The following is a 1,081,055-nucleotide window of genomic DNA, read 5'->3' as shown; positions in this document are numbered from 1 at the left end:
CCTACATGTAAAATATAAACGTCTGATTTACAAAGAAAAAAATTAATTTTAAACTAAATTTTTTTATTTTACAATTGTTATTGTTATTTTATTTAAATCATTTTGATTAGATTTAGAATATTAATTGTCAATGTTTGTACAAAAATTTGAAAATAAATCAATGAAATGAAATGGGGTTTAACGTCCTATTTCAGCTCCTACACTGGGCTAATGAAGATGGGAAGAATTAATTCAACTCTGCGTTATCAGGTTCCACCATCACACAGAAGGGGACGTTACTCAGGAATTGGACTCTTCAGATATCTGAAGGGATAAACAACAAATTTGATTGGAGTTTACTGAACAACAATTTGATATTTGACATTGCTAACTGTTGAGCATTTAGTGATTTGAGATATTACTTTTCTATTTAATCTACATCTGTTCAAATAAAAAATCAATGCTATTTTTATACCCTAATTCAATTTCAATATAACTGTAGCCTACAACCTTTTTTTGAGAGGGGAACTGGACTGCAGGGCCCCCCATTTATTTACTTATTAAGTGTGCTAGAGCCCGGATGTGTCAAAATAATCATAGCACATATATATTGCCGAGGTAGATATGTTGGACTTTTGTTGACTTGAAACATTACTGAAAATGATTAAAGGGACAATAACACTCTTGCTGGCTTGAAAGCTCCAGAAAATAAATAATATCTCCTATCTAAGTACTAGATGTTTAAGTGTCCTACCTGTTGTGTAAATTATCCATTACATCCTATTTTACTTGTCCAGAGGGTTCGAAAATATGTTTAAATCGAAGTTTCATTTGAAAAGGTTTACGTTAGACGTTTCAAACCATTATGTTGAATTTTTCAAAATTTTAAAATAAGGTGTGTTAAGATGAAATTTGTATCATCAATTAATTGAAATATTCTAAAATAGTACAATTTGTTGACCAGAATAAAGATTGGGACATATTATTCAGTTACAACAAGAGTGGTATTGAGCCTTTAAATGTCACAAACAGAATCCACATCAAATTCTTTTGTAATTAAAGCATATACGAGCCAGGAGCGGGGTGGCTGTCCCACTGACTTTCGGCCAATGAGACCTTTCAGGCAGATGGGTATAGTGAAAGAAAAAAATAATCCGATGATTTTTACATAATAAAACACCAAATTTACTTTCTTCTAATTGAATAGGGCTAATTTGTACTGAATGACTATGGATAAAAACTAAAAACATTTAGAGTTAGGAGATCCTCCAACCTGTGGAAAAAAATGAGAATTACTTTTTTGTGAGGCATGTACATAGTACTCAAAGAAAAAATCCAGCACAATCCACCTTAGGCAAGTTTTGGTAATCAACCTCAATAAAAATGATTGTAGCATAGTCGGTCGAACATGGAACAATGCTTACCAAATTAGACGTCTAACACCATCCTTGCTACACATACTTTGTTTTGGCCACTAATCGTCTACATTGTAGGTATGACTTCTAATGTTGCAGTTATGAAATCTTGGACTTCACGTTATTGACTTAAGAAGGTGAGTTTACCCCACCACTTTTGTGTATCACCTACAGATATATGATTGCCGCAGCCACTTATTTTCTTAAATATTTTGTGACCGTTCTTTTCTAACAGATGTCTTGAAACTTAGCACACTTATTGCCTCTACAAGGACATCAAATATTGATTTTGGTGCATACCCGATACGTACCAGGGGAAATGAAATGTTGTTTTATGGCACGTCAGCTCCAACCGGGCTATATTGCGCCAAGATACCCAGGGGAAGTGCTGCACTCACTTGTGTCTCGCCTACAGACTACGGTTACGAATGGATCATCTTGGAACTTGGCATTTATTCCTCCTTATAACCAAAGGACAGCGCCTATTGGTTTTGCTTTATTACAGTCAATGCAGCCATTTCATATTTCATTCTCTTCGTTTAAAAACTACCGTCATTCAAAGCAGAAATTTGGACGTTTCATGCAGCGTTAGCATTGCTCTTGTTTTTTCTTATTCTTTGTTCTCATGTTTCCACTAGAGGTAACATATATCAAGATGCAAGAAAATGCAGCACTTTCATAAACAGATGATGATAAATGAGAGATTCACTATGTGAGTCACTTATCGACGCCTAACTACAAGAACTGTAGGTAAAAACATACTGATGAGTTTGTTTTTAGCTACGATTGGGTGCTTTTAGTTCCAAGTGACAAACTCAATTTCTTTATTAATGCATGTAACATCTTAAAAATAAGATAATTTATACTATTATGACTAATTAAACTTACAAAGGCCAATGTAGTGGCACAACCAACGCCTAACTCCAGATATTCGCGCTTAAATTAATGAAGCGACATACACCGTCATACATCTCCCGTTTAAAAATGGCATTCCCAGTAACGGCTTAACGCCTCGATTTTAAACACAATGATTTATACTCGTTTCAGGTAGGATTATATGGTTAATTGTATTTGGATGTGGCAGAAATATTATAAATAACAATAATCAATCGTTGTTTTGATGAAAAATATTGTCAATTTTGCTTACTGAAGCCCGATGTGATTTGTGTTGGGCTTTGCTACGTGGAACTATATAGCACCATCTCTCATCTCGAAACAGGGAGGGTTGAGAGATGAGGTTTGTTATCTAAGTGATGGCCAGAGCTGAACGAAACACATAAATATTAGATTACACCACTTTATAAAATACAAAATAGGATGTTGTGATTTGCTTGGTATTAAATAAAAACAAGAAAACAATATTTTAATCGATAACATGGTTTATATTTGTCTATTCTCATCACATACACTTTTGGCTCTTGAAGATTAATTTTCCATGAGTTTCAATTATAATAAATTTTGCATAATTTACCCCAAACTTAAAACCATATTATTGTTTATTTATTTATAGTAAATGGAATAACAAGCTGGTCCATCAATTCATAATTTTCCAGCAAATAATTATGAGGCCCACATATAAAGACCTGTTTACTCAAATGTGATAGAACGCTGTTCTAAACTTTCCTTTTCAAAAACATTTTGTATATTCCTTACCCCAGTTATCATGGTTTTGGGCCAGATTCAAAAAAATTTCAATTCGAGATACAATATGGGTTATTTGTAAAATAAAGAAAACAATAGAGTTAAAATCATTTTATCTGTTGCATTTTATATTTCAAAGATTATCTAAAATCAGGCATGGCATTTAACATGGTTTTAAAATTGGCTTTCCACATACAAACTGTGATTTAATGATATATTTGAATGACAAACATATCCAAACTAATCTACCCAAAATTTGCGCCAAATCCTCTCTAAACATTATAATTTCATGTAAACTACGAGAATCTAGTTATATCAGCCTTGTTTATCAAATGACTTGATTAAGGCAGAATCAATTTACAGCTTGCATTTGTTGTTAGTCACTGTTCATTTACTATAAGTAACGAAGCCTAAGAAAATTCCTGGATTATCCTCTGCCAACTTGTTTTTCCGCCATTTAATCGCGGTGTCTACTGAAGATTTAATTCTCTCGAAGGTTTCACAACTGTTTGCCATTAGATCAACACATAAGAAGTGCTCCTTATATAACTAGAGAAGATCTGGCCATAATTTATAAAATAAGTTAAAACTAATACATGGACACCTAATAAATAATTCTACTCTCTGATAATAATACTGGTAGTAATAATGGATTTATAAAGTTGCTAACTAAAATAATGGTTGATCATCTCTCTCCAAGCAAGCTTGAAATAATTTTGTTGTCATATTGCAAGAACAATCTATTATTAGTTTTAAAAACCTATAAATTAACAATTATAGTACAATTATAGTATAGTGAAAATAATTTGAGACAGATATAAAAAGAATAAACTAATATAACATTAATCTTGTTCTATCACAGATGAATTATATTCAATAACAAATAACAACTACTTGTAATATCATACCATCAACACATTATTTAAGGATTGCCCACACAGCAGCTATTTCTCCAAAAATAATATGGTCATAGACAGTAGCTTATCTGAAAAGAAAACTTGGATGTTGAGCAAATTTAATAAGGATACCTTATTAAAGAAATCTAATCTCTATCGCTATATCATGTTCACAAGCTTTTATGGATACATAATGTTGAAAATTATCAGGGTTCATCCTCTCATAACACTGATGCTTCACATCACATTTGGAAAAAATCTATTAAAAACTGTAGCCTCTATCGCAATGACGAGCCAATTGTTGACAGACAGACCTGGGTGACGGCATAATGTAAATCTACATTAGAAATATGATCTGTCAAAAACATGTGTCTTATGGTTTTGATTGCTGACAATGCCCATTGATTCAGTAATATTTAATAGCCCTTTTCTGGTTACGACTACTGATAATTAAAGTTAAATTTTACAATACCAGTACATCACATAAAAATAGCTGGCCAGACAACAAAACATACGCCCTCAGCAGTTATCAGAAGTAATTTAAATCTGAATATATACAGTATATTCAAAGTCAATTGAATGATAACTTTAGATTAGAGCATCCAAAACAATTTTCAAATTGATCAACAGCTGTAACTCTGACGGTAATTATTGGAAAATGTTTGAAAATCGATAGGATTCTTCATGTCATGAAGATAGACATGGTGTATCAATTGGAGGTGACAACGATATTCAACTACATTTAAATGTGGGTGTATAAAAACAACAGATTAAATGATAAAGTTAATAATGTATAATATAATAAATTATAACAAATATAATTATAACAAATATAATTTTAACAAAGTATTGTAAAACAATCATAATAATACAAACAGGGGATACATGAGAAATTTAAAGATATAGTTCAACTATTTCTATATTCTAACAATAGACAGTAACTAAAATCTATATGATTTCCATATCTATAATAACATACTCAAGCTCTACCCATAACTAAATTTATAGGAACTCTTAACTCATGTTCCAACTCTACCATTACACATAGGAGCTCTTGTTCAAGCTCTACCCTTAACACATAGGAGTTCTACCCTATGTATATTGAATAGAATCATCCATTGGTCAACATATGCTAATATGTTGAATCAGTAAAATATGTTCATTTGTGTCTCAAAATAATACACAGAAGATATGTTGTCATGGTTTGTTATATGAGAACCACGATTGACCATTTAAAATGAAGTAAAGGATGCTATTGTACGCAGGTGTTGAACATAACCAGTTGATAACATGTCGGAACCTTTTATACACTGTGATAATGAGAAATCACATGGTAAAATCTTCTCTGAAAAACATAAAATAATATAATGAGCTGTTAAATCATTTGACTAAAATAAATATGTGTACAGTGCAGAAATATTCTACATAATGTTTGACAGATTGTCTCTAATCAAAAATGAAGTTAAAGGCAATAAAAGTGTGTAGATGTTAAGATATGTTTATATAATAAACTGTATCCTTGGTAGAAACTCTTTAACGATGTGAGGAAACCACTAATCAAGGAGCAGGAGATCCTTTTTGTCAGATCAAATCCACAACTTTCATAGATGACTGATGTGAATCATTCATGTTATTAAAGTAGTATCATGGGATAGTTAATAGTTCTATCTATAATAGTTAAAAAATAAATAACCTAAATAGAATATGCTGAAAATTTCAGTAAAATTGCTCCACTGTGAACCGAGATATTAGCTTTTGAATTTTAGGCTAGTCTTGATCATCATTATTAAAGTCGGTACGATAAAAAAACAAAGTCTCAATTATCCATTTTTACGTTTAATTACCTTTTAAAAAAGGTATTCCAATTCGCTAACTATCGCAAGCTAGCGATGGCAACAAGAGTTGATTATGGTCTGGATAAGCTAATTAATGTCTAATTAATAATTTAGATAACATTTCATGCCTAAAGAAAGACCTGCAATAGGCAGATTGGCTCTTGCTTAATATGTATGTTTAAGGAAGTTGTTGAAACTAAACTTACCATTTTCAATCCATTTATCTTGTGCTATAAAGGTTAGAGCAGGTACACAATATTGAGCTAAACAATCGTCAGGTTTATCACTGGTCATCCAGACTGGTACCACAATATGTTCATAATGCTATAATATACAACACAATATGTTCATAATGCTATAATATATAATACAAAATGTTCATAATGCTATAATTACACAATATGTTCATACAATTTTTCGTACAATCAGGGGCCATAATCTAAGAAGTTATGGTCTGAAATGCACGAATATCAAATATTTGCGTACAAGGAGTGGCCATTTTGTCTGGCAGTTTCGGTCAGATTTTTACGAAATTCGAAATCAACCTTCATTGATGTGTAACAGTTATATATTTAAACGGTTTTTAAAACTGAATACAAATTGTGACTTCTAACGGGGCCCACAAGGTAAAAATGCAATTTTTCGAACAATCAGGGGCCATAATCCAGGCAGTTACATTTGAATATGCACGATTGTTGAAAGGAACCAAGGTCTTTGTGATTTAAACATAAATTTAACGTTTCATCAAAATTGGATCAAAATTGTGGCCTCTAGATGGCTATATGATATAGCATATTTTTTACACTATTTGCGTACGAGGGGCGGCCAGTTTGTGCAGCAGTTTTACCTATTTTCATGTAATTCAAACTCAAACGTCATTAGGGTGTAACGGTGATATATTCAAACGTTTTTTTAAATTGGATAAAAATTGTGACCTCTAGAGGAACCACAATCTAAAAAACGTGATTTTTCGTACAATCAAGGGCCATAATTTAGGAAGTTAAAATCTGATATGCACAAAAATACAAAAGAACCAAGACCTTTGGGTTTATTAACATGAATGTCGATTTTCATCAAAATCAGATAAAAATTGTGACCTCTAGAATGTCCACAAGCTAAAAACGTGATTTTTCGCACAATCAGGGGCCATAATCCATGAAGTTTCGATTCAATACATGCCAATATCGAAAAGAATTGAGATAAACCTATATTTCAAGTTTCGTCAAAATCGGATAAGAATTGTGACCTGTAGAGTGTCCACAAACAAATGTGGGCGAATAAAAACTAATATCAACGATTCTATGTTGGGGGGTTGGCAGCGGGAGTTGATATCGGAAATGTTTCCATAACCTGAAACCCAAATTATTATTTCTGGTTGACAATGACAGGTAGCGTCCAATTGTTAATTGTTCAAATTTCCGTCAGGCTCCCGTTTCTCACTTGCTTAACAATAAGAATCACAAACTGGTGTCATCGGGCCCGGACTCGCCTGTGTTCCAATGTTCCAACGGCACATGGGTCCCCCTAGCAGTGGGCCCCCCTTTCCACTGGCCCTCTCTCTGCAATAGTTTTTCTGGGTGAAATAAACTTTGGCATCAGCTGGTGCCTGTTGAGGGTAAAAAAAATTGGGGGCCCTTTAGACCAGTTTGACTATGAATTTTTAGGAGCTATTTACAGACCACTATTCGGAAATATGATCTGCAACAACTTCATGCAGATAACTAATCTAGAAGGACACTAACTGCTTAGAACTAAGTATATGACTTCCCACCTGGGATATACTCCAAGAGTCCACAGGACACCATTTCTCGAGGGAGGACCCCCTCTCTTAAAAAGCCTGATTAAATTAAAGATCCTTTTTGAAAGGGTGGTAACACAACAGTTACTTTCAACACATAAATTTGAGCTTCACTCATATTGAAAGATCTGGTACTAGTATTGATGACGTCACTAACATATTGTTTTACCCTTTCATTACTGGTCACTATGGTCGCTATAATTCACTTTTGGTCATTGTGATCTCCTGTTGACTCTTGATAATATACATAAACAGATGGACGACTTTTAAATTAAGAATCATGGTGGCTGTGACGATTGAAAAAATACTGAATGCAATAAACCTACCTCTGGATACCCGACACAACTATCTAATAAATGTAGTTCATTATTGCTCAATTGATAAACACATCCCTCCACACAACCAAACGGGTTAAACTCTATATTAGGAAAACCAAAACCTTCTTCATCAGCACCTTAAATACATTAATGAATGAATGACTGAAATTGGGTTTAACATTCAACACCAACCGGGCTAATGAAGACGGCTAAGTACTTTGATAATTATTATATCTTAGAAATTCAACATTTACAATATCGTAGTTTGCAAGGAGTTCCTATATCTCTCATATCAAACTCAGGGTCTTTAATGAATAATGAAATAATTCAAATTACCCTTTTTATTGAATAACAGATTGAATCCAAATAATATTCCCCATCTTTTCTTCTCCACGTTTCTTCTGATATACATACCTAATCTGTACAAATATACATATATCAATCATAATATACTATTTTACATAAATTACCGATGGCAAATATGCTATAAAGTTAGCTAAGAAAATTGCTGCATAAAATGGCTGGAAATTTATGTTAACTTTAAATGGCTACAGCTTCCCTAAAGATTGATTGTTTTGAATAATTTCTGGAACAATACGCCTTTTTTAATAAGATACTTTTATTGTGTTTGGTCTAAAAGTCTGTTTTCTCTGTAATTCTGGTTCTAAATAGACAATACAGAACAAATATATAACAAACCATAAGCAGAAGGGAGATATAAAACTGAAATGGCAGTCATGGTGGAGTGGATGTTACTTCATAATGTTACCAAGGTGATTCAGAAACAAGATGACTTGGCGATATTTATAAAGTGCATAAACACAACACTTCTAAAATTTCTAATGCACTCATACTGGTTCCATAGCTATCACTAATTATTTTTCACATGGGATCCCGGAACAGAAATGTTTAGTGGGGATTTATAGATTTTGAAAGTCTTAATTCTAGGGGTAGTTGATTCCAAAAATATGGTGCACCATACAAAAAAGTTCTAGAACTCATCACCAGATGAACATTTGGTATTTTGAGGAATTTATTGAGTAAATTACCCAGGAAGTTACTGTCCATCTGCGATCTTTGGATATATAAAGAGATATTTTAAGTTTCATTAAAATTGGATAAAAATTGTGACATCGAAAGTGTCCACTAACAAATTTGTGCATGGATAATGCCTTGCAGTATGTACATCGACATTTTGCAAGAGATGGATGGAGAACAGGGAAAAGTGAGAGGTTGCAGAGCGCTGAAAATTGATAAGGTTTGCCCTCTCATGAACCTAATACTCCACATCAAATTTGAAATACAGTAAACTTTGCATAAAGTGGACTGAACAATTTTATTCCAGTTAAGCGAAGATCTGAGTTAGCCGAAGACTGAAATTCAGTCTTTTAGCTCATTTAGAAATAAACTGCAAGAGCCGGATAATAATTGATTCAAAGGCACATTTCAAGCTTTTTGTCGCCATCTTTGAAAAATGTCATAAATTTTCCCGGAAAGTGTCTCTACAGCAGGAAAATTCTATTATTATGTCGTGTCAAATAGGCTGATTTGAGTCAAAATGATAAGAGAAAAGTATTTTGGGGCTCTGTGCATGGAATACCTAACCAAGTTTTAGACCATTGGGATGAAACTGACAGTGAAATTCTGAACATACTGCCGATCCGACTTAGGTGAAAGAAAAATTCAGGAATTAGATCAAATTGACCAAACATTTTGATCCGAGTTGAGCAAAGATCCGACTTACGCGCAGAAATTTAATAAGAAAAAAGTGCAGGATCAAAGGGTCCGAACGCTTTTATACGAGTTGAGCGAAGATCTGACTGATGCGAGGTTTACTGTAAATTTTTTACAAATTGTTTGTCTGTATCCTGTTAACAAGCAAATTGTGGTCATAAATGAGGGACTGTTCCTTTAAATTTAAACTTACCTGTCTTTATTCATGTCGGTACCATATGTAAAATAATAAACATAACCAGGTGGTGGACGTGCATTTATACTAAAACATAAAGGTGGGAATGGAGCCTCGTCTTCATCTTCAATCAGACTGAAATTGAAATTATGATTTATTTTATAATCAATGTTTTGGCTGTGATATCAAACATTATTATAGGCGACAGTATAAATTTGTTTTGTCACACTGGGTTGTCAAATATAAACAACTGGCAAGCACAAAATCAAGCAAATATAAAGAAATTATTTTCAAAGTTTCTTTCGTAATCTGCAAATGTTATAATCCTATAGACAGTTTGTTTTTATTTCATGTGGCAGATTATTCTGTACTTGGTGTCAAAGTGCTATGAACCATGTGGAGCATTTCAAGCCCTTTCTAAATGAAATTTTTTTGACAGCATAATGATGTCATCTTGGATAGGTATGAGTTAATGAAGTCTTAGTAGTAACTTTTTATTTTCTGTTAATTAAAATCCTAAACAATTTTTAAAATTATTAACAAGAATAATAAAGGTGTTTGAAGTGGATCAGTTTGTTTTATGTCTGTATTCTTCTGAAAAGGTATTTTTACCACCTAATCTAAATGACCTGCTTGTACTTTTTCTAAAACAATTCAAACATACAACAGAAGTGATCTTGCATTGTATGTAACATTATTATTATTATTATTGCACACCACTTTCACGAGTAAATGATCATGTGTGCTTTACAAAATATGGAAGAAAGAGAATTAATTAAATAAACATTGAAATCAACTTAAAATCATATAAATTTCATTTGGATGTGACATCACCTTTAAAGTCATGTCAGCTTATATGGCGGTAAAAGAAGGCTTTCACATTATCCGCTTTGTAACAGTTTGGTTTAGCTCATTTAACTACTTTAACTAAATCAGTATAGAAAGAGACAGAGAAATGGCGTTTAACGTCCATTTGACAAAAACTAGGTAATTTCTGGACTAACATGATTCAATGTTCAATAATTCGCTTTGCGTATTCGGCTTTAGCAGTGGGAGGAAACAGGAGGACCCAGAGAAAACACATTAAATCATTTGGCCAACCAACCTGCCATTAAGTAGGGTGGCCCATGTACTCACAGAAATACAGTCCACCGCTGATAGTTCGAGACTACCACTGAAGCGTGCACATTCGCCGTGCCGAGACCAACTTTCTGACAGTATGATACTATAAATAGCCATGGCACGTGCAATTCTCTACAAATCTATCAACTATTACAGCCGTAAAAAATTTATTGTTGACGATTTTGGATAGCAGTTAAATTAAGCTTCTTGGTTATTACAGCAGATTTAGAAATTACGTTCGTTTCATTTTTTAAATCGCTTTATCATTAACTGTACCGTTAAGAGCGGCATCTTTTGGTTTAGTACAAATAATATATCTGAATCACTCGGGTTAGGCAGGAACATGATACTAGCAGTAGTTTCATTTTACTTTTACAAGCTTCTTAAAACGATTGTTGAGCTACCTAACGTGCTTATTTCTAAATTCAATTTCTTGTTCTAGCTTTCTGTTACGTTTCGTAAAAAAGTAGTCTTGATTATCCCGACCTGTCAATCAGACGTAGAATGATCGATAGACTGGTTAAGCGAGACTAATTTCAAAACAAGGGCACGTAACCTATCTTTTACTCAAAAGTGTCTGGATGTTATGGACGACTCTTGGAACCAGTTTTCAGTCTATTATTTATACATGATTAATGGTCATAGCTTATTAAGTACAACATGATCGTTTATTTAGTGACTATAATTGTGTGAAACTGATTTGAGGCTTGGCATATATATAAATATTGTGGCGTAATTGTCGAGATATATGGAGATATTTATTTATGGTGGGTCACCCTACATTAAGTCAGTACAGGGTGTGTATTTATTATTTCCAGTAAATAAAGTAGACAGACCTGCCTGTTGGTGGGAAAATAGTCTTCCTCGTAGCTATAACTTTCAAACCTCCATTTATACTTGTAGTCTCACTAAAATATATAAAAATACTGTCTGGTAATACTGACAAACAAGTTTCAAAACTACAAAAAAGTTAAAATCATTTTACACATATATTGACAATATAATTAAGACATGATCCCACATCTGTCCAGTCTTAAACAATTTATTTTTCTCCATGTTCAGGGAAAGGATTAATTTTAAAATCTCATCCAGGTTATCTTCAAAATGTGATTTTGTATCAGTTTTCTTAAATTAAAACTAAAGTAAAAAGTTGGTTATTTAGTCACTATCATTAACAATCCAAAGTAAGTACTTTTCTATTACCGATATATTTCATTTGAATTCATTGCAGGAAAAATTGGAAACAGTAAAACAATTTAAAAATAGTTGGTGTAACTGGCATTCTATACACCCTACAGATCTGAAATGTGATGTCTATGAGTCATTTAGCAACATGATCGTTTGACAAAATAAAACCCCAAAAATAAAAACGTCCCTGAATATTATATAGTAAAATGTTGGATTTACATGTACACTTGAAACTGGAGAATCACTAGCCAAGGAATGAGGGTTAAAGAGACATGGGGTTTAACAACCACTTGACAAAAACTAGGTCATTTCAGGACTAACACATGGTAGAACTTCATTTCAATGGGAGAAACCAGACAACCTAGAGAAAACACACAAGGTTGGGCATGCCCTCTCTCTCCTTGTCATGTACAAGCTTGGGTTCAAAGCATGACACTTGCAACAATGACAGACTTTATGATCTAAAGCACAAATGTAAGAAAACTTGACCACCCATTCAGGGTTATGGAGTAACAGATGGCATTAGCAGACATTTTACACCAAATGAATTAAATTATCTTTTCGTTTATGACTTACCTTAAAGCATCATCATTTTGTTTTGTTTTCTGTAATAAAAAACAAGATATATTAAAAAAGTTTTAGATATGTTAGTGATCTTGTACTCTAAATATAAAACTGTGCTCCTTGCTTTGACAGTCTGTCATATATAATTCAACCAATTTTCAATACCAAAATCAACTTTTAACTAATGCAATTGTGTCATGCAAGTTTATTTTTATTTCAGGAAGAGACAAAAAAGAGAACTGTAAATAATGCTTACTTACCATTCTTTCTTCTTTACCAACTTCTGGTAAAAAATCACAGACATATTGTAAAAAACATCCGGATGCCAAATTATTCAACTCTAGTTTTAGACCTGGATCGCAGACTGCTTCCAATGCATATTTTAGCTTCTTGTGGACATCAGAACGCGAGCTATAGATTCTGTTCAGACATTCGATTGGTGAAGCTACAACATCTGTCAATAACACACGATTTTTGCATGTGACAATACGTTTACTTAAAACCAGACCAGGATTACCAGAATCACAACATTTTTTCCGATAAAAATCCAAGAGGGACTGATAATCTGGCATTATCTGTTTATCCCCTTCGTCTTCTGTTTCCAAATTTGAGGAACTTTCACTTTCATTTGTGTCATCTTCTAAATCCTCTTCATCAATTTCTTTAACAAAAGCAACCTTCTTTTTTTTCTTCTCATCTATTTCGATCTGTTGGCGTATATCATGTTGAATGGCTCGTAATTGAAGATCAAGAGCATCAAAAGTGCTGCCTCCAACAAATGGAGAATTAGGAGCATCAATATCAACTGTTTCATATTCATCCTCCTCCTCAAAATTAAGTTTCAGAATGCCATCTGGGATTCTATTTGATCTAATTTCGTTTTTACTTTTAACCTTCATTTCAGTTTCCAATTTTTTAGCTTCCTCTTTCGTAGTATTTGTCCATTCGCCGTTTTTCAATAAATCTGTTTCACTTTTGGTTTTACATCGACAATACGATTTTTGGTGTTTACACATAGCACAATACTCTCCAAATAATTTCTTTCTGAAATCTGGACTGGCCGATGTTGGACGTTTTGGTAATGGACGAGTTGTTGATTTACGGACGGTACTTGCAGAGTATGGTCTGCGACCACGTTTGATGTTATGTTGATATTTGTCATAAATTCTGTGACAGGACGTTGCCTCAACTGGTGGGATATTTTTGTTGAAATGGGGGTCGACCATATAAACAGGAGAATCCGGACATGTTATATCGCAAATATCCTCGATAAACTCTGCTTCTTCAATCGGCAAATAAAATAAACTTTTGTTTTCGTAAAGATGTGCATTCAGATTTGAAACATCACTAATAGGATCAAAGAACGGGGCTGCTTCAAGTGAGTCAATCTGCATCCGATTTACTATGGCTTTATTAGGACTTTGATAACCATTATTTCTGGAATGTTTTTTTATTGTTTGGGTATTTGCTGATAATGAACGTAATTTATTTTGTAATTCAACTTTATTAGGAGAGGCAAGAGAAACTGTGACTGAATTTTTCTTTGATTCCGACATAGGGAGGTTGAGACAACTGCTGGAGCAGACATTTTTTCTATTCTCAATATCGGTTTTAGAACTGGAATTGTTTGTATCTTTAATAAATGGTTCAATTTCATCCTGTTTACCATGAGAATTCTTACTGTAACTGCTGGTAAAATCGCTAAACATTCCGCTAGAATTACTTGATGGAGTTCTTGGTAGATCAGCCTCATCAATGATGAAGGCTGAAATATCACCGTGGTAATGAAAGCTGCCTGAATCTGATATAAAACTCATATTCAAATCACTAGTTTCACTTTTTATGTCAGAAATGACTGACGCATTTTCTTTACCTAATGGATCATCTTCTTTACCTGATGGATTGTCTTCGATTGTAGCGACTGGACTTTCAATGTCATTATCATCTGTTTGACCTTGACCATTACTGGATGTTAACCGTCTTTTCTCTGCATTCTTGGTACTAGAACTTTTTGATGGCTGCTCAGCAGCTTGTCTAATTGCTTTGTTTTCTTTATCTTCATCACTGCATCCACCACCACCATCATCATCATCATCATTCTGGTATTTTCTTTCTGTCGTTGGTTTGCATGATGATTTTGACACAACCTTGTCATCTTCATTTTCTATATCAGGATATATATCATCTTGATCACTGTGTTTACTGATGCCAAATATGGATGAATGTGGTGATGGTGGTTCAAGATCCTTTTTTTCTGGTTCGACATGACAAATATTCAATGTTAAATGATTTCTAAAACTTGATGACTCTTCCTCCTGCCAAACGTCACTTTGGATTACAAAATTATCAATCAATTCGTCTGCAAATCGCACAGTTTTAGCTGGACTCACTTTCCCCATTTTTAACATACTGGCACTTTTAGGTCTTGATGGCACGGCTTCTTGGAAATTCTCTTGACGTATCACAGCACTAAATGGACGGCCCGATATTACTGGGGTTACACGCACAGGTTTGGTTGGTTTGCTTGCTGTATGTTTACAAGACGAAGATTTTGCATAGGGAAGTGGTTCATGATTTGATCTAATTTCACCAGATCGGCTTTTGTCTAATTTATGAAACTGATTTTGAGCAATTTTATCTTTTTTGAGATCTTGGGACTTTACATTGACTGAACTTTGAGTAGAATCAATCTGAATGTTTTGAGAGATCACATGGCTATATTTTTTATCCACTTTAGTGGCATTAAAGTCTGTTTTATTTACTTTACGGACAACGTCGATGGCATCAATATCGGCACTGCTCCATAACATGGCATCACTAGAATTTGTTGTAGCTAATATTTTACCAATATTGTTACCAATATTACTACTATTCTTATCACCAACGAATGTCTCTAACTCCTCAGACATTCGAAGATTTTCTGACAAACGACGTTCCAAGGATGGTGAGAAGGAAACATGGGCGGTTTTATTTATAGTTATATTATCTTCATCAGACAGCACTTGCTTTGCTGCTTTTGGTAACTGTTCAAATTCATTCTCATCTTCTGAAAATAAAATATTGGTACATACAAAAACATAAAACATAGCCAACATCTGAATTAAAAGATCAATGGGGTGGGGTTTAATGTCTCAACAACACATACTTTTGTCATTTTGTAACAAACATATGGTATTTGTTTTATATAAAATCTATTGATACATGGACAATGCTAGAAAGGAGAATTTTGCCGGGAAAACAACAGTTTGCCTCTTCTTATATATGTTACAGTCAACCTGTGTAATCGGTCATTTCACATAATGACTAAACAAATCAGTCATTTCGCAAAGAGCCTGTGAGCACCAGGCAATACGTGTAATGACTGGAAATTCCAGACATTACACAAAATGACTAAAATTCCTACCTTCTTTTTACACTTAATGCCTGATTGCAGATTTTGCAAATCAGGCAATATGTGTAGGCCTAACACATAAAAGGACAATGTTGTCATTGTCTGATGGACACATCTGTTCATTTTAAAGGTTATAGAGGTCACAATTATTATCCGATTAAAAAAACCGTTTGGATATATCACCGTTACACTGTAATTTTGTCTGAGTTTGAATTTCATGAAAATTGGACCAAAAATGGCCGCCCCTCGTTTTTAGCTTGTATATCCTCTAGAGGTCAGAATTTTGTGAGAATCGGGCCAAAACTGCGAGAGAGAGAGAGAGAGAGAGAGAGAGAGAATGGGGTTTAACGTCCACTCGACACAAACTAGGTCCTTTCGGGACTGACATATGGTTCAATTTTATTTTAATAATTCGCTAGCGCGTAGGGGTCTTTAGCAGTGGGAGGAAACCGGAGGACCTGAAGAAAACCCACGATGAAACATGTAATACATGTTTATAACCCAAAGATATTGGTTACTTTTGATATTCGCGCATATCGGATCGTAACTTCCTGAATTATGGCCCTTGATTGAACCAAAAATCACGTTTTTAGCTTGTGGCCCCTGTAGAGGTCACAATTTTTATCCGATTTAAAAAAAAACGTGTGAATATATCACCATTAGACACTAAGATCTTGATTCCTTTTAAAAATCGCGGATACCGAACTTCACTTTTTGGATTATGGCCCCTGATTACCGGTATTCGAAAAAAATCGCATTTTTAGCTTGCGGATTCTCTAGAGGTCACAATTTTTTCCGATTTTAAAAACCATTTAAATACATCACCATCCAACAATAAAGAAGGCTAAATTCGAATTTCGGGAAAAGTGAGATGAAACTGCCCGACAAAATGTCCGCTCTTTGTAGAAGTGTAGAAGTGTGTAATACATATTAAAACATATCTTTATATCCCAAAGATCTCGGTCCCTTTCGATATTTGCACATTTCAGGCCATAACTTTCTGGATTATTGCCCCCCGATTGTACAAAAAATCGCGTTTGTTTTTGGCTTGTTCTCTATCCATCCTTTGGAAAATGTGGGTGTATCCTGCCTGGCAGCCGCTGGTTATCCGATTTTGAAAGTTATGGTCTGAAATTTTTAAATATCAAAAGAACTGAGATCCGTGTGATTTAAAGATATGTTTTAAGTTTCATCAAAATCGGATAAAAAGTCAGGTGTTAATGAACAGGTGTTTTCACAACCCAGTGGCTCTGTTTCATCCACGAATAGTCATACTTGTTTTAATTGAGTTTCTAATCTGTGGCTTCCCTTAAATGACTGTCCCCAAGCGGTTTCACACAAGAGACTTCTTCTTAAGCCCCTTGCACATGACAATAAAGATTGTCTACGATATCACCCCCGGTGGAAGTGGACGTTAAACTCCAGAGACGAACACACGAACGACAATAAAGGTATCACTTCGATGGAAGCTGACCTCCACAAACAACCACACAAACTACCAGTCAGGATTTTGCACCTCCAGCTAGCCAAGTTGATCCGCCGGTTGCTCAAAACTAAGTTATTTTAATGGTCCGTTAAACTCTAACGGATCGTTATCTTGCTAACGTGTCATTTGTTAACGATCCGTTAAATTTCATTATCCGTTAGCTAACGAATTGATTTAAGTTAATCCAAGAGAAGACTGTTTGTTCATGGCTGAATTTTAATGATTCAAATTCAATGTACATGTATAACAACTTCATAGAAGTTAGTATTTACAAGAAACTGAAGACAGTGAGACAACTAACTGTGCAGTCTGTTCACAAAACTTGATTAAAGACAAACATACAACTATAGAATTTACTACAGAAAACACTATAGCTTAAATCTGTAGGAAAAATTATGAGATTTGCACTACAGAATATTTCTGGTCATTATTTCCTACAGACCCCCAAAATTAAGTAGAACACTATAGAATTTCATCCTATAGAAATTGGAATAGCTTCCCCAACACCCAACCCTCTAGAATAGAAACTTACACTGGTTATCTATGATGCAGTTTTCAAGGGACGAATAGATGCAAATGTTTCAAAAACAATATCAAAATCAGAATGCTTCAACCGCTGTCATAGCAGTATGTTATTGCAAAAACATGTGACTTTAGAGATGAACTAGTCAGAATTTTTGAAATAAAATGAGATTTGACAACTATATGCATATTTTTCTGCAATGTATGATTTAACGTTTGATTTGACGTCAAAAAATGGTTTACAGTGTATTTTTATAGGTTTAACAGCACTTCAGTCATTTCGCGTAATCCCCGACCATGATTTTTAGTCATTTCGTGTATTGACTGGAATTTTTAGTCATTGCACGTATTGCCTGATGCTCACAGGCATTTCACGTAATGACTGATTCGTTTAGTCATTACATGAAATGACTGATTACACAAATTGACTGTAACATATACACTGATGTAACACAATTTTTTATCTCATAAAAGATAATAATAAGTATAATGATTCTTAGTTGACTGGGAAAAAATTACCTCCCCTGGTAGGGAATTTTAAAAAATTTCTCAACTGACAATAGTGAATTATAGGATTAATTGGAGTATTCTTTAACAAGACATGATTGTGTATAGATTCTACGTGTTTCATGCTTTATTTTAACATATTTTAAACATATGAGTAAGAAAGTACAACTATCGCTTATAACCTTAGTCCAGTGACTTGACATCTCGACTATCACAGCTCCAACTGAATTCATCATTATTCTGAGCCTATATAACTTATCTTACCTGCTTGATGTAAAGGTTGCGATATAACAGATGTTGTTGAACTTTTTTCAGATGGAAAAGTTGTTAATTCACTGTAGACTAATAAACCTCTTTCATATCTACAAATATAAATATCATTTTAACGAGCGCATCTAATTTTTACTTCAGGTTTTTACATAGTCTACTAGTCTATAAAGATATAGGTGCCATATATAGTGGCTGAGTGAGTTAGGCGCTATAGGTCCTGGGTTTGATCCCAAGAAAGTTCCTTGGGGTTTTCCAGTGTAGTTCTCTATGCCAGATATACAGGATGGAAAGTCTAGCCAGGAACAGCGTCTCATTATTTGTATGGTATGAAAATATAAGGGCCAGTGTACACGTTGATAGTTGGAATTTGATAAGTAGGCGCAATTACTAATGGTATACTTTCGACCAGCTATGTGCAGTAAATCCAAACACTACACAAAAGATACAATATTTTCTGTGTTATGATAAAGTGAGAACTTAAAAAGAAATCAGAAATAAAAGGAAATGAATAATGGTTTGATGATCAAAAACAACAATCAGAATGAACTAATATCATAATATGACAAATTAGGTCGATGGGGAGTGCAGATCCTTTTATTTTTATCATATTCATAGCAGGTTAACATTTACAAATTCTGCCAAAAAAGGTGGTAGATTCTAATAATATAAACCAGCGGTTGCCAGGCAAGATATGCCCACATTTTGCAAGAGATAGATTGAGAACAAGCTAAAATACAAAAAAAACAAAAAAACAGCCATTTTTTGTACAATCAGGGACCATAATCCAGGAAGTTATGTCTGAAATGCGCGAATATGAAAGTGGACTCAGATACATTTTAGGTTTCATTGGAAATGCGTGATTATCGAAAGGAACCAAGATCTTTGTGATATAAACATAAATTTAAAGTTTCATCAAAATCAGATCAAAATTGTGGCTTCTAGAGAATCCACAACCTTGACATATTTGCGTACCATTTTGTCTGGCAGTTTTGGTCCGATTTTCACGAAAATCGAGAGAGAGAGAGAGAGAGAGAGAAATGGGGTTTAACGTCCACTCAACACAAACTAGGTAATTTCGGGACTAACATATGGTTTAATTTTATTTCAATAATTCGCTTGCGCGTAACGAAAATCGAATTCAACCTTCATTAGGGTGTAACGGTGACATATTCAAACCTTTTTTTTAAAAAATTGGTCTCAAATTGGGACCACAAGCTAAAAACGTGATATTTCGTAAAATTGGGGGCTATAATTCAGGAAGTTACGGTCCGATATGCGCAAATATCGTAAGGAACAAGATCTTTGGGTTATAAACATATATTTCAAGTTTCATGAAAATCAGATCAAAATTGTGATTTCTAGAGTGTCCACGAGCTAAAAACGTGATTTTTCATACAATCAGGGGCCATAATCTAAGAAATTAAGATCCAATACATGCCAATATCAAAAGGAACCGAGATCTTTGGGAGATAAACCTATATTTTAAGTTTTGTCAAAATCAGATAAAAATCGTAGCGTGTTCACAAACAAATTGTGGAGAGACGGATGGACGGACGGACAGGGGAGATGACAATATACCACATAAAAATGTGGGCGTATAAAAATTGATAATCTAGAATTCAGATAGTCTGGACAATTTTTATGGAAGCCTAAATGTAGATTGAAGTCAAATTGTGACATAAACTTGCTTACAAATCTTCCTCTTCCTCCTGGTCATCACTGTCTAAATCACTGATCATACGATCCACGTTTCCGTCCATACTCGAGGCTTCTGACGTCTGATGTACTGACTCCACTGTAACAGGACGATCAATAAGCATAGTAATATTACCCTGATTATAATTGGATAGTATCTGACGACGTCTTTGTAAAGTTCGACTTGGACTAGATGAATAGGTTGTGGCATCTGAAAGTACAAGGGTCTGGTTTTGATCATCCTTTACTGTCCTGGAGGATTGGCAGTGAAATTGGCTGATTGGAGAACTTAATTGTAGAAAGATAAATGGATGTCAACAGTTTATGATTTTGCAGTATGGGTAAATTCTTCTGAATTTTGCGTTACTTGTCATAATTTTAACATATTTATGAGCATATTTATAAGATGTGAAGACCATCCATTATCTACTACATGCTCTTTATATATGTAACTATATCAAATCGTAAAAATCTCTAATTTATTTGACCAAATCGGCACAACTTTTTGACAAAGTATGTCACAAAATATTTTGACGGTATATATTTAGTAACTAGTTTATCCACTATTTCCATGCACTAAAATTAGGAAACAATTCTATTGAATACAATTACTGTTTTTTCAAACATGATTCAATTGTAAATTAAAGCAGTGGCTGTCAGGTAAGATACGCCCACATTTTGCAAGAGATGGATAGAGAACAAGCTAAAAAACAAAAAAAACCAAAAACAGCAATTTTTTGTACAATCAGGGGCCATAATCCAGGAAGTTATTTCTGAAATGCGCGAATATCAAAATGGACTCAGATATATTTTAGGTTTCATTGGATATGCGTGATTATCGAAAGGAACCAAGATCTTTGTGATATAAACATAATCCATAATCCACGAAGTTCCAGTCTAAAATGCGCAAATATCAAAAGAGACTATGAGATCTTTGGGATATAAAGATATATTTTAAGTTTTATCAAAATCGGAATAAAATTGTGGCCTCACAAGGGTCCACAACATTGATATACCATATTTTTACACTATTTGCATACAAGGGGCTGCCATTTTGTCTGGCAGTTTTGGTCTGATTTTCACAAAATTCAAACTCAACCGTCATTAGGGTGTAACGGTGTTATATTCCAACGTTTTTTTAAATCTGATAATAATTGTGACCTCTAGAGGGACCACAAGTTAAAAACGTGATTTTTTGTACAATCAGGGGCCAGAAATCAGGAAGTTAAGATCCAATATGCACAAATATCGAAAGGAACCAAGATCTTTGGGTTATAAACATGAATTTCAAGTTTCATCAAAATTGGATCAAAATTGTGATCTCTAGAGGGTCCACAACCTTGATATACCATATTTTTACACTATCTGCGCATGAGGGGCGGCCATTTTGTCCAGTATTGGTCCGATTTTCACGAAATTCACATGTCACCGACCTTACGGTGTAATGGTGATATATTCGAACGTTTCTTAAAATCGGATAATAATTGTGCCCTCTAGAGAATCCACAAGCTAAAAAACGTGATTTTTCGTACAATCAAGGGCCATAATTTAGGAAGTTAAAATCTGATTGTACAATCAGGGGCCACAATTCAGGAAGCTACAATCCAATATGCGCGAATATGGTACACTCTATAATGTTTCAGTTTGGTGTAAAATTAATATCTACCCAGTACCTGAAATCACACCTCTACAATCTTTCATTGATGGTCCTCCTGTATTTACTGGATACATTGGCTTTAACCTATAAAAATATATAGAAATTTATTTATTGTCAGGTACAAAAACTGCACCACTTTCTAGGCCAACACTGGGATTGAACTCCAGACCTCCTGTTTAGTGATCAATCACCTTAAAGGGGAAGACCAACGATTTTCAACAAGGTTTTATATATATCCTAAATGTATATTCAGAAATAATTCCCTCTGTAACACAAGCAAACAATTTTAGTAAGCGAGAAATAAACTTTTATTAAAACTGGAAGTGATGTAATTGGTTTAACACACTCGCTGGTCTCTATAGTAAGCATACAGAATTAGCGTATTTTTATCGCTCTATTATGTTCACACATCGTCGTTTGGATGAAAATCTGATCAATACACAAGTCTGACGTGTAAATTCACTCATACTGAACAGTAGGCTGTGATCCAATTCACGCCACATGACTAATTGTTTACATCACATGGTTTATTTGACACCAGGCAGGTGACAGATATTTCCTCTGCTTGAATGTTTTTGTACATTCTGACAGTGTTTTTGTATATTTCAACTGACTTGTGGCACATATATATTCCACTAAATTAAATATATAAATTTCCAATTTATGTCAATGTTAGACACCAACGTATCGGAATTAAAGATATCTATTCTATGAGTCTACAGTAATGCCATATACAGATACAAGCCTAGCCATTTTCAAGAGGAAATGTCTTTCACGTCGCCATTTTGGGCCAAAATGAACTATATTAATATTAAATGTTTTACATGCCAATAATTTTGGTCTGTTTATTGTGTCACTAGCAAGCTATCAAAGAAGCCATGTGATCTAAACAATTAGCGTGAATATGTTTATAATATCCTAATGAACAGCCCCATTGATCAGATTTTAGGTCATACGACGACGCGTGAACAAAATATAGCAGTAACCTTATGCCAAATCTGTATGCTTACTATAGAGATCAGCGTGCATGTTGAACCAATTACATCACTTCTGGTTTTAATAAAAATTAATTTCTGAATATATATTTAACTTTTAAGATTTATGGAAACTGCTGGTCTTTCCCTTAATTAATCACTGAGCCATCATGACTACCCTGTATGTTAGTCTAAAAATGACCAAAGTTCTATATATTGTTTTAACAAGACGCTAAAATTCATTCTATTCCAGTCATATCCATAAAAGACAGATCCCCAAAAATTAGATGTTTTTTTCATTTCAGTTTTAATTTTGGTTTTTCTATAACCTGACTACTTGTTTATCTATTGTCTGTTTTCTTTAAAGCCTAATTTTAACCACTATGATTGGTTTGAATTATTCTTGCCCACGCTCAAACCATTGGTTCATTGGCTAATGGTTAGTTAGTATATAATATTGGATTATTTTGTATAAATGTAAACAATGTCAAAAACGACAAACAAAAATATGGTCTGATTTTAAAATACTGGAATATATTTATAGTACAAATTTTGTACATACTTTCCCTTTAGTAATTTTCCTTTAACTTTGATTGGTTCCTGATGTCTCTGTTTTAACAGAATAGAATTAATATGAGATGTTGCTATCTTTAAATTTGCTTTCATCAACTTTGATGGACTTGACATCTGATCCTAAAATATTGAAATTAAAATACATTTATAATTTCCAACCTAATATTCTTTACAATGAAAGTTTTGATTAAGACTAAAATCATTAATCATTATGTACTTTTCTTAATGGAGGCTGTCTTTCTTATGTGGTTAGAGTCGTCTTTTCTAACAGGATATGAATTGCGATGCAATTGCAATGTGAAGTCTGGAAAAATACTTTTATCAACCCAACAGATAAAAATCTTAAAGGCTTAAGGAGTTTAGTAACTATGGATCTACATTTAACTCCGTCAAGACCAAAGATTGAGTAAACTAAATTAGGTAAGAGATAGAGTAATAAGTGAGGTAAGAGATTGAGTAAACTAAGCGAGGTAAGAGATCGAGTACATGTAACTAAGTGAGGTAAGAGATTGAGTAAACTAAGCGAGGTTAGAGATCGAGTACATGTAACTAAGTGAGGTAAGAGATTGAGTAAACTAAGCGAGGTATGAGATCGAGTACATGTAACTAAGTGAGGTAAGAGATTGAGTAAACTAAGCGAGGTAGGAGATCGAGTACATGTAACTAAGTGAGGTAAGAGATTGAGTAACTAAGCGAGGTATGAGATCGAGTACATGTAACTAAGTGAGGTAAGAGATTGAGTAACTAAGCGAGGTATGAGATCGAGTACATGTAACTAAGTGAGGTAAGAGATTGGGTAACTAAGTGAGCTAAGAGAGTATGTAACAATCTAGTGGGGTTTAAAGGGGCATCAGAACTTTCTAATTTGCAGTTATTTATCTGTATATAGGCAGTAATCCACAAGAAACTGTATAATTGACATCCATTTATTGTACTTTTAGTAAGGAGTTAATTCGTCATAGTCTTGGGAGTTTATTTATCAATACAGTTACATTGGAGATGATTCATCACAGATACAGAAATTATAAAATTTCTTATGAGACATACACATTATAGTCTATTGTGGTTTTCAACAAGTTTAAGAAAGTAGATAAGCAAGTCTAGTACAACTATTTTGAAAATTAAGTCAATTTTTTTGTTCTAATATTCTAATACTTCTCTAAAAGGATGCAGTGTTGATTTGTTTTGTGAAGTTGGTATCTGTCAACATTTTAAAGATTGTACTTGTACATGTAGGTCCACTTCAACACTTTACTTATCTTAAGTTGCCTGAACACAACTACTGGTACCTTGTCTTTATTTCTTTAATATTCACCAATGTAGGATTTGTTGGGTTTTTTAGCGATGGACAGAAACAGGAGAAGCAGGTAAAAAGTTACATGGTCTATTTCTTGTGAGACTGAAATCACAGAGTATGCCTACTATGAATTTTTACGTGAATGCCATTATAAATACTTACTGTAGATGTGGCTGATGTAGGTTGGTTTACAGCATGTTTAAATGGTTTTTTGATGTGAGGATTAGCAGTACTTCTTTCTATTCCTACTTTATTTCCGGCTGATGGTGTTGATCTAAATTGGAGAGGAAAAACTTGTCAGTCATTTCACAAACAATTTTGAATCTGAAAATTGTCACCTAATTCTTACTTTCAAAATTTATCCGAACTGTGGCGTTTTATTCTACTCTGAAGCTTCATACATTCAAACCCCAGAACATTCTAGTCAAGAGTCCAGTACCCTGACTACTCAACTACCACGCCCCACCACAATGTTTTCTAACATTTTGTCCATCCAAAACAATATTTAAAAGTGAAAGGTAGCATCTTCCCGAGAAACGGGTTAAAGTTGCCAGACTAACTCTGAGCATGATCACTCCTAGTGTTGCAATTTTAACCCATTTATGAAAAGATTGCACTTTTAGTTCTTCGTTAAAACATTTAGGAGCTGCTCAGCCTCAGGGAACAAGAAGTTGTAAGACAAGGGGCTGACAAAGAACAGTAGCTAGTCATTCGGATGGGATGAAAACTAAGGTTCTGTGTACACATTGGTATGCACGTAAAAAGTACCCTTGACAGTTGGAATTCGAAATAAGAGTAGGCTGTAGTGCCGCTATCCAGGCAAAATTTCCCTCATAGCCCACTGTATAATCCCCATTTCATTTCATTAAAACATTCAATGAAGAAATTTGAAGTAATTACTGTAGTACGTAATTTCTATTGTAGACATTCAAATTACCCATGTGTAGTTAGGGTATGGTCCCCCTTGTCAGTGATGCAGGACGGAGGACTTGACAAGGACAGCTGTCTAGTCTGTCGGATGGGATGAAAAACCAAGCTCCCGTGTATACATTGGCGTGCACGTAAAAGATCCCTTGACAGTTGGAATTTGATATAAGAGTAGGTCGTAGTGCCGCTGTCGGGGAAAAATTTCCCTCATAGCACACTGTATGGCGTATGCCTGTCTTCATTAGATTAGCCCAGTTCGGAGCAGAACAGCAGTACGTTAAACCCCATTTCATTTCATTTCATTTCAGGGTATGAAAATGGTGACTTTCTAAAAGCTTCTCACTTTTGACCTGCTTATTTCATACATTTCATATTAATTTCTATTCTAACAAACCAGCGGTTGCCAGGCAAGATACGCCCACATTTTGCAAGAGATGGATTAAGAACAAGCTAAAAACAAAAGCGCTTTTTTGTACAATCAGGGGCCATAATCTAGGAAGTTATGGTCTGAAATGCGCAAATATCGAAAGGGACTGAGATCTTTGGAATATAAAGATACAGTTTCATCAAAATCGGATAAAAATTGTGACCTCTAGACGGTCCACACCCTTGTATTACATACTTTTACACACTTTGCGTACAAAGAGCAGCCATTTTGTTGGGCTGTTTCGTTCCGACATATATTTTAAGTTTCATCAAAATCTGATAACAATTGTGACTTCTAGAGGGTCCACAACCTTAATAGTAAGTGCAGGGGGACTGCACCACACAAAATTTACACAAAAACAAATACACGGACAAGACATCATACTCAGAAAAACACAAAGAGACAAACAATTCAAAAAAAGTAGCCGTAAGCTAAGGTATGACATACTTTTACACTATTTGCGTACAAAGAGGCGGCATTTTGTCAGGCAGTTTTGGTCTGATTTTCACGAAATTGGAACTCAACAGTCATTAGGGTGTAACGGTGATAAATTTTAAAAATTTTAAAATCAGATAATAATTGTGACTTCTAGAGTGTCCACAACCTCAGTATTAGTTACATACTTTTACACTATTTGCGTACAAGGAAGGAGCAGCCATTTTGTCTTGCAGTTTCGGTTCGATTATAACGAAATTCAAATTCAACCTTCAATGATGTGTAACGGTGATATATTAAAACAGTTTTTAAAATTGAACACAAATTGTGACTTCTATTGGGTCCACAAGCTAAAAATGCGATTTTACGAACAATCAGGAGCCATTATCAAATGGAACCAGGATCTTTGTGATATAAACATCAATTTAAAATTTCATCAAAAGCGGATAAAAATTGTGGTCTGTATGTCCACAAACAAATTTGTGTACAGGAGTATAAGGCGCGCCTGGCACGGCCATTTTTCCCAGCAGTTTTGGTTCGAATTTCGAGCGAAATTCCAACTCAACCAAATTAACGGTGTTATGTTCGACTGTTTTTTAAATCGGATAATTCGGATAATAATTGTGACCTCTGGAGGGACCACAAGCTAAAAATAATCTGGGGTCATAATTCAGGAAGTTTAATCTGGGGTCATAATTCAGGAAGTTATGATCCAATATGTGCGAATATCGAAAGGAACAAAGATCTTTGGGTTATAAACATGCATTTCAAGTTTCATCAAAATCATATGAAAATTGTGACCTCTACATGTAGAGTGTCCACAAGCTAAAAACATGATTTTTCTGCAATAATCGGATAAAAATTGTGACCTGTATGTCCAAAAACAAATTGTGGACGGACAGACGGACGAGGTCAATGGCATAATACGTCCACATAAAATTGTGGGTTGCGTATAAAAATAGATAATGAAGACAGTTATTTGATTCATCTTTTATATATATTCTATGTGTCAGCCCCAAATTCAAACACTAAAAAACAAAATGAAGTAGTAATCTCATAAATATGACCTAATCTTTCGATATGACGTCCAAAAGCTGAAAAATGGCACTGTCTTTAATAAAAAGACAAATTTATTTTGTGTGATGAAATTAACTTAAGTCATGTTTTTAACTTGTTTGGTGTGGTGTTTGAATGGAGGCGTCTAGAGGGTTTTGTAAAAGTTGATTCACGTAGCTTTCATTCTTATCTATCTATTGTTATAGAAATAGATGGAACATCTCCTTTAAATTTTAAGAATAAATCACCTGCGGCTGTGTGTTAAATTATTAGTGATGTTTGCTACTGTAAGTGGACTTTGAGTAGTGTGTGATCGAAGCATGCTCCGTGCTCTTGGTTTTTCTGAAGAAACTGTCAACAAACACAAACAGTGACATTATACATAGGTATCTACATTTATAGAACAATATAAAACTACTTCATATTGCAATAACACACTGATTTGGTGTCCAACAGTAGACCTTAAAGATGCATTATATAAGAGCTAAATCTCCCTTTATTTTGGATTCAAAAGTTATATAAACTATTATTTAGACATTCATTCACATAACAAGCCGATAATCAACTATTTAGATCATTGGATGGCAGAGTTTTAAAAGGATTCAATTAAGGTCACCATTTAACAATTAACAAGCACCGTTGTTACAATAATAAACAATCCAAACCACATCTTGACAAAACTTCAAACTGTGATAACTTTGCTCAGAATAAAGTGATTTGAAAAAAATGTTCAATATACATGTATTCATTTTGCATTAATTATCCATTTTTGAACTCTTAAAGCAGGAATGGCATGCTCTTTATCTAATTCTCACATATCACATCTTTAATCAAAGACTAAAGAGGCCCTGAGTAACTTATCTGTAAAAACGCAATAATAGAATATAGACAGGAGCCATCAGACACAATACCCCCCACTCAAAATCCAGCAGCCAAGTTGTACAAGTTAGTTCTAAAATCAATGTAAACAAATCCTGCCGAGCAAGTTTTAAAAAATAAATCAACAAAGTTTTAATCAATTCACATGTAAAAACTTACAGTTACAGAATGTTCTATCTAAAAGTCAAAATGTGAAGATAACCCTACAAAACACATTCAAAATTTACAATCTCCAATTTTAGAAATTCAATAGGGCCCTTCCTTTATGCCCTGAGTTTAGAAATATTCACTTTCCTGAATATGTTTCTCCTTAGGCCATAATCAACAATCTCACCAAGTTTTAAAAAATTCCACCTCAAACTTCATCCTGTATCGCATGCAATTTAAACACACATTATGCAAGAGCTAAATATGCCTATTGTAGGTCTTTCTTTAGGCATTAAATGTTATATAAACTATAAATTAGACATTAATTAACGTATTCACATCATAATCAACTCTCGATGTCAACGCTAGCCTGGGATAATTGTTGGATTGTGATTCGATTTGCTGCATAACTTTCCTTCTCGATTTAACGATCAAGTGGATAATCAAGACTATAATTTTGGTCGTACCGACTTTAGTAATGATGACTGAGGCTATGCGGAACTTTCGATCGCTTATTTCTCGGTTCATAGTGGATCAATTTGACTGAAATTTTCAGCAAATTGCCTTTACATTATCTAGTTTTTAACTATTATAGTGAGATTTGCCAATTCGTTATCGAATCTCCCATAATGTATCTTTAAAATAACTCCACAATATGCACTGAATATTTACGATTAAAATTTTTTTTAAATTGGATTGCCTTGTTCCTTAAACACTGATCAACAATCCCAGTGGTTTTTAATAAATTTTATCAATAACTCTGTTCTGTATGGCATTCACAAGTTTTCATAAATCTGAAAGTAAATGGGGAAAAATCTCTGCAATTTTTTTTATGGATACCAGTAGATAGTTTTCTCCAGCTTTTCCCTTAGTTACATGTTACAGTGAACATTTAGCGCAAATGTGAAAATGTAGGCATTTACAAGCATGTGCAATGATTAGAAAACTAAAAGTTTTAAAATGAAAGAAAGTAGAAAGACTCAGACAAAAAGCATCACACCAAACACCAGAAATTTGATTCAGATTACATTTTTTATTGTTTAATATTTGTGTTTCTCCATTACATTTACCATCTATTTCTCTAGACCAGTGATTCTCAACTAGTGTGCTGCAGCAAACAGGTGTGCTGCGGCACACAGGTGGCCGCGCGATCTTCCTACAGTGTGCTGCGAAATTTTGAACGGCACACTAAAAAAATGTGAAAAGCCAGTTGATCCCAATTGAGTATTCACAGGTGTCTACTGCCCATTAGTTGTGTTTTTCCTTATTTAGTTTGAGTAATTCTATGTCTCTATGACTAGTCTGTGTCTACAGTTATATGCTGTCTATGACTTGCCATGTTTTTATTTTTGCAAAATTCAAATATTTTTCATATATATATTTAGCCAGGTGTGCAACTATTTTTTCACGTGTTTCAAGGTGTGCCGTTGCCAAAAAAAGGTTGAGAACCACTGGTCCACTGCTCTAGACAATCAAACCCAAACTGATCAGCAGTGAATATTTACTAGGCTGCTACAATCACTGAGAGGGCGAGTTAATTAACTTTTTTCCTTCTGTAAATTAAATTCTAGAACATTTTTTTAAAGTATTAGAAAAATATAGGTGTTTGAAATATATCTGGATAAAAAATATTTCCTATTCAGTGTAAATGGGTATCTAAAATAGTATGCATGGGCGTAAAATGAATAAAAGGCACCATTCAGATTCTGCTCAACCCAGTTTATGTTACTATGTCTTATGTAAACAATGCATGCGCTATCGAGGCCATGTGATGTGACGTCACACGTAGTAGGCATTTGAACTTATAAAGGTCAGTCATCTTACACAGAGTTAGAAGGCGTTCGCATTACCTAGAGCTGTGAAACAGATTGAATCAAACCTCCTAATCAGCAATAACAAAAAATTCAGAAAAAAATTGAATTTATCATTTAGTTTATGAAATAAGATTTAACTTACGACTTGGTACTGGTGATACACAAATTTTATTGGATGGCAATAAATCCACGGATAAAAACGGTTCTGTCTGAAATTTTTATACAAATAGTTAAATAATTATTTGACTTGTACACAGGAGTAGGGCTAGGGAGGTAGGGGAAGGGGGAATATGGGCATGAGGGTAATATGGTATACAGCTTGTCATATAACATTTCTTTATTTGCCAAGACGTCTACATCCTTTAATCATGTGTTACACATCAAAACAAGTTCACAGCACATTACACAAAAAAGCTCAGTATTCTAAAAATTTCTGTGTTAAAGTTTTTTTGGGGGTTGAAGACTATCAGTCCATTTCATGAAACATTTACCTTGTAAAGAAAATCTCTTCTGAGCATTAAAATAGATTTGTACTGTTAGGCTCTAGCCTGTAGTTACAGGGGGAGAACTCCTGGTCTATTTCTATGAAATTTTGACTTACCTAATCCTTGTCACTTGGGGTACCGTAATATGGGACATGCAAATTGGGGCGATATGAGCCATGGTTCATATTCCGCCCTAACCATCAAAAATAAATTGTCCACAAAATCTTAACAAAAATACTTGTTAATGATTTGTAGAATAATTCATATGCATGTAAGCTAAAATTATTTTTAGCAAATTTATTATATTTGATTTAGAAGCATTATAATGATAATATGGGGGGGGGGGGGATTATGGGGCATAATTTTTTGCTGTGGAATATATTATAGGTATAATGATCCGATAAACTAAACTTATATCTTTCAATTGAAACTGCACTCCAAATTTTTCATTTTGTAAAATGCTGTCAGCTCCTATTACCCCATCCAAGTGGGGTAATATGGGCCATCACCCATTATTTTTCAAGCCCTATAGCAAACAATTAGCAACTCACATTGTCCTTATATTTTATAAATTGAAAGATGAGTTCAGTAGCTTTAATTAGAAAGTTGATTTGTTTATCACATTATACCTATGAAATATTCCACAGCAAAAAATTATGTCCTATAAGCTTATTACCACCCCACCCTTTCATATATCATTTTAAAGTTCTTTGTCAAATCATAGTCCCTATATGATGATGAAGTGGATGATTTTAGGTAAGTTTACAAAATGTTCTCTATTTCTGAATGATTAATAGTTATATGTCAATAGTTTTAATCATTTCATGTAATTAGTCCCATGATTAACTATTCTGGAACTGAGAATGTGTCAAAATATAAACAAGAATATCAGGCAACAAGGCAAGTTCTATCTGAATATACTCCCACAACCAATCATCATAGCTGAAATGCTTTTAAAATTATCTCAATTCTGTTCACACATTTGTTTTTTTGGATAGGGGCCTAAGCAGAACAATATGTGACATGTCACTTGATTCTTTCAATTCAGTAAGTTCTAGACTGATGAGCATCTCATTGTTAAATGCCAACTGGTTCTGGTACATCATTTCCAATACAAGCTTACTACTTATGAATTGTATGCGAACAGTCACGTCAGCTAGTCAGGTGAAAAACAACTGACATTTTTTGTCCAAACCAATATTTTTTGCAAACTCAAAGAGGAAACAATTTGATCTGGAATGATCAAGACTACTTACAACCTACCTCATACATCTTAATTGACCTTCCTCGTGATTTAAGAACCTGAATATTTCTCTGGTTACTATCCTCGTCAACACTTACAGACTCATTCACACTGTAAACGGGTTGAGATGAACATCTGCTATTCCTTGGATTCATTTTTGATGATGCTATGCCAAACATCTCCACATTTTTACCCTTTGTTGCCTGTTGTGTAGTTTTATTCCACGACTTGCTTGACACAGTTGACATATTTTCGGTGGGTTTTTATTAATGACCTAGCTACTAGGCCCTAAATACTATTATTTAATAATGCTGGGAACTTTAGAAAAAATATGTCAGAATGAGTTCCTTAGTTAGAATTCAACTGCATTTCGGACTACAGATAACTATGAATAAACTAGCATCGATGTCTTAATTATAAAGATAACTACCACATCTTCTAGCAGTAGCCTATTATCAAAAAATATTCCACTGCACAAAATAAAATCGTTTGCAAGTTCAAGTTATTATTATTATTATTAGCAAAAGCATATGATTTGTAAGCATTTCGGTTGTTTTACAACATTAACGAGCTTTAATATGCAAAGCTGAAATATGTAATCCACTTCACACACGAGTGCTTCATGGTAACTAAAATATCAGATTAAATATTCACTGATCAAAGGCAAGCTGCACGTATCCATTCTAATCTTGCAGATTCGAGTCAGCCATGTTGTTTACACCGCACTACTCCCAGTAACGGACTAATCCGCAGAACATAGTTTTATTAGTTTCCATACATTTATATAATGTTACTTATGAAATGTGCTAAAATATGTATTTATTTATCTTTGTGACTTTCGGTTTTCTTGAATAGAAATGTATACCCAGAATAATTCTGCAAACAATAAACACAACAAGAATTAGTACACCATCAAGGGAAATAACTCTAATTTTCAAGAAACCGATTCATTGTCAATCGGCTGATCCTAGCCTTATATATATATATAAGGCTCTGAGCTGATCCATACTTTTATGTATGAAAGTGCACTGGGAATACTTTTTTGATATAAAATAAAGAAGAATATTCAAAGCTATAACATAATTTATTTTATCTTTTTGGATCAAATACTGATATGTTGCATTGTTACAATTCAATAAATAATTTTAACAACAATTTTCTCTTATTTATTTTTTTACATTAACAATAAGAAAAAATCAACAAAATGAACAATAAGTTTTGACCACTTGATGATAGGTTATATTTTATATCTGGTTTTAGTTTCAAATTTATTAACAGGAAAATGTAAACCAAATTCCAGAAAAAAGATTCCATAAACATAATTGCTGTGAAATTGGCTAAATATTTCTTCAAACCAACAACAAATTTACAAAACCGTGATCTTAAATATAAATGGTTTTATCTAGTAATATATTTGAAACAAAAACCTGAAACATTATATCTTAATAATATTAAACTATAACAGAGAAATCCTTTGTTTGTTAGCTGCTATGTAATACTTTATAACTTTATAAAGAGTCAGTTGACATAGGAGTGAAGTGTAAATACTATAACACTTATTATTTTACTATAACACTTGATAGTTGTGATGATTATTGTGACTAGAAATCTCCCCTGTTGACATTAACCATAATAATAATCACTGGGATAAGTTTGTAATGATAATAATAATAATAATGACAATAATATCACATGTAATTTTAAATAATCTGTCATTGTGTATATTTTAATCATAGTTAAATAACAGAGTTTTTATATTGAATTATCTAATGTGCTTCATTTTCAATACAAAACCCTCATCCATGTAACAAATGGTTGGCAAAAAAAATGTAAAATTATATACGTGGAAAAAAGATTTAAAGATTCAAACTTATTTAATTTGCAAATTCAACCTCTAATGACAGTTTTCAGATGAATATCAATGAAGAAAAATTGATGGTGAAACTTTAAGAAGTTTGAATATGGCACTTCTCACATAAGTCTGAATACAGGTCAAAGATTATACAAGCAAAAATAGAAATATACACTTATGTAAAGAGTTAAATAAAAATAAAATTAAAGAAAACTTGGATTTGCAAGATCAAAAAAAACAACACAACAAACATAAAACATAAGATCCAGGTCTGGGGCCAAGAAAACCTTCATCTCCCAAACTGATTTTCGATTAAAATCACGATTTTAGTAATTGTCATCAATCAAAACACAGATCACTTTCAGGAAATTATGTTTCCTATACTGCTATAGCCTGGATTCTTTCACGCTGGGTAGTATTCATCCCACCAACCCTTTCATCAACATGGCCAATTTCATCTAACACCTTGAGTTAGGTAGTTACATCCTGTGGTACTGTTTTGTCTGCATATGTCCGAAATGTGTGCCTGGTTGTCAGTCAACGGCATATAATGACTTGTCAAAGATGCCACCTATGCTAACAGTATATAACACCCAAAGTCCAGTATTAAAGATGCATTATGCAAGAGCTAAATCTGCATACTAGGTATTGCAGGTCTTTTTCCTGGCTGCAAATGTTATATAAATTATTATTTAGACATTTATTCACATGCCAAGCCCATAGTCAACACTCTAGACCATCGGATGGTTAGAAATTTTGCGCCAAATAATAATTTAATGTTTAAAAAAATAATCATTATGACTTTATTTATTATCATAGCAATGGTACTTGGCATCAAGACTATTTATGCTATATCTTGTCAAAACTTCAAACACTCATAACTTTGCTAAGAATTTAGTAATTTGATTAAATTTTTTACAATATTCATTATAGTAAATGATGATGCATCTTTAATAATATTTTTATTTATCGATCTACCTATTACTATAGATGTCAAATTAAGAAGTCAAATTGTCAGCTGATACCTTTGGGAGAATATTCCAAGTGATGAATGTAGCCACTTTCAGTTAATGATTTAAGTAATAAGCATATTTACTGATAATTTTGATAATCCTGTTATTCTAGAAGCTTACTGATTATTCATATTATAGTCAAGACCCTGTTTTGAAATTCACGGCAATTTTGGCATTCTCCCACGACCTCACATGGAAATCAGTGTTTTGAAGTCTATTACTATATAAAGTTCCATACAATATAAGGCATTGCATAGTGGCATTCTCCCACGACCTCACATGGCAATCAGTGCTTTGAAGTCTATTACTATATACAGCTCTATACCATATAAGGCATTGCATACTACGAAAGCTATAGTAAAAAGGCTAAATTTGGTGTGAAAACTGCACACACTTCCTGGGTGGGAACAACAAACAAGACCTGATAATACTTGGAAGTCTTCTATGTCTTTTTACAAGTGATTAAAACAGTCTTTTTATAAAGAAGATATTACTTCAGTTTCTATTGAATAACTGAAGACCGGTATTTGTTAACATGAGCTTCATGCTGGTACTTTAATGGAAAATAATGTGCATGGCGTACCTGTTTTTGTGGTAATCATAAATATTATTCAGAATACGATATGCTACATAACAAATTACCAAGGGAATGGAAGCTTATTTACTCCATTTCTTAAAAGTGACCACTTTTTGTGATCCAATTCTGCAGTGTTTAGTTGAACCTAGGTTGAAGAATTAACAACCCAGGTAGAAGTGTTTTGCTGGTCAAGTCTTTTGTGGGACAAAATGACCTTGATGCCTGATAATAGTAGAGGACGATTATTAAATCCTATCATAATTAAATAAATGTACAGAAATCAGGCCTTCAGACAGCACAATACAAACACAGAGAAAATAAATAAATCTACATTAATACATTAAAGGTCTGACAACCAACTCCACCATCAGCTTATAGTGAAACCCTTATATATAACATATAAAGGTTTTGTTATAACGCAAGTGTCATCCGTGTGAAGTACTAGTGTAAAATATATATGTGCTTGCTATAACATGGGTTTAGTTTTATTGTGAACTCTTGAGTATATAATATACGATTCTGACTATAACCGTAATAAATAAAAGTCTCTTTATAAGGTGGTTTGCGGTTACCCAACCACTGCTTTCTTAAGAAGCCAAAATCACCGAGCCTACACCTCTTTCCGCCCATTTTTTTCGGGTCCTATAAATCAATCTTGGCGTGTTTTTTGCAGAACAATTCAAATCATGAGATTGGCAAATTTTTGGGATCCACGTAAATTGAGGCTACCTATGTGACATGATTGACCTGGATAATTAAGGGTGACAGTTACTGAAGTGACTTTTCCATTGATTACTTTATTAGTTCAGTTCTATCCCTTCTTACCCACCCCATAGGTATTATTTTTTGGGAGGCTTAACATGGGTATAATATAAAATGGTCTCGACAAGACCTATTCAGCAAAACATAACAGTATTATAGTATAGTGTATAATATATAATTGTCTCAGTATAGTTAGAGAATACCAACACCAATGTTATAGCAAAACCTTTCTGTATATACTAGTAACCAGTTTCTAAATCTGGGCCCTGTTTCTCGAAATCTTAACTAAAGACAAAATCCAAATTTTAGTAGATACTTCAATTTTGATTGGCTAAGCACTAAAATCAATGTAATATTATACAATCAAATTACTAAAATTTGGATTTTATCTTACTTAAAATTTCGTGAAACAGGCCCCTGGCCACAAGATCATAAAAGTTCTCAAACACTGAAAATTTTTATCATTTCAAAAAAACATATATATCTAAAAAGCACACACAATTGATTTCATGATATATATATACAAAATAAATTGTTCAATTAAATTCATGATATTGCAGCCAGGAAAAACAAAAGAAAGAAACATAAAATAAAATAAAATCAGTTCGTTGCTTAATTAATAATGCACTTTCATATTTTGATTATTTTGACTACAGACATAAAGCAAGCAATTAATTGAAAGACATATAGAAATAGAAGATATTAACTAATGATATATTGATATATTACACTTCTGTGTTAGCCAATATCAACATATATTATCATACAGTAAAATAACCATTCCTGGCGGCATGAAATTAATGCTATTGGGTCAATCCGTGTCAAATCACCCAATCAAGTAAACCATATGCGATTTGATTTTGCTGAAATTTGGTTTTAAATACATGTAATATAATATATATATATTATGCCTATTTTGGTTGAGAAGGCTGATATTACAAATTTTAGCATGATCAGACTACGGTTTCTTAGATAAAGGCTCATTCACTCGGTCAAAATTGCTAAAATGGGTATATCCGAAAAGGTAATTCTACAAGGATTCCAAATCTACCAGTATGTTTTAAAGACGGTTGACTGCTTGACCTTGTTTGACATTGTGTAGAAAACATATGTAGGGCTAATTTTTTAATGAAAAGTCATGTCCAGGTCATGTAGGCGACGAAGTTAAGCAGTCATCACTCCTAAGTCAAAATGTATGGCATATTTTGAATCCTTGTAGAATTACCCATTTTACCAATTTTGACCAACAGGGAATGTTGGACTGATCTAGTTAAAATTCAGATCATTAGTCTTTTCAGTCAAAATGCATTTTTTGGTGTGGTTTGTCATGGAATGACCCTATTGTCCGACTGCAAATTGTAGCTGTATGGCTCAAATAATGTTAACATATTACAAGGTTTAAAAAAGAATGTCAGTTATGTTTTGCCGGACCAAGAAGTCACCTCACACTCAGTTTACATAAACAAGTTGTCAGTATGTTCCTGGCTTGCACTAAGTGCCTTTTTTCACCTAGAATCAGATGTCAGAGCTTATTTCTGGCCATTTTGCTTAAACTTCATATAAATAAATATCAGTGGACGCCATACTACCACAGCAGTCTCTCAGAAAAGGTTCATGAAAGCAGAAGAAAATATTTACTGAAAATGAACTGACGGATACAATTCAGACAAAATGGGCAGTTTTTATGTAAACTGATGGGAGTGTGATGTGATTTCTCAGTCCAGCAAAAGATAATTTGACATTCTTTTTTAAAACTTGTACTATAAGTTAACACTATTTGAGTAGTCGGCCTGAAATTTGGAGGGCAGTTGTCACACATGTATGACATGTGAAATATGAATGATATAGGTACAATATTTTATGAATTATTTCATTTTGAATAGTGTAATCGTGTTTTCTGGGCCACCCGAAATAATAAGCAATAATTTCTTGTTTTACAGTAGATCATGTATGTGTTACCATAGTTACATAGTATATCAACAAATGACTAGTCATTTTAAATATAATTTGTTGGAAATTATTTATAGAGACAGTGTCAATACAACAATTGGAAGAGGAATATAATGCTTTTAAAAACCTCATCAAACTAATAACATTTGATTGTTTTGAGACTTACATATGGGTCTTTTTCTGCTTAGACTTCTAATGAAGGTGCCTATGGAAAAATACTGTTGTTTTGGACTCAACAATTATAACGTTCAACATCTAGCGTCATATGCAGGAGGTAAATTCACATCACATTGTAATTTCGTTAACAACGTAAATACAGTGAAGCTAAACTTTGATTCGAACTAATTCAAAAAAATATCCCTTCGCTGGGTCATCGTCTGCTTCAGGTATGTCTTATCATGTGACCATAAAATAAACATCTCTCTGTGACATATTTCACAGCTAGTAGATGGCGTTACAATCGGGATACACTTGCACTTCATAAAATAAACGAGGGACTTGAATTTCCAATATTCCCAAAGCTAATAAAATTTACACAGACAATTTAAAACAATACATCTAATTACATTTTCAGAATTTGTTATTTATTTCCATTTCACCAAACTGGGATTAAGATGAAACATTTTGTTTTGATTTTTCAAAGAAAGATTGTGGCTAAAATGACAATAATACAACATAAATATTAGGGGCACAAAAATTTACGAATGAAAATTCTCCAATTGAGATTACTCACTATTTGGTTTAGAAATGCAAACTTAGTAAACGGAATCTTAGATTCTCTGTGCTCAACATGGTCCAGTTATTAAAATGTTAAGTACAAAATGTCCCCAAAACGTAACACAACCAGTGAGTTATATCTGAAATGCGCAAATATCAAAAGAGACCGAGATCTTTGGGATATAAAGATATGTTTTAAGTTTCATGAAAATTGGATAAAAATTGTGACCTCCACAACTTTTGTATTACATATTTTTTACACGAAGAGCGGCCATTTTGTTGGGCAGTTTCATTTCAATTTTCCCGAAATTTTATTTTTTCTAACGTTCGGATATGTGCGATTATCAATAGGAACCAAGATCTTAGTGTGTAATGGTGATATATTCACACGTTCTTTTTAAATCCGATAAAAATTGTGACCTCTAAAGGGACCACAAGCTAAAAACGTGATGTTTTGTAAAAGAAGTTACGATCCGATATGCGCGAATATCGATAGGAACCAAGATCTTTGGGTTATAAACATGTATTTCAAGTTTCATCAAAATTGGGTGAAAATTGTGACCTCTAGAGAGTCCACAACCTTGATATACCATATTTTTAGACTGTTTGCGAACGAGGGGCGGCAATTTTGTCTAGCAGTTTTTGTCTGATTTTCACGAAATTCAAACTCAACCGTCATTAAGGATTAACGGTGATATATTCAAACGTTTTTTTAAATCGGAATAAAATTGTGACTTCCATAGGGTCAACAAGCTTAAAACACGATTTTCATACAATCACAAAGTTACGATCTGATATGAGCGAATATTGAAAAGAACCAAGATCTTTGTGATATAAGCATAAATTTAAAGTTGCATCAAAATTGGAAAAAAATTGTGGCCTCTAAGAGGGTTTACAACCTTGATATACCACATATTTACAGCATTTGTGTTATACAAGGGACGGCCATTTTGTCCGTCAGTTTTGGTGTAATAGTGATATATTCACACGTTTTTTTTAAATCGGATAATAATTGTACATATTACATGATCAATTACTTTTTTCAACAATTGGTGATCAGAAAATGGGTGTTTTTGTTGCTCTGAGCAATGATGTGTATGAATTGTCAATTGGACCCCTCATTAAAAGAATGACCCATATGGTTTTTTTATAGTTATGCCAGAGAGGTGGGTTATTTTCCCAGATTTTGTTTGAAATTCCATGTTAGTCATTTTTACAGGATTTTTTTTAACTTGTAACAATTTCCACAGCACTTGTTGTTCATGACCTAATTGAGTAAAACTAATTAATTCTTGTACTACAAAGATTAATTTCTCATAAAATAAACATTTGACACTGTCTCTAAAAATATTATATTTAAAAACAATTTGTGTATATAAAAGATATTGAACATTTAATATGTCATTTAAAAATACGATCAAAACAGCCAGGATACTCGAGATTTATGGCCGCGATTTTCTTTCAACGAATTCAGCTCGGACGGCAAACTCTGCTTTCTTTCCTCTTTTTGCTTTGTAAGAACAGGTTTTATAGTCTCTATTATAATATCAGATGTTCCATTACTTAATGGCCGATTGTGTTTTTTCTGTTTGCCACTAGTTCGGATACCAACAGAGGATTTGTTAGTGGAGTAATACTTTTGGGATTCAACTTGCTGAATGCTGTTTCCATTCTCTTTGCAGCTCTCAATGAAAGGATGGGGACTACATTGAGCTGGTAGACTGACTGTGCTAGAACTAGATGATACTGGTCCAGGATCTACTTCTTGTATTCCCAACCCAGTTAAAGTATTAACAGCATCTGCTCCAAACAATATTCCTGCCTCACGACTAATCTCCACAGGCGATGATTGATCCTTTTGTTTGCTCTTCTCGTGTAAAAAAGTTGTGGATTTTGATTCAACACTTTTGAATTTTTTCTTCTTTTTGCGACGGACTCCTTCCTTCAACTTAAATATAAAATTAAATAATTCAGATTCACCAAGAACAATAATTTCTTTTTTAAATATGTGAAGCGATGTTTCCTAAGAATAAACATACTCTGTCTTGTGCATGTAGATGGATCGGTGGTATGGACCATGATTTAAGAAGCCAAAGTTTTCATGTAGAAAATAACCCTGATGTCAAAAGCCAACAGTGGAGACAAAAGTACAACACAATCTTAACTAAAATTGCAGGAAGTCTGCACTCTTAACTGATATTGCAGGAAGTCTGCAAAGCTTATGCTAAATTTTCCCAAAAAATATTCTGCTCTTAATTAATTTTTTTTTCTTTTTTGATCTTGGAATAAGGAATTACATCACTCAAAACCCTTTCTCGTTAGGTATACAAACTCATACATTTATTACATAAAACATCTTTAAACACATACAAGCTTATTTTTTTACTTGATAATGTTGTCCTCCGTGTGTTTTGAAATGTAGTATGTATTTAATCAGAATGCAGTGGGTTAAAAGATAGCATTGATGTTTTAATTTATGTGGGAGATTCATATTATAAAGATAATTACCAAATGTGTCTCAGGATGTGATGTTATATTAGTGGAATTAACCAGGCACGGATCAACTGAAAACATACAAAGTATCACATTTAAGGAGCAATTAATGAATCAATAAAGTTACTGCAAATCAAAGGGAAGTACATGAATTTATACTACTACAGACATATATAAATGTGACCTTTGTATTCTAATTTTTTCTAAGAGGATGAATAAATCGCCAACATGTCAGTAAATGATGGACATACAAAGATAGAACAAGCTAACAGTGAGGCTGATGTACGCCACGCCACCGCAATCCCAAAATAAATAGATGACACATATTAATTAATTGCACATTTATCTTTTTGTAAAGTATCAAGAAATCAAACTGATTATCTATACTTAGTATAACAAAGCAGAAAATGTTCACAATCAAACTTGGTCAAAGTTCGGAGTACCTGGTAGTGAAATTATACACTAAGTTTCATCACTGTCTATCAGTTAGAATCAAAGCATTGACCAATGAAATTGCTTAGCTCTGCTGAGCTTTAGTGGAAAATGTTAATCATTGAACTCAGTCAAGACATTCACCTAATGAACATCTACATCAAGTTTAAACATCCTACCTCAATTAAAAGCAGAGTTGTTATGTTCCAAAGTCTTGACCAATCAACTTACTTATCCTAGATGTAGGAAGTCCGTCAGATTTAACTAGATAAATGGGTGTACTGATAGAATATTTTTTCAGTGATACGCCGATACTCCAGTCCGATGCCAATAGTTCTATGTATGTGATCCTCGTTTTTCAATTGTTGCACAAAGAAAGTAGTCTAGGGCATATAATACCATATTACCCTATGGCTAGGTAAACTTATTGAAATTAATAGTTTTTCTCAGATATATTTTCGCAGATGAAGCGTGAACATCAATAAATGAAGTGAAAAGTTATCGAGAATCCAATTCAAAGCACTGTTGGAGTGGTGATAAGACATTGTAGGCCTACGCTGTTTTTAGTGCCTATTTGTCATTCTTCGTGGCTAGAAATGGTAGAATGGTCCGAACCATTATCGTCACCGTTGTTGCTCGCCTTTCTAATTGGCTCATACTGATTAGGAAGAATAGTCGGGGTGAAATAAATGTCTGACAAGTTGTCACTTTCTGCCGATGCCATATTGAAATATACAGTGACTGCTACATGAGAGTCACCTCTTATGTCATGTCACATGATTTAGCTTCAGCTCATTAATTGTCCGGTGTTTCCGTAATTGCGGAAATCTGAAAGTGTTTTTTTAATGTTATTTATACTTTTACTATAGCATTCTCCTTTGATTTAAGAAATAAAACCAACAGAAATCGGTTGATTGATCTGGCACTTTTGTTCGCTAATGCCGTTACCAGGTATGATGGGTCTGCGAGTTGATTTGCTACCGCCTAATGACGGGTGCGAACTGATTCGTGCTCATCAAAAATGGGATTAAATGCATATTGTCAAGCAGTGCCTCCCTTTAGGACTAACAATAACATAGATGTTGATCTTATTCTGCTATGTGCTCTTCTTCAAGTCCAAGGTGTGTGAGGGTGTGGCCTATGGGTCTAGTGCTGTTTTTCAATAAACTGTTGATCCCAGGTTTGTATGTGACAAGTTGTGTTGCCTCCCTAATAGTATGCTATATTTCTGGTTTCCTGCATGCAAATGAATTATTAAATTATGTGCATGTCTACGTTTACATGGGTGGGCCTTGGCTTTACATCCCATCCAAATGAATAGGCACACTAAAGGTGAACCAGACATAAAAAATTGAGCCCTACCTAATGTTGTTTCACTAGCATTTTTACGTATAGTGGAAGCTGGTCGATTGTGACTCATAGCTCCCATGTCCACAGAGTTTCTTCTCTGCAACATGGTTGGATTAGGTTGTTTTGGCATCGTTTCAAGAAGTTGTTTTAATTCTGGACTAATAGTAACTGGTCGTCCCCTTAACAAACATACGACACATACGATCATCAATATAACAAACTCCACAGATGTCCAGACCATTTGACGATCAGAGATCTGTAACAAAGAAAATATTATATTACAGAACTAGTTTAAACAAGCCAACAGTGAGGCAGATGTCCCCTGCCGAAATTCCAAAATAAATAGATGACACATTAATCAATCACACATTTATTTTTTTTCAAACGTATCGAGCAATCAAACTATACACTAAGTTTCATCACTCTCTATCAGATAGAATCAAGGTTATCTTGTCCCAAAGCATCGGCCAATGAAATTGATTAGTTCTGCTTAGCTTTAGCGCGAAATGTTAATCATTGAACTCAGTCAAGACATTCACCTAATGAACATCTACATCAAGTTTAACCATTCTACCTTAATTAAAAGCAGAGTTGTTATCTCTGCTTACCCTAAGCAGAAAATGCTCATCTTCGAACTCCATCAAGGCATTGACCTAATAAACACATACACCAAGTTTGAAGATTCTAGCTCAATTAGAAAGAGAGTTCTTGTGTCCCAAAAAGTGTGACGGACTGACAGACAGAAAAACCCATTTTAATAGTCCCCTGCTTTCTTCGGAGGGGGGGGGGGGGGGGTGGGACAATAACATAATTCGTGAACATATAGGCTAACAATAGACACACATACAGAATACTTTAATATAAATATATATCATTACCTTATTAGTCAAGGCCTCCATGTTTTTCGCCAGGTTATCAACAATTGACGTTAAATTATCGATCCTAGATTCTAAAATATCCAACTGTCTTTGTTGTTGGATATCCTGTACAGTGGGGAAAAAAAGAATCAAAATCACTGCATAATATACATTTAGAATTTATATATTGTAGCCTACAATATAAATTTACATAATGAAGTATAGTAAGATGTAGCTTACAGTAAGAATTTACTGTAAGATGCTGGCTCGCTAGCCTGGAGGTCGGGTGATCGATCCCTGCATTGGCCGAGAAAGTTCATCCAGATTTACTGGTGTGGTTCTTCCTTGTCAGTGATGCAGGACGGAGAGCCTGACAAGGACAGCTGTCTAGTCTTTCGGATTGGACGAAAAAAACGAGGTCCCATGTACACGTAAAAGATCCCTTGACAGTTGGAATTCGATTTAAGAGTAGGTCGTAGTGCCGCTGTCTGGGCAAAATTTCCCTCCTAGCACATTGTATGGCATATGCCTGTCTTCATTAGCCCAGTTCGGAGCAGAACAGTAGAATGTTAAACCCCATTTCATTTCATTTCATATATATTGCAGCCTACAGTAAGATTTCATATATTGTAGAATACAGTTAGAATTTTCATTGTAGGGTACAGTCAGATTTTATATTGTAACATAAAGTAGTAATGTGGTGATGTATACCGTCGTCTAGAGTTAGAATTTACATATACTGGTGTGTAGTATATAGTAATAATAAAATCACAAGGGATTGTCACTATACTTTTGAGTTAAAATGTTGTATATCACAGTTAGAGAAAACATCATCAACATTAAATATCTTACATGTATTTCCGACTCTCTGGTAGAATTATTCAACCTGGCGATTGTTTTATTCATCAATTTCATGATTTCTTCATTCTGTTTCTTGAATCTCTGACTTAATTCTTCTAGAAACCTAAAATTATAATAAAAGACATTTAATGTCTTGCCAACACAATATTTCAATCATTTTGAGACTACATCTTAGTGTGTAACAGTGATATATTCACACGTTTTTTTTTTTAAATCGAATAAAAATTGTGACCTCTACAGGGACCACAAGCTAAATCAAGGGCCATAATTCAGGAAGTTACAATCCGATATGTGCGAATATCAAAAAGAACCAAGATCTTTGGATTATAAACATATATTTCAAGTTTCATCAAAATCAGATAAAAATTGTTACCTCTAGAGGGTCCACAACCTTGATATACCATATTTTTACACTATTTGTGTAAGAGGGGCGGCCATTTTATCCGGCAGCTTTGGTCCAATTTTCACGAAATTCGAACTCAAGCGTCAATACGGTGATATATTTGAACTTTATTTTGAATCGTACATGTATAATAATTGTGACCTCTAGAGGGACCACAAGCTAAAAACGCAATTTTTCGTACAATCAGGGGCCATATTTCAGGAAGTAACAATCTGATATGCGCGAATATCGAAAGGAACCAAGATATTTTGGTTATAAACATGCATTTCAAGTTTCATCAAAATCGGACCAAAATTGTGACCTCTAGGGGGTCCACAGCCTTGATATACCAGATGTTTACACTATTTGCGTACAAGGGGAGGCCATTTTATCTGGCAGTTTTGGTCCTATTTTCATGAAATTCGAACTCAACCAACATTATGGTGTAACTGTGATATATTCGAACCTTTTTCTTAAATTGGATAATAATTGTGACCTCTAGAGGGATCACATGCTAAAAATTGTTACCTCTACAGGGACCACCCTCTACAGGGACCACAAGCTAAAATCGTGATTTTTTTGTAAATCAAGGGCCATAATTCATGAAGTTACAATCCGATATGCGCAAAGATCGAAAGTAATCAAGATTTTTGGGTTATAAACATGCATTTCAAGTTTCATCAAAATCTTATGAAAATTCTGACCTCTACATGTAGAGTGTCCACAAGCTAAAAACGTGATTTTCGTACAATTAGGGGCCATAATCCATGAAGTTATGATCCGATAAATGCCAATATCGAAAGGAACCAACATCTTTGGGAGATAGACCTATATTTCAAGCTTTGTCAAAATAGGATAAAAATTGTGACCTGTATAGTGTCCACAAACAATTGTGGAGAGAGAGAGAGAGTTCAAACATCCACTCGACACTAACTAGGTCATTTCCGGACTAACATATGGTTCAAATTAATTTCAATAATTCGCTTGCGCGTCGGAGAATTTATATTTACCTAGATATATGAACATATGAACATAACCAAACCACGTGCCACATGATTTTCATTTCAACATACAACTTACCTGCTACTCAGTGACACATTCAACTCTAAAGCTTTAATTCGATTGGTTAATCTCATAATGGCTGTTTCTCTTTTCGCTATTGAGCCTAGCGGTACTTTCACCAAGTCTAGATCTTTGGGTTTTTTCAATTCTTTGTCTGTTACTTCCAGCACTTTTTCACCTACTCCTACCACTGGTTTAACAATCGGGGTTGCTGGCTCAACAACCTTGTGACTGGACATAACAGTCTCTGTTTTAGATACTTCTATTGTTGGTGATATTGCATCTGGAAAGAGCTGACTAGTTGTGGGCTCTAAAATATCACTGGTTGCTTTAGACTCCATTTTTGTTTGTTCCACAATGTCCAAACCTTCCAAGGTAGTTTTAGTGATATCCAAAACTTTTGTCTTTGTCTCAGTTTCTTCAACTTTCTGTGCTCCGATATCTGTGCTACTTGGTTCTAGAGTAATTGGAGTTGTTTCCCCTTGGTCAGATGTCTGAGATACAGATAGATCAAGACTTGTATGATCATTCACCACAGGACTTTCAGAATGTGTAGCAATATCCTCAGTTAGAATAGAGGAAGGTGTTTTATCTGATGGCCGACTTGATTCAATTGATGACATAGTTTGTGTAGAACCATCTTCCGCTGCAACAGTTTGCATGGATTCGAAAAGTTCTGATTGTGATTCTGGTGTTTCGACAAACCTATCCAAATTCGATTCGATTGACCCCTCTTTCAAACTAGTGACAATTCGTTCAAAAGGTTTATCTGTGGTAACCATGTCAACCTGTGTTGTCTGTTCATCTGATAGAGAACTTACGATATTATCATCTTTCAAACAGACTGGTGTAGCAGATGATCTCAGCATTAGCATTGTGTTGATATAAGAACAAAGCAGTTTATGCGATGAAGTAGTTGGTGTAACATTAAAGCATTGATGTATGTCTAACATGACATTATCTATATGACTACTTGGTATCTGTTCGTCATCATCCAACTTGGTTACAATTGGCACGTCAACAGTCTCCGAACCTGTGGCAACTAAACATAATAACACTAAATTACACATAACTGATAAAAAAATACTGACCAAGAAATTAAAATTCAGAAAATGGAATGATTCAAATCATTTTTCAGTATAATCTTAATTACTGAACGGCATTAAATTGAAAGTTTGTAATCACTCAATTAGCGATCATTAGTGTAAATACAGGAATATCACAGGACAAAGCAAGAACCAATGAATGGGAAAATATCTTCACCAATCACTATATCCATTACTAGGACTAAAGAAACAGAAATTTATACATTTGGTTTGTTCTTTAAATATCTGACTGGCAAAAGGTCTGAACCCTGTACATTTTGTTATGAGTGGAAATTATATTAGCTTACACAGATATGACAACATCCTTTGATGTTGGCATACCATTATTTCAAATAATGGTATGGGCAACATGCAACCGTACATTACATAATAATAGATAGAATATTGGACTCGCTTGACGATTTCATTGAAATGCACATGCAGGGTAATGTCTGTATTTTAAGTTGTTTAATAGTCTCAAGCAAAACATTGCATAATATATTTAAACAGTATTGTAACATGGATGGAAAATCTTCCTTTGTTCTTTTTGTTTAATAAGCAGATTGTTTTTCTTCTGGTAGAGTGGTTGGAACTCAACCGTGCAATAACTAGACATTTTCAATGTTATTGCACACTGCTTGTTTACGGCAGTTTTAGTAGAAATCATAGAGAGAAGTGAAGTGGGTTTTCTGAGCAATAACATCGAGCATGTTGAGTAGGTGTCAACGATACAAGTCATTTATATCCTACGGCCTCTTTGATGAAACCTGTTAACTCATGTGAACCATGCTATAAATATATTACTTAAAGCTACATTATGTAACATTTAGATAAGAGCTGACCATTCTTGCTATAATAGCTCAAACATAAATAATGTAGAATGAAAATATTGAAAATTTCATTCAAATCAATTCATTCTGAGCCAAGATATCACTGTTGTAGTATTGACAAGATGTGTGCATTGTGGTAACCAGGGCACTGGTATATTCGAGACTTGCTTTCCCATTTTTAAATTAAATTTTTAAATGGAGAACCGCTCTAATCTAGTTAAAATCTCGAGTATTCGATGCCATCAAGAGTTAATTATGGTCTTGTTTTGGTAATAAATGTCTAATTAATAGTTTATATAACATTTCAGGCTGAAAGATCTGCAATAGGTAGATTTAGCTCTTGCATAATGTATGTTTAATGTCTAGCTCACGTCAATTAAGCCACAGAGCATGTCGGCAAATTCTACAATAAACAAGACAACAGTGAAGCTGATATCACCGACCTCTACCCAAAAATATATCAATGACAACCATGACAATTCAAACTGCTTATCATCAAAGTATAAGATTTAAACAATAAAACAAAAGTAATGTCTTCAGAATACATTTTATATAATAACAACCTATTATATACTCTTCAAAAAAAGTAGGGGATATTCAGAAACAATTCCAAACTGCAGAAATGGATAAATAAACCAGCACGCTGCTGTTTTCATCAACCCTTCCTTGAAGTGTCAGATTTGACAATGAACCCTCCCACGTGTATGGCGCTATTGTGTGTCGCATGTGCAGCTCAGTGGTTCTGTTGGAGCGATAAGTTTTTCATCTGTGAACATACTCTCAAAGCATGTCAAATGTCCATGACTATTTATCATATCGCAACCTGCATAGATATTTGCATTTCAATATCCCCTACATTTTGTGAAGAGTATATAATAGATAAGCCTATCTGGTCTAATCAACAAATATGAAATGTCTATAAAGAGAAGACAGAATATGTCTTGTTGTTTTCTTTAAATGGCCTTTTAATACCTGTTGTTTCTTTTATAGTAGGTGTAGGAACTAAAACAGTTGGTAATTCATCTTCACTCCCCGACAAACTACAATAAAATTACTACAATAAATTACATACATCACATAGAAATAAAACTACCACTAATTTTAAACCATTTTAATACCAATTAAAACCGAATTTACTTCAATTTTGAACTATGACAATTATTTTCTTGGTAATTTAAATATATTCCTGAAAACAAAGCAATATCATTTTATCCACATTGCCTGAGGAATATCTTTTTTAATAAGACATCATCACTATCAATAAGAAAATAAATGTAATTAAAGACATTGACCCCTGGATCCATTTACTTGATTTGATATATACTTTTGTTATTTACTATTGTCGGGGGGTTGGATGGCTGAATGGTTAGCGTGCACGCGCTGTATCATAAAGTCTGTCATTGAGTCGACTGGCGTGGTTTCGAATCCCTGGTTGTACGTGACAAGGAGTAGGGTCGCCTGTCCAACCTCGTGGGTTTTCTCCGGTTCCCCGGTTTCCTCCCACTGCTAAAGACCCCTACGTGCAAGCGAATTATTGAAATAAAATTAAAAACCATATGTAAGTCCCGAAATGACCTAGTTTGTGTCGAGTGGACGTTAAACCCCATTTCTCTCTCTCTCTATTTACTATTGTCAATAAATATCTACAGGTTTATTGTGTTTCTTGTCCTTGGGTTTGTCTTATGGGTGTTTGTTTATGTGTGGTGCTGTCCTCCTGCACTTTCTATTAAAGTAAAGCATCTACTAATTTACTTGAAAACCTCTATAAGTAGTATAAGCTGTTTTGTTACCTACTCACATTAAATCTTACAACACTATCTGTTAATTAGGCTAGTCATCTTCTTGAGGGCGTTGACTAGTCTAAGATACGCACTAACTTTTCAACACCAATCTCATTTACACTTTCAACACTTTGTAAAATAAGCCAGAGGACACATAATTCAGTCCGACTATTTGTTGTGTAATAATGGAGACACAAGCGGAAAGAAAAAAACTATTTATAGCAAACAAGTAAGTTTCCTTGACCCAGATCAGTTCTTGAATAAATTATGTTGTACACACTGTTCACGTCATCCGCAGTAAACAATCATGGCCGCCTCCAGCAGCAGTTTCACTCTGGATCATTGACGTCTATCTATATATATGACGTTAGAAGGAATTTGCTCCAAGACGCGATTATCCAGGTCTACCATTTACCACCACTGGAATACGGCTGAATTTCATTTTTTGATGGTCGGAGACTACCATTTTTCAATGTATAAGATAGGTTGCCAGGCAACGAAACCTACGCCCACAGCAGCTAAATCGTCCGAGCAGTCGGTTGTTGTTGCATATTTATTCTTTTGCAGGTAATGGGGGCATTTACAAGACAATTTCATACAGATCAGATTACAATTTCCATCATTTGAGGGTTCACAAGGGTGTACATACTGAAACAAGAGCATTAATTCTAGAAGCAATTAACGAAAATTGCAGAAATTCAATAGGTTTCTTTGCTTCACTAATTTAAATGATGCATATAGAGTTCATACAGATCGGATGATAACTTTTGGTGTTAGAGCGTTTCCAATGTTAAATAAAGTGAAACAAGGGCTACAACTTGAGAAGTTATAAACGGAAATTGCTGAAATTCATACTGATCTGAGATAATTTATATCGTTAAAGCATTCACAAGGTTCAACAAAGGCTTCTTCGTTTCAGTAATTTAAATGATACATATAAATTTCACACATATCGGATGATAACTTTCATCAATCGAGCATTAACAAGGTTTAACAAAGTGAAACAAGGGCCATAACTCTAGACATAATTAATGGAAATTGCTGAAATTCAACAGGCTTCTTCATTCACTAATTTAAAGGAGCTAAATCGCTAATATTTGGGACCTAGAAATTGACACAAATGGGTCGCAACGCATACAATAATGTAATACGAATGTATATAATCTGATTTACATTCAATCGTTTCTGTTCCTAATCAGTTATGTTCGGCGAAATACGACAGAAGTCTCAATTGAATGACAACCTTTAGCGTACGGTTATTCCAGTCTACACCGATGGTATCTATTGCGCATGTTTCCTGATAAGAATATTACGTCACCGTTTGACATCACTTGTGGAATATGTCTTGCCTCGTTCTTTGAGCCCCTTGATCCAAATGGCACTGACGTGCATTATGGTACACGATTCGTAAAATGTTTATTTTGTCTTTAATATTGGACATCAGAAGCCCATCTTTTCCCTGTAAGATCACAAGACCAATGTTGATTTGAATTGACAAATAATTCGTGTTTTCAATGTCGAAGATTTTTGATGATAATGAGTTAGAGACTTAGCTACTTTTAGTGATGCATGTAAATTTCACACAGATAAGATGATAACTTTTGGAGTTAAGAGCATTCACAAGGTTGAAACAAGGGCTACAATTTGAGAAGTTATAAATGGAAATTGCTGAAATTCACTAATCTAAATGATACATATAAATTTCATACAGATCGGATGATAACTTTTGTGGTTAGGGTGTTCACAAGGTGCAACAAAGTGAAACAAGGGCCATAACTCCAGAAGAAATTAACGAAAAATATTCAAATTAAATTTGCTTTATCATCTCAATAAAGTAGACAACATAATATATCAATTTTAAAACAATCAGATTATAAATGTAGTCTGTAGAGTGTTCACAAGAAGTTATAGATGACGGACGGAATGGGCGACGGCAATAAACGACCACATTTCCATATAAAAATTATTTTGAGAGCGCAGGAGTAGTGCACTGACGTAAATATTTACTGCTTGCATCCAAATTGTTGTATTTTAAAACTTGTTGAGGATGTATTCAAAGAATTTACCGGAAATCACAAAAATCTTTTATGAAGGTAACTAATCAACAAAGATTTTAAAATACTTTGAGTTGATATTTTATGACATTTTTGGTGTCAAAATGTAGCTGATAACCTCTACTTTTGATCCGCAGGGCAGATTATCGATATCTCTTTTTAGCATATATACTAATAGAATTTCCAAGAAAACGCATCGTTTTTTGGTGTTTCCATGGATACCAGACCACCCACAGCATATAGCCAAAAGTTGTTCCGTAGCTTTTTTGGAATTGCAGTTAGCATTGTTCATGCCAAATCTGATGAAAATTCATGCAGGCATAACTGAGAAAATTTGACTTTTGTTGTCATCAGCAACCTTTATTATCATGCTTTTGGGCCAAGTTTGGAACATAGTATAAAATTGGTGATTAAAATGTAGTTTATCACCCCAAATAACAAAAAATTTCATGTCTTATGAACAAAACTTACAGTGCTAGCTTTAAAATGTGCATTTTAGACTGCTCAAAGTCCTTAAGTATATTTTATTTACAGTCAATAAAAACATCTCACATGATGTATTATGAATAGTGATGGGCCAATATGGCTACTATTGGTTTTACTGATATCAGATACTTGACAGCGAAATATATTGGCCGATACAATTACCAATAGTTGTGGATATAAAACTATTACACATTGTCTCTAATATCATGATAATCGATGTAGATACATGTCATTGTTAGTCAGGAAATGCCAGGTACTATTTTACCTCGGGAATCAAACAGGGATGCAATGTTTTTTTAAGGGGTTTAACGTCCTACTGCTCTGTTCCGACTGGGCTTATGAAGAAGGGCATACGCCATACAGTGATATGAGGGAAATTAATGTACCAAATCGTACCAAGTGTCAAGCAAATTAATGATTTAATTGTTCACAACTCCAATGATATTTTAGGGTCATTTACCGAGCCCTTTTGAACAGATAGCAGCGACTCCAGTATCGGTCAATACCCATTTCTTCTGATAGGCCACTTATTGATGTTGAAACAGATTATCGGATCATCACTAATTATGAAGACAAACGATGTGACACATACGAAGGTTAAAACTAAGAGTGACTGCAGCGTTAATACATTGATCTACATAATCAATAGGATTTCCCCCCCTTCCTGTTGGTTCCGCTGTATTGGTTTAGTTCTAAATGACCCCCTAATCAAAGGTGTTAAGTTTTAATTGTTATTTTTGCTGCATATTCTTTATATATACTCTTCAAAAAAAGAGTAGGGGATATTCATATACAATACAAAACTGCGGAAATGCACTGCTGTTTTTATTAGAGGTAACCAGTGTATGTTAATAACAGGCCAAGTGCCTACACATGAACATAAACAGTTCATATGGGCAGTTTATCTGACGGCCCCATTTCACTCGTAAAGAGATACACCTTCAAAAGTTTTTGATTTTTGTCCTGATAATGAGTAATTGCTCCACCATTCCTCAGACATTCAGCAATTTGTCGGGGTATGCTCCTAATCAACCGTTCAATCATGATTTGGGGAAATCTGACCCTCTCCTCTTGCAGTGCCACAGCCAATTCTTGCAGTGTTGTCTTCTGATCAAATTAAACATAACACACATAATAAATAAAATGCAAAGATATGCAAGAACCGATAGGAATGCTAACATGGATAGATAAACCAGAATGCAGCAGTTTTCATCAACCCTTTCTTGACGTGTCAAATTTAACAATGAACCCCTCCCAAATGCGTGTCGCATGTGCAGCTCAGTGGTTCTGTTGGGGCGATAAGTTCTTCATCTGTGAACATATTCTCAAAGCATGTCAAGTGTCCATGACTATTTATCATATCACAACCTGCATAGGTATTTGCATTTCAATATCCCCTACTTTTTTTTGAAGAGTATATTTGTCTACTATTCATATATCTGTATCATTTGCTTCATAAAGACGAGAGTATCCTCGTAGAAACATTGCTTAGTATTAAACTCAATAATCGTGTATCCATGAAATTGTACCTTATGTTAAGATGAATTTGGCCCTGGAAACTGACACCTTAAATATTGGCCCCCTAGGTTTGAGAAAAGGTGAATGTGGGTGCTATGTACGAGGGCTGGCTGAAAAGTTCTAAGCCTATCTGTGAAAGACCTGTACAAAGTCGATGGTTTCCATTTATTTTTCTACATAGTCCTCTTTGAGGTGTACACACTTTTGCCAATGATGTTGCAAGGTCTGGATGCCGGTCAGGAAGAAATTTTCTTCAGCCACCCTAAAAAGTCATCACCATTAATAGGAAAATGAAGACCGGCTAGTTCCATTTTGGAAACAGTTCTCATCCATGGTTACAAATCTGGCCAAAAATTATCAGGATCTGCTTCAAACTGGCGCAGATTGTCACAGGATGTCAGGAATCTGACACATTTCTGATCCACAGTCAAGAGCTTTTGCACCCCTCATGAGCGATGCCCACAACACTGGCAATATGTGGAGTTGTCAATCTTCAATCAGTCACCACCATGTCATGCACCCGGTTAATGTTTTCTTGAATGGCTGCTGTTGATGGCCTTCCAGGATACAGGTCATCGTCAAGGCTGTCTCTGCTGTGCTTAAATTTTGCAGCCCACTTCTTTATTGTGGAAAAGGAAGGGGCATCATCCCCTAAAGTTGCAGGTACTTGATGACTGCCCTATAGCCAGTTCTGTTGATTTCAATGGGTAGGTTCACAAGATGGTTTGGTACGAAGACAATAATAACACTACAGATGCAGTTATGTCTATGATTCATTTGTTTCGATGATTGTACTTTTTGGCGGCAAAAGTCTGATTCAATCTGGTCATAATACTGGAACGCTGTTTTATGTCTATCCCGTCTCTTATGAAACTGCAACAGGCTTATTAGCTTTAAAAAGGTTTGCAGTGTGCGGCGCTGTCCTCCAAGTTTCATTGCAAAACTTGAACATGATGCAATCAGTATATTAAAGATAGGTTGCCAGGCAACGAAACATACACTCACAGCAGCTAAATCGTCTGAGCGGTCGACAAGGGTTGTCGCATATTTATTCCTTTGTAGGTAATTCGGGGCCTTTACAAGACAGTTCCATACAGATCAGATTATAAATTTTTTCGTTTGAGGGTTACAAGGGTCTCAACTCTGGAAACCAGCGGCTGCCAGGCAGGATACGCCCACATTTTCGAGAGATGGATAGAAAACAAGCTAAAACGAAAGTGATTTTTCCTACAACCAAGAGCCATAATTCAGGAAATTACAAGTCGATAAGCACAAATATCGAAAGGAACCAAGATCTTTGAGTTATAAACTTACATTTCAAGTTTCAACAAAATCGGATAAAAATTGTAACCTCTATAGGATCCACAACCTTGATATACGATATTTTCACGTAATTTGAGAACGAAGGGCGGCCTTTTTATCTGACAGTTTTTGGCCGATTTTCACGAAATTCGAACTCAGTCGTCCTTAGGGTGTTACGGTGATACAATAATATGATTTTTTTAAATCGGATAATAATTATGACCTCTATAGGGTCCACAAGCTAAAAACACGATTTTTCGTACAATCAGGGGCCATAATTCAGGAAGTTACCGTTAGATATGCGCGAATATCAAAAGGAACCGAGATCTTTGGGTTATAAACTTACATTTCAAGTTTCAACAAAATCGGTTAAAAATTGTGACCTCTATAGGGTCCACAACCTTGATATACCATATTTTTACGCTATTTGAGAACGAACGGCGGCCATTTTGTCTGTCAGTTTTGCGCCGATTTTCACGAAATTCGAACTCAACTGTCCCTAGGGTTCAACGGTGATATTATAAAACGTTTTTTTAAATCGGATAAAAATTATGACCTCTATAGGGTCCACAAGCTAAAAACGCGATTTGTCATACAATAAGGGGCCATAATTCATGAAGTTACGGTCCGATATGCGCAAATATCGAAAGGAACTGAGATCTTTGTGTTATAAACTTACATTTCAACTTTCAACAAAATCGGATAAAAATTGTGACCTCTATAGGGTCCACAACCTTGATATACCATATTTTTACGCTATTTGAGAAGGAAGGGCGGCCAATTTGTCTGTCAGTTTTGGGCCGATTTTCACGAAATTCAAACTCAGCCATGCTTAGGGTGTAACGATGATATATTAACACGGTTTTTGAAATCAGATAAAAATTATGACCTCTATTGGGTCCACAAGCCCAAAAACGCATTTTTGCGTACAATCAGGGGCCATAATTCATGAAGTTACGGTCAGATATGCGCGAATATCGAAAGGAACCGAGATCTTTGTGTTATAAACTTACATTTCAAGTTTCAATAAAATCGGATTAAAATTGTGACCTCTATAGGGTCCACAACCTTGATGTACCATATTTTTACACTATTTGAGAACGAACGGCGTCCATTTTGTCTGTCAGTTTTCGGCCGATTTTCACGAAATTCGAACTCAACCGTCCTTAGGGTTTAACGTTGATATAATAATAGTTTTTTTTTAAATCGGATAAAAATTATGACCTCTATAGGGTCAACAAGCCAAAAAACGCGTTTTTACGTACAATCAGGGGCCATAATTCAGGAAGTTACGGTCCGATATGCGCGAATATCGAAAGGACCCGAGATCTTTGGGTTATAAACTTACATTTCAAGTTTCAACAAAATCGGATAAAAATTGTGACCTGTATGTCCACAAACAAATTTGTGTACAGGAGTATAAGGCGCGTCTGGCACGGCCATTTTTCCCAGCAGTTTTGGTTCGAATTTCGAGCGAAATTCCAACTCAACCAAATTAACGGTGTTATGTTCGACTGTTTTTTTAAATCGGATAATTCGGTTAATAATTGTGACCTCTGGAGGAACCACAAGCCAAAAACGTGATTTTTCGTACAATCAGGGGCCATAATCCATGAAGTTACGGTCCGATAGATGCCAATTTCGAAAGGAACCGAGATCTTAGGGTGATAAACCTATATTTCAAGTTTCATTAAAATCGGATAAAAATTGTGACCTGTAGACTGTTCATAAACAACTGTGGACGGACGGACGGACGGACGGACAGGGGCGACGACAATATACGTCCACATGAAAATGTGGGCGTATAAAAATCTACAGAAATTTGACAGTCTTTTTCGTTTTACTAATTTAAATAATGCATATAAATTTCATACAGATCACATCACTTTTGTCATTCAAATGTTCACAAGGTTCACAATCGCCATAACTCTAGAAATTATATACGGAAATTGCTGAAATTCAATAGACCTCTGTTTCACAAATTTAAATGATGCATATAAATTTCATACATATCGGATGATAACTTTCATCAATCGAGCATTAACAAGGTTTAACAAAGTGAAACAAGGGTCATAACTCGAAAAGTAATTATTGTAAATTGCTGAAATTAAATAGGCTTCTTCTTTTCACTAATTTAAATCATGCAAATAAATTCCACAAAGATTGGGTGATAACTTTTGGCGTTAACAGTGTTCACAAGGTTCAATAAAGTAAAAGATCAGGTGATAAATTTTGGCACTAAAGCATTCACAAGGTTCAATAAAGTGTAACAAGGGCCATAACTCTAGATGTAATAAACAGAAATTGCTGAAATTCAATAGGCTTCTTTGTTTCACTAACTTAATTATTGCATATAAATTTCACCAAGATCGGATGTTAACTTTTGTCATTAGAGCGTTCACAAGATTCAACAAAGTGAAACAATGTCATAACTCTCGATGTAATTAACAGAAATTGCTGAAATTCAATAGGCTTCTTTGTTTTACTAACTTAAATGATGCATATAAATTTCATACAGATCGATTGATAACTTTTGTCGTTAGAGCGTTCACAATGTGCAACAAAGTGAAACAAGGGCCATAACTACAGAAGAAATTAACGGAAGTTATTGAAATTAATCTCACTACTGCAAACAACATCAGATGATAAATGTAGTCTGTAGAGTGTTCACAAGAAATTGTGGACGGACGGGGGCGACAGCAATATACGACCACATTTCCACGTGGGCGTATAAAAATGGTCTTGTGAAGATCAATGTATTTAACACTATTAATGGGAAACCAATTAATCTGACCCATAGACAGACAATAATTTAAAGAGAAAGTGTGTAAGGGGGGTTATGATCTGTGGAGTGTACACTTTCATTTAAAATTAGTTTCAACTGGTACCTCGCATGCATGAATATAACCATTCAAGCCGCGGGGTGGCCATATTTAGGAAGTCAGTTTGGGTCATCCCAGGGCCACAATCATCTGTTATGGGCAATTTCGTACTCAGTGGTTTTGACTGGTACCTCGTATGTATGAGTATAACCCATATGGTCAAATCACAACAAATTGAAAATTATTTTTTACTGTTCGCAAAGATCTCCAACTTTCCAATGCTTCTTTAAAAACATATTTTACTTATTTTACTTCACTTTTAGTCTATACTCCTATCATAGTTAAGTTTTCAGGTTACATTGGATGACTTAATTAAACCCGGGGGAATATCACTCTTATTTCAGGATACATGTCCATTACCACAAATCTTTTGTGATAAACCTAAACTAACATTGCTACCAAAACTAACACTTAGTAGCTGACAAATTTCAGCCTTATATTCATGTTTTTATAAAGCAAGAGTCCCTAACTGTGTAGCACCCTGCTGTCCTTTTATACTAACACTGTCGGTTAAAGATCTCTATGTTAATTGTTACAGTAAAATAACTTACATGACAGGAACACATGGTAAAATAGTACCATCAGCGGATAGATTTTTATTCGAATCAACATGAAGACCAGTTATATTATTATCTTGATCCAAATCTTTTTTCGTACCATCGTCAACGTTTAAAACTTTCTTTACTAGATTAACTACTGTGTCTAGAAAATAATCATTAGTAGTTTTGAGTGGCCATTTCAGGTGTGAGCTAGGCTTTAAATATAATAATAATAATTTCTCTTTACATTTTCCTGTGCTTGAGTACCACCCAAGCAACATTTACCAAATTTGGTTCAACTCCTTTAAGTGATTTAGTTGTCAAAAATGTGTGTGAAAATGTCTAAATTTGTCCAGTGTTCTTGCCCACGCCCATCGTACAGATCAACTTCAAACCAGAGCAATATACTTACAAAATTTTTTGTAAATCTGTCTTACAAGTCTTTAAGGTATTCTCACCCCACCACATGTGGTTGAGCATTTTAACAAATTTGAATAAGCATCTCCCAGGAAACATACCAATCAAATGTGGTTTAAGATAAGAAGTTGTAAATGTCTAAATCTTGCGTTGGTGCAATAGGTAATTAAAACCATTCTGATTGACTCAATAATTGTGAAGCGTTTTCAGACTGTTCACTATTAAAGATTTCTGCTCAGTGAAATAATACCTAGGATCACATATAGTCCAAAACTTATCATCAAGGCTGCAATTTTGCACAATTAAGGAGAATAGCAACCTACCTGCTAGGCAAAAGATGCTAGAGGAAATCTCAATGATGAAACAACTTACCTTTAGCACTCATAAATAAATTTCTTGCCCCATCTTTATTTTCCTCTTCATCATTTTCTACTAATTTACCTAAAATAAACAGATTTTAAACTTAAAAATACCTGTAATTACCTAGTAGGACCAATTAACAGATCGCTCATAAATAGCTCCCAACATCAATCATTCTCAAAAAAATAAATAGAGCCCAACACAGACCTATCAACACTACCGCATTTTCAAACAAAGAGTTTTTTAATTTTCTCGTCAAAACTATGGAACTAAGGCAAGCAACTCTTTGCATGTAAAAAATAAAGACCGCGACTTTCAGTTATCAACATCGATTTGGGATATTGTAAGGTGTAATTTAGCTAAGAGATTTGTTCTCAAATTCTTTTCAATCTATTTAAGAGTTAATAAAGCGGATACAATTATTAGCAAGTGTTCCAAATACTCTTAAAATGCGTAGCGATAAACTAAACAAATAGCAACCAATTTTTGGGAGCAATGGCTGACATTTTCGTTTGCGCGTGTACGTACAGCATCTAATACAATACTTCGAATGCAACACAACCTGGAACTTTAATTTCAAGATGGGAATGCGTCTCGTAGATTCTGACTTACATGGAACACTCTCTCGATTAAATGTAAAAGCAGATTTAGGAATCACGGGAGAAAAAAATCCAGTGCATGGAGAAGATAATCGCCATGGGGGGCATGATTAAATCGATACCAATAATTTTTTACGCCCTCCCCCTTTCTATTCCAAATGTAGAAATACTATAGAATCTAATAAGCACACGAATTATGTTACATGAAACAATATTGACAAAAACTCTCGGAATGGGGAACACACTACACAAGGATATTTCTAAAATCAAAAGTGGTACTGCCAGTACTATTGGACTGGTAATTTTAATTTTTTTTACGTTACCATACTAATTATTTCTTTCTGTAGGCTACATATTCAATTTTGGTTTAATTACATAAATAATTTTAGATATGGTTACCATTGCTTGTGTATATTTTATCTATAACCCATTTAATGCAATTTTTGTATTGTTGGGCCAATGGGCCTGCACCCTGCAGTTCAGTGTATCATTTCTTAATTAATTACCATTGGAAGTGCAAATTTATGTGTTTTTGGAAATTTACTGCCAAATCATGGTTTCTACTGTATTTTTTTACACTACCCTACTGCCTTTAAGCTCTGAGGGGTTGACGGGTCTGGCTCAACATTAAATCAATCTTCAAACTGAGGCTAAAGTATGTTTTATTAGTAAGTGCAGGAGAACCACACTAATATTCCTATTAGAGATTCACTTATTACAAGATTGTAGTTCACTAGAAATTCCTAAATTGCTCTATTCAAGTTCAGAGACATTATGTAAAACACAGAAATTAAATTTTTGTTTGTTTTGTTTTTTATTGTTTAACGAACCTGATTCTATATCTGTTTCTGTTTGTAAATTCTGTTCATCATTATCATTCTCATCATCATCTGCTATAGGTAAACCATATAATCTACAATAAATAAAATAAAATCTCAGTCTAGAACAGTGTTGCTATTTCAAAATTTTTCCTATCAGACATTTTTACAGAAAAGAAAGGGGCATAACTTTTATCGTTATTTATGCAGACGGATTCAGGACACAATTAAAAATCATGTGTCAACAAAATATTCAAATTCATACGTAATAAAAAATGTGCCGTATTCAAATTTATGTCAGTAAATTATGTGTTGTTGTAATCTGATAGAATGAATGCATGCCGACTACTGCCGATCGACCCGTACCTGTTTCAAATTCACGCACCTAAAAAATAGGTGCACCTCATCATTTTTCATATTTCCCATGCGGTATTCAATTTATGTCAGTAATATTCCTACAAAAATTATGTGTTGTCGTAATACGATAGAATGAAAACGTGCCGACTACTGCTGACCCATACCTGTTTCAGATTATTTTGGCAGTAACTGTCGCTCTACAACGCCGAGCAAGTGACAAAATAGCACATGCTATCGTCTAAAACAATTATCTATTTACACCATTCCAATCCTATTTACACTATTCCAATCGAAATATTTGTCGATGTTTCTTTATTTAAAAACATCAACCTCATTCAAAATATTAACATAAATCTGTGAATATGTCACTGAAATAGAATCCTTTCTCCGACATCAGTCTTCTCGAAATTGTCAAGTTTCCATTGTCACGTTTCCAATAGCTTTATTTAACGTATGTTACAAGTCTATGACCAGTATATAAACTGTACAGATGTGTTACAAGTATTTTAAGTCTATGACCAGTATATAAACTGTACAGATGTGTTACAAGTCTATGACCAGTTTATAAACTGTACAGATGTGTTACAAGTCTATGACCAGTATATAAACTGTACAGATGTGTTACAAGTCTATGACCAGTTTATAAACTGTACAGATGTGTTACAAGTCTATGACCAGTATATAAACTGTACAGATGTGTTACAAGTCTATGACCAGTATATAAACTCAATTAAACTGTACAGATGTGTTACAAGTCTATGACCAGTATATAAACTGTACAGATGTGTTACAAGTATATAAACTGTACAGATGTGTTAAGTAGCTACATAAACTATAACTTTTGTAGGATGTAATGTTTACATTCTCAGCTTCAAATACAATTTTAGGGAAGTGATCATCTCTAAGTACATTTTATAAGAATAATGTTTGTACTTGAAATATAATATTTTGTACAAACCTGAATAAGGTGATAGGACAGAAATGTTCGTTTCCGTAATGTTCAATCATTTCAACTTTAATATATTTAACAAACTGATCGTTAGTTGTATGAAATGTCTGTATAACACGTTCATCTTTAGCTTCATATACACCTAATGACTGCCATTCTTTTGCCGGATATCTGAAACAATATCAAACAAATATAAAGAAAATATTACAAATAGGAGGAATAAATGTAAAATTACAAAGAATTATTAGACTGAGGTCAAAGAAATATAAAATAGTATCTTTTCTGCAAGTGTTCTAATCTATTTTTGAATAACATTAGAACAAACATAAATTATTACTCTAAAATGCAAATTTTAAAGCTAGCACTGTGAGTTTTGTTCATAGGATATGACATTTTTTTATTATTTGGGGTAATAAACTACATATCAATCACCAAAAAAATACCAATTCTATTTACTATGTTCTCAAAAGCATGATAATAAAAGGTGCTGATGACAATAATAGTCAAACTTTCACAGTTATGCCTGCATGGGTTTTCATCAAATTTGGCATGAACAATGCTAAATGTAAATTTGTAAGTTCAAGAAACGTAAGGGAGACTTCTAGGCTATAGACCGTGGGTTGTCTGGTATCCATGGAAACGGCAAAAAATTATGAGTTTTCTTGGAAATTCTAATAGAGATATTAATAAGTCTTCCCTTAGATCAGAAGCAGAGGTTATAAGCAATATTTCAACACCAAAAACGTTAAAAAAAATATCTACTCAAAGTATTTTAAAATCTTTGTTCGTTATAATTTCAAATGAGATTTTCGGTCAATTCTTTGAATACGTCCACAACAAGTTTTAAAACACAACAATTCAGTTGTAAAAAGTAAATATTTACTTCAGAGCAATACTCCACCGTTATCGAAATTTAAATATGGGTTGCCAGGCAACGAAACTTATACCCACAGCAGCTAAGACATCCGGGGAGTCAACAAGGGTTGTCACATATTTTTTTTCTTTTGTCAGAAATGAAAACATTTACAACACACGAAAATCTGATTATGAGTAACAACCCATTTGGCTTCAAGTTCTGCCCTATTCTAACATTTAATATCAATTGCTATAATCACCGGAAATCGTTGATAGGCTTCTTCGTCTCATGACCTTAAACACTGTATTAAATATAAGTCAATCGGATATTAACTTTAGCATCTAAAGTATAAACAAGATTTTTCAAAGTGATCAAGGGACATAACTATGGCAGTAATTATCACTGAAAATCAATAGGCTTCTTTGACTGATGATCTTGCTTAAACACTGTGTAAATTGTTGAAAATCAATAGGCTTCTTCATTGCATGACCTTAAACACTCTGTATAAATTTAAAGTCAATTGCATATTAATTTTAGCTTCTAAAGTGACCAAGGGCAATGACTCTGGCAGTAATTGTCAGATATTAACTTTAGCCTTTAGAGCATCAACAAGATATTTTAAATTGATTAAGGGCCATAACTCCTGCAGTAATTATCGGAAATTGTTGAAAATCAATAGGGTTCTTCATCTCATGATCTTAACTGTGTATAAATTTAAAGTCAATTGGTTATTAACTTTAGCCTCTTGAGCATCCACAAGCAATTCTGGACGACGGAAAAAAAGTTAAATTAAATGACGTATATTTAGCTCACTGAAACCAAATATCTTGAATTAATCACCTTCAATATCCATTAATATCTAAGAGAAGAGATATTTTATCTACATTTGACAGCATAAAAAAATATACAAAGATTACAAAAATGAGTCAATAAATTTCAATCGCTTATAATTTTATAATTCACAATCAAAAATGCTGTGTAGCTAAAACAATGAGAGGATTTTTTTTGATAATCTAATGATCTTTTCTTCAAGAAACCAGAGTTTTAATCTGGAAAAACTAAATATCTTTGGGAAGACTATCTAGTAACTACTCTAGTCTCAGATTATACATATGCTAACAGTCACTTCAGATTTTTTTTAGTGAAATGAACTGGAAATGATGACGTCAGGCACAAGTAACATGAAATCTGACATTTTTAACTTTGAGACATGTATAAAAAAAACCCTCACAAATAAGACAAATCTGTGGGAAACAATTCTTTCCAGGCTTGGAATCAAACCTGTAAGTTTTCCTCTTACTAGTCTTACTTGCTTGCTTTAATTTCAGCTTTCTAATTTCAATGACTAAAAGACCCAATATGCCAGAATAAAAGTTAACCAGCAGCTGCCAGGCAGGATACACCCACATTTTTCAAAAAGAGGATAGTGAACAAGCTAAACAAAAAGCGATTTTTCGTAACATCAAGGGCCATAATTCAGTAAGGTATGATCAGATATGTGCAAATATCGACAGGAACCAAGATCTTTGGGTTATAAACATGCATTTCAAGTTTCATTAAAATCGGATCAAAATTGTGACCTCTTGATATACCACAACCTTGATATACCAGATGTTTACACTATTTGCGTAGTGGGGCAGCCATTTTGTCTGGCAGTTTTGGTCTGATCTTCATGAAATTCGAACGCAGATAAAAATTGTGACCTGTAGAGCGTCCCCAAACAGTTGTGGACATCCGGATGGACAGGGGCGACGACAATATACGTCCACATGAAAATGTGGGCGTATAAAAATAGCACGTAAGAAGACCCTACTTTTATCCAAGGCCATAAAAAAAATATTTTGGTTCTCAGATAATCCCCCGCTTGACACATCTTTATTTTTAAAAAGAAAGTCAATAATTTCCGCTCATCCATATTTCCCGCGATCAAAGAAAATAACTCTATTGAAGGTTTCTTGACAACAGGAAAGGAACACTATACTACTAGTACTAATGGTTGCCAAAATATCCAGCGGCTGCCAGGCAGGATACACCCACATTTTGCAAGAGATGGATAGAGAACAAGCTACACAAAAAGCAATTTTTCGTACAATCAAGGGCCATAATTCTGAAAGTTACGATCTGATATGCGCAAATATCGACAGGAACCAAGATCTTTGGGTTATAAAGATATATTTCAAGTTTCATCAAAATTGGATCAAAATTGTAACTTTTAGAGGGTCCACAACCTTGATATACCATATACATACACAGGCCATGAAATTTCAAATTTTTGCATAACCAGAAAATCGGTAGTGGGTTTATGCTCTGTGTAACCATTTTTGTCGGTTACGTAAGCTGATCTTTGTGTAACCAATTGGTTACATAAAATGGTTATGCATGATCCATTTTGACAGTGAATGTATTTTGTAAAGAAATGACATAACTAGGCATAGCTTACATTTTTTATATGCAATATTATAAATACATTGAAATAACATGAATCCTCATATTTTCAGGTAATGTATTTATGATTTTAATCCATAGAAATAAGTGTTTAGGACTAATCCATATAGAAACACAAGCTAAAAAAACGGTGATTTTTCATATAATCAGGGGCCGTAATTCAGGTTGTTACAATTCGATATGCGCAAATATCATAAGGAACCAAGATCTTTGGGTTATAAACATGCATTTCAAGTTTCATCAAAATCGGATCAAAATTGTGACCTCTAGAGTGTCCACAATCTAAAAACGTGATTTTCCGTACAATCAGGGGCCATAATCCATGAAGTTATGGTCCGATACATGCCAATATCGAAAAGAACCGAGATCTTAGGAAGCTGAACCTATATTTCAAGTTTCGTTGAAATCGGATAAAAATTGTGACATCTAGAAGGCCCACAACATTTATATACCATATTTTTACGCTATTTGAGTACGAGGGGCGGCCATTTTGTCTGTCAGTTTTGGTCCGATTTTTACGAAATTCAAACTAGCGGTGTTATATTCCAACGTTCTTTTAAATCGCATAAAAATTATGACCGCTATCAGGGACAATCAGGGGCCATAATTCAGGAAGTTACAATCCGATATGCGAGAATATTGAAAGGAACCGAGATCTTTGGGTTATAAACTTACATTTCAAGTTTCATGAAAATCAGAAGAATATTGTAAATTCTAGACGGTCCACAACCATGATATACCATATTTTTACGCTATTTGAGAACGAGGGACGGTCAGTTTTGTGCCGATTTTCACGAAATTCGAACTCAACCATCCTTAGGGTGTAACGGTGATATACTAAAACGTTTTTTTTAAATCGGATAAAAATTATGACCTCTTTAGGGTCCATAAGCTAAAAACACGATTTTTCGTACAATCAGGGACCATAATTCAGGAAGTTACGTTCTGATATGCGCGAATATCAAAAGGAACTGAGATCTTTGGGTTATAAACTTACATTTCAAGTTTCAACAAAATCGAATAAAAATTGTAACCTTTATAGGGTCCACAAGCTAAAAACATGATTTTTCGTACAATCAGGGGCCATAATCCAGGCAATTCCGGTCGGATACATGCCAATATCATAAGGAACCAAGATCTTTTGGAGATAAACCTATCTTTCAAGTTTCGTCATAATCGGATAAGAATTGTGACCTGTAGAGTGGATGGACGGACAGACAGGGGCGACGACAATATACGTCCACATGAAAAATGGGCGTATAAAAATGAAAAACAAGATAGATTTTGGCAAAATAAAAAACGCCCTCCCGGATCAATTTTTGTAAAAGGATTGTCCGAGACCCAGAATATTTTTTTTTTTGTGTGGGCTAATAAAAACTTTGGTCCAAAAATTGTTTAAATCAATCATTTCTTACATAATAACAACAGATTTCACAATAAAAGAGTGCATATATTTAACTTTAGAAATGTTTGTGAATGACCTTGCTAACTCAACTGTGGCTTTACATGACAGAGAGAGAGAGAGAGAGAGAGAGAGAGTTTTACGTCCACGACACAAACAAGGTCATTTTGGGACTAACCCATGGTTCAATTTTATTTCAATAATTCGCTTGTGTCTAGGGGTCTTTACCAGTGGGAGGAAACCGGAGGACCTGGAGAAACCCACGAGGTTGGACAGACGACCCTACTCCTTGTCACGTACAACCGGTTAATCAAAACCATGCCAGTTGACTTAATGACAGACCTTATGACACTCTGTGCACGCTCTAACTATTCAGCCATCCAACCCCCCTGTCTTTACATGGAAATATACATCTATTTACTGGTTGCCGAATTTGAGGATGGTAATTTGTATTTGCTGTAACACCACCTGAGTTTCAGTTATACTCCTAGCTTAAAATGGATTGTATCCTAAGAAGAATATTTAGTTCCCGTCACCTACCATATTAAGCTGCTATAAGTTCTCACGATCAAGGAATGTTGTGGGGCAGGGTGTCTGGGTGGTACGACTGATGCACTTTAGATCATAAAAATCTGTAAAGTGAAGCAGTTTCGACCCTTTTGATCCGAGGCTTGTACATGACAAGAAGTAGAGCTGTCTGTCTAATCCTGTGAGTTCTTTAAGCTTCAGCCCTCTGCTATAGACACATGTTTATGCAACTGGATTAGGTATGTCCAAATGACCTAATAAGTGTTGAGTGGATGTTAAACTCATCACATTGCAAATATAATCATTAAATAAAAATATCCATATGATGATCTCATAATGGTAGTAATGGGTTGACGAGGTGTAAGCCCCCATTCTATTCATTCTAAATAGATAAAGTCTTATAAATATTTACCTATCACTTATAAAAACTCGAAAAGATTTGGGTTGAGAAGAGAAAAGTTCGAGGCTTGCCATTTCCACCATTTTAACTTGGACAGGTTCACACAGCTCTACTAAAAACCTACAATATGATATAAATAATATCTTTTAATCTCATACATCCACTGTTTTAATGTACCATTTTAATTTAAAAGAGATTTTTGGGAAAAGCAATCAAGCAGTTTTGGGATTTAAATTTATTCTTCATCAAACTGAATAAGGATATTCACATAATGAATTATTGGGTCCCAAAGTCTTGACCAATTAAATTGCTTAACTGCTTAGCATAAGCAAAAAATGATTATCATCGAAGTATCGAACTCAGTCAAGGAATTCATCTAATGAACAACTACACCAAATTTGAGCACTCTATCTCAATTAGAAGCATACAGCCAGGTGAGTGTGCGATCTATAATGAGGATGTAAAAAAAGGAGAGATAAGGAAGGGGAAGGAGTTATCTATATTATATATATGTTCATGTATGAATTATTGCTTGACATTATCTCCCTGTAATTTGTTTTAATGTGGCAAAATGAGTTGTAAGAAGCATAAATGAAATGAAACAAAACAGGATTTAACACCCCACTTTTCTATATAAACCAGGCTAATGAAGATGGGCAACCGATTACCAAATGTCAGGGAATCTTCTTACACAGCTGCGAATTGTATACGAGGGGTACTTTTCATTGACAGGCCCTCCTTCCTGCACCACTGACAAGGGGAAACCAGGCTACCACAGCTTGAGATACTTTCTCGGCAAACACAGGGATTGAACTCAGAACCTCCTAGTTAGTGAGCCAGCAAAACACTCACTGAGACACTGTGGTACCTCCAAGAAGATGGGATAAGTTTGTTGACCATTCATTTGACTACTACTAGTAAAGCTGTTTTGAAATGCTAAACATAGTATGTCCTATGCATGACACTTCCCTCCACAAATAAGATTTTATATCCCATTTCAAGCATACAATTACCATTTTTTGGCACTACATGGATTTTATATACAATTTCAAGCATACAATTACCATTTTTTGGCACTACATGGATTAATCATATATTCATCTTTATTTGATGTTAAAACATGTTTAACATTCTCAGCTTCCGGGTTTGTGGCAAGTATTTTTGCACCGCAGGAGTTTGAGGCGTAATTATTGCGTAGCTTCTTCTGACTGGTTGTTGCCGTGTTTGCCTGGCCGGATGATGATTGGCCTAATATAAAAAAAAAACTAATTTATTAATCATAATAACTCAAAAAAACTATTGATTATTTCCAAAATTTGCCTTTAAAAAGAACCAGCGGCTGCAATATATCCCCACATTTTGCAAGAGATGTATAGAGAACAAACTAAACAAGATGACTAGTCATCACCATCCCGCGCCCTTGAACTTGTTTGGAAGGCATAAGGAAAAACAACTTCTTGGAATATCAATGGGACTTGTCAGAAGATTCATACAGTAGCTTGGCAAGGCAAAGTCGCTACTCCCTGTAAGGTTTGCACAACAACCTTTGCCTACCTCATCAATCAACTGCTGTATGTTAAATATTAAGCTTATACATCAGAAAATAAAATACTTTAATAGTTTGATGTTTGTATAAAGTTTTAAAAAGATTTCTCTGAACAGATAATGAAATGTGCACTAGAAATGAAATCGGGACGAAAGGAAGGTTATCAAAATATAAATTAATAGGTTGATGAATGTAAAAGTGTTACAAAGGTATCTTGAACAGTTTCAGAGATATGCTCTAGAATAATAATAATATAGCAAAAAATAATTCAAATGTGTAGTAAAAATCATTCAACAGAGAATTTTTTTTTCCATGGCAACACAAAAATTATAAAATCCGAAAAATTTCTAATTAGCAAAAGGTACAACTACTGTAATAGGATGATGTGTGTTCAAAATTTCAAAAAGATATTTTGAACGATTTACGAGAAATGCTCCGGAAACAAAATTGTGCATAAAAACTAAGTCAAATTTGTTTCCATGGAAACACAAAACTGATTAAATCCCAGAAATTCTAAATTAGCAAAAGGCACAACTAATATACTCTTCAAAAAAAGTAGGGGATATTTAAATGCAAATACCTATGCAGGTTGTGATATGATAAATAATCATGGACACTTGACATGCTTTGAGAGTATGTTCACAGATGAAGAACTTATCACCCCAACAGAACCACTGAGCTGCACATGCGACACGCAATAGCACCATACACGTGGGAGGGGTTCATTGTCAAATTTGACACTCCAAGGAAGGGTTGATGAAAACTGCCGCATGCTGGTTTATCTATCCATGTTTGTTTTCCTATCGGTTCTTGCATAAGATGTACTGTTTAGCGTATCTTTGCTTTAGCGTGTTACGTTTTATTTGACTGGGAGACGTGTTCGTCGACATCAACCGACAACAGTGCAAGAATTGGCCGTGGCTCTGCAAGAGGAGTGGGTCAGATTGTCCCAAATCGAGATTGGACAGTTGATTAGAGGCATGCCATGACAAATTGCTGAATGTCTGAGGATTGGTGGAGCAATTACTCATTATTAAGACCAAAATCAAAAACGTCCATTTTCACTTTTGACGGTGTATCTCTTTGCGAGTGAAATGGGTCCGTCAGATAAGCCGCCAATATGAACTGTTTATGTTCATGTGTAGGCAATTGGCCTGTTATTAACATATACTAGTTACCTCTAATAAAAACAGCAGTGCATTTCCGCAGTTTTGTATTCTTTCAGAATATCCCCTACTTTTTTGGAAGAGTATATAATAGGTTAATGTTTGTAGAAAGTTTCATGAAGATTTCTTGAATGGTTTATGAGATATGCTCTGTAAACAAATTTGAACACCAAAAACTAAGTCAAATTTGTTTGCATGGAAACACAAAAAATATAAATCCCAGAAATTCCCAAATAGCAAAAGGCACAACTACTGTAATAAGTCAAATTTGTTTCCATGAAACACAAAAAATATAAATCCCAGAAATTCCTAAATAGCAAAAGGTACAACTACTGTAATAGGTTGATGTGCGTACAAAGTTTCAGCAAGATATCTTGAACGGTTTATGAGATAATAATAATAATAATCATTTTGTATAGCGCTGAGTGCTCTAGCTAACAGCTGCTCCGCGGCGCTTTTCACAATTAAAATATTACATATAATATAAAACAAATAGTTCTAAAACATTAAAATGTCAACATGTTCATAGTTTAAAAGCACGTTTAAAAAGTTCGGTTTTAAGATTTTTTTTTAGTAGTCTTTTACATGTCTAGGTAATTCATTCCACACGTTAGCAGAGGCGTAAACAAAAGCCCGTTCACCAGTTTTAGTTTTTACTGTAGGAACATGAAGTAAGTTTTTATCAGCAGAGCGTAAGGTATTGTGGGGAACAGTTATTATTTAGACAATTAAAAGTTAAAAGACCGATCTTAAAATTAATTCGTTGATAAACTGGTAGCCAACGAAGATTTTGGAGTACTGGAGTAATGTGTTCAGATTGTTTAGTTAGAGAAACGATACGTGCAGCTTTGTTCTGAATTTTCTGGAGTCTGTTTATATCTGATGCTGGTAATTGGTATAGAAGCGAATTGCAGTAATCTAGTTTGGAGAGAACGAAAGCGTTAACATTTAGCGATATTTGACGTTATAAATGGTCGAAGTTTACCAATGTTGTAAAGATGAAGATTTAATGATTTGCAGGTAGTAGAGATGTGACTTTTCATTTTAAGATCGTGATCAAAGTAAACTTAAGTCTGCAAATGCTTTGCGAATTTGGGGCCAGATATCTCCCACAATGCGAGTTATATTTATTTTCTGTTTTAATATTACACCACCAATATTTGATTATTTTTGTGTGTTTACTCCATTGATAATTGTTTATATATTTTATTTCATATATTTTGATATTAGACTTGAATAATTTATACTAATAACTACATTATTGGAGAAGGAGAGATATAAACTAGGTCATCTCTGGACTAACACATGGTTTAATTTTATTTCAATAATACGCTTGCGCATAGGGGTCGTTAGCAGTGGGAGGAAACCGGAAGATCTGGAGAAAACCTACGAGGAACGCGGTAAATCACTGCCCCCCCTACATTATTGGAATTCTATTTTTATATGCCCATATTTTCATGTGGACATATATTGTTGTCACCCCTGTCCGTCCGGACGTCCGTCTACAATTTGTCACAATTCTTATCTGATTTTGCCGAAACTAGAAATATAGGTTTATCTCCAAAAGATCTTGGTTCCTTTCGATATTGACATGTATCGGATCAAAACTTCATGGATTATGGCCACCGATTGTACGTAAAATCAGGTTTAGCTTGTGGACATCCCAGAGGTCACATATTTCATCTGCTTTTGATGAAACTTGAAATGTATGTTTATAACCCAAAGATCTTGGTTCCTTTCGATATTCGCGCTTATTGGATGGTAACTTCCGGAATTATGTCCCCAGATTGTACGAAAAATCATGTTTTTAGCTTGTATATCAAGTTTCATCAAAATCGGATCAAAATTGTGACCTCTAGAGGGTCCACAACGTTGATATACCATATATTTATTCTTTTTGTGTATGAGGGGCGACCATTTTGTCCCATTTTCAAGCACCATTACGGTGTTACAGTGATATATTCAAACAGTTTTTTAAATCCGATAATAATTGTGACCTCTAGAGGGACCACAAGCTAAAAACGCAATTTTTCGTACAGTCAAGGGCCATAATTCAGGAAGTTACGACCCAATATGCGCAAATATCGAAAGGAATCAAGATCTTTGTGTTATAAACATGTATTTCAAGTTTCATCAAAATCGGATCAAAATTGTGAGCTCCAGAGGGTCCACAACCTTGATATACAGTACGCTTCAGACGGAAGTATGAAAATAGTCCTTGTGGGCGTTTTTTCCACTCAAAAATCGCGGTGTTTTACCCATATACACTCCGCGGAATTAGAGACGTTCTGGGCGGAAAAAAGTCCGCGAAAATATAAAATTCGCGGTGGATTATCGCCCGCGAAAATATTAAATTCGCGGCAGACTATAGTCGGTGGAAATATCAAATTCGCGGCGGATTATAGTCCATAGTGATTTGAAATAGTCAGAGTAATTTAGTCCATATTGCCACAACGTTATTAGAAAGAAACAAATATTTAATGGAACGATATCACGAGTATATTAGTCGTTTTAGTTCACCGGTAATTCATATATTCATAATACTCTTTTCAAATTCCGTTTTGATTATTAACTAAAGTGTACCAATGTATTATTGTATTCATATCCTAAAATGTCCGTTATGTTCTATTCATTTATAATGTACATCTACATCGGTATTTAATTCGTGAATCACACCATAAAGCACAGACACATAGCAATTTTCTATGTCATTAGTTGATCCGACAAGCAGACAATGAAACCATGTTTCGTGAATTCTGATAACAATGTCTGAAAATGGACGACAATAAACATATATAGAAGGCAGCGATTTGCACGTGGGTGTTTTAAAATATGCTGTTTTTTTATATACTGATTTATTATCCGTTTTAATTATGAACAACAATTTAACGATATTCGTAGAAATAAACGAATTAGCATAAATTGCTAGGAAGGAATATTTTCTCCTTTAATGGTAATTCAATTAAAATGACGATTGGGCTCCCAACGTTCAATATATACATGTACTTTATCTCCCCAAAATTAAAAGTCATATTGGATAGAAGCTGAAGATTGTTTACTTATTTCAGTTTCGTATTTGACTTTACAGATTCCCCATTCCCCACATTGCAAAACAGATCAACACGTCAAATCGTTTCAGTTACAGGTATAAGGCTTAAAAATATCATGTCTTAAATAGCCCCTTCAAATATTTCTTTTTATACTTTAACTTATAAATGCAACACACAAACTGCTTACCGTATTTATACAGTTGACGATAAATATCCTAAATAATAATCCGGTTCGGTTTCTTTCCAATAATTATCAATGAACATATCGAAGAACCTTTAATAAAACACCTAACAACCAGATCTTATGAATGGGATCTTGTCCGGACAGAACTTAGATTAATAGTAACTGATCAAAGAGTGAACATAAAACAGAACAAAGGAAATTGCCTCACAAAAAAGCATGCGTTAGTTATAAGGGATGATTTGTGTGCCAAATTAAATATATTATCACCGACAGGGGTTCACTAGTCCGCCGCTATAAGAAACACTATAATGTGGGTATCAATAAACGTAACCCTAACTCAACCCTAATGATAGATATCGGTGGACTAATGAACCCTAACCCAACCCTAACCCTAAATAAAGATATTGGAACCCTAACCCTAACCTAACCCTAATTCATCGCAGCCTGTTAGTAATTTAGCCGTGACAACCGCACCTATTTAGTGTGAAAATCCAGTTTGTTCGCGTCCCAATTGTAATTATTCTTTATTAATGAAGTCAACTATTTTGGGTAATGATTACTTACTGACAATTCAGAATGAAAGTATTGTCTACAAGACTACGACATGGTAACAATTTGTTGTTAAAGGGGCTTCTATTATAGTCAATTATCAATTGCCTTTGATGACACGTGCGAATTCACATAATTTGGAAACTTGATTGACAGTATGCATTGACTCAGACTCTTTGGTGCCGAAATGAATAGGTCATCATGGTATTATGTACATGTTTGCGTCAAGGTTGACGTTGACTTCTGGCGAGGTGTGCATTTAATTCATTTGTGATTTAAATCCGAAGATATAATACTTCAGGTGTGATTTACTGATTTACAATGCATTGTGAAACTTATTTGTCAGAATGGGAATGGATATTTTAATGGACAAAACCTTTCGCCCACGGTAAGACCAACATCTATGTGTATAAATTTTGAAATTTTCGTAATTTGAACGAGTCTTAAAAATGTCGAACATATTGATGAAGTAATGAATCGTACAGCCATAACTCTGTTTATTATATTATATAAAAGCCTGCCAATTTTTGATATTTGTTATATTTTCAATGTAAGACAGCAAAATCTGCGTGTCTAACCGTGTTAAATTAACAATCTTTTTTTTGCATGCCGTATTAGCTGATATTCGACTACGATATGATGACTGCGGTGCAATTGCACTATAAATAAACCTAGCTATTTTAAAACATTTACATGTACGGATGTGCTGACTGTACATGCATGGAAAGTCCGACTTAAAGGGGCACGGTGCGATATAAGGGATGGTTTTTGTGCCAAATTAAAAAAAAATATCACCACCGGTTCAACGAATGATTTTAACAGAATATGTCACCTGCGAATATGATGATTAAGTATTCTTTTCACACGGCACATACGCTAACCTTTAAGTCTGTACCGATTCAAAAATTGAATTATCTTTTATATCCACATTTTTAAATCCCGAGTTTTATCGTAAATAAAATTAATAGAAAGTATTGTTTACAAGAATACGACATGGTAACAATTTGTTGTTAAAGGGGCTTCTATTTTAGTCAATTATCAATTCCTTTTGATGACACGTGTGAATTCACGTAATTAATTAGGAATCTTGACTGACAGTATGCATTGACCCAGACTCTTTGGTGCCGAAATCAAGGTATTATCCGACTGATACATGTGTTCAGCAAGGTTGACGGTGACTTCTGGCTATGTGTGCTTGAAAACAGGAGATGAAGGCATATATTACTTGTTCGGGTGTGATTTATCAATTTAAAATGCATTGTGTGACATATTTGTCCGAATGGAAATGGCTATTTCGATACACAAAACTTTCGCTAACGGTAATTTGAATGAGTTTGAAATAGAAGATCGATGCAAGTCTTAAAAATGTCGAACATATTGATGAAGTAATGTACGGCACAGCCATAATTCTGTTAATTTTATTATTTAAAAGCCTGTTTGATTTTTGTTATTTTTCAATATAAGCCAGTAAAATCTGCGTGTCTAACCGTGTTAAATTAACAATCTTTCTTTTGGCATGCCGATATTCGACTACGATATCACTGCCGTGGAATCGCACGATAAATAAACCCATTTCAAAACAGCTATGGATGTGCCGACTGTACATGCGTGGAAAGTCCGACTTTTTAAAATTTCGCGGTGGGCGGCGGTTTAAATTATTTAAATTCGCAGAGGAATTTTAGAGCGGAATTTTGAGCGTGGCCAGAGCAGATTGATTAACTGACGTCCGCGATTTTTCATTTCCGCCCAGGTCGGACCTCGGGGAAATTTAGTACTTCCGCTTGAAGTGTACTGTACCAGATGTTTACTTTTTTTGCGTATGAGGGGCGACCATTTTGTCCCATTTTCAAGCGCCATTACGGTGTGAGAGTGATATATTCAAACAGTTTTTTAAATCGGATAAAATTTGTTACCTCTAGAGGGACCACAAGCTAAAAACGCGATTTTCGTACAATCAAGGGCCATAATTCAGGAAGTTACGATCCAATATACATGAACATCGAAAGGAACCAAGATCTTTGGGTTATAAACAAGTGTTTCAAGTTATATCAAAATTAGATCAAAATTATGACCTGTAGAAGGTCCACAGCCTTGAAATACCATATTTTTACACTATTTGCATAAGAGGGCGGACATTTTGTCCGGCAGCTTTGGTCCAATTTTCACGAAATTTTAACTCCGGCATCAATACGGTGCAACGGTGATATATTCGAACATTTTTTTAAATTGGATAATAATTGTGTCGTCTAGAGGCTAAAATGCGATTTTACGTACAATCAGGGGCCATAACTCAGGAAGTTACGATCTGATATGCGCAAATATTGAGAGGAAGCATTTCAAAATCACATGAAAATTGTGACCTCCGGTGTGTCTACAAGCTAAAAATGTCATTTTTCAGGGCACATAATCAATGAGGTTTCGATCCGATACATGCCAATATGGAAAGGAACCGAGATCTTTTGGAGATAAACCTATATTTAAAGTTTCGTCAAATTTGGATAAGAATTGTGACCTGTAGAGTGTCCACAAGTAAATTGTTGACAGATGTCCGGACGTCCAGAGGCCACGACAATATACGTCCACATGAAAATGTTGGCATATAAAAATTTGCTAATATTGAACCTATCTTCATCCACATCATATCCTGTCTTAACTAATGCATTTAAATTTCAACTGTCTACAGAGCTATATCAAGGTCATTTTTTCATGAAAGATGGTTATTAAGTGTAGGATAAAGTCCTGGACTTCAATTATGCTGGGGAAGAAAGACTTCAGAAAAAAAAACCTCGACAGAAAAACCTTGGCCTGCTGGCCTCGGTTTTTCTTTTTCTTAGGTTTTTTTTATGAAGTCTTTCTTCCCCAGCATAATTGAAGTCCAGGTTTAACTCATTCGGTCCTACTTTCGCCAGGCGTCGACATAATTAGCTTTTTTTTAATATTTTATTTATACATTAATACCAATAATAATATGTCAATGCAGTTTTATCATGAATAGTGTTCAACCCCTTCTTTTGCATACGCTTTAGCTTATTTTCCAAATATTTTATTTATAAAATATGTCAATGCAATTTTAACATGAATAGTGTCTTACTTCTTCCTTTGCATACGCTTTAGCTTATTTTCCGAATTCACAACAATTCTCGACACCAATTTCACTAAAATTACATCGCTTACAATCGAGCGATGCTCATAGCAAAACATTCAACTTGTAATACACTATATAGTCATTTTCATGCATGTTGGTTTCACTATAACAGGATTGCCAGTAATTGAACATATCAAAGAATAAAATTGCACGTAGCCACTATTTCGACACGTGTTATCTTTAGATGTTCAGACTACCTGTTGCCTCAAATAACCCAACGTTAAAAGAAAGCATGCAGTGTCCACCTTACAACAGGTTCCATTGATTTACGATTTATTATATAATTTATCACACAGTTTAGACCATAATGTGTTATGATTCACATTTTAGTATTCTAAATTGATTCTTATTAGGGATTCTTATATTTGGAGTTGTTTAGTCGGGTAGACTAATCACAGGAATTCCGGTGATTGTAAATGAATTCCGGTGTATGGATTTGGTCAAATAATATTGTAAGTTAAAATCGTAACGGCAATTAACTGACAATACGAATATACTTTACTATAAAAAAATCGGTGAACTGGCCTAAAATCATAACGCCAATTAACAAACAATACGAATATACAGCGGTGAACTAATCTCGGTCGTGATCGGTAATCAACAAAAATCGACAAGTAAAAAACTTATTTATTCCATACATTATTGTTTTGTTTAACAATAAGTAAGTGTTTAACAGTTTATTTAACAATAAGTACAACTCAGTTAATTAACTGCTATTCTAATAACAAGGGGATGAAACAGCCCGGGATGAGAGAGAGAGAGAGAAATGGGGTTTAACGTCCACTCGACACAACTAGGTCATTTCGGGACTAACATATGGTTTAATTTTATTTCACTAATTCGCTTGCGCATAGGGGTCTTTAGCAGTGGGAGGAAACCGGAGGACCCAAAGAAAACCCACGAGGTTGGACAGGCGAGCCTACTCCTTGTCACGTACAACCGGGGATTCGAAACCACGCCAGTCGACTCAATGACAGACTTTATGATACAGCGCGCGCGCGCAAACCATTCAGCCATCCACCCCCCCCCCCCCCGGATGAGAGAGAGAGAAATGGGGTTTAACGTCCACTCGACACAAACTAGGTCATTTCGGGACTAACATATGGTTTAATTTTATTTACATAATTAGCTTGCGCGTAGGTGTCTTTAGCAGTCCCGGAGAAAACCCACGAGGTTTGACATGTGACCCTACTCCTTGCCACGTACAACCGGGGATTCGAAACCACGCCAGTCGACTCAATGACAGACTTTATGATACAGCGCGTGCACGCTAACCATTCAGCCATCCAACCCCCCAGCCCGGGATGAAACAGCCCGATAAAAAAATAGGTTGGGATGAAACAGCCCGGGGTGAAACGGTTGTGGGATGAACTGACCTGCATCCCCTGTCAACTACCTAATGTCTAGTCACTTTTCCTAACAACGACTGTTGTCGGCCTCTTTGATGTAATGTTTTATTGATCAAGAAAGTTATCAAAAAAGGCCAATAGGCTTCCCAAAAGTAGTTATCCAATAAATATATAGTTTGAACTAATTACTGGAATCCTACAATTTGTAGGTCACATCAAAGGTTTAGGGGTTATAAAGGTTGTAAACTCGCGAGACAATTTGCCCATCAATGACTGCTGACAGCCTTTTTGATGTACTGTTTTATTGATCAATAAAGTTATAAATAAAGTTATAAAAAAAGACGATCGGCTTTCCAAAAGTTGGTATCCAATAAGCCAATAGTTTGAAGTTGAACTAATGATTGAAATCCTAAAACCTATACGTCACATCAATGGTTTAGGGGTTATAAGATCATGAACTCTAGAGAAAATTTGTGTCATAGGGCGCCATTTTGTATGCAAGTTTAATATTTTCACGCTCGTTCATCTAATAATTTCTTCACCATGGAAAGTGATTCCGATTCAGAATTTGAAGGAATTTTATCAAAGGATATTTACATGTGAATATTAATCTCAGTATAAATGACAAATGATCCGGGGAAAGTGATTTTTCCCAGATATGAAACAGAGAAGAAGATATACATGTCATGATATACGGTGTACCAAAAAAGGCAGCCACTCTTCGTCGAATTGTAATATCCCAGCGCCCAGTCTTTTAATAATTTTCACTTTGGAAAGTGATTCCGAATCAGAATTTGTGGGATTTTTATCAAAGGGTATTTTAGATGTAAATATTAATCTCAATAGTGTTCGGGAAAGTGTTTCTTCCGGGATTTTTAACGGAGAAGAAGATGACCCAGATACGACTTACTACGAAAAAAATTCAAAATGTTGACCTGTGGTCGGCGAATACAATACCGACTTCGTTCAGCAAACTAAGTTAAATTCAGTGATTTTTTCAACATTTTTAGGACATTTAAATGAGGATAAAAATAGTTTGATTTTTTAATTTGCTCATTGTAGTAAATCTTGCACATTTTGATTGTCAATTAGACAAATGCCTACGGCAGCATGCTATGGCCTGTCGTACAATGTGTGTGTGCTAAACATTGTTGATTTTACATAAAGAATAACTTTTTTGTTACTTTGTATTACTTAGTGCTTAGAAGGTAGGCCATTTTGATGCCCAATTCCCCTGTATATATCCAAAGTCACCCCCGACATCCAGACCGCAAGTTATTCCAGGCATAGAATATACCCCAAAGATCAAAGGGATTTAACGTTATAGGTTTATAATGTACCATAAAGTGCACTATTTTTTTTTCTTGCTATTTCTTCAACTTACTCTCTTGTTTAGTTTTTTCCTGTTCAGCAAGAACTTTCTGTGTCCACTCCGTGAACGAGGGAAAGTCTTCCTCCTGTTTACCACCAGGTTCTGTCTCATCAGTGATGGGGAGGGTATCAGAAGCTGATTGAGGAGGTGCTGTTACAGGGGTAGGAGAGGGTGCATCACCTACAACTGTAGGTTGTGGGGAAGATTCTGTGACATCAGTAATACTGCTTATATCAATACCAGAAGATAGGTCATGTTCTAAAATGGGTGTTGCTGTTTCTGCAGACTCCAAACTGAAAAATATATAAAATCTAACAAATAAGGTATTTGAAAATCTAAGCCTGTTTTACTGGGGTTTTTTTTTTTTTAGATTTTTTTTACAATGCATTAAATTTGCTGTCTATTGATTTAAATCATGTGTCAATAAGGAAAATAAAGGTATCAAATAGATTGACATCTGATATTGGGGAGTACACAAGCTGTTGAAATAGCCTGTCAGCAAGTTTATTAATAATTTTCTAGACATGTTCATATATTATTCTCTTTTACATCAAGATCAAATTTACAATCTATAACGATTTATCATATTCATAAATTCCAGACATAAAAAGAAGTAAATGTCAAATTCTAAAAGACATTGAAGGAAATCTGCACAGTCATATGCAATTCAAATGACATTGGACTAGCTTTCACTGTTATTGTGAGTGCATTTGACTATTAACTCGGTGGTGATGATTAAGTTGAAATTTGCTCATTCTAAGGCCTTTTACTAAGTTTATTAACGCCAGAAAAATAATGTATATTTTAACATGCAAGCTATTTTTGAAATATTTTGACCAATAAACTCAACTACAGCATCGCTAACGCTGCAATATACGTTCACATTCCTGCTATCATTGATATATGGTACTTTTTAAAATGAAGAGAATGAAATATGAAATAGCTGCAATGATTGTAATATGACAAGAGGCAAAAAAGGCTAGGCGTTGGGTTTGTTTTGCCAAATTTAGAGAACGAGATTACATATTAACAATAAAACAAGCCAACAGTGATCCCAAATTAAATAGATGACACATATTAATTAATCGCACAACTATTTTTTTCCAAAAGTATCAAGCAATCAAACTGATTATCAACTTTACACTAAGTTTCATCACTCTCTATCAGATAGAATCAAAGTTATCTTGTCCCAAAGCATTGACCAATGAAACTGCTTTGCTCTGCTTAGCTTTAGCTCGAAATGTTAATCATTGAACTCATTAATGAACATCTACATCAAGTTTAAACATTCTACCCCAATTCAAAGCAGAGTTGTTATGTTCCAAAGTCTTGACCAATCAGATTGCTTATCTCTGCTTACCATAAGCATTGTACAATGTTTATCATCGATCGCCATCAAGGCATTGGCCTAATAAACACCTACATCAAGTTTGAACATTCTAGCTCAATTAGAAGGAGAGTTATTGTGTTCCGAAGTCTCAGCCAATCAAATAGCTTATAGTTCTGCTTACTCTGAGCAGAAAATGCTCATTATCGAACTTAGTCAAGGTATTGATGTAATGAAACTATACACCAAGTTTCATCACTCTCACTTAATTAGAACTAAAGTATCGTGTACCAAAGCATCAACCAATCAAATTGCTTATCTCTGCTTACCCTAAAAATGACATGTTCTTCCATATTTAGTGTTGGTAGTAGTAGTACATCTCAAAGCAACGCAACTGACCATTCAGTGCTTCATGTTTGAAAATCACTGAGGAGCCCTAAAAAGCCCATCTAAAATTACAACAGCAGAAAATCGCTCTCAACTCAAAAGCGAGGAGCAATCCATTATTCAGAAGAGCTGTTCATGTCTTTCATACTTTGAGCATAGATGAAGCCATTTATTGACCATTAATACTTAGAAAATATGTGTGTTTCAATATTTATTAGAATAAATAATACATAAATAAACCAAACTTCAGTATCAATCTATCACTCCCATACTGACTTGATGAAAATTATGGATAAAAGTCACAGAAAAGAAAAAATTAAATTTAACTTTGACTCCCTGATAATTTTGACAAGTTTGGCACAAAGCTTGCACCATAACAATTCGATGTTCCCCGTTTTGTCAGTTTGGGCTCGAATCGAGAGAGAGAGAGAAATGGGGTTTAACGTCCACTCGACACAAACCAGGTCATTTCGGGACTAACATATGGTTTAATTTTATTTCAACAAATCGCTTGCGCGTAGGGATCTTTAGCAGTGGGAGGAAACGGCTCGAATGGAAACATATCGAGACCTAAGTAAAAAATAATCTTTTTTTTTAACATTCAAAAAAACCACACACACACTTATTATACTATATAGAAAATCAAGTGAGAAGCTTGATGCCACTACGTAAGTACCGGTACGTATGTGATCAATCGAATGTTTGGAAAACTGTTCTTACTGGATATATTTTCTTTCTTTTTTTGAAATTTTTTTTTTCAGGTTTAATTATTATTCACTGATTCGACATAATCATCGAATTATTGTTTCAGTTATTCATCCTCAATCAAGAGGAAATTTCATAAAAATGCTGACTGTTCGGCATTCGCTATATAGCAAAAAAAACCTATTTTGTCATTTGTTAGAGCCATCTAAACGCAGGAAAATTTACAGTAACTATTGGCTTACAGCATGCTAGCACGAAGGCCAACGATATTATTTGCATATTGCATACTTTATAGTATTATTGGCTGGAATTACGTTTAGATCGATAACCTCAATGACCAACATGTAGTACCATATATAGTATGCAGTAGCTACATAATTTGACATTATATACAATAAAATAAGTATCTAATTGAATAATTTCATGTTAACATAAATATTTCAAGCACCTATTTACTTTACGCATCATGTTTCCAGCACCGAGTATCAAATTCAGCAACCGGAAACTAAATTCTCATACTCATTGGAAAATATTCAAGGATTCATTTACATGGGCTTTATTTGCAGTCTAGGGGTTCATTTTTTGACAAATTTGTAAAATATGACGAGAGCAATTTTATCCTTGAGGGCAGAGTGTTAAAAAGCTCTTCTAATTTGACAGCAAAAACAAAAACGAGGCCGCAGATATGCATAGATAATGTCAGTTAGGGTTTTTTTGTTACATTTTTTCCTTTGTAATAATATTCAGAATGGCTTTCAAAACTTCGCGGGGTCGGAAATATGCTAATATACTCTTAAAAAAAGTAGGGGATATTGAAACGCAAATACCTATGCAGGTTGTGATATGATAAATAGTCATGGATACTTGACATGCTTTGGAAGTATGTTCACAGATGAAGAACTTATTGCCCCAACAGAACCACTGAGCTGCATGTGCGACACGCAATAGCGCCATACACATGGGAGGGGTTCATTGTCAAATTTGACACTTCAAGAAAGGGTTGATGAAAACTGCCACTTGCTGGTTTATCATGTCCATGTTTGCTTTCCTATCAGTTCTTGCATAAGATTTAATGTTCAAGGTATCTTGGCTTATATAGTGTGTTATGTTTGATTTGATCAGGAGACGTGTTTGTCGACGTCAAATTCAACAGGCAACACTGCAAGAGGAGAGGGTCGGATTGTCCCAAATCGCAATTGGACGGTTGATTAGGAGCATGCCACGACGAATTGCTGAATGTATGAGGATTGGTGGAGCAATTACTCATTATTAAGACAATGTATCTCTTTGCGAGTGAAATGGGGCCATATGAACTGTTTACGTTCATGTTTAGGCAACTGGCCTGTTATTAACATACACTGGTTACCTCTAAAAACCAGCGGCTGCCAGGCAGGATACACCCACATTTTGCAAGAGATGGTTAGTGAACAAGCTAAAACAAACAGGATTTTTTGTACAATCAGGGGCAATAATCCAGAAAGTTATGGTCTGAAATGCCCAAATATCAAATAACCTTTGTAGCATACTTTTACACAATTTGTGAACAAAGTACGGCCATTTTGTCCGGCAGTTTCATTTCGATTTTCCCGAAAGTCAAATTCAAGCTTCATTATGGTGGAATGATGATATATTTAAACGTTTTTTAAAATCGGAAAAAGAAAATGTGACCTCTAGAGAATCTGCATGCTAAAAATGCGATTTTTCAAACAATCAGGAGCCATAATCCAGGAAGTTACGGTGTAACGGTGATATAGTTGAATGTTTTTTTAAATCGAATAATATTTGTGACCTCTAGAGGGACGACAAGCTAAAAACGTGATTTTTTGTACATTCAAGGGCCATAATTCAGGAAGATAGTATCATATACGCGTGAATTTTGAAAGGAACCAAGATCTTTGGGTTATAAACATGTATTTCAACTTTCATCAAAATCGGATCAAAATTGTGACCTCTAGAGGGTCCACAACCTTGATTTACCAGATGTTTACACTATTTGCATAGAAGGGGCAGCCATTTTTGATCGCCATTTTTGATCGGCAGTTTTGGCCCGATTTTCAAGAAATTCGAACTCAACAAACATTACGGTGTAACGGTGATAACATTTCGACGTCAACAAACATTATGGTGTAACGGTGATATATTCGAATGTTTTTTTAAATCAAATAATAATTGTGACCTCTAGAGGGACCACAAGCTAAAAACGCGATTTTTCGTACAACCAGAGGCCATAATTCAGTAAGTTACAATTCAATATGCGCGAATATTGAAAGGAACCAAGATCTTTGGGTTATAAACTTGCATTTCAAGTTTCATCAAAATCGGATCAAAATTGTGGCCTCTAGAGGGTCCACAACTTTGATATACCAGATGTTTACACTATTTGGGTACGAGGGGCGGCCTTTTTGTCTGGCAATTTTGGTCTGATTTTCATGAAACTCAACCTCAGACAAAATTACGGTGTAACGGTGATATATTCGAATGTTTTTCTAAATCGGATAATAATTGTGACCTCTAGAGGGACCATAAGCTAAAAAAGCGATTTTTCATACAATCAGGGGCCATAATTCAGGAAGTTACAATTCGATATGCACGAAATTAAAAAGAAACCAAGATATTTGGGTTATAAACGTGCATTTTAAATTTCATCACAATCAGATGAAAATTTAACCTCCACAACCCTGATACACAATATTTTGGCTCGATTTTTACGAAATTCATACTCAACCATCCTTAGGGTGTAACAGTGATATATTCAAATGGTTTTGTAAAACGGATAAAAATTGTGACCTCTATGGGGTCCACAAGCCAAAAACGCGATTTTTCGTACACTCAGGAGCCATTATTCAGGAAGTTATGGTCCAATATGCGCAGATATCGAAATGTACTGAGATCTGTGGGTTATAAACATGCATTTCAAGTTTCATCAAAATCAGATGAAAATTGTGACCTCCAGAGGGTCCACAACCCTAATACGCAATATTTTGACACTATTTGCAAATGAGGGGCAGCCATTTTGTCCGTCAGTTTCGGTCCGATTATTACGAAATTCGAACTCAACCATTCTTAGGGTGTAACGGTGATATATTCACATGTTTTTTTGAATCGGATAAAAATTGTGACCTCTATGGGGTCCACAAGCTAAAAACGCGATTTTTTGTACAAACAGGGGCCATAATTCAGGAAGTTATGATCCGATATGCGCGAATATTGAAAGGAACCGAGATCTGTGGGTTATAAACATACATTTCAAGTTTAAACCAAATCAGATAAAAATTGTGACCTCTACAGTGTTCACAAGCTAAACACAGGATTTTTCGTACAATCAGGGGCCATAATCCATGAAGTTACAGTCCGATACATGCCAATGTCGAAAGGAACCAAGATCTTAGGGTGATAAACCTATATTTCAAGTTTCATTGAAATCGGATAAAAATTGTGACCCTATAGAGTTCACAAAATATTGTGGACGGACGGGCGTATAAAAACAGCAGTGCATTTCCGCAGTTTTGTATTGTTTCTGAATATCCCCTACTTTTTTTGAAGAGTATATTAAACTTATTTTTCATAATAAAACAACCTTTTGTGGTAGCATTCTCCTTTAAGTCATATGACATTAAAAACATTTTCTGTTTGCTTCCTTATATACAGTAATGTTTTTTCCTCTGTTTTGTGGTAATAAGGACTATGCTTTAACTTTGTAATTAATACACCTCAATTCTTTTGAACGCTTATAATGTTTCTCACTATATAGTATAGTATAACATAGGCCATTTAGTTGTACTTGGCTTTTTAATACATTTCACCAATATGGTTACTTGCATAGGTAATTTTCCTTCAATGTGCTTACATTTATATTTCATTTGGCATTATAACAGATCATGACTCGTACTAGTATTATACAACATTTTGGGATATATTTCTCCTTATTGTTAGTTTTCATTTTTGAGTGAAGTCTGTATCACTACAGGCCCAGGACTGTACAGCGCAGTGGATGTTTACGGCTAGCCCCCGGATCCATTTACTAAATCTGATATGTATGTTTGTTTGTGATTTCTGTGTATTGTGCCTTGTCTGCAATCTGATTAAAACACAGATCCAATTTTGTTTCGTTTTTATAGTTCAAAATTTCGATTTTACTTGTCTTTACTACACTTGGATCTGGAAGCGTTGTTATTTAACTTGTGTTCTAATTGAAATGAGGGGTCAGCCAATCAAATGGTCTGTCGAATCGAGCGTTTGACCTTTTTTGCGCGGAACTGTGGGTAGTCATTAGCGGCAATAGAAATCAAAACAAAGCAAAAGTAGATAAAAAAAAATACATGGCGGTCGCTAATTGGTTAATCGAATGACCGACGTAATCGGGTCAGTTGTCGCTTGCTTGGTACCTGACGTCATAGAACGTGAACTCCCACTATAACTTGTTAGATCTACATGTAGTGTCGGCCATCGAAAGTATAAAAAATGAAACGAAATATAGATCTATATTTTAATTAGATTGCCTTGTCTGTAATTGTGTGTGTGTGGTACAGTATCCCTGCACTTACTATTAGCCCTATCTTTCATAATTACTTGTATATTTTCAACTTCTGGGTCCATTGTTATGATTAAACATTTGACATGTACAACTTAGTTTTTATGTAAATTTTAGTTGGTAGTTACTTCAGAATAGTATCAATATCTGACTACTGGAATATTAGCCTACATCATCACAGTCAGAAATTTTCGCTTAACAGGCTTATCAATCACTATCCAACCATTCTACTGTAGAAACTGTAATTGCATTGCAGAGCTATTTATACAGATCTTATTAAAAACAATCTAATATGTATCTGTATAATGCAGACAAATCACCGTTTAACAAGGCTTTACGCAAGGTCTCCTAAATGTCCCGATGCACCATTTTAAGCAGGAATCACTTGCAAATTACAATATCCTGAAAGATGAATCTCTAATACTTAGTAATAGGGATATTAGTCCAAAAATGGTTCAATTCGTTCAGTATTTACAAAAACATTTAGAATTGAAATTTCATCGATCTATGCGTCTCGCTATGCCATAAGCCTGCCACCATTTTGTTTTCACAAGAATTTAATTATAGGCCTGTTTAAATCTGATTGAATTCAAGCTGTGACATTATCTAGCGTTAGTATTTTGATTTTGATGTCTTAATTAAATGTTACATAATCAATCTGAGTACATATTATAGTTGATTAAGCCATGAAATTTATTTTTCGAACAAATGCAAATTGTGCATCAGGACTTCAAAGATGTTAATGGGGAAGACCAACGATTTTCAACAAGGTTTCCATAAACCTTAAATATATATTAATAAATAATCCCCTCTGTAGCACAAGTAAAAAAGTTTTTGTAAGCGAGAAATTAAATTTTATTAAAACCGGAAGTGACATAGTTGGTTCAACACACTCACTGGGCTCTATAGTAAGCATACAGATTTGGCTGCTGTATTGTGTTCACACGTCGTCCTTTGGCCAAAAATCTGATCAAATGGGCTGTTTATTATAAACACAAATTTATGGGGGTTTTTAACGTTTAGTACACAAAGCCATTGCGTAAATTCACTCATACTGAACCGTACACTGTGCCTCAATTCACGCCACATGGCTAATTGTTTACTAAACGTTAAAAATAACATCAATTCGTGTTTATAATATCCTAATAAACAACCCATTTGATCAGATTTTTGGCCAAAGGACGATGCGTAAACACAATACAGCAGTAAACTTGTGCCAAATCTGTATGCTTACTATAGAGCCCGGTGAGCATGTTGAACCAACTATGTCACTTTCGGTTTAAAATAAAAATTAATTTCTCGTTTATAAAAACTTTTTTGCTTGTGTTACAGAGGGGATTATTTATCAATAAATATTTAAGATTTGTTGAAAATCATTGGTCTTCCCCTTTAAAATTACATTAATTTTAGTTATATTTAAAAATAAATCCAAGATGAGAATAATAAAAGAATATCTAATAAATTACCTGACGCTCTCTGCAGAGGCTTGAATAATACTTGCTGATGATTCTGAATGATTAGGTGGAGTATCATATGACTTACTAATGGATTGTGATTCTGACATCTGAATGGAATCAACTAGAATAAAGCTTGCTGACTTCTCCAAGGAAAGGATTTCATTCACAACACTGCTATAAAAAAATTAAAAGGTGAGAGGTGAAAATTCTACCATCTTCATGTAAGAGTTATTATAAACCAGCAGTGGCCAGGCAGGATACACCCACATTTTGCAAGAGATGGATAGAGAACAAGCTAAAAACAAACACAATTTTTTTTACAATCAGGGGCAATAATCCAGAAAGTTATGGCCTGAAATGTGCAAATATCAAAAGGGATATAAAGATATGTTTTAAGTTTCATCAAAATCGGATAAAAATTGTGACCTCTAGAGGGTCCACAACCTTCGTATTACACACTTCTACACAATTTGCATACAAAAAGCGGCCATTTTGTCAGGCAGTTTTATTTCGATTTCCCCGAAATTCAAATTCAACCTTCATAATGGGTGAATGGTGATCTATTTAAACAGTTTTTAAAATCGGAAAAAAATTGTGACCTCTTAGAGAATACGCAAGCTAAAAATGCGATTTTTCGAACAATCAGGGGCCATAATTCAGGAAGTTAGGTTCAGGTATCTGCGATTATCAAAAGGAACCAATATCTTTGGGTTATAAACATGTATTTCAAGTTTCATCGACATCGGAACAAAATTGTGACCTCTAGAGCGAGTAGAGGGTCCACAACCTTGATTTACCAGATGTTTACACTATTTGTGTACGAGGGGATCCATTTTGTCAGGCAGTTGTGGCCTGACTTTCAAGAAATTCAAACTCAACAAACATAACGGTGGAACAGTGATAACGTGTTTTTTTTTAAATCGGATAATAATTGTGATCTCTAGAGGGATCACAAGCTAAAAACACGAAGTTTCGTACAATCAGAGGCCATAATTCAGGAAGTTACAATCCGATATGCGCTAGTGTTGAAAATCGGATCGAGATTTGTGATCCGAATACTTTTGTTGGCTATCCAAATACTATTCAGATAATTCGAAGACGTGAAATTCTTGAACAAAATTAAATCAAAAGTTCATATACCGGTACTCATAATTTCTTACTTGTTTCAATGTTTATGAGTGTCTGTGTATGAAGAGTATGAATCGTACTTTCGATTTGCAAATTGTTTGAGCCGTAAGAAAAAAACCTGCCTACCTTCAGCCGTAATTATTAAGACTATCTATGACATCCCAAAAAATCAATGAGGTGAAGGAATTTGTATAGTATAACTACTCCTGTAATCCGCACCCTCCCACTTATCATTTTGCTCAATCAACACGAATGAAAAAAGTAAAATAAAAACAGGTGCCATTTATTCCACCAGGGTCGTTCGCCTCATTCTGATAATCTACTACTATTGAACCAATCAGTGAGTGGGAATATACGTGACCTAGGTCGTTATGAATAAATTTCATTGTGGGAAGTCAAAACATGGTCTAAACTTGTATGCCGTAAACTAGTGCAGGGAATGAATATATTTTTTATTATTTAGACTACTGTTTGTGTTTTCGTTGCACTGCATTTACAATTTTATTAGTTACTATCACTAAATAATACGCATAATGTTGACATTTATGCTCAGAGCTGCGTACGTGATCAATTGCATTGGGGAAAATTTCAAATGTAATCAGATGTAAAACTGGCTAAATATAGAGCATAGGGAATGTCAGAATAGATTGGAACGAATAGTAAACGGATAGTAAAATGATTCGGATAACCCTTATTTTGTATCCGTTAATGAATATCCGAATAGTAGTTTCAACACTAATATGCACGAATATTGAAAGGAACCAAGATCTTTGGGTTATAAACTTACATTTCAAGTTTCATCAAAATCAGAAGAAAATTGTGACCTCTAGAGGGTCCACAACATTCATATACCATATTTTTATGCTATTTGAGTATGAGGGGCGGCCATTTTGTCTGTCAGTTTTGGTTCGATTTTTACGAAATTCAACAAACGGTTTTTGAAATTGGATATAATTTTAACCTCTATAGGGTCCACAAGCTAAAAATGTGATTTTCCGTAAAATCAGGAGCCATAATTCAGTAAGTTACGGTCCGATATGTGCGAGTATCGAAAGGATCCAAGATCTTTGGGTTATAAACTTACATTTCAAGTTTCATCCATATCAGAAGAAAATTGTGACCTCTAGAGAGTCCACAACCATGATATATCATATTTTTTACACTATTTGTGTACGAGGGGCGGCCATTTTTTCTGTCAGTTTTGTTCCGATTTTTACCTTAGGGTAATAGGGTGTAACAGTGATATATTCAAAAAGTTTTTCAAATCGAATAAAAATTATGACCTCTATTGGGTCCAAAAGCTAAAAACGCGATTTTTCGTACAATCAGGGGCCATAATTCAGAAATATCGAAAGGAAGTGAGATCTTTGGGTTATAAACTTATATTTCAAGTTTCAACAAAATCAGATATTAATTGTGACCTCTATAGGGTACACAAGCTAAAAACGCGATTTTTCATACAATCAGGGGTCATTATCCATGAAGTTACAGTCCGATACATGCCAATATCGAAAGAAACCGAGATAAACCTATATTTCAAGTTTCGTTGAAATCGGATAAGAATTGTGACCTGTAGAGAGTCCACAAACAATTGTGGACGGACGGACAGGGGCGACGACAACATACGTCAACATGAAAATGTGGGCGTATAAAAACACGATTTTTTGTACTATCAGGGGCCATAATTCAGGAAGTTATGGTCAGATATGCACGAATATCTAAAAGACCCGAGATCTGTGGGTTATAAACATACATATGAACATGAAAATGTGGGCGTATATAAACTATATTGATATCTGGAATTCGAAATAAAGAGTCTGCCGTAATGCCATGGTCTGAGCAAAATTTTCTTCATAGCCCACTGCAGGTTTAACATACAATTGAATAGGATTCTTTGTCTTATGAATATAAACACTGTGTATCAATTTCAAATCTATCTGAAAATAACTTCAAATAGCCATTCTGGGCTTCTTCAACTCATGAACATAAACACTGTGTAGTTATTTAAAGGCACACTAAAGATAACGATATCCTCTTGAGCATTATGAAGTTTTTTTCAAGTGGTCAATGGCAATAATTCTGGAAGTAATCATTGGAAATTGTTGAAAATCGATAGGTTTCTTCCAAGATCATCATCTCAAGAGCATGAACAGTGTGTATAAATGTGTCAACTGAATGATAACATTAGTGTTTTTGAAAGTGATCAATGGCCATACCTCTGGTAGTAGTTATCAGAAATAGCTTAAAATCAACAGGCTTCTTCATCTTGCCATATTTGATTCTCTCTATATTAGCTTTTAATTTACATATTTTATATGAAAGGTTGGGAATAAGTAATAACTAGTCTATAAGAGTCAAGTCACTGTGTTAATTGAATCGTGAGTTGACCAAAAATATGGCAGATGTTGATGTATTTCAATCAGATTCAAATTAGCAAAACTTAAAAACTTCACTTCTGAGGCAAGTAGTCGGGGTGTGAGAAGACAAATTTTAAGACAGTAACTAATATTATGTGGTTGAACCATTGACAAGCAAACTGCGGGAATGGAACTTGGGTAAAGTTATTTGATACCCTAACAAAACTTCCCAAAATGTCCGCTGCACATCACCACTGACGTCGATTGCCAATCAGATTGGTGTGAAACTAAGAACACACCACTTTTATACGGTCATTTTGTGTGCTCTTTAACAGTGATTACAAGAAAATAAACTGACAGACAGGTGTAATGACAATGGAAGACAATAACTGAGAGTGTAAACATGCTATGATGATATTTGCCAATAAGCAAAGGCAGACAGACTGTGGTAATAAAAATTTAAGATGATATTGACAACATGTAGGGTATAAAAAGTTGTATGATATTTGTCAATAGGCTTGTACATGATGTTTTGGTAATGATTTGACTTAGATTGTGTAGCCAGCTGTGACCACGACAACCAGATTAAAAACATATCATAATTGTTAATAATTTTTAGATTTATTTTTTGTTCGGTGCTAGTTTGAAAACTACTATTTTACAAGAGCATGGGATCACGGTGGCTAAGTAGGTAAGGCGCTGGCTTGCTAGCCTGGAGGTCGGGTGTTCGATCCCTGCATTGGCCGAGAAAGTTCATCCAGATTTTCCGGCGTGGTTTCCCCTTGTCAGTGATGCAGGACGGAGGGCCTGACAAGGACAGCTGTCTAGTCATTCGGATGAGACAAAAAAACGAGGTCCTGTGTACACATTGGCGTGCACGTAAAAGATCCCTTGACTGTTGGAATTCGATATAAGAGTAAGCCGTCCGGGCAAAATTTCCCTCATAGCACACTGTATGGCGTATGCCCGTCTTCATTAGCCCAGTTCGGAGCAAAACAGTAGGACGTTAAACCCCATTTCATTTCATTTCATTTCATTTGCTAACTCTGCAATATACGTCCACATTCCTGCTTTGATTGATAGGGTACTTTTTACCAGCGGCTGCCTGGTAGGTAACGCCCACATTTTGCAAGAGATGGATAGGGAATAAGCTAAAAACAACAAGCCAACAGTCAGGCTGATGTCCCCCGCCGAAATCCCCAAATAAATAGATGACACATAATTAATCGCACATCTATTTTTTTCAAAAGTATCGAGCAATCAAACTGATTATCAACTATACACTAAGTTTTATCACTCTGTATCAGATAGAATCAAAGTTATCTTGTCCCAAAGCATCGACCAAGGAAATTTCTGCTTAGCTTTAGCTCGATATGTTAATTATTGAACTCAGTCAAGACGAACATCTACATCAAGTTTAAACATTCTACCTCAATTAGAAGCAGAGTTGTTATGTTCCAAAGTCTTGACCAATCAAAATGCTTATTGCTTCTTAGCCTAAGCAGACGATTCTCATCATCGAACTTAGTCACGGTATTGATGTAATGAAACTATACACCAAGTTTCACCACTCTCACCAATCAAATGGCTTATCTCTACTTACCATAAGCAGAAAATGCTCATCAAGGCATTGACCTCATAAACACCTACAAAGGTTGAAATTCTAGCTCAATTAGAAGGAGAGCTACTGTGTTCCAAAGTCTTGGCCAATCAAATTGCTTAGCTCTGCTTACACTAAGTAGAAAATGCTCATCTTTTCACACTCAATCAAGGCATTGACCTAATAAACACCTACACCAAGTTTGAACATTTTAACTCAATTAGAAGGAGAGTTATTGTGTTCCAAAGTCCCGGCCAATCAAATTGCTTATCGCTCTGCTTACCCTGAGCAGAAAATGCTCATTATCGAACTTAGTCAAGGTATTGATGGAATGAAACTATACACCAAGATTCATCACTCTCACTTAATTAGAAGTAAAGTTATCGTGTCCCAAAGCATCAACCAATCAAATTGCTTATCTCTGCTTACCCTAAGCAGAAAATGCTCTTCTTCGAACTCCATCAAGGCATTGACCGAATAAACACCTACACCAAGTTTGAACATTCTAGGTCAATTAGACGGACAGACAGACAGACGGACGGATGGACAGACAGACAGACAGACGAACGAACCCATTTTAATAGTCCCCTGCTTTCTTCGAAAGGCGGGGGACAAAAACAATTTTTTGTACAATCAGGGGCCATAATCCAGAAAATTATGGTCGGAAATGCACAAATATCAAAAGGTACAGAGATTTTTGGAATATAAAGATATGTTTTAAGTTTCATCAAAATCGGATAAAAATTGTGACCTCTAGAGGGTCCACAACCTTCATATTGCATACTTTTACACAATTTGCGTACAAAGAGCGGCCATTTTTGTCAGTCAGTTGCATTTCGATTTTCCTTAAATTCGAATTCAACCTTCATTATGGTGGAATGGTGATATGTTTAAACGTGTTTTAAAATCGAAAAAAAAATTGAGCAAGCTAAAAATACAATATTTCAAATCAGGAGCCATAATCCAGGAAGTTACGTTCATAAGATCTTATTGTGTAATGGTGATATACTCACATGGTGTTTTTTTAAATCGGATCTACAGGGACCAGAAGCTAAAAACGGATGTAAATGGTCATTTGGTTAACCGGTCACAGTTCGGTTGCACTGTTGAACCGGTTCAAAAAATTACTAATCGCCGTAATCGGTATTCGTTTTCATATGATACCTGACTTTCAAACACAGGAATGAGAGCCACAACATTGTTTTCTTTCACTAAGACCACATAAATATTTCAAATAGCACTTGTCATTTGTAATAAGTCTCGAGAAGTTAATGACTCTAAATTCCCTACCCCCCCCCCCCCCCCCCGCTTCAAAGTTTTGACATTTGTATACGTTATTAGCACTGGCTGCCAAGCATTAAATAGCCTCAAATGATTGACAGATTAATTGTTTTACAGTATTAACCTCATCACTCCATAGATCTTTGGTCAACGCCCCACAGCATTGCGCATTCGAGTGATCATATAAACAATTTTACTATTCTATTTTAATATTATTTCATCACATCATACTTGTTTCCTTTTGAGATCTTTGGGTTATAAACTTACATTTCAAGTTTCATCAAAATCGGAAGAAGATTGTGACATCTAGAGGGTCCACAACCTTGAAATACCTTATTTTTACACTATTTGAGTACTACTACAAGGGGCGACCGTTTTGTCTGTCAGTTTTGGTCCGATTTCTACGAAATGTAAGTAAAGTAAGTTGGTGTAACGGTGATGTATTCAAACGTTTTCTTAAATCGGATAACAATTATGACCTACCTCTATACGGTCCACAAGCTAAAAGTGCGATTTGTCGTACAATCAGGGGCCATAATTCAGGAAGTTACGTTCGGATATGTGTGATTATCAAAAGGAACCAAGATGTTTGGGTTATAAACTTACATTTCAAGTTTCGGAAAAAAATTGTGACCTCTATGGGGACCACAAGCTAAAAACATGATTTTTCGTACAATCAGGGGCCATAATCCATCGAATGGAACCGAGATCTTAGGGAGATAAACCTATATTTTAAGTTTCATTGAAATCGGATAAAAATTGTGACGTGTAGAGTGTCCACGAACGGACGGACGGACACACAAACAGGAGTGACGGCATAATACGTAAACATGAAAATGTGGGCGTATAATAATTGGGACTTGTAGAATGTCCATAAACAATTGTGAAAAGCCGGACGGACTGCGGCGACGACAATATACGTCCACATGAAATGTGGGCGTATAAAAATGGGCGTGGCTCTTCCCCTGGGGGTTGGGCATTCACAACAAACAATAGGGATCTCCCTTATAAATAAGTATGCAAAGTTTCAAGGTGATACATTAAGAAATGCGGTCTGTAGATGACAAACAACTACAAGAAATGGGCGTGGCTCTGCCACCGGGGGTCGGGCATGCACCAAAAGCAAAATTGATCATCCTTAGGGTATAAGGAATTCATATGAAAATTTTTCAAGATGATCGATTAAGAATTGTGGCCTGTAGGCGACACACAGACACAAAAAGAAAATGGGTGTGGCTCTGCCCCTGGGGACTGGGTATGTACACCAAACAATAGGGATGTTCCTTGGGGTAAAAAGAATAAGAATGCTATGTTAAGAAATGCGGCCTGTAGACGACAAACAAACAAATACAAGAAATGGGCGTGGCTCTGCCCCTGGGGGTCGGGCATGCACCAAAAACAATAACGATCATCCGTAGGGTATAAGGAATAAGTATGCAAAGTTTCAAGATGATCACTTAAGAATTGTGGCCTGTAGGCGACACACAGACACAGATAGGAGTGGCGGCAATATACGTCCACATTCATAATGTGGAGGTATAAAAATTGTAGTTTTTATACACTAACTATGGTTAAATAACTCATTTATGGGATTCCACTGTTCAGTTGTATGGGTGATGTGGTAATCGAGATTATCAATTACCACTAAAACATAAGCCTAACCCAAGCAGTACAGAACTTCAAATACATAGGACTAGAATACAGGGCCCTGTTTCACGTAATTTTAGGCCTAACGCGACCGACTAACTAAAACCACCCCCGACTTAAATTATTTTATTGCACTTTTCCACGATCTTTTTATTTTATTTTGTGTGTCAACCTGAAATATATCACGAGAGTTATTTCCCTTAACTATGGCTATGGTTTGATTCATTATTGAAACTGGTTGATCAAGACGAAAGCGTCATAGGTGTCACTTCTCAACAAAATGGTTGCAGACGAATACACGTCCATTCCCACGAAATGATTCTGCCTCTATGTCTGTGGTGCGTAGTTTTAAACATGATGACGATATTTTCAATATCCGTTTTCGAGAAAAATGAAGGCACAACCCGCGCTATCGTTAAAAACGAATTGAAATAGTTTCACATTTCAAGTTCGTGGCAAATCGTGTGCGAGTCGGGCATCACGAAAAATCCCGATGTCATTGATTTGTTTGCCAATTGAATAAAGAAGATGAATGTTTCCACCCGGAAAATTATTAAGCTGTCAAATTAGCTCTTAAGTTTAATAAAAACTTTCAGTTCGTTACTTTTTACGTCAGACCCCAAATTCATTAAACAAAATTATTGAATCTGTAGTATACAGCTAATCAGATTTCTGTATTGATTTCTCTGGCTTTAAAAAAAAAATCTGAAAAAAAAAACGACCTACCGACCCTTCTCCTCGATTGTGGGTCGGGTTTGGTGAAACAAAGATATTTTTAAGGTCAGCCTTAACTAAAGATAAAATCTAAATTTTAGTAGATACTTCAATTTTGATTGGCTAAGCACTAAAATCAATCTAATATTATCCAATCAAATTATTAAAATTTGGATTTTATCTTAGTTACAATTTCGTGAAACAGGACCCAGGTTTATAACATTCTTCCACTCAGGGTTGGAGCCTTTTACTACTTTTAACCAATTTCAAATTTTCCAAATATGGGTTTAGGAAATGATTGATCTTGGACATCAATCTGCTCTCTTGTGTTCTCTGGGTTGATTGAAGAGAAATTGTTTGCCACCATATTATGTATGAAACTGTACTTACATTGTTTGTGACGACTGGATTTCATTTTCTACTGGTTTATTGCTGGTAGCCTGATCACCCATTTCAACATGACTACTAATAACATCCTCCTATAAAAAAACAAAATAATACAAATAATACAATTTTTGAATTAAGCTGAATGTAAAATCCAAATTAAGATATCAATCCTTGAAATTTACAAGAATCTAGTTCTAGGAATTTCTTGCCCGAAAACCACCTCACTCCAATTAAGAGCTTAAAGGAGCTAAGTCGCTAATATTTGGGACCTAGAAATTGACACAAATTGGTCGCAACACATACAATAATGTAATATGAATGTATATAAATTGATTTACATTCAAACGTTTCTGTTTTTACTGTAATTTTTAATCAGTTAGGTTTGCCAGTATTCTCAATTGAATTTCAATCTCTAGCATCTGGTTATTCCAGTCTACGCCGATATTATTTATTGGGCTTGCTCTCCAGATAAGAATATAGCGTCCTGTTTGACATGACTTGTGGAATATGCCTAGCCTCGTTTTTCGAGTCCCTTATTACAAATAGCGCTGAAACGCATTATGGTACACGATTCGTGTACCAATTGTAAAATGTTTATTTTGTCTTTAATATTGGATATCAGAAGGCCATCTTTTCCCAGTAAGATCCAAATATCAATGTTGATTTAAACCGACAAATAAATCGTGTTTTCAATGTCGAAGATTTTGGATGATATTGAGTTAGAGACTTAGCTACTTTAAATAATAGTTTTGTTTTGAAATCATCATGATCAGTTGTTTATTTCATTTCATTTCTATAGGCTTCCTCGTCTCATGACCTTAAACACTGTGTATAAATTAAAGTCAATCAGATATGAACTTTAGCCTTTAGACAGATGGGGATGACAACAATATACAACCACAATTCAATGCAGGGGTATAAAAATTGTTTAAAAAATATGGGCTTTATTGTGTTCACAAGGTTAATTTAGCCTAAGCAGAAAATGCTCATGATTAGACTTACTTAAAGGAGCTAAATCGCTAGTATTTAGGATCTAGAAATTGACACAAATGGGTAGCACGCATATAATAATGCAATTTCAAATCAGTTATCTTCGGCGAAATACGCCGGAAGTTTCAATCGAATGGCAATCTCTGGTTATCCCAGTTTACACTGATAGTATTTATTGTGCATGCTCTCCAGATAAGAATATGGCGTCACAATTTGACAGGACTAGTGGAATATGTCTAGATTCATTCTTCGAGTCCCTTGCTACAAATGGTGCTGAAACGCATGCATTTTACACGAATGGTAAAATGTTTATTTTGTCTTAAATATACTCTTATATTGAAATGCAAATACCTATATGCAGGTTGTGATATGATAAATAGTCATGGACACTTGACATGCTTTGAGAGAATGTTCACAGATGAAGAACTTATCGCCCCAACAGAACCACTAGGCTGCACCTCCGACACGCAATAGCGCCATACACGTGGGAGGGGTTCATTGTCAAATTTGACACTTCAAGGAAGGGTTGATGAAAACTACCACGTGCAGGTTTATCTATCCATGTTTGCTTTCCTATCGGTTCTTGCATAAGATTTACTGTTTAGCATATCTTTGGTTAAGCGTGTTACGTTTAATTTGATCAGGAGATGTGTTCGTAGACGTCAACGTCAAACGACAACACTGCAAGAATTGGCCGTGGCACTGGAAGAGGAGTGGGTCAGATTGCCCCAAATCGTGACGACAAATTGCTGAATGTCTGAGGATTGGTGGAGCAATTACTCATTATTAAGACAAAAATCAAAAACGTTGATTTTCACTTTTGAAGGTGTATCTCTTTGCGAGAGAAATGGGGCCATCAGATAAGTCGCCCATATGAACTGTTTATGTTCGTGTGTAGGCAATTGGCCTGAACATTATTAACATACACTGGTTACCTCTAATAAAAACAGCAGTGCATTTCCGCAGTTTTGTATTGTTTCTGAATATCCCCTACTTTTTTTGAAGAGTAAATTAGATATTAGAAGCCCATCTTTTCCCGGTAAGATCACAAAATCAATGTTGATTTAAATTGACAATTAATTTGTGTTTTCAATGTCGAAGACTCTGGATGATAGAGTTAAGAGACTTAGCTGTCAAGATTTTAATGTAGTGAACCAATATTTTTAAACTAAATTTCATCACTCTCACTCAATTAGAATCAAAAGTTATTGTTCTCCAAATCACTACTTAGGCTAAACATAAAATACTGATACACTATACACCGAGTTTAATCACTCTCACCCAAATTAGAATCAGTGTTGTCGTGTTCCAAAGTCTCCACTAATCAAACTGTAACGAAACTATACCCCAAGTTTCATCACTCTCACTCAATTAGACCCAGTAATTATGTCCACAGTATCGACCAATCAAATTGCTTATTTCTGCTTAGCCTAAACAGAAAATGCTTATCTTCAAACAACATCAAGACATTTACATAATAAAGACCTACACCTAGTTTAGAAGCAGAGATTAATAATTGTGTCCCAAATAGTGGACGGACACAAATCCATTTTACAATGTAATAGTTTTAAGAATATATTTATCTTTCTTTACTTCAAATTATATCAAGCTCAGAATTATGGCGGGGTATCGGGTTCAAAATGCAATCTAGAGTAAAAAGCAGAAAGTCAACAGTAAAAAGTAGAAAATCTAAAGTAAACGGGAAAATTCTTATCTAAAAGGGTATTTTTATTTTGAAAACCTATAAATTTATGTACTTAGTCTGCAGAAACATCAAGCTTTTCAACTTTCATTCTACTATCAACTTTTGACTTTCGACTTTCCGCTTTCTACTGTCAACTTTTAACTCTCGACTTTCTACTTCAGATTTTCTACTCACGATTTTCTAACGCAGATTTTCTCCAATACTATGGTGGCTGATAGTGGCCATGTAATTTTTCGCCATTTTCATAACCCGTCAACACGACATAACAACAGTATTAGTGAGAGCATACGTCAAAGTAGACTTGGATATTAGAGACTTTTGGCAAGCGTAAATTCCTGGTCCACATCGCGTATCCGTATAGATTTTGTGTGTGACGTCATCAATGTGTGTGTATTTCTCATACGTGATACGGTACACGGATGCGGCAGCACGTATCGAACAGCTTTCATACTTTTATACGCTAAATGTTGTTGCATAGCGTTTTTATGAATCTATGTGTATCCTAGAACACGAAGGTGTATATTTGAGGTGATTTTAACCATGATAAAGACGGAAATTTAATCATTATTTTTGATAAGTTTTTCTCGGTATTTTCATATTTTTCCTGTTTGTCTGCATGCTGAATGATCTACGTGCTAAATTTAGGGAGGTGGGACCATGCAAATCTGTAACTGATGTGATTCTACCGTAAAGGGGTATAAACTTTCTGAAATGAGTGAAACCAAAAATTGCTGTCAAGTCTAGGCATTTGTGGCTAGGCACTTGACTAGCACTGATGGTGATTTTGGTAGATAACCGTCGTCATGTTGTAAGAGAACTAAGCTAAGCTCAACTACTCATACGTACGCGGCACGAACGTCTGTCAAAACTCTAAAACTATACTGGCGCAACGTATCACGTATACAATCTGCATACGCGATACGGATGTGAAAGATTCCGCTTGCCAAAAGTCTATAATATCCAAGTCTACTTTGACGTATGCTCTCACTAATACTGTCGTTATGTCGTGTTGACGGGTTATGAAAATCGCGAAAAATTACATGGCCACTATCAGCCACCATAGTATTGGTGAAAATCTGCGTTAGAAAATCGTGAGTAGAAAATCTGAAGTGGAAAGTCGAGAGTTAAAAGTTGACAGTAGAAAGTAGAAAGCAGAAAGTCGAAAGTCAAAAGTTGATAGTAGAAAGTAGAAATTATGTCCATGAAAGTTGAAAAGCTTGATGTTTCTGCAGACTAAGTACATAAATTTATAGGTTTTCACCATAAAAATACCCTTTTAGATAAGAATTTTCCCGTTTACTTTAGATTTTCTACTTTTTACTGTTGACTTTCTGCTTTTTACTCTAGATTGCATTTTGAACCCGATACCCCGCCATACAGAATATTTCTCTTGAAAAGTGCAAAAACTTACCGAAAATTTAACAGAACAAGTTTCTAGGGTACAGGTGAAACAAACAACAGTTAATGAAAAAAACACTCGGACACAATTTCGAATGAACATTTCATCTCATTTCATTGAAAACAGTTTACGGTAAGTTTAAGATCCTGTGTATATGTCAATTGTTTGCCTTTGACGAAGTCACTAATGGACAGGAAACCCTAACAAAGTTAAATCTCTGAAACGATTCAGTATTCAGGAGAACTGCACACAAAAACACAGACAAAAGAAATGATACATGACTACAACAAGAACAGTACAATTAGATATTCACATTCTTTGTTCAGTATTTCCAAATTTATATAATATTCACATCAAAATATTGGAAACCCCCTGCTCAAGTTTTTAAGACGAATGATGACGTTAGAACAACATATTGGAGCAATGATATTCAGCTGTTGTCACAAGCTTTATGTCTGCAGTAAAGATAAAAATTCAACTATTAATGTATACAATTCTAAATGACATCAACGCACATGGTACGCTACTTAACTAGGGATGATAAGCTTTCAATACATCAAAACAATAAAATGATATTAATGTCCATATTAAAATTCATCTTGTTTTATCTCTGACAATAATACCATGAATGCCAATTTAAGGGAAACTTAAAACAGAAGCCTGAAGCTTTTTAATTTCTTTGTAAATGATCCATGAACTTAATAAGTTGAAACTAATTAATAAAATTTAAGTTACAGGTATGCTTACTCTTTCTACAATGTGAAACCCCTGATACCAATTCTAATTAATTATTCATTTATTTGGAAACATTTAACAAAACTAATACCAGCGGTTGTCAGGCAAGATACACCCACATTTTGCAAGATATGGACAGAGAACAAGCTAAAAAAGGCATTTTGTCTGGCAGTTTTGTTCTGATTTTCATGAAATTTAAACTCAACCAACAATACAGTGTAACGGTGATATATTTGAACATTTTTTTTAAATCAGATAAAAAGGAACCAAGATCTTTGGGTTATAAACATGCATTTCAGGTTTCATCAAAAATCGGGTGAAAATTGTTACCTCTAGAGAGTTCATCACAACCTTGATATACCATATTTTTACACTACATGTATTAGCATACGAGGGACGGCCATTTTGTCTGCCAGTTTTGGTCCAATTATCAAGAAATCCAAACTCAACCATCATTAGAGTATAACAGTGATATATTCATATGGTTTTTTAAATTGGATAAAAATTGTTACCTCTAGAGGGACCACGAGCTTAAAACATGATTTTTCATACAATCAAGGGCAATAATTCAGGAAGTTACGATCCGAAATGCCCGAATATCGAAAGGAACCAAGATCTTTGTGATATAAGCGTAAATTTAAGGTTGAATCAAAATCGGAAAAAAATTGTGGCCTCTAGAAGGTCTACAACATGGGTTCCATGTAGGCCATATATGCCAGTTGGGACCGAGGGCTTTTGAAAATGACCGAAACTGGATCAGACCCGTAGGTCATTTTGCATGCTGGAAAAGTAACATATTTTGTTCTAAATGATAAAAATCCCCAGGCACGACGAAACTCTGTGCATTTCGTGTTGTAAACTGTCAGGTATAGTAAAATTAACAGTGTTCAGTAGTCCAAGAATGGAAACCACTGACAATTAATTATCCTTGTGTATATTGCTCTATACACTTGAATCAATGGAGAATCAACATCAAACAGATTAAGAGCTTAACATTTAATCAATTTAATTATCCGTATTTCGTTTCATAATTAGGCCTAGTACTGTGTCATCATTCTTAAAATCGAGTTGTTGTTACAGCATATTTGCCGACTTTCATCGCTCGTGCAGCCATATTTACAGTAAAAGCTTTATTTTGATAAGCTTTACTTTGATATCTTCACTTGTAACTGGAGTTAATCATGCGAATGAATCCAATCTCCCTTCTTCAACATCGGCCCACAACGAAGGGAGTTCCACTCCGAAAACCAAAGTCTATCATAAAATCTCAACTAAATGGTCATAAACATTCCCGTGGTTAAGATATGATATTCCCACACAAAACATGTGTTGTCAGCTTGGTTTTTAATTCTTTTTTTCTGTTATTTAACAATCGATAGACGTTACTTTGCTTAACACAACAAAGTTTTACGCTCGCCATCATTTTGAAATATGTCCAAATATCTTTACATGTTATCTAGTAAAAATACTAGCACGATATTGTTTGAGCTCTCCAAATATCAATATGACTTTGAATTATTTAAATGCGTTAATCATTCGGAACTACTTTTTCCCCCGTGTATGGAGAAAGAGTCAACAGTCTACATGTAACTCGTCACGTACGCAGTACCCACTGGTTAATTAAAAGATTGTTTTGCAAGAAACACAAGATGACTAGTCATCACCATCCCGCACCCTTGAACTTGTTTGGAAGGCATAAGGAAAAACAACTTCTTGGAATATCAGTGGGACTAGTCAGAAGATTCATACTCTGATCATAGTAGCTCGGCAAGGCAAAGTCGCTACTCTCTGTAAGGATTGCACAACAACCATTGCCTACCTCAATCAGCTGCTGTATGTTAAACATTAAGCTTATACATCAGAAAATAAAATACTTTAATGTTTGTATAAAGTTTTAAAAAGATTTCTCTGAACAGATAATGAAATATGCTCTACAAATGAAATCGGGACAGAAGGAACGTCATCAAAAAATAAAATAATAGGTTGATGAATGTAAAAGTGTTATAAAGGTATCTTGAACAGTTTCTGGGATATGCTCTTGAATAATAATTATATACAAAAAAATAATTCAAATGTGTAGTAAAAATCATTCAACAGATAATTTTTTTCCATGGCAACGCAAAAATTATTAAATCCGACAAATTTCTAATTAGCAAAAGTCACAACTACTGTAATAGGATGATGTGTGTTCAAAGTTTCAACTAGTAAGAATATATATATTCTGAGCACAACAGTTCAGCATGTTGGGGTTGCACCTTCAGTTGGGTCCAGCGTCTAAGTCTTTAGACAAATCTCATTTGTTTCCATGAAAACACAAAAAAATATAAATCCCAGAAATTCCTAAATAGCAAAAGGCACAACTACTGTAATAGGTTGATGTGAGTGCAAAGTTTCAGAAAGATATCTTGAACGGTTTATGAGATATGCTCCGGAAACAAAATTGTACACCAAAAACTAAGTCAAATTTGTTTCCATGGAAACACAAAAAATATAAATCCCAGAAATGCCTAAATAGCAAAAGGCACAACTACTGTAATAGGTTGATATGTGTGCAAAGTTTCAGAAAGATATCTTGAACGGTTTATGAGATATGCTCCGGAAACGAAATCGGACGGACGGACGGACCGAGTTTCAATATCCCTCCCTAACTTCGTTTGGTGCAGGATAATAACGCCAAGAATAGTTTCGTGACTGGTTCCCATAATTTTAGAAAGTCGGCTCTTGTAGAGCACGATGCCTTCAGTGACCATAAAACGTCACTTGAACACGGAGATCGACTATTTAAAGATGTTATACCACAAATGTTCCATCAGAGTTCTGACGAGTATATAGTTTGGAACACAGTAACTCTCCTTCTATTCGAGGTAGAAGTACAAACTAGGTGTAGACGTTCATTTGGTGAATGCCTTGATGGAGTTCGATGATAAACATTGTCTGCTTATGGTAAGCAGAGACAAGCAATCTGATCGGTTGATGCTTTAGGGCCAATAACTTTGGTTTTAAAGGTTCAATACCACTCTTGTTGTAACTGAATAATATGTCCCAATCTTTATTCTGGTCAACAAATTGTACTATTTTACAATATTCCAATTAATTGGTGATACAAATTTCATCTTAACACACCTAATTTAAAAAATTGGAAAAATTCAACTAAATGATTTGAAAAGCCTACCGTAAATCTTTTCAAATGTGACTTGGATTTAAAAATATGGCCTAGAAAAACTTGGTCTCATAAATTCACAGCTTGGGTGGCGATTTCCCCCCTTCAGCCACCGGACTATTTGGGAAATACACTTATATTTCAAGTTTCGTTAAAATCGGATAAAAATTGTGACATGTAGAGTGTCCACAAACAAAATATGAACGGATAAAAATGTTGTATTTTAGTAACCATTAGTAAGCTGAAGTTGCTTTCCGACTTACAATTCAATCAACCCATTTTACATGAAAATTCGCACCCAGATGCTTGAATTTTTAAACATAGATATCGTCACAAATGAATTATAAATTACAGATACATATATATAATTCAGCTGACACCCGTTGCAGCTATTTAAACAGGCATTTATACAAATGTTGATAGCAATCAAATAGTTGGTATGCAATCGATGCCCAAAGCTCTTAAAGGAAACAGAACTTTATATACAGAATGATGAGAGGAATGGAGTTTGGTCATTTCAAGACTAACATGTGGTTATTATTTTATTAAAAATTGGTCAAATGTGGAAGAATCTACTGTTCATAGTATTCCAGTTGTCAAGCATTCTTTTACTTGCACGATCTAGTGTGTACTTTATGCACCTTGGTCATCTGTTCCATTCAAGTAACTACCCAGACAAGTGGCTTAAAAAAAACAGCGGCTGCCAGGCAGGATACACCCACATTTTTCAAAAGATTGATAGATAACAAGCTAAACAAAAAGCAATTTTTCATAACATCAAAGGCCATAATTCAGGAAGGTATGATTAGATATGTGCGAATACCGACAGGAACCAAGATCTTTGGGTTATAAACATACATTTCAAGTTAAAATCGAAAAAAAAATTTTTGACCTCTAGATTGTCCACAAGCTAAAAACATGCCAATACGGAAAGGAACCAAGCTCTTTGGGATAAACCTATATTTTAAGTTTTCGTCAAAATCGAATAAAACTTGTGACCTGTAGAGTGTTCACAAACAAATTCCCCATCTTCATTAGCCCAGTCGGAGCAGAACAGTAGGACGTTAAACCCCATTCAATTTCATTTTATCTACAAACAAATTCTGGACGGATGGACAGGTGCAACAGCAATATACGTCCACATAAAAATGTGGGCGTATAAAAACACTGACACAACAAAAGGTGGGATCCAAGTTCATCACCCTACATTCCGTCAACCAGATGCAATACTCATGAAATCTCACTATAGACAGTGATGTGTATTTAGACCGGTTTACAGAAAGTAAAGCACTTTCTCCTTCACTTTACTAGTGAGAATCAGTGAGTGTTGCAACCGGTTGACACAATCTAGGGTAGTTGACTTTGATGCGACCCATCATTGTGTCGGCATGTCTCTCATATTTGTATATTATATCAACTGACAGAGAATCGCTTACGAACATGAACGTAATTTACTTATTTTTTAGTCACAGCTTAAAGGAGCTAAATCGCTAATATTTGGGACCTAGAAATTGACCCAAATGGGTCGCAACGCATATAATAATGTAATCTGATTGTATATAAACTGATTTACACTCAATTGTTTCCCGTTTTGACTCTGATTTCAAATCAGTTATGTCCAGCGAAATATGGCATCGGCATGAGTCTCAACCAAGTGCCAATTTCTAGCGTCTGGTTATTCCAGTCTATTGCGCATGCGCTCCAGATAAGATATACGGTCACCGTTTGACATAAGTTGTTGAATATGTCTAGCCTCGTTCTTTCTGGTCACTTGTTGCAAGTGACGCTGAAACGCACTATGGTACACGATTCGTGTACCAATGGTAAAATGTTTATTTTGTCTTAAATATTGGATAGCAGAAGCCTACCTTTTCCCGGTAAGATTACAACATCAATGTTGATTTGAATTGACAAATAATTTGTGTTTTCAATGTGTAAGATTTTGGATGATACTGAGTTAGAGACTTAGCTACTTTAATGTTAAATTTGGAAGAGACTTTCCATGTTACACAGGTTCGTATGGTTTGGTGAACAATCTGAATAAGAAAATATTAAATGCTGAATATGTTAAAAGTTTAACTACCTGGTATTAATTCATATTTTATCATTAAAATTTAGAAACTATAAAAATTAGAAATTAACATCTAATAAAGCGTAAATATTCTACAAGCTCTACATAAATAAAATATTGTTAATGTTCAATTCTTTTTTGGTACATTATATGCTGAATTTGTAATTTAAAATAAATGATCATAATTTTACGGACAATCAGGGGACTTTCTACCATTAACTGATGACTTTTTCTTCAGACTTTTTTACTCACGAGATTTTAACGCAGATTTTCTCAAACAAAATTTCTTTTACCAACTGGTATACATTGTATTATGGAAAATAACTATCTAATTCTCCCAGGCATGCAATCCAGGGATGCTGTTTCAAAATTTTGACCTTCAGAATTTTTAGTTGGGGTTAAATTTAGGTTATCAGAAGTCGTCCGCTTCAGGAAATAGGATAAACACGATTCCATTTCATGTTTTGTAGCATATCGCATTCTGAATAATAATTATCATTACCACAAAAAATATGTGCACCTGCCTATTGTCCATATTTAATTCACGTTCATGTCAGTAATATTCCTTAATAATTATGTGTCTTTGTTTATACGATAGAAAATGATAACATATTTTCAATAATGGTATTTTAAAATTACATTGATACATGCAGCTTAATGCCTTATATGGTAGGTGATGATTTCCATGCGAGATCATGGGAAAGGACGACTTTCACAGTGGGTTTCAAAACTGAGTCAAAACAGAATTAGTTTGTTGTAGAAAATACGTTTTTTTTTAATAACTTATTTTCTACAACGAACTAATTCGAAAAATGTATCCATTCGAAGATTCTCTATTAAAACAGGGAATGGATACATTTTCCATATACCTGTGTGTAATATTTTGTTGCCTAGTGAATGGAAAATGATTCAAATAATGTGTGATAGGATGTCAGCAGGCTACTTATTTGATGTGTTATGAATAACTATCAATTCCATTTCGGTAAACTTTTCTAAGTTTGGAAATGCCTTAAACATAGCTCACAACCCATTATTCACGCTACTTAAATTTTAGTAAACCTGTGCATGAGACTTACATTTTACGCATCACTGGCCGTAAAGACTTTTGGTCTTGTACATACAGTACATACAAAAGTTTCTCCCGGTTTCTTGCGACTGGTCTGCGAGCTACCAAACCCCACGACCCGTGCGTGTCAAAGCACGTACGGCAGTGAGCTAGGCTTTAGATACAAAAACAGTTGAATACAGCATTCTCCAAATTTATTCCAGGTCATAGTGGGTCTCTCCTATAGATTAAAAGGCCTGTACATGTAATTAGTAAAACATACTTGTAGAGATAAATCCATGATATACATAATAGTAGCAATGCCAAAGAGTTTTGAAATACACAAAATGTCTCTAAAATGACTATTTCACTGCAAGTGTCAACTATTTTGATTTAATAATCTGTAAGAACTTTGAAAAAAATATTGAAAACAAGCCAACAGTGAGGGTGATGTCCCCCGCCGAAATCCCAAGTACAGCAACATATCACAGCCCTTCGTTTAATCTGGGGTCTAAGTCTTCCTAAAACTCTGTACAGTGATTTAAGGTATTAAAAACGGTGAAAGTACTGTTCGTCTCCAAACAGTATTGATTACATTGTATCTGTGTTGATAGCCTTGTTTGTCACGCAATTAGTTTTTCTGAAATATTCTGCTATACACTGGTTAATTGGGCATAATAAAATCGGGAGTCATGACGTAACGTTATGTAAACATATATTTTGGTCCAATTTGGAGCTTTGTTAAAAGCGTAATGATATTGTCACGCAGTTGAGGGGTGGCCATTTTGTCCAGCAGTTTTGGTCCAATTTTCATGAAATTCGAATTCAACTTTCATTGATATGTAGCAGTGATATATTTTAACATTTTTTACAATTGAAATTGAATACAGATTGTGACATCTAGCGGGTCCACAAGCTAACCAGCAGCTGCCAGACAGGATATGCCCACATTTTGCAAGAGATGGATAGAGAACAAGCGAAAAACAAACACGTTTTTTTGTACAATCAGGTGCAATAATCCAGAAAGTTATGGTCTGAAATGCGCAAATGTCAAAAGGGATTGAGATCTTTGTGATATAAAGATATGTTTTAAGTTTCATCAAAATCGGATAAAAATTGTGACCTCTAGAGGGTCCACAACCTTTGTATTACACATGTACATATTTTTACACAATTTTGCATACAAAGAGCGGCCATTATGTTGGGCAGTTTCATTTCAATTTTCCCAAAATTCGAATTCAACCTTCATTATGGTGGAATGGTGATCTATTTATACGGTTTTTAAAATCGGAAAAAAAATTGTGACCTCTAGAAAATCCGCAAGCTAAAAATACGATTTTTTGAACAATCAGGGGCCGTAATCCAGGAAGTTACGTTCGGATATGCGCAATTATCAAAAGGAACCAAGATCTTAGTGTGATACCGGTGATACTGTATATTCACAGGGTTTCTTTTTAAATCAAATAAAAATTGTGACCTCTAAATATGGAACAAGATAACCAGCGGCTGCCAGACAGGATACGCCCACATTTTGAGAGATGGATAGAGAACAAGCTAACAAGAAAGTGATTTTTCCTACAATCAAGGGCCATAATTCAGGAAATTACAATTCGATATGCGCATATATCGAAAGGAACTGAGATCTTTGTGTTATAAACTTACATTTCAAGTTTCAACAAAATCGGATAAAAATTGTGACCTCTATAGGGTCCACAACCTTGATATACCATATTTTTACGCTATTTGAGAACGAACGGCGGCCATTTTGTCTGTCAATTTTGGGGCGATTTTCACAAAATTCAAACTCAACTGTCCTTAGGGTGGAACGGTAATATAATAATTATAATACGTTTTTTTAAATCGGATAAAAATTATGACCTCTATAGGGTCCACAACCTTGATATACCATATTTTTAGGCTATTTGAGAATGAACGGCGGCCAATTTGTCTGTCAATTTTGGGCCGATTTTCATGAAATTCAAACTCAGTCGTCAATAGGGTGTAACGGTGATATAATAATACGTTTTTTTAAATCGGGTAAAAATTATGACTTCTATAGGGTCCACAAGCTAAAAACGTGATTTTTTGTACAATCAGGGGTCATCATTCAGGAAGTTATGGTCCGATATGCACGAATATCGAAAGGAACCGAGATCTTTGGGTTATAAACTTACATTTCAAGTTTCAACAAAATCGGATAAAAATTGTGACCCCTTTTGATCTGATATGCGTGAATATCGAAAAGAACAAAAAGTTTTCGGTTATAAACATGTATTTCATGTTTACTAGATGTTTACACTTTTTGCGTAAGAGGGGCGTCCATTTTGTTCGGCAGTTTTGGCCTGATTTTCACGAAATTCAAACTCAACCAACATTACGGTGCAACGGTGATATATTTAAACGTTTTTTTTTTTCAATCGGATAATAATTGTGACCTCTAGAGGGGCCATAATTCCGGAAGTTGCGATCCGATATGCGCGAATATCGAAAGGAAAGAGAGAGAGAAATGGGGTTTAATGTCCACTCGACACAAACTAGGTCATTTCAGGACTAACATATGGTTTAATTTTATTTTAATAATTCGCTTGCGTGTAGGGGTCTTTAGCAGTGGGAGGAAACCGGAGGACCCGGAGAAAAGCCACGAGGTTGGACAGGCGACCCTACTCCTTGTCACGTACAACCGGGGATTCGAAACCACCCCAGTTGAATCAATGACAGGCTTTATGATACAGCGTGCATATGCTAACCATTCGGCCATCCAACCCCCAATATCGAAAGGAACCAAGATCTTTGGGTTATAAACATGCATTTCAAGTTTCATCAAAATCAGGTGAAAATCATGACCTCTAGCGGGCCCACAAGCTAAAGATAGGTTGCCAGGCAACAAAACATACGCTCACAGCAGCTAAATCGTCCGAGCGGTCGACAAGGGTTTTTGCATATTTTTTTCTTCTGTAGGTAATTGGGGACATTTACAATAAAATTTCATATAGATCAGAATATAATTTTTGTCGTTTGAGGGTTCACAGTGTGCTACAAACTGAGACAAGGGCCTCAACTCGGGAAGTTATTTACAGAAAATTTTGAAATTTGATATAAATTTCATACAAATCGGATGATAACTTTTGTCATTTGAACGTTCACAAGGTTCACAAAGTAAAACAAGGGCCATAACTCTAGAAATAATTGACGGAAATTGCTGAAATTCACAAATTTAAATGATGCATATAAATTTCATACTGATGATAACTTTTATCAATCAAGCATTTAAAAAGGTTGAACAAAGTGAAACAAGGGCCATAACTCAAGAAGTAATTATTGTAAATCGCTGAAATTCAATAGGCTTCGTGGTTTCACTAATCTAAATGATGAATTACATGTATATACAAATCGGCTAATAACTTATCGGATGATAACTTTTGTCATTTGAACGTTCACAAGGTTCACAAAGTAAAACAAGGGCCATAACTCTAGAAATAATTGACGGAAATTGCTGAAATTCACAAATTTAAATGATGCATATAAATTTCATACTGATGATAACTTTTATCAATCAAGCATTTAAAAAGGTTGAACAAAGTGAAACAAGGGCCATAACTCAAGAAGTAATTATTGTAAATCGCTGAAATTCAATAGGCTTCGTGGTTTCACTAATCTAAATGATGAATTACATGTATATACAAATCGGCTAATAACTTATCGGATGATAACTTTTGTCATTTGAACGTTCACAAGGTTCACAAAGTAAAACAAGGGCCATAACTCTAGAAATAATTGACGGAAATTGCTGAAATTCACAAATTTAAATGATGCATATAAATTTCATACTGATGATAACTTTTATCAATCAAGCATTTAAAAAGGTTGAACAAAGTGAAACAAGGCCCATAACTCAAGAAGTAATTATTGTAAATTGCTGAAATTCAATAGGCTTCGTGGTTTCACTAATCTAAATGATGAATTACATGTATATACAAATCGGCTAATAACTTTTGGCGTTAGAGTTTCACAAGGTTCAACAAATTGAAACAAGAGCCATAACTCATCGTTTTAATAATTCAAATAATGCATATAAATTTCACAAAGATCGGATGATTACTTTTGGCGTTTGAACATTCACAAGGTACAAAAAGTACAACAAGTGAAACAAGGGTCATGACTCTAGTCCTAGATGTAATAAACGGAAATTGCTGAAATTCAATAGGATTCTTCTTTTTACTAATTTAAATGACGCATATAAATTTTATACAGATCGACATATAACTTTAGATGTTAGAGCGTTCACAAGGTGCAACAAAGTGAAACAAGGGACATAACTCTAGAAATAATAAATGGAAATTGCTGAAATTCAATAGGATTCTTCTTTTTACTAATTTAAATGACACATATCAATTTCATACAGATCAGCTGATAACTTTTGATGTTAGAGTGTTCACAAGGTGCCACAAAGTGAAACAAGGACCATAACTGTAGAAGTAATTAACGGAAATTACTGAAATACAACAGGCTTCTTCCTTTCACTAATTTAAATAATGCATATAAAATTCACAAAGATCGGATGATACCTTTTGGTGTTAAAGCATTCATAAGGTTCAATAAAGTGAAACGAGGGCGGAGGGCCATAACTCTAGACGTAATAAAACGGCAATTGCTAAAATTCAATATGATTCTTCCTTTCCCTAATTTAAATATTGCATATAAATTTCACAAAGATCGGATGTTAACTTTTGGCATATAGTTCTAGAAGTGATAAACAGAAATTGCTGAAATTCAATAGACTTCGTTTCCCTAATTGTAATAGTGAATATAAATTTCGCAAAGATCGGATGTTAACTTTTGGCATTAGAGCGTTCACAAGGTTCAACAAAGTGAAACAAGGGTCATAACTCTAGAAGTGATAAACGGAAATTGCTGAAATTCAATAGGCTTCTTTGTATCCCTAATTTAAATATTGCATATAAATTTCAAATATCGGATGTTAACTTTTGGCATTAGAGCGTTCACAAGGTTCAATCAAAGTGAAACAAGGGACATCACAAGTGTTCTTAATCGCTGTTTTTTGTCGGCTTTATGGCCCATAACTCTAAACGTAATAAACGGAAATTATTGAAATTAAATATGCTTCTTCGTCACACTAATGCAAACAACATATATCAATATTAAAACAATTGGATGATAACTTTTGGCATTAGAGCGTTCACAAGAAATTGTGGATGACGGACGGACCGACGGCAATATACATCCACATTTCCATGTGGGCGTATAAAAACGTGATTTTTCGTACAATCAGGGGCCATAATCCATAAAGTTATGGTACGATACATGTCAATATCGAAAGGAACCGAGATCTTTGGGAGATAGAACTATATTTTAAGTTTCAGCAAAAATCGTGACCTGTAGGGTGTCCACAAACAAATTGTGGACAGACGGGCCAACAGGGGCGACGGAATAATACGTCCACATGAAAATGTGGGCGTATAAAAATTGATCTTTTTTTACATAAAGATAGGTTGCCAGGCAATGAAACCTTCCGCCCACAGCAGCTAAATCATCCGAGCAGTCGACAAGGGTTGTCGCATATTTATTCCTTTGTAGGTAATTGGGGGCCTTTACAAGACAGTTCCATACAGGTTCTACAAACTGAAACAAGGGTCTGAACTCTGGAAGTAATCTACAGAAATTGTTGAAATTTGATAGGCTTTTTCGTTTTACTAATTTAAATAATGCATATAAATTTCATACAGATCACATGATCACCTTTGTCATTCAAATGTTCACAAGGTTCGCTAATCACCATAACTCTAGAAATTATTGACGGAAATTGCTGAAATTCAATAGACCTGTTTCACAAATTTAAATGATGCATATAAATTTCATACAGAGCGGATGATAACTTTCATCAATCGAGCATTAACAAGAATTAAAAAGTGAAACAAGGGCCATAACTCTAGAAGTAATTATTGTAAATTGCTGAAATTCAATAGGCTTCGTGGTTTCATTAATTTAAATAATGCATATAAATTTCACAAAGATCCAATGATAACTTTCGGCGTTGGAGCGTTCACAAGGTTCAATAAAGTGAAAAGAGCCATAATTCTAGACGTAATGAACGGAAATTGCTGAAATTCAATAGGATTGTTCTTTTTACAATCTGCTTAAAACACAGATCCTATTTTGTTTCGTTTTTATAGTTGTCTTTACTACACTTGGATCTGGAAGACTTGTTATTTAACTCGTGTTCTGCTGAAATGAGGGGTCAGCCAATCAAATGGTCTGTCGAATCGAGTGTTTGACCTTTTTTGCCCGGAACTGTGGGTAATCCACTAGTAACATCAATGCTGATTGGTTAATCAAATGTCTTACATCATAGGTCAAAAGTCCCATGGTGCAACAAAGTGAAACAAGGGCCATAACTCTAGAAGTAATAAACGGAAATTGCTGAAATTGCTGAAATTCAACAGGCTTCTTTGTTTCACTAATCTAAATCATGCATATAAATTTCACAAAGATCGGGTGATAACTTTTGGCGTTAGAGTGTTCACAAGGTTCAATAAAGTGAAACATGGGCCATAACTCTAGACATAATAAACAGAAATTGCTGAAATTCAATAGGCTTCTTCGTTTTACTAATCTAAATAATGCAAATAAATTTCAGAAAGATTGGATGATAACTTTTGGCGTTAGAGCGTTTACAAGGTTCAATAAAGTGAAACAAGGGCTATAACTCTAGACGTAATAAACGGAAATTGTTGAAATTCAATAGGCCTCCTCGTTTCACTAATTTAAATCATGAATATAAATTTCACAAAGATTGGGTGATAACTTTTGCCGTTAACAGTGTTCACAAGAATCAATAAAGTGAAACAAGGACCATAATTCTAGATGTAGTAAATGGAAATTGCTGCAATTCAATACGCTTCTTCGTTTCACTAATTTAAATAATGCATATAAATGTCACAAAGATTGGATGTTAACTTTTGGCATTAGAGCGTTCACAAGGTTCAACAAAGTGAAACAAGGGCCATAACTCTAGATGTAATAAATAGAAATTATTGAAATTAAATAGGCTTCTTCATCTCACTAATTTAAACAACATATATCAATTGGATGATAACTTGTGGACGATGGGCGGACGGACGCGATGGCAATATACGTCCACATTTCAATTTGGGCGTATAAAAATAATGAGGTTATTTCTGATAACAATGGAAAGGGTAAGACACATTTTATAATGAGGTCATATGTCATGTACAAAACACCTGTTTGATGCAATTGGTTATTTAAAATTTCTCTGTACTGCATGTTAAGTTTATTGCAAAAGTAATTTGTTCAACTTTAATTAACTTTCGAAGGTGACTGTATTTAACTGTAACTTACCCTTATTATGTGTTCAGTATCCACAGCTACATCTTGTTTGTCTGGTGGAATCACATTTTTATCATCCTAAACCAAATAATAAAGTAAGAAATTAGTATTTCATGAAATTTTTTGATTTACAAATCATACACTACATGTATTACCATATTTTTCTATTGTTGAATTCTGCAATTTACCAAGTGAATATCAGAGTTAACTAGAGCTGCAACGATTCACAACTACCTCGATTCGGTTCGATTATCGATTTTAACCATTCGATTCGATTATCAGCTACAATAACCAGTAATTTTTTCTATATATACTATTCAAAAAAAGTAGGGGATATTTGATTTTTAAGTGTTATTAAAGTTCACATTCATCGATTTATTCCAAATGATCGTTAGACTTAGTAAGGCACAGACTGACCATTATAAGGGTAAAATGATACCCGGGGTCAAACAGCAAAGTTACCACAGCATCACAACCAAGTCAGTAACGGGTAAATCCTCCTCTGTTTGCCAAACAAGCATTGATCCGACGTGGCATACTCCTAATGAGACGTCTAAGGTCATTTTGGTCCAGATTGTCCCATTCCTGTTGCAACGCAGCAGCAAGTTCTTGGACATTGGCAGGACGTTGTTGACGTTGACGTAACCTCTGTCCAAGCATGTCCCAGACATGCTCAATGGGGGAGAGGTCGGGACTCAGTGCTGGCCAAGGTAATGTGGTGATGTTCTGTTGTTGGAGGTAACCTGTAACGATCCTGGCCCTGTGACATCTTGCGTTGTCATCCTGGAAGATGAAACGGCGGCCATGACGTCGTGCGAACGGCACAACATGGACTGCCAAGATGTTGTCCCGGTAGTACTGGCCTGTAACACGCCCTGCAACAACATGTAAAGCCGTTCTTCCAGCAACAGTGATGCCTCCCCACACCATAACAGAACCACCCCCAAATCCATCATGTCTGATGACGTTAACGTCTTGGAAGCGCTCGTTTCGACGACGCCACACCCTCCTACGTCTGTCCAAAAAATCAACAGTGAACCTTGACTCATCTGAAAACATCACATTGCTCCAGCGTCGATTATCCCAGTGTTGACGATCCCTACACCAACGACGTCTTGCCTGAATGTGATGATCTCTCAAACAAGGGATCACGCGAGGATGTTGGGCGCGAAGGTGACCCCTATGCAGTCGATTCCGAATCGTCTGGCCACTCACTCTCACACCAGTGTCTGTTTGAAGACGAGCGCTGATCTGATTTGCTGTGATGACACGATTTCTCAAGGCCAAGGTACGGATAAATCGATCCTGGGCTTGAGTTGTCGCCCTTGGTCGACCTGAGCGTGGTCTGTCCTGTACAGATTGTGTATCACGGTATCTGGACCATAGCCTGCTTATGACAGACTGAGAAACATTCATCGTCCGCGCCACAACCGCCTGTGTTGTGCCGATCTGTAGCATGCCAAGGGCACGTAACCTTTCATTTTGGGTAAGCCGACGCATATCAAAATTTGTTTTCTGGTCACTAAAACAATTAAACTGATGTTTCCACCCTGGAATTCAATGCCACAATGACTGTAACATTCAAAGTCAGAGTCGTGCAAATCTTGGGTTGGACCCCCATGATGATCCCAAGCATCACCTGCATTCCATGCGGTAGCTATTGGTGCGTTTGGGCGTCACATGTAACTGGAAATGTTTCTTCTGTTAGGTTCTATAGTGACTTTTTTCGTAGTCATTTGCATATTTTAGTATTATGCCCCCAAAATCAAATATCCCCTACTTTTTTTGAATAGTATATATGTCAGTGAAGCATACTCTACAAGTTGCCACATCTTTAGAGTTTTTTCTTACACCAAAATGATCCCAACCTTTAGATTTCAAATGACCAGTTGGTCGAGAAAGTACGTCGTCTGCCATAATTTTACCTTCCAGTGTTTGCTTGACTATGGGTAATAATCGCTAAACACGAAAATATCCGAAGATAATGACCGGAATTATCAGCTAATGAGATCGTTTAGAATTTATAGAACGATTACCGAAGCTATTGACCTAAATTAACATCCAATGAACATTCAGTACGTCACCAATTTTAAATAAATTAACTTTCGTCAGCATACGGAAATTGTTTTAAAGGGAGGTCACTCTGTTTTAGTTATGTTTTCGAGTGACATTCGTGTTTTGTTAAATAACGTAAATTAAAAGTTACGTAAAAACAAAGTTTTTTTTAAATTTTAAGTGGACTTAATTGCTACAGGTCTTTCATTTTTTTTCATATGGTAAGGTGTACGTTGTTTTTATTTGAAATTGAACCGAATCGAAATTTGAACGTTGTAGATCGTGGATCAAACCGAGACGGCTAAGGTCGGTTATCGGTGCACCGAACTGAATCGTTGCAGCTCTAGAGTTAACATGAAAATGTGGGTGTATAAAAATGAATACATTGAAAATTTCAGTCAAATTACTTATTCTGAGCAAAGTTATGAATTGAATGTTTATGTTTTTTATCAAGAAATAACCTAAACTGTCTCGATTGTATCAATAAACGAAGTCTCGATTTGCAGTCCTTCAATCAACAGTCTGATGTAGAAAAAGTAACTACATGACACACATTTTTTAATTGTATAAGCTCTTATTTATCTTTTTATAAAGCATCAATCTTCTTGCTTATCAGTGCTTAATGTGAGCAGAAAATGTTCATTATTCAAGCAGAAATATGTTCCGAAAGATGACAGATGAACATATGCATTTTATTAGTCCCCGTTTTTTAACCAATCAAATTGCTCATCATCAAACTTAGTCAGAGTATTGATCTACTGAAACTATACTCCGAGTTTGATGCACTGAAACTTTACTCCAAGTTAGATGATACAAAATAGTCTTATTTCATCGAGATCAGCAGGACTAAGTATATCAATTTTTCATTTATCCTTTTGTTTTCTTGGTAAATATTACCTGATTTTGAATCATCATACCAATTGTATCGTAGCACCTGAATCGCAATACGTATCGTATTGTGCCTGCAGTGGCAATATCCAGCACTAAGTGACTAATACACTGCACACTTTAATTACTTCAAATGTAACAGTCGTTTTCATAAATTCACTCTCAATGCTTGGAAACAATTATTATGGTACATCACCAAATCGTTGAATTCATCTGTGCACTTAGTAACAGAGTACATGTACAATGTAGGTCTTCAGTACAACAAATAGCACACATGACATATTATGGAAAACAAAATGCTAGTTTATTTTCCCAGAATTAAATTCACGACTTTACGGTAGTTGTGTTGTTTATAAATAATTTTACTTTTTGTACAAGTTTTCCTATTGGAACACAGATCAATACTGAATTGTTCACCATAAAATGTTTTGAATATTTTAAAAATAAAATAACAATTTATGTACCAGGGTATAAGAAACTTCATTAAAGATGCAAGAGCTAAATCTGCCTATAATTAGTATAATACATGTATTTATATGGTTAGCCATTAGAGACGGAGAGTAATCTGTCAGTTAATTTAACCTATGACAAGGCTGGAAAGTAAGTGATTGATCTGTTAAGTTCCTTTAATAAAGATACATTCCCGCGTACAAACTTTGTGATTTGATGATATATTTGGACTAAAAACATACTCAAAGTAACCAATCATTCAAAATTTTGCCCTCACATCTCTCTCAAAACTTTGTATTTGCCAGGGATACCTATAGCTATAAGTAAGCTATTCACCAATCTGACTCAAAAGCAAATTAAGCTCATCATATCAAAAAGCTCTACTAAAACATGTGATCTAGACCCTATACCTACACATCGATCTATTTGTATCCATCATATCCAAAATTATTAACTGATCTCTTTCATCTGGTCACTTTCCCACGGAACTAGCAAAAGCCATTGTTAAACTATTACTGAAGTAATCAAACATGGAAACTTTACTCAAAATCACCAAAGATATCTACCGAGCTATAGATCAACAGAAAGAAATGTGTTATCTTGGTACTCTTAGATCTATCAGCCGCATTTGATACGCTCGATACCGAGGACCTCCTTGATGCATTATGGTGTGAAATTGACTTGCGTGGTTCTGTCTTTAACAGGTTTAAGACATATCTAACCAATCGCACCCAAGCTGTCAGAATTAGAGATTCAACATCCGACGATAATACAATGCTTTGTGGGGTACCGCAAGGTTCTGTACTCAGACCTGTACTTTTTATTATCTTCACAAAGCCTATCACTAAGATTGCTGAAGGCTATGGGCTAAATATTCATTTGTTTGCAGACGACACCCAACTTTATATTGAATTTGACACAGACTCTCAACATTCTACGATACAAAATATAGAACTTTGTCTCACAGAAATTCTTGCGTGGATGACAGAACATTTCTTGAAATTAAATCCAAATAAAACAGAACTGCTAGTAATTGGAACCAAGCAACAACTCCGAAAAATTGATCAAGCGTTAGTTAATTTTGATAAAGAAATAATTTCAGGAATCCATAAAGCTCGAAATATTGGGGCTATATTAGACTTAATCCAGTACTTTTCTAGAAAGATTGGGTGTCTTATGTCTATACTTTCCATATATACCAAATTTGGCATACTTTTATTGGAAATAACCACCAAAAATATACTTTTCTGGGAAAGTATCTTTAACTATTGTTTTACTAAATGTCTTAAGATTTAATCTTTCAATAATAACAAGCCAACAGTGAAGCTGATGTCCCCCACCGAAATCCACAAATAAATAGATGACACATATTAATTAATCGCACATCTATTTTTTTTCAAAAGTATCAAGCAATCAAACTGATTATCAACTATACACTAAGTTTCATCACTCTATCAGATGGAATCAAAGTTATCTTGTCCCAAAGCATCGACCAAGGAAATTGCTTATCTCTGCTTAGCTTTAGCTCTATATGTTAATCATTGAACTAAGTCAAGACGAACATCTACATCAAGTTTAAACATTCTACCTCAATTAGAAGCAGAGTTGTTATGTTCCAAAGTCCTGACCAATCAAAATGCTTATTGCTCCTCAGCCTAAGCAGACAATTCTTATCATCGAACTTAGTCAAGGTATTGATGTAATGAAAGTATACACCAAGTTTCATCACTCTCACTTAATTAGAACTAAAGTTATTGTGTCCCAAAGCATCAACCAATCAAATTGCTTAGATCTACTTACCATAAGCAGAAAATGCTCATCTTCACACTCTATCAAGGCATTGACCCCATAAACACCTGCACCAAGTTTGAACATTCTAGCTCAATTAGAAGAGATGTTATTGTGTTCCAAAGTCTCGGCCAATCAAATTGCTTATCGCTCTGCTTACCCTGAGCAGAAAATGCCTAACATCAAACTTAGTCAAGGTATTGATGTAATGAAACTATACACCAAGTTTCATCACTCTCACTTAATTGGAACTAAAGTTATCGTGTCCCCAAAGCATCAACCAATCAAATTGCTTATCTCTACTAACCCTAAGCAGAAAATGCCCCTCTTCACACCCCATCAAGGCATTGACCTAATAAACACATACACCAAGGCTGAACATTTTAGCTCAATTAGAAGGAGAGTTATTGTGTTCCAAAGTCTCGGCCAATCAAATTGCTTATCGCTCTGCTTACCCTAAGCAGAAAATGCTCATCTTCGAACTCCATCAAGGCATTGACCTAATAAGCACCTACACCAAGTTTGAACATTCTAGGTCAATTAGAAGGAGAGTTATTGTGTCCCAAAGTGTGACGGATGAACCCATTTTAATAGTCCCCTGCTTTCTTTCACATACTCTCATAGCAAGTAAGTTGAAATAAAGTGTTGAAGATCCATTCCAGGAATATGTATTCCTTTCTGATACTTGAGGACACCTGTCGGCGAGCTACATTCCCTGAAAAGTCAGCATTCCACAACCTACCATTTTGTTGTTAACCCCCCCCTCCACCCTTTGCCAATGGATTTATCTTAAAATTGTGTGTTAGCCGGCGTCGACATGCTGTATTTTCAACTTTCTCTATTGGTTCGGTTCGTCAAGGACTAACCCTATAGATATTTTAAACTTCTGTGACCTTCTGTTCACAAGTTATCCCCCTTTTCCGAAAGAGTATGTGATACTATGATAGAGGCTACAGGGTTCTTTTAAAAAATTTGCTGTAAAGTATTGGAACAATGAAAGGATGAGCCTTTAGCCATTCATCTTTTGGAAAATGTGGGCATATCTTGGTAAACAAGCAAATTCACAGATATAAACACTAATTTTTTTTTATTTTATTGGATTTTGCCCAAATTACATTATGGTACACAACTTTGTGATATGATAATACAGACCTCTAAGAATAATTATTAATATTAATCCAAGCTTCTATTATTTTTAAAATATTACAATAACATTTATTATTTAGTAAAAAAATATAGAATGGAATATATACCTGTTGAGCATTATCCTCAGTATTTATTTGCTGTGGATTATTTATCTGGAAGCGATTGTCATTAATGGGTTCTCTTACAATATCACCATATAAATATCTGAACAATAAATAGATCATACATTGGTATCAGTACGATTTAACAGACAAGACAAGATTACTGTACATTACTGTACAACATGACTAGGACATAACAAATCATGCAGTAGAGATCGTACAATTAGATACACATTCCCATAGCAGATAGAACATAAGGCTGAAAAAACTGTCCAAAACATTTAATGAAAGATAGTGTGGTCCTAGAAGAATCTGTGCTTCATAATTCAATGTTTTTTGTCTGAAGAAGGTCTATTTTGGAATAACAGCAGAATTTTCCCAATAACAAATTTTGAAAGGGGTGGCCCATACGGACTTTGTCTCCCCAATAGCCTCATGTACATAACAGTTAAGTTAGAAGGATGAATAAGCTTTTTATAATTCATATTCATATTAATCAGTTGGGGGGTTGAAGGCCAAATAGTCAGCATGTGCCCGCTGTATCATACATGTATGTAAGGTCTGTCATTGAGTCAACTAGCGTCACGATTTCGATTCCCCGGTTGTATGTGACAAGGAGTAGAGTTGCCTGTCCAACCTCGTGGGTTTTCTCCAGGCCTCCGGTTTCCTCCCACTGCTAATTACTGAAATAAAATTGAAGGTCCATGTGTTAGTCCTGAACTTAAATGACCTAGTTTGTGCAAAGTGGTAAAACCTCATTTCTCTCTCTCTCTCTCATATTAATCATAATATTTCCAGACATTTTCTAATGACATGTCATTTTCTCAAGGAACTGTTTAAAGAGATACCGGTATTGAAAAGAAAAGTGTCTGTAAAAAAGGGTTATCCATCAAATCCCATATGCTGTTGTGCCTCAATTGGTAACCAGTGAATGTTCATATTCATACCTACAAATAGCTAATTTGAATAGGCCTAGTGCCAATAGTGGACAGATTCTAAAGCCTAGCCGGTAGCCCAACTTATGATTATATATCTCTCCTAAAAAGTCAAGTCTGCAGTGCCAAGTGGTACCAGGTGTTCTAGAATCGAATGGCATACATGGCTGTCCAAAGGGAATCTGTCATTTTTTCATTGATTAGGCCTATCTTGTTATTACTAATATTAGCCTACACTAATCTGACTAATCTTCCTGTCCTGTCTTTTTATTAAAAAATTTTGCATAGACACCTGCCCTGCTGCAGTTAAAAAAATGTCGATTTTCCTATAACGTTAGTGTTAGGTTATGACATTCTTTGAACTGAATACTAGATTGCTAGGAGAATCAAATATCAGTCTGGATTTATTTATTATTTCTTTCTTCAGATTGTTCAGTGGCGGTATTCAGGAAAAACCATTTGCCCATTTGGTGCCTCGTCTCGACGTCTGCCTTCTGAAAGTGAAAAGAATGAAATACCAAAGTTTAACTTTACTCACCCAAAATTTATAATAAATAGGATACCAATAACTATTCTTGACAATTTCCACCTCATTTTCAACTACATGTTCTCCATTTTACACAAACCTAGTCAAAACATACAATAGATCAATAAACATGTGCAAATATAAACTGAACTCGCTGTCTGTCATTTGGACTGACGTGTTAGAACTACTGCGCATGGTCAATGGGGATGTCGTTCCATTTTGAGAACGAGGCAAAGGAAATCCCCGTCATGTTTCCATCAGGAATTCCTGAATTCCTACAGTTCACCATTAATTAATTTCTATGTTAATTCTCGTCTGTTTCTCAAATTTTCGTGTGGCTGATCGCTGTCTACCACAGATGGAGCAGCATGTGGCAAACTTCTGCTCAATAGCATGTATGTATGAAGTTCATAAAAGGAAATTATCGACAGGATCACCGGAGTCTGACCTTATTCTTCTTTCTATCCAACCAGACAATACGCGTGTAAATAATTATATATATGGATAGAACTTAGAAGGTCAGACTCCTGTGACAGGATACAGATCACGAGTATTATATTATAATATTTTATAATAAGTCTCTAACTCAATATCATCCAAAATCTTCGACATTGAAAATGAAAACACGAATTTTTTGTCAATTTAAATCAACATATTGATCAATTGATGTTGTGATCTTACCGGGGAAAGATAGGCTTCTGATATCCAATATTTAAGATAAAATAAACATTTTACCATTCGTGTACCATGATGCGTTTCAGGCCCATTTTTAACAAGTCATGTCAAACGGTGACGGCATATTCATATCTGGTGAGTAAATACTATGTAGACTAGAATAACCAGATGCTAGAGATTGTCATTCGATTGAGACATAACTGATTTGTAAATAGAGTAAAAATGGAAACGATTGAATGTAAATCAGTTTATATACATTAATATTACGGCCACATTATGCGTTGCGAGCTTGCGACCCATTTGTGTCAATTTCTAGGTCCCAAATATTACAGATTTACCTCCTTTATTTATTCTCGTCTATATTATATATAACCAGCCATAACTTTTTTCCGACTTTTCATGGGGTGAAACGCTTCCTACAACGTCAAATTACCCAATACACCCACTTACAGGCATGGGTGTCACACATGGGGTGGCCCGGGGGGGGTCCGCCCCCCACAATTCAATTGTTTTTCTGAATATACTTGGACCCCCCCCCAAAAAAAATTTACATAGTAGGCCAAAACTCCTATTTATTTACAACAATTATTAGGATTAGTTAAGATTCTATCTGTATAAAACCTGTACATATCCCAATATGGTTTATACTGCTAAAATAAAACACAGAGATAATCATCCTGGAAACATGTGTGAAGTGAAAAGTACCTGTGTTCCATAAAATTGTGTCTAGTAAGCCTGTCAGTAATATTTTGTTAATTTTTTTCTGCCACTTATCAGAGTGAATCGCATGTATGTACCCATAAACATAACCGCCTAAACCAAAATTTATTGCCCGCTCAGCCAGCAACGTAACCATAATGCTTTTGCACGCGGTGTCTTGGTAGACAGCATGGCCACATGGTGTTTGTTTATATTTTTTAGGGTTTTTAAAAAATGGGTTAGGGTTAGGGTTGCGCCCCCCCCACCCAATATATATTTCACGGCTACTCCTCTGCTTACAGGGTCCTCACAAGCCTATGTGGCGTCCACGGCAAAAGTTTCAGTGACGCCCCCTCTCCCCTCTCCTCTTGCATACTGTAACTTCATTGTTCAGTGCCTGTGCTCAGTGGATTTTTAAAGATTAAAGAAATTTTAAAATACAATTTTTATACTTTTAATACTTTATCTAAATAACTATTTATTAAATCAGCTTATATGTAAAATGTTTATGTTTATTTCATCTTCAACTCTCCATTTGATCGAAAAAGCCCTATATCTTATAAAGATCATAATTTCACCCTATCTATTTGCTGAAATATGAACTAGTTTACATAGATTTAGGGGAAACGAAGGCTGGTGATTTGCTCTCTCAGCCTCCATAATTAAATTAAACTCATAATAAATGATCACTCATTGTGTGCGTGTGGTCTTTTATCAGAAGGAATTTGAATTCCTTACCTTACAGTGTGTGCCTTTATTTAATAAATAAATGTATTTTTATTGATCACAATAATTGTAGTTTTCAATTCCTGAAACAACTATTCTTTGACAAATGACTAGCTAAAGATAGGTTGCCAGGCAACGAAACATACGCCCACAGCAGCTAATTTTCGTCGTTTGAGAGTTTACAAGGTTTTACAAACTGAAACAAGGGCCTTAACTCTGGAAGTAATTTACAGAAATTTTTGAAATTTGACATATAAATTTCATACACATCGGATGATAACTTTTGTCGTTCGAATGTTCACAAGACAAGGTTCACAAATAAAACATGAGCCATAAATCTAGAAGTAATTGACGGAAATTGCTGAATTTCAAAAGACTTCTTCGTTTCACTAATTTCAATAATGCATAAAAAATTTCACAAAGATCTGATGATAACTTTTGGCGTTACAAGGTTCACAGGGTTCAACAAAGTTAAACACAGGCCATAACTCTAGACGCAATAAACGGAAATTCCTGAAATTCAATAAGATTCTTCTTTTTAATAATTCAAATGACGCATATAAATTTCATACAGATTGGCTGATAACTTTTGACGTTCAAGTGTTCACAAGATTCAACAAAGTGAAACAAGGGCCATAACTCTAGATGTAATTAACGGAAATTTGCTAAAACTCAATAGGCTTGTTCATTTAACTAATTTAAACGATACATATAAATGTCATACAGATCGGATAATAACTTTTGTCGTTCACAAGGTGCAACAAAGTGAAACAAGGGACATAACACTAGAAGTAATTGACGGAAAATATTGAAATTAAATAGGATTCTTTAGCTCACTAATGTAGTCGACAAATATTAATATTATAACAATCGGATGGTAACTTTTGGTGTTAGAGCGTTAACAAGAAATTGTGAACGACAAACCGACGGACGGATGGATGGGGGCGACGGCAATATACGTTCACATTTCCACATGGGCATATAAAAAATGAAGACTGTCTGTGTGTTTTTTTAGATATAGAGAGTGAGTGTGTTTAACTCCACTCTTCACAAATAGGTTATTTTGGGACTTACCTACCGTTCAATTTTATTTCAATAATTTGCTTGCTCGTAGGGGTCTTTAGCAGTGGGAGGACCCAGAGAAAACCCACGAGGTTGGACAGACGACCCTACTCCTTGTCACGTACAACTGGGCAATCGAAACCACGCCAGTTGACTCAATGACAGACCTTATGATGCAGCGCGCACGTGCTAACCATCCGGCCATCCAACTCCCCTTTTTTAGATGTAGGCCTATACATCCGGATCTGTAGTTGTCGCATGACCTCTCACTTTCTGTTTGACCATGACCTGGTATGGTCAAAAAATGTATTTTGAGTAACTGTAACCTAATAAATAAACAAGATAACAATATGAAAACATTCTTCGTGTATTGATCACACCAAGAAACATATTGGGTAAAGGTTTCAAAGCTCTGGGATTTCTCTGTGATGGTTATTAACCATTACGTCAATTTTTTGCTGTGACCTTGATAAATGGTCTCGGTCCCAATTTTAAGAGTCAGTACTACAAACACTATATAACTGAACAGTCCCGTGATAATTTTATTTGATCAAATATACTGAACGCCATGGAAAACGCATCACTTAGTTTTTCGTATAACAAAATGATCCTGTAAACATATCTTATTTATTTTGCTTCTTATTGTGAACAATATTCAAATGGGAACACATCAATAACAACACATTTGTACACTTATGGATGTTTAATCTGTAATCAAGGGTACAAAGTCAGAGGGGTCAAAACCAAAAGTACGACACAGATGTCAGTAGCGCGTGTGTCCTCCACGGACCATCATCACGGTAGGCTACAGCATTAACGTGCCCCCTGCAAATGTGTAAGGCGGTCTGGTGATGAAATGTGAAGCCTCCCCACACCATTACACTTCCCCCACCCCATCGATTCTTTTCGACGATGCAGCAGTCTGCAAGACGTTCCCCAAGACGTCTCCACACACGTTGACGGCCATCAGTGTGATAAAGATGAAAGCGACTCTCATCACTGAAGAGCACACTTTGCCAGTCTACTCTTCTCCATGTCTGGTGTCCTTGAGCCCATATCAAACGCCGCCGACGGTGATGATCCCTGAGGATAGCTCCAACATAAGGTCGTCGTGCACGGAGTCCTACTTCTCTTAAACGACGTCTTACGGTGTTGGCACTTACTGGTCCTTGTCCTCCGACGACTGCTGCACCTGTTCGAGTCGCTGGGCAGAATCTGTCACGCAGATGAGTGACCCGGATGTAGCGGTCTTGAGCCTGGGTTGTAATGCGTTGTGGACCAGGACGTTGACGGTCACGTGTTGATCCAGTAATTCGAACACGTTCCACGAACCTTACAATAGTGGACTGATGACAATTGAAGTGTCTGGCAATAGCACGTGTAGACATGCCAGCCCTGGACATTCCCATGGCTTCATTTTGTTGATTTTCAGTAAGTCTCGGCATCTCTAGCTCGATTCCTTCACACGTCCAACAAAAAATTACGACAGATTGACGTTTCACAGTTCATGTACTGCACATTAAGTTGAAAACAGGCTTTTAAAGGGCTCACACACAATGCTGCATGTGAATATTGGGTTTTTCATGTGCATCTCGTGCAATTTTTTTTTTTTGCACACGGGCCGATATTTTTTGCATTTGGGAGCATTGTGTGAAACAATAGTTCATAGTATTGCATAATATTATACATACAAAACCACCTAGTAATAAAATATTTGGGAAAAAAAAGTGATGCGTTTTCCATAGCACTCAGTATACATCGCAAACTTCAATTTCTGCAAGTTTCATAGATCTATCTTTCATAGTTTCTGAGATATTAGCTTCAGTCAAGTTTTTTGTGTTTTTAAAAAATGCTGAACATGTATTTTAGTGCCTCCAATTCTCGATCTTCAAAATGTGATAACTTTTTTAATTTTCAATATATTTTCAAAATTCTTTCAGATTATTGAATCTAAACAGTTGACGCTTGCAGTAAAATAGTCATTTTAGAGACATTTTGAGTCTTTAAAAACCCTTTGGCAACGCTAGTAGAATCAAGATCTTGCCCATGTCACCTATAATTACTATCTCAATGATTCACTTGCACACTGGTGTCTTTATCAAGAGAAAGAAACTGGAGAAAACTCAAAAGGTTTGGCAGGTGACCGTGAGCCTAATCATTGCCTGGGACCGAAAACCACAATACTTGAGCCAATGCCTAACCATGTCATGTAAAGCCCATGCATTTAGACCAATCAAGTTAGATTACTTATTTTGCTTTGTTTCTTTTTTCAAAATCAGTAACAAAATAAATGCAACTGACATGTGATTTCAGATTGCATGAAATAACAGAAAAATATCCTGTTTCGGCAAATAACAACACATACTTTTGTCAAGAAACTATGTATTCTGTTAACAGATTTCATAAAAAGTGAATGAAGAACAGTGATGATAACCTTTTTGTACAAGAGGAATGAATAAATTAACAATAAGATAGAAATTAAATATACAATATTAAATATAGAACATTAAATATTCCATAAGTATGTGTTATATTTTATTTATCTACCCAGTTACTAAATGTCACTAAAAGTTAAAAGAATAATTGAAAATTTCGCATGATTTGTCATCGTCTGTAAATGAATGAAACAACGGGTATGGTCAAAATCAGCGTAAACCAAAATGGCCAAATTTCACTTAGTCAAAACTAGAAAAATTTAGTCAAAATTTATTTAAACAGATGTATCGCTGGATTCCTATTAAACAAATATTTAACCATTTTGATGCCATGACCAATATATGGTCGGTTCAACTACAAGTTATGTCTGTTTTGACCATATTTTTGGTCCATTTTGGTTCAAAACAGTTTCGTTTATAAACTCTTATAAACAAGCAGGTGCCATTTTTAAGTTCCTCTGAATTCTTTTGATGGGTCTATTTTTAATCCGACTTAACCCAAGCCAGGTGATTTTTTTTAACTTTGCTATTAATCCTTTTGAGGCATTTAGTAACTGGATAGAGTAATAAACTATAATATATACTTAATACTTATGGAAGAACAATTACTAATTTATTTGGGCAATGTTTATGGGTCTTAATACGAAATGAAAGATATCATGTTACAAGTCAGTGAAAAAGCAGTTCATTTCTCTTTGTAAATATGTAAATAATTTTCTGGAACATTCGTATTTTTATAAGATCATTTGGATGGTACTAACCTCTATTAAGTGAGTGAGTGTGTGTGCCGGGGGGGGGGGGGGGGGGACTATTCAATGTTAAAATACCGGTCTTAATACAAAAGTCCAAATATCATGTTCCCCTATCAATGAAAAACAGATTCAATGCCCTTTTCAGTAATGTCACCTATCACTGAAAAGCACGTTTGTTGCTCTTATCAAATATGCATAATGTTGAAACATTCTGGCACATTCATATTTGCAGCCACGGTGGCTGGTAAGACGCTGGCTCTCTAGTCTTGAGGTCGCGGGTTCGCTCCCAGTGTTAGCCAAGAGTTTGTCCGGATTTTCCGGTGTGGTTTCTCCTTGTCAGTGGTGCAAGACGGAGGGCCTGACAAGGACAGCTATCTAGTCTTTTGGATGGCACGAAAGACTGAGGTCCTGTGTCCACATTGGCATGAATGTAAAAGATCCCCTGGCAGTTGGAATTCGATAAAAGAGTAGGCCTTAGCGCAGCTGTCAGGGCAAAATTTCCCTCTTAGCACACTGTATGGCATATGCCCATCTTCTTTAGCCCAGTCGGAGCATAACAGTGGAATGTTAAACCCCATTTCATTTCACATTTCCATAACTTGAAAATAAAAAGATTAAAGTATTTAAACTAAAGATGCGGAGCTTAATCCAAAATTCTGTATATCTACAAGTATATTCATTATTTGTTTGGCACAATGCATATACCTTTTTTTTTTTTTTTTTTTAAAAAGATAGGTTGCCAGGCAATGAAACATACACTCCCACAGCAGCTAAAACGTCCGAGCGGTCGACAAGGGTTGTCGAATATTTAATCTTTTGTAGATACTTGGGGGAATTTATTTACAAGACAATTTCATACAGATCAGATGATAATTTTCGTCGTTTGAGGGTTCACAAGGTTCTACAAACTGAAACAAGGGCCTTAACTCTTTACAGAAATTGTTGAAATTTGACCAGCTTTTTCATTTTACTAATTCAAATAATGCATATAAATTTCATACAGATTGGATTATAGCTTTTGCAATTTGAATGTTAAGGGCCATAAATTTAGAAGTAATCAACAGAAATTGCTGAAATTCAATAGGATTCTTGATTTCACTAATTGAAACAATCTGATTAAAATACAGATCTATATTTCGTTTCGTTTTTTTATACTTTCGATGGCCTACACTATATGAAGATCTGACCGCTTGTAGTGATAGGTCGCGTGAGAGGTCATACGAGCTGCTTTTGACCCTATGACATCAGACATTTCATTAACTAATCAGCATTGATGTTACTAGTGGATTACCCACAGTTCCGGGCAAAACACGTCTAAAACACGCCGTAACAGACCGTTTCATTGGCTAATCCCTCACACCATTATGAACATGTCTTCCAGATCCTAGTGTAGTAAAGACAAGTAAAAGAAGTTTTGAACTATAAAAACAAAACGAAATAGGATCTGTGTTTTAATCAGATTGTAATTTAAATAATGCATATATATTATAAATTTCATACAGATCCAATGATAACTTTGATCATTCGAGTGTTCACAAGGTGAAACAAGGGCCATAACTCTAGACATTATTAACGGAAATTGCTGAAATTCAATAGGCTTCTTTGTTTCACTAATTTAAATGAAGCATATACATTCCATACAGATGGGATGATAACTTTTGTCGTTAAAGCATTCACAAGGTTCAACAAAATGAAACAAAGGCCATTACACCAGAAGAAATTAACGAAAATTATTGAAATTAAATAGGCTTCTACATCTCACTAATGTAAACAACATATATCAATTTCAAAACAATCAGATGCTAAATGTAGTCTGTATAGTGTTCACAAAAAATTGTTGAACAATGGACAGATGCACGTATGCGACGGCAATATAAGACCACATTTCCATGTGAGCGTATAAAAAATGGATCAAAGTTAATTAGCCAGTACTAAACTCTATTTAGAGAGAGGGGAGGGGGCAGTGCCAAATGTTTCAAATTTCAAAACATGGACCTTATAATACAAAATATGGGTTTTAATACGAAATTCCAGTTATCGTGTTATACATCACTGGAAAAAATGTTTCTACGGTTCTTTGAATCTATTAGTTATGTCCTGACACATTCATGATTACATGTACATACTTTAAAAGAGAAAGAAAAATCCTTGTTTTGTTGAAAGAAATGTGCCGCTGTCAAACAGTAACCTAATTGCTAAAAATAGACTATACTTTCAATTTATCTTATTTGTTGAAGGTTCGGATTAGCCATACCAATCTCGAGATTTCGTTGCAGTCATGGTCGTCCAGCGAATTTTTTATAGTATGCCAGCTTGATTTCCTCTTACACTAATCAATGGAAATGACATTTTAGCAGAGCATTTAATATTGGCAGCGATACGCTTCCATAGAATCATCCCCTTGCAGGTCCTTCTTCTGGTTTCAAATGTTATATAATTATTTAGACAAGCCCATAATCAACTCTCTATACCATCAGATGGCTTGAATAGTGGATTACATTCGTGCCATTTAATCTGTTAACCTCCTTAAAATGGAAAATCAAGACTTTCTTTACAGAGAGAGAGAGACAGAGAAATGGGGTTTAAGGTGGACTAACCCACAAGGTTGGACAGGCGACCCTAATCCTTGTCATGTACAAGCAGGGAATCTAAACCAGGCCACTTGACTCAATGACAGACCTTGTGATTTTACTCACACACATTAAACCACTAGATCACCATTTGCAGACAGCACTGTGTTTGAAAAAATGATGGCTTTAGCTACACATGGAAAGTTTTGTCAAATATATTTTGTTCAAATTATTTGCTTGGTTGAACAATATAAGTTTCACACTCTATTCTGAAGCTTTACAATGTATTTTCATAGACAAAAGCAATTATATCATGACTATTGAATAGAAACTTTATATCTTGGAAATAGATTTCTGTAAATTCAAACTGGAAATGATCAGGACCTCGGTTTTCCGGACAATCCAAACAACTATATTTTGTTTCTTTCAAGGCCCTTGATTCTGAACCACTCACGAGGGGGAACCACTACGGAAAATCCAGATGAACTTTCTTGGTTAACATCGGGATCGAACACAGCACCTCCAGGCTAGGAACCCAATGTCCTACTCACTAAGCCACGGTGGCTTCCCAAACTGGAATGGGATTTAAATCATTGGATACCATTTCAGTTCCATTATCCAAATTATAAAGGAATCTTAATACATGTAAATTGTTGGTGTAGATTGGTAAATCTTACACAGTAGGCTATTATCTAAATTCATAAAATTTGATGATTTTAGTAAGTTTTTAACAGTTTGTTATTTTAGATAAGACATATTTTTTTCTTACATTAAATCCAGTGGTGTTTGACCCTAGTAACCTCATCTGTTGACTGTCATGGCTGTGGGCCAAGGCAATTCCTACATTAGTGACAGCATGACCATCAAGTCTTTTTAATCATCAAGACTTTAATAAATAGCCTCTAAAAATATAATCAGATAACTTATCTTTAAATAGAAACTAAGCATTGCAGACTGCTGTTTACAAGTTCCAATACCAAAAGGAACTATATAACCATTGCATACATATGTCTCTACAAGCTTTGAAAGAAGTAAAAGACAATTTACTTTGTTGCAAATGATTTATAACAGTGATGGATCTGATTGTTGATAAAACAAAGTTAGGCACACAAAGTTAATTCTGTTCACTATTGTGGGTTGAAACTCTTGGTCACATAGATGGCCAACGAAAGTGTTGCATTTGGAAGCCCTTGCTTATAAGGTCACAATATTTACTTGATTTAACCACTTTTGTGATCCAACTGTCAACAAAGTAAGCCAAAATTAAAATAAATGTACCATATTTTTCGGGGTATACATATAAGTCGATACTTTTCAGTTACTGTCGCTCCATATCGTCTAAAACAAAACTACTCACACTATGCCAATCAAAATATTTGTAGACGTTTCTTAGCTTGTTTATTTCATTATTTAAAAACATCCCCCCCCCCTTTTCAAATATTATCCTCAACCCGTGAAATATGCCATCAATATAGAATCTTTTCTATGACATTTGTCCAAATTGGCATGTTTCCATTTCACATGTCTTGCGAGATTTCTACTTTTAGTTTTCAGTTAAATTAACCAATCATACTATACTGCATTGTTTTATTCTATTTTTAGTAACATACTTAATAACCAAGTACAATTATAAACAGAGCCTGCATTGTCTTATATTTATCAGATATATTGAAATAAAATCTGGTTTAAATAAACCAAGAACACAACTTGGAATATTGTACAAGTTAGTCCAACATTTATAAACTGATTTTTTTACATTAATTAATATTATGGGCCAATTTTTCTTGGCGTAGACCGGCACAGTATTTGACTAGGATGACAGTCCCAAAATTCGATAATAGTTTGCTACCGTGAAGTTGAAAAATATTCGACTTATATACCGCTTCGACATAATATGGATGGAGGTCGGAAAAACAGTAAAATATGACAATTCGACTTATACTCCACATCGAGTTATACCCCGTAAAATACGGTAGTAAAAAAGCTGGCTTAATTGTATAGATCTTGCCCCATGATTAATTCAAATAACATATCAACCCAATTCAATACTTTAGCTTGGCCTAAATCAATGAGGTTTAGCGCTTATAAATAACATAATCTCAACAGTTTTAATTAGTCAGAATCAGAGAGAATAATAACATCGGGTTCAGGTTCACAGATACTTGATGTCACTTCATCATGTCCGGTTTCACATGTTGTCCTTTCACATAACACAGGTTCGTCGTCTGAGTAGTCTGTTTGAGAATTTGTTGTACTGTCTAATCGGTCAGCTTCATCAATCTCAATGATGTATGAATCAACTCGTGATTTACGTTTTATAAGATGTGTAGGAAGATGTTTTGCTATTTTATTAGTTTTAAACATAATTTCTTGAGAAAAATCTTCGCTTGATGTGGAAACCTGAGAAGATACCATATTATCTTCAGTTTTTGTAATACCAACAAGAGAATCGGGCAACACGTATTTTAGTGAAACATCCCTATTCTTCATAGCTTTCGTCACTAAGTCTTTTGCACGGTTTCTAAAGTCACTTAATGATGATTTTTTAGAAGAATTTAAAAATTTAGATAACTTTAAACCGACGGTTTTAATGTTTTGTTTGGATTTTTCAAATGGTTCAAGCGAATCAACAAATTCTACATTGTTTTGCTGACTATCGTCGGAAAGATCGCCAAAATCTTCAACAATATCTTTCTCGGCTACCCTTGAAACAAAATTGTTGCTTATGTTCTTCTTAGACGAATTAATCATATCAGTTGTAACATCAGTTATTTTGGTTTCGCCTGCTCTATCCACAGAAAAATTCAGCATATCTGCTGTAATCTTATTGATCTTGGTTCCCGCTTCTGTATCCTTAGACAAATTCACTTTATTCTCCATAACCATGGCAATTTCTGATTTATCTTGCCTATCTTTCTGCTCTGATGATTTATGAACAATGTCCTTCCATGATTCTGTACCTTGTGACTTGATTCCATTAACTGAATCAAATATACTATCAGAGTTCACAGCACAAACTGAAACATTTGAAACTGATGATATTATAGCAGTAGTCTCTTCTTCCTCAGTTTTATCACCATTCTTCAATTTTGCCGTTATTTTGTCAGTTTCTACATTCTTAACAGACACCACTCTGTCACTATCAGTTTCAGCATCTGGTATTTTCACACAATCAGATTTTACTTTAGTACCAGATTTAACAGGTGTCGGACAAGAAATTTCAAATTTACTGAGATCAGTTTTTAAATTTTTATTTAACTCATTAGAAGTTATATTAACCTTTTCACTGTAAACTCTTTTCGAAAATGCAAATTCATTCTCCAGATCAGAATCAAAATGTTCAACTTGTATTGATAGTCCGTCTGATTTATTGTTCTGTTCCAAAAATGGATCACTGGCAACATCTGTAATAATACAAATATCCTCATCACTTTTGTCTTCCAATTTTTCAGAAGTAATATCTTTATCTAAGTCATTTGAAACATCAGTTGTTTCAACTTTAGAATTGTTTTTATCATTAGCCTTATTTAGGGCTGGGTCTATCGTAAATAATGGTATAGCGACAGCACTGATATCCATGTCAACATCAAGATTGTCATTAGTCAGTTTATGCGTAGATAACAAGTCTGAAGATTGAGCATGAAATGCTGCCAATTTAGGATTTTTGCCGATAGCTGGCCGGGACGGTATATAGGCTGCCAGGATTTCTGTATCATCAACAAATTGATCAACATCTGAAATACATAGAAAAAAAAGTATTCAATAAGATATGGCCTGGATCAGTTAAGTAATGTCTAATTAATAATTTAAATAACATTTCAGGCCCAAAGAAAGACCTGCAATAGGCAGATTTAGCTCTTGCATAATGCATGTTTAGTCATCCATATCTCAATAGTTATCTCATAAATGATTCACCTGATTAATCATCCATGCCTCACTAGTTATCTCATATATGACTCACCAGATTAATCATCCATGTCTCACTAGTTATCTCAAAAACGACTCACCAGATTAATCATTCATGTCTCACTAGTCATCTCATAAATGCTTCACCTGATTAATCATCCATCTCACTAGTTATCTTATAAATGATTAACCTGATTAATCACCCATGTCTCACTAGTTATCTTATAAATGGCTTACCAGATTAATCATCCATGTCTCACTAGTTATCTTATAAATGGCTCACCAGATTAATCATCCATGTCTCACTAGTTATCTCATAAATGACTCACCAGATTAACCATTCATGTCTCACTAGTCATCTCATAAATGCTTCACCTGATTAATTATCCATGTCTCACTAGTTATCTCATAAATGCTTCACCTGACTAATCATCCATGTCTCACTAGTTATCTTTTAAATGATTAACCTGATTAATTACCCTTGTCTCACTAGTTATCTTATAAATGGCTTACCAGATTAATCATCCATGTCTCACTAGTTATCTTATAAATGGCTCACCAGATTAATCATCCATGTCTCACTAGTTATCTCATAAATGACTCACCAGATTAATCATCCATGTCTCAGTCTCACTAGTTATCTCATAAATGATTCACCTGATTAATCATCCATGTTTCACAAGTTATCTTATAAACGAGTCACCTACATATATGACTCTCTATAACAAATGTATCCATTTCGTGCATCATTCCGTCACTGCGTACAGCTACCTGGAGTGATAGTTTGGTTTTGATTATGATTTCCGAAGCCCATGGTCACCAGAAATCCATAAGCTGCACATAATTTATTTTTTCTTTACTATCTAGTTTTGAAATTCTTTAACCATGTTCAAACCCCATCTGATTAAAGTACAGATCTATCTTTATTACCAAATTCATCTCTTATAATTTCAGTGGCCATCTTACCGGTTGTAGTGTGAGGTTGTGTCAGGGGTCATACAAGCGACTTCTGACTCTGTGACATCAGTCATTTGATTAATGAATCATAATAATAGCATGACAGGACTAAATTCATCCAATCATCATGGCAAGTGTTAAGAGAGTAATTGATCAAGTCCACTACAGAACCTTAATAGTCATGCTCCTTAAATACACAAGCAGCGAAAACCATGTTTGGCTGTTTCTCTTTGAAATTACTGATACTTCACATTTAATTACGGGCTCCATTTAACCCTGAAATGTGGTTCTCCTGCAACAGCTAACTTATGAACAACCTAACTGCTGACATTGGTTTTTTTTTGCAAATTTTAAGCTCATTGTGTTAAGTTTGAGACAAACAAAACTAGGATCCATTGTTCCCATGGATTTCAAGACGTCTGATCAAAATCACAAACCTTCTATATTCTCCTCCTCTTCCTCTTCATCATCTTCTTCTTGAGATGAATCATCTTCAGATTTACCACCAACTACTTCTATATCATTTCCATCCCCCAACATTTCAAACTGTTTGTCTACATATTTATTAATCACCTAGAAATTGTGGGGGGAGAGAGAAAAAGAAATAGATTTAAAGTCCACTCAATCTATACTAGATTATTTCAGAAACAACTGTATAATCATTACTTCAACAAGCCAACAGTGAGGCTGATGTCCCCCGCCGAAATAGGAAAATAATTAGAGGACACATATAAATTTATCACAAATTATCTTTTACAAAGTATTGAACAATCAAACAGTATATCTTTACTTATAGTCTAAGCATACAATGTTTTTGATGGAATAATTATAGCATATTAAGGGGAAAACATGCTCTATGCCTACAGATCTAGAGTTTGGTTGTATCAACGGGTCTATTTTCCATCTTGCTGCAAGTTGTGCAAAGTTCACTGTTTTCTTTCTGTCATTAAATGTCAATTCATTATTGCATACTACATATTTAATTAATTTATAATAGTTTCTTTTTCAATTTGTTTTTTCCATTTATTTGTTTATTTACCTTGCCTATATTCATTGTATTGGATTGTATTGGAATTGCTCAATTGATGCTTTTATCAATACCTGTTTATAATATTATGACATGTAATGTGGCAAGTTGAGTCGGGACATGTAGGCTATAATGTAACCTAAATGTATACATAAGTGGATTTCGTTTCATTTTTTTCGAAAATATTGTACAGATAAAAGAGGAGGAATTACAGGGGTAATACATTGGAAAGCTTCTTCAAGAACTAAAGCATAAACTATATAAACGAGCTTCCAATCAAATTGTTTATCTCTGCTTACCCTAAGCGGAACGGACAGACAAACAGACAGACGGACGAACCCATTTTAATAGTTCCCTGCTTTCTTCGAAAGGCGGGGGACAATCAAAGTAGGATAGTTATTGTTTTCCAAAGTCTCGACCAATCAAATTGCGTATCGCTCTGCTTACCCTGAGCAGAAAATGCTCATTATCAAACTTAGTCAAGGTATTACTGTAATGAAACTATACACCAAGTTTCATCAATCTCACTTAATTAGAACTAAAGTTATCGTGTCCCAAAGCATCAACCAATCAAATTGCTTATCTCTGCTTACCCTAAGCGGAAAATGCTCATCTTCGAACTCCATCAAGGCATTGACCTAATCAACACATACACCAAGTTTGAACATTCTAGCTCAATTAGGAAGAGAGTTATCGTGCCCCAAAGTATCAACCAATCAAATTGCTTATCTCTGCTTACCCTAAGCGGAAAATGCTCATCTTCGAACTCCATCAAGGCATTGACCTAATAAACACATACACCAAGTTTGAACATTCTAGCTCAATTAAAAGTTATCGTGTCCCAAAGCATCAACCAATCAAATTGCTTATCTCTGTTTACCCTAAGCGGAAAATGCTCATCTTCGAACTCCATCAAGGCATTGACCTAATCAACACATACACCAAGTTTGAACATTCTAGCCCAATTAGGAAGAGAGTTATTGTGTCCCAAAGCATCAACCAATCAAATTGCTTATCTCTGCTTACCCTAAGCGGAAAATGCTCATCTTCGAACTCCATCAAGGCATTGACCTAATAAACACATACACCAAGTTTGAACATTCTAGCTCAATTAGGAAGAGAGTTATTGTGTCCCAAAAAGTGTGACGGACAGACAGACGGACGGACGGACGGACGGACGGACGGACGGACGGACGGACGGACGGACGGACGGACGGACGGACGGACGGACGGACGGACGGACGGACGGACGGACGGACGGACGGACGGACGGACGGACGGACGGACGGACGGACGGACGGACGGACGGACGGACGGACGGACGGACGGACGGACGGACGGACGGACGGACGGACGGACGGACGGACGGACGGACGGACGGACGGACGGACGGACGGACGGATGGCTGTCCGTCACACTTTTTGGGACAGACAGACAGACAGACAGACAGACAGACAGACAGACAGACAGACGGACGAACCCATTTTAATAGTCCCCTGCTTTCTTCGAAAGGCGGGGGACAATAATTCAATTGTATGTAGGGTTTTTATCTGTGGTAAGAAACCAGATGATCCGTAGAAAACCCATCTCCTTGTCAATTACATCCCTGGATTGAAACCATGCCACCCGACTCATTACAATGACAGAAATGAAATGAAATGGGGGTTTAACTTCCAACTGTTCTTTGCAATTACAGACATTATGATCTAAAGTGCACACATTAAGACCTGGATGGAAGGAAACAGTGTTTAACCTCTAATGATACAAAAAATCAAGTTATTTTGAGAGAAATATCGGGTGGTCCAGAAAAAAGGAGTACTCTATTTAAGGTGGAATAATTCAAAGTGTATTGTATCTATAATACAGATACAATATATCTATTGTAGAGGGTCCACAACTTTGATATACCACATGTTTTCACTATTTGCGTACGAGGGGCGGTCATTTTGTCCTGCAGTTTTTGTCTCATTTTCATGAAATTCGAACTCAACCATCCTTAGGGTGTAAGGGTGATATATTGTAACAGTTTTTTAAATCGGATAAAAATTGTGACCTCTATGGGGTCCACAAGCTTAAAACGTGATTTTTCCTACAATCAGGGGCCATAATTCAGGAAGTTATGGTCCGATATGCGCAAATATCGAAAGGAACCGAGATCTGTGGGTTATAAACATGCATTTCCAGTTTCATCAAAATCAGATGAAAACTGTGACCTCCAGAGGGTCCACAACCCTGTAACACAATATTTTGACACTATTTGCGAACGAGGGGTGGCCATTTTGTCTGTCAGTTTCGGTCCGATTTTTACGAAGTTCAAACTCAACAATCCTTAGGGTGTAACGGTGATATACTGTAACGTTTTTTTAAATCGGATAAAAATTGTGACCTCTATGGGGTCCACAAGCTAAAAACGCGATTTTTCCTACAATCAGGGGCCATAATTCAGGAAGTTATGGTCCGATATGCGCAAATATCGAAAGGAAACGAGATCTGTGGGTTATAAACATGCATTTCCAGTATCATCAAAATCAGATGAAAATTGTGTCCTCCAGAGGGTCCACAACCCTGTAACACAATATTTTGCCACTATTTGCGAACGCGGGGTGGCCATTTTGTCTGTCAGTTTCGGTCCGATTTTTACGAAGTTCAAACTCAACAATCCTTAGGGTGTAACGGTGATAGACTGTAACGGTTTTTTAAATCGGATAAAATTTGTGACCTCTATGGGGTTCACAAGCTAAAAACGCGATTTTTCCTACAATCAGGGGCCATAATTCAGGAAGTTATGGTCCGATATGCGCAAATATCGAAAGGAAACGAGATCTGTGGGTTATAAACATGCATTTCCAGTATCATCAAAATCAGATGAAAATTGTGTCCTCCAGAGGGTCCACAACCCTGTAACACAATATTTTGCCACTATTTGCGAACGCGGGGTGGCCATTTTGTCTGTCAGTTTCGGTCCGATTTTTACGAAGTTCAAACTCAACAATCCTTAGGGTGTAACGGTGATAGACTGTAACGGTTTTTTAAATCGGATAAAATTTGTGACCTCTATGGGGTTCACAAGCTAAAAACGCGATTTTTCATACAATCAGGGGCCATAATTCAGGAAGTTATGGTCCGATATGCGCGAATATTGAAAGGAACATAGATCTGTGGGTTATAAACATACATTTCAAGTTTAAACCAAATCGGATAAAAATTGTGACCTCTACAGTGTACACAAGCTAAAAACTTGATTTTTCGTACAATTAGGGGCCATAATCCATGAAGTTACAGTCCGGTACATGCCAATATCGAAAGAACTGAGATCTTAGGGCGATAAAAAAAATATTTCAAGTTTTGTTGAAATCGGATAACCAGCGGCTGCCAGGCAGGATACGCCCACATTTTCGAGAGATGGATAGAGAACAAACTAACAAGAAAGTGATTTTTCCTACAATCAAGGGCCATAATTCAGGAAATTACAATTCGATATGCGCAAATATCGAAAGGAACTGAACAAACGGCAGCCATTTTGTCTGTCAATTTTGGGCCGATTTTCACGAAATTCGAACTCAGTCCTCCTTAGGGTGTAACGGTGACATAATAGAACGTATAGAACGTTTTTTTAAATCGGATAAAAATTATGACTTCTATAGGGTCCACAAGCTAAAAACATGATTTTTCATACAATCAGGGGCCATAATTCAGGAAGTTACTGTCCGATATGAGCGAATATCGAAAGGAACTGAGATCTTTGGGTTATAAACTTACATTTCAAGTTTCAACAAAATCGGATCAAAATTGTGACCTCTATAGGGTCCACAAGCTAAAAATGTGATTTTTCGTACAAACAGGGGCCATATTCCATGAAGTTTCGATCCGATACATGCCAATATCGAAAGCAGCCGAGATCTTTTGGGGATACACCTATATTTCAAGTTTCGTCGAAATCGGATAAGAATTGTGACCTGTAGAGAGTCCACAAACAATTGTGGACGGACAGGGGCGACGGCATAATACGTCCACATGAAAATGTGGGCGTATAAAAATTGTGACATGTAGAGTGTTCACAAACAATTGTGGACGGACGGATGGACGTCCGGACGGACAGACCGACAACAGTATACGTCCACATGAAAATGTGGGCGTATAAAAATTCAGATTATGAACTAAAATTTACCTCTTCAAGATTGTTTCTACCATGTTGTTGGTTTGCTTCTAGTTTCCTCTGCAACTCTACATCAAATAATGCTGGATCACGTTCAAATCTGAAATGTTTTGAAAAATAAAAAGATCGTTTTAAAAGCTTGGTGCCAGATTTCACAAGACACCATAAATAAAGGTGGACTAATGATATAGCCTATTTAACTCACCGAAAAATTTCAAATCTTTTGGAAATGATTTATAGATATGCTTAAAGATGCATTATGCAAGAGCTAAATCTGCCTATTGCAGGTCTTTCTTTAAGCCTGAAATGTTATCTAAATTATTAATTAGACATTAATTGACTGATTCAGGCCATAATCAACTCTCGATGCCATTGTTAGTCTGCGATCTTAGTGGATTTGAATAAATTTTGTGATGGATAATTTAAGAACCAACGTTAGTAATGATGGTCGAGGCTAGTCGAAAAAATTGAATCGTTAATATCTTGGTTCAGAGTGAAGCAATTTGGGTGAGGTTTTCAGCATTTTTTGTTTTCGTTTTCTATTTTTTTAAAACTATTATAACGATCTGTCAGCTCTTTATCTAATCTTACCTAATGCCCCTTTAATATAATAGGGTAATTTAACTCAGTTAAGGTATTTCATTCATTAGTTAAACAAGTGACTTGATAACATAGTGATTGTTATCCAGGCAGTATAGTGTTTAATAAAGAGTCTTTCGTCTTATAACACAACACAGTTCTACCGATAAAAATCACTATATTATGTACACAACGTCAGGATTAACTACAGCTCTAATTATATTAACATAAAAATACATAATGACAATCGCTGTTACATTACGTCATAATACACAAAATTTATTATGCTCAATTAACCAGTGCGTAGCAGAAAATTGCGGAAGAACTAAGTGTATGACAAATGAGGATATCCAAAATAGCCACAAATGTAAACATTGGGTCATTCCATATCAACTGGACCAATGGTGGAAACAAGACGCCCTTCAGAAAAATTATAAAATATATGGCCTTAAACTAACAAATCCGAAATTTTACCTCTCTAGGTCAAAAACTTGCTGAGATATGGCCATTTAAAATTAGGACGCGAAACGAATAAAAAATTCAGTAATTTTTTTTCATGTTTTCAGGCGCTTTAAACTCACATTTCTAATATTAGTAGAACTCTCTAATTTTGTAATCTAAGACAACTTTTTGAGAGAGAGAGAGAGAATTGAGGTTTAACGTCCACTCAACACAAACTTGGTCATTTCGGGGCTAACACATACTTCAATTTTTTTCATTTCAATAATTCGCTTGCGCGTAGGGGTCTTTAGCACTGGAAGGAAACCCGAGGACCGGTAGAAAACCCACAAGGTCGAACAGGCGACGCTACTCAACCACGCCAGTTGACTCAATGACAGACTTTATGATACAGCGCGCACGTGCTAACCATTCAACCATGCAACCCCCGTGACAACTTTTGGTGTAGATTACGAATTTAGCATCACACTCAATGTCCAATACACACTTTTCGCACTTGTTTTTGAAAGCAAAATTAAATTGAAACGATAGCCTACTCCCTGTAGCCAAAATGAGTCCATGTTCTCTTATTCTACATTATAAGTTGCTCTAAAATGACAAATATGAGGGGCCTGCCGCCCATGTCTTTCAGAAGTAATTTTAATCTGAATGTCAAAGCCCAATATGTCCAATACATACCTTTAGCACTTGCTTTTGAAAGCAAAATTAAATTGAAACGATAGCCTACTCCCTGTAGCCAAAATGAGTCCATGTTCTTATTCTACATTATAAGTTGCTATAAAATGACAAATATGAGGGGCCTGCCACCTATGTCTTTCAGAAGTAATTTTAATCTGAATGTCAAAGCCCAATATTCCAAGTGGGTAAGACGCTGGCTCTCTAGCCTGGAGGTCGGGAGTTCTACTTGATATCAGTACTTTATTAAGAGGTCTCTCCTGTTAAGAAGTCAGTCATGAAAATTCCCTTGAGAGGCCGCTGCATACAGATTCTATTTACTCAGGAGAGATTTGATTGGATGATAAAAATAGACACACTCCGTCAAAAACCTGTTACCCTACCCGTCCATTAGACCACTCAACGACTAAGCGATGTAAAGAGCATTATTCTAGTATGACACACAAGGTTAGCCAGGCAAACTTACACCTAGTGGGATTGAACCCGTGACTTGCATGAATAACAAGTACCCACAAGGTTAGATAGGACACCCTATATCTGGTGTAATCGACACCATGCATTTCACAACTCGACAACACTAACAATCCCAGTCATTGTTTTTTAAGGCGAGCGATCGCTCTCGAGCACCTGCCGCTCACCTGCATGTTGACCGAGGGGAGTTTTTTTCCCTCCCCTTAAGACTGAAAATCGCTCTCCTTTACATAGTCTTTGGGATTTATTATCATATATGAAACGAGGAATGACCCCATTACATGCAGTTATTGATCTTAGAACCATTTCCCATGCGCATAACTAATCACTCTCCTTAATATCAGATCACTCTCCTTAATTTCTAAATCACTCTTCTTATCGAAACTGGGAGAGTTTTTTGAGGGGGGCGATTTTTTCAATTCGTTGATTGAGGGGAGCTTTTTTGGCTCTCCTCTGAAATACAAACAACAATGACTGCAATCCACATTCCTAACCACAATTGTTATACTTTTCTTATTAAAATTTACATATACTTTTGAGTAAATCAATTGTAAAGGCACTAATACTCTTAAAATAAAGTGATATGTGTTCAACTGGCTTGATCCAATGTGTTATTTCCAGAAGTAATAGATGTCAAATATGGAACAGCTCAAAAATATACACACAAAATGCAATCAAACCCACAAATCAGAATTACTAAAATCATGATGCATATTTTTTGCGAATTTATTGTGAATTATCATGCACTTAGCTACATTTATTTCTCTAAACTAAAATAGTGCAAAATAAGAAATAACTTACGAAAAGTTGTCATTTACTCGACATAGAAAAGTACACATAAAATCTTTACGTCGTCTTTCTTGTAGAATGTCTCCCACATTTACAAACTCTTCTCTAGCGATCATATCCACCTGACTGTTACTGTAATATTAATATAATCAGACTTAAATATTGCCACTGAAATCTGTATTGTCATATTGCAATATTTCTACTTGCGGTAGTGCTAGATCTCCATACTGAGATTTACGAAAATGGTGCAGTATTTTGTATTTTATCACTATCAAATAATATTCATAATAATAACATTATGTTTTTAATCCTTATGGACACATTGTTTGAGAGTTCGGGTCTCACAATGCAGTTTTTTTTTTGATTTTTAAGAATACCATTTCCGCACATGAGCAAACAGACATTAAGGTACAATAGTCCATCTGATAGAACATGTGACAGGAATATGGAATAAGCCCATTGCATGATGATAGAATTAGGGAATGCAGCAGTACATCAAGGAGGTCGCTCTTCGATCCCATTTCAATGCGTACTGATATCATTATGCAGTGAACTTATTCCAAAAATACCAGATCACAAACTCGAACTACAATACCTCACTGTAGGCTTTTGAATTTTTACTTAAAATTTATAAATTATGAAATAAACAATGGTCCTCCTTTGATCACTGTCGCTGACTTTGAGGCATTTGCTTCTTCATTTTATCTTATTCATTACGGTACTGGTATTTTCTCCACAATGTCATAATACACTGAAGTTTTAGAAAAGGTGGTAAAATATCACGTTGTTTACGTGTGTTTGTGATGAGGGATGAGGGGGGGATGGCGGGCGAATATCATGTGATTGCCACTGTTAACAGACGGGAAGCTAACGCTTAGATGTATCCTTACCGCACAAGCTGATTAAAACCACAGATCCTATTTTGTTTCGTTTTTTATAGTTCTAGTTCAAAATTCTGTTTTACTACACTAGGAGCATCTGGAAGAGTTGTTATATAACCTGCGTTCTGATTGATGTGAGAGATTAGCCAATGAAATGGTCTGTGCTGTGTACGGAACTGTGGGTAAACCACTAAAATCGTCAACACTAATTGATTAATCAATGTCTGATATCATAGGATCAAAAGCCGCTCGAATGACCCCTGACGCGACCTTCCCTTACAACCGGTCAGATCTTCATGTAGTATAAGCCATCGAAAGTATAAAAAAACAAAATGAAATATAAACTTGTATTTTAATCAGATTGCATTACCGCATAAACCATTCTGACATTTATTAAAGATATCGTAGTCAACATTTAATGACTGATAATCTCAACTTCATTTATTATTCAGACAGCAAATAATCTTAGTTCACAATAGATGGTGTGTATTTTTGACTGCGGAGGAAGTATGACCCAATTATTTTTTCCTTCAAAAAACATTGTGTTCCTGTTTTATTCCTGAGGTAAAATAGTACCAGGCGTTTACCGACAAACAATGACATGTAACCACTGTTTCTAATTGGCTGGTTTTTTTTGTCGGCTAAGCCTTTAGCTGATTAATGTTTAATCTAGTCAGTGGGTAAAACAATGAACCGGCTACTATGGTATCATAAATCAATTTACTTTTGGCTGAATTACAATGGGTTAATTATTACTTGTTAATTAAGAAGTCAGTCAACCTGCTTGTCGGCTACAAGTCATACCTTAGTGAAAATCAGCCATGTGGTTCATAATCCGAGTAGCCTATTAGCACATTTAATGGTAATTTTGATAATCAGCTGAAGGTAAAAAAAACAAAACAAGCTTGCTGATTATTCAAAATAGTTTCAGTAAGCTACCTTTGGCACAGGAAGTTACAAACGGTCTTTATTTTATCCAATACTGTAAATAAAGTGAAGAAGTTATAGGGGTAATGTAACACAATGTATCTATATATTGTTGCATGCCTAAAGTGAGACATTATATGTTAAAATGAAAAAATTCTGTCTTCGATTTGATTTAACCATGTACATTATGATTATTGGGGTGGGGGGTGAGAAATTAGATTGTGAACATAATATGAGACAAATCTGCTAATCCATGATTTAGATGCTTTAAGATTTCGTAAAAGTCATACACATTATTGCCTGTAAAATTCCTTAATATAAGATTAAGAGATAAGAGTGGCTATGAAGACCTGGTTATCCCACATGTCAGAGAGAGAGAGAGAGAAATGGGGTTTAACGTCCACTCGACACAAAATAGGTCATTTCGGGACTAACATATGGTTTAATTTTATTTCAATAATACGCTTGCACGTAGGGGTCTTTAGCAGTGGGAGGAAACCAGAGGACTCAATGACAGGCCTTATGATACAGCACACACGTGCTAACCATTCGGCCATCCAACACCCCCCCCCCTCGGATGGCAGTGACTAGTTTTGTTTGTATTGAACTCTTTAGACTGATTTTACTCACATGGCGATTTTTTTTAATTTATACTATTCCGAAACCCCAGCAGATTTTCCATGGTGACATATTGGCAGGGTTACCGGGGTTAGCCTCTAACTGGGGTTTTACAGAGATTTGACAACTGACCGAAGTGCTAGTGTCCATATTTGTCCCTGGTGTTGGATTGTGACATTGTTACTTGTTATAAACAATAAAGGGATGGTATATAGACATGGGTGTTGAGGTAACACCTGTGAGAGGGTTATAAGGCTAAATGGAAATCCAAAGTTGGAAAACCCAGAGGTAGGGAGTTGTATAAAAGACATAGTCACATAACCAAAGGATGACAGGCCTACCCATCCGTCAATTCAACTGACAATCTCACCTCGGTCCACAAAAAGGAGGAACACATACCAGTCGCTTACCACTTCCAATTTCCAAGGCATTTTAGTCCAAACTTTGACTGCCATATAATTAAACTATTTGGTACTAACCCGTACCTAAATATATTAAACCCATTGGGCACCATGTTGAATTACACAGTATTAAACGTTCAAAAACCTTACTACATTATGAAATCAATGACAAATCTAAACTTGGGCACCCAAACCCTTTTTTGTTTTGTTGTAAAATTCCTTACCAGCCTTTGTCAATTTGCCTATTTATTTTATTCTCCACTTTTAATGCAATAAAAACTGAACTAAAAAATGCAACTGTAGTAAAAACTTGTAATAATAGAAACTAAAATATACTATAATTCACAGTAATTACCTTAAACCTAGGTTTGACCTTCTGTTGACTTTCTCAATAACATTTTTAACATCATGAAAATCTGGGAATTCTTTATGCTTGTTAATCATTTTTTCAATCTTTTTATTTATCTCATGATATCGAGAGCCTGGATTTAGAAAAAGAGAGAAATAGATATTAATACCAGTCCACAAGCAGATATTTTTGGGATAAACATACATGTATGATCTACAGTGCACTAGTCTGACCACCCTCTCCTCCCCACTTACACACATATCAAACAAGCAGTTGCCATGCATGATACACCCATATTTTGCAAGAGATGGGCAGAGAACAAGCTAAAAAAAAAAGATAGGTTGCCAGGCAACGAAACATACGCCCACAGCAGCTAAATCGTCCGGGCAGTCAACAAGGCTTGTCGCATATTTTTACTTTTTTCGGTAATGAAACATTTATAATACACTAAAATCTGATTAAGAGCAACAACTCACGAAGTAATTATCAGAAAACTATTAGAATTTGTTTGGTTTTATAAAGTTCTGTCCCATGCTAACGTTTTGTATGCAAAGCTTTTATCTTAAAACTCTGTGTATCAATCTGAAGTCAATCGGATGATAACTTTAGCCTTTAGAGCGTCACAAGATTTTGCAAAGTGATCAAGGGCCATAACTTTGGCAGTAATTATCGAAAATCGTTGAAAACCAATAGGCTTCTTCGTCTTATGACCTTAAACACTGTGTATAAATTGAAAGTCAATCGGATATTAACTTTGGCCTCTAGAGTGTCCATAAGATTTTTCAAAGTGATCAAGGGCCATAACTCTGGCAGTAAAATCAAACAAGCCAACAGTGAAGCTGGTGCCCCCTGCCGAAATCCCAAAATACACAGATGACACATATTGATTAATTGCACATTTATCTTTTCCAAACTGATTATCTAAGCATAAAAGCATAGTCTAAGCATAAAATATATGTTCACAATCAAACACAGGTTTTGAAGTACCCGGTAGTGAAACTATACACTAAGTTTCATCACTCTCCATCAGTTAGAATCAAAGCATCGACCAATGAAATTGCTTAGCTCTGCTTAGCTTTAGCTTGAAATGTTAACCATTGAACTAAGTCAAGACATTCACCTAATGAACATCTTTAATTTTATTTGACTACTCCGCCCCGCCGGTATCATCTTTTGATCCAGTCTCCACGCAGATGTATCAGCCTGTCCAGCTTTAATTACTCTCTAAGGGAGTGTTGCCGTACCCTTTTCCTGTTTCTAATGAACAACTACATAAAGTTTATACATTCTACCTCAATTAAAAGCAGAGTTGTTATGTTCCAAAGTCTTGACCAACCAAATTGCTTATCACTACTTAGCCTAAGCAGATATTAGTCAAGGTATTGATGTAATGAAACTATACACCAAGTTTCACCACTCTCACTCAGTTAGAACTTAGTGTGTAACAGTGATATAAACATACATTTCAAGTTTTAACCAAATTGGATAAAAATTGTGACCTCTACGTTGTTCACAGGCTAAAAATGTGATTTTTCGTACAATCGGGGGCCATAATCCATGAAGTTATGGTCCGATACATGCCAATATCGAAAGGAACCAAGATCTTTGGGAGATAGACCCATATTTTAAGTTTCGTCAAAATCGGATAAAAATTGTGACCTGTAGAGTGTGCATAAACAAATTGCAGACGGACCAACCAGTCTAGCGTGTTAAAGTTAATTCAAAGCTCTCACCGAAAGTGGGGCTAAGCTATTAACATATTTTTGTAAAAAAAAAATCCGTTTTCCAAGAACTTGTGTTGTCACAACCAGATAACGCACGTACTACAGGTAAACATAGGCTGACTATTTCTCCAAGGCTTGTTAAAATTTCATGAACAGTTGATTTTCCTTCATCGCCAGCCGCCAGGTATCAATGTTGATATAGTTGGTGGTAACAGCAGTAAGCCGACAGAACAATAACATCTGTATCATCGCTTCGAATTATTACACGAGAATGGTTATCCACAGTGTCAATTGTATGCAGTAAAATTCTTGTGTCCGCTTTCTCATAGTTTCTGAAATAATAGGCGTTTATGGGCATTCAAGCTGGTTTTCATATCTCTCCAAATCATGATACATATTAATTCCCTCTGGTTTGCTCAAACATCTTGGTATATTACTTTTAGAGGCGACCAGACCATTCTGTTGATAAAGAACGGCAGCCATGGAACACGAACATAATGTGCCAGGTATTCTATATTTAATTGTTTGCATGATAGTGGCAATAGGAAGTGTTTGACTTCGTCATATGAACAAGAGCATGCATTTTGAGATAGTTAGCTACGAGAACGTAGCTAAAAATGTTGAGATATACTGATGTGCTTGTTTTTAGCTACGATTGGGTGCCTTTAGTTCCAAGTGGCAAACTCAATTTCTTTATTAATGCATGTAACATTTTAAAAATAAGATAATTTTATACTATTATGACTAATTAAACAGACAGAGGCCAATGTAGTGGCACAACTATCACCAAACTCAAAATATTCGCTTTTAAATTAATGAAAAAAATGAAATGAAATGGGGTTTAACGTCCTACTGTTCTGCTCCTAACCTGGGCTAATGAAGATGGGCATACGCCATACAGTGTGCTATGAGGGAAATTTTGCCTGGGCAGTGGCGATACGGCCTACTCTTATATCGAATTCCAACTGGCAATGTGCACGCCAATGTGTACACGGGACCTTGGTTTTTCGTCCCATCCGAACGACTAGACAGCTGTCCTTGTCGGGCCCTCCATCCTGCATCACTGACAAGGGGAAACCACGCCAAAAAAATGGAATGAACTTTCTCGGCCAATGCAGGGATCGAACACCCAACCTCCAGGTTAGCGAGCCAGCATCTTACCCACTTAGCCACGTGATCCCCTTAAATTAATGAAGCGTTGTTTTTATCCGACATACACCGTCATACATATCCCGTTTCAAAGTGGCGTTCCTAGTAACGGCTTAACACCTCAATTTTAAATACGATAATTTCAGGTAGGATTATATGCTTAATTGTAGTTGGATGTGGCAGCTAGAAATATTATAAATAACAATAATCAATCGTTGTTTTGATGAAAAATATTGTCAATTTTGCTTACTGAGGCCTGATGTGATTTGCGTTGGGTTTTGCTACACGTAACATGGAACTATATAGCACCTTTTCTTATCTCGAAACACGGAGGGTTGAGAGATGAGGTTTGTTATCTAGGAGATAGTATGCAACTGGAACATATTAGCTGGTATCAAAAATTTCAGTACGACTTAACACCTTCCTATTGGATATTATGTTGGTTAATAAGCACAAAAACCTCCAAGACCAAGTGGAACAAAATCTTTGCATAGTGTTAATGTAACACTATTAGTGATAACGTAATACCAGTTTTGTAAATAAAAAATTCATATTTTGACCTATGACGTCAGACATTTGATTAACCAATCAGCATTGATGTTACTAGTGGATTACCCACAGTTCCGGGCAAAAAAGGTCAAACACTCGATTCGACAGACCATTTGATTGGCTGACCCTCATTTCAAGTAGAACACGAGTTAAATAACAAGTCTTCCAGATCCAAGTGTAGTAAAGACAAGTAAAACGAAATTTTGAACTATAAAAACGAAACGAAATAGGATCTGTGTTTTAACCAGATTGCCTTTGTTCTACCATAGATAGGGGTATCGGAAAAAATATAGACTTAAACCGCTAGCCTATATGTGCATCTTTCAATTAGGTAAAGATCTATGCGCATCTTTCAATAAATCTAAACATCTGATGTGACAATTTTAATGTCTCCGAACAGAGAACATATTGTAATTTTTTATCTCCCTTCAGAGATCATTTCTCCCCATGGTTAGTTGCAAAATATATCCCTCTCTAGCTATTGTTACACTTGGAGCTGAAAGTTGGGGTTTTGACGGAGTATGTCTATTTTCAACCTGCAATCAAATCTCTCTCCTCTTCCATTTTTGGAAGTCATCGTTGGATTCTGGTCAGTTTGTTGAAAGAACTGATACATACATCATTTGTTTGTCACAAAATTAGTTTTCTGGAATATTCTGCTATTCTCTTATTAATCAATCATAATGAATTTAGCAGATTGTGATGTAATATAGTCACGATTGTCATTATACACCGCAAAGTTCACATATTTAGAGCTCTGGTTAATTCAGATTGATTTGTTATACTATAATGGATTGGTTGTTAACCCAACTGTTAACCAGTCATAATGTGGGACAGGAATCATCAGTTAGTCCCAAAGTGTTTAGTGGGATTAGTTGTAATCAAATGACATTCCTGGACAGTGCTTTAACACTTTAACATTTGAACATTGGACCCTGTGGCGGGAGTGCAACTTTAACATGTTCAGATACAGACGAGTTGTTGGTCTCAGTATATTCTCTTTGGTGCTATTACTTTTTGTAATGGTTAAATCTGCTTCTGGTTGTTACATTAGTTGCATTTGATTTGGTAGGAGACTTTACTCTTGAATGCAAGGACAGTTAGGGGTTTGGGTTTTGCTAAGCAGGCACTAGTTGAAAGGTTATTGTAGGTGACGTTTTTGAAAAATTTGAGCTTATCAGGATCACATATTTATTTGTCACAACTGACAACCAAAATATTACTGTTATTCATGCTTGTTAACATCAAATTTGTAAAGGTCTTTATTATTTGATAAATGTAAGCTTATATGGAATATCATGTGCACTGGCTATTTACAGGCCAATATGAGCTTTTGCTGATAACTCACATGCTGTGTCTCGGTCGTGCAGTCATTTAATAAGGAATGTCATTTGAGGATGGCGTACAGTGTCAATACACCTGTCCAATTAAAGTTAGTCCACACTTTTGTTTCTCTTTTATTTTTCTGTTATTTAATTTTCCACTACCATAAGGCCTTGCAACATTTCTTACGACTTGAACCCTCATTCCGTCAATGAAAAATTGCTATTTAGAAGTAGTTAGATCTTATGTAGTGCAGATCAACAACGTAATCATGTCCAATTGAAATAAAAATCTACCGGTAATTTGAATTTGATTTTCTGTTCTGGAATGATCAAATTGTTTACATAATTTATAATTGTTGGTAACAAATTAGCTATGAATATCAAACTGAATATTGCCTGAAATCTGAAGTCTAAAAGACATAATTCAATTTACCTGCATAACTAAAAGCTCTTTCTGCTGGCCGACCGGTTGTACGATTTCTGCCTTTTATTTCACAGAGTTTATTCCACACAACAACATACTTTCGCTCTAATTTATCCTCATAAATATAAGATGATGTCTCATCATCCAGATCATCCAGCGTTAATTCCTGGTCTCTTAATTCTTCTATCTTAATCCTTAATCTCTGAAAATCAAAATTACAATAAATAAAAGACTATTTCTGCTGTAAAATGAAGTAAACAAGAATTGTGGCCTGTAGGCGACACACAGACACACAAAAATAAAATAGGCATGACTCTGCCCCTGGGGGTTGGGCATGCACTACAAAAATGAAATGAAATTGGGTTTAACTTCCTACTGTTCTGCTCCGAACTGGGCTAATGAAGCTGTCAGGCCCTCCATCCTGCATCACTGACAAGTGAGAAGACAAGAAAGGAAAAGAATAAATTTTAAACATCTTGACAACACAATAATATGCTTTTTTTCTGATTTAAGGCATCTGTTATTGTTGCAAGGAGAAATTTACACTGACAGAACTGCTTCTGCTTACCCTATATTGAATTCTAACTATCAGAAACACATCAGGCTACTGTTATTTGAATAAATTTCGATTTTGCAAACACGTATACTTCAGTTCAGACAATCAAATGAATGTTTTATATGCAATGAGAAAACCATAGAAAGCTATATTAGCAGTCTTAATATTTTGCAAGAGATGGACATAGAACAAGCCAAAATAAAAGGTAGGTTGCCAGGCAACGAAACATACGCCCACAGCAGCTAAGGCGACCTTCGAATGTAGACTATCGTTGCGACTACAGTCTGAACTATCCCGACCATCCTCTATCGTATGGTATGGCTGGTCACGACCACAGGTTGAACTACATGTATAGTACGAAAATCCGTGCAACCGAAGGTCGTCCTGGTCCTCTGGGCAGTCAAAAAGGGTTGTCGCATATTTTTTCTTTTGTCAGTAATGAGATATTAATCAGATATTAACTGTAGCCTCTAGAGCTTCTACAAGATTTTTCAAAGAGGTCAAGGGCAATAACTCTGGCAGAAATGATCCGAAATAGTTGAAAATCAATAGGATTCTTCATCTTATGAACTTAAACTGTGTGTATAAATTTAAAGTCAATCGCCTGCAGAAATTATCAGAAATAGTTGAAAATCAATAGGATTCTTCATCTGATGACCTTAAACAGTGTGTGTAAATTTAAAGTCAATTTGATATTAACTTTAGTGTCTAGAGTGTCCACAAGATATTTCAAAGAGATCAAAGGGCCATAACTCTGGCAGTAATTATCGGAAATTGTTGAAAATCAATAGGATTCTTCGTCTTATATGGCCTTAAACACTGTGTATAAATTTAAAGTCAATTGGATATCAACTTTAGCCTCTAGAGCGTCCACAAGATTTTTCAAAGTGATCAAGGGCCATAACTCTGGCAGTAATTATCGGAAATCTCTGAAAATCAATAGGATTCTTCGTCTCATGACCTTAAACACTATGTATAAATTTAAAGTCAATCGGATATTAACTTTAGCCTGTCGAGCCATAATCCAGGAAGTCATGATCCAATACACACAAGTATCAAAATGAACCCAGATCTTATATAAAACAAAGTTTCATTGAAATCGGATAAAAACATGTGACCTCTATAGTATCCACAACCTATTTGCGTACGGGGAGTGGCCATTTTGTCAGGCAGTTTGTTCAATTTTCATCAAATTCGAAGCCAACTGTGTAACAGTGATAAATTTAAACGTATTTTGTTAAATCAGATAAAAATTGTGACCTCTAGAGGAACAATAACCAAAAACACGATTTTTCATACATTCTGGGGCTATAATCCTGGAAATTACGGTCAATGTGCGCTAATATCGAAAGGAACCAAGATCTTTGGGATATAAACATATATTTTTATTAGAATAGAAATCTGATAAAAATTGTGACCTCTAGACGGTTCACAACCTTGGTAGAACATACTTTTTCGAATTCAACTATCATCAGGGTGTAATGATGAAATATTTAAACATTTTTTAAAATTGGATAAAAATAGTGACCTCTAGAGAAACCACAAGCTAAAAATGTGATTTTTCTACAATCAGGGGTTATAATCAATGAAGTTACATGTACAGTCACATACATGCCAATATCGAAAGGAACCGAGGTCTTTGGGATATAAACCAATATTTCAAGTTTCATCAAAATCTGATAACCAGCGGCTGCTAGGCAGGATACGCCCACATTTTTCAAGAGATGCATAGAGAACAACCTAAACAAAAAGCAATTTTTCTTAACATCAAGGGCCATAATTCAGGAAGGTACAATCAGATATGTGCTAATATTGACAGGAATCAAGATCTTTGGGTTATAAACATGCATTTCAAGTTTCATCAAAATCAGTTCAAAATTGTGACCTCTAGAGGGTCCACAACCTTGAAAAACCAGATGTTTACACTATTCGCGTAGACGGGCGGCCATTTTGTCTGGCAGTTTTTGTCCGATTTTCATGAAATTTGAACTCATCCAACATTACAGTGTAACAGTGATATATTTGAACATTTTTGTAAATCAGATAATAATTGTGACCTCTAGAGGGACATAATTCAGGAAGTTACGATCTAATTCAAACTCAAGCTTAAAACACAATTTTTCATACGATCAACGGCCATAATTCAGGAAGTTACGATCCGATATGTGCGAATATCGAAAGGAACCAAGAACTTTGTGATATAAGCATAAATTTAAGGTTGCATCAAAATCGGGAAAAAAATGTGGCCTCTAGAGGGTCTACAACCTTGATATACCGCATATTTACACCATTTGCTTTATAAGAGCAGCGGCAATTTTGTCCATCAGTTTTGGTCCGATTTTCCTGAAATTTGAACTCATCCAATATTACGGTGTAACGGTGATATATTTGAACACTTTTGTAAATCAGATAATAATTGTGACGTCTAGAGGGACCACAAGCTAAAAACACAAGCTAAGTTACGATCCGATATGCACAAATATCGAAAGGAACCAAGAACTTTGTGATATAAGCATAAATTTAAGATTGCATCAAAATCGGGAAAAAAATGTGGCCTCTAGAGGGTCTACAACCTTGATATACCGCGTATTTACACCACGTCTTTTTAAATCGGGTAATAATTGTGACCTTTAGAGGGACCACAAGCTAAAAACGGGATTTTCGCACAGTCAAGGGCCATAATTCAGGAAGTTACGATCCGATATGCGCAAGTATCGAAAAAAGCCAAGATCTTTGGGATATAAACATGTATTTCAAGTTTCATCAAAATTGTGAGCTCTAGAGGCTCCACAACCTTGATATACCATATTTTTACGCTATTTGTCAGTTTTAGGCCGATTTTCACGAAATTCGAACTCAACCATCCTTAGGGTGTAACGGTGATAAACTAAAACGTTTTTTAAATCTGATAAAAATTATGACCTCTATAGGGTCCACAAGCTAAAAACGTGATTTTTCTTACAATCAGGGGCCATAATTCAGGAAGATACAATCCGATCTGCGTCAAAATCGGATAAGAATTGTGACCTGTAGAGTGTCCACAAACAATTGTGGACGGACGGACAGGGGCGATGACAATATACGTCCACATGAAAATGTGGGCGTATAAATAAAATAAAAATCCTGAACCTCAAGTAAAGATTCTAATCTTTTTATATGTTTCTCAGATGGAGCTTTCTTCTTAACTTCTGCTTCATCTTTAACCTTCGACTGTGGTTTACTTGTTGAAGCACACGGTCTGTCCATTAGCGGTTGACCTGGTAATTTAAGATCTTTGTCTATTTGATACTGGTCTTCAGTGTCACAAATAATAATATCCTTATCAGTAGATCCTAACTTTCTGTCTTTAGACGGTGTCGGTTTTAAGTTTAAGAATGACAAGAATGATTTTTTCTTTTGCTGGGATTTTTCTGTTGGTGATGAAACATCAAGTATCACACAAGAATCATTTGCATCCCCTGATATTTCAATTTTTTCATCTTCTCGAATAATAAGATCTTCATCAGTTTTTTCTGTTTCTATTATAGAGGTAGAGGACAAAAGGTGAACATTTGAAGACAAGTTATAGAGAGAGGTAACTGATTTAACAGAACTTTCATTCTTGATTGTTTGAGGAATGGAATCATTTGTATTATCATTCTCACTTAAATTAATACAAGTGTTCTGATTGGATGACTTTTCATCACAAGTGATGATGTCACTACTACTGGTGGAATTATTTTTTATCATTGAATTAAGTTTTTGGTCCGGCCTATAATTATTGACATCTAGGCTTATTTCCATGTCAGACATTACACTCTCGGTGCTAGAAGCTTCAGACGTACATGCCATATCATCCATTTTACGTAACTTAGCAACCCGGTCCAACCCACTCTCTTTAGACTTGCGTTTTTTTGTGTATGCCTTCAATTCTTGTAAGAAGTCCTTGAGATGGATCATGTTCCGCTTGGGTTCTGATGTCATGTTGGTTTTCGTTGATTTTATGATTTTCAGCATTTCTGTGGAATATTTAAAATGTGGGGAGCATTCCTTGTATCTGATGTTGATTAACTGTATTATCTTCACCTCATCTGTGCCCAGGTTACTTTTACAAAAATCTATAAACTAAAAAAATACACAAAATAATATCATTACCATTCATCATGACTTTATACTACGTTTACATAAGTGCACATTTAAGATGCCATAACTTTTTCTAGTATGTGCATCTACAATAATATTTTTGAGCCACAGCAACCTGTTATAATAGTTTCTGCAATGCCACTGGCTATAAAGGTAACTTTTTCTTGCTGTCTTTGAGAAAAGTTTTATCATGGTGGATGGGGAATCAATATAGTTAAATCATTAGAACGATTTACCCAAATCCACCATTATTTCAACCAATAATGACACAAAAACGTCACGATTTTACCGGTAAATTAAAAATGACAATTTGGCTAAAGAACGGTATATTATCAAATATCGATATAAATCATTGTCATATGAAATAATGGTGGATTTGGGTAAATTGTGCTGCCCTAGTTAAATTTCCCACAAGATAAAGCAAATCGGTGAAATTACACAAACCGGGTGGTGTTGATAAACAGAAACACGCCACTATCTTTCAGAATTAAATTCTATATTAATATTATGCATTCAGGCATGTGTCATATGACTTCTTATTAGGAATGGAAAAGTTTCAATGTCACACCAACGTGGTATTTAGGTCATTTTGAGACTAACATGGTTATTTTCATTTGTATGCTTTAAGTGTGCAAAGTTTGGGGAGGAATGTTTCCCTGGTTTCTGCTTACTCTTCTGTAAATCGTCGTTTTCATTAGCCCAGTCAGAGCAGAACTATAGGGTGTTAAAACCCATTTAATTTCGTTTCTTTAACTTGCAACTGCCAATTTGCATAATTTGCATCCAGAACCGTTATCCGTCCAATATATACAACTGGAATGTGTCGGTCCCATAGGTACCACCTGTAAGAAGTGAGAACCATGCTTCAAAATCCAATGTCCTAACCCACTTTTCATTAAAACTGCAAATATAACTATAATGATTGAATGGTGAAAGAATGTAACAAAAATTAATCACCCTTCTAAATTTTTTCTCAACTTGATCCTGCACCGCCATCTTGAGAAGTATATCTTCCTAAAATAGAAAATGATAATTAAATTTGTGTCCCTGTGTTTTCGAAACTTGAGATGTAAGAGATCAGAAGGATTGTTCTAATACTTAGTTCCTCCATCAGTCTGAATATTATTAATATTTACATTCCAATATTAAGTTCTCACTTTATTCTACTATGGTAGGGCTGTACATATACATTTGACGTGTTTGACATGTCTGTCATTATTGAATGTTCTGTAACCAGATAGGGTTTCTACTCTCTCTGTTCAGTCTATGCAGAATAGACAAAAACAATCAAATTACTACTGTACCATGAGATACCTAGAAATTTCTCAAGTCCTTCATTATGTTCCATCATATAGAATAATAACAACATCATACATATAGGCTTAAAGGACTTGCAGGAATAGCTGTCTGATGGTACCCTACAGTTTATATTGGCCTTAGGCCTTCTGACAATGTCTGCTTACATGTATCTCCTATCCTATGGTGTCTCCTCTATAAATACCCATTTTCTTGATACCAAGGTTACAATTGCTACCACACTAACTCTTGTCATCTGCACGTGCAGCACCATTTTTAAGAAATGGCATGTCAGAACAAACAAACGCTAGCACAACTTTCAATTAGTCAAAGTTCACTTATTTGTTTAAAAAAGGACTATTTTATTCATAACCTTTTAAGGGAATTGACGGTCTTCTCTTTAACATCTTACCAGTCAATTATAAAATAAGTTTTTCAATCTTAATCACACTGGAATTGTTTCTTGTTTATTTACATTGTAACTGTGATATGTTCAGAAATTATTTTTGAAAATAATTGGCAGCCTCCAATGTATTTCACTTCCTTTGAATCTAGGGCTGGCAGAAAATATCAATACTGCTGATAATCATCGGTAAAGCATTTTGAAGATTGATAATCGATACAGATTTAAAATATTGATAATTGTGCAATTATAGGTAGCCACTTGTCAGAAGAAATCCATGAAAGATAATACGTATCACAGTATTCTTTGCAAGGCACGCTTGCGCCTACATGTAGCTAGGTAACTGTAATTAAACAGAAAGTCATTAAACACATATTACAGCATAAAATCACATATAATTCATATACAAATTATGAATGTTTACAAAGCAATTGTAAGTAAAAACAGTTCACCGATATTATCGATTATTGATAGGCAGTTAGTCAACGATTAAAGATACTTGAAACCAGTATCGATTGCCAGCCCTGTTTGAATCAGTTTCAAAAAAACTCATACAAATTTCAGAAAGATTATTTTTTGGTAGTACTGTGCCATTATTTTGCATATTCTTTTCATTTTTGGGGTCAATAGCTGTAATGACGAAACACTGACCGTTACATTTGCCATAGGCTACATTTTTTGCAAGTTTCTCTCAAATTAATTTAATTTTGTTTTTGCATGTATAACTGAATTATTTTGTTGGGGTTTTTTACAATAAAACTTGTCCATGTGTTTGAAATCACCGCCCATTAAATAAAATCCATTGCACAATTAAATATTCCAATGAAAAATTTTTCTCTTGAAAATTAAATAATTTTGCCTGTATATTCGACAGTGTACATCACAACATTGCACATGTCACGTGATGAGCTAAACCATCGTAAGATGTTGAAGGGGGTAAAGGTTGACAAATTTTGACAATCACATGTGTTGCAATCAAAACAACGTGTGACCTTTTTCGATCATTTGAGTTTGGGCAAAACAAATGATTGTCAGTCTATTAAATTTTATTCACAATATATCACCGATTACACAGATACTCATAAATATAATATTGCTTTTCACATCATCATCATCCCATAATTGTAAATACCCTGTATATTATATATAGGCCCTACATCCCTGCCAGTTATATGCAACTCTGTGGCTAACATTTATAAATAAACACACTTTATTTCATAATTTTAATTGATCATATTTCATAACAGGGTCTAATCTCAATGCTCTGTGGTTATTAGTCCATTTTAAAAGTTTTATGATTACCACAAAAATACGAAAAAAGCTCACTGCTTCTCAAGGACTGTAAAACGAATGTTGTTCTTTTTGTTCTGCACCTGTGTTCAAAAGAAATAATCCCAACCAACTCTCTAATCAAATAATTAATACAAAATAGAAACAAAAGAACAGACTACAGACGTATTTATGTTTGTAAAAATATGACCAGGTAGTATTTAAGATAGCCATTTACCCAATATTAGGGAGTAGACTTAGGGAAAATATGTATAAGGGTGTTAGTTGACTAAGGTGCCAGTGTGTCTATAATATCTAAAGATCAATACAACAATAGTGGACTGAAAGACATACATAAACAACAACAAACTGAAACGTCCCGGGACATGTTAGAGGTGTTGGAGGTTCACTAACAAAGGTACATGGTATTGTGTCATTACCAATACAAATAGGGTGACTAACACTGCACCAAGATTTCCTAATTTTAGATAGCAATGTTCACTCCTTAATATTAGGTGTCGATTTCTTACAAACACAAAAGGCATTGACAGATTTTGATTTAAAGACACTCAGTCTTCAGAATGGAATGACAGTTGTACCACTTGGAGAAAAATAATCATCAGTTACAAGGTATTTGATCAAATTAAAGGACAACTTAGAAATCCAAAAATAACGTAAGTCATTGATGCAAATAAAACACTTATAAATAAATGTCAATGTTATGTACTGGGTGCTAGATGTTTAGTAAATGTCACTAATGGTTTAGCTTCATACAGACTGCTAAACCCTACCAAGGATGATGTGAGCCTAAACAGTAAACAAGTGCTGGGTATGCTGTCATGGGCGTGTGAAGATGAAATCCTAGATGAGTTAACTGATGAACATCCACATGTCAATGTTATGCAAGCGTCATTGGAAGCTGCTGATAAAAATAAAAAATTCTTTGAAGAAGCTAAATCTCTGGGTGTGGATTTAAAGGACAATATTGATGCCAGTCATTATCACATATGTGTTAGAGCTGGTTAAAAACATTCAAATTATACCTTTAACACAGAGATCATTGCTACGATGGCTGAGTAATACAGGTTTCCCGAATCGGAAATGACGAACGTCAAAGGAAAACACGAGTCACCGCTCTATATAACTGACTGAAGCGACGATTGATAACAGATACACGGCCGAATTTCTGCTCACTAATAATTCCATCGAAGACCAAAAGTTGTTGTGTGAGGATATCTGACAATTCATAAAAAGAATTGACTGCCACTAGATAAGAGAACACGAAAGAAAAACAGAAAAAGTCTGTGCATTACCATGTTTTTATAAGGTATAGAATGAATATAACCAAGGGAATGTACGGACTATTTCTATTTTTCTAGTGTTCTCTTATCTAATGCCATTATTGAATTGTCAGATATCCTTTTACAGTCCCATATAACAACTTTTGGTCTTCGAAGGAATTATTAGTGAGCAGAAATTCGGCCGTGTATCTGTTATCAATCGTCGCTTCAGTCAGTTATATAAAGCGGTGACTCGTGTTTTCCTTTGGCGTTCGTCACTTCCGGTTCGGGAAACCTGTATTACTCAGCTATTGTAGCAATGATCTCTGTGTTAAAAGTATATTTGGAATGTGTTTAACCAGCTCTATCACATATGTGATAATGACTGGCACCAATATTGTCCTTTAAGTGATCCTAATTGGTCAGAATAGGGATGTCTTTGCAAAAGATATGTCAGAATTAGACTCATGCAATGTAAAAGATTCCTATCATATCATTGACACAGGAGATGTCAAACCAATAAAACAAAGGTTTTATCGAGCAACACCAAAGGTGAAAGACGAAATGTTGAAAATAATTTATGAAATATTAATAAATCAAGTTATTCAACCTTCTACATCTGAATGGTTGTTGCCAGTGGCCTTTATCAAAAAGAAATCAGGTGATCTCCAGTTTGTCGTTGATTACAGAGCCTTAAACACAGTTACCAAACCAACCCATTTCCCCTTGCCCAGAATGGAAGATGTGTTCGACGGCATTGGAGAGGCCCATGCTAACATTTTTTCAACTTTAGATATGTTTTCTGGGTATTGGCAAGTAAACTTGGACTCTGCCACAAAGCACAAAACAGCATCCACATGTCACAGAGGTGATTTTGAGTTCAATCAGCTACCCTTTGGCTTGTCAAATTCACCCAGGGCTTTTCAACGTACCTTAACAGAAGTCCTGAGAGATCTGACATGGAAGATAGCACTAGTTTACGTAGATGATATTATAGTTTGGTCCAGGTCATTCGAAGAACATTTGAACCATCTAACTATAATTTTTAGCAGAATTTGAGATGCAAACCTTAAGTTAAAACCTTCCAAGTGTCACTTTGCGGGCTCAAAAGGTTTTACATTTAGGTCACATCATCTCAAACACTGGTATTGCTGTGGACAAAACAAAGACCGAAGCAGTACAGAGATTTCCTTGACCAAAGAACGTCAGTGAAGTCAGAGCATTTATAGGACTGTGCAGCTACTATGATATATAGTCATGGACACTTGACATGCTTTGAGAGTATGTTCACAGATGAAGAACTTATCGCCCCAACAGATCCACTGAGCTGCACATGCGACATGCAATAACGCCATACACGTGGGAGGGGTTCATTGTCAAATTTGACACTTCAAGGAAGGATTGATGAAAACTGACGCATGCTGGTTTATCTATCCATGTTTGCTTTCCTATCGGTTCTTGCATAAGATCTACTGTTTAGCGTATCTTAGCTTTAGTGTGTTACGTTTAATTTGATCGGGAGACGTGTTCGTCGACGTCAACATCAACCGATAACACTGCAAGAATTGGCCGTGGCACTGCAAGAGGAGTGGGTCAGATTGCCCCAAATCGTGATTGGACGGTTAATTAGGAACATGCCGTGACGAATTGCTGAATGTCTGAGGCTTGGTGGAGCAATTACTCATTATTAAGACAAAAATCAAAAACGTCCGTTTTCACTTTTAACGGTGTATCTCTTTGCGAGTGAAATGGGGCCGTCAGATAAGTCGCCCATATGAACTGTTTATGTTCATGTGTAGGCAGTTGACCTGTTATTAACATACACTGGTTACCTTTAATAAAAACAGCAGTGCATTTCCGCAGTTTTGTATTGTTTCTGAATATCCCCTACTTTTTTTGAAGCGTATTTATGCATTCACAATATTAGTGTTCATACTTTACTATATGATAATAGCATGTATATATATATATAAGCATAAGGTGTCATTCTATATTGTCAAGGCAGATTCTAATAGGGCATAACAAGTGACAAATGATCGAATAGCAGCAGAATTTAGAAGAGTAATCCTTTATGTCTGGCATGCAAAACAATGAAAGAATGAATGAATGAATGAAATGGGGTTTAAGGTCCTACTGTTTTGCTCCGAACTAGGCTAATGAAGACGGGCATACGACATACAGTGTACTATGAGGGAAACTTTGGCCGAACAGCAGCACTACAGCATACTCTTATATCGAATTCCAACTGTCGAGGGATCTTTAACATGCATGCCAATGTGTACACGGGACCTCATTTTTCCGTCCCCTCAGAATGACTAGACAGCTGTCCTTGTCAGGCCCTCCATCCTGCATCACTGACAAGGGGGAACCACGCCGGAAAATCTGGATGAACTTTCTCGGCCAGTGCAGGGATCGAACACCCGACCTCCAGGCTAGCGAGCCAGCTTCTTACCCACTTGGCCACCATGACCCCGGCATGCAAAAAAAGATCAGAGTAGGGCTGCACCGAATAGAGATAGTAATTATATGCATTTGTGAATCACGGTACAGTTTTTTTTGCCTACAAGGCATATGGTTTTATTTCTTTGGAACCTTGAAATAAACAAAAATTGTCTAAAAGCACATACATGTATTACGGCAATATGAATGTATGTAAAGTAATTTACCTTCAAAATCAAAACAAACCCCCCAAAAAAATTGTAATCTCTAATCAATTATGTTTGGTGAAATATGTGGACAGTTCAAATGAACGGTAATCGTTTATGCCTGCTTAATGCATTCTAAGCGTTTGTGAATCAGCATTTACTAACTACTTCCACATTGTGTTGTAGGGTATGTTTTTATTTGTTCATTACAAAACGACATCTGAAACCATAGGGTACACAACTCGTGTACTGATTATAAAATGTTAATTGTGTCTTAAATATTGGATATTAGGATCCTATAGTTATGGCAAAATAACAACATCAATATCGATTTAAATTGATCAATATTGAATTCTAATTCGTGTAAATTCAAATATTATGGAAAATATTGAGTTAAGAGACTTAGCTCCTTTAACATAGGCCTTAGGCCTACCAGAATGAGGTTGGGAGAGAGAGAGAGAAATGGGGTTTAACGTCCACTCGACACAAACTAAATACATAATTTACAGTGTTGATAAAAAAGGTCTTTTTCACGATTTTGAAAGTCCCATCCATAAACCTTATCCCGGATTTAGCAAGCCAACTGTCTTGTGTTTGAAAACATCAAATTTCTTTCTCCTTCAACTTTTATATCGGCATGTAAAAAATCATCAGGTATTGCATCTTCATTTACCTATAAAATAAATTTGTAAATATAGCTTAACCTAAAATATAGTAATATTACAAATTTTGTAATATTGTAACAATTGTTAATTTGTAATTATAACTTTCAACACAATAAATAACTTAGAAATTTTCTAACACAGTACATGTTTTTTCTCTTATTCGGTTAGTTGCTCTGATTAGGTTCTCTGGATTTTCTCTAAATGGATTGGAGATGGCCATTTCTTTTACCTTTTTTAGTTGATAAAAAATAAATGATTAATGTTTACTCATATATCACCTAATCAGCTCAGAGGGTTTGAAGTACCTAATTAGGGATTATCAAGTCAGTTAATTAATTAGTACCGGTACTCACCTCTTTCCTTTGAATTACAATTACACTTTACAGCATGTACTTTTCCGGGTTGGCTTGGGTTGTTATGTCTCCAGGACACATGGTTTGTATAACTGTAGCACCACGTCGATGTTTTGTTTAAATATATTGTTTTTCATTAAATTAAAAATGTTTGGCCGTTACGACTTAATTTTTTGGCCATTATGACCAAACTATTTGGCCGTTATAACCAAACTGTTTGGCCGTTATGACTAAAGTAGGGCCGTTTTGACCAAACCTGTTTTTGGCCGTTATGGCATAGGGCCGTTATGACCACATTCCCAAATTATACCAAGTAGAAGTGAGTTGTTGAATTATTGTATGTTCAATCTTACACCCTCAACTAGGTTGAACATACAACCCATTGTCGAAGGTTGGACTATAAGCAGGTCCCTAAACCCCAGATGATACTCATTACTGGGTCAGAGAACAATAGCTTATTCATACACAAAATTTGAATTGTCGTAAAAGAGCCAGACACCATTATTATTAAGAAAGAGAAGCCTGGCTGCCACCCCTTGTACGAAATGATCTATCCCGATAAGTGACGTAATTAGCTTCCATTTTTGTATTTCTCCATGTCCATAGATGAAGTTTTTATTTCTTATTCTTGGAATATTTAGTTGTACAATGGATTTTATTTTTTACAGGAGTAGGGTGACCCACCATAAATAAATATCTCCATATATCTCGACAATTTCGCCACAATATTTATATATATGCCAAGCCTCAAATCAGTTTCACACAATTATAGTCACTAAATAAACGATCATGTTGTACTTAATAAGCTATGACCATTAATCATCTATAAATAATAGACTGAAAACTGGTTCCATGTGTCGTCCATAACATCCAGACACTTTTGCGTAAAAGATAGGTTACGTGCCCTTGTTTTGAAATTAGTCTCGCTTAACCAGTCTATCGACCATTCTAGGGCTGATTGACAGGTCGGAATAATCCAGACTACTTTTTTACGAAACATAACAGAAAGCTAGAACAAGAAATTGAATTTAGAAATGAGCACGTTAGCTAGCTCAACAATTGTTTTAAGAAGCTTGTAAAAGTAAAATGAAACTACTGCTAGTATCATGTTCCTGTCTAACCCGAGTGTTTCTGAGATATTATTTGTACTAAACCAAAAGATGCCGCTCTTAACGGTACAGTTAATGATAAAGCGATTTAAAAATTGAAACGAACGTAATTTCTAAATCTGCTGTAATAACCAAGAAGCTTAATTTTACTGCTATTCAAAATCGTCAACAATAATTTTTTTACGGTTGTAATAGTTGATAGATTTGTAGAGAATTGCACGTGCCATGGCTATTTATAGTATCATACTGTCAGAAAGTTGGCCTCGACACGGCGAATGTGCACGCTTCAGTGGTAGTCTCGAACTATCAGCGGTTGACTGTATTTCTGTAGGTGCGTGGGTCACCCTAACAGGAGGTGATTTCAAACACATAGGGAAGTAAATGAAGTTTGTTCATAATCGAAGAAATCTGTTTAAAATTTACGACGGTTCAGACAGTAGTACTAGTAGTAACAGTACTAGTGTATTACCACTAACCATTGGTAAATAAATTGTATGTTCTTTCCCCTTTTTTTAATTTAAAATTTTATAAAATATTTATTACCGGTATATTAAATTTAAACGTACACAAAACCTGGGTAGATCTAAGTAGACACCAGGAAAAAATCTGCCAAAAAAGCAAACATTATCATGTCGTTATTTTTCTCTCAATGATAATCTTAGAGCCACCGACTTCCGATTTCACAAAAGGGGAAAGCATAGATAGTCTTTATAGGATATCTATGGGGGAAAGACAAAAAAATAAATCACTTCCCGTACAATGACCTTCACCTCCGGTGCATATTATTTAGTCCTGGAGATCAGATGAAACGAATATTCTCGTTTTGTCACGTTACAGTAAAAATGCTATAGTGAAAGTTTAATTTCATCATTTATTAAGTTCACTGTGTAATCTATTTCAGAATTATTTTTTTTTAAAAAAAACACAATTACTTTTGGAATTATGGCGCAATTATATACATTTTTATAATGAATTACTATCACTTTGTGATTCAATTTCATTGACGCAAAGCACTAATTGAGATATCACATCCAGCGCCCGGATTCAAAATGAAGTTAGCACACATTTTCCTAGCGCCAATAGAAACCTACATAATTATCACGAAAATAATTGTTACCTTTTTATTAGAAAATAACATTTAAGTATGGAAGCCTATAACTACCATTCATAATTTCTACTTTTCGCCTCTTCAGAACACGAAAGTCGAAAAGTAGAAGTTACGACAAAATGTGAGGCGACAAGACGGTGTACAAGCCAAAATCAACTCGAAAATAGGAAATTAAGAAATAACACACCGCGATAATAGCGCCCCCCGTTTTTTCTTAATTTCTACTTTTCGACTTGCATTTTGGCTTGTATACCGTCTTGATTCTGTGAAACAAAAAGCATTTTGCCACCAAAGCTGGTTTGGATGCTTTTTGATGCAGCTTGAGCGTACCCCTTGTTTATTGAACCCTCCAACGCCGCCTCGAATCCGGGTGCTAGAAACTTTGCGGTGGTATAACTCGATACGCCAACAAAGAACGTTAATGCAATTTGGCATGTTCATACCTTATGCATCTGTCGATTTGGTGAAATAAAGATCTTGGAGCCACCAAAGCTAGTTTAGAAGTTATTGCGTGCGCAGTGAGCCTACCCTAACACGATTCCCCAATCGTTTTAGTGTGTTTTCGTTAATATATCTAAAAAATCCAGCATAGGAGGCTTCTGGATTTTTGTATTCTAGTAGTTTATTCATCCCTTGACTCTGTGAAATACAAAACATTTTGCCACCAAAGCTGGTTTCGGTGCGTTTTGATGCAGCGTGGACCTACCCCTTTTCTCCGTGCTAAGTTTGCCTAGTGTGCGATATTTTAGTATGTTTACGGTAATAGTAATAATTTTTTTTTTTTTTTTTTTTTTTTTGGGGGGGGGGGGCTATTTTACATATATACTTTGCATTAATATGTCTTAAATATGGAAGCCTATAACTACCATTCATAATTTCTACTTTTCGCCTCTTCAGAACACGAAAGTCGAAAAGTCGAAAAGTAGAAGTTACGACAAAATGTGAGGCGACAAGACGGTATATAAGCCAAAATCAACTCGAAAATAGGAAATTAAGAAATAACACACCGCGATAATAGCGCCCCCCGTTTTTTCTTAATTTCTACTTTTCGACTTGCATTTTGGCTTGTATACCGTCTTGTCGACTTTCGACTTAGTCATATTTTTGTATTTATTGATGTCAGTAAGAAGGCGCCAACACGCTATACAAGCCAAAATGCAACTCGAAAAGTAGAAATTAGGAAATTAACACACTGCGCTATTAGCGACCTATGATCTGTCGTACTGTCGACTTTTCGCCTAGGAAGTTATTGTAGTCTCTGTCTTCCAGGTCACATTTGAATACGCGCAATTCCCTTTAACAAAAATGTCTGTGTGATAGAGTCTATGAAAAAGCGTGCTGAGCGAGACCGCTGCTGAGCGAGGCCGTATGTCAGTCAATTTGATTGACAGTTCGATATACGGCCTTGATATTACTTTTAGTTGTGGTTAAAATGAGAGTTTGGATCTCCCTGCACCTGTTTCTTATGTTTATATCTTGTAAAAATTTTCTCCATTAATTTCCATACTTGAATGTTAATATAAATGATGAATATTATCTTATATCTAGTAGGCAAACCCATCGCCCTATCTCACAAAGAATCTAAACAGGCTCGCTGTATCGTAGTTGCAAAAATGAGATGTTTGATCTTCCACTAAATCGTTATATCCCCCCACCCACCCACTCTCTCTCTCACTTTTATTTTATATATCTCAGAAATAGTAAAACTGTACTACATATAGAACCCCCAATCGGCATCGCAATGCAGTCAGTCTTTTTCTTTTGTTTAAAAGATTTGGGGGATATTTTTTCAATTGATTTTGATAAAATAATCATATTTCCTTCGAACGTTAAATACGTATATTAAGGACATTATACTATATTATATCCCAGAAACACGGAAATTTATCATCCAATATCGCGTATAGAGCCTAATCGGCCTCGCTATGCATGAAGTATACAATCGGCCTCGCTTAGCAGTTGGACTTTTGGAAGATTATAAAGTATTTCTATCAATTAATTTTCATAGAAAGAAAACAATATTTAAGTGATAGCATTTTATAAATTAAGAATTGTATCTTATATATATATCACAGAAATAGCGAAATTCGTTGCACTATACCATATGAAGTATACAATCGGCCTCGCTTAGCAGTGGGACCTTTTCTTAATTTTGAGAGATTGTGAAGTATTTCTATGAATTAATTTTCATAGAAAAATTATATTTAAGTGATTGTATTATATAAATTAAGAATAATATCATGTATATCACAGAAATAGCGGAATTCATCGCATTATACAACATGAAGTATACAATCGGCCTCGCTTATCAGTGGGACTTTTTCTTAAGTTTTGAAAGATTATAAAGTATTTCCATGAATTAAATTTCATAGAAAAATTATATTTAAGTGATTGTATTATATAAATTAAGAATAATATCACAGAAATAGCGGAATTCATCGCACTATACCACATGAAGTAGACAACCGGCCTCGCTTAGCAGTCAGCCCTTTTCTTATACGATTAAAAGATTTGCGGATATTTTTTCAATTGATTTCCATAAAATAATGATATTTCTTTCTAATGTGTTACGTATATTAAGCACACTATCTTATATATCCCAGGAACACGGAAATGCATCATCCAATACCGCGTATAGAGCCTAATCGGCCTCGCTGGGACTTTTTCTTAATTTTGAAAGGTTATAAAATATTTCTGTGTATTATATAAATTAAACATGCATTATGTAAGAGCTAAATTTGCATATTCTATGTCTTTCTTTAGGCCTGAAATGTTATATAAACTATTAATTAGACATTGATTAACGTATCCAGACTATAATCAACGCTAGCCTGCGATATTTGTTGGATTATTATCCGATTTGCTGCATAACTTTCCTTCTCGATTTAACGAGTAAGTGGATAATCGAGACTATGATTTTTGTCGAACAGACTTTAGTAATAATCCTTATAAGACATATAGAAGTAGATTTCACAAATTAAAAACACTTATATGGATATACTACTTCTGAATTTATTAACATGCTACGTTTCGATACACATACAGATATCGTTATCAAGCAAATAATGATTTATAACAAAAATGTGGTGCAATATATAGTTAACAATTGGAAACCATGTAACAGATTAATCAATAATTAAGAATAAACAAGATGAGAAAAGTAATAATATGGATAAACAATTACAAAGGATTAACAAATTGAAAGCTTGTAATGTATTGATAACAATCAATAAATAGTCCTTTCTAAACTCGACCTTCAAATAAAATGGGAGCGACTTAAACAAGAAAGAGGCGGGGCTTACATCTGCCTCGCTCGTCAGAATCGTAAAAATCGGTCTCGCTCAGCACGCTTTTTCATTTACCAACTAGACTCTATCACACAGACATTTTTGTTAAAGGGAATTGCGCGTATTCAAATGTGACCTGGAAGACAGAGACTACAATAACTTCCTAGGCGAAAAGTCGAAAAGTCGACAGTACGACAGATCATAGGTCGCTAATAGCGCAGTGTGTTAATTTCCTAATTTCTACTTTTCGAGTTGCATTTTGGCTTGTATAGCGTGTTGGCGCCTTCTTACTGACATCAATAAATACAAAAATATGACTAAGTCGAAAGTCGACAAGACGGTATACAAGCCAAAATGCAAGTCGAAAAGTAGAAATTAAGAAAAAACGGGGGGCGCTATTATCGCGGTGTGTTATTTCTTAATTTCCTATTTTCGAGTTGATTTTGGCTTATATACCGTCTTGTCGCCTCACATTTTGTCGTAACTTCTACTTTTCGACTTTTCGACTTTTCGACTTTCGTGTTCTGAAGAGGCGAAAAGTAGAAATTATGAATGGTAGTTATAGGCTTCCATATTTAAGACATATTAATGCAAAGTATATATGTAAAATAGCCCCCCCCCCCCCAAAAAAAAAAAAAAAAAAAAAATTATTACTATTACCGTAAACATACTAAAATATCGCACACTAGGCAAACTTAGCACGGAGAAAAGGGGTAGGTCCACGCTGCATCAAAACGCACCGAAACCAGCTTTGGTGGCAAAATGTTTTGTATTTCACAGAGTCAAGGGATGAATAAACTACTAGAATACAAAAATCCAGAAGCCTCCTATGCTGGATTTTTTTAGATATATTAACGAAAACACACTAAAACGATTGGGGAATCGTGTTAGGGTAGGCTCACTGCGCACGCAATAACTTCTAAACTAGCTTTGGTGGCTCCAAGATCTTTATTTCACCAAATCGACAGATGCATAAGGTATGAACATGCCAAATTGCATTAACGTTCTTTGTTGGCGTATCGAGTTATACCACCGCAAAGTTTCTAGCACCCGGATTCGAGGCGGCGTTGGAGGGTTCAATAAACAAGGGGTACGCTCAAGCTGCATCAAAAAGCATCCAAACCAGCTTTGGTGGCAAAATGCTTTTTGTTTCACAGAATCAAGAGATGAATAATCTACTAGAATACAAAATTTCAGAAGCTTCCTCTGCTGGTTTTTCGAGATATATCACCGTAAACATACTAAAACTATGGGGGAATCGGGTAAGGGTAGGCTCATCGCGCACGCAATAACTTCTAAACTAACTTTGGTGGCTTCGAAATCTTTATTTCATCAAATCGACAGATGGATAAGGTATGAACATGCCAAATGTCATTAATTTTCAATGTTGGCGTATCGCGTTATACCACCGCAAAGTTCCTAGCACCCGGATTCGAGGCGGTGTTGTTTATTGAACTCTCCAATTAACGCAGCCTAGAATCCGAGTGCTGGGAAATTTTGTATTCTAGTAGTTGATTCCGTGAAACAAAACACGATTCGATAGGAACTTTGCGGTGGTATAATTCGATACGCTAACATAGAAAGTTAATGGAATTTGGCATGTTCATACCTTATGCATCTCTTGATTTGGTGAAATAAAGATCTTGGAGCCACCAAAGCTAGTTTAGAAGTTATTGCGTGCGCAGTGAGCCTACCCTAACACGATTCCCTCATAGTTTTAGTATGTTTACGGTAATATATCCCAAACAGCCAGCATAGGAGGCTTCTGGATTTGGGTATTCTAATAGTTTATTCATCCCTTGACTCTGTGAAATAAAAAACATTTTGTCACCAAAGCTGGTTTCGATGCGTTTTGATGCAGCGTGGACGTACCCCTTTTCTTCGTGCTAAGTTAGCCTAGTGTGCGATATTTTAGTATGTTTACAGTAATAATATTTTTATATGGGAGGGGGGGGGGCGTGGGTCTATTACATATATACTTTGCATTAATATGTCTTAAAATGTTATTTTCTAATAAAAAGGTAACAATTATTTTCGTGATAATTATATGTAGGTTTTTATTGGCGCTAGGAATATGTGTGCTAACTTCATTTCGAATCCGGGTGCTGGATTACGGGTGAGATTCCGTTCGGTGTCTGTCTAGGGCCGTCACGTCCTATATATACATTTTTCGCTTGTGGACCCTCTAGAGCTCACAGTTGTTATTTGATTTTATAAACCTATAACGGTAATTAAACCTCTTTGATCTTTAGGGTATATTCTATGCCTGGAATAACTCGCGGTCTGAACGTCGGGGGCGGCTTCGGATATAGGCTATAGGGGAATTTGGGGTTAGCCTATTCTTCTGAAGAATTTTCTTTAAACCTGTAATACGGGTTACTCATCCAAGGTAGGGTTTTTTCCCATAGGAAAACATGTTATAAGGTTTTTCTTACTGGAATTCTGGGATATTCTCATTTTACGTACATGTAAACGCATAGACGGTTTATAAGCAAGATAAAGTCCTCGACCTAAGAAAAAAAACCTCGACAGAAAAACCTCGGCTTCTTTTTCCCGGGTTATTTTCTTCAGTCTGTCTTTCCCCAGCAATCTAGCTTCGTGCTTTATCCTACACGTTGTCACCGTTACACAATTACGGTTGAGTGCAAATTTTATGAAAATCGGACCGAAACTGTCCGACAAAATGGCCGCTACCCTTAAAAGCATATATATAATACTCAGGGCCGCCCTCTCAGCTCGTCCAATAATTATTGTTCAACCATGATTCAACTAGGTCCCGACCATGCGCACCCGAACATGAAATGGTTAGACTATAGTCGCGACCGTGGTTAACCCACCTTTCCATGTTGGTTGAGGCTGGTCAAGTCAGATTAAAAATGGACGTTTTTGATTTTTGTCTTAATAATGAGTAATTGCTCCACCAATCTTCAGACATTCAGCAATTCGTCGTGGCATGCTCCTAATCAACCGTCCAATCACGATTTGGGGCAATTTGACCAACTCCTCTTGCAGTGCCACGGCCAATCCTTGCAGTTTTGTCGGTTGACGTTGACGAACACGTCTCCCGATCAAATTACACGTAACACACTAAAGCAAAGATACGCTAAACAGTAGATCTTATGCAAGAACCGATAGGAAAGCAAATATGGATAGATAAACCAGCACCCGGCAGTTTTCATCAACCCTTCCTTGAAGTGTCAAATTTGACAATGGACCCCTCCCACATGTATGGCGCTATTGCGTGTCACGTGCAGTTCAGTGGTTCTGTTGGGGCGATATGTTCTTCCAATCTGTTTTACAGACCTAATGCGACATCCGTCTTTTATCTCTGTCCAAGATGACTGACCTTTAAAAGGTCAGACCGCTGTAGTTCTAAGGGTGACGTCACATCACAATGTTTACCAATAAAGCAAGATGGCATCGATAACGCCAAAAAAGATTACTTCTGTGGCTTGTTTTTGTTGTTTTAAAACAAACACGAGCAGGTCAATCAGATTAGACGGTAAAAAATGTACTTCTGAAAGAATTCAGAGTAAAAAAACGTCAAATTGATGGTCACACGTGCGTTGTTTACATCGAACGTAGTAATATGAACTGGTACGGGCAAAATTATATCGTTTTACCCATTTTACGCCTCCGCGTACTATCTTCTGTACCTATTTACGCTAAATATGGAATATTTTTTATCAAGATATACTTCAAACACCTTTATTTATTTTTCTAATACTAAAAAAAATGTTTCAGAATTTAATTTGTCGAAAGAAAAAAGTTAATATTTTGTAGTCATTAAGTCGCATCGATGTCATCCTTATCAGTGATTGTAGCGGCCAAGCGAATATTCACTGCGGATCAGTGTAATGTTCTTCATCTGTGCACATACCCTCAAAGCATGTCAAATGTCCATGACTATTTATCATCTCGCAACCTGCATAGGTATTTGCACTTCAATATCCCCTACTTTTTTGAAGAGTATATCATGAAAACATGCTGAAATGATCGAAAGTAATCACTCTTTCAAAAAAAAATGTAAACTTACTAAATTCACTTTTGTTCTTTGTGACCCCGGAGGTCAAAAAGGACAAATTTTCCATTTTTACACTAGGAAGATTTAAAGCAATAAATGTCAGCGTAAAATATAAAAACTAAAGTGAAATTTGTTCTAATTAATAATATAAACATTTAAAAACTTATCTTTAGGTGGTCTTAGCACCGTACATTTACTTTGGAACGTCGAAAAAGATCTTGCATAACAGAACCAAAACACTTCGAAACTTGTTCCAAAAACACGTAAAAACTGTCAAATCAAAATCTCCGGCCCGATTTAGTTTAACAACGATTGTTATACATAATGAAACTAAGTAGTTATGGAGCCTGTTCAGGGACGCACATGCTGCGCATGCGCGCACGTGACCTTGACCTTGCACGTGCGTGACCTTGCACTGAATGACCCCGTGACCTAGTTCGTCATGACCTTGCACTGAATGACCCCGTGACCTAGTTCGTCATGACCTTGCACTGAATGACCCCGTGACCTAGTTCGTCATGACCTTGCACTGAGTGACCCGTTGCACGTGCAGTGACCTAGTTTGAGAAAGAGAGGGCGCGCGCGCGCGGGAAGAGAGAGAGAGAGAGAGAGAGAGAGAGAGAGCAGAAGAAGAAGAAGCAGAAGGGGAAGGAAGACCAAAAGAAGGGGAGAGAACTCTTTTACATTGATTAAGTTGGCCCTGAAAAGGGCCGTTGGCCTCACTAGAACGTGAGGGTTCCTTAACAGGAACACTTCGGCTTTTCCGCCAAATACCTTGGCCGCTTCTGGCATTTGAGATGATGTTTCGACCTCTTATGATAGGTGTTGGAAACATCTACGCCACACCAGTAGCAGACAAGGTAATCGACATCCGGCCGATTACCCCTAAACATGGGGTAATACCCCCCACAAGTCGTGCAAAAGCGATGATCGTTTGAAATTCGATCCATTTTGCTAATGACATCTCTGGCTTTGACACTCCTATTTATAGCTCGGGAGGGGACGAGTCTAAGGTGTTGGGACGATACCATTTTTCACCAATCAGAATAGCATGACGTCACAAAAAAACCATGACGTCACGAAAAAAAACCAGACACGTGATATGTTGTCGACATTTTATTGAACAAAACTTTTTATCATGACAAATCAAACTTACAAAAAACATATTTACAGAGCAAAAAAGCATCGACATCGTTGACCCTTCTTCTGTTCCTGTTGCAAGTTGGGAAAATGATCCCTAGCCCATTGTTCGACGAGTATATCGTTTACACGATACACGCGACCGAAAACGGAAAGGGGATATGGGGAAGGAACGTGAAATCGATGACACAGAAAATACAAGCAATAATGTCCGCACACGACACTATCGAGTCCTTGAATCCATCTGGGTTGGTAGTCGAGTCGTTGATCTTGAACGAAACGTCGAAAGGCGTCTCCATAGATATCAGGGGGGCAACCATAGGAATCAAAGAAGGTGACGTGATTTGGCCCTTCACACACAAACACGGTCCAATGTTTGCCCGGTTGGTCTTCGTCGTCCGTGTTGATGACGTAGGCTTTGGGGTACGAGGTCGGGTGCAGTATATCCAGGTGGTTACGAGCCCACACGCCTCCGAAAATGGGAGCGGGGAGATGTTTTTTTAAAGCTCGTGTCAGTTGTCGGTTGGAGAGAGCCTCACCAATCGGTGATGATTTTCCGTAAGTGGTCGATTTCCAAGACATTGTCGTATTCGGCAAACAGAACAAGACTGAGGTGATTTGTCGGGGCCGCACCGAACTTGAGTTCCAAATTCAGTGCACCTGTCTCTTTCACATGAAAGTAGTTACCGTCGGCTCCGTGGTCGTTGGTCAAATCAAAACAATACAGGTTGTACCCATTAATATAGTCGTGGAAAGGGAGGTCCAGGTCTTCTCTGGTGTTTAAGACGGCCACCCTTTTCATCAAATCCAGGTAGGGTGCGATGGCTTGTCGCTGGGGAAAGTTCACGTCGTATTCGCTCACGATTTCCCCGTGCTTGGTCAGCTTGATATTTTCCAATTGATTGTGTTCGAAATGGAACGGATTTCTGTTTTTTCTTCCGTCATAGGCCGTATTGCGCACCAACCCCACGATCAGTCTCTTCGGCAAGATTTCCTTGTCGAACAGATTACCTAGGATGTGATGAGTGCGGTTGTCGGGAATGACCATGTCTCGGACCACCACGCGATTCACCGGATACTTGGCATTGGACGATAGAAGTTGCTGTTCGATGCGTGTCCGGGTACTGGGATTCAGTGTGACGAACGGGATATTCAGGTAGGCTTTGGTGAATTCGACTTTGTAGTCTTCTGCATCGTTGCCTTCGCCGTACATCAGAAAAAATTTCGGGGATTGTTTTTCCAATTTCAATCGCACGTCCACACCGCTAAGCAGATACCGATCTTGTAGACACATGTCCAAGTGTAGACGTGACTGCAGTTCAAAGGTGCGACTGCCAACGATGACTTTCTGACGTTGTTCCAATCCTTTGTTACTCGGCGCCTGTCGTACACCGTCCACCGTGGTGGCGACGGATCTCGTGGAATCGAACTGACCGGCTGTGTCTTTTTCCCACATGACTTGTTTCGACAGGTGATCGTTCTTGGCTCCCTTACCGAAACTCAACAAATTCTCCAAGTAAGCCCGGTAGGCATAGTTTGGCAGAGAAGTGGTGACCAAGGTTTCGGCAGCTGTTCCCAAGCGTAATTTGACGTCTTTGAACAACGAATGAAACAGGTTGTTAACGGGTGCGACTTGACTGTCCGCATCCAGGTCACTCCCGTCGTTCTTGGTCACCTTCAGGGCCAGGTGCAGCGTCATGTTGGCCAAATCCATGTAATCTTTGGTGTGATTGGAAATATGAAATTCGATGGGTCCGTCGTGGTTCAAGTCGGGTGTCAACGGATACTTTCTGATATTGGTCACTTTGTGTATGGCCGTCTGCGTGTCGGGTACGCTGAACAAATTCTGCAATTCGTCTCGCGCACAGGGACAGGAATCATTGCGCATTACCTGCGTAGCCATGATCGAAGATATCTAATTTGCGTCGTTTGTGAGCAGTGACCTGTGTCTTCTTCTTCCTCTTTGGACGATGCGAAGTGGACGGGGATGGCTAGGGGTATTTTATAGGTTCCAGGTGGGCGACCACGTTCTTGAGTGTGTCGGACATCGTGTTGGACACCGCGGGCCGAAGCGTGTCCTGAGCGACTTTCTTCCAGTTCCATTTTTCCCGACTGCTGACGGCGTCGAGCACGCTCTGTCCCACTTTGGGTAACACTTGGGCCACATTCTTTTTCACGGCCGCTTTGCCGGCCGACCACAGAGTCTTTCCCACGGATTTGACGGCATTCAACAATCCCGACCATCGCCCGGCACCCCGTTGTCGCAGAATTCCCCCTCTGTACACTACCAGTCCGGCCCCTCGCTGTCTGAGCACTCCACTTTTGTACACTTGAATCATCGTCGGCGACGGAAATGAAGTTGGACCACCACCTTACCGTCGAGAAATGGCACGGCGTTTCCCGTTCCGTTCCTTATATAGAGACCAATGGAGTTTAGTCGACTGTACTTCAGTGGTAAGTATTGAATCCTGGCGGGACGATGATACAATCGTCGACTGGGAATCACGTCCAACAGGGGAGCCTGCATGTCGCCCACAATCTGAGGTGCAATAATGTCTGTGTACACGTAAAACAGATCGTAATGGATTTGAAGATTTGGGGTGTGGTGAGCGTAGTAAGGCAGGAGACTTTGGCCATCGTCGCCGGTCATTATTATGGACTGCAGGGGAATCACCATTTCGTTTCCCGACCATCCCAACATGGACACGATGGGTCCCCGCAGACGAACTTCGATTCTCGGCAATACGTCCAAGTAGAAAAGCGTCTGCACGTGATTGATTTTCAGATACACTTTATCGTTGGTGTGGTCTTTCTTGAAAGAAACGAAGGAACCTCTTTGCACGGCCCCTTGACGCATTATCTCTCGAGTTTCGTAATCGCTCTGCTGTTTCTTCTCGTGGTCGGTCATTTCCTTGTTGTTGGGATCCAAGCGGACGGGTTGATTGGCCAAATGATTGTAGATGGGAGCCAGATTCCACAAATCATCCAGTCTAGTGTTCAGGACATCCAGGATATGTTTGAGCGACTCGTAGTTGTCACTCTTGATGTGTGTTTCCATTTCGATCGATCCCTTGGCCTCGCCACCCTGGACACCCTTGAAACAATACGAGGGATCGATGCTGTGGTGTTCCCGGCATACCTTTACTTCGGGTTCTTCGCTCAAGGGCGACCAAGAATGAACGCGTAAGCCGATCGTATTGTGTCGGTGATCGATGTTGTTCCATTGGTCAGGTAACGTGATCATGGACAGTCCCACTTCCCATTCCCGATGATCGACGAGAAGGGGCGGATCCAGGTGTGTTTGATACGTGGACACGGTGTTGTCGGGATACCACGACATGGAACTGTCACTAGGGAGCGTGAGGTAAAAGGGTCGATCGTTGTTCATTGTGTTTGGTTTTCAAGGTCGGAGAAGGTAACAGGTAACCCAGGGTACTGGAGAGCAAGGCCGTCCACAACGTGGTCTGTGATCCGTCGGGTTTGAAAGCCAATTGGGACAAGGAAACACCTGCCACGACGTACACTAAAATCACTTGACAGAAAAAGACGATTTCCGCTTGGGGCACACGTTTTCCCAAGAGTGACCAATTGTGGGAGGTCGCGGATGTGGACGTGATTTCGTCTTGCATGTTGACTGAAGTGAGCGTCTCTCACTCCTATTTATACGTTTTGGAGACTGGTCCTGTCGATCCACGAATTAAAACTCGCCGGATAACCCAACCATTTCACCAACACTTTGTCTTTTTTTCTTTCGAGTACTCTTTCGATGGGAAAGATCTCGTCGTCGTTGACTTGAACCGCTTGCAATTCTTCGGGATAGAAGGTACCTTGTATGGGTTCGCCTCTTTCGTCCAACAGCTTGTAACCGGGACCAACGTTGGGTGCGACGTTAAACGTTTCCAGAGTCCAGTTCGGCCAGTAACCTTTGTCGAAGGCACCGTGTTTCGGTAAAGCCAAACGTACGGTCGTACCGACGTCCATGGCCCTCTTTTTCTTTTTGCGGGGGCGTGGAGGTGTTGTCAACATCCATTCGTGTTCGGGACGAACGTCTTGGGGTGCCATACCGATGGTCCGATGTCGTCTGGCGTTGTAAGCCCGAACCAATTCATCTAGCACGTCAATGTACCGTTGTGTTTGTCGATGAGTAAAGTATCGCCACATGCGCTCTTTCAGTGTCCGCTGAAATCGTTCCACCACACTGGCCTTGGTTTCGACGTTGTGTGTCACGAAAAAATGAATTTTTTTCTTTTTCAGGTAAGCTTGCATTTTTCGATTGAGGAATTCGGTGCCTTTGTCCGTCTGAAGTCGCTGGGGTTGTCGACTTTGAAAGATGCGACGAAAGGCGTCCACCAAACTATCTCCCGTCTTGTTTTTGAGGGGCAACACCCAAGCGTACTTGGAAAACACGTCGATGACACACAGCAAGTACCTGTATCCCTCATTCTGTTTGGCCAAGGCCGACATATCGCTCAAATCGGCTTGCCACTGATGATCTATGCCGGCCACCACGGTGGGAGTCCGAGAAAATTTCTTTTTCAGTGGTTTGTGCAAGGTGTACGGCCTTTGTTGTTTCAACCATGTTTTGACTTTGTCCAAGGGCACACCGGTAGCTTTGTGGAGACCCAGGGCTCCACCAAAAGCGGCCGGGTGTTTCGGGTCGTAATAGACTTTCTTCAGCTTTCGTTCCATGTTTCTGTCGGGTTCCATGTGATCAGGCTATTTATAGTTTTTGCAAGGGGAGCCATCGGGCTCGCTTGGTAGATGTAGATCTGACTCGCCCAGTAGGTGTACTCGTAGTCGGGGTATCGGTACTGGAGATTTTCTTCTTTCTCGGGCGTCGCGGCGGAACGGGAGTCCGTGTGGGTGGCGTGGACAACACGTTCCATCGTTCTTGATTGCCAATGGCTTCGCGCGGTACGTTCGTGACTTTCAAACTTTGCATCACGCCAAACCATCCCAGTGGAGCCTGAGTATTCTTTCGCCGACGAACCAAATCGTTCACGATGTCGATGGCATTGGTGCCGGGTACGGGTACGCCATTCCGAACCAATTCCAAGTTCTCGTTCCACGACCAAGGTGTTTTCTCCTTCAGGTGTTTCAACAAAAGGCGAGCTCGATGTTGAAAGACCCGGGGGACCGACTCCAGGATGGGGGCCTCCGAGACCACGGTTGCTTCTTCTTCTTCTTTTTGTTCGGGTATGTTCTCGTCCGACAAGGGAATGACCTGCTTTCTTTTCCTTTGCATCGTTTGAAAACGTTGTAACAATTGTCCGTATCGTTGCATTTTATTTTCGTCGGTTAGTGTGGGATCGTTTAGCACGTGTTGCATGTCTTGGTAAACATTTTCGACGACCTGTTCCAGTGGATCTCGATCGTATGCGGGTTCCACTTGTCTGACTTCGATGGGTTTGACGTCGGTGGGACCGTCGAAGGGCACCAGTTTCATTTTCTTTGCGAATTTCATCTTTCGGAAAGGACCGGGCCAACCGCTTGAAAAATCCCCCTTTTTGTTGCTTCAGAAGTCGCCGACGGGTCTTCCAAGGTGTTTTAGACGTGCCCAAACGTCGTAACAAGGGGGCGTCCTTTTTCAAACGTTTGACCACGTTCTTGGTCACAGGAACGTTGCCGCGAATCAGGTTTCCAATACACTCACACACACCGTCGACGATGGGTTGAGCCTCGAGCAGAAGTGGTCGGTCTTTGGGTGCAGTGTTCAACAGGTACCGCAGTGTGTCCATGACTGAGCTCGGGGCCGTTCACCGGTTCCCTTTTTATACCTTTTCCCTTATCCCCCAAATAATCTAGATAACTCGGCGGCCATAGCGTTCGCTCTTTCGCCCCTTCTTATGAAGGGATGTTTACCACCATGTTGTCATCCCAATAGTTTAGATACCAAAGGGGCTAAAGCTGGGAGGGCCATAGCGAGCAATGCACCGATGGCACCACCTTGTTGATTGAGAAGTCGCTGTTTGACGACGGGTGATGTTCGTGGATTAGTCAATTTGCGAAGCAATGCTTGATATTGTTTCAACTCCTCGGGACTCAGACCCCTTCCGCGCTGAACGTTCCGTCGAACGAATTTATTTCGTTTCTTGTTTCTTTCCTCTTGCAGTCTTTCCTTCCATCGCAGCAAGATACGAATCAACACACCCCCGAAGAACCCACGTCCTCCAGGTTTCATGATCAGGGAGAGTTTTTCGGCCGTCGGCATGTTTCTCTCGGTCAGTTGGCTCAACACTTGTCGATTTCGTTCCACCCATTTCTTGTGCTGGGCATGCAATGGTTGAATGTTACCATTCAACAAATGGTTGGCCACCAACTTGAACCACTGCAACAATCCAAGACGTGCCCTACCCGTATTCTTGACCAACTGTCCATAAGCCATATCGGGAGTCAGATGTTGTAACTTGCGAATAAAGGACTTCAATCCTTTCATAGAACTCTTCTTTTCTCTTCGGGGTCGACGAATGATCGGCGAGGGAGACCGAGAAGGGGATCTTGTGTGGCGTGGAGGTGTGACCGGTAAGGTGAGACGTGGTGGCGTGGCCGGTAAGGGAGACATGGGGCTCCCAGGTGGTGTCAACGAGGGCAGCCATTGTGTTGTGGGTGCCCTCATTCTCGGACGAGTCTGCCTTCGTACCGTGGGATCACGAAGGTCCGGTGCCAGGGTCGGGAACGTCGCTCTGGGAAGGATCGGAGGCGAATGTTTCCGCTGCGTATTCTTCGTACGAGCCATCGTGACTAACAGAATCAAGTCGAGTGACAGGTCCCCCTTTTATACTTTTTGAACGTAGGCGATGGGTGGTTCCTCTTGGGGTAAAATGTTGGATCTCAAACGCAAAGCTTCGGGCGTATCGGGTTTCAAATCAATGAGTAAGTAACTGCGAGGGGTACTCGTCGCATCGGCATAAGCTTCTTGCATATACTTGGAGTGGGAGGGGTACATCTGACGGGCCAACACGCCAATTTGTGAGGCGTCTCGGGGATTCTTGAACAAGACCAAGTAATGGGCATTCAGGCTGATGGTACGCTGTTGCTTGTCGAACAAGTTTTGCACAATGTAAATGACACTCGTGTCGTGGTGATGACTCTTTTTCGTGAACCACTTTTGCAATATCTCCGTGTCTTCTCCCATCAAATCGTCCACGACCAAGACTTGTGGACCCTTGACTTGTTCCATCACGTCGTCAATGTCTGTCAAACCTTTGACGTAAGTGTAAGGAAAGCGATCGTAACTCCCTTGCCATTCCCCATAGGCCCACACGATGCGCTGGGGAGGGATGTCGAACAGGGACGCTTGGAGAAATTTCTGTACAAAGACCGTCTTTCCAACACCCGTTGGACCGCTGACTAACATGGTAAAGGGGTGTTTGAACGCCACATCCATCTTGCACTGTTTCCCCCCTACCCTTTTCCCCAGCCTTTTATACCTTCGCGCCCACCACAGAACAACAGACATGGAGTGAAACAAGAACAGAATTTATTTTACAAAAAATACAAACATAGCATGGCATTCAATACAAATACAAAAAACATGGCCTATAGTACAAAGGAAAAGAAAAAATGTTAGTTATCACGTTGTCTCTTCAGGATCTCTTGTCGCAGCCAGGGTACGTTTCGCAGGACGCGAGGAATCCAATACACATGTCCCAAAAACTTCTGCATCGAATCGTGTGGGTGCCAGTCTTCCAATTCGGCAAACGTGACGACGACGGGTACCCATTCGCTCATATCGAAACAGGGGGGATAGGACAAGACTTCGGTCATATCTCTCGGACCCGCATATTGGATAAGTGCTCGGGAAAAACTGTCTGTTTCCTTCTCCGCCAACAAGAGAACGGTCGGCTTCGGGGTTTCACTGGTTTCACTGGTTTCACTGGTAGTCGGGGAAATAACTGGTGGACTGGAAAGCTTCGTCGGCTGTTTTCTTTTTCTCTTTGTAGCGTCTGTAGAGTTCGAACGCTTCTCCACACCAGTACCAGTATCGCTGACTGCGGGTGTTGTCTCTGGGCACATCGATGTTGTTGTCGAACATGCGACTGGTGACGGCTTCGAAGTTGTTTTCTGTTTGGATTTCTTCTTGGCACTCGAGCAGGCCGTGGCCGAGCTGTCCACAGTTGAGGCACTTGTGATTGTCGTCGGTGGGTCTCTTGACTCCGTAACACTTTCTTTTGACAGTGTCTTTTCTTTCTTCGTCACTCTTCGCTTTTTGGGCTTCGGCTCGTTTTCCACACTGGGGTGCCCAGTGTCCTGGTTCTCCACAGAGGTAACAACTTCCATAGGAGCCATAAGCTGGTCTGTCTTGTCTTGGTTTTCGTTGCTGTTGTTGGGAACGAGTAGGGCAGTCTCTATACCAGTGTCCGACATTGTTACAAGAGAAACAAGCTTGACTAGCCATCGAGAGCAGAATGAAATTTGATTCTGACACTTCGCTTCTTATAGTCTTGGCCGTGACGTCACTCTCTTTTGATTGGTTCTTTCTTTTCCTTCGTTTCTATTGGTTCGTGTCTAGTCTATGATTTCCAGGCTTTCCACGTACTTTTGCACTTCTTCCCAATCGATGACGGCTTCACTCACGTGACAGGCCTCCAACAACGTCACCAGGTCGGCTCGATTACCGTGTCTTTGTCGCCACTGATTAAAGACGGTGAAAATCTGCATGCGCGCGTTGTTAGGATGACTCATCTTGGCTTGACTGATCCGCGCTTCTCTGATTCCTAGATGTCTGCCAATACATTCCCAACCTTCTCCCAGTTTGCCGGACATGACGTTGATATCCATTTGATCCAGGGACCATCGTTTCTTTTTCTCCGGTAACTCGTCTATCCACCGTCGTATGGGATTCTCTTCGTCTTTGGGTTCGAGAAACTCGTCTTTGCGTTTGATCAACCCCGTCTTAAATCCCGGAACCACACGCCAAAACTTTTTCAAGGCTTCGTCGACGTCTTCTCGCCATCGTTGTTCATCCTCCCATTTCTTGACTCGGTCCCGTGGATCGTCCATCATACTGCCGAGCACGCTATCGATGTCTTCTGGTTTCGGCTCGTCCACCCAGAGGTAGTGATTGTAATCGTCGACGGGATGTGAGGGTACGCCCGTTATGGAACACACGCCCAATCCCAGACACGAATGGTATCTCTGACTGGGATGCTCGTACTTGCAGCCGATACACTCCTCGCGTTGCTTTTCCTCTATGATGGGTAAGTAACAGTTGCAGACCCGAAAGTTGAGCCATCGTCGTCTTAGTTTCTCGATCAAATCTGTATTTTCCGCCGGTTCGTCATCTTCCCTGTTTGGTCGCCATCGCCCTGACACACGAAAGTCAGTATCCATAGGGGTAAGTGTTGATCGGTTGGCCATCGTCGTTAAATTGAACAAAACGTTTGTCGTACACGATTTTATATCTTTTGTTCTCGGGGCGTGTCCAGAGACGTCGGTCACGTGATCTGAAAATCTTGAACGGATTGGCGATGACAAGCGGTTCGTTTTGATTGACGTGCCGTACATTCTCTTTCATGATGTTGTAATTGAGTTGTTGGGAGGCACGATAATTCAGGGTGAATCCCCGGACTTTGCAGACAGTTTTTCCATCACTTTGCCTGTACGCGTAATTCTTTGGCCCTCCGCTGACAAATTCCTTAATGGTAACATTCTCGGGCAACTCGTTCTTCCATTGACCCAAACTCGAACCTTCCGGGGGATTCCATGAGGTGGAGTGGTATTGGTAGATGACGCTGTCCGTGTCAAAATAACAAACACGTTCTCCCAACTTTTCCAAGACGGAATAGAGTTTCAAACGAGCCTGGGCGGTGACAAAGGCCGCGATCACTACGTTGGTGATGGGACAGGGTGCGACGTGTTCATCTTTTTTCAGTGTTTCCACCAATACCATATTGTCGTTGACCAACTGGACATCTCGCACGGTCTGGGTCACGTCCAACATTTTCTCGAAATAGTCGCTGGGCTCCGTGATGTATTCGGTCTTGGGAAAGTTGTCTCTCTGTCCGAATTTTCCCCACGCTGTGTTCAATTGGAGCTTACTAAACGCCCGCATACCTTTGTTGGGTTTTATGGAGGCGGGATCCAGGCGAATACCTTCGGTGTCGTACACGTCGTTCACGAAGCGGGTCTTATCTTCTTCGGTGTGACAAGTGTCGGGATAACCGCTACTTTCCATCTTCTTCTTTAGGTAGTGATTGATGTACCCAGTAAATAAACCTCCTGTCTTGGCCTCGGGATCGTAGGTGCTGAATTCATTCCAGTGCCAGACTTCGTACACTTTCAATACTTGGTATCCCAGGGCCACCGCTTTCTTCAGTTCTAGGGTGACAAACGTACCCACCCAGGCTCGCTGTTCCTCGGTGTGATCACAAGGTTGGTATTCGGCAATCTCTCCTTGTTGCATGTGTTCGTCGACGCAGCTTCGACACAGGGCAAACACCAATTTCTGTTTGCGTCGAAAAGGAAGCACCGGGTGGTACAGGCCACGAGGCGGCAAAACCGAACACTGGATCAACCCTTCGTACTGCTGCCACTGGTCTTGGTCGGGTTGTGTGACGATTGTAGGTTCCTTGATGGGAAACGTACCGTACTTGCAAATGTAGGGGTAGAGAGACACCACGTCGATGTAACGCATGTCTTCGGCCGACTCGTTGACCATCAGTTGAATGGCATTGGTTCTCCCGCCGAAGAAAGCGTTACGGGGCAACAAAGGTTCGGGGGCCGGCCATTGCTGATCTTCCAATCCGCTCAGAAATTCGTTCATCTCGGGATCTTGGCGTCGTTCTTCCTCCATCCCACACTCCCACATGACACGGATGGTCTGCATACCGTACTGTTCCTGGAGTCGGCGGTGACGTTCTTGGGTCTTCTGGTACAAATCTCTCATACTACGAGAGGGGTCGTAGGGATGTTTGTGTTGAACGTCTTGGACGGGGCCCGGAAAACATTTGGGACAACCGTGAAAGGCACACCCGTGAAATTCGTACACTGTACCGGTGGTCGTGTCCATACCATCCAAACTGTAAGGGCCGACTCGGCATTCACTACCGTTGCGGGCGTGTCGAATGTTGGGTAGTGGGGTCTGGTTTCGGAAAGCGGCCATGGTCTGTCGATGTTGTTCCCATTCCAACCATCGAAGGGCTTTGTTGGACTGTTGTCGAGGCTGGAAGCGATGCCAGTCTTGACCCGGTTTCGGTTCTTGCATCAGGGCTCGAGGAATGACGACGAGGGTGTCTTTCTTCAGGTAGTGTGTGCGTAGTACGCGACTGCAGGCAGAGGCCAGGGTCAGGCTTTTTTCGAAGGGATCGATGCCCGTGTCCATGAGGAATATCTCGCGAAATACACCACAACATCGGCGCAAGACATCTACATCGCTACGGCAGTAAGCCAAAATTTCCTGACGAAAATCAAAGACGTCGTGACTGTGTTGTTCGTACCACTCGTGAAACTTCTCTCGTTCCGATACACTCATACCATCTGGATCGTAATCGGTGTCGGGAGGATAGGCGCCCACGTAATCTTCATTCTCCGGTCTGTTAAAGTGGTGAGGGAAGTAACCTTTCTTGAGTTCTTGCAGGCCAAAAGTCTTGGGCATGTCCCGTAAAGCCATCGGTAAAAAGTTGAGGGAATCGATGAATTTTACCGTACCGACAGTGATCGTCATCGCTTTTCCCCCGTTCATAATTACTTCGGGTTGCGCCACGGAATGTTTGTGCAGCGTCTGTAAAATCAGCAGTCCGTCGTAACCTTTGAAATTGTGCGCCACGGCGATCACGGGACTCGATTCGTGACTGTCATGTTTCCGACCATCTACCACCGTACCGTGAGCAGCGAGTTGCAAAAACCATTTTCCCACATCGTCCAGCGTGTCTTGACCTTTAAACACAATTTCTCGTTGGTGATTCCAGTACATGTCGCAGTGCTCGCAGGGTTCTTGATTATCGAGGCAAAAGTGACAACAGGTTTGCAGGACACATAAGTTGGGTATGTGCTCACCGGAATCTTGCTGGCATTCAAAGTCAAAGAAGACAAAGCGGGTCAGCGTTGCTTTCTGCTGTTTGTCGATTTGGGTCTTTCTGTCTTCATTCATGTCGATGGGTGATTTCAGCGGTTGAATGTAGCAAAACTGTTTTGCGGCCGTGTGCCACTCTCGGCAGATGGAGCACTGGTATTCTCCGCATCGGTGTTCTTCCAAATTTCGCTTGGCTTTGATGACGTCCCACTCCTTTTGACATTTTTCGCATTTCTTCCACCGATGACATACACTACAGCTGGCTCTGGAACGGGTAGCGAGATGGTTGTCGAAACACTGCCGGCTCATAAACACACGATGACATCGGTAACACGTCTTTGTGTTGGGATCGGGTGGACAGGCTGGACCTACTTTCTTGCATCCTTGACACATGACGTGACACGAATGTTTCTCGGCACTATAGTATCCCACCTGACAGGTCTCACAAAAATACGACCTTTCCACAAAGGCGGGCATGGAGGTAATGACGTCATAATGTCTGCTGTGTAAATACAGGTTCAGATGTTTTGGTGTTCCGTTGACGTGTTTTGTTCCGCGATAGATCGCCTTACCAAAGATGACTTGAGAGAAAACATTGAGTTGGTATCCTTGTTGGCCCAAATACTTGGCATACAGTTCCCACGTTTCCATCCCCGTACAAGCTTCCCTGGTTCCACCCACGGCCTCGATGAGAGCTTCCGTTTTCTTCGTCTGCCACGATTGGGGTCCTGCCCTCCTCTGTAATCTGTTCCTTTCTCTTTCCCATTCAGGCGTGTCCTGTTTGTTGGCATAGTGACGAGCGACGACAATAGCTCGCTGAAAACATAATTCGTCGGCATTCTTGATGGTGACGAGGCATTTCTTTTTCTTCAAATACTCGTCGAAATTAGCACAGTGTCTCTTCTTCACGTTTGTTCCGCTACCTCTGCCATCCGGAAGGGTCACGTGACATATATTCATAGACATGCGCTGATCCAGTCGAAATTCTTCATTACTCTGTAATACGGCAGCCACTTTCTGTAAAAGGTCTTCGGCCTTTAACAAACGATGCTCACGAAACGGTAACCAAATAGGTGATTTGAGTCCTGGGTGACTGATGGCGATTCTAACATAGTCACTTTCTCTAGCGTCCAAGGTTCGACGAATTTCCTCAATGATGGCCTCAAAGGTGTCGTGTAATTGCTGTGGTACATCTATGGCCGGAACGTGGGACCAATCCTCCAAAAAGTCTATGTCCACACATAACGATTCGGTTCGGAACAATCTACTGTATCTTCTATCGACGGGTCGTAATGAAAAACTCATCTTGCGCGGCTCGATGATAGCGTGAAAGTGTTCAAACCTATCGCGTCTCTCCCTTTTATCCCCCATATGCCGTGACGTCATCAAACGTTCGATATCGTACACCCCACGTGACATAACGTTGCACATGCGTTGTATAACGTTACATCACGTCTATATTTAGCCTCCAACGTACAATCTACGATGTATAACGTTGCATCACGTTATGCTAAGCGCTGTGACGTCGCTCTATGCATGGACTCGTCTGTGACGTCATACTCTCAAATGGATTCGTCCTATGACGTCACTACACGAATGGACTCGTCCGTCAAATGGATTCGTCCTTACGGTAATAAAACGACGGACCATCCCTCTCTCAGTATCAGAATGGCTGACGGCGCTCCCATCATTCGCCTCGAGGAAAACCTCAACGTAGATACGCTCTTGTATCTCAGAGGGAATACTCTTGCCGTGATTACCCCTGACGATATCTTTGTCTTACCTGACGAGGTATTAAAAACACCTCCCAGGAAAAGACCCCCTCCCGAATTAGTGGAGACCATCAGACGCAACCGACATAAAGTGCGTCGCACCCTCACGTTCTAGTGAGGACAACGGCCCTTTTCAGGGCCAACTTAATCAATGTAAAAGAGTTCTCTCCCCTTCTTTTGGTCTTCCTTCCCCTTCTGCTTCTTCTTCTTCTGCTCTCTCTCTCTCTCTCTCTCTCTCTCTTCCCGCGCGCGCGCGCCCTCTCTTTCTCAAACTAGGTCACTGCACGTGCAACGGGTCACTCAGTGCAAGGTCATGACGAACTAGGTCACGGGGTCATTCAGTGCAAGGTCATGACGAACTAGGTCACGGGGTCATTCAGTGCAAGGTCATGACGAACTAGGTCACGGGGTCATTCAGTGCAAGGTCACGCACGTGCAAGGTCAAGGTCACGTGCGCGCATGCGCAGCATGTGCGTCCCTGAACAGGCTCCATAACTACTAACTAGTTGTCGGAAAAACAATTTTTATCATTTGCTTGATAAAGACGAGAGTATCCTCGTCGAAATGTCGCATAGTATCAAACTCAGTAATTGTGTATCCATAAAATTGTATCTTGTGTTTAATATGTTCAATTATTAAATGCCAATCTAATAATAATAATAATAATCTTTATTCAAAATCTCAGTGAGACACATGAATATAATATACACATAAAATATTTACAGTTAGTGATAGTATACGTACATAGTATTTTCAGATAATATAATATACACATCATTACAGATAACATTCAGTATTCATTTAATCTTATTTAAACTTATTTACAATAATAGAGATGAATTTACATAGATTCTCCAGTTCTGCACCGTGGCTATTAAATATATTGTACACGTTGATAGCTGAAGGACACTTCAGGTAATAACTTTTTATAAATTTACAACGTTCATTTTTAAGGATTTGGCATTTGAAAATGTAATGAAATTCGTCGCCTAATTCACCTGTATTGCAGAGAGAACAAATACGATTTTCTTCTGGGGTCTTTATGAAAACCCCGGCTTCAATTGGCAGTCTATGACTTCGACATCTAAATTTACTAAAGTAATGTCTATATTTCGGAGGTAGATCTATTAAGTACTGTTCAAAGATGAACGTGGATTTAAATAAACGATAATTTTTGCATTTGCTTGTATTATATACAGTGCTATTCCATTCTTGTTGATATTAATCCTTTAGCCTTAGCAGTAAACATTGCTTTAACCAATTAGCATTAATGTTACAGGCTTGGGAATCCCAAATATAAGACAACCCAGCACTGTTCAAAGCGTCTTTTATATAATTTAACCATGTATTAGGCCCATATGATTTATACAAAGTGTTATACAGTACACAAGCGATTTTAGATCTGGGACCTGTTACAAGCTTATACCAGTAATTAATCATTCTATATTTTATATAAATTTGCAAAGGATATACACCAAGTTCACCATAGACCATAACATTTGGAGTAGACATTTTTACTTTTAATACATATTTACAAAATCTCAGTTGAAGTCTTTCTAACAGTATAATATCAGTAAAACCCCATATTTCACAACCATACAGAGCGATAGGTACTACAAGGCAATTAAACAAATGTATCTGGGTATCTACATCAAGATTTAGTTTACGAGCTTTTTGAATTAATGAAAACATTGCTGAAGATGCTTTGCTGTGAAGTTGTTTCTTGGCCTTGACAAAAGATCCATTAAAATTAAAAATTATACCAAGATAAGCATATTCGTGAACGTTTTCTATTTCAACATCTCCATAGGTAATTTTAGGTGTTTTTCTTATTTTACCTTTTGAAAAAACAATTGTTTTAGTTTTTGTTGAATTAATTTCAAGTTTCCAGACGGTGCAATATTCTAACATGGCATTGAATGCAGCTTGTAATTCTGATTCACTTTCTGCTAAAAGAACAGTGTCATCCGCATACAAAAGTGCAAATAGTTTCAGGTATACACCTACATTTTCAAGATCAGTTTCATGGACGCTTAAACCTTTATAGTGTTGTGACAAGAAAGATGACAAGTCTTGCAAATATATGGAAAACAGAAGCGGGGACAGATTTTCTCCCTGACGAACCCCAACTGAACAATTAAACATATCAGACCTGTTTCTGTTGAGACATACACATGATTTGGCATATTTATACAGATTATGAATAACACGGAATATCTTGCCTGTTATACCACAGTCTAACACTTTCTCCCACAGGGGTAATCTGGGAATCTTATCAAATGCGGAACGATAATCAACGAATCCAGCGTATAGCCGTTTTTTATTACCAATATACAGATCGATAAGACATTTCAGTGAAAATATATGGTCAAGTGTGGAATAGTTTTTTCGGAAACCTGCTTGTTCGGGACCAAGTTTATAATTCGATTCTACGAATTTCGTCAGCCTATTATTGATAACTGAAGTGAACAATTTACAGAAACAGCTTAGTATAGTTATACCGCGATAGTTACAAACATCATCTTTACTACCTTTATTTTTATAAATTGGAAAAATCATACCAGAGCACCATTCGGTAGGTACAAGTCCTGTATCCAAAATCACATTAAATAATATCACATATATCGGTATCATGGTCAGTTTCGTACATTTGATATATTCATTTAGAATTTCGTCCATTCCATGTGACTTGTTGTTTTTCAAATTATTAATACAATATTCTATTTCAATATCCGTAATTGGCTCGTTGATAACATCATTGTCACCCACAACACAGTCAATCAGTGAGAAGTCATCTGGAACAAAGTTACTTTCGTTGCTTTGGTTTAAGTTTCTGAAGTAGTCATATAGCGAATCTATGCTTACATCAAACGTATTAGACGATTTTTTGCTTTGTGTCAACAATTTCCAATATTCTTTCGAATTGTTCCTTTTAAGACACTTTAAGTCCTGATTGAATTTTCTATTATAAATGTTAAACTCACTTTTCAACTGTTTTCTATATTCACAACTAGCACCCTTTAGTTTTCGTCTGTTTTCATCATTTTGATTAGACTTAAATGTGTTTTTTGCAGTGAAGAATTCTTTTCGCTTGGCTTCACAAGCGCTGTTAAACCAGGGTTTTTTCTGGGATTGTCTCTGTGCGTTTTGAAACTGTTTGATTGTCACTTGTTTGCTGATATTTGTGGCTCTCGCGCTGTCCCGGAATATATCACCAATTGTAGAACATATGTTATCAATTGATTCTTGGTCTGTGGTTTCTTTGTTAATCCCCGATAACAGATCGATTACTTTAGATACATCGTTCAATGCAATTCCTTCAGTGAATGCTGGAACTAAATCTGGATCCCATGTGATTTTGGTGAACGTCTGTTTGTCAATTTGAGCTTTTTGCGCGTGTGTTCCATTGTTTACTCCTTTTAGAATCATAGAGATTGCATTGTGTTTATCTGAGAAGAGAGCGTTGTAGTCACATATTTCAAATTCTATTATATTACCCATCGCCTTAGGACTGCAGCACACATAATCAACCACTGATCTTCCATCACATGTGAATGATCCTATACATTTCTCAGATCCAAAGCGGCCATTAACAACGTATATTCCTAGATTTTTACATAGACCAATTAACCTTTCACCATATGGGTTTACTGTTTTATCTTGGTTATACCGTTGCAAAGGTACATCATAGCTCGAAAATGCTGACTCACTTTCGAGTTTGTCTCTCAAAAAGGTATCGTCCTCGTCAATTACAGAACAAGATTGTTCCAAAAAGAAGGTGTCGTTGAGTAATCCGGTTCTCGCGTTAAAGTCACCAACTAAGAAGAATTCGGAATGTTCAGAACAATGTTCTATGTATTGATCTTCGATCATGTCAAACATGTCCAGTTTACTGTAGTCTGAGTTCGTTGGTGGAATATAAGCGACACATACAACAAGTTTGTATCCAAGTATTTTTTTATCTATAGAAAACCACATTGTATAGTCGTTCATAGTTTTATGAAAGGTGATTTCGTTCTTCAAATGTTCTTTCACTAACACTGCTACTCCTCCAGAGGCGATTTTTGACGCTTTCCTGCTAATTAAGCACGATTTGAACCCGTTTATTTCGATTAAGTCCAAATCACAAGTTTTAGTTTCAACCAAGCACACAACATCAAAATCCGCAATATAGTCCTCAAAATCACTCGATAAGAGTTTTGGTTTCAATCCACATATGTTCAATGATAATACTTTCAGATCATTTAGCTATGAACTATTATCGCCATTATTTCTTCTTTGAGTTGTAGTTATAATTCTACCACTTTGAGCAACGCGTAGTGATGGATTATTTAAGTGTCGAATAATTGTCCTAGAGTTTGACTCAATCAGTATTTCAGTTTGTGATTTAGCTCTTGAAATGAACACATCCTTATATACAGTTTCAGCAAGCGTTCTTTTAAATTGCAGTACTCTATTTCTTTGCTCAATGTTCACAAAACTGATTTTTACTATGCCAGGTTTTGTATTGAGTCTTGATTTCATTCTAATCACTTCAGTTATATCAACATTCTTGAAAACGTGCTCACCAAGGGCTTGGATAATACTATGTGCCTTTTCTAAAATGTTCTCACTTTCTTCAAATTTGACACCAAATAGGACCACAGTTAAGTCATTATCTTCAGTCGGTCTACCGTGACTAAGTTGATTCCTGTCTTCTTCTAAATTTAACATTTTGTCCTCTAACTCTTGAACACTATTTATCACTTGGTCTATTTTGACCCTTTCTGCGCTTATGTCTATACTTAGTTCATCATATAACAATTGAATAGTTTCATGGTTGGACTCCAGCCTGCATGCCGCGTGGATTTCCGGGAATCCCAATCTGGCAAAACCGACTTTAATCTGTGACCGAAAAACACGTATCTGACGACGTGATTACAAGTTTGCAAATTTCTTATGAGTTTTATAGCTCACGGGATATAAATGCCGTATTGGTAAGTGTTACGTATTTTTGAAACAGGTTATGCAAGGTCTTTTTCGACGTTCCAAAGTAAAAGTTGGGTGCTAAGACCACCTAAAGATACGTTTTAAATGTTCCTATTATTAATTAGAACGGGTTTCGCTTTAGTTTTTATATTTTAGGCTGACATTTATTGCTTTAAAACTTCCGAGTGCAAAAACGGGAAATTGGAACTTTTGACCCCCGAATCTCACGTGATCTCATAATGTTAATATTGGGTGTTGAAAAATTATTCTCTATTGCCAAAATTTTAACTATGGTATAAGTTAATTCTGAAACGCAAATTAAAATTGTTTATGAAATATTGTGACAGTAACAAGACATGGGGTCTAAAGACAAAGAATGGAGAAATATGATGGCTGGTACAATAGCGTTATCTTTCATATTATTGATTCTAACTTCATAACCATACATATAGAAAGTATATGCTGGTTATTGTGATACGTTAACTGAGCTATAGATTAATGAACATGTTGGTCATATACATTTTTCTTTGTTATAAAACATATATCATATTTGGTGACCAAATTAGGTAACAAGCCCTGTCGATATTCAGATTGGGGTGCATGTCCATTCCATATTTAGAACTTGGCTGTTATCAGTCTTTAGATTAACACCTCAGACAAAGAAATAGGCACTTATAAAAGAAGGTGGGGAAATAGCATTCGAGAGGGCTCACTCCGCCAGTCATACCAGACATTTAGTTATTTGAGACTAGGAAGAATTGTGTGTAACCCTTCCAATTTGTAGAAATAAAATATTTAAGAAAAAAAACCTGAACTGTAGTTATATCTTCGTCACGGAAGAAAACACAGCGAGAATATTGAATATAGTAGATTGAAGATCTGATAGTACTACAGAGGTCACAAAGAACAAAGACGAATTTAGCAAGTTGAAATTTTTATTGAAAGAGTGATTACTTTCGATCATTTTCAGTATGTTTTCATGATATATAAGAACTCATTTGACCTTTGACCCCGAATATCTCGAAAACGCTCCAACGGCGGACTGATTACCACTCGGCATCGTATTCTACGCAAAATTTTACTCTAGAAAAGTTGGGTCTGGTTTTGTGCCCATTTGATGGATGAGCATTTTCTGCTTAGGGTAAGCAGAGAAAAGTAATTTGGTTGGTTGATGCTTTATGACACGATAACTTCAGTTCTAATTAAGTGAGAGTGATGAAACTTACTGTATAGTTTCATTACATCAATACCTTGACTAAGTTCGATAATGAGCATTCTCTGCTCAGGGTAAGCAGAGCGATTAAGTGAGAGTGAGGACACTTGGTGTATAGTTTTATCATATCAATACCTTGACTAAGTTCGATAATGAGCAATTTCTGTTCGGGGGGGGGGGGGTGGTTAGCATGTGCGCGCTGTATCATAAGGCCTGTCATTGAGTCAACTGGCGTGGTTTCGATTCCCCGGTCGTACGTGACAAGGGGTATAGTCGCCTGTCCAACCTCGTGGGTTTTCTCCGGGTCCTCCGGTTTCCTCCCACCGCTAAAGACTCCTATGCGCAAGCGAATTATTGAAATAAAATTGAAGTTAGTCCAGAAAGTACCTGGTTTGTGTCGAGTGGATGTTAAGCCCCATATCTCTCGCTCTGCCTCTCTCTCTCTCTCTCTCTGTTTAGGGTAAGCAGAGCGATAAGCAATTTGATTGGTCGAGACTTTGGAACACAATAACGCTCTTTCTAATTGAGAGAGAATGTTCAAACTTGGTGTAGGCATTCATTAGGCGAACGCCTTGACTTAGTTCGATGATAAACATTGTCTGTTTACTGTAAGCAGAGCTAAGCAATCTGATTGGTTGATTTTTTTGGGCACGATAACTTTAGTTATAATTAAGTGAGAGAGATGAAACTCCGAGTATAGATTCATTATATCATTGCCTTGACTAAGTTCGATGATGAGAATTTTCTGCTTAGGCAAAGGAGCGATAAGCAATTTGATTGGTCAAGACTTTGAAACGTAATGTTTATACTTGATGTAGATGTTCATTAGGTGAATGTCTTGATTGAGTTCAATGATTAACATTTCGAATTAAAGCTAAGCTGAGCTAAGCAATTTCATTGGTCGATGCTTTGGGACAAGATAACGTTGATTCTATCTAATAGAGAGTGATGAAACTACAATAATGTGCTACAATAATTGTTGTCCCATTCTGAGGGAACTTAACAAATATGTTAAGGATCAAAAGATCTTGAATGAGAGGATGAGTCCTATTGATTTAACCGCTTTCCCATACATTTCTTGCAAAATATGGGTCTATCTTGCATGACAACCGCTTTTTTCTACTGGTCATAACTGGTATACAGCGGTGAATTATTTGATGGATAAGGGACACAAGGAAAGAGTGTAAGAAAAACTATATCCCGTCGGGTTTTTTTAAATTACCTAATCTGTCATAGATACAACGGATGTGAGATGGGGTTGAAATAAAGATCGACTGTTCAGTTAACTAATCGTGACCCACGCAACTGGGGGCCTCTCAACCCATGCATCACTATAGGGCATAGCAGGGTTTTCTTCTCGAAGTCTCATTACAATACCGCATAATAGTCCAGGCAAGATAGCATAAGTGCGGGCAGTTGCTGCAGTAGAAATGCCAACCACGGTTTATGGTAGGTCTAGACGTATTTTATCACCAAAAAAAGTCCCAGTCCGAAATCCGTGCCCAAATGGGTCAAATTGGCCAAAATCCAAAATGGCCGCCAGTTTTGGAGGGAAAAGTCTAATTTTCACCAATTATCATAATATGATCGAGTTTGGTATCAAAATATATGTTTTCGGGGTTGCTGAATCCATTTCCATACCAATTTTGGTGATTAGTGATAGCCATGAGTCAATATGAGGAAAAATTCAAGATGGCGGCCAGTTTGAGTGAGAAAATTCGAATTTTACAAAATGATCAAGTTTGGTGTCAATATATACGTTTTCGGGGAAGCTGAATCCACTACATCACATATTCATGGATTGGGACGACTCACACTGTTATACGAGCAGAATAAACTATATAGCATTCATCAAAATGGTCACAAATACAGCATCACTTTAGATTTGAGTATTAAAGTATATTCCACAAGCACTCGTGCACTTCATACCATGGCGGCGACATGTGCACCGCCCCGTGCAGCCATGCTTACAATCACATTTAATCATTCTTAGTAAACTCTCTGGAGCCGGAGCATTTTCTGTCATGATTGCTATCATATCTCCACCTACTAATTTAAACCCCCACTCAAGTGGATTCAAAATCTGTCCCTTCCATGTTTGTACTTGCCAGTACACTCTCGTATAGTGCCATTTTGCAGCAGCCTCTGTTGGTGGTAGTGACTGTGGTTCGACAGCAGTCAAACTTCGGACTACTTTCGCGGTAAATTTCCGATATCGCAAATAATTTAAAGTTTCAGTCGTAACACCGCCATAGAATGAAACAAGAATGTTATTACCAGCTTCAATCAGCGCTTCCCTACTTTGATTGGGTTTATTAAACACGTCACAAAGTTTTCGAAATTTTGCATCCTTGATGCATTTAGTGACCGCTAATCCCTTACCAATACCATGTATGCGGGAACATGTGTCGCATCCAAGATACGCATGTAGAAATAATAGTCTATTATATACTTCATTACCCAGCTTCTTCTTTGTACTTTGAATTGACCAGATTCTTGAAGCTTTCTTTGCGTTTCTTTTTTCTTCTGATTTAAAATAGACTATGTGGGACTCTGGGGAATGACAACATAACAGGACCAATAAAACAGTATCTTCACCGATTAATACAGTTGGAGAAGTACTTGCAATGTCTATAGCTTTAGTGGCAATCATGAAATCTGCATCACCGTCAGCTTGAAATGTATCATAACCATGTTCTAAATGTAGCCGCAACAGTTTTATGAATGAGGATTTGTTTTTCAAATTTCGGAGAAATTCTTCTCTCTTCATATCCAGAATACCATGAGGCTACAGTTCCCTCCTGATCTGCGTTTATGTGCTGTATCTTTTGGACTTGGTCCTGTATCATAACCATCAAACACAATCGTAACATTTTTGTTATAATGTTTCTGAAGATATCGATAGTACCGGTTACATAGCGTGCTATACGATTCACCTTTATTCCATTCAACCTTGTACATAAAGTATCCCCCATCTATGACATAGTGGACGGATTCGCTATCTTCGTTTATTAGTGAAGAAGGCTGTTCAGATGCTGTTATCTTCCAGATGGAATCTGCTAGATTAGCTTTTGTAGCAACATTGGGTAAACCAAATCGATCAAATAGAGCAGGCGGATATGTACATAGTTCAAATTGAAACACAGTGGCCATGTTTTCAACATTAATTTGTGCCGAGGTGGTAGATCGTTGGAAAAGTAACATTGGGTCGATCTGAATAGTTTCTATTCCTACTCTGACATTTTTTAGCTGTGTAGCCATAGTGACAACCCGAGAAGATTTTTTGAAAGAAAATTCCTTAATCTTCTGATCTTTCATATTGTCTAAGATTTTACTACCAACCACCAATGCATTGTCAACATTCACTCTATCGTCAGCAACTACACCTGTATAAATGTTATGTAGCTGACCGTCGTTCTTCGAGAAGGGATCCCGTTGAGCAAAGTATATGATGACTTTGCGAATATCATCTGAATCGCGTTTTAATCTAGCTTCGGAAAAGTCCACGTGCTGATCACTCGTGCTGTAGAAGGTACCAGCGTAGTTTTCCATTGCTAAATTCACTTCTGCAGTCGCTGGTCTAGATAGAAGCCATATGGTCGCCTGCTTTTCGTCCATGCCTCGCCCACGCGTTAACCCCCCTGTACTTTTAAGCGCTCGCATTAAGCATTGCTCAATGACCAAATCAGTTGAGAGCCCTGCCCATAATCGATCGCTCCGGCGAATAACATGTAACCCTTGAAGAAACTGGGCGTGTACAACTGGGTGTGTTTCGGCAAGATTTGCCATTTTCTGTACGTATATATAAGCAGATTTAGCGTATAAGTTGTGCCCCGACGCAGCAAAATAGGGTAGCATCAATTTTAGGGCGTGAAGTCGTAAATTTCAATTACCAGATCTTTCTGCACGCAAGTACATTCGAAAGATATCAATTAGTTCTTGATACATGAACCATATGGTAGACGTCCTCTGGTCATTCATTGATGACTTAAATTCGGCCATTCTAGATTCGATTCTCGACAGTGCGTTGGAAGAGAAAACTTGTTCAACTGAACATTCACCAGACATCAGAGTATTGAACAATTTCTTGACCTCCTCAATGTCGCCCATGTCCGATGAATCAAGGTCTCTATATACAGATTGTGAAAATGCTGGCGTGTGTGATAAGACGGGAATATCATAATCATCCATCATGCCTTTATCTGGTAATAATTCTGGTAAAATGGAAGTGTCTGGCTCACTCGTAGCTGCGAAACTATCTTTGGATGTCACTGTAGTAGCTTCATTCTTTGGGGAAACACAATTTCCCCCACGAGGTGGTTCATCTGTAGATGTCCCATAGATTTTCGACATTATAATTGTATTTAGCGTCGTATCCAAAAGAAAATGGGCTCGGAGAGCTTTTGAAGTAGCTTTGCCGTTAAGCATCTTGGCTGTAGATCCTGCAGCATAGATACACTCAAACGCTTCTTCTAGGCCTGTTCCAGCCATCAGATGTCCAATGGTTCCCAGGAAACTCATAACAGTGTGTAAACCGCCGAGTGTTAATACCATATCCCCGAGCTCGGGCGAGTTCGTTACTATTTCTACAGCCTTCAAATACAATGGCTGATCAAAAGTCACGATTGGTGTGACGTTATACTTTCGGGCGTCACGATCAACGAAATCCAGCGTTGTGTAGATACATGACATATCTGATGGGTTCAAGTTTATAAATGGAAGAAATATCAATGAAGACTCGGGATTCCGTAATGGCCACATTATCTTCCACAGATTGTCAACTTTCGTTATTTCTCGCATTTCGTAAACAGGTCCACGAATGGTTTCATACACCACATTTGAGAACCGGTCTTCTTTAGGTTCATAGAATTTGATATCGATTTTACCAAGCTTAGAGATTTCATCGTAGGTTACTTTCGATTTGGCAACCGATCTTACAGCTTCAACTTTAGGTGTTACAGACTTTATCAGACCCATAACATGAATACTATTTTTTCCATCTAAGGTGTCAGGGTTGTGGTCAACATTATCCCCAATCCATTGTTTGAATCTTCCAGGAATCCACCCATGGATATCAATACTAGATGCAGCTGCGCACTTTTCACAATCCTTAACTTGTGTATACGATGAACAAAATCCGTGATTATGCAAAGAGTCCAGTAAAAACCGAGATGCAAAATGATGATGCATTTGTATTCCAAACCCCAACTGTAATGGTGCAATTAAAGATCTTGGTCTAGAAGCCTGGACCAGAGCTTGACCAATAGATGCCATTTTCCTGTTTGTGTCATCACCAACTAGAATATTGCTCAATAAACATTTTATGCTACTAGGTAAAAACCTCAATGCTGCTTCTAGCTTCATATCTTCTGTAGTTGGATAATTTCCGTTGTTAACTTTAATTTGTTTAAAGTCATTCTTCAGTAGTTTACCTACCAATGAAACTAGTCGCATTTTTTCTTCTTCGTCACTCTCATTCCTCGGTTTACTAAAGTATTGCTTTAGTATAGTTTTGACAGTCCAAATAAGAGTTACGTTATCTTTACCATCTGATCCTGGACTTATGACAATGTTGTCACCATAATAGTCTCGTAATTTCTTTTTCATCGTTTTTCTTTCATAGGGTGAATATTCTGGACCTAGTAGTTTGCCCATCTCGGTAATTAAACCATGAATCGTCAATTGCTCTTCATCATGATTTTCTAAATATGACAGGACTTGTTGGAAGGCCACATTTCTCACTGCATCATAAGGGCGTTCATGCATATTTTTCGGTTTACTTCCTTCAAAACTTGCCATGCAGACATAGCGAGGTTTGGCTTTTCCAGTTTGGAAATTAACGCTACATTGTTTGTGGTATATGGCATCAGCCGCATGCAGGTCTGATGATGTGGATAGAACCCTGGTTCTCACTTCAGTTCCCCAGTCGTCATTTTCCCTGGTTTGACATGCCAACAATATAGTTGTCCCAAGTTCTACTGTTCTAACAGCAGTCACCTATTTTTTGTGATCCAATCGACCCTCAGCTAGTCTCCCCTTCAGACCACATAAGAAACAATGATCCGCAAAAACAAACTTTGGCACCATGGACCTTCTAGACCTAGGTAAAGGCTCTTCAACTACCATGACTTTACAACTATTTGCTATATTAGTTGGATGACAGTAATCTTTGCGACACTTCACGTGACATTCTTCACCGAGCTCAAAAACACGACCATCATTCCTCAGCTTAGCGGCCTTATTAAGACCCCCAATACCAGTTATTTTACGGGCGACGGTGGGCAGTTCATTACCTAATGGTTCATTGCATATTTGACAAACAGGCGATACTTCAGTATCCATCGGTGTCTCATTATTTAAATCATTTTGTGCAATAAATTCGACGCGTTCTTCAAATGGCATTGCCATGTCTGTTCAGTTATTTAGGTTGGTTACCAAGCATAAACACGTCCGCTGCGCTGATTCCACAGTGACTTATTTGAGCAAGTTTTGTAATTATTTGATTGCTAAAATGTTACAGACATCGAACAACCTTAAATTTACAATTAATCTGACCGCGAAAAGGTACTACACAAAGTATTTCATACAATTAATTAACTAATCTACATTGAAATAAAAGTGAAGCTAATGGAGTATACTTCATTGCTTGTGGGAAAGGCATTTGTTTCAATACAAATTATGATACTGTGTGATATGATACGTTTGTTCTGGGCAATTGTACATGTGGACGCTACAGTATTTCAGCCAGGGGTGATGACAGTCGAAGAGCAGAGAGATACGAGTCCACATGAAATTTAATTAATATCGGATGAATGTTATGCTATTAGATTTAACGATACATTATTCAAGAGCTAAATATGCCTATTGCAGGTTGTTTTTTGGCTTCAAATGTTATATAAATTATTATTTAGACATTTAACTACCTATAATCAACTCTCTAGAAGAAGCGAGACTGGGTTTCTATTAACAAGTAACTTTGCTACGGTAATATACAATATTTGCCCAAACTTCAAACAGTGAAAGCTTGGCTCAGAATAAAGTAATTTGAATGAAATTTTCAATATATTATTTTTTTATTATCTATTTTGGAACTATTATAGAAATAATTGTCAGCTCTTTATCTAAACCTTATATAATGCATCTTTGAAGCAGGTGTACAGTATATTTACTATTTTGAAACTAAACTTGATCGAAATTTCCTACTCAAACGGGCCGCCATCTTGAATTTGTCCTCATATTCACTCATGGGTATCACTAATCACCAAAATTGGTATGGAAATGAATTCAGTAACCCCAAAAACATATATTTTGATACGAAACTCGGTCATATTATGATAATTGGTGAAAATCCGACTTTTCCCTCCAAATCTGGCGGCCATTTTGGATTTTGGCCAATTTGACCCATTTGAGCACGGATTTCGGACTGGGACTTTTTTTTGGTGGTAATATACTTCTTGACGAGCCATAAACCGTGGTCGGCATTTCTATTGCAGCAACTGCCCGATATGGTGCAAAATTGAGCTAAAATGCCTGGCCTATAATTATTTGCGTGCATTAACCTGGAGAAATGAGTACGCCTACTGATGGCTAAATTATTGGGAGGCTACCCCCCCCCCCATCCCATCTCACCAAATACTGATAGAGGATAAAGCTCACGACCGTTACACTTTACTTATAAAAAGTATTGTTTTGCATTTTTTATATGTAGCTGAGCAGCTACCGGGTTCATAGGTTTAAAGGGCGTATGGCTCTATTTATTTGGAACCTTGAAATAGACAAAAATGGTTCTAAAAGCACATATGAATATATAACAAGTGATTTATATTCAGTTTTTGAAAAAATACTGTAATTTCTAATCAATTATGTTCGGTGAAATGCGTCAACAGTTAAATTGAACGGCAGTCGTTTACGCCTGCTTATAGTGCATTCTACACGTTTTTTAAATTATTATTATATCCCTTTGCAGGGAATAATAGGTGTTTCCACATGACGGCAAGAAATCCAAAATTCGCTACATTCTGTATACGGAGAACTACCTACTCGGTAAGGTCTAAAAATAAAGGCCCACTGCAGATTTGGTCAAAGGTCACGAGATATAAACAGGGCTAGCGCTAACCCTCACCCTAGCCCTAACCCTAACCCACAATCTCGTGCCCTAATCCTATTTACATCTCGAGATCTATGACGAAATCTGCAGTGGGCCTTAACTTTCAGCCTTTGCCTGTCCAACCTACATGTACATTTCTATGTCCAACCACACAAATCAGCAATGAATATTCGCTAGGTCGCTACAATCACTGATAGGGATGACATCGATGCGACTTAATGAGCCCCAAATTAATATTAACATTTTTCCATGGACAAATTATTAAATTCTAAAACATTTTTTTTATGTATTAGAAAAATAAATACTTTGAAGTATTTGTAGGTAAAAAATATTTCCTATTTAGTGTAAATGGGTATTAAAATGAGTAAAAGGGGCCAATCTATCCGAACCAGTAACGTCATGTAAACAATGCACGCGCCATTGAGCCAATGATTGGCGCCAGGTGATGTGCAGTCATCTTTTACAGAGATATTAGAAGACTTTTGTAATCCTCTTACTCTTTTGCTCCCGCCTCAAAATCATGCATATTCATTAATTTAAATTTGATTCTTGAATCCGGTAGTTTTCTCGATCAATGCCGTGAATAATTGATAGTTCTAATACAAGTACAATAAAGGGGTGGGGTATAGAGGATGTTATTTTAATATCTATTATAAATAATCGTATATCTAAATATATTGAATAAAATATCATTTTTTACCAATTCCAGAGCAGAGAGGATTCCGCGCGGGTCTTAAAGCCGTGGATAATGTGTACATGACTCTAATTAATAAATACAAGAAACCTCTATTCGATTTGGCGAAAAGGTCTCCTTTTTATATATAACATTAATAAAAAAATATTTGAATTGATTAAGTCTACGTAGAAAAATAAATCTTATCTGGTGACAAGATACAACTCCATATCGAATAACATCGATTCTACCAAGGGAGTAAAGCAAGGTTGTGTTTTAAATCCTGCATTTTTAAATATTTATATCAATAATCTAAACCAATACTTGGATAATACTACAGACAGCAAAAATTATCCTATATTAAATACTACGATCGGTCTATATCATCTGCTCTTTGCTGGCGACCTTGTGCTAATGTCAGCTACCGAAATGATTACAGAGCAATCTTGATAATTTAAAAATTTCTGTGATGACTGTAAACTGAACCTCAATAAAGATAAAAGAAACATCAGGATCTTTAGATAAATAAGTAAGATATTCATAAATGATAACTGATCTGTTCTATTAGCTACTATGGACTTGGAAAAGAAGGCTAGAAGAGCTTGTCCCGGTATTGTTTGCTTAAAGTAGCTAAGTCTCTACTCAGTATCATCCAAAGTCTTCGACATCGAAAACACGAATTATTTGTCAATTTAAATCAACATTGGTGTTGTTATCGTATCTTGGGAAGATGGGCTTCTGATATCCAATATTTAAGACAAAATAAACATTTTACCATTGGTACACGAATTGTGTACCATAATGCGTTTCAGTGCCATTTGTAATAACGGACTCGAAGAACGAGGCTAGACATATTCCACAAGTCATGTCAAACGGTGAAGTCATATTCTTATCTGGAGAGCATGCGCAATAAATACTATCGGCGTAGACTGTAATAACCAGACGCTAGAGATAGCCATTCGATTGGCACTTCTGCCGTATTTCGCCGAACATTAACTGATTTGAAATTAGAGTAAAAACAGAAACGATTGAATGTAAATCAGTTTATATACATTCATGTTACATTATCATATGCGTTGCGACCCATTTGTGTCAATTTCTTGGTCCCAAATAATAGCGATTTAGCTCCTTTAAACATGCATTATGCAAGAGCAAAATCTGCTTATTACAAGTCTTTCTTTAGGCCTGAAATGTTATCTAAATTATCAATTAGACATTAATTAACTTATCCAGACCATAATAAACTCTCGATGTCAAGGCTAGCCTTCCATGTTGGCTGGGTTAGATTCCTATATGCCGCTAACGGCCGTTGATAATTAAATCAGAAAAAGTGGATAATCGAGACTATGCTGTTTATATTAATGATTTTAGTAATGATGACCGAGACTATGCAAAAATTTCACCCGCTTCTTTCTCGGCTCATAGTGGATCAATTTGACTGAAATTTTCAGCAAATTACCTTTACACTATCTAATTTTTAACTATTATAGCGAGAACTGCCATCTCTTTATCTTATCTCCCATAATGTATCTTTAAGGCATAAAATATGTACATCTAATACATGTTTTGTGGAAGCTGTAATATACGGCGCAGAGGTTTGGGGGATAATTTAGTATATAAAGCAAAAACTTTAAGATAGCGAATTGAGATAAAATAAGTACAAATTAAACTCACTGTTAAAATATGCAAGTCTATTCTTACACAAACGTTAAAAGCATCGAATATAGGCTATAATTCGAATATTAGCAATAACTCCAGTAATTCATTACTGAATTCTGCACACCATGGCAGGAAGATTTTTAAAATAAACTCGCAAACAAACCCAAAACTCCCTTGTATATGCGGCTATCCAAAATATCCTTGAAAAATATGACATTTCTCAAATAACAATTTCTAGACAGAATGTAAGTTGTTCAATAAAAGTAAATGTATCAATCTTCTTGCTGAATCCTGCGGACAGAACAATAAACTTAGAACCTTGGACTATTCAAGAAAACATTCAATGACATTCGAGAATATCTGTAGGTGTTTTCAAAAAAGGGTATATCCATCAGCTTGCTATATAGAAAGGGGTAGATCACTTATAAGATACCACCCCAAGATCGCCTCTGTAAACAAAAGAGTATAAATAAAACTGAATCAGAACAATATTTTGTTATGGGATGCCAAAAGAGAGGAGATTTGCGAAAAGAATATATTATTATATCCAACCCTTAACAATACTGATCAAACCTATTTTTTTAATAACCCTTTCAATCCACTAAGCATCATAGCCCCGAGTGTTGCATCATTTGGTACTTCTCTTTTTTGAAGAGACCTAACTGATTTATATGTCTACATAATAATTATTTTATTACCCGTATCTACTTTATGCGCATATGTTTTTTTTTTTTTTTTTTTTTTTTACTTTATTTCATATATTATGTATCTTGTACGTACATGTATGCTTTGTATTGTCTGACTGTGAATTTTATTACCCGTATCTACTTTTTGCGCATATATTGGGGTTTTTTGGGGGGTTTTTTTTGTTTTATTTTGTTTTACATATGTATCTTGTACGTACATGTATGATTTGTATTGTCTGGCTGTGAATTTGTGCCCGAGTATAATTTTGTACTTTTATTAGTCACCTTTACGTATTGTATGCTGCCCTCAAAGGGCGTTTCGACGCAATACACTTATATTCAATTCTATGTCTGCGCAATATTGTTCGTTGAGTTTTGATTTCTTACCGATATTTGGAATAAAAGAGATATAATAAAATCGTGATGAGATATAATAAAAGAGATATAATACAATCGTGATGAAATATAATAAAATCGTGATGAGATATCGCGTTGAGATATACGATATGAAAGAGATATAATAAAAGTGTGATGAGATATAAATAAAAGAGATATAGAAAATCGAAATGAGATATAATAAACGAGATATAATAAAAGACATATAGGATCGTGATGAATCAGTTGAAAGCCGTGAAATTAAGAAACGTGGTCATCGTGACACCTATGATACCAAACGAGATTTCACCAATCGTTAAAGCTGAACTCCGATTACAAAACTACAATACATCGTGGTTGGTCTATTTCGTCTAATTAGTAAAATAATATGTACCTGACCAGACATAATGTAACAAAGTACTCTATAACTTTCATCAAATTGACTATCATTTAGGTGCTAGAACTGTATGACCTCAGCTGGTTTTTGATAATATATGATATTGATGGTTCAACTCTGTATAAACTTCTGTTAAGGCACGGACTGGCTATGATCTAATTAAACATGTAATTAATCCCATATGGCATTTACTATGGCAGTATATTAGACTCAAAAATTATAACATGCTATCGTCTAATTTTTATAAATCTGATTAAAATACAGATCTATATTTCGTTTCGTTTTTTTATACTTTCGATGGCCTACACTACATGAAGATCTGACAAGTTATAGCGATAGGTCACGTTAGTGGTCAAAAGACCGACTTTTGACCTATGACGTCAGACATTTGATTAACCAATCAGCATTGATGTTACTAGTGGATTACCCACAGTTCCGTGAAAAACAAGCCTAAAGCTCGCCGTAACAGACCGTTTCATTGGCTTATCCCTGACACCATTCAGAACACGAGTTAAATAACAACTCTTCCAGATCCAAGTGTAGTAAAGACAAGTAAAACGAAATTTTGAACTATAAAAACGAAACGAAATAGGATCTGTGTTTTAACCAGATTGAATTTTTTATCTTCTATTCATGTAATTTCTAACTTCTATTCATGTAATTTCTATATTAAGACAATGCATAATCCAACTTCTTTTTTTATTGAGTGTAAATTTTAATTCTGTGTCATCTTATTTCTATCATTAAGACGAAAAATGTCTACTTTCTTGTCGCTTTACATGTTAAGCATGAAAGTCAAACAAATTTAGAATTTTGATACTTCTACTTAGCAACCATCATTAATGACGTCGTTTGGTGTCGCCACCGTGTGATCGGGACCATTATGTTGACACCAACGACCCGCTCTTCGTCAGTTTGAATGGTTTGGCGGAGTGTTGAAATTGAAAACAACATCGAACGTGACATGGTTTGCAAATTGAAATACTATTTCAAATATAAGCTAAACCGCAAATGTTGTTTAGCTTGTATTTGAAATAGTATTTGTCAACCATATCACGTTCGATGTTGTTTTCAATTTCAGCATCGGTTCGGCGGATGTGCGTGACCGGGAGTAGTGTGTAACAAAATGGCCTAGTTTGTGTCGAGTGGTCGTTGACCTCCCCCCCCCCCTCTCTCTCTCTTTTCCTTTCTCTCTCTCAATTTCAGCACGGAGGGCCTGACAAGTACAGCTGTCTAGTCGTAGTGCCGCTGTCCTGGCAAAATTTCCATTATAGCACACTGTATGGCGCATGCCCGTCTTCATTAATCCAGTTCGGAATCGAACAGTAGGACGTTAAACCCCATTTCATTTCCAGACGAAGAGAGAGACTATACGTTGTGCCTTGCCAGACCCTCCGCCCTACACCACTGACAAGGGGGAAGCCCGTCGGAACATCCTGACGAACTTTCTCGGCCAATGCAGGGATCGAACACGGGACCCCCAGGTTAGCGAGGCAACGTCTTACACACTGAACCACTGTGGTTCCGTTATAAAATTATAAATCTGTTAATTCTGTCAATTATTTGGCTATAAACGTTTAGGTTCAATGATAGTTTTTAAAGTTTTTATTCGAATTGTGCAGGGCATGGCCGTTTATTTTGGTCACGATTTCAGAAGGTACATTATGGCGTCGCAAGGCTGAATAAAAGTGATGCCCAGAGTGCGGGAAATTGTGTTTCCGATAGTTAAATTTTGGAAATATTTTCGGAACCCAAGGGGAGACACCCACCCTCTTCAAACGCACATCTCCCGTAACCGTGCTTCGTCAAAAAATCTTAAAATAGGCCCTGCCAGGATGTAGACTGATAATCCAGAGAAAAGTCACAGACCTTGTAAAATGGTATCACAGTGGTTACATGTTCAAAGTTCTAAGCAATGTGTAGATGTTCAAGGTCTAATAAATTGGAGCTGGTGTATCTTGTAAAAACCATATCATACACATTTCCGGCATTGTTATTCCAAGGTTGAGTCATACAAAATAGCGACAGTGAGTGCTTCGAAATATTACAGCATATAACTGTACTAGAACAGTGTGCGGTTTCTAACGTTTAGTTTATTTTAGTTTTTACAAAAACGGGTATATAAACATCCTTCGAAGAAACATTAATTGAATGCATCAAGTCGTACCACTTTTATTAAAGACTGGAACCATTCATGCAATGGGTTTACGAGAATAGTCCAGCGCTACTGTTCGCTAGAGTTTTACGACAATGGTCCAACGGTCATCCCGAATCACCAGAATTGCCAGAATGTTATCACAAGCCTAATCGGAGCTGATTGTTTTCGATCGAGCCTTTTATAATATGTTTTCTACCTGAAGTTGTAAAACTGTTATCGCATAGCAGTAAAGTTTGAAGGTTAGGAAGTGTATGTATAATAGAAACCATTACATCTACCGATACATCCGTCAGATTATTACCTGTTATATCTATATACGTCAGCCGCCTTGTGTTGAAAACGCCTTCTATTATAACTTTTGCACTTGCATCGTCTATACCGTTATAGCATAGTTGCAATTCGGCAAGATTCGGCAAACGGCCCAACAGATTACTAAGACCTAAACTAACCGATTCATTGAATGACGTTTTAAAATTCGGGTGTTTGACGTAAACTTTGGAGACGATACGATTGGTACAGAGATAACTTAATTTAAAGACTGTCAAATGCCGACAGTTGTCCACTCCAGAAAAAATCTGTAACAAAGTCTTTGGGGGGCAGGCACAAAATTCTATACAAAGTTCGTGGAACTCCTCAAAGTTTTCAGTAAGTCTTGCAATTGCCTTTCCCGCGGAATCGAGGCTACACTTCTTAACACGGATCGTATGGAAGATGGCCGGCCAACAGTTTAATACGTACATAGAACGATAATGATAGTTAAAGTTCTCTAATGCAAGTTTCCGTAAAACAAGTTTAGGATTAACGAAAACTTTTGAAATATTGTTTCGCCCATGTTGGCTGATGTTATGAACGGCGTTTAACGGACCACCGATGGTCAAACATTCAATTGACGAATTATTATCAAAAATGCCACATATAAACCGTGCAAACTGGTCTGTATTGTCTATACTAGTTGCTCGAACAACCAAGCCATTGACAGTTTGTAGGCTGTTTATTGCTGATGATAGAGCTTCGGTCACACTTCTTTCAATATTCAGCTTGTCCCAATAAACGCTGACTTCTTGGCATCTCGGTGACGTTACAGAGCAAAGGGAGATAAAGTTTTGTATCGTATCCAATGGACATTGGTTAAAAGATATTTCTAGGATTTCAGGAAACCCAGCGCATACTTTATACGTCAGCATTGCCTCAAATTCGCATTCTTTTAAACAATGTAAAATCTTTGATACATATTTTAGCCCGGCTCTCGTGCTTTCACCACCGTCAGTATTGGATTGTTTAATATACTGGTGAGATTGAACTTTGTTTAACAAACTTTCTATAATCCAACATAACAGAGAATAATTACTGTCTCTGTAGAAACTACGGGCACATAGACTCCATAATGACGAATATCTGGAGGACAGAATTTCTTGATGGAAGTTATCGTCTGACTGTAACGAAGCGCTCATTTGTTTACACACGTGACGCGACGCAAAATAATCCCTAAAACATCTACCCGTGAAGCTGATCGCGTGAGGAACTACGTCATCAAGATTGTGCACTTCGTACAGGAAATGTAAGTCGCAGATGTGCTGATCGTGGAAAATTTCTGGTAAAACATTTTTCGAAATATAATAGGAACCGGTCTGAATTCCTTTAAATGCTAGTTTTTCGAGGATTTCAATAAAGTGTTTGATGTCTTGCGTTGTGCACGTTTTAGTAGACGCACGGCATACCGTAATCAAGTTAGACGTGGAGACGTGGATCAAAGAATCCAGAAGGTCCAGTTTACAAGATGGCGCTGGTATATCCATGCCGTTATCCCATAAATAAAGTTCAAGATAACTACCCAATAAAGAACACGATAAAGGGTTACGGAAGAGTTCCATCGACGGATCGAATCTAAGGATAGGTGTAATAATATGGTCGATTTCTCCATATTGTTTTTCCAAATGTTTTGTAAAAACTCTATGACTGTATCCAATACTTAGACCGTAACTGTAGAACAAACAATCCACGTTAGTCTTATGTAGTAGCCCTGGTTTCGTAAATATTAATAATCTCGAGAAAGTGAGCTGATTGTCCCCGATTAAATCACAAATATATTCAAAAAGCTGTGACGTAATGCACATATTATCCACAATAAGCGCCATCTTGTGAGCATTAGCAAGAATCCATGATTGAATTTCTGTTTTACTGATATTTATTGCAGGTAAAATAGAGTTTATTTGTGTTAAAACACTTTGAGTAATCAAGGAAATGAATTCTTTACATGATGTGATTTCTGATTCGGCATCCACCGTGTCAAAATTTTGGGTACCGCTGATATACAAACAGTGCTCAGGCATATTAGGGTGTTTCCGCCACAAGTCGTACCATCCGTGAATCAGACGAAAACATATCATTGTTTTTCCGCTTCCATCGTCCCCTTCAACAAGCAACTTTCGACAAGAGACTGGTACCTTCCAGGTTAAATCATCTGTAGACGCGTCGTCCAGTCTGAAATAAGATATTAATTTTATATCAATAACTTTATTTGAAATGGGTTGATTTTGTCTTTTGACATAAAATAACAACTCGGCCAAACATCCAGTAGTTGAACAAGCTGTCGAAGCTAGGTGGGGTAAGGTCAATGAAAAAGATTGCATGGGGTCGGATGGCTGTTTAGCTGGGCTGGACGAGACGTGTCAAACAAGGACCGATTGATATTGTTGATATGTTTTTCTCTTTGTGTCGGTTAACCTATCTTTAATATAAATAATAAAATGAGATTTGGAAATACTAGGTTGAGCGAAACGAGGCGCAAAAAATCAACGACAAGGGCCCATTTGACGGGTATCATGGGGCCATCTTCACAATGTTATTATTATTCTGTGGAAATTTATTTTTATAGATCAAAAACAAATTCTCAATTATTTTTTTCAATAATCTAAAGACTGAATTGGTAAGTAAACATTACAAAAATAGCGACACAATAATTAAATGGCAAAATCTGGATTGCTCGGTGTTGTTCTGTTTTTTATTCTTTCTCCGATTCATTGCCCCACATTGAGTGGAATGGGTATTGTTAATATTTCTATACATGAATCACCCATTCCAAAAAAAGGGCGTGTCGCTGTTGCATTGTGGGAGATCGGTGAGCAAAGTCACTCGTAGGCCGCCATTACTTTGCATTGTAATTCTCTGACCAAATTTCGAAAAACGCCGATCTTACGTTAATTTTAGTGATGGGGGATATTTCATATGATGTGATAGAGACACAGATGGTTGATTGCACGTAAAGAATACCTCAGAAAGCACATTCTGAAGTATAGAGATCGCAAAAAGGTAAAATTAAAACTTCAAAACAAACAGCTGTCAGAACTATCACATCATATGAAATATCCCCCATCACTAAAATTAACGTAAAATCGGCGTTTTTCGAAATTTGGTCAGAGAAATTCAATGCAAAGTAATGGCGGCCTACGAGTGACTTTGCTCACCGATCTCCCACAATGCAACAGCGACATGCCCTTTTTTTGGAATGGGTGATTCATGTATACTATAATATACTAACCTGACTAACGGAGTATAAGCAGGTTCCGAAGAACTGTGTAAATCAGGTCGTACTAAAAATCTTGGCACCCTTCTTAAACAGTAAAACGGTTCTCTTATGGATAAGGATCTCTCTAAATCACATGATTTATCCTTAAGCTGTAAACTATGTAGACGATATATTTCCCGAATAGTCGCCGTTATCCGATCATCAATCACATTCTTCTCTGTAAGCAGAACATGGCTTCAATCAAATCAAAAGCAATGTATGTCAAATATCAAATCGTTGTTCGTGCAGTAGAATACAATCAAATTAGTGGTTTACGTGCATTTACGGCACTAAAAGAATCAATGATACCTTAAAAGTCCAATTCCCGAGTAAAGTCACCTTTATTGTTCAACAATGTCAAATTGTTCAATGACCTCTGCGTCATAGCGTAAAGCAAGAGTTGATTTAATATGTTGCAAATGATATAATACCATATAAATACAAATGCAAGAACAATATTCAAATCAAAATGTAACATTAAAAAAATAAATTTAGATGAATATATTTTAGTTAAATTTGTTCAGAAGTTAATATAATTTCTAAGGGACACGTAACTACCTCCAGAGAACCCACAAACTTTTTTACACAAATTTGCGTAAGACGCGGGGGTCATAATCCAGGTCATAATCCGGGTCGATGCGCACCAAATCCAAACTCACATGAGATCATTCGATCCTTAACATATATTTTATGTTCCACAAACATTGTACATAATTACAAGAAGTTGCACGGTCTAACACGCACCAACATCGAACTCATCCAAGTTTCATCAATTGTGGTCTCTAGAGGTTCCACACCATTTGTATATGCATTACATTTTGTGTCACTATTGGCGTAAAGGGGTGGGGCAAAATCTGATAAAAATTGTGAACTCTAGAGGCAATCTGTTTCACAGAGAATTACGAGTCTACTAATATCTCTTTCAAAGATGACTGCCTTAACACGTGCCGTCACAGCACGCGGCGTCAATCATTGGCTGAATGGCGCGTGCATTGTTTACATAAGACGTTACTGCTTCGGGCAGAATGCTGCCTTTTAGTCATTTCAATACCCATTTACACTAAATAGGAAATAATTTTTACCTACAAATACGTCAAACGCCTTTATTTATTTTTCCAATACATAAAAAAGAATGTTTTAGAATTTAATTTGTCGCAGGAAAAAAAGTTAATATTTCTGGCTCATTAAGTCGCATCGATGTCATCCTTATCAGTGATTGTAGTGGCCTAGCGAAAATTCACTTCTGATCAGTGTGCTCTAGAGGGTCCACATAAAATGTGAACGGACTGACGGACAGGGGCGAAGATATTATATACGCAGCTATAAAACTTCCACCGAATCAATAATTGACCAAAGCAATAACTGAAGTGACCAAATTAATAAAAAGTTTCGTGAAAATAATAATACATGAATAAACAGAAATTGTAAAAATTAGAATGTTTATAAACTGACGGGCCCCAAAAATACGACCACATTTCAATGTGGAGTGTACACTATCTACTTTAACTTTTAGTTTATGGTTTAACTGGAATGTAAGTATGCCAGACTAAAACAGGAATGTCTGATGGTTATCTATAAGGTATATGTTAAACAAGATAATTAATGTCAGAATGATTCCTTATATACATTAAAAGAGGCAATATGTCAGAATGAACCTCAAATACATATAGCTTTCAGAAATATAACGAAGTACGATGCCAATAATCTCAGTGGCTCCGTGAGGAAGACACTGGTTCACTATCACAATGAAAAAAAGCACTCTCTCTCACCAACCAGGGTGTCCGGGCTCGATTCTGGTATTGGCCTAGAAAGTTCTTGGCGATTTTTTCCAGTGAGGTTTACACTTGTGGTACAGAATGGGAGACCACCGTCTAGTCGTTCGGATGGAACGAAAAAAAACCTAAGTAGTTCGAATTTGACGAAATATATTCTTAGCACATTTTATGGAGTGTGTATCGTCTGGTTGGAGCAGAAAAATAAGACGTTAAAGGACAATATTGGTGTAAGGCATTATCACATATGTGATAGAACTGGTTTAACACGTTCCAAATATAATTTTAACACAGAGATCATTGCTACGATAGATGTGTAGTGAATTTTTCTACAAAAGGAAGTGACAAACATAAAAGGAAAACACGAGTTATCCTTCTATATACTGACTGAAGTGACGAGTGATAACAGATACACTCTGTTATCACTCGTCACTTCAGTCAGTATATAGAAGGATAACTCGTGTTTTCCTTTTATGTTTGTCACTTCCTTTTGTAGAAAAATTCACTACACATCTATCGTAGCAATGATCTCTGTGTTAAAATTATATCTGGGACGAGTTCTATCACATATGCGATAATGACTGACACCAATATTGTCCTTTAAACCCCATTTGATTTCCAATAATCCCGATTGACTTTCAAACTTGCACCGGAGCCCGATACGTCATCAGCCGTTATTTTGACACATCTGCATCGCGATTTGATTAAACCTGTCCCTCGTCTCAAATACTATGAAATACTATTAATAATCTCGATAACCAAGATAAATGAGTGTATTCAACTGAAACATTGCATGTAATAAACTAAGACGTAGTAAATCTATAAAGTTGTGTTTTTTTTAAATGCCTCTACTTCTAGAATATAACCTATTTTATGTTTCAGCGTCTACACAGTCTACGACAACAATTAAAGTTAGTTAACCAGCCAACTTGCGCTAAACTTAATCTTTCAAAATAACAATGCCATCACATACATGGATTTTGACAACGACTAATCAGATCAACCAAAGTCAACACATTGGCACATTTAATTTAAAATTAAAATACGGAATGTTATTTATCTAGATTATTCATCCAAATGTGACAATTGCCTTTCTTGAAAAGATCTAAAAAAAAAATTGAGGAATCGAAGAATAACAATACATACAATTAACCTAGATAGAAACCAGGTTTGTTAAAAAAATAATTTGGTGATAGCCCCGTCAAAGGTGCACACAGGACACAGTTCTATGGAATAAAATTACTGATTATTAATTATGAGCGATGTTTTGACTAGGATTTATTTTCGAGACTTTTTGTAGCAGATGCCATTGAAATACCCAATCAAATCTGCTTAAACATGGAGTTTTTTGGTTGAGAAATATAAATTACCCTTACCTGCCATCACTATCAAGTGCTTAGTCTGACCAACTTCCCTCCCGCTCTCTCTCTCTCTTTCTGTTGGATTCCAAAATAACTATTTTTGACAATCAGCCAAAATTCTGCATTCCTACGCTATCACTACCCCTCGATGTTTTCATTGATAGGTCTTCAGTGCACTCACTTACGTCACTGAGACGGCTATATTCGTTTTCTCGCATTAAAACTTATAAAAGAAAAAACGGGAGGAATGGTTTTCAATTTCACCGAAATACTTTTATTCTACGTCAGAAGCGTTTGAAAGGCGCCTGATGTAATATAACTTCTCTTTTCTCTTAAAGGGGTGTATAATGGTGTCCATTTCCATCTTTATTTATATATAACCTGGTTGCATTAAATTTCTACGGAATTATCAGAGGAGGTGGACCATGATTTAGTCTTGACTCTCTCGATTATCGGCGGTGTCCATTTTATCCACACGTTATAAATAAAATTAATTAAATAAATTTTATAATTAAAATAATTTTAAATGAGTTTTAATGATCGCTTAGAGGTGCCCTGCCTCTAGTGCAAAAATTCTGCGCCTGTATCCATGACTTATTTCTCCGAAAAACAATAAATCTACATTACATAGTTTGGGGATATACGGACGGTAAAAAAAAAATGAAAACAACATTAGTTGGCTACCTATCTTATCTTAGACAGGTTAATCGTTTTACCATAATAATGTTATTGAAACCAATAACAATATGTCTGTCAGAAATAGCACTGACATTACTGCGTATTTTTCAAAATACACTGGAAATACACTTCGCTCATTTGGAGATTAACATACGGTAATTTGTGTGGGAGGAAGATTTTGCCGCGCATGTATATTTCATTTTGAGCGTATAAAAACTGTCATTTATAATCGAAACTAACAATGAATTGTCTTTCTGATAATAGACAATCTGTACAAGTGGTCTAACAGGGGTTTGTGCTTCGTCCTGCTCTCTTTTAAATTTATATATTAACGACCTTCCGGACTATTTCAAATGTTCAACAAGTCTATATAAGCCTCTCCGATCCCAACTTTAGATAGTACATGTACTATGTACATGTATACTATATTGTATGGAAGCCTATAACTGCCATTCGTAATTTCTACTTTTCGCCTCTTCAGAACGCGAAAGTCGAAAAGTAGAAAGGTGGAAGTTTAAGGCATGTGATTGTTGGCGAGATTGTACGTTAGGTTTAAGAATTTGGGGGAGAGGTTAAGTCTGCACATAAGCATTGACCTAGGATGATGAAAATTTAGTTCGTGATATTGCCTAGTTTTATAAAAATAGATACAATACATATTTATATACAAAGGTGATTTCACTGTTTTTTGGTGTTGGTGGCGCTGATGATCTTCCTTTGATTGTGCATGTGATATTCTGGTATTTTTGTTTCTGAAGAAAACAGAATAAATTTGAGGCTCATTAGTGTGTTTCTTACTAAGAATTGGATTTTCTAAAAATGTGTTTGTTCCAGTATCACCGGGTTAGGGTTAGGGATTTTTATATCTAGTTGATTTATTTACTAACGGTTAGGGTTAGGGGGGGGGGGGGCTGTTGTTTTCAATTTGTCGATCCAGAATTTTTATCTCTAGATAGCCTAACCGTTTTAATTTCTTCTGGAGTTTCAAAGTCGCCCTTAGTCTTTTCTATTGGGGTGACAGTGAGATCAGAAATGTCATGATTTGGTTGGTTGAAGTGAATTGAGACCGGTTTGTCTTTTTTGGCTACTATGTCTGACCGACGACCGTTAATTCTTTCCCTAAATGCATTTTGGGTCTCCCCTACATATTGTTTGTCACATTGTCTACATGAAATAAGATGAATTATGTTTAACTGCTGCATGAAAGTTGGTCTAATATTGGGAATTGCGTGCCAGATATTTTGTTATGGAACTGGTCGGATATGTTTATGATTTTGACATCTGGGATGGCCACAAGTTGCATATTGTTTGTTTCTTTGGCGGCAAGTTCAACTAGAGTGTTGTTTTTTATACGTCGGAGATATAGCGTTTGGAATACCCCCTTTCTCTTAGTTTTCTAAATACTAGCGTATGTTATGGGTGAAAGAAGCTATTTAACAGTAATTGATGTGTATCGGTTTCTTTGAAAAATACTTTAGTTTCCAATTGGCCAGTGTTATTGGTGATCCTAAAAACGGTGGTGTCAAGAAAATCTATGCCGTTGTGACTTACATTTGCGGTAAATTTGACAGATGGGTGATGATTGTTCAGAATGTTGAAAAACGCCCAAAATTCGTCTAGTGTATACGTCCAGACTATGAAAACGTCATCTAAAAACGTCCATAGAAATCTGGTTTTAATGGGCATAATGAATGGGCAGAGTGGCAGGACTTCCCTCTCCCACTCCGCCATGAAGAGATTTGCATAACTCGGGGCAAATCATTTTCCCATCGCAGTTCCTGAAGACTGGAGGTATACTTGGTCGTTGAATGTGAAGTCATTCCTCCTCAGACAAATGTCGAGTAATTTAAGGATTTCTTCGTCTGGCCAGTATGCTTGTGGGTTCCTAAGAAATGCTTTCCTAACTGCTTCAATACCTGTGTTATTAACAATGTTCGTGTACATGTATTAAAATGGTGTGCTCAGTAACTCTTAACTGTTTGATTTTGTGAATAAAGTCGTTGGTGTCTTTAAGGTAGGTATCGTGTTGACATGCTAGGGGTAATAAGAAATGGTCTATATATTGTGATACGTTGTATGATTCGCTGCCACAGTCTGATATTATTGGGCGTCCCTTGGGTAATTCATTACGTATAAAACCAGGGGCGGATCCAGGAATTTTTGCAGGAGGGGGTTTGCCAGGTCCCTGAGACAATGTATCCCCCCCTCCCGCATGGTCTCTATCGTTATTTTGGCGTATATACATACACATTGAGCTTTTTAAACAGAGACATTCAACATCTCGTTTGACGTCATTTTTTATTATGAATTAATACAATGACATTGTGATTCAATTTCATGGATGCAAAGCATCTCGTGCTTTGAGTGCCCATCCTGTCCCACATCTGACGATAAGGGATAAAGCACACGGCCGAGAAACTTTTCTAATAAAAAGATTTGATTTACAAAAAAATTTGGATCCGCCCCTGAAACCATTCTGTTTCTAGATTTTTATGTATTTTTGGTAGCGTATAGGGATGTCGTTGTCGGCAGTCAGATTGTGACCTGGAATGTACAACTTCCGAGGCTAAACTCGAAAAGTCGAAGGCACACGACAGCATTCCAAAATAATAGGTCGCTAATAGCGCGGTGTGTTAATATCCTAATTTCTACTTTTCGAGTTTGGCTTGGTATGCGCGTTAGCGCCTTCTTACTGACATCAATATATATACAAAAATAAGACTAAGTCGAAAGTCGACAACACGCTATATACAAACCACAATCAAAGTCGAAAATTAGAAATTAGGAAAAACACGAGGGCGCTATTATCGCATAATCCCACTAAACACTGCTTTAATGGAAGCAAATTTCTGTTTCAAATTATGACTAGTCAATAGACCGATTAACAACCAATAGCTAACTACGTAACAATATGATTACGCCTTAAACAAAGCTCCAAATTGGACCAAATATATTTACATAACTTTACGATTTTATTCTGTCCAATTAGGGGGTCACGGTGGCTAAGTGGGTAAGACGCTGGCTCGCTATTGCCTGGAGGTCGGGTGTTCGATCCCTGCATTGGCCGAGAAAGTTCATCCTTGTCAGTGATGCAGGACGGAGGACCTGACAAGGACAACTGTCTAGTCGTTCGGATGGGACGAAAAATAGAAATTACGAATAGTAGTTAATAGGCTTCCATGGCATTTTAATGCTATCAAAAAAGGCAAATGATCTCGAAAATGGTATTAATTGTCGTTCTCCTGCGATTCAAAGTTATCAACGCCTTAAAATCAAAAGTCATAATTTTAAACCATAATAAATGAACAGCACAGAAATCAAAATGTACATCAAAACAGCTCACAATTTAAATTAAGTAGCCTAAACTGGTTTCAACAATTTGTCCCTCTACTGATAGTGGGAAGTGTTCACCAGTGACACTAATTAGAGTAGGAAGTTTAAACCAGTGACACTAATTAATTAGAAGAGACTCCTACACCCACAGTTCACACTCGGCAAACTTCGGCAGATTCCGTTACTCTAGGGCCATCATTCTAGAGGGTACTGGAATCTGCTGAGGTTTGCCGAGTGCCACAGTCCAGTAACCTCCTAATCCCTTATCAAAACAATCAGATGTGGGGATAGTGAGGTTAAGCCGTCCCTTTGTTTACATAGCGTTCATCCAGGCACTTCGGTCATTCTTTCCCGGTTGAAACACGGCGGCCAGTCTCCAGTGACGGCCCACGACCTCATCCAGAAAAATATTCTACGAATATTACAATCTGTTTCAGAGAGGATTACGAAAGTCTTCTATATCTCTGTAAAAGGTGACTGCATTCAACACGTGGCGTCACAGCACGCGGCGTTAATCATTGGCTCAATGGCGCGTGCATTGTTTACATAAGACTAATTAGGAAATATTTTTTACCTACAAATACGTCAAACGTCTTTATTTATTTTTCTAATACATAAAAAAATGTTTTAGAATTTAATTTGTCGGAGGAAAAAAGTTAATATTTAAGACGCATTAAGTCGCATTGATGTCATCCTTATCAGTGATTGTAGCGGCCTAGCGAATATTCAGTGTGCGAATATTAGTCTGGATGGGCTGTCAACATTTGAGAATAATAGGTCATTGGCTAGATTATCCAGTCTTTTATATTATCATGAACAAAGTCTAAGGGAGGTAACTAGTCCTAAAACAAGATGTCAACGCCCATGAAATTAATCTAAGAATTGCCATTTCAGAAAATCCATCTGCATCACCAGTTCAATATTCAACACTCTTAAAAAAAAATATTGTAATATTTCTCTCTTCATGGGCCATATCTATATTTTTTAATAAATACTAATTCGTCGTCACGTTTGATGTTTGTTTATAAATAATGCATGAATTATGTGATTTATTTCGGGAAGGGGCGCAACTCTTACTTGACTTTGCCAAATAATACTGGATAATCAACCACATAAAAGAACACAATCTGTTTCACAGAGAATTACGAGCCTTCTAATAGATCTGTAAAAGATGACTGCCTTTAACACGTGCCGCCACAGCACGCGGCGTCAATCATTGGATGAATGGTGCGTGCATTGTTTACATAAGATGTTACTGCTTCGGGAAGAATGCTGCCTTTTAGTCATTTTAATACCCATTTACACTGAATAGGAAATAATTTTTACCTATAAATACGTCAAACGTCTTTATTTATTTTTCTAATACATCAAAAAAATGTTTTAGATTTTAATTTGTCGGGGAAAAAAAGTTAATATTTGAGACTCATTAAGTCGCATTGATGTCATCCTAATCATTATCAGTGATTGTAGTGGCCTAGCGAAAAGTCACTTCTGATCAGTGTGAAAAGACCAAACTCCCGGTTATATGCGCATGGACAATGGAACTTTTTGTCAAACAACAGTCCCGACCAATGACGTCTATACTATACTAGTATAGACGTCATTGGTCCCGACCCTCCGTACGTTGATGACTATTATTATTATTATTATTACAGCATATTTACAGTGCGCCCTTTCATATAACATGTTCAGGGGCACTTTACAAAGTGACAATGTAATCATAAATAAACAACAAGATTATGGACATGTTAACGATTGTATACAGAGTCAGTTAAAAGCCTGATTAAATAAATGTGTTTTAAGTTGTTTTTTAAAAGAATATATAGAGATGTATAACATCTTAAACTAAATGGTAGATTATTCCATAAAAACAGGTGCTTGATAACTAAAAGAGCGCTGACCATAATAGACTAGTTGAACAGTTTTGAGCTTTAAAAGTAGTTTATGTGATCTGGCCTCTACAGTTACACATTTACGTATTTTACCTATATGTCTGATATTAAAATAGCACAATTTGCAAATATTATTTACTTGAGCTCCCATAAGCATAAAACTATCAAAGATTGTGCCAATATTACGAGCAGGATAAGATGAAAATATATCACAATTACCAATTACAACAGGGAGGGGGGTGGGGTGGGGTGGAGTTATCATGTGCAAATCTCTCTAATTGAAAAATTGAACTCCCACAAATTTTCGACACAGAAAAATACCAATATGAAAGCTGATTACATCATTCTTCGGGAGATATCATATCGTATAAGGGGTGTCAGCATAGCAAATCGAAACGATTTTCGGCACTTTTACGACAATTCAAGTTTAGAAAAAGATACAAATCTCGGCTCGGCATTGAGTTTGGGCGTTCACACACATAACTGTCCGTATTCTTTTATTTTGTTAACGTTTTTTACATTCTAGTAAAATCTCTGCAAATTTTATAACTTTACCTTTTGGAATATTTTGTTTTAATAATTATTTGATTAGCGACTCGGATGGGATAGTTTTCTTTTGAACACACATGCGGCACAAAAACAATTACATTCGTTTTACCGGCCTTAAATATTACCTATGATTATCTTTGATATTATGTGATGGATAATGGCCGAAGACTGTCCATTATGTAAATAGAATGAACAACTGAGGGGCGTTAGCCCCGAAGTTTTTCTTTGTATTTACATAATGGACAGTCTGAGGCTATTATCAAACTTAAAACATAGCACCATAGAGATACAAATATTGGATAGTTTTCTAAAACAACAAGCCATAAAATAATGGATATATTCTTAAAACAACATGCACATGCTCATGAATACATGTGACAAAACACTCCAGTCATACAAAGCAAGCATACATGCAGATAGTCTAAAATATTCTACATGGAGACGACATGTTTACGACACCGTCGAAAACAAATATTAATACATGTAATGAGAATATATTATGTGATAAGCCATGCATGGACAGACATGACCATGCTTTATGCATGTTTTAAAAATATGAATCATGTTTTATAAATTCCCGAAACACACACACAACTAACATATTATGATTGTATGTGATAATTCTCAGTAGTTTTGTTATCGAAAATATTATAAAACTACGAAATTAAAGAGATTTAGTTCATCGATATAGAAAAATTGATTTTGAAAATGGGTGTCTCTTTTCCTAAAAAAAATGTTAAGAGCAGTGGAACTGGAAAAATCAAGTACATCATCACTAAACGAGTTATTACAACCTCTACAAGGTAAAAGTTAATTTTGATACAATGTATTTAAAATCTTTATACATGTATTCCATAAATTGTTGTATTTACACAGACTTCCGACTGCCATCTTAATATATTGTAGTTTAATTTTCTAAATAAGACATTGTTCCTGACCATGTTTAATGGTTAATTACTTTATGTACATTATATGAATTGTAAAAATTTTAGTACAAACAGTACTTAATCTTACTTGCATTATTTTGGGAGATGTTTTATAATATATGTTTTAGACATAACTATGGTGGCCCATGGTCGCAATAGCGTTTTTGGGGTTATTTTTTGTATTTCATTTAAAATCATAAAAAATAAAAGTAAAAAAAAAGAAACATTTTTTTTTATTTTGTAAAACAAAAGAAAAAAAAATCTTTTTAAAATTTAAGAAAAAAAAAATCTTTTTAAATTAAAAAGAAAAAAAAATCTTTTTAAATTAAAAAGAAAAAAAAATCTTTTTAAATTAAAAAGAAAAAAAAAATCTTTTTAAAATTTAAGAAAAAAAAAATCTTTTTAAAATAAAAAATCTATATAAAAAAAATTAATAAAATATTTAAGATTAAAAAAAATCTATAAAAAAAATAACATTTTAATTAAAAAAAAAATAATAAGTGAAATAGAAAAAATCAAAAAAAGAATTCTGCACGTGGCCCATCGTCGTAATAGTGTCTTGATTATCCAGACTCAGTATAAAATCAGCCTACGACAGCTATCATTCGACTCGAGTGACCAGAAATACCTCGTGGCCCATTGTTGCTATAGTGTCTCGATTATCCTATGTGGCATAACTCGAGCGACAAGAAACGAGTTTGTAGTTATCTCCCCTTCCGAAAGGAAAAAGGTAAACAGACATCAACACGTGAAACACAATTTTTCCACCCATGACGTCTATGGACTTGGATATATATGTATTTATACATATGCAAGTCAATAGAAATGTATAATTAATAGACTATAGAAGCCTAGCGTCATTTAGACTAGTTTATCCAGTCTAACTAGAACTAGGCCTACATACATAATGACGTTTGAAGTCATTGACTTTCATGACACCATTCAGCCTACTAGTGCGCAAGGCTTATGTAATTTTTTTAAAACACTTGGTCTCCCTGGGGTCGAATTTCAAAAGTAGTTAACAACTTTGAAACTAATCCTCGAAGTATGGGCCTACTACTACTAAGTAGCCGGGGGGGGGGGGGCGAATGGTTAGCACGTGCGCTGTATCATAAAGCCTGTCATATCATAAAGCCCGTCATTGAGTCAACTGGCGTGATTTCGAATCCCCGGTTGTACGTGACAAGGAGTAGGGTGACCTGTCAAACATCGTGGGTCTGTCGTTCAGATTATCCTGTACGTGGGATCTATGAAGAACGTATGGTATAGACTCGAGCGACAAGAAACCAGTCTATAGTTACCTCACATCAAGCCACAAGTAATTTTAACTAAAATCTATTAAAATTAAATTTTAAGTTACAATCGATCTTCGTGAAACGCATAAATTTAAAATTTCACTTTGATTTTAAAATCTATGTTAGTGATTTTAGCTTCAGTTTTTGTGAAACCCCTGCTCTCCCTGAGGTCATCGCTAGTCCCCCGCTACGACCACAGGAACGGGTAAGAGGTGCGAAAGTGCGATGGCGGACAACATCAATTTCAAAGACAAAATTTAAATAGAGCATGATAGCCTACGTGGACTTCGTCTGGGGCCTGTTTTACTAAGATAAAATTCAAATTTTGGTATTTGATTGGATAATAGATAATATTAGATTTATTTTAGAGCTTAGCTAATCAAAATTGAAGTATCTACAATTATGTTGACGTGAGATAACTACAGACTCGTTTCTTGTCGTTCGAGTTTATACGTTCTTCATAGATCCCACACATAATAATCGAGATACTACTGCAACAATGGGCCACAAAATGTTTCTGGTCGCTCTAGTCTAATGATAGCTGTATACTGGGTCTGGATACACAAGACACTATTGCGACGATGGGCCACGTCGGGAATTATTTTTTATCTTTTCTTTTTCAATTTTTTTTTTTTTCATTTAATTTTTTTTTTAATATTATTTCTTTTTTATTTTTTTAAAATATATTTTATTATTTTTTTATATATATAGAGATTTTTTTTTTCATTTTAAAAAGATTTTTTTTTTTTTCAATTTTTTAAAAAGATTTTTTTTTTTTCAATTTTTTTTTTAAATTTTAAAAGATTATTTTTTTTTATTTTGTAAAACAAAACAAAAAAAATGTTTCTTTTTTTTTTACTAATATTTTTATTATTTTAAATGAAATACAAAAAAATAACCAAAAAAACGCTATTGCGACCATGGGCCACCATACATAACTATAGAAACAGTTGATGCATGGATTGAACAAGAGAAAGCAGAATCCAACTTTATCATAGGGCAACATTTAACAAATTAAATATAGTAATTATCAAATTGTTAACATTAATTCTAACTCTCATCACTTTCACTTTATCATATATATAACAGCATAATATACTGTTTAAATATAATGGTCGTACACAACTCTTTGGATTATTTTATTTGCAAAATAAAGTCTGATTTCTGAAATAGATATTATAGGTAAAATTAATTATATTTATGATGTGTTCCTTAAAAAAGTATTAACATTAGTGTTACTTTGCTCTTATTTTTTTTTTAACAAATTTTCACAAGTTGATTTCCTTTATTTTGTTAATGTAGAATGGTAATGAACTGCTCTTTTCATTTTCTTTGTTTTATTTGTTTCGTTTGAATTTGATTTATCAGTTTAGTTTTTGATTGTTTAATTTTTGTTAATGAAGTTGATTCTTTTAAACTTCGTTTTTATTTTTGAACTCTACTTGGTGTAGGTGTTCATCAGGTAATACCTCGACTGAGTTCAATATAGAGATTAGCCGGTTGATTTGTTGGATATAAACCTTTGAATAATAGCGCCTAACAGGCAGCTGTGTTTAATTATGTTCTCCTGATTTTGATTGTTTTTGTGTGTTTGAAGTATATATTTGTGATATGCGCTTAGAAACACTTCACGTGTAATGAAGCGCTATATAAATCGAACAATAATAATAATAATAATAATAAGCATTTTGGATACTGTTTACATTGGTAATGTACTCGATATGGAAGATATAAGCCGTAAAAATTGTGATGTTCTTGATGTGGGGATAATAGCCGCCAAAGTTGTGATGGAAAGGCTGCTCACGAGAATGATTTAGATATTGATAATTTCTTAATACTGTGGTTAATATGGAGGGTACTAGCCGTCCCAATTTTGATTTAAAATTTAATATATACTCTGATATAAGTGGCAGGACACAGGATCAAAGGCACAAACCAATTCACGAAATTCAAACTAAACTGTCATTATGGTGTAACGATGATATATTTGAACGTTTTTTATAATCGGATAAAACTTGTGACCTGCACAGGTTCCACAGGCTCAAAACACGTTTTTTTGTTCAATCCGGGGCCATAATTCAGGAAGTTACGGCCCGATGCGCCAATGTCGCAAGGAATCGATATCTTTGGATTATAAACACACATGTTCAGTTTCACCAAAATGGGCTAATAATTGTGACCTCTAGTGTGTACAGCCAGGGGCCGTAATCCACGAAGTTACGGTCCCATACAAGCCAATATCGAAAGGAACCGAGATCTTTGGGATATGTACCTATATTTTAAGTTATGACCTGTAGAGTGTCCACACAGAAGATGTGAAAATGTGGGCGTATAAAAACGTATCATCGATCTAGTGCCGAACATACTATTAAACGGATAAGTGACATATAACGGACGGATTTAAGTGGAATTCTTTATGTAGACAAACACGTGAAATCAACATTCGGTCATGTGACATTTCGGTAACTATGAGGTTTTAAAGTAATTTCATGTTCTGTAATTTAATTTGTTCTGAGAATAAATTATCCCAAAATACATGTTCATTTTTCAGATACGTGTCTATTATTGGTATTTTCTTGTACATTCTCCTATATAATGGTTAAAAACATCAAAGAGTGACGTCATATCTATGTTTTAAATATCAATATTATCAGCAACACGCTTGTAAATGAATAGCCCCGGGGAAGAACGATCTAAGTCACGTTTTCAATGAACCCCAGTTAATGGCGCCGTCTGGTAGCAAATTGCTTGAAAGCCCCGGTCCTTGCGTCTATCAATTTTTCAAAATTTTCTAGGGGAAGACCCCTGACCCACTTACTATGGCCTTACCTATACGTGTGGTCAGTGGCAGTAGAGCGTGGGAGATTGGTCGATCAGCCGAAATCGCAATCGCGCGTCAATCATGCATTTGTATCATCGATCATGAATGATTAGCTTGGTATCCGATCTCAAAAACTTTCACTTTCACTTTGAAAAATTTCACAATTTGAGCGATTTCTCACGAATTTCTTTCCAACCATGGACAAATTCATTGTCAGAAAAAAACGAAAGCATCCTGATAAACAGAATGAAGAAGGTGAGGACAATACGACAAGGACGAGCGTGACAATTACTGCTGCTGCTGGCGCTGAGGATGATAAACGGAAAGATGAAGAAGCAGAAGGTGATGTCAATACGACGAGCGTGACGAGAAACAGCAATGGTGTACCAGGTACTGAGCTGCAGAAGCAAATATTCACAAAACCGCCCGATGATCTATCACATGGGAATGTTCGACGTCAACAAAAAGTTTCAAATTATAAAATAACTAAAGGTAGACATTTTAACAAAGAATGGTACAACAGATATGAATGGTTGGAATAAAGTGTTAGCAGAGATGCAGTTTTCTGTTTTCCGTGCCGAAAATTTGGAAACAATGCCCCTGGGTCTACGAAATTTACTATTGAGGGCTACAATCAATGGAAACACGCTGTCGGTGAAAAGAAAAAAAGGCTTTAGCTTCATAACAGTTCTAGAGGACACGATATTGCTATGAAATCATGGTTAGAAAAGAAAAGTAGACTCGAAAATGAGAAGAGTGTGAGTTTGATGGTGAGAGATGACGTATTAGAAAGACGTAGATACTATGTTTGCAGTATTGCTGAGGTTATACAGTTTCTTGCTATGAATGAATTGGCGATTAATACGACCTAGTAAAGCACGAGGAAAAGGGATTGTTCATGAACTTGTTCAATTACACTGTATCAAAAGATCCTAAATTATCCGCTGCATTGAAAGAAATCCCAGAAAACGCAAAACTGAAATCCCCAGAAATTCAGAATGACATTATTAACGAATTGGCGTCAATGGTTTCTGAAATGGTGGCTAATGATGTGAAAGACTCGGACATTAAGAAATTTACACTAATGGCCGATGGTACTAGAAATAAGTCAAATGTAGAAAATGTATCCGTAGCCGTTAGATACGTAAAAGAAGGAGTACGACACGAAACGTAGTGATGGGTTAGATGCAGAAACTTTGACAACTGTGATTATGGATACCCTGGAAGAATATGATTTAAAGGACTGTGTCCTAGCACAGTGTTATGACGGGGCCAGCTGCATGAGTGGGAAACATGGTGGAGTACAGCGACTCGTTCAAAACGAGCTGGGTAGAAATGTGCCGTATGTCCATTGCTATAACCATAGACTGCATCTTGTTGTAGTAGCTCTAGTTGGGCGCATTCCTTCGTTGGGAAACTGTTTTGATCAAGTCGGCATGCTATACAAGTTTTTCAAAAAATTCAATGTTAGCAAACTTTACGAAGGAACAAGTGTCAAAAAAGTTCTGGACACGCGCTGGTCTGGACACTATGTATTCGACATGTGCTGTAGCTGCCAACTATGAACAAATCGTCGCTACTTTACGACAAGTGGAGGAAAACAGTAGAGGTGAAATTGAGGCCGAAGATGTTGTAATCGCAACCGGACTTTTGAGAAGCATAAAAACTGATGATTTTTGCTTTAGTGCGATGATGATGGAGAAAATACTTGAATGTTAAAACCGCTTGACAGTGTTCTACAAAGCAGAGAAACTGATATAAATCAGGCTATGTTACTAGTTAATAGTACGGTTAAAATGTTGAAAGCAATACGTACCGATAAAGGCTATGAAGAACTACGTGATGCCGCAATAGATATGCAAGAATCTGCAGGATTCAATGCACGATTCGAACGAACTGTAGATGAAAGTGCACCGGCGAGGCCAAAAGGCCGGCGTCAACTGAACACACGCCTCAGCGTCGTTCAATGTTACAACCAAGACAACGAAACCTCGTGCTGATGGCCTTTGAAAGGGATCGCACGATGAAGATCAATCTAAAATCATTCTTGCGAAGATTCAGCGAAAAACACACAAGGTTGAGATTATTTTAAATAATCGCAAGATCAAACGGATATAAGGTAACATTACGTGTTATTTCAAATTATTATTCATGGTACATTGTTCTTGATTTGAATATATTTCTTGAAAAACACTCAGAATAGTTCGTTCTTAGAACATATAATTGTCGATTTCTATGCTTTGAAACTCGTTTACAGCTACTCAATTCTCAAAATTTTCCGTGGGGAGACCCCCGTACCTCCTGCTTGCCGGGGGGAGAGCACCCACTCTCCCGGACCCCCCTATCGCCGGGGCTGCCCCCCTGCGCCAGCAAGCTGGCTACGGGCCTGATCATCGGCATACAAATGAAAGCTGAGACAATATTTTCTGACAATATCACCTAATGGTGACGTATAGATGGTAAATAAAATCGGACTAAGAACAGAACCTTGGGGAACCCCATAAAACAGATTCAGACGACCACTGACAATTAACGAAAATACACTGTTTTCGATCCACAAGATAGCTTTCTAAAATATTTAATGCAGAGCCACAAATACCGAATTTATATTGAAGTCTACTTAGAAAAATGGAAGGGTCCACCGTGTCGAAAGCAGCAGATAAATCTAATAAAATTAAAAATGTACATTTTCTATTATCAATTTCCATTAAAATATCATTTGAAACCCGGGTTAAAGCTGTTTCGGTACTGTGAAATTGTTTATAAGCACTTTGAAATGGTTTATACAAACAGTTATCGTCTAGATGGGCCTTTATCTGAGAAACAATACATTTCTCCAATATTTTAGAAATAAAACTTAAGTTAGAGACAGTGTAGACTTTTTCATTAAAGGGGTAACAGAAGCTAATTTGAAAACGTTGGGAATAGTAGAAGGTGATATATAAGAATTAATAATATTGGTAAAAACTGGAATAACTTCGTCTAGACAGTCCTTAAGAACAGGAGTCGGAACAGGATCTAATGAACAAGATTTAGGAGCAGACGATTTAATTAGCTTTAAAACAAAAGATTCACTAACCAAGTTAAAATTTTCTAAAGAAACAGAATTTTCTAACTTATCAAAATCATGAGCGTTAAAGTCAATAGTTTTATTTAAATCATCAAGTTCAGTTCGTATTTTCTGTATTTTATTTGAAAGAAATCAGAGAATAAATTCGCACGCTGAGCATTATGATCCAAAAGGGAATCCACAACTTTATACAGGTCTTTTTGTCTGTTTTCGCCTTTTTCTATTTTATCAGAGTAAATTTAATTTTAGCGTCTTCAATTAATTTAATTACAATGTTTTTTTAAAGATTTATAAATCTGTTTATGGACATGTAGATTTGTTTTCCACCACAGCCTTATTACGGTTCCTTTTGGCTTCTAAAATGGAATCATTAAACCACTGCGTATTGGGACGAATAGCAAATGTTTTCGTTGTTTGCCGATCGTTGTCTCGCTGAAAGCAGTTTTATTTAAGTTGACATAAAGTTTATGTCATATATGATTGTGCCTATAATACTGAGCAACCTGAAAATTTTTTGAAAAATTGAGTCAATATCTTGGCATTTGAGGTCATTTGTGGACGAGAGGACCAGAAATGTGAGTCAATTAGACAAAATCTCGAGATCTGCCCCTTTCAATTCAGCCTGTTTTGCAAGAGTTGACAGAACTTTTGTATAGTCTGACGCCCCACGACCCACACACCAGTGCCATTGGTACTACTAACATAACTAGGCAGTTCAGTATAACCGTGAATATGATAGCGCTGAGGCAGTATAAGACAACAGAGGAGTAGAAGAATGATGTTATAATGGAATCGAGCGCCTCCGGCGCGAAAATATTTCAGATGTGTAACCGAGCTTTTCATTTTTGGGACTGGGCCTGACAATTTTAGTCAATGTCATGGCAAATGGATCCAAATTCTCGTTAACGAGAGGATAAGAAATGGGACAGAATCTTGAGGCCTATCTGTCAATGTCGCCTGTTTTGTGAGAGTAGAACTAACAATTCTACAGTATTTTGACCCACGACTCACTCACTAGTGGTACTACTAACTGGGCGATCACTGTAACTGTGAATATGATAGTGGTGAGATAGTAAAAGTCAGAGAAGGAGTTGAAGAATGATGGCATAATGGAATTGAGCGCCGATATGTAACTGAGCTTTTAATTTTTGAGGACTGAGCCTGAGGGCACTTTACCTCAATGGGGCGCTTACTTGGTCTCTGAAATGCCCTGGACTTTGGGGAGAGATTTTGCAGAATTCTGATGGTCAGAAAACACCCCATTAATTCATTTAGTCTAAGACCGACTGCGGTGAGCACTTTTTTTTGAGACCGACTATTTTTTTGCCATGGGGTGAAAAACATTTTTTTCAAACATGATAAGTTGACAAGGTTAATTTATACTAAAGTTTTGCGTGAGTAGAGTGACGTGTGCAGTGAGCACTTATTTTGATACCGACTGCTGATATCTTACGACCGACTGCACTGATTTTGCGACCGACTAGTATTTGGGATCTATTCTGGCATTATTTGTTTACCTCATTAATTCATTAAGACGGCGATGCATAATTTTGAGACCGACTGCAGTGACTGCACTTATTTTGAGACCGACTATTTTTCTCCCTGGGGGAAATTTTGTTCTTAAGACCTACATACTCACAACAGAATAAGAGTGAAACACATCATTTTTTCAAATATGATAAGTTGACAAGGTTATTTTATACTAAAGTTTTGCGTGAGTAGCGTGACGTGTGCAGTGAGCACTTATTTTGATACCGACTGCTCTTATTGTGCGACCGACTGCACTGATTTTGCAACCACCACCCCACACCCCCACACCCCCCCACATTTACGCCCCTGGGCTTACCCACTTAGCAACGTGATCACCTTGTAGTTAACAAGGTGACTGTCAAATTATGCATCCTCATAAACTAAAGTTATGTGATCAAGTTTTGTTTCATTTGGATCCTCCTCATAAAATTCCCCAACTAAACTCACTTTGTCGTGTTGTTCATAACTCAAGCGTAACATTCAATATGTAAAAGTCATGAAAAAAATATGAATACGGCACCCCCTGACTTAAACGTGATAAACATTGTGTTGGTGTCATGATTTAGTTTAACCCCGTAAAATATGCCAAAACAATGTTTACAGAAGACTGAAACTTCAACACAATTTTTTTTTAAGGGGTGGCCCCCCAACCCCCTAGTGGGAGAGTGACCCCCCCCCCCTCGCCGACACACACACACACACACACACACTCCCTATCTCGCTACAGTGTTTACAGAGGACTGAAACTTTAAAAACATGTTTATGGGGGTGGCTCCCCAACCCCCTAGTGGGAGGGTGACCCCCCCCCCCACACACACTCTCCCTATCGCGCTACATCGACTGCCGCGCAGCCTCGTGCCTCCGGCATCACAGATTATCAACATTTTATATAATTTCATTTGCGGACCCCCCCCCCCCCAATATATATTTCACGGCTACGCCTTTGTAAGTGAGTAATTCGCGTACCACGTTTCGTTTGTAAATTGTACAGAAAGAAGCAGTAAGGCGAGCGTGGTACTGTTATCTCAGCGGGCGCGTCGAATTACCCAATAACACCCAATAACTGCCCAATAACACTCATTAACGCCCAATAACTGCCCAATAACACCCAATAACGGCCCAATAACACCCAATAACTCCAAAATAACAACCAATAAATACAAAATATTCGACAGCGAATTTATAAGTGTGCTTTAAGAAACTTTTGGTATCCGAGGACCTTTTTATTTTGTGTTTTTAACAATTTTTAAGTGTAAATAATTTAATTAATAATATCATATTCATTGTACTGGACGTTAAATCTTTAATAAACAACAACAACAACAAAAGTGGATATCACCTTGGTGGAAACGGACGTTAAATAAAGCAGAAGCAGATGTTAAAGGACCTTTATTAGATATCTTCAATGTACTCTGGCAGTTGCAGTTTTATTTGGTAGCAGTTTTATCGTGAGATATTGTAGTGGGGACATGGGTGTACCAGGAGTCAGCATATTTCGTGGCAAGGGAGGTTTAAGAACTGACAGAATGGACAGTCAGTTGCTAGACAGTGCAATAAGAACAAATGCGGACACGGCATTTGTTCATTTAGGTGGTAATGACATCACCGCAACATCATCAGCAATGGATATATACCAGAGAATTTGTGCAATTGTGACATCTTTCGAAGAATCGGGAATAACGGTGTACATCGGTGAAATTTTGACAAGGGGGTGGGGGGGGGGTCAAAGACGCCAGGGTTAGAACCTGAATCGTATAACAGACAAAGGAAGCGCATTAACAAATTATTGAAAAACGGATACAGGGATAAATTTGTGTGCTTTCCGGATATTAAATACCCAGACGATTTTACAGGACCGCGTGCACTTGCAGACAGAGAGTTCTCACACAAAGAACACTAGCATGAAAAAATATAGTTGCAGGTTAAGAAGAATTTTGTGTCGGCCACGAAAACGTTAAATGAACATTTTTACACCAGCTGTATTCACTTATTTTTTTTATGTAATATGTAGGCTATTGATATAGACTAATATTTCTTTTAAAGTCTATTATGGTATAATTTGGCCTGATATAAAAATAACTATAGCGGGGATATCTGTAATAACTTTTTGTTATTGCCACCGCCTGACGATACCCATGGAGGGGTTGAAATAGATATTTATAGATTGATGGCCATCTTATATAATAATACAGTAGTTAGCGATTTTTGATTTAACGCTATGTAATGATAGGCCTATATAAGGATTAAAATGTAGGCCTACACAAATTACTTTGTCGTGAGTATTATTTATGTAGAGAGAGGGATGAGGTTTAACGTCCACTAGGTCATTTCAATAATTCGCTTGTGTGTGTGTGTGTGTGGGGGGGGGGGTCTTTAGCAGTGGGATGACCCGGAGAAAACCAACGATTATGGACAGGCGACCCTACTTCTTGTCACGTACTTGTATACACGAGTTATTTGTTATTTTGGAATTATTGGGTGTTATTGGGCAGTTATTGGGTGTTTTGGGGTAATTCGATGTGCCGATCTCAGCCTCGGATTCTATTGTGTACCACGTTTTTTTGTACTTTAACTACTTAACTTATATCAACTCATTGCACTTTCGTATCATCCTCATTATTTATATTATACCACGTTTTTAACTGCCACATTTGGTTTCATATCTACCCAACAGACCAATAATGGCAATACACCACGTAGGGCCTTTTTAAATGGCGATTAGTTTTCACCATCTATGGTTTAATTAATACCATCGACCGATAGATGACTTTCTGAAATTTATGGGTTATATTAAACATGAAGTGTAAATATATGATCGATAAATAGTATACAAACATCGGAATTAATTAAATAATTAATGAATGTAATTTGCAAATTAATTAGCTTTTAATAAGGTAAAGTCTTATACCACGTTACATTAAAATTGTATATTTGTGTAGAACTTGTGTAGAAGCGTGGTCCACTGGTATTTAGCCACTGGTCGCTGGGCTTCATGTTCATTGAGATAAAGAACGTCGAAAAACGTACAGGAATAACCCAATCTTTTTCACAGAGTACCGTATTACGAATTTTCACTGCGGATCAGTGCGGGAATAACCGCGAAGTCTAAATTGGGCTCTGTGGTCTGATTCCCGAAACAAAACAATATTAATTCCCCCTGTTACCTAGCAACGAAAGCGTCAAGATGGCGGACTCAGTGTTGTACTAAGTTGTAGAAATGTTAGAACAGGTGCTATAAACAGCGTTAATGAATTTACAGCAGGTATGAATAGTAATTAACTCCAGCACGTGGAAGTTTTTATACAAATACAGCCGGGTTTTTTTTTTATATTGGCTTTAGCCTAATGATAACATTATTAATTATTATAATTATCATCAACAGAGAAAGAGAGAAATGGTGTTAAACGTCCACTCGACACAAACTAAGTCATTTCGGGACTAACACATGGTTCAATTTTATTTCAATAATTCGCTTGCGCATAGGAGTCTTTAGCAGTGGGAGGAAACCGGAGGACCCGGAGAAAACCCACTAGGTTGGACAGGCGACCCTACTCCCTTGTCACGTACAACCACGGCACAGGACAGGGGATTCGAATTTGGTCTGAATAAATTGTGAAGCAATCCTATTGATATTCAAAGCTCTGTACAACTGTTTTCATAATCAATTGTAAAACAGGTAATATTGGCACCATGCTGGAGTTACCCCTCCCCCTTTTCCACAAACCAGCCTTAACTTACAGTGTGAATGCAATAGAGACAACAGTTTTAATTTTACCTTTTCTTTTTTAAAATCTACTATGTTGGGGTAATGAGTTGAAGAACACGATCATTATTCAGTGTTTTGTTCAGCAGTTATGCCCCGTTTCCTGAAAACCTTTTGATCTTGATATCTAGGCTTCATAATTAAAATTTAATTGATTTACCCACTCAATCACCTGCATCAGAGTAGGGTCTATAATTCACACAGTTCTAGTTTTAATTATTTATCTAGTAGAATAGTGAGATTGATACTATCATTATTTAGGAAGCCTAAAAATAAAGATGGATACCCTGCCTAGATTAAGCACTGCTATAGAGTTTGAAGACAAAGAGGAAGAAATTGAATTGAATTATAAAACTGGAGCAAGTTTTGTAGGAAAAGTTGTGGACCATAAGAAGATTGGATGTGGTAAATTTGTTTGGCCAAATGGAGCCCGATATGAAGGGTATTATGTTGATAATTTGCGACATGGAAAAGGTAGGTGATCTTTGTGTGGTAGGATTCAAATTAAATCCTAGATAAAGATTTTTGATAATATTATTTATAGATTTTACAGTAATATAGATGCCAGTGACCATCGTCAGCACCATGATTGGATGTATTTGCTATTTGTTTGTTTACCCCACAGCACCAGTCAACAATTTTCCCCATCATACTTTTTGGAACCTTAGGCCTAATTAGAGAACTACAATTAGTCTCTACTTTAATGGGAAACTGATTACTATGTATATCTATACTGTACTATAAGTGTTGTCGTGACACGACTGAAAGCCGAAATTCACCAGAATTCACTTGAAAACATGGGTTGGAATTCACTTAGAAAACCCCCAATTTCTCCCACAAAACTAACTTATTTTAATTTAAATGGGTTTTCCTGCTATTCCAGCCCATGAATACAGCAACTTCAGAGTGATCTAAAATAGCCTAATTAAGATGGCTAAATCGAATTCCAATCAACCAATCAATCATTTACACTATTTACAGTCCACAGAGACCGAAGGTCGTGAGAAAATTTGTCTGCCGCAAACGTGTTTTCCTGCTATTCCAGCCTGTGAATAGGCTACAGTAACTTCGATGTGGTCCAATATAGCCTACCTTAAAGGGGCATTATGGAGGATTAGATAAAGAACTGGCAATTCTCACTATAATAGTTAAAAACTAGATAATGTAAAGGGAATATGCTGAAAATTTCAGTCAAATTGCTCCACTCAGAACCAAGATATTAGCGATTGAATTTTAGGCCTAGCCTTAATGATCATTATTAAAGTCGGTATGGTAAAGAACATAGTCTCAATTATCCACTTTTTTCCATTTCTGCATTTAATTATCAATGAGCGTTGAGCAGCAGATTAGATTCAAACCCAGTGAAAATCCGACACATAAGATGATATCAAGAGTTGATAAAGGTCTTTTCATGTTAATGATGTCTAATTAATAGTTTATATAACATTTCAGGCCTAAAGAAATACCTGCAATAGGCAGATTTAGCTCTTGCATAATGGATATTTAAGTGGCTGACCTGAATCCTTATTAGTAAATAGGAAGGTCTTATTCTTAAGTGTGAATTCCGATATTTTGAAAGTCAGTCCCGGTGTATATGTGTTTTCAAAGTGATTTTAGGTGTTTTAAAGTAATTTATTATTAATGTAAATTATTAGTAAATTAGAAGGTTTTAAGCGCGAATTGGGGGATTGGATGGCTGAATGGTTAGCGTGCGCGCGCTGTATCATAAAGTCTGTCATTGAGTCGACTGGCGTGGTTTCGAATCCCCGGTTGTACGTGACAAGGAGTAGGGTCACCTGTCCAACCTCGTGGGTTTTCTCCGTGTCTTCTGGTTTCCTCCCACTGCTAAAGACCCCGACGTGCAAGTGAATTATTGAAATACAATTAAACCATATGTTAGTCCCGAAATGACCTGGTTTGTGTAGAGTGGAAGTTAAACCCCATTTTTCTTTCTCTTTAAGCGCGAATTACAATATTTTGAAAGTGAATTCCAGTGTTTATATGTTTTCAATGTGAATTTCAGTGATATTAGGCATTTTAAAGTAATTTATATATTACTGCAAAATATTAGTGAATAGGAATTAGTATAGCACTCTTGAGCAACTCGTTTGTTGGATATTCATTGCTTTATAAATAGATTACTATTATTAAGACCTTAAAGATATATTATGGGAGATTCGATAACGAGTTGGCAGTTCTCACTATAATAGTTAAAAACTAGATAATGTAAAGGCAATTTGCTGAAAATTTCATTCAAATTTCTCCACTATGAACCGAGAACTAAGTGGTTGAAATTTCCGGCTAGCCTTGATCATCATTACTAAAGTCAGTACGATAAACAGCATAGTCTCGATTATCCATTTAATCGTTAAATCGTGAAGGAAAGTTATGCAGTAAATCGGCTCATAATCCACTAAAGATAACAGGCTAGCGATGCCATCTAGAGTTGATTATGGTCTGGATAGGTTAAAGATACATTATGGGAGATTTTTATAGAGAGTTGGCCATTCCTGCTATAACAGTTCAAAAGTAGATGTTTAAATAAAGATCTAATTTATAATTTCTATAACATCTGAAGCCTAAATTAAGACTTGCAATAATCAGATTTAGCTCTTGCATAATGCATGTTTAATTAATGTCTAATTAATAGTTTAGATAACATTTCAGGCCTAAAGAAAGACCTGCAATAGGCAGATTTAGCTATTGCATAATGCATGTTTAAGTGCGAATTATGATATTTTGAAAGTGAATTCTGGTGTTTAAATGTTTTCAAAGTAAATTCTGGTGATTTTTGGTGTTTTTAAGTAATTCAATATTAATATTAATGCAAAATATAAGTAAAGAAGATCTTGCGTGTGAATTCTGATATCTTCAAGGTGAATTCCAGTGTTTATAAGTGAATTCTGGTGAATTCCGGTGATTAGTCTACCTGGCCTGGGGGGGGGGGGGGGATCTAAATTTTTCAAACACTTGATCAAGTAGTAGTTGTCATTGTTGAAATGGAGAAGCAGATGGACTACCATTTTTATTCACATATTTAGACCCATGCCACTTATATTTATCCCAGAAAATTTTTACATCAATAATTGTTATTATTATAGGTACCCAGTATTGGCCAGATGGAAGTTGTTATTCTGGAGAATTTCTCAATGACTTGAGACACGGGCAAGGGCGAATACAGTGGTCGAATGGAGAGGTAATTTCATGTTAATCAAATGACTTTGGATTCCTCTCTGTGCGGATGTACAGGTCACAATTTATCTGATTTTGAATAATTTGATGAAACTTAAAATATATGTATTACACAAAAATCATGAGTTTGAATATGGTGAAATCGGTGGAAATTGCATCTCACAGCAATTTCTTGTGTTATGGTTCTTGCCTATTAAAAGCAAAATGTGTAACCAAATTTGTGGGGTTTCTGCTGTAATGAATGAACAAAGGTACAAACCCTATCGATAATTAGCATTCAGCATCTGGCTCGCTAGCCAGGAGGTCGTGTGTTCGATCCCTGCATTGGCCGAGAAAGTTCATCCAGATTTTCCGGTGTGGTTCCCCCTTAGTCAGTGATGCAGGACGGGAGGGCCTGACAAGGACAGCTGTCTAGTCCTTCGGATGAGACGAAAAACTGAGGTCCCGTGTATAAATTGGAATGCATGTAAAAGATCCCTTGGCAGTTGGAAATCAATATAAGAGTAGGCGATAGTGCCGCTGCCCGGGCAAAATTCCCCCCATAGCACACTGTATGGCGTATGTCCGTCTTCATTAGCCCAGCATAGGAGCAGAACAGTAGGACATTAAACCCCATTTCCTTTCATTTCATTTCCATTCTAGAGTTGTGATAGAGGCTATATTATAATTTGTAACTTATTTTCAAATATGATATTCAGCATTCCACGATTCTGTTCCGGACTTACCCCTGCTTTAGGATCAGCTTCTGTTAAGACATAGCTGCTGTGTGGGCGTATTTTGATGGTTGGCTTGGTGATCTTTTACAATTGAATTCTATTATTATTAAAAGCACATTCAAACACTTTATTTGTTCTGATAGTAATAATGATGAATATTCTCTGTGATTTTTTAAAAATTATGTATCAAGTTGGACATTTTGAACCCCCTAGCGAAGTAAAGGGTTGACAATTATACAGCACTTTATACAAAATAGGGTAGGTTTGACATGGCAGATAAACACAAGATTATTATTTTATGTTTAATTTTCAGTCGTATGAAGGGTGCTTTTATAAAGATCGTCGTCATGGTAAAGGAACTTATACCTGGTCTGATGGATCGTTTTACACAGGGACATTTCATATTGACAGAAAGGAGGGATATGGCAAATTTACTTTTGCTAATGGAAACGTATTTGAGGTGAGATCATATTTAATTTTATTAACAAGGGGTTGCCATGCAAGATACACCCACATTTTGCAAGAGAGGGATAGAGAACAAGCTAAACCTATATTTCAGGTTTCGTCAAAATTGGATTAAAATCGTGACCTGTAGAGTGTCCACAAATGTACATGGGCGACGACAATATATGTCCACATGAAAATGTGGGCATATAAAAACATGAAGTTAGTTGTATATAAAATGAAACAGTGATTAAAACTGTGCCAAAAAGTATGAAATAATGCAGGAAAAGAATGTGTATAAACAAAGTGTTTTGGTCACATATCTGTCTTTGGTAATTAAGGAAGCAAATGTATTTGGTTTATATTTTAAGGGGCTATATAAAGAAGACGAGAGAGAGGGTCCTGGGGTCATGACCTATACAGATGAACGCCAGGATGTGGGACTATGGCAACAAGAGAAACTAATCAAACTTTGTTTTCCTGTGGAGGGGGCTTTTACTCTTCGAGAACATCCCGAATTTGACTTTAACGCTGACCAAGTGACGTATATCAACACTGACGATTCAAGTGATAAAAAAGACAAGAAATCAGAGACTACTGATTTAGAACTGGATGAAAATCTCCATGTTGAAAAAATCACACAGTTTTTTAATGAGACGCTAGATCCAAGAAGCCTTGCCATAAATAAACAGGACTTTGATCAAGAATTTTTCAAAGATACGGAAACTGTTGCCAGTGACAATAAACAACCAGCCTGGAACAAGACACCATCTTTAATTGCAATTCAGAAACATGTGCATAAACATTCTGGCTGCCAAAATCTTGTTAGTTTTGATGTAAATAAAATAATAAACGGAGACAGAAGTGGTTTTATCGCTAAAGGTCCTCTAGAAGAAGCAGCAGATCAGTTTCTATTGGCCGCTATTTCTGGTCGTGTTGACGAAGTTGAAGATTTATTGAATTGCGGATTTGTCCATGTAGATGTAGCAGACGTCAGCGGCCACACTGCTTTAATAGGAGCTACGGCAAGTTATTTTAAGTTTTTGTTTTTTTTAAAATTATGTCATCTTGATGGGAGAATCACTTATCCATTTTTTTCTGATATTGTTTCCTAGGTCGAGAAAAAATATATTATAAACATAGTTTTGCCAGGCAACAAAAATATGCCCACCAGCAGCATTGTGAAAGAAATAAAGAAGGTCACCGGATGTTGTCTATTTAAAACAAAAAACATTGGAATATAGGAGCACACACATTTAAAATCTATATGATATGTGCAACTTTGAATTTCAATTAGTGATGTTTCGATAATCAGTTTCGCCATCAGTAATTGGGCGATAAGTGGCTTATCAGTAGACATCAGTATTGGACGATATTCTGCTGTTTTGCCAATACTGGAGTCGCCAATAGTAGATTCCCATAAAATATCAGTGAGTTGTGAACAAATCATTCTCTCTGCTTGGCACTCGACCCTTTTCATAAGCTGCAGCCTTCCATTCCTGAGTTATCCCCTCTTTGCCGAAAACTTTGTGAATACGGTAGAACATCACTAAGTTCAAACCCAGCAATTTTGATGAAATAAGTCTTGATATAAGCTTATAACCAGGATTTACAAAGATTTGACGATGGGGCACAATAACACCTCTTAAGATCCATGTGCGACTAAGTTTCAATATATGTCAGTAGGTTTGAAAAAAATCTAAAAAACTATGACCTGTAGAATATTTACATTTTTATACGCCCACATTTTCATGTGAAACTTCCAATCAATAGAAACATGAAACACAAACCAAATACAAAAGGTTTGATGGGATCAATTTTGACTAAGTCAAAATGATGCATTTGATATTCAGATAAGTTGGATAACTGATGGTTTTTTGATATTGTATTCTATTATTTTATTTTATATCACATTTTCATGTGGACGTATATTGTCCTCGTCCCTGTCCGTCCGGACGTCCGTCAGTCCACAATTGTTTGTGGACACTCTACAGGTCACAATTCTTATCCGATTTTGATGAAACTTGACATGCATGTTTATAACCCAAAGATCTTAGTTCCTTTCAATATTTGCGCATATCAGATCGTAACTTCCTGAATTATGACCCTTGATTGTACGAAAAATCACATTTTTATCTTGTTGTCCCTCTAGAGGTCACAATTACTATCTGATTTAAAAGAATTTGAGTATATCACCGTCACAATGTAATGTTGGTTGAGTTTAAATTTCATGAAAATCCTACCAAAACTGTCCGACAAAATGGCCATCCCTCGTACGCAAATTGTGTAAACATCTGTTATATCAAGGTTGTGGACCCTCTAAAGGTTACAATTTTGATCCGATTTTGATGAAACTTGAAATGCATGTTTATAACCCACAGATCTTGGTTCCTTTTGATATTTGCGCATTTCAGATCGTCACTTCCTGAATTATGGTCCTTGATTGTACAAAAAATCACGTTTTTAGCTTGTGGTCCCTCTAGAGGTCAAAATTTTTATCCGATTTAAAAAAACGTTTTAGTATATCACCGTTCCACTCTAATGACGGTTGAGGTTGAAATGCGTGAAAATCAGACCAAAACTGGCGGACAAAATGGCCACCCTTCGTATGCAAATAGTGTAAATATATGGTGTATCAAGGTTGTGGACCCTCTAGAAGTCACAATTTTCATCCGATATTGATGAAACTTGAAATATATCTTCATAACCCAAAGATCTTGGTTCCTGTTGATATTCGTGCATATCTGATCGTAACTTCCTGAATTATGGCCCTTGATTTTTCGAAAAATCGCATTTTGTTTAGTTTGTTTTCTATCCATCTCTTGCAAAATGTGGGCGTATCCTGCCTGGCAGCCGCTGGTCTTTGTGGCTGAAGCAATAACTCTGTAAAATTGATGTGACTAGCTGAACAATCCCACTTCTAGCAATATATGTATACCTGATGACAATTACTTCCAATGTGACCAAATATAGGTGTAATAGTGATGGTCTGATAATTCAGTTCAACATTGGTAATTGGCCGATAAGTGGCCAATCGGACCCTGCCATTTTTCCGATAATGGAGTCACCGATTTCTGTTCAAAAGGATACCTTTGAAATATAATTGTAAACAAATCATTATTTGGCTTGGCACTCGGTACCTTTATTTTAGTTGCTGTCCGCGTGGCTATCTAGACATAGCCTAATACAAGAATCTCAGGAAAGAATAAATGGTCTAAGTTGTTTTTTAATCCTTATTCATACATTGTTTGAGAGTTCGGGTAGACATGCGTTTTTATATGCCACATTTTCATGTGGACGTATATTATCGTCGCCCCTGTCCGTCCGTCTGTCTGTCCAAACAAATATCTTTGAAAGATCTCGGCTGCTTTCGATATTGGCATGTATCAGATCGCAACATCATGAATTATGGCCCCTGTTTGTACGAAAAATCAGGTTCCTTTTGATATTCGCGCATATCGGACCGTAACCATAATGAAGGCTAAATTCGAATTTCGGGAAAATCGAAATGAATCTGCCCGACAAAATGGCCGCTCTTTGTACGCAAATTGTGTAGAAGTGTGTAATACGTAGGTTGTGGACTCTCTAGAGGTCACAATTTTTATCCAATTTTGATGTATCTTAAAATATATCTTTATATCCCAAAGATCTCAGTCCCTTTTGATATTTGCACATTTCAAGCCATAACTTTTTTTTGATTATTGCCCCTGATTGTACAAAAAATCGCGCTTGTTTTTAGCTTGTTCTCTAACCATCTATTGCAAAATGTGGGCGTATCCTGCCTGGCAGCCACTGTTTTTTTTTTTTAGCTCGTCCTCTATCCATCTCTTGAAAAATGTGGGCGTATCTTGGCTGGCAACTGCTGGTGACATGTATTATAGACATACATGTGCCGATCAATTTAGGTAATTAAATCGTTATAAGCTGATAATCTCGATTTTATTAATTAATCATACAGCAAATAATTTAAGTTCACATTGCGCAAGGTTTGATTCAGGAGGTAAAAAAGTATCAGGCGTTTCCGGACTAACATGTAGCTACATCGATTATCATGACATTCGGGGCATTTTGATGTGTAATACTTTTATATCCATCTGTATCAGCCGATATATCTGATATCGGTAAAACCGATAGTAGCCATGTCGGACCATCACTAAGGTGTTTAAAAACTTGTATGCTCTGTGACTGAAATGGTAACCTTTTTGTAATAGTGTAATTTTATGTTTTGACAGGTTGGTTGGCACATAGATGTCATCAATATTTTACTAAACTACGGAGCTGATATAAATAAACTTAGTGACGAAGGATGCTCGGCTTTATCTGCTGGGATTATTTTCTATTATCCAGTTGAGAGTTTTCTTTACAACATCGCAGAACGTTACTTGGAGAAGCCGCCGCCAGATCTGGCGCTAGATCTTGGCAAACCTGTTTCTCAACCGAAAAGTATTTTATCTAAACGGAAAAGGGCAGATAATTTCGAAAGACGAATGAGCCATATAAGTTTGTTGAGTTCAGGTCGAAGGTCGACATCACAGAAAAGTGAATCAGAGGATCTTTGTTTATCTGATGATAGAGATCGTCTAATCTTGCCTCCAATAGGTGGCGCTGTCAGTAATGATAGTGGTCTCCAACATTATAGCAGTATAGAGAATTATCTCCCTGTAGAGAAAGGTCATGTGACGATTATTGATCAGGAAACGAAAGGTGAAAATAAGATTGCCGTTTCACCAGGAAAGCATGGCAATAGGGAGATGAAAGATGAAGATCGGGATTCATTATTTGGAAGTGAAGAAGAGACTGTTTTTGAAAATGAAATGAATGAAGACTTTGCCGAAGATTTTGAGTCAAATATCAGTGTACATAATTATCATATTGAAGTAACGCCCAACTTAGTGGAACGTTGTGCTACAACGCTCAGTACAAATGAACGTGTTGTGAGCAGTCAAAGATCACGAGATAGTGGCGGGGAAGGAAAGGCTAGATTATTGGCCATTCAGATATCTCTGTAAGTAAACTCACAAAAATCGTGAATCAAGATAGTTTGCTGTATGAAACTCAATTTCACATGAAATATGCACCTACTCATGTTGCAATGTCATACCATACATTATCAAGTTGATGTCAGAAATGCATTTTAGTCATCTTCTAGACTTAAAAGTGTATGTCACCAGTTAATTACTAGTGGAAAACACATATCTTCCACTGCAACCAACAAAAAACTGTTCATCCATGCAACACTTTTTCATCATGTACTCTTTTACTATTTACACAGTAAGTGTAGAATGAATCGTATGCTTTTTTCTACTTTGTGTCCTGAAGATCATGGGTTTGATCCTGTGTTTTTTAAGTGACAAATAGTGTTGCCTAACCTCATTGTTTTTTTCCGTGCAATAAATAAAAATATTCGATATGTTCATCCCAAAATGACCTGGTTGTTGTCATTTATGTAAATGAAAAGAAACTGAAAGATTTTGGGCACGATATGTTTTTTTATTGTGAATATAAAATTTTATGTTTTTAGTCGAGGCAGTATGAAACATACATTAGATCTGTTGTTACGACGTGGAGCTGATCCCAATGCATCTGGAGTTCCCATGCCTGTTTTATTTTTTGCAATAAAGGCTGCTGATACGAACATGGTAAAGATATTGTTACAGAAAGGTGCTGCTACAAATAGTCGTCTACCACAGCAGGTATTGAAGAGATTTAATTGATAATAGATAATTTTAAAATTAAATATTTATTTCTCTATAAAATTTTATTTAGAATATTTATCTGTTTGCTGTTTAGAGAAACCTATCAATTCTTATTAATCTTATGGATGTCTTTAAATATAGAGGCCTACTAAAAATATTAATAATCTGTTTTGTAGAAGGGTGGATTAGCTCCCTTACATATAGCAGTTGCTATACCAGGCGATGAAGGTGTAGAAATAACAGAACTATTGTTGGAAGCGATGGCTGACCCAGATGTGCGAGCAGAGGAAGATGATTCATTTATTCAGAAAGATTTGGAAGAAGAATGGTCACGAGATCTTTTATCCAAAGAAAGTAAATCAATTCTAGGAGGGAGAACTTCGTTACAGATTGCGTGTGCTAGGGATGATAATTACAAGGTTAGTTGTCAACCCTCATACCTACGGCAAGAATACCAATCTGATTGGTTTATTTCTTTGGTTTACATACAGTCAAGAATGGAAACTGAATTTATGATACAGTTCCCTTTATGAACCTGGGTGGGACGTGGTGGATCACTATGAGTGTATGAAAGTTGTGAGTTTCGATACAATTGCAGGTGCCTAATTTTGAAAGTCTTCTCTAGGTTCTCATAGCGTAGTTTCTACCCCACACTTTTTTGTAACAAGGAGTAGGTTAGGAGCCTTGTCCAACCTCGTGGGTTTTCTCTGGATCCTTTACTTTCCTCACACTGCAAATGTCCCCCTACGATCAAGCGAATTAGTGAAATTAAATTGAACCATATTAGTTCCAAAATGACCTAGTTTGTGTTCAGTGGAAATTAAACCTCAATTTTTCTCTTCCTGTGTTTTAAATCCTAGTGCAGAATGAAAGTGAAATTAAAGAGCAGTGACACTTAAGTAGAAGTACTGGTAGTGTTAATGTTAGAATAGTTTTATATATATTTATGTATGTATATATTTCAGCATGCATGTAAAGTTGTACATCTATTATTAGAATATAAAGCAAATGCGAATCTCCTGTGTAATGGTGCTTCACCATTAGCCCTGGCTATAGCTAGCGGAAATGATATGGTAAGTTTAACTATGATTATATTTGGGACCTTGATTATTCACAAAAACATGAATTTCACAAAGGGATATTGAAAAATTGGGTGACCTTGAGATATTTCAGACTCATCAGTACCAAGTATATTGTTAATAAAACCATGTTTTTGTTCAATAGGCCATAGATGAACTGTTAACATATGGTGCTGATCCTAGTCTCCCATTAACGCATGGTGTTGGTAGCGCCCTCTGTGTGGCTACATCAACAGAATATGAACATCGTAGAGCTATACAAGCGAGGATACAACTGGTATGTATAGTTTACTTAGGACACAAATATTTAAAAACTGTGGTTAATGGAGATGCTATGTATACCATACCAAAGTGTGGTACTACCATACCAAATTGTGATACTACAATACCAAATTGTGATGCTGCCATATCAAATTGTGATACTACCATACCAAATTGTGATACTACCGTACCAAATTGTGATGCTGCCATATCAAATTGTGATGTTACTATATCAAATTGTGATATTTTATATTTGGTTTCAGGTTGATAAATTAGTCAAATCGGGAGCAAATATTTTATCACCTATTTTGATTGGTCCAAAGAGATTGTCAGGAACTGCTGTAGATTATGCTTACTATATGTTTAATCAGGTAATATAACAATCAGTTTTATTTCTACAATCAATTTAATCACTGGTATTCACAAGACAAGAACATTTTTCTATTGAATTCTGCATGTAATTCCAGCTGATTGCATGATTCTTTTATATTACTAAATTTTATTACAAATATACAGCCCAGCATGTATTGTTGAAATGCAATTGGCATGAATCTATAAATTCAGTTTTATATAAACACATTTATAACTTTTTATCAGTCACATATTCTACAAATATATTACACATAATTTATTTAGGTGTCGAAACCTAACATTACCTCCAAACAAATTTAAGACAAGGGATTATCGTCTCCTCAATAAATTTGCATAAGTTGTATGAAATTAGTGTGGAGGGTAGTATGATAGTCATCAATCTGCAAACCTTGTGTCAATGGTTGACCATTGTTCTGTTTTTGGATAATAGATTGCAGGATAAAACTGGTGTTAGAGGTATAACCAACTTTCTATTTCACTTTTCATACAGTAAACCTCAATTTAAACTAAAAAGGGATCTCTTTCAAAACAAAAGTTTTATATAAGGCTGACCTTAAAAATATCTTTGTTTCGCCTAACGCGACCGACTAACTAAAACCACCCCCGACTTAAATTATTTTATTGCACTTTTCCACAATCTTTTTATTTTATTTTGTGCGTCAACCTGAAATATATCACAAGAGTTATTTCCCTTTACTATGGCTACGGTTTGATTCATTATTGAAACTGGTTGATCAAGACGAAAGCGTCATAGGTGTCGCTTCTCAACAAAATGGTTGCAGACGAATACACGTCCATTCCCACGAAATGATTCTGCTTCTATGTCTGTGGTGCGTAGTTTTAAACATAACCACGATATTTTCAATATCCGTTTTCGAGAAAAATGAAGGCACAACCCACACTATCGTTAAAAACGTGTTGAAGGAGTTTCACACTTCAAGCTCGTGGCAAATCGTGTGCGAGTCGGGCATCACGAAAAATTCCCGATGTCATTGATTTTTTTGCCAATTGAATAAAGAAAACGAATGTTTCCACCCGGAAAATTATTAAGCTGTCAAATTAGCTCTTAAGTTTAATAAAAAAGACTTTCAGTTCGTTACTTTTTACGTCAGAACCCAAATTCATTAAACAAAATTAATGAATCTGTAGTATGCAGCTAATAAGTTTTCTGTATTGATTTCTCTAACTTTAAAAAAAAAATCTGAAAAAAAAACGACCTACCGACCCTTCTCCTCGATTGTGGGTCGGGTTTGGTGAAACAAAGATATTTTTAAGGTCAGCCTAAACCTTATCCCATCATTACAACATCAAGCAGCCCAATTCAATGCTTTATTTTGACCTAAATCAAAGAGGTTCAGTCTTCAGCTCTATTGCATTCATTTATCCACTTCTAATTTGGTGCTGATCTGTGATATTAAATCTGTCTTTCTCTTTTTTTCTATATTTCTTTCATTATTTGATTCCACAGGCACTCCTTACTACTGTTTGACTATATATTACAGTATTAACAAGGTTTATCACCCGCTATTTTGTTTTGACTTGTTGATGACATTTGGTCTGCTATTATCTCACAATACTCACTAGTTCTAGCACTTTCCATCATCTTTATTGTCAACTAGATTTCATTTGATCCTTATACAACTTCCAATTTGATTAAATTTATCATTTTACAGTGTTATTAATTACAAATCAACCCTGAAGCGTTATCCCTTGGCCACTATCAACTTCGTTGGACAAGAAGTTGCATAAAATGAGATCAGTGACGTTGCTCTGGGGAAGCCCTTATTTTTGATTGGTCGAGACGTGTTATTGAAACTAAAATTACCATTCATAGCTGACCGTGAATTAAGAATCTCAGAATGACAGCTGAATACTCTCATTAGTATATGTAACATACTTAGGAAAATTGAATTGGTCTCTCGGGCAGACAGGTAAAGTGGTAAAAAATTAATATAATATTTTTTGAGGGGAAAATATTTTGCCTTTTAGTCAGCAAAATGAAGTGCCCGAAATAAAGTCCCACTCCTCCTCCCCACCATTGCCCATATTATTTCTTAAAACATGAAAATCACCTTTTTATACGCCCACATTTGTTTGTGGACACTCTACAGGTCACAATTTTTATCAGATTTCAATGAAACTTGAAATATAGGTTTATCTTCCTAAGATCTCGGTCCCTTTTGATATTCACATGTATTGGACTGTAACTTCATGGATTATGGCCCCTGATTGTACGAAAAATCACGTTTTTAGTTTGTGGACACTCTAGAGGTCACAATTTTGATCCGATTTTGATGAAACTTGAAATGCATGTTTATAACCCAAAGATCTTGGTTCCTTTCGAAATTCGCGCATATCGGATCTTAACTTCCTGAATTATGGCCCTTGACTGTACGAAAAATCGTGTTATGATCTGATTACCGTTACATCGTAATGATGGTTGAGTTCAAAATTCGTGAAAATCGGACCAAAACTGACGGACAAAATGGCCGCCCCTCGTATAACGCAAATGGTGTAAATATGTGGTATATTAAGGTTGTAGACCCTTTTGATGCCACAATTCTTTTTTGATTTTGATGCAACCTTAAATTTATGCTTATATCACAAAGGTCTTGGTTCCTTTCGATATTCGTGCATATCAGATCGTAACTTCCTCAATTATGGCCCTTGATCGTATGAAAAATTGCATTTTAAGCTTGTGGTCCCTCTAGAGTTGACAATTTTTATCCAATTTAAAAAAAACGTTTGAATATATCAACATTACACCCTAATGATGGTTGAGTTTGAATTTCGTGAAAATTGGACCAAAATTGTCGTACAAAAGGGCCGCCCCTTGTACGTTAATCGTGTAAAAATATGCTGTTGTGGACTCTCTAGAGGTCAAAATTCTGACTTGATTTTGATGAAACTTTAAATGCATGTTTATAACACCCAAAGATCTTGGTTGCTTTCGATATTCCCGCATATCAGATCATAACTTCCTGAATTACATCCCCTGATTGTATGGAAAATCGTGTTTTTAGCTTGTGGTCCCTCAAGAGATCACAATTATTATCCGATTTAAAAAATCTTTCGAAAATGTCACCATTAGACCATATCGTTGATTTTGTTAGAATTTCATGAAAATTGGACCAAAACTGCCAAACAAAATGGCCGCACATCTACGCTAATAGTATAAACATCTGGTATATCAAGGTTGTGGACCCTCTAGAGCTTACAGTTTTGATCCGATTTTGATAAAACTTGAAATGCATGTTTATAACCCAAAGATGTTGGTTGCTGTCGATATTTGCGCATATTGGATCGGAACTTCCTGAATTATGGCCCCTGATTGTACGGAAAATCCGGTTGTTACTTTAGCTTGTGGTCCCTCTAGAGATCACAATTATAATCTGATTTACAAAAACGTTCAAATATATCACCGGTACACTGTAATGTTGGTTGAGTTAGAATTTCGTGAAAATCGGATAAACTGCCAGAAAAAATGGCCGCCCCTCTACGCAAATAGTGTAACCCAAAGATCTTGGTTCCTGTAGATATTCACACATATCTGATCGTACCTTCTTGGATTATGGCCCTTGATGTTACGAAAAATCGCTTTTTGTTTAGCTTGTTCTCTATCCATCTCTTGAAAAATGTGGGCGTATCCTGCCTGGCAGCTGCTGGTTGATTTCTGAATACTGATCCCATACTATCCATTCTTTTGTTTATGATGCAATGCCAGAAACCGGACGTCTCAGGTTTCACCCGATATCTGCTATAATAGATTTTTCGGGCATCGATCATTATTTGTGTCTTCAATTTTTCAGAAACTATTATTTTTCTTAATTGACTAATGAATTTAAAAATTTTAAAATAGTGCCACTCTAGTGTAGTCACTCTGCTTTATATAAAACAGACATAGCAACAACACAATGTCCTGTTAAAACAAAATTGTGGCCAGTTTTTTTTAACTTCAAAAGCTTTAATTAATACCAGGGCATTTTTCATTTTCACCCGACAAACACGTGTGGTTGTGTCTTGGTGCAGTCTAGATCATCAAGTCCCTAGGCAAATTTCGCATAACGGATAGGTTAATGAAGGGACTGGGTGAAACAGACTGTTACTTACAAAAACAAAAGGGAATTCCTTTGACCTCATTTTGCATTCCGGTCCAATGATGTTGATAATGGCCAAGTGATAATGCTTCAGGGTTGATTTGTAATTAATAGCGCTGTAAAATGATAAATTTAATAACATTGGAAGCTGTATAAGGATCAAATGAAATCTCGTTGGCAATAAAGATGATTGGAAGTGCTAGAACTAGTGAGTATTGTGAGAAGATAGCAGACAAAATGTCGTCAACAAGTCAAAGCAAAATGGTGGGTGATAAACCTTGTTAATACTGTAATAATATATAGTCAAACAGTAGTAAGAAATTTTATTGTTCCCGGCCTTTCAAAGAAAGCATGGGGCTATTAAAATGAGTCTGTCTGTCCGTCACACATACTTTTTGGGGACACAATAACTCTCCTTCTAATTGAGCTACTTGGTGTAGGTCAATGCCTTGATGGAGTTCGAAGATGAGCATTTTCTGCTTAGGGTAAGCAGGAGCAATTTGATTGGTTGATGCTTTGGGACATGATAATTTTAGTTCTAATTAAGTGTGAGTGATGAAACTTGGTGTATAGTTAGTTTCATTACATCAATACCTTGACTAACCCTCATTCTAATTGAGCTAGAATGTTCACACTTGGTGTAGGTGAATGTTTATTAGGTGAATGCCTTGATGGAGTTCGAAGATGAAAATTTTCTGCTTAGGGTAAGCAGAGATAAGCAATTGATTGGTTGATGCTTTGGGACACAATAGCTTTAGTTCTAATTAAGTGAGAGTGAGGACACATGGTGTATAGTTTTATCACATCAATACCTTGACTAAGATTGATCATGAGCATTTTCTGCTCAGGGTAAGCAGAGCGATAAGCATTTTGATTGGTTGAGACTTTGGAACACAATAACTCGCTTTCTAATTGAGGTAGAATGTTAAAGTTGGTGTAGGCGTTCATTAGGTGAATGCCTTGATCTAGTTCGATGATAAACATTGCCTGCTTACGGTAAGCAGAGATAAGCAATCTGATTGGTTGATGCTTTGGGGCATGATAACTTTGGTTTTAATTAAGTGAGAGTGATGAAACTCCGAGTATAGATTCATTATATCATTACCTTGACTAAGTTGGATGATGAGATTTTTCTGCTTATGTTAAGGGGTGATAAGCAATTTGCTTTTAATTGGGGTAGAATGTTTAAACTTGATGTAGATGTTCATTGGGTAATGTCTTGACTGAGTTCAATGATTAACATTTCGAGCTAAAGCTAAGCAATTTCATTGGTCGATGTTTTAGGACAAGATAACTATGATTCTATCTGATAGAGAGTGATGGAACTTAGTGTATAGTTGATAACCAGTTTGATTGCTTGATACTTTTAAAAAAAATAAATGTGCTATTAATTAATGTGTCATCTATTTATTTTGGGATTACGGCAGGGGATATCAGTCTCGCTGTTGGCTTGTTTTAATCCCTTTAAGTGTCTGTGTTTGATTCTACCTTTCACTTTGGTTCATTCTTGTTTTGGGGGTTGGGTGGCCAAATGGGGTTGTTTCGATTCCCTGCTTGTATGTGGTAAGGTGTAGGATCACCTTCCCTAACTCGTGGGTTTTCTCCGGGTCTTCTGGTTTCCTCCCATTGATAAAGACCCCTGCAATTTTATTATTTGATTATCTTTAATTCATTCTTTTATTTCATTCATTTATTATTTCATTCTTTTATTTCATTTTCTTTATTTCATTAATTCTTCCTTTCATTCTTTCTTCTTTCTTTCATTACTATCTTCATTCTTTAATTTCTTTATTCATTAAATTTCATTCATTTATTCATTCAATCATGCTTTGGTTCATTTCCAGTGGTAAAGAATGAAGACATTTAAATGCTAGTTTTCAATAAGAAAAGCAGGCCTATTGAGAATACTGCAAATTTAATTCATGATTATTTTTATATTTGGATAAAATAGCCAATTTCATTCAAAAATTATTTTTATCCCCCAATCCTGTAAATTTGGAGTCTTTTGATAAATTTTGAATATTTTTATTGTTGCATGTTTATTTTTTTGCACTTTCTATAGGATCGCAGGATTGCACACATGCCTTATCATGCACTAACACATGCGGAACGTGAAACATACAATGCACGACGTAAACTTTTAGGGCATGTTGGCGACATTATGCGTATTAAAGCTACTGAACGAGAAAAACAGAAAATGGAGGAGCAATTAAAAGGAGGGAGGAAAAGTAAGTCATTTTGAAATTTTGAAACATAATCAAAACTTAGTAAAATTAACAAAATCAAATCTTATTACAAAAAGGCAAGTTATATTAAAATCAACAAAATGAACTAAATCTAATATTATAAATTACAGAAAATTAAGTCTTGTTGTACATAAAATACATGTATTGTAGAATTAATAAATTTAAAGAAGCAATAACTAAATCCACCTCTTTGAGGTCTTTTTAGGGTCTTCAAATATTATATAAATTATTATTTAAACATCTATTCACATAGCAAGCCCCTAATTAACTCTAGAACATAGGACCGCTTAGATATTGAATGGATCAGAACACTAATGTCATTTAAACATACATTATGCAAGAGCTAAATCTGCCTATTGCAGGTATTTCTTTAGGCCTGAAATGTTATGTACTAAGCCGATGGATTGCGTTAGGTTTTTCTGACAGTGTGGTTCCAGGTGCCAATAGCGTTAATCAATCGTCAGGTCCACTATATGTACAGACGCTGTGCTGCTTTTATTGACACTCGCGGTGGACACACCTGATACTGATGTATAGACTGTGTACAGACTCTAAACCTTCTTGTAAAGTCTTGGAATTGTGATGAATTAATCACTAATGTGTCAGCATACTGTTCACAAAAAATTGCTTTGATCCATTTAATAAGTCGTTTTCTAGAATGATTTGATTTAAGTGCCTCTCTTATTTTGCAATCGTACTGACGCTTTTTTTGCTGTTTAGTATATAAACTATTAATTAGACATTAATTAACTTATCCAGACCATAATCATCTCTCAATGTCAACGCTAGCCTGCGATATTTACTGGATTAGGATCCCTTTTGCTGCTAAATTTCAATCATGATTTAATCATAAAATGGATAATCGAGACTGTTTTTTATCGTACCGACTTTAGTAATGATGATCGAGGCTAGGCCGAAAATTCAATCGCTAAAATCTTGATTCAGAGTGGATTAATTTGATTGAAATATTCAGCAAATACCCTTTACATTATCTATTTTTTAACTATTATAGTGAGAACTGCCAGCTCTTTATCTAATCTCCAATAATGTATCTTTAATAATTTAATGTTGAAATGCATAATCAAGACTTTGTTTATTACCATAGCAATCAATAGTACTTGACAATCAATATATATACTAATAATAGTAATAAAATTGTCAATTTTTATTCGCCCACATTTGCATGTGGATGTATATTGTCGTCGTCCCTGTCTGTTCACATTTTATTTGTTGACACTCCACAAGTCACAATTTTTGAAACTTGAAATATAGGTTTATATCCCAAATGTTCGTTCCTTTCGATATTGACATGTATTGGACGGTAACTTCCAGGATTATGGCCCCCGATTTTACAAAAAATCAGGTTTTTTTTTATCCTGTTCTCTGTATCTTGCTTGCAACCACTTGTTATCCAATTTTTGTGAAACTTAAAATCGCTTTTTTATAGCTTGTTCTCTGTCCATCTTTTCCAAAATGTGGGCATATCTTGCATGCCAGCTGCTGGTTAATAGTGGGAGCAGTTTTAAAAAATTTTTAATCATATGATTTAAATAATTATGCAGGTGCTGGCCCTAGTCCTGGATTTGTTTATACAGGGGCAGGGGCACCCTTACCTCCAGGGTCGAGAGGCAAAGGTAAAGGAGGTCAGGTGAAGTTTGATAATAGCACAGCAACAGATGGACCCACTGGGATAATATCTGATGGAGTACCACAAGTTATCAGGTACAATATATTTTGGGGTTCAGGATGTTCATTAATGTGGAAGGGGATCATGTGGCTAAGTGGGTAAGACGCTGGCTCGCTAGCCTGGAGGTCGGGTGTTCGATCCCTGCATTGGCCAAGAAAGTTCATCCAGATTTTCCGGCGTGGTCCCCCTTTGTCATTGGTGCAGGACGGAAGGCCTTACAAGGACAGCTGTTTAGTCCTTCGAATGGTACGAAAAACCGAGGCCCGTGTATACATTGGAATGCACGTAAAAGATCCCTTGGCAGTTGGAATTCAATATAAGAGTAGGCGGTAGTGCCGCTGCCCGGGCAAAATTTCCCTCATAGCACACTGTATGGGCGTATGCCCGTCTTCATTAGCCCAGTATAGGAGCAGAACAGTAGGACGATAAACCCCATTTCATTTCATTTCATTCATGTGGAAGGGACGATTGTACGTATACTTATTCTAACATAATTCACATGATCACTCTAATGGTGTCAGTCGATATAACACAAGAATTCTTAGTGACAAAGCATGTGCCAACTGAATGCGATACTATCTCGACCAGTCAATCTAAACTTTTAATTATGTCACAATCTCTGCTCACACCACATCCCATTCCCTTCAAATACAACCAGACTTCAACGAAAACAGTTTTTGATAATTTATTAGCATATCGTACACCTGCTCAATATTTTCCATATTTAATTAACATACCATACCAGAATTTAATGTTAGTAATATTCATGAATAAATGACTGTCTTTGTTTATTCGATAGATCTTGAAAGAGAAATGTGATAAGAATTGTTTGTGATGTTTAAACATCATTTATAAAAAGGTGTTTTACAATTGAATTACATTGTTGGCTTAATCACTTATCAAAAGGCATTGACTTTTCAAGTGTTGGTATTCTCGACAATAATGTAATAGGCCAATACTCACTTCTTTTGAAGAAGCCACGGTGGCTCAGTTAGTAAGATGCTGGCTCGCTAGCCTGGAGGTTTCGGGTTCGATCCCAATGTTGGCACACTGTATGGCGTTTGCCAGTCTTCATTAGCTCAGTCGAAGCAGATCAGTAGGACGTTAAACCATATTTCATTTCTGCTTCTTTTGAAAGGTAAAGCATTTTGTTGATCCCATGATAAATAAAATAACAGTCACAAGCGTAATCGCTATCAGCTGCAAATCAAGATAAGCACTCCAAATTCAGTTGCTCTCAGTTGCCGATTTGACCAACACAAGCACACTTACAACTAATTGTTAAAAGCAGTATTTGTTAATTTGCTCCCATGTGAAAAGTTGACATAAGTCCAGCTTTAAAGCCTGTTATCTTTGCAAGTCATGGGTTGAGATTGCACGAAAAAAAGAGGGTTCACTTGTGTATGCATTGGTGTGAACATAAAAGAACCCTTTGCGATTAGAAATCATATAAGAGTAGTGAAAATGGTGCTGTCCAAGTATAATTCTCCAACCTCACAATGCAGACGTAAGCATAGAAATAAAAATGACCATAATTTGTTTCAAAATGACTGAAGTATCGTGTTGAATAGACATTAAACCCCATTCATGTGTTACAATATGTTAGCTTGTCAATAATTGTTTTTAATATAAATTTGTAATTTCCTTTATGTGTCTAGAAAAAGAAGGAACAGATCACCAATAAGGTTTGAATGATAGTCTAGTACTTTATAGTGTAGCTATTAGTTTCTTATACACAGGCATACAGCTAAATAGAAGTTGTAAACATAATGATAGCTGTAGTTATATATAATGTTAAGTTGTAGTTCCACTTAAATTATACAGTAGTTTTAGTTCTATGTGACATAATTGTAGTTCTGTGTGATGTAATTGTAGTTCTATGTGACGTAATTGTAGTTATATTTATCACAAAGTTGTAGTTAAACATCATGTGGTTCGACATAATATTAAGGTGTGGTTCAACAATGTTAAATTGTAGTTTTACATAATGTTAAATTGTAGTAAACATAATGATAGCTGTAGTTATATATAATGTTAAGTTGTAGTTCCACTTAAATTATACAGTAGTTTTAGTTCTATGTGACATAATTGTAGTTCTGTGTGATGTAATTGTAGTTCTATGTGACGTAATTGTAGTTATATTTATCACGAAGTTGTAGTTAAACATCATGTGGTTCGACATAATATTAAGGTGTGGTTCAACAATGTTAAATTTTAGTTTTACATAATGTTAAATTGTAGTTTTACATAATGTTAAATTGTAGTTTTACATAATGTTAAATTTTAGTTTTACATAATGTTATTTTGTAATTATACATAACATTATGTTGTAGTTCTACATAGCATTAAGTTGTAGTTCTACATATCTTTGAGGTGTAATTCTACGTAATGTTAATTTATAAGTTACAATTTTTTTGTATTTAGGTTGAAGTTCTAAATAATATGAAGTTACAGTAATATTCACTCTCTTGGATATCGGTGTCTGACACACTAGTTGACACTGTAATGAATAAGTTGGTTAATTGTCGTTTTATTATGCCTTTTGAGACTTTAAATGGGGCTCTTAAATTTGCATTATTACATTAAGTTAGTATAACTCAGTAGGATGCTATATACATGTTTGATTTTATTTTATTTTGCAGAAAACCATTATTAAAATACTGTTATGAGTGTGGTAGATCTGTGGGTGTCAGACTGTCAGCATGTACACGATGTAAAGAGGTATTCTATTGTAGTAAGGCCTGTAAAATTAAGGCTTGGAATATTCGACATAAAGATGAATGTATAAGAATAGGAGGTGAGTTTCCTTTTCATTGAAATTTGAGATGCACTGAGGATGTATCGCAATTCTTTTTTGTTTTTTTTTTTTATCGCTTCAGTAAGTAACCTGTTACTTATGATTATCCATGTTACACATTATCCATAGGTACACAAACACTCTTAAATTGTTGAGGTCCTTATTTTGATCTGCATCAATATTGTTGTATAAAATACTTTTATTCAACATCAATTAAAAATATCAATTATTCACTTATCCTGTTGTTTTCTTGGTTGGTAAATATTGACCTAGTTTTAAATCGTGATACAAGTCATATAGTAACACACGAGTCGCAATATGTGTTGTAACGACTGCAGTGACAATATCCAGCACTAGTTAATATTTGTTAGACCTTTAGCCTCAAATCCTACCTGAAAAAAAGGTTGAACTTATATAGGCCCTTATCTGTAGTTAAATCCTGTTAATGTTATCAATAATTATTGATATTTTCCATAAAGGGAGATAACTCCTTTTACCATAAATGGATTTCCGAAATTCTGTATGTTTCCCTGTCCATTGTGTTTTCTGCATTTTGCTTTGAATGAAAATTTAACCAACAGCATATTCATTGCATAGAATGAAGGCATCGGGTGTTTTCGCCAATATTTAATTTTATGTCAACTTCACAATTATTAGTATAAATATAGCATTTACTTGACAATTATCACAATTTTCATCTGACCCTAAATCGAGTTAGTGCAGATTTTTTGCTTGGAATTCTCTGGATTTGTGTTCCTGGTGTTAAAAGTTTTCCAAAAATGTATAGTTTGTTTAATTGGGAGGACCATGTAGCGAAATTTTGTAAGCAAGCTAGAAATTTTGGCTGCAGGCCTACATGAAAAACGCTGATTTTTGTGTGACTGCAACCTCCGATCGGGACCTCTACTTTTTCTCCTAGACATTCTTCCAATTAGTCACATCATAAGAAGATATGAGGGTGATGGCACAAAACCACGGCTTTGCTGACAACACCTAAATATATGACTACTTTCAGTACTTATGGATGATCAGAAATAGGCTAAACCTTAACGATGACCAATCCGAATTTCTTGTCATATCATCAAAATCACAATCCAGTAAATTGTTTAAAGCAGATTCCATTCAGATCGGTGATTGCTCTATATCTCCCAAGAAGCAGGCTAAGAATCTTGACTATGTGACTAATGCACTGAATTTATGTCCCCAGTTCCCCAAATCAGTTGTATCATATGGAAAATGCTTCTTCAAATGAGAGCTATTCCGAGAATACTCTCTAATTTCAATACTGATGCCGTCCAAAGTGTTGTTAGAGCAGTGATGGGATTTTGCCCATATATTCCGGACTTGTCCGAATCTTTTTTCCAAACGCCCAAAATTTTCCGACCGGGAATATGCCCAATCGGAAATCAAGACATGGTGAATAATATTCAAAATTCTGAAATTAATATAGTTTACTGAGTGTATAACTACCACTCAACCAGATTATCGTCGATAATACGCTGGATTGATTAGGTAATTAAGTGATCAACGTATTTATCGTGTTATATGGTCTATAAACCTACCTTGATTAACTACTTAATCTGCCTTGATTGACTGACTTAATCCTTTGTCGGACAATTCATCAATCTAATCTTAAACAGAAGCCATTGTTTCCCCTTTGTCGGACTATTCATCAATCCATTATAATTTTAATCTTCGTGTTAACGTCGTGGTTTCTGCATTGTCAGACATTTTAATCGCATTGATGTGAGCCAACAATATGTATAAACTAGTCATAGAAGTCACATATTGTAAGAGTATATAACGCCCAGATCAATAGACAGTCATTATAATTTGTCTGTGATATCACTTCGGTGGAAGCGAGCGTTAAATAAAGCTATTTCACACACACATATATCCGAAAAATATTAGACATTTCTAGCACACAGTTACAGCACTCGTGACTCGGGAAACCTCAGCAGATTCCGCGTGAAATTATGAAATGAATACGTGACTAAATTCACGCTTCTAATGTCGAAGAAAAGATTATATTTTGATGGCATATTCTCGTATTTACGATCATATTTTGAATGGGGTTTATGTTTTTAAATAAAGAAAAAAGTAATCTAGGCAATGTTGACGAATATGTTGACGAATATGCTAGAGTAGAATGCGATTATTTAGCGGATGGTGTCATTCCTCGGGATATCATATTCTTACCCTCTGTACATAAGTCGTAACGGAGTATAAGACGTTTGCCGGACTTCTGCTGAAAAATGTAGCGACTTATGACCCGTAAATACGGTAATTTTGGAGGAATTTGAAACAGTACAGATCGGCAGCAGTCGGCACGCTTTCATTCTATCGTATTACGAATTTTGTAGGAATATTACTGACATAAATTTGAATACCGTACGGGAATTAAATATGAAAAATAACGAGGTGCACCTATTTTTATATTACGGACGAATTTGAATATTTTGTTTACACGTGACTTTTGTGTGTGGTCTAAAAACTGCCATCTTAATTAACGATAAGAGTTATGTCCCTTTATTTTTGATAAAAATGTCCGACAAGAAAAATTTTGAAATCCCATCACTGTGTTAGAGTATTGGTAACATAACATCCCATATGGACTATGCAAATTGCCTTCTACTAGGAGCACCAGAAATAGCTTTAAATACACTACAAATAGTGCAAAACAATGCGGCATGTCTCATAACTAGAACACGAAAAATTGATCAAATAATGTACAGAAAGAAACTCCATTGGCTTCCAGTTCAAGCAAGGGTTCAATTTAAAGTGCTTGTGAATGCGTTTAAATCAATTTATTCTGACACTGCACCCAAATATTTAAAAAAAAAACAAAAATAAAACTCTTCTGATTTCTATACTCCCCGGTGATCCAACCTTCATTCTTCAAGTGATGGTAGCATACTGAGGATTCAGAAATATAATAAGCATTCTGTTGAATATACTTGAAATGATCTTCCCAAAACCCTTCGTGAGTCCTCTTCCATCCAGAGCTTTAAGACTAACTTAAAAACATTTATTTCAAAAATGTTTTTTAGCTATATAAATCGAAAAATAATAATATCTGGTTGTATCAGAGATTATTTCACCTGATTGTACGAAAATCACTTACATAGCTTATGGACCCTTTTGATTTTGGTGCAACTTAATAAATATTTACTACACAAAAATGGTAGTAATATATGGCCCTTTTTCTGAAAATCTTGTTAATGCGATAGAGATTATTTAGAAACGTGAAGCTTAATCCTGAAATCTTTTAAAACTACAGACCTATTTCTAATTTAACCTTCTAATCAGAAGAAATTGAAAAACCTGTAGCTGTCCGTTTCTATAGCCATTTACAACAATTATGGCTCAAGCAACCTTTTCAGTCTGCCTACAAAATGGTTTGAGTCACATCTAAACATGCTGGTTTAAAATGTTGTGTTTTTATTCTAATTGTAGGTAAATCACGAAGTCCGAGTCCATCTAGAAAAGGTCGATTAGACAGTCCAACCCCAGCAACTACCCTGGATAAAGGACGTAAATGCACAGTTCATGAGTTAACCAAAGATAAACGATCATTACGAATTGTTGTAAGTATCATATTAATCATGGAACTAGCGTCATGGGTCTGATTCAGGACAATTTGGTTTCATGTTTGGCAGGGAGTATGTTAAAACTAAAAAGATGGGTTGCCAGGCAATGAAACATACCCCCACAGCAGCTAAGTTGTCTGTGCTGTCAACAAGGGTTGTCACATATTTTTTCTTTTGTCAGTAATGAAAACATATACAACACACTAAAATCTGATTACGAGGAACAACCCATTAAGTAATTATCAGAAATCAGAAAACACTGTGTATAAGTTTGTATTAACTTTAGCCTCTAACGCGTCCAAAAGATTTCTCAAGTGATAAAGGGCCATAACTCTGGCAGTAATTGTCGGAAATTGTGGAAAATCAATAGGATATAAAGTCATCGGATATTAACTTTGGCCTTTAGAGCATCCACAAGAGTTTTCAAAGTGATCAAGGGCTATAGCTCTGGCAGTAATTATCAAAATCAATAGACTTCTTCATCTCATGACTGTAGTGATCAAGGGTCATAACTCTGGCAGTAATTATCGGAAATTGACAATAATTAGGCTTCTTCGTCGCATTACCGTAAACATTGTGTATAAATGTAAAGTCAATCGGATATTAACTTTAGGCTCTAGAGCCACCACAAGATTTTTCAAAGTGATCAAGGGCCATAACTCTGTCATTAATTATTGGAAATTGTTGAAAATCAATAGGCTTCTTCGTCTTATGACCTTAAACACTGTGCATAAATTTAAGGCAATTGGATATTAAACATACATTTTGCAAGAGTTAAATCTGCCTATTTCAGGTCTTTCTTTAGCCCTGAAATGTTATCTAAATTATTAATTAGACATTAATTAACTTATCCAGACCATAATCAACTCTCGATAATCAACTGCGATATTTACTGGATTAGGATCCGATTTGCGGCTTAACTTTCATTCATGATTTAAACATGAAATGGATAATCAAGACTATGTTTTTTTATCGTACCGACTTTAGTAATGGTGATTGGGGCTAGGCCGAAAATTCAATCGCTAAATTCTTGGTTCAGAGTGGATCAATTCGACTGAAATTTTCAGCAAATTCCCTTTACATTATTTAGTTTTAAACTATTATAATGAGAACTATCAGCTCTTTATCCAATCTCCCATAATGTATCTTTAACTTTAACAATTGTGGATGCCGGACCGATGGACTGGGGTGACGGCAATATACGACCACATTTCAATATGGGTGTATAGAAAGAGAAAACAAAGGTATTAGGATAAGTTCTGGACGTCATCACTCAGTGTGAAGCTAAATTATTGAATCGTTAAAACTAAGTTTGTGGAAGTAGATTAACTAATGGATGGAATTTGGGTCTTGGGAGGTGGTTAAAAGGCAATGTTGGTGTCCATCAATATTAGACTATGTAATAGAACAGGTTAAACACATTACAAATATAATTTTAAGATAGACATTTTTGCTAAAAAAGATTTGCGGAATCCAGAAGAGGGAGCAAATTAAATAAAGGAAGGCAGTTATTGTGACTGACTGAAGTGAAGAATGATAATAGTTATATCTATAACACAGAAAATTTTCAGCTCCTGTGAAGACCAAGAATTATCATGGAAATATTTCATTTATGAACATGTTTGGATTAGAAATTGTCAATTTATCCAATAAAATTTTAAATAAACAACTGATTCAAATTAGATCATTGAAGAAAACTAGATTGTTATTAGTCAAAATTATAGCACTGTCTCTAATCAGATGATCGAGCTATTAGTTTGTTTGCCAATTGATAATACTGGTAGTCATTGGGTATGATGGTATTAGATATCATAGCTGTGGTGAAGTATTTATTGGCACCTGTTACCAGAGGATGATGATATCCTTTACTAAATCATCATTATCATCACCTTTCTTTTCTATATCTAATCATTTATTCCAGACTCCATTACTTAGTCCTCAATGTCAATAAGGTAGATACAATAATAATATTTGTTGTGTTTTAATCTAGTTAACAAAACAGTGAAAGTTAATCAATAAATCACAACTGCTACTAATAATATTTAATGATAAGTCTTTTTCACTAAAAAAACCTAATGAACTTATCAGTTTCCTATCGGTTTACTTACAAAACTTACAAGATTATAACTTTATTAGTGTCTTCACAATATTTAAAAAAGTGAGCAAGGGCAATAACTTGGGAAGTTATTATCAGAAATAGCAGAGTCCACCAGAACACACTGTGCCTGTTTGTCTATATAGTTGTCTATATTGTTATATCTAGGTGTTAAATTACATAAATAAATTCATATACGATATCCATTGATATCTTTAGCTGTGGTGTAACATGCATTTTGATAAGTGTGTCATTGAGTCCTATCCCAGACTTATAATTATATGATAAGAAGCAGACCTGTCTATCTGCTTTCCATCTGCTGGTGAAGATCTCCTGAAAGCAAGCACATTGTTGAAATAAAGATATACCATAGTCCATATGTCAGTCTCAAAACAACCTAGTTTGTGTTAAGTGGACATTAAACCCCATTGATCTCTCTCTGCCTCATTCAATTTGGAAAATTGCTGTACGGCAAGTTCATGTTGACTTCTAATTTAGATTATGATTGAGAAAAATTAGGCTGGCCGTCGGCATGAAAATATGTACTTTTGATTATATTTAATGTTGTCCTAGATCTGATAATCTTCTAACCATCTAACCTACAGTTCACACTAATACTCAAAGTGACATTACAAGTCAAGTGCCTTATTTTTTTAAACTGCAGTTTAAATTATACAGATATTTAATTTTATTCAATAACTATTATATAAGTGCATGTTTGTGATATAAAAAGAAATGAAATACTGTTTATTTTATTTCCAATCAGATTTGAAATCCAATTCCCTGTGCTACAGTCCTTATCGTATATTTATACTTGTGAAATACCATCCAGATCTGTTCAAAATTTGCTGTTGGCTGATTTTGTATTATTATTGACAGAAGGCATTGTTGCGAAGATTTGATTTCTGCTCGGCATTGTTGAGAAGATTTGATTTCTGCTCTCTCAATTCAGTCTATGAAACAAGCGGCTGCCAGGGAGGATACACCCAAATTTTGCAAGAGATGGATAGAGAACAAGCTAAAAATAAAAATTATTTTTTGTACAATCAGGGGTCATAATCCAGAAAGTTATGGTCTGAAATGCGCAAATATCAAAAGGGACTGCGATTTTTGGAATATAAAGATATATTTTAAGTTTAATCAAAATCGGTTAAAAATTGTGACCTCTAGAGGGTCCATGACCTTTGTATTACATACTACACAATTTGCGTACAAAGAGCGGCCATTTTGTCAGGCAGTTCCATTTTGATTTTCCCGAAATTCGAATTCGACCTTCATTATGGTGGAATGGTGATGTATCTAAACAGTTTTTAAAATCAGAAAAAAAATTGTGACCTCTAGAGAATCCACAAGCTAAAAATGCGATTTTTCGACTAATCAGAGCCATAATCCAGGAAGTTATGTTCGGATATGTGTGACTATCAAAAGGAACCAAGATCTTTATGATAAAAACATATATACTCTTCAAAAAAAAGTAAGAGATATTCAGAAACAATACAAAACTGCGGAAATGCACTACTGTTTGTATTAGAGGTAACCAGTGTATGTTAATAACAGACCAATTGCCTACACATGAAGATAAACAGTTCATATGGGCAACTTACCTGACGGCCCCATTTCACTTGCAAAGAGATACACTGTCAAAAGTGAAAATGGATGTTTTTGATTTTTGTCTTAATAATGAGTAATTGCTCCACCAATCCTCAGACATTCAGCAATTCGTTGTGGCATGCTCCTAATCAACCGTCCAATCACGATTTGGGGCAATCTGACCCACTCCTCTTGCAGTGCCACGGCCAATTCTTGCAGTGTTGTCGGTTGACATCGACGAACACGTCTCTCAATCAAATTAAACATAACACACTAAAGCAAAGATACGCTAAACAGTAAATCTTATGCAAGAACCGATAGGAATGCTAACATGGATAGATAAACCAGCACACGGCAGTTTTCATCGACCCTTCCTTGAAGTGTCAGATTTGACAATGAACCCCTCCCACATGTATGGCGCTATTGCGTGTCTGTTGGGGCGATAAGTTCTTCATCTGTGAACATACTCTCAAAGCATGTCAAGTGTCCATGACTATTTATCATATCACAACCTGCAAAGGTATTTGTGTTTTAATATCCCCTACCTTGATATACCATATTTTTTCACTATTTGCGTACAAGAGGCGGCCATTATGTCCGTCAGTTTTAGTTGATTCTCTTGAAATTCGAACTCAACCATCATTAGTGTATAACTGTGATATATTTACAGGTGTTTTTTTTTTAAATCAGATAAAAATTGTGACCTGTATAGGGACCACAAACAAAACGCGATTTTTCGTAACATCAAGGGCCATAATTCAGGAAGTTACGATTCGATATGCGCGAATTTCGAAAGGTACCAAGATCTTTGGGTTATAAACATGCATTTCAAGTTTCATCAAAATTGTGACCTAGGAGGTCCACAACCTTGATATACCAGATGTTTACACTATTTGCGTACAAGGGGCGGCCATTTTTTCCGAAATTCAACCATGGCATGCCAAGAAGTCGCTATACAGACCGTTTCATTGGCTTATCCATCACTTCAACCAAAACGCCAGTAATATAACAACTCTTCCAGATCCTAGTGTAGTAAAGACAAGTAAAATGAAATTTTGAAATATAAAAAAACAAAACGAAATAGGATCAGTGTTTTAATTAGATTGGCCCTATATCAGAAACTGGTGCTTTTTGTAACTAATACTCAGTACGATGTCTCAAATATAACTTCCTGCTCATACTCTAATACGCCAACTCAAGGTTGATGATTCATTTCTCTTAACATTTCATTTTCGCTAAAAAAAAAAACTAACACAAGGTTAAAAAATAAATAAGTTTATTTGGTATAAAAGATGGAAAGTGCAATATATTAAATGAAAAGCAACCATTTTAAGCTCCAGCAGCACAGGTTTACATATATTATAATCACATTTCCAATCTATCTCTTTGTCACCTCTTGTGCAAGGCTGTATTTAAGATTATTGATCCATAAAGGAATCAATGTTAAATAAAACAGTTTTATGAAATACTTCATTTTTGTTTTTACTTATTAATAGCCAGGCAATGAAATATACAACCACAGTTGCTAAGTCGTCTGCGCAGTCCACCAAGATTGTCACATCACATACATATTCTTTTGTAGGTATTGGGAGCATTCACAAAATACTAAAAACTTATCAAAATCAACAACCCATGAAGTAATTTGATTGGCTGTTACCGTACATGTAGCCCCTAGAGCATCCACAGGATTTGTTAAATTGATCGTGGGCAATAACTCTGACAGTAATTATCGCATGAACACAATAGGCTTCTTTGTCTCATGAACATAAACACTATAAATTTAAAATCAATCGAAGGATGATATTTGCCTCTAGATAATCAAAATTCAGCACTCTTCTTTCATAGAGTTATGCCCCTTTTTCAAAAAACTTTGGGGTTATGAAAGGACACACCCTAACAATATTCATTATTTCTAGTCCTTTTTATGAGTTATGCCCACTTTTCTGAAAGGCTTGTGAATGTGATAGAGGTGACAATTTTTTAAACGATTTTTTCCTAGTGTTTGAAAATGAAAGAGATTAGATTTCTTGAAGGCTGCTGTGTGGGCGTATTTCCAAGGTTTGCATGGCTATCTTTTATATTCGACTACATGTATATAATAATAATAAATGTGATAAAATTATTATTCCTGTATTTGGCACAAAATAATTTTATAAGATAATAGTGTAAATATAAAACACATTAATAAAAAAAATATATATCATACAACCAATTATAACCATTATTAAACATCTGGAATCTTGTTCCTCTGGTACCTGGCATTTGGTCTGGCACAATTGTTTACTATAGATATATTTAATATATGTCCAGAGCAAATACAAATGTGACAGCAATAACTTCAGTAGTGCCAGACATTTTGTCAGGTACATACATGTACAATTAAAATTATTATCTCCAGTTCTGCTAGTTAGTAGGCCTAAACTAAAAATGTCAGTACCCAGCAATGTCAAGTTGTGATATATTTTTGTTGCAGAGAATAAGATATATAGTACCTGTAATAAACTGATGTACATAAATAAGTTTTTTGAAAAGTAACTTCCTTGACTTGGGTAAAAATATAAATGTGTTGGTTTGATGTGTTTATTTGATTTGCAAAGTCATTACATGTACATTAATACATGTATCTATCTGTCTACATTATACATTTTGGGGTCTAAAATGGAAAGAGCCAGTGTTGAGATAAATATAATAATTGATTTTTGCCTTGAATTGTTAAACCCAAAAAGTAAACTAAAATTAGTAAACAAACCGACTTCCGCTTAATCTTACAAAACAAACATTTAATAGTAAGCTTACATTACTAATCAAAACAACATCAGATCTACCCAATTCAACAATTTATTTTAACCTAAACCAAAGAAATGTACATGTCTAGAAAATTCCAGTATACAGTGTACATTTACATTCCATTTATAAAAAAAATTATTAAAGATGTAAGCTTCCTAGTAATAGAAATAAATATTTTTTTTAGTGACTAGAATCCATGTGGGATGATTTGATTTCAGATAACAGTTACTACTGTGATAACAATACATATCCCAGCTAACATCTAGAGCAGTGATTATCAACTAATGTGCCACGGCACACGAGATCTTCGTACATGTAAGTGTGCCGCAAAATTTTTAACGGCACACTAAGAAAATGCAAAAAATTGTGTGATCCCAATTTAGAAATTACTGGTGTCTACTGACATTCATAGCTGTGTTTTACTTTATTTAGTTTGAGTCATTCTATATGTCTATTATTAGTCTGTGTCTACGGTGTATACTATGTATGACTTTATTTTTGCAAAATTCAAATATTTCATATATATTTAGCTAGGTCAGTAGGTGTTCCGCTATTTTTTCATGTTTTCCAAGTTGTGCCGTTTGCAAAAAAGGTTGAGAACCACTGATCTAGAGTCTAGATCATCCCAAAATATAGTTTTGTTGCATCAAACTGAGACATTGAACTTTTAAAGATGGGTGAATAAAGGTACCTTGAACATACAGGTAAGGTGGAAAAATCTGAGATACAATGTAACTTTTTATACATTGAATCAAAGGGACCATCAATGAAGAATCTAGAAGACCAGAAATGAAATGTTTATACTGATACATGTATGTGGACAATTCTGTTTGATCATTGGAGGATATTCTTTCGGTAATAAGATTGTGAATTGTGTCTAATTTTGTTTTTGGGTCAGTTTCTATTTAAGATAAAACACTCCCCCATTCATGGCTTTTCTTGTGGAATTACTGGGGTTCAGGTAGTCAATCATTGCGGAGGAGACGTGTATTTTTTGCTAATATTAAAAATAATCAAATCAATCAATCAGTAAAACATTCATATCAGTATGGTAATTATTTCAGATCTTTTTCCAACAATGCTTTCTAGTAATAACTAAAATAATATGTACACTTGTAACAATACATTATCCTGAAAACATTAATTGCAGCATACATGTACAGTATACAAACATAGTCTTTCAAGTTTCATTACATACATTTACAAATTACAACTGCAACCTAAGTTTCGTTATCCCGACAAATAATTGTCTACTCCAATTTTCTGTTCTGGTACTAATTTCACCCAGTGAATGTCTCTTGAGAAAATTAACACAAGTTAGTCCCTTTTAATACATTTGAATTGTGGCCTAGGCCTACATGTACCTGTTTTTTTTTATATAATGAAGTTACTTTATAAACTTCCAACATCATTAAATTTTTTGAGGATTCCTGGATAATTGTCTTTATAGAGTACAGGATCAGCACGAAATTCGATACTTTTTAACGGCATCGTGTCATAAATACTAGTAAATTTATTGATACACTCAGACCGTTCAACCATATGAGTTAAATCAGCTGATAGCATTTCGTTATTTACACACTGTGGGCACTTAAACTTCTTTCTCGGTGTAACTTTTATTGGTGCCTTGCCAGTCATGTTTGCCATTAAAAAATTCATAGCAATGTCTTCACAATTCATATGATCGTCCACCCACAGTTTCATATTTCCGGGCATCGAGTTCGTGTAAAGATAACTGAAATACTTGTGATAGAAGGCAGCACCGGTTAACACCATTGAAATCTCATTGGTCCATTCGGATTCATACTTCCATTTTTGGGTGCTGTTATCCCAGAGATGTAATCGTGACGGAAAGCCGACAAGACGATCTGGAAACTCGCGCCACACCTCATAACCAAATTCAACTTCGTCGTCTGTCAACATGATGATGTCATCATCCAACGCTAAAATACATTCAGTTTCGATTTCATCATACGGAACAAAACGATTACTAAGTTTGTTTTTCTTTGTTTGTATGACTTTGATCGGTTTACCGATGTACGGCCACGAAGACATAGGTGGTGCAGCTTTGTTCTGGTTATTCCATACAACAACAACTTTAGCCAAACTGGGAACTTTTGCTACTCGTTTAATAACTTGGAATAAAGATTCCAATCTGTCAAAAGTTAAAATAACGGCAGTAAAACCTTGAGATTTTGGAGGGGACAGTGGAAGGAATAATGGATTCTGGACCACATTTGATTTGGGAATATCATTCCAATATTCATAGGATTTTCCTGCATATGGAAAAACTCTGTCATTGATTATTTGTAATGTTGTTAGGGCGATAGCTTTCAATGAGCTGAAATATTTATCATAATAGTACTTGACTTGTTTCTGCATTTGTTGGATTCTTTCTGGACTATAAGTCTTGATAATTTTGATTATATCTGCTAAATCATCTTCTCGGACTTCCACTGCTGCTCTTGTCCAATCTAAAACTTCTGAGAACGGCATCACATATCCGTCAGCTACAACAACTGGAATACATCCAGCCTGCATTGCATCACTGAGAGCAGGCTGACCAAGCCTAGAGCCTCTCAATACCAGACAGAAAGTTGAGTTCTGTAACACATGAGGGTAATTGTAGATTTTAGAATTGTGGCACCTTTGTGTATAATTCCATGGTTTCTGATGATTAGGACAGGTATTTAATAAGAGAAATTGATCGTCTTCTTCATGAAGTTGCCTCAAAACTTGTAAATATTCTTGATGAAGGCCCAACTGTGAAGAGATCAACAGGTATTTTTTTGCATGATTGTTAGAGAAGACAGGCAGCTGAAGGCCGGATACAAGGGGGTTAAACATTGGTATAGAAACGTCAAAAATACGTCTATATGACAGCGAGGAGAAGCCAGAACCAGCAATGACTGCGCGACCAGTATCAACTTCTACAACACTGTGAAAATCAGGAGATGATCCAGCCACCATATTGAATAAAAGATGGTTTGATCCATCTTTCCACCACTCTAACGAGGCCAAAACTCGGCCAACATTTTTAAGGTTGAGATTATTTTGGTTCAACATATCGACAGAAGGTATAAAAAGACAAGCTGTGTTTGGATCAGATGTATAAAAATCACTGTCTGTTATCGCTTGTAATATTTCATCAAATTCTTTTGATCGTGAGAGTGTCAGTTCCTCTGAGTTTTCATCTTCAAAACTTTTGATTGGATAAACATAGACACTAATTTTCGTTTCATCGTTGTAACCACATTGATAAACTTCCAAACATGTGTGAAAAGTACAGGAAGTGTCCCTTGGTAGTGTTTTGATTTTCTGGGTTGTGTGAATTGTCACTATTTCATTTGTGTTGATCGACCTAGAAAATCGAAATTGGTCCTCTTCAAAATTACTTGGCGACCAAACAAACACCATTAACATCATCATACATATTATTATAACTGTTGTCAGCAGTAATAAGAAATAAATAGACTGAGATGAGGTCAAATGTCGTTTTCTTAATGCTTGCATCTTAATAAATTTACAATATTTCCGTCGTCAGCTCTAAGCAATTACTCCATTTTACTTAGAGGTTGTATCAAAATTGTGGAACGCGCATAATATGGCTGTTGCCCGAAACGAAATAACCATAAATAATTACTGTTTTATTTTTATATGAACTCCTTTGTCGAACTTGATTAACATTTATAACGGTCATTTTTTTCTTGTTCTCTCTGGTTGTTTCTAAAATGTCCAAAGAGATATTTCTATTGTCCAGCCCGTTTTTGTAATCTAGATTTTATATTATTATATGAAATTGCTTGACAACGGTAAACGGAGTGGACTGAATCATAATAATAAATGAAATGTTGTTGACGTTGATTTCTTTCATTGTAATTATAATGTAAATACCCAGTTAGCTGTAAACTGTCCTCCATGTTAGATAAATAAAACAGCTGGTATTGTAGTGGATTGCCAACAAATTGGGCAGCTAAATAACAGTTGTACATAAAGCGATCTAAAATAAATCTGACATACAATAGAATAGAACGGTATATTTTATTTTTAGTACTCAGTAACCATAATCAAGTTAATGGGAGATAATAAGGGTATAATGATTTGCCCAAACCACCAGGAGGCAGACCACCATTCAATTTCGCCATCTCGGTACCTATGACGTCTATACTAGTCCTAATAGTAACTTGTAAGTGCAGGGCGACTGCACCACAGAAAATTTACACAAAAACAAATACACGGACAGGACATCATACTCAGGAAAACACAAACATACAGACAATTAAAAAAAAAAGTGAATGGATCCGGGGGCTATAGCCGTAAGCGTCCACTGCGCTGTACAGTCCCGGTGTGATAGTTCGAGTTGACTCCTGGTGTGTGTTTTCTCCTGGGCACTTGCGCATGTCCGAAACTGATGTTTGCCTTAACAACGAAACTATATCTAGTTCCTGCGGTGCGAGTTGGTTCCTGGCCAGTACAAGGAAAAGTATATCATGTGCTTGATAGAGTTTTGTCATTAATAAACATACTTGTTATCGTGATTAGCTGTTGTTTTAGTGATGAGTAGTTACACGATCAACGGATCTAAGTTGATTGGCTTGAAATTGATACTTCTATCGTTCGTGATTTGTTGCCGTTGTTTTTTTGGTTTTTTTAGTGATTAGTCGTTCTTCACACGTATCATCAGTGGGAACCATACAAATTGATGATTGGCTTGAAATTATCAATTAATTCACCTCCAAAGGAAGATTAAGGCCTTTGATATTTCGTGGCTTCATTTATCACAAATATAAAAGTATGGAATTTCTTATTCCGATTTCTTTAACATAAATATATAAATTTATTATACCGTCCCATACATTCAAACATGCATGTAGACAGCCCAAATACAAGAGAGAATGTTCGCATTGTGGACGGGTATATACTAAATAATAATAATAAAGATCGTCAATTTGCATCCTCTCTTGGTGGTAATACTGTAAATATCGGTACATAATAGTCTATATATTGATTTGATCGTAAGAAAATCTTAGGGGAAATCCTATCACGAGGAGTCAATGCACACCGCGACTGTAACGGTGTGAGTTGACTCCTACAACTGCGCATGCGCCAAACGGTAATCACACACCGGGTCTTTACTGTAGTGACACATACTTCACTCAAATTTGACAACAATTAGGATGCAAACCCAAAGAACCCATGTAATGCCAGCATGAGTCATGATCTGCTACACGAAATACGAATGTAAGCATATGTAGTAAAATTCAACTATACAAGTAACACTCCTGTATTAATCAGCTATCGTAGCAATGATCTCTGTGTTAAAATTATATTTGGAATGTTTTTAACCAGCTCTATCACATATGTGATAATGACTGGCACCAATATTGTCCTTTAAGATGGTTGAGCTCATCACTGACATGTACACTTTGTGATGAACTTAGTCGAAAATACAAGCAAACACATTGACTTTTCAAGAGAACTAAAATTGTGCAATGGATTTTTTTTTATTGTAAATTAAAACTGTTAATGAACAAGATTAAAATCTGTTTGACTTGTCAATAAACGTGTGGACTTGATTAGAAATATTGTTGTTTACATCGGTACAGTGGGTTGTGGACCCGAACAAGAGATAGTTAATGTATTTATGATCGTATTGTAATTTGTCTATGGTTTCTTTTCGTGCATTTGAATGTAAGGAGAATTGCAAGAGGTAGTGATGAGGATCTTCAAAAATAAGACCATATAGAGGCATGCGGGGCTGTCAGCAACGTGTCTGAGGTATTTGTGGCTCTGTAGGTCAGAACATCGGAGTCTAAGTTTACTATGGATTATCTGGAGTTTCCGCTGACCGTTGTAGTAAAAAGATGGAATTTTTATATCTGATTTGGAGAGAATTTCGGAGAATATTTTAAGAGTTCTTGGGTTTCTTGCAGGGGGGCTGAGTTTATTCCACTCCCTTATACTGGTTGGAATAAATGATTTTATTCAACCGAGGTGATTTCAAACACATAGGCAAGTTATTAATAACAATTTTTCAGTAGTTTGTTCACAATCGACGAAATTCGTTTAAAATTTACCACAGTTAATAAGACAGTAACTCAATATCATCCAAAGTCTTCGACATTGAAAATAGCAATGCTAAAGCACCACTGATACTATTTTTATCAATGTCAAAAAAACTGACCGTAAAATGTGTCATTTTTGTTCCGCGACTTCGGGAAGTTGTATGAACACCAACATCGATGACTTTGCGCTTTTCGTTTTTAGACGAAAATAGAGTTTGTATCGACTCAGTGTCGAGCGTGGTTTGGACATTCAGAAACGTATTTAGACTTGCATTGCTATTGAAAACATGAATTATTTGTCAATTTAAATCAAGATTGATATTGTGACCTTACCCGGAAAAGACGGGCTTCTGATATCCAATATTTAAGACAAAATAAACATTTTACCATTACACGAATCGTGTACCATAATCGTTCAGTAGCATTTGTAACAAGGGAGTTGAAGAACCCGGCTAGACATATTCCACAAGTATGTCAAACAGTGATGCCATATATCTGGAGAGCATGTGCAATAAATACCCTTGGTGTAAACTGGAATAACCAAATGCTAGAGATTGTCATTCGATTGAGATTCCTCACGTATTTAGCCGAACATAACTGATTTGAAATTGGGAGTATAAACGGAAATGATTCAATGTAAATCACAAAAATGGTAACTTTTTCCAATGTGCTTGTATAAGTTGCATGTAGCACACGGCCGATCATGTCGACTCACACCAGTATTATACAACATATAATATGCCCTTTAATTAGTTTATTTTCCATTTTGAATGAAGTCTGTATCACTACAAGCCCAGGACTGTACAGCACAATGGACACTTATGGCTAGCGCCCCCCACCCCCGATCCATTCCGTTCACTTGATCTGATTAATATGTTTGTTTGTGGTGTCTGTATAGTGTGTCCTGTCAGTACGTTTGTCTTATGTAATCGTGTGTGGTGCGGTCCTCCTGCACATACTAATAATGCTTTTCTGGACAAAAATGTTATTCCTTTTATTAAAAATATTAATCATTATACTATAGTGTTAAAATTTATTTAGCATGTCAACATTGTCTAATAGAATGATTTTTATATCTTTCAGATTCCTGTTAAAGGATTAAGTCACAGTGCTGGTAAAGCCAGAAGTATTTACAGTAAATCTTCAACCATGACCCGAAAAACTATTTCTGATTGCAGTTTACATTCATGGGCCATTGGCTTACCTCCCAATGCATTAATAGATAACTATAGTTATGTCTGATTAACTGTTGTTATCTCTGAATAACATTGACAGTTTCTTGGTTAAAAAAGATAAGCTTGAATTTACATTTGGTCTGAGACTTACGTAGATTCTTGTCTTTTTTAGTAAATTTTATTACCATATTGTGTCAAAATTGTTTGCAATCGTGTAAGTAAAACTCTGTGTCCAGGTTTATACTGAGAATATAATCTTTTATTTGTTGCATTTAGATGACTGCACATATCCTAGTGACCAATTACATGACTAGACCTCTGATTTGGTCAAAAATAAAATCTTCGATCTTATTGGATTTTATATGTAGATTCGTGGGATGATAATCTGTAGATAATACTGGTGATGAGATACAATTATTGGTTCCACTTTCAGCCCAGTAAGCCAAAGAAATATAAGCTCCTTGGGAATCTTCTTATTATTGAATTGATTGAGAGGTTGAACAAACATTCAACGTTTACTTGAAAACTTCTAGGATCTGAACAAATCATAAACTCTAAATGTTGTATCTCAGCAAATGATTGACAGATTTGTTCACTTGATTGATCTGTAAGGTCTATGTAAATCACATCCATCCACGGTCTAGCTAGAGAGTTTATTATAGGCTTTTCATATGAATAAATGTTTAAATGATAGTTTATTTAAAGATACATTATGGGAGATTTGATAATGAGTTGGCAGTTCTCACAATAATAGTTAAAAACTAGATAATATAAAGGCAATTTGCTGAAAATTTCATTCAAATTGATCCACTATGAATCGAGAACTAAGCGTTTGAAATTTCGCCTAGTCTCAATCATCATTTCTAAAGTCAGTACGATAAACAGCATAGTCTCGATTATTATTTAATCGTTAAATCGTGAAGGAAAGTTATGCAGTAAATCAACTCATAATCCACTAAAGATCGCAGGCTAGCATAACCATCTAGAGTTGATTATGGTCTGGATAGGTTAAATAATGTCTAATTAATAATTTAGATAACATTTCAGGCCTAAAAAATGACCTGCAATAGACAGATTTAGCTCTTGCATAATGTATGTTTTAACATTTGAAGCCAAAATAAAGATCTGCTATAGGCAGATATAGCTTTTACATAATGCATCTTTAAGAAGATGGATGAATAACAATGATTGCCAAACCATATAAATAGTTATTTGAAAAAGTAAAAGAATTCTATTTGTAATAGAATTATTGTAGATTTTATTCTCTTGCCAAAAACAAACCAACTTTTTATTTTATGCAATTGTAATGTAATGGTACAAATGCCAAAATGTATTTTTATTTTATAATTTGTTTAATTCAGAATAAATATGTAATTTGATTTAGTCAAAGATGAAATAATTCAATATTGAAATCTAATCAAACGAAATCAACACTAAAACTTGTTGTAGAAATACATGTATATTAATCTTATGGCCTTATTGCAATAACTAGATTTAGTTTTTATCCATCAACCAAATGTAATATATTTGATCTGGGTGTTGAACAGTTTAAGCCAAATTGTTGAACATACCTTCACAACCAGTCAGGTTGGTCCAATTCAGTAGTTTATTTTGATGTAAATGAAAGATGGTTAGCTCTTAATTTATAGTACAATAGAAATTGCCATTAAGTAGGGCTACTACTTCAACCCTCTGCAAGTTGCACATTTTTTTTCTTTTTTAAGCCAAAGCTAGTTCATACATCAACTATTCTGTTTTCTTATTTTATAAAGTAAGACTTTTAATTTTTAAAAATATTCTCTGTAGGCCTATCCTCTATGATGGGATTCATAACTGACATAATATGACCAGAACATGAGTTATGATTTGTTTGACATAATGCACTTTCGATAGCAATAACTTAATATCTATAAATGTGATAGGCCTGGCCTATTTACTATCTTTGTATGGTACAGTTACAAATTGAAACTCTGTTTGTAAAAGTTGTCTCTAGAGAGAGGTCCACTCGACACAAACTAGGTCATTTCAGGACTAACATATGGTTCTGTTTTATTTCAATAATTGGCTTGCACTTAGGGGTCTTTAGCAGTGGGAGAAAACCAGAGGACCTACTCCTTGTCACATACAACCAACCAATCATCTATGACATGAAAACTGTAGCTGAAATAACTTTGTTACTTTATATTATGATTTGTTGTACTGTCTTTATTAATATGTTTGTGTTTACAGCTTTAACTGTGATATTATTTATATTATTCATAGAAAAATATAAAAAAAACTCTTAAATTGTGTGGTTACAGTTGTTTTATTTCTCAGCCTAACAATTGATGTATTTGGTTTTGCAAAGCATGTGGTTTGAAACGGTAGCTATACCTATATAGACCAACCTTAGAAATGAAAGAAGAAATAGAGTGAAATTGATTATCCAAATTAACTGAGGGCTTCGGCATGCACTGTAGATTATAAGGCCTTTGAGGTGATGTCATCTTTTCGGCAAGCAACTACTGTATGCAGACACGGATTATAGCAGAAGTGTTAGCCTCCGTCCCAATTTTTTTGGAAAATCTCCAAAAAAAGATGCCTAATCCTTGGAGAAAACAAATATGCTATCTTTATTTAAAAATATAAAGAAATTAGGGTTTCACTTTCCTTTACCAATCTGGCTAATGACAGTGGACCTATTTCAAATTCCGATCTGAATGACTGGGCACACAAAATTTTCCTCATAACACATGCCCATCTTAGTTGGTGCATTTGGATAAAAAAAAAGTATGCAGGACAATTGCATTTGTTTTTCGACATATTCGGGCAACAAAATCATTGGATTCAGTTTGTATCTAAACCCTTAGGAAAGTGTGCTAAATCTTATTTACCTCAATGTAATTTTCAAAATCTCATTGGGAGGGCCACCGATACACTTGTTAATGTTGATAGCACACTTTGCAAGGAGTCATTTAATCCACCCCTGAATATACGTCTATGTATTTATAACAAATAATATATAACAAATCACATAGTGGCAGTGTTTTAATAATAAATCATATAGTGGCAGTGTTTTTTACAAATCAAAATGAAAGGGTTTGGTGTACCATAGAGAACAACAGATAATTGTACGAAATCTGATAATGAATCAATCATTCTTCCCTAAGGAAGTTGTATGTCTTCAAACCAACAGCTAGAGTTATTATTGAAGAAGCCATCTCTGTTCCACACCTCAAGATGTAAGAGATTAGATGAGAAGGAATGTGTCATCCCTCCATTAAAATCAAGGCCCCATCAGAACGATTAACAATTCAATAAAATTATTCATATCTAAAGAAAGTTGACCAACATTTGTCTGAAATCTGAATGTCCTTCATTATTTACCTCAGATCTTCAGACTTCCAGTTATTTCACAATCAGCACATGATTTACAAAGAATGTCACATTGTTCTTGTGGTGAATTAGCCTACTCATTAACTTGAATAGTGTCCCTTGACTTTCATTATAGGTTTGGATCCATTGACCAACATTTTCAGCATTAGTATTCGCATTACTACAACTCACAAGTCTTGTTACTTTTTAGCTGGAAGAGGTTTCTTGACCCGATATTTTCTAAAGGCCCGTTCTCACGGTGCGACTTGTAGTAACTATTTGTAGTATGTACATGTAGATTACAAAATCGTATATAAATGTGTTGATACGACTTGGAATCTCGCGATAATCTCGTCTTGTCTTAGCATAATGGCGTCATCAAGCGACGAAGAGACGCTGGCTATTATTGCCCTACATTTGATAAATAAGAACAAAAAGAAAAAGAGAAAACCCAAATCCGTCTGGGTTAGACAGTGGATACTGCGTAGACCCACTGCCGGCGCGTACAGTTCCCTATTACGTGAATTTGAAGAAGAAGGCCCTTGATGGGTGCGCTTCGCGTCCATGTTTACCAACAACAAAGGGAGAGAACTTGTGTTTGTACTAATACTCGACGTCTCTGATTGGTTAATTTCATACGATCTGTTGACTAAAATAGGGAAGTTTCTATTTCGCTCAACTCGCTTTCAACTGGTTGGGAGCTTGTAAAAGTTGGTACGACTAGGGTGTTCTCACGCTGCATCTCGGGTCAATACTACAAGTAGTTACTACAAGTCGCACCGTGAGAATTGGCCTTAACAAATGCTGGAACATCAAATTTTCGTGTGCATCCTTTATAGTTCATATAGCGTATTTTACCAAATACAGGTCTCTCTTTCCAGCCCCTATCATGTATACCACAAATAGACCACATACAACCTGGCGGATAAAAGATTACAGTAAAATAATTTATCTCCTGCTCAAAATTAGCTGTATCTGTCAGAAAATCAGAAACATTCCACATGCAGTATAAGTAAAGATAGGTTACCAGACAATGAAACATACACCCACAACAGCCAAGTCATCCAAGCAGTTCACAATGTTTGTTGCATATTTATTATTTAGTAGATAATGAGGGCATTTAAATGATTTGATGGGCTTCTGTTGTTCTTCTTGGTGCAAAATTATACAAAACATATATCAGCAATCAGAATCAGGTGATAACTTTAGCTGTTTGAGTTATCGGAAATTGCTTACTGAAAGTCAATACACGGGTTCGTCTCATGAATATAAAACTGATCAAGAGTAACAACCCATTAAATAATTATCAGATATAGTTTAAAATTGATTGGCTTCTAGTCCTTCCTGATAGTTTAAAAGAGGTTGACAGACAACAAAACATGCACCTACAGCAGAAAGTCTTTGGATTCACAGACTTAATTCAGTTTGGTCAAATGGTTTAAATGAGTTAAATCCACCAGGTTTCAAAGTAATTTATAATCATGCATAGTTCTCATTTTTCAAGTCCATTTCATCATTTTTACTTTTATGATGTAAACTAACCTTTCATGTTTGTAAAGTATCCAAGTCCATGATGTCATAATTCCTGTGACCTCATAGCTGAACTAGTACTTTTACTAATGAAATGTTGAAGAAATTATGTTCTGTTAATTAAATGATACATCTTAACATCTGATTCTCAAACACATCATTTTGAATTAGTGAGAGAAATGGGATTAACGTCCACTCGACACAAACTAGGTCATTTCAGGACTAATAATTATTTCAATAATTCGCTTGCACGTAGGGGATTTTGAATTAGTCATGTGCCTTTATTCTTGCATTTGTAATACATACCAACATAACCATTTGGATCCCGACCATCCAGTTGATATTTATCATTTAAATAAATAGCTTCTTTTAAAGCTATTTCCGGATTAGGTGTCCATTCTAATATTTTCTTAGCCCAGTACATCCGTAAAAATCCATGCATTTTACCTTCTGTTACCATTTGATGCTTGAAATATAAAATACTGATAAACAATTTGGTGATAGTGAATTCCCACTGATATTATTTATGTCATAATCATGTTCCATAGTATATTGTTAATACAAACTGGGATGTGTAATAATTGATAATAAGATGTGGAGGGCCTGACAAGGACAGCTGTCTAGTCGTTCAGATGGGACAAAAAAACGAGGTCCCGTGTACACATTGGCGTGCACGTAAAAGATCCCTTGGCAGTTGGAATTCGATATAAGAGTAGGCAGTAGTTCTGCTGCCCGGGCGAAATTTCCTTCATAGCACACTGTATGGCATATGCCCGTCTTCATTAGCCAAGTTTAGGAGCAGAACAGTAGGACGTTAAACCCCATTTCATTTCATTTTGCTAATAAGATGCCACGTTTTCTGTCAAACGTTTTACACATACAATAAATGCTTTAATATGGTTTACAACCCTGGTCATGATCCATTTACTGATGTTGCCAATAACTGTTAACAAAAACTTGGTAAAGACTTTTAAAATATCATTTGAATTGGGAACAAATTATCTCTTGCTTGGCACTATATTTTAGTTGCTGTGCTTGTGACTATTTAGACATAGTACAAGAAATCCTTACCTTCCCACTTTATTTTTTTAATCCTATCCACAGATACTGATAAAAATTTGGTGATTTTTATCATTATCAACAACATTTAATAACTCAGAATCTAGATCCTACATAACACATGACACAATTATATGGAAAAAAAGTTACTTAGAAGATCATAAGACATGTACAACAAACAAATAAGTTCCTAATAAATGGTGTTATTTCAACTCTATTTATAGAAAAGGTGGGAGACTGTCGCTATTACCGCATGAACCATTCTGACATCTTTAGGCCTACAGGTGGCAATAAATTTAGGGATTTATATTGTAATTAAAATTTAATAACTCATAATTCAGTTCTCAATGAATGAGCTAAAAAAAAAAAAATTAAAAAAATGGGATTTTTTGTACAGTCAGGTGTTTTAATCCAGGAAATTACAGTCCGATATGCGCGAGCAAATATCGAAAGGTACAGAGATCTTTTGGTTCTAAACATACATTTCAAGTTTTATTAAAATCGGATAAAAGTTTTGACTTCTAGAGTGTCCAGAACCTTGGTATTACATTTGTTGGTCAGTCTCCGTCCACAAGCCAAAATTGCAACTTTTTCGTATATCAGGACAGGGGCCATAATCCAGGAAGTTTCAAACCAATATGTACAAATATCGAAAGGATCCTAGATCTTTGTGATTTAAACATAAATTTAAAGTTTCATCAAAATCAAATCAAAATTGTGACCTCTAGAGGGTCCACAACCTTGATATACCATACTTTTACACTATCTGCGTATGAGGAGCGGCCATTTGCTGTGCAGTTTAGGTCTGTTATCATGTAACGGTGATAAATTTAAACTGTTTTTTAAATCAGATAAAAACTGTGACCTCTAGGGGGACCAAAGGCTAAAAACATGATTTTTTTTCTTACCATCAGATAAAATTTTAAATCAGATAAAAATTGTAACCTCTACAGTGTCCACAAGCTAAAAGATTGGTTGCCATACAACGAAACATACGCCCACAGCAGCTAAATCGTCCAAGGGGTCGACAGGGTTGTCGCATATTTATTCTTTTGTAGAAAATTTGGGGCATTTACAAGACAATTTCATACAGATCATATTATAATTTTCGTCGTTTGAGGGCTCACAAGGTTCTACAAACTGAAACAAGAGCCTTAACTCTGGAAGTAATTGTTGAATTTTTTTCGTTTTACTAATTCAAATAATGTATATTTGTGTCATTCGAACATTCACAACAAGTTCAACAAAGTAAAACAAGAGCCATAAATTTACGGTAAAAGTAATTGACAGAAATTGCTGAAGTGAAGGTGAAACAAAGTGAAACAAGGGCTATAACTCTAGAACTAATCAACAGAAATTGCTGAAATTCAATGGGATACTTCTTTTACTAATTTAAATGACGCATATAAATTTCATACAGATCAGCAGATAACTTTTGATGTTAGAGCGTTCACAAGGTCCAACAAAGTGAAACAAGGGCCATAACTCTAGAAGTAATTAACGGAAATTGTTGAAATTCAATAGGCTTCTTCGTTTTACTAATTTAAATAATGCATATACGGAAATTAAATAGGTTTCTTCATCTCATTGATGTAAACAACATATATCAATTCCAGAACAACCAGATGATAAATATAGTCTGTAGAGTGTTAACACCGATTATACCCATATAGGCACATCACTAGGTGACAATAAAATGGGAGTATATGAATTGAGAGTAATACTTGACTAGAATGTATTGCAATCAAGTGATCGTTTACCCCTTTCCCATATGTACACATATCATATCACAATATGCTCTGATATGACTAAAACAGTGACATATTGATGGAACTTGGCGAGTTAAAATAGATGCCAATGTATAATTAAAGAAGAAAATAAATTGAATTTGAAGCATCATCCACAGCTTATTTGGTTATTTTTGCTACCTTAAAAAATATAGTGACAGATCCTAGCTCAGTGGCCAAATCAAACTATAATTGATGCATGAATTATTGACTACATCGATTCCATGTCATTGATTAGCAATAATAGATTCACATCTCTACTAATCCAAATAATACAATATAACAGATTAACACAATTCAATATTTTCAACCCCCAAAAAACATATATTACCTGAGCTGCGTTCCACAAATCATCATGTGTTTCATATAGTTCTAGTTGTGGTCGTGTATAAATGTATTCTCGTTTATCATCCCAGTGTAACTTTAAAGACTCTTTTGCCCAATCATACGCTCCTTAAATGTAAAGAATTAATCATTGTTGAACAGGACAGCAAACCCTCAAACCATTAGTCTCTATCATCCAGACTAATATTCGCAGAATATTAATCTGGATGCATTGTCAACATTTGAGAATAATATGTCATCGGCTAGATTATCCGGTCTTTTACATCATAATAGACAAAGGCTAAGGGAGGTAACTAGTCATAAAACAAGGGATTTATTGCGGGAAGGGTCGCAACTCTTACTTGACTTGGCTAAAGATACTGGATAATCAACCACATTAAAAACCAAACTCCCGGTTACCCATGGGCCATGGACTTTTCGTCAAAATATTGACTCGGTCCCAGACCCTCCATACGTTGACGACTAGGAAGTTCTCGGTGACCAAGACTATTAAACCATACACAAAATATTTACATTGACAGGAAAAATTAATATGGAAAGGTCCTTATATGGCATCATACAGTAAATAGGGTTACACAGGGTATAAGGCGATGCACGGTTTAGGTATCACATATGGGGTGATTGTCACATTGGGTATAGATATCACACAGGGCATGGCACAGGGCATCACAATTGGATACACCAGGATACGCCATTATAAGATATCAAACAAAGATCACAGAATAGGGCATCATGCACAGTATAGATAACACAGCATCTGGAGTATCATACAGATATGATTATCATTTAGGATATAGAGTATCATACAGTGTATGAGATATCATACAAGGAATGGTATATCATACAGGGTATAGAGGATCACAAAATATGTAGGGTAATTTAAAGGGACTCAACAGTGCTTAACTCTGAAATCTAAATGATGCAAATCAGGTCACTAGATGCATCATGTATCTGTCAGGCACACAACTATTTTATTCCCGACCATTACAAAGTTGGTCTTATGTAATGGTATCCTTATTAATATATGAGGGAAAACCCCATCATAATAGCACTTTAAAGACATTACAGTATTTTGTATGAAATTATGTATCTAGTCATATAACCTTCAATTAAAGATACATTCCCGCGTACAAACTTGGTGATTTGATGATATATTTGGCCTAAAAACATATTCAAACTAATTAATTTATCATAAATTTGCTTCAAATCCTTCTCAAAACATTGTAATTATCAAGGAATAGCCTTACTATAAAAAATCGATTAAAAGAGGTCACGTCTGTGTCACGTGACTTACCTGTGCGAAGTCGGAGGAGAATTCATTGCTTACTCAAGAAAATGTTGTCTTTAATCGCTAACCATTTATTAAAAATATCGAATCCTAATTAAATTCTCGGATTATCCACTGGCCAAGTCTTTTTCCATGATTTTTATCCAAGCGCTCAATCTCTGCGTGCAACCTTTGACATCACACGAGCAGATATTCCTAATCGTCGGGCTGTCGATTAGGGGAACCATGACATTTTTGTCCTGTATACACTCCATGAGTGTTTTTCAGGGAATCCAGTATTTTTCTAGTAAGATTGGATCTACTTTCCATATATACCAAAATTGCCATACTTTTATTGGAAATAACCACCCGATAAATACTTTTCTGGGAACCTATCTTTAAGGTTGCAACGATATAGAAGAAAAATATCACGATATCTCATGATACTCGACCGGAGTAAATGATCACGATAATTAGAATTATTGAGCTTCAAACATTCAATATCTAGTGTATCCATTTGGTATTTAGCGATGAAATGATGAAATGAGCCGTATATACATGTATATATGCTGGGGTAAGATTATTCTTGTAGATATCGTCACCTCAGAACATTCTATTCTGATCAGCTGGAATGCCCTGAATACCGAATAAGTATTCATTAACTCAATATCTGGTTAACAGACTTGTCGGATGTTCTTTTTAAACTAAAATATCCCCATACGAGTGACAGAAGAAATGCTCTTTTTCGTGTCAGCAGCAGTATGTTTCAAGCTCGGAAGCCATTTTATTCAAAGAATAAAAGAAATATTATCCAGACAATTTTTCGATGTAAAATATCAATGTAATTTTCAACGGACTGGGTAACCAACGATAAACCACCTCTTCGTTACTATGGCGACGTATATTGTTGCATGCATTTTAACTGTATCATTCGGAATAGGGGATCCTTACCGTTATAATATCAATCATAATTATAAATATTGTGGATGCTTTCTTCGTTGGGGGTATGGGACCAGACTATATCAAAGCATAACCAACACGTGTATGATAACGATTAATATTATTCAGTGAGATGTACTTGATACATGAGACTAATGTCGGTCAGTTGCAGAGATGGGATTTCGCCCTTATATTCCGGACATGTCCGACGCTATTTTTCAAACGTCCTAAATTGTCCGACCAGGAATATGCCCAATCAAACATCAAGACATGGTGAATAATATTCAAAATTCCAAAATTAATATAGTTTACTGAGTGTATAACTACCATTCAACCCGATTATCGTTGATAATAGGCTAGATTGATTAGGTAATTAAGTGATGAACGTATTTATCGTGTTATACCGTCTATACACCTACTTTGATTAACTACTTAATCTGCCTTGATTGACTGACTTAATCCTTTGTCGGACAATTCGTCAATCTAATCTTAAACAGAAGTCGTTGCTTCCCCTTTGTCGGGCTATTCATCAATCCAATAAAGGTGATTATGATTTTAATCTACATGTTTACCTCGTGGTTTCTCCACTGTCGGACATTTTAATCCCATTGATGTGAGCCGACAATATGTATAAACAAGTATAAACTTATCATCTAGATATCACATATTTTAAGAATATATAACACCCCAAATCAATATATCATCTGTTAACTTGTAAATCAATATATCTGTTAATTTGTCTGCGATATCACTTCGGTGAAAGCGAACGTTAAATAAAGCCATTTCACACACACACACACACACACACGTGGTTATTATACAATAATAGAAGATAGGTTGCCAGGCAACGAAACATACGCCCACAGCAGATATACCGTCCGGGCAGTCAACAAGAGTTGTCGCATATTTTTACTTTTTTCGGTAATGAAACATTTATAATACATTAAAATCTAATTACGAGTAACAACTCATTAAGTAATTATCAGAAAATCATTAGAATTTGTTTGGTTTTTATAAAGTTCTGCCCCATTCTAATGTTTAGTATACAAAACTTTTAACATCATGGATTTAGATGTTCAAGTCATAAAAATTCATAAAAAATCAATATACTTGTTTGTCTCAAGACCTTGAACACTGGGTATAAATTTAAAGTCAATCAGATATTAACTTTAGCCTCTAGAGCGTCCACAAGATTTTTCAAAGTGATCAAGGGCCATAACTCTGGAAGTAATTACCAGAAATCACTGAATATCAATAGGCTTCTTCGTCTCATGACCTTTTAAACACTGTGTATAAATTTAAAGTCAATCGGATATTAACTTTGGCCTCTAGAGCGTCCACAAGATTTTTTTAAACGATCAAGGGCCATAACTCTGGCAGTAATTATCAAAAATTGCTGAAAATGAATAGACTCTTTCGTCTCATGACCCTAAACACTGTGTATAAATTTAATGTCAATCGGATATTAACTTTAGCCTCTACAGCGTCCACAAGATTTTTCAAAGTGTTTTGGAAAAAAAGACTCTTTCCGGGGTGAAAATGACCGTTAGGTCAGATCTAGGAACGGTCATTTGCCATAGCCGCAGGTCTCGACCGGCATATACGGCCGACATGGAACCCATGGTTCAAAGGCCATAACTCTGGCAGTAATTATCGGAAATCGCTGAAAATCAATAGGCTTCTTTGCCTCATGACCTTAAACACTTTGTATAAATTTAAAGTCAATCGGATATTAACTTTGGCCTCTAGAGCGTCAACAAGCAATTGTGGACGCCGGACCGCCGGATGGACAGACAGCCGGGGACGACAACAATATACGACCACATTTCAATGTGGGCGTATAAAAACTAAAGTAGAAATCTCGCGAGACGCATGAAATTACAAGAGATGTAAACGTGACAATCAATATATTAATCAATATATCTGTTAATTTATCTGCGATATCACTTCGGTGGAAGTGGATGTTATTTAAAGCTATTTGACACAAACACCCACACGTGGTTATAATACAATAATCGAAAACTAAAGTAGAAATCTTGCGAGACGCGTGAAACTACAAGAGATGTAAACGTGACAATTATCACGTCGGAGAAAAGATTCTATTTTGGTGGCATATTCTCGGGTATATGGTAATATTTTGAATGGGATTTATGTTTTAAAAAAAAAGAAATAAACAAGCTGAGAAATGTGAACAAATATTTCGATTGGAATAGTGTACATGTAAAAAAAAGTAGTTAATTGTTTTACACGATAGCAAGTGCTATTATTTAGCAGATGATGTCGACTTATACCTCGAAAAATATGGTAATTTTGGAGGTGATTTTGAAAAAAGTACGGGTCGACAGCATTCGACACGCTTTCATTCTATCATATTACGACAACACATAATTTGGAAACTGGAATAGATCTAGTATCGGCACTTGTTACAATTTGATTTCGTCTTCATTTTTGGAGTATTTTGAACGGATCTAACGTGAATTGTGATCAAAAATGAAAATATCGCGATATTTTTAAGGATTATCGCGATATATTGTGATGAAGTGATATTTGAGATTTCAGACGATAATTTTATCGCCTGACCTAATTATCACGATATATCGCCATCCCTTGGGTATGGTGGCAACCTTACCTTCAATGCTATCATAGTTTTTATTATGATAACAGAAATTATCAGCTAATTCTCGTCTAATTACTGCTTCCTCTATATATCCTTCCACACTGTCTTTATATTTACTTCTGTATTCTTTCACCATTAAAACAGATCTCTGCACAGATATGTTACCTATAATATGCAAGACCGTTCCTCAAATTACAAACCCTTATGCAGATAGACCGGATTTATCTCGCAATGTCCGTGTTTAGTTCCTGTGTCTAAAAGTTTGTCTCATGTATTTCTACTTTATTAATTTATCCAAACAGTCCTACACTGAAGTGTACTTCATCAGGCCTCGAAACAGGTTTCATAGTTTTATAAGATTTATCAAACTGAAAGTAGATTTTAATAATTGTCAATGACCATGATTTATATAATAATGGCTACAGACGGAAGAAGAGATCTTCTGAAACTCAACTTGATTAATTTTCTTCTTGTAAGTAGGACTGTATAAAATATCTAGTGTATTCACAGACATCAAGTTTTTTTTAAGTGGACGCTAACATGAACACCGGACCACTGTTTTTCATATCATCCAAATTACTAGATGCTGTTACTTGCCAACTAAGCCCTCTGTCCTGACCACTGACAATGGGAAAGCAGGCTGGAAAACCCTGAGGTACATTCCCAGCAAACACGAACCCATGATCACCTGGTTAGTGAGACTACATCTTACTGAGCCACCTTGACTCAGGACTTACTTGATTGATCCCAATCATTAGATCTTTTATGGGGAAAATTAATAACTTTCTGTAATACTAAAGGATATATTTTAGTTCTATGAAAGGTGCTCTGTTTAATATATTGAGGTGGTTAAACAAAGGGTTGACAACGAGAAATGGGCTAAGTATGTATTTTGCAAGATTCAACTTTCTTAGACTAACTCACACACAGTTCCTGCCACAATCAATTGCTGGAAGTAAGGTACTATGGTCCAGTCATCATGTGCACAGATTAGTCCAATTAAATAGAATAATGTTGACGTAAAATGGTGCCCATACGAAACACTAACCCAAAACTGGGAAATGTCCCGCCCTAATAGCTGACAACACATCTATACTTTCTATATAAGAAAGAGTGAGGTTAAATTTCCCTTCAGACATCATTTGGATTTACTAAGGAAGACATCACGTGGGCTTCCTAGAGAGATATACTGTTAGCCACCTCGGCTTACAGGCTGGGATGCCAACATCATGCTGGGTTCTTAGGACATATTCTCAGTATCTGGGACAGAGACAATGTAGTGTTTCAGCTGTTAGGTCTGAGTTCTAGGCTTGTTAAAATCAGATATATATAAACATAGTTATAAAAACACAGTGTTCCAGAGTTCATTGTTCATTGAAGTTTTATACACAGCTTGAAAGTCCTGACAAGACAAGTGTCACTCTAGTGTCACTGGCCGTATACACAACTTGGAAGTTAGAGTTAATTCATCTATTTAAAAAGATAGGTTGCTAGGCAACGAAACATACGCCCACAGCAGCTAAGTCATTGTTGGTAATGAAACATTTATAATACATTAAAATCTGATTAAGAGTAACAACTCATTAAGTAATTATCAGAAGATCATTAGAATTTGTTTGGCTTTTAGTTCTGCCCCATACGAAACATTTAATATTATGAATTTAGCTGTTCAAGTTATCAAAATTCATTGAAAATCATTACACTTGTTCATCTCAAGACCTTAAACTCTGTTTATCAATCTAAAGTCAATCGGATGATAACTTTGATCTCTAGAGCATCCACAAGATTTTTCAAAGTGACATAACTCTGGTAGTAATTATCGGAAATCACTGAAAATTACTGAGCTTCTTCGTCACACGACCTTAAACACTCTGTATAAATCTAAAGTCAATCAGATATTAACTTTAGCCTCTACAGCGTCCACAAGAAATTGTGGATGCCGGACGGATGACAATATACGACCACTTTTCAATGTGGGCGTATAAAAACACTGTAGTGTCTTATTTCTACCTCTTCAGATCACCTGAAACTTTTTTTTTCTGTACTTACCAAAATGTATCCATGGAGACAGGTTGCTAAGAGCATTTTTATTAGGTATATTTCTTTCTGTTGCAAAATATTTCAATCTTTCTTTAAGGAATGATTCTAACATGTTAAGGCCTCCATTTGTTCCAGGTGTACACCATTCGGGTAATAATACTGATCTATCCACTTCTAGCCTATCTTCTGCTGCCTTCCAATCTACACGCTAAAATCAAATAATATTTTTCTTGTACTTCCGGACATAAATAATTATTATCACTGATACAATTTTATATCATGGAGGTGTGTATAAATTGATTAGAGAGTATTGTAGTCACAGCACATTTTACACCCGTGAAGATTTAACCTACGTTGCCATATTACAACAATATGCTGTAATGTTTTGGTTGTTTTTAATGTCAGACGACTGGATATTCATTTCATAATTTTAAAAGGAAGATAAACAAGCCAACAGTGAGGAGGATGTCCCCCGCCAAAATCCCAAAATAAATAGATGACACATATTAGCAGGAAATCTTAATCATTGAACTCAGTCAAGACATTAACCTAATGAACATCTAAATCAAGCTTAAACATTCTATCTCAATTAAAAGCAGAGTTGTTATGTTCCAAAGTCTTGACCAATCCAAATTGCTTATTGCTCCTTAGCCTAAGCAAAACATTCTTGTCATTGAACTTAGTCAAGGTAATGATATCGTGAATCTATACTCAGAGTTTCATCGCTCTCACTTAATTATAACCAAAGTTATCATGCCCAAAAGCTTCAACCAATCAAATTGCTTATCTCTGCTTACCACAAGCATTCACCGAATGAACACCTACACAAAGTTTGAACATTCTACCTCAATTGGAAGGAGAGTTATTGTGTTCTAAAGTCTCGACCAATCAAATTGCTTATCGCTCTGCTTACCCTGAGTAGAAAATGCTCATTATTGAAATTAGTCCAGGTATTGATGTAATGAAACTATACACTCTCTCACTTAATTAGAACTCAAGTTATTGTGTCCCAAAGCATCAACCAATCAAATTGCTTCTCTGCTTACCCTAAGCAGAAATTGCTCATCTTCGAAAGGAGAGTTATTGTGTCCCAAAACGTTTGATGGACAGACAGACGGAGAAACCCATTTTAATAGTCCACTGCTTTCTTCGAAAGGCGGATGACAATAAGTTAGTGAAATACTGATCTATTAGATATAGTCTAACCATGATTATTATGTAAAATAATTTAATAAACAGGATGTGAAGAGGACTTAGCTTGCAGCTGGATTCCAGGCAGATTCATTTCTATTTACCTCTGGCATGTCTTTTACTCTATAGGTATGTTTTATAACTGGTGGAAATTCAGTTAAATATTGAGATAACTGATTGTGGATTTTATTCCGAATTGTTCGAGCTCCATATTCTAATTTTGGTGACGCTTCCCAACACGGTACAAGATTGTGAGCATCAACCTGAAATTATACATTCACAAAGTGTAAAACAGGCTAAAAACAAGCGGATGCCATGCAAAATATGCCCACATTTTGCAAAAGGTGGACAAACAACATGCTACAAACATGATTTTGTGGACAGAGAACAAGCAAACAAGATTTTTCGTACAATCAGGGGCCATAATCCAGGAATATATACATATCGAAAGGAACAGAGATCTTTGGGTTATAAACAAACATTTTTAAGTTTCATCCAAATCAGATAAAAAATTGTGATCTCTAGAGTATCCACAAGCTAAAAACTGATTGTATAATCAGGAGCCATAATCCATGAAGTTACAGTCTGATACATGTCAATATCGGAGGGAACCAAGATCATTGAGATATAAACCTATATTTCAAGTTTTGTCAAAATGAGATAAAAATTGTGACCTGCAAAGGATCCACAAACAAATATGAACGGACGTCAGGGGCGACAACATTATACGTCCAGTCGTCCACATTAAAATGTGGGTGTATAAAAATGTTTACTAAAAGTAAATGAAGCAAGCCCTCATTAATTACTTCCACATTTATAATATAAGCAATTGAAATCAAGACATTATTATACAAACATCTAAATACTTTACTTCAGAAGCAGAGTTATTCTGTCCCAAAGGGTCAGCTAATCTAACTACTCAGAGTAGGCGGCTAATATTTTGAGAGCCGAAGGCTTGAAAAGAGCGTCACAATATGATGCAATTTGGCTGATTTTACACCATTTTCAGAAGTCTACACTTAAAGACCAATATGGGCATCTCTGTATTTCAGTATTTCATTTCAATCAGAAAGTATATCGGGTAAATATTTTATGAAATGTAAAAGTTAGCACAAAGTAATTAACTAGCAAACAGGTGCAGTCACGGAAAATGGATTGATCTAACCGTCAACTCAACCTTCATCAACCTCTTTCTATCTAATGTAGCTATTTAAACCGGTCAATCAATAGGCTACATCATGGGCTATCAAACTTCATTTTTGGCTTGTTAAAAATGTGTAAAATGCAATCTCCGGTCGTTTAGAAAGATACTTTGGTGTCAGTCAGTTTCGTTATTTTCGCTGACAAAATAATAAACAAATCAGCCGAGAATCAATTCACTGTGATAAGAAATGATCATTCTTCGCAGGACAACAGCAAGAGCCACCACGAAGAGTTACGCCTCCTGAAAACTGCTTCCAAATTCAAAACTTGAATTGTCGTAAAAGTACCGAAAAACGTTTCGATTTGCTATGCTGTCACCCCTTATACGAAATGATATCTCCCGAAGAGTGACGTAATCAGCTTCCGTATTGGTATTTTTCTGTGTCGAAAGTTTGTGGGAATTCAATTTTTCAAGAGAGAACTTTTTTATTCGTTGGGATATTTAGTTGTGCAATGGATTTTATTAAACGGGAGTTGTTTACAAACACACAGGTAAGTTTATAATAACCAAAGTTAAGTAGTTTGTTTATAATCGAAGTAATCCGTTTAAAATTTACGATGGTTCAGACAGTAAGCAAAACAACCAACATTAAGACAAACACTTGTTACTGAACCTGACTAAATGGAACATCTTTAGGTAATTGGTTTTTAACATCTTCTACCCATGCCATGGGAACTCGTAACGGTGAGAAATCAGTCACGACTCCTCCTATCTTATTTTCACTAACAAATTGTGGTAATACATCTCTAGCATAACCCACTAGTAAATGAAATGGTATATTTAAATCTCTGCATTCCTGAAAAAAAAAAAAAAAATAAAAAACCAGTGAGGCTGAGTTACTTTTCCCAAGATAAATATTAAGTGCCACCCAAAATCCAAGACAGACCAAAAAGAAAAAGATAGGTTGCCAGGCAACGAAAATTACACCCACAGCAGCTAAATCGTCTGAGCAGTTGACAAGGGTTGTCGCATATTTATTCCTTTGTAGGTAATTGGGGGCCTTTACAAGACAGTTCCATACAGATCAGATTATAATTTTTATCGTTTGAGGGTTCACCAGGTTCTACAAACTGAAACAAGGGCTTCAACTCTGGAAGTAGTCTACAGAAATTGTTGAAATTTGACAGACTTTTTTGTTTTACTAATTCAAATAATGCATGTAAATTTCAGATAGATCGGATGATCAATTTGTCATTCAAACGTTCACAAGGTTCACAAAGTAAAACAAGGGCAATAACTCTAAAAATTAAAGACGGAAATTGCTGAAATTCAAAAGACCTCTGTTTCACAAATTTAAATGATGCAAATAAATTTCATACATATCGGATAACTTTCATCAATTGAGCATTAACAAGGTTGAACAAAGTGAAACAAGGGCCATAACTCTAGAAGTAATTATTATAAATTGCTTAAATTCATTAGGCTTTGTGGTTTCACTGATTTAAATAATGCATATAACTTTCACACTGTGTTAGTGTATAAATTTAAAGTCAATCGGATATTAATTTAAGTCTCTAGAGCGTGCACGAGATTTTCAAAGTGATCAAGGGCCATAACTCTGGAAGTAATTATCAGAAGTTGTTGATAATCAATAGGCTTTGTCGTCTGATGACCTTAAACATTGTGTATGAATTTAAAGTCAATCGGATATTAAACATACATTATGCAAGAGCTAAATCTGATTATTGCAAGTCTTTATTTAGGCTTCAGATGTCATAGAAATTATAAATTAGATCTTTATTTACACAACAAGCACAAAATCAACTCTGTAGACCCACGGATGGCTTGGATTCGACTTGGATTTAAACAGGATTTCATTGATTGATTAAATTTTTAAATGGCGTTGTAAGCGGAGATTAACCGTTACGTTGACGTCATACTCCCGGAAATTTTAGATCGAGGCTAAATGATAGAGTGTACGAAGCGAGGCCGCTGTTGAGCGAGGCCACATGTCAGTCAATTTGATTGAAAGTTCGATATATACAGCCTTGATATTATGTTTAGTTGTGGTTAAAATGAGAGTTTGGATGTCGGTATTATACGCTCTTTTGTCACTTGCGTTTACAGAAAAATTATGGAAATTGATAAACATCGCACCTAACATCACCCCAGTTAAATTGCAGCCCCATTGGATCACTGTTTCCTATTTGTCTGCTTCGGGAGTTACGAAGGCCTACCAGTTACAGTACAAGAGTACACACAGGCTAACAAGAAGCCGGCTATAATTACGCCTCATTGATTTGGTCCATTCCTTTCAAACTTTCGGTTCTAATCTATATATCAAAAGTCTTATTTTTAATTTGTAGTAAAAATAAATGTGATACACGAATTGAATTGCAACCACGTCTCAAACCGAATAGGCTAATGGTACCCATCCATTAAAAACGTTACTTGATAATCGAGATTATGTAGGTGGAGTTAACGTCTGTCAATCAAACGATCGGTCATTTTCGGAGACGGTGAAGAGAGAGTTGACTCCTATTTCTAGTCAAAAATTACAATGGTGATAACTTTGTTCAGAATAAAGGATTTCATTGATTGATTAAATTTTCAAATGGCGTCGTAAGCGGAGATTAACCGTTACGTTGACGTCATACTCCCGGAAATTTTAGATCGAGGCTAAATGATAGAGTGTACGAAGCGAGGCCGCTGTTGAGCGAGGCCACATGTCAGTCAATTTGATTGAAAGTTCGATATATACAGCCTTGATATTATGTTTAGTTGTGGTTAAAATGAGAGTTTGGATGTCGGTATTATACGCTCTTTTGTCACTTGCGTTTACAGAAAAATTATGGAAATTGATAAACATCGCACCTAACATCACCCCAGTTAAATTGCAGCCCCATTGGATCACTGTTTCCTGTTTGTCTGCTTCGGGAGTTACGAAGGTCTACCAGTTACAGTACAAGAGTACACACAGGCTAACAAGAAGCCGGCTATAATTACGCCTCATTGATTTGGTCCATTCCTTTCAAACTTTCGGTTCTAATCTATATATTAAAAGTCTTATTTTTAATTTGTAGTAAAAATAAATGTGATACACGAATTGAATTGCAACCACGTCTCAAACCGAATAGGCTAATGGTACCCATCCATTAAAACCGTTACTTGATAATCGAGATTATATAGGTGGAGTTAACGTCTGTCAATCAAACGATCGGTCATTTTCGGAGACGGTAAAGAGAGAGTTGACTCCTATTTCTAGTCAAAAATTACAATGGTGATAACTTTGTTCAGAATAAAGTAATTTGACTGAAATTTTCAATATATTCTTCTTTCATCATCTATTTTTGAACTGTTATAGCAAGAATGGCCAACTCTCTATTAAAATCTCCCATAATGTATCTTTAACTTTAGCCTCTAGAGCGTCCACAATGCGGGACTACGACATCACCCTTGGTGGAAGTGGAAGTTAAACTCCAGAAACAAACGAACGAGACAAAAGTCTGAAAGCCTAATAATAATAATTTTAGTAACAAATGGTTTCCATGCAAGAAACACCCACATTTTGCAAGAGATAGAAAGAAAACAAGCTAAAAAAACAAGCTAAAAAAAAAAGCCAACTGTGAGGTTGATGTCCCCCGCCGAAATCCCAAAATAAATAGATGACACATCTTAATTAAACGAACATTTATTTTTTTCAAAAGTACCAAGCAATCAAACCGATTTTCAACTATACACCAAGTTTCATCACTCTCTATCAGATAGAATCAAAGTTATCTGGTCCCAAAGCATCAACCAATAAAATTGTTTAGCTCTGTTTAGCTTTAGCTCGAAATGTTAATCATTGAATTCTGTCAAGACAATCACCTAATGAACATCAACATCAAGTTTAAACATTCTACCTCAATTAAAAGCAGAGTTGTAACATGTGTTCCAAAGTTTTGACCAATCAAATTGCTTATCGATCCTTAGCCTAAGCAGAAAATTTCATCATCAAACTTAGTCAAAGTAATGATATAATGAATCTATACTCGGAGTTTCATCACTCTCACTTAATTAAAACCAAAGTTTCTGGCCCCAAGGCATCAACCAATCAGATTGCTTATCTCTGCTTACCCTAAGCAGAAAATGCTCCATCAAGGCATTGACCTAATAAACACCTACACCAAGTTTGAACATTCTAGCTCAATTAGAAAGAGAATTATTGTGTCCCAAAAAGTGTGACAGACAGACAGATGGACAGACAGGGATTTTTTCGTACAATCAGGGGATAAAATTCAGGAAGTTATGGTTCGCTATGCGCGAATTTCAAAAGGAATCAAAAATCTCTGGGATATAAACATATACTTTAAGTTTCATCAAAATCAGATAAAAATTCTAACCTCTAGAAGGTTCCCAACCTTGGTATTACATACTTTTACACTATTTGCGTATAAGGAATGGCCATTTTGTCGGGCAGTTTCGGACTGATTTTCACAAAATTCAAACTCAACCTTCATTAGGTTGTAACACTGATAAGCGTTTTTTTTCTTTAAAATCAGGTAAAAATTGTGACCTCTGGAGGGTCGACAAGCTAAAAACTGGATTTTTTTGTACAATCAGGAGCCATAATCTATTTTAATAGTCCCCTGATTTCTTCGAAGGGCGGGGGACAATACATTTTTTCACAATTACAGAATGGTCTTGTCACCATTTATGCATTCCAGGGTTTATAATGTTCAAAAACAAAATGATACACATACATATTTCTTCAGGGAAATTTTTAACATTTCAATCAACTTTATTGGAAAAGAATGAAAAATTATCAAATTATTTAAACAGAAATGTAACAAACCTCTTCAACTTCTTGTAAACCTTTTAACATGAAACTGAATTGACGTATCGTAGCTTCTAAAAATTTGGGCACTAAACAAAAACACACATGTAGTGGGACTTCCATCTTTAATGCCAGTCTTTGTGTGTAGAGGAACGCCCAGTTATCTGTAAAAAATTTGAAATGGGGTTAATATCTTGTCAACATATGAGACTATCACTAAAACTAAAATATTCATTTCATGAATTCGTGTACATGTACAAAGCTACAGGGAGAATTTTGCATAGACAGCAGCATTTCTCCTATTATTCTTCAAAATCCAATTGCCAATGTTTCTTTTACACCAATGTACACGGGTCAACGCCACAGGTGCCACCCCGGACAAGTAAGAACTACTAGAGTTGACAAATCTTGAATGTTCTTTTCAGACCACACAATTGAAACCAGGAACATTTTAGTCAAGAGGTCTACCACTCAACCCCTTAAGTGCACGATTCCACTCTTACTTACATAAATTTTTCGGGCATGATTCTACTCCTATCTAATTTCAAATAAATATTTTGTTTAAACAAATTAATATTTCGTTATAGCGAATTACTATTTCGTTCATTATAACGAATTACTATTTCATTTAAACGAATTACTATTTCATTTAAACGAATTACTATTTCGTTTAAACGAAATAATTATATAAGAGTGGAATTATGCACGAAAAAATTATATAAGAGTGGAATCGTGCACTTAAGGGGCTTCGTACAATGGCCCCCTACCGGTTCATACAACAAAAAAATCAGACAGATTATTTTGGCCCAAATTCCGGGTGAGTTAACAAACTCACTTGCTTAAAAACAAAAGAGAATTACCAGTATTTAATTACTCATGTACATAACAGGAAACACATTTATTTAATTATTCAGGAACATATAACATCTTTTTTGAATTTTTTTTTATGCGTGATACTGTCCATCATAGGGAATTAATTAATCAACATGTACGTAGGTTTGCTCTCCTCCAAAGTAAAGGCCAGCAGATCTATTTCTAGTTCAATTTTATACGATATGTATAGTTTATATATCTATTTAATTTGTCTTCATGTTCATAAATTGAACTTATGAAATGTCTTTCAAGAATGTGTGAATGCTGTAGGAAAAGATGAACTCATTATTTTTCAAATTTCAATCAACTTTATTGGAAAAGAATGTAAAAATTATCAAATTATTTAAATAGAAAAGTAACAAACCTCTTCAAATTCTTGTAAACCTTTTAACATGAAACAGAAAAGACTACGGAATAGTTTCTAGTTTTGTTTATGGAATGGAAAAGACTATGGAATATTTTCTACATGTAGTTTTGTTTATGGAGTGAGGACAATGTCCCTGTTTGTACAGGGAATATGATCACTGTCAGTCCACCCCTTAATGATAATAATACTGTTATTTTTGAGGAATGTCAAAAGAGAATGACAAGAGGTTCATTACACACTCACAAAGAGAATGACTTAGCTTCACTGGACGAATGACAAAGACAGAGGTTCACCAGGTGAATAACAGAGGTTCACTAGATGAATAACAAGAAACGACAGAGGTTCACCCAAAAAATGACAAAAAGAATGACACAGGTTCACCAGATAAATGACAAAAAGCATTTATCTTTTTCAAAAGTATTGAGTACCGGTAATCAAACTGATTATCTATTTTTAGTCTAAGCATAAAATGTTCACAATCAAACACAGGTTTTGAAGTACCCGGTAGTGAAACTATACACTAAGTTTCATCCCTCTCCATCAGTTAGAATCAAAGTTTTCTTGTCCCAAAGCATTGACCAAATAAATTGCTTAGCTCTGCTTAGCTTTAATGGGAAATATTAATCATGGACTCTAGTCAAGACATTCGCCTAATGAACATCTATACCTCAAAAGCAGAATTTTTATGTTCCAAAGTCTTGACCAATCAAATTGCTTATCGCTACATGTAGCCTAGTTCCCTGCTTTCTTCGAAAGGCGGGTGACAAAAATTACCTGTGTCAAGGATGTTTAGCTTTGTTTTTAGAATTCAGTAAAGTTCAAGGACGTTTAGCTTTGTTTTTAGAATTTTTGTTTATCTCAGACCCACTTGATGTAAATTTTAGTTTATGTGGCCCCTGAACCGAAATGAGTTTGACACCCCTGCTCTAGACGAACAGTCAAACAGGTGATGTAAGAAAAATCTGATTAAAATACAGATCTATATTTCGCTTTATCTTTTTATACTTTTGATGGTCTCTACTACATGAAGATCTGACCAGTTGTAGTTGAACATTAAAAAAAAATTCTACTCGCAAACTACGAAAATAACCCCCACCAAAACTAGGTAATATTCAGTTTAATCCATCCCTAGTGCAGCTATAGGCATGCGTACTACTTGGGTGTCACTCTTGCATCCACATCTGATGAGCCACAGGAGCAAGTTGACTGGTTGTAATGTTCTCAATTTACTGTCCTTAACCCAGCAATACAGTTCCAGTGAATGCCACACGATAGGATGGTGACGACATCTTTTTAGGTTCCCTGCAAATGCATCATTCTTTGGAGCAAGATTATGTGGTTTAGGTGGGGATGATGACGATATATTTCTAGTTTTGGATACCTATAGCCTCCAGCGTGTTTCAGGCATCTTTAATATCCTTATATAACCGATACTATTGAGCTTAAACTGAAAACCAACAATCCAATCGCCAAATTCTATATTTTTACTAGCCAACAATATTACATGACATTCTAAACATTATGTGATCTAACCTTACTTACAATGTACACCATCCAATCTTGGATATAACATTCCTTCATTCCTTTTAAAGACATTTACTTTAAATGAAATTGAAATAAATGTAATCTATTATAAATTTACTGTCCTTCTGACTAATGTCTCTAAAAATAAAATAGTTTGCACTTTACATTTCTGAACACTTTCTTTTTAAAAATATAAAAGTTCATTAATCAGCAGACAAAGTCATTTAAATAATTTGGTCGCCTCCTGTTTCTTTGTGGTCGTTGATTATGTGCCTGGTCTGGTTGTTGTGGTGGTAGATTATTCTCCTGCTGGTCCTCATAATTATTTGCCTGTTGTCTCACTTCAGGGTCGGGTCTTAATCTACTCAATAAATTTTCTCTCCATTTATCAGTATCAAATATCTCTTTATTAACATTTTGGATAACACTGTTAACTAATTTAAAATGACTTGAATCTTGATACGCTTCTCATCCATCAGTAACTCTTCTTGCAGCTATTGAAAATTCATCAATTCTATAGATGACATAAAATGCTGGTTAATATGCAGTTGACCATTTGTTGATTTTTTTCTGCCAGAGTAATACAAAATCTCCTATTACATAATTATTTTATTTAGCATTTCTGTTTTCAGGATTTTTCCTAATTTACTCTTTATACTCATATTCATTTCTGGTAATTATTTCTTCTCTATCTTCTTGTTGATTTTCTAAATGTAATCCATCTTGATTTAATTTTGTTCTGATTTTCCTCTTCATTAAAGCTTTGTATGGACTAATCATTGTAGCTGGATGAGCTGATGATCTATAACCTAATATATTGTCTAATCCTTGTAGATGACTTATCTGTTCTGTCTTGTTTAACACCTTCATAAAAGATTCAACTTCTCCATTGGCTCTCGGATGTATCAGTGTTATTCTATGATGTGTAAACCCTTCTTTTGTAGCAAAATTCTCAAATTCTTTAGAGTTAAATGGTGGTCCATTATCACTTTGTAATATTCTTGGTGTACCATATGTTGCAAACATTTTCTTGGGTTTTGGTTTGATCGCTTTAAATGATGCAGATGTTGTTCTCTCAAATTCTGGATATCTTGTTCTCTTATCGATAGCAACATAATTGTAGTGTCCATCTGGACATGGTCCTCCAAAATCTATGGCCATAGATGGTTTCTCAGGAATCATAAACATTTTCACCGGTTCTTGTTTATGACTGTAGAATCTGTATCAGTGATTGGTAGTAGATGACGTGACAGAAAGTCAAGCAGATCTTGATCATCTTTACCAGGTTCATAAATTAACTCAAAATCTACATCTTGTAATTCCATAACCCATTTCTCTATTATAGGTGGTAGTTTCGCAGTTGGTTTGTTGAACATGGGTATTAGAGGTTTGTGAGACGTAATGATCTTGAATTTTGGTGCTCCTAATAAATACATTTTAAATCATTGTTTCATCCATCTAATAGCCAATGTATCTTTCTCTGTCCGACTATAACATTTCTCTGTTGGTGTCATAGTTCTCGATATAAAATGTACTGGTTGCAATCCTCTTTCTGTTTCTTGAAATAATCCTGCTGAAAGTCTGTCATGAAAACTTGCTTCTGTTCGAACTATGATAGGTCTAAATAGGGTTGAAATAGCTCATGACATCATCATTGGTAATGCTCTCTTTCAATTTCTCAAAAGCTTCTCTTTCTTCTCTTCCCCATTTAAATTTTATATCTTTTTGTATTAGTTTTCTTAAAGGTGTTGTCAATGATGAATACCTGGGTATATATTTGGAAAGATATCCTATCATTCCTAAAAAACTTCTTACAGCTTCATTACTTTTAGGTGGTTGACTCTCTTTAACAGCTTGTACTTTATCCGGTGTTGGCGTCAAACCTTCTTTAGTAAATTTATAACCATGAAATTCCAATTCTTCTACTCCAAATTGACATTTTTCTTTATATAATAAAGGTGATACCAAATGTTTCAGCTCTATTTAATAGTGTTTCTAATGTTTTGTTGTGTTATTCTAAATTTTTTCCTCCTATTAAGATATCATATCTCTGATTTAGACATTTAGGTACATCTCAAAATATTCTGAAGATAGTCTCATCAAATAGATCATGTGAAGACTTAGCTCAAAATATCAATCGTAGATTTCCCCATGGGGTGCTAAATGTTGCCACTGCTCTGGAATCAGGGTCTAATAATAACTGATGATATCCCTGATAACTTTGAGAATACCGTGCAGTCATTCAATTTGTGCGTAAAATCTTCTACAATGGTCTCTTGTGTGACTCGGTTTCTTTCAATGTATTTGTTTGGAACCCTCAAAGCAACACTGGCTCTAATAATATGTGGTTCAAGCTGATCTTTGCTAATATAACTGAATCTTGGCTTTGGTTGAACTACTAGTGGTGGAACTCTTTCAAATATTTCACCTTCTACACACTTATCTAGCCATTTCTTTAATGGTTTTGAAGATAATACCCCACAGGTCTTGGCTTTTGGGCAATAGGTGCAACTCCTGGCATCATGTTGAATTTTGTATAAATATCTTTATCATTCTTTATATCACTGATCATGCCTATCCCTTCAAATATTTTCTGATGGGATTCTACTATTTCTTCTGTTGTCTTTACTTCTGTGACTCTATTGATAGTTTCAGAAATTCTCATATCATTCTTCTCTAGTAATGAACCATCAGGTCTTATTTCTAGCATTCCCAGTTCTGTCCTAGTTTGTCTACAGAGAAGAGGTGGAGATTTCATGTGACCATATATAACAACTATTCTAGCAGGAACTCCTCTTGTTTGATTTCTTATGATTGTGTTGAATTCTCCTTTTACTGACAGTTTATGTTGCAGTGTTGTTAAGGTGATATTACTCTCTTCTAATACTGGCCTAGAATTGGTTCTGTGTTCCAAAGCTCTAAATTGATATTCATCCATGATATTTACATAATCACGTCACGGTCATCTACTCTAACATTGACTTTTTTAATTGTATCGTTGTTCTCTCTCTCTGTTCTAATTTTGGTGGCTTTGCCTGTTTGTTTGACTGTGGTTCCATCAACAAAATCATCATCTGATGAAGAGGTTTTATTTCCTCTCTCTTCTGCAGTTTTCTTGATTTGTCCTTTTAGTGTGTTGCTTGGTTTGTAGTAATTTTCTCTTGTTGATTGATTTCTTCTGTAATTTGAATATTTTCGCCTATCTCTGTTATCTCTTCTACATGCATAATTATCACCTCTATAATAATTTCTACCATCATATCTTCTATAATTGTCTGTATTATATTTCCTTCTGTAACCATCTGATTCTCTTCTATTTTGACTTCTACATCTTCCTTCAAAATAAGTAGGATTTGTGGCATTTCTTCTATCTTCATCTGTGCAGGCTGAGGCAAAATGATTCCATCTCTTACATTTGTTGCATTGATTTCCATAAGCTGGACAATTTTCTCCTGATCTATGTGTTCCAGTCTGTCCACAGTATTAACATCTAGTTCGGTTTTGTATTCTATTTTGCTGATATTTACTTCTATTTATCTTCTCGTTTTCATCTTAATATTTACAGCTTTAAGTTGCCTGTTGACATCTTCAAATTGACTGGCTTCTCATAAAAGTTGACAAATCCCATTTCTTATTGACTGCTTTCTGTATTAAACTCTGATTGTCTATTGTCTGTATGATGTGCTCTAATATTCTTTCATTTGTAAATTGGCATTCTTGTGATTTCTCTCGTAATCTAGCAGCATAAACATTGTCTCAGCTATTGGACCTACCAATGTTCTCTCTATTTTGAAGATCTCCTTTCCTCTATGAATAATAATGGCATCTTTCTTGCCAACGGGAGTTGTCATTCTAAAATACCGAAATTCTCTCTCTATACCTTCGAGCCACTCTTCCCAGCACTATCCTTTTTTTATTTGGTCGTCGTCAACAAAAAATTCAGGGGCCTTTAGGTGAAGTGTCTCTGTGACAAAATGATATGCTTGCGGGTTGATATTAAGGCCTTCGTGTTCTTGGGGGACTTGTGCGTTGCCATTTCCCGCGATCTGCTGTCTTTCTTCTCAAAAGTTCGCCACCGACTTACTCTTATTATCTGCTCTAATCTTTTCTCTATTTCTGTTAGTTTTCATCCTCGTCGCTAATTTAATATCCCTATATAACCGATAGAATTGAGCTTAAACTGAAAACCAACAATCCAATCGCGATGCTCTATATCTTTACTAGCCGACAATATTACATGACATTCTAAACATCATGTGATCTAACCTTACCTACAATGTACACCATCCAATCTTAGATATAACAACATCGATTTGCAAGAGCTCTGTCCATAACAAGCTAACAAGAGTAACAAGAATTGCCAATCAAAGAAGAACAACCATTGACATTGGTCAAACCATGGAGAAACACATGTTAATTATCATTGAAATCCTGCCAGCTCATGCTCTTACTGGATATGATACGGTTACATGCTGCTACCTCGTGGGGAAAGGGACAGCTTTGGAAGTGATGAGAGCTTGATTGTATTCTCTCTCACTGGTCGGAGTAGTAGAATCAGTGCTTACTTGGGCCACTGTATTTATGTCAGCTTGTTATGGACAGAGTTCTAGCAAACTGATGCCCGAAAAATGCTGGAGGGTATGGACATCCAAAACTGGAAATGTACCGTCATCATCCCCACCCAAACCACATAGTCTTGCTCAATGAATGATGCATTTGCAGGGAACCTAAAAAGAGCTCATCACCAAGCTATTGTGTGGTGTTCATTGGAAGATTGGAAGATGGTAATCTGTCGGAACTTGATCTGGAACTGTATTGCTTGGTGAAGAATACTAAATTGAGAACATTACAACCAGCCAACTTGCTCTGGGGTCCAGTCCATTATGTAGTTCATCAGATGCGAATAAGAGTGACACCTCAATGCAGTACGCTTGCTTGTAGATGCACTCAGGGATGGTTTAGAATGTACAGTATTTTGCACTTGTGCTGTCATAGTTTGCAGCCAGAAACACGACCAAAGGATTAAACTGAATATGGCCTAGTCTTGTGTGAGTTATTTTCGTGTTTTGTGGGTAGAATTTGTTTTTTTAAATATTCACAAAACAGCTTTTGGTCCCCTTTTCAAAGACCGGCCCATGTGGCTCTGGAACCCTGATAGGCATGTGGTTTTATCGTATCACTCATATGCTCCTTTATCCAGAAATATATAGTTTGTTTCTAGATATAGTTTGGTTTGGTGAAATAATGGCTCTCAACCACCGCTAACGTGTTAAAGGGTCATACTGTTTGGCATTTTAGATTTTACTATCATCTAATTTCCCCACAACATCATGAAATGATTACAGTTTATTCCTTGACCCTGGGAACATACATTTAGACACCAAAATTATCATCCTAGACAAAATACTATGGGAGTTACAGGGGATTATTTGAAGTGGAGGCCGTCTTGGATGCTAGGCCCTTATATTGAATTTCTCAAAACGCTCAAGGGTGACCGAGGTTCACCCGGCAGATTCTGAAAGAGGACACCATAGGCTACTAAAATCAATCATAAAAAAACTTTGTATTCAAATTCCAGGTTCACTCGAAATATTGGGTTTGGCGACCGGACTAGTAGTAAGGACAACTAAATCGAAATTCTGAACTATAAAAAACGAAACAAAATAGGATCTGTGTTTTAATCAGATTGGTGACAAGATTATACGTACATATAAAAATGTAACACAATTTATCAGATTACCTACCCTGAACACGTTGATCACGTGACATCCAATAAACAAGCCCATTACAATCATCTGGAGAATCTTTTGCCATTGATAAAACGCGTACACGTTTCTTATTGAATTTAAACTCCATGACTGATTTAAAAACACTGGTTCTCCTACTCACGATTTTACTTCGAAAATCATCATCAGCCTTGTCACTATCCTTTTTCTGTTTATTAGTCGGAGACAGTTCTTTTGATGGTGTTGGCTTTTTCGCTAGTGATGTTTTTTCATTTGGCGTTGTCTTTTGACTGCTTTTGATGGTTTCAGTAATTTTTTGTTTTTTAGGTTGCGATGTTTTATCTTTATCACCTTCATGCTTACGTTTTTTCGTAGACTTTTCCATCTTTCCACAAGAACTTGTGTATTTTATTTTACAACATTGACAAGTGAGATAATGTTTACCAAAGTTTGAAAATAGTCTATGATATCCCCCACATGTAGTATTAAATGGCCGTAATAGATTGGAATTAGTAATAATATTTGATACACAGTTGAATAACGTAGATCTCCAACGTTCTGTAAATATTGTATTACAGACACAAACTATAAATGCTGGGTTAGCAATGAAACAATGAATTAATTGCCTGTTTTTCTGGTACCGGTATGGTAAGTTATATCGTTTTGATACCAGAGGTTTTTGTAACCAATGATGCTGATTTTCGGAGGCTTGACCTCTTGTATTAACAGAAAGAAAACAGAGTGGTCTAACATGAACTGACTGTAATCTGAAATTTAAAAATATTTTAAAAGGACATTAAAAGATTCCTACAGATGGCCCTAGGACAAAAACATAATTTTTTTGATTCAATATTCAAATTCAACAGGATTTCCTGCCAAATTAGTTGGGTCTACTATGGTCTCTGGGGCACATCTATTACATTACGATGTTCCTCTGGCCGAATCCTTGGACCAGTTTTATTTTCTTTGTTCGGTACACTATTCCAATCGAGGATATCATCACACGCAACACTTAAAGTCTTAAGACTCCGTAATTTATGCAGATGACTCATAGGAGTCCGGAACCGACTATAAAATAGGCAATAGGCTACAGTAGTACAGTATATGTATCTCGAAATGAGAAGTGTGTAGACGAAATCCGTCATTGGATGCAAGAAAACTTACTTGCATTGAGGGAAGGATGTTACAAATGTTGAAATGATATCCGGATCAGTACCGTAGGTATTTTCAGTAGATATTTTAGAGCTATGGTCGGCAACTTTTTTTTCGGGGGGGTTGGGGGCCTGGGCCTGATCCAGATTGGTGATATTCATGTCTCTGTGCAAAATTGGGAGCGGATGATGGACGGGTGTACGACAATATACAATCTTCAGAAAAAGTTTTTAAGTCATCACATTAAAACTACTTGTTTGAATGATTCAATAATGCATATAATACGATGATAAATGTATACAAGATGTTGCAACATTCGTATATGAAATGTTTAAGAACAGACATTAAATACCATTTGCTATGTAAGGCCTAATATAATATACCTTACAAGCATTAGTAATATAATTTAATATACTTTTAGAAACCTCTATTGACATTGTTTTGTATTGTATGTTTTACCATACTCGTGTATATACCATGCAGTTGTGTAATAAAGCATTATTATAGGGTTTCACACTGCGTAGCCAGTGTGAAACACTATTGTTTTTGTTCGGATTATTATTCTTCTTATTATTATTATTATTATTATTTTTCCATTTGAGCATATCTCAGAAACTACTTGTCGGATCGATTCGATGTCTTTGGTTTTACTGGAAAAGTGGGTTTGACTTAAATTTTAAAGCTATTTCCAACGTTCTGCGACAATGTGAAATGTCCGAAATCACCCGAGTTGTCGTTTTTCGATATTTTGCCGTAATGTTATCAATAATTGTCGGATTGTAATATTTGATACATTTTGACATAGCCAGAGACAAGGCACATAGCTAAGGTTCTTTGGATTTTTTATTTTCGACGAATCTTCGGAGATATTAGGCGCCAAATTTTGAAAATTTAAATTTTTACGAAAACTTTTTTATTAATGAATATTTTTATGTGGTATTTTACCAAGGGTTAAAGGGTTATCTGATTTGACAAAAAATGTCAACATTTTTTGTCACCGTATTTTTCCTTGGCCCCCTTTGGCTAATTCAGTTTTTCAGTCCTGGATTAATTATTTATTGTTCGATTTGTATAAAACAAAGTTCATATGTTCCGCGGTCCAAAATGTCATTTTTTTTGTTACCGGTACATTTTCCTTTCGGCAACGGAAGTTACATAAATTTAGCAAAAACTGCAATTTTGAGAGTTCGGTACCACTTTTTGAAAGCAAATATTATTTTTTTCAAATCTAATATGACTGAAAGGGTTTGCCCTGTTAATGCGCGGAAATCATCGCGCTCAGTTTTTTAAATTTTCATTTCGTTTTCGGATCATTTCGATTTAAAGGTGAAAAAAGGTGAAAAAATGAGCTATTCACAACCCATTCAGGCTTTTCATATTTTAAAATATTTCTTCGCAACTTTCATAAACTAGTAGCAATAATCCATACGAAGAGAATGTATGTGAAAATTAATTTGTAATGTGAACAGTTGCCGAGAAATGGCCAATTTTGTATGAGTCACTTTTTACACTAGTTTGCCTGTATAAGAGTCAATTATTATTCGATTTTCAAAAAAGTGACACCATTTGATACGTAATGTCAATTTTAAGAAGGTCAAACCAATTTAACATTTTCAATGTCACCGGAAATGACGTAATTTGGGCAAAAATTGTATTTATAACCTTCAAAACCAGTAATTTATTCAAATGAGTCTTATTTGTTATTCATTTAAAATTTTGATATTTTATTCCAATCAACTAATAGAATGAACCCAAACGATCATATAGATATCACAAAATGGTTTCTAACTTGTTCAGTTGCAGAGAAATAGACGATTTTCAACAGGTAACTTTTCAAGGTTTTTGGTCCATAAAAGTGTCAATTATTTTTAGCCTTCAAAACAGATATTTTACTCAAATGAGTCTGATTTGTATTGTTTTTAAAATTATGATATTTGATTTCAATCAACAAATAGATTGAACCCACACGATCATACAAATACCAAAAAATGGTTTCTAACTTGTACGGTTGCAGAGAAATAGACAATTTTCTACAAGTCACTTTTCAAGGATTTTGGTCTATAAAAGTGGCAAATATTATTCGATTTACATAAAATTTTCACCAAGTGATGCCTTATGCTATTTCTGATTTCATGAAACTAATTTAACATTTTCATTATCACCGGAAGTAATTCAATGTTGTCAGGATCACTTACATGTAATGAATGTATACAATGAATTGATATTGCCGGATTTGGTTGATTCTGCGTACATTTTATGTGATGTGTGCAATGCTTAAATGGAAACCTGTTTCATCGGTACCGGAAGTGACATATGTTCAAGGGTAATGGGGCACCGGTGAAACCCGTCATTACTGCTTCGCAGTTCTAGTTATTATTATTATTACAACCACATTTCCATGGGGATTTATAATAAAATTGTTTGCCTCGATACACTCGTCAAAAATTCGTTTGCACTACCCCCCCCCCCCAAAAAAAATCCTGTACCCGCGCTTACGAAATATATTTCTATAAGTATAATAATAACTAACTTTAACTTTAATTTAAAGGAGCTAAATCGCTAATATTTGGGACCTAGAAATTGACCCAAATGGGTCGAAACGCATATAACTCTAATTTCAAATCAGTTATGTCCAGCGAAATACAGCATGTGTCTCAACCCTATAGCAATTTCTAGCGTCTGGTTATTCCAGTCTATTAAGCAGGCTCTCCAGTTGAATGTGTCTAGCCTCGTTCTTTCTGGTCACTTGTTGCAAATGACCCTAAAACGCACTATGGTACACGATTCGTGTACCAATGGTAAAATGTTTATTTTGTCTTGAATATTGGATATCAGAAGCCCGGCTCTATTTCAGTATCGCATCTCTACCAGCTCCCATGATCATAGAGACTTGAAATTTTGGCTCTATTTCAGTATCGCTTCTCTACCAGTTCCCATGATCATAGAGACTTGAAATTTTCAGGGGGTATTCATGGGGCCTAGCCATGATCTCACACCAAATTTCAGCCGAATCTGTCAATAACTTTTTATTTTACTGTAGTTTAGCTTATACGAGAGAAAGTTTATCCGATTTTGACGCCATTTTGTTTGTTGGCTATTTAGACTCGAATAACAAGACAGGGTTAGGGTTAGGGCTAGTCCTGTCTACATCTTGAGACTATGACGAAATCTACAGGTCCTAACCCTTACCCTAACCCTTATCCTAACCCACAATCCACATATGACGTCATTAAATAGTCAACAAACAAAATGGCGTCAAAATCGGATAAACTTATCTCTTAATATAGAAGCTAAACTAAGGTAAAATAAAAAGTTATTGACCGATTCGGCTGAAATTTGGTGTGAGGTCATTGCTAGCCCACCTGAACATCCCCTGAAAAGGTGCGATACTGAAATAGAGCCGAAGATTTTTGATGATATTGACATTGACGTTGAGTTAGAGACTTAGCTACTTTAAAGAGAAAACAGTAAGAAATGCTAATTTATCACTAGCCGTGACTTGGCTACCTGAAGAAGTCTAAGTGGACACGCAGATTAAATGAAACTTTTAACATGAGACTATGAGATGAAACGAGCTTCCCTAGTTATTCTACCACAAAACTGTTCGTTCATTGCGTCACCAAACCACTCCGCCATTTTCGCCTTTACTTTGACACTATTTAAACAACTCTGATTGGTTGAATCATGGACCTTATAATATAAGGTCCGTGGACATCCAGCATCAACTCAAATCATCCATGCTCAAATAGGCTACTGAATCGACCTCAATTCCTCTGTCTGGTTATTAAATATTTTATAAGGCCAAAATATCTTTATCATTAGTGGGTGAAGTTGCATGATACCGGTAATAAGTTGCATGATACCGGTAATAAAAAAAAAAAATTTAACGACGAGGATGGGATTCGAACCCACGCGGGGAGACCCCAATGGATTAGCAGTCCATCGCCTTAACCACTCGGCCACCTCGTCACAAACAACAATGTGAAAAATTAGTGTAATATTCCAAATACAATAAAAAGGGAACTTGTCACACAGTTGAAGTTATTTTGGACGATCACAAATTATAAGAAAATGATCATACAGTGAAGATTCGAAATGTGAGCTAGATTATTGAGTAAAATTTATTATTACACACCAGGGCAGCCTGCCAGCCTTATGCATATTGATGTAAATAATACCAAAAGCTGTACACTACAAGATTTCCAGGAGTTATTTCCTGTAAGGAAACCAAATTATAAGTATAAGTACTATAAGACACGATTCAAATTGCATTAAAAGTAAAACGTCCATTACTCAATTTGAATTACTGACAGCATGCATACAAATTATTAATTAGATAAGACCACAATCAACTCGCGATGCCATCGGATGCTCGAGATTTTAACCAGATGAGAACGTACAACGTTTTGGCCATTAATCATTTTAATGATTTAATTTAAAAATGTAAGTCTCGAATTTACTTGTACCGTAATTACAATAATAAACAGTCAATACACACACCACCTTGTCAAAACTACAAACTGTGATAACTTAGGTCAGAATAGAAATTGACAGAAATTTTGAACATATTCATTTTGCATTATCTATTTTTGAACTTTTATAGCAAAAACGAAGGACTCTATATCTAAATCTTGAATATGATTTACATTACATTTAAACATGCATTATGCAAGAGCTAAATCTGTCTACTGCAGGTCTTTCTCTTAGGCCTGAAATGTTTTCTAAAGTATTAATTAGACATTAATTAACTGATCCAGGCCTTCATCAACTCTCGATGGCATCAGATTTCTCCGATATTAAATAGATTAGAATGGCTCAGCGATACTTTGATTTAATCAAATATGGAGGACCGAGAATTAGCTTCGATCAACCAGTGCAGTGGTTAAAATTATTGCACACGTCTGTCAAACCTTCAAAGGCTAATATATCTTCGCTTGCAATAGAGTAATTTGAATGAAATTGTCAAATTATTCATTTTACATCATCTACTTTAGCAAGAATGGCTAGTTCTTTATCTAAATCTTACATAATGTATCTTTAAAGGAGCTAAATCGCTAATGTTTTGGACCAAGAAATTGGCACAAATGGGTCGCAACACAAATAATAATGTAATATGAATTTATATAAACTGTTTTACATTCAATCGTGTCCGTTTTACTGTGAATTGTCATCAGTTATGTTCGGCGAAATACACCAGAGAGAAGTCTCGATCAACCGCAAGCCAGTTTCTAGCGTCTGGTTATTCCAGTCAACACCGATATTATTTATTGCGCATGCTCTCCAAATAAGAATATGATATCACCATTTGACATGACTTATGGAATATGTCTAGCCTCATTCTTTGAGCACCTTGTTACAATTGGCGCTGGAATGGGTACACGATTCGTGTACCAATGGTAAAATGTTTATTTTGTCTTAAATATTGGATATCAGAAGCCCATCTTTTCCAGGTAAGATCACAACAACAACGCTGACTTAAATTGCAAAACAAATCGTGTTTTCAATGTCGGAGATTTTGGATGATATTGAGTTACGGACTTAGTTACTTTAAGACAGCGCCTTGAATAGAGGGGTTAATAATGACAGTGAAAGAGAATTTATGATTGCTGAATTGAATAAACTTGGAAGATTTTCTGGTGATTAAATATTTATTCTTTTTTCTCTTGTATTTTTTATGTTGTCATCCCAGCCTGTTCATGCTATAGTTATCATTTGTCAAATTCTGTTAGATTGAATGCACATACTTCCTCTACAGGGTGTACGACGTAATTCTAGAAAGGTATTACATTTGTCGGCCAAGCTATGTTTAAACCAGCGGTTGCCAGGCAAGATACTCTCACATTTTGCAAGAGATTGATAGAGAACAAGCTAAAAAAAAAATAAGCGATTTTTCGTACAACCAGGGGCCAAAATCCAGGAAGTTTTGGTCTGAAATGTGCGAATATCGAAATGGACTGAGATATTTGGGATATATAAAGATATATTTTAAATTTGAACTCAACCGTCATTAGGGTTTAACGGGGATACATTTAAACGCTTTTCGAAATTGGATAAAAATCGTGACCAGGGTCCACAAGCTAAAAACGTGATTTTTCGTACAGTCAGGGACCATAATCCAGGAAGTTACGGTCCGATATGCACAAATATCAAAATGAACCAAGATCTTTGGATTATAATCATACATTTAAAGTTTAATCAAAATCGGATAAAAATTGTGACTTCTAGAGTGTCCACAACGTTGGTATTACATACTTATACACTATTATTTTGCGTACAAGGAGCGGCCATTTTGTCTGGTAGCTTGGGTCAGATTTTAACGAAATTTGAACTCATCCTTAATTGATGTGCAACAATGATATTATATTTAACCGTTTTTTAAAAAATTGAAAACAAATTGTGAGGTCTAGCGGGTCCACAAGCTAAAAAAATGCGATTTTTCGAACAATCAGGGGCCATAACCCAGGAAGTTATGTTCGGATATGCATGATTATCGAAATGAACTAAGATCTTTGTGATATAAACATAAATTTAAAGTTTCATCAAAATCGGATCAAACTTGTGCGCTCGAGAGGCTCAATAACCATGATATACCATATATTTACATCATTTACGTACGAGTTCGGCCATTTTGTCCGGTAGTTTGGGTCCAATTTTCAGGAATGAATGAATATACATTTTTATACGCCCACATTTTCATGTGGACGTATATTGTCGTCGCCCCTGTCCGTCCACCCGCCCGACGGCCCACAATTTGTTTGTGGACACTCTAACAGGTCACAAGTTTTATCCGATTTCAACGAAACTTGAACTATAGGTTTATCTCCCTAAGATCTCGATTCCTTTCGATATTGGCATGTATTGGATCGAAACTTCATGGATTATGGCGCCTTATTGTACGAAAAATCCCTTTTTTTTTATCCTATTTAGATGAAACCCAAAGATCTCGATTACCTCCGATGTATGGGCATATCGCGTTTATAGCTTGTGGTACCTCTAGAGGTCACAATTTATATCCGATTTACAAAAACAAAACAAAAAAGTTCATATATATCACCGTTACACCATAATGATGATTGAGTTCGAATTCGTGAAAATCGGACCAAACCTGACCGGACAAAATGGACGCTCCTTGTACGCAAATAGTTTTAAAGTATGTAATATCAAAGTTGTGAACCCGCTAGATGTCACAATTTTGATCCGATTTTTGATGAAACTTAAAATATATGTTTATAGCCCAAAGATCTTGGTTCCTTTCGATATATCGGGCATAATTTCCTGAATTATGACCCCTGATTGTACGGAAAATCACGTTTTTATCAGATTTTAAAAAACGTTCCACATAATGATGGTTGAGGCCGAAATTCCTAAAAATCGGAACGAAAGTGCCCGACAAAATGACCGCTCCTTGTACGCAAATAGTGTTAAAAGTATGTAATTCCAAGGTTGTGGACCCTCTAGAAGTCACAATTTTAGTCGGATTTAAAAAAAACAACAACGTTGAAATATATCACCGTTACACCATAATGATGATTGGGTTCGAATTTCGTGAAAATCGGACCGAAACTGCCAGACAAAATGGCCGCTCCTTGTACGCAAATAGTGTAAAAGTATATGTAATACCAAGGTTGTGGACCCTCTGGAAGTCACAATTTTTATCAGATATTTATGAAACTTAAAAGTATTTGTTTATGTCCCAAACATTTCGGTTCCATTCGCTATTCGCCCATATCAGATCGTAACTTTCTGAATTATGGCCCCAGAATGTACAAAAAATCGAGTTTTTAGCTTGTGGTCCCTCTAGTGGTCACAATTTTTATCCGATTTTGATGAAACTTAAAATATATGTTTATATCCCGAAGATCCCGGGTAGATATTCACGTATATCGGATCGTAACTTCCTAGATTATGGCCCCTGATTGTACGAAAAAAATCGGGTCTTTTCTTACCTTTTATCTCTGTCCATCTCTTGCAAAATGTGGGCGTATTTTGTATGGCAACCGCTTGTTAGTATAGATACACGGAATTCTGGATTAAGCTCTGCATTCTTTAGTTCAGCTCCCTTCAACTTCAATTTTGATCTTTTTATGACAGTTTATATGAATGTGCTAGAACATTATTTGCATATTTGAAAAGAGCAATGAACGTGCTTGTCAGTGATACGTAACGTGGTATCTGGAATTTCGTATTAAGACCCGTATTTTAACATCGAATACCCCCCCCCCACACACACACACAGTCACTGACACTAAATAGAGGTTAATACCATCCAAATGATCTTTTCTCAAGTTATGATCGAAAATGTGCCAGACAATTCGTTCGTTCGTTTCTGGTGTTTTACGTCCACTTCCACCTAAGGTGATATCGTAGACAAGCCAGACAATTACTTACATACAGTATTTATATAAAAAATGAACGCGCTTTTAACTGTTATGTAACATGATATCTGGAATTTCGTATTAAGAATCATATTTTGATATTGATATTGCATACCCTTCACCCTCTTTTGTAGTCATGGTAATTTGATCGTTTGTTAAGGTTAGGTAAATTTCTTATAGTGTGCTGGCTCATAGTGTGCCAGGTTGATCTGAGGTGTCATTTCCGTTCATGACATAGGGCCTACATTAAATGCAAGAGCTAAATCTGATTGTTGCAAGTCTTTATTTAGGCTTCAGATGTCATAGAAATTATAAATTAGATCTTTATTTACACAACAAGCACAAAATCAACTCTGTAGACCCACGGATGGCTTGGATTCGGCTTGGATTTAACAGGATTTCATAGATTGATTAAATTTTTAAATGGCGTCGTAAGCGGGGGTTAACCGTTACGTTGACGTCATACTTCCGGAAATTTTAAATCGAGGCTAAATAATAGAGTGTAGGAAGCGAGGCCGCATGTATGGGGCGCCGTTTGTAAATTAATTATTTAGCTTTTTATATAGCAAAAAACACTAGCTTTAATTTAAAACTTTCGCTTCTTATCTATATATTAAAAGTCTTATTTTTAATTTGTGGTAAAAATAAATGTGATATGAATTGAAATTGAATTGCAACCCCGTCTCAAACCGAATAGGCTAACGATACCACAGCCATTGAAAACGTTACTTGATAATCGAGATTATGTAGGTGGAGTTAACGCCTGTCAATCAAACGATCGACCATTCTCGGAGACGGTGAAGAGAGAGTTGACCCCTATTTCTATTTCTATTCAAAAATTACAACGGTTATAACTTTCTTCAGAATAAAGTAACTTGACTGAAATTTTCAATATATTCTTCTTTCATCATCTATTTTTGAACTGTTATAGCAAGAATGGCCAACTCTCTATTAAAATCTCCCATAATGTATCTTTAATAAGTCACGTGATATCCTACATGATAGTATTGTGTGTAAGATTCTATGTAGAAAGCGCGAAGGAATAATGAGTTTCGGCAGAGCGCAAATATGTAAAATGTAATGAGAGAAATGTAAAATATTGATGCGTCAAAAAACAGCATTTTCCAATAAGACATTTGTCACGCATTACATTTAACCTTGGCCCAGAGGTATTTTGACTTTATCATCACCGGTATTATATTAATTATTATTAGGACTTTAATTGTACATTGTAATTTCATTTTTTTTTTATTTATTTATTTTTTTTTTTTAACATACAATCAATGGAAAAGACATTTTAGCAGAGCATTTAAAGGCTCAATACCACTCTTGTTGTCACAGAATAATATGTCCCAATCTTTATTCTGGTCAACAAATTGTACTATTTTCTATTTTACAGTATTCCAATTAATTGATGATATAAATTTCATCTTAACACACCTAATTTAAAAAATTGGAAAAATTCAACTAAATGATTTGAAAAGCCTAACGTAAACCTTTTCAAATGCGACTTGGATTTAAAAATATTTTCGAACCCCCTGGACAAGTAAAATAGGATGTAATGGATAATTTACACAACAGGTAGGACACTTAAACATCTAATTCTAATACTTAGAATGTCAAGCCAGCAAGAGTACTATTGTCCCTTTAATATTGGCAGCTAAAATTTATTTACTGGTGCTGTCAAGCCAGCAAGAGTGTTATTGTCCCTTTAATATTGGCAGCGATACTCTTTTACATTATAATCAATGGAAAAAAACAGTTTAGCAGAGCATTTAATATTGGCAGCGATACCCTTCCATAGTACTAGCAGGAGCAATGAGCTGAGGTGGATTTATTTCCCACACTCAGATTTGTAATAATAATAATAACAATATATTTCTCCAGGTATTGTCGGCCGAAATAGCTCAGTTGGGAGAGCGTTAGACTGAAGATCTAAAGGTCCCTGGTTCGATCCCGGGTTTCGGCAGGAGTGCAGAATTCCGGCGGCAGACAATTTTTGCATCTATTTTACATACCGTATTGAATATCAGTGACTGTCATTTTATACTGCTTATGCAGGGGCTAACCACGCTTCAAAATACCACGCTCGCCTAACTCAAGTCAAACTGCTTCTGTAGAAACGAAACGTGGTACGGTACGTTGCTTAAGGGTAGGCCTACCACTTACTATTTAATTATAGGGATTTTAATTTTGCAAATAATGTTGATCATTTAATCAATTTTGATGTTTTTATAGGCCATATTTACACTTTATCTTGAAATAAATTACATTACAGATAGCCGATCGGTATCGGTCGTTCAATGCATAGGCTAGAGCTATGCGTGCCTATAAATACGGTTAATAATAAGGTGTAACCGTTATTATACCCCATTTGAAAAAACCCTACGTGGTATATTGTAATTTTAGGTAAGCGTAGATATGAAACAAAACCTGGCAGGTAAAAATTATCGTGGTGTAAAAAAATATGTGGATGATACGAGAATACCATTAGTTGATAGTTTAAAAAAAGTGGTATAATAGAATCCGGGACTGAGATAACGGTACCACGCTCGCCTTACTGGTTCTACACAAACGGAACGTGGTACCCGACTTCGTTGCTACGTCCCTTTTATTTATAGGGATTTTACATTACTTGTAGCAAATTTTGCAAATTTTAATGTTTTTATAGGCCATATTTACACTTTATGTTAAAATTAATTACAATACAGATAACCGATCGGTCGGTTAATGATCATACCGTAAATAATACTGTGTAAAAGTTATTATACTATACCCTATTTTAAAAGACCCTACGTAAAGGGATGTGGCCAGGATTTGCTGCGTGTTGAAAAAAAATAGGTTCCGGGCGGAGCGCGGAAAAATTTTTTTGGGAGGGGGGCGTGGTCTTTTATGAAAATTCAACCCTTCTTGGGGTATTTTCAGAGCATCTGATTCCTTTTGTATTTGCTTCAGTGCAAATCAAATTTCCATTTTGCGGTCCTCGAAATTAGGAATTTTCTAATTTTCACTACGGCACAAACAAATAAAAAATGCCGTAGCAGAATTGAACTGCTATACGGCACCACAGCATTTTTTTGTACCGGTACATATTTCAAAATGTATTTATTGTACATATGCTAAACAAAACTAATGTAAGTGGTATTACATATACCATTATAGTTATTATTACTATAGTTTACAATATACTGCAAATTAATTTACTATAAAAAAAAAGAAAAAAAAAGAACACTTTCAAAGTCTAAAGTCTCTCGTACTTATTAGTGATTAGTGAACAAGTAAAACAGTACACTCGCCTTGCCGCCTAATTTATTATTTTTTTGTGGTAAGTGTAAATAAAATGGACTGTAGCCCAACTGTCTCTAGGAATTAGTTTACATTCGGTAGAATTAACGGTAGAATGAGTACATTAAAAATTGATCGTAAAACCGAAAGTACGACACCATTTACGACATCCAAACTTTTAACATTGGAGTGCCGTAAATTGGTCTGGGTGACCTATTTACGGCAAATATACAAATTTAAAGACCGTAGAATTGTAAAATGAATAGACCTACAATACCAATACTTCTTTCTTTAAACTAATTTGGGATGATAGGGTCTACTACGGCACACAAAAATAAATTATGCCGTGGCAGACATGGTTTGCGTCGGATTTTACCATGGCTTTGCCGTTTGCCGTGGTAAATTTCGAGCGCTGAGTTTGTGTACAGAGAAGGACAAGGGCCAAGGGGGTTTAAATACGACTGGGCGACTTTCTTCGATTTTTTCTTTGTGCTGGGCGGCAAAAAATAGTGGGCACATCCCCGGAGTTACGTAGTATATTCGAAACGGGCTAATGTGCTTCTTCGACTGGGCTATAAATGAAGACGGGCATGCCCCATGCAGTGTGCTATGAGGGAAATGTTGCCCGGGCAGCGGCACTATAGCCCACTCTTTTATCGAATTACATCTGCCAAGGGATCTGTTACGTGTACACAAGTTCGAACGACTAAATGACAGCTGTCCTTGTCAGACCCTCCGTCCTACACCACTGAAGCCTCGTGTAGCACCATGGGCCTTTCTTTCAGACGTGGAGAGCGGGCCGTCAAATCCGGTCGCCACATCCTGCGTATGACCCATGCATCTTTTCTTACCGTACTACATATCTTAGTAGCCTTGTGATCGTCTAGTATTTTCACTTGTTGTCCTGGCTTCTCCTTCACGTTGTGTATTTACTTCTTACTGTTTTCTTAATTAGTTAAGACGTTTGTCTTCGCATTAACAATGCAACAGTTCGTTTTTACATTTTATATATCATTGCTGGATACATAGATACAAGCATAGTAGATTACAATACTAAAGTCGTTCTCTCAAACCCTATCCAGCCAAACTCGCTGGGGCGAGTCTGCTGATATAAATTTCTATATCTTTTCCCTTCTGGAATCAAGCTGCTGTCTAGGAACTCAGATGGCAATCTCTCCGGAATCTAATGAAATCTGGCTTAAAAGTTTGCCTAGATTTCTTTTTATAGGACCTATGGACATCACGCACAGACTAGCGTATTCATGACCCTGAACCTGGGCAATTACTGATATGATTGGTCCTTTAAACCAAATGATGCAATAGGTAAATTTCCAATCACACGTAATACATAATATTCTTATTCCCACAGAACCAGCCAATGTTTACCAAATTATAACTCTTTTTAATGTAACCATCTGTCACTCATTCACTGACTTGATTTAAGTACAAATATGTGAATCTACTAATTTCCCATAGATATTAATTAATACAATATAATGCCATCATTAATTTAAAGAGCAAAAATTCTAGCAAAAGTCTTACATTCGTCAGAAAATCCCGATGAACTTTCTCAGCCAATGTAGGGATCGAGCTAGCGAGCCAGCATCTCACCCACTTAGATATGAAACAAAATGTGGCAGGTAAAAACGTGGTATAACAAAATATGAGGATAATGCGAAAGTGCAATGAGTTGATAATTAAAAAAAACCGTGGTACAATGGAATCCGAGGCTGAGATAACAGTACCACGCTCGCCTTATCCCATCTATATAAACTAAACGTGGTACGCGACTTTGGCTTATTTTGCAAATTATGTTGATAATTTAATCCATTTTGATGTTTGTATAGGCCAAATACTGTACCCCATTTAAAAAACCCAACGTGGTATATTGGGTAGATATAAAACAAAACGTGGCAGGTAAAAACGGGGTACTGTTATCTCAGTCTCGGATTCTATTATACAACGTTTTTTTGTACCACGTTCCGTTACGTTTTGTTTCATATCTTTAACATAAAGTGTAAATATGGCCTATAAAAACATCAAAATGGATTAAAAAAAATCAATACAATTTGCAAAATCTGCTTTAAATAATGTAAAATCCCAATAATTAAAAAGCACGCGGTACCAAAGCCGAGTACCACGTTTCAGTTGTACCAGGAGCAGTAAGGCGAGCATACCACGTTTCAGTTGTATAGAAGCAACAAGGCGGGGGTGGTACGGTTATCTCAGTCTCGGATTCTATTTTTGTACCGAAGTCGCGTACCACGTTCCGTTTGTATATAACCAGTAAGGCGAGCGTGGTACGGTTATCTCAGGCCCGGATTCTATTATACCCCATTTTTTTTTTTAACTATCAACTCATGGTACTCTCGTATCATCCACATATTTTATTATACCCCGTTTTTACCTGTCACGTTTTATTTCATATCTACCCAATATACCACTTAGTGTCTTTTTAAATGGAATATTGTATTTAGCAGGGGCGCCGGAACAGTGCGAGGGCCAGGGTACCAAAATATTGTCGTATTGATCCTCTCTCTACCGAAACAAGGGCCAAAGCTATTTTTAGTCTTCCTCTCCCTTTTCCTTTTTCCCCCTTTTGCATGGCGATTTTTGTTGACTTTTTGGTGTAGAATTGAGGAAAAGGGTTTGAAAATACATTTTCTGCCAGGTTTTGGTGAATATTCATAATTTTGATGCGGAAGGATACAAGAGTTGAGAGGTTGGTTACGTTGAAATGTAGGGCCTGAAATTGCATGTTTACTTGTCTCTACTTCCAGCTTGTGTATCTTAAGTTTTTCATGAAGAACCTCATACGTGCTTTTGGGCAAGTGGTTGCCACATGTTGCTCCATCTGTGGTAGAAAGCGTTCTACCCAACGAAAATTTGGGAAAAAGTTAGAGCCGGTCTAAGATACGAGAATTAACATTGGAGTCAATGGGGAAATCTTTAGTGATCTGTATCCATATAAGTCATGTGAGACGGGAGTTATCTGCCCCTGTCGACTCTTCACTGTAATATATAGATTGAAGTTAATAAAAACAGAGACACATACTCCGGAGTGTGCTTGCTTGGCACAAGTACGAACATGTCTTGTGTTAATATATAGGGGGGGTTGAGATATGAATATGACCGTCCATCCACGTGCTGATATATAGAAGGCATCTAGAAGGTAGTGATCCCAACACAACATGGTGGAGATGTCGAATTAATGCCGAATTAATGCCGAACTAATGCAGAATTAAGAAGAAAATTTTTTTCATTGAAACGGGGGATGTCATATAGATACTATTTAATTTGTCAATATGTTGTATATACTCCAGTTTCTTCTTTTTGGAAGAAAGGGGGATGTCGTATTGATCCTCTCTCTACTGGATGATCAATATGAATATGACCGTCCATCCACGTGCTGATATATAGAAGGCATCTAGAAGGTAGTGATCCCAACACAACAATATAGGGGGGGGGGGGCAGTGGGTTCTCTCCCCTCGGACTCTAGAAAATTTTGAAATTTGTCAATTACGAGAACGCTGTTTAGAGCGCCTCTAGCATTCAAAATTCCAACATAAAACCCTTTAAAATACAGTATAATGATAGAGACAAAAGCCTGATTATTCACAATGTTTGTATCATGAGCAAAAGGTTGAAAACTTTTTCATCATTAGGGCATGGGTATACATGTATACCCCAGAAAAGGGCAGGGTACCATTTGTATACCCTGGTATCCGGGTTCCGGCGCCCCTTTTATTTAGTCTATAAAAACATCAAAATGGGTTAAAAATCAACATAATTAGCAAAATAAGTCAATGTCGCGTACCACGCTTCGTTTGTATAGAAGCAGTAAGGCGAGCGTGGCACTGTTATCTCAACCTCGGATTCTATTATACCACGTTTTTTTACTTATCAACTCATTGCACTTTCGTATATCATCCTCATATTTTATTATACCACGTTTTTACCTGCCACGTTTTGTTTCATATCTGGCCAATAGCCCAATATACCACTTAAGGTCTTTTTAAGTAAAGCGTATAGTACAATAACTTTTACACGATCATTAACCGACCAATCGGCTATATGTATTGTAATGTATTTGAACATAAAGTGTAAATTTTGCCTATAAAACATCAAAATGGATTAAATAATCAACACAATTTGCAAAATCTGCTTCAAATAATGTAAAATCTCTATAATTAAAAAACACGTGGTACCAAAGGTGCGTACCACGTTTCATTTGTATTGGAGCAGTAAGGTGAACATACCATGCTTCAGTTGTATAGAAGCAGTAAGGCGAACGTGGTCCTGTTATCTCAGCCTCGGATTCCATTATACCCTTTTTTTAACTATCAACTCATGGTACTCTCGTATCATCCACACATTTTATTATACCACGTTTTTACCTATCGCGTTTTGTTTCATATCTACCCAATAGCCCAATATACCACTTAGGGTCTTTTTTCAGTAGGGTATAGTACAATAACTTTTACACAGTACATGTATATTATTAACGCTAAGATCAATAACCGACCTATCGACTATCTGTAATATAATTTATTTTAACATAAAGTGTAAATATGGTCTATAAAAATATCAAAAAGGATTAAAAAATCAACACAATTTGCAAAATCTGATTCAAATAATGTAAAATCCCTATAATTAAAAAGCACGTGGTCCCAAAGCCGCGTACCACGTTTCAGTTGTATAGGAGCAAGACGACCATACCACGTTTCTGTTGTATAGAAGCAGTAAGGCGGGCGTGGTACGGTTATCTCAGTCTCAGGGTTCTATTATACCACGATTTTTGTACTGAAGTCGCGTACCACGTTACATTTTAATAGAACCAGTAAGGCGGGCGTGGTACGGTTATCTCAGCCCCGGATTTTTTTATACCACTTTTCTTTTAACTATCAACTCATCGTATTCTCGTATCATCCACAAATTTTATTATACCCCGTTTCTACCTGCCACGCTTTGTTTCATGTTCAGCATATCCACAATGTTCACGAATCACCGATGCCAGACATTTTCAGTGGTGGGGTACCCCCGCCAGACGCCCTAATTGCCCCACCCCCCAAAGCTAAGCTAGACTAGCTCATTTGTTAACTGCGTGAAATTTGTTGCAAAATGCTCAGCACATCCACATGTATCAAGAATCACCAATGCCAGACATTTTCAGTGGTGGGGTACCCCCGCAAGACGTCACCAATTGCCCCACCCCAAAAACCTAAGCTAGACTAGCTCACTTACTACCCACTGGAAACTTGTTGCAAAATGTTCAGCATATCCACATGTATCAAGAATAACCGATGCCAGACATTTTCAGTGGTGGGGTAGCCCCGCCAGACGTCCCCAATTGCCCCATCCCCAACGCTAAGCTAGACTAATCCATTAACTAACTGCATGAAACTTGTTGCAAACTGTTCAGCATATCCACATGTATCGCGAATCACCGATGCCAGACATTTTCAGTGGTGGGGTACCCCCGCCAGACGCCCCTAATTGCCCCACCCCAAAAGCTAAGCTAGACTAGCTCATTTACTAACCGCGTAAAACTTGTTGCAAACTGTTCAGCATATTCACATGTATCAAGAATGACTACCGTCAGACATTTTCCGTTAAGGGATACACACGTCAGACATCCCTAATCGCCCCCCCCCCCCTAAAATATCTTCTAAGCTAGACTAGCTCATTGACTAAGCGCATAAAATTTGTTGCATAATGTTCAGCATATTCACATGTATTATGAATGACCACCGCCAGACGTCCGTAATTCCTCCCCCCCCCCCCCAACAAAAACGTAGCTAAATTAGCGCATTTACTGACCGCACGAAAATTGTTGCAAAATGCTCAGCATATGCTCATGTATCAGGAAGGAAGATTACCAGGCATGTTCATTGGTGGTGTACACCCACAAGATGTCCCTAATTGCCCCCCCCCCCCTCCATCCTCCGACAATAATGACAACCGAGAGTTTCTTTCTTATCGAAACTCTTATGGTTAAAGTTTTGACACTTTCACTTAGAAATGAGCCAGACATTTCAGTGGTGGGATATCCCTGTCATACGCTCTTAGTATCAGTGGATGACTAGTTTATGTCCTTTCCTTTGGATCAGAATCAAAGTTTTCAGTAGAGGGTTCATCATCAGAATCATCAAGAAATGCGGTGTCATATTCGTTCCCAACAATGATTGTCTCATCGCTATCACTGTCATGTCTGCATTTGTCTTTTCGAACATACTGTCTGGTATTGCAGCTCCACTAAACCAAATGGGCTGGCGAGGATCGCCAACCACCTTCCATCCACAATCGGTAGGTGCCAAACTATAACCAGTGCAAGACGCTGAAGCCCATTGCCACGACATGGTCACGTTGTTGAGTCTTTGCAGCTTCATTTCAAAACATCTTCTTGATGGAGATCGCCAACCATCTTCCATCCACAATCGGTAGTTGCCAAAGCATAACCAGGGCAAGACGCTGAAGCATGGTACGTTGTGGACTCTTTGGAGTTTCATTTCAAACCATCTTCTTGATGGAGGCAGAAAGGCACAGTCAATCTTTTTGACATTTTCAAGTGGGTTCTCCTGAAATAAAACTTTGGATCAATCACTCGGTGAATCAATGTAGACAAACGGACGATAATAGTATTGTCAAGCGACCATTCATATACTATACATCTGGTTTAATTTAAACAGTATTCATTCACACTACAACCTATTTAAGAAAGTTTTTTTTTGTGTTATGTTGAAAATACCACCGAAATAGTGTGGCGGTGGTCATTCATAATACATGTGAATATATTGAACATTATGCAAGAAATTTTATGCGGTTAGTAAATGAGCTAGTCTAGCTTAAATATTGGGGTGGGGCAATTAGGGACGTCTGGTGGGGGTACCCCACCACTGAAAATGTCTAACAGTGGTCATTCTTGATACATGTGAATGCGCTTAACATTTTGCAACAAATTTCATGCGGTTAGTAAATGAGCTAATCTAACTTAGCTTTTGGGGTGGGACAATTAGGGACGTCTGGCGGGGGTACCCCACCACTGAAAATGTCTGGTATCGGTGATTCGTGATACATGTGGATATGCTGAACATTTTGCAAAAAGTTTTATGCGGTTAGTAAACGAGCTAGTCTAGCTAAGCTTTTGGGTGGGTCAATCAGGGACGTCTGGCGAGGGTACCCCACCACTGAAAATGTCTGGCATCGATGATTCTCGATAAATGTGGATATGCTGAACATTTTGCAACAAGTTTCATGAGGTTAGTAAATGAGCTAGTGTAGCTTAGTTTTTGGCTACCTGTTCTTTTAGTCTAGCGGACACGTCCCTCCACCTAAAATGTCTGGTAGTGGGCATTCTCAATACATTTTGATATACTTAACAAGTTTTACGTGGTTAATAAACGAGCTAGTCTAGCTTAGTTTTTGGATCCTATTTTTTGCCCCTCTTGACCACACCCACCACAACGGGCGCGGCAGATGTTCATATCCTGTGACAGTGAAACATAGGGAACCTAGTGACGCATATAGAAATTGGTTAGCTTTTCAGCTAGGTTGAACCCCCCGGGATTTTATTATACTACGTTTTTAACTGGCATGTTTTGTTTCCGGTAATACGATATACCACGTAGGGCCATTTTTAATGGGTTACAATAACTTTTACACCGTATTTAACCGATCGATCGAGTGTCTGTGTAAATATGATTTATAAATAGTATAAAACATCGAAATTGATTAAATAATTAATGTAATTTGCAAAATTAGCTTTTATTAAGGTAAAATCACCATAATTAAAAAGTATGTGGTACCAAAATCTCATACTACTTACATTTCTTGTTAGAAGCAATAGGGACGAGCGTGGTATTTTGGAGCGTGGTATTACTGGTATTTAAATCGTCCTTATACTTATATAAAATTGATAGACCACATTTTATTATATTGAAGTCAAAAGTTTGCTCTTTTGAAAGAGTGGCCAAGAAAGTTCATCGGAATTTTGCGGCGTTGTTTCCCTTTGTCAGTGGTGCAGGCGACGGAGGGCCTGACAGTGACAGCTTTGCTGTCTAGGCGTTCGGATGGTACAGAAAACCGAGGTTACGTGTCAGCTTAGTGTAGCCTACACATTGGCGTAAAGATCCCTTCCCTTGGCAGTTCGAATTCGATATACTGATGATATAGGATTAGCGCCGCTGTCCGGGCAAAATTTCCCCTCATAACACTACAGTGTATGGCGTATGACCGCCTTCATTAGCCCAGTCGGAGCAGAACAGTAGTACGTTAAACCCCTTTATATTTTATTTCGAATCTTTTTTGAACCACTTAGTTTATAGTTATGCGGGATACTGTACTATAACAAATCCACAGAAAATGTCTAGCCTCCATAGCTCAGTGGCTAGAGCACTGGTCTTGTAAACCAGGGGTCGGGAGTTCGATCCTCCCTGGGGGCTAACAATTTTTAAAAAAATATTTGATTCTTCTATGAATCTTATCATAAACCATCCTCTCAAATGTCTGTACTTCGGTTTCCACGTCGATTAATAGTCACACCTATGTGTGTTTGTTATGTTACGTAATTATTTAGGTCACTCGGAATTCACTCACAATCACCGGAATTCACTTACTTTGCTTACATTCACCGGAATTCACTTCCGCGAGGGAGAGAGAGAGAGAGATGGGGTTTAACGTTCACTCGACACAAACTAGGTCATTTCGGGACTAACATAATATGGTTTAATTTTATTTACATAATTCGCTTGCGCGTAGGGGTCTTTAGCAGTGGGAGGAAACCGGAGGACCCGGAGAAAACCCACGAGGTTGGACAGGCGACCCTACTCCTTGCCACGTACAACCGGAGATTCGAAACCACGACTCAATGACACAATGACAGACTTTCTGATACAGCGCGCGCACGCTAACCATTCAGCCATCCAACCCCCCTTCCGCGAAAGAAGAGTTTCTGGGGCAGATAACTCACTTATCGGAAAGGGCAATAACTCCAAAACAACACCCAATAACTCCAAAAATAACAATAGTTGAATTTTTAGAGGCCTCACTGCTTTGTGCCCAAATCGGAGTTTACGACAAAATATTAATGACTCGTGTATGTGATTTTTGTTGACAAGAAACTAATGTATACTTTCGTTGCAATTCTTTGTAATGCATTGTTAATTAATGATTGATAACATATAATAATATGAATGATGAAACATGTTGTGACATATATAATAAGTCACACTGGATTGTTTATCAGTACCAATACAAATTTTACTTCAACAGTTTATTAAACTGAAATCATCAGTGTGAAAATATGATCAGGCGATACAAAATAATGTACAATGTGAATCCGGTGACGTGTTACTACTGATCACCAAAAACCTCAGCTAATCACGATAATAAGTACGTTTATTCATGACAAAACTCTAACCAAATACGTAATACTTTTTCCTGAACTGATCAGTGGTCAGAAACCATCTCACACCACCGGAAGTAGATATAGCTTCGTTGTTAACACTAACAACAGTTTCGGACATGCGCAATTAGTGCCCAGGAGCAAACACACACCGGGAGTCAATTCAAACTGTCACACCGGCAGACTATTTTGTCTGATCGAGTGATCAGAATAAACAAATGTCCCGGTCCAATGACGTCTAAACTATAATAGTAATACTATAATTGCCATTGTCCCGGTCTATCAATCATTATATTAAATAAATTTGAAAATTAAAATCTGGATAATCGAACAACATCTACTTTCGATTTAGAGCGGAAGTCGACGTGTACGCTGAAGTTTTTACATCAGAAAATTGACTTTTCTAGGTGCAAATCAGTGTGACATATTTGTGAATTTCTTTTCTTCGATTTAAAAACGATTTGGTAAGTAATTGTAATTTTGTGTTTTGCTTGGGTTGATTTTTGGTTGATAAAATCAATGGAATATTGAAATTGAATTACTTAAAACACCGAAATTCACTTTGAAAACATATAAACATCGGAATTCACTTTAAAAATACGAAGTCGATATTTAACCGTATACGGCAAAGTATCTACTTCCGCTATTTTAACGTACATCGTTTCGGCGCAGAAGCACGATTTTACGGGAAAAACATAAAATAAACCACTGACAGTCTTAGTACTTAAAGGAGCTAAATCGCTAACATTTGGGACCTATAGACAAAAGTGGGTCGCAACGCATATAATACTGTAATATGAATGTATATACTGATTTACATTCAATGGTTTCCGTTTTTACTCCAATTTCAAATCAGTTATGTTCGGCGAAATTAAGCCAGCAGTCTCAATCGAGTTACAGATTTATTTGTAAATCATATTTTAGGTGACGTAACCGTTCAACGACCTTAACCTTTGACATTGCCTCGCTTTAAACTTTAAGCTTCCGCCTTTTTAATTATGCTAACGCCATGCGCCTGTGTTTTTTAATTTGTGCTATGTAAAAATGGCATCTTCAAGAAACAGACGACCTAATGCCGGTGGAAAAGATGAAAGATGTCCTTAAGGCGATCACTGGTGAGTCGGAAGACGACTCGACTGACAATGAAATTAGACCGGGTATCGGTGATGTCTTTACTCAGCCGAGTGCTACTGCTAGTCCTGATCCAACCTCGACCGCCATTCCACATGAAAAGGGCGACCCCGAACACACTAGTTTAGCGAATGCTTCTGAGATCGATCCTGAGCTAGTTACCCTTCAGTTTGAAATTCACACAGTGAGAGTTCAAAACCAAAAAGCCATCCTTCATCAAATGAATTCATCAACAGAAAATCCTCCTGTCAATGGCGGAGAACAGACTCAGAGGCATGACCGCCTCTTCAACTTTCCTGGTAACAAATCTTCAACTAACGACATAAATCAAGATGAGGTGCGTACTAGTAATATCTCGTCGGCCACGCCCCTAAGTCTACAGGTTTTATCAGCGCCAGGCATCACAAAATCTGACAAGGCATTACAGATTTTAAACTTTCTTTGGTTGGATCCTGTAGCGCCATGTGATACTTTTTCCATTGGTACCGATGTAGAGTTTCGCATAGGCAAAAGAAAGTCTTTAGACAAAGTAACCATTAAGGAATGGGGATATGCAAATACACACATCCTGCAAGAACTTATGAAACAGAATCCATCATTTAGTGTGGCCGCCTACTTGAAATATACAGCCGACTTCTTCCGTCTCGCTTCTAAATATGTATGGTATAGTGTACTATTATATGACAAAGAATATCGCGATCGTCAAGCGGATGAAAACTTTGAATGGGGAAGCTATCTACAAGAGTTACGTGAATTTCAATTGGTATTAAAAAGAGATCATCCCTCGGCTAGAGCCCTGTCAGAACAGACTAGGTTTCCATTCGTGCCATAATTTTCAAAATCATATAATAAACCAATGCCGGTTTTCAACAAACCATGGTCATCATCTAATCGAGCAAAGGGACCATTTTTGCCTGACGATAAAGAAATATGTCGCAATTTTAACAGTAATGTGTGCCTTCGTACCGATTGTAAATTAATGCACAACTGTGCTATGTGCTTCTCTAATTCGCATTCTGCAATCGATGGTCATAAACAAGGTGTGATTACAGGTCAGCCGCCACAAATTTTTCACCCAAAGACTGCTTCGATCCACAGTACAAATTATGAGTTACCTCCCTTTCGTCTGCTGACGTTGATAGGCGTGGGGGCCTACGCTATGCCGCATGGACACGACTTTTACCTGCCATTTGTACAGACAGAGATTTTATTTTGAGTGGTGTAAAACATGGGTTCACCCTAACGACAAAATTTGGTCCCTACCTACCAATCGAACGTGATAATTACTCGTCCGCATTCATGTTTAGAGAAAAAGTTGAGAAACAGATTAAATATGAAATTGCAGCTGGAAACTATGTAATAACTTCAGTAAAACTGACAATAATAAGTGCGCTGGGTGCTATTCTTAAACCTAGTGGTGACATTCGCCTAATCTTTGAACTCTTTAACGTCCGAGACCAGCTGCTCCTACATGGATTTTAAAGATGCATTTGTTTTTATTACTCCTAACTGTTATCTGGCTAAAGTGGATTTGAAAAGCGCATACAGATCGGTTAGATGTCACAGCTCTGATTACCATTTAAATGGCCTTAAATGGCACTTTTCGGGCGATACTAGCCCTGTGTATTTTTACGATTCAAAATTACCTTTTGGTCATGCAAAGAGCCCAACAATTTTTCAAACTCTTAGAAAGGCAGTATGTAAGATAATGTCTGTTAGGTTTGGTGTCAACTGTATCGCTAACCTCGACAACTTTTTAGTCATCGAAGACACTTTTGCATTGTGTAACCGGGGATTATTATTGTTGCTCCAGACTCTGCGCGAATTGGGATTTGATATTTCTTGGAACAAGGTTGCAGGGCCGTCTCAAATGATGCTCTTTCTTGGCATACTGTTAAATACCAAAAACCTTACTCTCTCCATGCCGCAGGATAAACAGTCTGAATTTCTTGACCTTTTGCTAGTGTTTCAAAAGCGGAAACGGGCAAGTTTAAAACAATTACAGTCTCTTTGTGGAAAACTAAACTGGGCGTGCCAAATGATCAAGGGGGGGGGGGGGGCGCATATTCCTTAGACGTCTAATAGACATGGCCGTCACTGTCAAACGAAGAGGAAAAGTAAAATTATCTGCCGAATTTCACTTAGACATTACCTGGTGGATAAATTTTATGAGTGTTTTCTCTGGAACAGTAAAATTTCTCGATACCAAAACTACCACCTCATCACAAACTGATGCATCCTCTGGAGGGGGTGCTGGTGTTTACAACGGTGATTTTTTTAATGTGAATTGGGCAATTGATTTACCCTGTGTTGAACATGAGCATATAAATGTTAAAGAGACCGTTGCAATTCTTTTATCAGCCATGCGTGGTGTAATTTCTAGCGTCTGGTTATTCCAGTCTACAAACGCCGTTTGATTTGGTGCAATGTGTCTAGCCTCGTCCCTCGAGTCTCTTGTTACAACTGTGGCTGAAGGGCATTATGGTACACGATTCATGTACCAATGGTAAAATGTTTATTTTGTCTTACATATTGGATATCAAAAGCCCATCTTTTTCCGGTAAGATCACAACATCAATGTTGATTTAATTTGACAAATTAATCGTGTTTTCAATGTTGAAGATTTTGGATGATATTGATTGAGTTAGAGACTTAGCTACTTTAAATTAAAACCAAAATCCGCAGAAATGTGCCCTCAACCAAAATAGAATAATATTTTAAATGCTTTTCTACAATTTACATTTATTATCTTATTTTCTTTTAAAAATAATTCTCGAGTTTCTACCATAGAAAGTCAAGTATGGCTATTTCGTTCCTTTATAAGAAACGGAAAAAGAAGCAATGTTAGACAAAGAACGAATAGAACTGTAGGGTTAGGTTTTGGGTTAGGGTTTGGGTTATGGGTTAATGTCAGATGCCAAAGCGAAAACTGTTAAGTCCAGGTATCAAAGAACTGCGCATGTTAAACGGAAGCGCATGTTAAACGGAAGCGTACGGCAAAATAGTAAATAAAGTAAAGTGCCGTATACGGTTAAATATCCACTGCCTTAAAAATATCGGAATTCGCACTTAAGACCTTACTAAGTAATATTTTACATTAATAATAAATGACGGTACTTTCAAACACCGAAAATCACCAGAATTCACTTTGTATATACATTATATTATAAACACTGGAATTCACTTTCAAAATATCGGAATCCGCACTTATTTTAAGACTAATAGTTTGCATTAATAATAAATTACTTTAAAACACCGGAATTCACTGTCTAGCAACGCGGTAAAAAAAATATTTCCAGATGGTCCGATAATTGTCATAAAACTGTACGTTATACTTTCAAACTACCCGGTAATAGTGTTACTACAGATAAAATTTGCCTACACATTAGTTGTTTTCTTCAAATGAGCCACGATGTCTCAGTGTTCAAACCGGTGTTGACTGACAAGGGGCATCACGATTTTCCGGAATGGTTCCCCCTTGTCAATGGTGGGCGGGGGTCCCATGTACACATTGGAATTCGAATTAAGAGTAGACAGCAGGGCCGCTAGCTGTCTGGTCAAGTCTGGTCAAAATTTCAATCATATCACACTGCATGGTGTATGCCCGTCTTCCATTAGTCCAGTCGGTGCAGAAAACTAGGATGTTAAACCCCATTTCATTTTTTCAGATTGGCCCCAAGAACAGAATTGCCCCAAACTGCAGGCAACTTCTCAGATCATCCCATACAGCAGCTAACCTTACAGAATGCCTGTGGCCTTCAATTGTAAAAAAAAATGGATGCATAACATAAAGAGTGATTGATATATGTTTAACTTTATTATACACCCACATTTTCATGTGGAAATATTATGCCGTCGCCCCTGTCCGTCCACAATTTGTTTATGGACATTCTACAAGTCACAGTTTTTATCCGATTTTGATGAAACTTGAAATATAGGTTTATCTCCCAAAGATCCTTGTACGCAAATAGTGTAAAAAGTATGTAATACCAAGGTTGTGGACTAGAGGTCACAATTTTTATCTGATTTTTCTGAAACTTAAATGAGGGTGTATCTTGCATGGCAACCGCTTGTTTTTCATATTTGCTCAACATACAATTTATCTCTTCTCTTCATAGCCAATATTTATTTTGTTCATCACAATAAATACTGAGGCTTCTTTCAATAACATGTTGCATATAAATTGTTGGGGATTACCAACACAAAGTTACAATTCTGGAGATATGGTAACTGTAAACACTTCCTCTGGTATTGCAAATACAAAGTTTTTCTTGAATCTTCTTTTTAACAGTTTTGTACAAAGAAAGTCAACTAATTGGAATCCCGGGACCTGAAAGAATAATGGTAATATTCTTCTTTAAAGGGGCATTATGGGAGATTAGATAAAGAGTTTACAGTTCTTGCTATAATAGTAAATAGATATGCTGAAAATTTCAAATTGCTCCACTCTGAACCAAGATATTAGCTTTTGAATTTTAGGCTAGCCTCGATCATCATTACTAAAGTCAGTACGATAAAAAACAAAGTCTCGATTATCCATTTTTACATTTAATTATTTTTCAAAAAATGTATTCAAATCCGCTAAATATTGCAGGCTAGCGATGGCATCGAGAGTTGATTATGGTCTGGATAAGGTAATTAATGTCTAATTAATAATTTAGATAATATTTCAGGCCTAAAGAAAGACCTGCAACAGGCAGATTTAGCTCTTGCATAATGTATGTTTAATAAATGAAATATTATAGTCAATATGAATTTTGATACAGATATTGAGTTTTGGCACGAATGGCACGATTATCTATCTATTGAAAACATCACAGAAATTGTTTTATGCTACCAGGTGATCGTGGACATAAATTGACTAAAATTACAAACTACCACCACTACCATCAAAGTATCAACAAATTGAAAACAGTTCTAGATGCAAGTTTACGACACAGTGTCATGAAGTTTCATAAATATATCTTGAATGATTTCTGAGATGTGCCGTTGAATATTTAAAATTAAATGCGATTCACACACAAAATCTGAAAAAGTACAAAGTTTCATAATGATATCTTTAATAGTTTATGAGATGTGCCCCAGAATAATAATTGTAAACCAATAACTTAAAAAAAAAATGATTTCAATGGAAACACTTAAAGATACATTTGCGCATACAAACTGGGTGATTTAATGGTATATATGGACTAAAAACATATTCAAACTAATTAATTTGTCATAATTTTACTTCAAATCCTTCTCAATCATTGTAATTGCTAAGGAATGCCCTGCTATAAAAATTCGATCAAACCAGGTCATGTTTATGTCACGTGACTTACCTCTCTTGGAAGTCAGAGGAGAATTCATTGCATACATAAGACGATGTTGTCTTTAATCGCTTACTATTTATTACAAATATCGAATCCTAATTAAATTCTCGGATTATCCAATTCCGGCGTCTTTTTTCGTCATTTTTATCTCAGAAAGTGTTGTATGTCTAACTCTTTATAAAGTTTATCAACTTGTACATCAAGCGCTCAATGTTCGTGTATGACCTTTGACATCACGCGTGCAGAAATTCCTAATCGTCGGGCTGTCGATTAGGGGAACTCATACATTTTTGTCCTGTATACGCTCCATGAGTGTTTTTCGGGGAATCCAGTATTTTTCTAGTAAAATTGGATATCTCTACTTTCCATATATACCAAAATTTCCATACTTTTATTGGAAATAACCACCCGATAAATACTTTTCTGGGAAACCATCTTTAAATTATTAAAGAGAGAAATTAACAAAAGCCACAGCTATTATAATAGGTTATGTGCATAAAGTTTCATAAAGATACCTTAAACGGTTTATGAGATGTGCTTTGTAAACAAAATCTGGATGGACAGACCTCGTACTACATTTGGCACGAAATAATAAAAGTTTTACAAGAACAAGAAATTACCTTTATGCTAACAATGTTAAATCCAAAGCTCCTCTTCTGCTTTTCTTTTCCAGAAATATATTGCGAGATTCTTGTCATCTCAGGACTGTGCCTAAAATGTTAACAATTGTTATTATCAATATTATATACATGAAATCAACTTAAATGGGTTTCAATATCCAATTGGGCTAAAGAAAACAGGCATACACCATGAAGGGAGCTACGAGGGAAATTTTGCCTGGACAAAGGCATTATAGCCTACTCTTTTATCAAACTAGTTTTATGGAACTGAGCTAAAACAGTATGTTTCTTATCACTGGCGACCTGATTTGCCTAGATAATTGTTATATTCCTCTAATGAACCTATGCATTTTCTTTGGTCTGATGAATCTGTCATTCCTCCACATTCTTTTGATCATCCATGTTGTGAACCATTTCATGGAAGGACTAAGTTATATTTATAGCACGGCTTTCCCGAGTTAACAGGTTTAATTCGGCCTCTGGTTAAACCTGTTAACGAATGAAGCGTGCTATAAATGACTTGTAACATTGACAACTGCTCAACATGCTTACTGTTATTGCACAGAAAACCCACCCTACTTCTCTATATGATTTCTACTAAAAGTAGTGTAAACCCGCAAAAGTGTGCAATAACATTGAACATGTCTAGTTATTGCACAGTTAAGCTCCACCCAATCTACTAGAGGGAAAACACTCTGCTTATTCAAGGAAAAGAACAAAGGAAGATTTCCCGTCCATGTTACAAGACATGTTAATCCAGGTGGGCAATGTTTCAAGAACTTGTAGGATCATGTTGTTTGTATGAAAGTACATGGGGATTATATTGAGATTAATGAATTAGGAATTAAGAGTGATTATAATGGAGAGAAAATGAATAACAAGAGAATGACAGAGGCTCATTGGATGAATGACAAGGAATGACTGGTTCACCAAGCGAATGACATAGGGAATGACAGAAGTTTTTTTTTTAAATAGAATGACATACCTACATCAGAAGAATAACAAACAATGATAAAGGAGAATGAGTATATTCATAAGATGAATAATAAAGAGAACGACAAAGTTCATCAGGGGACTGGCAGATAGAACATAGTCCTAGTAGTAGAGGCATGACAGAGAGAATGACAAACTCATAAGAAAATGAAATGGGTTTAAGGTCTTACTGTTCTACAAACTCATAAGAGAGAGAGAGACGGAGAGAGAGAGAGGTTTAATGTCCACTCAACACTTTAATAGGAACTTTAGCAGTGGGATAGAAATCATACCATTGACTCAATGACAGACTTATGATCTATAATCTCATGTCATTCCCTTTGTGACTCATTTAGTGAACCTCTGTCATTACTTGAGTCTCAGCCTTTCTACCTGTCATTCCATTTCTCATTCATCTGATCATTCTTTTTGTCATTCATCTGGTGAATGTCAGTTATTCTCTTATTATTCTTCTGGTGAACCTGTGTCATTCATCTGTGTCATACATCTAGTTAACCTGTGTTATTCATCTGGTTAACCTGTTATTCTTTGTCATTCATCTGATGAACCTGTGTCATTCTGTTTGTCACTCGTCTGGTGATCCTCTGTCATTCTCTTTGTCATTCGTGAACTTTTCATTCTTTTTGTTATTCTTCTGGTGAACCTGTGTCATTGTCTGATAAAACCATGTCTTTTTCTTTGTTATTTGTCTGGTGAAACTGTCATCTCCTGCATCATTCATCTGGTGAACCTATCATTCTTCTGGCAAATCTCTGTCCTTATGGCCCCTTACTGTCTGAAAATCGCATATAAATATTGTTTTTTGGGGCGCGGACAGGATCTTGTTCCTCATGCAAAGTCATGGGTTACAATGCCCCTGCCTAAGGGGAGAATATATATATAGTTTATAAACTCATTGTCGTTCAGTTGTCATTTACGGCACCATATACCAAAAAATTAGGCAAATAGTTACCTGAAACCAGTTAGAACCTACTTCCACTTGTACTACCATTCCACAACTGTACAATAATAATTTCAGTTTCATACCAAGGAATGGTTACAATATTTTGAAATAATAGACAGTTGTAGTTATTATATTGACTAGAATTAGCAAGCAAGGTAGTAGATAATTCTACCTGACATAGTCAGTGACAGATGGCTTATTTCCAGGCTTGCAGTAGTCTGTATCATTCAGTCAAATATTCTAGAATAGAGTGGAATGGTTGTCAACATTTGAGAATAACTAGGTCATTGGCTAGATTAACCTGTCCTTTACATTGACAATCCTAATTTGTTGTCACATTTCATGTTTGTTTATAAAGGAAATGAAATGGGGTTTAACATCCTACTGTTCTGCTCCAAACATGCATGAATTATGGGATTTATTTCGGGAAGGGGTGACTTGAGCTAAAAGGTTTCCTTGGCCCATACTAACCAGGAGCTTGGTGTTTTATGTGGTTGATTATCCAGTAAAACTTCATCAAATCTGGACACCTGACCTAGACCCTCTGTATGTTGAAGACAAAGAGGTTGTGGGTTTCTGAGACTAGGCTTGCCTAATTTCTGTATTTTCAGAAATGAAATGAAATGGGGTTTAACTTTCTACTTTCAGATATTTCAAGCAATGATAACATTAAATGGTTTGCAGGAGTTTAATACTGAAGACTGAAAACTCTGTAGAATTTGAATTTGTGCCATTGTCTAATTTGTCTTCAAACATCAAGATTCATATGAAGAGAAAACAGAAAAATAAAAATGTCCGGAAGAAGGAATAGAGGAAACTTTGGACTTATTTTACTTGGATCACAACTTTTAAATGTTGGGGTAAACAGAATACCTCCAGTAACTCTAGCCCTTATTGCTGCACAGACAGCAATTTTTATGGATGTTTTCCCCAAATATTTCCCATCAGCGACTGCTGTTTGTATGAGTTCATATATTGTGTGGTACCATAAAAAATGGGAAAGACTTTTTCTCTCAGCTGTTTTTCACGCAGACGACATGCATCTTTATTTCAATATGTCTTCGTTAATCTGGAAAGGGATATTTCTAGAGAAAAAGTTTAAAAGTGTTTATTTTGCATATCTAGTCTCAGTTTTTACAGCTTTAACAAGTATTGTTTATATTGGCTTAAATATTTTATTAGAAAATGTTTTAGAAGATCATTCATATGGAATGCAGTGTGCTGTTGGATTCTCAGGTAAAATTATCATCTTATCATCTAATGACCTCTGACTTCCTTCAGTAAACTTGAGTTCCTTTCTAAAATGTAAATGCCCCAACATGCAGCTTTTAAAAAAATGTATTAACAGCAATTTTGATTTATTTTTTGTGACTGGATCATAGCTACAGGTGTGGAATTCTACACAATATTCACAATACTAGTCTATATTACACATTTATGTAGGCCTGTTTTCATTTTCCACTGTATTATCTTAAACAGGTGTACTATTTGCATTAAAAGTTTTAGTGACTCATTACACACCACCAGGACGCCACCTAGCTCTCGGTTTTATACCTGTACCATCCCGATGGATTTACTGGGTCGAGTTAATCCTAATCCAATTAGTTACACCTAATGCATCTTTTACAGGTAAGATAAAACATTGAAACTCAGGTTTAGCTTTAAAATAATTTATTACCAAATAACAGTTTATACAATTTATGAATCCTCTCCAATATAAATTGGCGATGCAACTCATTAATTATGCACAGGTCGTTAATTATGAACAGGTCATTAAACATACATTATGCAAGAGCAAAATCGGCCTATTGTAGGTCTTTCTTTAGGCCTGAAATGTTATAAAAACTATTAATTAGACAATAATTAACTTATCCAGACCATAATCAGCTCTCGATGTTAAGGCTTGCCTGCGATATTTGTTGGATTACAGTCCGATTTGCAGCAAAACTTTCCTTCGTGATTAACGATTAAATGGATAATCAAGACTATTAGTTTTGTCTTATCGTCTTCAGTAATGATGATTGAGGCTAAGCGGAACTTTCATCCGCTTGGTTCTTGGTTGATAGTGGATCAATTTGACTGAAATTTTCAGCAAGTTGCCTTTACATTATGTAGTTTTTAACTATTATAGTGAGAACTGCCAACTCGTTATCTAATCTCCCATAATGTATCTTTAATTAATTATAAAAATGTTTTATTATCTTGCAAGGTACCTTATATACACAAATGATTTTATCCAATGAATCTGTGAGTCGCAAACATGAAAAATATTTTGTTATTGCAATAATTTGTTAAAGTTGGGCATTGTTGAATTATTGTTTAATTTATAAAAAAAATTGTGTTTGCTTTTGGCAGGTCATTTAGCTGGTATTTTAGTTGGGTTGTTTTTTATCAAAGGTCCATTAAAACCTCTCATGGACAGCATCATATCTCCAGGTAAGATATTCATTCTCAGGGTTACATGTGGCTAACATTTGCTACCCATCATTTACTGTTTTGTTTTTAGGCATCAAAATTTAAATAGAAGTATATTTTTTGCATTATATGAGGCGTTTTTACGGGAAACCGATTAGGGCTAATCGATTTGCATTTCCTTTCCAAGCACATTTACGGCAAAAATTAGCCTAATCGGTTTCACCTAATTGTCGTATTTACCACGACGATTTGCCAAATTGATTATGCAAATCTTCCAACTTGCTCGCCTGCCGGATTGAGGATTCGATTTCCAAGATGGCGTCCCCAACAAGGGACACGCCGTGCCCGACGTTAGATCATTTTCTTTTGAATTTCACGTTAAAATATGAATAGGCCTATTATGGATATTCCTAATAAAAATACGGGGCATTTGGGGACAGTCAACTGGTACAATTTTTCGTTTTTATTTTTGGGCGGTGTCGGCAAGAACATAATAAAGAAAAGTGATTTTTTTTAACAGTTGCGAGGCAACTCATCGTGTTTACGAGAACCGATTCGAATACCAACTCGAGACCTATGTCTTTGTACAAAACGAGATAGGTAATCGAAACCGATTTGTTTTCTCGTAAAAACGCCTATGGATATTCTCTACATTATTTTACCTAATCAATACAACTTTTGTGGTAAATAATGACGTTACAATGTATAGTTTAGTTTTGTAATTATTTATCGCTTATTGGCAAGCCTACATTAATAATGGATGATGAGTGTAGTATTATTAATGAATATTATATGGTACTTTCTTCAGAAATGGGTAATAATTACAGATACCATGGTACTGGCTATAGTTCTGGCAATAGTCAGTCTAGTAACTATATTTACACTGACAGGGGAGGTTACTCTAGAACAACTCCTTCAGCTCCACCACCAGAATATGGATTTAGACAAGAATATACTGGTGGTTTATCAGAAGATGAACAATACAGACGTGCTCAGAGAGAAAGTTTGCAACAACAAACGAATCAGAGTAAGGCATTAAAGCAATTGTCATGATTCAAATCTATAGTCATCAAACATATGATTTGTCAGAGGGAGATTAAAAGATTCTGTTTTACTGTATTATAACACTTTGTGAATAAAAATTGTGTTTGAGGTATCTATTTAAAGATACATTATGGGAGATTTGATAATGAGTTGGCAGTTCTCACTATAATAGTTAAAAACTAGATAATGTAAAGCCTATTTGGTGAAAATTTCATTCAAATTAATCCACGATGAACCGAGAACTAAGCTACTGAAATTCCCATAAGCCTTGGTCATCATTACTAAAGTCCGTACGATAAACAGCATAGTCTCGATTATCCATTTAATCGTTTAATCGAGAAGGAAAGTTATGCAGTAAATCGGCTTACAATCCACTAAAGATCGCAGGCTAGCGCTGCCATCTAGAGTTGATTATGGCCTGGATAGGTTAATTAATGTCTAATTAATAATTTAGATAACATTTCAGGCCTAAAGAAAGACCTGCAATAGACAGATTTAGCTCTTGCATAATGTATGTTTAAAGGTTTGTAGTATACCGCTGTATAGAACAGAGTTAGATTTACGGGAAATCTATGAAAATTGTGTTATAATATATAACCAAATCAATACATACATATATCTTCTTGTTATTTTACAGGACTCTACCCAGATTTGGACGAATTAAGAAAACACAGAATGAGACATTATAATTAATTTGGTTAATGAAGTCATATTAAAAGTTTGAATTCCATTGGTTAATGAAGTCATATTAAAGTCTAGATTCTTTTAGTTGATGATGTCATACGGCAGTCTGGTTTCTATTGTCAATAATTTCTCACTTTCAAAATGTTACGGTAACATTCCAGCACAAATTGTGACAGATTTGGACAATATTTTCCTGAAAAAGGAATGCAGTGAAAAATTTAATGGTACATTTTATTGTGGGATAAGTCTGTCAACTGATGACTAGTCTGTCAACTGATGATGCCTGCCAGCTGATGGCTAATCTGTCAACTGATGGCTAATCTGTCAACTGATGATGTCTGCCAATGAATATAAAGTAAGAACGATATGTGTAGCGCCTTTCTGTCTGACATGGAGAGCGGAAACATACTAAAACCGGTCGCCACATCCTACGTACGACCAATGCATCTTTTCTTACTACATATTTCTGTAGCCTTGTGATCGTCTAGAATTTGTCTTTAGCAGTCTGTAGTTCTGCTTCACGTTGTGTATTTACTTCTTACTGGTTTCTTAAGACGTTTGTCTTACCAGGAATAACAATGCAACAATTCGCTTCTACATTTTATATAGCATAGCTGAATACATGTATACAAGCACAGATTACAATACAAGCTAAAACCGTTTCTCAACTCTAGCCAGCCTCGCGGCTGTCTAGGAACTCAGATGGAACCTCTCTGGAATCTATATTACGCACAGAAAGCCTGTTCATGGACCTGAACTTGTGTAATTTCTGATATGATTGGTAAAGTGAAGCCAAATGATGCAATTAGAATAATTCCACTCATGTGTAATCTGGTGGTATTTTATTGACACATGTTTTGGCTAAATAACTCTTTTTATGTGTCAACTGTCAATTACAGACTAAGTTGATTTAGTACACACTATATATAATATATATGTGAATATGTGTGAAACTATTAATTTGCCAAATATATTAATTAATGAAATATAAAGTCATCTTATTTCTCTATTCTTTGTCTATAAATTTAAAAACAATGCCGCAATGACTATATTGTTACATATGTGTGTAATGGTATGACTAATTTATCAAACAGAAGTTTCAGTTATAGGCTCTCTTTAAAAGAAAGCAATAGTCTTTCAGTGAGGCAAATGCTATAAACAGTTGCAAATCCAAAATTGTGTGACTATCCTGCTTGGTTCATGGCATATCATGATAGTGATGATACTAAGGTGCCCCTTTTTATATGCCCGATTGATACACAGTGTTGACGGTCATGAGGCGAAGAAGCCTATTGATTTTCAACAATTTCCGATAATTACTGCCAGAGTTATAGCTTTTGATCACTTTGAAAAATCTTGTGGATGCTTTAGAGGCTAAAGTTAATGAGGCGAAGAAGCCCAATAATTTCCGATAATTACTGCCAGAGTTATGGTCCTTGATTACTTGAAAAGTTAATATAAATTTATATTGCCAGTTAGTGATACCCTGATATTTTTGCCCAGTGCTTGCCCCATGGGTGTTTTCGGGGTAATCCAGTATTTTTCTGGTAAGATTGGTTGTCTGTACTTTCCATATATACCAAATTTGCCATACGTTTATTGGAAATAACCACCCGATCAATACTTTCGGGACAATGTATCTTTAACATTTTCTTCATCATAAACATAACAAATCCATAGAAATAGGTGCAAATAAATCATTAAATAAATTAAAACTAGTTACAACTCTTTATTATGTAAAGAGAGAGGGGGGTGGGGGTACCCGTAGTTTTTATGCATCCACATTTTCATGTGGACGTATTATGTCGTCATTCTACAGGTCACAAGTTTTATCCGATTTTGATGAAACTTTTGATATTGGCATATATCGGCCCATAACTTCATGGTGTACGAAAAATCACGTTTTTAGTTTGTAGACCTTCTAGAAGTCACAATTTGTATCCGATTTTGATGAAACTTGAATGTATGTTTATAACCCAAAGATCTCGGTTCCTTTCAATATTCGCGAATATCAGACTGTAACTTCCTGGATTATGGCCCCTGATTGTACGAAAAACCGTGTTTTTTTTTAGCTTGTGGATTCTCTAGATTCTCCCATTTTTAAAAACTGTTTAAATAAATCACCATTCCATCATACGGAAGGTTGATTTCGAATTTTGGGAAAATCAAAACCAAACTACCCGACAAAATGGCCGCTCTTTGTACGCAAATAGTGTAAAAGTACGTAATATGAAGGTTATGGACCCTCTAGAGTTCACAAATTTTACCCGATATTGATGAAATTTAGAATATATCTATATATCCCAAAGATTGCAGTCCCTTTCGATATTTGCACATTTCAGACCATAACTTTTTTGATAATGGCCCTGATTTGTACGAAAAATACTTTTGTTTTTAGCTTGTTCTCTATCCATCCCTTGCAAAATGTGGGTGTATCTTGCCTGGCAACCTCTGGTTCTCTTATGGAAGAAACCTTTTCCTAATAAGATCCTCCCTTTTTAGCCAACGATAAAAATTCCCAGAACGTTCCATATATTGGAGAAGCGCCCCGCTCTCTCCCCCCCCCCCCCCCCTTTGATCTCCAAGATCTGAAATATACAATTATCAGTGGATGCTAAAACAAAAGCATCGCTAACGCTGCAATATACGTCCACATTACAGCATTGATTGATATGGTACTTTTAAAAAAGAAGAGAATGAAATATAAAATGGCTGTAATATGATAAGAGGCAAAGAAGGCTAGGCATTGGGTTTGTTTTGCCAAATTTACAGAGAAAATACTAACAAAAAAGTGGGTGTGACACTGCCCTAGGAGGTCGGGGCAAGCACCAAAATAAATAGTTGCTCTCTTTACGGTATAAGGAATAAATATGCAAAGTTCCAAGATGAACCATTCAGAATTGCAGCCTCTAGACTAGAAATACAAAAAATGGGTGTGGCTCTGCCCCTGGGGGTTGGATATGGAACAATATAAATAGGTATCACCCAGTTATTGAAATGACAACATCAATAGTTGCGTCCTTAGGGTATAAGGAATAAGTATTCCAAGTTCCAAGATAATCCATTCAAAATTGTGGCCTTCGGGCGCTAAAGGCAAAATTTGGGTGTGGCTCTGCCCTTGGGGGTCGGGGCATTCACCAAAATCAATAGTTGACTCCCTTAGGCTACAAGGAATACATATGCCAAGTACAAAGTTGATCCATTCAGAACTCCGGCCTGTAAACGATAAACACAAAAAATGGGCGTGGCTCTGCCCCTGGGGATCGGGCATGCACCAAAAACAATAGGGATCATCCATAGGGTATAAGGAATTCATACGCCTGTAGGCTGCACACAAAAAGATAATAGGCGTGGCTCTGCCCCTGGGGTTGGGCATGCAACCCAAACGATAGGGGTGTTCCTTAGGGTACAAAGAATAAGTATGCAAAGTTTCAAGATGATACGTTAAGAAAGACGGCCTGTAGACGACAAATACAAGAAATGGGCATGGCTCTGCCCCTGGGGATCGGGCATGCATCAAATGAAATGAAATGAAATGAAATGGGGTTTAACGTCCTACTGTTCTGCTCCTAACCTGGGCTAATGAAGACGGGCATACGCCATACAGTGTGCTATGAGGGAAATTTTGCCCGGGCAGCGGCACTATCGCCTACTCTTATATCGAATTCCAACTGCCAAGGGATCTTTTACGTGCATTCCAATGTATACACGGGACCTCGGTTTTTCGTCCCATCTGAACGACTAGACAGCTTTCCTTGTCAGCCCCTCCGTCCTGCATCACTGACAAGGGAGAACCACGCTGGTAAATCTGGATGAACTTTCTCGGCCAGTGCAGGGATCGAACACCCGACCTCCAGGCTAGCGAGCCAGCGTCTTACCCACTTAGCCACGTGATCCCCCGGCATGCATCAAAAGAGAGAGAGAGAGAGAAATGGGGTTTAAATGTCCACTTGACACAAACTGGGTTATTTTGGGACTAACACATGGTTCAATTTTATTTCAATAATTTGCTTGCGCGTAGGGGTCTTTAGCAGTGGGAGGAAACCGGAGGACCCGGAGAAAACCCCCGAGGTTGGATGCACCAAAAACAATAGGGATCATCCATAGGATATAAGGAATAAGTGTGTAAAGTTTCAAGATGATTACTTAAGAATTGTGGCCTGTAGGCGACACACAGACACACAAAAAGAAAATGGGCGTGGCTCTGCCCCTTGGGGTTGGGCATGCACCCCAAACGATAGGGATGTTCCTTAGGGTATGCAAAGTTTCATTATGATTCGTTAAGAAATGCGGCCTGTAGATGACAAATACAAAAAATGAGCGTGACTCAGCCCCTGGGGGTCGGGCATGCACCAAAAACAATAGGGATCATCCTTAGGGTATAAGGAATAAGTATGTAAAGTTTCAAGATGATCACTTAAGAATTGTGGCCTGTAGGCGAGACACACACACACACAGGGGCGATGGCAATAGACGTCCACATTATCTTTGGAGCTCAACAATTTTGATTCTAATTGAGTGTGAATGCTCACATTTAGCACTGATAAGCAAAATTATCGATGCTTTATAAAAAGAAAAAACATGCAGATGTTGTCAGATAATGGCTGGTCTTATTGGGGCTTTGTATGCAATGCTGCCCAGTGTTATTGGTAGTGTGATAGCACCAAAGTTTTCAAGTCACAGATCTTGAATAAATGCAGTCTCGTGTTCAGGTGTAAGGTTGGCATATCCTATTGTCATTGTTCTGACCCGATCTTGTGTCTCATAAATATTGATTACAAGTACCGTGGTTTGATGTGCAATATTATAGGGTGCAGTAGTTCAGGGTGGTCCCCATGCCACTCAACAAACTACACTAGATCTCAAGATTATATATGGGTGATGTTTTTATTGGAAGCTTTTGTTTTTTTCACACAAAATAATTTACAACTTTCAAATAGACTATAAAATTATGCATGGAAAGTGGATTACAATAATTATATGTAACAAGTGTTGAGTTTTACTTGTATTGCATCATTAATATTTTTATATATTTAGCCAAAAAGCTGGAATAAATGAGACAATGTTTTGAATAAAAAGAATAAAACCAGCAATGATAGATAACACTATAAATGTGATAGGATTCATCACGCTGAATAACGGGGAGGTTTCTATGCAGAAGTACTGGATTTACATGTCAGCTGCAGCCAATGCAGGGCCTCATTATCTAGGGAGGCCTTGGCCTTCTGCCACAAAATTCATACACAATCTTTATATCAATGCTAAAATTTCAGCAATGCGTTCTTTGGGCAGCCCAAGGACTCCATTAAACTGACACTGTTTCTATGAAGATACCCAATGCAAAATAATTAAAATAATAATTGGATGAAGGAAGGTTTGTATTTCAGGAAATCGCTTAAAAACAACCATGATTCTAACATTTATAATATTTAGCAGAACTTGAATATTAAGAACTATAGTATACAAATTACATTAAAAAAACTTCAGCAAAAACTTATATAAGTATGGTTTCTTTGGTTTGAAATTAATAATGAAAAAGAGTAAACAATTATTGCTAGACGTTTCCTAGACGTTGAATGCAATGCCAATTAACTACAATTTGTATAAAAACTGGCTAAAAATTTAAAATGCATTGAAATTAATTAAAATGATCAATTACTGTAATAAAGGAAGACAACTGAATTGACTATTTAATCTTTTCAATAAACTTGTACCTTTACAAACAAACTAGATCAGAGTTCACAAAGCATTCTCAGACTTAAGTTAAGAATTTACTCAACTTTCAATCACTGTTTATGAGAAACATCTTTGATCCAGAAACACAAAACTTTTCACATACTGACATAGTATCTCATTGATACATTAAAACAACAAAAGTTCTATAATGGGCTATATTTTGGATAAAATAAGGGGAACAATTTTGAGTAAATTCTTAACTTAAGTCTGAGAATGCTTTGTGAACTCGGGGGGCCAGACAGTTAAATGGCTTGTAAATGTAATTCAACTACTGTAAAAAAAAAAATAAAAAATAAAAAAACCAATACAAAATATAAATCTTGGCAGATAAATCCACTTAATCAGCAGAAAACAATACCTATCACAGCACACATTGATAATAAATTAATCGTAATTACAACAATTTAAATGTACAGTGTATTTATTTACAGTGTATTTATTTACAGTATGTACAGATAAATTAGAGAATAAAATTTATTCTAAAACATTCAACCGGACTCTCAAACTGATAAAACAATCTGAGAGGGATATTAAATTCTTCCTCATGAAACATCAAAATAAAAAACTTGATTAAATTGAAAACTTGATCCAAATGAATAATCTTTGATTAGACTACTTTTTAATATGAAACTGATCTTTTTTCGAAGAAATACAAACTGAGGTTAGTTATTAATTTGCAAGATGCTATACCCAAGTACCTGGATAACCATAACTGTACATTTGGAAGTTATGGTGGCTAAGTTTTGAGCTGAAATTTTCATACAAGGCCATTGGACTATTTCTTTTGATTTTAAGAGTTGATTTTTATACTAAAAAGACACCTTTATCAACAAATATACCAAATTCCATAAACTGTTGCTTTAAATTAAATATACCTTATGTACAATAATAATGGTACAAACAATTGATAAAAATATGTGTGGGTGTAGATTATTAGTGAAACATGTTTAATATTATCCTAAATCTTATAAAGATGTTTTGCTCATGGTGTTGGATGAGAAAGTTCAATGGGATTTTCCGACGTACTTTCCCCGCGGTCCTGTGTACACATTGACGTGCACGTAAAAGATCCCATGGCAGTTGGACTTTGATATAACAGTAGGATATAACGCCGGTATGGGCAAAATTTCCCTCATTGCACACTGTATGGCGTTATTCCCGTCTTCAATAGCCCAGTCGGAGCAGAACAGAAGGACATTAAACAGCTTTTCATTTCGTTTATAAAGATTTCTAATTTAATTTATAAATATTATTAATGTTTTAAAAAAAATCTTTTAATGTTAAATACAATTAAGAACTGGTTTAAGAAATTTTTACATCACTGATATATATATATATATATAGTCAAAAACAAACACAACAAATCATCAAAATGCTACCAAACTAATCACAATGTCCAGTGTATAAATATTATAAAAAGACATTTCGAGCAAGTGGGCTTTAAGTCCACTTGACACAAACTAGGTTATTCAACATATATAAATCTCAATAATTCTCGTGTGCATTTGTAACTTTATCAGTCAAAGGAAAGCTGGGGACCTTGAGAAAAACCCATGAGGTTAGGCACACGACTCTACTCTTTGTCTTGTTCAAAATGATCTGAGAAATGATAGTAAGATCACTACTACCACTCACACAGATAAAACTGTTGCTCAGCAGACGGACAATTTGTGGTGTTAAGGGGAGATAATATTCCACTAAGGACTCGAGGCAGGAGCTACACCCCCACCCAACCCCATCATGTAAGGGACTTATTTCTTTAATTTTAGGGCTGTTTGTGTAAAGCCGGGAAAACCCTTACTATTAAATATTTAGATACATGAAATCCTAAACAACACATAAAAATAACTGATGTAATTTAACAAAACAAACTAGAAGCAAAATTTAGTACAAAATATAAATATTACATTTCATCATTAAAGATACATTATGGGAGATTAGATAAAGAGCTGGCAGTTTTCACTATAATGGTTAAAAACTAGGTAATGTAAAGAGAATTTGCTGAAAATTTCATTCAAATTGATCCACTTTGAACCGAGAATTTAGCGATTGAATTTTCGGCCTAGCCTGGATCATCATTACTAAAGTCGGTACGATAAAAAACAGTCTCGATTATCCATTTCATGATTTAATCATGAATGAAAGTTGAGCAGCAAATCGGATCCTAATCCAGTAAATATCACAGGCTAGCATTGACATCGTGAGTTGATTACGGTCTGCATAATTTAATTAATGCTAATTATTAATTTAGATAACATTTCAAGCCTAAAGACCTGCAATAGGTCGATTTAGCTGTTGCATAATATATGTTTAAGAAGGATTAAATATTGACCTTGAAATACAGACCCTTAAGATTCTGAAGTGGTCTGTTCTTAAAGGTTCAACCTTCAACATAAGGAAGCCAATTAAAAATGTCAATATCTATATTACATATTAATACTATTGGAAAACACAGTTAAATGCTGAAAATATAACTTTGAAATATAAAAAGGTAACAAAGTTTTGTTTGATTATTGGCGGTTTGAAAGAGAAGCTTTTGATTGAAAAACCTTGCATATTAAGTACAATTTCATTAAAATATTGTGATTTACCTGAATTATACTTGTATATGAAATTAGAATATTTTGATTGAATAATTCGACATATTGGAAGCCTTTATAATATATACAATCAATAGGCCAATATGAAATTGAGTTGATATTGGAATAATACTGATTTCAATAGGTTCAATGACAAAATGTTGAAGATTTTTAATCTTAAAACAAAACACAAACAATACTGATTGATCTTAAATAATTTATAACCAGCTCTGTTGATAAGGCATTTGAAGAGTGTGAACATCTCTATTGAAAGGGTGGAGAATGGGAGCACTTAAAATCAATATTTAAGATCAAATGACCGAAAATCTCAGTGCACTTGAAACAAATCAAAGTAGTTAATAAATTGTCTCCCTCTGAAAGCTTTAAGTTATGTACATGCACAACTAGCATTATCTGATAAATTAAATTAAGTGTGATTTAACGGTCGAGAGCAACACATTAAGTAGTCCCAAGCTGTTGTTTCAATATATTACGCAATGTCTTACTCTTAAGCTTGAGACCATTAAACAATTTAAAATACAGACACGTGTAGGTGCTTTGCAATGAAATACGTCGCACGCGTCTAAAATTTCAACTAGTACACTTGACACATTGCCATACCATTATTTGAAATAATGGTACGCCAACATCAAAGGGTGATGTCAGTATTTTAACACTGGTTAATCTCTTCAAACCCTTTCAAACAGTTGGTCATAAATAAATTTATTAATATAAATATTTTAACACTAAATACAAACTTAATTTGATAATACTGATGAACACTTCTTAACTGAAATAACTAAAAACAATATATTTTTTAAAATGCAGCTCCTAGAGACCAACGATGGTCAGATTTTCTTCGTCTCATCCTCATTATCTGACTATCGACATCTACCGACATACTTTTACTCTTCAAATCATCACGTAATTTGATATTCGCTAACTTCATTAACCCGATATTTCTACTAGTTGCCGTTAGTGAATGAAGCAGAGAATCGCCACCCTGAAAAATATTTAATTCAAAATTTGTTTAATAGCCCAAATTGATTTCAAATGTTAGTTTGATATTGGTATACACAGTGCAAGGTGGGAGCATTTTGTACACACAGTGGAATTCTAGCCTACTCTTCTTTGATTTCAAGGGCTTCTTTTATGTGCACAGCAATGAGTAAATAGAAGGACTCAAGGAGCTCAATTTTCCATCCCTTCTGAACAGCTAGACACTTTCCTTGTCAGCCTCCCCAGCACAACTGTTGACGAGTAAAGTCCAGACGTGAAAAATCTTTTTGACCCACTCAGGTATTCAAACTCGAGACATTGTAATTGAGAGACCACTCGACTACTTTGTCACAAATGATAAAACACTGCAAAAGAAAGTATATCAAAGTGATCACACGACAGAAAAGTTACTCCAGTTCCAGAAGTCTATGGCTGAACCTGGAAATTGTATACAAAGTTTTCTTTTATGATTGATTTTAGAAGATGGTAATCCGTCAAAACTTGATCCGTAACTGTATTGCTGGTAGAAGGATACTTAATTGAGAACACTACAACCAGCCAACTTGCTCCGGAGTTTGTAATATGTGGCTCATCAGATGAATATTGCCTAGTTTTGTTGGGGTTTTCGTATTTTGCAGGTAGAATTTGGTTTATTAAATGTTCAACCAGCAGCTGCCAGACAGGATACGCCTACATTTTGCAACAGATTGATAGAGAACAAGCTAAAAAAACAAACACGATTTTTTGTACAATCAGGGGCAAAAATCCAGAAAGTTATGGCCCGAAATGTGCAAATATCAAAAGGGACTCAGATCTTTGGGATATAAAGATATGTTTTAAGTTTCATCAAAATCGGATCAAAATTGTGACCTCTAGAGCAGGGCTTCCACTTCAAAATTTTACCTGCCGGTCATTTTTGATAACGCACGAAAACTTTTCAAAGTAAATTTATATTTCATGTTTTTTATTCATGGTAGGGTATTGTGAATTCACGTGTCTATACTACTTTGTCACCATGGGGTGCACAAAAAAAATATATTTGACTTAAAAATGAAATATTAGTAAGGCTCATGATAATTATTTAATAATTAAATATTCCGTTTTGGCTACTTAAATAACGAAATAGTTGAATTGGCCGGAGAAAAACCATTTCAGTAGCTCACACGTAATTAACACGTGCTCTATAGAAAACACACTGACCTGGATAATTTTGAGTTGTAATACAATAACTTTGAAATGGAGATAAATATATAATTATCCATGGCATACATCTCACATTTTTTTGGTTTTAGACTATCTCTTACGGAAGTACGGGCCGCAGAATTGTGACTTAAATCCTAATAATGTATAACTAAATGACTAACGGATAACTAACTTCACGGCTAGCGACACTAGCGCCCCCTAGAATATGGTCGTGTATAAGAGTAACCGTATATACACGACATTTCTTCGACACGTGGAATTATCAATATTGCTGCACAATAGAACTGGAATACGTATTTTTCTTAATTGTTCGGTAAGCAAGTTAACTAATCTCTAGATTTTATTTCAACAATTTCCACAAGGCCGGAATACCGCTATAAACATTTTATTTTTAAATGCATTTTTCTTCCAACACGTACGTTGTTGAGGATTTACGTAATTTCTATGCTGTTTTTATTTGATATGACAGTTGGTTGGATTCGAAGAGCAATACTTCATAGCAATTGCCCTTTTTCGAAGATCATAATAACCTCGTTTACATTGTGCCTGACCGTAATAGCGGTAAACGGCTTTGTTGTTGAAAATTCTTATGACACGTGGTCAATACGTGAATGATTAACAATGGGCCGCTTCACGCCGTTGATTAGATTCCCACTTATCAATTAACATTTATTGTTCTACTACCAGATACTCATCATTAATTATCAACACAACACTCAGTATAATCTGTTGACGACTATATATACAACTCTATAACACCAATCATGAGATTGGCTTCTAGACGACGTGCATTCTTGTATAGTTACACAGTCATGTTTGAAATTTTTTTTTTTTTTTAAAAAAAAGACCCTCTTTCCGGCGTGCAAAATGACCGTTAGGTCAGATTTAGGAACGGTCAATTTCAATAGCCGTAGGTCTCGACCGGCATATACGGCCGACGTGGAACCCGTGCTCTAGAGGGTCCACAACCTTTGTATTACACACTTCTACACAATTTGCATACAAAGAGCGGCCATTTTGTCGGGCAGTTTCATTTTGATTTTCCTGAAATAGGACTTAATCTTCATTATGGTGGAATGTATTTAAACGGTTTTTAAAATCGGAAAAAAATTCTAACCTCTAAAGAATCTGCAAGCTAAAAATGCGATTTTTCGAACAATCAGGGGCTATAATCTAGGAAGTTAAATTTGGGTATCCGCTGTTATCAAAAGGAACCAAGATCTTGGTGTGTAATTTTGTTATATTCACACGATTTTTTAAATCGGATAAAAATTGTGACCTCTACAGGGACCACAAGCTAAAAACGTGATTTTTTGTTCAATCAAGGGTTATAATTCAGGAAGTTACGATCCGATATGCGCGAATATCGACAGGAACCAACAACTTTGATATACCAGATATTGTTTACACTATTTGTGTACGAGGGGTGGCCATTTTGTCTGGCAATTTTCGTCCGATTTTCATGAGACTCAACCTCAGACAAAATTACGGTGTAATGGTGATATATTCGAACGTTTTTTTAAATCGGATAATAATTGTGACCTCTCTATGGACGACAAGCTAAAAACTCGATTTTTCGTAAAATCAGAGGCCATAATTCGGGAAGTTACGATTCGACATGCACGAAAATAGAAAGGAACCAAGATATTTGGGTTATAAACTTGCATTCTAAATTTCATCAAAATCAGATGACAATTGTGACCTCCAAAGGGTCCACAACCCTGATACACAATATTTTGACACTATTTGCGAACGAGGGGCAGCCATTTCGTCCGTTAGTTTCGGTCTGATATTTACGAAATTCAAACTCAACCATCCTTAGGGTGTAACGGTAATATATTCAAACGTTTTTTTAAATCTGATAAAAATTGTGACCTCTATTACACAAAAAAACAAATACACGGACAGGACATCATACTCAGGAAAACACAAACATACAGACAATTAAAAAAAAGTGAATGGATCCCGGGGCTAGCCGTAAGCGTCCACTGCGCTGTATGGGGTCCACAAGCTAAAAACGCGATTTTTCGTACAATCAGGGGCCATAATTCAGGAAGGTATGGTTCGAAATGCGTGAATATCAAAAGGAACCGAGATCTGTGGGTTATAAACATGCATTTCAAGTTTCATCAAAATCAGATGACAATTGTGACCTCCAGAGGGTCCACAACCCTGATATGCAATATTTTGACACTATTTGCGAACGAGTGGGCGGCCATTTTGTCTGTCAATATCGGTCCGATTTTTACGAAATTCGAACTCAACCATCCTTAGGGTGTAACAGTGATATATTCAGTGATATATTCACACGTTTTTTTAAATGGGATAAAAATTATGACCTCTATGGGGTCCACAAGCTAAAAACGTGATTTTTCGTACAATCAGGGGCCATAATTCAGGAAGTTATGGTCTGATATGCGCGAATATTGAAAGGAACCGAGATCTGTGGGTTATAAACATACATTTCAAGTTTAAACCAAATGGGATAAAAATTGTGACCTCTACAGTGTTCACAAGCCAAAAATGCAATTTTTCGTACAATTAGGGGCCATACATGCCAATATCGGAAGGAACTGAGATCTTGGGGTGATAAACCTATATTTCAAGTTTTGTTGAAATCGGATAAGAATTGTGAGCTGTAGAGTGTTCACAAACAATTGTGGACGGATGTCCAGACGGACGACAATATACTTCCACATGAAAATGTGTGCGTATAAAAAACAGCCTGTGTCCCCCTTTTCAGGGCTGGCCCATGTTGCCCCGGAATGCCTGATAGGCATGTGGTTTTATCGTATCACTCATATGCTCCTATATCCAGAAATATATAGTTTGTCTCTAGATATAGTTTCGTTTGGTGAAATAATGGCCCTCAACCGCCGCTAACAAGTTAAAGGGCCATTTTGTCTGGCATTTTGGATTTTACTATTATCTAATCACCTCACAACATAATGAATGATTTCAGTGTAATCCTTGACTCTAGAAACATACAATTAGACACCAAAATTATCATCCTAGACTAAATACTATGGGGGTTATAGGGGATCATTTGAAATGACCCCGTCTTGGACACCATCTTGAATTTCTCAAAACACTTAAGGGTGATCGAGGTTCACCCGGCAGATTCTGAAAGAGGACACCATAGGCTACTAAAATCAATCATAAAAATACTTTGTATACAATTACCCGGTTCCCTCGAAATATTGGGTTTGGCGATCAGACTATTCTGTCAACGTGATCAAATTCCTACCCTAGACATTATATAAGTATTATAACATATGGACCATTACCAAAATCAGACTTTCTTTGTGAACGTCACAAAGTTGAACTTCTTGCAAACAAAAGCGGGGGAATTGGTACTCAATTATGTAGTTAAATGTACTCCAGTCACCTTTTCTGGTTTCACTCAAAAGATGCCAGAGGAAATATTTGTAACTTACCCGAATGATTTCTTGTGCTTCAGGTAATTGAGTACCAGGATGTCTCTGGAAAACCCTGACTAAAGGTCGATCCAGTCTTTCTCTTGTAGTTAAATCAGCCGACATGACTGGACCCTGTGAAAATAAAAAATGATAACATTTTAAACTTTTCTTGTTTTAAAGAAATTGTCCATTCAAAGACCTCAGTTTTCATACAATATTTATTGATAAGCAAGCATGAATTCAGCAAAGGAATTAGGAATCGATCCTTCTCATACATAATTACTTTTTATTTTAGTACATGTAGATTCAATCTGATAATAAGTTGGACACTACTACTTCAGCGGCATTTACACGATACAACCAATTCATACAACCATCTGATGCAACATGTCAGGAGGCTGTTCACACAATACAATGGTTGTATGTTTCGTAAGGCAAAATGATGGATTGGTTATATCTTGTTTACGGCAAATAGACACAGGGGCATTTTTAATCATACAAACATCGATGAAAGGAGAAAAGTGCACAAGTTAGACCACTCGGTCACAGACATATGGAGCCAATTTGAATATAACTCAATATCTGTGTTTATTTGTTGGTGCTGTGTGATCCTTCTGCACTAAATATAATATTATACTTACCACCGAGTTTCCTCTGGCTTTATCTGTAGCATCGTACCATCTCTGGGCTCGATGAATACCATGACGATTCTCTCCTAAACCAACTCCTAGATGATGCTAAAAATAAAATTAATATTAGTTTACTTGCTGAAATAAAGAGTAATTTATCTCAGTGGTCACTTTTACAATTTAATGGAGTCAACCTCCCTACTGTCACTGACAACAGCATAATAATAGGAATGGAGATTAACAGCTCGTCAACACAATACTTCAGTCATTTTGAGACTAACAAATGGTTATTTTCTTCTATGGTCACATGTGTAAAGCTAGAGAAGAGATTTTTACCTCGACAGAGAGCATTTCCAACTACTCTTTTCACTAATATTATGAAAAATGTATTTGCCCACTTTTTTATATGGAAAGGTAATATGGGTCCCATATGGAAACCTCATGCTACCATCTGGGCCAACATCCTACCATCTGGGCCAACATCCTACCTTTCCCCCATATGGTTCCCATATTTCAATGTTTAATATAGGGTGGCATGTTGTTCGAGTTATCACTCTTATATAGCAATTATTCTATCAAAAGAATTTTAATTCATGAATATTATATATGAAGAGCGAAAATACAAAGCACTGTCTATCCATTTTAGTTATTTCGAGTAAAAGGAATTATGTTTTCTTGTTTCCGGTTACATTGTAATAATCTAGACTTACCTTAAGAGTAACAGTTTCAGCAATTTTCTGTGTCATACCATCATTAACAGATTTATGGGCGGCTTTCTGTAGTTTCTCAGATCGGTCTATGGCGTCTTTCAATTCTCTACGAAGATAAAGTGATCTAGATCGAGCCTCACTAGCATCAGCAAGAGCAGAATCTGCTTCAGGCGTATATGGACCAAGGGGATCAGCTTGACACGCTCCAAGATGACTTCCGTCAAATCGAGACATGCGTCCTTCAATCATACTTCTGCTTCGTTTTAGTTTAAGTTGTTCCTGATTGGCTGTGTTAGTTATTGATGAGTTAGCGAGACATAGTAGATCTAGTACACGTGATCTTTCCTGTAATGTAGCAAACAACCGTTTCCTCGCTTGATCTAAAGTCTGCAATTCAAAAGCAACAAATTCAAAGTAAGGTGAATTTCAGGGCCAGATTAACAAATGGGCTTCAGAGGCTGCAGCCCACATGGTGGAATGGGTTTAATGTATCATCAACACCATACTTCAGTTTTTTTCTGTGCAATATGAGAATTTTACCCGGACATCTGACTTTTGTTGATTTCCAACTGTTAAGGGTTCTTTTACGAGCAAACGGTTTTGTACACAGCCGGTGGATGTCGGTTCTTGTATTATCCAAACTTCTAGGCACACATTCCTAGTCAGCATTGCAGGTGCCACCCCTGACAAGTGAAGTTCGGACTTTGAATATCATGCAGATTATTCTCGGCCCATGGCTGATAAGAATAGTTTTAATACAACTGACAATGGAGTTTGGGTTTGTAATGATGTATTCTTTGAACTTCTCCAGGAAAACAATGATTATTGAACCATTATTATGTTCATTTCTCTTGTTGTGAAGTATCGTATCTCGGGTCACATGTGAAAGACTCACATTCCGAGCGCCACCATGCTGTCCTTGTCATATTGTGAACATTTATTTGGTGTATTCAATTAGTATAATGTGATCGCACAAGGTAATAAAATTCTGATGCATATGTTGCTAAAAATAGATAGAGCCTATGCACCATTGGTTAATTTAACTGAAATGAAAAGTAGAACTCTCGCGAGACGTGAGAAATTACGAGAGATGGCATGTGAAAATTTCCAATGTGAATAATTCCGGAAGAAATAGATTATATTTTGACGGAATTTTCAAGCGTTTATGATTATAATATTTTGAAAAGGGGTTACTTTTTTAAACAAAATTTATACAAGCTATATATATTTAGAAATGTCGACAAGTATTTCCATTGGAATACTGTATGTACTGTAGTTATAGACGAAAGTAGAAGTTTGACTTGACCGTACGACTACGAAAGCTATTATTTAGCAGACGATGTTTATTATCATTTATGTAACCAAGAATGGCCCCTTACACACAGTTTTTGATCTTCAGAACCATTTCCAATACAAACAACTAATCACTCTCCTTAATATCAGATCATTCTCCTTAATTTCTAAATCGCTCTTCTTATCGAAACTGGGAGAGCTTTTTTAGGGGAGCAATTTTTTCAATTTGTTCATTAAAGGGAGCTTTTTTCGGCTCTCCTCTAAAATACAAAAAACAACGACTTTGTTTACTTCAAAATTTCCGAACTTATAGCTATGTTATCTACAGACAAGTGAGCAGTAGTGTCCAATCAGAGATTGTGACATCGCGACCTCCACCGAAACCTTGACATTGAATGAACCTTGAACTTTGCAACTCGATTATCACAGTTAGACATTTTAGCTTGAAAGCGCGAGCCTTGGTATTCGCCATGATCAAGAAATCTGATAGGCTCACAAGCTGGGCTTGTCTTGTACCCAATCGAAATTAGTGCCGAAATATGCAGGGTATTACGTGAAGGCCTTGATAAGATGTACGTAGTTAAAGCGAGATCAAGCCTTCTATTGAAGATGGAGGGTCCACAGCCTTGATATACCAGATGTTTACAGCATTTGCGTACATGGGACGGCCATTTTGTCCGGCAGTGATATATTTCAATATTTTTTTAAATTGGATAATAATTGTGACCTCTAGAGGGATCGCAAGCTAAAAACATAATTTTTCATGCAATCAGGGGCCATAATTCAGTAAGTTACGATCTGATATTACGTGAATATCGAAAGGAACCAAGATCTTTGGGTTATAAACATGCTTTTCAAGTTTCATCAAAATTGAATCAAAATTGTGATCTCTAGAGGGTCCACAACCTTGAACTTGATATATCAGATGTTTACACTATTTGCGTATGAGGGGCAGCCGTTTTGTCTGGCAGTTTTGGTCCGATTTTCACGAAATTCTAACTCCACCAACATTACGGTGTAACAGTGATATATTTGAACGTTTTTTTTATAAATCGGATAATAATTTTTTGTACAAACAGGGGCAACAATACAGGAAGTTGCGATCCGATATGCACAAATATCGAAAGGAACCAAGATCATTGGGTTATAAACAAACATTTCAAGTTTCATCAAAATTGGGTGAAAATTGTGACCTCTAGAGTGTCCACAAGCTAAATATGTGATTTTTGGTACAATCAAGGGCCATAATCCATGAAGTTATGGTCTGATACATGCCAATATCGAAAAGAACCGACCTATATTTCAAGCTTCGTCAAAATCGGATAAAAATTGTGACCTGTAGAGTGTCCACAAACAAATTGTGGACGGACGTTTTACGCACAGGAGCGACAGCATAATACGTCCACATGAAAATGTGGGCGTATAAAAGAGTCCATCTTCTTAAAAACTAATTAAAAATACTTGACTGGAGACGAGTTTATCTTGGGGATAAAAGGACTATTAAAAATAAAGGTTAATATGTGAGTGGGTGTCAGGAAGGTTATCTGTCTGAACAGTGTTTCTATTTTAGGGCTCATGTGACAAAAGGGGACAGTAAAACAATGGTGTACCTTTAATAATTATACTTATTTTCCACGTGTCATAAAATAATTTATACACAGATATAAATTAACAAAAAATTAAATAAAATATGTGACTGAAGAACCATGTGGAAATTATGAGTAAAGTATAATTTTCAAGACCCTTTATTATTAATTCTTTCTGTAATGGGAATCAAGCTATGAAAAACAAATGACGAAAAAAAAAATCTCTGATCTCGTGAGATCCATACACCTTAGCCAAATCACTTTGCATAAGTTTTAAATATTCTGGTAAACCAATAAGCATCAGTGGTCATATTAGAACAGTCCCATCATTCAAATCCTGATTTTTAACATTAAAATTATATACAGTAAATCATTAATAACAAGAGAACTCTAAATTATATAACGTCACTCATATGTGCAGGACCATCTCTGATCTAGCGTTCTCCATAATAACATTGGTAGTCACTATACCGTTCATCTTGTAAATTTTGTTTCACATACAATGATACATCTAGAATTATCATTTAATATTCAAATTTTGTCACAATGTGTAGGCCTTCAATTAACAATATAGCTACATTATTGCTCCCCGCTTCATTAGTCTAATTTGTGCAGAAAATAAGGATGTTATTGTTAGAACCCTTGTTTTCATTTCTACAATATTGCTATACTGTACCTGTAACTGCTGTTGTACCAGTTTTAGTTGAGCTTCCAGAGCTTTTTTACAGTTCAATAAATGAGCTCGTTCAGCATTTAACAAATCATCGGCTCCATCCCGCTCCTGAAAATACACAATTACATTTTACTATAGGTTGTTGACACCATAGACTAAAATGAAAAAAATTGATATGGCCAGAGTTTCTACCCTGTTTTATACTTATAAATAGATCAGAATAAGTACAACTTTATCAACCCAAATCAGGAAATCTCATTAAAAATAGGGGTCACATAGAATGTTGATTTTACTATTTGTAAAGTGTCATTATGCAGCTGTTAAAACTTGCCTACTGCCTATCAAAGGTCTGACAATCCAGACTTTATTATAATGGAAATAATACTTGACAATCGTGAATATAAACTGTGGGCAGGGTTTGTGACTTTGATCAGAATAAAGTAATTTGACTGAAATTTTTAATATATTCATTATTTATTTATATTTTTTTTTTAACTATTATCTAGCGAAAACAGACAGCTCTTTCTGTAATTCTTGATGTATCTTTAAATGCTATCTGAATATTTGATTCGATTTGATGCTTTTTCAAATTTCTAAATATTGTGCATGTTTCAAATAATGCATTTCCATGAGAAATTTTATATTAATAATTTATTACAATAAAATAATATATGGTTACAATAAAATAATAAATTATTTGTTGATAAGGCTTATATAGTTTACATATTAAAGATGCATTATGAAGAGCTAAATCTAACAATGTTTATCATCGAACTCCATCAAGGGCATTCAACTAATGAACGCCTGCACCACGTTTGATCATTCTACCTCAACTAGAAGGAGAGTTATTGTGTTCCAAAGTCTCGATCAATCAAATTGCTTATCGCTCTGCTTACCCTAAGCAGAAAATGCTTATTATGGAACTTAGTCAAGGTATTGATGTGATAAAAATATACATCAAGTGTCCTCACGCTCACTTAATTAGAACTGAAGTTATTGTCCCAAAGCATCAACCAATCAAATTGCTGATCTCTGCTTACCCTAAGCAGAAAATTCTCATCTTCTAACTCCAAACTCCATCAAGGCATTCACTTAATAAACACCTACATCAAAAGTGAACATTCTAGCTCAAAAAGAATGAGAGTTATTGTGTTCCAAAGTCTCGACCAATCAAATTGCTTGTCACTCTGCTTACCCTGAGCAGAAAATGCTCATTATTGAACTTTGTCAAGGTATTGATGTAATAAAACTATATACCAAATTTCATCACTATCACGTAATTAGAACTAAAGATATCGTGTCCCAAAGCATCAACCAATCAAATTGCTTATCTCAGCTTGCCCTAAGCAGATAATGCTCATCTCCGCATTCCATCAAGGCATTCATCTAATAGACATCTACACCAAGTTTGAACATTCTAGCTCAATTAGAAGGAGAGTTATTGTGTTCCAAAGTCTCGGCCAATCAAATTGTTTATTGCTGTGCTTACCCTGAGCAGAAAATGCTCATTATCAAACCTAGACAAGGTAATGATGTAATGAAACTATACACCAAGTTTCATCACTCTCAATTAATTAGAACTAAAGTTATCGTGTCCCAAAGCATCAACCAATCAAATTGCTTATCTCTGCTTACCCTAAGCAGAAAATGCTCATCTTCGAACTCCATCAAGGAATTGACCTAATAAATACCTACACCAAGTTTGAACATTCTAGCTCAATTAGAAAGAGTGCTATTGTGTCCCAAAAAGTGTGACAGACAGACGAACCTATTTTTATAGTCCCTTGCTTTCTTCCAAAGGCGGGGGACAATTATTAATAAAATAACATGACCCTGTGTAATAAGATGCATTTAGACATGAAACAAGACCGTGAATAATATAGTATCACGTCCTATCTGTACAGCCAATAAAATAAAACCTCCATAAATACAAAGTTACAAGTGCCATTGTTTTGTTTTTACATCAAAACAATATTTATATCAGGTCGTGATAACCTTAATCCAACTGATTAATAAATAACCCATACATTGATTATTTAGAATTACATGTTGACATATCAGTTGTTCTAGAAGGTGTATCATACACTGCAATGTTGGGTAGAGTACCTGTTATTGCATGATGATATATGAAAGAAAATCTTTGTGACAAAGTTTATTTCAAATAAACTGAACAAAATCCTTCAATACAACTAGATCGGGTTGAAACTAACATATGGTAAACCTATGTCAATAACTTTTTTCCATGCTATGACTCCACTTCTTGTCAGGGTTGATTCTAGCCTTCATTCAAAGTCGTTAATAAGGGCAAGATTAATGAGCTTGAAGGATTACAGACCAATTAATCAATCAGATCAATTATTGATTGAATCACTAGTTTGTAACACTTTAACCCAACACTTTGATTGGATACAGGCAATTGTTTGGTAAACAAATTATATGAACACTACACTAACATACTTTTAATAAAAAAACTTGTTCCATGGCTTACTACTGAAAAAATAAAGCCATGAAAGATTTTTTAATTCCCCCATCACTGATTGTATGACATTACAACTTATTATTACAATGCGGAACTTTGTCTGGCTTTTCCACATAAAAGAGACAAATGGAAAAAATAGATAATTTTATTCATCTAAAAAAAAACCCAAATCATAAACATCAGAATGCAAATAAAAGGAAATTTTAATGAATGCCAATCTTAATTTCATAGTTTTTAAAATTCATTGGTAAATACAACCCTAGATTTAAAAAAAAAAAAAAAAAAAAAAAAAATTAAAATCTAACATTTTTTCCAATAATAATAATGTGTGATAGGATTCTTATAATTTCTGAAAACCTGTATTAACAGTGATCTTGTTACAGCAGTATTACTTTTCGCCCCTTCAAAACACGAAAGTCGAAAAGTCGAAGTTAAGACAAAATGTGAGGCAAAAGCAAGCTATAAAAAAGCTAAAATGGACTCAAAAATATGAAAATAAGAAATAATACACTGCGATAATACGCCCATTTTTTTCTAATTTCTAATTTCGGACTTGCATTTTGGCTTGTGTACCGGTACCGTCTTGTCGATTTTTCTACTTTTTATATTTTTATATTTATTCCAATTGGTGGAGAAAAACTATGAAAATATTTTTGTATAAAAATTATTATCCGTTTTGGCGGGAAAAAATGGAAGTCAGTGTGAGCCCTGATTGCGCATATTCAAATGTCACCTGGAAAATTGAGACTACAACAACTTCCGAGGTGAAACTCGAAAAGTCGACAGTACGATAGCAAGCCAAAATGATAGGTCGCTAATAGCATGGTGTGTTAATTTCCTAATTTCTACTTTTCGAGTTGCATTTTGGCTTCGTATGCGTGTTGACACCTTCTTACTGCCATCAATAAATACAAAAATATGGCTAATTTGGAAGTCGACAATACGGTATACACGGCAAGTCGAAAATTAGAAATTATAGTTTCCTATTTTCGAGTCGATTTTGGTTTGTATATTGTGCTATCGCCACACATTTTGTCGTAACTTCTGAAGTTATAGGCTTCTATCGAATAGAGTTTTCATATTTACATTTTTTTCACAATAGTTTGAATATATTTTTTCAGCCAATGGCATGGTTAAGTATTGACTCTCGACTGATGAAGAAATACATCCTAACAAAAAAACTCATATTGTTTAAGCTTATATCGTTAATTACGAAAAAAACAATGAAAAATGTTTCAGAAACGGCAAGCTAAACTAAGATGGTTTACTGCTCTACCAGTAAATAAACAAAAAATACTACCGGTATTATTAAAAGCTGATAAATTGAAACGAAAAAATTTAGTAAGGTGGTCATGTAAAAAAAAAAAAAGTTCATAAAAATAAATGGGTTTTCTATAATTAATTCTATTTAATACAGAGCAGAGTACTAAAAAATTTATCTTACCAATCTATAATATAAGCATACACTTATGGCAGACCATGGCTAAAATAATTAAATTTAGTAATATTTCTAAACATACTGTGGCTGTAGGCAAGATGGAAGACATCAGTAGGCCTAGTGGAACCATTTCTAGGGATTCCTTTCTCTAAATGATGCATCAAGCCAGCCTTGTGCATATTCTTCCTTTATTGTATGTTGGCCATAATTAACTCACTTTTTGTAATTAATTTTGAAAATCATATTTCTATGACCTTAACTTCAATTCACATATTTAATTATCGAAAATCCAAGCACTGAATTGCATAATGCAAGATATTTTAAGCGATCATTAAATTTGAAAACCCTTGCATAAAATGTGCATTTCAACAATGCTTGGCAGATTTGTCTATTAAGAGCTAATTCTGCCTACCGGATATTACTATTAATAATTACGGGTCTTTTATCTGGCAATACAAATTATTATTTAAGACCGGAAAAGCCCATAATCAACTCTCTAGGCCAGTTGATGGCTGAGATATTAAATGGATTACAACACCTGCAACATTTAATAATTTTAATGCTGCTAAAATAAATAATCAAGTTTTTGTTTATTATCGTAGCAATGGTAATTGAAATATTCAGTACTCGTTTTTAAAAAACTATCTATCTATAGCAAGAACGACCAGGACAACATAATGTAAGCTTATCTTTAATAAGAAATTGTGCCCAGGCCCACATATATAATTTAATTATGTGTATGTCCGATGTAAACCTATGTTCAAATCACAGGAAATCGAATATCATAATCATAATCATAATCTTACTTTATTTTTACCTAGATCTACCGGGGAAACACTTTCAAAGTGATAATAATATCTCGTATCCAAAAGATTTCCTCATTTTTATTCATTATATTTTACAAAGTGGCTATTTTTACGGGACCGTAATGAATATCATGTATGTAGGCTATTTTTATGGCCACAAGACCCTTAAAACTATTAAACAATTGGAAGCTAACCCTACAAACCCTAAAAAATAAGCCAAAGATTTTTGTCCACGTCACTGCCGTAAAAGTAGCCCAAAGATTTTTGTCTATGTACAGAACTAACATACGACTGCTGCACTATTATAATTGACATGAGCAAAATTCTCTACTGTCGGAACCGTGGTAAATTTTAAACAGATTTCTTCGATTGTGAACAAACTACTGAATAATTGACTTAATTGTTATTAAAATCTTGCTTATGTATTTGATATCACCTCCGATTGAATAAAATCCATTGCACAAAGTTCTCTCTTGAAAAGTCAATGTTTTTGCTTGTATTTTCGACTGTGTCCATCACAACTTTACACATGTCACGTGATAGCTAACTAAACCATCGTTATATGCTGAAGGGGGAAAAGGTTGACAAATTTTGACAATCACGAATGTTGTAAGCAAAACAGCGCACAACCTTTTCGATCGTTTGAGTTTGGGCAACAAAAATAGCAAATAAAGACAATAACATTAATTTGATTGTCAGTCTACTAAATTTTATTCACAATGATATATCACTGATTATACGAATAATTATAATATTGCTTTTCACATCATCATCACCCCATAATTGTAAATAGGCCTACCCTGTATATAATTATTTCTATAAATTATATTACATCCCTGTCAATTATAGGCAACTTTGTGGCTAACATTTATAAATAAACACGCTTTATTTCATAATTTTAATTGATCATATATATTATTATTATATATATTCCATTACGGGGTTTAATTAGTCCATTTTTCAAAGTTTTATGATTACCATGAAAAATATGAAAAAGGGTCACCGCTTTTTAATAATTTCCATATTTAATTCACATTCTGACTGTTCATGTCAATAGTATTCCTGATTAAATTACTTTTTTTTTTGTTTATTCGACAGATACTGAAATCGAAACATTCGTGTAAGAACAGTTTGGGATGTCTAAACATCGTTTTTATAAAAATGTATTTAAAACAAAAAAATCACTATTAATTTTGCTGAGGCAAATGTAAAATACATCAGCATTTATGGATTTACCTCGGCTACAGCAGATTGACAAAGTCAATTGACAGGACTGCTCAAGTTCATCAGGAAATATTAAAGATATTCAAGGGTGAGATTCAAGGCCAGTAAAACAAATGTCCTTCTTTTTGTTCTGCACTTGTGTTTAAAAGAAATAATCCTACCCAACTCTCTAACCAAATAATTAATACAAGACTGAAACAAAATAACGTACTACGGGTGTATTTATGTTTGTAAACGCCTAAACTCATTACTGGGTCCGAGAGCAATAGCTTATATATACAAAATTTTAACTGTTGTAAAAGAGCCAAACACTGTTATGATAGATAAGCCTTGCTTCGACCCCCTTATACGAAATGATCTAATTAGCTTCCATTTTTGTATTTCTCAATGTCAAGTTTGTTTGTGAGAAGTTCAATTTTACAAGACAGAACTTTTTTTTATTCGCTGGGATATTTAGTTGTACAATGGATTTTATTTATGGTAGGTAATTTCAAACACACAGGTAAGTTTATAATAACCAAAGTTTTAAGTAGTTTGTTCATAATCGAAGAAATCTGTTTAAGATTTACGACGGTTCAGACTGAGTAAGTCAAATATTTTCACTATGGCTATGCACATGAGTGATGGGAAGAGCTGTAAAAAGATATTAGTACCACTGTAAATCATTACAGGTCAACAAAAATAGCCACTTTGTATATTTTATGTAGATCTAGATCTATTATTTAAAGGAGCTAAATCGCTAACATTTGGGACCTAGAAATTCACAAAAGTGGGTCGCAACGCATATAATACTGTAATATGAATGTATATAAACTGATTTACATTTAATGGTTTCCGTTTTTACTCCAATTTCAAATCGGTTATGTTCGGCGAAATAAGTCAGCAATCTCAATCGAGTGCAAATTTCTAGCGTCTAGTTATTCTAGTCTACATAACTCCATTTGATTTGGTCATATGATTTGGTGCTATGTGTCTAGCCTCGTCCCTCGAGTCTCTCAATACCACTGGGGCTGAAGCGCATTATGGTTCACGATTCGTGTACCAATGTTAAAAAAATTATTTTATCTTAAATATCGGATATCAGAAGCTCATCTTTTCCCGGTAAGTTTACATCATCAATGTTGATTTAAATTGACCAATAATTCGTGTTTTCGATGTCGAAGATTTTGGAGGATTTTGAGTTACGGACTCAGCTCCTTTAATATTTGTCAAAAAATAAAAAAAAAGTTAGAATACCCTTTCTCTGCTTGGTCGTGATAATCGAATTTCTTGACTGTTTTTGTTGAGTTGAATATCTTTTCTTGTGTGTTCCAGAGCTTTTTCCAAGGCTTCCTTACCACGAGTGAGGGATTTTATTTCTTCATTTGCCTCCAACAAACTTTCCCGCAATTGAGAAACCACAACTCTGACATCTCGGGAATACCGACGGATTTCTTCGTTGCTCAACTGAGCGACTGTATCCCGCAAATGAGGTAGCGGGTCAAGAGCCCGTCCGATGTCATTACTTTTGTCGCTTTTTTGAACGATTGACTGGGACAATTTCAAACTTTTTAAAGTTGAATTTCTCCACGCTTCTGCACCGATAGAGGTTGCGGGTTTTGTTGTCAGCATCTTGAGAGTTATATACTTAAAATATTGAGGCAACTAACAGCACTGTGACATCTGACAAACAATCGGAGAACTTTAAATCACCGTGAATGCAATCACTGGATTTTATTGCTTTATCCCTGGCGTCGATATCGCTTTACGTTGTCCCTGACAACAAACTTCGCGGAGTATTTCCGGTAGTGCAGCGCTAATAGATATCGATTTTATAATTCAATAACTCTTGATCCGCTTAGTTGAACCAAAACATGTTTTAGTCAATTAAAGAATGTTATATATGACAACATAAGAATCTTCATAAGAATTTATTCCTGTTGAAATTTTATACAAAATGGGCGGGGCTGTTTTTATGATTCACTGCTAGTGCTATCCCGCATAAGCAGACGAGGTGAAAGATCACGGGATAAATTTGCTACCCGTCAGACGTGAGTTACGTTGTTTAAACACACCTTAAAAATTAATCAACGGAGATACAATTAAAATTCTTGTTGAACATATTATTTTAATGGATTAACTAAATGACATGTCACCAGATGGACGCTGGATCGAAAAAGGGGTTTGTTAACGACCTTCACCCTTTTATATTTGGTTCAACTTAAAATGACGTCATGAAGTTTTACTGTGGTCTAGTGACGAGAAGGAAGGTGGCGACAGATCCGGGAAAATCTCTACTTGTATTCTAATGACGGGATTTAATTTTAGTATAACCAAGTGCTTGCTTATATGACTGCCTCGATTGGCATGGCTTCAATTTCATCATGGGGTACACAATTGTCGGGAAATCAGTGTTACACCGTCACGGACGAACCGTCATCATGGAAGCGGCAAGTTGATAAACAGAAATTAAATAGTGATAGTTCATCAATGAATGGTGTCCATGATGATGGTAATCTTAATTCTAATACAAATATGCAAGATTTCAACCATTATCATACAATGAATACCAAGGGTGTGAACAGTAACGGTGAATTGGAGATAGCAGGTGGTGAACATTTAGTGGATAAACATAATATTGTTTCTGTCAGTGAAAACCCTTTCTTCAAATCTTATGGGAAAATACGATCAAATCATTCACGAAATGAGTACCGATCAGACCGTGTACATTCCGATAGTGCAGCCTTGTCTCCTAGACCCATGTTAGGAAAAGAAAACGACAGTATTTTTACAAATCCACAGCCAGAGGAAGATGAAGAAGAAGTGGAATATCACCCTGGATCAGGATTTGTTACTAAGTTATTAGGGAAGTTTAAAAAATTTGAAAGAGAAACATCTAAAGAAGACAAGCACCCTCCTATCAAAAGATCAGCAAGTTTGGAAAATATACTCAGTGATCGTCCAACATCAAATCTAAAAAATGTGAAAACTGTTAAAAATGAAAATGTTGCTGCTGTGATAAAACAGGGTAACTTAGGTTACCGAACAAAAAGCGTGGAACATATTAATCAAACAATAAAACCGGTAGCGATTAGAAAAGCTCCGGATGCTAAACTTGGTCGTAAAGATATTGTGATAATAGAATCTGAGAAAGGGGAGGTGACTTCAAATGAACAAAACGGAACTACTACAACAACCACCATGGTGACAACAAGTTCTGGCAGATCTTCACCTCATGGGTCTATAACTGTTCTAAAAGATGAAATCAATGAAGTTAATGAACTTCCAAAACCAAATACTGTCACAAATACCAGGAATATATTTGAATCCTCAAAATCAGTTCCAAAGAAGAAAGTTCCACAGAGACCAGCTAATGTGCCTAACTCTAAGATTTCTGCTGTGGCACCAACAAAATTAAATTCCACAAACCTTAAAAATTCCAGTTCAGTGTCAAGTTCCAGAGAAAAGGCGGCTATAGATGTTAATAAAAACAACAATGCTCAAAAGTCAAAAGATGTTCCGACAAAGATTGTTCATGAAGTCCCAGCTACTACCAGAAGTTTGCTACCACCAATAACTACAGCAAACAAACATAAAAAATCCAGCCCTATTGTTACTGTTGCTCCTTATAAACCCAGGTCTGAAGAGAATTACACCACACAGAGTTCTGTACCCTTACCTCAAAAACCAGTTGCAACACTGCGGCAAGTTGATAAAAAACCTGCACCACCTAAACCAAGACAGATGACATATAATTCTCGTAAAGAAGTCAAAGAAACGAAGATGTTGGAGGTGAATCATGTGAATGCCGTCAATACAGAGAATAAAGAAATAAATGACATTAATTTAAACAAAGACGAAGTCAAGTCTTTTAATGACATCAATTTAGTAACAAGTGGAGTTTCGATAATAGCAAATTCAAACAATAGCGAAACTAATAAATATAATTCTGACAAACTCTTTAAAAACTCAGATAAAGAACTTGATAAAAACTCTGATGAGCCAAATAAAAACTCTGGTGACATTGACGAGCCTATAAAGGGTATACCTACAATTATAGCCAACAGAATGAAAAAGGAAAATTCAGAGTCAAGTAACACCAACTCTAGTCATAGTTCATCATCTGCAGATTTGTTTAGCTCAGGTACTTTAAACAACATGCAAAACAATAACATTAATAATCCTACAAAAAAACGGCAAGCACCTCCTGTACCTGTAAATTCTAGCATAGTAGAGCAAGAGAGAGCAAGAGACCAATCGCCAGAACCTAATCAAGAGTTGTCTCCTCGTCAAAATCTTCATAACATGCGTAGTAAAAATACCGATATCGGTGGACCAGCTATGGTGTTTGATAGTAGTATGCTGGCCAAGAAAAAACGTAAACCTGATAACACAAACAATAATGGTGTTCCAAAATTGGATTTAACAAGTATTATTGATGGTGGTGCTGGGGTTTACCAGGAGGGATATAAACCTGTTGTGATCAAGCCATGTAATATTATATTCATTGGTGCTAATATAATTACTGGACGATCATTACTGAAGAAAGGAAAATCTACTCGGGTAGGTTTTATTTTAAAGTTTGTTGTAAAAATAGAGTAGATGCTACACTCGTACAATGTACATTGTACATGCATGTGACAGTTGACTAGACAAACAATTTGTTAAATAGTACTTAGAAGGTCCACGCTCATCACCTTTCATGATCATTGTAATGTACAAATCCCTTTGGATGTATAACCTAACCCTAACCCCTAAACGTATATTGTTTAGGGTTTTTTTTTCATTTTCATTTTTACATGTAGGTAATGTTCCCCTAGTTCAGCTCTGAACTTTAAATATCATCACTTTAATAATCCTGGATGATAGCAGGATTTTGACAGTGAAAAATGACACACCTTGTTAGTATTGATTCATTTTTTTGAACAAATGAACTTAAGTTTATTGACAATTCTGTCAAAAAAAATTGGGTGTCGAGGCACACATGAGTCAGGGAAGTCAGAACTTTAGTTCAGCTCTAAACGTACATGTAGGTCTCAGTATACTCACCCTGTACGTTCACGAACCGCCCTACTGTATCCTTGTCGAAAAACTCTTGAACCCCGGTCAATTTTACTGGGCTACTTTTTATTGCTAAACGGTCAAGTGTCAGACCCTGTGAACACATGTACAATGTAAAGGAATATTTGAGTGAGAAAATAAGACCTTGCTTACCTCGCTAGAGTCAGTACATGTATGTGTGACACAACATGCTGTTAAAAATACCTCCCCTTCTGCTAAATATTGTACAGGCATTATGGAATTTATGCATTATTTGAATTAGTGAAACGATAAAGCCAGTCAAATTTCAACAATTTCTGTGGATTACTTCCAGTGTTATGGCCCTTATTTTAGTTTTTAGAACATGCTGTTAAAAATACCTCCCCTTCTGCTAAACAACTTGGCAGATGCCATTAAAATCTAAATATTGTACAGGCGTTATGGAATTTATGCATTATTTGAATTAGTGAAACGAAAAAGCCTGTCAAATTTCAACAATTTCTGCAGATTACTTCCAGTGTTATGGCCCTTATTTTAGTTTTTAGAACATGCTGTTAAAAATACCTCCCCTTCTGCTAAACAACTTGGCATATGCCATTAAAATCTAAATATTGTACAGGCGTTATGGAATTTATGCATTATTTGAATTAGTGAAACGAAAAAGCCTGTCAAATTTCAACAATTTCTGCAGATTACTTCCAGTGTTATGGCCCTTATTTTAGTTTTTAGAACATGCTGTTAAAAATACCTCCCCTTCTGCTAAACAACTTGGCAGATGCCATTAAAATCTATATATTGTACAGGCGTTATGGAATTTATGCATTATTTGAATTAGTGAAACGAAAAAGCCTGTCAAATTTCAACAATTTCTGCAGATTACTTCCAGTGTTATGGCCCTTATTTTAGTTTTTAGAACCCTGTGAACCCTCAAATGACGAAAATTATAATGTCATCTGTATGAAATTGTCTATTAAATGCCCCTAATTACAAACAAAAGAAATGCGACAACCCATGTCGACAGATCAGACGATTTAGCTGCTGTGGGCATTTGATTTGTTGCCTGGCAACCTATCTTTTTTGACAGAATTGTCAATAAATTTTAAGTTCATTTGTCATGGTACGGTAACCAAAAGAATGAATCAACACTAACAAGGTGTGTCATTTTTCACTGTCAAAATCGTGCTATCATCACTTATTTTTAAGTGATGACATTTAAATTTAAAGGAAATAAACTACTTTCTCGATTGGTAGGTGACTTAATCAAAGAAAATAATAATCCAGTCGCTAACCCTAACCGTTGATAATCCTCTTCCTAACACTAGTCTAACTAAACCTGGTATTCATTGGTTCACACAGAGAGTAAAGGGCATGGATGGACAACTTTTTCTCTTTGTTAGGGTGACCCGTGCACCCAAAACTTTCTGTTCAGAAAGTTAGATTCGATACGGCAAATGTGCACGCTTTAGTGGCTTGTCTCGAAGTGATTTCTCACTAACTACGCAGTATGATAATACTCAGCGGTAGAGTCTATGAGACCATAAATAGCCATCACACGTGTGATTCTCTACACATCTAGCAACTATTACAGCCGTAAAAAATCTATTGTTGACGATTCTGAATAGCAGTAATATTTAGCTTTTTGGTTATTACAGCAGCTTTAGAAATTACGTTAGTTTTATTTTTTAAATTGATTTATCATTACTGTACCGTTAGGAGCGGCATCTTTTGGTTTAGTACAAATAATATCTCTAAAATACTTGCGTTAGGCAAGAACATGATACTAGCAGTTAGTTTCATTTTACTTTTACAAGGTTCTTTTAAAACAATTGTTGAGTTGCCTAACATGCATGTTTCTAATTTCAATTTCTTGTTCCAGTTTTCTGTTATGTTTCGTAAAAAAGTAGTCTTGATCATCCCAGCCTGTCAATCAGATGTAGAATGGTCGGTACTCGGTAGACTGGTTAAGTGTGTTTTCCCTGGGTACCACACTCTTAGATTTCTGCCACACCAAAAGACCCCAAAATAACCTCTCTCTTTTCTCTCACATTTTCTTATTTTGTCTCTCTCTCAACCATGTAAAATAAATACGTACATACACTGTACATGTAACATGTAATGAAGTGAAATATGAATAACTTACTGAATATACAGTAGGCTACATTATAAATGATATGATTGAATTGATTACCAAGTAATATAACCACCTGGTTGTATCTAGATATAACTACACCACAAAGTGTTTACGGTCATGAGATGAAGAACTCTGTTGATTTTCAGTGATTTCTGATATAATTACTGCTAGAGTTATGCCCTTTGATCCAATGCTCTATTGATTACCTTGTGCCTATGATTGCCCTTAGTCATAGTGTTAATAATACATGATCTGTGAAATTTGTCAACATCTATCTTAAAAGTCTACATTTGTAAAATCTTAATTGCAAAATGTTCAAAAACTTTAGGTCTCTGTCATTCCTATCATTTATTTCTAAGCTTTTTGAAAATGTTGTTGGTGCAGGGGTGTTTCTTAGTCCAAATTGCCTGAAAAAAACGAAAATTGGAGAATTTCTGGTATCCGACCATTTTTTCGGTCAGAATGGGAATGGGGCACATTTTCAAAATGGCCACCAAAATATGTAAAAATCGTATTTTTAAGCTCTTAAAAACGATAACATGTCATATAACATGTATCATTTTATAGGTTTTTACTGTTGATCTTTCGATACAAGTCACTATTTTTTACTTTCCAGTAGACCCCACCCTTTGAAATCCAATATGACGGCCAAAATCCAAGATGGTGGCCATACATGTATATACATGTACTATGTATATAGCCGGGATTACCGGATGTTCACAGTGTAAAATAAACATGTCATGTAATATATCGTCATTTTATAGGTTTTTGCTGATGATTTTTCGATATAACTTATAAGTCACTGTTTTAACGACGCTTAGCAAGTGCTAATTTTAACAAGGTTTCAATGTCACAGACTTGCTTATTTTCTGGATGAACAATCGATTTTATTATTGAGTTTCTGAGTTCTTGAATAGTGAAATTTTGTCAGACTTGATACATTATTTTTGACGGATGTCAGGTGCTGTACATTTTGTTATCCTCAAATAGCCAATTGCAGATAGTAGCTGCCGTTCATTCAGGTTCTTCAACGAGCTTATTGAAGAGACAGTGTCTGGACCTCCATGTAATTTACACCTATCCAAAAGTTTTTGCATTTTAGCAAATTTTAGTTGTTTCAATTTTTCTTTCTGCTTTCTAACTGTTTGCTTAGTTTGACATTGGCCAAGAAGTCAGCTTCTAATTTTTTCACACATTTGACATTTAACCTCGTCACTACTCCTTCCCCATTTCCATTTATTTCTGCGCTCTTTATCACTGAGTTCAGTAAATTTCTCACCAGCTAATAGTCCATTAGTAGCAATAATGCATTTTTTTTTAATGCGTTTTCAGTTTAGTTATCCCTCCTGCAATTTTCATCTGGTTAATCGAGTCTTGAGAAACTAGACTCGCATCCCATATTAGTAATGGGAGCATACCTTAGTTTTTCTTCATCAATCGTACTCATAGTTTTGTCATCGAAATAGTCCATCTGCGATATCTATCTATTTAAAACATCAATGTTTGTCCGAATTGCTTTCGCAGTGTCACTAATTTTTCAAACATATCACTGAAGAAAGCTCGTACATTTGTCCAACTGTGCTCTGACTCGCATTTACGGCCATCTACTGTATTCCGAATAATTCCATCATAGGAAATATTACCATATCAATCAGTTCTTTCTCACATAGAACTGCGAAATTCCATATTGTGAATAACAATTATAAGTTTAGTTAAACAAAATTGGCACTACATGTATGTTTTCGAAAATCCCGTATGATTTTTGTCATTATTTGTCAAATGTGACCGATCAGAACAGGCGATGTCTGTTCTTTTTTAAGAAATATTGGACGTCGCCATTTATGACATCAGAATTAGTGCAAAAAAAAATCAAAATTAATCCACTTAAAAGTATATTCACATTACACGACATGGTTATTGTTACTCTGTAAATATCCGGTAATCCCTGCTATATATGGCCGCCATATTGTATTCTAGGAGCTACTTGCTAGAGAAATGCTTTGCATTACGTCTTATACATGTACATGTGTAAGATTTATATTGTTGAAAATCTTGTTAATGGTCTATATTTAGGGAAATAAAACGTACTAATTTGAAGTAATAGCTTAAAAATACGAATTTTGGCTATTTTAGACCCATTTTGGCAGCCATTTTGAAAGTGTGCCCCATTCCGGCCGAAATAATGGTCGGATACCAAAAATTCTTCAATTTTTGTATCTTTCAGTCAATTTGGCCTCAGAAACACCCCTGCAAAAGAGAAATATTGTCCCAACCCTATATATACATAAAGCCTTCCACAGCACTGAGGCACCACGACTACGCGTGCACGACATTCTCACCAATACAGACAATAAGCATTCCACAGTTTTGGATTAAGGGTTTGAGAAAGAGCTAACTTTACATACATGTACATGTACCGCAAGGCTGCCGACAACCAGTATCGCAGCGCAATTTGCGATACATATTTTGTCCGTTGCTAATCAAAAATTAAAATCTAACGTTTTTGATTCGCAGTAACTGCGAATCATTAACATGCCTGTCATTTTGGATATAGACACAAAGATTTATCCACTTTTCTCAACGCTTTCAAGGTATATAAAATATCAAATAAATTTTATAAACAAAACGGAATTCTCCGTGTGACATTTTCTTCTCGAACTACCCAGGCTCAATTCATTATACTATATAACAATGCTATATAATATAGGGACATAACTCTATGAATCGGGACTATTAAACCGGAAATAGGGAATCAAGTAGTACCACTGACGTTGCGAGACATGTCAGTTTCGAGTAATTATATCAGTATTCAATTTGAAAAAAATTAAATTCAGTGTATCCTCCTCGTATTGTAAATAAAATATAAAAAATAAATATGTGTAAACGTATTGTAAAATGAGAAATCAAAGTAAGAATTCCCGTAAACTATTATTCTTTATATTGCGTGCGTCTAGTTAATCGAGATTATTCGTAAAATACCGCGTGCTTACGATTGAACAAAAATAATAACACACGATAAAAAGCAGACGAAATTGTTTTTTAACGAAGAAATAAGAAGTCACTGCCCAGACATAAGGCCTAACCAAAAGTCTACATTCATCGGAAATGTTCACAGCTACCTGTAGAAGTGCTAAAATTCTAAAAAAATCTTAAGAATGAAATCTAATCATTTGTTATCAATTAAAATTAAAATAATCTTGTTATTTAGGTGTTTTATGTTGAAACTGAAAAACTGCTAATCAATTTTTAAGTTTGCTAATCAAATTTGGCAAAATTGGACTTTTTGATTAGCAAGTGCTGCTAATCATCTGTCAAAAATTACCGACAGCCCTGATGTACCGGTACCCAAATACTTTGTCTATTGAAGATACAGGTACATGAAACATGTACATATGTACAGTACAGCTACATGTACATATGTACATGTAACATGTACATATGTACAGTACAGCTACATGTACATGTACAATGTAGGCCTACATGTATGTATATACATGCTCAAGATGTGATGTCATATTGTACACGTGTTCTAGAAAGAACAAGAATATCCTGTGTCATGCATGACATCCATCACTACATAACTACATGTACTTTAGTGTACAATAAGGTAAATAAAATTGCAATCATTACAAAGTGAATGTGATTGTGAACGAAATTTGAACGATTATAATACAAGTGGTGATAAAAGTGAACTGTATGTATTGATTTAGGTTGTTTATAAAAGAATGTGGGATATTGAACTGGTATCAGATATTTACATTACAATACAACACTCAACTAGTGACAATACTGATATACATGTATGTAGGATTGGTATATTAATAATTATTGTACTTGCGTACAGAGTTCTGTGGTGAGGTCAGTAATTAAAGTTCACAAGAAAGCGGTCACCATGTCACAAATTCTTGATCACAATTGAACACCTCTTCATCTAAAACTATATCTTCCTGAAAAAAAACATGTGCATTCGTAAACATGTGGACGTATATTTTTCGTCACATTTGTTTATGGACCCTCTACAGGTCACAATTTTTGTCCAATTTTGACGAAACTTGCAATATACATGTAGGTTTATCTCCAAAAGATCTCGGTTTCTCTCGATATTGGCATGTACATGTATTTGACCATAACTTCATGGATTATGGCCCCTGATTGTACGAAAAAGCACTTTTTAAGCTTGGGGACATTCTAGAGGTCATAATTTTCATCCGATTCAAATGAAACTTGAAACGTATGTTTATAACCCAAAGATCCTGGTTCCTCACGATATTCGCGCATATCGGATCATAACTTCCTGGATTATGGCCCCTGATTGTATGTAAAATCATGTTTTTTAGCTTGTGGAACCTCTAGAGGTCACAATTTTTATCCGATTTTAATGATGTTTGAGTTCGAATTTCATGAAAATTGGACCGAAACTGCCCGACAAAATGTAGTGTAAAAATAATTAATACCAAATCAGAATTTTTATCCAATCTTGATGGAACTTATACATACATGTATATGGTTATATCCCAAAGATCCTGGTTCCTTTCGATAGTGACATTTGACTATGGACTGTGGACCCTCCTGAGGGTCACAATTTTTTCCGATTATGATGAAACTTAAAACATATGTTTATATTTATATCCCAAAGATCTCAGATCTGTTCAATATTGGCATATCGGATCGTAGATTTCTGGTTTATGTCTCCTGATTGTACGAAAAATTGTGTATTTGGCTTGAACATTCTCTGTCCAACTCTTGCAAAATCTGGGCGTATCTTGCATGTCAACCACTTCAGTCCACTTCTTCTCATTACATGTACATGTACCTCAATGCATGTTTGTTGGTCTGACTTACAATCCTGTATTTTATTTTAAATTTTTAATAATTGAAATATATATATATAAGCTTATGAATAAATACATGTAGGTCAGTGGGTCATTAATCTGTGTACAGTTTAATATTAACTACATGTACATGTGTAGTATATATTGTGCTATAGGCATAAGAACTGAATTTACAAGATATGATCAGTATTGACTGTTGATATTGTGTATTATATGATAGCCAGGCGTGATATACATGTACAATAGAAATATGACCATGAATATAATACTATAATTCATAAATGTAGAATTACATTTATCATAGGAAATATATTCGTTTATTAATACATGTACATGTACTATGTGGACTATAAAACATAAGTAGCATTATAGTGTGTGTATACATACATACAGGCCCGTAGCCAGCTTGCTAGCTTCGGAGGGGCCAGTGAAGTTTTTAGGGGGGGGGCACACCCGGCACAGTCAACAGTAGGTATTTTAGAGCTATGGTCGGCAAATTTTTTTTCGGGGGGGGGGGGGGGACAAAATATAGTGCTTTCTAGGTATACATGTACATTTAGATGTTGAGTTCCACGTCAACCAAACAGTGGTTCAATGCATGTATTTAATAATTACCGTAATAATTTAGTATTTTGTACATGTAAATGTAAATGCTTACTAAGACACAGTTTTTAAAATAGAATCTTGTATATAGCTCTTGCATAAAGCCTCGTTAATTGTAAAACCTCTTGTTTGCATTTTGCCTTCATTTGTTATGCATGCCCAGTTAGGGTCAGAAATAAAGGTTCTGTATTTATGGGTTTGTTATATGGTATGCTATGGTTAAAAGGTTTAGAGAGTTGAGTTAGTTCACACATGTAGAATATAAATGAAGACAATTAGTCTAGGCCCCTGCGGTCAGCTATAAACTTAAAGACATTGAATAACCGATTATGTTCCATGTACATGTCATGTATGCCTTTGATCTTGATTTCACATACACTGTACTGGAGATCACAACATTAGACATCTATGCCATTTATACATAAACTGGTACCTTGATAATAATACAGAAAGTGTGTTCACTGTCTAGACATTTGGGTAAACCAGTGTACACATTGGCATGCATGTGTAGAAATATCCCTTGAATAGGAGAAAACACTGCTGTTCTGGGAAAATTCTCCAACCACCTGTAGCACATGTAACCAGGATGTGTACATATAAACATTGACATAGCTACATGTTACGTATATGTTAGTCTCTAAATCACCAGTGGGGGGGGGGGGATTTGGGTAATCACATGCAAACATTCATAAATATTATTTATTATCTGTGCACAAAAGCAGAGAAATGGGGTTTAACATCCATTCTTTAGGAGTGGGTGGAAACAGAGGAAAACCTACAAAGTTTGACAGGTGACCCTACACCTTGCCATGCAGAGAATCAAAACCACACCACTTGACTCAATGATAGACCTTATGATCCAAAGTAGCAAGCAGATATGTTAAACCATTCAGCAACCCAACCACATGTAACCACGAATTTGATCGCAATCTGTATAATCTTACGGGGTTTCTCTGGTTTCCAACACACTGCTAAGTGTTGCTGAAATAAAAATATCATAATATGTAAGGTACATGGTCAAGGTACATTTCTCTGTGTTATAAAAATGTAAGAAAATGTTTAAAAAAAAAACCCACCCCAATAGCCAATGTTCTCTTAGATTTATATTGACACTTCAACAGTAAATCTTCTCAATAATAGATCAAAGACCATCACTTTTTAACTGACTGAATTTTACCAATATACATGTAGAGAGGATGATATCATGTGATTATCCATGCATGACGACAGATTGATTGATGGTTGTTTTTTTTTTTTTGTATCTGGCTAGTGTGAAACATACATGTACAGGACACCATGAACTTAAATCACATTTCATGCACATTAATGTGATATCTTTAATCAAAAGTAAAAGGGAAAACTCTTATCTAAAAGGGTATTTTAATGGTGGAAATCTATAACAAAATCATCAAGCTTATTATTAACTTTAAACCGTCACAATTCTACTTTCTATTGTCAACTTTTGGCTTTCGACTTTCTGCTGTCTACTCTAATCTACTGTCAACTTTTGTTTTTCGACTTTCCACTTCAGATTTTCTATTCACAATTTTCTAACTGGGATCTTCTCAAATACTATGATAGCTGATAGTGGCCATGTAATTTTCGCCCTTTTCATAACACAACATCACGACAGTATTAGTGAGTTTAGTGGCATCCAAAACCCCAGCAGCGACCAACAGTGTAGCCTTAAATTAGGGCAAAATCGTTTGCAGATCACTCCCATATTGGTCGGGCGGCATGCTCTTATCGACATTTGCTGTCATAACTAATGGGATTGATGCCTAGATGTTTGAAAATTGGCAGATAACTTTTGAGTCAATACATTGGTATCAATGATGTTTGATACGATTGTGTTTAAATTAACAAGTCGAAAAAACTCTGATCACCTACCACTTTTTATTTGAAGAATTAAGCCAGATAACTAGCTTTTGTTCTCTGCTGTTCTACTGAGATATCAAAAATAATTTACTTTTGTAAGCAAAATGTTCCAGTACTTCGAAAAAAAAACCCAAATAGTTAATCAACATATATCTCTTTTGTATAGGCTTTATTTATATTTATGTATTTAGCGTTCTGTGTGATCAAGTCTTCATAAGCCTGGCTGGTGTAGAAAAGTAGAACGTTAAACCAGTGTTCATGAGGCTGACCTTAAAAATATCTTTGTTTCGCCTAACGCGACCGACTAACTAAAACCACCTCCGACTTAAATTATTTTATTGCACTTTTCCGCGATCTTTTTATTTTATTTTGTGTGTCAACCTGAAATATATCACGAGAGTTATTTCCCTTTACTATGGCTATGGTTTGATTCATTATTGAAACTGGTTGATCAAGACGAAAGCATCATAGGTGTCGCTTCTCAACAAAATGGTTGTAGACGAAAGCACGTCCATTCCCACGAAATGATTCTGCCTCTATTTTTCTCGAAAACGGATATTGAATATCCGTTTTCGAGAAAAATGAAGGCACAACCCGCACGATCGTTAAAAAACGTGTTGAGGGAGTTTCAAACGTCAGTTTCTGGCAATTCGTGTGCGAGTCGTGCATCACGAAAAATCCCGATGTCATTGATTTGTTTGACAATAGGCTAAAAGAAGACGAATGTTTGCACCCGGAAAATTATCAAGCTGTCAAATTAGCTCTTAAAAAAAAATCTGAAAAAAAACCCTGACCTACCGACCCTTCTCCTCGATTGTGGGTCGGGTTTGGTGAAACAAAGATATTTTTAAGGTCAGCCTAATTGGTTGTTCTTTTTGTCGGCTTTAGACAATTGATGTTCAATCTAGCTGATTGGTAAAGCCACTATGGTATCATAAATAAATCTACTTTCGGCTAAACTACAACGGGTTAATTATTACTTGTTAATAAAGAAGTCAATCAACTTGCTTGTCGGCTACAACAACAGTCATGGCCTAAGTGCGAATCGGCCATGTGGTTCATATCTGAGTAGCCTAATTAGCACATTTAACGGTAATTTAGATAAAACAAGCTTGTTGATTATTCATATCCGACGTGGTGAAAGAAGACAATGTCTACATGGTTTGCCAATCGAGCGTCTTCATTTTGATATTGGCATGTATCAGACCGAAACTTCATGGATTATGGCTCCGATTGTACGAAAAATCCCGTTTTTAGCTTGAGGACACTATAGAGGTCACAATTTTTATCGGATTTATATGAAACTTAAAATGTATGTTTCTAACTCAAAGATCTCGGTTCCTTTTGCTATTCGCGCATATCAGACCGTAACTTCCTGGATTATGGCCCCTGATTGTACAAAAAGAATCGCATTTTTAGCTTGTGGATCCTAAAAGGTCACAATTTTTATCCAATTTTAAAAACCGTTTCAATATACAATTAATGTTGTATGCAGAAGTTGAATTAACTCATCTCTCGGGGTAAAGGGGGTGTTCTTAAGGGAGATGGGGGTTGGATTGCGTAATGGTTAGCATGTGCATGCTTTATCATAAGGTCTGTCATTGTGTCAACTGGCAGGTTTCGATTCCCTGGTTGTACATGACAAGGAATAGGGTTGCCTTTCCAGCCTCATGGGTTTTCTCCAGGTTCTCCAGTTTCCTCCCACTGCTAAAGAACCCTACGCACAAGCAAATTATTGAAACAAAAGTGAGCCATGCGTTAGTCCCGAAATGACCTACATGTGTCGAGTGGACGTTAAACCCCATTTCTCTCTCTCTAGTCCCGAAATGACCTACATGTGTCGAGTGGATGTTAAACCCCATTTCTCTCTCTCTATTTTCTCTCGGGTGTTCGATCCCTACATTGGCCGAGAAAGTTCATCCAGATTTTCTGGCGTGGTTCTCCCTTGTCAGTGATGCAGGACGGAGGGGCTGACAAGGAAAGCTGTCTAGTCGTTCGGATGGGACGAAAAAACGAAGTCCCGTGTACACATTGGCGTGCACGTAAAAGATCCCTTGGCAGTTGGAATTCGATATAAGAGTAGGCTGTAGTGCCGCTGTCCGGGCAAAATTTCCCTCATCATAGCACACTGTATGGCGTATGCCCGTCTTCATTAGCCCAGGTTAGAAGCAGAACAGTAGGACGTTAAACTCCATTTCATTTCATTTCATTTCTATTTTTTCTCTCTCTCTCTCTCTCTCTCTCTCTCTCTCTCTCTCAAGGGAGAAAGGAAGGGTCCAGAGTCTTCTTAAGCAGTGTTTTTGATGACATCTGAAGTTGGTCGACTTATGCACAAAAGTTGATTGTTGTACTCAACAGTCGAATTAAACTCTAAATTTCGACAATTTGTCGAACCCCCCGACCCGCATGGGTAGGGGACCCCAACTTAAGAATCAAGGTTCAGAGTACATGTATCAGGCACCAGTGTAGAAATTTTGTACTCGATTTTCGAAACAACCTGAACCTAGCTGCCTTACTACAAGTTTGTGGACCCTCTAGAAGTCACAATTTTTATCCGATTTTGATAAACAATAACTCTCATTCTAATTAAGCTATAATGTTCACACTTGGCGAAGGTGTTTATTGAGCTAGAATGTTCAAACTTGGTTTAGGTGTTTATTAGGTCAATACATGTACCTTGATGGAGTTAGAAAATGAGAATTTTCTGCTTAGGGTAAGCAGAGATAAGCAATTTGATTGCTTCGTGCTTTGGGACATTATAACTTTAGTTCAAATTAATAATTAAGTGAGAGTGATGAAACTTGGTGTATAGTTTCATCACATCAGTACCTTGACTAAGTTCGATAATGAACATTTTCTGCTGATGGTAAGAAGAGCGATTAGCAATTTGATTGATCGAGACTTTGAAACACAATAACTTTCCTTCTATCTAATTGAGGTAGAATGTTCAAACTTGGTGTAGGCGTTCATTAGGTGAATGCCTTGATGGAGTTTAATCATTAACATTGTCTGCTTATGGCTATGGTAAGCAGAGATAAGCAATTTCATTGGTTAATGCTGTTGGGCACGATAACTTTGTTTATAATTAAATGAGAGCTAGGAAACTCTTACAATGTAGAATGTTTAAACTTGATGTTGATGTTCATTAGGTAAATGTCTTAACTGAGTTCAATGATTAACATTTCCCGCTAAAGCTAAGCAGAGCAAAGCAATTTCTTTGACTTTGATTATATCTGATAGAGAGTGATGAAACTTAGTGTATAGTCAATAATCGGTTTGATTGCTCGATACTTTTGAAAGTATATTAATTAATATATCTATTTCGGAATTTCGGCGGTGCACATCAACGTCAGTGTCACTATCTTGCATGTCAACTGCTTGTTTCATCATTCAAGAGAGTCTATTGATTTTCAATGCTTTTTAAAAATTACTTCAAGGGTTATTGGCCTTGGCCACCTTGAAAAGACTAGTGTTTAAATTTGTTGACCCTCTTGTCGCAAAAATTATTATCCAATTGATTTGTAATTCATATATGCAGATGATTTTTTTTTAATGAACAGCTAAAGTTATCTGATTACTGTACATGTTTTTTTTTATTATAAATGTCAGCACTAGGAAGAATAAAGTTTTGATTATTTCTGATAATTACTCCATGGGTTGTTACTCTTGATCAGTTTTTGCAGGAATCTGGAGAACCAGGAAAATGTTTTCTTATGATTGCCCACAACATTTAAAGTTCTTTGTGGACTCAGTGAGGTTTAACAATAGGTAACGTAGCGACCTGTCATTGATAGATAATTATATCAAAATCGTTAAAATTGCACACTATTTAAGATCATAGAATCTGTTGCTGTCCCCTGCCTTTCGAAGAAAGCAGGGAACTATAAAAATGAGTTCGTCCGTCTGTCTGTCTGTCTGTCCGTCACACTTTTTGGGACACAATAACTCTCCTTCTAATTGACCTAGAATGTTCAAACTTGGTGTAGGTGTTTATTAGGTCAATGCCTTGATGGAGTTCGAAGATGAGCATTTTCTGCTTAGGGTAAGCAAAGATAAGCAGTTTGATTAGTTGATGCTTTGGGGTACGATAATTTTAGTTCTAATTAAGTGAGAGTGATGAAACTTGGTGTATAGTTTCATTACATCAATACCTTGACAAAGTTCGATATTGAGCATTTTCTGCTCAGTGTAGGCAGAGCGATAAGCAATTTGATTGGCCGAGACTTTGGAACACAATAACTCTCCTTCTAATTGAGCTACATGTAGAATGTTCAAACTTGGTGTAGGTGTTTATTAGGTCAATGCCTTGATGGAGTTCGAAGATGAGCATTTTCTGCTTAGGGTAAGCAAAGATAAGCAGTTCGATTAGTTGATGCTTTGGGACACGATAATTTTAGTTCTAATTAAGTGAGAGTGATGAAACTTGGTGTATAGTTTCATTACATCAATACCTTGACTAAGTTCGATATTGAGCATTTTCTGCTCAGGGTAGGCAGAGCGATAAGCAATTTGATTGGCCGAGACTTTGGAACACAATAACTCTCCTTCTAATTGAGCTACATGTAGAATGTTTAAACTTGGTGTAGGTTTTTATAAGGTCAATACCTTGATAGAGTGCGAAGATGAGCATTTTCTGCTTAGGGTAAGTAGAGATAAGCAATTTGATTGGTTGATGCTTTGATACACGATAACTTTAGTTCTAATTAAGTGAGAGTGATGAAACTTGGTGTATAGTTTCATTACATCAATACCTTGACTAAGTTCGATGATGAGAATTGTCTGCTTAGGCTAAGGAGCAATAAGCATTTTGATTGGTCAAGACTTTGCAACATAACAACTCTGCTTCTTATTGAGGTAGAATGTTTAAACTTGATGTAGATGTTCGTCTTGACTGAGTTAATGATTAATATATCGAGCTAAAGCTAAGCAGAGATAAGCAATTTCCTTGGTCGATGCTTTGGGACAAGATAACTTTGATTCTATCTGATAGACAGTGATGAAACTTAGTGTATAGTTGATAATCAATTTGATTGCTTGATACTTTTGAAAAAAATAGATTAATTAATATGTGTCCCATAATTATTTGGGGATTTCGATGGGGGACATCAGCCTCACTGTTGGCTTGTTAACAACTACATGTACTTGTAACTATCATCACATCAAGATCGTTACCTTGATAAAGATGATGTAAATTTTTGTCCAGTTTGTGATGTTTGGTATGTTATAGTAGTACATGTCCATGTGCATGGACAAATATGTCTAGGTGAGAGAGACAGGAAAATTATCATGTAATAATATGTTGACGATATAACATGTATGTACTAATCACTACTTTACATACTAAATGGTGACCTAAGGGGATAAAACATTGTCGGGTGTTAAAAGCTACTTGCGTTAGATGGTTATAACAAAGGTAAACATTAATCCTCTGTGATACACACACTGTAAGTCTGTAATTAGTTATTTCTTGTGAACAATCTAGAAATTGACATACATGTATACTATTAACATTAGTGAGATAAAGAAGCCTATTAAATTTGAGCAATTTCCATTAATTTCTTCTGGACCTTTCTTGAACCATGTGAATGACAAAAGATATAATCCGATCTATATGATATTTATATGCATCATTTAAATTAGTGAGGCTGACCTTAAAAATATCTTTGTTTCGCCTAACGCGACCGACTAACTAAAACCACCCCCGACTTAAATTATTTTATTGCACTTTTCCACGATCTTTTTATTTTATTTTGTGTGTCAACCTGAAATATATCATGAGAGTTATTTCCCTATACTATGGCTATGGTTTGATTCATTATTGAAACTGGTTGATCAAGACGAAAGCGTCATAGGTGTCGCTTCTCAACAAAATGGTTGCAGACGAATACACGTCCATTCCCACGAAATAATTCTGCCTCTATGTCTGTGGTGCGTAGTTTTAAACATGACGACGATATTTTCAATATCCGTTTTCGAGAAAAATGAAAGCACAACGCGCACTATCGTTAAAAACGTGTTGAAGGAGATTCACACTTCAAGTTCGTGGCTAATCGTATGCGAGTCGGGCATCACGAAAAATCCCGATGTCATTGATTTGTTTGCCAATAAAGAAGACGAATGTTTCCACCCGGAAAATTATTAAGCTGTCAAATTAGCTCTTAAGTTTAATAAAAACTTTCAGTTCGTTACTTTTTACGTCAGACCCCAAATTCATTAAACAAAATTAATGAATCTGTAGTATACAGCTAATAAGTTTTCTGTATTGATTTCTCTGACTTTAAAAAAAAATCTGAAAAAAAACCGACCTACCGACCCTTCTCCTCGATTGTGGGTCGGGTTTGGTGAAACAAAGATATTTTTAAGGTCAGCCTGAAATGAAGATGCATATTAAATTTCAGCAATTTCCTTTAATTACGTCTAGAGTTATGGTCTTATGGTCTTGTGAACCCTCTAACAACAACAAAAGTTATAATCGGATCTGTATGAAATTTATATGCATTCTTTAGATTAGTGAAACGAAGACGACTATTAAATTTCAGCAATTTGTGTTTATTACGTCTGGCCCTTGTTTCACTTTGTTGAACATTGTGAACCCTCTAATGACAAAAGTTATAAACCGATCTGTATGAAATTCATATACATCATTTAAATTAGTGAAACGAAGACGCCTATTTAAATTAGTAAAACCGAAAAAATCTGTCGAATTTCAACAATTTCTGTTAATTACTTCTAGAGTTAAGGACCTTGTTTCAGTTTGTAGAACCTTGTAAACCCTCAAACGACGAAAATTATAATCTGATCTGTATGAAATTGTATAAATTTAAGAATCCCCACACAACAGCAGCCCAACAGATTTGGTTCAGAGTAGATACCCTTTTTTTTAGATAATAATTTAGAAGATTTTGACTGTCTTTCATAGTCTATCTCCAGACTGCAGTCGGAGAATTTGACTGAATGGTCCTTTCATCTTGACATTGGTGGGGTTGGCATGATGTGTAGAGTAGGGCTGGCTTAAAATATCGATATAGCCGATAATCGTCGGCGACTACGGGAAAATATTGATATCAATATTCAGTTCATGATATCGATACTCGTAATGTATAAAAAATAAAGGAGCTTCAATAAAATGAAATTAACGGAATGTTTTGTGTCAAATAATCACAGTCATATCATTCAAAACATGCTAAAATTAAAAACACACACACTAAGTAGTATTTTAAATACTAGTAGTTGTAAGTAAGGTAAACCACCCCAATATACATTGGGTTAAGATGAGAAAGAAAATGAATCAGCTGACATGGTGGTTGAACAGGGAAGTGAAATAATATCTACATGTAGATCATTATGTGTAAATATATTATACAACAGCAACATGAATCATCCATCTATAATTTAATACACACGGTATCTAGGATGTAGGCTTGGTTTATTTTTAACCATATGAATTGTTTAAAGCTTTATGTGATCTAATAATTGCTCATGTATAAAATGAAATTACATATCCATGCATGTACAATATGCACAGGACATAATTCTATGGAATATATAATAATCACTATTTATTATTGAGCCAAGTTTCAGCAAGGATCTATCAAGCAAAAGAAGTAGAGGTTCCTAGTTTAAATGTTGCTCAGTTACAATCAGTAATTGTGTCTTGTGTACATACATTAACATGTACATGTAGGTACATGTATCTGGTTCAATTACTAGATAAATGAATAGATAAAACAATAAGAAATTTATATATCCCCTGACAGTTAAACTATACATATATCCCCTGACAGTTAAGACAATACTTATCGAAACGTCGTGCTTGTGTATAATAAACCAGTGATTGTTGTCCCATATAACTGTATAGTTTTGTTATACATATATCCCCTGACAGTTAAGCTACGCGATTCTCTGGAGCTTCTACATAAATAGAATTTTAAAATAACGATATTAAGCAAGTGAAGACGAGTGATCTACGTGTATCCTTTTATGACAAAGGTGTTTATTACATGTATATTAAAAATACAAATTTATTTCACCATTATATTTATATGTACTAAAAATCCCAAGTAGATGTAGGTAAAAGCTATGTTATAAACAAACACATGTTTCTACAAAGGTTGCATACAGATTTTATATTTTTGTGCCACACAAATACTAAAAACATCCTGACTTATCTTTCCAATAACCAGATGTTCTTGGACATGATTGTTTGTGTTTGTTCAGTGTTATGAAGAATCTGAGGTATATCTGCTTTGTCTTTGATGTCTGTTAGTACAGGTAAATTCTACAGGTGAAAATATGTCTTCTATTATTTTAACTGATGTTGAGACTTAGCTTCGAATAACCAGTATAGTGGTTGAAATTATTGCACATGTCTTGCCAAACCTTCAAAGGCTAATATCTTCGCTCGCAATAGAGTAATTTGAATGGAATTTTCAAATTATTCATTTTACATTATCTATTTTCGAACTATTATAGCAAGAATGGCTAGCTCTTTATCTAAATCTTACATAATGTACATGTATCTTTAAGGAATGACATTTGTGCACAATATATACTCTTCAAAAAAAGTAGGGGATATTCCGAAACAATACAAAACTGTAGAAATGCACTGCAGTTTTTATTAGAGGTAACCAGTGTGTGTTAATAACGGGCCAATTGCCTACACATGAACATAAACAGTTTGTATGGGCGGCTTATCTGACGGCCCCATTTCACTTGCAAAGAGATACACTGTCAAAAGTGAAAATGGACATTTTTGATTTTTGTCTTAATGAGAAATTGCTCCACCAATCCTCAGACATTCAGCAATTCATCGTGGCATGCTCCTAATCAACCGTCACGTCCAATCACGATTTGGGGCAATCTGACCCACTCCTCTTGAAGTGCCACGTCTCGCGATCATGTCCCAGACATGCTTTATAGGGGAAAGGTCAGGACTCATGGCTGGCCAAGGCAGATGGACAATATGGTGACACTGGAGGTAGTCATTCACGACACGAGTGCAGTGGGCACGGTCATTATCATCTTCAAAGATTAAGTGTCGACCTGCACGTTGAGCAAAGGGCAGAACTATCGGTGCCAGGATGTGGTCACGGTAGTACACACCAGTGACCTTTCCTTCAACAATATGCAAGTCCATTCTGCTAGTCATGGTGATTCCTCCCCACACCATAACAGACCCATGCCCGAATCTGTCATGCTGTCTGACATTAAAGTTAGCATGACGCTCATTTACACGCCTCCAAACGCGAGCACGCCTATCGGTGAAATCCAGAGTAAATCTGGACTCAACTGAGAACATTACACGCACCCATCGACGAATCGTTTGGGGCTTACTCGAATTCCTGTAACTTGGTACAAGTTTACAGAAAGCTGATGGGCCGTTCCCTGTTTGTCCTCAATTTCGTAGGACCTGTGTTCGAATGTATCGATCCTGGGCTTGTTTAGTGGCTCTAGGACGACCTGAATGAGGTCTATCATCAACATTGTGTGTTTGTTGGTACCGGTTCCACAGTCTGCTGACCACAGACTGTGACACATTAAGCATGTTGGCTACTGCTTGCTGTGTAGAACCCATTTGAAGCATGCCAATAGCTTGTAGACATTCATCTTGTTGAAGACGTCTCATTGCAAATTAAATGTAACATACTAAAGCAAAGATACGCTAAACAGTAAATCTTATGCAAGAACCGATAGGAAAGCAAACATGGATAGGATTTAAACCAGCACACGGAAGTTTTCATCAACCCTTCCTTGAAGTGTCAAATATGACAATGAACTCTTCCCACGTGTATGGCACTATTGCATGTTGCACGTACAGCTCGGTGGTTCTGTTGGGGCGATAAATTCTTCATCTGTGAACATACTCCCTAAGCATGTCAAGTGTCCATGACTATTTATCATATCACAACCTGCATAGGTATTTCCATTTCAATATCCCCTACTTTTTTTAAAGAGTATTACTGAATGCATATCAGTTTTTACTAATTTGAGCTTTGAAAAACTGGTGCGTATTGTGATATCTAATCAAAGCAATCATATTTATACATATATATGTATAAAGTATTAGGGATTTTCCCCTTCAATTTTGGCATTGTTTGTTTACCTCATTAATTCATTCAGTCGCAGATAAATAATTTTGAGACCGACTGCACTTATTGGCACGTATTGGGATATCCAATCAAAGCAATCATATCCATACATATGATTGCTTTGGAATTTTTGTCCCCCGCCTTTCGAAGAAAGCAGGGGACTATTAAAATGGGTTTGTCCGCCTGTCTGTCTGTCTGTCTGTCTATCTGTCCGTTTTTCCATCTGTCCGTCACACTTTTTGGGAAACAATAACTCTCCTTCTAATTGACCTAGAATGTTCAAACTTGGTGTAGGTGTTTATTAGGTCAATGCCTTGATGGAGTTCGAAGATGAGCATTTTCTGCTAAGGGTAAGCAGAGATAAGCAATTTGATTGGTTGATGCTTTGGGACACGATAACTTGAGTTCTAATTAAGTGAGAGTGATGAAACTTGGTGTATAGTTTCATTAAATCAATACCTTAACTAAGTTCGATATGGAGCATTTTCTGCTCAGGGTAAGCAGAGCGATAAGCAATTTGAGACTTTGGAACACAATAACTCTCCTTCTAATTGAGCTAAAATGTTCAAACTTGGTGTAGGTGTTTATTAGATCAATGCCTTGATGGAGTGTGAAGATGAGCATTTTCTGCTTAGGGTAAGTAGAGATAAGCAATTTGATTGGTTGATGCTTTGGGACAAGATAACTTTGATTCTATCTGATAGAGAGTGATGAAACTTAGTGTATAGTTGATAATCAGTTTGATTGCTTGATACTTTTGAAAAGAATAGATGTGCAATTAATTAATATGTGTCATCTATTTATTTTGGGATTTCGGCGGGGGACATCAGCCTCACTGTTGGCTTGTTCCCTTTTATTTTGGCATTGTTTGTTTATCTCATTAATTCATTTAGTTGCCGATGCATCAATCTATAGTAACATACCAGATACGACTCCATATAGTGTTTTCTATTCACAGGCATTACGGTTTTTGACAATATGTAATGATAAAGATCTATTTCTCTCCCGAATAAAATCTCTGTACTTTAAATGCACTGCCAAAGGCGCTACACAATTACGCATTTTAAAAGAAATTTCAAAACTTCCATTACTTCAACATACCAAGTTTGACATTTCTTGTAAGTATATAACCGACTACTTACTGGATAATAATGATCCAATTTAAATTTTATTTTAGATTTTCTGTTGTTACCTAACCCTGTCTGAATTACCTCCCTTAATGTTATGCCTTTATAAATACACTTAGATAGTACGATTTCTTCAACATACCTGTTTTGCATTTCTTGTGTGGGGTATTATATTAATATATTATTATATATTGTACAATTACATAACTTAATAATTCTGATTAGTCGCTAGAACTTATGGTTTTTAAGCTTTTAACGTTATTTTATCTGGATTATCTCCCTTATTGTGATTTTTTTTATCACCTTCTAAGATATGACGTCATTCTCAGTCAGCAGACGGCTGTCCCTCAAGACAGTCTACATTTCCTACTTGCTTCTCTGTATTCAGTTTTGTTTTTGTTTTTTGTGACTATGGAACATGTACCCTATATGTATTAAATACTGAAGCGTTTCTTTATTGAATTTAAGAGTTAAGACTACTTTTTTATACATTTCACCGATGTGGTTACTTGTATAGTTGAATTTTACTACATATGCTTACATTCGTATTTCGTGTAGCATACATGTATAGCAGATCATGACTCATGCTGGCATTACAAAATGGGTTCTTTGGGTTGTATTCCTAATTGTTTTCAAATTTGAGTGAAGTCTGTGTCACTACAGACCCGAGACTGTACAGCGCAGTGGACGCTTACGGCTAGCCCCCGGATCCATTCACTTTTTTTGAATTGTCTGTATGTTTGTGTTTTCCTGAGTATGATGTCTTGTCCGTGTATTTGTTTTTGTGTAAATTTTGTGTGGTGCAGTCCCCCTGCACTTACTAATAGTGTTGAGACCGACTGCACTTATTTTTATATGCCCACATTTTCATGTGGACGTATATTGCTGTCGCCCCTGTCCGTCCACAATTGTTTGTGGACACTCTACAGGTCACAATTCTTATCCGATTTTGACGAAACTTGAAATATAGGTTTATCTCCAAAAGATGTCGGTTGCTTTCGATATTCGCCTTTTGTTTAGCTTGTTCTCTATCCATGTCTTTCAAAATGTGGGCGTATCCTGCATGGCAGCCTCTGGTTAGACTGACTATTAGACCCCGCTACATTTATACCCCTGTTTGTACATATAGCTTACAATCAACCGGATAAAGGTAATTGAAAAATGTTTCCGTGTGTCTGATACTTAAACAGTAATATGTCAAATTATTTTAATCAGATGTGAACTTGCTGTAAAGTGCATATAAAGTAACCATTGGCTACAAATACAGAAATTTTGCCAGGTTACTTGATCCTTGATGTGCTCTTTAAGTTAAATTACATTAGGGTAGATGATTATACCAAGGGATATGCAATACTAGTAGGATTAGAGATATTTAGGTAAAATATTCAGGTATGAGTAGAAAGGTATGTCAATTAGATATAAAGCTATTGTAGGCCAGGTATAGTATATACAGGTATGAAGAGGAAGGTGTTAATTTGTAGTGTTTTGTTTAAACAATGATATACTGTATCAGTAGAAGTAATAGATATTAAACATATCACACCTGACCCCGTCCCCTTATCTAATCTTCATTCATAACATTCTTCTCATATCTAACATAACATTAAACCTTTATTTAAAATCTCTAAATGGATGTGCAACTCATACATGTAGTCTCGGTCACCCAGAACCTCCTAGTCTCCAACGTACGAAAAGTCCATTGACCATGCCTAACCAACCGGGAGTTTGGTTTTTAATGTGGTTGATTATCCAGTATTTTTGGCCAGTAAGAGTTGCACCCCTTTCGCAATATATCCCATAATTCTTACATTAATTCATAAACAAACATTTGCTGGAGTTTGGGACTATAATCGCCGAACACCGCGGAAAAACACTCTATTTCACGGTGGAATCTTGAAGAATCACTAGCGAAACGGCAGCTAGCCAAATCACCGCGAACTAGGGTGTTTTGCGGTGAAACACAGTGAATCGCTTGAGTGCCGATATCATCCCGATGTAAGCATGTTGACGAAAAATGTAATTTATTTAAGTTGAATACAAGATATGTTAACCGTTGGCGAGGCAGCTACGGTCGTATTTCTAACACACTGTACATGTATAACGTGGTGCCACAATGTACGTGTATGCAAACAATGAATAACTTACAATTTTTTAAATGTGTCATTTTATCTTATTGGCTACTATCAAATCCAAACTTTAAATTATATTCGATGAGATTTTACACATAATTTCATTACTCGCAGCTTCAGTTAATCTAAATCAACCATTCATAAATCACAGTGCCATACATGTAAATCACTCCGCAATGCGGTTAACCGTACATCACGTGGTCAGAAACGCGCGAAAACATGAGATGTTGGGGACTATATATTCTTATGCTGTGTTACTTGGCGAAAAGTATTTAGCAAATCTTGACTGTCACCGGTATATGATAATAATTTATTATGACGTATTAAAATAATATGGGTGGCAGGGGGTACACTGCGAAAGTCACAAAAGTGACAAATAGAACTTGCAACGGGAGTCGAAAGCGCTTTCAAATCAGACATAAGAAGCTCGTACTTACCGCAAAAATGAAATGAATGCGACACAAGTCTCCGATGTCAGCGAATATTAGTAAAGTATAACCGCTATCAAATCCACACAAAAATCCAAGGCACTCATTTTATTTTAGAAAAGAATAACTGTAGGCTCGATAGAAAAGCCTATTCTTCATGAACCCCAAACCAATGGTAACTGTCAACTTGTATGTTGTCATTCTCGTGCAGATTTGTTTGAATAACAGAAATGTCCCGTGTATCAAAGAATAAAATCGCACGTAGCCACTCTTTGTTGTTTTTATGCTAATTCAATTAATCTAAAAGGGGCTCCGGCGCAATTTAAGGAATTATTTTTGAGCCAATATTAACCATCGCCAATTTTTTAAATCATGGGATAAAGTCAATTAACAAACAATACGGGTCTACTTTATTACAAAAACATTGGTGAACTTACCATTTTGTCTAAAATCACAACGCTAATCAACAAACAATACTGTTGTTCTTTATTACAAAAACATCGGTGAACTATATTGTTTTTGTACATATTGTATTTATTTATTTGTTTGTACTATATGTTATACCTGATGAGTCTTTGGCTTAAAGGAATAAAGAATTTGAACTCGAACTAATCGCTGTCGGGATGGCGAGCCAAGCTAGTTGATTATTAGGTAAATAAAACAATATAAACAACCAATGAGTAAAAGTGATCTATTCTAATCAATTAAATAATATACAAGTCAAGTACCGGTATTACCTTAACCGTGGACGGGTTTGCTTGTGGACGGGTTAACGGACACTCAACTTACAAATATTAAAATTAGGAAAAAATCCTAACCGATACAGAATGCCGGTAAATGTCTTCCCGAGATTACCTAACTCATTTGTTATTCAAACCTGCCTGTACATTATACATGTACACGTTTCCCGGGAGCATTACTATATTACAACTCCTTTAATTTATTATAGACAATATTAGTTCGACCCTAGCTTAAGGTAGGCTCTCGAATTCCTTGCGGGAAGCACGGCAAAACACGATGTATTCTTATCGAAACACGGTGAATTCCTAGAGAAACACGGCGAATTCCTAGAGAAACACGGTGAATTCCTAGCGAATCTTAGAGAAAAATCGCTGCGGAATCAAGCGAAATTTCACCGTGAAATCTAAGAGAATTCTGAGAGTTTTTTTCACCGCGTCGCGGCGATTTCGGTCCAAAAAATTTGGGAGGAACTGTATATGGCCCATGAAGTGAGAAATTTTACGATAAAAAAAATTAAGAGCGATAGATATTGAACTGGCAATGCTATCAAATTGATTGTTTGAAATGGAATTCTTAAACATACATTGCAGGTCTTTCTTTAGGCCTGAAATGTTTTCTAAATTATTAATTAGACATTAATTATTAATTAACTGATCCAGGCCATAATCAACTCTCGATGACATCAGATTTCTCCGATATTAAATAGATAAGAATGGTTCAGTTGAAATTACTGCAACGTCTTGTCAAACCATATCTTCGCTCGCAATAGAGTAATTTGAATGAAATTTTCAAATTATTCATTTTACATTATCTATTTTTAAACTTTTATAGCAAGAATGGCAAGCGCTTAATCTAAGTCTTACATAATGTATCTTTAAATTAATTTCATGGACGTCAACATCTTGTTTTAGAACTAGTTACCTCCCTTAGACTTTGTCTATGATAATGCAAAAGACCGGATTATCTAGCCGATGACCTATTATTCTCAAATGTTGACAATGCATCTAGACTAATATTCGTAGAATATTTGTCTGGATGATAAAGACTTACTGTATTGTGATTTGATTCGGTACTGTAATAAATTTAGTTATGAAATAAATGGATCTCAACCTTTTCACATATACATGTATCTAAGTAAAATGGAAGACCTGCACAAAATACAAGACAATAGGACTGAAACAAGCAAACAATACATCAAAAAATATTGCTTTGTTCATGTTAAGGAGGTACCAGGTGTTCACAATTTTTATCCAGTTTTGATGAAACTTAAAACATATCTTTATATTTCAAAAATCTGTCCCTTTTGATATTTGCGCATTTAAGACCATAACTTTCTGGATTATGGCCCCTGATTGTACAAAAAATCGTTTTTGTTTTTAGCTTGTTCTCTATCCATCTCTTGCAAAATGTGGACGTATCCTGTCTGGCAGCCGCTGGTGTATTTTTAGGATCAAGACTGTTGAGGAAATTTATCTTTCATAAAATCACACAAACTGATATAAATGTGACTGATTGATTTGAATGATCTCACTGTCTGACTTTCTTTAGTCATTATGACATTGGCTGTTATATGAGGTTTAAAGGCACAAGTGTCACACAACCAACCAGATCGAAAGTCAAATATTTGTACTATTTTAATGTCAAGACATGTTATTATCTTACATGAGATGTCTTCTGCGGAAAAAATAGAATTGTTATTGTTACTGTGTTTCTAGACAGGTATAGATTATGGGATGAAATTAAAAGAAACCAATGTGTATTTTAAATGACTATAGCTTAAGTTACAATTGATTGATATGAATAATTATTGTTTTAAATAAAGTACATTTGATTGTTGAATGTACATGTATGGTCTTAGTTTTAAAACTCTATCTTGGTTGGTCTAGTGGTTTAACGTGTGCTTATGAAATCACAAGTTCGTCATTGAGTCAAGTGGTGAGGTTTTGATTCCCTGCTTGTACGTGACAACGAGTAGGGAACACCTGTTCAACCTTGTGGCTTTTTTCTAAAGACCCCTCATGCATTCTAATTATTGAAATAAAATTAAACCATATGTTAATCCCAAAATGACCTAGTTTGTGTTGAGTGGACTTTAAACTCTCGCTCTCTCTCAGTTTGGACAAGGTGAGGGATTTGGTGAATAGAGTTACCATCTAAGCTTCAACAACAGGTACATGTAGTAGACAGAGCATGGGGCTAATACTACTTGTCTGTTTCTTATGATATAATAGAGACTACACATTAAAACTTGTCTAAGTAATTATATTGTCTTGTTCTACTGTATATAGATAATCTATGACCTTATGACCTATTAAGAGAGTTTAAAATCTGACAGAAGGATTTATTGATTGATTGGTTAGTGTTCAAGTTTATCGTCTGTGTTACCACATTTAACAGATGAAAACCTTGCATTATTGTTAATGTTATATATTTTCTTTATTTACCCCAGAATTTTTATTTTTTATACGCCCACATTGAAATGTGGTCGTATATTGTCGTCACCCCCGTCCGTCCGTCTTCCAACCGGCGTCCACAATTGCTTGTGGACGTTCTAGAGGCTAAAGTTAATATCCGATTGACTTTAAATTTATACAAAGTGTTTAAGGTCATGAGACAAAGAAGCCTATTGATTTTCAGCGATTTTCGATAATTACTGCCAGAGTTATGGCCCTTGATCGCTGCAAAAAATCTTGTGGACGCTCTAGAGGTCCGAGTTAATATCCGATTGACTCTAAATTTATACACAGTGTTTAATGTCATGAGACGAAGAAGTCTATTGATTTTCAGCGATTTCCGATAATTACCTCCAGAGTTATGGTCCTTGATCACTTCAAAAAATCTTATGCACGCTCTAGAGGTCAAAGTTAATATCCGATTGACTTTAAATTTATACACAGTGTTTAAGGTCATGAGACGAAGAAGCCTATGGATTTTCAGCGATTTCCGATAATTACTGCCAGAGTTATGGCCCTTGATCACTTTGAAAAATCTTGTGGACGCTCTAGAGGCTAAAGTTAATATCCGATTGAGTTTAAATTTATACACAGTGTTTAAGGTCATGAGACGAAGAAGTTCATTCATTTTCAGTGATTTTCGATAATTACTGCCAGAGTTATGGCCCTTGATCACTTCAAAAAATCTTGTAAATGCTCTAGAGGCTAAAGTTAATATCTGATTGACTTTAAATTTATACATAGTGTTTAAGGTCATTAGACGAAGAAGCCTATTGATTTTCAGCGATTTCCAATAATTACTGGCAGAGTTATGGCCCTTGATCACTTTGAAAAATCTTGTGGACGCTCTAAAGGCTAAAGTTAATATCCGATTGAGTTTAAATTTATACACAGTGTTTAAGATCATGAGACGAAGAAGTTTATTCATTTTCAGCGATTTTTGATAATTACTGCCAGAGTTATGGCCCTTGATCACTTAAAAAAATCTTGTAAATGCTCTAGAGGCTAAAGGTTAAATTGATACAGAGTGTTTGAGGTTATGAGACGAAGAATCATATTGATTTACAACAATTTCCAATAATTACTGCCAAAGTTATGGCCCTTGATCACTTTTAAAAACCTTGTGACCCTCTAGAAGCTAAAGTTATCATTCGATTGACTTCAGATTCATACACAGAGTGTAAGGTCTTGAGACAAACAAGTATATTGATTTTCAATGAATTTTTATGACTTGAACAGCTAAATCCATGATGTTAAAAGTTTCCTATACTAAACGTTAGCATGGGGCAAAACTTTATAAAAACCAAACAAATTCTAATGGTTTTCTGATAATTACTTAATGAGTTGTTACTCCTAATCAGATTTTAATGTATTATAAATGTTTCATTACCGAAAAAAGTAAAAATATGTGACAACTCTTGTTGACTGCCCGGAGGAGTTAGCTGCTGTGGGCGTATGTTTCGTTGCCTGGCAACCTATCTTTGATATTACAGTACCCTTTTGAGAAATCTTGGTGGTAGACTGCAGTATTTATCGGTTGAAATTGTATGTATTGTAATGAGAAACAAACCCCCCAAAAAATACCCTGTTAGTCTCAGAAAAATCGAATGATTTCATTGCTTTCACTTAAAATCTTCTTTCTGTTAATTTACTCTAGTATATTTACCCCTGTATTTACTAAACAGTTTAGGTTAAATGAATATTAATGAGAGTCAACATTTCTACGTTATTTGACTAGTAAATTTTTTTTGGTGTGAATCACTCGTCATGGAACATGATTATGTCACTTGACATGCTTATACATGTAGTATAATAGAGGAACAGTCATCCATCAACTATACAAGTATTTCAAGAACAGTTAACCACCTCTCCACATGGTTGTAAATATACAGTCGACAGAATGATTATCTCTCAAGTCATAAAAAATCCAGATTTGAGACAAGTACATGTAGAGTCCGGTACATTGTTAGATGTACTTTCATTCATAGTTTTTATACGCCCACATTGAAATGTCGTATATTGTTGTCGGTCTATCCGTCCATCCGGCGTCCACAATTGTTTTTGGACACTCTAGAGGCGAAAGTTAATATCCGATTGACTTTAAATTTATGCACAGTGTTTAATGTCATAAGACGAAGAAGCCTAATAATTTTCAGCGATTTCCGATAATTATTGCCAGAGTTATGGCCCTTGATCACTTCAAAAAATCTTGTGGACGCTCTAGAGGCTAAAGTTAATATCTGATTGACATTGAATTTATACACATTGTTTAAGGTCATGAGACAAAGAAGCATATTGATTTTCAGCGATTTCCAATAATTACTGCCAGAGTTCTGGCCCTTGATCACTTCAAAATATCTTGTGGATGATCTAGAGGCCAAAGTTAATATCCGATTGACTTTAAATTTATACACAGTGTTTGAGGCCATGAGATGAAGAATCCTATTGATTTTCAGCGATTTCCGATAATTACTGGACATGTTATGGCCCTTGATCAGTTCAAAAAATCTTGTGGACACTCTAGAGGCTAAAGTTAACATCCGATTGACTTCAGATTGATACACAGAGTTTAAGGTCTTGAGACAAACAAGTATATTGATTTTCAATGAATTTTGATAACTTCGCATGGGGCAGAACTTTATAACTGTATATTGTTTACAGGCCGCAATTCTGAATGGATCAACTTGGTATTTTGCATATGTATTCCTTATAGCCTAAGGGCGTCAACTATTGATTTGGGTGAATGCCTCGACCCCCAGGTGCAGAGCCACACCCAATTTTTGCCTTTAACGCCCGAAGGCCACAATTCTGAATGGATTATCTTGGAACTTAGTATACTTATTCCTTATAACCTAAGGACGGCAACTATTGATGTTGGTGCACCACCCCCTCCTCCACCCCACCCCCAGCCCCTGCCCTTTCGGTGATGCCACACCCACTTTTTGTTGATATTTTGTCTGTAAATGATATACAGGTTGCAATTATTAACAGATTTGAATCCTGCCCTGACCCCCTGGGCAGAGTCACACCCACTTTTTTGTTAATGTTTTGTCTGTAAATTTGCCAAAACAAACCCAACGCCTAGCTTTCTTTGCCTCTTGTCATGTTACAGCCATTTCATATTGCATTCTCTTCATTTTAAAAAGTAAACCCCCTTTGTCGAAAACCTTGTGATGAGCGCTATTAATTCCCTGTGATACATGTACCCATGACTTTGTTTTTTACCACATTGAAATATGGTTGTATATTTTTGTCACTTCACCCGTCTGTTCAAAGTACATCCAGAATTGCTTGTGGATGCTTTAGAGGCTAAAGTTATTATCTGATGGAGCCGAAGAATCCTATTGATTTCCAATTACTCAACCAGTTTGAATTATCATCTGATACCAGTTGTTGTTTTGTATAATAGATGTTAACACAAGGAAGAAGTAGACCTATTAGCCAATCAAATTTTGTTATCCTTCACCAGTTGTTCGTCCAAACGCAATTTTGGAACCAGGCGGACAGATGGAGCGAAAGACCAGGGTGACGACAATATATGACCATATTTCAATGTATGAGTATAAGAATATGCTTGGCTGCCAACATATATCATTTGAAGGGATAGTGATTCTACAGTCAAGATGGCTTACAACAGCTCAAACAGCATTTATTAAGATAAACCTTGGTGCATGATAGTAATAGAACTAAAGATACATGTAGCTACATACAATATATATAGTAAGTGCAGGGAGACTGCACCACAAACAATTACACAAGACAAATATACGGACAAGACATAATACGCAGAAATCACAACAAACGTACATATCGGATCAAATGAATAGACCTGTAAGTTAATATCCGATTGACTTTAAATTTATATACAGTGTTTAAGGTCATTGATTTTCACCGATTTCCGATAATTACTACCGGATTTATGGCCCTTGATCTCTTTGAATTACCGGCATACTAAAAACGACTATTATACATGAGATTTTATTCCATTAAATCTTTGTTTCTGTGACAATATGGACTAAATTACTCTTGACTGTTTTGAATCACTGTGGACCATAATCCGACGAGAATTTTATATTTTCGCCCACTATAATCCTCAGGAATTTTATATTTTTGCGCACAATAATTGACCGACTTTTTTATTTTTTCTCTGATTTTTTTCCTCTCAGAACGTCTCTTTTTCCGTGGAGTGGATATGGGAAAAACTCTGCGATTTTTTTAGCAGAAAAAACACCCACAAGGACTAATTTCATACTTCCACTTGATGCATAATGTTTCGCCGCATGAAATATGTAAGCACATTGAAGGAAAAATACCTATACAAGTAACCATATCGGTGAAATGTAGTAAAAAAACAAAACAAGTACAACTAATTAGCCTATGCAGTAGTGAGAAACATTATAAGCATTTGAAAGAATTCAGGTCTATTAATTACAAAGGTTGCATCCTCAAAATTTATATAAGCAAATGTGACCCAAATAAAAGTTAATTAATTTCAAACACATACATGTGCAACATATGCAACATCAGTTGTTATTGAGAATTATTGCTATGTTATCAATCAACATCAACTTATTTAGATAGACAATTAAATATGTTACTATAATACCTAACTTATTGATTTCTGCATCTGGCATATCATATAGCTACACAAAGGTAGAAAAAAAAATTACAATTATTTTTATGTTTACTGCGAAAACAAAGGGACAGATTGACTGGAATCAATAATAAAAAAAGGTGTCTTAAGTCAACATCATAACATTTCGTTTGTATGCAGAGGGCGGTCTGAGTAGATAATTACATCATATCAAGAGTAAATTTTTAGACCAGTGTTATGCAATGAAGGAATGTCAGTAATCTTTGTGACATTAACAAGCATGAACAAAAACTAAAACCCAGGAAATTTTGGATTAGGTTAGATTCGGCAGCTTGCAGTCTCGCAAAATATTTAAATATCTCAACCCGACTGATATGAACATTTGTAAATCTTGGAGACATTGACAGCCCATTGTGTTTACACGAAAAGCAAACATTATCTTAGAAACAAACATAAACACAAACATAATGTAAAAACTTCTGGCCACCCACTTGGTTCACCCGACCATCTTTTAAAAACCAGTCAATACTCTACGTAATAACTAGATGTCTTTAGAAAAAACACCACAAGTTACAAAAAAGGTAAAATATTTAAACAAAGAGTTAATGTTGGATATTTCAGTAATAATAGATTAAATTTTGCAGAGACAAATTCTTTTTATTATAAGTGAAACATTTCTCTCTCCCCCCCCACCCCTCAAAAAAAAAGGTAATTGGTTTAACAATGAATTTTTTTGGGAAATGTTTGAACAGGGTTAAGTAATTTTATTGTGGTGGGTTAATTTTTATACGGCCACATTAAAATGTGGTTGTATATTGTTGTCGCCCCCGTCCATCCGTCCGGCGGTGTATGTGTTGATTAGGTCAATGCCTTGATGGAGTTCGAAGATGAGCATTTTCCGCTTAGGGTAAGCAGAGATAAGCAATTTGATTGGTTGATGCTTTGGGACACGATAACTTTAGTTCTAATTAAGTGAGATTGATGAAACTTGGTGTATAGTTTCATTACAGTAATACCTTGACTAAGTTTGATAATGAGCATTTTCTGCTCAGGGTAAGCAGAGCGATACGCAATTTGATTGGTCGAGACTTTGGAAAACAATAACTCTCCTACTTTGATTGTTAGACTATAAGTAAAGATATACTGTTTGATTGTTCAATACTTTGTAAAAGATAATTTGTGATAAATTTATATGTGTCCTCTAATTATTTTCCTATTTCGGCGGGGAACATCAGCCTCACTGTTGGCTTGTATACACAGTGTTAAGGTCAGCGATTTCCGATAATTACTGCCAGAGTTATGGCCCTTGATCACTTTTAAAAATCTTGTGGACGCTCTAGATGCTAAAGTTAATATCCGATTGACTTTAAATTTATACACAGTGTTTGAGGCCATGAGATGAAGAATCATATTGATTTTCAACGATTTCGGATAATTACTGCAAAAGTTATGGCCCTTGATCACTTTGAAAAATCTTGTGACGCTCTAGAGGCTAAAGTTATCATCCGATTGCCTTCAGATTGATACACAGAGTTTAAGGTCTTGAGACAAACAAGTATATTGATTTTCAGTGAATCCTTGAACAGCTAAATCCATGATGTTAAAAGTTTTGTATACTAAACGTTAGCAATTAGCATGGGGCAGAACTTTATAAACAAATTCTAATGGTTTTCTGATAATTACTTAATGTGTTGTTACTCTTAATCAGATTTTAATGTATGTTTTATAACCGAAAAAAGTAAAAATATGCAACAACTCTTGTTGACTGCCCAGACGATATAGATGCTGTGGGCGTATGTTTCTCTGCCTGGCAACCTATCTTTAAACGAGATACTAACTCATTCAAACGGATTATTATTTTTTTTGTTTGGCGCTAATGGGCCTTCGTAGATTTAGCTCTTGCATAATTTATGTTTTTAAAATGGTTTGTTTTAAACTGATGTATGACTATATGAGCTTACTTGGAATAAGCCACCCGTTTCTCAGTGAATGCTAATCTCGAAGCCAATCTCGGACATAATTATTCCCATTCTCTTATGACACAGTTTGTCATTTTTTCTGCAGTTTATAATGTTCTGAAAGTTACTGTGCATGATTTACATTTTTTGGACAATATCAAATTTATGATGGTTTAATCCACACTAATATATACTCAGATTGATTATTCTACTTTTAATTGAGAAAAAAGATCAAAATATCAACGCTAGGTAATCTCCTGACTTGGATTCAATCGAATTAAAAACAGACCTACCTGTATCAATTAGATGCTGTGAAACATAAAGATGACGGTCAACGTGTTATGATATCCGAGATATCATGATATCATCCGATAATAAAAAGACTTGTAAACTGGCAATAGCTTACTGTCCATTGTACATGCAGGTTGCAAAATGATGTAAAGTTCAACCTCGAAGAAATGTATAAAGATAGAAAAATGAATGTGTACGCTCACCATTGATTTACATACATGTACATGTACATGTAGGAGGCAGCATAGATTGATGGAATTTCTGTTTATCATATCTTTGTAAATACTTAACAGAATTGAACCATTTTTGAACTGATATTTCTACTTTTACACTTGTAAAATAGCTTGCTCTTCAAAACCAACATCAGAGACTTTAATACATTTGGACTTTGTATGTTGTTAAAATGTCATGTACAACTTATTTTACAGTTCGTCAGGTACAACGAACATTTCCATCCTCATCTTGTGAAACTACCAATCCATAAATTTTCATTATTTTGCAAATTATTAAATATGAATTTGTTGACTATAAAGATTATAGGGATCGTAAAATGAAGAAAAGTACATGTGTAACTGTTTTGTTTAGGATTTGTTTTTGCTTCTGAACAGAACATTTCTACTGTACATGGTTAGAAGAGGCACTAGATATAGATGTATGTACCACAAGATCCATAAATTTGGGTTATAAATGTTTATCGGTTTCTGTTACACTTTGATCTAGAACTTTAAGAAAAGGTAAATCTTGACTATTTCTACATATTTTCTTCACCCTTGGCTTTGGATATTCACCGCTTGTAATCCCCAGTCGCTATTCCTCTCATGGATTAATGAATGTGTTTTTAGTTAGAAAGTTTTCAATAGAAATTTAATACATAACTAAAAAGGTAAAATAAATCTCAAGCAAGGTCTCAATATGGTATTTTTACTTGTTATAAGATGGTTTTCAATTGATTTATATTGTTTGGGTTTATTAGTAGTGAAATCATAGTTATTCATATTATTGAATATATGTTCTGCTATATAAATAGTAATCTAGGTCAGACCCAGTATATGTAGTTATATAATGGAAGAACTAGTTATATAAAGAAATATTAAATAAATCTTATAATCTTTTTTATTGGTATAAAAAATACCACACCTTTTAATTATTTATTTAACTTTTCACATAAACAATAATTTTATTCAACATAAAAGGATATTGAAATATGAATTTTCCCATTCATTAGTTTTCACCTATTGAACTGTTTTGTTTGGGTTTTTATACAAAGTTTACTTTCATCTATCTTTTATATCCATGTAAAGGCCTTATAGACTATTTTGTGTTATTGAATGGCAACTTTGAGTTAGTTGATTGATATCTTTCTCAGGACTGTCATTTTACTTTTAAGTAGACAGAATAGTCCAGTTAGTTTGAATCTTAGCATGGGTCGAGAAGGACCTTCAGAGATATTTCAATCTCGATATTGACATTGAATATGTTTCTTGTAATACAGATAATAATAATGACATTTATAATTACATGTAAATGCATTCCAAATCCGCACCACCATGGTTGATGCTCCTTCGCTTTCCACACATGATTATTATAGGAAGTGAAAATAACTGTATTGGTAGCCTTAAAAAGTTTAAAGGCGTTACAATAAAAGCACCCCATTCATTTCTTTTTTATACGCCCACATATCCATGTATATTGTCGACGCCCCTGTCCGTCCGGACGTCCACAATTTGTTTGTGGACACTCTACAGGACACAATTTTTATCCGATTTTGACGAAACTTGAAATATAGGTCTATCTCCCAAAGATCTTGATTCCTTTCGATATTGGCATGTACATGTATCGGACCATAACTTCATGGGCTATGGCCCCTGATTGTATGAAAATTCGCGTTTTTAGCTTGTGGTCCCTCTAGAGGTCACAATTTTTATCTGATTTAAAAAAACATTTTACTATATATCACTGTTGCACCCTAATGATGGTTGAGTTCGAATTTCAAGAAATTTGAACCAAAACTGCCGGACAAAATGGCCGCCCCTTGTACGCAAATAGTGTAAAATACATGTATGGTATATCAAGGTTGTGGACCCTCTAGAGGTCACAATTTTCATCCGAATTTGATGAAACTTTGAATGCATGTTTATATCCCAAAGATCTTGGTTCCTTTTGATATTCGTGCATATCAGATCGTAACTTCCTGAATTATGGCCCCTGATTGTACGAAAAATCACGCTTTTAACTTGTGGTCCCTCTAGAGGTAACAATTTTTATCCGATTTAAAAAATGTTTTACACCCTAATAATGGTTGAGTTCGAATTTCGTGAAAATCGGACAAAAACTGTCGGACAAAATGGCCACCCCTTGTACGCAAATAATGTGAACATCTGGTATATCAAGGTTGTGGACCTCCTAGAGGTCACAATTTTGATTCAATTTTGATGAAACTTGAAATGCATGTTTATAACCCAAAGATCTTGGTTCCTGTCGATATTCGCGCACATCGGATCGTAACTTCCTGAATTATGGCCCTTGATTTTACGAAAAATTGCGTTTTGAGCTTGTGGTCCCTTTAGAGGTCAAATTTTTTATCCGATTTAAAAAAAAAAAACGTGTGAATATTATATCACAGTTATACACTAATGATGGTTGAGTTCGAATTTCGTGAAAATCGGACAAAAATTGTACGCAAATAGTGTAAAAATATGGTGGTATATCAAGGTTGTGGACCCTCTAGATTCCACAGTTTTTATCCAATTTGGATTAAACTTTAAATATATGTTTTTATTATAAAGATCTTGGTTCCTTTTGATAATCACACATATCAGAGCTTAACTTTGTGGATTATGGCCCCTGATTGGTCGAAAAATTGCATTTTTAGCTTTTGAATTCTCTATAGGTCACAATTTTTTTTCACAATTTTTTTTCACAATTTTAAAAACCATTTAGATATAGCACCATTCCACCATAATGAAGATTGAATTGGAATTTCGGGAAAATCGAAATGTAAAGTAAACATTAGATCTGGGTTTAAGGGTCACTTGAAATTCTTGAAAGGTTTAATTGTCTCCCTTAGATTATACAGAAGATTGAGCTATTTATCTAATTTAACTAGATCTTTATAAATTACAATACAGTCAGGAAGGAAATTGTCGCTGCAGTTCCAGCAAAATTTTGAATTATTTAAATTATTTACATATGTCTAAAAATGCTTCTGATAATGCCTCAATTTTATACGCCCACATTGAAATGTGGTCGTATATTGTTGTTGCCCCCGTCCAGCGGTCTGGCGTCCACAATTGTTTGTGGGCGCTCTAGATTTATACACAGTGTTTAAGATCATGAGACAAAGAATCCTGTTGATTTTCAACGATTTCCGATAATTACTGCCAGAGTTATGGCCCTTGATCACCTTGAAAAATCTTGTGTAAAGTTTAGAGGCTAAAGTTAATATCCGATAATCCGAATGACTTTATATTTATACAGTTTTTAAGATCATGAGACGAAGAAGCCTATCAATTTTCAATGATTTCCAATGATTATGGCAATTGATATTAAATGTTTTGTATGCGAAATGTTAGAATAGGCAGAACTAGAAGCTAAATGTGTTGTAAATGTTTTCATTTCTGACAAAAGAAAAAATATGTGACAACACTTGTTGACTCACCAGATGATTTAGCTGCCATGGGTGTGTGTTTCGTTGCCTGGCAACCTATCTTTTTACAACTTAGACATACATATTTTGTCCTCCACCCTTTTGAAGAATATTAGTTGATTCCATGGAATTAATATTAGTTTGACATAGAATAATCAAATATTAAAAAATCTGTTTAAATTCAGTAGTTATAGGCCTTCACATCTAAAAAGCTGAAAAAAGCTCCCCTGGGATTGGAAAAAATTAAAAATTGCTCTCCTGGAATTACGGACAGGAGATGACACATGCAATCATTTGCAATAAAACACTGTATTGCCATTATTATTATTATGTTTCTTTTATATTTTAAAAACAGCAGAGATTATGTAGGTGGAGTTAACGCCTGTCAATCAAACGATCGGCCATACTCAGAATCAGTGAAGATGGAATTCAATCCCATTTCTAGTCAAAAATTACACTGGTGATAACTATGTTCAGAATAAAGTAATTTGACTGAAATTTTCAATATTTTCTTCTTTCATCATCTATTTTTTAACTGTTATAGCAAGAATGGCTAACTCCTTATAAAAATCTCCCATAATGTATCTTTAACTGGTGTTTATTAATAGCTAATAAGGGAGCACTTTCGGATTGGTATGTTTTTACCCAGTGAATGTTTCTTTGAGTTGGAAAATGATTAAAATAACGTTATGTCGACCACGTACGTGACCGATTCTTTCAGAGGAAAATGATAACAGTATTAACAAATTAAAATATTGTGTGATCAAGATTGACATTGGTATATGGGGCTAATTTATGGGAAGTAAACATGAATAACCCCCGCCGAAGTCAAGCAATGTATGATTGGATGTTTCTGACAATTTTGGGGGAAATAAAATAAGCAGTTGGGAGAGCGATTATGGAGGACTGAGGAGAGCAATAAAACACACACCTAGATAGGGATTTAGGTGAGCGATGGAGCACAAGAGCTACAGTGTGCCTCAAACGTGAAGGCCTGTAATTAGCTCACATCCATTCTTTGTGTATAGCTTACTGCATTTAAATACCAACTATGTTAAATTTGTAGACATTCAAGTAACTCTATCATAAATTATGTTTATGGTAACAATAATGAACATGTTTTCCAATCGATGATTATATATATACATTTAAGATGGTGACTGGTGTGTAAATACATCTTTTAGATTGTCCACTAGACACACCAAGATAAAAGATAGATTTTTTCTTAAATAAACAATATGTTGACTGTCTGCAAACCACTGACCATTGTTTACCGATTGTTCTAAGATCTGATCATTTGTACTGGAAGTTAACAAATCTGGCAGCTGTGTATGATGAGTTATTGTTAAATCAGGTCACTAAATGTTTTAAACAACACAGCTTGTCAGAGTTACAGTAGTTCATTATTATAAGCAGAGATCTAAATTGGAATATCATATTTATATTGTACACGTCTTGTCTTCAGATAACCCATTTTGTTAAGATGGTACAAATGCCAAAGTACATGTATACCAGAAATTGTTAGTTAAATGCAACAGAACCTCATCCCAACAAATTAAGTTAGAGTGTGGGTGGTGTTCGAGAGTGGTAAAAAGCGTGCACTTCTGATCATGAGGTCTCGTATGGAGGCAATTGTTGAAATGTATTCACCCCATGCTTGTTCGTGACAGGGAGTACAGTGAATCTGCTTAACCTTGTGGCCTTTCTTGAGGTTCACTGGTTTCCATTTAATTATAACACTAATACACTAATAGTGAAGAATGGAAATAAAGATTATTCATACATTAGTAAAAAAAAAATGCCTCTGTCTCCCTCTCCTTCCATCCCTTCTCTCTCTATCTGGGTGGGAATGAGCTGTGTATGGTAACTGCGTAGATGAGGTCAAAAGGACTGTGACTGATGATCGCAGACAGTCATGTGGACAACAGGATATATTGACTTATCACCAATTTAAAGATACTTTCCTGTGACAAACTGTGTGATTTGATGATATATTAGGACTAGAAACATAATCAAACTAATTAATCTATCAAATATTTGCTTAAAATCCCTCTCAAGATTTTGTACTCACAGTGAGATACCTCAAGCTATAAATTACTGTCTCCTAACTTCATTGAGGGAGGGTCCATTTTTCAGAATGTATTTTTCGTTACTTATCTTTAAGATGAGTTGTATTATTAATATTACATTTTAAATCTGTTTAGATACAATAATAATGTAGATTATTTTGTTTGTATTTTAGGGTAGAATCAAGTTTAATGATCAAGCCATAACACTTCATGAATATCCATCAGAACTGTACATGTTAGAGGAATATTTACTGAAACATCCTGATGAAGAGAATATAATACTACTGGAAACTTTTACTAACGATTTTTCTGAATCAACAGATGATGACAATCTACTTGATACACCCCGACAATCTTTAAATGATGATGTTTTGAAATCGAATACAGCTCTATCTCATTCTGGTAAAATAAAAAACTTATTTGAATTCCCCATCTAATTAAATAATGATCTTATTTTGTTCCCGATTTCAATTAGTTTGCCTATGCTGCACATAAAGATCTAATTGTCTGCTTACTAATTGTTTGTTCTCTTTGAAATCTTTGTGTAACCACTATGATTGGTTAAAATTATCTTTGCCAAAGGCAAAATATGTGCTTCTTTTCATTGGCTAGAAAGGTCAAGTCAGGTTAATTGAACACAAACGTCTTGTCGATATTGTTAGACCTTACTAGGGCTCACACTGTCGGTCGCCAAAGTCGCAATTTGCGATAAAGGTATGTAACTAAGTGGCAATAATGTTTTGCGGTACTGCCGATTCATTTTGAGTACTGACGGGAAAAAATCTTCAAATTCTAATCGTATTTATCCAGGATACTTTAAATTAATCAACTGGCTGATAATCTGGATTGTGTCAATGAGTAATACTAATCAGTTGTCTTGGATTGCGCTATTGATGATTAGTTGATTGATAATTGCGCATATCGGACCGTAACTTCCTGAATTATGGCCCCTGATTGTACGAAAAATAGCATTTTTTGGCTTGTGGACCCTATAGAGGTCATAATTTTTATCCGATTTAAAAAACGTTTTAGTATATCACCGTTACACCCTGATGGTGGCTAAGTTCGAATTTCGTGAAAAACGGACCAAATCTGCCAGACAAAATGGCCGCCCCTTGTACACAAATAGTGTGTAAAATATGGTATATCAAGGTTTGTGGACCCTCTAGAGGTCACAATTTTTATCCGATTTTGACGAAACTTGGAATGCATATTTATATCCCAAAGATCTTGGTTCCTTTCAATATTCGCACATATCGGATCGTAACTTCCTGAATTATGACCCCTGGTTGTACGGAAAATCACACTTTTAACTTGTGGTCCCTCTAGAAGTAGAGGTCACAATTTTTATCTGATTTAAAAAAAACATTTTAGTATACCACCGGTTGAGTTTGAATTTCGTGAAAATTGGACCTCCTAGAGGTTACAATTTTGATTTGATTTTAATGAAACTTGAAATGCATGTTTATAACCAAAAGATCTTGGTTCCTTTCGATATTTGCGCATATCGGAACGTAACTTCCTGATTTATGGCCCTTGACAGGTGCGAACTTAAGGATCTTTCAGGTATTTATTTATAATTGTAATATGTTTTTAACGTAGGAATGGGGGAATAATTTAACTGAAACCGTCAGTTTATAAATTATAGCTTGGTGGTCGAGAACGGGTGTCCGTTAGCGTGTTTCCAGGTCATGGTAACCGATGCGTATCCTGAACGACCGTTTGTACCCTGGTGTTCAAAAAGACAAAATTCACCAAAAATAAAATCTAATCTTATTAAATCCAAACTTTGCTAATCTATTATGTAAACTCTACATTCTAAAGTTATCGTATATTATCGGTAATTGTTTAGTTTTATAATAATTCTAGCTGAGACATTACATTGTTAGACGTTGTCTTTTTTATCACATATTTTTGGCATTTAAAATATTCCAGTTAGCGGAAAAAAATATGAACCTTTTTTTATATAAAAATTATCCATTTTGGCGGAAAAAAATTGAAAGCCAGTGTGAGCCCTGGACCTTACAGTAGAAATAGGTTTGTCACTATAAACGCAGTTAAGTACTCTTTTGTTCCTTCTTGCCTTCGCGTTACCTAAGCTGGGACGCTTCTTAATTTCACGTTATTCACTAAGCAGATGGCGAAGGCAAGAAGCTGCAAAGACAAGAAGCAGAGCAATGGTTTCACTTCATCTTCCTGTCTATGTCTGATTTTAATGAAACTTAAAACATATCTTTATATCCCAAAGATCTCATACCGAAGGTACTGAAACACGAATATCAGTGGCATACATATACATTGCATGTATTGCATTAGTTTGCATTTATTGAACCAAGTGAGAGCTTATTAAAACACAGAGAATGTTTATGCTTGGCCCTATATATAGGCCATGACCTAGTTGGCCTGTGCCATAATCTGGCCCTGAATATAGGGAGGTTAACAGTGCATTTCAAAATAACCCAACTGCTTTTATGTTAAAATGCCTATAGTTTTATGTGACTGTACTATAGCTATGTCAAATTCAATACTAGCAGTTTTAATATGTTTTAGTATGAGATCATTACTAGTTATGTTGTACATGTTTTTATTGGTTATTTCAGCTGGTCTTTCATCTTATCAATCGAAATATCAAGAAGAGTTTGACTGGAACAGTCAACGAGAACCTGACCCGATTGTAATACGAACGCAACCGGAACCAGAAAACATAGATACAGGTGATATAGTTTTACCTGCCGGAGAAGATGATACAAACACTTGGTCCGAGAGTACAAGTTCTGATCTACTGTTTTAACATGTCAAAGATCATGTTAGAAGTTGTTCTTACTTGGCATTCAACAGAATGACAAAATTGGTGCAGGACCCTTTTCCACATTCATTCCTATTTTGTACGCTCAGAATATTACCCACAATTCCTGTTCTGTTTAAAAGATCATGTGCAGTGGATAGGTGTATACACATAAGCTCAAACTACTACCCACAATTCAATATACATGTGGTATACCATCACATGTGGTGTGGCAAGTTGTAAACTCGAAAAATATTACTCTCAACTCAAATTATCACACATTTTGTGGATAGTACTCACCACATGTGGTGTAGCTAGTTGTAGACTCGGAATATTACTCACAATTCAAATTATCACACATTTTGTGGATAGATATGTTTTCACCACATGTGGTGTGGCAACTCACTAGCTCAGAATATTACACACAATTCAATATAAATTATTAGATGTGGTGTGATAACTCATAAGCTCAGAATATTACCCACAATTCAATTTAAATTATACTTAGTCAATTGGTGGAAAAATAACAGATTATAAAGAAGGCAGATTACTTTTGTAACAATGGAACATGTATGTTACATGTGTGGAAATGTAGTGATGAAATAATTCAGACATTAAAAGAATAGTGTTGTGTGTATAAATGATAATAAAAATCAAGCGCAATCGATCCAAACAGTTGATCCAGTGGGCGAATTTGGTAAAATTGTTTATAAAACAGATCTATACATCATGAAGTAGGATGTACGTATGTTGGAAGTAGGCAATTTAACCTGAAATGAGAAATGCTGTTGTTGCTTTGGAAATATCTGTGAATGATTTAAATTCAGTATAATTCTACATGTATTTATATCGGAATAAACTATTATTTTTTTTTTTTTTTCTTTTGATGAAAGGGAAGATAGATGCTGATGTGTCATTGCTATAAGAACAAAATTAAGTGTTGATACCGTGATCTTCCCCATTTAACTTGTAAGCCAAGAGCTTATGGATAGTCTTTTATATTTAAATGTGTATCTGTCATATAAATGTGTAATAATATTGTTGTAATTAGTGACAGTCTTGAAGTTCAGGTCTTCACGGTAAAACACAAAATTAGAAAAATCATCGAAAAATTAATGTGTTACCTAAATGCCTTGTATTGCCAGTCACATTAATTTTGATACATGTTTCTGTTCTGCAATATAAACTAACATCAAGGTTAAAAAAACAAATAGTTGTTTACACTGAAATCAAGTACTGTCAAATAATCAAAGATATGCCAAGTAAGTTGTAATTTTCATAGATTTGTCAAAATGTCTGATCTTGAAATACAAACTGTTATGTCAGCTTTAAAATTAGCTTCTGTTTAAATGGAACATAATATTTATATTTTTATAGAAATATCCTACATAGAGTTGATCGATTTGTCTTTTGTGGGTATGAACAATGTTTTTAATTTCTGTCATCAATTCAAACAAAACAAAACATTCAATTGAAGAAAATTGTAAATGGTAATATTTTGTTGTTTCATGGTGACAGAGGTAAGGATTATTTTTAGAAACTACGCAATTTGTGTTTAACACATCGCAGACCAATTCTGACCAACTATATCGATGTATTCCAACTTTCCACAAATTTTACACAAGCCTTTTGCTTCATCATTCATGTGATTTTTGTTCACACAATTTCTCTCATATACAATTTCTTTAAACAATTTTTATTTGTTTAGCATTACATTCCATACTTTTGTGTTCATCTTTTTTTTTCAACAAACAAAAGATGTCTAGGATTCTGTTTGTAGTTTTAAAAAAAAAACAAAGCTTAAATTTGATTATATACATGTGTTATTTTAGTCCTCATTTCCATATTATAATACTTTGAATAATTTTATGCACCAAGATTCCATTGAACACTTTCATAGTATTTAAATTAAACCTCTTTAATTTTGGCCAAAATAAAATAGTGTAAGTATTGGATTGGGTTGATCTGATTAGTGACAAGTTGTAGGGTCGCCTGCCCAATATTGTCTTAATGTGTCAACTAAATCATCTCACTCAACACAAACTTTATCTATAGATGTAAAATTTTCAACAAAGACATTTTTAAATCCCACAAAACAAGTCACTATATAAACAATTCAATATACAAATGAAATCCACAACAAAATTTTTGGATCAAAATCAAAGCAGTCTAGTCATTCTAAGAATTAAAAATAAAAAGTAGACTTGATAATTCAAGCTTAGTAACGTTAATCCAATAATACTGATTTGAAATAACACTTCATTTGATCAAATTTTTACTTTGTCTTTCCATAAATCGTTAAATATATAGTGATATTTTTTATGCTCATCATTCTATTTGTAGATATATACATGTAATCAATGTTAATAATATTCATCATTGTGTGTTCATCTGCCATTTGTTTTCATCAAAACAACATCTTTCCATGGAATTGTATCCTCAAATATAATTCATACATGGTATAATCATTGTGACCACTCTTTTATGAGTATGATTTCATGGAAACCAAATTATCTCATTAACAATTTTACGAAGCAGCAAAATAATGTTTTTAATTTTGAACATATTTAAAATAATTATTGAAAATCCAAAAACTGATCTATTTAAAGTAGACCTTTTCGAGAAAGGGGATCACTCACTTGAATATGTACAATATAAAAACACAATGGACAGTATATATAAACTTAAAATAAAATCTTTGGAGAGTGATTTGCTCTCCTCACATTTTTTATGACAAGGTCTGTAGAGTAAGGTATTTTAAACAAGTTAAAACTGCCAAAATTGGCTGTAAAACTATTTTGAACACTGCCAATGATGCTGTGGAGTCAAATTGAAAATTATTCTTTCACGAACCACAAAAAGACTTGTGCTTCTTTTTTAAGTCTGACCCCAAGAAGAATGTAGTGTGTACTACGTACAGTAGATAGCAAAAAGAGGACAAATAGTCTGCTATGTGAGGTAATTATTTTATTAACCCAAATCAAGGTTACATCATTAAAAAAAATCAGTTATCATATTTTAAAATATATTAGATCATAGCCTATTATAACATGTATAAAATTAAGTATTCAACACCAATAAGAATAGAGGTTATTTAGTCTTTATTCAGCTTATCTTATATACAAAAATATTGTCATTAATATTTTTGAAGATGTTTCTGAAAAAAGACCACCTACTGATATTGGTGAAAAATTTACAAGTAATGATGATTCTACATGTACATGTAGGTCTATTGTTTTGGAAACCACTTTGGATAGATAAACTGTAACAAACTATTGTGGTCTGACATTTCAGCCTAATATTATGCTATTTATCACTATTAAGAACTACATGTAGGTTAAGCCATCATTTCCATCTGTATTTAACTTTTTCTGCTTTATTTATCATACATAATATATTATTGGAATAGATATCATTGTTAGTATATCAAATTGTGATCAATAATCAAATAGAACACTTTATTGGGTAACTGATAGGCTATCTGATATTAAAAGAGTTATTTCCTTTAGGTGTTTAATTTATACTTGATATATACAGATTGATTTTATGCAGGAATAAATTCCATTGTAATTTAAAGACATTGATATACATGTAACAACCACTAATTTTCAAGATGCCGTCTTGGGTTCTTATTTGACCAGATGATGAAGTGAAATTGAGTAAAAGTACATATTATTCATGAATGTCTTTTAGTATTAAGGCACTGATAGTTAGTCTCTTTAGAACATATTAATAGTACATGTACATCTATAATCTCAATTGATATTCCTTGATAAATTTGAATTTTTCTGACCTATGCAGATGGAAGGGTCCAGAAAGTTGGTTATTTTCCATTAAGACTTAAGAACTGGATAATCGGTGTCAAATTTATAGCAAATCACTAAATACATGTGCTCTGCATGGGTGGAATGGTTAGATGAAATGTTTATATTATTCTTTACTACTTTAGGGTTTACTTAAAATAAATTAAATATAAACCATCTAATCTATTGAAAGTAAAACAAAATCTATATGCAATACATGTATTGGTTATATCTCTGTCAATATATGCCAGTAAAGTTGTCAATTTATGTATGGAGATATTTTTTATGGTTATTGAATTTTTTATGTACATTGTAGAGATCGAAACTTTATTTGGCAAATACAAAGGGAAGTAACTCTTGTTTATATTTTTGTTAATGATATTTGTCTATCAATATGTGATGTGTATAGAAAGAAAATACCATTTAAAATATAATCTAATATATTTAACTCATCTGTCCTACGTAAACATTTATTCTACACAGATTAATCTGTCTTAAGATTTATTCAACATATATATTAGATCTATTAATATTCAATTAAACATACATTATTATGCAAGAGCTAAATCTCACTATTGCAGGTCTTTATTTAGGCCTGAAATGTTATATAAACTATTAATTAGACATTTATTAACTAAACAAGACCATAATCAACTGTCAATGGCATCGGATACTCAAGATTTTAACTATATTGGAACTGTTTGCCATTGATAAATTTAATTTAAAAATGGGAAAGCAAGGCTAAGGCTCGAATATACCAGTGCCCTCGTTACCACTATGCACACATCTTGTCAAAACTACAAACAGTGATAACTTGGCTCAGAATGAAGTAATTTGAATGAAATTTTCAATATTTTCATTTTACATTATCTAATTTTGAGCTATTAATATTATAGCAAGAATGGTCAGTTCTTTATCTAAATCTTACATAATGTATCTGTCTTTTAACACAATTGTTCAATATATGATAAAATAATATATATATAATAATGTGTGTATTATATTTATCTATGTTTGTTTGAAATCCAATATTGTTGAACTCTGAATTTTATTGTTCTTGTAGGCAGGTTGATTATTGTGACATGTTGAAAATGTAATATTTATATAAATATTAGTCAGTGTTATGTATTATCCACACAAATTTCATATTTTAAATAACGGTTAAAAAGAATAGTGTATTTTGTCTGCTAACGTATATGAACTATAAACTTCTAATTAGAAAGTAGCCATCATGTTTCTAAAGTCTGTATCTAAAATGTAACTTTTTTTCTGTTTAAAATATAAATGTACAAGCGGTCATATTTATTAGTCTGTATGTTAAATGTATATTCGTATGTAAATTCTCACACGTATATATATTCTGTATATGATATATTAAAGATTAGAATATAACATATTTATCTGTTATTTAATGTAACCATGTCTGTCTGTACATGTGCTTTGTAAATCCCAAAGTCTGTTTGTAACTTGTGACTTTTAGTTTTTTTTCATGGTTAATTTTTTTTCATAGGTCTACCCCCTGTCTTCATTGGGCTGATCGGTGCAAGAAAGTAGGACGTTACAGCCCATTTCATTTCATAGGTCACCAAAGTCGGTTGCTAACTAATCAAAAACATAAGAAAAGAAAAGTCAGTGAAACATTTGATTGTCAAATGGTGGAATTGATTGGTCAGCAAGTAAACTTGGTAGAGCAATGAAAACAGTTGATCTTACTCTGTAAGAAAATGATAATGCTCATAACCATTGCTTCAGTCAGGAATATGACAACCATAATGGTCATTTAGTCAATTGTGGCTAGCCACGGCCAGCTCTCATTGGTTAAGGGTTAAACCTGTGTTGGGAATTTAAACTCTTGTGTTAGTGAATAGATGGAATTAATAGTCAATGCAGATTCTAACAAGAGTTATGGCCCTTGTTTCACATCCGATCTGTTTGAAATTGATATGCATCATTTAAATTAGTGAAAAGAAGAAGCCTATTGAATTTCAGCAATTTACGCCAGGAGTTATGGCCCTTGTTTCTCTTTATTGTACCTTGTGAATGCTCTAGCGACAAAAGCTATTATCCGATCTGTATGAAATTTATATGCTTCATTTAAATTAGTAAAACAAAGAAGCCTATTGAATTTCAGCCATAGAGTTATGGCCCTTGTTTCACTTTATTGAATCTTGTGAACACTCTAATGACAACAGTTATCATTCGATCTGTTGTGAAATTGATATGCATCATTTAAATTAGTGCATCGAAGAAGCCTATTGAATCTCAGCAATTTCCGTTAATTACGCCGTGAGTTATGGCTCTTGTTTCACTTTTTTGTACCTTGTGAATGCTCTAACGACAATAGTTATTTTCTGATCTGTATGAAATTTATATATATCATTTAAATTAGAAAAACGAACAAGCCTATTGAGTTTCAGCAAATTTCCGTTGATTACATCTAGAGTTATGGCCCTTGTTTAGCTTTGTTGAATCTTGTGAACGCTTGAACAACAAAAGTTATCACTTAATCTGTATGAAATTCATATGCATCATTTAAATTAGTGAAATGAAGAAGCCTATTGAATGTCAGCAATTTCCGTCAATTACTTCTCAAGTTATGGCCCTTGTTTTACTTTGTTGAACCTTGTGAATGATCGAAGGAATTAGAACGAAAAAGCCTGTCGAATTTCAACAAGTTCTGTAGATTGCTTCCAGAGTTATGGCCCTTGTTTTATTTTTTAGAACCTTGTGAACCCTCAAACAACGAAAATTATAATGTCATCTGTATGAAATTGTCTATTAAATTCCCCTAATTACCTACAAAAGAATGAATATGCGACAACCCTTGTCGACTACTCGGACAATTTAGCTGCTGTGGGCGTATGTTTTGTTGCCTGGCAACCTATCTTTTTTCTACTACATCCCAAAGGAAAGTGACATCAAGTGTTCAAAATAATCTTTCATTCCTCTACATTGTATTATGAAATTATTAATTTTGTCTTCTTGAACGTCAATGCAAATTCTATATGTCACCTTTTCCTACTAGAAACAGCTGAAACTCATGAATGAGGTGATTTCTGGATTTCAAATTTTCACAGAACTGAACAAAAGTCAGTCTATTCTACTTGAAGATCTTTTTATACTTTGATGTGCTTAAATACAGCAATCTTTACATTGACGTTTGAGATATATGTGAACGATCTGGATTGTTGTGTTTGTACCTGGAAGTGCCAAAAAAATAAGGTCAAATAAATTAGTTCTGATTACAATAAAAAATTTGTGTTTGGGCTTGTCCTCCATATTGTTTGGGAGGATTCCTCTCCATATTGTAGATCTCTTGTGTATAATTAGTTAGTATATGATTTACCAGATTATGTGCTGTATACTATATTAGAAGGTCTAGAAATATATAAATACCAGTATATAATCATGTAACATTTAAAATACTCTAGATAATTTGATGAACGGTCAAAGGAGAATTTAATTTAAATTATAGATCAAAGATAACAACATCTTGCGGAGATGAACATCTTAGCTATCTAAGCACAGTTCTACTTAATCTGCAGTTGAACACTCTGTTCTCAGTAGGGTTTACTTGTAGCTTCTTCCTTTTTGCAGTGGATTTTATTTGCAGATAACACCCTATGATCAGTCGTATTGCAGATGTTCGTGTCTGTAATAAAATAGAGCAACATATGTAAATGTTTGCTGTATATGTTAAAAAGTTTTGTATATTTGACAAAGGAACATATTTATTTTACAGTAGTTTTGTACCCTAAACATATAAGGTTTTGCCTTAGATACAGGGTAAAATAGGGATTCCTTTAACAAGTGGTAATATTGTTTAAAATCTGAGTAAATGAGTAGTCTATTTACGAAAAACAACACAGTTTCAATTGTGAATTAAAATTGCTTGAAATATAACTATCATTAGGCTAAATACCAGAATCTGTCACCACTGTAATACACATGCAGGAAATAAGGTTAACCTTGTAGCTGTTAAAAAAAAATTGATTCTGAAATAGCTTATAGATTAATGCCCTCATGTATAAGAAAAGCTGTTTCTACCTACATGATAAAGAAAGACACCATTAATATCTAGAAAAGACCTATATATGAGTTTTTAAATTATTTAATTAAAATAATGAAAAACTTGTCTTTTTTTTTACACATAACTGCCTATTTTTTTTTATTAAAAAAAACTGTGGTAGAAGCATGGAGACAACTAAGTTCAACTACATGTAGTTTGAAGGGAAACTGTGTTGATTTTTTGTCAATTTATTTAGTTATATAACATGACCGAACAGAAATATAACACATTGAATTTATTAAATGTTGACTTCATCATAGATGTTGGCGGCATATTGCTTGAACGAAAACAAAAATGGCATATTAGTGGTATGTCTACCTGTTGTAAATAATGCCATTTTTTTGTAATATATATATATATATATATATATGTATATACCCTGTAATTCATTCATTCTGTCATGTTGGCCATGTTTTCTCGGGGTATAAAAATTTCCTTGATTTTTTCCGAAAATATTTTCTTCTTTTGGTCTTTATTTATATGACTTAGTTAACAGACTGTATTCTTCTTTTTCCAGTCTAAAAACGTCTAATAAAAACTATAGAAATACATAAACTTTTGTCTTTTATTGGTGTTGGATTGAGGTCCTGTGTACATATTGGTGGAGCATTAGAAAGATCTCTTGCAGTTGAATTTGATGGCAATGCCACTCTCTAAGTAAAAGCATTCTCTCGCACCCCATACGCCAAAAGGATGCTTCATTGATAGGATAGTCCAAGATAGAATTGTAAACAATTTTTATAGCAAAATCACAAAACTTTTCGGTTGAATCGCTGAAACTGTCCTACCAAGTCACTGGGATATTTCCATGAGGGTCCTCTAGTAATACGCACTTGCGAGATTTACCAAAAAAACACCTAAATCCACCACTTTTTCAACTTGTATCACATTTACTACCATATTTTGTCTAAATTTATGGGCTGTCATGGCAGTTCCAAATCGGCACAATCTAACAAAAGCAGTGCCTATTCCAGTGTTGAATAAAACATCATTAATTCATTTTCCTTGTCAGTGATGCAGGATGGAGGGCCTGACAAGGACAGCATATAAAAGATCCCTTGACAGTTGGAATTCGATATAAGAGTAGCCCATAGTGCCGCTGTCCGGTCAAAATATCCCTCATACCACACTGTATGGTGTATGCCCGTTTTCATTAGCCCAGTTCCGAGCAGAACAGTAGGACGTTAAACTCCATTTCATTTATATTGCCGCTGCCCTTGTCCTTCCTTCGGTCCGTCCGTCGTCCACAATTTCTTGTGAACACTCTACAGACTACTAAAATTTATCATCTGATTGTTTTGAAATTGATATGTTATTTACATTAGTGAGATGAAGAAGCCTATTTAATTTCAATAATTTCTGTTAATTTCTTCTGGAGTTATAGCCCTTGTTTCACTTCATTGAACCTTGTGAATGTTCTAATGACAAAAGTTATCATCCTATATGTATGAAATTTATATACATCATTTAAATTAGTGAAATGAAGAATCCTATTGAATTTCAGCAATTTCTGTTAATTTTATCTAGAGTTATATGGCCCTTGTTTCACTTTGTTGAACCTTATGAACGCTCAAACAACTAAAGTTATCATCTGATCTGTATGAAATTTATATGCATCATTTAAATTACTTCCAAAGTTAAAGCCCTTGTTTTAATTTGTGTACCCTCAAACAATGAAAATTATAATCTGATCTGTATGAAATTGGCTTGTAAATGCTGCCCATTACCTACAAAAGAATAAATACTGTATATGGCAACCCTTGTCGACCGCTGGAATAATGTAGCTTCTGTGGGCGTATGTTTCGTTGCCTGGCAACCTGTCTTTGACTAAAATAACATATTTTTCACAAGAAACCTCAAATAGCAAAACATTTTATAATAGTTAGTGTGATATAAGTTGAAGTATATGGTTATGTAGGCCTACAGTTTTAATTGGTAAAATCGTGCCACGGGCCTTAAGTTCTTTCATGGGAGGCTTTCATAATCATAGGTGTCTACATGTATTATCTAACAGTGGCAGATCCATCCTTTCCAAGTTGGGGAGCCATGGTGGCTCAGTAAATAGGGTGTTGGCTCACTAACCAGGAGATCTGGGGCTAGATCCTGGTGATGGCCGAAAAAGTTCCAAGGAACAATAACAATGTCTAGTTGTTCGGATGGTACAGAAATTTGTGTTCATATACAGTATGTTAAAGTTAACCCTTGACAGAATACAGAAGGCTGCTGCTGTTGCGGCAATATTTCATAACCAAATTTCATTTCATTAGTTTTTGAATTGGGTTGGGTGTAGCCTAATAGATAGAACTCAATGACTTTACATTGAATACCGCTTGGGTTATTCAATGGTTCACTCAAGTGTATTCAATGATATTTGCTTGTATTTGCATGTACGATAGAATAATATAATATTATCATATATGGCCATATTAATAATTAATTAAATTTTAATTGAACCTCTGTACTACTACTAGTACTAACCTAGTTTATTACCTACTTAGTACTTTACCTAGTCCAGTTAAAACAAGAGGTTGAAGAGGCATTCCATCATTCATGATTCAGTTCAGTGTGTTTTATTATTTAGATCTAGGTCTATCTATAAAATTATATCAAAATAAAACTATTCGGAATTAGCTTTTTATTATACGGTAGGTAATTAAAAGAGTACCGTAGGCTGTGAGTGTGAGGAGGGGTTTTTTTTGTTTTGTTTTTTTAAATACCGGGTATTTCAATAAGATGTTTGCTTCTTTTCGTTTTTTTTTTATCGCCGACGGTGTTTTTAACGATTAGTCTTGATTGTCGTGCCATTTTAATTGGTGATTTTCTATTGGTTAAGAAAACACATACACAGGCACCATAATAATCGAGGGCAAAAGCGCATGGACTATTTCTTCTGATATACCGAAGCTTTAGAGTTCATACACAGCACATAAAACTCGATTACGTGATGAAAAAGATGCTTTGATAAAGAATTTTAATAGCAACCATGATATTTGTGTAAATAGTGGTTTTTATACGTCTTGGAATTACAAATTGTTGTTTTAATTTTGTAAACAGGAGGAAACTAATTGTACCGCGCAGTGAGAATTTAATTTTACACGCATGCGTATTGACGACAAATCTGCAGAAATGGCGACCCAAGCTAAAGTGCCGAAAGCAGAAGGAAAAAATAACCATGATAATGTCGATGAACAAGCAGGTATAAATCATTTACGTCTTAAACCGTCCTAATATAATTGTGCACCAAACTGTACACGGTGGGGGGGCAATATATTTCGAATCCTCGTACTCCGAGCAAAGTTTGTAATCAGTTCCTTTCGAATGGGGAAGCACATGGCTTGTTGACCGTGCTAGGAAGCTTTGTTCTTCATTGTCGATTTGCGAAGTTCTATCGGCAACACACCGTTGAGTAACAAAAATACATCTCTATGCCATACACAATGGCCTGACCCATATAATATTTCTTCTAAAATATGTTACTCCATGGCTAAATATCAATACAACTGAAAAAGAAACTGGAATAAATTTTGAGATGGTTTTGCAATGTTCAAATTTTGTGACTGGAAGTCAGGGAACCAATCCCATAATAGTCAAAAGAGCAGTGTGAAAGAAACCCATCTAACAACATATTTTTTGTGACTTACAATATTTTCTATTGTAAATCTGAATTATTGATCAAGCAACCCCAGTCTGCAATAAACAATGAAAATTTGGACATGATTTAGAGCCTATATTAAATTTATTGAAATACAAGAATTACCTCCCCTTGACCTTTGAGTTATCAGGATTCTTGCACATTTCTAGCTAATAACCTTTTGTTTTATCTACAGATAAAGAACAGCAGGAAGCAATTGAACAAATAGATGAAGTTCAGAATGAAATTGACAGATTAAATGAACAGGCGAGTGAAGAAATATTGAAAGTGGAACAGAAATTCAATAAAAGTCGGCAACCCTTTTTCCAGAAACGTTCGGATTTAATAGCCAAAATCCCTAACTTTTGGTTCACTGCTGTATCCTTTTTCTGCCAAAGCAAAAATTACTAAATATTTAATTCTGGTTCATTGAAAAACTTGCAATTTTCTGACCAAATTATTTGTATTCAATATAGGTATCCAGATTGCATTCTTATTCTCATCTCTGGTGGTTTATTTGTCTGACTGCCCAGAAATATTTCTATACACGCTTCAGGATTGATGGTTTTTGAGTTACCTTTTTTTTTTATTTAATTCATAAGCTTACTTACATATGACACAAGCCATCATAAGGTGTAGAACTAACATGGTTTTGGGTAAAAAAAAAAACAATTTCGAAACTGGGACAAAATTAATCAACCAAGTTAGATGTTACTCTTTGATATTCTGAAGATGTAACATCTAACATCCTAACAGTCAAAACCTCGTCACAAAAGTTGATAACTAGTTTACTTCTTTCAGCGTACGGCAAAACTCCCAATTTTCAGTTATCTGCACCACTGACACATTAAACTTACATATCATATCCATCTATTTTCCACAAAATCTTTTTTCTTCTCTATTTTAAGAGATTTCTTCGCAAAAATATTCCGCGATAACCAACAACAAACGGCGAAACCGGAAATCACCTATATTGGTGCGAGGTGAAGGCTGGCAAGATGCGTATTAGGAACAGGGTGCAACACGAAACGAAATCAAGAGTTTATTTGAAGGCAATCCTTTTAATGTCCAAGTCATTGATTAAATGGACATCAATAAACAAAAATCATAACATAAAGTCGATTGACTTTAAATTTATACACAGTGTTTAAGGTCATGAGATGAAGAAGCCGATTGATTTTCAGCGATTTCCAATATTTGCTGCCAGAGTTATGGCCCTTGATCACTTTGAATAATCTTGTGGACGCTCAAGAGGCCAAAGTTAATATCCGATTGACTTTCAATTTATACACAGTGTTTAAGGTCATGAGACGAAGAAACCTATTGATTTTCAGCGATTTCTGATAATTACTGCCAGAGTTATGGCCCTTGATCACTTCATAAAATCTTGTAGATGCTCTAGAGACTAAAGTTAATATCTGATTGAGTTTAAAGTTATACACAGTGTTTGAGGTCATGAGACAAAGATTTCTATTGATTTTCAACGATTTCCGATAATTACTGCCAAAGTTATGGCCCTTGATCACTTTGCAAAATCTTGTGACGCTCTCAAGGCTAAAGTTTGACTTCAGATTGATACACAGAGTTTAACATCTTGAGACGAACAAGTATATTGATTTTCAATGAATTTTTATGACTTGAACAGTTAAATCCATGATATTAAAAGCTTTGCATACAAAACGTTAGCATGGGGCAGAACTTTATAAAAACCAAACAAATTCTAATAGTTTTCTGATAATTACTCCGTGAGTTGTTGCTCTTAATCAGATTTTAGTGTATTATAAATGTTTCATTACCGAAAAAAGTAAAAATATGCGACAACCCTTGTTGACTGCCCGGACGATTTAGTTGCTGTGGGCGTATGTTTCGTTGCCTGGCAACCTATCTTTGGTAGTGTCGTGCTAGTGGATTTTTACAAGCCTGTTCTAGATGCTTAAGTTAATATCCGATTGACTTTAAATATATATACACTAGTGTTTAAGTTCTTGTGATGAACAAGTATATTGATTTTCAATGAATTTTGATAAAAGCTAAATCCATGATATGTTTCATATACTAAACGTTAGCATGGAGCAGAACTAAAAGCCAAACAATTTCTAACAGTTCTCTGATAATTACTTAATGAGTTGTTACTCAATCAGATTTTAGTGTAAATGTTTCATTACGGCCCAGACGACTTAGCTGCTGTGGTCGTATGTTTCGTTGCCTGGCAACTTATCTTAAAGTGATACTTTTGATCAGGTATATGTATAACTCATTATGTGATTCATTGATGGTTTGCTTAGTTTATTTCAAAAGTTAATTTCTTTAACAATGTAATCAAAGTTTGTCAACCACCCTCAAATATCTGCCCTACTAACGGAAGAAGATGAAGAAACATTACAGTATCTAACCAAGGTTGAAGTTCAAGAATTTGAAGATATAAAATCAGGATATAAAATTAATTTTGTAAGTCAACTAAATTCTTACAATGAGTTTCTTTTGAATGTACAACCTACACTGTAGTAAAAAAAAAAACAACATGTTAAAATGGGCAAGTCATGGCTCACAACCAATGAGAAATATTGAAATCATTTACCCATAGAGACAACAAATTGTTGGTTACGAACTGATATCCTTTCAGTCTCAGAAAACAATAAGTTTTAAAAAAAACACAGATCTCTGCTAAATTAATTTGAGATTGTGATAGACCACTGATTCCCAACCATTTGTTGGTTGCGACCCCATTCCAGAAACCAGTATGTGATCGCGACCCCTCGAAGAACAAGGTTACCTTTTTTAATATGAGACATCATCATTTACAGATCAAAGACGATTGGCACTGTACAAAGAGATGTATAGATCAGAGACTGGTATGCTTTTCATGAAAATCAGAACGTAACTTACTGAATTATGGCCCCTGATTGTACGAAAAATCACGTTTTTAGCTTGTGGACCCACTAGAAGTCACAATTTATACTCAATTTAAAAAAAAAAAAAAGTTTAAATCTATCACTGTTACACTTAAAGATACATTCCTGCGTACAAACTGGGTGATTTAATGGTATATATGGACTAAAAACATATTCAAACTAATTAATTTGTCATAATTTTGCTTCAAACATTGTAATTGCGAAGGAATGCCCTGCTATAAAAATTCGATCAAACCAGGTCATGTTTACTTCACATGACTTACCTCTCTTGGAAGTCAGAGGAGAATTGATTGCATACATAGGACGATGTTGTCTTTAATCGCTTACTATTTATTACAAATATTGAATCCTAATTAAATTCTCGGTTTATCCACTACCTGCATCTATTTCTGTCATTTGTATCTCAAAAAGTGTTGTACGTCTCTTTCATAAAGTTTATTAACTTGTACATTAAGCGCTCCATGAGTGTTTTTCGGGGAATCCAGTATTTTTCTAGTAAGATTGGATATTTCTACTTTACATATATACCAAAATTGACATACTTTTATTGGAAATAACCACACAATGATTATTTTTTTGGGAACCCATCTTTAAGTGAACGTTGAGTTCAAATTTTGTATAAAAAAAAATTCTAGCTCAAATTGCCTGACAGAATGGCCACTCCTTGTACGTAAATAGTGTAAAAGTAAGTAATACCAAGGTTGTGGACACTCTAGAAGTTACAATTTTAATCCGATTTTGATGACACTTGAAATGATTATAATCCAAACATCTTGGTTCCAATTTCTTAAAACGTTTAAATTTATCACCGTTACACCCTAATGAGGGTTGTGTTCCAATTTCTTGAAAATTGGACCAAAACTGCCTGACAAATGGCGGTTCCTTGTACACAAATAGAGTAAAAGTATGTCATACCAAGTTTGTGGACCCTCTAGAAGTCACAATTGTTATCTGATTTTGTTGAAACTTAAAATATATCTTTATATCCCAAATATCTCAGTCCTTTTATTTATTCGCGCATTTCAGACCATAACTTCTTGAATTATGGCCCCTGATTGTGCGCAAAATCGTTTTTTTTTTTTGTTAGCTTGTTCTCTATCCATCTCTTGCAAAATGTGGCCGTATCTTGCCTGGCAAGAGTAGTCCGACACAATCCCAGGAAAAGAGCTCCTTGACCCCAGTTGTTGTTGCGACCCAGAGGTTGGAACCCAGGTGATAGACACAACTCTGGGAGAACAAAAAACTGAGCCACGGTTTTAATATTCCTATTAATATTGGAAAAGTGCTCCTTGACCCCAGTTGTGGTTGCGACCCAGAGGTTGGAACCCAGGTGATAGACAACTCTGGGAGAACATAAAACTGTGCCCCGGTTTTAATATTCCTATCAATATTGGAAAGAATTAAAGACAGGTGTCTGTCTGTTTGATCACTACTTTGAGTATACTGCTTATTTTATAGAATTTTGATAGTAATCCATATTTTGAAAATGAAGTCATATCGAAGGAGTTTCATTTGAATGATACTGGTGAACCATCTTCCAAATCTACAACAATTAAATGGAAACCTGGAAAAGTAAGTGTGAAATTTTGAAATATATCCTATGTTAGTCCCAAAATGACCTGGTTAGTATTGAGTGGGCATTTATTATACATATGAATTTTCCTGATTAAAAAGGCTCTTAAACTGTTATCTCGTATGCTGAATTTTGAGTTGGAGCTACGGGCGTTCAGTGGGTTTTTAGTTACCTATAGATTTTCAATGATTTCCATAAATAACTGCAAGAGTAAAAAATCTGTAGGCTAAAAAAAATCTTGGCACTAAAGTTAAATTTATACAGTGTTTATGGTCATGAAACAAAAAAGTGTATTTATTAATTTGACTATAAATAAGCATTGTTTATGTGATATTTCCAACTTTCTGATAACTCAAACCGCCATATTTTCATGTGGACGTATATTGTCGTTGACCCTGTCTGTCCAGAGTTAGTTTGTGGGCACTTTACAGGTCACAATTCTTATCTGATTTTGACGGAACTTGAAATATAGGTTTATCTCAAATTCCAAAAGATCTTGGTTCCTTTCGATATTGGCATATATCGGATCGTAACTTCCTGAATTATGGCCCTTAATTGTACGAAAAATCACTTTTTTTCTTTAACTTGTTCTCAATAATCTCTTGCAAAATGTGGACGTATCTTGCCTGGCAACCGCTGGTTTGTATAAATTTACAATCTTGAACTAAAAGCCAATCAAATTTAAATTATTTCTGTTGATGAATGAGTTGTTACTCCTAATTAGTTTTTTTATGTCTCTTAAATTTTCCCATTACCTAGAAAAGAATATGCGACAATCCTTGTGGACTGGTGGTGTGTTTGTTGCCTGGCAAACAATCTTTTTTAAAACAGAAAGTGATTTGTTAACTGAGTAACAGTTGACATTCTTAGTAAAGATACATGTACAAGTTAAATTGGAATTTCTAATCCTTGTACAGGGCTAGAAATTCACGCGAATCTCTGAATCTGATATGTGCAAGGATTCTCACAATATCTTTTTAAAGGAAAAAAAAATTGTCGTGTCCATCCATATATAAGTCGAAGCAGTATATACGACGAATGTTTTTCAACTCCACAGTAGCAATCTATTATCAAGTTTCAGGACTGTTCTCCTAGTCTAATACAGTGCGGGTGTACACCATGAAAAATTGGCGCATATTAATTATGATAAAATAATCAGTTTATAAATGTAGGACTAACTTGATTAATATTCGAAGTTGTGGTCTTGGTTTATTTCAAGCAGTTTTTATTTCAATATATCTGATATTAATAAGACACTGAAGGCTTTGTTGCTAATCACACGTATTTTAAAAGTATGATACTAAAAATAGAATAAAACAACGCAGTAATGGAAACCTGCCAATTTTGACAAATGTCTGAAAAAAGATTGTTTTTTTTTTAAAAAGAAAAGAAATAAACAAGCTAAGAAACATCTACAAATATTTAGATTGGAATTGTGTAACTTAATTAAAGTAGTTTTGTTTTAGACAATAGTGTGTGCCCCATCATGGAGAGACATTGGGTTACTGAACAAATTCTTTTCAAGATGTTGATTTTTTTTTTTTTTTTTACCTTCATCCGCATATTTATAAGTCAGAAGCAGAGTATAAGACAAAGGCGGGCCTTCAGGGGAAAAAAATCGACTTATGTCCCGAAGAATACAGTACTTTATAGAATACTACATGTATAATAAAATAAAATATTTGTTGTGTTTTTGTTTTACTGTTTACTTCTAACTTATAATTTTGAAGAGTTTCTGGCTTGCCATTGTCTTTTGTTTTTGTGTTTATGTTAGTTAATGAATTGTGTGGAAAATTCCCCGATCACGACACAGCATTTTATTTTAATCCCTTTTAAATAATATTTAAAAGAGACTGCTCTAGCAGACCTTAAAACAAAATAATTTTGGGTTCCATTTTATCCTTTTGAGCGATTTGATTCCGCTAGTTCCACGTCAATATAATGGGGTTAAATTGGATCATTCCAATTCTATTCTATCACTGTCAATATCGGCCATATGTTTTTTTTTGGGGGGGGGGGTCACTTTTGTTTGCGCGGACATAAACTATATTCCTTTATTATAGTACTTTGTGCAGTTATCAATTTCGGACGGTGGCATTGTATTTTGGTGTTTTAGATTAACACAAAACACAATTTTGTTTTTCAGACAGTATTATTAAATAAGTAAGCCATTAGTGAGGTTTTTAAAACGGATAAGTTTAAATTTACAGTATTGTAATTTAAGGATTTGACGATTACATCAAGTACTCCCAGTAAAGGTGGAAGAAAGAGAAATCATGATGAAGGGGAACAAGAAACATTTTTTAACTGGTTTTGTGATCATGCAGATGCTGGAGCCGATGAATTAGGAGAAGTTATTAAAGACGATATTTGGCCAAATCCATTACAATATTACTTGGTAAGTCGAGGATGGAAGTTCATTTGAAAACACACAAGCAAGATTTTGCTTGTTGATATGAAATGTTAAAGCAAAAATTCAAGTGGCAATATATTTTTTCTGGAAGTGACATTAATAATCCCGTGCCGTGACTTTGTTTTACGTGTACAATTTTGTTTCCGAAGCATATCTCATAAACCATTCAAGATATCTTCATGAAACTTAGTACAAACATCAACCTGTGATAGTGGTTTCGCCTTTTGCTAATTAGAAATTTCTTGGATTTAATCATGTGGTCGTATATTGTCGTCGGTCCGGCATCTACAATTGCTTGTGGATACTCTAGAGGCTAAAGTTAATATCCAAATGAAAATGAATTTATACACAGTGTTTAAGATCACAAGAAGAAGAATCCTAATGATTTTCACCGATTTCCGATAATTAATACCAGAGTTATGTCCCTTGATGACTTTGAAAAATCTTGTGGATGCTCTAGATGCTAAAGTTAATATCCGATTGACTTTAAATTTATACACAGTGTTTAAGGTCATCAGACGTAGATTTCTGATAATTATGGCCAGTGTTATGGCCCTTGATCAATTTAAAATATTGTGGATGCTTTAGAGACCATAGTTATCATCTGATTAATTTTATAATTATACACTGTGGTTACCCCTATATATAATCGTTGCAGTTGACTTAAGATTGCTACACAGAGTTTAAGGTCTTGAGACGAACAAGTATATTGATTTTCAATGATTTTTGATAACTTGAATGGCGAAATCCATGATATTAAGTGTTTTGTATACTAACCGTTAGCATGGGCCAAACAAATTCTAATGATTTTCTGATAATTACTTAATAAGTTGTTACTCTTAATCAGATTTTAGTGTATTATAAATGTTTCATTACCAACAAAAGTAAAAATTTCCGACAACTCTTGTTGACTCCCCAGCTGATTTAGCTGTCTGGCAACCTATATTTCTCCAAGTCTAAAAAAAACCCACCATTTCTATATATCACCATTACACCCTAATTTCTTAAAAATTGAACAAAATGACCACCCCTGGTACGCCAATAGTGTAAATATATGGTATATCAAGGTTGTGTACCCTCTAGCGGCCACAATTTTGATCCGATTCGCGCATATCGGATCGTAACTTCCTGAATTATGGCCCTAGATTGTACGAAAAATCGTATTTTTAGCTTGTGGTCCTTTTAGAGATCACAAGTGAATATATCACTGTTACACCCTAATGATGGCCGAGTTGAATTTTGTGAAAAGCTGCCGAATACAATGGCAGTCCCTTGTACGCAAATAGTGTAAAAGTATGTAATCCCAAAGTTGTAACCCTCTAGAGGTCACAATTTTTATACAATTTTGATGAAATTTAAAATATATCTTTATATCCCAAATATCTCAGTCCATTTCGATATTCGCGCATTTCAGACCATAACCTCCTGGATTATCGCCACTGTTTGTACACAAAATCCCTTTTCTTTTTTTGCTTGTTCTCTATCCATCTCTTGCAAAATTTGGGCATATGTTGCCTGGCAACCACTGGTTCCTTCTGCCTTTCAAATAAGTGCAAGGTCGCAGGATGTTGATGACTAGTCATCTTGTTTAAATTGTCCCCCGCCTTTCGAAGAAAGCAGGGGATTATTAAAATGGGTTCGTCTGTCTTGTCTGTCCATCCGTCACACTTTTTGGGACACAATAACTCTTTCTAATTGAGCTAGAATGTTCAAACGTGGTGTAGGTATTTATTAGTTCAATGCCTTGATGGTGTTGAAAGATGAGCATTTTCTGCTTAGGGTAAGCGGAGATGAGCAATTTGATTGGACACAATAACTTGCGTCCGTTTCTTTCTAATTGAGCTAGAATGTTCAAACTTGGTGTAGGTATTTATTAGGTCAATACCTTGATGGAGATTGAAAATGAGCATTTTCTGCTAAGGGTAAACAGAGATAAGCAATTTGATTTGTTGATGCTTTGGAACACGATAACTTGAGTTCTAATTTAGTGAGAGTGATGAAACTTGGTGTATAATTTCATTACATCAATACCTTGACTAAGTTCAATAATGAGCAGTTTGATTGGCTAAGACTTTGGAACACATTAACTCTCCTAATTGAGCTAGAATGTTTAAACTTGGTGTAGGTGTTTATTAGGTTAATGCCTTGATAGAGTTCGAAGATGAGCATTGTCGGCTTGGGGTAAGCCAAGATAAGCAATTTGATTGGTTGATGCTTTGGGACACGATAACTTTGGTTCTTATTAAGTGAGAGTGATGAAATTTGGTGTATAGTTTTATTACAAAAATACCTTGGCTAAGTTCGATAATGAGCATTTTCTGCTCAGGGTAAGCAGAGATGAGCAATTTGATTGGTTGATGCTTTGGGACACGAAACTTTAGTTCTAATTAAGTGAGAGTGGGGACACTTCGTGTAGAGTTTTATCTCATCAATACCTTGACTAAGTTCCATAAATTAGCATTTTCTGCTTATGGGTAAAGCAGAGCGATAAGTAATTTGATTGGTTGAGACTTTGGAACACAACTCTCCTTCTAATTAAGGTAGAATGTTCATACTTGGTGTAGGCGTTCATTAGGTAAATGCCTTGATGGAGTTCGATGATAAACATTGTCTGCTTACGGTCAGCAGAGATAAGCAATCTGATTGGTTGATGCGTTGGGGCACGATAACTTTTGTTTTAATTTTAAGTGAGAGTGATGAAACTCATTACCTTGACTAAGTTTGTTGATGGGAATTTTCTGCTTAGGCTAAGGATCGATAAGCAGTTTGATTGGTCGATACTTTGGAACACATAACTCTCCTTCTAATTGAGGTAAAACTTTCATTCTATCTGATAGAGGGTGATGAAACTTTGTGTATAGTTGATAATCAGTTTGATTGGTCGATTAGTGAATATGTGTCATCTATTTATTTTGGGATTTCGGCGGGGGACATCAGCCTCACTGTTGGCTTGTTTATCTAACTTCTAGTACTTGACAATACTAGAAAACTTGCATCACAGGCACTTGAAGTAAAAAGAATTAAAATATAACTTCTTACCTTATCCTTGATACAAGGTACAACGTATATTCACTATATATAATAATATAAAAAATTGTGGGAATAATTGTTGATTGCACAGGAGCCACAATGGCTAAGTGAGTCTAGTCTGGAGAACGCGGGTTCGCTCCAGGTGTTGCTGACAAAGTGATCTTGCGGACACAAATAAACTTCATCACATTAAACCTCTCATAGGAGACTGGCCAAACTCCTATAGAACCAACAGGAGGGATGAAGTTGTTTTCTGTTGCTCTCATATTGGTCATACTTTTTTTAACTCACATTTTTATTTTGAAGCGCGAGCCTCAACCAGAATGTGTTCACTGTCATGTTTCTTTGACAGTTAAGCACATTTTGATTGAGTGCAATCCTCTCAAGAATTTAAGATCAAACTAATTACCATTGCCAGTCACTACATCAATTATTGGCTGAACCGGAGCTGTATGGCAGTGTCGCAAGACGGGGAGGGCCTGACAAGGACAGCTGTCAAGTTGTTGGGATGGATCGAAAAACCAAGGATCTGTGTTTGCCCATCTGCATTAGCCCAGTCGGATGTTAAAACAAACCCCATTTCATTTTGATTGCAACAGGCATATCTGTCAAAAAAATAAATTCTCCTGTTCTCCCACTGTAACTGATCAGATATTCCAGTCCTGAATGAGTTGATAGGTTTGGTAAACAATTTGTATATCGATTTAACTATGAGTTCGCTGATCATTGTCCACATTTCATAGGTATTTGATTCATTACTGTAATGTCATTTGTGTGCCAGTTTATGTTTTTCCTTCTGAAGCTTGTGACATTAAAGGTTTTCTTAAAAAAAACACTACAATTCAATTCTCATGTTCATATCAAAATTTGACCTACAGCTTAGCAAGAAGTCTCATATAAATGTATATTTTGTTTTACCAGGCATCAGAAATTGATGAAGACACCGGTGGTGATTTAGGAGAAGGTAATTTTATACGCCCATCACTCCCACTATGTAATAACTTCCTATGATGTCATTACTGACTTCCAGTCATTTTGAATTTAGTTCTTCATCCCTGAAGAAGTTAGTATTTTTACTGACGGTCCGTCCGTCCGTCCGTCCACAATTGTTTGTGGACTCTCTACAGGTCACAATCTTATCCGATTTTGACGAAACTTGAAATATAGGTTTATCCCCAAAAGATCTCAGCTGCTTTCGATATTGGCATGTATCGGACCGAAAATTCATGGATTATGCCCCCTGATTGTACGAAAAATCACGTTTTTAGCTTGTGGACACTATAGAGGTCACAATTTTTATCCGATTTTGTTGAAACTTGAAATATAAGTTTATAACCCAAAGATCTTGGTTCCTTTCGATATTTGAGCATATCGTCCCGTAACTTCCTGAATTATGGCCCCTGATTGTACGAAAAATCGCGTTTTTAGCTTGTGGACCCTATGGAGGTCATAATTTTTATCCGATTTAAAAAAACGTTTTATTATATCACCGTTACACCCTAAGGATGGCTGAGTTCGAATTTCGTGAAAATCGGCCCAAAATTGACACACAAAATGGCCGCCGTTTGTTCTCAAGTAGCGTAAAAATATTATATAACAAGGTTGTGGACCCTATAGAGGTCACAATTTTTATCCGATTTTGTTGAAACTTGAAATGTAAGTTTATAACCCAAAGATCTTGGTTCCTTTCGATATTTGCGCATATCGGACCATAACTTCCTGAATTATGGCCCCTGATTGTATGAAAAATCGCGTATTTAGCTTATGGACCCTATAGAGGTCATAATTTTTATCCGATTTAAAAAACCCTATTATTATATCACCGTTACACCCTAAGGAGGCTGAGTTCGAATTTCGTGAAAATCGACCCAAAACTGACAGACAAAATGGACGCCCTTCGTTCTCAAATAGCGTAAAAATATGGTTTATCAAGGTTGTGGACCCTATAGAGGTCACAATTTTTATCCGATTTTGTTGAAACTTGAAATGTAAGTTTATAACCCAAAGATCTTGGTTCCTTTCGATATTTGCGCATATCGGACCGTAACTTCCTGAATTATCGCTCTTGATTGTACGAAAAATCGCGTTTTTAGCTTGTGGACCCTATAGAGGTCATAACCCTATTATTATATCACCGTTACACCGTAAGGACGGCTGAGTTCGAATTTCGTGAAAATCTACCCAAAACTGACAGACAAAATGGCCGCCCTTTGTTCTCAAATTGCGTAAAAATATGGCATATCAAGGTTGTGGGCCCTATAGAGGTCACAATTTTAATCCGATTTTGTTGAAACTTGAAATGTAAGTTTATAACCCAAGGATCTCGGTTAAATATTGCTATACTACAGTTTTAGAGAGCTGACATCGTGTTTTTTATTTTCAGAAGACGATTTAGATGAAGAAGGAGTAGATGACGAGGAAGGAGATGAAGATATAGATGGGGAAGATGAGGTAAAGTATACCAAAGCATAATAGAAAAAGTACCAACAAAAGAAGAAAATCAAGACCCACACACACGCACACACACACAATTTGCCATAGCAGTTTTACTCTTACGGTGAAATGTAAGCACAATGGATAGAAATCAAGTCAGTAACTTGTATGTCTATCACTAGCAGCTACACACAAGACACAACGTAGCAGCATGGAGGAGATAGCGTCTGGTGGGATCCCCCTCTCTTATTACATTGCTAATTTAAGTGGTTCTGGTACTCGTGTGTAACACTATGATCAGGTTGATCCTGTGTCACAATCTCAAATAAGCAATGTACCAAAAGGAGCTGTGTAAAACTATTTTATTTTGGTCATCTTACAAACTATATATTTTGATTTTTCGACTTAACTTCGCATGTTCGTTTAATAATAAAACTGTGTTCTAGATACAGTAGAATCTGCATTATGCAGCCATTTAATAAAATCTCGTTGCTTTTTGTGCTGACATAATTAAATATTACGCTTGGATGCATTGGAAGCGGTAAATTTGGCCGTCGCTGAATCTTGCGCCGAACGAAAATTCTTTACTCAAATCTCGGACATAACTTAACGGGAGTGGCCTCTTAATAAAATCTTGCTGCTTTTTGTGCTGACAAATTAAATATTACGCTTGAATGCATTGGAAGCGGTAAATTTGACCTTTACTGAATCTTGCACCGAACGAAAATTCTTTACTCAAATCTTGGACATAACTTCTGTAAACTTGTCATTTTGTACCAACCTTCGATACTACTGTCTACCATTGTGATGCATTCGATAATATTTATCCATTTTTGTGAAGAAAATCGATGAATTAATTTTATTTTATCAAAAAAGCACATGAACAAAAAACATCGCTAATTTTATCACCTATTTACAGGGGGTGTAACTCTGTATGTAATATTATAGGAGGCGCTAAGAGAGATACTAGATGATCGTGACAAAACTCGGTACTTTTATTTTATTCAATCAATATCAAATAATGTGTGAAAACAATGATCAGGTTAGTCGTTTAATAAAACAAAAGATTAATTAACAGATAATCCCGGGTTGATTGTTATTTTTACATTTCTTTTTACCTGATCAGTGGGGGTCCAGTTAATTAACTACTACTCACGGGATTAGCGGGGGTGTTACAAAGAACGACAAGATGGTATCATTCAACAATGGCCGTTGAATGGGCGATGTTTTGTTGAATTTATTAGTAAAATAGTGACTGCTGGCCGCGTTAGAGGAGTGACCGTTGAATAAAGAGATGAAACAACAGAATTTCTACGGGGGGAATTTATCGTGACCGCTCACAAGGAGATGTCGCTGAATAGGAGTGGCTGCTCATAGAGATTCTACTGTACATGGTTATATAACAGTAACGCTAGATGGTACATGCTTTTAATTTAAAGGTCATGCATATTTGAATGCTTATGTCGAAACATCAGCAGCCTACATTGTTGGGACTAGAATCATAGAATAGAATTCAGGTTGTGTGCTGATAGTATTTAGCAGGCCTTGAGAATAGAGCGATGGTTTCTGATAAATATTTTTTTCTATATGTCTGGTTTTCTTTTTACCTTCATCAGGCCTCGAAATGTTTAAAAAAAACCCTACCTGTCGCTTCAGTAAATAACCTGTCACTCTCAATTATCAAACTCAAAGACTAATCACATCACACATATCCATACATGTAAGTACACACACACATGGATAGGTCTTTGACGTACATTGCTCTATATAAATATCGTAATATGAAACCTTTTTATTTCTTCGACATTGGAATGCCTAAAAGTTCTTGAAAGTCGGCGAATCTGCTTTGGCTCAGCGACTCGAAGATTTGTACAATTCTATCATCCGTATCCACGTGAATTCCGCAAAGTATCATTGTACCACACTTCCGTACTAAATCGAATACTTCAGCGTTGAGTTGTAGAATTCAGATTTTAAAATATCCGTAATAAATTGAATATCAAAACACAAATCATACCTGTGCATGGCATCGTATTTACATGTACCGCGTGCGAAGGACAGATAACGCCACCTGGAATTCCCTTCTCACATATCCGGACTATATTTACGCTACTAAATCGAATACTTCAGCGTTGAGTTGTAGAATTCAGATTTTAAAATATCCGTAATAAATTGAATATCAAAACACAAATCACACCTGTGCATGGCACCGTATTTACATGTACCGCGTGCGAAGGACAGATAACGCCACCTGGAATTCCCTTCTCACATATCCGGACTATATTTACGCTATAAATTATATTTATTTATGAAATATTTTTCCGACCTGATTTTTTGGTTTCGTCAAATTGTCTTATAAATTATTCATAGCCTTTATTTATGGAAATTGTTTAAACTTTTTAAATGATTAAATACACCAAGCAACGAACCATGTGCATTTCCATTCCAACCACTACTATATTTACTATGGTGTCGTTTTGGTAGAATTATTTCAGGTGACTTGGGGGTGCGTTTTAATTTATTTAGATATAATACTCCGTAATGCTATAAACTAGTGTCAAGCAGATGAAAACAAGCGTAGATGGTGTGAAATTCATTGATATAAAATTGTCTACTTCCAAACTGTGTGAGTAACTGTAGCCTACAACAGAGCGAGATGTAAACAGTGCAAATGGCGGCTTTTCGCGGTATTTCCGTGCTTAATTCTTGCATTTAGAAACAAATAATTAAATGTACGTGACGAGGACGTGAGTATTGTGTTCAATTGACTGAACATCAAATAAAATTTAGTTCAAGCGACAGGTAGACAGGCGAAAATTTCGAGCCATGCCTTCATCCATAGATAGACGTTTGGTGTGATTTCCACAGGAAAAAAAAATATATATGTTGATTTATACCCCGAAAAAGCTTCAGATAGGGTAAAAGGTCGCAAGTCTCTCGCCATGAATTCACCAGTTTTACTCACCGAGATATATCTGTAACCCTTTAGAACTTGGCACATGTAAATATTGACTACCTTAGTTCCTTGAAAGAAAATTAGAGAAAAGTGATGTATAAATACCTGGACACACCGGAACCGTCCAAAACTGTGGTTCCTTAGATCACCTCAAACTGTGTCTAAGTAGCCCAAGTTTAAGTGGTTTGAATCAGTTTTAAGTGCTAAAGGGTTAATTTATTGATCTATTTTTCAGGATCTGGGTGAAGATGATGAAGGCGGTGATGAAGATGAAGGATAAATAATGAATAAATTATCATCCATTAATCATAACTATCAACCAATCACCTTTCATTTCATTTTAACTAGGATACGCCCACTTATTTCATACATGCCTCAGTATCATGACTTTAACAGTAGCAAGGAAGAATAGACATTCCCACATCTTGAATGTTTATATCCTCAAAATAAAATAAAGTACAGACCTATATGTACAGGGTTAAACAAAAGAACCAACTACATGTATTTAAAGATTCTGCATAGCAGAGTAAGGCAAGTCTGACAGTCTAGATCAAAGAAACAGCTATTATTGAGTGCTTATGGATGGCCCAACGATGGATAATGATAACCTTATTTTAAGTTAATAGGTCTATGGATTAGAGAAATGCAAGTTTGGGGGACTTAACAATGTATTGACACTTGTACATGTTCTATTTATTTCAACATATTAATTGCACAATTGACTTGGATTTTTTATGTTTGAAATAAGAATGAAAGATCTTTATTTTAAGACATTGAAAACCTTTATTGGTATTATAATATTACTGTTACTGATTTCTTTTTGTGCTCATAGCATTATATAAATTGTTTTAAGTAATACCAAACTACGCAAGTGAACCGTTAATAAATTATAATTAATGCTGTTTTTGAACAAAATGTGCGCTATACTGTTGTCAAATGTTAATGATCTACACAAACGGATTGTGACAAATATATAAATATTTCAGAGATTACTTAAATATTTAGAGAACATTGGTTCAATTTTGTCAGTAGGACGATAAACCCCATTTCACTTTCTTCAATCCTGTAAATTTTTATCCAATCAAACACTTTCATTTAGTTTGTATATGTGTTGTGTTTTTTGTAAGAATCTGTTGAAAATCAGGGTGTATGAAATAAAGCAGATCTCAGTTCCTGATAACCATTGCAACACTGGATTGTTTTAAAAGTCATAACTTATATTAGAAATAAAAAGGTGATGTCATTTGTTTTTATTAAAAAGTAATATCTTTTCTGTAGATTGTAATTTGTACAGGGATAAAAATTTATTTATAGTATGCTCAACTGATTTCATCCATAGGGTTGACAATTCTCGAGGAGCCACATTGGTCCATTGCGAGATATATATTATCTTGATGGTTATATCTCACAAAGTATGAATCAAGAAAGTTTTATAATGATGGATGCACAGATCTTTTCTTATATATATTGGGATAAAATTCAAGTGTTTTGATAATTTTAAACACCCACATTGATTATATATTGTCTTCGCCCATGTCCATCCGTCATCCACAATTGCTTGTGGAAACTCTTTATGTTATCACCCCTTGATGTGAAATTCATGCGGTGTTTATGGTTACCAGAAGAAACCTGATCATTTTCAAATAGCTAAATTTATTATTGATTACTGGTACATAAGCTAAACAATTACTGTTACTCTTATCAATGGTTGTGGCTTAGTCGTGGGGTTATTCATTCCTATAATGATAATTACCTCATAGGTTGTTACTCTTAATCAGTTTATAGTGTCGTGTAAAGGCTACCATTAATTACATCAGAATAAATATGCAACAACTTTTATGGAAGACTTGGCGACTGTGGACATGTTTCATTGCCTGGCAGGCTGTCTCTGAGATGCTGTAAGCGATCTATCAAAAATGAAACTGAACCTTAAATTAAAATTGTTCAGAACCAAGGAGTGAGATCAAGATGAGAATTCTATATTTATTGTGGGCGTAAAATTTGTACCAAAAACTATGAGGCAGGATTCATTAAAGTGTCATTTTGTTACAAATCATAAAAAAAAAATGCAATAAAAAAAATTGTGTAATATGTAAAGATTTTGTCTGTTAAATGGTTACAACTTGGTTAATAATAAGCCTTTTACGATGTCCTAGGCTACACTGTCTTGATAGCTGCAGTTTATTGGATGTTGGTCTGTACAAAATAGCAGAAACATTTTTATGAAAATGTCTACAGGTCACAACTTTTATTCGCCCACACACCCCCACATTTACGCCCTTGTGTAAACACATTGAAGTAAAAATTATCTGTAGGCCTACAAAGTAGTCTAAAACTAAATGTTCTATGTTAAGTGAGAAACCTTTTAAGTACTCAATAGAATTACGGTTTCTATGTTCCATTTACCACAAAAACAGAGAAAAAACAAAACTAAGAAAAATATAAACCGTCTCGAAAGATAGCAGTGTGCACAAAGCCGTATATAGGGCATATTCCTGAAGCAATGGTCCTCTGGCCATTGCTGTATGGGCTTCTGAGTGTCTATTCTTCCCGTTCAATCAAATTTATCCCAAGTACAGCAACATGACGGCCCTTCTTTTAAAGATACATTATGGGAGACTCGATAACGAGTTGGCATTTCTCACTATAATATACTGAGCGCCATGGAAAACGCATCACTTTTTTTCCCCCCAAATGTTTTATTACTAGGTGGTTTTGTATGTATAATATTATACAATACTATGAACTATTGTTTCACACAATGCTCCCAAACTCAAAAAATATCGGCCCGTGTGCAAAAAAAAAAAAAAGCACGAGATGCACATGAAAAACACAATATTCACGTGCAGCATTGTGTGTGAGCCCTTTAAAAGCATGATTTCAACTTAATCGGCAGTACATGAACTGTGAAACGTCAATCTGTCGTAATTTGTTGTTGGACGTGTGAAGGAATCGAGCTAGAGACAGAATGAAGCCATGGGAATGTCCAGAGCCGGCATGGCTACACTTGCTATTGCCAGACACTTCAATTGTCATCAGTCCACTAATGTAAGGTTGGTGGAACATGTTCGAGTTACTGGATCGACACGTGACCGTCAACGTCCTGGTCCACAACGCGTTACAACCCAGACTCAAGACCGCTACATCCGGGTCACTCATCTGTGTGGCAGATTCCGCCCAGCGACTCAAACAGGTGCAGCACTCGTCGGAAGACGTCGTCTAAGAGAAGTAGGACTCCGTGCACGACGAACTTGTGTTGGAGCTGTCCTCAGGAATCATCACCGTCAGCAGCGTTTGGTATGGGCTCAAGGACACCAGACATGGAGAAGAGTAGACTGGCAAAGTGTGCTCTTCAGTGATGAGAGTCGCTTTCATCTTTATCACGCTGATGGCACCGATAGAACATGTCTGGGATGAGATTGGACGCCGCCTGTATCGGAGACCACAGATGCACACCATTGCTGCTTTAGAAGCCGCTCTTGTCCAAGAATGGAACAATTTGCCCCAGGCCTTCTTTCAAACATTGGTTAATTCCATGCGACGTCGCTGCACAGCGTGCGTAAGAGCCCGTAGAGGACACACGCGCTACTGACATCTGTGTTGTACTTTTGGTTTCGACCCCTCTTGACTTTGTACCGTTGATTACAGATTAAACATCCATAAGTGTACAAATGTGTTGTTATTGCTGTGTTCCCATTTGAATATTGTTCACAGAAGAAGCAAAATAAATAAGATATGTTTACAGGATCATTTTGTTATACGAAAAACTAAGTGATGCGTTTTCCATGGCGCTCCGTATAGTTAAAAACTAGATAATGTAAAGGTAATTTACTGAAAATTTCATTCAAATTGATCCACTATGAACCGAGAACTAGGCCGTTGAAATTTCCGGCTAGCCTTGATCATCATTACAAAAGTCAGTACAATAAACAGCAAAGTCTCGATTATCCATTTAATCGTGAAGGAAATTTGTGCAGTAAATCGGCTCATAATCCAGTAAAGATCGCAGGCTAGCGATGCCATTTAGAGTTGATTATGGCCTGGATAGGTTTATTTATTTCTAATTAATAATTTATATAACATTTCAGGCCTAAAGAAAGGCCTGCAATAGACATATTTAGCTCTTGCATAATATGTTTAATCTGGGATCTTCCCTAAAACTTTGGACAGTAATTTAAGGTATTAAAGTAGCTAATTAAAGTCTCTTAAGTCAATATCATCCAAAATCTTCAACATTGAAAACACGATTTATTTGTCAAATTAAATCAACATTCATGTTGTGATCTTACCGGAAAAAGATGAGCTTTTGATATCCAATATTTAAGACAAAATAAACATTTTACCATTGGTACACGAATCGTGTACCATAATGCGCTTCAGCCCCAGTTGTATCAAGAGACTCGAGGGACGAGGCTAGACACATTGCACCAAATCAAACGGCGTATGTAGACTGGAATAACCAGACGCTAGAAATTTGCACTCGCTTGAAACTGCTGGCTTATTTCGCCGAACATAACTGATTAGAAATTGGAGTAAAAACGGAAACCATTGAATGTAAATCAGTTTATATACATTCATATTACAGTATTATATGCCTTGCGACTCCCTTTTGTCAATTTCTAAGTCCCAAATGTTAGCGATTTAGCACCTTTAATAGCGGTGAAAGTATCATTCGTCTCCAAACAGTATTGTTTACATTGTATCCGGTGTTGATAGCCTCGTTTGTCACACAATTAGTTTTTCTACATTATTCTGCTATGCACTGGTTAATTGGGAATAATAAAATCGTGAGTCGTCACGTAACATATTTGGTCCAATTTGGAGCTCTTTTTAAAGCGTAATGATATTGTTACGCAGTTAGCTATGTATTGTTTAATGGTCGAGAGCGAGATATTAAGTAATAGATTGTAACAACATGAGGGCCGTAGGCCCGAATGTTTTTACAATATATTACGCAATGTCGTAAGCTCGAGACCATTAAACATCTTAAAATACTGACACTCCGCACGAGCTTTTACGTCACACTAGTCCAATATCTCACTGGTATGAATAAAGTACTATTGGCAAGTTGCCCGTACGATTATTTGAAATAATGGTACGCCAACATCAAAGGGTGACGTCACATCTGTATTTTAATAGTTGTTAAAATACAGATGTGACGTCACCCTTTGATGTTGGCGTACCATTATTTCAAATAATCGTACGGGCAACTTGCCAATAGTACTTTATTCATACCAGTGAGATATTGGACTAGTGTGACGTAAAAGCTCGTGCGGAGTGTCAGTATTTTAAGATGTTTAATGGTCTCGAGCTTACGACATTGCGTAATATATTGTAAAAACATTCGGGCCTACGGCCCTCATGTTGTTACAATATATTACTTAATGTCTCGCTCTCGACCATTAAACAATACTTAATGGGACTATTGGCCAGTCATAATTTGGAACAGAAATTTGCAGTGTTAAGTGGGATTAGGTCTAATTAAACGAAACACTGCGAGGCAGGGCTCACACTGTCGGTCGCCAAAGTCGCAATTTGCGATAAAGATATGAAAGTGGCGATTAAAATTTGATTTTGGCGATAATTTTGCTGGTACTGGCGATTCTTTTTTAGAACTGGCGGAAATTCTAATCCGTATTTATCCTGGTTTAATCATTATTGAGTTCAATCACATGGCGGGATACATGGGCGTCTGGGGGGGGGGGGGGGCTGAATATATTTGGACCCCCCCAAATTTACATAGTAGGCCCTAACTCCTATTTATTTACAACAATTATTAGGATTAGTTAAGATTCTATCTGTATAAAACCTGTACATATCCCAATATGGTTTACATTGCTAAAATAAAACACAAAGAGAATCATCCTGGAAACATGAGTGTAGTGAAAAGTAACTGTGTTCCATAAAATTGTGTCTAGTTAGTCTGTCAGTAATATTTTGTTATTTTTTTTCTGCCACTTATCAGAGTGAATCGCATGTAGGTACCCCAAAACTTATATCGCCTAAACCAAATATTTATCGCCCGCTCAGCCAGCCACGTTGGCGGTGTCTGGGCCAATCAGCAAACGAGTTGTGTAGACAGCATGGCCACATGGTGTTTGTTTATATTTTTTAGGGGTTTTTAAAAAGGTTTAGGGGTTAGGCTTGCGGACCCCCCCCCCCCTCCAATATATATTTCACGGCTACGCCTGTCAAGTCACAATTTACTCCTAATGATTAATCCAAGCGGTGATTATTTGATGTTTCGTTTCGGTAAAAGAAAAAATGATAATACATGTAATCAAAATGGCCGAATGTTCCTTGCGAAGAGAATTAAATATTTTGATAGCTGAATTTGTTTAGAGTGGCTTCATAAACGTCATGTAAAAAATACAAGCATGCCTATCGGATAACAATATTTCAAATTATAATATCACCATAGATCGAAAACGTAAGAACGAGTTGAATAGTGACCATTCTTGAGCGAGAAAAACAGTTCGCCATTTGTATCATATTACCGTCGCCAAAATGCTCGAATAGTTAACGACGGGTACCGGTATATTGTAAGCATCTCTTCACAAATATAATTGAAATTTATACCATTCTACCAGGGATTCAAATGCTGATACCATTACGGTACGGTGTTCAAATAGACGAACGTCACCAAAAATAAAATCTGATCTTATTAAATCCAAACTTAGCTAATCTGTTATGTAAAGACAGATTTTTAAAGTTGTTGTATATTGTATTGTATATATCAGTAATTGTCTTATAATAAGCCTAACTTATTATATTCCAGTTGGCGGAAAAAAATATGAACATTTTTTTTTATATAAAAATTATCATCCATTTTGGCGGAAAAAAATCGAAAGCCAGTGTGAGCCCTGCTGCGAGGAGTATGCTGGCTGCGGAGGTACAGTGAACTTTTTAGGAGGTGGGGGGTACCGGAGTCCTCCCCAGTGATGGATCATGAGGTCGCCGGGCCCTGAGGCAGCGTAACTGCCGGAACCTAGTGACAAAATGACACCCCAGGGGTCTCCTCTTTTTTTGAAATTTCGACCTGATATGGTGGTCTTGTCGAGCGAGCTGGTGCTAAGTGAGAAACGGGGGCCCGACGGAAATATTGGACAATGAACAAAACCGCTACCTGTCAACCAGAAATAATATTTCGGGTTATGGAAACATTTCTGATATCAACTACCTAATAATTTCAAAACTCATCGAAAAAAAGGCTACTATGTCTCACGATTTTTGTCACCAAATCGCCGGGCCCCTTCGGAGCCCGGGTCAAGGCATAAATTGCCTCTGTTGCCCTCATCATGATCCGTCACTGCTCCTCCCCCCGGAAAATTGTGAAAATTGGACGGCCGCAAACGCGCTTTCCAGCCCAGAAAATCGTTCTCTAGCAAACTCTGAACAATGAACTTAGTGACAAGAAAGGGACCCCACGACAGTGGGCCATTGGGCAAGTCAGTACAAAATATGTGGCAGATAAATGTCAGAACATAACCAATAGGCACACTAATCCAGACAGAATTAGGAAACTGTAGAAAATTTTAAATAAATATTAAATTAGATCATTATCCAATATGTTGTCGGTTATATACTTATAAGAAATGTCAAATTTGGTATGTTGAAGAAATGGAAGTTTCGAAATTTCTTTTAAAATGTGTAATTGTGTACCGCCTTTGGCAGTGCACTTCAAATAAAGAGATTTTATTCTAGAGAGAAATAGTTCTTTATCGTTACGTATTGTCAAAATCGTAATGCCTGTGAATAGAAAACACTATGTGGCATCCTGTAGGCTATGTTACTATAAATTGACGTGTAATTTACTACTTCAAAGCCAAATTTGTCCGTTTTGTCGAAAATACCGACATTAAATTTATTGTTAGTTATACATACATTAATATCCAGGTCAAGAACAGATACATTTATATTGCCAGGATTTTCTTTATTTAATATTAGTTCCGGGGGATATATTTCACTTCCATATTTGTTGAAAGTTATCATTAATAGTTGTTATGTCAGCCATGTATCGGAAGGTATAGTTTAGCTACTTTGTAATCAGTTTTTTGCGTATGATCCGAAAACAGAATTCATGGGGGCGGGGTCAGTTCCCATTGGAAAACTAATAGTTTGCTGTATTATCTGATCCCCAATCTCAAATATGGCATTGTCAATGACAAAATGTCTATGTTTTGAAACTTTTCTTTATCAAAAACGACAGTGTCGGCATTGCGACGTTTTATAATCCATTTATTTAGCATCTTCTGAGTAAATGGCCATCAAGTTTCTGCCTTTCCCGAAAGCTCTAGTAAAAGCTTTATCCACAAACCAATCCAAATAATCTTTTATCCGATTTAAAAGATAGGTTGCCAGGCAACGAAACATACGCCCACAGCAGGTAAATCGTCCGGGCAGTCAACAAGAGTTGTCCCATACTTGTACTTTTGTCGGTAATGAAACATTTATAATACATTAAAATCTGATTAAACATACATTATGTAAGAACTAAATCTGCCTATTGCAGGTATTTCTTTAGGCCTGAAATGCTTTCTAAATTATTAAAGATACATTATGGGAGATAAGATAAAGAGATGGCAGTTCTCGCTATAATAGTTAAAAACTAGATAGTGTAAAGGTAATTTGCTGAAAATTTCAGTCAAATTGATCCACTATGAGCCGAGAAAGAAGCGGGTGAAATTTTTGCATAGTCTCGGTCATCATTACTTAAATCATTAATATAAACAGCATAGTCTCGATTATCCACTTTTATTGATTTAATTATCAATAGCCGTTAGCGGAATATAGGAATCTAATCCAGCCAACATCGAAGGCTAGCCTTGACATCGAGAGTTTATTATGGTCTGGATAAGTTAAATAATGTCTAATTGATAATTTAGATAACATTTCAGGCCTAAAGAAAGACTTGTAATAAGCAGATTTTGCTCTTGCATAATGCATGTTTAATTAGACATTAATTAACTTGATGGCATCGGATTACTCCGATATTAAATAGATTAGAACAGTTCAGCCATATTTTGATTTAAGATAAAATTGGAGGAGCGAGACTTGGCTTCGAATAACCAGTACGGTGGTTGAAATTACTGCACACGTCTTGTCAAACCTTCAAAGGCTAATATCCTCATTCGCAATAGAGTAATTTGAATGAAATTTTCAAATTATTCATTTTACATTATCTATTTTCGAACTATTATAGCAAGAATGGCTAGCTCTTTATCTAAATCTTACATAATGTATCTTTAAGAGTAACAACTCCGGGCAGTCAACAAGAGTTGTCACATATTTGTACTTTTGTCGGTAATAAAACATTTATAATACATTAAAATCTGATTAAGAGTAACAACTCATTAAGTAATTATCAGAAAATCATTGAAATTTTTTTTTTGGCCCATGCTAACGGTTAAGTATACAAAACATTTAATATAATGGATTTAAGCTGTTCAATTTATCAAAAATCATTGAAAATCAATATACTTGTTCGTCTCAAGACGTTAAACTCAGTGTATCAACCTAAAGTCAATCGAAACGATTATATATAGGCGTAAACACAGTGTATAAATATACTCTTCAAAAAAAGTAGGGGGTATTGAAATGCAAATACCTATGCAGGTTGTGATGATAAATAGTCATGGACACTTGACATGCTTTGAGAGTATGTTCACAAATGAAGAACTTGTCGCCCCAACATAACCACTGAGCTGCACCTGCGACACGCAATAGCGCCATACACGTGGGAGGGGTTCATTGTCAAATTTGACACTTCAAGGAAGGGTTGATGAAAACTGCCGCGTGCTGGTTTATCCTATCCATGTTTGCTTTCCTATCGATTCTTGCATAAGATTTACTGTTTAACGTATCTTTGCTTTAGTGTGTTACGTTTAATTTGCAATGAGACGCCTTCAACATGCTTCAAATGGGTTCTACACAGCGAGCAGTAGCCAACATGCTTTATGTGTCACAGTCTGTGATCAGCAGACTGTGGAACTGGTACCAACAAACACACAATGCTGATGATAGACCTCGTTCAGGTCGTCCTAGAGCCACTACACAAGCCCAGGATCGATACATTCGTACACAGGTCCTGCGAAATCGAGGACAATCGGTCAATCAGCTTTCTGTAAACTTGTACCAAGATACAGGAATTCGAGTTACACCCCAAACGATTAGAAATCAGCTACATGCAGCCCATTTGCATGCGCGACGACCGCGTGTTGTGCCTCCATTAACTCGCCAGCACATGGCAAACAGATACGGGGGTGGGTCTGTTATGGTGTGGGGAGGAATCACCATGTGTGGCAGAACGGACTTGCATATTGTTCAAGGAAGGGTCACTGGTGTGTACTACCATGGCGACATCCTGGCACCGATAGTTCTGCCCTTTGCCCAACGTGCAGGTCGACGTTTCATCTTTCAAGATGATAATGCCCGTGCCCACCGCGCTCGTGTCGTGAAAGACTACCTCCAGCGTCACCATATTGTCCATATGCCTTGGCAAGTCGTGAGTCCTGACCTTTCCCCTATAGTAGAGCATGTCTGGGACATGATCGGGAGACGTGTTCGTCGACGTAAACGTCACCCAACAACGCTGCAGTTGATTAGGAGCATGCCACGACGAAATGCTGAATGTCTGAGGATTGGTGGATTACTCATTATTAAGACAAAAATAAAAAACGTCCATTTTCACTTTTGACAGTGCATCTCTTTGCGAGTGAAATGGGGCCGTCAGATAAGCCGCCCATATGAACTGTTTATGTTCATGTGTATACACTGGTTACCTCTAATAAAAACAGCAGTGCATTTCCGCAGTTTTGTATTGTTTCTGAAAACCCCCTACTTTTTTTTAAAGAGTATATAAAATCAATCAGATGATAACTATAGTCTCTAAAGCATCCACAACATTTTAAATTGATCAAGGGCCATACCTCTGGCAGTAATTATCAGAAATCTTCGTCTGATGACCTTAGAGCGTCCACAAGATTTTTCAAAGTCACCAAGGGCCATAACTCTGGCAGTAATTATCTGATATCGTTGAAAATCACTGGGCTTCTTCGCCTTAAAGTAGCTAAGTCTCTAACTCAATATCATTCAAAGTCATACACGTTGAAAATACGAATTATTTCTCAATTCAAATCAACATTGATGTGATCTTACCAGGAAAAGAGAGAGAGAGAAATGGGGTTTAACGTCCACTCGACACAAACTAGGTCATTTCGGGACTAACATATGGTTTAATTTTATTTCAATAATTCGCTTGCGCGTAGGGGTCTTTAGCAGTGGGAGGAAACCGGAGGACCCGGAGAAAACCCACGAGGTTGGACAGGCGACCCTACTCCTTGTCACGTACAACCGGGGATTCGAAACCACACCAGTCGACTCAATGACAGACTTTATGATACAGCGCGCGCACGCTAACCATTCAGCCATCCAACCCCCCACCTTACCAGGAAAAGGCAGGCTTCTGATATCCAATATTTAAGACAAAATAAACATTTTACCATTGAGTTTTAATGTCATTTGCAACAAGTGACCAGAAAGAACGAGGCTAGACATTCAACTGGAGAGCCTGTTCAATAGACTGGAATAACCAGATGCTAGAAATTGCTATAGGGTTGAGACACAGCTCTAGGCCGTATTTCGCTGGACATAACTGATTTGAAATTAAGAGTCAAAACGGAAACAATTGAATGTAAATCAGTTTATATACAATCAGATTACATTATTATATGCGTTGCGACCCATTTGGGTCAATTTCTATAGGTCCCAAATATTAGCGATTTGGCCCCTTTAAACACTGTGTATAACTTTAAAGTCAATGGGATATTAATGTTAGCCTCTAGAGCGTCCACATGCAATTGTGGACACCGGACCGACGGACGGAGCGTCCATAAGGCTTTCAAAGTGATCAAGGCCCAAAACTCTGGCAGTAATTATCGGAAATCGGTGATAATCAATAGGCTTCTTCGTCGCATGACCTTAAACACTGTGTATAAATTTAAAGCGAAATGAAATGGGGTTTAACGCCCTGCTGTTCTGCTCCGAACTGGACTAATGAAGACGGGCATACGCCATACAGTGTGCTATGAGGGAAATTTTGCCCGAACAGCGACACTATGGCCTACTCTTATATCGAATTCCAACTGTCAAGGGAGCTTTTACGTGCACGCCAATGTGTACATGGGACCTCAGGTTTCCGTCCCATCTGAATGACTAACTAGACAGCTGTCCTTGTCAGGCGCTCCGTCCTGCATCACTGATAAGGAGGGAACCACGCCGGAAAATCTGGATGAACTTTCTCAGCCAGTGCAGGGATCAAACACCCGACCTCCAGGCTAGCGAGCCAGCGTTTTACCCACTTAGCCACTGTGACCTCCTAAATTTAAACTTTGGCCTAGAAAACGTCCACAAGAATTTTTCAAAGTGACCAAGGGCCATAACTCTGGCAGTAATTATGGGAAATCGGTGAAAATCAAGAGACTTCTTCGTCTCATGACCTTAAACACTGTGTATAAATTTCAAGTCAATCGGAGGGACGGGGGCGATCACATGGCGTTTCAGTGCCATTTAGAACAAGGGACTCAAAGAACGAGGCTAGACATATTCCACAAGTCATGTCAAATGGTGACGCTATATTCTTATCTGGAAAGCATGCGCAATAAATACCATCGGTTTAGACTGGAATAACAAGACGCTAAAGATTGTCTTCAATTGAGACTTCTGGCGTATTTCGCCGAACATAACTGATTAGAAATTACAGTAAGAACAGAAACGATTGAATGTAAATCAGTTTATATACATTCATATTACATTATTATATGCGTTGCGACCCCTTTGTGTCAATTTCTAGATCCCAAATATTAGCGATTTAGCTCCTTTAAATATATTATTATATTATGACAGTTGAGTTCGAATTTCGTTAAAATCAGACCGAAACTATCCGACAAAATGACCACTCCCCTTACGCAAATAGTGTTAAAGTATGTAATACCAAGGTTGTAGACACTCTAAGAGGTCACAAGTTTTGTCCCCCGCCCTTCGAAGAAAACAGGGGACTATTAAAATCTGTATGCCCGTCACACTTTTTGGGACACATTAACTCTCCTAAATGAGCTAGTACATGTATGTTCAAACTTGGTGTATAGGTATTAGGTGAATACCTTGCATGATAGACACGATAACTTCGGTTCCAAGTAAGAGAGAGTGGTGAAACTGGGTGCATGGTTTCATCACATCAACACCTTGACTAAGTTCGATAATGATCATTTTCTGCTCAAGGTAAGCAGTGCGATAAGCAATTTGATTTGTCGAGACTTTGGTACACAGTTCTCCTTTTAATTGAGGTAGAATGTTCAAACTTTGTGTAGGCGTTTATTAGGCAAATGAATGCCTTGATGGAGTTCGATGATGAGCATTTTCTGCTTAGGGTAAGCAGAGATAAGCAATTTGATTGGGTGATGCTTTGGTGTATAGAAATAGTTTTATCACATCAATGCATTGACTAAGTTCGATAATGAACATTTTCGCCCAGGGTAAGCAATTTGATTGGTCGAGACTTTGATTGAATGATAGTGGTGGTAGTGGTGAAACTTCCGTGTATAGAATGTTACTTGGTGAGCGGAACCAGGATAGGGGTTGCCAGGTTCCTGAGACAAATGAAATGAAATGGGGTTTAATGTCCTATTGTTCTGCTCCTAAAGTGGGCTAATGAAGACGGGCATAGGCCATACAGTGTGCTATGAGGGAAATTTTGCCCGGGCAGCGGCGCTACGGCCTACTCTACAATGTATCTTTGAAATTTGTTGTGAAATACATGGTCTCTATCGTCATTTTGGCGTAAATACATACACTGTGAGGTTTTTAAAGAGAAATCCAACACCCCGGTTGACGTCATTTTTTTATTTATTATGAATTAATACGATGACATTGTGAATGTGATTCAATTTCATTGATGTAAAACATTAATTGCGATATCACATATTATGTCTATATCATTATCTCCATCACACCATCTGACGGTAAGGGATAAAACACACGACCGTGCCACTTTTCTCATAAAAAGTATTGTTTTACAAATTCCCTATACCTACAAACATTAGATGTTTCCAAGGCAGTCGGTCTTGATTCAATAAATCCACTATTTCTCCACTTAGGTGTTGTTCAACTTTCTGCTACAATCTCGATCCCAGAGATAACTTTACTCCTTGTTTATCTCTGGTAAAACTCGCCGGCCATTAATCAGTGTGAATTCGGTTATTTAGCTCCGACGCCCCCCCCTGTGCCGTGGCTACTGATTGGCAGGATTTGTTAGAATGAAAAGCTGCCGATGTCTCGACAATTAGGCATTGGTTCGTTGCATGAGTTACATATTAATGAATCTTGCAACATTCTCCACATCTTCACATCAAAAGTTAATTCGAAAATAGCCGATTTGATGATTTACCGGGAATTACTTTTAGCGCACAATGTGAGTGATTCGGCTAATACGTGAAATTTCTGAAGAATACGGAAAGATACATCAAGTGACATTCAAAATGGTCAGCGAGTTTTACCAATGATAAATAATAATAATTTTTATTTAAAATCTTCATCAGAAGAATGAGAAGATACATGAATATATATACATGTAATACATAATAATATAAATACCGTCGAACATGACAATCAATATTTTTAAACATTTACCTACAGCTATTTACATTTAACTTATCGTGAATAAAAGCTTATTTACTTAAGTGATTTTATAGCCTATAATGGGGTTTAACGTCCACTCGACACAAACTAGGTCATTTTGGGACTAACATATGGTTCAATTTTATTTCCATAATTCGCTTGCGCGTAGGGGTCTTTAGCAGTGGGAGGAAACCGGAGGACCCGGGGTAAACCAACGAGGTTGGACAGGCGACTCTACTCCTTGTCACGTACAACCGGCGAATCGAAACCACAGCAAAAGAAACATCAGGTTGGTATGTTACTCTGAATAGACGCATTGCATAAAACTTGCCAAATGCTTTTATTGTTTATTTGTGACAACATCTCCAAATTTACCTGAGCAATAAGGCTCCTTCCCAAACACAGAATTGAACCCAGGAAATGTTCTCAAACACGCAACCTGACTTCTGAGATGGTAATGTGTTCTCCATGATTTTCATGTAACTCATGCTGCACGTGCTGTTCACCGGGACCAGCCCTAGAAAATGCACCCCCATACCTGGTTGAATCATTCACACTAGAAAGTCAGCAGCATGCCACGACCCAGGATAGCTCAGAGGAACCAGGTGCTTGGAAGACTTGACGCTGGCCACACTACCTAAGCTGTTGCCAATCAATTCCAGGTCAGTGTTCAGACCATCTACATGCTTCAGCAACGCTTTCTGGCCACCAACACCACGGATGATCGCCCCCGAACTGGTAGACCAAGGGTTACCACAAGACCGCCATGTTGTGCAACAGCACGTGCAGAATCCCTTCACACATCAGACGGTGGAAACACACGGAAGACCCATCAGTACCGATAGTGCGCCAAAGTCTCACCAGAGAGAACATCCATTGCCGTAGACCTTACCGTTGACTGATCCTTACCCCTCGTCATCGACGTGAACTTCTACAGTTTGCCCAATAACACCAGAACTGGTGACATAGGCAATGGAGAACTGTTCTGTTCACAGATTATATTCGGTATTGCATATCAACTGCAGAAGGCGGGACCAGAATATGGCGTCGACGTGGCCAGCGTTATTATGAGGGTTCAAAATGATCTACAAACTGAAACAAGGGTCTTAACTCTGGAAGTAAATTACAGACATTTTTGAAATTTGACAGGCTTTTTCGTCTTACTAATTTAAATAATACATATAAACTTTATACAGATCAGACGCTAAATTTTGTCGTTCAACAAAGTAAAACAAGGGCCATAACTCTAGTAATAAACAGAAATTGCTGAAATTCAACAAAGTGAAACGATGGCCATAACTCTAGACGTAATTAACTGAAATTCAATAGGCGTCTTCATTTCACTAATTTAAATGATGCAAATAAATTTCATACAGTTTTTTCGTTAGAGCATTCACAAGGTGCAACAAAGTGAAACAAGGGCCATAACTCCAGAAGAGATTAACGGAAATTATTTAATTAAATAGGATTCTTCATGATAAATATAGTCTGTAGTGCATTCACAAGAAATTGTGGACGATGGACGGACCGACCGACCGACGGATGTACGAATAGGGCGACGGCAATATACGACCACATTTCCATTTGGGCGTATAAAAATGGTTGATCTTCACACAAACTGCAATTGATAGTATCCAGTCTGTACGACAAAGAGGACACATGCATGGGCCGTAACGTGATCAACATTCTAGAGCTAAAATGGTAAAAGACTGTCAGATAAAAACGGCCACAAGCGAATTAGATGAAAGAAAAACTATGGAAATTTATTATAAGGTCTTTCTCTGTGAGTTAACACTTGGTTCATAGTAACCAGCGGCTGCCAGACAGGATACGTCCACATTTTGCAAGGGAAGGATAGAGAACAAGCTAAAAACAGACACGATTTTTTGTACAATCAGGGACAATAATCCAGATAGTTATGGTCTGAAATGCGCAAATATCAAAAGAGACTGATATCTTTGTGATATAAAGATATGTTTTAAGTTTCATCAAAATCGGATGAAAATTGGGACCTCTAGAGGGTCCACAACCTTCGTATTACATACTTTGACACAATTTGCGTACAAAGAGCAGCCATTTTGTTGGGCAGTTTCATTTCAATTTTCCCGTAATTCAAATTCAACCTTCATTATTGTAGAATGGTACGTGATAAATTTAAACGGTTTTTAAAATCGGAAAAAAAAATGTGACCTCTAGAGAATCCGCAAGCTAATAATGCGATTTTTAGAACAATCAGGGGCCATAATCCAGGAAGTTACTTCAGATATGCGCGATTATCAAAAGGAACCAAGATCTTAGTGTGTAACAGTGATATATTCACACGTTTTTTTTAAATCGGATAAAAATTGTGACATCATAAGGGACCAAAAGCTAAAAACATGATTTTTTCTACAATCAAGGGCCATAATTCAGGAAGTTACAATCCGATATGCGCGAATATCGAATAACCTCTTGAATTATGGCCCTTCATTTTACTAAAAATCGCATTTTTAGCATGTGGTCCATCTAGAGGTTACAATTTTTATCCAATATAAAAAAACGTGTGAATATATCACCGTAGCACCCTAATGATGCAGGACAAAATGGCTGCCCCTCGTAAGCAAAATATATGGTATATTTTAAGGTTGTGGACCCTCTAGAGCCATGCCAAATTTTTCTGTTTATCGTATACAGGCCCCAATTCTGAAAGGATCATCTTGGCATATGTATTTCTTATAGCCTAAGGACCGTAACTATTGATTTTGGTGCATGATCCGACCCCACATTTTTTGTTAATATTTTGTCTGTAAATACTCTAAAGTCTAAAGGTTGCAATTGTTAATATAATTTGTACCATTTTGGTTGTACCTATTCAAATTTGTCCACGTCCAACCCCCAAGGGCAGAGCCAGGCCAATTTTTCTGCTTTTTGTCTCTGACTGGAATTCTGAATGGATCATGTTGGAACGTGGCATAGTGGCATATATATTCCTTATACCGTAAGGACAGAAATTATTCATTTTATGCCCCAACTCCCTGGGGCAGTGTTAATATTAAGTCTATAAACTTGGCAAAACAAACCCAATGCCTAGCCTTCTTTGTCTCTTGACATATCACAGTAGTTGCAGCCATTTCATATTTCATTCTCTTCATTTTAAAAAGTATCATATCAAAGCAGGAATGTGGACGTATATTGCAGCGGTAGCGATGCTCTTGTTCGACTATTATAGCGAGAACTGTCAGCTCTTCAACCAATCTTAATTTATCTTAAATTGATATTTTCTAAAAGAAAAAATCACATCACCTTCACCTGAAGCACTTATTTTGCTGATGTCGATGTATGTGCGTTGAACTGGGCAACCATCCAGTTGACGAAGTTCGCGTTACTTAAAAGTTTACCGACCTAATTTAAAGATAAAAGAAATTCTAGTTTTACAGTAAAAGTTAACAGCAAGACCCCTAACCCATCCTTTATTAATTATCAGATAATAATAAATATTTCTTTAATGATGTTGGCAATGGAAGATCTTCTGTTGCGAATAAAACTCTTTCTTTGAGGTTAGATCGTATCGTATATCGGCAACTTGACTTGAGACTTCGTGGCATATCACGATAACGTGCAACTATGTCCGCTATTTGATTGTCACAGCTGGGTAATGAGGTGTACAGTTTGTGTAATTGTCGTATAAACTTCTGACCCAATATCGGTCGTATAACTTGAAATAGTTTTAGCAGAAATATATTTGAGTAGAGAGGTAGAGTATAAGTCAACCAGACTGTAAAAACTTTGTTGGTGAAATTGATATTACGTCCAGCACATATTAAAGTTTTTAAAACAACCAATTCTTCTTTGTTTATGACACTGTTTCCATTGTTTATAAATTTATCTAATTCATGACATAATCCCATTTTACCTGGAATAAATAATCAAGGTGGATAAATAATGTAAACAGAGAAACACAAGATTAAAGTCCACTGTGATCTAGAGTGTAGTTAAATATCCCAGATAACACGAAAAACATTTGGAATTAAACTTAGTCTGGATTTGAAATTAAGAACATCCAAATCATATTCCAGATACACAACCATGGCTTGGAATTTCAAAATATCAATCCATTTTGATATGGTCACCCTGTCCGTTCATCCATATACCGTTCACATTTCTTGTTAGCACAATAGAGGCTACAGAAATATGTGAGTGATCTATCTCATTAAGCCTATTGATTTTCCACAGTTATTTCCCTTTATTATGAAATTTTGTCAGCACCTCCAACTAGACTTTAATCAGGATCTGACCTTTTTGAAATTTTGGAATTGTTTAGCTCATGTCTGTTTGGTGTATGTTTCAATGCCTGCCAACCTATGTTTACTTTTATTTAAATTAATTCAAGATTTCTTTGTCAGATTTGTGAATTTTATCCTATAATGCTGAAAATCAACAGGGTTCTTCCACTCCGGAATGCTAAATATTGACCTTTCGAGTTCCTTGTTAATGTTATAGAGGTTGCAGCTTTTAAAGCGATTATTTGTAATTTAGTGTGAAGCTTTGGTGTCAAAATTGGATGAACCCTATCAATATTCAGAATTCAGCGACCTTTCATTCAGAATCCCCTTCCCCCTTTTCCAAAAACAATTCCATTTCATTTCAGAAAACCCTTAACAGATAGAGGCTACACTTTTTACTGTATTTATTTTTACCCGTTGGTGTTAATCATTTGATTCATGAGCAAATGAAACACTATTGATATTCAATACTTCGCAAAATTTGGTTGAAGAGTTATCTCCCTCTTTTTCCGAAAACCTTGTCAACGTGTTAAGAGCCTACACTTTTTAACAGATGTTCTTCAAACTTGGTGTGGAGCATTGGCTTCATGACAGGAAGCCTGTTAATATTCAGATATATAGGAGGCAGACCACCATTAAATTTCACCATCTCAGTACCCACAAATTGTAGTTCGTCTATTTATAGCAATTCTGTCTCTGTCCCTTTTCTCCCCTTTTGCATGCCCATTTTTGTTGATTTTTTGGTCTAGAATGGATGAAGAGGGTTTGAATTAACATTTTCTGCCAGGTTTTGGTAAATATTCATGATTTTGAGGCAGAAAGAAAAAAAGGGTTATCAGGTTGGCTACAGTGATATGTACGGCAACTAGTTACATGTTTTTAATATGCTTCATCAAGTTTGTGTATCTCAAAATTTTGGTGGTCAACCTCATACAAATTTTAGTGCCAAGACATGACCATTTGTTCCTCTGTCTGTAGTGAAAAGCATTCAGCCCAACGAAAAGTTGGGGAAAAGTTGGAGGTGGGCAAAGAGGCAATAATTAACATTAAAGTCAATGGGGAAATTAATGGTGGTCTGCCTCCATCTGTGATCTTATGGTCTGGAGTTACCCACCCTTATCCAAAAAACTTAACAGATATTTTTTTTCAAATTTCGCATTAGGACTATTGATTTTCAAATTTGGTGTTGAGCACTGGCATCAGATTTTCAGCATTCTAGGACTTTTTGTTTTAGAGATTTAATATGTGCCCAGAAAAGCTTCTGAACACAATTGAGTATGGATATCTTAAAGGCTTACGGATCCTTATAAGAGTTGACATAAGATGCTGGCTATGGCTATATTTTTGTTTGAGACAAAGCAGCTGTGTGGGTGTATCTAAGCTTTGGGTGACAATTGTTTTTTGTTAAACCATTTCTTTAATAACACCCAGTTATAATTATGTTGTTATAATGAAATACATACCACTATTATCTTGTAAAATAGGTGATAGACCACTGTATAATAATTTATATACTATTTCATTCCGTAAATTGACATCTTGTTGACTGTTTTTACATATGTAATGTAAAGCTAAAAATATTTATTAAAGGCACATAAAACTGTCAATTATTTTTATCTAAATGCAGTCTTAGCAAATGATACCCAGTCCTGTAAAGTTATACAAAAATTAATGTAATTAGTATTGAAGTTTGGTTTACTCGTTAATTTTCAGACCTATATATATATGAATTATATTGAGACACTTGTATCGTATCATGATTTTAGTTCTGATATTAAACCGAATATTCATGTTTTACTTATCGGAATATATGTATCATGATTTGAATCGTATGGAGTATAGCATTTATAGTTGTAATTATTTACCTGTGAAGCCTTCATCATCTTTAAGGTGAATGTTACACTGTGTGTCTATTAACAACTGTATTATAGCCAAACTTTCTGATGATCTATTACTACATGCCCTCATTAACGGTGTGCAACCTGTAACAAAAGATATAAATATTTATAATACAGAGATTTTGTCATCTACATCGCATGCAATCAGCCACTCTGTTTACCCTAAGCAGAAAAGCTATTCAAATAGCTTTTATTGTCCCAAGAAAGCAGGGGACTGTCCATCTGTCTGTCTGTCCGTCACACTTTTTTGGGACACAATAACTTTCCTTCTAATTGAGCTAGAATGTTTAAATTTGGTGTATATGAGGCAAATGCCTTGATGGAATTCATAGATGAGCATTTTTCTGCTTAGGTTAAGCAGAGATAAGCAATTTGATTGGTTGATGTTTTTGAAGGTTGATGCTTTGGGACACGATAAATGTGATTCTAATTAAGTAAGAGTGATGAAACTTGGTGTATAGTTTCATTTTATCAATACTTTGATTAAGTTCCATAATGAGCCAATCTAATTAAAATATAGATCTATATTTCGTTTCGTTTTTTATATTTTCGATGGCCTACACTACATTTAGATCTAACAAGTTATAGTGGGAGTTCACGTTCTATGACGTCAGGTACCAAGCAAGCGACATTTGACCCGATTAACCAATTAGTGACCGCCATGTATTTTTTATCTACTTTTGCTTTGTTTTGATTTCTATTGCCGCTAATGTCTACCCACAGTTCCGCGCAAAAAAGGTCAAACGCTAGATTCGACAGACCATTTGATTGGCTGACCCCTCACTTCAAGCAGAACACGAGTTAAATAACAACGCTTCCAGATCCAAGTGTAGTAAAGACAAGTAAAATCAAAATTTTGAACTATAAAAACGAAACGAAATTGGATCTGTGTTTTATTCAGATTGATAATGAGCATTTTTGGCTGAGGGTAAGCATAGCGGAAAGCAATTTGATTGGTCGAGACTTTGGAGCTTGATAACTTCTAATTGAGCTACATGTACAGTGGTGAAACTTCGTTTATTGTTTCATTACATCAATACCTTGACTAAGTTCTACTTTGGCTAAGTAGATACTTCAATTTGATTGGTCGAGACTTTGGAACACAATTGAGGAAGAATATTCAAACTTGGTGTAGATGGTTAATAGTTGAAAGCCTTGACAGTGTTCCATCATGCGCATTTTCCACTTGATTGGTTAAGACTTAGAAACATAACAACTCTGATTTTAATTGCGGTAGAATGTTTAATCTTGGTATAGATGTTCATAAGGTGAATGGCTTGACTGAGTTCAATGATTAACATTTTCCACTAAAACTAAGCAGAGCTAAGCAATTTCATTGGTTGATGCTTTGGGACATGATAGAGAGAGAGAGAGAGAGAAATGGGGTCTAACCTCCACTCGACACAAACTAGGTCATTTCGGGACTAACATATGGTTAAATTTTATTTCAATAATACGCTTGCGCATAGGGGTCTTTAGCAGTGGGAGGAAACCGGAGGACCCAGAGAAAACCCACGAGGTTGGACAGGCGACCCTATTTCTTGTGACGTACAACCGGGGATTCGAAACCACGCCAGTTGACTCAATGACAGGCTTTATGATACAGCACGCACGTGCAAACCATTCGGCCACCCAACCCCCCTGGGACATGATAACTTTGATTCTAACTGATCAAGAGTGATGAACCTTGAGTGAGTTCGATTGTGAACATTTTCTGCATAGACTAAGATTAGATAATCAGTTTGATTGCTCAACATTTTTCAAAAAAATAAATGTGCAATTAATTAGTATATGTCATCTATTTATTTGGGCATATTGACGCCTTTTGGCAGGGGACATCAGCCTAACTGTTGGCTTGTTGTGCAAGGTTAGACCTGGATCTAAGATCTTTACAGAACAATAAGAAATAGTTGATTTATATAAATTATCTAATTTTTAAACCTGCATGATCCTGTGCATCGATGAAGCAACCGTTGTCAAGTAGAGTGACAGTGGTTTCTAGGGAAACACCAACAGCTATATGTAAAGGTGTACAGCCAAAGCGATCAGCAACATCTAAATCAACATCAGAATATATTAATGTAGTTAAAATCTCTCTAGAATCTGAAATGAAAGATAGGATGCCAGGCAACGAAACATACATGTACGCCCACATCAGCTAAATCATCCAAGCAGTCGACAAGGGTTGTCGCATATTTATTCCTTTGTAGGTAATTGGGGGCCTTTACAAGACACTTCCATACAGGTCAGATTATAATTTTTGCCGTTCGTGGATTCACAAGGTTCTACAAACTGAAACAAGGGTCTCAACTCTGGAAGTAATCTACAGAAATTGTTGAAATTTGACAGGCTTTTTCGTTTTACTAATTTAAATAATGCATATAAATTTCATACAGATCAGAAGATCACTTTTGTCATTCAAGGGTCCACAAGGTTCACAACCACCATAACTCTAGAAATTATTGACGGAAATTGCTGAAATTCAATAGACCTCTGTTTCACAAATTTAAATGATGCATATAAATTTCATACATATCGAATGATAACTTTCATCAATCCAGCATTAACAAGGTTGAACAAACTGAAACAAGGGCCATAACTCTAGAAGTAATAAACGGAAATTGCTGAAATTCAATAGGATTCTTCTCTTTACTAATTTAAATGACGCATGTAAATTTCATACAGATCGGCACATAACTTTTGATGTTAGAGCATTCACAAGGTTCAATAAGGCGAAACAAGGGCCATAACTCTAGACGTAATAAATGGAAATTGCTGAAATTCAATAGGCTTCTTCGTTTCACTAATATAAATAATGCATAGAAATTTCAGAAAGATAGGATGATAACTTTTGGGGTAAGAGCGTTCGAAAGGTTAAACAAAGTGAAACAAGGGCCATAACTCTAGAAGTAATAAACGGAAATTGCTGAAATTCAATAGGCTTCTTTGTTTCACTAATTTAAATATTGCATATAAATTTCACAAAGATCGGATGTTAACTTTTGGCATAGAGCATTCACAAGGTTCAATAAAGTGAAACAAGGGCCATAACTCTAGATGTAATAAACGGAAATTATTGAAATTAAATAGGTTTCTTCATTTCACTAATCTTAATAATGCATATAAATTTCAGAAAGATAGGATGATAACTTTTGGGGTTAGAGAGTTCACAAGGTTAAACAAAGTGAAACAAGGGCCATAACTCTGCTTCCCGTAAGCAGACAATGTTCATCAACGAACTTCATCAAAGCATTCACCTAATGAATGCCTACATCAAGTTTGAACATTCTACCTCAATTAGAAGGAGAGATCATGTTCCAAAGTCTCAACCAATCAAATTGCTTATCGCTCTTCTTACCCTCAGCAAAAAATGTTCATTATCGAACTTAGTCAAGGTATTGATGTAATAAAGCTATACACCAAGTGTCCTCACTCTCACTTAATTAGAACTAAAGTTATCGTGTCCCAAAGCTTCAACTAATCAAATTGCTTATCTCTGCTTACCCTAGGCAGAAAATTCGAACTCCATCAAGGAATTCACCTAATAGACACCTACGCCAAATGTGAACATTCTAGCTCAATTAGAATTAGAGTTATTGTGTCCCAAAAAGTGTGACGGACAGACAGACGGACGAACGGACAGACAGACAGACGAACCCATTTTAATAGTCCTCTCCTTTCTTCGAAAGGCGGGGGATAAAAACAGATGCGGTGTTTAATTACATTTAGTAGTGGTTAATAGTATAATGTTTCAAAACTTTCTTAAACAACACCGGAAAAAAATCAGAGACCTCCTGGATAGCGAGCCAGTGCTCTACTAACCAAGGTTCCTCTGCAGCCTCTATTGCGTTCACAAAGATTTCCGCAAAGGGGGGTTACTCCAGACTGAAAGGTCTACAATTTTTAATTATCAAATGGGTTCGTTCTCTCATTGCCCCAATGATTCACACAAAACAGTGGGGGAGTAACTCAACAATAGGTAACAGAATTCTGATTAATGATAGGGTTCTTCCCGTTAGTATGGACCAACAGAAAACAATATAAAGCGATAGTTTTCATGTACCCAATTAATAGGGAGCCTACAAATTTGGTTACTCAGTAAGCCATACCTAGGAAGTTATGTTCCGATGCTCATCAAACGACATGATGCAAGATCTAAACTTGCCTATTGCCAGGCTTTTTTTTTTGGCTTAAAATTATGATTTAGAAACATTTTCACATGGTAAGTCCATAATGAACTCTGATAAGCGGATGGATTAGACAAAGCCTGCCATATCCACATTAAACGCAATGATCTTTCTGGGAACATTATAGGAGAAGTGGTAATAAATTATTGTGATGCTGATGCATTGATTTATTGAAATTATTGTCCACCCCGTAATACATTATTGTAAATTGTTGGGTTTTTTTTACCCTTATCTGGAACCAGAGCAGAAGCATGATGAATAGGATAATTAGAAGTATAGTCACTAAAGTTCACATCTAAACCACTTGCTAAAACACTTTTAAATGCATTCACATGCTTCTTCTTTATAGACTCCACTAACTTTCTTTTATATTGATTTATGACATTTTTTCCTTTATCATATTCCTAAAATAAATAAAACATCATGTGTTAAAGATAGGTTGCCAGGCAACGAAACATACACCCACAGCAGCTAAATCGTCCGGGTAGTCAACAAGAGTTGTCGCATATTTTTACTTTTTCAGTAATGAAACATTTATAATACACTAAAATATGTTTAAGAGTAATTATCAGAAAATCATTAGAATTTGTTTGGTTTTTATAAATTTCTGCCCCATGCTGAGGTTAATTATACGAAATATTAATATCGTGGATTTAGCTGATTGATTAAATCAAATATGGCGCCCAAGTCGGAGATTTTTAACCGTTACGTTGATGTCATCAGTTAGATCGAGGCTAAATGATAGAGTGTACGAAGCGAGGCCGCTGTTGAGCGATGCCGCATGTCAGTCAATTTGATTCAAAGTTCGATACATGTATATACGGCCTTGATATTATGTTCAGTTGTGGTTAAAATGAGAGTTTGGATGTTGGTATTATACGCTCTTTTGTCACTTGCGTTTACAGAAAAATTGATAAAAATCGCAGCTAACATCACCCCAGTTGAATTGCAGCCCCATTAGATCACTGTAGTGTTTCCTATTTGTCTGCTTCGGGAGTCACGTAGTCACCTTACAGTACAAGAGTACACACAGGCTAACAAGAAGTCGGCTATAATTATGCCTCATTGATTTGGTCCATTCCTTTCAAACTTTCGCTTCTTATCTATATAATAAAAGTCTTATTTTTAATTTGTAGTAAAAATAAAAGCCTTTGAAAACGTTACTTGATAATCAAGATTATGTCAATCAAACGATCGGCCAAGGTGAAGACATATTTGACTACCATTTCTAGTCAAATATTACAACGATGATAACTTTGTTCAGAATAAAGTAATTTGACTGAAATTTTCAATATATTCTTCTTTCATCGTCTACTTTTGAACTGTTATAGCAAGAATGGCCAACTCTTTATAAAAGTCTCCCATAATGTATCTTTAAACTCTGTGTATCAATCTGAAGTCAATCGGATGATAACATAAGCCTCTAGAGCACCACAAGATTTTTCAAAGTGATCCAGGGCCATAACTTTGGCAGTAATTATCGGAAATCGTTGAAAATCTATAGGATTCTTCGTCTCATGACCTCAAACACTGCGTATAAATTTAAAGTCTGGCAGTAATTATCCGAAATCGCTGAAAATCAATAGGCTTTTTCGTCTCATGACCTTAAACACTGTGTATAAATTTAAAGTCAATCGGATATTATCTTTCGCTTCTAGAGCGTCCACAAGATATTTTGAAGTGATCAAGGGCCATAACTCTGGCAGTAATTATCGGAAATTGAATAAAATCAATAGGCTTCTTCGTTTTATGACCTTAAACACTGTGTATAAATCTAAAGTCAATCGGATATTAACTTTGGCCTCTACAGTGGCCACAAGATATTTTGAAGTGGTCAAGGGCCATAACTCTGGCAGTAATTATCGAAAATTGCTGAAAATCCATGGGCTTCTTTGTCTCATGACCTTAAACACTGTGTATAAATTTAAAGTTAATTGGATATTAACTTTAGCCTCTTGAGCCTCAACAAGATTTTTCAAAGTGATCAAGGGCCATAACTCTGGCAGTAATTATTGGAAATTGCTGAAAATCAATAGGCTTCTTCGTCTCATGACCTTTAACACTGTGTATAAATTTAAAGTCAATCGGATATTAACTTTAGCCTCTAGAGCGTGGACGCCGGACGGACGTGACAACAATGTCAATATATGACCACATTTCAATGTGGGCGTATAAAAAGTAGACACTGAAACTGAAGAGACTGCCAGCCTATTAATTTCTTCAAACAATATATAGGAATATATTTTCCTGAAAGGGCATATGGCTCTATTTTTTGGAACCTTGAAATAGACAAAGATAGGTTGCCAGGCAACGAAAAATACGCCCATAGCAGCTAAATTGTCTGAGCAGTCAACCAGGGTTGTCGCATATTTAATCTTTTGTAGGTACAGTAATTGGAGGAATTTATAAGACATTTTCATAAAAATGGTTCTAAAAGCACATATTAATGTAATATGAATGTATGAGAGTGATTTATATTCAATTTTTGAAAAAAATATTGTAATTTCTAATTTTAGTCTGAGAATGCTTTGTAAAACCGGTGTGTTTTGGAGCGCTCACAAGGTTCAACAAAGTGAAACAAGTTAGGGCCATAACTCTAGACTTAATTAACGGAAATTGCTGAAATTCAATATATTTCTTCGTTTCACTAATTCAAATGATGCATATAAATTCCGCACAGATCGGATGATAACTTTTGTCGTTAGAGCATTCACACGGTTCAACAAAGTGAAACCAGGGCAATAACTCTAGACGTAATTGAAGGAAATTGCTGAAATTCAATAGACTTTTTCCTTTCACTAATCGAATAATGCATATAAAATCCATACTGATCAGATGATAACTTTTGTCGTTAGAGCATTCAACAAAGTGAAACAAGGGCCATAACTCCAGAAGAAACTAACAAATATTATTGAAATTAAAGAGGCTTCTTCATCTCACTAATTAACGACATATATCAATTTCAAAACAATCAGATGATAAATGTAGGCTGTAGTGTGTTCACAAGAAATTTACAGAAAATTTTGAAATTTGACAGGGCTTTTTCGTTTTACTTATTTAAATAATGCATATAAATTTCATACAAATCAGATGATAACTTTTGTCATTCGAGAGAAAGAGAGACAAATGGGGTTTAACGTCAACTCGACACAAACTAGGTCATTTCAGGACTAACACATGGTTCAATTTTATTTCAATAATTCGCTTTCGTGTAAAGGTCTTTAGCAGTCGGAGGAAACTGTAGGACCCGGAGAAAACCCACGAGGTTGGACAGGCGACCCTACTCCTTGTCACGTACAACCGGGGAATCGAAACCCCGCCAGTTGACTCAATGACAGACCGTATGATACAGCGCAGCGCGCACGTGCTAACGATTCGGCCATCCAACCCCCCTTTTGTCATTCGAACCTTCACAAAGTAAAACAAGGGCCATAACTCTAGAAGTAATTATTGTAAATTGCTGAAATTCAAAAGGCTTTGTGGTTTCACTAATCTAAATGATGCATATAAATTTCATACAGATCAGATGACAACTTTTTGCGTTGAGCGTTCACAAGGTTCAACAAAGTGAAACAAGGGACATAACAGATAGATATAATAAACAGAAATTGCTGAAATTCAATAGGATTCTTCTTTTTGCTAATTTAAATGAAGCATATAAATTTCATACAGATCGGAGGATAACTTTTGATGTTAGAGCGTTCACAAGGTGCAACAAAGTGAAACAAGGGCCATAACTCTAGACCTAATAAATGGAAATTATTGAAATTAAATAGGCTTCTTTATCTCACTAATGTCAACAAGATACATGTATATCAATTTTAAAATAATCGGATCAAAACTTTTTGCGTTAAGACTCTTAACGCCAAAAGTTATGATCCGATTATTTTAAGAGCATTCACAAAGAACTTGTTGACGACGGACGCACGGGGGCGACGGCAATATACGTCCACATTTCCATGTGGGCGTATAAAAATGAAAGAAGCTGATTGGGCAAACTTCCATGAAGGTTGCCTTGATTGGAGAGAAGACATCATCGACATGTACTCAGAGACTCCATTCCAAAGACATCTGGCAGGAAGTCAAGGAATACAAAACCTTGGTGGTCGCCAGAATGTCAGAAGGCAGTTTACGATGATAACTTTAGGCTCTAGAGCGTCACAAGATTTTTCAAAGTGATCAAGGGCCATAACTTGGGCAGTAATTATCGGAAATCGTTGAAAATCAATATGATTCTTCGTCTCATGACCTCAAACACTGTGTATAAATTTAAAGTCAATCAAATATTAACTGTAGCCTCTAGAGCATTTACAAGATTTTTTGAAGTGATCAAGGGCCATAACTCTGGCAGTAATTATCGAAAATTGTTGAAAATCAATATGATTCTTCGTCTCATGACCTCAAACACTGTGTAAAAATTTATTAACTGTAGCCTCTACAGCATTTACAAGATTTTTTGAAGTGATCAAGGGCCATAACACTGGCAGTAATTATCGAAAATCGGATATTAACTGTAGCTTCTACAGCATTTACAAGATTTTTCAAAGTGATCAAGGGCCATAACTCTGGCAGTACTTATCAGAAATCGCCGAAAATTAATGGGCTTCTTCGTCTCATGACATTAAACACTGTGTATAAATTTAAAGTCAATCGGATATTAACTTTAGCCTCCAGAGCGTCCACAAGATTTTTCAAAGGGATCAAGGGCCATAACTCTGGCAGTAATTATCGGAAATCGCTGAAAATCACTAGGCTTCTTCGTCTCATGACCTTAAACACTGTGTATAAATTTAAAGTAAATCGGATATTAACTTTAGCCTCTAAAATGTCCACAAGATAATTTGAAGTGATCAAGGGCCATAACTCTGGCAGTAATTATCGGAAATCGCTGAAAATCAATCGGCTTCTTCGTCTCATGACCTTAAACACTGTGTATAAATTTAAAGTCAATCGGATATTAACTTTAGCCTCTAGAGCGTCCACAAGCAATTGTGGACGCCGGACGGACAGGGCTGACGACAATATACGACCACATTTCAATGTGGGCGTATAAAAACTAGATAATGTTAAGGCAATTTGGTGAAAATTTCATTCAAATTGATCCACTATGAACCGAGAACTAAGCGACTGAAATTCCCATAAGCCTCGGTCATCATTACTAAAGTCAGTACGATAAACAGCATAGTCTTGATTATCCATTTAATCGTTTAATCGAGAAGGAAAGTTATGCAGTAAATCGGCTTACAATCCACTAAAGATCGCAGGCTAGTGCTGCCATCTAGAGTTGATTATGGCCTGGATAGGTTAATTAATGTCTAATTAATAATTTAGATAACATTTCAGGCCTAAAGAAAGACCTGAAATAGGCAGATTTAGCTCTTGCATAATGTATGTTTAAATAAAGGGAAGAACTTCCCACTAAGCCCACTCCATGGCCTAAGGCCGCAAATGGGAAGATTGCAAGATCATTCTAAAAACACAGTGGCTATTGTTACGACGAGTCGTAAAAATAGTCCTCAGGCTATTGTTATTACGATGCTTTCAGAGCCCTCCATCGGCGAAGTTAAAAATAGGTTGCCAGGCAACAAAACATCGCCCACAGCAGCTGAATCGTCCGAGCAGTCGACAAGGGTTGTCACATATTTATTCTTTTGTAGGTAATTAGGGGAATTTAACAGACATTATAATTTCCGTTCACAAGGTTCTAAAATCTAAAACAAGGGCCGTAACTCTGGAAGCAATCTACAGAAATTGTTCAAATTCGACAGGCTTTTTTCGTTTTAATAATTCAAATAATGCATATGAATTTCATACAGATCAGATGATAACTTTTGTTGTTCAAAAGTTCACAAAGTTCAACAAAGTAAATCAAGGGCCATAACTCTAGACGTAATTGATGGAAATTGCTGACATTCAATAGGCTTGTTTGTCTTCATTTCACTAATTTAGGTGATAACTAAAACTCAATAGGCTTGTTCGTTTTACTAATTTAAATGATACATATAAATTTCATACAGATCGGATAATAACTTTTGTCGTTAGAGCACTACAAGGTACAACAAAGTGAAACAAGGGCCATAACTCACGGCGTAATTAACGGAAATTGCTGAAATTCAATAGGCTACTTCATTTCACTAATTTAAGTGATGCATATCAATTTCAAACAGATCGGATGATAACTGTTTTCATTAGAGCGTTCACAATATTCAACAAAGTGAAATACGGGCCATAACTCTAGATGTAATTAACGGAAATTGCTGAAATTCAATAGGCTTCTTTGTTTTACTAATTTAAATGATGCATATAAATGTTATACAGATCGGTTGATAATTTTTGTCGTTAGAGCGTTCACAAGGTGCAACAAAGTGAAACAAGGGCCATAACTCCAGAAGAAATTAACAGAAGTTATTGAAATTAAATAGGCTTCTTCATCTAACTAATGCAAACAACATATATCAATTTCAAAACAATCGGTTGATAAATGTAGTCTGTAGAAGTTCACAAGAAATTGTAGACAATGGACGGACCGACGGCAATAAAAACTGAATAGTCGTAAAAATAGTCCTGACATTATTACTCCAAGAAGACTGTAAATTTTATAATTATGACAGTACCACAAAACACAATTAGAACCAGATTAATTGACACAGAAAGTAATTGCACGAGCCGTTTGTCTACAAATATAAAAACTGCACGTTCCGTGACGGAAAATGACAACAGTATGTGTTAAATATGATGAAAGGCAGTGGTGCCTTGTCAGATAGTTTTAGCTATACAGCATTTATATATTTTTGGTGCCGTTGTAGAAGAACCCTAATTTCAAGCACTGGTCATGATCTAGGCCTACTAATTAATCATGCAATAAATAATTATTAAGTTCTCAATGGACTTTGTGTTGTGTATTTTCAACTACGTGTGAAGAGGGACCTAGTTATTCCTTCAATAAAAATCGTCTTCTATCCCGATATAAAATCCATACAAAAACAGTACATACGCAATCCACAGAAATGTTATACAAAAATGCAAATTTTTTTTGCGTAAAACAGCGGTAATACTATAACGGAAGACACTGGAAAACAACCTGAAAACTACTGGAAAACACCATGTTATACTGAATACCGGAAAACACCGGAAATACGCTAAATACCGGAAAACACCCTAAATAGGTAACCCAGAGCCTGGTCCTCTGTTTGCGGGGAGTTAGGGTTAGGTTTTTCCGGTGTTTTCCAGAGGACCAGCGGTGGATTAGGATTAGGGTTAGGTTTTTCCGGTGTTTTCCAGAGGACCAGGCTCCGAGTTAGCTATTTAGGATTTTTTCCGGTATTTAGTGTGCAGGGATGTGCCCAGAAAAATATTCATGCCGGGCGGTAATCTTCGGCAGAAAATCATCGGGTTTTTTTCGATCGAAAATGGGCCGTAGTATTTAGTGAAATTATCATAGAAAATAAATAAGAACTACGGACGGCATCTTTAGCTGTGGTAATTTATTTAAGAATATGACGACAGCAATTTGCCAATGTTGACACTGAAACCACCGTTGTATACCTGCGTAATCCACGGCATAATCGAAAATAGGAATTTATTAATTATTGTTTTGTTTTTTCCTGAGTTCTCGTGACTGTATTTTTCTATCGAAAACACAAGTCAGCATTCATTCAGTCATACCATGGAACGTACACGTATACGGTCCATTGTCGTACGCCTACTCAGATGGTTGGAAGTCAGGTAGCACTAGCAGCCAATTTTATAACAATTATGAATTTCACACTGACCATCTACGCATGTTTTCATCTGTTTGTCACTAGTTTATAGCATTATAAGGTATTTATATCTAAATAAACCAGCGGCTGCCAGGCAGGATACACCCACATTTTCGAGAGATGGATAGAGAACAAGCTAAAAATAAAGTGATTTTTCGTACAATCAGGGGCCATAATTCAGGAAGTTACAGTCCGATATGCGTGAATGTAGACAGGAACCAAGTTTCAACAAAATCGGATAAAAATTGTGACCTCTATTGGGTCCACAACCTTTATATATCATATTTCTACGCTATTTGAGAACGAGGGGCGACCATTTTGTCTGTCAGTTTTGGGCCGATTTTCACGAAATTCGAACTCAGTCGTCCTTCGGGTCTAACGGTGATATAATAATACGTTTTTTTAAATCGGATAAAAATAATGACCTCTATGGGCTTCACAAGCTAAAATCGCGATTTTTAGTACAATCAGGGCCCATAATTCAGCAAGCTACGTTCCGATATGCGTGAATATCGAAAGAAACCGAGATCTTTGGGTTATAAACTTACATTTCAAGTTTCATCAAAATAGGATTAAAATTGTGACCTCTATAGGGGTCCACAACCTTGATATACCATATTTTTATGCTATTTGAGAACGAAGGGCGGCCATTTTGTTGGTCAGTTTTGGGTCGATTTTCAAGAAATTCGAACTCAGCCGTCCTTAGGGTGTAACACTAACAGTGTTATAATAATACATTTTTTTAAATCGGATAAAAATTATGACCTCTATATGGTCCACAAGCTAAAAATGCAATTTTTCGTACAATCAGGGGCCATAATTCAGGAAGTTTCTATCTTTTGGAGATAAACCTATATTCCAAGTTCCGTCAAAATCGGTTAAAATGGTGACCTGTAGAGTGTCCACAAACAAATTGTAGACGGACGGGGCAGAGCCTCGTTTAACATGGTGACTAGGCGGCGGCGCCGCGCACTGGCCAAATTTCACCTTTGAAAAGAAAGATATTATTTAATATTATTATTAAACTGTGCCACCTACTGAGCCCAAAAGTTGAAGACTGGACGGCATCATACATACGTTTTGAAACGAAATTTAGGTAAGTCTGGGGCTGGAAAAAATTGGATTTGATGAAAGAATTCGATTGTAAATTACTGTAATTTGGCTAGGCAAAGCAATAAATGACTGAAGATTCTCAACTTTTCAAAGATTTCAATTTTTTTTCTCCGAGGCTTACCTAAATTTCGTTTCATCTTACATGGCTGAGTTCATAAATTTGTATGTTACCCTTTCAATGAAGTCCGCCAAGTCAGTTAGAAGACGGAGACGTATTTTTTAACAGCGTGTTGTGTCGCTCATACTGGTTCTAACGAGGTAAGCAAGGTCTTATATTCTCACTAAGGTGTTCATTTATATTGTTCAGGCGTTCATGGGGACTGACACACGACCGTTCAGCAGCAAAAAGTTGCCCAGTAAGATTTACTGGGGCGGATCTCAGTTTCGACAAGGATTCAATAAAAGAGTTTCTGAACGTACAGGGCTAGTGTAATGAGACCTATGTTCAGAGCTGAACTAGTGTCATTGTAGATAACAAACCTTAATCTCTCAACCCTCCGTGTTTCGAGATAAGACATGAGGCCATTACCTATAACGTTGCACCTGCGGGAGCGATTCACACCAGGCATTTTTAAACAAAATTGACAATAGTTTTAATCAAAACACCGATTGCTTATTGTTATTTATAATATTTCTACAACACCCAACTACAATTAAGCATATAATCCTACCTGAAACGGGTATAAATCATAGTTTTTAAAATCGAGGCGTTAAGCCGTTACTAAGACCGCCATCTTTTTAAACGATACGCTGTCATCATAAAGGTGGGGCTAAATATAAGGCTTTAATAACAGCCAATCAAAAGGACAATCGAAAGCACAGTTACTATGAATGGATTTCGATGGCGGTGAAATGTCAGACAAAAACAACGCTTCATTAATTTAAATGCGAATATTTGGAGTTAGGCGACAGTTATGCCACTACATTGGCCTCTGTAAGTTTAATTAATCATAATATCATAAACTTATCTATTTTAAAGATGTTACATGCATTAATAAAGAAATTGAGTTTGCCACTTGGAACTAAAGGCATCCAATCGTAGCTAAAAACAAACACATCAGTATATCTCAACGTTTTTAGCTACGTTCTCGTAGCTAGTGTCATTGTTGTTCAGACTCAGAGATGGATCACACAATAAGGTAGGACGGGCATTTCGAATTTATCGACTGACGCCTTTCAGCTCGTGGCTATTTGATGCACCAACAATTCAGTCGCAGTTAGCTTCAAATAAGTACAGCTTCAGGAATCTTGTGGTTACGTGTGAACGAAACCTCAAGACACTCTGGAGTACTAGCCCCCCCCCCCCTTGACAAAATCCGGGATCCGGGCCTGATTAGGGTTAGGCTTAACCCTAACCCTAAACTTTGACGATGGAGGGCTCTGAAAGCATCGTCGTAACAATAGCCTGAGGACTATTTTTACGACTCGTCGTAACAATTAAAGGAGCTAAATAGCTAATATTTGGGACCTACTAATTGATCCAAATGGGTCGCAACGCATATAATAATGTAATCTGATTGTATATAAACTGATTTACATTCAATTGTTTCCGTTTTGATTCTTAATTTCAAATCAGTTATGTCCAGCGAAATACGGCCTGTGTCTCAACCCTATAGCAATTTCTGGCGTCTGGTTATTCCAGTCTATTGAGCAGGTTCTCCAGTTGAATATGTCTAGCCTCGTTCTTTCTGGTCACTTGTTGCAAATGACGCTACAACGCCCTATGGGCCTATGGTACACGATTCGTGTACCAATGTAAAATGTTTATTTTGTTTTAAATATTGGATATCAGAAGCCTGTCTTTTCCTGGTAAGATCACAACATCAACGTTGATTTGAATTAACAAATAATTCGTATTTTCAACGTGTATGACTTTGGATGATATTGAGTTAGAGACTTAGCTACTTTAATAGCCAATGCAATGCCTTCTAAAAACACTGGTCAGGAAGAAGCTTCGGCTCTCCTGTCTTGTCTGCGATATCACTTCTGTGGAAGCAGACGTTAAAGCACCAGGTAGTAGTAGTAGTAGAGAATCGATATTGGAGGACCAGCTTTCACTCATTATTACCACACAAAACATACAAATCATGGTTCAAATCTCACCTCAATTTCATCTCGAATGTCTCTATAGTCAGCCATTTTACTCAGACACACTAACCGATAAAATAAAAATGTTTAAAGTACTATTCATGACTAATTTGTAATAAACAAAATTTAACATCCATCAGTTTCAAACTGTTATTGCGATACTATATGAGACAGTATTCTAATTTAGTGAAAAATTTATTTTCACAAAAATATGCAATTAAAAATATGGTTATCGCTTGGTTTTGTCTACAGACTGTCATTGGCAAGTGCTTTTTGCTGGAGGTGTTGCCGAATGCTGACGTCTATTAGTATTTAGTGAGTTTTTCTTTTTGCTCTTTTCTAAAATTTTATAAATCGTTTTTATGCGTCGATAGAAAGGTCTGTTGTCATTTATATTCAAATATCAGAGAGCTTTTCGTTTGTTTTGTGGAAGAAATCATATTCGAATAATCTGTCTGTCTGACATTTCTACAAAAGGCCCGTGGCCCGTAGCTCATGAAAGCTGTTCTCAGAAGAAAAAAAATAATAACAAGAATTGCAATTGAATTTTAACGTCAGAATAAATCATATTCATGAAGCAATGACCCGAGAAATCCCTCTCTAGCCATCGCTGTACTAAGAGCGAAATCTTGGGTTTTTGACCATCCAATCAAATCTTTCTTCAAGGGAATTTTCACAACTGACCAGCCGCCGGTGGTTAGAGGGTCAAAGCTTGGGCAATGTTCAAGGTTAAGAGGGCAAAGTCACGAACTTAAACCTGGTGTGACAGTGTAAGATGGTTCCTGGTGCGTGATTACTGTTTAGCGCATGCGCAGTAGGAGTCAGCTCACACCGCATTGACTCCCCGTGATAGGATTTCCCCTAAGATTTTCTTACGGTCAAATAGGTTTTTACACTATTATTTACCAATATTAAATATTAAATTTTGAGTCTGAATCTTTGCAGATATTGAGATTGATAAACTATTACAACACAATTGCTAGTAATTAGGCCCTACATTTAAATAAAATAGTAATTCAGAATCGTAGATTGAAGCAGGCTATATTTCAGCCGCTGGCTGTCAGATTTCACGCTAAAGTCACGTGACCTGAAACCCCTAATATGAGTAATAAAACAGATAGGCTACATTGTGAAGTTGTTAAAATTTTATTAAGAAGTACAAATTAAAATAACAATGATACAGAGAAATCCCAATCATATAAAGGACAATATTCAATGTACAAAATAGTTAATCGTATAACTACTGATCACTAAAACAACAGCTAATCACGATAACAAGTATATTTATTATTACAAAACTCTAATCAAATACGTAATACTTTTTCCTGAACTGATCAGTGATCAGGAACGAGAATAAATTAGTATATCATCAATATATGCTATTGCAAAATCTTCGAGTCCTTTAAGAACGTGTGCCATTAAATGCGAGAAAATACTTGGACAATTATTAATTCCAAATGACATTACATTAAATTCAAACAAACCTCTATGGCATACAAATGCTGTCTTTTCCTTATCTTTTTCATCTACCAAAACTTGCCAATACCCTGATTTCATATCCAGAGTAGTGAAGTATTCTGACTTATCTAATCTCCCTAACATGTCCTCAATCAATGGAAGGGGCCAACTAACAGTTTTAGTAATTTTATTAAGCTTCCGAAAGTCATCGCAAAATCTTTTTGTTCCATCTTTCTTGTCCACTAAGACAATAGGAAACGACCAAGGACTGTTACTCTCTTATATTATATTATTACGTAACATCTCGTCAATTGTCGTATGAACAATAGGTCTAGAAGTTAAGGGAGTACGATATGCCCGTTGTTTGATGAGGAAATGGTTACCCGTGTCAATAGTCATTTTTACAGTATCTGTATTTCCTAACTCATGATTTTTCTTCAAAAGATTAAATAACTTAACACGTTCCGTATCTGGCACATTAATCTTAGCAAATTTTTCATTTAAATTAGCATCAGTACACTGCAAGGTTCCCTGTAAAATCTGATCCACCGACGCTATCGTCTTGATGCTATCGCCTTGACAGTGCGACCAATAACACACACGCTTTTTAGTCGAAATGTTTTGTTCGTACCGTTAACAATAAAAACTAGGATTCTTTTGCCTAAACTTTTAGCACGTTTCATGCTGAACAATGAATTGTTGCTTGTTCAACCATGAATAAATCTCGCCCACTGTCATAACTATGTTTCTTCAATTTCACATAATGAATGACATACCTTGTCAGAGGTTTTAAAATTACCTCGTTTGCTACTCGCAAAACAGAAGATATTACTGCATCATTATCCAAGGAAACATACATTTTACCAATTTTCATAAATCAAAAAAGCCCACAGCCATGAGAAACAAGAAAATCTCGACCTAAAATTACGTTTCTGTTCCTATTGTTAACAACATGAAACACTTGTCTTAAATTTTTACCCTTAATTTGAAATTCCAAGTTTGCAGAACCTACCAATTTAAGTTCAATACCATATACTGACTGTAATATAATTTTACTTTTGTCCAGTTTTGGTTTATATTTTAAAGAATCATACACCTGCTAACTAATTAAAGACACTTGAGCCCCTGTGTCAACTAATGATCTAAAATTATGTTTTTCTATTTTAATCAAACACGAGCTAGAGCAGCCAGAAACATTTATACCAGATAAAGGCCTTTGATATCTACTCTTTCCGTCAGCCCCCTGGAAAGAGCATCTTAGTTTTCCCGTTTCCGTAGTGTTTTAGGCTTAACTGATGTATCTCATCGTTTAAATTTTGGATTTGATTTAAGATAGTCAGCAAATTTCCTACAGTCACGTTTAAAATGTCCTTCTATGCCACAAAACCCACAAGTTGTATTTCCCTGAAAACTCGCCTTAACCTCGTTTACCCCTCGCCTTTGTTGACATTCAAGACTTGCGTGACCATGATGAAAACACATTCCACACGTGCGGTTTCTTACATAATCGATATCCATAGGTTCATGTTCGCTATTTGTATATATTTGTTCATGTTGCCCTCCTAATCTTAAAGCGAATCTTTTGTTTTGATATATTCGTGCTGAAGTCCATCTACAAAGAAATTAATTAATTCTCTGTCAAATTCCGGCTGTCAGGTATAACCTGGAAATGCTTCAGCGGCAAATGATAACAAATTTTCTGCAAAAACTTGCACATTTTCTATGGGTTTCTGTTTGATTTTTGTTAATATTGCCAATGCCTGTTGTGTATCCGTAATTTCCGAAAAAGTACCAATTAGATCTTGTTTTAATGCATCCCATGTAACATTCGCGTCTGCTATCATTTTTCTTTGAATAAAATGACTTACAACCCCTCAACTTGATTGAAATGGCCAGAACACAATATTTTTCAATATTTTTAATCCATTCCTTAAATTCGGATTCCCTTCATATATATTCCATACCGAATTTGTGGAAATAGAGGAAGACAAGCCTATCAACTGGGCACCTAAATTTCTATAAAATTCCTCAGCCATTATTACAGATAGAAATTAGTGAAAATTGAAAAAAATATACTCACAAAAAAAATTGGCTAATTCTATCTGCTTCCGGATTCACGGCCCCAAATAAATACTGTAGTACTATAGGACTTCTTACTTGTTGTGCTTGTTTCTTGTTGATCGTAACAAGACTACAGCATAAAATAGTTTCACAACTTTATTGCTAAGCTATACAATGTAATGGCTTTGCAGGTTCCTCGTTCTCAATATAATGGCAGCTAGGAATTTCTTAATGAGTTCTCATCCAACTCGCTTCTACACCCTAATTTATACCCCCTAATTTCTGCAGGTTTTCGATAACCTTGACATTAAACCTCTTTATTCCCCACAACTAAGATAGGAGAAGTTACCTTATTTTGGTCTACCAACCATAGGTCAATAAACAGCCAGAATTTGATGGATATTTTGACTATGATTATGATTTAACCAAAATATCACTGTTTTTTTATGTTCATGTATAACTATATATTCACATTCATTAAGTACATGTGATTTAACTCTATAGACAGAGTAAAGTAACAATTTTGCAAAGAACCAAAATTGTCTCAAGGACCAAAGTGTTACACTATCTGCAAATGTTTTGTGTATCAATAACATGTTTTGTGATGACGATCTTGTCTTGTATGATGAAATTTGGGACTAGTAATTCAGAAAGATAGGCAGGGGCAAGGTTATTGAGACACTTACATGTATAAACCTTTACCAGTAGCTTAAATTGGCGTCAGATTTCAAATGGCAATATATGGAGTTCTTTCAGAGCAGCAGTAGAGCTATGGTTTGTAACTAACACCAAGAATTAGTTTTGCAGTAAAATTTTAAATTCGTTGGAGAGGTTGAAGAGTAGCTGCTGGCAGATCATAGAACAGACTATTTCCATAATCCATATGGGAGAAAACTAAAGAGCTGGCAATTTGAAGAGATAGTTCTCGCAAAAGAAAGGGTCTCAATTTCCGCATGTTGAACATTGTCGAAGCAGCAGAACTCGTCTTCTAGGCAATGTGATGTTTAAAGTTTAAGTTTTCGTCCAAATGCATCTTGAATTTAACAAGGGATGAAACTCAACTACAGAATCCACAACTCTTAGTTCATGGATGGTAGACTTGTGGAGCTGACGGCTGTTACCGAATATAATAACCTTGGTTTTGTCGTCGTTCATCTTTAGTTGATTGTGTAGCATCCAGATTTTAACGTCGTCTAAGGAATTTGATAGGCGGAAACTAGGAAGCAATACGAGATTTTGCATCAAGATCTTCGCCTTTAAAACTGTCATACAAGCTGTGATCATTGATGTAACCAACTAATTTTTATTGTGGCGGATGCAGGATGCTAGTAGTATAGCAGATAAAGTAGATCGGACCATTGATGCTACCTTGGGTTTTTCATGTGAATAATTGTTTAATTAATAATTAACATCTGCTTCCACCCAAGTGATATCTTGGAGAATAAAAGTAATAATTATTTAGAAAGCTATTTAGCTGATATTAATAATAATGGCATTTGTATACGTGTAGGTTATGTACAGAAAAAAAAGAAGATAAACAAACACAAAAATGCACATGCAGGTAAAAAAAAGAATCTTATTGTTTTGTCTGGTCGTTTAGTACGGTTGAATGACAAGGCTTAGTCTCTATCATTCAGACAAATATGTTGAAGACTAGGAGGTTCTGTGTGACCGAGACTAGGCAGGATGGTGCAACTCTTCCTTGGGGTTTTCAGTGTGTGGCCCGGTACAGTCTTCCTTCTGTTTGTCTGGTCATGTCAATTCTTTATTAGTGGTCGTGGCTTCATCTGGCATTTCGTTCATTTATTCATTCCGATAATTCTTGTAAATTCTCCCATTATGCGACAACCTTTGTGGACTGAAAGGATGGCTTGGCGACTGTAGGCGTTGTTTCCTTGCCTGGCAATCTATCTTTGTATTATTTTCTTCCAATGCTCAGGATAGGTCTTATCACTTCCTTGCCTGTGATAGACCTTATTACTTTTGTGCAAAAGGTAGACTTCATCATTTCCATTCCAATGATAGGCCTATTACTTCCATGCGCATGATAGGCCTTATTACAATCATGCTAAATATAGGCCTTATCACTTCTATTTTTTTGTCACATTTATAGTAAGTTATCTCAGCAACATAACAACCACAAGATGCACTCGAGTTGTAGACAAAATGTCTGCTGTGATAAATGAATTGATTTATCTATAAATGGTATGGGGTTTTACTAAAACCACCAATCTCAGGTTATTTTAGTCGAAAATCAATTCCATTAAAATATCAGCAATTATTGTAGATCAAACTTTATCACGCCATCAGACAGAAATATGCTAGATGTAGTTAAACACAGACAGAAATAAAACACATCTTTCTACATGTACAACAAAATTCATTTTTATCTGCATGCTTTGAAATGTGGTTGTATATTGTCATAACCACCATCCGTTGTCCACAATTGTTTGAGGACACTCTACGGGCTAAAGTTTGAATGTTTTGCGATAATTACTGCTAGAGTTACATATATGGTCCTTGGTTACTTTCAAAATGTCGTGGATGCTCTAGAGGCTAAATTTACCATCCGATTGATATGACATACACACTATTTGAAGATGCATTATGTAAGAGCCAAATCTGCCTGTTGCAGGTCTTTATTTTGGCTTCAAATGTTATATAAACTATTATTTAGACATTTATTAACATGACAAGCTCTCTAGACCATAATCATGGTTGTTTTCAATTTCTTGAAAATTGGACCAAAACTGCCAAATTGTGTTAATGTATGTGTGACCTCTAGAGGTCACAATTTTGATCCGATTTTGATGAAATTTAAAATAGGTTTTTATATCTCAACGAACTTGGTTCTTTCGATATTAGCCCATATTGGACCGTAACTTCCTGGATTATGGCCCCTGATTATTAAACGAAAAATCATGTTTTTAGCTTGTTGACCCTCTAGAGGTCACAAATTTTATCCGATTTTAGAAAATGTTTAAATATGTCACCGTTACACCATATGAAGATTCAGTTCGAATTTCTGGAAATTGGAAACAAAACTACACGACAAAATGGTCATCTGTGTACGCAAATTGTGTACAAGTATGTAATACGAAGGTTGTGGACCCACTAGAGGTCACAATATTTTCTGATTTTGACGAAACTTAAAATATATCTTTATATCCCAAAGATCTCAGTCCCTCGTGATATTCGCACATTTGAGCAAATAACTGCTTGGATTATGGCCCCTGATTGATATTTGATTGACATGGTCTTCCGTACAATGGTTGATTTTAGACAAAGTTTAACCTCTTCAGATCTGATCATCTTTGATTTATCATATTTTGTTTCCATGAGTTACAAATTTAGTTGAAACTTCATGTCTCAGGCTTTCAGAGGGAGAAGATATCGATGGCTGAGTATGCAAATGTTACATGTCCAGTTTTGGTCAAAATGATGTTTTGACCTTTTTGAATAGCATAAACATGCGCCCTTCTACTGTGTAAATGCTGTTAGTTCAGATTAATTAGAGTATCATGTTATTGCCATGAAAACATATAGCACATGTCCCTATTCAGCAACAGTTTAGTATGCAAAAGTGATATTTGTGGACATGTAACTTTTGTCTACTGAAAGCTCATAACACTAAACAGGAATCAGTGGACATATCGCCTACAAAACAGGCTGTCAGGGGTCTAAACATTAAAGTTTGTGTCAATGTATTTTTATACGCCCACATAGAAATGTGGACGTATATTGCTGGTCGCCCCCATCCGTCGGTCCGTCCATCGTAAACAATTTATTGTGAACGCTCTAACGCCAAAAGTTATAATCCAATTGATATGCATTATTTAAATTAGTGAAACGAAGAAGCTTATTGAATTTCAGCTATTTCTGTGTGTTACATCTAGAGTTATGGCCCTTGTTTCACTTTATTGAACCTTGTGAACGCTCTAATGCCAAAAGTTAACATCCAATCTTTGTGAAATTTATATGCAATATTTAAATTAGGGAAACTGAGACGCCTATTGAATTTCAGCAATTTCTGTTTATCACTTCTAGAGTTCTGACCCTTGTTTAACTTTGTTTAACCTTGTGAACGCTCTAACCCCAAAAATTATCATCCTATCTTTCTGAAATTTATATGCATTATTTGAATTAGTGAAACGACGAAGCCTATTGAATTTCAGCAATTTCTGTGTATTACGTCTAGAGTTATGGCCCTTGTTTCACTTTATTGAACCTTGTGAACGCTCTAAGGCCAAAAGTTATCATCCGATCTTTCTGAAATTTATATGCATTATTTAAAGTAGTGAAACAAAGAAGCTTATTAAATTTCAGCAATTTCTGTTTATTACGTCTAGAGTTATGGCCCTTGTTTCACTTTATTGAATTTTGTGAATGCTCTAACATCAAAAGTTATCTGCCGATCTGTATGAAATTTACATCCGTCATTTAAATTAGTAAAGAGAAGAATCCTATTGAATTTCAGCAATTTCCGTTTATTACTTCTAGAGTTATTGCCCTAGTTTCACTTTGTTCAACCTTGTTAATGCTTGATTGATGAAAGTTATCATCCGATATGTATGAAATTTATATGCATCATTTAAATTTGTGAAACGAAAAAGCCTGTCAAATTTTAACAATTTCTGTAGATTACTTCCAGAGTTGAGACCCTTAGTTTCAATTTGTAGAACCTTGTGAACCCTCAAACGGCAAAAATTATAATCTGATCTGTATGGAACTGTCTTGTAAAGGCCCCCAATTACCTACAAAGGAATAAATATGCGACAACCCTTGTCGACTGGTCAGACGATTTAGCCACTGTGGGTGTATGTTTCGTTGCCTGGCAACCTATCTTTAAAATGGGTCATTACATGACAGAGTACACAATGGCTCAATATTTCTTAAAATTGAACTCATTCCTGTGCATATTATATAACTAACATGGCATTATGTCCATCAAAATGTGGGCCTGTTTTAAAAGTCCAATTTGTATAAACGATATGTCCATATGGAACCAATTTGCCAGAAGTCAGGAACCAATTTCATTCAAATGATCATCTCGATTTGTGTAGTACCAACCAATATATAACATATATATTATAGTACATCATGTTCAGATAATTCCCTGATTTGAAATAGGAATTCAAAAGTTTAAAATGCGATTTTCTCGAAACAAGAAAAATGGACATGTAACATATGCATACTCAGCCATCGATATGTTGAAATGGAAACTTCAAAGCTTCAGCTTCCTGTAGTTTACACTACATGAGCATACACAGAAACTGCTTATCTTCATTTTTTTCAGATTTGATAAGTTGTCTGTATACATACAGACTGTGTTTTGATTTATTGAGGTATAGTTGAGTTTAGTGTATTATTGTTCTGCAGTAATGTAAGTTACAAGTGTTTGTCTGTCTGTTTTAACTCCATTGTTTGTTTATTTATATATATTATATATATTCCTGCTTCCTGTGCCATACTGCTATTAATCTGGCTAGTAGCCAATGTTGATGAAATATTCCAGACAAAGTTCAACATTCTCTTTGCCATATATCAACAATACTTCATACATACTTACAGAGAGAGAGAGAGAGAAATTGGGTTTAACATCCACTCAACACAAACTAGGTCAATTCAGGACTAACACATGGTTCAGTTTTATTTCAATAATTCGCTTGTGCGTAGGCATTTTTAGCAGTGGGGGGAAACTGGAGGACCTGGAGAAAACCCACTAGGATGGATAAGCTACCCTACTCCTTGTCCCGTACATCCGGGGAATCGAAACCACGTCAGTTGACTCAATGACAGACCTTATGACACAGCGCGCACATGCTACATACTTACAGGCTATAGTCTGTCTTCAATAAATTTTAATGTAAGATATCAAGCTGATAATTAATGATGTTTACATGGGTGGGTAGGGGAAGGAGGCAGGGTTAACTGGAATGGACCAGTGGCCTTCAAAAAAATGTTTACTGATCATTGGCTACTCTGCTCAGAGGTCTGTTTATCTGTGTGGTGTCGATCTTGATTGTATGTAGCAAGATGCCTAACCTTGTGGTTTTTATTCAATTACAAAAAAAGTCAGTCATATTAAGTGGCAACTACTTGCAACTGGATTAAAGTCAACTGTAATTGTATGTAAGTGACCAGGCTTTGTCGTCTACAGGCTGTAAAATTATTAGTGGCCTTCTGGTGCACCAAGGCTTTAAAGACCACATAAGGTGAAAAATCTAAGTTGCATGTACGTATAGCTAATGGTTACCATATCCACTTTACGGCAAGTTCAATCCAATCTGATTAAAATTAATTTGGCTATTAACGTTTAAGTATGCGACACGCCAAAATGGTTCTCAATTTTTCAATTACGACCTTAATCCGGTTGATTGGCTGGTGGCGTCATAGGGACTACACATAACATTATCTATACAATATATATCACTGTCTATACACACCACCAGTTGACAAGTGTGTATTGATGGTCCAATTAACATGTGACTGGCCTAATCATAATCACTGAATTATCATCTTGCGTTGTTATAGATTAGACATTTGTGATTGGAATATTTTAGAGTGTATTTAAAATGCTGTATCATGCCGTAGATCTATTTAAGGTGCCATTGTTTAATGAAGACGACCCAGGCAATTAGCGCATTTACCTGTAATTTGGATAACACCGTAATACTTGATATCCCAAACTATTCTCTATAAGTACAGAAATACAAATGGTGCCAGTCATTTGTCGATATATTCATTATTAGCTATATATAATAATAATAACCATTTCTATACACAAAGAACAACTTTTCCAATGACTATGCATAACAATAGATCGCCCTCATTTCTCAGCCAATCAATGCCGGGAATCTTATTACCAGGTACGGTTCCATGCATACTACGGGCGTAGTAACTGAGGTTAAATTTTGGCGTGAAAATTGCATGGGATTCATGGACATGAATATTATCATATACATGTGATCATATTTTTTTTATGTGCAGTTCCTGATGCCGTTTGGTGAGTGATTAAACTGTCAATGTAATTGTAAAATACCTTTATTATAAAGAAGTTGAACGATGTTACTCAATCTTAGACATTAAAAGATAATCTAATCACAACCGTTTATCCATCGAATTATTCAGGGAAATTAAAACCACAATACTCTTCTGACAGAAATGTATCTCGAATCGTTTGGACTGTACACAATGGTAGAGGGACTCTTATCAAAAAGTCACTTTAAAACACAGTTTTAAAATTGCTGTCGTGGGAAGAGAGGGCAGGAAATTGTGAAGCAAATGTTAAATTGGATCTTAAATTAAAATAAATTACAAAACAAATTATTCCGTAGTCAATTGTTTTATTTAATTAGGGGATTAAGGAATCAGTCAGGCATTAATGAATACACACGCCGTTTGGATATAGGTAATTAAGGAATAAACATTCCGATTATATGCATTCGGTCACTGTGACGTGACATCACTGGCGTCTTAGAGGTTTAAGGGTGTTTTCGATAATTGGCAAAGTCGTTTTTACGGGAGATCTCATTTTGCGACTTTGAGTGAAGAATAGCCGAATTAATTTTAATCAGATTGGCGTAAACTTGCCGTAAAGTGGATATAGTAACCATTGGCTATATGTACTGAAAAGTAATGTTGTCCTTCTTATGTGCCCTTTAAGTTCTTTAATTTGACTAATTGGTTACCTTGAGAATTTATTGTTAATCTTTAAACCCTGTTTCACAAAGTTTGTGAGCTGTTTGGAACCATGTTGCCATTAAAGAATATTCTTTGATCACACCCTTGTCTTTGAGTAGTTTAGTTCACCATGGTTGGCAATTGATTTCAAATTGAATAGATGAAGAATTTTCATCATGAACTGAGGATGATATCAGGTTTGACAGCATGTGTATAAATATAGAAAGTGATGTTACTATATTTAAGTAGATCAATATTTGATGTGGATTTTAATTGCTGTCTAGTTCAGAGTTTTGGTAGACATTTAATAAAGATATTACACTATTACACTCTCTCTCTCACTTTGAGTTTTAAGACATGAGTATGTTAACTGAGGTGTTTCACAATACATTTATTGTTGGCAAGGTAAACAGTACAAAAACATTAAAAGAGTTAGCATAATAAATATTGTTTTGGTTATACCATAGTATGATGGGGATCTCTTATGAAGTAAGATAAATATCAAATATCCTGTGACATCATTATATCTAACAAGTTGTATAGATTTGATAAAATAATAATAATACAGAGAATTTCCATGTATTGTAAGCTGTTTAATTTAGATGTGTAAAAACAAAACCAATTACTAAATAATCAAAACTGAATTGTACAACGTTCATGTAAAATGATGTCACAAGATATAGTTGTGGTCAAAAAGTAGTTAAGATTTAAGATTCTTTCTGTTTAGTCATGTTCAGTATGAAATAAAACAGAATTCACCTAGTATCCCAAATATAATTTGCTATTTTTATTGAAACGGGTCATATAATCACTCTGTCTTGTCTGTCGATCAATCTGTCTGTCTTAGAGGTTAAGCTTGATTGTCAACAATTACTGATAATTACTGTTGTAGTTATTGCTCTTGATTCATTAAAAAAACTTGTGATATCTAGAGACAAAAGTTATCCAGTTATCATGGAAGTTTTTCTTATACTTTGATGTGATAGTTACCTAATGAGATACGTGTGACTGATGATCTGGCTTGTTATATCTTGACTGGGATATGATTATACATGTAGCTTTATATTTAGATTATAGGATGTTATTTTTGTTATAAAGGGAATATAAATAATAAATCTGTGAATGACAAATGTTATATTTCAAGCTGTGTTTGAATAGCATGAAACCAGAAAAAACCCAAATAATAAAATGAGAAATGTAAGAAAAACTATTAATTAGTTGATGTGTTTATGGCAGCTAGAATAAAACCACAATAGGCTAATACAAAAAAATAGCTTCATGCAAATTGCAAATTCTCTGATTGGAAATGATATTATGGGGAAATAGTTCCTCACTAACCACTCTAAAACAAATCTGATTGAAATACAGACCTAAATTTCATTTTGTTACACTTCTCAAGTCCTTGATTTCATATCTGTTCTATATCTGACAGGTTTAGCTTGTAGGTGACGTGACGTCGGGTGTCGTACAGAGTATTGGGATTATGATAGGACAAACCTTTTCGATATTTAGTCGTCTGCGAGCTTTCATTCTGAAGTTATCCTCCCCACTCGGCGCCCCCTGACGAAAACCTTGTAACCACGTTAACGGCTATACAGCTTTTAACAGATTTTATTCAAATTCGGTATGAAGCACTGTGGTCATGAGAGGAAGAAACCTATTTTTTTTTTTTATAAAGCCTGTGAACATGATAGAGATCAGATTTCTTGAATGCAGAAAAGATCCTTGTCAAATTTGGACAGCATTCATGTTTTCCTTTCGGATAAGCTGTTTGGCTGCTGTGTGAACATATTTCTGCACTTTGTGTGGCTTACATTATAGCTATTAAATAATGGACAGGTGCCGACATTGAAACATATACTGTACATCCTTATACCCAAATGCATTAACATAATTACTCAAATAAACAATAACAGAATAAACAGATAAACCACTTAATTAAACATCTCCTGATTGACATTAGCCATGACACTTTGATACTACTGGTATCCACTGCTGTCTGAGAGCTGCTGTGGTTTAGTCAGAAAGGCGCTGGAGTTCAGTCCGGGATTTTCCACCATGGGGTCCCCTTTTAAGTGGTGCAAGATGGAGAGCCTGGCAAGGACAGTGTTTAGTTGTTCAGATGGGGAAAAAACGAGGTCCTGTGTACATGTTGCCGTGTACATAAAAGAACCTTTGACAGTTGTAATTCAATATAAGAGTAGGCCCTAGCACTGCTGTCCGAGCAAAACTACTGCACTGTATGGCATATGCTCTTCTTCATTCCAAGTTGGTGCTGAAAAGTAGCCTTGTAATGTTGCATTCAGTTTGCTCAGAATTCCCTGGTTTACATGTCATGGCTATATAAGTTATAACTACCAATGTTATCTGTTGCTCAAAATTACTTAGTTTACAGTAGCTCTTTGCTAACTTGTGATGTTATCAAAATTACACCCAGCCGCTGTTATAACTTCCAACATATTATGTGTTTCAAACAGAAAAAAAACAAAAGAAGCTGTGTTGCAACTCTTTTGCATTTATTTGATTGTCAATTTATATATTTATAGAATTCAGAAACTCGCTACAGGTGGTTGTTTTAGTCAAATAAGGAATTTTTTACAGGATGACAGTCTATCTATTAATTCAGAATTTTAAAAGCCAAATTGCAAATCTTACAGCTGCGAAGTTATATTAGCTACACAGTAACTCAAGAATTATACTAAAATTAGTAAATAAAATCGACTCCCACTTATTCTTTCAAAACAAAAATGTTAGTGTAGAGCTTGCCCATCTATAATCAAAGAGGTTTCGTCCCATTAAACATACATTATGCAAGAGTTAAATCTGCCTATTGTAGGTCTTTCTATTAATTAGACATTAATTAACATATCTAGACCATAATCAACTCTCGATGTCAACGCTAGCCTGTGATAATTGTTGGATTATGATCCGATTTGCTGCATAACTTTCCTTCTCGATTTAACGATTAAATGGATAATCGAGACTATGATTTTTGTCGTACAGACTTTAGTACTATGATGACCGAGGCTATGTGGAACTTTGGATTGCTTATTTCTAGGTTCATAGTGGATCAATTTGACTGAAATTTTCAGCAAATTGCCTTTACATTATCTAGTTTTTAACTATTAAAGTGCAAACTGCCAACTCGTTATCTAATTTCCCATAATGTATCTTTAAGATTTAAAATGTGCACATGTAGTAGGCTTAAGTTTGTTTCTGAATGTAAAACGGAACTTTATATTAACTTGTATGTTTGTTTATCTTAATCAAGGGACAAATTTAACTGTGCAATAATTCTAACCAAGGCCTTGTTTCTATTCTACCTTGTCTAAATCTAATTACTGAGCTCTTTCATTTATTAATTGAACTGGAAATGTACAGGACACAATGGAATAAATTTACTATTTATCAAATCTATTAAATCAGCATTATGCTAGAGCTAAATCTGCCTATTGCAGGTCTTTATCATATGATAAAAGTATGATAAAAGTATGATATATCAAGATTGTGACCCTCTACAGGTCAAAATTTTGATCTAATTTTGATGAAACTTTAAATTTATGTTTATATCACAAAGATCTTGGTTCCTTTTGATAATCCTGGATTGTGGCCCCTGATTGTTCGAAAAATCGCATTTTTAGGTTGTGGGCCCTCTGGAAGTCACAATTTGGGCAATTCCGTGAGTAATAGACTGACATTTGGAATAGGTTTTTATCAGTCTGTTGTTCGCTTCAAACTCAGAAATACACGATGGTGCTAAATATTTGGCATATTTATATAGTATGACATACTTTTAAACAAATTTCATTCACAGCTTTTCAAAGTCATGGTAACAGACTGACATTCTCGCAACCTAACGTTGATAGTCCACATGCTCAGTGTTGAATTCCTGTGAAGTTTGTAGATTTACAAAATCTTTGTATTTGAATTAAATTGCTTCAATTGTATAATAAACACTGGTTTTATTTAAGCATATACAAATTTTATATTCTCATTTGATGTGCTCTTTAAATGAAAAGTGATATTAGATGCTGTTAGCATATCCTGTCTCATGCATGGCACAGGTGACAAATTTTATCTATTTGTAGTAAGAATATTTTTTGTCTACTATTACAGCTTTAACAAACAACTTGCCTAGTCTTGTTCATTCACTGATGAGTTAGAGGTTAAACTGATGAGGATGGATGCTCTCTGGTTGTCATGGTGATAACAATCAATGATAATAACAAGAGTGAGAGTTAGTAGTGCATTATGGGCCAAGTGTTGCAAATAAGTCTATAGATTGTATACAGTGTGAATAGGTAGAATGTCTCGAGGTTTACTTGTTATAATAAGGTAGGTAGGTGATGGTGAATAATAGACACATTTGATTGATTGATTGATTGATTGGTGACATTCCTTGATCTAGTGCTTGCTGGCCAGGGTATTGTTCAGCTCATTATAAGGATATTAGTGAACATTCAAGGAGTTGATGCAATTATATTACAATAGAATGGTTAAACAGTCCTTATTCAGTGCTAAAATATTTTTGTATGTAAAACAATATAGTCAAGTTGTGGGCTTAATGAGGATTTTTGAAAATATACGATTAGACAACAAAATCCGGCATTCATGTTTACTTCTATTTTAACACTCTGGTATGTAGAACTATATTTTTTTTATTAGATTTATACTGTTTTTCACTTGAACGAAATTAATATAGTAACATGTGGCATATTTTGTGGGGTTTTTTGTATTGAAAGAGTTAAATTGTCGTAAAGATATCAGTAGAACATTCTATTATAGAATTTACTGGCACATACATGTACATGTATCAAACATTCTTCTAAATTAGATTTTTTTTATCAAGATTATTGAAGGAGTTAAAGGCTCTTTCATGATTTACCAGCCCTTATTTTTACTGATATATCTGATATATATTTTTTTATTATTAAAAATTATTCAATCAGTTAAAATGTACATGTAGGCTAATAATGATAATTGAGAATAGTTGACAAAAAAAACGACATTCGTACCGGTAAATCAAATTGTTGAAAGAATTATTTGAAACAATCAAATTATAATAAGGACATTAAAGATACATTATGTTAGATTTAGATAAAGAGTTAGCCATTCTTGCTATAATAGTTCGAAAATAGATAATGTAACATGAATAATGTGAAAATTTCATTCAAATTACTCTATTCCGAACGAAGATATTAGCCTTTGAAGGTTTGACAAGACGTGTGCAATAATTTCAACCACCGCCCTGGTTGTTCGCTCCTCCATTTTTAGCTTAAATCAAAATATGGCTGAACTGTTCTAATCTATTTAAAATCAAGGAAATCCGATGCCATCGAGAGTTGATCATGGCCTGGATAAGTTAATTAATGTCTAATTAATGATTTAGAAAATATTTCAGGCCTAAAGAAAGACCTGCAGAAAGCACAGATATACATATATCCGAAAGTATTAGCATAACTGCTAATGTTGCACGACTTTGTTCCACAGTAAAAGATTAAAGGTACCCCGATACAAGCTGGTTTCAACTCTGGTTTAATAACATTTTAAAATACCGGTACTAAAATACTTTTCGTTCGTCTAGGAGCTTGACACAAATAACGTTTGTGAAATTGTGCAGATGGACAAAATACAACAATTTATACATATTTACATAGTAACAGTGTGATTTAATTTCTCTATGGTTATATATATATATATAAGTAAAATTCAAGTATTAGAGAAAAAACACTAAAAATTAAAATTTTGGCTCGTACTTCCATCGTTATCAAACAAATCGTCAGGCCATTTTAATATATATATATATATATATATATATATATATATATATATATATAAACTGATATTTTAAGAATTGAATTTTATTTCTTAAATTACTGATAGTAATAACTGGAACTGCGAAGCTGTACTTGTTTCATTGAATTATTTCGATGTGAGCATTGGGTTAGAGTAATTGTTTCTACGATCTTCTATGAAGTGCCTCATTTATTTACAACATGGTAAAAATAATTATTTAAAGTAAATATCATCATAAAAATATCAAATTGTGTTACCACGTCACGTCATCACATAGTATCGTGTTACGTCATGTCACGTCAACAATCAAGATACACCATGCATATGAACAAAAATTTCAACCTAAGGAAGTATTAGGTATTAAAAGTAGTTATGATCTTGTGATCTAAGATTTCTACTGGGTTTATAGAGTTCAATAAATTCCCACTGGTAAACGACTGATTCAGAAAAGAAACAAAATGTGAGGACCACAGTCTTGACCTTAATGCGGCACTGAATTTTTGTAGGACAGGGATTATATTACAGGACGGTTTTGAATAAGTAACAATCTGGTCAGCTTTATTTTGTGCATTACTATTTGTGGAGAAATATTTTAAGAATTATTGAGACTGAACTTGACTTTGTAATATTTGTAACTTGTTTTACATTTCGCATTAATATATTAATTTCATCAGATTTCAACAAATATATGTACATGTCCATGTACATGTAGGTGTAGAAAGGATTTATAAATTGGAATAGATATCATGGTATGTGGGATAGATAAAATGTGTTACATATCATTATTAGATACACAGACAAATTAGTGTACATAATGTTTATCAGGGGAACCAAAGCTGACAGTCTTTGGATATTTTAACAGTAATTCCATTGAGGACAAAAACTAGAAGTCAGTCTGGATCCCAACATTTTATCTGGCAAGATTATGTAACAGTTAAACTGTTCTTGAACTGTAAATTCTGAACAAAATGGTTCAACAATTTTCTTTGGGTGACATTGTATCGGAATCCAATCTAACTTCAGAATTTTTGTGTTTGGTTTAATGCATTACCCATTTACTGGCCTAATTACTGCAATTAACGTTTTATTGTTGTGTTCTGTAGAAATGTAAGTCATTCGGCTGGCTTTTTTCTTCAATTTTCAGTGGAAATGTATGGCAGTATATTGGATTCAAAATTCTAGCGTGCTATCGTCTAATTTCTAACTTCTGTTCATGTAATTTTTAACTTCTATTCATGTAATTTCTAACTTCAGTTCACATACCTTTTAAATTAAGACAATGTATAATCCAACTTCTTTATTTGTTCAGTGTAAATTTAAATTCTATTTCATTTTATTTCTATTATTTAGACGAAAAACGTCTTCTTCATTGATGCTTTACACGTTTAGCATGAACATAACAAATTTAAAAATTTTACACTTCTGCCTAGCAACCATCATTATGAAGTCGTTTGGTGTCGCCACTTTGGTGATTGCGCACCAGGTCGGGGCCATTTTGCTGATATAAACGACTCACTCATCATCTGGCGGATGGTTGGCCGGAGTGCTGAAATTTAGAGAGAGAGGGAGAAATGTGGTTTAACGACCACTCTACACAAACTAGGTCATTTCGGGACAAACATATGGTTCAATTTTATTTCAATAATTCGCTTGCGCGTAGGGGTCTAGCTGTGGGAAAAAAAGGGAGGACCCGGAGAATACCCACGAGGTTGGACAAGCGACCCTACTCCTAGTCACGTACAACCGGGGAATAAATGCTGAAATTATAAACAACATCGAACGTGATATGGTTGGCAAATACTATTTCAAATATAAGCTAAAAAGCATTTGTTCATTCATTTTTTTTAAGACAAGTACATGATTTGGAAAATTTTATTTGATTTTTTGTTTTTTTGTTTTTACAGTTAAGTCAATTTTAACACTGCGCCAAACCATTCAACCTGACGAAGAGCAAGTCGTTTGTATCAACATAATGGTCCCGATCAGGTGCTCAATCGCCAAATTGAGCACACGGTGGCGACACCAAACAACGTCATAATGATGGTTGCTAGGTAGAAGTATCAAAATTCTAAAATTTGATCGATGTTCAGGATTAACATGTAAAACGACAACAAAGTAGACATTTTTTGTCTTAATAATAGAAATAAGATGAAACAGAATTAAAATTTACACTGAACAAATAAAGAAGTTGGATTATACATTGTCTTAATTTAAAAATCGATGTTCAGGATTAACATGTAACATGACAACAAAGTAGACATTTTTCGTCTTAATAATAGAAACAAGATGAAACAGAATTAAAATTTACACTGAACAAATAAAGAAGTTGGATTATACATTGTCTTAATTTAAAAATAACAAGAATAGAAGTTAGAAATTACATGAAGAGAAGTTAAATATTACATAATAGAAGTTAGAAATTAGACGATAGCATGTTAGAATTTTGAATCTAATATACCGCCATAGAAATGGGTTTACAGTGGTTTGTATGAATGAAAATGAACACTTTGTTAGTGACAATAGTACATGTTGTAGGTGTGGAATACAATCTACAATGATATTTATGCTTGTTAAATAACAACTTTATAGTACTAGTAATTATATACACACTGACTGTTTATCACAGCATCAGATGACCATTACCACATAACTAACTTGCCTTTAAGCCTCAAATCCCAGCATGGGTCAAGAAAAACCATTGGGATTTTTAGTCATGCCCCCACTTGTCCGGGGTGGAATATTCAAGGCTGATACAGAAAATGTGCCTAGTCATTCAGATGATATGAAGAACTGGGGTCCTCTTTTGTACACATTGGCGAGCACGTAAATGGACCCTTGACATTATAAATCAAAAAGAGTGTAGGTGGAAATTGCCACTGTTTGGGCAAAATTCTGTTACATTGCTTATGTAAACATAGAAATAAGAATTACCATGTTTGTTTCTAAATGACAGGAGTATGTGTTGAAGAGACATTAAACCTCATTCCATTCTTTTAATCATGTCAAAAACAACACTAAATAAGCATAATGTGACAATGATTCCAAACATAGAATTAAATTGTTGACGGAAATAGATTTAAGTTTGAAGTTAGAACTTTGTTGGTCTTTTGCCTAAAGCCTGTAAATTTGACAGAGTTCATTACCAAGTCTAATTTGTTTTGTGTCATTTATGTCTTTAGGAAGACGTAGTGGCTACATTGAGTAAGGTGCTGGCTCACTAACCATTTTGGCCAAGAAAGTTTCCCAAAATTTTCCTGTGTGGTTCCCTTCTCCAGTGGTTCAGGATAGCATCTAGTCATTCTGTTGGGACAAAAAAAAAACAACCAAGTTTCCGTGTACACTGTACACTAAATTGTTTCACAGGTATTTAGTCATTGAACCGGAATATACAGCTCACAATTCTATGGAATACAATTACTGCTTATTACTGAGCGACGTTTCGACTAAGCTTCTCTAGTCATCATCAAGCAATGATAAGATGTGAATATATAAGACACCTTGACTGACACATCTCCAAACTCATCGATCAGATACGAAGAACAGAAGGTAAATACGTACATGTATGTAACAATCTTACTTTCTTAATGCGAAGCAGGGATGCCGGTATAGTACATGTAATTAGAAGGGGTATCTCTGGTTGGTCAGCATTAACTAAGTATTTTGGTGTATATATATGTATATATTGTCTTGTTATATTTTCACATCTTATCATTGCTTGATAATGACTAGAGAAGCCTAGTCGAAACGTCGCTCAGTAAAAAGCAGTAATTGTATTCCATAGAATTGTGACCTGTGTATACACTGTACACGTTAGCATGCTTGTATAAGAACCCTTGACATTTTGAAATAAGATAAGCTGTAGCATCAATATCCAAGCAAAATTTCCCTCGTGGCACACGGTATGGCGTATGCCAGTCTTTCTTAGCCTAGATAGTGCAGGAAAGTAGGACATTAAACCCCAGTTCATATCTTCAGGAAATTTGTGTTTAATTAACTGACCTGACCCCAAATTTAGCCAATGAAAATCTTAGAAGTCGGAAAAAGTTTTTATGTCATCACATTAAAACTAGTTTGAAGGATTCAATAATGCATACATGTATAATGAACGATGATAAATGTATACAAGATGTTGCAACATTCGTATATATGAAATGTTTAAGAACAGACATTAAATACCATTTGCTATGTAAGGCCTAATATATACTTTACAAGCATTAGTAATATACCGGTAATTTAATATACTTTTAGAAACCTCTGTAAACCTGATTCTATGTTCTTGATGTTTATTATTGTATTGTACTTTGTATTGTATGCTTTACCATATACTCGTGTATATAGCATGCAGTTGTGTAATAAAGCATTATTATTATTATTAGCGGTAATGGTTTTAGCCAATCACTTTGGTTTAATTAGACGGTGAAGAAGTAGTTAGACCAACAATACATTAATACTTGTATGTCTAACTCGTAAGGAAATAAAGATCTAAACGTCCATGAGACACAATCCATCTATTCAATCAATGTCTTGCTTCATCTTCTCTCATGTAAACAGTTGTGTTGGTCTATAGATCTCTTTTACACTCTGTCAGACATTAAAGAAAAATTTTGATCTGTTTGATGCATACTATTTTCCATTTAAGTTTTTTAATAAAATGTGTATAATCTGTTTATAGTAGGCACATTATTATATCCATTTAAGAAATATGTTTAAATCTGTTTGATGGGAAGCATTATTACTCAGTGTCTCTGCCTTTTGACTATTTAAATGGGTTTGAGCGTCTGTCTGTCCGTCACACTTTTGGGGCACAATTGTTCAAACTTGAACAAGTGTCTTCTCTAAGTATCGGAAATAAATACAGATTCTTGGAATGAATTTTCAACACTTTCTTTTAGGAGCAAATAACCACAATAATTAAACAACTTATAATTTCCTATGAATCAGACTTCCAACTAGTATATAGGATCCCTAAGCTGATCTCTCCAGCTAATGAATCATACATACATTTGTCTTTTTATACGCCCACATTGAAATGTGGTCGTATATTGTCGTCCGTCTGTCGGTCCAGTGTCCACAATTGCTTGTGGACGCTCTAGAGGCTAAAGTTAATATCCGATTGACTTTAAATTTATACACAGTGTTTCAGGTCATGAGACGAAGAAGCCTATTGATTTTCAGCGATTTCCGATAATTACCGCCAGAGTTATGGCCCTTGATCACTTCAACATATCTTGTGGATGGTCTAGAGGCCAAAGTTAATATCCAGTTGACTTTAAATTTATACACAGTGTTTAAGGTCATGAGACGAAGAAGCCTTGTGATTTTCAGCGATTTCCGATAATTACTGCCAGAGTTGCGGCCCCTGATTGCTTCAAAATATCTTGTGGGTGCTCTAGAGGCCAAAGTTCATATCCGATTGACTTTAAATTTATACACAGTGTTTAAGGTCTTGAGACAAACAAGTATATTGATTTTCAATGAATTTTGATAACTTTAACAGCTAAATCCATGATATTTAATGTTTCGTATACTAAACTTTAGCATGGGGCAGAACTTTATAAAAACCAAACAAATTCTAATGATTTTCTGTAAATTACTTAATGAGTTGTTTCTCCTAATCAGATATTAGTGTATTATAAATATTTCATTACCGAAAGAAAGTAAAAATATGCGACAACTCTTGTTGACTTGACTGCCCGAACGATTTGGCTGCTGTGGGCGTGTGTTTCGTTGCCTGGCAACCTATCTTTATATAAATTAGATACTATAAAAGGTGTTGGCATAAACGAAGGATTAAGTCTTATGGCATTTAAAACAATAGTTAAATTTAACTTGGAAAGACCATATTCAATATATCTCTGAAAAAAATTAAATCAGAAACTTTTCCTTCTCCGTAAGATTAAATGATATCTCCCTCTCTCCTACCACATTCTTTTTTATAATGCTCATATTCAGACACATTTTGATTACTGTTCTCCAATCTGGGACTCCTCTGACTCCAAATGTCTTCAATGTCTTTCTAGACGACAAATCATGGCTTAATGACTGCTTAATGTCGATCATACCGCTTAACTGTCACCAACAATAAATACCTTAAAACTTTTAGCAAAAGTAAACCGTCATGCCTAAAATTTATGTAACTTTGTTTCCAAAATATTATCAAAACAATGTACCGTACCGATTATCTGTTCAATCTGTTGTCTTTCTATGAAACTCCCTAAACCAACATTAATAGTGAGCAAAGCTTGATATTGTAAAAAACAGCATCCGTTTTAAAGGCTCAAACCTATGGAATTCTTTACCATCTTACTTAAAACTGACCACTAACTTAAATTCTTTCAAGAATCAACTTTTTAAATATCTCACTGTCAAAGAATAATACAGGTACCCTCTATGATATAAAACTGATGTATCAGTAATTTTTCTTTGTTTCACATTTTTATGCCTTTTGCTATTGTAAGTTATATGTTTTATTATGTGATATTATATCTCTCTTTTTTGGTGCTGTCATCTTTTGAATTATAATTTCATCCTGATTATTTTATACTCCTGTTCATCCTTCTCTTTTATTGTCCCCCGCCTTTCGAAGAAAGCAGGGGACTATTAAAATGGGTTCATCCATCACTTTTTGGGACACAATAGCTCCCTTTCTAATTGAAGGGCAGGATGGTAGAAGGCTTCTGCAGCCTAATCATTTACTCTTCTTAAATAAAATTATTATTATTATTATTAACTCAATACCATCCACAGACTTCGACATTGAAAACACAAATTATTTGTCAATTTAAATCAATATTGATGTTGTTGTCTTCCCGGGAAAAGATGGGCTTTTGATATCCAATATTTAAGACAAATTAAACATTTTACCATTGGTACACGAATCATGTACCAGAATGCGTTTCAGGGCCATTTGTAACAAGAGACTCGAAGAACAGTCATGTCAAACGGTGATGCCATATTTTTATCTGGAGAGCATGCGCAATAAATACTACCGGTGTAGACTGTAATAACCAGACACTAGAGAATAACTGATTTGAAATTAAAGTAAAAACAGAAACGATTGAATGTAAATCAGGTTACATACATTCATGTTACATTATTATATGCGTTGCGACCCATTTGTGTCAATTTCTAGGTCCCAAATATTAGCGATTTAGCTCCTTTAACAGATGAACCACTTTAGTTGCCAGCCTATCATAATATTAATTGCTGTCTGTCTCTAATGACTAACCAAGCATTAATGAATATTAAAATATAGATCCAAAATTAAAAACAGAATTAAAAAATAATAAAATAACATATGACCTAGACATTGGTCATATACATCTCTCCACTGTCTAATAGTATATTAATCCCTGGCTCAGTGAATAAAGCAATGACTCACTAGTCACAAGGGTTGATCCTGGTGTTGACAAACCTCTAGCCTAGCCTAAGGATTTTTCAGCCTGATATCCCCTTAGTTGTCACATGGAAGTTGATGAAATGTTGGCGGAAACGCTGCTGACTGCTGTCCAGGCAAAATTTCCCTCATAGTACATCGTATGGCGTATGCACGTTTTCATTTAGTGTTGGAGCAGAAAAGTAGGTTGTTACACGCCATTACATTTCTTTTCATTTATGCTATTATTTAATCATTATTGCCAAAGACATTGCAATTTCTCATTGGGTAGATCCTGGATTTTGTTAGACTATTGTAGTATGTAGTTTACATAAGACTGTTTTAAAATCCCAAACTTTCACCGTTTGTCATTATATACACTCACATTTTGTGTGGGATCGCCTTTTCTGTCCGTTCACAATTCTTATAAACACTCTACATAGCCGCGGGTTTGTTTTTTTATACACCCATCATAAAATATGATCATACCCGTTCACCCACATTTGCTTTTGGTCATTCCAGAGGCTAAAGTCAATAAATAATGGATTGTCTTTAGATTTATTCACAGTGTTTAAGGTCATGGGATGAGGAAGCTGATTGATTTTCATTTGGACAAATTTTGTATCTACATATGTCAGAATTTTTATACACCCACATTTGAAATGCAGTTTTATAACCCAAAGATCTTGGTTCATTTTGATATACATGCATTTCAGACCATAAGTTTCTGGATTATGGCCCCTGATTGTACGAAAAATCTCTTTTATTTTTAGCTTGTTCTCTATCCATCTCTTGCAAAATGTGGGCATATCTTGCCTAACAACTGCTGGTTTAGATTTTTTGTTACAACTCTGTGGGATTGACTAGCCATATTCATAAACCCAGTTGAAATTCATACTTGAGCTGAGTTTATGGTTAGTTATTGCTTCTGTCATGAGAATAACAAATTTCTGTGTTTAGTATACATTATATACTAGGGGAATTATGAAATAGCTTTTGTTTTTTTTTTTCAGAACTGAAACAAATATTAAGTGATAATTGCAGCACAGTACAATAATAAAAAGAGATTTGACCTTATCCTAGTTACTGAGATAGAATGATGGATTATTGTGTGAAAATACAGATCAGTTACTACTAAAATAATAACTCCAACTCTGTAAACCAGCTTCTGTAAATGGTAAGCTTAATATACCATAATCAAATTGAGAGAAAGAGGGGTAGCCCATCAGGTTTGGCCTGTCATGTACAACTGTGGGTTTGAACCTCCAACACTGATTATATATAATGACATGATAATCAACTTGTGTGTAATAGTGAATATCGGTTAAAAATAGTGGTAATAATGACAGGATGTCGTGTCAGTCATCTTCATGATGGGTCTTTATCTGTAATTATAGTTCAGCGTGTTTATATCATTAACCCACTACAAAACACTAATAACATATATTTACTGGTATTCATGGATTCATGGTTTCCGACTTCAATTCAAACTAATCTATATTAAATCAAGCCTAACACTTAGTAGATTTGATGGCTTCCAAATGCAACATACATTATGCAAGAGCTAAAATCTGCCTATTGCAGGTCTTTCTTTAGGCCTGATGAAATGTTATCTAAATTATTAATTAGACATTAATTATATATAACTTTGCATACCATAATCAACTCTCGATGTCAACGCAGGCCTGCGATATTTACTGGATTAGGATCCAATTTGCTGCACAACTTTCGTTCATGATTAAATCATGAAATGGATAATCGAGACTATGTTTTTTATCGTACCGATTTTAGTAATGATGATCAAGGCTAGGTCGAAAATTCAATCGTTAAATTCTTGGTTCAGAGTGGATCAATTTGACTGAAATTTTCAGCAAATACCCTTTACATTATCTAGCTCTTTATCTAATCTCCCATAATGTATCTTTAATAATCGATGGACAATTTAAAGATTAATTTAATGTAAAAAGTTAAGATTTTATATTTAATGTAACAACATTTAGTGTATAATAAAAATGGCTATCACTACAACATGGATGTGGTCATTAGACAACAACATAATAGTGTCCAACACAGCCAGACTAAGATCTTTATCTTATTAAGTTCTAGTTAGCCAATGTTAACATCAAATGACAATTTTTAAAATGATGATGCACCTGGAAGGTCAGGGTTAGCCTGTATTGGTCTATAAATAGCCAAGCATGTACATGTAATATTATCTATACATCTATTAAATAATAAATAGATTGTCAGTGACCGCGACTTCAGAATATTGTTTGGTTTATTTTTCAATTCACTATTTTATTAACTATGCCATTCAGATAGGCAGTGGTATATAAACAGATAAACAGATAAGGGTCTTAAGCCTTAATTTCCTGACCAATATTCAAAAATTAATCATTATACATCAATAATCAAAGAAAATAATAATAAATTGAAAAATTAAAAATACAATTATAAAAATATAAAATACTGTATATTAATTCAATGAGCAGAAAATCATGGAAGACATTTAAAGCTTGTTATTAGACTGTAAAAAATGGACGGGGGAAGCTGTAATTATATTGATTCAATATACTGAAAATAAAGGATAGTGAAACATATCTCCAGGCTATAAAAAAACTGGTTAAGTACTGAAAACGAAAATATGTAGAATGTATAATTAGACTGTGAAAACTGGATAAGCACTTAAAAAGAGACAAAAGTATGGGAACCAATAAACTGGAAGTCCTGAAGGATAAAACCTATTATTGGAGTATAAACCTGGAAGAAAGAAACCGTAAATATATTATTTCTATGTATTAAAAGTCAATAATTGTGAACTGTATTTTTGACTGTAAAACTACAACCAAGATACGTAAAGTTTATAACTAGACTGTGAAACTGGACAAGCACTGGATTGTGTTAATTCTGAAAGCTAGAAAATTATGAGAGAAGAAGGTATTATTAGACTTAAATCTGGATGAGGGAAACAGTAAATATATTCCTTTAATAAACTGAACCCAATAATGGGAAATATATCCTCAGAGTGTAAAGTTGGGTAAGTGCTGAAAGTTAAGATATGTATGATGTGTAATTAGTCTGTGAAAACCTGATAAGCGCTGAAATAGAAATAAAGTAGTAGAATCAATGTATAAGTTGGTCATAAGCCCTTGGTATAAATAGTCCGACATCACGGTTTAACTTGGGCTTGATGCGTTTTATATTGATGGCCTCAAGACTCAAGAAGTTTCCTGGTTTTCTTCTGGTGATGATGTACTGCAAGGGATCTTGTTTGGTCCCACAAGATTGTATGATGTTTGTTGTTAATAATGTGCTCTGCTACGGCTTAGGGATTGGTGGAAGCTAGTGACTTGTGCTCTTTTATTCGTACATCAAGTGGGCACTTCGTTTCCCCTACATACTTTTCGGAGCAGGAGCATGTTATCTCGTAGATACATCCTTTGGGCTGTGGGGGGGTGGTTTGTGTGGATCTACCATTAGCTTGCAGTAAATTCTGTATGGTTCTGCCACTAGAGAAGGTAACGTCTATGCCCACTTCTTGTTTCATCAACCTTTTGATCTGGTAAGAGATTTTGCCATGAAACGGGATGGTTATTCTGATGCCGGAGTGGTCAGTATTTGGCGTTCTTGGCTTGTGTTGGTTCTCTATGGTGGTGGTGATGATGTCATTGACTAGTTGGGTGGGGTAATTGTTAAAATTTATGAAGACGTTCCTTAAATTTTTAATTCCTCGATTAAACTTTCTTCATCACATATCTTGGTGGCGCGTCTGGTTAGAGCTGTGATGATGGATTTCTTTATTTGATATGAATGATTTGAATTATAGTGAATGTATTGATCAGTGTGAGTTGGTTTCCTATAAACAGCAGTGGAGAATTTGTTGTCAGATTTAGTCACTAAGACATCAAGAAATGGGAGACTGTCATCCGTTTCTGTTTCCATTGTGAATTTTATCCTCGTTTGTCGACTGTTCAGATGTTGGAGTAGCGTATCTGGGTTGTCGTTTTGATTGAGGACCACAAATACATCATCGACTTTATGATACCAAGAAAGGGGTTTGATGGGGGAAGTCTGTAATGCATCAGCTTCAAACCTGGTCATGAATATTTCGGACGGTAGTGGCGAAAGTGGGTTACCCATAGGCAGGCCATGTGTTTGTTGATAATATTCATCACCCCATCTAAAGTAAGTGGCAGTTATACAGAGACGTAAAAGTTGAATGATATTATCAGTGGTTACATGTAGGTTGGTGGCCAGTGGGGTCTCTAATTCATTGATTTTCTTTTTAAGTATTTGGAGTGTCTGAGCTGTGGGGATATTAGTGAACAGGTCTACTACATCATAGGAAAGAATGGTGCCGGTTGATGGGACGGATGCCAGTTTATGGCAAAAGTCACTGGAGTCGGCAATGAAGGACTCTGCTGATTTTCCTAGTGGTGCCAAATGACGGGTTAAGAATTTTGCTGTATTGTAATATACTGAATCATGGGAACAAACCAATAAGCGATGTGAGAAATTTTCGCAGCTTGGTTTCATGGGTGGCTGTGGGATCTTTCCTGATTCTTTGGTAGGTTTTGGTGTCTTGAAGTAGGTTGTTCACAGTATCCACATAGTCATTGGTGTCCATAATCACAGTAGCTTTACCTTTTCAGCAGGGATGATGGTAATATTGGAGTCTGCTTTCAATTCTTTTAGTGCTAGCTGCTGGGATTTGGATAGGTTATTGGTTTGAGGTTTGGTTTTTAAAAGTATATTCGAGATCTGATGCCTGAGATAATCCACCTTGCCACCTGGTGCTAGTTGACGTAACCCTTTTTCTATATTCGTGATGTAATCGTCATGATTCTTCGGTCTAGAAACAGGAATGAATTTTAGGCCTTTGGATAATAGACAAGGCTCTACAATGCGACAATGGCGACCAGATATTTATAAATGCTAGGTTTCTGGTGAGTGAACATATATCTTGAAGTCCCCAATTAACACTATAGCTATCTGAACTTTTCTCTGTAACGATAAGGTAATCGGCAATGATCCCGGTCGACTGTCACTCTTGTTTACTTCCTGGTTTGAAATTGGGTCAATCACATTGTCCTCTGTGAGGAAATTCTCATTGCGCATGCGCTGTATTTATTGGAAGTTTACGAGACAGCTGACAGCATGGCTAGCAGACGAATCAAACCTATATCGTCTTACTTTACTAGTAAAGTAACTTCGTCTCGCAGCGAGTCTCAGTCGGGGAAAAATGATGATAGTCATGCTACTGACGCTACACCACGTTTTGAAAATTTACTTATGTTTGCACAAGTAAGTTCAAAATGCTGTGTAGAGCCTTGATAGAGTGATTTGGTCATCGGTGAGATTAGTTGAACTTAGGTTAACAACTGTCTTTGTGAGGTACAGATCTACAGATCTTAAGGTCATTGCAGGAATATATGATTGTAAGAGATCATTCAGGTATTTTGGGGCAATGCCATTTAAACATCGAAATGTATAACACAGAATTTTAAATTTGATTCTGTACATGTAACAAACAGGAAGAAAATGGAGTTCTTTGAGAATTGGTGTTATGTGACTGTAACAAGGAACCAGAGATATTATTCTAGCTGCTGTGTTCTGGATCTTTTGGAGTCACAAATCAAGAGAAGTAGGAGCACCAGCCAGTAAACTATTGCATTAATCTATTCTGGAAAGAATCAACGAGGACACCAGGACACCCAATGTTCCGTAGAATGAGATGGCACACTTTAGGTATATGGTTAATATGGGTTTCCATATTAAGGTTGATATCAAACATCACTCCAAGATTTCTTATGCTATTTGAAATTGAAATAGAGAGGTTGCCAACATGGACATAGGTTATACCGCAAAGATCATGTCTAGATTCAGGACCAAGAATTAAAGCTTCAGTTTTCTCATTAAGTTTTCGTTTATTTGCTGTCATCCACAATTTAATTTGTTCATAACACTTTGAAAGTTGGGATTTGGTTGAAGCAGCTGACATTGGTGTAGGCTTGAATATATTTGAGAGTCGTCAGCGTAAAAATGTTTAAGAGTGTGTGAAATAGCTTTATTTAACGTCAGCTTCCACCGAGGTGATATCGCAGACAGGATGTTTAAGAAGGTCATGGTCACTAATAAGTGAACCCAAGTTCCCTGGGGAACTCCACAGGTTAGATCAACAGGAGTAGAGACACAATCATGAACTACAACACTTTGATTTATGTCTGTTAAATATGACCAGAACCAATTCAATGTGTAACCAGCAAGTCCATAGTCATCTTTCAGCCTCGAAAGTAGATTATTGTGGTTGAGGGTATCAAATGCTGCACTCAAATCAAGTAGTACCAACAGAGCAGAATTGCCACTGTCAATACCAATACGTATATCATTGGACACACGAAGAAGAGCAGTTCGGCGCGAAAAGATTATGTAGTGACATGTTTTGAAAGACGAAGACAAACTGCACGTTCTATAACTTTGGAAATAAATGGAAGGTTTGATACTGGGCGGTAGTTCTTTAACTCCTCAGAATTAAGACCTGGTTTCTTCAGCAAAGGTTTAACGAGAGCTGTTTTGAATATTGTAGGCATTCTTGCATCAGTAATACTCAGGTTAACTAATTGTGTAATAACGGGCAAAAAGAGGTCAAGATGATAAAAAATCAGTGTTTTTGGGGCAGGATCGAGCTTACAGGTTGTTGGTTTTGACCTTTTTATCCGCCCACATTTTCATGTGGACGTATATTGTCGTCTCACCTGTAAGTTCGTCCACTCATCCACAATTTATTTGTCCGATTTTGACGAAACTTGAAATATAGGTCTATCTCCCAAAGATCTCGGATCCTTTCGATATTGGCATGTATCAGATCATAACTTCATGGATTATGGCCCCTGATTGTACGAAAATTCACGTTTTTAGCTTGTGGACCCTATAAAGTAACAATTTTGATCCTATTTTGATGAAACCTGAAATGAAATGCATGTTTATAACCCAAAGATCTTGGTTCCTTTTGAAATGGTATATCAATGTTGTGGACCTTCTAGAGGTCACAATTTTCTTCTGATTTTGATGAAACTTGAAATGTAAGTTCATAACCCAAAGATCTTGTTTCCTTTCGATATTCGCGCATATTGGATCGTAACTTCCTGAATTTTGGCCCCTGATTATAAGAAAAATCATGTTATTAGCTTGTGGTCCCTCTAGAGGTCACAATTTTTATCTGATTTAAAAAACGTTTTAGTATATCACTGTTACACCCTAATGATGGTTGAGTTTGAAATTTCGTGAAAATCGGACCAAAACTGTCAGACAAATGGCAAATAGTGTAGTGTCCAAGCTTGTGGACCCTCTAGAGGTCACAATTTTCATCCGATTTTGATGAAACTTGAAATGCATGTTTATAACCCAAAGATCTTGGTTCCTTTCCATATTCGCGCATATCGGATCGTAACTTCCTGAATTATGGCCCTTGATTGTACGAAAAATCGCATTTTGAGCTTGTGGTCCTTATAGAGGTCACAATTTTTATCCGATTTGAAAAAAAACACTAATGATGGTTGAGTTCAAATTTCATGAAAATCGGACAAAAACTAACGGACATAATGGCCACCCCTTGTACACAAATAATGTAAAAATTTGGTATATCAAGGTTGTGGACCCTCTAGAGGTCACAGTTTTTATCCGATTTGGATGAAACTTTAAATATATGTTTTTATCATAAAGATCTTGGTTCCTTTTGATAATCACACACATATGGCCCCCGATGGATTATGGACCCTGATTGGTCAAAAAATCACATTTGAGGTCAAAACTTTTTCCATTTTCAAAAACCGTTTAAATATATCACCATTCCATCATAATGAAGGTTGAAATGAAACTGCCCGACAAAATGGCCGCTCTTTGTAAGCAAATTTTGTATAAATATGTAATACAAAGGTTATGGACCCTCTAGAGGTCACAATTTTTATCCAATTTTGATGAAACTTAAAACATATCTTTATATTCCAATAACACAGTCCATTTTGACATTTGCGGATTTCAGACCCTAACTTTCTGGATTATGGCCCCTGATTTTACAAAAATTTGTTTTTGTTTTTAGCATATTTATCTGAATCTCTTGCAAAATATGGGCTGGTTAGAATAGGCAATACATCAGCCTCAGTAAGAGTTGCAAACTCAATTAAGGGGGGAGGTAGTACTTGATGATACAGGCCTCAATATAGTAGGCGATCGAACCGTCGATCGCCCACCGATCGCCTGGACGAGATTTCAGGAGAACGATAATTTGATCTCCCCGGTTATGTCGGGTGATCGGTAAAAAGTTTATGGGGAACACCAATTTAAATCCACGTTTTAGTTGGCTCAGCAAAATTGTGGCCAACTCACGGAGAATAATGTTGACTAGTTTGATGGTTTCTATAACCAAATAAAAGACGTCCTGATGTCTGAATCTGTGTATTCCAATAAATTCTGTTTAGCGTCTGTCGCAACGTCAAATTCCGGGGAACTTCTTACTGACGTTATGGGACACTCCACTCCTTTTACGGGAATTCCACTAATGTTTGATTTCATATGCTAGCTTTATTTTCGTATTAGAAGAAAGTTTAAATCAAGGCGAACAAAATGATATGACATAACACAGGTTTTAATTTCTTTGACGCAACGGAAAACTATTTTAAAGTTTTCTAAGAAGTATTTAGCGATGAAAATAGTAATTTTATTCAACCACAAGGCCATTATTAAAAAATACGAAACTACCGCTAAACATTGATATCAAAATATTTATTGTTAGTGTTTTGAAACATCCGCGGAAAAGACATCGATCTTGGATTACAACGATGAATAAGCCGTTAAAAGTATTAAAACCTATCCACCATTTTGTTTGCGGTTGTTACAAAAAATGTAACCTACGGATTTTCATAGGCCCATTGTATTTGTGACAGATCTTTTAATTAGTGGGGAAAACCGTATTTTTTCTTTTTCTTAGACAACAAAATGGCGGCATATGGCACACCTACACTAAAATAATAACAAGTTGGTTATAGCAGGAGTAAAACAGTTCTTCAAATTGTATCTTGGATATATTCCCTGAAAAAAATTGGTGCCGTGGACCGTCCAGTGTAGGTACATGGGCGCCAACAATTACTTATTAACGTGATAGAGGCTGCAGTTTTTAGCAGATTTTGTTCAAATTTGGTGGCAATCATTAGGACTGGGAGGTGATTAACCATATTGATTTTTAAATGTGGTGTGAAGCATTGGGATCAAAGACTGTGAACCTTGCTGATTAAGCCCAATCTAGATTTATTATGTGTCCGGAAAAGCTTGTGATGAACACGATAAAGATTAGATTTCTTGAATGCATCTTTATGCCTTATTAGGACACTCTGCTATCTAAGGCTATATTTTTTTAGAGTAGGTATTATGAAACATCTATTTTTACTGTACCCCCAACATATTACCATTTACATGAAAACCTTGTGACAGTGTGGTGAAACCCCTTTCTTCTCCTATTATCGATGGAATCTATTAGTTAAAACTGTTTAATCCTCAATCATTTAACAGTATAAACCATAAGCCTCTGAGAGATAAAAGCCCTTAAAAATATGTACACCTACTAATACATTTAAGCATAACTTTAACCTTGAACATCAACAATAAGCCAATGTAAGTTTATCAGTCACTGACATTTTACTGTAGTCTCATACATAAATCTTAAAGAGGCACAATGACTTGGACAATCACTGACAATTTGAATTGATTAAACTAACATTTTAATCAGGAAAGTTTGCCATATTTGTGACAAATATAAAATTAAGTATATTTATTTTCCTGTTGAAAGTGATAATGACTCTTTAATTTAAGTAATATAAGGGAGTCTTAACCTTACTACTAAGCCACTAGAGAACTTGAACTGCTTGTAACAACATATTTTGGTATACAAAGTACATAATGATTTACTAAATTGTTATTAGTCTGTCCAACAACATTCTGTCTGCTGGGAGAAAGAATAAGTCCTTTATATCATATTTGATACAACCATGATAAGCTTGACTGATTGATTGATGAAAGTATTTTGTGCAGCAACAAAACTATTTTATCTTGGCTCAGACTATATCATCATAATCACATTTAAAGAGACAGATCAATCCATGTTGGAAGCCTTACTGTTTACAGTCCTTGTGTATTTCATACTTCAAGTGTTTTTGGTGTTTCATTTAAAATTCTCACTAAGTAAGGATTATACCTTTTGCACAATGGTGACATTTGATGTCTAGATTGAAATCTTGCTCGTGTATTACTGAGAAAAGTTGAGCTTTCTTCAAATTTAGTATCATTGGGGTCACAGCAGGATGAACCCTGTCGATATTCAGATTTTGCTAGGACCGGGTTGGGTGACGAGTGTTTCCTAAGGCCATTTTACCTGCTGAAGATTTTTGATATGTAACGTTATTTTTAGGTTGGTTCAGTGGCCATTTCCAAATGGCCGCCAAAAATGGACTTTTTTAAAGGAAATATTGAAAGTAGTTGTCTAATATGTGCTAATGTGTGTTTTTATAGGTCGGGGATACCGAATAAGACAAACTTAGATACAAAGGAATAATGGTTATACTACAATGGTGCTTTTTTTGTCATTTGTTTTTAGAAAAATCTGCAGTTTTGCGGGATAATCGTCCATAATTTGTTCATATCTGTGATGTCGGGTTATTCTATCACAGATACCATAGCAACTTAGAACAGCTTGCCAACTTCCCAACTTCCCAACAGGGAAAGGCAACACCCTGGACATCACCCAACCTATTCCATCTTATGGCAACAGTGACCATGACATAGTCCTTCTAGACATGTACTCTACGGTTAAGCGACCAAAACCCATTGGCAGAAAGCTCTACCTCTGGAAACGAGCAGACATGCAAGGAATCAAAGAGGACCTCACTGGATAAATACAGATATTAACAGAGCCATCAGACGGTAATAGAGGGCTTACAAGAAGGCACGCCTTACTAAGAAGAAACAAGACAAGGACCTTTACAAGAAGCTACAGAATTACCTTGAAACTACAGTCAGCAGCGACTATAAGGAAGACTCCCAAGAAATTCTGGACTTACATCAAGAGTAAAGACCAAGAAGCCACTGGAGTAGCACCACTCAAAAACAAGAGTGACGCCCGGTCAAGAGCCAACATACTGACTTCACAGTTTGAATCAGTTTTCACTGCAGAGAATACAACAATCATCCCAGACATAGGACTAAGCAGTGTTCCCACCATGGCATCCATCAAACTTGATTGGAAAGGTGTACATACACTTGAAACTTCTGATGAATCTGAAGCCCTATTATGCAACCGGACTAAACACAGTCCCCTCCTTCATCGTCACAGCCGTAGTCACTGAATTAGCACCTGCCTTTACACAACTCTTCCAGATTTGACTCGACTCAGGCATAGTCCCTAACGATTGGAAGGAAGCTAATATTCAAGAAGGTAGACAGACATCAGCCAGCGAACTACACGCCAGTGTCACTTACCCACATCACATGCAAGATACTGGAGCATATATTGCATAACAGTATAATGCAGCACTTCGACAAGAACAGCATCTTGTGTAATAGTCAGTATCACTGAGACATGACTGATCTCTACCATACAGGAAATAGACTCATCCTTAGCCAATGGAAAACAATAGCACGTCATACTCCTTGTATTGGTCCATGCCCTTCATCAACGATCTTCAAGAATCCATAAAGTCGTCCCATTCCAAGCTTATTGTTGATGACAGTCTCTGCTAGTGGGAAACCAGACAGACTCCGACCTTCTCACTGCATTAGAGACATAGGAAAATACCTGGCAGATTTCCTTCAATCCATCCAAATGTACAGTCATCCGCATTGCTTCAAAGAACAAGAAGATACTATTCAGCACGGCTTAGTCGATATACCCAACACAGATTCTACCAGGAGAGAATATAAGATGACAACTACACCAACTCATTTTTCCCTAGAATAGACAGAGACTGGAACCAGCTCCCTGGAGGAGTCCAGAGCACTCCTTTGGTAGCGATCAACCTCACCAGACTAGAGTCACATTGTGAATAGTTTTAACCTCCACACCCAGTTTTAAACTGTATATTGTCCACTTCTCAACATAAGCTGCCTGTCATCACTATGCCTTGACTTTCATTGAACTATTTATGGTCTGGGAAGATCCTAGTTCAGTACAAAGAAATCTAAGTAGAATAACCAGACATCACAGATATGAACATATCATGGACAGTTATCTGAACAAAAATGCATATTATTCTAAAAACAAACGACAAAAAGCATCATTGCTGTATAACCATTATTCCTTTGTATCTAAGTTCGTCTAATTTGGTATCCCCGACTTATAAAAACATACATTTGAACATATTAGACAACTAGTTTCAATATTTCCTTACTTTTATGATGAAAAAGGTCCATTTTTGTGGGCCATTTTGAAAATGGCCACTGAACCAACCTAAAATGACGTCACATACCAAAAATATCATAGGATTCAGATTCAGCAGCCAAAATGGCCTTAGAAAACACTTGTCACGTGGGATATCAATATATGTTGATGTCATTTGCCTATCCCTATTTTTGTGACCTTCTGTTCCGGAGTTACTCCCCCTTTTCCAGATACCTTGTTTATGTGATAAAGGCTATAGATTTTAACAGATTTGGTGTGAACCTTTGGAGTCATGAGATGATGTACCATATTGATATTCAGCGTTCTGTGACTTCCTGTTCAGGAGTTAACTCCCCATTGTCGAACATCATGTTAAAACGCGATAGAGTTCTTTTCAAATTTGATGTTAGGCGACATTCCATTCTAGAGTTACCTCCACTTTTTCAAAAACCTTGAGAGAGTCTACAGTTTTAAATGTTTCTTTTTTATTTAAATTTGTTGCAAAGTGTTGGCTCTTCTACATGACAAAGCCTATCAAAAGATGACCCTATCGATTATTCTCGTTCCATTTCTAGAAATATATTTAAACCACTGGGCTGGTGGACTTTGAACCCAAGTTAATCAACCGAGTGCTAACAGGTGCCATGTATGAGGGAGCGTATTTGTTCAAGAACAATTGGTACCATTTATCATCTTGTAGCGATGGGTGTCATGAATTCTACAGTTTTGTTTTGTTTTTTTGGTATTTTTTTTAGATCATCGGACACCTGGCAGGATATGTCTTACTGTTTCTAGAATAACTGATACTATACTTCTCAGCAGGGGAATATATAAATGGGTTCGTCCGTCTGTCTGTCTGTCCGTCACACTTTTTGGGACACAATAACTCTCCTTCTAATTGACCTAGAATGTTCAAACTTGGTGTAGGTGTTTATTAGGTCAATGCCTTGATGGAGTTCGAAGATGAGCATTTTCGGCTTAGGGTAAGCAGAGATAAGCAATTTGATTGGTTGATGCTTTGGGACACGATAACTTTAGTTCTAATTAAGTGAGAGAGATGAAACTTGGTGTATAGTTTCATTACATCAATACCTTGACTAAGTTCGATAATGAGCATTTTCTGCTCAGGGCACGCAGAGCGATAAGCAATTTGATTGGCCGAGACTTTGGAACACAATAACCCTCCTTCTAATTGAGCTAGAATGTTCAAACTTGGTGTAGGTGTTTATTAGGTCAATGCCTTGATGGAGTGTGAAGATAAGCATTTTCTGCTAAGGATAAGCAAAGATAAGCAATTTGATTGGTTGATGCTTTGGGACACGATAACTTTAGTTCCAATTAAGTGAGAGTGATGAAACTTGGTGTATAGTTTCATTAAATCAATGCCTTGACTAAGTTCGATGATGAGCATTTTCTGCTCAGGGTAAGCAGAGCGATAAGCAATTTGATTGGCCGAGACTTTGGAACACAATAACTCTCCTTCTAATTGAGCTAGAATGTTCAAACTTGGTGTAGGGGTTTATGAGGTCAATGCCTTGATGGAGTGCGAAGATCAGCATTTTCTGCTTAGGGTAAGCAGAGATAAGCAATTTGATTGGTTGATGCTTTGGAACACGATAACTTTAGTTCTAATTAAGTGAGAGTGATGAAAATTGGTGTATAGTTTCATTACATCAATGAGAATTTTCTGCTAAGGCTAACAAGCAATAAGCATTTTGATTGGTCAAACTCTTCTTCTAATTGAGGTAGAATGTTTAAACTTGATGTAGATGTTCGTCTTGACTGAGTTCAATGATTAACATATCGAGCTACAGTTAAGCAGAGATAAGCAATTTCCTGCTTTGGGACAAGATAACTTTGATTCTATCTGATAGAGAGTGATGAAACTTAGTGTATAGTTGATAATCAGTTTGATTGCTTGATACTTTGGAAAAAAATAGATGTGCGATTAATTAATATGTGTCATCTATTTATTTGGGGATTTCGGCGGGGGACATCAGCCTCACAGTTGGCTTGTTTTTTTATATGACCACATTTTCATGTGAACATATATTGTTGTCGCCCCAGTTTGTGCGGATGTCCATCCGTCAGTCCACAATCTGTTTGTGGACACTCTACAGGTCACAATTTTTATCTGATTTTGATGTAACTTGAAATATAGTTCTATCTCCCAAAGATCTTGGTTCCGTTCGGTGACACTCTAGAGGTCACAATTTTCATCCGAATTTGATGAAACTTGAAATGTATGTTTATAACCCAAAGATCTCGGTTCCTTTCGATATACCCGCATATCAGATCGTAACTTCCTGGATTATGGCCCCTGATTGTGCATAAAATCGCTTGTGTAGTTTTTCTAGAGGTAACAATTTTTATCCAATTTAAAAAAAAAGGTTCAAATATATCTCTGTTACACTATAATAACAATTGAGTTCGAATTTCATGAAAATCAGACCAAAACTGCCAGACAAAATGGCTGGTCCTCGCACACAAATCGTGTAAAAGTATGGTTTATCAAGGTTGTGAACCATGGGTTCCACGTCGGCCATATATGCCAGTCAAGGCATAGGGCTATGGGAAATGGCCATAATTAGATCTGACTCATCTCTCATTTCGTATGCCGGGAGGGGGGGGGGGGTGTAATTAATGATGAGTGTCTGGTAGTAGAACAGTTAAAGTTAATTAATATGTGGGAATCTTATCAAAGGCGTGAAGCTTGTTGGTCATTTACTATTTGATCACCCAGGTGTCAAAAGAATTTTCTAGAACAAATCCGCTTTACCACGATAATGGTCACGCACAATGTAAACAAGTTTATTATGATCTTCGAAATAAGGTTAATCAGATATAAAGTACTGCTCTTCGAATCCAACCAGCTGTCATATTAGATAAAATCAGCATAGAAATTATGTAAATAATCTACAACATACTGTTGGAAGCAAAATGCATTACAATATTTTTACAGCGGTATTATGGCCTAGTGGGTATTGTAGAATTAAATGTAGAGATTGGTTAACTTGCTTACCGAAGAATGACAAAAAATACGTTTTCCAGTGCTATTGTGTAGCAATATTGACAATTCCATGTGTTGCAAAAATGTCATGTATATATGATTACTAGCTGTGAAGTTAGTTATTTGTTGGGGGGGTTGGATGGCTGAATGGTTAACATGTGCGCGCTGTATCAAAAAGTCTGTCATTGAGTCAACTGGCGTGGTTTCAATTCCCCGGTTGGCAGTTCTCACTATAAAAGTTAAAAACTAGATAATTTAAAGGCAATTTGCTGATCATGAAATTTCATTCAAATTGATCCACTATGAACCGAGAACAAATTGATTGAATATCCGCCTAGCCTTGATCATCATTACTAAAGTCAGTACGATAAATAGCATAGTCTTGATTATCCATTTAATCGTTAAATCGTGAAGGAAAGTTATGCAGTAAATTGGCTCACAATCCACTAAAGATCGCAGGCCAGCGATGCCATCTAGAGTTGATTATGGTCTGGATAGGTTAATTAATGTCTAATTAATAATTTAGATAACATTTCAGGCCTAAAGAAAGACCTGCAATAGACAGATTTAGCTCTTGCATAATGTATGTTTAATTAATATGTATCATCTATTTATTTTGGGATTTCAGAGGGTGACATCACCCTCACTGTAGGCTTGTTACACTTAAGAAACGTTAGATGCTATAAAAGATGATTTTGTGGTAGCCATGACTTTGTTTTTTAACCACTCCTACTTCTGGTTGTCACCGTATCAAGTTCATTATGACTTGGATTTCATCAAAGTTTATGTTTTTGTCCCCCGCCTTTTGAAGAAAGCAGGGGACTATTAAAATGAGTTCGTCCGTCTGTCTGTCCGTCCGTCTGTCTGTTCGTCCGTCCGTCCGTCCGTCTGTCTGACCGTCACACTTTTTGGGACACAATAACTCTCCTTCTCATTGACCTAGAATGTTCAAACTTGGTGTAGGTGTTTATTAGGTCAATGCCTTGATGGAGTTCGAAGATGAGCATTTTCTTCTTTGGGTAAGCAGAGATAAGCAATTTGATTGGTTGATGCTTTGGGACACGATAACTTCGAAGATGAGCATTTTCTGCTTAGGGTAAGGAGAGCGATAAGCAATTTGATTGGCCGAGAATTTGGAACACAATAACTCTCCTTCTAATTGAGGTAAAATGTTCAAACTTGGTGTAGGTGTTTATTAGGTCAATGCCTTGATTGAGTGTGAAGATGAGCATTTTCTGCTTAGGGTAAGTAGAGATAAGCAATTTGATTGGTTGATGCTTTGGGACACGATAACTTTAGTTCCAATTAAGTGAGAGTGATGAAACTTGGTTTATAGTTTCATTACCTCAATACCTTGCCTAAGTTCGATGATGAGAATTGTCTGCTAAGGCTAAGGAGCAATAAACATTTTGATTGGTAAGACTTTGGAACATAACAACTCTGCTTCTAATTGAGGTAGAATGTTTAAACTTGATGTAGATGTTCGTCTTGACTGAGTTCAATGATTAACATATCGAGCTTAAGCTAAGCAGAGATAAGCCATTTCCTTTGTCGATGCTTTGGGACAATATAACTTTGATTCTATCTGATAGAGAGTGATGAAACTTAGTGTATAGTTGATAATTAGTTTGATTGCTCGATACTTTTGAAAAAAATAGACGTGCGATTAATTAATATGTGTCATCTATTTATTTGGGGATTTCGGCGGGGGACATCAGCCTCACTGTTGGCTTGTTTAATTGGTTTTGGATTCCTCTCTATTTATTCTTCCACACCGAACAAAGTTAGGGAGGGATATTGAAATGGGTTCCGTTCGCATGTCGGTGCATCGCGATTTCGTTTCCAGAACATCTCTCATAAACCGTGCAAGATATCTTTTTGAAACTTTGTACACACATCAACCTATTACATTGGTTGTGCCTTTTGCTATTTAGGAATTTGTGGGATTTATATTTTTTGTGTTTCCATGGAAACAAATTTGACTTAGTTTTTCGGTGTACAATTTTTTTTCCGGAGCATCTCTCATAAACCATGCAAGATATCTTTTTGAAACTTTGTACACACATCAACCTATTACAGTAGTTGTGCCTTTTACTATGTAGGAATTTTTGGGATTATATTTTTGGTTTTCCCATAGAAAACAATTTGACTTAGTTTTTGGTTTACAATTTTGTTTCTGGAGCATATCTCAAAAATCATTCAAGATATCTTTATGGAACTTTGTACAAACATTAACCTGTTACAGTAGTTGTGCCTTTTGCTAATTTGGAATTTCTCGGATTTAATAATTTTTGTGTTTCCATGGAAACATATTGACTTAGTTTTTGGTGTACAATTTTGTTTCCGTGGCATATCTCATAAACCGTTCATGATATCTTTTTACATCAACCAATTACAGTAGTTATGCCTTTTGCTATTTAGAAATTTTTGGGATTTATATTTTTTGTGTTTCTATGGGAACAAATTTGACTTAGTTGTGTACAATTTTGTTTCTGAAGCATATCTCATAAACCGTTCAAGATATCTTTATGAAACTTTGTATAAACATCAACCTATTATAGTTGTGCATTTTACTAATTTTCTTGTGTTTCCATGGAAACAAATTTCTCTATTGAATGATTTTTGAATTTTTACTACACATTTGATTACACACAGAAACAAATTTCTGTATTGAATGATTTTTGAATTTTTACTACACATTTTTGGTATATAATTATATTCTAAAGAATATCTCAGAAACTGTTCAAGTTAACTTTATAACACTTTTACATTCATCAATTTTACATTCTGATCACCGTCTTTCTGTCCCGATTTCGTTTCCAGAGCATATTAAATTATCCATTTGAGAATTTTTTTTCAAACTTTGTACAAACATCAGCCTATTATAGTATTTTATTTTCTGATGTATAAACTTATTGTTTAACATACAGTAGCTGATTGAGGTAGGCAAAGGTTGTTATGCAAACCTTACAGGGAGTAGCGACCCTGCCTTGCCGAGCTACTGTGATCAAAGTATAAATCTCCTGACCAGACCCATTGATATTCCAAGAAGTTGTTTTTATACGGCCACATTTTCATGTGGACGTATATTGTCATCGCCCCTGTCCGTCTGTCCACAATTTGTTTGTGGGCACTCTACAGGTCACAATTCTCTTACGATTTTGACAACTTGAAATATAGGTTTATCTCCAAAAGATCTCAGTTCCTTTCGATATTGGCATGTATTGGATCAAAACTTCATAGATTATGGCCCCTGATTGTACGAAAAATCACATTTTTAGCTTGTGAACACTCTAGAGGTCACAATTTTCATCTGATTTTCATGAAACTTGAAATGCATGTTTATAACCCAAAGATTTGGGTTCCTGTTGATATTTGCACATATCGAATCGTGACTTCCTGAATTATGGCCCCTGATTGTATGAAAAATCGCGTTTTTAGCTTGTGGGCCCTCTAGAGGTCACATTTATTATCTGATTTTAAAAAAAACGCTCAAATATATCTCTGTGACACCGTAATGATGGTTGAGTTCGAATTTTGTGAAAATCGGACCAAAACTGCCGGACAAAATGGCCGCCCCTCGTACGCTAATAGTGTAAAAATATGGTATATCATGGTTATGGACCCTCTAGAGGTCACAATTTTGATCCGATTCTTGGGAAACCTGAAATACATGATTAAAACCCAAAGATCTTGGTTGGATCGTAACTTCCTGAATCATGACCCTTGATTATACAAAAAAAATCGCATTTTTAGCTTGTGGTCCCTCTAGAAGTAACAATTTTTATTTGATTTCACAAACCGTTAAAATATATTACCGTTACACCCTAATGATGGTTGAGTTCGAATTTCGTGAAAATCGGACCAAAACTGCCAAGACAAAATAGTGTAAATATATGGTGTATATATCAAGGTTGTGGACCCTCCAGAGGCCACAATTTTGATCCGATTTGGATGAAACTTAAGTACGTGTTTATAACCCAAAGATCTTGGTTCTTTTCAATATTTGCGCATATCAAATCTAGTCTACCTGAATTATGGCCCCTGGTTGTTCGACAAACCATGTTTTTAGCTTGTAGTTCCTCTCGAGGTCACAATTTTTATCCGATTTAAAAAAAAACATTTGAATATATCTCTTTTACACCCTAATCTTGGTTCTTTTCGATATTCATGCATATCGAATTGTAATTATGACCCTTGATTGTACAGAAAGTTGCATTTTTTAGCGCGTGGTCCCTCTAGAGGTCACAATTTTTATACAATTTTGAAAAGCGTTTAAATTATAATTATACCCTAATGACAGTTGAGTTTGAATATATAACCGAAACTGCCTGACAAAATGGCCGCTCCTTGTACACAAATAGTATAAAAGTATGTAATACCAAGAAGCGAAGAAGCCGGTTGAATTTTAACGATTTCGACTAATTACTTCTAGAGGTATGGCCCTTGTTTCACTTTTTTGGACCTTGTGAATGCTTGAACGACAAAAGTAATCATCCATGTCAACTTTCAAACGATAAAAATTATAATCTGATCTGTATGAAATTGTCTTGTAAATGCCCCCAATTACCTACAAAAGAATAGATATTCGACAACCTTTGTCGACCACTTGGACGATTTAGCTGATGTGGGCATGTTTCTGTTGCCTGGCAACCTATCTTTTTTAAAATCAAAATATCGTCATCTACCACTCTCCCTACCCATTTTTAGTGACAGCTGGTTTATTTTAATTATAAATCAGTACAGAAACAGACATGAGCTGTAAATAGACCTATGGAGAAAAAACCCATTAATTAAATTTACATGATTAAAATTATATTTACAGGTTAAATACAAGAATTTGTGAAGGATAAAATATAAATTGATCATAGATGAACGTATTTATGATGGAAAGAAGAAGAAGAATATTTTCTTGATGATTCAACAGTCTAACTGGTAAGAAATATTTAATTAGCAGTAAATGATCGTGTCATTTTACTTAAAGAAAATAAATGTAACTTGTTGAAAACCATTATATTCCTTAACATGATTGACACTTATTTCTTGTATCATAAACTGTCTATTGTATATCTCAGATCTGTCTCAAATTTTGCCTACAATCTATAGTGTCAAAAGACCCAGTAGGGTTATTCGAGAGAATTGCAAAATAATAACCAGCTGTCTGTAATGGAAGAAAGTCATTAGGACAGACTGTACCCGGCACAAGATGTCATATTTGCTGTCTTATCATTTGATGTTTTGATTGATACCTCACTGGCAATTGATTGCTTTCGTCACACAATATAAATTCTGTTGTTACATGTACAGTATCCATTTTTGAATTGTCATCAATGCACATTCATTGTAAATTTGTTCTTTTAACTGTCTTAGGTAGGTCTAGTTTCAAATTCTGATTTTCTAACAGTAGTTTTATGGGTCTTAAACAGCTTTTAGAAGGAAATCAAAATCCATCATGGTAAAATATTGTTCAGCCAGATAAGATATTTTAAATGAAGTGAATGTCTTATTTGAAATAATTGTTGTTTGAGTTGAAACATGGATTATTTTGTGTACATTTTGTTAAACAGTTTTTAGTTTGTTGTTAAATCAAAATACATCATTACAAATATTGTTCAGCTGGTAAACAATTGTTTTTGAGAATTGAGTGATGTCAGTATTGTATTAATGAATACATGCCTTTTTCGAAAATTCTGTCGAGATTGACCTTAAATTTATATACTGAGTACTGTACTTTAATTCATGAGTGGCACAGTGTGTACGTAATCTTATAAATTATATGTTAGCCTACTCTTTGGTGTTCTGATGTAGTAACAGCAATGAACAATTATTTCTAAATTCATGCAAGTAAATAATATTAGGGCCGCAGAAAGCAACTCTTGATTGGTTGGGGGGGGGGGGCTACCGTCCTAGGACTTTAGCCGAGGGTCCAGAGACCACCAAGGCCCTAGAAACTCTTGGGGGTCTAGATCATCAGAAACGCTTTCTAAGCGATTTCTGGCTAGTAAAATTACCCAGCATTGAAGTTTTTATGTTTTTTAAATCGCTTACCATGAAAGCACTGCAGGCGATTGTGATTTCCTGAACTGGACAAATATACACAATAATACCAAGATTGTGGACACGCTAGAGGTCACTATTTTTATCTGTTTTGGACGAAACTTACAATTAGTCCTGCAGCCAAAATTTCTAGCTTGCTTAGAAACACATTTCCGCTACAAGGTCTTCCCTTAATAAACAAACTATACATTTTTGGAAAGCTTATAACTCCAGGAACACAAATCCAGAGAGTTCCAAGCAAAATGTTTGCACTAACTCAATTTAGGGCCAGATGAAAATTGTGATAATTTTTAAGTAAATGCTATATTTATACTAACAATTGAAGACTCCAGGGGAAAAACTGGTGATGTCACGTTTTCTGACTTTTGAGTAAATGGAAATTTCCAGTTTAAACACTCATTTCTTCAGTTTGGAAGAGTTTTTTTTTTAAATATTGCAAGTTTCTATGAAGAATCATGCATTTAGTGAGAACATTTAAGCTGGTGCACACTCCCATAGCATTCCTATGGTGTATTTTGGGCATTTGATTTGGCTGACCATGGTTTGGACATCACCAGTTTTTCCCTTTTATGCCTTTCAAAAAACCCTCTGTAGAGAGTGACATGTCCAGTTGTTCCATACAATATTTATGGAGAAGAAAGAAGGGACCATGGGGTAAAATCATGAGGAAGTAATCGAACAAAAGCATAAATGTGGACATCACCAGTTTTTATACGCCCACATGGAAATGTGGTCGTATATTGCCGTTGCCCTTGTCTGTCCGTCAAGTCCATCGTCCACAATTTCTTGTGAACACTCTACAGACTATATTTATCATCTGATTTTTTTAAAATTGATATATGTTGTTTGCATTAGTGAGATGAAGAAGCCTATTTAATTTCACTAATTTAATTTATAACTTCCGTTAATTTCTTCTGGAGTTATGGCCCTTGTTTCACTTCGTTGCACCTTGTGAACGCTCTTACGACAAAAGTTATTATCCGATCTTTATGAAATTTATATGCATCATTTAAATTAGTAAAACAAAGAAGCCTATTGAATTTCAGTTATTTCCCTTAATTACATCTAGAGTTATGGCCCTTGTTTCACTTTGTTGAATCTTTTGAACGCTCTAATGACAACAGTTACCATCCGATCTGTTTGAAATTGATATGCATCATTTAAATTAGTGAATGGAAGAATCCTATTGAATTCCAGCAATTTCCATTAATTACGCCATGAGTTATGGCCCTTGTTTCACTTTGTTGTACCTTGTGAATGCTGTAACGGCAAAAGTTATTATCCGATCTGTATGAAATTTATATGCATCATTTAATTTCAGCAATTTCCGTTAATTACATCTAGAGTTATGGCCCTTGTTTCACTTTGTTGAATCTTGTGAACGCTCTAATGACAACAGTTATCATCCGATCTGTTTGAAATTGATATCCGGCATTTAAATTAGTGCAACGAAGAAGCCTATTAAATTTCAGCAATTTCCGTTAATTACACTGTGAGTTATAGCCCTTGTTTCACTTTGTTGTACCTTGTGAATGCTCTAGCGACAAAAGTTATTATCCGATCTGTATGAAATTTATATGTATTGTTTAAATTAGTAAAAGGAACAAGCCTATTGAGTTTCAGCAAATTTCTGTTAATTACATCTGGAGTTATGGCCCTTGTTTAACTTTGTTGAATTTTGAGAACGCTTGAACAACAAAAGTTATCACCTAATCTGTATGAAATTCATATGCATCATTTGAATTAGTAAAATGAAGACGCCTATTGAATGTCAGCAATTTCCGTCAATTACTTTTAGAGTTATGGCCCTTGTTTGACTTTGTTGAACCTTGTGAACGTTCGAACGACAAAAGTTATCATCCGATCTGTATGAAATTTATATGCATTATTTGAATTAGTAAAACGAAAAAGCCTGTCAAATTTCAACAATTTCTGTAGATTACTTCCAGAGTTATGGCCCTTGTTTTAGTTTTTAGAACCTTGTGAACCCTCAAACGACGAAAATTATAATGTCATCTGTATGAAATTGTCTATTAAATTCCCCTAATCACCTACACACAAATAATAATTATGCGACAACCCTTGTCGACTGCTCGGACAATTTAGCTGCTGTGGGCGTATGTTTTGTTGCCTGGCAACCTATATTTTCCCTTGTGGTCTTAAATTGTGAAGTTGACATAAAATCGAATATTGGCGAAAACACACCAATGCCTTCATCCTCGGTAAAGAATATGCTATTAGTTAAATTTTGATATTAACTAAAATGCACAAAACATAATGGACAAGGAAACATACAGAATTTGGAAAATTCATTCATGGTAATAGAGAGTTATCTCCCTTTCTGTCAAATGTCTGCCATTGATAACAGTATTTCATGTGCCTGTTGACTGCTGATGTTGTATGACGCACAAGACAATGTGTGAGCACACAAGCCCAATATTTATATCGTTAATGGGGTCCCAGTGGACTGCAAGGGTTGCTGAGCGGGTGTTTACGCAGAAATTATGGGCGGAGTGCCTAGTCTGATGAACAAGGAGATATGTTTGACATTGGTTGAGCAATATGTCTATGAAGTAAAGGAGACCAGACTCTGTCCGTAGTTTTGTAAATCGCATTGAAAACACTTGATTTTTATACACCCACATTTTCATGTGGACGTATATTGTCGTTGTCCGTGTTTGTGGACACTCTAAAGGTCACAATTTTTATCCGATTTCAACGAAACTTCAAAAATATGGGTTTATCTCCCTAAGATCTCAGTTCCTTTTGATATTGGCATGTATCGGACAGTAACTTCATGGATTATGGCCCCTGATTGTACGTAAAATGACGTTTTTAGCTTGTGGACCCTATACAGGTCACAATATTTATCTGGTTTTGTTGAAACTTGAAATGTAAGTTTATAACCCAAAGATCTCAGTTCCTTTCGATATTCGCGCATATCGGACTGTAACATCCTGAATTATGGCCCCTGATTGTACAAAAAATCACGTTTTTAGCTTGTGGACCCTATAGAGGTCATAATTTTTATCTGATTTAAAGAAAACATTTTAGTATATCAGCGTTACACCCTAAGGATGGTTGAGTTCGAATTTCGTGAAAATCGGCCCAAAATGACAGACAAAATGGCCGCCCCTCGTTCTCAAATAGCATAAAAATATCGTATATCAAAGTTGTGGACCCTCTAGAGCTCACAATTTTCTTTTGATTTTGACGAAACTTGAAATATAAGTTTATAACCCAAATATCTTTTTTCCTGTCGATATTCGCGCATATCGGACTGTAACTTCCTGAATTATGGCCCCTGATTGTACGAAAAATCACGTTATTAGCTCGTGGACCCTATAACCGTCATAATTTTTATCCGATTTAAAAAAACGTTTGAATATATCACCGTTAAACCCTAAAGATGGTTGAGTATGAATTTCGTAATAATCGTACCAAAACTAACAGACAAAATTGCGGCCCCTTGTACACAAATAGCGTAAAAATATGGTATATCAATGTTGTGGACCCTCTAGAGTTCACAATTTTCTTCTGATTTTGATGAAACTTGAAATGTAAGTTTATAACCCAAAGATCTTGGTTCCTTTCGATATTCGCGCATATCGGATAGTAACTTCCTGAATTATGGCCCCTGATTGTATGAAAAATCGCGTTTTTAGCTTGAGGTCCCTCTAGATGTCACTATTATTATCCGATTTAAAAAAACGTTCAAATATATCACCTTTACACCGTAATTTTGGTTGAGTTCCAATTTCGTGAAAATCGGACCAATATTGCTGGACAAAATGGCGCCCCTCATACACAATTAGTGTAAACATCTGGTATATCAGAGTTGTGGACCCTCTAGATGAAACTTGAAATGCATGTTTATTACCCAAGGATCTTGGTTCCTTTCGATATTGGGGCATATCAGATAGTAACCTCCTGAATTATGGCCCCTGATTGTATGAAAAATCATGTTTTTAGCTTGCTGTCCCAGTTCCCAGTTTTTATCCGATTTAAAAAAACATGTGAATATATCACCATTACACACTAAGATCTTGGTTCCTTTTGATAATTGCATATATTCGAACCTAACTTCCTGGATTATGCCTCCTGATTGTTTGAAAAATCGCATTTTTAGCTTGCGGATTCGCTAGAGGTCACAATTTTTTTTCCCGATTTTAAAAACTGTTTAAATATTTCACCATTCCACCATAATGAAGGTTGAATTCAAATTTCGGGAAAATCGAAATGAAACTGCCCGACAAAATGGCCGCTCTTTGTATGCAAATTGTGTAAAAGTATGCAATACCGAGGTTGTGGACCCTCTAGTGGTCACAATTTTTATCCAATTCTGATGAAACTTAAAACATATATTTGTATCCCAAAGTTCCAGTCCCTTTTGATATTTGCGTATTTCAGACCATAACTTTCTGGATTATTGCCCCTGATTGTACAAAAAATTTTTTTTGTTTTTAGCTTGTTCTCTATCCATCTCTTGCAAAATGTGGGCGTATCCTGCCTGGCAGCCGCTGGTTTCCATTAAAAGTTTAAAAGGGTATGTGGTGGGGGCCACACCCACATACCCTTTCAATTAGACCCTACATTATTTTTACTACAGTTACATGTACATGTAGCTGTACAAACATTTAAACTGAAATCGTATCTATAATTGTGTAATTTGCTAACAAATATAGATATAAGACAAAAAACTAATTATTTATTGAAGTAAAACAATTATTGATTATCAAAATTACGCAGTTACTCTTCACTTTAAATGTCATCAAAGTTAGTCGTTATCATCATCACTGTCACTACGTGTATTATAAACATCAAATTCAGTTTCTTTAACTGTCTTTTTGTTTCATTTTCATATTTACTACACTTACACATTTACTACACTGGAAGGACAATGCACAGTCGTTTGGATGGGAGGGAAAACAATAGTTTAAACAATATTTGATTCAACAAACTGAATCGGATTGAACAACAGGTAAAGGGCTACATGGGTGTAGGGGGCCAATCTCAGTTGGGTGTTGGCAGGGGGCTGGGCCTATTTGCCCTAACAATTTCTTTGTCACCCAAATTTTCTGAATGAATCAATCATTAACTAAAATAAATTTTCCATAAAGCTGTGATGGTTGTTTATTTTGCATTAATTATACAATTATATTTCCATGAGATATGGTCTGATACTTGTGCCCGAAAAACGGATCTGGGAGGGCAGTGGGCATATAAGTTCTCCCAAAACAGTATTTCTTCTAATATATCTGTAAACTTTTAGTTCAGATTAGATTTGGGGCTAAATTCCTAACAAATATTTCAATTGAAACAAAGCATCTAAATGTAATTTTCTCACTAAAATAGATATATGGCAAAAAATAAATAATACTGTAAGGGAGTGGCAATTGTAATGAAGAGAAAAAAAAATCAAATGGAGTTGAATGCCTAACTGTTCACATTATCAACTGTGATTAATGAAGATGTACAGACACCCGCCATACATTATGTTATGGAGGAATTTGGTCCAAACAGCAACGTTACGGTCTACTCTTTATTACAAATTTAAAGTTCTTTTACGTGCACGCCAACGTGTACGTGGGACACCAGTTTTATATTCCATCCGAATAACTAGACGCTAACCATCACAGCCCCCCTGTTCACTTCCTGCACCACTGACAAGGGGAAACAACGCTGGAACGTTTGGGGAACTGTCTAGGTCAAAATGGGGATCAAACTCCGGACCTCCTGATTAGTGAGCCACGGACCAGGGCAAACCACCCCGGACTAGGATCAAACCCTGGGCTGCCCGGGTAAGTGAACCAGCCCTTTACTGAGTCACCGCACTTCACTTGCACACTGATGATAACACTTGCATACTAGCTGTACACGTACAATGCCCCCCCCCCCAACTATAATGTATGACGTATGCTCATCTTCATTATACAGTAAGACATTAAACTCCATTTGATTTTTTTCTCTTCATTACAATATTGTAACTTCCTGAATTATGGCCCTTGATTGTACAAAAAATCACGTTTTTAGCTTGTGGTCCCTCTAGAAATCACAACTTTTATCCAATTTAAAAAAAATGTTTAAGTATATCATCGTTACACCCTAATGATGGTTGAGTTTGAAATTCACGAAAATCGGACCAAAACTGCCACACAAAATGGCCACCCCTTGTATGCAAATAGTGTAAATATATGGTGTATAATACCCAGGGCAACCTTTGGATGTAAACTGTGGTTTTAACCAGCACCCAAATGCAAATGGCCCGGACCATTGGCTATTCAATATGACGGCACCCATTTCAGTTGTTTCGCCAGCTATATTTTCTGCCATTTCTTCATTTTTATATGCCCACATGGAAATGTGGACATATATTGCTGTCGTCCCCGTCCGTCCATTGTCCACAGTGTCAGTTGTTTCGCCAGCTATATTTTCTGCCATTTATTCCTTTTTATACTCCCATATAAAAATGTTGCTGATATTGCCGTCGCCCACGTCTGTCGGTCGGTCCGTCCGTCTGTCCAAAAGTTATCATTCAGTTGTTTTAAAATTGATATATGTTGTTTACATTAGCGAGACGAAGAAGCCTATTTAATTTCAATAATTTGCGTTTATTATGTCTAGAGTTATGGCTCTTGTTTTGCGTTTTTAGCTTGTGGTCCCTCTAGAGGTCACAACTTTTATCCAATTTAAAAAAAACGTTTTAGTATATCATCGTTACACCATAATGATGGTTGAGTTTGAAATTCACGAAAATCAGACCAAAACTGCCACACAAAATGGCCACCCCTCGTATGCAAATAGTGTAAATATATGATGTATAATACCCAGGGCGACCTTTGGATGTAAACTGTGGTTTTAACCAGCACCCAAATGCAAATGGCCCAGACCATTGGCTGTTCAATATGACGGCACCCATTTCAGTTGTTTCGCCAGCTATATTTTCTGCCATTTCTTCATTTTTATATGCCCACATGGAAATGTGGACATATATTGCTGTCGTCCCCGTCCGTCCATTGTCCACAGTTTCAGTTGTTTCGCCAGCTATATTTTCTGCCATTTATTCCTTTTTATACTCCCACATGAAAATGTGGACGTATATTGCCTTCGCCCACGTCTGTCCGTCTGTCCAAAAGTTATCATCCAGTTGTTTTAAAATTGATATATGTTGTTTACATTAGCGAGACGAAGAAGCCTATTTAATTTCAATAATTTCCATTTATTATGTCTAGAGTTATGGCCCTTGTTTTGCTTTGTTGAACCTTGTGAACGCTCTAATGCCAAAATTTAAGATCCGATCTTTGTGAAATTTATCTATACTAATATTTGTGACTGTCGTTTGTTTGTCTGTCTGTCTGTCTGTTCGGGGTTGGCGGCTACACTAGGTCTGCCCCGAGTCTGAAATTTGGGGGATAGGGGTAGCTCGGACCGGGGAGTAACATAGGCCAGGTGGCGTTAGTCTACCACTTCCGGTTTCGGGGTTATGACCTCCGGTCTGTTCGGGGTTGGCGGCTACACTAGGTCTGCCCCGAGTCTGAAATTTTGGGTATAGGGGTAGCTCGGACCGGGGAGTAACATAGGCCAGGTGGCGTTAGTCTACCACTTCCGGTTTCGGGGTTATGACCTCCGGTCTGTTCGGGGTTGGCGGCTACACTAGGTCTGCCCCGAGTCTGAAATTTTGGGTATAGGGGTAGCTCGGACCGGGGAGTAACATAGGCCAGGTGGCGTTAGTCTACCATTTCCGGTTTCGGAGTTATGACCCCCTGAGCGAAGCCGGGCATTCTTCTAGTATGCAATATTTAGGCCAGGTGGCGTTAGTCTACCACTTCCGGTTTCGGGGTTATGACCTCCAGTCTGTTTGGGGTTGGTGGCTACACTAGGTCTGCCCCGAGTCTGAAATTTGGGGTATAGGGGTAGCTGTTCAATATGACGGCACCCATTTCAGTTGTTTCGCCAGCTATATTTTCTGCCATTTCTTCATTTTTATATGCCCACATGGAAATGTGGACATATATTGCTGTCGTCCCCGTCCGTCCATTGTCCACAGTTTCAGTTGTTTCGCCAGCTATATTTTCTGCCATTTATTCCTTTTTATACTCCCACATGAAAATGTGGACGTATATTGCCGTCGCCCACGTCTGTCCGTCTGTCCAAAAGTTATCATCCAGTTGTTTTAAAATTGATATATGTTGTTTACATTAGCGAGACGAAGAAGCCTATTTAATTTCAATAATTTCCATTTATTATGTCTAGAGTTATGGCCCTTGTTTTGCTTTGTTGAACCTTGTGAACGCTCTAATGCCAAAATTTAAGATCCGATCTTTGTGAAATTTATCTATACTAATATTTGTGACTGTCGTTTGTTTGTCTGTCTGTCTGTCTGTTCGGGGTTGGCGGCTACACTAGGTCTGCCCCGAGTCTGAAATTTGGGGGATAGGGGTAGCTCGGACCGGGGAGTAACATAGGCCAGGTGGCGTTAGTCTACCACTTCCGGTTTCGGGGTTATGACCTCCGGTCTGTTCGGGGTTGGCGGCTACACTAGGTCTGCCCCGAGTCTGAAATTTTGGGTATAGGGGTAGCTCGGACCGGGGAGTAACATAGGCCAGGTGGCGTTAGTCTACCACTTCCGGTTTCGGGGTTATGACCTCCGGTCTGTTCGGGGTTGGCGGCTACACTAGGTCTGCCCCGAGTCTGAAATTTTGGGTATAGGGGTAGCTCGGACCGGGGAGTAACATAGGCCAGGTGGCGTTAGTCTACCATTTCCGGTTTCGGAGTTATGACCCCCTGAGCGAAGCCGGGCATTCTTCTAGTATGCAATATTTAGGCCAGGTGGCGTTAGTCTACCACTTCCGGTTTCGGGGTTATGACCTCCGGTCTGTTTGGGGTTGGTGGCTACACTAGGTCTGCCCCGAGTCTGAAATTTGGGGTATAGGGGTAGCTCGGACCGGGGAGTAACATAGGCCAGGTGGCGTTAGTCTACCATTTCCGGTTTCGGAGTTATGACCCCCGAGCGAAGCCGGGCATTCTTCTGGTATGCAATATGTAGATTAAGGAAACGAAGAAGCCGATTGAATTTCAGCAATTTTCGTTTATTACTTCTAGAGTTATGGCCCTTGTTTCACTTTGTTTAACCTTGTGAACACTCTAACACCAAAAGTTATCATCCTATCTTTCTGAAATTTATATGCATTATTTAAATTAGTGAAACGAAGAAGCCTATAGAATTTCAGCAATTTCAGTTTATTACATCTAGAGTTATGGCACTTGTTCCACTTTAGTGAACTTTGTGAATGCTCTAACATCAAAAGTTATCTGCCGATCTGTATGAAATTTACATGCATCATTTCAATTAGTAAAGAGAAGAATCCTATTGAATTTCAGCAATTTCCGTTTATTAATTCTAGCGTTATGGCCCTTGTTTCACTTTATTGAACTTTGTGAATGCTCTAACATCAAAAGTTATCTGCCGATCTGTATGAAATTTACATACGACATTTAAATTAGTAAAGAGAAGAATCCTTTGTCAACCTCGTTAATGCTCGATTGATGGAAGTTATCATCCGATATGTATGAAATTTATATGCATCATTTAAATTTGTGAATCAGAGGTCTATTGAATTTCAGCAATTTCCGTCAAGAATTTCTAGAGTTATGGCGGTTGTGAACCTTGTGAACATTTGAATGACAAAAGTGATCATCTGATCTGTATGAAATTTATATCCATTATTAAATTAGTAAAACGAAAAAGCCTGTCAAATTTCAACAATTTCGTAAATTACTTCCAGAGTTGAGACCCTTGTATCAGTTTGTAGAACCTTGTATATAACTATCTTGTAAAGGCCCCCAATTACCTACAGAGGAATAAATATGTGACAACCCTTGTCGACCGCTCGGGCGATTTAGCTGCTGTGGGCGTATGTTTCGTTGCCTGGCAACCTATCTTTAAAACTATATTTTGATGATGGGGATGAAGAAATGCTTTTAAAACATTTTCTTACAAAGCTGACTCCATCTGGATTAACTGGTAACATGGACCATTTCACAAAGTTTTTTGTCGTGGGCCTATATATACTCTTCAAAAAAAGTAGGGGATATTCAAAAACAATACAAAACTGCGGAAATGCACTGCTGTTTTTATTAGAGGTAATCAGTGTATGTTAATAATAGGCCAATTACCTACACATGAACATAAACAGTTCATATGAGCGGCTTATCTGACGACCCCATTTCACTCGCAAAGATATACACCATCAAAAGTGAAAATGGACGTTTTTGATTTTTATCTTAATAATGAGTAATTGATCCACCAATCCTCAGACATTCAGCCATTCATCGTGGCATGCTCCTAATCAACCGTCCAGTCATGATTTGGGGCAATCTGAACCACTCCTCTTTCAGTGCCACGGCCAATTCTTGCAGTGTTGTCGGTTGACATTGACGTCGACGAACACGTCTCCCGATCAAATTAAAGGTAACACACTAAAGCAAAGATACTCTAAACATTAAATCTTATGCAAGAACCGATAGGAAAGCAAACATGGATAGATAAACCAGCACACGGCAGTTTTCATCAACCCTTCCTTGAAGTGTCAAATTTGACAATGAACCCCTCCCACGTGTATGGCGCTATTGCCTGTCGCATTGACAGCTCAGTGGTTCTGTTGGGGCAATAAGTTCTTCATCTAAGATACTCTCAAAGCATGTCAAGTGTCCATTCATGACTATTTATCATATCACAACCTGCATAGGTATTTGCATTTCAATATCCCCTACTTTTTTTGAAGTCTATATTCTCTAACTTCCGTCCATGGTATAAATAACGCATTGGCAATTTTATGATGTTTTTCGGACAAATCTACACGTATCAGTCTTTTCAGCCATCTTTGAACTATCTTGACCGTGCTTTATCGCATGGTACAGCTGGTCACGGCCAGAGGTCGAACAACTATCATTCGCATGCAGATAGTTTGACTAGAGTACGGAAATCTGTGCAACCGAAAGTCTCCCTGTCGTAGACCATCTAGAAGTCACGATTTATTTCTGATTTGCACTTATCGGACTGTAACTGTCTGGATTATGGACCCTGATTGTACCCAAAATCACTTTTTTTAGCTTGTGGATCCTCGAGAGGTATCAATTTGTATCTTATTTTCAAAATCGTTCAGGTATATCACTGTGTCCATAATTATGGTTGAGTCTGAATTTCCTAGAAAATCGGACCAAAACTTCCCGTCAAATGGCCTCTCTCCTTTACGCAAATAGTGTAAAACTATGTAATACCAAGGTTGTAACAATTTTCATCCAATTTCGATGAAACTTAAAACAAGTGTTTAAGTATCACTAGTTCTTGGGTGAGTTCAAGTTTGGTCCGCATCGGATCTTCCCTTCTGGAGTTATGTCAAATGCCTTGTACGCAAAATGTTAAGTATGAATGAAGTTTGTGGACCTTCCTGAGGCTACAATTTTTGTCCGATTCATGAGATGAAAATTAAACTATGTGTTGGGGATCAAAAGTTCTTGGATGAGTTTCACTTTGGTACGCATGAAACCTTCCATTCTAGAACTTTAGCCTCTGCTCTAGAATGTTAGAAAAACTATATCCTGTCCTGTTTTAATTAGCCAATATGTCATAGATACAACGGAAATGAGATGGATTGTAATATTTGACTGCTCAGTAAAGTTAACTAATCGTGACCCTCGCAACTAGGGAGCTCTTAACCCAGGGAACAGTATAGTGAATAGCAGGGTTTTTGCTTATGAAAGTCTACGTTCTACTTCTAGAAGTCTCACTTCTACATTAAGATCAGGCCTCTTCCAGTTATGTCACTGTATCTAACTGAATAGTTACTTGCGTGCAATAACCTGGAAAAAAGAGTACTTCCGGCCAAATTATTGGGAGGGGGCCTAATCTGGAAATTCCTGGGGAACTTTCTTGGCCAACACTGGGATCGAACCACTGACATCCTGTGGCTCCTAATCTGAAACAGAGGGAGGGAGACACATTGGTTCAGTGAGTAAGATTTTGACTGGCGTTCGATCCTAGAGTTGGCTTAGAAAGTCCATCTGGATTTTCCGGTGGGGTTCCCCTTTGTCAGTGATGCAGGACGAAGAGCCTGACAATGTATAGTCGTTTGCATGATACAAAAAACAAGGTCCTGTGTACAGGACATAAAAGCACCCTTGGCAGTTGAAATAGGATTAGGCCGCAGTGCCGCTGTCCTGACAAAATTTGCCTCTAAGCACACGGTATGACGTGTGCCCATCTACATTAGCCCAGTAAGAGCATGACAGTAGGACATCAAACCTCGTCCCATTTCTATTTCATTTCCATTTCTGAAACAAATGTGATGTTTAAGTTAATTGGTCATTTCTGTTGATAACAAGATCTATGTGTGGGGTTTGTCACATGTTGATACAAAGATCTCTCAGAACCTTCTTGCTGACGGATCACATAAATTATCTAGATGCAAATTGAAATCTCCTAAGATTATAACATCACATTTTGATATCATTAGATGATGTAAAAGTAATTAAAATCATCTAGGTGATAACTCAAATATTTTTGAATGGAAACTGGGAGATGTTTGATGAAATAACCATTAGGAACCAGTTAAGCAACTGTTTTATTTCTCACATATCTAGCACAATTCAAAAGAAGATATTAATTTTAAATGAACCAAATTAGCATAATTGATCTCACTTAAAGTATATATAGGTGATCATATTTGGTGTAATGATACAATTTGTCCAATTTAGATGAAACTTAAAACATATATTAAGAGTCAACAAAACAAAGCTCAGATTTATAAGTTTGATTTTGGTGTGCATTGGACCGTAACTGTAACAAAGTTTGTGGGCTCTCTAATGTGATGAATTAAGCACATGAACCTAGGGATTTTCATCATTCTCTTGGTCCTTCCGTCCCTTGAAGTTAATTCAAATGTCTTTAACACTTTATCACTTCATAAAAACTTCAACATGTAATTCAATGAAATCAATGGTTTTATTTTTTACCCAATACTTCTTTAATCTGATGTAACGTCATCAAAATATGAAATTACTGAAATACAGATCTTATTATTTATTCCATCCTGTCACCTTTCTGGTTGAAGTCAAACTGGGGATGACATTAATTTAAGGCATTTGTCGTTATCGTAGGTTGGGTTGATTTAATGATAACTATAACTATAAAACAAGTTTGTCTGAAGATTAAAAAAAGGTGATCAATAAAGTACCAGTATTTATATCAAGCTAATTAAATTAATGAGTTATTGGAAGTAAATGTAATCTAAAAAAAAAAGGTGGATGCTGGTCCAGATGCATGAGGGAAAACAAAGATACGTCTGACTGAATTTAATGGTAGAAAAATGTCCTGGTAGATTCCTGATACCATGGGACGGGTGACAGAATCACCATTTGGAATGATCATGTGACAGTATAGTTATAAGCATGGATCATAAATGATTGGAGATTGTTCACAAGCTTTGCCTTGCTGTCTTTAGTCAGCCACAAATCTGCTGCAACATTTTAAACTTTATTTGTTTTATATTAGATTGTTTACAGAAAAATCTTATTAAATTGCAGATTTTATTGGGTAGATTTAGCTAGTGTTTTCGGTAGAATGTAATCTGGACTAAACTCCAACTGGTTCACGAACCGTTGTAAAATAAGCTATCACTGGCGAAATTTCCATAGATCTCATCATAAAATGTACCAAAACTGATTCATGATTTGAATCTAATGTACAAATAATGACTTGGAATATTCAGATAATAACATTAGTATTCAATGTGACCACTTCCCTCTACTGCAAATAATTCCAAATATCTAATTTAATAAGCAATCCGATTAAAACACAGATCCTATTTCGTTTCGTTTTTATAGTTCAAAATTTCGTTTTACTTGTCTTTACTACAGTAGGATCTGGAAGAGTTGTTATCATTGACGTGTTCTGAATTGAGGTATTAGCCAATGAAACAGTCTGTTACAGCGAGTTTTAGGAGTGTTTTGCACGGAACTGTGGGTAATCCACTAGTAATACTAATGCTGATTGGTTAATCAAATGTCTGATGTCATAGGCTCACTTGCCGCTTGTATGTGACAACCGATCAGATCTTCATGTAGTGTAGTCCATCGAATGAATAAAAAAACAAAACGAAATATAGATCTGTATTTTAATCAGATTGTTCAATAAAAGGATAAGAATACCTGTCCACCCGTAATAATGTCTTTACGAACAAACAAGTTGTATCATACACTGACAATTGTTATAATTACTGGAAAGAATCCATATAATCCTTGTTTTATAACAGCACGATGTTTTTTTTATCAATGGAGACGAGTTGGTTAATTGGTGCGTTTAAGGGGATAAAAGGATTAAATGAGGAATGTTAAATATAGCATGGTTGTAATTAACGGTTGTAATTATTTGTTACTTTCTTGGAGTATTTACATCATGATATGGATCTAGTCATATAGAAAGTGGGGAACATCGATTGTGTATCTCTATTTAGACTTAAATATGTATGGAACAATGATTATATGGCGTATTTGATGGTCTAAAATCATTTCTTCCGACACTGAAGATAAATACATGTAAGTTCATATGGTGTATAATATGTCTGATTTACATTATAGATTTGTGAAGTGTATGATCATCTTGAAAAAATTTCAGATGAATTCCTTATACCCTAAGAATGATCCCAATTGTTTTTGGTGCATGCCCAACCCCCAGGGGCAGAGCCACGCCCAATTTTTGTATTTATCATCTACAGGCTGCAATTCTGAACGGATCATCTTGGAACTTTGCATATTTATTCCTTATACCGAAAAGACAGCAACTATTTATTTTGGTGCATGCCCCAACCTCCTAGGGCAGTGTCATACCCACTTTTTTGTTAATATTTTGTCTGTAAATTTGGCAAAACAAACCCAACCCCATTTCATATTTCATTCTCTTCATTTTAAAAAGTACCATATCAATCAAAGCTGGAATGTGGACGTATATTGCAGTGTTATTGATGTAGTCCGGTAAAATAATAAATAACCTAGAACAAATTGCAACAGAATTTTTCTCGCCGGAATCTGGTAGAGGGGTCCCTGAAGGTCTCCCAAACAAAAATCGCCCAAAATAAAAAGATAGATTTTCGAGTAATTAGCATAAATCCAATATGGCTGCCATTGAAACTTAAAACTCCAATATCTCTGGAATGGTTGAGTTTGAAGGATGTAAATGTATTACGAGTAGATAGGAAAGTGCTACTAAAGAACTAGAAAAACAATGTCAGGTGACGTCATAAGTCATACGGCCAACAATTAGCATGAATCCAAAATAAAAAGATAGGTTTTCGAGTAATTATCATAAATCCAATATGGCCGCCATTGGCACATTAAAACTCCAATATCTCGGGGTTGATTGATTTTATAGGGTGTAAATGTATTAGGGGTAGATATAAAAGTGGTACCAAAGAATAAAACAAGCATAATCTATGATGTCATAACGTCATACGTCCAACAATTGGCATAAATCCAATATTGTTGCCATTGGAACCTTAAAACTGCAATATATCGGGAATGGTTGAGTTCAGGGGGGTGTAAATGTATTGCGGGTAGGTAGGAAAGTGCTACCAAAGAATCAGAAAAAAACATTGCCAAATTACATCCATGTGACATCATAACGTCATAGTCCAATCATTAGTATAAATCCAATATGGCCGTCTCTGGAAATCTTAAAACTCTAATATTATATGTATTATGGGCAGATAATGTGAAAAGACGTAATGATTAAAACGAAGAACCGGGACAATTCTTCAACAATGTTATGATAATTCACAAAAGGGGGATTTGGAATTCAACTAGAAGAGATTTATCAAAACAGCAGCCACGCAAATCTGCAGCAAGATTATTTAACAAAATTCATCACAAATCTAGAAATGTATTACCTGGATCAGAAACAATAAAGTTTGTGGGTGCATTGACAAATTTTGCATCAATTTTGCTGAAGAATACACAATCAATTTCAACTGTTTAATCGATCCTTTGGCACCATCCTATTTATCCGATTTGATTAAACAATATGTGCCTTCTCATTCCTTGCGTTCATCTCATAAAAACCAACTTGTATGTCCAGTACAGAAGTCAAAGTTTGGTGAGAGCTTTTGCATATGCAGCACCAAAAGAATGGATCAAATTGCCGCTGGAAGTCCAAAATAGTCCAAACTTGGCTATATTTAAACGACGTCTAAAAACCCATTTTTTACCCAAACTTTTGAACTATAAATAAAATGTTTCACTTTCCATTTGTATATTGTAACTTGACTATTTCTCTGTATTTTGTTTAGTGTATATACATGTATGTTTTTTATAATCATATCTATTTTGTAAAGCGCCACAGAGCAGTTAGACTGACCGAATGTTCAGCGCCATAGAAAACGATTATTATTATTATTGTTATGTTTGGTAAAAGCGGCGAGACCCCAAGCAATTTTAGACCTATTTCATTCAGCATTTGCGATACAGCTACATCCTATTTATGGGCCAGGATTTCTGATCGGTACTTTGAATGTATACAGCTTCTGTATCTCTTATTTGAAATTAAAGCAGCAACGATGTAGTGATACCGAACTTCCTTGTTGTGGTTCCTTTGTGATGTAAAATAAAACTACAGGTTATTTCGTTTCTACAGCTTTACTATTAAACTGGTTCCACGTTCTTAATAAGGCATTGATGATAGCTGCTAGGGTGAGTTCTGCTCAATTTCACTCAACAATCTCTTTTATAACCCTGTAATTTCTGCACGTCATAGACTGACCTAGGCGTTCATTTCCTTCCCAAATATGGAATAAGCACCCCCATTCTCCCAAAACCAGGGGGAGAACATCACCTTTTTTGATCTATCAACCACATGTCATAAACAGATAGGATATTTTGACAATAGTAAGGATTTTACCAAAATATTAATGTTTTTTTTTATAATGTGTATAAAAATATCATGCATCTTCATTAGTACGTGGGATTTGACTCTATAGAATGTAATATCCATTAATTAGTTAAAAGACCAAAGTATTACATTGACCGACCTTCTAGAGACACATGGATAGAAGCTCCAGAACTAGACCCGCCAAGTTTGTTAACTAATTCACCCGACGCCAACTTAAACCTGAACCAATTGCATACATGATACTACATCGTCATTAAAGAAGAATTGTTAGCAGAACAATTGTACAGTCCATAACTGAAATCCAGGTCTATCAGAAACCAAGTAAAATATTCCTGTTAAAACCTTTACAAACTGATGACATGTACAGTAGAATCTGCATTAAGCAGCCACCCAAGGGAATTTTCACAACTGACCGCTTAACGGGAGTGGCCTCTTAATAAAATCTCGTTGCTTTTTGTGCCGACATAAATTAAATATTACGCTTGGATGCATTGGAAGCGGTAAATTTGGCCGTCGCTGAATCTTGCGCCGAACGAAAATTCTTTACTCAAATCTCGGACATAACTTAACGGGAGTGGCCTCTTAATAAAATCTCGTTGCTTTTTGTGCCGACATAAATTAAATATTACGCATGGATGCATTGGAAGCGGTAAATTTGGCCGTCGCTGAATCTTGCGCCGAACGAAAATTCTTTACTCAAATCTCGGACATAACTTCTGTAAACTTGTCATTTTGTACCAACCTTCGATACTACTGTCTACCATTGTGATGCATTCGATAATATTTATCCATTTTTGTGAAGAAAATCGATGAATTCATTTTATTTTATCAAAAAAGCACATGAACAAAAAACATCGCTAATTTTATCACCTATTTACAGGGGGTGTAACTCTGTATGTAATATTATAGGAGGCGCTAAGAGAGATACTAGATGATCGTGACAAAACTCGGTACTTTTATTTTATTCAATCAGTATCAAATAATGTGTCGTTACGCGTGAAAACAATGATCAGGTTAGTCGTTTAATAAAACAAAAGATTAATTAACAGATAATCCCGGGTTGATTGTTATTTTTACATTTCTTTTTACCTGATCAGTGGGGGTCCAGTTAATTAACTACTACTCTCGGGATTAGCGGGAGTGTTACAAAGAACGACAAGATGGTATCATTCAACAATGGCCGTTGAATGGGCGATGTTTTGTTGAATTTATTAGTAAAATAGTGACCGCTGGCCGCGTTAGAGGAGTGACCGTTGAATAAAGAGATTAAACAACAGAATTTCTACGGGGGGAATTTATCGTGACCGCTTACAAGGAGATGTCGCTGAATAGGAGTGGCTGCTCATACAGATTCTACTGTATATATAGATATTCAAGAAATATATGAATTGTTTGACAAGATGATACAAGTAATAATTCTCACCGTCTAAACTCAACCATCCGCGAGAAACTGGATGTTTATGGTTGCAATGGCGGCCATATTGGATTTATACTAATTATTGGTCGTATGACGTTACGTCCCGGTGACGTAATATGGCAATGTTTTTCTGGTTCTTTGGTAGCACTTTCCTATCTACCCGTAATACATTTATAGTATACCCTCCAAACTCATCCATTCCCGATATATTGGAGTTTTAAGGTGCCAATGGTGGCCATATTGGATTTATGCTAATTTTTGGCTGTATGACATTATGACGTCACAAGGAAGTCACCTAGCATAGTTTTTTTCTAGTTCTTTGGTAGCACTTTCCTATCTACTTGTAATACATTTACATCCTCCAAACTTAACCATTCCCGAAATATCGGAGTTTTAAGTTTCAATGGCAGCCATATTAGATTTATGCAAATTGTTGGCCGTGTGACGTCACAGGGACGTCATTTCGCTTTGTTTTTCTGAGCCATCTGTGCCACTTTCCTATCTACCTGTAATACATTTCCACCCTAATTTTTGGCTGTATGACATTATGACGTCACAAGGAAGTCACCTAGCATAGTTTTTTTTCTAGTACTTTGGTAGCACTTTCCTATCTACTTGTAATACATTTACATCCTCCAAACTTAACCATTCCCGAAATATCGGAGTTTTAAGTTTCAATGGCAGCCATATTGGATTTATGCAAATTGTTGGCCGTGTGACGTCACAGGGACGTCATTTCGCTTTGTTTTTCTGAGCCATCTGTGCCACTTTCCTATCTACCTGTAATACATTTCCAACCCCCCAAACTCAACCTTTTCCGAGATATTGGAGTTTTAAGGTGCCAATGGCGGCCATATTGGATTTATGCTAATTACTCAAAAACCTATTTTTTTATTTTTGGCGAATTTTGTTTGGGAGACCTTCAGGGACCCCTCTACCACAGTACCAGATTCCATCGAAAAGAATTATGTTGCAATTTGTTCTAGGTATCCACTCCATATGGCTTACCTTTACTCGACTAATGCTCTTGTTTTAATAGTCAGACTGTTATATTGCGCCGTGCTTGTGTATTACCTTTTTCTTATCATCACTTTTCACTTCGTGGCCGACAAAGAAAGTGTGTGCCCAGTCGTTCGGATGGAACTAAAAACCAAGGACAACTGAGGTATACTAGTCAAAATTCTCTATTTCACATTGCACACGCAACCATAGAAATGAAAATATTTATTATGTAACGTAGTATAAATTTATAGATTTTTAAGCTGCCTAGATTATCACTATTAGATGTGATGTACCCACACATTAATAAAGGTTGTTTTAAGTAGTAGTTATTAGCACACTTTCCGAGGTGTATCGGTGAAGATAGGACAGTTTTGGTCGAGGAGCCCAGTCTGTTTTTCTGTCACACTTTTTGGAACACAATGACTCTACTTCTAATTTTCTAATTGAGGTAGAATGTTCAAACTTAGTATAGGTATTTAGTAGGTCAATGCTTTGACCGAGTTCGATAATAAGCATTTCCTGTTTAGACTACACAGCCGAGCATTTCCATTGGTTCAGACTTTGGGAATGTTTAAACTTTGAGATAGACATTAGCAGAGATAAGGAATTTGATTCTAATTAACTGAGAGTAATGAAACTTGGTGAATAGTTTTCATCATATCAACAATACCTTGACTAAGTTTGATTATGAGTATTTTCTGCTCAGGTCATGATAAGCAGAGATAAGCAATTTGATTTTGAAAAATGTTAAAATTTGATGTTAATTGAGTGAAATAAAGCAATGTTAAGATATAAAGAAAGATTTTGTGTTCCACTGGAAATGAAATTGTCATGATGTAGAGCTAGGATAAAGAGTTTATATCCTTTAAGGCAGTTGAAACATGTTAAGATGTAAGGAGAATGTTTAGTGCTACAACAAGTTTACTTGTATTTATTGAAGTATAATAAAATATATTTATTATACAGTATGTTTTATATCTACTATATAATAAAACTATAAATAGACTTTAAATTATATAAAACATAAGTTAGATCTCCATGGTATTTCCCTCTCCAGCTAGAAATTAGGACATTGTATTGTGTGGAGATATGTAGAATACTACACAGAAAAAGATCAGGTAATTACATTTAGTCCTTACATTAATATTTTTATCAGTTTTATTTCTGGTTTAACAATATGAGAGTATGGCTCTTAATTGTTACATGGTGGTCGGATTATTCAGATAAAAAAGGGTCATGGGGTCCGAAAGTCTGTTAAACGTTGTAATAAAATTACCAGTCTATTATACATTTTAATAGTCTATTTGTACTTTTTTAGAGTGGGGATTATACTCTCTTCACCTGCATCACCTTTTGATCCTGCAGCTACACAGATCTACTAATCTACTAGTGCAAGTCATTAATACTGTTAACGAAAATAACTCTTTGCACTGGCTTGAGTCAGTAGTTAATTTGGTGACCATTTTTGAAGGATCCTTAGGTATCATACATGTTCTACTGCTGTTTCATGCTTTAGTCAAGAAGTGAATGACTCTTATGGAAATCACTCTTTGGCTGCTTTACTATACTAAACAGCAAAAAATAACGTCAGTACGATTGCAAAATCAGAGGCACTTTAATCAAATCATTCTAGAAAACGACTTACTAAATGGATCAAAGCAATTTTTTTGTGAACAGTATGTTGACACATTAGTGATTAATTCATCACAATTCCAAGACATTACAAGAAGGTTTAGAGTCTGTACACAGTCTATACATCAGTATTTTGTGTGTCCACCACAAGTGTCAATAACAGCAGCGCAGCGTCTGACATGGAGTGGACCAGATGATTGATGAATGCCATTGGCACCTCAAACCACACCCAGAAAAGCCTGGGGCAATCCATCATCTGTGTTTGGTCTCGGTACAACGTTATTAAGTCTCCTCTGATGTTCATCCCAAAGATGTTCAATCGGGTTTAAGTCCGGACTAAGTGCTGGCCAGTGCATAACGTTGACACCGTTCTGCTGTAGAAAGTCACAAGTAACTCTGGCGGTGTGGGCACGGCCGTTGTCATGCTGGAAAACATTGTTTCGATGACGTGCGAAATGTGGTATGACCTGGGGTCTGAGAGTTTGATCGATGTAGCGCACTGCTGTGATGCCGCCTCCTCTCTCTGGACCAAGATTTTGGAACACCACAGGACCCACTCTCTGGTTCGGGCCGATTCCACCCCAAACCATTATGCTTGAACCTCCCCATGAGTCTCGTTCCATGACACATTATCAGAATAACGCTGGCCACGTCAACGCCATATTCTGGTCCTGCCATCTGCAGTAGATACGCAATACCAGAATAGTTCTCCATTGCATGTGTCGCCAGTTCTGGTGTTGTTAGGCAAACTGTAGACGTCCACGTCGATAGCGAGGGGTGTGAATCGGTCCACGGTAAGGTCTATGGCAATGGATGTTCTCTCTGGTGAGACGTCGGCGCACTGTATTGGTACTGATGGGTCTTCCGTGTGTTCCCACTGTCTGACGTGCTGTCTCAGATGCCTGTGTGGAGGGATTCTGCACATGCTGTCACACCTGTCGCCTTGTAGAAACCCTTGGTCTACCAGTTCGGGAGCGATCATGCAGGGTGTTGGTGGTCCGAACATTGACCTGGAAGTGATTGGCAATGGCTTGGGCAGTGTGGCCAGCGTCGAGTCTTTCGAGCACCTGGTTCCTCTGAGCCGTCGTGAGTCGTGGCATGCTGCTGACGTTGTAGTGTTAATGATTCAACCAGATATGGGGGGGGGGGATTTTATAGGGTTTTTCCCAGTGAACAGCACGTGCAGCATGAGTTACATGAAAATCATGGAGAACACATTCCCATCTCAGAAGTCAGGTTGCGTTTTTGAGAACATTTCATGGGTTCAATTCTGTGTTTGGGAAGGAGCCTTATTGCTCAGGTAAAGTTGGAGATGTGGTCACAAATATACAATAAAAACATTCGAAAAGTTTTATGCATTGCGTCTATTCAGAGTAACATACCAACATGACGTTTCTTTTGCTGCTTAGTATATTAGAAACAATAGTGGCTGTTCCTACAAATCAGCTAACAGAATGATTTTGAACAGATTCCAACGGTAAACAGCCCCTTGTGGCACAAACGGTACAGTGTTTAGTGTGGCAAGTTTTATTATGTCCGAACGAGACACAAATAAAATGAAACAAGGTACAAGTAGTATAGAATAGACAAGTATATTCTAATAATATTGTATAGGTATATACATGAACAAATTATGTGACTCTCTATACAGTATTCTTTACCAAGAGGTCCCCCTTTGCCCCTGCCTGGTGGAGTAGGCTTCCACAAAATCATTAGAGATTGTGTAATCATTATATTGAGCCAGTTGAATGTAAATTTCATATGAAAACATAATTAAGAGATCATAGTGAATATAGCCATGATAATTTCCTGCTAGTATCATCCATGTATATCAACTATGTTCAGACATTAGATAATTAGATTTGTTATTTACGTTACAATAATCAAAGCAATAAATGTCCTTGTCAGATATATTGCAAGTGTTCATGTTACGAGGTGAAAAAAGTCTAGAATTTATTGCCTTGGATGCTTTTGAAAATCTTGTGGACCCTCTAGTAGTTAAAGTTATTTTCCGATTGATTTGAAATTGATACACCAAAGTCCTGTGTACACATGGGTGAATGAACCCTTGGCAGTTGGAATTTGACAGCTGTCTGAGCACAATTTACCTCATAGAACACTGTATGGTGTATGTTCGTCTTCATTAGCTCAGTCTGTGCAGAACTGGGCTAATGTGTGTCATTAGGATAAGAATTATGTTAGCTCCACAGATTGTAAGCATAAGAATTATGTTAGCTCCACAGATTATAAGTGTGTCACTAGGATAAGAATTATGTTAGCTCCACAGATTGTAAGCATAAGAATTATGTTAGCTCCACAGATTATAAGTGTGTCACTAGGATAAGAATTATGTTAGCTCTATAAATGATAAGTGTGTCACTAGGATAAGAATTGTGTTAGCTCGATAGATTATAAGTGTGTAACTTGAATACGAATTATGTTAGCTCTAAAAATTATAAGTGTGTCACAATGATAAAAATTATGTTAGCTCCATAGATTATAAGTGTGTCACTAGGATAAGAATCATGTAAATTATAAGTGTGTGATGGCAATGGCTTATTGAATGTTCCAACTGGAGTGAAACTGAACTTGAAAGTCAAATTGAAAGTCTATAGCTAGATTTGTACCTATCTTCTTCATTCATAATAATACTACATGTACTCTTGTCTGCTTTACCACCACATATCAGATGTGAAACAAGAAAATCCATGTCCCATTCAAGTTTCCAGTTCATCAAATGAGTCAGCAATTCATGGCAAATAAGGCAAGTTAGAGTTATGTCCCTTCACCGCTAATCAAGTCCATGGCCCTTTCAAGTAGCAAGTTTTTACAACTTCGGAGTCTGGAATCACATTAAATATTTCAAGTATAGTTGCACGACGGGTCTTTGATGCGACTGAAGTTGGACTTGAGTTCGAGTCACCGGGCTCGGGTTCCTACCTCTATCACTATCAGTATCACATATACAACCAGTTATATTGTTATACGAATTACTGACAAGAGATAAACAAGCATTTAGGCTCTATGTTTTTATTTGTTTCGTATTTTATATTTTACTGCATTAAATTTTAGTTAATATCTGACAAGATTTATCAATATGTCTTGTTAGGAGTATACTGTAGACAGCCAATGACAATGCAGCTGTTCTAATCATACAAAGACATTGTCCAGTGGTGTATTTATAAACTCACCAAAGTATTCTGCATAATGCAGGAGACAGCTGTCCAAATAGGAGCTGCTCAAAATATATGTTAGCTCCTATCATGTAGAAAATCTGATTCATAAAGAGAAATAAAATTATGACTTTAATTAGTGTGGGTCGAGGGCAATAAGTAAGGTGTTGCTATAATCCTAGATGTTCGGATGGGAACTAAAATGAAGGTCCACCCATGTACGGATTGATGTGCACGTTAAAGAAACCATGACAGTTTCAATTTGATGAAGAGTAGGAGAAAAATTTACTGTCAGAGAAAAATTGACCACATAAGAAAATAAGTATTGTATTTACAAGACCTCAAACTCCCAAACAAATAGTGTTGATTGCATTTTAGGGAAAGGACTTCATAAAGTCCTCCTTTCTCATTTACTGCACTATGGTGTCCAATCAAACCCAGGTAATGAGCCCATTAAGCATGTCAGCAAACAATATTACTATTAAAATATATTTCAGATTGTATAATAGTGAGATCCTTGTGCCTAACTTTGTTAACTTTTATATTTCAGATGGTATATAGAAGTTATAAATATATATACCGGGATCAGACGAAAGTCTCCATGTTTGTTCAATGTTTACGGGACATGGGCTGTGGTAGGAGTAAATACAACTCGGGTTCTATTATTGACGATCAAGATATTAAAGACAGCACACGTAAAAAATCACATAAACAGTTAGGTGAGTTATTAAAACAGATTGGAACAAAATAAAAATTACCATAACTCTTGGTGTCGGTTTGAAGGATCGGTCCCAATGTATCTATTGATAAAAGTGGGTTTAAGTATGTAAATCAACACCTAAATGTGACGATCTAGCCTATTTGCCCTTTCTGAAAATTTCAAAACAAAATATTGAGCCGTTCGGAAATGGTCAATAGACATGTTTAAGGTGCTGTGTAACTCATTTTAGGAATTTTTTTCTTCAATTGTACAAGTGACTTGACGGGCACTTAACACTGTAACTGTGACAAGTATATAGACATGGTTATCCAGCCACCTAAACAGAATGGAAATCGGGAACTTATGGCCAACGTCACATTAAAAATGATGCTTGCACAGAATTAGGAGAGCTTTTTAAGAGTTTTCCATAAAGAAATGATTAGTTTTGTTATACGCCCACATGGAAATGTGATATATTGCCGTCACCCCTGTTCGTTGGTCTGTCGTCCACAATTTCTTGTGAATGCTCTTAACGCCAGAAGTTATCACCCAATTGTTTTAAAATTGATATATGTTGTTTACATTAGTGAGATGAAAAAGCCTATTTAATTTCTATGAATTAATTCTAGAGTTATGGCCCTTGTTTCACTTTGTTGCACCTTGTGAACGCAAACATCAATTGTTATCTGCCGATATGTATGAAATTTATATGCGTCAATTAAATTATTAAAAAGAAGAATCCTATTAGTCTGGAGGCTCAGTGCGGGGTGGGGGGTCCATCAAATAGGCGTGTATTGCTTTAAATCTTCCTAGTGCAAAAACAGAAAATTTGACCCTTTGACCCCAAATATCTCAAAAAACACCCCAACAGCTGACTGATTACCACTCAACAAAGTACTCTACGCTAAGCATGTGGACATATGTTTTGTTGCTTGGCAACCTATCTTTTTATTTTGGATGTTTTTAACAGAAAGAAAGGAAAACAAGGAACCTGTGAAACCAATAAATAGTAAAGGTGGTAGTGCTGCCAAAAAAGATAAATTAACCAGTAAAAAAACAGAAAAAATAGAAAACTCTCCAACCAAATCGCAGAATCCCTGGATAAACGGATCATCACAGTCACCTAAATTGGAAAGTTCAAATGGTTTTAAATCAGACAGGTTAACGACAGTAAGTAACATGGTATATTTTACTGTATTCATCCCTGCAAACACCACTCGAGATAAATGATACCTGGCTTTCAAAAATCAGTGATTTGATATAAAGCAGTATATTTATTAGGGTATATTTCAGATGACTTTTTATAGTCCACATTCATAATGTGGATATATGTTGCCGTCGCTCCTGTTTGTGTGTATGTATGTATGTGTGTCTGTGTGTCGCCGACAGGCCGCAATTCTTAACTGATCGTCTTGAAACTTTACATAATTATTCCTTACACCCTAAGAATGATCCCTATTGCTTTTGGTGCATGCCCGACCTCCAGGGTAAGAGCCATGCCCATTTCTTGAATTTGTTTGGTTATTGTCTACAGACGCATTTCTTAACATATCTTGAAACTTTGCATTCTTATTCCTTATACCCTAAGGAACATCCCTATTGTTTGTGGTGCATGCCAAACCCCCAGGGGCAGAGCCACGCCCATTTTCTGTTTGTGTGTCGCTTACTGGCCACAATTCTTAATCGATTGTCTTGAAAACTTTTCATACTTATTCCTTATGCCCTAAGGATGACCTCTATTATTTTTGTTGTATTTTTTGTGTGTTTGTGTTTCACCTACTGGCCGCAATTCATAACAGATCATTTTGAAACTTTGCATACCAATTCCTTATACACTAAGGATGATCCCTATTGATTTTTGGTGAACACCCGACCTCCAGGGACAGAGCCACACCACTTTGTCTTGAAACTTGGCATATTTATTCCTTATAGCCCAAGGATGGCAATTATTGATTTTGGTGCATGTCCCGACACAGAGGAGCGTAGTCACGCCCAATGTTTGTGTTTATCATATACATGCCGCATTTCTGAATGGATCAGCTTTGAACATGGCATATGTATTCCTTGTAGCCTAAGGGCGGCACTATTGATTTTGGTGCATGTCCCGACCCCCGGGGGCAGAGCCACACCCAATTTGTGTGTTAATCGCCCGAAGGTCACAATTCTGAATGGATTATCTTGGAATTATTGATTGATTTTGGTGCATGATTTCCCCCCCCCCCCCAATTGGGCGGTGCCACACCCACTTTTTGTTAATGTTTTGTGAGTCTGTAAATGATATGGGCTGCAATTATTAACAGATTTGGATCCAATTCGGAATGATCCACCATAGGGTTGTGCCTATTTATATTGGTCCATGTCCAACCCCTAGGATCTGAGCCACAAGACAAACCCAGCGCCTAGCCTTTTTTGCCTCTTGTCATATTACAGTCATTGCAGCTATTTCATATTTCATTCTCTTCATTTTAAAAAGTACCATATCAATGAAAGCAGATGTATATTGCAGTATTAGCAATGCTGTAGTTTTTATCGTCATGGGTTTGGCCACCAAAATAAGATTATAGACCTGCTATACTCATAATGGTCAGAGTAATGGAAGTTGGAAGTGTGCCCTTTTTCAATTGGTTCCCCACCCCACAGTCAAAGATACCTTCAGTTACATTTGTTCAAGTCTTGAAAGTACCATTCCATTGATGGTGGATTTGTGAGATATATCTACAGTCTGTCTTTTCCCTACTTTCAAGGTTTAGGCTACTTAACACCCTGGTCTGATATTCTAAGATTTAGCTTTATTAAAAATATATAGCCAAATATGTCATTGCATTCCATTTGACTTACTATTGTTTGTGTTTCTCTTCTATAAAATGTTTGTTCTATGTTTCAGGAATCTCGAAGTAAAACTGCTTTTAAAGATCGACAATTAACAGGAAATAAAACCAATGTACAGTAAGTCAATACTTTCTATTCACCCAAGTTAAAGATGCAGTATGTAAGATTTAGATAAAGAGCTTACATTTCCCTGTGATAGTCTTGATTTCCATTGTTATTGTTACGATAATAAACAAAGTCTTAATTATCCGTAATCGTCCCTGTCTGTCTGTGTGTGTGTGTTTGTATGTTTGTACATGTATGTGGGTGTGGGAGTGTGTATGCATTTGTATATATGGTGTATATTGAGGACACACATCTGAATACACACCTTAATAGTGGACCTGTGTCAACCGCAGATAGTGATAGTCTTGATTTCCATTGTTATCGTTATGATAATAAACAAAGTCTCGATTATCTGTAATCACCCCTGTTTGTGTGTGTATGTATGTTTATATGTATGTGTGAGTGTGTGTGTGCATTTGTACATATGGTGTATATTGAGGACACACATCTGAATACACACCTTAATAGTGGACCTGTGTCAACCGCAGACGTCCTCGGTTGAACCGAGGATAAAATAATAAGTAATCAACTATTGAAATAATAATAAGTCGCACAAGTTCAAGTAGAATATGTTAAGCCAGTTACCATTGTTTTATATAATGCCTAAGTGCAACTGGGCAATTTTTGCCTTGCGGAGTACTACCAATGGAAATTGGTGAGTCTCAAGAGGTGCCGGGAACATGTTCCCCAGTGACCCAGGGAAGCTCCTGGAGAATCATGAGCCATGTGGAACCATCGGAAGGCCTCGAGAGAACTGCAAAAAATTTCAGTGATTGCATTGTCAAGGAAAACAGGCCTGGGAGGAATCTCCGGAGCTTTCCAGATCCACAGGGAAACTCTGGGGATGCTTCCCAGGAGCTTCCGCGATATATATTTGAATCAGGGATGTCTTGGGGGGAATATTTCGTAAAAGCTCCAGGGAAGTTTTTCGCAGTTCTCCCAAGGACTCCAGATGATTCCACAATGCTCATGACGACCCCGAAGCTCCCTCAGGACACTGGGGAACCTTCTGGGGTACATATGATTTCCATCTGTAGTACATCACTGAGGCAAAAAAATCCCTAGTGGGACCTAAGCATAAGTTCCGCCGATATGCCACCACGCTACAGACTGAGATCTCCCAACATCAATATTCACCCGATGATGTTGATTATCGGCAAAGATACCCCAGAGCCTTTCTGATTATTGGGAATCATCCCCGATGATTCCAGGCAACTGCTTGGGGGACTTTCCTAGAATATTTATGACCATAGCCGAACCATCAGTGAACATTCACCAGACCATCCCCGATGCATAATAAGTTCCATTTTTCATAGGACTACTCCGATTTTTGGGGGGCAAAAACATCGGGGAAAAAATTTGTTTATTTCCATATCGCCAATGATTTTTCCCCAGTGGACCAAGGCATAGTTGTGAATAAAGTTAGTGATCTGCCATTTTCTAAAGTGTGCAAAAGAACTCATTATGAAAGACTAGGCTTTGTTATTATACTAGGTCCCCATGTATGAACTTTGCATACTACAGGAAATGGCTGCTGGTTATGGACAATCCTACATACATAATAGTTAAACTCTTCTTGTTATGAAAATCTTTTTAACATTCAGATTGGTGAATTGTTGTTAAGAGTTTCAATATCAATGTTTCATAAACAGATGTTCAATAAAGGAGAATTTTAGTTCAAATATTATTATCTATTTTTCACATGAAAGACCACGGAAGCCTTTCACTTCAAGTAAATAGCTTGAAAATGTAAGTTAGTATCTTGAAAATTCAAATTAGTGTCTTAGAAATTCAAGTTAGAATCTTGATAATTCAAGTTAGTATCTTGAAAATTCAGGTTAGTATCTTGAAAATTCATGTTAATATGTTATTAACTTAAAAGTTTAAGTTAATATCTTACAAATTTAAGTTAAAGATGCCTTCCCATGTACAAAAAGTGTGATTTGATGATATATTTGGACTAAAAACATATTCAAACTAATTTAGAAATATTAGGAATGATTATATTGGCCTAATTAGAAAATGCAAAAAAGAATATTATGAAAAATTAGACCAGAAAATAAATGATAATCAAAATTTTGGCAAAAATTATTGGTGGCATATAGTCAACTCGTTTGTGAAGAGTCAAAAATCTGAAAAGGGGGATATTCCGCCTCTTATGAATAATGGGGTTCCATATTTTAATCCGAAGGACAGCTAATTGTTTAAGGACAGCTAATTGTTTAAACGAATACTTTATTAACCAATTGGGGGGTTGGATGGCCGAATGGTTAGCACGTGCGCGCGCTGTATCATATGGTCTGTCATTGAGTCAACTGACAGGGTTTCGATTCCCCGGTTGTATGTGACAAGGAGTAGGGTCGCCTGTCCAATCTCGTGGGTTTTCTCCAGGTCCTCCGGTTTCCTCCCACTGCTAAAGACCCCTACGCACAAATTATGGAAATAAAATTGAACCATGTGTTAGTCCCGAAATGACCTAGTTTGTGTCGAGTGGACTTTATACCCCATTTCTCTCTCTCTCTCTTTTATTAACCAATTGCAGCTTTACTACACAAATGCACAACTTCCTGAACCCGAACAAAATCCTTTTTCACTTTGTCACCTAAAATTAACACCTAAAGAGGTTGAAGACATGATTTCCATTATTGATACTTCAAAAGCTACAGGCACAGATAATATCAGTGGAAAATTCCTAAAATCCACCGGCTTCGAAATTAGCAAAACTTCATGTAACATCTTTAATCTTTCTCTTGAGCTAAAAGCCGTTTCTAATATTTGGACATCAGCAAATGTGACGGTAATTCATAAAAAAAGGTGACCCATCACTATGTGGAAATTACAGACCAGTTTCTTTATTGAACATCATAATCAAAATTTTTTAAAATGCATCTACAAACATGTATTTAACTTCTTTAACCCTTTCACTGCGTATACCCGGTAGTACCGGGTATTATAAAATGTCGGTAAAATGCGCGTACCCGGTATTACCGTGTACTCAGTAAAGCCCTCGCTAAAATTAGTACCGTAACTGCAAGTGCCATCTATTGTATTTTCTATACACTAGAACATATTTCCACGTGTTTCAAAGCGGCAAACCATAAAATGGCGGAGTGCATAGTGACAACATAGATGATGCACTCTCGGCGAAGTCGTGAATGACGTCTTGCTGACCAACACGTGGACAATTTCGAGGCGGGTGATACACATAATTCGTTTCCAGTTACTTGATAATGATAGTAGTCAGGACAGTGATTGGTATTATGAAGTGCCCATGGCTAGCTATGTCTCCCGTGCATGATGAACAAGCCCAATGTGAACACGATAGCCCTGTGTCTGCAGTAGATTCTGACAATAATTCTGATGTTGATAATAATGCTGGCCTGCTGGATCGTAAAAGACGTAGGCAATTCCTGAGTCCCGAACGTGTAGATCTATTGACTGACTATATTGATAATGATATGGGACTTGGGGATGAAAGTGAAAGTAAAAACAAGGTATTGCAATCCGCACGTGGTCATGGCAGCGGGAGACGTGATGCGCGTGTTCGTGGCGGCATTGCTCATGGCTGCTATTGATATTTTTGTTCATTTTATATATCTTTATCAAAATCCAGTGAAAAAAACAATATCTTTTAAGTATTTCATGGAGAAAAATTCGTTTTCGTGTTAGCTTTAGTGAGAAATGAGAAATCCAAAATGGCCGCCATGACGTCACGTGACTACATTATTATGCAAATTTCCAAAATTCTATTTTTTCCTCTTAGCCCAACCTCATGCCCATCCCAACAGACAAAAAGATTTTTCATAAAAGCTTCCATAAGTACTGCTTGGCATTCAGTTCCAACCTCCCTTTTTTCCTCAAAAAAGGGTCTAGCACAGGCAGTGGATTTACGTCTAGCATTGAAAGGGTTAAGGATCACAATATTATTACTAATTTTGCATGGAGACTCAACTACTTATCAACTAATAGATCTTATGCACTTCTTCTGTCAAGATATTGACCACGGTCGATATACAAGAACGGTTTTCTGTGACATCAGTAAAGCTTTTGCCATAAGCTTGGGGCCGTTGGGATCAGAGGAGACTTGTTAGAATGGTTCAGAGACTGCTTGTCTTAACAGACCACAGGTTATTGTCAACTGAGCCTCCTCTGAGGCATTAACGGTCCCTGCTGGTGTTCCATTGGGCTCCGTTCTCGGTCCATTACTTTTCATTATATACAAAGTAACATCTACGATATAGAAAACATCATTAAATAAAACATTAGATTATTTGCTGATGACACTAGTTTATATATAAAAATAACTGACCCAACCGAATGTGTGGAAGTCTTAAATGGTGATCTAGAGAGAATAAATCTTTGGGCTAAGACTTGGCTTGTATCTTTAAACCCACTGCAAACTGAAACACTAGCACTAGCAAATAAAAAGAATCCATTTCTTCCGACACTACATCTAGACAATGTTGCAATTAAAGAAGTTTTTGAGCAGATAATTATAATGAGGTAATGATTAGGTCAGTCAGTATGTTAATTGAACCGTCAATACACACTAGTCTGGTGGTGTGTATGGATAGTGATAAGATCATAATAGTGTATATTGTATGTGTGGTCCCTGTGACATCACCGGCCAATCAACTGGCTTAAGACTGTTGTTGAAAAATTGAAAAGTGTTTTCGGGTGTTTAATACTGAAATGGTAATATGTCAAACTTGCAGTAAAGTGCATATCGTAACCATGCTACAAGTACAGAAAATTATGTTTGGTCACTTGATGTACTCTTTAAGTTAATTAAACTATTCAACATCATTTCATATTTTTCACACAACTCATTTCATGTTATAAGTGCAACAGTGTGATTATTTTATGTGGTATTTACGAGATTTAATACTTAAGCTGTATACAGTAAGAAACAGAAAATTTGTTTGGTTGCCAAACTTTGTATTTATCATGCTGATAAACAGTCCTCTGTCAAATTCTGTCTGATAATCACATTATTATAAGAAGTGAAATATAGTAAAGTTTAGTACCATTAAAATCACATTAAAATCCAACCAGACCAAAAAAATGCAATCCAACTTTTAGAGAAGATTTTTAAAGTTATACATTGTGCCCCATTAGGTGAATTAAAGAAAATCTTAGATAATTATTAATTTGGTTTGGATTTTTATAGTCTACATTATTTTGTTTAGACAATGTTTTTGCTGATTTTGATGAAACTAAAAATATATTATGATATCCCAAAGATCTTGGATGGTTTCAATTCTGGCATATATCTGACAATTTTTCAACGTATTTATTTCATATTTATGTGAATCTTAGGGGTCATGAGAAGAACTAATGAACAAGATAAATGCTACAGTTTTTAATGGAATTATTTCGCATTTGGTGTGAAGCATTGGGGTTATGAGAGGACAAACCCTATTGATATTGAGCATTCTATGATATTCAGTTCCGAAGTTAACCCCTTTTAGGAAAAAATTGTGAACATGATCAGTTTTATTTCAAATTCGATGTGAAGCATTGGGACAATTAGAGGATGAGCCCTCGCTTTGAAAATGCTGGTGTATCTTGTATCCCAACCCCTTGTTTATACTAATTTTAGTGTTTAAAATTTATATCTTTTTGTTATTTATACTGCTACACCGGATTCATAATGAGTTTTCGCGACCTCCACCATACCTTGAATTTAGAAGTTTTTCTGACCTCTACCTTACCCTCATAGCACACTGTATGGTGTATGCCCGTCTTCATTAGCCCAGGTTAGGAGCAGAACAGTAGGACGTTAAACTCCATTTCATTTCATTTCATTTCATTTTTCTGACCATCACCATACGATGGAAGTTTTTACATCTTCCACCTTACCTTAGAAGATTTATTGACCTCCACTCTACCTTGGGTGTCATATGTGAAAATACATACATAAAAGGATTTCATATTGTTTTCTATTAAAGTCTTCCAAACACTCTTTGTTACCCAACTATAGAAGCATTGGTTCGCCTCTTCAGCAGTATTTGTAAAATTTATTATTTTAAGAAGTAGAGTATTTATTATATTTTAGAATAACTGGCAGTCAGTTGGAGTTTTTTCGTATGCTAGATGAAAGAATTGAACAGGTATGCTATTTAATTCTAATTTTAAAACAAATGTCATAAATATAGATTTAGAGGCGATATTAGGACTTTGGAGGTCTTCGCCCGATATCAAATTTTTGATTTGACATGAATTGAATATATAATCACATTGTGGTGTTGAATTTATGATTGCGTATGAAATTAGATGTTTTGTTTGTCCATTTTTTACAAATTGTACAAATTTTTTACAAATTGAGGGGTAAGAAACTGTACCTTTTGATGAGAATCATGTCCTGCATTCAACTTTAGAATTTTCAAACCAAGTTCCAGGGGGTAGAGCCTGGGAGACTGACATGAGAGTAGTTGCCAAGTCATGCGGATAGTACAAAACACTATGGTCCACCCATGTACACATTGTTGTGTGGTTTATAGAACACTTGACCTTTGGAATTTGACCAACCTGAAGATTCCATCAAGGTCATGAGATGTAAACAAGGCTAGCGCTAACACTAACCCTAATCCACAATCCTCGGCAACAATCTCTTGCCCTAACCCTGCAGATTTCGTCAAGGTCACGAGATGTAAACAGGGCTAGCGCTAACAATAACCCTAACTCACAATCCTCTGCAACAATCACGTGACCTAACCCTGTTTATATCTCGTGACCTAGACGAAATCTGCAGGTGGCTTTAACATTTAGATCTGATCGTGGGGATATAGAATTATGGCAGTAAAAGAGGCAGGGGTGAATCGAGAAGGGGGCTTGGGGTGGGGGGTTCCCATTCCTCCTGCTCAGCTTTGCATCAATGAAATTGAATCACAATGTGATCCTATTAATTGTCCCCCGCCTTTCGAAGAAAGCAGGGGACTATTAAAATGGGTTCGTCCGTCTGTCTGTCCGTCTGTCTGTCCATCTGTCTGTCTGTCTGTCCGTCTGTCTGTCCGTCACACTTTTTGGGACACAATAACTCTCATCCTAATTGAGCTAGAATGTTCAAACTTGGTGTATGTGTTTATTAGGTAAATGCCTTGATGGAGTTCGAAGATGAGCATTTTCCGCTTAGGGTAAGCAGAGATAAGCAATTTGATTGGTTGATGCTTTGGGACACGATAACTCTCTTCCTAATTGGGCTAGAATGTTCAAACTTGGTGTATGTGTTGATTAGGTCAATGCCTTGATGGAGTTCGAAGATGAGCATTTTCCGCTTAGGGTAAGCAGAGATAAGCAATTTGATTGGTTGATGCTTTGGGACACGATAACTTTTAATTGAGCTAGAATGTTCAAACTTGGTGTATGTGTTTATTAGGTCAATGCCTTGATGGAGTTCGAAGATGAGCATTTTCCGCTTAGGGTAAGCAGAGATAAGCAATTTGATTGGTTGATACTTTGGGGCACGATAACTCTCTTCCTAATTGAGCTAGAATGTTCAAACTTGGTGTATGTGTTGATTAGGTCAATGCCTTGATGGAGTTCGAAGATGAGCATTTTCCGCTTAGGGTAAGCAGAGATAAGCAATTTGATTGGTTGATGCTTTGGGACACGATAACTTTTAATTGAGCTAGAATGTTCAAACTTGGTGTATGTGTTTATTAGGTCAATGCCTTGATGGAGTTCGAAGATGAGCATTTTCCGCTTAGGGTAAGCAGAGATAAGCAATTTGATTGGTTGATACTTTGGGGCACGATAACTCTCTTCCTAATTGAGCTAGAATGTTCAAACTTGGTGTATGTGTTGATTAGGTCAATGCCTTGATGGAGTTCGAAGATGAGCATTTTCCGCTTAGGGTAAGCAGAGATAAGCAATTTGATTGGTTGATGCTTTGGGACACGATAACTTTAGTTCTAATTAAGTGAGATTGATGAAACTTGGTGTATAGTTTCATTATAGTAATACCTTGACTAAGTTTGATAATGAGCATTTTCTGCTCAGGGTAAGCAGAGCGATACGCAATTTGATTGGTCGAGACTTTGGAAAACAATAACTCTCCTACTTTGATTGTTAGACTATAAGTATACTGTTTGATTGTTCAATACTTTGTAAAAGATAATTTGTGATAAATTTATATGTGTCCTCTAATTATTTTCCTATTTCGGCGGGGGACATCAGCCTCACTGTTGGCTTGTTCATTATAGAAATTGGATTTCTCTCTTTAAAAAGCTCGGTGTGTATGTATGCATTGTCAACAGTCAAATTTCCTTAGCAGGAACATGGCAACCCCCTCCTGCACAAATTCTGGATCCACCCCTGAGAGGAAGAAATAACAAGATTTCTGTTAAAATTAATGCAAGTGCAAGATACACCAGCTGTCTTCTTATGAAATATTCTTTGTGTCTATGAATAATTCTGTTTTTGTTTTTCAGGGAAAAGATTATTCAGATGAGTGACAAACAAAATATAGCGGACAGTTTTAAAAAATGAGTGTAACTATGTTTACATATAATAAAGAACTATTGCTTGGTGAGATAGTGACTCAATATTGTGACAATCGGACGCCATGTTTAAATAATGTGCTTATTGTGCAATACAAAATGAGTGACTCCACGGATTCCATGGATAATATAACTGAACTCTATGGGAGACGAAATATGGGTTCCTCAAGAAATAACTTGTGCTTTTTGCTTTTCCTAAGCTTCTCGTGATCGAGGTTTGGAGAATTCCCACCTACCCCCACCCTTTTTTTTTTTTTATTGAAAACAATCTTACAAAATTTTAGTATGATTAGTCAACCTAACAATTTTAATCTTGTGTACATATAATTCTCATGGTTTTACTTTCAACACAATTTTAGATCAGGTACGTTATATCCACACCTTCCATGGGTATTTTACATCACATCTTCCATATATTTTTGCATTTTTCAAGATTTCCTTAAGTTACAAGTCTTTCTATGTGATCTGTTTTTTTCTTGATAAGTACAATAGAAATTATTAGCTGTGTGAATTCCATTGATTTAGGTAAAGATAAAAATTTAATTTGGCGTGATCTATCGTATATTACGTTATATTACTATAATTCAATCTTGGTTTGTGAAGACAATACTGTTAATGTTAAACATGTGGTAGGTTATATGTATCTCAAATGTTGGTTTAATCTGTGGACGAAGACTTTTTGCACAAAAACTTCAAGTTTACACAAATCAAATCTTTTATTTTTGACCTAAATCAAAGTGGTTGTTTGATTTTCAAACAGTGTAAAATTTCCACTTAATTAATACTTAGAAACCATAATTTGTACCTTATCTATTTCTCTAGGTGTTTCATTTCTTACATAACTCACTTTTTTATTAGCTAATTTATTTAGAAAATTAGCTATAATATAACTTATAAGGGAAGATCACTTTTATCACTATAACTGCACTTCACCAAAGACTTGTGGCATGTTTTATTTCTCAAAATCGAAATCAAAGTTTTCTGATTGAACAGACATGATCAAAATAGGTTAATTTGTTTTGAAAACCAGGAGCTTTATTTTCTCATGAAGAATCAGATATAACATTACAATCAATAATTGCCAGTGGTCAAAAGTACAAGGCAGTATAATTGCCACATGAAGGTGTTCGTGAAAGAGTAAGCATACCCTGCTTAGTTGTTATTTTCCTGGTAGTGATCACCATAAAACAATAATAGATACTAGTAAAAAAAATTTATATATATTAACCAATAAAAACAAAGTGTTTTTGAATTTTCTTAAAATGGAGATCAAGACATGCCCCCAATATCACTGCTATTTATTATTATACATATTTATATTCATTAAATAATACTTTGATTGTCTCCCTTCAGTCAAATCTTCTTTTATTTACATCCAGCCAAACAACCATACACTTTTGTAAGAAGTAATCCTCATCAGTTTGGTTTATTGTATATTTTATAACGCTCTTATTTTATGTTAAATTCCACGTTTCCAAAAGTTCATGATACAGCCAATATATAATATTCTCATCTTCATTATATCATACTGTCGAGCCATCTGTCAGCATTTGACAAGATTTAAGATCAAATATTCAACAACTAAAATACATAGAAGTGTAGCCTTGGAGTGGAGACGCATATGAATAAAGTATTAAAATGCATTAACATTATGAAATGATATGATGTTGAGAAAGTTATCCAACCTTGATGATTATTTCTATGTCATTTCACTGGTCTGGTGTAGGCTGATATTTTATTCCTCGCTACATGTGACTTCATTTTATACTATTATCATTCATGGGTGACAGTGGACAAAAGTTACAAATATCTAGTCAAATATATAACCATAAGTATTTGTTATACTTTATCACTAAATTCAGTTTTAAAATATTATTATTATTTATCATGCCAAAGCTTTTTAGATACATACATTCGCATATTTCTACAAGTTTTTATACGCCCACATTGGAAATGTGGTCGTATATTGCTGTCGCCCCCGTCCGTACCTACGCCTGTCCATCGTCTACAATTTCTTATGAACACTCTACATTTATCATCTGATTGTTTTGAAATTGATATATGTTGTTTACATTAGTGAGATGAAGAAGTCTATTTAATTTCAATAATTTTCGTTAATTTCTTCTGGAGTTATGGCCCTTGTTTCACTTTGTTGATCCTTGTGAATGCTCACAAAAGGTATCATCTGATCTGTATGAAATTTATATGCAAGAGTTTAAATTAGTGACACAAAGAAGCCTATTGAATTTCAGCAATTTCTGTAAATTACTCTAGAGTTATGGCCCTTGTTTCACTTTGTTTAACCTTGTGAACGCTCCAACGACAAAAGTTATCATCCGATCAGTATGGAATTTATATGCATCATTTAAATTAGTGAAACGAAAAAGCCTATTGAATTTCAGCAATGTCCTTTAATTACGTCTAGAGTTATGGCCCTTGTTTCACTTTGTTGAACCTTGTGAATGCTCTAACAACAAAAGTTATCATCCAATCTGTATGGAATTTATGTGCATCATTTAAATTAGTGAAGCGAAGAAGCCTCTTGCTTACTGTTAATTAAGTCTAGAGTTATGGCCCTTGTTTCATTTTGTTATTGTCCTTGTTTCACTTTATTGAACCTTGTGAACGCTCCAACAACAAAAGTTATCCTATCTGTATGAAATTTATATGCATCATTTAGATTAGTAAAGCAAAGAATCACATTGAATTTCAGCAATTTCCGTTAATTTCTTGTGAAGTTATGGCCCTTGTTTCACTTTGTTGTGCCTGATGCTCTAATGACAATAGTTATCATCCGATCTGTATGAAATTTACACAGATCATTTAAATTAGTGACACAGAGACTCCTCAACAATTTCCAATAATTACGACAAGAGGACCTTGTTTAACTTTGCTGAACCTTGTGAACATTCGAAGGAAAGTTATCATCTGATCTGTACAAAATTTATATGCATCATTTAAATTAGTGAAATGAAGAATCGTATTGAATTTCAGCATTTTCAAATAATTACTTGTAAAATTATGGCCCTTTCGAACCTTGTGAATGCTCAAATGATGAAAGTTATCATCCGATCTGTATGAAATTTATATGCATTATTTAAATTAGTGAAATCAAGAATCCTATTGAATGTTAGCAATTACTTCCAGAGTTAAGGCCCTTATTTCAGTTTGTAGAACCTTGTGAACCCACAAACGACAAAAATTATAATCTGATCTGTATGAAATTGTCTTGTAAATAAATGTCCCCAATTATCTACAAAAGAATAAATGTGCGACAACCCTTGTCGGCCGCTTAGACAATTTAGCTGCTGTTGTTGCCTGGCAAACTATTCTTGTCAGATTGATCAACTTTCATCATGTTTCTTTTTTTTTTATGATTGAATATTTTATGGTAGACAGATTTATTTCATGACATTTTAATTTTATTTGATTCGATTGTGATGTTTTAATTTGATTTGTTGTGTTTTTATGAAATGTTTATTATATTTTACTTATGTTTGTGAGTGTGTTTTCTTTTCATTTTTGATTATTTGAAGACGCAATGCAACAGAAGGCCATTAATTATTTTCCTTATTAAAATTTGACAAAAATCTGAGTTGAAAAGTGTTCTTTACATAGTAGTTCAAAACAATAAAACAAAAACAAACAAAATCAGATATCATCTTGATCTTGAGGATCGTAGATATAAATGAATTATCCCAGACAGTTATGAGAAATAAAGATGGCAACAAAAAATCAAAAGAAAGTAATGTGACCTTTAGATTTGAATAATTATTTTATACCAATATGCTTTTTGGCAAGACTACTATTTATTATACTAGGGATGGGACAAAATTACAAAAAAAGTCTGCACCGGTGTTTCTTAGGCGAAATTGATTGAAAAAAACGATTTTGGCAAAATTTTTGTTCTTTCTCGATTTTTGCGCTCAGGTAATTGGCATTTTTCAAATTGGCAGCCAAAAATGTATTTTTTGAGAGTTTTGTCCGCGAATGAACCAGATATGTGTTCCAATATATCTTTTAATAGGTTTTGGAGTATGCCGAGTTCAAAAAATTATACTCCAACGTGTGTCGAGCAATGGCGGCCATCTTGGATCCAACATGGCCCCCATTTTGGTCAAAAATGGATTTTTTGGAAATTTTGTTGTCAGATGTGTGGTCAATATGTCTTTTCATGTTTTCGAGTATGCCGAGTTCAAACAATTATACTCCAACACTTTTCGAGCAATTGCGACCATCTTGGATCCAATATGGACGCCATGATGTTGGCCCAAAATGGACTTTTTTAATAAATTTGTTGTCACATGCTGTAGACATGTGTTCCAATATGTCTTTCAATAGGTTTTCGGGGATGTAGAGTACAATAAATTAATTTCCAGCGTTCTTCTTGCAAACCATGTCACGTTCAATGTTGTTTTCAAGTTCAACACTCCGCCAAACCATTCAACCTGAAGAAGAGCGAGTCGTTGGTATCAACATAATGGTCCCGATCACACGGCGGCGACACCAAACGACGTCATAATGATGGTTGCTAAGTAGAAGTATCAAATTCTAAATTTGTTTGACTTTCATGCTTAACATGTAAAGCGACAACAAAGTAGACATTTTTCGTCTTAATAATAGAAATAAGATGAAACAGAATTAAAATTTACACTGAACAAAAAAGGAAGTTGGATTATGCATTGTCTTAATTTAGAAATTAGCCTACACGAATAGAAGTTAGAAATTACATGAATAGAAGTTAGAAATTACATGAATAGAAGTTAGAAATTAGATGATAGCATGTTTGAAATTTGAGTCTAATATACTGCCATAGTGTCATGGTCTAGACGGTCGGTAGTACCAAAATTCATTTTTGCGGACCGATGTATCTTGCATGGTCTGTTGGAAAGACTAGCAGATGGTCCATTACAACAGATATAATCGGTGGCCGCTGTATGTTACAACACCTATTGCTTGAACATGCCAAGACAGGACAATTGACAACTGGACATTAATCTAGCTGTATTTTACAAATCATCATTGAGGCTGGTGTCCCTAAATAGATGACACTCATAAATTACTTGCACATCTAACATATTTATAATAATCTATTTATAAAGCGCTGAATATCCAACAAACTGGTTGTCCAAGAGCGCTCTAAGATATCTTTAAAAGATGAAAATAACCACAACACGATAAACATTTAAACACATTGAAGGAATGAACAGAATAAATGTCCGAACTTTTAAAATTACCATAAACAACAGATTTAAAGAGTTCAGTCTTAAGAGATTTCTTAAAAGCTATCATGTTTTTAGAGTCTTTAGTCTTTTTTGATAGCCTATTTCATAATGTTGGGCCACTATGGGCGAAAGTTCTCTCACCACTTTTATTTTTCACTGGAGGACATATACGAGAAGGTTCTCATTCTGTGAGCGAAGTGAACACGAGGGAGTGTAGGGTGTAATAATTTCTTGAAGATATTTAAGAGAGTCCATATTATTCAGTGTATTATATGCAATAACATTTATCTTAAATATTATCCTTTCTCTAACCGGGTGGCAGTTTAGCTGTTTAAGCACAGGAGAAATATGTTCACGTGGTCTTGTTTCAGTTACGATCCGAGCTGCTCGGTTTTGGAGCTTTTGTAGTTTGTTGATTTGCAAAGTAGGGAAATTGAACAGAAGAGAGTTACAGTAATCCAAGTTGGATAAAACAAAGGCATTAACCAACATTTTAGCAGTGTCGATGTCAATAAATGGAGGTGGTTTTCCAATATTATATAAATGGAAATTTTAAATTTATTTTCTTACATGTCAATTTAATATGAGTGTTGAATTGAAAGTTACTGTCAAATAAGACTCCTAAATTCTTTACAGATTCAGTTGGTTTTGTTTTAACATCACCAATAGAAATATGATCAAGCATCTAGCATTGAAATTGTTCATCACTCTGTGTAACCTAAGGAAAAAATCTCATTGCAGAGTCATGCAGGGCAAGTAGTCAAACATAACGCTCAAATCCGATGAAATTTCCTACCTTGGTATAGGGGAGGGAGCCTGGGTGGCTATGTGCCCTCCCTTCCAAATTGTGCCCTCGAATTTCGACAGAGTTACCTTAAATACTCAAGGAATGCCCACCCTAATGATAACACTGTGCCCCCTTTTTCTGCTGCCCTTCCCTTGTTCCAACAAAATCCAGAGATACTATAATTACATCGCACTCAATGTAGTACCAAATATGCCCGTTTTTCATGATGATGTAAGGGTCCCATACAAGCTCAATCAGACCCTAATATCCACGGATGACTTCAAAAAATAGATTTCACAGCCGGATTAATATTTCCATAATATTCAGAATCAATGAAATTTGTCATAGTTTTATTTATTTATCTAAATGAATTAAAAAAAAATTGCGACTGGAACATTTTTGCCAGTTAGCCCTCTCCTAACGTCCTACTGTTCTGCTCCGAACTAGGGTAATGAAGACGGGCATACGCTATACATTGTGCTATGAGAGAAATTTTGCCCGGACAGCGGCACTACGGCCTACTCTTATATCAAATTCCAACTGTCAAGGGATCTTTTACGTGCATGCCAATGTGTACACGGGACCTCGGTATTTCGTCCCATCTGAATGTTAGACAGCTGTCCTTGTCAGGCCCTCTGTCCTGCACCACTGACATGAAGAACCACGTCGGAAAATCTGGATGGACTTTCCCAGCCAATGCAGGGATTGAACACACGACCTCCAGGCTAGCGAGCCAGCGTCTTACCCACTGGACGGACTTTCCCAGCCAATGCAGGGATTGAACACCCGACCTCCAGGCTAGCGAGCCAGCGTCTTACCCACTAAGCCACTGTGATCCCCTGGAATGGTGTGAAATCGAGTTAAAATTGCCTTGACTATTATAGGACATGGTGTATATATATATCTTGATGGATTCTATAAGATAAATCTTACAAGAAGAAATAATGAATAAAATATAACTATGTTAACATTAATTATAAATTTATCTTATGTGAATATAAAACATAAAAAAAACCTTCAATGGTGTTTAAATATATGTGTGTGTATATTTAATTTACAAATTAAATTGGACTAGATAATCCAACAAAGACTAGAACGACAAGCCTTAATAATAATTCAATATTGGTGTGTGAGATTTATCTGAACAAACTTTTTACTTATTAAATTTAATTTGAAATAAAAAATAACTATGTCATACAATATAAAGCTCCAAATGAAAAGCAGTACTAGGACTGGTATTGGGCTAATTTTACTCATAATATACTTGTTGGGAATTGAATGATCTGTAAATGAATTCCCTAATCGAATAATAACAAGAATTGTGGGTGACTATAAATCATGGGTAAACATAGAATTGTTGTATAACAGAAACATCTTATAGACCCAATTTTTTTTTAGCAACTCTTCACAGCTGGATAAACCCATGATTACATCATGATTCTGCTTACACTACATCTGTGCAGTGTGCCTAATTCCCTCTTGAATAAATAAGTGCAAGCTTAATTATCAATGAAAATTTCGCTAACTCGGAAAAACCATCGGCTGCCAGGCAGTATACACCCACATTTTGCAAGACATGGATAGAAAACAAGCTAAAAACAAACAGGATTTTTTGTACAATCAGGGGCAATAATCGAGAAAGTTATGGTCTGAAATGCGTAAATATCAAAAGGGACTGAGATCTTTGGGATATAAAGATATGTTTTAGGTTTCATCTGAATCGGATAAAAATTGTGACCTCTAGAGGGTCCAAAACCTTCGTATTGCATACTTTTACACAATTTGTGTACAAAGAGCAGCCAATTTGTCGGGCAGTTTCATTTCCCCGAAATTCGAATTCAACCTTCATTATGGTGGAATGGTGAAATATTTTAACGGTTTTTAAAATTGGAAAAAAAAATTGTGACCTCTAGCGAATCCGCAATCTAAAAATGCGATTTTTCGAACAATCAGGCATAATCCAGGAAGTTATGTTCGGATATACGCGATTATCAAAAGGAACCAAGATCTTAGTGTGTAATGGTGTTATATTCACATGTTTTTTTTAAATTGGATAAAAATTGTGACCTCTACATGGACGGCAAGCTAAAAACGTGATTTTTGGTACATTCAAGGGCCATAATTCAGGACTTTACGATCCGATACGCGTAAATATCAAAAGGAACAAAGATCTTTGGGTTATAAACATGTATTGCAACTCTCATCAAAATCGGATCAAAATTGTGACCTCTAGTGGGTCCACAAGCTTGATATACCAGATGCTATACACTATTTGCGAACGAGGGGCGGCCATTTTGTCCGGCAGTTTTGGCCCGATTTTCACAAAATTCAAAGTCAATAAACATTATGGTATATCAGTGATATATTCGAACGTTTTTTTTAAATTGGATAATAATTGGATAAGAGGGGACCACAAGCTAAAAACATGATTCTTCATACAATCAGGGGCCATAATTCAGGAAGTTACTATCCAGTATGCCCGAATATCGAAAGGAACCAAGATCCTTGGGTTATAAACATGCATTTCGAGTTTCATCAAAATAAGATCAAAATTGTGACCTCTAGAGGGTCTACAACTTTGATATACCAGATGTTTACACTAATTTTTCCGTACAATCAGGGGCCACAATTCAGGAAGTTACAATCCAATATGTGCGAATATCGAAAGGAACCAAGATCTTTGTGTTATAAACTTACATTTTAAGTTTCATCAAAATCAGAAGAAAATTGTGACCTCTAGAGGTTCCACAACATTGATATACCATATTTTTACGCTATTTGAGTACGAGGGGTGGCCATTTTATCTGTCAGTTTTGGTCCATTTTTTACGAAATTCGAACTCAACCATCCTTTGAGTGTAACGGTGATATACTAAAACGTATTTTTTAAATCGGATAAAAATTATGACCTCTATAGGGTCCACAAGCTAAAAAAGTGATTTTTCGTACATTCAGGGGCAATAATTCAGGAAGTTACTATCCGATATGCACCAAATATCAAAAGGAACCGAGATATTTGGGTTATAAACTTACATTTCAAGTTTCATCAAAATCAGAAGAAAATTGTGACCTCTAGAGGGTCCACAACATTGATATACCATATTCTTAGCTATTTCAGTACGAGGGGCGGCCATTTTGTCTGTCAGTTTTGGTCCAATTTTTACGAAATTCGAACTCAACCATCCTTAGTCTGTAGCGGTGATATATTAAAACGTTTTTTAAATCGGGTAAAAATTATGACCTCTATAGGGTTCACAAGCTAAAAACGCGATTTTTCATACAATCAGGGGCCATAATCCATGAAGTTACGATCCTATACAAGCCAATATCGAAAGGAACCGAGATCTTAGGGTGATAAACCTATATTTCAAGTTGTGACCTGTAGAGTGTCCACAAACAATTGTGGACGGACGGACAGGGGCGACGACAATATACGTCCACATGAAAATGTGGGCGTATAAAAAGGGTGTGTGCTTGCTTGTCAGTCTAGAATGTACCGAATTGATGAAATCATAATCCTGATGTGGTATGAACAGAATAGTGATTGGACATTCCAAATTGTCTTGGGAAGCTTACCATAAACACATCCAATATCAAATACAACATAATTTACTAAGAGTTAAATTGAAATATCATCTACTTGCTTTCATTAATAGTAAAAGAAATCCCACCAGCCAGAATAATCACTATCTAATATAGCCAACAAGACGTTTTACACTCTAATTCTGACTTTAAACAAATTTGATGTACATAATATAATAACTGTATTCAAATATAAAACAAATGTACAAATAAACCAAAAGATGATGTAAGTACATATATATAACACTGATGTTGGTGTACACTGAATACACCCATGACCACACTGATGGAGGTGTCCACCGACTACACGCATATTATAGTGAGACCCTTATATATTACTATACAGTAGGACATCCCAACACTCATGTGGATGTCCAGTCCACTGATTACACCCATTGATAGACCCATGTATATTATACACTAAGACTTCACTATCACACCAATGTTGATATCAACTGACTATACCTATGCAAGGACTTCACTATATAACAACATCCTGATCACTATAACACTGATGTTGATGTCCACAGCCTACACACATGTTATAGGGAGACCCTTACATATACTGATGTTGATGTTCAATATGACTACACCCATGATATAGGTAAACCCTTATATACAAGGACATGACTACATGCACAACACCAACTATAGTTGGACATTTATATATTATACCTTAGGATTTCCCTATAACACCAGTGGGGGCCATGCTGTCACACACCTATAATGAATTCCTAGTGTATACATTAAATTATGTGAGATATCTTTTTTTTATAACCAAGACAAATCAACTCTTTTTTTCATTAAGCTGATGTATTTGTTAAATTACACTTCAAAACCAGCTCTTCTTATAAAAGGCTATATATAGTTGTAATGTCTAAAAATGATGTATAATATTTAAAGGAGCTAAATCTGATTTAGTTCCATATCAAGTGTCGAGTTGTGTTGATTGATGTATTGTTTCTATAAATGATGAGACAAAAATCTGCACAATTAAATTCCATTTCCACTGAGTAAACCTAAGCAGTAGTTGCTTTGTTTACAAATCTTAGTTTCATTTTTAGTAAAACTGTTGATATATAAAAATTGGCTGAATCTGTGGAAATAAAATAAAATCCATCTCACATATTAACAAATCAAAACTAATGAATTTGACACTATCATTTTTCACCCAAATATGGAAGAGGTCATGGGCTTTTTAATTTGAATGGTTTTTTTAGTAGGGATAGGCTGAAACAGATATATGTATAATGAAAGTTGTTTGGTATTGTATATGTCGCCGTCTGTTGTCATACGATTGAGCTTTCACCATAATTTTATAAATTTCATTATCTTCTAATGCCTTTAATGTATACACAACTCCTTTTCCATTCTCCAATCGAATTCTAAATTCCATTTTCGGATCATTTTCTAGAATTCTAAACAAAGTTTGTCGTAAATGTTCATCGTTTTGGTTATATGCAGTTAATCTGACCAGATCTTGTAAGGCCTTTATTCCACTCGGAAGAGCCAAGGTTTTAAACTGGATGATGTCAGCATATTTTGAACCAGGGGGACATGGGATGTTTGGATCAACACATTCCAAAACACAATAACTGATAAAAAAAAAAGAAAGATAAAAATTATATATAAAATAGTAATTACCAATAAAAAGAACAAAATCAAAATGTATGCCCTTTTTATGATAGTCTTTGTACAACTCAGAGGTAATTCTTCTTATCCTTTTGATACTGGTAACCATTGGTCACTAGCATATTCTATTATAGCCTCTTCTAATAATAAAATAGTAACCAGGTTCTCCAGACAAATTAAGTAGTGTGGAATGATCCAGTGATGACAATTTGCTATGGATCATTGTGTTCATTTTCTGTGCTTTGTGTTTTTCTATGCCTGGAATGGACCCTGACCCATGGAAAATTTATAATGTGTGTGATGGCCCAGTGACCATGCCTCCGGTAATGAAACGTTTAATAAAATCTTTTGTGATAGGCTTGAGCATAATCAGTTTTACAATCAATGATAGTGAGTGGGAATTAATTGTGAGAGTAAATTGTACAATTGTAAGGGTGAATTGTACAATCAATAATCTTCCAAAATCCAATCATGTTATGGTGACAAGATGTTTCATGCATGTCGGCTTTCATGAATGGAAATACAACTATAACTTACTCTGTTGTAGGATCTCTGACATAGTCTTTAGGACAAGGTATTGATATACATGTATGAGATCCACGTTGATTAAAACACATATTCTCTTCTCCACAATTTACTCTTCTTTCTAAACATTCATTGATATCTGTAAATACAATATGACATATATTTGAGATGAATTGTAATTCTAAAATGCACAAATTTTAAGTTTGCCAATTTAACCCATGTGCAGACACAAGGGGTATTTCGTGACCCCATGATGTTATCTTTAACATTTACAAAAATTGCTGAAATTTGACAGACTTTTCGTTTTACTAATCTACATAATGCATATAAATTTCATACGGATCGTATGATAACTTTTTTTGTTCACAAGGCTCAACAAAGTAAAACAATGGTCATAACTCTAAAAGTAATTGACAGAAATTGATGAAAATCAATAGGCTTCTTCGTTTTACCAAATCAAATGATGCATACAAATGTTATACAGATAGGGCGAAAACTTTTGTCGTTAGAATGTTCACATGGTTCAACAAAGTGAAACAAGGGCCATAACTCTAAAAGTTATTAATGACAATTATTGTTGAAATTCAATAGGATTTTTTGTTTTACCAAATCAAATGATGCATACAAATTTAATGCAGATTGGGTAATAACTTTTGTTGTTGGAGCATTCACAAAGTTAACAAAGTGAAACAAGGGCCATAACTCTAGAAGTTATTAACAAAAATTGTTGAAATTCAATAGGCTTCTTTGTTTTACCAAATCAAATGATGCATACGGCTATTTGCACAATAATAGGACATATTACTCCCAACCTGAAGATTAAAAGAAATGTAATAATAGGTCATTTATCTATTTTGATTCATACCAAGGGACCATTTTATAAATTTAAAATTCATATATTGGGATAGCTTAGCGTGTTTGCTCCTTCATATGAGTGTTTACGTACCCAGAGATAGCAAAACAGAACCACAGATATTGCATGATAAATAATGACCATTTGAGGTTTAGAAATGACTGTTCGACCTTTTTAAGTTAATAGTATGTTATTTCCACCTTATAATAACTTTGAATGGACTGTTTATTCCCATTACTTTTAAAATTATAGATGAATTATCAATTGGCATAACTCAGATGGAAAATAACAACTGTTATATCTCTACAACATTTAATTTCTTGATTTAATTATTTACAATAATTTTTATTCAATCAATGAATTATGTATTAAACAAACAAATAACAAAATAATCTGTTGCCAAGCTTTCATCAAAATAAATGGTGGATTTTGTTCGTTATATTCTCTAGAAGTTAATAACGAGGGGGGGGGGGGATAAATCAGGAGCAAGCAGTAATTCAGGAAGTTACGGTCCAATACGCATCATTATTGTAAGGAACCGTGATCTTTCGGATATAAATGTTGGGCACAGAGTTCACCTCGAGGCTAGATTACCACTGCGCATGCGCAAATCTTTGTCTGATTTCTGTTTACTAATCTGTGCACACAGATTTAAGTCTGCCCAGGGTTTTTAATGGATTACCGCGATGTCCGTTCTTGTTTTGTATATACATATAATTTTCACCAATCTTTTATATCCCACAATCAGACATGTAAAGAAATATCACAATAATGCAATGTCAGCGATATCACTTCGGTGGAAGTGGATGTTAAATAAAGCTATTTCACATATACTGATAATCCACTCGGTATTCACCATGAATCATTCGTGAGTTTTATTCGTTTGAAGGAATTTTGTGGTACAAATACGAGCAAGGCGATAGGGAAAGAGAAGTATGACCAAATTTTTGATGCATAACAGCCTGACAGCCCTTTGAAAAAATTGGGCCCACACTAGGGATGGGCGATGTTTCGATATTGTAGGTATAACCGGTATGAAAATTCTAGTAACGAAAATATCGCCTTGTAAAAAAATAGCTGCATTATCGTATCGTCACTAATATCGTCTTCGAAAAATATCGCGGTGTTGAAAATGAGAGTTAATTCCCTTTCTTCTTAAAATAAGTCTTGTTATTCGTAGCTACAGTCAGCTGATGCGGGGGAAATACCCGGTAAAGATTAAATTATTCTTCGCTAAAGTAAATGCAATGACTTCGTTAGAATTTGATGAGCAAATCGAAGTTCATGGAATTAGACAAGATGCCGGCGACAATTCGTCGTCAGTTTCAACTCAATCTGACGATAACCCGTTATTTAGAGGCGGACGACAACTTGTTCCAAAGAAAAATTGTACAAGCGATGTTTGGTTGTATTTCGGCTATGACGAATCTGACGAACAGCAGACAACTATTGTTTGTCGATTTTGTATGCGAACAATCGGCGCTAAAGGAGGGAATACAACGAACCTGTATCAACACCTCAAAATTCACCACCCCACGAAATATACCGCATGTAAACAGAAACTTGAAACCGTTAAAGGTTGTTTTAATGAACAAAGTATCAAAAATAGAAAACTGTCTTCCAATTCTTGTCATACCACCACCACCACCACCACTCAGATGTCGCTAAAGGACTCATTTCCTTATGATAAAAAATCTAAGAAGTGGATATCCATGACAAATTCAGTTACTCATTTTTTGGCTAAAGATATGATACCCATATTTACTGTTGAGAAAAGTGGTTTCCGAAATATGATGAAAACCTTTGATCCTAGATATTGTTTACCTGGTAGAAAATATTTTTCAGACATTGCCATCCCTGCTTTATATAACACTGTACATGATAAGGTTTTAGAGGAGATCAGACGTAGGCCTGTTTGTTATTTTGGGGCTACTACAGATATGTGGAGCAGCCGAAATATGGAGCCTTACTTGGGTTTCACTGTGCATTTTATAGACGAGGATTGGCGACTCAAGTCTAGACATCTGGAGACTTTATATTTTCCGTCTGACCATACTGCTGAAAATTTGGCATTGGGTTTGAGGGAGATCATTACAGCATGGGACTTTCGAGAAACTGACATGGTATGCATAACAACTGATAATGGAGCCAATATCACAAAAGCAGCATCGTTAAATAATTATCTTCGTCTCCAGTGCTTTGGACACAGATTGAATTTGGCCATAAACAATGCATTAAAAGACCAACGCATCGATAAGGCTGTAGCTTCCTGTAAAAAAGTAGTATCAGCATTTTCTTATTCCTGGAAGAAAAAACGTGAACTTTTGAAAATACAACAAAAATTACATATGCCAGAACACTGTTTAATATCAAACTGCGACACGCGTTGGGGATCTCTTCAATCAATGATAGGAAGATATTTAGAACAAGAGAAAGCAATCACGCAAGTTCTCTCTTCAGACCGCAAAAGTTTGTCATTAATACCAAAATGGCAGACTGTATGTGTCATGGAGTCTGTTAACAAAGCTTTGGCGCCTTTGGCCGATTTCACCGATGCCCTAAGTGGTGAAGATTACGTATCGATTTCATCAGTAGTACCAGTATTACATTTGCTAAATAATGAAATTTTAGTCAACGAACCAGAGGATACTGAGATGACCAAAGAAATAAAATCTAAGATTTTAAAATATCTAAATGAAAAATATTCCGCTGAGTCAGACCCAGAATCAAGAATTCTTCTAGAAATAGCAACAATGCTAGACCCAAGGTATAAAGTCAAATATCTCCCACCAAATACACAGCCGGAGATCAACGACATACTTATTAGATTCATCGCATCAACAAAAACAATACCACCTGCGCTGTCTATCACATCATCGCCATCTGATACAAATGAAAGTATGTCCCAAGATGATGGTAGCGTGGTGCTAAGAAAAAAAGTAAAGATGAATCTGGGAAAATTGTTTAAGAGGAGAGAGTCATCTGAAGCAGATATATCGTTATCACCGGAAGAACAGATCGTGAAAGAATTAGAGCGTTACCTTTTTCTCCCATCTATTGACTTCGAGCATAATCCGTTAAGTTGGTGGAAGGACAATTGCAATATTTATCCTCACCTAGCCCTATGCGCCCGAAAATACTTATGTGCTCCTGCAACATCCTGTCCATCAGAACGTTTATTCAGTACTTCCGGAAACGTAGTTACTTGTTCGAGAACACGCCTCAAACCAGCAAAAGTCAACATGTTGGTCTTTTTAGCTAAAAATTTAGATTGAACTGAGAGCTTAATTGTTGAACTGTATTACACCTTACATTGTCGCAAACTGACCATTGATATGTTTTAATTGTCTTCCTTATTTAACTAAGGTTATGTGGTTTTTACAAGTGGATACAATTAGTTTTTTAGTGTTTACTATCTGATCATATTTTGAACACTAAGTAGTGTTGTAAATTGTTTTTGAATTTTAGACAGCTATATGGTGTTTTAAAAAGGGAGTTATATAGTGACTTAAACAAATTCCCAAAGAATGGGAAATGAAAACTAATTTCATAATTCTGTCCCTTTTTTATCCGCATAAAGTGGGTTTGTTTTTACTTGTGTTTTCGTTTTGTTTTTACTTTTGTTTTATTTCTTAGATTAAAATATTATGACTCGCTAATATGGGTGTTACTTGTTTCTCATATATGTGCAGGCAAAATCTGCCCCCCCCCCCCGTAACCCTGTTTACATTGATATATCGATCTGTCATCCTGAAAAATCAAAACAAAATATTAAAAAATGCGATACGCTATAATTATGGTCTATATCATGATTATTTTACAAACAAACAGCATACTGGATATCGCCACAATATATAGCGATATCACAATATGAATACTGAAATATCGCAATGTTGAAAATAGCAGATATCGCCCACCCCTAGCCCACACATATGCACACATCTGAGGATTTTTATCCACTTAACCAGAATTCATAAACACTCATCAGAATAGGATAAAAAATTGTAACGTCTAGAGGGCCCATAAGCTAAAAACTCAATTTTTCGTACAATTGATGAAGTTATGGTCCAAAAGGTGCCAATATCAAAAGGAAACGATATTTTTGGAATATACACATATATTTTAAGTTTCATCTAAATCTGACAAAAATTATGTCCTGTAGAGTAGCCACAAACAAATGTGAACGAACACCTAGATGGAAAGGGTCGACATAATATGTCCACATGAAAATACCACAATTACGAATACATCCACCACTTGGCGACAGGCAAAGAGCAGCTCTAGAAATTTGTCATTTTTTGCGAGAATCTAAGAGAATTCTCATATATGGAATCCGCGCGAATCCTCCAAATCTTCATAATAATACTGTCTAAAAAACAAAATTGTGTTTATTGTGTTAATCTAACATTCGTCGATGATAGACAAACGGCACAATGATCATGTGACAACCATAACTGAAATTGCTAAAAAAATAAAATTCTGTATGACTATGATATAGCCATCAATAATATACTATTCAAAAAAAGTAGGGGATATTTGATTTTTAAGTGTTATTAAAGTCACCTAATGAAACTGACGAAGAAACAAATGACAAAATGAAATGAAGTTCACATTCATCGATTTATTCCAAATGATCGTTAGACTAAGTAAGGCACAGACTGACCATTATAAGGGTAAAATGATACCCGGGGTCAAACAGCAAAGTTACCACAGCATCACAACCAAGTCAGTAACGGGTAAATCCTCCTCTGTTTGCCAAACAAGCATTGATCCGACGTGGCATACTCCTAATGAGACGTCTAAGGTCATTTTGGTCCAGATTGTCCCATTCCTGTTGCAACGCAGCAGCAAGTTCTTGGACATTGGCAGGACGTTGTTTACGTTGACGTAACCTCTGTCTAAGCATGTCCCAGACATGCTCGATGGGGGAGAGGTTGGGACTCAGTGCTGGCCAAGGTAATGTGGTGATGTTCTGTTGTTGGAGGTAACCTGTAACGATCCTGGCCCTGTGACATCTTGCGTTGTCATCCTGGAAGATGAAACGGCGGCCATGACGTCGTGCGAACGGCACAACATGGACTGCCAAGATGTTGTCCCGGTAGTACTGGCCTGTAACACGCCCTGCAACAACATGTAAAGCCGTTCTTCCAGCAACAGTGATGCCTCCCCACACCATAACAGAACCACCCCCAAATCGATCATGTCTGATGACGTTAACGTCTTGGAAGCGCTCGTTTCGACGACGCCACACCCTCCTACGTCTGTCCAAAAAATCAACAGTGAACCTTGACTCATCTGAAAACATCACATTGCTCCAGCGTCGATTATCCCAGTGCTGACGATCCCTACACCAACGACGTCTTGCCTGAATGTGATGATCTCTCAAACAAGGGATCACGCGAGGACGTCGGGCGCGAAGGTGACCCCTATGCAGTCGATTCCGAATCGTCTGGCCACTCACTCTCACACCAGTGTCTGTTTGAAGACAAGCGCTGATCTGATTTGCTGTGATGACACGATTTCTCAAGGCCAAGGTACGGATAAATCGATCCTGGGCTTGAGTTATCGCCCTTGGTCGACCTGAGCGTGGTCTGTCCTGTACAGATTGTGTATCACGGTATCTGGACCATAGCCTGCTTATGACTGACTGAGAAACATTCATCGTCCGATCTGTAGCATGCCAAGGGCACGTAACCTTTCATTTTGGGTAAGCCGACGCATATCAAAATTTGTTTTCTGGTCACTAAAACAATTAAACTGATGTTTCCACCCTGGAATTCAATGCCACAATGACTGTAACATTCAAAGTCAGAGTCGTGCAAATCTTGGGTTAGACCCCCATGATGATCCCAAGCATCACCTGCATTCCATGTGGTAGCTATTGGTGCGTTTGGGCGTCACATGTAACTGGAAATGTTTCTTCTGTTAGGTTCTATAGTGACTTTTTTCGTAGTCATTTGCATATTTTAGTATTATGCCCCCAAAATCAAATATCCCCTACTTTTTTTGAATAGTATATTTTTAAAATTAAGCCTCTATCAGCATGTGTATAAAATAAAAAATCATATCGGTAAATGCTATTTAGAAATGGTTTATTGACCTAATTCCAACCGATATTTCACATGTCATTGGAATTCGGCATTGGAGAATCTGTTGGGAAAATATCCACTGTTTCTCTCTCCATGTATTCGGTGTTCTATCAGGGGATTATATTCAATGAAGATTTAAATTTACATAACAACTGGTCAGTGAATCCATCAATGTATGATGCAATTATTTTTTTAATATCTACCGGTACCTGAAATTCACACAGATGGAGCATATAAGATGCGCAATTCACAAACCATGCCGAGATCGTCTTCATTCGCCACATGGCGTATTTTACTGAATCTATTATGAATTATCAGCAAGCTTGTTTTGTTTTTTACCGGATTATCAAAATCACTGTTAAATATGCTAACACTACTCGGATTATGAACCACATAATATGGCCAATTCTCACTAATGCCTGTTGTTGTAGCCGACAAGCAAGTTGATTGTCTTTATTAACAAGTAATAATTAACCGTTTGTAATTTAGCCAAAAGTAGATTGATTTATGATACCCTAGTGGCGGATTCATTGTTTTACCAATCGGTTAGATTAAACATCAATCGGCTAAACCCAACAAAATACAACCATTTAAAAACACTGACCCTGACTGACATTCAATAGTTTGACTCGACAATTCTCCGAAATTATTTATAGAATATAAATCTATTTTTCTAGGCTGTAAGAAATTTCATATTTTTTGCTAAAATAAACTCTTGGATTGCACTAAATGAGCTAATTAACCTCAATGGAACATATCTTTAATACTACTTCACATTTTATTACAGATTGTCTTTTTCTTACTGAGTATATACCAAAATCATTTCTTCGCATCTAAAAGCTATAACAATTCAAAGTTTATTGATAAAACTAAGTTTGCCTTGTGTTTAGATTTTTGTATTTAAGATTTGTACCTGTACAACCGAAACCATCTTTAGTTGTTCTGTAGCCAGGAGGACAGTCACAAGTGTAACTTCCACGAGTATTTGTACAGTTATGTTGACATAAATTCTTTCCTGTTTCACATTCATCAATATCTGAAAATACAACAAATTATTTTGACAATATATGTCATTAAGTCTATCAGTGTCTTCAGAAGAATTACCAGTGGAAAATTCATCTGTGTAGCTTCTACTGTTCTCTCCTTCAGCCAGTAACAACCAGCGGCTGCCAGGCAGGATACGCCCACATTTTGCAAGAGATGGAAAGAGAACAAGCTAAAAACAAACAGGATTTTTTGTACACTCAGGGGCAATAATCCAGAAAGTTATGGCCTGAAATGTGCAAATATCAAAAGGGACACAGATCTTCGGGATATAAAGATATGTTTTAAGTTTCATCAAAATCGGATAAAAATTGTGACCTCTAGAGTGTCCACAACCTTCGTATTACACACTTCTACACAATTTGCGCACAAAGAGCGGGCATTTTGTCGGACAGTTATGGTCCGATATGCGCGAATATTGAAAGTAACCGAGATCTGTGGGTTATAAACATGGATTTCAAGTTTCATCAAAATCAGATGAGAATTGTGATTTTGACACAATATTTTGACACTTTTTGCGAACGAGGGGCGGCCATTTTATCAGTTTCGGTCCGACTTTTACGAAATTCGAAATCAACCATCGTTAGGGTGTAACAGTGATAAATTGTAACGTTTTTTTAAATTGGATAAAAATTGCGACCTCTATGGGGTCCACAAGCTAAAAATGCAATTTTTCGTACAATCAGGGGCCATAATTCAGGAACTCAACCATCCTTAAGGTGTAACGGTGATATATTGTAACGTTTTTTTAAATCGGATAAAAATTGTGACCTCTACGGGGTCCACAAGCTAAAAACACAATTTTTCATACAATCAGGGCCATAATTTAGGAAATTAGGGTCCGATATGCACAAATATATAAAGGAACCGAGATCTGTGAGTTATAAACATGCATTTCAAGTTTCATCAAAATCAAATGAAAATTGTGACCTCCAGAGGGTCCACCTCCCGGATACACAATATTTTGACACTATTTGCGAATGAGGGGCGGCCATTTTGTCCGTCAGTTTCGGTCCGATATTTACGAAATTCGAACTCAACTACTCTTAGCGAGTAACGGTGATATATTTTGACTGTTTTTTTAATCGGATAAAAATTGTGACCTCTACGGGGTCCACAAGCTAAAAAACACGATTTTTCGTTCAATCAGGGGCCATAATTCAGAAAGTTATGGTCCGATATGTGCGAATATCGGAAGGAACCGAGATCTGTGGGTTATAAACATACATGTCAAGTTTAAACCAAATCAGATAAAAATTGTGACCTCTACAGTGTTCACAAGCTAAAAATGTGATTTTTCTTACAATCAGGGGCCATAATTCATGAAGTTACAGTCCGATGCATGCCAATATCGAAAGGGACCGAGATCTTAGGGTGATAAACCTATATTTTAAGTTTCATTGAAATCGGATAAAAATTGTGACCTGTAGACTGTTCACAAACAATTGTGGACGGACAGGGGTGATGACAATAGACGTGCACATGAAAATGTGGGCGTATAAAAACTCATTTCTTTTCTTTCTGAATCTTCAAATTCTTGTTATGACTTAACAGTAAGTTAAAATTATGGAATGTGTTTAACCAACTCTTTATCACATGTAAAATCTGTGGATGTCCTTTAAAAGCTGTGCAACAACTGCTGTCAATATATGACATGTTTTAGAGTACTGCACAAAAACTGACATGCTTATTTTTAAAAGCAGTAAGTATTTTTGATACTGGGCTTTCTGATCAGTAAATTTATACATATACACATAATAAATCAAAACTGGTATTAATCATTTCCATATACAAACACTGCTTTATAGAAAATGGTTGTAATAAACTAGAAGTGGGAGGGGGTAGAAGGGGACTAAATCAACCATGCTACAAAGAGAAAACATTTAAGTAGGTTACTGCTTTACATATACTAAAATTCACATGTAATATATATTTAATTTCCATCTTTTTTTCTTTCTCTAAAGATTATAGAAATTATGAGGATTTAGATGACTAAACAATTCAGGAGATAAAAGTTAATTCTAATTTCTAAGAGTCTATATTGATATAAACAATGTTAAAATATTTGGATGCCCATGCCTAAATAGATATCATGGGCAAAAACCTATAGCTATAAGTTCCGGCTAATTTTATATGTCTCTAAAAAGATAATATTGATATAAATATGCTAAGGCTATTTGGGATGCCCATGCCTAGTAAGAAACCATGTGCCGAATCCTACCAATACATGTATCATTTCCATGATATGTTCCCGCAGGACAAGATGTTATCTCACGTTTGTAACGGCTCCCCCTATAAACAGGCTTACGATCTTTCCTCCGATTGTCTGTCGAAAAAACTCGCACAGGCTGCACAAATTCTAGCCCTGTAACAAATTAATAAAATATTGTAGAAAAGAGATTTGCTTTCATATCTTATCTTAGATACTTCTATTGTTTTTGCCCTAAAAGTTTTAGTTCGAGTACAATTACCATCTACTAGAATATCTAAATTTTTTGCAGAGAATTTATAATTTAGATTTTCATATTTTAATACATCTTTCCTAATTCAATTTTAAACTATTTTGAGAATAAAAAGTTCTGGTATTTTGAGAACAAACAGTTCTGGTATTTTAAGAACAAAAAGTTCTGATATGTTTATGGATAAAAGGCTTTGATATTTTGAGAATTCTAACCGGCACATGATTTCTTGTCTGCAAGTCGAAGTTGACCAGGGGGACAGATACATTCAAAACCACCATATTTATTAAGACACTGAAAATTACAGACAGGGGGCCTTTGTTGACATTCATTAATATCTGAAATAAAAGCCTTGTTGTTATAAAATTCTGTACAATCAAAATACATGCAACATTGTGCGGTCTCCTGACATATTATTTTTTGTCAATGATGCAATGTCTGTTTTTACAACCTGTATTATTTTTTCAAGAAGGTATGCATTTTACAACAGTGATTTTCAGTAAAAATGGTACGTGTGACATATCACATTGCAGAATATCTGGTAAGGAATGATTTTCTGGCAACTGAGGGTCACAGATGACACTATCAAAGTGCTTATCCAGCATAGGCGTAGGAGCCGGAGGGGGCCCCCCCAAAAATTTATTTTCGGGCAATGAAAAATTCGACAACCTTTTTTTTTCTATTAATGTTTAGAGAAAAAATATAACTAACTTATTTCTATGAGATCCACACTGCCCGAAAAGTATTTTCTCGTCTTTTTCTTGTCCACTGCATATGCCCGAAAATATGCCCGAAGCTCTCTTATGATAGGTATGCCCGAAAATAGGTACTGCCCGAAAAACGGGCATCGGGCCGGAAAGCGGCAGAGGAAACTAGCAGTAAAATGCGTGTGCGACCGTCAAATATTCCAAAATTTGCCCCCCAAAAAATTTATTTTCGGGCAATGAAAAATTCGACGACCTTTTTTTTTCTATTAATGTTTAGAGAAAAAATATAACTAACTTATTTCTATGAGATCCACACTGCCCGAAAAGTATTTTCTCTTCTTTTTCTTGTCCACTGCATATGCCCGAAAATATGCCCGAAGCTCTCTTATGATAGGTATGCCTGAAAATAGGTATTGCCCGAAAAACGGGCATCGGGCCGGAAAGCGGCAGAGGAAACTAGCAGTAAAATGCGTGTGCGACCGTCAAATATTCCAAAATTTTCTTGGTGGGTCATTCGCCTCTCAAAGAAAACCGGCGCCGCTGTCTATAAATCCGAAATTTTTCGGGCATTTCTAGTTTTGCTTCCCTAACTGTCATCGAGCCCTAATAAAACACTAATTTTACTTTTCTTGTAATTGAATATCACGAATTTGTACTGAGTTGACTATGGATTAAAACACTTTGTCTGGAGCCACTCTACTTTGTGTGACATTTTTCAGGCATCGATTATTATTTGTGAATGCAGATGCAACAGTCTGATTGGATGGTTAGAATTCAGAGTGGGATTTCAGTTACAAAACCATTGGATACTTTTGGAGTTGCTTACACGGGCTAGAATAGCAGAAAACGCATTTACGGTGATTAAATTTTCAAATTTTTCTCCGGGAGGGTGAGGCCTCCATATACCGCGCGACGATTGATTGGTTGTTTGGAATTCGGGTCAGCCACCTTAATTAGGCTATATTAGACCGCTTGAAGTTGCTTTGTTCACTGGCTGAAATATCGGGAAAACGCGTTTGCGGCAGTTAAATTTCAAAATTTTCTCCCAACGGTCCCGTCTTCGAGGACTGTAAACGATTGATTGGAATTTCGAGTCAGCCACCTTAATTAGGCTATATAAGACCATTTTGAAGTTGCTTTGTTCAACGGCTGCAATAGCAGGAAAAAGTGTTTGCAGCCGTCAAATATTCCAAAATTGTCTTGGGGGGGGGGGGGTTATACAAGGTCGCTGCTGTCTGTAAACCCGAAATTTTTTCAGGCATTTCGGGTTCTGCCCCCCTAACTGCCATCGAGCCCCTACGCCTATGTTATCCAGGGCTGTAACTAGCTAGCTCAGATAAACGAGGTGGGCGGGAAGTGTTCTCAGGCGTGCTGTAAAATTGACGGACAATGTATATCTATTGTTTTTATCGTCGACAATTTTTTCCCAGGGGGTGGGGGGGCGGGGGGCGAAACTTTTTGCAAGGGGGGGGGCATAGTTACAGGCCTTTACTTATCTACTATACTTAGTCTCAGCAGAAAATGCCCTTGATCGAACATAGTCAAATGTATTGATTTAGTGAAAATATACTACATGTTTCATGACCTTCATCATCAAACTTAGTCAAGATATTGGTAAAATGAAAGTATACACCAAATTTTACAACTCTCACATAATTAGAATCAAATTCTTTGTGTTCCAAAGTCTCGGCCAATGCTTTACACTCTGCTTAATCTGAGCAAATAAGTCTTATTATTGCACAAAGTTTAAGTATTTATGCAATGAAACTATACACTTGGTCTCATCCAATTAGAAGAAAAATCAAATTGCTTGTCTCTTTTTAGCCTAAACAGGAAATGCTCATCATCGAACATGGTCAAGGCATTTACCTAATAAACACCTTCACCAGATCTGAACATTCTACCTCAAATAGAAGCATAGTTATTGTGTCACAAACAATGTGACGGACGAACGAATCCAATAGGAAAAGTGAGGTATGTTTAGTACCACTGTACCCAGACCTGTATTATTGCTTAATGACCCACTGCATAGATTATTCATCATCGATTTACCTTAAAAAATATACTAATAACCAATTTATAAAAATATAAAAGGGATGATCTTCCATTTATACATCCTGTCTTTGTTTTATACATTTTCTGTATAATTTACTACAGATTAACAAGACATTTTTTATTTTATTACAGACTAACAAGATATTTTCTATTTCATCACAGATTTACTGGACATTTAATTCAAATTATGAACATTTCTAGCATTATAATATGAACATTTCTAGCATTATTTCCATTTATAAACTAATCTTTAAGAGTTTTTAGACATAAAAAGATAGGTTGCCAGGCAACAAAACATACGCCCACATCAGCTTAATCGTCCGAGCAGTCGACAAGGGTTGTCACATATTTATTCTTTTGTAGGTAATTAGGGGAATTTAATAGACAATTTCATACAGATGACATTATAATTTTCGTCGTTTGATGTTTCACAAGGTTCTAAAAACTAAAACAAGGGCCGTAACTCTGGAAGTAATCTACAGAAATTGTTCAAATTCGACAGGCTTTTTCGTTTTACTAATTCAAATAATGCATATAAATTTCATACAGATCGGTTGATAGCATAACTTTTGTCGTTAGAAAGTTCACAAAGTTCAACAAAGTAAATCAAGGGCAATAATTAAATGATTCATATCAATTTTATACAGATCGGTTGATAACTTTTGTCATTAGAGCATTCACAAGATTCAACAAAGTGAAACAAGGGCCATAACTCAAAATGTAATTAACGAAAATTGCTGAAATTCAATAGGCTTCTTTGTTTTACTAATTTAAATGATGCATATAAATTTCATACAGATCGGTCGATAACTTTTGTGGTTAGAGCGTTCACAAGGTGCAACAAAGTGAGACAAGGGCCATAACTCCAATAGAAATTAATGGAAGTTATTAAAATTAAATAGGCATCTTCATCTCACTAATGCAAACAACATATATCAATTTCAAAACAATCAGATGATAAATGTAGTCTGTAGAGTGTTCACAAGAAATTGTGGACGATGGACGGACGGACGGGGGCGACGGCAATATACGACCACATTTCCATGTTGGCGTATAAAAAGCATAAAAATTAACTGTAGTTATTGTTTACATTCTTTGAAATGGCTTATATAAACAAAAGCCTTTACACCCTCTGCATCATCAAAAAAATTTTCATTGTTACAACCTAAAATAGTAATAACCTCCACAAAATTAATTAACATTTACAAATTTGAAATGAAAGAGATTATCAGATGGCCTGTTATCATGTCTATAAAAGGATCACCTTACCTGTGCAAGCTTGTCCTGGGCCACGTGATTCTAAACCTGGTGGACAGGCACACCTGTAGCTACCAGGTGTATTAATACATCGTTGATTAGATAGACAGCGATGTCGTCTTAACAAACATTCATCTACATCTGAAAACATCAAAATCATTTAATCATGCCTATATTACAAAGGGTGGGGTCGATTGGTACTGCATGTGTTTTATGTGCTTTAGATCCTATAAATGTCTGTCAGTGAGTCAAGTGGTGTTATTTCGTTCCCACACTTGTACGGGACAAGGAGTCACCTGTCCAACCTTGGGGTGAGTTCTCTCAGTGTCCTCCGGTTTCCTCCCACTGCTAAAGACCCTTATGTGCAAGCAAATCATTGAAATACAATTACTAATTTGTATACGTCCACATTCCACTTTCATGTTCGAGTATAATGTTGTCAACCATGTGAGGATTGTTTGGCTATTTCTACAGAGGAATCCTATCGATTTTTTGCACCTACACCTTGTAAATACTCTACGGATTGAAGTTTCATTATTTGCTTGGATTGTGCAGTTAGTTTTAATTCGGAGTCCAACCCGTCGCTGAAAGCTTTTGAAACTTGCCAGGATTGTTCAGCTAGCACTGAGGAAGAATATTATCAGAATTCAAAGTCTGTCATTAATACCTTGGAAACTACAGGTCAGATTTTTTTTAGACTGGAAATGATATGGATTTTAATGTCCTACTTTTCAGCACCAACTGGCTAATTAAGAAAGGCATCCATGCAGGGTGCTACCTCCTCATCAAATTCCAACTGTCAAGGATTTTTAAACGTGCATGCCAAAATGTACGTGGGACCGTGTCTAGTGAGCCAGCACCTTCTCACTAAGCCATTCACTGTCACCACAAAAATCAAAGTGGTTGTGTCATTTTCAACGCACCAACAGTGAGGTTGATGTCCCTTACCCATATCCCAAAATAAATAGATGACACATATACATTAATTGCACATTTATTTTTTTGTAAAGTATCCAGTTATCTATACTAGCCTGTGCAGAAAAGGATTATGATTGAATTTACTCAAGGATTTGATGTAGTGAAACTGTACACCAAGTTCGATCACTCTTCCGCAATTCTAATCTTGTCTCAAAGTCTAGAGTCTAGACCCAATCCAATTGCTTATATCTGCTTAACCATAGCAGAAAATGCCAATCATAAAAATCAATCAAGACATTCACCTAACAAACATCTACACCAAGTCTGAACATTTTAGCTCAATTAGCAGAGTTCTTGTGTTCCAAACAAATAGTGTGACGGACATGCAGACGGACGAACCTATTTCAATAGATCCCTGCTTTCGAAAGGGTGGGGTCAATAAATCTTTAACGGTACAGACATTATCGGATCATTATATACCGGGTAGTTAAAATTTTAATATAGGCCTACATACATACCAGTACATCTGCCATTTTGTTGTCGTTGGTAACCAGAAGGACAAGTATTTCTACATATGTATCTACCATCTGTATTCTCACATTGTTGATCAGCTCTACATCGATGGCTGCCATCTTTACACTCATCTATATCTATTTTTATAGAAACATATCAATATCAAAACATTACCATACATTGTCAGAAAAATACTATCATATCTTTAACTATCACAGAAACTGTCTGTTGTCACAGTAACATAATATTATATCTACATATTTTCATAAAAAAACATCTTTGTAAAATGTAAGAAAAAAAGACAAATAAAAAGACAAATGATATGAACAGCTCTTGTCCAACTTTTCCTATTTGTATATTACTTATACTATCTGGAGTTTTGTTTACCAAAATCTGGCATGGGTTTGTTACCACTTTTCGTACAAGATAAGTTTATACTAAATAGACCATACCTTCACAAAGTGTTTGTGTTTTTTGTCTGTAACCTCTAGGACAGCTACATCTGTAACTACCTCTAGTATTTATACAACGATGTGTACATGGATTAACAGCTTGGCGGCACTCGTTTATATCTGTAATTAAAACACATAAATTTCTTTGAATAGTGTTTGAAAAGGCGTGGGATATAAACCTGTGTGCAAAATCCAGATACATTATTTGGATTAAACTTGTATGTTTTTAATTGCAACTGTAATATAATTTTTCACATTGAGTGATTTGAGCTCCAGCTAGAAGAATGCCTCATGAGAATTAGGGCATCAAATGAATTTTGCAAATTTTCAAAGTATAGAATTGGTTCAATAAATGAATCTTCATAGAACTGAGATGTATTTCTAACTTCTAACCTGTATATTTTGAGTTTTACCCAGATCACGCTAAAATTAAACTGTTTTTAAACACTGGAACAGGTGTAGATAATCTCAAACAGGCATTCAATTGGGTTTAACTGATTTATTCACATCTTAGACAATAGATTGAGTTATTTAAGAAAGAGAGAAATGGGATTTAACATCCTGTACTTTTCTGCACCAACCGAACCAATGAAGATGAGCATGCATCAGGCATTTTGTTATGAGGAAAACTGTAGCCTCTATATAGGGTTCACAACCAATTGTTGATGGACTGACAGATATAGTGACGACATAATATGCCCACACTGAAATGTGGGTGTATAATAGAGATTGTGACCTCTAGAGGGACCACAAGCTAAGTAGGTGATTTTCATACAATCACGGGCAATAATCCAGGCCAGTAAGCTATGGTCTGATACCGGTATGTGCCAAACTCAAACCCAACTGTGATCTTTGTAATATAAACATATATATTTTAAGTTTCTTCAGCACTGAGACGAGAAACTTGTTGTTTCAGTGGTAAAAAAACATTTGAACTTGGATTTCTGAAGGCACAGCTATTTAGTAGAAAGTAAACTCAGGGTAATAGTTACTGAGTAAGAAAAATCTATAAACAAATTCAAAATTTCAAAAGTTCCATTGTTGTTATCGCATGGTTGAAAATAAAGATTTGTGATTAAAATCAAACATTTACCAAAACATCTTCCTCTAAATGAGAGTCTATAGCCATCTTTACATGAACATTGATAACTACCAATAACATTTGTACATTGATGGGAACATAGACGGCTATTTTCTTCACATTCATTCACATCTGAAACAATTAATAATTAAATGAGTAACATCTGAAACATTTCATATTTAAATATAAAACATCTTAAATAATCCATAATCAAACATCTGAAATAATTCATGACTAAATGAGCAACATCTGAAATAATCCATAATTAAATGAGCAAAATATGATATAATCCATAATTAAATGAGTAACATCTGAATTAAAACATATATATGACGTCACCCTTTGATGTTTTTAACCAGTATATAGGAGAATGTACGCTTTTCTTAAATAATCGTCTATGTTTTATAAAACTGTTCATTATTGATTGAAAATAATGGAAAGGTTGACTAATAATAGACACTTATCTGAAAAATGAACATGTATTTTGGGATAATTTATTCTCTGAACAAATTAAATTACAGTACATGAAATTACTTTAAAACCTCATAGTTACCGAAATGTCACTTGACCGAATGTTGATTTCACGTGTTTGTCTACATAAAGAATTCCACTTAAATCCATCCGTTATATGTCACTTGTTCGTTTAATAGTACGTTCGGCACTAGATAGATGATACATTTTTATACGCCCACATTTTCAAACCTTCTTTGTGGACACTCTACAGGTCATAACATGAAATATAGGTATATATCCCAAAGATCTCGGTTCCTTTCGATATTGGCTTGTATTGGACCGTAACTTCATGGATTATGGCCCCTGATTGTATACACTAGATGTCACAATCTTTATCCTGTTTTGATCAAACTGAACATGTGTTTAAAGTTTCATCCAAATAGGATAAAAACTGTTGCCACTAGTGGGTCCACAACCTTGATATACCATATTTTTACACTACATGTATTTGCGTACAAGGGGAGGCAATTATGACCGCTATAGGGTCCACAAGCTAAAAACGCGATTTTTTCGTACTATCAGGGGCCATAATTCAGGAAGTTAAGGTCTGATATGCGCGAATATCGACAGAAACCGAGATCTTTGGGTTATAATCATACATTTCAAATTTCATCAAAATCAAATAAAAATTGTGATTTCTAGAGTGTCCACAACCTCAGGATTACATATTTTTACACTAATTGCGTACAAGGTGCAGCCATTTTGTCTGGCAGTTCGAGTCAGATTTTTATGAAATTTGAACCCAACCTTCATTGATGTATAACGCTGATACATTTAAACACCTTTTAAAATTGAATACAAATTGTGACTTCTAGCGGGTCCACAAGCTAAAGATAGGTTGACAGGCAACGAAACATACGCCCACAGCAGCTAAATCGTCTGGGCAGTCAACAAGAGTTGTCACATATTTTTACTTTTTTCGGTAATGAAACATTTATAATACATTAAAATCTGATTAAGAGTAACAACTCATTAAGTAATTATCAGAAAACCATTAGAATTTGTTTGGTTTTTATAAAGTTTTGCCCCATGCTAATGTTAGTATATCAAACTTTTAACATCATGGATTTAGCTGATCAAGTCATAAAAATTCATTGAAAATCAATATACTTGTTCGTCTCATGACCTTAAACTCTGTGTATGAATCTGAATTCAATCGGATGATAACTTTAGCTTCTAGAGGGTCACAAGATTTTTCAAAGTGATCAAGGGCCATAACTTTGGCAGTAATTATCGGAAATCGTTGGAAATCAATATGATTCTTCATCTCATGACCTCAAACACTCTGTATCAATTTAAAGTCAATCAGATATAAACTTTAGCCTCTAGAGCATTAACAAGATTTTTTGAAGTGATCAAGGGCCATAACTCTGGCAATTATCGAAAATCACTGAAAATAAATAAACTTCTTTGTCTCATGACCTTAAACACTGTGTATAAATCTAAACTCAATCGGATATTAACTTTAGCCTCTACAGCATTTACCCCATTTCTCTCTCTCTATATATTTTTATTTCTATATTTACATGATTATTTTACACGTTATAACTCTATCTACACCATTAAATATTACTGTTTTTTTTTATATGTTAATTTCTATTTTTCTATATTTACATGAACTACATATTTTTTAAACCATATCTACTATATTCTATATTGATATTGTGATTTTATCCATTGTGTTATGTTATTTTTATTGTAAAGCGCATCTGAACATGTTTATCATGAAAGGAGCGCTATATAAATATATGTAATAATAATAATAATACAGATTGGATGATAACTTTTGGCTATCGAGCGTTCACAAGGTTCAACAAAGTGAAACAACGGCCATAACTCTAAACGTAATTGCTGAAATTCAATAGGATTCCTCGTTTCAATAATTTAAGTGATGCATATGAATTTCATACAGATCAGATGATAACTTTTGGCGTTCACAAGGTTCAACAAAGTGAAACAAGGGCCATAACTCTAGAGGTTGTAAACAGAAATTGCGGAAATTCCATAGGATTCTTCATTTTACTAATATAAATAATGCATATAAATTTCATACAGATCGGATGATAACTTTTGTCGTTAGAGCGTTCACAAGGTGCAGCAAAGTGAAACAAGGGCCATAACTCCATAAGAAATTTTAACAGAAATTATTGAAATTAAACAGGTTTCTTCATCTCACTAAAGTAAACAACATATATAAATTATAAAACAATCAGATGATAAATATAGTCTGTAGAATGTTCACAAGAAATTGTGGACAGCGGCCGAATGGATAGGGCAACGGCAATATACGACCACATATCCATGTGGGCGTATAAAAAGTGCTAAGGCACTAGGTGATGGATTTGGATAAAACTCGGTGCATTTGACCTCTATGAGCCCCAGATCTGCTTGCTAAAGAACCCATTACTATGATTTTTACTATGATTTTTCAAAATTTCAGTCGATTTCAGCCGATACCTATTTTTAGCAGTGAGATACATTTAACCTAATTTCCACCATACCAAGTATTCCAGCTACCCCTGGTATCTGATGTGGCCTTTATCATCCGAACCCCTACATTGCTGCAAGCCAAACATAACTGACCTGCGGAGGGTTAAAGGGATTAGTGAAATATATGTTAATTTATGGTAAGACTACTAGTGTATATCATTGTGATCAGCTTATCCGAAATAAAAACTTGGGTGTTGAGAAAATAGGTTGAGACCTATAAGTTCCTTGAAGAAATTTAATCTCTAAAATGCATTCTCTTATGATTCCATAATTGTGATCAGCTTATCCAAAATAAAAACTTGGATGTTTGATAAAAATTTGATAAGGATCTATAGGATCCTTGAAGAAATTTTCATAAGGATCTATAGGATCCTTGAAGAAATCTAATCTCTAAAATGCATCCTCTTATGATTCCATTGCTCCAACCAAATTTGAAACAAAATCTGTAAAAACCTATAGCTTTTATTGCAAAGGGGGGATAAAGGATTATAAATATTGATAGCCTTTATTGCATTCATTAGGTTTTTTTGAAAAGAGGGCATAACTCTGGAACGGAAAGTCGCAGAAAGAATCCATTGAAAACTACAGCCTCTATTGCGTTCACAAGGTTTTTCGTCAACAGGATTATAACTCTGGAACAGAAAGTTGTGGAATGCTAAATATCAATAGGGTTCGTCCTCTCATGACCACAATGCTTCACACCAAATTTGAAAAGAATCCTCCAAAAACTGTAGCCTCTATTGCATTCACAAAGTTTTCGACAATGGTGGTATATCTCCGAAACGAAAAGCGATATGGTTCGTCTTCTCATGACCCCAATGCTTCAAACAAAATTTGAAAAAAAAAAACCTGGTTAAAAACTGTAACTTATATTAATATTGAAAAGCTTTTCAACAAAGGGAGGGACTATTCCTGAACAGAATGTTGTAGAAAGCTGAAAATCAAGACCCCATTGCGTCACCACAAATTTGAAAAGAATCTATCGAAAACTACCGCCTCTATCACAATCGCAACGTTTTTGGCAAAGGGGGGGAATAACTCTGGAACACAAATCGCAGAACAATGGCAATCAACTTGGTTCGTCCTCTCATGACCACAATGCTTTACACCAAATTTGAAAAGGATCTGTCCAAAACTATAGCCTCTATTGCATTCACAAGGTTTTTGGAAACAAAAGTCGTGGAACATTGAAAATCGTAGGGTTCGTCCTCTCGTGACCATGATACTTCACATTAAATTTTTTGGACTGGTCGGCGATTAAGAGATTCATACATGTGCAGACCACATGTTTTTTAATCGGAAAAATCTTCTCGCTTGTTATTAGGAATGGATAGGATCAGTCATTGCGAAACAACAGCCATGCCAGTGGATCTGAAACTTGATATGACTTCAGCTCTGCCCTTCACACTCAACTATTAATTTGGACTGTATAACATGCTTTGCCACTATCTGCCTAAAGAGGTGGGACAATTTTAATTGGAAGTTACAATTTAATTTCCACCAAAATCAAACTAATCTGTGTAATTTTGTGTAATAAAAATATATTTTAAGTTTCTTCAAAACATATTTTAGGTTTCATCAAAACATATTTCAATTTCAACAAAACATATTTTTTAAGTTTCATCAAAATCCAATATAAATTGTGACCTCTTAAAGTGTCCACAAGCTATATAGCTGATTTTGTACAGTATGGGGAAATAATCCAGTATGTGCTAAAATCAAACCCATCCAAGATCTTGGGATATCAACATATTTTTATGATTATGAGAGTGACCACAAAAAAATGTGAACAGATATATAGGGCTGACGACAAAATACATCTACATTTTAAATGTGGGTGTATTAAAACTGTAGCCTCTATATCGTGTTAAAGTTTTTGGAACAGGGGTAACTTTGGAATGATGGGTTGAGGAACTCTGAATATTGATAGGGTTCATGGTCTCATGAAGTCACTGCCTCTACAAAGTATCCATTAAGAACCGTAGCCTCAATAAAGTTTACAATGTTTTTAGCAAAGGGAAGAAGGTTGCAAAATGCTGAAATCAAAACAGTTGTCCTCTTATGACATTAGAACTTCAAATCAAATTTGAAAATAATCTGTTAAAAACTATCGTGTTAACATGGTTTTCAGAACAAGCGGTTGCCATGCAAGATATGCCCACATTTTGCAAGAGATGAACAGAAAACAAGCTTTAAAAAGCTTATGGTCCGATATTAGCGAATATCAAAAGAAATGGAATGTCTGGGATTTAACCATTTATTTTAATTGTCATTAAAATCAGATAAAAATTTTGACCTCTAGAGGGTCCACAACCTTGGTATTACATACTTTTACACCATTTGCATACAAGGAGCGGCCATTTTGTTGAGCAGGGGCCATAATCCAGGAAGTTAAGTTCCGATATGCATGATTATTGAAAGAAACCAAGATCTTTGAGATGTAAACATAAATTTAAAGTTTCATCCAAATCAGATCAAATTTGTGACCTGAAGAGGGTCCACAACCTTGATATGACATACTTTTACACTATTTGCCTTCAAGGAGCGACCATTTTGTCTGGCAGTTTTGGTCTGATTTTGACGAAATTTGAACTCAACCTCATTATGGTCTAACGGTAATATATTTAAACGTGTTTTTTTAGATCGTATAAAAATTGTGACCTCTAGAGGGACCACAAGCTAAAAACGCAATATTTCGTACAATCAGGGGCCATAATCCAGGAATTTACGGTCCGATATGCTATAACATTGAGAGGAACAAAGATCTTTGGGTTATAAACATACATTTCAAGTTTCATCAAAATCGGATCAAAATTATGACCTCTAGAGTTTCCACAAGCTAAAAATGTGATTTTTCATACAATCCGGGTCCATAATCCATTAAGTTATGGTCCGATACATGCCAATTTCATATGGAACTGAGATCTGTGGGAGATACATTTATATTTCAAGTTTCGTTAAAATCGGATAAAAATTGTGACCTGTAGAGTGTCCACAAACAAGATGTGAATGGACAGACACATTGACAATGGACGGACGGACAAGGGCGACGACAATATAAGTCCACATGAAAATGTGGGTGTATAAAAACAGAGCTTACTCAAGAATGAAAGTTTGTGAAGCACTGAGTAACAATGGGTTTGTCTTCCCATAAACCCCAATGCTTCACAACACATTCGAAAAAATTTCTTTAAAAACTGTAGCCTCTATCACGCTATCAAACCAATTGTTAAGAAATATGGACCAACGGACAGGGTCGACGATATAATACGCTTTCACCGAAATGTGGGTAAAAAAAATAGCACTTAAAATCTGTTTGACATATTAATAAAGTTTAATAGTTTGGATACTATACTAATATTATCATGTACGTGGCAGCTCCATTTGCCATTGTTTAAGTACACAGTGTTTATGTTGAGTTATTCTATGGAGTTCTTTAAAAAGGGCGGTTTTCCGAAAATTGCATTCAGTAGTGAGACTTAAAGTTTGTTTTTTTGCGGGGGTCAAAGATCACTAGCCAGGTTTCTGCTAATCACTTTATTATTTGAAGGTTGTGGTTAATCAAAACCACTAATGCCTCTGGGTCATTTATTTCAATGTACAGAAGTGTGATATTTGATTTTATATTATTCACAATGTCATTAATCTATCATAAACATAATAGAGGCCCTAGTGTGCTGACCGGTGGGATACCAACTCGTATGCCACTGAAATCTAACTATGACATATTGTTGTCGATTGTGATGGTATTTCTTGAACCACGATAATAAACGTCTATCAAAAAGCTAAGCCACAAAAGACAATCCTAGTATATTGATTATGATCGACATATTGAAAATTCTAAACATTTATTTGTAGTACCTTTACAAGAGAGACGATCTTCGGATCGCTTAAAGCCAGGTGTACAAATGGCAGCACAGGAATATGAACCAGGCGTATTAATACATTGTTGATTTAATGGACAAACATCACCATTGGTTGAACATTCATCCACATCTTAAAATACAAAATTTCAAAAGTAAACAGTCAAATCTATGACCAAGTGCTGTTTTTGTAAAATAAAATTCACCATTAAAACCTCACCAAATATAGAAATAAAGATGTTAATTACCTGTACATGTGCTGCCATCTGCCTTTAGAACGTAACCAGAGGGACAAGAACAGGCGTAACTTCCTGGTGAATTATGACAGAAATGACCACATGGTTGACTTCTTAAACATTCATCATCATCTGAAATTACAGTAGATGTTTTAATCAAATCAACTCTTGAAAGGTTCATCAAAAGATAAACTCTTTCTTCAAATTAGTACCCTTGCAAAAATAATTTGCAAGGCAACAAACATATACCAACAGTACGTAAAGCCACTTATCTGTCCCAGTAGTCCATAAATGTTGTCACCTTGTGATTCTTTTATAGGTACATGTACGTAACTGAGGCATTTAAAAGACATTATTAACCAGCGGTTGCCATGTAAGATATACGCACATTTTGCAAGAGATGGATAGAGAAAAAGCTAAAAAAAAAAATATGATTTTTCGTACAATCTGGAGCCATAATCTAATAAGTTATGGTCTGAAATGCACGAATATTGAAAGGAACTGAAATCTTTGGGATATAAACATATATTTTCAGTTTCATCAAAATCAGACAAAAATTGTGACGCCTAGAGGGTCCACAACCTTCGTATTACATACTTCTACAATATTTGCGTACAGGGATCGGCCATTTTGTTGGGCAGTTTAATTTTGATTTTCCCGAAATTTGAACTCACTCTTTCTTATGGTGTAAGGGTGATATATTTGAAAGATTTATAAAATTAAATACAAATTGTGACCTTTAGAGGGTCCACAAGCTAAAAATGTGATTTTCCGTATAATCAGGGGCCATAATCCATGAAGTTACGGTCCAATACACGCTAGTTTCAAAAGGAACTGAGATCTTTGGGAGATAAACCTGTAGAGTGTAAAAAAACAAATTGTGAACGGACGTCCGAGGCATATAAAAAGTGATCAAGAGCGACAAGTAAATAAACCACTAGATAGGGGATGAAATATATAATAATATTTAAATTTAGTCATATAAAAATCAAATCCGAATTACAGTATGGTACTTGTTTTGTTGCCACTCATCTCCAGATTTCAACTTGCAGTATCTCTGCCTGTGGCTCAGAGAGACTGAACTATATATAGCCTAACATTTACAGATCTGATACCAACTATTTGATATAGTCGATCACTGGAAAACACATATAGGGTACCAATGAAAACAATCACCTATAATCTATAATTGATATCACTTGTAGCAATGTCTGTTACCATTGCTTCAGCAATATGACCAAACATTAAAAACAAAATATTGGAAGCTGATTTATACATTGTGTAGAGTAACAAACCTTTACAATATGGACCTTCTGGATCTAAATCAAAACCACTGGGACAAGTATTACTTGGAGAACCTAAAAACAGAAAGATAAGATATCCATTGAGCAGCACACAATAAACATTTACATTCCAATAAATAGTTATAATGTTCCTATATATATAAATGCACAGTACCGCGAACAATATAACAATATAGTGCCATGATCATACTTAAAATGACCTATCTTCCTTTATCAAAATTGGATGATTATTTCAGTCTGTTAAAGGAGCTAACCCTCTAACTCAATATTTTCCATCAAATTAAAAATTAAAGATATGTTGCCAGACAACGAAACATACGCCCACAGCAACTACATCGTCCGGGCAGTCAACAAGGAAACATTTAAAATACACTCAAATCTGATTTTAGAGTAACAACTCATTAAAGATACATTATGGGAAATTATAAAGAGCTGGCAGTTCTCACTATAATAGTTAAAGATAGGTTGCCATGCAGGCAACGAAACATACGTCCACAGCAGCTAAATCGTCCGGGCAGTCAACAAAAGTTATCGCATATTTTTACTTTTTTCGGTAATGAAAAATTTATAATACACTAAAATCTGATTAAGAGTAACAACTCATTAAAAAATTATGCTAACGTTTAGTATACGAAACATTTAATATCATGGATTTAGCTGTTCAAGTTATCAAAACTGATTGAAAATCAATATACTTGTTCGTCTCAAGACCATAGACTCTGTGTATCAATCTAAAGTCAATCGTATAATAGCTTTAGCCTCTAGAGCGTCCACAAGATTTTTCGAAGTGATCAAGGGCCATAACTCTGACAGTAATTATCTGAAATCGCTGAAAATAAATAGACTTCTTCGTTTCATGACCTTAAACACTGTGTATAAATCTAAAGTCAATCGGATATTAACTTTAGCCTCTAGAGCATCCACAAGCAATTGTTGACTGACGGATGGACGGGGGCCACGACAATATATGACCACATTTCAATGTGAGCGTATAAAAACACGAATTTAAATTCAATATTGGTCCATTTCAATTAACATTAATGTTATCTTACTGTGAAAATATGGGATCCTATTATCTATTATTCAACACTTAATGCTTATTTTAAAATGGTTTCGGGTGCCAATTGTAATGAACAAAGAAAAACATATCCTACAAGACAATGCAGAAGTAATTAGTAATGACTGATTCACAAATCACTAAATAATAATAAAACAAGTCAACAGTGAGGCTGATGTCCCCCGCTGAAATCCCAAAATAATTAGATGAAACATATCAATTAATCGTACATTTATTTATTTTAAAAGTATCAAGCAATCAAACTGATTATCAACTATACAATAAGTTACATCACTCTCTATCAGATAGAATCAAAGTTATCTTGTCCCAAAGCATCGACCAATGAAATTGCTTAGCTCTGTTTAGCTTTAGCGCAAAATGTTAATCATTGAACTCAGTCAAGACATTCACCTAATGAACATCAACATCAACTTTAAACATTCTACCTCAATTAAAAGCAGAGTTGTTATGTTCCAAAGTCTTGACAAATCAGATATTCTTATCGCTGCGTATTGCTCATCGAACTTAGTCAAGGTATTGATGTGATAAAACTACACCCCAAGAAGTGTCCTCACTCTCACTTAATTAAAACCAAAGTTATCGTGCCCGAAAGCATTAACCAATCAGATTGCTTATTTCTGTTTACCGTAAGCAGACAATGTTTATCATCGAACTCCATCAAGGCATTTACCTAATGGACGCCTACACCAAGTTTGAACATTCTACCTCAATTAGAAGGAGAGTTAATGTGTTCCAAAGTCTTGACCAATCAAATTGCTTACCGCTAGGCTTACCCTGAGCAGAAAATGCTCATTATCGAACTTAGTCAAGGTATTGATGTGATAAAACTACACCCCAAGTGTCCTCACTCTCACATAATTAGAGAGAGAGAGAAATAGGGTTTAACGTCCACTCGACACAAATTAGGTCATTTCGGGACTAACACATGGTTCAGTTTTATATCAATCATTCGCTTGTGCGTAGGGGTCTTTAGCAGTAGCAGGAAACCGGAGGACCCAGAGAAAACCCACAAGGTTGGGCAAGCGACCCTACTCCTTATCACGTACAACCGGGGAATCGAAACCCCGCCAGTTGACTTATCTCTGCTTACCCTAAGCAGAAAATTCTCATCTTCGAACTCCGTCAAGACAGTCACCTAATAAACACCTACGCCAAGTGTGAACATTCTAGCTCATTTAGAATGAGAGTTATTGTGTTCCAAAGTCTCGACCAATCAAATTGCTTATCGTTCTGCTTACCCTATGCAGAAAATGCTCATTATCAAACTTAGTGAAGGTATTGATGTAATAAAACTATAAACCAAATTTCATCACTCTCACTTTATTACAACTAAAATTATTGTGTCCCAAAGCATCAACCAATTAAATTGCTTATCTCTGCTTACCCCAAGCAGAAAATGCTCATCTTCAAACTACATCAAGGCATTCACCTAATAAACACCTACACCAAGTTTGAATGTTCTAGCTGGATTAGAAGGAGAGTTATTCTGTTCTACCTCAATTAGAAGGAGAGTTAATGTGTCCCAAAGTCTTGGCCAGTCAAATTGCTTATTGCTCTGCTTACCCTGAGCAGAAAATGCTCATTATCGAACTTAGTCAAGGTATTGATGTAATAAAACTATACACCAAATTTCATCACTCTCACTTAATTAGAACTAAAGTTATCGTGTCCAAAAGCATCAACCAATCAAATTGCTTATCTCTGCTTACCCTAAGCAGAAAATGCTCATCTTTGACCTCCATCAAGGCATTGATCTAATAAACACCTACACCAAGTTTGAACATTCTAGCTCAATTTGCAGAAGAGTTATTGTGTCCCAAAAAGTGTGATGGACAGACAGACGGATGGACAGACAGACTGACGAACCCATTTTAAATGTCGCCTGCTTTCTTTGAAAGGCGGGGGACAAATAATGAATAAAATATAAACAAATGGCTTGAGCTCTATGTTAAGTACGAACATGTACAAACTTAAGTTATCTAACCTGGTGCGATGTTTGCATGGAGTTGATAATTAACAACGGCACCATTATCATCTAGATTAACCTCGATATCACTAGTCTGTAATCGTTCAACAAGGAACGGCATTGCACCATGTTTATCATTGTAAGTTATTGTATGATTCCACGCGTATGGCATGATGTGATCATCAACTTGAAACAGACGTGAAGAACTGGCATATATTGTACCTAGTAATAAACAGAAAAGTAATTATTACAAACGTTGAAGATAATAAAAATTTAGGCATTTTTATTTTTAAAACATACAGTGGCAGATTATAAAGCCCAATCTACATATACCTGGTCCAGTTTGTATATAATCTTCACTGTAAGGTTTAATAACCACGTTCTTCATCTCACCAAGATCAGGTACCCGACCTTGAACTACAACCTCATATTGTAATTCACCCTGTTTATTCATACCATTAACATAATGGTTCATCTTTAATATTTCACCTATTGAAGAAAAAAAAAAAATGAAGTACATCATATTGGAACCACAATGTCAACCACAGTACACTAAAACAAATAAATGAATGAATGAAATGACAGACTAACACAACAACACAATCATAAGATTAAAGAAGTAAAAAGTAAGTGGGAATAAATAAACTGGGGTGTTTTATAACAAATTTTATAAATAAAAAATCAATACTTGCGATTATCTGGAATAATATCCATTGCATTATCTCACAATAATTCAAAAATTATACAAATGTTTTTGAACAATATGAGAAGATTTGAAAGATTCAAGAACTTTGTTTGTGATTCAGCATCCCCTCAACACAACTAGTTTAGTATCTTTATTTCACGAATTTGTAAGCGATCAGGTTTTTAAGTGGTGGAAAGAATCTGGAATACCAGCAGAAAATCCACATGGTTTCTGTAGGTAGTGATAAGACCATTCCTAGTATTTACAGTAGCAGGACATTTGCGGACAGTACACTTCTAATGAACGCAGGGTCTAAATGAAGGTTATGCAATGACACATTTGCATCATAGGTTTGAGATTTTGTGCCCCCCAATGAAATGAAAAAAATCATGTAGTTTCACTTTCAATGTGTTTTCAATGCTATGATCATAATCATAATGCTCATGAACCAGTGTCAAACATATACCATGACTTAGATATGCTACAAATCGACTCCATGACTCACATACACAGCACAAAATTTCTCAGCACCTGGGGCAGAGAATCCCCCCTTATGATTTTTGCGCCCCCACTGGATCTGGTTTTTCATGCAAAATTAGCTGTCACCACGCCCCTGAATGAACGGTATCTCTTCTTCTGGCCTTAACTAAAAACTTATCATAAACTAGGCATTGGGTACCTCGAGAATTTCGAATGAATTGAACGTTAACTTGTAGCTATTATAAACCACGTATCATAAACAATGTTCATCATAGTAGAATGTTCACTACAAAATGACATGTGAACTAGATCTAACGTTAAAACTGTTCATACAATGACTAAAACAGACTATAACACTATAATCTCTCACTAATCTCCTAATCCCTTAAACAGGCATTATGTAAGAGCTAAATCTGCCTGTTGCAGGTTTTTCTTTGGCCCTTCAATGTTACAGTGTATATAAATTATTAATTAGACATTTATTAACATGACAAGCCCATAATCAACTCTTGATGCCATCGGATGCCTCTGATTTTAAGTAGATTAGAACAGTTTGGCCATTTAATGATTTAATTTTAAAATTGAGAAGCAAGGCTAAGACTCAATCACCAGTACAGTAGTTACGATCAATGCACACATCTTGTCAAAACTACTAACAGTGATAACTTTGCTTAGAATAAAGTAATTTGAATGCAATTTTTAATATATTCATTTTGCATTATCTGTTTTGGAAATAGTATAGCAAGAATGCCCAGCTCTTTATCCAAATCTTACATTTTGTATCTATAATTAGTATTGTTAATCTGCTGGCAAAGTTGGAACATCCCGAAGTAGAAACTGGACTAGTAATCTACAGTGTATATATAGGCCACTGATAATTAAGTAGATTAGTGTTATATTTTTAAATACAAAACCTAATTACTAGAAATAATATTACCTGTAGCAAATTCTACCTGTACTTCTCGTTGGAATTCTCCCTTAGTTAACGTAAAACCATTATATGCTCCCCCAACTTCTTTAGCAGTCGTCCAATAAATTGGTGATAATATAGATGTTAGATGTTGCAGGTGACGTACTGAAAATAAAACAATAAATATTATGATATTAAAATCATCAAAATATACAGTATATTGTTTCACTTATGATATATAGACCCACAAGGAAATTATTTTAAAAACATTTTAAAGCCTCAATACACAAGAAAACAACAATCATTTTCTTAAAGTAACTGTGCATGATTTGCATTTTGTCAGAAAATATTGAATTTCTCATGTACTTAGATTGATTATCTAACACTTAATTAAGAAAACAAAATCAAAATACCAACGCCAGATTATCTCCCAGCTTGGATTCAATTGGATTTAAAATAACCCCATCAATTAAATTCATGAACATATTAGGATGTCAGCAGGCGAGTTATCATCCGACAGTACAAATTTTGTACGACAAAGACTTGTTTACTGGCGATTAGCCTCGCGTAGAGAGCAAAATGGCAGAAAAAATGTTTTATCGACAGATTCTGTTAAGAAAAAAGCGAAAAAATAGATAGTAAAGTGCATCGCTTTACATAAAGCGAACCCTAGATCGATGGAATCATAAGGCAAAGCATAGATCAATGGAATTACCGTTTCATCATATCTTTGTAAATATCCATTTTTGAACTGATATTAGAAATTCAATTTTTACTATATTGTAGTTTGCAAATCACGCTTTGCTCCCTACCACCCCCACCCCACCCCACCCCAAGTTTGAACTCCATCAAGGCATTCACCTAATGAACACCTACAACAAGTTCGAACATTCTACCTCAACTAGAAGGAGAGTTATTGTGTTTCAAAGTCTTGACAAATTAAATTGCTTATCGCTCTGCTTACCCTAAGCAGAAAATGCTTATTATGGAACTTAGTCAAGGTATTGATGTGATAAAACCATACACCAAGTGTCATTACTCTCATTTAAATAGAACTAAATTTTTTGTTTCCCATAGCATCAACCAATCAAATTGCTTATCTTTGCTTAACCTAAGCAGAAAATTCTCATCTTCTAACTCCCAACTCCATCAAGGCATTCACCTAATAAACACCTACGCCAAGTGTGAACATTCTAGCTCAATTAGAATGAGAGTTATTGTGTTCCAAAGTCTCGACCAATCAAATTGCTTATCGCTCTGCTTCTGAGCAGAAATTGCTTATTATCGAACTTAGTCAAGGTAATGATGTAATGAAACTATACACCAAGTTTGAACATTCTAGCTCAATTAGACAGAGAGTTATTGTATCCCAAAAAGTGTGAAGGACAGACAGACAGACGGACGGACGGACGGACAGACAGTTGGACAAACACATTTTAAAAGTCCCCTGCTTTCTTCGAAAGGCGGGGGACAAAAAAAAAAACCATCTAGTTTTGAACATACATTATGCAACAGAAAAAATCTGTCTATTGCAGGTCTTTCTTTTGGCCTGAAATGTTATCTAAATTATTAATTAGATATTAATTAACCTATCCAGACCATAATCAACTCTAGATGGCATCGCTAGCCTGCGATCTCTAGTGGATTATGAGCTGATTTACTGCATAACTTTCCTTCACGATTTAACGATTAAATGGATAATCGAGATTATGCTGTTTATCGTACTGACTTTAGTAATGATGACCAAGGCTAGCCGGAAATTTCAACCGCTTAGTTTTCGGTTCATAGTGGATCAATTTGAATGAAATTTTCTGCAAATTGCCTTTACATTATCTAGTTTTGTAACTGTTATATTGGGAATTGCCATCTCGTTATCAGATCTCCCATAATGTATCTTTAAGAAGACTGAGAAAGAATGATTTTTCAAAAGTTTCTACTCACCAACATCTGATGGAATATTCAATACTGTTGCCTTGACTCTTGTTCCGGTTTCTGTTGGTAACATCTCGGATACAATCGTACCGGCCGCTATATCAATATTATTTATATTACCAATCAAATTTCCAGAAGCAATAATTGGAAATTCTGAAAATGTAAATGAAATGAAATGAAATGGGGTTTAACTTCCTACTGTTCTGCTTTCTGAAAATGTGCAAACAATATTTTTCTTAAAGAAATACAGCCAAATTTCTTATATTTGTAAATTTGTAAAACATTCTGATGTTTTAAAACAAAAGAAATTATATCTGAATATTTCCCTTCAAAGTCAAAAATGTAAAACAACTCAGGTCATAAAATACTACAGTGTAGCTTATAGAATTTTTAAAGTAATTTGAAACGTTCTAAAAGTACTGTCTCGGTGTAAACTTATTTGTATGTACAATTGCATGTGGAGTTTTTTTCAAATTAAGATCACTTAAGATCCATTGTCCACAATTTCTTATAAATACTCTACATTAATCATCTTATTTTATTGTCATAACTGTCGTCTGTGGCACAAATTATTTTTCAATGGTTTCGTGTTTTGGGTGTTTTTTTTTCAAGTGTTTATTGGGTTAAAAGGCAGATTTCGAAACTTCCCATCGTAAATCACTGAGTCCGCCCCTCATTTATGTCCAGATTTATCAAATCTTGTAAATGCGAACCAGGACAGGTTGTCAGGAAATGAAAAAATATTCCCACAGTTGCTAACCTGATTACTTCACAAAAAATGTTGCATATTTATTCTTTTGTAGGTAATTGGAATGATCATGGGTAACAACTACAGTCTATCTATGAAGTAGTAATAATAAATAGCAAAAATTTGATTACTCCTACTGACATTTATATATTACAAAATGTGTACCAGTAATCAGATGATAAATAAACATCTTTGTCTCAATAACATAAACATGTTCGAGTCAGTTGTCTAGGGCATGTGGATGGTCAACAAACAGATGTACCAACAACAACATACACCCACATTAAAATGTGGTCATATATATAGAATATTGGGATATGGCTATGTCACCAAACACCTACGATTGAGTTATACCATCTGCTGGTGGTTACAATACCTAACTCCATGTTAGGGAGCTAATGATACCAGCTTATCGTTTAGAATTCAGCAGATGAAATATTCTTATTCTGAGAATGAGTGAACTATAACAAATATTTATTGGAAAAAGGCAAGCCATAGTCATACGTATCATAAATGGGTGTAATTTTATGAAAGTCTCCCAAACTTCCACGTTGGTTCCGTATATACTAGATAACACTGACCGTCACATACAACTTTAACTTAGAAATTGATAAGTGTCTGGTACTGTAAACTCTTCATGTTATGTCGTCCTCTTTGTATTAATGTTTTGTTAATTAATACTGAAGTATATAATTATGACTATAGGTATATTGTAAAACATGTTGTTGAAACTTTTTAGAATGTACTGATATCTGAAAACGATTCCTTCATCCATTCTGTTATCTCAACACCTAGTCGTAATATCAAAATGATTCAAGCCGTGCAAACCAATCACAAGATAGAATATCTTTCACATTTAAGCAAATCACAAATGGTGTCAGGTGACCTTTAAAAGTATGTGGGATGTGATGTTCTGTGAAGAAAAGTGGTATCAAGGGAAAGGTAAGTGATATGACATGTTTTGTAAAGGCAAGGATATGAGATGTTCTGTAAAGGTAAGGATTTGAGATGTTCTGTAAAGTTATCAAGTGTTCTGTAAAGGTGAGAGGTATTGGGTCTTCTATAAATGTAGTGGGATGATGTGTGTTCTGTAAAGGTAAGTTCAATTCAAAATTAATAGTGAACAGAACACTGTAAACTTACTATAACATGGTTTGTTATTACATTCATCAACCTGTTCTATGTTACCAAGACAACCACGTCCACCATATTGAGGCTGTGTACATTCTCGTCTACGTTGACGTGTTCCACCATCACATGACTTGGAACATTCCGACCAATCAGACCATGCTGCCCATCTTCCGTTAACTTAACATAAATAAATAAACATAAAAACAGGTACACAATACTTGCTTACAGTTTTAAACCATGAAAGATTTCTAGGGCACATTTGCTTGGTGCTTTTTGACTAAACCATCAAGTGAATGGATATGGGGGCTAGATGTGAGCGTCCACTGTGCTGTACTGACCAGGGCTTCACTCAAACTGAAAACAAACTAATAATCAGGTATCAAGATTTATTTCTGTGGCATTTAAAGTTATATAATATATGAAAAGTTATCAGCGAAAATTTACCTGGACATGGATCTGGATTACAATTGGATGTCTCCTCGGCTTGACCTGGACACAGTCGACCCCCAATACCTGGTGGTGGGTTAGTACAATATCTAAACCTCTTTCTCTGTCCACCCCCACAACTATTACTACACTCACCCCATTCATCCCACGGTGACCAATTACCATGTACTATAACATATATTATTAGGTCATTTCAAGATTAACATAATGGTCATTTGTAGGCTGATTAATAGTTGTACAAAACAAGGGTGGAGATGGTGGCATATCTGTGTCCTACATATTCAAGCTTTTAATCATTTTAAAATATTTAACCTATTAATGCATCATAAGATACCATAACAGATCATAAGATATTTAAACTATTAAAGGATTGATGAGTAAGATGTTGGCTTGATAATCTGGAGGTCCTGTCGTCGATACTGTTGTTGGCCGAGAAAGTTCATCAGGCTTTTCCGGCATGATTCCCCCTTGTCAGTTGTGCAGGATGGAGGGCCCAGCAAGGGACAACATATAGTTGTTCTGATGGAACAAAAAAACTGAGGTCCTGTGTACACATTGGCGTGCACATAAATAAACCCTTGGAAGTTAGAATTTGATATAAGAGTAGGCTGTAGTGCCGCTGGCCAGGCAAAATTTCCCTCATAGCACCCTGTATGGCATATGCCCATCTTCATTGGCCCAGTCAGAGCAGAACAATAGGACTTTAAGCCCCATTTCATTTCATTAAAGGATCATAATATATTTAAACTGCCAAAGGATCATGAAACATTTAACAGATCATTTATATGCACTGCCAATCTATATGGTGGATCTTCATTTTGCCTTTTTACTAACCAAAGTTTTAAAATCAGGATAGAAACTAGGGATATTTTGATATGTCTAAGATGAACAGGATGTATGATCTTTTGCACTAATATAACTTGCATGAATTTTACTCACCAGGACATGGTTCCATATTACAGTAATCTTTTTGAGAATCGGAACCAACACAGAAAGCTCCCCCTAGTTGTGGTGGTGGATTATTACATTCTCGACTTCTAGCACGGGATCCTCCACCACATGATAACGTACATGAAGACCATGACGTCCAGTCATTCCAATCTCCATCAACTTCAAACAAAACATTTTAACAGTTTTAAACTGATGTAATCTTTCTCGCAAAAATGTCCACATAATACATAGATTTCAACTTTCTGGAATTTTGTCATTTTCGTACATTCTAAGATATATGGAATTGAAATTATAGCGGGTATAGTCATATACAAACATGGGATTGAACTCATAAATTGCACATGTTATACCACTCAGCCACTCTGAATTAAGTTAAGACAAAATCTACCTGCACATCTTTGTGTTAAACATATTTCTGTTTCTGTAGCTGATCCGAAACATTTTAAACCTCCAAACTGTGGTCGTGGACTGTCACACTTTCTTTCACGACTACGATATCCTTCACCACACGATCGACTACAGGGATTCCACAAACCCCATTCACCCCATCCTCCATTTACTAGAAATACAAATTTTATTAAGATTTTTAGATATATTTTTGGCCTTTAATGGAAAAAAAAAACCTATTTGGGGGTTGGTGTTAGATTAACACAGTAAATTTTTGACCAAATGTCAGTTGTGTCAGGAAATCATCTTTGAATAATATGTAAGATAGTGAAGATGACAATCACTGATAGTCGTTTTGTCAAATTGCCCATGAAAACACCATTCTTTAGTCTGAAATAGATAGATACTTGGTACTTACTAGGACAAATAGTCTCTTCGCAGCTGGTGATCTGTGTACTATTTCCTGGGCATGGTTGCCCTCCTAGTTGAGGTGTAGGGTTATTACATAATCTGATACGTTGTTTGGTTCCTGAACCACATGTAGTACTACATTGATCCCATGATTCCCAGTTTCCCCAACTACCATCAACTACAATAAAATTATTCACAATCATATTTTACCATCAACTACAATTCAAATATCAAGTTACCTTCAAATGCAATTGAAATATTGCATTCTATTTCTCTTGGCAAGTTGAAATGCAACAAGTTACAACCAACTATTATTAAAGTATTTACAATCTGCCAGCAATCAGATATACCATAAGTTCTAATCAACTATTTGCAATCATATTCTCCCATCAAAAGGTATATCTGTTCCGTTTTAAAGTGTCTGCTTGTGAACAGAGAATTCTACAAATTTCTGAAAGTTTTGCCTGTAATTTTTGGATATAATCCTACTAGTTGGAGGAGTTGATAAATACATCATTTGTGTTGGCTAATGGTTGGAAATATTATTAAATACTAATACATCAATAAAAATATGGTCCATGACATTCTCCTAAAAAATTTCACATTCAATATTCATATATTCCAAAAGTTTTGTAAATTTTTACCTGGACAAGCCTGAGCAGCACAAGATGATGACTCTCTTGTTTCACCATGACACACTTTACCTCCATTAGCTGGTAGCGGATTAGAACATGTACGTGATCTATAGCGTAATCCTACACCACAGGTAATACTACATGATTCCCACTCACCCCACGAAGACCACATACCATCAACTACAAAAATATAATCATAGTTAACCTTCTGTAATCATATAGTACATACACAGTCTGAAAACTCAAAAAAAGATAGGTTGCCAGGCAACGAAACATATGCCAAGAGCAGCTAAGTCGTCCGAGCAGTCAACAAGACAAGAGCATCCACAAGATATTTCAAAGTGATCAAGGGCCATAACTTTGACAGAAATCGCTCAAAATCAATAGGCTTCTTCGTCTCATGACCTTAAACACTGTGTATAAATTTAAAGTCAATCGGATATTAACTTTAGCCACTAGAGCGTCCACAATAGGACGGACGGACGGGGGCGACAACAATATACGACCACATTTCAATGTGGGCGTATAAAAACTAATCCCTTAAAGATGTATTACCGGTATGTAAGATTTAGATAAAGAGCTGAATGTTCTTGAAAATTTCAGTCAAATTACTTTATTCTGAGTGAAATTATGAATGTTTGAAGTTTTGACAAGAATAGTGTAGCTTGATCATTAACAAAGTTTTGATTTCCCATTTTAAAGTTAACCGATTAAATGATACGGATGGTCAAATCCACTAACTATCCAAGCCATCTGATGCTCTAGATAGTTGATTGTGGGCTTGTCATGTGAATAAATGTCTAAATAATAATTGGCAAGATGCTAGATATGTTTAACAACATCCTTGATGTCCAACTTCATTGAACATGCATCCACTGCTGTGTAAAGTGCCGTCCCTTCTGAATATATGTTGGGTTTTTTATTTTAGAAAGAATCCAGCTCTTTTTTGGTCAGTTTTTAGTTTCCTGATTGTCTGTCCATGAGTCCTTACATGTTAACAAAAATATCTTACTGACCTACAACTATAAGATGAGCCTCAACAGCTGTTTTACCGATATTGTTACTGGCGAAACATCGATACATCTCGGAATCTTTCAATTGGATGGCCACAATACTGAAATATAAAATAACACTCTTTGCTTAATAGTCTCGATCAATCCAGCCGACATTGTCTTTCAATGACTACGACTGACATTTATTTTAAGTTTTATCTGAATCGGACAAATACTGTGGCTTCTGGAGGGTCCACAAACTTTGCACATATTTCACGTTTTGCCTCAAAGATAAGGGCCATAACCCAAGAAGGTGCGGTCTGATATGAAACAAAACACCAAAATCGAACTTATCCAAGATCTTTTGATCCATAACACATATCTTATAAAATTGTGGCCTTTATGTGAATGTGAATGGAAGTCCTTTGGACAAGCAGGTTCACTGGCATAATATGTATAAAAACTGATCAAGAATAACAATCATTAATTATCAGAAATCATTAAAATTTGATTGGCTTCCAGTTCTTCCTGATGGTAATATTTATTACAGACCAGCGGCTGCCAGGCAGGATATGCCCACATTTTGCAAGAGATGGATAGAGAACAAGCTAAACAAAAAGCGAATTTTCGTACAATCGAGGGCCATAATTCAGGAAGTTACAATCTGATATGCTTGAATATCGACAGGAACCAAGATCTTTGAGTTATAAAGATATTTTTCAAGTTTCATCAAAATCTGATCAAAATTGTGACTCCTTGAGGGTTCACAACCTTGATATACCATATATCTACACTATTTGCATACGAGCGGCATCTACACTATTTGCATACGAGCGGCAGCCATTTTTGTCTGGCAGTTTTGGTCCGATTCTCACAAAATTCAAACTCAGTCGTCATTAGGGTGTAACGGTGATATATTCAAAGGTTTTTTTCAATCGGATAATAATTGTGACCTCTTGAGGGACCACAAACCAAAAACGTGATTTATCATACAATCAAGGGCCATAATTCAGGAAGTTACAGTCTGATATGCGCAAATATCGAAAGGAACCAAGTTCTTTGGGTTATAAACATGCATGTCAAGTTTCATCAAAATCAGATGAAAACTGTGACCGCTCGAGTGTCAACAAGCTAAAAATGTGATTTTTCGTACAATCAGGGGCCATAATCCATGAAGTTATGGTCCGATATATGCCAATCTCAAAAGGAACTGAGATCGAATAAAAATTGTGACCTGCAGAGTGTTCACAAACAAATTGTTGACGTCTGGACGGACAGGGGTGACGACAATATACGTCCAAATAAAAATAAAAATGTGGGTGTATAAAAACATGTATACTACAAAACTTGTAGGCCTTCTGGTAAACAGATGATAAATTTAGCTGTTTGTTTTTGTCATCGGAAATCATTGAAAATCAATTTGTATTGCAAATTGTTGAAAATCAATCCGCTTCTTCTTTGTCTTATGAACTAAAACATTGTGTGTAAATTTCATGTTAATCGGTTAATAACTTTATCCTCTAGACTGCCCACAAGATATTTTAATGTTATCAAGGGCCATATCTCTGGCAGTAATTATCAAAAAACTTTGAAAATCAATAGGATTCTTTGTCCTTGTATAACTCGATGATAAATCTAAAGTCAATTGGATGATAAGTTTTGGACGGACAGCAATAAACAACCACATTTCAATGTGGGCGTATAAAACAAGGTAGTACCGTAATGAGTTATTGGGCAATATTGTAATCCTTCCCTCAGATTCTAATTCTACAGTATTCTTCCACCAGTACATAGCCGGTTTGGGTTCACCTTCAGCTGAACAATCAAATATTACTGTATCACCAAGTTTCGCTGTGATATTTGACGGCTCGATCTTAAAAGTAGGAGGTTCTGAAACAAAAAAATAATATTTCAAAGAATTTTTTTTGATCAGGAGTTGATAACATGAACAAAATAAACAAAGACTCACAGACAACACCTTCAAATATGTTATTTCAAGGAAGCAAAACAGCTTAGATTTTGGTCAAAATAAATTTAGTGTTGAATTGTTTTGATCTTACTATGATTGAATTTTTGTTTAAGGATTAAATCCCAACAATGCCACAATAAACGTTAGATGGAATTTAAGACCACATGTAATAAAAAGTACTGTTATCAAAAACCATTTTGATCAAAAATATTATTCAAATTGATTAATTCAAGTTTAAGTCATTTAAAGTTTACACTGGTTTCTATTGATTTCTCACTGCCATATTCATCTCTCTCAGATAATAATAATAATTGTGGAATCTTTTTCATTCACAATCTAGTTTGTTTGCCAGTTTAAAATTGGAAATCTATAAGTGGCTGGTAGCTGTCACAGATTTCACTCATGAAGTTACTAGTTTCGATCTATGTTAACTCTTCAGGCTTAAGAAAAATTGTGGGCTGTTCTCTTTATATAGTTGTTGGGGACCGGAGCGCAGTAGAAGTCTTGGGTGGACCGAAGCAATTCTGTTCACCGGAGTCACTGCTTCAATAACTATGTGTGAACATGAAGTCAGTCACAGAATTGCCGTTATGAAAATGCTTATTTGCATTAAGCTCTCAGCTCCCAACAGCCCTAATGACTATGTTGTGTAAAATAAATAAAAATACAGGAACTATTTGGAAAACCAGTCTAGGTTATTGAAGTGTATATGCACTAATTTTTTCATATTAGAAAAACCAGAGCATTGCTACTTCTGCAAATATGTCCACATTCCTGCTTTGATTGATGTGATACTTTTTAAAATAAATAGAATGAAATAAGAAATGGCTGCAATGACTGTAATTTGACAAGAGGCAAAGAAGGGTAGGCGTTGGATTAGTTTTGCCAAATTTACAGACTAAATATTAACAAAAAAGTGGGTGTGACACCGCCCCCCCGGGGGTCGGGCAGGGCATTCACAAAAAGAAATAGTTGCTGTCTTTATGGTATAGGGAATAAATATGCAAAGTTCCAAGATGATCCATTCAGAATTGCAGTCTTTAGACGATAAACACAAAAATTGGACGTGGCTCCTCCCCTGGGGGTTGGATATGGAACAATATAAATAGGTACAACCTGGTTATTGAAATGACTCATATGCTAAATTTGAACAAAATCTGTTAATAATTGCAACCTGTGGAGTATTTACATGTACCAAAATAAATAGTTCCTACCTTACGGTATAAGGAATAAATATGCCAAGTTCCAAGATGACAAAAAGATAGGTTGCCAGGCAACGAAACATATGTCCACAGCAGTGTCAACAAGGGTTGTCACATATTTTTTATTTTCTTTGTCAGAAATGAAAACATTTACAACACACTAAAATCTGAATACCAGTAACACCCCATTTGGCTTCTCGTTCTGCCCTATTCTAACATTTAGCATACAAAACATTTAAATGAAATGAAATGAAATGGAGTTTAACGTCCTACTGTTCTGCTCCTAACCTGGGCTAATGAAGACGGGCATACGCCATACAGTGTGCTATGAGGGAAATTTTGCCCGGACAGCGGCACTACGGCCTACTCTTATATCCAATTCCAACTGCCAAGGGATCTTTTACGTGCATGCCAATGTGTACACGGGACCTCGGTTTTTCATCCCATCCGAACGACTAGACAACTTTCCTTGTCAGCCCCTCCGTCCTGCATCACTAACAAGGGAGAACCACGCCGGAAAATCTGGATGAATTTTCTCGGCCAATGCAGGGATCGAACACCCGACCTCCAGGCTAGCGAGCTAGCGTCTTACCCACTTAGCCACGTGATCCCTCACAAAACATTTAATATCAATTTCCATAATCATTGGAAATCGTTGAAAATTGACAGCCTTCTTCGTCTCATGACCTTAAACACTGTGTATAAATTTAAAGTCAATTGGATATTAACTTTAGCCTCTACAGTGTCAACAAGATATTTCAAAGTGATCAAGGGCCATAACACTGACAGTAATTAACAGAAATTGTTGAAAATCAATAGGACCTTAAACACTGTGTATAAATTTAAAGTCAATCTGGTATTAACTTTAGCCTCTAGAGCATCCACAAGCAATTGTTGAAAATGACTAGGATCCTTCATGGCCTTAAACATTGTGTATAAATTTAAAGTCAATCGGATATTAACTTTAGCCCGGAGAGCGTCCACAAGATTTTTTAATGTGATCATGGGCCATAACTCTGGCAGTAATTATCGGAAATCATTGAAAATCAATAGGCTTCTTCGTCTCATGACCTTAAACACTGTGTATAAATTTAAAGTCAATCGGATATTGACTTTAGCCTGGAGAGCGTCCACAAGATTTTTTAATGTGATCATGGGCCATAACTCCGGCAGTTTAGCCTCTAGAGCATCCACAAGCTTCTTCGTCTCATGACCTTAAACACTGTGTATAAATTTAAAGTCAATCGGATATTGACTTTAGCCTCTAGAGCATCCACAAGCAATTGTGAACGCCCGAATGCCGGTCCGCCGACTGGACAGACGAACGAACGAACGAACGACTGAACTGATGGATAGACGGACGAGCCGACAGGGGCAATGACAATATATGACCATATTTCAATGTGGGCGTATGAAAATCTTTGACTTTTCATGTTGATTTAAAATAACTTCTACGCTCGTAAGTGACCTATATTCCTCAAACATGTCTATTTAGAGGGACTTTTTGCGTAGATTACACATGTACATTGTATTGTTCTAATTTTATTTTGCCTCCAAAATGAGAACAAAGTGGTTAATACGTTCATGAATTGAAATATTGGGTTTTGACGATCAGATTAAAATTATTTCTAAAAAACTTTATACCCTTCATATTTGTCATATTATATCAACCCTCAATTACTATTATTATTATTATTACAGCATATTCAAAGTGTGTCCTTTCATATAACATGTTCAGGGGCACTTTAGAAAGTGACAATGTAATCATAAATAAACAACAAGATTATCAGTTAAAAGCCTGATTAAATAAATGTGCTTTAAGTTGTTTTTTAAAAGAATATAGAGATGTACAACATCATAAACTAAATGGTAAATTATTCCATAAAAACAGATGCTTGATAACTAAAAGCGCGCTGACCATAAGAGACTAGTTGAACAGTTTGGGGCTTTAAAAGTAGTTTATCTGATGTACGTAATGTTCGGCCAGGTGTATAAAGTTCTTAAAGATCTGAGAGGTAAACAGGAGCTAAATTATTTAAACATTTAAAAGTAAGTAATAAAATCTTAAAATCAATTTGATATTTAACAGGTAACCAGTGTAAATTTAGTGGTTGCATCTCTTAGTTAAAGTAACAAGTCTAGCTTTATCACGGTCCCTTTTGGCTTCTAAAATAGAATCAGTGAGTCCAAAACTTCAGCAAGCTTAGAGCGATATTGGGTTGCCTTCTCTTGTATATCTTGAATACGTTGAATGTCATTGAAATCTGAGTTGACTATTTCCACTTTAAATTTATTAGTGTCAAGTGATCTTTTGGGATCCAGCAAGTATCGTTTCAATTTATTTTTGCTTTAAAAACAGGTGAAAGCTTGTTTTGTCTGCTTAGAAAGTTTAAGTACAGTAGGCCTGTTGTAGTTTAACTATCACTAGACGCCTCAAAACTACAGGCCGCAATTCTTATCGCATCATCTTGAAAATTTGAATACTAATTATTCCTTATACCTTAAGGATGTTCCCTATTGTTTTTGGTGCGTGCCCGACCCCCAGGGGCAGAGAGCCACGCTCAATTTCTGTATGTGTCTTGACACATTATCTTGAAGTTGTGCATACGGATTGTCGTGAAGTTGTGCATACGGATTGTCTTGAAGTTGTGCATACTTATTCCTCATACCCTAAGAATGATCGTTATTGTCTTTGGTGCATGTCCAACCCCCAGTGTGCATTGAATTTCAAGACTGAATATTTGGAAAAGTATATATCCTATCTCCTCAGAAAAAAAAAGTGAATAGTTCATTTGTTCCACATTTTGCAACCTGGTGGCCCGAACTGTGTAAATCGCACATTGTGTGTGATGCTAAATTCGTAATCTACACTAAAAGTTGTCTTAGATTACAAAGTGAGAGTTTTCTACTCCTATTGGAAATGTGAGTTTAAAGCACCCGAAAACCTGAAAAAAATTACTGAATTTATGAACCGTTGCAGTACCCTAATTTCAAATGGCCATATCTCAGCAAGTTTTTGACCTAGAGAGGTATAATTTTGGATTTTGGATTTGTTAGCTTAAGGCCCTATACTATAATATATATTTGGTTAACTTGACATGGAATGACCCCACAGCCTATAACCAAAGACAAACATACGTCTAACTGTTAACATGGCAACACCCTCTGAAGTTCCAGCATCGTTACTAGCAATACATTTATATTCTCCTGCATCAGACGCCTACAAAACAAAAACAATTACATTTAGACAAATATAAACTTCATTAAAATTATTAAATATAAAGCTATTTTCCATTATTTAATACATATCAACACACAAAGGTCCAACCTAGGGATCTTTAGCTGTGGGAGGAAACCGGAGGACCCAGAGAAAACCTATGACGTTGGACAGGCAACCCTAATCCTTGTCATGTACAAGTGGGGAATTAAAACCACGCCACTTTGACTCAATGACAGACCCTTATTATCTAATGTGCACGAGTTAAACCAAGCGGCCATCCATTTTGTTCTTTCATTATTTTTCAGTTGGAGTAAAACCAGACACCAATTACGTTTTGTTTTATTTTTTATGTTGTACAACTTGGATATCGGACATATTTGCTTTTAATTGTTCTTAATCAATAGGATTCTCCGTTTCACCAATTTAAAGAGATATGTATTATTCCAAGTAGATGACTAGACTACAGCATTCACAAGATCTATCAAGTGATCAATGGCAATTGATTATCAGAAATTGTTGAAATTTAATAGGCTTCTTCATTTCACTAATGAGAACAACATGTTGTGTGTTCACAATGGTGCATGTATAAAAATAAATGAATGAATGAATGAAATGGAGTTTAACTGAATGGCATGGGGTTTAATGGAATCTCTCACTCTTATTAGTACAACAAGTGGGAGAGAGGGGTTGGGGCCATTAATAAATAATATCGGTCTTCATTGTGGCATCTTACCGTAGAGTCGTATATTATTAATGAACCATTACTCAGTTGCTGTATCCTGTTGTTAAGGGTGATTTGTCTGCCATTTTTAGTCCAGATTATATTTGTATTATCCCCAGTAACTGAACATGAAAGCATGACTCTTTCCCGAACACTGACAGATTTATCACCATGGGGGGTAACTCTTGGTGGTACTAAAAAATAAATATTGTGAAACATGATATTAATAGTTTTTCTGGGCTAATTCCTATGGAAGCCTTTAACTACCATTCATAATTTCTACTTTTCGCCTCTTAAGAAATCGGAAGTCGAAAAGTCGAAAAGTAGAAGTTACGACAAAATGTGGGGCGACAAGACGGTATACAAGCCAAAATCAACTCGAAAATAGGAAATTAAGAAATAACACACCGCGATAATAGCGCCCCCCGTTTTTTCTTAATTTCTACTCTTCGACTTGCATTTTGGCTTGTATACCGTCTTGTCGACTTTCGACTTAGTCATATTTTTGTATTTATTGATGTCAGTAAGAAGGCGCCAACACGCTATACAAGCCAAAATGTAACTATTAGCGACCTATGATCTGTCGTACTGTCGACTTTTCTACTTTTCGCCTAGGAAGTTGTTGTAGTCTCTGCCTTCCAGGTCACATTTGAATACGCGCAATTCCCGTTAACAAAAATGTCTGTATGCGCGTATTCAAATGTGACCTGGAAGGCAGAGACTACAACAACTTCCTAGGCGAAAAGTCGAAAAGTCGAAAAGTCGACAGTACGACAGATCATAGGTCGCTAATAGCGCAGTGTGTTAATAGTTAAGTTGTTGTAGTCTCTGCCTTCCAGGTTACATTTGAATACGCGCAATTCCCGTTAACAAAAATGTCTGTATGCGCGTATTCAAATGTGACCTGGACGGCAGAGACTACAACAACTTCCTAGGCGAAAAGTAGAAAAGTAGAAAAGTCGACAGTACGACAGATCATAGGTCGCTAATAGCGCAGTGTGTTAATTTCCTAATTTCTACTTTTCGAGTTACATTTTGGCTTGTATAGCGTGTTGGCGCCTTCTTACTGACATCAATAAATACAAAAATATGACTAAGTCGAAAGTCAACAAGACGGTATACAAGCCAAAATGCAAGTCGAAAAGTAGAAATTAAGAAAAAACGGGGGGCGCTATTATCGCGGTGTGTTATTTCTTAATTTCCTATTTTCGAGTTGATTTTGGCTTGTATACCGTCTTGTCGCCTCACATTTTGTCGTAACTTCTACTTTTCGACTTTTCGACTTTCGTGTTCTGAAGAGGCGAAAAGTAGAAATTATGAATGGTAGTTATAGGCTTCCATAAATTCCTGTGTGAAAGACTTTATCCTAGCCCAAATTCCACACTATTCATGGGTGTCTGGATAGCTATGTTAACATACTAACAGTGTTAAAACACTCATTTTGATCGCTGAAAAAAACAAACTAAAACAAAACAAGTGGCTGCCAGGCAAGATACACCCACTTTTTGCAAGAGAAGGATAGAGAACAAGCTAAAAAAAAAAAAGCGATTTTTCGCACAATCAGGGGCCATAATCCAGGAAGTTATGATCTGTAATGCGTAAATATCGAAATGGACTGAGATATTTGGGATATAAAGATATATTTTAAGATTCATCAAAATCAGATAAAAATTGTGACTTCTAGAGAGTCCACAACCTTAGTATTACATACTTTTAAAGTATTTGCGTACAAGGACACAAGGAGCGGCCATTTTGTCAGGCAGTTTCGGTCCAATTCTCAAACTCAACCGTCATTAGGGTGTAACGGTGATACATTTAAACGTGTTTTAAAATCATGGGCCATAATCCAGGAAGTTACTTCGAATATGCGCGATTATCGAAAGGAACCAAAATCTTTGAGGTATAAACATAAATTTAAAGTTTCATCAAAACCGGATCTAAATTGTGGCCTCTAGAGGGTCCCTTGATATACCATATATTTACACTATTTGCGTAAGAGGGGCGGCCATTTTGTCCGGAAGTTTTGGTCCCATTTTTACGACCACAAGCTAAAAACGCAATTTTCCGTACAATGTGGGGCCATAATTCAAGAAGTTATGATCCGATATGCACAAATATCAAAAGGAACCAAGATCTTTGGGTTATAAACATGCATTTCAAGTTTCATCAAAATCAGATCAAAAGTGTGACCTCTAGAGTGGCCACAAGCTAAAAACATCATTTTTTGTACAATCAGGGGCCATAATCCATGAAGTTTCGATCCGATACATGCCAATATCGAAAGGAACCAAGATCTTTTGGAGATAAACCTATACTTCAAGTTTTGTCAAAATTGAATAAGAATTGTGACCTGCAGAGTGTCCACAAACAAATTGTGTCCGTCCGGACAGACAGGGGCAACGACAATATACGTCCACATGAAAATTTGGGTGTATAAAAACACAGAGAAATATGTGGCCAAATAATGCCTGTCTTAGTCCTCACTCTAACCATGTGTTAGGAAGAAATAGGTTAAAAGTTCTCACAATTAAGAGATCCCTTTTTGCCCTTTATGAATCAAAACAACCTCAGCTTGGGTCAAAAGTAAATTGCAATTTTCACAGTGGGTCTACTACATGGGTTCCACGTCGGCCGTATATGCCGGTCGAGACCTACGGCTATGGAAAATAACCGTTCCTAGATCTGACCTAACGGTCATTTTGCACGCCGGAAAGAGGGTCTTTTTTTAAAAAAAAAAAAATTCAAACATGACTACGATCGACCTTCACTGTGTAACTATACAAGAATGCACGTCGTCTAGAAGCCAATCTCGTGATTGGTGTATATATAGTCGTCAACAGATTATACTGAGTGTTGTGTTGACAATTAATGATGAGTGTCTGGTAGTAGAGCAATAAATGTTAATTGATAAGTGGGAATCTAATCAACGGCGTGAAGCGGCCCATTGTTAATCATTCACGTATTGTCCACGTGTCATAAGAATTTTCAACAACAAAGCCGTTTACCGCTATTACGGTCAGGCACAATGTAAACGAGGTTATTATGATCTTCGAAAAAAGGGCAATTGATATGAAGTATTGCTCTTCGAATCCAATCAACTGTCATATAAAATAAAAACAGCATAGAAATTACGTAAATCCTCAACAACGTACGTCTTGGAAGAAAAATGCATTAAAAAAAAAAATGTTTATAGCGGTATTCCGGCCTTGTGGAAATTGTTGAAATAAAATCTAGAGATTAGTTAACTTGCTTACCGAACAATTAAGAAAAATATGTATTCCAGTTCTATTGTGCAGCAATATTGATAATTCCACGTGTAGAAAAAATATCGTGTATATACGGTTACTCTTATACACGACCATATTCTAGGGGGCGCTAGTGTCGCTAGCCGTGAAGTTAGTTATCCGTTAGTCATTTAGTTATACATTATTAGGATTTACGTCATAATTCTGTGGCCCGTAATTCCGTAAGAGATGGTCTAAAACCCAAAAAATGTGAGATATATGCCATGGAGAGAGAGAAATGGGGTTTAACGTCCACTCAACACAAACTATGTCATTTCGGGACTAACATATGGTTTTAATTTTATTTACATAATTCGCTTGCGCGTAGGGGTCTTTAGCCATCCAACCCCCCTATATACCATGGATAATTATATATTTATCTTCATTTCAAAGTTATTGTATTACAACTCAAAATTATCCAGGTCAGTGTGTTTTCTATAGAGCACATGTTAATTACGTGTGAGCTACTGAAATGGTTTTTCTCTGGCCAATTCAACTATTTTGTTATTTAAGTAGCCAAAACGGAATATTTAATTATTAAATAATTATCATGAGCCTTACTAATATTTCATTTTTAAGTCAAATATATTTTTTTTGTGCACCCCATGGTGACAAAGTAGTATAGACACGTGAATTCACAATACCCTACCATGAATAAAAACATGAAATATAAATTTACTTTGAAAAGTTTTTGTGCGTTATCAAAAATGACCGGCAGTGAAAATTTTGAAGTGGAAGCCCTGGTCTACTATCTAATCATTTGCTTGAAGAGGGTACAATTAAATATCTTCTGATATCAGCAGAATTACCTGTAACTATGACTCTGGCTTTCTCCATCACCTGTTCTCCGTTAGCCGGGTTGGTAGCAACGCAGGTATACTCCCCAGCATCCTCTTTCATCACATTTCTCACAAAATAATTACTTCTGCCATTCACACTATTAGCATCTGAAAAAATTTAGTTAATTTACGCATGGGCAGATGTTTTTATTTTGCCAGAAAAAACTTATTGTAGATGACAAAGTTAAACATTGGCATTTGTAGACCAAATTCTACGTACATAGGTTACAGCAAGATCAGCCAATACTTTGCAGATATCGGCTGATGATCTTTAATTGGTTATGTAGGTGAAAATTACATAATGAAGAAAGTAGACATGCAATGAGCTATTCAATCTAGATGTGTGTAGAAAGACTTTCCAGACTTAATACTCAGTTGACTTACATGGCACCAGACGGTCATTTAACATCCATGTTATTGATGGTGTAGGAACACCAATTGCTACACACTGTAGTTCCATTTGGGAATTCATGGTAACTTGAGTGTCTTGGGGAGAACGTATGATTCTTGGTGGAACTGAAACAAGTAATAGGAGTAAATGGGATATAAAATGCTAACAATTGGATTCATTAATATCAGTTTCCGCAATGGTACAATGCTGTCTTACTAAATGCATTGTATATGTGACCATACAAACAGAATTACCTTCTCTTAGGAGACTATAAATAATAGTACAATATAAAATATTACATGATTTTGATATATCTCAATATCTACTGTTTCTGTTCTGTTTTGCTTCAAATGAGGTACTGCTAGCCTATAAACTTTGAGGTATGTCATTTTGCGGCATCACAAAAAATGTACTTAGAATACATTTTGTTAAGAATTGAAGAAAATTTACCTTGTACACGTAGTAATCTACTCTGTGAATCTCTACCAGCAACGTTTGATGCAGAACAGACATATCTTCCTGTGTCATCTTCCTGTAAATTTTTGAAATGTTTACTTATTTAACACTTAATTTTTTAGTTTTATGACGGTATAAACTCCATCCAGTCCAATTACCAAACATTCATGGAATGTCAAGCTAACTAATCCTGAGCTATTGCCACAAAGATGATTTCCAAAATATTTTTGATATTCAATTGAGTTTAGTCATACTCAGTTGTGAGGTAAATTTGAGCTGTAGGTCCATGCACCAATTAAAGATGCCCATTTCGGAGCAATACCTTTAAAAAACTGTAAACCAGTTGGTGATCTAATCGTTCGAATATATATCTAAAAGTTACACCACTGTAATACATAATATACTTGCTTTTAATGGAACATAAATGTATTATAAAGACATTAGCAAAAAATAATTTAATCATACTACCTGTTACTCGCATAATGCCAGCCATTTGTTCTGTTGTTGGAATTTATTTACAAGGTGTAATTCATTTATTTACATTTAATACTAATTCACACATAATATTAAGGTCTTGGTTTTCTAGACTATGTGAATATGTCCAAATAAAGATTTGATAATAGAAGTATTTCACCAAAATAAGTAACCTATCTGAATTCATAAATATACTGGCACTATATTATAACTTACTTGTATATCTGATATAACTAGAGACCCATTATCTAGGATGTTAAATCTGGCTTCCCGCGTATCAATACGCCGACCATCTCGAGACCAATCTATCCATGGTTTGGGGTTTCCTTTAACATCACAAGGGAGTTCTACACGATCACCAACTGTTGTTTGATACTGTCGTGAAGCCGAGACAATCTGAGGTGGAACTGAAAATCACTCAATGTTATTAAATGGTATTTTTCATTTTAATAATTACATGTTTATTTTACTGTTAAGAGTTTTGCACGTACAGTGGTGTTTCTGCCTACTCTTCATGAAATTCTAAATAAAAATCTGTGTATGTATTTATAATGCACTATATTCACAGGGGTTGTGCTCAATGCCCGATATAATAATATCTGTGTATATTTATGATGCGCTTTAGTCACAAGTGGCAAGTGTTCTTTTCTTTTACATGCATGCTAATATGTACAGAGGTGGACCTTGGTTTTTTGTCACATCCACATGACTAAAATACAACAATAGTTATCACAATCATAAAATTCTAGGCCATCATTGTTCAGAAAGCTAAATAGAACAAATTTCTAGTCTACCATTGCCGCAAATTATAGCAATATTAAGCTTTATTTATACCTTGTACGATAAGTTCAAGTTCAATTGTATCATTGCCAGCATCATTAACTGCAATACATGTATACATTCCAGCATCTTCTGCTCTGATAAATAAAAATAACAAAACACACCTATTAATCAGAACGTCTAATAAATTGAAAAAAAAATCAGAAAATTCACTTTTGATGCTCTATGATTTGTTTTTCTAATATAAAAGATAGGTTACCAGGCAATTCATAAGCAGACCATAAAGGTTCACTTTATATTTTGTAAGTGACAGCAGCATTTACAACCCTCGCAGTAACTATCAAGACTAATTAGAACTTGACAGTCTTCTTCCTAGCACTAATATAAACAAAACAGTAATAGGCTTCTTTGTCTCATAAACATAATCACCATCAACAAATTTCTAAACTTTAGAAGCTTGTGGACAGGCAGTTGTGACGACAATATACAACTACATTTTAATGTGGACGTGTAAAATCGATGCCAGCAGGAAAGATGAACGGATTACCTTGTATGTGGTATCGCTAGACCTCCAGTCTGTAGGGTGATGAAGTGAACACGACTATACGATAAATCATAGTTCGTTGGAGTTATGTCTTGGCCATTTTTTTTCCAGATTATTTTTGGTGAGGGTACGCCGTCTGCCGAGCAGGGTATAACAACTGTGCGATTCTGCAAAACTGTAAACTGTTTCTGGAAACTGTCAATCTTTGGCGGAACTGAAAAACAGAGAAGTAATATGTCTTTACTAGTTGAACAAGATGCTCAATCGCCTTAATCATGCATTGGTTAACTGTATTTTTCCATTGAAGATTTAACTGAGTGAGAGTATAAATGCTTGTAAGATTTTTTTATCATTGTTATTTCCTTTGAATAAGTCAAAGAGACAACCTGATGTGTTATAAAAAAAAAATGCCATAAAAAGTCATATTATGATCTGAATGAAAGTTTGTTGAAACATTTACAGTTTCAAGCTACCCTTGTCCTGCATCCTAAGCAACATCATTTGAACAAACATAAATAAACACCACTCTGGAATCATATCAATTTTGATTTAATTGATTAATTTATCTTAATGGGGTATTATGTAAGATTTAGATAAAGCTGGCAGTTCTTGCTATAATATTTCAAACATAGATAATGCAAAATGAATATATTGAAAATTTCATTCAATTACTTTATTTTGAACGAAGTTATCAATAGTTGTAGCTTGGACAAGATGTGTGCATTGATCGTAACCACCGTACTGATCATTCGAGTCTTAGCCTCGCTTCTCCATTTTTAAATTAAATCATTAAATGGCTGAACTGTTCTAATCTACTTAAATAGAATCAAGATTATCTTGTCCCAAACCATCGACAAATGAAATCGATTAGCTCTGCTTAGCGTCAGCTCGAAATGTTAATCATTGAACTCAGCCAAGACATTCACCTAATGAACATCTACATCAAGTTTAAACATTCACCTAATAGACACCTACGCCAAGTTTGAACATTCTAACCCAATTAGAAGGAGAGTTATTGTGTTCCAAAGTCTCAACCAATCAAATTGCTTATCGAACTTAGTCAAGGTATTGATGTAATAACGCTATACACCAAGTGTTTTCACTCTCACTTAATTAGAACTAAAGTTATCGTGTCCCAAAGCGTCAACCAATCAAACTGATTATCTCTGATTACCCTAAGCAGAAAATTCTCATCTTCGAACTCCATCAAGGTATTCACCTAATAGACACCTACGCCAAGTTTCATCACTCTCACTTAATTAGAACTAAAGTTATCGTGTCCCAAAGCATCAACCAATCAAACTGATTATCTCTGATTACCCTAAGCAGAAAATTCTCATCTTCGAACTCCATCAAGGTATTCACCTAATAGACACCTACGGCAAGTGTGAACATTCTAACTCAACCAATCAAATTGGTTATCTCTGCTGATAGTTTTATGGGTATATTTCTGTCTGCGGGTCAGCCGCAGCAGTGTTTTGATCTTGATTTTACAGGGTATTAATCAATCCATGGTTTAACAAGATGCCAAAACTAATAGTGTATCAAATCTCCGAAATGCTCAGAAATCGAGTCTAAGGGAGTCAATTTTCAAAATTTTCTGGGGGAGGGCATCACAGACCCCCCGTGCGGGTGCCCGCGGGTCAGGATTTGCCCGACATTGCCACGCACGACCAAACCCTTAGACGAGGCTCTAGCGTGAATATCAAAGATAAAGATATATTTTTAGTTTCATTAAAATCGGAAAAAAGTTGTGACCTCTAGAGGGTCCATAACCTTTGTATTACATACTTGTAAACAATATGCATACAAGGAGCGGCCATTTTGTTGGGCAGTCTCAGTACGATTTCTAGAGGTCACAATTTTCATCCAACTTTGATGAGACTTGAAATGCATCTTTATAACCTAAAGATCTGGGTTCCTTTTGATATTCGCGTATATCGGATCGTAACTTCCTGAATTATAGCTCTTAATTGTAAGAAAAACTGGACCAAAACTGTCAGACGAATAGTGTGAACATCTGGTATAACAAGGTTGTGGACCTCCTAGAGGCCAGAATTTTGATCCGATTTTGATGAAACTTGAAAGATGTTTATATCACAAAATTCTTGGTTCCTTTCGATAATCGTGCATATCCGAACATAACTTCCTGGATTATGGCTGCTGATTGTTCGAAAAATTTGTATTCAATTTTATAAATTGTTTAAACATAAATTATGCAAGAGCTAAATCTGTCTATTGCAGGTCTTTCTTTAGGCCTGAAATATTATCTAAATTATTAATTAGACATTAATTAACCTATCCAGACCATAATCAATTCTAGATGGTTATGCTAGCCTGCGATCTTTAGTGGATTATGAGCTGATTTCCTGCATAGCTTTCCTTCACGATTTAACGATTAAATGGATAATCGAGACTATGCTGTTTATCGTACTGACTGTAGCAATGATGATCAAGGCTAGGCGGAACTTTCAACCGCTTAGTTCTCGGTTCATAGTGGATCAATTTGAATAAAATTTTCAGCAAATTGCCTTTACATTATCTAGTTTTTAACTGTTATAGTGAGAACTGCAAACACATTATCAAATCTCCCATAATGTATCTTTAAATATATCGCCGCTACACATCAATGAAGCTTGAGTTTGAATTTCGTAAAAATCTGACCCAAACTGACAGACAAAATGGCCTCTCCTTGTATGCAAATTGTGCACAAGTATTTAATACGAAGGTTGTGGACACTATAGAGGTCACAACTTTTTTCCGATTTTGATTAAACTTGAAATGTATGATTATAATCCAAAGATCCTGGTTCCTTTCGATAATTGCGTATATCAGACTGTAACTTCCTGAATTATGGCCCTTGATTGTACGAAAAATCACGTTTTTAGTTTGTGGTCCCTCTAGAAGTCACAATTTTTATCGGTTTTAAAAAAACATTTGAATATATCACTGTTACACCATAATGTGGGTTAATTTCGAATTTCGTGAAAATCAGACCAAAACTGCCGGACAAAATTGTCGCAAATAGTGTAAATATATGGTATATTGAGGTTGTGGGCCCTCTAGAGGCCACAATTTTGGTCCAATTTTGATGAAACTTTAAATTTAAGTTTATATAACAAAGATCTGGTTCCTTTCAATAATTGTGCATATCCGAACGTAACTTCCCGGATTATGGCCCCTGATTGTTCGAAAAATCGCTTATTGTCGTTGCCCCTGTCCACCCAAAAGTTGTTTGTGGATACTCTACAGGTCACAATTCTTATCCGATTTTGACGAAACTTTAGATATTGGCATGGATCGGATCAAAACTTCATAGATTATTTCCCCTGATTGTACGAAAAATCACGTTTTTCACTTGTGGACACTCCAAAAGTTACAATTTTTATCCAATTTAGATGAAACTTGAAATGTATGTTTATTACCCGAAGATCTCAGTTTCTTTTGATATTCGCACATATCAAACAGCAACTTCGTGTTTTTAGCTTGTGGTCCCCCTACAGGTCACAATTTTTCTCCAATTTTAATAACCGTTCAAATATATCACTGTTACTCCATAATGATGGATGGATTTAAATTTCGTGAAAATTGGACCTAAACTGCCCAACAAAATGGTTGCTCCTGATACATATAAATGCTGTAAAAGTGTGTAATACCAAAATCTATAAACCACAATTTGTATCAGATTTTGATGAAACTTAAAATATATGTTTATATCCCAAAGATATTCACGAATATTAGACAATAACTTCCTGGATTATGGCTCCTGATTTTACAAAAGGTCGTGTTTCTAGGTTGTGGACCTTCTAAAAACTGTACAAATATATCACCGTCACACCTTAATGATGGTTGAGTTCGAATTTCATGAAAATTGGACCGAAACTGCCCGACAAAATGGCCGCTCCCAATATGTAGATAGTGGAAAGGTATGGAATACCAAGGTTGGGGATCCTCTACAGATCACAGTTTTTATCTGATTTTGATGAAACTTAAAATATATGATTAATATTACAGAAAGATCTTGGTTCGTTTTGATATTCGCATATATCAGACCGTAACTTTCATGATTATGGCCCCTGATAGTACGAAAAATTGCATCATTAGCTTGTGGATACTCTTGGGTCATTATGTGTCATCCTCTTATGACTCTAATACTTTACACCAAATTTAAATAAATTCAGTTAAAGATAGGTTGCCAGGCAACAAACATATGCCCACAGCAGCTAGGTCATCAGAACAGTCAACAAGGGGCCTCGCATATTTTTCCTGCTGTCGGTAATGAAAATATTTACAACACACTAAAATCTGATTTAGAGTAACAACAACCAATTAAGTAATTATTAGAAATCATTAGAATTTGTTTGGCTTCTAGTTCTGCCACAGGCAGAATATCATGCATCTAGCTGTTCAAGTTATCGGAAATCGTTGAAAATCAATAGACTTTGTTGTCTCATGACCTTAAACACTGTGTATCAATTTAAAGTCAATCGGATAATAATTTGGGTCCTGGGAGTATCCACAACATTTCTCAAAGTCATCAAGGGCCATAACTTTAGCAACAATTATCAGAAACTGTTCTTCGTCTGATGACATGTTTAATGTGTATAAATTGTGTATAAATTGAAAGTCAATCGGATGATAACTTTGGTCTGTAGAGCATCCACAAGATTTCTCATTGAGGTCAAGGGCCGTTACTCAAGCAGTAATTATTGGAAATTGTTGAAAATCAATGGCCTTCTTCGTCTTATGATTATAATCATTGTGTATACATTTAAAGTCAATTGGATGTTTACTTTAGCCTCTAGAGCGTCTACAAGCAATATACATGTAGGCGTATAAAATTGACAGTTGCAATTAGCTGTTTATAAGCTCAACTCATCTAGGTCGAATCATTGATGCATTTCAGCCAAACTATCCAACCTATTCTTTTGTGATTTATCATTTGAAATACACCTGCAATTCTGTATTATAAACACAAATTAATATGCGTAAAAATAATTATTTACCTTGTACTTCTAGAGTTATCTCCCTGTTATCATTACCAGCTACATTTTGAGCAATACAAGTATAAACCCCAGTATCATATAATTCTACACGTTCAATATATAGGGAACCATTCTCCATCACAGTATAACCAGCTGTAAAATATCAAACATTTAATCAATCTTTTTCTTTTAAATTCTGTCATACATATCCTTCTGGAGGCTGAGTGGTCTTTTAATCATCAGGTCTGTCATTGAGTCAAGTGTCAAGGTTTTTATCCTGTGAAAAGGAGTAGTGTCTTTAGAGAGCATAATCAATGTATGAACGGTCTTTATATTCGAACTATAAACTACTAATATCAGTGTCGTGGATTGGATATACATATATACAAACTACTAATACCACTATCATGAATTGAACCTACAAACTACAAAAACACCGGTGTCATGGATTGGATCTACAAACTACTAATATCAGTGTAGGACTGGATCTACCAGGTTCATGACTGGGTCTACAAACTGCTAATATCACTGTCAGACTGGATCTACCAGTGTCATGATTGGACAAACTACTAATATCAGTGTAGGGCTGGATCAAATTCCTAAACAAAATGGCTAAAAGACAAATTATTACCACTGGCATCACTGTTGATAATGCCACGATTTCTCAACCATAGAATTTTGGGTTTTGGGGACCCCTCGACCTCGCACGATAACATGACCTCTTCCCCTATTGGTGACTTTACTACAGATGGACCAATTTCTTTAATCATGGCTGGTACTGAAAGAAAAACAACCAGTAAAGAATGATCAAAAGTTTTCCATTATCAGGCCACGCAACCCCACCAAAATATGGGTCTCCAACCTTATTTTTCAACGTTAATTGATAGAGTGATATAATGTTAAATAACAATATATGTAATTATCTTTAAACTGTACAGTGTAATATGTCCTTTTAATGAATAATGAACAAATTGATTTTATACTTCTGACTGTACATTTGATATAGTTGTATACTCTCAGAAGTTTTGATGGATATAATGTTGTATTAAACTGTTAAAACCAAAACCCTTGTACAGTTATTTTGTCCTCAATTTGACCCCCTTTAAAATTTATATAAAACCCTACTTTGCATCTGTCACACAAAAAAAGATAATTTTTAAAATCATAACTGATATAACGATAATCTGCTGGGATTAACTATAGCAAATAATGAGACATATTGGTGAATATCATTTCTTCATAAAATTGTTTTATCATTATTGTTAACTTACCGGAGACACTAAGTTGTATATTTCTGGTGATGTTACCAGCGTCGTTAGACGCGGTACATGTATACTCTCCCGTATCTTCAATACGTACCCCAACAAATTCTAATGAACCAGACGCCAACATACGATGACGTAATCCGGTTGAGGGGAAAGGTTTCCCATCTTTCTCCCATGTGATTTTAGGTCGAGGCTGTCCACTCGTCTTACATTCTAAAACAGCCTTAGCATCAATAACGGCTGCAACCTGACGCGGTCCACTTCTTATTTCTGGTGGAACTAAAATATAAAGTCAGTGAAAATACAAATTTAGTGCTTAAGGTAAAACACACCCTATCAGTGAAATGTAAAGTGCAAAATTTTTAAACTTCTGAAAGGTTATACTTTTTTAAAAACTTAAAATCCATCAATTTTAACTTTAAGAGCAGATTAGTCTAAAGTTGAACTCTACACAATCAAATTTTTCGTTGGTTTTGATGAAACAAAATAAAGGTAAAATTTACCTAATATAGAAAGAAGAAACTCTAGATTATCCACTCCAGCATCATTCTGTACTCGACAACTATAATCACCAAAATCTAAAAACTGGGCACTGACGACAATCAAAGCATGTCCGTTCTCCACAATTCTGATGTTTGGTAATCCGTAGAGAGGTATCTGTTTACCTTGACGATACCAGCGTATAACAGGTGGAGGAATGCCTGCAGCTGGACATTCGAGTCTAACAGATTGATCCATGATAACAGGGACTACCTGTAGTTCTCCTGATCCATTTATTTTTGGAGGGACTGAAAACAAATTGAGTAAAATGAAAAGCCTAGCAGGTTTTTTAATACAAAATCTCAGTTTTCAACAAATAAAAATCCAGTTTTGACTTAATTCTGATTTGAAGTGAAAATATTGATCATTAAATATACATATCACAACAAAGCTAATGATCGCTCACCAACAGCTAAGTTTATTGGAGCCACCTATCAGTACTGTTACAATTTAAATGAAATGAAATGAAATGGTGTTTTGTTGCACATCCAGCTGAGACTAACTAAATGATATCACAGTAATACATTTATACACATAAATAAAATATCACATATAAGTAAAAGATAGGTTGCTCACAGCAGATAAATCGCCGAGCGGTCAACAAGGGTTGTCGCATATTTATTCCTTTGTAGGTAATTGGGGGCCTTTACAAGACAGTTCCATACAGATCAGATTATAATTTTTGCTGTTTGAGGGTTCACAAGGTTCTACAAACTGAAACAAGGGTCTCAACTCTGGAAGTAATCTACAGAAATTGTTGAAATTTGACAGGATTTTTCGTTTTACTAATTTAAATAATGCATATAAATTTCATACCGATCAGATGATCACTTTTGTCATTCAAACGTTCACAGGTTCACAACCGCCATAACTCTAGAAATTATTGACGGAAATTGCTGAAATTCAATAGACCTCTGTTTCACAAATTTAAATGATGCATATAAATTTAATACATATCGGATGATAACTTTCATCAATCGAACATTAACAAGGTTGACAAAGGTTGAACAAAGTGAAACAAGGGTCATAACTCTAAAAGTAATAAACGGAAATAGCTGGAATTCAATAGGATTCTTCTCTTTACTAATTTAAATGACGCATGTAAATTTCATACAGATTGGCAGATAACTTTTGATGTTAGAGCGTTCACAAGGTTCAATAAAGTGAAACAAAGGCCGTAACTCGAGACATAATAAATAGAAATTCAATAAGCTTATTTGTGTCACTAATTTAAATAATACATATAAATTTCAGAAAGATTGGATGATAATTTTTAGCGTTAGAGCGTTCACAAGGTTCAATTAAGTGAAACAAGGGCCATAACTCTAGATGCAATGAACAGAAATGGCTGAAATTCAATAGGCTTCTTCGTTTCACTAATTCAAATAATGCATATAAATTTCAGAAAGATAGGATGATAACTTTTGGGGTTAGAGCATTCACAAGAATAAACAAAGTGAAACAAGGGCCATAACTCTAGAAGTAATAAACGGAAATAGCTGAAATTCAATAGGATTCTTTGTTTCCCTAATTTAAATATTGCATATAAATTTCACAAAGATCGGATGTTAACTTTCGGCATTAGAGTGTTCACATGGTTCAACAAAGTGAAACAAGGGCCATAACTCTAGACATCATACACGGAAATTATTGAAATTAAAATAGGTCAAAACCCCCTAAATCAGAACCCCCTATGGTCACTAATGTAAACAACATATATCAATTTTAAAACAACTGGATGATAACTTTTGGCGTTCACAAGAAATTGTGAACGATGACGGCTGGACGAACGGGGGCAATATACGTCCACATTTCTATGTGGGCATATAATAAAATTTATATGCATAAATATTTCAAATATAAACAAGATGACTAGTCATCACGATCCTGTGCCCTTGCAAGTGATTGGATAATGAACCACCGGCTGCCAGGCAGGATACGCCCACATTTTTGAGAGATGGATAGAGAACAAGCTAAAAAGAAAGTAATTTTTCCTACAATCAAGGGCCATAATTCATGAAGTTACAATCCGATATGCTCAAATATTGAAAGGAACCAATATCTTTGGGTTATAAACATGCATTTCAAGTTTCATCAAAATCGGATTCAAATTCGAACTCAACCTTTCTTAGGGTGTAATGGTGATATAATAATACGGGTTTTTAAATCAGATAAAAATTATGACCTCTATAGGGTTCACAAGCTAAAAACGCGATTTTTCGTACAATCAGGGGCCATAATTCAGGAAGTTACGGTCCGATATGCACGAATATCGAAAGGAACTGAGATCTTCTGGTTATAAACTTACATGTCAAGTTTCAACAAAATCGGATAAAAATTGTGACCTCTATAGGGTCCACAAGTTAAAAACGTGATTTTTCCAACAAACCGGGTCCATAATCCATGAAGTTTCGATCCGATACATGCCAATATCGAAAGCAGCCGAGATCTTTTGGGGATAAACCTATATTTCAAGTTTCGTCAAAATCGGACAAGAATTGTGACCTGTAGTGAGTCCACAAACAAATTGTGGACGTCCGGACGGACGGACAGAAGGACGGACAGGGGCGACGACAATATACGTCCACATGAAAATGTGGGCGTATAAAAACAACTTCTTGGAACATCAATGGGACTAGTCAGAAGATTCATACTTTGATAACAGTAGTGCGGCAAGGCACTGTAAGGCACTGTAGTAAAAATTCAAACATCATTCAAGAGAATAATTTGTTTCAAAAAGATTTCTTGAACGGATAATGAAATATGCTACGGAAACGAAATCGTGAAGGCAGAACGGTCATTAGAAATTAAAATAATAGGTAGATGAATGTGAAAGTGTTATAAAGGTATCTTGAGATAATTTCTGAGATATTCTCTGGAATAATAATTATATACTCTGGAAACAAAATTGTACACCAAAAACTATGTCAAATCTGTTTCCATGGAAACACAAAAAATATAAATCCAAGAAACTCCAAATTAGCAAAAGGCACACCTATTATAATAGGTTGATGTTTATTAAAATGTTTCGTGAAGATATCTTAAATGGTTTATGAGATGTGCTCCAAAACAAAATTGTACATCCAAAAAAATAGGTTAAATTTGTTTCCATGGAAACACAAAAAATATAAATCCAAGAAATTGGTTATATTTTCATCTTAAACGAGAGCCCAACCTGGTTTATAAATTTTAATTGAACGTATATTTTTGTCTTAAAACGATAGCCCAACCTGGTTTATACAAAGAAGTTTTGAAAAGAAAAAAAAAGTTATTATAAATTTTAATATACACTCAAAGCCATTAAAAATGCAATGCCAAATTCAAAGTATATTTACTGCAAACAACTTTTAACAAATGTACATAACAATTGACAAAATCATGATAACAAGCATCTGTGGATAATTTCATGAAAGAATTCACTACAAATGCACAAAAGTTTTGTGACAAAACCGAAATGTCAGAGAACCATGAAACAAAGCAGGGTTCAGCTGAAGTCAATAAGGGTATGTCCACCCTGAGCTCTTACACAAGCCTGAAGTCGCCTTGGCATAGACTGGCACAGATGTCTCACTACACGCTGTGGGATTGTTTGCCTATGATTTTGGAGTACCTGTGCCAATTCTGAGACAGTTAGTGGTGGCACGGCTTGAGTTCGAACCCGTCGTCCTAGTTCATCCCAAAGGTGTTCGATCGGGTTACAAGCAAAGAAGCGTTCATGTCGACGTCGGTAGATACGGTGACATCCATCAGGAAAACTGAGGTTGAATCGGGATTCATCCGAGAAGATGACATTTCGCCATGGTGTGTTGTGCAGATACCCCTGATTTGTGGCCCAGTTCTGTCTGGCAAGTCGATGAGGATGCAAAAGGATTTGACCTTAGTAAGGTCGACGGCAGCGTAACCCAAGAGCAGCCAGGCGCCTTTGGACTGTTTGAGGGCTGATCTGACGTTGCCGTGTTCCAACAGTTCCCCTGGCAGTAGCAGTAGCTGACTGGAACCTGTTGCGCAGATGCTGTAGTCGGATGTGGCGCTCCAGAGCGGGGTTGATCTGAGGCGAGCAATGGTCGATGGGTGGACATTAAAGTGTCTGCCGATGGCTACCTGTGAAGCCCCCTGATCCAGCATGCCAATAGCTCTGTTCCTGTTTTCTTGTGAAAGGCATGGCATTTTGTCCGAAGTGATGAATGTTGAAATTTTGATCTGTATTTAAAGAGCCTGAGTGCAGGGAATGAACGTGGAAAACGTGTGACATCGGACTGCTTAAAATCGTGAAAAAAGACAAGTGTTACGTTTGCACGAACAAAAGTTCATTACCGAGAACTGATATTGGGTTCAATCAGACCCACCAGAACACCACAAAAAGAGACCCATCACAAGTTTCACCTATGTGCAATAAGATAGGAAAGCCCAAGAAAACATTTACCAGAAATATTTCACGGATTACGCATTGCGTTTTTAATGGCTTTCAGTGTATATATATTGTAAATTCTAATTGTTGGAAGATTTAAAATCTGTTAAAAATTTGTGATATAGGAAGAAATAAAACAAACTAGGCAGTTAAGTCTGCTTAATTGATCATTCCCTGTAATATACTAAACAGCAAAAAAAAAAACGTCATTCCTACTTCAAAATCAGAGAAGCACTTTAATCAAATCATTCTAGAAAACAACTTACTAAATGGATCAAAGCAATTTTTCGTGAACAGTATGTTGGCACATTAGTGATTAATTCATCACAATTCCAAGACATTACAAGAAGGTTTAGAGTCTGTACACAGTCTATACATCAGTATCTGGTGTGTCCATCGCGATTGTCAAAAACAGCAGTGCAGCGTCTGTACATGGAGTGGACCAGACGATTGATGAACGTCATTGGCACCTGGAACCACTCTCTCAGAAAAGCCTGGCGCAATCTATCGGCTGTGTTTAGTCTCCTCTGAATTTCATCCCAAAGATGTTCAATCAGGTTTAAGTCCGGACTAAGGGCTGGCCAGTGCATAACGTTGACATCGTTCTGCTGTAGAAAGTCCCGAGTAACTCTGGCGGTGTGGGCACGGGCCTTGTCATGCTGGAAAACGTTGTTTCGATGACGTGCGAAATGTGGTATGATGTGGGGTCTGAGAGCTTGATCAATGTAGCGCTCTGCTGTGATGCCGCCTTCTCTTCCTGGACCAAGATTTTAGAACACCACAATACCCACTCTCTGGTTCAGGTCGATTCCACACCAAACCATTATGCTTGGACCTCCCCATGAGTCACGTTCCATGACACATTGGTCAGAATAACGCCGGCCACGTCAACGCCATATTCTGGACCTGCCATCTGTAGTTGATACGCAATACCGACTTTCATCTGTGAACAGAACAGTTCTCCATTGCCTGTGGTGCCAGTTCTGGTGTTGTTTGGCAAACTGGAGACGTTCACGTTGATGGTGAGGGGTGAGGATCGGTCCACGGTAAAGTCTATCACAATGGATGTTGTCTCTGGTGAGACGTCGGCGCATTGTTTCAGTACTGATGGGTCTTCCGTGTGTTCCCACTGTCTGACATGCTGTCTCAGATGCCTGTGTGAAGGGATTCTGCCCATGCTGTCAAACAACATGGAGGTCTTGTCGTCTTGTTGTAATCCTTGGTCTTCCAGTTCGGGGGCGATCATCCGTGGTGTTGGTGGCCCGAAAGCGTTGCTGAAGCCTGTAGATAGTCCGAATATTGACCTAGAAGGGATTGGCAAAGGCTTTGGCATTTTCTTGACATTTCTTTTGCTGCTTAGTATACTGGGGAGACAGCAAAGGACAATGTTCTTGCCAATAAACTCAGTAGCAGATTATAGATGGCTGCTAATGTGTTGAAAAGCTGTTTTCAATTGTATTTAAAGAGGACAAAGAACCAATAAATAAGACAGGCTTTAAAATGGAAGAGGACTGAATGAACTCCAAAGCGGAAGAATGACCTAAAGCTCAGTAGTAAATATAGAAGCAGCAGGAGTAAGTTGAACAGAAATGATTCCAGAAACTACTGGATCACCATATCTGGAACCATCTGTATAAATTGGAAAATAATCACCATATTTTCATCTTAACTTTCAAAGAGAGATTGAAACATCACGGAGCTAGTATCTTTCTTATTGTTTTCTGTTAGATAAAAATCAATCTTCGGAGAAGATATAACTCCCAGTGGTGTCCGAAAAAAGGACTGTCACAATTTATACCAATGGTTTAAACACTGACCAACATAATGCTACAAATTATGTATGGTTTTCTTTTAGAGTTTCTGACAAAAAAAACTTTTTTCTGGATTTTGATTGGTTCTAGCAACTTAACACAATGTTAAAGTAGGAGAGTATCAAATATTTATTTTACCTAACGTTTCCAACTGATATAATTTTTCTGCCACTCCAGCATCATTTTTAGCTTGACATATATAACGTCCCGTATCTTCTGTCGATGCATCTAAAACTTTTAACAACTGGCCATCTAATAAAATACGTAGATTTGACTCTGGAGAATCAACAATGATTTCGTTATCTTTCAGCCAAATAATGTTTGGTAGAGGAACACCAGTGATATTACAGTAAAGATTGACAGCTTCGTTCTCTTTCACCACAATATCAGTTACTCCTATTGGTCCTGCTATTATCGGTGGAACTAAAATATACATAAAATTGAGCAATAATTACAAGAGAAGCAGAGATTTAATGTCAACTCAAAACTAACCAGATGATTTTATCCACTGCATTGGAGTAGCTATAGGATAGGCATGAGATAAGCGTGGGATCAATTCCATGTGTTGCACAGATAACAGTGCATACTTGACCACCCACCACCCAGAGGTCGCAGACATTCCCAAATTTTGCATTTTTTTTCTCTACATCTGCGTGATTTAGAGTCTCTCAAAATATTCAACAAAAGCAAGTAAAATTGTTAAGTGAACAACCCTATTTTAAGCGTCCTTATTTCATTGATACTGTATTTAGTCTAATGACTTCATAAACATTGTACAGGTGTCAGGCTTAGGTTGCCTAGGAACATGACGAAGATATATGTACCATGAACAAGAACATTGGTATCAACTTTATCTCTTCCAGCCGCATTACTTGCTTTACATGTGTATATCCCAGCATCCTCTGTCTGGGCGTTACTAATTTCAAGACGTCGATCGTTATCCATCAATCGTAGGTTTTTATATGGAAAGTCAAGCAGAGGAACAGAGTTACGCAGCCAGATAATTGAAGGTTGAGGAACTCCCGAGACTGGACAATCCAGATACAGTGTTTTATTTTGTATGACAGATTTGTTGTCGCTAATTTTGGTTCTGTCGATTGTTGGTGGCACTGAAATATATAAATATAAATTTATTTACATCTTTACTCTAAAAGCAATGAATCTGAAATTGACAACTTCAGGTGTGTATCTTCAAAATTTGTTTATTTATGTTACATGGAGTGATTGAGTTGAATAATTCAGTTTTATTTTATTACATCTGACATGCATCTCCTGAACCCCTACCCACCCAAGCTAGCTGGTGCTATCTGAATTTGAATAACATACAGGAGATTTGCTTACCTAAGACTTCAAGTTGGAAATTTCTCCTTAGTTCTCCAGCCTCGTTAGTAGCAATACAGGAATACCTTGCTGAGTCCACCACCTGTGCTCGATTTATCTCCAGTAACAGATTATTTTTAACAACACGAATTCGATCTGTTTCAACCACAGGTTCACCGTTTAACAGCCAGTTTACCTCAGGTCTTGGGTTGCCAGATACTGGACATTCGAGGATAACGTGACGATCTTGGATAACTTTTGGATTGTAGACAACATTTGATTCATCAATCACAGGTGGAACTGAAAAGGACAATTTTTTTTTTTAATCTTAAAAGACGTTGATTCTTATAATTAAGCAAAAGTTCATGGTCTTAGATATATGCAACTCTTTACAATGAAAGAAACATGTGAAACTATACAATAAAGAGGGCTATTAAATTTTCCTATTGTAATTTCATAGCTCAATAACCAGTTAATGGAGTATACGCTATATGCTAGAGTGTCTACAGTTTAAGAAGACTTTCTAGCATATTACTGACAACCAAAATACTGAGACAAGGATATATGAATTGGATTGCACTTTATTGGTTATCATTCATTCCTTTACTACGATACATCATCATAACATACAGGGGATCCCTAATAAACCGACAAGCAGTAAACTCATCCCTACTAGTTCTGAAATAATTGTCAACAAATTCTGCAGGGCAAATTTGTTTTTAGAAAAGCCACTATAAACTGTCAAAAAGTGTGAAAATTGAGATTTGAATGTAAATGGGCAGATAATTCTGAGTATTGATATGTTTTATTGCAGTCTCAAATAAACAATTCCACTAAATTTGAACAAATTTCAATCAGAACTTTCTTGTGGCACTTTAACAGTCAAAATGCAAACGAAAGTTAAATTTACAAAAAGCATTTGAAATTAATTTACAAACCTAAGATTTAAAAGAATTCTATCAAGAAGTTTGTTTGTCCTGTATGATCAAATGTAATGAAAATTAAACAAAATAGGGTTCAACATCCTTCTTTCTTTTCTGCTTAACTAGGCTAATAAAGATGGGCATATGCCATGCAGTTTGCTAGGACGGAAATTTTGCCAGGACAACAGTGTTTCCATTTAATCTTCATCTATTTTCAACTGGTTCTTATATGAGCATTCTAACATATACATAGGACTTCCGAACGACTGACAAGGAGGAAACCAGTTTATAAAATGTTGAAAAACTTTCTCTGCCATGGCAAGATATCTCCAAAATTAATAACTGAAAAATATAGTTCTTCCTTATGCTCGAACGAAGTATACCTGTTTATGGACAGGCCGCACGCACCAAGATGACGACCATTTATGTCCACAATAAATGTGGGTGTATAACAAAAGCACATTAATTGAAAAACCTAGACTTACCAAGTACAATTAAATCAAATTCAGCTCGATCAGAACCAGCTGGGTTGGTAGCTCTACAACTATATTGTGCTGAATCAGTTTCTGTGGTATCTTGTATACGTAATTGCATTCCGCGATTTATAATATTATATCGTAAACCTTCATCAATTGGTTGTCCGTCCTTTAACCACATTATATCAGGAAATGGTATACCCGTAACAGGACAATGTATTGTGGCTGTATGACCTTTTATAACACGTGGATTATCATCTACAGATTCAGCATCTATTGATGGAGGCACTGCAAAATATCATACAAGTAATAAAATTGAGAGTAATGGACTATTTTTGGAAAATTTAATTTTTCAAGGATACATGATTTTATGAGGTTGTTTATTGGAGTTAAAGACGGGAAAGTATAATCTACGCAAATCACACTTACCTCGTACTTCTAAGTTATATTGTTTTTCTTGAGTTCCGGCTTCATTTGATGCGATACAGGTGTATGTTCCCGAATCAGAAACCTCAGTACCGTCAAAAACAAGTCGTCTACCATTCTCTACTATGGAAATGTGGGGATTCTCTTCAAAGTCAAGGGGTTGTCCATTCTGTAGCCAATTTACTTCAGGTATTGGTAAACCAAGAGCTGGACAGTCCAAGACTACCGAATCATTCTCAACAACTTTCGGATCCGTCACAATACCAAAATCAGGAATACTGGGCGGAACTGGAAAATATCAAATCATAACTTTGATTTAGGGGAGTACATTTGATGATATTACCCAATTTTCAAACAAGCGGTTGCCATGCAAGATATGCTCACATTCTGCAAGAGATGGACAGAGAACAGGGAAAATCAATAGGATTCATCCTTCATCCAATTATTGGTCAATGAGGATAATGAAAAATGATTAAAATATACATTGTTTAATATGTTGATTATATTCTCCATATTTCACATTTTTCGTAAAAAGCAGGGCTCATAAATCTAACAGGGTTGGCCTGATGTGCCCCAAACTTTTTAACACTCCAAATTTTAGGTTTTGGATACTCATCTCTACACAGACTAGACAGATATACACGAACCTTGTCAATAATAGGTAGTTCACCATTTGATCGTATTTTATTAATCAGATTTTAGCCACCTATCAGTTTGAAGCGTTTGTTAAACCAGGCAGATATTAGTTGTGGTTTTAAATGACCACACTTGACAATCAAGTCATTATTCTGAACTCAACAGAAATATCCAGAACATGGCGAAGATTATATCAACTCCTCAATGAATACGTTGAAGCATTGAAATTTTTTATATGTAGGTTTAGTAGCTATAGTCCATGTCAGTATACACTATTTAGATCTTTCAAAGAAGCACTTTCTCATTTACTGTTTAGGCGATAATCTTACAATTCTATGTACAATAAATAATAATAATGTGCTATTTCAACAGGGGTTGTGCTCAAAGTGATACAATTACTACCCCGGCCTGATCACCTCCCTTTACCACTGATCTCTTTAAAAATCTTAGAAAGAGTTCCAAATGCTGCTCAAAAAGCACAACAATTCTTTTTATGTAATTGCATACCAGTAAAAATTTACAGTTGGGTAGACTGGAATGCAGGGGTGTAGTGTCTTATGCAAGGTCACAAGGACTTGATGCACAATTCGGGTCTCTTTATAACCATTGCACCAAATTCCTCCCTTGTTAGAGATCCCGAAGAAACACTAGTGTCTAGATGTGAATTTAACCACTGTTACACTTACCTTGAACTTCCAGGTCAAAATTCTCTTCCTTTTCTCCTGCTTCGTTAGATGCTACACAGGTATATCGGCCGGCATCCTCAATATTGGCACTCTGAACAACAAGTTGTGTACCTTGATTGACCACTGATAGATGGCGACTACCAATGATGTTGATTACCTGAGAGTTCTTGTACCATGTGACTTTAGGAGGCGGGACTCCGGATGCAGGACAATCTATGGTAACAGAGCTGTTAGCAACAACTTTAGGTTTGCGATTTATTCCCTGGGAATCAATAGACGGAGGAACTAAAAAATAAAAATGAGAATTATATGGACACACAGCATTATTAATTCATAATTGAAGGAGCAACTCATCATTGATTTAGGTCAAAATATTTTCTAAAACCGGAGGGGAGAAACCATTTCACTAATTTGAAAAATGCATATAAATTGCAAACAGATCAGATGATAGTATTAATAGTTAGGGTGTTCACAAGATTCTACAAAGTTCCCAACATTTCAAGGGAAAAAATGACTAAAATTCAATAGAACAAGCCAACAGTGAAGCTGATGTCCCACGCCCAAATCCGAAAATAAATAGATGACACATATTAATTAATAGTAAATTTATTTTTTTCAAAAGTATCAAGCAATCAAACTGATTATCAACTATGCACTAAGTTTCATCACTCTCTATCAGATAGAATCAAAGTTATCTTGTCCCAAAGCATCGACCAATTAAATTGCTTAGCTTTGCTTAGCTTTAGCTTGAAGTGTTAATCACTGAACTCAGTCAAGACATTCTAAGGCCACGGTTAATTAATTGTTTGTTTCTCATGACCCACCCACTTGTATGTTTTCATCCGTAATAATTACAGACTTCCATAATTATTTGTGAGGTCACAAATTCGTCCTGTAAAACTATATTTGTTTGCCTTCAAATATGAACAATGAATAGGCGCATTAAAATCAACTGTTTATCGATAAAAATGACACTGTAGGTGATAAGTAAAGTAGGCTAGAATGTGAAAAAATACATAAGTCCATACGTGAAACTGGAAGTTAAAAAAGCCGTATCATATCTGTCATTCAAACCAAGGAATGGTTGCTGCAGCATTTTCTTTCACCAAAGACGACACACATACTTCATAAGGCACTTGTCATATGTAACAAAATGCACAGAAAGATATACTTATTTACGTAACTAGCACTCTGTGACGAACGTTCGGTTCCAATACTGCTGCTATGTTGTCAACTCACTATTATACGATCATAGCAATCATTCTCACACTCAAAAATGTTTCACACCGGAAATAATAACACAATTACCTCCTAATTACCTCCCTTGTTTTTCTATTCCCTACCATGGAATAGCTATCTTCAAATGTTTGAATTTGAAGTTGAAAATGATATTTTTGCCAATTTCTCAACTGGCAATAGTGAATTATAGGATTAATAGGATTATTCTTTATCAAGGTAGGACTGTTTATACATAGCATCGATTTTAAGGCTTTATTTTAATACATTTTAAAAATATAACTTAAAAATATTAAAATGTAGCTTTAACCTAAGCAGAAAATTGTCATCATCGAACTTAGTCGAGGTAATGATATAATGAATCTATGCTCGGAGTTTCATATCACTCTCACTAAATTAAAAACAAAGTTATCGTGCCCAAAGAATCAACCAATCAGATTGCAGACAATGTTTATCATCGAACTCCATCAAGGCATTCACCTAATGAATGGCTACACAAAGTTTGAACATTCTACTATGACCAGGCATAATGACAGACAGACCGACGGACAGACGGACGAACCCATTTTAATAGTCCCCTGCTTTCTTCAAAAGGCGGGGGACAATAAATATCACATACTAAATACACTGTGATTAAATTATATATACCAAATACATTGCGATTAAAACACCTATCACAAGCCAAATACACTGTGATTAAATTATATATACCGAATACACTGCGATTAAAACAGCTATCACATACCAAATACACTAAGAATAAATTATATATACCAAATACACTGAGACTAAAATCTACTGAATCTTCACCAGCACGATTCCTGGATAAACATGTGTAACGTCCACGATCTTGAACTTGGGATAAGTGAATTCTAAGTTGCCGTCCTTGACCGAGAATCTCAAAACGAGGCGTAACCGTGCTGTCTAGTAGAACTCCATTCCTATACCATAAAATTTCTGGTATAGGAATACCAGTAACAGGACAGTTGATGACTGCTGTTGTATTGACAACCACATTAGGATTTGGATCGCTGGTTTCACGGTTGATTTTTGGTGGAACTGAAAAAGATAAAGATAGGTTACCAGGCAACGAAACATACGTTCACAGCAGCTAAATCGTCCGGGCAGTCAACAAGAGTTATCACATATTTTTACTTTTTTCAGTAATGAAACATTTATAATACACTAAAATATGATTAAGAGTAACAACTAAATAAGTAATTATCAGAAAATCATTAGAATTTGTTTGGTTTTAATAAAGTTCTGCCCCATGCTAACGTTTAGCATACGAAACATTTAATATCATGGATTTAGCTGATTCATTGAAAATCAATATACTTGTTCGTCTCAAGACCTTAAACTCTGTGTAGCAGTCTGAAGTAAATCGGATGATAACATAAGCCTCTAGCGTCACAAGATATTTCAAAGTGATCAAGGGCTATAACTTTGGCCCTAATTATTGGATATCATTGAAAAACACTAGGCTTGTTCATTTCATGACCTTAAACACTGTGTATAAATTTAAAGTCAATCGGATGATAACATAAGCCTCTAGAGCGTCAAAAGATGTTTCAAAGTGATCAAGGGCCATAACTCTGGCCCTAATTATCCGATATCAATGAAAATCACTAGGCTTCTCCGTCTCATGACCTCAAACACCGTGTATAAATTTAAAGTCAATCGAATATTAACTTTAGCCTCTAGAGCGTCCACAAGATTTTTCAAAGTGATCAAGGGCCATAACTCTGGCAGTAATTATCGGAAATCGTTGAAAATCAATAGGCTTCTTCGTCTCATGACCTTAAACACTGTGTATAAATTTAAAGTCAATTGTGGAAGCCAGACGGATGGACGGGGGCGATGACAATATACGACCACATTTCAATGTGGGCGTATAAAAATTAACATAGCATCATCTCATCATTTGTAGTAGTGTAAATAACCATGGTCTTTCTATTAACATTTTTTAGGCAAATCAAAAACATGGTTCCACGTCCTGACAAAAGCTAGGTTGCCATGCAATGAAACATACGCCCAATAGGATTCTTTCTCTCATCAACATAAACACTATGTTTAAATTTAAACGTAATTAGATGATAAAAAGTATAGTCTGTATCATGTTTTTGGAAAAGGGGGCATAACTCTGGTATAAAAGGCCATGGAATGTTGAATATATCAATAGGGTTTGTCCTCTCATGACCCCAATGCTGGAAATGCTGATCACCAAATTTGAAAAAGATCTGTCAAACACTGTAACCTCTATCGCATTCACAAGCCAACTGCTGACATGATGCATTGATATTAATTAACAGAATACAATATCAAAAAAACATTGTTTTATCCAACTTTTAATCAGTAAAAAATACTAACTTCTTCAGGGTCAAATCAAAGGAGCTTCCCCAGATTATCTTAGTGAATCAAGTGGGTTTATTCTGTGTAGATGACTTCTAAAATCTTTAACCTAGTTCTGAAGCTTTGGGGTACTTTTAGCTTCCATATGTTTTTTTTTTCCAAGTCCCAAAATTCCATGCTATTTCTAAGTGCCTGGATAGCTGTATCCACATACATGCATAAGTTATAGGGGTATGTGATCGTTGCTATTACCAATTAGTCACTCATACAATTCAACAGTGGAATTCCTTAAATGAGGGTTACACAAGCCCATTAAGCGCATTTAGTACTCACTTCCTAACACTACCAATCATTACATTGAACCTTTGTTTTACACATCATCTGGGATCATCCTCTACAACATATCCAAAGTTCTCTGATTTTTGGGCGGGGCGAGGACGTAATTTACATAAATTCGAGTCTCATGACTCCTTTAATATGGAGTTTTCACTTTATAAATTTATTAGAGATAGAAACATGAATCCTGTGAGTCAGAATATCATGTTAGAAATTAGTATAAATGAATCTAAATGATGTTAAATGATGTCAGCATACACTTTTTAAAAAAAATGACTTAGCCCCTTGGAAGAAGTTAACTGATAGAAATTTAAAGGTAAATAATCACATTCACATTAAAAAACTGTGCAGTCCTGAATTGTCTCATTTCTTCTAAAGTCTTGGTAGTATATCACATGTCCCAAATATTATTTATCTGTATCTTTTCCAAATTCTTTTTGTGGCTTAATTCACCACCCTTCCCCATTCTCAACTGCATCGGGTAGTACACACGGAAACCATGATACTTTGCAACATCTGGAGTTGACGGTAAGTTCTGAATCTTGATATAGGACAAGGTTTTAACTACCTTTTCCCTATAAGCTTTCTCATGCTCAAGCGTTCTAGTGTTTAATTTGTTAGCGCACCACAAAAACACAGTTCAAAGTTCGAACCCTCTTGATTATTTTTGAAAGGGACACTTTTTCCAATTCTAAACAATCTGGATGTTGTATCACACCCAGCGATAGCATGCACAAACGGAAGGTATCAAACTCTGTCAATAAGCAGAACGTCATAGATATTTTGTGTGAACAACTTGAAGACGATAATGGGGATGGGGATGTCAATATGCTCATTGCCTAGACAGGAATCGAAGTACTCTGTAAGATAGTTCCTCTTGGTTCTACTGTTGCATCTTGCAAAGCCAAAGATGCACAGGCTGGTATTTTAGGTCTGACAAGGATACACAACTTGATAATAAGTCAAAAGATGGTTGTTTGAAAATCAACTTGAGATCGAGAACAATTGGGTGAGAAGATGATGCACAGGACCTTCCATATCATATGATGATTCCCCTGTGCATGCCATAGCATGACAACTTGACAACGGGAAACGCGTTTTGCAAGCACTTCTGGGAGAAATCTAGGTATCATATTTTCCAAATTTATGCTGCTATTTTGACTATAAGACATACCGGTACTACTGTACTACACAAGACACTCATGACAGGTCTGCTTAATATAATGCTAATACAATGTATTTCTTTCCAAATAATAAATTGCATCTTATACATATCGAGGCATGAATACATGTATCAAAGACCATTTCACCTTAAGGTGACAGACATTTGCACGTCAGTATAATATATTTTACTAATCGTTGTGTATGTATGATTTTTCGCGTGTGCACTCTCAATTTTTTGAGGGGATTCGGCGTGAAAATTAGAGCTCTCAGGGGGGCCCGCTTATACAGGTGGACTTATTGTTTAATGGGGGCCTGGGAAGACACCGTCCTCCTAAACTCCCTGCCAGCACGCCCCTGCATAGCAGGGTTAGACACAACAACGGGATTGTTTCGAATGGCAAAGGAGTCGCTTTCAAAAAGATTCAAGAGGATTGAGCTTTCTGCAAACACACTGATGTCTTTGTCCGCAAACAATCCCCCAATGATGGAATTAACGCTGCAGGAGGAGAGATCCTGTTGTGTTTATATGGTGGACAAACAATTCAAACACTAGAAAGCTTGAGCATGAGAAAGTTCAGTGAAACGGTTGTGAAAAGCTGTGTCCAGATTCAGAACTTGACGCTGAACCCGGATGTTGCAAGGTATAGTTTCTGTGTGTACTACCAGACCAGGTGCAGTTGTGAATGGGGAGGGGTGGTTAATCAAGCCCAGAAAAGTGGGGATGGAGACATGCGAAAGACAAGTTAGAGCCCAGAATAATTGACTCTGTACCAGCTCCAGAGACAATCCTCAAAAGCATCAATTGTGGCTGTAAAATAGAATGTGACACAGCACCAGTGAGTCACAGAGTTTAGAGTATACTGAATCCGGCAGCGAATGTAAAGGTGTTGTGCAGGAGCAAGAAAAGTTCGAACTTGAATAAGGTAAACCCTATTTGGGACATGTGATAGACTACTAAGACTTTACAAGAAATGGTACAATTCAGGACTGAACTGTACCGGTAATTTAATGCCCATATGATTATTTACATTTCAATTTCTATTGGTTAACTTCTTCCAAGGAGCTCAGTCACGTCTTTGAAAAGTGTATACTGATATCATCATGTAATGTCAAAATAAGACGTGATGACGTCATGAGGTTCATTTATGATAATTTCTAACATGATATTCTTACACGCAGGGGTAATGTCTCTATCTGTAATGAATTTTTAAAGTGAGAAATAAATATTAAAGGAGTTATGAGATTCCAAAGGTACATTTGGTGGCCATTTTGAATTTATTCAAATTAAGCCCTTTCCCCGGACCAAAAATCAGATATTTTGTAGAGGATGATCCCACGAACACAACAGTGCCAAGAAACTTTCTGTTTCAATTTGTTCTAGGTTGCCCTAAATTTAACGTAGATTGAATAGACTACAAGACATTAACTACATAGGTCACATTTTTCAACAACTTGTGAATCCATTCACGACTCTAACTTTTACAACCTGAAATCCCTTCCATAAATGTGACAGGTAGTTAATTAGACAATTACTGGAAAAACTGACCCAAATCAAAATTTGAATCATTTTCGTAATTTATTTACAACATATACTCGTCGGTTTTTACTAGACTTCCATTTCTGTAAAGCATGTGCTGGTTGAAATTCGGCAAGTGGCGGTTCCTCCATAGAAATCCTTATTAGTTTGTCAAGGGTTTTCATGCTCAAGGAACATCGTAACTTGGTTTTTATTACATTTTGGCATGAGAATCCGCGCTCACAATCAACACTGCTAACGGGCAAAACACGACCAATCTCCATTAGGCGAATCATATTAGGATACTGGTCGGCCAATCCTAATGTTGTCAATCGGTTGAGTAAGTCGCTATAACTCAGCGTGGAGTAATTTTCTTTGACCATCGTCTTGAAGACAGACCATTCTCCCTCCACTTCAAGGCGATTTATCGGCGGGCTAACACCAGTGGTTGATGACTGTCTGTCGTCGCAAAAATGTTCTAATAATATTGATAGCTCTTTTGTCCCAAATGTTGGTAGTTGGGCATTGTCCGGGTAATTTTTGGGTGAAAAAATCCGGAATGCAGCCATTTTAGTATTGTCGGGGAACCTGTCGGTTATATTATTGACAATTGTTTTTACGACAGAGATGACGTCATCTTGCAGGCGCTTGTCACCCTTTTCCTTCCTTAATTCTTCCCCCATATATGTGTTATTATCTCACGTATCTTCTAGGAATTGTAACATTTTTGGACCGTATATTGGAGTTTCTCCCAGGTGTGTAGATGTCAGGGAGGATAGGAAGCTATCAACGTTTATCTTTATGTTCTCGTAAGAGAGGTCTCGAACTTGCAGAGAACGGCTCAGGGCACCTATACTGCCAAACAGATCGCGTAAAAAGGCCGTATAAAACATGAAATTATATGAACAGATAGTATTATATATAGACCGGGCATTTATGTCTCTATGGGCTTCGGCCGTTACCACTTTCAACAGAGAAGGCATTGTATTTGCTATATTTTCCACTGTGTTTGTCATTGATAGCCAGCGGACACGATGTACTTCTGACTGCTTCACTTTCGGTTCATCTAAAATCTCCTGCCATATTCTTAACTGGGACAAGTTTTTGGGGGATCTTCTGAAGTATGTAGTTTCATAAAATTGACATTGGGACTGTGCTTGGCTACATCAACAATAGCAAGAGCGAGTCGGTGGGCAACACAGTGCATTTCTATCAAATATTGGTTTTGTTTTTTCAATAAAGCAGCAACACCAGCCCTTTTCCCCATCATAACTGCCGCCCCATCAGAGCCAATCCCAAATATTTTATTTACATCAATTTTGTTCACATTTAAAAAAGCAAGAATATTCTTTGTTAGAGAGTCGGCTGTGGCGCAGTGTACTTCAATAAGTTTTACAAAAGCTGTTTTACACGTACCATCTTTAGTATAGTTTATGTACACTATCCAATGTTTTTCACTAGACAAATCTGTACTTTCCTCTACCATAATGCCTAATGTTGGGCTCTGTTGAATATTTGCCAAAATATTTTCCTCTATATCAGATGATATTATGCTAATAAATTCTGAAGCTGTATTGGACGATCAGGGGCCATAATCCATGAAGTTACAGACCGATACATGCCAATATCTAAAGGAACCAAGATCTTAGGGTGATAAACCTATGTTTCAAGTTTCATTGAAATCGGATAAAAAGTGTGACCTGTAGAGTGTTCACAAACAATTGTGGACGGACGGAAAGGGGCGACGACAATATATTACTACATGAAAATGTGGGCGTGTAAAAATGTATAGTCATTCCTCTCTTTAAATGTATTATTTATTTGTTGGGCACAATGCTTAGATGTTGTTTTGTTTTTCAAATGGATCAAAGTTAATAAGGCTGTACTAAACTGTTTATAGAGAGACCGGAAAAAGTGGGATGGGGTTGTTTAAAATATCAAAATACGGGTATTAATAAATTCCAGTTATTATGTTATAAGTTACAGGAAAGTATGTTTCTTTAGCTCTTTGAATCTATCATTTATTTCCTGGCACATTCATGATTACGCATGGCCGTCTAAATAGTTTCTTATAGTGTGCCAGCTTGATTTACTGTTATCGCACGGTGAATATCCTTATAGTGTGCTGGTTTATAGTGTGCCGTGTTTTCCGTATTTCTACATTTGCATATGAAAGTTGATGCTGTGCGAAAGCTGCTATGTAGAAAGCATGAAGGACAAATGGGATGTGGCAGAGCGCAAATGTAAAATGTAATGAGAGAAATTTAAATTGTAGACATGTCAAAAAAAGCATTTTCCCACAAAACATTTGTCATTTAACGCTTATCATTTGACGTTTTACATTTAACTCTTGCCTTAGAGGTATCATTATCAGTATTAAGACTTTGTACATATAATCAATAGAAACGACATTGTCACAGAGCATTTAATATTGGCAGCGATACCCTTCCATACATTGGGGGTGTTAAATTAAGTTCTGCTCAGAGTGCAGGAAAAGGTGTTTCCGGATGTAAAATATTACAAATTTTCTCGGAACTCAAACGGTGCCCCCCCCACCCCCACCTCAAACAGATACTGTGCATCATCAATAAAGCCTTTAAAAAGGAGCTGAACTTAGGAACACGTAAAGATTTGAATAAATATTGTAAACAATTAAAGGCTGTAAGCGTGTTTCCGGATGCAAAGTTTAGCAATTTTATCGGAACTCAGAGGGTGGGCCCCACCCCAAATAGACACCATGCATTGTCAAACCTTTAAAAAGGAGTTGAACTTCTGGAATACTAATGATTTGAATATATATTGTAAAGATAGGTTGCCAGGCAACGAAACATAAGCCCATAGCAGCTAAGTCGTCCAGGCAGTCAACAAGAGTTGTCGCATATTTTTTCTGTTGTCGGTAATGAAACATTTATAATACACTAAAATCTGATGAAGAGTAACAACTCATTAAGTAATTATCAGAAAATCATTAGAATTTGTTTGGCTTTTAGTTCTGGCCCATGCCAACGTTTAGTATACAAAACATTTAATATCATGAATTTAGCTGTTCAAGATATCAAAATTCATTGACGACAATATATGACCCCTTTTCAATGTGGGCGTATAACAATTAAAGGCTGTGATCGACCTTAAATTGGACATTACTAATGCCAATGACTAGGCATTTTACGCACATAGTTGAGTATATTGATGTGTATCAATTACATGATAGAGAAAATAACTCTGCTTGATTCACAATTTTTAACAAAGACTACGAGGCTGAATCATCAAGACTATTAGCTCATTGAAGGCCTATTGAATAAAATATTTAAATCTCACCTAAAACTTCCACATCAAAAACCTTCTCATTTTCTCCAGCAATGTTCTCAGCTCTACAGATATATCTATTACTATCAGAAACATCAGCATTAGCAATCGTCAACAACCAACCAGCATTAAGTAGGGTATATTTACTGGTGTTGAATTTGATTGGCTGATTATCTATAAACCATGTGATCTCTGGTAGTGGGATGCCCGTAGCAGGACAGGTTAATTTGATCGTCTGATTGGTCATTACTTCTGTTTTATCAATAGTTCCTGGATTCTCAACTCGTGGCGGTACTGAAATAATTGTAAACATGAAATCAATACAATAGTTACTTTCAACCAGAAAGGTGCACACAATGAATTCTACCACATGCATCAGGGCTCACAAAAAGTGTGTGCCATCTTCTGGAAATGCTGAATTCAGGATGTAAGAGATCAAGTTTTTGAACTATAGCCCTTTCCTAAGTGAAATCTAACAGTTTACAAACAAACAAAACACTTTAGTTAATTTAGTAAACCATGTAAATTCTTGTAAATTCCACTACATGGCCCATAGTACAAACCCAATGCTCAAGTTGTGCTGTGAACAAGATAGGATATACTAAGTCTTTCTCAAACATCTGATACTCGACCTGTGAGAAATTCACTTGGTAAGCAAATTTCTGTTCTAAAACAATGATATCTTGCAAGTCATGCATGGGAAACCCTATTCAGTTTCAAATCTACCATTATGATCAGGGAAGTGGTGTATCCTGCTGATGATGAACAGCGGTCTATCAAGAGTTTCATATTTGACAATTTCTTTCTGGTTATAGTTATTGTGAATTTACTAATCACTTTCAATCTATAATTCTATTTGTGTGGGTCATACACTCAAAGCCATTAAAAACACAATGCCAAATTCAAAGTTCATTTACTGCAAAAACTTTTAACAAATGTACATAACAATTGAAAAAATCGAGATAAAGAGCATCTGTGGATAATTTCATGAAAGAATTCACTACAAATGCACAGAACCGAAACGTCAGAGAACCATGAAACAAAGCAGGGTTCAGCTGAAGTCAATATCGGGTATGTCCACCCTGAGCTCTTACACATGCCTGAAGTCGCCTTGGCATGGACTGGCACAGATGTCTCACTACACGCTGTGGGATTGTTTGCCAATGATTTTGGAATGCCTGTGCTAACTCTGGAACAGTTCGTGGTGGCATAGCTTGGGTTCGAACCCGTCGTCCAAGGTCATTCCAAAGGTGTTCGATCGGGTTCATGTCGTGAGACATAGCGGGCAAATCCATAACACGGCAGTGTGGGGTCGGGTGTTGTCATGCTGGAAAACCATCTGTCGACGGACGCCATGTTGAGCCAGCAATGGAAGCAACATGTCGTGAGACATAGCGGGCAAATCCATAACACGGCAGTGTGGGGTCGGGTGTTGTCATGCTGGAAAACCATCTGTCGACGGACGCCATGTTGAGCCAGCAATGGAAGCAACACCGGACGAAGGATGGCGTCAACATAATGTTGAGCGTTGAGATTGCCTTGGACCACCACCAACTGGGACCGGAAGTTGACGTTGATAGCGACCCAAACCATGACGACACCTCCTCTGAAACGATCCCTTTCCAGCACGCAGTTACGAGCAAAGCGTTCATGTCGATGTCGGTAGATACGGTTATGTCCATCACGAAAACTGAGGTTGAATCAGGATTCATCTGAGAAGATGACATTTTGCCATGGTGTGTTGTGCAGATACCCCTGATTTGAGGCACCTTGCTGCCTGGCAAGATGATGACGATGCAAAAGGATTTGACCTTGGTTAGGTCGACAGCAGCATAACCCAAGAGCAGCCAGGCGCCTTCAGACTGTTTGAGGGCTGATCTGACGTTCCCGTGTTCCAACAGTTCCCCTGGCAGTAGCAGTAGCTGACTGGAACCTGTTGAGCAGATGCTGTAGTCGGATGTAGCGATCTTGAGCAGCAGTTGTTACAGGTGGCGCTCCAGGTCGGGGTCGATCGGCAACTCTTCCAGGCATGGAAGTGATGGTATTGCAAAATTTTCTTTGTCAGACATTATACCGAAAATAAAGGGGCATAACTCTTATCGTTATTTAAGCAAAAGAATTCATACCACAATTATAAATCACATTTCCACAAAATATTCAAATCCCGTACATAATAAAATGTCATATTTATTTCCTGTACGGTATTCAATTCATATCACAATTAAAAATCACATGTCAACAAAATATTCAAATCCTGTACGTAATAAAAATAGGTGAACCTTGCTATTTTTCATATTCAATTCCTGTACGGCATTCAAATTTATGTCAGTAACATTCCTACAAAATTAAGCATTTTCGTAATACATTGAATGAAATCTTACTGATCCTGTTTTGGCATCAAATTCACAACCGTAATATACTCTTCAAAAAAAGTAGGGGATATTCAGAAACAATACAAAACTGCGGAAATGCACTGCTGTTTTTATTACAGGTAACCAGTGTATGTTAATAACAGGCCAATTGCCTACGCATGAACATAAACAGTTCATATGGGCGGCTTATCTGACGGCCCCTTTTCACTCGCAAAGAGATACACTGTCAAAAGTGAAAATGGACGTTTTTGATTTTTGTCTTAATAATGAGTAATTGCTCCACCAATCATCAGACATTCAGCAATTCATCTTGGTATGCTCCTAATCAACCGTCCAATCATGATTTGGGGCAATCTGACCCACTTCTCTTGCAGTGCCACGGGCAATTCTTGCAGTGTTGTCGGTTGATGTTGACGTCGACGAACACGTCTCCCAATCAGGACTCATGGCTTGCCAAGGCATATGGACAATATGGTGACGCTGGAGGTAGTCAATCATGACACGAGCGCGGTGGGCACAAGCATTATCATCTTGAAAGATGAAACGTCGACCTGCACGTTGAGCAAAGGGCAGAACTATCGGTGCCAGGATGTGGTCACGGTAGTTCACACCAGTGACCCTTCCTTGAACAATATGCAAGTCCGTTCTGCCAGTCATGGTGATTCCTCCCCACATTATAACAGAACCATGCACGAATCTGTCATGCTGTCTGACGTTAACGTTAGCATGACGCTCATTTACACGCCCCCAAACGCGAGCACGCCTATCGGTGAAATCCAGAGTAAATCTGGACTCATCTGAGAACATTACAAGCGCCCATCGACTATTACCCCAATTCCTACGCTGCCTACACCATTGACACCTGTTTGCCATGTGCTGGCAAGTTAATGGAGGCGCAACACACGGTCGTCGTGCATGCAACTGGTCTGCATGTAGCCGATTTCTAATTGTTTGGGTTTGTAACTCGAATTCCTGTAACTTGGTACAAGTTTACAGAAAGCTGCTTGGCCGTTTGTCCTCAATTTCGCAGGACCTGTGTACGAATGTATCGATCCTGGGCTTGTGTAGTGGCTCTAGGACGACCTGAACGAGGTCTATCATCAGCATTGTGTGTCTGTTGGTACCGGTTCCACAGTCTGCTGATCACAGACTGTGACACATTAAGCATGTTGGCTACTGCTCGCTGTATAGAACCCATTTGAAGAATGCCAATAGCACGTAGACGTTCATCATGTTGAAGACGTCTCATTGCAAATTAAACGTAGCACACTAAATCAAAGATACGCTAAACAGTAAATCTTATGCAAGAACTGATATGAAAGCAAACATGGATAGGATAAACCTGCACGCGGCAGTTTTCATCAAGCCTTCCTTGAAGTGTCAAATTTGACAATGAACCCCTCCCACGTGTATGGCACTATTGTGTATCGCAGATGCAGCTCAGTGGTTCTGTTGGGGCGATAAGTTCTTCATCTTTGAACATACTCTCAAAGCATGTCAAGTGTCCATGACTATTCATCATATCACAACCTGCATAGGTATTTGAATTGAAATATCCCCTACTTTTTTTGAAGAGTATATTCCTTCAAATTACGTGTCTTCATTTATATGGCAGCAAATGAATGCAGAACTTCCGAAATAAGAATAGTTTGTGATGCCAGAACATCGTTTTTTTCATTATAAAATGTCAACAAAATATTCAAATCCGTGCGAAACAGAAATAGGAACACCTCACTATTTTTCATGTTTAATATACAGGCGAAATCCCATCCCTCGTGGACATTAAAGTGTCTGGCAACGGCTACCTGTTTCTGTTTTCTTGTGTAAGGCGTGACATTTTTCCGAAGGGATGAATGTTGAAATTTTGATCTGTATTTGAAGGGGCAGAGTGCAGGGAATGCACATGCAAAACGTGTGACATGGGACTGCTTAAATTCGTGAAAACAGACAAGTGTTGCGTTCGCACAAACAAAGTTCATTACCAAGAACTGATATTGGGTTCAAACCCAGAACGGCCAAAACTCCACAAAAAGAGACCCATCACAAGTTTCACCTATCTGCCATAAGATAGGAAAGCCCAAGAAAACGTTTACCAGAAATATTTCATGAATTAGGCATTGCGTTTTTAATGGCTTTGAGTGTATATAAGCAATATCCTACTATAAGTTAAAATTAAGATGATAGAATACATCTTTATATAAAAAAATACTGATGATAAACTTACCATGAACATCTACTGTATAAACTTTGTTAGTTTTACCGGCGATATTCTCACCAACACACTGATACCGCCCTCTATCTCTCACCTTCGCACTGACAATTTCTAGACGTCTTCCATTGGCCTGGATACGCAGGTTTGGATCAAGTTCTGGGGAGACTACCATACCATCTTTATACCATGTTACTTGTGGTGGTGGAATACCAGATACGGGACAGTTAATGTAAAGAGGCTGACCAATCACAACCGACATATTATCTGGAGATGCCGTGGGGTCATCAATAACAGGAGGAACTAAAATTTTAAAAATACAAACAAGATTTAAACTTCAGGCTGTATTAAAGGATTCAACACCTAGTTTCATTAGAAGCTGATTAATGACAATATTGCCACGTAAATACTATTCAAAATAAATTTCTAAATTTTTATTTTAGTGAGTAATAATACCACTTTAACTTTGGTTTGATTTTAATGTTGTACTATACCGACATGAGACAGTTTTTTTGAAGCCAAATGAACTTAATGACCTATCTAATTCTCTGTATTGATATACAGGGGTTCATTCTGGTGGTGAATTATGGGAATTTTAAAACCCAAGCATATGTCACGGTTTGTGATAGATTATAGGTTCACTTCCCCATCTCGGTCAATTTACTAACCCAAATCTGTTCCCTGTTTTTACAAGTACAGCTACCTGGATTGGTCAGTTTACTAAATCTAACTTTTTCCCTGTTTTTACAGGTTCACTTCCCCAGATCAGTCTTTAGGACAGACAGTTGTCAGAAATGAACATTCTTGACAAAGGTCTTAAATTCATCCCAACCCCCACAATAACATCCATAGACCCCATCACCCAGGCAACCGATTGCTTCCAAAGAACACTTTCATTGACTTATTTTTTTAAGAACAAATCCAGCAAAGGTAAATAATTATTCACAGAAAAATCCTCATGGAAACCACCTAAAAAGTCATTATCACCAGCCATTCTAAAAACTTTCGACGAAATGAACACAGAAATATCATCCCTTCAACCACAATCACAAAAACCAAATCTCAACCAAGCAACTAAAACAGCATCAAACACCCTCAAAAAAGACAAAAACATAATAATTAAGAAAAGCGACAAAGGTTTGTGTTGTGTTATAATGAATCGCGCAGACTATATCTCTGAGGCAGAAAAACAATTATATAATCCTAAACCTTACACTAAATTAGACCAACCCATCTTTAAGAACACTGCAACCTTAATAAACAACATCTTACATGAATTGCAGGACAAGGAATACATAACAGCAAAACAATTCCCAATATTAGACCAACTTTCATGCAGTAGTTCAAACATAATTTATCTAATTTCATGTAGACAATGTGACAAACAATACATAGGAGAGACTCAGAATGCACTTAGGGAAAGAATTAACGGTCACCGGTCAGACATAGTCACCAAAAAAGACAAACCGGTCTCAATTCATTTCAATCAACCAAATCATGACATTTCTGATCTCATTTTCACGCCAATAGAAAAGACCAAGAGGGACGTTGAAACTACAGAAGAAATTAAAACGTTTAGGCTAACAAGAGAAATTCTGGATTGACAAATTGAAAACAACAGCCCCCATAGGTTTGAATATTCATACGGCTAGCGCAATAGCCCCTTTTGTAGTTCCATTTAGCGCAACAGCAGCAAGTGCATCCATAATCATTAGAAAACACTATACTGATCTCCAAGAAAATCACCCGAAAATCTTCACACAGAAACTTATAATTGCATATTCTAAAAATAAAAATCTGAACGACATCCTAGTGCACAGTAAATTAGATTAAATAAGGCCAGTCTAAATCCTAACCATTAGTAAATAAAATCAATTACATATAAGAATCCCTAGCCCTAACCCGGTTATGTGAAACAAACACATGTTTAGAAAATCCAATTCGTAGTAGGAAACACACTAATGTGGCTCTCCCCCGAGAGCCTCAAATTTATTCTTTTTTCTTCCGAAACAAAAATACCAGAATACCAGAAGCACCATCCAAGGAAGACCATCAGCGCCACCAACACCAAAAAACAGTGAAATCATCTTTGTATATAAATCTAATGTACTGTATGTATTTTTTAATAAAACTATCACGAACTAATCTTTCATCATCCTAGGTCAGTGCTTATGTGGAGACTTAACCTCTCCCCCAAATTCTTAAACCTAACCCATAATCTCTTTTTACAGGTTTAGATACCCAGATCATTTACTAAATCAAAATCTAATGGAATCACTCACCTTGTACTTCTAAATCAAAATCTTTTTCTATAGCACCTGCGATATTTGTAGCCACACATTTATATCTGGCAGTGTCATCAACAAGAGTTTGCGATAAAGATAACTCCATTCCATCCTTTAATATTTCAATTCTAGAATCTTCTTTATTAAGGATTAATGGGCGTTCGTTTTTGTACCAGAGTACAGAAGGTCTTGGATCTACATCATCTGCGACAGGACAACGAAGGGTTATTGTGTCATTAACTACAACTTTGACTTTCTCTGGTTCATCTATTCCATCAGGACCCAATAACTTTGGTGGAACTAGAGAGAAAAAACACAGAGAACAGTATTTATTTCTTTTACAAAAAATGCACACTAGAGATAGATAGAGAATGGGGTTTAAAGTTTATTCAACATAAACTAGGTCATTTCAGGACTAACACATCGTAAATCTTTATTTCTGTAATATGCAAAGATCTGTAGCAGTGGTAGGAAACTGGTAGGAGAAAATTTACTCCTCATCAAAACCTAACTTAAATAACAGATCTAAAGCCTACATGATAGACCCCCACACCCACCACACATACAGATACACTTAAAGCTAGGTCTGTAAGATCAAGACTATCCATCTTGCACTATTTAATTTAGTATCCTTACAATGGTTGCATGTTTCAAATACCAAGAAATTATTCACAAAAAATGAAATGAAAATATACTTACTAAGAATTTTAAGGTCAACAACTCTAGTTGCATTTCCTGCCACATTGATAGCCATACATCTATACTGTCCTGTATCTTCAGCATCCGCAGACTTGATCTCTAATGATCCATCCGATAAAATATTTATACCAAGTTCGTCTCCTGTAACCAGGACTTCATTCTTTAACCAGACTATTCTTGGTGTAGGAGTACCGGTAGCTGGACATGGCAGAATGACAGGGTTGTTTTCAATTATCTGGGTTGAATCTGGTATATCTAATGGCAGGCTTGGTGGGGCTGTAAAATCATAGATATAACATTTAAATAAGATATATTACAACATTATGTCTGTAAATTAATATTTATAGGTTGTAGTAATAAAACATGAAGAAATAGGAAGTGGGAAGATGGTGGGGGTGAAGACATATAATTCATCGCACAACAAGTTCATGATTGACAGTGATTTTGATTCCAGTAGGTGATAAACCTTAAATATTACACTATAGGCCTGATAAAGAATAAATAATTCAAACTTTTCTCAGCTGCTAAAGTCATAGAGTTATATCACAAGATTCTTTTCACATTGCTTTGCTCATATTGTTATGCTAATACTGACCGTTTTTGAAAGTGTCATGAGCAATTCCATAATTATCCTTTATAAATATTTACCATGAACTGTGAGAGAGAAATCCACTGATGCTGAACCAGCTGGATTAGTTGCCAGGCAAGTATATTTCCCAGCATCCCTCAATGTTGCAGCATCAATAGCTAATGATCCACTTCCGTAAACCAAATATCGACTGTTTTCTGACATAATATCCATGATGGTATCATTCTTCGTCCAAACCACAGAGGGTTTGGGATCACCGAAAGTCTCACATTCAAATAAAACAGGATCCCCTTCCATCATTGTTATTGATGTTTCTCCACTTTCTATTGATGGTGGAACTAGAAATAATCAAATAGATTACTTGGTTTTATAACTGTACTACAAGACATAGGTAAAACAAATGATATATCATGAACACAATTATATACATATTACCACAGAAGATATAAACTATTTGTGGTCTGAACATGAAAAATTTAGATGGATTATTAACAATCTCTGGCGTGTTCAAAAAATATAATATATCTGCTATCTTCAAAATAGATCTGTTGACAAAAAAGTCAAATTATGCAAATAAGTCAACTCAAAAAAATTGTTGAGAATAGAAACATTGATCTTTTTACATTAACCGTAACAGCTTATTTTTGCTAAAGATGGAAAGAGTAAGCCATATTTTATAAGGAAGTATCATTCATTGTGTGGTCGTGCGACACCTGTTTGGTGAAATTTGATTTGGTTCATGCTATGCAGATTCATCGTAAAGGAAATTTTTTCAGTGTTTAGTAGTTCTCAAAGGGACAACATTTACTCAATGAAGAGGTAAGCCTCTGTGGAACGTCCCACCAGAAATATGGATTCTTGCTGATTTTCAAATATCCTGAAATAAACATCATTAATAACTTACTGTAGACAACCAGCGTTATAACTTTTGTTGTATTTCCAGCTGTGTTTGATGCGATACATTCATAGATACCCTTATCTCGTACTTTTGTCTTACTGATATGAATACCACCTTTTTTTATAGAATATCTTGTTGACCGTGGACGGAACGGTGTGAAATTACGTCTCCAGCTGATTACAGGTCTAGGATTACCCTCTGCTTGACATGGTAAAACTATCGGTTTGCCTTCTAGTACCTCATAACGTTCCTCCGTTTTACCATTGATTGACGGTCCAACTAAAATATAAATAAAATAATCACTTCCCTATAAGCTAATGGTCAGGTTCACTGTAGGTACATGATTTGCATATTATTTTGTTTTATCTTAGGAACAATACAACAATCTCAATTTATAAATCATTTTTTAATTGATTACACACATGCAATTATTAGGTAATAAACAATTTACCCAAGAAATATGACGTCAACTATCACATAATAATTTGCACAATAGTTGTACAGTAAATTTGTTTCTATAAGGCAAGCATATTTTTAAAAATATAAACTTTCTATGCCTGGTGAAGCTAGTCATTTCTGTTTGATTCTGTTCGTATTGAAAATTCTCTATTATATTTCCAAATCGGTACAAATTTAAGTCTAACATTTGATAACATAGACAAACCTTGAACATAAAGTCTAACATTCTTTTCAACCTCTCCTGCTTTATTGGATGCTACGCATTTATATTGGGCTGTATCCTGGGGATCTGCGCTGAATATTTCTAAACTTCCATCATCACGCATATAATAATGGATGTCGGTTAATGAGATGGGGCTACCATCTTTAAACCAGGTAAATGAAGGTCGAGGATCAGCCTCTACATTACATGGAATTACGATTCCACGTCCCTGTATAACTGTAAATTTATTTTTCTTATCTTTCTCCAGTTCTTGAAGTAATTTTGGTGGGCCTGAATAATATGAAAACATAATATTTTTTTTTAAACAGTTTCACTTAAATCTTTAAAATACTCTAACCATATTACCCAATTCTTGCTATATGAGACTAAAACAAGCCAACAATCTGCGATATCACCCAAGGTGGAAGCGGCCGTAAAACCCCACGAACGAACGAACAACAGCTAGGCCACAATCCCCCAAAAAATAAATGACACATATTAATTAATTGCATATTTATCTTTTTGAAATGTATTGAGCAATCAAACTGATTAGCTATACTTAGTCTAAGCAGATAACGTTCACGATCGAACTCAGCCAAGGTTTTGAAGTAACTGGTAGTGAAACTCTACACCAAGTTTCATCATTCTCCATAAGTTAGAATGAAATTGCTTAGCTGTGCTTCTTAGCTTTAGTGGAAAATGTTAATCATTGAACTCAGTCAAGACATTCACCCAATGAACATCTACACCAAGTTTAAACATTCTACTTCAATTAAAAACAGAGTTGTTATATGTTCCAAAGTCTTGACCAATCAAATTGCTTATTGCTACTGAGACTAAGCAGATGATTCTCATCACCAAACTTAGTCAAGATATTGATATTATGAATCTATAGTCTGAGTTTCATCACTCTCACCCAATCAGAACCAATGTTATTGTGTTCCAAAGTCTCAACAAGTCAAATTGCTTATCTAGGCTTATCCTTATTGGAAAATGTGCATGATCGAACACTGTCAAGGCATTCACCTAACAGACACCTACACCAAGTTTCATCATTCTACCTCAGTAAGAAAGGGAGTTATTGTGTTCCAAAGTCTCAGATTGAAGTCTCTGCTTTTCCTATGCAGGAAATGCTGATCTCAAGATAAATTATTCCATATAATTAACCCTTCTGTTTACCTATGACATCAACAGTGACATGGTAAGTTGCGTTTCCACCAATATTCGACGCTACACAGACATATTCACCATCATCACCCTGAGTTACATTCATAATCTCTATTTTTCCATTTCCTTTTAGTTTTATTTTAGCGCTCTGTCGAAGATTACGTCCATCTTTCATCCATGCTACTTTAGGCTTAGGTTTGCCGAGTAAAATCGTGCAGTCTAAAGTAGCTGAATCACCTTCTAAAACTTTGATAAATGGGTAACTGTAGGCTATCAATGGTCGCACTAAAACCATAAAGTGAAAGCAATTAATACATATAAATGGAGTGGGATGAGGTTAAGTGTATCCTCAACAAAATACATTGATCATTTATACAGTCATACGATAATTTAGGAGAATTTTGCCCAGAAAGAGGCATTTCTGCCAACTCTTCTTTGATTTCCAACTGTAAAGGATTATTTTACATGCATTCTATGTCAGCATTGCAGGCACCATCTTGAAAGAACATGAAGGTTCTTCTTGGGCCAGAGGTTTGAAATCTGGAACATTCTAGTCTAGAGTACAATGACTGCTATGACTACTTTTTTGTGACACCCCAACCCCGCTTTCAAAAATCCTAGATATGTCACAATTATACTCTATTACTCTGATGTGTTGTTTTCAGACAAAGCATTAGATGCCCCCAAAATGCACTGTTATAGTATTTGGTTTTACATATTTAATACTCACCAATTCCAGTAACACTAACAAAAGTAGATTTATCAGCAACACCAAAATGATTCTGTGCTAGACAGGTATATATACCTTCATCACCCAGGCGGATGTCTGATAAAATACAATATAGTAATATTTCCTAATTCCAGTTGATCAATTCATTTGGTGTTGTGAGCTAATAATACATTTGAGGAAGATTTTACATACAGAATCCTCCACCAAAGAGTTAATTTGTGCAGTAATTCAAGACTAACAGATCAGATATTTTATATAAAATGGAAATGGAGGTTAACATTCATTCAACACAAATTACCCAGTAGGTAATTTCAAGACTAACACATGGTATATTCTATTTTCAATAAATTATCTTTACCAGTGGGAGGAAACCAGAAGACCCATTAAAAACCACAAGGCTTTAAGGAGCAACTTTATTCCTTGTCATATTTGACATTTTAATCGCTGACATGACAGATCTTAAGAACTAAAGCACACACTTTATACCAATTAGCTTTTAAACTCTCCAATATGTTATATAAATGTGCATTTATCAAACTTACTATTGATTTGCAGTCCACCATTTGGTAGTTGACGTAATCGATTGCTTTTGTTAAAAGGTTTACCATCCCCTCTCTGCCAAATAATTTTAGGTGGAGGAGAACCTTTGGCTCTACATGGTAGAACACCGTTCTTTTGTATTTCTATACCAACTGTTCGTGATGTCGCTACTATCGTAGGTGGAGCTGTGGATAAAAAAATATTAAATCATCAATCAATATCAAGACTGATCGAGTTATGTCAAATTAAAGGTAAAGGACCCAATTAATTTATGTCAAATTAAAGTATAAACAAATTAGACATTTGACCAAAATCAACTTTATTCCAAGGATAATTCCAATGAAGATATTTTCTGGGAAAGATGGTAAAAAGCTCAAATATCAACCTTCTTAATGTTGCCATAGCAAATAATTAAATATACTGACCTATTACAAAATTAAATGGATGATATAAACAAAGATAGATTGTTGCAATGTGAATTTTTATTGCAATAAAAAGCAAAATCATTATAATGTAAAGTATCATTGAATTGACACATTCACAAGATTATATCGTCGGTGGGCGATCAAAACCACGTATATCAATTTTGGCGCCAAAAAGGTTTTTTACATGGTTAGAATCGTAAATTAATGGCGCGTCGAATGCTCTATTCGCGGTAGTTGTAATCCAGTTAGAACTCAAGTTATAGGCATGTGACTAAACATCGTATTCTGATTCGTGAAATTTTCTACAAACCAAAATGTCATATCTTATATACGCCAGTTTGTCATAAAACATCTTTCAAAGTCACGTGGTTTTTAAGTACCAAAAAGTCGTATCTCCTAATTGACATCGACGCAGGCTACAGGCTAACAAGGTAAGAATTTAATTTTACATTACTAAGTCTTAAGTTTTGTCTAACACAGTCTGTCCATTTTGACATAATAGTAGTATTTTGAATCTAAATGATAGAGGAATTCACGTTAGAAAGAGTAGAAAGAGGTAAAACTGTGTCCCAAATCTAGATGAAAAAAAAAGAAAACAATAGTCTTGAACTTTTAGACAATCGAACGAACCAGCTTACTTAAGAATTTAATTTCTCATTACTAAGTCTTAAGTTTTGTCAAACTGTTTTATTATTATTCTTATTTGTTTCAGGTGCCCATTACAATGACGTATTCGAATTCGTCTTTCTCAAGGGGGAAACGTATGCTTCAGATCTCCTTCAATTCGAATAACCTATTTACACAGATTATTTTTAGGGTAATTTACCTAGTACAGTGGCGGACGCAGGATTTTTAATTTATCGGCCGTGGGGGGGGGGGGGGGGGGCGGAGCAAATCGGGAAAAATCAGGGTGTCAATGGTGGATTATGAAGCTTATCTGCACCCGAATATAACACTCAATTTCATCAGCTGTAGCTGACATAATTCAAGGTAAATAGCCCTGAGCCATAATAACCAAGACATAATTCAGGGTAAGTAATCCAAGGCTATAATATCCACGACATAATTCAAGGTAAGCTACCTAGGGTCATAGCATCTACTACACAATTCCAGGTAAGTTTTCTGGTAGGTAAATAGCCTTGGATCGGTTCTGGTAGGTAAATATACGCAACCTAAGATCAGATATCAAGTTTCGTGATATTTACTCCATAAACAGGAGTTATAAACAAAACCCAATGTACGTTTAGCCAGGAGCATGGAATCTATTAGAGAAAAGCTATCGAATTAGACTTTTCAAAAACTGTTGTGAAGACTTGTTCTAGGTACATCTTGTCTGACGATGATCGGCAGTAATGGGACGGCAATTTAGATAAAGGGTCTAGAAATCTTTTAGCGGTTAAATATGTAGACGATTCTCTATTCTTGGATTTTTTCTCTTTTCGGTCGAGCCAGGTGTTGTACCGTTTTTGGAACGGTCGAACCATCTGTACACCCTTTGTTCTCCGAGAGCAAACGTCGATAAAACATATTCTTGCAGACCTGTAGTCTGTCATTGCTTTTAATTAAGTGGTAATGGTAAGTAGTTTGCTTTCTGTATGCCTTTTCTTCCGTTTCGCATACGGTTCTATCCTTGACATTACATTTCTTTACAAGATTTACGTACCTTGCTCCAACACCACCTCATGCAACCAGTACTTACCTTGTTTCAACATCATTTCCAGGCCCAAGAACTTACCAGTCCTCAGTGCCACCTCGTGAAACCAGTACTTACCTGCCCCAGCACCACCTCCAATAACCAATAATTACTTCGCTCCAGAACCATCACCACTAATCAGTATTCATCCCGCTCCGGCAACACATCAAGTAAATGGTACTTACATACCTTTAGCCCCCCCACCCAGTAACCAGTACTTACATTCCTTTACCACCTCTAATCACATCCCTTCAGATTCACCTCTGGTAACCAGCACTTACCTCGCTCAAGCACCACCTATAGTAACCAATACTTACATCCCTTCGGCATCACCTCTGGTAACCAATACTTACCTCGCTCAAGCACCACCTCTAGTAACCGGTACTTACATCCCTTCAGCATCACCTTCGGTAACTAGTACTTGCCTCGCTCAGGCACAAGCTCTAGTAACCGGTACTTACAACCCTACAGCATCACCTTCGGTAACTAGTACATACCTTGCTCAAACACCACCTTTAGTAACCGGTACTTACAACCCCCCAGCATCACTTCCAGAAACTAGTACTTACCTCGCTCAAGCACCACCTCTAGTAACCGGCACTTACAATCCCCAGCATCACTTCCAGTAACTAGTTCTTACCTCGACCAAGCACAACCTCTAGTAACCAGTACTTATGTAAATTTAACACCATTTTCACTAACCAGTTCTTACCTCGCTCACGCATCACCTTCAGTAACCAACATTTACCTCGCTCCAACATCAACCAAAAGAACTTACCTTGATTTCGATTCGCAGACAAATTCTAGCTCCGCTTCGTCATCGTTGGGGAGTTGGTCCTTGCTTCCATAAATATTTACAATGCTTCAGCATCAACACAGTCTAATTATCTGTTGACAGTTACAGGATTGCCATCGTCAGACATTACAGCCACAGTCGAGTCGGTCGCAATTGCAATTGAAGAAAACAAAGCAATAGAATCAATATCAGCTGAGATACTAAAAAGAGCTAAAAAGGGTGCTCTGATCCAGCAGTTTGGCTTAAGAACAACAACCAACTATTACGCATGCATGGTAAACCATACATGGGTTTAGCTCATAATGTTGGACATTAAAAATATGCTGCTAAGAGATCAGGAAAAACACTTACACCATCGTCCTCTACATCAAAGTGTAAAGCTCCAAATCCTAGCAAATTATGTTCAAAATTTACAGAGGATGACAGGCGTAATCTATTTGAAGCATTCTGGAAGATGAGTTGGGACCAAAAAGAGGTATACATAGTAAATCTTGTAAAAAAATGTAATGTCAAGGATAGAACCGTATGCGAAACGGAAGAAAAGACATACAGAAAGCAAACTACTTACCATTACCACTTAATTAAAAACAATGACAGACTACAGGTCTGCAAGAATATGTTTTATCGACGTTTGCTCTCGGAGAAAAAATGGTGTACAGATGGTTCGACCGTTCCAAAAACGGCACAACACCTGGCTCGACCGAAAAGAGAAAAAAATCCAAGAACAGAGAATCGTCTACATATTTAACCGCTAAAAGATTTCTAGACCCTTTATCTAAATTGCCGTCCCATTACTGCCGATCATCGTCAGACAAGATGTACCTAGAACAAGTCGTCACAACATTTTTTGAAAAGTCTAATTCGATAGCTTTTCTCTAATAGATTCCATGCTCCTGGCTAAAGGTACATTGGGTTTTGTTTATAACTCCTGTTTATGGAGTAAATATCACGACACTTGATATCTTATCTTAGGTTGCGTATTCAGTATCATCCCTATCCAAGGCTATATTTACCTACCAGAACCGATCCAAGGCTATTTACCTACCAGACAACTTACCTGGAATTGTGTAGCAGAAGCTATGACCCTGGGTAACTTACCTTAAATTATGTCCTGAATATTATAGCCTTGGATTACTTACCTTGAATTATGTCTTGAATATTATGGCTCAGGGTTATTTGCCTTGAATTATGTCAGCTACAGCTGATGAAATTGAGTGTTGTATTCGGGTGCAGATAAGCTTCACAATCCACCACTGACACCCGATTTGCTCCGCACCCCCCCCCCCCTCCCGGCCGATAAAAAAATATCCTGCCTCCGTCACTGTACTAGGTAAATTACCCTAAAAAATAATCTGTGTAAATAGGTTATTAAGAACAAAACGTCGTATATACTCAGAACAGGCTTATAGTTTGTGAACAGAACGTCGTATATCACATACGCCGCCATTTCACAAGACAAAATGTCGTATATAGCCACAGCACATAAACCCCTAAAATTATCCCAAAAATAACCTTCCCATATTAAATTTTCCACAATTTAGTTCATGAATTAGAAATATAATCACATTCAATAAAAAATCCGGGACCGCAGACAGTTTTTTGTTTCCCCTGAAAACTTAATAAAATCCGATATACGAGGTTTTGATCGCCCACCGACGATATGTAATAATCAAGGACAATAACTCAGGAAATATCAGAAATTTATACAATTATTATTGATGGCATTGATCAAAAGAAAGAATATAAATTAAATGTAGATTAGGCGATGATTTTTTTTACTGTTAAAGCATTCGCATATTTCTACAAAGTGAGACTTGTTAAAGTTATTACAATATTCTACAAAGTGATCAAGGGTAATAAATCTGGAAATGATTATCAGAAATCAATGAAATTCAATAGGCTTATTCGTCTGGTGAATGTATGACACAAAATGGGGTTTAATGTTCTACTTTTCTGCACCAACTGGGCTAATAAGGATGGGCATACATCATTTATTGTGCTTTGAGGGAAAATGTAAACGGACAGCAATTGAATTTCAACTGTCAAGGGTTCTTTACGTGGATGCCAAGGTGTACACGGAACCACTAGATCCCTTACTCACAAAGCCATCATAGTTTGTAAAAAGATCGGATGATACATGTAATCTGTAGAGAGTTCATAAGAAATTTTTTGACGAATGGATGGATTGATGGGGGCCATGGCAATGTGCGAACAGATTTCCATGAGGGTATATAAAAATAGAATAATAGTAAGTTGAATTTCCAAATGGGGAAACAAATCCCACTTAGCAAATGGCACCAGGTATTTGGAAAAGGGTAAGCATACCATTTTTAAGCATGGCACCACTAATAACAATAATTTCTTGAGCACCAACTCCATCCACATGCATGCTCAAAGCCCTGTTTTTTTAAAGCAATAAACTATATAGGTTGTGTATCAAATTTAGTCTACATAATATTGTTTGAACAAATGAGTTTTTAATTAGGATTTTAATTTTGATGTTGAAAGCACAAAACGTTTTGATTCCTGGATCTCAATCTATACTTATAAGATAGGTTGCCAGGCAACGAAACATACGCCCACAGCAGCCAAATCATCCGAGTAGTCGACAAGAGTTGTCCCATATTTATTCCTTTGTAGGTAATTGGGGGCCTTTACAAGACAGTTCCATACAGATCCTATTATAATTTTTGTCATTTGAGGGTTCACAAGGTTCTACAAACTGAAACAAGGGCCAACTCTGGAAGTAGTTTACAGAAATTGTTGAAATTTGACAGGCTTGTTCGTTTTACTAATTTAAATTATGCATATAAATTTCATACAGATTGGATGATCACTTTTGTCATTCAAACGTTCACAAGGTTCACAAAGTAAAACAAGGGCCATAACTCTATTGACGGAAATTGCAGAAATTCAATAGACCGGTTTCACAAATTTAAATGATGCATATAAATTTCATACATATCGGATGATAACTTTCATTAATTGAGCATTAACAAGGTTGAACAAAGTGAAACCAGGGTCATAACTCTAGAAGTAATTATTGCAAATTGCTGAAATTCAATAGGCTTCGTGGTTTCACTAATTTAAATAATGCATATAAATTTCACAAAGATCGGATGATATCTTTTAGCATTAGAGCGTTCACACGGTTCAATAAAGTGAAACGAGCCATAATTCTAGACGTAATAAACGGAAATTTCTGAAATTTAATAGGATTGTTCTTTTTACTAACTTAAATGGCACATATAAATTTCATACAGATCGGCAGATAACTTTAGAGGTTAGAGCTTTCACAAAGTGCAACAAAGTGAAACAAGGGCCATAACTCTAGAAGTAATAAACGGAAATTGCTGAAATTCAATAGAATTCTTTTCTTTACTAATTTAAATGACGCATGCAAATTTCATACAGATCGGCAGATAACTTTTGATGTTAGAGCGTTCCGAATGTGCAACAGAGTGAAACAAGGGTCATAACTCTAGAAGTAATTAACGGATATTGTTGAAATTCAATAGGCTTCTTCGTTTCACTAATTTAAATCATGCATATAAGTGTCACAAAGATCGGGTGATAACTTTTGGCGTTAAAGCGGTCACAAGGTTCAATAAAGTGAAACAAGGGCCATAACTCTAGACGTAATATACAGAAATTGTCGAAATTCAATAGGCATCTTTGTTTCACTAATTTAAATGATGCATATAAATTTCAGAAAGATCGGATGATAACTTTTGGCATTAGAGCGTTCACAAGGTTCAATAAAGTGAAACAAGGGTCATAACTCTAGACCTAATAAACGGAAATTCATGCTGAAATTCAATAGGCTTCTTCGTTTCACTAATTTAAATGATGCATATAAATTTCACAAAGATCAGATGATAACTTTTGGCGTAATAGCGTTCACAAGGTTAAAAAAAGTGAAACAAGGGCCATAACTCTAGACATAATGAACAGAAATTATTGAAATTAAATAGGCATCTTCATCTCGCTAATATAAACAATTGGATAATAATTTTTGGAGTTAGAGCGTTCACAAGAAATTGTGGACGGACGGACGGACGGGGGCAACGGCAATATACGTCCACATTTCCATGTGGGCATATAAAAATTAATGCTAATTGTCAGGGGTATAGCTAGGGTATAAACATGGAAGGAATCCATGGACACGGTAAAGTGAGCCTGAGTAATGTTTAATAAACAATAAAAACTTACAACCAATCTCCAATAAAACTGTAGCGTTGTCCATTCCAGCTTCATTAGATGCAACACATTTATATTCACCAGAATCCAGTCGCTGAACATTATTCATCACCAGTTTACCATCTCGTGTTACCACAGAATCATAGGCTGTCTGTACCTAAAAATACACATGAGTAATCCTCAGATTATGGCTAAGTGTCCAAGAGGAAATCTGCTCCAATATCCTCCTGACTAATATCACTGTAAAAAGTTGTTACCATGAAGAATTAAAGAAACAGTTCTACAGACTACATGTGTATCTAATAGAAATTGGGTATGGAAAGAAATGGAGTTGAATGGCTTGTTTATACAACGGTCATGTGTGTAATGCTAGGGAGGAGAATTTTGTCCAGGCAGTACCATTTCTGCCTCTTCTTCATAGAGTTCTTCTACATGCTCACCACTATAGTTATCAACCCCACAGGCACCAGATGTGGAAGGGTGAGAACCTGGATTAAAATTCTGAGATAGTTTTTGGCAAATGCCAAGATTCCAACCCCGGACATTCTGTCCTAATGCTGAAATACTGCAGCACATACAATAGTAACAGGTTAGCCCTTATGGAAAACCTAGACTATCTATTTCATCCATTACACCTTGTGTCTCTTTTTCCTAACATTTTTAGTTTACTTGCCTTCAAAATCTACATTCAGTCGAGTCTATTTGCTGTCGTTTTTCGATTTTGACGAATTTATTTGCAAGACTTTATAGGATCAATTGTTTTTAAAATTCTATTAGAATCACATTTAGAAATAACTGATAATTAACATAAAGACCTGAATGAATAATAAAATTGTGAGTCAGATTACTTACAATGCGATCTCCTCTGTACCATGTAATATTTGGTGGAGGAATACCGTCAGCATCACAGAATAATGTTGCCTTATCACCCTTAGCAACCAATAATCTTTTCTTGTATTGTTCAATTCTTGGAGCCTCTGTAGAAATTGAAAAAATAAATAAAATGTTTCAAAAGTTGTAAGAATACATATAAATCAGAAAACTGTAAGTCTACAACTGTTCAAGTCAATTCTTTAAAATCGTTGAAATTGGTAGTATATTTTCAAATTGTTTCAAATTGCATTCTTCCAAAAAGAAATCCTAAATGATATCACAGTCTAAAAATCAGCATTTTATAAAAAAAATATCATTTTAATATTCAATCCATTGTCATTTTATTTCTAAACATAATATCAGTTTACCGATATAACTAAGTCTTGCAATGGCTGTATCATGTCCAGCCGAATTCCTTGCTAAACATTCAAAGTCTCCTTGATCTTCACGCTCTATATCCTTAATAAGCAAAAATCCCTTTTTAACAATATATCGATCGTTTGGTATTACAAGTTGATTTCTTCTCATCCATGTAAATGTTGGTTTAGGGTATCCTTCCGCTACACATGTCACATTAATCGTTTGGCCAACAACAAAATTCTGTTCTCGAGGAATGGTCCGCACCAATGGGGCCACTGAAATAAATCAAATACAACAAGCATTCTGAAAGTATTGCTGAAACCATGCATGGCCCCTACGATTCCCTACAAATTTTACAATGCATGCATTTATAAGAGGTTGATACCGCAATACATTACTGTACATAAATAAACCAAATATGTATAGATCATGAAATAAATACCACAAAGTTTAACCTAAAATAATTTTGGAAAATAGAATTTTAAAGGGAATCCACAAATGCAAATTCAATCTTTAACAACATGCTACACCAGAGTGTATTGATCTTTAGTTAAACACCTTGAACCATAACCTAAAATAATTCCAGAATTTTCAATGATTTTAAAAATTGAAGTCAACAAAGGGCCATAATTCAGTCAAACATTAAAGGAATTCAAGGGAATTTGATTTGCAGCTCTGCTACATGTACATGTATCTACAGAAGTGTACCAAACTTCCAGAACACAAAAATGACAGACGCCTATAGATATAGTTTCCTCCGATTTCTTGTGATTTTAATAATATTTTTGACATGAAATTAATTTTATTTTATATGGTATTCTATATAACCCTAGACTCATCGAATTATGGAAAATCCAAACAATGACAAAATTAGAGTACAGCATTTCTTTATATTGCATCCACAGAACTTTTCTATTGAATCTTAAGATATCCATCTCTTCAAATTGTGCGTACATTCTTAATCACTATGATTTTAACATTGGCAATGTTGTTAAATCATGCTAATATAATTGGAAACTATTGTTTTATCATGAAACGAATATATCCAAAGCATTAATGTTTCTTTAGATGGATATGTGTTTAATGCAATCTCTCCAACATCTCACCAAATTTTTGTGTGTTTGTGGATTAGCTCTGTCTAGTAAATAAAACCATGAAAACACGCTCACAGTATTTTATAATTTTAGCATATTAAAATATCTCTCACCTTGTAATTTAAGGTAAATACGAGCAGATGTTGATCCACCTTCATTTCTAGCAGTACAATTATACTGACCTTCATCTTGTTTACCCACATTACTATAATATCAAACATTAATCAGCAAATATACAATATAAAATATACAATATCAAATGTATAATATCAAATCAATAATAGCAAATATATAATAGTAAATACATAATGTCTATCAAATAATAACGATCAAATATATAAATAGCAAAAACATATATACTGAGCGCCATGGAAAATGCATCACTTAGTTTTTCGTATAACAAAATGATCCTGTAACCATGTCTTATTTATTTTGCTTCTTATTGTGAACAATATTCAAATGGGAACACATCAATAACAACACATTTGTACACTTATGGATGTTTAATCTGTAATCAATGGTACAAAGTCAGAGGAGTCAAAACCAAAAGTACGAAACAGATGTCAGTAGCGCGTGTGTCCTCTAAGGGCTCTTACCAATGTTTGAAAGAAGGCCTGGGGCAAATTGTTCCATTCTTGGACAAGAGCAGCTTCTAAAGCAGCAATGGTGTACATCTGTGGTCTCTGATACAGATGGCGTCCAATCTCATCCCAGACATGTTCTATCGGTGCCATGTTGGATTATCCTGTTGGAAGTACTGAAGTTGTGGGTGCGCTCGAAACATTGGAACAACAATTGGTTGCAAGACATCATCACGGTAGGCTACAGCATTAACGCGATCCCTGCAAATGTGTAGGGCGGTCCGGTGATGAAATGTGAAGCCTCCCCACACCATTACACTTCCCCGACCCCATCGATTCGTTTTGAAGACGCAGCAGTCTGAAAGACGTTTCCCAAGACGTCTCCACACACGTTGACGGTCATCAGCGTGATAAAGATAAAGAACACACTTTGCCAGTCTACTCTTCTCCATGTCTGGTGTCCTTGAGTCCATATCAAACGCCGCTGACGGTGATGATCCCTGAGGATAGCTCCAACATAAGGTTGTCGTGCACGGAGTCCTACTTCTCTTAGACGACGTCTAACGGTGTTGGCACTTACTGGTCCTTGTCTTCCGACGACTGCTGCACCTGTTCGAGTCGCTGGGTGGAATCTGTCACGCAGATGAGTTACCCGGATGTAGCAGTCTTGAGCCTGGGTTGTAATGCGTTGTGGACCAGGACGTTGCCGGTCACGTGTTGATCCAGTAACTCGAACACGTTCTACCAACCTTACAATAGTGGACTGATGACAATTGAAGTGTCTGGCAATAGCACGTGTAGACATGCCAGTCCTGGATATTCACATGGCTTCATTCTGTTGATTTTAAGTAAGTCTCGGCATCTCTAGCTCGATTCCTTTACACGTCCAACAACAAATTACGACAGATTGATGTTTCACACATTAAGATGTACTGCACATTAAGTTGAAAACATGCTTTTTAAGGGCTCACACACAATGCTGCACGTGAATATTGGGTTTTTCATGTGCATCTCGTGCAATTTTTTTTTTGCACACGGGCCGATATTTTTTTGCGTTTGGGAGCATTGTGTGAAACAATAGTTCATAGCATTGCATAATATTATACATACAAAACCACCTAGTAATAAAATATTTGGGAAAAAAAAGTGATGCGTTTTCCATGACGCTCAGTATATAACAAATATATAAATAGCAAATACATAATAGCAAATATAAATACCAAAGAGATCAATCAAAATCCAAAAATTTAGTATTAGTGAGCATCATTTTATATGATACAAACAGCAACAGCTAGACAACTGTAGAACCAAATCCACAGAACAATGTTGGTGTAAAAGGAAAGTTTAAAATTATATTTAAAGGACAACAGGTTTCCAATCCTTGTGTCATTCTAAAGAATTTCATATTAGAACAAGATCGTCAGAATGAAAATGAACCAAATAGCCTACTGTTGCTTTCAATGTTTAGACAGTATAAATGCAGAAACTTACGTGATTTCTAGAGTGCCATTTGGTAAAACTTTAATTCTATCATCGTAAGTTAGAAATCTACGTCCAGTTTTAGTCCAGGTCATGTTATAAGGTACAGTACTGTAGGCTTCACATGTTAAATATGCAGACTGCCTAGGCAAGACTGATACATTCTGTGGTGGTAAAATCACAGGTGGTGGATCTTAAATTGATAATATAAAACCAGTTTCTCCAATAAATGTTTAAAAAATCATTATCTCCCTTTGAAGCACTTGTTGGTTGAACATGTTTATTTAGTATGAATAGTAATAATTGCTGCCATAACTAATGTTTCAAGTATGAGAATTAGTGAGAAGATCAAATTTCTGACAATCATTATTTGTTTAATATCTAATATTGAAATTCATTTGTACGATTCTGATCAGATTCTAATATCTCAATGCCCTCCAAAAGGAATCATTCAATACCTATCATAGAGAACAAGCTAAAAACAAAAACGATTTTTTGAACAATCAGGGGCCATAATCCAGAAAGTTATGGTCTGAAATGTGCAACTATCAAAAGGGACAGATTTTTGGAATATAAAGATATGTTTTAAGTTTTATCAAAATCGGATAAAAATTGTGACCTCTAGAGGGTCCATAACCTTTGTATTACATACTTATACACTGTCGGTCAGTTTCATTTTGATTTTCCTAAAATTCCAATTCAACCTTCATTATGGTGGAATGGTAATATATCTAAACGGTTTTTAAAATCGGAAAATAAATTGTGACCTCTAGAGAATCCACAAGCTAAAAATGCGATTTTCTACCAATCAGGGGCCATAATCCAGGAAGTTACGTTCGGATATGTGTGATTATCAAAAGCAACCAATATCTTTATGATAAAAACATATATTTAAAGTTTCGTCCAAATCAGATAAAAACTGTGGCCTCTTAGAGGCAGTTTTGGTCCTATTTTCACGAAATTCGAAACTCAAACATCATTAGGGGGTAACGGGGATATATTCACACATTTTTTTTAAATCGGATAAAAATTATGACCTATAGAGGGACCACAAGCTAAAAACGCAATTTTTCGTACAATCAGGGGCCATAATTCAGGAAGTTACGATCCGATATGCGCGAATTTCGAAAGGAACCAAGATCTTTGGGTTATAAACATGCATTACAAGTTTCATCACAATCCGATCAAAATTGTGACCTCTAGAGTGTCCACAAGCTAAAAACGTGATTTTTTGTACAATCAGGGGCCATAATCCATGAAGTTATGGTCCGATACATGCCAATATCGAAAGGAACCGATATCTTTGGGAGAAAGACCTATATTTCAAGTGTCGTCAAAATCGGATAAAAATTGTGACCTGTAGAGTGTCCACAAACAAATGAGGACGGACAGACAGGGGCGACAACAATATACGTCCACATGAAAATATGGGCGTATAAATACGATGGCTCTTCTAAAAGCAATTTAATGTACAAAACTTACCGCTGATATCCAGGTATGTCGAGACATTTGTGAAACCAGCCAGACTTGAAGCGTTACACATGTAATCACCTTCTGAGAATTCTCCCGCTCTTGGTATTAAAAGTGTGGCATTGGCAGAATCACTGAAATAACAGGAAAACCATTAGGAATGGACTGGACTTTATGTCTCATGTTAATTTATTTCTGTTTTTACGTCTGCAATGAGAGGGAGGAGGTATATTTGGCTTAAAACCATTGTTATAACGTCAACCTTTGCCTTTATTATCCATTAAATAATGTTGGGTATCATAATCAGTTTTGGACAGTTTTTTTTCTGATGCATTAGTAAAGCATATATTTGTGTTCAGGTTGTAAATGGTAGGGGAGAGCGGGGCACAGTAAGCCATGAGGCACAATATGCCAGACTATGTAATTTTTAACTGTTTTTGGAAAATTCAATTGTAATATCACTGGGGAATTCCCCTTCATAGCCCCATTTGTCCTCCTAAATTCAATAAATTATTGTAAGCTGATTAATATTTATCAGCCATTAACTGTTTTTCTGATGCAGAAGTGAATTTTTGATGGACTGGTTAAACTGTTTGGCTACTCCACATTTTGTTAGAGCCCACAAACTGCCATTTTCGATTTTCTGTCGTGGTTAATGACGAGGCACAATGGGGTACATTTCAGAGGGGCACACTGAGCAGAAGCATAGTTTTAGCTAAATATCATCTGTCCATTTTAGACAGAATCTAGATATCTGAGCTGTTTTTAAGGAAATATTGGTCTTAGGTTACGATTCCTTACTGATTCCTTGCATAAAAGACTTTTTAAAATTTTCAGCTGCATATCTGTGTTCAAGTCTTAAAACAAATTCATATTTTGAACTAAGAGATTAGTTTTTACAGTTCTTATGAGTTTCAGTGTGTTTACTATACATAGTGTGACCCAGTGTACCCCACATACGCGGCAAATTGGGTCAAAAAAAATTCTGGTTTACAATGATCTACACAAAAATGGTTTCAATTTATTAACTTCTTAACAGCACTGTTAAATCGAACATATGACTGGCTTCAACTGAGTACATAGTTTGATTCTCTGTAGGATTTCACTTCTGGTCAATTTACTAAAAAAAGAAATCATGCCCACTGTGCCCCCCTCTCCCCTAGTGTATTAAGAATGCGTTTGCGTGAGAACCATGCAGGGACCGGCACATGGTGGGTGACCGATTTTCACCATTTTTTTTATGTATGATGGGTAACCCCTCCAAACCCCACTGCCACAATTTTAGATTAATCAAACCATTTCTAGAGCGTAGAAAAAAAATTGAAATTTTAAGACCGAAAAAACCCCAAAAATCATCATTTTCAGGCCAGTTTTCAATTATTTCGTACAACTAAACTACGGCGAGTAGATTAATTAAACTTTATAGCGTAGCAGATATGGTTAGTGAGTATACATTCTGAAAGTTTGATGGATTTTCATGGAGCGGTTTTTGGTATAGGAACTTGTTGCTGCAAGGTACCAAAATAGCTCAATTTAGGTATGTCATTTTATTCTATCTATATCTCACCCACTGCAGGTTTAAGTATTTTTTTGGAATGCTGACTGAAAAGGCAATGATCTATAGTATTAAGATCAAGAAAAAAATTGGGTGGCACTCGACCCGTTTAGAAGTATATAATTTCCATTTTTGTACAAAAATAATGATTTTCAACAAAATTGACGAAAAATAAACCGCTTTATTTACACACTCAAAAGTGTAACATGGCACTTGAAACCAAATTAACATGGTTTCCAGTTACGTTAAGAGCAAGCCATAATAAAAATAGAAATAAACAAATAAATATAAACGCAGATTATATACTTTCATCAAAAAATTCAAGTTTAAAAAATGTTCCATTATCAAAACTACAAATGTTAATACTTATTACTATCTATAAGTTAATACTTATTACTATCTCTCTGTCTATCTATCTATCTATCGAGCGCTATCTATCTATTTATCCAATAAGTATCTAATCATGAAAACTGAGCTCACAATTACACCGTTAAAATTTTCAAACGATGAAGTTTGAAAAGCTTAATTTACTGTAAATGCCAAATGAGCTGTTCTTGGTAAATACAACTAATCTCTCTAGACTATTTGTCAACATTTTATTAATTCGGCAATATAACCTCATGATCTAGTAGAAGGATGATGAATTTTTGAACAGCAAATCTTAAAAACTAAAACGTGTAGTAGTCATATATATATCTGTCTATACTTGACAAACGAATCAAGCGATATTTCAAAAAGACAAAAAACAAATTGTATATGACCGTAAGGCCACTATTTTAGCATACTCCCTACGGTGTTTCGTTTGATTAGACCTAATCCCACTTAACACTGCCGTAATGAAAGCAAATTTCTGTTCCAAATTATGATTGGTCAATAGTCTGATTAACAACCAATACCTAACTGTGTAACAATATAATTCTGGTTTAAACAGGGTTTCAAATATGTTAACATAACGTTACGTCATGATTCACGAAATTTATTACGCCCAATTAACCAGTGCATAGCAGAATATTGCAGAAAAACTAGTTGCGTGACAAACGAGGCTATCAACATAGCTACAATGTAAACAATACTGTTTGGAGACGAACAATACTTTCACCGTTTTTAATATCTTAAATCACTGTCCAAAGTTTTAGGGAAGACCCCAGATTAAACAAAAGTGCAAATCTAACTTCGGCCTGTCGAATAATAATAATATTATTAATATGTACATTTATATAGCGCACGTACTCCATGTACAGAAGAATGTCCACTGCGCATACAATTAAATTAATTTAATTAATCTTGATAATTCTTGATGTAAAACAAGAAAGGGTTTGAGATGATTTAATGATCTCTGGAAGATTGTTACGCAGTTTAAGCGCATTCACTGAGCACGATCCGTATCCAAATGATATTAATTTCCACCTGATGAATGTGATGAATGTGTGTTCGGCCGGAGGTTACTCGAGGGAACTTTTATGTGCATAAAGTTAGATAAGTATATTTGAGCTAAGCCATTCACACACTGATACGTCAAAGACAGACTTTTGAAGATGATTGGCAGCCAATAGATTGATTTCAGAACAGGAGTAATATGAGAGTGTTTTGGTTATCTGGTAAGAATTCGAGCTGCAGTATTTTCTACAAGTTGAATTTTTTAAAAAAATTGGCACTAGATGTTCCTACTAACAAGCTGTTATAGTAGTCAATCCTTGAGAATACCAAAGAACATATAAGTGTAGCAGTTGCTTCCTGGCTAATAAAGTGTTTATATGGCCAATGTTCCTGGACCAAAGATAACAATTTCGACAAATTTCACTAATGTAACTGTCCATGCTCAAATTGGACCCCAAGAGAGGACACCTAACCTCTTCACAGGGTCTCATGGTACAAATATTACATCTCGTACAACCACATCATTTGAACTTGTATTTTTCAGATGTGTATTTTGACCACTTAAAATACATTCTGATTTACTTAATTCAATTAAATTTAATTTCAACATATTTCTTGTCATTCTATCTTTCATGTCATGTGTACACAATTTGATGTCAGAATAATTAAAGAATAAAACAGTTTTTGAAAGGGAATAACTTGCGATCAGCTGTGTATCATCTGCATAAGAATGTCGTCCTAGAAACCACGCTTATCGATTAGTTGTCCCAAATTCTTAGTATACATTACATAAAGGACAGGTCCAAGGACTGATCCTCGTGGAACTCCCGAATCATCTGTACCGGCCCTACACATGGTGTTGGTAGGCGGTTGCATGGGGCATTATCAGGCCTAATAATCCAGGCAATGCATGATTTTATTGGAAAAATGATGTCAAAAATGAAGTCATCTTCTTCAAGTTGCGTGACAAACGAGGCTATCAACATAGCTACAATGTAAACAATACTGTTTGGAGACGAACAATACTTTCACCGTTTTTAATATCTTAAATCACTGTCCAAAGTTTTAGGGAAGACCCCAGATTAAACAAAAGTGCAAATCTAACTTCGGCCTGTCGAATAATAATAATATTATTAATATGTACATTTATATAGCGCACGTACTCCATGTACAGAAGAATGTCCACTGCGCATACAATTAAATTAATTTAATTAATCTTGATAATTCTTGATGTAAAACAAGAAAGGGTTTGAGATGATTTAATGATCTCTGGAAGATTGTTACGCAGTTTAAGCGCATTCACTGAGCACGATCCGTATCCAAATGATATTAATTTCCACCTGATGAATGTGATGAATGTGTGTTCGGCCGGAGGTTACTCGAGGGAACTTTTATGTGCATAAAGTTAGATAAGTATATTTGAGCTAAGCCATTCACACACTGATACGTCAAAGACAGACTTTTGAAGATGATTGGCAGCCAATAGATTGATTTCAGAACAGGAGTAATATGAGAGTGTTTTGGTTATCTGGTAAGAATTCGAGCTGCAGTATTTTCTACAAGTTGAATTTTTTTTAAAAATTGGCACTAGATGTTCCTACTAACAAGCTGTTATAGTAGTCAATCCTTGAGAATACCAAAGAACATATAAGTGTAGCAGTTGCTTCCTGGCTAATAAAGTGTTTATATGGCCAATGTTCCTGGACCAAAGATAACAATTTCGACAAATTTCACTAATGTAACTGTCCATGCTCAAATTGGACCCCAAGAGAGGACACCTAACCTCTTCACAGGGTCTCATGGTACAAATATTACATCTCGTACAACCACATCATTTGAACTTGTATTTTTCAGATGTGTATTTTGACCACTTAAAATACATTCTGATTTACTTAATTCAACAAGCCAACAGTGAGGCTGATGTCCCCCGCCGAAATCCCAAAATAAATAGATGACACTTATTAATTAATCGCACATTTATTTTTTTCAAAAGTATCAAGCAATCAAACTGTAAACTAAGTTTTATCACTCTCTATCAGATAGAATCAAGATTATCTTGTCCCAAAGCATCAACCAATAAAATTGATTAGCTCTGCTTAGCTTCAGTTTGAAATGTTAATCATTGAACTCGGTCAAGACATTCACCTAATGAACATCTACATTAAGTTTAACCATTCTACCTCAATTAAAAGCAGAGTTGTTATGTTCCAAAGTCTTGACTAATCAAACTGCTTAACGCTCCTTAGCCCAAGCAGGAAATTCTCACCATCGAACTTAGTCAAGGTAATGATATAATGAATATATATTCCGAGTTTCATCGCTCTCACTTCATTTTATCTAAAGTTATCGTGCCCAAAAGCATCAACCAATCAGATTGCTTATCTCTGCTACCGTAAGCAGACAAGGTTCATCATCGAAATCCATCAAGACATTCACCTAATGAACGCCTACACCAAGTTTGAACATTCTACCTCATTTAGAAGAAGAGTTATTGTGTTTCAAAGTCTCTACCAATCAAATTGCTTATCGCTCCGCTTACCCTCAGCAGAAAATTTTCATTATCCAACTTAGTCAAGATATTGATGTAATAAAGCTATACACCAAGTGTCCTCACTCACTTAAACATACATTATGCAAGAGCAAAATCTGATTATTGCAAGTCTTAATTTAGGCTTCAGATGTTATAGAAATTATAAATTAGATCTTTTTTTAAACAACAAGCCCAAAATCAACTTTGTAGACCCATGGATGGCTCGGCTACAGCTCGGATTTAAATAGGATTTTACTGATTGATAAATTCAAATATGGCGCACCCTGATGAGAATACGTCAGTTAGATCGAGGCTAAATGATAGAGTGTACTTAGCGAGGCCGCTATAGAGCGTTTCCGCATGCCATTGAAAACTTTACTTGATAATCGAGATATGTAGGTGGAATTAACGCCTGTCAATCAAACGTTCACTACCATTTCTAGTCAAATATTACAACGATGATAACTATGCTCAGAATAAAGTAATTTGACCGAAATTTTCAATATATTCTTCTTTTATCATCTACTTTTGAACTGTTATAGCAAGAATGGCCAACTCTCTATAAAAATCTCCCATAATGTATCTTTAATTAGAACTAAAGTTATCGTGTCCCAAAGCATCAACCAATAAAGTTATCGTGTCCCAAAGCATCAACCAATCAAATTGCTTATCTCTGCTTACCCTAAGCGGAAAATGCTCATCTTCGAACTCCATCAAGGCATTGACCTAATCAACACATACACCAAGTTTGAACATTCTAGCTCAATTAGGAAGAGAGTTATCGTGCCCCAAAGTATCAACCAATCAAATTGCTTATCTCTGCTTACCCTAAGCGGAAAATGCTCATCTTCGAACTCCATCAAGGCATTGACCTAATAAACACATACACCAAGTTTGAACATTCTAGCTCAATTAAAAGTTATCGTGTCCCAAAGCATCAACCAATCAAATTGCTTATCTCTGCTTACCCTAAGCGGAAAATGCTCATCTTCGAACTCCATCAAGGCATTGACCTAATCAACACATACACCAAGTTTGAACATTCTAGCCCAATTAGGAAGAGAGTTATCGTGTCCCAAAGCATCAACCAATCAAATTGCTTATCTCTGCTTACCCTAAGCGGAAAATGCTCATCTTCGAACTCCATCAAGGCATTGACCTAATAAACACATACACCAAGTTTGAACATTCTAGCTCAATTAGGAAGAGAGTTATTGTGTCCCAAAAAGTGTGACGGACAGACAGACGGACAGACAGACGGACAGACAGACAGACGGACGAACCCATTTTAATAGTCCCCTGCTTTCTTCAAAAGGCGGGGGACAATTAAATTTAATTTCAACATATTTCTTGTCATTCTATCTTTCATGTCATGTGTACACAATTTGATGTCAGAATAATTAAAGAATAAAACAGTTTTTGAAAGGGAATAACTTACGATCAGCTGTGTATCATCTGCATAAGAATGTCGTCCTAGAAACCACGCTTATCGATTAGTTGTCCCAAATTCTTAGTATACATTACATAAAGGACAGGTCCAAGGACTGATCCTCGTGGAACTCCCGAATCATCTGTACCGGCCCTACACATGGTGTTGGTAGGCGGTTGCATGGGGCATTATCAGGCCTAATAATCCAGGCAATGCATGATTTTATTGGAAAAATGATGTCAAAAATGAAGTCATCTTCTTCAAGTTCGACCATCAAATTTAATATGAAAGAAATCCGTGCCAGTGATTTTGTCAAAACCAAATATTAGTATTAGTAGTCATCAACTTCCATTATAAATATAATTGTCCTCAGCCCCGCAGTGGGTGAGATATAGCGTCATGAAATTTATATGTTTTAGCATATAGCAAAAACTACGTCTCAAAATAAATTCCTCATAGCCCGAAATGGTTGTCGGAAAAATTTAATAGTCATATATATCGAAGTAGTAGACATGATCATTCATAAAAAATAATTTAAAAAAATAAAAAATCAATAGACAATTTATGGGAAATATTTGAATTTAAGGATTTTTTTTATAAAAAATGACGGGTTTTTAACACTAAAATGGCCATAGCTGATTCTCCGTAACTACAATGTTGGTGACCCTCATATTTCATGTGGGGTATACGGGGTACCCAATGACCAAATCTGCAAAGTTTGGTCAAAATCGCCCGACTACGCTTGTGCCGTTTTTTTTAAATTTTGCACGATTCTCTCGCGAACTCATTCTTAATCTTGAAAACTATAACATACAGTAGATCTATATACATGTATAGACAGAGAAAACTAAAAGTTATACAAATTAAGGCAGAAATCTTTTGATCTGAAAATCAATTCTCTAGTCTTGACATCTTCGTTTGTTTTTGTTTTTTGTTTGTGACATTTCCTGAATGCTATTATAATATTGAACTAACTGCAGCCTGTTGGTGGTCATAATTTGTCTCTTTGTATGAACTGCTTCAACATTGCCTTAACAAAATAGAGTACTCAATGTTTCTGTTAAGCCAGAGAGTGATCGAACAGCGTATGGTTTAATAGAAACTTTTCGTAATCTATCCATTACAGACTATGGTGTTTAAATGGAATAGCCCTAAATATGTCAAACTATTGATACAAATTTTAATGCATTGAGTCAAGCTTGAGTTGAAGGGACAAAATATATGTCTGCACCTACTCTAGTCACTACTTCATATATTCAAGGACTCTGATACTTACCTAAAATATTGATCAGGCCCCATTTTAATTCCTTCTCGATACCACTTGACAGAAAATGGCACAAGACTGTCAACATGACAGGTGATGACAGCCGTCTGATCGTAAAAACCTCTCGTTACTGCAGGCATGAAAACATTGGGTTTGGTGGGAATTCTGGGACTGATTGCTGTTGGCGTAGTTCGACGGAGAGTGTAACCTTCAGAATCTATACCATCAACCTGCAAAATTATATGTAATTAAACCTTTATAATGATTGACACAGTGTAGTTATCGGTCAAGTTATCCTAACAATGAAATGAAATGGGGTTTAACGTCCTACTGTTCTGCTCCGAACTGGGCTAATGAAGATGGGCATACACCATACAGTGTGCTATGGGGGAAATTTTGCCAAGACAGTGGCACTACGGCCTACTCTTATATCAAATTCCAACTGTCAAGGGATCTTTTACATGCACGCCAATGTGTACATGGGACCTCTGTTTTTTCGTGCCGGGGATCACGTGGCTAAGTGGGAAGGCCGGGTGTTCGATCCCTGCATTGGCCGAGAAAGTTCATCCAGATTTTCCGGCGTGGTTCTCCCTTGTCAGTGATGCAGGTTGGAGGGGCTGATAAGGAAAGCTGTCTAGTCATTCGGATGGGACGAAAAACTGAGGTCCCATGTACACATTGGCGTGCACATAAAAGATCCCTTGGCAGTTGGAACTCGATACAAGAGTAGGCCGTAGTGCCGCTGTCCGGGCAAAATTTCCCTCATAGCACACTGTATGGCGTATGCCCGTCTTCATTAGCCCAGTTCGGAGAAAACCAGTAGGACGTTAAACCCCATTTCATTTCATTTTTTTCGTGCCATCCGTATGACTAGATAGCTGTCCTTGTCAGGCCCTCCATCTTGCATCACTGACAAGGGATAACCATGCCGGAAAATCTGGATGAACTTTCTCGGCCAATGCAAGGATCGAACATCCGACCTCTTACCCACTTAGTCACCGTGAGCCCCCCCCCCCCAATGACAGACAATTAAGTGATATATGAAATATACATTAAATATGTGCTTTATTTTAATAGCACATCTAATAACACTTATACAGAATGATCACATAGCTATAGCTATTTGTCATGTTTGTGTTTTTCATAATTTGTATTCCTTACACAAATCTTAAGCCGCGATTGTACATATGAAAAAAAAGGACATAGAACTGTATATTAATGCAGTACAGACATTCCAACGAGGAAACTAGTCAGAATCTTATGTCAAATAGACTACTTCAGCTTTTTGCTCTAAACTAATTCTCCAATTAGTTATAAATTCTGAATTTGTCCTAACCTTTATTACCTACCCTGGCCTGTAGCCACATATTCTTAAATGCTTTGATTACCATGACCTTTTATTGACTATCAAGGTCAAATAGGTACTATAATTCCGGCATCACTGACTCTGAATTCTATCTTTTTAAAACATACCACATTATATAATGTCAATGGAGAGATAGTCAGATTTAACGGAACAAAACAATATCTAGTTTCAATCCAACTACCTGAATCAAGGAGATTCTGATATTTTATATACATCCTTAGAAAAGCAGTGCTATTCTAGTTTAAATTAATATTCCTAATTAAATTAGCTTTAGTTGGAATGAAATGATGTTCAGTGTCAATATAAAACCTCAACTTGACTACCACAGCTCCAACAACTTTACGTACCTTTATATAAAAGAAATCATCTGGGGGTATAAACGAGGTGCTGACGTTATATAGATCTAGATTGATTGGATCACGATACACAGGATATTGAGCCAATGGTGTACCTTTTAAATCTAATAACTCAAGTTTAGTAAACACCGCTGGTTTCACCATATCAGTTGTATTTAACAATAGATTAGTTGGCTGACCTGTAAGCAAAAAGGATAGGTTATTATCATTAAAGACATGTCTACCAAGGTGTAACTGGCTACCAGCATGTAAGTGTTAGGCAAATTTAATGTACCTGCAGCAAGAAAAGTCTGCAGCAACAATATGGCTGTTGCACTGATAAAACCTCAGAGGATAGATAAACAGGATGTTTTGTGTTCCAAGACTGGTGTATTGAAATGTATGTCTAAGAGCAACTGTCAGATCTCTACACAAAACGCTAAAAGTACTATAATTTATTTGAGATACAGAAACTAAGCAACATTTGGAGACATCTTGTGAATTTGAAATAATCACACATTCAGTGCTATCATCACTAGTGATTGTGGCTTTGGAAACATGCCTACGATATTTATTCAGTATATAACCCTGTATTTTAGAATCACAAAAGATATACATTAAAATCCTGCTCTTGTACAATAACCAAGACATCTTACCTTGTATAGGACGTAAATCGGTATCATTCAGATTTCTAGAAGGATTTTTAGAGAAACCCGCCTGGAAATCAACTGTACTAAGGCCAGTAACTCTGATGGTATGTGGACCACGACTAGATATCTCCAGTTGCCATCCTCCAGGTATGGGATCTTTCACATTATAAATCAATGCGTTGGTTATGTTCAAAAATACATTCAAATTCCTTTCTTCTAACCGCTGTCCTGAAAATTTTGTGGAAACATTGTTCAAACAAAAAATAAATTTATTTGTGAAATCGAGGACAAACGGCCAGTCAGCTTTCTGTAAACATGTACCAAGTTACAGGAATTCGAGTTACACCCCAAACAATTAGAAATCAGCTACATGCAGCCCATTTGTATGCGGGGCAACCGACAACACTGCAAGAATTGGCCGTGGCACTGCAAGAGGAGTAGGTCAGATTGCCCCAAATCATGATTGGACGGTTGATTAGGAGCATGCCACGACGAATTGCTGAATGTCTGAGCATTGGTGGAGCAATTACTCATTATTAAGACAAAAATCAAAAACGTCCATTTTTCACTTTTGACAGTGTATCTCTTTGAGAGTGAAATGGGGCTGACAGATAAGCCGCCCATATGAACCGTTTATGTTCATGTGTAAGCAATTGGCCTGTTATTAACAAACAATGGTTACCTCTAATAAAAACAGCAGTGCATTTCCGCAGTTTTGTATTGTTTCTGAATATCCCCTACTTTTTTTGAAGAGTATATAAAGAATTTTTTGTCATTAAATCATACAAGTGATTATTATTCTAAACTAATGTTTAATATGTATAGAAAGTGGTTAGAAATTATACAGTTGTCATTAATTAGCAAGTCTGTAAAAAGCTGTAAAAGATGTGACTACTGGTGTGACAATCTGATAAAAATACAGATCTATATTTCGTTCGTTTTTTAATACTTTGATGGCCTACACTACATGAAGATCTGACAAGTTGTAGTGATAGGTCGCGTCAGTGGTCATACGAGCGACTTTTGACCCTATGACATCAGACATTTGATTAACCAATCAGCATTGATATAACATGTGGATTACCCACAGTTCTGTGCTAAACACGCCTAAATCTTGCCGTAACAGACTGTTTCATTGGCTAATCCCTCACATCGTGCAGGACATGTCAATGATAACAACTCTTTCAGATCCTAGTGTAGAGAAGACAAGTAAAACCAAATTTTGAACTATAAAAAACAAAACAAAATAGGATATGTGTTTTAATCAGATTGCTGGAGTAAAAGGGTGACTATTTATAACAGCTATCACTATTGAATACACAAATCTGGACAATAGTGATGTATATCATTCAATAGTCACAGTTTTAACACCTTAGTGACATAACACCTACTTAATGACCAAAACAGGGACTACCTTCAGGTTATAATAACAAACAGGGACTACCTTCAGCCTATTTGAAATAGGCGCTACTTCTAGATATAATCAGTATACAGGGACAATGATCTAAAGGGCTACCTTTCGGATCTATCAATGTTATTCTAGGTTGTGTTCCAGAGACAGAAAAGGTAACTTCCTGTAGCTGTGTGTCGATTGGTATATCGAATATTTGTGTTCTACCAGTATCTTGATCCACTGACATCAGATTAACTTTTCTAGCGTTCACTGCTTGACGTACAAACTCTAACACCTATAACACACAAACACATTTTAGCAACTGCGACCAATAATCAAATAAAGACCATGTAAGACGATTCATAAAGATAGGTTGCCAGTCAAAGAAACTTACGCCCACAGCAGCTAAATAACTTAAATGATGCATATAAATGTCATACAGATTGGATAACTTTTGTTGTTACAGCTTTCACAAGGTTCAAAAGAGTGATACAAGAGCCATAACTCAAGACGTGATTAACTGAAATTGCTGAAAATCAATAGGCTTCTTTGTTTCACTGATTTAAGTGACCCATATAACTTTTACTGAAATTAAATAGGCTTCTTCATCTGACTGACTTAAACAACATATATTAATTTCGAAACATTTACATGATAAATGTAGTTTTAGAGCATTCACAAGAAATCGTGGACGACGGACGGATGGACATATGGACGAGGGCGCCAGAAATATATACAATCACATTTCCATGTGGGTCTTTAAAAATCTAAACAGTCAATAAAATAAGGGATATACCTCGTTAACTTTTGATTTTTCTAATAAGAAGACTTGACCAGAGCTGGTAGATGCAATGTCTTTATACGCCTGAAAACCCTTATGTGTGTGATTACCACAATCACCTGTCAATACAAATACTACCTGAAATACAACAAATATCATACATTACTCAGATGAATGGATGAACAGATGGATAAATAATAGATGGAAGGATGGATAGATGGATAGATAAATGGACAGATTGGTGGATAAATGGAAGGATGGGATGAAAGGGTGGAATGTCAAAGAAGGACTGATATAATTATGTACAGATGGGTGGATTTATCATGGAAAAGGGAGAAAGAAATTGGGCTTAACATCTACTCAACATAAACTATGCCATTTTGAAGGTAACATGTTAGAATTGTATTTCAATAATTTGCTTGCACATAGGAATATTGAACAGTGGGAGGAAACCGGAGGACCCAGAGAAAACCCACAAGGTTGGACAGGTGACCCTACTCCTTGTCGCGTACAACCGGGGATTTGAGGAAATGATGGAACATATAAATCAACAAGGAATGAAGTTCTATATGGATGTACAGACTGATGAATTGATGATGAATCAAAAGATAAATGAATATATGAAGCAATGACTGAATGTACAAACCAATGGATGAAGTTGTAACTTGGATGAAGTAATAATGGAAGATTTGAAAACAGTAGACAATGTTATTACCTAGTATGTATTCTAAAATTTATAGAGTTTTAACACATGGCTTATACAAATATTGATTTTTTTTTCCTTTATTGTAAATGTTACACCCTCAGTTTCATAATTATGTTTATCAAAATAACAGAATAGATTTTTTTTTAAAAACATGAGGAATAGTGATCTATTTTCACTGTAAATGATATATTGTGCAACTGCTATATGATCCTTTGGGGGAAGTTTTGAAGAACCTGTAGAGTGGAGATGGTCCGATAATCGTTTTCAACAGCGGTAATTGGCCTATAAGTGGCCTATCTGTAAAAAGCGGTATCGGCCAATACTCTGTCATTTTGCTGATATTGGAGTTGCTGATATCTGTTCAAAAGGACTCGGTAAATAACTCTAAAATATCATTTGAGTTATGAACAATTAAATCATTATTTTGCTTGACCCTAGGCACTTTTATTTTATATTAGGCCGTAAAAGGAAATAATAAACAGTGCAAAATTTTTAGCAGTCTACATTATTTTTTTAATCCTTATTCACACATTTTTGAGAGGTCGAGTCTCTCAATGTTTTTTTTTTAAGAATCAATTTCTGTGCTGTGCAAACAGACATAAACGTACAACAGTTCATCTGATAAAACATATGCCTGGTATATGGAATAAGTCCATTACATGATGATCAAAATGATAGAATAAGAGAACGCAGCAGTATGTCGAGGCCTCTCTTCAACCCCATATCAATGCATGCTGATATCGTAGGTCATAATGCAGTGGTTGTGCAGTAAATGAAGACGATCCAAATAATTAGCACATTTAAAAAATTGTGACCTCTAGAGAATCCATCAACGAAAAAGCATGATTTTAGTAATTATTTCCCCTTATTTCATGATGGACGAATTTAGTGCGAGTTATAAATAGATTATTTTTTACTTATTTTTTTTCTCTCCTCTTCCTGCATTTTTTGGGTTGACTTTTTGGTCTAGAATTGGAGAAAAGGGATCAAATTTGCAATTTTGGGCTATAAACATGATAAAGTTTTATCAAAATCAGATAAAAATGGTGACCTCTAGGATGTCCACAAGCTAAAAACGTGATTTTTCGTATAATCAGTGGCCATAATCCATGAAGTTATGGTCCGATACATGCCATTATCGAAAGTAACTGAGATCTTTGGGAGATAGACCTATATTTCAAGCTTCATCATAATCAGATAAAATTTGTGACCAGTAGAGTGTCCACAAAAAAATTGTGGACGGACGGACAGACAGACAGAAGGACGGATGGACGGATAGGGGCGTATAAAAACACCTGATAATATCTAGAGTCTGTGATGTATTTTGGTGAGTGATTAAACTGTCAATGTAATTGTAAATTACCTTTTTATAAAGAAGATAAACGATGCTAGACATCATGAAGTAATCTTATAACAAATGTTTATCCATTGAATAATTTTTATTCAGATCATATCAAGTCAATTAAATGATGTCTAAACATTAAGATAGGTTGCTAGGCAACGAAACATACGCCCACAGCAGCTAAATCATCCGGGCAGTCAACAAGTGTTGTCACATATTTTTACTTCTTTCGGTAATGAAACATTTATAATACACTAAAATCTGATCAAGAGTAACAACTCATGAAGTCATTATCAGAAAACCATTAGAATTTGTTTGGTTTTTATAAAGTTCTGCCCCATGCTAACGTTTAGTATACAAAACTTTTAATATCATGGATTTAGCTGTTCAAGTCATAAAAATTCATTGAAAATCAATATACTTGTTCGTCTCAAGCTCTTAAACTCTGTGTATCAATCTGAAGTCAATTGGATGATAACTTTAGCCTCTAGAGCGTCACAAGATTTTTCAAAGTGATCAAGGACCATAACTGTGACAGTAATTATCGAAAATCACTGAAAATGAATAGACTTCTTTGTCTCATGAACTTAAACACTGTGTATGAATAGACTTCATCTCATGACCTTAAACACTGTGTATAAATTAAAAGTCAATCGGATATTGACTTTAGCCTGCCTCTAGCGCGTCCACAAGATTTTTCAAAGTGATCAAGGGCCATAACTCTGGCAGTAAATATCGAAAATCGCTAAAAATCAATAGGCTTCTTCGTCTCATGATCTTAAGCACTGTGTATAAATTTAAAGTCAATCGGATATTAACTTTTGCCTCTAGAGTGTCCACAAGATTTTTCAAAGTGATCAAGGGCCATAACTCTGGCAGTAATTATTGTAAATCGCTGAAAATCAATAGGCTTCTTCGTCTTATGACCTAAGCACTGTGTATAAATTGAACGTCAATCGGATATTAACTTTGGCCTCTAGAGCGTCCACAAGATTTTTTGAAGTGATCAAGGGCCATAACTCTGGCAGTAATTATAAAAAATCACTGAAAATGAATAGACTTCTTCGTCTCATGACCTTAAACACTGTGTATAAATTTAAAGTCAATCGGATATTGACTTTAGCCTCTAGAGCGTCCACAAGATTTTTCAAAGTGATCAAGGGCCATAACTCTGGCAGTAATTATTTGAAATCGCTGAAAATCAATAAGCTTCTTCGTCTCATGACCTTAAACACTGTGTATAAATTTAAAGTCAATCGGATATTAACTTTGGCCTTTAGAGCGTCCACAAATTTTTTTGAATTGATCAAGGGCCATAACTCTGGCAGTAATTATCGGAAATCGCTGAAAATCAATAGGCTTCTTCGCTTTATGACCTTAAACACTGTGTATAAATTTAAAGTCAATCGGATATTAACTTTGGCCTTTAGAGCATCCACAAAATTTTTTGAAGTGATCAAGGGACAGACAGACAAACCCATGTTTCTTCAAAACATGGGTTTGACAACTAATCTAAAATATAAAATCATAATGCCAGTTGACATAAATATCGGTAAACTAATATCAAATCATAACGTCAATCAACAAAGAATACGAGTATACTTTATTACAAAAACATTGGTGAACTAATCTCGCCATGATCGGTCAACCAAGCTAGTTGATTATTGGGTTTCACGGGCCAGAGTTTACCCATCACTGCAATAGATGGTGTGTATTTCCAACTGTGGTGGAAGTGTGCCCCAATAATTTTTTCCTTAAAAAAAGACCATTGTGTTCCTGTTTGATTCCCGAGGTAAATAGTACCTGGCATTTCCTGACTAACAATGACATGTAATTACATTGATTATCATGACATTCGAGACATTTTAATGTGTAATAGTTTTATATCCACAACTATTGGTAATTGTATCGGACAATATATATTTTGCTGTCAATATCTGATATCAGTAAAACCGATAGTAGCCATATCAGACCATCACTAGAAGGAACCTATGGTTGCCATGCAAGATACGCCCATATTTTGATGGAGAGGGATAGAGAACAAGCTAAAAAAAAACATGTTTTTTTGTACAATCAGGGGCCATATAATCCAGGAAACTAACTGAGATCTTTAGGACATAAACATATATTTTAAGTTTCATCAAAATCTGACAAAGATTGTATTACATACATTTACACTATTTGAGTACAAGGAGCGGCCATTTTGTCGGGCACCCTCATCAGGGTGTAACAATGAAATATATAAACAATTTTTAAAATAGAATAAAAATTGTAACCACAACCTTGACGTAATATATATTTGCGTACAGGGAGTGGCCATTTCGTTGTACAGTTTCGGTCCGATTTTCATGAAATTTGACCATCATTATGGTGTAACGGTGATATATTTGAATGTTTTTTTTAAATCGGATGAAAATTAGGACCTCTAGAGGAACCAAAAGCTAAAAACGTGATTTTTCGTACAATTAGGAGCCATAATCCAGGATGTTACAGTCCGATATGCGCGAATATCGAAAGGATTCAAGATCTTTTGGATATAAACTTATATTTCAAGTTTCGGCAAAATAAGATTAAAAGTGTGACCTGTAGAGCATGGGTTCCACGTCGGCCGTATATGCCGGTCAAGACCTAGGGCTATGGAAAATGACTGTAACTAGATCTGACCCAACTAACATTTGGCACGCTGGAAAGAGAACCTTTTTTTTTCAAAACCCAATTTTCAAACATGGCTACGATCAACCTCCACTATGTAACTATACAATTGTACGGCCAGTACAGAATAATGCACAGATATAGAAGACACATAATCTCGTGATTGGTGTTATAGAGTTGAATACATAGTCCTCAACAGATTATACTGAGTGTTCTGTTGATAATTAATGATGAGTTCCTGGTAGTAGAACAATAAAAGTTAATTGATATGTGGGAATCTAATCAATGGCGTGAAGTGGTCCATTGTTAATCATTCACGTATTGTCCACGTGTCATAAAAATTTTCTACAACAAAGCGGTTTACCGCTATTACGGTCATGTAAACGAGGTTATTATGATCTTCGAAAAAGGGCAATTGATATGAAGTTCTGCCCTTCGAATCGAACCAACTGTCATCTTAAATAAAAACAGCATAGAAATTATGTAAAGAGAGAGAGAGAAATGGGTTTAACGTCCACTCGACACAAACTAGGTCATTTTGGGACTAACATATGGTTTAATTTTATTTCAATAATTCGCTTGTGCGTAGGGGTCTTTAGCAGTGGGAGGAAACCAGAGGACCAAGAGAAAACCCACGAGGTTGGACAGGCGACCCTACTCCTTGTCACGTACAACCGGGGATTCGAAACCACGCCAGTCGACTCAATGACAGACTTTATGATACAGCGCACGCACGCTAACCATTCAGCCATCCATCCCCCCAAATTATGTAAATCCTCAGCAGCGTAGGTGTTGGGAGAAAAATGCATTTATAATTTTTTATAGCGGTATTACGGCCTTGTGGGAATTGTAGAAATAAAATCTAGAGATTAGTTAACTTGCTTATCAAAAAATTAAGAAAATTACGTATTCCAGTTCTATTGTACAGCAATATTAATAATTTCACGTGTAGCAAAAACGTATATACAGTTAGTCTTATACATGACGATATTCTAGGGAGCGCTAGTTTCTCCAGCTGTGAATTTAGTTATCCGTTAGTCATTTAGTTATACATTATTAGCATTTATGTCACAATTCTGCGGCCGTTATTCCGTAAGAGATGGTCTAAAACCAATAAATGTAAGATATATGCCGTGGATAATTATATTATTTATCTTCATTTCAAAGTTATTGTATTACAACTAAAAATTATCCAGGTCAGTGTGTTTTCTATAGAGTATGTGGTAATTACGTGTGAGCTACTGAAATGGGTTGTCTACGGCCAATTCAACTATTTTGTTATTTCAGTAGCCAAAACGGAATATTTAATTAATAAATATTTATCATAAGCCTTACTAATATTTCATTTTTAAGTCCAATATATTTTTTTTTGTGTACACCATGCTGACAAAGTTTTATAGACACATGAATTCACAATACCCTACCATGAATAAAAACATTGAAATATGAATTTACTTTGAAAAGTTTTCGTGCATTATCAAAAATGACCAGCAGTGAAAATTTTGAAGTGGAAGCCCAGCTGTAGAGTGTCCACAAACAAATTGTGGATGGATGGGCGGACAGAGGCGATGACAATATACGTCCACATGAAAATGTGGGCGTATAAAAACTGAACAAACAAAAGCCAATAATTCAGGCATCAAGCGGGATGACAATTTAGCACCGACACATTCTTGTTGTGAACCAAGTCATGGAAATTTCAATAAGAAATAAGAAAGTCGTGACTATATCATATAATATGATGGTTAAGTAGTTTACCAGACCCTGGTGGTAGGTCGTTTATCATGGTTTATAATATACAGTAACAAAATATAAATCCTGTTTCAAACTATTTATAGAAATAAAATAAAATAAAATAAAGTGTCTAACATATTCAAAAAAATAAAAATGCACCAAAACAATAGTTAACTGTGTGAAGTTTCCAAATAAATGAGAAGTGGTTCATGCTTGGCATCCATTACACGTATTACCTATAGCTAGATTGAGAAGTGGTATTTGGTGTGCTTGACAGAGTAAGAATTTGCTGCTTCATACATGAGTCATATCATTACATGTAGCTAGATGAGGAGTGGTATTAGATATTCTAGAAGGAATAAGCTTACCCTGCATCATGCATGACACCCATCTGTATTTATAACTAGATGAAAAGTGATATTGGGTGTTTTAATAGAGTAAGAGTAGAACTAGAAAAGAGTGGTGATGTTAGGAAAGGTAACTGGTGATTTCACAAGAAAAAGGTGCTGTGACTAGAAAAAGGTGATATGACTAGAAAGGTGGGACTGCAAGGAAATGGTGGTGCTGCAAGGAAAAGGTGGCATGACTAAAATAACAAATGTGTGGTGTGACGCAACATAGGTGGTGCCACTAGAGTAAACCTGTGCCACTAGCAAAGCTTAGCAAAATGCGGTGTCACCAGAAATGTGGTTCTGCTAGAAAATGGTTGTTTCACAAGAAATGGGTTGCTCTAGGACAAGGTGGTGTGACTAGAAAAAGTTGTGCGATTAGAAAAGTGACAAAAGTCACTAGAAAATTTGAGTCACTTAAAAATGGTGCCACACAAAAAGGTAGTTTGTCTAGAAAAGTCTGTGTTTCAAGAAGGTGAAATAAAGAAGGGTGGTGTCAGTAAAAAAAGAGTGGCGTGAATATGAAAACAGGGGGCCACAAGAAAAGCCAGTATCATTAGAAAGGTGGGGCAGCTAGGAAAATGTAGTGTCATTAGACTATGCAAGGTGGTTTTACTAGAAAAAGTGGATGTCACTTGAGAAGGGTGGTGTCAATAGAAAGATGGTGCTGCAAGGAAAATGTAGTTTCATTAGACAGGAGTTGCTATTAGGAAAAAATGAAATGAAATGAAATATTGTTAGTAAAAAAGTAGTGTGACTAGAAAAAGATGGCACCACTAGAAAAAGATAGTGTGAAAAGTTTATTTCAGTAGAAAAAGGTGGTGTCACTATGAAAATAGTGGCATCTATACGAAAAGTGGTGTCATTATAAATGGTGTTGCAACTGGGAAACAGTGGTGTCACTAACAAAGTGGTGCTGCTTGGAAAAGGTAATGTCACTAGAGAAGGGTGGCGACACTAGGAACGTGGTGTTGCTAGGAAAAGATGATGTCACTAGAAAACAGTTGCATTGCTAAAGAAAAGTGCCTTGTATGGTAAGCAGATTTTATTATTATTATTATTTAAGTTCACAACAGCTACATGTTGATAACAAATTGTCTTGTACTTTTGTATTATATTTAACACATGTATGTGTGAGACAAGCACTGCATCTGCTTAAACAACAAAGAAATGAAGAAACTTAATTGTGTTTATAAAAAGAACTGTGTCTGAAAATGTCTGATTGTTATAAGAAATAATGACAGAAATGTCATGAATTGCAAGATGCATAAATTTCTTATCAACAAGACTCTAACTACCATATATATCTACATCTGTATCTTGTGTTTTTGTTGTAGCCATCTTAAGATGTAGATAAGTAAGTAGGTTTGGAGAAAATTTGGCAAAAAATCTTCTATTCTCATCAAGACACTAATCTTTAGATCTTAAACATACATTATGCAAGAGCTAAATCTGCCTATTGCAGGTCTTTCTTTAGGCCTGAAATGTTTTCTAAAGTATTAATTAGACATTAATTAACTGATCCAGGCCATAATCAACTCTCGATGGCATCGGATTTCTCCAATATTAAATAGATTAGAACAGTTCAGCCATATTTGGATTTAAGCTAAAAATGGAGGAGCGAGACTTAGCTTCCAACAACCAGTACGGTGGTTGAAATTATTGCACACGTCTTGTCAAACCTTCAAAGGCTAATATCTTCGCTCGCAAGAGTAATTTAAGAGAAATTTTCAAATTATTCATTTTACATTATCTATTTTTGAACTATTATAGCACGAATGGCTAGCTCTTTATCTAAATCTTACATAATGTATCTTTAATTGTTCTAGCACAGTAAAATAATAATCAACAAATATCACAGATATTCACAAATAGATTGATATGAGATGTGAGCAGACATGAGACAAATGAAATGAAATGAAATGGAGTTTAATGTCCTACTGTTCTGCTCCTAACCTGGGCTAATGAAGACGGGCATACGCCATACAGTGTGCTATGAGGGAATTTTTGCCCGGACAGCGGCACTATGGCCTACTCTTATATCGAATTCCAACTGTCAAGGGATCTTTTACGTGCACGCCAATGTGTACACAGGACCTCTGTTTTTCGTCCCATCCGAACGACTAGACAGCTTTCCTTGTCAGCCCCTCCGTCCTGCATCACTGACAAGGGAGAACCACGCCGGAAAATCTGGATGAACTTTCTCGGCCAATGCAGGGATCAAACACCCGACCTCCAGGCTAGCGAGCTAGCGTCTTACCCACTTAGCCACGTGATCCCCCCAGACATGAGACAGATTGATATGGGATGTGAGCAGACATGAGACAGATTGATATGGGATGTGAGCAGACATGAGACAGATTGATATGGGATGTAATTAGACATAAGATGGATTGATATGGGTTGCGAGTAGACATATGACAGATTGATATGTGTTGTGGCTAGACATATGTCAGATTGATATGTGTTGTGGCTAGACATATGTCAGATTGATATGTGTTGTGGCTAGACATATGTCAGATTGATATGTGTTGTGGCTAGACATATGTCAGATTGATATGTGTTGTCAGTAGAGATATGACAGGTTGATATGTGATGTGGGTAGACATGTAACACTATGCCTACTGCTATGCTATGCATCGTTGGTTAAATGTGGAAAGGCACTCCCCACATCCAACAGGCGACACATTCTCTCTTCACTGCCTTATGGTCATCTAGTATTGTCTCTGGTTATTTTTGTTATTTTTTACTCTGGGACTCCACTAACATTGTGTATATATCTTTATCACAGCCGCTAAAACATTAACTCTGGAACACTTTTTATGTTAACTATGTTTTTATATCTTTATAACATCCATAATATGCTCCTGGACATCGGGACATGCATCAAAATCGATAGTTGCCATCCTTATGTTATATAGATTAAATTACCAAGTTCTAAGATGATCCATTCAGAATTGTAGCCTGTATACGCTAAACACAAAAATTGGGTTTGGCTCTGCTCCTTAATTATTGCAACCTGTAGTAGATTATTTATTAACAATCCAGTGACTGCCAGGCAAGATACGCCCACATTTTGCAATAGATGGATAGAGAACAAGCTAAACAAAAAGCGATTTTTCGTACAATCAAGGGCCATAATTCAGGACGTTACGATCCCATATAAGCGAATATCGACAGGAACCAAGATCTTTGGGTTATAAAGATATATTTCAGGTTTCATCAAAATCGGATCAAAATTGTGATTTCTAGAGGGTCCACACTCCACAACCTTGATATTCCATATAGTTACACTATTTGCGTACGAGGGGCGGCCATTTTGTCCGGCAGTTATTGTTCGATTTTCATGAAATTCGAACTCAGCCGTCATTAGGGTGTGTGAAATATTTTTTTTAATCGGATAAAAATTGTGACCTCTAGAGCGACCACAAGCTAAAAATGTGATTTTTCGTACACTCAAGGGCCATAATTCAGGAAGTTACGATCTGATATGCACAAATATCAAAAGGAACCAATATCTTTGGGTTATAAACATGTATTTCAAGTTTCATCAAAATCGGATCAAAATTATGACCTCTATTATTATTATTATAATACATACATTTCTGTAGCGCTACTTCCACAATAGTGTTCAGAAGCACTTTACAATATGATACTATTGATACACACAAAGATGTGATAAAATTAAAAAAATAGAAATAATAAAAGTTAAGATCTGTTAAATATAAAATATAAAATAAATTTGATCTAAAATATAGAAATAAAAATGACAAAAGTTAAAATCTGTTAAATATAGAATATAAAATAGATTTGATCTAAAATATATATAACAACAGACATCATCAGGAGCTAGTTAAAAGCTTTCTTAAACAAAAAAGTTTTAAGTTGACTCTTAAAAACGGGTAAAGACACACTGCTGAGAATAATATAAGGAAGTTTATTCCACAGTTTAGGTGAAGCAACTGAAAAGGCTTTATCACCAAAAGATCTTAATTGACGACTAGGTGTATATCAGTATATAAGTTCTGATAAATAGGAAGAGATCAGATTGTTTAAACACTTAAAGGTTAAAAGTAAAATCTTATATTCTATTCTAACCAAAATGCAGCTCATAAAGTACAGGTGTAATATGATCTCGATAAGATGATCCTGAAATAAGACGGGCAGCAGACTTCTGTAGTGTTTGTAACTTATCAAGATGTTTAGCTGGAGTGCCGTATAAAGGTCCGTTCATACTACATCCGTATCCGTATCTGTAAATACGTGCGTGAATACGTACTGGTATACTTTAGCCATTTTTAAAGAAAGGGTTCAAATAGAATCCGGCACGTATTGCGCACAAAAACAACTGCGTCCGTTAAGTCGGATTGATTGCTCCCAGAGCGTATTTTTGTAAAGTGCGTCAGGCATTTCGGCTAGTGAGCCGAGCTTTAGCCAATCAGCGAGTACTTTCTCCTTATTACATCATCTCCCCAAATAGAAACTCAATCCATTCCAAGAAAAGCCTGGCCTTGTGTTCTGTGGATTTGTGTAGTCTTGTGAAGAACACAACATGGACAAGACAGAGGAAATAATCATCCTTGTGGAGAGAAATCCCATACTATATGACAAAACAGAAAACAATTTCTTCCTTCTCTGTAACAGTTCATGGACCCTACTCTCTTTTTTCTCTTTCGTCTTTGGGTCCACAAATACAAAAGAAAGACTTCCTCTGTGTCACTGTCAGACTCCATGATTGCAAATGACAATATGTTATCTCTGACAGACAATTCTATATTCAGCGTTTTCTATTTGAACGGCAAAACGTGGATACGGATGCGGGTGCGGATACGGATGTGGATACGTTTATGGATACGGATGTAGTATGAACAGAGCTTTAAAGTGAGTTAGAATTATCAATTCGAGAAGTAACAAGTTCATTGCATCAATTGAAATATATTTTTTAATTTTGCTGATGTTACGGAGATTAAAATAACCAGTTTTACAAATACTGTTAATGTGCGATTCCATAGACATCTGACAATCAAAAATTACACCAATATTGCTGGTTGATTTAGAAGGAGTTATATAATTATGACCAACTTGCACAGGACAGGGATGTAGCCAGGATTTGCTGAGTGGTGGAAAAAATAGCTTCCGAGCTGATCGAGGAAAAATAATTTTTGGGAGGGGAGCGTGGTGTTTTATGAAAATTCAACCCTTCTTGGTGTATTTTCAGAGTATCTGCTGCCTTTTGTATTTGCTTCAGTGCAAATCAAATTTCCATTTATATATTCAAATTTTTACCAAATTCATTTAATTTTCATCAATGATACAGAGACTCTGCCAGGGATCTAAAAACTTTTTGACACCAACCAACCGAGCATAAAATTGCCCCACCCCACTCTGTTTCTCAGTTTTTTGGTTTTTTTTCAAATATTACTTTATTACTTTGAGATTAAAAATTAAAACAATTCTTAAAACGGTTTTTGTGTTTTATATGAGTACAACGAATTATGACAACAGGTAGATATTGATAATTAAAACACTGTGGCAGACATGGTTTGCGTCGGCTTTTACCATGGCTTTGCCGTTTGCCGTGGTAAATTTCGAGCTCTGAGTTTGTGTACAGAGAAGGATGAAGCGGTTTAAATACAACTGGGCGGCTTTCTTCAATTTTTTCTTTGTGCTGGGCGGCAAAAAATAGTGCCGGGCGCAAGCGCTCGGCGGCATTTGGCGTCGCTACATCCCTGACAGGAGTATCACTTAATTTATTTAAATTTGTGTTAGATCCAATAATTAAATACTTGGTTTTATCATCACTGAGCTTTAAAAAGTTGTTGGACATCCACATTTTAATATCTGATATACAATTGTGCATATTGAGTTTAGAAAAGTCAAAATAACTTTGAGGCGGTTTAAAAGATATGTAAAGTTGGGTGTCATCAGCATATAAATGAAAAGATAAACCATGTTTTCTAAAAATATTCCCAAGCGGTTTAGTATATAGGCTGAAAAGAATGGGACCAAGGACGGAGCCTTGGGGTACCCCAGATGTCAAGGTCCGAGGAGCAGAAGACATACCATTCACAACAACACGTTGTGACCTTCCTTTGGTATATGATTCCAAGAGCTTTAGTGCGTTTCCTGAAATTCCAAATTCTGATTACAATCTGTGAAGCAGTATATCATGATCCACAGTGTCAAATGCAGCAGACAGATTTTGAAGTACTAATAAAACACAATCACGAGTGTCCAAACTAGAGCTGTTTCAGAACAGTGGAACCTACGATAGGCACTTTGTAGTTGCTCCATAAGATTATTATCACAGATATGATTTATAATTTGACTAGCGATTACCCATTCCAATGTTGTGACCTCTAGAAAAACCACAAGCTAAAAACGTGATTTTTCGTACAATCAGGGGCCATAATTCAGGAAGTTACGATCCGATATGCGCAAATATTGAAAGGAACCAAGATCTTTGGGTTATAAACATGTATTTCAAGTTTCATCATAATCAGATGAACATTGTGACCTCTAGAGGGTCCACAAGCTAAAAACATGATTTTTCGTACAATCAGGGGGCATAGTCCATGAAGTTATTTATTTTTTGGCTAATTTTTTACAGTTTTTTATATTATTGGGTTGGGATAGGGTGGGGGGATTTTTTACACAATTCTCTATGATAACTATGGGCCACCATAAATGTCTAAAGGATACAGCAATTTCAAAAGGAGAAGGGAGTACACCTGCGCCCACTAGAATTTAGTCTGACAACCCACTCAAAATATACTTCCTACTTCCTTCACCACTATCAGCATTGCATATGAACATCCCCAAGCGCTTTTGATAAGGTATAGTGATCTAAAAATCTCTGGGCAGATTTAAATATTGCTCCCAAAATTCTTTAACATTTTGAAACTAGACAATTCATTTCATCACTAATGCTCTTTTCAGATTTTACAAAGTCTATTTGTAAGTGAGTAAATCCAAAATAAATTCTTACCTGACTTTGTTTTTGTTGAACTAATGTCAGAACATCTTCTGTCAGGTAATAATCTTTAGATCTTGCGTCCGTAAAAACATAAACAAATGAATTAGGTAAGGAAACTTCCAGCGCCTTTTTAATAGCACCGACTGACATTTCTGGACAATCTCCACCACCCTGGACATATAAATCTCGTAGTTCATCTTGAAACTCTTCTGCATCTGTTGTTACTATGACTGGACCAATTTCTGAAAAATATAAACATATAACATGTAAGATTTTTGTACACTTAAATTGAACATTCTACTATATAACTCTATTGGAATCATGTGTCTACTTATAAACTTTACAAACATTTCATGAACAGGTTCAACTGGTTACTAGGCATTTAACAGAATGGTCAGGAATAACTGACTGGACACAAAGTGCAACATTTAACGTCGCTGAATGTCATTTTAGGGATTGAAGAATCCCTTGCAAACAACAAAATCCTCAAAGTTGAATCTCTATCTGACCAAAAATGGTTCAATTCCATTTAAGTATTTACAGTACAAAGATATGATGAATTGAAAAATGTAGACGATGTAAATGGGATATGGTCGAAAGCCAGCTGCACATGTAATTTTCGTTCAAATATTTTGATGGATATCTTTTAAATCCGATTGAATCCAATCTCTGCAAATATCAAAATATGCTTCTTTAACTTAAGATTGGTGTGAAGCCTATTGTGTCGTCGTGTAAATTATGTTCAGTGATTTAAAATATGTCCAACTCCTAAATTCTGTATCAGCATGTGGTAGTTCAACTATAATCAAGAAGAGAAGAGAATTGTTCTTGATGTCCGTCTGTGAAATATATCAAGGAAATGCATTTACCGGTGCCAGTGTTGATACCAGGAATGTACATCATACTTCTTCAAGATGGTTTGGCCCATTGCTATATGATATGTTATAAAATAAAGACTTCAATTTTGAACCCTTGGTAATTTTATAAAGAAGAAAACAAATATGCTCCAACAATATATTCGAAAGATTCCCACAGAAATTCCTCCAGTATAAATTAATTTTAAACCCAGTTGTAATTTATTATTTATTCACAATCAGAATGTGATGTTACTGTGTACAAGACATCGAATAAACGGGTTCTCCAACCCACACTTCCAACCAGGAGGCTCTTCTATACTTAATTTTTCCACTTAACCATTAACTTAAATCGGTATTCAAAGACTGTATTTTACATACACTTGGCTGTGTGAAAAACTTAACTACACACTTAACTTATGGATTGCTGGCAAATACCAAAAAGTATGAATTTCTAACTTATGGAATATGCTCCACCAAGGGCACGGTGATGAATGATTTTGCATGAGGAACAAGATCCCTTGAGGACCCATTAACTAGCGGGGAGGTCCTGGGCCGAGAAATCGTGAGCACTGTGGAACATGCTAGAGTCATGTTTTAGTATTTCCGAGCATGGTAAATGTTTGACACTGGTTCAGTAATATGATTATGATTGTAGCGTTTAAAACTGCATTGAAAGGGGGTGCAAAAAACTCAAAACTATGACGCAAAGGGCGTCAGTGCGTCCCTTTCACTTAGCCCTTGTCCTCCACTGACAAAGTTGTGAGTCAAGTTTCCCAACTCAAGGATCTGTTTTCAAAGGTTTTCTTAAAGTTAAGTGAAAATACTTAAATTTTCCACATAACCAAGTGTATTAACTTAAATCGGTAATCAAAGGTTATATTGTACATACCCTTGCCTGTGTGAAAAACTTAACTGCACACTTAACTTATGGAAAGCTGGCAAATGCAAAAAAAGCACAAATTTCTAACTTATGGAATATCCTCCACTGACAAAAATCACAGATTTCTAACTTCGAAGGAAAGTTATGTCCCCCACCATAACACTATTAAAATCTTAATTGTCACTGCAAGGAAATGTTTGTCGAAATATTATATTGTAACCCATGAAAATATCATGACTATAAATAATAGTACGCATAGTTTGCAGGAACTGTCAGTTTGGTAGTTTTAAGGTTTTTTTTAATTTCAATTTTAATAGATTGCAATCACAGTTATCGAATAGTGCCTATAATAGGTACAAAAACAAGGTAATGAAAAGGGAATATGTCGAAAATTTCAGTCAAATTACTTCATTCTGATTGGAGTTAATGTCAATTACAGAACAAAGTAGTCACATTGATAGATAATAAACAAGGTCTTGATTATCCATTTTCCAAATAAATCATATTTAAATCTGTTGAATATCTAGAGCATTTTTGATTATGGTCTTGGCAAGTTAATAAATGTCTAATCAATAACATTTAAGACCTAAAGAAAGATCTGCAATAAGCAGATTTAACTCTTGAATAATGCATCCTTAAGTGGAAATTTATCACTTAAACTTTGAACACCACTAAAACACTAAACACTTATAGTTAAGGCAACTTAATTTTAAGGGAACATTTGATACTTAACATTGTCTTTGAATACCATTTACCCTTAACTTACGGGAAGTTACATATATTTAAGTGAGATCCAGTAGTTAAGTGACTTAGTTAGACTTAAAGGAGCTGAATCGCTAATATTTTGGACCTAGAAATTGGCACAAATGAGTCACAAGACATATAATAATGTAGTATGAATTTATATAAACTGTTTTACATTCAATCGTGTCCGTTTTAATGTGAATTGTCATCAGTTATGTTAAGCGAAATACGCCAGAAGTCTCAACCGCAAGTCAGTTTCTAGCGTCTTGTTATTCTAGTCAACACCGATATTATTTATTGCGCATGCTCTCCAAATGAGAATATGATATCACTGTTTGACATGACTTGTGGAATATGTCTAGCCTCATTCTTTGAGCACCATGTTACAAATGGCACTGAAACGCATTATGTTTATTTTGTCTTAAATTTTGGATATCAGAAGCCCATCTTTTCCAGGTAAGATCACAACACCAATGCTGATTTAAATTGCAAAATAATTCGTGTTTTCAATGTCGAAGATTTTGGATGATAGAGTTACGGACTTATAGCTAGTTTAAGATTGAATTTGAATACGAACACAGTTTCTTAACTTCAGACTTTCTAGTCAAGAATCCAGTTCCCCAAAATCTTATAGTCGAGAATCTAACACCTCAAGTCCTAAACCCAAGAATTTCCAGTTGAGAGTCCAATCCCTTACCTAGTACTTTCTAGTCTAGGGTTCAGTTCCCGAACTGTTAAACTACCTCAGACCCAAATTGAATCTGTATTTTTAATTTCGAAGAAAACGAAATAATGGATGGGGAAGTTGGAGAAGGATACAGTGCTGGGGAACAAGCCTGTCCCCACCCCACTACTCCATCCAAATACACCCTGTATAGCTGTATCTGCAATAGATTTGGGTAAAAATAAATAATTTATACACAGCATGATTGATATACACCTACACACACATTAAATCATGATAAATGGAGATAATATTTCTTATTTCTATCTGATTTATTACAAATTAGGCTGATCGCTGAGAAATTGGTTAGGAATGTTAAGATTTGGGCGTATACATTCATATATCATATACCATAACAAACAAACACATGCACATATTTCTTAAAAATGTTTGAATTTTTGTATTTTGAGTTTTGTTTTCTGACAAAATATACAAAGTTAAGAATAGAAGTCCCAAAAGAATTTCGCAATGTTGCATGCTTATAATTTTAACAGCTTGGCTTAATCTCTGTTTAACTGTCATTTGCTTAGCTTTGATCATCCAGTCCAACTGTATCTCTGATATGGGCTAGACCCATTCTCAATTAGAGTGGTTCAATGGTCAATTAATTGTCCTTATATAAACATACACAGTTATCTGCCTGACTGCACCGTCCCTGATGTTTTCTGAAGTGATCAAAATGTAGTTCCGCGTACATGAATTTGGAGGTCGCAGCAAATATACGTCACAAATAGCATTCCACATGGTATTATACAAACATGTATTGTATATAAAGCCAAGTAAAAATACACTCATTACGCGCTTTTGTCAAATTTACAGACAAAATATTAACCAAAAAGTGGGTGTGACACCACCCCAGGGGGTTGGGGCATGCACCAAAATAAATAGTTGCTGTCTTTACGATATAAGGAATAAATATGCATAGTTCCAAGATGATCCATTCAGAATTGCAGCCCGTAGACGATAAATACAAAATTAGGCGTCGCTCTGCCCCTGGGGGTTGGATATGGAACAATATAAATAATGAAATGACTGATATGCAGAATTTGAACAAGATAAAAATGAACATAAACATTGGGTCAGGACATGCACCAAAATAAATAGTTGCTATCCTTACAGTATAAGGAATAAATATGCCATGGGGGTTAGACATGGACCAATATATATATATAGGTACAACCCTATGCTGGATCATTCCGAATTGGATCCAAATCTGTTAATAATTGCAACCTGTATATCATTTACAGACAAAATATCAACAAAAAGTGGGTGTGGCACCGCCAAAAGAGCCCGGGGGGGGGGGGGGGGGATTGTGCACCAACATCAATACTGTAGTTAACGTCCTAAGGAATAAGTATACCAAGTTCCAAGATAATCCATTCAGAATTGTGGCCTTCAGGCGCTAAAGGCAAAAATTGGGCATGGCTCTGCCCCTAACGATTGGGGCATTCACCAAAATCAATAGTTGACACCCTTAGCCTATAAGGAATACTTATGCCAAGTACCAAGCTGATCCATTCACAATTGCGACATGTAAACAATAAACACAAAAATTGGGGGTGACTCTGCCCCTGGGTGTTGGGGCATGCAGTTGTTGTCCTTAGGCTATAAGGAATACATATCCCAAATTCAAAGATGATCCATTAAGAATCGTGGCGTGTAGGCAACGCACAGAGACACAAAGAAAAGATGGGCGTGGATATAAGGAATAGATATGCAAAGTTTCAAAAGGATCTGTTAAGCATTGCGGCCTGTAGGCGAAACACAAGATAAACAAAAATTGAGTGTGGCTCTTCCCAGGGGGTCAGCTACATGCACCAAAAATAATCAAGGTCAGACTTAGGGTATAAGGAATAAGTATGAAAAGTTTTCAAGACGATCGATTAAGAATTGTGGCCTGTAAGTGACACACAAAAAGAAAATGGGTGTGGCTCTGCCCCTGGGGGTTGGGCATTCACCACAAACAATAGGGATGTTCCTTAGCGTAGAAGGAATAAGTGTGCAAAGTTTCAAGATGATACATTAAGAAATGCTGCCTGTAGATGTCAAACAAACAAATACAAGAAATGGGCATGGCTCTGCCACTGGGGGTCGGGCATCCACCAAAAACAATAGGGATCATCCTTAGGGTATAAGGAATAAATATGAACATTTTTCAAGACGATCGATTAAGAATTGTAGCCTGTAGCCGTAGGCGACACACAGACACACAAAAAGAAAATAGGCGTGGCTCTGCCCCTGGGGGTCATGCTCCCCAAACAATAGGGATGTTCTGTAGGGTAAAAATAATAAGTATGCAAAGTTTCATGATGATACGTTTAGAAATGCGGCTTGTAGAAGACAAACAAACACATACAAGAAATAGTAAGAGTCGGAAATCATTGGAAATCAATAGGAGTCTTCGTCTGGTGACCTTAAACACTGTGTATAAATTTAAAGTCAATCCAATATTAACTTTAGCCTCTAGATAGAGCGTCCACAAGATTTTTCAAAGTGATCAAGGGCCATAACTCTGGCAGAAATTATCAGAAATCGTTGTGTATATATTTAAAGACAATCGGATATTAACTTTAGCCTCTAGAGTATCCACAAGATTTTTCGAAGTGATCAAGGGCCATAACTCTGGCAGTATTTATCCGAAATCGTTAAAAATCAATAGGATTCTTCGTCTCATGACCTTAAAAACTTTGTATAAATTTAAAGCCAATCGGATATTAACTTTAGCCTCTAGAGCATCCACAAGATTTTTCAGAGTGATAAAGAACCATAACTCTGGCAGTAATTATCGGAAATCATTAAAAATCAATAGGATTCTTCGTCTCAGGACCTTAAAAACTTTGTATAAATTTAAAGTCAATTGGATATTAACTCTGGCAGTAAATAGGCCTCTTTCTCTCATGACCTTAAACACTGTGTTTATATTTAAAGTCAATTGGATATTAACTTTAGCCTCTAGAGCGTCCGCAAGCAATTGTGGACTCCAAACGGACGGATGGGTGGACGGGTGGACAGGCGGTGACGACAATATACAACCAAATTTCAATGTGGGTATATACAAAAAAGGCAATTTTCTGAGCACATGCATCATCGCGAGAGGCATTTTGATCCGCTAATTCTAATTCTGTCTTAATGCTCACAAATAATGAACGGGTATATTGACAAATTATATGCTGTTTCCAACAACTAGGGATTAAACGATTGTTTGTAAACAACCCATACTTTTTATGCATGAACAAAAGGTGCCACAGCAAAGCTAGGTGCAATGAGTGACAGTTGACAGCACACAACCCAACTCACATTCGGTCTACATTATATATAATTATGTGGACGCTGTAACAATAAGTGTCAGACCAATGTGCATCACACAAATAGGTATAGGACTATTGAGCATCAGCAGACATCGGACTAATGAGCAGACTCCATCATTGTTAGCCTCAAAGGTATTACTGAAATGAAATGGAATAACATGGGGTTTAACTTCTTACTGCTCTGCTCTGACTGGGCTAATGAAGACGGGCATACACCACACAGTGAGTTATGAGGGAAATGTGTACACTGGACCTCGGTTTTTCATCCCATCCAAACAACTAGACAGCTGTCCTTGTCAGGCCCTTTGTCCTGCACCACTGACAAAGGGAAACCACGCTGGAAAAAGGTATTGCTGAGATATTATGGTAAAAGAATGCAAATGTATATATAATCACAGTCAGTGATATATAATTAAATATCTTGGTAATATCCAAACATGTGTTATTAATAATATACCACACTAATATAAACTGTTTATATAATTCTAACTTTCTATTTAAATTAAATCTTCAGTGAGTGCATTTAAATCATCAAAATTCATTACCAGAACTCTGCGAAAATTATTATACATGCAGAGAATGAAATGAAATTTAGTTAAATGTCTTGACCATTATACTAATTGTCTTGGGTCATTTATAAACTAACATGTCACAAGACAATGATTTTTCTGTTTACTATTGGTTTTTTCACGTGTAGGCCTATGGTAGCCTGTATGAACAGATCGATTAATCCAACCCACCTCATTGACTATCCCTCCTACCCCAGCAAGTGTACATTGGCTATTTGTTTGATGATAAAATAAAACTTTATTATGGATGTCAGAGAGAGGTAGGAGGGATTGAGCGTGATTGAACCCCCCTACAGTCAAACCTGAGTTCTGCTCATGATCTCTCACACCCCCTAACAAATTCACGGACAAACCTGTCTATTCCTTTGAAAATTATTTGCAAACCTGCACTTTTAGTCATTCAAAACCAAGCTTTGCCCCCTGTTAACTCTAAAAAATTCTTCTATACTATACTATTTATTACATACTATACTATAAGTCATTTGGTCTGTAAGTAGCAGAACCATGTCTCAAGTCCTTCTTTATGTGATATTTAATACTAGTAAATTTAACCACATACATTAACTGAATGTATAAATACTTATTTATGACACCACGTATATATAGAACCCTAATTCTACCAGAAGATTAACTCCCAGGATGTTAAACAAGCTAATAGTAGTTCTTATTTCATTTATTAACCAATTGACTGTAATAATTGATAATAGATACCACTAAATATAAAAATGTTATGAATTATCTGTATAAATAAGTGATGTTAAGTATGTAAGATAAGCCAACCAGGCATGTAAGTATATCTTTATACACCATGTGTTTTATATCATAGATATCTACTACATGTACCTCTTTAACTCTGCTTCAAATAATAATTAAAAAAAATTATGGCCAAATTTACTCTTCAGCTAAAAATGTTTTGTATTCTACCTATCAGGCAATTTAAAAAACTCTACATCATAAAATTTATTATGGCTCAGTATAGGAATAATAATGATGATAAAGACAGCAGAATTATTATATTGCTTGATTTCTTTAAGACATATAAAGATGGTAGTGTGAAATCTGTAGAAACCTTTATATACTCGAAATGACAATAGAACTGATAAAATTGAATAATGTTAAAAGTACTTTATATTTTGGTATGTAATCTTAAACTTTATTTATAGCCTTGGGCAGGGCCAGATTAAGACCCATAGAGGCCCTAAGAACTCTATAAAATAATTTGGTGCCCCCAAGATTAATTCAAAATTAAAACGATAATAAGCCATAAAATAAATTTGTATTTTTCAAAATAAAACAATTTTAACAGTAAGATGGAAAATAATGTTTATTTTTTTATACACTTCCACTTTATTTATTTTTGAAAAGTTTTATCCTATTTTTTTTAATTGCAAAGTCTTTGATCAGATCTTTTTATACACACCATTATTAAATGAGACAAAACAGGTAACAGTAAGAAAAGACAAAAACAATGAAAATCTAATCAAAAGTTCTTAATTAATTTTTAAATCAAATATTTTAAATTTGTCATCTAACAAATCAGAGATTATGTTGTGCACCCCCTTCCCATGATGCCCTTAGCACATGCTCATTTTGCTTAATGGTTAATCCTGCCCTGGCCTTGGGGATTTAATGTGAAGTGGTATCAGTAATCAGAATTAACCAGTGGGCAATTACCATAGGTATTATTACTGATAATTCTACACACTAAACAACACCCTTGCAATATAGCTGCATTTGAGATTGACACACAGGCATTATGTACTAAACTATTAAGTCATTATCAGTGTGAGAAGTTATATATAAGTTTGATTTTTAGATGATGTGGCCTACAGTTCAAGAAACCAACAATGATTTTCAACCATAAAATTTGGGTGCTTTTCAATTATTTAAATATCTTTAGTAACTAACTTTAAGAGTGCAAAATCAAATCACTCTTTACTGGCATCTGGTCTTAATTCTAATGTTTATTTTTCTATGTACTCTGATGTAGGCTACTGGTGATTAGTTAAAATAAAGTCTACCCCTCCATTAAAAACAACATTATCTCTTGTCAGTTTATTTATCTCCACATGTTTCATGGCAGGGGAGAGCATGTTATAAAATCTTATAGAATATATCCTTTCAAATAACATACATTTATTATCCTTTCACACAAATAAATTCTAAGTTGGCTTACAGCAAACTTAATACTACTTTAATATCCTTTCAAAGTGTTTCATTTGGCAGTAAGTCTGCCTAGAGCATATGAACAGAAAACATATCACACTCTCCTTTAGCATATTATAAATATAAATTCTGGATGTTCTGAAATAGGTGTGCTGTATGCCTGCCCCTGCTTCAAGGCATAGCACAAGGAGAATTAAGGCCTGTGTAACAATTAAGGCCTGCTGTGTCCTGCAGGAGCATACAAATTAATTAATGGATATGTGCTTTGTAATTTTTGCATTGTGTGGTTCCAAATATTTTGCAGGTGTCATGATGTTTACAGAGTCAAGGGAATGATTTTCAAGTTGAAATACCTAATGGCAACGGTACTACACGGTAGGCTAGTGAGGCAACTGTAGGGGAAGTTATGGGGTGGCTAGGTATCGCTGATGGGATCATTGTCGTCTGTAATATTACAGACAAGTACCCACGGTACCTAATTGATTCAAGAACTCCATTTATAACAGTACCCGTCTTCCGATAAGGGTTTCGAATTTGTAAAATCTTGCATGCAACCAAGTTATATTGTTCTAAAATATATTGCAACCTCAGTATGACTGCAATTCAGTGAAAATATTTCCACAACAGAAGTAGACCACAATATGGCTGTCATAAAAAAAACAATCTTTGTGATTATTCATACAGTATTGAAACACTTAATCTTGTTGATTAATTCGTGATCGGGTTCCTATCAACATCTGGGTACCCGTCCGGGAAGTCAGGTACACTTACAGAGTTTTTCAGCCGATTGGGTACTCCTCTGCTGCCTGTTCTATTAAAGCTGACAACAACCCCTTAATTAGCCCATCATTTTATCAATTGTGGTGTATTCTGAATTTTCGATAAAGGGATATGCGATTTCAAATTCTTTACTGTAGGTGCAGCTGCTCCCTCTTTAAGATTCATGGCAATAAAAAGCTGACTCCCACTGCAGCCTTCAAACCAAAAATTTAATGATATATTGAGAGCTTGCTCCATCATTAATCAAAATAACACACGTGGTGTCAACCTATTCAAAACACCAACGGTTCTTTATTTGGGCTTAAAACAAAATAATTTAGCTCCTTTAAGGCATCAATTTATTGTTTTATTATCTACGCTATATTTCTTCATTTTGACAACAGTATATATTTATCTGTAAGAATTCTGTAATTTGGCCTATAAAGATGAAACTGGTTTTAAAATATTTGATAGTGTAGATAAATGATGATGTTGACTAAAACCTGAAAAATGGGTTGTTTTTCTATATTATGATGGATATCACTTCTTCTAGGATCTATTAAAAGCTGAATTTACTCTATAATATGAAAATGATATTTTATAAAATTTACAATCTCCTACAATAAATTACATATTTATATGCCTACTTTTAACACTGGTACTTAAGATTTGAAATCTTAAATCTAAAATACTAAATTTAAATTCATCTTCATGTATTTTCTGTTAATGTACATGTAGATACAGTCGAAATCCAAGTTGCTATATATTAAAATCTTAAAATAATATATAATCCAAAATCCCAACCCACTGATCAAAAATTCAAATTAGAGTAAGTGTAAAAATTGCCCCCCCCCCCAAAAAAAAAGAAAGGTAAAAAGGTCTAATTAGTAAAATAACAATAAAGGTTATTTGCAGGAATTTTCTTTGTAAATTAAATTGTAAGGACAAAAGGTCAGTTCATTTTGTAATTAAGGCTAAACTTTTTAATTTCAAAATAAAATAAAATACAGTTACCAGTATGTAGCTTTTTCAGTTTTATGTGCAGTTGAGGCAAATAATTACAAAACAGCATTATCCTTTGTAAAGATTAGTATGTTATACATGTATAACAAATTTGTTATTTGCTGCAGTAGTGTAAAAAAGTACGTAGGACTTAAACCCCATTTCATTTATTTGTAAATTGTAATAAAAAATATTACCTGGATCGTGGAATGGAACTAAAACAAAATTATACAGAGGTTGAAATCTCCGACTGTTTGCTGTTTCTAGGATTCTCCCTGCTCCTTCGATGACCTGTAACAAATCGTCATACATAGATCCTGTGATATCAAATACAAACGCCAGAGATGCAGCTCCGAGTGGCACGTCATCTTGTGAAAGGACAAAAACACTTGAAAACGTACACAATAACACAGACAACAGAAAAACAAAAAGTTTCCTTGAGGCCATTATTCATTAAATATGTATTTTAAAAATACAATGTTAACAATCAAAATAATTTAACATTACACTATAACAGAATTATTATCACATTTTCTACATTTCCGAACACATCAAACTTCACAGTTGTTACAAATCCACCAAAAATCTGCTGCCAGTTATCAAATAAACAGGTGATGTGACCATTTAAATTTCTCTTAAATGAAACCAACCAACATATGACTGACCATGAAAGACCTGTGATTCCAAAAACACAACTATCACATTTAAATAGTAAGCACAATAATCCTTTTGTTTAGAAAAGTTAAACTCTAATAATTCCACACAAATTAAAAACTTTGGTTGATCTAAAAGTAAAGTTAGTCTACATGTTGACTGTGTTTGTAGAAGGAGTCTGCTGACTGAGTGTATGATGAAGAATGATATACATGTGGCTGTAAGTTGGTATATTAAGATACTGTGCTGTATGTGTATCAAGCTAACCCACTGCCGTTGATGTTTAGTTAAAGATGTAATTCAATACTTATCTTATAAAACACTCTGATTCTTACATTACCACCCGCCTGGCGCTCCTCCATTACACTAGATTCCTTACAGTGTCCTGTTTATAGACTTAGCTACACCTAAGCATGGTTTATTCAAATGACAAAAATCTACTAATATATTTAATACCAATTAATCTTGTTAAATTTCATCAATGGTCTCTATTTGAACCTTCCTAATTAGGACTAAAACTGATAATGATGTGTAATTTTTGCACTAATTGTGAAAAGGGTATTTATCAAATTATTTTAAAGAATGGGACTAAAGCAAACCCTGAACACACGTTCACCAAAAGCCAAGCAAGTTTTGGGAATAGTGTAACCACTAGTCCCACAAGATTGGGAATAGGGTGAAACCCAGTCCCACGAACTTGGGAATAGAGTGACAAACAGTCCCAAAAACTTTGGAATAGGGTGACTATCAGTACCACCACATTGGCAATAGGGTGACAATCTGTTCCATTATTAAAGTTAGGGTTACTAAGGAACAAAGCTAAAGGCATAAAAGTCCTGAAAATTGTATATTGAGAAGAAGGCGGCAGTTGACCACAGGAGGGCAAGAGGACATACTGATAAGTTATTTCTTAGATACCTTTCCTTATTAAGTTACCTAGCTAGCCTATTGGTCCTTAGTGTGTGTGTGTTTATATATATTATTATTGTTGTGTGTTACTACAATATAGAAGTATATAAGGAGACGTGAGTTGTTCAGTTTCTGTTAAATCTTACACCCCAACTAGATTGAACATACAACCCATCGTCTAAGGTAGGACTTATAATAACAGGTACATAAACCCCGGATGATATATAAGTCGATCTGTGAGTATCTCTCGAGTCGTGTGAGTCTTTCTTTGAGTCTTACACCCCCATCAAGACAAAAGAAGATAATTGCAACTCAAATATTGAGCGCCAGATGCTTTTCAACATAATGTTTGAAGGCGTCGAATTGGAATTTTCCTGGAGATGAAGGACATGAAAATCCAACGAAATGGCTACAGAAGTTTGAATTTGCATGTGAAATATTAAATCTAACAAAGGACAGCAAGATTGAATTCTTTTCTTCATTCATGATAAACTGAGCATTAGCGTAGTTTCAATCCGTTCCTACAACGATAAAAATGGATTTTAAAGAATTGGAAACTGCCTTTAAAGACGAATATGGTCATGAAGTTATTGTTGATTACAGACGAGAACTATGTAGAAGGAAACAGCAATGCGAGAATATATTCATGAAATGAAGAAACTGGAAGGCTGCATGGATTCGCCATTACCTGATAAGGTTCTGATGAATGTAACCCGGGCAGGAATGTTTCCACGGCTACAATTTTAAGATCAAATGACACGCACAAAAAACATACAAGAATTAGAAAAACTGGCCCGTTTTGCTGAAAAACATTTAGTAATATCTGATTGGATGGATCAGATGCTCATGGACAAAATGGAACTACAAACCCTACTGATTTAGAGGCGTCAACTAGATTAACCAGTCGCCATACTGACGAAAACAATGAAATTGGTAACATGTTGTTGAAGCTGCTGCAGCAAGATGATGTCAATGTAGAACCAGATGAAGTGCCTAACTATGATATGAGTGTAATAAATGAAGAGAGAAATGAACGAACAGTGAAAGAAAAAATCAAAAACAGAGAAAAACAGTGTGACGAAATTTTGACTAATGAATTAACCAACACCATGCCAGCGATAGTACTGGCAGTTGAAGACAATAACAGTGGTGCATTACATAGGAAGAATAACCATATAGAAAAAGGCAATACAGGTAAAAGTATTGAAATCAGCAACAAAGGGTTTATAGATTTAAAATCAAGTGAAAACATTGAAAATAAAAAAAAAATCAAATGCAAAAAAACCTACAAGTTGTGTGTTGAAGATATCAACCAAAGAGATATGTGAACAAAACTCCAAAGATTTTCTGACAAGGCGTCAATCTACTTATGAATATTTGGAGAACAAAGTGTTACCGGTAATAGAATGAAACAAAAACTTAGATGAGAACCCGTGTGAAAAATCAGACTAAAAGCAAAATTTGCAAAGTGAAAAATCAAACAAAGGGAAAACATCTGATTTCTAACCCATGCACATGGTGAGCAAATTCACATAAGGTATTTCATCAATCTGTGATTGACATTTAAATGTCAGAATTAAGCAGAATAGATACATTGGATAAATTAAGATCAATTGCACTGTAGGTTAAATGTATAATTTAGATTCAACTTAAGAGAGTGTTTCATTGGCCTTGAAAGGCATTGAAATAAGAGCTACTCACCTTTAATTTGATGTCTGAAGACCATTTTAACTAGCCTGAGCAACTAGATCAAATGGATCTTAATAAAATTATTTAAAGGACAATATTGGCGTCAGTCATTATCGCATATGTGATAGAACTGGTTTAACAGGTTCCAAATATAATTTTAATACAAAGATTATTGCTACGATATAGATGCGTAATCAAGGTTTCAACAAACGGAAGTGACGAACGCAAAAGGAAAACAGTTGTTCTGTTTCTTTATCTAATTATCATGTTGAGAAAAAATTGTAATTCATATTAAATTGCTACGATAGATGCGTAATGCCGGTTTCTACAAAAGGAAGGGACGAACACAAAATAAAAACACGAGTTATCCTTCTATATAACTGACTGAAATGACAAGTGATAACAAATTTCTGCTCACTAATAATTACTTCGAATACCAAAAGTTGTTATACGAGACTGTGAGAGGATATCTGACAATTCAAAACAGAAATTGACTGTCACTAGAAAAGAGAAAACGAAAACATATAGAAAGATAGGTTGCCATACAACGAAACATACGCCCACAGCAGCTAAATCGTCCGACGGGTCGACAAGGGTTGTCGCATATTTATTCCTTTGTAGGTAATTGGGGGCCATTATACAAGACAGTTCCATACAAAACAGAAATTGACTGTCACTAGAAAAGAGAAAACGAAAACATATAGAAAGATAGGTTGCCATGCAACGAAACATACGCCCACAGCAGCTAAATCGTCCGTCGGGTCGACAAGGGTTGTCGCATATTTATTCCTTTGTAGGTAATTTGGGGCCTTTACAAGACAGTTCCATACAGATCAGATTATAATTTTTGCCATTTGAGGGTTCACAAGGTTCTACAAACTGAAACAAGGGTCTCAACTCTGGAAGTAATGTACAGAAATTGTTGAAATTTGACAGGCTTTTTAGTTTTACTAATTTAAATATTGCATCTAAATTTCACAAAGATCAGATGTTAACTTTTGGCATTAGAGCGTTCACAAGGTTCAACGAAGTGAAACAAGAGCCATAACTCTAGGCGTAATAAATGGAAATTATTGAAATTAAATAGGCTTCTTCATCTCACTAATGCAAACAACATATATCAATTTTAAAACAACTGGATGATAAATTTTGGCGTTAGAGCGTTCACAAGAATTTGTGAACGATGCATGGACGGACGGACGGAAGTACCGACGAAGCGACAGATGGACGGACGGGGGCGACAGCAATATACGTCCACATTTCTATGTGGGCGTATAAAAAGTCCGTGCATTACCATGTTTTTATTAAGTATAGAATGAATAAAAACAAGGGAATGTGCGGACTATTTCTATTTTTCTCGTGTTCTCTTATCTGGTGACTTTCAATTACTTTTTTGAATTGTTAGACATCCTCTCACAGTCTCACATAACAACTTTTGGTCTTCGAAGGAATTGTTAGTGAGCAGAATTTGCAGAAATTCGCCCATGTATCGGTTATCACTCGTCACTTCAGTCAGTTTATAGAAGGATAACTCGTATTTTCCTTTTGTGTTCGTCACTTCCTTTTGTAGAAACCTTCATTACGCATCTATCGTAGCAATTTAATATGAATTACAATTTTTTCTCAACATGATTAATTAGATAAAGAAACAGAATATTTTTTTCAGTATTATATAATAAGTATACTCTTCAAAAAAGTAGGGGATATTCAGAAACAATACAAAACTGCGAAATCACTGCTGTGTATGTTAATAACAGGCTAATTGCCTACACATGAACATAAAAAGTTCATACCCTTATGAAAAAGTCCAATAGAAAAAGTACAGGTTTCTATAGAAGTTTGTGGAATTCTATAGAATGCTATAGAATGCTGCAGGAAAACGAATTCATTCTGTATTTTTTTTTACATGACTATAGATTCAAAAACATGTACTATAGTTTTGTGTAGGATTGGTAGATGAATATTTTTCAAGTGTAATTTCCTATAGAATTCTATAGAATACTGTAAGAAGCTATTGGAAAAAAAATAAACCCACAGATTCATTGGTGCTGCTATAGTTTTCTATAGAACTAACTTGTATCCTCGAGTCGGTTGAGTAATTCTTCAGTTTTCTATAGCCTTTGTGCTAAAAACTATAGTTTGCTATAGAACTAACTTATATTCTCATGTCAGCTGTGATTCCTATATATTTGGTGGTAAAAACTATAGTTTTCTATAGAACTAACTTATTGTCTCAAGTCAGTAGTATATTCCTATAGTTGTCTATGACATTCTGTTGAAAACTAAGAATTTATATGTATACTGTACTTAAACCATTTTAACAAATAGCCTACTATAGTTCCCTGCATAATATTGTAGAAACAATGTTCTATACTACAGATTTCATAAATTGGCGATGTCTTTTATTCATACTATAGTTTACAATAGAATTTAGTGATGCACCTGTGTGAATTATGTAAACTTTTCCAACATAATCTTCCTGGATGCAGTTTTCCTTAATTTATTGTGATACCAAATGACAAACTAAAATAAGCTTACCACGAAAAATAAAATATAAAGTATAAAATAGTGTATATAATATGAATGAAATAGTGATACATGTTGACACTCAAAGGAATTGTCACCCTCCAAAAAATGCCAGTAAATGTAGATGTTCACAACAAAAATATCAGATAATAAATTATTCTTCAGATAAGTCAATGAAATAAAGACAAAGTTTATTTGAACACAGTCTGACTGTTACGTGATCCTGCTAGTTAGATTTTAATGACTATAGTAGATTTGTTAAAGCCACTAGGTCAACCATGCATACCTGTCGACAAACTATAATTAAGAGCCAATGTACTCTCTTTAAATCTGTTTGGCCATTGGCTGAATTTAAAATTCAAAAATTCACTTTCTTAACAATAATATACTTTAATTAGTAAGATTTATATGATTTTGTTATTTATTTAACTTTATTACCTATTCTTTTCCCTATATTTCAGTTTTACCAAGAAAAGAACTTTTCATGGTTCCGGCTGGTGAATCATCAACAGAATTCAGATTAATCCATGAGAGAAAAAATAAGCTTATCAATTTAGAAGAATCCATGAGAGAAAAATAAGCTTATCAATTTAGAAGAAATCATGGGCCAACTATAATTATTCCCAAAATAAGATTTAATAAAAAAAAAACGTCTATAGAATTCTATAGGACCCATTCCTACAGAAAACTATAGTGGCCAAATTTCCAAACTACAGAATACTTGCAACCACAATCAACGTCGATAAGTATATAGAAATGGTTATCCAGACACTTGCACAGTGTGGAATTTTGGGCACTTAAGGTCAAACTCTGAAAGTTTGTATTTCTTCGAAAAAGTATACATTAGCACAGTACTAAGATAAAGGTTTGCAAAGGTGGTTCATCTTGAATTAAATAGGTTTTTTTTTCACTAAACTTTAATCGAATATGTAGTTTCTGATCCATCAAGGGTGGGAAAGCTACATGTTGTAGCCATGTCATATGCTGATTTTACTAATCGAATATGATTTAATGGAGATGATCAATGTTTGGACTGTTTTCAGATTTCTAGGAACTCCAACTCTTTGAAAATCACTATATATTTTGTCACATATGTGTTTAATTTTCATTATTACTTAATTTTGTTGAATCTATAGCAGACAAAAACTGACGAATTCCATAAATTTTAATTGCCATTGAATGCGGATACGAAAACATTTTGTTCGAATATTTATGTGGGCATTAGCGAAGCCCTCTCTCCCCCAATTATCCATTAATTCATAGATGCAGACATTTCAGCCTAATAAATTATTGAACAGGCATCCATAGTACTGTACCATATGTTGGTGTAATTATTGGTAGCTACTTGACCTATAATCTGTTAGAACTAGGTGGAAAATACCTTTTTAAAAATCTGGTCAATGGAGTATAAATAAACACAACTTAGGCAATGTCTGGTGGTCAATGGTGATATTTTAACCATTGTATATTAGCGAAAGTACTTACATATACAAATGTAGTTCTGTAATCCATATTTTATTTATTTTTTGGGGGGGGGAAAATGCGATATTTTTTTTTAATACTCTCTAACGACAACAAAACCGAGCATTCAAACTTATTTTAGATATAGAACACACAAAAGATTTATCTCCTGGCATTGCGAATATAAACTTATTAAAAATTAACGAAAGGCATTTATTAAATATGTTCTCCTACCTTCACAAAATAATTTATCATCGTTGCCCGGATTATTGAACTAATGTTCTTCCCATTTATAATACACCCTATAGTAATATTAATAACAGACTAATTGGTCTCAGACCCCAGCTTTCTGTTGTTAAAAATAGTATAAAATTCAGAAGATCTCAGTTATGGAATTCATTGCCAAATAATATTAAAAATATAAGCTCAATCAAGATGTTTCGTAAGCATATTTATAGATATTTAAGTGCTTCATAATTTAATATTTCTTGTCCATACATATTTTTTTATAGATCTATGTCATCAGCTTCCATGTTGATCCATGTACATATATTTTGTATAAAACTATCCATACTTATCTTCGAGCAAATACTGTTCATGTATAATTCTATATACCTCTCATAGTGTAAATATTTTCACATTTATCAAACAGCATATCTAATATATTTATTATCATTATGTAAAACATTTGTTCCGGATTTTATGCATGTTTGGTGTTGTTAAAAGGGCAAAATGTATGAAAGGCCCCAGGCCTAATTTTCTACCCTTTTGAAATAAAGTGATTATTATTATTATTAAATCCACCATCAGTTCTCGGTTTTACTCATTCTTTCTAATTATACATGTATATGTAGATGTCTGGTGTATATACTACATGTAGGAGCAGGGCCGGCGGAAGCAATTCTTGATTTTTGTGAGTGTGTGTGTGTGTGGGGGGGGGGGGGGCTACCATCCTAGGACTTTAGGCGAGGGTCCAGAGGTCGCCTAGGCCCCGAAAGCCCCTGAGGATCTAGATCATTAGAGACAGACGCTTTCTGGCTTATGAAATTACTCAGCAATGAAGTGAAATTTTATTTCTTTTCTAAATCCTTTACCATGCAGACACCGTCGATGGTGGTTTCCTGCGATGCTGAACTTGACAAATATATGCTTAATAATATCAACGTTGTGGACACTCTAGGCTAGGGGTCACAATTTTAATACCGAAAGATCTCGACATGTTTAGCTTGTGGACCTAACAGTTTTTATTTGATTGTCAAAACCGTTCAAATATATCACCGTTACACCATAATTACGGCGGAGTTCAAATTTCTTGAAAATCGGGTCGAAACTGCGAGACAAAATGGCCGCTACCCCTAAAAGCATGTAATACCCCGTCTGTTGGACATCCAGAGGTTCGAATTTTCATCCAATTTTTGATATATCCCAAAGGTCTGGGTTCGTTTCGATATTAGCTCGTATTGGACCTTAACTTTCTGGATTATAACCCCCGGACTGTATTTTTATAACACCGTTACATCGTAGTTATGGTTGAGTCCGAATGTCCTGAAAATCGGACCGAAACTTTCAGTCAAATGGCCACTCACGTTTACGCAAATAGTATATTTGCATGTAATGCCAACGTTGTGGACCATCTAGAGGTTAGAATTTTTATCCGATTTAGATGAACTTAAAACGAGTATTACTAGCTCTTGGATGAGTTCAATTCTGGTGCGCATGCCATTGGCCTCTAGCTGCAATTTGTAGCCGTGATAATTCTTATCTACGGCTACAAGTGATACACTATTCGATGCTTTGAGCAAGTAAAATTAGGCCCAATTGCAAAATGTTCATCACATATCATCATAGTTTGCATGGAAATAAGTAATTATGTTACAATTAGTGAAGAGTGGACCACTGAAATCTTAATCTTATCTTACCGAACAGTTTTTTCTGTATTTTCGAGTGACATGACACCGCGTGATTCTGGTTCTGGTTTAATCAAACATATAATTATACTAGTCCGGTGGCTGAAGTACGAAAGCCCAGAAGGCTCATTCCAAATTCCAGATTCCAAATTTCAAATTCCAGATTCCAAATCCCAGATTCCAAATTCCAAATTTGCTGTAGCAAAAAAAAAATGCCAGTCCTAGGATATCGAGTAACAGAGTAGCTCACTGCCGAAGAACTTTGCCCCAAACTGCCGAAGCAAACCCGAACTGGATAATGTTATTATACTCTAACAGATTAGTCAAAAGCAAAAACCTGATCCGATTGGTCGAATCAGATTTGGAATTTGGAATTTGGAATTTCGCATTTCGCATTTGGAATCTGGAATTTGGAATCTGGAATCTGGAATTTGGAATCTAGTAATTTGGAACGGGTATTTATCCGGCCCAGATAGGTAAACTAGAAGTAATTAGTTGTGTAAAATTACAATTTATATAAATTCGAATTTGTTTAATTGAGGGGGGCTGCCATTTTGCTATTTTATCGGTAAGACATGAATTTGGAATTTGGAATTTCGCATTTGGAATTTCGCATTTGGAATTTCGAATTTCGCATTTGGAAGTTGGAATGAGCCTTCTGGGCTTTCGTACTGAAGGGAGGGACGCGCCACCCGAGCTGTGAATTTATGAGTTTTTCTAGACCAGTGTTTTGCGTAGATTCCGAATCTGGGTGTTGATCAGGCGTTTAAGGGGGCGTTTTCGAGATATGGGGGGGGGGGGTCCAATGTCTACAATTAGGAGAAAATGTGATTATGTTGACATAAATGATGTTACATAATTATTAATAAAACTTAAATTGCTAGGACTGTCCATCTCTAAATAAGTGTTTATGATACCCCTGGACAACTGTTTTGATTTGTGGCGAGGTGGGGTGGGTGGTTGCAGGTGTGCGTGTGTGGGGGTGGGTTGGGGGGGGGCGGTAAAATTGGCGATTTGAATGATGATTTTATTAGAGCTTGATAAACATCTCTTAATTGACCTTAAAAGTGGTTTCTCGTTAGTGTATGTTAATAACAGGTCAATTGCCTACACATGAACATAAACAGTTCATATGTGCGGCTTATCTGACGGCCCCATGCCACTCGCAAAGAGATACACTGTCAAAAGTGAAAAAGGACGTTTTTGATTTTTGTCTTAATAATGAGTAATTGCTCCACCAATCCTCCGACATTCAGCAATTCGTCGTGGCATGCTCCTAATCAATCGTCCAATCACGATTTGGGGCAATCTGACCAACCCCTCTTGCAGTGACACGGCCAATTCTTGCAGTGTTGTCGGTTGACGTTGACGTCGACGAACACGTCTCCCGATCATATCCCAGACATGCTCTTTAGCGGAAAGGTCAGGACTCATGGTTGTCCAAGGCATATGGACATATGGTGACGCCTTAGGTAGTCATTCACGACACGAGCGCGGTGGGCACTGGCATTATCATCTTGAAAGATGAAACCACGACCTGTACGTTGAGCAAAGGGCAGAACTATCGTTACCAGGATGTGGTCATGGTAGTACACACCAGTGACCCTTCCTTGAACAATATGCAAGTTCATTCTGCCAGTCATGGTGTTTCCTCCCCACACCATAAAAGACCCACTCCCGAATCTGTCATGCTGTCTGGCGTTAACGTTAGCATGACGCTCATTTACACGCCTCCTCCAAACGCGACCACGTCTATCGGTGAAATCCATTACATTACACGCGCCCATCGACGATTACCCCAATTTCTACGCTGCCTACACTATTTACGCCTCTTTGCCATGTGCTGGCGAGTTAATGGAGGCACACGTGGTACAAGTTTACAGAAAGCTGATTGGCCGTTTGCCCTCGATTTGGCAGGACCTGTGTACGAATGTATCGATCCTGGACTTGTGTAGTGGCTCTAGGACGACCTAAACGAGGTCTATCATCAACATTGTGTGTTTGTTGGTACCGGTTCTACAGTCTGCTGATCACAGACTTTGACACGTTAAGCATGTTGGCTACTGCTCGCTGTGTAGAACCCATTTGAAGCATGCCAATAGCACGTAGACGTTCATCATGTTGAAGACGTCCCATTGCAAATTAAACGTAACACACTAAAGCAAAGATACGCTAAACAGTAAATCTTATGCAAGAACCGATAAGAAAGCAAACATGGATAGGATAAACGAACACGCGGCAGTTTTCATCAACCCTTCCTTGAGGTGTCAAATGTCACAACGAACCCCTCCCACGTGTATGGCGCTATTGCGTGTCGCACGTGCAGCTCGGTGGTTCTGTTCGGGCGATAAGTTCTTCATCTGTGAACATACTCTCAAATCATGTCAAGTGTCCATGGTTATTTATCATATCACAACCTGCATAGGTATTTGCATTTCAATATCCCCTACTTTTTTTTGAAGAGTATATAATGAGTTAAATGTTTATATACGCCCACAGCAGCTAAATCGTCCGTCGGGTCGACAAGGGTTGTCGCATATTTATTCCTTTGTAGGTAATTTGGGGCCTTTACAAGACAGTTCCATACAGATCAGATTATAATTTTTGCCATTTGAGGGTTCACAAGGTTCTACAAACTGAAACAAGGGTCTCAACTCTGGAAGTAATGTACAGAAATTGTTGAAATTTGACAGGCTTTTTAGTTTTACTAATTTAAATATTGCATCTAAATTTCACAAAGATCAGATGTTAACTTTTGGCATTAGAGCGTTCACAAGGTTCAACGAAGTGAAACAAGAGCCATAACTCTAGGCGTAATAAATGGAAATTATTGAAATTAAATAGGCTTCTTCATCTCACTAATGCAAACAACATATATCAATTTTAAAACAACTGGATGATAAATTTTGGCGTTAGAGCGTTCACAAGAATTTGTGAACGATGCATGGACGGACGGACGGAAGTACCGACGAAGCGACAGATGGACGGACGGGGGCGACAGCAATATACGTCCACATTTCTATGTGGGCGTATAAAAAGTCCGTGCATTACCATGTTTTTATTAAGTATAGAATGAATAAAAACAATTTTCAGGACTTTTATGCCTTTAGCTTTGTTCCTTAGTAACCCTAACTTTAATAATGGAACAGATTGTCACCCTATTGCCAATGTGGTGGTACTGATAGTCACCCTATTCCAAAGTTTTTGGGACTGTTTGTCACTCTATTCCCAAGTTCGTGGGACTGGGTTTCACCCTATTCCCAATCTTGTGGGACTAGTGGTTACACTATTCCCAAAACTTGCTTGGCTTTTGGTGAAAGTGTGTTCAGGGTTTGCTTTAGTCCCATTCTTTAAAATAATTTGATAAATACCCTTTCACAATTAGTGCAAAAATTACACATCATTATCAGTTTTAGTCCTAATTAGGAAGGTTCAAATAGAGACAATTACACTTGAAAAATATTCATCTACCAATCCTACACAAAACTATAGTACATGTTTTTGAATCTATAGTCATGTAAAAAAAAATACAGAATGAATTCGTTTTCCTGCAGCATTCTATAGCATTCTATAGAATTCCACAAACTTCTATAGAAACCTGTACTTTTTCTATTGGACTTTTTCATAAGGGTATGAACTTTTTATGTTCATGTGTAGGCAATTAGCCTGTTATTAACATACACAGCAGTGATTTCGCAGTTTTGTATTGTTTCTGAATATCCCCTACTTTTTTTGAAGAGTATACTTATTATATAATACTGAAAAAAATATTCTGTTTCTTTATCTAATTATCATGTTGAGAAAAAATTGTAATTCATATTAAATTGCTACGATAGATGCGTAATGCCGGTTTCTACAAAAGGAAGGGACGAACACAAAATACAAAATAAAAAACACGAGTTATCCTTCTATATAACTGACTGAAATGACAAGTGATAACAAATTTCTGCTCACTAATAATTACTTCGAATACCAAAAGTTGTTATACGAGACTGTGAGAGGATATCTGACAATTCAAAACAGAAATTGACTGTCACTAGAAAAGAGAAAACGAAAACATATAGAAAGATAGGTTGCCATACAACGAAACATACGCCCACAGCAGCTAAATCGTCCGACGGGTCGACAATGGTTGTCGCATATTTATTCCTTTGTAGGTAATTGGGGGCCTTTACAAGACAGTTCCATACAAAACAGAAATTGACTGTCACTAGAAAAGAGAAAACGAAAACATATAGAAAGATAGGTTGCCATGCAACGAAACATACGCCCACAGCAGCTAAATCGTCCGTCGGGTCGACAAGGGTTGTCGCATATTTATTCCTTTGTAGGTAATTGGGGGCCTTTACAAGACAGTTCCATACAGATCAGATTATAATTTTTGCCATTTGAGGGTTCACAAGGTTCTACAAACTGAAACAAGGGTCTCAACTCTGGAAGTAATGTACAGAAATTGTTGAAATTTGACAGGCTTTTTAGTTTTACTAATTTAAATATTGCATCTAAATTTCACAAAGATCAGATGTTAACTTTTGGCATTAGAGCGTTCACAAGGTTCAACGAAGTGAAACAAGAGCCATAACTCTAGGCGTAATAAATGGAAATTATTGAAATTAAATAGGCTTCTTCATCTCACTAATGCAAACAACATATATCAATTTTAAAACAACTGGATGATAAATTTTGGCGTTAGAGCGTTCACAAGAAATTGTGGACGATGGACGGACGGACGGACGGAAGTACCGACGAAGCGACAGATGGACGGACGGGGGCGACAGCAATATACGTCCACATTTCTATGTGGGCGTATAAAAAGTCCGTGCATTACCATGTTTTTATTAAGTATAGAATGAATAAAAACAAGGGAATGTGCGGACTATTTCTATTTTTCTCGTGTTCTCTTATCTGGTGACTTTCAATTACTTTTTTGAATTGTTAGACATCCTCTCACAGTCTCACATAACAACTTTTGGTCTTCGAAGGAATTGTTAGTGAGCAGAATTTACAGAAATTCGCCCATGTATCGGTTATCACTCGTCACTTCAGTCAGTTTATAGAAGGATAACTCGTATTTTCCTTTTGTGTTCGTCACTTCCTTTTGTAGAAACCTTCATTACGCATCTATCGTAGCAATTTAATATGAATTACAATTTTTTCTCAACATGATTAATTAGATAAAGAAACAGAATATTTTTTTCAGTATTATATAATAAGTATACTCTTCAAAAAAAGTAGGGGATATTCAGAAACAATACAAAACTGCGAAATCACTGCTGTGTATGTTAATAACAGGCTAATTGCCTACACATGAACATAAAAAGTTCATACCCTTATGAAAAAGTCCAATAGAAAAAGTACAGGTTTCTATAGAAGTTTGTGGAATTCTATAGAATGCTATAGAATGCTGCAGGAAAACGAATTCATTCGGTATTTTTTTTTACATGACTATAGATTCAAAAACATGTACTATAGTTTTGTGTAGGATTGGTAGATGAATATTTTTCAAGTGTAATTTCCTATAGAATTCTATAGAATACTGTAAGAAGCTATTGGAAAAAAAATAAACCCACAGATTCATTGGTGCTGCTATAGTTTTCTATAGAACTAACTTGTATCCTCGAGTCGGTTGAGTAATTCTTCAGTTTTCTATAGCCTTTGTGCTAAAAACTATAGTTTGCTATAGAACTAACTTATATTCTCATGTCAGCTGTGATTCCTATATATTTGGTGGTAAAAACTATAGTTTTCTATAGAACTAATTTATTGTCTCAAGTCAGTAGTATATTCCTATAGTTGTCTATGACATTCTGTTGAAAACTAAGAATTTATATGTATACTGTACTTAAACCATTTTAACAAATAGCCTACTATAGTTCCCTGCATAATATTGTAGAAACAATGTTCTATACTACAGATTTCATAAATTGGCGATGTCTTTTATTCATACTATAGTTTACAATAGAATTTAGTGATGCACCTGTGTGAATTATGTAAACTTTTCCAACATAATCTTCCTGGATGCAGTTTTCCTTAATTTATTGTGATACCAAATGACAAACTAAAATAAGCTTACCACGAAAAATAAAATATAAAGTATAAAATAGTGTATATAATATGAATGAAATAGTGATACATGTTGACACTCAAAGGAATTGTCACCCTCCAAAAAATGCCAGTAAATGTAGATGTTCACAACAAAAATATCAGATAATAAATTATTCTTCAGATAAGTCAATGAAATAAAGACAAAGTTTATTTGAACACAGTCTGACTGTTACGTGATCCTGCTAGTTAGATTTTAATGACTATAGTAGATTTGTTAAAGCCACTAGGTCAACCATGCATACCTGTCGACAAACTATAATTAAGAGCCAATGTACTCTCTTTAAATCTGTTTGGCCATTGGCTGAATTTAAAATTCAAAAATTCACTTTCTTAACAATAATATACTTTAATTAGTAAGATTTATGTGATTTTGTTATTTATTTAACTTTATTACCTATTCTTTTCCCTATATTTCAGTTTTACCAAGAAAAGAACTTTTCATGGTTCCGGCTGGTGAATCATCAACAGAATTCAGATTAATCCATGAGAGAAAAAATAAGCTTATCAATTTAGAAGAATCCATGAGAGAAAAATAAGCTTATCAATTTAGAAGAAATCATGGGCCAACTATAATTATTCCCAAAATAAGATTTAATAAAAAAAAAACGTCTATAGAATTCTATAGGACCCATTCCTACAGAAAACTATAGTGGCCAAATTTCCAAACTACAGAATACTTGCAACCACAATCAACGTCGATAAGTATATAGAAATGGTTATCCAGACACTTGCACAGTGTGGAATTTTGGGCACTTAAGGTCAAACTCTGAAAGTTTGTATTTCTTCGAAAAAGTATACATTAGCACAGTACTAAGATAAAGGTTTGCAAAGGTGGTTCATCTTGAATTAAATAGGTTTTTTTTTCACTAAACTTTAATCGAATATGTAGTTTCTGATCCATCAAGGGTGGGAAAGCTACATGTTGTAGCCATGTCATATGCTGATTTTACTAATCGAATATGATTTAATGGAGATGATCAATGTTTGGACTGTTTTCAGATTTCTAGGAACTCCAACTCTTTGAAAATCACTATATATTTTGTCACATATGTGTTTAATTTTCATTATTACTTAATTTTGTTGAATCTATAGCAGACAAAAACTGACGAATTCCATAAATTTTAATTGCCATTGAATGCGGATACGAAAACATTTTGTTCGAATATTTATGTGGGCATTAGCGAAGCCCTCTCTCCCCCAATTATCCATTAATTCATAGATGCAGACATTTCAGCCTAATAAATTATTGAACAGGCATCCATAGTACTGTACCATATGTTGGTGTAATTATTGGTAGCTACTTGACCTATAATCTGTTAGAACTAGGTGGAAAATACCTTTTTAAAAATCTGGTCAATGGAGTATAAATAAACACAACTTAGGCAATGTCTGGTGGTCAATGGTGATATTTTAACCATTGTATATTAGCGAAAGTACTTACATATACAAATGTAGTTCTGTAATCCATATTTTATTTATTTTTTTGGGGGGGAAAATGCGATATTTTTTTTTAATACTCTCTAACGACAACAAAACCGAGCATTCAAACTTATTTTAGATATAGAACACACAAAAGATTTATCTCCTGGCATTGCGAATATAAACTTATTAAAAATTAACGAAAGGCATTTATTAAATATGTTCTCCTACCTTCACAAAATAATTTATCATCGTTGCCCGGATTATTGAACTAATGTTCTTCCCATTTATAATACACCCTATAGTAATATTAATAACAGACTAATTGGTCTCAGACCCCAGCTTTCTGTTGTTAAAAATAGTATAAAATTCAGAAGATCTCAGTTATGGAATTCATTGCCAAATAATATTAAAAATATAAGCTCAATCAAGATGTTTCGTAAGCATATTTATAGATATTTAAGTGCTTCATAATTTAATATTTCTTGTCCATACATATTTTTTATAGATCTATGTCATCAGCTTCCATGTTGATCCATGTACATATATTTTGTATAAAACTATCCATACTTATCTTCGAGCAAATACTGTTCATGTATAATTCTATATACCTCTCATAGTGTAAATATTTTCACATTTATCAAACAGCATATCTAATATATTTATTATCATTATGTAAAACATTTGTTCCGGATTTTATGCATGTTTGGTGTTGTTAAAAGGGCAAAATGTATGAAAGGCCCCAGGCCTAATTTTCTACCCTTTTGAAATAAAGTGATTATTATTATTATTAAATCCACCATCAGTTCTCGGTTTTACTCATTCTTTCTAATTATACATGTATATGTAGATGTCTGGTGTATATACTACATGTAGGAGCAGGGCCGGCGGAAGCAATTCTTGATTTTTGTGTGTGTGTGTGTGTGTGGGGGGGGGGGGCTACCATCCTAGGACTTTAGGCGAGGGTCCAGAGGTCGCCTAGGCCCCGAAAGCCCCTGAGGATCTAGATCATTAGAGACAGACGCTTTCTGGCTTATGAAATTACTCAGCAATGAAGTGAAATTTTATTTCTTTTCTAAATCCTTTACCATGCAGACACCGTCGATGGTGGTTTCCTGCGATGCTGAACTTGACAAATATATGCTTAATAATATCAACGTTGTGGACACTCTAGGCTAGGGGTCACAATTTTAATACCGAAAGATCTCGACATGTTTAGCTTGTGGACCTAACAGTTTTTATTTGATTGTCAAAACCGTTCAAATATATCACCGTTACACCATAATTACGGCGGAGTTCAAATTTCTTGAAAATCGGGTCGAAACTGCGAGACAAAATGGCCGCTACCCCTAAAAGCATGTAATACCCCGTCTGTTGGACATCCAGAGGTTCGAATTTTCATCCAATTTTTGATATATCCCAAAGGTCTGGGTTCGTTTCGATATTAGCTCGTATTGGACCTTAACTTTCTGGATTATAACCCCCGGACTGTATTTTTATAACACCGTTACATCGTAGTTATGGTTGAGTCCGAATGTCCTGAAAATCGGACCGAAACTTTCAGTCAAATGGCCACTCACGTTTACGCAAATAGTATATTTGCATGTAATGCCAACGTTGTGGACCATCTAGAGGTTAGAATTTTTATCCGATTTAGATGAACTTAAAACGAGTATTACTAGCTCTTGGATGAGTTCAATTCTGGTGCGCATGCCATTGGCCTCTAGCTGCAATTTGTAGCCGTGATAATTCTTATCTACGGCTACAAGTGATACACTATTCGATGCTTTGAGCAAGTAAAATTAGGCCCAATTGCAAAATGTTCATCACATATCATCATAGTTTGCATGGAAATAAGTAATTATGTTACAATTAGTGAAGAGTGGACCACTGAAATCTTAATCTTATCTTACCGAACAGTTTTTTCTGTATTTTCGAGTGACATGACACCGCGTGATTCTGGTTCTGGTTTAATCAAACATATAATTATACTAGTCCGGTGGCTGAAGTACGAAAGCCCAGAAGGCTCATTCCAAATTCCAGATTCCAAATTTCAAATTCCAGATTCCAAATCCCAGATTCCAAATTCCAAATTTGCTGTAGCAAAAAAAAAATGCCAGTCCTAGGATATCGAGTAACAGAGTAGCTCACTGCCGAAGAACTTTGCCCCAAACTGCCGAAGCAAACCCGAACTGGATAATGTTATTATACTCTAACAGATTAGTCAAAAGCAAAAACCTGATCCGATTGGTCGAATCAGATTTGGAATTTGGAATTTGGAATTTCGCATTTCGCATTTGGAATCTGGAATTTGGAATCTGGAATCTGGAATTTGGAATCTAGTAATTTGGAACGGGTATTTATCCGGCCCAGATAGGTAAACTAGAAGTAATTAGTTGTGTAAAATTACAATTTATATAAATTCGAATTTGTTTAATTGAGGGGGGCTGCCATTTTGCTATTTTATCGGTAAGACATGAATTTGGAATTTGGAATTTCGCATTTGGAATTTCGCATTTGGAATTTCGAATTTCGCATTTGGAAGTTGGAATGAGCCTTCTGGGCTTTCGTACTGAAGGGAGGGACGCGCCACCCGAGCTGTGAATTTATGAGTTTTTCTAGACCAGTGTTTTGCGTAGATTCCGAATCTGGGTGTTGATCAGGCGTTTAAGGGGGCGTTTTCGAGATATGGGGGGGGGGGGGGTCCAATGTCTACAATTAGGAGAAAATGTGATTATGTTGACATAAATGATGTTACATAATTATTAATAAAACTTAAATTGCTAGGACTGTCCATCTCTAAATAAGTGTTTATGATACCCCTGGACAACTGTTTTGATTTGTGGCGAGGTGGGGTGGGTGGTTGCAGGTGTGCGTGTGTGGGGGTGGGTTGGGGGGGGGGCGGTAAAATTGGCGATTTGAATGATGATTTTATTAGAGCTTGATAAACATCTCTTAATTGACCTTAAAAGTGGTTTCTCGTTAGTGTATGTTAATAACAGGTCAATTGCCTACACATGAACATAAACAGTTCATATATGCCACTCGCAAAGAGATACACTGTCAAAAGTGAAAAAGGACGTTTTTGATTTTTGTCTTAATAATGAGTAATTGCTCCACCAATCCTCAGACATTCAGCAATTCGTCGTGGCATGCTCCTAATCAATCGTCCAATCACGATTTGGGGCAATCTGACCAACCCCTCTTGCAGTGACACGGCCAATTCTTGCAGTGTTGTCGGTTGACGTTGACGTCGACGAACACGTCTCCCGATCATATCCCAGACATGCTCTTTAGCGGAAAGGTCAGGACTCATGGTTGTCCAAGGCATATGGACATATGGTGACGCCTTAGGTAGTCATTCACGACACGAGCGCGGTGGGCACTGGCATTATCATCTTGAAAGATGAAACCACGACCTGTACGTTGAGCAAAGGGCAGAACTATCGTTACCAGGATGTGGTCATGGTAGTACACACCAGTGACCCTTCCTTGAACAATATGCAAGTTCATTCTGCCAGTCATGGTGTTTCCTCCCCACACCATAAAAGACCCACTCCCGAATCTGTCATGCTGTCTGGCGTTAACGTTAGCATGACGCTCATTTACACGCCTCCTCCAAACGCGACCACGTCTATCGGTGAAATCCATTACATTACACGCGCCCATCGACGATTACCCCAATTTCTACGCTGCCTACACTATTTACGCCTCTTTGCCATGTGCTGGCGAGTTAATGGAGGCACACGTGGTACAAGTTTACAGAAAGCTGATTGGCCGTTTGCCCTCGATTTGGCAGGACCTGTGTACGAATGTATCGATCCTGGACTTGTGTAGTGGCTCTAGGACGACCTAAACGAGGTCTATCATCAACATTGTGTGTTTGTTGGTACCGGTTCTACAGTCTGCTGATCACAGACTTTGACACGTTAAGCATGTTGGCTACTGCTCGCTGTGTAGAACCCATTTGAAGCATGCCAATAGCACGTAGACGTTCATCATGTTGAAGACGTCCCATTGCAAATTAAACGTAACACACTAAAGCAAAGATACGCTAAACAGTAAATCTTATGCAAGAACCGATAAGAAAGCAAACATGGATAGGATAAACGAACACGCGGCAGTTTTCATCAACCCTTCCTTGAGGTGTCAAATGTCACAACGAACCCCTCCCACGTGTATGGCGCTATTGCGTGTCGCACGTGCAGCTCGGTGGTTCTGTTCGGGCGATAAGTTCTTCATCTGTGAACATACTCTCAAATCATGTCAAGTGTCCATGGTTATTTATCATATCACAACCTGCATAGGTATTTGCATTTCAATATCCCCTACTTTTTTTGAAGAGTATATAATGAGTTAAATGTTTATATATGAGTAGGTATGGTAGCAAGGGTCATACCAAAATTAAATGTAAATGTATTGCCAAGTAGATGTTATGTATTGTACAACTATTTACATTGTTCCTTGAGTGGGGGGAAATTAATTAATATGACAATGTATAAGCCTTAATGAGACTTAATATATATGAAATTTTATCTGTTATGGATGGTTAGCAACTTTTATGATCAGATTTATACTTTGATTAGAATGCACTTTGTTTAGGCTAGATATAGTCTTATATAGTCTTATAATTATGTGGATTTATTAGTTAATTCGGCATTTACTAGTATGTAGGTAGGGTACATTGCCATATATTTGATAATTAATTCAATGTAAAGCAAGCGTATATAGCTAAATCAGTAAGAAGTAACAGTTATTTTATGTACATGTATTAGTACATTGTCTTATTTAATAGTTATTTCAATGGACATTAGGCTTATCTAATTAGTTGAAGTTAAACTTTTTTTTATGTATTTGAATTATGGGTTTTATGTGTTGAGAATATTGATGTATTGAGGATTTACCTCTTATATCAAGTAGGCCTACATTACTGGTATTTAATAGGATTACACAAATAGCAGATGTCTTTTAATTTAGAGCTGAGATCAGCTCTAGTGGAAAGGTGACCATATATGACCAAGTATAGAATTAGAACATATAGGTTAAATTGCGGTTCCAGTCATTACAGATTAGCCTGAAGCCTAATTAAAGTAATTATATTAGAGAGACATTGTTTCATAAATTATTTTCTGTCTGGGCCCTTATTCACGAAAACTAAACTAAGATAAAATCCAAATTTTAGTAATTTGATTGGATAATATTGGATAATAATTTTGATTGGCTAAGCACTAAAATCAATCTAGTATTATCCAATCAAATTACTAAAATTTGGATTTTATCTTAGTTAAAATTTCGTGAAACAGGCCCCAGTTAATTCAGTAGACATTAAGGTATAAAGGATTATAAAGTTCGGATTACAAAGAAACAAAGCTAAAGGTATAAAAGTTCTGAAAATTGTATATTGAGAAGAGGGCGGTAGTTAACCACAGGAAAGCAAGAGGACATACTGAAGGGCATAAGTTATTTCTTAGATACTTATTAAGTTACCTAGCCTATTGGTCCTTAGTATGTGTGTGTGTGTATATATATGATTTGTGTGTTACTAGAATATAGAAGTATATTAGGAGAAGCGAGTTGTTCATTTTATGTTAAATCTTATACCCCAACAAGATTGAACATACAACCCATAATAACAGGTCCATAAACCCTAGATGATAAAACCCTGCATTCCACAAGATTGAAATAATATACTTAAATGCCCTGCAAGACAAATATTTTTATATGCTAATAATTGTTGATCTACACTGTTAAAACTATAAAAACTATAAGCAGTGTTAATTAAGTGTAAACTTTACACCACAGCTAGCGTTTTTTGAATGTAATACATTTCCAAGGGTAACCAAGTAAAAGAACTACACCTAACAAGTGTAACCGATATTCATGACTACCGAACACCTGAATAGGTATAATTGTGGGGTGTTTTGGATAAGCTACACCACTACCAGTGTTATACTGCATTCACACCAAAGCGTGTAACTATTATTGGGGATTAATCATAGAACAGCGTTAATTTTACAGCGTTTATTTTGTTGCAAAAGTGTAATCGATATTCACGAGTACTGAACACCAGGATAGGTGTAATTGTAGCCGTAAAAGGGTGTTTGGGATGAGCTACCCCTCTACAAGCGTTTTAATGCATTTACATCAACAGGTGTAATTATTTTAGGGAAACATTCCTTCAAATAAGGTGTCAATTTTACACCGTATCTTGCGTTACAAAAGTATGTGTGCACTCCAATTTGAGTGGGTTTTTTTGGTAAAATATGGCGTTAATTGCACTTAGTAACACAGCTATAACTTATTTTAGAGTGTTTACTCATAACGAGTAAAGTATAGATTATTTTAGCTTGTATACACTTAAAGACGTGTAAATGTTCCAAAATATTACCAAGTACATTATCTTAATTAATAATTCTTAATTCAGGTGAGCTGCATAAATGAATTAACCACATTATTCAACTAAGTTGTAAGGATATGTGTATTGATGTTTCCCCACGATTTAAATTCATTTTAAATTGATACAGATTGTCTAATTTCCCAACAACAGTTGAATTTGAATCAGTCTGGTGGGTATTTAATGTTGGTATAAAATGAAGCGAAGTCTATGTAATCTGGGTCGGGCTAAACACCCTATACATGTATACTAATTATCATAGAAACCGATAGCTAATTTCAAGTTTTCTGAACTTAGAAGTCGTTGGCTTGAAATAAATATCCAACAAAACAAATTATATCCGCGTTGGTGTAACAATTAAAATGGAAGTGTAATTTACAAAACATCCTAGTGGGGTAATGCCTAATCTACACCCACAGGTGTAAACTATTTAAGTGTATCATTATACTGTATGGGTGCATCAGGCAGGTTACACTACTGGAAGTTCCAACTAGTTTCAACCTGAATTGGTGTAATGTTCTACACTAGTTGGGTGTTTACACCACTAAAGGCTAGGAGTTACCCCTTTTTAGGTGGCAACTAGTTTCCACCCGAATTGGTGTATACTTCCCCATCACTTTTAACCGTGTATTTACACAAGCAGCACTCAACATGAACAAAAATTGCAAACAAAGCCTCAACACCCTATGGACAAGAGGCAGCAATCAGTTACCGATAATTAGAAGATTATAAAACTCATAAAACACAATACAAAAACCAATGATTGGATGTGATGATTTGAATAGTAATCAGCTGCGCCCCTTTTCCTTCAATCTGTTAACAGCATCTAGACTGGACACTTTTCCTTATGGTCACCTTACTTGGTAAATGTTCGTGAACTTATGCCAGACTCCTTCTAAAATTTTATTTAGCTTACCGAGAACGTATCTGTATTTTTTAGGCTAAAGATTTTCAAAAGTCTTGGAAGTCTGATGAAAAGCGCAAATATTAATTTATACATCATCAAGGAAGTGATAGTAATTGGTGATTAATAAAGTTGTTTGTTGTGGTGTAATTATGAGTGGGGGCATCTTTATGCAATAATTATAGGAGAAGTCCCAGATTTCACAGCAGACCATACAAGTATGTAAATCAATCTTAAATATATGACAATCTAGCTTACTCACTGATCCACTGCTGCTGCCAGGAATAACACAAATATTATGCATTCCCTCTCCCACAAATCACTGAAACTCACACCAAAAAGATTGCTTAAACTCAGGGATTAAAGGTTAAACAAACATTATGCAAGAGCTAAATCTGCCTATTGCCGGTCTTTCTTTAGGCCTGAAATGTTAACTAAATTATTAATCAGACATTAACTTATCCAGACCATAATCAACTAGCGATGTCAACGCTAGCCTGCGATATTTACTGGATTAGGCTCCGATTTACTGCTCAACTTTCATTCATGATTTAATCATGAAATGGATAACCGCGACTATGTTTTTTATCGTACCGACTATAGTAATGATGATCGAGGCTAGGCCGAAAATTCAATCGCTAAAATCTCGGTTCAGAGAGGATCAATTTGACTGAAATTTTCAGCAAATTCCCTTTACATTATCAAGTTTTTAACTATTATAGTGAGAACTGCCAGCTCTTTATTTAATCTCCCATGTATCCTTTATACACTACATGAGACTTATTTGAGTTCAGGACCAAAGTATTTATTAAAACTACAACAAGAAGTAATAGCTCCTGTTTTCATTATCTATTTTTTGTCCCCCGCCTTTCGAAGAAAGCTGGGGACTATTAAAATGGGTTTGTCCGTCTGTCTGTCCGTCACACTTTTTGGGACCTAGAATGTTCAAACTTGGTGTAGGTGTTTATTAGGCCAATGCCTTCATGGAGTTCGAAGATGAGCATTTTCTGCTTAGGGTAAGCAGAGATAAGCAATTTGATAGGTTGATGCTTTGGGACACGATAACTTTAGTTCTAATTAAGTGAGAGTGATGAAACTTGGTGTATAGTTTCATTACATCAATACCTTGACTAAGTTTCTGCTCAGGGTACGCAGAGCGATAAGCAATTTGATTGGCCGAGACTTTGGAACACAATAACTCTCCTTCTAATTGAGCTAAAATGTTCAAACTTGGTGTAGGGTGTAGGTGTTTATTAGGTCAATGCCTTGATGGAGTGTGAAGATGAGCATTTTCTGCTTAGGGTAAGCAGAGATAAGCAATTTGATTGGTTGATGCTTTGGGACACGATAACTTTAGTTCTAATTAAGTGAGAGTGGTGAAACTTGGTGTATAGTTTCATTACATCAATACCTTGACTAAGTTCGATAATGAGCATTTTCTGCTCAGGGTAAGCAGAGCGATAAGCAATTTGATTGGCCGAGACTTCGGAACACAATAAATCTCCTTCTAATTGATCTAAAATGTTCAAACTTGGTGTAGGTGTTTATTAGGTTAATGCCTTGATGGAGTGTGAAGATGAGCATTTTCTGCCTAGGGTAAATAGAGATAAGGAATTTGATTGGTCGATGCTTTGGGACACGACAACTTTAGTTCTAATTAAGTGAGAGTGATGAAACTTGGTGTATAGTTTCATTACATCAATACCTTGACTAAGTTCGATGATGAGAATTGTCTGCTTAGGCTAAGGAGCAATAAGCATTTTGATTGGTCAAGACTTTGGAACATAACAACTCTGCTTTTAATTGAGGTAAATTGTTTAAACTTGATGTAGATGTTCGTCTTGATTGAGTTCAATGATTAACATATCGAGCTAAAGCTAAGCAGAGATAGTCAATTTCCTTGGTCGATGCTTTGGGACAAGATAACTTTGATTCTGTCTGATAGAGAGTGATAAAACTTAGTGTATAGTTGATAATCAGTTTGATTGCTCGATACTTTTGAAAAAAATAGATGTGCGATTAATTAATAAGTGTCATCTATTTATTTGGGGATTTCGGCTCTTTATCTAATCTTCCATAATGCCCCTTTAATGAGTTGCTTTTATCCATTGTCAGAATTCGAGCTTCAATATTCCAGTGCAAATCTTGGTATGAAAGGACACATATGTCAATGTTCACATTGGAAATTTTTGCTTGTATTGATGTCTATATATATTCTAGGTGTTATGGGAAGATCAACCACTTCTCTACATTGTGATAAACATGAGACTAGTACAAGAGGTACAAGTTGTCTATCAAATCCCATCAAGTATATTAATGTACCAGATGAATGGTATAGTATGCCTGTTGATAAAAATACTTTATGTATTATGTTACCATGCCTGTAGTGCATGAGGAACAAGATTTTGTCACACATGAACTCAAGAGAAGACCAGACAGTTCCCATGTAAGTTTTTCTCTCTAATACAGAGTATGGAAAATACATCGTGTTCAAATTTGAATACTGTTGCACATATTGATAAGCAAACCCAAATTTGATCTTGGGGGGGGGGGGGGAACAAACAATTTTAACAAGGACAGTAACTCTAGTATAACTTGAAATGTGCCTTTTCCCACCACTTTTGTTACCGCCAAAATGTTGTTAAAATTGACACAAATATGTGAAGCTCAAGACATGAAGAAGGTTAATTGAGTATCTTGAAAAATTGATAAAATGGGCATTAAATTTTGCGGTTACGTCCAAACAACGAGAAGAGCTAAATTATGGAAGACCAAACAACTCTTTACTCAGTGTTCTTAATCCTTATTTCTTAATTCATAGTCCTTAATTCTTATTTCTTCATTTGTTGTCGTATTTCGACATTTCTATAAAAAAATTAACATTTATGTCTTAAAATCAATATTTGTTTTACAAATCAGACATTTGTAAAATGTATTTTAATTGTATTTCAATATAAAGATAAAATTTATTTTAGAAAATCAAAAATTAGCCTACATTTACATTTCATCAGAGAAATACAGCGAAAAAAACAAATCTAGAACAACAAATTTCTAAATACAAATCTCCGAATACAAATCTTGCAAAATATTTCTCCAAAAAGATTTCTTCAATAACATTTCTCCAAAAAGATTTCTCGAAATCCATCGAACTGGAATATTATGACGACATGAGCGGAAATCAACCTTGCATACAATAAGTCACCAATCATAAATACAATAAGAAAGATAGGTTGCCAGGCAACGAAACATACTCCCACAGCAGCTAAATCGTCCGGGCAGTCAACAAGAGTTGTCGCATATTTTTACTTTTTACGGTAATGAGACATTTATAATACACTAAAATCTGATTAAGAGCAACAACTCAGAAAACCATGCTAACGTTTTGTATACAAAACTTTTAATACTGTATCATGGATTTAGCTGTTCCAAGTCATAAAAATTCATTGAAAATCAATATACTTGTTCGTCTCAAGATCTTAAACTCTGTGTATCAATCTGAAGTCAATCGGATATTAACTTTGGCCTCTAGAGCGTCCACAAGATTTTTCAAAGTGATCAAGGGCCATAACTTTGGCAGTAATTATCAGAAATCTTTGAAAATCAATAGGATTCTTCGCCTCGTGACCTCAAACACTGTGTATAAATTTAAAGTCAATCAGATATTAACTTTAGCCTTTAGAGCATCCACAAGATTTTTTGAAGTGATCAAGGGCCATAACTCTGGCAGTAATTATCGAAAATCAATGAAAATGAATAGACTTCTTTGTCTCATGACCTTAAACACTGTGTATAAATTTAAAGTCAATCGGATATTAACTTTAGACTCTAAGAGCGTCCACAAGATTTTTCAAAGTGATCAAGGGCCATAACTCTGGCAGTAATTATCGTAAATTGCTGAAAATCAATAGGATTTTTCGTCACATGACCTTAAGCACTGTGTATAAATTTAAAGTCAATAGGATATTAACTTTGGCCTCTAGAGAGTCCACAAGATTTTTTTGAAGTGATCAAGAGCCAGAACTCTGGCAGTAATTATCGGAAATCGCTGAAAATCAATAGGCGTCTTTGTCTCATGACCTTAAACACTGTGTATAAATTTAAAATCAATCGGATATTAACTTTGGCCTCTAGAGCGTCCACAAGATTTTTTGAAGTGACCAAGGGCCATAACTCTGGCAGTAATTATCAGAAATCGCTGAAAATCAATAGGCTTCTTCGTCTCATGGCCTTAAACACTGTATATAAATTTAAAGTCAATCGGATATTAACTTTAGCCTCTAGAGCGTCCACAAGCAATTGTGGACGCCGGACCGACGGGCGGACGGGGGCGACGACAATATACGACCACATTTCAAAATGAAATGAAATGAAATGAAATGGAGTTTAACGTCCTACTGTTCTGCTCCTAACCTGGGCTAATGAAGACGGGCATACGCCATACAGTGTGCTATGAGGGAAATTTTGCCCGGACAGCGGCACTACGGCCTACTCTTATATCGAATTCCAACTGCCAAGGGATCTTTTACGTGCACGCCAATGTGTACACGGGACCTCGGTTTTTCGTCCCATCCGAACGACTAGACAGCTTTCCTTGTCAGCCCCTCCGTCCTGCATCACTGACAAGGGAGAACCACGCCGGAAAATCTGGATGAACTTTCTCGGCCAATGCAGGGATCGAACACCCGACCTCCAGGCTAGCGAGCTAGCGTCTTACCCACTTAGCCACGTGATTCCCGACCACATTTCAATGTGGGCGTATAAAAATCGCTCGATGAATGCAACTCTAGTGAAACCACGTGCGTAGAATGGGTAATCGGGCCGGGTCCTCCAGAAAGAAAATAATTAGAAAGTATTAATCATGAATGTTCCAAGGAATAAGTAATATATTGAAAGAGGGATAAAGAAATAAATACTTTCCGTCCATGCAATACACGATAACCCGTATTTTAACATTTAAATACCCCCCCCCCCACCACTAACTTAATAGTATTTAGCCACACTGATCAGCAGTGAATATTTGCTAAGCCTCTACAATCACAGATAAGGATGACATCCATATGCGACTTAGTGAGTCTCAAATATTAACTTTTTTCCACCGACAAATTAAATTCTAAATTTGATGTATTAGAAAAATAAATAAAGACGTTTGACGTATTTGTAGGTAAAAATTATTTCCTATTTAGTGTAAAAGGATATTAAAATGACTAAAAGGCATCATTCTGCCCGAAGCAGTAACGTCTTATGTAAACAATGCACGCGCCATTCAGCCAATGATTGACGCCGTGTGCTGTGACGGCACGTGTCAAAGGCAGTCATCTTTTACAGAGATATTAGAGAAGACTCGTAATTCTCTGTGAAACAGATTGGTATTTATAACGTCACCCAACTGCCCCCCCCCCCCACCTCCACTAACTTAATAGTATTTAGCGTCAACCAACTGTAATACCCTTTTTCAAGCTATGTAAATTTAAATGTGCCAGAATATAATTTACATTTCTTTTCGTTGGTATTCTGTGTGATATCTGGAATGTCGTAGTATGACCCGTAATTTGACCTTTGAGACCCCACCAACCCCCTCCCGATCAATTAATAGAGTTTTAATATGACATGTTTGTAATAAACATTTTATGGGATTTCTGTAGAAACACGAATCCCGACTTGATGTTGTTAATATTAAAGACAGTTGCCCTGTTAAGTGATTTTGTTTGTTCTTAAGGCTTAACGCCCGCTTCCATCGTGGGTGATATCCCAACAGGTCTGATTATATAATGCCCCAAGCCCTTTCCACCTATTTGTAATGGATTTATGCCCCTTGTTATAGACATAACCTGGAAATATGTTATTTATATAATTAATAAACACAATAACTAATTTAGTGGTGAATAATTTTATTATTATCATTTCATATTCCTCTCATTAAACAATTAAATAATTAACAAAATTTATATTTGTGTAAAAATTAACCACATGTACATATACTATATTCTTTAATACCATCAACTTTTACATTCACATCAAAATATTAAATAACAGAAACCACAAATGTTCCAAAAGTTATGATACAAAAAAGACATCACCCACAGAATTCCTATTGCTGAGGCAATGGTTACAAGTATTGACAGTCTATTAACCGTTGCTGCATCAGATAGCTGTTATCTTCATTAACCATTGCTGCATCAGATAGCTTTTATCTTCAACTGTTGTGATTGTTCGCCCTGCCACAAATCAAAACCATGAGACAATATTTGTGTTTCTGACAATAATTTTTTTTTAGCAGATTTTCTTACCTTATGGTGTCGATTAGTCGGCAGGCAACATTGGTAGACCAAAGAAAACATGCCACACTGATTAGATATAATGTGGCTTTTACCTGTATGAACAAGCCAACAGTTTGGCTGATGTCCCCCGCCGAAATCCCAAAATAAATAGATGACACATATTAATTAATCACACTTTTTTTTTTTTTTTTAAAGTATCGAGCGATCAAACTATACACTAAGTTTCATCACTCTCTATCAGATAGAATCAAGATTATCTTGCCCCAAAGCATCGACCGATGAAATTGATTAGCTCTGCTTAGCTTCAGCTTGAAATGTTAATTTTTTGAACGCGGTCAAGACATTCACCTAATGAACATCTACATCAAGTTTAAACATTCTACCTCAAAAGCAGAGTTATTATGTTCCAAAGTCTTGACCAATCAAATTGCTTATCGCTTCTTAGCCTAAGCAAAAAATTCTCACCATCGAACTTAGTCAAGGTAATGATATAATGAATCTACATGTATATTCAGCGTTTCATCACTCTCACTTCATTACAACCAAAGTTATCGTGCCCCAAAGCCCCAACCAATCAGATTGCTTATCTCTGCTTACCGTAACCAGACAATGTTCAACGTACTCCATCAAGGCATTCATCTAATGAACGCCTACACTAAGTTTGAACATTCTACCTCAAGTAGAAGGAGAGTTATTGTGTTCCAAAGTCTTGACCAATCAAATTGCTTATCGCTCTGCTTACCCTCAGCACAAAATGTTCATTATCGAACTTAGTCAAGGTATTGATGTAATAAAGCTATACACCAAGTGCCTTACTATCACTTAATTAGAACTAAAGTTATCCTGTCCCAAAGCATCAACCAATCAAATTGCTTATCTCTGCTTACCCTAAGCAGTAAATTCTCATCTTCAAACTCAATCAAGGCATTCACCTAATAAACACCTACGCCAAGTGTTAACATTCTAACTCAATTAGAATGAGAGTTATTCTGTTCCAAAGTCTCGACCAATCAAATTGCTTATCGCTCTGCTTACCCTCAGCAAAAAATGCTCATTATCGAACTTAGTCAAGGTATTGATGAAATGAAACTATACACCAAGTTTCATCACTCTTACTTAATTAGAACTAAAGTTATCGTGTCCCAAAGCATCAACCAATCAAATTGCTTATCTCTGCTTACCCTAAGCAGAAAATGCTCATCTTCAAACTCCATCAGGGCACTGACCTAATAAACACTTACACCAAGTTTGAACATTCTAGATCAATTAGAAAGAGAGTTATTGTGTCCCAAAAAGATGGACAGACAGAAAGACAAACTGACAGACAGATGGACGAACCCATTTTAATAGTCCCCTGCTTTCTTCGAAAGGCGGAGGACAACAAACTACTTAAAGGGGCATTATGTAAGATTAGATAAAGAACTGACAGTTCTCTCTATAATAGTTAACAAATAGATAATGAAAAGGGAATATGTTGAAAATTTCAGTCATATTACTTCTCTCTGAGCCGAGTTATAAGAATAGTGTACCCTTGATTTTCATTGGATAATAAACAAAGTATCGATCATCCATGTTTAAATTAATTATTTAAATTGTCGAATCATTATAATCTACTTAAAATCAGAGCCATCTGATGGCATCGTGAGATGATTATGGTCTTGTCTAGTTAATAATTTATATAACATTTAAGGCCTCAAGAAAGACCTACAATAAGCAGAGTTAGCTCTTGCATAATGCCTGTTTAATTGTGGTTACTGAAAACTTACCCAAATGTTTGAAATAATCGCAAGTAAAATAAATTCCACTGTACAATAAAATATTCAAACATTGGACTCATTACGAACTCATGCCTGAAAAAAGCAAAATGGAAGCACTTATCGGGGAAAAATCATTTCGTAACTACAACTGCGACGCAGTAATGACGGGTTTCACCGGTGCCACGTTACTCTTGAACTGACATCACTTCCCTAACAATGAAAACGTTAAACAGATTTCCACATTTGCATTGCACATGTCTTTTAAAAATGAAATGGGCACAGAATTAGCCAATAAATCCAACAATATCAGTTCCATTTATTCAACGAAAACTCGGCACGATGACATCACTTCCATTTTCAACAAAATATTTAAATTGGATTACAGAAAAAAACACTCTGATTGTCCTTTGCATGACAGAAACTTAAAATTTAAACAGTATTCAACCTTTATAAAAATGTGAATAATCTTAAAAAGTGATACTGATAAAAATGGTTATTTCTTGGCAGGAGAAGACATTAGAATCACTTTTTTGATATCTGTATGATCATATTGATTCATATTATTTGTCCATTGAAATCAATTATCATAATTTTATATGAATAATGAATATCACTTACTTAAAACAAATATTTGTTTTTGAGGCTAAAAATAAGTTTTTGCCAAAATGGCATCACTTCCGTTGATAATGAAAATGTTATATCAGTTTCAGGAAATCGCAAATGGCATTAGGCATGACGCCATTTCCGGTGAAAATGAAAATATAAAATTGATTCCGCCCAGTCAAAAATGTCATTAGGCATCACATGGTGAAAAAAAATAGAAAATTGGTTTATAATTGACTCGTTTACAGGTAAAATAACTTGAAAAGTGACTCATGCAAAATTGCTATTTCTCGACAACAGCTTATATTACAAACTAAATTTGACATATATTGTCATTGTATGGATTAATGCTACAGGTTCATGAAAGTTGTCAAGCCTGAATGCCTTGTAATTAGCTCATTTGTACACCCTTTTTCACTTTTAATATCAAAATGGCACAAATGCAAAACTGAAATAAAAAAAAACTAAGCAAGACATATTTTTTGTCTTTAGTAGGAGCATTCAGCTTGATGTATTAGATTTGTAAACATTAATACTTGCTTTTTAAAAGAACTTTAGACACATCAAAATTGAAGTTTGGGGCAAAATTAAGGCACTTCCGGTGCTGACAGAAACTGTTATTGGTAGAAGAAAGTTTAGAATTTGCACCACGGAGCATATGGGCTTTTCTTTTACACAAATCAGGCAATAAATAATTAACCCAGAACCCATAAACTGAAATTAAAATGCGTAAAATCTTAAAAAGTGATCCTGACAAAATTCGGTATTTCTCGGTAAGGGAAGATGTTAGAAACAATTTTGTGATATCAATATGATCGTATTGATTTATACTATTTGCCCATAGGTCTCAAATATCATAATTTTATACGAATAATGAATATTGCTTACTTCAAACAAGTATAGGCCAAAAATACAGTTTTTGGCCAAAATGACGTTACTTCCGGTGATAATGAAATCTTAAATTACTTGTATGAAATTGTAAATGCAATTAGGTTTCACACACTGAAAATTTTATAAAAATCGAATAATATTTGACACTTTTATGGACCAAAAACCTTGAAAAGTGACCTGTTGAAAATTGCCTATTTCTCCGCAACTGAACAAGTTAGAAACCATTTTGTGATATCTATATAATCGCATGGGTTCATTCTATTAGTTGATTGGAATCAAATGTCAAAATTTTAAACAAACAAAAATAAGACTCATTTGAATAAATTATTTGTTTCGAAGGCTAAAAATACTGTTTTTGCCCAAATTACGTCATTTCTGGTGACATTGAAAATGTTAAATTGGTTTGAACTAGTCACAATTGACATTACGCATCAAATGGTGCCACTGTTATGAAAATCCAATAATAATTGACTCTTTTACAGGCAAAATAGCGTAAAAAGTGACTAATGCAAAATTGACCATTTCTCGGCAACTGCTCATGTTACAAACTAATTTTGAGATAGATTCTCTTCATATGGATTAATGCTACAAGTTTATAGAAGTTACGAAGAAATATTTTAAAATATGAAAAGCCTGAATGGGTTGTAAATAACTCATTTTTACACCTTTAAATCGAAATGTCGCAAATACAAAACCGAAATTAAAAAAAACGAGTCCGAGATTTTTTGCGCCTTTGCAAAAAAAATCTATCAGATTTGCAAAAATTAACATTCACTAGCGAAAAGATGTTCCGACTTGTCAAAATCAGAGTTTTTAGCAAAATTGCGTCACATCCGGTGTCGGTGTCAATAGAAAACTTTACCGGTAATAAAAAAAATTGAGAATTTGCACCGTGGAGCATATGAACTTTGTTTTATAAAAATCGGGCAATAAAGAATTAAAACTAGAACCGACAAGCCAACAGTGAGGCTGATATCCCCTGCCGAAATCCCAAAATAAATAGATGACACATATTAATTAATTGCACATTAATTATTTTCAAAAGTATCAAGCAATCAAACCGATTATTAACTATACACCAAGTTTCATCACTCTCTATCAGATAGAATCAAAGTTAACTGGCCCCAAAGCATCGACCAATAAAATTGCTTAGCTCTGTTTAGCTTTAGCTCGAAATATTAATCATTGAACTCAGTCAAGACATTTACCTAATGAACATCAACATCAAGTTTAAACATTCTACCTCAATTAAAAGCAAAGTCTTGACCAATCAAATTGCTTATCAATCCTTAGCCTAAGCAGAAAATTCTCATCATCAAACTTAGTCAAGGTAATTATATAATGAATCTATACTCAGAGTTTCATCACTCTCACTTAATTAAAACCAAAGTTATTGACCCTAAAACATCAACCAATCAGATTGCTTATCTCTGCTTTCCGTAGGCAGACAATGTTTATCATCAAACTCCATCAAGGCATTCACCTAATGAACAACTACACCAAGTTTGAACACTCTAGCTCAATTAAAAGCAGAGTTGTGATGTTCCAAAGTCTTGACCAATCAAATTGCTTATCGCTCCTTAGTCTAAGCAGAAAATTCTCATCATCAAACTTAGTCAAGGTAATGATATTATGAATCTATATTCGGCGTTTCATCACTCTCACTTAATTAAAACTAAAGTTATCGTGCCCCAAAGCATCAACCAATCCGATTTCATATCTCTGCTTATCGTAAGCAGACAATGTTTATCATCGAACTCCATGAGGCATTCACCTAATGAATGCCTACACCAAGTTTGAACATTCTAGCTCAATCAAATTGCTTATCGCTCTGCTTACCCTGAGCAGAATATGCTCATTATCGAACTTTGTCAAGGTAATGATGCAATGAAACTATACACCAAGTTTCATCACTCTCACTTAATTAGAACTAAAGTTATCGTTTCCCAAAGCATCAACCAATCAAATTGCTTATCTCTGCTTACCCTAAGCAATTAGAAAGAGAGTTATTGTGTCCCAAAAAGTGTGACGGACGGATAGACAGACGGGGGACAAAAAACTGAATTAGCCAATAGCGACCAAGAAAAATTATCGAGACAAATTTTTTTCGCATTTTTGCTCAAATCAGACGACCCTTTAACCCTTGGTAAAAAATTTTCATTAATGAAAAAGCTTTTTGTCAAAATTTGGCGCCTAAAATCAAACATCTAAAGAACCGTAGCTATCTGCCTTGTCTCTGGCTATGTCAAAATGTATCAAATGATAAAATCCAACGATTATTGTTAATATTACGGCAATATTTAAAAAAAACAACAACTTTTGCATTGTAGCAGAACGTTCGAAACAGCTTTAATCTTCAAGTCACACCCACTTTCCCAGGAAAACCAAAGACATCGAATCGATCCAACAAGTAGTTTCTGAGATATGCTCAAGTGGAAAACCAGCGGCTGCCAGGCAGGATACGCCCACATTTTGCAAGAGATGGATAGAGAACAAGCTTAAAACAAACAGGATTTTTTGTACAATCAGGGGCAATAATCAAGAAAGTTATGGTCCGAAATGCGCAAATATCAAAAGGGACTGAGATCTATGCGATATAAAGATATGTTTTAAGTTTCATCAAAAACTGGATAAAAATTGTGACCTCTAGAGGATCCACAACCTTCGTAGCATACTTTTACACAATTTGCGTACAAAGAGCGGCCATTTTGTCTGGCAGTTTCATTTCGATTTTCCCGAAATTCGAATTCAACCTTCATTATGGTGGAATGGTGATATATTTAAATGATTTTTAAAATCGGAAATGCGATTTTTCGAACAATCAGGAGTCATAATCCAGGAAGTTACGTTTGGAAATATGCGATTATCAAAAGGAACCACGATCTTAGTCTGTAATGGTGATATATTCACAAGTTTTTTTTAAAAATCAGATAAAAATTGTGACCTCTACATGGACCGCAAGCTAAAAACAAGATTTTTTCTACATTCAAGGGCCATAATTCAGGAAGATACAATCCGATACACACGAATATCGAAAGGCACCAAGATCTTTAGGTTATAAACATGTATTTCAACTTTCATCAAAATCGGATCAAAATTGTGACCTCTAGAGGGTCCACAACCTTGATATACCCGATCCTATACACTATTTGCGTACGAGGGGCAGCAGTTTTGGCCCAATTTTCACGAAAGTCAGGCTCTACAAACATCACAGTTAAAAGGTGATATATTCGAACGTTTTTTTCAATCGGATAATAATTGTGACATCTAGAGGGACCACAAGCTAAAAACGCGATTTTTCGTACAACCAGGGGCCATAATTCAGGAAGTTACGATTCAGTATGCACAAATATCGACAGCAACCAAGATATTTGGGTTATAAACATGTATTTCAAGTTTCATCAAAATTGGATCAAAATTGTGACCTCTACAGGGTCCACAACCTTGATATACCAGATGTTAATACACTATTTGCGTACGAGGGGCGGCCATTTTGTCCGGCAGTTTTGGCCAGATTTTCACGAAATTTGAATTCCAGAAACATTACGCTGTAACAGTGATATATTCGAACGTTTTTTTAAATCGGATAATAATTGTGACATCTAGAGGGACCACAAGCTAAAAACGCGATTTTTCGTACAACCAGGGGCCATAATTCAGGAAGTTACGATTGAGTATGCACAAATATCGACAGCAACCAAGATATTTTGGTTATAAACATGTATTTCAAGTTTTATCAAAATCGGATCAAAATTGTGACCTCTACAGGGTCCACAACCTTGATATACCAGATGTTAATACACTATTTGCGTACGAGGGGCGGCCATTTTGTCCGGCAGTTTTGGCCAGATTTTCACGAAATTTGAATTCAATGAACATTACGCTGTAACAGTGATATATTTAAACGTTTTTTTTAAATCGGATAATAATTGTGACATCTAGAGGGTCCTCAAGCACAAAACGCGATTTTTCGTACAATCAGGGGTCATAATTCAGGAAGTTACAATCTGACATGCACGAATATCGAAAGGAATCAAGATCTTTGGGTTATAAACTTACATTTCAAGTTTCATCAAAATCAGAAGAAAATTGTGACCTCTAGGTCCACAACATTGATATACCATATTTTTACGCTATTTGACTACGAGGGGCGGCCATTTTGTCTGTCAGTTTGGGGCCGATTTTTACCAAATTTGAACTCAACCATCCTTAGGGTGTAACGGTGATATATTCAAATTTTTTTTTAAATCGGATAAAAATCATGACCATTATAGGGTCCACAAGCTAAAAACGCAATTTTTCGTACAATCAGGGGCCATAATTCAATAAGTTACGGTCCGATATGCGCGAATATCGAAAGGAACTGAGATCTTTGGGTTATAAACTTACATTTCAAGTTTCAACAAAATCAGATAAAAATTGTGACCTCTATAAGGTCCACAAGCTAAAAATGCGATTTTTTGTACAATCAGGGGACTTAATCCATGAAGTTACGGGGGCGTCGATACAGGGGCGACGGCATAATACGTCCATATGAAAATGTGGGCGTATAAAAAATTAATAATAATAATAAGAAGAATAATCCGAACAAAAACAATAGTGTTTCACAAAATAATAAACAAAAATATGCTGTATCCTATCAAATTAGTTAGCCACACTATGAAAACAAGTCAAGTTTAGTTTATGAGAAAGTTAGGTGTCTAATCTCTGTTTTGAATTGGGTGGTTGGATGGCCGAATAGTTACCACGTGCGCGTTGTATCATAAGATCTGTACGTGACAAGGAGTATGGTCACCTGTCCAACTTCGTGGGTTTTCTCCGGGTCCTCCAACTGCTAAAGACCCCTACGCAAAATATTGAATTAAAATTGAACCATATGTTACTCCCGGAATGACCTAGTTTATGTCGATTGGAGTTAAACCTCATCTCTCTCTCTCTGTTTTGAGTTTGAACATTCACACAAATAAATATGCTGGTTATCTTTTATTTTGTTTCCATTTTATACTTCGCCCAGTAAGATCGCTAGCAAATTTCTTGCTTTACCTTTTGAAATAATTTTATGGCTAAATTCAACCTATATGTCTTACTTTTAGAATATAATGATGCTTACAATTTTAACATATTTTTATTTAGTTTTCTTGCCAGTACTGCATAAACCCACTCATAAATGTTACAATACTGGCATCTTTGGCACAAAAGAACTTCAAATATACTCTGTAACTTCCTTCTGTCATGCACTTTATTTAGTAATATTAGTTTTAAAGATTAGCAGTTTTCTTTCAAGTGATATGTACATTTGGTGAATAAAATTTAGTGGTGATTAATTGATTCAATATAAGTCCCTTCACTGGTTTGTTTTTATTGTCATATGTGTTTATCAAAAAAATTTGTTAAACTTTCCCACGTCCCACTCCCCCCATTCTTATTTGGGCAATGGATTTTATTTTAAAGCAGGTGATTGTAAACATGGTGAAGTTTTTAATTACCACAATTAAGTAGTTTATATGTACATGGTGAAAACACTTTATTTTCAGCGTGGTTCAAACACTGATAAACGGGGTCTCACAATAACATCATTTATATTCAATAACACCCCAATTGCTAATATCACATACAAATCTCAAATATTCCCATTGAAATTTGATTTCATTATGATATTATATACCGATAAGCAGTATTATACACCCACAAGCATAATTAACCAACATGATAAACTGCGTTTATAACTACACATAATAATAAACATTGTTTACAAATATACACAATAACAAACATTGTATATAATAACAAACATAGTTCATAAATACACAAAAAAACAAACATTGTTTATATGGACATATACAAACATTGTTTATGTTTAGATATAATAGAAAAAAACATTGTTTATGCTTAAATATAATAAGGATTGTTTTACTCAAAATAAACATTTATAATAACAATATTCCTTTATTATTAAATCTAACAACATACACTGTTTGTTCATTCCTGTCATTAAACTCAATCATATTTTTATAATAAACAAAACAAGTCCCATTTCAACTATAGCTTATAACAACAGATTATATGGTCTGGTTGGTTTAGTATCCCTACTTATATACCCTCTCTATAGCTAAAATAGATTCTTCCATAAAACAATATTTGTTATAAAGGAATTCTAATAAGATAAAAAAAAAATTGACTGAATGATAGTGAACTTGAAGAATAAATGTACAAAATTTGTTTCGTTCGTTCTAGAGTTTTACGTCTAATTCCACCATAGGTGATATCGTAGACAATATCGTAAACAATTCATCTTATATAGATAAGCAAGTATTAAACTCTATGTAATCTCCAAATATTATAAATATTTATCAAAACAAAAATGTACTCTAAAGTTGATATTTTTTCTTTGATGTTAAAGAAAACAAGCTATAATATATAATGAATAAGCTATTTTAATAATAATCATTAGATTAATTACATCTCTTAATCAGTGGAACAGTTCAATGCTGATTAGTTGGGGGTCAGGATTTTGAGGGTAATAATATTTGTAGTCGAAATGTGGTGTAGTCGAAATGGGAGTGAACCTATACATGTACACATCAACTCATCAGCAAGCCGATATCACACATAATTAAATAAATAGGAAACTTAATTATCTCCCTTATATTATATTATTTATGAAACAAGCCAACAGTGAGCCTCAATCACAAAATAGATGACACTATGTAAGAGCTAAATTTGCCTATTACAGTGTTTTACTTTGGCCTAAAATGATATATAAATTATCATTTAGACATTTATTCACATGGCGCACCTATAATCAACTCTCTAGATCATCGGATGGCGCAGATGTAAACAGATTAAAAAACGACTGCCATTTAATAATCTTGAATAACAAGTAACATTGCTGCGATAATAAACAATCTAAGTCAAAACTTCACAAACAGCGATAACGTCGCTCAGAATAAAGTTTTAAGTTTAAAGGAGCTAAATCGCTAATATGTAGGACCTAGAAATTGACGCAAATGGGTTGCAACGCATATAATAATGTAATCTGATTGTATATGAACTGATTTGCATTCAATTGTTTCCGTTTTGACTCTAATATCAAATCAGTTAGGTCCAGCGAAATACGGCATGAGTCTCGACCGAATAGAAATTTCTAGCGTCTGGTTATTCCAGTCAATTGCGCATGCTCTCCAGATAAGTTATGGCGTCACCGTTTGACATGAGTTGTGGAATATGTTTAGCCTCACTCTTTCTGGTCACTTTTTACAAATGACGATGAAACGCACTATGGTACACGATTCGTGTACCAATGGTAAAATGTATATTTTGTCTTATTGGATATCAGAAGCCTACCTTTTCCCGGTAAGATAAAAACATCAATGTTGATTTGAATTGACAAATAATTGTTTTCAACGTGTAAGACTTGGATGATATTGAGTTAGAGACTTAGCTACTTTAAAAGTACAACTAAATTGTGAGTTACAAGAATTTCTTAAAAGCACTAAACTGTGAGTTATTATAATTTATCAGCTCCTATTCTACTGACCCCAAGAACTATTTTCTTCTTCCTTTATATCACAGAGATTGTTGGATTATTCAGAAATCTTCATTACCCCAATCGATATCTTCATTTCCCCAGCCATCTCCTCCATCACCCTAAAATACAAACAATATAACAGTAACTCAACAAATTAGTATCTTTATGGTATATATAACAGCCATATGGTATAACAGTCTTTGTCAGGTTCTCTTATATACAGAGGTTTGCCAGGTTCTTGAATATGTAGTTAATTTATATTTAGTAATGATATTATGTTTTATTTTAAGGACTTGTAACAAAGTACCACTATATCATGTACATCATGTACAACTACAAGATGGCAGCCAGTAAGACGCAGGGAAAACCGCTACTCAAAAATGTTTGTTAAACACCCTGTGTAGCTCAATTTAGCAACAAATTATCAATAGGACGTGTATACATGTAGGATAACAAAATGTGGTAAATATTCAACATATTTATATAGTTATAAACTTTTGTAATTTAAGGATGACAGTGAAATAAAAACAAAAACAACTAGATCTGCTAGGCAGATATGAAAGCTTTCATATTCACGGTCAGTTTCTGTCACATGTCATGGGTTATATAAAGAATCTCATTAAGGAAAATTTATTAAAATCAATCAAAACTCGAAGTTATATAGGTACAATGTATACATATTGAGTAACAGTGCACCTGAGCAAAAACATCTGGAGAATAAAGGGAAATAACTGATACTTGTATTGCTGTAATCGAATTGATTAAAATACAGATCTAGATGTTGAAAAACGGGACAGATGAGAAAATGAAATGAAAATATCGGGAAATAACTAAAAGATAGGTTGGCAGGCAACGAAACATACGCCCACAACAGCTAACAGCTAAATCGTCCGGGCAGTCAACAAGAGTTGTTGCATATCTTTACTTTTTTCGGTAATGAGACATTTATAATACACTAAAATCTGATTAAGAGCAACAACTCATGAAGTAATTATCAGAAAACCATTAGAATTTGTTTGTTTTTATAAAGTTCTGCCCCATGCTAACATTTTGTATACAAAACTTTTAATATCATGGATTTAGCTGTTCAAGACATAAAAATTCATTGAAAATCAATATACTTGTTTGTCTCAAGATCTTAAACTCTGTGTATCAATCTGAAGTCAATCCGATGATAACTTTAGCCTTTAGAGCGTCACAAAGTGATCAAGGGCCATAACTTTGGCAGTAATCATCGGAAATCATTGAAAATCAATAGGATTCTTTGTCTCATGACCTTAAACACTGTGTATAAATCTAAAGTCAATCGGATATTAACTTTGGCCTTTAGAGCGTCCACAAGATTTTTTGAAGTGATCAAGGGAAATAACTCTGGCAGTAATTATTGGAAATCGTTGAAAATCAATAGGATTTTTCGTCTCATGACCTAAAACACTGTGTATAAATTTAAAGTCAATCGGATATTAACTTTGGCCTTTAGAGCGTCCACAAGATTTTTTGAAGTGATCAAGGGAAATAACTCTGGCAGTAATTATTGGAAATTGTTGAAAATCAATAGGCTTCTTCGTCTCAAGACCTTAAACACTGTGTATAAATTTAAAGTCAATCAGATATTAACTTTGGCCTCTAGAGCGTCCACAAGCAATTGTGGACGCCGGACCGATGGACAGACGGACGGGGGTGACGACAATATACGACCACATTTCAATGTGGGCGTATAAAATGTAATGTAAATGAAAATGTAAATTGCTATGAGGGAAATTTTGCCCGGACAGCGGCACTACGGCCTACTCTTATATCCTTATATCGAATTCCAACTGTCAAGGATCTTTTACGTGCACACCAATGTATACACGGGACCTCGGTTTTTTGTCCCATCCGAACGACTAGACAGCTGTCCTTATCAGGCCCTCCTATGCAAATCATTCTAAATCATTTTCATCAGAAATATCGTCTTCAGAATCATTCATAAGCATTTCAACCACTTTGAGAGTCTTTAACCTTCCCGACATGGTTAAATTACGTTTTTTGTTAAAAAATGTTGAACAAAGACAACATGAATGCAAAAGAATTATATGATAACCCTCTACCCTGTTCTTGCTCTACGTCGTCTTTCATTTACCAACCAGCTGGACATGTAGTCACTGGTGATTTAAACATAGTCCAGAATAATAAGTTACGTGAGATTTTGTCTAAAGGACCCAAATACCGGGAACCGCAAAAAATTTCATGGGATCAAAATTTCAAACTTATTATGGATGTCGTAGAGGACAACGCCAGATCATGGGCCAAGAGGAAAGATGTTATTTCTGATACTCTCTCAGATTGGACTAAGTCTATCAGTCGTTTACTTAAACGAAGAATTTATATGCAACGTTTGTTAGTTGATACTAGGCCTAAATCTATTGTCTTCAGTCAGGCTTCAGAGCCCAAACATTCCACTGTGCATCAGTTACAATAAAGTAATTTATCAGGACATGCTATCTTCTGTAAGCAAAGGATAGGACCCATGTCACATCTATTGTGACATCTCCAAAGCATTCGACCGGGTTAATCATTTAGGATTACTCCACAAACTATCTAGCTATGGTGTAAGTGATAAAATGATAGGTTGGCTGAAAAATTATCTCACCGGTTTCTTTTCAGGTTATGCAACTTTGGCATCTGGGGTACCCCAGGGATCTGTACTAGACCCCTTCCTCTTTCTTGTTTACATAAATGAAATCCAGGATGTTTTAGATAATACTGCTAGACTATTTGCTGATGACACGGTAATTGTGTGCAACAAAATTAACTTACCGAACCTCAAAAATTCATTAAATTTAGACTTAAACTAACTCTCTGAGTGGTCAAAAGTTTGGTCAATTAAGGTCGTAATTTTCTCTAACAAACAAATTCCGATCTCTCCAGCAACACATTCACACTTTGTGCAGGTCAGCCTCTAAACAACTAAATATATTAAGAAAGCTAAAATATACTGGTACTACAACCAGGAGCTCGCTTGATAAAATGTATAAAATACAAATACGTTCTATTCTTGAATATGCTTGTGATGTCTGGGATAGCTGTTCGTCAACCAACGCAGAAAAACTCAAAAAAATTCAATTAGAGTCCGCGAGAATAGTCATCGGACTTCCAAAATTCTGTAGTCAAGTAGTGCATGAATCTGATTGGAACAAGCTTTCTAAACGCCGGTTATAAGACACCTTACCACCCTCCTGCACAAAATTGTAAACAATAACACACCTCAATACTTACTAGATATTATTCATGCCTTTGGAAGCAACACACATATATACAACTTAAGAAATAGTGATCATATTTCCCCAAACTACTGTAAAAATATTATTATATAAAATTTTGTTCTTTCCGTCAACAATTCGGGATTGGAACTTATTGGTTTCATCAACAAAGAAAATAGAAAATATCAAAAAGTTTAAAAACCAGCGGCTGCTAGGCAGCATATGCCCACATTTTGCAAGAGATGGATAGAGAACAAGCTAAACAAAAAGCAATTTTTCGTACAATTAAGGGTCATAATTCAGGAAGTTATGATCCGATATGGGCAAATATCAAAAGGAACCAAGATCTATGGGTAATAAACATGTATCTCAAGTTTCATCAAACTGGATCAAAATTGTGACCTCTAGAGGGTTCACAACCTTGATATACCAGATGTTTACACTATTTGCGTAGGAGGGTCAGCCATTTTGTCTGACAGTTTTGGTCTGATTTTCACGAAATTCAAACTCAACCAACATTATGGTTTAACGGTGATATATTCAAAAATTTTTGTAAATTAGATAATAATTGTGACCTCTAGAGGGACCACAAGGTAAACACGATTTTCGTACAATCAGGGGCCATAATTCAGGAAGTTACGATCCGATATGCGCAAATATCGAAAGCAACCAAGATCTTTGGGTTATAAACATGCATTTCAAGTTTCATCAAAATCGGATCAAAATTGTGACCTCTAGAGGATCAACAACCTTGATATACCAGATGTTTACACTATTTGCGTAGAGGGGCGGCAATTTTTTCTGGCAGTTTTCGTCCTATTTTCACAAAATTCGGACTCAAACAATATTACGGTGTAACGGTGACATATTCAAACAGTTTTTTAATCAGATAATAATTGTGACCTCTAGAGGGACCACAAGCTAAAACGCGGTTTTTCTTACAATCAGGGGACATAATTCAGGAAGTTATGATCCGATATGCACGAATATCGAAAGGAACCAAGATCTTTGGGTTATAAACATGCATTTCAAGTTTCATCAAAATTATGAGCTCTAGGTCAACAACCTTGATATACCATATTTTTACACTGTTTGCGTAGGAGGGGAGGCCATTTTGTCCAGCAGTTTTGGTCCGATTTTCACGAAATTCGATCTCAACCAAGATCGTAGTGAGATAAACCTATATTTCAAGTTTCGTTGAAATCGGATAAAAATTGTGACCTGTAGAGTGCCCACAAATAATTGTGGACGGACATGGGCGATGACAATATATGTCCACATGAAAATGGTCTGAGAGATTCAAGATAATAAAAGCTTTGAATTATTATGCGAGTGGTAATAGAAAATTGATTATTTTACACTTAAAACTTCGCCATGGTTGCAGTTTCCTCAACTCAGATCTGTTTCAGATAAACTTAATTGAAAATCCTAAATGTTCTTGTGACTCGTCATCCGAAAACACACAGACACAGCACTATTTTATGGAATGTAATTTGTTTAATATTGAAAGAAATTAACTTTTTTGATTCTTTACGGAGCATTAGCATAATAACCTTAAATATATTAAATCAACTAAAAGGTTCAATGGATAAGTATTTGTAGTGTAGTTCCTTTTTTCTTTTTGCACAACTGTAAAACGTTTTTTTTTTTTTGTTGTTCCTGTTTGTGTACATAATTGTATTACATTGTGAGATTTTCCCCTTGCAACTTTATTCATAAGGGTATACTCTTATTGAAATTCAAAGATTCTTTGGGAATGTAAAAAATTAAATCAAATATTTAAGAATTTCTCTATAATGTGATTTTTAATTATTTATTATAACATTTATATCGTTCTTTTTTTTTTTGTTCTTAAAATTGTACTACTATAACTGTAAATTACAATGTATGTGGAGTGGACATAGGTAAGTTTTTGTAACTTATGTCCCAATCCGTTTGTACTGTACATGTATTTATGTTCTAGTACAATAAACTATGTTTTAAACCACTATAAGTAGAATTAAATCGACCTTTTTTAAAACAAATAATAAAGTAAATTTTTGTTCATTAAAAGTCCTGATAGAAAGTTATGTTTCAACATTCTTCTTAAAAAGATTAAAAGTTGGGCTAGTGTACATTTTCGAGGTACAAGTTGGTGTTTTGACACACTTGAGGTAAAATACTGTTATGAGATTGGACCATCTGGATCATATAAACATAAATAGCTTTTACTTTAGGAATTAGCATATGCAACAGGCAACCAAAATAATTCTAATCAAATTACCTGATCAGCTGTATTATTAGCAGTAACCATGGTGAATTTATTATCTTTAACAGAAGGAGATGGTTCGTCTGCAGATTTCAGACTTTTTGGACAATGTTCAAGGGATTTGGTTGATATATTCAAAGCTGCTGTTGTTTTCTGTTCTTGACCATCTACTGATAGTGTCTGCAGTAACAGAAGGGGGTCTTTGTTTTTGGTTTGTATTTGTGGTACCATGTCGGCAAAAAAATCAAAACTATCACTGACTTTGATTTTCACCGGTTTAATTTCGAACTCTTCTCCTAAATTAAAAGACGTTTTTGGAAGATTGCGACTGTTAGAACTACTGTTGCTTGTTGAGCTGCGTCGACTATCTGTCAAAATCTGTGATTGGTCAGTTTTTGTCAAATGATTACCATTTTGTGCAGTTTCTACAAGGAATGAACCAACGCCCCAGTCTTTCTCGAGATATGAAATATCTGAATCTTTAGTTTTAACATCCGACTGTTTAAAACTCACATCACCTTTATTTTTCTTCAACTGAAGAGGAGACTTCTTTAATTTTGAATTTTTGGAATTAATTTTGTCAACTTTAGAATTGTTGGCTAAAATTTCAAGACTTTTCTGAGGCTTTGAGATTGTCGTTGGCATTTTCATTAGTTGATTTTCAATTTCATTACTTATTACACTTTCTGAAAAATTACTATCACTGTCAGAGTCGATACCATGGTTATCTTTCTCAAGATCATTGGTGTCTGGATTTTCCCAATCTGACCAATCAGCTGCTCTATCTTCCTCCACATACAATTGGATATCCTTAAACTGTAGCGATGAAGTGGAATTGTAGCCATTGAGCAATAAAGAATTAGAATTTATTTCCGTGATTTCATCAGAAGATTTCCTTATTTCTGATCTAGTCATTTCCCCATCTACAAAGAATAAACACAATTAGATTTAATGACAGACTTAATGACTTGAAACATACACACAAAGCATCTAATCATCTGAGCAGTCCACGAAGGGTATCACATTTTTCTTCTAAAAACTAATCATGAGCATCAACCCAAGAAATGATTTTAAGAAATAATTAAAATTTGATTGTTTTCTGGTTCTTTCTTGAGCTAACATAAATAAAACATTTACTGGTAATCAGATGATAACTTATGCTGTTTGAGCAGACAGCAGATTATTCATGTGTCAAGTATATGTGCAAGCTAATGTGTATACAGAAACCACGTTTTTTTACCCATCTAAATGATGTTACATTTTTCCTTGCCAGACCCTACCCGTCCTGTTCCACTGACAAAGGGAAACCACACTGGAAAATATCAACAAACTTTCCTTTACCAATATTGGGATCGAGTCTGACACCTCCTGGTTAATTATTTGGTGTCTTACAAGAAGAAATATCTATAAAGCATGTTTGTGCTTGTTTTCATATCCGAAATATTGCAAACAAATGTTGTTTACACCAAAAATATTTTAAAAAATCAAGGACAATAGCTCTGAAAAAAATTAATCATCTCATGAACATAAACATAGATTGGATGATAACTTTGGCTGACCAGTCAGTCGTAAAAGTGTGAAAAAATATACGACTGCTTGCTCACAGTCAGCAAGTCTTGGCAAAATGTCCCGAATAGCACATTACATAGTGTTTACCCATCTTCATTAGCATTATTGGTGCAGAAAAGGAAGACAATAAACTCCATTTCATTTCAAGCCATATTTAACTGATTATTTTTACGATGTAAATGAAATGAAATGAAATGGGGTTTAACGCCCTACTGTTCGGCTCTGACTGGGCTTATGAAGACGGATCTACGCCATACAGTTTGCTATGAATTAAAGTTTCCTCGGACACCTGCGCTATGTCCTACTCTTATATCGAATTCCAAGTGTCAAGAGATCTTTCACGTGCACATTAACGTGTACAAGGGACCTTGTTTTTTCGTCCCATCACAACGACTATGCTGTCCCTTGCCAGGCCTTCTGTCCTGCACAGCTGACAAAGAAGGACCATGCAGAAAATCCTGATGAACTTACTTTGCCAACGCAGGGATCGGACACAGGACCTCCAGGTTAGCGAATCAACGTCTTACTCACTGAGCCACTGTGGCTCCCATTTTTAAGATGTAGAACAAACTTTAATATTGATGGATGATAAAGTTAAACATAATATCTTACTTATTGTTTCCATTTCTTCTGCCAGTCGTTTTTTCTTTACTTCACGTTTTATTCGGGCAGCTTCTCGTCTTTTCTCTCTTTCCAACTGTTTTTGCCTTTTATCATCTTCTGCAGAATTTCTGGTTCTATAATTGTAAGACAGTACGGTCATTGAAACATAGGTTGGCAGGCAACAAAACATACGCCCACCAGTAGCTAAGTTATCCAAACAATTATGTGCTAAACAACTTATAAATATTTTGAAGAGATCAAATGCAGACTAATAGCCAGAGACTTCATATCAAAGGAGCATAAGTTCGTTCCATTTTGATAGAGCAAGAATACTAAAAGCTCTCCACCTTGGCACTAGGGACCGGGTATCATTCAGATTTGATGAAAAAAGGAAAGAAACTGAGCTTACCATCTATAATCTAATACACATATTCAGTTAATAGATTGCCATGTAGAAAGTGTTAAATACCATCAAGATTCATCAAAAACCGCCCAGTTATATTAGCGTGGATTAAGCAGTAACAAAATTGATACTTTCAGAAGAAAGTGCAAATCACGCATCATTAATTTAAAATAATACAACTAAGCTTTATTCTTACATCTTGGTACTTTAGTGATATTTAATATGCCCATATATTGCTATATTATGCATCTATACATATATATATCCAGAAATATTAGCACAACCGTAAAGCTGCACTACTTTGTTTCACGGTAAACAATGAAAAGATAAAAGGTATGCCGACACAAACTGATTTCAACACGGGTTTAATAACATTTTGAAGTACTTTTCGTCTGTCTTGGGACTATTCATAAATAATATGAAATAAAGGTGTTAGGGAGGTCTTCACATATGTGTAAAAATCCACTAGTTCGACGCCCTGGGTTACCGAAAATATCTTACGGGCTAGTGACCTATTTAGCCTTACTAGTATTATAGTTTGTGAATTAAACTACCGATATAGCTAAATAAACTGTAAAATATCCCACTTTTATTTTCTCCAATCCAAGCTAATACACATCAGTAATTTTTTGTCTGTTTAACAAACAGCTTTGCGGCTAAAATGGCACTTTCACGCGAGTTCTCATTGCTTTCTACATCACTAACGAGAATTTTTCTTTTTGACAGGGAAAAAACATGTCATGTGGGCAAATAACAATAACATGGATACCATATCTGTATTGCACACAGGGGTTGATGCTACACTGATGTAATTTTAAAATACCATTTTATAAAGAAGACAAACAATGTTTCGACATCACGAACTATGCTTTCATTTTCTGCCGTATAAACGAAGACACAATTTTTTAGGAATATTACCGACATGGATTTGAAGCAGGTACAGGTAGGTCACTTTCATTCTACCGTGTTACAAAAACACATAATTTTGTAGGAATATTATTGACATAAATTTGAATTAAATATGAAAAATAGCGAGGTGCAAGTATTTTTTTTGTATTCAGAACACATGCTCGAAAACATAAAAATATTTGTAGTTGAAGTCGATTACAGGGAATGGAAGCTTATTGACGTTATATCCTGAAGCTGACAAACGACTTCTTGCGACCTAATTGTTGCCTCTATCAACCCCAACTAAAACTGTCCGACGGGCAAAAATTATAGCATCCCTGATGTTCATGTACTATGACTGTGTGTAAGAGAGGAGGATTTTGTAAAGACTTCAGCATTCCCACCAACTCTTCTTCAATTATTCAATTATCAAGTTTTATTTTACATGCAGACTAATATTAAAGCTTATACCTTGTCCAACTACGGACTAGTGGAAATTAATGCCGGGCTAGTGTCTGACAGTAGACTACTAGCCCTGGGCTAGTTGATTAAAATTTTGTTTTAGTTGATATCATGAGCTACTTGGGTATTCTTTGTTTTGGAATGTTGCCATTAAATATTTTATAAGATAAACTTACCCCATTCCTGCTAAATCTTTCAGTAATATTTTTTTCCCAATAACATCCTCTACATTCTTGGTTTTAATCTTTAATTCTTCAACATATGTCTTATTATTAAACTACAAATATAACACCGTTCTGTTATGAGAATATTATTTGATATTTAAAATTTAAGTCAATAGAGAATCTCAACAGAATCTCATCAAGTAAATTCAATGATATCAAAACAGTTCTATTAGGTAAAATTCCTTGATTTCAACATAAGTCGATTAGGTAAAATTTCTTGATTTCAACACAAGTTGGTTAGGTAAAATTATTGATATCAAAAAAGTAAAATCATGTGTTCTTGAAAGGAATTTTACATTGTTGATGAGTTGAAATATCTGTTATCAAAAAAAACAGATGATTATCACCCAACATTCTTAAAGGAGTTACAACACTTTGTTTGACTAAAATCAAATCTACAAATGAATTACAATGAAATCGACAATTGTATATTTTTATCAGAAATCAAAGTGGTCTTGCCATTTTATACAAATAGAAGAAAACAAATGGAAATCTTAGTGACCACAAGTTGAAGCAACATGTCCGAGAATATTCACAAATTAATGGTTAATGAGCTGTTAATTATACTTGATAGCTACTATGTGACTGTTTTCATTGGTGTAATTGGTTTGCTGACAGAATAATCAAAATAAACAATACTTAATTGGTGTTTACTTCTTACTCCTGTTATACATCATTCAGGTAGGTATCGATTAAATTTTCGCAAAAGGGAACAATTAATTCAATCCAAACAGGATTACAATACAAGAGATACAATCTAGCGGTGATGTATGAAGAGTAGATGAGTCAGATACCCAGAGAAAGTTTATTTCTATGTTTAGCCTACATAACAGTCGAAGTAGGGACCGTACGAAAGGGAAGATATCATGTTACAATATTATGCGTAGCTCAGGTTAATGAGCTGATAATGCTCACAACCTGTGCTTCAGGTATATGTATGTTCCAGGTGATATCACTGTAGATATTACATAATAGCAAACAGGTGATATCAACAGTGAAACGCTGATAGGGTGGGAAAATAATGATCTTAGAATGTTGGATTGTAACTGAAATATAAATGCAAATTTTAACTGAAATATAAATGCAAATTTTAACTGATAATATATGATGATCGTGAAATGCATTACTTGGAAATGGATATAAATCTTTAGATATAGTTGACAGATAGCCAATCAGAGAAAGACTTACATTAGGAAGTCCCTGAGATAAAAATTGTTTTCTACTTCCACCAATCACTTTATCTCCTCCCAGTATCGGTACAACATCGGCTAACGCTCGTAAACTAGCAGCCACAATCATATCATCACTATCACGTAACCCTAGTAACAACTAAAACAAATTACATTTTAATAGACATAAACCAGGAATTATAAAACATTTCTTAATCATACAGCATGGCAGCCCCTTTCTATAGCAACACATTCAAGTACCAGCGACTGCCAGGCAGGATACGCCCACATTTTTCAAGAGATGGATAGAGAACAAGCTAAACAAAAAGCGATTTTTCGTAACATTAAGGGCCATAATTCAGGAAGGTACGATCAGATATGTGCGAATATCGACAGGAACCAAGATCTTTGGGTTATAAACATGCATTTCAAGTTTCATTAAAATCGAATCAAAATTGTGACCTCTAGAGGGTCCACAACCTTGATATACCAGATGTTTACACTATTTGCGTAGACGGGCGGCCATTTTGTCTGGCAGTTTTGGTCTGATTTTCGCGAAAGTTGAACTCAACCATCATTAGGGTGTAGCGGTGATACCCTAATGCAATTTTTCATACGATTAAGGGCCATAATTCAGGAAGTTACGATTGATATGTGTGAATATCGAAAGGAACCAAGACCTTTGTGATATAAGCATAAATTTAAGGTTGCATCAAAATTGGAAAAAAATTGTGGTCTCTAGAGCGTCTACAACCTTGATATACCACATATTTACACCATTTGCGTTATACGAGGGGCGGTCATTTTGTCCGTCAGTTTTGGTCCGATTTTCACGAAATTCGAACTCAACCATCATTACGGTGTAACGGTGATATATTTACACAGTTTTTTTTAAATCGGATAATAATTGTGACCTCTAGAGGGACCACAAGCTAAAAAAGCTATTTTTGGTACAGTCAAGGGCCGTAATTCAGAAAATTATGATTTAATATGCGCAAATATCATAAGGAATCAAGATCGTTGGGTTATAAACATTATGATTGTTTACGATTTAATATGCGCAAATATCATAAGGAATCAAGATCGTTGGGTTATAAACATGTATTTCAAGTTTCATCAAAATCGGATCAAAATTGTGAGCTCTAGAGGGTCCACAACCTTGATATACCATATTTTTACACTGTTTGTGTTCGAGGTACGGCCATTTTGTTTGACAGCTTTGGTCCAATTTCAAACCGTCATTAAGGTGTAACGGTGATATATTCAAACGTTTTTTAAATAGAGATAAAATTTTGACTTCCATAGGGTCCACAAGCTAAAAAATGTCATTTTTCGTACAATCAGAGGCCATAATTCAGGAAGTTACAGTCGTTATGCACTAATATCGACAGGAACCAAGATCTTTGAGTTATAAACTTACATTTCAAATTTCAACAAAATCAGATAAAAATCAGGGGCCATAATCAATGAAGTTACGGTCCGATACATGCCAATATCGAAAAGAACCAAGGTCTTTAGGAGATAAACCAATATTTCAAGTTTCGTTGAAATTGGATAAAAATTGTGACCTGTAGAGTGTCCACAAACAATTGTGGACGGATGGATAGAGGCGACGACAATATACGTTCACATGTGGGCGTATAAAAATGCGAGTTATTCAGGATCAACCCATATTAACGTCTCTGAACATCATTTGAGGGATTTTTAATGCCTTGCAAACTACAATATTGTGAAGCCTTAATCTCTGAAAAGAATATCAGTCCAAAAATGGTTCAATTCTGTTCAGTATTAACAAAGATATTGGGTAAGGCGGATGGGGGAGCATGACACTGCCGTATAGTCTGATGTAATTTCAATTCCTCTGCAGATCCGAGCCCAAGAAAACATGGGAGATAACTCTAACAATTAATAAATTACATTTAGAAATATTTGATCACACCAGATTCATATATGTATATGCTAAATCTTACGGTGCTAAGTAACAACTATTCACAATTTGAAACATATACGAATTGAAATATGACTAACTTACATGAGGAAATATCTTATCGTGAATAACGTCAGGTTCAAATATATCGACATAGAAAGAGAAATTCCGGAGTAAAACCAAACGGATATGTTTTTCACGAATGTAGAATATTTTTGTTAATAATGGAATGACGTGCTGTTGAAATATTTTACGAGTAAATATGGGAGTAACTTTTCCTGCTTTTACTGATGTCGATCTTTCATTATCTGCAATAAAATAAAATAACAAGAAATGAACAACTTAAAGTCATTCTATTATTTAAGACACAATTTTACCAATCAGTAACTTTTTCATGTATATTGTCTACCACTGATGCAATACATTCTGAAAACACAGTTATTTCTAGCATTATTTCAATTTTTATATTCTAGCAGTAGATATATAACAATGATAGCTACTAGATTCAATTTTTAAAAACATTCTAGACATCACACTAAAGATATGTTATTGATAGAACCAGGGGCTAGGGCTAGTTGTCAATAGGAAAAGGTAGAAACACCACAGACAGTTTATTTCCACACACAAAATAAACAAATATGACCTATTTACTAAAACATTTTAAAACTTGGAGGCACTACATTGAAAAAACTGGAAGTAATGATATTGTCACCAGTCAAGACTGGTAAATATCACTTAAACAAGAGGATGGTTAGAGATATTTGATTGGTTTATGTGTTTTAATGAGAGTAAACTGCCTAAGTATTTGTCAATGTTGGAATTACTATTTTTAATGGATAATGGATGACAATACTACGAACACAGTAAGGTGAGCATCTATGGGTGTGCATTTTTTTTTATATTCACCTTTTTTATTTGTACTTCATATGTAAAGGAGAAATTAAAAGGTTAATCTAATATTTAAACACTGTAGATAAATTAACCTTGTGTTGATTTATACACATATCTCAGGAAATTAAAAGGCTCGTCTAATAAGTAAACGCGGTAGATAAGTGAATGGGTCATCCATTTATAAACGCCTCTCATAAAAACTGAACCGGTTACCATTAAACTAATCCATAGTACTAACTAAACCATTTTTGTAATTCTCAATTGATTTTTATCAATTATTGAACAATGTTTTGAAAGTAAGCTATATTAATACTTTCTAGCGCCAAAAATCCTGTTTTAAACAGGAATCAAAAAACAAAGTCCTGTGTACATATAAAAAAACCTTGATAGTTCGAAATAATAGTAGTGCCGCTGTCCGGGAAAAATTTCCCTCATAGTTCACTGTATGGCGTGTATGCTTGTCATGTTCTAGGCATAATAGGCCGAGGATCAGCTAGTTGTCTATTAAGAACTGTACAAATTTAAAAAGAAGATATAAATGTGTAGGAAAACTGATTGAAATGTGTTTAAATATACATGTATCTAAGGAACATGCGGTATGTAGAATGTTGTCATAATTCATTTTTGGAGTTTACTTACTTTTTGATGGCGTTAAAAGATTAGAAATAAGAAATTTATTAGCTTGATCATCCAGCAAAACAAATCTTGATAATAATAATTCTGTTAATCGTCTAGCAACCAGAGCTTCTGGTAATGCTAATAATTTAGACGTCAAGGAACTGAAATAGATTATTTATATATTTTTTCTAAAAATGTTAAAACTTAAATACCAATGCAGCAGCAATGAAACCAATACTCATGCTGGAGTTTTCAGCCATGTCAGTTACCCTATGTTGGATCTTGGGGTTTATGTCAATGTGTGAAAAAGGTAATTATAATTTCCCTATAGATTTCATGACTACTTCCAGACAGTCATGTGCTGAGCAATATAATCCATGTGAGCTATTCATATGTATTCATGTGAAACTTCCTTTAACAGGTACTTGAGCATGCTCATACATGAATATTGAACAATATAAAAAAATAAAATAAATAATGTACATTTGTAGGGCGCTAAATCCATCCAAAGGCATGCTCAAAGCGCAATGAGAAAATAGTTACATGTATATACACTGTGAGTGGAAAGTCTAATTCCAGAAATAAGTAGGTGATTATTGTTAACTCTATTGTTCATCCGAATAGTATTTAGTCTTGACAGTTCACAAATCTGATTACAGTTCAGATGGTTATACGGAAGATGCGATCAACAAATCTGTCTCGATTATTCCATATATTGCTCCTACTGGAGTGCATCATATCCCACACTTCCGCTACCAACTGACTAGGGGAGGTGGTAAGATCCCATTTTTGGAAATGTGGGAATGGGGCGCCCAGAGCTGTTTGGTAGCCCTGGCTGGTACTGGGTGTTACAGCATTTGGTGTGTCAATCTTGTGTGGAGAGGCCTCTGGAGCGTGCATGGTTTCCGCCGAGTAAGTCACAGCTGGACTTGGATTGTTGACTATTAATATTATTCAAGATACATTCCCACAAAAGTATTTTTTAAATAGTTATTTCCAATAAAAGCATTGCAAATTTGGTATATATGTAAAGTGGAGAGACACTCAATCTTACTAGAAATAGCCGTTGCCATGCAAGATACAGCCACTGGTAATATTTATCTGTGTTTATATAATGTGAATCATTCATGTCAGTTATGTCTATGATGTAATGTAAGTTATTCGGGTGACCATATGCGGTACACTGGAAGTGGGTGAACGGATGGTGCGAGTGAATGGGCGGTTGATGGCAGGGTTTTTGATGTAATGTCAGAAGGAATAAAATGGTTATAATCAACACTAATATTGTGGTCTTAACAGCTACATGCAAGAGATGGATGGAGAACACGGAAAATCGATTCGGCTCATCCTCTCATTGTCCAAATGCTTCACATAGAATATGAAAGAAAAAGACAGGTTGCCAGGCAAGGAAACATACACCCACAGCAGCTAAATCGTCCTAGCGGTCGACAAGTGATGTCCCATATTAATTCTTTTGTAGGTAATTGGGGGCATTTACAAGACAATTTCATATTAGATCAGATTATAATTTTCGTAGTTTGAGGGTTCACGAGGTTCTACAAACTGAAACAAGGGCCTTAACTCTGGAAGTAATTTACAGAAATTATTGAAATTTGAAAGGCTTTTTCGTTTCACCAATTTAAATGATGCATATAAATTTCAGACAAATCGGGTGATAACAAAGTGAAATAAAGGCCATAACAGAAATTGTTGAAATTCAATACGATTCTTCATTTCACTCATTTAAATGATGCATATAAATTTCATACAGATCGATCAGATAATAACTTTTGTCGTTCAAGCATTCACAAGTTCCAACAAAGGGTTACAAGCATCATACCGGATGTTTAAAAACAAATGCTAATCAATCTGCAAATTGATTAGCAGATCCTCTTGATTGAATAGCAAATAAGTACATTTTTATGGTATTGTCTTGAACGATCTCTAAATTTCAACTGATATTGTGCGGACCGGACTACAACTACAAATAGTTTTATGTTATGTAGCATATGTGTTCTGAATACAAAAAAATAGGTGAACCTCGTTAGTTTTCATATTTAATTCCCATACAGTATTCAAATTTACGTCCGTAATATTCCTACAAAATCAGGTGTTTTCATAATATGATAGAATGAAAGCGTACTGACCCGTAGGGTACCTGCTTCAAATTCACGCCAGTAATATTCTTCCAAAATTATGTGCCTTTATTTACACGGCAGAAAATGAAAGAAAAATATCTGTGATAAGAAAAGTTTATGATGTCGAAACATTGTTTGTCTTCGTTATAAAACAGTATTTTAAAATTACATCGTAGCATTGACACCCGTATGCAATGTCGCCATGTTGTTGTTATTTGCCCATATGACCTTTTTTCCCGCCAAAATGAACCAAGTGCCATTTTAGTCACAAAGTAGTTTAAACGAATAAAAATTAAACTGGTGTGTATAGATAACAGCAGTGCGCGCTTCGGATTGATACATTTTTCGTATGATTGTAGCCTACAGATAGTTTGTTGTTCAGTGAATGGAAAATGATTAAAATATTATGTGATGACAAATGGGATGCCAGATGGGAACACATGGTCAATTCTTATAATAGTCAATGTGACAGACAGATTTTCATTACCAATTTGACGAATAAATTTAACCATGATTTTCAGTTAGCCTTAGGTCTAAAGTGTCCAAAATTGGTTGATGGACATCCGGGTCACTTTGCCAAATGTGAGTTTGGCGGCCATCTTTAAAAATGGCCGCCATTTTTTTATTTGAAATAGTGCAAGTCAGGGAAACCTCCACAACTCCTCACCAGGTTCACCTATGGATATGTAAAATGGCTCAAAATGTTCATAATACAATTCTAAATCTGCTGGTATATGACTCATGTTGTTTAAGAAATGCTTTCGGTTTCAAAATAAAAGACTAATCTGAAAACAGCAATATTTTCGGGTTTTTTTTCATGATGTCTGTTCATAAGTTTACTAAAAAAAATCTTGTTCAGACCCATATAAGCCAAATTATCTATTTGGTCAACTAAAGTGATTTACTAGATATCAGAAACATTGATCATAAAAAAATAATCTCTAATATGAGTGTCCAAAATCCAAGATGGCATAAATTCAAAATGGCGGCCAAAAGTTGCTCAAATGGCCAATTTCACAGTTTGATATTACATGTAATATCCAATTGAAAGGGATTACTGACCTTAAAATTAACCAAGACACAGAGTGTTTAAAAAAATCCAAGATGGTGAATATTCATAATGGCGGCCAGAATTTCCGTAAAATGATCGATTTTCTGTTTAATGTAGCTTGTAATATGTCTTTTTAAGCAAATAACACACTATTTGTGGATAACAATTACTATAGTTTATTTCACTGTGACGTTTCAACAAGATTTTACATGTCGTTATCATGTTTTTACTGTTATGGCCTATTGCTCGTGGTTCATTATACCGCTTGAATAATTGTTTGATCTTTTGTTCTTGTGCTTATCTATACCAATTACAGTTTATACCTGTATATGTGCATTTGATTATCTAACGGCTTGGGACACTACAATGCCTTTGGGGGGTCAGCACCGCTCTTGTATATATATAGCCATATTCTTTTCATTTTATTGTCCCCCGCCTTTCGAAGAAAGCAGATGACTATTAAAATGGGTTCGTCTGTCCGTCCGTCACACTTTTTGGGACACAATAAGTCTCTTTCTAATTGAGCAAGAATGTTCAAACTTGGTGTAGGTGTTTATTAGGTCAATGCCTTGATGGAGTACGGAGATGAGAATTTTTTGCTTAGGGTAAGCAGAGATAAGCAATTTGATTGGTTGATGCTTTGGGACACGATAGTACTTTAGTTCTAATTAAGTGAGAGTGATGAAACTTGGTGTATAGTTTCATTACATCAATACCTTGACTAACTTCGATAATGAGAGTTTTCTGCTCAGGGTAAGCAGAACGATAAGCAATTTGATTGGCCGAGACTTTAGAACACAATAACTCTCATTCTAATTGAGGTAGAATGTTCAAACTGGGTGTAGGCGTTCATTAAATGAATGCCTTGATGGAGTTCGATGATGAACATTGTCTGTTTAGGGTAAGCAGAGATAAGCTATCTGATTGGTTGATGCTTTGGGGCATGATAACTTTGGTTATAATGAAGTGAGGGCGATATTAGCTTGACTAAGTTCGATCGTGAAAATTTTCTGCTTAGGCTAAAGAGCGATAAGCAATTTGATTGGTCAGGACTTTGGAACGCAATAACTCTGCTTTTAATTAAGGTAGAATGCTGAAACTTGATGTAAATGTTCATTAGCTGAATGTCTTGACTCAGTTCAGTAATTAACATTTCGGGCTAAAGCTAAGCAGAGCTAAGCAATTTCAATGATCGATGCTTTGGGACAAGATAACTTTGATTCTATCTGATAGAGAGTGATGAAACTTAGTGTATAGTTGATAATCAGTTTGATTGCTCGATACCTTTGAAAAAAATAAATGTGCGATTAATTAATATGGGTCATCTATTTATTTAGGGATTTCGACGGGGTCATCAGCCTCACTGTTGGCTTGTTTATTAATGTTATATGCTTGGTAAGGACTTGTGAAATCTTGTTGAAACGTCGCAGTGAATTAAACTATAGAATTTGTTATCCATAAATAGTGTGTTATTTGATTATGCTTCAATTACTAAATGCCTGACCCCATGACCCACCTACAATGCCCAACTAGTCTTATGCGGGACATATTGTGATCAATGGCCAACTGATAGCAAATAATTTTGTCCAATTCGTCTAAAAACCTTTTTCTGCTGAACATTATATGGTGGGGGGGGGGGGGGTATTGGACCGGCCATGGAACTACGATGATGTGGCCGGTGTCTTTAACGGGCCATCACTGGAGTCTGGAATGGGCTGGTATAATAGACTTTCTGGGCCGGGTGTGCTGGGTGTGGGCCGGAATTCGGAATCCTGCAATGGGGATTCCGAATTCCATCACAATAGGAATCAACTAGCGCTCCCGGCAACAAAAATGGGACATTTTACAATGAAAATATTCCTACTTATTCAATATTCCTAACTGGTTAATCAAATGGTCAAAATTTTCTCAACTAGTCCCATTTTTAAACCAGTTAAATTCTCTTGACTCTTGACGATACAATGATAATATGTTAATTAATAATATGACGATATGATAATTTCACAGGTTGATGGTTGTAAATTACTTGTAGGTCGGGGTTTTGGCCTAAATTAATCGATTTATGAGATATATTATTTCACATAGATTATAATCAGATATGCCACCCAATCGCATATTTGGGGTTCATTAAAAGGGGTAGCTCCGACAAGGGAGCCCGGACCGGTTCCCGGCCCCAATCCGCCCCTGACTGAAAGTGTACCACTATATTTATGCCTGATCTTGCTTGACCCATTACCCACCTAGCTAGAGTGTCAACAATTTTAATGCGTAACCTACAGTTCCCAACAATTTTTATGCATGGTCTAGTCTGACCCACCTAGCAATTTTTGTGTGTGGCTTAGGGTTTTTTCGGTAATTAGTGTCGTTTTTTTCGTTATTTATTGATTTTTCGATATTTGGGGTTTTTCGGATTTTTCGGTAATTAGTATCAAAAAAGTTTTTTCGGTATTTTGTCTGCATTTTTCGGTACTTTTCAGATTTTTATCTCGGTACTGTTCGCATTTTTTCGTTATATGGTACAACCGAACCGGTTTTTCATCAAAGACTCTATGCCTGGCAACTTTTGTGGTATAGTCTAGATAACGTATCCACAGATCCATTTCACAATAAGTTGAAAGTTTAAAAAGAATCGTTGCGAAGATAATTTGAAATGCACTAACGACTAGGCATCACAAAAGTAATGTCGACCAATTTCTTCTTTCGCTTTAGGCAGGCCTATGATATTAAAAGGATATCATCATTGTCGCTGCCGAGATCTCCTGTTTCTTATTGTACTTTGGCTAGTGTCCATTGCTGAAGAAAAACAGTAGTTGCGATTGTCACAGTAATTCCAATGAGGTGGATGGTTGTGACATTAACAAAGAGGAAATCGTGAGCCATGCTTTTGAGTAAATGTATTTCAAATTATCTCTGTAATTATCATTTTTAAACTTAGAACTTGTTGTGAAATACATTTTACACTTTACACTTTCACAATTGACAAATATGAATCCATGATACCATCTGGCTAGATTCTAGATGATACCACAAAAGGTTGCCAGACTCTTCAAAGTAAAAATCTATCATATTACCATTTGTGGACCAGAAATGAAAAGCAATGTGGGTTAACGTCCTACTGTTCTAACTTGGTCAATGAAGATGGCTATTCGTCATACAGTCTGAAATGAGGTAAAATTTGTCCAGACACAGGGATCGAATTCCGGACCTCGTTGAGCCTTACCCACTGAGCCACTATTTCGGCCAATTTCTGAACAAACAGAATAGATAAATTCTTAACAACTAGATATATTTGCAAAGATATATTAAAATTCCTTACAGTTTTGCTGGAATATTATTAAATCTTGTTTTCTGATTTACGAGATCTGGTATAATTAATTCCATTCTCCCCTAAAAAACTACTACACATTTTTATAATAAGCCAAGCCAAGAGAAAGACTGACAATTGTCCCGTTTTGTTCTTAAGCAATAATCTACGATATCCAAAATCTTTTTTTGAGGTAATATTTAAGTTTAGTGATCCTGAAAACCCCATAAATGGCATATTACAAGACGTACAAAACAGAAAAATGACGATTATCTGAAAAATCATTCATTTTAGGGAAAATCTTGCCGCACTCTTGGATTTGAGCCATCTTGGATTTTGGAAATCCTTTTTTTAGATGCTGTATTTAAGTTTTGTGACATCGAAAACCCCTTAAGCTGCATTACAGGGCATATCAAACTGTAAAATGACGATTATCCGAGGCATCGATCATTTTAGGCAAATTTTGACTGCCATTTTGAATTTTCGCCATCTTGGATTTTGGGAAACTAATTTTATAGATCAATTGTAAGTACAATGACTACGGAAACCCTATATATGATATGTCACAAGTTTTACCTTGCGTGATACTCATCCATCCTAACAAGAAATTCATTTTTTGTCAAATTTTGGCGACCATTTTGGAAATCAGACGGATTCAACCGAAAATGACGTCACAGAAGTGACACACTATCCAAATCGTCTTCAGTGACAAATTTTTCTTCAGAAACAACCGGTCCCCAAATATCGGTGTGATTGCGACAACCCTAAATAAACGTTCACATGGTTTGTACCCTACCTCGTCGAGGCTCAACATTTTAAAATTGACAGTCTACTCAAGACTTTTGTTGAGTTTGCGGCCACCGGAGCTGTACAGACTGGCTCACTGACCGTATTTATTTATGCCAAATGAATAACTTAAGAAGACCAGACACAAAATTTGGCTAAATTTACCCTGAACATGATTTGGTAGTAAACTTTTAAAATAAATCTTGAAAAAAAATGCCAAAACGTTGCTTTTTTCAGAATAATCTGTTGATTTGGAAAATATATGATTCATTCACCAACATGTGTCATATAACAGCAGCTGTAGAATGTTATTGCGAACATTTTGAGCCATATTCCATATCAATAGGTCAATCTGTGAAAGAGTTATAAAGGTTTCCTTGACGCGCTCAATTTCAATGAAAAAACGTCGGCCATTTTTAAAGATGGCCGCCAAAATGGCATTTAGCAAAGTGACCCGGAAGTCCATCAACCAAATTTGAACACTTCGGGCACCAGACTAACTGAAAATCATGGTTGAATTTATTCATCAAATTGGTAATGATACTCCGAAATCAGAGGTCTGCCACATGGACTATAAAAGGAAATGGTTACAGATCAAAATTATTGTTTTGTGAATAATTAACTACACTCAAAGCCATTAAAAACGCAATGCCAAATTCAAAGTTTATTTACTTCAACAACTTTTAACAAATGTACTTAACAATTGACAAAATCAAGATAACAAGCATCTGTGGATAATTTCATGAAAGAATTCACTACAAATGCACAAAACCAAAACGTCAGAGAACCATGAAACAAAACAGGGGTCAGCTGAAGTCAATATCGGGTATGTCCACCCTGAGTGCCTGTGCCAACTCTGGAACAGTTCGAAGTGGCATGGATTGAGTTCGAACCTGTCGTCCAAGTTCATCCCAAAGGTGATTGATCGGGTTCCGAGCAAAGTGTTCATGACGACGTCCATCAGGAAAACTGAGGTTGAATTGGGATTTATCCAAGAAGATGACATTTCGCCATGGTGTGTTGTGCAGATACCCCTGATTTGCAACCCATTGCTGTCTGGCAAGTCGATGACGATCCAAAAGGGTTTGACCTTAGTAAGGTCGACGGCAGTGTAACCCAAGAGCATTGCGCCTTCGGACTGTTTGAGGGCTGATCTGACGTTGCCGTGTTCCAACAGTTCCCCTGGCAGTAGCAATAGGTGACTGGAACCTGTTGCGCAGATGCTGTAGTCGGATGTGGCGAACTTGAGCAGTGGTTGTTACAGGTGGTGCTCCAGGTCAGGGTGGATCAGCAACTCTTCTTGGATCAGCAACTCTTCTAGTGGCGTGGAAGCTATGATTGAGGCGAGCAATGGTCCATGGGTGGACGGCTACCTGTGAAGCCCCCTGATCCAGCATGCCAATAGCTCTGTTCCTGTTTTCTTGTGTAAGGCGTGGCATTTTTCCAAAGTGATGAATGTTGAATTTTGATCTGTATTTAAAGGGCCAGAGTGTAGGGAATGCACGTGCAAAACATGTGACATGGGACTGCTTAAAATCATGAAAAAAGATAAATGTTGCGTTTGCAGGAACAAAGTTCATTACCGAGAACTGATATTGGGTTCAAACCCAGAACTCCACAAAAAGAGAACCATTACATGTTTCACCTATGTGCCATAAGATAGGAAAGTCCAAGAAAACGTTTATCAGAAATATTTCACAAATTAGGCATTGCGTTTTTAATAGCTTTGAGTCTAGCTTGTATATTTACGGGATTTTCAAATCTAACATTTGTACTAATTACTTAGTTAGATCCCATCCAGAATGTGCTGGCTTCTTTACATTGGTTACCTGCTGAGGCGCGAGTCAAATACAAAATACTAACATTAGTGTATAAATGTCGCAATAATGCAGCTCCTCAATACTTATCTGAACTCTTATATGACTACAACCCTATTAGATCACTTTGCTCTCAAAATAAACAGTCACTAGTTGTTCCAAGATATAATTTGAAGTCATATGGGTATAGGTCTTTCAGTTCAGCTGGTCCTAGATAATGGAACGAACTTCCACAACAGATCAAGAATCAACAAACTTTTAATCAATTTAAATCCGCACTAAAGACTTTCCTGTTTCAACAGTTTTACCAGTAGAGCCATTACAAAAAGCGTTTTGAGCATGTGTCAACATGGAGAAGACGCTATATAAAACTTCATTATTATTTATTATTATTTAGATCATGAACTGAATGCCTGTTAAAAGGTTTAGCATACAATTAGTTTAAACTAATCTTTGACTACTTTTAATCTTGTCGACTGACATCAAGGGGATTAAAATGTCTGTACGAAGTGGAACGATAAATCACATTTGTTAAACATTTTTTCATGCTTAATTTGGGACAAGAAACTTTATTCGCAGATTCCCTTAAATTTGATAACTTTCTGCTAATCAAATTAATATTAATTTGATTCGCACTTGTGTCGTTTTTGTTTAGCAAATTGCAATGCGATATCACTTATCATATTCCTTGGCGCCATAACTCTAGAAGTAATTAACAGAAATTGCTGAAATTCAATTGACTTCTTTGTTTCAATAATTTAATTGATGGATATAAATTTCATACAGATCAAATGATAACTTTTGCGTTTGAGCATTCACAAGCTTCAGCAAAGTGAAACAAGGGCCATAACGGAACTTGTTACAATTCAATAGGGTTCTTCGATTCACTAATTTAAATGAAGCATATAAATTTCATACAGATCGGATGATAACTTTTGTTGTTCGAGCATTCACAAGGTGCAACAAAGTGAAACAAGGGTCATAACTCCAGAAGAAATTAATGGAAATTATTAAAAACAAATATGATTCTTCATCTCACTAATGTAAACAACATATATCAATTTCAAAATAATCAGATGATAAGTGTACTCTATCGTGTTCACAAGAAATTGTGGAAGACGGACGGACGGGGGTATAAAAACAGTTAAAAACTGATTCAAAATTTACCATTATAATTTAGTCTGTCATACACAAGCCAAATAAATACTCAGTTTTAAAAATAAAAACAGTTAAAAACTGATTCAAAATTTACCATTATAATTTAGTCTGTCATACACAAGCCAAAAAAATACTCAGTTTTAAAAATAGTGTCCTTATTGGTCAAGGCTATTGCATAGTTTCAGGGAACTAGCCCAAATTGGGAATAATGAACAATGATCAAAATACATATTGTTTAATATCTTAATACTGTATTCTCCAGTCTATTAACAAGATAACTCACAGTGAATATACAGGATATAACCGTCATGATGTAAAGCGGAGCTTATGTTGACTTAGCAACTGGAAGCAACTGCAAGTCTGCTTATGTAGATCAAATCAGCAATTGAAAGCAACTGAATTCAGAGTGCTCATGTCGACTCAGAACTGATAGTGATTACATTTAAAACGTGACTGTTAATTATTGGTCTGACCGATGTTAGTTCGGATATTTGCAGATCTCACTAAACCCTCGTTTCCTGTATTGAGGCTTTCAACTACGACTCCAGGAAGTTCTCAGAGCTGGTGGGTCTTGATGAGCCAGGACAACGTCTCCGATTTTGGTCTTGTTTCCGTAGATACCAGATTTTGCATGGAATTGTCTTAGCGAATTCAGGTACATGTACTCTTCACTCCACAGACGCCGGAATGATTCAAGTAGCTGAGATTGTACCTTAGCACGCTTGGTCACCAGTTCATGAGTACATAATGGTTTGTCAAAGTTACTGTAGGTATCCGGTGGTAGTACGGATATTCTTCTTTCTGTCAACAGTTGTTATGGACATATTGGGTCTAAGTTTCTGGCATCTGCTGCAGCTCGAGTTAGGGGTCAGTTGTTGAGAACAGCTTCAATCTCGGTAAGGATGGTTATCAAGGTTATAAATGGTACTGTCGACTTTCCCAGTACGTTTACCAAACAAGATTTCATCAGTCCAACTAAACGTTCGTAGAACCCTCCAAATCATAGGCCTCTTTTTGGTATATAGATCCATTGTACAAGGTTATTTTTCATGTGCTCTTTTACTGTAGGACTGGATAATATGGCTTTGATTTCTTTAGATGATGCGGTGAACGTTGTCGCGTTATCTGAGACCATCACTACTGGTAAGGAACATCTGGCGGCGAAGATACGAAATATGTTGAGGAACTGCTCAGTGGTAAGGTTAGATGGGCTTGGAGTACCCATTAGATGTTTTCACCGATATTGGTCCGGCGAAATCTACTCCTGTGACAGTGACGGGTGCCGAATCATCTAAGCATATTTTTTCGGTAACGGAGGTAAAACCAGGAAACTATATGATTTACCCTTTGCTTTCTTGCAGATAACACACTTGTTGACGTGAGCTTTTGCTATCTGGCCACAATTTGGGATCCAGTATTTCTGGCGTAATTCTACAACGGTAGCGTTCAAACCAATGTGTAACAATTTGGCGTGAGTAGAACAGATGATGAGGCGTGTAAAATGGTGGTAAGTTGGAAGCAACATAGGGAATTTCGTATCCATCGGAACTTGCGCGTTATGGATTCTCCCACTCAAGCGAATGATACCTTCATCATTGAGATACAGATCTAACTGTTTGCAGAGATGAGTAGTGGTCTTCTTCTTTAAGACTTGAATTTCTTTTGAAGTTGATCTGGTAATGATTCGTCCCATTCGACTTTACTTTTCAACAAATCTTGCATGAATATTTACGCTGATACAGTGACTGGGGAAAATAGACCAAGTGGGTTGTACACTTTAGTTATATGTTGAAGTACGTAGTGTTTAATAATTTTGTCTTCCATTACAGACGATAGTTTCAATCTAAAGAATGTGAGTTTGTCACTCATTGGTAGCCACATCAACCCAAGGATTTTTACGATGATAGATGCATCCAGAACTTCATCTGGTGTCGACAAAGCTTTCACCTCGTCACAGTTTGAAGCCCACGTGTGTAGGTTAAAGTTGGCAGGTGACAAGATATTTCTGGACTCTGTGTAGAACTTTATTGCTTCCGATTCCGTGGCAAAACTAGATAGTATGTTGTCCACGTATAAGCTGTTCTGGATTGCCTTGCTGATGTCAGTAATAGCTTCACTCAGGTGTTTAAGTAATACTGCACTGAGTATGAAAGCAGAACTTGTGGCGCTAAATAATATAGATTTAAATCTATATACTTTCCAGGGACTATTACGATCTTCGATGTTTGTCAACCATAAGAATCGCTTTTTCTGTCTGATGTTATAGCGTAACAACCTTGGTGAAACTTGATCAACAGTGCAGGTCTGATTTACAGTAATGAGTGTCTAAAACTCTTCGCATTCAAATGAAAAACATCTGTGTTGTTATGTGAAGGTGATAAAATTTTAGATTTGTCGATGGCTCGAGCACTTCCACTTCTCTTTGTAAGGCCTGGCGTAACATAACAAGTGACCACAATGTCACACCTGTTGAATTGGAAAACTGTTGTTTTAGGTCAGTGGGTATCTTATTTAAGATGAAAGGCACCAGTAACCTCTCCAATTGTGTTTCTGCATGTCCCAGTACTTGTAAGCTTCTTATGTATGTTTTGATCATGTTGGTTGAGACAATTCAGATGCCCCCCCCCCCCCAAGGACCTGGGATCAACAATCTGTGTAGTTGCAGTCCGATACATGCAATTATCAAAGGAACCAATGTATTTGGGATATAAACATGATTTTGAGTTTCATCAAAATCGGATGAAAATTGTGATCAGTAGAGTGTCCACAAACAAAATGTGAACGTCCGGACAACGATATATTACGTCCACATGAATTTGTTTTCTTAATTAAATGTTTACTTTGAGTACATATTAGAATGGATTAAGCCAAGTAAGATTAGATATTCTATAAAAATGTAAATGACGACCAGTGGCTTTAAAGAGCACCTAAAGTAAACGTATAAAATGGTTATGTACTTAAAAGGTCTTGTGTTTTGATACAATAATTTTCAAGTATGAAAAATGTTACCTAAAAAATTCTTTTCTTTCATTTTGTGTTTTCAGTGTGATATTTTTCAAAAACTTTATAATCTTTATTAAATCATTGCTGAAATATATAAAAATGACAAGTCAACAGTGAGACTGATGTCCCCCGCCAAAATCCCAAAATAAAAAGATGACAAAAATTATCGCAAATTTTTTTTTTCAAAAGCATCGAGCAATCAAACAAATTATCAATTATACACTAAGTTTCATCACTCTCTATCAGATAGAATCAAAGTTATCTTGTCCCAAAGCATCGACCAATGAATTGTTTAGCTCTGCTTAGCTTTAGCTCGAAATGTTAATCATTGAACTCCGTCACGACATTCACCTAATGAACATCTACATCAAGTTTAAACATTCTACCTCAATTAAAAGCAGAGTTGTGATGTTCCAAAGTCTTGACCAATCAAATTGCTTATCGCTCCTTAGTCCAAGCAGAAAATTCACATCATCAAACTTAGTCAAGGTAATGATATTATGAATCTATATTCGGCGTTTCATCACTCTCACTTAATTAAAACTAAAGTTATCGTGCCCCAAAGCATGAACCAATCAGATTTCATATATCTGCTTATCGTAAGCAGACAATGTTTATCATCGAACTCCATGAGGCATTCACCTAATGAACGCCTACACCAAGTTTGAACATTCTAGCTCAATTAGAAGGAGAGTTATTGTGTTTCAAAGTCTCGACCAATCAAATTGCTTATCGCTCTGCTTACCCACAGCAGAAAATGTTCATCATCGAACTTAGTCAAGGTATTGCTTATCTCTGCTTACACTAAGCAGAAAATTCTCATCTTCGAACTCCATCAAGGCATTCACCTAATAAACACCTACGCCTAGTGTTAACATTCTAACTCAATTAGAATGAGAGTAGGTATGTTACAAATTCTCGACCAATCAAACTGCTTATAGTTCTGATTACCCTGATCAGAAAATGCTCATTATCGAACTTAATCAAGGTATTGATGTAATGAAATTATACACCAAGTTTCATCACTCTCACTTAATTAGAAATAAAGTTATCATGTCCCAAAGCATCAACCAATCAAATTTCTTATCTCCGCTTACTCTAAGCAGAAAATGCTCATCATGGAACTCCATCAAGGCATTGACCAAATAAACACCTACACCAATAATGAGAGTTATTGTGTCCCAAAAAGTGGGATGGATGGACAGACAGACAGACCCATTTTAATAGTCCCCTGCATTCTTCGAAAGGCGGGGGACAAAAAGTACACGTATTAGACATTCTTTAATTAACACAGATAATGGAATTAGGTTTAATGTCTTTTGGAAGCTTCAGGATCTTTAAAGCCTGGTCTTCCACTTATTAGAATTGGCCGCTGTGAGCTTGACAAGAAAAGTCTGGCTGGTAGTTTTGATTTTGATGGGATTAAAAACCTGAGGCCCACCCATGTACAACGCTCAAGTGCATGTAAACAAACCCTTGACAATTGAAAATTGAAGAAGAGTAGGCAGACACACCTCTGCGCAAAATTGTCAATCTTTGCATTGCACACGCTACCATACAACAAAAATTAGTATATTATATGTTAAGACTCAAAATGACAAAAAATATAGTGTTGACAAGATATTATTTACATCCCATTCTATTCCCATTTTCCGAACTATAGCTTCATTATTTAGTAATAAGTTGTGTATGGTGCCTAGCTTGAGGCATGGCATAGCTTACTCTTTCTAAAACACCTGATTTGTAGTAGTACTATTCTATTCAACATAAGTTGGGCAGTCAAGTTTTATTCTTATATCTTTAAAACAAAGATATCTTTATAACCAAAAGGGACGGTATCATTTCACTCGAATAATAAAAAGTAAACTCACTTGAACAATGGATCATTGAGGAATGTGTTTAGTTTGGGTCTTTCCTTGGCTTCTATATGTAAACATTCATGATGAATTCTTTGTTCAAAATCTTCTTCTACCTCACCTGAGAAAATATTACATAATATCAATAACATGCTGGGGGTTCAGCCACATGAATAAACACCATCAATTACAAATTGTTCACATATCCCTTTGCTACGAATCAGTATCCTGAAAGTTACATTTTTCCATTAATACAATTTTCCATTATGCCTGTGGCTCAACCAGTTTCATAAAGACATTAAAGATATGTATTTCTTGGAATAAACTCTCTGTTCATGTTGTGAATTTTGTTAATATCTGTATGGCGTGTACATGTATTTATTTGCTAAATATGGTAGTACATGTATATGTTATATAAAATGTAATAATGCAGAAGGACAACACACCATGTTGGATTTCAGGTCCTCAATAAATGACTTATTATTGCATCATTACATCATATGATTAGGCCATATAAAAATCTAATGCGGAAGGGAGGTATTTATTTTTGCATTTTTATCTTGTCAAAGGATCACTACTGGGCTAAATAACTTCTCATAAACATTGACTTTCAACTCAAGGCACTACATTTATCTCATCATATTGATTAACAGCAATGTGTGATTATCCAGTGTCATTTATGATTGTAGGTATCATTTATCACTCAGGGTTGTGTACTTGATAAATAAGCCTATGCCACATTTCTGGATTAATTCAAATATCTTATTTTTAGCTACTTGCTGCAACAGGGTAAAACATTTACGTGCGGTAATTAATGAGACCGTTTTCATTTTTTAAAATAAAACGGGTAAGCAGCCCTTTTAAGGTGATTATCACAGTAAAATCTGCAAAACAAGCATGCAGCATCAATTTAATTAAAAGTAATAAGGCACGGGGTTAACATTTCATCCTCAGGGCATAGTATACATTGTATGTAATCCCCCTACCATAATCCTCAAGCCAACATTATTCTGGTTGTTGACGTAAATATTGAATAAACTTACTTAAATTGTCTCCCTTTTCAAACAATTCTTCTATAAAAACACCAAATGAGAACACATCTCGTACATGTCCAAAATCTAGTGTATTATCTGTTTTACCAGCCTATTATATACAGAAACAGATACAGTTTAAAATTAAATAATGAAACCTTTTCAGAAAAAGTTTCAATTATTGATTGTATAACTTTATTTAATGTTAACTCTACTTCCAAAATATGGTTTGTGTAGTAAAAATTATACAATAACTTTTTATTGGGCACAAGACGTACAGTACGATATATTCACCCTCACCCCTAGCTAAGATTGGAGCTTTTCAGTTTCATACTCATTTTGTTTATTAATGCATTTAACGTCCTAAAAATACGATAATTTTATACTCTATGTACTTTGACGAATTAATGCCTTTTTAAGTCAAAATAAAAAATTGCTCCTTCTCAGAACAAATATACATTTTTTTAAAAATATACTGGTAAGTGGAATACGGTAACCCATATATCTTTGGGTGATAATCCCATATTTTGAATAATATATACTCTTCAAAAATAGTAGGGAATATTGAAATACCTATGCAGGTTGTGATATGATAAATAATCATGGACACTTGAGTATGTTCACAGATGAAGAACTTATCGTTCAAAGAGAACCACTGAGCTGCATGTGCAACACGCTATAGCGTCATACACGTGGGAGGGGTTCATTGTCAAATTTGACACTTCAAGGAAGGGTTGATGAAAACTGCCGCTTCCTGGTTTATCCTATTCATGATTGCTTTCCTATCGGTTCTTGCATAAGATTTACTGTTTAGCGTATCTTTGCTTTAGTGTGTTACGTTTAATTTGATCCGGACACGTGTTCGTCGACGTCAACGTCAACGGACAACACTGCAACAATTGGCCGTGGCACTGCATGAGGAGTGGGTCAGATTGCCCCAAATTGTGATTGGACGGTTGATTAGGAGCATGCCACAACGAATAGGTGGAGCAATTACTCATTATTAAGACAAAAATCAAAAACGTCCATTTTCACTTTTGACAGTGTATCTCTTTGCGAGTGAAATTGGCCAATCAGATAAGCCGCCCATATGAACTGTTTATGTTCATGTGTAGGCAATTGGTCTGTTATTAACATACACTGGTTACCTTTAATAAAAACAGCAGTGCATTTCCGCAGTTTTGTATTGTTTTTGAATATCCCCTACTTTTTTGGAAGAGTATATTTACCTTTTCTTCAGGCGAAATAGACTCTTCATTTCTAAACGCTCGACATCTCTCTAGAAACTGAACTGTTGCCTCTTCAAATTTACAACAATGTTCTAGTCCTCCTAATTTCCAACTTCCATCTTGTAGGACATAAATTGATGACATACATATATTATTATGGCATATACCAACCTGTTACAACAGACAATAAAATTCAGAATTCAAATATAATTACTAACTAACTAAAAACAAGATATTAAAACTGAACAGACTGTGTCTGTAGTCGAGTAAAGATAAGCCACATGGAGTGGATACTTAGAACAAATTGTAACAAACAAAACAAAAATCGCCCAAAATAAAAAGATAGGTTTTCAAGAAATCAGCATAAATCCAATATGGCTGCCATTAGCACCTTAAAACTCCAATTTAGCAATTTACAAAGTAAAGAATGCGAAGATCAGCGAGTTGTGGGACTTTTGACATCATACAGAACGTGTTACAATGATAGTTCTAGCCTTCCATCATAATGGTTGGACAGAAATGTGTAACCATGACGAGTTACATTCATCAGTAATGAATGTTAAGGTTGAGTAACATAGCTAAGCTTGGCTGGATCCATGTATTTTATTGTAAAAACTCGTATATAGGCTTTGTTTTTGGATATGGTCTCCAGTCGCAACAGCCTGCATAGTGCGTGACTGATCAGAGGGGTATATCTGGTTTGAACGGCTACGAATACAGCCAAGAAAGGCAGTTTGTAAACTTTTACTTAGTTTCTGATAGACCTAGATTTCAATTATAGACTGTACAATTCTTCTGCTAACAATTCTTCTTTATTGGCAATTTCCGGGACTGTAGTATCAAGTATGCAATTGGTTCAGGTTCATGCGAATCGTTGACTATGAATTTCAATCTTTAAGTTGGCGTCGGGTGAATTGGTTAACAAATTTGGCAGGTCTTGTTCTGGAGCTTCTATATCATGTCCGTGTGTCTCCAGAAGGTCTGTCGGTTGTTAGTTAGGCTTGCGTTGCTGCTTTAATTTCAAATAAGAGGTATGGAAACCGCATGCATTCAAAGTACCAACCAGAAATCCTGGCCCATAAATTTGATATAGCTGTATCGCGAACGTTAAATGAAATAGGTCTAAAATTGTTTGGGGTCTCGCCGCTTTTACCAAACATAGCCCGATAGATATATTCTTCAGCTCATCGCCCACGATCAGCCCTTGTAAAAAAAGTGTAAACAAATTTGAAAAACTTTATTGTTTCTGGCCCAGGTAATACTTTTCTGGGTGGGTGACGGATTTTGTTTAATAATCTTGCTGCAGATTATTGTGGCTGCAGTTCTTCGTTTAATAATTTTGTCCTTTCACATTGTCTGCCCATAATACATTTGCATGCTCTAAACTCAACCATTCCCAAAATATTAGAGTTTTAAGGTTTTCAAAGATGGCCATATTGGATTTATACTAATGATTGGACTATGGTGTTATGACGTCACATGGACATAATTTGGCAATGTTTCTCTGATTCTTTGGTAGCACTTTCCTATCTACCCGCAATACATTTACACCCTCTTAACTCAACCATTCTCGATATATTGCATTTTTGAGGTTCCAATGGCAGCCATATTGGATTTATGCCAATTGTTGGACGTATGACATTATGACGCCACAAGGACATCATGGGTTGTGCGTTTTTGATTCTTTGGTACCACTTTTATATCTACCCCTAATACATTTACACCCAATAAACTCAATCATTCCCGAGATATTGGAGTTTTAAGGTGCCAAAGGCGGCCATATTGGATTTATGCTAATTACTCAAAATCCTATTTCTTTATTTTGGATTTATTTTAATTGTTGGCCGTATGACTTCTGACATTATGATGCCACTGGGACATGATGGGTTGTGCTTTTTTGATTCTTTGGTACCACTTTTATATCTACCCCTAATATATTTACACCATATAAACTCATTCATTCCCGAGATATTAGAGTTTTAAGGTGCCAATGGTGGCCATATTGGATTTATGCAAATTACTCGAAATCCTATCTTTTTATTTTGAATATATGCTAATTGTTGGCCGTATGACTTATGACGTCACAAGGACGTCAACTGGCATTGTTTTTCTAGTTCTTTGGTAGCACTTTCCTATCTACTCGTAATACATTTACATCCTCCAAACTCAACCATTCCCGAGATATCAGAGTTTTAAGTTTCAATGACGGCCATATTGGATTTCTGCTAATTGTTGGCGGTAGGATGTCACAGAGACATCATTTAGTTGTTTTTCTAAGTCATCTGTACTACTTTCCTATCTACCCGTAATACATTTACACCCTCCAAACTCAACCATTCCCGAGATATTGGAGTTTTAAGGTGCCAATGGCGGCCATATTGGATTTATTGCTAATTACTCAAAAACGTATCTTTTTACTTGGAGCGATCTTTGTTTGGAAGAGCTTCAGGGACCCCTCTACCAGATTCCGTCGAGAAAACTTCTGTTACAATTTGTTCTAGGTCATTTATTATATTTACTGGATTACTGGTTGCAATAATACATTTGTGATTTTGAGACTAAAATGTAGAAACGTGCACATTGTCATTGCAAGAGAGGAGAACAGGGTTTCTATCTACTATTTATTAAATTATCAAGGCTTCCTTTATGTGCACACTAATGTGGACGTCAAATTCTATACAATACAGACAACTAAAAAACCCTTTCCTTGTTGGCAATACAACAAGGTAAATCCAATGTAAGTTTAACAAAATAAAAGATAGCAGGTTTAACCAGGGTTATAATTTCAAAATGATTATGATTCTGTTTTTAAATATATACTGGACATGTCCCCCTGGATTGGCACAAATATGCCATACCGGACATCACTTAGATCAGATGACGCCAGACTGTCAGATTTTCACAAAATCATTTGTCACAATATTGGTACATCTATTAATCAGGCTACATTATTATGTGAAATATTATAGTTTAGTCAAGATCAAGCATTTTTCCCAGTATAGTCTGTGTTCCTTCAAAATTGTTCAAACAATGTCCATTCCAGGCATCCTGACTGCTGCAGGTTTGAACACCAATAACGTAATCAGGACAAGTTTATCTCATGTGCCTATGCCCACAGCACTCATACTATTTAAAGAGATGCTTTTTTAAAATGATAGTGCATGACATTATTTCAGAATTAAGGCCTCAAAGCTGTATATATTTACTTTTGTATTACCTTATCATGTAAAAATACCAAAGCATCTAAAATTTCAGAAATTCCTGAAGATATCTCTATTGGTGTTAATTGTTTTAGTACACTTTCTAGAGGTAAAACTTCTTCTGTTACTAAATATGATCCTTCTGAACTTTCACCTGATGCTATAAATCTTAATATTGATGGATGTCGTAATGTTTTTAGATGCTGAAAGATGAAAACAACAAAATAATTAAGTTACATTTAAGGGTGTAGTGGTTCAAAAGATATTGAAGCGGTTATATGGTTGTTAAAAACTCAACCAGTTAACCGATTTCATTCACATAAAAATGGTGGATTCTATCAAGAGTAAGCTTACTTGTTCACCAGGTTGGGAATATTGGATTAAAAAATGCCTTGTATTCGATCTTTTTCTTGATAGCACCGTTAAAAGACAAAGCCAGATTTGTTGTTACAGTTTATAAACGAGTATATGTTCTGAGGGTTGGTGAAAGTCAATCACTATCAACTCATATATATCATATTAAACAGAAGATTTGTTATTCAAAGACTACAGATTATTCTGAAATCCGTTGCTCTTGTTCGTCATGAGATCCTTGGATGTTGGAATTATTACCAGGGTTCCTCAAAGACAACTGCTGAGAAATATTAGGAAAACCTAAAATTTTGAGTGCTCTAGTAAAAGGTACATGTAGATTCTACATGTACATGTCTATGGATAACTAGATATTTTCAAATCCTTGAAAAAGCTTTAAAAAAATAGTTAGACATATCTAAAACAGAAGAGGAATTTTGTAATTACATGTATTATTATTATAATATAATTATTTTGTAATAAAATGTACCGTAATGGAAAACCAGCAGCTGCCAGGCAAGATACACCCACATTTTGCAAGAGATGGATAGAAAACAAGCTAAACAAACAGTAATTTTTCGTACAATCAAGGGCCATAATTCAGGAAGTTAAGATCTAATATGTAAGAATATCGACAGGAACCAAGATGTTTGGGTTATAAAGATATATTTCAAGTTTCATCAAAATCAGATCAAAATTGTGACTTCTAGAGGGTCCACAACCTTGATATACCATATATTTACATGCCAATATCGAAAGGAACCAAGATCTGTTGGAGTTAACACTGTATATCAAATTTTGTCAAAATCGGATAAGAATTGTGACCTGTAGAGTTTCCACAAACAAATTGTTGTCGGAGGGACGGACTGGGTCGATGACAAAAACGATCAAAGTTGGATGGTACTAAACTCTATTACCGTGATTATGGGTACGGGTCTTAATACAAAATTACAGATATGATGCCATATATCACTGAAAATTACTTTCATTGCTCTTTTAAAATATTTAAATAATTTTCTGACACATTCGTATTTACTTTCCTTAACAAGCCAACAGTGAGCTCAAGGCTGATGTCCCCCGCCGAAATCCCAAAATAAATAGATGACACATATTAATTAATCGCACATTTATTTTTTTCAAAAGTATCGAGCAATCAAACTATACACTAACTAACTAAGTTACATCACTCTCTATCAGACAGAATCAAGATTATCTTGTCCCAAAGCATCGACCAATCAAATTGATTAGCTCTGCTTAGCTTCAGCTTGAAATGTTAATCATTGAACTCAGTCAAGACATTCACCTAATGAACATCTACATGTACATCAAGTTTAAACATTCTACCTCAGTTAAAAGCAGATTTGTTACGTTCCAAAGTCTAAGCAGAAAATTCTCACCATCAAACTTAGTCAAGGTAATGATATAATGAATCTATATTCAGAGTTTCATCAATTTCACTTCATTATAACCAAAGTTATTGTGCCCCAAAGGAACAACCAATCAGATTGCTTATCTCTGCTTACCATAAGCAGACAATGTTCATCATTGAACTCCATCAAGGCATTCACCTAATGAACGCCTACACCAAGTTTGAACATTCTACCTCAATTAGGACAGTTGTTGTGTTCCAAAGTTTCGACCAATCAAATTGTTTATCACTCTGCTTACCCTCAGCAAAAAATGTTCATTATCCAAGTTAGTCAAAGTATTGATGTAATAAAGCTATACAACAAGTGTCCTCACTCTCACTTAATTAGAATTAAAGTTTTGATGTCCTAAAGCATTAACCAATAAAATTGATTATCTCTGCTTACCCTAAGCAGAAAATGTTCATCTTCAAACTCCATCAAGGCATTGACCTAATAAACACCTACACCCAGTTTGAACATTCTAGCTCATTCATATTTACTTACCTTAAAAAAAAACAATCAAACTCTTTTAAATGACAGGGGAACGGGTATTCAATGTCAAATACGGGTCTTAATATGAAATTCCTGATATCTTGTTACATATCACTGAAAAGCATGTTCATTGCTCTTTTCAAATACGTAAAAAACTTTCTGGCATATTCATATGTACTTACCTTAAAAAACAATCAAAATTGGGTGGTACGAAACCCTATTAAATGACGGGGGTAGAGGTATTTAAATTAGAAATATGGGTCTCAATACGAAATTACAGATATCATGGTATGTATCACTGATATTTAAGTACGTTCCTTGCTCTTTTCAAATATATGTAAATAATTTTCTGGCACATTTATATTTATATAAAGTTGAAGTGAAGGGAGCTTAAATCCAAAATTCTATATCTATACTGAAAAGTATAGTCAATCCTCTCTTTATTCATTTTTTTTTGGCACAGTGCATATATCCTTTTTTTTTAAAATTTATCAAAGTTAGTTAGACTGCACTAGCTGAATTAAAGAGTGGTGGGGGTGGGGTGAGTGTTTAATGTCAAAATACAGGTCTTGATACGAAATTCCAGTTATCGTTTCGAACATCACGGCTCTTTGAATCTACTTGTTATTTCCTGGCACATTCATGATTACAATATTACATACTTTAAAGAAGAGATATAACCCTTTTTATTTTGCAGGCCCATAGTAGTGATGTGCGTTTTTTCGGTTTAACCGTACGGTATCGGTTTTTACATATAAACCAAAAACCGAACCGATAAAACAAAAAATAACCGTGCGTTTCGGTTTATTTTTTTCCAAATTCCTAATTTTTAATTTACCCGTTTTTCGTTTTGGAAATGTTTGAAAAATTCCTAATTTTTATGTAGCCGTACTTCGTTTACTTAATAGTTCCAAAATTTTAATGTAGCCACCACTTCCGTTTTTATTTTCAATCAACCAGACCCCCTATGTATAGAGTGTTTAATGAGTCTGGATGGCCTAGACTATTTATTTTCTCAATTAGGTTCGGTTTATAATTCAAACTTTTATGCAAGCCTAAGCCGGTTGTCAATAACGCACAATGGCTTCCTCTAAAAGTAAAATGTCTCCATGGCTTACAGTAACTTTATTGTTATTGGTATTATGTCGTTATGTTAATTTATTATTATGGTGTTGTGTATGGCAAAGTTTGTCAGATCCTTTTTTACAGTAACTTTATTGTTATTGGTAATACATGTATGTCGTTATATTAATTTATTATTATGGTGTTGTGTTTGACAAAGTTTGTCAGATCTTTTTTTACAGTAACTTTGTTTTTACTAGTCATAGTTAAAGTCATATAACAGTAAAAAAAACTTGTTGTTTACAATTTACATCAATATGTTTGATATCTTTTCTAGCTTCCAAGTATTCCTATAAAATAACCATAAATCAGTGCATTCATAATACAGTGTTTAAATGAATAAAAAAAAAAGAAAACCGAAACCGAAACCACGTTTTTTGCCACAGAAAAACAGAAAACCGAAAGAAAATTTAAAAACCGCACATCACTAGCCCGTAGCTAGCCCCCAATTTTTTTTTTGGGGGGGGGGGGGATTTGAAGGAAGGAATACAACTTTAACGTACCGGTACCTATAAAGTGTTTATCACCGATGTCCACTTCGGAATATGTCCTCAACACCTATAATAATTTATGATAAAAAAGAAAAGTTCGGAATCGGGTTAGAGTGCGACTTGTTTGAATTTTGAAGATAATCACACGATTTTGGGCACCACCAATCTCTAACTGTTATGAGTTATGGGGTGGGGTGGGGTGGGGTGGAGGGGTGCATTTCACAGCCTCCCCCCCCCCCCCCACACACACATTCACCGGACTCTACGTGAGATATCTTTTTACAAAGTTAGTTGCACATACATACTTACTTTTGCAGCTTTTTTGAGTATATCTATTTCCTTTCTGTCCTTCCGCGTATGTTGAAAGACAGAAACAGCTAAACCCGTCTGTGTTATTGCTTGCTGAAGTGTCCAGTCGCCGTGAGAATTTGTCAATGGAAATTTATCGCCCCAATCACAATCGCTCAATATACTGCTTTCTGCTCCCATTATTTTCACGTGGATTGACCAAATATGGATATTTTCATTTACAGATTAACCAAAGTACATAATTTTGAGAAGAAGTCAATTCCAAGCCATTCACAAAAAATAGTTTTAACGATTTTCTACACAGATTCGTGGCGAAAATGATTTCATCCTACCATTTTGAATTTAGAGTGATTTCCCTTTATAATGGACTTGATTGGTGTCTGTCATTATCACATGTGATAGACCTCGTTAAACACGTTCCAAATATAATTTTAACACAGAGATCACTGCTATGATAGATGCGTAGTGAAGGTTTCTACAAAAGGAAGTGACGAATACAGAAGGAAAACACAACTTATCCTTCTATATATAACAATATAACTGACTGAAGTGACGAGTGATAACAGCGATACACCGGCCAATTTCTGCTCACTTGCACTAACAATTCCTTCGAAGACCAAAAGTTGTTATGTGAAGACTGTGAGAGGATATCTGACAATTCAAAAAAGTAATTGAACACGAGAAAAATTGAAATAGTCCGTACATTCGCTTGTTTTTATTCATTCTATACTTAATAAAAACATGGTAATGCATGGAATTTTTCTATATTTTTTCGGTAGCACGATTTACCCAAATCCACCCAATTCTATTCCAAATCCACCCAAATTTACCCAAATCAGGCATTATTTCAACTGATATCACAATAATTTATATCGATATTTGTTAATGTAGTAGGGTGGTATATTCTCTTTAAGTATTTGGTGTGATATTCTCTTTAAGTATTTTATCCAGTTCTATTGTCCTGTATATCCAGTAAGTTTTGTTTTTCCAGTTGGTATAATTAGTTTAGTTTATAGTTTAAACATGTTATTTTAACATGGTGAGTAGTATTCTGTTACTTAGATACTGTCCTAACATCATGTTTCACCTTTAGTCACTTTTTCTTAGATCTCCATCTTGAAGGCAACAATTTCTTTCTACGTACAGCACTGCATTTACTAATTCGGGTAGGTTTATATTTGTTTAACTTGACTTGACAATATAATACAAGACAATTCCTTTCTAATTTAAATACTGTTTTATTCTCATATAAGTTTTAAATAAAATAATACATGTATAATCAATCTAAAGAAGTAAACACTTATATTTTAAAATGTATGTCTAATTTGGTGTTTGTTTTATCTTTTAGTGTTTCTCTCTTTTGTACCTGTATATGGTTTCCTAAGCTTATACATTATTAGTTCTAATTCTTCATTTCTTAAGAGCACCTTTATCAGGGTATGTTTCTAGTTTATAGTTTCTCATTTTGTTATGTTATTTATGTATAATAGTTCTAAATGCTCCATTATTATTACCTGTAATAGGCAATGTATCTCTATATATTATATGATTAGTTATTAGAAGCTATTTCTAAGCTACATCCTTTTTTTATATATATTTATTCTTATTTGCTAATTTAGTTATTTTGTCATTTCAGTGCTCTTCTTCTTGTCTTCTACTTGTTCTTCTTTCTGTAAATAATTGGCTGTTTTGTTCCTGTGTATTGTAAATAAACTGTATAGCTGTGTTCCTGTCTTTGTCTCTTTTCGTTCAACCCGCGACCTGGAAAGGGGATAGTCCGTTGTCCATCGATCCTGCTACATTAATATACCGTCCTTTCTGTCAAATTGTCATTTTTAATTTAAAATCGTAGCGTTTTTATGTCAGAATGTGATTTCCTCGTAACTTTGGAAGTCGTAACCAAGGGACATAACTCCTCTAAGACACAAATCTAACGAAAACAACCATTATTTCAACTCATATCATTATTATTATTATTATAGTGCGCCCTTTCAAGGCTTTCATATAACATGTTCAGGGGCACTTTCAAAGTGACAATGTAATCATAAATAAACAACAAGATTATGGGCATACAATAACTTATATCGATTTTTGATAATCTATCGTTCCCTTTGCCAAATTGACGTTGTGTCAAAATGTGACTTCTATGGAAATTTGGAAGTCGTAACAAAGGGACATAACTCGTGTTAAACACAAATCTACCCAAATTCACCATCATTTCGACAGTTTAAAATAGTTTAAAATCATAGCCTTTTTGTATCAAAATCCGTTCTTTTTTGGGCAGAGTACAGAAGGGAAATAACTCGGGGACCGCATAACTCTATCCATAATTCTGAATGATATATGCCTCAACAGGAAAGTCATTTTACAATACATATATATGCATAGACCTAGTGATGCTTGCTTTGTAGGGCAAAAGTTGGCTCGTGGAAGGAGGGTAAAGTAGAGGAGGAGGAGGAAAATATAAAATTTTAATAGCATATTAGCTGTGATAGATACGTTGACTGATTTAGGACACGCAAAAAAAAATAATATCTCGAGCGCTCGAGATACTAAGTCGAGCGCTCGAGATAAAACAATCGAACACGTCTCAACCGATGTTTTAAGCTGTATAATTTTGTACATTAATGATAAACTTGCAGAATAAAGATATTCATTTGTTCGTTGTTTTTACAGCCCACCCAAAACTGCAGTGACGGAGCCCCCCCCCCCCCCCTCGACACACACTCACACCATCCCATGCTCATCACCACCACTAAATATTTTCAGTCATATTTACCCCCTACCAAGTGGGGAGTATATCGCATGTTATTAACGAATCAATAATTATATATATCGAGGTTACAGAGTTTTGCTAGGAGAGACTGACTTCTTATCTAGAAGCTCAGGTCTGGTCCCAATGAAGGTTATATGTTTCATATGTGTAGGAAATGTTCATTGCCTAATTTACCCTGGCGCAAGTAGCGCGATCGTGCCGGTGTGGCAGTTTCAGATGGTTCCTGGTGTGTGATTACCGTTTGGCGCATGCGCAGTTGTAGGAGTCAACTCACATCGTTACAGTCGCGGTGTGCATTGACTCCTCGTGATAGGATTTCCCCTAAGATTTTCTTACGGTCAAATCAGATTATTATGTACCGATATTAACAGTATTACCACCACGAGAGGATGCAAATTGACGATCTTTATTATTATTATTTAGTATATATACCCGTCCACAATGCGAACATTCTCTCTTGCATTTGGTCTGTCTACATGCATGTTTGAATGTATGGGATGGTATAATAAATCTATATTTATGTTAAAGAAATCGGAATAAGAAATTCCATACTTTTATATTTGTGATAAATGAAGCCACGAAATATCAAAGACCTTAATCTTCCTTTGGAGGTGAATTAATTGATAATTTCAAGCCAATCATCAATTTGTATGGTTTCCACTGATAGTACATGTGTAGAACGACTAATCACTAAAAAAAAAAATAACGGCAACAAATCACGAACGATAGAAGTATCAATTTCAAGCCAATCAACTTAGATCCGTTGATCGTGTAACTACTCATCACTAAAACAACAGCTAATCACGATAACAAGTATGTTTATTAATGACAAAACTCTAATCAAGTACATGATATACTTTTTCCTGGACTGTCTGACCAGGAACCAACTCGCACTGCAGGAAGTAGATATAGTTTCGTTGTTAAGGCAAACATCAGTTTCGGACATGCGCAAGTGCCCAGGAGAAAACACACACCAGGAGTCAACTCAAACTATCACACCGGGCTTCTACATTCACCCCCCCCCCCCCCGCGCCCAAAATCAATAGTTGCCGCCTTTATGCCTTAAGGAATACATAATAATATGCTAAGTTCCTAGCTGATCCATTCAGAATTGCGACCTGTATACGGTAAACACAAATATTGTGCGTGGCTCTGCCCCTGGGTGTTGGGACATGCAGTTGTCGTCTTTGGGCTATAAGGAATACATATGCCAAGTTCCAAGACGATACATTAAGAATTCTGGCCTGTAGGCAATACTCAGAGACACAAAGAAAAATGGGTGTGGCGCTGATCCTGGGGGCCACGCAAACACCCCAAAAAAAACAATAGGGTCATCCTTAGGGTATAAGGAATAGGTATGCAAAGCTTCAAAAGGATCTGTTAAGAATTGCGCCCTGTAGGAGAACCACACACAAAAATTTGGTGTGGCTCTGTCCCAGGGGCCAGACATGCACCAAAAATAATTGAGGTCATCATTAGGGTATAATGATCGATTAAGAATTGCGGCCTGTAGGGCGCGGGGATTGAATGTAGAAGCCCGGCACGATCGCGCCACTTGCTCCAGGGTAAATTAGGCAATGATCAGTTCCTACATATGAAATAAATAACCTTGGATCAGACCTGAGCTTCTAGATAAGAGGAAATGTCAGTCTCTAGCAAAACTCTGTAACCTCGATATATACAATTATCGATTCGTATAATAACATGCGATATACTCCCTATTTGGAAGGGGGTAAATATAACGGGAAATATTTAGTGGTGGTGATGAGCAGGGGATGAAGTGTGCGTGTGTGTGTGTGGGGGGGGGGGGGCGCTCTGTCACTGCAGCTTTGGATGGATTTGTTCGTTTTTACAGCCCATCCAATGGATGGATCAGCTAGGAACTTGGCATATTATTGTGTATTCCTTATGGCATAAGGGCGGCAAGTATTGATTTTGGGCGCGGGAGGACCAGACATGAGCTTCTAGATAATAACATGCGATATATACTCCCAACTTGGTGGGGGATAAATATAACTAGAAATATTTAGTGGTGGTGATGAGCATAGGGGGGGGGGGGGCGCTCCGTCACTGCAGCTTTGGATGGGCTGTAAAAACGAACAAATGAATATTTTTATTCTGCAAGTTTATCATTAAATAATGCACACAATTATACACCTTAACCCATCGGTTGAGACGTGTTCGATTGTATTATTCCGAGCGCTCGACTTAGTATCTCGAGCGCTCGACTTAATTATCTCGAACGCTCGACTTAGTTATCTCGAGCGCTCGACTTAACTATCGCGAGCGCTCGAATTAGTATCTCGAGCGCTCGACTTAATATCTCGAGCGCTCGAGATATTATTTTTTTTTTTTGCGTGTCCTAAATCAGCCACCGTAGATAGAACACTTTTGTGAACAAAAATTATAATTCATATCAGCAAAAGATCAAACAACTATAAACAAATATATACATATCAAAATACACGATCAGTGCCGGATTTAGATGAAGAGAGGACCTAGGCTATTACAATAATTATGATGCCCATCCCAATCTCCCACCGCTAGAGGAAGATGGAAGAGTGTTTTAAACAAAATTGAGTAAAGCCGAGGATGGTAGCGGGTGTTTAAGACGAAAGAGCGTGTAAGCAAGGCCAATGACAGTGTCAAAAATATTATACACCTTGACCGGAAGCCCCGTAGATTTTGTGGCCCTAGACTTAAAGATACATTATGGGAGATAAGATAAAGAGATGGCAGTTCTCGCTATAATATACTATTAAAAAAAAGTAGGGGATATTTGATTTTTAAGTGTTATTAAAGTCACCTAATGAAACTGACGAAGAAACAAATGACAAAATGAAATGAAGTTCACATTAATCGATTTATTCCAAATGATCGTTAGACTAAGTAAGGCACAGACTGACCATTATAAGGGTAAAATGATACCCGGGGTCAAACAGCAAAGTTACCACAGCATCACAACCAAGTCAGTAACGGGTAAATCCTCCTCTGTTTGCCAAACAAGCATTGATCCGACGTGGCATACTCCTAATGAGACGTCTAAGGTCATTTTGGTCCAGATTGTCCCATTCCTGTTGCAACGCAGCAGCAAGTTCTTGGACATTGGCAGGACGTTGTTGACGTTGACGTAACCTCTGTCCAAGCATGTCCCAGACATGCTCGATGGGGGAGAGGTCGGGACTCAGTGCTGGCCAAGGTAATGTGGTGATGTTCTGTTGTTGGAGGTAACCTGTAACGATCCTGGCCCTGTGACATCTTGCGTTGTCATCCTGGAAGATGAAACGGCGGCCATGACGTCGTGCGAACGGCACAACATGGACTGCCAAGATGTTGTCCCGGTAGTACTGGCCTGTAACACGCCCTGCAACAACATGTAAAGCCGTTCTTCCAGCAACAGTGATGCCTCCCCACACCATAACAGAACCACCCCCAAATCGATCATGTCTGATGACGTTAACGTCTTGGAAGCGCTCGTTTCGACGACGCCACACCCTCCTACGTCTGTCCAAAAAATCAACAGTGAACCTTGACTCATCTGAAAAAATCACATTGCTCCAGCGTCGATTATCCCAGTGTTGACGATCCCTACACCAACGACGTCTTGCCTGAATGTGATGATCTCTCAAACAAGGGATCACGCGAGGACGTCGGGCGCGAAGGTGACCCCTATGCAGTCGATTCCGAATCGTCTGGCCACTCACTCTCACACCAGTGTCTGTTTGAAGACGAGCGCTGATCTGATTTGCTGTGATGACACGATTTCTCAAGGCCAAGGTACGGATAAATCGATCCTGGGCTTGAGTTGTCGCCCTTGGTCGACCTGAGCGTGGTCTGTCCTGTACAGATTGTGTATCACGGTATCTGGACCATAGCCTGCTTATGACAGACTGAGAAACATTCATCGTCCGCGCCACAACCGCCTGTGTTGTGCCGATCTGTAGCATGCCAAGGGCACGTAACCTTTCATTTTGGGTAAGCCGACGCATATCAAAATTTGTTTTCTGGTCACTAAAACAATTAAACTGATGTTTCCACCCTGGAATTCAATGCCACAATGACTGTAACATTCAAAGTCAGAGTCGTGCAAATCTTGGGTTGGACCCCCATGATGATCCCAAGCATCACCTGCATTCCATGCGGTAGCTATTGGTGCGTTTGGGCGTCACATGTAACTGGAAATGTTTCTTCTGTTAGGTTCTATAGTGACTTTTTTCGTAGTCATTTGCATATTTTAGTATTATGCCCCCAAAAACAAATACCCCCTACTTTTTTTGAATAGTATAGTTAAAAACTAGATAGTGTTAAGGTAATTTGCTGAAAATTTCAGTCAAATTGATCCACTATGAGCCGAGAACGAAGCGGGTGAAATTTTTTCATAGTCTCGATCATCATTACTAAAATCATTAATATAAACAGCATAGTCTCGATTATCCACTTTTTTGATTTAATTATCAATGGCCGTTAAGCGGCATATAGGAATCTAATCCAGCCAACATCGAAGGCTAGCCTTGACATCGAGAGTTTATTATGGTCTGGATAAGTTAATTAATGTCTAATTGATAATTTAGATAACATTTCAGGCCTAAAGAAAGACTTGTAATAAGCAGATTTTGCTCTTGCATAATGCATGTTTAAGTCTGCCAAGCCTATAGGGTAAATCCGGCACTGTACATCATAAAATGAACACAGAGAATATTGCCCCGACACAAGAAAGTGAACTATTTTTTATAACTGCACGTTCTGTCGACTCAAATCCGCTTCACCTGACCTGGCTTTTTACCGGATGAAGTCTTGGGACACATAACTTTAAACTTTTTGTTAGCGGAAAAAAGAATTTTTTAGTTGGATTTGCTAAAGTTTTTTTATCATTTAAAAATCTCCAAAATACGTGATTTTTTTCGCGTTTATTTTTGGAGTGCCAAACATCAAAATCAAATTTATAAAATTGTGAAGCTTTTTGATTAAGTCTGTAGCTACCGTATCCATATAATGCGCGTCGTAAATTTAGAATTTGTATTTCAGATGCCAAGGTTAGCTTTTCAATAGGATTATTGATAGTGTGTTGTTTCCAGTCTGTAAGCTGTTTTAGTCTGTGATTAATTGATTCTGAATTATTGTTAGTCCACAATTCACTTATTTTATTTTCGCGAAGTGGTAAATTTACATGTTTTCTGATGTTATTTTCTATATATATATTCCAATAGTTTTTAAATTTGTTGTCCATTTTAAACTACTGGCATAGTGCATCTTTTCTACTTAAAAATTCCGATTCGCTTTTCGAATACACTATGCCAGTTTTGCGGTTGAAAATTATATATAAAATCTTCGGACGTTCCCAATTTTTGTAAATAAAGTTTAATGTTGTCTTTAATATGTTTTGTGCATAAAAATATGGTATTACAAGGAAATTTTTCTTTCAATGAATTAAGTATAGCCTTTTCCTGGTCACACCCCAATTTCAACTCCCCAGGTTCAAGGGCATCCCTAACGTGGGCAAAAAATGATTGTATGTACCTTGTTCCCCGTCCCAATGTAAAAAAAGTGACCCTAGCATAATTGGTTCTCCGCCTGTTTTTCTATTTAAAACAGATATGTTTTTGTAAGAAAATGCGGTAACAAATCATTGTCTCAAATTAAAAGTCCTGTCTACCCCAAGCACACTTCCATTTTCACCAAAACAGTTCTTTTTAATATCTACTAATTGTTCTTTCGAATATAAAATAATAGATGGCTGTCTGTGACCACTGAGGCATACCTCTTTGATATTGGTTGAGTCATGCTGCTTTGCTAATATAGCCAATATATCGTCTGCTAAATTACAATTGATCGAAGGGTTCGACTTTTTTTTGATTCGCGATATTTTTTATCTTGAACTTGTCGTGCAGATTTCGGTGCCTCTAAACTGTCATCCAAGCACATTTACTGTTATTGCTTCTTGATTCATTGGGAGAGATGGGGTTAAAGTAAGGATTTTATAAAATCTAATATTGACCCTCCATCCCGTCGCGCATGGCGTCACTTGTGTAATTTACGAACCTCTTCGTGTCGCCATGTCAGCTGGTTATAATATTCACCTCCCACGCAGTAGTATTACTAAAGGTTACTATCTATGTTTATATTTGTTATGTGTCCTGGCGGAGGGTGGGGGCATGTTCCTGAAACAACGACTGCGAGTTTTACAACATGTGGACGTTGCTAGATTAATTCACAATTCCCGAAAATATAGCTACTTTATCTGCAGACACGTGAACAGTGGCATCCAATCAGAGATTGTGAGATAGCGACTGCCACGGAAGCCTTGACATTGGACGAACCTAGAACTTTGCAACTCGATTATCACAGGTAGACATTTTAGCTTGAAAGCGCGAGACTAGGTATTCGCGACGACCGAGGAATTTGTACCCAATCGAAATTAGTGCTGAAATATACAGGGTCTTACGTGAAGGCCTTGATAAGATGTACGTAGTTAAAGCGAGATCAAGCCTTTTATTTTATGATCAGTAGTGGAATACTGCGTTTTATCAGTGAAATAAAAGTGTTATTTCACTGGCTAGTTGTTTTTACCTAAAATGATTGTAAAATCATAAATTAAATAGAACATTTGTCGTTTTGTCGTGAATAACATATTTTATTTCATCTCTAAGCAAGAAAACGTTTATATTTTCACTCATGCTACGCATTCGTGAAAATATAAGTTTTCTTGCTTCTCGATGAAATAAAATATGTTATTCACTCTAAAACGACAAATATACTCTATCTATTGAAGATGGGGTGGGGGGGGGGTCATATCTCATCTCTGTGTACGTATGTTATGGTTAACAGTTAAAAATTTGTTTCTATCTTTTGATTATGTAATAAATATGTATATGCAGTGCCGGACTGGGTCCACCTGTCATTAAAAAACGTGGGCCTAAGCCTATAAAGAAAAAAGAAAAGAAAAAGAAAGGAGAGGGGGGGGGGAAGAAAGAAGGAAGGAGAGGACAGGACAGGACACAGGACAGGAGACAGAAAAGATAGGAAAAAAATGACTGACAAACAACACAAAAAAAAGAAGTGTACTACGAGGAAAGAACTTTATGAGTTTGACCTCATTATACCGAGAACCATGTAATTCATCTTTTAACCTCTACATAGTTCTTCATAAGACATTATCGCCGAAATAATCGCCAAAAACTGAGAATAAAAGGTTTTTGTGTTTGACACTGAAGAGAATTCTCAAATTCATCTAATGATAGTGCTCTTAGGTCATTCTGTTATCTAATTGTATTAGGAAATCAAAAATTTGACTTCTTCTGCTTTGGTCTGAAATGCTTGGAAAATGGGTTTGCGGTTGTCAATGACCTGTATATGCTAATTAAGTAATGGGATATTTTCCTTCTCGATTCAGTGGGGGGGGGGGGGTAGCGATAAATAATATTTAGACTCCTGCTACAAAAGAAAGACAATGTAAGAAACAGTATACTGTATAAATGTCACAAAGATATGAAATATTGTTGACAACTTAACGAGATCATATAATATAACATGCGTTTAAACTGATAAGATTTATCCGTTTCTATCTTATTTTTTTGTTGTTAGCATGTATTAATCATTTATGATAAGTTTGCTTAACAGATTGAACTATTCCCATGTGTAAATCAGTTTGCACTTCCTAGAATAGATTGAGTGGAAGAACAGGTAGGTCTATTGTAAGATCTCTCAGAGTGATCGATTTATTTCTGATCTGAAATTAAAAGAAGAAATAAATACGATCAAATTGCCGAATACCAGTCTGACATTGACAATACCAGTGATGCTGTCAAGTGAAAACCACGCACTTTTGGTAGACCGTAGAGAGGGCGAGTAGCATATTTAGGTAAAATTTTCATGAAAAATATATTGTAGATTTACAGTGTCCCTGAACTTTCTGCAGTATTTATCGTATTCGCGTATATACTCTTCAAAAAAGTAGGGGATATCCAGAAACAATACAAAACTGCAGAAATGCACTGCTGTTTTTATTAGAGAACAGGCCAATTGCCTGCAGATGAACATAAACAGTTCATATGGGCGGCTTATCTGACGGCCCCATTTCACTCGCAAAGAGATACACTGTCAAAAGTGAAACTGAACGTTTTTGATTTTTGTCTTAATAATGAGTAATTGCTCCACCAATCCTCAGAAATTCAGCAATTCGTTATGGCATGCTCCTAATCGACCGTCCAATCACGATTTGGGGGAATCTGACCCAATCCTCTTGCAGTGCCACGGTCAATTCTTGCAGTGTTGTCCGTTGACGTCGACGAACACGTCTCTCGATCAAATTAAACGTAACACACTAAAGCAAAGATACGCTAAACAGTAAATCTTATGCAAGAACCGATAGGAAAGCAAACATGGTTTGGATAAACCAGCAATCGGCAGTTTTCATCAACCCTTCCTTGAAGTTTCAAATTTGACAATGAACCCCTACCACCTCTATGGCCCTATGGCGCTGTTGCGTGTCGCACATGCAGCTCAGTGGTTCTGTTGGGGCGATAAGTTTTTCATCTGTGAACATACTCTCAAAGCATGTCAAGTGTCCATGACTATTTATCATACCACAACCTGCATAGGTATTTGCATTTCAATATCTCCGACTTTTTTTGAAGAGTATAGAAAGGACTGTTTACTTTGAGTTCTACTCTTGGTACGCCAGATCCACTCTATTTTAAAGTATGTCGACATTCAATATATTTCTTGCGCCCCGGGGCAGGCCCCCTCCCTGAACCCAGAACCTCCCACGTTCCAGTGCTTAAGATTGCTTAGAAAATGCCATGTTACTCTCAGTCGCAGTTAAAGAAGGCAGGCCTTTAACTCAATATCATCCACAGTCTTTGACCTTGCAAACAAGACATAATCAACATTGATGTTGTTATTTTACTGTGAAAAGATGGGTTCTGATATCCAAAATTTAAGACTAAATGAAAATTGGCACTCGAATCGCGTGCCAGAATGCTTTCGAGCGCCATTTGTAATGAAGCGACTCGATGAACGATGCTAAACATACCACAAGGGAGAATACTACAGACTGGAATAACCAGACGCCAAAAACTGTCATTCAAGCTTGACTCATCGCGTATTTCGCCGAACATAACTGAATAGAAAGTACACTAACCACCGGTTACCAGGCAAGATACGCCCACATTTTGCAAAAGATGGACAGAGAACAAGCTAAAAAAATATGCGATTTTTTTATTCAATCAAGACCCATAATCGAGGAAGATACGGTCCGATATTCACGAATATCGCAATAAACCAAGGTCGTTTGGATATCATCATACATTGTAAGTTTCTTCATGATTGGATAAAAATTGTGACTTCTAGAGGGTCAAAAGCTTTGGTATTACATATTTTTACACTATTTGCGTGCACTATTTGCCCATTTGTCGGGCAGTTTTGGTCCGATTTTCACGAAATGAAATGAAATGGGGTTTAACGTCCTACTGTTCTGCTCCTATACTGGGCTAATGAAGACGGGCATACGCCATACAGTGTGCTATGAGGGAAATTTTGCCCGGGCAGCGGCACTATCGCCTACTCTTATATCGAATTCCAACTGCCAAGGGATCTTTTACGTGCATTCCAATGTTTACACGGGACCTCGGTTTTTCGTCTCATCCGAAGGACTAGACAGCTGTCCTTGTCAGGCCCTCCGTCCTGCATCACTGACAAGGGGAAACCACGTCGGAAAATCGGGTCGATTTTCACGAAATTCGAACTCTACCACCATTAGGGTGTAACGGTAATATATTTAAATGTTGTTGTTTTTTTTTTAATCGGATAAAATTTGTGACCTCTAGAGGTTCCATAAGCTAAAAAACGTGATTTTACGTACAATCAGGGGTGATAATCCATGCATTTACAGTCCGAAATGCTCGAATATCGACAGGAATGTGGGTTAGGTTTAAGAATTTGGGGAGAGGTTGAGTCGCGACATAAGCACTGACCTAGGATGATGAAAATTTAGATCGTGATATTTCCTGGTTTTATATATATATATAAAAAAAATACATTAAAGGAGCTAAATCGCTAACATTTGGGACCTAGAAATTGACAAAAGTGGGTCGCAACGCATATAATACTGTAATTTGAATGTATATAAACTGATTTACATTCAATGGTTTCCGTTTTTACTCCAATTTTAAATCAGTTATGTTCGGCGAAATAAGCCAGCAGTCTCAAGCTAGTGCAAATTTCTAGCGTCTGGTTATTCCAGTCTACATACGCCGTTTGATTTGGTGCAATGTGTCTAGCCTCGTCCCTCGAGTCTCTTGATACAACTGGGGCTGAAGCGCATTATGGTACACGATTCGTGTACCAATGGTAAAATGTTTATTTTGTCTTAAATATTGGATATCAAAAGCCCATCTTTTTCCGGTAAGATCACAACATGAATGTTGATTTAATTTGGCAAATAAATCGTGTTTTCAATGTTGAAGATTTTGGATGATATTGAGTTAGAGACTTAGCTACTTTAAATTAGTATAAATTCTGTCTACTAAAACTAATTAAGCAGAGAAATGCAATTTGATTGGCCGAGACTTTGGAACACGATAGCTTTGGTTCTAATTGGGTGACAGTGATGAAACTCAAAGTATAGATTCATTATATCAATTCCTTGACTTAGTTCGATGGTGAGAATTTTCTGCTTAGGCTAAGTAGCGATAAGCAATTTGATTAGTCAAGTCTTATGTATTGGACAGCAACTACAAAGTAGTCCAGTATAGATTTATTTATGTGTTTTCCTGCTATTTCCGCCCATGAGTACAACAACTACAAAGTAGTTCAGTATAGATTTATCTATATGTTTTCCTGCAATTTGGCCGAGACTTTGGAACACGATAGCTTTGGTTCTAATTGGGTGACAGTGATGAAACTCAAAGTATAGATTCATTATATCAATTCCTTGACTTAGTTCGATGGTGAGAATTTTCTGCTTAGGCTAAGTAGCGATAAGCAATTTGATTGGTCAAGTCTTATGTATTGGACAGCAACTACAAAGTAGTCCAGTATAGATTTATTTATGTGTTTTCCTGCTATTTCCGCCCATGAGTACAACAACTACAAAGTAGTTCAGTATAGATTTATCTATATGTTTTCCTGCAATTTGGCCGAGACTTTGGAACACGATAGCTTTGGTTCTAATTGGGTGACAGTGATGAAACTCAAAGTATAGATTCATTATATCAATTCCTTGACTTAGTTCGATGGTGAGAATTTTCTGCTTAGGCTAAGTAGCGATAAGCAATTTGATTGGTCAAGTCTTATGTATTGGACAGCAACTACAAAGTAGTCCAGTATAGATTTATTTATGTGTTTTCCTGCTATTTCCGCCCATGAGTACAACAACTACAAAGTAGTTCAGTATAGATTTACTTATGTGGCTTTGGAACTGAAATCCCACTCTGAATTACCGATTTTGATGGAGAGGGAGCAGAAATGAAATGGCCAAAAATGCCCTTCTTAAAGCGAGCGGAAGTTGCGATGAGCGCTCGACGATCGCAAACACCTTTTTCCTGCTATTCCAACCCATGAATATAGCCAATTGTAAGTTATCCAATATAGCCTTGGTTTTGCAGCCGAAATCCCAATCAACCAATCAACCAATGAGACTGTTGCCTTTGCATTCACGTGACACCGGGAATTTCACTTTCCGAAAAACTGATAAAATTAATAATGATGATGCCCGAAAAGAAAAGTCGCACATACAGCAGAGTGACTACTGTAGAGCGGCGCTCGAATTCCAACTGGAAAAGGTTCTTTTACGTATACGCCCTCCAGGGGGATCCACGCCGGGAAAGCCCGGTGAACACAAGTCATCGTCAGGGGCGGATTAAAGGATCGTCCAACGGAGGTGAAATTTAAAGCAGTTTCCCGTGGGTTTAGATACAAACTGGAACCGATGATTTCTTTGTCCAAATATGTCGATTAGCAAATGGAATTGGGTTTAACGCCCTCCTTCTGCTCCAACTGGACTAATTAAGACGGGCATATGCTATGCAGGTTGCTATGAGGGAAATTTTTGCCCGATAAAGATGTGGGGCTCTAACTGGAGAGTGGTGTTGCACTGGTTAATAGCCAACTCCTTGGAAACAAAAAGGACCCACAAAAATACCGCACCACTAATTATGAGACAATGGACATGCAACATTTCACATTAAGTTTCTTTCAGACTTTCTAACTTGCAAAAATGTCTCTAGATCAATATCATCCACGGGCTTTAGGAGCTACAGGAGGGTCTTTCGTCAGCTGGATGGCCTCCAGAGATTAAGTGAAAAGTTATTTGAATTGATGGATAAATTTGTTTGAAAGAAATTAAGCAAAGTAAATGTTCGAATTATAATTGTTCTCAGCATTGTAAAAATTAATATTTTTGAAAAAGTTATTGGGGGAACTCATAGTACCAGTAGTCCAGATGGGTAGAGACAATCTTAATCGGACTCTTCGTGGAACGCAGGGGGTTCGCGATTCACACTATATAGAGCGGAAAAAGAACGACCTCCGCTACAGTTTGGTCACCTCGATAGCTAACAATGAATGCACGAGGGTGGACTACACATAAACAAACAATAAATACACAGATATTGCAAGTCATAAACAACAAACGTTTACGTACATATTGTTTACATTGTATCCGTTTTGACAGCATTGTTTCTCACGCAATAAGTTTTTCTGCAATATTCTGCTATGTACTGGTTAATTGGGCATAATAATATCGTGAGTCATGACGTAACGTTATGTAAACATATTTGGTCCGAGGATCACGTGGGTAAGACGCTGGCTCGCTAGCCTGGAGGTCGGGTGTTCGATCCCTGCATTGGCCGAGAAAGTTCATCCAGATTTTCCGGCGTGGTTCTCCCTTGTCAGTGATGCAGGACGGAGGAGCTGACAACGAAAGCTGTCTAGTCGTTCGGATGGGACAAAAAACCGAGGTCCCGTGTACACATTGGCGTGTACGTAAAAGATCCCTTGGCAGTTGGAATTCGATACGCAGTTAGATATTGGTTGTTAATCGGACTATTGACCTGTCATAATTTGGAACAGAAATTTGCTTCCATTACAGCAGTGTTAAGTGGGATTAGTTATAATCTAACGAAACACTGCGAGGAGTATGTATACATGTATATGGAGTAATGTTGATATCTACAGGTTCCCATCATAAGGAACGCTTACGAATATCCAGACGCCGAATTCAGCACACTGCACGTGCACCCAATGAGGTACGTTGATCAAACATAAGAAAACAAATGAGAACTTGGCCTGCATAACGACCTGATGAATGATGGGGTGTCGGACCTGTCTTACTATTGGACAAATGCACAGGGGCGCTTGCACTGATGTAAACGGGGCCCTGTTCTCCGACCCAGGAGCACTTTTCTTGGACCTAGAGACCCTTGCACTGAAGTCAAAGATGCCCTTTTTTCAGATCCAGGGCACAGTAACGCCCTTATATTTATATGGTGGGTGCACCTATGTGATTTTTTCAAAATATTTTGATGATTTTCTGGGGGGTTTTCTTAATATTTTTCAAATTTTTTAATCTGCTTTATTTTTCTTCCTATTTGGTGCTAAATCATATAATATTTACTATTAAACATGTTCGTATTAAAAATTATACTTTATTATATACTACGGAAGCGTATATGGGTCATGCAAAATTTTGTAGAAGGTCTCGAGATCCTGCGATCCTGTGGTACATTCTCGTAATCCCGTGATCACCTGGTAATTTTCTCGAGATCTCAATTTAATGTTCTCGATATCCCCTGTGGCACAAATGCTTCGGAGCAGATTTTAAATCAAAAATCTTGAAAAACTCTGGGCCCTAACCCGTTCACAAGGTTTACCGGAAAATAGGAATAACGCCATAACAAAACGCCAGGGAGCGCTGCAATAAGGGTCATTGTTCGGCCGAAAATAAATAGGGTTCCTCTGCTTATGACAGTAATGATTCAAAAGAAATTTGAACGATAGCCACGCAAAGTGTGGAGATACGCCCACGCAGCATCTATGCCTCAACAGCAGATTATTCGAAAGGAAAACTTGGTTGTGTAATAAATTGAATAAGGATCTAGCATTCATCAAGAAATCTAATCTCTATCGTGTTCATGTGCTTGTTATATCTCTGGGACAGAAAACCTTATAATGCTGAAAAATAAACAGGGTGTGGGGCGCTGAAAATACGTTAAAACTGCGCGCACGCATAAAAATTTATACAGGATGGCAAGATCCCGAGAACATTAACTCGAATTCTCGAGATCGTTAACACAGGAATGGAGATTCTCGAGAATATTATTAGGGGATTTCGAGATCATTAAATTGAGATCTCGAGAAGGTATCACAGGATCTCGAGGTCTTCTACAAACTTTTGCATGACCCCTATACGATTCCCTACTATACATCAAATTCAGAAGGTATATTATTTTTAATACGAACATGTTTGATAGTAAATAATATATGATTTAGCACCAAATAGGAAGAAAAATAAAAAAAATTCAAAAATTTGAAAGATATGAAGAAAAAAAAAAAAATCAAGATAGGAAGAAAAATAAAGATTAAAAATTTGAGAAATATGAAGAAAAAAAAACAAAATGTAAAATTTTGAAAAAAACACATACGGTGCACCGTAAGAAGGGCGTCCCTGTGACCCAGGGGGCCTTTTCTTAGATTTGGGGCCTCTCCTTTGGTCTCGCTGGCCCTGCCACATGAGTTCCATATCAAGTTTTCTCCCCAGATTCAGAGTTTTCTGTCATTTTAATTTTTTGAGATTTTCAAAAACATTTCGAGTAGGAAGCTCGCGCCTGTAGCGCCTCTGCTATAATCGCTGCTGGTCTTCGTGCCTTCCGATTTCCGAAAAATTGATGACACAAATAATGTAGAGAGGCTCCAGGCCAAATTATGGGATTTCGGGCATTTTATTTTGCCGATTAGAAGGCAAAATGGTTTTACCAGAAAAATAGTACCCGAAAAATAGTGATCGAAAAATTTATGAAAAAAACTTTCTCTCGAACTTTTTTTTAAATTATGGGACATAAACGCCTTATGCCGTGTGTTACAATTGTGATGTTTACGTAAATATGCTACTTTCAATCTCTCAAATAGTATCAAAAACACGTGATTTTCACTTGGTTTGATAAGTATTGCACTACTGCTTCTTTATATTGTTTTTTTTTTTTTATAATGCTGTGTGGCGCTATTTTTCAGCAGTGGGACGTTTGTCCCACAACTTGCTATACTAAAAAATGACCCGTGTCGGACTGCTTAAACATTTTCAGACACTTTCTTAGAATAGGGTGTCCGTGTTTAATTGACTGAAGCGGGTATCGATGATGCAAGTTTGCTATTGACAATTACGGATGTTACTGGGGCGATAATTTAAAACTATAGAAACATTCTAGACTGGATCTCTTTACCATCAGAAATACTCTTTATTGTTCTGGTAACTTCTTAACTCAGAATCAAAACTATATATTCACCCATGATAAGCTAGTTAACATATTTAACTTTCAGAATGCAACAATTTTTAATTCTGTTTGCTGTATTGGCCTTTGGGTGAGTTAATATCAATTTATAATCAAATTAATCACACCCCTAGAGGTTTCAACATACATAATTAAATATCTACTGTAAGATAAATGTGGTCAAACGAAACTATTTTCAATTGCCAATAATAATGATTTTCTTTTGTATTTTACAACAATGGTCAGGTTATGTTACCCAACTGGTCATATATCAGATAATGCCAACGCCAGAAAACTGTTTGCTCGTGTCGACATGGATAACGATTCTTCTCTAAGTATTCAGGATTTTGAAGGAATTTTTAAACGTTTTGACTTAAATGGTAAGTTGTTACAGAAGTCGCAACCTTTTGCGGCATGAAATAAATAGAAAAGGGTTTACAGTAAAATAAATACTGTAACCGTGCACCATCCAAGCAGTGACATACATATTTTCGGGTGTCATGCTATTGTGACACTATGGGAACAGGTGATCGGCTAAGACTTGCTTGGACTTCACGTTGTTGGATCAACTATCTCAATCATCAATTAATTAACTCTGGAACACCATTTATGTTGTTACTAAGTTTATCTAACGAATACAGCAAACTACAAAGGTTACATACACGAAACTACAATATCTATGATATTTACTTTTTGAGTTATTAAATTATCCACGGTCTGAGTTTAATATCCTTTCTAACTCAGACCTAACGGCTTAAACGTGGCAAGAGCCACATACTTCTTGATAGTTCTACATAACGTTCGCGCTAGGATGATGTGTTCACCCTAGCCTCTAAGACGAGGAGGCTATAGGTATGTTCCCCTTGAGCTCCGAATGATTGTCTGAAGTAAATCAAACCCGCTCTATAGGCTAATATATAGAAGTATAATGCAGCAGCTATTAGGGCGGGACAATTACCATTTTTGGTTAAATGTTTCGTATAGGCACCGTTTAACGTCAACATTATTCTAGTTAATTGTACTAATCTGTGCTAGACTCTAAGTTAGTAGTAGGGTAATGCAAGCTACTTCATTACCCTAGTTTTCGTCACACATCGTGTAGGTAAAGATTTCTATATTAAACAGAACACTTTTCTTAGACTTAAAATAACCCTATAGTGTTATACTATATTCCATCTCCCCTTTTGTACCGAACAATACCTTGGTATCTCAAAGTCACGCGTTTTGTTAATGGTGTAGTGGGTAGTAGCCTATCAGGAGATAACTCAGCGGCGAGTCAAACTGAATGACTGGGTTTGTATGATGTTGCAAAGGTGTTTGTATGATATTGTATTGTAAAAAAAGTCAGTGTGTTTGAATGATGTTGTAAAGTGACCAGAGTGCATATATTATATTAGCTGCAATTTTTAGCCGAGATAATTCTTATCTACGGCTGCAACTGATAGGCCTACACTATTCGACTCTTTAAGCAAGTAAAATTAGGTTCAGTTGCAATTTGTTCAACACATATCATCATAGTTTGCATGGAAATAAGTGATTATGTTACAAAAAGTGAAAAGTGGAACACAGAAATCTTAATTTTATCATACCGAACAGTTTTTCTGTATTTTCGAGTGATATAAACATCACGTGATTCTGGTACGGCCGCCATTTTAACTGAACAAAAATTTCGCATAGCAGTTGGGTCAAATCAAATAATATAATTATTCGGTAAGGTTTCACCATTATTTCAATGAGAATTGGTTTATTATATGTTAAGCTATGTACAGTACAGTTTTGGGGTCAGTGTAATTGGAAATTAAGGGAGTTATAGGCCAGTAACTTTTTTGTAGTCAAATGACTACAAAACTTGCGCAAAGGAAGGCCTTAGGACGGTCCACTACTGTGGCTGGAGTAAGACGTAAGACATCAGTAGTGGAACCATTTCTAGTATTATATATGTTGTAAAGTGATCACTATGTTTGTATACTCAGCCACATTAAAAACTTGACACTGATGAATTTCAACAATTTTGTTTTTCTGGTAAGTCAAATAAATTTTAAAGTGTTTCTAACGATAGTAAGTAGTAAGAAGCCTTTAATTTCATAAAATTGTAAAGTCACGTGGATCACGTGACTTTTGAGCATATAAAGATGAAAAGCACGTGCAAACACAAACTCGTGAGGTCAATTGATGCAAGTTTGCTTAAACTTAACACGCACACGTAACTTGAACTGGAAAAACAAATTAAAATTGTTTTTTTCATCTTTGTTAGAAAATGCCGCGCCTTTCAAATGTAGAACGTCTACGTGCTATAGGTAGGCTCTATGCTGGTCAGTCTGTGGTCACTGTTGCAAGAGCCTTTAATTGTTCACGCCAGACAATAATTAATCTTAGAATGAGAGTGCTTCAAACTGGAACTATTGCCGACCGCCCAAGGGCGGGAGCGCCGCGTGTGACGTCACTCCAGGAAGATCAAGCAGTACGATTACGTCATCTTAGAAACAGATTTGTCACTGCAACTTCCACAAGTAGAGAGAATGTTTGGTGGAAGGGTAACTGCACAAACTGTTCGAAATCGCTTGCAGGCTGCTGGTCTTCGAGCTCGGAGGCCCTATAATGGACCAATATTGACACCTCTTCATCGCCGTAACCGACTTGTGAAGTTGTGTGGGCCACAAGACACATAAGATTTACTCAAAGACAGTGGAATTCGGTTGTCTTTAGTGACGAATCTCGATTCACTTTGAGATTTGCCGATGACAGGGTCCGAGTGTACCGCAGACGAGGTGAACGTTACGCTCAAGTATGCGTCAGAGAAGTTGACCGATTTGGTGGCGGCAGCGTCATGGTTTGGGGTTCTTTTTGTGCACATGGACGTTCTCCTCTTGTTGTTGTCCAAGGGAACTTAAATGCTGTCCAGTACAGGGATCAGATTTTGCAACCTATTCTTATTCCGTTTATGCAGAGACATGGGCCTGGACTAACGTTTCAACAAGACAATGCTCGATCCCATACAGCAATTGCTACCCGGAATTTTTTAAGAAATGCCGGTGTCCAAGTCCTAGATTGGCCGTCGCTTAGCCCCGACCTTAATCCTGGGACGAACTGTTCGTCAGCAAGTGAATCCACCACTGACGTTGCAGGACCTTCAACATGCTCTTGCTGAGCAGTGGCGACGTCTAGTCCCAAAAATCCCGAGTGTCAAGTTTTTAATTTGGCTGAGTATATATGGTACTGTAAAGTGATCGCTGTGTTTGTGTGGTATTGTAAAGTGATCACTTTGTTTGATCACTGTGTTTATATGATGTGATCACTGTGCTTGTATGATTTAAAATGGTGTCACCATATTTGCATGATGTGTAAGTGGTTACTGTGTTTGTATGGTAGCATAAAGTGGTCACGGGGTTTGTAAGATCTTGTAAAGTATATAATGACTGTGTAAAGTGATCACTGTGTTTGTAAGGTGTAACAAAAAGTACGCACAGGACTATCGCACCACAAATAACAACCAAATACAAGAAGACAAACCCACGGACCAGACATATCACATGGAAAGTATAAATAATAAAACCAAATCAAATGAAAAAAAAAATAAACAAGAGAGTCAACCCAATAACGGAATGCACAACAAGGGTGCATTCCCCGAACATTGTAATATTTTAAAGTATAGAGGATATATTTACAATAAATGATGAACAAGCTGTTACCATAAGTGCTTACAATCTTTGTTTCGTGTACTTTTGTGTCGTAGGTGATGATAAAATAGAACGCGAGGAATTTGTAAAACACTGGGCTGTAGAAAAACTTGGTACTCCCCCAGAAGCTGTTAATCTGTTCAATAATCTAGATGTGAATAAAGATAGTGTCATCTCTCACTCCCCAGATCTACCATTTATCTTCATCTGGTTTGATTCAGATGGTAAGTTGTTTTTTATTTTAATATTTATAGTCACAAACACACAATACTCACACCATACGCCCCACAATCAACTCATCAAAGTACAAAACAGGGTCGGATTAACCTTGCATGTGGCTGAAAATGTCACGGATTCCTTGCATCAACATTGAAAAGGAGGCATATTCTGGTCATTGTCCGTGACACTCACGGACAATTTGTAGGTCAGTATTGTAGATAATCACGTTTAGCTTGTGTTCCCTCTAGATGTCACAATTTTTATCCGGTTTTAAAAACACGCTCGAATACATCACCGTTACACCATAATCGTGGTTGCGTCGAATTTCGTGAAAGTCAGACCGAAACTGCCAGAAGAAATGGCCGCTCCCTGTATGCAAATAGTGTTAAAGGCTCAATACCACTCTTGTTGTAACTGAATAATATGTCCCAATCTTTATTCTGGTCAACAAATTGTACTATTTTACAATATTCCAATTAATTGATGATACAAATTTCATCTTAACACACCTAATTTAAAAAATTGGAAAAATTCAACTAAATGATTTGAAAAGCCTAACGTAAACCTTTTCAAATGTGACATGGATTTAAAAATATTTTCGAACCCTATGTACAAGTAAAATAGGATGTAATGGATAATTTACACAACAGGTAGGACACTTAAACATCTAATACTTAGAATAAGGCTAATATTTATTTACTGGAGCTGTCAAGCCAGCAAGAGTGTTATTGTCCCTTTAAAGTATGTAATATCAAGGTTGGGGAACCTCTAGAGGTCACAATTTTGATCCAATTTTGATGAAACGTAAGATATGTGTTTATATTACAAAGGTCGCGGTTCTTGTCGATATTCGCGCATATCGAACGGTAACTTCCTGGATTATGGCCCCTGATTGTATGAAAAAAAAACGATTTTAGCTTTATGACCCCCAAAAGGTCACAATTGTTATCCGATTTTAAACCAGCGGCTGCCAGGCAGGATACGCCCACATTTTCGAGAGATGGATAGAGAACAAGCTAACAAGAAAGTGATTTTTCCTACAATCTAGGGCCATAATTCTGGAAATTACAATTCGATATGCGCAAATATCGAAAGGAACTGAGATCTTTGTGTTATAAACTTACATTTCAAGTTTCAACAAAATCGGATAAAAATTGTGACCTCTATAGGGTCCACAACCTTGATATACCATATTTTTACGCTATTTGAGAACGAACGGCAGCCATTTTGTCTGTCAATTTTAGGCCGATTTTCACGAAATTCGAACTCAGTCGTCCTTAGAGTGTAACGGTGATAAAATAATACGGTTTTTTAAATCGGATAAAAATTATGACCTCTTTAGGGTCCACAAGCTAAAAACGCGATTTTTCGTACAATCAGGGGCCATAATTCAGAAAGTTACGGTCCGATATGCAAAAATATCGAAAGGGACCGAGATCTTTAGGTTATAAACTTACATTTCAAGTTTCAACAAAATCGGATAAAAATTGTGACCTCTATTGGGTCCACAACCTTGATATACCATATTTTTTACGCTATTTGAGAACGAAGGGCGGCCATTTTGTCTGTCAGTTTTGGGCCGATTTCCACGAAATTCGAACTAAACCTTCCTTAGGCTGTAACGGTGATATAATAATACGTTTTTTTTTAAATCGGATAAAAATTATGACCTCTATAGGGTCCACAAGCTAAAAACGCGATTTTTCGTACAATCAGGGGCCATAATTCAGGAAGTTACGGTCCGATATGCGCGAATATCCAAAGGAACTGAGATCTTTGGGTTAAAAACTTACATTTCAAGTTTCAAAATATCGGATAAAAATTGTGACCTCTATAGGGTCCACAAGCTAAAAACGTGATTTTTCGTACAAACAAGGGCCATAATCCATGAAGTTTCGATCCGATACATGCCAATATCGAAAACAGCCGAGATCTTTTGGAGATACACCTATATTTCTAGTTTCGTTAAAATCGGATAAGAATTGTGACCTGTAGAGTGTCCACAAACAAATTGTGGACGGACGGACGGCCGGACGGACGTCCGGACGGACAGGGGCGACGGCATAATACGTACACATGAAAATGTGGGCGTATAAAAATCGTTTATATATATAATCGTTACACTCTGATGATGATAGTTTAGTTCAAATTTCGTAAAAATTGAACTGAAACTGTCTGACAAAATGACCGCTTCCTGTACGCAAATAGTGTAAAAGTATGTAATACCAAGGCTGTGGACCCTCTAAAAGTCACAATTTTGATCCTATTTTAATGAAACTTAAAATATTATGTTTATATCCAAAAGATCTCAGTTCCTGTCGAAATTCTCGCAATTCAGACCATAACTTAGTGGATTATGGCCCCTGGTTGTATGGAAAATCACGTTTTTTGTTTAGCTCGTTCTCTATCCATCCTTATATCTTGCATGGTAACCGCTGTTTCAAGTCAACATGAATGTGGCTGTGTTGGTTTAAATCTAGTCAATGCCGAGCCGAGGAAGTTTTTCCGGTCTGGTTTCCCCTTGTCATTGGTGCATGACGGAGGGCCTGACAAGGACAGATGTCTAGTCGTGGGAATGGGACGAAAAACCGAGGTCCCGTGTACACATTGGCGTGTACGTAAAAGATCTCTCGGCAGTTGGAATTTGATTCAAGAGTAGGTCGTAACGCTGCTGTCCGGGCAAAATTTCCCTCATGGCACACTCTATGGCGTATGCCCGTCTTCATTAGCCCAGCCGGAGCAGAACATTAGGACGTTAAACTCCATTTCATTTTCATACTTGCCGAGGGAGCCGTGGTAGCTCAGTTAGTAATGCCCTGGCTCACTAACTAGAGGTCTTAGGTTCGATCCCGGTTTTGGTGCAGAAATTCTCCCGGGAAGTGGGACTTTCAACCCCATTTCATACTTGCTATGATTATGATCAAAATTTGTGTAAAAGGATAGCAACAAATGGTAATATGCATTTTAAATTTTTAAGATGCATTATGTAAGAGCTAAACCTGCCTATTGCAGGTCTTTCTACATGGTCTATAAAGTATTATTTAGACAATGATTCACATGACAAGCCTATCTAAACTATCGGATGGGCGAGATTTGAATGCATTTGAACTCCCGCGAAATTTAAAAGTTTAACGATAAAATGGATAATCGATAATCATTCTCGGTTGACAAGTACCGTTGCTACGATAATAAACGATCTGCGCTACATCTTCAAACAGTCATACTACGCCCAAAATAAAGTAATTTGAACGAGATTTTCGATATAATCATTTTTCATGATCTATTTTTGAATTATTATAGCAAGAACGGCCAGCTCTGTATCTAAATCTTACTTGCCTCATCTTTAAGAGATCAGTAAAAACCACCAATATAATTGGTAGTCCCTCTGTTAAACAAGAATTCTTTGCTATTGAGCAACAATGTTTGGTCCTATTTAAATAGCCAAAATTTCAACATCTGGTTTTAATATCCATAAACCATAAATGATCTATACATATACTGGTTTACACCAAAAAATCACAGACTTAATGAACAATAATGTATCAAGACTATATTCAAAACTTTCAATTTGTGGGACGATTTGTATTATTATTCCGTTATACCACCTGATTCAGTCAGATTTGTAATATTTTTTTTTCAGTTAACGGACAAGTGAATGAAGCTGAGTTTGCGGTGACCTGGCAGAAATTAACCACCTGACAATAAAGTATGGAGCTTATAATGTGTTTATGCTTTTACAAATAAAAATAGGTTGCCATAATCTTTGGCGCATTGTTATTCTTTTATAGGCAGCTGGAGCATTTACAAGAGACTAAAACGTGATCAAGGGCAACAACGCGTGAAGTAATTATTGGAAATGATTAAACTGTGATAGGAGTATTATTTGTACTAACATAAACATTTGATGGTATGTTGAATTGTTCGAGATATCTGTAATTTGTCGTTTTTTCGTCCACAGTACATAAATACTGTGTATAAAATTCAATCGTATGACAACTTTAACCTCAAGAACTTCTACAAGATTTTAAAAGTAACCAAGGGCAATAACCCTGACATAAATATTTGGAAAGTTTTGTCTCGTCAACAATATTTATTTCAAAGCGATAAAGCGCCATAACACCAAATATTATTATCGGAAATAGTTGAAATGGGCTTCTTTGTGTTTTCAAGATAAACACGGTGTATAAACTTATTCTATAAAATGATGTGGATGATGGTCGGAAATTCGTGACGACGGTTTATAACCATATTTAAACGTAGATTAAAAATACACATTATGCAAGAGCTAAATCTGCCTATTGCAGGTCTTTCTTTAGGCCTGGAATGTTATACAAACTATTAATTAGACATTTATTAACAAAACAAGACCATAATCAACTCTCGATGGCATCAGATACTCGAGATTTGAACTAGATTAGAACGGTTCGCCATTTAAGAATTTAATTTAGAAATGGGAAAGCAAGGCAAAGGCTCGAATGTACCAGTGCCCTGGTTACCACAATGTGTACATCTTGTCAAAACTACAAACAGTGATAACTTGGCTCAGAATGATATAATTTGAATGAAATTTCAATATTTTCATTTTACATTATCTATTTTTGAGCTATTATAGCAAGAATGGCCAGTTCTTTATCTAATTTTTACATAATGTGTCTTTAACATTGCCTTACTCAAGTTAACTTACACTTAACACCTACATATTGATATTGTCTTTGCAGGGCCATCGGGCTTCAACCCCCCTCTCACCCACCCATCCTCGTAATTCATAATTTGCAAATATCTGTTTTTCAGTTTAAAATTTGTCCCGGGCTTTTGGCTTCGCTCTGTGGCAGCACACACACACACACACAGGTGTGTGGCAAGGTGAAATTTTGTCACGGGTTCTTTTGGCCTTCTTGCCTGCATTTAATGTTGTTACATAAATATGATATGCCATCCTTGTTCACACAACAGTCATTCTAAAGCGCTCTTGGTGTTTTGTTTTTCCTTTTACTAAAATTATAACACTATAAATGGTTTACGAGCGAACTTAAATATATATTTTTGAAAAAATCTTACAGAGAATTATGATTTCTGCTGTTAGCTTTTCCGAGCCATAATCTTGTGATAAAATGTTGTCAACAAACGTTTGACAGTTACTAAATTCACGGCAAATCCACGATTAGAGCAGGAGCCCAGGGTGGTCAACCTAGCTGAAAAGTGTACCTATTTTCACCTATATGGTATCAATTCATGCATATCTGGTATCTTCAGAATGTAAGTCTGCTGGATATCTGGTGGTAGGTGTGGCTGCTAGGGCTGAGATTCTGGGTATGAATTGTTGAGCTAGATTAGCTCAATAGTGTACCACATGAAAATGTACCGCGGTGTACTTTACATCTTCAAGTATTACAAAAACACTCTGACAGACACTTCTAGTGGTAGGGTACCCCTGACAGAGTTGGATTAGGCTAGATTAGCAGAAATTTGTACCACCGACAACTGCTTGGAAGTTGTTCAGCACCTCCACAGGAATCAAGAATGATCACTGCCAGACAGTTTGTGCGGTGGGTTACCCACCTATACTCTTTGGCGTCTGGATGTTCCAGTCTACTCCGGTAGTCTTCCCTGTAGGATATGTTTAGCCTGGTTCAACGAGTCGCTTCATTACAAATGCCACTCAAAAGCATTGTGGCACGCGATTCGTGTGCCAATTTAAAATTTTCATAGTCTTAAATATTAGATACCAGAAGCCTATATTTTCACGGTAAGTTAACAACATCAATGTTGATTTAAATTGACAAATAAGTCGTGTTTGCAATGTCGAAGATTTTGGATGATACGGGTTAGACTTGGCTACTTTAAAGAGTATAGGTACTCAAGTCCAAACACATTTAAGTTATCTTACAAAATCTGCTTCGTTTTCATAATGGCTGATTGGATTAATCAGAAATGTGGTAAGTATCACCCTAAGGCCCAAGATGATAAACATAAGAATTTGTCCGAAACTAATATATTGGTATGATTGTTACTTAGCTTGCGGTTGTTTGTTTTTATTTGAATGAAATTGATGGTAGTGTAAAAGCACGCTGGGTGACCACCAAAACCTATAAAATGACATAGAGGGACCACAAGCTAAAAACGCGATGTTTTGCACAATCAGGGGCCATAATCCAGGACGCGACGGTCCGATAGGCGCGAAGATCAAAGGAACCAAGATCTTTGGGATATAAAAATATATTTTAAGTTTCATAAAAATCGGATACAGAGAGTCCACAACCTTAACATACCATATATTTACATTATTTGCGTACGAGTGGTGGCCATAATTCAGGAAGTTACCATCCGATATGCGCGAATATCGACAGGCACCAAGATCGTTGGGTTATAAAGATGTATGTCAAGTTTCATCAAAATTGTGACTTCTAGTGGGTCCACAGCCTTGATATACCATATTACTATTTGCGTATGACGGATGGCCATGTTGTCGGGCAGTTTCGGTCCGATTTTCACGAAATTTGAACTCAACTGTCATTATGGTATAATTGTGATATCTCTAAACGTTTTTTTTAAATCGGACAAAAATTGTGACCTCTAGAGGGACCACAAGCTACACGCGTTTTTTCGTACAATCAAGAGCAGGAAGTTACAGTCCGATGTGTGTGAATATCGAAAGGAACTGACATCTGTGGATTATTAATATACACTTTAAGTTTCATCAAAATTGGATACAAATAGTGTCCACAAGCTAAAAACGTGATTTTTCGTACAACCAGGGTCCATAATCCATGAACTTACGAATATCAAAAGGAACCGATATATTATTGAGAGAAGTCAATATTTCAAGTTTCACCAAAATCAGATAACCAGCAGCTGGTAGGTAGTATACGCCCATATTTTGCAAGAGATGGATAGAGAACAAGCTACAAAATAAAAAACACGATTTTTCGTAAAATCAGGGGCCATAATCCAAGAAGTTATGGTCTGAAATGCACGAATATGGACAGGGACTGAGATCTTTGAGATACTAAGATATATTTTAAGTTTCATCAAAATCGGATAAAAATTGTGACCTCTAGAGAGTCCACAACCTTCATATTAAATACTTGTACACAAGTGGCCATTTTGTTGGGCAGTTCGGTTAGATTTTCACGAAATTCAAACTCAACTATCATTAGAGTGTAATGGTGATACATTTAAATGTTGGGGTTTTTTTTAAATTGGATAAAAATTGTGACATCTAGAGGGACCACAATCTAAAAAAGTGATTTTTCGTACAATCAGGGGCCATCGAAAGAACCAAGATCTTTGGGTGATAAACATGCATTTCAAGTTTCACCAAAATCAGGTGAAAATTGTGACCTCTAGAGTGTCTACAACCTTGATATACCATATTATTACACTATTTGCGTACGAGGGGCGGCCATTTTGTCCGGCAGTTTTGGTCCGATTTCACGAAATGCAAACTCAACCATCATTAAGGTGTAATGGTGATACATTTAAATGTTGTTTTGTTTTTTAAACCGGATAAAAATTTTGACCTCTAGAGGGACCACAATCTAAGAACGTGATTTTTCGTACAATCAGGGTCATAATTCAGGAAGTGGCAATCCGATATGCACGAAAATCGGAAGGAACCAAGATCTTGGTTTATAAACATGTAGTTTCATCAAAATTTGATAAAAATTGTGACTTCTATAGAGTGTCCACAACCTTGATATACCATATTATTACACTATTTGCGTACGAGGTGCGGCCATTTTGTCCGGCAGTTTTGGTCCGATTTTACGAAATGCAAACTCAACCATCATAACGGTGTAACGGTGATATATTCGAACGTTTTTTTTAAAACTGGACCACAATCTAAAAACGTGATTTTTCGTACAATCTTGGGCCATAATTCAGGAAGCTACAATTCGATATTAGCAAATATCGAAAGAACCAAGATCTTTGGGTGATAAACATGCATTTCAAGTTTCACCAAAATCAGGTGAAAATTGTGACCTCTAGAGTGTCCACAACCTTGATATACCATATTATTACACTATTTGCGTACGAGGGTGGCCATTTTGTCTGGCAGTTTTGGTCCGATTTCACGGAATGCAAACTCAACCATCATTAAGGTGTAATGGTGATACATATAAATGTTGTTTTGTTTTTTTAAATCGGATAAAAATTGTGATCTCTAGTAGGACCACAATCTAAGAACGTCATTTTTCGTACTATCAGGGTCATAATTCAGGAAGTGGCAATCCGATATGCACGAAAATCGCAAGGAACCAAGATCTTGGATTATAAACATGTATTTTAAGTTTCATCAAAATCGGATCAAAATTGTATTGTGACTTCTAGAGTGTCCACAACCTTGATATACCATATTATTACACTATTTGCGTACGATGGGCGGCCATTTTGTCTGGCAGTTTTGGTCCGATTTCACGAAATGCAAACTCAACCATCCTTACGGTGTAACGGTGATATATCCGAACGCTTTTTTTTTTAAATTGGATAATAATTGTGACCTCTAGAGGGGCGCGTCGAATTACCCAATAACACCCAATAACTGCCCAATAACACCCAATACATGTAACTCCAAAATAACACCCAATACATGTAACTCCAAAATAACACCCAATAACTCCAAAATGTTGACTTTGGAAACACAAAATAACAATTTCATCTTCTAGTCCGGTATGGTGGTGGGTTACATCTTTGCTTCTGTTTGGTTTGTTCTTTCCTTTTATTATTGGTTCTCTGAAGGAAGAATCCAGCACCTGAAAAGACAGAGGAGAGAGAAAGGAAGTAGATAGTAGTGTTTATGGCAGTAGTTTCGTACGAAAGATATGAATTTGTTAGTAGGTGTTAGTGTTACAATTTACATACATGAATATATGATTCGATCTACAATCAATGTTTATTTATTTTAGGGGATCTCGCTGGCTAAGTGGGTAAGACACTAGCTCGCTAGCCTGGAGGCCCGGTGTTTGATCCCTGCATTGGCCGAGAAAGTTCATTCAGATTTCCCGGCGTTGTTTCGACCTTGTCAGTGATGCAGGATGGAGGGCCTGACACGGACAGCTGTCTAGTCATTCGGGTGAGACGAAAAACCGAGGTCCCGTGTACACATTGGCGTGCACGTAAAAGATCCCTTGCCAGTTGGAATTCGATATAAGAGCAGGCCGTAGTGCCGCTGTCGGGCAAAATTTCCCCTCATAGCACACTGATAATATTTGGACAGGGTGTGTTACGTTTCCCTCTGTGTGGACATTCTTACGTTTTAACCCTGTCAAGTTGTTTTAGTAGTGCAAGGCGGTTGGCGTTTCTCTCTAGGAGACATTTTTGCGCCTCGTCTTGCGATGTGTTTTATTTTTAATTGATTAGTTCATTTGTTTAATTTGGTTTATTGGTACAAGGCGGTTGGCGTTACCCTCTAGGGGACATTTTTGTGCGCCGCCTTGCTGTTGGTTGTTACTTTACCCCGTAACTCGAAAGATCATTTATCATGTTAAAAAGTATTGGGCTTATAACGGATCCTTGCGGCGTTCCGTTTTTGATTTTGAATTTTTCGCTCAAGCAGTTCCCTACGTGTACTCTGATATGCCTATCGTTGAGAAAATCTTCTATCCACTTGTACATTCGGCCTTTGATTTAGGGGGCATTTATATCAGATTTTTATAATACTTTTACAGCTGAGATAATTCTTATGGAAGTCATTTATTAGCTTTACTAAGAGAAATTCCCTCAGGTGGGAATTTAAAAATAATTTCCCATTTTAATATAAGCTTAAGGTAATCAAGTAACCTGTCTGTTTAGCAATTAACTTCTTGTCTGTGTGTTGACGGGGACAGAAAATATGAATGGCAATATGCTTTATAAGTGAAAAAAAAACAACCTTTCTTATCTGTGTGTTGACGGGGACAATATGCTTTATTAATAGTGAAACTATTATAGCCTATTGTCATTCATCCATTTTTTTTATATTTTTTTTTTATGTATTTTTCATCCACTTGATAATGTATTTAGCATGCTGACTGTAATGTATAATTTACATGCTGCCCGAAAAGGGTGTTTTATGTAATAAATCTATCTTCTTAAGATAAACTGCATTAGACTATATATTGACAAATCACACCCAATCACACCCCCAACACATTCGGACAAACATAATAAACTATGATAACATGAGAATACTCTGAGCAGAGACAATTAATTGTCAGCGGTACTAATCTAAATTGGTTTCATTTATTTATTTCAAAATAAGTTATACGATGTCGATGACCGTAAATGACAATCGACACAATTTGTAGATATAAATAAATATACCTATAGCTAAAGACGAAATCAGCCACCATACCGGACAATAAAACCAAATGGAAGGAAGAATGGGCCAGGCCATAGACTCACCAACAAGCCCCAAGGAAGAGTTGCACCGCCCTGCCATTCAACCGGACAAATCGACCAGACCGATAAAAACGACCCAAAGAAATATATATATGTACATACAGTACTATGTTTAAATGTTCGTCCACATTCATGTCTGTTTTGTCAAAATGTCCGTATGTAAATGTCTATGTGCTTGTCTAAATGTTCGTCCATATTCATGTCTGTTTTGTCACAAATTCGTCTGCCAATGTCTTAGATCGTCTCTACTGGCACTTCTTTATTTTTGCACCTGTTATATCACGTCACGTCCTGTTATTTATTGTCTTCTGTATATATATATATATATATATAATATATATATATATATATATATATATATAAATAAACCTAAATATCCATTTTTTTCCCACTAATCACATTGTAAATATTTTCACCTAACATATATATAACATGTAATTGTCTGCGATATCACTTCGGTGGAAGCGGACGTTAAATAAAGCTATTTCACATCACACATATTAATTTGTTCATTGCATTGTATATACCATAATATTGTTTCATGCATTGCAACGAAAATATATTAATTTCTTGACAATATAAATCACATGTATACACGAGTTATCTACCTTCAGGCAAGTGAGAAAGAAACTCCGATTTGGGCACAAAGCGGCAAGGCTTCTTAAATTCAACTAAATTGTTATTCTGTGTTTCCAACCATGGGCGTCACATATGGGGGGGGGGTCAGACCCCCCAATTGTTTTTCAGGGGGGGGGGGCTGAATATACTTGGATCCCCCAAAAATTTACATAGTAGGCCCGAACTCCTATTTATTTACAACAATTATTAGGATTGCAGGGGCGGATCCAGGAATTTTGCAGGAGGGGGTTTTCCAGGTTCCTTATCATCTTTATCGTTATTTTGGCATATATACATACACATTGAGCTTTGTAAACAGAGAAATTCAACGCCTCGTTTGACGTCAATTTTTATTATGCATTAATACAAGTGTGACAGTTTTTGTTTCACAGCTTACCGTTTATACGGAAGATTTATCAGTATCCACCCACATTCCCTAGTCTTTCGTCACATTTTCCTTTTAATATATATTCATTTGTCCATCCATAATTTAAATACATGTACTTAATTTATCCGGTGATCTCGATGTTGATGTTATTCTACTTTCGATTTATTTATGAATATACGCGAGTCTCGCGGAAGAACGTGGCGTTCGCGAGTAGGCGTATTTGCAAGGTATTACGGGAGTTCTCGTTGCCCGTTATTTTACGAGATTGTATATTGTATATAAGCGGTCACACAGCGCACTTTCGATAGATCTTCGATTAAGAGCTCGAAATATAATTAGCAGTATTAGAACGTGAGTGGATGTCTGAAGGTTCCTTTTTGTGTTCTTTTGTGATTCAGTGATTCCCTCCAAGTGTTCGGTGCTAAGTTATTTTGTTTAATAGTGTTTTACTACCTCTAGTGTTATTATATTAGTGATCATATTATTGTTTCATTATTACGTGTGATCAGTTTCCCAGATTTCATATATCGTTACTGATCGTGTACATGTGCGGTTGTGTGTCGACCATAATTTGGGTTTTGCCTGAAAGTGGTTTGATATTTATATCATTATCATCATTATCATTATTGTGTTATATTTTGTAATTTGATCTTGACCAGAGGATAATATATATTTATTTTTATATGAATATCTATTTTGTGTTATTGAGTAAGGGGAGACATTGTGCAAGGCGACATTGCAGTCGTATTTCATTCAATTATTATTGGAGATCCCGGTCAAAATTGGGAAGGGATTCCTTATAGTCACTCTTTAGCTGACACTTACCCATTACTAACCGAAGAGAGTTGTGATCCCAGGCGAGCTTAGAAAAACCCCTCCCAGGATAACAGATCATTAGCCGAGGTTCCACTAGTGAGTCTTTGTGATAGAGGGACCCAGTTTATCGTGGATACAACCGTTGGACGCTACAGGGTTTTCTTGGTGGCAGAGGTGGGATTCGATTATCCCTCATTGTAGAATGTCTCACTTCTCAATACATGCAAGCAACATTTCCCGCCTGTGACCGTGTTGACCCATAACTGTGTGTCTTTGTGTTATATTTAGTTTGACAACATTATGACCACGTACAGTCTGGTAGACATTCGCCTGTGATCGTACCCCTGTGCTTCACCCTAGTGTGGTTCCTGTACAAAATCCTGTGTTTGACCCAAATGTGGTAGACATTCGCCTGTGATCTTACCCCTGTGCTTCACCCTAGTGTGGTTCCTGTACAAAATCCTGTGTTTGACCCAAATGTGGTTTCTGTACAAAATCCTGTGTTCGACCCTAATGTTGTTCGTGTACAGAATCCTGTGTTTGACCCAACTGTGGTTCCTGTACGAAATCCTGTGCATATAGAGCCTTATGTGACTCCAAAAACGAGGAGGCCAAAAACGGTTGAGTTTAATATGTTTAGTGATTTGTCTGGATCAAATGCTGATTTGTGTGATCATTTGAATGCGTCTATGGACAGTGATATTACAGGCAAATCTGATTTTCAGCACATGGTGTTAAATCAATTAACTAAACTTCCGCAGAAATAGACTCTAACCGGAGACAAATGGGTGAAATTTCAGTGTAATTATGAAAATGTGTGTCGCAATTTACAAATCCTACTTCATGTGTGCACCCCACAAACCCCCGGTATCAAACAAGGGAGATAATGATTTTCATAGCCTCGTGTTAGAACAATTTAAAGTTATATCTAAAGAATTAGATTCTTATCGGAACGAGCTCTGTGAAATAAAGAATAGTGTGCAACAAAATTTCACTAATCCTGCTGTTATTGTGTCTTCGAAATGTGACGATAAAAATGCGGATGCAGATAACAGTGCCTTTTCTCCACGTGTTACGTCTACGCCTTATAATCAAGGCATGGGTAGTGTATATTATCGTAAACCAGTTAAAAATCCACAAGAATACGATGGTGCAACATCGTTGATGGACTATAAGTGCCATTTTGAGATATGTGCTCATCTAAACAATTGGACAAGTGATGAAATGGCCCTGCATCTTGCTGGTAGTTTAAAAGGTAGGGCCCAGAAAGTGTTATCCTCCATGAAAGTGGAGGACCGGAAAGTGTATTCCATGTTAATAAGCGCTCTTGAAGACAGGTTTCTGCCACCTAACCAAAGTCAACTCTATCGAGCTCAGCTGAATTAGGGGAAGCACTGAAACGGCTAGTAGCTATGGCATACCCTTCTGCGGATTGTGACTTAATGAATATACTTTCTAAAGATTTGTTTTGTGATGCACTTTGTGATGATAGAGACATGGTGTGGCAGATTCAAAGGTCTAGACCAAGCAATTTGGAGGAAATGGTAAGACTAGCGGTAGAGCTGGATGCTCACCGTGTTGCCGGCGAGTCGGACAAAGGACAACTCCGTGGTGTTGATCTTCCATCTGAGAATCGTGAACTGCAGGATCTAAAGAAACTTGCGGAGGAAATGAACAAGTCCCTACATAATGTTCAAAAACAATTAATCACTACTCAAAAATCGGACACCTCGCTCTCTAGTATTAACCAAACTGGAAAAGGTTTAGAAATACGCAGACACGACAATATTAATCATAATACAAGACAACAGTACACTCCAAGAAATTATACCCAATCACGTGACAAAAACAATTGGCGACAAACCGCTCAACGCCCCGTTTCTGGAAGTCCCAATCAACGAAATCACGTAGAATCAAGTAATGGTCTGAAAAGTGGATCGGCATCTCACGGCCCACCGAGTGAAACCGGTCTGCATGTAAAATGTATTGTGAATTCTTTAAAACTAAATTGTTTGATAGACACTGGAGCAACAGTCAGTATGCTATCTCGCACTGCCTATAATTCGATTCCGAAAGACAAAAGGCCAACTTTAGAATATACGCACCAATCTCTGAAAGCTGCAAATGGTGGATTGATGCAAGTACTTGGGAAGGCCATATTTTCAATTGAAATTTATGGACAAGTTTATTCGCATACTCTTATTGTGGCTGCTATTGGTTCTCAATCCATCCTAGGGTTATATTTTCTCCAGAAACATGATTGTCATCTCGACTTGAAAAATAAGACTATAATCATCAATGGTGATAAGTGTGCCACGTATTTGGAAGGTCCAATCGGGATCTGTCGTGTGTCTCTCGCAGAGAATACTGTTATACCTGCTGGTCATGAAGTCTTAGTGAACGGATATATTCCACAAAAGTGTGTTAGTAAATTTTCACACAAAGAAGTGATGCTAGAGTCCTTAGAACGATTATATGAGCGAAAACATGTGTTACCAGCCAAGGTTGTGTGTGAACTTTCTGATTCTGTTCCCTGGGTTCCAGTCCGTATCCTGAATGCCAACGACTATGATGTGTTTCTAAACAAACATACAGGAATCGGTGACATTGTCACAGTAAATGTGATTGATACCAGTGATGACCGTTCAAAGTTACCTCCCAAAGTGGGTTTACCTCCCCATGTATTGGAATTGTGTAAAAGAGCGGCCGAAGGTTTGGATAGAGAACAGACGGGCGCAGTCACAAACTTATTATCCAAACATCAAGACCTATTTGCAGCCAATTCTATGGAACTTGGTAGGACAGATATGGTGAAGCATACCATTAATGTGGGTCACTCTGAACCTATAAAACAACGACCAAGACGTGTAGCCCTTCATCAGAAACAACAGATGGATAAAATGGTGGATGAAATGTTGACAAGCGGTGTTATTGAACCCTCTTGTGCTCCCTGGGCCAGTCCAGTCGTACTTGTTAAGAAATCAGATGGAACTTTGAGATTTTGTGTCGACTACCGGAAGTTGAATTCATTGACAATTAAGGATGCATACCCATTATCGAGAATCGACGAAACTTTGGAAGCATTACCTGGTGTGAAATGGTTATCTAGAATGGATCTGGCTAGTGGCTACTGGCAGGTTGAAGTAGAACCAAAAGATCGTCCTAAGACTTCTTTCGCCACCTTTAAAGGACTGTACCAATTTAAGGTCATGTCCTTTGGGCTGGTAACGCGCCTGGCACGTTCGAGCGGCTGATAGAGTCGGTACTTAGTGGTTTACAGTGGGAAGTGTGTTTAGTTTACCTGGACGACATTATTATTTATTCCCAAACCTTTGTGGAACATTTGGATAGAATTGAGATGGTTTTAGATCGTCTACGCCAGGCTGGATTAAAATTGAAGGCCTCCAAATGTAATCTGTTTCGAGATGAGGTGAAATATTTGAGACATGTTGTGTCCTCCAATGGCATAGCCACTGATCCAGCAAAGATTGAATGTGTACGTGGGTGCAGAACGCCAGTGAATGTAACTGAAGTTAGGAGTTTCCTTGGTCTTTGTAGCTATTACCGACGGTTTATCAAAAAATTCTCAGATATCGCCAAACCTTTAAATAAGTTAACTGAAAAAGGACAGGAATTTAATTGGACCAATGAGTGCGAAAGTTCATTTCAGACATTAAAACTTCGTTAAACCGAAAGTCCTGTGTTAGCCTATCCGGACCCAACGAAACCTTTCATACTAGACACGGATGCTAGTGGTTATGGTATAGGGGCGGTTGTGTCTCAGGTGCATGATGGTGCCGAACGCGTGGTAGCCTATGGGAGCCGATCTCTGTCTAAGGCTGAAAGAAATTACTGTGTTACTCGAAAAGAGCTTTTGGCTGTTGTTTATTTTGTAAAGTATTACAAAGCTTACCAAATACCAAATAAATTTACAAAACGCTGGAAAGGCCCTTTTGACGTCCTTAGGAAAAGTTCTGATATTAATTACGAAATTGTGGATCCTGTTACTAAGCGACGCCAATTGGTTCATGTTGACCGCTTACGCAAATATGTTCAACGTGATTCTGATAGTGATGACGATAGTGTTGTGGACAATGACCCTGTGGACATAGTTGACCAGGACCACGACAATTTAAGTGTTAGTGACGTTACGGATGATTTAACTACATTGGGTTTTGCTCCTCGGGAAACTAGATGTGGAAGACGGACCAAACGCCCTACACATTTCGATGGATATGTTTTGAGTATTCCTTCTCTTTCAGATATGGCTACCTCAAGAAATTTATCCGAGTTTCGGTGCCCCTATTGCCCGGAGGCCAGTTTCACCACCCGCTCCAGATTGGAACGTCATTCGCAGGGATCCGGACACAGATTGTTGGTTTTGGAGATGGAGAAGTTAAGGAGAGAAGAACGGGAGAGCGAGAGAGATGGCAGTAAAGATGAAAAGAAGAGAGATGGTAGTAAGGATGAAAAGAAGAAGGGTGGAAGTAAGGATGAAAAGAAGAAAGATGATAGTAAGGATGAAAAGAAGAAGGGTGGAAGTAAAGATGAGAAAAAGAGAGATGACAAGAAAGATGAAAAGAAGAAAGGTGGAAGTAAAGATGAGAAAAAGAGAGATGACAGGAAAGATGAAAAGAAGAAAGTTGGAAGTAAAGATGAGAGGAAACCTGGTGATAAAAGAGATGAGAGGGAACGAGATGACAGAAGGAAAGATGATAAGAAAAGAGGAGAGAAAACAGCAGATCTTTTGAAGAAAGGTGGAAGAGATAAGGACACTGAGAAGAGGGAGAAAAGTAAAAGAGATGAGACGGAAGAGACAGTAGAGAAGAACAGTGTGGAAGAGAATGGTGCTGGAGGTGGATTGACTTGCGTGTTCAAACTACGGAGGATTGTGTCCGAGTTAGGAGAAGAACCGACGCTGGATTTCAGCTTGTATAGTGATATAAGTGAAGAAAGTGAAGATGGTGATGGACAGGAGAAGGTAGTGGAAAGAGAAGTCGGGGTTGATGGAGCTGATGATAGAATGATCGATGGTAGCACCAACACGGAGAAGATGATGACTAGGGATGTAGGAGTGCAGTGTTGCCATGTAAGGTACAAGAAGAGAACTGAGGTCGAATGGATGATGGAGAATAGAAGGAAGAAGACGGTGGTGTATGAGGCTGATTGGGAGGTTGATTTGGGGATGCAAGATGATGGTGATGATGAAGAAGATGAATGTTAATTTATGGCTGTTTAATTGAAACGATGGTATATGGTTATGGAATATGGTGTAGATAATTTATGGTATGGTTATGGAATGAATGGTGAAGAAGATGGTTCGATGGTTTATGGTACACGATGGAAAGGCCTAGATGTTGAAGAATATTTATATTTATGTTTAATTGATATTGTTATTATGATTTGTTAAAAGTTGTTTTGTATATCATTATCATTTCCTAGATTTTTCATCATTTTGTATTATTTTATATTTCTTAAATAATTCCATGAATGGCAATGCGGGACGCATTGGGCGGAGGCGTGAGTAGTGTGACGGTTTTAGTTTCATAGCTTACCGTTTATACGGAAGATTTATCAGTATCCACCCACATTCCCTAGTCTTTCGTCACATTTTCCTTTTAATATATATTCATTTGTCCATCCATAATTTAAATACATGTACTTAATTTATCCGGTGATCTCGATGTTGATGTTATTCTACTTTCGATTTATTTATAAATATACGTGAGTCTCGCGGAAGAACGTGGCGTTCGCGAGTAGGCGTATTTGCAAGGTATTACGGGAGTTCTCGTTGTCCGTTATTTTACGAGATTGTATATTGAATATAAGCTGTCACCATAGAGCTATATATAGAAACTAGAGTCCGCACTGATCACGTGACAGCGTGCTGACATGGGGCCTTGTCCGCCATGTTAGTTCCGGGGAGTTGACGCTGACGACCATTAGATCTTTTAAATCGTGTTTTATAATCAATATGCCAGAAAGTTGCTGCTGTTTTGGCTGCTCAAACACCCGAAAAGGGGTAGTGGAATAGCGTTTCACAGGTTAGATTGATTTATCAACTGTACCTATCAAAAATCGGTCCATTCTTCTACTTCTAGCACTGGGTTAGGGTCAAGCTCATTCCAATGTAAACGTCAATAGGCCTACTCAATAACAATCGAATTAATGTCATTAATTTGATGTGAAGACCTAATCTAAAAGTCATTTTAAAATAAAAGAAACGCTTTTTAACTACTAAATCTTTATAAGAAACTTAAAATATATAATAAATTTTCATGTCATAATATTTTTCTAAACACAAACAAGTTCGCCTAATGAAGAATGAAATGGGGTTTAACGTCCTAGCGGGATAATGAAGACGGTCATACACCATAATGGCAGTGTGCTCTAAGGGGAATTTTGCCCGGACAGCAATTGAATTCCAACTGGCAAGGGTTCTTTACGTGCACGCCAAGGTGTAGGCCTACACAGGACCTCGGTTTTTCGTCCCATCCGAACCAGACGCTGTCTCTGCAATGCTCCCCGAAAACAAACACACTCATTACTCAACCGCAACCTCACACAATGGGCGCCTACCCCCCCCCCCCCCCGCACACACACACACACAATTTGACACATTTAACACCTTTTTTTTTAAAAATATAATATTAAATTATAATATTAATTATATCGTCTAACTCGTAGGCCTATGTGTCATAGAGTCAACTGGCGGGGTTTCGATTCCCCGGTTGTACGTTACAAGGAGTAGGGTCGCCTGTCCAAACTCGTGGGTTTTCTCCAGGTCCTCCGGTTTACTCTCACTGCTAAAGACCCCTACGCGCAAGCGAACTATTGAAATAAAAAAATTAAACCAGGGTAATTCCACGGTAACGGACGTACATTTTGAACTCGCCATATTTTTATTACTTCCAATATTTTCTAACCATGAATAATTAACTGTTTGAGTTTTATATAGCATTAAAGACATATGATTTCAGTATCAATTGACATATAATTTAATTTGTTCATGAACACTGGAAATAAATATTGGCTCTTCAAAGTATAGGTACGGACATACAGAAATGAACAGTCACCATGATTTGCCTGCATGAACATAGTTTCAAAACTCTGTGAATTGTCTTGTGGAATTTAAAAGTTTTAATCCTTTTAAGAAAGGGCACTAATACTACATGTGTACTGCATAATCACTTCTCACATTTGGATTCTTGTAACCCAGTAAATTAGAAATTATTGTGGTAACGGAAGTACATATTTTCTGGTAACTGATGTAACCCATTACATTAGATATGTAAACTTACAAATAATCGGACTTATAGATAATAATAATAGTTAACTCATTTGAATTAATGGAGCAGTTACTTTCCTAAAAACGTTACTCCTTGAATGAAATATTGTGACCCTAAAATTTTGGCAACGGACGTACATTTTTACCCTAAAATTTTGGTAACGGACGTGCATACATCTATGAAATCCTAAGTAATTCAGAGAATTTTGGCAAATGATTTCTTTTTACGGTCATAGTAACAAGAATGAATTAGCTTTAAATATGAGTTTTTGAACAGTTCCATCTATAAATATGAATAAGAGAGATAAAATGGAAATATTTGGTAACATGAAATACTGTGAAAAGTAACGGACGTACATCTATAAAAACCCACGTTATTCTAAGAATTATTGCAAATCTTTTCTTTTTACAGTCATTATAGTAAGAATGGGTTATTATAGCTTTAGATATGAAGTTTTAAATAATTCCACATAAAAATATGAATGAGAGAAAAAAAATATAAATATTTGGTAACGGACGTACATTCTGATAGTGATATTTTTCAATGTGGGTTACCTTCACAAAAATATATTACTTTTATATTTTAATGTATAAATATCATGTTTATATACATTGTCAGATAACTAATGCCAAATCATTCATTATGAGCCAGAATAATCAAACAAACACAAAGTAAGAAAATACAATAGAATTATAAATTCGACATTTACAACGTAAACCTTGACACAAGACCAAATAAAAAAAAATTGGAAGAGTCTCCACCCAAATTGAGATTTTTCCTCAAAATATGGATTATTTCCCACCATATAAGACACTATTTTTGTCCACTTATCAATTAATTAAATTTTTCACCTAATTGTATTACTTTAGCGTGGAATTGCCCACCATATGCCATATGTTAGTCCCGAAATGACCTATTTGTGTCGAGTGGACGTTAAACCCCATTTCATTTCATAAATATTTTTTTCATTCTGCAAACATATTTCCTTTATTGTTGTTGTTGTTCTAAAACTATTCATTTCTCTACAGGCCATTAATTTCTCTTCACTTTTTAAGTTCCACAAATTTCTAAAAATAATTAACAAATAAATAAATACCGGTAAATAGAAATACAACTTTTACGCAGGCTATTAATTTTTCTTCACTTTTCATTCCCTAATTTCCTAAAATAAAATAATTAACAAATAAATAAAAATACCGGTAGGCTACATATAATTCTGCGGGCTATTGATTTCTGTTCACTTTTATTGTAAAAAAAACCCATTCATTTCTCTACACTCTTTATTAATTAGTTCCATAAATTTCTAAAACAATTTAACAAATTTACTGTATAGGAATAATTATTGTGTACATTGCACTAATTTAAAAGATCAATATTTTAATAAAAATTAAAAGAGAAAGCGAAGGTAAGTACAACTAATAAACCAACTACGGAGCCAATTCCATCGACATCGACGCCGGAAGAACCACCAAAGGCAACCCGCTCAGAACCACTACCAAATACAAAGACCCCAAATAAGAAGACCAACCCAAAGAAAAAAGAGGAACCAAAAACGAAAGCTGATAAAACTCACTTTATTCCGAAATTCAAAACGGAGAGTGGTTTCATGAGCTTCATGATTGAATTCCTGAAGGTGGCAGTGTCAAATGAAGACCAAACGACAAAAATGGCAAGCCTCCTAGGGAAACTTAGAGCGTACATGGTCAACGCAGACGCTCTAATCAACTCTATCAACACAGTCAAGAAAAGATCCAGAGATGAAGACGAGGAAGATGAAAAGAACGATCAAGAGGTAAATCTCGCTCTACGTAGAAGGATATCTCATGTTCGCCACTACAGCACTGGCGATATGCCCAGTTGCTTGCCGGTGTTAATACCAAAGGCGAACACAAATGAGGTACCTTCTATGGAAAGCGAGACACCAGTAGATCACTAGAACACAACCAATGAGAGGCATCAATCCGGACAGTAATCATGGCTGGCCAGGTAAAGGTTCTTCAACTTAACGTTAACGGACTGGCCCCCAGATGTGCTGAGCTGAGAAAATACATCACCCGCAACCCCAAAGATGTAATTTGCCTCCAGGAAACCAAGCTACTACCAACTAAGAAAGACATCTACCTACCCGGATACACTTGTCAGAGAAGGGACAGACCGGGCAGCACGACTCGTGGCGGCGGTCTTGCCATCTACGTCAGTGATAACTTAAATTATACTTCTGTTATGCTGGACGTAGCGGGCCCTCTAGAAGCAATGGGCATAGCCATCACATTGAGCAATAATAAAAAATTGACAATAGTGAATGTCTATGCACCCCCAATAGTCACGATAAAATCAGTAGACTTCCAGTCACTTCTCGACCAGCTTCCGCAGGGCGAATCTGTGTTTTGCGGGGATTTCAACGCAAAACACGCTCTGTGGGGGTCACCGAGGAATGACTGTCGGGGGACTAGCCTGTGCTCAATAATCGAAGGGAACGACCTATGCGTACTAAACGACGAGAGCCCTACTTTTGTTGGAGGAAATGTCCCACCTTCACACCTGGATCTCACGCTCTGTGCGCTTGGTATGGCAAACCGCTGCGACTGGCAAGTACACGAAGATGAAACACTTGGCAGCGACCATCTACTGATAGAACTCTACATCCAATGTGAAACAACCAGGGAAGTCTATAACGGAAAACCCAATTGGAAAATAAGAGGCTGATTGGGCTAACTTCCGTGTAGGCTGCCTTGGGTGGAAAGAAGAAGACATCATCGATGTCAACATCGACGTGTACGCAGCCAACATCACGAGTGCTATTATAGGTGCCGCAGACGACTCCATTCCCAAGACTTCTGGAGGGCAATCAAGGATTAGAAAATCTTGGTGGTCACCAGAATGTCAGAAGGCGCTACGCCTACGGAAACGCCACTACAATGAAGTCAACCACCAAAACTACCTGAAGTTGAAATACGCTGCAAGAAACACCATCCGGAAGGCACAAAGCGGGCACTGGATGACATTCTGTAATGCGTTGAATCAAAACACGCAAACAGGTGCCGTCTGGAAGAAGCTGAACGCCATGAACGGGAAGCGCAGATCATTCAACATACCAAACCTAAAGAATGGAGATGAGTACGTTACCAACGGCAATGAAAGGGCAGATCTACTTGCAAAAGCTTTCGCTGACGCAAGCAGGGACGAAAACCAATCACCAGAGTTCCTGAAGAGAAAGGAAATCTTTTACTCACAGCACCCTTCATTAGAAATTGAACCTAATGAAGGGACTAAACCAATCAATCTACCCTTCTCTGAGGAGGAGTTAAATAAGGCTCTTTCCCTCAAGAAGGATAGTGCGGCTGTGAGAACAAAGTAAAGTACTCAATGCTCAAATATCTGCCTAGAAATGCCAAAAGGATACTACTAAACTTCTTCAACACATCCTGGCTGGCAGGAGAGGTACCTAAAGAATGGCGGAAAGCCAACGTCATCCCTCTTCCAAAACCAGGTAAAGAGAAAACAAAGGCAGAGTCCTATCGACCAGTAAGTTTGACATCCACACTGTGCAAAACCTTGGAAACAATGGTTAACATACGACTACAGTTCTATCTGGAGAGCAACCGACTGATCGACGAAAATCAAAGCGGGTTCAGGAAAGGACGTTCAACAATGGACCACTTGGTAAGACTGCAGCAAGTCATGTCGCAGGCACTCCTCTCTGGGAACCTGTTATGTGTCGTGTTCGTAGATTTAACTAAGGCTTTCGATTTAGTCTGGCTAGACGGGCTGCTCTTCAAGTTAGGACGTATTGGTATAACGGGCATAATGTTTCGGTGGATCAAAAGCTTTCTGAGCGATAGAAGGATACAGGTGAATGTTGGCAGATTCCTGAGTGCCGTGCAAACATTAGAAAATGGCACGCCTCAGGGGTCGGTTATCAGTCCCACTCTCTTCAATATCATGATCAACGACATACAGAAATCTTCCTACCTCGACGCCAAAACTGAGTTAGCTAAATTTGCTGATGACAGTACCATATGGAGGAAGGGGAAGAACTTCTGTGAACTACAAAAGAACATGCAGAAGGCCTTAGACAAATTCATGAAATGGGCATACGATTGGGGATTCAAAGTCTCGGAGAAGAAAACAGTCGGCATGCTTGTAAGCAGGGATAGTGGGATAAGCAGAATGACTCTGTGTATGAACGGGAAAACCATCGAGTTTAAAGACCAAACCAAGTTCCTTGGCGTAATATTTGACCGAAGGCTGACCTGGAAACCGCACATCGACGAGACTGTAGATAGATGCGCCAAAATCCTAAACTTAATGAGGAAAATAACGGGCAGCACTTGGGAGGCCAACAGAGTTACACTAATGATGGTGTATCGTGCTCTAATACGATCTGTATTAGACTACGGCTCTCTGGCCTTCATGAACTGCGCGCCATTACTCTTAAGGAAGCTTGACACCATCCAATACAAAGCTCTGTGTATTGCGACTGGCGTAGGGCAAGGAACTGGGAGAGAGGCACTACTGCAGGAAGTCGGGGAGTTGCCCCTATCCCTAAGAAGAAAAGAACTAGCGACAAGGTACTGGGCTAAGATCTCGCAACTGGGCGAAAGATCCCCAACCTTTGTCAGTCTACAAAAAACAAGATATGTGAGAGATCCTAGAAAGAAAAGCTTCGGCCAGCGTATCAGAGAAACAATCAAGGAACTGCGACTGGGGGAGCTCGTGATAAATGAACACGACCCCCCAGCGATCGCCCCTTGGACGCTCCCTATACCGCCGGTTAATCTAGATCTACTACAGAAAACCGACAAGAAAAACAACCCCACCGCAGCACGCGCTCTCTCTCTAGAACACCTGGAAGACAACTGGCCGTCTGATGACTGGGACCATGTGTACGCGGATGTCTCACGCGATCCTGAAAGGGGCACCAGCTCGTTTGGAGTATACCTGCTAAACGGGGAACAGGGAATAAGCAGGAAACTGCCCAATAATTGTTCGGTGTACACTGCAGAGCTCGTGGCCATTCGTGACGCCATATCATGGATTTCCCATCAAAAGACTAGTAAGTTCGTCATTCCAAGCGACTCTCTGAGCAGTCTGATTTCAATCCAAAATGACAACTCGGACTCAAGACCAGAAGTCATTTTGGAAATCAGGCAGCTGTACCAGGGGGTGTTAGAGAAGGGAAGCAAAGTAGAACTCATGTGGATTCCATCACATGTTAACATTAGAGGAAACGAGGAGGCAGATCGACTAGCCAATGAAGGTCTCAAGGACACAACACCACTCCGCACCATAGACTACAGCACCACGGAAATCTATAGTATGGTCAAAAGACAGGTCAATTCAATCTGGGAATTAAATCTCGTTGAACTTGACACATACAGATTCCGACTGGATGACAAGATCTACACGAAGACAACACTCAATCACCCTAGAAGAGATATTTGTAGATTTATATCGAAGCTAAGGGTGAAAGAGCGGCTGCGAGACTACAAACACCAAGTCATCATCTGTGAGTGCGGAGAAGAATGTACCACCAACCATGTCCTGGTAGACTGCAAGGTATACAAGGAGGAGAGAATGGAACTAGTGAGAACAATGGAGACCAACAACATACCATTCAACACTAAGAATCTACTCTTCCCGAGACCAGATCTGAAACTGCAAATCTTCGAACAAATCCACGCCCTAATGGACACAGTTGGACTAAGTAGAATAGTGAAGTAAGAGGGGGTCACGATTAGACGGGCCCGGCATCTAAACACTAAACTACATAGGGGATTTATACCAAACTGGCAGGATAGTGGAGTAAGGGGGAGTCACGACCAGACGGACTCGGCATCTAAACACTATTACGCCACAAACAGACACCAAACCTACAGAGTGGGATAGTGGAGTAAGGGGAGGTCACGACAAGACGGGCCTGGCACCTAAACACAAATCCCACAAAGATGACATCTACCAAACTAGCAGGATAGTGGAGTAAGGGGGAGTTACGGTCAGACGAACTCGGCACCTAAACACTATTCCGCAAACAAACACTAAACACTATTACCAAACCCAGAGAGGGGGATAGTGGAGTAAGGGGAGGTCTCGATAAGACGGGCCTGGCACCTAAACACTAACCTCAAACGACGACATCTACCAATCCAGAAGCGGACGAGATCATCTACCAAACGATATGTTTTATATTAAATAAAGGGAAGAACTTCCCACTAAACCAAATCCATGGCCAAAGGCCAAATGGAAAGATTGCAAAATCATATTCTAAAAAACAGGAATCAGCTTCGGCTCTCCTATGTCTTGTCTGCGATATCACTTATGTGGAAGCAGACGTTAAACACCAAGTAGTAGTAGTACACAGCATACTTCCGATAGATCTTCAATTAAGAGCTCGAGATATAATTAGCAGTATTAGAACGTGAGTGGATGTCTGAAGGTTTCTTTTTGTGTTCTTTTGTGATTCAGTGATTCCCTCCAAGTGTTCGGTGCTAAGTTATTTTGTTTAATAGTGTTTTACTACCTCTAGTGTTATTATATTAGAGATCATATTATTGTTTCATTATTACGTGTGATCAGTTTCCCAGATTTCATATATCGTTACTGATCGTGTACACGTGCGGTTGTGTGTCGACCATAATTTTGGTTTCGCCTGAAAGTGGTTTGATATTTAGGCCCTATATCATTATCATCATTATCATTATTGTGTTATATTTTGTAATTTGATCTTGACCAGAGGATAATATATATTTATTTTTATATGAATATCTATTTTGTTGTTTGTGTTATTGAGTAAGGGGAGACATTGTCCAAGGCGACATTGCAGTCGTATTTCATTCAATTATTATTGGAGATCCCGGTCAAAATTGGGAAGGGATTCCTTATAGTCACTCTTTAGCTGACTTACCCATTACTAACCGAAGAGAGTTGTGATCCCAGGCGAGCTTAGAAAAACCCCTCCCTGGATAACAGATCAGTAGCCGAGGTTCCACTAGTGAGTCTTTGTGATAGAGGGACCCAGTTTATCGTGGATACAACCGTTGGACGCTACACAACGACACAAAGCATTAATTGTGATATCACATAATGTCTATATCATTATCTCGTGCTTTGAGTGCCCATCCTGTCCCACATCTGACGATAAAGGATAAAGCACACGGCCGAGAAACTTTTCTCTTAAAAAGTGTTGATTTAAAAAAAAAATTATGTAGCTGAGCAGGGTGGGGTTTCGCCCCCCCCCCCCACAACCCCCCTCTGGATCCGCCCCTGGATTGGTTAAGATTCTACCTGTATAAAACCTGTACATATCCCAATATGGTTTTACATTGCTAAAATATAACAGAGAGAGAATCATCCTGGAAACATGTGTGAAGTGAAAAGTAACTGTGTTCCATAAAATTGTGTCTAGTTAGCCTGTCAGTAATATTTTGTAAATATCCCAGAAGTATAATTTAACGCATCACCGCTGCCGCTGCTTATGGAAAAAAGGGCTGTTCTTTTGGTATACTTTATACACACAGTACAAGGTTATCAGTTTGTGACCATCAACCTTATGTTTACTTTTTGAAATCCATTTATAATACACAAAATGTACAAAATACTTTAAATATCCATACAACTTTTTTGTAAATGTCAATGTGTAGGCCTATATGTATATATTATTGTAGTTAACAAGGTGATTGTCAAATATGCATCCTCATAACTAAAGTTACATGATCAAGTCTTGTTTCATGTGGATCCTCCTCATAAAAATTCCCCTACTAAACTCTCTTTGTCGTGTTGTTCATAACTTAAAGTAGCTAAGTCTCTAACTCAATATCATCCAAAATCTTCAACATTGAAAACACAAATTATTTGTCAATTTAAATCAACATTGATGCTGTGATCTTACCGGAAAAAGATGGGCTTCTGATATCTAATATTTAAGACAAAATAAACATTTTACCATTGGTACACGAATCGTGTACTATAATGCGTTTCAGCCCCAGTTCTAGCAAGAGACTCGAGGAACGAGGCTAGACATATTGCACCAAATATTTCGCGGAACATAACTGATTTGAAATTAGAGTAAAAACGGAAACTATTGAATGTATATCAGTTTATATACATTCATATTACAGTATTATATGAGTTGCGACCCACTTGTGTCAATTTCTAGGTCCCAAATGTTAGCGATTTAGCTCCTTTAAGCGTAACATTCAATATGTAAAAGTCATGAAAAAAATATGAATACGGCACCCCCTGACTTAAACATGATAAACATTGTATTGGTGTGATGTTTTAGTTTAACTCCTTAAAATTAAAATATGCCAAAACAGTGTTTACAGAAGACTGAAACTTTAAAAAAAACAATTATGGGGGTGCCCCCCCTCTCATTGAGTGGGAGGGTGACCCTCCCCTCCAGCGTCACAGATTGTCAACATTTTATATAATTTCATTTGCGGACCCCCCCCCCCCCCCTAATATATATTTTTCACGGCTACGCCTCCGTTTCCAACGTCAACATTTTGGAGTTATTGGACAGTTATTGGGTGTTATTGGGTAATTTGACGTGCCGCTCTAGTGGGACCACAAGCTATAAACAGGATTTTTCGTACAATCAGGTGCCATAATTCAGGAAGTTACGATCCGATATGCGCAAATATCAAAAGAACCAAGATCTTTGGGTGATAAACATGCATTTCAAGTTTCATCAAAATCAGGTGAAAATTGTGACCTCTAGAGTGTCCACGAGTAAAAAAAAAGTGACTTTGCGTACAATCAGCGGCCATAATCCATGAAGTTTCGATCCGATACATGTCAATATCGAAAGAAACTGATCTTTTGGAGATAAACCTATATTTCAAGTTTTGTCAAAATCGGATAAGAATTGTGATCTGTAGAGTGTCCAAAAACAAATTGTGGATGGACAGGGGCGACGACTATATACGTCCACATGAAAATATGGGCGTATAAAAAGGGCAATTTGGCAACAGTAAACTATCAAATATCGATATACAATATTGTGATATGAGTTGAAATAATGGTGGATTTTGGTAGATTTGAGTAAATTCTCCTACCGACGACAAGGTACATTTTCTTTGTTACCCCGGGGATCACGTGGCTAAGTGGGTAGGACGCTAGCTCGCTAGCCTGGAGGTCGGGTGTTCGATCCCTGCATTGGCCGAGAAAGTGCATCCAGATTTTCCGGCGTGGTTCTCCCTTGTCAGTGATGCAGGACGGAGGGGCTGACAAGGAAAGCTGTCTAGTCGTTCGGATGGGACGAAAACCCGAGGTCCTGTGTACACATTGGCGTGCACGTAAAAGATCCCTTGGCAGTTGGATTTCGATATAAGAGTAGGCCGTAGTGCCGCTGTCCGGGCAAAATTTCCCTCATAGCACACTGTATGGCGTATGCCCGTCTTCATTAGCCCAGGTTAGGAGCAGAACAGTAGGACGTTAAACCCCATTTCGTTTCGTTTCGTTTCTTTGTTACCCCAGGCTGGCATCCTAGTTGACACCGACTGTTTCTTGCTTAATCATTGGTACCGTTGAATAAAAAAGACTGTGGTCTGTTTATACTATTTATTTCTATCTAATATATATATATATATAATAATAATAATAAATAAACTGAACATCTGTCAATCAATCATCCATATGTATAAGGCCACAGAGAAAGACAGTAGACGGGGAGGGGGAGGAGGGGGTATTTTACAATTTATAGCTTATTTCAATTATTCATTTGAAGATGATGTTACTTCAGGTAATTTACAGTGAATAGATTTTGTATCTTACTTTAAATGTTGACATTTCATATAACTTAAAGATAGGTTGCCAGGCAACAAAATAGACAATTTCATACAGATGACATTATAATTTTCGTCGGTTGAGGGTTCAGAAGGTTCTAAAAATTGCTGAAATTCAATAGGCTTCTTCGTTTCACTAATCTAAATAATACATATAAATTTCTGAAAGATCGGATGATAACTTTTGGCGTTAGAGGGTTCACAAGGTTCAATAAAGTGAGATTGGCCCCCTACGTCTATGGAAGAACCAAGTAAATAGAGCAAGAAAATAATCACAAGGTTCAATAAAGTGAAACAAGGGCCATAACTCTAGACGTAATAAACAGAAATTGCTGAATTTCAATAGGATTCTGCGTTTCACTAATTTAAATCATGCATATAAATTTCACAAAGATTGGGTGATAATTTTTTATCGTTAACAGAGTTAACAAGGTTCAATAAAGTGAAACATGGGCCATAACTCTAGATGTAGTCAACAGAAATTGCTGAAATTCAATAGACTTCTTCGTTTTACTAATTTAAATAATGCATATACATTTCAGAAAGATCAGATGATAACTTTTGGAGTTAGAGGGTTCACAAGGTTCAATAAAGTGAGATTGGCCCCCTATGTCTATGGAAGAACCAAGCAAATAGAGCAAGAAAATAATCATAAAATCACAAAATTTATGCATCACCTTTTCATTGGAATGCTGGAAAGTCTCCTGTTTTTAAATGTGAAATAATTATAAATTGAACATTGTAAATTTGAGATTTGCAGTTCACACTATAATAGTTCAAAAATAGATATTGCCGATAAAATACAAAGTCTTTATTGCATCGGGAGTTGATAATGGTCTTGGTAAGTTAATTAATGTCTAATTAATAATTTATGTAACATTTAAGGCCTAAAGTAAGACCTGCAATAGGCAGATTTAGCTCTTTCATAATGTACAGAATGTTTAATTAAGAAGAATTCATATTTGCAAATCAGCATCCACAATGATCAATTTTAGTGAATCTACAGAAACGGTAAATTTCTGTTTTATTAAACTAGACATTTCATACTTTTTCAAACATGAAATTGATATTGCAATAACAAAGCTTATCTTTTAAATGTATAAATACATGATCGCAGACATTCCCTACCTGGCTGTTGATTTCCTTTATTAACACCATTTTCTATTAGTTTAATGTATATCAGTCAAAACAACTGGATACTGGGGATTAAACAAAGTATTTTTATAAATCAATTAAATGGGCATTGACACTTCAAAAATAATCACTAAAATTTATTTCCAAAAATCAACAAATTTTTTTTTACAAAATTCTTTACTATTTTAAGTAGGCCCTATATGACAAGAAAACATGAATCCATTACATTTAGAATTTTGCATATTAACTAATGCGAACTTTCATTTCTGCATTTTTGACTTTTGATTTAATTTTCAATCTATCAGATAAAGCAGAATTTGGTTTCTTTTGTATCTCAATATTTACTCTATCTGTAGATTTAAAATTTTAATTGTACACAAACACCCACTTCACAAAGCAAATCAACAGATCAAACTTAGTGAAATTAACAATTTCATATTTCATATTTATGAATCAGTGTGCTGAACATTTCAATGTGTGGTTTGGGTCTAATGGCAATAAATTATGTGAAATAAACATTTTAAGTTGAACATGTGACTAGCCCTATTTAGCATAAGTATTTTATGTCTTGAATGAAGAAAATATATTTTTCTCTGGTTGCATATTTCAACGGTTTCAGTTTTATTCAAAGATAACATAAATGTTTAAACATATGAGAATAACATTGAGGCGCATTCCGTGAATATGGTGAAGGCACAATATATATTTCACAACAAATTAAAATACGTGAAGTGAAGACACGTTGTTGAAGGCAAATGAGTGAATGATACATGAGGAGGTAAGGGGAGGCAAGGTAACACTACTAACAAGGGAAATAACCTATCAAAAATGGTCCATAATGAGCTTCCAGAGCTTGGGAGCAGGGACACATTTCTATCCCGACATGGATATTCATATTTAAGTTTGTAAGTACAAATAAAATACTGAAATAAGTTGGTTAATATTAAATGGTAATATCTAATTAAGGGAATATAATCTGATGAGTCACATGCTGATTTTGGATATATGAATGAAATAGTTATGAATGTTTGCACTAGAAATCAATCATTATGTTCTACTTGACTCAGAATTTTAAATAAAATCTTTTGTTACATAAATTTTGACACAAAACTTTTATTATAAAATTCAAATGAGGAAACTAAGCACATCTGCGGCAATGTCTCACAAATGATTTATTCTAGGGCGCACTAATCATTAAAAATGATAATTCCTCTAACTCTCCATTCCATATCGTTAAAAGTTTCGAAATCTGAATATCTAAAATAGCTAGGGTAGGTCTAATATCAAATACACAGAAATTCCTTAAATTGAATTATCTCCCTTTAATAGTATTCCTGATATTTGATCTGCATTTAAGTCTCCATTTGTTCATCTTTAGGAAATGATATGAACATGATATTAAGGAACTGTGATTGGCTGACTATGTTATCATTCAAGTGTTTTACAAAAAGAAATGATGTTATTTAAAATGATCTTAATCCATCACATAAATTATAGTTATCAAAATAAATTCTTAAAAATACAATAAAATATGAAATAACATTTTATTTAGGTAGTAATTTGGTGGCATGTTGGTAGTGGTTTCAGGCTTATCTTAAAAAATAATCTTTTCAGTATAAAAATCTGTTAAGTTATTATAAATTACACAAATTTGATTATCAAGTAAATTTCTAAATACTGGTAAATAAATAAGTAATTAAGTAAATATTTAATGGATAAAAAATAAACTTGCAATATTTAAATGAATGAAGACAGTTTTAGAATATAAATGGTTGGAAAAAAGGGTGTTCTATTTGTCCTCAATTATAAACTGTGGGGTTTTTTTTTGTATCTCATAACTCTTGAAGACATTAAAACCAGCGGCTGCCAGGAAGGATACACCCACATTTTGCAAGAGATGGATAGAGAACAAGCTAAAAACAAACAGGATTTTTGGTACAATCAGGGTCATTTTGTCGGGCAGTTTCATTTCGATTTTCCATTATGGTGAAAAAATGGTTTTTAAAATCGGAAAAAAAATTGTGACCTCTAGAGAATCCGCAAGCTAAAAATGCGATTTTCAAACAATCAGGAGCCATAATCCAGGAAGTTACGTTTGGATATATGCGATTATCAAAGGAACCAAGATCTTAGTGTGTAATGGTGATATATTTGCATGTTTTTTTTAAATCAGATAAAAATTATGACCTCTACATGGATGGCAAGCTAAAAACATGATTTTTTGTACACTCAAGTGCCAAAATTCGAACTCAATAAACATTACGGTGTAACAGTGATATATTCGAACGTTTTTTTTAAATAGGATAATAATTGTGACCTCTAGAGGGACAACAATCTAAAAACGAGATTTTTCGTGCAATCAGGTGCCATAATTCAGAAAGTTACAGTCCGATATGCCAGAATATCAACAAGAACCAAGATCTTTGGGTTATAAACATGCATTTCAAGTTTCATCAAAATCTGATGAAAATTGTACCATATTTTTACCCTATTTGAGAACGGGGTGCGGCCATTTTGTCTGTCAGTTTTGGTCCGATTTTCACGAAATTCGAACTCAACCATCCTTAGGGTGTAACGCTGATTTACTAAAACTTTTTTTTTAAATCGGATAAAAATTATGACCTATAGGGTCCACAAGTTAAAAACGTGATTTTTCGTACAATCACGGGCCATAATTCAAGAAATTACGGTTCGAAGTGCACGAATATCGAAAGAAACCAAGATCTTTGGGTTATAAATTTATATTTCAAGTTTCAACAAAATCAGATAAAAATTGTGACCTTTATTGGGTCCACAAGCTAAAAATGTGATTTTTCATACAATCAGGGGCCATAGTCCATGAAGTTATGGTTCGATACATGTGAATATCGAAAGGAACCGAGATCTTAGGGAGATCAACCCATATTTCAAGTTTCGTTGAAATTGGATAAAAATTGTGACCTGTAGAGTGTCCACAAACAATTGTGGACATCTGGACGGACAGGGGTGACAACAATATGTGGGCGTATAAAAAGCTACACACATTTAAACCTAAAACTAGATATTATGAAAAAATCTACTGATTAACTACTGATTAACATAAATAAAGAGCTCTTTTTCTCGATTCTAAAAGATGTTTAACATCGAAACCATTTACATATCTCACATATTTTAAAGATAGGTTGCCAGGCAACGAAACATACGCCCACAGCAGCTAAATCGTCCGGGCAGTCAACAAGTGTTGTCGCATATTTTTACTTTTTGGGGTAATGAAAATTTATTATACACTAAAATCTGATCAAGGGTAACAACTCATGAAGTAATTATCAATCTGAAGTCAATTGAATGATAACTTTAGCCTCTAGAGCGTCACAAGATTTTTCAAAGTGATCAAGGGCCATAACTTTGGCAGTAATTATCGGAAATCGTTCAAAATCAATAGGATTCTTTGTCTCATGACCTCAAATACTGTGTATAAATTTAAAGTCAATCGGATATTAACTTTAGCCTCTAGACCATACACAAGATTTTTTGAAGTGATCAAGGGCTATAACTCTGGCAGTAATTATCAAAAATCGCTGAAAATGAATAGCCTTCTTCGTCTCATGACCTTAAACACTGTGTATAAATTTAAAGTCAATCGGATATTAATTTTGACCTCAAGGGCGTCCACAAGATTTTTTGAAGTGATCAAGGGCCATAACTCTGGCAGTAATTATCGGAAATCGCTGAAAATCAATAGGATTCTTCGTCTCATGACCTTAAACACTGTGTATAAATTTAAAGTCGGACGGACGGACAGGGGTGACGACAATATACGACCACATTTCAATGTGGGCGTATAAAAACAGCAAATGGAATGCTTTTTAAAAAAAATCATTAATATTTAATTTGCCATTTTGTCTTTGATATTTCCAAAGAAAAATCACTATTTTTGCCTTATAAATTTAATGTTTTATGAAATTAATGATATGCAAAGAGTGGTGACATATGCATGTACTTTCTTACTCAATTATTTTTGCATTTTCTCATTAACTCTAAACCATTCAATCACAATGTTTTATTAATTAAAGATATACATTTCCAAAATGACTTACTTAATTGATGAGTGATCATGAATGCCATATAAATTCAAATTTAACTAGAAATAAATTTCATGTGATTTCTTCGGTTACTTCATCAATTGTGATGCGATTTATTTTCGTTATTTAAAAATTATTGTTAACTTATTTTTAAAGTGATTTATCACTTGCCATTCATATAAATAATCTAATTTCAAAAACACATATAATGAATTATAAATGTAAAGATGAAAACCCCCTTAAAATAAACTAGATCTACAAAAGTGTTTTTTTAATAAATATACAGAAAAAAATTTAAGAGCACTCTTAGACTAACAACATGACTTGGATATATCAACACAGAATATTTACACAGTGTTTGTACAACAAAACCTAATTCTAATTCTAGGCCTATATTACACCCCAGTGCTATATAACATTTGTTTTTTAATCAACTTTAGAAATACTCAAATTTCAAACTCACTCACTCTCTCAACATGTATTTTTGGACTGGATTGATGCAATATATATAAAAAGTAAATTTACATAATTTACCTTCATCATAACCACTTGTAACAAGCAACTGAAATCTGAGTATAACTTAGTTGACTAGAAAAGAAATAATTTATGGCCTGGAGCCCAGGTTTAAATCTGTACGTTTAAGTAAATTTTTGTAGAAATGAATTTCCATGCAAAAATCATTTTATCTTTTAGAACCTGCATTTGAATCTTAAATCTAGTAATCTGTTAATGATAATTTATCCAATAAGGATACATATTTTAACTGATGTACATGTAACTAATTGTCATTCAAATAGTAACCAATTCTGTAAACAATCTGTATCTTCATTATTCATTGCATACTCCATGTTTGTTTAGCAATGCTAACAGTTATAAATTCATAATGTAACACTTTATAGTTCAATATATACACATATATAATCAAATACTTTACTGAATGATGACATCCATTGTTGTTTGATCACTTGACAAATTCACAAGTTCAAAGAATTTTGACAAAATGTAACTTGATCTCTTCCTTCTGTCAAAATTAGTAGCATGTAGATATTCTAGTTATATAATTGAATGTTTCAATTCACAAATAAGGAAATTCACTACAGCATTAAGCATATTTATGTATCATCCATTCATCCAAAAAATGAAGAAAATAAATGAATCCATTATGAAATCTATACCGTACAACATCACAAACCCAGATTTAACATAAACTATCTATTGCATATCAAACTTTTTAAAATGTTTTTTCACACTTTCGTTTTGTTCTGGGGTCGTGCCCTGTGGTAACGATACAGCACGCTGTTTTTTATTCCGTAACTTGCTGCCTTTTCGCTTTAGCATTGTTTTTATACTCTTAAACGGATTTGATTCACTCGGTGTTGGTGATGGAATGTTCCGACTAGGCTGAACGCTTGGTTTTTCTACTTTCAAGTTTTCAACACTAGTGTGTATATTCTGATCCTTTTGTTCATTCTGACTGTTTCCAATGGATACGCTATGATCACGGATGTCTGTGGAATTTGGGTCAATAATATGGCTATTGTCATCGGAACTGTTAGTAAACGATTCTTCATTACTTTCCGTATTAACACTCAAAGCTTCAGCACTGTCACATTTCTGAAAGTCATTCTCATCAGGCAATTCCAGTAACGGAGACTGCCCAAGACCTTGAGGGTATTCTGCGATACTGCGACATCTTTCTTTACGATCGACCATGCGCCTTTGCACGCTGGACAGATTTTCCTGACTTCCATATCGAAATGTTCCTTCCTCCAATGTTTCTAGGCGATCTGGAGTGTGAAGCTCAAAGCTGCTTTTATGACGGCGAAGTTTATCCCGCATTGTGCCCCAACGTAGTTTGATGTTTTTTGGTGATTCCTTTTCTTTAAAACTCTTGTGGGTGGTTGGGGAAAGATCATTGGTTGATTTGTTGATGGTTTGAATTAATCCATTATTTCCATTATTATGTAATTTTAGAGCGATGGAGAGTTTATCATTTCTTGCGGACAAGTCTTCTATTTTAGCACTTTGTCTATCAATGACTGTTTCTTTCAATTCTAATAATCCGAGAATTTGTTTCTGTTCACGACGAAGCTGCCCCTCAAGGAGAAACAGACGCGATATGATTGCGCTGATTTGATGATCGTGCCCCACCTGTTTACTCTTCATCTCCAGCTCTTTTTTACGTAGTTGAGCTTGAAGGGAGGTAACCGTTAGATTGGTGTGTATCTGATGTCGGTACAGATGGCTCTGTGATTGTTGAAGTATTTCCTTTGTAGATTTCACTTCTTGTTTCAACAACTCTATCTCTTCCTTCATCTTAAAATATACAAAAAAGTTACAATTAAAGACAATATTTAACAAATTGGGTTTGAAAGCAAATTCTTGACAGGTAAAAGACAAATACTAATTTACTAATTATTGTCAATTGATCAGGCAGGCTATTTGTTCTCAGTTTTTTTGAGAAATCAGCCAACTATTAAAATGGGTTTGTCACGCCTTTCGAACACAATAATTCTGCTCCTTAAGGGTAGAATGTTCAAACTTGAGTAGATGTTCATTAGGATGGTTGACGAACAATTTGATTGTTTGAGACATTGGAACATGATAACTTTCATTCTAATTGAGTGAAATTGATGAAACTTCTTGTAAAGTTTCATTACATTAATACCTTGAATAATGTTGATGATGCGTATTTATTGTAAAGGATAAACAGAGATATGTAATTTGATTGATTGAGACATTGGACATTGGAACACAATAACTGAAGGGAGATTGTTCAAACTTGGTGGAAGTGTTCATTAGGTGAATTTCTTGAGTGAGTTAAATGATGTATGGTACACTGCCTGCTTATACAACCATGTATGACAAACGATGGATTGTGGGACATTCAAGGGGCAACCACAATATGGGCCCATAAAAATGTTGTAAATCAAACCAATGACTCAATGGATGAATTTTTAAAATACACATATTTGCTGCATAGTTATAGTAATAATGCTTGAGGACAGTTTGTTAATGTTACATTTGTTTAAGTAAATCTGTTATGTTTTAATATTATGTATGCAATAAACCTTACCATGTCTCTGACATCATCACACCCACTGCTTAGCGTCAATTGATTTACAGCCATGAGGCAAACTAATTTAAATATACATACAGATTTTCGTTCCTGTCCTCACAATTATCTTAGAGAACACATTTCACAGATGAAAATTCCTCACAAAATTACTTTTTCCATTATATGTCTCGAGATACATTGATAAGTCCATGAACAGAAATTCAATATATCAAGAGGTGTGTTCTCGATTTAAAGGAAGTCTAATAGATAACATATAACATTACAATGATATCAAATAACCCAGAAATTAAAGCAACACTTGTAAAAACTTTGTGAATTTAACTGCTCAATATACTTTCCAGCAGAAAAATGGGTAAAAATATCTGAATCGATACTCTTTTTTTTACAGAGGCCAAATTGTCTAACGTAGAGGTTTCATCATAAGGTTTGATCCCCTGCTTGTACGTGATCTCATGGGGTTTCTGCAGACTCTGGCTTCCTCCCTATTTTTGTATAGTACATAAATGACCTAGTTTGAGTTGAGAAGTATATTTTCCCTTCCATCTTGTTATTCCTATAAAAAACACCTGACATCTGACGTATTTTCTTAAGGCTGATGTTCAGAACATGTGAACGTATTGACCAATCAGATTGGTATAAAGGGATGAGTTTTGAAGTGAACTATAAGAATTCTAATACTAAAGCGTACATGAATAATTGTCATGGTTTTAGGCTTGATTGTTGGTTAGGTTATATAAGATTAACTGATAAAAAATAATATTCTCACTGATAGTACAAAGTTGTGATACAAGGTTGGCCAGATTACAATGAAGTGTAAAATACACTGCTTTATCTTGTGAACATAAACAGGCTGTATGAATTTCAAGGCAATGTAATGATAACTTTAGCTTCAAGATTTTTCTAAGTGATCAATCGAATGATAAGTTTACCTTCTAGAGAATGGACAGGGGCTACAACTGTGGCAGTAATAATTTGAAATCGTTGAAAATCTATAGGCTTCTTCGTCCATGAACACTGTGTATAAATCTAATGGCAATCAGATTACAACTTTAGCTTTTGGAGCATCCACATGCTAATGGAGTCTCTTTATGATTTGTATACTAGGCTACTGTCTTGATCAGTGGTTAATAAAATCTTAAACATACATTATACAAGAGCTAAATCTGCCAATTGCAGGGCTTTATAATTCTTTAGGCCTGAAATGTTATCTAAATTATTAATTAGACATTAATTAACTTATCCAGACCATAATCAACTCTCGAGGCATCACTAGCCTGCGATATTTACTGGATTATGATCCCATTTGCTGCTCGACTTCAAATCATAATTTAATCATGAAATGGATGATCAAGACTATGTTTTTTATCGTACAGACTTTAGTAATGATGATCGAGACTAGGCCGAAATTTCAATCGCTTAATTCTCGATTCATAGAAAATCAATTTGACTGAAATTTTCAGCAAATTGCCTTTACGTTATCTAGTTTTTAACTATTACATTGACCACTGCCAGCTCTTTATCTTATCTCCCATAATGTATCTTTAATAGATAAATTATTCAAGTTAAAAATAGAATGTATACTGTGACATTTTAATATCAGTGTTTGTGCATTACAAAAAATTACATAACCTAAAGATAAAAATACACAAATCTGATCGTCAGATTTATCTCAAAATATTCACTTAACCCAGACTCATTTAAAATATACTCTTCAAAAAAAGTAGGGGATATTGAAATGCAAATACCTATGCAGGTTGTGATATGATAAATAGTCATGGACACTTGACATGCTTTGAGAGTACATGTTTGTTCACAGATGAAGAACTTATCGCCCCAACAGAACCACTGAGCTGCACATGTGACACGCAATAGTGCCATACACGTGGGAGGGGTTCATTGTTTTAATTTGACACTTCAAGGAAAGGTTGATGAAAACTGCCGCGCGCTGGTTTATCTATCCATGTTTGCTGTCTTATCGGTTCTTGCATAAGATTTACTGTTTAGTGTATCTTTGCTTTAGTGTGTTACGTTTAATTTGATCGGGAGATGTGTTCGTCGATGTCAACGTCAACTGACAACACTGCAAGAATTGGCCGTGGCACTGCAAGAGGATTGGGTCAGATTGCCCCAAATTGTGATTGGATGGTTGATTAGGAGCATGCCACGATGAATTGCTGAATGTCTGAGGATTGGTGGAGCAATTACTCATTATTAAGACAAAAATCAAAAACGTCCATTTTAATTTTGACAGTTTATCTCTTTGCGAGTGAAATGGGGCCGTCAGATAAGCTGCCCGTATGAACTGTTTAAGTTCATGTGTAGGCAATTGGCCTGTTATTAACATACACTGGTTACCTCTAATAAAAACAACAGTGCATTTCTGCAGTTTTGTATTGTTTCTGAATATCCCCTACTTTTTTTGAAGAGTATATAAAACAATCTTCTACTAATATACATATGTGAGGTTTAAACACACTCACTGTGGTATTTAGAATTGATTCACGTACAGCTCTGATCTATATTTACACCACTAAAGTTATTTTTTATTATACTATGATAATTTTTAGCATTATCTCAAACCTAATTAGTATTTTTATAACCTCAAACATGTACTATATGCCATCACTACATATGTCTGACTACATATATAGACCCCAATGTCAAATAAAACAAATTGATTTCTCTAAAGGTTTACTTTTGTTGCTTTTGCAGTTCATGCAATTGTGCGGGGATATGTGGGATACAACTGAATTCAACTGACAGTTCCATGAAAAAATGTGACATGTTGTATACTTTTCTGAGATCAGTTGCAACTAATTTAAGCAAGCATTTTTTCAACTGAATGCAACTACACATAGTTTTGAGGCAATGTTTAAGCATTCTGTGTATTTTGTAGTTTTCCCCCACTTTATTTGAAACTGATCTACATCAAACTTCAGAAATTTTCTCTTAAAACATATTTCAAAAATTATGATGTCAATAATTTTATGGGCCAAATGGAATTGAGAAATGTGATGGGATGAAGCATAAATGACTGGGCTGATTGCCAGACACTTCAACATTTAAAACAGAATATTTGATGTCAACCAAGATAACAAAGAAGGCCTAAGGAAAGTCATTTTAAATAGTGATCATAAAAAACATTTTTCTAAAAGATATCAAACATTTTGTATCAAATCCAGAAAAACAAACTTTGTGACTATAAAAATATATAGAGTAAAAATACATTTTGCATAAATAATTTTTCTCTCAAATACTGTGAATTTCATTATTTAAATTCGAGCCGAGTATGTTCAATGATACACTTTTGTTACCAAAGAGTTGTACATGCACACTTCAATCACATTGCCAGAAATATTCATCATAAACCTTGTGGACAGCATTATTCAGAATTTTCCAGATGATTGATAGACTATAGGCTGTGGACTGTAGGTTGCACTATTATAAAGGACATCATAATTATCCAGATGATTCATGGACTGTGGGTTGCACTCTTGCAAAATTCTTAATAAATAACATGAATTCCCATGTGTAAGACTCAATTTTACTCATGTTATAAGTGTTTTCTAACCACCAGATTCTGCAAAATCTAAAATCTTCCCCCAAAGTCCAGGAAATGGCATTTCAAGGACTCTAGTTTCAAAAACTTCTTTTGAAGGGGGGGGGGGGGCAATACCCCAGACCCTCCTAAAAAGCTTGAACGTGGCTGCATATATATTAGGGGCCTGTGCATCAGGAAATGGCATTTCAGAGACCCTAGATTCAAAAGCTTATGGGGGGCGGGCGGGGAATGCATGCTCCCCGACCCTCCTAAAAAGCTTGAACGTGGCTGCATATATTAGGGGCCTTTGCATCAGGAAATGTCATTTCAGGGACCCTAGATTCAAAAACTTCTTGGGGGGGGGGGGATGCATGCTCCCCGATCCTCCTAAAAAGCTTGAACGTGGCAGGATCTCAAGAAAGAGTAATCATACAATGCCTTGTGCATGACAACTAGTAAACTACCACTGCTTAAAGCTAATGGGATTAATTGTTTTGACCTGGATGTATAACCTTTCAACCAAACAAATAAAATAGCTTTTTTATGAGAAAAATAGAAAGAACTGTTCTTACCAATTCTATTATCATGTCTTTCATTGTTTGAATAACATCAGATACCATCCTGTTTACCCCTCTGTTAATATATATTCTCTCTTATGGATGGTTCAATGTTCAAGTCTACCTTCCATATTCCAAATGCATGTGAAAACTTGACACACTTATTTAAATCACAAGTAAAACAAGGTAATTTTGATCAAGCCTAACTTAAAATAAATCAACTGTTATTGATGCTGTCTGTTGAGTCACTTTGGGTACAATCAGGACGTCCTAACAAAATCTATAATTCCAACAAACACAAATACATACAAATATTCAGATTATTAGGTCCATTGTCACAGTATATTCTAAAACTACAGGTACTTAATGTGTACTTCAACTGCAACATGTCAATGAAAAATGGCTAAAATAATTATGGATCTGATAGAAAAAGTATCACAATCACCATCCAATCAGATGTTCCTACATATACAAGTGAGAACTGATATAAATGTTCTAAATTACTCCCAAAAAGTCAAAGGCAAATTAAAAGTATGGAAGTTAAATTGTGCATCTTTAAATATTTTTTTTAGCGCCAAAAGGTAACATTTAGAACTGCACCACATAAAATAAGATTGGCTGTTCTCTGTAGGCTATTTTACAAACTGACATGCCAATTGTCCATCTGTAAAAAAAAGTTAAATCAGATCCAGATCATTGGCTTCAACACATTGACCAACTGCACTACTAAACACAGAATGTTCCTGTTTTATGATAATGTGAATTTTACTCCCGAAAAGTCAATGTAACAAGGTGCACTGTATCAGTAACAAACTAAACCACATGATAAGAACTGTTAATAATCCTTGGTTGCCTCTACTTTAGGCCAAGCCAAAGCAATTCAGGGTCATGAATAAATAGCAATACCAGTCTGCAGTAGATATCACACCAGTTAACCTCCAGTAGAAAAGAGTGAACAAGTATTATTTTTTTTTTTTAAATTCCCATCCCTTCCCCCAACAAATAGAAATATAAAATTTGAGAGGTATTCCAGAAGAACTAAAACCAAAATTTGTGTGGCCTTACTCCCCGAAAGTCAATCAATGATCCCTTGAATTGTAAATCTTGTTGAAAATTTTTGCAGAAATGATGCTGTTTTTGTGTTTGATCTGACCGATGTTAAAACCAGACAAAATAAACAAAGAAATATTCAGATTAAACGAATCAGTAAACACCTTAATAAAACAAAGTATTTCATACAAATAAAGTTATTTGTCAGGTGAAGTTTTTGATAACACAAGATTGTCACACTACAATAAAGTTTACACATTTTACTGTATTCATAACTTTGTGTGAACATGACTTTTGGAAATTATCACATAAGGGTTATGTTTACACCACAGTGTTATCAAAAACTGGCATGATCTTCATTTTGATGAGGAATATGTAAATATAAATTTTTTCATTGAAGTCTAATTTGTCAAAAAGGAGAAAAAAGACATATCTACAGCAAACCCAGAAATAGCACACATTCATCTAACATCGTCTGATAAAGAGATAAATCAATTTAAATTTCCTGCAATTAATATTTACCAACTGACACTGACAGTGTTAAAATGACACTGGAACTATCAGATCTTAAAAACACTGTAGTATGGTAGCAAATCAACCCTTAATGCAGTCCTAACTAACAAACTGCACATTTTTACATCAAAAATTAACAGACCTCTTCCCTTGAAAATGTCAGATAATTACAAAGTTCAAATAGATCTTGCTTATGAACAGATATCTATCTGCAAATGAAGTTTTGCCATCATATAGTTAATTCTAAGTGCCAAGAATATATTCAAGAGTTACCTAACCGAAACAAACTATAAAAGTTCTTCAAATAAAAATGGTAGATACGCTTGAGTTGAAGGAAACAGGCCGAATGTGAGAGATAGAAATGAGAGTCCAAACCCACTTCGAAAGGTGGGAGATAATTACAATAATTTATCTTAAAACACATCAAACAAAGTCTGCTAATTGGATCAATAATGATCTTAAATACCGTATAACAATCCATATACACCACAGAATGTACATGTATTTAAGGGACACAGGATGAATGAATTAAATGTCACACAAGAGAAAATATCTGTCATTAATTCTATTAGGCACGGTCTTAAAAAGTGAAGTAACAAAGAATCAAATGTTACAAAATATACATGTATGTGTGTATAACAGATCTTTAAAATGACCAGATTACTTTGATTTTGGCATGAAAAATAAAATTGTTGATTTCATTATATTTTATATGTTAATTTTATGGTTAAAACTGGTGTTGAGATATAACCAATGTTGTGCTCCACTATTGACACAGGAAGCCTCAGATAGGTTGTCAGCCAAGTCATATACGCTCCCACAGCAGCTATGTCAGAGCAGTCCACAAATATTTATTCTGTTATATGTAATTGGAGCATTCACAAGACACTAAAAACTGATCAAGAGTAACAACTTACAAAGTCAACAAGATTTTTCGAAATTGAACAAAGGCCATAATTCTGACATTATTAAACCCAAAATTGTTGAAAATCAATAGGTTTCCTCATCTCATGCATGAACATTACTTTTAAGTTAATTAGTAACATTAACCTCTAGAGCAGTGGTTCTCAACCTTTTTGGCACTAAGGCACTCTTAATGGAGTTTTGAAATTAGGGCAGCACACCAATTGAGCTCAAATGTAATCGGTAATTAATAATGTAAGCATTGTAATACTTAATTTTGAGTACCTTTACTGTCGCTGTTTTTAAATGTTATTTTAAAAAGTTTTCCTATCTGAAAAAGAATCATAGCTAGTTATTAACTATCATTTTGCAATACAGAATACACTGAATAATTTCAATACAGTCAATAAGTTCCGGAAATTTTTGTAAAGTTTAACTTCTTCATGCTAAAAGTAAATATTTCAATTTAGGTAGTATTTTGTTACATATGATTAGACATAATTTCATTTTTTTTAACATGTAATTTTCAAAATTAACTATTTTAACTTTTAGATTGAAATAAAAATATCTAAACAAGAGTACAAGACAAGTTAGTAAACTCTACATTTTCATTGGTGTTAAGACGACTTGTATAAAGTTAGAATTTCAAGATTCGGTTGAATAAAAATATTATCTGATGATAATCACATTTAATGCAAAATCTGAGCTTGGACAAAGTTTGCTCTTTAAAGTCTCTATTCTACTGTGAGCTTGAGGACAAACCATGGCATCAAACAGTGTTTTAATTTTATGATTATTATCTTATTGATGTTTAATTTGATTTTTTATGAGCTTCTTGGTCACTGCACATCAAGAACCACTGTTCTAGACTGTCCACAAGATTGTTCAAATTGATTAACATTAATCACAGGTTTGAATTTTGCTGTAAGCAGCGAAGAATCCCTGGATTTGTCAAGTCCATTTTCTCTTTATTGGCTAGTAAAAGAGTTGGAATTCTATTTAGAGTAACATTTTTAGTGAGTTCTTGTTGCTTCCCACTCCATGCACACCCACTGTCACTATACCTTTAAAATGACATATTATGTGTAATGAAAGATATTAAGTAATCCAAGAAACAGTTAATAAGTTTTAATACCCTCAGAAATCTGAAACTATTCAATGTTATTTTATAACCCAAAGCCAACTGACAACATATTAATCTTTTATCATAATTACCTCCTGAAACCTTGTAACCCTAGTTACCAGAATATAATCCTACGACAATAATCGTTCAATCAAAATATTGTTTAATATGTACGATATCAATCTCCAAGAGAATATAAAATGTTAGTGTTCCTACATCTTCCCTGATTCTCCTAGAAATTAAAGATAGGTTGCCAGGCAACGAAACATATGCCCACAGCAGCTAAGTCATCCAAGCAGACAACAAGAGTTGTCACATATTTTTCTATTGTCGGTAATGAAACATTTATAATACACTAAAATCTGATTAAGAGTAACAACTCATTAAGTAATTATCTGAAAATCATTAGAAATTGTTTGGCTTTTAGTTCTGCCCCATGTTAACGTTTAGTATACAAAACATTTAAAATCATGGATTTAGATGTTCAAGTTATAAAAATTTATTGAAAATAAATATACTTGTTCGTCTCAAGACCTTAAACTCTGGTAGTAATTATCGTAAATCATTGGGCTTCTTCGTCTCACGACCTTAAAAACTGTGTATAAATTTAAAGTCAACAGGATATTAGCCTCTAGAGCGTCCACAAGATTTTTCAAATCAAAATCTTTATATTGTACATGTATATATAGTATCAACAAAATTCTATGGCATAATTTAAAGGACAAGAACTTTACAAGTTGTTGAAATTTGATAGGATTTTTCATTTCATTCATCAGAACACAGCATATAAATTAAATAGAGCAACTACAAGATTTTATGAGGTGAACTAATGCCATAATTAACTCTGTATGAAATTCAAGGTTACTGTGTTTCACTAATCTGAACAATGCATATTGAATGAGAACTATTGTCACTAGAGCATTCGCAAGACTTTACAAAGTGACACAAGGGCCATAACTCTATAAGTAGGGTTGGGGCAATCACATTTGTCGATGCAATAGTCGCATTAGCACAAGCAAAACTATGTCTAAAACGACTTTATTGATGAAAACCATGAATTTTATTTTTTTTAACTATGGGGCAGAGCCATTTTTCAAGATGGCGGCTGAATTAGCTGGAGTTTTGGGAAAACCCTGGATAACGCCTTTATGGTACATTTTAGACCCCATAAATGTATTATGTTCGTATAGGAAATCAACCTCAACGAATTCATTCATGACCTCAAATTCGTCCTATGACATCACGTGTGACTCATAAGGCCTAAAATGACCTAAACCTTGGTTATTTGTTGTTGTATGAATACTCGATTGACGAACTTAAAGTTGTGAACGGTATATGGCTCTGAATATTTTTCTGATTGACACGGTTGGGGTGCCAGACTCGATATGTGGGCTCATACAATGTCATTCATGACGACATTGTCTGCACACTTACTTGGAGTTCGCAACTTTCAAACAAGAAACAGCTACTGTACATATTGTTATATCAGCTGTCACGACGCTGTTAACTACCGACCGAATCCCATAACCCCAAGAAGACACTTTTATCAACACGTCATAGTATTGAGAATTATTTATTATTTACATTTATGATATTCATGTTTCATCTTCGAATAATCAGTTGGAAGCACATCTTTGTCTTACGTATAATTGCCCAGTGCGAGTTTCAAAAGATTGTCTATATCATCATGTACTTGGCTTTCTGGCTTGACAACGTCCTTAATTGATCGAATCAGTTCGTCTCTACTGAACGTAACGAATCGGTATCTCCCATTATCCACCATCACGTGACGCTTTTGCCGTATATCCGGTGCGACTGTTGCATGTAAGTACGTTATTTCAGATATAAGATCTTTATCTTTGAGTCGGTCAAGTAGTTGTACATTGGAAGCCGTCACTGGACCGCCGTGCTTCTTACAAGTTTCCAGGGCAGCCAACGTCTGTGATGTCTTTTTTTTCTTTAAATCTTCTTTCTTTCGCAGCGCTAACTCTTTCAGCAGGCGAACATTCTCAAGAAAGTCCTTTTCAATTTTTTTAACTTTTAAAACTTCGTCCGACTGCCGTGCCCACTTCCATTTTTTTCGTTTCTCTTCGTCTGTTGAGCTGATGAAATTTGCTTCAACTAGAAACACGTTCGTGGCAACAATACTTTTCTTTGAATAAGACCCACAGTGGTCATTCCGCCGGAGTAACGGACTTGATTGTCGAGTCTTGCAAATTGCGATTCACACCCTAAATTCGTGTTTTAGTTTGCTGAAATCTGCCGCGTCGTTGTCGAAGAAAGTTACCTCTGCCAACTGTCTTGTTATTGTCTCCAGTATCTCTTTCATCACCATTCCGATGAGATTTCCTTTACCGGTCTTCGTCTCTGAGAATCTGTTTGAGAGTACAGCGAGTCTGGCGATTTTCTCTCTGAAGAAATCTCTGACTCCAACCCAGTTTCTGTCATCTCGACATTATAGGAAAGATGATCGTATCTCCAATAAGGCTATATACTTCAGTGCAGCACGTAAACCATTGGCTCCTAATGAATGTTGAGACTGTCAGGACGAGTTTGTTGGCATTTGCGTCCACGTACTCATCGAAAAACTCAAGGATTTGCTCTCTCATCAGCAGGAATTGTTTGGCAAGCTCTGCTATCCTACCGAAACGATTAGCAGTGAATCCACGAAACCCTTGATTCTTGTACCATTTCATCCGCATCCAGTCCGTGAAGTCCCCATATAGGGACACAGAATGAGAAGCGTGAGATGGCGATAGAAGTTTTGATATTGCAATCAGTCCTACAGTATGCACGCTCGATGATGCAGATTTCAGAATTCGGTCGCACTCTATCAGTTGGGAAAGTCCGACTTTTTTGTTCCGCTTCCCGAAAAGTTTTGTCGACAGCGTTATCCACACCCAGGATTATGTGGGCACAACACTTGAGTGTTTGTTCAGCCTGCACGCCAAAATTACGGAAGAGGAGTTTACAGTCGGCTGCCCGATCCGTCATCCAGAAGTCAACCAGACTTTTCATTTCATCGGGTGTAGTATCGGCCAGGATTGCTAGACTATTTATCTTAAAATTGTAAGCGTCAGCACCTTCCTTCCCGCCATGACAGATGTTCTCTACCAGTCCAGTAGTGAAGGTCTTCCGTTTTATTCCTGGTCCCGATACAGTAATATGATCAGTCTTCACATCCATTATTCGGTGTCCCGCTGCTTTAGTTGTGTCGTCCAGCCCAACAGATACCACATTATCACCTTTATTCATCATATGATTGGCGACCATTTCTAGGTTCATATACGAGGCATCTTCCAGATATACCATGATAGTTTTTCTGCTTGGCATAACGTACGTGTAGTCTGCTGATTTATGCTTCCTTTTTGTGGGTGTTTGGATTTCTTCTGGTTCTTCCTCTTCATCGCTACTATATTCATCCTCTATTGTCTGACATTCCTTCCAATTTTGGCCGAACACCGTGTTGGCTAACTGAACTGTTATCCCGATCAAATCAGACGTCGTCATTTTGAACTTCGAAAGACTCTGTACAAGGAATCTCATCAAAGACTCATTGAGGTGCTTTCGACTAGATCGTATCTTCAACGTTGGAAATGTCTTGCTGTCAAATGTCGGAGAATCTTCTTCTGACGCTGTACTCAATGTCGATGACCTGGTGAAGTGCTTTTTATCATTTATCTCTCAGGCAAATTCCATCGTAGAGTCATTTTCAATTTGAATTGTCTCAAACGCATTCCTCATTTCTTCTTGCTGTAAAAAACGAGTGTCTTTTTTTCTGATTCTATCATTTCGCTTCGCTTTTTATCCATTGCTTTCTGGCGCGTTTCCGTTCTCTTCGTCTGCTTCACCCAGTTTATAGGTACGGTTGTGGAGGAGGTTGCCACGTAGCTACTATGACAATTGTCTTCGTAAAAGGCTATATCGTCTGGCGTCATTCGGATCCCAATTTGTCTTTCGAATTCCTTCTCGTACCTACTGTTTTCACAGCGAATATCTAATGCCCTCTTCGTCATGTCGTCGTTGAATTTCTTCACCATTTCCACCCAATCCTGAGTTTTATTTTTCGTGCGATTATTTTCGGTTTTCCTGAACTCTAGAAACTTTTGGTAAACGTCATTTATTCGCTTCGCCGCTCCACGTTCGTACATAGGATATACATTTTTATTAACCCAGTCATTTCTTACTTCCTTAGCAACAATAAGACTTGCCCCTTCCTTACTGGTATTCCGTTTACCCTTCTCTGATCTACCACACAAGTGTAGCATTCGACCGATGAGAAATTTACCAGTTGGTAGCTTCGGTCCGGAAACAAAAACGGGTTCATGACAATAAACTTCATCGAGGAGGCACTTCTGGTTGAGGCTCCTTGTCATCGCGGCACCAATCATTTCTGACTAGATCTACTTTCGACATTCACCGAAAAACTACAAATCGCAAAAACTTACTCTGGCATGGAAACTGAGCAAAAATTTGGTCGAAATTAGGAAAAAATCAGTCACGGACGATATAGACTTGCAGGAGCAAGATGGCGTCAATTGTTGCCATATGACGTCATAGAACAAATTTGACGTCAGAAATGAATACGTGAGGTCGATTTCCTATACAAACATAATACATTTATGGGGTCTAAAATGTACGCTAACTATGTTATCCATGATTTTCTGAAAAAACGAGGAATTATTGCCGCCATCTTGGAAAATGGCGCTGCCCCGTACTAAAAAGTCAAAAAGGTCAAAGCTCCGATCGAAAATGAAAACTACATATTATTTCGCCTCTCAAATAGTGACTATTGATAGGCAAAAACCAAAATGTGGCTGATAGCCCCAACCCTACTATAAGTAAATAATGGATATTGTTGAAATTTAATAGGCTTCTTTGCTTCACTAATTTTAATAATGCATATCAAACAGACCAGATGATAACTATCGTCACAACTCACGAGTGTTCACAAGATTCCACAAAGTTATTATCAGAAATTACGCAAACTACATGAAATAGGTTTCTTCATCTCATCCGTGAAAAGCTTATACTGTGTCCACATTTAGAACTTGCCACTGACTCCAGATTAGAGCTGGGCGATATTTCGTTTTTTCGATACAAAACCGCCACAAAAATAAAGATAGGTAGCCAGGCAAGAAAACATACGCCCACAGCAGCTAAATCGTCCGAGCGGTCAACAAGGGTTGTCACATATTTATTCATTTGTAGGTAATTGAGGGACTTTACAAGACAGTTCCATACAGTCAGATTATAACTTTTGTTGTTTGAGGGTTCACAAGGTTCTAAAACTGAAACAAGGACCTCAACTCTGTAAGTAGTTTACAGAAATTGTTGAAATTTGACAGGCTTCTTCGTTTCACTAATTTAAATCATACATATAAAATTTCATAAAGATCAAGATCGGGAGATAACTTTAATTGGCGTTAGGGCATTCGCAAGGTTCAATAAAGTGAAACAAGGGTCATAACTCTAGACGTAAAGACAGAAATTGCTGAATCATGCATATAAATTTCATAAAGATCGGGTGATAACTTTTGCGGTAGAGCGGTCACAATGTTCAACAAAGTGAAACAAGGGCCATAACTCTAGACATAATAAACGGAAATTGCTGAAATTCAATGGGATTCTTCTTGTCATTAATTTAAATCATGCATATAAATTTCATAAAGATCGGGTGATAACTTTTGGCGTTAAGAGTGTTCACAAGGTTCAATAAAATGAAACAAGGGCCATAACTCTAGACATAATAAACGGAAATTGATGAAATACAAGAGGCTTCTTCATTTCACTAATTTAAATAATGCATATAAATTTCACAAAGATTGCATGATAACTTTTGGCATAATAGCGTTCACAAGGTTCAACAAAGTGAAACATGGGCCATAACTCTAGACGTAATAAACAGAAATTATTTAAATTAAATAGGCTTCTTCATCTCACTAATGTAAACGACATGTATCAATTTTAAAACAATTGGATAATAACTTTTGGAGGTAGAGCGTTCACAAGAAATTGTGGACGGATGGACGGGCAGGGGCGACGGCAATATACGCCCACATTTCCATGTGGGCATACAAAAACTGTCTTCAGAAAAATATCGAAAAAATGAACAAACCGCGATATGTCACGGTTTTGATTTTTCTGGATGATATTTAACATAAATATTGAAAAAATGTCTTTTTTTATGTTATTTACGATATTTGCATATTTTCATATATACTATTCAAAAAAAGTAGGGGATATTTGATTTTGGGGGCATAATACTAAAATATGCAAATGACTACGAAAAAAGTCACTATAGAACCTAACAGAAGAAACATTTCCAGTTACATGTGACGCCCAAACGGACCAATAGCTACCGCATGGAATGCAGGTGATGCTTGGGATCATCATGGGGGTCCAACCCAAGATTTGCACGACTCTGACTTTGAATGTTACAGTTATTGTGGCATTGAATTCCAGGGTGGAAACATCAGTTTAATTGTTTTAGTGACCAGAAAACAAATTTTGATATGCGTCGGCTTACCCAAAATGAAAGGTTACGTGCCCTTGGCATGCTACAGATCGGCACAACACAGGCGGTTGTGGCGCGGACGATGAATGTTTCTCAGTCTGTCATAAGCAGGCTATGGTCCAGATACCGTGATACACAATCTGTACAGGACAGACCCCGCTCAGGTCGACCAAGGGCGACAACTCAAGCCCAGGATCGATTTATCCGTACCTTGGCCTTGAGAAATCGTGTCATCACAGCAAATCAGATCAGCGCTCGTCTTCAAACAGACACTGGTGTGAGAGTGAGTGGCCAGACGATTCGTTATCGACTGCATAGGGGTCACCTTCGCGCCCGACGTCCTCGCGTGATCCCTTGTTTGAGAGATCATCACATTCAGGCAAGACGTCGTTGGTGTAGGGATCGTCAACACTGGGATAATCGACGCTGGAGCAATGTGATGTTTTCAGATGAGTCAAGGTTCACTGTTGATTTTTTGGACAGACGTAGGAGGGTGTGGCGTCGTCGAAACGAGCGCTTCCAAGACGTTAACGTCATCAGACATGATCGATTTGGGGGTGGTTCTGTTATGGTGTGGGGAGGCATCACTGTTGCTGGAAGAACGGCTTTACATGTTGTTGCAGGGCGTGTTACAGGCCAGTACTACCGGGACAACATCTTGGCAGTCCATGTTGTGCCGTTCGCACGACGTCATGGCCGCCGTTTCATCTTCCAGGATGACAACGCAAGATGTCACAGGGCCAGAATCGTTACAGGTTACCTCCAACAACAGAACATCACCACATTACCTTGGCCAGCAGTGAGTCCCGACCTCTCCCCCATCGAGCATGTCTGGGACATGCTTGGACAGAGGTTACGTCAACAACGTCCTGCCAATGTCCAAGAACTTGCTGCTGCGTTGCAACAGGAATGGGACAATCTGGACCAAAATGGCCTTAGACGTCTCATTAGAAGTATGCCACGTCGGATCAATGCTTGTTTGGCAAACAGAGGAGGATTTACCCGTTACTGACTTGGTTGTGATGCTGTGGTAACTTTGCTGTTTGACCCCGGGTATCATTTTACCCTTATAATGGTCAGTCTGTGCCTTACTTAGTCTAACGATCATTTGGAATAAATCGATGAATGTGAACTTCATTTCATTTTGTCATTTGTTTCTTCGTCAGTTTCATTAGGTGACTTTAATAACACTTAAAAATCAAATATCCCCTACTTTTTTTGAATAGTATATAAGCATTATTGAAATTTTATTCATGTTTTCAACAAATTTTATTCATGTTTTCAACAAATTATAAGCATGTTTAGTGCAATTCCTAGTCTCCCATAATTTTTTTTTCCAAGTAAAATTAACAGAGTGCTGGTTGTTCTGGAAGTTACAAATGCTATGTTTGAGGTCACTAGTAAATATTTAAACATGGCTGTTCTGTAAATCACACACATTTAACAACGAGTAGAAACCATCTGAGAACAAAGAAACATGGTGGAATGTTATTAGTTAATTACTTAAGGTTTTGGTGTGAAGATATTTGCGGTAGCTGTCCACAACATATTGTTGTTTGTTTTCATCCGTTTTTCCCTCTTTATCAACAGTTCAATCCACTAATACATTACATTAAATTAGAACAAAACCGTCATGACATGTTCTGAATAACATACCTCTTTGTAACCTTAACATCGTTTAGTGTTCTATTGAAAGAGATACCGCTTTCATCTTCTACTAAACATTATTGCGTTTATTGTATATGGTGTATCAACTATTTTTCATTATTATCATGGATTGTATTGTAAATAGGGTTCGGGGTCTGACATACGTATGTTGCTTGTACCCTGCATGATCTGCCATTAATTTATGCCCCATTGATTTCATAATCTAACATTAAAATTTCAAATGATGATTTCAACCAATAGCCTAGCTCTACTTGTTCAATTCTTGATATGAGCCATGTTAAAACAGCTAAACCTATATGATCATGAGTACATATTTTATACAACCCACATTAAACAGGGAGTGTTTTATTTCTGTGTACATTACCCTCTGATGAAGAATAATAATATTAATAAATGGTTTCTGTTGATTTCCCCAGAAAACAAATGGAAGTAAATAAGCTTGATTGTTTGATTGTAAACAATCCCACAAATTTGTCGTCAAATTAATGTAAAACTCACTTAAGAACATCGGTGATTGAGTTAATAGCCCATTCAACTTATCATCCTATAAACTCTACATCTTTTGAACAATAGAAAGATAGAAATTGTGAAAAATAACCTGAGAACAAGTTACAGGGATTAAAAACTCTTTAGTTTGGTCAGCAAACATTATTTATACAGTCTGCTTTCTCATTACTGCCAACAATCATTTGTTATTTGTCCAAGTGTAGGATTGTATCACTCTTACTACACCTAAAGTTGGACTTCATTGATAAATTTAAGAATCCAATTGAAAACCAGCGGCTGCCAGGCAGGATACGCCCACATTTTCGAGAGATGGATAGAAAACAAGCTTAAAACGAAAGTGATTTTTCCTACAATCAAGGGCCATAATTCAGGAAATTACAATTTGATATGCGCAAATATCAAAAGGAACCAAGATCTTTGAGTTATAAACTTACATTTCAAGTTGCAACAAAATCGGATAAAATTGTGACCTCTAAAGGGTCCACCATCTTGATATACCGTCCTTAGGGTTTAATGGTGATATAATAATACAGTTTTTTAAATCGGATAAAAATTATGACCTCTATAGGGTCCACAAGCCAAAAAACGTGTTTTTACGTACAATCAGGGGCCATAATTCAGGAAGTTATTGTCCGATATGCGTGAATATCGAAAGGAACCGAGATCTTTGGGTTATAAACTTACATTTCAAGTTTCAACAAAATCGGATAAAAATTGTGACCTCTACAGTGTTCGTACAATCAGGGGCCATAATCCATGAAGTTACGGTCCGATAGATGCCAACATTGAAAGGAACCGAGATCTTAGGGTGATAAACCTATATTTCAAGTTTCATTGAAATTTGATAAAAATTGTAACCTATAGACTGTTCACAAACAATTGTGGACGGACGGACGGACAGGGGCGACGACAATATACGTCCATATGAAAATGTGGGCGTATAAAAATTGGTTGCCAGGCAATGAAACATATGCCCACAGCAGCTAAATCTTTTGTAGATAATTAGGGGGCACAATGTTCTACAAAATGAATCAAGAGCCTTAACGAATTTACAGAAATTGTTAAAATTTGACGGGCTTTTCGTTTTACTAATTTAAATAACGCATATAAATTTCATACAGATCGGATGATAACTTTCATCATTCGAGCATTCACAAGGTTCAAAAAAGGGAAACAAGGGCCATAAATCTTGAAGTAATCATTGGAAATTGCTAAAATTCAATAGAATTCTTTGTTTCTTTAATTTAAATGATGCATATAGACTTCGTACAGATCAGATGATAACTTTCATCATTTGAGTGTTCACAAAGTTCAACAAAGTTAAACAAGGGCGATAACTCTATAAGTAATTATTGGAAATTGCTGAAATTCAATAGGATTCTTTGTGTCACTAATTTAAATGATGTGTATAAATTTCATACAGATCGGAAATTGCTGAAATTCAATAGAATTCTTCATTTTATTTAAATTTCATACAGATCAGATGATAACTTTTGTCATTTGAGCATTCATAAGGTTCAACTAAGTGCAACAAGAGTCATAACTCTAGAAGAAATTAACAGAAATTGCTGAAATTCAATAGTCTTCTTCGTTGCACTAATCTAAATGATGCATATAAATTTCCTACAGATCAGATGATAACTTTTGTCGTTAGGATGTTCACAAGGGCCATAACTCTAGACATAATTAACGGAAATTGCTGAAATTCAATAGGTTTCTTCGTTTCATGCTAATTAACATGCTGCATATTAATTTCATACCGATCGGATTATAACTTTTGTCGCTAGAGCATTCACAAGGTTCAACAAAGTGTAACAAGGCCCATAACTCCATAGAAATTTACAGAAATAATTGAAATTAAATAGGATTCTTCATCTCACTGATGTAAACAACATATATCAATTTCAAAACAATCAGATGATAAATGTAGTCTGTAGAGTGTTCACAAGACGGTGTGGACGATGGACAGGGATGACAGAAATATACATACATGTATACAACCACATTTCCATGTGGGTGTGTAAAAAAAATCAAGAAAGAGGCTTTTGTCTACTAAATACAAACTAGATTGGTTTGGGACTGAGATATGGTATTTCAGTAATTCACTTGAAAACAGATATCTTTAGCAGTAGAAATGGAATGAGGTGTAATGTCTCATCAACAAAATCATTTAAAATCAATAGGCATTTTTTCACAAAGTCTTTCTTAAATGAAATAAATAACTGTATTTTTTATCTGTCTATTCACTACAAATCTATTTGTTCTATTCGCTACAAATCTATTTGTTTTATTCACTATAAATCTATTTCTTCTATTCAATTTATATTGACTTTAAAAATGTTTATTTAAATGTAATGACTGTTTAACATTCTACTGTTCTACACTAACTGAGCTTTATGCATATGCTATGAGGGAAATTTTACCCAGACAGCGGTGTTACCATCTAATCTTCATAGGATTCCAGCTGCCAGGCGTTCTTTTTCGTGTACGCCAAACAATCTATCCATATGACTAGAGGATGTCCCTGCCAGCACTATATATTCACTGAGCCACTGTGGCTCCTAAATATGTCTATTCACTATAAATCTGTGTATTCTAGCTTCAAGTTTTAATATTTTTTAAATTCTTTTTAAAGTTTGGCTATTAACAGACCAATATTTTACATAAATAATGGAAATGTCAGTATATTCGCTAGGATTCAAAAATAGATTTTTTAGACTTATTGAGTTACATTAACATAAAAAAGGAATACAAAAGTTTTGGGGTCTTTTTTAGACACCCTTTTCTAATCCCGGTGTTGGCCAAGAAAGTTAATTGGGATTTTCCTGTGTGCTTCCCCATTGTCAGTTGTGCAAGATAGAGGGCCTTTCAATGGATAACATATAGTTGTTCGGATAGTATGAAGATAGGTTGACAGGCAACGAAACATACGCCCCCGGCAGCTAAATCGTTCGGGCAGTCAACAAGTGTTGTCGCATATTTTTACTTTTTTGGGTAATGAAACATTTATAATACACTAAAATCTGATTAAGAGTAACAACTCATGAAGTAATTATCAATCTGAAGTCAATCGGATGATAACTTTAGCCTCTAGAGCGTCACAAGATTCTTTGTCTCATGACCTCAAACACTGTGTATAAATTTAAAGTCAATCGGATATTAACTTTAGCCTCTAGAGCATCCACAAGATTTTTTGAAGTGATCGAGGGCAGTAATTATCGGAACTCGCTGAAAATCAATAGGCTTCTTCGTCTCATGACCTTAGATTTTTTGAAGGGATCAAGGGCCATAACTCTGGAAGTAATTATTGAAAATCGCTGAAGATGAATAGACTTCTTCATCTCATGTCCTTAAACACTGTGTATAAATTTAAATCGGATATTAACTTTAGCCTACAAGATTTTATTAAGTGATCAAGGGCCATAACTATGGCAGTAATCATAGGAAATCGCTGAAAATCAATAGGCTTCTTCGTCTCATGGCCATAACTCTGACAGTAATAATCGAAAATCGCTGAAAATCAATAGGCTTCAATGTGGGCGTAGAAAAAACCAAGGTCTTTTGTACACATTGGCATGCATGTAAAAGAGCCCTTGACATTTGAAATTCAATATAAGAGGAGGCTGTAGTGCCGTTGTCCATGAAAAGTTTCTCTCATTGCATACTGTATGGCATAAATTTGTCTTCATTAGCCCAGACGGTGCAGAACAGTAAGACATTAAACCTCATTTTAATTCTATATAAAATCTCATATGCGATCATGTACAAATATGATACTTATTTGAGTATAAAGTAAAACGCCCAAGGTCTGGTAAAGGTTTATGTGTGGGGCTGTGCTGTGGGGTGCTATATGGCGTACATGTATATAATGATATCTACTGTGTTGTATAAAGATGACATGGGCACTACATATTGACATCTTTTATGGTACGGTACAAACATGGGGGGAACAAGCCGTTGTATCGATTCAGGAAACACATATTTTGTTTACCTAAGGTTCAAGCTCTACAAGAAAGCAACCATGTCATGATGGCCATAAACCTTCCTATCTGCAGTGAACTAAAATAAAGTAGAGTGGGGTTAACAGTCTTGCCATAACAATAATTAGGTCATTTTAAGACTAACATGACTAATATTTATTTCACCACAATTTTGTCCCATCTGAATGACAAAAGACATTTTAATTGACAGCCCCACATGTGCCACCCACAAGAAGTAGGAACCAGGCTTCAAAAATCCCAAATGTTCTTCTATGTTTCAAACCCAGGGCATTCTAGTTGTGAGGCTTTTGTCTGCACCACACAATCACTGCAGTCACAAACCACAATACAAAACTTAAGGAAATACCTGTAGAAAAGGCCCCATGAAAGGTACAGTAGTCGAACGTTAAAACCCATTTCATTTCATTTCATGTAGCCATTTCATGACGACCTTAAAACTTGTTCTTGGTGAACCACAAGTCGTTGATAATTCATGAGATTATTATAATGATTATAATCTGTCCTTAGCTGGCTTAATGACTCTTATTGTTACCTTACAGTTTTTATTGTTTTGTATTCAATGTAAATTCTAGGTCACAGGTCAAATTTCATTACTGTATTATAAATGTCAAGAACTTTACAACATTTAGAAATATACAAATTCAATTCAATTTGGCTGCTCTTTCTAAATGCTGTCTTATTTTTTAAAACAGATATGGGTAGGGCCTTTGGCGATGATGAGGATAAGGATGATGTAATTGAACAGAAAAATAACATATCAAAGAGTCAACTTACCATTATCTTTTCTTCATCTTCACTGGTTTCTATACTAACATCAGATGTTTCTATGACAACCTCTGATGTCTCCACAGAAACATCTGCAGTTTCCATAGCAAACTCTGATGTTCCCATGCCTACATCAATACCCTCTTTGACAACTTCTGATGTTTCTGTACATGCATCAATACTCTCATTGAACACTTCCAATGTTTCAGTGCAAACATCACTACTCTCTTTGACAACTTCTGATGTTCCTATGCCAACATCTACAGTTTGTATCACAGCTTCTGAGGTTTCTGTGCCAACATCTACAGTTTCCATGCCAGCTTCTGATGTTCCTACACAAACGTCAACAGTTTCCTTTGTGGCAGCTTCAGAGGATTTTGGAGCATTTTTGACATTTTCTGTAATGATTGAATCAAAGCACTTACGTTCCAGATCAACAGAACTACCTTGATATTCTAATGGTTTAATTTCAAAGTTTACGATAGAATCTTCGGTATCACATTTCACTAACTGACTCCTAAATTCACTTTCAATAATGGGCATTAACATTTCAGTGTCTTTGCACAAATCATTTACCTCCTTAGACAAGACGTCACTTGATTTTGATTGTTTATCAATAGACAACAAGAGGACACTGGGATCAGAATGTGTTTTCGGAACATCAGAGGAATTCCTATCTACTGATGTTTCTTTTTCATATGCTGTTGTTATTTCCATCTGAGAAGATAAGTCAGAAAACATCTGTATCACCTCCAATAATTCATTTGATTTTGCTTCCTCTGATGTTTCTGTTACTGATAATGAAGATGATGGTTCTATTGTTGACAATTGTTTTGATGTTTCCAGAGGTTTAGATATTTCTAACTGCCCTTTATTAACTCCCTGAGATGCTTCTGTCTCTTTTCCTTTAGATAGATGAATCATTTCCTCATTGTCTGGAGTAATAATTTCCTCTAGAACTCCTGATAGGTCATGTGGATTATCTTTCACATCAAATATTTCAGCTGCTTCTTCCTTCATACAGTCTTCTGGTACAACTTTTGGTTTTTCGGATACTGCTTCCTCCTTTTCAGATTCTTCTATTGCCGATTCCTTAATAACAGATACTTCTTCATTAGTGACAAATACTTCTTCATTGGTAACAGATGCCGCTTCCTTGATAACAGATTGTTCTTCCTTGGTAACAGATTGTTCTTCCTTGGTCACAGATGATTTTTCCTTTGGAACAGATTGTTCTTCCTTTGTAACAGATTGTTCTTCCTTGGTAACAGATGGTTCTTCCTTGATAACAGATTGTTCTTCCTTGGAAGCATGTACTCCTTTCTTGATGGGAGACCTATGTTCCTTGGTGACAGACGCTTCCTCCTTGGTGACAGGTGATCCTTGCTTGATTGCAGTTGTTTCTTCCTTTGTGACAGAAAATCCTTCTTTACATACAGGTAGTTCTTTCATATCTTGGCTTGCAGATACAGATGCTACATCCTTTAAACCTGTAGAAGATCTTTTATTTCTGTTTTTAGATTTTCTATTTCTTTTTGAGGATTTTTTGGATGAACTTTCAGGACTTTCTAATAACTCTCGACAATCAATTTGAACATCCTTACCTTCAGTGTGAACATATTTACCTCCAGTTGGAATATCTGTACTTACAGTTGGAATATCTGTACTTTCAGTTAGAATATCTGTACTTTCAGTTAGAATATCTGTACTTTCAGTTGGAATATCCTTATTACCAGATTCAACATCTTTATTATCAATTGGAAAATCCTTATTTTCCGTTGGAATAGCCATTTTTTCTGTTAATGAGTTTTCTAATTTATTATCTATTTTTTTAACAATATCGTCTGCTACATCCTTTTTATTCACAGATTGCCCAGAATTTATTTCATAAACATCTTCAGTTCCTAAATTTGATGAGAAATTATCCTGAACATTTTCTGAATCACTTTTTAATATATCAGAATCACTAGAAATTTCCTGAGATTCAGTTTTAAATTCTGAGGAACTAGAAATAATTTGATCACTTGAGTCTATGTCACCTCCGTCACTACCATCTTTTAATTCCAAATCACAACCCTTTGAATTTACAATCACATCTGACGAAGGAGAATTCGCCTCCAAAGCAGTTGATGTTGTGTCTGATGTTTTTCTACGCTTGCTCTTTCCAGTTCCTTTCTCCTTAGATATCTCATCTTTTTCGCTGACATCTGTCTCAGAACTATCAAGTTTTCGTAAACTATTCTCCTTTTCGTCTCCATCTTCACTCAACTCGAGTGTGCGATCTTTTTTGTTCTTTTTTCGCTTCTTTCTGTCTCGTTTCCGTTTTTCTTTCTTTGCTAAGCTTTTATCTGTGTCTGTCCCCTTCGCTGTGGGTGTTGAGTTTATGGCCTCAGCGGCACCTGGCACCTTTCCATCTAGGTTTATTTTTTTATCTATATTTTTAGATTTTTTATCACTAAATTTAAAATCCATCGTTAATCTAGAATTTGAATTGTTTGAACTTGAGTTGGCACCATTATTAAGCAAGGCTCGTTTATCTTCAATGATTATTTCATCAGATTGTTCAGAGAATGAATTCTCACTTTTATCCTTCCGCCCCATGTCTATTTTATCACTGGATATATTTGCATTTGTGTCTATAGTCCTATTTATCAAGTCACTAGATATATGATCTACAGCATCATAGAATTCTTCACCAGGTATTTCTGTAACAATAGACAATTCTTCTGGTACCTGAAATTATACAAAAATAAAACTTAATCAAATACATGTAGCATAGAAGTGTTTTATCTCACAAAATTAACCAATTGAAAAGAATGAATTTATACCTCAAATGGATTAGTCAAGCTGAAAATATAAATGTGAATATTTAACTTGATTGTACAGGGCCTAGTACTGAGGAATGTGTGAAAGGAAAACATTTTAATTTTGTAAAAGCAATGAAATAAACTTGTGCAACAAAGTTCACAGTGATAATTTCGAAATCTTTGTTTGGAAGATCATTAGATCTCTTGAAATCGATTTCCAGGGCTATCGCCCACTCTGTCCACAGAAAATGACGTGGGCAGTGGATACTCTGAGAATTAATTAGGCTTCGAAATTTACGATAAATGGACAGTGATTAAAGACAACATCGTCTTGTATATGCAATCCATTCTCCTTGCTAGGTACCACGTCAGCAAGTCACGTGACACAAACATGGCTTCTTTTAATAGATATTTTATAGCAGGGGTATTCCCTCAGAAATACAATGTTTTGAGAAGGATTTGAAGCAAAATTTTGATAGATTAATTAGTTTGAATATGTTTTTAGTCCAAATATATCATCAAATCACCCAGTTTGTATGCAGGAAAGTATCTTTAACCCAGGTAAACAAAGCTACAAAATCTACCTGTATTAGAAACTTATCAAGATAATACCACTACAGAATATTAAAGCTCAAGGTCTTGACGATATTTGTTGTAAAATCTAGTTACTGTTATAACTCAATATATACATCCCATTAATAGAGAAGGTCTATTTCAACATCTAGGAAAACTGGAGACATTTTAAACTTTACATAACCGTTTTAGACAGTTAAAACACACACTAAGTCAGAACGATTAGAAAACTCCAGACCTATACACTCTTTACACTCCTTTATGTGGTCTCTTATATTTTTTCAAATATCCAAAACTTGAACAACTACCGGTATATTTATAATACTGTTCAGTACACAATTATACACTAGAAATACTTCAATACATGCTAAATGGTTAAAGTACATAATAAAACAAAGTGTATAATACCTGTGTTAACGAGAATACAGGTATACCTAGTCATGTTTATACATCTACTAAAACAATACAGGTCAGGTGAGTTTACCTGTATATGTGACTAGAAGTTAATTTGTGACTTTAGTTATTACTTCTGAATCATTTGCATTACACAAGCTATATATGTCTTACCAAATGAAATAAGTCTTAAAGACAGAGGTAGGTTGCCAGGCAATGAAACATATCCCCACAGATACGAGCAGTCCACAGAGGTTGTCACATATTCATTCATTTGTAGGTAAAGTGAGCATTCACAAGATACTAAAAACTAAAAGAATCCAGACATGACCCTAATAACATTTTTTAACTGTGCTATTGAATCCATTGCAAATGACATGGTATGCTTACTGTTCTATCAAACTTCTCATTTAATGGGGAAAATGAACAAATCTGTATAAGAGACAAAGAACAATATAACAATAAGTATATCAGGTCACTGTGTCTATGACTAGAAGTTAGTGCCACCCTACAGTTTGTTATTACCTGTCACCTGTATAAAGTGAATCATCAGCCAGTGGTTAGGACAGTCTGACTCATATAAACACCTATCTCTCCCCTTCTTTCACAAAAACATCTAATAAATAGTAACCAATGGCAACTAAAGATTTGTATCAAGTTCCATTTGATTTTGAGTTAGAACTGCTACTTGTATATTTAATATAGGTAAATGTTGTGTGGTAAAGGTGTGGTGTATACTATCTGTAACACCTATATGTACCGTATGTAAAATCATGTCTTCAAGCTACTCGTTACTTACAGTAGTTTATTCTTTATTTATAGAGGCCCTAAGGTTCACATCAATATACATAATATACCTTACAGTCCTTACAGATATCACTGATAATTATTTGTGACTTCCAGCCAAATAGTTCAACCTCCCCAATAATCCTTTTTTCCCACTGACTCACGAACCAAAGAACTTCAGTTTTTTCTTAAAGAGGTATTATGCAACAATTCTAGCTTCAAATGTTATATATCATCATTTAGACATTTATTCACATGACCAGCCAATAATCAAGTCTCTAGATCATTGGATGGCTTAGATACTGAGTAGATCAGCTGATGTCTGCAATATCTGCATCAAATGCTAAAAATGGCAAAATCCTAAAATGACTGGCCAAATCAAAATTTTTCGAATATCCAAAAAGTAACTTACAGAGACTGCCAAAATCTGTCAACAGAGTTATACATTCTTATATATTAAATATCTTATTTGAATTAAAAGTAATACAAATTTAATTGCATCCTCTGTCTGAAATATGATAAAAGTAGCCATTCATAACTTTGTCCAAAATAAAGTAATTTGATTGAAATGTTATACATATTAATTTTTTGAAAATATTATAGCAAGAATGGGCAGCTCTTTCTCTATAGCTCATATAATGCCTCTTTAATAAAGGCTTGGTCTTCTCACAGGTTAATCGTGATTCATTAATCAAATATCTTATTTATCAAAGGCTTACCATAAATTATAAGTAATGTTATTGAAAAATACCTATCAAGTAGACTAGTGTGTGACAGTTGTCCCTCTTTATCTAGTAATATCAATATATAGAGTATAATAAATTAGTGATAGAGAGACCATTATTTTAATCTTTCTGGGTTGGCCCATATACCTTGGTGGTTACTATATGCACTAAATTTAAAGTACACTGGAAATTGCTATAACATTAACATAATTACCAAATAAATGAGAAATGTTACCAGATGTTCTAGACTATTCAATTGAGCAATGTAAGTGTACCGGTAAGTGTCTGAGGTAGGAGCAAACCCACACAGTAAGGCAAGTAACCATCCACTTTGTCTTGTACAAGTCTGGGATTGAAACCATGCTCATGATGGACCTAAAAGTATGTTTTAGTGCACTCGGCCACCCAACCCCCATACATTTCGTTGTTTTTGTCTTTAAATCGTTTTTTTCCTGTGAGGCCCACCACGTAAAATCTGGAAGGAATTGATCCCAGTCCTGTATCTAGGTAGGTCAAAATTGGACAAATGTCCCAGCACCCTCTCATTTAGGGGGTCACCACATATTTTGGGCTTAGTACAAGATTAAAACTTCCATTGGATAACCTTAGATTTGAAAATGAGCTAAACTTATTCCAACAATTCTGACCTATCGGTTACTGGGTTATGGTCATTTGAATAATGACGGCCACGTCCATTTTGGCCGAAATCCCCCAAATTGGGTGGACCGTTTCTCAGGAACCATTAGTCCGTTCAAGCTAAAATTTGGAATATCAACTTTTTCAGCCCTAATAGGCATATAAAACAAATTTCAGCAAAATCGAAGGGGGTACGGTTCAGCTCATTGGGTGATAATATTGAGATGGTATGGGACAAGAATGGTTTTAACATATGTTAGAGACATTAGTAAAAACTATAACCCCACCAAGTTTCAGAATTTTAGGTGCTCATCTACCGGGTTCTATCGGCTCGAAAATACGAGGCAATTTTCAAACATTTGTGTCTGAAACCATACTCAGGGCCAATTTTCTGGGAATCTAGTGAAGACTGATATGTATTCATATGTTTCTTACTTAGTGCTAATTGCAATCTCTAGATTACTTTGTAGGTCCTGGAGCAATACAAAATCCAGAAAATTTACAATTACACCAAATTTTTTCGGGTTTTAATGGCCATGTAGCATGCGAACCCTACCACTCACCAGTAAGCTTTAAGACTACCAAATTTGAGCCCTATACCTTCACTAGAAAGGTAAGAACAAGATAACCAAAACTCAAGTAAATTATTGATACATATTTTGTTTCATTAATTTTCAAGCTACAGACCACAAATTTTGCACAATTTCCAGTTTTTACATGTATAATAACATGTATTTTTTCCAGATCTTTTCAAGGAGGGGGGAGGGGGGGCGATTTTCCAACTTTCTAAACTTGACCCACTTGACATGGAATAACCTAATTTCAACTTTGGCTTGAACTCTGCTGGTAGACATTTATATGTTTATAGTGCAATCAGTTTGTCAGGAAATGTGAGATCATTCATACATTAGGCTTTAAGGTTTGCTCTGAAATTCAGCCCATCCCCCTTAAATTGTCCAGGTCCCTTCAAAAGGTAAATCCGGCCATGTGTGATTTCCATGAAACCCAAAATTAATCCCTTACTCACCCATCATGCAGCTATTGCTCAACGACACCATTTAATACACCTACATGTATATACAGGTAGATCTTATAATCTAGTTATTGAAGTATTTAGGTCAGTGACAAAAGGAATATAAACTGTTATACACAGCTCATTAATTACCTCATCAATTCATATGTGATTATTATCTCCAATTACTTTCATCGTTTATTTTAATTAATTCATGATCACTAAAACAGATCACCTTTCTTCTACCACTACATGTAAGTACACACTTATTATCTAATTAGTTATTTTTAAGGATATACTAATCCTATACAGATAATTAGGTCATATATATTAAATCAACCACATGGACACTTTTATTTATTAGTCAATGTTGATGTAGTCTTCTGAACATATATAATTTGTCCATATAGCAGTAAACATACACTAATATATAACCACACAGACATTATTTGATTGAACAAAGATTTTCACTTTTAATTATACAGAATCTATCACTGTTTGAACATGACATATATTTCATAATCATTTTCAGTATTAAGTATCACCTTATGGTGATGTTATTTTATTGTTTACATAAAGTAGAACACCACACCCCAGCTGAACTTTAACAATATCAGATATTATCATATACACCTGGTTGTGTTTGAACGTGGAATTTTGCCAAGGTCATACACCCTTAATCATTTGGATACAATCATAGATTTGAGATATATCACACCTGCCTCACATAATGTAACATCCATGATCGTCAGGTGAAATTCAACATTTCTGGCAAACTTCTCGCAGCTTGATCCAGACAAAACTTTATTGTTTGGAATAAAGGGACATTCCTGATTTGCTAGGTTCAAGAGAGTATCTTAAAAGGGATAACTCAGTAGAAACTAGTCTCAGAACCTATTGTTCCATAGATAAACCATCAAAGCAGAATAAATTTAAATATCAAACTACTTCCGTAGACGCTTGTGTTATCGATAAAATTAACAAGCCAGCAGTGGGGCTGATGTCCCCCACCGAAATCCCAAAATAAATAGATGACACATTTTAATTTATCGCACATTTATTTTTTTCAAAAATATCAAGCAATCAAACTGATTATCAACTATACACTAAGTTTCATCACTCTCTATCAGATAAAATCAAAGTTATCTTTTCCTAAAGCATTGACCAATGAAATTGCTTAGCTCTGCTTAGCTTTAGCTCGAAATGTTAATCATTGAACTCATTAATGAACATCTACATCAAGTTTAAACATTCTACCTCAATTAAAAGCAGAGTCTTGACCAAGTCTTGACCAATCAAATTGCTTATCTCTCCTTAGCCTAAGCAGAAAATTCTTATCATCGAACTTAGTTGAGGTAATGATATAATGAATCTATACTCATTTCATCACTCTCACTTAATCATAAACAAAGTTATTGTGCCCCAAAGCATCAACCAATCAGATTGCTTATCTCTGCTTACCGTAAGCAGACAATGTTTATCATCAAACTATATCAAGGCAAGGCATTTACCTAATGAACGCCTACACCAAGTTTGAACATTCTACCTCAATTAGAAGGGGAGCTATATTGTGTTCCAAAGTCTCAGCCAATCAAATTGCTTTTCGCTCTGCTTACCCTGAGCAGAAAATGCTCATCATCACTCTCACTTAATTAGAACTCAAGTTATCGTGTTCCAAAGCATCAACCAATCAAATTGCTTACCCTCCATCAAGGCATTGACCTAATAAACACCTACACAAAGTTTGAACATTCTAGCTCAATTAGAAGGAGAGTTATTGTGTCCCCAATAGTGTGGCGGACGGACGGCGGGGGACAATTAACTGCATGACAAATTAATTCATATTTTGAAGTAAATATAGAATCCGGCCACCAGCCAAACATGCAATACAGAAAATGTGGGTGATGAACAGATTCTGGTATCTAGCACATATTTTTGTAGTTTCACGAAATTTATGACGTCTCTTGATTATTTGTTAAATTTGAAAATGAAATATATTGTAGCATATAGGTATACTTCTCATTTTACTTTATAAATTTCAACTCTCTACTAACCATCCTGATCTATATAGACCGCAGGTTTAACCTCGTATATGCCAACCTCGTACACTAACCCCATACAGGCCTACATTGTTCCATTGCTGGTCCTTTTCCAACTATACTAATGTGCTGCATCAACCAAAGTCGTTTTTCCATGGTATACGGTATTTGGGTAGAATGTCAATTTGTTTCACATTTTTATTTTGCTTAAAAATGTTGAGTTTGGATGCAAGAGATAAACTCAGTAAAGCTTTATCAAATGTTTTGAATCTAAACAAAACTTAGTCATACTTTTAGTGTGTATACTTTCTTTTGGACATCAGTATATATCAATCCATAGCTAATTTTATCATCCTTGGGATATGTAGACTATGTTAACCTGAAACTGACACCATTCTTAAGTTGAACTCATTTTTGTTGTCAGAAGCTTTGTGCCCTAACTTATCCTCAAACTATAGACACTCTTCTCAATTTTTATACATTTAAGTCAATCAATGCTTGTCTACAAGTCATCACTGTAATGACCTATGTAGGTACATCTGTCACCTGAAATAACCTTGTAGATCAACAAATATTGTATTAAACAGATGCAGTCTTGAAGCAGGATAAGATAAGGTAAGATAAGATAAGATTTTATTGTATCATAACACCCATTGCAGGCCGCAATGATATGGTCACATGTGCAATGTTAGGAATGAGAATATTGCCCAAACACTGGTGTTTTTGCCAACTCTCCATCGATTTCCAACTGTCAAGGATTACTTTACATGCATGCCAGTGTGTCCATAGGTGGACCTTGTTTTTATGTACTATCCAAACAACTAAGGAAAGATATTCCTGTTTTGTTACAAAGTATCCTGCTTACATTGTCTGTTTAATCACCACATACACCAGGGTCTATAACTAAAACTTAGAATCTGTTAGATGATCCCTTTAAATATATGATAATTGAACCCTTCGAATTCATTTTACAATTCATTGGCACAGATCCAGTTGGAAGTCTTTAAAAAGAAACTGATACAATTCTTAAGACAAATTACAATATTGTTTGTGGAGATCACTTGACTAACAAAACAAAATATCCCATGTATTATATTTCATCAATTTCCACCACATACCTCAAACATCTGGCTATCAACTTTAACCAGTGACTGCCAGGCAGGATACGCCCCCATTTAGCAAGAGATGGATAGAGAAAAAACTGAAAGATAGGTTGCCAGGCAACAAAACATATGCCTACAGTAGCTACATGTAAATCGTCCGGGCAGTCAACAAGTGTTGTCGCATATTTTTCCTACAGCAGCTACATGTAAATCGTCCGGGCAGTCAACAAGTGTTGTCGCATATTTTTCCTACAGCAGCTACATGTAAATCGTCCGGGCAGTCAACAAGTGTTGTCGCATATTTTTATTTTTTTCGGTAATGAAACATTTATAATACACTAAAATCTGATTAAGAGTAACAACTCATGAAGTAATTATCAGAAAACCATTAGAATTTATTTGGTTTTTATAACGTTCTGCCCCATGCTAACGTTTAGTATACAAAACTTTTAATATCATGGATTTAGCGGTTCAAGTCATAAAAATTTACTTGTTCGTATAAAGATCTTAAACTCTGTGTGCCAATTTGAAGTCAATCGGATGATAACTTTAGCCTCTAGAGAGTCACAAGATTTTTCAAAGTGATCAAGGACCATAACTTTGGCAGTAATTATCGGAAATCGTTGAAAATCAAAAGGATTCTTCGTCTCATGACCTCAAACACTGCGTATAAATTTAAAGTCAATCGGATATTCTTCGTCTCATGACCTTAAAGTCAATCGGATATTAACTTTAGCCTCTAGATCGCCCACAAGATTTTTTGAAGTTTTCAAGGGCCATAACTCTTGCAGTATTTATCAGAAATCGTTGAAAATCAATAGGCTACTTCGCCTCATGACCTTAAACACTGTGTATAAATTTAAAGTCAATCAGATATTAACTTTAGCCTCTACGTCTCATGGCCTTAAACACTGTATATAAATATGAAGTCAATCGGATATTAAGATATTAACTTTAGCCTCTGGGCGTATAACAAAAAGAGATTTTTCGTACAATCAAGGGAACCAAGATCTTTGGGTTATAAAGATATATTTCAAGTTTCATCAACATCTGATCAAAATTGTGACCTCTATAGGGTCCACAAGCTAAGAACATGATTTTTCATACAATCAGGGGCCATAATCCATGAAGTTATGGTCCAATATAGACCTATAATTTAAAGGAGCTGAATCGCTAATATTTGGGACCTAGAAATTGACCCAAATGGGTCGCAACGCATAATGTAATCTGATTGTATATAAACGCTATTTCTAGCGTCTGGTCATTCCAGTCTATTGCGCATGCTCTCATGGCGTGACCGTTTGAATGAGTTGTGGAATATGTCTAGCCTCGTTCTTTCTGGTCACTTGTTACACATGACGCTGAAACGCACTATGGTACACGATTCATGTACCAATGGTAAAATGTTTATTTTATCAGAAGCCTACCTTTTCCCGGTAAGATCACAACATCAATGTTGATTTGAATTGACAAATAATTCGTTAGAGACTTAGCTACTTTAAGTTTCGTCAAAATCAAATAAAAATTGTGATCTATAGAGTGTCCACAAACAAATTGTGGACGGACAGGGGCGATGACAATATACGTCGACATGAAAATGTGGGCGTATAAAAATGTGGGGTAGGTCAAAAAAAATTTTCAAATTAGATTGTATGCAATTATTGTAGAACAAATCTACCAACCCATTCCTGAGATATAAAATCTTTAATTTTCAATATATTATATTTTACAAGTTTGAAAACTTGTCATGATTTGAAAAAATGATGAAATGGGGTTTAACGTCCTACTGTTCTGCTCCTATACTGGGCTAATGAAGACGGGCATACGTCATACAGTGTGCTATGAGGGAAATTTTGCCCGGGCAGCGGCACTATCGAATGCTCTTATATCGAATTCCAACTGCCAAGGGATCTTTTACGTGCATTCCAATGTATACACGGGACCTCAGTTTTTCGTCTCATCCGAAGGACTAGACAGCTGTCCTTGTCAGGCCCTCCGTTCTGCACCACTGACAAGGGGAAACCACGTCGGAAAATCTGGATGAACTTTCTCGGCCAATGCAGGGATCGAACACCCGACCTCCAGGCTAGCGAGTCAGCGTCTTAACCACCTAGCCAAAGTGACATTGTCTCTTTAACACAGATATTATTCGGACTTGTTAAGCTAATAACACCACACTGATCCTTTCAGCACACACACCAGCTATATGCAGGCCCTGTGACAAGCAACTCAGCGAGGGAGGGTCATCCCTCCCCCCCTTAGGGCTCGGAGATCACTTTGCTAAAACACACTGTTCAGAAAAGGGTCTGTTATATCTTATTCAAATATTGCCGTCACTGTAAGAATATTAAAATAAACTGAGTAGACTACATTTTGATGTATTTATGTTTAAACCCTCAGCCTCAACATACCAGACTATAGGTTAAATACAGAGTTTAATACCATACTTTATTCATATCAATCAATTCTAACTAATTAAAGTAATTAGCATTTGAAGTTTACAATGATTTCTATTGATTTCACACTACCATCTTTATTATTTCTCTTTGATATACATGTGATGGGAAATAATATGATAATGATGACCCATAGTACTATGACCAGGCATAATGACCAGTCAGGTTTAGATAGTATTTAATGTGTCATGGTTAATATCAATCAGTGTAGAAGCCAATTAGTTAAAGATACATTATGGGAGATTTTTATAGAGAGTTGGCCATTCTTGCTATAACAGTTCAAAAGTAGATGATGAAAGAAGAATATATTGAAAAATTCAGTCAAATTACTTTATTCGGAACATAGTTATCATCGTTGTAATATTTGCCTAGAAATGGTAGCGAAATGTGTCTTCACCTTCGCCGATCGTTTGATTGACAGGCGTTAACTCCACCTACATATCTCGATTATCAAGTAAAGTTTTCAATGGCATACGGAAACGCTTTACAGCGGCCTCGCTAAGTACACTCTATCATTTAGCCTCGATCTAACTGAAGTATTTTCATCAGGTTACCCCTTATTTGATTTAATCAATTAGTGAAATCCTATTTAAATCCGAGCTGTAGCTGAGCCATCCGTGGGTCTACAGAGTTGATTTGGGTCTTGTTGTTTAAATAAAGATCTAATTTATAATTTCTATAACATTTGAAGCCTAAATTAAGACTTGCAATAATCAGATTTAGCGCTTGCATAATGCATGTTTAAGAATTTAATCCATTATTGTTTATTTATGTTAATGTTTCTAGTGATAATCCTGTATAGTATATGTTTTGATGTCAACACTTGAGATTATCCATTTATAGTTACAATATAAAAAGGCTGATGTACATCAATAAGTCATTATGTCACCCGACTTAGTAGCAGCATACGTGGGTCATCCACTGTGCTGGAAGTGTAAATTGTATGTATTGAGTTATAGTAGGCTACATTTAGCTAGAAATACATGTAGAATAAATAACCTTTGTTCAATAAAACAAACCTTCAATTCAATTCAATCAGATATTTTTTTTTTGGATGACCAATTTTGTGAGTTACTTTTCTCACAATATATCATAGCAAATGTCTTCTACATAGAATCTATAATTTTCTAGCTGAATATCAACTCTTTAAAAAGTGTTACCTCAATTTCTTAAACTGCAAAAATCCTCAGTGTCAGACTCCAAATATATTCCATTAAACAAAACCGAAGAGTTAACATTGATCAACAGACAGACACAACGTACAACTACACCTAGAGACAAACTATATAATATGTACACACCTCCTGTTAGTGAGAACTTTTAGTGTAAGATTCACAGCTTCCCAGTCTCAAGGTCACATGATCAGATTCAAATATCAAATGTTGTATGGACAATGATGTTACATGCAGCAGATGCAAGTTTTTGTAAATTAAAGACTTAAATGCAAATAAAATAACTTAAATAATCTGACTTAACTATATTAGCACAATAACTAAAACACATATATAGGTTAGTGTTACCCATGTTTCAAGGTCACGGTAAAGGTCTGAAACACAGTGTACATAAACCAGAGAAAGTGACTCACCATAGACTGAAGAGGAGGAGAGTGATGCACTGAAATTATGGTGTCAAAATAGTTTTACAAATGAAATTATTTTGAGTTTAATTTACAAATGAAATTATTTTGAGTTTAATTTACAAATGAAATTATTCTGAGGTAGTGAGTTGGAGATGAGGAAAGCTATCTCCTCCCAGCAATCAAAAATAGAATTTTGCAGCATTCATAAACTTAATGTGTATACATTATCTTTTAATTGCTAAAACTTGGTTGTGGTTGGAAACAAAGATAATTTCCCTGAAGGAAAACTAAAATTATTATTATCATTGATTTATATAGCGCCCTTTTCATAAAATGTTAAAAGGCGCTTTACAATAAAATGATTATTATTATAAAATATATAAATATATAATTTAAATTGAACTATACATCAAACATAAGATAAAACATTAAAATATAGATAAGCATAGGTCTAAAAGAAGTCTAAATAAATATGATATAGATATAAAAAATCAAAATATAAAGCTATTAGAAACAATTATTTAAAAGCAATATTAAATAAGCATGTTTTAAAATAGATAATGAAGAGCTGCTTTTGATGAAATAGGGGATCTTATTCCATAACTTGGGAGCAGCCACTGAGAAAGCCTTTTCTCCCAATGACACAATATTGGCTCCATTTTCTTCTAAAATATATATATCTGCTGCAGACCGTAAGTTTCCAGATGGGGTATAAAAGCATAAAAGACTACAGAGATATGCTGGCGTTAGATTATGTATACATTTAAAAGTTAAGAGTAAAATCTTATATTGAATACTTAAATGGACAGGCAACCAATGCAATTAAAACAAATAGGAGTATTATGATCATTAAAAGAAGCTCCTGTTATCATTCCACAGCACAATTTTGAAGTTTTTGAAGTTTACTAATGTGTTTTAAAGGCAATCCAAGATGAGAAATGACAAGGGAATAGATTAGTGTTCTAGTAGTATCTGTGGTTATATATTTCCTGATTTTACTGATATTATAAAGATTAAGATAACCTAATTTGCAAATATGATCGACATGACTTCCCATTGACATAGTAGAATCAAAAATAGCACCTATGTTCCTAACTGCATAAACAGAATTGATTGAACTGCTATCAACATTGACAGATAGATTATTACAAATCGGTAAATTCATTTTCGAACCAATAACTAGGAATTCAGTTTTTTTCGTCACTGAGTTTTAAAAAGTTATCTGTCATCCAGGATTTAATTCCTAAAATACACTCCTCTAGCTTCAACATTGTTGGATCAATATCATTATTTTCAATGAGATATAATTTTGGGTATCATACGTATATAAGTGGAATGATAGACCATATTTTCTGAGAATTACCCCCAGTGGTTTTGTGTATAAACTAAAATGAAAGGGACCAAGGATAGAACCTTGGGGAACACCATATGCCATGGATCTTTGTGGTTTTGTGTATAAACTAAAAAGAAAGGGACCAAGGACGGAACCTTTGGGAACACCATATGCCATGGATCTTTGTGATGATGATGTGTCATTCACAGAAACACTTTGTTTCCTATCAGTGATGTAAGATTCTAATTCTAATAGTTTCAATGCATCGCCGGTTATATGCCAGATTTAATCGTCTGAGTAAAATATTGTGGTCTACAGTATCAAATTCAGCTGACCGGTCGAAAAGGATCAGAAGAACACATTCTCGATTGTCTAGGCACAGATTGATATGTTGTGAACATGTACAAGCGCTGTTTCAATGCTATGAAACTGTCCTCTGTGGCTTGGTGTATATATAGTGTGTGTATATAGTGACCACCTTTTGAAGCCAGAAGTAATTTGATCAAAAAAAGTAGGAGATATTCAGAAACAATACAAAACTGCAGAAATGCACTGCTGTTTTTATTGCCTACACATGAACATAAACAGTTCATATGGGAGGCTTATCTGACGGCCCCATTTCACTCGCAAAGAGATACACCGTCAAAAGTGAAAATGGACGTTTTTGATTTTTGTCTTGATAATGAGTAATTGCTCCATCAATCCTCAGACATTCAGCAATTCGTCATGGCATGCTCCTAATCAACCATCCAATCACGATTTGGACCAATCTGACCCACTTCTCTTGCAGTGCCACAACCAATTCTTGCAGTGTTGTTGGTTGACGAACACGTCTCTTGATCAAATTAAACGTAACACACTAAATACGCTAAACAGTAAATCTTATGCAAGAACCGATAGGAAAGCAAACATGGATAGATAAACCATCACGCGGCAGTTTACATCAACCCTTCCTTGAAGTGTCAAATTTGACAATGAACCCCTCCCACGTGTATGGCGCTAATGCGTGTCACACTTGCAGCTCAGTGGTTCTGTTGGGGCGATAAGTTCTTCATCTGTGAACATACTCTCAAAGTATGTCAAGTGTCCATGACTATTTATCATATCACAACCTGCATAGGTATTTGCATTTCAATATCCCCTACTTTTTTTGAAGAGTATATTTACATGTATGTATATATATCAACTTCAATTTGACAGTGGTCAGAAAGGGGAGTTAGTGGATGTACACACCTATATTTAATCACTTTCAACATCTTAGAGCTGCATATTGCCAGGTCTATTGTGCTGGAACTGTTGTATTGGAAACAGGTTGGATTACCCTGCAGATCTCCTATAAACCTACCGTTTAGAATTCGCAATTTTGATGAAATACAAATATCTATTAATCCTTTACCATGATTATTGTCTGATTTAGATTCACTCTTTCGATTTATGGTCCGATCGCTAACATAGTTATCAGAAAGATATTTATCAATATGTCTGAAGTCATCAAAAGGAATATAATCTTTGAAATTCTCCACTTTTGCATTAAGGTCCCCCATTAACAGTATGTCCCCAGCATCATTTAATTCATTAACATTGGCTTACAGTGTCTGAAAATTGTCGTCTGTGTGTGGAGAACCTTCTGGTGGTACGTAAGCAGCACATAAGTACAAATCTCTTTCCATTTCGAAACCTTTGCTGTCTAGTTTTAACCAGCATATATTTTTCGAGACTTGTTTACAATTTATTTTCTTGATATATCTTATTAAGAAATTTTCTATAGTAAATTGTTGTACCACCACTATTTCTCCACGCTTTGACATGTTTATCTCTATGTATAGAAATATTATTAAAATCATTGATTTTAATCTTATCATTTGGTTCAGTCCAAGTTTCTAGAATTATATTTATATCGAACTTACTAATGTTCGAAATAAAATTGGGTTCTTCGATTTTGTGCCTCAAGCCATGAACATTGCATGACGATATACTTATGTTATTTTGATACATATAGATTATAACAATTATGGAAACTCAATATAGATAAAGGCAAGATATAAACCTATGTTAAATATAATTCAGCTCTATTACATGAGCCAGTTCCTCATAAGAGACAGGTGGATTTTTGTCCAACAATCACTATTTCCACTTCTCTTGTTTGAATTTCAACTTTCATGGGATCTTTTACATACACTACTACCAACATGAACATGGGACTTTTATGAATTCTATATACCAGACCAGACCTCACAGAAGAGATCATTTGAGCCACATTAGATTTTGAATCGGGAATTTTGGGGCCAAATTAAAAAGTTCAAGATTTAAAACAAACATAAAATTTGAAAATAAAAAGCTGTATGTCTAAGCCTAATCAGCCATTTTGACAAGTTCACTAATAAATATAACAACAGCTAATATACCTCTTATCAATACATTTATTTGAATATATCTCCAAATCTTTGTTGATAATCAAAATTTTGATCGAGTATACATATATTAAATTCTTATTCAAATATATGGTTCAAGAATGATATCTGAATATCAGATGATGCAACTGACTTTTGAGACACCTTCATCTAAATAATCTAGTTCCTAAAAAAGCACATCAACAAATTTAACTGACTTATATAACTACATGTACCACTATTTATTTACCAGTACATACTGTATATCTTTAGAACAAGTTAACATATACAGCAGTTAAATATCCATTTAGGTCATTGTTACCTATATTTCAATGTCCAAATTTTGCATGTGTGTGAATGAAGTGTCTTGCCTGTGGGTTTGTTTTCTGGGTTTCTGTTTATGTGTGGTGTTGCTCTCCTGCGCTTACTATTAGCATGACAATAGATAAATTCTGAGAAAGAAGAAACTAAATACCAGAAGTATGAATCCAATAACCACACATATTTCTAATGCACAAAGTGTCCAGAAAATCAAATCCAATGATTTACCAATCACTCTCACTAGTTCTGAAAAGCACAATCCAAATATCTGGATATTGATTATCTAAGACAGACAACTTTGTAATCCAACTTTTAGCAATAGACTGCTTTAACTCACTGTATATAATATACAGTATGTAACTGTGAACTTTATAATACTACCAGTATATATATAAAATGGTATAAATTGATACAATAATGGTCTAATGATGATAATTACAGTTAACAATACCGTACATATATGACTGAGCTCCCGTCATGATTATTTATCTGAATATATGTTCGTTTAGTTAATAAATATAACAGATTGATCTTATACCTTTATTCAAAGTGTTAATCTACATGTACTATAAATACATGTAGTTGCAATTGAAGTTACACATGAACCATCCCCTGGCTAGGTCACGTCCCTTCTTTTCAACCACTAAATTGACATCCCAGATTTTATTTGGTTACTTAAAATGTTTGTTAATGTATGGGTGGTTATTAGAGTATATACAGATAGTGGAAAAAGTTAATTAAATCAATGTCTATATGATTTATATGTCAGATAAAATTGTTAATAATCCTAATCAGAGCAATAATAATATAAACAACGCTTTAAAGTAGGTCAAAGCTGCTTGCGGCAACAATTTTTTGCAACCAAATGCACTCTGAAAAATGTGTTTAAAAACTATGAATATCTTAGTCTTAGTGTTTAGCAGTGCTCAGGCGTGGATTTAGGGGGTGGGGGGGCATGAGACCAAATAGGCGTCCCCGTGAAACAAAGTCCCAAATTACATATACATGTATTATATATAGGTGTCTGAACATGCATCTACGCCGCTCGATTCCATTATATCATCATTCTTCCACTCCTGATCTGTGGTCTTATACTCTCTAATCACTATTTTATCAATTTTGACAATGGAATTCCGACAGAGTGTGACGACGACCTGGACATATAACGACAGATTATCAATGAACACGTGATAGCAAAGACAAGTGTGCAATCAACTGAAGACACGATGAAGAAGATAAATTAACGATGGACATGACCTTTTAAAATGCCTATGCATGCTAAATGAAATAAAAACATTCGCCCAATAATACTTCCGGTTTTGAGAAAACTGAGTATTCCGACACTCGGCGTTATCTGACATATTGTAACAATCCGTACGATGTCAGATTTGACAGAGTCCACTGTATTATACATAGGTGTCTGAAATTTTTTTCTCCTGATCTGTGGTCTTATACTCTCTAATCACTATCATATTCACGGTTGTAGTGAATCGCCCAGTTAGTAGTAGCACTAGTGAGTGGGTCGTGGGGCAACAGACTGTACAAATGTTCTGTCAACTCTCACAAAGCAGGCAGAATTAACATGCAGGCCTCGAGATTCTGTCCCATTTCTTATCCTCTCGTTCACAAGAATTTGCTTCCATCCCAAAAAATTAAAAGCTTAATTACATATTATATGTTGCCATCCAAATTTTTTTCGTGTCAACGGCACTCAATTTCATTATAGCATCATTCTTCCTCCACTCCTCTGTGGTCTTATACTATCTCATCACTATCATATTCATGGTTATAGTGAGCCACCCAGTAAGTAGTACCACTAGTGCGTGGGGTGATAGACTGTACAAATTTTCTGTCAACTCTCACAAAACTGGCGGAATTGACAGGCAGATCTCAAGATTCTGTCCTATTGACTTCAATTTCTGATCCTCTCACCGATGACCTTACCCCCTCCCCCCCGACCTGCCCCACCCCTGCTCCCCCCTTCAGGTTGCTCAGTGTTATAGTCACTTCTCTAAGGTTGACAAAAATCAACAACAAAGTCAATAACAATCATATGACATGAACTTTATGTCAACTTGAATAAAACTGCTTTTTGGCGAGATAACGATCAGGGAGAAGTATATAGGCAATACGATCTATGTTCTACCGGGGTGCTTAGACAGTGTTATAGCCAGTATTTTGTTGACATTAATTGTGGGGTGGGATTATGGATGGTGCCCTAGCTTCCAAATCCGCTAATCTCCATGCTGCATGAGAGTCAAGAAATATTTCCAGATCAAGTATTTTTTGTGGGACAGAGACAGTTGCAATTTCAGACACAAATATTCCATGATAATAAAAAAACCCAAAAGAATGATTGAATGTTTTTTTAAAACCTTGCTAACAGCCATATGGTTACTGTCGAATATTCATGAGGTTACTGTTGAATATTCATGAGGTAATAATATGTAAATTAGGTTGGGAAATTATTATAATTGATAATGCATACGCTTAAAATGTAACACCAAACCATATGGTAGCAATAATAAAGCAACACTTTTGTGACAATTTTCATTTTAATCAACAACACTATAGACTCATCCAACCAGATTGGATTTTTTTAAACAATATAACAGACAATGTATGAGATGTGCTACAGTCATTTTGGGACTAACATATGGTAACAATGATAATGCTATGGAGGAGAATGTTGCTTAGACAGCAGTGCTTCTGCATACACTTCTTTAAATTTCAACTGTTAATTAGGCTTCTTTTGTTACATGCATGTCAATATGAAAATAGATTGAAAAATTATGCAGCACAGATTAGGAGATAATAGCAATTTCTTACTACATGTGTACGGCCAAACCTCCACATATTGTTTCTTGATTTTCTTGGAATGAAGTTAAAAACACTGGATCTAAATATAAATTCTTATCTCATTCTACAGTCACTCTTACACGTTGTCACTGAGTAATCTCCAATAATCACTTCACAACAGTTTCTGCAAAGAACAGAGCTTTTTCTCTAAAACAATAAATCCCTTAAAAAAATTCGACAAATGGCGCACATAATAAATAATTATAACAAACTTTTACCTAATTTAACCTTTAAAGAACGTGTAATACGAATAACATCACCCTGTATAACCTCTTGTAACCAATAGTAACACAGGTAAATAAGGACTTACAGGTAGGTGATATTACTGTGACTGTCTCCTACCAGAGAATATTGATTAGATCTGTAGCAGCTGACGTCAAGCTATATGACGTTATCACACTGTAAGGAGAAGATTTATTGACCAGTAATTCTATTAATAACCCAAAAGCGCTTTACCGGTATCACATTTATTACACAAAATCAGCAGATATTATAAATCACGTTAACACAACCTGACCAGACACTGCAACCTCGACAAACACAGAATAGCAATAAAAATTTCACAGTTTTCATGCAACAAAATAAAGCCTGTAAAGTGTAAACTTGAAATGGTGGTAACTTATGTTAGTATTGACCATATGAAATCTTTTTATAGTAAGAATAAATATTTAAGATAGGTTGCCAGGCAAAGAAACTTACAACCACAGCAGCTATGTCTTCCCGGAAGTACATAAAGTACACTTTTATTTTTTTGCTAGTACATGTAATGGGAGCATTTACATAAATGTTCTTAATAATAACAAGCCAACAGTGAGGCTGATGTACCAGGCCGAAATCCCAAAATAAATAGATGACCCATAATAATTAATCGCACATCTATTTTTTTCAAAAGTATTGAGCAATCAAACTGATTATCACGAAGTTTCATCATAGCTCGATATGTTAATCATTGAACTCAGTCAAGATGAACATCTACATCAAGTTTAAACATTCTACCTCAATTAGAAGCAGAGTTGTTATGTTCGAAAGTCTTGACCAATGAAAATGCTTATTGCTCCTTATCCCAAGCAGACAATTCTCATCATCGAACTTAGTCAAGGTATTGATGTAATGAAACTGTACACCAAGTTTCATCACTCTCACTTAATTAGAACTAAAGTTATCGTGTCCCAAAGCATCAACCAATCAAATTGCTTATCTCTACTTACCATAAGCAGAAAATGCTCATCTTCACACTCTATCAAGGCATTGACCTTATAAACACTTACACCAAGTTTGAACATTCTAGCTCAATTAGTTATTGTGTTCCAAAATCTTGGCCAATCAAATTGCTTATCGCTTTGCTTACCCTGAGCAGAAAATGCTCATTATCGAACTTAGTCAAGGTATTGATGTAATGAAACTATACACCAAGTTTCATCACTCTCACTTAATTAGAACTAAAGTTATCGTGTCCCAAAGCATCAACCAATCAAATTGCTTATCTCTGCTTACTCAAGCAGAAAATGCTCATCTTTGAACTCCATCAAGGTTTTGACCTAATAAACACCTACACCAAGTTTGAACATTCTAGGTCAATTAGAAGTAGAGTTATTGTGTCCCAAAAAGTGTGACGGACAGACGGACGGACAGACAAGTCAGACAGACAGACAGACGGACGAACCCATTTTAATAGTCCCCTGCTTTCTTCAAAAGGCAGGGGACAAGCGGGGGACAATAAGAATGTGCCATTGGCATTTGTCGCTAAAATATCAAATTTCTTACAGCTTAATTCACATTAATATTTGATTATTTAACATTTAATTAAGAAAACAAAAAATGAAATTGCCAACAGGCCTACCATTAAATTTTCGAGGACAACAAAATCGCAGCAGGCTTATTGCGTAGCAAGCAGCATACTTCTATGAAATATCTTTGTACATACGGAATGGAACTGAACCATTTTTGGACTGATATTCCTATTAGAAATTTATCTTACCCAATATCCTATATCTTAGAATGGCGCATCAGTAGATTTTTTTTTTTTTTTAGATAATTCGACCACCCAGCCTCCTACATGTATGTATAACATAATAGAGATGCATTTGAATAAAATAAATGTTGGAAGTTATTATTCAAGAATAAATTATTTCTGACATATTGTCTGACAAACTGACAAAATTTTGTTTTATTTATGTTTTATGACGCACAGCAGACATTTTTACATCAAAATACTACAGGAAAAATGTCGCCAAGGTTTTGATTTATAACAGAAAAAACTGCAAGAGTAAAGATACATCACATCTAATTCGTGACACAAAATTTTGTTTTTAAATTCTAAAACTAGTAACGCCCATATCATAAATTAGTATAGCTGAGTTTGATGTACTTGAGCGCTCAACATTATGCAAATTCTATAATATGATTTATATGCACATCTACATTCATTGTTGGTCAAATAAACATGCAGCTTAAAAAGGTTCGTAAAACATGGATGAACAAGCCAACAGTGAGGCTGAAATGCAAAAATAAATATACTATGCAGCAAAAGAAACATCAGGTTGGTATGTTACTCTGAATAGACGCATTGCATAAAATTTGCCAAATGTTTTTATTGTATATTTGTGACCACATATCTCCAACTTTACCTGAGCAATAAGGCACCTTCCCAAACACAGAATTGAACCAAGATATGTTCTCAAAAACGTAACCTGACATCTGAGATGGTAATGTGTTCTCCATGATTTTCATGTAACTCATGCTGCACGAGCTGTTCACCAGGACCAGCCCTATAAAATGCATCCCCATACTTTGTTAAATCATTCACACTACAACGTCAGAAGCATGACAGCTCAGAGGAACCAGGTGTTTGGAAGACTTGATGCTGGCCACACTGCCCAAGCCGTTGCCAATCACTTCCAGGTCAATGTTCGGACCATCTACAGGCTTCACCACGAATGATCGCCCCCGAACTGGTAGACCAAGGGTTACCACAAGGCGACCGCCATGTTATCGCCATGTTGTGCGACAGCACGTGCAGAATTCCTTCACACAGGCATCTGAGACAGCACGTCAGTGGGAACACATGGAAGACCAATCAGTACCGATACAGTGTGCCGATTTCTCACCAGAGAAGAAAACATCCATTGCCGTAGACCTTACCGTGGACCGATCCTCACCCCTCGCCATCGACGTGAACATCTACAGTTTGCCCAACAACATCAGAACTGGCTACACAGGCAATGGAGAACTGCATATCAACTGTAGATGGAGAGACCAGAATATGGCGTCGACATGGCCAGCATTATTCTGAACAATATGTCATGGAACGAGATTCATGGGGAGATCCAAGCATAATGGTTTGGGGAGGAATTGGCCTGAACCAGAGAGTGGGTCCTGTGGTGTTCCAAAATCTTGGTCCAGGGAGAGGAGGCGGCATCACAGCAGTGCGCTATATCGATCAAGCTCTCAGACCCCACGTCATACCACATTTTGCACATCATCGAAACAACGTTTTCCAGCATGACAAGCCCGTGCCCACACCGCCAGAGTTACTTAGGTCTTTTTACAGCAGAACACCTTTGGGATGAAATTCAGAGGAGACTTAATAACGTTGTTCCGAGACCAAACGCAGCCAATGGATTGTGCCAGGCTTTTCTGAGAATGTGGTTCCAGGTGCCAATGACGTTCATCAATCGTCTGGTTCATCAATCGTCTTGGAATTGTGATGAATTCATCACTAATGTGTCAACATACTGTTCACAAAAAATTGCTTTGATCCGTTTAGTACGTCGTTTTCTAGAATGATTTGATTAAAGTGACTCTCTGATTTTGAAATCGTACTGACAGGGTTTTTTTGCTGTTTAGTATAGATGACACATATTAAACATATATTATGCAAAAGCTAAATCTGCCTATTGCAGGTCTTTCTTTAGGCCTGAAATGTTTTCTGGCCGATTTTCACGAAATTTGAACTCAACCATCATTATGGTGTAACAGTGATATAGTCAAATCGGATAAAAATTGTGACCTCTAGAGTGTCCACAAGCTAAAAATGTGATTATTTGTACAATCAGGGGACATAATCCATGAAGTTACGGTCCGAAACATGCCAATTTCAAAAGGGATCAAGATCTTTGGGAGACCTATATTTCAAGTTTTGTCAAAATGAGATAAAAATTGTGACCTGTAGAGTGTCTACAAACAAATTGTGGACGGACGTCCAGATGCGACGACAAAATATGTCCACATGAAAATGTGGGCGTATAAAAACTACACGAATACCTTTTGTGAAACCGATCATCATGTTTCACAAAGCCCACAGTAGACTTATGTAAATCAAACATTTTACTATACAACTGTATTAAATGTGTTTTGGGAAACTGGGTCCTGTTTCACAAAAACTTAAATCTCCTTAAAATCGTCGTAAACTAAAATTCCATCCTAACTTAAGATAGATGCGTTTCACAAACGATTTTAAGCATTTTATATAAAATTCAATAAAATAATATTTTAAGTTTTATCTTAACTTAAAATAGTGGCGTTTCACGAAACTATTTTAGGGACAATTTTAACTAAAATCAATTTCAACTTAGGACAGTCATCACCCTCTCCTGACTTAAAATATTGACATTAACAAACATTGATTAGAGCTATGCTGTTAGATCTATTGCAACATATAGATATATTTGGAATAATGAAAGTATTGCCAATGGCCCCGGGTCACATAATTTTAACATACTATCGTTCACAAAAATAATTCTCATTCAATTTCTTTTCATTGCATGGGAAATATAGCTGCGGCCCACCCGTTTTTTTTATTGTTAGTCAATATAAGCAATTAGATGACACCCCAAATTAAAATCACAAGAACAAAAAAAACTCAAACCCTTACTATTTTATATATTACCATATGATTCAAGTTTAAATTATACCATTTTCAAATAATTAATAGACAAAAAAAAAACAAAAAAAAATCTGAACTCACTGTACAAAAATATCTTAAAATTGTTTAAAGATAGGTTGCCAGGCAACGAAACACGCCCACAGCAGCTAAGTCGTCAACTCATTAAGTAATTATCAGAAAATCATTAGAATTTGTTTGACTTTTAGTTCTGCACCATGCTAACGTTTAATATACGAAACATTTAATATCATGGATTTAGCTGTTCAAGTTATCAAAATTCATTGAAAATCAATATACTTCTTCGTCTCAAGACCCTTAAACTCTGTTTATCAATCTATTGTCAATCGGATGATAACTTTGGTCTCTAGAGCATCCACAAGATTTTTCAAAGTGATCAAGGGCCATCACTCTGGAAGTAATTATCTGAAATCACTGACAATCACTGGGCTTCTGCGTCTCACGACCTTAAACACCGTGTATAAATCTGAAGTCAATTGGATATTAACTTTAGCCTCTTAGAGCGTCCACAAGATATTTCAAAGTGATCAAGGGCCATAACTCTGGCAGTAATTACCGGATATCAGTAAAAATCAATAAGCTTCTACGTCTCATGACCATAAACACTGTGCCGGACGGACAGGGGGCAACGACAATATACAACCACATTTGAATGTGGGTGTATAAGATAGGTTGCCAGGCAACAAAACATACGCCCACAGCAGCTAAATCGAGGGTTGTCACATATTTATTCTTTTGTATGTAATTAGGGGCATTTAATAGACAATTCCATACAGATGACATTATAATTTTCGTCGTGTGAGAGTATACAAGGTTCTAAAAACTAAAATAAGGGCCATAACACTGGAAGTAATCTACAGAAATTGTTGAAATTCGACAGGCTTTTTCGTTTCACTAATTCAAATAATGCATATAAATTCCATATAGATCGGATGATAACATTTGTGGTTCCAATGTTCACTCACAAGGTTCAACAAAGTAAAACAAGGGCCATAACTCTAGAAGTAACAGACGGAAATTGCTTACATTCAATAGGCTTCTTCAATTCACAAATTTAAATGATGCATATGAATTTCATACAGACTGGGTGATAACTTTTGTCGTTCGAGCGTTCACAAGGTGAAACAAAGTGAAACAAGGGCCATAACTCACAGTGTAATAAACGGAAATTTGATGAAACTCAATAGGCTGGTTCATTTTACTAATTTAAACCATACATACAAATTTTAAACAGATCGGATGATAACTGTTGTCATAAAGCGCTTAGAGTAATGTTTTAGATAAGCGCTATATAAGCACTGTAAATAATAATAATAACTAGAACTGCGACGCAGTAATGAGGGGTTTCACGGGTGCCCCGTTACCCTTGAATATATGTCACTTCCGGTACCGATGAAACCATTAAAAAGGTTTCCATATAAGCATTGCACACACCAAGTAAAATGTACGCAGAATCAATCCAGCAATATCAATTCATTGTATACATTTGTTACATGTAAGTGATCCTGACAAAATTACATTACTTTCGGTGATAATGAAAATGCTAAATTAGTTTTATGAAATCAGAAATGGCATAAGGCATCACATGGTGAAAATTTTATGTGTAAATCGAATAATAATTTCCACTTTCATAGACCAAAAACCTTGATCAGTGACTTGTAGAAAATCGTCTATTTCTCTGCAACCGTACAAGTTAGAAACCATTTTTTGGTATCTGTATGATCGTATGGGTTCAATCTATTTGTTGATTGGAATGAAATATCATAATTTTAAAAACATTACAAATCAGACTCATTTGAATAAAATATCTGTTTTAAAGGCTAAAAATACAGTTTTTGCCAAAATGACGTTACTTCCGGTGATAATGAAAATCTTAAATTACTTGAATGAAATCGTAAATGGCATTAGGTATCACACGGTGACAATTTTATGAAAATCGAATAATAATTGACACTTTTCTGGACCAAAAACTTTGAAAAGTTACCTGTTGAAAATCGTCAATTTCTCTGCAACTGAACAAGTTAGAAACCAATTTGTGATATCTATATGATCGTATGGGTTCATTCTATTAGTTGATTTGAATCAAATATCAAAATTTTAAACAAATAACAAATACGACTCATTTGAATCAATTATTTGATTCGAAGGCTATAAATACAGTTTTTGCCCAAATTACGTCATTTCCGGTGACATTGAAAATGTTAAATTGGTTTGACCTAGTTAAAATTGACATTACGCATCAAATCGTGTCGCTTTTATGAAAATCCAATAATAATTGACTCTTTTACCGGCAAACTAGCGTAAATCGTGACTCATGCAAAATTGCCCATTTCTCGGCAACTGCTCATATTACAAACTAATTTTCACATACATTCTCTTCGTATCGATTATTGCTACAAGTTTATAAAAGTTGCGAAGAAATATCTTAAAATATGAAAAGCCTGAATTGGTTGTAAATAGCTCATTTTTTCACCTTTTTTCACATATAAATCAAAATGACCCGAAAACGAAATCGAAATTAAAAAAACTTAGCCCGATGTTTTCTGCGCCTTTACAGGGCACACACTTTCAGTCATACCAGATTTGAAAAAAATAATATTTGCTTTCAAAAAGTGGTACCGAACTGTCAAAATTGTAGTTTTTGCTAAATTTACGTCACTTCCGTTGCCGAAAGGTAACTTTACCGGTAACAAAAAAAATGACATTTTGGACCACGGAGCTAATGATCTTTGTTTGATACAAATCGAGTATTAAATAATTGATCCAGGACTGAAAAACTGAATTAGCCAATGGTGGCCAAGGAAAATTGAGGTGACAAAAAATGGTGCCATTTTTGGTCAAATCAGATGACTCTTTAACCCTGGGTAAAATACCACATAAAAATATTCATAAATAAAAAAGTTTTTTGTAAAAATTTAAATTTTCCAAATTTGGCGCCTAATATCTCCGACGATTTGTCGAAAATCAAAAATCTAAAGAACCGTAGCTATGTGGCTTGTCTCTGGCTATGTCAAAATGTATCCAATATTAAAATGCGACGATTATTGTTAATATTACGGCAATATTTCAAAAATCGACAACTTCGACGATTTCGGACATTTCGCATTATCGCAGAACGTTCGAAATAGCTTTAATCTCACCCACTTTCCCAGTAAAACCGAAGACATCAAATCAATCCGACAAGTAGTTTCTGAGATACAATCAAAATGGAATAAGAAAAATAATAATAAGAAGAATAATCTTAACAAAAACAATAGTGTTTCACACAAGCTACGCAGTGTGAAACCCTAATAATTAGAGCATTCAAAAGGTACAACAAAGTGAAACAAGGGTCATAACTCACGGCATAATTAATGGAAATTGCTGAAATTCAACAGGATTCTTTGTTTTACTAATTTAAATGACGCATATAAATTTCATACAGATCGGTTGATAACTTTTGTCGTTCACAAGGTTCACAAGGTGCAACAAAGTGAAACAAGGGCCATAACTCTAGATGTAATTAACGGAAATTGTTGAAATTCAATAGGATTCTTTGTTTTACTAATTTAAATGGTGCATATAAATTTCATACAGATCTGTTGATAACTTTTGTCGTTAAAAGGTTCACAAGGTGCAACAAAGTGGAACAAGGGCCATAACTCCAGAAAAATTATCGGAAGTTATTGAAATTAAATAGGCTTCTTCATCTCATTAAGGCAAACAACATATATCAATTTCAAAATAATCAGATGATAAATGTAGTCTGTAGTGTTCACAAGAAATTGTGGATGATGGACGGACGGACGTCCGAACGGACCAACAGATGGACGGACGGATGGACGGGGGCGACAGCAATATACGACCACATTTCCATGTGGGCGTATAAAAAACTAAATGGTAATTCTAATAAACTGCAGAGATAAAGGAAATTTATTGCTGCCGATTAGCGGCGATGGCCAAAGATTTTTTTATACATGTAAATCTATGCTGATGAAATACCAAAACATATTCCTCAGAGTTTGAATGTCTCTGATGAAATGTTTAATGACAAAGTAATTCAGATTTATGCCATGTTTGTACAATGACAGTTGATTGTGATAATAAACACAGATAGTACACCTTTTTCTTTGATAATATTATTAAAGAATTAATATTGAGGTCAAACTTTACCAAATATGAACATCTGGGTTGACAGATGATTGACACTTGACAGATTCAATTGTCATGTGACATACAATATATATATACCCTTGTCATAGTCAATATATCCTTGTTATTGTATGACATTCAATATATTCCAGTCTGTTTTACTTACTATAGGTATAGCAACAAGTCACTAAGTTAATTACTAATAGGAATGACTTGATACAATGGCTGCCTGAGCTTCTTGTTTACTATACTAATTTAATAATTGTCCACATTGAAATTAACATGTAGCTGGAATTAGTAGCAAAACAACATATTTCATTTGACAAGTTTTATAATATAACTGGGTATCTTGAGTTTTTTTGGGGAATCACATTTCATTTTCTTTTCATTCAGTTAACATTAAAATAAATTCATGACTGGTTTTGTTTGGTTTTAATCAAATCAAGATAAATAAGCATCATTATGGTACATATAACTGAAGTCTCTGATAACAAGCGGTTACCATGCAAGACACACACACATTTTGCAGGAGATGGACAGAGAACAAGTTAGAAAAAAAAAGAAGCGATTTTTCGTACAATCTAGGGCCATAATCAATAAAGTTACGTGCAAGTATCAAAAGGAACACAGATTTTGGGGATATAAAGATCTATTTTAAGTTTCATCAAAATCAGATAAAAATTGAGACCTCTAGCTAGCGGGTCCACAAGCTAAAAAAAAGTGATTTTTCGTACAATCTGCAGCCATAATTCAGGAAGATATGGTCCGATATGTGCAAATATCAAAAAGAACCAAGATCTTTGGGATATAAACATTTATTTTAGCAAAGTCATATAAAAATTGTGACCTCTAGAGGGTCTAAAATCTTGGTCATACAATTAAGGGCAATAATCCATAAAGTTACAGTCCAATAAGCACAAATATCGACAGGAACGGAGATCTTTGGGATATAAACATAACATATATTTTAGGTTTTATTAAAATTGGATAAATATTGTGACCTCTAGAGGGTCCACAACCTTGGTATTACATACTTTTACACTATTTGCATACAAGGAGCAGCCATTTTGTCAGACAGTTTTGGCCCAATTTTCATGAAATATGAACTCAACCATCTTTCAGTGTAATGTTTAAACGGTTTTTAAAATCAGATAAAAATTGTGACCTCTAGAGGGAGCCCAAGATAAAAACGTGATTTTTCATACAATCAGGGGCCATAATTCAGGAAGTTACCGTCTGATATGCGTGACTATCGAAAGGAACCAAGATTTTTAGGTTATAAACATACATATCCACAAGCTAAAAACGTGACTTTTCATACAATCAGGGGCCATAATCAATGAAGTTACAGTACGATACATGCCAATATAGATAGGAACCAAGATCTTTGGGATATAAACTTATATTTCAAGTTTCGTCGAAACTGGATAAAAATTGTGGCCTGTAGAGTGTCCACAAACAAAAAGTGAAAGGACGTCTGGACGTCTGGAGGGGTGATGACAATATAGGTCCACATGAAAATATAGGTCCACATGAAAATATGGGTGTAAAAACAATTGATATTTACATGCAGAGTTGGGAACTCAAGTTCCAAGTCTCAGTGTTGAGTCTGCATCAAAGACCTGACTTGTGACTCGACTTGAAAGAGCTAAGGTCTAGGTACAATCGTAACTTGCCTTATTAACCATGTATATGCGGACTCATTCGATGAACTGTCTCAAACTCTGGCTACATGTAAACTTTCAGAATTAAAACAGGCATAGTTTTTTTTTATTCATTTGATTTATCAAACCAAGAAAGCAATTGTATTTACATTTTTGTCTTGTATACAATTACACCAGGGAATCATCAAATCATAGCTACAGGTGGGGAAATTAATGCAGAGATAACAGGATACATAGAGCATATTTAGTAGTAGTGCAGGTATTAAAATCTGCTTTTATTATAACAATAAAATAAATTGATCAATAATATTTTCTAACTGCTACAAAATATCATTTTAATTGCTTCCAAAAATGTTTGATGTTTTTTATTTTTTATTTGTGAAAACATAAAACCTTTACATGATAGAGATGAAATTTACCTATAAGCTTGGCAGACTGAAGCCTAGGGCTTCAATACATGTATCTAGGGGGTCTCTAGCAAAGGTGTATAATATTTTTTGACACTTTCGTAAGCCTTTCTTACACGCACTGAAGTCTTAAACATCCTCAGCTTTGCTGAACTGTGTTTAAAACACCTCATCAGTGGAATAACCTAGGGCCACTCTTGATCCAACTACAATTCAAACCTAAAAATCTCAAAAGATAAAAATACATTACCGGTAAAACAATTTTCCAGGTCTTTAAAGATGCATTATGTAAGAGCTAAATTTGCCTATTGCAAGTTTTTATTTTAGCTTCAAATGTTATATAAAATTATTATTTAGACATTTATTCACATGACAAGGCTATATATCAACGCTCTTGAGCACAGTGCCTTATAGACGATGGAGGATAACTGGATAACAAAACAGAACAATAAATACAGTAGATACATTACAATTCCCACACAAGGTAGGCTACATGTACATGGTAGTAAATTACAGTATTATGTGGTAACTGATGGGATTCATTGAAAAAAATTTTCAGTCATTTAGGAAATCTGGCACTGTGAAAAGCGTATCTAGTTAACCTATGTGTACTATACACAATCACTTGGTTTACATTTGGGATATTACACTTTGTGGATCTTGGAATTAGCAAGCCTAGTCATTTAAACTTGGTTGTATACAAAAGCTACGTTTAGTAAATCCTCTATACAAACAAGCACTGTAACAGTTAGTAGGTACATAAAAAAACTACTGGTTATAAATGATGGAAGTAGACTATATAAATGACTCACATGTAGACATGTCTACGATATCACCTATGGTGGAAGTGGATGTAAAACTTTAGGAAGGAACAAACGATGGACAAAAAATTCTTGTTTATACTGAACTTATAGATTAATCTAACTTTAGCAAAAATACACAGAGTTCACCCAACTTAAATAATTCTTCACTTTAAACAAATGTTAACCTACATTTACTTTTTTTTTTTACACAAAATAATTCCCTAGTTATGGTTACCATGGTGACCTTCTATTATACAATTTGTCTAGTACTATATGCACGCTTTTAGTTCATAAATATTTTTGATTTACAGAAAACTACCTTTATACCAAAAATAATTAATGAAATAAAGGTATTTGACTACAATAACTTCATCTTTACTGTACTGGTTACCATAGTGACTGGGGTCACATTTCCTATTCAATTCAGCTCTTTAAATTGTTGAATATTGTATATTATTGACCAGAAAACATAAAATCTCCTATATTCTTAAACACAGCTGTACAGGGCCCGGTTTCTCGAAATCTTAACTAAAGATAAAATCCAAATTTTAATAGATACTTCAATTTTGATTGGCTAAGCACTAAAATCAATCTAATATTATCCAATCAAATTACTAAAATTTGGATTTTATCTTAGTTAAAATTTCGTGAAACAGGCCCCAGGACCTTTTATGCCCAAATACTTTTGATGCTATCATTGCAATGAATACATGATAAGGCCATTGAGAATCCTACAATCTCAGCTTATTTCGAAAAAAATCTCTTATTTTGCCTGAAATAAGTCATGTCTTAGGTAAAACTGTTTCAAATCCAATATCTGCATCATTTAAAACCCTCCTCTTCTTTTGCTTTTCCAATGAAATAAAAATTTCAGAGACAAGTAACAAGTGGTTGCCATGCAAGGTACACCCACATTTTGCAAGAGATGGACAGAAAAGCTAAAAACCTGATTTTTTGTACAATCAGGGGACATACCAGGATGTTATGGTCCGATATGCACGAACATCAAAAGGAATCGAAATCTCTGGGATATAAACATATAATATATGTTAAGTTTCATCAAAATCAGATAAAAACTGTGACCTCTAGAGGGTCCACAACCTTGATATTACATACTTTTACACTAACTGCATACAAGGAGAGGTCATTTTGTCGGGCAGTTTTGGTCTGATTTTCATGAAATTTGAACTTAACCGTCATAAGGTTGTAACACTGATATATTACATTTTTTAAAATCGGATAATAATTGTAACCTCTAAGCGGGTCCACAAGCTAAAAAAGTGGATTTTTTGTACAATCAGGGGCCATAATCCAAGAAGTTAGGATCCGATATGCGTAAATATCTAAAGGAAGTGAGATCTTTGGGATATTAACATATATTTTTAGTTTCATCAAAATCGGACAAAAATTGTGACCTCTAGTGGGTCCACAATCTTGGTACATATTACATACTTTTACACTATTTGCGTTGAAGGAGCGGCCATTTTGTCGGATTTTTACGAAATTCGAACTTTAACTGTAATTAGGTTTTAACACTGATATATTTAAAGATACGTTCCTAGAAAAGTATTTATCGGGTGGTTATTTCCAATAAAAGTATGGCAACTTTGGTATATATGGAAAGTAGAAATATCCAATCTTACTAGAAAAATACTGGATTCCCTGAAAAACGCTCATGAAGTGCATACAGGACCAACATATATGGGTTTACCTAATCAACAGCCCAGCGATTAGAATTGTCTGCTCGCGTGACATCAAAGGTTGCACGCGGAGATTAAGCTCTTTGTAGAAAAGTTCATAAACTTTATGAAGAGATAGACGTACAACATTTTCCGAGATAAAAATCATGGAAAAAGACGTGGGCAGTGGATAATCCGAGAATTTAATTAGGGATCGATATTTATGATAAATGGATAGCGATTAAAGACAACATCGTCTTGTGTATGCAATAAATACTCCTCCGACTTCACACCCGGTGCTAGGTAGTTTGTCAGTAAAGCTACGTGACACAAACATGACCTCTTTTAATCGATTTTTTTTATAGCAGGATATTTCCTCGCGTAAAAAATGTTTTGAGAAGAATTTGAAGCAAAATTTTGATAGATTTATTAGTTTGAATATGTTTTTGGTTCAAATACACCATCAAATCACCCAGTTTGTACACAGGAATGTATCTTTAAAAGATTTTTAAAATCGGATAAAAATTGTGACCTATGGGTCCACAAGCTAAAATCGTGATTTTTTCGTACAATCAGGAGTCATAATCTAGGAACTTAGGGTCAAATATGCACGAATATTGAAAGTAGCCGAGATCTTTGGGACATAAACACATGTTTTAAGTTGATCAAAATGGGATCAAAATTGTGATATTACATACTTTAACACTATTTGCGTATTTTGCCATTTTGTCCGTCAGTTTCGGTCCGATTTTTACGAAATTCAAACTCAATCATCATTATGGTGATATATTAGAATGTTTTGTTTTTTTTTAAATCAGACAAAAATTGTGACCTCTAGGGGGACCACAAGCTAAAAATGCGATTTTCCGTACAATTGGGGGCCATAAAATCCAGGAAGTTGTAGTCGAGATCTTTGGGTTATAAACATACATTTCAAGTTTCATCTAAATCGGATAAAAATTGTGTCCATAAGCTAAAAACGTGACTTTTCGTACAATCTGGGTCCATAATCCAGGAACTTAGGGTCAGATATGCGCGAATATCCAAAGGAGTTGAGATCTTTGGGATATAAACCTATATTTCAACCTACATGTATAGTCTTCACCAAGTTTCATCACTCTTACTCAATTAGAATCAAGGTTATCATGTCCCAAAACATTGATGCAAAAAATGTTCATTATTGAACTTAGTCAAGCTACTGATGTAATGAAACTATAATAAATGCGTATTATTGAACTTAGTCAAGGTATTGATGTAATGAGATACGGCAAGTTTCACCATTCTCATTTAATTAGAATCAATGTTGTCGAGCTCCAGAGTGTCAACCAATCAAATGGCTTATCACTCTGTTTAACCTGATCCGAAAATGCTTATTATCGAACTTAGTCATGGTATTGATGTAATGAAACTATACCCCAAGTTTCATTACTCTGACTTAATTTGAAGCAAAGTTATTGTGTCCCAAAGCATTGACCAATCAAACTGCGTATTTTTGCTTAGTCAAGGCATTCACCTAATAAACACAGCTGTACCAAGTTTGAACATTTTAGCTCAATTAGAAGCAGATTTATTGTGTCCCAAAAGGTGTGACGGACAGACAGACAGACGAACGAACCCATTTTAAAAGTCTCCCTGCTTTCTTTGAAAGGCTGGGGACAAGTAAATATGAGAGAGAGAAATGGGGTTTAATTCCACTTGACACAAACCAATTCATTTCGGGACTAACATATGGTTCAACTTTATTTCAATAATTCACTTGCATGTACGGATCTTCAGCAGTGGGAGAAAACCGGAGGACCCGGAGAAAACCCACAACGTTGGACAGGAGACCCTACTTCTTGCCATGTATAACCGTGGAATCGAAACCATGCCAGTTGACTCAATGACAGATCTTTATGATACAACACGCACATGCTAACCATTCGGCCATCCCCCCACCCCCAACTAAATATGAGCAAAAATACAAACCCTGTTGTACCAGTGTTCTTTTATACTAGTGTACTTTTAAAGATTGAAGTTTTGAGGTCAGGCCATTTAGTGCTGAACATATGAGTAACACATCTAGCACTAGAGAAATAACTGAAACCCAAGACCCAATTCCTGTAACAGAAAGCCACCAGTACTCTATCCATAGATAAACACTTGAATGATTTATTTCTTTGCCATTATTATGAAGTAATTTAAGACAAATATTTTGATTACTGGTACAAAATACTTTATAAAAATCTGTTAATAATCTTGTTTTAACTACACTTTTAACTGAAGAAGGAAATATTGCTGTGATTGAAACTTGGGAATACATATAACACTGCACATCCATAAATACATGACCATACTGGATGTTATTTTATAATTGTATGATTAACTTTTGTTTAAACTGTGTAAATTTGTATACTGCCATGATGGATATGATGACAATCAAATCTTTTTCTATCTGTCTATAATTTTTATTGAGACAAAGACAATAAAGGAGGAGAAATATAATTTAGTGAATAAATAATACTAAAGAGTAAATGAAGCCAGAATAAATAAATGGATAGGCAATTTGAAGGGGTATAATATAGTCATGGACAAAGGGATGGTAATTATTAAAGATGCTGCAAATATTTAGAGTATAAAACCCACTAAAGATACATGTATGTGTGGAAGGATTTTGGTATGTTTTATGACAAGAACATTGGGTATATCTACATGATCTATTATGGCAAACAATTTATGATTTGCTTTGGTTTTTACTAAGTTTTTGAGCTCTGAGTATAGTTTAATGTTATATTAAAACTTTAAAGCGCATGTGTGTAGGGTACAGACCACTTAAGATATCAAGCTGCAGTGTTTACTGTCGTATCATATTACGACTATATAAAGGTCAGCCCAAGGTCATCCAGTGGAGTTTTAATGATTACAGACTAAACTTGAAACATTTCATACTTTGGACAGCAGACCAGTCTATTGATAGACACACTGACCACAGCAGTGGCCAAAATAAACACATAATGTCGACAAAGAAGTCACACCAGGGGATGGATGTTTATGACTTTAGACATTAAAACTAGGAACATGCTGCACATTTGGAAACATTTTATACTAAACTACACCACAGGCCAATTACAGATAAAATTGGCATTTATAATAGAACTAAAATAATACCAAAAGAGAGTAGTACTGTAGAGACTTTGTAGCACATTTTACATAGATACTAGCATGGAACTGTGCATGGTATAAATGTACCTATCCATTGTTAGACCATACCCTTTTACACTTGTCTTTGAAATAGGTCAATAACTGAAGTTAGGTCAACAAATCACTAGCTACTGTACAATTATTAACAACTGTATTTCTTTCATCATGCAAATTAAACATATCTTTAATGAGTTATTTATAACACATGAGGAAACAGTTTATATTATGACAAACTGTTTGAAGTGGATCACAGCATACATGACCAGAGTCCTCATTAAAAAAAATCACCAGGAAACAGTCCTTTAATTAATCATATATTTTTTTATCTCATCAAACCACAGAAACTGTTGACACTTAAAGATATTACTTATTAATTCTTATTCCAAAGATAACTGTGTTCTGTTATAAATATGTTGCTGCCATGTTCTTTGCAAAAAAACAGAATGTGTGTTGCACTTAGCACTTTAGTTTCGTCATTTGAAACTAACAAGTAAATTATTCTTAAAAGATGAGGGAGGGCAAAGTGCACATAAATTTGAATGCAGCAGTAATGTTACCAAATCATAAGCTGATGACCATATTATCACATGACCATCTTGACCATAAAATAAACACCACACATGACCATCACATCATGACCATAACATCCCAATGCACATGGGCATACTTTTAAACCACTCAACTTATCTAAAAGTAGCGCTATGTAGTGCATGAGGCAGGAAACTTGTTCTTTGCAGAACAGCTGATGCTACTTCCCATGTATCTAGAAGTTCATTTAACTATTTCTCTTATATTTTTGTGTACATAAGTAAATTTTATTTAACTGATCATAATAGATAAAACTGTTTTCGATAGAAGTATAAATTCTATATCACATCAAATTATATATTCATGTACAATAGTGTAAATGTTGTCGTTAACTCTACCAAAAAATAGAAACAAATATAAAACCTATTTTGTATCTGTCTATTTTCTGTTAATCTGTTATAACCTTTGTCCTAGTTGATCCTTATTAAACATACATGTAGTCTACTATATCCAGACTTACAGTGTAAAAGTTATATCAAAAGGTGCCTGATATAAATTACTATATAGTTGAGATATGGTTAAGGGGTTTAATCGCAGTGTTGATTGATCGAGAGATCAAAGAGTATTTGTATTGATCTGTGATCAGATTAACACAAGTAACTGATCCAAGGTCACCTTAGCACATATTTTATAGTAGCTTTTATAACTCTCACAGCACTTTATTGTTAAATCTGATATTCTATCAATACATCCCAAACTAGTTATCAGCTTGTAATTCTTTTAAATTTTGGAACTAAACAAGTATCAGGGCTAATTGTCCACCAAGCATGAAAATCCACAACCACATGATGAAATCTAACAGTCGCTTTGGTCAAATAAACATGTTACATGTATCTTTTTATCTTGCCTGTCTGGATGAAAGAAAGTATCCTGGATGATAGAGCATAAAAATAATCTGTGGTGAAGTGTTCAGGCGTAATAACTGACCAGTTTACATTAAATAAAGATAGGTTGCCAGGCAACGAAACATACGTCCACAGCAGCTAAATCGGCTGAGTGGTCGACAAAGGTTGTTGCATAAACCTTAACTCTGGAAGTAATTTACAGAAAATATCAATTTCATACAGATTGGATGATAATTTTTGTCATTCGAACGTTCACATGGTTCACAAAGTGAAACAAGGGCCATAACTCTAAAAATAATTGACGGAAATTGCTGAAATTCAATAGACCTCCAATTTACAAATTTAAATGATGAATATAAATTTCATACATATCGGATGATAACTTTCATTAACTGAGCATTAACAAGGTTGAACAAAGTGAAACAAGGGCCATAACTCGAGAAGTAATTATTTTAAATTGCTGAAATTCAAGAGGCTTTTGGTTTCACTAATCTAAATGATGCATATAAATTTTATATACAGATCAGCTGATAACTTTTGGTATTAGAGCATTCACAAGGTACAAAAAAGTGAAACAAGGGCCATAACTCTAGAGGTAATTTACAGAAATTGCTACAACAATACCAACCAACCAGAAGCCTTCGCTCAGAGAAAGAAAACCTATTAAATAATACATATAAAATTGACAAAGATCGGATGATTGTTAGAGCGCTCATGTTCAATAAAGTGAAACAAGGGTCATAACTCTAGACGTAATAAATGGAAATTGTCGAAATTCAATAGGTTTCTTTGTTTCATTAATTTATTAATACATATAAATTTAACAAAGATTGAATGAAAACTTTTGGCGTTCACAAGGTTAAAAAAAGTGAAACAAGGGTCATAACTCTAGAAGTAATAAACGTAAATTGCTGAAATTCAATAGGCTTTTTTGTTTCCCTAATTTAAATATTGCATATAAATTTCACAAAGATCGGTTGTTAACTTTTGGCATTAGATCATTCACACTGTTCAACAACATGAAACAAGGGCCATAACACTAGACGTAATAAACGGAAATTATTGAAATTAAATAGGCTTCTTCATCTCACTAAAATAAACAACAGACGGACGGACAGGGGCGATCGCAATATACGTCCACATTTCCATGTGAGAGTATAAAAATGAGAGCAGAAAAAAAAATCAATGCAATTGTCTGAATGTTCAACATTATTTTCTCCCTGGTTAGGTAGTTAATCAGGCATGATAACACAACAAAACCTAGGCATATTATAAAACTAGAATTTTAACTGGGCAGTTTTCCCTGGTCAAATATATTATAATTCAAATTATTTATGCCATGGTATACATAATAAACATTTTCAGAAACCTGCAGAGAAAAAGAGATATAGTATGTTACAACTTGCTGTTTGTCAAACTTAGTACAAAACTATTAATAACTGTTGAAACAAATGTACAAATGAAAATTTTATACATTTTATGAATAAATTTTAACATTTTTATTTCTTAAAAATATTATATCATTATCACATAATTCTATATGTTTCACAAATTACAGACTTCAAATTTCTCTTATATAGAAATCTGACCAAAGTTGTGTAACATTAAACTTGAAAACAGTGCCCTACATGTTATTCAATAACTTCTTAAGAAAATTCTCTAGGCTGTATTCGAGGCCCTCATATTCAAAAATAAAAACAATATTGAACCCTAAAATAAACTTTTATCAGTTGAAAAGAAACTAAACTTTTATTCTAGATTTTCTGCTCGTAAAATGTCTACAATTTCATTCGACTGCAGATTTAATGGCAATGGAAAAAACTAAATGTTGACCCCTTTCCCTACATTATTTTCTTGCTTGATGGTTAATCCACGACTGGAATTTCTACAAAAACGTAAATCTCAAACAAATTAAATTATAATTAAAACTGCTAATGTTTTCTTCCTCATAAATGGTATCTTACAGGCTGCAAGTTTTTGTAATTAAATTTTTCTCATAATCAAAACTGTATAAAATATCATATAGATACCATAAAAAATGTGATTTAATCAACACAAAGAAATAATCACGATTCTTGTCTAAAAAAATCCAAACAAAGTCTTTTGTTGTCTCTAATCTCGGGATTCATTCACAGACTATCATGAGTTCTATTTTTAGACAAAGAACCTAAAATCATCAATCACATCGCCATGGTTAATTATATCACAAGAATTAACTTCATTATTTTAAAGCAGATATTTAACAACCTAAAACATCGCAGCCCAAGGCTAGACAAATAACAATCGACAATTTATTATGGTTATTCATTTTCTGCAAAAGTTTTTTTTTTGTTTGTTTAATTTGTTCAAAGTGAAGTCAATTTTTAAAAAAATTCATTGGTTTTTAATACATACAAAAAGAAGAATAAAATTTTATAGCTATGTGAACTCTTCAGATGAGACATGGTATCACATGGAATAGAAAGAGAAAGCATACCCTGCACATGTATGACACTGGACAAATGGTTCATATAGTCTGGTAGTCATGTTGACTTATGTATGCAGATCAAAATATAGGATTTGTGGTCATTGGAATATTTATAGAGTGAACAATTAGTTCAATACTTAAGGTTAAGATTATGAAGTCTCTTTTGGTCTTTAATAACAGAGGTCAGGATATATTCTGTAAAACAACAATATTCTACCATTTTCAACATTACATGCCATGCTGTGTATTTAACTAATGTCAGTTTGTTTAAGCAGGACAGTTGTTTAACAGATTTATCAACTCACACAAAATCCAAAATAGGTTAATGTCTACATAAGAAAGCCATACATGTACAATGTTAGTGATATAGAGTGTTCTTTAAAGGATAAAACTTCATTAACCTGAAAAATGTTTATGATAAAGACTTTTTCAAATAATAACCCCTCCCCAAAATACATCTGATATTCATGTTGTAACTCTTTTTTTTTTTTTTATAAAAGTACCTTTTTATAATTTGAAACAAATAAACAAAAAACTTACCCTATAACATATCCTTGAAATTAGAAAAAACAAAATCCAAGCAAATACATAAATCATTGAATATAAATATCCTTAAAACCTCAAACAAACAGTCTGTTAGTAATCCTGGACCTTATCAGACCCTTTATTCCACATAGAAATTCCCTTGTCTTTCTTTCAAACACGTGACATTGAGAAAAATCATTATCTTAAACTAAAAGTAATAAATTATGAGCTGAGTGGAACAATGACTGTGAATATGAAAAGTTTTTCAATTGAAGTCCTTTCAATAAAATTATCGGAGTACGAAGTGAAGGGAGGTGGAAGACTGTGTCGACAGCTGTAGGTCGACATTAATATTATTACGATCAATTAACTATCGGGAGCCTGACTGCCACGATTTGTATAAAAAGGCTGCAGCTCCTGTTGTCCTCTATTCTACTGTTTTTATCTGTCTATTGTGACGTGGAACTCAGTCATAATCAAGTTTCTTATTCCCTAGTTTATACATGTGTGCAAAATTCAATACTTTTGTCCTTAAAGTGAAGATAGTAATTAGATTAAAGTTTATATTCTAATTTTACACTTCTTTAAATGAGGTGTTTTTATTTTTTGTATGAAATGCTTAAATGTGAATAATCGCTAAGAGACAATGAAGGAATACTTGTTATCTAATCTATTGAATGCTTACTTGGGTAAACAATTACAGTGAAGGCTAAGTCTGACTTTAGAATCAGTCCACCACTTGCAGCAAATATAGTTAAAGTTCAGGAAAGTTTACAGTGGGCAGATTCAGAAATTAGAGCCTAAATCCAAATGTCTTTGTGAATCCAAGGCATGACAGTGTATCTCATATATCCATGATAACGCATTTTTAATAACATCCCGCCACGCCCTGCAGGCAATCAAGAAAAAAAAACCTTTGTAATTTTAAAAATCCAAGTTGGTTAAATTCACTATACTCTATACGAATTTAAATCATAATTTTATAGATCTATTCCCTTTTAAGTTTTGTTATTGTCAGAGAAGTGGGAGTAATGTTTTTGTTATAATGGTTATTCAATATCCATGACTACAGATTTGTGTCCTTTAAAATTAGTTCTTTGTTCATGGGATTCAGGCCAGCAGAGACTGTGTTGATTCTATTAGTAATCTTTGAATAGAACTGGATCCATTGTCTAAACAAGACCTGTAATTCACAAGTTATTTTTAGACACATTATGCACTTTTGTTCAAGTTTCTGAACATTTATTTTTTCAGTTTTTTATTCTATTTTTTTTTATTTATTTGTTTATTGTCTCTATGTAAGAATAGTTGTCTAGTTTCTGAATTTTTGTTTTTCTTGTGTTGAAGAGTATTTGACTTTTTAGTGAATATAAATACTCTTTCCTCTTTATATAATTTGGATGAAATTAGGTAAATACATGTATATACATGTGCTACAAGCTAAGGTTCTTGCTCAGTAATCGGAAAAGCTGCTGTCCAGGCAAAATTTCCTTCACAGAAAACTGCTCGGTTTTTGGAGAAAAGTAGGAAAAATTAAAAGTCTGTAGATTTTATCTTCTTAATAGCACAATAATCATTAATTGTGAATTTCATCATTAGCCTAAATACTGCACCAAAAACAAAATAAATAGAACAAGTAAATGTCTTGTTTAAAGTTAGGTTGCCATTCAACAAAACATACGCCCACAGCAGCTAAATCGTCCGATGGACGGCAAGGGTTGTTGTATATTTATTCTTTTGTAGGTAATTAGGGGCATTTAATAGACAATTTCATACAGATGACATTATAATTTTCGTTGTTTGAGGGTTCACAAGGTTCTAAAAAGTAATCTACAGAAATTGTTGAAATTCGACAGGCTTCTTTGTTTTACTAATTCAAATAATGCATATAAATTTCATACAGATCGAATGATAACTTTTGTCAGTCGAGCGTTCACAAGGTTCAACAAAGTAAAACAAGGGCCATAACTCTAGAAGTAATTGCCGGAAATTGCTGACATTCAATAGGCTTCTTCATTTCACTAATTTAAATGATGCATATGAATTTCATACAGATTGGGTGATAACTTTTGTCGTTCAAGCGTTCACAAGATTCAACAAAGTGAAACAAGGGCCATAACTCTAGATTTAATAAACAAAAATTTGCTGAAACTCAATAGGCTTGTTCGTTTTACTAATTTAAATGATACATATATAAATTTCATATAGATCGGATAATAACTTTTGTCGTTAGAGCATTCACAAGGTACAACAAAGTGAAACAAGGGCCATACCTCACAGCGTAATTAACGGGAAATTGCTGAAATTCAATAGGCATCTTCGTTGCACTAATTTAAAAGATGCATATCAATTTCAAACAGATCGAATGATAACTGTTGTCATTAGAGCGTTCACAAGATTCAACAAAGTGAAACAAGGGCCATAACTCTAGATGTGATTACCGGAAATTGCTGAAATTCAATAGGCTTCTTTCTTTCACTAATTTAAATGATGCATATAAATTTCATACAGATCAGATGATAACTTTTGGAGTTCACAAGGTTCAACAAAGTGAAACAAGGGCCATAACTCTAGACGTAATAAATGGAAATTATTGAAATTAAATAGGCTACTTCATCTCACTAATGTAAACAACACATATCAATTTTAAAGCAATCGGATGATAACTTTTGGCGTTATAGCGTTCACAAAAAAATTGTTGATGACGGACGGACGCGACGGCAATATACCTCCACATTTCCATGTGGGCATATAAGAAACTGTACAGTATATAAACAAACAATTATACTGGGCCTTGATCCTAACTCCTAAACCTGGTAAGTTCTTTTGCAGTGAATTTCAGTTTACTAATATCAATAAATATGGCCTATCAAGGGGTAGATCCATGAGAGGGGCGGTGGGGGCAAACCCTCCCCGGCTCAGCTACCTAAAAATATTGTAAAACAACACTTTTATGAGAAAAGTGTCACTGTCGTGTGCTTTATACTTTATTATCAGCTGGTGGGATGAGATCGGCATTCAAAGCTTGAGATAATGATATAGACATGTGATATCACAATTAATGCTTCGCATGAATAAAATTGAATCACATGATCCTATTAATTCATAATAGAAATTGACGTCAACAGGGTGTTGGATTTCTCTCGTTAAAAAACTCAGTGTGTATGTATGCCTACGTAATTTGGAGATGATGGCATCATGCATTGTCAACTAACAAATTTACTTAACAGTAACCTGGCAAACCCCCTCCTGCAAAAATTCCTGGATCCGTCCCTTGTTTATAATGACAAATATTTTTCAATGATATAAATTTGTGATCTTCAATATTTATATTCTTTCAATTAACAATTCTTCTCCCTCAATCTCTGTTTCCATCTGTTCTCCCTAACAATTTGATCAACTCCTCTACACTCCCACGATGGAAAAAAGATGTAAAAATCTAGTTGGAAATTTAGATAGAAAAGATAAAATGTTGGTAAATTTATCTATAAGTTCTTTTACTTGTATTACATGAGTATGAGTAGGTATGGCAACCATCACAATGGTTGTAGTGAAAAAAAAGTATCTCCATATAAGACTAAAAGAGACATTAAAGCCTTCACTGTTAATTTTAAAATTACTTTCTCTATTCTTTGTGATAGTGTTACATCTGTGGTATTCATATTTGTATATGTAAATTTTGAGACAAATCTGTCAATACATCGGTGAGAGATAAATGGTTCGATTCGATACCAGTGCTACACACTATGTTTAATGTGATAACGCCTCTTTAAATAATAAAATCAATTATGCATTGCTCTGTATGATTAACACAGAGGTCAAGGGATGCAAACATTTGCCCAAAACTTTGACACAAATGGTCAGATAATCATGCTACTGCTTGGTAAACTGCTGACTTTACTCAGAAAAAAACCCACCCCCAAATTATGTGGGGAAGTGTACACTACATTCAGATGTACATGTGATCTTATAATATCATTTAACATAACAGTAAGTTAGGAAGTAAGATAGTTTAAGATGACATTTTATATCAGTGACCATAATCAAACCCTGCACACCAATATCCTTTTTTACAAATGGGACTTTCAATGACACCAAACACAATCATATTTTCAAATAACACACTATTTATGGATAACAATTACTGTGGTTTATTTCACTGCGACGTTTCAACAAGATTCCACAAGTCGTTATCAAGCATATAACACAAATAAATAAAATGAAAACAAAATAGCTATATATATATATACACGAGCAGTGCGAACCCTCCAATGGGATGCAAAATCAGCAAGCATGAGCAACTGTCCCAAGCCGTTGAGGCCTTTGGGTATGAGGTCACTGTCCCTACATCTCATTAAAAAGGTAACACTGTTGCATGTACGTATATACTTATCTTCACACTTACATATTTGGTTAATAAGGTTGACAGCCACATCTCCATATTGATGTCTAATATATTCTTTAAATGGCATTTAGTAATTGGAACATAATCAAATAACACACTATTTATGGATAACAATTACTGTGGTTTATTTCACTGCGACGTTTCAACAAGATTTCACAAGTCGTTATCAAGCATATAACACAAATAAATAAAATGAAAACAAAATAGCTATATATATATATACACGAGCAGTGCGAACCCTCCAATGGGATGCAAAATCAGCATGCATGAGCAACTGGGCGGTTTTTGATGAATCTTGATGGTATTTAACACTTTCTGCATAGCAATCTATTAACTGAATATGTGTATTAGATTATAGATGGTAAGCTCAGTTTCTTTCCTTTTTTCATCAAATCTGAATGATACCCGGTCCCTAGTGCAAGATCTTTGGGGATATAAACGGACAAACAGGAGCGACACCAATATATACGTCCATATGAAAATGTGGGCATTTAAGAATGGAACAACACTGACTTCTTATCTGAACTGGGCCACAGAAGTGGGGTATTCTTCTTCATAGTATTCATGGATATTTCAATATGCGTATGCATTTAGTAAAGACGGATATCATATTTCAGACATGACCTTCATAAATTAACTTTTCTATGAAGAATTCCGAATAACATACATGTAACTGTGCCTGGACAAGTTCTGGCAAGTGTAAATGAGAATGGTGCAATTTTTAGAATTGCATTGAGGCCAGATCCGGACTCGATATGCTTTATCAGCACCTAGACAAGACTAAATACTCGACAATTCAGTAGTACAGTAAAACTGAGAAGTCATCCATATTGTGGTAGCAGTTGCCATTTGTATTTTTATAATGACTAATGGCTATGTTGAGACATGATCTGACCTAGTGCTCTACATGTGCACACACTTCATATCTCTTTCACATTTCACACCATGTTATTTTGATGAAGTTACAAATATGTACTCTCAAATGTCTCAATTTCTATATATATAAGTTCATATATGAATCAGTTAAACAAATTCTAATAACCCATTCTAATAATACACAATTTAGGCATTAAATCAGGTTACATTTGATAATCGATCTCCAGATTTGAGTACTGGCTGAATTCTTTAAATTTATTACAAATGACCTTACTTTATTTTGGGATGTATTTTCCCGATTTTCGACTGATAAACATAATGATTACTAAAGTTAATATTTCTGAATGATACTAATAGTAAGTGTAGGAGGACCGTAAGGCCTACTATATGCAAAACAAAACCGATAAGACAAACCTGCGAATAAGACAAACTATATAGACATGCAAAACATAAACAACAAATATCAAATCAAGGTAATAGATCCGGGGTCAGCAGTAAGCATCCACTGCCCTAAACAAAACTCAATTCAATGAAATGGTTTACAGCTAGATCAAGGGGCCTATTTTAACGTGCCTACAGGCACGGACGTGCCTCTGGATAAAAACTCTGTGCTTTGAAAATCTGAAATCCGTGCTTTGAAAAAATGTTATGTAACTTTGTGAATCAGAGAAAATTGTATGGGGAAACTGAGCTATCATTATGATCATCGACCACTCTCGTTTTCTGTTTCAAAAGTTTTTTTTATTGTTGACGTATTCTCACCACCACCTTGTGGCAGAACATCATCAGGTGCAGGTGACAGTGAAAGTTTTTTTTTCCTTTGTTTAGGCTTCGATGGTTTAGCTGCATGTATGTTCATACATACGCACCCAAAATGTATTATTACCCAGTGGATTACCCAAATTGCAACATACCTGATCTAGCCATTAAAAATCACTTTCATTAAAGCGAAAATCCCATATACATGTATATTTGAATGAATAAAACTGGTTAATTTGGGATGAAATAGTCTTGCAAATCATTAACCTAGTTTCTTGCCAATACAAATATATCTGTTATATTTTTTTGAAGAAACAGAGACAAAATCATATGTAGCAGGAGAATCGCATGATCTACTCCAGGTCGGGGTTGCACATAAACCAATTAACAACACAACAGTTTATTCCAGTATAAAATACACACTATACACAACACTGATACAAAACGATTATTTGCAAAAGTGAATTATTAAATGAGGTATATATTCTACTAATTACTAATAGATCATAAATCAAGTTATAATATAAGTACTATATTATGTTTTAAAATATAAAGACTGTCTATTTACATTTTATCCGTAAAAACAAAGATATAAATACAGATATCAAACATACCCTAAGACATGTGTTTTTCAGGCAAATAAAGATGACTATATAGTTGTAAACTTTATAGAAAACACAATTAGGAACACTATAAAACAATTAGACATAACATATTTAATCAATATTTACTTATGAAATATAAAGTTATCTAGTTTCTGTATATATTAACTTGCTAATAATTAATTTACTAGTTTAGAATTATTTTTATATAGTTTAAAATGTCTAGTCCAGTCAAACAAATATTAAACCTACCTTGAAATAAATGATTAATTGTGCTGTAATTAAAGATACATTATGGGAGATTCGATAAAAGAGTTAAGTTTTTAGTAACTAAGATCAACAAAGCAGGTTTCAAAGATACTAAAATCTACTCACTATCTTAAAATAGCATCTTTAAACTATAAACTAAAGTAATTATAACCACTGGAAATAAAAGACTAGCTGGATACACAGGACAATGGAAACTGACTAAAATATTTAAAGAGAATTAACACCCTACTAAAATATTTAAAGAGAATTAACACCCTACTACACATACATTATTGATTATGTAAGTATGTAACACCTTGACAGATGTGCTTTAAGCCAAAGATGAACAAAAGGTAAATCAATGTTGAGTCTCAGGCAGGACTCTCATATACATTTCACTTACATTTTGTGATTGAGTAGATGGATGTGACTTACATTTAAGTTTCCATAAATATGTAATCAACTAAAATAATCAATCTCTTCAATCCTTTTTAATTTTTAAAAACAATTTTCTCCAGGAAAGAAATGAATCTTTTGAAGTTTTAAGATATATCAGAAAACAGGCGCCAAAAAACATATTGCGTTTTTTAATCAAATCTTGAACAAACCCTACAGCATGTCAAAATTTAAAGTCAATATGATCAATATAATATTACATATGGGTGGGTAATATCTGCATAAGATATTTAAAAAAAAACCTGTCAAAATGGTTAACGAGAGCCCTGCAGGTCTGAGGGTAGTTGCTCAAATAGTATATCTTGAAGTAAACAGCCTTCAGGTATAAAAAAAAAATCACTGCAATGTATCCTTTAAAGGATATTTAACATCTGTTTCTGTATTCTAATAACAATAGATAGATAATGATGATCAACACAGCAAGATTTTGTGCATCAACATTATCTGTTAATCATATTCCTACTCTTTCCAAATTTTTTTTCTAGTTCTGGTTGTGCCAGTTACCTAACAAACTGCAATCTATAATTCAATGGGAAGGAGGGGTCTAGAAATCTTTGTAAGTAGATTCTAGTAACTGTCATTGTCTTCAATCTTTTGTTAGAATATTGAAATAGATTGGACTATCTACTTTAAGGTATATTTACACAACAGATCATGAGATAAATATTCATATAAAATGACTCATCTATTCAGAATATAGGCCTATATCAATACAGTGGTTACATTTTTTTTTGACTGTGTAATAACAGGATGGGCCGATAGAAATACAAAAGTGTATAATATATGGCTTGAACTATAAATTTCATATACCTGTATAGGGTGGGTTAATGCTTCTTTTTTCCCTTTTTCTTAAAACCTGATTCTAAAAATTACAATATATTTGTCAGAGGTGGCTTCTTGCAAATTCTATATCAATATTTGATTGTAAAAACCCTGCTGATTCCCAGTTCTAATTGTTATGATCTCGTTAACAAGAGGAAAATAAAAGCTATAGGTTAAAGTGCCTTGTACATATGTTTATGTAAACTTATAATAAATTTTGTTTGTTCAGAGATTTCAGTATCCAAATATAAATGAAAAATGATTTAATGTATGTACTTTCAATCCTAATGTCACATGAGTGTCTAAACAAGCTTCCTACATGTACTTCAGTCCATTCAATCTGATAGTAAATTCACCGTTATTGTGTATAGTGAGGCTCTCCTTCCACTAATATTTCCCAGTTTTGACTGACAGGCAGTGAAATTGCCCGACTGGAGAACTTTACTTTTTAGTCAATATGCCATAAAATGACAATCTCAAAGAATTTAACCTTAAAACACACGAAGTGCAGCTAAATTTAAAGTGTATGTGTGTAAAAACACTTAAAATTATATTCTAAAAAATGGGATAATGTTACAAATTGTCATATTCTTTGGGAAAAATAGCTTGCTAATCTGAAGTAAGTAAAAAAACACCAAAGACTGACAAAATTTTGAAGTGGATGCCTTGGTGTATAGTAAAATCATTTGGTGTTGATGATCACTGAAACCCTCCCTTTAATATTACCTGGCTTGTATACATGTATTTCACCTTAATTAGCTGTTTGTCATATATGATAAATCACTTCAATTATATCATACCAAGCTAATCACATAATTAATTGTCTCGTTATAAAACGGTTAAAATTTAAATACTTAAAGACCTGCATAAAACAACTCAGGCATTTTTGAAGGACTTACACAACATCTACCACTAATTGTAAGCGATAAGTTTATTTTTACCCACTCCATGAATAAGGTCCAAACACAAACAAACTCTTATTAATCTAATTGATAATCTTTGATTCCCTATGACAAATTTTTCTGTATGAATTGTTATTTCTATCAAATATCACATCAAGGCAAAAGTATTAATCATATTAATGGTACTGTAATCAAAGTTAGTAAATTTATAGATTGTTTCAGAAGGTTAAAGTATCGTTTTTAAAGCAGAATGTCACTATAGATACAAGATACAAAGCATTTATATCACCGTTATTCAACTACAGTGATGTAATCTGGAATAACTGTACTAAAAACGAAAGTACTGTACTTGAAAACTTACATCTTGATGCTCCTAGAACAATCACTGATTTGGTGAGAGGTACATCTCACAATCTATCGTATAAAGAATCTGGGTTCACTTTGCTTGAAATTAGACCATATCGCCATAAACTAACTCTATTTTACAAAATAGTGAACAAAACAACTCCAGGTTACTTGTCTATCCTAGTTCCTTCCAAATCCTTGGATATAAACCCTTGCGAAACGTGAAATTCAATACTGTAAAGGAATATTCCTGCTAATACTTCATTTTATAAAGATAGGTTGCCCTGCAACGAAACATATGCCCACAGCAGTTAAATCGTCCGGGCAGTCAACAAGTGTTGTTGCATATTTTTACTTTTTTCGGTAATGAAACATTTATAATGCACTAAAATCTGATTAAGAGTAATAACTCATGAAGTAATTATCAGAAAACCATTAGAATTTGTTTGGTTTTTATAAAGTTCTGCCCCATGCTAATGTTTAGTATACAAAACTTTTAGTATCATGGATTTAGCTGTTCAAGTCATAAAAATTCATTGAAAATCAATATACTTGTTCGTCTCAAAATCTTAAACTCTGTGTATCAAACTGAAGTTAATCGGATGATAACTTTAGCCTCCAGAGCATCACAAGATTTCTCAAAGTGATCAAGGGCCATAACTTTGGCAGTAATTATCAGAAATCGTTGAAAATCACTAGGATTCTTCGTCTCATGACCTCAAACACTGTGTATAAATTTAAAGTCAATCGGATATTAACTTTAGCCTCTAGAGCATCCACAAGATTTTTTGAAGTGATCAAGGGCCATAACTCTGGCAATAATTATCGTAAATCGCTGAAAAACAATAGGATTCTTCATTTCATGATCTTAAACACTGTGTATAAATTTAAAGTCAATTGAATATTAACTTTAGCCTCTAAAGCGTCCACAAGATATTTTGAAGTGATCAAGGGCCATAACTCTGGCAGAAATTATCGGAAATTGTGCACACCGGACGGATGGATGGACGGACAGGGGCGACGACAATATACGACCAAAGTCCGTAATAAAGGACTGGAATAATTTACCGGAACATATAAAAGCATGTCCTACTATAAAAATCTTTACAGGAAAGTTAACTTATGATGATATTTTATTACCTAAATATTTTTATACTGGAAAGCATTCTTCTCAAATAATCCATACTAAATTGCGTCACAGTAAAAGCAACTACCATAAATTTGCCATGCACTTCAAGATACATTATGGGAGATTCGTTAACGAGTTCGCAGTTCTCACTATAATAGTTAACAACTAGATAATGTAAAGGCAATTTACTGAAAATTTCATTCAAATTGATCCACTACGAACAAAGAACTAAGCAGGGGCGGATCCAGAGGTAGGGTTTGGGGGGGGTCGACCCCCCCCCCCCCCCCCCCCGCTCAGCTACATAAAATTTTTTGTAAATCAACACTTTTTATGAGAAAGGTTTCTCGGCCGTGTGCTTTATCCTTTATCGTCAGATTTGGGACAGGATGGGCACTCAAAGCACGAGATAATGATATAGACATTATGTGATATCACAATTAATGCTTTGCATCCATGAAATTGAATGACAATGTCATTGTATTAATTCATAATAAAAATTGACGTCAAACGAGGTTTTGAATTTCTCTGTTTAAAAAGGTCAATGTGTATGTATATACGCCAAAATGACGATAGAGACCATGCGGGAGGGGGGGGGCGGAGATACATTGTCTCAGGAACATGCCCCCCCCCTGCAAAAATTCCTGGATCCGCCCCTGCTAAGCGATTGAAATTTCTGTCTAGCCTCAATCATCATTACTAAAGCCAATACGATAAACAGCATAGTCTCGATTATCAATTTAATAGTTAAATCGTGAAGGAAAGTTATGCAGTAAATCGGCTCATAATTCACTAAAGATCACAGGCCAGAGATGCCATCTAGAGTTGATTATGGTCTGGATAGGTTAATTAATGTCTAATTAATAATTTAGATAACATTTCAGGCCTAAAGAAAGACCTGCAATAGACAGATTTAGCTCTTGCATAATGTGTGTTTAACGGACAATCCAACTTGTTCCTGTGGTCACTGTATAGAGGATATGGAACACTATTTGTTACACTGTCCAGATTTCAAACTATAAATACATTACCAAATATTTCTATTAATTTACAAACTCTAACCAACAGTGATAGTAATAATACATTGCAAATGAACACGCACATTATTAATACAGTCCACAAATTTATACATTTATCTAAAAGACTACAATAACCATTCCGATATACTAGTTGAATCATTTATTTTCTAGGTTCCTATGCATCTGACAACTTCAAACTATCATACGAAACAACCATATTATTATGGTAATGCATTGAAAGTGACACAAACTATTAAATTACTTACATGCACGATTAATAGCAAACGTAAAATATTGCACTACTGAATGTATTTTGTATATGAAGTGTACATATTGTAACTGTATTTTTGTAGTATATTTATTAATATACATGTAAGCCTTTGGCTTGTTTTTGAATCTTTTCCTTTTATAATGTATGTATCTTTAAAAATCAATCTTATTTGAATAAATATTCTTTAAATCAAGGTAAGAGTAAATTTTCAAGCAAAGGGCAGGGCATGACAAAAGCTGTTTTAACTGTATGACATTGAAAAATAAATTGAAAGTCAAGTAATTAGATAAAATTCATAAGCAATCCAAATAGTTTGTCTATCCATCTGGGAAATTATTCAGCATGCCTGTAGAGAGATGGGGTTTAATGTCCATTTGACACAAAATAGGTCATTTTGGGAATAACATATGGTTCAATTTTTTTTTCAATAATTCACTTCCGCGTACACATAGGGGTCTTTAGCAGTGGAAGGAAACCGTAGGACCCAGAGAAAACACAAGAGGTTGGACAAGCGACCCTATTCCTTGTCACGTACAACCGGGAAATGAAACCACGCCAATTGACTCAATGACAGACCTTACGATACGACACGAATGCACTAACCATTCGACCATCCGACCCCGCCCCCCCCCCCCCCAGCATGGCTGTAAAACAATATAATATTTTTCTATAAAGTAAACAAAACATGAAAAGATATTCTATATTATGTAATCATAACGTTCTATGACAATGTGTTTCGTTTTTTATAGCTCAAAATTTCATTTTACTTGTCTTCACTACACTAGGATCTGGAAGAGTTGTTATATTACCAGCGTTTTGGTTGAAGTGAGGGAATAGCCAATGAAACGGTCTGTTACGGCGACTTCTTGGCATGCCGCGCACGGAACTGTGGGTAAACCACTAGAAACATCAACGCTGATTGATTAATCAATGTTTGACGTCATAGGATCTGACACGACATTCCAGTACAACTTGTCAGATCTTCATGTAGTGTAGGCCATTGAAAGTATAAAAAAAAAAAAAAAACGAAATATACATGTAATCTGTATTTTAATCAGATTAGCAAATTTAAGGAATATAAACTAGAAGGAATATAATCAGAACACCACAGACCACAGTCATAATAGTAGTTTCAAAACCCTAATTAAGAAGGCCATCTGTTTTAATATTAAAATATTAATACTCTATAGAGTCATATAACTTTGCAGGTTTACATGTGTCTAAATCTTCTATCACAAAATATAAGTTTTAAGAGGGTCATCTGACAAATTTGTGAGAATTTGGTCAACTTGATACATGGAAACTAATGTAAATATATATTTTCTTGTTGGGCAGTTGGATGGCATTGTCTATTACATGTAACTGTAGCCAGGTCTATAATATCTCAACTTTCTAAAAGAGAGAAGTGAAATGTTTAGGGTGATACGCAATGTCTTAGGCTTAGTAGGGAGGAGAATTTTGCCCAGACATGGCTGTGGTTCATTTTTTCTTAAAGTCTGTATATTGGGCTGTATATAAATCTGTTTCAATGGCATAGAGCATTTGAACTGTATATATATATATACACAATTAGAATACAATTAAAGTAAAACAGTAATTGTATTCCATAGAATTGTGTTTTGAGTAGAAATTTGGGAACACCTGTGTATATATAAAAGTCGCACCCTTATAATCATTAACATACCAGGTTTTTATACAAATGGGATTTATCACCTACATGTACATGTACACTGAATATAGTGTTACATGTACATATAAGTTGTTTCAATAGTCTGCCATTATTGATTAGCACTGTGAAGCCAGAAGTAAATAAAGCATGAAAAATCTGTCTGTATTAAATTCTAACTCAGGTTTGGGGGGGGGGGGGGCGAATCAATGCTAGAATAGAAGGGAAAAGTTATTGGAAGCTGAGTCTGAAATGAAATGAAATGCGGTTTAACGTTCTACTGTTCTGCTCCGGACTGGGCTAATGAAGACGGGCATACACCATACAGTGTGCTATGAGGGAAATTTTGCCCGGACAGCAGCACTACGGCCTACACTTATATCGAATTCCAACTGTCAAGGGATCTTTTATGTACACCAGAGTCTGAAACGTTGAGACATACTTTTATGATGCATGAACGAAATGTCAAGTAGTAATTCTGTGTACATGTTGGCATGCTCATAATAAAACTCTTAAAAATAGAATGATGAAAATGAGTCGCAAACGCCACTGTCCAGGCAAAATTTCCCTGATGGTACACTGCATGGCATATGCCTGTCTTCATTAACAGGGTTGGTGCTAAACAGTATGAGGTTAAACCCCATTTTATAGATGATATTATGCATATTGTCTGACGACTACCACATATATACTGTATTTATAATATGATATACATGTAAGGGGGGGTGTTTGTACATGACATGGAGTCGGGTCGTCTGTTCAATCTCGTGGGTTTTTTCCGTTTTTTTCCCACTGCTAAAGACCCCTATGCGCAATCGAATTATTATATTTAATTGAACCGTATGTTACTCCAGAAATGACCAGTGTCCAGTGGACATTAATATCTCTCTCTTCTCTCTAGTAGATTATATTGTCTGAAGACTACCATGGTATATATAATGTATATTATAATCAGCAATATGATATATGATATATTATTTATATCATAAACAGTAGCATGAATAATATACATTTATCTTATATTCCAGTCTTTAAACCGGTATGTCCTTATTAGAGTCCATATATTGTATAGGTTATGTAACTGATATTATATTTCCCTGACTTTTTATTACATTGATTTCATGGACTGACAAACAATACAGAATTAAAGCCCCAACATATGTCCAGTGCCACACTATTTTGCACCTTGCAATTTTTTATTTAGTCCCCCCCCCCCCCTCGGAAATTGTTGCTTTATAGAAATACTGAAGATGTTAAAAAAGCTAAATCCCTATTCCCTGGCACCTAGAAATGGACACAAATGGATCGCAACACCCCGCTCCCCCAATTTTTCCTTTATAGAAATAATGATATAAAATTCATTAAAAATTGCAAGAATATGTAAAATATGAATATTTGATTATTTTTCTCTGATAGAAAAACTGTATAAAATTGTGACCCTCTGAGTCCTTGGCGGTAGCCTATAATCTATAATTGGCCTAATGATAGCCCCAGCTCTGTCCAAGATGCCAAAATAAAAGTTAACCCTTTAGTACCACTCGAAAGTGCCCTAAATTTTGGACTTTCGAAATATGTGAACAATCTATTTTTCATGATCATTTTAAGATGACTATATCAAATTACGATTATAATTTTAAAATGACAATTTAGCATAAAGAGCAGTATATTATCAATTAATATCCATATAAATTATTGTGATATGAATTAAATTATAGTGGATTTGGTTACAACTACCAAACTTGCTTGGAAATCATATTTTGATGGGCATTTTGCACCAATAAAGCATTACAATTGTAAATTAAAAATGACAGTTTGGAATAAAGAATGGCCTGTTATCGAATATCAATATAAATCATTGTCTTATAATTTGAAAATGACTAAACTAATATATAAAATATATATAACTGAACAATCAACCACTACAAAGGCAAAAAGAGTAACCAGTTCAATCTATTTGTGTTTTCAACAATTTTCATGCAAGAAGAAGCCATAAAAATTCAAATATTGAAATGATAAACTAAAATTTGAAATGAAACAAGAAAGGTTTGATATCAGAACTTACACTGATTATATGAGCTGCATTTCCATTTTCATCTGTTTTATCCACACTAGATCCTGCTGACGTATCCATGGTACTTATTGTAAATTCCACCCCGAACTAAATAATGATATATCCTTATCACAAACACGACACGTACACTAGTTACAAAAACATTAATCCACTGGCCGTTATCATCATCCTGACCATTTCGTAGTCGCTACCATTTAGAGAAAGGAATCCTTCTTCAAATTGTAATCTTGTAATCACAGAAAACAACAAACTCGACCCTACTGTTGATAAATTTACAACCAGGATGTCAATAACCGTCCTATGTCATTCCGTTATTTGTATTAGTGTCAAGCAGCCCACGTTAAACGAGCGCGTAGTGTCTTAAACACTGTCAGTATGAACTTACTGAGCCATTACATTACATTGCCGTAACCTTCAATTGGCCCAATCTCTCTTAGTCTGTATTCACAGACCCAACACCTCTTTCTCCATCCAACCATAACATTACAAATACCACGTGGTCAGCTTACGTCATATTACTTTTTTATAAATAAATAAATAAACCAGAAAAGGTTTGGTGTTTGATATCTCAACACAATACTACGGTCTTTTTCAGACTGGCATGTGGTAATATTTCAATGGTGTCTGTAATTTTTCCAAGACGATGGCCTTTCCGTCTTCTTTTCACCGAATATAGACTTAAAATTAGGGCCTGACAAGGGACAACCTATAGATGTTCGGATGGGCCGCAAAACCGAGGTCCCGTAGTGTATGTAACCGGGTCTAATTCAAGCAAAAGACGAGACTGTTTAAATCTTTATTAAAAACCCTGTAAAAATATACATACATAGAATTAACATCACCAACATTTAATTTATAATACATATTATACACTTTAAAACACATCAAACATTACACTGTATTATAATTATACTATATATTTAATTCTATACTCATATCTTTACAGTAATAATTTCTATAATATTAGATAATACCTATATAAAATAACATACCCTAGAAGGGGTTTTAAAGATCTTTGTGTTGAAACAACACAACCATGTAACACTCCAGCAGCTAGAAGGTATCCTTAATTTGATCAATGAAGACTTGACCAAAAGAATCTTCAGTAACTGGAACAACTTATAAAACTTTGAGCGCCAAATACAAGTTTAAGATTTGAAGATAATCTTATACATCTGACACATTCAAATTCCTAAGTTAGACTGATTTTAATTGTTAGCCCTGTAACCCAGGAAGTTGGGTTTGTTAGGAAAAGTATCCAAGGAGATGATGAGGTGATAGTCACTGATGTTGTTACAAAGACCAGTCCAGAAGCTGAACATCCAGTGACTATGAATATAAGGGTTCAAAGATCAGATGAAAGTGAAAGTTTGTTATTGTTTATTAAGCTGCTGTCAGTGAAGTGCAGTATAGACTAAAACCTATTATATAATTAAAACACCAAAATTCCACACTATCACATTCTCCCCTCCTAAAAGTAATGTCGTCCCGACAATTAAAACAACTAAAACCAAAATATCAAACTAGATTAAAACTCGCATATTCAAAACTAAAACCCACATATTGTCCTTATAACTTCGCACACGATTCTTCTTCGTTCAGGTGGTAAATTAACGAAATCATCCGAAGTCAGGTACACAAACAGGTTTTCTGGACTCATGACCACGGAAGGCGCAATGTTCATGATGTAGTCCCCACCTTGGTATTTCTGTGGTAGTTGCCTGTTCCTTGTTGATCTTCGTGGAGGTTCTGGGGAGTCATCTTCTGAACTAGGCGAATGATCGGACTGGAGTTCCACGTCACTTCCATGAGTTTCTTCCACATCCTCACTCACCCCATGTTGTCTCGTGGGGCTAGCTGGCGGCGAATGAAGTCTTCCCCGATCCACAATCACAACATCATCCTCATCTTCGCTCGACTCTACCTCCGGCTCCTGAATGACAGCCGTCTTCCTCCTTGGTTTAGGTACTGGTGCAGCACAGTCAGGTAAATTGAAAGCAATGGAACCAATTGGAAGAAGGTTATTCCGATGAAGCATCCGAATTCTTCCAACACCATCTTCTCGTTTCACCTCATAGACTGGTATATCGGGATTGGGTTGTTGTATCACCGTGTAAACCTGTTCTTCAAATTTATCCGCGATCTTGTGGCGTCCATCTTTAAAAACTAACTTCTTTACTAGTACTCTATCATTTTCTTCTAATACTGACTCTGTGGCTCTGCTATTATAGTTCTTCTTTTGTTGTTGCTGAGATCTTCCGATGGTTTCCGAAGCTAATTGATAGGAATATTCTAATCTCTTCTTCAGGTCTTGCATGTAGGTTCTGTACGATGTTATTTCAGATTCGTTGACGATGCCAAGTAAAACATCCACAGCAGGAAGTGGCTTCCTCCCAAACATAAGGCGAAATGGTGAAAAATGGGTGCTGTCATGCTCTGTGCAGTTGTAGGCATGTACCAGGGAAGGCAGATATTGTTTCCGGTTTAATTTCTGTTCTACTTCCAAAGTTCCCAGCATGTTTAATAACGTCCGGTTGAAACGTTCACACATTCCATTTCCACTTGGGTGATATGGCGTAGTTCTGGTCTTGCGCATACCTGTTAATTTGCAGAGTTCTTGAATGATGCGGCACTCAAAACTTCCACCTCGATCACTGTGTATCCTTTTTGGAAAACCATAATGGACGATGAAATTGTCGAAAAGGATCCTTGCTGTTGTTTTGGCATCTCGGCTTCTGGTTGCAATTGCCTGAGCATACCTGGTAAAATGATCGGTGATGACTAAAATGTTCGAATATTTCCCTTTACACTCCTCTAAACACAAATAATCCATACAAAGAATCTCCATAGGCTGTGATGATGTTATATTCACTAGAGGTACTCGAGAATTGGTGGAGGACTTGCGCATGCGGCATCTCTTGCAAGACTTCAAATATTCATCGACATCTGTAGACATCCGTGGCCTACACCATCATGGCAACCTTTATGTTGGTATGACTAGCTGGTGAATATCTCCATCATTGCCGGTAGATTTTCTATAGAGCACATCGTTCTTGAGAATAAGCTTGTTGAATTCCTTTAGGTAAACACTTTCATCCCTTGAAGATGGGGGTAAAGTTGGTTTACTCTGTCTGGTCACTGCTGTGTAGATGGGACCAATAACGGAATCACTCTTTTGTTTCCTAGACCAATCCACAAAACTGCCTGAAGATGACAAATCCTGTATAGATGAATCAGGAACTACTTGAGTTGCTAAACATTCAACAAAACCTCGGTCGTCCAATAATGATGATGGTAAAGCTTTGATAATCTCAGATGATATACTGTTAATTTCTTCTTGATGATCTAGTGTAAGCCTGGATAAGCAATCGGCGTCGATGTTCTGACGTCCAGGTCGATATTTGATGCTAAAGGTGTAGTTCTCCAAGGCAGCCAACCATCTGTGTCCAGTAGCGTCTAATTTCGCAGAGGTGAGAACATATGTTAGTGGGTTGTTGTCAGTAAAAACAGTACAGGTGTTTCCCAATAAATAATGATGAAACTTGTCAGCCATAGCCAAATTCAGTGCCAAAAATTCCAATTTATGAGCTGGATAGTTCTTCTCAGACCGTGCTAAACTCCTACTAGCGTAAGCTATAACCCGATCTTTACCGTCTTGATGTTGATACAGTATGGCTCCCAAGCCAACACCACTGGCGTCTACATGAAGAATGTATGGCTTGGTGCTATCTGGATAAGCAAGAACTCGAGTGGTTATCAAGGCCTGTTTCAGATGTTCAAATGCTTGCTCTTGTTCTGTCTTCCACTTCCAGACGTTTGGCTGTTCTGTTTTACCTTTTCTCCCCCTGGTTTTTGAAGTAGTGGTTCCTATCAATAGTTCGTTCAGTGGTTGTGCGATCTTTGAAAAGTTCTTAATAAATCGCCGATAGTAACCTGCAAATCCCAAAAAACTTCTCAACTCATCAATGTTGGTAGGTGTCTTCCAATCTTTAACTTTATTGATTTTGTCAGGATCAGTATGAACTCCATCAGATGAAACGACATGTCCCAAATATTTCACCTTGGTCTGAAAGAATTTGCATTTCTTGGGTGCCAGCTTTAATCCCCACTCTTCAAACCGTTGAAAAACTAACTGTAATCGTTCTAAATGTTGTTCATAGGAGTCAGAAAAAATGATGACATCGTCTAAGTAGATCATACATATCTTTAGGTGAAGATCACCAAGACACTCCTCCATAAGTCGTTGGTAAGTTGGAAGTGCGTTTGTCAATCCGAAGGGCATCCCGTTGAACTGGTAAAAGCCAAGAGGACCTACGGTGAACGCTGTCTTACATTTATCAGTTGACTTTAGTTCGACTTGATGGTAACCACTTTTCATGTCCAAAACTGAAAAATACTTCGCACCAACTAAGTTGTCTAAAATTTCATCAATGTGTGGTAAAGCGTAAGCATCTTTGATGGTTCTTCTGTTTAGTTGGCGGAAATCCACACACATACGAAGAGAATTATCTTTCTTGCGACACCAAACGATGTTAGAGGACCAAGGACTATGAGACTTCGTGATGATTCCACTTTTAAGTAAGTCTTGGAGGTGATTTCTTACTTCATCATACATAGCTGGTGGTATTCTACGGTGTTTCTGCTTGAAAGGTATGTTGTTATCTAAATTAATAGCATGTTTCACAAGACTGGTACACCCAACATCAATATCACTACTTGAAAATAAATGTAACCATTTCTTCATGAAATCTGTAGCTGCTTGATGTTCTGCTTGAGTCATGGTGTCATCAGCTAATACAATCTTATCCAAGATGGTCGATTCTTCGTGAACAGTGGATTGAATACTCGCTGAAGTTAAGTGACGCGGGTGGTCAACAATGGTAACTGGTGTCAGTTCACAAACAATAGCACTGGGTTGAATTAACACAGGATATGATGATAAATTCGATACTGTGACAGATAATAAATCCCTGTTACCAGGTAAAAAATTAACAAGAATTGGGGCTATTTCCAATGAAGCTGGTAAATTTGACTGTGATGAAAATTGACACAAAGCTTTACACGACTTAGATGAAATATTACTCTTCACAAAACACGTTAAAACTTTCGACTTGTTACTATGTAACAATACCAACACAGTTATCACATTTATCTTTACTAGCTTTGTGTTGAATCTGCATACACTTAAATATTAGTTTCCATGAATTTTGCTGAATCAAGTTGCAAAAATTAACTCCATGACGTTCCTTTGCTGTATCCATAAAAGGTTGTAGAATATTAGTACCTAAAATAACTGGTATTCTATGATGAAAATCGGTATCCGGAACAATTAAAAATATACAGGTTAATGGCGTATCCGAAATTGATGGTACACACACATCCGCTTGCGTCCATCCTAAATATGGTAACTCATGACCTCCTGCTCCTTCAAGTTTAATTATATCGTTTAACGATTCAAGCACACAAGTATCCTCAAGATGTTGTTTAAAAATGAAAATCCGATCACAGATACCTGCGAACCACTATCAAGTAACGATAAACAAGGTGTTGTATTAATAAAAATATCGGAGGTGTTGCTTTTTCCAATTAATTCACTAGGGCTTGAACCCACATCTAACGCCTGCCCTGTGACGCCGATGTCCTGGAGTTTAAAGGTTTCTTTAAGTTCACCCGACAACCATACTTCACATGACCCTTCTGTCCACACCGATAACATGTTGGTTCATACTCGTCAACAGGAGGGGGGTTGGATGCTGGATGAGTATTAGTTTTCAGACTCTTTATTTCCTCCTGCATACTCTTCATTGTTGTGGCCAAGGATGCAACCAATACTTTTAAATCGTTATCGCTATCGCTGGGTTTTTCTGTTGTTGTCATCTTCAACGAAGCGGTTTTTCGAGGTGTGGGAACAGGTAATTCCAGATCATGTTCAATTTGCCGTACTGCCACAAGAAGTTGGTCATAATCCTGTAAAGCGTCGAATTTATGAGCAGCGCGCAACTTTAAATCTGCTCTCAAACCGTGGTAAAATCTGGTTCTTAACATGGTGTTACAGTCAACGATGTTTATCTCTTTTCTATCACGAGCCTTCTGTAATAGATCTTGTAGACGGCATCCCCATTCAGCAACAGGTTCTTTCCCACCTTGGGAAGTAGAATAAAATTCTGCCAAAATCTCCTGGGTCTCACCAACTACACCAAAAACACTTTGTAGCTTAGCTTGTAACTTAGGAATAGTTACCCCATGGCCTAATCTCATAGCCACCTTAGCTGCTGGACCCTTTAACGATCTGAACACTGCCTGTCGAATTGCTTCAACACCATAATTAGAGTTAAGTAACTCTTCGACTTCAAAAGTCCAGACATCAAATGTCACTTCTGTCTTAGTACAAGTTGTTTCTCCCGAAAAGAACGACAACTTCGGTAGGTTGTGGTGGAGGATCTGATTGTTGTGTTCCACAAAATTCTTTCATCCAACGCATAAGCTCTTCCTTGCTCCTAGCTTTGGGTTTAACTTCCATCTCTTGAAACGCCTTAAGTAAATCGTCAGTTTCCTCCTCAGTAAAACCACCGGTAGCCATATTGATATGATGAATTTATAAGTTGAAAAGTTTCGCGCACAAACCAAAAATAACAAACGCAGGAGTTACAATAACAAGCACACTTCAAGTTGAAATCGCAAATCTATACTATTCACAAAAGGCCGAACAAAACAACTCTTCAACTCACAATTCAATTACAAATCACGGAAGATCCGAGAATATATCACTATGTAATAACACAATCCAATAATCACTATGTAATAACACAATCCAAAATTAAAAATAATCAATCGCAATACTTGAGCGCACGCAATATCTCTACGTAATATCACAAATCACAGTATCAAACAATGCAGTTACGACTCCAAACACCAACGCAACTCAAAACAAGTTGAAATATAACACCAGTATTCAAAATACCCACAATATTTCAAACTAACCACAAAATCTCAACCAAAATCCAAAATACGACAAAGTCAGTACACAATACAATCCAAATTAAAATCAATATAAAACTCAAAATCAAAACTACAAATCCGAAATGGACAATCAAATCAAAATATACAACACCAAACAAACTATGCACCAAAATGCACTAGTTGAAAAATACAAAATATAAACAAAATCCAAGTACAAACTCAAAGAGTCTCGACCAAGGAGTATCACAACACCTAAAACACTAAACTGTCAACGATATGTGCGTTCAACGTGTATGTTAATCTGAAATACGAAAAGCTGAAATATGAAATCTGGAAAGAAAACGGTATGCGTGTAACCTATGTAATAGTAAACAAATCCTAACCCTTAAACACAATTACTCACACAAACATACAAAAAAACAATAATATATGCGGTATGTAATATGTGTAGGGTATGTGTGGATGTAACTAACTATATATACTATGCTAAATAATTCTAAGGGTAATGCTTAAATAATCCTAAGTGTAATGCATAGAGAAGCTTCGAACTAAAGTTGGAATAAAATATAAATTTCCAAAATAAGAAACCTAAAATGGTAAAGTTTCAAATAAACAAGATCTAAGTTTCTCAAGGTAAATAAATTTCAGAATTAAATTGAGTTCCCCCCCCAAAAAAATAATAAAGTTTCTCAAAGTAAATAAATTACAAAATTAAATTGAATTCCAAAAACCTAATAAAGTTTCAAAGTCACAGTTAAAAAATAATAATTACAAAGTTTTGAAAAAAATTAAACTTGCAAAATCTTTTTCCAAAGTTTCCAAAATATCAACTAAGTTTGGAATTAATCAAAGTGAGAATGTAAAAAAATAAAGTTGCAAAATACTAAAGTTAATTTAGGAGACAATATAGAGTTATATTTTCTTTCAAAATCTAAACTGCTGACCCAGTCACAGTGACCTTTGTACATGCAGTGTAGAAACTAGGTCAGGTCAGGTCACACTCAGTAGGTCACTAAGCTATACTATGCACAAGAAAAATCGAAAGTTAAAGTGGCTTTATTCTATTTCGTAAATGTAAAATGTAGCTAATACTATATAGTATAAATGCTATTATTATTCCAAAAGAAATTAGGGATTATGAAATGACAAGGTAAATTACACTAAACTCTGCAATGAGTGAAAAACAATGGATGGGGTGGGGCTTCTGAGATTATATATCTCCGTCAACCTAACGATAACTAAACTGGTAGATTTATAACTTAATCTTAAATGAAAATATCATGTAACATTATAATACACTGTAAATGAAATTAATGTAAAAAATGAAATAGATGTATTCACCCAAAATCCAAGAATATCCCATTAACACTTTAAATCAAGATGAACACTGAATCTGTGTATGTCTCTAATTTCACATATAATTAAACACACTGCATCTGTGTGGATGTCTCTAAAGTTTATATGCACAAATGTGGATACAACTATCTGGATACAATCTGGTAGCTACCATACGCACGCGTAAACATTTACTGGATAGGTTGAGAATCGTTGTACCAAGAAAATACCATAGACCATAGATGAATTTTACTTGTTGTACCATAAAAAACCATTTACGTTGAAGTAATACCATGTATACATTGAAAAAAACTATTGATGTTGTGATGATCCTCAGTCCCTTATCGGGCTCCAAAAATGTAACCGGGTCTAATTCAAGCAAAAGACGAGGCTGTTTAAATCTTTATTAAAAACCCTGTAAAAATATACATACATAGAATTAACATCACCAACATTTAATTTATAATACATATAATACACTTTAAAACACATCAAACATTACACTGTATTATAATTATACTATATATTTAATTCTATACTCATATCTTTACAGTAATAATTTCTATAATATTAGATAATACCTATATAAAATAACATACCCTAGAAGGAGTTTTAAAGATCTTTGTGTTGAAACAACACAACCATGTAACACTCCAGCAGCTAGAAGGTATCCTTAATTTGATCAATGAAGACTTGACCAAAAGAATCTTCAGTAACTGGAACAACTTATAAAACTTTGAGCGCCAAATACAAGTTTAAGATTTGAAGATAATCTTATACATCTGACACATTCAAATTCCTAAGTTAGACTGATTTTAATTGTTAGCCCTGTAACCCAGGAAGTTGGGTTTGTTAGGAAAAGTATCCAAGGAGATGATGAGGTGATAGTCACTGATGTTGTTACAAAGACCAGTCCAGAAGCTGAACATCCAGTGACTATGAATATAAGGGTTCAAAGATCAGATGAAAGTGAAAGTTTGTTATTGTTTATTAAGCTGCTGTCAGTGAAGTGCAGTATAGACTAAAACCTATTATATAATTAAAACACCAAAATTCCACACTATCACATGTACACATTGGCGTGCCGTAGTGCCGCAGAATTTCCCCCATAGCACACTGCATGGCATATATGCCCGTCTTCATTAGGCCAGTAGGATCAGAAATGTAGGACGTTACACCATAATTCATTTCATTTCTCTTCACCGAATTCCAACTGTCAAGCGTTCTTTACGTTCACTCCTATGTGTACAGAGGTGGACCTCGACCTTTCGTGCCACACGAACAACCCTGACAAACACCCCCACCTGTGAACAAATTGTCGACCACAAAAAAAAAATATATATACATTGTCCGTCAATTTTACAACACTCCTGAGAACACTTTCCACCCTCCTCGTTGCTCTGGGCCCTTATATATTCACGAAAACTTAAACTAAGTTACAACCGAAATTTTAAGAAATACTGCAACTTCATTGGATATATGCAAATTGATTTTACTGGTCAGCCAATCGAATTGCAGTATTTCTTAAAATTTCGATTTTATCTTAGTTTAAATTTTCGTGAATAACGGTCCAGAGCTAGTTACGGTCCTGTCTGACAATTGTCTGCTGACGGGTGCGCCTCAGTTGAGGCGGGGGAGGGGGGGGGGTATCTCTTCCAGTGCGTGAGAATATTTTTGAAAAACTGACTGTATATATATCCTGATGTTTCTAACTTATGCGCAAATGCTTAAATTCAAAGGGCCCCAAACTCACAAACTCCTACCTTCCCAGTCCGTCCCTGGTACGCTTTAGATAATAAGGTCTGTCATTGTGTCACGTGGTGTGGTTTCGACGTGACAAGGAGTAGGGTCACCTGCCCAACTTCGTGGGATTTTTCCGGGTCAAGCCGTTTCCTGCCACTGCTAAAGACTCGCAAACCCCCACCTTCCCAGTCCGCCCCTGGTACGCTTTAGATAATAATAAGGTTTGTCATTGAGTCACGTGGCGTGGTTTCGACGTGAAAGGAGTAGGTCATCTGCACAACCTCGTGGGATTTTTCACCTTGTCTTAAATATTTGATATTAGGGTCCTAGAGTTTTACAGTAAGACAACGAACATAATATTGAATTCGGATTTTTAATTTTTAAATATCATGGATAATATTGAGTTAGAAGTTTAGCTTCTTTAACTTGAAAACCATTTAGCTGTATTGTAGATGCATGTTGAAACAAGTAAAACTTAAAAATTGTTTTCTTCAAAAGGATCGGACTAATTTGTTGAGGATACCATTAATTGTTAGTTTAGAGACATTAAGATAGGCCTACTTTCGTAAACCATACGAGACTATAAAACATAGAAAACTGGACACACCCACGTATTAGACTAAAACAGCTGGCTGGAGTCATTTTTATACGCCCAAATTGAAATGTGGTCGTATATTGTCGTCAACCTCGTCCGCCCGTCGGTCCGGTGTCAACAATTGCTTGTGGACGCTCTAGAGACTAACGTTAAACATGCATTATGCAAGAGCAAAATCTGCTTATTACAAGTCTTTCTTTAGGCCTGAAATGTTATCTAAATTATCAATTAGACATTAATTAACTTATCCAGACCATAATAAACTCTCGATGTCAAGGCTAGCCTTCGATGTTGGCTGGATTAGATTCCTATATGCCGCTAACGGCCATTGATAATTAAATAAAAAAAAGTGGATAATCGAGACTATGCTGTTTATATAAATAATTTTAGTAATGATGACCGAGACTATGCAAAAATTTCACCCGCTTCTTTCTCGGCTCATAGTGGCTCAATTTGACTAAAATTTTCGGCAAATTACCTTTACACTACCTAGTTTTAAACTATTATAGCGAAAACTGCAATCTCTTTATCTTATTTCCTTAATATCCGATTCACGTTTAAAAAAATCTCTTCAAAAAGTGTTTAAACACAGTGTTTAAGGTCATGAGATGAAGAAGCCTATTGATTTTTAGCGATTTCCGGTAATTACTGCCAGAGTTATGGTCCTTGATCACTTTGAAAAATCCTGTGGACGCTTTAGAGGGTAAAGTTAATATCTGATTGACTTTAAATTTATACGCAGTGTTTAAGGTCATGAGACAGAGAAGTTATGGCCCTTGATCACTTCAAAAAATCTTGTGGACGCTCTAGATTTATACACAGTGTTTATGGTCATGAGACGTAGAAATGAAATGATGTTTAACGTCCTACTGTTCTGCTCCTATACTGGGCTAATGAAGACGGGCATACGTCATACAGTGTGCTACGAGGGAAATTCTGCCCGGACAGCGGCACTATCGCCTACTCTTATATCGAATTCCAACTGCCAGGGGATCTTTTACGTGCATTCCAATATATACACGGGACCTCGGTTTTTCGTCTCATCCGAAAGGACTAGACAGCTGTCCTTGTCAGGCCCTCCGTTCTGCACCACTGACAAGGGGAAACCACGTCGGAAAATCTCGATGAACTTTCTCGGCCAATGCAGGGATCGAACACCCGACCTCCAGGCTAGCGAGCCAGCGTCTTAACCAACTAGCCACCGTGGCTCCCCATGAGACGTAGAAGCTTATTGATTTTTACTGATATCCGGTAATTACTGCCAGAGTTATGACCCTTGATCACTTTGAAATATCTTGTGGACGCTCTAGAGGCTAAAGTTAATATCCAATTGACTTCAGATTTATACACGGTGTTTAAGGTCGTGAGACGCAGAAGCCCAGTGATTGTCAGTGATTTCAGATAATCACTTCCAGAGTGATGGCCCTTGATCACTTTGAAAAATCTTGTGGTAGCTCTAGAGACCAAAGTTATCATCCGATTGACAATAGATTGTTAAACAGAGTTTAAGGTCTTGAGACGAACAAGTATATTGATTTTTAATGAATTTTTATGACTTGAACAGCTAAATCCATGATGTTAAAAGTTTCGTATACTAAATGTTAGCATGGGGCAGAACTTTATAAAAACCAAACAAATTCCAATGGTTTTCTGATAATTACTTAATGAGTTGTTACTCTTAATCATATTTTAATGTATTATAAATGTTTCATTACAGAAAAAGTACAAATATGCGACAACTCTTGTTGACTGCCCGGACGATTTAGCTGCTGTGGGCGTATGTTTCGTTGTCTGGCAACCTATCTTGAAGGTCATGAATTCAATTTCATAATGATTCAACAGCTCAGTGATATCGAAAGTGTTCCTTGTCCCCAAAAACCTGGGGATAGACATCAAGATCATCAAATTTGAGTCATTAGTTATGGACTTGCGGTCATGGATTGGAGGTGTTGGCGGCCATTTTTGACATAACAGGCCAACATCATTTTTATTGATCTTAATGTGTTCTTTGCCCCCCCCCCCCAAACCTAGGGAACGTCACCAAAATCATCAAATTTGAACTGATAGTTACATAGTTATGATCATTAAGACGTTTCGGTGGCCATCTTTGACGCCGTCTTGAAAAATACACTTTTCCGGGGGTCCTACTTTGGTAAACTTTTAGTATGTTATAAAGTACACTAAACCCTACCAGAATCAGTTGAGAAACCTTTTGTAGCAATTTTTTGGGGGTTGAGGGGGTATTTTCAATATATTGACCTGACTTTAATTTTGCGGCAATTTCATGTTCAAGTTAGATCTGCCATTTGTAAGTTTTCGAAATTATTGTACTATCTATTATGATTACAGCTTTTACATGTTCTTTCTGTATTTTTTCGATTTTCCATTCCTATAGCCCCCTACTGCAGGAAATATCATTTGCAGCGTCAAATTTTCAAGTCGAATTCTGCAGTAATTCGTGTTCAAATTAGAACTGTCATAATTGTGTGTTTTTTAAATAATTTTACAATCTATAAGACTAGTTTTTATATATTGTCTTTCGATTACTGCCCCTCTACAGTCACAAACTGCAGGAAACAGCATGGTCGCATAACCAAAATTAAAACATAAACAGTCGAGTTTTTATGTCGTCACCCCAGTCCGTCGGCCAGATTGTGGCTTGTTAACGCGATAGAGGTTACAGTTTTTATTGGATGTATTTTATGTGATGCATTGTGACGAACCCTATTGACCTCCCATTTGTGCAAACCAGCTGGTTGCTAGAGATTAACTGATTTGATGTGGAAAACCAAACAGCTCTTTATTCAGTGTTCTTAATTCTTAATTCATGTGATTTGCGCACTGAATTAAATGCAAAATAATTTCTTCACTAAAAATATTTATTCTGAGTATGGTTGAATATATTGAACAGTGGGTTTAAACAATTCGTCCTCACAATCTCTCGGTTTCCAAGTCTATGGCATTGAGAGGGTCACATTCTGACCCCGCCTGATAAGAGTATCAAGATTCTTATTTGGATGATTTTTAAATAAGGCACACAAAAATAAGATTACAATGATAAAAAAAAATTGATTAAACTAAACTTAATTGGTAGAATTAAACCCAATTAAAACACAAAATACTGTCCCTATATAATGTCCCATAAATCATAATCAATAGAATTAAGCACAAAAACACAATTATTGTCCAAATAGATATAATACTGTCTAAAAAAAACTAATTGATATAAAGGCTCCTTGATGGGGATGTGATTTCGGTCTTCTGGTTCACATTTAATAATCTACAACCGCTATTAAGATAACATTTTGTATGGCTCGTGTGTATTTAATTCGTCTCTTACATCCATGTTGCTGTCGGGTTGTCCGACATAGATCTTACTTATCTTATTGTCCTTACTTTGGTAGGCTTTTTCAATAATTTATAGATTAAACGAGACTTACCTGTAAGTTGAAGTTTGATCGCAGTTCTATGTTGCTAGCGACAAACTTAGAGGTAAGTCTCGTTTAATCTATAAATTCTATTGTTGCTAAGTAAGTATAAGTAAGTAAGTAAATTTATTGCATAAAAACGCCCACGAGGAGCAGCATACAATTACAAAAATTACATTAATATAATACAACAAATATAAGCGACTACAACTTAGCGATTACGTGAGATCTTCCAAGTGCTATCATGAACAAAAACAGTATTAATAACAACCCACGGTTAATATCTCATGAATAAAAATTTTAATTAACAATTCCAACAAAAAACCTAAGTTTAGTTTCCCTCAGTTGAACCCACATTGTCCAATATTTTCTCTCCATAAACACCTTCTTTACGTAATGGTTTATCGTAAAACCGTCGAAATGTTGAGTCTTTCGATGTGTATGAGACTTAACAAAACTCAAAAATAAGGCAGTAGAGCCTTTTCTTAAGTCTGCTATTCGCTCCATATATTCATTAAAAACAGTTAACACACACAGTCGCCTCTGGTGGATAACCTTTAATCACTATTTCACTTTGATGATATCCAAAACCCGCTTGTTTAATAATATCACCAATTCTAACCCTCAATGCACTTTTTGTCACTGTTATGTTTCTAATAATACATGAAGAGTTTGAATTCTTTGGCCTGACAAAATGGCTATTAAACCCAACAACTTTAATGTTAACATTTTTAGAGACAAAGTTCTCACTGGTGAGAGTTTCTTCAAATAATCCAAAACTAAATGTATATCCCAAGTCACTCCTGTCCTCGGAAGACTAGGCCTATGGTTGAACACACCTTTTAAAAAACGAACAACCACTGGTAGAGTTCCCACAGGTTTCCCGTTAATAAAGATAGGTTGCCAGGCAACGAAACATACGCCCACAGCAGCTAAATCGTCCGGGCAGTCAACAAGAATTATAACATATTTTTACTTTTTCGGTAATGAAACATTTATATAATACATTAAAAACTCATTAAGTAATTATCAGAAAACCATTAGAATTGGTTTGGTTTTTATAAAGTTTTGCCCCATGCTAACGTTTAGTATAGGAAACTTTTAACATCATGGATTTAGCTGTTCAAGTCATAAAAATTCATTGCAAATCAATATACTTGTTTGTCTCAAGACCTTAAACTCTGTGTATGAATCTGAAGTCAATCGGATGATAACTTTAGCTTCTAGAGGGTCACAATGTTTTTAAAAGTGATCAAGGGCCATAACTTTGGCAGTAATTATCGCAAATCGTTGAAAATCAATATGATTCTTCGTCTCATGACCTCAAACACTCTGTATCAATTTAAAGTCAATCGGATATTAACTTTAGCCTCTAGAGCATTTACAAGATTTTTTGAAGTGATCAAGGGCCATAACTCTGGCAGTAATTATCGAAAATCTTCGTCTCATGACCTTTAACACTGTGTATAAATTTAAACTCAATCAGATATTAACTTTAGCCTCTAGAGCGTCCAAAGGATTTTTCAAAAGGATCAAGGGCCATAACTCTGGCAATAATTATTGGAAATCGCTGGAAATCAATAGGCTTCTTCGTCTAATGATCTTAAACACTGTGTATAAATTTAAAGTCAATCGGATATTAACTTTAGCCTCTAGAGCCTTTACAAGATTTTTTCAAAGTGATCAAGGGCCATAACTCTGGCAGTAATTATCGAAAATCGCTGAAAATGAATAAACTTCTTCGTCTCATGACCGTAAACACTGTGCATATATTTGAAGTCAATCGGATATTAACTTTAGCCTCTAGAGCGTCCACAAGCAATTGTGGACGCCGGACCGACGGACCGACGGACGGACGGACGGGGGCGACGACAATATACGACCACATTTCAATGTGGGCGTAAAAAATAAAAGTTGAAAGGGCGCTCTGGCCCTATTTAAAGAACTATATTTCAAGCCTTTATGAAACAAGAATGTTAGAAACTGATAACCTCTATGACAGAGGGCGAAAATGGATCACTTTCCCTTTCAGCACAGTACTCAAACCAGATATGTGTTATACTGTCTAGTTGTGGACTGTTTCCATGAAGACATGATAATTTTCCTAGATTTTTCAGAAAATCCTTGGTCTTGCTTGTATCGCTCGAAACCAAGGTAGTTGTCAGCCTCAATTTTGGTAGATGATCTTTCACATTCTTGAATGGATGTGTCAGTAAATCTTCTGTTCTAGTCAAAATAAAAGGGCACACCAATTAACATTCTTAATAGTTTTGTATACCAATACTGAGTAACCCAACAGGGTAGAATTAGAAAACCTGTGGCTTTGTCATGCTCAATCTTGCCAAACAGAAAGGTGGAAGGGGAAAAGCATAAAAGAAATTATTTTGCCAAGAAACTTAAAATGCGTCTATAGGATCAGGCTCAAACGATTAATTAGTGGGAACTTTCTTGTTTAGTCTTGTGGCGAATAAATCTACTGATGGTTCACCCCAGTAATACTAATACTAATAATAATAATAATAATAATAACAGTTTATTCACAACTACATGTACAGGCATGAGTATGGAAGTTACAACAAACGTTTCACATTGTGAAGCATAACAATATCTATCTACATGTCTTACAAAATAACATTAATTTTCAAGATGGTGTATGGTAGAAAACCTCCCAACATAGTCTTGGTTACCAAGACGTCTAAAATGTACCAGGTTTAGTTGTCCGAGACTACAAATCATAACACTTTTAATTCTTTACTTTCAATGATAACTGATATATATTCATTGTTTTTTTTTTGGTTTTTTTTTTTTGGGGGGGGGGGGGGTGTACATAAATCATTGGGTAATATATTAGAAAATAATTATAGTTGCATTTAGGTACCAAAACGTGTAATATTTATGTAAATATATAGTTGATAAACATTGTCACTATGAAACACATGCTTTGTTTACCTTAAAGACTGGTGTTGAAAGAAGAATTGCCATGGTCCGTAAGAACACCCCTATTTTGGCTTAAGAAAATAACATTTTATAACTAATGGCAGTATTTGACAGCAATTAAAGAGTCCAACGAACATACGTTTTCAATCATTTTCCGTAACTTTTTAAGATGCTTTTTTTAAATCTGTTAATTTCATAACGAAAAACTATTTTGATCTCACCACAGGCCTGATGAAGGCGCTGTAGGTGTAACAAGTATTACACATTGTGATGCATAACAATATCTATCTACATATCTTACGAATTAACATTAGCTTTCAAGACGAGTGGTACATATGAATCTAATAATCGGCAATATTTAATGTTACAAATCAATTAACAAAGATATATTTATATTCCTCTTTTCATAAAGGCATTTAATACAAAACTTCCAACATTTTCTATACACTCTTCATTATTCATTAATATATTAAGTTGAATTGAATCAGTTATATGAGGTTTGATGAAGAGTGAGAAATATTGTTGTCTCAAATTATCATAAAATGGACAATACAATAAGAAATGTTTTTCATCTTCTACTAATTTAAGGTTGCAATTTTTACACAGTCTCTCATTACGAGGAGTAAAGGGTTTACTGTAACTTCCCTTTTTCAACTTCCAGTTTATGTGCACTAAGTCTAAATTTACTGAGTGCACCCCTTTCATCTTTTTTCAGTGCACATAAATAATTTTCCATGCTATACGAATTCTTAATATTATAATAAAAATCATGTTTTGAATTTGATCTCATATGTCCATTTAGATGCTGGATAGTCCTACTCTGGTCAGTGTATTTCCAGGACTGGATATATATATCATGTAATCGGGTTTTAAATAAGTGTAAAAAGAATTCTGTATTAAAATTTTCATTTTTTGCGGCAGTAAATATTTCACCCATTCCTGTTTCCTCTAATATAACTTGTATTTGACTAAGCCATTTACTATTAGAAGTCCTCATCTCTGTGATAGCTAGCGACATTAATGAGTTATAACATTTAACTTCAGATTCTATCCATGTCTTAACCATTCTATATTTCACATCTAGAAAGAGAGGAAATCTGCCTAGTTCAGCAAGAACAACTGAGTTAGTAGCCTTTTTGTGAATTTTCAAAATACTCTTGCACAAATTTAAATGTAGCTTTTCAATTTTTAAGGTGTTATTAAAGTTTGTGGTAATTTAATCACCCCAAGCATCACACGCATACAAGGTAATAGGTTTGACTAATGAGTCAAACAGTTTAAATAATATATGAGGTGAAACATTAATATGAGAAAAAGCTTTATAATCTTAAAGTATGCCTTCAATGATTTATCCATTAAATACTCAACGCCTTTACTAAGAGAACTGGATGACTGAACTGTGATACCTAGATATTTGTATTCACTAACATTTTCAAGTTCAGCATTGTTTATATAAAATTTCTGGAAACATGTCTTGCCACATTTATTAAAAAGCATAATTTGTGTTTTCTTAATATTAATCTTTAATCTCCATTGTTTACAATATGAGCCAACAATATCAAGGGATGATTGGAGTCCACTTGGTGTTAAAGAGAATATAATAATATCATCCGCATACAAAAGAGCTGGTATGGGTTTATCACCTAGACTTGGTAAGTCCGTAGATTGCATCAGAAGTTCAGGTAGTTTATCTATGAATATATTAAATAGTAGGGGACTTAAATTATTTCCTTGCATGACCCCAACATCATTTTTAAATTCATCACTGAGAAAGTTTCCAACTTTGACCTGAAGGTTACTATTAAAAAACATGCTTTTTAGGCAATTGTATAGCGGTCCAGTGACACCTAACGACTGTAGTTTGTAAAACAAACCATCTCTCCATACGCGATCAAATGCTTTATTAAAGTCTATAAAACATGCATACAAATATTTATTTTGTTTAAAACATTTATCAACAAGATACCTAAGAATAATTATGTTGTCTGATGTTTTGTAATTCTTACGGAAACCGCATTGAAAATCGGATGGCATTGCCTGCGATTGAAAATATTTAGTCAATCTACTTGTCAAAATACTTATAAGTAATTTACCTATACAACTAGTTATTGTTAGGCCTCTGAAATCATTTAACATATCTGGCTAAATACACGGGAGCTTAATTCCCACTCACTATGATCATGATTAACTCTACTCTGATAATCAGCTGTAACATTATTAATACCAGCTATGTGTGAAGCTGTTACAGTATTATTATTTGATACAGCAAATAAAATAATATCCCTTGCTATTTCGTTACATTTAGTTGGCAGTTGGAATTCGATATAAGAGTAGGCCGTAGTGCCGCTGTCCGGGCACAATTTCCCTTATAGCATACTGTATGGTGTATGCCCGTCTTCATTAGCCCAGGTTAGAAGCAGAACAGTAGGACGTTAAACTCCATTTCATTTCATTTCATTTATATGTTTATGTGACATATCTTTACTAAAGGTCATAAATACATACTTCGCAGCCAATAATTCTAAATCATTAATATGTAAAAAAATTTCATCGTCAGACCAGTGGCCCACTGTGACATGTCCATTAAAGCTGCCTCTCCACCCTATTATGGGATTATGATGAGTGAAGGATTTCTCTTGGGTCTCAACATTATTCACTCACCATTCTAAATCCAATTTAGGATTCCCATAGTCTTATCAAAATCCCCTTTAAAATGTATTTTATAATTTTTTTGTCTAATCGCCTATAGTACAAGGGAGCTAACTCTATTCCAGGAAAGGGATGCAGACCACCATTAGTTTCCCCATTGGCTTCAATGTTAATTCTGGCCTCTTTGCCCACCTCCAACTTTTCCCCAAATTTTCGTTGGGCTGAATGCTTTTCACTACAGACAGAGGTTGACCACCAAAATTTTGAGATACACAAACTTGAAGAAACATGTAGCCTAACTAGTTGCCGTACATATCGCCGTAGCCAACCTGATAACCCCATTATCCTTCCGCCTCAAAATCATGAATATTTACCAAAACCTGGCAGAAAATGTTAATTCAAGACCTCTTCGTCCATTCTAGACCAATAAAACAACAAAAATGGGCATGCAAAAGGGGGGAAAAGAGAGAGAGAGAGAGAGAGAGAGAGAGAGAGTTGCTATAAATAGACGAACTTTTCTGTGAAGAGTTCCACATTTAGCGTGCTTGGCAATTTCTTGAAATTTATTGCGGCCTGGTACCGTGCCTAGAACGGCAAGTTTATCGCGGCCAAGTGTAAACGTGGCCATCGTGCCGTTCTGGGTACGGTACCAGGCCGCGATAAATTTCAAGAAATTGACCCGTTTACATTACTCTAAAATAACCGGTCACAGAACCGTGCCAAGCACGCTAAATGTGGAACTCTTCACAGAAAAGTTAATTTCAGTCCCTATACAAATTATCCAGATGAAAACAATTATGATGGTTGATTTAGCTTGAGCAGCCATTTTGACAGAACTGATGACAGAGCTGTCAAAGTTTGCGGGGAAAAGGTCAAGGTTCATTTGGCGCATGCGCAGTAATCTGTGCTCAGGCCGGTTAGCGTTTACACTACGAAAATTTAAAGCGAGCCGGTCCTGGTACCGTTCCGAGACCAGCTAAAGTAACTTCAGTGGGCCAGATTGGCACCGTACCAGGCGCGACACGCTTACGTTTGACCCGTTTACACTACAAAAGAGCGAAGCGTGGCGTACCTGGTACGCTTAAAATTTGTAATGTAAACGGGGTTCATGAGACCAACCACTTCAGCCAAATTCCTGATGGTTACTTTCTTATGATTGAAAAGTAATTTAGAACACCAGGGCCCTTATTCACGAAAACTTAAACTAAGATACAATCGAAATTTTAAGAAATACTGCAATTCGATTGGTTGACCAGTAAAATCAATTTGCATATATCCAATGAAGTTGCAGTATTTCTTAAAATTTCGGTTGTAACTTAGTTTAAGTTTTCGTGAATAAGAGCCCTTGTCTTTATTTTAATAGCTTTTTCTGAAATAAGTTTTACTGTCATATTGACTGAATTTATAATAAATCCCAAATACACAATACTCCGAGTAGGCTCAAAAACAGATTTATCTTGATGCACTGTAAAGCCAGCTTTGAGAGAACATTTAACAGTATCAATGGCATTTTGTTTACATTCCTCAACATTATTACCTATTAAAATACAGATGTGACGTCATCCTTTGATGTTGGAGTACCATTATTTCAAATAATCGCACGGGCAATGTGCCAAGCGTAACTTGGTAAAATATTGAACTCGAGTGACGTATTTCATTGCAAAGCACGTGCAAGTGTCTGTATTTTAAGTTGTTTAATGGTCTCGAGCTTAAGACATTGCGTAATATATTGTAAAAACATTCGGGCCTCACGGCCCTCATGTTGTTACAATATATTACTTAATGTCTCGCTCTCGACCATTAAACAATAAATAAAAGCTGTATTCAAGTGTCCCATTTTCCTTAGATGAGAAAACAGTACCTTTGTTAATTTAGTGAACAATCTTGGCGCGGAGCCAAGACCATTCGGTAAACAGGTAAATTGAAAGAGACTATTATTCAAATTTCAAATATTTCCTATAAGATTTCTTAATATTAAAGGAGCTAAGTCGCTAATATTTGGGACCTAGAAATTGACACAAATCGGTCGCAACGCTTACAATAATGTAATATGAATGTATATAAATTGATTTACATTCAATCGTTTCTTTTTAACTGTAATTTCCAAACAGTTAGGTTCGGCGACATACGTCAGTATTCTCAATCGAATTTCAATATCTAGCTTCTGGTCATTCAAGTCTACGCCGATAGTATTTATTGGGCATGCTCTCAAGATAAGAATATAGCGTCACCGTTTGACATGACTTGTGGAATATGCCTAGCCTCGTTTTTCGAGTCCCTTGTTACCAATAGCGCTGAAACGATTTATGATACACGATTCGTGTACCAATTGTAAAATGTTTATTTTGTCTTAAATATTGGATATCAGAAGCCCATCTTTTGCCGGTAAGATCACAACATCAATGTTCATTTAAACCGACATATTAATCGTGTTTTCAATGTCGAAGATTTTGGATGATATTGAGTTAGCTCCTTTAACAGCATAATAAGCCTGTTTCCAATCAATAGATGCCATGTAGCAGTTAGGTTTGATCAAGTCTAAGGCATGTTGTATTGTATCCATTTTGAAATGGTAATAAGACAGGTCATCATATAATTTTTTCAAATCTAATATAACTCTTAGACTTCCATTTTTCTTATCTCTCGTAATTGACCAGTTTCGTGTCCGTTTCCTCTATGATATAATATCTTAACATCTCATGAATTTGAGCCGACACAGCATTATGTTTTCGTGTTGCAAACTTGTAAGGATATATTGTGCCTAACTGTACAGGCTCAGAGTCGAACTCAATCTTACTAGCACATATATTCCTTAGAATATTAATATCTGAAGTCAAAGTTTTCCAAAAAGCTAAATTTTCTTTCAATTTACCTGCCCTATATTGTGCTGAAAGTATAGGCAGGGAGATGTTTGAAATATTGAGAAATTCCTCCCATTGAAAAAATGAGGAAATATTTTCAAGGGCATTCACCATTTTCCTATTTATTTCTTCTGGTTCTGAGATTGGCTGTAGCTTTGTCTCCCTCTTTGGGGCCTCCTCCTGCCATAGCCTTAAACGGCCTACCACTATTCGTGTTAATACCAGATCTACCATAAGTTTTACCCACATTGTGTACATTTCTACCATACTGACTGTATTGTGTATAATGACCACTTGTGGAGGCTGGGCTTGTACCCAAGGCTAAATGAGTATCTGTTAATTCTTTAACCCACTTGTGGATATTTTCTCCAAATAATAGTTGAGATGTACCCACTTTAGAGTTATTACTGTAATTACAAATAGGTTTAATTTTAGGATTCAGATCAGGTTTTAGGGAGTCTCTACGAGTTTGATTTATCTCTTTCATAGCAGCTACCAGCATAGTAAGAACATCTAATGACTTCTTGATAGTGTCAGTTAAAACCTCAGTTTGATCTTTATCGGTAGATGTTTTCTTTAACTGCATTAATATGTCAGTAAAATTGGATATGGCATAGGCACCCTTAACAATTCCATCTCCTACTTTTTTAAGCTTAATGTCCTTTGATCTTGTGAAGGTTTAAGTGTTGCCCAGATTTCAGCATTTACTTTAGCCAGATGGATATCAATATTTCCAGGTCTATTATATTTCTGAAGCATCTCACTTATATGTTCATCCGGAATATTATCATTAAAGAGCTTATTTACTATGCCAGCTATTTTGTTGTTTATGTCATTGTCAACTTTATCAAAAGTGACATACTGAAGTTCTAATGTAGGCTAATTCTCAAAATCAACATCAGTGTGTCTTCTGTTTTCTATGCTATCAGCTTTTTTTAGCTAGCAAATCATTAATGTCATCTTCCACATTTATTTCCTTAGACGTCTTCACCAATTTATGTATTTTAAAGCCCTTCTGGGTGAGATTAGCTTTATCTAGACCATCAGAGTCTTCCGAATAGTCGGAATAAATAGGTTTAAACTCACTGTCACTACTTGTTGACGCTCGTCTTTTCTGCTTCCAGTTTTAAGACTATCACCGAAACTATCTTTCAAGGTCGTAGGCCTAACAATCAAGTATTTGACATCTGACCTCATTCTTTCTAATTCAGAATCTAAGTAATCTTTGGAAATTCCTGTAGGCAAATACGAAGATTTAAACGTGGCATCTTTGCTATCACCGTCAAGTTGATGAATAATGGCGACCGTCTCTCTACTTTCAATTTTGTTATGGTCCTCCTTTTTCTGGCGAGAAGGGGAGTCGGGTAATTTCTGTTCTATCTTGTCGGATTTACCTTTACAACCCGAACTAGGAACTTGAGAGGAACTTCGTTTACGTTTAGCAGCAGAATCAATCATCGACTTCTCCGCCATTTGCCGAGAGTCCATACCGAGAAATATTTATAATTTACATATCAAATAATTTAGGATTGAAATAAAAGGTTTGATAGAGTTTTCGTCAAAACTCTGTTTATGCTATAAAGAGCGGTAAAATAGACCAATTTTGGGCCTTAGAGAACTCAAATTTATTTGAGTGACCGCCGAAAATCCTAAAATTATTAGAACTGAAAAGCCGACGTGTTCACACCACTGAGGCAAGCGTCCTAAATGAGCTGTTGGCGGGCGCGCGTCATCTCAAGTTTCGGATGCTGCCATTTGCCGCTCCCAAGATCAATGAGTGTGTTGGGCATATGGAACACTATGGATGAAAGCGATGCCACAATCGAAATTCTTTTAATATTCGATCATTATCGATGCCTTCGTTTATTTCCGTTTTAGCTTTGTTTAGTTCGATTTCTGATCCAAGGATCTGACTGCCACAATCGGATCGAATTTGTTTCACATTTCCACGACGGCAAATGAACCGTCTTAGCCCACTAAACATACATTATGCAAGAGCTAATTCTGCCTATTGCTTGGATATAACTTGGATTTAAACAGTCGGCCATTTAAAATTAAATCAATAAATGGCGGACCAAGCTAACGTTTACCGCTAGTCACTGACGTCACTACCGAAGACTGGTGATAAGGCCTGCCAAGCGGGGGTACCATAGCCATTGAGAATGTTACTTGATAATCGAGAATATGTGGGTCGAGTTTATCGTCTGTCAATCAAACGATCGGCAATTCTCATAGACGGTGCGGACACAGTTGTTGCGTATTTCTAGTCTAAACTTGTAACAGTGACAACTCCGTTCAGAATAAATTAATTTGACTGAAATTTTCAATATTTTCTCTTTTTTATATCATCTATTTCTGAAATATTACAGCAAGAATGACCAACTCTTTATTAAACTCTTAACTAATATATCTTTAATAAAGTCGATTATCATTGAGTTTAAAACGTCTAGGTGGACTGCTCTTGATGCCTGACATGAGAAGATCAGATCGTACCGTTTCAATTCTGATCTCTTGAATTGCACAATAAGGGGTTCAAAGAGATCACAGGCTGCATAAGTAAGGGGTGCTCTTTTTGGAACACAATCCTCCGGCAAGTCGCTCATAATCTGCCCCGCGCTTCTTCCTCGTAACTTCTTACATTTTACACTCTTAGATGTGTTGTGTAGAACAATAGACAGATCATTTATCAGCCAAAAACGTTCACTGATTGCATTCAATGTCATATTTCGCCCAGAATGGAATAATTTGATGTGGTAGTGTCTAATAACAAGAATAGTCAGTTGTCCCCTTTTAGGTAAGATAATTGGGTGTTTCTCATTGAAGGACAGTATAGCATGTTTAATTCTTACACCCACTCGTAACAAACCCTTCTTATCAATGAAATGATTTAACCAGAACAGTCGGGATGATTTTTTAACTGCAGATTTGTTCTGTCTGAAAATGTTCTACTTGAAGTAACCGGATGATCTCATGCTCGGTTTCTTCAAGGCAACTGACAGTCTTCTTGTATTCTGGATTGATTTGTGCTCCATGCGACATGGATTTGAAAACTCGAAGTGAAGTGAATCCAAACAGCAACAATCTCCCTAGCCTATGTAGCGTACTAAAGTTCTCTAAAATGTCGAGGGTAGTTCTGTTTTTTGTGTCTACTTGTCTGGTCGCGAGAACTTTAGCAGTCTTAGTATTCAATTCCGGATCGTCTGTGTTGATTTCAAAAATGTCTTGATGGTCTTTATGGTGCCACAATTCATCATTTTCCCAAAGGAAATCAGGCCCGCTCAGCCAGATGGAACTCATAATTTTGTCAGTTTTGATTCCACGACTCGCTATATCACCAGGGTTGTTCTGGGTTGCAACATGTCACTGATTCGCATTGGTGTGGTCTTGTATCAACTGAACTCTTTGTAAGACAAAAGTTTTGAAGCGCCTTGTTGAACTTCGAAGATATCCCAGTACACAGGTGTTGTCGGTGCAAAAGAATTCTTGAAGATTTGGAATTCTCACCTCACGTTTAAGATGTTTGGCTACTATTTTTGTCATGGTGACAGCGCTGGTTAGTTCTAGACGTAGTACTGTGATGGGTTTAATCGGAACTACTCTACTTTTTCCCATAACCAATGATATTTTTATCTGACCAGGTAAGCACATCCACCATAGCCGTATGTGCTGGCATCGCTGAATAAATGTAATTCTGATGATACCATATTTTCAAAAATTGTAGGCGTATAACATCAAGGTATAGATAGATGCTTCAAATCTTCTACATTTGTTCTCCATTTCAGCCAATCTTTTGCATTTTGCCTGGTAGAGATTCGCCCCATGCAAGTTTGAGTTTACATACCTCCTGCAGGATCATTCATCCGGGTAACATAACCGGAGATATTAAAACCATAGGGTCAAAGACTGAACTTAGACTTGATAAACAGCCTCTTCTCGTGAGGATGCTATTAGGCATGTCTACATTGTATTGGAAGGCATCGCTCAAAATCGAAAGTGCCGTTGACTTCCGGGTTCCTTTCTTGGGCGGTACTCGTTGTAGAAAATCTTTAGAGTTTGAAGATAATTTACAAAGATCATATGTCTCTATAACCCCCAATGCTAATTCTGAAGCTTTGTCGAGATTGTATTACCGAAGTTGTCCCATCATCCATATAGAATCGTGTAGTATGAAGTTTTTCACCTCAGCAGGGAAGTCTTTCTCATTGTCGTACGCTGTATGTTGAGGCGCTCCAATGGAACAAGATGGACTGGAAACTGCACCGAAAAGATGATAGCAAATATGATAATCTGTTGGGGGGGTTTAGATGAGTCCCCATCTTCCCCTCAAAGTATTCGGACATGGTGTCTTTGCTCATAAGGAATCTTTACCATAATGAACACTGATGTCGCATGTTAGAGCTATTTTGCCTTTCCGCATACGGCATAAGGCTCCAGTCAGATTGGTCAGCATGTCGGGTCCTATGTACGGCTCATCATTTAGTTATTTTCTCATGTATTTAAAGCTAGCATTAAAAACCATCGCATTTTCTTCTTATGTCTCACTCCATGGTGCGTTAGATAATGGGTCTTCTTTATAGAATTGTTTCAAGAATCTTCTGTAAATATCCATTTTTAATCATATCTTCCATAAATTTAAGTCGGGTTCTCGTACAAACCTTTTCTCAAGTCGCCCTAAGGCCTTGAATGCTACTGGCCTGTTGTCCTATAGATCAGGAGAGTTACTGCGAAAGGGTAAATCAATAGAATAATGTCCATCAACCATATGAATGCTGTTATCAACAATGTCTTCCAACATCTTATCTTCTTTAGAAATTTTCAATAAAGTCTTGTTCTATCAATGTGAGGAATTCTTTTGTCGACAAGTCTTTAGATGACTCACTTTCGGCTATTATCAGTGACGATTCATCTTTATTATCTGTTGTCGGGCCTCTGACGGGAATGGAATTGCAAACTAGATTAGTAGGTTTCTGTGCATATAAGATAGACCATCCTAACCCACTTTTCTCAGCCCAAGGTGAAGTAGGACTGGCTGGAGGAATTACCTCCCGTCGAGAGACAGCTAATGGTACATTTCTTCCGATCATCAGTACAATCTTGGATTCTATTAGGGTGACCCACCATAAATAAATATCTCCATATATCTCGACAATTTCGCCACAATATTTATATATATGCCAAGCCTCAAATCAGTTTCACACAATTATAGTCACTAAATAAACGATCATGTTGTACTTAATAAGCTATGACCATTAATCATGTATAAATAATAGACTGAAAACTGGTTCCAAGAGTTGTCCATAACATCCAGACACTTTTGAGTAAAAGATAGGTTACGTGCCCTTGTTTTGAAATTAGTCTCGCTTAACCAGTCTATCGACCATTCTAGGGCTGATTGACAGGCCGGGATAATCAAGACTACTTTTTTACGAAACATACCAGAAAGCTAGAACAAGAAATTGAATTTAGAAATGAGCACGTTAGCTAGCTCAACAATTGTTTTAAGAAGCTTGTAAAAGTAAAATGAAACTACTGCTAGTATCATGTTCCTGTCTAACCCGAGTGTTTCAGAGATATTATTTGTACTAAACCAAAAGATGCCGCTCTTAACGGTACAGTTAATGATAAAGCGATTTAAAAAATGAAACGAACGTAATTTCTAAATCTGCTGTAATAACCAAGAAGCTTAATTTTACTGCTATTCAAAATCGTCAACAATAAATTTTTTACGGCTGTAATAGTTGATAGATTTGTAGAGAATTTCACGTGCCATGGCTATTTATAGTATCATACTGTCAGAAAGTTGGCCTCGACACGGCGAATGTGCACGCTTCAGTGGTAGTCTCGAACTATCAGCGGTTGACTGTATTTCTGTAGGTGCATGGGTCACCCTAATTCTGTCTTTTGGGGTATTTCATACGCTATGTGTCTATGGTGAGGGAACGATAAAGCAGTCGCCTTGTAGGGATTTGGCTCTGTTCAGTTGGTAGTGTCGTACGAGTATAACATGGAGGTAGCAGAAAGCTTTCTTTCATTTCATGGTCCAATATTTATAAATCACAGATTTTCTGTGATTCAATCTTGCATGTGCCATACATGGTGGAAAGATTCATTGTCGTTGGCCTATCCATCTTTTTTCAAAGGAAAATTCTTCTTTAAAAAAATCATCAGGTGTCGGCTTCAGCATCACTATACATGTAGATGTAAACTTCTGTCAAATCTGAAGGATTTGAAATATGTCTAAATGTGCTAGATCACTGAATTCTTCATTCGGTAAGTTATGAGGATTTATGGTCATGTGGATTCTCCCATGGGATTGTCGAAATGGCGGCGTTGGGAACATTATTGACGTATTGTTGATGTTGCGGATCCATTTGTCTCCGAACTTTCTCAATATTCAATGTTTTGTCTATCTTTAAGCTTTCTCTTAAAGGGCAGGATATGTTGTACAGGTTGGTCGTATAACATTTGGCAAGTTTCTGGCACTATTTCTTTAGCAAGAATTAATGATTCAATTTTGGAAAATGTATCTGAAACTTCAGTCATGTAAGCATTTAGTTCCTCTAATGTCTTAGCCTGTCATAAATTTGGTAATATTATGGATAGCTGAAGGAAACATAACTCTGACTTTTCCAAGTTGCGAATTCCTGCCTCTCTCTATCATGTCCGATGGATCTTTTCCTTTCAGTGCGGTTTCTGTTGTATCAGAGGTATCTCCCTTTGATGCTATAATTTTTATCCTGGTATTTGAATAGAAATCAGATTATGCCTTTGTCGTAAATTCCAGGTTGTAAATAAACTGTAACTTTTCTTCTAATTATGTCTTGTCTGTTTCTGTCAGAGACTGCAAGGAACTGTTTAAAACTGTGATTGACGCACTGAATTAAATCCAAAATAATTTCTTCACTAAAAACATTTATTCTCAGTATGGTTGAATAAAACGGCGGTTTTAAACAATTTGGCTTTATGGACACAGCTCACCAAATATTTCTACGCCGTCACCAAGGGCCAAAGTTATTTTTAGTCTCTCTCTCCCTTTCCCTTTTTCCCCCTTTTGCATGGCGATTTTTGTTTAATTTTTGGTGTAGAATGGAAAAAAAGGGTTTGAAAATACATTTTCTGCCAGGTTTTGGTGAATAATCATGATTTTGAGGCGGAAGGATACAAGAGTTGTGAGGTTGGTTACGTTGAAATGTAGGGCCGGAAATTGCATGTTTAATTGTCTCTATACTTCTAACTTGTGTATCTCAAGTTTTTCATGGTGAACCTCATACATACTTTTGGGCAAGAGTTTGCCACATGTTGCTCCATCTGTGGCAGAAAGCGTTCTACCCAACGAAAATTTGGGAAAAAGTTAGAGCCGGTCTAAGAGACGAGAATTAATTAGTGATCTGTGGCCTTATGGCCTGTCTGTCTAAGAGTTTATTGTCCTTTGTTCAGATTTTACCATATAAGGTCACATTCTGACCCCGCCTGTTAAGAGTACCCAGATTCTTACAATTAAAATAAATCAGTTATACCGCTGGTATACATATTATACTATGAAGGCAATAGCCAGGTACTCACTGACAGTCACAATTCATAGTCCTTAATTACTTCTTCATTAAATTTGTTGTCGTATTTCGACATTTGTATACTAAAATTAACATTTGTACCTTAAAATAACCAAGTCCCTAACTCAATATCGTCCAAAATCTTCGACATTGAAAACATGAATTATTTGTCAATTTAAATCAACATTGATGTTGTGATCTTACCGGGAAAAGGTGGGCTTTTGATATCCAATATTTAAGACAAAATAAACATTTTACCATTGGTACACGAATCGTGTACCCTAATGCGCTTCATCGCCATTTGTTAAAAGTGACTCGAAGAACGAGGCTATACATATATTTCACAAGTCATGTCAAACAGTGACGTCATATTCTTATCCGGAGAGCATGCACAATAAATACTATCGGTGTAGACTAGGATAACCAGACGCTAGAGATTGCCATTCGATTGAGACTTAATCTGGTGTATTTCGTCGAACATAACTTATTAGAAATTACAGTAAAAACAGAAACGATTGAATGTAAATCGGTTTGCATACATTCATATTACATTATTATATGCGTTGCGACCCATTTGTGTCAATTTTTAGGTACCAAATATTAACAATTTAGCTCCTTTAAAATCAATTTTTGTTTTACAAATCAGACATTTGTCATATAAGAATTGTAAATTCTATCTTTCTTTAATTTAATTGCATTTTGATATAATGATAAAATTTCTTTTAGAAAATCAAAAAACTACATTTAGTGACCCATGTACTCACAGAAATACAGTCCACCGCTGATAGTTCGAGACTACCACTGAAGGGTGCACTTTCGCCGTGCCGAGACCAACTTTCTGACAGTATGACACTATAAATAGCCATGGCACGTGCAATTCTCTACAAATCTATCAACTAATACAGCCGTAAAAAATTTATTGTTGACGATTTTGAATAGCAGTAAAATTAAGCTTCTTGGTTATTACAGCAGATTTAGAAATTACGTTCGTTTCATTTTTTAAATCGCTTGATCATTAACTGTACCGTTAAGAGCGGCATCGTTTGGTTTAGTACAAATAATATCTCTGAATCACTCGGGTTAGACAGGAACATGATACTAGCAGTAGTTTCATTTTACTTTTACAAGCTTCTTAAAACGATTGTTGAGCTACCTAACGTGCTTATTTCTAAATTCAATTTCTTGTTCTAGCTTTCTGTTATGTTTCGTAAAAAAGTAGTCTTGATTATCCCGACCTGTCAATCAGACGTAGAATGGTCGATAGACTGGTTAAGCGAGACTAATTTCAAAACAAGGGCACGTAACCTATCTTTTACTCAAAAGTGTCTGGATGTTATGGACGACTCTTGGAACCAGTTTTCAGTCTATTATTTATACATGATTAATGGTCATAGCTTATTAAGTACAACATGATCGTTTATTTAGTGACTATAATTGTGTGAAACTGATTTGAGGCTTGGCATATATATACATATTGTGGCGTAATTGTCGAGATATATGGAGATATTTATTTATGGTGGGTCACCCTTACATTTAATCAGAAACATACAAGGAAAACCAAATCTCCAAATTGATAATATACATTCGTCTTTGTAATTTAAAGCTTTATATAATAATTTATAAACTTATATGTAATTTCCTTGAATGGCATTTAGAAGTAGAGGTATAATATTCACAATAACACAACTTTATGGATTTACTACTTCTTAGTTTATTACATTGATAAAGATACCTGTAAGAGTATTGAAACGCTGCATGTAATAAACTAAGAAGTGGTAAATTCATAAAGTTGTGTTATTATGAATATTATAATATAATTCTAATTTAAAACAATGTACTTATGATTTTGTAAATAATTTCATAGGGGAGATGAATTATACAAAAATCGTTTCAGATTGATAGAACAACGTATATCAACACTATTTTAATAAACGTTGAATTGGTTATTTTAAAATCCGTACATGTCGTGTAAATGTTTTCTTGCGTTTTAGGTAGGTTATTTTCAAATAAATTCATCAGCCTGGCAAAGGAGAGCGTATCGTCGTTCGGATAAGACGAAAAACCAAGGTCCCGTGTATACATTGGCATGCACGTGAAAAATCCCATGGCAGTCGGAATTCGATATAAGATTAGACCGTAACGCCACTACCCGGACAAAATTTTCCTCATAGTAGAGACGCATTTATGTAAGGCCCGGCTTGTTTTCAGATCTTTGAAAATATACATCTTTCCTTGTAATTATGACTCTAAACCAGTGGTTCTCAAAGTGTGTCCAGATAAAAAAAAAATAAATGTATAATTACAATACCATAGGCTTTTACCATTTCATTACGCCAATGACTACGGATATACCGTAACAGGTTATTTACGTGTTGCATACGTGTAACTTAAGGTATGTTTCATTATATATTTTTTAGTCGCACCATTTTTATACGTCCAACATTATGAAGGTGGACGTATATTGCCGTCGCCCCTGTCTTTCTGTGTGTGTGTGGGGGGGGGGGGGGGCGTGTGTGTGTGAGTGTCGCCTACAGACCACAATTCTTACGTGATAATCTTGAAACTTATTCCCGTATACCCTAAGGACGATCCCTATTGTTTTTTGTACATGCCCGACCCCCAGGGACAGAGCCACGCCCATTTCTTGTATTTGTTTCGTTGTCGTCTAAAGGCCGCATTTCTTAACGTATCATCTTGAAACTTTGCATACTTATTCTTTGTACCCTAAGGAACACCCCTATCGTTTGGGGTGAATGCTCAACCCCCAGGGTCAGAGCCACGCTCATTTTCTCTTTGTGTGTCTGCATGTCGCCTACAGGCCACAATTCTTAATCGATCGTCTTGGAAATTTTTCATATGAATTCCTTACACCCTAAGGATGATCCCTATTGTTTTTGGTGCATGCCCGGCCCCCAGTGGCAGTGCCACACCACTTTTTCTTTGTGTCTCTGTGTATTGCCTACAGGTAATTGGCATATGTATATTTATAGCCTAAGAGCGGCAACTTTTGATTTTGGTGAATGCCCCGAGCCCTAGGGGCAGAGCCACGCCCAGTATTTGTCTCTAGCGCTCAAAGGCCACAATTCAGAATGGATTATCTTGGAATTTGGTATACTTATTCTATATACCCTAAGGACGGCAACTATTGATGTTGATGCTAGCCCCCCCCCCCCTCCCCACTTCCCTTTCGGCGATGCCACACCCACTATTTGTTGTTATTTTGTCTGTAAATGTACCTAGGATTGTACCTATATATATTGGTCTATGTCCAACCCCCAGGGGCAGAGTCACGCCCAATTTTTGTGTTTTTTGTCTACAGTCTGGAATTCTAAATGGATCATCTTGGAACTTGGCATATTAAATTTTATTCCTTATACTGTAAGGATAGCAACTATTTATTTTGGTGCATGTCCCGACCCCCAGGGGTTGGTACACACCCACTTTTTTGTTAGTTTTTATCTGTAAATACTCTACAGGTTGCAATAATTAACAGATTTTGTTCAAATTCAGCATATCATCATTTCAATAACCGGGTGGTACCTATTTACAATGTTCCATATCCAACCCCACGCCCAACGTTTGTATTTATCGTCTACAGACTGCAATTCTGAATGGATCATCTTGGAACTTTGCATATTTATTCCTTATGCCGTAAAGACAGCAACTATTTATTTTGGTGCATGCCCCGACGCCCTGGGGCAGTGTCACACCCACATTTTTGTTAATATTTTGTCAGTTAATTTGGTAAAACAAACCCAACGCCTAGCTAGACTTTTTTGCCTCTTCTCATATTACAGCCATTTCATATTTAGTTCTTTTCATTTTAAAAAGTACCATATCAATCAAAGCCGGATGTGGACTTATATTGCAGCATTAGCGATGCTCTCGTTTTTTATACGCCCACATTTTTATATGGTCGCATATTGCCGTCACCCCTGGCCGTCCGGACGTCTGGACTTCCGTCCGTCACAATTTTTATCCGATTTCAACGAAACTTGAAATATAGGTTTATCTCCCTAAGATCTCGGTTCCTTTCGATATTAGCTTGTATCGGACCGTAACTTCATGGATTCTGGTCCCTGATTGTACGGAAAATCGCGTTTGTAGCTTGTGGACCATCTATAGCTCACAATTTTGATCCGATTTTGATGAAACTTGCAATGTATGTTTATAACCCACAGATCTTGGTTCCTTGCGATATTCGCGCATATCGGATCGTAACTTCCTGAATGGCCCCTGATTGTACGAAAAATCGCGTTTTTAGCTTGTGATCCTTTTAGAAGTCACAATCATTATCTGATCTAAAAAACCGTTCGAATATACCACCGTTACACCGTATTGTTGGTTGAGTTCGAATTTCATGAAAATCGGACCAAAACTGCCAGACAAAATGTCTCCCCCCCCCCCCCCCCCCGCCGTACGCAAATAGTATAAACATCAGGGCCCGGTACCTAGAAAATTCTTAAAGTAAGCACAAAGTCATGCTTTACTTTTTCTTACGTAAGAAACTTATAAAAATACCGTCCCTAGAAGATTCTCAAGCCCATTCTTACGTAAGCACAAGTCAAGTATAAGTCCAAGCACATTGTGACTGGTAAAGTTGACCATAAACTGAAACTACGATGCTCTTTAACGTCATAAAAACAACTTTGGTATGCGAATTACGTCATAAATTTGTCGTCTGCTTCATTGGCGTCATATATGGTTGATTTAGATGCCCCTATATAATGTGCCACAAGATAAAAAACGCAGACACATACAAACTAACTGAATAATTGTGAAAGTGCCTGATCTTAAAGTAGACTGTGTGTTTGTAGCCGATTGTTTACTAATTGGCAAATAAATAAAATGGTTTAAGGGTAGGCCTAGAAGCGAAATTTTCTATAGCATTCTTAATTTGAAATTTATTCTGGGGAAGGATTTTCTCTGTCTTGTAATTGTCTCTTTGGTATCAAAAGGTGTCGGAAAAGCCGTCGAATAACTCTACGGTCAGCCATCCTTTTGATGCAGAAACAGACTTAATGTTGGTAAGCACGCCGTATACCTTGCTTGGGACTTGTGCTTAGATTAACTATGTTTAAGAACGAAGTTGTGCTAAAGTTTTTTCTTGGAACGCATAATAACGTTCTTGTGCTTACAATGAAGTCTACTTAAAATCTAAGCACAAGAACGTTCTTAAGAATTTTCTGGGAACACAAAATAAGGTAAGTTTACTTTTAAGTGCAAAGTCTACTTAAATCTAAGCACAAGAACGTGCTTAAGAATTTTCTAGGAATCGGGCCCTGGTATATCAAAGTTGTGGACCCTCTAGAGGTCACAATTTTGATCCGATTTTGATGAAACTTGAAATGCATATTTATAACCCAAAGATATTGGTTTCTATCGATATTCGCGCATATCAGATCCTGAATTATGTCCCCTGATTGTATGAAAAAACTTATTTTTAACTTGTGGTCCCTCTAGAGATCACAATTATTATCCGATTTGAAAAACTGTTCGAATATATCACCGATACACCGTGATGTTGTGAAAATCGGCCGAAAACTGCCAGATAAAATGGCCGCCCCTCTACCCAAATAGTGTAAACATCTGTTATATCAAGGTTGTGGGCCCTCTAGAGGTCACAATTTTGATCCGATTTTGATGAAACTTGAAATACATGTTTGTGACCAAAAGATCTTTGTTCCTTTCGATATTCGGACATATCGGATCGTAACTGCCTGAATTATAGCCCCTGATTGTACGAAAAATTGCGTGTTTAGCTTGTAGTCCCTCTAGAGGTCACCCTATTTAAAAAAAAACGTTTAAATATATCACCGTTACACCGTAATGTTGGTTGTGTTCGAATTTCGTGAAAATCGGGCCAAAACTGCCGGACAAAATGGTCGCCCCTCGTACGCAAATAGTGTAAATATCTGGTATATCAAGGTTGTGGACCCTCTATAGGTCACAATGTAGATCCGATTTTGATGAAACTTGAAATACATGTTTATAACCCAAAGATCTTGGTTTCTGTCGATATTCGTGCATATCGGATCGTAACTTCCTGAATTTTATTATAGCCCTTGATTTTACAAAATAAAAATCACGTTTTTAGCTTGTGGCCCCTTTAGAGGTCACAATTTTTATCCGATTAGAAAAAAAACCGTGTGAATATATCACCATTACACTCTTAAGATCTTGGTTCTTTTTTATAATCGCTCATATCCGAACGTAACTTCCTGGATTATGGCCCCTTATTGTTTGAAAAATCGCTTTTGTAGCTTGCGGATTCTCTAGAACTCACAATTTTTTTTCCGTTTTTTAAAACCGTTTAAATATATCACCATTCCACCATAATGAAGGTTAAATTAGAATTTCGGGAAAATTGAAATGAAACTTCCCAACTGCTCTTTGTACGCAAATTGTGTAAAAGTATGTAATACGAAGGTTGTGGACCCTCTAGAGATCACAATTTTTATCCGATTTTGATGGAACTTAAAAAATATCTTTATATCCCAAAGATCTCAGTCCCTTTTGATATTTGCGCATTTCAGGCCATACATTTTTGGATTATTGCCCCTAATTGTACAAAAAATCGCATTTGTTTTTAGCTGTTCTCAATCCATCTATAAACATTTGGTAGATCAAAGAGAAGTAAACACCTATAGGAATATTTCATCATGTGGATTTTATCCAATGCAACGGTTATTAAAATAATGTCCATACACGTATTTCTATCCGTCTGTAATATTTTAGTATATGCTGATGAATTTATTTGAAATAACCCACACAAAGACATGACATGCACGGTTATTAAAATAGAATTGTATGGGGCTGTTTGATCTTCAATATAAGAGGATATACCGTTCTATAGCTACCCCCCCCCCCCCACTCTCTCCGCTCGTCTTTTCTGTAAACCCTGTTAACCCGATACAGTTTCTAAGGGGGAGGGGGGGGGGAGGCGGGTGGTCAAAATATTTTTTGGAGACCTGAACCACGAGGTTCGAGATTGATCTTAAGGATCACCCTATAAATTATTAAAACATCATCCTATAAATTAGTAAAACATTAATTTCTAGCATTGTGAATCACTAGCATAGTATATAGGCTGCCCTTGGACAGCTGGTTTGCTTTGTGGGGTTGGTGTGCGTGAGAGGGAAGTTGGGGCGGTGGTCAATGCCTAAAATTTTGATATCAATGATGATCATCTTACAGATTAGTAAAACATTGCTTGCTATATAACACTATAAATATCATGCGGGTAAAGGGCAATTCCTAAAAAGGGATGGGAAATGTGATAATGTTGATTTACATGGATTTTTAAAGCAAAAAAATTATAGCACTGTACAGCTCTAAATAAGTGTATATGATGCCATCTTAGACAACTACTTGTATTTTTAGTGACAAAAACATCTTTCACAACCTTTCCTAAAACATGATTGTACTGAATCCTTTCTTATCAAGGGATTCATTTAAATTATCGAATTTCATAACCTCTTTTGAATTCAAACCTTCAAATTTTTCGTAATAAGGTAAAATGGAAGTTCTTTTTGCATGATTTCATTCGATAACAAATTGTATATACTTCAATATGAATATGTTAAACTGTGGATCTTTGTCAAAATGAATCTAACTGGCATGGGCGATAATTGGAAATGGTGTCAACTTGTATCCGGAAATTGTTTTAACAACTATATCGATGCCAACAGGAAGAGTCCAACATAAATGTTAGTTTCATAGGGAATAATTGAAGGGGTCAAAATTAAATTTGGCTAACCCACATTGACAACTTTTCGAGAAAATTGATTTTAGTTCTGGCCCCTTCAATTCATACATTGGGGTTTTTTTTCTTTTTTTTTTTTAAAAAGATTTTGCCGGATCATTAGAATTCAAAACAAGTTACAAAATTCTACAAGTTAAATGAATCCCTTGATAAGAAAGGGTTCTTTAAAAGAAATGAAGATAAGCACCCTTAACATATTTATTTTATTTCTTGTTAAGTATATTGGAACATAGAGCAGATTACCATTATGTAAAAACTGATTTCGTACACGACGTTTTTTGTTCCCGAAATTATATTTTGGACCTCAACATCCCCACCCTCATTTCCGGCAAAACAGTTGTCCAAGGACATCCAGAGTACACCACAGTGCTAGAATCTAATGGTTTACTAATACATCAACATGGTCACATTTTCCGCCAATTCTAGGCATCGTCACCCCTGCCCCTTAAGCATACCCACCTACACCTACACACAGTACCCCCACCTCCCTAGAAATACACTTATTTAGAGATGAACAGTGCTAGAAATTAATATTTTACTAATCTATCAAGACAATTTTCGAACCCCCAACACAGCCTCTCCTGCGCACATCGAAACAATTTTCCAAGAGGACCATATTTACTTATTTAGTGCTAGAAATTAATGTTTTACTAATCTTTAAGATGATCACATTTGAACACAATCAAATTGTCCAAAAATTTATGGAATTGCCCCCCCCCCCTTCACTGGGAAATGCAAACCGTTGTCCAAGTAACAACATAATATGCACTTATTTAGAGCTGTACTTACAGTGCTATCAATTTTATGCTTTACGAATCTATAAAATGACCATCATGTATATCAACATCATCACATTTCTCGTCCATTTTGGGAATTGTCCTTAACCCGCAAGACTACATAGTTGTCCAAAGGCAACCTGTACACTTCTTTGTACAGTGCTAGATGATTATCAATGATGTCAACATTATCACATTTCCCACCAATTTAGGCATTGATCCCATTTCCCGCCAATTTTAGGCATTGCCCTCCCCACCCCACGCACACTACCGCCACAAAGCAAACCAGTTGTCCAAGGGCATCCTATATAGCATGTCGCTAGACATTAATGTTTTACTAATCTACAAGGTGATCATCATGACCAATGTCGGACCACATGGTTATTTTGACCCCCCCCCCCCCCCACGCCCCTAAAACATTTCACGCCAGTTATCCAAGAGCGTCCTATATGTAAAGTGCTATATAATGATCATCAACACTATCACATTTCCACCCAATTTAAGACAATGGACCACCCCATCCCTACCCCCACAACCATCAAACATCTGATCACAACCCAAAATCGAAATCTACGCAAAAAACTGCTCAAGTAAAACTTTTTGTCATAAATTCTTTTCTTGGGTGGCGACCATTTGTTACTCTGTCTGCAGTGAAAAGCGTTCAGCGTAACGAAAATTTTGGGAAAAGTTGTGGCCGGGCAAAGAGCCCAGAATTAACATGGGGAAAATTAATGGTGGTCTGTATCCTATTACCCCTCTCGATTAAATGGCGTTGCCTCCCTTACATTAGAGTTGAAAACCGTGCATCAGGTAAAACGGGCCGAATTAATGTATGAGATTTGGGGGTTGTAGCCCAACGACCGTCGCCAGCTGGACATTTTAATCAAGTGAAAAGGCCTATAACTACTCTAATTTATCTATTTAAAAAGGTTTATTAAAGTTGTGTCACCATTGTGACGTAATTACGTTGTTTCCGGAATTCTTCTGTTCATAATGACACAGTGGACTATTAAACCAGCTAATCGATCTTAAACATTGGCTATTTCGCCATTGAAAAATTTACAGTAGTCTATTTAGATTAAAAATATCCTTAATATAAAAAATGCATATTAAAACACGACTTCGCAACTGTACAAGGCACCATTTTATTCATCCTCGGTATCCCCAGTGGCCTCATTCCTATCTACTCCACTATACCCTGGGTTCATCCATAGGGAAGACACGTATTCAAATTATTTGCCCTTGATGATTGTGATATTTTTATCGACCAATAACAAAAATCGTTAGATACATAAAAACTTATATAAAAACACCATTCCTATCAACAAGATGTTTTAGGACATCTTTTTGTGTATATGTCACTTCTTTTATATTAAATTTCTTGCAAACTTTCTCATAATCGAGCGAACAAGTCGCCATATTGTTGTGAACCTAAACAATTAGGATCAGAATGGTTTGTTAACTATTTTTTGATTTGTTTGTAGAATCAGGTTACGATCAAGGACAGATAATTTGCATACGTAAATACCACATGGATGAACCCAGGGTATAGTAGAGTGGAACGGAATGAGATCACTGGATACCGAGGATGCATTTTATTATTCGCACATTACAGCCTGTCGAAAACAGGTCACGTTCCCTGGAATTCTTTTCTCAAGCCCCGTCTATTTGAAATAAGACTAGTAATTCTCCCGCATTGACTTCGATGTTAAATCCATGACATTTGTTGGCTAATTATATTTTTTGAACATTCTGTTTAGTTGGCTAGGTTATTTCTCTAATTAACGCCTGTACTTCCTAATCAAAATCATGAAGTTTCACCAAAATCTGCAAAATAAATTTAATGTAAATGTAAATTCAAACACCCATCTTCGATTGTAGACAAAGAAGTCAACAAAAAAAACATTTAAAAGAGGGTAATGGCCGAAAGAGAGAATTACTATAAATGAGTTGAAGTAATTACTAGTTTAAGTCCATTTACCCTAAAAATTAAAAAAAAAAAAAAAAAAAAAAAAAAAAAAATTGTCGAATGTTCCAGAATATTATACATCAATTTTATTCTTGACACTGTTAAGAAATCTGCCTCGAAATCGTGCATTTTGACCCCACAAGTCGGGGAGTTAGCTGACCGTTGTTCCTAAACTTGCGGACAAAATTGCCACTATACCTGACGGAGGCACCATGATGGCCGATGGTCAGAATGTGAATTCAAACTGTTGCGGACAAAGTTAATTTTCACTGCATATGTTCACATTGCTAGGGCAAACTTGAAAAGTGCCCTTCAGAACAAAAAATCACCCGGCCTAGTGACCCGAGTACGTAGGTTTATTTGAAATATAACGGACAACTTTCATTTCTTTTTCAGCTGATAGGGGATGGTCCCAAAGTAAATAAAACACCACTTCCGAACAAAAAATCACCTTGTATATCACCCAGCCTAGTGACCCGGGCACGTGGGTTTATTTGAAATATGACGGACAATTTGATTTCTGTTTCAGCTGACAGGGTACACTGAAAAAACACTTGTGTTGGATCTCAACACAAGTACTTGTGTTAAAACTAATCTACACAAATTATGTGTTGTTTTGCATTGCATTAACACAAACTTGTGTCGATTTAGAAAATCTTGTGTGTTTTTTCATATCATTAACACAAGTAATGTGTACCTTCCACGATTTGTTTTCTTTTTAAAAAAAAAACTCCATACAAAGTCTGAATTCGGGAGTCGTCAAGTTTTAAGAAAAGTAATAAAGGGCTTAATTCACATCTCGAAAATCACATGCTGTTCTTCACTGGAAGGGAGTGAGAACCAATTAATCAGACAATTGCCAGACAGACTTGAATGTTAATTGGTGTTAAGTTGTCTGTATAGTTAAAATGTCTGTCTTTTTTTATTGACCCAATAAACTGATAGATCAAATGAATATATAGTGTACATGTGATTTTCAGTACCCTGGTGTTTTCGAAAATTGATTCAATGTGCAATGAACAAAAAAATGAGTAAAACTCTTAATAATGTAATTGGTTGATGTAGGCCTAATCGAAATTGGACAGTATTGGTTAACTGAAAAGTAACCAATCAAATTTAATTGATCATCCACGTGTATCTCATAATCGACTTATTGATATAATGGTTCTCCAAGTTATCTATACTTTTTGTCTGCGATATCACTTCGGTGGAAGCGGACGTAAAATACAACTAACTAAGAAGAAGTATCTATACTTTAGTCATTGCGACAAATTCTTTCTTTGATATTATATCAGCGACATTCAGTTAGAATGTTAGATGTAGTGAAGTTAGCATCAACAGAGTGCTTTAGCCGTGATATTTTTAAAAAAATTATAATGGTCACATAGAATACCAGACCGCAGGTTTGTAAATTTTTACAAAAAATAAAACCGTGTATTTAATTTAGCATGTATATATTGCTTCTATGTATATAATAATTGGTTGCGTTTAAAACAGTCAGATTTAGAACCATTGCCACTGACTGCACCGGAAGTCTATTTATATAATGGCGCCACAATGAAAATTTTTTTGATGTGTTCTAAAAGTGTTCCGCTAATTCAGCAATCTAATGAATCTGTCTTAATTTTTCTGAAATCGTGCTTAATTATTATTAGCTAATCGGCGCTACACCGTTGTTCAAATACTTATAATTGCAAGAAACCCCCGACTAGGACCAGCAGGTAAGAATCTGTTTTGATTTTATAGTAATACCCGGTTGCAATTATTGGCCGCCATCTTTGATTTTTATAGACGTTCGGGCAAAAGGAGAAATGTATATCCAGACATGGACTATAGCTAGATACTAACTTTTGTGTTAGTTGTTTAGTTGAAATGTAATCTTATTTCTGTAAAAGAAAAAAACAACAACAAACAAATCAGCCTTTTTTTATATCAATGTCATCAATGTGTAGGCCTAATATTAGACTTTCAATGATTCAGAAGTTTCTCTACAGTTTCGTTATTTTTTTTCCAGTCATTGATGTTAGCATGTACTACACAAAGAAAAACAGGTAACAGAATTTCATTTCCTTTTAATATATTTTTTTAATAATGGCCAATAATTGTTATTGTATGTAACATGAAAAGTATTTATCTCTGTAGAGAGAGGGCGAGTAAATGGGGTTTAAAGTTCACTAAATTCATTTGACACAAACTATGCCATTCATTTCCTTGTATTAAATTGGTCGAATCAAGTAGGTCCATGCCATATATATGTCCTAGAATCAAGTAGGACAGGTAGTCTTCTTCCGTTTCCGCCCTTTTCCTGAACACTGTCTCATTCTATTGCCATCTGTGTATGTTGTGTTATATTAATACTGCATAAACCTAGAGTTGTTGTTAGTGTTTGTCGGATAGATCCTTTATACTTACTGGCGCTAGGTAATTTCGAGGCTAATATTGTTCAATTTTATTTGAATGATTTGCTTGCGCGTACCGTAGGAGTGTATTAGAAACTGTGTTCGCGCAGGTTCGAGAACGGCTGAAGAACATGAAAACACTTTCATGAGTCTCGAACATGAGAGAACGGTATCCATAGTAACAAGATGAATTAAATTTATACAATCTGTTACGATAACTTGTTTGGTATTGACTTCGCTATTACTGTATGAACCATCGTAAATTTTAAACGGATTTCTTCGATTATGAACAAACTACTTAACTTTGGTTATTATAAACTTACCTGTGTGTTTGTAATGAACCCCCGTTCGATAAAATCCATTGCACAACTAATTATCACAATGAGGAGAACAAGTTCTCTCTTGAAAAATTTGAAAATTTACTTGTAATTTCGACAGAGTCGATGTCAACAATGTCTTCGTGACGTATTGGTCGAAATACCTGTTGGGGGGGGGGGTTGGTTAACATTGAAAGATAGTTTGACAGCGCGATCATTTTGATCGTATATGGGTTTGGGCGACGAAAAATATCAATTGAAGGCAATTACATAGGAGATTTATATGGAAACCATTGATCGCCAGTCTATCAAATTTTCTTTACAATTAAAATATCACATTGCACGGATACTCGTAAAAATAAAGTCATGTATAAACTATAAATATCCTATCTTCTTTATGTTATAAATAATTTAACAAGGATCATGAAGCTTACCTCCGAATTCTCTGAGTGTATTTTTAATTTTATACGCATTCTTTCGATCGAATAATAACCGCTTCAGTAACATATATAATGGTATATAATGCTACTAAGCCCATATGACCCCGTAAGAAGCAGAACATTAATTCTCGATTCGACAGTTTTGACCGAAGTGTGATAAAGCCCGTAAAACGAATGTATAGTTGTGTTTGTGCGGCATGCGTGTTCAAAAGTAAATAATCCCATCCGAGTCGCTAATCAAATAATTAGAACAAAATATTTCAAAAAGTAAAGCTATAAAATTTGCAGAGATTTTACTAGAATGTAAAAGACGGTAACTAAATACAGGAATGCGGGTAGTTATGTGTGCGAACGCTCAAACTCAATGCCAATTGTCGTAGGTATCCAGACCACTCGGACCAAAGACTACTCGGACTAAGACCAGTCGGACCAAAACAAGACCAGTCGGACCAATTAAATTATATTATAAGGCTAGACAATATGCTATTTATTTATTATTAAATCACAATACAAAAAGAAGCAAATAATTCGTATACGGAATTCTTATATTTAGAGTTGTTTAGTTCAATTTTGTGTACGGAAAATAAATCAGCGATTAGTTTTAAAATTAATTAATAATGGTGCCAAAAAAAATATCAATCTAATTTTTCTTATTTACTCTTGCAATGAGACTCGGTATGTCCAGACTTTTGACAGTTTCTACATATACATGTATACTGTTCTTGTCTGATAGCCTAATTTTACTTTTTCCACATTCGCGGTATCCCCAGTGGTTTCATTCCGTTCTACCCCACTAACCCCTGGGTTACTATATACATGTATGTGGGGGGGGGGGAGACACGTTTTCAAGTTATCCGCCTTTGATGCGTTAATATAAACAGCACATAATAATACGAAGACCAGACGTTTATATGCCCCTTTTTAAACGTGACTACAAGTGTGGTTCTCGATATTTTGTGATTTGGAATACAATTATCAATTTATTCAAACAACACGTTATTATTAGTTCGAGTAGTCATATTAAAACACACACAATTAGCAATTTATTCAAATAACACTTTATTATTGGTTCGAGTAGTCATATTAAAATAAACACAATTATCAATTTTTTAAAATAACACTTTATTATTGGTTCGAGTAATCATATTAAAACAAACGCAATTATCAATTTATTAAAACAACACTTTATTATTGGTCCGAGTCGTCTTTCTGTTGGGTCCGAATAGTCTTTTTGTATGGTCCGAGTAGTCTATTTGTTTGGGCTGAGTGGTCTATCAGTTGGTCCGACTGGTCTTGAACCAAGTGGTCTTTGGTCCGAGTGGTCATGGATTCTTGTCGTAATTAGGCTTTCACCTTCGGTGAAAGGCTATTGTTATTACTAAGATTAATATTATTATTAAGCTTTCATATTACATATGAAAGCTTATTGTTTCTGTTAAGATTATTATTGTTATTTTTTTTTTGTGTTTTGTCCACAAATCGGATTTCTCAGAATCTAACCATAGGATCGTTCTGAAACTTTTACCTATCCCCTCAAAAATGGGTGGTGGCTGTTGATTAAATATATTTTCAAAACGTTTTACGAATCCGAAATCACCGAATTTTACGAAGAAATGCATTTGACCTACAATGCTGTAACTTTGTGACTATTTGACCTATTTTACTAATTCTTTTTTCTTTGAGTATCTTGAAACATTTACTTCAAATCTGCAATTTCGGATTTTGGCATTTCGAAAATTCGTCGCTGTCATTTCGAACCGGAAGTTATTACCAATTTGACAACTTCTTTAATAGTTGTGCGATTTTCGTGAAATTTAGAATGTTAGTAGATCTTGCCAATGCGACTTCAATGATGTCCTTGGAAATTTTCTAAATTATCTCCCCTTGGTGAAATTAAGGATCAAAGTTTTCAAAAAAATCGTCGAAATATAGGTCAGAATGACCTAAAAAAAAAATTCGATACTAGACAAGTAATTACTGATTCGTACACAAAATATGGAGTTTGTCGATCGAACCGGAAGTGCCACCATCTTTAAACGTGAAAAATCAAAAAGGCTTTTTTGCTATTTTACTTACAGACTCGGGCGTCATATTTTCGGAATCCTGGAAGGAATACCTAAAAATCTATCGGATCAGAATTTTGATTTCGGTCACGTGATGGTCACCATTTTGAATTGAAAATGAAAAATAGAAGCAATTTGAAGGGCCGGGACTTTGGAACACAAGAACTCTCCTTCTAATTAAGCTAGAATGTTCAAACTTGGTGTAGGCGTTCACTAGGTCAATGTCATGATTGAGTTCAAAGATGAGCATTTTTTGCCTAGGGTAAGCAGAGGTAAGCAAGCTGATTTGTTGATTCTTTAGTGCACGATGACATTGGTTATAATGAATGGAGGGCGATGAAACTCTTGTCAATCGAGAGGCTAATAGCTGGCCTGTTGTGTGAAATCATTGTATCATTTTTTGAAAATGTCCGGGGTAGCCGAAAAAAGGAGATCGAAATCCAAAAAGTCGTATTTTTACGATTTGGGGCATTTTTAGAGGTCGTGTAAAGTAAAATAAAGCGTGCATATACATATATTATTGATATTAAATATGTCATATAAAAAACTAAACAATGAATCAGCTGTCATTGACAGATTTTATATTATAAGCATGGTCAGTGGAAGGTCAGCGTATTGTCTAACTTGAACTCACTGACTCCGTAACATTATTGTGGGTATGGTATAAGCTGAATTTGATGAGATGCACATATCTCGTATGACTATTTGGTACTTACAGTGTTAGACTTTGTCGTAACGTTACGGTCTCCATTCATCAAATCGTCGTTGGGGCTATAATACGATTTTGAATCAAGTTATTTATCACTGAGGGACTCAAAATTAGGTTTGATGTAGCTCTGCTCATTTACAGTGGCGAATTTAACGGGCTCATGGGTTCCAGCTCCCTCCTCTAGAAATTTCACAGCACCCGCATGGATTGTGGCTAATTTTGTGGCAGAATTTTATTTTTCTGGGGGAGGTACTTCTAAATGGCTCCGACACAAGTGCCTGAAATGCCATGAAATCACGTTTTCGGCCTCCAATTAAAATTTCTTAGCGGGAGCGCGTATGGGTCTTTAGCAGTGAGAGGAAACCGGAGTGCCCGGAGGAAACCCACGAGGTTGAGAAGACGCCTCTATCTCCATGCCACATACGCTCACACCTGGGATCAAAGCCACAGCCACAAGCCAGAGGTGACCGACCAGCTAGAGGTCGAAGCGCGGCACTCTAGGCCATCCCAACCCCCCTTTCTTGTACAGACCTGTGCATGTGTAGTCAATGTGAAAATGAAAAAAAAACTGTTAAAGAGACCGAATTTGATGTTAATACATTTAGTGACAGTGATGATGATAATGAAGATTAACTTTGATGACATTTGATGTGCAGAGTAACTGTTTAATTTTGATTTTCAATGATTGTTTCACTTTAATAAATAATTTCACAACTGTTCATCCTGTTTTCTAACCTTTCCCTTCATTCCAGCCCAGATACACAATTATTTTTTTTAACTTATATCTACATGTATGTTTGTAATTTGACCATTAATCATATCCTAAATAAAATTCACAGCTACATGTACAGTTGTAAAAATACTGTAGTGGCTAATTGAAAGGGAACATGTATGTGGGTTTAGAATGTTTATCTTAGTGGAAAAAAATCATGTGGTTCAATGCTTATAAAGTGCTACTGATCTCCATTATTTCAAAAGCATATCACTCAACTACTGTCAAACATATCCCCTGGCTAGAATATGCTACAAATCGACTCTAGCATGTTCCATACAAGCGATAATTTCTGAGCAAACATCCAACAACCAACCCTAACAGGCCCTTGAGATCCAACAAACAAAATAATTATTGGGCTTGTTTGCCCACACCTGGTCTTATGATTCATACAAGACCTGATAGTCTATCAATTACAGGCATTTGACAGAAAGGGAGATAATTCTTTTTTACCGTTAATGGATTTCCACAATTCTTTATTCACCCATGACATTTGTGTTTTGAGCATTTTTATTTACATCAAAATCTGTCCAATAAACTGTTCATTGCCAAGGATGAAGGCATGAGGTGTTTTACCAACTATTTAATTTTATGTCAACTTCAGAATTGTTAGTACACAAATAGAATTTATTTGACAATTTTGACGAATTTCATCTGGCCCTAAATCAATAAATTGCAAACATTTTGCTTGGAACTCCCAGATTTTGTCTTCCTGGCATCATAAGCTTTCCAAAAATGTATAGTTTTTCTTTTATGGAAGACCATGTAGCGGAGTTGTGTTTCTAAGCTAGCTAGAAATTTTGGCTGCAGGCCTACACCTCCCAAGCTAAATTTCCCTCATGTCATCCTGTATAGCAAAGGCATATGCCTGTCTTAATTAACCCAGTACTAAACACAATTTACTTGTTTAATTTTTCCAGCATTTTTCAGGATAGCTGATGGGATGCGGGTCAAGTTATGCCACTTGTCTATTTAATTATTTACCAGTGAAAAATCGAATTAACTTCACCAAATTTTTACTCATTATAATGATTTTTTTTTTCTGTTCATATTATTTCTATGACATGTGACAGTGACTGTGAATATGAAAGCTTTAATATCTGCTTAGCAGATCTAGTTATTATTATTATTTTTTTATTGGGGGAAGCTAGATCTCAGCAACTATAAGAGATAGAGGTTTGAAATTTGATTTTCTATCGGAAAAGTGGTGTGCAGCTACTGCTTAAAGCTATTTCCAAATTTGTGCGCATAGCGGAAATGCGTCAAATCTTTAACGTACACGAAAATTGAAAATCGGTCATTATTCTCTTAATTCTCAATTGATTCTTCAGATATTTACATTTTTGGATAGCTGGAGCAATTTCTGAGCAGATAGCAGTTCAAAACTGTGAAAATTGGAAACTTTGTCGCTCTAATTTTTTTGGTGAAAAATGGAAAATTTTCAAAATTTTCCAAATTTTTTATTTTTGGGAATTTTTAAATTTTTGGATAGCTGACATCAATCCGATTCCAACAATATAAGTTTTTTTCTGAAATATTGACTTTGATTTTTCACTTTTTTTCGCATTTTGGTCAAATCGTAGAGTTCTTATTTTTTTAAAACGGCTCCAACGATTTTTCTGAAACTTCAGGAATATGAAGTCGAAGGACCAGACCAGTCCATGAACTATAAATGAAAATCCCCTAATCACCGGAAATAGTCAAGAAAGGTATCCAAACTTTGACAAAATTGTGAAAAATAGGTGTCTGCGCGGAAAATGCGATGTATCAACAGTGTTCTTGTCGTTTAGTTAAAGTTTTATATCGTTTAATATCCAATTGAATTGTCTATCAGGGCCCAGTTGTTCAACTTGTGGTTAAATTTAACCATGTGGTTAAATAATTTAACGACATCGTTATATTTAACGACTGAAGAAGTCTGTTGTTCATCGTGTCGTTAAATTTAACGCATGGTTATGTCATCGTTAAAATGGTCCATATTTAACCCACCTAGCAGGGCATCGTTAAATAATTAACCTGTCGTTAAATCAGTCAAGGTGACTGTCAGACAAGTTCTCATGGTCATGTTTCCCACTTTAAACATGAAAAAAGAAGGAAATGAAATGAAACCGTTTAACATCCTACCTTTCTGCCCCGACTGCGCAAATAAAGGGAAATTTTGCCCGGACAGCAGTGCTACGGCCTACTCTGATATTGAATTCAAACTGCCAAGGGATCTTTTACGTGCATGCCAATGTGTACACAGGACCTTCCCAGGTCCTCTGTCCTACACGCCGAAAAATCATGATGAACTTTCTTAGCCAACACCGGGAGCGAACCTGTGACTTCCAGGCTAGCAAGCCAGCAGGCTAGCGTCTCCCGAAAAGAATGTATACAGGGGCACCTTTAATAAGTTCAAGTTAAAAAGATTCCTTCTGAGTTAACATCTTGATACATGCTTGAAGAAAAAGTCATTTACCAATATATGTAATCGTCTTGACATTCACCTAAAAAACGCAACTAATAACCAAAGAAGTGAAGCCACAAGTATTCATTGCCATGTGCTTTTATGCAAGTGGGTCCTTTGTCTAAATCAATGACATTGTGCACAAATAGGCCAGTTTCCCCATTGCTAGGTAATCGTGGCCCAATAGCATAAATCAAAGTTCACAAAGATAAGTAATTAATAATTTACATGCATTAGGATTTATTGTCAATATTGATGGTTTGGTACATGAATATTTAGATCTTTTTGATCTCTTGTATAATATAACCTCTGCCTTTCTGTAATTCTATGTTAGAATCATGTAACTTCTTTATGAAGGCTATAACGGTATGCAGTCTGTGTGTAAAGTTGGAAGTAGATCTTGGTTCACTTGAAAATAGGCCTAGATGTCATGATACGTCTATGTCCTTTAAATATATAACTCCAGGTATCGTAGCACAAATTTGAAATTTCCTCGGTTCTCATTGAAAGAAAAGTATGGTCGACTGGATAAAAATAACTGTTTCAACAAGGCAAATAACCGCCTATAAATATTGGTGTCTAGGCATACAGATTTTCATGGTCATGGTCAAGGATCTTCGCCACCTCAAAAGTAGGCTAGGGTGACAAAAATTTTCAAGAAATTCTGCAAATGTCCATCACACTATTTTCAAATTTCATCTTATATATCAAAACACATCCCTGAAACACATAAAACAGAAAATTAGTCACAAATTAATTAAAACTATTTGGAGGCCTATCCTAATTAGGCACTGTCTATAGGCCTATATACACAATTTTGTTCCTTTTTTGGGGGGCAGCATCACTAAGCAAATTTTACTAGTTTTTATCTAATTCCGACTACCACCTAATTAATAAAATCATTAGTGACAAGAAAGGACTTAATAAGATGAAAATATGGTTATGGCAGCTGAAATACGCGGCCACGGCAAGTACTAGGTGTACGAAAGTGCATTAGCGCCAAACGCCTCATAATAGGGAATGCCAAAATTGACACTTCATTAATACATTATCTATGTTTACATTCATTGACATCACGTAGCAACCATAATTTTACAGGGCTTTTTGGTGGATGTAAGCCTCGAACAACTTTTGTCTGAACGGGAACTAATAAAAATACTGTCCAAAGTCTGCAAATAATACTTTAAAAAGCTAAAAAAAACCCAACTTACCACATTTTACAAGAGGGGAACTTTACAAGCGAAACAATTTTTGTTGTCAAGAGTTACCCTTCTCCAGTCTCGATTAGCAGGCCACAACCATGTCATTAAAGATTGACAGTGCTGCCTAAAAACACCACATGAAGACTAATTTCCCATTCAGCTAAACATCTTTAAACATTAGAAAATTTTTTTTTGCGGATATCAATTGGTTTTTCTTTTGCCCACTCCCCCTGCAGTGTCATCCATCTTTAATTGGTTGCTAGTAAGGAGAATTATGGGATAATTGTTGAATAGTTAAATTTTAACCATACGGTTATCGAATGGTTAAATTTTAACCATATGGTTACATAACAACATCGTTAAATGTAGTTGAACAACACAAATTTAACCACAGGTTATGTAACGATTAGTTAAATATATAACCCATGGTTAAACGTAACCACATGGTTAAATTTAACTAAAAGTTGAACAACCGGCCCCTGATGGTTCTTCAGCGACAAGTTTCTATCAAAAACTAAAAAAGTTATGTGACTTTGAAAAGTAAGGTATTTTGCGATTTCGAGCAAATTTAGACGCATGTTTCTCGGAAACGCCCCCAACGATTTTTTTAAAACTTTCTCAATCGAGAGTCTAATAAGTAGTGTATCTTGTGAACACATTGTACAATTTCTCTAATTGTCATGGGTAGCCGAAAACCGAGATCAAAAATCGAAAACGTCGTATTTTTACGATTTGGAGCATTTTTAGAGGCCTATTTCTCGAAAAGTCAACATAATTCTTTTTTGGAACTTCTTCTACAGAGAGGCCTATCGGTAGGGTTATACATAAAACGATTTTACAATAGTCCCAAATTTCAGGAGTAGCAGAACAAAGGGGTCGAAAATTGAACACGGCACCTTTCATTGTTAAGCGAAACATAAGTGGGGGATACAATCTGTACGTTTTGTCAACGTATAGAGCCAATTCAAGAGTGCTTTTATCAGTGATGATATTTGAACTAAAATTATTTCAACTATGAGTGTTTTCTTCTATCCAATATATGGGTTTAGTGACCCTGTAACAGAAATAGTTGATAGCTGTGTGTAATAATTAGTCTTTGAATTGATATTGTTGCTTCTTTGTCAAAATTATCTTATACCCGTAATCATCTGGATAGAAATCGACGGCTCGCGCTGTTTATAAGAAAGTTCAATTTGTTAAGCGGTTGCAGTAGTATCGTACAGAAGTATCGAATATTGTACCTGTGATAAAAGGCGTGACGCTGTTTGAGCATGGACTCTATCTGTAATTAATAATAAAGTTTTATTAGTGACGTCAAATCTTTAACGTGCACGAAACCAGAAAATTGGCGATATTTCATTGAATATTCAATCAATTTTTGAACCAGTTACATATTTGAGTAGCTGCCATGAACGCGATTCCGAAGTCCCGTGTAAACATTGGTGTGACCGTAAAAGATCCCTTGGCGGTTGGAATTCTATATAAAAGAAGACTAGCGCCGCTGTACGAGCATGTTTAGAGGTCATTTCGGGACTAACATATTGTTCATTATTTAATAATTCGCTTGCGCGTAGGGGTCATTAGCAGTGGGAGGAAATCGGAGGACCCGGAGAAAACCCACGAGGTTTGACAGGCGACCCTACTCTTTGTCACGTACAATTGGGGAATCGAAACCCCGCCAGTTGACTTAATGACAGACCGTATGATACAGCGCAGTCCCAAAGGCTAGCCTACCGTGCGAATTCCAGCCAGCATAATGAATCTATATAAGAAACATTTATTCCTACTGGCGATTTACAAACAGTCCCCAAGGCTATCCTACCATGTATTTTTTTTTTTTTTTTTTATAAAGAATTTATTCACTCAATAAAAATATTATACATCATATCAAAAATCCCATCATCTATGTACAAACAGTGTAAAAATGTACAAAGATAAAAATTAAAAAATTGATGATGGGGAGTGAATAATGTTAAAATATTGTCATTATTTACTTTAAATTGCAATTAGAAAAATAAACAAAGTACAAATTAACTGTTGACAAAAATATTACCAAAAACGTATATACACCAAATAATATAAAACAATAAACATATTTACAAGCATAATACACATAAACACATGTACAATATTATAATACACAACAAACTATAGCTAATACAACAGAATAATCACAATGTGAAGTGAAAAGAATCTAAATTAAAGAGTCAAGAAATTTTCATAATTCAAAAACTAAAAGACAAACTACCATTTTTATCTAACAAACAAAATAAACCGGGATCAAGCCAATATTTATGAAATTTGCTAGGGGTAAATCTAAATTTATCAACAGTTATTCTAAATCTTAATTTCTCTAAGAAATCACAAATTATAGTTTCCGTAGATACAGACTTCTGTTTAAATTTACAATCCTGACGATTACGCCATATAACAGCTTTCGCTAAATTAACAATATACAAAATAACATCAAAAATAAATTTGTTCATTTTAGGAAAAGTTAAAAACCGAATCAATTCAAAAGTTAATGCAATAGAGCCTAAAGATAAACTGTCAATCCAATTATGAATAATTACCCATATAGGGGAGACAACTCCACATGTATAAAATAAATGTTCCAGTGTTTCAATATTATTACAAAAAGTACATTTTTTTTCTAAAGAATGCTTACGTGTAAAAAGTGTCCACATGCAAGGAACAATATCATGCGCGAAACGCCAAGCAAAACTTCTTACATGAGGATCAACAAAATTACAATGAACATTAGAAAATACAGTTTGAAAATTAATCTGAGGCATAATCTTAACTATGAAATTTTGTTTAACTATAGGTTTCAACAATAAATAATAAAATTCTTTAGATGAAGTATGATCATGCCAATTAAAATCCGGATACAGCTTAATGAAATTCTCTAAAATTACCTTACAATTCTTATAGAAACTTGGTACAGAATCACCATGTGGCATATTATTTGTAAATAAGGAAGAGTCAATTTTTTTGAGAGTAAACCCTAGCCAATAAAAAACAAAATACTTAAAATTAGAATTACAACCATTAACAATATTATGTATATGTTTAAGTCTAAGAGATTGAAATTTTAATAAAATATGCACAACTGACAAACCCCCTTCCCGCTTACTACCGTATAAAACCAGACGTTTAAGACATTCAAAACGTTTAGTGCCCCATATAAATTTGAACATTATTGAATTAAATTTTTGAATTAATATATTCGGAACGTCGATTATACTTCCAACATGCCAAAGTTTTGATAAACCAACTGCTTTTATAATATTAGCACGACCAAATATGCTCATATCTCTATCACCATAATCAAAAGTAACATATATAAAAGAATTCAAAATCTTATTAAAATTATCATCTACAGTAATGGATTTCCCAAATTTAACTCCCAAAACTTTCTGAGAATCTACCCAGGATACACCATAGGCCTGATCCGAAATATTAAAATTACCAAAAGTTAAAACCTTCGTCTTACTTTTATTTAAACGGGCCCCCGAACCTCGACCGTATTGTTCATAAACATCTAAAACCCGCTGGACACTCAGTGCTGTTGTGCAAAAACCGGTGACGTCATCTGCATAAGCAGTGACACGAGCCTCGCCGTTATTACCGGGAAGGGAAATACCTTTAATAAATGGATCAGACCTAAGGCGAACCAAAAAAGGTTCTAAAGCTAAAACATATAATAATGGTGATAACGGACAACCCTGTCTAACAGAACGTGTCACTTTAAAAGATTTAGATATAAAACCATTAACGAGGACTGAGCTGGATACATCTGTATATAAAAGTTTCACCCACTTAATAAAAGATTCACCAAAATTATATCGTTTTAAACACGCGAAAAGGAAATCGTGATCTACTCGGTCAAATGCTTTTGCCGAATCTAGATTAACAAATGCGACTTTCAAGTGTTTTTGTTGACAGTAGTCAATTACGTTCCGTATCAAGTGAAGATTAGCAGAGATTTGGCGGCCAGGAACAGAACAAGTTTGATCAAAATGTACGATTTCCCCGATAACACAGCTCAATCTTCGTTGAATAATTTTTGAAAGAATCTTAAAATCTACATTAAGTAAAGATATTGGTCTCCAACATTTTATATCATAATCATGATTTCTGTCTTTACATAATAAAGTGATAACACTAAGTTTTTGAGATTCACAAAGAGAAAAATTATCATAACAAGAATTATAAAGTTCTAATAAAATAGGACCAAAAATATCAAAAAATTTAGCAAAGAACTCCCGACTTAGACCATCAAGACCAGGACTACGATCATGTTTAAAATTATTAAGACTAGTTCTTATTTCTTCCAGAGTTATATACCCATCACAGAGCTCGCTTTCCTCATCATCAAGTGTCGGTAAATCGTGTAAAAAATCGTTCATTATATCATGGTCAATAGGCTCTTTAGTGAATAAATTTGAATAAAAGTCACTGGCTATGCGAATTAGATTCTCAGAATCAGTAAAAGTTTTATTACAAGAAGGATCATTTAATTTAGAAATATATTTATCTTTGGCGCGTTTACTTTCTTTATTTAAAAAATATTTTGACGGTGTTTCGTTGTTATCTAAGTATCGGGCATTGGCTCTAATAATATGACCTCTATCTTTAATTAAGTTAAAAGTTAACAATTCTTTCTTAACAGCCTTAATTTGATCAATATATGCACCAGGATCGGACGATTCAGCGGAAATTAACTGATAAAAACGTTTTTCTAATTCTCTACGTAAAATACAATTATTCTTATTTTTATTTCTACAAAACGACACAATAAAATTCTTTATATCTATTTTACATTGTTCCCAATGGTTACACTATATATGTCAAAAAACAACAATCATTAGATAATAATAATTATTTACTAATTATATAAATCATTTTAAGAGGTAGGAGTTATCCGTTGTTTAATTTAACAGTTATATAATTACTTTTATCGGAAAAGCCGCCAATGATTTTTTTCAAACTTGCTCAATCGAGATTCTACTGGGTAGTGTATTGTGTGAAACCCTTGTACAATTTTTCTAATTTTCATGTGTAGCCGAAAAAAGAGATCGAAAATTGAAAACAGCGTATTTTTACGAGTTCGAGCATGTTTAGGGGTCGATATCTGAGTTATGTTAGAGTGTGGGTTTTTTTGGGGGGTGGGGGGAGTGGTGGGGATAGTCTTTTGTCATGCATCTGGCGATCGTGTGACACCTTTGCGACAGTGAAAGCCTTCGGCATTGCGCGCAATTCTAGTTAGGCTTTCACCTTCGGTGAAAGGCTATTGTTATTACTAAGATTAATATTATTAAGCTTTCATATTACATATGAAAGCTTATTGTTTCTGTTAAGATTATTATTGTTATTTTTTTTTTGTGTTTTGTCCACAAATCGGATTTCTCAGAATCTAACCATAGGATCGTTCTGAAACTTTTACCTATCCCCCCAAAAATGGGTGGTGGCTGTTGATTAAATATATTTTCAAAACGTTTTACGAATCCGAAATCACCGAATTTTACGAAGGAATGCATTTGACCTACAATGCTGTAACTTTGTGACTATTTGACCTATTTTACTAATTCTTTTTTCTTTGAGTATCTAGAAACATTTACTTCAAATCTGCAATTTCGGATTTTGGCATTTCGAAAATTCGTCGCTGTCATTTCGAACCGGAAGTTATTACCAATTTGACAACTTCTTTAATAGTTGTGCGATTTTCGTGAAATTTAGAATGTTAGTAGATCTTGCCAATGCGACTTCAATGATGTCCTTGGAAATTTTCTAAATTATCTCCCCTTGGTGAAATTAAGGATCAAAGTTTTCAAAAAAATCGTCGAAATATAGGTCAGAATGACCTAAAAAAAAATTTGATACTAGACAAGTAATTACTGATTCGTACACAAAATATGGAGTTTGTCGATCGAACCGGAAGTGCCACCATCTTTAAACGTGAAAAATCAAAAAGGCTTTTTTGCTATTTTACTTACAGACTCGGGCGTCATATTTTCGGAATCCTGGAAGGAATGCCTAAAAATCTATCGGATCAGAATTTTGATTTCGGTCACGTGATGGTCACCATTTTGAATTGAAAATGAAAAATAGAAGCAATTTGAAGGGCCGGGACTTTGGAACACAAGAACTCTCCTTCTAATTAAGCTAGAATGTTCAAACTTGGTGTAGGCGTTCACTAGGTCAATGTCATGATTGAGTTCAAAGATGAGCATTTTTTGCCTAGGATAAGCAGAGATAAGCAAGCTGATTTGTTGATTCTTTAGGGCACGATGACATAGGTTATAATGAATGGAGGGCGATGAAACTCTTGTCAATCGAGAGGCTAATAGCTGGCCTGTTGTGTGAAATCATTGTATCATTTTTTGAAAATGTCCGGGGTAGCCGAAAAAAGGAGATCGAAATCCAAAAAGTCGTATTTTTACGATTTGGGGCATTTTTAGAGGTCGTGTAAAGTAAAATAAAGCATGCATATACATATATTATTGATATTAAATATATCATATAAAAAACTAAACAATGAATCAGCTGTCATTGACAGCTTTTATATTATAAGCATGGTCAGTGGAAGGTCAGCGTATTGTCTAACTTGAACTCACTGACTCCGTAACATTATTGTGGGTATGGTATAAGCTGAATTTGATGAGATGCACATATCTCGTATGACTATTTGGTACTTACAGTGTTAGACTTTGTCGTAACGTTACGGTCTCCATTCATGAAATCGTCGTTGGGGCTATAATACGATTTTGAATCAAGTTATTTATCACTGAGGGACTCAAAATTAGGTTTGATGTAGCTCTGCTCATTTACAGTGGCGAATTTAACGGGCTCAAGGGTTCCAGCTCCCTCCTCTAGAAATTTCACAGCACCCGCATGGATTGTGGCTAATTTTGTTGCAGAATTTTATTTTTCAGGTAAGAATAGTAGTAGGCATAAGGTTCAAATAAAGCATAGTATATTTATAAATACATTTTATAATTCTTTATTTCAAATCCATTAAGGGTGATATAAATTTATTCGTACGGGATTTATTTGACTCGCGCTGTTATAAAGCGTAGGGAAATAACTGGTGATTGGTCACCATGGGCCAATCAGGAGCTCGTATTGTGAACTGCTGACCCGACCTTGAAAGTTGTAAACAACAACACACATGTGTAATGGCTGCGCCCATGAAAGAACGTGAATCGACTGATATTTCATCAAATTTACGCTGTATTATTCATTACCAAGGATTTAGAAAGGAACGAGAACAATTATTTACAAAATCTCGCTGGGATAAATTCCGTGAATGTGCCCATGAATGGCTAAAACTTGATGGGCGAGCGAAATGGGTAGCTGAACAGGCGACTTCGGGTGATATAATCAAACAAGGAATTTATCGACGCGCCAAAAGATACTGGATTTCACCCAACATGCTACAGGCCTTTTACAGACAAATTCCGAATTGGGTCTGCCCGTAATCGTATAGATAAAGAAAAATTAAAATCCCCGGCTACAATCCAACCAGGGAATAGCGGGAGTGTAGACGATCTGGGACCTAGCTCTCCAAACAAATTACGCTCCTGAAGCAAAAAGAAAGAGTAAATCGGTGCTGCCTGTTGTGTGTATTATATGTAAAAAACGTGACAGATTTGTCACTGTTGGAGAAAATAGGAAGAAGGATGTATTAACACAGACTCAGACCCAAACAGGCTCAGGTAGGCCTAATGTTAATATTATGTTACTTACTAAATTTATAATTATTACTAATAAATATTAAATATATTCATCCTACAGTTTTTAATTATTGTGTTGTTGTTTTTGTTGTAAATGGAATCAGAAGTGCTACTGCAATCACTGTAAAATTGTTATGAAGCTAGCCAGTAAAGCCCTTTACCCCATTTGTTGATTTGGCACAGTCATTGGTTAAAGTGTTGCACATTTGCTTGCACAAGGGATGAAACATAGAGAAGTTAACTTGTTTTTTATTTTCTTGGCCCACTTGTAGGTGCCTTGCTAAGACGATCTGTCTCTAGACCATTTCCGCTCACACAAAAGATCTGAACTAAACCGCATGCCAGAGTTGACCAGCCAGGTACATGTACATGTAGGCCTCAAAGTGACATTCCCTCCCCCACCCTTGAGCACAAACAACATTCAACGCTATATGGTGTATAATTTGTTTGCAAATTTGTTTGTAGGCCAACTGTTGAAAGCTGCTGAATTGAAAGAGGATGAAGATATTTTAAGGCATATCAGAGGGCAAGATTGTGTGGCCATTGAGGTCAGATATCACCAAAAATGTTATAGGCAATATACATGTACTGAATTTCTTAGACAGTTATCAGAAAGGTAAATATTTGTGATGTTTTTTTTATTTGTATTCTCCGCCTTCTTGCCACTGGTATTATTCAAATAAAACTGAACCATGGGTGAGTCCTGAAATTACTATGTTTTTGTCCAGTGGACGTTAAACCGCAATTCTCCTCTCTATCTCTCCTTGTACTGCTAATGCCTTCCTGTCTTCATTAGCTGGTTTCTGCATGAAAATAAGATGTTAACCCCTGTGTAAGTGTCTTTTTCCTCTGTTGTACGAAATTAATGAGAGTAAACCAAGCTCCAGAATTTTGTTTTAATTGTGTACATGTATATGTTTATTTATATTTTTCACATCGATGACTAGCCCTCCGTCGAATATTAAACCACATACAATATATTCTGTGAAGATGTCATAAGAGAAAGAATCATAAATGGCCAGCAAAGTTGTCTTGTACAGAGAGAGAGAGAAATGGGGTTTAACGTCCACTCAACACAAACTAGGTCATTTTGGGACTAACATACGGTTTCAATTTTATTTCAATAATTCGCTTGCGCGTATGGGTCTTTAGCAGTGAGAGGAAACCGGAGTGCCCGGAGGAAACCCACGAGGTTGAGAAGACGCCCCTATCTCCATGCCACATACGGTCACACCTGGGATCAAAGCCACAGCCACAAGCCAGAGGTGACCGACCAGCTAGAGGTCGAAGCGCGGCACTCTAGGCCATCCCAACCCCCCTTTCTTGTACAGACCTGTGCATGTGTAGTCAATGTGAAAATGAAAAAAAAACTGTTAAAGAGACCGAATTTGACGTTAATACATTTAGTGACAGTGATGATGATAATGAAGATTAACTTTGATGACATTTGATGTGCAGAGTAACTGTTTAATTTTGATTTTCAATGATTGTTTCACTTTAATAAATAATTTCACAACTGTTCATCCTGTTTTCTAACCTTTCCCTTCATTCCAGCCCAGATACACAATTATTTTTTTTAACTTATATCTACATGTATGTTTGTAATTTGACCATTAATCATATCCGAAATAGTAGTTCACAGCTACATGTACAGTTGTAAAAATACTGTAGTGGCTAATTGAAAGGGAACATGTATGTGGGTTTAGAATGTTTATCTTAGTGGAAAAAAATCATGTGGTTCAATGCTTATAAAGTGCTACTGATCTCCATTATTTCAAAAGCATATCACTCAACTACTGTCAAACATATCCCCTGGCTAGAATATGCTACAAATCGACTCTAGCATGTTCCATACAAGCGATAATTTCTGAGCAAACATCCAACAACCAACCCTAACAGGCCCTTGAGATCCAACAAACAAAATAATTATTGGGCTTGTTTGCCCACACCTGGTCTTATGATTCATACAAGACCTGATAGTCTATCAATTACAGGCATTTGACAGAAAGGGAGATAATTCTTTTTTACCGTTAATGGATTTCCACAATTCTTTATTCACCCATGACATTTGTGTTTTGAGCATTTTTATTTACATCAAAATCTGTCCAATAAACTGTTCATTGCCAAGGATGAAGGCATGAGGTGTTTTACCAACTATTTAATTTTATGTCAACTTCAGAATTGTTAGTACACAAATAGCATTTATTTGACAATTTTGACGAATTTCATCTGGCCCTAAATCAATAAATTGCAAACATTTTGCTTGGAACTCCCAGATTTTGTCTTCCTGGCATCATAAGCTTTCCAAAAATGTATAGTTTTTCTTTTATGGAAGACCGTGTAGCGGAGTTGTGTTTCTAAGCTAGCTAGAAATTTTGGCTGCAGGCCTACACCTCCCAAGCTAAATTTCCCTCATGTCATCCTGTATAGCAAAGGCATATGCCTGTCTTAATTAACCCAGTACTAAACACAATTTACTTGTTTAATTTTTCCAGCATTTTTCAGGATAGCTGATGGGATGCGGGTCAAGTTATGCCACTTGTCTATTTAATTATTTACCAGTGAAAAATCGAATTAACTTCACCAAATTTTTACTCATTATAATGATTTTTTTTTCTATTCATATTATTTCTATGACATGTGACAGTGACTGTGAATATGAAAGCTTTAATATCTGCTTAGCAGATCTAGTTATTATTTTTTTTCTTGGGGGAAGCTAGATCTCAGCAACTATAAGAGATAGAGGTTTGAAATTTGATTTTCTGTCGGAAAAGTGGTGTGCAGCTACTGCTTAAAGCTATTTCGAAATTTGTGCGCATAGCGGAAATGCGTCAAATCTTTAACGTGCACGAAAATTGAAAATCGGTCATTATTCTCTTAATTCTCAATGGATTCTTCAGATATTTACATTTTTGGATAGCTGGAGACATTTCTGAGCAGATAGCAGTTCAAAACTGTGGAAATTAGAACTTTTGTCGCTCTAATTTTTTTGGTGAAAAATGGAAAATTTTCAAAATTTTTCAATTTTTTTATTTTTGGGAATTTTTAAATTTCAGTTATATTTTCGGATAGCTGACATCAATCCGATTCCAACAATATAAATTTTTTTCTGAAATATTGACTTTGATTTTTCACTTTTTTTCGCATTTTGGTCAAATCGTAGAGTTCTTATTTTTTTAAAACGGCTCCAACGATTTTTCTGAAACTTCAGGAATATGAAGTCGAAGGACCAGACCAGTCCATGAACTATAAATGAAAATCCCCTAATCACCGGAAGTAGTCAAGAAAGGTATCCAAACTTTGACAAAATTGTGAAAAATGGGTGTCTGCGCGGAAAATGCGATGTATCAACAGGGTTCTTGTCGTTTAGTTAAAGTTTTATATCGTTTAATAGCCAATTGAATTGTCTATCAGATGTTTCTTCAGCGACAAGTTTCTATCAAAAACTAAAAAAGTTATGTGACTTTGAAAAGTAAGGTATTTTGCGATTTCGAGCAAATTTAGACGCATGTTTCTCGGAAACGCCACCTACAATTTTTTTAAAACTTTCTCAGTCGAGAGTCTAATGAGTAGTGTATCTTGTGAACACATTGTACAATTTCTCTAATTGTCATGGGTAGCCGAAAACAGAGATCAAAAATCGAAAAAGTCGCATTTTTACGATTTGGAGCATTTTTAGAGGCCTATTTCTCGAAAAGTCAACATAATTCTTTTTTGGAACTTCTTCTACAGAGAGGCCTATCGGTAGGGTTATACATAAAACGATTTTACAACAGTCCCCAATTTCACGAGTAGCAGAACAAAGGGATCGAAAATTGAACACGGCACCTTTCATTGGTTAGCGAAACATAAGTCGGGGATACAATCTGTACGTTTTGTCAACGTATAGAGCCAATTCAAGAGTGCTTTTATCAGTGATGATATTTGAACTAAAATTATTTCAACTATGAGTGTTTTCTTCTATCCAAAATATGTGTTTAGTGACCCTGTAACAGAAATAGTTGATAGCTGTGTGTAATAATTAGTCTTTGAATTAATATTGTTGCTTCTTTGTCAAATTTATCTTATACCGGTAATCATCTGGACAGAAATCGACGGCTAACGCTGTTTATAAGAAAGTCCAATTTGTTAAGCGGTTGCAGTAGTATCGTACAGTAGTATCGAATATTGCACCTATGATAAAAGGCATGACGTTGTTTGGGAAAAAACTCTATCTGTATTAGTGACGTCAAATCTTTAACGTGCACGAAACCAGAAAATTGACGATATTTCATTGATTTATTTTTTTTATTTCAACAATTCGCTTCCGCGTAGGGGTCTTTAGCAGTTGAAGGAAACCGGAGGACCCGGAGAAAACACACGAGTTTAGACATGCTCCTTGTCACGTTCAACTGGGGAATCGAAACCCAGCCAGTTGACTCAATAACAGACCGTATGATACAGTCCCAAAGGCTGTAGCCTACCGTGCAAATTCCAGCCAGCATAATGTATCTATATAAGAAACATTTCTTCCTACTGGCAATTTACAAACAGTCCCCAAGGCTAGCCTACCGTGTAATTTCCAGCCAGCATAATGTATCTATATAAGAGACAATTATTCCTACTGGCGATTTACAAATTTTGCATGAAGAAATTAAATTCATAAGAACAGAAACACGACTAATGCACAGTATCATATTGATTATAAAAGTACAATGTATATATTGGTTACACTATATATGTCACAAAACAACAATCATTAGATAATAATAATTATTTACTAATTATAAAAATCATTTTAAGAGGTAGGAGTTATCCGTTGTTTAATTTAACAGTTATATAATTACTTTTCTCGGGAAAGCCGCCAATGATTTCTTTCAAACTTGCTCAATCGAGATTCTACTGGGTAGTGTATTGTGTGAAACCCTTGTACAATTTTTCTAATTGTCATGGGTAGCCCAAAAAAGAGATCGAAAATTGAAAACAGCGTATTTTTACGAGTTGTAGCATGTTTTAGGGGTCAATATCTGAGTTATGCTAGAGTGTGTTTTTTATTTTTTTTTGGGGGGGGGGGGGCGGGAGTGGTGGGGATAGTCTTTTGTCATATATCTGGCGATCGTGTGACGCCTTTGCGACCGTGAAAGCCTTCAGCATTGCGCGCAATTCTAGTTGTACTTGAATTTCCTATGCTGTCAACCCTAATACGAAATGATATCTTCCGCAGAGTGACGTAACCATCTTCCATATTGGTATTTTTCTCTGGGAAAAGTTTGTGATATTTCAATTTTTCAAGAGAGAACTTGTTTTCATCGTTGTGATAATTAGTTGTGCAATGGATTTTATCGAACGGGAGTTTATTACAAACACACAGGTAAGTTTATAATAACCAAAGTTAAGTAGTTTGTTCATAATCGAAGAAATCCGTTTAAAATTTACCAAGACTGAGACAGTAAGCATAATTTTGATAAATTATGACTCCATTTTACTCCTTTTCAATTCTTTGGATGACGATTACATCACCTTTTGATACGCCCACATGGAAATGTGGTCGCATATTGTCATCGCCCTTGTCCGTAGGTTTGTCCGTCGTCTACAGACATGATTATTTTGAAATTGATATGTTGTTTATTTTAATGAGATGAATCCTATTTAATTTCAATAATTTCCGTTTCTTCTGGAGTTATGGCCCTTGTTTCACTTTGTGAAATTCATTTGCATCTTTTAAATTAGTGAAACGAAGACGTCTGTTAAATTTCTGCGATTTCCATGAATTATGTCTAAGAGTTGTGGCCCTTGTTTCACTTTTTCGAAATTTGTGAACGCGCGAACAACAAAATTATCATCCGATTTGTATGAAATTTGTATGCATTATTTAAATTAGTAAAACACAAAACAAAAAAATCTGTCAAATTTCAACAATTAAGGCCCTTATTTCAGTTTGTAGAACCTTTGTAAACCCACAAACGACGAAAATTATAATCTTGTATGAAATTTTCTTGTAAATGCCCACATTACCTACTAAAGAATGAATACGCGACAATCCCTGTTGACTGCGCAAACGATTAAACTGCTATGGGCATATGTTTCGTTGCCTGACAACCTAACTTACTTGATGTTATACTGGCCACATACTACATCCAATTTTCGAACGGTATTAAACTTTTAAATTAATAAATGCACCCATGATGCTGTTTTCTCAGCAGTTATCAATGCGTCGACCATGTTTGTTCTCCCTCACACCAGCTATGAGGTAGTGTGGGATTTGAGAACGGGAACGTGTTCGTGAACGCATTCCAGACTGCTGAAGTCCGACAAGAACCCATTCTCCGTCCGTTCTCTGCACCGGAACACTGTTTCGAATATTCCCTAGGGGTATTTAGCAATGGGAGGAAACCGGAGGACCCGGAGAAAACCCACAAGGCTGGACAGGCGACCCTATTCCTAGTCACATTCAAGTGGGGAATCACATAATAATGGCCTATTTCAAATAAGATATTTGCATATAAAGAAAGTAGGCCTACAGCCTCTTTTCAAATGTGATATTTGCATATAAAGAAAGTACAAACTTAAATCGTCAGTGCTGGATAAACTAGCCAAAGGATTCGGCTGAATCAATTGGCGCTAAACTTCACCTAGTTTATCCACTGACATACGCCTGAATCAAACATGTTTGATATATTTGGCCGAATTGTATTTGAGTGGTGTGTCCGCTTCGCCGAAGCATTCATCTGATTTTAGAATTCATTAGCCAATCACCACTCATTCATATCGGGTGGGTATCACAAACTAGCAGTCGAACTGTGAAATGAAATGGGGTTTAACGTCCTACTGTTTTGCTCCGAACTGGGCTAATGAAGACAGGCATACACCACACAGTGTGCTATGAGGGAAATTTTACCCGGACAGCGGCACTGTGGTGTATCGAATTCCAACTGTCAAGGGATCTTTTACGTGCACGCCAACGTGTACACGGGATCTCGCTTTTTCGTATCATCCGAAGGACTAGACAGCTGTCCTTGTCAGGCCCTCCGTCCTGCATCACTGACAAGGGGGAACCACGCCGGAAAATCTGGGTGAACTTTCTCGGCCAATGCAGGGATCGAACACCTGACCTCCAGGCTAGCGAGCCAGCGTCTTACCCACTTAGCCACCATGACGACTAGGCAGGGAATCCATGCTGAAAAATCCAAATGAGCTTTCTTGGTCAACACTGGGAGCAAACCTGCAACCTCCCGGGTACCAAGCCAGTGCCTTACACACTAAGCCACATGGCTCTCTTCTAATTACTGTGACAGTCCAGTCACATGACAAACAAGGGTTATTAAAACAGATTTTCACGGCTTGGGTAAGATCTTCGGGATTCAAATGGTTTTAGATATCACACAGTTTGTATATGGTAAGGTATCTTAAACAGTTTATTACATGTCACATATTCATATTTTTCAGTTTCAATATTAGATGCCATAGCAAATCAAAGATCATATAATAGAATAAGTCAAAAAACCCAAATATGGAAAAAGAAAGAGCTGAAGAAATGGTGATTTGAGCACCTATGCTTTCTCATAGGTGTTTTTGGAGGGTGAGTGTTCAATTCTAATAGAAAAGATTGTTGTTATGGTATTTTAGAATCTCACCATAATGTGTTTGGCACAATATAGCCCGGTTGGAGCTGATGTGACATAAACCTCGATTTCATTTTAATATTTTGAATATTAAAATTCAGTTTAGTATAGTAAAACTGTGAACGTACATGTATGTGCACAGACAGAATCTTACTTATGTCCAGATACATGTAGATATGACTATCTCATCTGTGGGGACCCACGGTGACCAAGTTGGTTAGACACTGGTTCGCATATTTTAAGGTCGCGGGTTCGATCCCTGCATTGGCCGAGAAAGTTCACCCAGATTTTCCGGCGTGGTTTCCTCTTGTTAGTGATGCAGAACGGAGGGCCTTACAAGGACAGCTGTCTAGTCGTTCAGATTGAACAAAAAAACGTGGTCCCATGTACACATTGGCGTGCATGTAAAAGATCCCCTGGCAGTTAGAATTTGATACAAGAGTAGGCCTTAGGGTCACGGTACCCGGCAAAATTTCTCTCATAGCACACTGTATGGCATATGCCCAACCTCATTAGCCCAGTCGGAGCTGAACAGTAGGATGCCGAACCCCATTTCATTTTTTTCATTTTGTCTCATCTGTGACAAAGCAAACCAACACATTACCATACAATGTAATTAAATTAAAACTTTCATCTTTTAACTGTCGAGTCAATTTAAGTCAACTAATACATAGTATGTTTTTTTTCTCAGTTAACTACATCAAAAAGATCAAGACAGTTGGAAATGGCTATTCATATTATGGAAACTTTTTCTCACCAGAGCTTGATAATCAGGTAAAATGTAAGTACCATACATATTTGTATTTTTTATCATCAACTAGTTCTATACACTTGCTTGGTAATCTAGTTATTCTTCTTGGGGCAATGCCTAGGACTCTCCTATTCAAGTCGTGGCATTCTTGATTTTTGACAATCACATCCATTGATTTTCTTCAAGTTGTGATAGACCCTATGTGTATTTTTACAGTAAATAGCAGTATAAAAATGATGGACAATATTTTACTTTTCAAATAGATTTTAATAGGTAATATCCAATTTGTTGTCGATGGAAATAAAATATAATAATCTGCCTGGGTCTGTTACTGGACAAGACACAATAAGTGTTACCCAAAGATGAAACAAAATAGAGACTCAGTCTTGATGTGGCAAAATAAATTGTTTATTTAAACATTGTGAACCATAAATAGTAAGAAAGTATTCTTATTGCCTACTTTTAATTTTTTAGGCTGGAAGATTATTTGATGTATGATAACAACAAGAGATCCCAAGCACCAATATATTTTATAATTCTGGAAAAGAATGCATTTGACCCAATTTTTGAATATTTATTTTTTGTTTTTACTGTTAAATATTCTTCCCAAACACAATTAGATTTTAATTCTCTACAGAAATTTATGTATAATATAGAATGTAAAGTGACATATTAATCACTTAGAATTTGGTCGGAAATTATAAAGTATTTAATAGGCATAATCTAGAAACCAAATGTAGATCAAATATACCCAGAATTACAAAAAACCTTGACCTACATTAAGGTGACTTTCCCTTGCTTATGAAATGAAATAGGGTTTAAGATCCTACTTTTCTGTGTTATTATGGTGATTCTGCCCTACAACCTACTCTTATATCAAATATTTCAACTGTCAAGGGTTGTTTAAAGGGAACCCAGGAGGGCCGAATGGTTAACACACGCACATTGGATCAGAAGGTCTGTCATTGAGTCAGATAATTCAATTGTCAAGGGTTCTTTAAAGTAAACGCAGTGGGGGTAGTTTCAATTCCGGGCTTATACCCAATTATCCCTTGCCATGTCCTACACTACTAACGTGTGGGAACTATGTCGGAAAATCCAGTTGAAATTTCTTGGCCAATGCCTTATACTCACTGAACCATAGTGACTCCTCCTTGCTTTTGACTTGTGATTATTTATATATATTTTGTACATATTATTTAATGTTTGCGATTTTCTCTGATATTTTTTTATTTTTCAATCCTGTAATCTTGATGCTTTGCTCCTTTTATGTACAAAATATTCATTTTGTTTGTTGTTTTTTTTTAATGAGGAAAAGGTTCTACATCATTTTATTACTCCTGCAAAATAGTGCATTTTTCTTTTGTTAGTTTTCTGTGTATGCTAGTTTTTTCCAGATGCCTCACAAATCACTTGTAAAATGACTTTGTAGCACTTTTCAGTTTCTGAAAGTATTTCAATTTAGTGCATAATTAATCTAATTAGGTCTTGGTTTGGATGTTATTAAATTTAGATATATTTGAATTATATATTTTTGGGGTATGGGGTAGGGATCTTTCTTTACTCAGTTCTTGTTTTCGGGTAAAGAAAAAATTAAATAGCTATTTTGTATTTTGTGATGTGGTGTGTGTGTGGGGGGGGGGGGCAAAGTATAACAAAAACTTTATTAGTATTAGAATTATATCTCTGTTTTTCTGTTAACATTTCAAATGATGTCTATTTAGTTTTGATTTGGTGGTGTTAATTTACTTTTTCCTATCATTTTATGAATAAATGATAATTTAACAAATAAAATTGTTACCTCATTTATCAAACTTTACAGGTTAAACAGAGCAAAAGGGGTGGGGGCTGCATGGGAAAGATTGCTAAATTGAGGGAAAATAAAACACAAGTTTTTGTTGGTGGTTATACACAAGTTTTCATGAAACCACACAAGTTTCAGAAATTTCAACACAAGTTTCAGAAATTTCAACACAAGTTTCAGAAATTTCAACACAAGTTTCAACACAAGTATTGTGTAGAATTTCACACAAGTTTCAACACAAGTTTGTGTTGTTTGGTAAATTTTAACACAAGTCTTGTGTTGTTTCAACATTTAACACAAGTCTTGTGTTGTTTCAACACAAGTTTGTGTTGTTAAATAGAGACACCTAACTTGTGTTGAAAAAAACACAAGTTTGTGTTGTTTCAACACAAGTTTTTTTTCAGTGTATGGTCCCAAAGTAAACAAAAGACCACTTCCGAACAAAAAATCCCTATGTAACTACCATTTTTAGAAAAAAAACATACAATGTTTAATATTGATTCTCTACTACCGTTGCTCGACCAGTTGGGACACAAGAAACTGATTTCTCAGTGTACTAAAGAAAATCTCAAATCTCAAATGGCACACCCAGCATGTCCTATATTATAGCAGCAAAAGAAACGTCAGGTTGGTATGTTACTCTGAATAGACGCATTGCATAAAACTTGCCAAATGTTTTATTGTATATTTGTGACCACATCTGCAACTTTACCTGATCAATAAGGCTCCTTCCCAAACACAGAATTATTGAACCCAGGGAATGTTCTCATAAACGCAACCTGACTTCTGAGATGGTAATGTGTTCTCCACGATTTTCACGTAACTTTTGCTGCACGTGCTGTTCACCGGGACCAGGCCTATAAAATGCACCCCCGTACCTGGTTGAATCATTCACACTACAACGTCAGCAGCATGCCACGACTCACGACAGCTCAGAGGAACCAGGCGCTTGGAAGACTCGATGCTGGCCACACTGCCCAAGCCGTTGCCAATCACTTCCAGGCCACTATTCGGATCATCTACAGGCTTCAGCCACGCTTCCAGGCCACCAACACCACGGATGATCGCCCACGAACTGGTAGACCAAGGGTTACCACATTAAGGCGACAAGACCGCCATGTTGGGCGACAGCACGTGCAGAATCCCTTCATACAGGCATCTGAGACAGCACGTCAGACAGCGGAAACACACGGGTGACCCATCTGTACCGATACAGTGCGCCGACGTCTCACCAGAGAGAACATCCATTGCCGTAGACCCTACCGTGGACCGATCCTCACCCCTCGCCATCGACGTGAACGTCTACAGTTTGCCCAACATCACTCAGGTATTTTGGGGCAGTGCCATTTAAACATCGAAATGTATAACACAGAATTTTAACTTTGATTCAGTAAATAACAGGAAGAAAATGGAGAATCGGTGTTATGTGACTGTAACGAGGAACAAAAGATATTCTAGCTGCTGTGTTCTGGATCTTTTGGAGTCGCGAAACAAGAGAAGTAGGAGTACCAGCTAGTAAAGTATTCCAGTATCATAGTAGAATCAACATTAAGATACTTCCGGATGCACCCAATATCTAGTAGATTAATCTAGTAGATTGTTGACCTGGTTTCTTTTAAAGAAAAAAAAATTATTATTAAAATCCGTCACCCAGAATTTTCAGTAACCACTTTTAAGCTTAACATTTGGCAATACGCATTAGATGTCCCATTCTTAGCAGCACATGAACACATCAAAGTAAAGGAGGTAGCAGCAATTTCTATTTCCCTATTGCGTTGGTGCTCGTTATGGAGAGACAAACAAGTTATTATTCATACTGATAACATAGTTGCCAAAACAGCCATAAATAAAGGGACATATAGGAATAATACTATAATGCGGATGTTACGAAACATTTTCTGATTGCCTGTTTGCTATAATTGCTGTTTATATAAGATGAATTGAAATACGGTAGCTGATACTTGTTCTCGACTTCATCAGCCTAATATATGTTGAATAAACTTTATAACATTGCTTAATTGTGTACATCAGTTTGACCATGCTTTTTGGGTTGCTTGCCTGGCTTTTGTGGACTATTACGACCCAATAATGTTTTGCCAAAGTCAGCATTTGACCATACTAAGGATTTCCGGAGCATGGATGCTGTTTCACGCACTTGGATTTTTGTAGTTACTATACGCCATACAACAACTGTTCAATACCGCGAGCATAGGGTAATAACGATTCTACCTAGGATAGGTGGACACCCTCTATGCCCTGCATCGGCTTTGGAGTCCTTTCTCACATTAAGCCCGAAATAGTGACCCTCTTGGCCCTCTTCTTGCATTATCAGATGGCCAACCCTTGTTTTATTTGCAAAATTAAATAATTATTGGTTTGCAAAAAAAGAGGGTCATACCATTCGCATGGCCTTGTCACATTTTCTTCACTTACATGGTTTTCCAACAACTGATATTTAAATGCTTGACTATTGGTCTAGTGATTGCTTCAAACGCTACATGGATGACAATCTGTCTCAGCGATTGTTAGTTGCTTACAGATTTGCTGCCTATTTGCCTATTGTTTAAGTTGTTATATTATTTGCACTTTCAACATCACGCCTTATATTCCGGCAGAACTATGGCTGAACCTGGAAATTGTATACAGAGTTTTTTTATGATTGATTTTAGTAGCCTAGAGTGTCCTCTTTCAGAATCTTCCGGGTGAACCTGGGTCACCCTTGAGACTTTCGAGAAATTCAAGATGGCGTCCAGGACGGCCGCCATTTGAAATAATCCACTATGACATCCATGGTATTTAGTCTAGGATGATAATTTTGGTGTCTAAACGTATGTCCCAGGGGTCAAGGAATACACTGAATTCATTCGTTATGGGTGATTAGAAGATAGTAAAATCTAAAATGCCAGACAATATGGCTCTTTAACTCGTTAGCGGCGGCTGAGGGCCATTAATTCACCAAACCAAACTAGAGGCAAACTATATATTTCTGGATAAAAGAGCATATGAGTGATACGATAACACCACATAGATGCCTATCAGGGGCACCAGGGTCACATGGGCCGACCCTAAAAAGGGGAGCACAAGCTGCTTTTAGAACATTTAAAAAACCAAATTCTAGGTTACACGACCTAAAGATTAAACTGAATATTGCCGTGTTTTGTGGGGGTTATTGTCGTGTTTTGTGGGTAGAATTTGGGGTATAAAGGCAAGGAATGGAGAAATATGATGGCTGAAACAATATTGTTATCTTTCATAGTATTGATTCTAACTTCATAAACAAACATATAGAAAGTATATTCTAGTTATTTTTACACGTTAAGTGAGTTATAGATTAATGAATATGTTGGTCATATACATTTTTCTTTGTTATAATACATATATCATATTTGTTGGCCAAATTAGGTAATAATCCCTGTCAATATCCAGATTAGGGTACATGTCCATTCCATTCCATTAGCTGTTATCCGTCACAGACAAAAGGATAGGCACCTATAAATAAGAGGGAGTGAGGGCTAGAATAGTCAGACTCGCATTGGATTCTTTAGAGATCAGACACACATTGAGTTCTTTAGACAACCATTTCAAGATGTAGTGGTTTCTTGAGTCTAGCCACGGTGGTTTGACTTTTACAGGAGTGGGGCTGATAGAAAGAGGTGTTCATTTTAAATATTGTGATGTAGACTATTGTATAACTATTGTGACATAAAAACGTATAGCAAAAACCTATGATTGTTCCTGTTATTTATTTGATTTCTATATCGTAAGAAAACACAATAGTGAAGTCCGTAAGAAGAGACATACAAAAGTAGCCAGTCCAGAGCCAACCAACCCCTAGACGATCAAGGGCTGTTCCAAAATATGTAGTAAGAAACGATGCATGGGTTATACGCCGGATGTGGTGACCGGTTTCCCGTCTGCTGCTCCCCACGTCTAACAAATGACCCATGGTGCTACATATTTGATTTGGTAGCTGTGACAGGATTCGCCCTTCACGGGAATCTACATATTTGATTTGGTTTCCGTGACCAGAATCCACCTTCAAGGGAATCTAGATGAAAACACATTATCTGATTTGGTGGCCTTGCCAAGGATTCGAACTTCAAGGGAATCTACATTCTGATTTGGAGCTGTAAAATTGGTTTAGAAGAAACCCCAGGGAAGAAACAAAATCTGGTGGACAAATTGGTGGAAATATTCTCAATAGGGTAAATTTATTTTCCGATAAATTGAACATGTTTAAATTTGTTTAACAGACCAGTAAAATTTAAATTATTAAATAAGGCTTATAACTTTAAAACTAAGAAACATAATCAAGCGTAACAGGTAAGCACAGAGTAAAACCTCTGTGATGTAGGTTAATAATTTATGTAATATGATTACCTTTAGGAATGTCATATCTTAATTTAAAGTGGGCAAGATGATTTTGAGACCCTAGTCCAAGTCCAAAATCATGGTGGTAGCCAGGTAAGGCTCAAATAAGTACAATGTACTTTAATCTTTGAGTAAAAGGTTAGATTACAATAAGAAAAAAGACCCGTGTAATCGCGAATAGCGTTTAGGGAGTAATTAAAAAATAAAAGGAATTATATGACCTTTTGAGTATAAGGTTAAGTTCTGACAGAAGAATGCCAGTATTAAGTATTATGCCTTAAAAATCGTAAAGGATATGTGTAAGTATTTAAAATAATTGACTCGTTAAATTTACGAGATTATCGAGGGAGTCAGTGGTTTAGTATAGTACGATTTCGTATAGTGTTGCTTTAAAATGTATAATCCTATATAACTGAATGCGTTATGTATGTTGTTTTGTGTCATTAAATTTTACTTTAAATTGTTCACGCGAGGTGTTTAAAAATGTGTAATCGATATTATGTCGTCTGCTCTTCAGAGTCAGTCACGTGACTTCAGTGATTAGTTGAATGAGACTATGAGGGTTGAGATATACACTATGGTGGAATAGGTAACGGCCGGCTTGTTTCATGCATTGGTGTATTTGGTTTAGCTCACATACAAAATTAATGAGAGTAGGTCGAAAAGGACAGATTTCTGGTATTAGATGTTTTGTGTAACATGGCTAATGTTTATACAAATTGGCATAACTAAGCCTGACGGTGAAATGTTACATTGACATTGTAATTGTTTCGGCGAAATTATAAAACGAAAACGCAATTATAAAATTGTAGATTACGGAGTTAAGGTCAACAGGTCAAACTTAGTTTGTAGATTTATAATTTACTACTGTGTTAGCATTCTGATGATTGAAGAGACACATAAGAGTTTACTTTTAGTTAACAGTAGGAGTAAATAATAGGATTTAAGAATAATAATGTTAGAATAATATTAAAATAAAGTTTTAAATTAAGATTAATTAATTCTTGGTCTGATGGCAATGACATGTTTTGATTTGACGGATGAAATGTCTCAATAAATCATCACAGAAGAGTGAAAAACTTTCTTGGAAGTCAGAAGACTTGTGACTAACGAGATAACCTCTGCTTCAAGAAAATGAAAGATTCATTGTTGAGAAATGTGATAGCTGAAACAGATCAATAGAAATCCAAGAAGAAGAATGGTTTACCAATTTAGCAAATTGAGATTTTCTGAGACAGAAATCCAAGTGAAACTGAACTTTTAAAATATTAAGTGTAGTGTTATAGTATTTTGGAATAAGGACACTTCAAAAGAATCAAGTATCATTTTAGATATGTTTTTTCTGTGTTTAGTTAAAGATAATTATCATAGGACATTGCGGTGCAGTGATGAACTTTTGGAGAGCATTTGCATGCGATTTTTGATTTTTGATTATTTGTGTTTTTCTTTGATAACTTTGTTTTATGATTTTTTGGATGGTAATCGTACAGTAATCGTATATATTTGCATGTTTCATGAATAATTATATAATTATATGGATGTTGGATTAGAAAATGGAAAGTAGGGGCGGTAACGTAGTAATATGGAGGTATGGAGGGCAGGGATGGGTGCTAAAGAACACATATAGGGATTTCATATTATGGTTTTGATTAATTATTCTCCATTGCCAAAATATTAGCTATGGTATAAGTTTATTCTGAAACGCAAATTAAATTGTTTATGATATATTTTGACAATAACAGGACATGGGGTCTAAAGACAAGGAATGGAGAAATATGAAGGCTGAAACAATATTGTTATATTATCTTTCACGTTATTTTGACACGTTAACTGAGCTAAAGATTCATGAATATGTTGGTCATTTACATTTTTATACGCCCACATTTTCATATGGACGTATATTGACTTTGCCCCTGTCCGTCCGTCCACAATTTGTTTAGGGACACTCTACAGGTCACAATTTTTATCCAATTTTGACGAAACTTGAAATATAGGTCTATCTCCCAATGATCTCGGTTCCTTTCGATATTGGCATGTATCGGACCATAAGTTCATGGATTATGGCCCCTGATTGTACGAAAAATCACGTATTTAGTTTGTGGACTCTCTAGAGGTCACAATTTTGATCCGATTTTAATGAAACTTGCAATGCATGTTTATAACCCAAAGATCTTGGTTCCTGTCGATATTCGCGCATATCGGATCGTAACTTACTGAATTGTGGTCCCTGATTGTACGAAAAATCGCGTTTTTAGCTTGTGGCCCCTCTAGAGGTCACAATTTTTATCCGATTTTCAAAAACGTTTTAGTATATCACCGTTACACCATAATGGCTGGGTTCGAATTTCGTGAAAATCGGACCAAAAGTGCCGGACAAAATGGCCGCCCCTTGTACGCAAATAGTGTAAAAATGTGGTATATCAAGGTTGTGGGCCGTCTAGAGGCCACAGTTTTTATCCAATTTGGATGAAACTTGAAATATATGTTTTTAGCATAAAGATCTTGGTTCCTTTTGTTAATCACACATATCCAAACGTAACTTCCTGGATAATGGCCACTTAGTGGTCGAAAAATTGCATTTTTAGCTTGCGGATTCTCTAGGGGTCACAGTTTTTTTTTCTGATTTTAAAAACCGTTTAGATATATCACCATTCCACCATAATGAAATTGAATTCGAATTTCGGGAAAATCGAAATGAAACGGCCTGACAAAATCGCCGTTCTTTGTACGCAAATTGTGTATAAGTATGTAATACAAAGGTTATGGACCCTCTAGAGGTCACAATTTTTATCCCATTTTGATGAAACTTAAAACATATCTTTATATTCCAAAAGTCGCGGCCCCTTTTGATATTTGCCCTGGATTATGGCAACTGATTGTATAAAAAATCGTTTTTGTTTTTAGCTTGTTCTCTATAAAAATAAAATAAAACCAAGTACGAACAATCCAAATCGTTAGACAAAATTCGAAGTCCTAAAAAACGGTATATGGAAAAAAAGTGTAATACGGCAAAATAGTGTAATCAGCATATGAACTGTTCACCGTGTACAAAATACACGACAAACAGTGCTAACAGGTGTCCGGAAGAGTAAGCTTACCCTGCCTGGCGCCACACCCGTCATAGCTGCATCCAAACTATCAGACGAAATCTCGGTAAAATAGCGTGATTGGCCAATGGACTATCGGTATGCAAAATGCACGTGATGAACAGTGTTAACGATGTAGTAGACAGACATTATCAGGGAGATGGTATACGCGTCAATTAAATATATCTAGAATAATAGCCGAGAGAGACATATTATATTTACCAATCAAGTCAATATGACGGCCATAAAACTTTTTAAAGGTTTTAATAAGTTTAGTTCGCAAATATCCCTGTAGTTGAAGGTTAGATGACAAATGCCTCGATCTACTTAAAAAATCAGAATAAAAGGAACAAGCTCTCGCGTAACGAATTAGCTGAGACACAAACACTCCATAAGCTGGTGATATTGGAATGTTACTACTAATAAATGGAAAGTTAACAATCGGAAAGTCAAAGTCATCACGTTTATCGTACAATTTAAAGTTGCAATTTCATATTTTTAAGTTATATTTTTAAAATGAATTAAAATAAAGCCTTAAAATAGATGGTATCTATAAACAGTCCTACCTTGTTAAAGAATAATCCTATTAATCCTATAATTCACTATTGCCAGTTGAGAAATTGGCAAAAATATTATTTTCAACTTCAAATTCAAACGTTTGAAGATAGCTAATAGAAAAACAAGGGAGGTAATTGTGTTATTATTTCAGGGGTCAAGGATTTATAAGTAGAAGAATGATACCTATGATCGTAGAATAGTAAGTTGACAACCTATTGAGCAAAAGACATAGAAATAATTATGTTTTGGATTTCTTAGAAAATATGAAATTCTCGCTTTAACACTATGTTTATGGCAAATGTCAAAATCGAGACACAGATCCAAGTAGGAAGCGTAATTGTCACCGTCAGTGGTGTTTTTAATTTCGAGCTCATCAGGATATACAATACGAATTCTACATAATCACTAAATTTGGGATTATTTAGTGATAGAACGTCATCGATATATCATTAAGTGAAATTAAAATGTCTGACTAATCGTTTATTTGATTTTAAGAGTGCCTGTATGTAATCGGCTTCGTAGGAATAGAGAAACAAATCAGCAAGCAAAGGTGCACAGTTGGTGCCCATATGGATACCTACCACTTGCTGATATATTTCCCCTCCAAATTCAACAAAGATATTATCAATTAAAAAATCCAACATCTGAATTCTCTTGTTGGCGGTGAATTTATTTTTGGAATCACTGTGGTTCTTAACAAAACATTTGGAATTGTAATTAACAACTAAATATTGATATCTAACATTTCCCGATTTAGATGAAAAGACACTGTGAATAATGTCTTTTAACCGAGCTTTTAATTTACTATGGGTAATTTTAGTGTACAGAGTAAGAAAAGTCAAACGTTTGTATAGATGAGACTGAAGCAAGTGATCTAGATTGCAAACCATCAAGTAATTCTTTGGAATTTTTTAATATCCACATTTGATTAAAACCACTACGAGAGTATATTTTGTCACAGTATTTTTGAATACACTCTTTCACTGCCAGGGGGGTTGGATGGCCGAATGGTTAGCACGCGCGCGCTGTATCATACGGTCTGTCATTGAGTCAACTGGGGGGTTTCGATTCTCCGGTTGTACGTGACAAGGAGTAGGGTCGCCTGTCCAACCTCGTAGGTTTTCTCCGGGTCCTCCGGTTTCCTCCCACCGCTAAAGACCCCTACGCGTAAGCGAATTATGGAAATAAAATTAAACCATATGTTAGTCCCGAAATGACCTAGTTTGTATCGAGTGGACGTTAAACCCCATTTCTCTCTCTCTCTCTCTCTCTCTCTCCCTCTTTCTCTCTTTCACTGCCGTTAGTATAGATGTCAATACTTTTGAAAGTGGTTTTGTGGAACAACGGGATGAACCTGCTATAAGACGTTGCTTGTAGGGATTTTTATGTAGTTTAGGTATCCAATATAACAAGGGCAGATCTGTATAGGTATCTCCACATGGAGTACCAAATGAAGTGAGTACAGATCTGTGATTGGATATAATTCCATCCTTACTAAGAGTAGAGCGTTTATACGTAGCACTGTCGATTGACTTCCCGAAATAAAGTTTTTTGAACAGATAGTCATAATAATATCGTTTACGTATAAACACTATGTTATTGGACGCTTTGTCAGCTGGAACAATGACATACTTGTCATGTAACATCATTGAAAATAGATTTAGGCCTAGTATCAACTAACAAACGTTGCATATAAATTCTTCGTTTAAGTAAACGACTGATAGACTTAGTCCAATCTGAGAGAGTTTCAGAGATAACATCTTCCCTCTTGGCCCATGATCTAGCGTAGTCCTCTACGGCATCCATAATAAGTTTGAAATTTTGATCCCATGAAAATGGTTGCGGTTCCCGGTATTTGGGTCCTTTAGACAAAATCTCACGTAACTTATTATTCTGGACTATGTTCAAATCCCTAGTGACTACATGTCCAGCTGGTTGGTAAATGAAGGAAGACGTAGAGCAAGAACAGGGTAGAGGGTTATCATGTTAGATAATGCGTTTCTGTAATTAAATATTTTGGATGCAATGGGTTTAGAATACGTATAAGAAATCCTAGGAACAGTAACAGTTTTGAAGTAAGGAGGGATGTGTGCTGTGACTTGCTTATGGTGTAATATTTGGCTTAACCTGACAGCATCAATGCCTTTATTAGCAAATTTCAGTTTTAGAAATGAACTGTTGGTGGTGTTAGCTCTTGCAAAATGTGGACGTATCCTGCCTGGCAGCCGCTGGTTCTTTGTTATTAAACATATATCATATTTGTTGACCAAATTAGGTAATAATCCCTGTCAATATCCAGATTAGGGTGCATGTCCATTCCATATTTGGAATTTAGCTGTTATCAGTCTTTTACGTAAACACCACAGACAAAAGAATAGGCACCTATAAATAAGAGGGAGTGGGGACTAGAATAGTCATACTCGCATTGGGTTCTTTAGAGATCAAACACACATTAGGTTCTTTAGACGACCATTTCACGATGTAGTGGTTTCCTGAGTCTAGCCACGCTGGTTTGACTTTTACAGGAGTGGGGTTGAGAGAAAGAGATATTAATTTAAATATTGTAATGTAGACTATTGTGTAACTGTTGTGACACAAAAACGTATAGCAAAAACCTATGATTGTTCCTGTTACTTATTTGATTTCTGTATCGTAAGAAAACACAATGGCGAAGTCCTTAAGAAGAAAGATACAATAGTAGCCAGTTCAGAGCCAATCAACCCCTAGACGATCAAGGGCTGTTCCAAAATATGTAGTAAGAAACGATGCATGGGTTATACGCCGGGTGTGGCGACCGGCTTCCCGTCTGCTGCTCTCCACGTCTAACAAATGACCCATGGTGCTACAGAGTGTTGGATCTTCTGACTATTCCCATTGATATTCCAAGAAGTTGTTTTTCATTATACCTTCCAAACAAGTGCAAGGGCGCGGGATGGTGATGACTAATCATCTTGTTAATTTTAGTTTCATTTCTGACAGTGGAATACAAAATCGGTTATATTTCAATACTGGCTTTATCTCAGACGTAACACTTCCAGAAAACAAAATATAAAATCAAATGAAATCTAAAATTATATTTGTGACCCCAGGTACAAAAGGTTTGGTCATTTTAATGATAAATCGGACATTTGTAGCAGAATTAATTTTGTCATCTCCAGGGAAAATACCATACCCGAGCAACCCCGATGGATAATCTTCCTCCATCGCTGTCGGTTTATCTTTAAAATTGATAGCTAACTAAGATAGGCGGCCGATAGCCGACGTTTGCGGCTTAGTTCTTCATTTTTGTTTACCCAAGGGGAGAGCTTAACGCCAAGAGAATTGGATTTGTAAATTTTGAAAAGACGATTAGCACGTTAATCTCCCGATTTCCCCGATGGTGTAATGTGTGAAGAAGTTTGATAATTGGATATTGATCGAGTGATGGTGTTCTACACCCCAACCGCCAATTGTTGATATATTCCGATAACTTCTGGCGTGTTTGGGTTTGTCCGAACCGATTTAATACGGAGATCGTACGATGCTGTTTAATAATTAACAGGGGATTAATTTAGTTGGCAAACAACATGGAATCACTTCATGGTTTTTAACCAACCAAATTAGTTCTATATGTACGTAGCGTTGCGTCATGGCCGCTTATGATACCGGAGATTAACATAAATTAATGAAAAGCCCACTTGCATGATCTAATGAAAAAGAAATCCCCAAAATACACAAATTTGTCACCATTGTAGAAGCAATTATTCCTCAACAGGTCATATTTTCAGCCTGCAGTTGAAATAAGAATTCCCAGGAAACCAAATCAAACCAATTTGTACACTGATAAGAAAACAATCAGAGAGAAATAAATGAGGTACATGGTAGGATAAGAAATTAATCCTTCAAGTTGGCGTGGGACATGGTACCATGAATGGTGATATAGAAATAATAAGAACGGAATCAATCTGTTGGTCAGACTAGGAGCAAGATGGTTTAAAGATAATATTAAGCAATTAAGCATCAAACCCTGTTCGTCTGCTATTCCCCGTCGCCCATTATAAACTCGTTGATCAATCAAGGTAGTTAAAAGTACATCCGATTGACGATCTAAAAGCTATTTATCAGCAGTGACATCCTTATTTATAATTTAAAGAGGAATTCGGCCATCACTGTGAAAGTCGAATACCGTGTTTTCTTTGGGATAATATATACACAATGAATTGATAGTAAACGCATACCTATCCAAAAAGCCGTCATCTGTATTTCTCAGTAATCTGAACGATAATTAATTTGTATCAATGGACATCGAGGCAAAGATCTTAGCTAACCTACGTTTTTGTGTTATATTACTATCTGAAGATCGCACTTTAGTCCTTGTAAGTTTATTCATATTTTTAAACTATAAGTGAGGAAATGTTTAGCTTACAAGCCTTCTTCCACATTACGTCTTTCACTATTACATTAAAGATAGTAAACAAATCTAAGATTCCTGCAAATTTAACAATCTTCATGCCGTCAATATATTTCCTGCATTGGCCGCGTTTGATCTGTAATATACAATGAGGTGTCCCTAGGCTGGGGTTCATAGCTTAACATAATGGGGTTGGGGTTGGGGCGAGGGGGGAGGGGAGTTGGTCTTGGGGTAGTCTTGTACGTGTCTCCTTGTTGATCGGGGTTTTAAGCCAGGGGGTGGACAGATTGTCACTAGAATGTAGAAAGATGAATAATTTTCTACTATTTACATCTTTACTAATCCGTTAAAACTCCATTACATTTTACACTACATTTAGTAGAAATGACTGATATTGACAAACATTGATAACAAGTATTTCCATAGTAAAATAAAAACCCAAGACGGATGTCCATTATAGGTGATCTTCTTCCATTATATGCTCAGTTTCACGACCCAGTATGCATTCAAAATAATTACCAGTTTGGTTTGTTTCGAAAGGTTAGATGTATATTTGACACCAGTTGTGAATATAAAAACTGTTTTGAATCATCTCATAAATTTCGCCTGACATTAAAGCCAATAAACCTGTATACATCTATAATAAAATGAGCATATGTAACCAGATTCCATTTAATATACCAGGGTTAACGTTAGTGTTAGCTGTGTGATTAACTGTACTATAATTATTATAATACTGCATAGTTCCGTTCCATATAATCTGATAAATATTGATATATTATTACAAATACATATAGTTATACGTTAGATATTATCTAAATTGTTATCATATTATATATTATTCCCTTCCCCAATCATGTAAACAAACAATTACTCTGATAGAAATTTGGGAGATCACTTATAGATTAATTTATTCTGATAGCTGATCAATCACTGATTTGTAGGAGTTACTATAATCTAATCACTTATTAACTGATTCGTTCCTTGTAAACAGAGAGTTTTTATTAGGAATTCTAATCTATAACTTAGTACAGTGGTTCTCAACCGTTTTTGCCAACGGCACACCTTGGAACACATGAGAAAATAGCGGCACACCTGGCTAAATATGTGTGAAAAATATTTGAATTTTGCAAAATAAAAACATTTCAAGTCATAGACGGCATACAACCGTAGGCACAGACTAGTCATAGACACATTGAATGACTAAAGAAAAACACGGCTATGAGCTTACTTTATTGCAGTGTTTCGAATTTCATCAGTCAAATAGCTAGCTTCTTTAGTGAGAAATTTTCTTGGTGTGTGTAAACAATATTTTATTTCAGAAATTTATGAAAAGGGGTCAGGGAACAGGCAAAGCCTACATGTATATCACCCCTCTCCTCATACAAGGAATATAAAACATATAATATACAGATCTCCTATGTAAATATAAAATAATGGTGAAAATCATATAAATTAAATAATTTATATAGATACTATTTAAAACAAATGAAAAAAAGAGGAAGTGCTGTTTTATAACATGATAAAAGGGTTCTATAAATTTAATCAGATATTGAAGCATCTGGTAACATCGAAGTATTCATGTACTATTAGATGTAGCCTGATTTTCTATGCCAAAAAGAAGTGGTTTAATTGATTGTTGGTGTGATGGTAAAAGATGTATTGTATTTTTTTCGTGCATCTGAATACAGTGGGCAGCAGCGGAGAAAATGTTCAGAATCTTCAAAGCGATGACCACAACTGCATGATGGATCCTCGGAGATATGTCGTAGAAATTCATGCTCGTTTAGGTCGCTACAAGAAAGCCGCAATCTACTGTGTATGATCTGGTTCTTTCTTTTGCCCTGTAGAAATGAATTTGGAATAATGAGAGCATTTAGTTTTAAATTTTGTTTGAAAGTAGTGAGAGACCAGGGTCCAAAAGAATTCGATTTTTTTTTTGTTTTACATTGATATTCTGAAAGGTTGCCATTGTTCCGAAGATGATAATTATTGGGTCGGTATAATATTAAGTCCTTGAGGTAAGCGAAGCGGGTGTCAGGTCATTAATGATTTTATAAATAAGTGTCAGTTTGTGCCGTTTGCGTCTTTCTTGTAGCGTAATAGACCCGGTTTCGTTATATAAGTTTATGGCTGGTACCCCTTACAGCCCCACATCTAAGTACATCTAAGTTTTCTAGTTTATTAGTATGATCATCAGTGCAGGCATCCCAGATAACATCACAGTAATCGAAATGGGGTTAAAAAAAAGGAAGTGCACAGAGTGTGCAGGGATTTTCTATTAAGCCTATATTTGAGTGACCTTAAAGAGTTAATTGGTTTGCTTGTTTTATTGATAATTGAATCTACGCGAGCGTGCCATTTTCAGTTTGACTGAAGGATTAAACCGAGGTGTTTATGTTCGTTGACTTCTTTTATAGGAATTTGATTAAATCTAAGGGCTGGAAGTGAAGGATTTTAGAGGGGGTTGAAGGATACCAGCCATGTTTTAGCCCACCTATTTAGTTTTTCTAGGTCAGTATTGATTGTATCGGCATTAGCAGCTGGATCATCGATTATTAGATATAGAGTAGTGTCGTCTGCAAATAAACGGATGTTGGAATTTATATTTTCTATGATATCGTTTATGTAGATGAGAAATAGGGGATCACGTGGCTAAGTGGGTAAGACGCTAGCTCGCTAGCCTGGAGGTCGGGTGTTCGATCCCTGCATTGGCCGAGAAAGTTCACCCAGATTTTCCGGCGTGGTTCTCCCTTGTCAGTGATGCAGGACGGAGGGGCTGACATGGAAAGCTGTTTAGTCGTTCGGATGGGACGAAAAACCGAGGTCCCGTGTACACATTGGCGTGCACGTAAAAGATCCCTTGGCAGTTGGAATTCGATATAAGAGTAGGCCGTAGTGCCGCTGTCCGGGCAAAATTTCCCTCATAGCACACTGTATGGCGTATGCCCGTCTTCATTAGCCCAGGTTAGGAGCAGAACAGTAGGACGTTAAACTCCATTTCATTTCATTTCAGATGAGAAATAGAAGGGGACCGAGAACAGAGCCCTGCGGAACACCGGATGGATCTGTTTTGGGGGCGGAGGAGGCGCCATTCACAACAACTCTTTGTTTGCGGTTAGTTAAATAATTTTTGAACAGCTGGCTTTGTCAGGCCCTCTGTCCTGCATCACTGACAAGGGGGAAACCACGCCGGAATATCTGGATGAACTTTCTCGGCCAATGCAGGGATCGAACACCCCACCTCCAGGCTAGCGAGCCAGCGTCTTACCCACTTTTGAACAAGTGAGGGACGCCCCCTCTGATCCCAGCCGCCTCAAGCTTATGACAATAGTCCAGTGCGCCAAACTCTGTCAAAAAGCTTTGCTTATGTCGCAGAACACTGCTCTCGTATATTTGCCTTGACCGATGGCTTGACAAAACGTGTGAGTTAGGTCAGTAAGTTGATAGACAGTAGATTCGCCGCGAAGAAGTTAAAGACATGTTTGTATATGCATTTTTCGAAAGTTTTGGCAAGAATACTTAAAAGAGATATATGGGTCTATAGTTTCCATAATTTGTCGGGTCGCCTTTTTTGAGGATAGCAGTAATATTTGCGAATTTCCAAATATCAGGTACGATTTTACTTTTTATGAATTGGTTAAATATATTACATAAAGGTTTAGATATTTCTTCAGATAATGATTTTAATAGTTTTCCGCTTATTTGGTCTGGGCCATTAGATTTTGATGAATCAATTGTTAGGAGCATGTTCTTAACTTCCTGGGGAATTAGTTCAATTGTACACAGTGAGTTTTCGTTGCGGCTTAATGTGGGGAGAAATGCATTTGTGCTGTCAAGTGATGATTGAGTTATGAAATGGTCGTTTAAACAGTCAGCTTTATCGGTTGGGGAAAGAATGCTTTGTCGTCATGTGTAAGGGGAGGTAATATTTATAGTCCTTCGCTCCCTTTCCCTTCTTCCCTTTTGTTGTAGAACATAGGGAAAGGGCTTGCATTTACATATTGTGCCGGTTTGCCTGAATATTTATGATTTTAAAAGGGACGGATAATAGTAAGAATTTTGTTAAGATTGTAATTTCAGCTGGACAAATTGAACCAATAGCAGGGTACCCCACTATCAAAAATCATTCCAAATATATCGATGCTTACGTCACAGTATAGGAAGCCATACCTGAGTTTCACAGGCTCTTGGGATTAAAAAGCAAAATAAAAATACATTTTTGCCGACGCCGCGATTTTCGGTGATTTAAAAGCATATTAATGTAATATGAATGCATGTAAAGTGATTTATATTCAATATTTGAAAAAAAAAATTGTAATTCCTCTTCATTTATGTTCGGTGAAATATGTGAACAGTTCAAATTAAACGACAGCCTTTTACGCCTACTTAGTCCATTCTACACGGTTTTTTTAGTTTTTATACTACTACGCAGTTTAAAAACTATTATTTTTGTTTGGATTATTAGTTTTTATACTACTACGTAACTTTACTACGGAATTTTTTTTTTGTTTTTCAACCAATTTGAATGCGTTTTTCACTAATTTGTAGCTATTTGTATTTCTCAACTTTTATGTTCAGACACTGTGACCCCTACGACGCATGCGTATGACGTAATTTTAAACTCAAATGTGAAAAGTATGACAATTCTGAGCGTAACTTTTTTATTTTTGAAGATTTCGACTTGAAACTTTCAGAATACATTACAAATGGGTGGATTAAGCCACAGATGTCACCAAAAATTTTCCGATTATCCCCCCCCCCCCCATAAAGATGAAGTCAGCTTGTCAACTTCTTTAATTTTCCCTTATTTAAAGATATTTAACAGCAGGAGTCGTCTATCAACTTTTTAGAGTAATCTCATAAAATTAAAATTCACCGGAAGTGCCACCATTTTGAAAATGTAAGTCAATCTTCAAAATCCTACTCGTCCCACAATTCTTATCCAATTTTCAATATCGTAATATTTTTGGAAAGCATTCACAATTTGCAATCGATCGGTCGTTTTCGAATTTTGATATTTGGCCTAGATTTCTTTTAAAGATGGGTTCCTGCGAACAAACTGGGTGATTTAATGGTATATATGGACTAAAAACATATTCAAACTAATTAATTTGTCATAACTTTGCTTCAAATCCTTCTCAAACATTGTAATTGCGAAGGAATGCCCTGCTATAAAAATTCGATCAAACCAGGTCATGTTTACGTCACTTGACTTACCTCTCTTGGAAATCAGAGGAGAATTCATTGCATACATAAGACGATGTTGTCTTTTATCGCTTACTATTTATTACAAATATCGAATCCTAATTAAATTCTCGGATTATCCGCTACCCGCGTCTTTTTCCGTCATTTTTATCTCAGAAAGTGTTGTATGTCTAACTCTTCATAAAGTTTATCAACTTGTACATCAAGCGCCCAATGTTCGCGTGTGACCTTTGACATCACGCGTGCAGAAATTCCTAATCGTCGGGTTGTCCTGTATACTCTCCATGAGTGTTTTTCGGGGAATCCAGTATTTTTCTACTAAGAATGGATATCTCTACTTTCCATATATACCCAAATTACCATACTTTTATTTGAAAAAAACACCCGATAAATACTTTTCTGGTGTTTATTCTGCAAGTCCCATCAAAATCGGTTTGTAAATAACGGTTCTACACATAAAATAAGTGACCTAAATCGTTTAAAGTGATATTTAAAACCGCTTATCCGTGTGCGCATGACTCAAATTTACGTATTTTACTGGATAACGTGTTCAAAATATTGTGTATTACGTCACATACCATGTGCCAAAGAAGGATCTCGCTGTGTGTAGGGTTCATCAATGAACTAATTCGCTCGAATGTAGTCGTTTTTATTATATTTTCGTAAAGTCGGAACGATAAAAAAAAACATAGTGTCGATTATGCATTTCATGATTAAATCATGAATGAAAGTTGAGCAGTAAATCGGATCCTAATCCAGTAAATATTGCAAGCTAGCGATGACATCGAGAGTTGATTATGGTCTAGATATGTTAATTAATGTCTAATTAATAATTTAGATAACATTTCAGGCCTAAAGAAAGAGCTGCAATAGGCAGATTTAGCTCTTGCATAATGTATGTTGAATTTCAAACAAATGGGCCTATAACATTTATCAATAAACAGATTTGGACTTGTTGGTTTATCTTTTTACAAATAATCTTAACCGTAAACCTACATAAGAGTGAATACTTTGCATACATAATGGTTCTGGGTGACATGTATTGTATTGTAAGCCTAGTAGTTGGGGCAGCTATACAGTCATTTGCAGGTGCGTGACCTATGACCGTGCAAGTGCGGGCCCGTGACCTTGCACTGGATGACCCCTATGACCTAGTCCGTCGTTGCACGTGCGTGACCTTGCACTGGATGACCTGACCTTGCCCGTACGTGACCTTGCACTGGATGACCCCCGACCTTGCACATGCGTGACCTAGTTCAAGGGAGAAAGAGGGACGCGCGCGCACGGGAAAGAAGAAGGAGGAAGAAGAAGGAAGGGAAGAAAAGGGAGAAGAAGGGGGAAGAAGACCAAAAGAAAGGAGAAACAACTCTTTTTGCATTGAATAAGTTGGCCCTGAAAAGGGCCGTTGTCCTCACTATAATGTGAGGGTACGACGCACTTTATGTCGATTGCGTCTAATTGCCTCCATTTATTCGGTAGGGGGTCTTTTCCTGGGAGGTGTTTTTAATACCTGGTCAGGTAAGACGAAGATCTCGGCAAGAGTATTACCCCTGAGGTACACAAGAGTGTCTACGCTGCGTAAGATCGGAGCACCGGCAGCCATTCTGGTAATGAGGAGAGACGGGTAGTGTTTCGTTATATAACCGTTAGGACGAAACCATTTGAGGAGTTTGACGCCACAGACGAGTCCATTCATGGAGTGGCGTATAACGTGACGTCACAGCGCTTAGGATAACGTGATGCAACCATAGAAATATATGTCTATTTATATATTTCTATGGATGCAACGTTATGCATCGTAGGTTGAACGTTGGGGACTAAAAATAGACGTGATGCAACGTTATGCATCATAGGGTGTACGTTGGAGGCTAAATACGTTATACGACGTATGTGCAACGTTATACGACGTAGGGTGTACGATATCGAACGTTTGATGACGTCATGAAATAAGGGGGATAAAAGGGACCCGACGCGACGGATTCTGACACTTTTATGCCATCACCGAGCCAAGCAAGATGGGTTTTTCTTTACGAGTCGTCGACAGAAGATACAGCAGATTGTTTAGGACCGAATCGCTATGTGTGGAAATAAATAGACTTTCTTGAGGACTGGTCCCACGTCTTGGCCATAGATGTGCCACAACGATTACACCATACCTTTGAGGCCATCATTGAGGAAATTCGCCGAACCTTGGACGTCGGAGAAAGTGAATCGCCATTAGTCACCCAGGACTTAAACCACCCATCTGGTTACCTTTCCGTGAACATCGATTGTTAAAGGCCGAAGACTTTTACAGAAAGTGACTGCCGTATTACAGAGTTATGAAGAATTTCGACTGGACCAGCGCCTGTCCATGAGTATCTGTCACGTGTGCCATCCCGATGGCAGATGTAGCGGAACAAACGTGAAGAAGAGACACAGTGCTAATTTCGACGAGTATTTGAAGAAAAAGAGATGTCTCGTCACTATCAAGAATACCGACGAATTGTGTTTCCAGAGAGCCATTGTCGTCGTCCGTCACTAGGCGAACAAACAGGACACGCCTGAATGGGAAAGAGAAAGGAAGAGATTAATCAACAACACAGGGCCCCAATCGTGACAGACGATGAAAATGGAAGCCCTCATCGATGCGTTTGTTGGAGTCAGGCAAGCCTGCACGGGTGTGGACACGTGGGAACTGTATGCAAGTATTTGGGAGAACAAGGATACCAACTCAACGTTTTTCTCTCGGGCCATCTTCGGTAAGGCGATCTATCGGGGAACAAAATATGTCTCTGGAACACCAAAACACCTGAATTTGTATTTACACGACAGACATTACGACGTCATCTCGTCCATGTCTGCCTTTGTGGAAAGGTCGTATTTTTGCGAGACCTGTCAAGTGGGATACGATCGTGCCGGGAAACATTCGTGTCACGTCAAGTGCCAAGGATGCAAGAAAGTGGGTCCACTCTGTCCACCCGATCCCAACACAAAGACTTGTTACCGATGTCATCGCGTGTTTATGAGCCGGCAGTGTTTCGACAACCACCTCGCCACCCGCTCCAGAACCAAGTGCAGTGTATGTCATCGCGAAAAATGCCAGGAGGAAGAAATTTGGAAGAACACCGATGCGGAGAATACGAGTGTTCCATCTGTCGAGAGTGGCACACGGCCGAAAAGCAGCTTTGTTACATTCAACCGCTAAAATCACCCATCGACATGAACGGAGACAGGAAGACAAATCGACAAACAACAGAAGAAAACGTTGACCTGTTTCGCCTTCTTTGACTTTGAATGTCAGCAAGATTCCGGTGAACACATCCCCAATCTATCTGTCCTGCAGGCGTGCTGTCACTTTTGCATCGACGGTTAAGAACCCTGCGAGTACTGCGACCAATATTGGAATCGCCAGCGAGAAATTGTTTTTAAATGCCAAGACACGATGGACGATGTGGGAAAATGGTTTTTGCGACTCGCTGCTCACGGTACGGTGGTAGATGGTCGTAAAAATGACAGTCACGAAACGAGTCCCGTGATCGCCGTGGCTCACAACTTCAAAGATTACGACGGACCGCTGCACAAACATTTCCTGGCGCAACCCGAAGTAATTATGAATGGTGTTAAAGTGATGACGACCACTGTCGGCAGGGTAAAATTTATCGATTCCCTCAACTTTTTACCTATGCCTTTGCGGGACATGCCCAAAACCTTCCGCCTGCAAGAACTCAAGAAAGGTTATTTCCCTCAGCACTTCAACAGAGCGGAGAATGAAGATTACGTTGGCGCCTATCCTCCCGACACCGATTACGATCCAGATGGCATGTGTGTATCGCAACGAGAGAAATTTCACGAGTGGTTCGAGCAGCACAGCCACGACATCTTTGATTTTCGCAAGGAAATTCTCGCCTACTGTCGAAGCGACATGGATGTCTTGCGCCGGTGTTGTGTGGTGTTTCGCGAGATATTCCTCACGGACACGGGAATCGATCCCTTTGAGAAGAGCCTGAGTCTGGCCCCTGCCTGCAGTCGCGTGCTACGCACGCACTACCTGAAAAAAGACACCCTCGTCATCATTCCTCGAGCCCTGATGCAAGAGCCGAAACCCGGTAAAGACTGGCATCGCTTCCAGCCTCGACAACAGTCCAACAAAGAGCTTCGACGGTTGGAATGGGAACAACACCGACAGACCATGGTTTCGAAACCAGACCGCTCTACCAAACATTTGAATGCCGAGTCGGCCCTTACAGTTTGGATGGATTGGAACGACCACGGGCACGGTGTATGAATTTCACAGGCGTGAATATTCACGGTTGTCCCAAATGTTTTCCGGGCCCCGTCCAAGACGTCCAATATAAACATCCCTATGATCCCTCTCGCAGTATGAGAGACTTGTACCAGAAGACCCAGGAACGTCACCGTCGACTCCAGGAGCAGTACGGTATGCAGACCATCCGTGTCATGTGGGAGTGTGAGATGGAAGAAGAACGACGCCATGATCCCGAGATGGACGAATTTCTGAGAGGATTGGATGATGAGCAATAGCGCGCCCCCGAACCTCTGATAACCCGCGACACTTTCTTCGGTGGAAGAACCAATGCCATCCAACTGTTAGTCAACGAGTCGGTCGAAGACATGCGCTACATCGACGTGGTGTCTCTCTACCCGTACATCTGCAAGTACGGTACGTTTCCCATCAACGAACGGACGATCGTCACACCGCCCGATCAAGACCAGTGGCAGCAGTACGATGGATTGATCCAGTGTTCGGTCTTACCGCCTTGTGGCCTGTACCACCCGGTGCTCCCTTTTCGACGCAAACAGAAGTTGGTGTTTGCCCTGTGTCGAAGCTGCGTCGAAGAACACGTGCAACAAGAGGAGATTGCGGAATATCAAACTTGTGATCACACCGATGAAAAGCGAGTCTGGGTCAGTACGTTTGTCCCCCTGGAACTCAAGAAAGCGGTGGCCCTGGGATACCGCATATTGAAGGTGTACGAGGTCTGGCACTGGAAACAATTCAGCACCTACGATCCCGAGGCCAAAACTGGAGGTCTGTTTACCGGTTACATCAACCACTACCTGAAGAAGAAGATGAAAAGTAGCGGTTATCCCGACACCTGTCACAAAGAAGAAGACAAGACCCGCTTCGTGAACGACGCGTACGACACCGAAGATGTTCGCCTGGATACCGCGTCGATAAAACCAAACAAAGGTATTAAGCAAGGCTGACACTTGCACGATTCCGTGGCACGCATTGGCACGACTCGAGTCGTGCAAGTGCCCAAATAGTCGTAAACTGGCGTGAAGTGTGCGTAAACCCGTCGTGATTGCGTGCCATGTCGGGACGAGAATTTTGAAATGTTCAAAATTTTGGTCACGACAAAATTTAGCGAGCGGGTCGTGAACTATGCGCAAACTGTTCGTGAACTCGTCGGGACGATGCGGGAGGGTGCGTGCCAGTGCGTGGTCATAATTAGGGAGTGGTTCTGGTAGAGGCACTCCAGCTCTATTCTCTTTTACAGCATCATGCAGGGAACAGTTACTCCATGTTCCTCCATCCGACGCACCACCCTCTGCCCCAGCATCCACATAGGGGAACTTGTAGGTAGCATCTGCCACTGCCATCAGAACAATGCTGTGGAAGCCCTTGTAGTTGTAGTAGTAAGAGCCAGCATTGGGTGGCTTCTTCATGGCGATGTGCTTGCCGTCCACAGCCCCCCAGACAGTTGTGGTAGTTCCATCTGGACCTGAATCTGGCGGTAACTTCCTTCCACTACTGTTCAGTTTTGGGGCAGCGCATCACTTTGTCCTTGTAGACCGCGATGATGGCTTTACACACCTCGGGTATGAACTTGCAGATGGTACTTGCTTCAACCCTGAAGCTGTACTGCAGACTTAGATAGGAATTTCCAGTGGCTAGGAAGCGGAGGGCGACAGCTAGCTTGAGTCCAAATTGAAGCGGTTCCCTCATGAAGGTGGACTGCTTCTGGAGGCGAGGGGTTAACTTCTCAACCATCTCTTGGAACAGGTCAGGTGTGATTCTGAAGTAATTTGTGTAGCCTCTTTGATCTTCCTTGTGGAGTTCAGTCAGTAAACTGTCATATTGTCCAAACTCTTGCCTTCTGGTCAACCATTCCCTGACCCACACTTTCCTTTGTGTCTTCGAGGTGAGGTTGCCTTTTCTTGCTCTTCTGCCTCTTCCAGCCTTTTCTGCTGCTCTTGAACAATGGCTAGAGCAGCTACCAGGTATAGGCATCTTCTCTTCCCTGCAGTGATTGTGTCTCTGACATTCAGCATGTTGTCTCTTCCACAACCAATCCAAAAATGACCAGGGGTTGGGGAGGCCCCCTTTTCATATGGCGTGCCCAAGTCGGCACGACACCGTCCGAATTGCGCAAACTCGTCGTGCCAATGCGGGAAGTGCGTAAACAATGCGCAAAGTATGCGTGAACTCGTCGTGCCAGTTCGTGTCAATGTGGACACTGATGGGCACGCATTCGTGAACTCGTCGTGAACTATGCGTGAACTAGTCGTGAACAGTGCGGGAGCCTCCCAGTTCGTGCCCCAAAATGGCACGACTTGCCACGACAAAATCGTGGCCAAAAGTCGTGCAAGTGTCAGCCTGGCTTTAGTTTGCCGGATTTAGATTATTTCCTGGAAAAAAGTCCCATCAAATGAAAGGCGGGGCCCGTGCCCGCTTGACACTCTATTCCGTCGTAGAAAAGTTGCGTGAGCGTGAGCGTGTATATAATTTTGACACGGACACTGTCATTTACAAATACTAATACCCCCAGAAGGTTCTAGTTTGGGCCAGTGGAAGAACGAGCTACCCGAGAATGTCACCATTCGAGAATTTGTTTGCGGGGTCCGAAGAATTACGCGTACAGGCAAAGCGATGGAAAAACTATCTGCAAAGTCCGGGGATTCACCCTTAATTATCGTACCTGGCGACAATTAAATTACGCCACCATGAAGGAGAACGTACGACACGTTAATCAAAACGAACCTCTTGTCATCTCCAATCCGTTCAAAATTTCCAGATCTGGACACGCCCCGAGAACAAAATGTATAAAATCGTGTACGACAAGCGTTTCGTTCAATTCAATAATGATGGCCAACCGATCAACACGTACCCCTACGGATACTGACATGAAGGAGAACGTACGACACGTTAATCAAAACGAACCTCTTGTCATCTCCAATCCGTTCAAGATTTCCAGATCTGGACACGCCCCGAGAACAAAATGTATAAAATCGTGTACGACAAGCGTTTCGTTCAATTCAATAATGATGGCCAACCGATCAACACGTACCCCTACGGATACTGACTTTCGTGTCTCAGGACGGTGGCGAACGAACAGAGAAGATGACGAACCGGCAGAAAATACGGATATGATCGAGAAACTAAGAAGGCGATGGCTCAACTTTCGGGTCTTCAAGTGTTACCTACCCATCATAGAGGAAAAGCAACGCAAGGAGTGTATCGGCTGCAAGTACGATCACCCAAGTCAGAGATACCACTCGTTTCTGGAGCTGGGCGTGTCTTCCATAACGGGCCTACCCTCACATCCCGTCGACGATTACAATCACTACCTCTGGGTGGACGAGCCGAAACTACAAGACATCGATAGCGTGCTAGGCAGTTTGATGGACGATCCACGGGATCGAGTCTTTGAATTTGGTAGATGTCCTCTTAGTATACAGGAATATATTAATAATTAAGTACTGGTTAAACATAATTAAAAGTAATAATAGTGTTTTAAGTAATTGTTACTATGATATGTATAGAGCTTTAGATAGTGCTAAATGCTACCATCCTTAGATAAGTTATGTAAAATCTCTATTATTTAGTAATGGATTTGGAACTGTGTAGCAATAACAGTCTGTTATAAACGAACGTGCATTTCTTTCAGAGTTTGTTCAGCGAATTAAAGATTGCCAGCTACAATCATATAATAGTATAACTAGATCTTCTTCAAAATGTCTGTTATATAATATAATTAACGATAAACTTGAATTACAGGTTTACCTACAAAGAAATATAGTACATAAAGATCTCATATGTATCTAAAGATCTAATCGCTGATCAAACACATGTCCATTTCCCCAAGTCTGTAAACTGTTAGTGGTTATTCTGTAACTCAAATTCAAACGACACTGTACTGAAGTGGTCAAGCATCTTTTTGACTGTTAATTAATTGATCCCTATACGTCATTTGTTTTTTCATTGTTTCACGGAATTCTTTGCTAGAGTGCTTTAACAATACTAACACTCTCCGAGCCCCTGGTGCTGTCGGTATTTGTTATTGATTTACAGCTTTTTCTATTTCTTTTATCACGCCTTTTTATTGTGAAATCTCGTAGAAATCTTTAAGATTGTGTGTGTGTGTGTGTGTGTGTGGGTGTGTGTGTGAGAGAGAGAGAGAGAGAGAGAGAGAGAGAGATTGGGTTTAACGTCCACTCGACACAAACTGGGTCATTTCGGGACTAACACATGGTTCAATTTCTTTTTTAATAATTCGCTTGCGCGTATGGGTCTTTAGCAGTGGGAGGAAACCGGAGGACCCGGAGAAAACCCTCGAGGTTTGTCACGTACAACAGGGGATTCGAAACCACGCAAGTTGACTCAATGACATACCTTATATGTCATTTGACCACCCAACCCCCCTTCAGGATTGTGACATAAATTTTATGGTAACCAATCACTGATTTTGTATAATAAAACCAATGATTCATTCCCCTAAAAATTTGTGTTCTGTTAATATTAAAGGTACACGTTTAAACTGTACTAATAAAGTTTACCACGTTGAAGGCCGCCCATCTAGGGTTCACGACCTTCAGTAAATATTTTCTCATTTCATGGTCAAAAATTGTGTTGGTGTCTTTATTGTATAAAAAACTAAGTGGAAGATTTTAAGACCATATAGTAGCCATTCATAACATTTTATTATAATTACTATGATTGAGTTGATGGACTGAGGTTGAAATAGATATCATTTTGTGCCATATTAAACACCAGTCACTATTCCATCATTGTATACTCTTTGTTTTATATTTTGTGGTTAGCGTCTGTGAGAAGAGAAGTTTGCCTATAGTCGTTTTGATGCTAGGAAATACTGAAGTTCGCCGATGTACACACCTGCAGTCTGTATTTGATTAAGAGTAGGCGGAAATACCACAGTTCTGGCAACAGTGCCCTCCTCGCATTGCACAAGTAACCTTTTTAATGAAATTATTGCAACCTGTTGAGTATTCACAGATAAAAACTAACAAAAAAGTGGGTGCGATACCACATCCCTGGGGGTCGGGACATGCACCAAGATAAATAGTTGCCATCATTACAGTATAAGGAATAAATATGCCAAGTTCCAAGATCATCCATTTAGAATTCCAGCCTGTAGACAAAAACACAAAAATTGGGCGTGGCTCGGCCCCTGGGGTTGGACATGGACCAATGTATATAGGTACAACACTATGCTGGATCATTCCGAATTGGATCCAAATCTGTTAATAATTGCAACATTTATATCATTTACAGACGAACTATCAACAAAATGTGAGTGTGGCACCGCCGATAGGGCGCTGGTATAGTGCTACAACATCAATAGTTGCCGTCCTCAGGGTATAAGGAATAAGTATATCAAGTTCTAAGATAATCCATTCAAAATTGTGGCCTTCGGGCACTAAAGGCAAAAATTGGGCGTTGCTCTGACCCTGGGGGTCGGGGCATCAACCAAAATCAATAGTTGCCACCCTTAGGCTATAAGGAATACGGCCTGTAAGCAATAAACACAAAATTTGGGCGTGGCTCTGCCCCTGGGGATCGGACAATCAGCAACAACAATAGGGGCCATACTTACGTTATAAGGAATAGGTATTCAAAGTATCAAAAGGATCTGTTAAGAATTGCGGGTTGTAGGTGAAACACAAGACACACACAAAGATTGGGCGTGGCTCTGTCCCAGGGGGTCGGGCATGCACAAAAAATAATAGGTCAGCCTTAGGGTATAAGGAATAAGTATGCAAAGTTATCAAGACGATCGATTAAGGATTGCGACCTGAAAGTGACACATAGACACACAAAAAGAAAATGGGCGTGGCTCTGCCCCTGGGGGTTTTGGCATTCACCACAAACAATAGAGATGTTCCTTAGGACAGAAGGAATAAGTATGCAAAGTTTCAAGATGAATGTGGACGTACAAAAATCCATGTATGAAAATGACCAAAGTATTGTGTTGGTAAGAAGTTAAACCCCATTCCACTACAAGAAGACCCAATCGGATATTTCAAGCCCCGTATCGCGATTGGAATGGATATCCGGATTGGCTCGGAACATTTTTTAGTGACTGGTAAAGTTTACCATAAACTGAGACTACGATGCTCTTTAACGTCATAAAAACAACTTTGGTATGCGAATTACGTCTTAAATTTGTCGTCTGCTTCATTGACATTATATATATGTATATATAATGGTTCATTTAGATGCATTTGACATGTCACCTATTCACATATAAAATGTGCCACAAGATAAAAAACGCAGACACATACAAAATAACTGAATAATTGTGAGAGTGCCTGGTATTAAAATAACCAGTGTGTTTGTAGCCTATTGTTTACTAATTGGCAAATAAATAAAATGGTTTCAGGGTAGGCCTAGAAGCGAAATTTTCTATAGCATTCTTAATTTGAAATTTCTTCTGGAGAAGGATTTTCTCTGTCTTGTAATTGTCTCTTTGGTGTCGAAAATGCCGTCGAATAACTCTACGGTCAGCCATCTTTTTGAAGCAGAAACAGACTTAAGGTTGGTAAGCAAGCCGTATACCTTGCTTGGGACTTGTGCTTAGATTGATTATGTTTAAGAACGAAGTTGTGCTTAAGTTTTTTCTTGGAACGCATAATAACGTTCTTGTGCTTACAATGAAGTCTACTTAAAATCTAAGCACAAGAACGTTTTTAAGAATTTTCTGGGAACACAAAATAAGGTAAGTTTACTTAAATGCAAAGTCTACTTAAATCTAAGTACAAGAACGTGCTTAAGAATTTTCTAGGAATCGGGCCCATGTTTTTGAAAGTACAAGTGTCTATAACACAATACATTTTGATTTACCCTATTGTCACTCAAAATCTTCATTTACCACGATTGAAAGCCAAAACTCATCCAAAATCTCCTCCATTCTGATTTTCTAACAAGAAGTAAAATATGAATGCAGCCATTGCGCATGTAACTAACTTTTAACTTCCGTGTTGTGAGAGTGGCGGGTCGCCGTTAAGCCAGTACGATCGTCGCCCTTTTCGTTTCGTCGTGCTGGCTTAACGGCGACTCTCGCGCTGCATCTAGAAACACGACGATCTAAATGGACATTTTTGAAGTAAAATGGTGGGCGTATATAGTATACAATACATAAGAAATACAACACCAAACCAAAGATTTACACTTCATAATTCATTGAATCAACTGGCTGGGTTTCGATTTCCCGGTTGTACGTGACAAGGAGTAGGGTCGCCTGTCCAACCTCGTGGGTTTTCTCCTGGTCCTCCGGTTTCCTCCCACTGCTAAAGACCCGTACGCGCAAGCAAATTTTTGAAATAATATTGAACCATGTGTTGGTCCCGAAATGACCTAGTTTGTGTTGAGCGGACGTTAAACCCCATTTCTCTCTCTCTCTCTACACTTTATAATAAACAGTTGGATTGTTGCAGAGTGTTTCATAAGCAGAATAAAAATAATGAAGAAGAATGATAATTCAGTTGACATGATAACCCAGTTCGCAGGTTTTATTATGAAATCAGAGAATCATATAAATCTGAAACTTTAGCTCTTGAGTCTCATACACGGGGTAATGAGACAAACCGGGTACCAAGCTAAACCGCAAAACTGGTTTTCTGTTATCAGGAACGGCGCCTGCCGGATGGACAAAAAATAGTAATGGCTCCATGATCATGATTCATCTATATATGTATAATTTAAGTTTACAAAGGTCGGCTTTTGAACTCAGTACACACATGAGAAGTGATGTCAGATGTTCTTAAAACTAGATATGAATGTTGTGAACGAGCCTCGTCACTTCGTATATTGACCCATTGTTCAAAATGACTCAAATCAAATTCTAAATTTGATAGCTTTGTGAACTTCCCAGATCATTTAAAACTGGTATTATATTTTCTGAAAGTGTATTATGAATACCTCCTGGACAACGATCCCAATTCCAAGAACGTTTTAGAGTACCATTTTCAATTTTTGAATAAGCAGTGGCCTTGTTATATGTAAAAAAGTATACGATGGTAAATTCGATGCATCTGACAATAACTTCAAGAACGTTTTAAACATTTGTCAAACGATCTTGTTACATAAAACATAAATTTCCCTGAGATAAAGAAAACAAATCATGGCGGAGCCCCTGGTAATAGATTTAATGACGAGTTGAAGAGAAGTTTAATTAGAATTTGTAATTTGAGACGCTTATCGATCTTTATAATGGTAATACCAGGACATACACAACAACAGTTACATTCCTTTTTAATCAACCGTCGACAGAAATCTCAATTTACTCAACAACAAAACTATAAATCATAACAATTGAAGTACAGGTAACCGTCGTAATCATAAAGCTGTAATCGTAAGGTCGAGTTCAATTGAAGAAAGACCAAGAGACCAATCAGTCAACAACAGATGAGATACGGAGGACCGATAAGAATAGTCCGACAGGTAGGACGACTATAACTTATATCAGTTAACAATACGTGAAAATATGCAGTTGTTCAGATGAAACAGTAATAACACGAAATAGGGTTTACGTTTTCGTTAGCATCCGACTAGCTCTTACCCGCTTTCAACACCAGGTGGGCGAATTTTTATTTTCCTTAAGAGGTGCCAAACTTTGAAATTTGTTATCTGGAGACATCAAAGAGTATAACCAACTATCGCAATTTAAAGACATCAGCATCTGTTGAGAAAATCATTTAAATAGAATCATGTGTGCTTAGAAATAAATATTGTTATAATAATGATATAATAATTATTAGTAAATTGTCAGTTACAGCCAATATAGCTCCTATGGTTTATTCAGCAAGACTCGATATAGGGGACGCCTTAACTACAAACTAATGAAGTGATGTCGACAGTTCTATAAAGCATAAGTACAATCTGCCATTTGCCTGTGTTAGTATGTCGGTTCTCGAGAATTATTGGTGCAAAAATAAAAATGTAGTACCCCTTCCACTGACGAATTGCTCAAACGTCTGTGTGTGGCCATACCAATAATAGAAGTGAAGACTAGAACCAACTATCTTCTGGAATCTGGAGTAATAAACCATTATAAACAACATGGTGGCCAGGTTATATATATTACAATAAATAACACAATCAACACAATATAAGAAATATCAAGTTCAGTCGTGGAATATTACCTGAGGGGTTTAAAGAGTTCACTGAACTTGCTAAAAATATCTTGTTAAACATGTATAATACCATAAGACTTATTATATAGAGGACAATTATTTTGTAGGCGTATATTGTGTAGATTACTCGATTCCAACATGAAATAGACATTGTAGTACATTCTCACTCAGATTATTCTAAGTGCTGTCCGAGATCTCTTGTGGATTATAAAGACGGATTAAATCAAACTCAATATGGAATAGAAAGTGAGATATCTAGACATTTTGAATCGCGCTCGGGTTTCAAACATTCATTGTTCGATGAAAAAGAATTTTGTGGTTTGTCCAGACTGAATTGACAGGTGTAATCCGAATTGATTCTCCAAACCTCAAACAGATGAGCGAAAGATTCCACCAAAATTAATTGCTCCCTTTAAACATTTCGATGTTCTATGTTCCATACATACCGACTAGAAACCTCTCCAGTATAAAAACAAAGAGACGTCGTTAATTTCGGCGCCTTGGTTCCGTCTAGTTTGAATATGAATAGAAAACTAAATATAGTCAGCAGTGATTTCAATCTCAGTGGTGGCGCATACAGATAAAGTCCGACAATATCATAGTAGACGGGCCAGCTAATTTAACTGTGCCACAACTGTGTTCTCTTTGTTTTATTAAGAAGTTTGAGAGTTTGAAAAACCTCTTGTAGATTTTGGATAACAAGTATGTGCTATGGTCTAGGGAGAACATCTACAAAAATGAACAGCAGAAATTATTATTCATTTTGAAAGTGACATCAGGCGTTCTAGAAGTAAAAGTGAGCCCTATCTCATATATGACACCCGTCTAGAATAATAGCTATTTACAGCCTAAGTTGGATTTCAAAAGTCAAACCCCTAATCCATAAACTAATCTCAGGTAAGGTATTTTTATTTATCAATACATATTTTGACTACTGTTTTCTTTTTTAATTTTCAAATATGAATATCGTAGAAGAATGTTTGGCGAAAATTGTAAATGTACGGGAAGTGTCAAGTATGGTTAGATAACTTTATACGTGTTGCAGCAATGCTACTCTATCCCACAATTCGGTAGCACACATTATCAAAAAGAGATACCGGTGAGTGGATCTTTCACATGACGATTCTTGGTTATCAAATGCCAACTTCAACATGTATTAGACATCTCAGTTGGCGTCCTGTTTGGTCTAAACGGGTTCATAATTGGTTGACCAATGGGAATGTTTATACATATTACAAATGCATCCACAAAGGGACCAGGCAAAGATCGAAGATGGGGGTTAGAAGTTACACACTGAAGTGATTCCTCCCAGTAATATTTTAGTCTTAATTCTAGCATGAATAATTCCTATATGTATAAAACACCAGCACTGAGGCAAGAACGTGTACTGTTTTTGAAGGACATGTGAATAGTTGTATCTTCATTCTACCCACATGCCATAATCGAAGTAGTAATCGTCATTAGACGTGTGACACCAAAGCTTTTTAGCGTTCATTCGATGCTTTTACATTTTTGTCTTCCTTATGAATCAGATATCCACAGTGTATCCTTACACAATACAGTTATGCCATAAGAGTCATAATACATTATAGCAGAAGAGACAACAATACATTCTTGATAATAGGTAGTAACACCAGCCTATGGGCTTCTGGATTAATAGCATCATAGTGTTCCTGGATTAGTAGGGTAGGTTTTTGTACAAAAACCGTTTCGTTAATTAATTTGTCAATGGGCTTAATCTGCTAATTTTGGGATTAGTAGGCTAATATACTCTGGGGAAAAGCCAACCGTTGAAAAATCCACACATGGACATTTTTATACGCTCACACGTAGATTAGGCGAATAAAGTCGTCAACTTGTCAGGGGCGTGTCCAGAAATTTAAGCAACTTTGACGATTGGTCTTGTATTGTGTGTGTGTGTGTGTGTTCGTGTGTGTGTGATGTGTGTGTGATGTGTGTGTGTGTCGGGGGAGGGGGAGTCTAGTTTGATTAGTACGTATCAGGATATATTGCAATAGATACACCGCTGCTCTTCAATGAGGTCACATTTCATAATCTTACCATTGTACCGAACTACAAAAACAAAAACATCGAAAAATCGCCGATTTAAAAAGAAAATCGGGAAAAAGTCAGCGCGTTTTCATTCATGGAGAAAATGTCTTGGCGGATGACTTTGTGACCATAATATTCAAGTCTCTCTTCCGTTCTCATTACATACGTCCCTGCGAATTTTGGTTTAATATTTATAATATTATAGGATAGTAGACGATCATAATGAGCTTGACATGTTTCTACCAGCTCCCGCAAAGAGTACACTACAGGTATTAGTCTTAACACATTGAAGAAAACAAATTTCTTCATCTTCTTTTATGCATTCGGGCCATAAAAAATATATAATGGCTAGAGTCTTCCATCACTTATATTGTACTATATTTGGATAAACAAGACCAAATACAAAGAGTTCATGGGTTTCCTCGTTCGAAAACTTCAAAAGAAGGTTAAAGTCTTTGTCTAAATTCACTATAAGTATCTTTGGAAGAATGGAGGGTTTGTGTGAAATGACTCTGCTGACTTTATCTATAGAAGTAAAATTTCCAACGAAGGCACATTGTTATGGAAGGGTATCGCTGCCAATATTAAATGCTCTGCTACAATGTCTTTTCTATTGATTATATGTAAAAAGTACAATGTACAAAGTCATAATACCGGTAATGATAAAGTCATAATACCTCTAAGGCAACAGTTAATTGTAAAACGTCACATGTTAAGTGTTAAATGACTAATGTTTTGTGGGAAAATGCTTTTTTTGACTTGTCTACATTTTACATTTCTCTCATTACATTTTACATTTGCTCTCTGCCACATCCCATTTGTCCTCCACGCATTCTACATAGCATGTTTCGCACAGCATCAACTTGCATATGCAAATGTAGGATATCACGTGACCTATTAACATATACGGAAACCTGGCACACTATAAGCCAGAACAAGGATATTCGCGACACTATAACAGGAAATCAGCCTAGCACACAATAAAAATTTACTCACCTTGACACTTTGGATGGCACTTTATGATGATTACGGGGGGGGGGGGGGGTCGGCTGTGCAATTTCCAAATATGAAATTTCAGGTATCATGTTACATATTAGTGAAAATCGCATTCATTTCTGTTTGTAAATATGTAAATAGTTTTCTGGTACAATCGTATGTTCATAATTTAAATTCAATAAATATCACACTATTAAAGGGGTATTCAAGTAAAAATACTGGTCTAAATACGAAATTCCAGATACCATGTTAAGTATCACTGATTGCTCTTTTCAAATATGCAAATAATTTTCTGGCACATTCATATTTGCTTAACTTTACAAAATAAGATTAAAGTTGAAGTGAAGGAAGGGGGGGGGGACTAAACTAAACTAAAATAAAGATACAAGGCTTAATCAAAAATTCTCTATGTCCATACTAAAAGATGTATAGTCATTCCTCTCTTTAGATATATTATTTATTTGTTGGGCACAATGCTTATATATTGTTGTTTTTTTAAATGGATCAAAGTAGGCTACTCAACTCTGTTTATAGAGAGACCGGAAAGAATGGGGGTGTTTAAAATATAAAAATACGGGTATTAATACGAAATTCCAGTTATTGTGTTATAAATTACTGGAAAGTATGTTTCTTTGGCTGCTTGAATCTATCAATTATTTTCTGGCACATTCAAAATTACGCACGGTCGTCTAGATAGTTTCTTATGGTGTGCCAGCTTGATTTCTTTTGTCGTGCGGTGAATATCCTTATAGTGTGCTTGTGCCGGGTTTCCATATATGTTAATAAGTCACATGATATCCTACATTTGCATATGCAAGTTGATGCTGTGCGAAAGTTGCTATGTAGAAAGCGTGAAGGACAAATGGGATGTGGCAGAGCACAAATGTAAAATGTAATGAGAGAAATGTAAAATGTAGACACGCCAAAAAAAAGCATTTTCCCACAAAACATTTGTCATTTAACACTTAAAGTTGAAGTGAAGGAAGGGGGGGGGGACTAAACTAAACTAAAATAAAGATACAAGGCTTAATCAAAAATTCTCTATGTCCATACTAAAAGATGTATAGTCATTCCTCTCTTTAGATATATTATTTATTTGTTGGGCACAATGCTTATATATTGTTGTTTTTTTAAATGGATCAAAGTAGGCTACTCAACTCTGTTTATAGAGAGACCGGAAAGAATGGGGGTGTTTAAAATATAAAAATACGGGTATTAATACGAAATTCCAGTTATTGTGTTATAAATTACTGGAAAGTATGTTTCTTTGGCTGCTTGAATCTATCAATTATTTTCTGGCACATTCAAAATTACGCACGGTCGTCTAGATAGTTTCTTATGGTGTGCCAGCTTGATTTCTTTTGTCGTGCGGTGAATATCCTTATAGTGTGCTTGTGCCGGGTTTCCATATATGTTAATAAGTCACATGATATCCTACATTTGCATATGCAAGTTGATGCTGTGCGAAAGTTGCTATGTAGAAAGCGTGAAGGACAAATGGGATGTGGCAGAGCACAAATGTAAAATGTAATGAGAGAAATGTAAAATGTAGACACGCCAAAAAAAAGCATTTTCCCACAAAACATTTGTCATTTAACACTTAACATTTGACGTTTTACATTTAATTCTTGCCTTAGAGGTATTTTGACTTTATCAATATCGGTATTAGGACTTTGTACATTGTACTTTTTACATATAATCAATGAAAACGATATTGTCGCAGAGCATTTAATATTGGCAGCGATACCCTTCCATAGATTGTCACCCCACAAACAAATCAAGACATAAAATCATTTAAAAATTCACAATTTTATTTTTAACCAATTTAAAGAAATTAGCTTAGTTAAGAATATGACTAAGTTAATCGATATGAATAATCAACTTGTATCTTGAACATTATATTAGTTTCATTTATACAATATTTTGCTACTTACGCCATTGTGATATAACTCGTGTATTCAATTTTTGTATTTTATTACGTTTATTAATACTTTTAATAATGAGAAATAAGAATAGGAATCCTTATAAGACATATAGAAATAGATTTCACTAAAAATAAAACACACTTATATGGATATACTACTTCTGAATTTATTAACATGCTACGTTTCGATACACATACAGATATCGTTTTCAAGCAAATTATCTAACCTTATGCAAATACAAGTTATCAAGACACATTCTTATGGCTAATAAATACTCATTATATTACTATATTCAATGTATATTTTATTTTTGAGACTATGTCCTAAAAGTGGGACGCTGCCCTTTATTAAGGTTACTGTAAAAAATTATCTTGACCAAGAAAGACTTCATGATCCGACCAATCTCCAGAATGTCATTGGTCTCCAACATCCGTTCCTCCTCAGTTGTACGTGACAAGGGGTTGGGTCGCCTGTACAACCCCGTGGATTTAGGCCGAAGTTAGATTTGCACTCCAGCATCCAATATGGCGGCCGAAATCAGCTGTTCATTTTCCAGTCTTTTGCACAAATAAAATGCGCTTTAGTAGCCAGTTATCTGAAAGAAACTACGATAGCATATTCCTGAAACAATAGCCTTAGAAATTCCGCTCTGGTCATTGCTGGATTGACTTCTGATATTTACGTTCTTGAGGGAGTGTGTCTATTCTTCCCCTTCAATCAAATCGCCCCTAAGTACAGTCTTTTGTTTAATCTGGGGTCTGCCCTAAAACTTTGGACAGTGATTTAAGGTATTAAAAACGGTGAAAGTATTGTTCGCCTCCAATCAGTAGTGTTTACATTGTAGCCGTTTTGATAGCCTCGTTTGTCACACAATTAGTTTTTCTGCAATATTCTGCTATCCACTGGTTAATTTGGCGTAATAAATTTCGTGAATCATGACGTAACGTTATGTAAACATATTTGGAACTCTGTTTAAACCCGAATGATATTGTTACGCAGTTAGGTATTGGGTGTTAATCGGACTATTGACCAGTCATAATTTGGAACAGAAATTTGCTTTCATTCCGGCAGTGTTGAGTGTGATTAGGTCTAATCAAACGAAACACTGCGGGTCGTATGGAACAATAGTGATCTTACTCTCATGTACTATTTGTTTTTGTCTTTTTGAAATATCGCTGGATTCGTTTGTCAAGTATAGACAGTTGTATATGACTACTAAACTATTTACTTTTTAACGATTTGCTGTTCAAAAATTCATAATCCTTCTACTAGATTATGAGATTATATTGCTGAATTAATAAAATGTTGAAAAATAGTCTAGAGATATTAATTGTATTTACCAAGAACAGCTCTTTTGGCATTTGATGAAAGTATATAACGCGTTTATATTTATTTGTTTATTTCTATTTTTATTATGGCTTGCTCTTAATGGAACAGAAACCCACGGTAATTTGGTTTCCAGTGCCATGTCACACTTTTCAGTGTGTAAATAAAACGGTTTATTTTTCGTCATTTTTGTTGAAAGTCGTTATTTTTGAACAAAAATGGAAATTATTTACTACTAAACGGGTCGAGTGCCACCCAATTTTATCTTGATCTTAATACTATAGATCATTGCCTTTTTAGTCAGCATTCCAAAAAAATACTTAATCCCGCAGTGGGTGAGATATAGATAAAATAAAATGACATACCTAAATTGAGCTATTTTGGTACCTTGCAGCACTAAGTCCCTATACCAAAAAACGCTAGATGAAAGTCCATCAAACTTTCAGAATGTATACTCACAAACCATATCTGCTACCCTATAAAGTGTCATTAATCTACTCGCCGTAGTTTAGTTGTAAGCGATAACTGAAAAGTGGTCTGAAAATGATGTTTTTTTGGCTTTTTTCGGTCTTAAAATTTATGGGGGGGGGGGTTGGATGGCTGAATGGTTAGCGTGCGCGCGCTGTATCATAAAGTCTGTCATTGAGTCGACTGGTGTGGTTTCGAATCCCCGGTTGTACGTGACAAGGAGTAGGGTCGCCTGTCCAACCTCGTGGGTTTTCTCCGGGTCCTCCGGTTTCCTCCCACTGCTAAAGACCCCTACGCGCAAGCGAATTATTGAAATAAAATTAAACCATATGTTAGTCCCGAAATGACCTAGTTTGTGTCGAGTGGACGTTAAACCCCATTTCTCTCTCTCTCTCTCTTAAAATTTATAATTTTTTTCTACACTCTAAAAATGGTTCGATTGATCTAAAATTGTGGCAGTGGGGTTTGGAGGGGTTACCCATCATACATAAAAAAAAATGGTGAAAATCGGTCACCCACCATGTGCCGGTCCCTGCATGGTTCTCTCGCAAACGCATTCTTAATAATCGAAATAACACATCATATGAACCCAATTCAATATTTTATTTTGTTTACTGTTTTGTCTGGAATAAAAGAAAAGAGTTTGGATTTTGATTTTCGGATAGGTTCCATGAATATTAATGAGTTTAAATCGGAATTATCGGGAGGTAAACGTAATTCCATTTGGAGAATTGTCAATGAAAAGGTAAAATATTTTCACTATTGGTTCATTAGATCTCACTTAGTAAAAATTCGAGCCGGTCAACCCACATTTATGATTTTGATCACATAATTGATTACATGTTGGAGGGCTGTCTATCGGGAGGTTTATTCCCACGAAGGCGCAGTTATTGACCGTAACGGATTTAACGAGGTCGTTTTCGACGACTTCGCGGGAATCCAGCTCCTAGGGATTAAAATGGATTAAAATTGTAACAATGGTGTTATAGATTGTTATGATAAGAATTTACACTTTCATAATCCCCAATGTAACTAATTAACCAACATTTTAGAATCATTTTTGGCATAAGAAATGAAAACATAACTACACTATAACAAAAATTAATTTAATTTCGCCAAATAAGACACCCTGTCTAAATACTCGACTAAAGTAAATTTCTCTTCCTCGTGTCTTCCTTTTAATTCCTGGAGCTGGCTTTGGATTTGAGCATATTTATATCTCTTCCTTGGTAGTTAATATTTTGTTCTTGTTGGAAAAATGTGATCATTTCAAAAACATTCGGATGGGCTTTTCCAACTATCTTCTTCATTCTTGCATGCCATCCTTCCAGAGTGTTGTTGGTTCAGAGTGAACATAAATTCATAAAATCTTTAACGCCCTTAATTGGATCCTAATAGCAACATGCCTCTCTTCAAACGAAAGCCGACAAGTCGATATCTGTGCCTTCGTGGGAAGGATTAATTTTGGTCACGCGCTGTAACTGCGCCTTCGTGGGAATACACCTATCGGGATATGAAATGTAACCCTGCTTCACGGTTTGTTTTGTCATTGAAGATATTAGAATGAAACTTGACGCAAAATATATTATTATTATCTATTATAGCCAAGCATCCCTTTAAAAAATAAATATCATATCGCTTAAAGGCACAATGCTTCCGACTAAAAGAGACAATATATATACCTTTAGATCATATGCAATAACAGTAGTTATATTGGTCCTAGACTTGTTCTATCGATCAGGTATAATGGGTGTTATTTCCATCTAAAGTTACTATTACTGTTCAGTGATTTCTTTCCGCCATCTGCTTTTCTCTAAGTCCATTAGGTGATGATTGAATTATAATTCATTACTATTCACGAGCATTGGTGCCCAAAATGACGTGTAACCCACTTTTGTTGTTGTTTTTGTTAATCGTCTAAAGTAACTTCTAAGGAATACTAATTAAATTTAAATAAAGAAAACGGTCATTAGATGGTGCATATCGTTTCTAAACCGTGACGATTTCAGGATATTCTTTAATAACAATGCACCCTTACACAGTGGCGTAGGAAATATTCATTTATTTTTATTACCATACCATGGTTAATATTTTCATTTGATCTGCAACTATAATAGGATTATTTTGTTTATAGTTTCAGTGAGAAATTGAGCTTAACGGGTTGCTAGGTAAAACTTGACTAATCACGGGCTGGTGTCGAGGTTTTTTTTCGATACCTGCTTTGACTCGGGTGAAGTATCACCATTAACGTATCTATTTAATTTCATGTGTTCACATGGATCCTGTTTTATAACAGACGAGAATTTATTTATCATCTTTCATTGGCTGTATGAATGACTCAGCTTTAGAGTTTTTCAAAGATCAAACTGTTTAATGCATTTCATTATATACGTATTATTTTACTGTAATGCATATTAAATATGTCTGCTATTTTACTTGCAAAAATCTCAGAACTGTTGTCGCTTTTATTGCAACCAATAAAAGTAAATTACCTAGCCAAGCCGGGCACCGAGTCAAACCGCGACACCGGATTAAAGCTTCAATATTGTTGAGAAGGAAACCAGTAGAAAAAAAAGAGAAAATGTTAACTGTAATTATTATCTGGATTTCAAAGTCTAAGATCGATAGAAAGTTAATAATACAACACAAAGCCGGTACTTGTGCCCTAAACTTAATCAGAGATGAAAACAATATTGATAATGACGTGACTTTCTATGGCGAGTTTAGTCAACTAATGTTATTAAGGCGATATTGCACGCGATCGGAAATCACAAAAAGACATTGACAATCGTCAAATCTGTTTCCATAGCCATTTTGGTATCTAATATTTCTAGAAGTGTAAATGTCTTTTGGTATTGCACATTTTGGTTAGTTCAGTTAGCTATATGCCTTACTCAGTATTTGGAATAGTGAAAACAATTGGATACGATGCTAGTGATGGTTAGGGATAGAACCATAAAAACATTTAACCACAAAACGAATTCAAAATCTCACAATGTTTCTGTACATAGAATGATAAATATCCGCTTCTTGTTAGAAGCGTGGTAAATGACACCGAAGGCAAAAAGTGTAAGTTGTCAATGGGGAAATACAGTTTACGCAGTTTGTTAAAATTATATTTGGAATGTATTTAACCAGTTCTATCACATATGTAATTATGATTGACACCAATATTGTCCTTTAAGGCCTTACTGGTTCGGGCGGAATGGAGCCTTTTACTCATTTTAATACCCATTTACACTAAATAGGAAATAATTTTTACCTACAAATACGTCAAACGTCATTATTTATTTTTCTAATGCATAAAAGCATGTTTTAGAATTTAATTTGTCAGAGGAAAAATGTTAATATTTGTGGCTCATTAAGTCGCATTGATGTCATCCTTATCAGTGATTGTCGAAAGTAGGATGTTAAACTCCATTTCAATTCGAAGAATTAACCCGGAGTTTATCTTCTACAAAGTTAGAATTAACCTTCAAACTATAACTCCAGTAATACGAGTATCGTGCATGTGATACCTGATACCGTTTCTCGTTTTAGGAGCTCACAAACACTGCTGTGGTATTGCATATTACTTGAGTTTATGGTGGTATAATTCTACATAATATTTAGAGACTAAAAATTATAATTACTATAACAATTGCAAGGCGGACATTTTGACTCGACATCGTGTAATTAAATTCGTCTATAGATGTAGGCTTAATAATCGTGAATCGTTATTATTAAAAATATAAGTACAATTTGATCGCCTGGGCACAGTTATAAATAATAATTTGATTAGAGACAAGCGATGAATTGACCACTAATTTGAAGACTGGCTTGTAGCCAGTAGTGTAATTACAACAAGATTAGATATCAGAATCGGTCCATAACTCATATTTCTTGTATTGCACTTGAAGCGAATATGGGTAAAGCATCAGCGTTGTCCAGGGTTAAGGCCTGGGGGTTTGTCCAGTAAGTGGACAAATTTTGGAGTCGAATCTTTAGTTATTATAAAAGAATGACTATAGTTTTTATACTAAAATTTGGATAAGTAATAGATATTTATTTATAGAATTATAGTCTAATAATAATGATTATACTACACAGACTATATTTAATTTGTTACAAGAAAAATAGTAGACAAATCTCGGAAATAATTGATTTAGTCTAGAACAAAACTCTGGAATTAATTCTAGTTATCTCATCATACTGGAATAACTTTTGTCAATTTTTCATGACTGGACCTAAATCAAATCATCGGCGGAAATTTCCATCCTGAGATTTCAATCTAGCCAATCTAGTAGGTGAGAAGAGGCCATTATTTCTCGTAAAGCCCTCGGTACCACAAGTGTATACGGCATTCTATTCTTAGTAGACGGAAACCAGGCTCTCTAAAAAAATAAAAACACATACTTTATTTTGCAGAGCATTTTGTATTTTTATAGTACAGTTACTTTGAGTTCTTATATTGTGGCTTTGAATTAGCATCGTCTGGCGTCTGGCTTTCGCTTTGTTAGGTAGGTTGATGATATTGGCAATTAGATTTTTATGCAAATTTGCCCATTTTTTCTGATTTCGTGTTTCTTTTTCTCTCACAATCATGGATCTAACGGACTATTAAATTATATATGATAGAATAAAACACAATCCATATTTAGTAATCGATTGATGAGACTATTCCTGTAATATGGGTCAATTGTATTCTCCCTTTATCCAATAAAAGTCGTTGTTATTCATTCAGTTATGATAAAATGCTGCCACTTCAAATAATTTATATTTTAGAATTGTTTCAATGTCGTCAGTCGAAAATCAATTTGGAATTTTATCCGTATTTTTCTATTGTAATTGATTAAGTTATTGGCAGCCATTATGGAGATTATACACAGATTAGGAAATAAAATATTTTAGTCTAGAATTGACATCAAATAAGTTGATTTTCATAGGTGACAGTCCTATTACTCCATCTTCATTAGTCAGCATTCTGTATTCGATGAACATATGGAATCTTAGATATATGTACGTGTATTACTATTATACAAGAGAAATTTGAAAATATGTCACGAAAACCTGAATCTATTCATTTGTTAGGCCAAGACAAGGTAATTTCAATTATTTATTCTCCAGTGTTCCTAATGTATTAATGAATAAACTGCGAGTGCAAGATTCTGTAGCTAGGTTAATAACTCAAAACAAGCTACCCTTTCATATTACTCCCATATAATCTGCATTTTATTTTGGCAATCGTTCATTTGATGTTCAAGCCCTCTTCTCTGGAACAAATTATCTAAAAATATTAGCGAACATACGCCATTGACCTTATTTAAGAAACATTTAAATACGTATTTGATCTTGTTTGATTTGATATAATATGCGTTTGTAGTTTGTGTGTGGGAAGCATTGGGGCGAAGAAAGTACGCGATAGAGGCTACAAATTTAGTGTGAAGCATTAGGGTCATCAGAGGACGAACCTATCGATATTCAGCGTGGCGCGACTTTCCTGTCCCGAGCTAACCCCCGTTTCCGATAACATTGCCGGGGTCAAACAGCAAAGTTACCACAGCATCACAACCAAGTCAGTAACGGGTAAATCCTCCTCTGTTTGCCAAACAAGCATTGATCCGATGTGGCATACTCCTAATGAGACGTCTAAGGTCATTTTGGTCCAGATTGTCCCATTCCTGTTGCAACGCAGCAGCAAGTTCTTGGACATTGGCAGGACGTTGTTGACGTTGACGTAACCTCTGCCCAAGCATGTCCCAGACATGCTCGATGGGGGAGAGGTCGGGACTCAGTGCTGGCCAAGGTAATGTGGTGATGTTCTGTTGTTGGAGGTAACCTGTAACGATCCTGGCCCTGTGACATCTTGCGTTGTCATCCTGGAAGATGAAACGGCGGCCATGACGTCGTGCGAACGGCACAACATGGACTGCCAAGATGTTGTCCCGGTAGTACTGGCCTGTAACACGCCCTGCAACAACATGTAAAGCCGTTCTTCCAGCAACAGTGATGCCTCCCCACACCATAACAGAACCACCCCCAAATCGATCATGTCTGATGACGTTAACGTCTTGGAAGCGCTCGTTTCGACGACGCCACACCCTCCTACGTCTGTCCAAAAAATCAACAGTGAACCTTGACTCATCTGAAAACATCACATTGCTCCAGCGTCGATTATCCCAGTGTTGACGATCCCTACACCAACGACGTCTTGCCTGAATGTGATGATCTCTCAAACAAGGGATCACGCGAGGACGTCGGGCGCGAAGGTGACCCCTATGCAGTCGATTCCGAATCGTCTGGCCACTCACTCTTAACCAGTGTCTGTTTGAAGACGAGCGCTGATCTGATTTGCTGTGATGACACGATTTCTCAAGGCCAAGGTACGGATAAATCGATCCTGGGCTTGAGTTGTCGCCCTTGGTCGACCTGAGCGTGGTCTGTCCTGTACAGATTGTGTATCACGGTATCTGGACCATAGCCTGCTTATGACAGACTGAGAAACATTCATCGTCCGCGCCACAACCGCCTGTGTTGTGCCGATCTGTAGCATGCCAAGGGCACGTAACCTTTCATTTTGGGTAAGCCGACGCATATCAAAATTTGTTTTCTGGTCACTAAAACAATTAAACTGATGTTTCCACCCTGGAATTCAATGCCACAATGACTGTAACATTCAAAGTCAGAGTCGTGCAAATCTTGGGTTGGACCCCCATGATGATCCCAAGCATCACCTGCATTCCATGCGGTAGCTATTGGTGTGTTTGGGCGTCACATGTAACTGGAAATGTTTCTTCTGTTAGGTTCTATAGTGACTTTTTTCGTAGTCATTTGCATATTTTAGTATTATGCCCCCAAAATCAAATATCCCCTACTTTTTTTGAATAGTATATAATCAATGCAAAAGACATTTTAGCAGAGCATTTAATATTGGCAGCGATACCCTTCCATAGTTTTGGGCGATTTAGGGAGGCAAATGGAACAGTCAGACATCGGTAATTGCATTTTAAGTACACTCCCACTATTTTTGAAAAAAAACCCCAACAAATCAAGTAATATGCCCATTTTTCATCATTATGTTGCAGTTTTGGGCAGTATGTATCGATATTGGGGTGGTATTTGGTGGTATTGTGTAGTGTTATCGCCTCTTTAACATTGTCAATTTAACGTGACGTCATTATTGTTATGGTCTTTTTTTTATCATGGCATCCTAATAAATTGTTACGTCAAATTTGCTGTCTTTATTACGGCCAGTCCTGCACAATACACTTTAAAACATGGTGTCAGAAATGGTCAAATTGTAGAGGAGGAACGCGAGAATCTGTTTAATTTCATGATATTGTGTGTGGATGAAGATTTCAGGAAGTATTTGTGATGAAAAATATCGAGAATCGAGTCGTCATTATGCCCACGTTTTCTTGCAGCCTCGTTGTCGCTAAAAATCGAGCGTGGAAGTTTTGGGACCGACAAGTTCAACATAAATGAAACATCATGAATAATCCAATGCCACAACCTGATCCATTGAGTTTAAAGGGTAATTTAGCTGAGAATTTCAAAGTATTCAGGCAGAGTTTCGAGATCTACATGATTGCCTCTGGCTACGACAAAACAAGACAGGCAAATATTCTTCTTCATGTCATCGGAATTGATGCTGTCAAAGTTTTTAATGGTTTTCACTGGGAAGATGGCCAGAATAAAGAAAATGTTAAGACTATTCTTGGGAAGTTGTATACATTCTGTACACCCCGAAAGAACATCCCAGTAGACAGACATAAGATTAACACCAGGGTACACCAACTTGAAGAGAAATTTGATGCTTTTTTTTATTCTGATTTGTGCAATCTTGCCAATGATTGCGAACTCGAACCCTTGAAATACCCGTGTATTCGTGATAGAATTTTATGTGGAATAAGGGACAATAAATTAAGAAGAGATCTTCCTATGAAAGCAGATTATACGTTACAACAAGTAATTGACTCCTGTAGAGCTGCTGAGATCAGTTACCAAAATAATAAACTTTTTCAACAATCAGATAAGGTTGAAGAAACAGTCCATGAAGTCTGGAATGGCTACAGAACACACCAGATCCAGACACAACAATCATACCATGAGTCTAGCAATGGTTACTAATTATTATGGCAATAAAGGTACTGGTAATAAAGCATTTAGACAAAAGCCGCAATCGTCTTACAGAAAACCGACTGAAAATGGGCGTTGTAAACACTGTGGAAAACATCCCCATGAGTTCATGTCCAGCTAGAAGAGCGGCATGTAGTAGCTGTCACAAAGTAGGTCACTACAGATCAGTATGTTTATCGAGGTCAAATAACAGATCAAGAGACGTTCACACTATTCAATCTGACGAAAATTAATATTTTCAGGGTGAAGCATTTCTTGGTGCAGTGAACTCTGGAGATCAGCCCAGTGCTAAATCTGCTAAAGACTGGTGAGTTAATATCAAACTAGGTCAAGTTGATGTCATATTTAAAGTTGATAAGGGTGCTGATGTTATTGTGGTACCAAAACGAGTTTATATCAAGTATTTTAAAGAGAAAGGGTTACTTACTTCAAACCGTATTCTCAATCGACCTGATAATCATCATCTTGATAATTTGGGCTATTTTGAAGCAGATTTAAGCTGGAATGGCATTATTGTTCGAGAAAACATATTTGTCATAGATTAACTCAGTATGCCTTTATTAAGTAGAGACGCTTGTCATAAACTTGGCGTTGTACTATTTATGGGTAATATTGATCAATCATCGTCAATCTTAGAGGAATTTCCCGAACTATTTACTGGTCTAGGTAAATTGGAGGAACTATATCATATTCAACTAACAGATAATGCTGAACCATATTCAGTTGGTGTACCAAGAAGAGTTGCTATACCTATGCTACCTAAGTTTGGTGAAGGAGGAACTAAAACGACTTGAAGATTTCGACGTAATCACTCCTGTTGATCAACCTACGGACACGCCAGTTGTTCGATACTATGCCAGATGAATGAAGAAACGATGTATATCTATAATTTTAATGACTCTTCACATCTTGTACAATTAATGATATAAACAAACGATGCCAATCAAAACAACGATGTAAGGCAAACAGTCATTTTCACCCGAACTCTCCACGACCTCTAGCGGACACTACAGGAACTAAAAGCTATTAAGAGTTACCTCCAATTAACTACTTTGAATAATATATAATTTCCATGACTATCTCATTTCGAACATATCCCCCTCCTTGATGTGTTTCCCATTAAACATCAACAAAATAACCTACAATAGAAAGTGATCTACAATACACTGACACTAGAAACTATGACAATGATCTACATAAAGAGCATTTTGAATTTTTTACGATTTAAATACCGGTATATGTAACGAATGTCTAAAATAACTAGCAATGTCTTTTTTTTATCAAACTGTCTCTATTTGCGATAACGATACGATTTCGAAGTCTATTTAATGAGACGATTAACTATTATTCGATGTCGATCTACACAACTAGTATACGGTGTCTATGCCTCTAAATGACACGATCTGTGAATAGGCCTTTTAAATACCGATTGACCTACTTGAATCTCAACGACTCGAACATGACCATCACTGCCTGGAAATGTTTTAATGACTCTGCCTAAAGGCGACTTTCCACGAGGTCTGTGTGGGTCTATAACTATAACTAAGTCACCGCTCTCTAAGTTTTTACTAGAAACATTCCACTTTTTACGATTATTAAGAGTGTTCAGAAATTCCCGCATCCAACGTTGCCAAAACTACTTAATGAGATCCTCAACATGTCGCTAGATTCAGGTGCTAACTGTCCACTACATTGTCCAAACAAAAAATGGTTAGGCGTGAGAACTGGATCATCGGGGCTATCACTAACATATCATAATGGGCGCGAATTTAACAAGCCTTCAGCGTGTATAATTGCTGTCCATAACTCCTCATCAGTTATATCTGCATTTCCTAATATCAAATCTATAGCTTTCTTCGATATTTTGATAAGCGACTCAAACACTCCACCGAAATGTGGAGCTAGTGGTGGATTAAACTTCCAGTCGATACCTCTATTAGCTAAAGAACTACCAATTTTATCTTGAGCTAAGGCAAGACAAAATTCTCGAAGTTCACGGTTGGCACTTACGAAATTAGTACCGTTATCCGACACTACTTGGATAGGGTTGCCTCTGCGACTAACAAACCGATCGAAGGCACAAAGAAAACTGTCAGTGTCTAAACTCCATGACATCTCTAGGTGTACAGCGCGCGACGCTAAGCAGGTAAATAAGCATAAATAACGCTTAGTTCGCACTTCACCACGACCTTGTTTTGTCAGGTACGGTCCTCCATAATCGACTCCAACTCTTGCAAACGCGCTTAAAGGTACAGCTAAACGCATTTTAGGCAATGGGGCCATAAGTTGTTCTACTGGTTTTCTTAGTCTCCGACGACACTCTGGACATTTGTATTTGACTTCTTTAATTAATTCACGACCACGAAGAATCCAATACTTCTCTTTTAAACTAGCGAGCGTATGAGAAGTTCACAACTATGATTTCCTAGTTCATCATAATAATTAACTATTAAGCGAGAAATCTCATGTTTCTTTGGTAGAATAACTGGATTACGACAGTCATACGATAAATGTTTAACTTTCTGAAGTCGACCATCTACACGAAGAACGTTATTCGAGTCGAGCCATTATCTATATGAGAACCTGCGATTTCCGGAAAGTTAATACCACTAAGATGTGGCCAATTCGATGCCTTTTTTGACCAGTCTATTACAGACATCTTTCCTGTTACGCTATTCACACTAAATATTTCACAATAGCTCTATGTGTTTCTATATATAGCTCTATGTTTTCCACCGAACTCTCCACGACCTCTAGCGGACACTATAGGAACTAAAAGGTATTAAGAGTTACCTCCAATTAACTACTTTGAATAATATTTAATTACTATGACTATCTCATTTCGAACACCAGTACTAGCTTTATTTAATCCTGAGCTTGCCACTAAAATAAGTGCTGACTCATCAAACTACGGTTTATGCGCGGTAACCTTGCAGTGTAATGGTAATGACTGGTATGGAAGCCTATTGCGGCCATTTCAGAATCTCGACGCGAGAACACGAGGAAACAGGGCGAGAATGCGAGGATCTCCCCGCGAGAACACGAGATTATTTTCATCTCGAAATCTCGCTCCCTCGGTCTCTCGCTCCCTCGTGTTCTCGCCTTTGAAAATCCTGGCACTCTCGCCCTCGACTTCTCGCCCTCGATTTCTCGCTCCCTCGTGTTCTCACCTTTGAAAATCATCGACTTCTCGCTCCCTCGCGTTCTCGCCTTTGAGTTAATCTCGTCCTCTCGTGTTCTCGCTCCGTCGCTTCGTCACAATCTCGACTTCTCGTCCTCTCGTGTTCTCGCCTCGGAAGTGCAGTTTATGCGCATGTCCACTGACTACCGTATCGGCATTTATATTTGGATATGGATTCAAATACACGGAAATGTTTGAAGTTCTAGAAAATTTAATAGTCCTAAACAATTTTAATCTCTTCTTGCACAGATAGTATTGTATTCTGTAATCGATTTTAAATCTTCGGTCAAATCTGTCTTTGCTCTCTAACTTCATCAATGTTCATCGGTTTTTTTAGATGCGTGGTCTTGTCAATGCTGTAGGACGGAGAGTCTGACAAGGGGCAGCGTATAGTCGTTCGGATAGGATAAAAAAAAACGAGGTCCCGTGTTCGGAATCGAAATGAAGTTGGATCTACGGTCGCTCAGTGAGTAGGACCCTTGTCAGTGGTGTGAGTATGTCCACCCTTGTCAGTGGTGTAGGACGGAGGGCCTGACAAGGGACAACGTGTAGTCGTTCGGATGGAATAGAAATAACCGAGATCCCGCCGTGTCCGGAATCTAAATGAAGTGGGGGCTACCGTGGCTCAGTGAGCAGGACGTTTGCTCTTTTACTTCATCAAAGTTCTCCGGGATTTTTCGGTCGGGGTTCTTGCTTGTATAGTCGTTCAAATGGTATAAATAAAAAACGAGGTTCCTTGTCCGGAATCGAAATGAAGTGGGGGCTACGGTGGCTCGGTGAGAGGGCGTTTGCTCTCTAGCTTCATCAAAGTGCATCGGGATTTTTCTAAAGATGTCCGCACTTGTCTGTTGTGTAGGACGGAGGACGATGGGCCTGGCAACGGATAATGTGTAGTCGTTCGGATGGGACAAAAAAGTGGGGTCCCGTGTACACATTGGCGTGGGGGAGGGGTGGGTCTGTCATTGATTCAATTGGCTCGGTTTTGATTCGTCACTTGAACGTGACAATGATTAGGGTCGCCTGCCCAACCGTGTGCGTTTTCTCCGGGTTCTCCGGGTTTCCACCACTGCTAAAGATCCATAAACGCAAGCAAATCATTGAAATAAAATTGTTATTCCCGGAATGACCTGGTTTGTGTCGAGTCTTATCTCTCTCTCTCTCTCTTTCTCTCTTTCACACACATTGGCGGCCACGTACAAGACCCTTTACCGTAGAAATTCGAAATAAGAGTATGTATGTATGTATGTATGTATGTATGTAGGGCCTGGCAGGGACAGCTATCTAGTCGTTGGGATGGGACGAAAAATCGAGGTCCCATGTACACATTGGCGTGCACGTAAAAGATTCTGATGAAGCAGAGTTCGAACTGCGAAGCAACTCATGTCTGCTGAAGATCCTTACATTGCTTTTCTGAATTATAGAAGTGCTCCCCTTCGCAATGGATTTAGTCCTTATGGGATGAAAATTAAGAGCTAAAATACCCGTTGTACCTTATCAATTAGAAAGAAGAGAGATTTATATTAAAATGTTACAAGACTGTGAAACTAAATTAAGGTCTAAACAGAAAAAGAATTTTGATAATCAACATGGTGTAAAATCTCTTAAACCTTTGAAAAAAAGAATTTTGATAATCAACATGGTGTAAAATCTCTTAAACCTTTGAAAATGGGTGATTATGTTTATATTAAGAATAGAAAAGAATCTGGTATTGTTAAAAGTAAAGTTAGTGACAGATCTTATTTAGTCTCAACAGATAGATTGTGTGATTTTAGAAGAAATAGATTTCATCTAAACAAATGACCAAATAATAACAGTATCCAAAATACTGGTTGTGCCAATAAAGATCCATCTAGTTCTAATAACTGTCAAACTATTCAACCTGTAAAGAATGGTCCAGATATTGTTTCAAACAGAAATACATGTAGACCAAAACGTGTTACAAAACGTCCAAACCGTTTTGATGATTAATCTCATCATTATAATATGTTGAATATTATGTGTTCATTCATATTATCTATATTGTAAAAAATTGTTATAAAGCACAAGGTAAGTGTGTCAAAGTTTATTATAAAAAAAAATCTGGCAGAGTTTAAAGTAACATGTAAAATTGTAATTTGATTATGTTTGTTTCCTTTTAAGAAAGGAAGATGTAGTGTTATCGCCTCTTGAACACTGTCTCTTAAACGTGACGTCATTATTGTTAAAGGGCTTTTCATCATGGCTTCCTAATAAACTGTTACGTCTAATTTGCTGTCTCTTTATTACGGCCAGTCCTGCACAATACACATTACAACATATTGGGTAGTATTGGGTAAATCATTCCACCCGGCCTTTTCACATCTACCGGAACTTCATATCTAAACTATTTCAGAGACAGTAGTTACAAAACGTTATAATTTGGCCTCAACCATAAACTTTTATAAAAGCATTTCTCCCTCTCAGTATTTTGATTACTTTATCATGTTCTGTTAGGAATACGGACGGCAATCGAGTGACATCATATTATTGACAACGGTCGTCTGCCGTCACTCACACGACATGGCCATGTTTGATCTGTAACCTGGTAACATTAAGTGATGGTGTCTGAATGACGGCTATGTAATAAACCTGTCAATCACTTACCAATTATTGTAAATGGTATTTGAATATGCATGATCTTCCTCCAAGTAGGACCAATGTTTTGAGTAAGAGGTGTTAATGAATAACATACAAATCAATCCAATGGATATGAATATAACCCGAGTGTATTGACCAGTTTCCCATAACCTTACATTTCTACAGATCATGTTTACGATCGGTCAGCGCCTGACAATCTAGGACTGGTGACCCAACGTGATTCGGTAACTTAAGAAACTACAACTCGTCACTATAATCAGATAACCGACAAGCCAACAGCCAAGATCGCCATTTTTATTTACAGCATTCAACCTTAAATAAAATTAAAAGATACCCGACCAACTTTAACAACGTGTAAGCATAAACAGTGCCAAGACCGTGTCTAGGATCACGCCATCGTGAATAAATGCCTATACCCGCGTCAACTCGGAATTTTGGGTACTTCATCTAAAGTTATATTCTTCCATAGAATTTAAACCATCCCGCACCACCTAACAATAATGGCCTACGCTGTTGAGATGGTGTGTGCCTGGTCCAGGTTAAACTGATTCCGTAGTGAATTCACGCGACTGTTACAATTACTGACACATATTAACGTTAAATAAAAAATACACTCGCAAAACAAACAAAACAAACCCCAAACCCCAAAAAACTTTAGTATTCGCCGTTTACATTTGATTTACAATCGCCAATAACGTCATCGGTGTTACATTCTATTGGAAATATGTGACCTGTGAAATTAGGATTAACTCGACTGTATTATGTAATGATCAAAGATCATATAATATCCTAATTGCATACGGACATGGTTTCACAAAGTTAATTAATCTACTTAAAAATGTAAATTTTTCAGTTCCTTTTTCTGTAGTTTTATCATTGTGTCGTCTTGTAGTTAGCCAATGAAAACGTAACTGTTGCAATCACGCCAAGACATTGCCAAGTGAAATATTATTCTATTTAGATAAAAACTTGATAAAAGCTATTATCGTGTAAAAATAACTCTAAAACATTAAGGGGTTAAAAAATATTTCAGTCCAAATCATTTGTTACCAAAGTGGTGAACGGGATAACAGATGATAAAAACTGAACTATTTTTAAAGCTTTCAAATTTAGTTTTTAGACTTAAATTGATCAAAACTTTATAGGAAAACAAATGTTTATCAGAGGTCTCCCGATTTACAAGAAATTCCCTAATGGAAATTTTAACTGAACAATAATAGATGCATGCACCTGTTGTTATTGAATGTAATACATGGAGACTACAAAAATCAAATATAGAACCCAGTTACAGGCGTTGTTTGCTGAATGCTGCTTGCATAGTGTAACCCGTGTAAACTTGGGGTAATATAGGTCGTAATAGCCCGCAACGATTTTGTAAAGAACCAGACTCACCCGTATAGTCGTTCATCATGTACTTTCTGTTTCAATATACAATGCCAGAAATAGTTTGTTTTAGTTTTACAAGTCTATATTCTGTTGCGAGGTTCTCCAGTGGCGAAGTTCTCACACACACACAAAATGAACAAATTTACTAGTTCGTCTTCCTTAGCTATATGCATCAAACTTGCAATCATTAATTTTGTCAACTTTCTATTTTGTTCGCCTCTGAAATATGATGGCACTTAATGCATAAATCGAAAGTGGACTTTTCATAAATATAATACGTGTGTGCGATAATAGTACATTTCATTTTGCACCGGTGTTACACCACCCGATCCGCCTATTATTAGCCTGCTAGTAGTAGAAAGTTGTTAGTCATTTTAACATGCTAGTAGCAGCGTCAAGGGCCGCCTCTGCACCACCAGGGGGCTGTTGTTAGCCGCTACAGTAACAACTAACAAAGTCCAGCCTTTCTTATCTACGAGTAGCAACTAACAAGGGCTGTATAGTTTTTATTTTCTCAATAAATATATCGGGACTTGGAAAACTAATTTTATTCCCATTTTCTGGTTATTTGCGGAATGCGGACTTCTTTAATAAATAACTAAATTACCTGTCGATCTCAGTTGTTATACCCATATTTTACGACGGCCAAAGTATTCATGAATCATACTAAAATAGGGATTATAGATGCGATTCTTCTTGTAGATTATCTAAGCCCTATCTTACTTATACCAGGAAATTGTATATTATTATTATCTACTGAACATTAAATTTCCTCCCAGAGGCTCCTTATATTCAGTTGGTTACTCCGCTCACATCTAAGACAAGTTTATTTGACTACAATCTATTGTATTCAGTTCAATCCACAACTTTCAAATGACAATCTGTGAAAATCTGAGGTGTTTAAGTTATTGTACATGTAATAAGACTGATGTAGGTCTAATTTCGGCAGTTATAACAAACACTGCATTGCATCCACTTCTGACGAATATTTCTAAATTGCTTTTTAATCAACCATTTTATAATTTGCTCCCTTTGTATAAGAGTATTTTGCTCGTCTCAATGAATGTTTTGGTACAATAAATTCTGATCTTATCTATCATCTATTCCAATTTTGTTTCTGACAAGTGTAGCAATAATGATTTGTGTTAATTGTATAAAAAAAAAACCAACGTAATTTGTCATTTCTCTTTAATTGTATCGAGCGTTATATTGTTATTCGTAATATGTCTTTTCAATCCTAAAATGTGAAAACATTTGTTATATGTAAATATGTAAATTCATCAAATCAATTAAAGTCCTAGAAAGATTTGGAATATCCTGATTCTGTAACAAATGTAAATTTATATTTTATTTCGGTCATTTTTTAAAATAGTGAGTTACTAGGGATTCGCCGTGGCCTAGATTCCGATTTGACTCTTAATGGGGGTATATAACCGTGGCTCTAACAGAGAGTTCTTCTTGTCAAACTTTTATATCGAACGCAGTCAATTTATTATGTCACGCAATTAATTATTATCTTTAATCCAGTCAAAACCTGGAACTATTTTGCGATATGGTTCAATTACGAGCGGTGACCTGGTTATGCGCTGCGTTTACCCGAGTAATTCACTTTCAGAATCTCATTATTCTGTTACCGATTTTATTAATTATATAAATTTAAAAAAAAACTGTTTAGAATTTTCTTATTTACAGAAGAAAAGGTGTAATGGGTCGAATATCAGACATTCTGAGATTAATTTGTTTATATCGTTAGATAAAGGAATAATGATGAGACTGAAAGTTTTAAAATTGAATTCATCGGGTTGACTGGAAAAAACGCGCATGTATATAGCCGTCGTCTAATCATTATGCTTTCTTGAAGTCAAAGAACACGTTGATTTGTTTCACGACCTATACAGTTTATTTAACGACCCTGCCAACCAGTAAGTATTTCATAATTGTTTATTAAATTTTGCTATAGGCCTACATTAACAAACATAGCCTACTTCCTCCCACACCCAGATGCGGTAGACTAGGCCAATTTCTGATTTCATGTTACAACAATGCTAGATTTATTATTGTTGAAGAAATGCCCTCACTGAAAAAGAAAAAAGTGAAGCAACATTTAGATATCATTTCTCGGTTTTTACAAAATAGATTGAATAGCTATGTAATATCTAGTTCAGAGCTGAACTATGTAATATCCAGGAGGAATAACAGGAGGAAAGCAAAAGGATATGTTATATTATATGAACTATTGCGGCTTTAGTATAGTGACTCAGCGATTCTAGATGCAAGCTCACTTTTAGTTACAGTAATAGGGGATCAAGGGTTTGATCCTGGTGTTGGCCAATAAATTGGCCCAGTAAGGCTCCCGTACATTTTGCAGTGTGGTTTCCGCTTGTCAGTGGTGCAGGAAACAGAGCCTGACAAGGAACAGTGTCTGCTATATTCAGTAGTTACTTTCGGAACGGTCTATCACGGGCGAAGACTTCTGTCAATTCCTGTCCGTTTTTAATAGGCTGCAATATGAAAATACAGCTCTGTTAGCCATTACGACAACCTCTGTTCTACGGCTATTTTGGAGTTCTTTCCTTCTATTTTCGCCGTACTTCTTTGTTTTCCCGCCACATAATAATATATATTATAATTATTATAATCCATCACCATTTTGATGTGTTTTGAATTGCAAAATTTTTTTTAAAAATAGTAGGGCCTATTGGATTATTGTAAACTTGTGTCAGATGTAGTGAGAAATTATGGCTTATAATAAAAGGTAAGGAATCCAAAACTGAGGTAGGATAGGCCAGTATTTTCTTATGGAAGAACAGGAATGGTCAAAGAATATTGTCCGTGAGATACAGTTTTGACATGAACTAGTCATTCAGATGGGACGATAAACCAAGTTCCCCTGTAAACGTTGGCATGCATGTACCGGTGGTAACTAAAATAACCTTTTACAGGTAGAATTTGAAATAAGAGTGGGGGGGGGATTTCTTCATACATGTACTAGTACACTTCATGTCGGATGTCCATCTTCATTATTCTCCGGTGTGGTTTCCCCTTGTCAGTGGTGCAGGACGGACGGTCTGACAAGGACAACTCTCTAGTCGTTTGGATGGGATAAAAAAATGAGGTCCCGTGTACACATTGGCATGGACGTAAAAGATCCCTTGGCAGTTGGAATTCGATTTAAGAGTAGGCCCTAGCTCCCCTGTCCACGCAAAATTCCCCTTATAGCACACTGCTATTTCATTTCCGTCTTCATTAGTCCGAATAATCCCATTTAAACTTTAATTCCGAAGAATCTTTTTGTTGTTTCCTACACTAGGGGGATTAAATGCAGAAATAATGGCATTAAACACCATTTTATTTTTTTAGTATAAATTGTCATGTACGTAATTTTGTCCATGCTGTTAGTCTATCTATCTATTTCATATAGCCTACTTTAGTGCCTTTTTAGACATGGATGGGAAACAGACGATCAAACGTAGGGAGGAGGGTGGCTGCTACATAAGCTTACCTTATATATAAAAAATAAAAACAATCCACGGTCCCAATAACTATTCCTAAGTACTTCATTAGTAAGGAAAGAGAGGTAACTTCTATGTTAATTTTGCAGATTTAATTTGTAAACGAATTAACTGCCACCCAGATTCTTTCCATAGGTTATCTGTACGAATTTACCAGCGCACAAAGACATTCCCCTTATATTATTGCGTGTTCAGACCTTGACATTGAACAGAATTGAATATCGTCTCAACGCAAAGGTAGGACAAATTCACCAGTTTAAAAACCACACCTGTACCTGTCTTTCGGGCATGCACAGTAAGTTATACCCGGCATGCGGAATTAACTCTAACCTTTAACCGACGATGTAACAATAGTTAAAGATACATTAGTTAAAATTTTTATAAAGAGTTGGCCATTCTTACTATAATAATTCAAAAATAGATGATAAAAAAAGAAAATGTTGAAAAATTACCTTGTTCTGAACGGAATTGTCACTGTTGGAAGTTTGGACTAGAAATAGGCATCAATTGTGTCTGCGTCGTCTATGAGAATTGGCGATCGTTTGATTGACAGACGGTAACTCCACCCACATTTTCTCGATTATCAAGTAACATGCTCAATGGCTATGGTAGCGTCACTTGGTAGGCCTTTCATCACCAGTTTCCGGTAGTGACATCAGCGACTAACGGTAAACGTTAGCTTGTTCCGCCATTTATTGATTTAATTTTAAATGGACGACTGTTTAAATCCAAACTGTATCCAAGCCATACGTTGGTCTACAAAGTTGATTTTGAGCTTGTCGTGTAAATAAAGGTCTAATTAATAATTTCTATAACATCTGAAGCCTAAATAAAGACTTGCAATAGGCAGATTTAGCTCTTGCTTAATGTATGTTTAAACATGTCTGGCGTATAGTATGTGTGAATGCAACACTATTCGGTCTTCAAATCCCCTGAAATTTTCAACTAATTTGAATATAAGCTTCTGAATGGGCTACCAGAAGGAAATAAACAACTGACTTAAGGCCATTTATTTTACAATTTTCTCAAGCTAAAAATCAATTGGGGGATGTTTAAATTGACTAGAAAAAAGATCAGGCAATTCCAATTCGGGGCAATCTACAATGTACAATGACATTGATGCATCTCAAGACAGTTTTAGTAAACTGTAGGCCTAAACTACTCTAATTCTGAATGGGCCTTTTGTGTAGTGAAGTGAAGGTTGACCAATGAGGTATTTTAACTATATTAGTGTACATGGCAGTAACTAAATATTTTTACATATTATGATTTATTTATACTTATTAGAAGGAGATTTGGGGAAAAATACAGCTCCTTAAGCAGCGAAGAGACACAAGAATGTATTGATGTTGGATGTTTAAGTTGAAAAAAAAGCAGACTAAAGGGCTTCAGCGTAAGTGAAATGATCCAAAAAAGAACTTGGGGAAATCAGTTTTTGTGATTCTTGTATTGTGAACTCTCTATCAGCGCCACTATGTTATGTTCTATTTTGATGATTATTGCTCTCCATAATCAACAGTAATAGTCGAGTAGTTTTGTATACTTGGCTGTCCATAACGCCCAGCCTCGTTCTGGTTTATGTTATTATTCTAATAAAGTTCTAATCAGAAAAAGTCGTCCTTAATTCTTCTTATACTAAGAACTCGCGTGGTGGTTGAGTTAATTACAACCCTGATAACATCTCCGAAGAAGTATCAATTGTAGTTTTAGTCCTAGGAAGATATCAACAAGGATTTTAGACATCTGATTGTGAATTTTGTAAACATAACTTTTCTACTTCTAGCTACGGAAAATTCCATTCATTCACATCACAGCACGCTCTCACTATTTCACTATGGCGAAAGCTCCTAAACCCTGGAAATTACAGGAGGAGGAAACCCTCTCATCATTTGACAGTCGTCTTGTTTATTATATGCAGCAACAAGATAAGAGATTGCTAAATTATTAGTGGGCCTTGACCCAGCAGACGATCAGGCTCCAGTTGTGTGGCAAAAAGAAATAAGTGAAAACCCAACCCGTAATTTTACAGACGACGAAGAGGACACACCTGGTTCTCTCACAGCAGCGCAAAAGGCCAAATCACTGAATGATATGCTGGGGTTTATTTCCGAATATTCCCCACCGCTTTTAGCTCATGATATCAAAAAGGCATCTACCAGCTTTAAAAATATTTGCCAGAAAATACGCAAATATTATGGATTTAAGCAAAGTGAAGCGCAATTCATGAAATTTGCTGAGATTGCTTGGGAGACAGGCGAAAGACCTGAAAAATTTTACCAACGTGTTGTTGCGCACTTACAGGACAATTTACTACTCAGGATTCACAACTTGTACATAATGGGGAAACCCCTGTCCGTAACGAAATTATGTCCCCTTCTGTGGAACGTTTGGCTGTTCTCAAATGGATGGACATGATTCATCCTGGCCTTCCTGCCTTAGTCAAACGAACATTTGCTTATGATTTGCAACGAATGACATTAAAAGACATGCGACCTCAAATAGCTGACGCCATTGACGGTTTTCTAGAGGAATTAAAACAAGAGGCTATTGGATCGGCACGTGCTCGTGTGTTTCAAAGAAATTTCTTACCAACTGGAACTCGACCAATTAGACCTCCACAAACACCTCGACCACCTATATCCGCTCGACAATACCAACAAACTAATAATGAAACCTGTTTTATATGTAGGGCTGCGAATAGGCGTAGCCAAGGTCATTCTTTTATGGAATGTAATTATTTATCTGAAGTTGAGAAAAATTACATTGCTAAATCCTCCCGCGTCTCATCGGTCGACGAGGGTACTGAAATCAATGCCGAAGATGCGCTGGAAACATTAGATATCAATGATGACACAGCTGCCTGTGTAGATGAAAGTGAAAGTACGCCATTGGATACAATTGTTGCCAGGGTAACCATGGCAGCCTCGCCTACTTTTGATGTATTTTACGGCCCTCATCCTGTCAGTATCACTTGTGATTCTGGGACCACATCATCCCTTATTAAACTCTCAATTGCTAATACCTTATCTGTTCCAATACTGTCAACCAAACACACAGCAAGCCAGGCCGATGGTAAATCAAAATTAACGATCATTGGTGAGATTCATATCATCGTGACCCACGGTGCCATGCAATTAAAATTGGACGCTTTAGTTGTTCAAGACCTCAATGCGGAAATTTTAGGTGATATGTCCTTTTTGAAACAAAATAACATTGTTTTAGATATTCCTAATGACTCTATTCGTATAGGTAATCAAGTAATACAATATTATTTCTCCAAAGCAGTCGCAAATTCTGCCGTTGTTCGCCGTACTGATTCGTTTTTACTGCGTGCTAATGTATCTAAGGTTGTTCATCCTGGCGCAGGATTTATTATTCAAAGCATTATGCATTTTTCAGAGAACCGGTTAACTAAATTTCAACAATTTCCCCGAACGATTGCTATGGCCATTACGATTGATTAGTGTATTTAGGTGTAGTGTATTTCTGGTGAAAATGGGACCCATAGATTTTGGATAGCAATTTCTGTTTGGTTTGAACTAACATGATAAGAACATATGTTAGAATTAGACAATGTTTACTACATGTATTTCGTTATCTCCAATCAGACGTATCAACAATCTGTTCTCAAATGGATAATAGGTCTACATCTTAGCTTTGCAAAGTTTTAACAGTACCGTGTCACAGGAGAATTTCCAGCTGCATGAAAGGTCATGTCGTCTATATTCAGTACCCCCCGCGTTGTCATTTTTAGATTTTAATGGCATTTACATTAATATTGGAGCCTTTGAGAAAAACATCCTGGTTGATTTTCAAGTGATCTATATTATTATTATAATTCATGCTAATCACATAATGTGATGGTTTGTGCACTGTATGTAACATAAATTCTGACAGAACTATATGATATCATTGTAGGGAATAATGAAATCTATAGATCAGAATACTAGAAGGAAAATGGTGCAGGCGAAATTTCAAGATCTGTGGATTGAGCTTAATAAAATGTATTCTCTAAATAGAGCTTTCGAATAAACCATTTTTTTTACAGACAGTTGAGTTGGGGATAATGTAACAATAAAGAACTTCTATCTTTGGATCTTGTTATTTCATTATTACAAATTTTGAATGTATATACATGCAACATTTTATTTTATATGTTGAAATATTGTATATATTATCGAAAATTGTGATAATTGTTTATTAGTTTTAAAATATCTAGACTGTGATATTTGTTTTAATCATTATTCAATATGCGAATACCGAAAGTCTTAATATGATTTGGTAAAGATGCTATTTTCGTAGCATACTGCAGGGCCAGTTTATCACGTCTGTTGTGCAGTGAGGCTCATGCGCCTCCAGGTATAAACTGTCCACTGGGATGTATGAAATGCTCCTAAACTGATTCTAAGCCCTGGTTGTGTATAATGTCGAGCTCTTTCAGATAAGACTCGCGGCAAACCCATACACAATACACCCATAATTGAGTTTTGATCTTATTAGTGCTCGATATAGTCTAAGCAAGACATTGCGGTCTGCTCCCCAGTCAGTATTTGACTCTCATTATGTCGAGGACTTTCAGACATTTCTTTTTGAGGCTTTTAATGTGGGGAATAAATGTTAATTTCTTATCAAATATCAACCCAAGAAATTTGGTTTCATCCACAACTGGAAGGCGATCCAGAAATCTGGATGCAAACCTCTTTTCTGACAGACATGCATGCAGACAGTCTTGGATTTCGAAAAAAGAAATCCAATTTCGGTTGCCCAGGTCTATTGAACCATATCACATCTGAAAGTCATCAACAAAAACAGCACCGTTTGTACCTGGTTTAAGGCACGCTTGGATGATATTAATTGTTATTGCAAAGAGTGTTGGAGATAAAATACTTCCTTGAGGAACTCCCATTTCCTGAGGAAATGGGTCAGATAATATTGATCCCAGTCGTACCTTAATGACTTATCTTCTAGGAAATTTTTAATGAACATAGGTAAGCGACCTAGTAGGCCGAGGTTATGGGGGTCATGTAGTATCATAAGCTTTCTCCAGATCGAAAAATATTGCAACTAAATGTTGCTTCTGGATGAAAGCGTCCCTGGCGATCGTTTTAAATCGAACGAGGTGATCAAGAGTGCTCCTTTGGGGCCGAAATCCACATTGGAGATCAAGTAATGAGGTTGTTGGACTCAAAGTACCAAACAAGCCGTCGGACGATAGTTGGTAGGATTCGTATCATCTTTATTGTGGCTTCATGCCATGAAGGAGGGAAATTCCCATCAACCCAAATCCAGTTAAAAGATCGAGTAAGATTAAGAGTGTTGGAAAAGGTAAATGTTTCAAAATCTGGTAGTGTATTTCATCTGCACCAGTTACAGTGTCCTGAGCTCGCTTTAGCGAATCACGAAGCTCCGCAATGGAAAAATGTATCAATGTATCATTAATCATTGCGGCACTTGAAATTAAGTCGCCTTTTCTCCTGTTGTTGTTTAATGCCCCGAAAGGCACCAGAGGAGAAATTGGATGATGAATTGAATGAAATAGTACTGTCCATAGAGTTAGCAATATCAGGAAATGTTGTTAAGGTGTTATTATCAACATTTAGATGGTTAACTGATAATACACTACCTTTAATCTTTGCTTGGCGTATGGTTCTACGGGCCTTCGTCCGGACCATTTGGTATGCCGCAATATTCTCCATGGAAGGGTGGTTCTTAAGTCGTCTAAGGCTGCAATCACGCTCTTTAAGTGCGGATTTGCAATCATCGTTATACCATGGTTTATTGAAACGTTTTGGTTCGGTCGTGGTTAGTTACATCTTGAAAAAATTGAAGTGAATAAAGCCATGGGCTCATCCGCATCTCCTAACTCTTTTACATCAAAAGAGAAGAGACACAAAGATTCAAAAAGAGCCCTATACGGGTGTCCTCTGGAACAACTGTACAAATGAAAAGTGTGAACAGTTAGAAAAACTCCATCTGGATGCAATTTGAACAATCACCGGATTACCAAGAGGCACTTCTCACCAGGTATTACTTAAAGAATCTGACTTCACCTCTCTTTCTTATAGGCGTCTTCAACATAAATTAGTAATTTTCTATAAGATAATGAATAATCATGTTCCGATTTCTCTCTCAAATCTTTTACCACCTCAAATTTCATCACATCAATTGAGAAACTCTGACAATATTAAACAAATAAATTGCAGAACCTCACACTATCAAAATTCTTTTTTTTCCGTCAGTAATCATAGATTGGAATAATCTTGCTAGCGACATACGAAAATTACGAACGCTATCACAATTTAAATCTAAGCTTAGGCAAAATAATTCTGTACAGCCAGCACCCGAACTCTATTGTATAGGCAATAGACAAAATCAAATTATTCACTGTAAATTAAGAAATCTCAAAAGTGATATAAAATTTCACAAAATGTTAATGCATTTATCAGATGACCCTCTTTGCCATTGTGGAAATGCTATAGAGGATTGTGAACACTTTCTCTTTCATTGCCCCAGATTTCTAAAAGCTAGAAAAGAAACAATTGATAAACTTCCGATGAAAAACAAAAACAGCCAATCCTTACTTTTCGGGCAAAAAATTAATACATATGATGAAAACGCTAAAATATTTAAAACTGTTCATAAATACTTGGATATTACAAAACGTTTCTTTTCGTAATCATACAAATTTTACAGTTATTGACGTCAGTGCGGCGTAAATAGCGTATCCTTTTTTATCTATATTAAATGAAGCTTAAAATGTCATAATTACTGAATGGTTACTTTTTTCCCGACTGACATAAGCCTAATAAGGATTTAAGTGTATGTGGTTCAGTTCTATTAAATTTAATATGATGAAGACGACAAACAAATAAAAATAATTAAAAAAACGTTTGTCGGTGTGGTGTGGATAGCATCCCCTGCCCCCTTTATTTATTTATTTTCTTTTTATATATCATCTAAATTGTACATAATGTGTTTTATATTGTATATTTGTATTAATATTATGACTGCCAGTTGCAAATCTGTTAAAGATCCGTTTTAAGGAAACGATTTTATATAAGCTGATAATGCTTGTTATCGTATCCTATACTTATTATATAAATTTTTGTAAATTTAAATGAATAAAATATTGTTTAAATAAAAAAAGAGCCCTATCAGCCTTATGCAACTTCCATCTCTGAGGTCTTTCGACCGGAGAGGGACCATTGTTATCTATTAAGATAAGAAAGTGGTCGCTACCACACGGATCGTCGTTTACTTTCCATGTAAAATCCTGAAATTGGAATGGAGAGCAAATAGTGAGATCGAGGGAAGAAAAAAGAAGAAGCTGTGACAGGATGTAGATAAGTAAACGATTCGTCATTTAATAAACACAAATTATTAATGTTAATGAAGTCTGCTATTTGTTTATCTCTGTTGTTATCATCTGGACTACCCCAGAGGGAATGATGACTATTGAAATCTCCTGTAAGTATAAATGGGAGAGGAAATTGTGCAACAAGGTAATCAAAATCTCTGGTATGTAAACTTGGTAGAAGGAATAGGAATATTATGTAGAGTCACTCTGACTGCAACTGCCTGCAAAGAGGAGTTGAGGGTGACTCTGTGGGATATCTCCATTAAGTATAACAGAAACACTCCCATGAGCTCTACCATCATTGATTGAATATTGATAATAGCTTACAAAGCGTCTAAAAGACAAAATGTCAGAATTTCTTAGGAAAGTTTCCTGTAGACAAATAGCTAAAGGTTATTGTACTTTTGAATTAATATTTGGACTTCATTAAAATTTGGTTTTAAACCACGACATTTCCATTGAATAATGGAATTTAAAATTGTCAGTGACTGCTTACCATGAGGGTCCGTGTGGGCATCCATTACGGTGATACCGTCCATCAGATCATCCCCATATCTAGTATAGAGAGAGAGAGATATGGTCTTTTGAACATTTTCCCCTTCTCTCGAAACTTTGCTAATTAGTCTTTCTTTGATGAAGAATTATCCTTTGACTGCGATCCTGACCCGGTAGAACTGGAATCAAGGATGACAGTTTCAAGGGGAGGCGAGGGAGATAACTCCTTGCCGTTTTGGGAAAAGGTGTTAAAAATAATCCCAACAACTTCAGATTGGGGCAAGGAATATGAACCCTCGCCAATCAAAGAATTTTAAATAGCTTCGGTCGAGCTCTCACTTGTTTGAGAGGAGCTCGATACCTCTTTATTATGATCTGATGATATATTGTTAGGCATGTCTACTTGATCTGGCCAGGTTATGTCTGCCTGAACAGATATAGATTTGGTAGAAACTTTAACAGCACTAGCGAAAGATTTCCCCGGTGGTGCAATGGGAAAATTTGTCGAAAGTTCTACTTTCTTTCTAGCACCAAAGTATGATATTTTCTGTTCAGACATGGTCTGTTGGGTTCGTTTCTCTGTTTGCCAAATAGGGCATTCGCGAGTGTAAGCAAAGTGCTTACCCTTCCAGTTAACACAACAAAAATCTGCCCTGCAGGTAGCACCTTCGTGGCCATCATGACCACAACGAGCGCAGGTGTCTTTACCTCTGCAGACGGTTTTACTGTGTCCAAACTTTGACATTTATAACAGCGAAGAGGGTTAGAAATGTACGAAGTAAGAGGTATATTTAAAGTAGCTAAGTCTCTAACTCAATATCATACAAAGTCTTACACGTTGAAAACACGAATTATTTGTCAATTCAAATCAACATTGATGTTGTGATCTTACCAGGAAAAGGTAGGCTTCTGATATCCAATATTTAAGACAAAATAAACATTTTACCATTGGTACACGAATCGTGTACCATAGTGCGTTTAATCGTCATCTGTAACAAGTGACCAGAAAGAGCGAGACTAGACATATTCCACAACTCATGTCAGACGCGACGCCATAACTTGTCTGGAGAACATGCGCAATTAGACTGGAATAACCAGACGCTAGAAATTTCTATTCGGTTGAGACTCATACCGTATTTCGCTGTACCTAACTGATTTGAAATTAGAGTAAAAACGGAAACAATTGAATGTAAATCAGTTCATATACAATCCGATTACATTATTATATGCGTTGCGACCCATTTGGGTCAATTTCCCAAATATTAGCGATTTAGCTCCTTTAAATAACCTGCCTTGAGAGTCTTTGGAGTGTCGGGACGATTGAAAGTGAGGATATGGGTACTTGTTGAAATCACCTTATCTCCTCGTCGTACACTAATTCTTTTAACATGTGAAACGCCTGGAGATGAAAGGTATTGTACTATTTCATCCTCACTGCTGCCTTCAAGATCCCGGGGGTCACGGTGGCTAAGTGGGTAAGACGCTGGCATGCTAGCCTGGAGATCGAGTGTTCGATCCCAGTATTGGCCGAGAAAGTTCATCCAGATTTTCCGGCGGGGTTCCTCCTTGTCAGTGATGCCGGAGGGATGACCTGACAAGGACAGATGTCTAGCAGTTCGTGTACACATTGGCGTGCACGTAAAAGATACCTTGACAGTTGGAATTCGATATAAAAGTAGGCCGTAGTACCGCTGTCCGGGCAAAATTTCCATACACTAGTGTATGGGGTATGCACGTCTTCATTAGCCAAGTTTGGAGCAGAATAGTAGGACGTTTAACTCCATATCTTTTCATTTCAAGATCCCGGCAGCCAATTACTCTTCTACTTGAATTCGGTCATCTGTGGGGAGACACCTTAATAGGAATGTAACGGTGATATATTCACTTGTTACCTCTAGAGGGACCACAAGCTAAAAACGCAATTTTTCATACAATATATAAGGGCCATAATTCAGGAAGTTACGATCCGATGTGCGCAAATACCGCACGGATAAAAGATCTTTGGGTTATAAACATGTATTTAAAGTGTCCACAGCCTTGATATACCATATTTTTTTTACAGAATTTGCGTACGAGGGGCGGCCATTTTGTCCGGCAGTTTTGGTCCTATTTTCACGAAATTTGAACTCAAGCGTCATTACAGTGTAATGGTGATATAAAAATCGGTTTTATAAATCGGATAATAATTGTGACCTCTAGAGGGACCACAAGCTAAAAACGCGATTTTTCGTACAACCAGGGGCCATAATTCAAGAAACTACGATCCGATATGCGCAAATATCAAAAGGAACCAAGATCTTTTGGTTATAAACATACATTTCAAGTTTCATCAAAATCTGATAGAAATTGTGACCTCAAGCTAAAAACGTGATTTTTCGTACAATCAGGGACCATGGTCTCTTTGGGAGATAGACCTATATTTGAAGTTTCGTCAAAATCGAATAAAAATTGTGACCTGTAGAGTTTCCACAAACAAACTATGGACGGACGGACTTACGGACGGACAGGGGCGACGACAATTATACGTCCACATGAAAATGTGGGCGTATAAAAATATATATGCAGATCAAGGGAAAATGCAAGGGTCGTTCGAAGTGTCGAGGAACCAGACACCCAAACCCTCCCTCTTATCTACCTAAAAAATGTTCTCTTATGTTAGAAATAAAAGTATTTAAGCTTACTAAGAATAGTTTACTAAAAGCACATAAATTCATAGTCCAAAACTGCTTTGACGCTTTCCGTTCGGCGCACTTTTGTTGTGTCCTTTAATAAATAATCAAAATGAAAACATTTTGGCCTGGGCTTCCGGGTCTTTTACGGAGAAAATAGGTCTCCAAAGCGCTAACAGGGCCTCTATAAAAGCATTTTATATTACAAATCACAAACATAAACCACTTTATTCAGATGTCATTCTCAATTATCTAAACCCTGGAAATAGCGTGCAGTCAAATGCATATCGTAGAGAGTTGATCAAGGGGTATAATTCAGGAAGGAAATTATCTAGCCGGGATAATTGAGACTTCAAAGATTAAAGGAATCAGAACATTTAAATAGCACGAAAAACTAAATATCAATAAATTCAACATGACGAACAGTACTTGTCCGAAAGATGTTACTTTGAAATGAAAATCTGTGGCGTGCAGTTAAATTGGCGGTGTTGAAGTTCCTACTTTATAAACTCAGACGCTCTATATTTTCTCCATCTTCATTAGATTGTACGATAATAAACTATATACGCTACATCTGCAAACACCCATAATTTCGCTCAGAATAAAGTAATTTGAATGAAATTTTCAATATAAATATTCATTATTCATTATGTATGTTTGCAATATAATAGCAAGAACGGCCAGCTCTTTATCTAAATTTTACAAAATGCATCTTTAAACACGCATTTTCTTTTAATATTTTGAAACGGTTAGTTCGCCCCAACGCAACACTTTATTTTGGGTTGATTGAAAAAGGTTCAGCACTCTTAAAGTTGCCCGTTCAATTATTAAATCCATTGAAACATGTTGATAATTTTTAAAAAAATCCACGCATCACGGGGTCGTAGCTGCTTATGTGTCAGACATGGCCATGACGATACAAATAATGTTTATCTAGTGAACACGCAATAAAAGTTCTGGTATAAATTCGAACAACTGCATGCCAGCTTATATCGATTCATATGTTGATGATGAGTTTCAAGGAGGAAATGATACTGGGTACTAAATTATGCTCCCATCACTCAGTTATTTTAGTATTGCGCCGTTTTGGAAGTGAAACTCTTTATACCAGTATTTGCTCTATGTTAATATACAAAGTGATATATATCTTAAATCCATATCTTATACAACAAATACTTATAAAAATTATCTAAAAGAAATGCTAGAAATATAGATTATACGCCTTCTCAATATAAGATCTTATAACATGATATAAATAGATAGAGTACGCCATCACAGCATAAATCTTTGTTTCTCATATTATAAAAACCGCTAAACAGATGCTGTAAACTTTTTGTATTTAATCAAAACCAATTTAAGGATACATTATGGGAGATTAGATAAAGTGCTGGCAGTTCTAATTATAATAGTTATTAAAAACTATAGATAGTGTAAAGAGAACTTTCTCAAAATTTCAGTCAAATTGATCCACTCTGAACCGAGATTTTAGCGATTGAATTTTCTGCCTAGCCTCAGTGATCATTACTAAAGTCGGTGCGATAAAAAAAACTCTCGATTGTCCATTTCATGACTAAATTATGAATGAAAGTTGAGCAGCAGACCGGGTTATTATCCAGTAAATATCGCAGGTTAGCGTTGACATCGAGAGTTGATTATGGCCTGGATAAGTCAATTGATGTCTAATTAATAATTTAGACAACATTTCAGACCTAAAGAAAGACCTGCCATAGGCAGATTTAGCTCTTGCATAATGCATGTTAATATGATGCGTATTGTAGGACAAATTAGAAATTTCCCTGATTCTAATTGGTCGAAAAGTGTGGTCGAATGGACAATAACCCCCTCTAAATTATCAAGGCGAATTGCTGCGGTTTTTTTTTCATTTTTGTGATCAATGATCTTCCTCAGCTCAAATCTTTATTGATAAATATCTTCAAGAAATTCGGCACACATGACCATTTTCAAACATCATCTTTTATGAAAACACATTCCAGAAATACATAAAACAGTAGAAATTAATTAAAACCGTGTTCAGGTATCCAAATACATTCTTAACTAGACAGTAACAGTATTGACAATTTCTTTTTCTTTTTTGGTAGGCTAGCTTCACTCACCAATGTTGACTTAATCAGGTGGATTTTTTTTAAATCACGCTTTGATCAAATTCTGACTAGCATGATCTGCCTAACAATGAGTCATTAGTTACCAATAAATCGTTTGAAAATATAATTAGGAAGTCGAAAATAGCAGCTGAAATATAGGCATAATCAGATTATGCCAAAATTGACATTTGTTGACAACACGTCAGAACAGTAGTCTATACATCATGCCTCACACTGGCTTTCGATTTTTTTTCCGCCAATATGGATGATAATTTTTATATAAAAAAAATTGTTCATATTTTTTCTGCCAACTGGAATATTTTATCTGCCAAAAATTTTAATGTGTGATAAAAACACCTAACAATTTTATGTCTCAGCTAGGCTTATTATAAAACAGTTACCGATATATACAATACAATATACAACAGCTTTAAAAAATCTGTCTTTACATAATAGATAAGCAAAGTTTGGATTTAATTAAGATCAGATTTTTATTTTTGGTGACTTTAGTCTATTTGAACACCGTAGTGCACAATATATTTTCAGTATTTACACGTCAAATCTCATCCAAGGATTGCCAATTTTCTATAAATTTATGTGTTGCATGCACAAAGGGCCTATTGTTATTTTCAGGTCCCGTAAAGGTATCAGAATCTGAATCCCTGATAGAATGGTATAAATTTCAATTATAATATAATTGTTAAGAGATGCTTACAATATACTCGTCGTTAACTTTTAGAGCATTTCGGCGACGGTAATATGATACAAATAGCGAATTATTTTCTCGCTCAAGAATCGTCACTATTCAACTCGTTCTTACGTTTTCGACCAGTGGTGATATTATAATTTGAAATAATGATATCCGATAGGCATGCTTGTATTTTTACATGCCGTATATGAAGCCACTGTAAACGAATTCAGCTATCAAAATATTTAATTCTCAACGCATAGAACTGTCGGCCATTTTGATTACATGTATTATACTTTTTTTAAAGACGAAACGAAACATCAAATAATCACCGCTTGGATTGATCATTAGGGGTAAATTGTGACTTGAATGATTATCTCTTGAGGTGAGAGGAAGTGTTAGCGCGTTGTACTGGAGTCGGCCAACCGTGGCGTGTTTGGACTTGTACGTTTAATCAGTCTAGTGAAAATATAAGATGTCCTTCGAAAGTTTACTTCAGTATTAGATGATGGACCTATTATGAATCAAATTGTTCAATTGTTAACTAATATAGATTTAAGAATGAAAAGGTTAGAACATATAATGGTTAAGATTGGAAATATTGAGTCACTGTTAGCTAGGATGAAGAGCAAATATTGGTGATAGATAGTGATCTTAAAACTATAAAAGAGAAAGATAAAGACCAGAGGCCGGTTGCTCAAAACTAAGTTATTTTAACGATCCGTTAGAGTTTAACGGATCGTTATCTTGGTAACTTGTCGTTTGTTAACTGTCTGTTAAATTTCTGTTGCTGGAAAGTCAATTTCATTATCCGTTAGCTAACGGATTCATTAAAGTTAATCCAAGAGACTACTGTTTGTTCATTGGGTGAATTTTAAAGTTTTGAATTCAATGTACATGTATAACAACTTCATAGAAGTTAGTATTAACAAGAAACTGAAGACAGTGAGACAACTAACTGTGCAGTCTGTTCACAAAACTTGATTAAAGACAAAAAGATAACTAGAATTTACTACAGAAAACACTAAAGAATACTTTATTTTTTCCTTTAGAAATTTTAGCATAAATCTGTAGGAAAAATTATGGGATTTGCACTACAGAATTATGGGGCCATTATTTCCTACAGGCCACCAAAATTCTGTAAAATAGTATAGAATTTTATCCTATAGAAAATGGAATAGGCCCGAATCGCCCAACCCTCTAGAATGTTCTATAGAAAATTACATAGGTACAATGTAATCTATGACTTTTTGCTACAGCCAACTAATGCCACCATTAAAGGGATAACGGAGACCAACACCTCCGTTAAATATAACGCCAAGTTAACTACACGTTAAAGTTAACGGGGCTTCCAGCAACAACCTTTCTCTCCGTTAAAGTTAATGATCCGTTAACTCCGGGATGATAGCCTGAAGAATATCAGTAATTTATACATAGCAACCATTAGAATCCTAGGCTAGACATCACTGTCATAGTTTTATAGGTCATTTTGAGGATGTAAGTACAAACTGCAGTTGTGTGAACAAGAACTAGCTACAGAATTTTGATAACAGCCTGCAAATAAAATAATAATGTCGGAAAACTTAAATGAAACTCCCGAAGCGAAGTCATCTTTAGACTCGGATAGCAGGCCGGAATTATTTCAATCAGGACACACCCCGCTGCTCAAAGGACTAATTTTCTTTCTTTTTTTAAAAACATTAAAAATATTTTTTTTTGTCGATATCCGAATAACATATCTTTCATAATTCATTTACCAGCAACTCGAGACTCAAGTATATTAAATTTGTAGGAAAGCAAGGACTCCCTAAATCTATTGAGAATAATTTGAAAAATGAACAAAAGCACGTCGTGGCCAAATAACGACTTTTTAAAATGGGTGTAAAAATGTCGTGTCTCGTGTTCTAATCGTTCGTTCGTTCTTGGTGTTTAACATCTGCTTCCACATAAGTGATATCGCAGACAAGACATAGGAGAGCCGAAGCTGATTCCTGTTTTTTAGAATATGATTTTGCAATCTTTCCATTTGGCCTTAGGCCATGGATTTGGTTAAGTGGGAAGTTCTTCCCTTTATTTAATATAAAACATATCGTTTGGTAGATGATCTCGTCTGCTTCTGGATTGGTAGATGTCATCGTTTTAGTGTTTAGGTGCCAGGCCCGTCTTATCGTGGCCTCCCCTTACTCCACTATCCCGCTCTCTGGGTTTGGTATCAGTTTTATTTGCGGAATAGTGTTTAGGTGCCGAGTTCGTCTGACCGTAACTCCCCCTTACTCCACTATCCTGCTAGTTTGGTAGATGTCATCTTTGTGGGGTTTGTGTTTAGGTGCCAGGCCCGTCTTATCGTGACCTCCCCTTACTCCACTATCCCACTCTGTAGGTTTGGTGTCTGTTTTTGGTGGAATAGTGTTTAGATGCCGAGTCCGTCTGATCGTGACTCCCCCTTACTCCACTATCCTGCCAGTTTGGTATAAATCCCCTATGTAGTTTAGTGTTTAGATGCCGGGCCCGTCTAACCGTGACCCCCTCTTACTTCACTATTCTACTTAGTCCAACTGTCTCCATTAGGGCGTGGATTTGTTCGAAGATTTGCAGTTTCAGATCTGGTCTCGGGAAGAGTAGGTTCTTAGTGTTGAATGGTATGTTGTTGGTCTCCATTGTTCTCACTAGTTCCCTTCTCTCCTCCTCGTATACCTCGCAGTCTACCAGGACATGGTTGGTGGTACATTCTTCTCCGCACTCACAGATGATGACTTGGTGTTTGTAGTCTCGCAGCCGCTCTTTCACCCTTAGCTTCGATATAAGTCTACAAATATCTCTTCTAGGGTGATTGAGTGTTGTCTTTGTGTAGATCTTGTCATCCAGCCGGAATCTGTATGTGTCAAGTTCAACTAGATTTAATTCCCAGATTGAATTGACCTGTCTTTTGACCATACTGTAGATTTCCGTGGTGCTGTAGTCTATGGTGGGGAGTGGTGCTGTGTCCTTGAGACCTTCATTGGCGAGTCGATCTGCCTCCTCGTTTCCTCTAATGTTGACATGTGATGGAATCCACACGAGTTCTACTTTGCTTCCCTTCTCTAAAACCCTCTGGTACAGCTGCCTGATTTCCAAAATGACTTCTGGTCTTGAGTCCGAGTTGTCATTTTGGATTGAAATCAGACTGCTCAGAGAGTCGCTTGGAATGACGAACTTACTAGTCTTTTGATGGGAAATCCATGATATAGCGTCACGAATGGCCACAAGCTCTGCAGTGTACACCGAACAGTTATTGGGCAGTTTCCTGCTTATTCCCTGTTCCCCGTTTGGCAGGTATATTCCAAACGAGCTGGTGTGTTCTAATGATTCAAGCATGGTTAAATGGACACCTCCTCTAGGACAATTCGTCCCTGAACAATTCTTCCCCAGACAATTCGTCCCGGACTATTCGTCCCCTAGGACAGTTTGTCCCTGAACAATAATAATGGTAGTTCCATTATCAAAAACTGAATTAATCTTTACTTTTTATCCTAAATCTCAGTTTTGATGCTAGTTTTACATCGTTTTACATTTAGTATTAAATCTAGGCCTTAACTTAATGGCTCCTGAAGTTTTTTCTGGCTAATTGATATGCATATAGTAATCAGCTATGATCAGTGACACCTTTTGTGAGTTAGAGAATCCATTTATCCCTTCACTATGGGTATTGTCCATTGTCAATACTGCACTTGACTTATAAATACGAAACAGGAAGTGTTTATCTCCCAATTGAAGCATACTAACAAAGAAAGCTCGACATGACGTCAATTAAAACTAATTTAACTGTTATGGATTTAAGGTGGGGCGCTTTCTTTATGGATCCGTAACTTACTACCTTATTGGTCGCTGTCGATCACTGGATATGACGTCATATACAGGAGCGCAGTTATTGACATAGCCAATTATAATCAGAGGAAAGTGCTGAATTTGTCCTAGTCCTAGAGAAAGGAAGCACGTTATAGCTATTATGGATCCCATCACACACGGGTTGGCTTGAGAGTGAAGGGACACAGCACAATTTCGCAACGTCAACTGCAGCATATCTGAATCCGGGTACGGAACAATTCGTCCCCGGACAACTTGTCCTCTGAAAACTCGTTCCCGGACAATTTTTGCCCCAGGACTATACGTCCCAAGATAATTAGTCTCCTAGGAATATTCGTCCCCTTGGACTATTCTTCAACGGATAATTCATCCCCGAGGACACTTCGTCCCAGGATAATTCTTCCCCTAGGTCTATTCGTCCCCTAATTATGATTAACAGCTAATTCTAAAGAAATTGTAGTTCAAACTTCCAAGTTCAGATCTTCGAACTGATCCACGGAATAATGACAAGAGTCGGACTATGAAAATAGATATGTGCGTAGGTTAGAAGATAAAAAAAACACACCTACCAATCTAGAATAGAGATGCATATAAGCCAACATAAATGCTTTCTCTATGATCCACCACCAATTGGGCAAATCAGCTGACCCTTTTCTTAAGGGTACCCGAGTTTGTAAAATCTCGCAGGTGGTCACGTTGTAAAATATATTACTACCTCAGAATGATTTGGTATTCGCTTGAGATATTTCCACAATCGCAGGAAACCGCATCATAATGATAGTCATAATAAACCAGAGAACAACATTTGTACTAATTCATACAGAATTCAGACATAAAAAGAGGGGGTGCAGTCGGTACATAGCTCCGGGCCCCATAAATATCTGTTTAGTTTTTAACTTACTTCGTCATGGCCGGTATTCGTACCAGAAACGATCAATTGGGATGTATTATAGCGAGATCGGTTTGAAAAACCTTGCAGCAAAAAGCAACACTTATGATTTGATATTTTGTTCCTTTAACGAGTTATTGCTGATGCTGATGTTTTCGAATTCCTAGGAGTTATATTCAGAAAGTGTCCATTTTCGATCAACTTCAAATTGTGGAGGGGGGGTTGGATGGCTGAATGGTTAGCGTGCGCGCGCTGTATCATAAAGTCTGTCATTGAGTCGCCTGGCGTGGTTTCGAATCCCCGGTTGTACGTGACAAGGAGTAGGGTCGCCTGTCCAACCTCGTGGGTTTTCTCCGGGTCCTCCGGTTTCCTCCCACTGCTAAAGACCCCTACGCGCAAGCGAATTATGTAAATAAAATTAAACCATATGTTAGTCCGGAAATGACCTAGTTTGTGTCGAGTGGACGTTAAACCCCATTTCCCTCTCTCTCAAATTGAGGCTCTAGATAGCGTTATTGTTTGACCGATGACCGACGTGAGAACGTGTCGGGGCGGGGGGTCGGGCAATCTATTTTTTCGGGTGAGCATCCCCCCACTATAGCTACAGGCCTGCGCACTACACACAAACAAAACCTAAAAGACAATCCTGCGGACAAGACACAAACTACACATACACTTCAAAGCATCAAACATCAAATATCTAATCAACTGAATAGATAAAACTGGCTAAACACATTTTAAATATAATTTTAAAACATAGATCTTTGCTACTGAGACGCATAAAAGGGAGAGCAATTATCGTTACTGTCTGAAGCAGAGAGCTATAACAGCACAAAATCCATCAATAAGCAGGCCGAATCATTTGTGAATAAGCAGTAGGCGTAAAATATTTTCTGTACTTCTCGTTCGCCGTATTGCGATTTATAGTCCATATGGTGGAGACAGTCGTACCTTTAATAAAAGAATATTGTGACTTTTTTCTCGCTTTCTCCGATCTCGTTGCGCCAATTCTTTTATGAACAATTCCTTTCGAACTTATATCCTCTCAAAGTCTGATATAAGAACTCTTTGTCTTCATAGGCATTATCAGTAAGCTGAAAATCATTTAGTATACCTGTTATCTATGGAATCGCTGCCAATATTAAATGCTCCGCTAAAATGCTTTTTTCCATTAATTATATGTAAAAAGTACAATGTACAAAGTCTTAATACCGGTAATGATAATGTCAAAATACCTCTAAGGCCAAAGTTAAATGTAAAACGTCAAATGTAACGTGACAAATGTTGATTTTTTTTTTTTTTTGGAAAAGACTGTTTTTGACGTGTCTACATTTTACATTTCTCTCATAAGATTTTACATCTGCCATTTCATTTGTCCATCACGCTTTCTTCAAAGTATCTTACGCAAAGCAATAACTATGATATGCAAATATGGATATCACGTGACTTATTAACATATACGGAAACGAGGCGGGGATCAACCTGACACACTGTAAGCCAGCACACGATAAGAGGAAATCAACTTGGCACACTATACGAAATTTATTTACCTTGAAAAAAACCGATCAAACTTGGATGGTACTTTACTAAACTATATTACCATGATTACGAAGAGGGGAGAGTATGTAATGTCAAAATACGGGTCATAATATGCTATTCCAGATATCATGTTGCATACCAGTGAAAAGCACGTTCATGTATACCCATTCCTCTCTTTAAGTACATGGATATTTATTATTTGTTGGACGCAGTGATTATAAATTTTTTTAAATGGATTAAAGTTAATTAACCTGTGCTAAAATTTAGATAGAGGTTGTGGGGGCGGCGGAGAGGGTTTAAAATGTCAAAATACGGGTCTTAATACGAAACTCCAGTTATCGTGTTATACATCACTGATGATTATGTTTCTTTGAATCTACCAGTTATTTCCTGGCACGTTCATAATTACATACCTTAGAGAAAGGGAAATCCTCTTTATTTTGTCGAAAGAAATGTGTCTTTGTTCGACAGTAACCTAATTACTAAATATAGACTATATACTTTCAATTTATGTTATTTGTCAAAGGCTCGGATTAGCCATACCAACGTTACTTGCCTTCCTTTTTTTGCGTCACTCCCCGATTCTTCAAATCCTGTTTACTGATCAATCGTAGCAAAGATCCCTGTGTTATGCCTGGCTTTCACGTAGGCTACGAATATCACGAATAGTACCGAATCGAAAGTAATCGAAATTCGTGGCGGTTCGGCAAAAAAATAAATAAATAAAAATAAAAAAATCGTGGAGAATCGGGAGTAGCTACGAAGTTACAAATAGTGTATGTAAATTCGTGGGTAATCGGGTGAAAAATATGTCGATAGGGTTACGATAAAGGTACGAAATGAACGAATCATCTACGAATTGTAGCGATTCAGTTAAGAATAAGTTAAATTACAAATATACCGAATTCAATTAGGAATACACTACGATCTCCACGAATAATGCCGATAAAGCTAGGAAAAGATTACGATATTCAGCACTGTTCGTGGCAATTCGACATATTCTTGGGCCCCTAAACGTTATAAAAAGCCCGTAATTCGCCGTAGTACTGGTAGATGTTATCACTTGGACTCCGGAAACTGTTATATCGGTGCCGCTTATTTTGCCACACATTCACGTGGGCTACGAATGCAACGAATCGTCCCGAATCCAAACTTTTTCTGATTCGTAGATGAATCGTAGACGGTTCTTGAAGTTCGTAAATGATTCTTATTTAGTTCTTACACATTGGTATTGTCCATAGCAGTTCGTAGTTCGGCCACCAAAGTTTTTGATGAACAAAAAATAAAAATAAAAAAATCGTGGAGAATCGGGAGTAGCTACGAAGTTACAAATAGTGTATGGAAGAGTTACGTAAATTCGTGGGTAATCGGGTGAAAAATATGTCGATAGGGTTACGATAAAGGTACGAAATGAACGAATCATCTACGAATTGTAGCGATTCAGTTAAGAATAAGTTAAATTACAAATATACCAATTCAATTAGGAATACACTACGATCTCCACGAATAATGCCGATAAAGCTAGGAAAAGATTACGATATTCAGCACTGTTCGTGGCAATTCGACATATTCTTGGGCCCCTAAACGTTATAAAAAGCCCGTAATTCGCCGTAGTACTGGTAGATGTTATCACTTGGACTCCGGAAACTGTTATATCGGTGCCGCTTATTTTGCCACACATTCACGTGGGCTACGAATGCAACGAATCGTCCCGAATCCAAACTTTTTCTGATTCGTAGATGAATCGTAGACGGTTCTTGAAGTTCGTAAATGATTCTTATTTAGTTCTTACACATTGGTATTGTCCATAGCAGTTCGTAGTTCGGCCACCAAAGTTTTTGATGAACAAAAAATAAAAATAAAAAAATCGTGGAGAATCGGGAGTAGCTACGATGTTACAAATAGTGTATGGAAGAGTTACGTAAATTCGTGGGTAATCGGGTGAAAAATATGTCGATAGGGTTACGATAAAGGTACGAAATGAACGAATCATCTACGAATTGTAGCGATTCAGTTAAGAATAAGTTAAATTACAAATATACCGAATTCAATTAGGAATACACTACGATCTCCACGAATAATGCCGATAAAGCTAGGAAAAGATTACGATATTCAGCACTGTTCGTGGCAATTCGACATATTCTTGGGCCCCTAAACGTTATAAAAAGCCCGTAATTC

General features: G+C 35.9%; 15 protein-coding genes, 5 long non-coding RNA genes and 3 other non-coding genes across 45 annotated transcripts; 10 read left to right on the top strand and 13 right to left on the bottom strand.

The window, feature by feature from the left end:
* Positions 1 to 2,766: 2,766 nt before the first annotated feature.
* Positions 2,767 to 33,150, bottom strand: LOC126831043 (uncharacterized). Its single transcript, XM_050561645.2, has 16 exons — positions 32,470 to 33,150; positions 30,864 to 30,930; positions 28,130 to 28,232; positions 25,199 to 25,310; positions 23,729 to 23,859; positions 22,209 to 22,276; positions 20,533 to 20,746; positions 18,835 to 18,932; positions 12,925 to 15,710; positions 12,677 to 12,705; positions 11,749 to 11,820; positions 9,809 to 9,925; positions 8,218 to 8,300; positions 7,891 to 8,018; positions 5,973 to 6,090; positions 2,767 to 5,276 (listed from the first exon to the last, which is right to left on the bottom strand). The coding sequence occupies exons 1-16, from the start codon at positions 32,695 to 32,697 to the stop codon at positions 5,164 to 5,166; spliced, it is 4,467 nt and encodes a 1,488-aa protein (XP_050417602.1). The 5' UTR covers positions 32,698 to 33,150; the 3' UTR covers positions 2,767 to 5,163.
* A 370-nt stretch (positions 33,151 to 33,520) lies between these two features.
* On the bottom strand, positions 33,521 to 116,788 carry LOC126831118 (SUN domain-containing ossification factor). Of its 2 annotated transcripts, none has more exons than XM_050561756.2 (17): positions 116,730 to 116,788; positions 98,251 to 98,339; positions 89,143 to 89,307; positions 80,739 to 81,019; positions 69,430 to 69,613; positions 68,378 to 68,485; positions 62,744 to 62,905; positions 61,441 to 61,523; positions 60,024 to 60,092; positions 59,247 to 59,397; positions 49,645 to 49,712; positions 46,776 to 47,799; positions 45,305 to 45,416; positions 44,474 to 44,578; positions 43,608 to 43,851; positions 41,829 to 41,884; positions 33,521 to 41,268 (listed from the first exon to the last, which is right to left on the bottom strand). In XM_050561756.2, exons 2-17 carry the CDS (start codon positions 98,310 to 98,312, stop codon positions 40,738 to 40,740), a joined length of 3,405 nt encoding a protein of 1,134 aa, XP_050417713.1. In that variant the 5' UTR covers positions 98,313 to 98,339; positions 116,730 to 116,788; the 3' UTR covers positions 33,521 to 40,737. The 2 variants fall into 2 exon arrangements, with proteins under 2 accessions (XP_050417713.1, XP_050417719.1); XM_050561762.2 differs by having other exon boundaries at positions 89,143 to 89,304.
* A 14,840-nt stretch (positions 116,789 to 131,628) lies between these two features.
* LOC126831130 (uncharacterized) lies at positions 131,629 to 169,310 on the bottom strand. Its single transcript, XM_050561792.2, has 9 exons — positions 169,156 to 169,310; positions 160,527 to 160,583; positions 158,577 to 159,551; positions 154,901 to 155,093; positions 149,727 to 149,853; positions 146,557 to 146,676; positions 143,584 to 143,671; positions 138,826 to 138,961; positions 131,629 to 137,259 (listed from the first exon to the last, which is right to left on the bottom strand). The coding sequence occupies exons 2-9, from the start codon at positions 160,563 to 160,565 to the stop codon at positions 135,638 to 135,640; spliced, it is 3,300 nt and encodes a 1,099-aa protein (XP_050417749.1). The 5' UTR covers positions 160,566 to 160,583; positions 169,156 to 169,310; the 3' UTR covers positions 131,629 to 135,637.
* Positions 169,311 to 211,601: 42,291 nt separating this feature from the next.
* On the bottom strand, positions 211,602 to 219,019 carry LOC126831153 (uncharacterized). The gene is made up of 3 exons (XM_050561833.2): positions 218,883 to 219,019; positions 215,708 to 215,912; positions 211,602 to 214,650 (listed from the first exon to the last, which is right to left on the bottom strand). Exons 1-3 carry the CDS (start codon positions 218,887 to 218,889, stop codon positions 212,307 to 212,309), a joined length of 2,556 nt encoding a protein of 851 aa, XP_050417790.1. The 5' UTR covers positions 218,890 to 219,019; the 3' UTR covers positions 211,602 to 212,306.
* A 28,405-nt stretch (positions 219,020 to 247,424) lies between these two features.
* LOC126831230 (ankyrin repeat and MYND domain-containing protein 1) lies at positions 247,425 to 280,902 on the top strand. Its single transcript, XM_050561913.2, has 11 exons — positions 247,425 to 248,081; positions 248,598 to 248,769; positions 248,949 to 249,191; positions 249,738 to 249,845; positions 249,997 to 250,128; positions 250,376 to 250,483; positions 256,644 to 256,809; positions 258,390 to 258,549; positions 261,157 to 261,311; positions 264,768 to 264,898; positions 278,522 to 280,902. Exons 1-11 carry the CDS (start codon positions 247,564 to 247,566, stop codon positions 278,678 to 278,680), a joined length of 2,052 nt encoding a protein of 683 aa, XP_050417870.1. The 5' UTR covers positions 247,425 to 247,563; the 3' UTR covers positions 278,681 to 280,902.
* Positions 269,846 to 274,942, bottom strand: LOC126831214 (exostosin-2). Its single transcript, XM_050561912.2, has one exon. It carries the CDS (start codon positions 274,884 to 274,886, stop codon positions 272,766 to 272,768), a length of 2,121 nt encoding a protein of 706 aa, XP_050417869.1. The 5' UTR covers positions 274,887 to 274,942; the 3' UTR covers positions 269,846 to 272,765.
* A 723-nt stretch (positions 280,903 to 281,625) lies between the features above and the next one.
* Positions 281,626 to 313,996, bottom strand: LOC126831171 (deoxyribodipyrimidine photo-lyase). Of its 8 annotated transcripts, none has more exons than XM_056103356.1 (11): positions 313,855 to 313,996; positions 312,543 to 312,633; positions 309,214 to 309,962; positions 300,724 to 300,869; positions 296,560 to 296,742; positions 294,847 to 295,005; positions 293,561 to 293,759; positions 291,524 to 291,676; positions 286,675 to 286,796; positions 283,804 to 283,963; positions 281,626 to 282,885 (listed from the first exon to the last, which is right to left on the bottom strand). In XM_056103356.1, the coding sequence occupies exons 3-11, from the start codon at positions 309,578 to 309,580 to the stop codon at positions 282,722 to 282,724; spliced, it is 1,653 nt and encodes a 550-aa protein (XP_055959331.1). In that variant the 5' UTR covers positions 309,581 to 309,962; positions 312,543 to 312,633; positions 313,855 to 313,996; the 3' UTR covers positions 281,626 to 282,721. The 8 variants fall into 8 exon arrangements, with proteins under 8 accessions (XP_055959331.1, XP_050417854.1, XP_050417837.1 ...); XM_050561897.2 differs by having other exon boundaries at positions 312,543 to 312,620; XM_050561880.2 differs by lacking the exon at positions 312,543 to 312,633.
* A 238-nt stretch (positions 313,997 to 314,234) lies between these two features.
* Trnas-gcu (transfer RNA serine (anticodon GCU)) lies at positions 314,235 to 314,316 on the bottom strand. The gene has a single exon. It is a non-coding gene; the product is annotated as a tRNA-Ser (tRNA).
* A 6,302-nt stretch (positions 314,317 to 320,618) lies between these two features.
* Positions 320,619 to 320,691, top strand: Trnaf-gaa (transfer RNA phenylalanine (anticodon GAA)). The gene has a single exon. It is a non-coding gene; the product is annotated as a tRNA-Phe (tRNA).
* A 4,391-nt stretch (positions 320,692 to 325,082) lies between these two features.
* Positions 325,083 to 346,261, top strand: LOC126831605 (rhomboid-related protein 4). Of its 3 annotated transcripts, XM_050562202.2 has the most exons (7): positions 331,736 to 331,874; positions 336,833 to 336,885; positions 341,058 to 341,645; positions 341,889 to 342,038; positions 342,765 to 342,845; positions 343,633 to 343,851; positions 344,506 to 346,261. In XM_050562202.2, exons 3-7 carry the CDS (start codon positions 341,201 to 341,203, stop codon positions 344,559 to 344,561), a joined length of 951 nt encoding a protein of 316 aa, XP_050418159.1. In that variant the 5' UTR covers positions 331,736 to 331,874; positions 336,833 to 336,885; positions 341,058 to 341,200; the 3' UTR covers positions 344,562 to 346,261. The 3 variants fall into 3 exon arrangements, with proteins under 3 accessions (XP_050418162.1, XP_050418159.1, XP_050418158.1); XM_050562205.2 differs by lacking the exons at positions 331,736 to 331,874; positions 336,833 to 336,885 and adding an exon at positions 325,083 to 325,179; XM_050562201.2 differs by lacking the exon at positions 336,833 to 336,885 and having other exon boundaries at positions 331,745 to 331,874.
* Positions 330,376 to 330,448, top strand: Trnat-ugu (transfer RNA threonine (anticodon UGU)). Its single transcript has one exon. It is a non-coding gene; the product is annotated as a tRNA-Thr (tRNA).
* On the bottom strand, positions 336,398 to 371,469 carry LOC126831860 (uncharacterized). The gene is made up of 3 exons (XR_007684392.1): positions 371,381 to 371,469; positions 338,474 to 338,564; positions 336,398 to 336,871 (listed from the first exon to the last, which is right to left on the bottom strand). It is a non-coding gene; the product is annotated as an uncharacterized LOC126831860 (long non-coding RNA).
* On the bottom strand, positions 349,437 to 371,083 carry LOC126831465 (coiled-coil domain-containing protein 105). 2 transcript variants are annotated; one of them, XM_050561978.2, is made up of 7 exons: positions 370,563 to 371,083; positions 367,303 to 367,341; positions 363,383 to 363,487; positions 359,828 to 360,214; positions 359,130 to 359,225; positions 358,507 to 358,620; positions 349,437 to 353,870 (listed from the first exon to the last, which is right to left on the bottom strand). In XM_050561978.2, exons 1-7 carry the CDS (start codon positions 370,935 to 370,937, stop codon positions 353,685 to 353,687), a joined length of 1,302 nt encoding a protein of 433 aa, XP_050417935.1. In that variant the 5' UTR covers positions 370,938 to 371,083; the 3' UTR covers positions 349,437 to 353,684. The 2 variants fall into 2 exon arrangements, with proteins under 2 accessions (XP_050417935.1, XP_050417944.1); XM_050561987.2 differs by lacking the exon at positions 367,303 to 367,341 and having other exon boundaries at positions 370,563 to 371,082.
* Positions 371,301 to 421,295, top strand: LOC126831145 (hybrid signal transduction histidine kinase A). The gene is made up of 3 exons (XM_050561821.2): positions 371,301 to 373,868; positions 413,487 to 413,715; positions 415,914 to 421,295. Exons 1-3 carry the CDS (start codon positions 371,655 to 371,657, stop codon positions 416,102 to 416,104), a joined length of 2,634 nt encoding a protein of 877 aa, XP_050417778.1. The 5' UTR covers positions 371,301 to 371,654; the 3' UTR covers positions 416,105 to 421,295.
* A 5,535-nt stretch (positions 421,296 to 426,830) lies between these two features.
* LOC126831634 (protein SET) lies at positions 426,831 to 445,015 on the top strand. Its single transcript, XM_050562228.2, has 8 exons — positions 426,831 to 427,166; positions 427,798 to 427,979; positions 429,927 to 430,049; positions 431,972 to 432,085; positions 434,311 to 434,484; positions 438,451 to 438,493; positions 439,913 to 439,980; positions 443,154 to 445,015. The coding sequence occupies exons 1-8, from the start codon at positions 427,070 to 427,072 to the stop codon at positions 443,196 to 443,198; spliced, it is 846 nt and encodes a 281-aa protein (XP_050418185.1). The 5' UTR covers positions 426,831 to 427,069; the 3' UTR covers positions 443,199 to 445,015.
* Positions 445,016 to 457,793: 12,778 nt separating this feature from the next.
* LOC126831549 (uncharacterized) lies at positions 457,794 to 478,998 on the bottom strand. 3 transcript variants are annotated; one of them, XR_007684196.1, is made up of 6 exons: positions 478,915 to 478,948; positions 468,299 to 468,342; positions 465,693 to 465,854; positions 463,719 to 463,835; positions 463,317 to 463,424; positions 457,794 to 461,483 (listed from the first exon to the last, which is right to left on the bottom strand). XR_007684196.1 is itself a non-coding variant. In XM_050562103.2 (6 exons), the coding sequence occupies exons 1-6, from the start codon at positions 478,948 to 478,950 to the stop codon at positions 461,044 to 461,046; spliced, it is 1,041 nt and encodes a 346-aa protein (XP_050418060.1). In that variant the 5' UTR covers positions 478,951 to 478,998; the 3' UTR covers positions 457,794 to 461,043. The 3 variants fall into 3 exon arrangements, 2 of the variants coding, with proteins under 2 accessions (XP_050418060.1, XP_050418069.1); XM_050562103.2 differs by having other exon boundaries at positions 468,165 to 468,342; positions 478,915 to 478,998; XM_050562112.2 differs by having other exon boundaries at positions 465,693 to 465,806; positions 468,165 to 468,342; positions 478,915 to 478,998.
* LOC126831756 (uncharacterized) lies at positions 478,797 to 564,559 on the top strand. Of its 8 annotated transcripts, none has more exons than XR_007684294.1 (10): positions 479,161 to 479,214; positions 494,218 to 494,436; positions 499,077 to 499,260; positions 504,286 to 504,449; positions 523,532 to 523,641; positions 549,477 to 549,645; positions 550,597 to 550,796; positions 552,511 to 552,572; positions 558,619 to 558,673; positions 560,993 to 564,559. It is a non-coding gene; the product is annotated as an uncharacterized LOC126831756 (long non-coding RNA). The 8 variants fall into 8 exon arrangements; XR_007684313.2 differs by lacking the exon at positions 494,218 to 494,436 and adding an exon at positions 497,802 to 497,948 and having other exon boundaries at positions 479,175 to 479,214; XR_007684319.1 differs by lacking the exon at positions 494,218 to 494,436 and adding an exon at positions 487,715 to 487,801 and having other exon boundaries at positions 479,200 to 479,214.
* A 3,478-nt stretch (positions 564,560 to 568,037) lies between these two features.
* LOC126831028 (hemicentin-1) lies at positions 568,038 to 715,712 on the bottom strand. Its single transcript, XM_050561639.2, has 64 exons — positions 715,471 to 715,712; positions 704,277 to 704,506; positions 690,481 to 690,603; positions 689,808 to 689,979; positions 688,298 to 688,519; positions 687,654 to 687,841; positions 685,953 to 686,170; positions 677,798 to 677,919; positions 676,328 to 676,508; positions 674,369 to 674,460; positions 673,170 to 673,436; positions 672,781 to 672,905; positions 671,941 to 672,085; positions 664,817 to 664,999; positions 664,275 to 664,370; positions 663,557 to 663,829; positions 662,381 to 662,668; positions 661,723 to 661,995; positions 660,878 to 661,156; positions 660,230 to 660,505; positions 659,528 to 659,830; positions 657,261 to 657,548; positions 652,677 to 652,958; positions 644,765 to 645,049; positions 642,755 to 643,039; positions 641,436 to 641,720; positions 641,016 to 641,294; positions 639,629 to 639,907; positions 639,112 to 639,396; positions 638,426 to 638,710; positions 632,032 to 632,316; positions 631,535 to 631,807; positions 630,895 to 631,041; positions 630,285 to 630,416; positions 625,282 to 625,492; positions 624,789 to 624,871; positions 624,171 to 624,361; positions 623,475 to 623,556; positions 623,018 to 623,149; positions 622,604 to 622,741; positions 618,523 to 618,704; positions 617,708 to 617,789; positions 613,117 to 613,288; positions 611,423 to 611,520; positions 610,416 to 610,586; positions 609,779 to 609,949; positions 609,362 to 609,532; positions 608,962 to 609,132; positions 608,020 to 608,190; positions 607,588 to 607,752; positions 605,706 to 605,849; positions 603,792 to 603,929; positions 602,023 to 602,178; positions 601,708 to 601,911; positions 598,637 to 598,699; positions 597,354 to 597,473; positions 597,104 to 597,238; positions 590,252 to 590,371; positions 589,159 to 589,278; positions 588,712 to 588,843; positions 587,288 to 587,416; positions 580,667 to 580,789; positions 572,824 to 572,950; positions 568,038 to 572,249 (listed from the first exon to the last, which is right to left on the bottom strand). Exons 1-64 carry the CDS (start codon positions 715,583 to 715,585, stop codon positions 571,871 to 571,873), a joined length of 12,042 nt encoding a protein of 4,013 aa, XP_050417596.2. The 5' UTR covers positions 715,586 to 715,712; the 3' UTR covers positions 568,038 to 571,870.
* A 38,987-nt stretch (positions 715,713 to 754,699) lies between these two features.
* LOC126831160 (protein-associating with the carboxyl-terminal domain of ezrin) lies at positions 754,700 to 795,655 on the bottom strand. Its single transcript, XM_050561846.2, has 13 exons — positions 795,290 to 795,655; positions 791,133 to 791,318; positions 787,916 to 788,086; positions 786,699 to 786,798; positions 785,671 to 785,776; positions 783,806 to 783,883; positions 770,564 to 770,703; positions 769,139 to 769,341; positions 767,126 to 767,266; positions 765,890 to 765,990; positions 763,970 to 764,094; positions 761,804 to 762,711; positions 754,700 to 756,417 (listed from the first exon to the last, which is right to left on the bottom strand). Exons 1-13 carry the CDS (start codon positions 795,467 to 795,469, stop codon positions 756,358 to 756,360), a joined length of 2,499 nt encoding a protein of 832 aa, XP_050417803.1. The 5' UTR covers positions 795,470 to 795,655; the 3' UTR covers positions 754,700 to 756,357.
* On the top strand, positions 795,627 to 797,925 carry LOC126831821 (uncharacterized). Its single transcript, XR_007684374.2, has 4 exons — positions 795,627 to 795,956; positions 796,397 to 796,455; positions 796,638 to 796,726; positions 796,926 to 797,925. It is a non-coding gene; the product is annotated as an uncharacterized LOC126831821 (long non-coding RNA).
* A 7,743-nt stretch (positions 797,926 to 805,668) lies between these two features.
* On the top strand, positions 805,669 to 817,421 carry LOC126831738 (uncharacterized). Its single transcript, XR_007684291.2, has 4 exons — positions 805,669 to 805,745; positions 813,597 to 813,638; positions 813,794 to 813,927; positions 817,281 to 817,421. It is a non-coding gene; the product is annotated as an uncharacterized LOC126831738 (long non-coding RNA).
* An 8,237-nt stretch (positions 817,422 to 825,658) lies between these two features.
* Positions 825,659 to 934,349, bottom strand: LOC126831101 (uncharacterized protein PF3D7_1120000). Of its 3 annotated transcripts, none has more exons than XM_050561746.2 (3): positions 933,903 to 934,349; positions 876,148 to 878,871; positions 825,659 to 826,196 (listed from the first exon to the last, which is right to left on the bottom strand). In XM_050561746.2, the coding sequence occupies exons 1-3, from the start codon at positions 933,969 to 933,971 to the stop codon at positions 825,804 to 825,806; spliced, it is 3,186 nt and encodes a 1,061-aa protein (XP_050417703.1). In that variant the 5' UTR covers positions 933,972 to 934,349; the 3' UTR covers positions 825,659 to 825,803. The 3 variants fall into 3 exon arrangements, with proteins under 3 accessions (XP_050417703.1, XP_050417686.1, XP_050417694.1); XM_050561729.2 differs by lacking the exon at positions 825,659 to 826,196 and adding an exon at positions 846,482 to 854,230; XM_050561737.2 differs by lacking the exons at positions 825,659 to 826,196; positions 933,903 to 934,349 and adding exons at positions 846,482 to 854,230; positions 918,358 to 918,632.
* A 66,531-nt stretch (positions 934,350 to 1,000,880) lies between these two features.
* On the top strand, positions 1,000,881 to 1,001,814 carry LOC126831847 (uncharacterized). Its single transcript, XR_007684389.2, has 2 exons — positions 1,000,881 to 1,000,948; positions 1,001,393 to 1,001,814. It is a non-coding gene; the product is annotated as an uncharacterized LOC126831847 (long non-coding RNA).
* The last annotated feature ends 79,241 nt before the right edge of the window (positions 1,001,815 to 1,081,055 follow it).

The sequence above is a fragment of the Patella vulgata genome, chromosome 1 (genome assembly GCF_932274485.2).
Source record: "Patella vulgata chromosome 1, xgPatVulg1.2, whole genome shotgun sequence".
Taxonomy (NCBI): Eukaryota; Metazoa; Mollusca; class Gastropoda; family Patellidae; genus Patella; species Patella vulgata.
The sequence above is the reverse complement of the archived record's forward strand: the minus strand, read 5'-3'. Positions and strand labels throughout refer to the sequence as shown.

Bases quoted from the DNA above. Each gene is read 5' to 3' on its own strand.
- LOC126831043 (XM_050561645.2), bottom strand. From the start codon at position 32,697: ATGTCAACTGTGTCAAGCAAGTCGTGGAATAAAACTACACAACAGGCA. The intron at 15,711-18,834 runs GTAAGATAAGTT...TTTTATTTTCAG, and splicing joins GCAACCTTTACATCAAGCAG to AAGATGAGAATGAATTTGAA. The intron at 9,926-11,748 runs GTCTGTCTACTT...TTTCAATTTCAG, and splicing joins ATTTTCCCACCAACAGGCAG to TCTGATTGAAGATGAAGACG.
- LOC126831118 (XM_050561756.2), bottom strand. From the start codon at position 98,312: ATGGGTGATCAGGCTACCAGCAATAAACCAGTAGAAAATGAAATCCAG. The intron at 68,486-69,429 runs GTAATTGTATGC...ATCATATTGTAG, and splicing joins CCATGTAGTGCCAAAAAATG to GTTTTTAGTAGAGCTGTGTG. The intron at 43,852-44,473 runs GTAATGATATAT...TCTTTGTTACAG, and splicing joins TGGAGGCCTTGACTAATAAG to ATCTCTGATCGTCAAATGGT.
- LOC126831130 (XM_050561792.2), bottom strand. From the start codon at position 160,565: ATGGCGGTGCAGGATCAAGTTGAGAAAAAATTTAGAAGG. The intron at 146,677-149,726 runs GTAATTACTGTG...TTAATATTACAG, and splicing joins AGGTCAAACCTAGGTTTAAG to TAACAGTCAGGTGGATATGA. The intron at 138,962-143,583 runs GTAAATTTTAGT...CACAATTTCTAG, and splicing joins GTAGAAACAATCTTGAAGAG to GTGATTAATAAATATGTAGA.
- LOC126831153 (XM_050561833.2), bottom strand. The intron at 214,651-215,707 runs GTTAGTATATTA...ATCTTATTTCAG, and splicing joins GCTTATACTCCGTTAGTCAG to ACTGGACGACGCGTCTACAG.
- LOC126831230 (XM_050561913.2), top strand. From the start codon at position 247,564: ATGAGCCATATAAGTTTGTTGAGTTCAGGTCGAAGGTCGACATCACAG. The intron at 249,192-249,737 runs GTTAGTTGTCAA...TATATATTTCAG, and splicing joins CTAGGGATGATAATTACAAG to CATGCATGTAAAGTTGTACA. The intron at 261,312-264,767 runs GTGAGTTTCCTT...TTCTAATTGTAG, and splicing joins TGAATGTATAAGAATAGGAG to GTAAATCACGAAGTCCGAGT.
- LOC126831214 (XM_050561912.2), bottom strand. From the start codon at position 274,886: ATGCAAGCATTAAGAAAACGACATTTGACCTCATCTCAGTCTATTTAT.
- LOC126831171 (XM_050561872.2), bottom strand. From the start codon at position 310,508: ATGAATATCACCAATCTGGATCAGGCCCAGGCCCCCAACCCCCCCGAA. The intron at 291,677-293,560 runs GTAAGTACAGAA...TGCATATTATAG, and splicing joins GTCTCCATGGATACATTTTG to GTAACATATCTGTGCAGAGA. The intron at 286,797-291,523 runs GTAAGGTTGCCA...TTTACATTTAAG, and splicing joins AAACTATGATAGCATTGAAG to GAGCGTATGATTGGGCAAAA.
- LOC126831605 (XM_050562205.2), top strand. From the start codon at position 341,201: ATGTCCGGAAGAAGGAATAGAGGAAACTTTGGACTTATTTTACTTGGA. The intron at 342,846-343,632 runs GTAAGATATTCA...TACTTTCTTCAG, and splicing joins GGACAGCATCATATCTCCAG to AAATGGGTAATAATTACAGA. The intron at 343,852-344,505 runs GTAAGGCATTAA...GTTATTTTACAG, and splicing joins GCAACAACAAACGAATCAGA to GACTCTACCCAGATTTGGAC.
- LOC126831465 (XM_050561978.2), bottom strand. From the start codon at position 370,937: ATGCTGACAACAAAACCCGCAACCTCTATCGGTGCAGAAGCGTGGAGA. The intron at 363,488-367,302 runs GTAAGATAAATT...GTGTATTTTCAG, and splicing joins TATGCTTATATTATAGATTG to GAGCGGGATGGAGCCGATGA. The intron at 360,215-363,382 runs GTACAGTATAGC...TTTGAATTGCAG, and splicing joins TGGTACAACAGCAGTTACAG to ACTTTAGATCAAGCGAGGAA.
- LOC126831145 (XM_050561821.2), top strand. From the start codon at position 371,655: ATGACTGCCTCGATTGGCATGGCTTCAATTTCATCATGGGGTACACAA. The intron at 373,869-413,486 runs GTAGGTTTTATT...TTTGTATTTTAG, and splicing joins AGAAAGGAAAATCTACTCGG to GGTAGAATCAAGTTTAATGA. The intron at 413,716-415,913 runs GTAAAATAAAAA...TGGTTATTTCAG, and splicing joins TACAGCTCTATCTCATTCTG to CTGGTCTTTCATCTTATCAA.
- LOC126831634 (XM_050562228.2), top strand. From the start codon at position 427,070: ATGCGTATTGACGACAAATCTGCAGAAATGGCGACCCAAGCTAAAGTG. The intron at 430,050-431,971 runs GTAAGTCAACTA...CTTATTTTATAG, and splicing joins CAGGATATAAAATTAATTTT to AATTTTGATAGTAATCCATA. The intron at 439,981-443,153 runs GTAAAGTATACC...TCTATTTTTCAG, and splicing joins ATATAGATGGGGAAGATGAG to GATCTGGGTGAAGATGATGA.
- LOC126831549 (XM_050562103.2), bottom strand. From the start codon at position 478,950: ATGGCTGACTATAGAGACATTCGAGATGAAATTGAG. The intron at 465,855-468,164 runs GTAAAAAAAACC...CTTTCATTTCAG, and splicing joins TGCTCTGGTTCCAGATAAGG to ATTCTAGAGAGATTTTAACT. The intron at 463,425-463,718 runs GTAAATAATTAC...AAATATTTTTAG, and splicing joins AGATGATGAAGGCTTCACAG to CTTTACATTACATATGTAAA.
- LOC126831028 (XM_050561639.2), bottom strand. From the start codon at position 715,585: ATGTATGACGATTTGTTACAGGTCATCGAAGGAGCAGGGAGAATCCTA. The intron at 641,721-642,754 runs GTAAGTGTAACA...GATATTTTCCAG, and splicing joins TTTTGACCTGGAAGTTCAAG to TTCCGCCCAGTATTCCTGAT. The intron at 624,362-624,788 runs GTATAAATAAAG...AGTGATTTTCAG, and splicing joins ACTTGAACTTATCGTACAAG to TTCCACCTCAGATTGTCTCG.
- LOC126831160 (XM_050561846.2), bottom strand. From the start codon at position 795,469: ATGGGAGCAGAAAGCAGTATATTGAGCGATTGTGATTGGGGCGATAAA. The intron at 765,991-767,125 runs GTAAGTCTTTCT...TTATATTTGTAG, and splicing joins TATCTCAGGGACTTCCTAAT to TTTAATAATAAGACATATGT. The intron at 762,712-763,969 runs GTAAGATATTAT...TATTCTTTGTAG, and splicing joins AGAAGAAATGGAAACAATAA to ATGGGGAAATGACTAGATCA.
- LOC126831101 (XM_050561729.2), bottom strand. From the start codon at position 933,971: ATGGATACGTCAGCAGGATCTAGTGTGGATAAAACAGATGAAAATGGA. The intron at 878,872-933,902 runs GTAAGTTCTGAT...GTATAATTTCAG, and splicing joins ATGCAGCTCATATAATCAGT to GTACCAGAAGAATTGTCTAT. The intron at 854,231-876,147 runs GTAAGTTGACTC...GTATATTTTAAG, and splicing joins AAGATGAAGAAAAGATAATG to ATGAAGGAAGAGATAGAGTT.